Source organism: Ictidomys tridecemlineatus, chromosome 10 (genome assembly GCF_052094955.1).
Source record: "Ictidomys tridecemlineatus isolate mIctTri1 chromosome 10, mIctTri1.hap1, whole genome shotgun sequence".
Taxonomy (NCBI): Eukaryota; Metazoa; Chordata; class Mammalia; order Rodentia; family Sciuridae; genus Ictidomys; species Ictidomys tridecemlineatus.
Window position 1 is genome coordinate 107,455,642 of NC_135486.1, and position 1,073,398 is coordinate 108,529,039.

A 1,073,398-nucleotide genomic window follows, 5' to 3' on the forward strand; every position below is an offset into this window, starting at 1 on the left:
GTTTACATTATGTCTGGTATCTTAAGCCGTCTAGAAATGGCTTGGAGTGTGCATAGGTTATATGCAAATACGACACCGTTTTATTTAAGGACTTCAGCATTCTTGGATTTTGCTATGCACAGGGGTCCTGGAGCTGGCTCTCTGCAGATGCCCAGGGAGAAATGCCCCTGGTTGAATCTCTGCTGATGCTCCCCCTCCCTCCCACCCATCCCCTGGCTTCTCACCTCTTCTCACTCTGTGACTCCTCCCCTCCCCGCTCTCGGGTCCAATCACCAGGAACCACAGCCCCTCGCGTTCCTCGTTTGACCTGAGGCAGGGAATTCTCTAGTAATTTCTGAACTGATTTTTCTTTTTTTTTAAAGATCAGTGCTGGGTTACATCCTCAAATTTTTAATTGTAAGTTTGCTCGACAGACAGGGGCAGTCGGGACCCCAGGCTGGGCTGCTGCCAATAAGGGAGGAGTGACCCAGGACCTAAGTCCATGCCCAGCTGCCCGACAGGTGGGAAAGCCAGGCTGGGCCACTTTCCAGCCCGTCTGGGAGGTGACAGGTCCCCAAACTCACACTGAAGCTCAGCTGCAGGATGCCCAGTGTTAGCCATGTTCCCAGCAAGAAGCTGGGCTGTGCCCGCTGGAAATGGTGACAGTACGACCGTGTTCCTAAAATGCAAATGGGGTCAGGTCACCTTCTTACCCTAAAATTTTCAGTGCCTCAGGAAAGGGCAAAACAAAGGCGGTCACCTCGCCCTGGATCCGGGGTCAGCTCCAGCCCATCCCTCCAGGCTGGACTCTCACGGTAACCTGCCCCCTGCACACCGCCTCACCAGGCCACCTGCCCTGCCCGCCCTCTGTGCCCACCTGTGGTCATGCCCTGCTCTTCCAGGAGCCAGGCTGATGGCCTCTGAGAGTCCTGAGTACAGTCAGCCTCACCCAATTTGCTCAAGGTACAGACAAAATATTTCCTTTATAATGAAGCTGTTTCTGATTCTTGAGTCAAAATCCTGCTCCTGCCCCTGTGTTCATGCTCAAGACTAATTAACCACAAAAGCTTGCACCCCTTCACGAAAGCATGTTAACCGAGCACCCTCTGTGGGCATAAATAGTGAGGGAGACCTCTGACCCTCAAGGAGCTTACATTCTACAGGAGACACCAATCAACAAACGTACCTTTATAATGTAGTATCAGATACCACTTCATGCCCATTGGGGTGGCTATAATTTTTTTTTGTACCAGAGATTGAACCCAGTGGGGCTTAACCCCTGAGCCACATCTCCAGCCCTTCATTTTTTTTTTTTAATTTTGAGACAGGATCTCACTAGGTTGCTTAGGACCTCACTAAGTTTCTGAGGCTGACTTCTAACCTTCAATCCTCCTGCCTCAGCCTCCCAAGCTTCTGGGATTATAAGTGTGTACACTGCAGGCAGCAGGTGGCTATAATTTTAAACTGGTAAGTTAAGTATTGGCAAGGGTTTGGAGAAATTGCAACACCTATATCTTGCTGGCTCAGGTGTAAAATATTATGGCCACTTGGGGAAACAATTGGATACTTCCTCAAAAAGTGAAACAGAATTACTGTGTGTCCCAGCAATTCCACTACTGGGTGGACACCCAAGAGGAATGCAAACCAGCACTCCAGCAGGTGACATACAGCCATGTCTATAGCAGCATTGCTCACAATACCCAGAAGGTGGAGACAACCCAAATGTCTATTGGCAGATGAATGGATAAAGAAATTATGGTCTGACACAATGGAATAATATTCAGTCTTCAAAAAAGGTGTGAAGCACTGTATGAGTTTGGTAGTGCTGCTGTAACAAAGCACCGCAGTCTGAGTGGCTTAAACATTGGAAATGTATTTTTTGATCATCTGGAGGCTGGAAGTCCAGGATCAAGGTGCAGGTGGGGCTGGTTCCTCTTGAGACCACCCTCAATGGCTTATAGATGCCATCTTCTCCCTGGGTCTGCATGTGGTTGTCCCTCTGTGTGTGTCTCTGCCCTGATCTCCTCTTCTTATAAGGCTCCAGTTAGATGGGATTAGGATTCACCCAATGACCTCACGGAATCTTAATTATCTTAAGGCAAGGATGGTTCAATATATGAGAAATCAATTTAGCAAGGAAGTGGCAAGAAAGAGCAACTCCCACATGATCACCTTAATCAATGCAATAAGAGCATTTTACACAACGTAACATACACAGCAAAGGACTAAAGTAGAGATCCCAGAAAGAAACCTTCCCATATAAGGTCAATGAGTTTTTTGGGTTTTTTTTCAAATGAGTGCCAAAACCATTCAGGACGGGGAAGGACAATCACGCACCGGGGGACAGTGCCCCTTCCTAAAACCACACACAACCTCACCCAAAGTGGATCAAAGACCTAAACACAAAACTGAAACCTGTAGAACCTCTAGAAAAAGGCACAGGGAGGCTGCACACCTGAGCTGCACACCTGTGATCCCAGTGGCTCTGGAGGCTGAGGCAGGAGGATCACAAGTTGGAGGCCAGTCTTGGCAACTTCACAAGCCCCTAAAACACTTAGCAAGTCCCTGTCTCTAAATAAAAACAAAAAGGACTGGGGGTGTGGCTTAGTGGTAGAGCACTCCTGGGTTCAACCCCCTCTACCAAAAAGGAAAAGAAGAGAAAACCTCAGGGTGACACTCCAGGACATTGGCCTTGGCCTTGACTTCTTGGATGTGGCACTAAAAGCACAGGCAGCAAGAAGAAAAGTCAGACAAACCAGACTCATCGAAACCACAAAAATGTTGCACACTGAAAGACGTTTGAGACGGCCGGTGACCTTGGTATCCTGAGTCCGTCAACACCAGGGTGCCAACGTACCACCGCACTCCAACACGGCCCCCAGAGAGGGACCTCAGTTACCTGTCAATCAAAGACACGTCAATGGAGTGAGAGGTGACCCACATTCAGGGGATGGGAGGAAATATCTGCTAGTCACATATCTGATAAGGGATCAATTTCCAGACTAGATGGAGAATCCAAAGCACATCCACAAGTAACTCCACTTAAAGTGGGTCCAGGGCCGACCGCGTCTGTGAGTTTCTAGAAGATGGGTCAGTGGCCAATAAGCCCAGGAAGCGTGCTCATGGCCGGGACTGGGAATCAACACTATAACGAGATCGTCACCTCGCACCCCTTAGGAAGGCTACTAAAGAAGAAGAGCTAACAGTTCTGGGGAGGCTGTAGGAAGCGGGGACCCACGTGCTGGGGACTGTTCCTGGGCTGTGACAGGATGCAACACCCACAGAAAACGGCCCAGCGGCTCCTCAAAAATCATAGACGTAGGGTGACCATCCAATCCAGCGGCTCCACCTGGGGTGTCCCCAAAGCTCTGAAAGCAGATATCTGCACCGTCACACCCATGGTGGCTCTACTTGCAGGCTCTATTCTCAGGAGCCCAAAGGTGGAAGAAACCCCGGTTCTCCTGGACAGGCAAAGGTAAGCGGCAGGTGGCCTGTTATTCAGCCTTGGAAAGGAAGGTCGTTCTGAGCCCTGCTGGGGGGCCCGTGGGGATGGGATGCCCAGTGAAAAGCCCGTCACAAAGGACAAGTGCTTCTTGATTCCATTTCTATGAGGTCCCCCAAGCAGTTAAAATCCGAGACAGGAGGATGGGTGCCAGGGCTGGGGAGGGGCAGGGGGACTCAGGGCTTGAAGGGTGCAGAGTCCCCGTTTTACGAGATGAGAAGAGCCCTGGGGGAGGCTGGTGGGAGGTGGTTCAATGTTATGAAGGTGTTTAAAACCACCCAAGAACTCTCCCAAGAAAATGGACAAGATGCTCACTTTCATGTTGGGTGTGTGTGTGTTTGTCCTGGGGATAGAACCCAGAGGTGCTTTACCACCAAGCCACATCCCCAGTCTATTTTATTTATTTTTTCTTTTGAGGCAGGGTCTTGCTAAGTTGTTTAGGGTCTCGCTAAGTTGTGGAGGCTGGCCTTCAACTTGCAATCCTCCTGCCTCAGCCTCCTGAGCCACTGCGATTAGGAAAGTCAAAAGGAACGAGCTACTGATACACATAAAAACCCAGATGCATCTCAGGTGAGTTGTGCTCAGGGAAAGAGGGCAAGCGGAAGGCTCCACCCGCTGTGGCTTCACTTACGTGACAATCTCCCAAAGGCAACGTGGTGGGGTGGGGATCAACACTAGACCAGTGTTTCCCAGGAGCTGGGTGGGGGCAGATTGGTCCATACGGGTCCCACAGGGCATTGTTGGAGGAGATGGCTCCTTGTGGTGGTGGTGGTGGTGACACAACTGTATACATTTGTCAGGCTCAGAACTGACACTACCAAGGGGGGAATTTGCCTCAAATAACCCTGACCTCTTTAAAAAGAGGAAGAAAATGGAGAAAGATGTTCCAAGTGAGTTGGCAGAAAAATGAAAGGCTGGGAAAGTATTTAGAAGAGATTAAATTAAAAAAAATAAAAACCAAAAAAACTCATTCCTGAACAGGAAGCCAAACTGGCAGCCCTTTTCCTCCTTCCCAAACTGGAAAATTCTTCGGAATTTCTCCTCCCCCCATATTACAAAAACCTTCCAGCATAGTTTAGAGAACTGCCGCTTGAACAGCTGTCCACCCCGACCTGGATTTGATGATGAACATTCTGCTGTATTTGAGTGGCCACATATCTGTCCATCAACCCGTCCATCCATCTTCATTTTGGTGCATGTCACAGGAAGTGACAGTCACCAATACATTTCCTCCCTGAACACATCAGCAGGCCTCTCATGAGCGGGTGCTCACAGGAGGCTCAAGCTTCCTTTTATAAGGGGGAGGTACAGTGAGAGGCACCAGTCTTAGGTGAGACAGTCTGATGCACGTGGACCTCGGCACACACCTGTGTCACCAAACCCCCTCCAAGGTGGAGGAGAACTCATCAGCACCCTCCTGCCCTCCCCAATCTGTCCCCAACTCCTCCCCTCCCCAGGAACAATCCCTGACCCGTGCTTTCTGTGATTACAGGTACTTTTTTGTCTGTTATATTTTATATTCATGGAAAAAAAATAGTCTGTACTTGGCTGTCTCCAGCTTCTTTCTTTAAGCAAAATGTTTGAAAGGGATTCGTCCTTCCACACCGTTGGGTGCATTAGTGGTTGGTTTGCGATTTCCATTCTGTGTGGCAGGGGGAAGGGGGACCGGAGGATCACAGGAGCAGTGGAAGGGATCGCTTTTGTACAACACAAGCTGCTTCTGATTGGCTGGGCACGATTCAGGAGCCACTTGTCAAAAGAAAGGAACTTTATTTTTAGAACCACACAGGCCAAACAAAACAGCTCCTCAGGGAAAACCCTCAGAGCCCAACTGCCACCACCAGCTTCCCACAAGCCTCTCTCCCAACCACAAGCCTCTCCCACTTCCACAATCCTCCTGCTCTTGAGGCAGATTGGCTGGGTCGTGTGGGCGGAGCCAAAGAAGTCCCCCAATGAGCAGCTCCGTGGTCTAAAAGGGCAGGGAAACAGCCCAATGAGCATCACCGCAGAGGAGCCAATCCGCTAGATGTTGCTGGGGCTGCTGTGAGCCAATCATCAGCTGGAAGCTGGAAGTTTGCTGGGGCCCCTTTGGCTGTGGCTGTCAACATCTGATCACCAAGACAGGGAGAAAGGGAGAACAGGATTCCCAGAAGACAGAGCAGAGGGCCTCTGCCCTCCAAGCTGCCCCCAATCAGATCCACTTCATCTCTTTATATATTGGGACTCTGGCTCAGATTTGGGGGACAAAAAGAAAATATTTTTTCTAAATGAGCCTTGAGATGAGTAAGCAGCCCAGGTGACCTGAGGCCCTGGTCTCCCGGGCTGAGCATGTCTTCCAGCAGGGACACGTCACAGAGAAGAGTCTGGAGTTCTTAGAAAGTCAGTGAACAAGCATCCAGCCGCCCTGCCCAGGCACAGAAGTGTGTGGGACTGGACGGTTCTGCAGGCCCCAGAGCCGACTGCCGCAGGGCTTTGAGGTCTCGCTGGTGAGGTGGGCTGGAAAGGCTTATCGCCAGCACTGGCTGTGATTCCCCTGCAAGTTGGGCTCAGGGCTCAGGGAGTTTGGAAAGGCCCAAAAGCCCTCCCTCCTCAAGCCCTGCAAACGAGGAAAGAGGAGACCAGAGCTGAGCTGGGGGGATATGCTTCCTGGGAACTGCCCTAAGACGTGTGTGTGTGTGTGTGTGTGTGTGTGTGTGTGTGTGTGTGTGTGTGTGTGTACCTGGGGTTTCTGGATGAACCTGATTGAACTCAGGATCCTGGACTGAGAGTAAGCTGGAGGAGGGAGCTGGCAACTGTATAGACAGCAGAGAAGCCAGAGAGTCAGTCCCTTGACCACAGAGAGGGGACTAGCCTGGGGCCCTTGGAGACATCGGGCATCTCAGCTCCAGGAGCCAAAGGGCAGAATGAGGACTGGGGCTCACTCCATATCCAAGGAGCCCCTCCCAGACCACTCAACAAATAACACTGGGTTTGTTATGACCCCATCTCTCTTCTCCTGTGCAATTTTGTTTTGTTTTGTTTTAGGATTGGGGATGGAACCCCTGGGTGCTCAACCACTGAGCCGTATCTCCAGCATATGCTCTCTCTCTCTCTCTCTCTCTCTCTCTCACATTCTATTTTGAGACAGGTTCTCATTAAGTTGTTTAGGGCCTGGCTAAATTGCTGAGGCTAGCCTCGAGCTTGCAATCCTCCTGCCTTAGCCTCCCAAGCAGCTGGGATTACAGGCGTGCACCATGGTGCCCAGCTGCAATTTTGCATCAAGGATACACAGTAGGGGAGGTAGGTGATGGTTGCAGAAAGCGCCGGGAGGCCTGGACTCCATGGGGGAGGTGGATGCACACCCAGCATCAACCCGAGCGTGGAAAAGGAGTGAATCTGGGGAGCGGTCACTGGGGGGACGCGTTGCGGGGAGGCAGGAGGCCACGCATGGCACTGTGGTCGTCTTCCCAGTCCACGAGGTCCTCCTCTCCTCCAGTAGGGTCAGCTCCTCCTGGCGAATGGGTGGCCATTCTCACTGCCCAGCCTCTAGGGCCTCCCCAAAGGGCTTCCTCCAGCGCCCGTCTCCCCGGTTCCCAGGCAACCGGGTGCGGCCCCTGCAGCCCTGTGCTGCCCGGGCCCAGCTGCTGTGGACAGTTCTGCTCCATCCTGCGGCTTGGTCGTCTCCACACGATGTCGGAGTCCGTGGACTCTATTTCCTGGCTTCCCCGAAAGCAGAGTTTATGGGATGTTTAAATCCCCCTTGTTCCTTATGTATGATCTCCAGGAGGGGACAGAGAAAAATGTCCTCCCAAGCTTTGCTGGGCCCGAATGCTGATGGACTAGCTTAACGAGTCACTTTATTCCCGGTAGAAAGAGCCCCTCGGTTTAGTGGTGTCGGCTGAAGGGACTACAGCAAGTACCAATTTAGGTGGTGACAGAAAATCCCCTTGATGAACAGCACAGGCCAGATGGAGGAGGAGGGGGAGGGGAGGAGGGGGAGGAGGGGTAGGGAGAGGGGAGGAGGGAGAGGGGAGGGGGAGGGGGGAGGAGGGGTAGGGAGAGGGGAGGAGGGAGAGGGGAGGGGGAGGGGGGAGGGAGGGAGAGGGGGAGGAGGGAGAGGGAGAGGGGAGGAGGGAGAGGGAGAGGGGAGGGGGAGGAGGGGGAGGGGAGGGGGAGGAGGGGGAGGGGAGGGGGAGGAGGGGGAGGAGGGGGAGGAGGGGGAGGAGGGGGAGGGGAGGGGGAGGGGGGCTGCCTCTGGTGCAGGGACAGAAGATGCCTGTTGTCCTCCACCTCAGAACAGCCCTGGTGACCTTGCCCAGGACACCGTGTAAGACCACTGAAATTCGCTCCTATGTACCTTGCAGGCAGGTAATGACCCCACAAAAAATGTAGAGAATTCAAGGAAATGAATGTGAAAGAGCCACCAAGCCAAGGCCAAGAGCCTCCCCGTGGCACTGACATCCCCTGCAAGGCATAGCAACCACCAGCAGAAATGAAGACAGTGTCACTGGGGCAGTAGCTCTGACCCGCCTGGCGTCTCTGGCCGGGAAAGAACAGAAGCGGCCGCTGGCTTGAGCTGCTGGTTAGGAGGCTAAAGAGACTCCTGCAGCCTCCCGGGCTCTTCCCTTTAGAAAGCAGAGCCCTGGACTCTGATCCCTGGACTCTGAGCCTGTCTTCCTTCCTGGAATTCCCCTGCTGGGGACATCCAGAGGGAGCCAGATGCAGAGGACACGATGTTATTCCATTTTAAGAGAGAATGTCCCTGGGGTTAGCAGGGTGAAGGGATCAGCTTGACATCCCCAAGCCACAGGCTGGTCAATGGCCAAGGTGGAAAGCGCCACCTGGGTACCTAAACCCCATCACCTCACTTCCTTGTTGAGAGCTATGATGCCCCCGGACCCAAATGATGATGATTGGGATTGTCTAAGATATTCACCACAGAGCTGTTTCCAACTCCCCAGCCTCTCCTGCAGTTAGCAAAGTCATGTGATGGGATCCAATCTTGACCTGGAAAAACCAAGTTGCTGAGGCTGGCTTTGAACTTGGTGATCCTCTTGTCTCGGCCTCCCGAGCCACTGGGATTACAGGCGTGCGCCACAGCACCCGTATCCATATCTATTGGCTCTTTTCTGATTAGAAAATAAGACACACGGGAGCCGGGATTGATTGTGGCTCCGTGGTAGGGCGCTGGCCTAGCATGTGTGAGGCACTGAGTTCTAAATAAAATAAAAAATTTCATCAACAACTAATTAAAATATTTAAAAAAAAATAATGATACATGGTAAGTGCAGAAGCTGTGTTGAGCAGAAAGACCACTGAAACCGAGCCCTACACAGTCTCATCAGAGAGACAGCCACACACACCTGTTGGCATTTTCTCTCACAATTCTTTTTTTTCCCCAAGATAACTTCAGATCCTGATTATTAATTATATGTCAGAAATAAAACAAGATAAAGTTCCCCTGGACTTGGGATCAGGAGGACACTGCTTTGGTTGGGGCTCTTGGGGAGCCTCTCAGTGGGCCACACTCCTGCTAAAAGCAAAACCCCAGAAGATCGGGAGACAGAGAGGTCCCATGGGGATAACTGGATAACAAGAGAGTACACTGGGAAGGGGAGAAGATAAAGTTCTTCCATCCTCACATTAACTCTGGATTCCAAAGTCCCCACACCCTCCCCCCAACCAGGACATTCTAGAGCCACATGACTATTGATTGCAGACAGGTCAGGCCAGACCAGGCCAGGAGGAAAAGCAGACCCAGGACCAACGACATTCCAAGAGGGAAGAATCCATTTTTTCCCCCACTATTGAAATAAGTTCTGCATTTTAGCCCAGCATTCGTTGGGAGATATAATTAACGTGGGGAGGGAGGACAAGACACATCGCAGCAAACTGATTCAGCAGAAATCACATCAGAGCTGGTTATTGACCTCAGCAGGAGAGGGAAAAACCAATCAGAGAGGCTCAAACAGCCAGCAAATGAAAGGCACCCCCGCCCCCAACGTGGCTCACTACTTGGGATGAGCGATGGGCGGCCTGCGCGCAGTAAAGTAAGAACAGCACATAAACAACATTCAGTGTCTTAAAAAATGAAACCATTAGTGTAACTGCATATGCTGCTCATCCTTCCCCTCCTGAAACGTATGAAAAATCCTTTCTCCAGGGCCAATTAGGATCTTCTTCCACTTGCGCAAGAAATGCTACTTATTATAGGTGACAACATAATGCTAAAAAGACGCTTAGAAATAAAACTCCAGCTGTAATCATCGGGCTGAATAAGACTCCCTGGCTTTGGCAGTCTCGTATATTTGGTAAAAATATTTTCTTTTTACGAGGGTTCTGTCCCTGTTTATTTTTTATTGTTGAGCACGTGTGGCCTGAGGGTTGGAGAATCTCTGCCCGTAATCTAGTGTGCCAGAAATGTCCCATATCTTTAATATCCTTAAGTCAAATTAATCTTATCTCTGAGTCCCCATTCTGCCTGGCTCGTGGAATAGGACTTCATATTTTTATGATGCTCCTCTCCCTCTTCTAGAAATTGGGCTGAGGTTTTGGGGTTCCAGGCAGGGCCAAGGCAGCCTTGGGTCAAAGATGGGTGAGGACAGAGGTGCCCAGCGGTGGTCCCTGTGTACCCTTGAAGTCTAAGACTCTCTTTGCTGATTCTAAACCAGTTTGGTGCCCTAAAATCTTTGCTGAAGCTGAGAGGCTGACCTGAGATCCATACCCTGGGACAATCAGAGGCCACTGTCTCTGAGGTCCAGGCACAACTTTGGGGCATGAGGGTCTCTGTGGTTGAGGGGAGCTATAACGGGAGAGCTCATCTTTTACCCGGGAAGAGCTGTCCCTTGTCTCTGTTCTTGATTCAGAGGCCCTCCTCTCTTTCAGGCTCTGGTGTCACAAGAGCTGAAGCTTTGGAGACTAAACCAGGTGGGGAAAGGAAGGGTTGGCAGACATGACCCGCACCTCCTCTTCTGAGGCCAACAGCTTCAACAGGGGAAGGGGAGGAGCAGGCACAGGAGAAAGCAAAGCAGAGCTGCGTAATTCCATTCTGGGTAGCATAACAAGCACCCTAAACTGGGCGGGGTATCAACAACAGGAACTCACTTCTCACAGCTCCATGTGGGGAGTCCAGCACGGAGATGCTGGCTGATTCTGTCTGCTGGCTGATTCTGTCTGCTGGGGCCGCCTCCTGATCCACACAGGACACCTGGTCACTGCATCCTCACAGGAGGAGAGATAAGGGGTCTCTTGGGGCCTCTTTTAAAGGGGAGCCACCCCTGCCCATCCTCATGGCCCAGTCTCCTTAAAGGTCCCACAGCCTAGTACCATCACTTTAGAGGTTAGGGGGAACAAGGCATTCAAAGGACAGTAATAGTTCAAATGCCATTCTCTGGTGTTGGGGTGAGTCCTATATTTGCATGAACTGAGGACTGGGGTGCCCTGATTGTCATGTGGCCAGCTCTTAAAGAACCAGCAACAGGCATCTCAGGAGTGTGCCCTAGTGTCTTTCAATTCATGTTTTTGTTTTTTGGAGTTGACACTTCTGCCAACTTTCTCATCTAGAGTAGAAGTCCATTTCCAAGGTTGTGGGAGATGAGAATGCCTGAAGACCCTCCGCTGTGGAAATCAGAGAGCCCTAGAATATGGAGGTTATAAAACATCTTTAGAAAGTGGGAAAGCCCCAAGAGTCACTGATTCACTTATTCAACCTAGTCCAGTAGCAGCTGGAAACATAAAATGTTGAATCAGGTCAACAAAAGAAGCACAAAGCTTCTACACTTTACAAAACATTATTGAGAGAATTTAAAGATTGAAATAAACAGGAGAGCATCCCATATTCATGGACAGGAAGACTTCATGTCGTTAGGATGGCAATCCTCTTCCAGGTGATCTGTAGATTTAATGCAATGTTTACCAAATCCCAGTTACCTGTTTTTCCAGAAATTAACATATTGACACTAAAATTCTGAAGGAAATGCCAGGGACTCAGAATAACTAAACCACTCTTGAAAAGGAAAAAATAAAAGTGAATATCAACACTTCCTGATTTCAAAGCTTCGTATAAAGCTACAGTCATCAAATTCTTGTTATCTTAGAATGGAGATACATATAAAGACCAATGGAATAGAATAGGAGAGGCTAGAAATAAAGATATATGATCAATAGATTTTTTTTTTAAAAGGGTACCAAGACAACTCAGTGGGAAAGAACAGTCTCTTCAATGAATGGGCATGGCCCAAATAAATAGCCACTTGTGACAGAATGGAGTAGGTCCTGTCCTCACATCCCTCAAGAAAAGTTTATTTAAATGGACCATAGTCTGTAGCCCTAAAGGCAAGATATAAACTATAACGAAACTCCTAGAATAAAATGCAGGAGTAAATCTTCATGACTTTAGGTCAGGCGACATTTTCTCAGATAATACCCAAAGCACAAGCAATAGAAAGAAAAATAGACCAACTTGGTTTTTGTCAAAACTAAACATCTTTGTACTTCAAATAATATTGCCAAGAAAGTGAAAAGACGACTTACAAACCAAGAGAAAGTGTTTATAAACTTTCATCTGATTTTGTCCATTATACAAAAGTTCTTATAACTCAATATCAATAACTTAAAAATTAACCTGAATTGAAAAAAAAATGGGCAAAGGATCTGAATAGACATTTCTCCAGAGAAAATACATAAGTAGTCAAAACCACATGAAAAGACTCTCATTATCACCAGGGAAATGTCAACCCAAGCCACAGTGAGATAGCACTTCCCACCCTCGGAGGATTCGATTGAAGCCTTAACCAAAATGGCAGACAAGAAAAAAATGTTGGCCAAGATGTAAAGAAATTCAAACTCTTGTGTGTTGCTGGTGAAAGTATAAAAGGGCCCAGCCACTTCGTAAAACACAGTTCCGTAAAATGCTAAATGTGGAGTCACCCCACAGGGCCCCTGTTCAGCTCCTAGACAGAGACCCAGGCAAAAGGAAAACACAAAAATTTGTACACGGACGCTCAGAGCAGTTTTGTTCTAACAGCTAGAGGTGGAAGCAACCCACATGTACACCAACTGATGAAATGGTAAACAGTATGTGCTACATCCATGCTGTGGAATATTTCCAGCAATAAAATGGAATGAGGTACTAAAACATGCTAACAATACAGAGGAACCTCAAATACATTTTGCTAAATGAAAGAAGCCAGTCACACACACACACACACACACACACACACACACACACACAAACCCCACATATTGCATGATTCCATTTATATGGAAAGCCAGGACAAGCAAATCTACAGAGACAGAAGGTAGATAAGAGATTACCTGGCACTGGGTGTGGGAGGGAAGCAAAGAGTAATACTTAACGGATGCAGGGTCTCTTTCCTGGGTGATGGAATGTTCTGGAATTAGATTTGTCAATGGTTGCAAAACTGTAAATGCACTAAAAACCACTACATTGTACACTTTAAATGGTGAATTATATAGCAACTTAGTTATATCTCAATAAAGCATGTTTTTATATCACAATAAAGCAAATGACTCTGGCTGTTCACATAATCTCTGCTGTGGCCACCTCTAATCTCTGACCTCTTCACCTCTGACATCTCTGTATGGCATCAGCCCCTGATGTAGTCAATAAATATTGCTGTGAAAAGTTCAGCCAGGACAGGTATCACATCAGAGTTTGTGAATAAGGAGTGGTCGTGGAATTCTGGGGTGAGGTCATCTTTTGGCGTATGTAATCTTGACTTTGACCCCACGTTCATCACAATGGAAGGCTGCATTAATTCGAGCAAGATTCAGTAGGTCCATGACACATATTCTAAAACCCACAAACAACTCCACACCTTATCCTGGTTAGAGGTGCCATCCGCAGAGGTGACCATGGGAACAGATGCCCACTGGATGGTCATGTCTTGGGCTGTCTTGGTGCTCGACCCTAGGGGGCGCTGTTTCATTGTGATGTATGGAGAGGGTGGCCTCCTGTGGAGTGGGGCGAGGCACAGAACTCATAAGCTCCCTTCTACACCCTATCCACAAACTGTCAAGGTAGACACTTGCAATGGGGGACATTTATTTATCCCTGGCATTTCTGTGGCCCTTCCAATTTGAAAAAGGGAGATGCGATTCTCTAAGCTCAGTAAACGTCTCCACATGTATGAGACGCCTGCATCCTTAGGGGACCGTCACCCTGCAGCACTCTGGCCCCTGCATAGAGCCTCCTCATCTTCACAAATAATGAGAGTGTCCTGAGGACATCTCCCACTGCAGGAGCAGCATCCTGTCACTGTCTGGGATCTGGAGCAACAGCCTTCAGGTGGCCCTCCAATATTTTTTGTGTGTGTTTAATTTGGTTGCAGGTCCTGATATTCAGGGCCACGGACCAACATCTGGAGTGGTAGCAAAGTGCCACTTGCAAAGGGGACACAACGCAGGGGCAAGCCCTTTGGGAGTGGCCACGGGAGCCTTAGAGGGGGTGAAACGCAGATGGACGATGCGTCCCGTCAGCCATCTCTTTGCAGATTCATTCACAGGAGAGATGCCGCGTCTCCATACCATTTTGCACATCTCCAAATACCTAGAATTCCAAACCCGAGTTTTAGGACCATAAATGTAAATCTGAATGATGGGGAAAAAATTCTGGAGTAGGTGTCGGGATGAGCCAGAGAGAATGACTCTGGGTTCATGATGCAGCTGGTTAATATGAATCACATTATTTTTCTTGGCTCAGAAGTGATCCCAAATCTTCTTTATTACCGCGCCTCAGCTGCTCCCCAGGAACATTCTAGCTATCTTGTGGGTGGATGATGAGACAGCCTGGCTCACCTAACTAAGGGGGTTTTGGGCTTTCAATGCTCCATTTTTATAGCCCCGCTCTCCCCAAATTTGGTTATTTTGTGCCTTATTAAGGACTTTCACAGTCCAGGTTCATTTGCCGTGATGATATTGGCGGCCAAAGGGTACAAAGTGATCCAGGAGGTTGCCAAATGCCAATGCCAATGCGGAGGCAGGGGCCCTGAAGTGCCCGCACCTGCCCCATGGTTTCCTGGGGGCTTGTTTGCCTCTGAATTCTTCTTGTATTTTTTAGCAAAACAATTGCAGTTTTCCACCTGTTACAAGCCAGGAGTGGTAACCTGCTCTGATGAGAGGGGTGGTAGAGGGTTGGTAGATTACTGACTGAGCATCAAAAAATAAAGAAAACCCACTAAAATGCTTTCGGTGCCGATAATGATGCTGGTTTTTATTTCCCACAATGAACTGAAAATTAACTCCAACCTCCTTCATGATAAATCTAAAGGATACATATAAATACAAACAGCTTGTTTCACGGGTCAGGCTCCTGACTCCTATTTGTCCCTAGGTGTTCAGTTTGATTTTTCTGCCTGTCTTCACTCACTTGTTAAAAATGATGGGCAGTTTCCCGCCTTGATCTTACCCAGCATCGCAAAGGCATTTTGAAGTTTAATTACGTTCCTCTCTGATTGCGATTCATGCTAACTGTAGGAAAGTCAGAAAATGCCCACCACCAAAGGCAAGGCACTGTAATCCCAGCAGCTTGGGAGGCAGAGGCAGGAGGATTGTGAGTTCAAAACCAGCCTCAGCAACTTAGTGAGGCCCTGAGCAACTCAGCAAGACTCTGTCTCCAAATTAAATATATATATATATATATATATATATATATATATATATTTTTTTTTTTTTAAGAGCTAGGGATGTGACTCAGTGGTTAAGTGCCCCCTGGGTTCATCCCTAGTACCAAAAAAAAAAAAAAAAAAAGGCTAAGCAAATATTATCCCAAATCACCCCCAGTCTCAGGGTAAGGTTCATACTGATCTTAAGACATCTCATAATATTAATTGGGTACCTGCTGCATGTCACACACTTCATTATGTTTCCTAGGTCTGTGGGTCTGTGTGAATTTATTTATTTGTTCCTGAGCTAGGATCCACTGCATTTTTAATTTTATAATATGCTAAAGTTTCATCTCTTACATGTCCCCATCCCGTTGGTGGTGTTTTAATTGATACACACAATTCATCCTAGAAATCCATCATGGTCTGTTTAACTGTTTACTTATTTTTACATACGTAGGAGTTGGCCTCATTTCTGGCTGATATAAATTGCTGTCTGGATTGAAGTCTGCGTGCGCTCATTTAGCTGCTATTGGAAGATAAATTGGAAAATGAGGCTCCTCCGTCAAAAGTGGGAAGCTTTGGAAGCTTCGGGTGAGAACTTCCAAATGTGCTCTGGGAATAGGCTGGGGCTTTCCTGTGGCCAAGGGACGGCGGAGTCCTTCCAAAGTGCTCACTGGGTGCTACTTTTCTGTGAAAGCCTCAACAATTTGATGCTTTAATGCCTCATTTCTTGCATTAATTGGTATTTTTGATCATTAATCAATATTTTACATATTGGTGTAAAGTGCCTGAGATAAACAACTTAAAAAGGGGGGGGGATGTTTGTTTGGGTGCAGATTCCGGAGGGTTCGGTCCACAGTCGCTCAGCTCTGTTGGTGAGGCAGACCAGCATGGCGGGAGAGCAAGGTGACACCGATCACCTCCTGGTGGCCTAGGAGCAAAAAAGGAGAGAGGGAAGGATCAGAGTCCCAAAGTGCCCTGTAAGGGCACAGCCCAGGGACCGAGCTTCCTTCTCTTAGGCCCCACATGCTGGGGGTCGCACCTCCTCCGGTAGGGCCTCAGGCTGGTAACCAAGCCTTGGGTGTGCGGACCTTGGGAGGCATTTAAGAGCCAAGCCTTAGTTCTAGGCTGGCTATTTCTTTTTCTAGCTTTAGAACTTGCCTGCAGAGACATCACCTCCCATTCATATCGCACACATTTTTTCTGAGTTTGTCTAACCCTTTTTAATTTGTTCATTCCCATTCACATTTTTATGCTCAGAAAGTCCTTTCTAGTTGACCTCCCCCCTCCATTTCTTTCTAGTGGATGGTTTGTGTGTTTAACTCTAAACCACTTGAAACTTATTTTGAGATGTCATGATGCAAGGAAAGAAATTAACTTGATTTTTATCCAATTAGTCAATGATTGGCCGTAGTCCCTCAGTGACTAGGGGGTGGTGTGAAAATTCCAGCAGATACAGAAATAATGAAATGGAAGCCTAGAGCTGGACCCAGCTCCACAGCCCTCCGCTTCTCAGTGCTGAGGTTCCTCCATCCCTAAATATAACCCCAAGTCTTAGCATATTCACATAATTGTGCACCTGTCACCATAATCAATTTTAGAACATTTTCATTACCTGGAAAAGAAACCCCACATCCGTTGGCCTTCACCTTCAATTCCCCCCAGCATCTCACACCCAGGCCACCATAGTCGACTTCCTTTCCCTGTGGAGTGGCCTGTTCTGGGCATTTCATATACATGGGATCTTACCATCTTAATGGTCCCTGGTGTCTGGCTGCTTTCACTGGGTACAATGTTTTCAAGGTTCGTCCACACTGTAGCATGGGTCAGTACCCATTCCTTTTTTATTACGGAATAATATTCCACTGCATCTCAATGCCACGTTTCTCTCTCCATCAGTTGGTGGACATTTGAGTTATTCCTACTTTTTGGAATTAGGAATTCCAGAGTTATGTTGACATGGCCATTGTATTCTAATGGCAAGCTCTTAAAATCCCATCAAGTACAGGTTGGGCCAGTGGTCCTCATCTATACTCTTGATCCCTACTGAAAGACGACATGACCCAGCCATCTTGAGTGGGAACCACCGTGATCACCCTGGAGTAACCCCAGCTAGTTTCCCTGTGTGGTTTTCCAACATACTCCAACGAGGTACAACCAGAGTGGCACCTGGAGCATTGTGACTGGACCCAGTGCCAGGAACTTGCCGAGTCTTTTTTGATATGAACTTGAGATACACCAGGTGCATTCTGGTTTGCATGTGGTCACTTTTGTCCTGACCATTACATATACCCCTCCTTCCTACCCAAATCCCAGGGGCCCACCTGGGCATGCTGCTGCCTAGGCCCATGCTTCTGTCAGTGAGTTCCGGTAAGTTGCACTCTGTGTTGTCCTGGATCTGTCCGTCCCTTTCTCTGGGCTCATGCCACCTTGGGGGCCTGTCTTAGTTCACTGGGAATAGAACTGGGTTTTCTAGACAGATGTATTTGAGTGGAGAAAACTACAGCAGATGGGGGCCTACGCCTCAGGAGTGGAGGCAGTTAGAAAATAAGGCCAGAACTGACCCGAAACAGGAAGCCCTGAAGGGACAGTGCTGGCTTCAGGGCTGGGCTGAGTCTCCAGCCTCCATAACCCCTGTGTCCTGTGTGTTGGGGGTGGGGTGGGTACTGGGGATCAAACCCAGGGGTGCTCTGCCTCTGAATTGCATCCCTTGTCCTTTTTATTTTTTATTTTGAGACAGAGTCTCACTAAGTTGCTGACAATCTTGCTAATTTGCCGAGACTGTCCTCAAAATTGCCATCCTCCTGCCTCAGCCTCCCAAGTAGCTGGGATTAGGGGTATGCACCACTGCATCTGGCCCCCTAAATTCTTTCATCCTGGTTTAAATGAAGCTGCATTCTATGCCACAGAGTCTGGGGTCCCAGGAAGGGGAAGATTCTGCTAAGCACTGAGCTGGCTGAAGCCCCCGCCCCTAGGCCAACAAAGAAGCTGAGGGGTTGGCATTGCAGGTCTTGGGGGGGTGGGGGAGGTAGAGGGCCTGGCTTTAAAGAAGCACAGCCTCAAAATCCAGCTCAAGCTGCCTCTATTTGTGGTCACTGGGAGACACAGTTGTCCAGGTCCTGAACCTGGGGCTGGGAGAGGACCGGGTGCCTCTGGGCCTCTGTTTAGGAGGTCCATTCCTCCCTGGGCCATGCTTTCTGTGTGCAGGGCAGGGGACTTCTGTGCCACAGGGCTTGTTTCTCTCGGAATCAAAGCTCCCCCTGGGCGTCAGTGTCAGCCTCGGGGCTTCTTGTGCAGGGTGAAGCCCACTTTCCAATTCTAAGGGGACCTAGAGGAAAGGTGGAGAGGACTTTGAGGGAGATTCACCCTCAGGGCTGAAAGGTGCCCAGCACAGACTAAGCAGGCAACAGGCGGCTCCCGGCCTGCAGCTCCCTTGGCCAAGCAGAGAGAGCCCTTGGTCACTCCACCTGTGGTTTCAAGCAAGGGTCAGCTCGCTGCCCCCCTGGCTGAACCAGTTTCCTGCACTTGGGGGAAGGATGTGCCTGGATTCTAGACCGCATTTGAAACAGGTTGACTGTAAACCAGAGTGTGAAACGAGAGACCTCTGGGTTAATTGCTGGTGAGTGTGTAGTAAAATACTTAACTTAGCCCAAGATCTTTGCCCTCACATTCGGGAGGTGACTCTAAGTCCTGGGAGTGTCCAGCCTCCCGGGGATGTTTCTTTTTCCTGAGTCTTTGGTTCATGACAAACAGTAGAAGAATGTGATTTAAGGTGGAGGCTGTGGGCCGCGTGGTATCAGCTCAGGATCCCGAGAGGATGAAGGACGAGCCACCTGCTCAGGAGGGCGCTGTGCCTGTGACATGGAGACCCAGAAAACCCTGGCTGGGAGGAGCTTCTTGGCTCCTCACATTGTGGTGAGGAAGGCAGCCCAGTCCACAGGGAGGGGACAACCAGCGGCTCCGTGGTGGAGCCCTCTTGGACTCTGCCCTCTGCCTCCGTGCAAATCTCTTCCCTTCACTGATTTTTTTTTTTAAAAACCAGGGACTGAACCCAGGGGCACTTAAACACTGAGCCACATCCCTAGCCCTTTTTAATTTTTTAAATTTTGAGACAGGGTCTTGCTAAGCGGCTTAGGGCCTCACTAAGTTGCCGAGGCTGGATTTGAACTCAGGATCCTCCTACCTCAGCCTCCAGAGCTGCTATGCACCACTGTGCCTGGCCCTTGACTGATTTTGATCTGCATCTTTCCCTGTAATAAACCAGAGCAGTAAGGACACCTGAGAATGTGAGCCCTAGAGACTCACTGATGCTACAGGGGGTCTCGGGGACCCTGAACTTGCACTTGGTGGCAAAAGTGAGGGTGGGCTTGCAGATCAGCCCCACACAGCACTCTGCAAGCCAACCTGGCTTCTTGCAGACACAACCCAAAGGCCACAGGGACTTTTGAATAAAGAGATTCCATTAAAAACACCAAGTGTGGTCTCACGGGTCTCTGCAAGTCTCCCCGGAGAAATTCTGCAGGAGGCTGAAGGGAGGATTTAGAGAGAAGAGAGCAAGCCACATCCAGGTGCCCTTGGGAGCTCAGTGCCACAGAGGAGGCGCTCCCAGGGGCCAGCCTCTCCCCTCTCCTCACCGAGCCTAGTTCCGGATGACGAGAATATCAGAAGGTGAGATAATAAAAACCTCTGTGTTCTGGGCCCTCACATGACCTCCAATGTCCGAGGAACAGACCTGACGCTTTGCCCACCATCAATCCTCGTGGCCCGGCACAGTGTCAGTGTCCTGGGTTAGACTGTGTCCCCACCTCCCAACTTCATATGTCCAAGTCCCGATCCCCAGGACCTCAGAACACAACCTTATTTGAAAATAGGGTCATTGCAGATGTAATTAGTTAGATTAAAGCGGGGTCACCTGGAGTAGGGCACCCCTAATCCCATATAACTAGTGTCCTTGTGTAGTGGTGCCCTGTGGAAGCTAGCACGCTCAGGCAGACGCCATGAGGGAGAGTGCCACTGTGGGTCAAGGGAGGTGCAGCCGGACCCAGAGAGGGGCTGGGACAGACCCTCCCATGCACCTGCAGACACCTGGCATTTGTCCCCCAGAATCTAGAGGAATAACCTCTCGCTGCTCCAGCCCCAGTCGCTGGCACAGGGGTTAGAGGAGAAGAACCTACAGCTGCCCCCTGCAGAAGGTGTGTGGGCAGGAGGCGCGGTGAGTGCCCTGGGCGAGGGGCAGGTCTGGGAAGCACTGGCCTGTCACCTCTCTTCTGGAACAACTCAGTTCTAGGGTCCAAGGGCCAGGCCCAGGGTGACCTGAGACTAGAGAAAGGCAGGCAGACCCAGGATGGCATGGAGGGCCACTTACTGGGGGCTCACTACAGAAGTGTGTCCTGGGTAACAGCAAGACCAGTGGGATCCCTGCCATATGGGTCACAAAGAGGGGTCTGTTATAGATTAGGGCTTTGTCCTGTAGAAAAGTGGCTTTGTCCTGGCTGGAATGACCTGGTTTACCTTACAATGACTTCATAGTCAGATGCTTCCTGGAACCAGGGTCCAATTGCAAGGCCCCGCACACCACTCTAATGGTGTTGTCTGGTCAGAGTTTGCTGGGAAACTATGTGGGAGGAACTGGCCAGGGTGACTCTGGCTAGTCATGGCAGTAACAAGATGGCGGCAGTCATGCCAAGCTGAATGGACACCATCTCCAAGGATGGTGATGTTTCAGCAAGCAGAGAGGGAGGAGGGGCCACTGGGAGCCTGGGTTGAGGCACATGTGGAGAAGATGACCATGTTGAGGCCACCAATAGGAGCAGGGAGGATGGGCCCAGGGGCCAGCCCAAATTGGTTCAGTTGAGCCTTGCAGTGGCCACAGATCCAACTGGGGACTGGCTTTGCCTTCACTCCTGGGCCTGGCTGGACTGTGACATTCTTACTCTTGGTGGAGGCAGAATTAATTCCGGCTGTGCCTGACCTGTTGTGAAAAGCGATTTAGTTAAATAGGTGCCAGGTGATTCCCTGGATTCTGACCATGAGGATTTATGCAAAAAAAAAAAAAAAAAAAGAGTGGGGACTTAAAACCCTTCCTTGAGGTTGCTCCTGTTTCTGCTCCAGCCCACACATGGGGCCGCTAAATCTTCCTCGGTTCGCTGCTTGCTGGGGCTTCCCGAGCTCTCCTCCATGCCCGCCTCATTTGTTAGGCTGTGACCCCACCGTGAAGCTAGGATATGACTTGCTCCTAACCACAGATGGAAAATTAAATTTTATTTTCAACCCATCTTTACCCTTCTTGCTGCTGATCTGCCTGGATCCAAGCCAGTCTCCCTGTGGCTTTGGTTTTAATATCTGGCCATAAACCCCTCAATGTTACAGCTGCCATAAGCGGGTCCTGGTGTCACGTTCCTCAAGACAGTTAATTAAATCCCGAGCCCAGTGTGCAAATGGAGATTATAAAGCTCTTTGGCCAGAGAGAGTGGGTTGGATGCTCTCGACCGGCATCTGGTCAAACGTGGAATTGTCTTGTAACAATGGCGCTGACACAGAATGGATGGATGGCATCTGGGACGGGGTGAGAGGTCACAATTCTAAGTTTCTTTTAAAAATTCTACCCAAGAGAAATGAAGACACCAGTCCATAAAACCACTCACATGAGAATGATCATGGCAGCATTGTTGGTTTTGGTCCCAAACTGGAGACGACCCAGGCATCTGTAACCAGGAGAATGAAGAAGAAGATGGCGGTAGCTTCCTACATGGACCACTCAGCAATGTGAAGGAACACGTAACACAACAAGTCCATCCTGGAGAATTCCATTTCTTCAAGTTCTGTAACCAGCAAGACTAATCTGTAGTCATAGAAATCAGAACAGCAGTTCCCTATGGTGGGATGGAGGGAGCACAAAAGAACATTCTAGAATGATGAAAATCTATCTTGACTAACACGGTGGATGCACTACTGGATATGTTTGCCATAGCGCATCAGTGTGTGTGCTGGAAACCTGCGTGTTTCACTGTCTGTCAACATTCCCTTATCATAAAAAGAAAGTTCCATTGCAACACAACTGGAAAGTTACTGGCCATCAGAGTGTCTATCTCACTTGTCTTTCAAGACACATCTCGGGCTCAGGTCAGAGCTCAGAATCATGGTGCAGAACACAGTTGGGGATCATCACTGGTATTCCCTTTGGGGAATCAAGATAGTCACACACTGATCTCTGTGGTCTTCTTGGGGTCCTCCCCAGATGTCCCCTTGGGACAGAGCCACTGCCACGTCCAGATGCTCCATATGGAGGAGGACCTCATACTTTGGGTCCACCTAAGGGAGAAGAAGGTGTTTATTAGGTGGCTGTGAATTTGCCTTATGTGACTGTGACTTCTGTGGCTCAGGAATTCTGCTAGGGCACTTTTGCTTGCTCAGAGCCAATAAAACAATTGTCCTCAGAGCAGATGCTGTGGGCGCAGGCAAGATGGGACTGTACTGTCCCCTACTTCAAGGTATCATTTATGTCCACTGGAGTCTCCTCCACTGGGCGGGGTGGTGTGGGGAGGTGGTAGCCCACTGCCCGTGTTCTCTAGGGATGGTGCAATGTTCCCTTTCTCAGAATAGCCTGTGCCTTCATGCATGGGAATATTCAGTGTCTACTCAGTAGCTCCTGAGAATGGCCAGCCCCACGTGGCCAGCCCCGCCCTAGGGCTTGGAGCGCCAGGCAGACTCAGGAACCACATGGCTCTGCTGACCCCAGGTGGCATCTGGTAACACTGCTGGGGGAGGCAGGCAGGGGGTAGAGCATGAAGCTTAGCATGACCTTATCACTCTTCCCAAGATGCAGGGTGTCATTCACAAAGAAGTCTAATCCCTTTCCTTCTTTCCATTAATGACCCAAGGCCAGAAGACGTCACTGAAAGGAATGGGTTGGTGGGGGGGAATGATTGGGAGACTTTCTGCATAATGTGGCCACCCAGAGCTGGTCCCCACTGAGGTCTTGGATGGCAGGTGTCTTAGTCTGTTTTCTGTGGCTGTAACTGAGTACCACAGACAGGGTAATTTATAAATAGCAAAGGTTTAAGGCTCATGCGTGGCTCTTCTCTCCCACTTAGAGATGAGGAAACAGAGGTGAGAAACCGCTCAGCGACTGAGAGCATCAGAGTCTGCGGCAGAGCCCCCTGGGGTGTGCTGGGTGTGCTGCGCGACAGACAGCCCCACGTCCAGGACAAGACACCTGCGCTGAAGTTGGGAGGCTCAGAGTCGGGGTGCAAATGTTCTGGAAGAACAGAAAGCAGCAGCAGATGGAAATGCCGTCTCCAAGAACTTCATCTTCCACCAAAGACCCTCCCGTGAACAGCCTGACGGGCTCCATCTGGGATGCGCAGAACAATCCACAGAGCACAGAAGAAGGTCTTGAAATTGTGCCCTTATTTTATTTTTATTTTATCCCGTGAAAAAGACTTATTTGGGGAGTGTTTTATGATGTCTGTAGTCCATTCGCACAGTGGTACACAGTGTGCTTCATCAATAAATAAGTGCACATATATTTGGGATGCACATTTGAAAAATTGCTGCCCACTTGGGTCTACGATCCAAAGAGCCCCGAGGCCTGGGCGAGATGGGCTTGGACATTAAGGACTTGCCCTGTGTTAACCGGCTGCTTCAAAACCCCAGTGCGCTACATGGGGCGTCGTTCTGGTAACATGGGTCCTCTCATTCCCTTGCCCTAAGCTGACACGTATCTTTCCCACACTGAGTGTCCCTTGGTGTTCACCACAGCACCGGACAGTAGCTGGCTTCTTGGTTTTTCACCAGGGCGGGGGTCATGATGAGGGCCAGGTGACCTGGGAACACCGTGTGACTCAGAGGTGGCCATGGGCCAACACTGGATGTGAAAGTTTGCTGGTGGACCAGGAGGAGCATCTTGCGTCTCTGAGCCTGCCCAGAGGGCCTGGGAAACTGACGGCCATCAGCTGCCTGACACGGTGTGTGTGTGTGGGAGGGGACTTCACCAGCGTGAGCCACGGAGCCAGTGTCCACACCAAAGGAGGTGCTGTGGGGGAGGGGCTATAAATGGTGGCCGCTGCAGCTGGTGAAGACTCTAGGCCCCCCACCCCCAAGCCCTGGGGTGGAAAAGATAACTTAGAATTTAAGGTCAAAAAACAGAGCAAAGAGGTCAAGAGGACCTAGAGATTTTCTAACCCATCCATCAGCCATCTCCTGAGCCTCCCCGCCCAAGGCCAGCAGGTGTCAAAGAACAGACCAGACCCCCCACCATGCAGTGCCTGAGATGCAGGTCCTGGGAGCACCACGGGAGGACCGAGGACCCGGAGAGCAGTGCTAGGACAAGGACAGGGCAAGTGGGGGGCAAGCAGGGGCTCACCTCGGGAGCTGGCTGGCTGCTTTCTCGCCAGGTGGATGGTGAAGGACGGGCTCCTGAAGGTCAGCGGTTGGGGCCTCACGGGATGGGGGAGACGGGAGCTGGACCTAGGAAAGGAGCGACTTTCAATAAGCAGAACAAGAGAGTGGGATGGCACCGTGACTTATTAGGGAAATGCAAACTAAGGCCCCGGTACTGGCTCACGCACCCCAGAGCCCACGGCTGGGACCCCCGACAAGAGGAAGAGCAGCTGGCACTCACGCACATTCTGTGGAAGGTAAAATGGCACTGGGGACTCTGGAAAACTGTGACATCACTGAGCACACACCTCCCCTATGACACATAGGGCAGGTGAGCGGACACATCACCCCAAAAAGGGACCCAGAAAACAAAGGTGACTCACATAGGATTACATGCATGTAAAACTCAAAAAGAGGCACAACTTACTATGGTGATGGCGGGAGAGGAATGGTGACCTGCTAGGGGGTGGGGGTGGGGAAAAGGTGGAAGGAAACAGGAGGGAAACTTCTAGAAGCTAGAAGTAGTCTTCATCTTGACTTGGTTAGCAGCACATGGGGAGAATAAATGGAAAACTTTGCTGAGTTGTACACTTAACATGTGTATGGTTGACTCTCTATGAGTTTTCCCTCAATGAAATTAACAAACAACAAACAAACCCAGACTATCATCAAATGGAAAAGAAAATGGCAATTCTAATAATGACCTCAACTATTTCAGTCACTGTAACAAAATCCCTGAGATCATCAATTTAATAGAAATAAAGGTTTAAGTGATTTCAGTCCACAGTCATTTGGCCCTATTGCTTTGGGCCTGTGGTGGCACAGAACATCATGGTGGGGAGCATGAGACAGAGCAGGCTATTTACGTCATGGTGGACAGGAAGTAAAAAGAGAGATGGGAAGGAGACAGGGAACCTAATATCCCTTCCGGGGCATGACCCCAGTGGCCTAACTTCCTCCCCCATTTCTTAAGTGTTCCATCACCTCCCCAAAGTGCCACAGACTAGTGACAAAGCCTTCAACCCAAGGGCCTCTGGGAGATATTAAAGACCTAGACCGTAGCAATTGCATGACAGTAATTTACTGGGGAAAGTCTTCCCCTTTGAGGTCTTCTTATCCTTCCCGCAGCCTTCTGAGGCAGAAACGTGCAAGTTTGCAAAACATGTGTCCGAGTCTTTGCTTCCCCACCCGCCTCCCTGTCATTCCCTCCAGGCTTCCGTGTGGCCCCCTGTCCTGGGCTGCGGGGAAGGCGCTGTAAGGCATCAGTGTTCCAAAGCAACCCTGTCCTCTCCTTGCAGCCTCATGGAACCAGATGTGTTCTGGGGACTGCCTGAGGACCGCTGAGCCAGTCCACCATACCTCAGTATTAACATTCAGAAAACCAGGGCAGAGGCGCCCACTGGCCGTCAGGTGTCTGCAGAGCCTGGGGGTGGGGATCCACTGACAGCTCCAAGCTGAGGACCCACAGGGTCCATTCCCGTTTTACACAGAAGAGAGAGAATCATGGGCTCCAGAGGGGCTGTGTGAGTTGGCATCAAATCTGAGGCCCAAGGGAGGCCCCTAGAGAGCACTGATGTTGACTGAGTAGAAGGAGATGAAGCAGATAGTATTCAAAGTCTGTGTCCAGGGGGACAGTAATGGACACGCTGTCCCAAGTGGAGGACTTGTCGCTCCCGCCTGGCCTTCCAGTTCTGCACACTCTGCCCCTGTGGAAGCACCCTGCCTTCCTCTCATCCCTCCCCACTCTGCTCTCTCAGAGAAGGGCTTAAATTTATTCCTGATCGAATGCTAAGCTTGGGTGGGGAAAGGGATGACAGGTTGACAGGAGGGAGATTTGCATTTTAATAGGACCAACCCTGGAGCCGCTTCCGCCTGCTGAGACTTCAGCCCAGCTTTGGGAAGCTAAGCAGGATGATCTGCAGCCATGCTCCAGGCCCGACTGCAGATGCTCCAGGCCCGACTGCAGGTGCACCAGGCCAGCAGATGATCAGGGCCTCGGCTCATGATTTCTTCTTCTAGTAAAATCGTCACATATTTTCTTTTAATACCTGTTCTAAATTCACTTGTGCTCTGGGCCCGTTGGTCCGCGATAATAAACATGCAGGATTGGAAAAAGGCAAATGGATGTGGCTGGCTTCATCTTACCATCCACAGGAGAAGAAAGTCCTGAATATTCATGCCTCGGCTCCAGACAGACAAATCCCCCAAACGCCTCTTGCTGCAATTCCCAGAAGCCCTAAAGAGCCAGCTGCTCTTTGGTCCTCCATGAGAGCCACACGCTCTCCTTCATGTTCACAGCCTCATCCCAGCCTTAGAAGGTCTCTGCGTGTTTGATGCAGGGAAAACGTCCAGGGCACAAGATGGTCCTTCCACACGGTGTTGTTACTGCGTCCACTTGGACCACAGCATGTGCGCACCACACACACACACACACACACACACACACACACACACACACACACACACAAACTCTTGGTGAATCTAACACAAAAACTCTACTCACCAGATCTGTTGAGCCAAAGGGGAGTCGGGTTAATTAAAAGAGGAATGAGATGCTCCAAGATTTAAATTGAGCAAGGAAAAAGACTCTTTTGCACCCTAAAATTCTTATATTCTTAAAAGGTTTCTGCAGCTCCAACTGACTTTCCTATTCTCCTAAGTCCAATATAGAATATAACTCTTTCTAGAACTTACGGATTCTCTTAGTTTGAGCAATGACCATGCAGGAAAAAGATCACTGGCTCAAATTCTAGATGGAGGAAACTTGGGGAGCCGTGGTTACATTTGCCCAGGGATGCTTCAGGGAAAGAGTGCTGACCTGCGCTTTTACCAATGCCCATGGTGGAAGTACTCACCCAAGGCCAGCTTCCAGCTACTAATGACCCATCCCCGTGTGTGACGCCAAGACACGCGTGCACCACCAGCCCCCTCTAGCAAGTGGTCAGACACACTCCAGCTCACGGCTCAGTTCGCCTCTCCAGGAAGATCTTTTTTTTTTTTTTTAAATCCTTCTATAAATTTATTCTGTGATTATCTGTCTCCTTTGGCCTGAAAGGCAAGTGCAGAGAGCAAATCTGGCTACATGGAGGGGTTGAGTTCGGGGCTGATGTTTGTAATGTAATTGTCTATACTGAGACTTTGCTGAACTCAGTTCTACCTATTTTTTTGGTAGATTCCTTGGATTCCCTCCATGGACCATGGTACTTTCTGTAAATAAGGACAGTCTGACGTCTTCGTTTCTAGCATATGCTATTCATTCTCTGCACAGCACTTCCAGAACTGTGAGGGACAGTAGTGGCAAGAGTGGACACCCCTTGCCTTGTCCCCACCTGGGGGGGAGGTGGCACGTTCAGGCAGCTGTGGGTAGGCTTTTGGTAGATTTTCTTTAAGTTCCAACACTTCCTGTCCAGTCTCAGTTTCCTGAGAGTTTGCATCATGAATAAATGTGACATTTTTAGGAAATCCCTTTTCTGCATTGATTGACACGATGATAATTCTTTTCTTTTTAGCTTGTTCATATGGTAGATAGCATTGATTGAAGCTGGAAGATTCAAACATGTCTACAACAGACCTCACTTGGTCCTGGTGTCTAATTTTTTATATATTGAATTGTTATTTGCTGATGTTTTGTTAATAAATTGTCATCTCTAGGTGCACGTAAGACATTGACCTGCAGTTTTCTTGTTTTCAATGTGTTTGTGGAATGTTAGCATCGGGCTGATATTGGCTTCATAAAATTTGTGGGGAAGTGGGTCTGTATCTTTCATTTTCTGGAATAGATTATGTTAAATCAGTGTAATTCTTTAAATGGATGATGGGGTTCTGTGGTGAATCCATCTGGAGATTTCTTTTTTCAGGGGGTTTAAACTTATAATTTTCATTTCTTTAATGCGCTCAACTTATCTATTTCATAGGGGGTGGTACTTGGCACTTTTCTAGGAGTCTATGCATGCATTAGTCTATTTTTCATTACTACAGTGAAATACTAGAGGTATTAAATCTTAACACGTGAAGCCTCAGTGGACATGTTCACCGTACCCTTCAGAAGTTATAGCCATTTCCCCATCTCATTTATAGTGTTGACAATATGGGTGTTTTTTGTTTTGTTTGTTAATTTTGCTACAAGTTTATCAATTTTACTAACCTTTTAAAAAGATAAGATTTCTGCTGTATTGACTTTTCTCTATTTTCGTGTTTTTAATTTCACTGATTTTTTTCTCTAATGTTTATTATTTATGTCCTTCTCCTTGCTTAGATTTTAGTTTGGTATTCTAATTTCTTGAGTGGAAGCTGAGATGATTGATCTGTGATTTTTCCTCTCTTAAATGTATTGAGTTCTATAAATTTACCTCTCAAAACTCTTAGCTACAACCCACCAATTGATGTGTGTTTTTGTTTTAGTTTAGTGTTATGTATATTTTAAAATTTTTCCCCAAGACTTTTGCTTGGATCCATGTAGTATTTAAAATATGGTTTTTTAGATCACAGATGTTTGGAGAATTTCCTGTTATTTTTCTGGTTTTGATTTCTATTTTTATTCCATTGTGTGCAGAGAACACATTCTGCATAATTTCAACTCCTTTAAACATATGATCCGTCTTGGATAATGGTTCATAGGCATTTGGAAAGAATGTCCCTTCTGCTGTTGCTGGGTGGAATTTTCTATTAATGTCAATTAATCCTCTTGGTTGGTGGTTTGTTGAGCTTTTGTAAAACCTTACTAATTTGGGGGGATTGTCAGTCTATCAATGTTAGGGAGAGGTATTGAAATCCACAAATGCAATTGTAGATTTGCCTGTTTCTTTTTTCAGTTCTATCAGTGTTTACTAGACATATTTCCAGGTGAGGTTTCTCCCCTTTGGTGTGTACACATTTAGGATTTGTTATGTCTTTTTGGTAGACTGACCCTTTTACCATTATGTTACACCTCTCTCTATATCTAGAAATTTTCTTTTCTCTACTTTATCTGATTTTTTTAAATAGAGCCATTCCTCCTTCTTTTTGATTAATGTTTTTGAGTCTTTTAATCTCATTATTTTGAAGTAATTTTACAGTAGATAGTGCTTAATTGGGTCATTTGGGCCTCCCTGTCAATCTCTGCATTATACTTGGTGTATTTAGACCATTTACATTTAATATAATTGTCAAGACAATAGCACTGACTTTTTGTTGTTGTTTGCTGTTTGTTTTCTTTATGTTTTATTTTGTTTCTGCTTTGTTTTCCCACGGTTACATGGTCACTTTTTTTTTTTTTTTTTTTTTTTTTTTAGAATTCTCTCTTTGTCTGCAGTGTTTTGGGGTATACCTCTTTCAAAATTTTTTAGTCATTGCCCTGGGATTATGTTATTGGCACACAACTTATAACAGACAATTTGTGTTGGCACTTTTCAAATTCAAATTAAATGTAAAAACCTTACATCATTCTCATCCCCTACCCTCCCTTGTTTATAGAATAATTGTCCAAAGTATTCCCTTTACTTATGTTGAGAACACATTAAAGTGTTATAACTTTTACTTTAACCTTCAAACATAATTTAGAAAATTCACAGAAGAAGGAAAATCCATAGAATTGACTCATGTTTCTGTGCTTTCTGTTCTTCTTTCTTCCTTTTTTTTTTTTTGATATTCCAAGGTATTTTTCTTTTCTTTTTTTAAAAAAATTTTTAGTTGTAGTTGGACACAATACCTTTATTTTATTTATTTATATGTGGTGCTGAGGATCAAACCCAGGGCCCCGCATGTGCTAGGCGAATGCTTTGCCGCTGAGCCACAATCCTAGGCTTATAAGGTATTTTTCTAGTATCATTTTCCTCTCATCCAATGCGCTTCCTTTAGCAATTATTTTTGAAATCTAGCTACACATTTTTTTCTAGTTTTTCTTAAGCTGAGACCACCTTCTCTCTCATGAATTCCTGAAGGATATTTTTGCTGGATATAGGTAATAATTCTCTTTAGCACTTGAAAAATGTTGTGTCGGTTCTAAACTTTCTATTTGGTTGTTCTTTATGTATCTTCTATTTCTTTGCTGAAACTCCAAATTCTTTCATTTTTTTTTCTATTCATAATCACTCATTGAAGAATTTTAAGAATAGTTGCTTTCAATCCACGTCAGACAGCTCCAACCGCTGTCATATCAGTGTTGGCACCTGTCAGTGGTCTTTTCTCATTCAGCTTAATACTCTCCTGGTTCTTGGTATAGCGAATGATTCTCAATTGAAACCTGGATGGTGGGGATACTGTGTTATAGGACTTGATCTTATTTAAATCTTCTCTTTTGGTTCAAAACTTTTTAGTCATTGCTCGGGAATTTTCCTCTGACACTGCCCCAAACAGGGAGGGGGAGGGTTGCCTTTTACTGCCAGGTAGGGATGGAAGTCCAGGTTCTACACTTGACTTCCACTGTCACCTGGCTGTGCAGGTGTTTCTTATCACACTTGAGTAGGGATGTGTTTTCAGGCTCCCTGATACATCATCCTAGAAGGAAGGATGGAGCCACCTCATCACTGCTCCCCAAGTGGCCCTCACTGATGCTAGGGTGAGAAGGTGGTGACAGAAGTCCTGACTGTCCACTAGGACTCCTTGGACACCACTCTTCTCTTGGGAAGGCTGGGGGATGCTTTGCGACCTTTGGGTGGTGGTGTAAATCCAGGTCTCGTGTGATCTGCATTCCTGGCTTCTCTGAAATGGACTTATCTGAAATCACCCCAGTGGCAGTAGGAAGGAGGGAGGTGACATTGCAGCCTGACAAGAGTGGGAGTTTAAGCTCTCAGTCTTCATTGGCAGGAGTGGGGAACTCATTATTTTTTCTGTGATGTTTGGTCAGAGTAGAGCAGTTTTTATCTATTTTTTTTTCTGTCTTGATATGAAAAACAAGCTTTTCTATTTATTTATTTATTTATGTGTTTATTTTGTTGTTTTTAGATATGCATGACATTCAATGTACTCCAACATATTATACATAAAATGGGTGCAACCTGTCAGTTTTGATCCCATTCTTATGGTTGAACTTGATGTGGAACTATACCAGTCATGTATTGATATTCTTGGGGGATTCTTTGACTGTGTCTATTGGTGTTTAAAGGTATTGACTTCTCCAGCACTAAGTTGGGGTTTTCTGAGACCAAAACTTAGAGAATCTACTATCATGTCATTCTGGCTACAGAAGTCCTTCGCTAGTCTTGCTTTCATTTGCCAAACTCTCAAAGGAGTCATCTTCTGTTTTATAGGATTTTACCTGCACTTAGCGGGAACGATAGAAGTGGGGGAGTATATCAACTTTACCTTTCTGGAAAACTAAATCCCTTCTCTACATTTTCTGTTAATTCAACCACAAGAACAAACTCTTTTGGGGGGAATTCTTGATCCCTTTGGTCCCCATTCCAACCCTTCCCTAAAGCTAATTATTGATTTAATGTTTTCTAATAGGACTTCCCCATATCTATCTACACACGTGTAGAAATATATAGCTTTCCTTTCTATAAATAGTCAAATGTAAAATATTGTCTGTTATTTGCTCTATCCATTTAGTATGTCAGGCATTGCTCTATGCCACGACCCAGGATTGACAGCATTTGTTTTAGCTGCTGCTAAAGTGAATTGTGTTCCATACCATAAGAGTGCAGTGTGTTGAACTAGTCTACAACCTACAACTGGAGATATTTAGGGCATGTACAAATTTTTACTCTTACAAAAATGGGTGCTATTAATATTGTCACTCCTGTCTGAATACATGTAAGATTGCTTTTCTGGAAAGGACACACAAGATAATTAATTGTGTTCACATATTTTAATTTTTACTAACATTTTAACTCACTGCTTAATAACTACTCTAGCTCCAGTTCACATCTCTCAAAGTAGTTAATAGATACCCAATCCTACATATTCTCTAGTGATTCTTATTATGAATAGTTTAATTTATTACAAGTCAGTGTGTGAAAATATTCTCATTTTTATCTTCTTTGCATGTGATTGATTACTAGTGGGTCTGAACATTTTTTTAGTAATTTTGGCCATTTGTGTTTCTTTTGTGACTCTCCTGTCTGTATCACTTGCCCATTTTCTATAAAATGTTTATATTGGGGGCTTTTTTCTTATTAATTTGCAGGCATTCTTCCTATGTACTTGATAGTATTCATTTCTTTTTTATAGTTGCACTTATTTCTTCCCAGCTGTTACTTTAACCTCTAATTTTAAAGTGTATTGTTATCTAGAAAATTTTAATTTTTAATTAAACTTTTTATTTAACTAAGATTTTTATGTTAGAGTAATTTAAAATTTGTAGAAAATTTGCAAAGATAGTGCAGGGAATTACTGTATATGCCATGCCTTTCCCCTACCATTGTTAACATTATAATTATTCTGATGTATTTGTCATAACTAAGAAATCAATTTTAATAAATTACTAGTTACCAAATTCAGCAGCTTATTTTGACGTCACCATTTTTACCTAATGTCTATTTTTGGTTCCAGAATACCATCCAGGATTCCACATTATATGTGGTCATCAGTTTTTCAGAATTTTAATGTTTTTGATGAACCTAACATTTTTTGAGGAGTGCTGATTATAGGTTTTGTGGATTGACCCTCAATTTTGGTTTGTTTTTCCCTCGTGATTAGACTGGTTATTGGTTGGGGAGGAAGGGTACAAAGGGGAAGTGATTGTGCATCAGAACCCAGGTGTGTGCTGTCTACACAGCTCATTGCTGCTGTCAATCTGGGTCATCTGACTGGGGTGGTGGTTTCCAGTTTACTGTAAAGAAACTAAAAAGATACAAGTAAACGAAAAGACATCCCATGTTCATGGACCAGAAGTCTTAATACTGTTAAACTGGCAATACTTCCCAAATTGATCTACAGATTCAGTGCATGTTAGTGGAGGTTAAGGTGGTCACAACTCCTGATGGCCATATCTGCTCTCAGAGAATTATTTTGCTAATCCTACCTACAGGCAATCTGTCTACCTCCCTCGATGTCCTGCTTCCCTGCACTCAATGGGAAGACAGGCTTATCAAGCCAGGGCTTAAGAAAGAGTAGGAGACAGCTACAGAGGAACAATGACTTCATTGGGACTGAGAGGGCTGTGTGACTGCAACACTGTCACAGAGAGGCTCAGTCTTTCAATGGCTTGCTTCCCAGTTTATGCTTTTTCAGGAGCTAAAATTCTGGTTTTTGCCAGAATCCAGGGGCAGTTGCCCCTTCCTTCTCTTGCACCAGCTGATTACAATTGCCAATGTCATTCTGTGTCTGGTTGAAATGATCACACCTTGATAAGCCCCCTCCATCAGCTGGGATTGCAGCTTCCTGGGAAGGGTGGGTGGGCCTTTGAATAAGGTTGTCCTTACAGCTGACCCTGGAGGCACTGGAAGCCTCCCTGTGACTATGGCATGGAGTCTTTTCTCATTGGGGTGTATGTTGGGGGACTTGAAGGTGCACATCCGTGTCCACTATGGAATTCTATTTGGTCTGGCATGTGGTGTCCCCCACAATGAGTCTGGTATTTGGTTATATGCAGCCTGCATGGCAGGTGGCCTCTTGTGCATCCTTGTCTCCCCTAAAGCACCCAGTGTGGGGACTGGGTGACATAGGCAGTGTTGGAGAGGAAGAAGCTAGAAGAAAAGACAACGTGTCTCAGAGGGCTAATGGTCTACTGGTAGGAAGGTGCAAGGAAGTTCTGAGGAACAAGGGCTGAACTGTCTGACCTGCCTGGGACACGGGGCATTCAGGGCCTGGAGCAGCAGGTTGGCTGGAGCAGTTGGAGGTGCTTCCTGGGACAGGAGAGGCATGAGTGTCCTGAGTGAGGAAAGAATTGAGAGCAGAGCAATGGGGAAGGTCAACATGGGGAGGGCCTGGGCCAGATCCAGGCTAGGGTCGGAGAGGACAAGGAGCATCTGGGTTCTGAGTGGGGCCTGCTCACACTGAGGGCATGAGGTGGGCACTGAGGGAGATGATCAAAGGGGACTCCCTTCCCTGGGCTCCTCATTAGAGATGCTCTGGAGACCTTCCCAGAGGGTGCTTGGGATTCCCATCCAGCTTCTCTCGTTCCTCATCTCTGCCGCAGTTTGATTATCTTATTCTCCAATTATCAATACTCTTGCAAAATGTTCCCTAAGACAGGAAGGGGTGAGGGCCCTCCCTCACACACCTTGGGGCTGCACCTGCTGAGTGTAGATCAGTCCCACTGGGGACCCACTGAGTCTGCCGGCCACAGTGCAGGATGGCAGCTGGAGAGCCCCCCCCCATAAACAAAAGCACTTTCAGGTTGCTTCAGAATATGATTTTTAAAATAAAAATATTTGAGTCTGGATTCCATTCAACCCCATAATGTAGTGATTTGCTTAATGACTGCAGAATATTGTCTTATCTGAGGAGAAGCAGGACATTTTAAGACCACAGAGCCTGGAATTAACAGCTTGGAATTTTCACCATGCTGGCTGTTAATTGACTTAAGCCATTAAAGGGAGAGAATTTTTGGCAAATCCTGAGATCCTCGTACAAGCCAAGCCATGGGCATGTTCAAATCATTTTGAAATAAATTGTCTGGTGAGCCAACTATTTCGAAAAATAGGCTGTTTAATCAGGAGGTTTGCAAAAGCTTCTGCGGCTTCCGAATAAAGTCTGAGAATAGTGTTCCGCTGCCCAATGGACTAACTCTGGAACCAAGGTGTGAATTCAACACACTAGCAACAGCCACTTGCATTTTTATTTTCTTAGCAAATGTAGTAAGACCTTGCCTCCCACCTCAAAACCACATCTCACTCTGCCATTTTCTTGGGGCCCTGGGCCTCCCCTAGCTATGGTATGAGCAAGGGTAAATAAGGAGGGTTATGGAGTTGCCCGCTCTTCAGGGCAAAGAGACATCCTCCATGGCCCATGTGCAGTACAGCAGGGATCCTGCATCCACTGGGGACACAGGGGATCACCAAGTGTGTCTCCTGTGGGGTTGGAGGAAGAGGTCGTGGTGGAGGAGGGGGCATGGATAGCAAGAGGGTAACTGCTCTGCTATCATTTACCAGAGCCAACCCCAAAGATCGTTGTTGGTGGGCACAGAATGTGCTGGCCCACAGAGGCTGAGCATCTGATTGGCTGGGGCAACTCAAAACAGCTTGATTTTTATGGAGTGTGTTTTTGCTCTGGAAATGCTCACTCTGTGGAAGAGGTGCCAGGCTGGCCCTCAGCAAACGATGGAGGAGGCTGCTGCTGGGCTGCTCAATCTTCCCTTTCATGGGGGACACATGCTCTGTTGGGTAGCATGCTCACTGTATTATGTTGTTCTTCTAGGCCCAAGGAAAGGGGGCATGGATGCTGCTCCAGGGCTGACAGGCCTTCCTAGGGACTGTCCCACTGCCTGAGAACAGTCCTTATGGCCTTCCCCAATTGAGGGGCAGGACCCAGCTGTGCTCACAGCCCAGGCTGGGTGGGGTCTCCTTGAAGTGCAAGAAGCAGGACCTCTGGTTACAAGCAGGTGGACAGTCTTGGCTAAGTCCAGCAAAAGGGATTTCTTGAGGGTATAGAATCTGAGCTTGGAAACTGGAAGAAGGAAAGGCCACTCTGGGAAGCTGGGGGGACACCTCAATGCAGCCTCTGCCTTATTGTTCCCCTAAGAGTCCAAGGAGGGGCACCACTTGCTCCATCAGCCCACCTTGAGTCACCTGCTGCTTCCTAGGCTGGAAGAATGTCCCCTAAAAATGTCACCTGTGGGAGGGGGGGAGGAGTTCCTCAGAGGTACTGAGGGTGCCATTGGTTAAGAGAAATGGGTAGTGGGCAGCCCATGCACAAATGAGCTCCCTCCCTGTCACAAATTTGGCCCCTGGAGCCAAGCTGGACTCAGGGTGCTCTGATAGGTACAGCTGTGCCCTTCCGGCCAAGAATCCTGAGGAACCTAGGTCTTTACCCTGCTGGGATCAGGTTCTCTGCAAGGGAGAGACAGCCAGAGCCTGGGTCCCTTCCAGAGGAAGCCCAAACTCATGGAGATGGAGGTCCCACAGGTCCAGGCCACGGGATGTCCAGTGTAGACACTGGGGGCTAGAGGACGAAGGGCTCTGCAGGGCCCAAGTCCAAGAATCCAAACGGTCCCCACAAGGTCTGAAGCTGGAGGCTTCTGTGCCTCCTGTTCCCGTGCCCTTCCTGATTCTTAAACAGACACATTCTGGTCAGTCCCAGAGGCTACACTAAGACCCCACCTGCAATGCTTCCCCCAGCCCTGCTGGAGTGCTCACCTAAGTCAAGTTCCTCTCCTGGAGGTCCTCTGGTCTAACTCCATCCAACAAGACAATGGGGTCTGGCTTTTTCTCTAACAAATGGCTGCACTTCAAAGGTTTCCCATTAACATAATAATAATGATGATAATAATAATAGCTACAAGGCTCTGCACAATCATGCCAATTTAGATCAGGCATTCCTCTCCGCATGCCTTCTCCAGGGCAACTGTCTGTGTGTCTGAGGAACTCTTAGGCAAAAGCCACAGCTTCTTGGACAACGTAGAGGGGCAGTTAGGGACCCAGGGACCAGGCTCTGCAGCTCCCTCCCACCTGCCCAGGTTTGGGTCTGGATCTGCCCCTTGCAGCTGGCCCCCCTGAGATCAGTGGCATCCCCTCTTTGGGTAGGTTTCCTCATCTATAAAATGGGCCCCCCAGCCCCACCTACCTCACGGCACCCTGCTGGGAAACTTATGGATTAACAACTGCAAAGAACACAGGATGTGGCACGCCTTCAATACTGTCATCTGCCTTTTACACGACAGCTACAAATTCTGAAATGCTGAAGATGCTGGAAAATGGACAAATTTTAATTTCGCATGATGGGGGATGGTGCAGGCAGACAGGGGTGGGGAAAAGAGAGAGAAATGAAGGGTTCTTACCTCGGCTCCTCTGTGGCAGTGACTGCGTCTGGAGCTAATGGGCAGGGCTGGAAAGACAGGAACTGGGGACCCTCTCCCCTCCTCCCTGCAGTTGGCTGCCTGTTCTGAACCCCTGGCTTCCTGAGCTGCAGTGAAGTCACCAGGGGACCAAGCCCAGAGATTCTGACTCACTTGGCCTGGGCGGGGCCTGGGCCTTGGGAGTTCTAACTGCTCCCTGGTCATGCCAAAACACACCAGGGCTAAGAACCAACTGGTCCTAAGTCGGGCAGGTGAGGGACACGCTGTGAAGCTGCACCCTCTCCTGTTGGCCCTGGCACAGTGGCTTCCAGAAGTCCCGGGGTGGCAGATGTCTTTGAAATTCCATTTCTGTAGAGAAGAGAAATGGCCTCGCTTGTCTGTTTCCCTCAGAGCAGCCCTGAGCCCGTGAGGCCCTCTTGGGAGACTGGATGCTGCAAGGAAGCCATCTTCCCCAAGCTCCCTTCACCCAACAAGGTTGGTCGGGAGCCGTTCTCTCCCCTCCCCCCACCACCTGTTGAAGTCTTTGGGGACACAACCACAGGGTGTGTGAGTTAGGTGGCTTCTGGTCCATTCAGGGGCGGCTCAGGGAACAGGCTCTGGCTGCCACAGGTCAGGATGCTCCCATGGAGCTCTGAGGCCTTCCTCTGACCTCATCCGGCTGGGGGAGTCTCACTGCCCGCGGCCCTTGCACACCTGCTTCTCAGCAGGGGTGGGTCCTGGAAGTGAGCATGTGTGCGCATGTGTGTGGTTCAGAACAGCACCTGGGTTGAACTTCAGTGGTTGAATTTACAACCTTAGACCTCAGGGATATTCCTAAGGAGCCCAGGGGTCATTTCATCAATACTTGAAGAAAATCACAAGCACTTAAGGAACAAAATAACGTTTTTATTAAAAATCGTACCCATAGCACCTCTCTCTGCCTTCCTACATGTTGTTGGGTTATTTCTCTTTCTTTTAATGAGGTCTGGTTTTCAGCACAACTTCTGGTAATGCTGTAGGGAAAATCTCAGGACTGCCCGGGGCTCTTCTCAAGCCAGAAGGTGAGTCTGCAAGGAGGCAGCCGCGCAGACCAGCGCCGTTCACGAGTTTCCACACGTCCTCACCTCGGGTTGGGCCCTGTGCTGGCGGATCGAGGGCACCCAGGTGCTCTTCACAGTGCGCAGGAACACGTACAAACGAAAAACCATGCTAGCAACTGCTACGCAGGCACCACACCATGCTTTGGGCCAGTCGTGATCCAGACAAGCACAGCAGTCAAAGAAGTTAGCAGAATGAGCACCACCTTCGTGGGCTGCTGGGTGCCTGATGTGGTGGCCACTGCGATTCTGTCTCCCCCTGGGGCTCACGGTGGAAAAGACCCTGCTGCCCCACATTTTCTTTCACTGGGGCATCGAATGAAGTGTGCCTTGAGTGAATGGGGGGAAAGACAAGGAAGGGAAGGTGGGCAGGAAGGGCTGTCCAGACCAGCTGGTTCAGAGTGTGCCCTACAGGAGGCCGAGGAGACTACAGCTCAGCCCTGGGTCCCTCTCCAGACTCCTATGCCCTGGCACCCGAGGTGGAGAGGGGATCCTGTGTGCAAACCATGCATCTCAACCAGAGCACAGCCCCTCCCGTGCCAAGTGCATCATCCACACAGGGAAGGGCACTGGAGACTTCTGTGGGGAGACAGCGCTACTGCCACCAAGGCACCTGCGAAATGCACCTTTCAGCACCACAGGACAGAGAACAATCGCTGTGCCCCTTGGTTACAATTTTTGCTTATTCTCAGAACTGAGATTTAGATCCAATGTCCATTTTCCTCTTGTGTGAATTTTTTCCCCTCCCTAAAGAGGAGCGATTAGGAATGGATAGTTCTCAATGCACAGGTTGTTCTGGGAGGTCAGACCCTGCTTTTTTGGTGCAGGTGGCTCACATGAGACACAGTCCCTGGTGGTGACAGGCGTGACTGTGGCAACTGACCACTGTCCATCAGCAGCCCCAGCGTCAGTGCAGCCTTAAACTTCACTGAAAGTAGAGGGGATACAGGAAAGATGAGCCTAAAACAAGTGTCATGTTGTCACAAAACCCAAGAGCAAAGCCACATCTCAGACCAAATTGTCCTCAACCCTTTTCCTGTTAATTAAAGCAATGTCCTTATGGCTTAAGGAAGCAAAGTGCGCAGCGAGGGGCTGGTTCTCTGGAGCATTCTCTCCCAAGAAGTTCAAGTGGTTGAATGTGATCTCCGTCCACTTCACCCTCTCTGGGGCAAGAGGAAGGAGGTGGCTCTGTCCACCGAGGTGGCCCCTCCAGTGGACTAGGGGTGGTGATTCTCACGCAGAAGTGGCTTTGGGCAGAGCATCTAGGATTTTTGGTTTAGAATATTCCCCCTTCCACACAGGGAAGGAAGGAAGGGAGGGAGGAAGGGAGGGCAGAGGGAGGAAGGCAGGGAGAAAGCAGAGGAGAGAGGGAGAACTTTCCATACTCTCAATTTTGGAAAAACTGAAAAGGGTTTCTCACCCCACACAAAACTTTCCTTGGTCTCCTGGGCCACACCCAGTAACCTTCTAAGCAGAGGATCAAGACAACATCTACACTCTGCCCCACAGAGGGGCAGAGAGAAAATGGCCACGTGGGGACCATGTTTTCTACACTTGGCCATGAGACTGACTTCCTGTGGCACCAGCCAGGGACCTACCCAGCTGGTTAGCACTCTCAGCACACTGAGGTCCCTGGGAGGACAGTGCCCCACCTTGTCCTGCTGTTCATGGGGGGGTGTGGAAGGAAGAGCCTCTAATCCTGTGTACGCTGCACTCTGCCCAGGAGTGAGGATGTGAGGCCCTCAGGAGCCCCGGGACACACATGCCAGTTGGAACCAGTAGCGCTCTGGTCACACCCAGACAGGTCCTCAGGCTGAGAGAGGCCACCTGCAACCGAGCTAGCCGTTGGAAAAGTCAAAGTTTGGCTGGAGGCACAGCTGAGGTCTGGACTCTATATTTTCCAAAGTAGTTCAGACTATTTTCATTTAGCTTAAAAAATTAGAACAAACGAGTGACAATTAAAGAAAAAAAATTCTCAGAAAAACCTGTTAAGGCTTAAAGCTGGCCTTGGATGGGGAGGGCAGCAGCACCGGTGGTCAGAAGCAGGGGGCAGCCCGCGGTGGCAGGAGGACGAACGGAAGGATTGTTCCCATGTGCCTGAAGTGGCTTGGGGTACACGGGGCGACTCGGGGCCCGGTTTCTCAGAGCGGGTTTGCTTTATTTGGAGACACTGTCGCTTCTTGTCTTTCCCATGTACAAAGCAGAACATATTAATAAAAAGGCACCCGGAGACAGCAAAGACGCATTCATTTCATGTGACATATTTTAAAAAAAGATAAAAAGATTTAAAAAATACTCTGGTTAACAATGCACACTTCCTACACGACAAGCAATTCTGCAAACGCCACCTCACTCTTGGTCAGCAGGGTTGGCTGTGTGCTGTGTGTTCATGGGAAAGACCCAGTTGCACGGGCTTCAGGGGCTTCCAGAGCCTGGGGTGGGGGGAAGGGTTTCTTGTTCCTGCACTATTAGCTTGAAAGAAAGGAGGGGAGAAAGGAAAGCCCCAGAATAATTTACCACCGGAGTGACGGAGTGCCCAGCTGAGCCACAATGGGGCCAGGGGACACCACCTCCCAATCACCTGCCCATTGCTGAGACCTTAAAGCTGATTCCTCGCCTAGAATCTGCAGAATGAGAGCATTTCAGACACATGTGGGGGGCGGGTCACCAAGCTGGAGCCCAGGTTTGCTCTCCACACCCCAGGAGTGAGCAAGGAGGCCGAAGGTTTCCTAACACGGAGAACGTGAGCTGGCTGGTTCTTGGGAGAGGAGGTAGAGAGAGACAGAGGCCTGAGCTCTGTTCCCCTGGGCCTCGGCTCTTCTGCCCCTGACCCACCTCCCCAGGTGACCTGGAGGATGGAGACACCTGGGGCTGGCGGTGCCACACCAGGGCACCAGGGAGATATACCTTCTCTTAAAAAGAAAAGAAAACAAAGAAACCTGCTTCCTGCAGCGATGTTACAAAAAGCCATAAAAAAACCTTCCTAAGTGGAACCTAGTGTTCACTTGTAGGTAAAATCATCGCTTATCAGAATTTTTTTTTTTTAAACAAAAACTTCAGCTCAGTTATCAGAGTTGATTGTCTTAACAAAAATAGACTCCGGAAGGTCCGCGGTGGTTCTACCCTGATGGAGGCGCCCGTGTCACACGAAGGAGGAGAAGCCGGTGAGCGGGGCCCGGGCGCTGGGGCCTGCAGGCGTGTACACGCCGCCTGCGCTCTGCGTGGTGATGACCGTGTGGAGGTGCGGGCCCGCCTCGGCCCCCGCCACTGCCTCGTACCTGTGTGGCGCCGCTGGGGGCCTCCGCTTCCAGGAGTTGTAGTAGGTGGGGTCGCTCATGTAGTGGTTGACAAAGGAGTGCTTGGGCAGCGGGTCCTCATAGTCTGAGTCGGAGGCCTGGGGGAGAGGGACAGTGTGAGAGGGGACAGGGGATGCAGCAGGGATGGACAGCCACGTGGGGTGGGGGTGATAGCTGCAGAGGGGCTTGGAGGAAGCAGGCAGAGACCAGGAGGAGGGATAGCAACACCACTGGAGTGTGTGGGGCGGTGTCCCTCCTTCCTGCCCTCTCCACTTCCTCCCACTGCCCTGGGCAAGGTATCACCCTGGAAGAGATCCACATGGCCACCCACAAGACCCCACTGGGATCTGCCTGTGACCTTAGGGTGCAGAACACAGAGGTGCAATAGGGCAGGAAAGTCCCCAAGCCTTGGCCTTTGTGCGTCCAAGATGTAGGCTGTCATGGACCAAAGAGAAAGGACCAGAGAGAAGGGAGCCTTGAGCCCGGAGAGGCTCAGAGGGAGGCCACTGGGGCCACTGGCAGGACTGTGGGGGTGCCAGAACTGCCGCTGCACCACAGCGTATTTGCCCAACATCTCCATGTACCCTCCCCCAGCGGTGAAGACCTGGCCACCCCCTAACCTTGCCCGGGACAGCTGCATCCCGAGAAGTCTGAGGCTCAGTCCTCTTGAGGGGTGACTGTTATCTATAAAACAAGGCAGCAGCTTCCGTAAGAACATTTACCCCATGTTTTCTGTGTTCACTGTCTTCAAGCAAGCTATCCTGTGGTCTTCTGGGTTGACATAAGTCATTGGAAGGATTGCTAAAAAGATGGAGGCCAAGGCAGGGTGGAGGATCCTGCCAGACACTGTCCCCTCTCCAGAGGTCCTGAGAGCCTCCTGAGCCCCTCAGGGAGCCATGTGGAGGGGCCAGAGCCCACCAGGCCCATCTGGGCTCTAAGACCCTGGGGACCCCACAGGCCCCTCACGTCTCCAGTATAGGAGGCCACCCACACCTAGACATGCCCACATGGTTCTGGTTCTGTCCCCATGGTGGCCAGGCAGCCTTTCAAGCTCAAGAAGGGAGAGGGTAGAGTTTCTTCTTCAAGGTCCTGACAGGATGTGGGGACCCTGGCTTTGGGACATGTGCTGTCTTGCCCTGTCCCTTAGGCTCCCAACATCTCCACTCTGTGCTCTAGATCTGACCTCTCAAGGGGCCAGTCACATCTGCCCGTTGTCTCTCCCCAGTAGACTTGGAATGAGCAAGCAAACCCAGACTGTCTCAGAATAGTCAGTGCAGCCCTAAGAGAGCAGTTCCTGGGTGGGACTCAGGGCCCTGGAGGTCTGGGATGCTTATGTTTTAGAAGCTTCCAGAAGATTCTGGTAAGTGCGAGGCTGGGAGATGCTGGCCAGTGGTGGCATTCCAAGGGTGTGAGGCTGGGGAGGTTGTGCCCTAGTCTCAGAGCCTCCTCCAGACTGTAAATACTCTTAAAAAGGAGAAGCACTAACCAGTCCCCAGCTCTCCTCAGGGGTAGGACCCGCATCCTCTCAGCTGGGGTGGGTGGGGAGGGGCAGCTGCTGCTTCCCACTTGGCACATCCCACTGGAGTCCACGCTGAGACTCAGGGGAATATAACATCTGAGTGTTGTGAGTGCCATTGCTGCTGCTGACCCGGACCACACAGGAATCCCTCGGACACACAGGGTGGAGCCCTAGTGTCCCAGAATGTTCAGATACAGACTGAATTTTGGGCTTTAAGTAGGATATTCACATGAAGCAAGCTGCAGAATTGAGACACTGAATGCAAACAGCCCGTCAAGTGGCAGCTGAGTGCAGCTATACTTTGCTTCATCTGCTTCTTACTTGTTAAAGCTCCTGTAACGCAGCCTGACACTGCATCCCGGGATGCTGAGCACATCAGCTTCTCTGTAATCTAATCCTGATGACAAACAGTGCAGCGGTTCCTTTTTCGTGACCACTTATCACATACCAGATTAATCCACTTGCAGAATCTACAACTGCCTGCTGGCCTGTGCTGTGCGGTTAATCCCATTTCACGGATGAACAATGAGGCTCGGAGAGACCAGCCAAATAGGAGTCCACGCCTGAGTGCCTAAGCCAAGGGTTTTGTGCCTCCGTGGACAGGAACTTACTCCCAGCTCCTGACATCTCCTTCCCACCAGCTCAACCGACCCCAACTCCCTCATGCTATCCCACAACCCCAAACCCACAGTGCTCTGAAATCCAAAACTTTTTAAACTCATCTGGTGGAAGGCTGCCCTGCTTGAAGACAGCTGCTGCAGAGCTGAACTAATGTGGGCAGTTGATCCTGAACTCTTGCTGAGGAAATACGGGTGTGTGTGATGGCGCAGTGACTGTTCACTGTGCTGGGTGTCACTGAACACAGGGTTGGTCCTCGTCCACTAATGTGGAGTTACCAAGTGTGTTTGGCCTTCCCGGTAGGAGATCAAGGACCTACACTGTGGCTGCTGTCTAGATGCACTTTCCATCTGTTTTCTAGAAGACTCCAGGTGGTTGAGAAGGTTCTGTGGACATTAAGACTGGAGAAGAGGGAACCGATCACCCCACAGAAGCATAAGGACTCTACATTGTCAGCCCTGAATTGATTTGTCCCGTCTTCAGACGCCAACTTCAATTCTGAATTTCCTGAAGCTTAGGGGAGACAGGGGTGTTGGAAAGGCCTTAATGACATCACTGTTCTCACGAGAAACTCACAGAAAATTTAGGCATGGGCGATGGCAATTTTGTTCCATGTTTTGCACACTAGGGTTAAAGTCATGGTCATCTGAGGATGGACATTACAGCTGGTTATTACCCCTGCAGGCCACATCTTCAGTGCCCCATGGCCTCCCTCTTCCACCCCCTACCACGAGGAGGCTGGAGGGAAGGGGAGAGGCAGTGACTGGATACAGGTTCCTCGTTTTGTCTGAAAGAATCGAGAGTGACAAATTCAAGTGACCTCAGGTCATACTGGCCAGGCCACACTGAAGGTATCTCAAAGTCAGCAGGAATGAAGCCTTGCTAGGAACAGGTAGGGGTCATTTACTTGTCCAATAAAAGGTAGACAGACACCCTCTCTGTGGGCGTATCTTGGATCAAGTTTCCTAGTGGTGGAGGCACCATGGCGCTCAGTGGGAACATGAGCCATTAATTCTGCTTCAGTAAACTTGTCACTCATCCACCTGGGGCTTCCCTCTGCCCTCCTGGTGCCCTTGCTCACCCCACTTCCTGTGCTGTAGGGGAAGCAGGTGGGATCTGGAATGGGCCACTGCATCCTCCCAGGAGCCTGGGTTAACAAGAGTACATCATCAAGACCCACTTAGAGGATGAACGTACCCTGTTCCACACAGGTTCCTGTTTCCATGATTAATAAAATGCCTTTTATTGAAGACTTCTTATATGCATCATGTTGCACAGCACCAACCAAAGGTCCAAACATGCTATGGTGCCAGAAGAGGGGTCTGTGATAAATGTGGCTGCTAAGAAGGGGTCTTGGCAGGAGACATGTACTGAGGGTGGCTGTCCATCACACAGGATGTCCAGCATTGGTATCGGCCTTGACCTGTTCTTGGAGGAAGCCATCCTTCCCCATCCCCTGGGATGAATGGCTCTTGCCTCTCAGAGGACAGTAGCTGGAACCTGGGTGGGCACGTAACGTAGGCTGAGCCAGGCAGACTCGGGCCTCTGGGTTTCCATAGAGCATCTGGGAGGGAGGGGCTCTTGGTGTGAGGACAAAGCTGGAGGCTGGAGCCTGGCGCAGGCCTCGCCCATGGACTCACTCAGGCAAGGGATTCCAAAATCCATCTGAGAGAGCAAAACTGAGACAGTAGGACCAAAGGACAAGTGCACCCCTGGGCCTTGGCTCATACCTCACAGCCACAGACAGGTCCTGCCTTACTTCAAGTACCAAATGTGTGAGACAGTGCCAGGCACATCACTACAGCCAGGGGCTGTCACAACATGGCTCCTCAGGGCCATGTTCTTCAGCACCACCTGCTAGCAGATGATGAACCTGTCTCCTTTCTTCAGTTCTAGGGAGCCGACCTGACACTTTGATGTGGGAGCTGCGTCTCACTTCCAGTGGAGGCTCTAGTAAAGGATTTGTCTGCATGTTTGTATTTGTGGGACTTGGTTTCATTTCTGTTGTCATTGAGTCAAAGTTCCCAGTGTCTGGCATCAAAACCATCATGCGGAAAGGAACTCAGAGGAGAGACTAAGAGGGGCTTCTTTGCTTCTTGCTCTTCACAGGGAAGAGTCAGGAGAAGGTCCCCAGGGTTAAGTGACAAGGAGATGTCAGCAGAGCTTTTGGCTCCTGCTCAGATTGTGCTGTTGGGTCCCCGATAAAGGACAGCGTTAAAACGCCATCCCTCCTCCAGTCACTGGCTCTGTTTATTGTTTATATGACATTATTATTTTTTAATGGGGATGTATTTTAGTGAGTGAAAATTATTGACAAAGAGGAAATGCTACAGGGCCTTTTTCTTTTTTTTCAAAGTTTCCTGTGTGATGTGAAGTTGCAGTGTGTGTTGGTTTCCCAGGAAACCACAGGAGAACGAAATGTGATTGGATGCAGTGTCCAACTGACTGTGAGAGTCCCCAAGGGTGCACAGAGGCCTGGCAGGACCTCCGAGACCTTCTCAGCCCTTGAGGTTCTACTCTGGCAAGCACTTAGGGAGTTCACCAGGTACAAGAGGCTGGTCTAAGTTGGCCGGAGCTGGAGGGATTTTGAAAACGGTTTCTTTGGATTTCAAAATCAGTTTTCACATGTGATTCCAACAGCCATTCTGATAACATTCACAAGCAGTCGTGTGAGGAAAGGTGACAAATCCTCTCATTTCTAACCAGAGCAACAGAAAGAGTGTGACAGAAACTACGTAAGGCAGATGTGGCCAGGAAGACAGAACTGCTGGTCTAGGAACTCGGTCTAACCTGGATGGAGTGTGGGCGAGCTGCCAGCAACTCTTGTTCAACTTCCTCCCTCCCCAAGCCAGCTGCCTGTTCAAGAGGCCCTATTCCAGGCAGGTGTGGCCAGGAGACTGGGCTCTGTCCCCTTGCCAGCCTTCCCTCTTGGGCTGCAGGGTCTGCACCAGCTGTGCCAGACTGAGAGCACTGGGCCCAGCTGCCCCCACCTAACTTGTTTGTAGGAAGAAACTCCATATGGGAAGGAGCAAACCTAGAACAGGGGGCAACCATCTCAACCAGTGCCACTTGTGTGGCAGGTGTGTTATGGGAGAAGAGGGTCACTGTCCCCACCCCTGCTCTGGTGCAGTGACATGGGGTCATCGGTGTGTGGGGGAGATAACACATAGGAATAGAGAATGGAGCCTGCCTAAGGGGTGGGTGAAGACAGAGGAGACTGGGGCGGGGCCATAAGAGCTGGTGACTCCACCATGGTGACAAGTGAAGCTGTAAACCAGCCAGCAGCTCAACAGGGAGAGAGACACTGGGGCTAAGGGGTCTTTGGACAGAACCAGCTTCAGATATTGACATCCTCTGGCCATTGCAAAGGGCTGGACATTAACTGGATCCGTGTATGGAATGATTATGCTTCAAGATGCTGTCACAATAACATAACTAGTGGGGAGTAGAGGGGAGTCACTGGGTGTGATGGCAGTGGAGATGGACCCTGCAGAACATTCATGGGAGGTGAGAAAAGGGAACAAGGAGAGCCCTAATAAAACCATGTCATCCTTGGTGGCCAGGGAGAGGGCACAGCCACCCCCGCTGAGGAGTGACACCAGAGCATGCACACTGAGAGGAAGCACCTCACTGAGCTGGTCCAGCCAGGACACTAACAAGAGATAAGCCAATGACAGTCCTCAAGGGATGGACATCAGCATTTAGACTTGCCACAAGATGCCATCCCAAATCACGTACTACAGACCCCAGGAAGATGCAAGGCACACTTAGGGGGAGCCCCAGCCCTGGAGGGGCCCAAGGTTGGACTAACCAGGCAGAGACTCCCAGAGTGTCTGTGACAATGAGGGTCAAAGAACTAGGAAGCTACGTCCAAGGAATCAAGGGAAGACGTGAGGACCATATCACAGCAGGTAGAAAGTATCCATGAGGAGACAGAAATTATAAAAAAGGGTCCAACTGGAAACCTGCAGAGTTAACATAATACAATAACTAAAATAAAAAAAATGCACTATTGGGGCTCAACAGTAGATTTGAGCTAGCAGAGGAAACACTTGAAGATAGATAAATGGAGACTATGCAATCTGAAAAAAAAAATAGAAACGAACAGAGCACTAAATGCGAGAGCGCTAAGTACGCCAACACTGTGTAAAGAGAGCACAGAAGGACAGGAGAAAGAGGCAAGGAAACAAAACACTGAAAGTACAATGATTTCAAGTTTCCCAAGTTTCATCTAAAGGCATCTGCCTATCCAATGAGCTCAGTAAGCTCCAAGCAAGATGGACGCAAAGAGATCTACCCCAGGCACCGTGTAATCAAAATTTTGAAGAACAAGAAACTCTTGAAATTAGCAAAAGAACAAGGACTCCTCATATACAAGGGAACATAAATAATATTACAATTGACTTCCAGTCAGAAAATAAGGTGGACAGCAGGAGAGAGTAATATGCTCACAATTCTGAAAGAAAACTGCCAGTCAGGAAGCCTACATCCAGCAAACCTATTTTCAAAAATGAAGGTGAAATAAAGACTTTCCAGATATATAGAAACTGAGAAAAATTCATTGCTAGCAGACTGCCTTGCAAGAAGTACCATAGGAGGGTTGTTCATTGGAAAGCAACTGACACCGGACAGTAAATCAAACATAGACATACAAAATTAAAAAAAAAAAAAGGTAATTGCATAGAAAATTATAAAAGACAGAATAATTACATATTTCTTCTCTTTTCTGATTTAGAAAGCAGTGGTGCATAAAACAGTATGTGTATGATTGTACCACTGGGCCTATAAACCTATAGAAATGTAACACACAGAACAACAGCAACACAAAGGAGGCAGCAGAGTAGGAAACTGACCCCTATGGACAGGCTGTCCACAGGAGGAACCAAAGAACACCAGAAATGGTGGGAATGACAAATACACACTTGCTCTCCTTCTCTCAGCTTCTCTAAAAGACATGTAATTATGTAAAGTGTTGATTATGAAACACATTCTTGATTTTCTAACTTACTTGGACACACAATGTAAAATAATATAATAAAAAGGGGAGGGGGAACATAGTTCTCTACATGTATTCATCCTGATATTCAGGATAAATCTGAAGTGGAAAATGATTCTGGAGCAAATCACTATGAAAATAACTAAAAAGTAGTAAAAGCAAGAGTGAGTGAATTAAAGTGGCACATTAGAAAATATCCACATAACAAAAAAGAAAGTAGGATCAAAAACATAGAGAAATTAGGACATTAAAATGTCAGACATAAATTCTACTTAAGTTATCATTACGTTAAATGTGGATGGATTAAAAAGTCCAATTAAAAGGCAGAGATGGGCATAATAATTAAAATAACATGATTCAAATATATACTTTCTATAAAAGACACATTTTAAATTCAAAGACACAAATAGGTTGAAAATAAAAGAATAAAAATTATATACTATATAAATAGTAACCAAAAGATAATTGAAATAGCTATGCTAATAGACAAAATAGACCTTAAGACAAAATACTACTGGAGTCAAAGAGGAGACTTCTATGTGAATATAAGGGTCAATCCATGGAGAAGATAAAAGCAATTATAAACATTTGTTCCTAATCAGAGCATCAAAATACATGAAATTAAAATTGATAGAACTGGGGATATAAAAGTGCAATTCAACAACTATGGTTGGAGACTTCACTACGTTAAGAGATGGCAAATAAGATCAAATAAACAGAAGATAATACTGTAAATCAATTAAAACAAACATACAGAACTCTCTATCCAATATAGTAGAATAACATACTCTTCTAAGTGAATGCAAAACACTCTCCAGCATAGACTACATGCTAGACTGTAAAAGAAGATTCTACAAATTTAAAAGAATTAAAAATATGATTAGAAATAATCAATAGAAGCTGGGCGTGGTGACACACACCTGTAATTCTAGCAGCTTGGGAGGCTGAGGCAGGAGGATCATGAGCTCAAAGCCAGTCTCCTGTAAAAGCGAGACGCTAAGCAACTCAGTGAGACTCTGTCTCTAAATAGAATACAAAATAAGGCTGGGGATGTGGCTCAATAATCAAGTGCCCCTGAGTTCAATTCCCAGTAACCCATCCCCCCCTCAAAAAAAATAAAGAGTCAATAGTAGAAAATTTAAAATATAAGAAAATTAAAAATATTGGGCTGGGGATGTGGCTCAAGTGGTAGCACGCTCGCCTGGCATGCGCAGGGTGCTGGGTTGAATCCTCAGCACCACATAAAAATAAAATAAAGATGTTGTGTCCACCAAAAACTAAAAAAATAAATATTAAAAATTCTTTCCCTCTCTCTCTCTCTCTTTAAAAAAAATATGCTTCTAAATAACCAACACGTCAAAGAAGAAATTAGAAGGAAAATTAGAATATACTTTGAGATATAGTGTAGGCACAGTGAACCAATCCTATAATCCAGGGATGGAGTTTTGGCACATTTGTGAGCCTAGGAGCTGAGTCCTCTAAGCAGCACCCCCAGGGCTGCCTGCAGTTGACTGTGCTCTGTCCTCTCTCTCTGTCATATCTCTCAGTCATAAGCACAGCTGAGTCCTGTTGAGTCCTAGCAAATCACTGGACTTGGGAGTAGTCTTGGGGATCCTTGTCACAAACCTTCATAAAACTAGTTTTAAAATGTGGTGTATCCATTCAATGGAAACATTATGCTGAAATAAATAAACTGGTCACAAAAGACGATCTGATTTATTTAGATGAAATGTCCATCAGACAGTGATGGTACCAGGATGGGACCTTTAGGCCTTTACCAATACTCATGGGTATTGGTATTAGGAAATCTTCCTAAGACTCATTAGATCCCTCTCCTTCTACTGATTTCTATGGTCACAGTCCCTTGTGGGCAGAGGGTTCTCCCCCAACAAAGGCTCTTAAGCCTAAAACTATGGCTCACAAGAAATACTCGTGCCTGACCAAGGCTTGGGAATCAAACTGCTCATATTGAGCATATTGTGAAGTGGGTAAAACTAAGTAAGTACTGGGTATTTTTGAGACCAGTTGTTGAGTGGGTGTTTAGAGAATCACAAAGATTATCTGCATGAAGGCTTCTGTCTGACTAAATTTCCCCAAATTTTCTTTAGAGTAACCAACACTCAAGCCCAAGAGGAGTGACAGTAATTTACTGGACAGAAGCTGCTCATAGTACCTCTTTAACTGGAAAACACCATAAACACTCTACAGTGGCTTAGTTCCTAACTGCTCCTGCTTATGAAACACTCCTGATCACTGGTCATTTGACCCTACCCGAACACTCCTCCACAGTCGTGTTTTAAAAGTCTTCCTTCATATCAAGTCAGAGAATATGTCCATTAATTTACTCATGGGTATTGATATTAGTAAATCTAGAAATTCTTCTTTGTGGTTGCCCTTTTAAGTATCTAACAATAGCTATCATGTGTTTCCCAAGTATTTTTTTTCCTCTAGATTAAATATCTTCAGTTATTAAAAAAAAAAAAAAGAATTGTCCATCAGAGGCAAATCTAAGGAGGCAGGAAATTGGTGAGTGGTGCCAAGGTCTGGGGCAGGCAGGTGGGGAAAGGTGGGATCTTGGTGGTTGGGGTATGGGAGAGGCTGGTAATGGAACAGAATGTCTTCGGGGTTATAACAATGTTAGAGTTTGTGGGAATGGCTGCTCCACTCTGTGAATACACCGAGACCACTGAACTGTGCTCTTCAAGTGGTGAGCTGCATGAATGGTGAGCCATGCGGCCTGTGGATCATGTCTCAATCCAGTCATTTAAAACATGGTTCAAAGTGAACTTCACCATCTGATCTGGCACTTCAAGAATGGATTTAAGTCCCAGTCCCTATGTTGGGATTTCCTGAATACTCAGTGCCTGCAAATCTCCCAAGTTCATAAGGTTTAAGGTGGGGTCAACAAGATTATTTAGCAAAGGACTCTCCAAAAATGCAGGGCACGTTTTAGCTACCCAGTGATTCAGGCCCAGTATTCTTAGCTGGGACTTGGGGACCTTAGGTCAAGTGACCTATGAGAGGCTTCAGGGAGGTCCTAGGTAACAATCCTAAATCCTAAATGGGGATAATGGCTAACAATCCTAAATGGGGATAATGGCTACCCCTTTCATTGTCTTCTGGAAGAAGCCCATGCCCAAAAGATATTTGGAACCCGGAGGTGTATCTGTGGAACATACGGAAACCCTCTCAGGTCTTGCCAAGGGAGTAGGCAGTTCCCTCATGGGCCCTGGCCTTCCTTGCCACATGACTATGCCTCAGCAGCTCAGTTCTGAATGGCAGGTGAGGTGGGAAAGATGGAACTTAGAGCCCACTGCTGGGCCCAGGTCGTTAGTGTGTGCCTTGGGAACATCCCAAGACCTCTTGTGCCCTCGATCCTCCTCCGGCTTACAAGGAGATGACAACCTCTGTGCAGAATTCCATTTAGAGTGGATCCATGTCCCTCCCCCATGCCTTCTCTCTTCCTTCCCCTCCCTCTTCCTGCACACTCACCTCCCTGCTCATGTTTCTGTTTAGGTATGTATGCTACCTAAACTCATTCAAGACTCTAATTGCTGCTTTGGTTGTCTATGCTGGGAAATGTAAGATACTGAGGCTGTGTGCTCCTCTGGGGATATTTGTCTAGGCATGCATGGGTGCAGTGAGTATTTAAGTATGTGAGTAGGCATATGTGCATGCACATATGTGTGCATGTGTGTGCATTTAGGTATGCACATGTATATGCACACATGTGATTTTAGGTGTGTGTGAAGGTATGTAATGTATTTAGGTATGCATGCATGTATATGTGCACATTTGTATTTAGGTATGATTATATATTTAGGCATGCATGTGAGCACTGTGTGTGTTCATGTGGTGTGTATGTGTTTGCATGTGTGGCGTATGCATGATGTGCAGCCTAGTTCAGGGCCTGGGTGCATTTAGAAATCCTCCATAAAAATCAGCTGAATTTGAATCTCAAAACAGCCCACCCATTTGAGAGAAGTAGACCCAAGGCTTCCATGAGCCCATTCTGAGAATACCTTGATGCACAAACAGTTCAGAATCCATGAATCCAGTTCTGGCTGCTTTAGGACACACCTCCACTGCCCGCACTGGGCTGGGTGGTGATAGAAGGGCAGGGTTAGACTGAGCTCTGGAGACTAAGGATCTGTGAGCACCCAGTTCCACTTCCTACCTTTAGATGACCTTAGTATCTAAACAGGGAGGACATCCCCCGTCATGGGGCTGGTGTGAGCACCAGCTGTAGGAGGTCAAACGCAGCCCATGCTCAGTCCCTCAGGGCAATGCACACCCAGAGCGGGTGAACCATACGCAGTTCCACAGCGACAGCCAACATACATTAGCTGGCGCGGTAGCTACTGACATCACACACAGTGCCACACTAGAGAGAGTGTCCAGCCAGGAGTTAAGAACAGACTGAGATAGTGCCCGCAGGTGTGCCTTTCTAGTGGTGCCAGGAAGTCCTGCTAGAAGGCTGTGCTACTGCTTCCCCACATGCTGCTTTTGGGACAAGCAGCTGTGTGTCCTCAGCAGGAGAGGTGGAGTGGGTCAGTTTCAGTAGGATTTTACATGACAGACCCTAAAATTTAGACAAATGCACCTTTTGGGACATCTGTACCACTGCTTGCTGTTTGCCAAGCCCAAGGCAATGATGCAGATGCACACCAGCATCCTTTGTAAATAGAACATGCAAAGTCAAGGCGAGCCAGGCCTCCCCGGCACCCACCTGCTGGCCTCTCAATGGGGTTCATATACAAACCATTTAAAAGAAGCCATTTTATTGAGCCTTGGGGCTCAATAAGGCCTGAATTCAGGTCAAAATGAAGGTGAGACTTATTTTAGATTAAATATTGATTTAGAGTAGGAATGCTGAGAGGTGGGGCAGGCTGTATGTGCAGCAAATGGCTCCCTGATTTTCGCCCCTCTCCAGGCTTGGCATACCTGAAACAAAGCATGTAGGACTCATTCAAGACTCTAATTGATGCTTTGGTTGTCTGGGCTGGTTAATTTAAGAGATTGAGGCAGTGCACTCCTTTGGGGGTACATGGAGCCCCTCTCAGAGCCCCCCACAGCAGCCCCCCCCCCGTTGAAGTCCCCTTGTGCCCCAGGGAGCCCTCACAGAGGAGACAGGCTCTTCTCGAGAAGTGCTGGGTACCGACAGAAGCGGAGGAGGCCAGAGATGGGCCAAGGGCCCAGGGCGGGGCTGAAGCTCAGCTAGTTCCAAGTGCTCAGTGAGGACGGGAACACGTCTCCACTCTGGGCTGACCCACCCTGTCACCTGGTCCAGAACTACTGTTCTGCACAAGGAGGCAGGAAGAGGGAACTTCTCCGGCAGGATGGGGAGATTTGCTAATACCAGGGAAGAACAGGAAGCAACTGTCTGGCCAGGAACAGGGGCTCCACTTTCTGTCAGTGCTATAGCTCAGCCCCCTGCACTGTGTCTAGAGACCACCAAGATGTGTGGAAACCTGAGAAATATAGGCTCATGCTGAAAGCAAATGGAAGGCAGCAGGCCTCCAGCTCTGAAGCCCACTTTGGGCAGTTACTGACCCTTGCTGGGCCTCATTCTTTGCCAGGGTTGGTCCAATGCCAAGAAGCTCCAGGCCTAGTTAGGACAGAGCTTGTGAGAGTGTCCAGACACCAAGCACAAGGCCTGTTGGGTGGTGCTCTGCTCAGCTGACATCGCTTTGCTCCACAGGGCAGGCCCCGAGGAGCGGGAGGAGGGGATACCTGCCTTGCTGATCTCTTACTCCAGGATCTGAGAAGGGAACCCGCTCCCCCAAGAATCTGTCCAGGCATCTGCTCTGCTCAGGCCGTATGGGAGGTGCCCATGGGCCACAGGGTGGGCATCTGAACTCGGGCTCTGGCACTTTCTTCATCTGTAAAGTGAGGCTTTGTCCTGTGTTCTGCCTGCCTCAGGGGTAGGCGTGAGACAGAAGGAGAGGGACTTCACGGAGGATGCAGAAGCTTAGTACAAAAGGAGGGAGTGGTGGTCTCTGCCCTGAAGCAACACTGACCTCGGACTCTGATGCATCTGCTGACTTCCCCTTGAGGCTCCCGCCCTCTGTCAGCACGGCACCATTGTACTTGTCACAGATGTCCTCATCTGAGTAGTGCAGACCACCAGGGCTTGGTCGCGGTGGGGACCTAGGATGAAAGTGGACATGGCAAGTTACCCCTGGGCAAAGACACTCCCCCAAGGTCTCCCAAGATGCTGCTGGCCTTGACCATGGAATGGGAGGCAGGCCACAGCCTGTGCACCACTGTGGCCACCTGGTGATTCTGCATCCTCTCTTCCTGTGCCTGTCAGCCCAGGGACTGCGCTGGGCCTGGGGCATAGGGTGAGCTGTTCTGTCCCAGAAGATGCTCAAGTGGGTGACACTGTGGCTGGGAGCAAAGACAGAGCAGGTGCTTGGTGCTGTGGCGAGCAGGGGATGGAAGCCATGGGGAACGGTCTGACCTGCCAAGCTGGAGGTGCCCGGGAAAGTGAGCCCCAGATGGTATCCTGGGCTGGGTCAGGGTGGAGGGAAGGTTGCTATGGCATTTGTCCTCTGTGGTGGGCAGAGTTCTAAGGTGGTCCCCCTCCCTGCCCCCTGGGTCATCCGTCTCCTCAAGTATGGGCAGGGCCTGTGATGTGCTTCTAACCAGTGTAATACGTGGAAGGAGAGGGCTGTTGTCCTGGGATCAGGTTATGGAATATGGAAAAGGTGAGGGCTGTCTCTCCCACCCCTCTCAGGACCACATGAGGTTAAATGATACTGGAAATAGAGAGTCTTCCTGGCCTCGCACCAGCCAGTGGCAGGAAGAAGCCAGGGCCCTTGGTCACAGGTCCCGTTGGAATGCGTTCTACTGAGAGTCTGAGTGAGTGGGGAAAAGATATTGCCTAGCCCAGACTACAGATGAGAACACCGTCCTGACTACACCAGGATTGTGGCCCCTGGGAACCCAGCAGAGGACCAGGAGAGCCAGGCCCAAAGTCCTCCCCCACAGAAACTGCAAGGCAGTAAATGAGTGTTGGTTTAAGCAATAGAAATGAGTGTTGGTTTAAGCAATTTGTCACCAGCAATAGAAAACAAACACAGCCTCAGCCCTCACCTCCTGGTGACTATCATCTTGTGACTGAGTAAAAGCCCCGACTGCTCTACAGATGGAGAAGTCACCACTTGGGGAGAAAACTCAGAGCACAAATCGATCCGTCTTTAAATGCAGCAGGGCTGAGCACAGCCTACTGCCCCAGGCCTGTTCAGGGACTTGCTAGCTTGTGGCCATCCAGACAGGTAGGGTGTACTGCCCATGTCCTTGAGGGGAGTGTCCTCATGTCCAGGACTCTCACGTTAGGAGGACAGAGTGCAGAGCCAGGTGGTGGTTGCAGATGGGGTGACCTTTGTCCCCCAGAGGTTAAAGTAACCCTGGTGATCAAGCAAGGAGAAGCCACTGTCCAGGAAGCCAGGCGCTAAGAAGATGAGGCGTGGGGTGGGGTGGGGGGACCATGGTTTTATGCATAGCTACTGCCTCCTTCAGGTTGGCTATGTCTCATTTTTTTCAGAAAAGGCTCAGGGAAGGCCCAAAGGCCTCCTTCCTTTCCACTTCTAAGATAATTTATTTTTAGAAAGACTTCATTTGTCATATAACCATTTGGGTAAATCATTTTTTCCCTCATACTGTGCTATATACTCAGTCCTTTTTTATTTTTTTAAACATTTTTTTAGTTGTAGATGAACACACAGCGTCTATTGATTTTTATGTGGTGCTGAAGATCGAACCCAATGCCTCACACATTTGAAGCAAGTGCTTTACCACTGAACTACAGCCCCAGCCCCATACCCAGTCCTTTTTATCTTTTAATTGAGGATAGAATCTCACTAAGTTGCTGAGGCTGGCTTTGAACTTGCGTTCCTCCTGCCTCAGTCTCCTGAGAAGCAGGACTCACAGGCTTATGTCAATGTGCCTAGTTCCATTTGGGTAAATCTTTTAATCTAAGGTGTCTTCTCACAAAGAAGTGGGCACCACAACATAAACAAAGAGACGGGAACTAATCATGCCACACTTAAAGGTACTTTGGACCTGATGCTGGAGGACCGAGGCCCAGCAGCCCTACCTGTCCAAGGGTCTGCACCCTTTTGGAGCCCCATGGACAGGCAGACCTGCCTCCAGGATCCTTCTGTTGCATTTGGGACTTCAGACTAGAAAGGTGATGGTAAAGAGCCAAACATTTTTTTTTTTTTTTTTTGGTCTTGGTTTTAGTTTGTCCTTGGTTTCCAGAAGCTTCAGGATGATTTGCATGGACCCTTTCAGGAAGTCCAGGACGCTACCTGGAGCCAGTTGACCTGGATGCATGAGCCAACCCAGTGAGTGCCATCGGAATGCCACGGCTGCAGGTCAATGGAGCTGAGAGCTTGGGCTCCCATCAGACCACCCAGAGGCTGTGCCCAGGCACTGTCTGAGCTAAGAAGCATCAATTGAAATATGAAAATGTGACCTTGGAGATGTGGCCTTAGAGCTTAGAGATAGCCACAGACACATGCTGGAGAGAGATGCTCTGTGGCCCACCCATCACTGTCCCAAATCCATGGCCTGTGGGCCCACCCAGGTCTGCTCATGAGAGGCCCTCACAGTCCCGAGCTTCTGGGACACTTCCTGGCTGGGCGGCTAGTGGTGCCCCTCTGCCCAAGGCTTCCTCACCAACCAGGGGAGCTCCGACCTGGCTATCCAGTCATCCCAACAGCCTCCCTGGAGTTACCTGCAGGCTCTAGTTCCTCTAATACGAGACTGACTTCTCCCTGTTACAGGAACCCTCGGGGAAATAAATCTCTGTGGGTTGAGACCCTCCCACTTCACCACAAAATAATTTTTTCAGGGGAAGCCTATGGACTTAACAAACCAGACTGCTGTCTGTCCTGGGGCCATGTGCTTCAAAGCTACGAGCCTCTCTTAGGAGTCTGAAGACAGACTGCAGCAAAGGAGCAGAGCATGTAATATTTTAAAATTCTGTGTGACGAGTCCCTCTTGGTCTTGAAATTATATGATTGCTTTTCCATAATTCTGTGACGATTCTGTGAGCTTACCTCTCAGTAGACAAGTGGAGTGAAAGATGTGACCAGACGTCACCGCTCACTCCCCTTCCTGCCCCAAGAGAGCAACATGGTGGCTGGCAGCCTGCTCTGCTTGGACTGGCCTCCAGGGTGCTGGCCAAGAGCCAATGGCAGGTGGGAGACCCACTGTCTGCCTGCCTCCTCCAAAAGCTGAGGGCCTCTGACCTCAGCACTCTTCTAATGATTTGAGTGTCCCAAACAGGCAGAGGACAGGAACCACTGAGGCTACCTGTAGGCAATGCTTGCTACAAGAGCTTTGCAGAAGGGAAAAACAGCTGTGTGAAGGGAAATAGAGACCTTTACTCTGCCTGATGGTATGTAATGTTTTTGCAATAAAAGCAAATCCCCGTGGAGCCAGGCCCAGAAAGAAGAGGCCCCTCATGCTGCCGGGCATGGGTAAGACCCCTGCGAGTCTGCTCCAGGAGGGCATCCCCAGGTATCTTGTTTTTTCTACCAGACTCTCAAGACCAGAAGACCAGGCTCTGCAAGCCAAGCAGGTCAAGGTTATCCTGCTCATCTCTGGGGAACTTACTTTCTGCTGAAACTGGGAAAAGGATAGAGGGAAGAGGTCATGGTGGGAGGTCACTCTTGCTGTTTTCCCACACACATTTGAAATGGCCATTTGCATTGCAGGAAAATGTGGAATCCATCAAATGACAAAAGCAACCACTTCCCCTCTAGGACATGCATGAGCCTGCTGCAGCCTGTGTGACTCCCCTGAACTAGGAACTCCCGACCTGAGTTTCCCACTAAGTGACGGTGAAGGCTAACCTGGTGACTTTCAGGTATCCTAGGTCTTGGGCCTCCACACCTGAGGTCCCACCCCTTTTTCATTTCCCTGAAAATGCACTGGAAACTTCTCTCACCCTCTGCAACCCTACCCCTGCCAGAGCCAGTGTGCCTTGGGGTCTTGGAATCATGCCTGTTGGGGGGTTATGCTCAGCTTTCTGGATCAGCACAGGGGGACTCAGTGGGAATCTGTGGGCATGCCCTGGACCAGCACCCAGCCCTGGCTGACCCAGGCCTACATGTTGCCTCCTTACCTGGTCCCATTTTTCTTGGAGAAGGTGCTCTTGACATTGAGGTGGCGACTGTTGAGCTCCAGGGCAGCAAATCCTCCATTATCCAGGGTCACAGATTCCTCCATGTTGGAGATGCTCTTACCTAAAGCCCCACAAGGAAAGTGAGCACAGCTTTACTAGACTGCCGACTACAGCCACCATACCAAGCCACACAGTCAAGGTTAGGAGTGCCTGCGGTCCTGCTAGATGTAGAAGCCAGAGCCACACTGCTTTAGCTCTGGAGGCAGGTACAGCTGAGCTGGGGAGCATCACTATGTATCAAATGCTGTGCTGCAGCAAAATGACAATATTAGCATTTCAGCGTTTATTTTGCCTGATGCCAAAATACCAGTTTACTGGCCAATATTTTATGAAAATGTGCTTGGAATGCATAAACTTATTAAAGTCAGGGAAGTTAAATACTTAATAAATTTCAAAATAAAAAATGCACAGTCATATAAAAAAACAGGAAGTTAAAGGGAAATGTATATGGGTATGGTAGCTAAAGAAAGGGCACAGGATTTTTTAAATTAAGTAAGAAAAATGCTCCCAGATGGACAGCAGTGCTGGTGGTGTGTCATTGAATCAGCTAACCAACGGTATACTTTTTAAAAAGTAAATTTACTAATACACACCAGAACATACTAGCAGATGAAATGAATGCGGGTGAAGGAAACCAAACCACAAGGCCTCCCTTCTCATTGGCCATGGGAGCCCCGGTCCTCATGCCTGTCACGAACTTGGCCTGTTCTGTGCCTGTCCCCTTCATCACTGCCCCAGCCCCAAGGCCCTGATCCTACGCAGGCTCACCCCTCCGCGCTCTCCTGAATGCTCCGGCTGGAAGTCCCCTCCCCAGCCTCCTCTGGCCTGCTCATCCCTTCCTCCAGATGGGGGCAAATGTTTCCGTGGTTTGAATATAATTTGTCCCCTGAGCCTCTTGATGAAATTTAATCCCCATTATGGGATATAAGAGGTGGGGCCAGGTGGGACCTCTAAGAAGGAATTAAGTCTGCCCTTATAAGTGGATTAATCCATTCATCTGATGGATGGATTAATGAGTTATCTGAGAGTGAGTGTGCTCTGAAAGTCAGGTTCCCCGGGTCTCTTGTGTGCTCCCTGTCTCACACTATGTGATGCCCTGTACCACCTTGGGACTCTGCCAAAAAGGCAGTTGTCACCAGATGTGTCTCTGGACCTTGGACCAGAACCCTGAGCCAAAGTGAACCTCTCTTCTTTATAACTCGACCAGTCTGTGGTATAGTATAATCAACAACAGAAAACGGACAGAGACAGATGTCATGAAACCAGCTGGCTCCCTCCCCAGTCCCCAGAGCACCCTCCTCCCCCAACACCTGCATCCCTACAGATCCCATCCCATGCTAGCCTGCCCGGGGGACTTTGCTAGTTCCTTAGATGGCCTTCTGCCTTCCCTCACTGCACTGAGGCACAGACTTCATCTGTTCTGTCCCCCCACCACCCTGCTGGCCCTAGGGTGGAGCCCGTGTGCAAACCAGGGCATGGCAGCTACATGCTAACCCTGGCAGGCTCCTCTCCATGGGGCCCCTGGCATCCTCTACCTGTCGTGCTGCTCTGTGAGCCACAGAGAAACAGACAAGCGCAGAGCAGCACATGGAGACAAACTTGCCCGTGAGTGGAGATTTGGGTTGGGGTGGGGGGCAGGAGAGGACCAGAATCAGAAAGGAATACAGCCGTGGGTGGCATCTTGGGGAGTGCCCACAGGCAGGAGCGTGAGTGACACCCGGTGGGCTTGGCTTAGGTTCTGCGTGTCTCCTGGGCAGGGAGGGTAGACAGGCCTGGAGACAAGCTTGTCTTTTTTCCTTGGCTTCAATTATGATGTTAAATTAATACTCCAGGGTGAGGCTGGGTGTCAGAAGCTGCAGGTCAGATCTGTCTTTTTAAGTCTGCTTTCCAGATGGAGAAGGAGGGTGAAAAGCAGGGAGATTTTCTATGCACCACACATAGGATTCTGTAATAGCATTAACTCAGTAAAATGACATGCCATTCATACATTGTAAATCCCATAGGAATAAAATCTGATTTACAGACACTTGTTAGAAGTGAATTTATACAGAAAAAAATAAATCCTTTCTTTGAGGGATGAATTGCTTAACTTTACCAAAGCAAATGGTAAGATGTTCTAGGTGCCCAGTTCTATTAACCCCTTCAGAGTCAGGATGGACACTGCAGATGGCTGGATAAGGATGTTCTGGGCCCTGCTCCTCAGCCCAGGGGCCTGCGGGTTGGGCTATTTTTAAGAGCACCTCATCAGGGACTTCTAGAAGGACCGCTGATGGGAAGCCTCCAGGGACAGAGCTGGGCTTAGAAAGAGGCCCAGTCCAGCTGGAGTCTGAGTGTCAGAGGCCCGTCAGCTCCTCGGGCTCAGCCACAGTGTGGAGGACGCTGGCTGGGACAGGAACAGGCACCAAGCTCAGCCATTTTCTGGTGATGCAAAGAAGCGGCCTCACTAGTAATTATGAGAACTTTTTAAAACTGAGGAGAGTAAACACACAAAGTGCCCCAGTCTTCAGCGTTTGGTGTGCAGTCTTCTCATTGTGTGAACACCCTCTGTGAGGAGTGTCCTCTGCACTCTCCTGTCTGCACCTCTGCACAGAGAAGCCCTGGAGGACGTGCTCTTCCCAATGCTCCCACCCCCACAGGAATGGGGCCACCCAGAGTGTCCTCTGGGCCTGGCCTACTGTGTCCGTTTGTTGGCTTCTCTGATAAAGTGCATGCCCTGCACCAGCAGGGAGCACATGCTGGGGGCGTCACAGTGAAATGGCCCTTGGAGGGCTCAAAGGAGGACCAAGGGACATAAGACAAGGCCCAAGCTCAAGTCCAGGAGAAGGCTATTCCAGGGGAACGTTTCCGTAACAGCCACAAGACACCCCAAACAGCCGAGGTGTCCAGTTCATTGTTCTCTTCATAGTGGACTCTACAACACCCATCTGATGAACATCCTCTCTAAACATTTAAAAACACAGAGCATTTGAGCAACGTAGCAGAGGAGGGAACTGTGACCCTGGGAACCAAGTGAGAGCCAAATGCCCCCATCACTGCGTCCAAGGCACATGGCTGATCTGCAGGAGGCCAGGTCCGGAGCTATTGCCTGCCTCAACTTGCTGCCTCCAGAAAGCAGACCCGCAGCATCTACCTCATCCACAACAGCCCCAGTGCAGTGGAAAGGTGGACAGTGGCACAGCAGGTCCGGAGGAGGAGACCCGAGGCACTGGGGACGTTGGGGGTGGGGAAGATGGAGGGGACATCGCACCTGCGCCGCAGTTCTTGTACTTCTTGCTCTGTCCGTGCAGCACCAGGGCAAACACTACCAGCAGGACGATGATCAGGCTGGAGAGAGCCATCACCAGCAGGAACCACCACTCCTCATAGAACGGGGCTTCCACTTTAGCTGTGGGGAAGACAAACACGCGGTGACAGTGATGGAAACCTCGGATGCAGCGGTCCTGCCAGAACCAGGCGAGAAAGACATTGTAGATGATGTGAATCACAGACAAGACATGACCACTGTCTGGTGTGGGCTACTGACCCCTTCCCTGTGGGACCCGCTCAGGCAGCAGGCACCTCTCCCTCAACAGCAGGCTTTGGGACCTAAGCTGCTACAATTTTCTGCCTTTTCTGTGAGGGAGTCAGGCTCAGAGCTCCTCTCACCTGAGACACCTCTGTCCTTGCCTTGCCCATCAAAACTACCATCATGCCTCTCCTCTTAATGTCACCTGCTTAAAAATGTTGGCTTAGCTGGGTGCAGTGTACACACCTGCAATCCCAGCAGCTCAGGAGGCTGAGGCAGGAGGATTGCAAGTTCAAGGCTGGCATCAGCAATTTAGTGAGGCCCTAACCAACTTATTGAGACCCTGCCTTAAAATAAAAAATACAAAGAACTGGGAATATAGCTCATAAGTAAAGTACCTCTGGGTTCAATCCCTAGCACCAAAAAAAAAAAAAAAAAAAGTTGGGTTAAGGTGAGGCCCTGCTTCCCTTCCTGGGTGAGGCTTCTTTCCCACCAGCCCACCTCCCTACCCCATATGTTCCTCACCGTCTTTCCCCAGTACGGAGGCAACTGTGTCCCAGATCCACTCTTTATATTGCCACCAGAGAGATCTGCCCAAGATGGAAATGAGTTGTCCCCCCAAATTCTCAGGGGCTCCCCATTAGCTCCAGATTTGAGCCTGCTCCTGCCCAGCTCGGGATTCACCCACACCTGCACTCACCTTTCCTCACAGGGTCTCACTAGGCGCATCTGTCTGTCTGTCTACAGCTTGGCCGCCTTTGCTGGACTACGTCCCTAAGGGCTGGCCCTGTGTTTTATTTATTTATTGCCTTCAGGAAAACTGAGCTGGACTACCAGCTCCAGTTTTAGATTTGTTTTTGAAAAATGAATAGAAAAGGCTTTGTGTAAAATCTGCTTTGGAAAAGGAAACCCCTCTTTCCTTGGTGTCACTGTTTGCTAAGATCAGGAAAATGGGAACTGGCTTCTTAGGGGGCCGGCTGGCCCCAGGGCCCCACTTGGTGCCCTCCAGCAGCCCCTCCAGGGGAGTAGGTCCAGGCCTCCAGAGCCCTCAAGTAGGGAGCCTCTCACAGGCAGAGCCCAGGGTCTGCCTCAGCTGCCCACATCCACAGACCACACGTCTTCCTCCCATGAACTACCTCCCGGGAGAATGAAGGCTGTGCGCACTGGGAATAAAGGGGACTTGAGTCTGGATAACATGACACCACGGGGTTTCTTAGGAAATGATAGTATTTTGGATCCAAAAGCTATAAGCAGGTTTTCAGGCTGTGCATTCGATGCTCCTCATAAGAAGTCCAACAACTCCCCAGAGGGCCACCCAGAGCGGCCAGGGCGGGCCTGACTCCAGCACAGGCAGGAAAGAGGGGCCCAGGGGGTTCTCACAGCAGGCAGGATCCCTGTGGGCATGGCGGGGGTCCTGATGTGATGAGGCCCCATGTTGACAGAGGCTGGCTTCTCTGAAGGATGTCACTAGCCGACTGTGGGCCAGGGGGCAGCCGTGGCCAGCATTTGGACACAGTGGAATCTCAGAGAAATGCTCCCTCATGCCCCCACGGAGGAGGCTGAGGCCCACGTCCCAGGGAAGGCAGAGCCAGCCATCAGCTGTGGGCAGGGACCCACATCAGTTTTTCATGGATGGACCAAATAGACCTTTGCCACACGGTTGTGGGGTGCCACCAGGAGCTCAGGCCTGCCCTCTTCCTGTCATCAATGGACATGGGGTTCCAATTCCTCCTCCTTTCCCTCTGGCTCCCTGGAAGGGGTCCCTACCTGATACTGCCGTAGAGGGACTGCTGGGTTCCCCATAGCCAGCCTTGTTCACAGCCACCACCCGGAACTCATAGGTCACTCCTTGCCGGAGCTTGTCCAGGCTGACGGTGTAGGACGTGGCACTCCGGGGAATGTCCTTCACAAACATGTCCCACAGGCCTTCATCTGCAAGAGGGATAGTAAAACAGCAGAGGTGAGGCTGCTTCTCTCCCAGATATGAACCCGGGTACCCGGATGCCATGCTGGCCTGGCTGACGAGCCCAAGCCGCCAGCTCTGGATGCCCATGCGGTGTCAGGGGCTAGAGAGTCACATGGGGAGGTGGGAGGGACACCGGCTGCGTTTCCATTCCAGAACCCCCCGACTCCCCCTCTGGATTCCCCAGATCCCCTCCTCAGGGTCTCTGCTTCTTCTAGCTTGCTGCGCGGTCACTCTCGTGATGCTTTCCGGCTGGTCCTGTGCAGCTGGGGTGTCCACCTGCATCCAGCCAAGGGGTCACCGTGGGAACCGTGAGCCCCACCTCTCTCTCAGCAGCTGCTGGCTCTGTGGCAGTCCCCAGCCCAGAGCTGTAGCTGCAGAGGTGGCTTGAACTGTCCCCGTTCTGCTGCCTCCTCCTTTACAGCCACGGGTAAGAAGGTGGCTGGGCATAGATGCTAGGATTGTGAGGTCCGCACACAGGGTGACCTCCTGCCAGCCCTCATCATGGATGGTGGCCCCTGGCTTCTGACCTGAAGGACCCCTCCAAAGCATGCAAAGCCCCACTGAGACCAAGCATCCTTTGGTGTCCCTTCAGCAGCAAACCCGCCTGGCACTCACAAAGGTCTCTCTGTTCCATGCTCAGGTGCTGCCTGATGTAAGTATAAATTTTTGGAAAATACATTAAATTTTAGCACCTTTTCCCACAGCAGTACTATTCACAGTAGCCCAAAAGGTGCCCAGGGATGATGAACTGACAAGCAGAATGTGGCACACAAAGAACTATTACTTAACCTTGAAAAGGAAGATAGTTCTGATACATGTTACAACAGGATGGGCCCAGAGGACATGGGGCTGAGTGTATAAGCTAGACTGATTCCACTCTGTGAGGTCCTGCAGCAGTCAAACCAGAAAGAGAAAGTAGCACAGGGGCTGTTGAGGGCTGGAGGAGGGGGCGGGGAGTCAGTGTTTAATGGGGACAGAGTTTCAGCTCGGGAAGATGAAGAGTCTTGGGCAGATGGACAGTAGTGATGGCTGAACAACATGAATGTATTTAAGAACATGGAACTGTACACTCAAAAATGGCTAAATGTTATGCATATTTTGCCACAGTTTTTAAAAGAAAAAGCCAGAAAATCTGTAGAGAGGACGGAAGAAGTAAATGGGTCTGGTCTAAGACATACACCAACAGAGCAAAGATGTGATCAATGGAATCCATCATCATAAAACCAACAACCCTACAGCATCATGGCTAAAAGGTTGAAATGTAGAACTAGACAGCCTTGGAGCAAAGCCTGGCCTCACTCACTGGCTGTGTAACTTTAGGCAGAGTTCTTGACCTCTCTGTGCTTCATCTGTAAAATGGTGATAACAAAGTACCTACATCATAGGTTGCCTTGAGGATTAAACAAGTTATTATTTATAAACTGCTTAGAACAGTGCTTCACACATAGTAAGCACTACATGAGTGTTTGTAAAATAGAATATAAATTTACTCCCTAAGGAGGTTGTTTGCTAAAAGGTGGGCTCAGAGCCCAAAATGTTCATTTGAAGTAGCAATCCTTCACAAATTATATTTTCTTTTATAGGTACAGGTATGAGAAACTTTAAATAGCAGGAAATCTGTGGAGGAAAGGCCCATTTGAATATGCATGCCCACGCGCTGACAGCTTTATGGGCCCCGAGGGCGATCTGAAAACCAGCGCATCAGGAAGCTGGAGCGCAGACATGCTCGGATGGATCAGCCCCACGGTAAACAGGAGAAGATTGCCAGGTGGAAGTCTCTGTTTGCAGAGGATTTATAGTTTGCCCCAACTAAGTCCTTACAGTCACAGGTTAATGAAGGAGAGATGTGAATGATTTTAAAGATGCACGTCCCGGAACAGGCAGGAAGGAGGAACAGTGGTGATCTGTTTCTAAATATCCACATTTATAGTCACTTCTCATGGAGACACCCATTACCAGGAACACCATCCAAATGGCAAGCTCTAGCTTAAGGTTTCTGTGTTTTGTTTTGTTTTCTCCACTTAGAATACTGCAGCTGGCCCATGCCATGGTGGTTGGATGTAGTTTACTCTGAACAGCTTCTCCTGGGCCTGGGGACCTCCACCCTCCTCCTTCACCCACAGACGTTCCCAGGCCCATTCTGTGGCTAGGCCCTGCTTGCCCTCAGGAAGTCAGAAGGGACTTCTCTTCTCAGTGCACAGTCTACAGCAGGGGAAGGGGAAGACACAAGACCCTGTCACCCTCTCAGTCTCACCTTTTTGAAGCCACCCTGAACTGACCCTGACCCCCACTCTAAGAAGGGATGGCTGCTCCCTGTCCACGGGTCTCCAGAGCATGGATCACATTTACCTGCCTATACCACAGGGCTCTTGAGTGTTTCAAGAGTTCAGTAAGTATTTGTTGCTCTCATCCATCCACCCACTCACCCACCCATCCTCGTGTCCTGGGTCCCTCTGGGGCCTCGACCGTGCAGGCTTTGGGTAATGACACACCATTTCACTTAGTGCTTATTACAAGCAAGTCGCTGCTCCAAGGTCCTTGAATGTGGATTCAATTGTGGAAAGTGTTTCCCTCTTAAAAAATAATTTTATGCTATAAGAGACCAAAGACAAAAATACAGATTTATAAGCCAAGTATTGTTTAAATCCACTGAAATTAAGGCAGCAGGAGCGTGAAAGATGCCCTCAGAGTGCTCCAAGGCCCAGGCGCCTCTGGAGTGGGATTTTCCAGTACCTTCTGCATTAATGCTTTGTGACTGCCAGGGGAGAAAAATGATCCCCTCCTCCACCATCACCTGGAGGCCACATTTTATTTTAAGTGCTCCATCATAGATCCAGGAAGTGTGTGCATTTTTTATAAAAACATTTTGAAATATTGATACAGAATCTCAACACTGAACGATTTATCTAGTGATCCATTTACACTCAGAAATGGGGGGGGGCGGCATGTCATACCAGGATAATTTCTTTCTGAATTAATAGAAGAAAATGTTCACTTTTATTCTGCTTAATTCTGCCTTTCCAAAATTAGCCTGTTCAGCATTTTATACTTCAGTTATAATTCACTGAGCTATTTATCCACATCAATATTTACACCGTGATCACGAGTGGAAACGAAAAATTTGGCAGTTGCTAACGCATCCACTCTTTCTTAACTGTGGGTTGTTTTTCTCATTTGTATTGTGTTACTAAATATCTCAATAAATCAATGATGGAGAAAAGTATCTCTACAAATTGGCAGGAAAAATAACATTATGGAACTATTAGCAATAATGAGATTTGTGCAGCTGATTTCCATGTAGCAGGAGGACTCTGGTGCCTGGACTTTCAACTCAATCACCCTGGAGAGGACAGCAGGTTGGGAGAGAATCCCAGGGACACAGAGCAGACGACTCTGTCACTCAGGTGCGGCTCACCCCGAGAAGCGCAGGAGATCCCAGCCTGGCCCTCCTCCCGACTCAACCAGCTGCTGGGGCGCCATCACGGAGATGGCTGGAGGAGAGGGGTCATGACCCTGGAGAGCAGACCCCCGAGGATGATGCCGGGGCGGTTGGCTCCCAGAGGACTGATCCCTGGATAATTGGTCCTCAGATGATTGATCCTTGGACAACTGTTCCATGATTGATTCCCATGTGATTTGGATGATTGATCCCTTAGGCAATTGATTCCTGGATTGATCCCCAGAGGAAGGATCCCAGTGCCAAGCTTCCTGCTGGGGCCAGAGCTTTAAACCTCCTGAGGCAATATCTACCTTCGGACCAGACCCCTCCACTTGGTGTCTGGGGAAGCCCGGGAGGTGCCTGCAGTACAGTGAGCTCATCCCACCTGTCCTGTGGGCCCACCCTTCCCTTCCTGGTACTTTCCTGGGAAAGAACACTTTCCCAGAGTCTTGTTACTGAGTCACTGTTGGCACATCCCACCGCCAGTCTTAAGAAAGCAGGGGGACCAATGAGCACATACCCTACGTAAGCCCCGCGGTCATCACAAGCCTACACCTGGTCAACCTCAGGAAAAGAGCAAACTAGCAAACGAGCACCGACGTGTATGGCTTTGGCGCTCAACAGGATGATTTTTCTTTAAAGAACATAGGATGTTTGTCTTTGCTTCTGTTCTTGTGCTATTTGTCTGCTAAAAGAAGGGAAGTGGCTAATATGGAAGATTCCAGAAAAAGAAATCTTTTCTCATTCAAATAGGTTTTGCTCTCCGAGACTACGCTTGTTCCTAGCAGACAGAATGTGTCCGAGTTTATCTCTCAGTGCTGACATCTTACCAATGGCAGGAGGCACATCTGTTCCCAAAGTCCTGATGGGCCCAGACACATGGTCTCCTCTTTTCTGAATTGAGTCAGAGCCCAGCGCAGCCCATCCGAGGGACGTCGTTGAATGTATCCCTCCAACGACTCGGGACTGTGCTGCGCACCGCAAGTTCTAGGGCAGACGCCATGTCAATACAAAAGTCTGATTTCATGGACAATTAAGCAGTGTCTCCACGCTGAATGACACTGTCAGTCACCGCCTGAGATTTCTGGTTCCATTAACTCACACAACCAACAACCTGACTGTCAGCCCGCAGCTCTGAGCAAATGGAGGCCTGTTGGATGTTTATTTCTTAAACGCTGCCATTTCTCTTTATATAAATGGTTGAGCCAGGTCAGAAATTTAACTGGGGCAGGTGGGGCTTAGATACAAAACTAAGGTGTTTCCCTTTTAGCTTACTCAAGGCAGGGACAGGATGCATGTCTGTGCACGAAGCCTGGCCTGTGATGGGGAAGGATCTGGAAAGGCGTCAGAGGTTGACACATTGTCAATGGACTTGGCCACCAGAGGGGAACAGTAGTGGGAGCCTGACACAGAGCCTCAGCTGTGTCCTCTGCGGCTTAAAACCTCTGTGGGTGTCAAACCTTCAGATCCTTCTGATTCAATTGAAAAGGCCCATCACCAAAGACCTGAGGAGGGACCTGGGAAGGGCCCAGGAGGACTAGAGTGGACAGCCCCCACTTCTGGTCTCTGGGCCAGAGGCATCATCTGGGCAAAAGGCAAAACAAAGTCTGCCTGCACTGGGAACGTCCTAAATATGTATTTCATGGCTGCTCTGGAGAGGAAAATATATTTATAGTTCCTTTAGTACCATTCCAGTCTATTGTGTAAATATGTAAATTAGGCTTCGTGATCTACACAGTAAAATGCCTTGGAATAATTTGCGTAAATAAATCTTCTGCATCTGCCCACTGCAGGGCTGCTGTTGCCTTCCAGAGGGAACCTCGGGCACAGCCAAGAAGTGACCCAGTTGGCTGGCCAGCCTGGCGGAGCCTGATGGCTATGTCCTGGGGCTACACTCAGGGACCACCCTCCCTGCAAAGATGAGGGGCTTAGTGTCCCACCTGATGCTAGTTTCAATAGTTGTTGTTCAATTTGTGTCTCTGCGATGCGGAGACCTCTTGGGAATTTGCAGGGGTGAGTGAGAGGATATGGACGGAGGAGGGAGAGGCTGACAGCCATCTGTCCAGGCTGTCTGGGCCATGGGTTACCCCCTGAGCAGCAGCCACAGAGCTGGTGAACTTCTTGTGTCCGTGGGGCAAGCAAAGATGTAGCTGGGAGGAGACATCAGGCCAAGCAGGCCACCTGGGCCCCAGGGGCTCCTATCACAAAGGACCTCGGTCTTCCTAGATGCTAGCAGGAGTGCTCTGCCATGGCCCCTCCTAATAAAACCAGGGCCTGCAGTGCCTTCACAGACCACTCCCTGCCTGGAGAATGTCTCAGTGGAGAGCTTTGGTGGACAAAATGAGAAGATACAGCATTTAATGTTTTGTGTAATGAGGCCTGAAATCGATGACAGCTGAGACCCAGGGCCCCCGGGCACCAGCGAGGTGTTTAAACACTGGCAATCCATAAAGCCTCGTGCTCCACCCTGAGATGCTGCTGGCCTGAGTCGCAGAGGGAGGGGTGTCTTTCACAACTTTCAAGGAAAAACCTCAGGCCCAGAAGCTTGCTCAGGTTCAGTTAATGATCCGAAAGGGGAAATCACAGGCAACCGCTTTCAAATGCCCAGTAACAAAACAGAAGAGGAAGCACATCTTTAGTGTTCATTGAGAAAGATGGTGTCTTCCAGGTCAGTTTCTTGTCATGTCTTGGTCCCCTTGGGTCCGTTTCACATCCTGGCACAAGCCCCACTGAGCACAGACCTCCAGCTGACATCAGAAGCTTCTGCAGGAGGCTGGGGCCCAGCGTGAAGTCTGAGCAACAAGCCAATTAGTTCTCCTGCACTCTGCTTTCCCCAGGCCTGGAAACTGCATCTAGCCTGCAGGCATCCTGCTTCCAGAATGAGGGCGGACAATGAGCACCTGCAACTTGAGGAGAAATTAAACAGCTCCCCAGGCAAGTGTGAGAACCAAGACTTCACCATTTGGGGGGAAGTGTCATGGTGAGGTCAGGAGAGTGGAGATGCCGAGGCCAGGCCCTGTGTCTGTCTGGTGATGTGTTATATCCCCCACCACTGATCTCTGACATGGGGAAGCTCTTTTCAAAGAGACACTGGGGCTCTTGACTGAACAGCATGAGGCCATTCATATCTCTCATTATTATAATCATCATTTTAGATTGAACTTTCCATTCTGAGGTCCTTGGAGAGTCCCATGAAGTTGTTATAAGAAATAATACAGAGGGGTCCCATATATCCAGCTTCCCCAGGGGTAACATTTGGCAAAATAGCCAGGATGTCGTCATGATGCAGTTGAGGATAGAACATCTCTGGAGCCCTTGTAGGGCCAGGTGGCCACTGGCCACTTCTGCAGCAAGGAGATAGTGCTTAGTGGGGAGGCAATCATTAGCAGGGCTCTGGTTTTCTAGTGCAGGATTCTTAACCTGTCCTTGGTTCTGTGTACTCCTTTGACTCTTAAGGATATTTTTACAGAATAGCTTTAGTTGCATAAAGTTAAAAAGGAAACCAATGACACAGGTAATGTGTCAGTTACCTAGAGGCATTGGAAGCTCCTGGTGACCTCTGTCTCCTGGCTAGTGCTGGGGATGGACTGTGGGTATTTTCTTTGCATTGCTTGTTTAGCTATGTGGCTCTTTGGAAGCTGGATTTAGATGACCTGAGACCACTGTTGTCCCAGGGCAACTCGGGAGTCTATGCTTTTTCACAAGCTCATTGATTAAGAAGGCTTAGCAGAGTCAACCAACAACTATAATTTCAAAGTCATGGGGAGTGAAATGATCTGTGAACACTGGGTGTCCTGTGATAGTGTCGGGGTCCTGCTGTGACTCAGGAGGTTACCCACCTGCCACTACCTGTTGATCTATGCCTCCCCCAAACCACAAATTCAAGTCAAAATCATGACCTCGAAACCTCAGGATGGCCTGATCGGGAAACAGGGTCACCACAGACATAATAGGTTAACATGAGTTTGTAGTGGGGCAAGTTCCTGATCCAATATGGACCAGAGTTCTTCTAGAAAGGGGTTTGGATGGGGACACACATATGGGGAGAAGGCCCTGTGAAAAGGAAGGCAAAGATGGCTAACGCATCTCTGGGCCAAGGAGCCCTCAGGATTGCCAGTAACTACCAGAAGGTAGAGGAAAGCAGAGGTCAGAGCCTTCCTCAAGACCTGAGAAGCAACCAGTCCTGCCAACACCTGACTGGACATCCTCCTTTGGAGGTGCGAGATAATATGCTCCTGTTGTCTAAGCCACCCTGTTTGTGGTACTTTAGTACAATCCTAACAAACTAATGTACCTCCATTCATAACTGACAGAAATGCTAAATTTCAGTTAGATGTTGATTAAAATGTGTTTCCCCAGCCTTTCAAGTTCATGGATCTCCTTAATTCTATCCATGAATCTTGTTCATTAGTTCATTTTCTATTTCTATAGCAAAATGCCTCAGAGTGGGTACCTTATAAAGAAGAGAGCCTTCTTTGGCTCACAGTGCTGAAAATTCAAGAGCATGGCACCAACGTCTGCTCAGCCCTGGTGAGGGACCCCTGAACCACAACATGGCAGATGACAACATGGCAGAGCACATGTAGGAGGAAAAGATCACATGGTGACACAGGAAGCCAGAGAGTACAGAAGGGCCAGGCTTTCTTTTTATAACAGTTCACTGTTGCAGAAACTAACTCACTCCAAGATACTAACATTAACTCTTTCTGAGGGTAGCACTGCTCAGCTTCCACAGGGCCCCATACTGGGGACCAAGCTTCTAACACATGACCCTATAGACCTGAGGGTGAATGACTATATGGGGCTCTATGATAGCTCAGAACAGAAGGTTCAATTTAAAATGATGATGATAATAATAAGAGACATGGGTGGCCTCACCCCATGCAGTCAAGAATACCAGTGACTTAAGAGCTTCCTGGTGCCAGAGATCAGTGATGGGGAATATAACCCATCACACACTCAAACCAAACATAGCAGACCCCAAGGTAGGCCAGGAAGCCACCTTTGGAACACATGCTCTCCCTAGAATGGGGAGAGAAATGTTTGAACTGTGTCCCTAATTCAAAGATACCCCTGTCCCTGGCTGCCTCTCCCTCAGCCCCCGCAGCCCCTGAGGCCCAGACCTTACTAGGACATTCCTCAGAGTCCTCATCAAGCTCTGAAGGTGCTCTTGCATGGTGGAGGGTTGGGTGGCTGATCCAGGAGCCACCTGCTGACAGAGGTATGGGAGACCTGGTGGCCATGGAAGGTCCCCAGTAACTCCCGATCCTTCAGCAACTTGGGATATCTCTCTCCAGAAGCGGTTGAATGTCTTGCTCAGCACACACCATCAGGTCAGTAGGTCTAAACATATGCATTCAGAGCCAAAGAATTTTTCATGGTGCTTTTCAGGTAGAATTTATCTTTGGAAGTTTCTAGAAACTAGAAACTAGTTATGTCTAACTAGTAACCTTTCAAAAGCAAGCTGTTGGGGGAGGAGGAAAGAACCTTCTCTGACACAGTGATGGATGTAATTTTGAGGATCTTTCCTCTTGGCCTAATAGTCATTTAAAATATTAGACTAAAATGGCTCCTGATGCTTAGTCTGCCGGCAGAGGGCTTGACAGCTCCTTCCCGAATGCATTCCTGGAACATTACCTGTTTTCATGCTCAGATGTTCTTGATTAACTGTACAATCATTTGAAGGTCATGGTGAAGCTGCTCAGTGTTCTCCACGTTTGGTGGTAACCTCCAGCTCCCAGCAGTAATATTCAACTCAACCCATCAGAAATTCACTCTGGATAATGTCCACCCTTCTTATTAAAGCAGAATGGAACTCTTATACACTGTTGGTGGGAATGTAAATTAGTATAACCTCCATGGAGAACAGTATGGAGGTTACTTGAAAAACTTATAATAAGACTACCATACAATTTAGCTATCCCACTCCTGGGTATATAGCCAAAGGAAATGAAGCCAGCTTATGAAAGAGACACCTGCATGCCTGTGTTTATTGCAACACTCATCACAATAGCCAAGATATGGAATCAGCCTAGGTGCTGAATAGATAAAGAAAATGGTGTGAGTGTCTATACACTACAGAGAAGTATTCAGCCATAAAGAAGAAAGAAATCCTGCCATTGGCAGCAAAGGAGGTGGAAGAGGAGGACATCATGTTAACTGAAATAAGCCAGACAGAAAGACGAAACAAAGAATCAAGCTAAAAATAGAACAGTGAGTACCAGAGACTGGAAAGGCACGGCAGGTGAGTGAAGATGGAAGAGGGGATGAGTGGTCAGTGTCCACTGTCTGCCTGTGTGGCATTATCATACTGGATCCCTTTTCTATTTTAATCAATATATGCTGATTAAAAAAAACACAAGTGAACAAGATTAAGATGAGGTAGAATGGAAGGAGGGGGGAAGAGAACTCTTTGGTTGGATAAGGCAGGAAATGGGTCTCAGAACTCATTTTTGGAAGCCTCAAAGGTGAAGCAGACGATGAGCCAGGTTCACTGTTAATAAGGATCGTCATGATTATCAGACTCGAGCACAGCTCTTTCCACAGGTTGCCAGCATTAGACCCCTGAGATGAGTCCCTGAAAACATCCCAGATCTTCCTGATGAGCTGAAATTTCTGAAGTGCCCTTCAGGCCTCACCTACCTATTTCTGAGAATGACAATTATCCTTCTCCTCAGAGTCATGGGGCTAGAGCATCATGAATTGAATGCCCAGGAGGTTAATAGCACAGCTGTGGTTATGAGGACTCAAGCAGGGGGCGAGAAGTAAGCCCCCCCTCCAGCACATGGCCCCTCAGCCTCCACCCTGCTGGGGACACACAGGAGAGAAAGAGGCAAGGGGTCCCAGACTCCTCCAGTCTGCTTTCAGCTTGGCTGCAACCCCCTCCCTTGAGCAGCCCATCAGGCCCCACAGCCCCTACCTGAGGGTCTGGCCTCTATGACGTAGCCCGTGGTGGGTGTGTGGCCTGCAGGGCCCTCCGTCCACTGCAGAGTCAGTGCAGAGGCAGATTTGGTGACCAAGATGTCTCTAGGAGAGCCTGGGGACCCTGCAGGATGAAAGGAATGGTTAGACACGGGCCCTGGGGGTTCCTCCTCCCAGGGTGTGGGGAGATGTGTCTAGTTCTCCAGGTGGCTTCTTGGCCTCATGGGAAAACAGCAGACTGTCTGAAGACAAAGGAGGAGAGGCAGGCAGCGTGCCCAGCACTCAGCGGTGCTTCCTAAATGTTGACTCTGATGCTGTGCCTATCCAGTGCCTAAACCAGGTCAAAGAGTTTACTAAGCAGGACGTTACATGATCCTTCTTCATGACATGTGAAAACTTTTAATTTGTGTTTATTTCACAAATTTATTTATTATTGCACATTGGTAATCCCAGCAACTGAGGAGTCCATGGCTGGCGGATTACAAGTATGAGGCCAGCCTCAGTAATTCATGAGGTTCTAAGCAACTAGCAAGAAGGTCTCAAAATAAAAAATAAAAAGGGCTGGGGATGTGGCTCAGTGGTAGAGTTCCTCTGGGGTTCAATCCCTAGTACCAATAAATAAATAAAAATTAAAAAGTTGAATTCACTTATTTTCTTTGATTTCCCCAGAAAACAAAACATTTCTATGCTTAAGGTCTAAGAACTTGTTCACCTATACATGACAATCCACCTGCTGAAGTTCGCCATATCACCAGACTTTCATGCTGCCTCAGCATCCCTAGCTCTGCAGACCAAAACATCTGTGCTGAGATGGTAGAAAACCCCCAGCAGGACAGACCAGCAGGTGGAACTGAAATTTCAATTCACACTCAGCCTTCTGCCTGCGGAGCCCCACTTACCCTCGGCTGGCCCAGCGGTGACATTGGCTTGGAGCTCAGGTCCATAGGTAATGGTCCGTGCTTGGACACGGAAGAAATAGGTCACTCCTTTTGTGAGGTCCCGCACCTTCAGCCAGCGTTGCCAGTTCCCCTTTACGTCCACCGTCACCACCTTGCTCACCCCTAGAGGGTCCAAAGGCAAAGGAAAAAAGGGGATGAACTTGGAGAAGCAATGAGCCCATCAGATCTGTTGTGATAGCAGGGAAAACAGCCCCTGCAGTTAGCTAAGGAAGTATTTCTTATAATTAGGAGGAGTTTAAGTGGTGATCATGGCCAATTTTCAGGACAGATAAGTGTAATTAGAGTTTAAACTTGATAAGTGGTGCTGACGAGGGAAGGAACAAAGGCGACAGACAGCAGGAGGTGGCCGACCTCACAGAGAGTCACAGGACTACCTGTGGGCAGCATGGGTGGGAGCTGGCACCCCACGGGTCCTGAGCTGTACAAAGTCCTGTGTCACTCATGTAGGTGGCCATAAGCCTCCTGACTTAGTCACCAGGGGTAGGAGACTTTGGAAGGGATGGAGGAAGACCATCAATAAAGTTAAGTGGTGGGCTTCCCCCCAAGGCTCTGCAGCCTGACTGGGTTGGCCAACCCAGGGCCTGTAGGCCTCACAGCCCAAGAGAACAGCCATATGCCTTGGAGCAAGGATGAAGATGTGTTTATTTATCACTGCCTGTTTTGATGCTTCCATTTAGAGAACTATGACAAGAGTTCTTATTCATAAATATGTAAACAAATGAATAATGCAAAGTGTTGGTTGTATTAAGTATACGAGTCCCCCATTATCCATGGGATATGTCCGAAGACCACCAGTGTATCCTGAAACTGTGGATAGTATCAAACCCCATGTATATACCAGGTATTTTCCTAGCATCCTGCAGCACTGCCACTTAGAATGAGAATTAATCTGTCCCTCATGTTTTATGCCCATGCCTCCTTTGCACCATTGCTTTCGTACTTTGGGGCTATCACTAAGTAGCATAGGGTTACTTGAACACAAATACTGTAACACTGTGACAGTTGATTTGATAACCGAGACCATTATTAGGTGACTAACAGGTGGGTAGCACATACAGTGTGGATACACTGAACTAAGGGCTGATTCACATCCTAGCCAGGGCAAGGTAGGATGGTGTGAGATTGTGCCACACTGCTTAGAATGGAACACAGTTTAAAACTTACAAATTGTTTAGTTCTCAAATTTTCCATTTATTATTTTCAAGCTGCAGTTGGCTTTGGTTAATGGAAACCATAGAAAGCAAAACTATGGATAAGGAAAATTACTGTATAGTTAGAAAATTGAGATTTAACATTTAGGGGAAGGATAAATACTGAAAATTAAATAAATTTAGCATTTTCCAGAAGGGAAAATGGGGTCCTATGGTTAAGTAAGTTTGAAAATGGTGCCTTTTTTTTTTAAAACTAGTTAATCAAGTTCCTGACCACAGATTTCTCAGAGCTCTGGGTGGACTAATATCTACTGGGCAGTTGTTGGAGGAGGAGGTAAGGATGCTGCATTTCCATGCCTTACTGCTCAGCAGAACTGCTTCCCATGGAGTACGGGGAAAAGGTGCACTTGGAGGACCGTGCCTCCTGCCCCGGGTCCAGCTGCCCACCCTGGCGTCCCCAACACAGCACTCCAGGCGCTGGCCTTGGTGCAGAAGGACATGTGGTAGAGTTCAACACCTCTCTGAGGTTCTGTCTGCCTTTTAGCTGGTTCACTGGTTTCATATTATGCTTTCTATAAAACATTTATTCTGCTAAATTATTTTCTTCCAAATTATTTTAGTGTATCTTCACTGTTTTTGATTGACCCTCCAAAATGGGGATTTCTATAGAAAAATGGGGCTTCTTCTGCCCAGAGAGCCTGACCCCAGCCTTATATATGCTGCTCCAGAAAGAGGATTCAAGGACAACCACCCACAACCCTAACTGTCATCCGCAAATGAAAAGGGTCCTGTCAGATGTAGAGTTATTCTGGTAGCAAGTTCTTTTTTTGGTTGTTTAAAAATGCCTTCATTCTCCCTAGAGCAAAAACAAACCCATGTACAGATTTTGTAAATTCTATCCCACTAGGAGGTAGAGCCAGTCTGGCCTTCCCTCCATCTCAAATGTGTCAGAATTTTATTTATTTAGTCAATTTTTAAGCCATGCCCTGCACTATAAAGCCTCAGGGTGCGATCCCATAAAATACTACTGTTTAAAACATTTTTAAAAACATAAAAATAGCTCTGCCGTAAAACCAGATGCCCGAGAACATCATAGCTCAGTGCTCAAATGGCACAGTGTTCTAGGTGGTTCTGCGATCTAGAGGGTGTGCGGGTGGGTGGCATGGTGCTCCTTGCAGAGACCAGGGACTGGTCAGGGATGGCCATGGGCTGCATCTCCACACACAGGTTTGAGCCAGGACTGCTTTCCTGAGGGGGTGGCCATCCTGGTCAGTGCCTGCCATTGTCTGTAAATGACAGGTCTGAGCATCCCACCAAGAAACACCAACAGATGAGATTGCTGTTGGACAGCTTTTATGTGTTTTCAAAAAAGCGATCATTACCATAAATCGAAAATTTTTGTTTCCAAAACAAACTTCAGGTAGATAGTTTACAATTGTGCATGCATGCATGTAAACGTATCTCTGACAATCTTCACAAGAGAATCGCCATTGTGTAGAGTGAATATAACTGTAGCCCCAAACAAAACCTCCTGGTGTTCATTACATCTGCAAGCATGTCTCTGAGAAATGTTCAGCTCCTAAGAGGCATTTTAAAACATTAAAAAATCATACAGAGATCAGGTCACTACTTTCCTAGTTCCCTGCCGGAAATCCAGAATCCAAGAGATAAGGGGTGAGGGTGGGGTTTCTCCAAGAGAGCCCATGGAAAGGCACACCTGTCCTGGGATCCTGGCCTCCCAGTCCCTGACCAACTCAAGGGGGAGCTGACCAACAAGGGGAGAGACTGACCAGGGTGAGGAGACTTGGGACAGCTTGGGCAGAGTAAGGCGGTGAGGACACCAGATGATATGACCTTCTGAGGTCCAGGAAGCCGCTCTGCTTTGCAGCAATCATTGCATTCTGCCCATCCGCCTCTTGACCATGACCCCAGCCCCTGGCAACCTGGTGCTTTTCAGCTGCATCACAGCATCATCTTATATCCTGCCCTTTCCAGCCCCTGTAGTCAAAATGCCCAGCGTGCCTGAGGGCAGAGAGGGGCCATGGGGACAAGGGTTTCTGGCTCCAAGGCTTTGCCAAGAGCTGGTCCTCTCTGAAATCTGCAGTCAGTCAGTAGGTGCATCCGGAGAGCTGGGGGTTTGGAGTGAGTCCTCAGTCTGTCACTTACTCCTGTGCCACTGGCCGAGGCCCTCAGTCTCGGAGGAGTGCTCAGTTTCCCTGTCTGCTCTGAGGCTGACACATCAAACGCATGGGAAGGATCCACATGGGTTCTGTTGTTGAAGAGCACACTAACTTATAGGACCTTTGTGATCTATGGAGTCCTTGTCCACTGTCCTTCTTACACATGACTGTGGGTAAAACCGTGCCCCAAACTAGTGGCTTAAAAACTTGCCATTGGAATTAGCTGTGCTCCTGCTGGCTGATCCGGGCAGGCACGGGTCTGTGTCTGGATCTCATGGTCAGTTTCAGCTGGGGGTGGCTGAGCTCCTGTGGTCTCCTCCATATCCTATCAGTTGAGGCAGTGAAGACACCGAGAGTTCTCTTAGCAGGCCAGCGCTGGTGCGTCCGCATGGCAGCAGAGTCCCCAGGGCAGGAGAATGATGGAGGGCTTCCCACGAGCGGACTCTCTGATCTCTGCCTGCCTCGTGATCACTGTTGTCCACTGGCCCGAGGAAGTGTGGGCAGTGCTGCCAAGGTGACAACAGGGCTGCCTGCCCATGGCCCACCTGGCCTTCAGGGCTCTTCCTGAGTGGCTGCTGCATGTGCCTCTGGACAGGGTGCACTCATGGCAGGCCAGATTCGCTCCCACTTGCCATCTTCTGTGTCCCGTGGCTGCAGGATGTGGTTCACAGGCGGGTCTAGGACTGGCTCCTCTAGGGTCCTAGAAGGAACTGCCAGCCCAGGCAGGTGAGTGACTGAGTCTTAGAAGCTCTGCTGGCACTGGGGTGGGGGTGGGGGCTTCCCCTGAAGAGCACAGGGCCACCAGGTGGTGCTGGGAGGGGTTGGTGAGCTCTATTCCCAGAGAACAGCCTGTCCAAGGCCTGCCGGGAAAGCCAGGAGAAGTCTGCGGCTGAAGCAGGAGCAGCTGTGGGCTGGGCTGGCCTGTGGAGTGGAGGAGCCTGGCGGGGCCCTTTGACTTGGTAAGAGCCGCTGCTTAGAGGCAGAGCTGCCTGCAGCAGAGCTGGGGCTGGACCCTTCCTGCCATTCCCAGGGATGGGAAGCTAGGCCCCGGGTCAGCCGTGGTAGATACACAAGAATCAGGAAGTCAGGACTGTGCCCAAGCTACAGTGGCTCCAAATCTGGGAGTCCTGGTTTGTTCTTGAGCTGTCTGTGCTGAGAGTCCCGCGTTTGCAACCTGTGGAGTGATGGGGAGCCACAGCGCCAGAGAGCTGTCCCTCCCCGCTCCAGCTTCGGAGCACAAAGCCCTCAGGGCTAAAGCCAGGATGACAGGCCTAGGAGCCAGCCAGTCCTTGTCAACAGACAAGAGATAATTCCCGAGAAGGACTGTCTATGACTTGTGAAAAGAGGCGAGATGGTGATAACTGAGTGATCCTACCCATTGTCACTTGGAGGAGTGACAACCCCACACATGGCATGTGGCTGAGATGGAACGTGACATGATTGAGTGCACCCTCCCCGAGCTCCATCTCTGGCGCCCTCTGTCACGCTCGCCTTCAGGAACACAAGCGCTTGGCATCTTCTCCCCATCACAGGCTGTCTAGAGCTGGGCTCTTGAGCCAGATCCCACCTTCCTCATCATCCTTGAAATTCAGGTTTGGGGCAAACAAACTAAGGGTTCCGGGCCAAGTTCCTTGGTCTGTGAATTGGGAATCCAGGTGGAAGCTCAGGGTAGAGTTGTCATGAAGATTTATGGACGGTGAACGGCAAGGATGTGGCGCAGTGCCCAGTTCATAGTGAGTGCTCAGTAAACCAACCCACACTGTGAGTGAGCCTGCAGGGCATTTCTACAGGGGAACATGGCAAGCCACCAATGTGCCACACACTAGGAGCGCAATCCCCCAACAGCACATCCTGGAATGCCTTCGACTTTTCCGATAAGACAAAAATTATGAAAATTAATGAGAAACTGCATCTTGGTCATACAAGGGGAATCGGCAATGTGGGGTCACCTCCCTGGGAGGTTGGGGTGGGGACAGTGTGTAGAAACCAGGACCATTCTTGGCAGCGTGGAAGTGAAGCCAGAAGAACACAGTGCGCTTTGAGTCCTGGTGTGGAGTTTCTGACTGAGGAATGATCCTGGTACCTGTCTTGCCTGGAGGGCTATGGACCACGAGCTGCGGCCCAGGTGTGCATGCCAGGGGCTTTCTAGAGACCCTGCAAGGCCGCCAACACAGGACAGGAAGAATGGCGAACTTATGCTCTTTTGATAAGGAAGGACTCAATTAGAATCATGAGGTTTTGACAATCATTTCTCATTATTTTGATGATATCCTCGGAAAAGTATTTGTAACTTGGGCTCCTTGTGCACGTGAACCAATGTACACACCATGCATGTGTGTGTGTGTGCCTGTGTATGCAGAGGTGTGTCAGGGAAAGAAAACACTGCCAAGCAACATGGAAATTCTCTGCTACTTCTCCCTGCAGAGGACACAGGAATGATGGGCAGGTCCCCTCCTGGACATCTGCCACTGGGTTCTTGAAGATGGCCACACCAAGGCCACCATGTTCCCAGACGGGTGCTGCGTTCTGGAAAGAACACACTGAGCAGGGACCATGCCAAGTCCACGTCCTTCTGGGGCTCTCTTTGCACTTTCAGAACCACGTTCCTGATCGCCTCCGCTGTGTTCATATCACTGTCAGACACAGCGATGATCTCAGATACATTTTGTTTTTCTTTCTCACATTTTCACATCTCTGGGATGCAGTTTAGAATAGATGACACACAAGTATTGGGCCATAGTTTATTAGGAGTATTTTTTCTTTCTTAGCATGTAATAAAATAACTATGAATCTTACATCAATGGCATCTTACTTTCGATGAAATAAAATCTAGTGTTTAAATGTCCTCCTTCAAATCAAGTCCCTGTTTTATCTGAATGTGCTTATTTCAAAAGGAAACTTTTATCACTGCTTTAAATGGAGAGCCAATATTATTTGATATGCTGGTTATATTTTTTCTCCTAGACATTCAATAATCTATAATTTTTATAGTCTGTCTGTATATATTACCAGGGGAACCTGCCCTGGGCCACTGGGCAGAGACAGCTGGGCTTGACTCTGAGGTGAGAGAGAAATGTCATGGGCCCTCAGTGGACGCGTACACATCAGTCATCTAGTAGATAAGGGAGATGGCCGAGAAGATACCAGAGGCAGGTCTCGCTTTATCAGTGTAGGAACAGGAGTGACCGCCATGGAGTGAGAGCCTATCACTCACTTTGCCTACAGTCCAAGGGCAATCTATGTCTCCTTCAAAACACAGCCCTAACCCACCGCCGCTCACCTTTCCCTCCACCATCCGTCTCCTCCAGGCTCTTGTGGGCTCTGCCACAGCCCCTGCCTGCTCTCCCACTGCAGAACTCCTGTGGGGTCCCTGCAACCTACTCTCCCCAAAGCCATCTGCCCACCATCTTCTGTTTCCACCTATTCATTTTTGAGCTTTGTCATTTCTTCTCCCAAGCTCCTCTGTGTTCAAACACTCCCTCCTCACTATCCAGAGGGTCTGCTTCAGATTGATCCGGAAAGTTCTGGTGTGATCAATAATCCTCTTTTCATCCTGTGGTATTTAGACTGCAGTATTTAGCCAGGGGGATCTGGGCCTTGTGTCACTCAGGTCCTCTTGCTCCATTTCCTTCTGTGTTAGTCAGTTTTCTATCACTGTGACAAAACACCTGAGATAAAACTTAAAGAGGAAAGGTTTATTTTGGCCTATGGTTGGGAGATTTCAGTCTGCAGGTGCTAGGCTCCATCACTGTGGACTTGTATCGAGAAAGACCATCATGGTGGGGAAGGTGCGGATGAGCAAATCTGCTTACCTCGTGGCAGTCAGGAAGCAGAAAAATGGGGGAGGAGGAAGGGGCAAGGGACAAAGATAATCCTTAAGGGCACATCCCCAAAGACTTAGTCCTTTCACCTAGACCCCACCTCTTAATTTCTAACACCTCTCCCCCAATAATCCATTCAGCGATGAATCATCAATGGATTAATCCACTGATGAGATCAGAACTCTCATGACTCAATCTCTTCCCAGAAGCCCCACCTCTGAACACTGCTGCACTAAGAACCCAACACATGAGCCTTTGGGGGAACATTCTAGATCCAAACTACAGCACATTCCCTAGGAAAATCCAGACCACCTCAACCAGCTTTGGCCTGCCACATATTCCCTCATTCAGCCCAGGTCTCGCAGGACACTAAGCCCTGTCTCCCCCAGGGTCTGTGAGTCCTCTGTAGGAAGGTTCCCCTCAGCGTGTGTGCCCAGTCCTTCTTGACTTGCAACATCCTCATGTGCTCCTGGCCTCTTTTCCTCACAGCATCAATTACCATCTCAGTTTTGCTTGTTGGTTTAATTATTTGCAAGTTGCCTCTGTACCCCTGGAATATAAACTTGCTGGACTTATAGCCGTGGTGCACTTTATACTTTGAATATGACTTTTGCTTCTCTGCCATTGCAACTTATTTTTAAAATGGACATGTTTTTTTCTCTTCCGCTCTCCCTGCTCCCTCCTAATCTCTCCCCGTCCCTGATCTCAGGGGAAACAGGATTAACTTTCAACTTTCTTCCCCATCCTAGGCAGATTTATCTGTCCTTGAGTACACACCCACCATAGGAACAAAATCATCCAGACTTTGGGGATGGTGTTTGTGATCTTTTTCACCAGAAGATCTCAGAAATGACTATCTCCCAAATTAACAAGTGAATTACAACTCCAGCAGAGAACACGGGAAGGTAGCCTTTTAGTCACCTCTTTAACAGCACCTGTTCCTGCAGATGGGCAGAATCATAGCCTTTGGGACAAGAGTGTCTTGTGTTTCTCCTTTGCTAACAAAGCAATAAACCTTTTTTCTTTCTTTTTCTCTAAACTGTGTCCTCGGTATTGGGTTGGTATTGGGGACAAGGACTGAGTTTTCGGCAACAGACTCAAGAAAACAAGGATCTCAATGCAAGACAAGGGTCTCAAGTCAAGACACTTGCTTTCCTGGGCCCATGGACTCCAGCATCCAGAACAATGTTGGAGACACTGCAGGTACTTGATGAATGTTTGCTGAGACACAAAAGAGTGGCAGGGAGCCCCAGAGCACTCCCTTGGGCCCCTGGACTCTCAATGTCTCTTCTAGGATGCGCATGATATCCAAAGGGCCAACACTGCCAACAGAGTTCCAGGTGGAGCTTGAGGTGGTCTCTATGGGCCACCACAGGGACTCAGCTCTCAGGAGGAATAAGATAGAACCATCATGGGGTTTGGAGACTAGTTAAGGGAGCATATAACATGGTTCCATAGGGAAATCATCATATTGGACTCTGAACTTGGGGCCTGTCTCAGATTAGCCTTTCCTTCCCTTTCTGAGCTTCTGGAAGACTCCATGGCTGAAAGCAAGGTCAGGTGGTAGACCTGGTGCCCTCCCCAGCTCCCCCTGATCTTACCTTGGACAGGTGCCAAGGGCTCATACACCACCCGATAGCCCTGCAGGACACCATTGGCTGCCACCGGCTCTCCCCAGGACACGTTGAGCGTGGTGGAGGTTATTTCTGAGAATGCCAAGAAGCTGGGGGCTCCAGGAGCTGGAAGAACAGAGCACAAAGTGACTCCCACTAAAATACCTTTATGGATCGCACGTACGTGTCTGAGCCTCCACAAAGAAGAGAAAATGTTATTAGGTGTTATTTTCAACTCAGTAAAAGTCTAAATGCCACAGGATGAAAAGGAGACTCATTGATCACCTCTGAACTTCCTAGGATCAATCAGCAACACAGACCCTCCCGAGAAGAGCAGAGAAAATGACAGAGTTGAAACACAAAGGAGCTTGAGAGGCGAACTGACAGAGGCCTAAAAATGAATAACAGATGGAAACAGAAAATGAAATGCAGACGGTCCACTTCCCATGACTGCTAGCCCAAGGTCCCTGTCCTGCTCTTTTGGGGAGAGGGAGTTCTGCAGTGGACACAGCCTCTCCCCATCTGGCCTTTCCCCACCCGGCCTCTCCTCACCTGGCCTCTCCCCTCTCCTGGGGACCATTCAGGATACCCTCATGCCTCCATCTGAATCCCTGGTCACTGTGGTCTTAGTGGGCCCTGCTGGGCTGACAGGGGAGTTGCTGGCAGACATGGGAGGCCAGGAGTGTGGCCAGGATGGTGGGAGTTTGCTTACCTATCTCTGCCCAGGCTGCACGCAGGTGGACATGTATGGGGCTGGCCCTGCCTGACAGGCTGGATGGGTGCTTCATCCCTCCACCAGCACCCTGCCGCTTAGAGGGCCTCCTGGAGCAGCAGATCCCTCTTCCCTCCCATTCTGGGTCCTTTAGTCCCATGACTACCAAGTCCTGGTGTCCCAAGGTAACCCCAGCCTCTACTTTCTGCCCCACAAATCTTTTCATGTCCTTCCAGCTCAGATTTCAAAACTGGCCTCCTTGGGTGCTGGATGGGGGCAGAAGGAAGCAGCTCTTGAACTTGGGCATAGTAATCTCACAGGATGTGGGCCTGGGGCCCCTGATTAGGGGTTGATCATTTGGATAGGGTGTTAATTGGCTGAACCCACAGAATGTCAGGGAGCCCAAAGCCCTGCATCTTTGTACCCCAAAGGTTCCCGAATCTCACTTTCCCAGTCTTGGACTTCCTGGGTCTCATTAAGGGTCTCTGAGAAACTTTTGGACCTTAAGGTTAGTTCACTATTTCTTGGGGGTATCTTTGATTTCCAGGCCACCAAAAGCCAAGACTTGCTAGGGAAGTGGCCTGCTAGCCATACACTGCACCCTCTGCATGGGGTGAGGCCTTAAGGACAGCCTTGTCAGCGTGGACCCTGTCTATGCACCTGTGCTGAGAGGCAGCTGCCAAGCTACTCCAGGGGTGCTCTATGGACCCAAAACCAGGGAGACCTAGACTTGGGGCCTGGCTTTGATGCACAAGAAGCTCGGCCCCAGGGGTCCACACAAAGGAGGTGGCTCCAATGAGAAGTTTCCAGAGGCAATGCCGTGTGGCCTGTAGGTCAAAAATGAGGCTGGACTGAGGGCAAAGCCCTTCCTTCCCCTGCCACCCTCAAGGGCTCAGGAAGGAACACACGTTGCTCCATCGTTAACTCTGGCTTAGTGCCACCATGGACCAGGCGAGGCCAGCTACCAGGAACCAAGTCCTGTCTCTTCAAATTTCTGCTATACAAGGTGACACCAGTGACAGGAAAGGTAGAGCAAAGAGCTGTGAAACCAAAGGAAAAGGTGGTTTATTCTGCCTGGGCGTCCCCAGAGCCACCAGGGAAGTGACACAGGTTGGTGACTAAGGCCTGCAGAGAGGAAACGGCCCACTTACCGGCCTGATGGGTGCGCCCCTGCCGAGGGTCACTCTTGGGCCCGTCGCCAGCAGCGTTGAAGGCGGAGATGCTGACCATGTACTTGGTGTGGCTGGTCAGGTTCTTCAGCTTCACTGTGGGCTCAGGGAGGAACAGGACCTTCATTTTCTCTGTTTCGTTCCGCCTGTCTGACTCCCAGTAGTAGATCTGTTAGAAAGGACACCGGGAAGGGAGGGCCGTGAGGAAGCTGCATGTAGGATCAGCTTCTGAGGCTGGGCCTGCGTCCTGGGCAGAGTCCTGTAGGATGGGGCATCTTCCTCCAAGGGACCAGGGGTGACTATGGGCAGGTGAAGGTCTCTGGTTGCTGATGTCATTGGGCAAAGTTTAGTGTTTCTGAGTTGATCATCTAGACAGTGAGCACTGCCTACTCAAACCTTTCAAGATGGGGGTCTCAGGGTGGGAGGGGTTCTTTCCTTCAGTCTCCTCTTGGTGCCTAGATTATAAAGCTTGCCCTGCTGGGGCCTGTACCAGGGCCTGTGCTGGGCCTTTCAGTCTTTTGGAGACAGTCTACCTCCTGCTCCAATCTATGGAAATAATGAGCCCTCAAACTTTACCATGTGACCACATTTTGTTCAAAACTGAGATCTAATTTTTTGATCAATGTGAAAAAATACTTTGGAAATTAAAACACTAAAATAACCATAGGAAGTAGAGCCATGTTGGACTCAGAACTGGGGTAAAGCCCTGTACCTCTTCTGGGTTCCATTTTTTTCTCGGCTAGCTTTGATGTGCTCCTAGGTGAACTTGATGCCCAAGCATAAAAGTTTGAATTGGTTGCCAGAATTACTTCCCTAGACAGCTGGCCAGGAACCACTGCCCCAGCCAGTGCCAGCTGGGCTGCCCAAAGACAACACAGGCCAGAAGATCCACCCTGGCTCTGAAGAACTAAGCCTGAGCCAGGCCTTTTAAGCGGTACACCCTGTGCAAGAGCGGCACAGAGGATGCAGGGGGCAGTGGGAGCCCAGGGCCAGAATCCCACCTTGCATGTGCACAAGTCACATCTCTGCTGAAGCAGGTCCTGACACGTGGGCACCACTGATTTCTACCTGCAAGACACAGCTGCACATCTGCTTGCAGAGCTGACCAAAGAGGATCCTTCACTCACACAAGCCTTGCTAACTTGAGATCAATATCCAAGTTCAATGTCTTTATCATTAAGGAAATGAGAAAACATATTTTGGACATACATAAATAGCACCTTGCCTCCGAGCTCACAGGACTTGCCATTGCCTCATTAATCATTGTAACAGCCCTGCCAGGGAGGAAGGTATTAATTTTCATAAAACACCTACAAGAATCATTTTTAAATGGACATTTAATTGGTCCAATAGGCATCAGGGCAGGCTAAACCATAGAATCTGGTAACTGATCAACTGGGGCTCTAGCAGGCCAGACAAGGAAATTAATTCTAGAGAAGGATGGGGCATTTTCAGGAAACAGAACAGGGTTTTCTTTTCTTTTTTTTTTTTTTCTTCTGAACGGTTTTCACAGCTGTCCAGGGGTTCCAAGCTCTCCTAGCAGATGAGACCTTAGCAGCCAAGAGCTCAAGGTGCCCTGGGCAAACTGACTCTGTGTAACCCACCCCCTGCCCCCGGGGCTCATGTTGGAACAGGATGCTGTCTTTTCTTTTCCTCCATCTCTGAAACATTTAGCTAATGATGACTCGGACCTCATTATGTGGTTCTCAAAGTGAGGTTCCCCAAATCCATGCCACCTGGGAACTTGTTAGAAATGTAATTCTCAGGCCCTGCCCAGACCTACTGAACTGAAGGACTTACTCAATGTCCCATAGTGATTGAGTGCACTGAGGGATGGAGAACCTGCTATTTTGAGGACACCTCATTTCCTGTCACTGTCAGAAAATCCGCTGGTGGCTCCAGAGTGGGCACAGGAAGAAGTTGGGTTCTCTGGGCAGGCCACAGAGGCTGGAGGAGGGACAAACCCAGGCCACCTTTGGATATGCCAAGGAACCCCCCACCTCGTAGTCACAAAGCAGCAGTAGACCCACTTCCCACACTAGGCAGCTTTGATTCCAGGCTGTGGTCCAGCCAGGCCTGTTCCAGATGCTCAAGGCAGCAGCTTCCCGCCTGCTGTGTATTTGCCACTGAGAAAACAGCAGGACCCATTGAGCTGAGGGCACAGCCCTGGGGAGGAGCAGGATTCCAGCTGAAGCCCTGGGGCCTCATACCGCCAACAAGTGAGCTGGAAAAAAAGAGCCAACCCATGCGTGAGAGCTTGCCTTGTAACCCTGGATGTTCCCATTCTGGCTTTCTGGGGGCGGTGGGTCCCACATGACCTCCAGCTGGCTGGCCGTGAGTGGGGTGACCTGGATGTTCTGCGGGGCCATCGCTGGGGCTGAGGAAAGAATAGCACATGATGGTAACTAGCACGTTCCTTCAGAAGCTGAGCCCCCCCCCCCCCAGGACTCATGCAAGCCCTAATTCCACGATGGCAGCATGGGAGATTCTGTCGGGACATTGCTCTGGCTTGGGAGACCTGGGGTACAGTCACATCCCAGCTCTAGGCTCTTGCCTCTGAAGTTAGTTCCTAGTCCTTTCATGCCAGGGGATGCTGCAAACCCTTCCAGAAAAACATACTTAAAGGCATAAAGATACAAAATTACAAAGAAGACTGATCTCACTGAGATAGAGTTACTGAGGATTTGAATACAGGTACAGGAATCCATGGGCTTTGGGATAATGCTCAGGAGTGGTTTGATCCCAGTGGCACCTGGAGTGTGGCCAGAGATGCCTATGGCTCTAAGAGCAAGGGAGCCACAGGCACTGCTGACACTCCTCATTAGGGGAAATGCTGATTTTTGAAGAGGTTTTAGGGGAAAAAAAGATATTTGTATTGCCGTTGCAAATACAGGTGGCCCAGTGTGAAGTCTATCCTAGACCAGAAGAGTCTGGACACACAGAGGTGCTCCTCCAGGCTGATGGGACCAGCTTCCTGGGAATGTGGCTCCACATTGCTCTCTGAGGCTCTCGAAATTTGCAAGTTCTAAGCACCAAGTCATTTCCCCTTTCCCCCTCTTTCCCATGGGAGGGTCTCCTTGGGGTACCCCCTCAGTGCAAATAGTATGCAGAAGATGAGAACATAGTATGCAGAAATTTGATAAATTGTGGTATAAAGGGATATTAAGAATTGCAATGCAAAAAAATATGAATGTAGTGCACTCCTCTATTGTTATGTATGTAAGAAATAATAAGAAAGAAAGAAAGAAAGAAAGAAAGAAAGAAAGAAAGAAAGAAAGAAAGAAAGAAAGAAAGAAGAGATTTCTATGGGGGACAGCATGGTTGCACCTCCGATGCAACCATTAGGGAGTTGTGAATAATGCACAGAGCACATGCACATTCTGGAACATTCCTAGTCTCTCTATATTTTGCTGGCTTCACACCAGTTCTGAATTCCATGCAGAGTACTTTCTCATGATGGTCTGTTCACTGCCTCCTCCTAGGACTTACTCCCTTCTCCCATCTGGGCACTCCGGGTAGGAATCTGGGCCGTGCTGGACCCTGAGGAGCTGTGTGGAGTTTTATTGGGTTCCCAGCTCTAGAAGGCCAAGCCCCCGCCCACCTCACTTCCTATGGCCTTGATCTGCAGACCCAAAACATAGCTGTCTTTTGATTCAGGACTGCTTATAGGCCATAAAGAGACAAGAAAACAGTCACTGTCCGAGATGTCTGGGCACCTGGGCTCTGGAGAAGCCTTCTGGGGAGAGAATGACCTCATCAATCACCCCTTCCCAGGTCCCCCTCCCCACTTTCTGCTCTCTCCCCCCAATGTAGAATAAAATAGTAATTAACACCCGCTCAGCCTGACACCAACTATTTATTTTGTTCTAACTGTGTGGTTTCCATATTATCACTGCCCACCCTGCCGTTAATGGAAATGTTAATAACCCACACCAGGTTGTTGTGACAGATGCTCAGCCTCATTATCAGAAATTCTTATTTACCGCTCCATTAAACAACAGAATCACACAAAAAAACAATTCAATCAAAACTAACTGGAGGAATTTTAACAGCCACATTAATAATCCAAAACATAAATAAAGTTAATGTCTTTTGCATGTTTGCCATCGGCAACTCTATTGCAAAATTACTGTTGTACAATTAAAATGTGAAAGGCAAAATTGAGCACGGCCATTACCCTGGTGGTGGGTTAGGACTCCCCCCCAAACACCCCAAGGTTTTCTTTCCACAGACTTCGCTAAATCCAGAGTCCCAACAGCCCTGGTCTAGGATGTCTATCAGCAGGAACTGGTAGGATCCCATGAGCTCCAGGCAGCCCCAGTGCCTGGGGCCCGCGTGCCTCCTGGCTAGGGCTGATGCACTGGACTAGGGCCCCTGGTGCATCTCGGGCAATTGAGATGCTTCTGTGCAGCCGTCGGAAGCACAGGGCTCTTGTTCCATAAAAATACTGCAGGTAACAAAGACTTTTTTGTTGATTACACAAGCAGGGAAGAGAGAAATAAATGTAAACACAGAGCAAAGCCTGTCAGTTTGGGGACTTATTTTTTCTGGCTCCTGAAGGCTGCTGAGCTGCCAGCTCGAGAGGAGAACTTGACTTTCAGGAAGGTCCTGCTGTTCCCAGTCCCGAATGCAAGCCTTGCCTGTTCAGTGCATGCAGCTGGGAGCCGATGGTGCCACGGTTCAGTCAGTTTCTTTTTGTTCTCCCACTGGAACATTTGCAGCATTAAGAAGCCACAAATATCAGCCGGAATTTTTTTTTTAATGAATGAAATTGTTTTACAAAAGTGTTTTTGGCAAGAACACCTGGAAATTGTTGATTTGTAGATTGCCCCCACATAGCACATAAAGGTGGCACAGAAAGGTTGTGGTGCAAAGCTGAGACTTGTCCTGCATGCCTCATGCAGAGGCGGATGGTGCCATGACAGAGCTGTGTTGCTCCCACCCTTGGTGGGTTGGCTCCTGCATCCTTGCCACGGCACTGGCATAACCTTGGAGAGGGACTTCATCAAGGCAAAGACAGAGAGCATTCAGGGACTTTCAGAGGCATCTTGCATCTGATAACTCTAATGAAATTCCAGAGGCTTCCAGAATTTTCTGGAATTCTGGCTGGTTACTGCAAGAGGCCCTGAAAACTTGGGTGCTGTAGGCTGAACCAGGATGTGGCATGGCTCTCTCTGGTCCTGCTGCCTGTGCTGGGAAAGGGAGCCTCCCAGGGTGCTAGGGCAACATCTGGAACTGTCACCTTCAGCTCTATCAGCAAGTAACCCCCAAAGCACAAGGTTTTCCCCGAAGCAGTCTTCACTTGCTAGTCAGCAAAGAGCTTGTCTCTTGCCCCTGCATCTGTGTCCCACCGGCCCTGGGGTAAGCTGGGTCACACACAGAGCCTTGCACTGCAGCCTTGCCTCAGGTGTTCAGGTGGGTGGCAGGATGGGCACCGCTGTGCTACTGCCACAGAAAGGAGAAGTAAGAAAGTTCTACAGCCACACGCCTCACCTGCATTTCACTTCCTGGGGTTTCCATTACCTGTGATCAATCATGGCCTGAAAACATTAAATGGAAAATTCCAGAGAGAAAGAGAGACCACATCCACATAATTTTTATTGCAGTAGATTCTCCTAACTGTTCTAGCTCACTTTAGTTATTGCTGTTAATCTCGTGTAATATCTCATTTATAAATCAGACTTTATTGTAGGTCGGTATGGATAGAGGAAAGCAGGACTACCTACAGGCTCAGTATTCCTGGAGGATTCGGGCCTCCACTGAGGCCTTGAAGTGGACCCTTGAGGATCAGGAGGTGGACTTTGGTAAAGCCAAGGAGGCTCAGGAGAGCAAGAGCAACGTTCAGAGTTATAGGGAGTAACCGCAGGGAGAAGGAGGCTCATTCATTCGGTTCTTTCCTCCCTCATTCAAAATGCTCACTGCCCCAGGATGGAGGGCCATCCATCTGACCTGAGGACAGTGGTGTGGCGTGGAGTTTGCGGTGGCCTCTCCTGGAGATGGTCTGCTCACCCTCCTCCCACCCAGTTGACCAATGCTATGGGAGCAGTAGTGGAACCCAGGCAGCTGCGACAGCGCCGCCTCCTAGAAGAAGCTTCTGGAGGGGATGTGGCATGCTGCTTGTCCCCTTTTCCTAATCTCAAGATGGCTGGCCTCACATGGCCAAGACCTCCACCTGAGTTTTGAGGAGAAGAGGAAGCAGAGACTGGTTACGCCTTGAAGGGCAGGCAAAATGGCAGTGAACGTAGCATGGGGCTGGAATCTCTGAGAGTCAGGTTCCTGGTTTCCAGGGCTCAGCTATGCTGGAAACTTCTTGAATCTTCACTAGACCCTCGGCTCAGGGCTGACAGGTGGGTGGACACAGAGATGTAGAAGACAGTTTAACAAGAGAGAAACATGGCAGTAGCCACAATGTAAGATGGATGTGAACAGAGGTTCCAAGCGCTTCAGATTGGGGATGTGGGTGTTTCCTGGAGGACAGAACATCAGGCTGACTCTTAAATAACGGGGAGGATTTAACAGGGGACTATGGCCAAGAGAGTGAGGGTACTGTCAGAGGAGGGTATGGGAGGAATGAGCATCAATTAAAAGCAGGATGCCTGTTGCGCTCACAGAAGGCAGATGATCCTCCTGTCACTAGGGCCTCCCGAGGCCAGTGGGGCACCTAGTACTGCTAGGGCTACCAGGAGCCTCACCAAATACCACTATTGCTAGGGACACCCCCGGCCACGCTGGGCATCCACTATTGTTAGGTTCATGCAGGCAATCACTATTACTAGGACTACGTCAGCCACGTGGGGGCTTCCTGCTCTCGTCAAACCCCCCTCAGTCATGCTGGGAACCTGCTTTTGCTAGAGCCATGTTAGACTGTGATGGTCTGTGGTAGGTTTCTACTTTCAGTTTTTGTAATCCAGTGCTTTATGATTTGGGTAGAGCAGGTTTTTAATGGAATAATTTGAGGATCGTTGTTAATGTTTTACCATAATGAAATAATATTACTTCTAAATTCTACATTCATCAATTTACTTTAATTGCATCAACATTTTCCTGGTCAAATACTCTCTCTGATTCCCCGTTGAAATAAATAAGAAATAGAATTCTCTAACCTAATTTACCTTCTCGGCTAACTTTGCCAACACATCTGTCCCCTTAAGCTGGGACACCTGGAGGCACACTCCAGGTAGGTATGTTGCCTCTGGAGCCTTCTCCACACTTAGAGGAGTTTAATGAAACATACTGCTTCAACTGGCTGGGGACAAGTCAGAGCTAGTGACAGAGAGCAAGACTCAAGGCAGCAAAGTGAGCCCCTGGGGACAGGCAGGCTTGTCAGGGAGCCAGGAAACACAAAGCCAGGTACCAGGATGAGCGCAGGAGCCCAAGGACGAGGGTGTCCAAATCACCATCATCCTCACAGGGCCTGGAAAGGCTGCTGCCCCAGATGGGCCAACTGTCCACAACCCTGCCTTCCAGGGACTTTGGGTTGTTTTGAGGGCTTCAGTTGGCATCATTGGTAATTTTTAAAAAGCTTACAATGGATGATTCCAAGTAAAAAAATCATATTTTATAAACCTGTAACAGACATGATGGACACGGATCACCCTTCTGTCAACTGGAGCCCCCTTCTTTCCAGAATTCTCTAGAACTTTTGGGGTCAAGAGTAGGTGATGATTTCCCACTTGCTGACTGTGTGATTCCAAGTACTTTGTTGGGTCTCTCTGAGCCTCTGTCCTGATATGTGTAAGAGGGGAAGTCACCAAACTTGAAGGGCTTTGAAATGAAATGACCCAGGTGAGATGAAGCCGAATCCTGTACACAGGGCCCCAAAGGAGAGGTGGATCCAGATGTCTGGCTATGAGCCCATGAGCTCCTTCCTGAGGAAGTACGGCCATCATGGTCCCTCTCCACCCAGGAAATTGCCCAGGGGAGGGTGGGCACTGGTTCCATCTGGGGCACACCCTATGGAGACTCTAAATAGCTATACGACAGTGTTTGAAGAGATAAACGTGTGTCCCCTTGTGGGAAACTTCTAACATAGCTCGATGATCTCATGTCTTGGTTCTGGAACATGGGTTTAACCAGTGACTTGCTTCTAAGAAGCAGAACCTGGCACTGCTGGGATTCGGTCACAGGAGCCTGGGCTTCTTGTTCCTCCCTGTGGATGGAACCACTTGCCATGCTGTGAGATGCCCCATGGGAGACCCTTCCTGGCAAGGAGCTCAGGGAGGCCTCTGGCCAACAGCTCATGAAAACTGAGCCTTCGTCCAACTGCCTTGGGGAACAGAATCCTGCCAACAATCACACAAGCGAGCTTGTACACTGGTCCTTTCCTTCGAAGACACTGCCAGGCTGATACGTTTTCAGAGATCCTGAAGCAGAGGACCCACTATGCTGTACACAGAGACACTGAAGCAGCAAATGTTTATTGTCTTCAGTATACAAATGGAGTAACTTGTTGCATGGCAATAGCTGCCTGAAATTATCCTGGCTGCAGCCTGACCTGGGCCCAGCCTCCACACAGTCTGTGTGCTTAGAGACTGGCTGTGGTTTGGTGCAGCCCAGTCAGAAACATCACATTTGCATGGTGCAGGTGTTCCAGAGATAACCCACTCGGGGTCAATGAGTCTCTGTACATGGCATGGCACTGCAGGTATGTAGAAGCCGGGCCTTTTTATTTGCATATGAGAAGAACAGAGCTCTGGAACAGTACAGGATTCATCAAGTGGCTCTGATCACAGGAGCTTCCAGGACACACAGGGAAGAGCTTACTGGAGCTCTAGGTTCTGACTGAGCAGATGGATGGGTGTGGGAAGGCAGGACACTCCAGGTGGAGGATCTACGAGTAGCAGAGGTGTGGTACATCCATTCATTTTACACTGCTGCCACAAAACACCAGAGGTAGCCTAACTTTATAAAGAAGAGAGGTTTACTCAGTTCAGTTTCAGATGCTGAAATTCCAATGGCATGACTCAGGGTCTCCCCCTCAGTTGAGGCACCAGCAATGGTGGTAGCACGTGTGGGAGCAAGAGATCATGTGATGAGGAAGGAAGCAGAAGAGACTGAGGTCCCACAGTCTCCTTGAAGGACATGCCTCTAAGGACTACCCATGAGCCTTATCTTTTAAAAGTCCCATCTTCTAACATCTCCACATGGAGGACCAAACTCCTATTCCATGTACTCCCGGGGGACACATCACAGCCAAGCCACAGCAATCGGGATGGGCACTCTCCCTTCCACAGCCTCGAGGTAAGCATGAGCTGATCTAGGGCGATGGTAGCTGCCATCCTAAGCAACTAAGTGGTTTTAAAAATGGTTGTTTCAATAGAAAAAGGAGGTTGAGGCCAGAGAATTTCAGACTCATAACAAGAAACATATTTTTCTTTCGGCATTTGAACTTGCTGTTTTGCCCTGAACCCTTGTTCTGCTGAGCATCCAGCCCTGATTCTACCCAGTAATGATCTCTGTTTTCCCACCACGGCTCACAGTGCTTACACGTTCTTATCGGTTCATCACCGTTATCACCCACTGTTCGATAAGCAAAGTTAAAAGCCACTGAAACCAGCCGGCTGTGCGGCTTGCATGTTTCTGTTTGTTTTTGTCCTGGCCTGGAGAGTGAGCTTCCTGTCACAGCAAGATCCAGGGCCTGAACCACTCCTGCTCACGAGGCACCCTGGGCATTCTACACGGGCTAAACTCATGCTGTTGGAGATATAGTTCATCTTACAACCTAGAAAACTGAGGCTCAGGTGGGTTAAGCTACTTGCCCCAGAATGGGCTACACCTGAACTTGGATCTGACTTTTAAGGTCTAAGCTGCTTCTCTAGAGCCGGGGTGGAAACTTCCTGTAAAGGCCCAGGTACTATCTTAGCTTTGAGGCCTCTGTTGGAACTACTCAGCTCTCCACCTTTCTGTGGCAAAAGTAGCTCAAATATTTACTATTTAGCCCTTTACAGAAAAAGGTATGGCTGCGTTCCAATAAAATTTTATTGACAAAAATGGGTGAGGAGCTGGCCTTGGTGCCTGGGCCAAGTTTGCCGCTCTGCTGGAGGGCAGCAGGGAAGGAAGAGGGCAGCCGGATCGGGATGATGCTGATGGTTGAGCACCCAGGGGCTGAATCGCCCGGCAGCACAGCTTTGTCAGCCCAGAGGCTGGAGCGGAATGGTGTAGAAGAGGAAAACCTGACGGCTAGAAGACTAGACACCTCCATGGGAATGCAAAATGCTGACAGAATAGTTGATTATATTAAGGAATTATGATCACTTTTTCCAGGTGTGATAATGACTTTGCGTTATGTATTGAATTTTAAAGAGTTCTTGTAGGGATATATATACTGAAGGTATTTTTGGATAAAATACGATGTTTTCATAAAAGAGTATGATGTCTGAGACTCACGGGGAGGAGGGGAAAGGCGGGTTAGATGAGGGGGAGGTTAGCTGACCTGGATTTACAGCGACACATTCAGAAACAAACACAAAGCAGTCATTCCTTCCAGGCTCGGCTGGGATGGGAACAAAGGGCGTAGTCGGTGTTGGGCAGGCCTGGGCTTGGTGAGACTCAGGGGCCACCGCACTCTCAAGTCTGCTGCTGCCTCTGCTGGTCCCAGTGACCCAGAGGGCCACATGAGCCTTGTGTCCATGTGGGACGCCAAGCCTGGGAGGGGTGGGAGTGCCTAGTCACTTGGTGATGGACAGTCTACTCATCTTGCCCGACTGGCTTCAGCCGCCATCCTATCCAGCCACTGAGACACACAGAGGCCCAACCCTTTAAGGCTGGACCCTGGAGAGCCTTGTAACCCCCAGAAGACCCCATGCCAGGCAGCCCATCTGCCCAGAGACTCCAGGCAGGGCTGCCCTCAGGGTCCTCCCTCCCTTCAGCGGTCCAGCAAGCTCCTTTGCATGCGGGCCTCAGCAAAGCTGTCCCAGTGGATAATACAGCAAACCAAAGGATTTTCCAGAGAATCTGGAACACACTTAGACTCAGAACTGTGTGATGTTTAGGATCTTTTCCAAATAAAGCATTAGTCATTATAATATTCTCCATGACCTTTCTACTTTTATGGAAATCAGGTTGTTAATAATGTCACATATCCACCCACATTTCCTGGGTGCTGCATCTGCCAGGAGAGGTAGTGACCAGGCTACAGGGGCAGCATATGCAGCATGCAGCATGGGAGGGACATCTGTTCAGGGCAACCAGCATGATGCTCAGGGTGTGTGGGTGGAGGAGGCCTGAACAGGATCCAAGGGGTCCACGGGCCAGTCCTAGGAGCAGATTTGCTGTTCCCCTAGAGAATGGGGGGACCCACCAGGGTGGAAACAAAGTGCAAGAATGAGACCTGCAATTGACAAGGACCACTGTGGCAGGAGTGCAGAGGGCAAGGGGGTGGGGTGGGATGAAGTCAGCAGCCCCAGTGGTTCTGAATGTCCCTCACTAGAGGTTCCAGAAGATAACAGCTCACAGCTGTGCACATGGTCACCCACAGCATCCCTGAGACTGTGGCCGGGTGTCCTCTTTCCCCTTCCCCTCTCCCAGGGGCTGTGTCTACCTCTGAGCACAGGGCTTAGTCCTGGGGGTAGCTGCTCCTATTACACATCCAGCACAGCCCTGTCCTTGCCACCCCCACTCGGTTGCCCCACTCACTGTGCTTAGAGCACCCCATCCAAAGAGTACCTGGTGCCCATGGCCTCCCCAGAGATGCCTGGGGTGGCATGTGCCAGTAAGAGCCTAGAGGAGAGCCCACATGACATCTTGATCCCCCCAGTGTGATGAGGCGGGGCCAAGCACCCACCCTACCGTGCACAGGAAGCCCGATCACATCCCAGACGGGCCCCCCTTTGAACCTGGTGACGGCTTCCAGATGTGTCTGTGCCCAAGGAAGCAGATACCAGAGACCTGTAGCCCTCTGCCCCTCCTGACTGGTGATGAAGGGCTACTCCACCCCCTGAGGTCAGAGACTCATCTGTGAGCTGCAGGTGGCAGTTCCCACCCAGGTGACCGTGTGGGCTTTTGCAAGATGTTCACTCAGCCCTGCCCAATGGAAGGCCATGTCTGACCTCCTCACAGCACTCGCTTCAGCGCGCGCTGCAGACTGACCACAGAAACAGCAGACACTGCCAGTGATCTGCTTGTGGTCACTACCCAGTGTTTGGTTAATGGCCACCCAGGCTTCCCACCGAATGGCCATGATGAGATAGCTCAGCCTTGTGAAGTGCGGGGCGACTACATTAATTGCTCTGTAAGCAACTGCCGTTCTCTCTTCATTATAAACACATTTTCCAACACACACAGCTCTGAATCCTTTTAATCTCACTTAATGGGCTCCAGGACTGGCTTTATTTGTCACTAGGGGGAGCTAAAACAGCTAGAAGCTTTGTTATTTTGCTCTTGTTCCAACCAACGGTAATTAAAAGCTGGTAGTATTTTAGGAAAGGTAAAACCCACACTCCACAGTTAAGTTTCTCATTCTTTAAAAATAACAGCGAACCCATAGTGTCAAGATATTTTCTGTCTCCCAAAGCAACAGCCGAACCCAAAGCAACCCAAATACTGCCTAAGGCAATTGAGTGATTAGAAACACTGAATTTGAGAATCTCTTTTTTCTCTTTGGGGAAAAGTTGTAGCGCCTCAGACCAAAGTTCTGATTCTTTAGCTGGGGTCTGCTCTTGGAAGTGAGTTCCCGCTGGGTGTAGAAATGAGGCGGGTCCTGGCTCCCTTTTCAGGGAGCCAATAATGGTAGACTTTTATTTGTTTGTACTTTAGTGCTGGGCAGGGGAGGGGCCTCTGCCTGCTGCTGAGCCACACCCCAACCCCAAGGGGCTCTTTCTGCTGGGCTTAGAGTGCCTAGGGAAGCCTAAGGTAAGGTCACCATGGTTATGCCCTTGGAAGGGACTAGGTGGTTCTAGGGACACTCTATGGGTACAACAGGGACAAATCATCACAGAACCCAGGTTCACAGAAAGAACCACAGTAGAACTGCCAGCCACAAGCACTAAGCAAGCAGGACTGTCCCAGGAACACCTCCGTCCCCACTATGGGATGGGGAAGGAGGGACAGGCCAATTCTTGGAGAGGAAACAGGAGTGGAATGAAGACGTCAGGAATGCTGAAGTCCGTTTGTAATATAATATGATTGCTATCAAAATCCCAGTAGAATTTGCTTTTTTGAGCACTTGCCAAAATGATCATAAAGTTTATGGGATGGCTGAGAAATTTTGGAAAATGAAGAAAGAAGACAAGCTGAAGTGGATATGAGCCACGTGTAATAATGTGGTATAAATAAAAGGTCTGGTGGCACCAGAGCCATGGTGAAGTCACCCACCGAACTAAGGAATTGCCTCAGAGAGACTGGACTGAGTGGAAGAATTAAAACACCACTAAGCTACATTGCAAAGGGTCAGTCCATGGACAGCCTGTCTCTGGAAACAATCTGTGCGGGATCCCACTTTATACAAGGTGCCAAATTCAGTTATAGCCAGATTAAAGATTTTAATGGCAAAAATTAAACCATAAAGATTCAGAAGAAAATCAGATGTTTGCCAGGTTTCTGAGTGCAAAAGGGGCGAATCACAGAATTAAAAAGAAGCAATAGGAAGGGAAAGCTTTGTCCCAAACATGATCAAGTGTGGCATGCTCAACACATAAGGAGTTCTTCAGTCAACTTGTAACACTGGACCTGTTAAATTGAAATGGTGAGAGGCCAGGCTCTAGACTTCCTGGAGAAACTTCGACTGTTTCTTGTAAGTGCCTGTGTTACAGAAAAATGAAGCTTAAACTCAACCAGAAGCTTCCAAGTAACTAGAATTATACAACTGGGGACTTCCCAGGACACAGACTAGAGAAGGCAATGGCACAAGGGGAACCAACCAGCATTTTTCTTGGGTGGCTTCCACATTTGTATTTGGTCTGTTTGCTCCAAGTAGAGGTGAAATCACACCCTGGCTTTGGGACCTCTGGTCACTGGCAACTGGTTTGGCGATGGGCGTGCAAATAAAGGCAGTCTGAAGAGAGAGCCAGTGGATTTCCACAACAATGTAGAAAGTGCACAGCTTTCTGTGGCTGGAGCTGAGGGCCACCTTGAGGAAGAGAAAGGGGATGACTGAAAGGAAAGTGGAACTAAGAGGATGCTCAGAAGCAGCTTGTTACGGCACTGGATCCAGCCATGCCCGAAGCTGTATCTGGCTCTTCAACTTTTCTGTTACAGGAGTGCTAAGGTTTGGATATGGCTTAAGTGTGTCCCTGCAAAGGTTCATGTGTTGGAAGCTTGGTCCTTAATGTGGCAGTGTGAAAGTGGACCTTACAGAAGAGAAGCCTAAAGTAAGATCATGGCATGCCTTTGGAAAGGACCAAGTGGTTCTTATGGGACTCTGTTGGTTCTCAAGGGAGGCTTGTTCTAAAGCATGAACTTGACCCTCTTTGGCTCCTGGGATCCTCCTGGAATGGGCCCTTGTCTAGATGGGGTCCAGTCCTGCTGACTGGGGTCCTGATGGGTGTGTTATTTTTACCAACTTGAGATGCCTATACTTGGAAACCAACCTTGATCTCAAGGAGAAATCTCCTAACTCTGCCTTTTTCTCTGAGCTTAAAAAGATTTAAATATGACCTCCTTGGGCTACAGGGGATCCAAAGTTCATCACTCTACACATCTTGTCATTTTCTAGATGTGACAGACAGTCAAGTGACATAGAGAGCCTGCTCCAGGCTCCTCTGCGTCCTCTGGCTGGGTACCCCCTGCCCATACAGTGCCCAGGCTCCTCTGGGTCCTCTGGTAAGTGCTCCTCACCCAGCAGTGCCCAGGCTCCTCTGGGTCCTCCAGTGAGTGCCCCTCACCCAGCAGTGCCCAGGGTCCTCTGGGTCCTGAGGGTGAGCACCCCTCACCCAGTAGTGCCCAGGGTCCGATGGGCCTTATGTCACCTGGCTCACGTAATGAGCTGTGAGGGTGGCTGTGGTTCCCTGTCTGCCTCAGGACAGTGTCCAGGGGCACTGCTGAGGAACTGTGGAGAACTCTGGGCCTCCCTCTTTCCGACTCCCTCGCTTGGCCTTTCCTTCCACCATTCGCCAGGCTTCTCACCATGCCTGAAACCACAAAGGCGGTCCTCAGTGGATCTCGGGGATCTGTTTTCACCAGAGAAGGAACCCTCTGGGAACTGTGGACCAGGCACCATTCCCACCTGGACAGGACCCTGTGAAATGTAGCGGGGGACAACTTCCTGCCATCATGGAGGACATCCTCAGACAGTAGAAAAGCACCACTGTGCTGTGCCACCATCACTGAGGTAAGTGAGACTTTGGGCTTAGGGATCCTCTCCACAAGGTGCCAGGACTCGGAGTCCTCTGGGCGAGCGCCCCTCTCCTACCAGTGATCAGTCTCCGTGGGTCCTGTGGGTGCCCACCCTCAGCTCCCTGTGCTCAGACTTCTCTGGGTCCTCTGGGCGATCTCTCCTCTCCCACCAGTGCTGAGACTCCCGGCCTGGACCTTGAGGTTGAGCGCCCCTCGCCCATCAGCACTCAGGCCCCTGGTTTCTGTGGGGAGTGCTCTTCCCTCACCATGCAGACTCCTCTGGGTGCTGTGAGGGAGTGCCCTGCACCCAGCGGTGGGATCCCACACTGGCCAGGCACATTCTGGACATGCACATTGTGGGTAGAAGAGCAAGTCGGTGGCACAGCTGGGCGAGACCCTGAGCTTCCCGCCCTGGCACACAGATCTCCTGGCTATGCCATGAGCCTCTAACCGGAGCTCAGCGTTGAAGCCACTTGCTCATGGTCACGCAGCTGGCGAGAAGGGTCTAGCACTCAATCACGAGGCCACAGCCCAGTCTGTTTTCACAAAAGCCTCTGAACACTTCAGGTCCTCTGGGCTGTAATGCTCAGAAGCATCCAGAAAATGAACAGAAACTGCCAAGGCGAGTTCGTCTCTGAAGTTTCCCCTACTGTGTGCCAACACGTCCACAGTGCCTCTCACCGTCAGGTCCTCAGGCTGCAATGGGAATGACTGACTGGCCTCCTCCTTTGGAAAACTCCCTCCAGTGTGAACACGGAGGACAGAGACTTGCCAGGCTGACTGGCAGCAGAGGCCCATTTGTAGGACTAGTCCCTGCCAGGGTCATGTCTGAACGGTGTGCATTGCTTCAGGCAAGAAAGAGCCCAGCCACACAGAAGTGGGGGCGACGGCGCTAGAGGCAAAGATTCACTCCAGGGAGAGGGTCCAGGAGAGGCATGTGGAGAAATGGAGTGGGAGGACTCCAGAGAGGAGGAGGGACCAGCCCAGGAGCCCTCAGGGAGGCATCCAGAGGTAACCCCAGGCAGAACCCCAGACAGAGGGGAGAAAGCAAGGCAGAGGGGCTGGGAGCCACCTCGGCCTGAGCCCTGCCTGCTCCATCCACAGGAACAGGGCAACTAGTCTGGGCTCAGGTCCTAGGTGCGTGGGACCCAAGAAGGATTGGGGGCCATTGACCCACCTGCTAAAGTCAGGGAGGTTTAGGACATTTGGGAGGAAAAGGGAAAGGCATGGTTTTCAGTGTGCGTGTGACCGCACTGGGACACCAGGGAGGGGACGAAATTCTGTAGCAAGCAGCTGGGAACGTGGTGCTGTGTTTCCACCCCAAACCCACGATATGGCAGGAAGAAACACAACTTCCTTCTACTCCTTTCTTCCCGCCTCCACCCACCCCATCAGCACTGTGCTGGGTACAGAAGTGACACCACACATGTGGGCTTTCTCACTTGGGCCCTCCAGGGAAGGGAAGGATTCTGAGCACAGAGCAGGCTGGCTCTGGCTGCCATCACTGCCTCCTGCCCTAGGGACACGCAGGGGCTGTGCAGTTGTGTCATACTAGACAAAGGTGCCAAAAACTTACATTGGAGAAAAGAGCCTTTTCAATAAATGGTACTTGGAAAACCGGAAAATTCATGTGGAACAAAATAAAATTAAGCCCCTATCTCTCACCATGCACAAAATTCAACTCAGAGTGGTTCAAGGACCTAGGAATTAGACCAGAGACCCTGTGACTAACAGAAGAAAAAGTAGGCCCGAATCTTCATCATGTTGAAGTAGGCCCTGTCTTCCTTAACAAAACTCCTAAAGCACAGGAAATAAAATCGAGAATCAATAAATGGGATGGATTCAAACTGAAAAGCTTCTTCTCAGAAAAAAAAAACAGTGAGGTGAATAGAGAGCCTACAGAATGGGAACACATTTTTACCACATGCATCAGATAAAGCACTAATCTCCAAGATCTATAAAGAACACAAAAAACTTAACACCCCCAAAAAACAAATAACCCAGTCAATAAATGGGCTAAGGAACTGAATAGACACTTCTCAGAAAAAAAATATTCAACATCTCTAGCAATTAGAGAAATGTAAATCAAAACTACTCTAAGATTTCATCTCACTCCAGTCAGAATAACAGTTATTAAGAATACAAGTAACAATAAGTCTTGGCAACATTATGGGGAAGGCACACTCTTACATTGCTGGAAGGCCCCTGATGAGCACCCAAGGGCTGCAAATTGGTGCAACCAATCTGGAAAGCAGTATGGAGATTCCTTAGAAAACTTGGAATGGAACCACCATTTGACCCAGCTATCCCACTTATCAGTTTATACCCAAAGGACTTAAAAACAGCATAATAAAGTGATGCAGCCACATCAACGTTTACAGCAGCACAATTCACAATAGTGAAATTGTGGAACCAACCTAGATGCCCTTCAATAGATGAATGGATAAAGAAACTGTGGTTATATATATATATATATATATATATATATATATATATATATATATATATATATATATATATATATATATATACAATGGAATATTATATACAATGGAATATGTGGTTTATATATACACAATGAAATATTACTCAGCATTAAAAGAGAATAAAAGCATGGCATTTTCAGATAAAATGGACAAAACTTTTTTCCCCCCAGAAACCAAAGGCCAAATGTTTTCTCTGAAAAGTGGATGCTGATCCATAATGGGGGTGGTGGTGGGGAGCATGAAAGGAATGGAGGATCTTTGGATAGGGCAAAGGGGAGGGAGGGGGAAGAGAGGGGGCATGGGGGTAGGAAAGATGGTGGAATGAGAAGGACACCATTATCCTAGGTACATTGTAAAGACACAATTGGTGTGACTCTACTTTGTGTACAACCCGAGAAATGAAAATTGTGCTCCATTTGTGTACTATGAATTGAAATGCATTCTGCTGTCATGTATAACAAATTAGAAAATAAATAAATTTTAAAAATAAAGGACAACTATCACATGCTTCTGTTTAGACGAGATACCTAGAATAACCTGGGCATTTAGAAAGACAGAAGTAAGTTAGAGGATGTCAGGTGCTGGCAAGAGAGAAAGGGAAGGGATGCTTAATTGGTCTGGAATTTCTGTTTGGGAAAATGAGAATGTTCCAGAGGTGCTTGAACTGCTTGTTCACTGCTTGAACACTAAGTGTGCTTAATGACGAGGAACTGTGCACTTGACAAAGGTAAAGGTGGCAGCAGAATTCACGTTATACCTATCTTATCACAATAGCAAAAAACAAATGTACCCAGGAACCAGGGCTGGGAACTCAGCGGCTAGTCACGCTGGCCTGTGCTGGCCTGCCACACCCATCCATCTTTGCTTGGCTTCCTCCTCCATGCTGCAGCTCCTGTCTGGTCCCTGAGACAGAGGCCCTGCTTAGGAGCCCCGAGCCCCTGGTACTCAGCTGTCATTGGGGGTACAGGCTGACAGGGGGCAGAACTCCCGCATGCCACCGCCTGCAGCCACTGTTTGTGTAACATGGATCTCAAGTGGCCAGTCATGTCAGTCCCCACACTCCACCCACATGGCTAATAGAACCCACTGCCTGAACACCCTAGTGGGCATGCATCTGCCACAGCCACCCTTTACTGACACATTGCATGCCCCTCCTCTGCCCCAGGGGATCTTCTGGGACTAGGTGAATGCCTCCCACCTTCGTGGCTCTGACTAACTCAGACAGACTTCTGAGGAAAGAGAGGCAGAAATAATGGAAGCTCCAGATGTCCCATTTCTGCAATCTCATTTGTGTGCAAATATTATGACCATTCCAGAAAAATGCTAGCCTCTCAGTGCCCTTGATTGACCTCTCCAAATGGCCAAAGGACATCTGATGCATTTCTAATCTCGGGCCCAGCAACCTGACCCACTCCCGCTCCTCAGCATCTCCCTGAGGCTGGGGCTGTGTCCTGGGGGAAATTCTCATTATCCTGGGCCTGAAGCATCACTCTTCTAAATTCACATCAGCTGATGGAGCAGAAGCACCAGGTGCATGTTGAGGAAGCCCTGAAAACCATCAGCCCAGGAGGCCTGCCTGTGGACGGGACTCCTCAGCAGCAGGGAGGGCGTGAACACCTGGCCAGGAGGAGGAAGGAAGTTCAAGTGGATTAAAAACATGACCTAGGGCTGAGGTTGTAGCTCAGGGGTGGAGCACTTGCCTAACATGTGGGAAGCACTGAATTTGATCCTCAGCACCATATAAAAATAAATAAAGGTATTGTGTCTTTCTACAACTAATATATATATATATATATTTAAACATGACCTATATTTCACTGCAAGTTAGCCTGCTGTTCACTTGAGCGGTTGGGAAATCCTAGTACCCTCCTAAGCCAGATTTCGCCAGTGGCGTCACAGAAACTTCCACTCCACCAAGGCTGGGCAGCTGAGATGCCTGGCCACACAGTTTTTGGCCTTCCCATCCCTTACAGGGTCCCTGGATGGCTGCAGGGTGGGTGACACCAGGAGCTTACCAGCCTCACCAACGAAGACTTCCACAGGTGTGCTGGCCGGGCTCTCACCAATGATGTTGTAGGCGGTCATGATGACTTCATAGCGCCTGTACTTCTTTAAATCTACAAGGGGAGAGGATATGGGGTCAGCCTGTGGCAGCAGCAGCCTCCATTCCTAGAAAGCTCCATTTGTGGGCCACACTAAAGAACAGAACTCAAAGGAGAGGCAGGAGAAGTCTGTGATATGCCTATAACCCTAGGATCACATCCCCATCCTCCTGGCTGTCAATCAAGGACCACCAAAGGGAAGGGAGGCAGGAAGAGTTCTCCTGCCCTGTGCTCAGGTGAAGGCCATAGGAGGTGCCCTTCCACAGTGAAGTGGTAGAGGCTAACCAGGCCCTGGCCTGCCTTTGCATCTAGCATCTCTCCTGAAAAGTACCAAGAGGTGGAGGGAGATGTCAGTATTTAAAGGAAAACATTAAGAAGACAGGAGAAAATCTGAGCCCCTTGAGTTGTCAGTAACTCTATCAGAGCTGGACCTCCGAGGTGCCTGGGGAGGATGGGAAGGCCTCCAACCGTGTGGCCAGGCACCTCAGATGTCCAGCCCTGCTGGAGCCTGCATGCAGAATCACACAGGCAGACAGCTAAGCACAGATTGCACACTGACAGTGAGAGTGACTGACCTTGAAATCAAAACATTCTGGAAAGTTCTCCCACTGGCAGTACTGCCTTGTAGCTGGCTCAGCTGTGCTAAGGCCCGGAGTGCCATGTCTGGGTGAACAGTGCCGCCTTCAGTGGTGCCCTCCCTGGTAAATGAGACCACTCAGGCTCCCTACCATTGCTCTGGGGAACATGTGTGTGGTTTGCCCTGATGGCTGAGAAGGGGCCCACCTGTCTGCCTCAGCCCAGCTGGAACAGGAACAGCCCTGAGGAAAGCTGCCTGCACTCAGCAGCCTAGCTTGCTAGTCCCAGCCTGGGACTCTTGTGGCTGAAGAGTCCACTGAGACCTGCAGCACAGGGATGACAACCTGGAGCAATGTCCTGCTTGGGACCTTCCTGACCTGAACTTGATTATCCTTTTTTTTTTTTTTTTTTTTTTGCGGGGGGAGGTGCTGGGGATGGAACCTAGGGCCTTGTGCATGTAAGGCAAGCCTGACCTGAACCTGGTCTGTGTCCTAGCTGAGGACACTTTTGGGAGGGCACCAGGTCCTAGTGGTCACTCAGCAATATGTACTTGGGAGTGATGAACGTGGGGGTGAGTGGAGTGGGGTGGAGGAAGGGGAGCAAAGGACTCACTGGATACAGTGTTGCTTTGAGGAGCAGCATGGAGCAGAGGGAGGGGGAGCATGTGTGGGTAAATCCTGCTCCACAGCCTTCCTGCAGTGCCTCCTGGGGGAGGGGCTCAGGAAGGCCTAGGCCCTCCCCTCCTCTTCCTTCCACCCACTTTCTAATCTGTCCAAATTCTCTATATCAAAGCAAATCACATTATGGGATGTCCCATGAGCCCAGCACTTGGATCCTGAAACTCATCCTGAGTTGAAATCAAAGGGGAAGCAGGATGGGTTGGCTTAAGTCAAGGGAGAAACATCCAACGGGAGGTTATTCAGCCACAGAAAGAAGGGCATTCTGACCCCTGCTTCAACCTGTATGAACCTTGGAGGCATCCTGCTCAGAGAGGTGGACCAGTCACAAAAGGCCACACACTGTATGAGCCTGTTTCTGTTCAGTTCCTGGGTTCTTTAGTCTCATGGAGACGGAAAGAAAGCATGGTGATGCTAGGGCTGGGGAGGGATTGGGGCGCTAGAGTTTAGTGGGTGCAGAGCTTCAGTTCTGGGCAAGATGAAAAAGTTGTGGGCATGAATGGCGGTAAGTGGACCACCATCTCAAAAATGGTTAAGGCGGTAAACTTCATGTTATGTATATTTTGCCACAATTTTAAAAGAATTAAAAAGAAAAAGTGAAGGAAGTCAAAGAGGAGGCCCTGCTGGGTCTGACTTTCCTTTCTGTCCCAGACTGGGAGATTGGATGCCAGGACTGCAAACTCCTCTACCTTCTGCTTCTAGAAGTTTCCTTTCCTGACTCCTGAGGGTTTTGGCATGTTGAGAAGCAGCATTTGAGAGGCAGAACTCCAGAAATTAGAGGCATTAATCGAAGCTGGTTTCATTTGGTCTACTGAGAAGCCAACTGGTGTACCACAATGAGCTGCCTCGTCACAGCAGCCCCTGCGGAAGGCGGTGTGGACTTACGTGTTAATTCATACGTGGTTAACGTGGAGCTGCTGTTCACGGTCTTGAAGCTGCTTTGGGCTATTAGAAGTAAGCAAAGCAGAAAGGCAGTTAGCATGCAGGGAAACTGTTACTGCAAATGACACACAGCAGAAATGCGGGTATGGAGCGGCCTCACTTGGAAGCCGTTCCAGCTCCCATGCTGTACCTCCAGGGGTGAAAAGATCCGAGCCAGCCACCCACATGCCTCCCTTCAGCTCCCAGGGGGCTTACTGCACTGCTTTATAAAAAGCAAGACACTTCAGGGTGGGTGGGCTCACCTTCCCATAGGACAGAACAAACAGTGTTTGGCAAGCCATCGCACCAGGCAACGCCAGGAGAGATGGACATGGGTTTCTTCTGGGCACTGGAAGGTAGAGCTGTCAGCTGACTGAGGCTCCCCTGTGGAGCCTTGGTGTGAGGAGATGGGCAAACCACAGAACAAAGGGCACCTGGGACCAGGTGTACACACCCAGCTTCATCTCAGGGTCCTTCTATTTTGAGGTGTTTTGATTTGGCTACAAAGTCCAAAGAGTGACAAGGACCAACACAGCTCACTGCTGACTGATCATCAACAGGGAACCTTCGGGGTGTGCAAGGGTGTGGAGGACAGCTGAGCCATCTCCTCTAGTTAACACCCCTCAGCACCACGCCTGGGGTTGGCAGGGTCCAGCATGTGCACACAGGTGCTGCTCTTCAGAAAGGCCTGGGGAAGGAACTGGATGGAGAGGGAGCCCCCACCTGCCTCTGGGCAAGCATGCCCAGACAGCACCCCCATGCCATGGGTAGAAGAAGCAGGAAGGTGCCAGCAGGAGGTGGTGGGGACCTGTGCTCCCACCCCGTTCCCAGCACCAGTGTGTCATGGGCAAAGAATATTTTCTGTGACGCTGTTTGGGGGATGCCAGGTAATGAAAGCTCTCTACCCACCTTCTGAATAAGGGGAGGTAGCAGAGGGAGGCCTCCCATAGTTCCAGAGGCTGCCTTGGTGGCAGCTGGACTACTGAGAGCCATGCCAGGTTGTGGCATGGTGCAGGCCTGGCACAGACCTGCCCAGAGACGAGAGTGCTGACCTGCACACTGTGAGGACAGGTGGAGCCTGCTCTTGGGCTTGGCTGTGGCCACAGGACTGGTCCCCCTCTGTCTCCAGTCCTGGGCCATTCCTCAGGCAGGCCCGGTTCTCCTCCCTCTGCCATGGCACTTTACGCTCTCCAGCCTCCCAGATGTGCAGGTCCAGTCACACCCACTCCAAGTGCAAAACTCCCCAATCCCAGCTCCCCAATCTCCAGCCAAGGGCTGTACATTCCTGTATTTCTTCCACAGCATGTCTATTTTCCGCCATGCTTCACGTGGAGCAGACAGATATTTGAGAGACCAGGAGGCTGCTCACCTGCGAGCTCTGCGCGCAAGGCAGAGGGGCTTTTGAGTGTCTTGGTCTCGGGGCCTGAGCCCACCTCGGCCTCCAGCTCCCGGTAGTAGATCCTATAACCCTGCAGAAGGCCATTCAGGCTCTCATCCCGGGGAGGCTGTAAAGACATCACACAGCATCACTGGGTCAGCCTGCATCAGGGGCATGGTGGCGTCTGCCAGTTTAACCAGCCAATGGTGCAGGGGAGGCCACTAGTTTAAGTTAAAAAAAAATGAATGAAAGGTATAAAATTGGAGAAGAGAAGTGCAGGAACCTCCCAGGAGCAGAGTGGAGGTCGGGAACCCCTGCACAGGACTGTCTTCCTAAGCATGTGTTTTGGGACATGAGTGTCTGAAGAGATGTTCAGCTGAAGAGCTTGAATGAGCCCCAATGCTGAGACAGGAGAGGAAGCTGCCCATTGTGGGATAAACCAAGAGAGTAAGGGGTCTAGGATGTATCCTGGCTGGGAATCGTCCACTGGCTGGGCCTTCCTGGCCTACTCACTCCCTGGCCACCCAGGCTTGTGGCAGTCTAATATGCCCCTCATCGACCTCTCCACATGCCATGTCACCCCCACCCCACCAGCTTAGACCTATGGCTGAGTCCTCAGGGCTCTTCCCATGCCAGCAGGCACAAGAGGGCCTCAGACAGGTCAGGTGCTCATGTCCGTGCACTATGGAGCCAGGTGAGACCAGGCCAGCATTTAAGCAGGTTTGTTAGGCCCCAAGACCTGTACAATGTCACGTTAGGATGTCACTGCTCATCATTCAAGACCCAGTCCAAGGTCTTCTTCTCCTAGTCAGTTTCTGTTAAAAGTGAGCTCGGGAGGATGCTTCATTTATTTGACAGATCTGTCACTACAAGAAAAGCCCCCTGTTCCACATGGGCTCCTCGTAAAGCCTCCGTGGCCATGGATCCCATCTGGCTGTTGGGGCTCCTCCCAGGTTACTCAGATAAGGGATGTGGCGTCAGAACCTTGTGAGCCGCATCAGGAAGGTGGATGGAGACAAGCCTTGTCCCGGGACAGGATGTGCACCAAACACACTGGAATTAGTAAGATGAGGTCACGCTGGATTGGGTGGGCCCTAGCCCAGTGACTGTTCTCCTTCTAAGAGGAAGGAAGTGTGAACATGGACACACAGGGAGAATGTCATGTGAAGATGGAAACAGACGTTAGAGGAGACACCCAACAGGCATCATGGTGTGTTGTCTACCACAGCTCTAAGCATGGCTCTGCCAACACCTTGATTTTGGACTTCTGGCCTCCAGAGCTGTGAGAGAATACACTTCATTGTCACCCCATCTGTGGTAATATGGGACCGCAGGCCAGGAAACCAACATGCCCCTGCAGTCTAAACTTTTGCTCACACTCCATCTACATTCCCTGAACCCAGGGACCGCAAGGCTCGTTCTCTGCCTGTTGCTCACCCAGAAGGTTCCTATGACATGTCACTCATCAGAAAAGCAAAACAAAACCCCAAACAATCAGTACCAGAGCACCAGAAGCACTGGATGGACGTGGAACCCCAGCAGAGGAGGTGGGCTAAGTGATCCCAGGGGTCTGCAGGGAGCAGGGAGGGAAGGTTGTGTATTTTGTGGTGGTTTAATTTTGTTAAGTTTTGTCTTTTTCCTTTCCACTGATTTGGCTAACAACCTTAGTGTCTGGGACACCTTGTGCACCCAGCAATGGTGAATGGCTGGAGTTCTGAGCTGTTGGTTAGCTTCCCTTGCAGCCCACCCATCCTGGGTCCCCCAGTCTTGGTCCAAACTTCTCTCTGAGGACACGGCATTTCAGAATTTTTCCTTGGGTGCCCACAGGGCTCATTTTCAGTTGCTCTTCCCTGGAGTTTCTATAGACCTGTTTCCAAAGCAGTTGTTTTAGGTCTTTTTCCTGTGCTCCTGGTGGCAAGGCCAGGTGCCATCCAGTATTTCACTTGATGGCACCTGGATACGCTGCTCTCAGCACATTGCCACAGAGCAGAGATGGAAACTGAGTGTGTGCAGCCCATGACACATGGCACATGTCCACTCATCTAAGGACAGGAGTTGCTGGCAGTCCACACTGTCCACTCTAGTCCTGGTTTTCTTCTGGGGTACAGCTGAACCTTAAGTTGAGATCTTTATTCTGTGGGCATCCTCCTGCAAACCTAATACAACCACACAGTAACAGACAGCTTGTTTAATCCCTTTTTCTTAAGAGAAGTACAATGAATTTAAAAGTTGGAAAGTGGGTGATAAGAATAAAGAGGCATTTGTCACACACTAATATTACAGAAATGGTAGAAGGAGTCACCCGGTGAATGAAGGATGCAGGAAAATGCTGTCCTTTGCTATTTTGCCAACTAATCCCAAAGATTCAACACCTCTCCCCCTCTGACTGCAGGCAGGTGCACAGACGTGGCCTTTTGAGGGAGGGAGGATGACTCTGGGCCTGATGGTCCCCTCCTGCAGCAAGACAGGGCAGGGATGCTCTGCTGAGGACAGGGATGATGGGGAGGCCTGTGTGCACACTTCTTGCAGAGCTGTCCCCATTTGCTCACTATGTACCCTGGGGTCGGGGCAGGGCAGACTGAGTTAAGTCATGAGTTCGCTGAGCTCCGCTTGTTGGGGAGTCAGCGGTAGCCTCGTCATCCTTGAGTCTACAGATTTCCTGGGGTGTGATGCACAGTGCCACGGAAAGGGGATATGCAAGGACCAAGGAGACACCAAGGGGGAGCGGTTACTGCCCACGGCAGAACCAGAGAGTAATCTATATAGGAATGACTTTGAGCTGCCCTTGAAAGAGAAGAATCTTTTGACAAGCGGAGGAGGGGGTGGTGCTCCAGGAAGTAGGCGGGCTGTGAGGGAGCTCTGGTGCTGGGGCAGGTAGGGAAGAGCAGCCAGGCTAAGGAGTACAGTCCCTGAGACCTATGCCAGGAATGGTCCAGGTCCTATGTTGTCCCCCACAGGGTGGACTTCCAGAATGATCTGCAACTGAACTCAAGAGACTGGCCAGAAGGGGGCTTCCTCCAGGTCCACTGAAGACCCACCTGTGGGCCCAGCTGGTGCTCTGGGTCCCTGCTATACACCTCTGTGGCAATGCAGGAATGAGGAGCCCTTTGCCAAATGAGGGAGAGAGGGGTTCCAAGATCTCGGGAGTTTTGGCCTTCCTTTTTTGGGTCCCTGACAACCAGACAGAGAGATGCACCCCTGTTCAGCACAGTTAAGTGCCAGGGAGCTTACGCTTGCTCCTCAAGGCTCCCAGTTTGCTCAGATGACACCGGGCAATCCTGCTGAGAGTCTCTGAGCACTGTCCTCTCATACACTGGTGGGAGGTGGGAAGTGCAGGGGTCTGGCAGGGAAGATGAGCTGCTGGCACTCTGGTTTCTGGGAGCTGGGCTGACTGGAATCAGCAAGAAGGGAGCAGCGAGTGGGCAGATCAAAAGCTTGCAGCTGGGTCTCTTTAAGCACCAGTCCAGCAAATCTCACCCTGCGGGTCACCTTCAAAGCCTCCCTCACAGTCCCGGATTATACCCGAGGCAGCTCAAGTACTCTGGCCTCAGCAGGAAGATTGCGAAGGCCCAGGACAACTCTGCAGTCACACAGGCAGAGTCATGATTACAGTGAGAGCCATTTACTGTGGAGGAGGAGGGAGGCTCAGGCCGGTGGGGAGGACCGGATTCAGTTCACCAAAAATATCAAATAAGTGGAAAGTTGGGAGATTGTGAAAATAAAGATGGCTTTGCTGGGGAGCAAATGTAGCTCTGCAGCTGGCAGCAGACACATGTCCCCAGCCCTTGTGTGACAATCCTGGGGTGGGGGTGGGAGCAAGGGCTGAGGGCTCCTCTCAGCAATGTTCCTAGCGTTCAAGGTGGACAGGGTGCTCTGGAGGCTTAAGGAGAGGCCCAGCCCCCTCTGCCCACAGGCATGAGGACCACCAGCCACTGGGCTGGGTCCACATTCACCCACAGGCTGACGGAGGCTGTCTGCAGCAGAAGTCCCAGGGCACCTCAAGAGTCAAAATGTGTCTCCCTCTCAGCAGGACTTCCAGGGAGGAGGCAAAGCCCTGGAATGATTTGGATAATGTCCCCCAATGGCCGGTGTGTTGGAGATTTCATCCCAAGGTGACAATACTGGGAGGTGGTGAGACCTTGGGGAGGTGGAGCTTAGGAGGGGGCACTTAGGTCATTGGGGGTTCCCTTAAAGAAGATTCTGGGATCCCAGTCTCTTCCTCTTTTTTTCCCTCCAGTGCTGGGGATGGCCTTGTGCCTGCCAGGCAAGGGCTCCACCGCTGACCCACGCTCCCAGCCCTGGCCTGGTCCTCTTTCCCTCTCCTTGGACTGGAACCTCCAGAACTGGGAGCTGTAAACCTTTTCCCTTATAAGTCCTTCTCCTGGTGTTTGGTACAGTGACGGGTGCTGAAGCCTAGAGGTGGCTTGGCTCGAGGCTGCCTCTGGCCCAGGCCTGTCTGTGCACAGGCTCTATCTTCCCAGCAGGAGCTGTATTTGTCAAGGGCCAGGTGATGCTGTGGAGACTCCACAGGCCTCCTGGACGGGGTTTGACCCCGCTTTCTGCCGTAGCTGTGAAAGGGCTGTGAGGCTCTGGAGCCCTTGGTGGTGTCAGGAGGCAGCTCCTTGCAACACACGGCTACGGGAGGGAGGGCGGGCAGTTCAGGCTGCGACTCCAGGCTTGGCTCTGATGCCACCCTGCCTGTGCACTCCCCAGCTTGCCTCAGGCCTGTAACAAGTGGGACTCTGTCTAGGTGGTCTCCAGAGTGTTACAGGACTCTGAGCCCAGGGTTTGCTGGGCTCTCTAGCCCCTTCCTGTTTCTGCTTTGGCACTGACCAAGAATGCGAGGATCTGGCAGCCTTTAGTTCCCTCCCCACAGCACCTGGGACGGGCCTTGGACAGGCTTTGGACGTGGCAGGTGCTCAATCAACGCTCGTGGAATTGAGTTGGACTTGATGAAGTCCAAGATGACCCTGTCTATGCTTAATTTCATCCTGGATTGGCCATCTGTATGGGCAGATGCTTGAAGGGAACTGGGAATCCCTCTGAAAGCTGTTTCCCTTTGCCTGCCACCATCAGAACCCACCAGCAGACTCTGTGGGAGTCCTGCAAGGATTTTCACTTTTCAAAAGCCCACTATTAAAATGCAGGTGACCTGGAAGGAGTACACCTGGGTGTCACAGGCAGAGGATCTGGACCACTGGGTTGAGAGGATGGCCTGGGCCACATGCCTGCTTCCCCTCTGGTTAGATGGGGAGGAAGGTGGGCAGGACCTACTTTTCCCCACTTCAAAGGAAGGTCTCCTGGGGAACTCAAGTCCAGATCTGATGGGAGTGCCATGCCCCCTGGGGTCTGTTTATATTCCCCTGACTTCTGCTTTCTGGAGAGTGGAACACAGATTCCCTCTGGGATTAAATCCCAGTAGTTCACAGGAACACAGGAGGCTCAAGGTGCCTTCCCATGAAACACAGGGTCAAACACAGCACAACCTCTGCTTCGGCTGTGTCTTTGCCCTGCCTTGGATCTGGAAGGCCTGTCCTTCCTGTAAAGTGTGCTCAGCTGTCCCATCAGCCAGTCAGTGGCTCCCTGGCTGTTGTCTCATAACAGCCTGAAAGAGCTCCTTGGGTCTACAGTCATCTGCAGCCCTCTGCCCAGGGTGAAGCAGAATATCCCTGAGATTTGTTTTGAAGAAGTCTGCAGCCCCTCTCCCCCAGTGCCCAGCACCTGTCCTCTGCCCTGACAATGCTTAGTCCATCCTCAGCTGACAGCTTCAAGTATGAAGTCATCTATTGGTTAGGACTTTGTCTTTGCTAGAAACTGTCTCCAAATGGACATAGAGGAATCTGAGCGGAACAGGGGCCGTGTGTGGCAGGCTGTGTGGTCCTCGGGAAGGTTTGGAAGAGCTAGCTCCCCCGCTGCCATCAATTCATAAACCTCACTGCCCGTTATGAGCAGTGCTCAGCGGGAATGTAGTGCACCCCTGTCCAGGATGTGCGTTCAAATCCTAAGAATTCAAATAGAAGCGGAACCATGAAAGGTGAGATTGATTATCCCACAAAGAAGAATGAAATCTGACAGACTGCTGGGGGAGGCATTTCGGGGGGTCTGCTGCCTTGAAATTTCAGCTGGTGTTTGCATTTTTAAACAAATTTTAAAAAATAAAGATTTACAGGTGAAACATTTCATTTGGAATGCAAATCTATATTTAAACCTAGTTTCTTTTTCTTTGTTCTATTCGCTCTGATTTAGTAAATTACTCATAATTTTAATTGTACTTCAATTGCCTGGCAGTTGACAGGCATTCATTTGTACAATGCAGCGTATTGACCACCTCCTGCTCTGGGCTTCATGCAATTAGTTTGTTCTGTTAGGCTCTGGAGAGGACAGCTGATGGACACATATGCCAAGTTCCCTTGGAGCAGCCCAATGCTTCAGAGCTGTCCAGCAGCAATGGAGGGGCCTGGAGCCATGCTGTGGGGAGGCAGGACGCTGGGGCAAACAGAGCCCCCTGTTTGGGGGAATGAGTGTCCCAGCCTGAGCACCAGCTGCCTTTATGGAAAAGGAGTTTACCTAGTTATTGGCAGGCCACTACCATGTTCACAAAGAAAATGCTGATTTTCTGGCAGAGTTTAGCATATACAAAGGACCAATCTCCTTTCAGCTGATTATGTTTGCAGAAGGTGGGAGTATCCAGCGCTGGGAACCTTGAATTTCCATTTTGAATGTTTCCAGGACCCAGCACGGCTCTAGAGGAAGTCAAGACCAAAGCAAGGGCTGTGGAGACACGGAACACCAGGGAGCTCGCACCTTTGAGAGAAACCTGGAGCCAGAGGGTCACAGTGGTTCAGGAGAGTTAGGGGCTAGGTCCTTTGTCACTTTGCTCAGACAATTCAAGGCAGGTCAGAGCCTGGGTTGGAGGCTTCATGATCCTGGCCCCAAGCCCTACACTCTGGTAAACTTAGAAAACACTAGGAAATATCTTTGGTCACCTTGGAAGATTCCCAGCCATACACAAGAGGTGAAGAAGTGGCCCCAGAATCCTCTCACTACTTGAAGGAGATGATGGAAACCTGGAGGAAACCCCCCTTTGTTATGGAATCCACCCGTGTAAGTCACGGTTCATCAGGGGGGAACCCCACAAAACTGCCACTTTTGTACTTTAAATGTGATGATATTTCACAGGATTCAACCTGAGACTTCAAGTGACAACATCGCGGAAGACCAGCACCCTCAAGAGTCACCAGTCACCAGCTGGCCAGGTCAGGCATACTCGTGCTCTCATGAGGTCTACCAGCTGCCCTGGTCTCCTGACTCACTTCATTCCCTCAGCTCCTTCCCATCACTCCTTGCCCAGGCTCTTGTAGGTGCCCATGCTGGTGGCTGCCCTGGCCCTGTCCTCCAGGCCTGCAGAGCTAAGTGCTGCCACCCCAGTGCCCTTCTCCAGGGCCCAGGGAAGTGCTCGCCTTGGGATGAGCTCCCCAATGGCCTAGCACTCTGGTACCTTCCCCTACTGCTCCCCCATCATGTCACCCCTATGCCTTTCCAGTGGACACTCTCCCAGCTTCCACTAGACTGACACAGTCTGCATGGTCAAGAAACGGCCCTCTCAGCTCTCCAAGGCCATGTCCAGACCTCTGGTGCCTGGTGGTCATCATCATCACTGAGCATCATCATCACTCAGCATCACTGAGTTTCCTTTGTTTCCTGACCTCTTGAATGTTTCCTGCCTGCTGACTTCCTGCTGTACTTGAGCTGGCACCTTCCATTCTCCTTGACAGTATTGTCATCTGAAGGAACAGTCTCATGACCATGCAGGCCACCCTCTTGATCCCCCAGATCAGAGGGCCGCTCCTGGGCCCAGTAAACCTTGCTGTGGAACTGAACACCGCTCTTGCTGGTATCTGTCCCCATTCCCCAGCATGATACCCCTATTCTGGCATCAGGGACTTCCCAGTTAGCCAGACGCCCTGCTTGTCCTCTCATCACTGTCCTCACCCTGCCCACTGGCCTGTCAGCCTGCTGTTCCTGCCCAGGCAAGCTCCAGCCCTGGGGAACTCAGCATCTGCCTCCTCTGCTCCTGGACCTGGGCTCCGGGGACCCTGAGCTGAACCCTCTCCTGCAGATTCCCTCCGTCATCCCCTCGCTGTTCTTTCCCAGGGATCTCTGTACCTTTCTCTGGCCCTTCTGCCCCTCTGTCATTTGTGTCCTCAATACACTTCTTGGTTACCAAATTGGAAATAAGAATTGGAAATAAGGCAGAGAGGGTGGTGTGTCCTTGCCAATGGGCCAGCAGAGTGGTGTGATTATGCAGGAGAAGCTTCTTGGGTTTGGTTCAATGTTCACTGGAGATTAAAATCACAGACTTTGTGCAAGTACATGTAATCCTGTAGCTATTTTATCTGCTGTCATTGATTTTTCTAGAAAAGACAACTGTGGGCTGGAGTTCACTGCCCTGTGGGCCATTGGTTCTGTTCTGGAGGAGGAAGCCCAAGTCCAGCGCCCTTTGTCACAGGCTCCTAGATAGACAGCAGCTCTAAGGCTCTGAACAACCTGGCTGCCCCAGAGGCCCTGCCCGGTTCCCTCTGTATGCTCACCACAGCCCTGTTTCTAGCACTTTGGAAGTTACCCTTCCACATCATTTTCCCTTCCAGTTTGCCAGCCTGACCAGACTGTGTCCCCTGTTCTACTCAAACACTTGGCAGGGGCTCTGCTTGCATCTGTGTCCAGCCACTGGCCAGCCAGGGAATGATAGCCTGTTTCATAAACACTGAGGTCTCCCAGCTCTTACCTGCCACTGGATCAGGACCGAGGAGGTGGTGTGCGGGGTCGCGGAGACAGACCCTGGAGGCTCTCCTGGAACTGAAGCCAGGGAAGAAGAAGCAGGGTTAGAACAGCTGTGAGCCTGGTCGCGGCAAACTCTGCCTCCATCCCAGGGGCAGCCTTCTCTGGGCCTTCCCCACAGCACCCTGTCCAGTCCCTCCCTATGGTTCCAGATCTGTGAGGGTAGGGTGGGCATACATCATTCAAGAAGTCTCTTAGGTCAGCTGCTTCTGAGAAGGACAGATGGTCACACTGAGATAGGAGTTTGGAGATACAGAAAAAGAAAGATATACTGAGTCTCAAAAGAAAAGTGTCCATAAATAAATGCAGAAAAAACCCAAGAGCCATTGGAGTGCAAAGCAAGCAACCAGGAACACCCAGCCCTCGACCTTGGCCAACCACCCTTGGCCCTCATCCTTGCCCACAAAAAGTGACACCAGGAAGGAAAGACGGAAGGGCAGGGGAAGCTGGCATGAAGTTGTATAACTCCACCCTGACTCTCTCTCGTTCAGCCCTGGCTTCTGTCCCTCTATGAACATTAAGATCCCGGAGCAAGGGGTTGTGGATTGTCACTCTGGAGATGGCCAGCATTCTCCTCAAATGTGTGTCAGCTTTCCTAGATCGCTGTCTCTAACTCATGTGTCCTTAAGTTTATTTCTGCCAGTTTGTGGAGAACAAGAACCCCACTGTCCTTAGTTGAGGTCCCCTTCTCTAGGAACTCCTTGGACCCAGTGTTCTTTGTTCAAATTCTAATGTGACTGTTAAGAGGGCTGATCTCTGGTGAGGCTGTCGCTGGCTGGGCAGCAAGGCCAAAGGCAGCCAGTCAGGGTCCTGCAGCCATGGTCTTGGAAAAGACCAGGTTGTTTTGACCTCTGCCCATGTCAAGCCCTGTCCCTGGCCAAAGTGTGGCCTTCTGTCACCCGCCATACCCAGGAGGTCATCTTTGACTCCTTTTCTATGCCCTCTGCTCCTTCCAAATTGATGCGGTCCTTTTAATGTACTGAACTGACCTCCCCATGTCTCCTCGGCTATAAGGTCACAGCAGAGGCCTGATACATATTCTACATCCAATAAACATCCACTGAACTGCATAAGATTGAGGGTATCCCCAGACCCTGTCTGTGCCTGGCAGACTCTCCACTCTGGGTCTAAAACTCTTACCAGGTCAAACTCCATGAATCTCCTCTGGATCTGCCAGCCGCCCCCAGCCACACCCAGCCCCAGTTCTGCCTCACACAGCAGGGTCTCCATCCACCCTTGGAACTCCTGCTGGCCTGTCCTCACTGTGGGCCCTTCATCTAGCCTTCCTGAGAGCCCCTCACAGCAGACTGCAATTATAGGGGCCTCTCAACATTCTCAAGCTGTGAGGTTATGCAGGAAATAAAAATCACGGTAATAAGAAAATCTTTATCAGTAAACCATCCACACACTCCAAGGACCCTCCCCATCAAGCAGGGTCAGCCTGTGCCTGTCAATCGCAGCTCTCAGCAGGAGACAAAGCAACACAAATACAATGCAAATCTGATGCAAAGGGAAATTGCAAATCTCAGAGAAGGAAGATGCTCAGATAGGTGCATCAAAAGCACTGATTTGAATATCAAAGGACTGAGAAAGGCCTGGGAGCTTGGAGAGTCCCTTGAATGGTTTTTCAAGAAATGGCCCATTCCCGCAGGTCACAGGGAGGCTGTCGGATCTTGTGCTCACAGGGTTTGTCAGAGATAACCCAACAATAAAATCAGCTTGTTATGTGTCTTTCTTCTTTCTTCTACAAATTAGTGCACAGTTGCAAAAATTACCTCAATTGTGTTAAATGTAAATTAAAATGAAAGCATTTTCAGTTTCAGATGATGCTTTAGTTCCAGTGCCAACCTTCCCGGTGGTTTAGCATGAAGTTGGCCCCCACTTGAAGTGGATGAATTGGAAGGCTTTGGGACTGCATGGAGCCTCAGTCATGAATGAAGGGGTTTGTGGACTCTATCTCTGCATTGACCTAGGAGCTCCCTGGGGCTAACTGGCTCCCCTGCCCAGCAGAGCTGCTGAGCCCCACAGGACAATGAATTGGGGATTCTCCCCCAAGCCTCTGAAGGCTTCTCTCCCCTCCTGCCTTTCCTCCAGGCTCCAATAAACTGCCAGGTTTAGTGTATAGGAAATAGTTTGGGAGAGGCTCAAGGAGTGGGGCAGTCAATCCTCAAGGGCAGGTCAAGGGCCTCCTGGAGGCCAGGGGGCATCAGGGCACAAAATCAGCAGACTCTACCCCATGGGAGAACTAGTTTTCTAGCAAAAATCAGTTTTTCTGTGTTGCTGAGGAGTTGAGTATGGTTCCTCTCCTCCCTGGGCTGGTCCCTAAGGTCCTGTGAGGCTCTGTTTAGGAAACACTAAACTTCTAGGTTCTAAAAAAAAAAAAAAAAAATGGAGTTGTGAGGTCACAGGGTGAGTGGCTGGAAGCTGGTCTATTTGGAAATCTTTCCACTGGTGCGTTAAATGGGAAAGACAGGGCTTTGGGCTTGGCTTAGGGAATTATTATCAAGCACTGCTGGGTGGACTAAGTGCTCAGGCCTGGGGCCGGCTCTGTGCCTGTTACACAACATCCATCATTTCCATCCCACAGACCACCAGACCATCGCTGTTCCACACATCTGATGGAGCTGTCCCCTGGGGTCCCTTCGGCCTAACAGGATGGGGCATAGAAAATTACAATGAATCTTCAGGTCCAGAGCTTCTGAGGCAGGATGGGGGTGAAGAACCACCTGGTGCTCTGAGGAGCTCTGCCTTCCTTGACCTGCCTGTGCTATTCTCAAACCAAGGGCCTTGAGAAAAACCGGGGAAACCTCTTAAACCCGGCTACCCACTGACATTCATTTTTAACGACCCTATCAATTATTCAACTTCTGGGATGCTAATGGATGTAAGGGGCTTTGGAAGCCAATCAAAGAAAGTTCCATTCCATTTGGAAGCCCTTGAAGCCTTGATTTACGACCACAGGGCAGGCAGGAACACTGGAAGCTGTCTGTCACTAATGGGATTCCTCTGCTAGCCACTGCTCCCTGGTGATCCCTTCCTTGCTGGCTCAAGACATAGTGGGGCCTCTCTCTAGGAGCATGTGTTTGGGGCCTCAGGGACAGCAGTAGAGAATGGTTGAGCCTCAACTTGCTCACCGTCCTGCAGTGTGGTGACCGCCTCCGTCTCTGAACTGAAGTCGCTGTCCCCGATGTCATTGGTAGCTTTCAGGCGCAGCTTGTAGGAGGTGAAGGGCCTCAGCCTGAAGTGGAGAGAGACTGTGACTGTGGTGCACCTCCCACCTTGTTCCATCCATCCTGGGCAAGCACAGAGGGAAGGCAGGTACCTTCCCAGCCCTGAGAGTGCGGGGCTCTTGTGCCAGTAGAGATGGGCCATTAAATCACCCCCAGGTACAATAAACAGGGCCTCTAAGGGGACCGTGGAAAATTACAATGAATCTTCAGGCCCAGAGCTGTGAACACACAACTGTGTGAACAGCCTGTGAACACCCTGGACCATGATATCAGGGTAGGAGGGTTTCCCATAGCAGAGATCTGGGAGAGGATCCTGGCCTAGGAGGCACCACCATCTCCACAGTGAAAGTCCACATCCAGCCACTGCCCTCTGGGGAAATTGAGGAGAAAGGTTGCCAGGAGATGCTAATTAGATCAGCCCTAGCACTGACCTGCAAAGCGGGCTTCTGCCTGATGTACCCCTCTGCTCCTAGTGCTCCTGCACGTAGTAGTCTTCCCTGGCCCAACCTCAGGGGTCAGCCCAGGTCGAACTCTGCCCAGCTGGGAGGGCCACCAACCTCTCCCTCCCATTTGCTGAACCTGCCTGGGACCAGGCACTTGGCAAGCATCACCCCATTTGGCCTTTATGGTGGCTTGATGGGCAGGAGCCATCCCTATGCCCATTTCCAGGCTGAGAAAACAGGCCAGTCAGGCCAATTCACTTGCCCACTGCCAGAGGACTGGTAAATGGCACAGCCAGGATTGGAATAGGGGCTTGTCTTGAAGCAACATTCTTATGTCACATAATACAATGTCCATGTCAACTGTCCCTGTGGAAAATGTCCCAGACCCCTGATGAAGATGTTAGGGTGCTAATGCTCTGCTTAGTGCTCATACTTCAGGCCTAGCTGTGCCTGCTCCCGGCCCGCCCTCCCTTCTTTCCTTCCTTCCATGACAGCAATAGGGGAAGCATTTCTTTAAAGTATATCCTTGAAAAGATGTTTTTTCTTAGAGTGACTTCCTCCTCCCCACCCAACCTTTCCCTAATCTATTCCCCATCTTTAACATCCCTTCCTCCCTTTCTCTCCGTTTCTAAACCCGGTTTCTAAAGAAGTCCCTCAGCAATGCCTTTCCTCTCCTTCATCAAAAAGTAGCATGTTTATCTGGAAAGAAGATGCAGATGCTGGCCCAGGAGGTCAGGTGCCCTTTGATGTGATAAGGAGGCAACAGAGACTCAAGGCCAATGTCTTGGAAGAGAGAAGCCTGTGAAATTCCTGCCTTTTACACCTCTTCCTCTCATAAAAGCTTTCTACCCCCCGAGTTCTCTGAAGAAGGAGCTTTGAGACTGAAAGTTCTCTATCTTGCTCAAAGCTTTGAATAAAACCTGTATTTTCCTTGCCAACCTGCCTCCGGGGTTTCAGTGGAGCACACAAGCCCTAAAGCCTTTCCTCCTTGGTTTTCCTCCTTTCTTCCCCTCCCAGCCACCGAGCCATGATGGCTGTTGGGGCTCACAAGCCAAGCCCCATGCCAAACCTACGCTGAGACTTCAGACTACACAGATGATGTCCCTTCTTCATGTCACGGAGTCAGTCAGTGACAAATGCCCTGGCTGGCTCAGTGTCAGGCCGATCGGCTCTTCCTGGTTGCCCTTCACTTCTGCATGGGCAGGCACGGAGGCCACATCGTCTCACTCCTCCCAGCAGCAGCTCTGCATCAAGCCACAGCTGCACCATCCTCTGTGTTCCAGGCCAGAAGACTTGAGGGTGATCAGGACCCTCAAATCCCTGTCCTCAAACCCAAGCCAACTCTAGGTCCCCCTGACTGCCAGTCTAAGCCCAAGTTCTCCTCACCTGAAAGCCAGTCCTCCCCCTTCACCACCCGCTCTAGAGACAACCTATAGCCTGGGGGTTTTGCAGCCGAGCTTTGGAACCCCTGAGACTAAGGACCCCGTGAGTGCAGAGCCCTATTGCCCAACAGCAGCAGCAGCCACCCCAATGATGCCTGGTTTGTGCACTCAGGGTGGAAAATACTTGTTTAGAGAAAGGGTCCTGCTTTGTAGGAAACCAATAACCATTTCTGGAAACTATGAACAGAAACCTTTCCAGTTCTCCTGCTTCCATAACACTCATGCTTGAGATGGATTACAGCCCTCCTCCATCAGCTCCAGGGATGCTCCACCTCAAGCCCCCAGCAACCAACTCTTCCTGGCTGCTCCCCCCTGGCCTGGCGTGGCCGCTCTGCACTCAGTTCCTGCAGCTGGGAAGAGCAGCGACCAGAAGCCTCAGGACTCCAGAGAGCCTTAATGGAGATACTTTCAAAGTCCCACAGCTATGGCGGTCTCTGCTGCAGGCTTCTAGGGAAAGCCTTGGTTTAGTTCAAATAAACAAAGGACTCCCACTTGCTCCTAGCCTCCCAGTTGTGACTGTGTCAGTGATGATGATGGGCTTTGCCCTGTGAGGGCCCAGCCTCACCCACCTTAGCTGCCCACATATGCAATGCCAGCAGCTTCTCCTCCTGACACAGGAGGTGTTCCAGATGGTCCTTTGGCACGTGGACTCTGAAGTCAAAGTGCTTAGCTTGGTTCCCAGTCACCCTGGATAGGCCACATTGCCCCACTTCCTTATCTGGGTGGGTAATAATGCTCATATCACAAGTGTGACAAGATGACTAAATTCAGGTGAGGTCTTAGGAGAGTCTAGCACAGTGTAAGCACTTGCTTAACATTCGCTGTTACAATGTCACCCTTTAGGATCAGCTTAAATAGCTAATGTGCCTGTCCTGCCAGCTGTCCTCAGACCTTGTTTATTTCCCTCATCTCCTTTATCCCAATCTCTCTTTCCTTGACGACATTACAAGAGGCAACATCCAGGAGGAAGGACCTTGTCCACTTCCCTTCCTGCAGCAGCTCTAGCACCAGAAATGGTGCCTGCCACACCAGGTGCACAGTTGTCCTTTACTGAAGGAAAGAACAAAAGAGGACAGTGCCAGGAGCAGAGGACATGGGTAGAAACTAACACGTGTCCAGTGTGTGGAAGGAGCTTCAGAAAAGACTCGGCCTTACATTTAGCAGCGTGTAGTGCAGGACTTCACTGTTCACTAATGATTTGGGGGTTTGGGGCCACACTGAATGCTTCTTGAAGACTCTCTCCCCATAATCCCACTTGGGTCTATAACCTCTGAGGGCACAGAATGCCACACAGTGATGAATCTTGTCCAGCTCTGAGATTCACAGGGCTGGGTGAAAGGAGAGAGGACACAGTCCAGCAGCAGGCTCAGGTTCTGCCAGGCTCGCCTCATTCAACAAACATAATGAGCTGCCTCGGGGAGCCGCAGGGCTCACACACGTGCCTGCACAAGGGAATGGCACCCACTGTCCAGATGAGACATGTGACAGCCCTTCTCCATCAGCTCCAGGGATGCTGCACCTCAAAGCCAGGTTCTCTGGCTTGGGGCTGACTGAGCAGCATCCTGTGCACACTGACCCCAGCCCCCTCCACCCCTCTGCAGAGCTGCTCCTCTGGACTGCTGGTCTACTTCCTGGCCCTGGCACCTCCAGCCTACCTCAAGCCCAAGCCAAACTCCATGCTGTGGGTCCAGGACTTCAGTGACTACTTGAGACAGAAGCAAAGGAACAAATGGCTCTGGAACTCTCCTATTCATCTCTTCTGATTCCCCCAAATTCCATGCGTGCTCTCTCTCTCTCTCTCTCTCTGGCCAATTCAAGCCTCTGCTTTGGAGTTGGCAAGCAGAATTTCCATTCTAGCTCTGCCACTACAAACTGGGGCAAGTCATTTAGCTTCTATGGCTGTCACTTTTTCCATCTATTAAAATGGAGAGGATGGTATTGACACTTCTCAGGGATGTTGCAGAAATTAAATTTCATAACCAACCCCACTCATGGAGTCTAGTGGATCTTGGCATATGGTAGGCAATTAACAAAGGTGGCTTTCTCTCTCTGGTCTTCCTGAAGGCTTTCCTCTGAGTTCTCTTGCTTTCTTTCAGGAAGCCCTTTCAAGCTGGAGGCTGCTTCCCCTGGCCATTTGCATATTCCACATGCCTCCCCTTCTAAATCTCCACTATCCAACCTCAGAAACCTAATAGATTTAAGTACATTTTAGAGATGACATCTGTTACCTAAACTCTTGCTTCTAACCACCTCTAACACCCAGAAAATGAACATAGTAGATAATACAGAACCCTGGCTATCCAAATTTGCTTCAGAACCCTGCTCCCCAAGCCCCCGAACAATTACACTGAGGAAATAAGTGTGTGCTGGTGCTGGCTCCAACTATTAATCACACACAGGAATGTCACCTCCAGAGCCAGAATGCTTTGCGTGGGGTGTGGGGCATGGCTTAGAGTTCAGTGTTCTTCCCTCAGAGCTATTTTTAGGGTCTTATCAACAAAAGGAGTTCCTATATATTTCAATTGTTTTGGTTACAGTATAAACTGTATGAGTTCTGGGCATTAAAAAAGCTATCTCCTTTTATTTATTTATCTTAAAGGCATCAAAACTAATAAGAACTCATTATTTGCATCATAGAGAACAAAAAATATCCAACCCATGCATAAAATCTTTGGCTCAATTTACCTGATTTTAAAAAGTCAGTATATTTGAAGATTATGTAGAAGAAGAAATAAAGACCCTGATGGATTTAGGGTCAGCATGTTGGCTCTGAGTCCCTGCTGTTTGATGTGAGAAATCCCTTCTGGCCCTCATGTTTTCTCTATGGGTTCATGGCACCTGTTGCAGCAGAGAGCTCAGAAAGCCAGAGTCTACTGCTCACCCATGCATAGCCCCCAGGGTCCATGGTCACTGTCCATCCTGAAGTCCATATGGCCCCCCTCTCTGCTGCACATCTGTGCCAGGCTCTCAGTCTGACAATCCTGACCATTGTCTAGGAGCTCAATGTCCACACAGGTCTCAGGTGACCTTCTCCCTGGTGCTCTGGAACTAGATCCAGGCACAGTCACAGATCTTGACAGTTAAGCACTAAGTAATTTTTTTTTAAAGCAGGTTTCACTAGACAGGTAAAGGTCAAATGGAGCTGTCAGGATTATTAAGCAGGAAGGGCGATCATACCACAGCAGTGTACAAAATATTGCTTCCTTGGGATTCTGCCCATGATGTGTTTTCTATTGACAAGTGGAGGAGGTATTTGTCCTAGTTCTGGCCTGTTAGGAAATTGATAAAAGTGTCCTCTGTACCAAATGAAACTGCCTGTCCTGAAACATGAACCTCTGTTTTTCTTGACTAAACTAAGCACACAATTATCTGGGCGATCTCAGAAGGTTCCAGAAAAAAAGTGCTGAATCTTTTTTTTTTTTTTTTTTTCCCTTTGTTTCAGATGGTTTCACAGAGTGGTGAAGTTATTCATATCCATGGGTGCTGCAAATTAAGCTCAGCACCCAGGGCAATTGAGCGTGGTTTACTAAGTAAGGCTGGGCACACCTGGCCACACTCACCTGAACCCCAGAGGCATGACAGGAGAATTTTAGAGGTGACAACTGTGCTGAGAAGGGCTCCCCTCTGGAGCGCTAGGAGCTACACCTCCCAAGCTCCACTGCGGTTGCTCCATGGGTGACTGGGTGCTGGCAGAAGCCTGGGAGAAGTCTGGCCATTCAGGATTGCCTATTTTTTGCTGACAGTTTGCTGGCGGTCAATAATGAGGCCAGTTGGGGACTCAGCCCAAAGAACCACAGGATCAACCTTCAGCCCTGCCTTTCATAGGTGACAAGAGGGAGTGTGGCAAATATCCGGTGATGAACTTTTCCCAGGCCACGAGGCTACGCAGGGAGACAGATGGCTGAGAGCTGGTGCTGAACTTCTTTTTCTTTATATCATGAGACCTCATAAATCAGCTGCCGGGAGACATGGTGTCCACAAAGACTTGAACTACAGGCCCACAGAAAGGCAGAGCCACAGAGGAGCCAAGGGCTCAGCCAAGGCACTGCACACCCATCACCTAAGACATCCTGCCTCAAGCTTCTCACTTGTGAAGTGGAATTCTAAACACTCCGACCTGCACCTCCACAGGGCTGCTGGGAGCAGCGTATGGCCTATGGGAGTGGTGCTGCGGGTGATAGCGCTGTACTCTTAGTCACCCCCTCACTCAAGATTTTGCTCTCCTCATTTTCAGTTGCTCATGACTGTCTGAGATCAGAAAATATTAAATGGAAAATTCCAAAAATAAGCAAGTCCCTAAGTTTTAAGTAACTTTTATCACAGTCCATTGTTATATTGATCTATTTTACTATGAGTTTTTGTCATCAATGGCTTACTATTAAAGTTTATCCTAAGTGTGATTGTACAGGACACAGCACAGCAGACAGGTGCAGCACTATTGCTGCTTCAGGCATCTGGGGGAACGTCTGGCAATGCGTGGGTGCAGCTCTGGGTGCAGCTCTGCTGAGGCAGGGCCTCCCCTCGGCCTGTGACCTGCCCTGATTGCCAGCTCCAGAGTGAGCCCAAGCCTGAGAGCCACTGCAGAGAGCTGGTCCTCACTCCCTCAGGGGAGGGGATGCTCACAGCCTCTGATCAGCTTTCAGGGTCAGTGCCTCCAAGGGGCACAGTGTGGGTGACAATGGCCATATCAGCCCACCTCTGGCTACCACTGTGCCAGCACCTGGTGCCCTGGGTGTCATGCGGTCCTTATTTCAGGCTACTCCATGACTTAAAAGACTGCTGGTGAGGAGATGTCCGAGGGCAGTCAAATCACCTGTGCAAGATGACCCAATAGCAAGTGGCAGAAGCCAGGCCTGAACCCCCACATTCTATATAACAATCCCTCCTCTTATAATGTGCTGTCACCACCCCTCCCATGTGTCACCTTCACCTCTGTCACTTGTCCCTGAGGGGCATTTCTCTTTACTTTAGATCACCCCATTGTCACACCTAAGAGGCAGTGATGGAGCCACACTCCCACCTGCCCTCATTCCAAAGTGTATCCTGGGCTCTCTAAGGATGGAGGTGCCCCGGGGGCTCCACCTCTGACCTACTGTGGCTCAGGTGGGGCGGTGCAGGGCTGTGCTGGGCACCATAGGAGGCCCTACTTGCCCTCCTGCCAGCTAGATGGAGGCTCTTGGACAGCAAGGGCTCTCCCGAGTTTCCATCTGCAGAATGGGACCACCTCCCTCACTGGGCCAGTGGGGGTTCAACGAGCTAATGTGTGCAAAGCTCCCCCATAGAGTGCTACAGTCTCGCTCCTCCCCTGGGTGCAGGCAAGGCCTCCAGACCTGAGATGGTGGTCTCACCACAGGAGCCCCTTCCTCACCCCTGGAGTGCTAGCTTAGTAGTCCCTCCAGCAGGGGGCTTGTGAGAAGCCAGGTGTCAGGAGTTTCCTATGTGCCTAATACCGCTCTCCCTGGACCCTGTAGTGGTGAGGATGCTGGAGGCCTGGGGCCTCCTCCAAGACTAAGGCCTGACAGTTTACTTAGCCTCTCAGCCTGTTTCCTCCATAGTAAAAGGGGGTGAAAAGGCAGTCCTGAGCCCCACACAAGCAGACCTTGGGTCAGGGTCTGAACAGGAGGACAGTTCCCACCTTATTCCCTGGGGCCCTCACACCCCACTGCCCACCCCCTGCTCACCCCTTCTCCACGCTCTCCTTTCCCCAGCACTGCCTTCTGGAGGAACTGGGACTCGGAAGCCACACAGCCTCCCACTCTGTAGGCAGGAGGAGGCCAGGGCAGAGACCCACAGGGCAAGGCCCAGGCTGCTTGGGGAAAGTCCTGGTTCCCATAGTACCTTTCAACGGCACAGGATGTGGCCTCATGGCTGATGGACGAGGAGTAGGTCTGCCACTCTCCCCTGGGCAGCTCTCGAACTTGCACAGTGAAATACCGGATGGGGGAGGCCCCATCACTGCCTGGGACCCACTGGAGCCGGAGGCTGCGGGCTGTCACTTCCGCCTGGGGCACAAGGAGCTCCCTGGGGGGTGCTGGCCGCTCTGCAACCAAAGGAGGACAGACCAGGGATGGGTGAGAGGGTGCTCTCTACTGTTTCCTGCTGCCTGCTTAGACTCGGTGCATCAGGCACTGAAAGGCTTGTCTCCATGGCTGGGGTGAGGTGGTTGTCTTACAGCTGATTTTGGACATGCTCAGCTTGGAGCTGACTGGAGACTCCTGCTGGCTCCCACAGCAGAGCCAGCCAGAGGTGAGCAGAGGTGAACACCATATGGGCCCCCACCCTCCCACCATCAAGAGCAGGTGTGTGAATGACAGCTGGCTTTGTAAGGGCTAAGACATCTCCTGCCTCATTCAGTCCCTCTGAGTTTGGGCTCAGTACACTCCTAAGCGTGGACTTTCTTTTTCTTGCAGTCAACCAGAGTCTAACTCTTTAGCGGCATCTCCTTGGTTCTTCTGAGGGGCAGGGAGCAGGTGCAGGGCAAGGCCACCTCTGAGCTACCATGTCTGCGGTGATGAGACTGAGGTATGGGGTGCAGGGTGCATGGGTCCAGCCCAGGCATCACTTTCCTGTCACCCTGGCCTCATGTCCCATCGATTTCAATAGAGAAACTCCACAGAGGGAGGAATAATTGTTTAATTGTTTATCATGAAGATTATTGATTCTGATTAAAATGTGTGGCGTGTAATAAAGCAGCAATTGATTGTCGGCCCTGCAGTGATGGGTCCGTGAGAAACGCTTCGATCTAACTTCATCAGCAGTCCGATCCTTAGGCATACACTTTGGCTGCCTGACTTCTCCTGGCCCGAGTAATAGCCGGGCTCCCCCCTGCTTCCGAGGCCTCCCTCTGGACATACTGCCCACTGGGCTCCGTCTTCCTGAGCTACCAACTGAGGGCCGGGCAGAAAAATCTAAACTCTCTGGGCTGGAGAAACAGGTGGCTGGGAGGAAGCGGGGTGCAGGGTGGGGAGCAGTGGCCCCCACGCCCTTAGCAGCAGGCCAGTGTGGACCAGGCCATGAGGGTCCACCCACAGGAGGATGTTTGTGTATTTCTACACGACTCTGGAGTTGAGCCATGCCTGCCTTTGGCCAGCCGCCATGCTACCCTCTGCTTGAGAGCTGAGTTCTCCTAAATGTTGTTACCCAGAGGAAGACGGCATGGATCAAAGGCCACTAGGCACAGGAGCCAGGGCCTCAGCTGCCACACCCAGGCCATGACCACTCTCCCCAGTAACAAGGACCCTAAGGACCAGGATGCAGCTCCAGTTCCTGGGAATCTTCCCAGCCCAGGTTTGGCAGGTCGCTTCACCTCTCTGAGCCTCAACCTCATCCTCCACTAAAGGACATGGAAAGAGCACCGGCTGCTGGAGGTGTGGGGAGGTGAGGGGCATTTTGGAGAAGCACTTGCTCCCAGGCCAGGCTCACAGGAGGAGAAAATGTGGGTGAAAACACGTGCACCAGGAAAAGGTGGAGAGGTTTGCTTTGGGAGAGTCATTGATTATTTTCCCCCAACTTCAGACAAAACTTTCCCCTGATAACCAGGGGTGGCAGCAAAAGGAACTGAAGGTGGTCTTTTAAAGGGGCACTGAGTGTGACTGGCCTTTTCCCTCCATCTGCTGCACACTCAGAAGTTCTGGCCTCTCAGTGACGTGAAGGTGCCTATCCTTCTATCAACAACGCCAACAGACAGCCGCACTGGTGGCATAGCGGATGTGCATTATTGAGTGCTACCGCACCCTAAGGGAAATGTCACCTCTGTCTCCCTCACTGGGAAACAGGACTGCTGCTCAGTGATCCACTGGGACTCCCAGAGGAAGATGGGTTTGGCCTTCCCTGGGAGCTTCGGGGCCACTGGGAGAGCTCAGCTGCAGGAGGGGGAAACCAGCCTTCCCTGCCCTGGTCACAGGGTTGGGGGTAAATGGCACCCAACGTGTGCCAGCTCACAGGGGCCAACTGCCCATCTGTTTTGAGCTCTGCCTCAGTGAAGTCAGACTGGTAGTGTAGAGTGGACCAAGTGTGAGGACTAGCACCCTGGAAGTCAAGAGCATGCCACAGGTGCTGCCTGGGGGCCTCTGAGAAGAGTCAAGTCACAAAGACAGATCAGGAACAAGTCAGCCAAGGGAACACCAAGAGCCACACACAGGAGCCTAGGGGACTAGCTAAGGCCTGGGGAGGGAAGGACTCAGGCAGAGGAGGACTTGGGCCAAGGTGGGCTCAGAGAGAGGTGGCAGGACCAGGCTATGGGCTTGGGAAGCAGGGAGAAATCAGGCTGTCCTGTTTCTGAGCTGCTGTGGGCTTGGAGTGCAGGGCCCAAGGCCATCTCCTCCAGAGGGTGAGGTGAGATCAGGCTGAAAGGGCTTACCTCTCTTCTCTGTGGTGATGACTGTGGCCTCCAGTGGCTCCCCCCATCCTTGCCTCGTCTTGGCAGACAACCTGAAGATGTAGGCAGACTCTGGGGCCAGCTCGGTGGCCGTGAACTGCCGCACTGTGGCACCAACCTCCACAGTGGTGAATGTGTGGGGGCTGCTGCTGGCCAGGCGGTAGGCGATCTGGTATCCTGAAGGTGAGGTGTGGGGAGGGAAGGAGAGAGCTCAACCAGCAATTTGTGCATATGCTGGGAAACCCGCCCTCCCACCACCTGTAATTGCTTCTGGATTGAAAACCCAAATGCAGACAATTGTTCCTTCCTGGTTTCTGGAGGTGGTCGAGGTGTGCATTGAAAGGGACATGACACCTACAGTGACGAATGGAGTGGCCTCTGAGTGCGATCCCCCCATGAAGTTTGTTTTACTCTTCATCCCTCACCAGAACAAGGTGGGAAAACAGTTTCATCTTTCCTGAGGATGCTGGCACACGGGGAGAGTGCCACAGGAGCCAGGACCCCAGGTTGTTCTTGACAGGAAGGTGGATCATGCCCTGCCTGTGGCTTTCTTTTGCCCTCTGTGCCCCTCCCATGATGGAGCCCTTCCCCTGCTCTGGCAAAAGAGGGCAGTGCCTGCCCTTGGCAGCTTCTTTCTCATTTGCCAACACAGCACAACCTGCAGTGGGCAAGATTATGCTGGTCTCACCTGTTACACTTCTCCTTCCTCTTATCTTCCCGCCACCTGTAACCCTCGTGGTTTGCTCAGCAGCCCAGATTTCTTCACCCACTCCCCTGGTGCCGAGATGGGTGGTGCCACTTTAATTCTCCTTCTGTGATTTTTAATCATTTGAGGGAGGGCTGGGCCAGCTCTGGCCATCTTTCCATGTTCCTTGATTATTAAGGGTTCACGGTTGATCAGACATCATTAACAATCAAACCTCTCCAGCAGGGCAACTCAGACCCAGCTTGGGTCTGGGCACTGCCTCCTCTGGGCTCTCAGTGTGTGGTCCAGCCACTGTGCCCCCATGCTGATTAAAAACAGAGCAGATGGGGTGCTGGGTGTCCAGAAAACTAATGATAGCCCATGGTTCATGGTAAACAAGAGGGGCACAGAGGGGCATATCAAGCTAGCAGAACTGAATGGGTCCTTGGTTGCTTGACTGGCATGGGCCGTCTGTGGGCAGGCAGCACTGCAGGGTGCGGCAGGCCTTGCCTCCTGACAGGCGGGCTCATGGCACACAGTGTGCATGTCCCCAGCCTCTGTGCTGGACGCAGTGCCTCCTCTGCCTTTGTTCTTCCTGCTTGCTGGTCCTTGAGGCCAGGGTGACCTTGCTAGCTGGCACCTCCCCAGCTCTGCACATTGCTGTTTCTCTGACTGTGTAAGGTGTCTGGCCTGGCTGGCCATATGGAGGTCAGGAGAATGAGTATGTGGAGGTCAGACTGAGTGGGGACCCTGACTTAGCTCTAGCCTTTGCCTGTCACATTAGTGTCTGTGTCATCATCATCACACAGACTGGGGGGTCAGCAAACTTTGCCTTATCCATAATGATGCCACCTAGAGCCCAGGTATCTGTGGGACCCTGAATTGCTGTGTGGCGACCCTGCCTCATGGACCAGGGCTCTCCTCCCTGACATGGGGAACAGGTGTCCTGGGGATTTCCTGGAGGTGCTCAAAACTCTGACACGGGTGTTCTGCCCGATGCCTTCCCCTTCCCATCCCATTTGAAGACAATGGACTGGCAGCCCAGGGAAAGCTGGCAGGCCACTCCTTCCTCCTTAATCATGCTTAGTCATGGGGTGAGGACCCTGAAGCTTGTGGAGCCAGTCTCAGGCCTTCAGAGACTTGTGAGCACTCAGCATCCTGAAAATGAGGGAGACAGCTGCTGTGGCTGAGAAGGCCACATACAGGGCCCCTGCTGGGCTCCCAAAGCCCCTCCCACACCCCCAGCCTTACAGCAGCCTTAGAGGGTGGCTGGTGAGGAGGCAATGGGGTTTGCTCAAAGTCACTGAGAACTGAAGCCCGGGTCTGTCTCACCCTTCCATGCCCGTCTCTCAGCAAGGGGACAGGCCCTCAAGGGCCCTGCTGATCTAGACCATGCTCCCTGTAGCACTGGATGAGGGGATTTTCCAATAGCAACAGTGCTCCACAAGAAGTGCAGGTATTCTGGAGGCTGAGACTCAGGTTCTGCATGTTTCCTACTGTCACTCATGTAACAGTGTCACCCCCTCTGACCCTCAGTCTATTGAGCTGTATGGGGGGACAACAGAAAACACTCACAGGGCTTCTGGGGTTACATAACCTACAACAGACATAGCCTCCTTGTACAGCCATTCTTGGCTTTGATGTGGTCACAGATCAGTAGCTGTCCCTTTGCTGAAGGTGTTCTGGTGGCATCTCATGATGCTTACGGGGTTGTTTTTCTATGACGGTCCCTGGTCCTGCCAGGCACCAATGCTAACACAGTTCTGCAGAAGCCATAGGCCTTGCAGCTCCAGGCACAACAGTGACCACCCATCAGAGGCAGCATGGGGACACCAAGCAGGTATGCAAGACATGCTCAAGCTCCTGGCCTGACCCCAAAGGAGCTGGGACAAGTGCTTAGCTTCCTTCACTTCAGCTATAATATAGTAGCAAAGCCCCCACTCTCGGACCTTGGACCTCTTCCTCCTTGAGTCAGCTACATCTGCTCATGCTCAGCCCTGAGGAGATGCACAACAGGTAACTGTAAGTGGGTCCTCCCCCAGAAGTACGTAGTTTCCAACAGCTTCCTGCTTCCAAGTGCCTGATTCTAGGTCATCTGGCAGGAAGCAGCATATCTGGTTATGGAATCAATATGCATTTTTGAAAACTTCCAGGCTTAAGTTGCCTTTTTAAAAAGGCATTCAAATGTTATAATGTGTTATTATTACTTTTTAAATTACTTTATATTCACATGGCTCAAAGATTGTGTAAAACGCAAAGAAAATAGTGTAAAGTGTTTCTGTGGTGCCTGCCCTCTGTATCTCCCTGAGCCTCTCTTCCATGCAAGCATTGCTGGGGGTTTCTTGGGTGTTTTTCTGGTGATAATCTAAGAATACGAGAGCAGAGCACTTAGGACGACAGCCTCATTCTTTCCTGCACATGAGAGCACATCAGTCATCCAGTCCTGTGCGTGGTTTCTCTCATTAGCATCTCTATACTTGTCATTTGCTTGGATGGATGTGGGTTTTTCCTTCTCATCCTTTTGGATGGTTTATCATTTATTTTTGGTTCTTCCAATTCTTACCCTCAGATTTACAGGTTATGCCATCTCCTCAGATGGCTTCTTGAGACAGCATCTGATAACTTGTCACCATGAATGATGATGAAATTAGCCTTGTTCCCCTTCTTTCTACCTCTATCTTTTCTGTCACACAATTTTGGTTCAGTATATTACTGCTTTCCTTTTTCCTCATGTTTGCCTTTATACATTTAAACGCATTTATATCTCTATTATCTGGTAAAGCTCTGAATTGTATCTTTTAAGAGTCACCTACTGCCTGAGAGATATAAACCAGTGTTCTCGAGTTACACTGACCTCCTCAATATGTCCACCTCTGGCTTTCAGAATCACATGATTATTCTCAAGGTGCTGAGATTTGGAGAATTTGCACTTCTGTTTTGCGATCAGGGGTTGCGGGTGCACAGTGATGATGGCTCTCAGCAGAAGTTTAAGAGGCACATGGGAGGGATCAAAGCTAGAGGAAATGGCTAGCCTCTGCCCTAGGGAAGTGAGGTGTGTACAGGATCTCAGGGGCCTAAGCAGGCCTCATCATGGACCAGGTGTCAGTTAGCAAAATGAGGAACTTCTACCTGACCATTCAAGCACAATCAGGCTGTGGCTGGTAAAAGAAGCAACTGACTAAGACCCAATGTCATTGTCCCATGCATACATTAAGGAAACCAAAGAAAAGTATTTTGCAATAAATAAAAAAAATTTTACAACCAAGCAAGAAGTCTACACTGGCAGACATAACATGACCAATAAGATCATGATCAAATATAGTGTTTTAGAATCATCAAGAATATTGTGCAGGCTGGGCATGGTGGGCACATCTGTAATTCTAGTCACTTGGGAGACTGAGGCAGAAGGATCGTAAGATTAAGGCCAGCCTCAGCAACTTAGAAGACAGATTTTGTCTTGAGAAAAAAACAAAAAAAGGCTATGGATACAGCTCTGAGATAAAGTGCCCCGGGTTCTATCCCCAGTATCACCATCAAAAACAAGCAAACAATAGAACAAAAATGAAACCAAACCCCTGACTAGTATGAATTCAGGTACTTGAATGTTGTTCCTGGGGATAGAGATAAATCATTCCTAGAGAAGCACAAATTAAGTCTGTAACAACAACAGGTGAGTGCTGTACATCTGTGGTCTATTTCCTGTGCCCTGCACACTGAAGACCAGGGAAGGATCACCTTGCTGGTTCTGCCCAGGTCTAACTGAGTAAATTTCTCCTCAGTGTGCAAAAGCCTGTGTTTTCCTAAGACAGAGAAATGGAACTGACCTGGTGCTGCTGGCTCTTCGGCTCCTGCCCATTGCAAAGGCCTGGCCCTGCCACACCTCCCACTGTCGATCACCCCGTGGCTTCCCAGGTCCGTCTCCACCTGCCAGTGTACCCCTCACACTGCCAGTGGGTGTTAGCTCCCTTTCTGTTATTTTGCATTTTGCAGAGTTGTGTGTGATCAACTCTCCTCTCTAAAACCCAAATTGCCTTTCAACTAAGAAGTTTGAATTAATGAGGTATTATTTATTTTTAGGACCAGGACATGAGTACAGATGTGCTTTTGTCATAGTTTAATCTTCATTATTTTATCACAGTTTATCTCTACTTAGATTCTTCTATTGCTAGAGGTACTAATCCTGCGATGAATTGAAGATTGTGTTCAAAGGCTAATCTTTGTGAATCACAGAATTGGGGGATTAAGTGGAAACTAGTCTCTCCTTGCCAAGCCAGAACCTCCTTCCCATCAAAGGCTCCACCCTAACTTTCCATCCTTCCCAGGGTAACCTGTGACCTCAGATCACAGGAATGGGAGAGAAGGATTTAGCGCTGTACAACAGGGTAAAGTATTTATCGACCAGTTCCCAGTGGTCACTGGCTCAGGACTGCAGGGTGGGATGGGGAAGGTCCCCTAAATGTCTGACCCAATCCTCAGAGCCCAGAGGCTTCAGCAGTCAGAGGCAGGGTTGCAGGTTGTAGACACTGGGCATCTGGGGCTGGCGGACATGGATCTACAATAAGGTTACCTTACACTCAGACACAACTACTACTTACTTCTACTACTTACTTGGAATGTTTTTTTTCTTTTTTGGATGATCATCTTTCCATGAATTTTTGAAAACAACTGAAGTTTTACTCTAAATACGGCCTTTTCATTCTGAGATTTCTGTAAAACATCAAAGGCATGCTTTTCCCTTCAGAAATGGGAGTTTTAATGACTGTTTAATATAGTCAACCCTCTGTATCTGTGGATGCACGTTCTTAGATTCAACCAGCTGAGGATCAAAAACATTCAGAAAATAATTCCATCTGTACTAAACATGTACAGACTTTTCCCTTTGTCATTATATCCTAAATAATGCAGTCTAATCACGATTTACAAAGCATTCATGCGGAATTAGGTATTATAAGTCATCTGGAGGTGATTTAAAGTACACAGAAGGACTACACCCGCTAGTTTACAGTGGGGACTTGAGAATTGATGGAGTTTGGTATCTGTGGGATCCCAGACCAACCCTCTAGGATTATAGAGAGGTGTCTGTGTTGCCTTGAATGGGCCTTCATCACATGTTGCCAACAGCTGGGTAGGAAGTGGGTCTTTGCCACCCTTGTCTCTTCAGAAATTTCTAGTTTCTGGTGCTGGAGCACAGAGAGGATAACATCTAACTGGTACAGTGGCTGTAAAGACTCAGTAGGTAATGCATGTAAATTGCAAACACAATGTCATTTGTTTCTAATTGCAGCAAATCTGGGTTATTATTTTCTCTCACTGATCCAGGTCCCACACTGAGCCACTGGGAGGAGATTCCTCAGCCTCTGGTTATATTTGCACTTTCCTATTATATCCTCTTAAATAAAGATGTTATCAGTTTTAGTTCCCACATCATGGTCTGTTAAACATAAAGATTAATACTTATATCTTACCCTGACACGTTTAAAAGGCTCACTCGCTGGACAATAGAAGGGTTTTTCCTGGGCATATGTGGCAAAAAAAAAAAAAAAAAAGAAAAAGAAAAAAAAAAGGCAGTCGTGTAATAGTCCTAGCGTTTTTAGAGAAAATGATAGATGGTATTAGAGATAAGAGCGTTTACGTGGAAGAGGTTGGTTATGTAATTATGGCCAGAGCCAGATCAGAAACATTAGCGCGCTGAATTTCAGCAAGGCAAGGTCAGAAGGCCGAGGTGTGCGTTAGGAAAGAATGAATACACTGAATCAATAGGAGGGCCAAGTGCGGCCTGAGAGAAGCCTGTTGTTAAGGTTATGGGTGTATTATGATAATACAGGTATTCAAAAGAAGCAAGGCCAAGCACGAGGAGCATCGATCCAAAATGAAGATTAAAACACCCAGCTAGCGGCTTGTGAGGGTTTCTGAATCCACCTGGAAGACAGAGGGGGCACTGTGCACCTAGAAAAAGAGGTGAGTGTGAGTGTGAGATGTGTTCTAGAACCAGAGACACAGAGAGGAGACTCCAGGAAGATAAGGCCACAGACTGCAAGCCCCATGGGCCTCAGTTCCTTGAAGCCTGCTGCCAGGGAGCTGCACAACCATTCAGGGCTCCATCCAGATATCTGGGGTACTGCAATCATTTCATGGGTTGTGCTGTCACTCGGCAAAGAAAAGGCATCAGTTTGAGTCACCCTAATGTTCAGGTCCGCAGAGCAAGGCCACCAGCAGGGCACAGTGCTGCTGACCTCAGTAGCACTGGGAGGCAGAGACACCCCCACCAACCTCCAGGAAGAGGGCAGAGAAGCTACAAGTGGCCAAATGTCCATAGGCAGCTCATGGGCCCAACAGATGCCCATTGGCTGTTGGTCTTCCTGTTTGCCCACTTGAGGCTCGGGGCACACAAATGCCTCAGGGAGTCCAAAGGAGGAGTCTGCAAACATGGATCATATTCAAATGGGTTCCTAATTCTCAGCAGAGTTCTTGTGCACCCTTGTAAAAAGCTCAAGGTAATTGTTAGGCCCTGGGTGGGCAGGAGGCCTTCTGATGGGCATTAAAGAGTCCATGTCTGGCAAGTGAGGAGGGATGGTTATACTCAGGAAGCTCTGCACATCCCCCCAAGGATGGTCCAAAATGCTAAAAACTCTCCATAGTAAAATATTTACTCAAATAAGCAAGTGTTTTTCCCTCCAGGTGCTTGCTGGTGTTTCCTGCTGTTAATCTCTTTTGGAAATGCAAGAACATGTTTTGATATAGATTACAAAAGTGGGAGCTGCAGAGGTGTTTACACACTCGGAAGGCTGCGCTGCCAGAGCGGAGGCATTGATTCGTTTTCTGGACATAAAGTGAGTCATGCAAAGAGACAGATTCCTTCCTCCCCCATGACCCCCAGCCGGAATCTCTGGGAATTGTTTTCCCATCTTGCCAACAGCATCTATAATTTGGTGCACTGGCTGTAGGAACACACAGGTGAGGTGTAACGCAGACAACATCCATTGCAGCCAAATGCCATTACAGCAAGGGACACTCAAATGGGGTGCCTTCTGCAGTACAGGTGGACCCAGCGCTACCTGATTTAGCACCTCTCTTTTCACAGTTGGGGTCCTCTTCTTACCTGGACTTTGTGATTTTCAGTGACTTCCCAGAGATTCCGAAGCAAAATCAAAACTTCCCAGCACACATCAGGGACATTCTGTGACCCAAATTGCTTTCCTTTTTCCCTTAGAATGAACCCCTAGCTCCAGCAACCAGATAGAAAACAAGGCAATGAAACATGTCATTGGTGTCAACAAAGTAAATACCTGCACAGGCCAAGCCTAGCATGACATGGAGAGCTGCCAGCCAGCCCTGGGCACAGGGGGCCTTGAGCTAGGAGCATTCAAACCGTAAATACGACAAACACTGACTACGTGGCAAGCATTGTTCTGAGTTCTCTATGTGCAAATCATCAGATGTAATGAGGAGGCCCAAACGTCATTCATCTCCTAGGAATGGGAAAACCGAGGCATAAGAATGCCAAACAACTTGCATAAGTTCACTCAAACAGTAAATTGTAGGCTAAGGTCTGCACTTCAGCATGGCTTCCAGGTCAGAAAACTCATCGCCTTTCCCATCATGCCTGTCGGTAACCCAGCACTTAAAATACAGGGGACATCTGCCATAAGTCTTCCAAGAGGAGCAGAGCTCCCCAGGGAAGGGGGTCCTCCAGGTAAGAAACAGGCCAGAACCTTGGCTCAGAGCCTGTTGAGGTCAGGACCTCCTATGTTTGCAAGACCTGTGTGGGCCATTTAAAGTTGCAACATCAAAGAGACCACAGGTCAGCGGGCAAGAGAGCACAGCTGAGACGCTAACTGCCATACAGCCACAAAAGGGAAACACAGGCAGGCAGCCCTAGACGCCTGCCATAAGTGGCACATCGTGGCTACTCCCTTTTCTTATTACTTCAACCAATCTGCAACAAGTAGCCCTGTGCCCAGGTGCAGGGATTGCTTTCAGGAGTGCTGTGGAGAAGTGGAGACCTCTGGGACAGCGGGAGGGGCACACACCTAACCCAAGAGGTCCTACTCCTCCACATCCTCGTGTCTGGTGTCATCAGACTTCAGGTTTGGAGTCTGATACATGTGAATTGTGAATTGCTGCCTTTCATTTAATAGTAGTTTTATAATCAGAAAAACAAATGTTAAAGACACTCTGAAAAGTAAATGACAAGACTTGCAAGTGAGCCAAGAGTCCCATCTGGACGGCGAGACTTGGGCTGTGCCAGGAGAGCAAGGTGCTGGGGGGTGAGGGAGAGGTGCCTACTAGAGAGCTATGCACACGAGGGAGGTGGTGGGACTCCTAGGCAGAGAATGGGAGGGTCTGAAGAGAATGTGAAAGTTTTTCCCACAAAAACCCAAGTGGAAATTTCATCCCCATTGTGAGGTATTAAGGGGTGGAAGCAGGTGGGACCTTCAAGAGGGGACGAGGGTATGCTGTCATCAATAGGCAATTCTGTTCAGGGAGTCCTGGATTCATGGGTTAATGGCTCCTCTGCAGAGTGAGGTTGTCATAAAAGCCAGTTAGGTGCACATTCACAAGTGTCCCCATCATTATGCAATGCCCTGGGCAGGGTCAGGACTCTGCAGAGTCCCCAGCAGCAAGAAAGGCCTCACCAGAGTTGGCCCCTCCAGCTTGAACCTCCCAGCCTCCAGAATCTGGAGAAACCTTTGTTATGTGTGAGTTGGGTTTAATATTATATTTATTATTTCATCTTCTGTTGGACCAGAAGCTGCAGGTCCTTTAGGTCCAGTCTCACTGTCCAAATGGGACTCTCAGCTAGCATTTAAATCTTGTTATTTCCTTTTCAGGGTGTCTTTAACATTTGTTTTTCTGATTATAAAAGCACTTTGAACTGAAGCTGATAAATCTTTATAAATTACTCAGTCCATGGTATTCAATTATAGCAACAGATACCAAACCAAGAGGACATCTGCCCTGAGTCTTCCAGGAGGAGCAGAGCTCCCCAGAGAAGGGGGTCCTCCAGGTAAGGAGCAGGCCAGCACCCTGGCTCAGAGCCTGTTGAGGTCAAAGCCTCCCATGTTTGCAAGAAAGACCTGTATGGGCCATTTAAAGTTGCAGCATCAAATAGACCACAAGTCGCAGGGCAAGAGAGCATAGTTGAGATGCTTAGAGTCCCCAGTCTGCCATACAACCCTAAACTAGAGTGGATTCTGGCAGTGCGGTCCCACTATAGGGCACACACAGAAGAGATCAGAGAATCAGCCATGGCTGGGTGGGTCGCCGGGGCTGCTTCTTCTCAGAGCCCACAGTTCTGCAGGCTCCTGGGACTATAAGCAACAGATCAGAAGTTCACATTCTTCAGCTCTAAAAAATCTCCTCCATCTCACTTCAGTGGGCTGGGATCACTCATGGGTAATCAGACAACTAACCCTGTTTGTTCCAGAAAAGGCTGCACCTGGGTGTGGCCTTACCTGAATGTGGGCAAACCTCTCCACCCCGTGTATTTACTTTGCAGGTCTGGGCTTATGGTGCAGTTCCCAGAGGCCACCTGCAGCCCTTCTCAGTAGGAGCAACCCTGAAACATTTGTTTCAACAGGAGCTCCTACAGCTGTGATGGGGCAGCCAGGACCTGGGATTCCAAAGGTCTCCCAGTTCAGAAAGTAAAAAGAAAAGAAATGCTATCCTCATAGCAACATTTCTATCCGGAAGCTGCAGGATCCCCACACGGAAGGGTCTGATGAACACAGGCCTCTGCCTTCTTGTGTGCGTGACGTAGGAGCACTCCAGGCCCATCCTAATGAAGCAAGTACTCCATAAACACCACCCTCTCAAGCCCCTTCTCTTGGCAGCCAAAATTGTCACCTAGAAAACAAATCTGATCATGTAATTTTCCTGTCCCGAGTTGGTGGGTGACTCTCCACTGCACTCAGTACAGGGTTTTAAAATCTAAAAAAAAACTGAAGTGAAACACTTTCTTTAAACCAAATCTTAGATTCCCAAGATCAAACCAGCTAATAGTGACTGTAAGTTCATATTTCTAATTCTACTGGAAGTCACCTAGAACATAAGCTAACCTAATGGAGGGTCTCCCCTCATCAAGATTAGGTGACTGTCATATTTGTGTGCTGACCTGGGTATGGAATGATATTCTGTGCTTTCTCCTCTGCCTTTAAATGTCCATTTTAAGTCTGCCACACACTCTCTAGTGCACAGTGGAGCACTCATCCCAGTCCCCAGCCTGGCCTGGCCCAGCCCTTGGATCTGTCTGCCAACAGGCTTCTGTTCTGGGTCAGCAGATGCCCCTTTCCCTTCTTCCAGAGCTACAAATCCACTCATTCTCAAGATCCAGCTCAAAAGTAGCCTTCTGCCCACTTACCCACCCTAAAGGAGTGGCTTGCCAGGGATGGGGACATTCAACTAATCTCTCTCAGGTCACTTACTGTGTGGTACTGTCACTTGTATTGTCTCCCTGAGGGGACACGGGCATCTGGAGGATGGGCAGGTTTTATTCATGCCTGCTTCCCACTATGCATGCAATGTTTGGTACTAGAGTCCTTAGTTTGTCTCAGTGAGAAAGGTAAATAAAGGGTAAATAGTTAAAAATATAATTTGCTGCCTTTGGGAAGTTAGGAAAAATTAAGGCCTTTCATCAATGTTGCTTCCCTGAATGAAAAGTTAAACATGAACAAATTCCCTGGAACCTGAGGCCTGAACTTGATCTCAGTGGCTTTCAGCCTCAATGCAGAGGAGCTGTGCCCTGGAGCTGGGGATGGAGGCCCAGGTCTGCATGGTCTGTGAAAAAGTAGCCACTCATTTCCAAAAACACGGCCAACAACCCAGAGTGGACGCAGGATGAATTACAAATGGCACTGTTGTGAATCCTGAGCAAATGGAAGAAATTCTGGGCTAACAAAATGTAAGTTCATTCCACAAAAAAACCTTTAGTGCATAGCTCAGGAAACAGTCAAGGGTCCATGATCATCTCAGTTCAGAAAATTCTACATTGCTCCCAAAGTGGTTTGTCTTTACCCTTGTAACTATCTAATAAAAATAGGAGAAAGCAATCTAGTTGTCATTTCACTCTTTCCCGCCGCTCCTTACCCAGAATCACGCCATTGGGTTCCTCTGGGGGTTGCCACACGATCCGCACTGCCGTGAGCCTCACCTCGGGGAACACCAGCCTCACAGGAGGGCCTGGAGCTGGGAGAAACACAGGATGTGGATGCACATAGGATCTGAGGCCAGTTGTGCACTACTTCTGGGACACTGCTCATGGTGGAACATGCTGAAGCTTTTGATGAATCAGTTTTGGAATCTACATGGGTTTGTGTGGCTCCCTAACAATTTTGGAAAAACACCTCATTTTTAATTCTACCCATCTGCTTTCCAAGTTTTCCAAGTTTTGAAAGCAGTGCTCATTAACTACTCAGGGAGTGGTGCAAATGCAGCTAGTATACTGCAGAACTAGTCCCCTAGCCACTAATAATAATTCTGCAGAGTATGCAGCCAGTTGGAAGAAGATGATACTAATCTGAGCTCAGACTCCTTTACTGGGTTTGACATCTACAGAGTGGGTGTGAGACAAGGCATCCTGAAATCCCTTCCAACTCTAAATGGAGGTTAAACTATTGATGAAGCAACATGTTGGCAATCAATGCTTTATCTCTTATGCATGCCACCCCTCTCCTGCCTTGTCCTAGAAAATTAAGAGTTGATGTGCCCAAATGCATATAATAATTTTCTGTGGTTCAGTGCACTGATAATTCAAAAAGCAGTTGTGTATTGTGGAACCACTGAATAATAGGGTCATAACCCTCATAAAATTTAGTTGCTTAAATGAATAGACAAGTTAGTGTGTGGCCAGGATGGGAAATTCTTGTTGGACTTAATCATGAATTGATTCCGGGTAAGAGGCCATGGGCATGTGACAATCAATACAGAAACAGAACGAGGAGGCCCACAACAGCCACCGTGGACAGCTGAATTCTGCCTCGAGCTACTAAACTAGCATCAGTATTTAAAATTTTGAATAGGTCTTATGAGTCTTACATTTGGGCAAATAAATGTCCGAAGGAGACCATGAGCTCACAGACTCAGGCTAATTCACAAATACGCGAGCTAGGAGGGCAATTGTGACATTGGCCTCCTCCAAGATGAACATTTGGATTATGTTGAAATGAGAGGGAGGAAAGATGTGTTTCTATTAGGACTGAGAAAGAAGAGGAAACATCATTCCAGACTAGTCAATGTGTCCTTTAGGAAGAGCAGATGGCAGGAGACAGGGAGTTGAGGAGTCTCTAAAATGCCCCTGGGACTTCATCTGAGCCTCACTTCATACAGCCTGCAGTGAAACCATGTCCACTTTCCATTTCCCTGCTGGGTCCCATCCACCTGAGCCTCTGGGCTGGGGAAGGATGAGGACCTGCGTGCAGTGCTCAGTTCTCTGCAGAGGCCAAGCCTTGCTGTAGTCCCTCTGAGAACAAGGGAGGGACAGTTTCCACTCTGCAGGTAGAGTGCATTTGGGGCTCATTAGTTACCTTGGTGAGATGCTTAAGAAAAGCTGCACTTGTTTCCATTCTGTCAGATGCCTCTGATTCCAGGGTGAGTGTTTTGGGGGAGATGGGTAATATTTTCCCCTGACACTTTCATTATAGTCTCTTTAAAAATGAAAATGTAAGGGAGCTAACCTTTAAGTGTTTGACATCTGCAAAGTGGAAAAACATATTTACTGATGATTCAGACTTCTATAAAAACAAAATCAGCAAGATATGCTTGTTACTCAGTCTGGAAACACAGGGGTCTGGGGACCCTGGGAGCCATCAAACGTACCGCTCTCTACATGGGAACTTATAATTATGTCTCATTATACAAATGGTGAGACCTGGGCAGTCCCCTAAGCATTGGGACCCACTGGCCCAGAGTGGATTTGTAACTAGCTTTGTATAGGCACCATCAAGATGAGCAGCTCACATTTTACAGCCGGGCCCACCCCTCGCCAGCACTGCCCAAGGCAGAGTTATGACTGAAATTCTGCATAGCTTCATAATCAGGCTGTAAAAATCCACTCCAGGCTGAAATTGGCCATATAAATGCTCAGTGACTGAAAAACAATTTTGTTTTGTTTCCCTCAACTGAGAAAAAAAGTGGTTGGAAAATTATGTTAAAAACACTCACAATCCAAATTGTTTGGATTGGGAAAGCAACCCTGGGAGGCGGTGAGGCCAGCGAGAGTGCCGGCCTTGTACATACCATCATCCTTGGTACGCTCGAGGATGAGAGGCATGCTGGGGACCCCGTTCCCGATGCGGGTGAATGCCAGCACCTGGAGCTCGTACAGCACGAACTTGCGCAGGCCGGCCAGCAGCGCTGACCTCGTGTGGTTCCCCCGCACGGTATGACTTCTGGGCTCAGGATCCAAGTCTTTGGCTCGGTACAGAATCTGAAGCATCAACATACAAGTGCGGACAGTTGTGATCATGCTGTGTTGGGAAGGGTCTCTGTGGGCACAGGGCAGGCTTGTAACCATAAGGCTGGGACCAGCCAACTGGGTGCAGCTGTGTGAGGAGTGTGGACTCAGGTTCTATACCCCGGCATTGGGGAGGAAGATGATGATGAAGTGACTGAATACCAGAAGGGGCGCTTGAGCTAACGCTCAGCCCACAGCTTGGCGGGTTGGCTGCCTGGCCACAATTGTCAAGATCTGAAGCACTCAGCTGCAGCTATGCCAGCCGTACCCACTAAAACAAGGACTCAATTATGAACACAGGCCTTCTGCATCCTGCAAAAGGAGCCAATGGCTCCATGGAAACTGGTTCCTGCCCCAGTAGACTCTCTGTTCCCCACAAGAACCTGAGCCCTGAGCCATATCAAAGCCATCCTGAGATGCGCTCCTCCAGGGCCCTCCTTCTCCTACAGAGTTCCTATGTCTTCCCTCCATGCTCATCCCCTCTCTCCAAACTCTTCCCAGAGATCAGTGACTCAGAGGTCATAAAAGGCAAGCTCTCCAGGGAAGAGTTTGAAAAGAGCATGGAAATCATTCTTGTCTGGGATCCAGGAATGTGGTGTGCTGTTGTGGTCACCTGAACCTAGGACTAGCATATATCATGGCTTGGTTATATGTCATGGTACTGCCATGTATCATGGGGCCAGAAGGAAGCAATTAAAATACCCAGAGAAGAGGGGTGACATGATAACAGCTGGGGGAAAACAAAGGACAGGTGTCTAAATTACGGAAAGGCAAAAAGGAGACCGCTCGTAATCTGTGGAGCAGCGGAGAAAGAAATGTGGCCTTGCTGGCCAAATCCAGAGACCCTCATCCCGCTGCTTGGGAGTGCTGAGCTGAGGGGCAGAATCAGGAGACGGTTTTCATCACCCTCCAGTGGTGAACAGGAAATAGGTTTTCAATAGTCCAGGTAGATGCATGGAAGACAGAACCCAGAGAAGCTGGGACAGGACCAAGTCTCAGAGGCAGGTGGCACTGCCTAGGACCGTCCTGGGCCTTTACAATATTTACAAACAACACACGTCTATCTGCACTTAGCAAGTCAGGAGCACTTCATAAAACAGCCCCTTGCTTCTCACACCACCTCTGGGAAGCTGCCAGTATCATTCCCATTTTACAAGTGAGGAAACAGGTGTGGAGCGAAGAAGCTGTCAAGGCACCTCAGCCGGTGCTGTGCAGAGCCAGCGGCTAAGCTCCTGAACTTCCAGCTCCTTCTCCACCGGCTGGGCATTCCGTAAGCACGTATGCTTCATTCCCAGACTGCAATGAGCGCAGAGGACAGCTAATGGGAAAATCAGGAGAGGGGAAGTGTCTGAGGATCTGTGAGAAAATCGGAGTCTGTTTGGTAGCAACCTCAGAGCAGCTCCACGAGGAGAGCAAGGTCACCATGACACATACCTTGTAACCTAGTATAAGCCCATTCTGGTCCTGCTCGGGGACAGATGCCCATGTCAGTAAAATCTGGGTGGAGCTGACGGCCTGGGCGGACACGTTTTCCGGAGCTGCTGAGGGAACTGCAGAGAAGGAGTGACATCGATTGGCATCAGAAGTCTAAAGGCTTCTACAAATAAAGGTCCAATTTTTACCCAAATAATCAAGTTGTCCTTGAAAAATGATGTATTCTGAGAGTTTTGTAGGGATCAGATTAAACCTGCAGAAGTATAACAGATATGTAAATCTCTTTAATGTTACCAACAAATTCCATAAATCCTGGGTATTTAGAGCTCAGTTTTACCCGAGTCCACCCAGCAAGAAAATATGCTTGGTCTGTTCTCTGTAATAACTTGTGGAAACTTCAGGCTTTTATCTCAAATAAGAAATCCTCACTTTCAGACAGCTCAGTAGCATCTCTGAACAGGGCATTCTGCAATGGGGGCAGGGGCCAGAGCAAAGACCTTACAATGTACACAGAGGGAAGGGGAGGGGCGGTTTGCCTGTGTCTGTCTCTCTGTTAGGTGTTCTCAGATTTCTAATTGAGTGTAGTCCCAAAGTGACCTAGTGAGGCAGTTGTCATTATCCTTTTTGCAGACGAGAGGACTAAGGCTTAAGGAACCTCATTTCATTCTATTTAAATAGATGCTGTTTTTCACAAGGAGATGCCTACAGAGGCCCTTGTGCATGTAGTTTTCTTGATTTTACGGAAGCTCTTCTTTTCTCTGTTTACCCTGTTACTGAACTCATTGTTTTGCTATGTGTGCCAGGATTCAGATATGATGATGTGTAAAAAGACAACAGTAAAACCTAAAAACAAGGACTTCATATTCTAGACAGTCTCAATGACTTCACTATTTTTCTATGGGGCCCACTCACTCTTCAAGGCCATTCAGACAGGAAAATATGGATCTGGGTAAGTCCCCAAGCAAGTCAGAGGATGCACCTCTGATTTTACAGGTCATAAGCAAAGAGGAACTCTGAACCTGGGCCTAAAGGTCACACTGTACCCCAGGGCCACTGTGGTATAAAAGGAGGAATGCACTTCAAGTTTTCCGCATCTCACAGTAGGCATCAGACAGGTACCTGCCTGTCACTTGGGCTCTGAGGTCACTATCAAGGGCAGAGTCATCTTTTGAACTGGGAGGCCATGAGGCTCCTCAGGAAGAAGCAGCTCAGGAGCAAGAGGAAACCCAGAGTGGACCTGAGGATGCCGTTCCACCCCCAGCCTCACTGCCCCACATGGGAAACTGCTAAGTGCAGCACTTTCACCGAGCAGGTGCTTGGTCCTGAAGACAGGGAGGTGGTGATGCTGTAACCAGGTGTCGCACGAGGATGAGCGAGAGATGGGAGTGCTGGGTATAGTTTTTGGAAGCTGGACAGACACCTGCAGTCCTCCAGGGCCCAGGCTGGGGGCACACACGTAAGCTTTCCCCACTCATTCATTCATTTACTCAGGTGGCATGACTTCCTCCTGTTGTGTAGAGGCTGTGAGGACCCAGTTCACCTGAATACAGCCAGAGCCTGCGTCTGCACAATAATGCTGCTCTTGGACATTGGATCACATCATAGTTTCATGCCACATGCTCTGATCTTTGTTAGGTGTTGAATCGTGTACCCCTCTGAATCCATACTTTGGAGCCAGACAGTAATTGGAAATAGGGCTATTGCAGATGTAATCAGTTAAGGTGTGTCACACTGGAGTAAGGTGGGCTTTAATCTAGCAGATGGATGTCCTTACAAAAAGGAGAATTTGTAAACACACACACAGGGAGAGTGCACGGGAATGAACAGACCCACACACAGGGACAACACCACAGAAAGGTGATTCAAGGACTTTCAGGATCAGGAGAGGGCCTGAGGGAGACCTTCCCCCACATCTCCAGCTGGGGCACAGCCCACTGATGCCTGGACCTCAGACTCCTGGCCTCCAGGATTCTGAGACAATACATTACTGTTGTTTAAGCCACCTGGTTTGGGGTACTCTGTTATAACACTACTATAGTTTTTTAAAAAAATTTTAAAGTTATAGGTGGACACAATACCTTTATTTTATTTATTTATTTTTATGTGGTGCTAAGGATTAAACCCAGTGCCTCACATGTGCTAGGTAAGCACTCTACCACTGAGCCACAACCCCAGCCCCAGTTTTTAAGACAAAACACCAGAAGTCATTAGTCTTAGATATTTGGCAAGCTTAATTGAGATACTAGTTCAGCTCACAGTGTCTTCTTCTTCTTCTTCTTCTTTTTTTTTTTTTTTTTGCACTGGGGATTTAACCCAGAGGCCTTTTACCACTGAGCTACATGCCAAGCCCTTTTATTTTGAGACAGGGCCTCACTAAGTTGCTGAGGCCAGCCTCAAACTTGGGATCCTTCTGTCTCAGCCTCCAGAATTACTGGGATTACAGGTATGTGCCACTGTGCTTGGCATCAACCAATAATTTCTGCAGACCCACAGTGAGCCATAGTCTAACAATATAATCTGCTGAGGAGATGCTGATCCTTGGGTAAGGGGCCTCACCCACCTGCAGAGATCTTCCCAGGGGGTGGGGGGAATCACAGAGAAGTCCTGGAAGGGCCAAGACCTTGGCTGCCCACCCCAAGAAGGTCCATTTCCTGACTCCTGATAGCCCTGGGGGCAGCACCTTTCCCCTCCTTCCTGAGTACCTCTCCTTACTGCCCAGCCCTGAATCTGCTGCCATAGTAGGTCAGTAAATGTGTCTACAAAATAGAAAAGTCACCTGGTTACCTGTTAGGAAAAGCCACAGTGACCATCTCTATGTTTTGGAGGGAGATACTGCTGGTCAGCTTAATCTAGTAGACAAGCTTTCTTCTCAAACATGTCAGTTAAGAATCATTCACTCAATTGTTCAATCATTCAATGAAATAATGGCAATTTATATGAGCAGATATGTGACACAGAGAAGGGATATTTGTGATTTTAAGTTTAGTCAGTTCTCAGAACAGGAAGGATGCTTGACTCAGGTGGCAGTCCCTGTCCCAGTTGCATTCCAGCTGTGGCTTTGGCATGACCCCTGCAGACTCCCTGAGTGGACAAGGGGCTCCTATTGGTTGTCTCAAATGCTACTATGTCCTTTTCCATGAAATGGTTTTTACATTTGCTTATTTATAAAAAAAGAGTAGCAAACAAAATAGACTAACAAACTATGAACTAAAGGAATCACTATCATTAAATGGAATGTAAACCTAAAATTTATCTGAATTTACTTAAGGTATGAACACCAAGTATAATGTATGCCCACAAGTTTAGTCTATGTTCTCAAAACTCTGTCTCTTGTCTATAAGAAGAAAGGCCATTGTCATAGCAACCCAACTGCTCCACCTCCTGGACCCTTATCTATTTCTGCGAGTCAGCCTTTGAAACAATAAGTGCCCAATTCTCACTGCAGACCTACAAATAACCACTGATTTTCTATGATGAGGTAGGTAATATATGCATCCATTTATTAGAGGACCACGCATGTCCCCAAAGAATGAGGTCAACCTGATGACTTTAGCGACTTGGGCTTTGTGCTTGGAACATGGCTGGGTTTTTCATAAGGAGAGGGCTGGGTCGGGCTGTTAAAGAAGAGAAAGTGGCAAAGTTCAAGATTAAAATTTTCAGCCAATTCAAATTCCACCCAGGCAAAATCTGCCATTTAGTTACAAGATATGTTTTTAAGATTTAAAAAAGAAATACCTTACATCTGTTCTGTGGTAGGTTCAACATCTTTTCCAATCTGACATCTTAAGTTTTGCAATGTTCTTAGAAATTCCCCTTTCATTAAAAAACAAATCCATTCAAAACACTTATTTTCTTCTTCTCTACCTATTCTCTCCCCTCTTTGGGATTTCTTACTGTGCAGTTCACTGATGCTCCTCATGTGGTCTCTTTTGATTTTTAAGGCCTCATTTATCCTTACAATATATCATAAGATGTCATGGAAGAAATTAGACTGCATTTCAGAACCATAAATTTCACTTAAATCTGGTTCAAGATGTTCTGCTCCATGTTTCCAATCCCTTTTCAGTATTCCTGCTAACTGTGCCATTTTTCAGTTCCAAAGAACTATTGTTTTCATGGAGGTGAGACTTGAACCCAGGTCAGCAGCTTTGCTCTCTTCCTCAGCTCTCTCTCCAATCCCTTCCCATCCCATTGGCTCCATGGTTCAGCCTGTGACTTCATCAACCTCATCTCCCCTCCTCATGCTAAGCAGTGCCTGGCAGGATGGATCTCGGCTGAGGAGGGTGAGTGTCAGCAGGAGCAGAGAAGCTAAGAAGTCACAACTGTTGTAACAGGGAGAGTCTTGCTGGTCAGAGGGAGAAGTCTTCCACATGAGCAGTCGCCAAAAGCTCCGTGCAGAGGAGGAAGAATTGAAATCCTGCAACACCACAGCATTGGAGGGGGCACCTGAGGGTTTCGCAGTGTGACTGGGGGCTGCCATGGAGAATCAGCACCTACCGTAAAGGGCTTGGCCTAAAAGGGGTCCCAACATTAAAAATCTCTGAAATCTAAATTGTCTGCATCTTAAAATGAATACCAATAACCCAATTATCCAAATTATGATGAAGCCACTTGAACCAAAACTCTTCTTTCCAGACAGATGTGTTGCACTTTATTCAGTTGTTGCACTAACTGAATAAAGTTCAATGAAAATCTAAAAGATAGTTTTCTGTCAGCCATACCCTTTTCTTCTCAAAAGAAGAAAAGACATAATAATGAAGAAAGAGAAGCTTCAGCTGCAGAAACATCAAATCAACTATAAACACAACCACACTGCAGTCCACAGTTCGTTCTGCATAGGCTACATTTGATTCCCCTCCAGAGCACACGAGACAACAGACTAAGACAAAACCAACTCCAATATGCTTCTCTTGATATGAAATCTATTCCTCCATATTAAATGAAATGTTGTAGTCCCTACAAAAATGAAACTGCTTGAGAAAGACCCTTCAAGTTACTGTGAAAGAGAACCAAGATTGTTTGAAGTAAACAAAGCCAGAAGAAAAACATGTGGAATGAGCTTATCTACAGAACATTATCCTCTGCATTATCTAAACCTGTAAAAATAGGTTTTCAATGGCTGGAAAGGTTCCTACAAAAAATACAGAACCAATTCAGAAATTCTGCATTGGTTAACTCTGTTTTTAAAGAGTATTCTTTGAAAAGTTATCAAAGCAATGTTTCTATTTTCTCTATTTTTATACAACATGTAGTTTGTTGTTTTTTGAATGAAATTACTAAGAATAGTTTAGCTGGGTATAAAACTTCAGTTTGAGGGTTCTTTCCTAGCAGTCCCTGCAACAAAGTGATTCCATCTTCTTCTGACCCCCATGGTACTTGAGAAGTTATTTCAACCAAGCTGTCATAATCACCTCTGCAGGTCATCTGTCTTTCACTCCCAATTGTCTTTATGGTTCTCTTTGGCTTTGGTGTTTAGCAGTTGTAGCAGAAGGCATTTTGGTGTGGATTTATTTTTACTTATATTTGGGATCTACCCTTCTTCAGTCTGATGAAAATGTCTTTCATCAATTCTGGTATTTCTCAGCCATTCTTTGAATATATCTTCCTTATATCCCTTTTGAGTCCTATTAGATGTGTATTAGACCTCTCACTCTGGTCTTTGTCTTTCTATCTCTGTTATATTTTCAATTTTTATGTCTTTGTGTCTTTGTGTGTTTTCAGTTTCTGGCTCAAATATAACTTTCAGTTTGGCAATTCTCTTTCTGGTAGTATCTAAACTGCTTTTTGCCTCAATAATTACAGTTTTATTTTCAGAGACTGTTCTATATAGTTCTTTCTATGAAAAAAAATCTGCTTTAAAAATTGTATCTTAATCTTTAAAGTTTAAATGATTTTCCTTAGTAATTTGAAACTTTAATAATTTCAAATGTACTTATTGTACATTCTTTCAAACTAGTATGCATTTGAAAGCAATCAGGTCCTCTGTACTTTCTTTTTTAAAAGCTGTTTCATGTTTACCTGTGGCAGAGTATTTCCTTGTACATCTGTTAATTTTCTCATTGTAAAAAGGGCTAGGTTTTATTTGGGACAATTTGGCTGTGACAATATTTGTTCAGAGAGACGTTGTATTTGCTTTTGTTGGGTGTGCAGAAGGTCTGGCTTGCAGCCAGTTTCTTTCTTTCTTTTGGAGGTATTTTTCTCTTTGTTTCATTCTGTTTTGGAGAAGAGGACAATCTCCAGTATGGTACAATATAGAGCTATTTCAGGATGGTGATGTTTCTTTGAGAATGAAAAGATATTAATGTAAATGAGGACAATCTTCAGTGCTTCTGAACATAGGCAAAATGCAAAAATCTATGCACGACACTTATTTTAATAACATTTTATCTATACAAAAGGCTGAGCTTTTCTTAAAAAAAAATTTGTATTGTGATGTAATCCATATATTCTAGAATTCACCTATTTCGGATGTACAATTCAGTGTTTTTAGTGTATTCAGAATTGTGCAACCATTACCATAAGGAACTTTAGTTTTCATTACCCCCCAAAGGAACTCTATACCCATTACAAATTGCCCCATTCCACAGGCCCTTCCTCAGGCTTAGGCAACCAGAAATCTACTCTCTGGTTCTGTAGATTTGTCTATATTAGACATGTCATATAAATGAAGTCATACAGTATATGATATTTTGTGTCTGGCTTCTTTCACTTAGTATGATATTTTCAAGGTTCATCTACCAGATTGTATCATATTATGTACCAGAATTCCATTCCTTTTTAATGCTAAATTATCCTTTGTATGGATAAATCATATTTTACTTATCTATTTGTCAACTGATGAACATTTGGTTCTTCCTGCTTTTTTGGTTATTATAATGAATGCTGCTATGAACATTCATGGTCAAATTTTTATATAGACAAACCTTTTCAGTCTTATTGGGTATACATCTAGGAGTGGAATAGCTGTGTAATATGGTAATATTATGTTGACTCTTTTGAGGAGCATAAGTTGTTTTCTGAAGTCACTTGCATCATTTTGCATTGAATCACCAAACTGTAAGGGTTCCAGTTTCTTCACATCTCACCAATACCTGCTATTGTCCATCTTTTGAAATAATTTTAGCTATTTTAGTATATGAAGTGATACCTCATTATGGTTTGATTTGCATTTCCTTACTGACTAATGGTGTTGAGCATCTTTTCATGTGCTTATTGGCCATTTGTCTATCTCCTGTGGAGAAATGTCTACTCAGACATTTGCCCAGTTAATTGGATCATTTATCTTTTTTACTGTGAAGTAAGAGATCTTTATATATTCTAGAAACAAACTTCTTGTCAGATATATGATTTGAAAATGTTTTCTTCCCTTTTTTTTGCATTTTGTGTATAAAATTCTTTGAAGCACAAAAGTTCTCACTCTGATGAGACCCAATTTACCTATTTTTTTTTCTTTCATTGCTTTTACTTTTGGTTTCTGGGACCAAAGTCTACATTAATTTCTCTTCTGGGAGTTTCTGGGTCCCTCATAAGAGCCTGAACCTGAGTGAGGCACAGGCTTAGTCATTTTTCCCCATCCACGGTCTAGGTGGACACAAGTGAAACTCTGTGGGCAGATTCTTTTAACCTTAATATGGAAGAGCCTTATCCTCACACAAGAGCTTAGGTCCCAACTCCCATTTCTGCAGGCTCACCTTCCTGCTCCTTCATGTGCATCAAACCCTGAGTCCTCACAATGCCAGGATGGATCCAGCCCACTGCGTAGCACTTGCTGCTTGGTTTTCAGTTCCCTTTATGCTGCTGACACCTGGAGATTTCACCGTTTGTCTTCTGAGCATACCATTAATTTTAAAATTGTAAAAATTTCTATTTTATCCACAATTTTATAGTTGGGTATAGCAAAAGATTTTTTTTTAATATTTTATTTTGGCTCAGAGTGTGTGGCTCAGTGGCAGAGCGGTTGCCTAGCAGACATGAGGCCCTGGGTTCAATCCCCAGCACCACACACACACACACACACACACACACACACACACACACAATTGTTCTTCCTGTTACTGGATTTAGAACTAGCCCTTAAATTTTCTCAAATTCTCTACTTTGTTACAAAGACTTAGAAGTTGAAGATAATATAGCTTTCTAAAAATCCACTTGCTCAGTCACAAGCCAAGCTTCCGTGTGTCTCAATCTCTTCTAATATACTAAAACCTAGTCTGAACAAAGCCCAGACTTGCTTCAGCAAGACCCTCTCTCCCAGTCCCCTGGGGACATGCCAAACAGCATGACAGCAAGCCCTCAGTGGCTCCATTAGCAGGTTCTGGGTTCACATTGCATGAGAAGATTCCTGCCTGACAACAATTCTCTGTTTCCCTGCTCCTGTTTAAATTCTTCCACCTGCCCCACTGTCCCCTGACTGGGCCCCCAGAAAATGAGGAGGAAATAAAGTCACGAACCTCATGAAAACTTTAGCTTGGAGTTTGTGACTGAGAGTAGACCAAAGTCAGGGAGGGCCCTGGGAACCCAGTGCAATCCAGGTAACAGCAATGTCAATTCAGACCTACACAGTGTCTGTGGTTTGAGGAATGAGCAAAGGAGATGAGAAGATGCTTCTCAGTGCCTCTCAGAGATTCCACAGCCCGACTCATGCAGGAAGTGGTGCCTGCAGATACACTGTATACCCCAAGCAGTCTGTGCTGCCACCCCTGGCCACCTGGAGGGCCAAGGGCCAGTGCTGTGACACACCTAAAGCTGTGACTGCACACACAGGGCCCTAGCTGGCACTGGGTAATCAGGCAGTAGAGGAAGCCAAGGGGCCATGGCCAGCAGGCTCAGCAGACCTCGTCTTCCTGTCAAAGCTGACCCCTCATTACCAGCTTCTCTCAGGCCTCACTGCAAGCCTTGCACGGTCTTCCCCGGCCTCCAGTCCCTCTTGGAGCTCAGGCAGGCCACTGCTAGGGCCACAGCTCCTAGGCACCCATCCCCTTCTCCTTCCTGCCCTCCCTGGCCTCAAGGATGGCTGCCTCTAGAGCCACACACAACTTGTACTTGGCCTTCCTAACTTGTTCTTCTATATATTTTCCATCACATTCACGCTGAATTCTAATTTCCTCCTAAGGCGGTTTCCAACATTAAAAACTTCATTAATTAATTTTGCTACTTGAAACTGCCCGGGGAGGCCCTCCTCCCACGGCGTCTTAGTGTGGGGATAGGAGCAGAGGGTTCTGGTGGGGAGAGGAGCCCCTGGGTGTTTTCAAGCACTCCAGGTAGAAACAGCTGCTGCAGGTACCCTGCCTGTCAACTCCCTCCTGACCCTTCTCAGGTTCTAGGGTGACTCTCTGATGTGTCCCTGGGAGCCTTAAGGAAACGAGATTCACACTGGGCTCAGGGAACAGCAAGGCCCTGACAGAGCTGAGGTGGGAGAGTAGAAGTGCTTTCACTTAATGTAGTCAGTGGAGAGGAGGCAAAGAGAAGGAATAATAAGTAAAATGCAGGGGGACTTCCTGGGGAAGGAGTGGAGGGCCTCGGTCTTCACCTCCGACCCCTGAGCCAGGTCCCTGCCTCCACCTGTCACATCTTCCCCTCAACTAGTGTGGACACAGGCAGGGTTTATTTTAAGAACTATTTTTTTAAGAGGGAGAGAGAGAGAGAGAGAGAGAGAGAGAGAGAGAGAGAGAGAGAGAGAGAGACAGTTTTTTAATATTTATTTTTCACTTTCCGGTGGACACAGCATCTTTATTTTATTTTTATGTGGTGCTGAGGATTGAACCCAGCACCTAGCGCATGCCAGGCAAGTGCATTACTGCTTGAGCCACATCCCCAGCCCAGAACTATTTTGAATAGCCTTGGTGAGCCTGGAATAAGCAGCTGCTGGATGTGCTGAGTCCTTGCCAGAACATACAGGGCAGCTCACTCCTCCCTGTCCAGGGCCACACCTCACCCATGTGGCCTGGGTGGAGGCCAGTCCATGTCAGGTGTCTTTGAAAACTGTGCTACACTCTTCCCTTTGTGCTTCTAAAAGTCTGATGAGGCTAGGAGGGTCATCCAGATTTTAAGACATGACCATCCACAAAGCCTAGAGGATCAGGGGACAGCTCATTATTAGCACAAAGCAGCAGGGACTCTCAGTGTTGACCAAAAACTCTTGTTCTTTTCCTCCTGGCAGTTAGCAGTACCCATGACTAAGACTGATGGAGATGAACAGAGCAAAGGGCTGTTTCTACACAGGTTTTCAGAGGAGGCATGCCTGCTCTTTGCTCGTTCTCCTCCCTCTGGTAACTGGGAGTAGAGGGTGATTAGCCCCATGGGACAGCAGAGCCTGGGCCCTTGAATTACCTCATGAAGAAAGCTATGCACCAAATAGGGACAGCCACTTAGCCTGCAGTCACAGTGAGAAATCAGCTATAGCACTGAAGTAACTGGCCTTCAGGGTCTACTTGTTACTGCAGCTACACCTCAGAACACACTACCTACATTCTTTCCAAACAGGGGGTCCTGAACACCTTGTATGTTAAAGATTCCCTATCAGATCTTCACATGCTCTCACTTTTCATCAGTATAGGGAAAATGATCCCTAACTTAAAAAAATGAAAGTATGAGTCCAGCCCCTGCTAGGTTCAGCATCAACCTCAAAGGAATGGCACTAGGCCTAAAGTTTCACTTAAATTCCTTTTGGAGCATGCCAACACAGACACAAGAGGGACAAAGCAGAGAGGTGCCATTCACTTGGGACTTAGAGACTCACCAGGTCCCACCTCTAGTGAGTGGGCCACATCTCTAGGGCCTGCCTTGCCCTCTTCTCACCTGATTCCCGAGTCCGTCCCCGCACCAGCTCGCTCCAGGGCCCCGCCCCAATGGCGTTGAAGGCCTGCATCTGCAGCTCGTACTCCGTCCACTCCTCCAGCTCCTCGATGGTGAGCTCCCTCTCTAGCCGGTCGTTGACAACTTGGGCCAGTGCCGAAGATGGGAGGTCGGAGCGCCAGTACTTCACCCTGTAGCCCACAGACTCAGGGTTCCCATTGTACTGGGAATCAGGCAGAGGCTGGCAATGAAGGGCAGTCCGTGACAAGCTGACACTTTAAACCATTGCTTTACAAGATGTCAAAGGATAGGTCTGTGTTATGAGGCTGGTTCCATGGAAAGCATGGGGGTAGATTCTTAGAACCACCTATTTTTCCCTAAAACTTTTCTTTTTTAATTAAATGAAACCCTGTCAGTAACTTTGGTTGGACATAATTTCTTTTAATACATTTTGGCTTAATTTTGTGGGGAAATGTTCTGATTAAACATCAGGCTGGCCCTCTAACAAATACTGAGTATTGGTTCCATGTTGACAGAAGCTTAAAGACTTATAGGTCCAGCATGGAGTGCCATCCACATTCCTGCCCTGAAGAGCAGCCCCGTTTCAAGAAAAGAGTGAACAACGCTAGTGATTAAGGAGATAGCCGAGGCGGGTCTGAGATCCTACACTAATTGGAAAGTATAATGCCGTTGGGCTTAAGGATGGATCAGTTTTGACAAGGAAGAAGGCCTGACTAAGGACTGCGCTAAGCTCCAGATCCCAGGCCTGCCTCAGCCTCCTGGGGCACCATCCTGCATCCTCCCCTTCCCAGCTCCCACTCACCACCCAGCGCAGCCGCAGGCTGGTCTCACTAGCGGTTCGGACAGTGATGCTGGTTGGAGCCACATCGGGTGGGGCCTGCAGGGTCTGGATGACCCGGGATGACTGGCTGAAGGGACTTGAACCAACGATATTCACTTGTCTCATTCGAAATCTGGAGGGAAAATCAGGGATCAGAGTTATTCCACAGTAAAAGGTAATAACAAAAACCCCTCCTGGCTGCTCTCAGGGAGGCTCAGGGTATGTCCACCTGTTCAGAAAAGCCATTGCTCAGGGACACACTCTTCCCACCTGGTTTCATTAAAAATGCAAATTACATATAGGGACCGCTTTCTGAAAAGCCTTCAAAGACTGCTCTCTTGTGAGTCAAGGAGGTTAAATTCTGAGTGATACAGCGGGATGGGTAGAGGGCCAGAATCCAATCAGCTGCATTGGCTGACTCAAGTTTAGGGTAAACTTGATGGTTAAGATTCAAAGGACTACTGGACAGAACTGAGTGTCACACTGTTGCTACCAGATGGCAGTTTTGAAAGTCCAGTGTTGTTTTAATGTCTAAGAGTACACTGTACCCCACTTTCTATTGGTTCAGGAGGAGGGTGGTGGCCCCGAATCTACACCCTGGCACTTTAACCACATGCTGTAAGCCTTTTGGTAAACCAGGCCAAAACTTCCTTATCTACAAAGCCAGGTGGAGTCGGAAGTCCTTTGAGGTTCACCTTAATGCTTTCAGACCTGTCTGTTCTTTATCTGCATGTATAATTATTTGAACTGAATTTACATACAATGAATCCCCTAAACTCTCATGCACACGTTTATTACGGTGGTTCCCTAAATTTATGTGAATTGAAAATGGGGACATAGATTATAATCATAGTTTCTGACCTTTGGAATAATTACAAAGATTCAGCTAATTTCACATACCAAGTCTTGTAAGCTAAACGTTTGTCTCTAAAAATGAGTGTACTGTGCCTTGATTCATTTGCTCTAAGCTTAGGAGGGATGTTAAAATGAATAGATGTTAAGATGTATCTCTCATTAGGTTTTTTTTAAATGCTAACTTTGGTATTGTACTAAAAAAATGTTCTTCATGAAGATGTAATTTCACCTTTTACTCCCTGAATTAGTAATTCTTATTCTTTCATTCCCTGATCTCAAGAAATGTATCCATCCTGGCAGAACAATGACATTATCAAACTCAACATCTGGTGATAACTGGAAATTTCATCTCTTTCAACGATCTTACGGGAAGTTATAACATCACTAACAGCTCATGATCGCTCTGCCCTCTGTATGGCCAAGGATTTACTGCCCGGATAAGTTTGGGGATCAAGAAGCAAAAGGTGAAATGGCATGTTAAGTGCTTGATTAGTGAGACTAGCAGCTCTTGGGTCCCGGAAGAGGGAGGCAGCGGGATGCTCCTAGGACATCTGCTTGGTTTGCACATAGCATGTGAACAATCCCAAGGGGCCTTAGAGTTCTGTGAAGAAAGTTGTCACATCTTTGTGGCCCATGGCCCTCGGCTGTCACACTGAATCAGTGAATCCTTTTGTAGAGCATTGTCTGGCCAGCACTGGTGGACAGACACGGCCACTCAAAAACACCAGAGTTTTTGTGTCTTTCCTGCTTCTCAGGGTTTTGATGTACAGTTTATTGCTACTTGGAAACTTCTGATTTACATATATCACTGGGTTTTTGTTGGTGACAGAAGCCACTGGCTTGAGATGATGATGTGTCCTCCAGCCAGAGGTTATCACCTGTCACCTGCTGTCCTCACCTGTAGTGGGTGTAGGGCGTGAGGTTTGGGATTTCCAGTGTCTGGGCATCGGGCTCATTCTCCTCCTCATAGAGGCTCACCCACTCCTCCTCATCACCGATGGCTCCAACCTGTGGAAAGGGATCCTGAGATCAGCTGGGCAAGCCACAGGGCCTGAGGCTGCCCGGATGCTGTGTGCACCTGCTGTGTGTGTGTCTGGGACTAGGCAGAGCACCATGTCCTCTGTCCCTGGATAAGCTGGTCCTGCACACACCGTCTTGTGCCCTGGAGGTATAAGTTCTTGGCATTCCCACTCCAGTCTGGGTGGGTCTTAGTACAAAGCTCACAGTCAAGATTGGCCTCAGGAGGGTGTGGCCTGAGGTGGAACCTCTGAGGCTTAGAGACCACTGGTGATGGAGAAGACACATCTTATCCTTCCTCCCATTTGACAGGTGAGGCCTCAAAGGCCCTGAGAGAAAGTCCCAGGCAGGATGCTACAGTGGGCAGTGACAGAGCCATGGGCACAGGTGGTCTCAAGGTCCAGAGCTGTTTCCACTGCAGGCTGACCCAGAGGGGTTAGTCTCTCCTCATCCACTTGACCCTTTCCACCCAGACATATACCACAAAGACTCCAGTGCTGGCCCTGGAGTAAGGAACATCCTCCACAGAGCAGGATGGAGCTTCTGCCCTGAGAGCAGACTTGGAGTGCCTCCCCTTCAAGATTCAAAACAATGGCCTCAGAACAGAGCTGATAGGAAGAGCCAACCCCTGCACACAGATGTCCTTTCCCAGGACTGCCAATGAGGCCCGCGGGGTGCCTCCAAGAATGCACCTCTGTGGAGCCCTGGTTCCCACTCTGTGGTCTGTCTTGCTGGTTTTCATCCCTAAATGTGCCCCACATCCCATTGGCTCACTCAGGTGGCATTGTCATTTCCTGTGACCTGCCCTAGCCTGACCCTGCCACACTCTTAGTCTTGTCTCCTTTCTGTAGGATGTGGCCTTTCCTTCTGCCCACCAGATCTAACACATACTTCCTTGCACCTTGCCGATGCTTCAGGGGCCTGTAGAGCCAGAGAGCATAGGGGAGACACCGTGACTCCTTTGTGCAGATTTCTTCATCCCTGCTGCAGGCCAGGCCTTGTACGACTGTGTGGTCCTGGGGACCCAGGGGACTCATACAGAGGGCAGGCTGTGAGCATAGAGGGGGCATGAGGCCAAACAAACTGCCCAGCTGGGATCAGCAGCACCCTGGCATTTAACACTTCATAAGTGACTTAAACGACAGGAGAGGAGTGGTGCTCATTAAGTTTGCAGAGGAAAGCAAGCTGGCAGGTGGCCAGTTTGCGAAGAATGGCCTGAGGATTTAAAACGACCTTGGTCTAGTGCAGAAATGGACACAAAGGACAAGGAGGGGATGGGAAACAGAGCACTGGCAGTGTTTCCTGAAGAAGATGAAAAGCAAATCACAGAGCTCTAAACGCTCTCGATTACAAACATGAAAGTAGTTGGCGGCTCCTCAAAGCACTGAACACAAGGACCATGGGACCCAGCATTCCCACGTCTAGCACACTTGCAGAAGTGGCAAACTCCTGCACACACATGTTCACTGCACAGCGTTCACCACAGCCAAAGGTGGAAACCATGGGTGAACAGTGCTGGTCCATCCTGTCCACACAAGGGAACACTGGGACCACGCAGGGGGACAGCATACTGATGCAGGCCATCATGCAGACTGCCCTCAAAAACATTCTGCTGAGGCAAAGAGGCCAGACCCCCAATTCGACACCCTGTAAGATTCTACTTTATGAAATACCCAGAGCCCACCACCTTACAGAGATGGAAGGCAGAGTGGTGGCTGCCAGGGCCCAGGAGAGAAAGGGGGCGTGACCACTGGTGGGGGCAGGGCCTTCATCTGGGGTGATGCAAAGGTTTTGAACTAGATGGAGAAGGGGGGTGCACAACACTGCAGATCTACTAACTAGGAAATTGTACTCTTTAAGATGGGTAATTTTATGTTATGTGAATTTCACCTCAATTAAAAAAGAAACATTAAAATGAAATGTGGGATTCTGTCCAAAAACACTTGGTGGGGAAAGAGCTAGAGGTCAGAGGTGAAATGGGTAGTCTCGGATTCTGGGAAGCAGGAAGGAAGCTGAAATGGGAAGAGTGATGAGAAGAGAGGGTACAGGCTGCACCACTGCAGGAGGAGGGGCAGGGCCTGTGCACCACCAGGGCCAGTCTCTGCACTGTGGTCTCCAAGGTAGACCACAGGGTGGACCACCCAGGCTCTATAGCAGGGCTGGGTGGGTGAAGGGGTGCTCTGGGCTCTTTATTTCTGGCTTCTTTGTACTTGCATGGGGGGAAGCAGGCTCATGGCAAGTTCAATCCATCCTCTGAGTCCCCAGGTGTGTCTGGCTATTTGCATGGCAACTCTATTCTCTCCACCCCTCCAGTCCCTCCCTTTCAACCTCTCCCTGCAAAGAAGGTTGGGGTCCTGGGTGTCAAGGCTCTGGCAAGCACTCCCTGCCCTCCTGCTCCTGCCTCGCTATCACCATGCTTGATTCAGCCTGTCAGTATCACTGGCTCTTGATCCGTTCACCCAGGGATCTGACCCTGTGGACATTTCCTAGCCTATTTAGGAACTAAGTGATCACATGTTCTCTTGGCCATGTGGGTTACTGCAGGGTCAGTGCTGGTCAGAGCAGCAGCCCTGACATTCAAAGCCTTTCCACTCACAGGAACAAGAGGAATGGAAGGGAACTGGCAAGAACTTGAGATGCTACCCCAAACGGTGGCTGCTCTTCCAGCAGGGGGCTGCCACTCCTCTACAAAGATGAGTTAGCACAGTGGGAGGCTAGGAAATGATCCTCAGTCTTCCCCAGCATCAGAGTCCTGGAGGAGAGGAAAGGGGTCTTCCAGTCTGAGACCTTATTGCCATTATCCCATAGTTTCTGAACTGCTGGCTAGGGAGGGAATCAACTGCAGAGTTTTGCTGAGCATGAGCTACAATTTCAGGGTGAGGACCAGATGGAGTGGGACAACATAGAATGGCTGAGGCTTGATCCAAGGTCAAATGTCTCTGCCCTTCCATCTTGCTCAGCCTCCCTTTTCCTAAGTCAATTTGGATGGAGGCCAGGCTATTGGCAAGCCCAGGTGGTGCCACCTGGCTCTGCATTCTGCCTGCCACACTGCCTGCCATCCATCCTACCTACCTCTGATGGTGCTGCTCTTGTGAAAGCAGTGACTGAAAAAACACAACCCCTGCAAGTACAGGTTGTGTGGGAGGAGTTACCTTGCTCATCAATGAGGGAACAGGCAGAATTGTAAAACAGGTTTGGAGGAGAATACAAGGGTGATTGTATGTAGAGTCAGTGGAAGAAAGAAGGCCCAAATAAGACACGCAAGTTAGAAATAAAACTGGCTACAGAGCAATACAACTGTAACCTCTGGCTTAGCCACTTTTAATCTTTACAAGTTGTCTTCTAGCATCACAGAGCCTGGGCTAGTGAACAAGTAGTGAGTCAAACACAGTTGTATTCCATAAGGCAGAGGACTTGTGGGCAGTTTATCAAACAAGGTTCCACTAAGTCAGGAAACTCTGGACCATGGGTCAGAGTCAGCCCACTCTCTGCTTTCGCTAATAAAGTTTTATTGGAACATAGCCATGCTCACTGGTGTGTGTGTGTTGTTGATGGCTGCTTTCATGACTCCACAGCAGCTGCACAGTTACAATAGAGTCCATCTGGACAGGAAGCTGAAAAGATTTACTACCTGGCCCTTCACAGAGAAAGAGCCAATCCCTGCTCAAGCACACCACCCAAAGGGCATGAGGTAAACAAGCCCTGGGTCACTTCCCCATCTTCTGACCAGGTTGGTTTAGTCCCTTGCTGCTCATGCAGGCACGAGGTCTTACTCCTCACCGTGTCCCCAGCATCTCCCCCACGCCCCACCTCAACTCTGTGCTCAGCCTTGTTTCTTTATCAGTATTGAAAATGGGTTGTCCACCATGGAGCTCCAAAAGCAAATTATTACCCAAAATATCCCTTTACTTGTAGACCTCTGGGGGATACAACTTATATTTCCATAATAAAAGGTTTACATCTTTATCTGAAGAGACCAGGATTCTTCAATCCTTGCTGGCCTCCTCTGGCTTAATAGTTAGACTTCAAGACTATAGTAACAGAGAATTCCAGAAGTAACTGGCCACTCACTGACAATGTGCTGGACACAGAGTGAGACAGAGCTCTTTAAAGATAAAACAAATTGAAGCTCCCATGGGGAAGCTGGGATTTTGAAAGATTTCTCCCCCTTATTCTTTTAAAGCTAACAAACAGCACTTTATAATACTTATTACAAAAGCAGAAAAGCCACACATTTCAAATGCTGCCCAGTAGGGGGCCAGTCCTTTGGAGCCATTAAGGAGGAGCACGTGGTATCCCCTAAAGCCACAGGAGTCCATGCCCTGCCATGGAGGACTGATGGCTCGCCTGCTCCCATGTCTAGCCCGTGTTTGGCACCAACTGACCAGGAGGCTGGGCCCCTCTGGACATGTGCATTCATTTAATAACCAGGGGTTCCGACCTGTCAACTCCTGCTAAGAGACTTTTTCCATCAGAACTCAAGCATTTGCACCAGGAAAGCTGCTAAGCTCAGCTGGGCCTCAGGAAGTCTCAGGGAGACCTTGTGGCCTAGGAAAGACCTCGAATGCACCTGCCAGGGTTCAGTGGCTACTCAGAGGACACTCATTAATCTCTCCAATAGATGATCCTGCAGATGGAAAGGAAGCACACAGGACTGCAGCAGATGGGAGGAGGATGGAAGGGGAGAGAAAGCAGCTCTCTCTTCATTCAGAGCTAAGGAGAGGGGAAGACTCCCAAGCTCCTTCCATGGAAACCTGCCAACCCAGTGCATCCTGCTTGGTTGAAACTCTACTGTCAGCAGGAAAACTTGCATGTCTAGCAACTTGCACAGATACCCAGTACTCTCTTGTTCTGAGTGGAGTTCCCTTGCACACAAGTCAAATGAAACTTCCCCAAAGGAGGCATGCTGGAGGGCACAGGGCAGACGGACAGATGGGGGTTTCTGCACACATGCTTCTGGCAAGGACACAGTTCCCCAGACAGATCCAGAGAGCAGTACACTAATGAGCTTTTGAGGGGATCTCCTAAGCCCTCGACTGACCCTAGCTGGTGCATGGTTCCAAACAGGCCCCAAACTGATTCCCCTTCCCTTGCCTCCCACTTGCTATTTTTCTAGGTTTTTGCTTTTTGTTTTTATTATTTCATATTTCTAACTTCAGAAGAAGGAAATTGCTGCCTGGTTCATGTTCCTTCCTCCCTCCAACTTCCCAGTGGTTTCTCCTGATTACTCCTTTGCTACCCCTTACACCCTAAAATGACATCCGCCTGCCCTTCTCCTTTCTCTTGTGGTGATGGCCTCTTCCCAGTGGCCTCCAAAGTCTCTCTGCAAGGAAGCCCTCTGAAGGGCTCTCCTGGGCTTACTCCACATGACTGCAGGACCTAGGTTTTGAAGCTCTCAGCTTCATGCTGGCCTGTGTTGATGATCCAGCTCAGTAAATTAAAAAGAGAGTGTGATGTTGTCTTTGCTGCCTTATGACAAACCAATGGGTCAGGGCCACCTGACTGTTGGCCTCCCAGGTCCCCATGGTGCTAGAGGCTCTGGTGAATCAGCATCTCTTGTGACAGTTTGAAAATAACAGGTCTCAAGGGGCCTCTCATATGTGCATCTTGGAGGGCCACCTCCCACCATTCACTTGACACTGAAGGATGGGTCTCAGAATCCTCTGGGTTTCCATGATTATAGCTACACAAATGAGATGGATCCTAGGGCTCTGCCCATGCAAACAGCTCAGAGTTGATCCCTCTGACTCAAGCTCTGCTCTGTGGTTCCCAGGGTCCAGACATACTCTTCTGGCCCAGGCTGCCCGAGTTCCACCCTGCTTAATTTTTGCTGTGTCTTACTTTGCTTGTTCAGGCTTCCACAACAAAAAACACAGGTTGAGTGGTGTACAAACAATGGGAATTCATTTTCTCCTAGTTCTGGAGACTGGAAGTCTGAGATGGGGATGTCAGCCTGATCAGGTTCCAATAAAAAGCCTCTCAGTTTGCACATGGCCAAATTCTCCTTGAATCCTATGTGGTAGAAAGAGGGTGAGAGCTCCCTGGGGTCCTTTTGATAAGGGCACTGATCTCATTCATAAGGGCTCCCCCCACGACCTAATCCTCCCCAAAGCCCCTCTCTTGAAATCTTCACCTCAGGGGGAGGCTTTGACAGAATTTATGGGACACAGACATCGAGTCCATACTGCCTGTCTTATCTCCCCTATGTCCCTAGGTTTTGGGCAAATCCGTTCACCATTGTCCGAATGTATCGATCCCCCTGACATGGCCTCTCCATCCCTTCCCTCAGCCTCCCTTAGGGTTCCAGCTTTCTCCTGGAGCCCACTCCTCACGAGTGGCTTCTCCTGGAGGTCACCTTGTACCCCAGGACAGTCCCTGCTTTGGATGCCCATGATGTACTCCAGTCAGAGCATCCTGGCATTGAATTTGAGCCCTATGGCCTTGGGACAGACCCAAGCCCTTCTCCCTGCAGCCCCAGGCCTTCTCTGCCACCACCATTCAGTTCATGCTTGTCTCGCACATCGCCGGCATCTGTCGTGAATGCCGAGCAGCTGGTGTTGGCGTCTGCTCCATCTCCGGTTATATTCAACCTCTCGTGGGGCCTGAGGGATGTGATGGGGTGGGCCTTGGTGCTGACTTTCTCTAGTTCCAGAAGATGTCTGTTCTCTACCACATGGGATGTGGGACGCTGAGAGCTCAGCCTTCTTGTCCTTAAAGTAAGGATGACAGCAGTCATCCACAAGTGCCATCAGAAGACCCTGAGGGTGAAGTGCTCAGGATCCACTGAGCTTAGGGACAGCCTAGCTTGGCAACCCTATGCAGTGTGGTGGTTCTGTCTTCCCCTCGTGGTCGCAGAACTCATGGAGCTGCGATGCTGCCGCTGCCTGACACTGCAAGGGGGAGTCATACTGTGTATTGACAGCCTGGGGAAGACCCACATCCAAAATTCAAAGGATGGTTTCTCCTGAATGTGTGTTGCTTCTGCACCAAAAATTATAGGTCAAACCCTGCAAAGTCGGGGCTGCCTGCCTCTCCACTGGTCATCCTGGGCCTCACCAGCCCCTGGGCTCCCCTCCTCTGCCTCCTGACAGAGGCAGCCCTCCTCTTGATATTTGTGAGAAATAAAATGTCTTTCAATGCCATTTGCTTTGGAACCTGTGGCCTCACCATACCAGAATAAGAATAAAATCCACATTTTAAAATAATAGGTGCTGTGCCATCTCCTCCCTCCAAGCATTCTCCTCCCATTCTCTCTTCTGGAAACCCCCTCCTCCCTGTGGAACACCGCTCACCCTCAAGGTGCAGTGTGAATTCCACCTCCTGCCTTTCCTGACTGCCTACTTCCCTCAGTGCCTCTGAGACCCCCCCCACACACACACACACTACCAGCAACACACCTGCATGAAGATCCTCACAAATCTCACGGTACCACTCATCAGATCACATTCAACCCTCCCTCCTGTCCTCTCCAAAAACATGTGAGTTTCTGTTGAGGGAACCAAGACTTTCCCACCTTAGGACTCCACAGTGTGACGCTCAAAACAATAAAACAGTAGGTGCTTAATAAACGTTTGCCAGATGAATGGATGAATGAATGAAACAAATATAAAACCTAATGACCAGAAAAATGAATCACAGGCAAATCTAAAAATCCAAAACGAGACCTAGGATGAAAGGACCAGAGCACAGAGAAGTTCTCGAAAAGAACAGGGAAATATGACTCTCGTAAAATTTAATTTGGTTTGACAGTTGTGATTTATGAATACAATTGACCTGTTTCTCAGAAATGACATTTGTAGTGAAATGCTTCCCTTGGTCCTACTTGAGTTGTCACTTACGCTGCAGCATTTTCTTCTGCATAGTTTTAAGAGTCCCCTAACAGGACCTGAAAGGATCTGATAGACTAATGAACAAAAAGGCCACTTGAACCCACTCACCCCTACAGATTTCCCACGCTGGTCAAGGATATGAGAGAAGAGTCATTGTAATGGAGTGATTATGGACAATCTAGCAAACAATAAACATTTTGAAATATCTGAGTATGTATTTCATTGTCACCTGTCACCACAGCACTCAATGCTCGTGCAGACACATCACACCAGAACAAAAGATGGAGCCTGTCTTGGCAAATTTGCCCAGATGACCGCAATATTATTGAAGGACCCATTAGAGCTGATGACAGCTATCCCATGCATACGCGACAGACTATTCAAAAATAATGCCAGTATTTTTCTTCTATTATGAAAAAGAAATTCAACTACAGTTGGGTTTATTACAACTGCAATGCTGACAGATACTTATCAAAAGGCTACAACAGCCCTAACATCCCTTCACAAGAAGGCAAGAAAGAGATCTGATGGGTGATTAGAAATCCCCAGCTACAGATCTCAGAGTGAGGACACAAAATCATTTAGCCCAGGAACTCTGCAGGACACCAAGGACACTAGGGTTTCATTCTACTTCCAGAGGTAACAGGAGACCAAGATGGCAGTGAAAGAAGCAAAGAACTTGCTTTTAAAGGAGGAGTCACTCCCTTCAGTAGGCTGGGCTATTTCTGTCCCCAGGTGGCATTTGTGCAATGACCTACCTACATTCACAACAGGCATTTCCTGGCACCTTCCTCGTGTGTACCAGGCCCTGGTCTTTGGGTGGAGGCTACAGCCCAGATTTGCACAGCAAGGGCCTGTTCCCACTCAGCCGTTGTTTCTGGGAGGATTGGAAGTAACTACGTCACAAATAATTATAGGAGGACATCTCTGAGACAAAATGGAGCCCTGGGAGAATCCCTTGGCCCCACTGGGTGAATTGAGAGCCAGGTCCAGCTGCATCACCACCTCTGGCCTGCTGTGGGTGGAGACGGGAATGGGCAAATTCTTCTGCAGAGATGGGCTGCCTCCCCCAGGGCCAGATAAAGCCTGGGAGCCCAGTGTGCTGGGTAGCAAGCCCTCTTGCCATTCTTGAAGTTAATTTCTCTAGGAAAAGGAGACAAGAAGCAGTTGGATTTGACATTCTTCAAGCTGTGGGAACGTAATGGGTGGAACGTAAGTACCATCTTGACTCTCCACTGATATTTTAATATTTCAAGGTGCTTTCTGGCCCCAGGACTGTGGGGCTCTTCCTGGACTACAAATCCTTCGACTCATTGAGAACCTAACTCACCTTGGTTCGCTGACTACAAAGACCTCCCACATTCCTCTAAGCTGTGTGAAGCTGGCCTTGCCTGGGCCCTTGCCTGAGACACTGGCCTTAATCCTGAGCCTGCCCCGGTGGCCTGCTCAGTCTTCCAGGCGTTTCTATGGCTTGGCCCTGCATTAATTCTCCAGGCCTTTCCTCAGGAGTGGAGTCTTCTCTCTATAGCCTTCTTTAAAAGTGCTTGCCTTGTCTTCATTATTTTTATTGTTATGAGTTTCCATTTAGTAAGTGCCTAATATGTGCTAGTCTCAAGCTAAAGTTTTAAATGTATCCTTACTCTCCCAATTTTGTGATGAAGAAACTGGGGCTTGGAAATGTTTTCTTTTTTGCCTCAGCATGGCTGGTTCTCTAGGGCCCATTCCGCACCCAATGCTGACCAGTCAGCTCTGATGGACCCTCCTGTTCCATCACAACCCTGTGCCAGGAGGGTGGCCCATTCCTAAAGTGCCTCGTGTGCTTTAATCACTGGCCTGACACTCCCCTGGCCTTGCCCATGACCACAGAAATCCAAGAAGGTCCAATCAGTTCCATCCTGCAACAGAGATACCCAGTTAAGACAGAAGGATAGAGGCTAGAGGACAGAGGCCCATGTGGGGATCTGAGCCTCTCAGTCTAAAGACTGAGGCATCTCAAAGCATCGACGTTGCTCAACTTGCTATTTTTAACATTTCTACTGACCCTTAAGAGAATAAAACAACTTCAAACATAAATGTTCCTGACTTATGATGAGGTTAGTCCCAATAAGCCCATTCCGAGCTGAAAAGAACTGAAGTGTAAAATGTATTTAATACACCTGACCCACCAGCCATCCTGTGTCACCCAGCCGCCTTCGACCTTCTCAGTGCACTGACGTTAGCCTGTAGTTGGGTAAAATCATGAACACAAAGCCTGTTTTATAATAAAGTGCTGAATCTCTCTCGTGGACACACAGATGGGCATTTTGTAGACAGGATGGAATACAAAAGCACAAAATGCCAATATCCAAAAGCAGTGGCAACACAGGACACTGGACAGAATGGCCCCACACTGTCCTTGAGGGAACAGTTGCAAGGTGAACCATCTAAGTTGGGGAATGTCCCTGCTTTCACAGGGAAATGGAACCTGCAACATTTTAGGACAGCTATCTATTTCACGCATGCCTACCTCTACTTTCAGCTTAATATTTTTTTCCCTTCAGTCCTGGGGATGGAACCCAGGGCCTTGTGCATGTTAGGCAAGTGCTCGACCACTGAGCCACATCCCTGGCCCCCACTGCTGCTTTCTTCATAAACAAGTCTCCCCTGGGGCTCCAGCGCTTTACTCTCAGAGGCAGGGCCCCTGGCCTTGAGGCCTGGGCATTTGCTTTCTTCCATGAGTTTCTCCTTCACCAAGGTAGACACTGCTCTTTCCTTGTTTCTGGGGTTCTAAAGTCTAGTCCAGATCTGGGGCCCAGCTCAGCTCAGCTCATGGGGGCTGGAAGCAGTAGTGGACAGAAGCAAGACCACTTCAAGGAAGCAGAGGGGACTCCAATTCCTCCTGAGAACCCTCAGGAAGGACATTTGGTTTTGATCTCCTGGTGGCTTAGGCAAAAGGGGACACCCTGGGACATATATGTGTCAGCTTCTGACAGACATAGACAGGATCATCCACAGAGACATTTTTCCTAGAATTCACCACCAATGGAAATGTATTGCGAGTGGCATTGGATAAAGGGTGTGTTAGGCAGACAGAAGGCCCCATACAGCCTGCAAGACGTCCTCACAGGTAAGCGCATCAACAAACAGAAAAATGAAAGAGCTGCCTGAAGTCTTCCATCCATCAGCCTGCCATCCAGTTCCTCAGTGAGAGGAGACAGACAGCATTACTGTGTGACCAGGCTTCAGCAAGGAATGTGTCACTCCAAAGGGCTCTGGCACAGATGTGCCCAGCAACCTCAGCATCAGTAAGCATCAGTCCTGGGGACACCAGGGCACCCGGCCGCTCGTCTCCACTGCTCCTTAGTTACCGAGAGACCAGCACTGAGCCGACTTGCGCTGTGTTTTATTAGCCCATAACACTCTCTAAAACAGCTCCTTTTAAGAAAATGGCTGCCATTATGCACAAATAAGCACTAAGTGGGCTTTTTCCCTCTGCTTTCCATTTTTGGAATGGAAACAGTTTTATCTGTACCCGAAGTGTTACCACCAGCATCTTCATTACTGAAAAATCTGCCCAGCGCAGTTTTCTCTCTTTTCTTTTCTTTTTTTTTTAAATTGGTGCATTTGGAGAAGACTGGATGCTGCTCTGACTATCAGAGCGTGGCAAATGGCTGTGAGGCTGGGGCTTACAGGGGAGCACACAGGCAAACAGAGGCACAAATGACAACTGAGACGTCTGCATCCTCCCCTTCTACAGTATGCCCTAAAAATGCGGAGAGAGCTGTTGTATTCACTTTGCAGTCAAAGGTTACTAATTAAGCAAAGCATTACTGAACCAGAAATACCTATAAAAGCTTCTTTTTTTAACCTACATCTGAGCATCAACGTATTACAGGGCCTTTCAATGGGCTCCTTCAACGAATCATCCCATAATTCACCAAGGATAACTCAAGTCAAAACCTTCTTGGTGCACAGAAAAAGAAAGAAAGAAAAAAAAAAGGTCAGAACTTAAAGATAACTTCACTGCGAAGAAGATATAACTAAAAAAAAAAAAAGTGGATCAAAGGAGGAAAGGCTTTGCTACCACAAATTGTCTTGGGAAATGTCCTTTAGTCCTTGTTCCTGGGAGGGCACTCTTTGGTGCTGCCTGGGTGACTAGCAAAACCTGGATATGTGGCCCAATGTTGTCCCCCTCACAGTCCTCAACAGCCACTGATGGACTTGCATGGTCCCTTGTGTTCCCCTGGCCCAGCAAGCTTCTGAAGCCACCCTGGTTTTATGTTGTACAGATCCATTCTCTCTTGGTTGCATAACTTTTCAATCATCTACTAGATAATCCCAAGAAAATCTCAAGATCTGACATGGTGAAGGTCAGCCTGACTCCACTTCTAGCTGAAACTATTGTACCTTCATTGAGACCTGTTTCTGCTCCCCCGAAGGTGCATTACAGCAGAGCATCTCTTTGAAAATGAACAAATGGCCTTTCTGAACAAATAAACAGTTCAGAGGTTTTACTGCTAGGTCAGCGTCCTCAGGGCTGTGCCCTGTGTCTGCAGACTCAGTAGACAGTGCTGGGACCCGCCCTTGCCATCCCCTGACATGCTCATGGTGTATCTAGGGGAAGAACAGAGCTGCAGCCGTCTTCATTCCCAGCACCAGGTCTCTGCCCTGCCTTTCCTCATGTGCCACCTGCCAGGCCTTTGCCACATTCCATGGGTGGCCCCAACACATCCCCAGGAAACTCCACTGACAAGTTCCCTGAGGTCATGCCATGATGTGAGCATAAATAGCTGGGGCTTTGGGAGGGGCTGGCAGGGCTCCAGTCCCGGCTGGACACTGGCTTTAGGGGAGTGTCTAGCTCAAATTCTTAGCTGTAAAACAGGAATAATAACACCTGTCTGCAGTGTGTTGAGAGATACAACATGTGGTGATATTTATCCTCTAAGGTACATGTGCTCTGCTTTCTATAGGACATGAGGCACCTTCCAGAACAAACCTCAGAAGAGATCTGGCAACCCCTCAGGGTAGCCTGGGGGTCTGTCACCAGCCCCACTCCATCAACTGTGAGGGAACTGGTCACTGGTCCTGCCCAGCCTCTTCTCCTGCAGACAGGCTTGAGGGGTGCCCATAATAGCCCAGTATTCCTGAAGACCAGAAAGTGGGACTCTTAGGGCTGTCACTGGTATAGGTGAGGTCTTCTGGAATATTCTACTTCTTACCATATTCAAAAGAAACACAAGTTAAGCCCAGGCTTTCTCTGTTGATGTAAGCAGTTCCTCCTCCTCCCCTGCTTAGGTTCTTATTTGGTAGAGTCTGCTGGTAGAATCAACCCAGGTGGATTGAGGGAAAAACTGTTTCTCTTATGTAGCACAAAGATCCAGCAGAGAAGAGACGCCATGGTTGCGTACGCTGCCTGTGACAGCCCTGAGGCTCCCGAGTACTGAGTGATGAGAGACGCCGCAACTCACCTCTGCTTCCCCTCCTGACTATTGCTGTTTCCTAAAGAGCTGGAGGTACACCTCCAGTCCTTCCGCGGCTCTTCAGAACTAAGCTTATCTCTACACATGAACACTTACTCTCTAGGAGCACTAGACACAAATGGCTCAGATCATGAGCTATAACAGGAGAAAATTCTCTTTTGGTTTTGAAATTTCAACCAGCTGTACCACTACAGAACTTTTAGACTTGCAGAGCTAATTTCAAGTATCTCAGAAAGAATACTGCTAAGGGGCTTCCAGTTCTGGCAAGGTGGCAGAAAAAGAGCCTAACAAGATGCTCACTCTGAAAGCCAGGGAGAAGGGGTATTATAGGAAGTGACTGAGTGACTGCCTGTGATCTTTAAAACTGTCAAAGTCACAAAAGTCAAGGAATGGCTGGGAGTGGAGGAGACTGGGGGATAGGACAGCTGGCTGTGGCTGAGGTCCTGGTCAGATCCTTAGTCACCTAGCACATTTGGGGACAACTGGCAACCCTTGGACGGGCCTTCTGGTGAAGAAGTTCTGTGTAGGCTTCCTGCAACTTTTTTTGCAGTTTCTAAAATGATTTCAAAATGAAAAGCAAAGTTAAGCTTCAGGGAAATTGAAAACTATAGGTTAAATGTTGAATGAGTAGCCATGCACTGACGGAGTTAGCCTGCAAGGAACAGCCCCAGGGGCCACACAACCAGGATGTGGCCCCCAAGTAGGCACCAGGCCAGGGAGTGTCCTTATCTTGGGCATTCAGAGCATAGCAGGCCTAGGGAAGGGGCAGGGTATCCTCTGGGAAGGCATGGAGCCTCTCATGTCATTGTCCCCTGCAGAATTAAACCCTTCAACCCTCTGAGGAAGAACCAGGGAGAGGCTAGAAGGCAGGGCATGTGTGTCCCACCTTGGACCTGGCACACAGGGCCCCACAACAGAGGGGTAGATGTTCTATCTACTCTATCACCTGGGAAGCCACACAAATGGAACATAGCCCCAAACCCACCCCTGAGCCTCTCACAAACTGATGTGGGGGGTTTGATGTTTTATGTGCAGATAGGACTGAGGAACACTGAGCGCCTCTGAGGCCCCCAAAAGTCCTTGGCATGTGCCAGCGAGGTCAACCATGCCCCTGCATCTCACCTCGCCGGCTGAGCTGTGCAAATGCAATCAGATATTCATTTACGAAAACTGGAGAGAAAATAAACCACAATCTTAAAAACCAAGCCAAACCCAACAGCCAGAAAAAAGCCAAGTTCACTTACAGACATGGATAAAAAATCTGAACTTAAAACAAAATCAAACAACAAAAACATCACATCCAGTGTCATCTCAGGACAGTGTGATGGGGACATCTTAGAAAAATAATGTGACCATCTTGCCCACAGATGAAAGCAGAAAAATGATGAATGACTCAATGAGTGAAAAGTGTAATTTGATATAATTTAACTTATTTATGATTTTTAAAACCCCAAGAAACAAAACAAAATACCAAATCCACTTGTAGCAAAGCAGGACTAGAAAAGAATTGTCTCAACCCAGTATAGGCTAGCTGTAACAAAAGACACTTTCCATGAATATTGTACATATCATACTTGATGCTAATACCTTAAAGAATTTCTATAAAGTTAGTAGTTAAAAAAAACTGCCTTCTATGATTGCTCCAATTTTATATGATACAGAGGTTATTGCCTTTCCAGAAGGGTTGCAAAATAAATAAATAAAAAGAAATAAAAAAGAGAAAGAAAGGATGTAAAGATTTCAGAGGAAGAAACAAACTGTCACTACTAACAATCCATGTGAATTTTTTACATAAAGTTATAAGGGAACTAAGAAGAACATTCCTGAAGTTTTTGGCTTGCAGCACCACACCCCAGGCTGAGCAGCAAAATGCCCAGCTGGGATCAGCCAGGAAACTCCATGCTTTATGTCCTGCCTGTAGAATGGGACAACAGGAGCCAGAGAAGCACAGTGAGCACTGGATGAGCTGGTGTTCCTGCATGCCGGCAGACAGGGTAGAATGTAGTTAACTATGCAGACATTAATTAATTCTCACAATGATCTTACAGATATCCTGCTGACCCATTTCACAGATAAGAAAAATCAGACTCACAAACAAGTCAAGAATAATGTCCTGGAGGATCCCAGGCCCTTCTCTTTATTTGGCAGTTTTCAGAAATACTCATTGACCCTGATTTTCCTGCTCTTCTGAGAGCCCAGAGGAGTTAGAAATAGGACTCCAGTGTTGTGACAAGAAGAAAGGAGCTGACACAGTAGATTTAGACAAATGGGGTGACACATCATGTTCCTGGACAGAAAGGATCAGCATCATGAGGGACCAAGAAGAGCAACTGCGAAAATTCTAAAAATCCCAATCAGTGGATGTGTGTGTGTGTGTGTGTGTGTGTGTGTGTGTGTGTGTGTGTGCGCGCGCGCGCGCGGGCGCGCAGGGCCCTGGGAAGATTTTACAAGATAGTAAAACATTTTAAAACCTCTATAATTAAACAATGTAGAATTAGTGCATGAATAACTAGGCTAATAGAATGGAATAAAAAGTTCAGAAATAGATCCAAGTGTATATGGAATTTAATGTTACAAATCAGGAGGAGGAAAAAAGTGGATATTTTATAAAAGGGCCATGGGACAATTACATAGCTATTTGCAAATGGATTCATACCTCACTCCATATATAAGGACAAGTTCTAAATGGATGGAGCTCTCTACATAAAAAATGAAGTCATAAAAGTGGCAGCAGAAAATGGGGTGAATTCCTTTATAACCTGAAAGTGAAGAAAACCTTCTTATCTATGACTCAGAAATCCAAAAGCAAGCAAGAGACGATTCTTAAGTTCGACTTCAATTCTTTTTTTGCATGGCAAACATATATATACATATTTCTCATGGGAATGCAAAATATTACCACCTTACACAAGAAGAAGTGGGATTTGGCAATGTCTAGAGAATCTCCATGTACAGTCACTGTTTGATCCAGAAATCTCAATTCTGAGAATCTACCCCAAAGATTCAGTGGCAAAAATATAAAATTATCATGCAAAGGCTGAAAACAATCTTCTGGCAAAATAATGTGCCCCAAATATGTCCATACCTGTACCCTAGAACCTGTGAGTATGTTCTCTCACCTGGTGGAAGATTTTGAAGACATAATTAAGGTTAAGAACCTTTAAACCAGGAGATTGTCCAAGTAGATCTAAAGCAAGCAGAAGAGTCCTTAAGAAGAAGAGTGCCAGAGACGAGGCTGAAGGAGGCGAGAATCAAAGTCTGAGACTCAACTCATTGTAACAGACTCTGAAAATTGGGGAGGGACCATGAGGCACAGAATACGGTGGCCTGTGGCAGCTGGATGGCCTAGCTAACAGATCCTCAAATAGGATCTCAGTCCTGCAACTACAGGGAAATGGCACTCTGCCAACATCTTCATGAGTTTGAAAGTGAACTCCGCCCCAGAGCCTCTAGAAGAGACCCTGCCCTGGGGATGCCTTGAGTTTGGCCCATGAAACCCGTGTTGAACTTCTGACCTATAAAACTATGAGACATTTGTGTTGCATAAGGCAATAAGTGTTTGTTAATTTGTGAGGGCAGTGATATAAAATGAATACCCATTCCAAATGTGCCCCCAACTAAAGGGCTAGCTAAGTAGACAATCCCCAATGCATGCCCTCTGGGGAGACCTGTCCATGTGCAGGAAGTATCGAGGGAGCCATCTACATGGATGACCAGTGAGCTTCAGGATGCTGTCACACGAGGAGTATGAAGTTCAGGATGCTGCCTTCCATGTAAGAAAGCGGGATATGAATATATAAATTTGCTTATGTTGCTCGGGGAAAAAAAGAGATTAATTCCAAACCTAATACATGTAGCTATCTATGGGAGAGACAGGAAACAGGGTGAAGGGGGGACTAAGCTGAACATAAATTTCTCTGAATGTGACTTTTTAAAAAACAGTTTTGACTTTGAGATCATGAATGAATTACATGCTCCAAAATAAATTTAAAATTTTTCTAATAATATTCCTAAAGAAAATAATTTGACTTTTTCTTTTTATTGGTTCTTTTAAGCAAAATAATTTTTAAAGAAATTGGTCATTAAAAATTGAAGCACAAAAATGAAATACATGAAACAAATTCACTTATTCTCTATTAAGCTGGTGGTTACACAGTCAAAAAAAAGAAAGAGTTATACAGCATGACTTTAGAATTCAATGTTTTGACTGTATATGCATGGTAAAATGTATCTTAAAGACAAACACTCAAATTGCATTTGATAGTTACACTACTGAAATCACCATTTTGAAACTCTTAATATAATAGTCACATAGAATAAGTATTTATGTATGGGGTTCTAAAAAACACAATTTTAGCATAAGAAAAATGATATTTAATATATAAATTCAGGAATAATAATCTTAAAAACTGGAATGAGAATATTGATATGTATTCATCATTAAAAAAATTTTGTAGTTGTAGATGGACACAACTCCTTCATTTTATTTGTTTACTTTTTTCATGTGGTTCTGAGACTCGAACGCAATGGCCCTCACATGCTAGGCAAGCTCTCTGCCACTGAGCTACACCCCAGCCCATGTATTATCATATTTTTAAAAATATCATTTCCTCTTTCTGTCCACTGGAAAGGTCTAGAACCAATGACCAACTGATAGCAATAATCACCCATCCCTCTGGTGCCAGGATATGGTCCTTTAAGACCCCTCTACACTAAATGAAACCAAGGCCTATCAGATGGAGGGATGGCTCCACCTGAGCTTGGGGCAGGAAGGTACAAGCTGGGTCTGAGCGGCCTCAGAAAGCAAAGTAGTCACCAAAAATAGGTGGCTTTGAGTAAGGGGGCCCAGGACAAGAGACTGCCCAGGCTAAAGATGGGTGAATTTGGGGCTCAAAAAAGAATAATGACAGCAGGCGCCTGCTACAACATACTGAATATATAAAACCCTAAAGCCCTATAGTTCCATAATAAAATTCAGGGAAAGAGATAGCAGGCAAAAAAAAAAAAAAAAAAAAAAAAAAGAGGGAAAGAAAAATCTTAACATTAAAAGTAACAGGGATAATTGGTAATTAAAGGAAAAGATATCAAGGTTCTTCTACATTTTCTTCTAAGATTTCCAAAGTTAACTTCTATTATTTTGGTTTTCATCCACTGGGGATTGATTTTCTTGATTATATGTGAAGCAGGGACATATTGTTACATTTCTAAGTAAATAAATGTTCCAGCATCATTTATGGATTGATCCCATGTACATGATTCACACTTTGAGGATCCTAAGTAGGTTTCCAGAAACGTCTGCTTGATGAAACTTGTTAAGATGTGGATGGACTCCATCCTGATTTATGGCCAGTTTCCAGGAGTGACAGCCTTACCATCACCCAGTGCCAGTGCAGGCATTAAAGCCACTAGGGTTTCACTGCAGACAATCACCGCTCGGAAACTTTACTGCTCTCGTAATCTGGCTCTTTATCTTTTTTCTCCTGCTTTTATTAGAACACAGAAGTGGCAGACTGTGGTATTCACCCCTGTTGGTGGGTCCTGTCCAAGTACAGCCCTCTCACAGACACCCCAGCTCTGCAGTACCGCTGTGGGCCTTGGCATCAGAACCCGAGTCTTTCCCACAGCTCACTCTTGGATCCCGTGTGATCTGTGCCCACTCTCACCATTCACTTCGCACCTCTGTGTGCTGCCTCCTGTTGCCCTCCAAACCCAACTTGGGAGTTCCTTCCTGAGACCCAGAGGTCCTTCCACCCAAGAGAGAACATTTCCCTATTACAGCAGAAACTTCATCAGTTTTTGCTTATTGCTAAATCCTCCATGCCTAAAATAGTGCTTGGAGATAGAACAAGCTCCAGAAATACTATTGAATGAATGCATATTCTTTGACAGACAAGTTGTGCTAAACAGTCAATCCCATCAGTATATTTGGTAGCTGACTGTGATGCAGAAGTTTAAAAACAAATCAGTCAACTGGGTTTTCAAATTTGGGGTACCTATTTTGAAACAACTTGAATTTGAACTCTTATTCTTTTGATCACCCAGTAAGTAGGACCCTGTCTTCCCTGGTCTTGGCACATCCTGTCCCCAGCATCTGAGTTGGTTCTATCCTCTCCTTCTCCTCCTCTAAGCACAATCACATCAATTGTCCCTACGTCCTTGCTGCTGCTATTGGGTTGTCCTGCAAGCATCATTCAACTGTCCCTCAAGGACAGATCCCTATGATACTTTCTGGAAACTTCAGCTTCTGGTTTTATGAGACACATACCTGCCCCTCCACAATCCATCTGGAGATGGATGTCTTCCCATCGTAGCCTGGCCGGAACTGCAGAGTAGCTGAGCGAGGGCTGATGTTGGAAATGACTAGGTTGGACGGTGCTCCAGGAAGGTCTAGAGATGAATGAGAGAGGGAGGTGGGGTTAAATTCTGTCAAGACTTAGGCAGGTATCATGTCAGTTTTGTGCCAGTTTCTATACCAAGAAAGAGTTGTTTTTCAAAACGATGAAAGTAAAAAGTAGCAGAACTTCCTTCAGGATAGAATAGAGCCTGTCATTTACCAGGCTCCAGGCTACCTGAAGTGGCCCTAGGAGGCACATGTCTCATTTCTTTCTGAACAGACATGGTAGTTAATTAATAAGTATTTGTTGAATGAGCAAAGGGTGAATGAATGTAATTCCTCCCATCTGCTAAAACCACTAAGTATTGTGTCCAGCTTTCTTTCATCATTCCCATGATGCCCTGGGAAGGAGGGTCAGGGAGGCCAGGGACAAGGATGGCTTCTAGGTAGCATGACATGGCAGGTGTTCAGGTCTTAGGCTTAGGCTTCTTGGGTCTGGTTTCCAAGACAACCAAATGCAGGTGACAGTTCAGAACTCTTTCCACTTTGCCTGTATTCCGTTGCTCTGGCAACGAGACAAGGTGGAAGGTGGGTGTGCGTGGAAGGAGGCTGCCATCATCTGAGCCTACCCATGGCTCAAGCTGTCTCGCAGACTAGACACCCTTGGGTGAGATGCTCCCCAAAGAACCTTTCCAGCTCACAAGTGCAACACTGTGTGTTCAAATGAGAGATCTGATGATTTATATAATAATTTCGTATTATTTGTTAGGTGATGCACAATACTCTAGAGAAAGATAATGGGATAAAATGAAAAAAAGAAGACTTCAAATTCAAGCCAGCTTTCTACCTGCAGTGTTCTTAAGGAGTGACTTCCTAACATACATTGCTGGGGCATTTAAAGGCACTTGTCAGGGACAATAAAACCACTTGGTCATCAGTTCAATATTGGCACATGCGGGGTCTCTAGGATCTCAAGGGTCCTTCTGCATCTAGTTTAATGAATTTGAAGCAGAAAATGTTTAAACTGGAGGACAAGAGACTCTTTTCGTTATATTCCTCGGCTCTCAGTCACTAATGGATATGAACCTCAAGAAGGGCAAACAGAACACAGCTCCCCAGAAGGGTCTGTCCTCATAGCATGGTGCCCACAGCTGATTCCTGTGCCCAGGTATGCCACAGGATGGCTCTCCAGCTATAGGTGACCTGTCCTGCAAACACAGAACAGCAGCCCCCACTCCCTTCACCCTTGACTAACAGGCCTGATCTATTTGCCCCCAGATCGCCCCACTGCAGGTCCAAGTGTGGCATGGACACAGTAATACTGGATGCAGAGGGCATCTGGAGGTCAGTGAGCCCAGTCTCCTTCCCTGGATAGACAGTGTCCAAGCCATCCCAAAAAAACCCTGGTAACTCATGCACAGGTGTACTTCCCATGCTGCCCTCCGTCGGTGTGTGCAGCCCTTATAACAAATTAAACAGTGCCACATCATCACCAGTGTTCTGAGAGTACTAATGATATTTCAAATATGTGCTTTGGGAACTGGCTTAAAACACTTTAAATATGTGTTATGGGAACTGACTACTTGTGTAAGATAAATGAAGATATGAAAAGGAATCTTTCTGTAGGTCAAAGACTTAAAACAAGGCTGAACTGCCTCAGAGCAGCAGTTCTTGAGTGGCATTCGGCTGCAGCAGCTTCGCCTGAGCACTGATGACCTCAGGGTCATTGCAGATCAGACCCTGGGGGCAACTCTGCTGCAGGACGGGCCTGTGGATTTTGCACAGAGGCAGTGTGAGGGCCACGACTGGATTGGCAGAAAGACGTGACCCCGTGTTCCCTGCTGGGGGTGGCTCAGTTCAAGGGAGCGCTCCTCCAGCAAGGGCAGAGTGTCTTATGGCAGAGAACCACAGAGAACCTTATGACTAAGTGGCACCAGAGTGGCACCATGGGGGAGGTATGGGACAGCAAACGGTGGTTCACAGGAGGACTTTCACCGTCTTTGTTTTATGTGTCATGTATTCTCTTCCAATCACGAATGCCACCCTCCCAGGAGAATAGTTGAGTCATGAAGCCTGAACTGAAAGTGAGGCAAGTATGGGGACAGGTGTGGCTTCCCGTGGGTCTTTCAGGCTTTACACATGAGGCAGTCATGTTTCTCTCAAATACGGCAAGCTGACATCTTTTAAATGGCAAGAGACTTATAGCTTTAATTAAAGAATTGCTCTGACCTCCCCATGACATTTTCTCACATTCACATGTATTTCTGATTCTCTGCAAAAACACCTTTATTTTAAACGTAAACTTTATAATTGGAGAAAAAAGGAGATGGGTAGCAATTTTCTAAAGCTGGAATGAGTGTGTGGAACATTTAGGAAGATAGCTTGAATTTCAAAAGGACAGGTCTGAGTCTGGTGGCACTGGAGTGCCAGCTGGACGAGGGCAGCTTACCAAGCACACCCATAGCTCACCCACAGCTCCGGCCCCTGCCCTCTGCACCCTGCCCCTGGCCCATTCTTCCCACTGTCTTCTGCTCCTTTTTCTTGTTGAAACCCTCAGTTTGTACTTCTTGTAAAGTGAGTAACGCTCTATGCTTCCTATTCTAAATGGCAACCTCTCCTTCCCCCTTAACACATTTCCACTCGCATTTCCACTCACAGGAGAGACAAGGACAAGCCCCATCAGATAAGCAGGAGAGTGAGGCTGAAGGCAGCCGATGCCTGCTTACCCTCCTGCCCAGAGTGGTCCAGCAGGAGGCTGACACTCCACCCTGTTCAAGGCATTCAGTGGGTTCTGCAAGGAAATGCCATTGACCTTGAGGGTCAGGAATCTGTATTGGAAAGATGAGAGCAGGAAGGGTGCTCAGGGATCTTACCGACCTGGGGGCACTCCAGAAGAGATGGTGGATGAGGTGGCCAGGCCCACCCCTGCTGCAGTCAAGGCTGCCACGTCAATGGTGTAGGTGGTGAGGGAGGACAGTCCTTTGATTTTATATTCGTGTGTTGTGCTATTGAGGGTGTGTGTGAGCCGAGAGTCGTTCTTTCCATACACCTCCCAGGAAATCTGATAGCCTGAAAAGACAAACAGGAGTTGAGTTGTGACTCCCACCAGCCTGAGGACTGAGACCGATGCCATGCCATTATCTTGGCAGATCTGGGACAGCTGAGGCAAGGAGGAAGCTCAGCTAGATCTGCCAAGGTCATAGTGGGATTCATGGCCCTGCCCAAATGGAAATGAAGCAGGGCTCCTGCCTCTGTGCCCCACAGAAGTTCGCCATACCCCTTCTTTCACTGCAGTGGCACTGTTTCCCCAACACAGTGAGCCTCAGGAATCTGGTGTGTAGACAAAGAGTGGTGGATGATTATCATCAGCTGCTTGCTCTGCACAGCTCCTCTTGTCTAGTTATGTGTGGTGCATTCTGCCAATATTTCCATTTTAAGAAGCTACTATTTTCATGATATTGTGCTCTAAACCAATGGCTTGCTCTTGGGTTGCATCTGGTTTCATCCCTTCTACCTTTTCCTTTTTTAGATGATTGACAGACCACTCTTCCAGTTTGCAAAGTGCTATCCCTGGAAAAGTTCCTTTTTACGTGAGTGTGTGAGTTTTGCTTCTAGTTTTCCTTCTTCCCTTTTTGGATATTCTGTTTTCCTAGCAAAATTTAATTTCCCCCTATACTCTTTTCGGTCCTGCGGGGCCTCATGATCACAATTTATCCAACTCTCACAACTTGAGGCTTGGAGAAAAAGAGATCTGACTAGTGCCTGAGTCACCTTCCTCAGAGGGGTAGAAAACGCTTAACATGTCTTTTAAATAAAGAGGGAGACCGTGATGGAAAGAGCTCTTGGGTCCAAGATACAGGAAAACTGCTGAAAGCACTTGCTCCCCCTTCTCCTCAGTCAATAAGCTCGGGGATGCTAAAGCACCAGGATGCATCCCAGCTTCTCTTTCTGATGAAAGTAATAAATAAAGCTGGAAAGTTGCATTTGTAGGTGAACAAGAATTTAGAGGAAAGCATCGTGGGACTTTAATATTTTAGAAAACAAAAAAAGAAAAAAAGACTAATGTCAAAACCAGCTCCCTGCTCACTGTCCCTGTAGTTCTCATGCAATCTGGCAAGCTCAGTGTGCAGGCCCAGACACTCTCAAGCTGAGTGGTTCATCCAGGAACACCAAAAAAACAAAGGTTCCAGAGGGGTTCTGGCCACAATGCCACAGGGCCACCAGAACACCTGGAGTTACACTGGCCAGTGGCTGGGGGGGGTCTTTGCTCCAGCCATGTAGACCCCTAGGCCACCTTCCTCTGTGCAGGTTCCCACTATCTCTTGGAACCAGACCCCTTTTCCTCTGCACAGTGCTGGCTTGCTGACTGCCTCCTCCCAGCTCCCCAGGGTTGGGTCTCAGGCTCTCCCTCCTAACCTGCTGCCCAGCCAGCTCATCTGTACAGACCAGCACTAAGATCACTAGGCTCCTCATTAGTTCTTTCCTTTTGGCTAATTTGAAATTTTGGAAATAATTATACAATTAATAAAACAAAAACCTTCAGGATAATGAATACTAACAATATCAAACAGAGTGTGCACAAGGTCCCTGGGAACATCCTAAGTACTCCTCATGTAACCCACATAGCACACCTTTGACACTGGAAAGCTGCCATCCTCATTTTACAAAGGGGAAATGGTACAGGGAGCTTCAGGAACTTGCTAGAAACCAAAGGCACTTCTAGGTCCAGGCTGCTCCTCAGCATGACAATGTCCTGCCACCCATGCCAACTTCTCCATAGTATCTGAAGAATGTATCTCCATAGGTCAGACACATGACCTGACCTTGGTGGGTCATGCCTGATAAATGTCTAAACAGTGTGACACCTGGGGTCTATGCTGAGTGCACAGAAAGCAGGCGGGGCTTTGTGGAATGTTTCCACCTTATCTGTCAGGAACTTTGACTTATTTAAAGATGGTTATTCATCAGAATTTTCCAAGACACTGAAATTTACAATAAGAGCTCATCAGGTCAACTTGGAGCTGAGACACAGCCATTCCAGCCTCTTTAGTAAGCACAGCATTGTTGGAATTTATTAGAATCAAAATTGAAAATATGGTATGCTCAAATTGTTATGGATATGAACAAAAACCAAATGAACAACTAAGGAGCCTGCTCTGTTTAGCAAGGCCCTAGAAAAACATCATCAGAGAGAAAGGCCAGCCTGGACCTCACAATGAAGAGCAGCACAGGACACAGCAGCACAGGACACAGCAAGCCCACAGACGGACAGGGCAGCGGGCACGTGGCAGCTGAGGATGCCCTCCAACTTGTGTGCAGCTTTGGGGACGTGCTGGGTGGACCCAGCCGCTCTGGCCAGAGACTGTTTCATCTGGCTCTAGTGCCCCTGTATGAAAGGAGAGGGGAGGGGCGCCCGGAGCCGGGCTGGAGCCTCCAGCTTGCGTCCACCTGCTCCGAAAGGCTGCCTAACTGAGACTAACGACCAGAGGAGCTTCAGAAATAATTTTCTGTTGATCTGAAGTAAATTCTCTACAAGAGAGCAGTGCATCCAATCACAAACTGTCTGTCTGCATCCCAGCCCTCATAAATCAGAGCGTACAGAGGGAGGAGTGGAAGACACTGAAATTTACAATAAGAGTCCGATGGGCAATTTACTCGGGTGGGTGCTTGGCTGCCCCTGCTCAGCGTTTCCCTTTCATTCTGGCCCCAAATTAAAGCCAAGGCACAGGGGGGCCTGATGTGGCTAGGCTGATAAAGCAGGATTTCCAACAGGCCCCGACCATACAGCATGCAGGGCACAGGACCAAGCCATCAGTGAGGGGCCCATGCTCCTCCCTGCAGAGGCCTTCAGCATCAGCTGCCCTGAGGGCCAGGTCTTGGGGAGGCTTGTGGGCTCTGGGGGCCTCGGTGGCCTGCAAATACAGCTTTTCTTTTGCTATACTTGATAAAATACCTCTAGTACACAGAGACCTCCATGGTGCTGCTGGAATGTTCCATGGGAGAGTCTATTTGGTGTGCCACTGAGAGCCACACTGAGGGTAGGTGTCACAGAGAGGTGACAGGGCGATTTTCCAGTGACACAGCCATCCACCTCACCCTTGGGAACCTTCTCCTCTACAGTACTGCTCAGACAGAGCATGGGCACCCATTGAAGTTTCTGAGGATGGGGTGTTCTTTATAGTGTGGGCAGAAACAGAAACATAGGCCACGTGTAGCGAGGTGGGAACAACATGCCCCCTGAGAAGAGGGACAGAGTCTGTGGCAGCACCGTCACCAGCAGCCCAGGCAGTGGTGAGAGGCAGGCTGGCAGACTCCTACTCGGAAGAGCCCCAGCCTTCCGAAGGTGAAGTTCCACAATAAACCATAGGCGTTTGCTTGTAGCTACAGGTATTTGTTTAAATAAAATATGAAAATGAGTTCATTAAGCCCTATTAGCTGGCAAGAACAGCTGATCATAAATTGGAAGTATTGGCACCCACACTTGGCCGTGAAACTTGGGGAACTCAACCTACTCTGCCTGCTATTCCCCCTCAGGCTTTAAAGTGAGAATGGAGACTGCACTGAGATCAGAGGGACAGGGCAGGCTACGCCCATGTCTGAGACAGGGACACCCTTCTGAGACAAGATTTCTACTCAGGAGTCTCACCCAGAGTTCTGGAACACAGCAGACTGCCTTGAAATGCCAACTGGGCAGAGAGGAATTGCCAGTTTCTCTCCCTTGGTAGCCTGCTTCTCAACTGGTGGCAAGCATGGCTTTGTTCAGTGCCAGGGTTACCCTGAGGGGTGCACATACAAGGCCAGACTGAAGCTGTCTGGACCTGCACGCAGCCCTGCCAAGCCATGCACACCCCGCCCCACTCCCCAGAGTGATTTTCCATCCTTTTGTGGTATAAAGCAATGCTAACCAGTGGGCTCCTGCTCTCCATCGTGTCCTGCCTGTCCCCACCATGTTGACTTCCTTCCACGCCAGGAGACAGGAGGGCTTTCTTAGTCTGTACACTCAGTGTCTGCAGTCCTGTGCCCGAGAAGACCTCATCCCAATAGACAGGGGTTTAAAGTCCAATTGGGACAGTGCTACTTCCCAGTCCTGTACTGAGGCACCCCGAGTGGGTTTCAAAACATCGGCTTCTTGAAGGCAGGCCAGAGGATATGTTCACTTCATTAAAATGTTTGAGGTGGCATTAACTTGAGGGCCTGTGAGTGATCAGCACAGCCACCCTGTGAAGGGTTCAGTGGACACAGTTGCTCACGGAGCACATACCTAAGGGCAGTGGCAAGCAGACGCCGGTTCTGCTGCTGGAAGGAGACTGGAGTTAGGGTGGGGACAGTTCCTGGACTGGCCACTGGGGTGCTGAACTCTTTGCAGCGAACTCCCAGGGCAGTGACCTTTGCTGCGGTGACACACAGGATGTCTGACACCTGTTCCTACCACATGCCAGATGGAGTTCAGCATCCCAAGGAGAGCGTGGCCCTCCTTTGTACACCCTATCCTCTCATAGCAGAATTTCTGGGATATGTGATGAAACAACACTGTGAAGGAGGAAGTCAAAAAGTAGCAAGAAAGTCCAGGAAGCCCAGTTAGATGAGCCCACGGCTCAAGCAGCAGGACAGCACCAGTAGGGGTACACAGCCCACTGCGAGCACCTGTGGCCAGCGAGGGAGGAAGAGGGTGCTCTGCTCTTGATGTGCATCATTTTAAATGGCTGTTAAGCTGTCGGCACACAGGCCCTGATGTCATCTGGCCCTACTGAGCAGGCCTGCTAGGAACGTCCTTGGCCGAGGGCTTTGAGAGACATGCAGGAGACTGTGGACAGGGGAGAGAGGGTTCCTCCATGAGGCAGGGACACAGTTCACCTCTGGGTCCACACTTGATGATGCAGAGGAGAGAATGGATGCCAGTCCTGGTGTTGCCTGGGCCAATGTAGGTCACGTGACCATGGGAGTCACTGCCCTAGCTCAATGTTCCTATCAAGTGGATGGGTGCAGGCTGTGCCTCTGCAGTGGTAGAGGCTGTGCCTCCTGTAGCTTTGAGGTGCCTGGGCAACAGGGTGCCCCGGGTGGTCACTATTGTCGTCCAGGATGCTGGTGGCAGGAGGAAAGGCATCACAGCCCGGCGGCAGTGACAGGCCACCTGTGCTCATCTGTAGGCTGCAGGTTCCTTGTGCAGGTTTTCAGACACAGTGGACAGCAGGTGTTTGCTCCAGGAACCACAGGGAGCTAAAGTTCCCTGGGTCTGAGAATGTGACCACTGTCATGTTGTGAACAGCTCAGACTCCAGATTGACATGTGTGCTGATAAATTACTCACTCAGAGCTGGGACCACCTGGACCCTGAGGGCCCGACTACAAAATACCTAGGAGAAGCCTTTGATGGGATATGCCATGCTATTGGCAAAGTCCCTAGTGAGTGCTGATGTATGTACCCAGTGTGTGTGTGGCCAAGCAATAAGGATATGAAGTGGCTTGCTTAAAATTCCAAAAAAATATTTTGGAAGAGAAAAGGGCTGCTCACTGGTAGCTAAGCAGCTCAGGGCCAGCTAGTGGGCCACCCCCTCAGTACAACTTGCCTCAGTTAGCCCTCAATAGCCCTGGGGGTGACATGGTCCACAGTTGACACAGGGCCTGGGAGGTCAGCTGCAGCGCCCACAGTGGAAGAGAGGCCTCCCAACTTCATCCGAGGCTAAAGCCTCTGCTGGTTTCATCAAACCAAGATTTCTTTCTTTTCAAACTGAGATTTAAATTGAGCTTTAACCTGAACAATTTTCAGAAACCTCTTCTATAAAATAATCACTGAAAGTCCTACAAAAGGTGAGCTGCTTCCCAGAGGCACCTCACACCACAGGAGGGGAGACTCACTGAGAGGCAACCATGTGTGCCCAGGCCTCCTGTGCACAACTCAGAAGCCCTCTCAGACTGGCAGGTAAGGCGATCTCCTCGTTCTTAGGTTTCTTGCAGTGGGGAGGGCCTGGAAGGGGGGATTTGGATTCAGGTGACCCCAGCTTTCTTCTGGCCTTGCCACTCATGGCAGTGGGGTGAGAGCCAGGACCTGGCAGGCAAGCATCATAGTCACTGCCTAACTGGCTGCATGTTGGGAACCTGCTGCAGACAGCAGGCTTTCAAAGAACACTTGCCGAATGACGGAAAGGTCCCCTACCCTCTGGCCAGAATATCAACCTTTACCTTACCACAATACTAAGCAAATATCTCATAAAATGAGCAATTCCTATTTAATCAAAGAGACTTTTAAGGCTTTTGACTATAAGGAGAACAAATCCCCAAACTGCCCACACAGTAAAATGACTCACACCTTTGAGTGGCCCTGACCTAGGGGCTGTGACTGCCACATGGCTAGACAGACATTTCTATTATTCCAAGAGGGCCGTGATGGGCGCTCACTCTCCACTTCTCTGTCGGGGACCGTCACCACCTCTTTATGTAGGGCATGCTTGTTGTTTCCTCTTGTGGGACCCAGGAACAAGTACCTGTAATGATGCCATTTTTCTCCAGGGGCTCCTGCCAGCTGACTTTGAGAGATGTGTCTAGAATCTCCGTGAAGCTCAGATGTCCCACAGCTCCTGGTCCTACCAATTAAAAATAGAGGCACCTGTCAACATGAGAGCTCAGTTCTCTTTTAATCAGATTTGGCTGGAAGATTCCAACTATGAGTAGGAAGAAGTGAGTAATGGCCAGCAGAAATCTGTAGGAAACATCAGGAAAAGTACACAAGGTTCAAGGGAAACAGGTTTAAAGTTGTCCTAGCTATCACTGCATGAATTATTTTGCCCACTCTACCCCAGCCACATAGAGAACTAAAGCAATGGGCGGCAGGAGATTTATACATAACTCATGCTCGGTCTTTCTCCTTGATCTAATCTAAGGTAGAATAATCAGGTGGGCTATATTCTGAACAGATCACTCTCATGGAGTGTCCCTTGATGGACAGACATTTGCTGCCATGTGTCTGGCTTATGTGGGGCTATGAGGCCTTGCAGAAGCTAGAACAGGGATATCTTGGCCCACACCAGGACTAGCCCACACCTGGCCCACAGACAATGCATGCCAGACTGATCCAGAATTCCGGACTCCAAGACCCCTCTCCTGAGGGATTCCAGAGGGGCAGACAGGTGCAGGAGAAAGTGCCAGCAAAAAATGGTTCCTTTCTAGGAATTTCTTTGCACTCTAGCCTTCCTGCTAAGGGAGTGTGGAACAGCAGAGACAAGGTTAACCTGGAGGTAAAGCTGGGTTTGAGACGACCTGGCTGCACTGTGCACTATCTCTGCAATTCAACACTCAAAGCCTTGGTTTGCTCGTCTGTGAAATGGGAAAATAAAAATAATTCTACAATGTAACGTGAGAATAAAATTTAATAAAGTCCAATTCTGCCTTGACACTGAGGAACTCAGTGAACATTAACTGCTATCATTATTAATTATTGGAAGGACCATCCTATCACCAGAGGATATTGTCCAAAGATTAGATTTCTGCCAGTGGAGAACAGACTTGAGAAGCTACAACATGAGTTACCAACCCAAGCCCAGGCCCTGCTCCGTGAAACAACCCACTCAAGGACATAGCCATGAAGCACAGTCCAGCAGGTGGGTGGGGAGATCTGCTTGCTATCCAGGACAGCAGGGCAGGGAATGGGGAGGCTGCAAGCTAGACTGCAGCTCTCTGGGCAGTGCACCTCAGTTTACAGCCCTTTACAGCTCCTGAAGCCCCTCTGGTGGGCTCAGCCCAACCTGCCTGGTGGTCAGAAGGTAGAAGAGGACACTATAGCCCAGGGGTGACATTTTTGCTGATGCTGGGCACTCCCAATTTAACTTGGTCTCTTGACAGTGTCAGTGGCTATTTGGGGCCTGGGGTACAGGCAGATGGCAATGAAAATGTTCAGGAAGTGGCTTATAAGGTGGGAAGATGGGCTACACAGTTCAGCAGGCCCAGTGCTAAGTGGCACCTCCCAGATATCCCTCTGTCCACGGTTTACAGCAAATGCACCTGGTTTGCTCAGATCTGCTCTGAGTCCTGCCACCCTTCTGAGCCCGCTGTCCTCTGACAGTGCTCCCATGCCAACCCCTCTCAGCCCAATTCAGGAGAGATGCAAATGAAGAAGTCCTAAAGAGAGGGTGGGAAGAAAGGGTGGTTCGAAGGCAGAATTGGAGACAGAGGAAGAAAAGAAGGAGCTTGGAGGTGAGAAAGGACACTGCTGGTGTGTGCACATCAGGTGAGCACCTGCTCTTCTCCTATTGACGGCGCTGTGCCATTCTGTTCTCATGAACCTGATGGGGAGGACTGCACTGAGATCCTTTTAGTGGTAAAAAATGCAATTTTTTTTCAAACTTAAATATGAACACATGAAGTCTAGGGTGTGGCTTGTCCTGCAGGAGAGGAGGGTTGGCAGGATCCTTGCAGACATGCCTCTCCCTGCAGTCCTTGTTCTGGTTCCCACCAGCCTTTCCTGCACAGGGACAGATTTTTAGGTGAATTCAATACCTAGTTTCCCAACTGGTACGCTGACAAAGCCTTCTAACACAACTTGTGACTTTTAAAAAATGGTAACAGCCTTGGAAACCACCTTCACCTGCAAAAGACTTTAGGATGAGCTCAGGCACTCTGACAAACGCAGCTTCCTCGCTTGGAAGATGGTAAAATAGAATGGCTGTCAGGACCGCCTCATCACCCTGCAACCGTGAGCCCCCAGAAAAATATTCTGACAGGTTTTTGAACTGTCTTGTTCTTTTTCGATCGATGGAGTAGCAAAGAAAGCTTTTTGCTCCTTTTATATTCTCAGTGTATCTGCTTCCTGGATTTCTGCCCCAAAATGCTGTCCTCCAGCTCTGCTGGAACCAGCTGGCAATGTCTGGGCATAGATTTATATTGTTTCTCTTTACTGTCCCCCCTCATCCAACAAGTTCAAGTTCCCTTGGAGCTTTGGAAAAGAAGGCCTGCTGCAGGTGGAGCTAAATGCAGCTGCCTGGGAGCCAGGGCCAAGGCCATTGCCAGGGACCACACACACACAGGCTTCTCCCAAAGGCTGCGCTCCCTAAGCCAACTTTGTCCCACCTTCGACTTCACATTGACAAGGATGCTGCATCCTTCTAAATAGGTTAAATAGGCTCCCTGCCTATAAAATAATGCCTATTAGAAAATTCTAAAAGGATGACCTTACTTCTTATTTTCTCTGATGGAGAGTACATAATATTTATGGCTGAAAAGCAGATGCCACAGCAAAATAGACATGTTTTAAAAGTACTCATTGAACACTTTGCCAAGGGCCACCAAGTCTTGACAAATTCAAAAGAACTAAAGTCAGATCATGTGTGTTTTCTGGCCATAATGGAGTCAGATTGGAAATCAACAGCTGTAAGACCACAGGAAAATCTCCAAACATGTATTAAATAGCATATTTCCAAATAACCATAGGTCAAACAGAGGGTCTCGAAGGAAATAAATACATAGAACTGAGTGGAAGTGAAAGCATGCATATTGAAATATGTATAGTGCAGCTAAAGCTGTACTGTGAGTAAAATGTATAGCACTAAAATGTTTACACTGGAAATAGAGAAAGGCCTCAAATCAATAACTCAAGTGCCTATTCTCAAGAAATTAGAAAAGGAGAAAAAATCCAAAGTAAGCAGAGGGAAGGAAATAATAAATAGCAGAAATCAATGACATTGAAAATAGGAAACAATATGAAAATCAACAAAACAAGAAACTTATTCTTTCTTAAAATATCAGTAAAACTGATGACCCTCTAGGAAGAATGATAAAGTTTAAAAAGAAGACACAGGTAACCAATATCAGGAACAAAATAGAGAACATTTCTATGGCTCTTGTACCCTTTGAAAAGATAATAAGAAAGCTGGGGTTGTAGCTCAGTAATAGAGCACTCTCCTCACACATGTGAGGCACTGGGTCCGATCCTCAGCACCACATAAAAACAAAATAAAGGTGTTGTGTCCAACTACAAATAAAAAAAGGTTTTCAAAAAGACTTCTTATTAAAAAAATTTTAAAAAGAAAAGATAATAAGGGAGTTTTACAAACAATTTCACATTCAGAGATCCAAACTCTTAGAAGAATGATTCCTTGAAAACCACAAACTAGTAAAACACAACTGAGATGAAACAAACAACCTGAATTGTCCTATAACCATTAAGCACATTGAATTTATTATGAAAACTTCTCCCCAAGAGAAATTTCCAGGTCCAGAGGGTTCCACTGAAAATTTCTACCAAACTTTTGAAGAAGTATCAACATGAATTTGACACAATTTCTTCCAGGAGACAAGAGAGAAGGGAACACTTCCAATACCCAAACCAGACAAAAGACAGTCCCCCCAAAAGAAAACCACAAACCAATATCTCATGAAATTAGATGTTAAAGTCCTCCACAAAATATCAGCCAAGTGACTCCAACAGCAGATAAAAAGAATTATACACTGTGAGCAGGTGGGGTTTATTCCAAGTACACATGGCTGATTCAACACTGCAGAACCAATCAGTATAATCCAATAGATCAATAGGGTAAGAAGAAAAATCGCATGATTGTATCAACTGATGCAGTAAAAGCATGTGGTAAAAAATCAAATATCTATTTGTGACAAAAACTCTCAACAAATTGAGAACGTAACAGTGGGGAACAGCCTCAACTTGACAAAGAACATCTACAGGAATTACCCTGCATAACAGTGAGAGACTTTTCCTTTGGAAATGGAGAACAGGCAAGAGTGCCTGCTCTTATCACCCCCACTCAAGGTAGACTAGAAATTCTAGATACTACAAATAAGGCAAGAGAAGAAACAGAAGACATGGATTATAAAGGAAGAAAGGGAGGAAGGTGGTGTGGTACTGAAGAGGAACCTCAAGGATCTCTGTGGTTTCAGGACCCTTCAGGTTCTTGAATGTGGTGGTGGATAAACAAACCTACACTTGATAAAATGTGTAGAACTAAACATACACATTTACACAGATGAGAACCAAAAACCTGAAGAAATCTAAATCAAGCCATTGAATGCAACCAACATTAAAATCCTGGATGTGATGCTACATTATAGTTTTGCAAACATCAGCAATGGGAGAAACTGGGCAAAGGGTACATGGCCATCTCATTAGTGATTCTTACAACCTCATGGGAATATATAATTCTCTCAATAAAAGTTCATTTAAACACAAATCATAGAGCAGATCAAAGATGTAGTATAAGACCATCCAGGATCAATTGATGGTAACAGCAGAGTTGCTTTAGATCTTTTTTTAGGGGGAAGTCAATGGTCTCAGAAGGTCAAGACACTCATGTTCTGATCTTCCTGATATAGACCTTGTGTCAATGGCAAGGTGGCTGCACTATGGTGGATGGCTGAAACCAGACTGCTCAAGGTCTGGGAGGGCATAGAGGACAGAAGGTCAAAGCAATAGTTTATAAGGAAAGAAAATAAGAAGCCAACTGGAAAAGTCCATGGGGCAGCAAGGCCACAGAATTGCCTGTCCAGGAAGAGGGAGACCTGAGCATGTGTGGGCTGAAGAGGTGCCATGAGAAGTGACGGGGCAGAGAAGAGCCGATGATCCTGGGAGATGGGGGAGGAAGAACCAGGGTGGGAGAAGGGTGGGGTCCCAGGGGGCACAGGCAGCTGGTCTTGGATAGCCTTGATGTCTGCAGTGTCACCTGCTAGAGTCAAAGCAGAGGTGAGTACAGGAAGCTGAGCCATCACCAGAGACTAGCCAAGACCTGAGAGAGGAGCAGTGTGGCCCTGGGTGACCAAAAAACACACCTCCCCTAGGTTAACTCTCCTTATGAAAGAAATCATGGCAGAAATTTTAAAAATGCAGAAAAATTCAAAGGAAATGTAAAAACAAAATATCCATTGTCATTCCACATGCAGACAGTAACTCAAAATTATGTACAAATGTACCTTGGAAAAATCTGGATCCCATATAGTTTTATAGACTATTTTTTTTCTTCACTTAACATTATACTATGACCATTTTACCTCAAAAATTTTGATCTTTACGGTTTGGGTTTTTAAAAAATATATTTATTTATTTTTTTAGTTGTACATGGACACAATACTTTTATTTTATTTATTTTTATGTGTTGCTGAGGATTGAATTCAGTGCCTCACACATGGTAGGCAAGTGCTCTACTACTGAGCCAAAACTGCTTTTTGTTTTTTTAATAACTGTAAATTTATTATATAGTCAGTTCATAATTTTTTTCCAATCCTCTCCACTTGGGACATTTGCTTGCTTTTCTTTTCTCTTGTTCTTCCAGTTGCAAATTACTGTAACATGTCTCCTTGGACACAAGGTATTGTTCTGTCTGTGATGATGATCTCAGGATAACTTCACCAGCCAGTGTTTTCCTATCCCACAGGTTGGTTTGGGAGCAGAGGAAGAGCTGAATGGAACCCAACAGTGGAGATAATGCAAAGCCAAAGTCAAGGAGCTCAAAAGAGCTGGGTGAACACCCCAGGGCAGAGTCAGAAGTAGAATGGGCTGAGGAACATGAATGGCAGTCAAGGAAGGAGGTGAGTGGACTAGAAATTGAAATCTGGGTGATGAGCAAGCTCATCATGACTTAAGGAGTAGAAACGGGACAAGGCTAGTCCCCTATCTCTGTCCCCGAGCTCCTTCCTCATTCCATGGACCACCTTCCCTAAAGCACTGTCAGCTGTCAGCGACTTACCTTCCCCAGATGAGCAGACTGCAGGCCCTCTGGGAACACGGGGCTTCCTCATGCCTGTCTCTGCCCTGGCCCAGTGCTGGAAACAGCGGCCACATCTGTCTACAAGTGACTCTGGGAGACAGGCCTGGGGAGATGCATGGAGAGGAATACTCACTGTCCTCATGCGTCCACACGAGCTGAGGTGTGCTTGGAGGCCCATCGCCCGGGGTGGTGAAACACAGGACCGACGTGAAGTAGGCAGTGAACTTCTTCAAGTTTGTTATGTACCCATGGTGGATTCCATGGAAGTCTGGGGCAATGGTGACCACAGCGGCTGCCTCAGGGACATCTGCTGGCCATGCGAGAAGCTGGAGTGAATGGGTTAAAAGAAGTCCTCTTAATTGAATTCCCTCACTCAAGACTACCAGAATTTTATTTTGCAATTGGTAGGATAAGCTCAGTCACAATTAAATAAGCCCATAAATCTTACACATTATAACCTCATTTCAAAAAGAATGAATTTCAAAGACCTCAAAATTATTGCCTACAAATGTATATATACACGCACTTATTTCATACACATATATAAGTAAAATAACTAACTCATGGAATAATGGATGTTCCCTCAAACCTTCACTGAAAGAACATGTCGATTTTTTAAAACCAACAAGAAATAAAATGACATCATTTTTAAATTCAAAGTAAGGAATAAAATGACATCATTTTAAAATTCAACTGAATCCATCTAAGGAGATAAACACATATATCTCTCCAGATAGGTGTCTACTATGATTCAAGAAGTTTAATAGAAACAACCTTAATTATTTATAATTGATATCACACTGGTTTCCTGAAATAGATTTGAGGAGATTGGTCAAAATTGTTTTATTTTATTTTTTACTTTGTGTTTGGGGACTGAACGCAGGGCCTTCTGGTACCAAATAGGTGCTCTTCCACTGAGCTCTACTCCCAGACCCTGGTTAAAATTTTAAAGCAATGGAGTAGATGCACACATTCCATGGAAAGCAGCTTCATGCTGTGGCAACATTATGTATGTGTGAGTTTTAATTCCTTTGACACCAAACATCTCTAGGACTAATTAGTTCTGAGAGCTGGCGTGCTGCAGGACACACAGCGCTTCCAAGCAGATCAAACTGACAACTGAGCCGTCAAATGAGTGCTGTAGTCTTGCGATCAGACCTGGCAGGAGAGGCAGGGGGGCTGAAGCATGTGGGTTGAGCCATACGATTTTCTTTCAAAAAAGCTTCTGACTTTAGATACTTCTGAGGAAAAGGGAAACACAGGGCAAACTTCTAGCCACGGAGGTTTCTACCCTCCTCGCAGACAAACAAGTATTTTAGTTAGCTGAACTGAAATATGGAGAAAAATACAACAATGCGTACCTGGGGAGTGACCTCCTCTGAAACTGAAATGACCACAGATTCAAGCACAGAGGACAGAGCCCCTTCTTGACTCCTGAGTCTGCCAGGATAGAAGATTATATGGGGTATGTGAAAGGCAGGCAGGCTCCCAAATCCAACCAAGAGAAGGTGACTCAAGAGGAAGATGAACCCTGTTCTTAGGTTGTTTGTTTTGGTTCTGATTTGTTATTACTGGGGATTGAACCCAGAAGCACTAAGCTGTATTCCCAGCCTTTTTTATTCGGAGTCAGGGCCTCACTAATTTGCTAAGGCTGGCCTCAAATTTTCAATCCTCCTGTCTCAGCCTCCCTAGTCACTGGGATTACAGGTGTGTGCCATTGTGCCTGGTTTGAGTCATACTTTTGGAAATTGCATTTGAGCCAATCTATGAAGGTAATAGATTCCGGTAACTAAGGACAACAGAAGTTGGATGGTGGGAATTTATCTGTGTCTCTAATTCAGTTTGGTCAAGTATCCTGTCTCACTTCTTTAAGCAGAACTCCCTGAAGCAGGGAGCAGGAGGAAGAAGCCTCCTTATCCAGGAGGAGCCTGTGGCTCTTGCACAGCATGCTCTGCTCTGAGTGTGCATTTGCCAGCAGCCTCCCTTCCAGGAAGAGTGGCAGGGACACATGCTGACTCCAATCAACCCTGACACATCTCCCAAAGCCATTGAAATGAATGCCTTTCTCCTAAGACTCTGCTCTTTTATGTATGAGGCCATCTCCTTGCTGACTGATCATTTGAGTTCTGAGCCAGGAGAGCTGATGATAAGACCTTGGATAAATGGTGACCCTACCAAGGTCAAGATGCTCTGTATTTCATGCACGGGGTTTTCCCTGATCATCACAGACCACGAGAGCCACCCAGAGGCTCCAGACTGAGGCCCGGTACCTTGTATCCCTGGTTGATGCCGTTGATAAACTGCTGCGGGGGCGGGTTCCACAGGAACTGCACAGTGGTGGAGTTCACCGCTTCCGCCTGCACGTTCTGTGGGGGCGCGGTCGGCACTGTTCCAAGGCGGTCATTGGAGACAGCAAAACAAATGGCAGGAGGCACAGTGGAGAGGAGAGATGAAAAAGAAACCCTTAGCCGCCACTCACGACTCACAGGCAATTACAGGACGGAGACCGGGAAATGTGATGGATGTTTCTGGAAGCTGAGAGTGGCATCACAAAGAGGGGGAATTGGGCTATTTCTCATTTTCTCTTGGGGAATTCCTTAAGGCATAGGCAGAAAACTGGACCAGATCATCTTCTCATTCCACATGAGAGCCTTTCCCACAGATTCAAGATGGACAGCAAGCTGAGCCTTTCTCTAATTCCTTTTTTCAGTTGCCCGATAGTTGAGACGGAGGCGAGGTGTCATCTCGAAACCCCCTACCATTACCTACCTCTGTGTTCAAGCTCAATTATTCTTTCTATATAAAAAGCAAGCAAGCAAAACAAAAACGCTGCAGCTTCCTGTCCGGTTTGGTAGTTGATACATTTGGAAGCAAAACTTCCCTAGGTCAACCTCAACAACTACTTCGGGCTTTCCCACGGTTTCTTTCCTTCACTGAACAGCTACAGACACCACTGATGCACCTTTGAGGGCTGTGCGTCCTGGCCTAGTACTCCTGGAATGGCGAGTGGGGAGAAACGTGCCTCCACTCTGGAAGGGATGGAAGCTTCATTTGGTCTAGACTGAAAGAAAGGCTCAAGCTGGAGGGGGCAGACCTAGAGAATGGCACTCTTGCTGGGGAACAGTGAGACCAGCATGGCATTAGGAAGGCGCCGGTGAGGTGAGAAGTAGCGAGTGGAGCCAGGCAGGGCACAGGGCTATAGGAGCGAGGACGTGGCCGGTCCCCTTGGGGTTGACTAACACACCCTGCACAGTGGCTGGCCATACGTATGGTGGGGAATGGGGGATTGAAAGGTTTGTGGAAAGAGCAGTGGTGCGACAGGGCTGGCTTTCCCAGGAGGGCAATCCCTGTGGCCTGCAGAGAGCAGCCACTGGCTGGACCATCAGACCTTCTGCAGGACAGCAGGATGGTACTGGCTCTTCAGGTCCGTGTTCCAAAAGTGAGGCACAGAAGACCAAAGGATCTTTTGACTTCCAGGAGACAATGCCAGGGTCTCCTGCCCAACAACACATGGTCCTGTTAAAAATCACTGCACTTCCCATGGCTCTCACATCATCAGGCAGAGATGGGAAACATGAGTATCACCAAGTCGTGCTGTCTTTCCACCTGCTGCTGACCTTGGCCATATCATCCCCTCATCCTTCCCTTCACAAGTCACCAAGGAAACTGTCTGACCTCCCTCTCAGCACCCATGTGAAACTGTGGATTAAAAATGGCACAAGGACAACTATGCTTGGAATGTAGTTCAAATTACAAGAAAATATGGGGCTCCCCAAGGAGTCTGCCTCCCGCCCCCCAATGACCACTGTGTAGTTGGGTGAGGAAAACAAGCTGGCATCCTCTATAGACTACTGCTGTAGGCTGGAGTGGGCTTCTTGACAGTATAGAGTCCTTGGGAGCCACAGAAACACACTAGGATGCTTTACATACACAGAAACAAAGATGCAAATTCTCAGTGTTTCCCTGGAGAATTTCACCAAACATTTGAGGAATAATTTAATTAGTTCTCAAGCATTACCCTGATAGCAAAATCAGAAAAAAAGAACATTAAAAAAAAGAAAATTATAGACTAATATCCCTCCTGAACACAAGTTCAAAAACTCCTCAACAAAATGTTAGAAAATAAAATTCAGCAGTGTAAAAAAATCATAATCTAGCCTGATCAAGTGGGATTTATCTTATAACTGCAAGGCTGGTCCAGCATTTGAGTATTAATCAAAGCAAAATGCCATATTGATAAAATAAAGAACAAACACTGTCATCTTAACAGGTTTAGAAGAACATTTAATAAATTATAACATCCAGTGAGGATGTTTTTTGAAAAAATCCACCTCTCAGCAAAGGAGAAATTTAAAGGAAGTTCATAAACTTGATAAAGTGTATCTACAAAGCACCTACAACTGATGTCTCATTTAAGATGAGAGGCTGAGAGCTGACTCTAAGATCAAGGTTGAGAAAAAAGACACCTTTCTCTCCATTCCTATTCTGGAAACCCAAACCAGGACAGTAATGCACGAAGAAGTAAAAGGCACACTGATATAAAAGCCGGGGAAGCCGCTCTTTATTCACAGAGCATATGATTGTCTATGTGGAAAATTCCCAAGAGTGAACACAATTAAAGCTTCTAGAACTAAGTGAGGTTAGAACGTTCACAGGACACAAGATCAAAATACAGAAATCAATTATATCTCCAAACACAGGCAAGATACAACTGGAGACTGAAATTTTTAAAAAATCAGTGCTGCTTAAGGTAGAAATAAGAAGATAAAATAGACACAAACACCATACAAGGTTTATACTGTGAAAACTAGGAAACCTGATCAAAGAAAGCAAGGACCTAGGTAATGCAGTCATAGCATATCAACAGGATGGAAGACAATAGAGGAGAGGGGACTATCTGATCTCCATAGGGAACTAATCCCAAAGTCACAGCTGGATACTTCTTAGAAATTGAAAAGATGATTTTAAAATTTATATAGAAAGGCAAAGTAATTAGAATAGCCAAAACAATTTTGGGAAAAGAAATGGACAAACTTTAATACTTAAAGACTTAACTGTGAATCTACTAATTAAAACAGTGATACTGGAAAATTGATTAATGACCTAGAACAGAATCCAAAAATTACTCACACATGTATCAACTGGTTTTCAAAAAATCACAAAGATAATCTTTCCAACAAATGATGATGAAGAAATTAGATATCAGTATGCAAAAAAAAGAAAGAAAAAAGAGAAAGAAAAAAAGAGAAAGAAAAATCTAAATCTATACCTCACACCATCAATAAAAACTAACTCAAATGGATCACAAGGGTAAGAACAAGTCTATAATTATAAAACTTCCAGGAAAAAAATAGTTGTGACATTGGGTAAGGCAAAATTTCTCAGGTACAGCACCAAGGACACAATCCACAAAAGAAAAGATAAGTTTGATTTCATCAAAATAGAAAACTTCTTTTCTATGATAAACATCTGCTAAGAAAATGAAAAGACGGCCAGGGACTGGGAGGCAGTGTCTGCAGTGTCATCCAATATCTGATAAAAGACTTACTCAAAATACATCAGGAACTTTCAAAATCCATTGACAAGAAAACCAAAAACTCAAAATGTGGATAAAGGAATCAAATAATTACCTCATCAAAGAAAAATGATGAAAAATAAGCAGGTGAAAAGACCCTCAGCATTGGTGGCCACAGGGAAATTAGAACCAGGATGTGACACCACCTTTAACTGATGAAAGGGCTAAAATAGAACAAAGAACAATAACATCCAAATGCTAGTGAAGATATGAGGCAAATGACACACTCAGACGTTTAGCTGAGAACAAAGTGGTACAGCCAGGCAGAACAGGTTGCAGTTTCTTAGAAAGCTAAACGTGTAGTAGCCACAGAACCCAGCCATCCTGCTCCTAGGCATCTGTGCAAAAGTGAACACTCAAGTTCACATAAAATCTGTTTGCAATGTTTATAGCAGCCTTAATAATCCCCCCAAATTGCAAAGAGCCCAACTGTTGGCCAACTGGTGAATGGGTAAACAAACTGTGCTACCTCCCTGGAGGGACACTGGTCAGCAACAAAGGGAGCAAACTACTCACAGAGCAGCAAGCTGGCGACTAGATTACAGGGAAGGAGCCAGATTCCAAAGACTACATGTGGGGGTCACTCCATTCACTTTATACTCTATAAAAGACAAAATCTCAGGAAGAGAAAGAATCAGTGGTTGCCAGGGCCTGGGTGTAGGGGTAGAGGGTTGAGCACAAGGGGTAGTGCCAGGGAGGCCAGGGGATGGAAATATTCTCTCTCTCAACCATGGTAGCAACTGTGGACTGAAAATGGCTGTGGAACGTAAGGTACTGTGGCCCAGAAAGGGTGGATTTTACCAGATGTTAAATATACCACCATAAATTTCACTTTAGACATGCTGAATTTGGTGGTCTCTATGCTAGGGCCCCTTGAATGTGCGTTCTCTGACTCCTTTGACCAACAGGATATGATCTAGGCCTTGATGAAGTAGAGCGTTTCCCTTTCTGGGAGCAGAAAGTGGTGTTACTGGAGAGGACGGGCACACTCATCAATGACACAGAAAAGAGGGTCTAGCAATTACTCACACATGAATCAATCGGTTTTCAATACGAGCACAAGGAAAAAAGTCTTTCCAACAAGCAGCACTGGAAAAATTGGACATCCTTCCTGGAGTCCTACCAGCCATGTAGGAAGTTCAAGTACACTGAGACCACTGTGCGGGAGAAGCCACGTGCAGGTGCTGCAACAGAGACTCCCTGGGGAGCCTCCCTGTCACCATCAACAGGGTGTGGAAGCCCCCTTCCACCTCCCTCCGCAGATGAATGAGTGACACTCCATGGAGAAGAGCTACCACCCAAACCCTGCTCAAGACCCTGACCACAACATCGTGACCCACAACATAATGGTTGTTGCCCTTGACTGCTAAGTTTCAAGATCATCTGGTATGCAGCAAGAGAAAGCCAGGGCAATATTCTCTGGCAGAAAGAAAAAAAGAGAAAAAAGGAAAGAGGAGGAAGAAGAAAAAATAACAAAGGGGAAAGCACAGGGGAAAACATCAGAAGCTCCAGGGAAACACCAAAACATGTTTTGCCTTTTTCTGTAGAATCCATGCTTTTTGGGACTAAAGAGGAATTCCTTTTGTCCTTCGTGTTGCACCTTCAGAATAGCATCCGTCCCAATTACTGCTTGTGAGTTTATAATACTTTTTCATCAAATGTCATTAAATTCTCTAAAATAAGACATGGATCATATGCTAGGAAAAAGGATATGTAGCCCAATCTAAATTGGAAATAACTTTCCAAGTTTCAAGAGGACGCCTGTACCTTTGTTTCTCTTCCCTGTGGTGTAGGAGTCCTGTCGAGAGATGAGTTCTTTCCTGGCCCTGTCCTTCCTCCAAGTCAGCGCTTCATCCAAGTCTGAGACCCCTGGGGTCTCAGAGAAAGTGAGATTTATGGTGGTATAATTGACATCAGGTAAAATCCACCCCCAAAGCACTTCTGCTCCCTGCTCTTTGCATGGGATTTCACCAATAGGAGCCTAACTGTCATTGCACCTGGGCCTCCTCGGCCCAAGCCAGAGCCCTAGGATTTAACCCTCTGGCACACACCCTCCATCCCCAAATCAGAGGAAGACTCAGGTTTCTCTTTCTCTACCACCCTGGGCTTTATTCAGAAAATCACCCATTCTTCTCAGCCCTCTTCTATTCCTAGATCCTTGGCTTCTCTTTGTCCTAATTATTGTCATTAGAAGTGACTCAGAAATTTGTGGACAATGGAATTGAAAATTCCCTCAAGCAAGAAAAAGAGCTACAGACAGTAAATTCTTCCTGACAATGTTTCAAATAAAAGAGCAGTTATGGCAGGAAAGGTCTTAATTATTGAGGTTACATCACCCTATCCCTACAGGGGAAAAGACAGGGCTGCAGGCCCAGCCAGGGCTCCAGGGAGGAGGAGAAAGGGTTTTAGCATTGCCTTCTCCCAAGAGCTCCCAGAGCTGGCTTTTAGCATTGCCTTCTCCCAAGTGCTCAGCTGGAAGCTGCGACTTCCTGCTGCTCAGAATCAGACCTCAGGGGCATTTTCTCCCTAGATAATTAGCGTTTGAAGTTTGGTTCTTGCCAAACCCCTGAGGGCTGGACCTTGAAGCAGCTTGGTAAAGTGGCAGGTGTTATTTTTTTTTTTCTTTCTGATTTTCACTGCTAAGAAAACAGAAAAATATCCACTTTCACTAGCTGATTTCCCCAACAGATCTGGGTGGGTGCTCAGTCTTAAATTCAACATAGTCCAAACCCACTCGACACAGTCTCAAATCCACAAGGCCACGGGTGAGCAGCTCCATTATGTAGCACAAGTGCTGACTCCTGGGCCCAAGGATAACCACAGGTAAAAAAAGGCAAAACGAACCGGGATGTGCACAGCCAGGACTAAAGAGCCACTGCTTCTTCCGTTTCTTGGAGTGGGTGAGTAGGAGGCAGGACAGTGCAGAATGGCCCTGGCACCATGCCATAAGAGTCATAAGACCAAGAGATACTGAGTTTGCATAAGGGTAAATCATTGTTGACTGACATTCAAAACTCTACCACTGTTGAAATCATGTTTGAAAACCATACTTACACATTGCATGTTACCAGGTCAAAGGAGCCAATCTGAAAAGGGTGTGATTCCAGCTCTGTGACATTCTGGGAAAGCCCATATACGGCCTGGCTTAGGATGTAAATACAGGAGGATCTTGTTCTTTTTTTTTTTTTTTTTTTTAATATTTTTTTAGTTGTAGTTGGACACAATACCTTTATTTTATTTATTTATTTTTATGTGGTGCTGAGGATTGAACCCAGTGCCTCGCACATGCTAAGCAAGCACTCTACTGCTTAGCCCCAACCCCAGCTGGAGGATCTTATTCTTGATGAAAATTCAAAATGAATCACTTGTTCTTGGAAGAAATTTAAAAATTTTTTTAAATTAAATTCTACAATTAAATAAAAAGTGGAATTTGCAAAACATTTTGTATTAGAAATGACATAATTTCATACTGACTAATTTTTCAGAATTTTAATTCTCTTATCAAATAAAAAGGAATATAACAGTATTGCCTATTTTTCTTACTGCATGCTTTGGTTTTTAAATTTTCCAACCTGATTTATGTTGAATGATCTTGGTGTGTACAACACAAATTTCTCAGAAGTTGGTTTCCTCAAGCTGTGAGAGTATACAGTCCACTTTGTATACTTTAAATATACCGGCTGATATTATGAACAATATTTATGTCAATATTACCTACACTATTGTATGCTTATAGAGCCACATTTCCCCACCACAGTGAGTGAACAACTTTATTATTAAAGGGAGTGAAAACACTTTCTCTTCCGAGAACATCAGGAGGATGCTCCCCAATTCAGATTTGCTTCTTCCAAGAATCCTCCCTTCTTCAGCCTCAGTGTTGTACTTAATGAAAAAGGAATCCGATGAAGCAAGGATTCCAGTCAAATTGTACCACACTTTCCTCCAAAACACAGCTTTTAGACAGAAAAAAGTTGGGACTGATAAGATCGTCTGAAAGCCCGAGTAAGTACCCATGAGTGAGCTTGGTTACAAACTGTATCTGATCAGGTACAAGAAGCTCGTTCCAATGTCCTGCCTTTAGTAAAGGAAGCTGAAATTTTTCCTGCAATTGCAGAATCACTCATGTTGCCGCATGGAGACTGTCAGCTCCATATTTGGGACCAATGAAGCGCAGGAAATAGGAAAGGTGCTGTTTTAAATAACGGTGTTAGAAGACGCATGGATGACATGTAGGTGGACCCAGAGATAAATTCTAGTCTAGAAGACTATTAAATCACATCAGTTTGCATTGCAGGTTGATGGACACTGATGTAAGAATCTTTACTGGGTATACAGCGAGGTTGAATCCCTCAAAATCAGTTCTTCTGTCAATATGGTATCCTGACTTCATATTTTCACAAAGCAAAAATCAGGAGGGACCACAATCTTGGATTTTATTTGATTTTCTACTCTGTTAACATCATTTAATGAGCAATTTGGATCTGCACATCACTGTTTATATAAGGGACCATCTCTGTGAATCCCAGGCTTTTCATGTTGAATTCTGCTATGGTATTTATACCTTTCTGTTAGTGTTCATGTCTGAAACTTACAGATATTTTCCTCTAAAATGTTATTTATTCTAAGGTAGTCTTTTGCTTCTGCATTCTAGAAGCCCTTCCTACATAGATAATAACCATTTGGGGGGGGGACTAGAAGCTGCAATTGTCTTTTTTCCCTTTGTTTTTAAAACTTGTACATAGTCAAATTTATCTATTTTTTAATTTATTTCTTCTAAATATTGAGGCATAGTTAGGAACATTTTCCCTGCTTCCATGTTTCAGGGGAACTCACTAAAGTTTTCTTCTAGTACTTTCATATTTCATCTTTTTGATATCTATATATCTGATGCACTTGGAATGGATCCTTACATATGAAACAGGGAATGTATCCACTTTTATTTTATATAGGTATCAATTTATTCCAATAATTCTAATCAAAAATTCTAAATTTAGAATTCAAGATGCTGCCTTCTATAGTGACACAGGCACACCAATGTTTATAGCAGCTGAATTTACAATAGGTAAACTGTAGAACCAACCTAGATACCCATCAATAGATGAATGGATAAAGAAACTGTGGTATATATACACAACAGAATATTACTCAGCATTAAAAGAGAATAATGTGGTATATGCAGGTAAATGGATGGAGTTGGAGAATATTATGATAAGTGAAGTAAACCAATCCCAAAAAACTGAAGGCCAAATGTTTTCTCTGACTTTGTTTTTTTCTGATCTATGATGGAGGCAGGGCATGGGAAGAATGGAGGATCTTTGGATTGGGCAAAGGGGAGGGTGAGGAAGAGTTATGAGTGTATGAAAGACGGTGGAATGAGATGGACATCATTACCCTAGGTAGATCTATGAATGGTGGGTCTCTATACCGTGTACAACCAGAGAATTGAAATGCTGCGCTCCATTTGTGTACGATGAATTGAAATGCACTCTGCTGTCACATACAACTAAGTAGAACAAATTAAAAAAATTTAAAAAGACACTGCCTTTATTACATACTAAATTTCCATATGTAATGAAGTCCATTTCTGTACTTTCTGTTCTGCTTCATGCATCTATTCATGCACCAACATGATGCTGTTTTATTTCTAGAGCTTTATAATATGTTTCACTACCTAAAGGACTCAAGCTTCACTGCTTTTCTCTTTCAGGATTTTTCTGGCTATTCTTGCTCTTCTCTCTGTCTCTGTTTCTCTCTCTCTCTCTCTCTCTCTCTCTCTCTCTCTTTCTTTTAATGAATGAACTTTAAATTAACTTCTAACTCCAGAAAAAAAATCTACTAATATTTTTACTGGAACCATGTGATAATTCTAAATTAATGCAGAGGATACCAACCTCACTGTGACATTGAGTTTCCTATGCAAGGACATGAATGTCTTTTCATCTGTTTATAACTTTTGTGACCTTCTGGAATGTTTGCAATTTTCCTCATATGTGTTGGCCAGTTCTTACTAATTCCCAAGTCTCTGTTCTAAGGTAATTCTGCTACTGTAAATGGGATCTTCTCTTCAATGATAACTTCTGGCTGAGCTTTGTTTGTGAGTATGAAGTCAGGTTTTTTAATATGCTGATTTTATAAGTTGCTAGTTCATTCAAGGCATTATAGACACCAAATCTTATTATCTGCAAATATAGTTTGATTAATTCCTGTTCAGGCCTCCTGCCCATACCTGATTTCTCTTATCTATTGCTTTGACCAACTCTTGCATTTAACAATAACAAGTAGAGGAGGCAGTAGGGCCTGTGGCTCTTCCTTCTGTAGGAATGTCTGTGTGCTTCTGATTAGATAAACTGAGAACACAGATTGTGGTTCAAGGTACACACATGGTTTACCATTCTGAGTAAATTTCTATTTATATGTTTTTACTACAGAGGAGAGTTGAATATTGGCAAATGTCAAAACTATATTCTAAGAATAAACCCCACTTGCATATGATCTACTATTTTTTAATATTTTATTGAATTTTATTTGATAATTTCTAGCATATTTCCACCAATGCTCATAAACTAGTCTATGACTTTCTTTTTTTTGGTGCATTCTTTGGAATTGTTTGTGGCCTATGATGGGATCCATTTGTAAAGGGTGTTCTCTGCTACGAAGGGTCAGAGTTGCATATGTAGCTGTGACTACTCCTGTATATTTTGTGTTGCTTGGTTTTTTAGTTAGTAAGTTTGCTTTTTTGTGCACATCTATCTTCAACTGGAAGAAGCATGCTAAATTCCTTGAATAAATGTCTCTCTCTTTGCATCTCCTACAGGCTCTTCTTTATAGAAGTTGCTGCCATGTTCCTGGGTGCACAAGTTATGGTTGTTATGTCTTCACTGCAAATTGTGGCTTTTAGCATTGAAAGATTCTCTCCTTGTCTTTAATGTTTCTTGATGCAGGTTCTACTGGTCAAATATCAAGATTATGACTCTGTCTTTTTTTTTTTGTATCAGGAATTAAACTTAGGGGCATTTGATCACTGAGTCACACCCCAGACCTATTTTGTATTTTATTTAGAGACAAGGTCTCACTGAGTTGCTTAGTGCCTTGCTTTTGCTGAGGCTGGCTTTGAACTCACGGAACTCCTGCCTCAGACTCCCAAGCTGCTGGGATTACAGTGTGTGCCACTGTGCCAGGCGACACTTGCTTTCTTTTTGTTTTATTTGCCTGTGTCTCTTTGTTCATCTTTTCCCTTTTTAGCCCCCAGACCTCTGTCTTGCTGTAGGTATCTCTTATTTACAGTCAAGTGTTGGATTTTGCTTCGTTAGCCAATATAGAATATTTGTGTTTTTATAGGTAAATTAAGTCTATTATATTTATTGACACAATCAATACATTGGGCTTCAGTTCTATCATAGTATCTACATAAATAATGTTACAAATACATATTCTATAACTATATATGATCATGGATATATGTAAGCGTAAGTGTGTGTATTTCATGAGATGCTATGTTCTGTTTTTTCCTTTATGCTGTGTGTTTTGATAATTAGAAAGGTCTGCATACATGCTTGTATGTGTGTGTGGGTGTGTACGTGCATATGTGTACATGAATATGTGTGCTTGGATATGTGTGTACACACACACATCCTACTGGCTAGTCAGGTCCTTTCTTTGTGCTTCTGCAATGAATCTAGGTATGAGGGTCTTGCCTTCATGGGGCTCAGATTCTGGGGAGCAGACCCTTTTAATTCTATATAAAAACCACTACAGTAAAGGTCAGCTTGTTTCCTTAAAAGAGGATCTTATGGAGGAGCTAGTTCCTGAGCCAAATCTTTAAGTAGAAGCACCAGATAAAGATGCAGTAAGCAGGGAAATGCAACCTGCACACGTGCTGAGTGTATCTGCAAAGTTGAATACATGCACTCCCCTCAAGGTTGGTCTGTGAAACTGTAATACGCAGAGTCTGGGTGAAGAATGCCACCTCTGGAACTTCCCAGAGGCAAGGGGGTACAGAAACAGCCTCCTGCAATGTGTGCAGCCTGGAGGGGGAGCTGTGGGGCCTCAGGTCAGGATTCCTGTGTGGGCAGGAGCCCTCAGCAGCCCAGCAGGTGGCCATTCAGCCCCAGCTGGTGGATTGGCTTTTGTAGGCCTTCAGTTGACATTGCAAAGGGGATTTTCGGCACATGGAACTAAAACCTTTCCTTCTGCAACTTCTGCCCATTGTTTCCCACTCTGTTTCCTGGGTAAGCCATTCCTTGTATGCACACATAATCTGACAGACTATTTGCAAATCACAAAAAATACCCTGCATGGCTTTACTACTACAGGCCCAATAAACACCCTCCTTCTTCCCTCCAAGTCTCATGCACAGGACTACTGAGCGGTACCTGTGCTGGTTCTGGCTATTTTCTGAGGAGCAGGGACTCTCTCACTATCCCTTATGGTCAGGCACCTGGAGTGGCTTCTCTCCAGCACATGTTGCATGGCATGACATTATGAACTGCTGTCATTTGTTAAGAGAGCTTAAGGTCATGGTCAAGGTCTCCTTCAGTCTCAAAGTCCCAAGTGTTTTCAAGGTGATTGGGAAGGTCAGGTCCCCAGGTCCTATGTCACAGTGTTGGTTGTGAGGTAGGATGGAAGAGATAAGGATAGGCAGAAAGGAACCTAACAGGGAAGGGAAAAGAAATTATACCTTTAAATCTGAGAAGCTTCACAAGTCCCCCCTTTACTCCCCACTCCTGTCTTCCTCCAGGCCTGAATTCATAAAAAGAGCCCTTGAATGTTAGAGTATTGTGAGTCCAGATGATTAATGCCCACATTCATTGCTAGCCTACACAACATATTTTCTTTAGACTGAATAAAGCAAAGGAAAATATTGTTAGAAACTTATGAGTATCTTCCAAACGCTATCTGTTGCCTTGATGACATCAACCTAGAGATTCTAAAAGAAACAGACCACTATGATAGTCCTTGGTTTCACTATTAAGAGAGCTGAGATCAGCAGGCTGATGCTGCCTCCCAAGAACATCTCATGTCCACTGTTTACAGAGCTTCCTTTAAAAGAAGAGCCTGTGACCCCAAAAGTGAGTCTCACCCTCGAGCATCCCTTATCCCTGTGAGTGTGTATCCTGCTCTATTACTTGCTTTTCTAAATAAATATTTGTGCCTCTTGTGATGTGTCCTGAAATTCTTTTCTGTGACATAAGTTAAGAATCAGCCAGGGCTGGGTGGAGGTCCCCTTCTCCCATCTCAGTGAGGTCTCTTCAGACTCCTTTCTGGTGACAATGGTTTGTATCTAAATATGGTATTTTGGCTTATTTCTCGTACATTGCAATGTGTTGATTTTGATCATCAATCCAACAAAACAATTTGCTTTTGATTTCTGATTCTGAGGCTGAATAGATGGCTTACCCATAGACTTGTGACTGTGCCAGGCAGGCCCGTTCCCCACAGATGAAGAGACACAGGTTGTTTTCTTCCTTTCTCTTTGTTTTTCCTCTCCATCCCCCAATACTGGGGTTAGAACCCAGGGCCTCACACGTGCTAGGCAAGTGTTCTATCACTGAACTACACCCCTAGCCTGTCATTTTTATTTTTTACATTTCATTTAAATCAGGCAATATATGAAGACAACATAAAGCTTATTTGGGACAACCCTTCCCCACCACTGAGTGAATTCTAGTCAATCATTACACTTCCTCTTTTCCCCAACCTACATCAATGACAGCAATGGTTTAAATGATAATTAATCCAAAGAAGCCTCTGCTGACCATGGAACTGCATATGGTTTTGAAGATTCACATGCCAAATAAAATTAATAAAAGTGACATCATGAAAGGCTGGCAGAGAAGTTTGTGGGGCCTCATGAGACAGGTGGATGTGGGCATTCGGGCCTCTGCAGTAGGACTGATGGACCTCTGTCCTACTTATTGTCCCCTATCAGATGGATGCAAACCCAACCTGAGGATGGCAAGCAGCCCACTGGCAATGCTGGGAAGTGAGCTAAATTTAGCACAGAGTGAAATTACAGTGTATTGTCCACTGGTTTTTATATTCTAATGTGCCCAGTTGTATTGATTATGATAACATTATCTTATCTGTTTCATATAAACTGTGAAATCTCATTAACACAATAAAATTTCATCTTTCATTACCCTCAAATACAAAGTCAGTTTTCCTGGGGGGTGGGTGGCCTTGCATGTGACCATTCAGGGAGGATCAGTCCCCTTGGCAGCATTTCCATTGGAGGAAAGGGTCAGAGTCCAGGCTCTTTCAAAGAGCTGGGTCCCTGTGGGAGGCGCTTAGGCAGGGATGCTTCGGAAGGCAGGCTGTAGTCTCCTAGCTGGCTTTGGGGCCACCTGTGCCTAGAAACGAGTCTCCCCACGTCTCCCACTCCCTGGCGAGAGCCCAGCACAGCTGCTCTGCCACGAGGGGGCTGGGCAGGGAGCTGAGGGCCAGGCAGCTGCTTCGCAGCAATATGGTGACACTGTGGAAAAGGGCACAATAGCATACCCTGTTTTCATTGCCCCCAATGTATACGATTTACAATACTAGGGTCTGAAGTGCCTATCTAGGACTTAATGGGGATTCATGGGCATCTATTTCTCCAGGTAACCTCACAGAATTAAGCATATATGCCTTTCAAATGGGAGAAGTGAGCTCATTACATAGAAGAATTACCGGCTACGCATTACTGGGTGGATGTATATATTACAATCTGTGTGCTGGCTGTTATCGTTAATTCCACATCATTATAGGCTACAGCTGAGTTCTTGTGCTGTTATGGTTCTTGCAGTTTTGATACACCTAAATGTGCTCACTGCATTAAACATTTCCAACACATTATTAGGATAACAAATCTTTGACAAATAAACTTGAGTATCTTTTTTATGGCCTTTGTAAGAAAATATTTTAAAAGTTCTATAGGTCCCTTTCTGAACTTGTTTTTTTCCAGTTCTTTGTTTACCAGGCATCCAGAAGTCTTCAGGGCCAATTTTCAGGTTGAGGTAACATCACAGGGGCTAGGCAGGCAGGCCTGGGCACTTTGTCTGCCAACCTTGCCTAGGTCGGCCTGCTCCTCTGAATCTGTAGCAGGTTAGGGACAAGATGACAGGAAAAGAGTGTTTTTATTCATGAAATGCCAATTTCATTTCTGAGAAATGTTTTCACTTGTGACCAGGGCTGAGCTTCCCAAATGAAGGCCCAAGGCTGGCAGGGAGTGGCTGTGTCTCAGTCACTTTTTGTCCAGCAGCACTTCACTTTGAGGTAGTACCTCCTCCTTTCCTTCATCCAAATCCCGGTTCCCAGGTACCCCATCTTCATGATTTCTCAGAGTGTGTGGAAAAGTACACTAGAGGCTTCTTTCTAGTTCTTAACTCCTTTCCACACCAGTCTTGGGCTGCTTGCATACACACATGCCCATCCATACATTTAGGAAGTTGAGTTCTCTGTGATGCTGAATGACACACTTCCCGGTCATGCTGGGTGACACTTTCAATGCAGAAGTTTTCATGGCATGTCTTTTAGGCTGTGGCCCATGTCAGCACTTCTGGCAGAGGAGGGGAGGAAAGTTCTGGGTCCAGGCTCTTGCATGGGGCTAGGTCTGTGTGGGAGGCACTCAGGTGAGGCTGCTGATGCAGGATGCAGGAAAGACACAAAGGGTCCAGTCCACTGTGACAGTGCCTGGAGATGCTTTCCTTCGAGCATTCAAGATAGTGAGAAGAGCAGGACAGAAGGCAGGTCCAGTCCACTGTGACAGTGCCTGGAGATGCTTTCCCTCGAGCATTCAAGATAGTGAGAAGAGCAGGACAGAAGGCAGGTATTATGTCGGCATAGCATTGAACAGTGAAATAGAACCCGTGAGCCTTCTGATTATAATCAGGCATTCATTTATGCTTTGTAAATGGGTCAGGCTTTGCTCTTGGATATGAGAATACAAATACAAAAAAGGCAAATCAGAAACAGCCTCTGCCTCAGAGTCCCAGGCTAGTCAGAAACACGGGGCTGTAAATCACAAAATAATACAATGGCCAGAGCAGCTGAAGATAGGTTTCATTTGCTCATGTGTCTTCTAGCGGCAGCTGAAGGACAAGCCACAGAACCCCTCCCTTCTCACGAGGTCACCTGCAGGTTACAGATGCTGGGATCCACCCCAAGCCAAGGAGCTCCTGAATCTGAGCTCTGTGCCCAAGTTGGGGGCCCCTGCCCCTAGTGAGACCCCCAATTTGTCTTATAGCTGGACATATAGTACAGGCTCCACAGCCCAGACCCTGATGAGCCCTAACTCCAGAGATGAAACCAGTCAGACCAAATGTCCTGGATTGCTGGAGTCTAGCATTCTTTAAACTGTGGGTCACAGATGATTAGTGGATTGGGAAACCAATTTGGCAGTCACACCAGCATTTTAAAGAGAATGAAACAGAATGGAAAAGAACAGAAAATATCAAAGAACATCATACACTGTGAGGGTAACTGTTTTTCCATGAACCCTTTGTTTCAGGTGTGTGTGCATACTGGGGTTGATGTAAAATAGATTTCTTATTGTGCACGGCAGTTCACAATGTTCGACAGCCACTGTTCACCCACCTGCCATGTGAGTACAAGTGAGATGAGATTTCATTTCTTTTTTTATTTCACATATGAGCTGCAGTGAAGTTGAAGTAATTTTTGACCATGCTTGGTACATGCAAAATAAAAAAAAAAAAAGCAAATTCTAGTGATGACAGGTCACTGCAGTTAGGGCCTGGACTTTGGAGATCACCTGGCCAAGGTTTAAATTCCAGTATTTTTCAGCTTTTTCTAGTTATGTGACCTTGGGAGAACTAGTTGCCTATCTGAACTTCCTTTATTTTTCCCTCTGTAAAATAGGGACAGTATGTCTGTCTCACATGACTATTAGGAGTCATGTGAGTAGCATAGCATAATGAAAAGCAGTATATACTGGCTTCCCCCAAAACACTGGCTTCCTATCTTTTCCTTCCTGTAAATTCTAAAAGACCAAATTAAGCCCATACCTAATGGAACATTCCATATCTATTTTGTTCAGCTTTTACTCGGTGTTTTAGGTAATGCTGGGAGAATTTGGAACATTATCCTATTCTGTAGGAAAGGCCCGAGGTCTGGAAAGTCTTAGGGATTGAGAAACAAATCTTTTGTGCAGTGTCATTTAATGCCACATTGAGAATTTCCCAAGAGGAGATAAGAATGGGGCTTGCAAACGAGTGTTCATTTATAATCCTTACTTTAGAAAACCTTTGAAAGCCCAAGTGAACATTTAGGAGCTTTTACTAATGTTTTAGAAATGTGGATAACCAAATATTTTCTCCATTTCTTTTTAAATATGAAATATTTCTCTTTCATTATAAGGTAATGTTCTGAAGCCAGAATAAATCATCATAGCACAAACATACCTGTTACAGGAAGAAAAATGATAAAAGAAATAAAACCAGAAAGAAAAAAGGTAAAACCTTGTTGCTCTCAAAATGATGATTTATGGTATAATTTGTCTTTGGATCCTTTTTGGAAAAATCAACATCTGTATCTTAATGGATACAGTTTTAAAATGGGGAGCAGGAGTTTGCTAATCTACATGGGTTTATTTCAGGATGTAACCACGATCTGGTACATTTTATATTCCAACAGTGCATGGGCAGGAGCCCCCCACCAAAGGCTCACCTAAGAAGAACCCATGTGTCTGTCTTTCATGTGTCTTTCATGGTTATTTGAATGATTTAGAACAAAAACTGAATCCTGTGAACCATAGACTGAATTAGCATAGGATATGAACTGCTGATTGCTTCCGGTGACTGGTACTTTCCCTCCCATTCTGCACCATTAGAAAGTTGCTGAAGTCGACATTGGCAATAGGAAAAATGCTTCTAATTACACTGGGCATTTAGTGTGCAGAACCTCCACTCTGGGTTTTTTTCCAATTGAAACCAAAAGCATATCGATTTCTGGGAGCACTGTGAAATTTTCAAGTAAATGCAGGTTATTTTCTACTTCCTTCAGGGAGTCATGGTGGAAAACCGACAGGTGGGCTTCAAGCATGTTGAGATTTCAGGCCACAGGGTCTGCGCAGAGCCAGCGTTTCTTATCACCCCTTGCAAAGTTCACTTGGCTGAAACTGTCTTAGAGTCTTGCTGCTCCATTTGTAAGCTAATATATCCCCTTTAAAATGCCTCGAACAGAAAAGGTCAGGGAGTTGCTGTTAATAAAATCTATTAAATGGAATTGGCAGACAAGAAACTGGGGGCTGGTGGATGAAAGGGGAACTTGAAAAGTTGGGAAGTTAGAAAGTTGGTAGCAGGCAGTCCCCGTGTGCCCCCAGCCAGTCCATGCCAAGACCTTGTAGAGAGCCAGCGGGGACAAATCGCTCATTTCTAAGACATCTCAATAATACACGGAATTAAGCAGGAACGCAGGGCGTGTAGCAGGTGGGTGGTGGGTTCAAAACTAGACTGTGCTGAAGTTAGTGTAGAAATAACTTCCTTATCTTCCTTAAGGAGCTTCCTGGAAAAAAAACACTTGAGACCAAAAATGTGTTTGTAAGAAAAAGGAGCTGGAGCGAGCAGTGCTCCTGTAGCTGCCAGCGCCAGCCGAGCAGCTTGCACGCCCTGCGCTGCGCACCCTGGGCGAGCGCTGCATCATTTATGAGTTCTCTTTGAGAAAGACTGTCTAACAAGTTCCACTCCCACCAACGGCAGTGTGAGCCGCACATCCTTCCCCAGCGGCCTGTGCCTTTTCTCTCTGGGGGCTCCAGCCAAGCCCTTGTTAGAGCCAAGATGAAGCTACCTCGCTGCCCCCATCGCACGCACTTGCCCTTGGATAAGGAGAAGCGATCTGGCGGGCAGGAGGCAGCCCTCCCCCTCCCCAAGCTGAGTAATCCTGCCTCTCTCAGATCTCCTGATAGACTGCCAACCCGTGTTTCTATACATTCTGATAATTTCCCAAATTAAGCTGGCAAATAATTAATTTTATGAGTTATTCTTTTCGCCTTTCCTATGCAGGCATTTTAATTATTTCCCTTTTCAGTCTGAAGGACCTACTCAGCCTCCAGGCCTTCCCCACACTCAGTGCCAGCAGCTGTGGGACACTCAAGGCCTAAGTGGGCTCCCAGGCAAGGAGCCTGGGCAAGGAGCCTGCTCAGCTGCTGCCCAAGCTGGGTGGAGGTCGTGGCCTGCGGGCTGTGGATGTGAAGTCTGCTGATTCCAGCAGGGATGATTAGGAAGTACCCCCAGGCGCTCCTGGGAGGCAGCCCTGAGGCAGCGGACTGTGCCATTTCAAACCTAGAAACCATGCAACTCCTGAGCTACAGTCACCTTGGAGAGGAGGAAACTGCTAGCTGCCCCTCCAATAGCTTCCCCTTTTCCTGCCTGAACAATGGATGGAAAACCATGCAGCTGAGAAATCCACATTTCTGGATTTTCCTGCACTGAGAATTCCATGAATAGGAAGCAGAAATCAGTGACACATGGAATTCTAAGAAAAATCCTAAAAAGATCTTTAAAGGAATACTTGGCCACAAGACACACCCATGTATGTTTTCCTCCAACTTGCCTTCTAGAATGTTGATGTGATAGCAGGCATTACAGTAGATAGCTTATCACCATGAGGCAAATACCAAAGATAGCAAAGCAAAAAGACAGAAAATCCTGATTCTCTGATGATCCCAGATTTCCCCTACATCCCACATTCTCACCCAATGCCTGCTCTTCTGATGTGAGAAAAAAAACAAACAAACCACATCTTCATTTCGTTTAAGCTACTGTCATTGGGGTCTGTTTCTAGCAGCTGGATCCTATATCTAACTAATACAGACAGCTGCAAACTTGATCCCTTGCTGGTTCCACCCCAGGGATCCCAATAAGCCCCTCTTTAGGGGTGGCTCTCAAGTCTATGGTCTGTTCTGAGGGTCTTGGTTGGGGAATTGTACTCCTTCTCTGGAGGAATGAGGGGCGACCTCAGTGAAGCTGGTTCCTTGACTGGTTCTTGCCCTTATTCCTCAAGCCCCAGTATACCTTCCTCTAGGACCAGCCTGCAGGAACCGAAGCAGAGGCTGTCAGCATCTTCTCAACCCTGATGGCAGAGCCCCTCCCTCAGCTCTGAGCATTTAGTTGGTGCCCACATTAATTCTCAAATGGATATTTTACTATTAGCAGAAAGACTGACCCCAAATCTCTTTCTGTACTATAGCTACCGAGGAAACTTTCAAACACCAGGTGGATGCCCAGTAGGGAAGCAAACACACCCCGGCAGACAGGTCTGTAAAGCCTCAGTTCTCAGAGCCTTTGCACAGATGTATTGTGTCCTTTTCTAGTCATACCAGCTTTCAAGGCAGCCAGGGCAGATATCAAGGGCCCAATTTTACAGATGAGGCCCCTGAGGCCCAGAGAGGCTTGGTACACTTCCTAAAGAAATAGGATAGAAAGCAGGAGGCCCAGAGAGGCTCTTATCGGGGTCTCATCTTTAGAATGTGTGTGTGTGTGTGTGTGTGTGTGTGTGAGAGAGAGTGTGTGTGTGTGTGTGTGAGAGTGTGTGTGTGTGTGTGTGTGAGAGTGTGTGTGTGTGTGTGTGAGAGTGTGTGTGTGTGTGTGTGTGTGTGTGTGTGTGTGTGTGAGAGAGAGAGAGAGAGAGAGAGAGAGAGAGAGAGAGAGACCATATCCCAGTACTCCAGTCTGCCCCTTTGCTGCTCTAAAGCACTGTGGTCCTTCCTGTTGTCTTTTCTTCCTGCTGTGTCACCTAGTTTGACTGTTTTTATCTTGCTCACTGGGCAGGTGTGACTGTGCCTCCAAGGCACCCAGAGCTGAGGGCAGGTTGTGCTTTCCCAGCCAAGTGTCATAGCCAGTGCCACAGCCAAATCCAAGGCACAGCATCCTCATGCTATTATTATTGTCACCACCTCAATATGCCCTGGGGCTCCACACATTCCTTGAACAAGCAGGTCGGGTGGGCAGGTGCTTCTTGGAGATGTCTCTGAGGCTGTTGTAGTCTGATAATTTTCACCAGTGGCCCATGAAAGGGTTTAAGGTTGGGGTCAGGGTCTGGAAAAAGAGCATGAAATGACCAGTGGAAACTCAGCAAGCTCAGGGGATATTTCCTAGGGGGCATTAACAGTCCCAGAGAGCACACAGTAAGTCTGAAACATGCAGAGGAAAAGCTGCATCCTCAAAGGGAAGGCAGACAGAACTGTGTTCCTGAAGCCCATGAGGAGGAAGTCTTCACCCAGGGCTGGGGGTCAGGACAGCCATCATGAGCATATGAGGAAGATCCATGTATGAATGAGGAAGTCCACGTGTACATGAGAAAGTCCTCCAGAGCATCAAAACAGAGCTGCCCCACAGGGAGTGAAGATGTGAATTATGGCCATGTTTGCTAGGTACCCCTGAAACCTGTGGGGCTCCAGGTTCATGTGCCCACACCTGACATCCAACACCCAAGCAAGGGAAAGACCACTCAGCTCCAAAAGTGAGGCTGCACATGGAGAATTGCCCGCGCAACTGTGGTTCCAATATTAACTTATGAGAGTCAAACAAAAGCAGATAGGGAGGACTGGAGAGAGAGCAAGTGGAGTCAGGTTCTCACCCATGTGAAGAAAAGAGCCTTTTACAGAGCTATGGCTCGCTGCAGGAACCTCATCACCTGATAACTGCTCAGAGGAGCAGGATAGGAGCCCGCCCAGCATGTTGCCAGTCCAGCTGCTAACATGCCAGAACCTTCTGAGGTCCTGCTGACATCAGGGGCTGCTGATGTCGCTCAGAAGACAGTGGTCTTATCTCTGAAGATTGCATATTAGAGCTGTTCCAGCCATTTGCTAGATGTGCAATTTCATACCACCTAAATTCAAGCTAGCTGGCATGCAGTTTCTTTATGCATAGTGACTGAAGATACCACCTGGACCCCATTCCTGTTTTTATACCCAGTTCAACTGTGCAGGAAGCAACGAATGAGGCTGTGAAGCTCAGCTGTATTACCTGAAGGATTTCAGTGGAGCACAACTGAGGTAATATATGTGAACTGTTTTGAAAGGACAACACACCTCCCAAATATAGATCCTGACCCCTTCTCGTTGTAACCACTGAAGCGGGGGAAATCACCACTTGGGAGCCAAATTGTTGCTCTGATGTCTCTGAAGTTGTTGCCGCCATCTTTGCTTCCTCCCACCTTGCTTGCACTCCACTGACAGATTCATTTTCCAGGACACCACTTTGATCATGACATTCACAGCTCTTAAGCCTTGAATGGCTCCCCATTGTATAAAAGGCAAACTCCAAGCCTCAAAACCCCCCTCAGTCAGGCTGAGATCTGCTTCCCTCTGCTCTCTGCAGAACTCAAATGCACCAGTAACACAATGAGGCAGTTGCAGTTAATAGTAATAGGGGATTATTAATAGCAGTATTAGTCATTTTAAGCCTCCAAGTTTACTGTTATTTTATTAAATAGACTAATTAAAGCAAACATTAATGGTCCAGGTTTTTGGCTATTTTCTTCTTCCAATGAACGATCAAGAATCACTTGCAGATGGACAGGTTCTTCTGAGCTGTCCTGCATTTTAATATTTTTGCTAGCCACTGTGCAGGCGGAACTGACTATGCTTAATTTATAAAGGAGGATTTATGGGCTTGGGGATGACAACAGACAGCCAATCAATAAGGGATGATAATAACAGCGTGTAATATCAAGGAACATTAGGTCTCGGGCATGATTTGGGGAGAGAAGTGGGCAGTTAGAAACCTTATCATTTGAAAAAGGTCAAGGCCTGGCAGCCATAAAAATGCCTAAGCAAATAAAATCACACCTGTGAATCAGGAGAGGGCATAAATTGCTGAGTGAAAAAGGATTTTAGATTTTGTGGAAAAATTACTTCCCTGAGCAAGGATTTGGGCTGCTGTAGGACAAATGCAGTTGTGTCAAGAGAGGGTCTATTTATTACCGCTCGAACAATAACATACAATGCAGATGGGGAGAGTGTTTCCCCACCAGCTGGCAATTCCTGGGGCTGGGACCAGAATTTTTCAGAAACATGGGAGGAGTCAGAGGCTGCAGAGAGGCTTCCAAAGACTGGGCCGAGTTTCAGCACGTATATTTAAGAACCACTGGCTTCATGACATTCTGTCTGGTCATTCCCCCTCTCCAGGGCTGGGGGAATTTTTATTGATTTAGTAAATTGGTTGTGTAACTGAAAAAGGCAAAAAAAAAAGCACAAAGTAGCAGATTCTATTACCAATAATCATATTCCATCATGAAAACCAGGATTGGAAATAATCGTTCTCTTTGAAGGACATTCACAGCATTACACAGAGCTTTGTGACCAGCTCAACTGAAAAGATGCCCTGATGGCATTTAGAAAAGTTTCCTTCCACATACCCTTTCAAGAATAGGTGTGCTAGGAAAGGATTCGAGCAGACACTTCCTGCCCTCGGCACCCAGAAAAAGCAGCTGGAACATTATGCTTCCCTTCCACAGCATCGCTTCAGCTTAGAGGAGGCAGAGAGATGAAATCGCACACATGATGGATTTCTTCTAAACACTCCCTGGAGGAATGCACCCTGTTTTCATTTCACATTGCAATTTGAACTTCACAAACCTGGCTGCCTGACCAACCTTCTGCATCCTGGTGGTTCTGGAAAGCAAGCTCACCTCCTTGTAAGGTGTATTCGGTCACTGCCCTGCTGAAGACACCCAGGCCAGCCCCGTTGTAAGCGGCCACCTGGATTTCATACTGCGTCCAGATAATCAGGTCTGTCACCAGGCAGTAGTTCACCTCCGGGCTAGTGATGTTTCTCTGCTGATGCTCACCAGGCAGGCCAGCCAGGCGGTACCTGCACCAGAAAGGAAGCCCATTATGGCACAGAAACAATTCAGACTTGAGCTGGTTTTCTGTGGTTCTATGCAAATAAAGAAAAATGGAATTACATAAACAAGAGAGGGGCCAAGAGGTCAGTCCCAGACAACACTGTATCCCAATTCAACAATTTCAAAAGTTTATACTCAAAAGGTAGCTTCCAGGCATTCTAAGGTATATTATAAGTTCTGAGCAAAACAAAAGTGTCATTTCAACTACATTATGGTTATGGGAAAACAACAGTCTTATAAGTGTAACTTGTCCAGGACTAATGGTGACTTAGAACTCCAAATTCCCCAAGTGATTTCTGTCAGGGTTTGAGAAATACTTTACTCTTGCGACTGAAATGTGGGGAGAAGTGGAGAAGCCAGCAGTGTGTGGCCTCTTGGCCTCCAGGGGCTGAGCTCCCAGTTGTGGTCCATTTAGGAAATATGGGTTTATCTAAGTATACCCCAGAGCAGGAAAAAGTGGGCTTTGAAAAGGCGTTAACACTTCTAAAATGCTAGTTCAGTGCTAACTACCACAAATTGTTTTGGGGGCTTTTGGAACACTTGGGTGGTACGATCTTTAGCTTACTAAAGGCAAAAATTCACAGTTATGTTTATTTAAAAGGTGACTCGCACACCTCTGCACTTAGAAAATGCATAAATTAGGAAACTGCATTTTGCACTATGAAAGGACTTTCAGAGCATTATTTTGATTAGCAAATGTTTTTCCATGATTCAGTTTATAGAAGTTAATGTACTGAACCGACTTAGTTAATTTGCCGAGCTTTTCTGGATCAGTCTCCCTGGTAAATGAGGGAACATGTACAGTAAAAGTGATTTCTTAATCATCTGCAGCTTCCAAAGCATATAATTTCTATCCCAGAAGTGGTTCTTGCCTCAGAAAACCATGGCTTTGTGTGACAAATGGAAAGGGGAGATGAGTGATAAGGGATCCAAAACCAGAGTGGCAGCAATGAATCTGCTGACTCTCCACAGCACACGGGAATTTCTGGGCTCCTCCCCATGCTGCCTTGTCCTTAGGGCAGAGCACCTCACATGAAAGGAAGCACCTGAGATAGGTGCACACAGGCCAGGGCATTAGCAAGGCCACCATTGTTAGAAAAAAGCAGAGACTGCAGGATTTAGGCTCTTCAGGAAAACACAATGTTCCAAAGAGAAGGAGAGCTGAGAAGTCAATAGGGAAGGAGAGAGATGGTAATCAAAGTTTCTTCATGAAAATCAGAGTTTTCTGAGATTCTTTCATCCTCTCCTGTTATAGACCACTCGCTCTTGGTGAGGCCAGTTTGGAAGAAAAGGTAAATGGTCAAGGACAGCACATGAATGCTGGAAGAAGCATGGCTTCCTTCTGTCTCATGCTTGAAAGCAGGTGGCCCCAGGCTCTGGGAGGCACCAGGGAAGGGAGCTGTTAATTCTCTGGTGGGCAAACATGGAAGTTATCAAGCCACACCTCTGCCTCACACCCCATCAGCCTCTGACACTTGCTGAAGTGGCATCCTTAACTGACCACCTGCACCAACCAAGGGCAGGTCAATTCATTACAGGTACTCAGGTCGTTGAGGTAATAATGGCCCTCAAGACAGTAGGCCACTAGGAGAAAGGCCTGGCATGGATTGACCCATGTGACAGATATTTCCATTTAAATTCTCTGCCCACAAAAGATGAACTTTTAAAATAAATGGCACTGAGACAATTAGCCATTTGAAAAAGGGTAAAACTTGGCTCCACTTCCATATCACACATGGGAATGGCCCAGGCATGTGAACGGTACTTGCAGCCAGTGTGATGGTGAGCTTACCCCTCAGGAATGACATGCTCATGTAGACCCATCACTGCATGCTGCACACACCAGGCAAAAGCAAAGAAATCAGCATCAGAAGACACAGGTGAGGACCTGTTCAGCCCTGATGCGCCCGGTGACCTTAGGTATCTTCCTGTACCCTTATTTCCACCACTCTCCAATGAGAATTTTTAATAAAAGCATTTCGTAGGTTCTTGCAAGAATCGAGTGGAACAATGAATGTGAAGGAGATGTGAGGTATAAAGCACCCCAATTTTGTTTTAAACATTGCTCTTCTACTGAGGAGAGTGTGGGATATAACTCTGAATTATGAACCACCCGTATTCTTCAGTACAGTTGTGCAAAAAGAATTACAGAATTCACTTCTTCCAAACCGGCTATGCTCCCTACTGGAATGGGCAGGTTGGTCCACTCTGACTGGCAGCTGAGGGTGCTTTTGTAACATTCACAGGATGTCTAAGAAGGTCGTGATTAATAAGGGGAGCGCGGGCATCCTACTCTTGCTGGTTGGCCATGTTGCCCAGGAGACAGGCTGAGCCAGAACAAGATGATTTTTTATACAGAAATAAACAGAGAACATTTTTAAAGGACATAACCCTATGCTCCTCTCAGAGAAACACCCTGCCCATTATTATAAATATTTTATTACTGCACACGCATCCTAACTACTTCTTATGGCCAGAGCCACGGAGGTGATTTATTTCCATTTGCTCTTCCCTGTATTGTGCCTCGAATCTGACACAGAGACTATGCCCTGGAGGATACACGCTTGCAAACACAGAGCTGATTTGCAGACCAGAGGATTATTTGGAAATGTTTCCAAGCAAATTCATTTTGGCATGGGTCTTTAATTTCTGAAAACTTTGATATTCATAGGCCTTGGGTAGTGCGCCCTCATTTTAAGGCTTTCTTGATTTAAGCCCCAACAAATACAGATGCCCTCTTCTCCAGCACTCAACTTACTGACACCATCACAGAAAATCCTTTTAACAGCAGTAATCCCACGAAATAGAGAAATGTGCAGTCCCTGATGTGGCCTCGCAACATCAGAGAGATGTTATTAGGAAAGTCTGCGCCCCGAGCCTGGTTCTGTGAGATGACTATTGAAGCCTTTACTTGACGGCTACTGCCCGAGGAAACTTTTCCTCACTCCCTGCTGAAAATGGCAGGGGCTGCAGGAGGACAAGCGGGAGGGGTGGCCGGGCCCGGCAGGCCAATTATTTCCATTCGTGGAACAAGAGGCTATGGCCAACGCTGAAGCAAGCAGCAGGAGGGGACAGATGGCCTCAGCCTGGAAGCAGCAAGGCTGTGGGAGGAGGTCAAGTGACTAGGATGGGTCCCAGGGGCATCAGGACAGAGCCCACAGGCCTCACCTACCAGGGCAACTCTCAGTCTCCTTGACCTTCTTTACATGGGGAAGGACAGGCGGGGGCACAGAGACACAGGAGCCTTCCTGCTCCCCAGAATGGGCCATTTAAACCCTTCAGGAGACAAGGAGAACCCACAGGCTTGAGTGGCAGGAAATTGGTTGTGACAGACAGATATTACCCATGTGGAGATTGATGCTGTTACCCAAGGAGTGCATGATTATGGACATGCATATGGGAATGGGGGGTCCTTCAGATACACAGATAATGCAGTTAAAGAGCAATGCCATCATAATTTCTTACATTTACGTAAGAAGTCAAATGTGTTCAGTTAAGAGCTTTGTTAACCAAGTATTTACTGATCCTAACTCCACAGGAGTCCAGTGTAGGCATCTGGAGGAAGGGAATAACGGATCCCCATCCCATATAATTATATTCTTGCCCATATAAAGCCAATAATACATCCAGAGCAGACAGCCGACTAGAGATTCAATAGTTACCCTTAGGCTCTGCTTTATCTCTTCTTCTTGCTAGGTCGACAAACCACTGCAATAGACACACTTGGTGCAGCTTTTAAAGTAGTGGGAGTTTGGCAGAGGACATTTCTCCTCCTTACCACAACCACATACACATATGGTTCTTTCAATATTTTTAGAAGCCTCACTGGCTCTTCTAAGGCAGAGATAGAAAACTGGCACCCTTTGGTTACATCTGGCCCGCAGATGTGGACATCTGGCCTGCTCTACTGAACTCCTGAACCGGGAGGTTGTATGTAACTCCTGAACACTGGGAGGTTGTATGTAAAAGGCCAGGTATTGGAATTTTCTTGAACTCCTAGAAAACCTGGCAAAACTGAGCAACATGCTCATGTGGTAACCATTGGATAATAACTGATTCACATTAATTAGTATTAATTTAAGTGATTATGCTTAACAATACATGGATCTAGTGAAAGTGTTAGAGGAATTAAAAGGTTTACAATGAATAGCAACATTGCTCCCTTACCCAAGATGTTCCCTCCAATCTCCTGCCAAATGCAACCACCAATGCCAGTCTTTGTGCAGACTCTGCAGGTGGACACACGTGGGAGTTCTCTGCAAGGTGCCCACATTAGCATGTGCTCTCCAGTTTGCCACAGTCTCCACCACTCCATAGCATCTGACACCTGACCTGAGAGCCTGCACTACTGATTGTCTCCTACAGACATTTAGAGGAATAGACACCTGACTCTTGCTAGGGACCATATAGAAATCACTGGTTACTTGCCTGAGGATGTACCCGCGTAGCACCCCATTATGCTCAGTTTCTGGGGGTGGCTGCCACTGCACCATGATGGACTGGTTGGTTCGCCCACTGGCCACAATGTTTTTTGGGGGAGCACTGGGTGGTTCTTCAGGTAACATCAGCCTAAAAATAAAGGATGGGTAGGAGAGAGGGAGATGAGTGCCAGAAACATATGACCCTTGTCAGCCAAACTTGGAGCCTTCCTCTTGGTAAAAATCAATAAATGCATATATGGGAACATCACAGAAAGCCCATTAATCTGTTCAATTAATACGATTTAATATTTATAAATAAATAAATTTCATAAAAATCTTTGGTTGACAGAAGCTAATTGCAAAAAGTCAAAAGACAAATGGAAAATTGAGGGCAAATTGTTCGCAACTCATTTCACAGCCAAGGTTTAGTGTCCCTGGTATTTTAAGAGCTCTTACAGTTCAATAAGAACAAGACCAATCATCCAGAAGAAAACTGGGCAAAGAATGTAAAGAGTTCACAGCAAAAAGAAGTATAAGTAGCTCTTAAACACATGAATAGTCAACTTCACTCTTACTAAGATAAACGCAAGTTCAAACTAAAATGAGATACCATTTATACTAGTAGATTAGGAAAAACATAAATGTAAAAATATACTGTGTGTCAAGGAAGAGGGATGGGCTCTGTTGCACACTGCTGTTGCAGGTGTCATTTGGTGCCTCTTAGAGCTGGGCAATTTAACCATCAACACTAGTTATTTTTGTAATACTGTTTGCTGTACCACCAAAGTGGTGGCAACCTAAATGTCCATCAGTTGGGGATTTGTTAGATAGAGTATGGTACAGTGTTACAATAGGATACTATGTAGCTGTGAAAAAAAAATGAGGGTACTTCTTATGAACTGATATTGAAAGATTTCCAAAGATGGATTATGAAGTGAAAAAAGTTTCAGAATAATATGTATGGCATGCTCTGATTTGTGTAGAAAGGAAGAGACTGAATTGTAAATTTGTATTTACTAGTAAAGTGTATATATATTTAAATCTCTGGAAAAATGTATGGGAAATATTTACATGGTTACTGGTTTAGAAAGGTGAGGTGGAACACAAGGGCAGGGGTGGAAAACAGACATTTGCATAAATATTTATTTAATTCTGAATCATATAAATATGTCATCTAACTTAAAAATTAAATTATTTTTTAAAAAGAATAAAACACACATCAATTGTGCTGAAGGACTTGGTGAGTAGTCATGACCCTCAGCACTCTGCAGCTCAACTAGGCAGGCGGCCAGGAAGACCCACCTGCTCCGTCAAGAACTGCAGAGCCTCAGCTCCCCAAACCACCACCAGCTGAGTGAGCCACTCACACTCAGTGTCCAACACTTTTTCTGGATTGTCTCTTTGGCTTTATTGCTATTTCTCCTCTAAAACTCCCACATTTTGAAAGCCATCTCAATCTCACTATTCTACAATCCAGGTCATAGAATTAGGGTTGGTTTGGGGACAGGGGAGAATTCTAAAATTGGATGTAGTCATTTGTCCCCTTACAATTGCAGGGCTTCCAAAATGGACCTCCTTGGATGTGTGGGTGAGGACACTGCTCAGGAGAACAGCACTTGAGAGACACTGGCAGCATTCAGCTTCCTGCATGACTACTACACATTTACCTCTCAAGCCCATGGCACAGCCTACACTCTGCTGGCAATTGTGGGGAGAAAGAACTCAGAAAGCCAGGCATAGGGATGTATACCTGGAATCCCAGTAGCTTGGGGCTGAGGCAGGAGGATCCCAAGTTCAAAGCCAGCCTCAGCAACTTAGTGAGGCCCTAAGCAACTCAGGGAGACCCTGTCTCTATAATTATAGAAAAGGGCTGGAATGTGGTTCAGTGGGTAAGTGCTCCTGGGCTCAATACCCGGTACCAAGGGAAAAAAAGAAAAATAAAAACGAAAGGGCCCAGAAAACACAGCCAGCAGGTGAGCTCTTAATCTCCTGGGTACATAAGACTGTGCTATCAGGAGCCATCGATGCAGGCACAGCCAGAGCACCACAGGAGAAATCCAAGACACTGCCTCCCAGCAATTAAGAGAAACCCAGCTAGATCAACACACGGCCATGTTTGCACTCTTTGTGATAATCTTTTCTGCTCATGCTTTTGCCAATATCCCTGAGGGATGATCAATTAATTGCCTCCACCTCCTGTGATGCCTCTGTTTGACTCTCAGGCCCTGCTGTTCCTGGCCACTGTGCAGAGAGCAGGGCCCCACTCACCTGCTCGTCTCTGTGCTGTACTGGCCCTTGCCCACTTGATTCACTGCACACACCCTGAACTGATAGGTGCGGGCTGGAGTCAAGCCACCCACGGTGATTCCTGTCATCTCAGGGCCAACGTTTGACAGATGCACTTTCCATGGAGAGTCTAAAAGAATGACAAAACAGATTCACACCCACGTGAGTACATGTCTGAATGACAAGCGAATGCAAATATGTTCTCACAAATTATCTCATTTGCTTTCCAAGACAGCACTAGGAGAGGGGAGCTGTTATCCCCATTCGACAGACATGGAAACCAAGGCTCAGTCATGCAGCTAGCAACTAGTGAGCCTGGCATGAAACTCAGATTTCTCAGCCCAGATCTAGTGTGCTTCCCATTACCCTGGGCTGTTGTCAATAAGTAAAGGCATCCTTTGTTCAACCTGCACATGGTGGTTTAGAAGAAACTAAAATATTCCTGGGTTCAAGATGTAATGAGAAAAAGTTCTCTGTGAGCTCACGTGGTTAGACAGAGTGCAGATTTATCTCCCAGAAAAGGAAGCTGCACTTGTCACTGAATGATAAATAAAAACTATATTCATTAACATTTTAATAAAAGAGGAAATGAGCATGATAAAGACAGATGGGCTGTGCGTTTTGCAACCCATCTGCAGCATGGCAGCCCATTACGCCACACCCTGAGTGGCTCTGGCTGGAGAGACATCAGAATTCAGAGCTAGTCTGGAGCCTCTTTCCAATCAGCTTTTCGGCAGGTGTGGAAGAGCGACTGTCAGCCAAATGGGCTCCCGCCTGCAAGAAGGTTCTGCAGGAACCCATACCTGCATGAGTTTTTGCAGAGTTTAAGCATGCTTCTTGCTCGATCGTTTTGTAGAGTGATGCCCTGGAATGACCTGACAATGACTTTGAATATCCACCATCAGCTCCCATTCTGAGCCACTGTGATGCCTGGATGGCATTTTCAAGTTATCAGCAAGGTAAAATATGAGCTGGGACATTCCTCTGGAAATTAAACTGTCTTTCTCCTTCTTCCAAAGTGGTGCTAAGTTCCCTTTCATCCACATTGGTCAAAAAGACATGAATCCACTATGGTGCTGCGCTCTGCTCAGATTGCAGACAACACTTGCTGTGTGTAAACTCCAACCCCCCCCCCAAAAAAAAATACATTGGCTCCTTCAGAAACCTCAAGACTGACCATGCAGATTCACAGTGTATGCGTGAAGCTCATGGGAAGGACACCTGGCATTTTAGTTCCTTAGAGGTCACCAAGAGGTGGCCACAAATTGCTCAAAATGAAAATGAAAGTCCCAAAGGCCACGTGAAGGTGTCTCACTAATTCAGAACCTGTAGCTGGGATTCCTCAACACCAAGTTAAGCTGCTCTGAGGTGCAATGCCAGTTGGACGACAAAGATTGAATCTTTTTAATTATTTCAAATAAAGCTGCTTCCAAAAATGGCTTTCTGGGAATGCAGTCTCCACCACCAGCTGGGCAATTCTGTACTCTTGGCTCTTGATTTCCAGTGACACGGTAATTGGCGGTTGATGAGGATCCCCTTCTCTTTATGTTTCCTTTAAAAACCTGATGTGTGCACCCACATTAACTATGGAAAAGCCCACTCCACTGCTCTTTTTGCTCAGGGAGTCTGAGAGCCTCTGTCAGCATCAAATACCTCATGGTGACCTGGTTTCTAGATGGCTTCCCTAAAAAAGGCAGCCACTTGTCAAAGTGAAAGGTGAGAGGGCCTTCCCTGAAACCCGTGCAGCTGGCAGGGGTAGGGCCTCCACGGAAGGCGTTTTCGTTCTAAAGAACTGGCACATGTGGGAAAAGCATGGAGACCATGGTCAGCCAGAGCTCTTCACTTAGACTCTGGTTTTATGTGAACTTCTGTAGAAAAGGGGGACAAATCAAAACTGCAACGACCTACCACACCATGCCCTCCAGGATGGCTATTATCAAACAGATATACAAACAGAAAATAACAGCATCAGTGAGAACTTGTACACTGCTGGTGGGAATGTAAAATAGTATGGTGATTCCTTGAAAAAATTAGAAACAACATTCCCATCTTACCCAGTGGTCCCGCTTCTGAGTATATACCTCAAAGAACTGCAACAGGGTATTAAAGAGGTATTTGGAACCCATGTTTACAGTAGCACAAGAGGTGGAAACCACCCAACTATCCATCAAGGGATGAATGGATAAACAAGGAATGTGGTCTAGCCTACAGTGGAATATTACTCAGCTTTAAAAAAGAAGGGAATTCTGACACATGCTACAACATAGATGGACCCTAAGGACATTATGCTGGGTCAAATAAGTCATAAAAAGAGGAATACAGTGTGAGTCCACGGATATGAGGTACCTATAGTACTCAATCCATAGAGACAGACAGTAGAAGGGACTGTGGGAGGGAGAATAGGGAGTTATTGTTTATGGGTGCAGAGTTTCACTTCTGCAACATGAAAAGAGTTCTGGAAATGGCTGTTGGTGATGAGCACACAATACAGTGAATGTACTGAACACTACTGAACTGTACTCTTAAAAATGGTTGTGATGGTAAATTCTGTTATGGGATACTTTACCACAACTAAAATAAAAAAACAGGTGAGAAAATAAAGTAACATGAAATCCCAAGGTCGCCTGAGTATGAAATGAGACAGTGAACACTGGGACACCATGCAGGAGGCCTGGCCCAGGGACACTTGTGCAGGACTGTGCCTGCTCCTGCCTCTTGTCTCCCCTGGGAGATCAGGAGAGCATAGTCAGGTCATTTCCTTCCTCACTGAGAGGGTGGCCTTCACTGTCCTTGTCCTTCCCAGGTGCCTGCTCTTCTCAAGGGGGCAGGTCTGCACAGCCTCTCTCTGAGTTCTCTGAGTCTCTGACCCAAGAGGAGCCGACTGAGGCCACCAGCCCTGGGCTCTCCCTCTACTCACATCTCTGTAGACATTCTCTAGACCTCCTCCTGGACTGGTCCTATTGGGAGTGCTGTTTGCTTCCTGCAGGAGGCTCTCTTCCACCAGCCCTTCCTTCCTTCTGATCTCGAGGTGTCTGTCAGTGAACAGCTCACCTGCTCAGTCAGACACAGGGAGCAACAGCTGTTTCACAGAGGGACACAGGCAAGGACACCTGTGGTAATCAGTTGGCTGAAGTGACTCTTCAGAACAAGGTGGGGTGGGGACGGAGAGGACCTGGGATGCTGCCTGTCCTGGTCTGTATCAGGTCGTGCCCAACAAAACTCACCCTGAGGCTGGTCCCTGGAGTGGCCGAGTGGGAGGCAGTGCCTTGAGGGGAGTGGGGTTGTCAGAGGGATTAATTCTCTTACAGGAGTGAGTTCTCAGTCTTGTAGGATTGAAATGGTTACCTCAAGTGTAGGTCATTACAGAGTGAGTTGGCATCTCACCTTGGTCTCTCTGCATGAACCGGCTTTCCATTTTATAATTTTTTAAAAATTTTGTATTTGTAGATGGACACAATATCTTTATTTTTATGTGGTGCTGGGGACCGAACCAGGGCCTCACGCACGCAAGGCAAGTGCTCCGCCACTGAGCTACAACCCCAGCCCACAGCTTCGCATTTTAATTCTCTGTCATGTTGTGACACAGCTGGGGGCCCTTCTCAGAGGTTGACACTACACAGTTTGGACTTTCCAGATACCACAATCATAAACCAAACAAACCTCTTTTGTTTATACATTACCAGCCTCAGGTATTCTGCTATAGCAACACACAACTACACTAAGATGCCCTCAGTGTCACCCTTCCAAACCTCTGCCCTGTTCAACCCTTGGCCATTTCTTCACCCAGAGTGTAAACAGCTCTTGAAAGTCCATAACATGAGTCACAGGGTCTGCTGCCCAGTTTGATTTGACAACAGGGCCTATTAATCTCCTCTGTCTCTGGCTTGGCTCAGTCCTCCAGTTACATCTATAGAATTCTTTATTTATTCTTTTTCCTCCCCACTAGAAGATAAAAGATCTGGCAGGAAGAGAGATTAGACTGAAAACTAATACAAATGAACCCTATCCATCTCATGGGCGTTCTGATTTGTACCAAAAAAAAAAAAAAGTGGTTTGGGAAGGATTTGTCTGTTCTCAAGCTTTGCAATTGCAAGCTTGCTGAGAACTGTTAAAATTTAAATAGCAAGTCTGTTCCCGACAATCAACAGGAAGACTCCTTTTAAAAGGCTCTTCCAGCCAGTTCTCACAGAGACTCCAACACGAGGCTTGTCTTAGGGGATGGAATGCAGCAGCAGAATCTTTTGATGAGTGAACCATCCCATAAAAGTTGCAATGCTTCTTTCCTCCCCTTCAGGGATTCCTCTCTGATCCACAGGGCTGGGGGATTTCAGACTCCCCCAGTCAGGCTGCAGAACAAGCCTCTGACACAGAGGGCACTGTGCATATCCCTCTTGGGTGCAGGGCTCAGGGCCCACAAGGACTTAATCACTCCCTGCTATCTCTGCTGGCTCAAAAACTAATGGTTTTCAATCTTTGGAAATGTACTAGAAGCTTTTTCCGATACAAAGAACATTACCATTTTCTCAATTAATGATACCTCAGGAAGGAAAATGTTTTTTGAAGAAAATTTTCTCTTAATTGCCAAAAGGCAATTAAATCCCTGTCACTATTAGTGTGGATATTTGCATGGCTATGTTCAGTCTGAGGGTGCCTCCCCACTTGCAGCCCCTGGACCTTATTGTGGGGGAGATTTCATTTCGTCTTTTGTAGTCAAGAAAACCAAGACTCGGCTGGGGATGTGGCTCAAGCGGTAGCGCGCTCGCCTGGCATGCGTGCGGCCCGGGTTCGATCCTCAGTACCACATACTTACAAAGATGTTGTGTCTGCCGAAAACTAAAACATAAATAAATACATAAATAAAAGATATATACTAAGCTTTAAAAAAAAAAGAAAGAAAGAAACCAAGACTCATAGAAACCTTAAATTACTTCTCCCAAATTCTGCAGGTGGTCAGTACCTAGACAAATGGCTCAACCCTAATAGTGGGAGAAGTAGAGCAGCTGGGCCTCATGTCCCTGCGATGGAAGGCCACGGCTGCACCTGAAGCACTCACATATGTGTATCACACAGTAACACACTTTATAAGAAACAAAGCCAGCAACACCTGACGCACACAGAAGCACACACGTGCTAACACACTCTACAAGAAAACAAACAAAACCAAGAATGTGAATCAAATCTGTCTCCAGGAAATAAAGATGCAAGGATCAATTCAACTATGACCCAAATCCAGGATGTGGGACACTTTCAGGACAAATATCATGGCTCCTGCCCAGGTAAGGGAGGAGAGATGGAGAAGGCTGGAGGCTTTGGTTGATTCCAAGACATTAAGAGTGAAACAACAACAATGTCTGGACCTGGTTTGGAACTTTATTTGAGCCAATTGAGTGACAAACAAACAAACAAACCTCTTTTAGAAAAGGGAAAATATAGACTATTAGGTGACACAAAGTTTACTAATCAATTCCACTGGTGTGATGCCCCCTTTGTCCTTTCTTTTTAAAAGATGTTTACTGAGTCACTGAGGGATGAAGTGGCATAATTTCTGGAATTTTCTTTAAAATACTATAGCAAAAAAAAAGGCAGGAAATATATGAAACGTGCTAAATGTTAACGGTTGTTGAAGTTGAAGTCATACTTCTGTGTCTATTTAGGACAGTTTTAAAGAAAAGGTTTTTGGAAATAGACTGTTTTGTCACAACATTTCTAGTCCTGAGCATTGATTATCATCTTTAATTGTCTATTTGGTAAATAAAAAATGAGACTTGGTTCATGTGTACCTTGTGTTTTTACATGAAAGAGAATGAACATTCCTGCATTAAAACAAGGCCACTTCCCTCAGGTCCCAGAGTTAAGTGGAAGAATTAAGGGGCAAAATTCTTCTTTTAATTCCCACTTCATTTCTATTTTGCTACCACTGTCTGATGTTCTATCTCCTGAAATATAAATATTGGGTGGTAAGAATAAGTTCTCCTCATCAGATGGGCTCCTGGGAACTATGCTATTCCCTGCTCAATCCCCAGCAGCTGGAAGAGTGTCTGACACCTAGTAGAGGTTCAACACCCGTCATGTTCTCAGCACTGATGATGGCTTTTTTTTTGTGCTGCAATCAGCCTGCACAGTAGCCTTGAGACAGTCATGTCCATCCTCATAGGAGAGGAAGCATGGGCTCCCCACCTGCTATTGATGCACCTTGGTAGAAACCCTCCATACACTGGCCAGATCTGCCTCATGGTCTATTTATTGCCTCAGATTGAAAGCTAGGGAGTTCAGGGCTTGGTCAGAGATGCTCCCGCGGCTCCAACAGAGTTACCGAGGCAGGAGGCCTCATGCAAATCAGAGGGCCCCTGCCAGTGCACCAGGCTGTCTCTCTACACTGAATATAAGGACACTACATTTATTAAGATGATATTGCACACTCAAGACAGGTGTTGCTGAGAGTCTAACTCTAGGCACAAATTAAGCTAAATGTTCCAACATTTCAAAGGCTTATCAGGCATAAATGGAATAAGTCAGGTTGAGAGTGTGCACCCTGGAGGAATGTGATGAGGATGGAACTCTACCCCTGTCCTCAATCCATTCTAACCACAAGAGAAACATCAGGTAAATCCAAATGGAGGGAGCAGTGTTCTTCCACAAAGCCTTGGGCCAGTCCTCTCAACTGTCAAGGTCATCATAAACGAGGAAAGCAGGAGGACGTGTCCTGCCAGGAGAAGCCTGAGAAGACATGATGACCAAGTGTCCTGTAGGATCTGGAAGGGATCCTAGGCTAGAAAATTGACAACAAGGAGAAAGGGAGGATCTCCAGGGCTGCGTTAACAGCAGTGAAATGATGGGTTTGATAGAAACCTGCCACAGTGATGCAAGATGCTTGGTGTAAGGGAAACTGGATGCGCAGGGACTCTATCTTTGAAATAATTCTGTAAACCCAAAACTCTTTAAAAGTTTAATAAGAAAAAAAAAAAAAGAAGGCCTACCAGTGAACCAGTTGGTCTAGAGCTAGGCAGGAGAGGATCAAGTTATGAAGCTTTGAGTACAATCTGAACTGGAAGATTCTGAGTGCTTTGCAAGAGAGAACAGAGATGTGTGTGTGTGTGTGTGTGTGTGTGTGTGTGTGGTGTGGTGTGGTGTATGTGTGTGTGTGGGTGTATACGATGTTCAGAGAACACACTTATGAGCATTTGAATCCACATGTGTATGCCCAGGGACACAGCAGCTGGAGGCTGAGAGACACCCAGGAGTCAGGGCTAAAGCTACTGTGCTTGCTCTTGTGCAGGAGCTCTGGAGGACGGGGCTCTCAGATGTGGCTCAAGTTCAGCCTCAGTGTCTGCAGGAGCAAAGGGTGGGGACCTCCATGAGCTACACACAGCAGTCTCCAGGCCCCCTCCTGGCAAGAGGCTCACATTGGCTCCAAAGCAGTGTGAACAGAGGGGCCCTGAACTCTTGAACTTTTGCCCTTCATCTGCTTTGGCCCTTCTTCGGGCCCCAGAAGAAGTCCTTTCAAGGCTGTGTTATTTTTCTAATGAAGAGTTCCAAAATTATATAAGCTATAGAAAGCCTGGTTACACCCCTGAGAACCTGATCTTCCCGACCATATTTATTTTATCATAAAAGTAATACAGAATGGTAAATCTTACCATTTTATGTATACCAAAATATACATAAAGTTATTATGTGTGTATATTATATATATACTTGTATGTATGTATATGTCTGTATATATGTGTACATTACCTGTACCACAAAACAGTAAAACAAGTTCATTAATGAAAATCAGAAAATAGAGTCTCAGAAGACATGGAATGAAACGAGCACAAGCACACACCACAGCTGCTTCTATAAAGCATTCTTGTGGTTGTTCAAGGACTTTGACTAATTACCTTTAAGCTCTTCAGAGGTTCCAAACCATATTTAATGTTTACCCCAAAGAGCTGTCAAGGGTAGTCTGGTGGATGAACAGGCCTTGCTCCTCCACATTAAAGAGCCTATTTCCTGTCACATGAAAAGGAATGCACACAGAACCCCCAGCTAAGGAAGCTGCTCTCAGCCTGATCATAGCTTGGCTGAGCATTTAAAGCAAAGCACAAAGAATAGCCCCTGCCATAGAGATTAAATGAGATCTTTCTTCAAGACTCTGGTTTAAGGCTATTACAGGAAGGAAAGAAACGTGATTTTTAGTGGCACTGTGGAATTCTAGTTTGAGCTGGAAAATATGACATGTAGAATGGGCTGTCTCTTGCAAGAGCACTGTGAAAGTCCCCACATGGAGTGACACTATAAAGTATCTAGACATACATGAAATGCGAGAATTCAAACATGATTTTGAAAGAGAGTTGTGCCACAGAACTGCTCATGGCAACCCTGGGAAATGAGACTGAGGCTACAGGAAGACCAGGCCATACTTAGCTGAGGATGCCCGAGAAAAAGGAATTTAGGCTAGATGGGGGTTTCATGGACAGGGAGGGGGAGTAGGAAGCATATGGGTATTTTCCACCCCAAATAAGACCCTGAAAATAGACAGTTGAAATGCAGTTTGATGTCCTTTGATTTGAGAAGGCCTCTCTGCTATATATGCCTCAAGAAAATCTACATAGTTCAGTTAAAATGTACCAAGTCTGCCTTAAATGTTAAGAATTAAGAACTAAGATATTTAGGTAGTCAAACCTGCAGTCAAGGGATGTAGCCAAAGTGACTAGGAACAGGTTCAGGGATTTTTGCTATTCTTATCTGAGGGACTGTAGCCTCCAGAGATGTAGGTCAAGACCCCAAAGGTGGCCACCAAAGGCTTGGGCTTGATCCATGAGGAGACACAGGACCCTGGCCAGGTTGGGGGCTGATGTGCAGGAGAAGCAGTTCCCTTCAGAGAATTGGAAAGGAGACTGGACAATCCAGAAGCTCAAGGGAGTTCAGCCTGGGTTAGTGCTGGTGAACCCCTACAGCGGGGCAGTGGTGGTCTAACCATGGCTAGCAGACTATGTGTGGAGCAAGTGGCTATGTCTGGATGGAAGCTGGCCCAAACTTAAGGACCACAGTCCTAGCCACTCTGAATTCTATACCTAGCTGTCACAACAGGCATTCTCATTTAGGAAGTACTGTTTAACTTCAGGACAGGCTTGAGCAGAGCAGTCCAGGAGATGAGATGAGGGACCAATCGAGGACATGGGGTCCGCATTGGGCCTCCACCCCCTCCTCATCTTGCCTGAGAGCAGGGAGCTAATTGCAGAGTGAACCTGGAAGCCCACCAGAGTCCTGCTCTGGGACAATATCACCACAATGGCATACCTTCATGAACACCTGTGACAAGCCCTGTCTCCCAGGCTGAATTTTAAATGGGAGTAAATGCTATTAATGTGAGGCTCCATATGCAGAAGCCCAAAGGAAAATGAGCTAAAACATAAAATACTCTCTAACAACTCTGAGGCTATTAGAAAAATACCTATGTGAGATAGATTTCAAAGACATCATTGAAAAGCACAGAGAACAAAGTCTCTGCCGCTTTGGCAAGCAAAACAGCACAAAGCCCATCAGCTTTTAAGTACATAATAGCAAACGTGGATCAAGATGTTTAACATATTGTGCGGTGACAGTTGGGAACGGCTTTCATACCAGAGCAAATGAGCTCATGGCGCACAGTGTGCAAGACAGCGACGGGTCTATACATGAAAAGACACCTGTGGCATTAGAAGAAAGGATTGAGCCACATAGCTTAGAAATTCTCTTTGTGAAGGAAGAGATCTCTCCCCCAAAGATGCTGGGGATGGGATCAGGAGAGGCATTGAGTCTCAGAAAATGTTCTTCTGAAGCCAGTCTTAACTTAGTAGCTGGCAGAATCAAGCCAAAGTGCGTGGGTGCAGAGGAGACCACAGTGGGTGCTAGAATGTTCCTGCTTCTCAGGACCAGGACTGGGGTTCCCAGCTGTCTTTGGACTCCTCCTTTCAGAGAAAGGCAATCAGCCATTTAGGAATGACTGGCTGTCTGGCATGTCCTTTGCCAACTGCCCCCTAACCCCAGCCTTGAGATTTACACAGTTTTCTTTATTCCTACTTCCAGGTGAATCTTGCTGAAAACTAATTTTCACATACATTGCCCTGCTTATGGGTTATATGGCTCTCTGTTGTGTAAGATTGTGGCATGGCATTCTCTGAGCTCTTGGTATTCCTTGCAGGTCTCCATTTCATCATGGAAGGGTATACACTAGGCTGCAGGCAACAGTTCCTTGTGGTAGAGGCAGATAAGAAACTCTTCCTTTATACATCTGGTAACACTTGTTTAGCTGCAATCAGCATGTATTACTTTGTACTTTAAAATATATTATTACATGGAATTTTTTTTAAAGCAATTAATTTCAGCCATGCCTTAAGCTTTTCCTGCCCCTAAGAACCTTCTGTTTCTACAAATTCATGTGCCTGGGAATGTCCTGGATACCCATCATGCTATACAGCAACATCCAAGCCTCTGCAATCTTGGATCTCTCCTGTGAGGATGGCATGCACCCAAATCCTACCCACTCCCATATTTAGCTCAAGGCCTTCTTCCAAGGATAGCCTCCTTGACCTTTCTGGCCCACAGTGACTGCCCCTCCTAGAGGAGCCCTGTCCCATTGCAAATCTTTGTGTACCAAATTAGGCCATCTCTTGTGTTCTTGGATCTGTTATTTAATTTTGGGAGTGTTCTTCTCTGCCTCCCTAATTGACTTTACGCTCTGTCCAGACATCTTCCTGTGTTTAATACTGTCAGACAGGAGTGGCTACATAATTTGCAGATTTACTGAAGCTGCTGGGGTTCATATTGCAAAATGATGGGGAGGAAAAAAATAGCTCCAGGGCTTTCCTGGAAGAATGTTTATGTAATACCCCCCCCCTGTGCGTGTGTGTGTGTGTGTGTGTGTGTGTGTGTGTGTGTGTGTGTGGAGAGAGTGAGAGAGAGAGAGAGAGAGAGAGAGAGAGAGAGAGAGAGAGATCTCCTGCTTTTAAATAGGACTTAGAGGTCTTCTAAAATGAAAGCATACACAACACTGGATGGCAACACGAAAATAAATAAAAATAATACAAAATCATAAAGGAGAAGTCAAAGATGTTATAAGCACCCCATTACTTTGGTGCTTCAGTTAGGTTTCAGTTAAGCTTTGTGCTTTGTGGCAACCAAGGCAAAAAGAAACATGTTGGATGGTGGAGTGTCAAAGGCAAGCCCTTCTTTTCTCTAGAAGAACAAGATTCTCTCAGCAGAAGAGAAATCTGTCCTACAAAGCTATACATGAGTGACAGGAAGTGACAAAGGATGTGGGAAACTTCTTCCCATTTACTTTATTTCTTTTGTATTAGTATTTATTTTGCAGTGCTGGGAATTGAATGCAGGGCCTCCTACTTGCTGGCCAGGCACTCTACCACTGAGCTACATTTCTAGTCCCCATTTGACATTCTTTCTCCCAATTTACAGAAGACAGTGTTTCTTTCTGAGTTAAGGAAAAACATATTAATTTCAGGTCTGAGGCCTGGGAGCCTTGAACCATGTATGGAGACAGAGCTCCTCAAAGCATCAACTTGTCTTGTGGGGCATGGAGGGCCTGGGGAGCTCATGTTGCAGTTGGGGTCCTGAAGAATAGTCACATATAAATTCTCCTGAGTGAATTATGGGGTACTTTCAAGTTCAATACCAAGTTATTTTAAGAATAATTTGCTTAGAAGTAAGAAATTTCCCTATACAATTTTTAAAATCCTAAGAATAAGGAATGAAAGAATGTGTTATGTGCTGGAAAAATCACACTTTTGAATCAATATCATATTTGCTTATAAAACGAAGTTCAAAAGTAGGCAAAACTACCCCATGATGACAAAAGTGAGAAAAGTACTTGCTTCTGAAGGAGGAAAAGTACTGGACAGGACACAGGAACATTCTGGAAGGTTAAAAATGACATATCTGGCTTGAGGTGTGGACTACATGGGTATATATATATATTTCTCAAGACTCACTTAAGATCTCTGCATTTTTTCTCTATGCAAAGTGTACCTCAATAAATAACAAAAAATCAATATTATACAAAACAATAAAATCCTACCAGCAATTCCACTGACATCAGGGAAAAAACAAGACATATTACCATACTAATTATAATTTAAAATTATTCTCACAATCCAGTAAGAAATGGAAAACAAAAAGGAAACAATAAATTTTTATTATTTAGAGAGGACGATTGTCTACCTTGAAAACCAAGAGGATCATTAGAAAAATCATTAGAATAATATAAGAATATGGAAAGTGGCTGAATGGAAAACTAACATCTAAACATCAATAGCTTTCCTATAATCCAATAAGTAGTTAGATGATGAAAGGGGGAAAATCCATTTAAAACAGCTGTGAGACAAAATCTTAGGACAACCGTAACAAAAACTATGGAGCCTGTGGGTCTGAACTTGCAAACTTCGCTAAGCAAAATAAGGAAGAACTGAATAAATGGGATAGATACTATGTTCTAGATGGAAAGAGAGAATTATCTGAAGTCAGTTCTCATAAAACTCATCACAGGCTGAACTAAATTAAAAACCCTAGGGGACAATTTTAAAAACTTAATAAAATAATTCCACTTTTTTCTAGACAAATAAATAGGGACCAGAAGTAATAAATTCTAAAAAGATTAGGGGACTTGTTTTATCAGCTTTGAAAATATATTTTGGAACCAAAACAATTAAAATACTATAAAATTAGCAGGAAAATAAGCGAGTCAATGGAATCAAACAAACCCCAAACATTTAAAAAAATGTCACCTTAATATGCAAAAAGGGAAATATCATAAACAAGTAGATTAGTCGATAAATAGAAAGTGGGTCCTTTGGAAGAAAGGAAAAGATCATGCCAAAATATATATAACATCTAAATTCCAAATAAACTAAAGAGTTAAATTTTTGAAATTAAAATTGAAAAACAATGCAAAAATCGGTGGTGACATTTATTTTATGCATAATAGTGTCAAAATACCCAAACAAAATGTAATGAAAGGAATCATAAAGAAAAATACCAACAGGTTTAACTACAGAAGAATCAAACATTTCTCTGTGATTGATTTTGTGCACCAAAATTAAGGGCAAAAAGCATATTGAAAAAATACTTGTCAAAACGACAGGAAAAACCCTAAGGCCTGGAGAGAAAAATGGGAGGAAGGAAATTGACAGATCACAGCAGAGAAAGTGCAAAAAGTCAACCAACTTGGAAAAATGTGTTTGACGGTGCTGCTAATCAAAGAAATGCAAACTCACCTATCAGAGGATATGAACCTCAGACCCCCAAATGTTCTGAAAACAGAATATATTTGAAAAGTTGAAGTGGGAGATTATTAAAATAATTTCCTTCTAGTTATACTTATCAGTGTCACTGTCTTACCTTTGCTGGTCCACTAAGTGCTTAGTTTGCTGGGTGAGCATTTCAGCACCAAGGACAGCACCAAGCATAGCAGTTAGGGCAGGGCCTCCTAGAGGAGAAGATGGGGACTGCACTGTTTACACTTAACTTAGCCAAAAAACCAAGAAGGCATGGACTGTACCTCCTGGAGGAGACTGGACAGTGCTTGAAGACCAGGTAAAGGCCTAAAGGGAGATGTTAAGTAGGAGCTGACCAGACAAAGGTAGAAGGGAGGAGTTGGGGAGAGAATTCATTGACACAATGAGCCCTGAATGTCTGGTGTGTTCTGGGAACTATGAGCAACGCCTTGTTATATAGCAGAAAAGGCAAAACAATGAGTGGCTGGAGATAAATCTGGGGACGCAGGCAGTGCAGAGATGAATGGCACTATCTGCCATGCTAATAAGCCTGGAAGCTATTCTTCAAGCAATGAGGTGTTCTATATAGGATGGGATTGGGCTAGCACTCTGCTTAGAGGGCGGGCCAGCAACTAGGTTTCAGGCTGCGCTGGAGGTAAGACTCATTTTCAGGGAGTCAGTGGTGATAATGGGGCAGCTCAAGACCCACTGTCCAGTGCCCTGTGGGGTCTTTCTGGAGAGCTCTGCAGGGTTTCATCATGGCCAGGTTTGTACTTTGTGGAGCTCCCTCTGGCCCAATAAAGGATGGCCTTGAGTAGTACACGTCCATGGTGGGCAACAGAAGGACAGCCGTCAGCATCAGTGTCACAGGAATGGAGAAGGGCAGTGGATTAGATAAGAATAACTGAATAAAGTCAACAGAATTCACTGGTTTATTTGTGGGGGGAGGAGGGAAAGGCATAGGAGTCAATGGTGATGGCACGGAATGGAATGAGAGAAGGGGAGGTAGAGCCTACTCCTTTGGGTAGAAGGAGCAATGAGAGCAGGAGAACTTTAAAGAGGGCAGTGAGGGAATAAATGATGGAGCCAAGTTCAGGAGGAAGTAGGAAGGAGGAATGAAGGGCTTGGATGGAGGGCTGGCTTTCGAATATGAAGAATCTACGTGATTGTTTTTATTCTTTATGCTTCAAGCAAATTACAACTTTTTATTAATGAGCATATATAACTTTCACAATGAAAAGTACAATTTTATTTTATATCCCAATAAAACTTAAATACTGTAAAGTATAATACAAAAATCACAACTACAAACATGCATGTCTACCAAAAATCTAACAGCATAACTAAGTAGGATGGAGTATTCCCAATTTTTTTGTATGTTTGTTAACGCAAATGTTCACTAGGAGATCCATGGCAGCAGGCACCAAGTTTTAAAAACATCATGAGGAAATGATGGAATTTTTACTAACTGGTAAAAAGACCATTATCCTATTTCAGCTGCATGATACCTTAGTCCAGATCATGGAAAACATTTAGGTACTCAGTCTGAGACCTTGACCTTTCCCCAAATATCAGGGTTACCATGGAAACTTGTGACATCTGTTGCATTAGAAATTTTTTTTTCATTTCTAATACTAAGTGATTCCAAATGTTAATGTTTGAGGATACATTTATAAAAAGAAAAATTATGGCTCTTTTTTGGTGGGGGAGTCATAAGAGGAATTGAACTCAGGGGCACTTGAGCACTGAACCACATCCCTGGCCCTATTTTGTATTTTATTTAGAGACAGGTTGCTTAGTGCTTGCTTTTGCTGAGGCTTATTTGTGCCTCACTGAGTTGCTTAATGCCTTGCTTTTGCTGAGGCTGGCTTTGAACTCATGATCCTCCTGCCTCAGCCTCTCAAGCCACTGGGATTACAGGCGTACACCACCATGCCCAGCAAATGATGGCTCATATACAAATACAAAATGAATGTGTACCAAAAATTTTAGTTAGCTCATTAATTTATGAAGGAAACAGTAAGATGTTAATAACTGTACAGTTAAAAGGAAAAATTCAAACAGCACACATATATTGACGATGCTAAAATAAATTCACAAACAGATGTGAAACTGGTCAATGTCTGCAGAACAGTAAACAACATATTATTATATTCTACAGGATAAAATTTATCTGCATTTTTATGGACAAGAATCATTTGCATTGCTATAAATTTTCTGAGGTTTACAGAGTTGCAAATGGCCCCATGACAATGAAAAGTGCAGGTCCTTATGGAGTCATAAGCCCTGAAGGTGCTAGATGAGACACCTAGTAATCTATTTTTTGGTTCACTGCAAAGTCACAGATTTTCCTTGACAGTGTCCCCCCTTGTGATCATAATCACCTCCAAGAAAGATCATTCTTGATCGTAATCAAGAGACATTTAGAAAGCATGTCAGGTACTTCTATTATTTAACAGAAGTCTCATACCTGGCTATCAAGCCATTAGGAATCCCTGCACTGTCTCAACAGAGGAATCCTCCAGGCTCCTGTCCCCTGTCACCTGGTCAGACTCTCTGTACTCCTCTGCACACAAGGTGAAGCAGGCTGTAGGACACTGCTACCCTTCTTTGTGCTCCCAGTTCACTAAAAGGGGACCTGGGACAAGAGGATCACCCAACTTCACAAGAGAGCAAAACACAGGACACCTGCCTGCAGAGCACCAATCTCCATTCAAGGTTTCAATTCCAGTCAAGTGCATGGACAAAGGGGGTCAGCTCCAGCTCCAGAACTCTGCTCTACAAAGTTCTGAATAGGCCTTTTTTGTAGCAGTGGGAATGTCTTGAGGACAGGTGTTATAAAGCACCTGTCATGGACACTAAGCCCCTGCAGCATCCATGGTTTCCAGCAGACCAACATTCTTATCAGCCTGCTGGCTGCAGACGCTCCCACACAGAGGGGTGGAGGATTGCTGTTGGGGTTATTTAGCACTGTCTCCTTTCACAGTGCTGAGTGCAGGCCAGATACAATTTCCATTTTAGTGTACTTGCATTAAGCTGTTCTTTCTGACTATAATTAGCCAGCATGTTCAGCTGCTTCTTAAGGGCACTCATTCCTAATAAAAACAAAAACTCAGTGGATGGCCCAATGATGGAGCTGGTCTTCTATTTGCTGTGGCATGGCTAACCAATTGGTAGCAGCACATGCTGCTCAGCCAAAGCTGCAGACTTATCTCATAGGGTTGAAATCAGGGACAGCCAAGAGACAACCATCTGATCCATTTCAGTTCTTCACAATTCTTCACACCATGATACCTACATTAGATTCTAAAGGAAAAATAGCTGGGACTCACATCCAGCTCCAAGATGGTCCAGTGGGAAGAGTCAGAGGCTAATGAGGGATTAACGACATTCTTCATCCCTTTCTCAGTGAAATGAAACAACCAAACATATATGGGATTATCCAGTATATGCCAGGCACTGTGTTGACTACCACTAGTACTGACACAGGGGTGAGCATGTGGCTCAGTGCCAGAGCACTTGCTAGTATTTAGGAGGCCCTTGGTGTTCCACTGTCAGTACCACAAGAGGAAGAAAAGAAAAATGACACATGGATCCTGCTGTGTCTGACCAACTCCTCGTTGTTAACAATGAGGCTGCTCATTTTGCCTCTTGGATCTCAGCACCCAGCAGAGTGCCTGGGGTACAGCAGATGTCCAATCAACACATGGATGGATGGATGGATGGATGGATGGATGGATGGATGGATGGAGGAATGAACATATACCTGTAAAGCTTGCTTCTGGTTTAAGTAAGATGCTGGACTACAAGACCCAGTCATGCAATCAGCTGAGAAAATGGTTAGTAGGGCAATCTGAATCAACATCTTATTTGATATAAACTGGGGAAGGCAGAACATTTCCCTTGTAGAAGATGGTCTAGGACTGTAATTTGCAGTCCATCATGGGGGCTCTACCAGAGCCCTGATTTTAGTTCAAGTTCACTTGTTGAGTGCCACTGAGCACTAGGGACTAGAGACAAAGGTGAATAGAACACAATTCCCCATCTCCTAGAGATGGGTGCCTGACAGGAGTTATTTTTTTGGTGGATGTCTGTAAGGATTCTGACAACAATGGCTCTGCTCTCATCATATTCTCCCTACACATCACTTCACAAGCATACACCCATGACATCCTCAGGAAAACCTTACCTTCTCAAAGGTTGCTTCAGTAGTAATGTCAACACCTACCCTCTCTGATCAGCACTACTGAGCTGGAATGAAGAGCTGTCTGCAGGCACATGGGTCCCCAGACACCACACTCTCTGAGGAAGGACCCAGGTCAGTGGGTACCACGGGAAAGGGAGAAGGGCCTGACTCCAGTACCTTTCTCTAAGCTGGTGCCAAGCCCAAAGCTATCCCAGTCAAGGTGATACCCAGGAAATGGGAAAAACATATGGCCTTTGGGATCTGTCTCAGAACTGGTTTGGGTGAAGTGTAATCCAAATAAGCCTTCTCAGATTCATACATGGCTCCCTGAATGGCCACCAACCTGGTGTGCTTGCCATTCTGTCAGCCTTCATTGAGAAGCCCCCACTGAAGTGCAGAAGGGAGGCTGCTCTGAAGAGTCCTGATGACCATGAAGAGCTGAGCTCCAGGTCAGATGGTCAGGAGGTGGGGTCCTACTGCTACCTGTGTGGCCCCGGGGCAAGAGACTTCTACCCTATACATCCATCTCTTGGCCATAAATGAGGCCCAAACAGCACTGCTGTGGCTTGTATGGTGCTATCATTATATGATGTTCGTGGCTTTCTGAACCCAGACCTCCAACGTGGAACCCAGTGACTGGACATCTCTACCTCTGGTGCCTCACAGACATCACAGACTTAATGTCTTCAAGAGTGTGCCAGTCTTGGTGAAGGGGGGACCTAGAGCAGAACTCCATAAGTTGTTCCCCATGACAAAGTGAGGAGTTTCACCAGGGGAGTGAGATCTCAGGGCCAACAGCACTGAGAGCACCACTCCTGGTTGTCCTAAAGGCTAGGACCCATTCAGAATGCAGTGTCACCATAAGACAAACTGCAGGCTGAATGAGAATGACCATCTTAAGAGCCAGGCCACCTAAGGTCTGGCTGGTCTGCATGGGGGCCTAGGGAAGAGTCTGGGATAAGAGAGGCATGACACAGGAAGGACTTCAGCTCAGGCAGTCAAAGGTTAGGTGCAGCCAGTGTGCTGGTGCGCTTCTTTGAGGAGGCAACAGGTATCATGAAGGGCAGCAATCTAGCCTCTGAGCACTCCAGGCGGACAGGTGGGAGAGATGAGGCCCCTCCAGAAGCCACCTGAAGCCAGTGGGGTTGGCACATGCTGAACAGAGAGAAGGGTGCCTGGGGGCAAGCCCAGGCTGCACGGGACTGGGGAGTTAGGGTTTCATCCTCTGCACAGCACGCATGCTCAGGACCCCCAGCCTGAAGAGAACAAAAGAAGATGCAAGGTCCAGTGCGGAGAGAGCTGTAACGTCCTGATAAGAGAGAAAGGTCTGGGGGGAGAGAGGGAACAGATTCCAGCTGACTCTTGGTACATATAGGATTAGGGCAACTGCTGCCATGATGAGCTAGAGGGGAAAGGCCGGGACCATCCTTAGGCTCAGGCTCAAGTAATATCGAAATCAAGGGTGCTGGGAATAGGCTGAAATGGCTGCAGCAATGAGGGGCGAACAGGGTCAGGATTAAAAATCATGGCAAGATGTTCCTTGAAGACATTAAGTTTGTGACGTCTGTGAAGCACCAGAGGTAGAGATGTCCAGTCACTGGGTTCCATGTTGGAGGTCTGGGTTCAGAGAGCCACAGACATCATCAAAGAAAAGATGTCGGTCTCATCATGGGAACACAGGAGGCTTCCCAGGAAGAGCAGCTGGGAGTAGCAAGCAGGACAGCATGCAGAACCCTCACTGCAGCCAGCAGGGAAGGGGGAGGACCCGCGAGGCTGGAGGAAAGCCGGTGTGGGGGGCAACTCTGGAAGGGAGCTGTTTAATGAAGGTGGCTTGGAGGGTGCTATGCTGCTGAGAGGTCAAAGCAGGGGGCAAAGGAAGGACAAGCCTACTCTATACTTGGTACCATGTTGAGGCCAGAGAAAATACCCACAGATTCAACTATTGCTGCTGCAAACTCTCAAATCAGCCCCTTGGGAACTGTTGTTACCCCTTCCACATGTACCCCAGGGAGGATGCTGTCCTGCAGTACCTCTGCCTGTGCATGGCCATTCTACTGGCCTGGTTCCCAGACCCAGGCCCTCACAAGAGTCCTCTCATGACCCTCCCAGCCCTGCTCCCAGCCCACATGGCCATTTCTCTTCCTCAAGTGCAGGCTGTGCGTTCCCTTTACAACCATAAAGCATAGTAACCTTCCTTTTGACTTAGTGGGTCTAAACCAGCAGTAAAGATTAGGGACACTGAGGACACAAAGAAACCCAACAGCCATCCAGGGCAACCATTGTGTTTGTTACTTACTGTTTTCAGACAGCTCCACAATGTAGTAAAGAACAGGGCTGTTTCCATCAAAGGGCCGGACCCAGGAGAGCACCACGGCGTGGCTGCGAGAGCTCAGGCTGGCCAGGAGGTTCTGAGGTGGGTGAGGCAGCTCACTTGAAGGGTAAGGAGAAGGAACAAGAAGAAAGTGTGTGTCAGACCAACAGTTCACCTGGGTGCTCACTATGGAGAGTCGTAGGGTGCAATGTTTGGGAATGGAGAACATAAAATGCAGCCCCAGTACAAAAATACTTCTTACTCCTCCTCTCCTGCAAGAGGAACAAAGTCCAACTCTACCACTCACAGTGCCATTTTGTTTTCTAAACATAATTTGATGTAATCCCTATGGAACTGAAACAACAAATGACACTGTCACTTAAATGGGGCAATGTGTGCACAAATTTTTTTATGCAGTATATTATTTAGTAGAGAAAACTTGGTCAATGATTTGTTTTCGCAACTAGAAGCTGGTAATGGAAATGCAGTAAACCATATGAACAGGAAAAGCCCTGGTAGATATGACTTAATGTGAAAATTTTCCACACTAGCCATTTGGAATTAGTATTGAAAATGCCCATCTGCATTCTTAGACAAACAGAGTCGCCTCATTTATTGACAGCATGAGGTTATATTGTCATTCTGTTTTCTGTTGGATAATAGGGGTTTGGGGGAAGCACTTAAAAGGAAATGTGGTGAAAACACTAACTAAAATCCCATGGAAATGGTAAATAACACATCAGCACAGCCATAAAATGGAAATGCAATTAAAGCAAATAAATTCCAAAAGGAAGTTACTAATAAAAAAGTTTTTACTGGGATTTACTGGTGACAAAGCTGCACACTATACTGTGTCTTTCTCCCAGCGACTGGCCTGAAGTCACAAGTTCCCCATGTCCTGTGTTTAACCTTGATGTCCCATGGTCTGGGGGCAGGACCTGCTTTGGGAAGGCACAGGAGGGCTGCCGCTTCTGCAAATGTTCCCAGGCAGTGCCAGGGGAAAGTGCTGAGCATGCCCCATTTCCCCCATTAGCTGGTTTTGGGTCTCTCTGAGACATCAGGTATGGCCAAACCACATAGGGTCAGAACAAAAAGCCATAATTATCCTGGATATTTTTTTATTTTAAAAATGTACTCATTATACTTTAAAATTTATTAAGCTGTTTTGAGCTTTCAGCTACCTAAGAAACACAGCTCTCTCTAACCCCTGCACACCGTTTATAACAAAGCAATATTTCTCATGTAGACTGCAACTACATTGTACACGAGCACAGTAAGCAGAAACCTCAGCCTGAAATGTTGCTTGTTTTCTTCTTAACTGTGAATTGTTTTAAATCAGAGAAAGGGCTGTTATTTCTAGTTGAGTTCTCCAACAACCAAACCTCCATTAGATTTCTAATAAAGACCAATATGAAGGAAGTACTAAGATAAAAACATCTATTCTACCTCTCCAAAGCCCATTTCCTATTTTCTCCCCCAGTCTGAATTGGTTTGAAATCAAACCAAAGTAGTTGAAATATTCACCTGAAAACAAATCATGAATAAGCTTGAATAGATACATCCAAATAAGACTACTGAATAATAAAGAATTTGTCTGATCTGGGCTGGAGCTTCTAAGCCCTTGGAATCTCTGGAGGGACAGAACTGTCTCTGTTACCCAGGGTGGGTCTCTGAGACACACTGAGTGTATGCTTAGGAGGCAACTTGGGGGTCCCCAGATTGTTCCAGGAATGGGTTCTGGAAAGACCAGCCCTGTGATAGGGTGGGGGTTTTAGCCAGTGCCATCTGCCCAACCTTCTGGCCTCCAGTGTGTATATGTATGGGGGATAGAGATTGAATTCAACCCTGCACCAGTGATTTAATCAATGGTGCTGACACAACAAAGCCCCCCAAAACACTCTGGACACAAAAACAGCTGAGATTTCCTGGCTGGTAATCATGAGCTGATGCATTCTGAGCACGAGGAAGCTTTGAGTTTGGGACCCTGCCCACCCTGCTTCATGTTCTGTTCATTTATCCGGTCCTGATTTTTGTCCTTTATAATACAACTGTATGCAGGGCACTTTCCTGAGTTCTGTGTAGAGAATTTGAACCTGATGGCATAGTGGGAAGTTTCAGATTTTAGCTGATTGGTTAGAAATGAATGTGGCGTGGAAGTCCTGAGCTGGATGCCAGTGCCTAAAGCTGGGGCATCTTGTTGGGGTCTGTGTCCTGGTCTTGTAAGGTCTGTGCTAAACCAAAGTAATTCTTATCAGTGTCAAGACTCCCCCTCAAAATGGAAGGCTTTCTGACATGAGGAACATAGAAGACTAGGAGGGCTGTCTGTGTTCTGGGTGGTTTTCCATGTGCACACTGCTGGTGCTCCAAGAGGCTCCCTGCAGCAGACGGACATGTACACAGCCGGAGTCTCAGCTCAGACACAGCGTTCACACAGGTCCCAAAGACACAATAAGAACCTGGGAACTCATGAGTGGCACCTTGAGATAGGAAACAATCCCAATTACACATTCCAGAGGGATTAACACTGGGGTTTGACATGAGTCATGAATCATTTCCCACCAAAATGAGTGCTTTTATTTGCCCACCCTTTCCAGTGGAGGGCACACGTAGAAATGGCCAGTCTTACAGGTGAGTGGATGGCCTTTCTCCTAGGGCTGGATAGCTCTGTGATTGTGCTTCAGGTGCATTCACTTATTGAGGGGTCACTGGTGGAGCTCTCACATTGTCCAGGGTCAGCCCACGGTCCCTGCACTGTGCTCACACACATCCCTCTGTGCACCTCAGAGCTGCTGGCTCTCACCCAGGATGTGATGTAGTCACTGTGGTTTCTGATTTCCCACCTCCTGGCAGCTCAGAAGCAACTGATATGAAGGTGATGGGTCTGCTAGGAAGCATACCAAGCCAAAAATGATATAGTCCAGAGCCTGACATTAGGAATTAAAAAACATTTTTAAAAAGATTTTTAAAAAGAGACTTAAAACTAGATCTGATGGCACACAACTGTAATCTCAGTGATTCAGGAGGCTGAGGCAGAAGGACTAAAAGTTTGAGGCCAGCATCAGCCATCTAGTGAGACCTTTCCTCAAAATAAAATAAAATGGACTAGGGGTGTAGCTCAGTGGTTGAGTGACCCTGGGCTCAATTCCCAGTTACTGGAAAAAAAATTTGAAGGTAAAGTGGTCTTGAGACATTCAGTGTAGGACCCAAGACCTAGTGGCCCAATGGTATCTGACAATATCACCACCCCTGATGCACAGAGCACAGAGCTCTGATCCACCAGGCCATGCTCAGTCAGAGCTGTCTGACAGCACAATGCAGGAAGTGGCTTTTACACACGTCACAGAACTCAGAATTGGAAGGAGAATTGTTTTTCCTGATTCTAGCTCCGACCCTAAGTGAACAGTGCTTCTATCATTTCTCTTGTGTCCAACATTACCTGTTTAGCCATGCAAAGAGCTTGTTAATAGACACTGAAAATATAAACCATTCCTTTAAATAAGTTCCGGTTATCTTGTGAAACCCTTGACTAGCCTGTCAGTAATGGATAAATGAGACTCTAATATATTCTGAATCTATTTCAGAAAATCTTACCTAATAAGAGAAGATTGCATCCAGGCATTTATCTGCCAACTTTGAAAGGAGATAAACGATTGGCAGTGACTCACAGACAGTGATACCCAGACGGGTAACAAATGGAAGCGATCCGAGAAAAATGGAAACGAAGCCCAGTGCTGAGTCACCTTACAAGGTGATGGGACGGGGGCAAAATCGCTACCAGCAAATTACACCACAGGAATATCAGAGAATAACAAAAACACAAACTCAGACTGTATGGGAGGGAGATTAAGTGAGGTTTGTGTGTGAAGAGAACAGATTTAAGGACAAGAGTGAGAAATTGGTGAAACTGTGGCTGTGGGGAATGGCTTGGGCAGAGGAGGAGCAGGCAGGGTTTTTCTGTATAAGCATTGCCCCTTTGATGAACAAATGATGCCTTGGTCAAACTCATCTTCTTCCACTCTGCTCTGAGGAGGAAGATGATGGGCCTGATAACTAAAATTGTTCACTCATTATGGCTTTGTCAGAAGTGGTTTTATTGGTAGAAACCTCTCCCACTGCCTCAGGGTCAGAGTCTTCATGTCTTGCTCTGTAAATTAGATTTTCTCTGTACTCTAGGATCATAAGAATTAGTCTCCAACTTCAAGAGAAGAGAGGCAATGCTAATTGGGTCTTTAAATGATTGAACAATTAATCAATCCATAGAGCCTAAGGGATCTGGCCCCTCTGTGCTCAACAGGGCGAGATGCTTGCAGGGATACAGAGTCATCCCAGGAACCAGCGGCTCCTGCCTTTATGGTACCAGCAAACTAGGGGGAAAGACATAAGCAAAGCCAGGGTGACCTCGTTTATGAGGACAGTGCTGTTAATTTACAGGACACATCACAGAACCATCTGGAATTTTAGAAGCCCCTTCTTTTGGACAGGGGATTACAGCCAAGCCCACGTAAATTGTAAATTAGTCTTTGTGGGTGATGCAAAACAGACCTTCATTGTAAACTCAGCAGAGTGAGCCTCACCCAGATATTCCCTAGCACCTAATATGCCTGGCACTGGGGGAGGCACCCAAGGCTCTGCAGCAGATACCTCTGGCCATTAGGTGGGTCCTGAAGGTGGGGTCAAAAATAGTATCTTGAGGCTGCAGAGCCTGTGATGCAGGGAGGGGTGGGGTGGAGAGGAACAGAAAGGTTGGGATTCCTTGAGGGCCCCTCTTCAGCCCCTCAAGGGAGAGGTGTTGCCCTTCCAACTGGCTTAACCAGACAAAGCTTCCTGCTGGAGTATTAGGTGGCGGGGTGAAGAAGCATGAGGATGCACCGATGGACAGTCTATTTTTGAAAAGCTCATTTCTAATGCACTTAATTTCTATATTTAACAAAGTGGTTTTTAGCTGAAGTCAAGAGGGAAGGGGAACAGGCTTTCAGGGCTTTGAAGGACACTGTTTAGCCATAAGAACCTCTCAGTCCCTTCTGCAATGTAAGATTTATTTCTTGATTTTTTTTTTTTTTTTGCCATTTGAGTAAATCAGGGGAGTGTGACAGGGCTCAACCTCAAAGTTCTCTTAGAAGCATCAAATGCCTCACAATCATGGATTAATATTATCATTATTATTGTCATCACTGATCTTATAGAGTCTCAAAACCTGTTTGGATCTAAAGGTGCACAGCTCTCCTGATTCATTCAAAGCTGGAAGAAGCAGTGTTTATAATACCAACAACTCACAAGGACCAATGGCCTTCCTAATCAGTTCTGTGACCAGTGCCACCTAAATAGGTTTGAGTCACAAATCTGCAAATATTTCTAAATTTAGAGATGGGGTGTTTTACCAGTGCAGAAAACCTATTATTTTATACATACAGCAACATTTGTTGAAAAATGTATTTTACTTAGAGGAAATCAAATAAGCAAATAGTAGGGAAGATATGTAAATCAGAAGAACATAAAATTGTGCAGAATAAAAAGAATGTGCTATATTGGAAGTATGCAATTTGGCTTCTGCTGACAGAGTCTTTATGAACTGCTAACACTTATTTATTTGATACCAACAATGGATGATCTAAGAGTTCTCAAAGGTAGTTTTAAAATTCTGAATAGCAGAGGATTATATGAATTCACTGGCTATGTTCTCTAATATCATAAAAAACAATCCCTCATTTGAGACCTGGAAGGAAAGAGGACAGGAATAGCAGAGCTAGACAGGGATTTCTGATGGAGCTATGGGAGTTTGTGTGCTTATTCAGTGGGGAGCCAACTCATGAGCATGGAGGATAAGAAGAGGAATCAGAAGGCCAATCAGTGGCTCAAAACATTCATGCATCACTCCATGCATTTGTGCATTCAACCAACAAACCAACAAATACTTATTGAGCACCTGTTGTGCATCAGACACTGGGTCAGGCATTCAGAATGCAAAACTGTGCCACTGAGGTACTTCAGGAGGGGAAGGTAGGCTCATCCCTCACAGTGTGATGCCTGCTACCAGTAGAGGGAGGCTAGGCCAGGAGGGACTAGGGGGGACTGCAAGAGGTACCTGAGTGCAAACGGCAGGAAGTGATGATGCGGGGGAACACTAAAGAATGTATTAGCAGGAGCCCTTTGGGTGCCAGCAGAGAATACAGCTGTGTTATGGAGGCAGCAGGTGACTGAGGCAGCAGAAAGACCGAGGCTGGAGATACAGGGAAGGCAGAAAGCCTGGAGTTGGGCTCCAGTGCTGATGGTCCAGTTAGGGGAGATACTGTCTGTCCAAAGCCCAGAACCCTCTGTGGGAACCACAGGGCTCTTTCTCATTCTAACTAGGGTGACCTTTGCTCCAGACAGTAGCTAACCTCTAAAGAGAAAAGGGGTATCTTGGATTTTTCAGATGCTGAAGGTGCAGCAGGATGCTTTGGATTGGCTGCTATACAACATTAACCTTTTAAATTCCAAAAATAGGGGTTAGGGCAAGCTTGTTCTTGGCCACTCATTCATGCATGCAACAGGCAAAAGGCTGTGTGTGTATGTAGTTTTAGCAAGTGCCTTTGTCATTCTTAATTCCCTTGGCTGGCATCTAAGGATTCAAAGACAAATAAGATGTGTACCCAAACTGTTCCAATGCTATTTTTGTATACAGAATCCTTCCCAGATTAAGGTGGGCAGAGTCCATAGGAAAAAAAAAATCTCTTACAAATGTCTTTTCCTGATGGTCTACTGTCTAACAGTGGCCAGGGATGAACCTGTATGTGTGTTATGGATGGGTGGGCGTGTCACCATCACCAGCTGCTTCCTTGGCAATGGTGATGTTTTGGTTTCATTTTCAGGTTTTATTTTTATACTCATGTGCTTAGGGAATATCTGGGAGTGCACATTTTTTAAAAAGCAAATAAATTCACATTGGAAAAATGAAATTTGTCAACAGGCCTTTAATTTTCCCACTCCATGCATGGAGACAGAGAGAGCTGAAGAAAGAGTGTGCGAAAAGATCAGTGGTTCCCACCTGCGCCCCTGGACCCCCAGGAAGGTCTGGGCTGGAAGTAATGGACAGCTGCTTGCTATTTTCAGGATTTAAAAGACTTAGTGGAAAGTATCTGTTCACCCACAGAGAGGCAGCTGGGACTAACTTAAGCTCCAAGTCTATTGACTGCCGTGGCAATGGTCTTGCTCATGGGCTGACCCTGATATTTCTCCTGGATAGGAAGCTCTGGTGGGCAGTCAGATAGAAAAATGAACTCACTGCTGCTTAACCACAGTGTGGCAAAGAGCCTTTCACACTATGGTGTCTGTAGGGCAGACATGACAAAGGATCAATGGAGATGATAATTTATGATTAAATCATCTGCACCAAGAATGCAACATTTTAACTTTGAAGTTAAAAATAAGATCCCCCCAAATCTTGTCAATGCACATGCCTGTAGAACATGACATATTGACTTGGGACCACTTGGGCTTCTGAGTGGTACTGCTTTGGAGGTGCTGGCTGAGGGTAGCAATGTAGATAGCAAGGAGCTGGCTAACACCCAGAGAGAAGGTACTCACATCACTTCCAGCCGGGCTGTTCTGGAATCATTCCCTCCCTCAGATATGATTTCGCAGGTGTAGTCCCCAATGTCACCTGACCATGTCTGGCTAATGAGGAGGGACCCATCCTTCTCCACCACAATTCTAGAGCTGCCAGATGGGGTGATGACCATATTGTCCTTCTTCCAAATGTAGCTGTGGGCCAAGAAAAGAGTATTCAGTTACAGAACTCTCAGGAGCAGGAGCACTGGTCCTTCCCTGTTAAATAGCAACAACTGATGAATGACCTTGAGCATATAATAAAGATCAATCAATTGTGCTCTTTAAAAGGGTAACTTTTAAGGCTTTTGAATTATACCTAAAAGAGAAAAAAAGAAAAAGAAAGGCATCCAGATATCTTTGTCAATATACAAAAGTAGATGCTGAAGTCAAACTAGGACAATAAAGACGACTGGAAACATTTGTCTGATCTTGTGTATAGGAACTGGGAACTCGTTCGATCATGTGCATACCTGTCACCTGCTAAACTGTACTTAACACCCCTGCCCCAGAAATGTACCTGCAGGACAAGAGTGCCCTCTGAACAGGAGTCAATGACTGTTTAAAAAATTCCAGATGGGCCAGGTATAGTGCACATCTATAATCCCAGTGACTGAGGCTGAGGCAGGATGATTGCAAGTTCCAGCCTGAGCAACTTAGCAAGACCCTATCTCAAAATAAAATAATAAAAAGGAAAATATCTAGTGTTGTAGTTCAGTGGTAAAGTGCCCCTGGGTTCAATTCCCACTACTGCCAAAAACATACAAACAAACCAAAATACTGGGGGGCTAGGGATAAAGCTTGGTAGGTAGAACAGTTGCCTAGCATATGGGAAATCCTAGGATCAATTCCCAGTACTGGAAAAAAAAAAAAATCCCAGAGTAGAATTACCCAACTACTAACAACAACAACAACACAAAAAGAAAAACAAACAAACAAAAAAACCCACAAAACAAATAAATAAAGTCACATCTCAGTATCTCAAAAACATATTTAAGCATATATTTTAAAAATCCTAACATTCTGGCAGATGGCCCCTAAAATTTCATTTCTTCCTCACTTTATCTTTATCTATGTTTTAGCCCATTTTTCTTTTCAAATAGAGAATCAATTAAGAGCCTGTCCAGTCTTTTGATGTCCCTGGGCTAGATGAGATTAAAAGTGCTCGTTTTTTTTTTCCCCTCCAGAATAATTTGATCAGATTTTCAAAATGTACCCAGGTTTTTTAAAGCTTTCATATTCACAGAGCACTAACATTTACAAACTTCTCATCTGAAATTATGCTGAGATAGAACAGGACAGATCCCCGAAGAAAGGAATGGAGAGATGAGCACGGGGGCAGAAAAACCCCAGGTTAAGAGGGAACAATCCAGTTCTTTCTCTTCAAGGGGCCTCCCATTCAATCAACACTACAAGAAAACCACACAGATCCAAGGGGCTTCTCTTTAAGCTCTCAGAGTAGCAGAAAGCCAGCCTGTTTGTTCTTCATTCTCTGGAATCGCACTCCAAAAGTCATTTAGAATGAATGGATTCTTTTCTAGGCATGATAACGATTCTAAGCCAGCCTCCAAGGATTCACTGGGTAATCTTTAACTCACTAGTTTCTGTTTGTTCATTTTGTTTTGCATTCAGCATTCCTGTAACTAAACCAAACTTGTTTTTGAGCCCTGGGCACCTTTGGAGAGCCAGGTGAAGATGTTTAAATTCCTGATTTGCCAAACAACTTCCCAAAAGAGTGAAAGAAAGGCTGAGTCTGTGAACACAGTCAAAAACATATGCATCAAGAGTCATCACCTCTGCTCAGAGAGAATGTCCCAGGAAGCAGGCAGGCTTTTGATTCCAGCACTTTGGTGAACTACGCGGAGCTAAGATCAGAGTAATAATACTAAGATGAATGGATTTCTTTCTTGATTTATATTCAAGGCTGATTTTGAAAATTAATAAATTATTCTGTAAGTGCTGCTCTTTGGGAAAAAACTCATCACTGAGGGCCACTATGCACCTACCTAAAGGGCCAAGTTTTTGATCATCACCTGGCAGGATGTCACAATTGTTTTTGTGAACTGACAGCTAGTTTCCTTCTTCACATGTTATTTTTCTCTCAGTATCTCAGAAAACCATAGCTACCTTTCTTTTAAGTGCAGGTCTCCCTTGCTCTCCATGACACAAGGAAACCATCCTTGGAATAGAGAAAACCCCTCTGGAGAATTGTAGAGTCCCCATGTAAACACTGGTGAAATCCTATTCGATCCCTCTGGATTTTTCTCTCATTAAGTATCAGCTGCTGACAACTACGTTTTACAGATAGTGTATTAACCTTGGCAGAAAAATCATGAAAAGCTGTATTGAAGTCATGAAGTGGAACGCAGCTCACTGTAAATAATACATAAGGCTGGAGTGGAAATGGGATTCGTGTGATTAATGATGGAGCCGTGACCATAGGATGCCATAATCAGGGATCTGCTGCTGAAATCAAAATCCCCCAAATTCTTCCTCCCCATCTCAACTCCACTTTTAAGCTCACAGAATATTAATAAATCCCAAAGTATCAAAACTAAGGAAACTGACCGGAGAGAAATCCGGGGGTCGTGAGTGGCTCCACAGCGCAGCGTGGCCATGGTCCCCTTTATCACTACTTGGTCCTCAGGAGGGTGAACAATGGACGTTCGATCTGAAATAACACAAGACATGGCTCAGATGAAATTACAAGTTTCAGAGTCTTTGCCCTTAGGGGGATAATGAATTGATCATCTGACATCAAAACCTTCAAGTTTTCTCTTATCTTGGCAAAACAAGAGTAAATGGAAGCACTCAGAAGTGTTCAGGGAATTGAAAACAAGCCTTCCCACTTGCAGCAAAGTCCACCTTCCCTCTCCACCCCTCCTGTGTCAGCCTGGACCCTCCACACCCTCCGGGGGAAAGAGAGTGGACAATGCTGTGCAAACACCTCCCAGGTTCTATACTCCTGGTTAAAATCCAGATTCTTTTCCAAGATAATCATTGTTGGACAATTTCTAATGTTCCCACAGTACCTGTTCCCATCACAAAATACTTTCACTCATGTTAATTTATTTAATCCTCACAACAATCTTGTTAAAGCTGTAATATAATTATTCCCAATTTTCAGGAATGCAAATGGATACTCAGAAACACCTTGACTTGCTCCAAACTACAGAGTTCATGAGAGGCTCATCAGCTCTGTGCAGACCTGCAGCTCCTAAGCTCCCTGGCTGCCCCAAAGAATGCCAGCCTCCCTGCACATTGTGTTCCTGCACCACAGACTTCTGAGGGGGATGCTACTCTAGTCCCATGCATGGAACTTGGAAGTCACGGGGCTGATATGACTGATTTTTAGCAGTGAGTGAAGAAAAATGTTTGAGTAGTATTTTTCTTGTCAGTGAAAAGACATGTTACTGTCACTAACAATTGTACAAATTAACATGGGTAATCTAGGTTGAAAATGCTTTGCAAGAGCCAGGCATGGTGGAGTGCAGCTGAGGTCCCAGCCACTCCACTCCTCTTACTGAAGCAAGAGGAAGGCTTGAAGCCAGGAGTCTGAGACTAGCCTAGGCAACATGGTAAGACTCTGTCTCAAAAAAGGAAGGGGAATGCTCTGTAAGCCACCAAAGTGGTATACCACTCATTCTAGTACATGTACAATTTTGAATCTTAGCAGATACACAAAATTCTAATGAGTGATCTTTAGAGATCCAGACCTCATTTTTCACAAGTTTTTGAATGCATGGTTAGTTCTTGGTGAAGCACGATGAATCAGAAGTGATTTACTCCAATCACCAAATGGAACAGAATGTTTTTTTAGTAATTGCCAATATTATGGGAATTTGGATTAACTCCTTTTAAATTCTCGGTGTTTTTTAGAACACCTAAACAATTAGAAAAGGATGATTTAGCAAAGTGGATACTACAAAATGCTGATAAGATATGAAATGAAGCATAATGACTTTTATTTAAGGATGGCATTTTAGCAAATTCTTCACTCAAGTGAGTTAAACTTTCTGTCCTCATTAACCTTATGAAAATCTGTTGGTGAGCACTGTCCTTTGCTTTTTTTGAAATGAGCTTTTAGTGACACGGATTTGGATGAAGAAGAGAGGGAAAGTACTTTGGCAGTTGAAGGGGTGGGAGTGGGATTTGGTACCCAATCCTTACATTCCAGAAAACAATTTATTCTGCAGAAACTAGTGTCATGGATAAAACAAAAATGATAAAAGCTGATTTTCTTCCACTTTACTCCTAATATATGAGAAACATTCATATTTAATGTCCTGGGAGTATAGCTAATCATAATACAGCACAGGAAAAAAACTTTCTGTAGGATTTTAATTCTTGAATCACTTTCCTTATTAAACTCTTATAAATTTAATCAACACATCAATTTTGTTATTTGAGCTAGTTGGGCATAATATCTTTACTGACTTTAAAAAGTCAATCTCTTATCTCTCCTGAAATATCCCCATTAAGTCTTGAATACATCTTTTAATTATTCTTTTAGAAAGTGAAAAATTAATTACTCAACAGACGTCTATAAATTAGTTATAAAAATAATCATTCTCTTTTGATTAAATGAGAAAGTCCAAGGGCATATTGACATCCCCTAGGCACAGATGGCATGATGATTAAGCATGATTAATGGAAGGTTCATAAAGACCGCGGTCCTTACTCCACACAGTGAGTGCTGCGGATGCTTCCAGGGACCCCTCTGTGTTAGCCGCATAGCAGGTGTAATTGCCAGCGTCCTGGATGAACACAGGGGTTATCTGCAGACCCCCAGACTCCAGAAGCATGAACCTAGGAATCCGGACAGAGCCACTGGCCAAAATTTGGCTTCCTGAAAGAAAACAAGAATTTTAGAATTGTAGGAAAATTAGAATGTGTAAACTGTAAAGTTTCAAAAGAAAGAAAAAATGGTTAGGCAGCAAGTAAGAAAATAACTCAAGAAGACCATCAGAGTAAAGTGAAAATTTTATGTACAAAATAACCAAAGTAGTTTTCTTAGCATTACTTAGAATCATGAAAACCAAGAACATCCTTATTGTCTAGCATTGAGAGAGTCAGTAAAACAAATTATAATCTGTGTATGTGATCATTCTCTTGGGTGACTGGTTTTTATGTTTCTTTGTGTACATATGCATTTGGGAATTTTATATATAAAGCTGCTATATGTTCAAGATCAAGAAAGAAAAAAATAAATATATATAAAATAAAAGAAGGTACCCTCTTGCTACTGCTCTGCAGTTTCCCAGGTCCTTACCTTACCAACCGTGTCTGAGTGCATGACCTTCACTTCTGAGAGGAAAGGTGCTGCCATGCAGCTTTCTGGTCTCGAGGACCAGAGGTGACTTCTGATATATCCCCCCAGGTCAATCCACCCAGAACTATTTGCCAAGTTACTCGAATCAACACAGCAAAGCATGGACTTAGTGAGATGGGCTCTGGGTACTGGTCATTTAGTGACAAGTGGGCTGACTTGTAGAAGAGGCTGTGGAGACTACCAAGACAACTGTGATGTGCCACAGTCTTCAAGGGAACTGAAAACACAGTTGAAATTAAGCTTCATAGGTCAAGCTGGGGGAAGGTAAAAAATGATAGCATCTTTATTTAAAAGAGGCATGATTCGTAATTTTGAATATTACAAGCAACAATTCCTCCTATGTATAGGAAAGCTGAGCCCTAGCAGAACTACTTCAAGTCCAATACTTAATATTTGAAAGAACCCCAGGGGACCACGGGTACTCCGTGAGAGCTTAGGTGGAGGAGAGGACATTTGCACAATTCTTATTATTGTTAATTTCTGTTCTTTTTCGAGAAGGCAGGGATCCTGACTGTTCTATTCACCCTTTTACCTCTGGCGTTTGGCACTGGTAGGGACAGTTAATAAATGGCTGTTCAATCTTTACTGAATGAATTCATGGATGCGCGAGAATGAAAAGAATAGAACACAGCAAAGGCCCGATCTTCCACACAAGCCACGCTGTCCAGGAAGCAGAAGCCACCTGCCTGTCTTCCACGTGATGGCGGGCTTAGGAGCCCCAGACACCTCGCACCGAAGAACAGCTGTCATCCCATCAGTGACCGTGGTGTCCTCTGGACGCCGGATGAACGCTGGGGCAACATCTGTGGAGAAGAATTGAACCGTAGGTGGTCAGCACATTGTCCCTGGGGAGAGTGCCACGTGGCTCTGCAGACCCAATGCAATGAGCAGTAGCGATAAAACACAGACCTTTTCAGGAACCATCATTTGTCTCCCAGGAGCTCTCTACCTTTACAACCTAGAGAGAAATGGATGTAAAAATGCCAAGTGCAGGGACCAGCAAGGGCAGTTTTGGGTGAATGCTAAAGAGAAAAGAGGTGTAACTCAGTATAATCCTCATGGGAACTAGTTTAGAGGAGCACTTTCATTTCAGTTTCAACTGAATTTCCAGTCTGACCCTTCTGAGAATCCTGCAGACAGGGCTGCTTTGTCCCTTGGGGATATGTACAGAAACTGAAGCTGAAGGACATTAGGTAAGCACCAGGGTGGGCTCACCTCTAGTCCCCAGGTCTCCTGCTGCAGTGGGGTTTGGCCAACTACTCACTGTGAACCATGTCCAGCCAGCTCTCTGTTTTTTGCAAACAAAGTTTTATTGGGTCAGCCATTCCCACTCGCTCCACACTATCTGGCGGCTTCCACGCTGGTCACTCCAGCAGAGCTGACTAGTGGAAACCACGTCCCTCAAAGCCTCAAGTATTTACTATCAGGCCATTTACAGAAAAGAACCTGTATGATCCCTGCCCCAGAACTCCTGGCCACAGTTTCAATGTAGGCTCTAAATAATTCTAATTGATCAAAACTCAGTTTCTGACTTAGTTAGGTATCCAATATTATTTCTACTGCTTGAAGCTACACTCGTTTCATATGCTCCAAAATGAAGGGCAAATTGGACCCCTGGGAAAAGGTCAAGGAAATGACCCCCTAATTTACCAAAATACACATATGGATCTTTAGAAATTTTGCCTCTTTACAGGCCCTGCCTGGTGACCGCCAATGGCCACGCACCACACACTGGCATCGACTGGCTTTCTCAATGGCTCTCACACCCGGAGACATCAGCACTTTGCTTCCCAAAAGGGCAACAGAAAAGGTATAATTCCATAATCACTAAATTCTACTTCATTTTAGAAGAACAATATTACGACTGTGGGAGATTAAAAAGAAAACCCACAGATACAATGAAAACCTTTACCTTTATTTTATTTTTCAAAGACAGAGTGCCAAGGTATTTCTGTTAATGGGATAATAAAAGAAACTCACAAAAGAACTATAATTGTTCAATAAAACTAAAATAGAGAATGAACATAAAAATAGAAAAAAGATCAAAATAAAAAGATTAGCATTGAGCTATTCACTCCACAGTCTTTCTGATTCTGTCCAGAAAAATGGGAGATGTTTTCTAGAGAGGAGGGTTCAGTGCTAGGAAGACAGAGGCTCCCGAGGACAGGGTCAGGGAGGGCACCAGCAGTGTCCTTGCTGCTCATGGGCTTTAGGAGACTTTCCCAGGACCCATTAGTGGTTTAGGTGCCCCTGAGGTATGGTGGCCATGGCCAAAGGCCTGGGTACACCCAGTCCAGGGGCCACTATTCTGCGTGTGTCTGGGATGCCCGGCTGAGGGTCCTTCCTGGTGGGAGGCTTTGGCCTGAGGCCCCTGTCTTGGCTTTGCTGGTGAGCAGTACTTACTGGTCACATCCAGGTAGGTATGAGTCTGGATCTCCCCTCCTTCATTACTGGCAAAGCACTGGAAGATTCCAGAGTCCTCTGGACATAGCTTCTGGATGCGCAGGTCTCCGCTGGAGAGCACCATGTACCGAGGGTTCTGGAGCTTGCTGATGGAGACAGCATCCTTATACCATTGGAGGGTGGGAAGAGGGACCCCTGGGCAGGAGTGGAGGGAAACAGGCACTTAAGAATATTAAACTCCAGGAATTCCTCACCAGGACTACGGCAAGACTGTCTGGAAGGCTGTATAACATTCTCATGCATTTTCTCTTCTACCAGTCCTCCAAACCACCTGCAAGGAGGGATTTTTTTGACATGAAGAAACCCACACCAAGAACCTCTGAGAAGGAGCTCGGGATGCCTGGCTGAGGGTCCTTCCAGGCTGTCCCTGAACTTGCTCGGGTGTGTACTCTTATTTGGAGAAAGATCTACTGTGGTTGACTCAAGGTTCTCAGTTGGGATGGAGATGAAGAGCTCTGATTCTGCCCCTATACAAAGGCACAGATATAAGGTCATGACCTACGCCTGCTGCACATGGGTCACATCCTGTTCTGGGCAGAACACTTTGTTTCTGTTCCCTCACATGTGGGTAAGGAAATAATAGCTGTAACCTGGAAAAGTGTGAAGATTAGACACATTTATATATGAAACTCTCAGCTGACCACAGTGAGTGCTTAATGGGGAACATCAGTTCTCATTAGCACTACCAGCAACAACATGAGTGACAGCCACCTTTCACATACACTCTATTCAAGAGGTTGATTCCACAAACCTGAACAGAACCCCACTGTACTAGAGGAGCAATCAGGTAACAAGCATGTGAGATGCATTTGGTTAAAGGTCATGGAAACATAAGAGATGTTTAGTTGTGGATGTGTGAAAAGTTGCTTCCTTCCTTAAGACTGATGGGAGAACAGGCAGGGCTCTGGGGGGTGTAGGTTGGCTCCATCCTTGTACCCCGAGAGATGAGTGAGCTGAGAACATGGCAAAGAGTTAGGCGCAAGAGGGGATCCTGAGGCTTGGCACACAGTGCAGCTCCTCCTTCCTCATGGCCATGGTATACAGAGGAAAACAGGGCCTTTTTATATGCAGTTAGGCTTCTAGGTTTCCAGGCTGGGATGTGGAGGAAGAGCTGGGATGGAGACGAGCCAAGGAGGCTAAGTTCCTCGTGCTCCAGCTGCAGCCAGCTCTATCTGAAGGAGGGGAGATTGGGCTTGGGAGGGGTGCATGCTGACAGCACAGGACAAGCTCACAAGGAACAGACTCCGGGCTGCAGATGGAAGGGACTGTTAGCCTAAGGCATGAGGACTCCATAGCTTGTCCTTTATGTGGCTGTGGTCAGCAGGATGACCCAGATGCTGAGTGAATGCTTCCAGGCTATATGTGGTGTCCCTGAGTGGGGAATGTTAGGCCCTTCTGGGAGCTTCTCTGGGCCTAGGAAACCAGCAACAGAGGACACTGTTTCCTTGGAACCTTTCTAAGTCTTTTTGAAGTCGAGAAGGGAGGACAGGGAGGCTTGGTAAGTACCACACAGGATGGATCAAGCCACAGATAGCCAAGTCCAGAGAATCAGGCATGGGGAAGGGAGGGAACACTTAGACCTCTTTAAAGATCTCAAGTGGTCTGCTCCTCAGTTTCCCTAAATGTAAAAGGGATGGAAATAAAACCCATCTTGCCATGGTCTGGTGGAAGGTGCACCCAAGCTCCTGTTGGAGATGCTGCATGGAGAGGTGTGGGACGTGCAAAGTAAAGAATAAAGTTAATATTACAGACACTTCAAGGTCATGACTTCTCAGAGCCTGTTCTTTGCCCTAATTATGCTTATTGTCATCTTTTATTAAATCACCAAAATTAAAAATCCATTTCAAGGGAGAAGCATAACCAATTCATGTGAAATCTCATACTGGCTACTACATGTGTGGCTCTCATGAAGAACCTCCCTTCACAAGCTGTTAGAGTCTCATTATCAAAAGAAACCAGCAAGTTCTACAATGGTGAGCAGTGATGAGACCTGATCGGTATGCATTTAAAAGTCTATGCTTAACGAGCAGTTTATCCTGTAGAAATCATGCAAAAAAGGAACATTTTCTTTTCAAAGGGAGAGTTTAAGATTGTCACTTATTAAGAAGTAATTGTTAGTTTGTGGGGAACAAGGATATTTCTATTTTGGGGCAATTTAACATGATAAACTGAAGTCGTATCCCCTGCTGCAGCGTGTGCTCTCGTCTCTGAGATGTAAGCACTCTAAATATTTTATAGCTTCGCCTTCACAGAGTTGTCCTCAAGAAGCTGGCATTTGTAGAACAATGCAGCCACAGTGAGGAAAATATTTCCATTTAAAATTCATATTGCTCTTCTCTCGCCCTTTCTCCCCTCCCCTGCGCCTGTGTTAGTAGAGCCAGAACCCAGAGAAGAGAAAGAGAGACCTGTTCAGCAGCCATTGAGAGCTAGCCAGGAGCAGCTGCCCCACACAGCACAGGATGCCTGCTTTCTGATGAAAAGCCACACAGTGCTCATCTTCAGAAATGCAGAAGGACATGCACCCAGTTGCACAAACAGGTGAAAGGAAGCCCAGGAGCCAGGTGTCCTGGTGGGAGCATGTGCTTCTGTAGTTGAAGGAAGGGGGTTGAAGCATTTCCAGTACTATATGACCTCAGTATTTAATGAGCAACTCCTACATGCCAGGTCTGAGCAATGGTTTTAATAAGCAGCACCTTGTTTTATCTTTTTGGCTTTGAATACATTTCTTGACCTTGGTTTCTAAAGCTCTGGTTTCATATGTGTACAGTGTGACAATGATAAATATCTCTCTCATGGAACTATTTAGAAAGTTTGCAAGATTGGCAGTAAACTTAACTCTGTGAGCTCTTAGAGGGCAGAGGAAAATACCCCCCTCAAGGGGCCAGGTCTCAACAGGGAACGATCTGGCAGGTGCCAGAATACAAACACAGGTTTTGTTAATGAAGTTGCCTCTTCAGCCTGCCTCTCCAGTTGCCTGGCATGGTGGGCAGCAGCAACCAAGGCATGGGGAAGAGGGAGAAATTACCTGTTGAGTAATAAAAGAAGGATGATCCAAATCTGGGGAAGCAGAAAAATGGGGAAATTTCTAGTTAAAAAAATTTTAAATGATTCCCCTTCATCCAGGATGGGTGTGGTCGCCAGCCCCAATCCCAACCGCTGGTAGATGAGGGTAGTTTCTTGTGTGTGCTGTGAGTCTTGGAAACCAAGCATTTGAGGGGGAATCCATGGGGCATGCTTTGCCTCCCCTCTGATTGGGAGGAAGGGGTGAGGTCTTCCTCCTCATTCTCTGGGAGTAAATATTAGTGTGCCCATTTTACAGATGAGGAAGTAAAAGCCCCAGCAAGGTCAAGGACTTCCTCAAAGTCACAGGCCTTGTTACTAAATTCTCCTGCACTCAGCAGTCTGTTCCCAGCTTGGCCCTCACTGTCTCCCTGGAGGGACGCAAACCCTGGCCTGGACATAGGCCTCATCATTCCTTCACATCACGGCTCTTTGTCCAAACACCACCCACACTCACCCATGGCTTGACATGCGATGACCACAGTTTCTTCCATTTCAGCTAGAATCCGACTTTCAGGCTCGGCAGTAAAATACGGTGGCTCTTTAAACAAGAAGAAAAAGAATCGATAGCTCCTAAGTAAAAGAAGGATATGTCAAGGAGCACAACAGCCTCAAATAGTTTGAGCTCTGTTTAAAAACTATTTCTAAAAACTTCGTCATTAGTCACCATCGCACACACAAATCCAGGATTCAGTAAGCAGCAGCCAGAGGCAATTTATATTCTAAGGTTTCAGAAAGCAGATTACTACTCAGCGCGATGGCTACTTTTCAGTTTATGGGCTTGAATCATGGAATATCTTAATTCACATTTTAGAAGGACCATCCCAAGAGGTTCGTAAAGGTTTATATTTAAAGCACGGTATTTTATAGGCTAGTTTGCTTCAGTATCTCAACTAAACACCAACTCATGAAGCATGTCAAATAAAGTGTCATTGCAAGGCACCAGCCTGTCCCAGGGAGCACTGTGGCCTATTAACACGTTTATTAAAGTCTTAGCAGTTCTTTTGCTCCAAAATATAGATTTAATACATCAATGGAATGCAAAATAATAACAAAGAGAGAGAGAGAGAGAGAGAGAGAGAGAGAGGAAGAAAAAAACAACGGAGGGGACTTTCACATCTCCGGCAGCAAAAGGAACCCTCCACCACTGCGTCCCTAGACTCCACACTTGCCTGGGTAACAGAAATAGTGGTTGTATTAAACAATGTATTTCCTCAGAGAGTAAAATGAAATATTTTTCTCAGTTTATTCAGCAGAAATTCAACAGAAGCTTGGCCAAGTTTGGGAGTATTCAGATGGTAGTGATTTCATTATCCTGATAACAAAAGGCGGGTGCATTCACTTTCTGTGTGATAATTAATATCTGGGGACTGTCTCCAGAGGGGCTTGTTCTCATCGTAACTGTGTGGAATGTGGATAATGTAGGTTGGCATGCCTCCTATATTGACTGTATCTTTAAAACAGGGTAGGACATAAAAGAGGGAACAGAAATAAAAATGTAGCATTTCAAAGAAATGATTAAGGAGAAGAAGCTGGAGGTTTCTGAATGGAGGCAAAGTTGGGTATCAATTCTGCAATTACCTGGACCACTCAAGTGGAAACAATCTGCCTGAATTACCCACTCTGGCTTCAGAGATGGCTGCAAATTCACTATCTGGAATCAAATCATCTGCTTAGTTTTTGTTTGTAGTGACCAGGCCTAGAGAAGCTGCAGATTTAATACCTTCCTTCTCCAAGCACAATATCACAAACAGGATATAAACACTGATGCAATCAACCTATTTTATCTAGCTCTCCCCAGTTTTGCTTGTGCTTGTGTGTGTGGTGTATGTATATGTGTGTGTGGTTGAGAGAGAGAGTGCATGTGCACACGCAAGTTTAGTTTCATGCCCCATCACCACAAGTACAGGTTCATGCATCCACGCCACACTGAGACACAGGAAGCTGCTCTTCTATAACCATGCCCATCCCAAGCCCCCATCTCTACTCCTGGCAGCAACTGATCTGTTCTCTGTCATTTCAAGAATGTTATATAGATGGTCATACAGCTTGTCACCTTTGGAACTCGCTTTTCTCACCCCACAGCTCCCTTGAGATTCCTCCCAAATAATCTGTGCTTGATAATGCAAATCTGCACCTATAAACAGCCAGCACCTTCAGGACCACAGCACCTTTCCCCAGGTGCTGACTATGTAACAAGGACTCAGACTCTTCACTTCTGGCTGCAAGTGTTCCCTAGGTGGCTAAAAGCAGGACTAAAGATGTGGCATCTCTGCCTCCATTGTGCATATGTCTCCTTTCTCTGAATCACCTTGGATTCCAGGAGCGACAGGAGAAACATCTTGTGATGAGGTGAAGCTACTCCACAGAAGCAGCCACTTTCTTGACCTGGACAAGGCCCCGCCTGACCAAGCCTGAGAGCATGATGGACAGACCACACCTGCTTTGGCAGCTGTGAAAAACCTCCAGCTGTGCAAACCCTGATACTTGCCTTCATTCCCTTCCTATAAAACCTCAAAGTCATTGTCAGTCCCTGGAAGACAGAGCCAAGGACGAGGGACTCCTTGACTCCCTGCTACACAGATTTAAGTTCCCTTCCTGCCTTTTGTCACTTCTTTTTCTGTTTGTTTTTTGGGGTGAGTGGCTGGGCCTGCTTATTTGATCTCCAGAGACAGGCCTCTGTTGACAATTTTACCCCTAATTTCTCCCAAGAGCCAGGGAGGCTGGAGCTGGAGACAAGGAGTCCACAGAGTAACCCAGGGGCCGAGGCCAGGCTGAGACCATCCATTCCCAGGTGCCCTCACTCCTCCCCAGTCAGTCACCAGGTGAGTGGGCATGGTGCATAGGGCCACCAACAGGCGGGAGCTCCCTGCCCCCTGTACTCCTGAGCACCTTGCCAGGGCCCAGTCTGGAAGGGCAGTCTGCTGGTGCCAGGCAGCTGCAGCATTTCACATCCCACCCCCAGAGAGTTGGCATGGTATAGCACAGCAGAGCAAGCTGGTTCCTTGTTCCTGGAAGCCTTCAGGTGGTGGAGCCAGCAGAGCAGGCAAACCTTGGGCCATACAGGCTCTGCAGTCCCTGATGCTTCTGCTCTTCATCATGTTATTACTTCCCCACTGTCTGCAGGCCACAACCTCTAACAACTGGCTCTTCACACTGCCTGGTCTCATCAGGTGCCTGGAAGGATTTTCTCCCCATCACTAGCTACTTGTTCACTCGCAGTCTGCTAGGAGAAGAAAAAGCAGGGGGATTCCAGGCCTATCAGCCATGGAGGCTGTGAGTTGAAGCGTGGAGATCAGCTATGGGCTAGCCCTCCAGGGCACAGAGCATTGCAAGCATTTAATCTTCAAAGGGCAAGAGAGTGAGCATGTGTCTTCACAAATCGGCAATACTCTTTCTAGAACAGGTGTGCTTCCAGCCCACACTGGACTTTTAAAAATTGATCACAAATGCAGCCAATAAAACTGGGGATTGAAACAGACACTTCTATCTCTTTTGAAGCAACGAGAAGACATCAAGAAAAGATTCTCATGCCCAGTGTTAAATCAAAGGTCATGGACCAGCGGTTCTTGAATATCTGCTAAGGCTGCCAGCCCACAATCTCAGACCTGGAGGTGGAGATTCCCCTCAGGCAGCCCCCACCAAGGGCCTCTATCAAATCCCCGACTCTCCAGAATTCCAGGGTGATAGTGCAGTTCTGGCCTGATTGAGGCAGCCATAGTAGAGGTGGTCACGGGCACCAAGGATTCATCATCTTTTTCTGATCTTGGTGCTAGATAGTGGCTTCTGAATACAATTCAGGGTTTGTCCCAAGCAGGGATTTTCACAAGGCCTGAAGACATTCCCCATACTATTTTCCCTCCAGAGTCCACCTCAGTGAGTAGCAGGTAGGTCCCAGAGTGTGGCCACAGCAGTTGTCACTATCTACACTCAGGAGCCTTCGTCCACTGCAGTGGGCAGAATGGTTCCCATGGACATCCACACCCAAATCCCTGGGCCTCTGAGTATGACTTGAAGATGGCTCAAGGTTACCAACCTAAAGTCAGTGAACAGGAGACTCTTGGTTTAGCTAAGTGGGCCTGGTCTAACCATGTGAGCCATCAAGAGTGGAGAACTTTTTCCACCCAGAAATAGGAGAGGGTAGAGATTCTAAGCAGGATGGGGGAAAAGCAGGGAGGTGGCACTTTTACATTGGGACATGAACATGTAAGAGAGGCTCCGCTTTAGCTCTAGAAGCCTGTGGAATAAAGCTGAAGAATGACTTCTCAAGTGTGATCTTGGTATCAGCCAAGAGATACTACAAGTAATGACATTTTAAGGTATTTGAAATTTCTGAATGATTTGTGTTCAAACAATCAGAACAGATTTGAGATGTATGAAGATGGCTCTGTGGTAGTTACTCTCCCACTCCCAGTTTCTGAGGGGCATGAAAGAGCCAGGGTGCTGGGGTGCAAACACCTACATGGGCAGGCGAGCTGTGAAAGATAGTGCTTGGGATATGATGAGCAGGAAATGCTGACTGCCTATCTGCAGGGGAGTCAGGTGCAACCACAGTTCCTCAGATGTCCAAAGGTTGCTCCCAGGCCCAGCACCCCTCACCTGCCACAGTGGCACAGTTGGTTCCAGTGGCTGGAGGACTCCACCAGGAAGGAGATGGAGGTGATGGAAGTGACCCAGTGGAAGTGATGCCTTGGGGCCAGGGACATGCTGCCCCTGCCCTGGGGTGGTCAGGGAACAGAATGGCCTCATGGAGTGTATCAAGTAGTGTGGTGTGTCACCCTGAGGGCGCAGGGTGGGGGTTAGGAGAAAAGGGCCTGCTGAGAGACAGCAGCACAGCTGAGCCCCAGTGTGGCATAGAGGACAGACAGCCAGGCCACAGAGGCTAGAGTGGGTGCCAGGCATCTTCCAGCAGCACCAGGCTGTCTGATCAGAGCTCAGGGCTCCTGTTTAAACCACAGAAATTGAGCAATACGGCAAGGAAGCTGACAGGTGGAGTAAACAGCGCAACCAGGCTGTCTGGTCTCATCAGTGTGAAATAAAAGTAATTGGGAGCCAATTTGTTTCTGCTTTCTTTCATCTGCATGTTTACATCAATAGCTCTTTCCCCAGTTCCACGGTGACAGCCGTGGGAGATTGGACATGTATTTTGAGGACCTTCCAAGGTGGCTGGATGTGGGGCAATAATCCCACCAAGTCCTCAGAACCTCAAGACACTCTTCAGGGCTCTTCCAGTGTGAACCAACCACAAAAATCCCCCATCACAGTGAGTCCTTATGAATAAAAGAGGATGTAAATCAGCATTGTGAAGAAGTGAAGTGTGCTCATGTGCCTTTAAAAGTCAGAGCACAGAGAGATGTTAACTGTAGAACACAAAAGCATTCTGCTTTGGAGTTCCGATATAAATGCAAGACCTAAGTTCTTATGATAGACTTAAATATTTTAAAAAGGAATTATGATTGAAACAAACATTCTAGTTTACAGGGAGATAAATTTCCTCTCTTGTTTAAATTACCTTAAAATGTTTTAACACAATATAGTCCTGTCTACAAGAGATTTACACATCACAAATTTTAATTTTGGTTCAATCTATAATGCGCTGTGTTCATATAGCTGTAGATCAACCTTGATGAAAGTCTTTGCAGAGAACGAGACGTGATATTTACATTACAGCCCCGGCACCGCAAGGAATGGAGATAGGCAGCACCGGAGCAGCTTGGATCCCCAGTGGAACAGGCAGTGATCTGGGACCCAAGCCTGCTTTTTGGGTAGGCACTATCCTGACACTTCTTTCAGGGGGGCTAACAGGTTTACCCTGCAATGTGTTTAGCAGAGCCAAACTGGGGGCACAAAGCCCCTTGACATCTTCTTGCTAATTTCAGAGGGAGCTACAAGCTTTTGGGTTTCCTTGGTTTGCAATCGCAAGCTGCAAGATGTATTATTGAAGGAGCTACTGATATCCAAAGGCTTCCTTCCTATCCTGCCTCTCCAGTTCTCAATTCCTCTTACTCATAGGAGGGAGAGATGGAGCAGAGATGCTCCTGTTTGGAGCTGACCTCTCAGACGCTCTGATCAGCAGTGGCTACCATCAGGAAGGATGGGTACCAGAACAGTAATCACAGCCACTTAAGCAAATGAAGGACTGACTGGAGCTGGAAAAGTCGAAGAAATGAAGGCACTTGCCTCACAATTTAATGTAATCTTTTCATAATCTGACAATAAATCTAAGATTTTCTCAGGCTGTACAAGACACTTTCTAACCACTGTTAACTTCCAGCATTTAGAGCTAGGCAACTCAGAGGCACTTAATCTGACCTCTCATTCTCCTTGGTTCTAAGTTGACACCCCATTTTTATGACACATCTGTACTCCTACCTTCTAGAGAAACCAAAGATAGCATCCAATAGTGAGTCAAAAACTTAACAACAGTAATAGAATGACTTTTGAACATCATCATAATAGCCCAAAAGAGTTACAGAGAAGCATGGGGCAGAAAGGCCAGACAAGGCAGGCGATTTCCAGGACAAGGACCTCGCCCTTCAATCCCAAGCTTTATGATCTGATGTGCTCAGAAGGATATTTCCTGGAAGTATCAGGCACATCCACACTTTTGGTTTAATAGATTCATCTTCTTGGAAAAGAAGAACAGGATGAATTTGAAAGATAAACACAACCTCACATGCATTTTATGATTCAAAAATAAAGTCGGTGAAATACAGGGTTGCCATTTCATGTATAGGGAAGTGTCAGTGTGGAGTTGTATCTCAGGACGTTGATGGTGCCACTTATTGGTTTGAGCCTTACCTATGATGGAAAGGAAGGCTTTTGCCCTGGCTGGCTCGAAAGCACTCCCCTGCAGTGTCGCCTCACAGACATAGAGCCCCGTGTCCGCGGAGGTGGGGTTGCTGATGGTGAGGCGCCTCCCGAAGCTGTGGAGCCCGCTGGTGAGTCTCACTCCGTTTCTCTTCCAGTGCACGCTCAGCTCTTCCACAGGCCTGTTGAGAGCAAGGGCATCGGTGACAATGATTGTGAATCATGTAGATGGCAATAATAATAATTTCAGGCATTCAGCACGAGCCCGACAAAGTTAATTCTACCAGGAACCATGGCGGGTTGAACAATGGACATTTAAAAATCAATCCAGATACAGCTCTACTCCCTTACGGCACACATCAACGATACATTCTGCTCAAGGGCTATTGAGCAAGGATAGCTAATTGCAGCAGCAATGGACCATAAGTGCTAATGATCCCATTTGCTCAGGAAAAGAATGTTTAAAATAAATACTTACTAGGGGATACTACAGCTACATGGGAGGTGTGACCACCCGAACTTGATTCTGGAGTGACCACGAACCAGGCAGAGAACGCTTATGATTACAGTAGGGGAGAGAAATGAACTCTTCTTTGATGCCTAGGGGCCCTGCTCTTTTTTTCTCCAGCTAGCATGGTAGAAGCAGGCTCCACCATCACCCATAGCTAAAATGAAAAGCAGCCCTTATTGCAGGAGGTTTGGGGAACATTAGGGCCTGTCTTTGCTGAAAGTAGAGGGCATATGTCCCTCTTCCCATCGTGGTCTCGTCTCAGGGAGTATTTATTAGTATAGGCTCAATATCCATATTTGAAATGCTGAGGACCAGAAATGCTTTTGTATTTCATGTTTTTTTCTTTGATTTTGGAATAGTTGCACATATATAATGAGATATCTTGGGGATGGAAACCAAGCCTAAAACATGAAATTAATTGATGTTTTTTTTCTACAGCCAGAGGGGATTACATACAATATTTTAAGGACACCTGCGTGTTTTTTTAAAAATTTTTTTAGTTGTAGATGGACACAATACCTATATTTTATTTATTTATTTTTATGTAGTGCTGAGGATCAAACCCGTGCCTCACACATGCTAGTGAAGTGCTCTACCACTAAGCCACAACCTCAGCCACAGCACCTGTGTTTTGACTGTGATCCACCAAATAAAGTCAGGGGTGGAATTAGGGTACCATGTCAATACTAAAAAAGTTTCAGATTTTGTATTTTTGGATGAGGAATACTTAAACTGTGTGTCTGTATCCAGAGCACACCATACCTGGCATTGGCTATGCACTCCAGGGTCGTCTCACTGGATCCTGCCACCACACTCCTGTTGCCTGGGGCAACCACAATAACAGGGGCCACAGCTTCAGGTGTGCCAATATCTCCTGTGTCAGAGAAAGAGATACCGTCCATGGAACTTCTCTCTGAATGGAAGAGGGGATGACTAGAACAGCAGATGAAGGGTCCTGTCAGATACACCGAGAGGAAATCCAGAACTCCATAACCTACCTGTCAGACCACAGGCGCCCCCTCTACACACATCCAGCCTCTGCTGGAAGCCCAGCAGTGACTAGGAGACATGCACCGGAGAGCTCATGCTGTGCTCCGTGCATAGGGCTGTTATGAGGCTTTTAACTACTCAGCATTTTGCAAAATGCTTTCTGGCTGTATTTTATTTTTTTCATTGATTCAAGACTTTGTCCATTGAGTCACCTATATACCCACTATTTTCAAATTCAGTCAATTGCACAAATACGTCATGTGTGAGGCACTCCGCTAGGCACAGAGGTCAATAGAAAGCAGCTGAATGTGACTCCCTGAGCAAACACATTCAATTAACAGTGTTCAGTTCCTTCACTGCAGTTTCAATCCCTTTTTCTTTTCTGCAAAGTAAATATCCTGAATCCATCTCAGTTTTGTGAGTATCAAACTATAAATAATTTAGCTCATACTTTGGTGACAAGGGAGAGAAAACTAGGATGCATTTCTGCCACTTTTCTCTAAAACACATTTAGCATCAAAATTAAACTACCCACAGCACACTTTACTACTGTTTATTTAGGGAAAATGAAGACCAAACAACATTTATAGAATAGGAATTTCAATAAAGGGTGGAGATGTAAGAGACTGGAAATAAAAACAATTTAAACGACTGCAAATGCAAAATGCCTCTTGTAGCACTTCATGCTGAAGAGCTCGCCATCGGAGCAGCGAAGAACTCTGGCCAAGGAAAGGTTGTGGCCTCCAGGCTGGTGGGCACTCAGCCATCCACAGGGACAACAAGGAAGAGGGAAAGCCTCCTTCCCATAACTCAGTGTCTGGCATTCACTATCTAAGCAGGATGCGATTTTTCTATTAAATGTGCATATGAATTTAAAAAAAGGAGGAGGAGAAAGAGGAGGGGGTAGGGGTAGGGGTAGGGGTAAGCAGAGGGAGAGGGAGGGGAGGAGGAGAAAAGCGTGTGCCAGCAGTCAGCAAATTAATTTTCTTAAACCTTCACATTGATTACATGATGGGAGACCCATTCTTAGGGATTTTAAGGCTTTCCCAAACTCTGGGCCTCTGGGAACCCGCCTGGTAACATTCTCCCTTTCGAAACTTCACAGATTGTGGGGCTAGGTGCAGATTTCTGAGGGAATGCTGGAGTACAGACACATTCACTAAGGCCAGAGTATAAACTGTCAATCTGAGGAACAACCCTCTGGTCACCTGTGAAAGTCACAGATGAGGAGGAACGACTCGAGGAGCTAATATTTGCAAATAGTTATGAGAAGTGAAGGGCAGTGGCAGAGGAAGCTGAAAGGTCACTGAGAGAGGTGCTAACTTGGCATTAATCACCATGCAGCCATGGTGACAGACAGGAAGCCCACGCTTAGCACTCGTCACTGCCTAGAGAAGATGGTCCCCTGGCTCCTGGCTCCTGGCCCCTGGCTCCTCTCCTGCACAGGCCAAAGAGACTAAGTGTTGGACAGGAATGCCCCAAGTCTGAGCTCACAACCCTCTGGAACAGGCACAATAGAGGCTTTGCTCCAGCCAGCCACAGAGAGAAGGATAAAGCAGTCCTTAGTTCGGGTTCCTACAGAACTGTAACTTTTATTCATATCATTTAAAGCACACACAAATATACTGCTGCAGCACACCTGCCAGACAGAGGCATAGGGTGAGCTGAGTGGCTTCTCCATTCAGAGTGTGTAGATGTCAGTCTGCCTCTAAGCCAGCCCTTGGACCCCAACTCCTGGCTTCCACAAAGGATACTGGTGGGAGAAACAGAAGGTGCAAGAGATGCTGAAGCAAAGGTAATAGGGCCTAAAAGAGTAACTGCAAGGTGCCCACAAGGCCACAGTGAGGTGAAGTGGCTCCATGGGCATGACCACAGCAAAATCAAAGCAAGAGTCCCCTGATGCAAAGCTGTGCATTTTTTATGGCAATTGTGCCAAAACATTGCAGAAAATTTTTACATAGGTGATGAATCCAGACATCCTGATTAGCAAGAATAGTGCTCATTACAGTATATGCTTCTAGTATATGTTCTTCTTTTTAAAAGTTGTTTTAAAATTTCAATCAATCCCCAGAACCAAAAAGTAAATTTTAAACTAAGAATAAATTTTAAAGTCATATGTACACATGGATTAAAAAGAACAGTAACGATACTTAAAATAAAATGGAACAATCTCTCATACCACCCAAAAGCAATCTCTTCTAAATCTTTTCATGCTTTAGTTTAGTTTAAATTTAATGTATTTATGGCTACTTTTTGATTCAGCAATTTCAGGCATTGTTTACTGACCATCTGCTGTGATGAATAAAATTGTGCCTACACTACCTCATGCATCCTCTCAAACAGAATTTTTGGTTCTTCTGTTATTTACTTGGAATTATACATATCTCCTAAAATGTATAGATGTATGTGTGCACACTCACATTATACACACATACACATCTTTTAAAAAAGAAAGGCGATTAGAAATCCCAGGAAAAGAAAAGGTCCACATAAGAAAGAAACAATCTTTGAATATGACCTCATTGTGCAGTGGATGATCTTTACATAATACATATAATATTAATACTATATATTCATTTAAAGATAGTTAATATTTATTCTATTATTAATAATCTACAGAGTTGAAGATGCAATTATGATTCTGAAATAGAATATAAATGTTATTAACTCTGATGTTGTGAAAGTAAGGAAGATAGAGCAACGTGGAAGAGCAGAAGAGAATTGAAGGGAAGGGTGGCTTCACATCATACACAGGAAGTAAGAAGTTACTGTTTCCAGGAGCCCAGGAAATAGAGGGGGGTGTGTGTACACATATATCCATATATACGTATTACCTTTGTAACTTTAAAGTACAGTCTCTTGCTCTATGTATTTTCTTTCTTTCTTTCTTTCTTTCTTTCTTTCTTTCTTTCTTTCTTTCTTTCTTTCTTTCTTTCAGTATACAGTTAGAAAGGTGAATAATGGAAGAACTAAAAATTTCATTTTAACTCTGTCGAAATGGCATACAAAGTGGTATGAGCTAAAAATACATCATCACAGCAGTCAATAGATAATGTCTGAAATGGTACATCGAGAAATAGCAAGAGATACATAAACTTAAAACATAAAGGGTTAAATTGAGAAGAAAATGCCTTTTGCTTGAAAGTAGGGAGTTGCTGCATTTCATCTTAAGACTTTCGTACTGTCCTCTTCTGTCCATGTGCAAGCCCTCTACTGCGTTTCCTTTACAGCAGACTGACCCTGTTCCTGTTAGTGTGGACCTGTCATCCCGAGACTACTCCTTGCTGCATTCTTGGGAATAGTCATTGTTCCTTGTAGCTCATGTTCCCCCTTTTGACTTTTGTCCTCATTTTTCTGGAGCATCTTCAAGTATCTTCCTAAGAAAAGAATGTGTGGAAAAGGTAAGCTTGCAAAGTCCTTGAATGACTGAAAGTGGCTTTAATCTATTTCCACATGACTGTTTGCCTGGACATACTCCAAATACAAAAAGTGATTGCCTTAGAATTTTGAAGACACCTTCCACTGTTTTCTAGTGTCCAATATTATAGAGGAAAAGTCTGATATAAGTTCAGTTCTCATTATTTATAGGTTATCTTTCTTTTGCTTGTTTTTATTTCTCTCCTGCAACTTTTGGGATATTCTCTATGTATTTAAAATTTTTATGATCTTTTTTGTTCTGCTGTGTGAGGTACTTGATAGGGCCTTTTGTTTTGGAGATGCACCTTCTTTTGCATTATTTCCAACATTATTTTCTTACTAGTTTTCTGTTTCTAGAGCTCTTATTGGTTGGATTTTAGGCTTTCCAATTGATTCAATATGCTTGCTTTTTAAAATTTTTTTCCAATTTTGGAGAGATCCTCAACTGTACCTTCCAACTGATCTTTTGAATTTTTATTTCATCAACCATACTGTAATCATCAAGAGTGGCTTCCCCTCACGATTGTTCAGGTTTTATAGCATCCTGTTCTTATGCAATATATTTTATGTAATATATTTTTATGCAATATATTTCCAAATTATATCATCTTTCACAATAGTGTCTTTCTTCAAATGATCCTTATATGACTTTTCATACTTAAAAATGATAAGAAGTTAATGGAAAGATAAACATTTGGCTTGTCACTGACAGCTACAATCAGGTAGGACATTGATTACTATTGTGAAGGGCCCCTAAATCACAGAGTATAGAGGTCTTTTTTCTGGGACCATTCATTCTCAGCCAAGTGAATCCTTACCTACTTGTCAGCTTGTCTGTCCACTGTCCAGTAATTTTAGTTGTTGAGTATTCTCAACAGTATTGAGTGACTGGAATAGGAAATAGGTTGCTCCATGTACAAATTTTTATTAGCCAAGCTCTTACTTCTAGCTCTGTGTCATAACCAGATCTTCTGTGATCAAGTCTGCCCCATGAATCTCCATGATGTAATCTCCCCCTTGGTCAGAATTCCTCCCTCTGAAATCTGCTTTCCAGTTGTTTGTCTTCATCCCTCACTCAGTGATGGCTACTCTTAACCTTTTTTATCCTGAAGAATCTCACTCTTTTGTTCCTTTACTGCTTTTTAGTGAGTGTTTATTCCTTTTTTAAGCAAGAAGATGAAAATACATGTACTTGCTGGCTTTTCTACCAGAATTTTTTCCACATTCAATTTTTAGAAAAAAGATACAAAGATGAGTATCTAGGCATTTCTTAAAAAATAAAATAACCTCTTTATTTCTGTTAGCCCCATATATCTAAGATTCAACAAATACTCAGTGATTGTTTCACAAATATTCTACATAAATGAGCTGCCATCCCCCACCCCATCTCTCCATCAGTGTTCTACCTTAGCAAGTAGTTTTGAAAATGCCATGTGCCAATTGTGTTAGTCAGCTTTGTCACTGTGTCCAAAATACCTGATAAGGACAATTTATAGGAGGAAAAGTTTATTTGGGGTTCACAGTTTCAGATTTTCAGTCCATGGTCGGCTTACTCCACTGCTCTGGGCCTAAGACCTGCTCAGGCAGAGGTAGAATATCATGGTGGAGTATTGCTCACCTCATAGCAGACAGGAATGGGAGAGAGAAAGGGGAAGGGGCCACAGGGAAGCCACTCTTGCAGGACATGCTCCAGTGACCCATCTCCTCCAGCCATGCTCCACCTGCCTACAGTTATTACCTAGTAGTCCTTTCAAACTAAGATGGTCTGATTAGGGCTGGGGTTGTGGCTCAGGTGGTAGAGCACTTGCCCTACACATGTGAGGCACTGGTTTCCATCCTCAGCACCACATAAAAAAATAAAATAGGTATTGTGTCCATCTACAACTAAAAATAAAACATTAAAAAAATACAAGGGTCTCAGGTTGTGGCTCAATGGTAGAGTGTTCATCTCACATATGGAGGGCGCTGGTTCAATCCTCGGCACCACATAAAAATAAAATAAACATATTGTGTCTATCTATAACTAAAAATTTTTTAAAAAGATGGACTGATTAGGTCACAGCTTTTGCAATCCAATCATTTCACCTCTGAACAGTCCTGCATTAACCCAGGTACTTTCTGGACACACTTCATATCCAAACAATAACACCAATCTATGAAGACTTATTTCCTAGAAGAATGTAAACAAAAATGAAAGGAGAAAATTTGTTTTAGCAATCTCTCAGAGAGCCAAAAAATAGTCTGCTAATGATTACTTACATATGCTGCCCATTTCAACAGCCCAGTAAGTTGGCTATTATCTCCCTGTATAGATGGGAAAACTGAGGCCCAAGTCATATGGTTTCATAGGTAAAATAAGGCTTTAAATCAATAAATATCTTCATCCATAATCTTTTTTTTTAACATAATGCTGAGTCCTTCTAATGAAGACTTGGGTTATGCTCAGTTAACCAAACATGAAATGAACTAGCGTGCTCCTTCCTCCATGCATTTCCTTAGCTGAGGCTTTTCAGCAGCTTTCCCAGCTGAACTCCTTCTGGGCTGGCCAAGGCTGGAGGTGAAGTTGTTGAATCAAGAGGAGTCTTGCAGGAGCCGGCATCAGACGGACACTAGGCAGTGTCATAAGCAGATGGACAGACACTTGAGGTGAAGCCTCTTTGCAGTTGTAGGAATAAACTCAGGGGAGTAGACCCTGGTCTCAGGCAGCATCCCCTGCATGAACCTCTGCTCCCCGAAAAGGCCATGGGAGAGGTAACGCAGCTTGCATTTGACTAAAAAGGGCACTTAAGAATAGCAAGTCTCTCCAACAGAGAATTTAAAAAAAAATTTAAAAAAAATATCCTAAGGTAACCTGAACTGTTAAGCTGTGGAATTATTGCAGATAAAGTAGGATGAATGCAAAACACTGCAGGCAGGCAGAGAGCTGGAGGTGGGAGAATAATCATATGGCCCACAGCCAGTCATGGAGGCTCAGCATTAGGAACAAGAAGAGCAGTGGAACTGATGAACTCGGACCTTGAAGACAGCAAGGAAAGAGTTCTCTGGGCACAGCACATCCCAGGCAGAGGAATAGCCAGTGTAGGACGATGAGGCAGAAATGTGCTTGCTGTGTTGGGGGTGGAGCCAGTAAGGCTGGAACAGAGCAAGAGAAGGGGCAGTGGATGACAGTGGGATCTGCTCAGGCAGGGCCCTGGAGACCAGGGTAAGATTGCTGAGCTTTATTCTCAGTGAGGTGGGGAAGCCACTGGATTTAGGACACAGTAGTGATGTGATCTGAAGAGCAGAATTCTAGAGACTGTAGGGAAGTAATTCTAGTGGCAAAGATGGCTAAGGAGGACAGCCAGGTGGGCACAGGAGCCTGTGTCAGACACAGGGCCATCTAGGCTGGGGATGGGGTGGGTAATCATGGCATCTAGGTTTCTGACACTGTCAAGGCAGAGTCACATCATTTGCTTGATGGACCAGCCCTGGGGATAATTGAGGAACTGGAGCCAGAAGAGGAAAAGTTGGCATTTATGAGATGGAAAGTCTGAGAGAGGGGAGGAGAGTGGTCAGGTTGAGGGGTAAGTCGGGGATTGGAATTCAGATGTCATACACAAGATGCCCATTAACCATGGGGTCAGCAGTACCCCTGGGTCCCTCCTGCTTCTCCTTCACCTCTCTTCATCCTCTTATCTTGTCCATACCATACCTCTTAAGGAAGCTGCTACCCTCCTAGGACTGACTGGGGTTTTGGTTTGTTGGGACAGTTCTCAAAGAGCTCTCCTTGGCTCAAAGGCATGGCAGCCTGGGGTCCAGATGTCCCTGCTCCTATGCAGGCCCCCAGGGCCATCATGGCCTACATGGTGCCTGGAGTCCTCAATGGCTGGTAACAGAAGGGCATACAGTGGTCATTTCCAGAGCACCACTAGCCAATCTTCCCGGCACTGTGCACCAGATCTTAAAGGATGCTGTATAGACTCCTCACTCCTGGTCCTCTCTAGACTGTGCTTCCCACTCTGCCTGAGTGGGGTCTGAGATTGTGCCAGAGACCCTAGTGTAGGTGTGTAACTTGTTTTGGTCAATAACACCCTCCAAACCATAGCCCTCTTCACCCTGCCTGTGCCCCACTCTTGTTCTCATAACCCTGCACATCCTCCCACATTCCCATGACTCACTTGAGCATTTCTGTGAGATTAGCCTGTCCTGAGAGCATGCAGTGTGGACCTGGTGACATGCTCAGCCTGGCTGCCAGCCCCTTCTCCTTAGACATGTAGCAAGTGATTCTGGTGTGGCCAGGTCCTAGAGACAGACCTGACCCTGACCTCCCTACCTGACCTCCACCTTTGGCCCTTCCCATTCTACACTGAACCTCCCTTCCAAGGACCCAGACAAAGTTTCCACCACCCGACAGCTGAGAGGCACAGTTCTGAAGAAGAACATAGAATCCCATGTACCTGGACATGCCTTGGCTCCTGCTGCTCAGGGGCAAGGTATTTCTCTGAGCTCCTTTGTAAGGCAGGAATATGAAGGATGAGGATGTGTATGTCCATCATTCGCACATATATGTGTATGTGTATGATGTGTAGACAGCCTGGTTGGGCTCAGAACAGGAAGCTTGTAGCCAGGGCTCTGAGATCAGGCCATTTCCGGGAGACTCTTGTTTCTTCAGAAAGTCTATGCCTGAGAGAAGTGGGGTTTCCCAGCACATTTGAGAAGAGCCTCTGTTTTGGTTTCCTCCAGTAAGCCCACCATTTGGGGTCCTGGTTCAGAGCCAAGTGATGCTGGCAAACATTTCAACATTATGTTGAAAAAAAGATTAAGGATGAAGATATTTATTGATTTAAAGCCTTATTTTACCCATGAAATCATATGACTTGGGCCTTAGTCTATAGCAGCCAACTCCATAGGTAGAGGCTGTGGGCTGTCACCTCACAATGCCAGGCTTCCCTGTGCCAGACCAGTGGTGATGAGGCCAAATGAGATGCTGAGTCTTTGCCTCAAGACACAAAACTCATGCAAAGTCTTCACATTCATATAGTGAGTGGTCTGTTTGCTCTTCGTACATGAAAGCGGATATAGTCAGTGAGAGGTGGCTTTCTTACAAGGAAAACTATAGTATGACAAGAGCCACCACAAATTTTTTTTTTCCAGAACCAGGGATGGAGCCCAGGCTCTTGCTCACATGCTGGGTGAGCCTCTACCACTGAGCTAATCCCCAGCGCCAACCACCACAAATTCTAAGACTAAAAAGAACCTCCTTGTTGCCACCTCTTCATTTCTAAATCTATAGCATTTTTGATTTTGTAAAAACAGGATCCCATTGCAAAGCTAACAGGTAAGAGAGCCCACGGGAACATTTGAAACCTCAAAAATCTTCCAAAAATAACTGGTCTAATGCTTGTTGAAGCCAAAGAGAAAATTAGACTGAAAACAAACCCAGGAGGGAAAGACTCTACTTAAAAGCTTAGTCTTGAGTCATTAGTTTCTTGGCTTATTTTAAATCCTTTTCAATATCCCATAGTAACAATAGGTATTGATTGTATTGACCAGGTGAGAGAGAAAACAGTTATAAAAATGTCTTAAAGTCCAGACAATGTCCATTGGGAAAAAATAAGAAGTGACCACTGTCTGGGTGCCCAGATCCCCCAGCTCCTTTCACATAGCCTGTCTCACGGCCCCTCTCAAGGCAGGGCCATCACTTGTTGGTAGAACTGTCCATCTTTGGAATAAGGAGAGGCGGGTATGTCATTCTACTTCGTAGTCAAATACCTAGACAACAACAGTCCTTCTATCAGCACTTGTTGAATAAAGAATTATCTAGTTCAAATAATATGTGATTGATTATCAGAACAAGTACAAAAGCGTTGTTGTGGAGATTGAGGGGCACATGGAAGGGCCATGGTGGGACAGGTAGGTGGGTGTGGTGTTGAGAACAATTCTTCCAGGGGAATTAGGAGAATCTTGTGCAAAAAAATGGATAGGTGCTCACAAGACAGGGAAAGAGAGGTATTTTAGGAATAAAAAAGAAGGTGGGGCTGGGTGTGATGGTGCATGCCTGTGATCCCAGCCACTGCAGAGGCTGGAGCAGGAAGATGGTGAGTTCAAGGCCAGCCCAGGAAACTTAGTGAGACCTTGTCTCAAAAAACAAAGTAAGTTGTGGAAATTAGTTTGGCCCATCTGTAAAATGGGAAAATGCAGCACTTGATGGGTGAGGACTCCTGGTGTCCATAGCTGGCCACTCTGGAGGGAGACTGTGCCAGGCTGAGGTGCTTCTCTCACCCAGAGGGAGAAGAGACTTGTAAAAGACTTCAGGTGACTGGGGGTGCGTCTGTGGGTAGAGTGGGGGATCAAATAATACGGCAGGCTGGAAACAAGCTGACTCAGGGTGGGGAAAATTCTGGAGCCCCCAGTCACCCAGATCAAGGGAGTTGCAAGGGGATGAAGAAAGAGGAGGGGGCAGGTCAGAGGTGAAGGGAGAGCAGAGGGCAAAGGGAGGAATCTGGCAGCCAATCTCCCTTTCAGCTTTGGGCTTGAGTGGCCTCAGGGATGGTGGAAACTCACACATCAAGGGGGAAATGCACTAGGATGGGCTGGTGGTGTTGGTGTGCTGGGGTGTAGGAGCACCGTCTTCCTGAAGCACCTGCCTGTGCTTCACTAGAGGTGCAATGGGAGGATTAAGGGGTGCTGACTGTGGAGACTGAAACCACAAGACTGTGAGGCCCCTTCTCAGGAGCATGGAGAATGAACATGGGAGACAGGCTTTGGGCAGCACCCAGGGAATGTTGGCTTCTGAAGAGCAGGGAGAATGGGAAGTCAGGGCAAGGGGGCAGGAAGAGAAAGCTGGTACAAAAGCTGCAGATAGAGGCTGTCAGTTTTCCCCAAATGGTCAGGAATTCCTGTACATAAAATGAAGGCTACAACTGCCCCATTTTTGAAGATGCATCTCTGGTTTACCTTGTAGGACAGTCACTTAGGAATGTCACAATCCTGATCTTCCCCAAGAACAGCTAGGCTCTACTGCATAGCCCTGAGCGTTAGAGAGCTGCATTGCTGTCTTTCAGTTCTGTAGCCAGAGTCTGCAACAGGCCAGCTCCTCCCAGGTGGGTCTCCACCTGCTTTCTGACAATGAAAAGGGCATTAATTGGCCAGTCTTTTCCTGTGCTTGACCTCCCCCATGCACAGCCAGGGGCACAGGTGCTCCTTGTGGATAGGGATGGAACTTGCCTTTAAAGACATTGAATTTAAAAAAAATCAGGTGGATTTTCTGCCTATCAATTACCTTTGAAACCACTTGGAGTTCATCTCTGGCACATTATTAAATGGCCTGCCAAGGGATTAAGTGCTTTCCTATCTGCAAAAGCATCTCAAAGCCATGGGTGTGTGGTCTTTTGCCACCCTGAGGAGCCACATCTTGATAACACCTACTGTAACTCCAAATCCCCCAGAGTTCGTATTTTTTTAATATAGACACAGTGCATGTGTACGTGGACACACACACACACACACACACACACACACACACACACACACACACACACACCCCTCCAAGAAGCCACATAACCCGGACAATTTGGAGACTCACTTTGTTGTGCAAACTAAAATAAAAAGCATAGTTTCTCTCCTGATAGAAAAAATTCATGTTCAGCAAGTAGAAAATTCCTTTCACCTTTTGCTTTTCCCACTTTTTAATGTGCACTTGCCCAGCTCCTGAGCAGATGAAGCGGCTGGTAATCTTCTAGGTTAATAACATTAGCCATGTGTTGCTTATGGAGGTGTCTATGGAAACTTTTCTACTTTTTTAGAGGCTGTTTCCTCCCTAGTTCATCAGCCAGAACTCAGTCACGGATCTCACTGTGATGAAAGTGCAGTGAAGCATGCCGGGAAGGGGAGGGTGGCTGGGAGACAAACCCAATTCCCAAGGCTCTAGCTGCTCCCTAAAGTGGAGTGTGCAACAGCTGGCTCGATTTTTCTTGTTTGCTGTCCAACAGTAGGAGGGAAAGAAAAATGGGAGGAAATACAGCAGTATATCCCATTTACAATTTTATCTTTACATGTGCTTCCATTTTTATCTCTATACACTTCTGGACTTTTCCATTGACAAGAGACGATAAATAAAATAATATGACAGGTTGACAAATAATCTGGCAGTTTCTTTTCTTCACATTTATAACGTATTTGAAAACTTGTACATTTGGAAATGAATGGAATGTAACAAAGAATGTATTCTCATCGGCTTTTTACTGGGCAGAGAAAAATGAAAGTGACTAGAGGCAACTCTACAGTTGGTCGCCTTATTTATTTATTTATTTCAGGATGAGCATGAATTGATAAACCATAAAGGACTGTGGATCTAGGAACTGCATGATTAGACACTAGAGTGATCCAAACATCTGATTCAAGAGACAATAGCTGAAAACCTGCCTTATATTAACATACACAAATGTATAATCTACCACTTAATAAAAGAACTACACTCCATAGAATGAATGGGACCAAATGCAGTTGGGCAGACAGAAGGGTGAGATGGTACTTTTCAGTTTCTTGAATGGAGTTCCCAAGTTACAGAGAACTAACAAGCACAGATCACTTTGAGCTTCATTAAGAAGTGCACTTGAGGGGCTGGGGTTGTGGCTCAGTGGTAGAACACTCATCTAGCACGTGAGAGGCCCTGGGTTCGATCCTCATCCTCAGCACCACATAAAAATAAATAAATAAAATAAAGATATTGTGTCCAACTACTTCTAAAATAAATATATATAATTTATTTAAAAGAGAGATGGGCCCTTGAACCGTTCTGCCAAGTACACACATCTATGCATGCAGCCGATGTCCATTGAGGCCATTAGCAAGGACAATGGGAATGTGCAGGCTGAGGTGGCAGGGTCTGTGATGCCCTGGTCTCCTCCACCTCCAGCCACAGGAGCTTTGTGGCAAGAAGATCCTTTCAAAGTTGAAAGGAAATCACAAAACATTTAGAGGTTCGTCAAAGTGGTAAGTATTCTTAGATCTCTAGGAAGGATCAAAGTCAATTTTAAACTTTTTAAAATAATGTCCACAAAAAGCATGGTGCCTTCGGTGGGTGCAGCACCACTGAGCAGCCCTCCAGTCTTTGGGTGATGATTGATGGTATTGGCTATGGACTTATGAAACCCATCATCTTAAAATACTGAGCTTAAGAATTTCTGTGATGAAATTTCTGTAAATAGTGCAGTCTCTGCTTCAGTTTCTATAGCTGGAAAAGGACCCTTTAACAGCCATATTGTGGCAGGCACCATGGACCTGAACCTCAAGTGGAATTTTTCATGTAATTTCCCGTGGTGCTAGACAGGATCTGCACAGCCCTGCTTCTGCTAATGCCTATGAGTTAATCCCACCCAAATAGAATCATAAGAATTCTTTGGATTTCATCCTCAAAAATAGCCATGGAATTTGAGTGACTGAGATCACCATCATCACTTTTAGCAGCTAGTGAAGTTGGGGTATAACTAAAAATATCTGAACTTCAGTTTAGGTGGTCTGGGTATAATCTCATGTATAGATGGGACTGCAGTGATTGTAAACTGAAATTGTTAATGTGCATACATTGTTGTAGGAAACTAAGGGGAAACAATGCTTGGCCTCAAAAAGCATTTCTCATTAGATTTCCTGTGAAGTTATTGTTTCACTTAAAATTTTGAGGCATAATTAAAGGTTCTTCTGTTTTGTATTTTTTATTCACTAGAAATGTGGACTTCAGATTGAGACTCAATGTAAGAACATTATTTGTTCTATGACTCAAGAGAACATTCTTAGGAGTTTCACAGAATAAGAATTTGATCTGTTTTTTTTTCTTTATTTGTACCTGATAAAGTGATTCTATACAGCATGTATTGCCACCCACAAACATTGCTTTCTTTTACTTTAAATCTAATAAAGCACTGATAAAGGTAAAAAAAAATAATGTCCACAAGACCATCATTTTTTAAATCCAATGCTTAGGAAGAGGAATAAGGACACAAGCTACCCTGGCTGATGATCTTCTGCAGGCTGGATGGCTGTGACAAGGCCTGTCCCTCTGTTCCTCTCCCTGCTTTGCCTTCCTTTCCATTTCCCACTTGTTGGGCTTGTTTTGTCTGTTCCCCTGGGAGGCAAGACCACCAGTGCAGACATTTCCACCTGTCCTGTTCCATGCACAATCCCAGGACATCGAAGTGCCTGACATATAGTAGGTGCTTAATAAATGTTTGTTGCATGAGCACATTGAAGTCCCAGGGACAAATCTCTCCTCCTGGGTCTATGAGAGGACTCTAGGGCCCATCATAATATGCTAACCCGACTTGTCTTCACATCCTGAGAAATGCTCTGGCTTCTTGAGCCCTGGGCCACTGCACAGTAGCTTCTTGACAAACTGGCCAAGACCAGGTTCCAGGTGACCGCAGCCAGGCAGACGCCCTCTCCTTCCCAGGTCCAGCATCCTGGAGGTGCAGTGGCACCTGGCCACTAGTTTCTCAGACACCCCCTCAGCTCTCTTCCAACCTGTAATGACTTGCTCTGCTCCTACCTCCTCCCCACTCCTCTGCTGCTTCCTGAAGTCTCACCCAACCACAAAGCCCAGAGAACCTGTCACCACTTCCATGCAGACCCCCAGCCCCAAATTAAAGTACTTTTCTCTCTTTTTTCTTGTGGTACACTTCTTTCTGTTGGGGTTAAAGACACATGGACTTTATCATCTCAACTTTTTAAGTGCACAGTTCAGTGGCATTAAGCACATTCACATTTTCATGCACTGTCACCGCCATCTGCCTCCAGAACTTTTTCATCATCTCCAAAACTCTGTTTCCAGTACATACCAACTTTCCATTTTCCCTCCCCCAGCCCCAGAAACCACCATTCTGCTTTCTATCTCCATAAATTATATTATTCCAGGAACCTCACATAAAAGGAATTGTATGGTATCTGTCTTTGATGTTCATAATGTCTTCAAGCCTCATCCATGTTTCAGCAAGTGTCAGAATTTCCTTCCTTTTTAAGGCTGAATACTATTCCATTGTATGTATATATATATCACCATCCATTCATCTGTCAATGAGTTTCTTTTACCTTTTGGTTATTGTGAATAATGCTGCTATGGATGTGGCTGGACAAATGTCTTGTTTTCCATTCTGTGGGTACATATTCAGAAGTAGAATTGCTAGATCATATGGCAATTTGCTGTTTAAAGTTTTGAGGAGCTACCATATGGTTTCCACAGTAAGGGCCTCATTACTGTTCCCATCTGCAATGCACAAGGGTTCCAAATTCTCTATAACTTTGCCAACACTTGTTGGTTTCTGTTCTTTTCTGATTTTATTAATAGCTATCCTACTGGGTGTGAACTGATATCTCACTGTGGTTTTAAATTGCATTTCCTTAATGATTAGTGATGTTGAGCATCTTTTCCTGTACTTATTGGCCATATGTTTATCTTTTGTCTATTTTTTAAAATCAGGTTATTCGGTTTTTTGTCATTGTCAAGTCAGAATTCTTTATATATCTTGGGTCTTAATCCCTGTAAGACACATGATTCACGAATATTCTCTCCCATTCCATGGGTTGCTTTTTCATTCATTGATAATGTCCTTTGATGAACAAAGTTTTCAATTTTTGCTTTTGATGCCTGTGCTTTGGGAGTCATAGCCAAGATCATTGCCACATCCAACATCATGAAGTAGTCCTCCTACATTTTCTTTTAAAAAGGAGTTTTATAATTGTATTTCTTACATCTGGGCCTTCAATCCATTTCAAGTTCACTTTTGTAAATTGTGTAAGGTATACGGTGACGAGGCTGTTAGGTCAGATGCCTCATAAAACTTGCTTCCAACCAAAGGGATGTGAGCTGATGAACAAGTACTCTCATTTTCTCCCCTCAGCTAAGCAACACTAATGTGACACCCTGAGGTCACCAGGGGGACTGAAGCCTATCTGCTTTTCACAGTGACAGGCTCACTAATGCCCACGTGTTGCCATCTTTCCTTTACCCATGCTTTCTGGGATCACCTCTAAACAGGTGATTGCACATACATCTCTAGGTTCACATAATCTGAAGTTCAGACCAGAGTCTATCTCCTTCATCCAAGTGCATTCTTACACATGATATTGCCCCATTCCCTGTAAAATCGAAGGCTCATGATCCTTGAGAACTCCTGTATGCTTCAGAGCATCTGGCAAACAGTAAGTGCTTAATAGTTGTTGGCTAAATTGAATGGATTCAACTTTACATTTTCCAAGTAGATATTGGAACAGTTCCTAAGACTTCCCAAGTCAAAAGTTTCTCTTGCATGTGCCAGGACAGCAGCTAGCTCTGCTCCTGAGATACGTTTATGACAATTTGCCAGCTTCCAAATTCCTGCTGAAAATCAGATGTTCTTTATAAGCATGGGATTCACAAATAGTATCTGTAACTAAAAATGTAACAAAGAAATTCAATCTTTAGTCCCTGGTGAAAACAGAACATTATCTTAACAAATGTTTTGAGCAATGAGAGAAAGAAAATGAAAAAAGGAGATAAATAAGAGGGAAAGGGTCACAGCCTGTTCAGAGAATATCTTGAATGCTGTAATTATGACCCCTCCTTTAAATACAAGAAAGATCTTTAGAAAACCAGACTAAATTGCAGTTATTTTCTTTTGCTGCAGACCTATGGTTCAGCTCACAGACCAGAAAGTGCAGCAGTCAGAGCTGGAGGCAAACGCACAGTCCAGCCACAGAGAAGCCTGCTTGGGAAGACCGGCTGCTGGTGACCATTCCCAGAGCTGGTGCTTTTCAAGACTTTGCTGGATAGAACAAACAAGATAAATTAGAAACCTTTATATTTGATCCCTTCCTGCAGCCATGCAAAACCCACAAAAAGTCAAGGGGCTAAGATTTTGGGAGACAGGGTTCTCAGGGTTTCGATTCCCAACAAGAAGAGATGCCCCACAGACCAACAGATGACTGACTCCCCTTTGATTTTTTTCATATCTTAAGTAAAACTAAAGTCTCAGAAATTAAAAATCTACAGTAGAATAAAATCCATCATTTACATAGTGATAAAAACTGAAATGCTGGAAGGTGGTAAGACTCAGAACTTAAAGAAATAGTTAATCTTTCACACAGCATTTTCTTTTGTTAAACATTCCACCTTAAACGCAAATGTTCATACAAATATACTGAACATTTCCTCTGCCCAGTTTTTAGATAACCTATTTCTTATTTCTTTCTTCTTTGAGGAGGGCAAACTCTTGAGTCAGAAAAATTTTCAGGGTTTCTATTCTAACCAACATAAAGCAACTGTGAGTACTGAATGTTCCAAGCAATAAACACTAAGTAAATAGCTTGAGAGCCAACCAGCCCTTCAACTACATCATTCCAAATAAGCCCAGGAATAGAAGGAAATTCTGTTTTCTGACACCAGGATCCAGGTGTGTGTCTCTCTGGAGGATGGGGTGGGGATTCTGCCCTACCTCCTCTCTAGGTGAGCTTGGCCAGGCTGTATCCTCTACCATTATGGCAGAAGTAACTCCTCCTAATACACCAGGAAGGCTCTGGGCTCAGCCTCTTTGGGGGTATTTATCATCCTGAGTGGAGAGCCCTGATTCTGAGAAGAAGGCTCAGCACACATGCGCAGAACTGAGACAGAAGAAGGGGTCTTGGATTCTTATTTGGCCTTTATCACGTGTGTGTGTGTGTGTGTGTGTGTGTGTGTGTGTGTGTGTGTGTGTGCACATCTCTGGGAATTGGGAGCCTCATACTGGACCACAGCATGAACCAGGGGACAGGAATGCTTTTAGAGTGCAGAATGAGAGCTTGAAACTGTGGAGGAATGTCCCCTCTGTCTTCCCAGCTCTTTTTCTTTTGTTAGAAGTTGCTATATCAGAGTTACCCTTGGGTGTCACAACAGAGGTACAAACAAATCAGGATATCTTAAGAAGAAAATATTTCTTCTCCTGTCTGCTCTAGCTTCCTTTAAATGAATAAAGTCAGTCCCACCGCGCAAGAACAGAGTACTCTGCTAGAACAAGACATTTTCTGATATGACCCAAGGTTATCTATTTAAACCAACTGGTTCTCCACTCAATCTGCTGTGAAGCAAGATTTTTCCCTCTTTTCTTATGAAATGTCAACAAATCTCATTTATATTTTGGTCTAAAATCAACACCAACAATAAATCTAAGGTTTGTGATAGAGAGCAGGAGAGTGTGTGGAACTGAAACTGTGTGTGTAGAATTAAGTATATGGAAACCTAGCTAAGACCCCTCCTCAGATACACACAGATACATCACAGGGAGCAGGATTGGGATGGATGTTACTGTTAAAAACACAAGGAGTCTGTTCACATGGGTCAGGTGAATAAAAAATAAAATCCGAATCCCATTTATGTGATCGTCCAAAGACATAAAGAAGCTGGTGAGCGGGGGGGGGGGGGGGCCTCCTGGAGACGTGGAAGGTGAGGGCTGCTTTGCAAATTCAGACGTGCAGACTATAATTCACACACGTGAACGCTGAGCGCGTTCCAGACACTGAGCAGTCTCATGCAGTTTTAAAGCAGTGTTGGTGCTCAGCTTTTTGTGAGGCAGCGTGAATAACTGATATATGGAGAATTTATAGGAAATCCAGAGGTAATTATGGCAAATCATTATAGCAGGTATCTCCCCCAAACCTCTCCCAAAGCTCCCAATAAGAGGATGTCATCTATTTATTTAAAAATTTGACTTAGTCTCTATTAAATCCATAGAAAAGCTTATATGGAGGTAGCAAAATGCCCCATGGGAGGGAGAGAGAAAGGCAGTGAGCAAGGATGGATGTTACTGTAGCTCAGGCATCGACCTGACTCAGCAAGAAGTCATAATACTAGGGTGCAATGGGGCACAGAGTAGGAACCACAGGGCCAGAGAGGCAAGGGGGGGCGTGGGACCAGGGAAAGGACTTCTCTGCAACACAGACACCTCCAGAAACTCGAGAAACACCAAAACGTAGTGGAACTTCAGCCTGCAGAGGGGGAAGCAGATGGAAGATGAGTTGAACTTTGGAGATGGAGAGGTCAAGAGAGGACTGACACATGCGAAGAAATGACCAAAGCGTGGACACCATGGTGAGTGGGAAGGAAAGACCGCTAGGAGAGAGCTAACGAGTTGGGTGGCCAGGGACACATCAGGCATCATGGAGGCAATGGGGGGAAGGGCAGGAAAGGCTAAAGGGAAAGAATATTAAAGACCCCACAGTCATGATACGTTTGGAGGTTACTGACAGGGGAACTGATTGACAAGGCAGGTTATGTGGCCAACAGCCACCAATGGTAGAGCCAGAATGTAAACACAGGGCTTTATTTATGGCTGGAATCTGGATTCTCAACCACCACCCAATCCTGACTATGATGAGGAAGCCAAGGTGTGTTCACACGTGACACAAGTCATACAGATGAAAGCTCATGAACAGAAGAAGGTGGAGACTCTGCAGCCAGAGTTGACATCTGAAGGTGAACTCAGGCTGGCCTTCCTGGAACACACTGGCATTGTGCACAGACCCTGATGACTGCTCTGCCACCTGTCAATTCAAGCCTGAACCTTTTGACTGCGACAGGAGATGTTAGTTAGGCTCACTGACGTTCTGGGTTCTCTTCCTGGCACAAGGGGAGGGTCATCCATTCCTGCCCTCTAGAATGTAGATGTGGCCATGGATCTGGTTTAAAATGTGAGTGAAAGGGACTTGTGTTACTTCTCTGTGGGCACACATGCAAAGGTGCGTCGGTGCCCTGGTGCCTGACACAGTGAGCCTGAAGTCGCCTGCGGACATGGCTGCATGAGAAATAGGCATGTAATGGGCTGGGTCCAAGTGCCTATAGCACACATGTAATGTCATTGAAAAAGCAACTGTGTTGTTTCAAGCCATGATACATGACTTTTGGGCTTTCTTTATCTGGGCATATTGACTGACAAGAACCCTGCCCAAAAAGTGCAACTTTATTCTCCACTTTTCTTCAATAGCCTCCCCAACTCAGGTCTTGCTGGTTTTTCCGACTGCCCTGTTTGTGTGGTACCCCCCATCCCAGCTCTGTGTGGGGCTCATTTTCACACACCCCCATTTCCAGGTGACCTCAACAGTCATCTAGCACACAAACCCCACCATCTTTCAGTCCCACTTCCTCACAAACTTTGCCTAATTGCTCAAATCCTTTCTTCCAAATCCTTACAACCCTCATGGAGAACATTTTGAAAGACAACACTTCAGTGAATGTTGTGTGTAAAGGAATCAGGAAGAGCAGCCCTGCTGCTGTGTCCATGAATGCAATAGAATCCTGAAACTAACCTTCAAAACACTCATGGGGAAAAAAAGAAAAACAAAAACAAGAGAGCCCGTCAAGATGTTCCTTATAGGTTTAGGTAGACTCAGCAGATGTTCTTCTGGCTGCTGCATCTTCAGAACAGACAGAACAAGTCAGAAACTTTTAGAAAGACTCATAAAACATTCTGGGCAACTGGACAAGTGAGCACACCCACTAGATGAAAATCAGTCCTGTTCAGGCTGGCGCGGATAACCTAGCGCACACTTCCCCAAGCAGGGGCGGATAACCTGGAGCATACCACCCAAAGCAGGTGTGTAAGACCAGCAGGTCCGTTTACCAAGTCTCTATAACCAGTGATGGAATCTGGTAGCAAGTATAATACTGAGGACAAACATAAGCCCACTCCACCCAGACAATGGTGAAGATACATGCAAGGGTGTCCAACCCATAATAAAACTTAAAGGCAGCCTAGTCTTGTTTGTGTGATATTCCTATATGTCTGGAGTTGGCATCGGAAAGGATGACGTTTCCAGTGTGTCCTGTGGTGACTGAGAAAGGAGTATTGAATGGGCAGGGAGTCGGGTCCAGTGAGGCACATTTTACATTCTTCAGATGAATCAACCTCTGTGCAGCACCGAGTGAGTGACAGAGTGTGTGCAGGAGTTGGCCACCTGTGTACAGATCCCAGCTGTGCCACACAGCTGTTTGAATTCGAACAAATTCCTAACCTCAGTTTCTTCATGGCTAGAACAGGATGGTCCCACCTGCCTGAGAGACCACTGTGATGCAAGGGTGCAGGCGAGTTTGTGAGGGTCGGGACCCAGCCAGGTGCAGAATGACGGTGTGCTCAGGAACATTTCTATCACTATCCTAACTGCCATTATTCTCCAAATTATTGGCATTTCTAGAGAAAAAACATTCTGTTTCTATTGTGCTAGATAAAATCAGATTCTACATTTTCATAATTCTTGACCTAACCTGCTTTTTGCCATACTTTAGCAGTTTTTTTATTTAAAAAGTTTCATCATCATAATCAAATAATACTTGCACGTGTAGATAAAATGTGCATATATTAATACAATTAACTTGTGAAAGGTTTTTAATTAAGTTGTAGAATTGAGGCATTTTCAACTAAATACTATTATTAGCTCACTGAAGGGAATTTTATACTGAAAAAAATAAAGCAAAGATTTGTTCAATTATCTAGAGAATTCAGACCAAAAAATCCACTTGTACTTTAATCAACAAGCTTGGCAGCCCTGATGGTTCTGGATACAGTAGATAATGACTATAATTTATATTGGCTAAGAATTCTATTAATTTTCCTATATCTTTTTGAAGTTATATCATTAATTGTTATTAATGCTTCCTAATCAAGACAGAGCCAGTCACTGAAACAATTAACCTGCTTCTGAAGGTGCAAATAGAAAGATAATTCATCAATTTCCTAATGTTTTTCTTCTGCTGCAACACCAGCCTGGCTTTTCTCACTAAATACTCTTCTACTAAGGACCCACAGCAGCTCCTGTCAGCAATCAAGAAAAAACAAAGAATGTGTTCATTTATAAAGGTCATTCCTGTAGTTCTGTGGTGAGGAACAATCATTTGTTAACTTGGGAAAGAACCTCAGTCACGACCACAATTTCCACTATCTAAAGATATTAAATGAACTATATTCCTGCAAAGAAATATTCTTCAAAATCCAATTTATTTATGAAATTAGAGGGTATTGTTTTTCCTGCTGAGCAGTATTCTCAAAAGTGACCTAAGCATACCCAGACAAACCAGTTGGACAAAATAATGGAAGAAAAGGCAGATGAATCCTTTCTTGCAACTAGCATTGGCTGAGATTGGTCGTTAGCCATGGTAAACCCTGTGCCTTCAGAAGAACAGTGCCAGGAGGAGTCAGAGTGCCTTGGAGTCTAAGCTCTGGCTCTTCCACTCACTAGCTCTCCAGCCCTGAACAGCAAAGTGCCCTCTACTACATGACAAAGGGGCTATGCCTGTTTTATAAAATCATTGCAGGGACTTAAATAACACATGCTAGGAACAGATAAATGTTGCAACTAGCAGGCAGCAGATGCTCAATAAACTATACACCCCATAATATGTAACCCCAAATAGGCAGGAAACTAAAGAACCTACCACATGCTGAATGACAAAAAATTATATTTCAATAAAGTCATGCCATTGCTTTGGAATGTCATGTATTTTTAAAAGGATTCTCAGATACTGACATATTCAGAAACTTTTTACATTGAGTGCAATGTCAGAATTGGTTCAGTAAGATCGCACAGGTAATTCCTTCCAAGTTCCGATTATTAAATCTAAGAGAAAAGTGTTGGCCTCTAACTGCCCATCACACAAAATGTGTGCCAAATGAAATCCACAGGTGGACAGATCAGAAATTGGCCTGTGGCCTGAATCTAGTATTAGATACACTGAGGGGCTTCAAGTTAGGTTCTAAGTGTTACCAGGCTACTGAGACAGACTTTAAGAGGAAGTCCTTATAAGTTCTGCTGGAAATCTGGCTCCTGCCTGCCCTCCCTGATAAAGGAAAAAAGATTATAATTCCTGTTTTACATATAGGAACAGTTAATGCATGGAGAAATCAAGCAATTTGGCCAAATTTCACAGTTCCTAAGTAGTTCAGATAGAATGTAATCCCAGATCAGCACGCCACCAGAGCCTGTGTTCTTAAACCCAATACTTCACTGTTCCTTGGAAAGCTTTGGCTTGGATGTGACAGCCTGTGCTTTAGGGGTCAGTCTGAAATCGAAACAATTTAATATTTCTCTCAACCCAACTCTAGAGAAAATTGGGAAAAGATGATAGAAACATATTTAACATCCGATACACAAACATAACACACCGACATTTACTTGACACCCTCTGTGTGCCAGACCTCATGCTAATTGCTATATTATCCTTGTCAGTGTTGGCAATAACCCTAGTGGAGTTCATTATCCCTGGCTGAGGGTTTAAATGAGTCAGCTAAGGGTCCTCTGAGGTGAGAAGTTCTGTCTATTGGTCTGCTCAGTGCTTGGCTAATATTCTTTCCACAGTGACACGATTGTCTGTAGACTCCTTTAATGCTTATTTAATGAGAGGGGTTCACCCAAGCCTTGGAAGATTAGAAGCAATGACTTGTAACCCAGCACAGGGGCGCTGACCCCTGAAGCCACTCCTTAGACTCTATTCCCGCCCACACTACTGCACCCTCTATGGTATCTCTTTACTCAGGACTGACAAGGGCTGACAAGCTCATACAGCTTCTTAAAAAGCCTTCGTTTGGGAATACAGAGTATTGTTAAAAACTCAATTCCAAAAGACCTTTGCATTTCATCCATGGGAAAAGGATGAGGCAAGATTGGCCCTGAGGAGAATCGCTGAAGCGTATTTTGCCCAGGTAGGGAAAGTGGCTTGGGAAGAGCACACCTGCAAAGCCTTTCTCGAGAGATTGCTCCCAACTTTACAATACTTCCCTATAGCAGTTCTTCAGCTGAAGAGAGGGTAGATCGTGTGCCCTCAGCTCCTTGCTCATTAAGGAGTCCCTGCCAACCCTTCCAGAAGAGCATGTATCTGGATGGCAGATGGGCCAATGAGAATACACTGCACCTATAAGCACAGACGCCGCACATTCATTCCTCACCACTCTGCTTCTGAGTTAAAGCTGAATACTTGGGTGACTAGAGATTAACAGTGAACTGACGGTGGAAGAATCACCATTACTCCTGACAATAACAACTCAGGTAAGGAACCTGAGCAACAGACCATGTTGTGCAGTTTATATGTGGAAATTTGAAAATACTTCTCTAAGATCTTAGCAAACTCAGAAGTCAGAATTTCCACTTAGTTTCTCATTGCTTTTCTTTATTTTTTAATGCCAATCATGTTAAGAGAGAGTAAATGTTCTCAAGTTACCAAAGGTTCTTTCTGGAGCATTGTGTTGTTCATCTCTACCTGCTTCAGGGTCCTCCTGCAAGAGGAACCAGGACTTTGCCCTTATGCTGGGCTTTGAGGAGGCTCTGGGCCACAGACCTCTACCCCCCAGTCCCTGTTCCCTGGGAGTAGGCTGCCTTGCTTTGTTGTTTTACATACTCAGGATAAGCAGACAGACTCTAAGCCACAAGAGGACAGAAGGAAGAAGAGAGAGCTGGCAAAATCAGTCACCAAGATTCAAGTTAAGGTTGAATCTAGCAGGGTGTCCTGACATCCCCAGCCAGTGACCATAATTAGGAGAAAGAATCCAGGACTTGAAGTACTAGACAAGTGGGTTATTTACTGGGAAGGCTGGCCCCTGAGCCCCTGTCACACTCAACACAGGAACAAGAAAAACAAACATTCTGAGTGGGAAGAATTACGACAGACAGGAGGAGGGTAATGGGTGAAGAAATTCATTATTATCTTCAGTGCCACTTCGTAAACTTGAAAATTAACATGCCAGAACTCTGAGGGATGGCTATGGAAAAGCTACACACTAATCAACACAGCAGAAGCGCTATAAACCTAGGAAAAAAGGCAACTTCTTGCTCGTCTCTCGGGGAACCTGGAAAAATGACTCAAATGCTGCTTTCATTGGTAGCAAATTTTAACGTAGAAGACCCAAAAGGAATGGCTGGCAGGATCAGTTCTTCATCCTGCTTGTTGTCAGGCAGAGGGAATGAACTTGCACATGCCTAGGCTCTCCCTAAATTTCTGTCATGGCCACATGCTCAGACCAAGGTCCTGGCCACATCAGCCACATTAGGGATGGTCACCTCCATCCACTCACATATCAGCAACCAGCCTTCCCCCAAGCCCCAAACAATCAGAGTCTCTTCTGGTAAGTCATCAGGCAGCTCAGGGCCCTTAACTCTATCCACATTCCTTCCCTTCAGCTGCTACCCAGGGGCTGCAGTGTGCCTGAGAGATGCTCAGGGTCCACTTCTCTCCATAGGCCCAACACTGCTTATGTCCTACAGCCAGGCCCTGCCTCCCCGTGGGGAAAACAACAGCTTTTCCTCCACCCCAGAAAGTTCTATGGCACTCTCCCTCAGGAAGTCCAAAACAAGGTCATTAAAAAAAAAAAAAAATCAAATTTTTCTCCCAGGAGTTTTTAACTCACCCATTTCACACTTCTTCCTAATTTCCTGAATGAATACCCAATGGGGAAAAAATATTTAAAAATCTGTATTCTCACCAAAAATCAGGATCCCTACTGCCCACAGGGAACAGCCAACATAGCCTGGGTGGGTCCTGATCAAGGATAAGGCTTACAGTCAGAAAGTCCCCTTCTGCCAAAGGAAAACTCACCTGGAGCATGGGTCAAAGGACCAGACTCTGCAAACGTTAGAGCTTTGGTGCAAGGGATGGTGTGGTCTGTGGGGCTGACTGGTGGGTGGGTGAGTCTGCAGACACCTGTGAAGGTGGACTTACACTTGGCCTTAACTTGCCATGGGCATGAGTAGTCCCCAAATTTCGATGGGCGTTAAGTCACCAGAGGGCTTGTTAGGACACAGGTTTTTGTCTCCTTTCTCCTCCAGTTTCTGATCCAGTATGTCAAGACTGGGTTCTAAGAGTATGTGTTCCTAACAGGGTCTCTCGGAGGATGCTGAGGCCACTTTGAGGACTTCCCAAGCACAGTAAGTGCTAGTGAAAGAAGAGCAGAGCCCCAGCAATTCCTAGATTATTAAAACAAAAATAGAAAGAATTCCTTTATCACTGTAATAAAACTCCCTTTACCAGACCACACTGAACTATAGTCACCTCCCTACAGCCTACACATTCATTAATGTGCCAACATAAAAGCGCAATAACCCTGATAATAAACTCCATAATGAAACAGTCTTCAAGATAGGGATGGAGTCAAAGAACATGAAGAAATATCCCCTTAGAACACTTTAGGAAATTTCTGAATCAAATTGACTCACATGAATCAGAAAATCTGAATTGAATCAAACACTTGAAAGGAGTAATGACATGTATAAAAGGGAAAATGGAACAACCTGAGATCAGGACAGACTGTTTTCAGAAGACATGATTGCCAAGATTAAAACTGCAACAGGAACCCTGAAGAACAGGCTGGATGGTGCATAAAACCAAATTGGTGAGTTTGGCTGGAAATTCATTTGAGAATTTTTCTTTGATTTCAGAGAAAATAGATCAAGTGAGCTCTGATGAGGAAAGGTAAGCCAAATGGAAGACGGATCCAAGAGATCCAACAGAAGACAACAGGAATTCCAGAAAATGAACGCAGACTCAAGTTAATTAAATTAACCATGTAGGAAACCTTCTCTGACTTAAAAAGGGGAAACTTGTGTTTTCAAATACAAAAGGGCTCACCAAGTTATCAAGATAGAAGGAGCCACAGTGGTCCCATCTCAGCAAAATATTTGAGTTTCATGGACAAATAATAAAACTTACAAGGGTCCAAAGAGATAAAACAAGGAGTCAACTCAAAGAAAACAAAAATGAAATTGGAAAAACTCTAGTTTTCTTCCCTACAACATTAAATGCTGGAACAGAATTAAATCACATCTGCAGAATCCTAATGGAATTAAACCGTGTTGCAAAGACTCTAAATGTGTGGGTCACTGGCCATACTCCCTTCTCAAGAAGTCTGATGTGCTGCTCCATGGGACACCAGTGGCATTCCAATAAGCATTTACCTACAGTCCTGACTCACAGCACCTGCTGATTTTCCTCCGTGGCAGAAGTCAAATCCAGTCGGCGCTCACTGGCTAATGTGAGCAGGCTCCAGCACATCACTGGCTGAAACCCACTCTCGGCCCCCAGTTGCATGGCTGCCCGAGGTTAGCTGCTCAGCACTCAGGACTTGCAGGAAGCTGCCGGTCAGACTCACCTCAAGAGTTTCAACTAGAAGTGCCTGAGCCAGGTGGTCATGACACAAAATTGAGTCTGATAGCAAGAGAACTGAGCACAACAGACTGGTGATGGATGGGGGAACTGAAAGACACTGAGAGCAAAGGTGAATGTCCCTGTGGCTCCTGAATTACAGGACAAGGTCCTTTGGCTCCAGGGAGCTGTTTAGATTCCTCCTTTCCTTTTGTTCATGTTAATCTCATTCCCATTATTTTTATACTGAGCTAGCAAGACTGCAGGGGTGTCTATTTCTTGCAACTACAAAGCTTAAATAGAATACATTTTAACATAACAGTTCCACTTCTGTTGAAATTGGAAAGAAAAGTTTTGATGTTCATATAGATGCAGCTATGAGGATATTTGACATTCTATTCATAATTGTGAAAATAGTGAAAAAACCCCCATGTCCAGGGATTGAAAATCATGTCAATAAATTATAAATTCACCTTAGAAAAGGAACTAAGAAGTTATTTTAAATGATATTGCACTGATTTGAATATGTTATAATCCTTCAAAGTTTGTGTGGTCAGAGTTTGGTCCTCAGTGTGGTGACATTGTGGGGTGCAGGGACCTAGTGGGATGTCACAACTGGCCACTCCCCTTGCTTCAGCTTCTAGTCTGGCCATTTGATCTCTCCCTGTCACACACACTCCCACCATGATGCATCCGCCATCAGGTGACACAGCCAGGGGTCCCTTGCGAGAGCAGATTTGAACCTCCGGTTTCTAAAACTGTGAGCTAAATAAACCTCATTTCTTCATATGAACCAGACTTAGTGTTTAATTATTTAACAGAAAACAGAGATTTCAAGATAGTTAATATTATATAAATAATAAGTAGAAAAGTTTACAAAACAGTGATGTGCTGTATGGCCTCATGTTACTGCAAATATTTATTTTTATTTCCATGAACATATATAACAATCTCAACAGCCATGGATCTGGGTTGTAGAATTGTGAGTTATGAAGCCTTCTTTCTCTTTTTCTAAATTTTCTAATTTTTCTACAATTAACATTTATTACTCTTATAGTAAGAAAGAAAATGACCACTGTGTTCCCACAGTGCTTTGTATATATCTCAACTCTGGGAAGTCGGAAGTTGATCTATAATTATCTATTTAACTGGCGATCTTCACTGGGGGCAATGACGATATTTCTTCATCTTTGTGCCTACAGTGGCTTGGACCAGCATGATGAAGTCCTTAAGTTATTCATTATCGAAAGCCTTTTAAAAGAACTGGAATTCAAGAGATCTCTGTCTTTCCAGAGTGACTTCAGAGCAGCTGCTCTAAGTCCTTGGTATGTCCTATCTGGATCTGCTGCTTCCTCTTATTATTTATCCTCCTCCTTCATTCCTGATGGTGGCCTGTCCTTCACAATACCCTCTACCCTCCTCTTGAATGAGCCCATCTGAGATTACTGGGAGCCACGCTGACTCCCAGTCTCCATTCCAGCCCCAGTTTGCAGTTAACTGTCTGTCTGCCTTCTGAACAATTCTGTCTTGTTACCAGGATTCACTGATTTGTCTTTTTTCCTTACCTTCCACCTAAATCTGCTCCTTGGATAATCCTGACACCTGAAAACATTGCTTCACGTATGTAGAAACCACAAAATCATAGAAGATACTGACCTCTCTTCGGCCCCATATATTAATATATGATAAATCCCACTGAGTCTACATTTCTCCACACTCACAGGCATGTCCCTACTCTCTCCCCTTTCTGTCCCTCTCTTGGTTCAAGCCCTTGTGACATCTCACCTGACTTAATCAGAATCTTGCCTTCAGACAGGCTTACATGCTGCAGCATACCAGACCTTCCACAATACTCCTGGCCTCAAAATCCAGAAAGAAATCCAAAAGTCTCAGTATGAACAGCTTGATCGCCCCCTGTTGGTTCCCAGTCCCACATCCTGTCACTTCTCAAGACACAAATATCCACCAGCCAGTGTGAATGCATTACCCTTCCTGAGAGGTTCTCCATGCCTTGCTGGGGCTTCCTCTGCTTGCCCTGCCCCTTGCCTAGGCCTCCTAACTACATTCTTCCACCCCAGGGGTTCCAGTAATTGTCATATCCTCTGTGAAGCCTTCTGAGAACTGGAGCCTCCCAGGCTAATTAGGCACCCCTCCACTGTGATCCCAGAGCCTCTTCCTTGACTCCAGCAGTCAGCAGCACTGGTCCCTCCTCTGTTTTTTTTTTTTTTTTCTTTTAAAGAGAGAGAAAGAATTTTTTAATGTTTATTTTTCAGTTTTCGGTGGACACACATCTTTATTTTATTTCTATGTGGTGTTGAGGATCGAACCCAGCGCCCCGCGCGTGCCAGGCGAGGGCATTACCACTTGAGCCACATCCTCGGCCCCTTCCTCTGTTGTTTTACTGGCCTCTTCCTGGGAGGACTGTGACATCCCTAAGGTCCACATCTGTGTCTGAATAGGGCATGTGTGAGCAGTCCAGGGTCTAGCATCGCCTCTGACACGGAGCAGGTCCTTTTGAGTTATTCTGACCTCACAGTCTCTAAGAAGTTGGTGAGTTCCGCCAAGATAGAGGCTGTTAACCAATCATGGGCTGCACAACAATGTTGTGTCAATGAATAAATCAGAATATTCCAGACTGCTAGCAACTGATGGTCTATCCAAAGCAGAATCTAAGGAGCATAAAGCACATGGTGCTATTCTGGCCAACACCTTGATACTGTCAATATTTTCTACTAGCTCTTTCAATTTACCAGGAAGAGCAGGGGAGCAACTCTAGCTCCTTGGCCTCCCCCTCTCCCCCTTCCTCTATCATCTATTGTCAACTCCATGGGCAGAGGGAAGGGCACAGGGCTTGTCTCTGATGCTTGACCTGCAACATTAGGCAGGTCCCATGGCATCAGAGAAGGCAAAATCTGATTTAAAGAGCAAAAGTTTATATTCGTACAGCCACCTGGGCCACAAAAAGAACCACTCACCCCAGGCCTTGTGTTGGTGGAGGAACTAATTATTCATTGATCACTGGCACACATTCATTATAGCCCAGGGAGAGAAGCCTCGCTTTTTGAGTCTTCAAGGAACTCCATGTCATTGAGTTGGAAACATACGGCAGGGAGAAGGTGAAAGGAAGCAGAGGGAGATGAAGCAGCAAAGATAGATTATATGAGACGGAATATAGTTAATAATAGTAATTATATTAGTGATAGCATGAATTATTCATATTTAGTTAATAGTCATTATATTAGCAATGATAGTAATAGTTATGAGTTAATGGGCTAATGATGATTGCATTGAATGTTGTAATAATAATAGATAGAAGAATAATTCTATGCTAACAGATCAATCTGAAAAGAAGTGAAACAGTGCCGTGAGTGGAAGGATGTGTTCAGTAGGAAAGGGAGTGTAAGAGATGACACGAGGGGATTATTACAGGATATTCTGGCTACAACTGAAGGCTTTCAGGAGAGCTGCCTACCTAGTTTCACGTCCTGTGGAGACTTGAGTGGCACATAGAGCTCCCGGAAGGCTCCAAGGTGTCACAGAACTGAGATGGAGGACACAGGACCCCCACACTCTGGATCCTGGATCTTATGCTGAGTTTGGGGGAGGAGGGTAGCACCTGGAGATCTAATCTAAGCCCAATCAAAAGGACAGTTGTTATGTCCTCTCTACTGAGAAGGGACAACTACTAAGGTACAAGAGATCCACTTTCTTGGGTCCTGAAACAAAAAACTGGAACTATAATAGCTTTATGAGGAGTTTGACTAGAACCTGTGAGCCTAAATCTTCTCATCATCCTCTGGTGACCATGATCCTGAGTGCAGGAGGGGTGTGTGCATACTTGTGTGTGACTATGAGCAGTACTGCTTCCTACCCACACTTGTGCATGTGTATAAGCAGGAATACACCTTTGAGATAAGTCTGTTAGAAATAAAAGTTACAGTGTAGGATTCCTAGTTTCTTCTTGAGAGCTCTGGAAATAAAAGGCTTGACTTACATTTTTAATTTGTCAGCTGGCCATCTAAAAGTTCCTCTAAGCTGGATTAAGGAGTTTGGCTTATCTGGCTTTGCTCAGACATGACCCATGATTTCCTGACTCCTCCTTTCCCATACACACACTTCCTTATTACCATTCCACCCCCTCCTTGGGTCCATTTCAATTGCTAAGTCCCCTACAAGGCCTTCCCTCTGCTCTCCTCTGAGCCCACAAAGTGCATGCAGCCTTGCCTTGGGAATTCTTTCACATGTCTCCTCCTGTCCTGGCCAAAAGGCTACCTTGGGAAAGAAGTCCCCACAGCTAGATGCCTGACAGGAGACTCACTCTTGTGCCACACATAATTCCAAACAGAAAACAGTTTCAATAAATATTAGCTGCAGGGGCTGGGGATGTGGCTCAAGTGGTAGCGCGCTTGCCTGGCATGTGTGCGGCCTGGGTTCGATTCTCAGCACCACATACAAACAAAGATGTTGTGTCCGCCAAAAACTGAAAAATAAATATTAAAAAAATTCTCTCTCTCTCTCTCTCTCTCTCTCATTCTCACGCTCTCTTTAAAAAAAAAATACTAGCTGCATGCACAATGAATTCTGACTTGAATGAGACACTTGACCATAGACAACATATAGAGATTGGAGACTTATGCTATTCAGTGATTGATTTTCATTTATTGCCAAGTCTGATTTAAAATGATAAGCTTGAAAAGAATTTAAGAAATGTGTGGCCCACGAAAAAGACAGAATCTTTGTATTTTTATACTACTTCAGGATCCATTTGATTGAAAACAATTACATTATGGTCAGTGTGCTAAGATATGGTAGTAGAATTCTTTTTTTTTTTTTTTTTTTTTGGTACCAGGGATTTAACCCAGGGGCACTTAACCATGGAGACATATCCCCAGCCCTTTTTTGTATTTTAGAGACAAGTTCTCTTGAGTTGTTCAGGGTCTCACTAAATTGCTGAGGCTGGGTTTGAACTCACAATCCTCCTGCCTCAGTTTTCCATGTCACTGGGATTATAGATGTGTGCCACTGTACCTGACTATGGTGGTAGAGTTCTTAATGGAGCTCTGTCTTGGGTTTGTAAGCCTCTGGGACAGTCATCAATATGGTGAGATGCTGTCAGGAACTTGGGCATGAGGAGTGAATCTGAGTCTGTGCCTAACTCAGGAATTGCTGTAGGCACTAAAATCATCCACCTACATACCCATCAAATATAACCACCTATCATCTATAACTTTCTTTGTCCATTGGATGGAAGGTGATATCAGAGGCAGTATGATGTATATATATTGTGAAAGGTATATGGCTAAATTTCTCTAACATATGATTATTCAGGAAAGAAATTCAATATTTTTCTTAGACATACACTGCTCATACACACACAGAGACAGAGTGTATAATTCAGGCAAATGTTTCTAACCAGTCACTAAATAATCATCTGAGGCCACGTTAAATTTCACCTCGGCATGGCTCATGATGACTGGTTTGCTGTCACATGCATGAGCTGTCAATTATCCATTGTCTATTAGGACAAGGGCAGTAGGAGGACAAATAATCTCTTTTCCTACAGATCACTAAGAAGTGAAAGGATGGACTTCTCAGAGCTTGGTCTTGCTTCCTACTGAACGTAGATGGAAAAGAATAAAGAAAAGAACAAACAGTAGGATGTAAAATGAAGGGAAAAAAGTAAAATACCTATAAAATCAGTAGTTCTCCACAAGGTGATCTGGCCAGCCAGGGTTCTGGGCAAAAGGTAGACATAGTGTGAGAACCAGTGAGTCTGAGTTTGACCAACACAGCTCTTGAGAGGACTGTGTGGATGTCCACAATAATTTGAAGTTGGCTGCAGAGGGTGTTAGTCAGTATGCTGCTCTCTAGAGCATGATGACCAAAGACGCCCTAGCTCCACGTGGGTCCTCTACCATTGCACAGACATCTGGCTTTGTTAAAGGGCTAGAGAGAATGGAGGGAGGCTGGGCACTGACTTCTCTGGCTCGCCCCACCCCTGCCACTGCCTGATCAATCATCTTAGACTGTTATTTGGAACATACCATTGACTGCTCATGCTGCTGGGGGCTGATTCAAAGCTCCCAGGCACAGAGCCATAAAGGTCCATAATCAGCAATTGTAAGACTTCTAGGAGAAATATGCCTTACGCACTTTACTGAAGGATGGCATATGATGTGAATTTGACAGCTGCATCCATATTATCAACACCCACATAAAGCAAGTTCAATCTTACCAGTCACTCAGCCACATAAAACACTCACTCTCACAAACTTTTGAAAAGATTTCTTTTTAAAAGTTCAAATGATTGCAAAGGTCTCATTTAAATTCTCAAAAAAGCAAGTAAATTAACCAATCAAATTGTATGGACGTTTCTCAACATTCCATTTAGCTTTTAATTACCCAACGGGCTGGGATGGCTCCTCTGGAGCGATTCACAGCTCCCTGTCATCGCTGCTGTCACAGATATCCGGCGCTCTGTCCTCAAGCAAAAAATCATTTTGAAATAAGAGTTGAGAAAGATTACTGTGAATGTGCAACAGTGAGCCTTTGAACTTCCCTGCCTTAGTCATCTAAATGTTCTTTTTAAAAATAGCTGCAGTAATTAGACCATGATTGTGCAGTAACTGCAAACAGACCGTTTTGGGGCTGCAGAGCATGCAGCCCCTCTAATAGCCCCTCTAAGCTGTTAATCGTGTCTCCTCATTTCTGCCACAATCTCCCTGAGATTCCAAGGCAGTTTCTCTCTATGTATACATGAGTATATGCATTTCTTCATTTCCCTTGAATTTTTGACACAGCAATTTTGGCTCCTTTCCTCAGTTTTGGAAAGCAGAATATGATAAACATTTAAAAGACATGACATGAAGCCAATAAGACAAAATAATGTTAAGATGAGCAGGAATAAAAAAAATGCAAGCACAATAATAACAAACAAGCATATTGTAGCAGCAACTTGCACCTAATTACAATAAAGGCACAAACGAACTGTATAATGCAAATGCTTTCAATGGGTTTTCACTAAATGCAAATGCAAAGCCATCCCCAGCACTGGGTCTTTATAATTGCTCCCTACCTTGTTTCAACATCTGGAATAGGCTCTTCTATCTTTATAATAAGAGTAAGAATCTTCTAGAAAGGCAGGCATGGTCAAGGAAGGGAGTTTGGTCTAGAGGAAAGGAACACTGGGATCTGGTCCCTGGTTTAGAGATGAGGGGGAGAAGTGACAAGGAGAAATGTGGAGAAAAAATCAAAGAGAATTGGTTACAGGTCGGCTCCTGTCTTATTCCAAATAAGGTTTCTTATTTTTGCTGTGCAGGGGACAAGAACAGATGAACATAAATAAACCATTGGTGACTATCCCCATAGAGACTTAGGGGACTTGGGCATTGAAGAAGCAAAAGGTCATCACATAGCAGTGAGAAGTAGAAGGGAAAGGTCAGGGAGGGAGAGCAGAGACCCAGGCATCCAGAGGAGACTCAGCAGTGGGGAGAACAGGATGTCCCTGGAACCGGGAGCTTGATGCCCTGACGGCTCCGTGACCCTGGCTCCACGCACATCTACAAATGCTTCCTTCAGGCAACTCTTTCTCATTTTTACTGTTTTCCTGAACATGAAATCCCCCTTACTCACAGATTCTCATTTTTAAAGAAGAGAGGAAAACAGACGCGCACATTCCATTTCTCACTCACCCTCTACCCACAGTGGTTTCTTGGAGCCTCACATGAAAATCGTTACTTGCATCCAGTGAGAGCAGATGGTTAGTGGAAAGGTCACCCTGCTTTTGGGCTAAGGACTGAAAACATTTTTCAAACAAGTTCAATGTATGAATGGGGAGGTCAGGTCTTCTTTTCTACCCGCTGCCAAGTAGCTTAGTTCCCTTCCTCTTCCTTCCAGAAAACATCTCGGGTCCCTATAACAGATAAGGGTGCATCTCTGCTACAGGAAATTGATGAGTAGACTCATGAGAATGCTCTGCAGGGTGAGCAAGGACAGGAGAACAAGGGACAGGAACCTTCATATTATGGTTGGGATAGGAGGTGTCCCCTAAAAGCTCCTGTGATAATGCAGGAATATTCAGAGGTGAAACAATTAGATTATGAGGACTGTAAGCCATTCAGTCCATCCTAGTTTGAAAGGACTGATTGGATGATACCTGTGTGCAAGGGAGGCATGGCTGGAGGAGTTCACTGCCCCTTCCTCCTTCCCTCTCTCTGCTTCCTGGTTGCCATGAAAGGAACGGCACTCCTCCACCACATCCTTCCGCCATGCTGTTCTGCCTCACCTTGGGCCCAGAGCACTGGACTCAGCCAACCATGGCTAAACCTCTGGAACCAAAATAAACTTTTCCTCCTCTAAATAACTTGTTTTAGGTATTTTGTTCACAGTGACACAAAGCTGACTAACATCTCCCAAAACAGCTGGGGGATGGAAGCACTGGGGTATCAACGGTTGGCTTCCAACCTTTAGGCCAATGAAGCTTCAGCAACCATTACATCATCCCTGTATAGTTACCAAGCCTCTCACTGGCATCTCATCTTGATTTATCCCCTGTGTGGAGCAGGGTCTCCTGAACCTTGTCCTGTGGAATATGGGTCTTGTACTTGCTTATTTGTTCATGTAAAAATACTGATGGCCTCTCCTGTGCATTAGTTACTGTTAAAAGAGGTTTTGTGGTAAAATATATTTAGAGAATCTCCCTCTTCTCAGAATTCACAATATATGCATTACATAGGAAAATAAATTCTGGAAGAAATAAAGCCAGTCTCTTGCGAAAGGTCTCAGAAACACAACTGAGAAACTGGTCCTGCAGTCCATCTTCCACAGGACTGGATTGGACTTCCTGTGACACAGCTGCCATCACAAGGTTCCATGGCTTTGAACCTTCGATGATGTCGTACAGTAATACCAAACCCCACCCAAGCTCCCGTAGTCTGGCTGGTTTTCTAGACTTACTCTGAGAGCCTACTCCCACCTCCAAGGCCATGCTCACCTCCCTCCCCGTGCCTGGGTTCCCTTGCCCACCTCCAAATTCCTGATTTTCCCCATCCTTCAGGCACACCTCAAAGGTTGGTACACAAGATAAGCTCTTTACCATAAGATAAGCCATAGGCCTGTGCCCTGAGTGAGATTACTGGCATCATCTATTACCAAGGGAAATTAATCAAATTCACTATTTCCCTGTAGGCTCCTCTGTGGCAGGACCTGGTTCATTTTCATCTTTCTCATTTTTACCTCCTGCATAAACTCTCACCCCAACATCTTACATAGCACTAGAAACAGAACATGCCTGGTAAGGATCTGGGTAACTGGGCTACTTGCCAGACATAGACCTTGAGTAGCTGGTATGGATTGAATCCTTGTGCACCCCCAATATTTACATGTGGAAACTTAATCCTCAATGTGATAGTGTTAGAAGGTGAGGCCTCCAGAAGGGTCACAAATGGAATTGATGTCCTAGTAAAGAGGTAGGAGGAAGCTTGTTTGTCTTTCCCACCATTCAAGGACACAACAAGATGTCCTCTGTGAACCAGGAAAGGAGCCCTCACTAGACATGGGGTCTGCAGGTACCTTGATCTTGGACTTGCAGCCTCCAGAATTGGAAGAAATCATTTCTATGTTTATGAGACACTCATTCTGTGGCATTTGGTTAAAGCAGCTGAATATACTAAGACAGCAGGTCATCTAATTTTCCTTAAATAGGAGCATAGGTTTGGAATCCAAATATACAGGGGTTTTAAATCCAGCTGGATCATGGGCAGAGGAGATGGCCTCAGCCATTTCAGTCCAGGAGTGCATTGACATTCAAGTTGATCCAGGTTGAGCCACTCTAGTACCCACAAACTTTAGAGTTGGCATCGAATCAAGGCTATACCTTGGAAAGGCCTCCTGTCACTGGTGCATGAGGAGAGGGGAAAGCTGAAGACAGCAGATAGTTCGGGAGCATGAGGTATGTGAACCTGAGCAGAGGGGAGCCGTGGGCAGTGGGAACCCACCCTGCTCCACAGCATTTCATGTTTATGGGGTACAATAGGATGCCGATTATCCACACTAATTGGGGATTTAACGATCCGAATAATCAGTTTTTCTGGATAATTGATTGTGATGGATGTAGAAAGAGGATTCACCAGCTATTCAGGCAGAAGGGCTAAACAATTGGCCTTTTAGGTGACTTGCATTCTGGAAATTAACTACCTACAGGGCAACTGGGAAGTGAAGATCCCAATTCTACACCTTGGGTTAGGTGTTTATGCAAGGAACACAGTCAGGGCAGAAAGCAGGCCTTCCTTCAGGGCCACGGAGGCTTAAGACCAGGATGGTGACCCTTAACCTAACAGAATGGCATCTCCAATTACTCAGTAATTTTCAGTAAGCTCAAATGCTATGAAAACAGATTCTCTGGACATGAAGTTAGGGCCACTTCAGGAAATATTCTACAATATGCAGCTATTTCCCTATACATGCAAATTCTCTAACACAGAGCGCCTTTATAGACATAACACTGTTTAAAAAAATGTGCCTGACAAGAGACAGTTTTGAACAGAGCATTGTGCTGCAGTGATGCAGCAGCACAGCAGAATAATCTGTTTTTGTTTTGTCTCTCTTTGAACATTCAGATTCTCTTTCTGCTGCGGCTCTGAGTGCTGGAGAGAGAACAGAGGCACAGAGCCCTGCACATTCCACAGAAAAATAATGCGACTGTCTGCTGACGCAGCGTTGCAGGAGCCATTTGTATGCTGTGTCATTTTTTTCCCTGCAAAGAAACACAATGATTCCGCATCAGCATCACCACAAAGTTAACAGTCCTTTCAGATGGACTTTTCGTCCATGAGCACTTTTATTATTTTTGTACATTTTAAATGAATCTTATCCTTGGCCCCTACTTTTTCCTCATATAAATATTCACTTCCCTGAGGGTGCAGAGGAATAGTAATCCCTACTGCTCATTCTGTGTTTTCAAGGCTGTGTTTCGATCCTGTTGTATTTAACTTTTATTCAACAGGGACTGATTTATGTATGAAGAGACACGCCACTAAAGCAAGCAAGGTGCACAAAAACATAAAGCCATAGATCACAAGAGTTAAGAGATGGTTTTTTAATCACTGTGCTTATTCACAGTAAATTTTAAAATATTCATATTAAGAGGATGTGTCTTGCCTATCCTTGGAAATAATATAAACTCATTGGATAGCATATGTAGGCCAACTCTGTCCACACAAACCTGATCTGTAAGACCACAAACACGATTCTTGTCCTCTGGATGTTTTCTGAGCCTAACATCTGTGGAAGGGCTAGCAATGTGAAAAAAGTATGAAAGGTCAATTAATGCAGGTAGGTGGCCACACTGGCTTGAATGGAGGCCACGACTGAGGAAGGAGGCTTCTGCATGGGCACAGGCCCCACCCAACCTTGCTCCCCACACAGCAGGACAGCATCATCTGCAGACTAGATGGCATCCATCTTGTGGCTGGGGCAGAAGTAGCATGGAGCTACTGGTGGCCATCCAGTTATCATCCAAGGACCAGCCTAGCAACACACCACCTGCCCTGGGGATCCTCCTTTTACTTGTGCCAAGAAATTTTCTGTTTATTTTTAAAGCCAGTTTCAAAAATATATAAACTTCAGGTGCAACCAAGAGGAAGATAGGCAGGCCAAAAGGCACAGCCAAATCGGCTGCCTTTCTAATCTCCCCACCACCTGCTGTCCACCTGAGCAGTGACCATCCAGATGTGGCCTCCCTGCCCCATCTGATGGCCTGTCCTGGATTCCAACGTGACCTGCACCAGCAGAAGCACAGAAGGAAGGAGTACAACCTGTGTTTTCAAATGAGGGTCAATGTCTCTATTCCAAGGCACCCTCCAAATATGTTCTTCCTTTCCTGGGTCCCCAAAGAATGTTTCATTTTCCTTGTTCCTGCTCTAGATAACTGGGGACACAGGTAAAGAAAATTGATCATGTATGAGTGTGATTTCTCCCATTGACATAAAAATAAGACAGCTTTCAATATAAGCTTAGGTGTGGTAAGAGTCTGAGATTAGTTGCTGGAGTATTTAAGGGAAGAAAGAGATTATTGATGTTGTACCAGTGAGGCCAAGCATCTGAATGGCCCCCTTTAAAGGGGCGCTTCCCCATTAACTGCTGAGCTGACTGCACCATGCATGGGCACTAGCCAACTGTCAATGAAGGTAACTGCCAGCATGGCCTCAACACAGGCCCAGCATGGAAAACTGGACCAAGCAGATCCTCTCCTGGATCTGGCAATGCTCTTTGGAATCCTGCCTTCCTTATTGCCATGTGTACCTGGGCAATGAATTTTCCATCACTTGCTGAAACCTAAATGAGTGTTTATTTTTTACAGCCCAATGTGCAAAGCATATTAGGTGCACAGCAGGCATCAGCCAGACTGTGAATGTAGTTCCATGAACATTCTGCATATTCTCTATCATGCACTCGCCATATTGCTCTGTAATCTTTTTTCTCTGTGTGTACCTGTTTCGCTGAGTAGGACTCACATCTTACTGTGCTGCTATCACAGAATCTAGCAGATTACGGACACTCAAATGTTTGTTAAACAAAGGAAAACTAAGCAGCAGTCTGCTGAAAGATGACAAAGACTGAAGATGATGTACTGATGCAGGAGAATGCACAGCACGAGTCAGCAGCCTCCAAGCTTAGCCAAACAAAACAGCCACTCCTAAAACAATAGAGAAATATGCACACATACACATACAAGCACTTGCTCAAATTATTTTAGTCCTATTTAAAATCACATTGGATGAATACGGTGTACACTGCTAAGCAATAACTAATAAGAAATGGGCAATTCTAGGGCTAAAAGGTATTGCTTGTGTGATATGTTGCCTCAGAATGTCACACAAGTTAATAAAAAGATATGCAAGACAATACAAAACCCTTGTCATCTCTGCTGTTTGAGAGCACAGTAATCACACTTTTGTGATTTATTTTGCTAAGAATCTATTAAAAAACAAAATTTCCAGATAATGCAGCAAATCCTCTCCTAGGTCTCTATCCAAAGGAACTGAAATCAGGGACCTGAACAGTTATTTACTTGCATGGGAATGATCATAGCAGCATTATTCATCTAGCCAGTGGTGGAAACAACCTGAATGCACAACTACAGGTAAGTGGATAAACAACTGAGAAACATCCACATAAAGTAAATATTATCCAGTCAAACAGAGGAATGGAGCATGGGCATGCTAAACACTATGGAGGGATGTGGAGACATGGTGCTGAGTAAAATACCCCAGACACAAAACCACAAATATTGGCTCCCTCCACTTATTAAAAAATCTGTAAAATACACACATTCACAGATAGACAGCAGATTAGAGGTTACCATTGCTGGGGTAGGGTGGGAAGGTAGGAGGAGAGGAGCTGGTGCTTAACCGGTACTGAGTTTATTTGGAATGGTGAAAACATTTTGGAAATAGGTATTAGCAATGTTTGTATAGCACTGTGCATGCAATTAATGCCCTAGATTGTATGACTGAAATGGCAAATTTTGTGTAATATATACTTTATCATAGTAAAATAAAGACAAAAATCTAAAGATTTTTTTAATTTTAGCTATATGGCAGAATAAGCTATCACAGACCGCATTCATGCTACAGGCACATAAAATTCTAAATGAATTATAAGAAAGAAATTTAGCTAAGCTTGTTAGAAAAAAAAGACAACAACTAGAATGTACCAGAAAATAAGATAAAAATGACAGAGAAATGCTACCTGTGTCTTGTAGGACTCTGTAATATAAAAAATCAATTTAAACCAGTTCCAGACCAATGAAACCAGTGGGACAATGGCACAAACAGATACAAAATCATTACATAAAAACACTCGCACAATCCAAGGAGCATGGCAGTCCTGTGAATGTAGCAACTAATAATAAAGAGGAGTTCACAAGCCCCCACACAGCTGCACTAGGGAAGATCTGTGCATTCAGATGCAAACATTTCACTCCTGAACTTGGGACAATGGAGTACTTCAGAAAAGACTATAAAGCAAGTAATTTAAAATGATTAAACATAAAAGAAGGAATATAATTCTAACAGGTAACAGAACATTAGGGAAAAAAAGAAAAGGAAGATGTAATAAGTAGCAAATACATCTACCAATGAAAAACACAGTTACTGGAATTAAAAACTCGAAGGTGAAGACAAATACCAGATAAAACTAAACAAAATAATCAAATAGAAGAAGATCAAGGAACTTCCCCAGAATGAAGCAAAGAGATAGATGCTAAGAAGATGAAGCCAAGAGAAAAAAAGGTACAATAACACAGTCCCAAACATGTTTAAATAGGAGTTCTAGGTAGAGACTAAAACAACTGAGAGAAAAGCAATATTCAGAAAAAAATAAGACTGGGAATTTTAAATTGATAAAAGTCATGATTCTTCAGACATAAGAAACAATGGTTCCTAAGCAGGAGAAAATAAACTGCAGACAGCAGAGACAAGGGGGAATCTTAAACACAGCCCTAGAGAAAGATTACCTACAGAAGAGTAATTGAACTGACAGCAGCTTTCTTATCAGAAAAATAAAGAGGCTAGAAGAAAATAGAATAATAGTGTCAAATGGTGGAAAGAAAGTAAACTTTCAACATGGAATTTCATATACATACAGACTATCATTTAAGAATGAGGGTAAAATCATCTCCAGTGACTCAGAAACATATGCACATATATTCACTCTGGCATTACTTATAACAAAAATATATTGAAAATAGTTTAAATGTCATTTATAAAAATATGTTGGAGTAGAAAAAAAAGAAATAAATCGTGAACACCTCTGTGTACTGATGTGGACACAGTTTTAAGATGTTCACTGGAAAAAACAAGGTACTACTGAGTCCATCTGAACATATGTATTTGTTGAGATATAATGACATGCCATTAAAAGCCACGATTTAAAAGTACACATGTGAGTGTGTTTTACTATGCATTCATATTAGAATATCAAGGATGTATTCCACTATTTAATTGCTGAACATTTCCTCACCCCACAAAGAAACCCTGTACCCTTTCTCAGTCCCTTCCCATTTATGGCTCTCCCCTGAGACCCTGGGGACACTACTCGTCTACTTTCTGTGTCTATGAATTTACCCACTTTGCATATTTCATATAAATTGAATCACAAAACACCTGGGCCTTTGTGCCTGGCTTCTTTCACCCAGTGTGAGGTGTTGGGGTTCATTGTGTTCACCACAGGTCAGTATTTTGTTGCTTTTCATGGCTGAAGATGATTCTATTGTATGGATGTGCCACACTTTGTCTTTCCATTCATCTGCTGATGGACACTTGGACACTTTTGGCTCTTATGAATAACACTCCAAAGAACATTCCTGTACCAGTTTTTATATGACCATGTTTTTGGTTCTTTTCAATACATTCTTGAGAGAATGGCTGGGTGACATATTATCTCTTCATTTCACTTTTCGAGGAATTGGCAGACAGTCTTCCACAAAGTTGTACCTTTTTACATTCCCACAGCAATGTCCGAGAGCCCCAACCTTCCCAACATTCTTATTTTTCATCTTTAAAAAATCATCACCATCCTCCTAGTGAGAATGAAGAAGGATCTCCTTGTGTTTTGGTTCATTTTTCCCTGATGACCAGAAATGAAGCGACTCCTCATGTGTTTGTTACTTCCTCTGGAGACCTGTGCATTAAAATCTTTTGTCCATTTTTAAATTAAGTCATCTTTTCATTATTGAGTTTTAAGAATTCTTTACATATTCTAGGAGACAGACCTTTACTGGATATATGATTTGCAAATATTTTCTGTCATTCTGTGGAATGTTTATTTTAGGGAAAAAAAGAAAGGAAGAATCTAGAAACTTATGACAATGGTAATTTATGGGGCACTGATGAGAATGGGACACAAAGTACAGTCTAGGGGGACTGTGGTTATGGCTCAAAGGAAAGTGCTCACCTAGCATGAATGAGGCACTGGGTTCAATCCTCAGCACCATATGAAAGTAAAATCAAGATATTGTGTCCACCTATAACTAAAAAATATTTTTAAAAAAAGTATAGGAAGGGAACGGGCTTCTCTGAGCACATCTTTCCATGTGGTTTTGACTTCTGTACTATACCAATGCTTTACACATCTAAGACTGTATTATTAACTGAGTAGAAAAGGGGAAACCTTCCTACACAGAAACAGATGAACCCAGCTGCACAGCAGATAATATAATATACAGATGAGAGAAAGAGAATCAATGCAAGAAAGTTTGGAACCCAATATCTGACTATAATCTTAATGGATTATCTTCTAAGCCCAAAAAGGAGTAGAAAGAAATCTTGTATTTTTCTTAATGAGTCTGTAATGGGTAGTAGTACAAGAAATTCTGCAAAATTTAGGATGAATAACAGGATTGAGTAAATGAGTAAATATATTAATGTTATTGGGAACTAGTGTCCTTATTGTGGAAGAAAAAAGACACACTATGGAATGGAGCGAGGAGAGGAAAACTGCATACACTCTTGTTTTTAAACTCACATGTGCACACAAACACACACACACAAAGTATTTTTCTTCTAGGCTCTTTCAGAAAACAGAAATCTACAGCCTTAGAAAGAGCCTAGAAGCAATAATATCCATATAGTGGTGGGCATGCCTACTTCACAGGCCTGGTACCAAATACTGCATTCTCCTCAAGGAACCAAGGCTCAGGAACAATGGCCAGCTCTAGGGCTGGGGATAGGGGGAAAAAAAAGGTGAGCCCAGACTACTTTGTGTGCCAGAAATAAGAAATACTCAAAACAGATGAGAGCACATTGAAAGATGTGGGAGATACTTTGAAGGAACTTTCAGCAGCCAAATGTGGAACAACTTGAATGTCAAAGGAATAACTGAATGATTAAGTTATATGATCAAGTTATTCAGGAATAACTGAATGATAAAAAGAACATGTGAGCCTCTTTCAAAAGATAAGAAATGGTAGAGGTGTAGAAGAGGAAAATCCACTCTTTACAGAAGTATAAACATGAATAGGATGGAAGTGTTATTTTAAAAATCTCTAGGCACAACTATCATGGTAATATTTAATTGAGGCAAGGGTCAGCAATAAATGAGATAAGAATATAGCAGTCACATACTTTCAAAATAATCTCACAATAGATTATTAGCAAATTTCAAAGGAAAAAGCACCATTGCATTTGGTCAAAACTGTTGGATCCCATTTAGCAAAATAATCACACTTAACATGAATAATGTGTGAAACTGAGCTGGAGTTGTGGCTCAGTGGTAGATCGCTTGCCTAGCCCATGTGAGGCATTGGGTTCAATCCTGAGCACCACATAAAAATAAATAAATAAAATTATAAAAATAATAATGAAATGGCTGGAGTTGTAGCTCAATCTTGGAGCACTTGCCTAGCACGTGTGAGGCACTGGGTTCAATTCTCAACATCACATAAGAATAAATAAATAAAATAAAGGTCTTGTGTCTTTCTAAAGCAACTAAAAAAAATTTTAAAATATTTAACAAAAAGATAATGGAAGGAACTGATGTCATGTGGCTTTTGCCTCAGTGCTCTTGAAAAGTATCACCAAAATGGTTCCTCTGACTCTGATAAAGAGAAAACAATCAGGTAGGTCCATTCCAAATTCAGGGTATTCTACTAAAAAAAACTTGTCTGGAATTTTGAAAAATATCAATGTCAAGAAAAACAAGAGACCAGAGAACTAGTAGTTTAAGGGTAAGAAGATGGAGGGGTCCCAAGAGCCAAGCACAGTGAATACTCCTTAATTGGATGCTGGGATTATAGAAAAGAAAAACTCCATGACAGTCTTTTTCTGCTACAATTAGGGGCATTTGGATTTGAATGTATTAGACAATAGTACTAAATCAATGCTAAATTTTAAAGGATGATCGTTCTATTGTGGTTATGTAGGAGAGTGCTCCTGTTCACAGTTGACAGACGCTGTAGTCTCAGGGTGGGATGTTGACAAAAAATTATCAGATGCTTCAATCTAAAGAAGTGTGTGAGCAAGACGCACATGTGTATGCATGATGGGGAAAGGAAGAGGGAGAGAGAAATCAAAAGAGATGAAATGTGAACAACTGGTGAATCTAGATAAAGGATATAGAACAGGTTTTATTCATCTTACGTTTCTTTTTTAAAATTTTTTTTTGTAGTTGTAGATGGACAGCATGCCCTTATTTTATTTGTTTATTTTTATGAGGTTCTAAGGATTCAACCCAGTGCCTCACATATGCTAGGCAAGTGCTCACCACTGAGCCCCAGCCCCAGCCCTTATCTTACATTTCTGCAGGTTGAATTTTTTTGACACCTACTTCCTCACCCCCATACTGGGGATTGAACCCAGGGGTACTCTACCACTAAGCTGCATCCCCAGCCTTTTTATTTATCTATTTTTGATAATTTTATTGGTACATTGTATTTTATTTTGAGATATGGTCTCATTATATTACTCAGGTTGGCCCTGAACTTGTCTTAGCTCAGGTTGGCCTTGAACCTGTCTCAGCCTCCTGAGTCAATGGGAATACAGGTGTACACCACTATGTATGCCTTGTAAATTGAATTTTTCAAAATAAAGTGGGAGAAAAATAAAATAAAAACAAAATAAATAAAATAAAATAAATCAAAGTTAAATTTAAAATATAAAAAAGGTGAGATGAAATACATATATCTCCAGATGAAATAAAAATGTCTCCAGCCTTTTAGTAGGAAGTAGCATCTGAAGGAGGAACTGTAATAAAAAGACATGTAGCCCTGAGGACAGGTGCAGGAGAAACCATGAGGAACAGATCATAGCACTATCTGTGAAAAACAATTTTTGCATCAGTATTATTTTAACCAATTTTTAATTTAAAACAAGGCAGAACTAATACACTAGACAACAAAAATGGAAGAGAAGTAGGTTGAACTGAAATACTCCAAAGCCTGTTCATGTTCAGAACGTGTTGGTTAATTTTAGATTCTGTTAAGTCAATTATTATGTGTGCTAAACATTTGAGAGTAACCACTCTAAGAACAGAAATATTTACACACACTCCAACATATACAAATGACATTCTATTCTACAGAATCACAGGGATGAGAATGGTGCTAGAATATAAAAACCCGGACGAGAAGGAGCAGCTCTGGTGTCCGCTAATGGCTCTGCAACAGAGAATAATGGGATGGTGGGGGTGGGGGCGGGGTCAGGCTTTCTGCAGAGCTGTGTGATTTAAAATGTTCATATTTATTAAATGTTGGTGTCAGGTCAGTACATATGAAATATCTGAGGGTTAGAAATTTTTAAAAAGAATCCATTTGAGTACTTTAAAATGTGTGTGGTTAGTCAGAATGTGAACAAGGGAGCCACAAACCAAGAAAGGACTGAAATTTACTAGGACAATTCCTGCAGCAGAGACCAACAGCAGACCCCGGGATCAGGGGCAGGGAGCACCTCGTTTTACTTGGGTGTCAGGTCAGGGGATGTCATGGAAGAACACGGCCTACACAAATACTTGAAGATGTTTGCTGGTGGGCAGGGAGGCAAGCACAAGGGCACACCTACAGAGATGTGCCAGAGTGGGCATTTCACAATGGCATGTGGCTGAGAACTGGTGCAGGGTAGCACAGGAATGGGGCTGACAAGTCCTGGGAGACAGGAAGAGCCCTGCTGTGCTAAGGAGTCCAGAGCAGGGCACATTTCTGGAGCGCCCACCCTGTGCCAGGAGACAGGCAGAGGCCAGCATATGCATCCTTTCTCTCATCTTCTCAACAGTCGTTTGACATGGCCACTGTCACTCCCATCTCATAGACATGAACACCGCGGCTGTGAGAAAATGAGTGCTGTAAGTCCCACAGCATGTGGTAGACGGTAAGAGTTCTTGAGTTGGAAGGCAGAGAGAACACTGCTGTCACACAGAATGTAACCTGCAGATGATGTGCAGATATGAAACAGGAGAGGCACACAAAAGGCCCTGCACAAGCCCCAGCACTCAGTATTTCTGCAGGGAAGGAGATACTTTTAAAAAAATCAAGACTAGCACAGAGGTCCCTGGACACTAGATCAACAAGTGTGGGTATCTTTGCTTTCCAAAGGCCATACTTGTTCTCTGTCTTATTTATAGCTTCCAGTAAAACTGGCAGAATTACAGGAAAATTATTTTAAAAAATTTGTTCTGATTAAAATTTCAACAAAAAGAAACCTAGACTGCTGATGTTACCGCTGTTGACCGATGTAACAATGAAGTTAGGTCTATATGGACTGTTTTACTTTACTGTATAGTTGGGAAGCCATTCTTTCAAAACTTATGATATGTTAGGGATTCAGTGAAAAAAGTCTACATTTGTTTAAAGATAAAATATCACTTTAAGCAAATCAACAAATAAGATGTTGGCAATGCAACTGACCTAGTGGAGAATAAGCTACTTTGCACTTACAAATCAAACAAATCACCATCTACTTATTAAAACACATTCCTAAAGAGCTCTAATTGCTAAGACTTAGTTCGACAATCAAGGATGACACAATGCCTTTCACATAACAAAACTAAAATTCTAAATTAGTCATGCAAATTTTTTATGAATTCAGATGACTTACCACTAGTCAGAAGTACTGAGATTCTGCTCTTACATTTCAGGAACAATTATTTTCTTAAAAACAATAGGTATAAAAAGCACATGACAGATGATAAAATTGGAAAAATATTTGCAATACACAATGACTAAAAATAATAAAAATTATCAAAGTGCAAGATGAATAAATAATATTCATTGTCCAATTTTAATTATCATACGTGTGTATGTGTGTGTGAAAATTTTTCTGTATATTACTTTAAAATTTAAAAGCTAGTTTAAAAGAATTCTTGGGGCTGGGGCTGGGGCTCTGTGGTAGAGCACTTGCCTACCATGTGTAAGACACTGGGTTGGATCCTCAGCACCACATAAAAAAATAAAGAAATAAAATTAAGCTTTAAAAGAAATCTTGGGAGAAGAGATCTGGATGACATCAGGACAAAGCCATGTGTTAGGGGAAACCTGCTCCCTATAAGCCCAGCAGCACCAGCACTTGGGGCTCAGGGCGGCTGCCGGCTCTTCATGAGTCTTTCTGGATTCTCCCTAGCCATAAATAACCTCTCCTCCCTGAATAATCGAAACAGTATCTCTGTGCTGCCCTTCCTCATTTAGGCCACTCTGGTCAGGTCACGCCACAGCCATTGATGCTCCTGTTTCCTGTCCACTCCTGAACTGGAACTGCATCCTGCTGCCATGACAGCGCGGCGCCATGCTGAGGGCTTTGGGCACCAGGGTCCCTGCAGTGGGGACAGCAGCACACAGGAGGAAGCCAGGGGAAGAACTGGAGGACTTGAGGGGTAGGAGAGGACAGAGGCGAACAGTGTGGGAAAATGAAAGGGAAGAGAAAACAAGGAAGAAAAGGAAAACAGTGAGAAAGGAAATGTAAAGAAAAAAGCAAAGGAAAATGGCAAGGAAAGGGAATCTGATCCAAGTTGGCTAATGACCTTGATCCATGTGTCCATGTTTCCCTGAGAACACCCGCAGGCACCCTCGTGTACACACACACACACACACACACACACACACGAGTACAGCTTCAAAGCAAATTGAACTCTATGGTGAGATGGCAATCAACATTTAAAGAATTTTAACAAATCTGTGGAACATTAAAAAGCACATGGAAAACACCAGCATTGTTCACAACAGTCCAACAGGGGAAGCCACCCAAGTGTCCATGGATGGATGAGTGGATAAACACAATGTGGGGCATACATTCAATGGAATATTATTTAGCCTTAAAAAGGAAGGAAATTCTGGCACATGCTCCAGCATGGATTCATTTTGAGAATATTATGTAAGTGAAATGAATCAGTCACAAAAGGGCAAATAATGTATGATTTTACTTACATATGAGGTATTCAGAGAATTTGAGCTCAGAGAGACATAAAGTAGAAAAGTAACTTCCAGGGGCTGGGGATAGGGGAAGGGGAGTTACTATTTAATGGGTAAGTGATTGATTTGGCGAAGATGGAATGACTCAGGAGATGATGGCTGCACAACGCGAATTTATTTAATACCACTGAGGAGTATACTTAAAATGGTTAAGATGATAAATTTTATGCTTTGTGTATTTTACAACAATTAAATTTTTTTTTTTTTTTTTACAAAGTAGATGGAATGGACTTTGTTTCAGCCATTATGGAACAAGAGCCAGATTTATTCTCCCAACTTAAACAACTAGCAAACCAGACAAAATTCAGAAAACAATAATATCCGAGCACTGGATCACAGATAGTGTGGGACAGTGATGCCTGAGGGGGAGGGAAAAATGGTTGCCCAGATGGCTGCCTGGAAGGGCTTCTTCTATTCCAGGGTGAAGGGACCCAACAGATCCCAGAGGGACCCCTGAGTGGACAAGCCAGGGTTCTGAGTCTGGGGAGGGTTAGGAAGCTTAAGCTTGTGGCAAAAAACCCAGAGAGGAGGCAGCTATACAGGAGGAGCTTCAGAGTTCTGCTGGGGGCTCCCCTCTGGTTTTTGCTAGGTACTGCTCTGTGCACACATGCAAGGAGATTATCAAGACCAGAATCAGCAGGAGGAGGTAGCATTACCCCAAGAGCCCACATGAGGCCAGAAAGACGACCTGGTCCTCCTTGGACCTTCACGCCCAGGGCATTTACTGAGCATTTACTGAGTAGACCAGCACTACAAGACATGTTAAAGGAATGCCTTCAGGCAGAAAGAAAATGATGCCAGGTGGAAGGTTGGATGCATGCAAGGAAGAAGAGCACCAAAAATGGTAAAAATGTCAGCAAAAATTTTAAACAAGTTGCTTCTCATTTTAAAATTTTCACTTAAAAGAAAATTAGAGAATCAGTAAAGATAGAAAATTTGAACCACACTAGCTTGACCTAACTGATATTTACAGAACACTCCACTCAACAACAGTAAAACACTAATTCTTTTTAAGTGCATAAAGAACATTTGCCAAGATATTCTGGGCTATAAAACAAGTCTCAATGAATTTAAAAGGATTAAAATCATGCAAATTATGTTCTTTGATCACAACAAAATTAAATCGGAAATCAATAATAGAAAGATATCTGGAAAATCCCCCAATAGTTGGGATTTAATAACATATTTATAAATAACCCAGGGGTCAAAGGAGAAATTACAAAGGACATTAAAAATATTTTGTCATGAATAAATGAAAATCTAGCATAAAAAACTAGGGGGTGCACTAGCAGCAGTACTTTAGGGATTTTTTTTTTTTTTAAAGAGAGAGTGAGAGAGAGAGAGGAGGACAGAGAGAGAGAGAGAGAATTTTAACATTTTATTTAATTCTCGGCGGACACAACATCTTCGTTTGTATGTGGTGCTGAGGATTGAACCCGGGCCACATCCCCAGCCCTACTTTAGAGATATTTATAAATCAGGCACTTACATTAGAAAAGAAGAAAGGTTTGAAATCAATGACCAAGTATCCACTTTATGCAACTTAAGAGAGAACACCAAGGACAGTGGGGTGAAAAGAAAGAGTGTGGGTGGGCCCCTCGGGGTGTGGGCATTGTCTCCACTTCCAGCTCTACATTCATGTTCCAGGAGATGGAAGGATGGCAAAGTGGTGTTAGCCACATCTTTCCCTTTCAACCTTAAACAGAAAACAGTCATTGAAACCTTGTTTGTCAGATTTCCACCAAATTCTCATTGGTCAGAACTTCGTCATGTGGCCATGTCTGTTGGAAATGTGTAGGGACTGAGCTGTGGGTCAGCCGAATGATGAAAAGTCATACAAGAGTCGGGGATTAGTGCCACTGAGCTCTGATTGTTAAGTGTGTGGACGACTTCTGTAGAGATTGCAAAAATGGGTTTTGTGCCATTCTTCCTATACCATAATAGAAACTTTTACCCTATTGAGTAAAATCAACAAAATTCTTAGAGGAATGAGCAAAACATATGAGACATGTTGATAAATGAGAGCCAGGAAATAAAGGTAACACTATTCTGCTTTTGTCTTAACACATAACTCATGGATGTGAAGCACAGATACTTTCAGTGGATCTGATGCCCTATTTCACTGTCCAGGAAGATACACTGATGAAGATCCTGGAGCACCAGGAGGCTGGACAATGGGACTCAGGGACCTCTCAGGGACTGGGTGCATCTCAAGAGCTTTCTATGGTTAGCCCCCTAGGAAGCTCTGCTCCCACCAGCTCAGGGGGCCTGTTCCCAGGCTCTGTGAAGGCTGAGGTTTTGGACAGAAGCAGAATATGTAGTTTTACTTAGGTATTAGTCACTGAGCTTCAGCTGCTGTAGCCTCCAAACCATGGGAAGGCTATAAGGAAGCTGTTGGATTTAGCAAGAGTCATGCACTCTTTAAAACTGTTCCTGATTTAAGTTACAGGGAGAAGTAAATTACATTTTATGAAAGCTTTGACTTTTAATACTATCAGCAGTATATTAAAATGTTCTGAAGATTATTTATGATATATATTTTAAAAGCTGATCCAACTGCAATGATGGCGAGCAGGGCAAGCTTCAAGCATGAAGTGCTTAAGGTGCTCCGTGCCAGATTGGAAAGGAAAGCTCTGGAGATGCTGCTTACAAAACTTCCATGTATATTCGTGAATTTATTCTCTTATCTTAAATATCTCTAGGTGCCTGCCCACTGTGAAGCCAGCAGGGATATTGCTGGCAGCCAAGCTCAGTGGTTCACAAAGGAAAATGCAGGTCAGACATCAAGATCCCACATCTCCTGCAACATGACACGTTGAAAGGCTTGCTCTGCAGACTCTAGCCTGCGGAAGCTTGGTCTGCCCAGGGTGGACTATGCTTGCTTCCAGGCAACTGATTTTTTTTGTATAAGTACTGTGGGAATTAGCAAAGTTCATTCTGGATGCCAATATTGTTTGCTTGATATGTAAATGATGGTAATTTTTTAAAGTCTTGATTCGATTTGTCAGGACCAAATGCTGAGTGAATCAATCTCTACTTTAAATATAAGTGAAGAAATAAGTGACCATTTCACAGATTTTAGAAAAAAATAATGTATTTCTCCTTATTCTCCAACTGCAAAGGCCAAAGGTAATTAATTTTTCTTTCTCTGTTTGAATAATTTAACTCTTCCAGGTATCCACTTAGCAAATTAGCCATTCTAGACTGTTAAAATAGAATGCTATCAAATAAAAAATTCACCCTACAGCAAAGAATTAATAAATAGTTTGTGATGTTAGAAATAGAAGTAACATTTGAAAGTAAACCTGTAAAATTCTTAATACTGGTCCAGAAAAACTAAAGTTAAAAAAAATGTCAAGAGGCAAATGAGTGGTTCAGGAGGCAGGGTCAGGAGGCATAAGGCATCAGGCAGCTGCCTGGGACACACAATCACTGCTGTCTGGAGAGGGCAGAGCCAGAGCAGAGCAAGTGCCAGGAGGCAGGACAAGGGAGACCATGGGCAGATCCTGCCCATCTGTGTAGATGTCTGGAGCCTGCAGAGTGTGACCACCCCGGGATGGTCAGCCCCCAGTCTGAAAGCACTCACTCACTTTTCTTTTGCCTCTTAACCAGAGCTGCCAAAGGGAACTCACAGAAGACAACTAGACAGGCAATGAACGCAGGCAATCTGACATCTGCAGAATTCTTGGGAGAGTTGAGACCATTTAGCCTGAAGCAATTGGGGGGATGTGGAGGTTATGGAAAGCAGGCTTAATACCAGAGCTACTATTTGGAATAATAAGGGCCACCAGCATGGCATGCATTGGTTCATCTGTTCTTACAAGACCATTGGTGGGTACTGTTGCTCCCCCATGGATAGCTGGGCACACTGAGCACAGAGGCAGGAAGCACCTTTCTGCAGGCACATGATGCTACAGGCAGCACAGGATACATGCAGGCATTGGCCACTCAGCTTTGCTGCCTCTCAGTTGATGCAGTCCTGGAGCCAAAGCTCCCTGGTGAGGGCATCAGGCAAGATGCACCTCTTAAAGAGAGGAACTGCTGAAAATAATAATCCTAATGGCAGCCCTGTGAATTAGGTGCACGATGCTTACTTCATAGACAAGGAAACAGACTCAGGGTTGAAGACAGCCACACTCTGATATCTGAAAACTGCGGAATGGGAGTCACTACCTGATTCCTGACCTGGGCTCTTTCTGCTGCAGACCAGGCTCCTGGGCACACACCATGCTCCCTGTCACAGGAAGCAGGCAGCCAAGAACCAGAGCACTGTCGCCTAGAGCAACCAATACATGTTGTGTCCAACCCTTGCTCATATTGAAGAGGACTTGAGATTCACAGAGGAAGTGGCCACCCAAGGTATGCAGCTGAGTGGCTGAGCAGAGGCCAGTGCTCACTCATCTAAACCCCCACAAGCCTCTCTCTGCTGGGCTGAGCCATGAGCACAGCTGGGCATCCACATGAGGCAGGGATCCTCCAGTATCATGGCTCACAGTCATATTTGTACCTCTGCTGCTGTTCTGGATGCCAGGCCTCACGATTTGTCATGGGTTTCCACACGGGTGTCTATACCTGTGAAAGACCTACTTATGTACAATCATTTGCCTCCACCTTTCTCACTCATGACTTCCAAGAATGTAAAGGGCACATAGCCACCCAATGACTGGCGCTTGCCACATGGTGTGTGGGAGAAGGCGAGAGCTTGCCAATTCTCAGCAGAGGTTTCAGGAAATATGCAGGTTTGCACTGTCCTTCAGAGAGCTCTTGCTGTCCCCCAGAAGAGCACAGCCCAGATGGCGGCTGCTTGCTGGCTCAGTCCTGGCATGAGAAGACAAGGAGAACACAGCCAAGCTCAGCAGAGTGACAGCTGACTTGTAGGACTCTTAAGTGAAAAATAAATGTTAAAGAACATAGAGATTTGAGGATTAGTAGTTACTGCAGCAAAAGATGACTCATACAGAAATTGGTATATAGAAGTAGGGGCTGCCATTACAAGAACTAGAAATAAGGGGTACTGTTTTGGACCTATGCATGGGAAGCAAGAAAACGCTTCAGAGGAAATTGGAAAAATGGCAACCCAACAAGGTATGCAATGCCGAAACATTTGTGTAGTCAGGGTGGGGCGGGGGGATCACCTGTGATAATGAAGAAGGTAGAAAGTGTATGTATTAATCTTGTTTTCAAAGTTATGTTTCCTGGGAGAATTGGTTATCATAAAATGCCTTTGATAAAATGTTACAGGAAAAAAACCTGTGCCCCTACCCCCCAAATATCCCACTACTTGGCATACAGAATTGAAAGAGATCATAGAAAATCTCCAAATTCTAAGACTTGAAAGAATTTGAAAACTGAACCTGTTTCTCATCAACTTAAGGTTGCCCCAGAAGGTACAGCCTACTGGCACAGACCAAATAAAAAAAATATAAATATCATCCCTTTTGTTGAAATTTCTAATTGGATTAATGTTGGTCCCCAATGAATTTCAGTTGCAGAAAATGGCCTGAAGAAAGAGAAACAGAATTTGGTTTCTTGGAAGCATGATAGCTCAATGTACTTGTAACACAGTTGAGAGAGAGAACTGAACTGAAAATAATTGTGGAAGTGCTTTATGCACATGGAGCTGACAGGAATCAAATAGATTAAAAACAAGCACAATGGTTTCAAAAGAGATGAATCCCTAGCCACACTTGGAGCATGGATTAAAATAGACTGCACTACTGGAGATCTGAAACCATTCTTGGTATTCATCTTTTCTAGGGCAGGAAACAGTTTAAGAAATCTCCATCATCAAGGAAGTCATATCTTCTAGTGTTTTTTTCTGGGGAAGCCATGGAGGATGTCAGAAGACTATGACTAAAAGGGCACATCCAGAGCCACTCAAACAATGGTCTGGGCAGCCCTCTCAAGAGCAAATAGGGCTAGCTGAGGAATAGTTTCTGCTCCCAGCCTAGGAGTCCCTTAAATATTTGCCTAACAGAGTTTCAGAACTGGTATGGACTGGTGTGGGGCTCCTTCCCTTCTTCTTTTGGTGGTTTTATTGAGTGTATCCTTTTTTCAGCTTATCCTATGGAGCTTGAAGAACATAGATAATCACTTCTCTACAGGAGCCTGCAATTCACACTGAGAAACAACTGTACCCAGGTAGGATTAGACCAGCCAGGCTGAGTCCAGGAGCTAATGTAGACCCATAGTGAGATACAAGAGGTAGCTATGGTAAGCCTCGAAAATTTGTGGAATATTTGTTGCTACAGCAAATCTGACTAATATAAAAACTCAAGAATCAAGCAGGGCTGGTGTTCAGGTGTTATGTTCTTGGTTGTGAACCGCAGCTTTGTTCAGTAGGAATATAATCCATCTTCCACAGATGACTTTATGTTTTAGGGAAGCCAAAAGTTGTTTTTTTTTTTAAAGGTAAGAACAGGTTTAATAATATATTTTACCTCACCCATCTGAATGTTAATATTTCAAAATGTTATCAATATAAAAACATTAACTTGAGATAGTTTACATTTTTTAGTACTAAATCTTCAAAATATGATGTGTATTTTACACTTTAAAGCACATATCAGTCAAAGCCACACTTTAAGTACACAATCACTACTAGTGGCTATGGGTTATTATACTGGATTGTGCAAGTCTACAGAATGATTCTTCCCCTGACTAGGACTTCCACAAGTGAAAAGAGCAATATGTTTGGGTTCAGAGGATCAGAGTTGTAGCCCCAGCACAGGTACCAGTAGTCTGCAGGATCTGAGCATGTGCCTGAAGGTAGAGGGAGTAATCAGACGATCTCCCAAGTCTCTTTTTGATTTGAGCACTTGGAAAATGTCAAATCAACACTGACTGCTTCATCATTAGAGGCAGTTTTTAGTTGTCAAGGACAGAACTCAAATTAGGTTAAGTTGTGCAAAGGTTAGGAGGAGGCATCAGGAGGCTTCTGGAAGGCTCCAAGAGTTCACAAAGCCAATAAAAGGTTGGCCCGTCAGCCTTTGGGAGATGAACCAACAGGAGCTAAGTCACCTCTGAAACATTCTGCCTGGCTTTCATTTTCTGGGAGGAATCATCTGGTCAGGCTATCTCTGGCAATGCTGTGAGACTTGCCAAATTTCGATACCACCGAGGTGAATTCTAATGCAGCTGGAGTTACCATAAAGGAGACCGACACTCCCTTGTCCTTTTGTTACCTTTGCTCACCCAGCTATAAGCCTGACTCCTGGAGGTTATGGGCCAGGGAGGGGTACTGCCTCCCCGAGGGCTTGCTGTCTATTTTCCCAGCACAGTGCTTCTGGACACTGGCAGTCCTCTGAGTATAAACAAGCAATAGGAATTCAAGTAAATGCTGTAGGATGAGGTTTTCAAGGACCCTCCCATTGGTTGGATCTTAGAGCCATTGACTAGATTTCACTTTCAGTCTCAGTGCTTATCATAATGGGGAGAGCTACAAATTGCTAGTGGGTTTCCTGAGCTTCAAGTTCCCAGAGGGTAGCAAGGGCCATGGGCAATTACCTTAGGATCCTTAAAGTAGTACCAATTAGTATCAACACATCTCATTAAAATATTATGAGCCACAAAATTATGCTATTCCCAGATCTCCACTTCTTAAAAATCAAACTTCAGAGGTCCTTCTCAACATTCTTGCAAATTTCAGAAGTGCTCCTAGGTTCATCTCTAGGTGAAAGGAAAAACTAAACTGAGCATAGCGTATCAGACAGCAGCAAAAGAGAATGATTCCAAAGATGTGACACCCTTGACAATTCTGTACCCATAGCTTATTGAGAGCATCAACTTCTTATGATACGTGCATTCTTCTTCCCAGTATTTTTTTTACCTCTATACAATGTAAAAATGAAATCTACTTCTCCACAAATACTTATACCCCCAAATTAGATCTACACTAAACTTTTAAGATCCTCTTCGTGTGTAATTTGTCAAAGTCATTTCTACTGTGGTGATTTGCTATTGTTTTGTGATGATATACTGTACAAAATGCCATTATCCAGAAATTGCATTCTGTGAACAAAGAATACAGTAGCAGTCTATTAATGCATCACCATTGAGTTATTTAATACATTTTCTCTTTGGATGCTTAGAGGCTTTTATAAATCCACTCTGTACATCTGAGCAAATAATGCATAATCCCTCCACAGGTGGAGTATGGTTCATGTCCCATTTGGCCTTTAGTAGAAGCCATCTCCAATTTCATCCCAGGTGCTAGAAACCGTAGTGGGATGGGGCAGTGCTATGCAAACAGCATCAGTTAAGTGACAGTTCATTCTCACTTGAAACCAGGAATTATTTCCACAGTTTTCACAACAAATAGCTGAGTGAACACCTCTAAGCGTGAGATTTCCTCCTGTATCACATGAAATCTGTGCAAGTCTAACAGAAGACTCAGCATTTATTACTTGTTTATGATATGGAAAAGCCCAGCTCCTACGGCCCACTTGAGTAAAGCAGATCTGACACCTCCCTAAATCTGTCAGTCTCCACTTGGTTGAATCATATAAAAAAATATTATTTGGAAAGCATCTTTAATGTGAAAGTGGCAAGAATGACTTTTTTTTTCTCTGTAAAACAGACAAAGAAAATAAAGAGAATACATAAAGAGTAAATGAAAACTTTCAGGGTCCAAGACCAGCAGATCTTTCTCCAGTTGCTAGGGGAAAAAGGCTTATTAAACACTAAAACATGTTTCTTTAGTCACTTAGGTTTCAAAACAGCCATGAGAACAACTACTGACTACTTCCCCAGGATGATATTCCAAGCCAATAAGACTTATTCCCAACTATAACCAGGAAGGAAAGAAAAGGAGAAGTTACAACTAATGTGACAGATAACATGGAGAGCACCCTTCTGCCTGAAGAGTAGCCACAGTAGAAATGAAAGCATGCTTTCTGTTTTGTTAAATAACCAAACAAATGTATTTTGTTAGCAGTAGCAACAATGGCTCTGGGCATTTCTGATGAATTAATGAGCAGTGACTGACATTTACAGCCTAAGGCAAAATTCTTCCAGCCTTTTACAGAACCCCAGGAAATGCCCTAGGCGGGCCTTGATCCTGATTACTTAATTATTATTACTTTTCTCGTGGGGAAGACACTTCTAATATATATTGCTAACATCCCATGTCTCTCTACCTTCCTGGGTACAGGAGATACCACTCTTTTTGGCTTCCTTGTAATGAGCTGGGTGGCTTCGGTTGATGGGATGGAAGCAGAAATGACACTCTCATTGCTGGACTGAAGAGAAAGCCCAGCATATGTCTCCAGTTCCTGCAACCTCCACAGCTGCTGGTGAATCTGAGATAGGGGATCCATTGGATACAAGCAGCCTAAATCCCTGAATCATCACAAGGACCAGCAGTGGACACCATGCTGGTGAGAAACCCATGTCATGTTAAACCACCAAACCATGAAGCTGTATGTAGCAGCAACAAAGCCTGTCTGTCAAAGTACGAATGATAACACATCACTCCTCCAAGAACATTTCCTAACCTCACTGGTGTCTCTTCAGATTGGGATAAAACATGTTCCTCCACAGACACAAGCAGGTGCAGCATTGCAAGAGCTGACCTTTCAGGCAGGATCAAGTGGAACAACACCTCACTCAGACCCAGGCAGACACTGAGTTCACTCAGCAAGTTAAATATCAGCACTGGCAGAAAGGAAAGAATTGTTCACAGAGGAAAGAACACCAATGACTTACAAGTGCTACCTGAAATAAGAGACTTTGTCCACCAAGACTTCATTTTCTGTGAGATGAGACTCCCACGATGGCTAGCACAGTGGGCTGTGGGTACCTGCACCATACTCCTAGCTTCATGGCATGGTGCCCAGTAAACTCCCTCTGGTTGGCATTTCTTTACCTTTCTGTTTTCTATGGAAACTGGAGGCTACTCTATCTTTATCCACACTGGGCAGATCTGCCAAAGAATGAGCACCTTATATGTACACCTGTCAAGCCAGTGATGACTGCTTGGAGCTGGAGAATAACATCCCAGATCCTCCTTATCCCTGCTGAGGGCTGCCTATGGGTCACATGTTCCCTCTGTTCCAGAAGGGTCAAGCTGAGGTTATCCACAGCACCACTGACGTATAATGAGCCTGCTTTCTCTTCCCCGGGTTATACATCACTCCTGCCCTAGGACACCCTCATAAATAATCCCCTCATACGGAAACCCCTGGGATGACCAGGGCTCAGAACTCAGCTTAGGTAAGTGGGAGAATTCGGAGCAGAACAGCAGAGTGCACACTTCAGTACCGGGCTCCAGAAAGTGCTCATTAAATGTTAGTAAGTTATTACCACTGTTGTTTATTATGGATATGGGGAGGAAACAAGACACTAAGAAGGCTTCCATGAAACTACGAATGCAGGCAGACACCATGGAATGATGGGAAATAAAATAGGCAATGAATTAAATAACTAAGCCATACCTATCCTATTTCTTCAAAGATAGGAGAATAAATTCCACGGTATTCACCAACTTAGCAGAAGAGAGCAGAGACATGCGCAAGCCCCACTAGCACCACAGAGACGAGACAGGGCAGAGCCTGGAGCGGGGCTTGGGCCTGCCCTGGGAGCCTAGACTTTTTTGTTTCTGAGGTTGAGCATGCACAAGAGCGCGTCGTGTGTGTGTGTGTGTGTGTGTGTGTGTGTGTGCGCACGCGCGCGCGCACACACACACACACACACACACACACACACACACAGGAAGCCTGTGTGGGATAACTATAACAAATGTACAGTGTACACAGGGTCTGTCTTATGTTTTCTGCTAAACATGAGAAATGTGCCTGACAGGTGACTTAAGGCACTCTGTCCATCATGGGCTGCCACAGACCAGCACATCAGGTCATCCTGCCAAATTCCCATATGCCGCATCCAGTAAGGAGCACCCAGTGCAGGCAAGGCAGGTTCAAGGACACAGAACCCATAACCATCCCCAGGCCACTGGCAGAGAATGGGCCCCACTGGGAGGCCCAAGAAATCATCTTTCCATCTCCTTTATGACTTTAGGACCACACTGAGGTTGCCCTTCAGGAAAGAACCACCTCTGATCCGCAATGATTCATCCAGGGAGTCACCTTTTTCTTCTAAAAGTGAAGGAAGGAGGCCATAAGTATATTCTGCTTATGGAGCCCAACATGCTTGCTTCATATCGGGGAATGTGTCAGTGCTCCCCATAAGAGCATAATCCCTCAGAGCTAGGAGACTTGTCCTCTACCAGCCTGGACCCCATACGCAGGGCTTGCCCTCAGCCTCAGTGCTTGCCCAGTCCTGAGAATATGCCTGGCACAGAGTAGGTGTTCAGGATGGCTAAAACAAAGTTTCCTCATTTAGGAAGTGGAGTTATCTTCTTTAGGTTGTTGTGAGGAGTTAAAAGAGGCAAATGCCAAATGCCTGACCCATGGTAATGTCCAATAAGCAACAGCAACGACAACAAAGTGCAATTCAGTGGAGTCAGTTCAAATGTACAGAATACTTTCATGAGTTAGGCACAAAGAATTCAAATGCAAGAGGCCCTCAGCAAGCTCCAACCTTGAAGGATTTGAAATATGCACAGCCATCAAAAAGCTATAAACAAAGAGATTGCTTACAAAACTGTGTGAACTGTAAATACCTTGTCAAAAGACTCTGGACTTCCACCTTCTGGTTAGAACCTCACTAAGGATTATATTTAAGGGTGGAGACTTGGTCATCCCTGCATTTTAAAAGTAGGACCCTTGAGGCTGTATGGAGGATTAAGTAAAGAAGGAAAGGCTGCAGGCAGAACAATTAAGACATTAAGTCATTTAGGAAAAAATGTTGAAGACAAGCGGGCAGCAGAGTGGGGACGGAGGGCAAGATCCAGACCCTTTGTGGCAGAGTGAAGACCAACAGCACATGGAGTTGGGGAGAGGTCTGTGGAACAATGCTCCCAGTACTGGTTCTGTCCGTCCCCCTTATGCCTTGGTTTCCTGGAAATGCTTATGTGTAAATTTCTGGAACTCGTTTTGCAATGAGTTGGCCCTAAATAGCAAAGAGCTTCGCATCCCTCACCCCAACACATATAGGTGCACACACGTGCACACACCTGAATTAATGTGTGGAAGACAAATAGAGAAAGGAACTTATTCTCTCATATACACCCCACTTACACTCTTGTCAAGTAGACCAGTTGGTCTTAGACATCCCAGGAGGCAGAGTGAAGGGCTATCAGGTAGTTCTTCAAATTTTAAAAAGCTTTCTATTCTCCCCACTATCTTATGAGGAATCCATCCTTGAAAAACTGAGAAAAGGAGCTGGGGCTCTAGCTCAGTAGCAGAGCCCTTGCCTAGTGCCTGTGAGGTACTGAGTTTGAGCCTATGCACCACATAAGAGTAAACAAAATAAAATAAAAGCATGCTGTCCATATACAATGACGAAAAAAAATAAAAAACAAAAAACTGAGTAAAGCAGACTGGTCTGACTGAAATGTGGGGGTGCTCTGCCCCGTTCCCCTGGAAATCTCTGCTTTACCCTGGGAAGACCCCAAACACCTGTTGAGAACCCTGGGTCCCAGGGTGCCCCTTCAGAAGGCCTCTGGACTCAGACCCTGTGCCCAGACTTTGAACATGGGAGCTCCTGTGCTCTTGGTGTATTACCAGGATCACATTTGTGTTACCCTTCCAGCCACCAGCCCCTTGACCTATGGACATGGGACAAATGCTTCATTACTGAAGGAAAAAGCCAGAAAACTCTTTTTTTGAGAAACTGATGTGACTCCAGTTTTGAGAAACCAGTCTCTACCTCAGAGAAAAGTCTATCCAAGGAAGGGGGCATGACCCTTGTCCTTGGAAAAACCCACAGAGCACTCCTAAGCACATACTCACCCTGCTGAGTTGTTTAATCTACAAATAGCAGGAGAGATCTGCTGCACCAGGTGTCCCTGACTCAATTAGGCTAGGTAAGGACCCATAGCAACCCCCCTAGCAACCACCAATCAGCATGAGACAAGGAAAATACCAGGAATGCCAGATGACCCCCCAGTAGTTTATGGTGGTTGATAACATGTTGGGAAACATGTAGTTTAGCAGTACACCCCTTATGGATTAAACCAATCAGTTCAAACGAATCCCCCTCTTGTACTAACCAATCACCCCTACCCAACTTGTTCCCGCCAGTGAATGTGCTAATCAATGTTAAGAGTTGTTGTTTGACTTTCTCGAGGTGTGAAATGATTTGCTGTGTCATGTTGTGACACATAGAGTATCCCCCCAAAACCTATAAAATCTCACTGAACAAAGGACCAGGACTCACTCCCTGGGACTGCTGCGTCGGAAATGATTGTGAGTCCTGGCTCGAGCTTGCAATAAAGACTCTCGTGTGATTGAATTGGATTCGGCTCCTGGAGGTCTATTGGGGTCCCACGAATCTGGCATTACACTTTTAGGTTTGCATGACTAAATTGTTTTGTGCATCAATACAAGACAGGAATCACAGGAAGCAAAGAAAGTCTAAAATGTAGATTTTTTTAAAAAAATAATTCAGCTTTACTCATTTTAGCTGCTGAAATGAATTACTTACAAGTAGTTTCAAGGACAAGCCTTGCCAAGTCTGCTTTTATTTTTTAAAAAAGAAAAAATTCATTTGTAAATAATGACATAGTGTTACACATGTCCTTAAAAACAGTTTGCTCATGTAAGGAGGCAAAGCAGGCCTCTACCCTGCTATTTATACTCCAGAGCGGCTCCACATTCAACTTTCCCACTGAGGGTACAAGGGTAAATTCCATCTCAGGCCAAGTCACATGATCATAAATTCTCAAAACGGATATTTGCTGAGTCCAAGCACAAACTCTAGAAGGAAGGAATCAGTGTCTGAGGTCAGATTATATAGGAGAGAAGAGAGAGCAAAGTCTTCACAGAGACAGAGGGTCTGTCACCTGAGCGTCTCCTAGTTCATGCGGCATCCTCTTCTCATTCCAGGTCCACCCTGCCTGCAGCTCTAAGGAGCAGAAAGGCCTCTCCCATGGCTGGCACACTGCCTTCCCATAACCCAGCAGCTTCGCAGATGCACGCCCCAAGCTCTGGTTGCCTGACGTGGAATGTGAGGGGAGGCTACACTTCCCCAGAAAGTCAACCGAGCACATGTTTAAGGACATGTAAGCATGAGTCACTCATGTTACGCTGGAGCAAGGGCTCTCTTCAGAGAGTGTGCGTGTCACTGAACCATGTGTATTAAGATCCTGTCCATCCCGGCTCCTGTTGTTTTCAAGATCAAGTAGGAAGCTGGTTACCAGTCACTGTCTCAAGATCCCAGGAACCATCTGTGGATCTGAAGCCAGCACTGAAGGCCTCCTTTGGGGTTCTTCAGCAGGATAAATGATCTGTGATACATAAAGTTCTCCCAACAAAGCCTGCCTTTGGTGCCATTGTGTCATTCACGACTGCAACCAGAATCCCCAGCAGTTCTGGCACTTGCTTTCAGCCCGCCAGCCTTAGTCCTTCTGTGAAGGCCATGTCAGGTCCATCACCTTGGCCAAGGAAATGTATTTTGGGGGAGAAATAAGTAAGAGAGGAATGGGGAAGAAGGAACAGGGAGCAGCTGTTTGGGATTTAGTTCAGGTGTCTGGGGCTGAAAGGATTTCTGTTTTTCACCTGGCTGCATGTTCTTAAAGGAAAAAAAAAAGCAACAGGGCATTGTTTTAAAATGTCACCACATATCTGTGCATGGCTGCACTTGTAGTTTGATCTTGGCAGCTCTCCAGAGAGGCGCTGGAGTTCGTGCAAGGCTGAGTGTGCGCTGCAGCTGGCTGGCACTGACCCCTGGCTGTGTTGTCCAACTGCTAATCAGAGGGTCACCCGTTCACCTTTGACCGGCTGTGAAGCTCACCCCTGCATTTTTCCATCACTGATTGCTTCACGTGGCCAGTCTGCAGCCTCAATCGGCTGCTAGGAATTTATTTCTAATAGGGCCAATGTTTTAAATCGTTTTTGTCCAGGACTGGGGACCACCTGACTGTCCTGAGGTCATGGATATATTCCTGTCCCTGAGGAGTATGGCAAGCATTCTGCTCATTAAGAGCCTTTTCACAGTGACATCCTTACTACCAAAGGGCATAGAGATGATTGACCTTGGCATCCAGGATTAAGGCAGCATTATTTTTCTTGATTACCAGCAGCAGAATAGAAGGGAAATTATAAAGCCATTGAGAGGATTAATATGGCCTTGATCTCTCTCTCCTGCTCTTTATCGCAAATGATTAAAATTCTGAAGGAAAAAAATGGTCACGTAGCATACGCCGGCTGCCACAGATAGATACGGTATCAGCACCACGCATCAGCTCATGGTGACAGGCGCACAGAGGTTAATTATGCATGCTGTATATAGTTTTAATCACTTTAATCAGAGCGCTGTTCTACTACAGCCCAGGCTATAACTTCTCCACAAGCAGGGACAGCTCTTTGGGCATGGCAGTGTTTGTGTAGGGGAAGAAAAGGGAAGAAAAATGGTACATTAACCACTGAAAGAAAGATAATGCAAAATCTATTGACTGAACAACAAGATTAAACCCTATGTCCATCCTGGACACGCAGTGAATGGCTAAGTGAGGTGGAGCGCAGGGGTGGGAGTCGCTGGCTGCTGGCCACCAGTGCACAACAGAAACCTTCTCTGCCAAGATTCTGAGGTAGAACCTGGCCCCTGGGAGAGGGTATGAGGCCCAGGAGTCAGGGAGAGTGGGCCTTGGCCTCTTATAAGACCTGAGTCACGAGCAAGCTGTGGAACCTCTAGGCCTCTGCAGCCCAGATGTGGTACCAAATAATCTGTACAGGCACTTGTCACCCTGCAGGCTTCCCAGGGAAGTGTGTGGTTGGTTCCCTCACCTCCACTTTTTTTTTTTCCTTCCTTTCAATTTTATTATTTTTTTTGTACTGAAGATTGAACCCATCAAATATCTATGGCAGCCTGGTGTTGGGAGAACAGTAAAGAGGAACAAATCACCTTCTGCCTTCCAGGAGTTGATGGCTGATAAGGTATGTATGGAAATGTGGTAGTATCAGTGCTGTCCACCAAATATGGTTGTTCTCCTGTAAAACGCACAGTAGGATGGTACTTCTCAGCTTTACAGTTGGGTGTGTCCTTGCTTTGGCCAGTCACTGCTGAGCTGAAACGCGGTGTTCCAGATCTAGGCACTCCATGGAAGTTGCTCTGGCAGCCTGGGTCCCCAGGGAGGGAATTTGTAGCTGAGTTCCAGAAAAACTGATAGGGATATATAGCTTAAGGAAGAAATAAATGTATCGGCCACTGAAAGCTTTGGAGTTGCTTGTTACTGCAAAAGTAGTGGAGCAAGAGATTCTAGGACAATTTTGCCTTTTTCATAATGATCATCTGTAGTAGAAAATGTTAATAAGGAATACTTTTTGATTTTGTCCTGGTGGTGACAACACAGGCCCTTACTTGGTGATAATTTGTCCAGCTGTAATTCTTGTACTTTATTGTATACATGTTGTACTTCCATTAAAATAATTTTAAATGCTACAGGGCAGTACCAATGTTAGGAGAAAAATAACATTTTCTCTAGGAATAATAAAGATGGCTATTTCAATACAAGAATGAGGATGAGAGGAAATGTAGCAGAGAGGAAATGTAGCAGAGAGGAACTGAGGAGACTCTTCCTTTTCCCCTGACTGCAGCCCTCGCTTTGCTCCTCTGCAGAGAGGACAACACAGGTGCTAATGAAGATCCCACTACTTCATACAGGTATAACTATTGTCACAATTGAAGGACTTCATGTGTAGTTAAAAGCTATTTTTTTAATTTTTTGTGGTACTGGGGATTTAACCCAGAGGTACTTTTTCACTGAACTACATCCCCAACCCAGGTCTCATTGCTAAGTTCCTGAGGCTGGCCTTGAACTTGCAGTCCTCGTGCCTCAGTCTCCTGAGTCATTAGGATTATAGGCATGCACTACCACGCTTAGCATGTTTATTTATTTTTAAATAACTGTATTTTAAACCTTCAATAAGAAGAAATTTTTAAAGATAATATTTGTAATTTAAGACAGAAATGCTCCTTTTTACCAAGGAATATGAAAATATTTTATTTTACTAAAAAGATCATAAATGCAGAGAGAGATATGGATACTGCATATGGTTTAACAGAAGTTTACCTTAATTTTGTCTTATCTTTTAAACTTTTATAGCTAAAAATTAAAGGGGAAAATCATCTAAAGAATTTTTAGCTGGAAAATAAAGAAATGTCTTCACTAGACATAGTTTTCATCTTTATTCAAATGTCCAAACTGCAAAAAGATGCGACTCAAGGTAGGCACAATGGACTATAGGGCTCTTGTTTCCTCAAGATGTATGGCATTTGACAATGTCACAACAGAAGCTGCACTCTGCTATAAACAGCACTGCCAGTCTTCCATAGCTCTGCAAGACAGAGCCATCATCCCACAGCTGTGGAGAAAACCCAGGCTCAGAGCAGCTGACTCCCTGGTGCAGGACCAGTAGCTGAAAGAGGGGTGATACTTCCCACTACAGGCCAGAGTGGCTTGAAGTTACAGGTCTCTGTAGAGTCAGGTGGCTGTTCTGATTAATCTGGGGTCCATTCCTGAACAAAATTTGAATCTGTGTCTAATTCCAAAGTGGGTCTTTTAACTGTGCTATTCTACTATGAACACTCTGCCCTGAATCTAAGAAAGGATTTATGTATAAGGCAAATGGGAGGGGCAGAGAAAGAGGAGTCATTGACCTTATTAAGAAAGCCTTGCATTAAGAAAAGAACAAAGTAGAATTTATTTAAAAAGAAAATCCTCCTTAATATTTTGAAATGACTCAATTTCAAATATTTTGGGAACACAGGCAAAGTCTGATAGAGCTTTATTAAAATGTTAAGATTTGGTGACTCCAAGTCGACCTGTGTATCTCACCTTAGCAATGCAGACTTCATATGGAAGTGTGGCTCCTTCTCTTGATCAAGAGTCACAATGTTAACAAAAAAAAGGAAGTATCCAACTTATCCAACTCTCCTACCCCCCAAATCTTCCATTTGGCCACTCAAGATATACTATGGCAATATGTTTTGAGTTCTGAAATATGACATACAACTTTCAATTAATTTAAACTCTAAGTATCTTATAGTAGGATATTATGAGCCACTCTAAATGGCAATCTAACAATTTTTACGTAATAAAATTATAAAAATAATGCTTAGAAAAAAGTACTTCCTGGAAGCATTTACTAAAAGCATCTAATCATTTGAAGACTACGAGCACTGATAAGAGAATTCAATATTGGCTTCTTCCTGGCTTAATTCCTATTGAGGTTCTAAGAAATATAAGTGACAATTCTTTTCACATTCCAGGATAGAAGATTCTCAAAACAGATCAAAAACTTGTTTTGTAACTTTTAGCTGAACATGACTAAACAATGGGTTCTGGATGTTGAGAGGTCTTAACGCTGCATCACCTCTAGCCAGGCGCTAGGGCAATTTGGATATGTGCCCCTGGCAGTTTGGGGGAAACAGTGGATGAGTACCTGACTCACCCCAGAGCAACTGAGAGGCCAAGGGGCTGGATCATGGTCTGCTCAGAGGGGAGGCCGATGGAATGCAAACTACTGCCAGCTAGGGTGTGAGGCCACTAAGGTGGAAGATTCCAAAAACCATATAGAAGCCCATGTCTTGGATCCTGCTTCAGGGGACTGCTGAAGATGGAGAGAATAAAGAAGGTGGAAGTGTAGTTCCTGACGTTGTGGCTCAGGAAGGGGACACAGTATCTATGCACTGAATAGAAGAGGTGTGATTTTCCATATTAAGGGTTCCTCAGGGGAGATTCTCTGTGTGACAGGGGCTTAGGAGTTTATACAAGGAGTATCACAAGATAACTTCACCTTTAAACACCTATGGTGGTCTAGGAAAGCACTAGTCATGTAAGAATTTCTCCTTCTTTCCATCTTTCCCTTCCTTTCATGCCTCTCAACAATCTTTCCTTCCTGTCCCTACGTCCCCAAAGTGGGAGGGTTTAGTTAGCTGGGGAGATAGTGAAGAAACCCAAGTGAGCAGAGAAACTGCCCAGCCTAGCACCCTTCCACTGAGCATGAGCTGGGACAGGGAGAGAGAAGCTTAAAGAGCGCTTCCTCCATCTGAGGCCTGGCCTCTCAATTTCTGAAGGGAGAATTTGGGTACTATAGGGATTGAAGGGCTGTTTATTTTCTAAGAGTGACGTGAGAGATAGATGGCTTCAGCAAACTTCTGGTGTCAGCCCCTACAAATATAGAGAGAACATCATTTACATCATTACAAAAAAAAACACCAGGGAAAATAATGAACTTTCTAGAACCTATCAAAGAACTGAGACTGCCCAGTGACTAACTAACTGCAAATCTAGAAAACCTAGAGAGAGAGAGATGCACTTCCAGGAAGAAACAGACCTAAGCATTTGTTTAAGATAGTCACCCAAAACATTAACATGAACCCATAGGGGGATTTGGCTAGAAGATTCTGTGAATTGTCTAAGGCCAAGCATAGGCTAGTGTAAGTGTGTAAAGTCCTAGAGACCAGAATGGAAGGGGTGATTTAATAGCCTAGAGTAGGGATTTAGGCCCCCTCTCTGAGCACTGACAGGGCAGATCAATAGAAATTCTAAGACAGTTTCCTCCTGTTGCTGGCCAGCATAGGGGAATAATACCCCCTGAAGAAACTTCCCAGACCCCTCTCTTCTGTGTCCCTAAAAGAACCAAAACTTAACCTACAGAGGAGAAGACAAAACAAGAAAACAACCCTACCTCCCCCAACACATACATATGAATTATAACCTTAAGACACCGGTAGAAACCTGGTGCAGCCACAAGAATACAGTGGCAGCCCCACTGGACTCTGTCACACCCATATTTCCTATCTTCTTTAAGAAGCAAAACGTCAATGTGCAGGAGAAAGAGCAAAAAATAAACAACAATCAAAACCGCAGCACGGGGGCACCAGAGGGATCCCCCTGCAGACATGGAAAAGGAGCAGGGGAATACCCTTGGAGAGGTGCAGTATGTGTGAGGACTAACATGACGTTTAGCCATGGAGCAGGACATTTGTGAGGGCCATGTCGTTGGTTCACAGGCCCTGCCTAAGAGTGAGGCTTACAGTATAAAAGAATGCCCTTCACCTCTGTCTGCCCCTCACATGAGCAAAAGCAGTGAGTGAAGGTATGTGCAGGATAGAGCGGGGGAGCTGCAAACTCCCTCTAGGGAGTTTGCAAAGAGAAGGCCCCTGAAAGACCAGCCCATGCCATAAATACAAGCTACCACTAGAGGAATGTGTGGCCTCCAATGGAGTGAGGGTAACCATAGCAACAGCAAGCTTTAAACCCTACCCGATCTCTGGTTAATTTAGCACAAACCCTCTCTGAAGGCCTAGAAGAAAGACCTGCTCATGTCCAAACAGAAGAAATATCTACTTGGCATCTACTGTCCTGTACAACATAACTGGGTTAAAAAAAAAATATGAAGTATACAAAAAAAAAAAAAAAAAAAGCAAGAACGGACCTGTTAGATAGGAATTTAAATAAACTTTGGCTAATGTGTTAAAGGTTCTAATGGTAGAAAAAATATATAAGATGAGATAGATAATTTCACACAGAAACACAAACTATAAAAAGAATTAAATGGAAATGAGAGAAATAAAAACACTGTATTGAGACTAAGAAGGCCTTTGACGAGCTCATGTGTAGACTTGAAAGAACCAAGACAAGATTACTGATCTTGAAGACAGATCAATAAAAACTAACTTAACTGAAATGCAAAGGAAATGAGAAAAGGGTAAATAAACTCAAACAGAGTAGGAAAGAAATGTAGAACACCAAACAACCTAACATATATATAACTGGAATCCTGCCAGAAGAATATAAAGAAGAGATAGAGAAATGATTGAAGAAATAATGGCCAAGAACTTTCCAAAGTTAATGACAGACATTAAACCACAGATCCAAGTAGCATACAGACCATCCAACAGGATAAAAACAAAGAAGGTTCCATATCTAGACTTCATGTTTACACTGCTAACAACCAAGGACAAAGGATCTTTCAAGAAGGCAGAGTAGGGAAAAGATACACTGCCTAGGGTGTGCAAGAAATACAGTGAATTTCTTGTCAGAAGCCATGCAAGCAAGAAGACAATGGGAATGGTTCCAAATGTTAAATAAAAATATGTCAATACAGAATTATACACCCAGTAAAACTATACCCCAAAATTGATGAAACAGGACATTTTAGACAAAGACAAAGTTGAAACTCAGGGAATTTATTGCTGGCAGATATACTCTTCAAGAAACATTAAAGAAAATTCTTCAGAGGTATATGGTATAGGTCAGAGACCTGGACATACACAAAGTGGACTGCTTCATAAAAAGAACAAATGAAGGTAAATTAAAATCTCTTTATTTTTAATTTTCCTAAAAGATGACTACTCAAAACTCTGGTGGCAACAATATGTTGTATGTTGTATGACACATAATGGAGTCCTGTAATGGAGGAGTGTGTGACAATAATGGTAAGGGTGGAAAGGAGGGGTCAGGGACATGCTGCTGTAAGGTTCTCCACTGTATGTAAAGCAGTGTATGGAATTGGATTAAGATTATTTTTAAATGTATACTCTGAACCTCAAGAGTGGCCTTGTTTTGCTTTCAGAAGAGGCATAAAAATCAATAAAACCAAAAACTGCTTTTTGAAAATAGTAATAAAAGTGATAAGCTTATGATAGACTTTGTGAGAAGACACTAATTATACTATTGGATTGAAAGCAGGGACATCACTCTTGACCATGTACATTAAAAAGATAAGAAAGAAATACCTTAAATAGTTCTTTGCCTGTAAGTTCAACACTGAGATAAAATGGATTAGTTCCTAGAGAGAACTGCTGCCAAAACCCACTCCAGAAGAAACACACAACGGAATAGTCATGTATCTGTTGATAAAATTGTATTTGTAGTTGAAACCTTTAAAAGCAAAATGAGATAAAACTCCAGGCTCAGATAGTGTCCCTGGTGAAATTCTACAAACATACCAATTCTACACAATCTCTTACATAAAAGAAAGGAGAAGAGAATGTTTCTCAGCATAATTTATGAGGGCTACATTTCCCTCATTACAAAGCCAGAGAGTCACATTTTAGGCAAAGAATCTACAGATGAATACCCCTCATGAAAGCAGATGCTCACAGTCTCAAAATATTAGGAAATTGCATCCAGGAATATATAAAAGTATATATAAAGGAATGACTTTATTAGCAAGCGGGATTCATACCAGGATTGTACAAAGGTTTCACCAATCAATGTAATCCATCATATTACCAGACTAAGAAAAACACCATATGGATATTTCAATAGACACAGAAAAATAATTTCATCATAAGTTCATGATAAAGACTCAGAAATGGAAGAGAACTTCCTCAACCAAATATAGGGCATCCACAAGAAACACCTTATTTCATGGTGTAAAACCATTCCTTAATTTTTCCCTTAAGGAACAAGGAAAGATGTCCTTTTTTACCACACTATACCATACTTTTCTTGGTCCAAACCAGTGTGACAAGGCAAGAAAGTGAAACAATACATATTGGGAAAGAAGAAATGAAACTCTTTATTCACAAATGAAATGACTATCTGCAAAAATCTCCTAAGTACTTGTGAGAAGCTTCTGCAACTAGTGAGTTGCAAGATGGCAGAACATGAGGTCGGTGTATGAGGTCAACTGTATTCCTGCATACCAGCAATGAATGATGGAAACCTGTGGGGAGAAAAAAAAAAAGGACCCCCAAACCAAAAGCTACCATTTACTCTATCACACACGCAGAAGAAAATACTTGGGTATAGATCTAACAAAACATGGGCATGATCTGTGTGTTAAAAACTATACAAAAGCTGAGAAAAGAAATTGAAGTCCTAAATGAAGAGAGAGGTACAGCATGTTCACAGATTGGAAGATGAAGTCTATCAAGAGGTCAGATTCTCTTCCAGTGGATCTACAGACTTAATACAGTTCCAGTCAGTCTCTAGAAAATATCAGACCAGTACTCTTCCAAAGTATCAAGGTCAAGAAACATGAGGAGACAATGAGAAAGTGAGATGCTAGAGGAAACAATGACCACATAACAACCCAATGCAAAATGGTATCTTGGAGCAGACATCACAACAAAGAAAGATGCAAGGGGAAAATGAGTGAAATCCAAACACAGTCTGTGATTAGGGAATGGCTGAGAACTGATGTTAAAATGTCTTAGTTTTGATAAATGTCTTATGGTTGTATAAAATATCAACATTACAGGAAACTGGTTGAAGAGTATTCAGGGACTTTTTGAACCAGCTTCCTTAACTCTTCTGTAAATCTACACTATTTAGGATTAAAAGTTTATTAAAATAATAAAAAAAAGATAAATGGCACCTGCTGGATACTTTTCCTGAGGGGTCAGGGAAGAATGAGTCTAAGGAGAGCACTGTGAATGGGCAGTGAGAGACAGGAGTAAGAGCTATTTATTTGAAAATTATTATACTCTCTAAGTCCTACTTGTTCATGAAACCGTTACATCCTTACTGAGCTCTCCTTTTATTCTTGAGAGCCATCATTGTCCCCTGGAAACTGGCAGGCAAGGTCAGATACCTCAGCTTAAAAGGGGCAAAGAGCTGTAAAAATAATGAGAAGTGGCAATTACTTGATATATTAGAATAAATTTATAGAACGAGAGAGTTAAGTTTAATATATCAAAAACCCATGGAAACTATGGCCCCAGGATTATAATATCTTTATGGAGTCTTAAAAGCAAAGTATTATATAGCTGTCCATAAACTTTTCTGAGTGCTGACCAAGGCTTTGTATTAAAGGATAATGCATTTTTAAATGCCTTTTATTGTTTTGATCATTTCTACTTTTAATGATTCAATGACAGGACTCCATTATACAGAGTCTTTTGCATTACACCTAGATGGATGACCCCAAATAAATCCATGAAATTTTTAACTTGTAATACTCAGGAAACAATAAATATCATAGGGCACTTCTTTCAAATAAAACAATTTAAGCAGCATTTTTGTTTCCTACCCTGTGGGAACTAAAGGATCCAATGCATTATTTGTTAAAGGTTGCAGGTGATGTGCTAGGTCAGTTTTTAATTTAAATGTACAATTTACCTCACTTTTGCTAGGCAGGCAGGCATAGGTGACTGATTGCCTGAAAGAGTCAATGTCCTTCTCCCGATAAAGTCTCAAAATATTAACTTTCCCAAAGTTAAAAATGCCACATCCATATTTTCTGATTGCAAGGAAAACAGCTGGCCCATGGCAGCTGAGTGGCCAGAACACTGCCTGTGCAGAAGGACAAAATGCTAGTAGGAGAGGGGCCAGGAGTTGAGCTGGGTGGAGGGAGCTGGGTCCAGAAGGCTCCAGCAGACCCTCACTCATCCACCCTGCCTTCCTTGTTTGCTCCCCTGATTGAGAGCTCAGAGAAGTGAAAAATACAAGCACACCACAATGCACTTGGGTAATTTCCACTTTTTTTTTCTTTTAAAGAAATCTTCAGCTGACAATGCCCTAAAACCAAGTAGAACCCCCACACAGATTCACCCAAATCAGCTTTGTTTTTCCCACATGAGATATGTCAATCGACTTCATGTTTCCTTTCCATATTATTGCCTTCCAACAACGTAATGTAGCAATTTACATTTTCTTATGCAGAGCAATGATATCATACACATCATTTATTTTGCTCAGAATATCAGGCAATGAAAACAAGCAACATGGATGTTTCTCTCTGGACACTAAGATGCCAAATGCAACTTTTTTTCATAAACAGCAGCCCATGAACACACCTGTGTGTGTGAGCTACAGGTAACATGTGTGCCCTCAGTTTATGAAGAAATAAACAAGTGCCTATCTACATTCATGTTATGGTCTGAAATCAGGATGAAAGTCTAGAGTGTTTATCAATGCAACATTAAAATTGTAGTAAACTCTCATAGAAGAAAATTACAGATGAAAGAATAAGGTTTGACTATGGTAGCAGAGCACAGTACATTATCTGGATGCTCATATATTTTATTTTATCTAATAGTAATGCAAATTATGTTTTCAACAAAAATGGAAAATTTATTAACCAGATGTCACCCAGTCTGTAAAGCCAACTTTGATAAGGTGGCTTTCTTTTCCTACTTCTGCTTTAATAAAGTCTTGTCATCTGAACAGACAGTTTTAATCTCATTATATCAAGGGTCTTCTTGATGGTATTTAATAACCATAGTGCTTTCTGAGACAAATCCCCCCACTCATATTCCACCAGTCACTGGAACAAATGAAGCAGCACACTTTTTCAGAATCCATGATTGGTGGCAGTTTTATTATTTACTAATAAACAATAAATGAAGAAACCTCAGGGTGGTGTTAGGTTTCTGGATCATGTTTCCTGCTGGAGAGTGGGCTGGCCTATGACTCATCAGATGGGGGCTTTTCTTCTGAACTTTCCAGAACACTCAGTAGTGATCCTGCAGCACAGCTGTTAAAGATGCCAGGATTAACATTCTGCTAAACATTCTCACCAAAGTTACTTTCAAGTTATGAAATGGGATTTTTATGGCAGGCTTTATGCAATCCATGGATTCTGATCATCTCTAGAAAAATATAAAGGATTGTAATGGTCTGACAGAAGTGATATTTATCTCTTCCATGAAAGAAAGAAAAAAAACAGAAAGAAAAAAAGAAAGGACATGCTAATGTAATGGGAAAAGCATGCACAGACAAGGAATGATAGCTAAGAGATAAAACATATTTTTCCCAAAGAAAATTCTGATTAAAAAAACCCCACAATATCTCAAAGTTAGAAAATAAGCCAAAGATCATATGTTATATTTTAAGTTTTTTTTAAAATGTTTTAATCTAAAGAGCTACATTTTTATGAATCTCTATACCAACCTAGTGTAGAGATTATAATCTCTTCATGAAAATATGCTTTCAATTAAAACTCTACTTTCTTTGTTGTTATTGTGGGTTTAGACTCTTCTTTTTCTTCAGCTAGTTTGAACTCATGTCCTCAGACTGAGGTTGGTCAAGGGCAGTTTACATCCCATTTGAACCCAAAAGGATAAAATCACATCCTTCTGTGTTTGATGAAACCTTAATTTCCAGTAGCTCTTATGTTAATGTTTAGAGCAATATGGTCTTTCCATTATTGCTAGGAATGAAGACCCATGCCCACACACTGGACCTCTGCCTGGCTAGTTTGTGGCTAATTTGCCAGAAGGACAAAGAAGGAGCCTGCTGCACCCAGCAGGCTGAGGCCTCCAGGGAGACCACTAAGGGTGTGGCTGAGGGCTATGGACCTTTTTCTCAGCAGCGCGGTTCCCATGATCACTGGGATCAAATTCAAACTCTCCAGCTTGGTTATCAAGTCCTTCATAATCTGTCCTCAGCCATTCCCCACTGCTCCCCAAATGCTGTCACCATTAAATGCAGACTCATTCCACCATTCCCATGACCCTATGCTAACCAGCCAGTGTCTGTTTGTCCTGAATGGATGTTCAACCTCTCTCTTGAATTAGTCTGTGAATTCTGGATAGGTGGAGGAGTCTGTAATTTCCTAGAAAGGCATGATAACTGGGAATGTGTGTTGTTCTGCAGGGCTGATCCCTGGCACACATACCCACAGCCACACACAGGTCCCTGTGATCCAAGGACTCTGGCCTTCTTTCCCTAAGCACACAAACTCCTGCCCGCCTAAGGCTATGCCCTGGTTCTCTCTGTTGAGAAAAACAGCTTGCTCCCTGGCATCACTGGAAGCATAAATCACTCTCCAGAATCGTCACAGCCATGTGCATGTTGACTGTCTGTTATCTCTCTCCCCACTGGGCTGGGACTCAGTAGAGCAGGATCCTCTTTGCCCTGCTCACCACAGAATTCCCAGAGCCTGGAACAAGACCCAGCCAGTGAGAGGAGCTCAATCAATATTTGCTAAATTAATGATTATATGAATGGATCAGCTCTTAATGTGGTTGGAGACCTAAGCAAGGCTCTGATTTGATGGCTGTGGAGGACAGAAACCAGTCTTCCAATAATCAAAAGGACTTTGGGTTATACAGTCTAAACTCAGCAAACAAAATACATTCATTTGTCCTATGCTGTGTTCTGGTCTGTGGCCGTGACTCCCCTTCAAATACATATCAGTCTCCCCTCAGAGTTGCATAGCTCCTTGCTTCCTTTCTCTTTGTTGTTCATGATGCATAAAGGTATGCTTACTTACACAAGTAAGTACTTCACTTCCATGGGCACACCAAAATGATTTCTGGAAAGATGCAAGAGATAAGGACCCTGGTCTTAGGTCTTATGTGGGTTAGAAGAAATCCACAAAACTGATGTGATAAGAACTGAGGTGAAACAGTCACCTGGAGTCTAGCAAGTGACCATCTTTCTCCCTGCAGGCAGAATTTTTTTATGAATAACATGTCATATGTCAAAAAAAAATTCTCAGCCTGTGGTTTTACTTCTGTCACATTCTACAGCACTTCCAAAGGGAGATGGATGGAATGCCTTCTCCACTCTCCCTCTTCAGGAGGGCTTTGTGGCTCCCACACTCCTGCCTCCACATCCCCACCTCCCACTTGCCCGGTTCACAGTGGCTCAGAGAGGGATTCTAGGAATCTTTTATCCTTGGATATATGTCACTGCCAAGAGCAGGGGCTGTCCTCATGCCATGGGGAAAAGTAATGGGAGGCTGAATGAAAGTATGGAGAATATTGTCAAGCATACTAGAAACCCCAGGATGCCGTGGTCAAAGATCAAGTTCAAATAGGGGTAAAGGGAGTGTGTGTGTGTGTGTGTGTGTGTGTGTGTGTGTGTGTGTGTGTGTGTGTGTGTGAGAAACAACATTAAGGATGCAGGGGGGAAAATGCTCCTTGGCCACTTCTCTTCTTTGTAGAAAGAGTCATTTATCTCCTCTCTTCCTCTGCTTCCTCATTCTTCATCTCCCTATAGAGAGATGTGTGACTTAGTTAATGGTGAACATTGAGAAAACGAACAGAGGGCACCCATTTAGCTCCTCTCTTCTTTCCTTTCCAAGAGACCTGCCTGCTGTGCTCCTTCATGTCCTCCTTTGCAAAGTCGATGGCAGACAGCTCTTCAGCCTGACCAAGAGGGACAAGCTAGGTTCACTTTAGCCTCTATTAGGAATCCCAATTTCCTGCAGATATTAGCCACATTCCCCAATATCCCTTTCATTGGTTATTAAGATAATATTTTAACCTCCTATATTATTCTGCCTTATTTCTGTCTTACTTTTCAATAGGCTAAGAACTCAGGCAGAAAAGAGAGGGAGCAATTTATTGGATCCCTGGAATCATAACAATTGTCAACATATATTCACCTCCTTTCCTACTCCAACCCCACTAAAATGACAGCCAGAGATCTTTAAAAATTATTTGCCTGTAAGTACAAAGTGAACAGAACAGGAGATACAGCTTCCAAGAGAGTACTGCAAATTTAATTAATGGGAATAGAGGAAATCACAGCACAAGAATCTGTTAAAACAAGGTAACCTAAAAAGTGAAGCAACGTGTACTACAGAACCAAGAACAGAGGCAGACTGTGGGGACCACAGAAGTCTGGGAAACTCTGAGGCTAGAAATGGAGGGTTGTTTTTATATCTGTATACAGAATAATTTGAAGCTCCTGCCCAATTTTACATAAAAACAATCTTTTTTCTCAGTGTAAAAATATTAAGGGAAAGTCAGTTCCAGGCAGTTATATAAAAAATGGACCACCCAACCATTTTATACTTGTTAAGATGTTTATCATGAAAACAAAACAAAACAAAAAACCAAAATGGGAATTAAAGGTTGGCAAGGATATGGAGAAATTGGAACTTGTGTGTGTTTTTGGTAGAAATATAACATGGTGTAGCTGCCACTGAAAACAGTATGACAATTCTGCAAAAAGTTAAGGACAGAGTTACCATGGACCCAGCAATTCCACTCTTAGGTATATACCCAGTGTAACCAAAACAGGGACTCAAACTGGTATTTGTACACCCATGTTCACAGTGGTATTACACACAAGAGCCAAAAAGTAGAAACAACTCAAATGTCCATCCATGGACAAATCAATAAATAAAATGTGGTCTATCCATACAGTAGAACATTATTCAGCCATAAAAAAGCAATAGAGTTCTGATGAATGTGATGACATGGATGGACTTGAAAATATTATGCCAGGTGAACTAAGACAGACATAAAAGAGCAAATATTATATAATCCCACTATGTGAGGTACCTCATGCACTTAAATTCTGAGATAGAAAGTAGAAGTTCTGGGAATGGGGACATGGGGACACTTTTACTTTGGGAGGACAAAGTTCTATAGGTAGATGGTGGTGATGGCTACACAGCAATGTGAACATGCTTAAAACCACTGAACAAGACACTCAAAACCAGGTAAAATGGCTGTATTTATTCAATGTATATTTTATGTAAAAAATGGACCACCCAACCATTTTATACTTGTTAAGATGTTTATCATAACTTTTTTAATGGACAGCTAAGCCATGGGATGCCAATCTCCAAGGGACACTAGACCTCAGCAAGCTTGCTGAGAAGTTCAGAAAGGTTTTTGCCAGGCCTCATCTCAAAGAAAGTTCTCTAATTCTGTTGGAAGAAGAAGTGAGGAACCCAGGAGACAGGCAGGAGTGAGGACATCTACTGCCTGTACTCCTTCTGAGGAGTCAGGACTACTCACCAAGTGAAACGTTTCCATTTGGGAAATGAGGGTAGAGCAGGAGATAAGAAAACAGGCTGAGTGTTCCCTGGTATTTCTCTGACCATCCTCCAAGTAGCTCTGGAACATGGAGCTAAGAGAAGATGTCCCTAGTAAACTACTAGTAACACATACAGGTCTTATCAGAAAAAAGGCCAACTCTTCAAGTGAAAATAAGGAAAGTAATAAATAAAAGTAATTGATTATTCAAACTTTGCCTAAGATACAACTTGGTACCCACCTTTTCCAAATTGAGAATTAGGAAGCATTCTTTGAGAAAATAATCTTTCTAATTCACAAATTTGAAAGTCTGACAGAGTTACAAAAGCTATTTTTTGTTACGCATTTAACATATAGCCTTTTCCAGAAAGAACCAAAGGTCAATAATCACTCTATTTTAAAAAGATTTGGTCACCACTCTGTGATAGCACCAAGTGAGAGTGCAATGGTCTGAAAGTGCTGTCTAGATCAGGGGTCCTCAGTCTGAGCAGCAGATTGTATAGGAACAACTGGGGAGCTTTAGAAGCACTAGTGCTGGCTTCCTCTGGAGACATTCTGCTGTAATTGGTCTGGGTGGACTCTGGGACTTTTAAGAGCTCCCCGTGTGGTCCTAATAGGCAGCCACTGCTGAGAACAAAGGAAACCAATTTCCTAATCATTGCATAAGTAGATAGATCTGTGGATGTCTAACAAGCAAGACCTTTGAGCCAGGAAACTCCCACTACCCCAGGCAAGGAGTTTTCAAAAGTCCAACCTCCTTGCAAAAGTGTTGATGTACAAGAGTGCCCAGGAGCCTCTGTTTGAGGCCAGGTCACTTGAGCATGATAACTGGAGTCTCTGGATGCTAAGTAGGTCTCCTTGAAGGAGCTGCAGCCACAGCAGGACTCCTGCGTGCCACAGCTGCTGGGATTGTTTTCCATGGAGGATGCCCACCTTCACATTGGGACAGATAAACACAAACTCCTCTAATTCAGTAATCAGGACAGATAATTGCATCCTCTTAATTGTTTTCTTTTTTCATCTTAGGTTCACATTGATGGGAGACGGTAAAATTAGTCCACAAGCCATGTGAAGTTTGCTACTTTGCTGATTAAAGCTTTAATTGATTCAGAATGTTTTACAAATCAATCTCTGTGAATTACTTCAGGCTCATGAAGGCAGCTTATAAAGAAGTGTTAGGCCCAAATAAGGTTCTGAAGAAGCATGGTGTTAGCAGACACCCCTCCTGGTGAAGGCATTCAAGTTCTCCCTGGTATGGAAATGAGTCTTGCTTTCCCCCATTTGTGTTCAAATTACTCATTCCATTTCTTTGTGGTGGCTCCCAAGCAGCAGGGGGTCAGCTAGAACTCTCCAGTCTGAAGCACTCAAGCACTCCCCAATCCCAAAATGCCTGCACAGTGATTACCACCCTCCTGCAAGCACATAACCATCAGGCACAGAAGAAGCTGCAGTTTATAAGGATATCAAATGAACCTACATGAGAATTCTGTTTAAACAAATGTGTGTAACTTAAGTAACTAGTGGAAAGTGAAGTTTGAATAGTTTCTTTCTCCAATCTTAATGCACAACATGGGATTGACCTTTATGCATAATACTGCATCTAGAAAAAGCAATAGATGATTTAATCATTCTTTATTCAGGAACATCAGGACACTTCTCAAGTCCTTTTTCCTTACACCTCTCCTGGTCATCCTGAGCAACTATTTCTCATAGCACTGAGGGGCTATAGAATGTGAGGATTTATTGTTACAATAGATCACCAAAATGTTCTCCAAAATGACTGTATTAATTTATACTTCAATTAACAGCATTTTGAAAGTTCCATTATCCTTTTACCCTGCCCAACACCTGACATTATCAAACTTTTTAATATGTTTGACAATTTGGTGAGTGAAAATTTATATTTTGTTTAAATTTGGATTTCCTATATTAATTTTGAGCCTGACCATCTTTTCATAAGCTTACTGGCAATATGTATTCATTTTCTATCAACTGCCTTGTCATATCCTTTGCCCATTTTTTTAATTGAGTTGTCTCTTTTCATATTTATTGCCTTTATGATATCAAGCCTTTGTAGATTAACTTTGTTGAAGATATTTCTTCCAGTCTATCTCTTGTCTCAATTTTGTTTATAGGGCCCAATGTTGCAGAGTTTTTTTAATGTTGATGTAATGGAATATTTCTGTTGGTTCTTTCATTGATTTAAATTTGGTTTCCTAGGGCTGGGGATGTGGTAGTGCATTTGCACTAGGCCCTGGGTTCTATCCACAGCACTGCAAAGTTAAACAAATAAATAAGGTTTCTTTTAAAGGTCTTCTCATCACCATTATTCTCTATGTTTCATGGTTTTTACATTTTGAATTCATGTTTAATCTTGTTGGAATTTACTTTGATACATATGGGAGGGAGGTACTGTGGACATTGTGGTCACTCCTCAACATTGAGGCAAGCCCTAGAAACCAGCTCAAGCCAATGAGCACATAGCTGTCCCCTGGTGACTGTAATCATATTTGACCCTAAAAATAAAGGAGAATTTTCCTGTGAGACTTTGTCTCCTGATAATGAACAAGAAAGCAAGAAGCCCAATCCATCACCAGCAGTCATTCTGACTTGAAATTAAGTCAATGCTGAGGTCAGGAGAGCAGAAAAAAAGAATCCTGGTCTTTGATGCTCTCATATGCCACCTGGGTGTCTGCACTCCCCTTGCACTTATGTGACAATAACTTATCTTACTTGAGAAGCCAGTTTGAGTTGAGATTTTCTGTTACTGAGGTCCAAACCACCTAACTGGATTTTACCACTTAGGCAATGCCACTCTCCTACAGCCATGATGCAATGTGTGGTTCAAGACCTAAGCAAGGGCCCTAGAGAGGGAGATGCCACCGGGACAAAGCCGCTATGGAAGAACTCCAGCCCAGCTATCAGGCTTGGAACAGGTGGGCCCCATATGAGCCCCCCAAATAAGCTCCTATTCCCAATCACGGCTGGCAACATCCTAAGCACAAGAAAAAACAAGGCTGTTTTAAACAACGAAATTTGAGAGTCACTATTAATCTAGATAAATAATACATCTATTCAATCTTGCTCCAATATCACAGATCTATTACTTTACAGTATTTTTCGACACCAAATGGGGACATTCTCCCATATTTTTCTTCCAGATATCATGTTTCACATACTGTTAGGCAACTTTCCTCAAATACAAAAATGAATGCTTGACATTTAGCTATGCTAACATGCTCAAATCTACCTCATTACTCTGAACTGATCCTTTGTATCCCATAATATGATTGACTATGGTTTACTAACACATTTCTTTTTAATTTTAGAATCACTTGACAAGTTTTCTGATTGTACTGAACTTACAGAATTGTTTGGGAAAAACTAACATTGTTATATAATTGAGTTTTTCTATTCCATGTGTGGTACCTCACTCTATTGGTTCCTTTTTAAAATCTTTAATAAAGTTTTTCAGATCTCTGTATGTTCCTTGTTGGGCCTTTAAAAATTTTAAAAGTTTAGCTTGCTATAGTGAATGTGATATTCTGAATTTTATTGTGTTGATATATTTTTCCTAAGTAATTATTCCTGATGAGAAGGAAAATGGTTTGCATGTCAATATATGCCCAGTTATTTTTCAGAACTCTGAAAAATCCTAATGGTCAACTGATCATTTATGCCTCTTCCTTTTCTTCCATTGTTTCTTTCTGTCTCCTCCTGTTTTTTGTTAGTATAATGTCAAAAACAGACATCTCTGCCCATACTCAGACTTTAAACTAAATGCTTCTAATAGTTTGCCAGTAAGTTGTTTCCAGGAGGATTTTGTTAGGTGTTCTCTACTCAGTTAATATTTTTTTATTCTATGCTCAGTCTGCTAAGAGTAATCTTTTCAATGGAGAGCAGTTGACTTTTTTCCCATAGTGTAATTCTGAACCATCCCTGCATTTCTTGGAATTCAATCTACTTGGCTATGATATGTTAATTATAAATATTTCTTAGTAGGTTCTTCCCTTTTCAACACAAAATATTCCTTTTTGTCCATTTTAAAGCTGTTTTCTCTGAATTCCAATTTTAAGATATTAATATTGCTATGCATAATTACATGGTTAACATTTGTCTGACGTGTCTTCACATGCTTTCTCTTCAACCTGTTATCTAAAAATTGTGTAAATTCTGCAAATAGCAAATAATGTCACTATGTTTTCAACTCCAACTGAAAAGCTCTGTCTTTCAGAGATAGGTTTAAGGTGGTCACATTGACTAGGACCCCTGATCTGCATGGACTGGTCTGACGTATTTTGGATTTATTTTACCATAATTAAAAAAAAAGTTTTGGTTGCCCTTAATTTCTAATGTTGACTTACACTTTCCTTTATATCTAGACTTACTAACTAGTATGCTCTTGCTTCACTCCTCCCCCACCCCGGCTCTCTCTTCCCCTTATCCATATTATATCCAATTGTTAGTAGCTCTTGTCACTTAAGTTCTGTATTGATACTATAGACAATAAACATCTTTTAGATTTAAAAGTGAGGTTTGGGGGATTATTTTTTCATTATCACTTCATTTGCATGTAGCTTTCACACTGCTGGGGTCTGTCATTTATTAATTCTTTCACAGTCTGTAGTTGGCAAGTTCCTGAGACCTTGAATGACTGAAAAAGTCTTTACTGTCATTGTTTCATTTTGATCCCTGAAAGAGAGCATAGAGTTCTATATTCTAAGTTTCCCCTGGAAACCTTGACTGAAGACCCCTGACCCCAGGATCTTTTCAAATATTGTTTTTAATTAAATTTGTTTCTGTCTCATTGGCACCCAATGACCCCTTTGATTTGTCTTTTTTCGGTTATGGAGAATTGCCTGAGATTTCTTTGCATACCCTCTCCTCCACATTCTTGTTATGAAAACCTGCCAATAGATGAAAACTGGCACTGCCAGTCTGTCTTCTATGTCTATCAGCTTTTTAAAAATTTACATACATCACAGCTCCTAGTCTAGATGGAACATATTCTAGAATTCATAAGCTTGTTCTCCAGCTGTTTCCACTTTTCCTTTGGTCTGCACTTTCTCCTCAGGGATTCCTCCTACTACATCCTTCTTCCTCTTTTCTGTGCATCCATACATGTACCTACCTGTCTTTTCCATTGTTGTATTTTTCTATCACTTCTATATTGGGGTGACAGGGAAAGGCTTGGTAGGTACTTGGTCTGATATTTGACCTAATACTCCTCAAGCTTCTCTTTCAGAAGATATTATAGAAAATAAAACTCAATTGTCACGTCTGTTTTCTAATACACGCAGGCACTCAAGTGAGTTGTGTGACTTTAAAATTTCATGAACAACATATTTCTTAAATTGCATTCCATTCTCACTGGAAGATCTTGTTGGCAATACAGAACATGGTCACTACTCTCCTATACTAATCAGATCACCTTTAGCAGCTAATAGCTGACACTGGTAGTGAGTAGTGAGGATGTGGGTCAGTCTCTGAGAAGAGGAAACAGTTAAATTTGTTTAGTGCCTGCTGTGTTCCAGAAGTTCTATTTCTATTACCTGATTTAATCTGAACAAATGCAGATCCATACTGTATGGACTGTTTTGCTTATTATTCATATTTCACAAGTGAGACATCTGACGTCCTACCACACCACATACATCTTTCACATGTTATTACCAGGAGGCACAATCCTTTCTCTTGGATTATTTTTATTCTCAAATTAAGAAATTTGTCAAGTTTTATTTTTAAGTAAAAGTAATGTATACATATTCATGCATACATAACAATTAATTACAAGAGCTTTCTAAAAGGGCTTATTACAAGTTTAAAAGTCACTTCATTAAACAAATGCATATACCCACACACAATCTGAAGACATAAACAGACTTGCTTGTGATGTCCTTGAGAACAACCATCTATAATGCTGTATCTCTAATAGCTGGTACCTAATAGATGCCTTTGCTGAATAAATGAGCAAACTGCAGATCTATACTCAGGACCACAAGCCGTTTCTAAGACTAGTCTGAAGGACAGACTTTTCCATTACTTTATCCAAAAAGTCAACACCTTGGACACTGTCCAGTGGCAAATGCTACCTTATCCACACTGTTGGGCAGGAAGGCAACCAGTTAACTGACCTCAGTTAACCTTCTGTCTTCATGCGGCAATTTTCTCAAAAAGGCTCTGGGTGGGGAAGACTAAATGATAAAGGTGCTTAAGTCAGCAGAATGTAATGCTAAGTGAAGTTAGCCCCCCACCCCCTGAAAAAAACAAATTTGAAATGTTTTCTCTGATATAAAGAGGCTGGTTCATAGTGTGATTGGGAGGGGGAGCATAGGAGGAATAGATGAACTCTAGATAGGGAAAAGGGGTGGTCGGAGAAGGGAGGAGGCATGGGGGTAGGAAAGACATTAAATGAGATGGACATCATTACCCTAAGTACATGTATGAAGATACGAATGGTGTGACTCTACTTTGTGTACAACCAGAGATATGAAAAATTATGCTCTATATGTGTAGTATGAATTGTAATGCATTCAGCTGTCATATATAACAAATTAGAATAAAAATAAAAAACTATTAAAAATACTAAAAAAAATCCCTTTTTTATTTCTTGAAACATCATGTTTTAAAAGTAAATTTCAAGAAAGATTTTTTTTAAACACAAATTGCACCTCTCTCACTTTTGCAAGATTCCTGAAATTGACATATCTCCAGTGGCAATGGCTAATGGGAACTCTGTCTCCCACAATGCAATGTGTTTTCCAAACATATGAGGATCCTTCAAAGGCTTTGTACTGTCCATTATTCTGGGAAGGTCAGTTTCTTTTTCTCTTTTTCTTTTTTCTTTTTACACATAATAATGGTACGTATTTATGAGGTAAAATATTAAGTCTGAATGCTAGTATACAATGTGTACTGATCAAATCAGGTCATTTAGAGTCTTCATCTGCTTATCATTTCCCTATGTTTGAAGCTTTTGAGTTCCTTTCTTCTAAGTCTTCAAAAATTATACAATAGGTTATTGTGAACCATGGTCTAGAACACTAGAACGCACTCCTCCTGTCTGTTTTGGTACCTTCTCTCCAACTTCTCTCTCTTCCCCACTCCCTTTTTTATTTCCCCACTCCTTGCCAGCCTCTAGTAATTTCTATTCTACTCTCTTCTACTTTGAAATCAACTCTTTAAGCTTCCACCGATGAGAGACAGCACGCAGTACTTGTGATTCTGTGCCTGGCTTATTGCACACAACATGGTGTTTTCCAGTTCCACCCATTTTGCTGCAAATGACAGGAGTTTATTTTTTAATAAGATGGCCAGTTTTTTATGCTTTTACAGGATATTAGCAAGAACTATTTTTAAAAATCAGAATTTCACTTCTGTTCAACATAGTTCTCGAAACACTGGCCAGAGCAATTAGACAGACGAAAGAAATTAAAGCATAAAAATAGGAAAAGAAGAACTTAAATTATCATTATTTGCATGTAGAATATTTGCATGTAGAACAAATAATTCTATATTTGTATGTAGAATCATACAAGATGACATGATTCTATACCTAGCAGACCCAAAAGGGTCTACAAAGAAACTATTAGAGCTAATAAATGAATTCAGCAAAGTGGCAGGATATAAAATCAACACGCATAAATCAAAGGCATTCCTGTATATCAGTGACAAATCCTCTGAAATGGAAATGAGGACAACCACTTCATTCACAATATCCTCAAAAAAAAAAATACTTGGGAATCAACCTAACAAAAGAGGTGAAAGACTTATACAATGAAAACTACAGAACCCTAAAGAGAGAAATAGAAGAAGATCTTAGAAGATGGAAAAATATACCCTGTTCATGGATAGGCAGAACTAACATCATCAAAATGGCGATATTACCAAAAGTTCTCTTCTATAGGTTTAATGCAATGCCAATCAAAATCCCAATGGCATTTCTTGTAGAAATAGAGAAAGCAATCATGAAATTCATATGGAAAAATAAAAGACCCAGAATAGCAAAAACAATGCTAAGCAGGAAGTGTGAATCAGGCGGTATAGCGATACCAGACTTCAAACTATACTACAGAGCAATAGTAACAAAAACAGCATGGTACTGGTACCAAAACAGGCGGGTGGACCAATGGTATAGAATAGAGAACACAGAAACCAATCTACAAAACTACAACTATCTTATATTTGATAAAGGGGCTAAAGGCATGCAATGGAGGAAGGATAGCATCTTCAACAAATGGTGCTGGGAAAACTGGAAACCCATATGCAACAAAATGAAACTGAAACCCTTTCTCTCGCCATGCACAAAAGTTAACTCAAAATGGATCAAGGAGCTTGATATCAAATCAGAGACATGGTGTCTGATACAAGAAAAAGTTGGCTACGATCTACATACTGTGGGGTCGGGCTCCAAATTCCTCAGTAGGACACCCATAGCACAAGAGTTAATAACTAGAATCAACAAATGGGACTTATTCAAACTAAAAAGTTTTTTCTCAGCAAAAGAAACAACAAGAGAGGTAAATAGGGAACCTACATCCTGGAAACAAATCTTTACTCCTCACACTTCAGATACAGCCCTAATATCCAGAGTATACAAAGAACTCAAAAAATTAGACAATAAGATAACAAATAACCCAATCAACAAATGGGCCAAGGACCTGAACAGACACTTCTCAGAGGAGGACATACAATCAATCAACAAGTACATGAAAAAATGCTCACCATCGCTAGCAGTCAGAGAAATGCAAATCAAAACCACCCTAAGATACCATCTCACTCCAGTAAGATTGGCAGCCATTATGAAGTCAAACAACAACAAGTGCTGGTGAGGATGTGGGGAAAAGGGTACACTTGTACATTGTTGGTGGGACTGCAAATTGGTGCAGCCAATTTGGAAAGCAGTATGGAGATTTCTTGCAAAGCTGGGAATGGAACCACCATTTGACCCAGCTATTCCCCTTCTCAATCTATTCCCTAAAGACCTAATAAGAGCATGCTACAGGGACACTGCTACATCGATGTTCATAGCAGCACAATTCACAATAGCAAGACTGTGGAACCAACCTAGATGCCCTTCAATAGACGAATGGATAAAAAATGTGGCATTTACACACAATGGAGTATTACTCTGCATTAAAAAATGACAAAATCATAGAATTTGGAGGGAAATGGATGGCATTAGAGCAGATTATGCTAAGTGAAGCTAGCCAATCCCTAAAAAACAAATGCCAAATGTCTTCTTTGCTATAAGGAGAGTAACTAAGAACAGAGTAGGGATGAAGAGCATGAGAAGAAGATTAACATTAAACAGGGATGAGAGGTGGGAGGGAAAGGAAGAGAGAAGGGAAATTGCATGGAAATGGAAGGAGACCCTCAGGGTTATACAAAATTACATACAAGAGGAAGTGAGGGGAAAGGGAAAAATAATACAAGGGGGAGAAATGAATTACAGTAGAGGGGGTAGAGATAGAAGAGGGGAGGGGAGGGGAGGGGAGGGGAGGGGGGATAGTAGAGGATAGGAAAGGCAGCAGAATACAACAGACACTAGTATGGCAATATGTAAATCAATGGAAGTGTAACTGATGTGATTCTGCAATCTGTATACGGGGTAAAAATGGGAGTTCATAACCCACTTGAATCAAAGTGTGAAATATGATATATCAAGAACTACGTAATGTTTTGAACAACCAACAATAAAAAAGAGATCCTAATATAAAACCACTCTATCACCTATAAAGATAAAACCTAAGGACTGAAGATGGAGCTCAGTGGTAAAGCACTTGTACCTGCCTACCAAGCACAAGGTCCAAGGTTCTATCCCTACCACTGCAAAAAAATAAAATAAAATACCCCCCCCCCAAAAAATCAGAATTTCAAAATGATTTAAATAATCCCAAATAAAAATGAACAATTGGCGCTCTCACACTTAACTTATCACCCACCCGCGGGCTGAGGACCAGCAGTGAGTTCTGTCCTCTGACGTGGTCATCAATAAAGATGTCCTATGGAAAGGAGTGTTCCAATCCAAAGAAGTCCCCCTCTTGTCTTTTTGTTCACTCTGATTAACTCAACATCCGCTCTGCCAGCAATCTCTCCATGCACCAGCAGCATTAAACAGTATAAAACACACTTCAAACACATTTTTCCTATCAGGAAAAACATTTTTCCTTATTTGTCAAAATCTGTCATGGGTATGAGAATATACTACTTTATTTATAGATCATATTCTTTAATAACAACACTTTAAATCTTATTTTTCTTCCTCCGGGGGTGTCTGAAGCTATTTAGCCATTTAGCTTCAATGTCTAGTTCTCTTTCAGAGGCCATTTTTTCCTGGGTTCAACCTCATTTCCACCTACGAGGCAGGTTTACTGGTGGGCTGTGTAAAATCACTGCAAAGCCTTCCCATAAATCACACATACCAAGCTGCCCAATGCCAGCAATACTTGCTGGTGAGCAAGGCTCTGTTTAAAAATACACAGCGGCACAACACTTGTGTGATTGGCAAGTTTTCACATCAAAGTTATTACTGATCTCAATTATTTTTCCTTTGGGATTAGTATTTTCAAAATATAGCTCTGTTAAAGGAAAAATCTATGACAAAGCAAGAACATAACACAAAATACAAAGCCCACACAGCATGCTTCCACCTTTATGGAATATTAAGTATAAATTAACTGTAACTGAGATTTTAAATATGTTAAGTACTTAAAACATTATTAACATGAAGCAGAAATTAAATATCAGTTTCTTAAGAAATATGAAAATAGGAAGATTCCTTCATTAAAATGTTAATCTTGCTAAATAATTCAATTTACAAAAAAGACTATCATGTCTTCAAGAAAGACATTGTTTCTAAAAGCTTATTATTCAGGGTAGATAGCATCTTTGTCTGCTTTTAACAAGCTTTAAGTGAATTTTAATAAAAAGATAAATTTCATTCTAACAAGCAGAAATGCCAATATATATTGTGCAGTTTTGAATCAGTAATCATGGGCACATGAGGATTTTTTTACTTGATCCATCAGGTTTGGTCAAAAAATCAGATAATTCTTAGACATTTTTTATAGGTGTCTAATTTTCATTCAAGACAATAATAATTAGGATGAATAACACTTTACTACCTGTCACACTCTGGTACAAATGTTTTACATGCATGTATTTAGTACTGAGAATATCCCTCAGGTCAGTGGTGTTGCTACCTGGACTCAGCAGATGGGACTCTCGGGGGAGAGGAAGTCTTTTTAGCTTTTGAAAGGTGAAGGCTAGAGACGGGGAGGCTGAACCCAAAAGGAGTGCTGGGTCCCAGCACTGGCGTTTGCCTTTTCCTGCAGGAGAACAGTGTGGAAGAAGATAACTTATAAATATAGAAGGAAACACCTTCCATGGTTTGACTTGTTAGATAACATCCAGGAAATTCTACTAAACTTCTGGACCCTTCTCAGCTTGTCAATTATTTGTCATTCCCACTTGTGAAAATACATATCATTATTCCAAATTTCTGAATTCTCTTTCTAGCAAAGCTAATATTTTACCATGGTGCCAAGTGCTGCCTTCATAATTAAAGGTCTATCCAGCTTTTCTGTCACAAACTCCCTTTATGAGCTTTGGAACGGCGTTTTTAAAAAAGATTTATTTATGATATTTTGAAAATCATACGGAAAGGTACAAAACAAGAAAATAAACAAACAATCCTACTACTACCCAAAGGACTATTCCAGTACAGGCAATGACTGGCTACCAGCAACATTTCAATCTATTATCAAAATGTGCAGCCCTCTCAGAACATGCATCAAAATGAATTCTGCATCCTGCTCTAAATTGAAATTCTCTAGTCAGTGGAAGGTTCAAAAGATCTTACAAATTTGTAATATTTTCTTGTGATATTCCCTAAAGTCAAAAATTAACCTTTCAACTGTTTAAACAAATTTTCCTTACAAATTATCTAAAGATGAATAAATCAGTTTTCACATAAACATCCAAGAAGTTGAATTCTTGGCAACTGAATTGTAAAATTTCCACTCCAAACTGGGTGCTGGGCATTGTGTGTGGCCCGAGGATACATGGTCAATGAGAGGGTGTTGCCAGGAAAGGAGCCTGAAGCTCCCCAGGCAAGGCGGGCACCCAGCTCTACAGGGTTGGAATCAGGACAGAGCCCAGAGTCAGCCAGAGGAGTGCATGTGGCTGTGGAGAAGAAGTGACCCATGGGACTTCTGGAGAAAGCTGGCAGGATGAGGGGAGGAGAGCACTCCAGGCCAGGGGGGTTGCTGGAGGAGTAGTCCAGGAGGCAGGGGTGTGGGGAAGAGTGGAAAGAAAGTTGGGGTTGAAATCTGAAACCCTAAACACAGACTGGGACAGGAGTGAAGAGTATTCATCAGCAGGCCAGAGACAGAAGATCTTGTGTTCTGGGCCTACCTGAAGTCCTGAGAAGGAAGTGGGAAGTGGAGTGTTTCATAAAGAACTCCACTGTCACGGCTGCAAGTGGCCTGAGGAGATGTGATCTTCAGAACAGGACACATGTTCCCCTAGAGCCATATGTGTCTAAGAGCCTTTGCAAACACGGCAGGTTTAAAGGAATCCATTTCCAGATACTTAATTTCATATGTCCACTGTCCTGGGAGTGTCTGCCTCAGAGGTATCCTCAGCTCCTGCTCTCCTGTCTTTCCGTTCGCAGCTTGACCCTGCTCTAAGGACAGGCATCCCCTCAGCAACCTGGCTTCTGAGGACTTGCCACCCTGACTGAGACCCATTGAGAAAGACATGACTGTAGGAGAGTGCTGAGACTGCTTACAGAGCTCTGGATAAAGCCTTTCTGAATAAAATCCTCCTGGACATAAAAACAAAGGAACAGTTTGAATTCTTTTTCTCAGGGCACCACAACAGAAATGCTCCTAAATCTGTTTATTAGAGATACATTTCCAATGTTCAATAATTATTTATGAAATTTGTAGTATACTTACGTATTTTGATAAATTGTATTCTATAAATCATCTTCATAATAACTCAATACAAAATTAATTTTTTAACATAGAGCTTACAATCACTGGAAATTACAAATTTAAAATGCAATGTTTTTTTTGTGTGTGCATTTGAGTGTGGGTATATGCACATGCATAATAAAATTCTGGGGTTGGGGAAAGCAGGAGTGCGTAAAACCACCTCCAACTGACAAAGTGGTTTCCACGTGCTTTTGAAATATTGATGGGATCAAGTCACTATGTTATTTAGATATTCCAGCACATCCATTCAGAAGGATGATAACATAGTTTTATTTTTAAAGGTAAATTATTCCACACAACTATTTATGTATAAAAACTAATATGTTATTTTAAAATGTGCAAGGGGGTATGTGGCTTTCAGAAATTATTTCAGGGGAAACAGTAGTGAAGACATCTGAAGAGTGCTAGTGCAGTGAGATAGGATGAGAACCTGACAGCAGGAATAAGGAATCAGTCTGACAGGAGAGACAGGAAGGGACTGGCAGGCTGGGCAGCTTATGCCACTTATTAGTCTCGTGGCCCTGGCAAGTAGTTTCCTCTATAAAACCGCTGCCTCAGTACAGTGGCCTGCTAAATAAAATCTATATTATTTCAGAAATAAAATTAATAGAATTTAGGAACTAATGGAATAAGTGAAGAATCATGACCTTACTGATAGAGAGGAAATGGTCTGGTCAAGAAATAATGAGAGGATGGGGTTGTAGCTCAGTAGTAGAGCACTTGCTTAATACATGTGAGGCACCGGGTTTGATCCTCAGCATCACATAGAAAAAAGTAAATAAAACAAAGGTGTTGTGTTCCTCTACAGCATATATATATGAAATAATGAATTCTCTCACTTAGATGTTTGTTTGAGGATGAGAACATGGGACATCTACACTGAAGCGATGTGTGTGAATTCCAGGAGCAGGGCTCAAAACCACAAAGGCAGGAGGGGGATTCAGGTGTAATTCACAGGTGTGAATAGAAAAGAACAGGAGGCAAATGCAGCTTTGGATGAAAACCGTATTACTTGGAAGGTGACAGAGAGAGAACAGAGGAAAAGCCAGTCAGAGCTGTCAGTGAGCTGGAAAACCTAGGATGTGGGGGAGGCTAAAAGGATAGTCAGTGCTGGGCCAAGGACCAAAAAGAACAGGATCAAGGCAGACCCCAGGTTTAGAGATGAGTAAGTGACCTTTCACCTGTGATGGCAATTCTGCTGGGGCCAGACAATCAACAGCCAGTTCCAGCAGCCTAAAGGGACCATGAAGGAGGTGAGAGAGGGAGAAGATGGGTAAGAAAGGGGTCATCTGGTGGGAGCAGGGCCTAAGGCACAATCATTTAGAAAAAGTGCTCTACATCCTCTGGAGTTCCTGGTAAGGTAAGACAGAGAGGGAGGAGAGAGCCTAGCCTGAGGTGGGGTAGCGCAGAGGGACAGAGCTGTTCCTCTGGAACAAGAGGAGTGAATAAGAATGAGCCAACCTGCCCACAGGTGAGGGAGTTCACTAGGGATGAGGGGCAGATGGCTCCTTTTCAGCAGGAATTCCCAGACTGTGAGAGGGGTGTGCAGCAGGCTCCGGGAAGACGGTGCCAAGATGAATGCTCCAGATTATTTTCAGAAATGACCCATCAGTAGATAATCAAATTTCTTAAACAAATGTCCCTCTCTTTTTAAAATCAGAGGGCAGAATTCCCTTAGCACATTTAGAATTCACACCTTACACTCTACTTATTTTCATGCAATAAACATAATTTATAGAAAATCTTTACTGCGATTCCTTTAAACAGTATATTAACTGCATACCCAAAGGGGCAGGGTGGTGCATCTCCCTTTACCTGGGTGTGTGTGTCCATGCCTGTATTGAGTATACGTTCCTAGTTATACTTTTTATTATTCAGTTCATGAAATTAAGAGAGAAAGAGAGTCATTTATCAGCAAACTAAACCTATAGTTTAATAACATTCCTGGAGTCGCTTTCCTCCTGCAATGTGCAAGTTACCCTCATTTACTTCAAGCAGAAATACATATATGTTATCAAGAAATACAAACCCACCTTTTTCCTTTAAGTAATTGGGAATAAGGTCTACAATTATTAAATTGGATTTCTGCAAAGCCTTCTATAGGGGAGCAGCTGAAATAAAATATCATTTCTACTGAGCTTATTCCAGAAAGCACAATTTCAATCTGTTTATACTGACAATTCAACCATTCTAAATGTACCAGTAATTTTCTCTATTCACTCAAATGTGATTTTATTTTTATTATTTCCTTCTCATACAACAAAAAACTTGTTCGGTGTTAAATAAATATTCACTGCAAGTGGGGTTTCTTTTTAATTGACTGGGCTAAATTTGTTTTAAAAAGAGAAAAGAAGGAAGGAAGAAAGAAAGTCAGTGAGTCAGTCAAACAGCATCTGTCTGAAGGGAGACCTGGTGCACAAGGGCCTCAGAGTCAAGAGTTTTTTGTTTTTGTTTTTTTTTCCTCTCTAGCTTCCTGCCTGACTTCCAGTTTCCCAGCATGCCTAGCATATGCAAAAGTATCACTAGCATGCCTAACAGGTGTGCACCTGCTCAGACAGACAACAAACTCTCCTCTCCGTCCTTTGATGGGTCTGGATAACTTATATCCTCAGATGGTTTTCACTCTCACCTCACCCTTTATCCTGAAGCAGCTTTGCCCCCAACTCAGTGTCCATCCCTCTCTGCTGTCTTCAGCTGGGCACCCCAGTGTCACTTCCTGGCCACTGCTGGGCCCCCTTGTCTGAGTGGCACCTCTGTGCAGCTGACCCACTTTGCCCCTCTGGACAGGCGGTGAAGTCCCGATTTTCAAAAACTTCCTTTTCTGTCTGTTGATGGATGGCAGATGTTTTGCTGAAGTGTCATTATATCTAATAAAGAACCATATTATAAGCTCTTTTCCTGGAAAAAATTATTCGGTGAGTGATAATTTGATTAATTCAGGAGGTTTTACTTATAATGGATTTTGAATGCAGAATTGCACATCTTATAAAAATTCAGGCTCATGTTAAACCAGCAGCATGGTAGGTAAATGGGTTGGCCTCTGTCTCCAAGGCCTTAGGAAAACAGCAAGCTTATACTCTGCAACTGAGGCTGGAGAGCTGCTGTTTGCATTGAGTGGTACTTTTAAAAAGAGATTTCTCTTTCTCAACTTTTCCTTATTGAAATTGTAGTTAGGAAAGTGGGGTTTTATTTAGTGAAATTTTATTCACAGTTCCCAGTTATATCAGAGATCAAATTGCAGGAAGCTGCACATCTCAGGAAGAGCAGTACAGGTGGGGGTCCCAAGCTGGATGGTCCCGAGAGCCAGCACAGTGCCTCAGTTTCCTCTTAATCTTAGCAATAAGACTTGGGGAGGCGCTGGTAGGGCCACTCCTCTTCTTCCCCTCTTTCCTCAGTGTGCAGCTCTCCTTCTCCCTAGATGGTTACTAGGTAACGAGTATCCTATCTTGGGCTAAGGAAATGTTTAATCAGTATAATACTTATATTAACTTTTGTGTATATTCTTATATATATCTATTCTACAAATGTTTCTTAATTTTGTTCCACTTATGAAATAAAAGTTTAGAGTTCAAATGATTTGAATTTCTCATCTGAGGAATTTTATGGGAAAATCAGAAGGAAAAACTGAGGCCTGGATCCAAACAACTAAAGAGCATCAGTGTTCTGGGGCTTCATCGAAAGGTGAGTTCTCTCAGAAAGACACAGGCTCTGAGTCCCGAGGCCGGCTTTATAATATGGCCTTTTTGTATAACAATGCCTGAATGCCCATGATAATATTGTTTCAGCTCTAAAAGAAACTAATTAATTTTCATCAAAAGCATAATGAATAAAAAAATCAGATGTGCTAAAAAGTGAATTAAAAGTAATAAAAGAATATCACCAATTGAAAACAGGTTGATTTTACTTAATTCAGAGAAGAAAGAGCCAAGTCCTATTTTGCAGGTGATAGGAGTTTAACAATTTCTTCTCCACAATAAAAGCTTCTTTTTTTTAAAAAAAGCTAGAGACAAAGCTAATAAATCATATCCCATCTATGGTTATAAAATAGACAATCTGAAGCCAAGAAATTCAACTTGGGCTGGAAGACAAAGCATCTTGAACTGGTACTATGCAGAATTCTGGAGTAAATAAAAGTTAACAAAAAGTTGAGGAAAGGGGTTCTGGTTCCCCCTTTTGGAGTAACATTGGGCTCCATGCAAAGACTTAAGGTTAAGGTCTATCCCTGTGTGCTCAGCCAAACCCCAGTGACAGGAAATCGAGACCCTGGAGAAGGCAGGTCTGCATGGAGCTATGGATAGTCCTCTACCATTAAGTAGCCCACAGGCATGTTTTCAGAAATCCACTGCCAAGCAGGTTTAAGAAGTTGCTGATGCATTTCCACCAAATAGGAATGTGAGCTGGGCTACCTGCTTCTTTTGGGTTGATAGGTCTTCTGAGAATCCCTCCCCAAAGGGGCAGGTTTGCATTGTTCTGGGCCCTACACATGTTGTGGCAAATTTCTGCAGTAACCATGGTGACACAGTCTTCTCTTTATTATGTAGATTCAGACTGCTCTGTCCCAGCCTTGGTTCACATTTATCAGTGAGCACAATTTCAGTGAAGCAAAAGTGAAGGAGAAGGAGTGCCATTCCCTCACTCTTGAATAATAGTATGTCAGCTGGTCCAGGTTGCTGGTCTGATGGGATGACCAGACCTTTCTTGAAGTGTTGACTTGAGTCATCCTTGGTTGCTACAACTGCCCATTGACCATTACCTTAGGGTGGGGGCACCTGGGACATACCTGCCAGTCACCTGCGACTGGTCTAACCAGTCCCTCCCCTTTCCAGGGTGTAGCAGAACCTGGGCTCCTCACAGTGTCAGCAACAATTGCCTAAGGTAGTCCAGCAGTTGGTCCATGGAGTCCTTGTGTATGCTCTTTATAATATGGCCTTTTTGTATAACAATGCCTGAATGTCATCTTCCAGGACACAGGACTTTTAGCAGAATAGAGTCTAAGGTTTAGGGACAGGAAGCACACACCTAACAGCCAGTGGGAGGATGGTGAGGGCACTGCTGGGGACTTCCCTTTACCAATGCTGGCCAAGCCCTCTGGGGAGAAGCAGTATTGTGCAACTATAGTTTCATCTGGCAACAGCATATCACTGGGATGCACCTGTGAATCAGTTTCAGGGTCCTACTTCTCAGTTGGTCACAAGGGACCTTTTCCATTGAGGCTACAACCTTGAGGTGGAGGACAAGTGTCCATGACTAAGAGCTAGGGACATGGAGTCTGGGATCACCCATATGAAATTTACTTCTTTCTTCTTTATTTGTCTGGGCCTGGCTCCACATGTACCATTTCCACCATTCAATGGGTTGCTCTTGCACCTGATCAGCCTTGGATTTGGAAAAGCTAATATTGCCTGGTTTTTGATAGGTGGCTGGTTCCCAGTTACCTGGTGCTCAGTTTTATTAGAGTCCAGAAACTTGTTAGAGTGATATATTGGTCCTTCTCAAATAAGGAACAGTTCTTTTCTGCAGAAAGAATGATCTTGCTCCAGAACTCAAGGGCCCAGAACAGCAATTCTGACAGGGCTTATCCAATAAGGATGCCTTGAATACCATCAGATCTGCCCACTCCTATATCTCTAAAACTGGCAGCCTTCTGAATTACTCAATACACAGGTAGGGACAGTGCCCAAGGCTGAACAGGCATGTGGCACAAGAGAATAAGCAATGCACTATCAGCTTGTGCCTGCATAAAATGAGTCGTGCATTCAGGATCCCTGCAGAACAGATGTCTGGGGACTTGGACACAGGGAAGCTTGTGGTGAAAGTTTCAGGTGCTCTCTCATTAAACTGGATCTCCCTAGAATAACTTGAAGCCCCAAACAACATGAGATTGGTTGGTGGAGATGTGCCCTAGAGCAGTCTTTCTCAAATTGTAGTGAGCATCCAAATTACCCAGAACCATGATTAAAACAAGACTTCTAGAGTCCACTCTCTGATTCTGGTCAGTAGGCCTAGGATGGGTCCTGGGAATCTTCATGCCCAACAAGCATCCAAGTGAGGCTGATGGCTCTAGGTTGGGGACCATATTTTGATCAGCTCTGCCACTGAACCTCTGAGTGACAACAAAACTTTGCTCTGAACCAGTCACCTGGCATCACCTGGGAGCTTGTTAGGAATCTTGTTTTTTTAAATTTTCATGTGTGTACCAGTCGCCTAAGCATCTTGTTATTTGCTTCAGTAGGTCTGGGAGGAGCTCAGGCTCCTGCATTTCTAAGGAGCTCCCACATTGGCACTCATATTATTGATCCAAGCACCACACTTCATTTAGTGAAACAATTTGCCAATCTTGCTATATATCAGAAACACCTATGGACAAAAAAAGTCCTGACCAAACCCAGATGACTCTTATGGGATCTGGAGTTAAGAAAGTGTTACATATTTAAAAGATTTTTCAATGTTGTTACTTTTTCTTGATGATGATTTTTAAACACATAGGCCCAGCACCTTTTCCAAAGGCTTGCTCTGCCCTTCATTTGACCTTTCAGTGTTCCCACCATTCTGACAAGCCTCAGCAGGATTCCTTCCCCACAACTTCTCTTCTCCCTTTCCTCCTCTATTCAACTTTAATTTCAAACTAAACACAGACATCTTACTACCATGTTCAAGGAACATGTTCTTTCAAGATATTGCCCATGTACTCCAGAAAGGAATTTTGAAAAAAACTACCACCCTCACTTATTTAAAGTTTCTATTTAAGTGTTTAAGTTTCATTTCCAGTGTATGGTAAACAAAACATTAGATGGCTCTTTCATATGCCTTCAAAGGAACCTAAAACCAATAGGATTTGATACCTACCATCATCCACTTGCAAATCTCCAATTGAAAATTTTACATCATTATTTTTTCTCCTTCAGTCCAGACACAAAATTTTACCATAATATACACTAAACTTTGAATGTCTTTTGTTACTGAATCACACCTCTCCATACAAAAAGGATAACTTAAAAAGTGTCCTCTGACCCTAAAATTCTAAGTGTTAAAAATTTTCTTGATTTGTTATCTATTATAGTTATTATTAATAATCATATTAACATACATCATGGCAAATTTTAACAAGTAATTATTGAAGATGAAAAGTAAAATCTACTAGAAATGCATCTCCTAATGAGATGAATGGGACTGTTCTTTTTTAATTAGTTCCTGTATTCATGGATGAATATTATTTCTAGCTAAAATGAAAAAGCATTTGGCATCAAGTTTATTTCTATTTTTCATTTTTATAAATATATGCTCTAAGAAATTTTCTTTTTATAAATAGATGGGAATGGAAGGAATTTTGTCATAACAATTTCACTCGATTCCTTCACATTATTTGGACTATTATGCCCATGATCACAAAGTAATTTATCAGCAATTATTATTTTAAATGATCTATTGGCTGACAACTTGATTAGGTCCTCTCTCAATTTTGTTGCAAGCTAAGAATTGTAAACCTGACTTGCAAGAGGATTCCTTGCCCAGTTAGTAAAGTCATCTAGTTCCTCAACACTGCCCTGATACATAAAGTTATCCTTTCTCTGACTAGTATAGGGCTTTACAGTCCATAGCAATACACCAAGAAAGGTTACAGCTTGGTAGGAAGAATGCTTTTCTTTTGGAAGATGGAAGATCAGTTTGGGAAAAGAATGCATATGTAAATTGAGGTGTGGAAACAGATTCCCTTAAAATCATCCAAGACCCCCAGAGTCAGAGTAGATTTAAAATTCTGTCATTCAACTTTTACTTAACAAAGATTGATATCCAGACTGGTACTTGGGCCTGGAGATAACATTTGAGTAAAAGTGATATTTAAAGTCCCAAGAAGGAGATCTCCAAGGCAGAAAAACACAAAGAAAGATGGAACAAAACAAATAACCCAAACTAGACTCCTCCTCTGTGGGCTGAGGAGAACCAAGAGGTTGTGATGGACACTGAAGAAAAAGGAACTAGAGGAGAACAAGACCAAAGCCCGGGCGGAGGGATCCCAGGAAGCAGGATGGAGAATCAAGCAAGGAGGGGAAGAGGGGCTCACTGCAACGCTTCCTCCATTCAGGGACAAGTGTTCACTGAGGCCTTGTGTGGCCTGGGGAAACGAGAGACAAAACCCCTGCTCTTGTGAAACTTAGGTTCTGATGGGAGACAAAAATGACTCTTGGAATGAGGCTGCAAGAAAGGTGGAGTCTTGCTAGGAAGACTGGTGTGAAACAAAGGGAACAAGTGACAGTATAGGATGACAACAGTCCCTACACAGCACCATTCTCCCCAAATGTCTTTTCCTTAATCATCTCACTGGTGGTGCTTCTCTCCTTAAAAGAAAAGATTTTTTATGGAGTTCTGCTAAAAAAGCTTTCCCAACCTCAGAAGAATCCATAGCCCCCTGGCCTGTGCTCCCGCAGGGTTCCCGGCATAACTCTGTAGCCTCTGGCCTTGAACACACTGTCCTCTCCCATGAGGCTGCCTCTCCCAGCCACAGGGGAGCAAGGTCCATGGTCAAGGTCCACAAGTCTTCTTCATTTAGCTTCCACAGGATCAAGCACCAAGCCTGGACATCAGCCCGTTAAGCACAAATTTAACAGGTGGACACGATACAGCATAATCTTAATTCCTGGAGAGGGTTTGAACAGCAGAATTGCTTCCTAGATTTTTATCAATCATAAAAGTAAACATGCTCACTGTCATGACTTTAAAAACTACTATAACTAAAATGAACAAAGAAAAAAGGTCAGAAGATTGCCTATTCACCTCACTTCTTTATGATGATGCCGTTTGTGCCTATGTTTTGTCTGAGGCCATTTTTTCAATCAGGAGTTCTCTTAAGTACTATGAGACCACTTATGCATTCTGAAAGCAACTAATAACAAAAGGTTAACTGATGCACGTGGTTTCTATACCTAGATCATTCTGACTGATGAGGACAGATAGGAATGGAGAGGCTTGAATGCTGGAGCACATCTGTGCTGGAAACTTCCCCAAACGCAAGTCCATCCTCTCTGAATCAGTGAAACCACAGTGACAGCCTACAGGAAAAACAGACTGCATCAATCTTTCAAGGAAGGCTGGGAGTGGCACAGGGTGGGGCACGTGACCCCAGGTGGGAGCCCCCTGCACTAACAGCACTTCAGTCAACAACCACCAGCATCTGCACATAGCTGGAGGGCTGTCTTCTCTGACTCCTTTTTTTTTTTTTTAAGAGAGAGAGAGAGAGTGAGAGAGGAGAGAGAATTTTTTAAATATTTATTTTTTAGTTATCGGCAGAAAGAACATCTTAGTTTTGTATGTGGTGCTGAGGATCGAACCCGGGCCGCACGCATGCCAGGCAAGCACGCTACCACTTGAGCCACATCCCCAGCCCTCTGACTCCTTTTTGTCCAGCTCCTGTTCCTCAAGTCCATGCTGGGAAGACATTCATTCTTTCAAGGGTTTCACTTGAGCTTTGTGCTTCTGGTTTTGTGTGTGTGTCTTGCTCTCTGGGAAAATCACAAAGCCATTACAGCCCGAAGACTCCCCAGATGGTCATTCAGGCTTATAACTGAGGTGAACCAGAAAATGCCCAGCTCACATTTTTATGATTCTATAAAACTACATAAAATAATAATCTTTGGAATAGTCTTAAAAGGCTACACCTGCCAGATATTCCTAGGCAAAAGAACAAGTTGCCCTGACAATCAGGAGCCATGGGTTTTCTACCCCTCCCATGTCCTACTTCGCCAAATTTTGAGCTACACAAGGCTGGAAGAGTAGGAGCTGATTTGTGCTAAGACGATTCCTGAAGATCACGAAAGGTGAGAGGGCACCAATAGAATAATTACCTGAAGAATCACAGGCAGAGACTATTGCTAAGAACTCACTAATTATAACACACAATCTACATCTTTGGATAATTTTCTGGCTTCTATTATTTCTGATATAAATTCCACTTCTTTCCATCTCAGAGAAAAAAATGTTTTTAGAAAAGTGAGGAGTCCAGTACTGACCCTGGCTTTGGTAATGGACTTCAAAGTGGCTAAGTGGTCTTTCACTGTAACTGATACTTTACCTAATTTTCCTAAGGCTTGATTTAGTATTCTCAACCACATTGTAAAGATCTACAATTTTAATTACCTGCTGTAATTGCCTTCTATAAGAGCCAAAAGAGCATCATTTACAGTGATCAGTAATAAAACATTATGACTAAGTGGTAAAGGTAGAAATGAACTGTGATCAAAGGTGACCATTGTCAGGCAGTATATACTATCGCAGCCAGATTAATAAATTTCAACATGATTTTAAAAGTCAAACCAATACTACACTACAAATACTCTCAATAAGTAAAATAGTGAAGGTCTCTTAATTTAGGGTTCAAAATCAAGCCATCTAACTCTGTAAGCCTGTGCAAGTAATTTATTCCTTTGGTTTGTTTTCTCATTTATATAATGGGGATAAATATTGCTCACCTCATAGCTTATTGATTTTAAAATGGGTATTAAATGGGGATTAATGTTTTTAATTTAGTATAATATTTGCACATTGAACATATAGTAGACATTCAATAAACAGCTGCTATTGGTACTACCATGACATGTTTTCATTATACTGTGGTCCAAATCATGACTCCCATCCAGGCTTATAAGCTGAAGCTAAAGTTACCACAAGATACCCGGCATATCCTCAGCACAAACACCATGCTATTATGGCAGTGCTTGGTTTCACTCTACATGTTCCCTCCAAACCAGAAACTCACATAGTCTCATTTTTTTCTCCCTGAAATATGAGATATAAAAAGACAATTTTCCCAGCAAATCAGACATGTCTGGATTATGAAAATCTCAAAAATTCTTAAGGTTGAGAAAAGAGACAGGAGCTTCTTAATTAGCATCTTCAGAATAACAACATTTTCATAAAAGGAATACTGGGAAGGTCCAAGTAGTTTAGTTTTTTAACTAAAAGCCAAACATCAGAGAAATAACAAGGATCATCATTTGTATTTCACTATCAAGTAAATACAATTTTTTTAATGAAAACTACATTTACAACTAACAAGTAGTTCTGTAGTCTCATCTCAGTTCAATAACCATTTATTTGTTTAGGATTTTCCCAGATAAGATGTGTAATGGATGTATGTTAGTGCTTGTAGAATGACTGCAAGGAAAATTTAATATTCTATTCCATTTATTTGTGGCCTTTATAGGTTTCTTAACTTTTCTTATCGTGGTAGAAAAAACAGATCCAGCACTTTAACATATGGCACATCCAAAGTGATTATAGAGTTGGGAAGTCACCACATGAGCAAGTTACAATGTTGAGTCCTTCTCGATATGGTGTAAATTCTGAAATGCCATGTTCACATATTATAAGCCTTCAATGAAATTATCTCAAACTCCCTGTCAATTGAATTCAGGTATGCAGCTATTGGCTAAGTTTGAGAAATTATATTCCAGAGTCAAGGGTAAACATTATTAGGGCTACTTCAAGTTCTAGCCCTTAAAGTACCACAATTAGAGGACTCCCACACTTAAATATCTGAGCATAATAATTTAAATTGGTACATTAACAAGAGGGTGGGAGGGAAGGTGGTTCATAGGAATTATTAAAGCTCAGCTTTGTGGAGGAGTTTGTAAAAAATCTGATTAGGCAAATCACTGCTGAATGATACTCTGTGCCCTTAAATAATCATAACCATTATTGGGAGAAGTAAATGAATACTTATGATCCATTTACTGACTCCAACTGGTCAGTTCTGCTTGGTAATGAGTTCTCCGGAGTGCCTACCTTACTCCTTAGGTGGAGTTTACTCACTGTGCAAAATCTGCCCAACAGCCTAACAGTAACATCTGGGAAACAGTGAGTTTGATCATGCACATCAGTCGTGTAAATCCAGCAGGACAGATCATGTCTTACTTTATATGCTATGTGGTGTCCTGTGTATTGCTGCTCTGATGAAATAGCCACTATATTATTATGAACTGTAACTTATTGTAGTGATGCTCCATTAGCAAGCACTGACTCCAGGCTCATCTCCTATTACTCCCCAAAACCAAACCTGATCACCCAAATGTGCCTCTCCAGGTATCCAGGGATATCAACTTCAAAGCCACACATGTGTGGCCAGCACACTGTTATTACCTAGACTGAATGGCTACTGGAGTATTTCTGGCATCAAAACAGAAGGCCTCTGCTTCTAGACACAAAGCCAGCCCCTCTAAAGCTAGAGTGTGCCAGAGCTCTCACAGAATCTGCAACGGAAGAGGGCTGGCTGGTGCATACCCCTCACCCCAAGTTTTGTCTTCTCCTTTGGCTTCCCTCATATGCACAAAGAGCAAAATCAGCCTCTGAAGCACATGGAGAAACCAAGGTTTGGGGTCACAGAAGCCTTAACTGAGTCCTCACATTCATATTCTTGGGACTGGGCTCATGATCTTCTTCTGTGTACTTGGCTTGAAATGGAGCTGGTTCTTGTTTCCAGGGCTGTTGTGGAAACTGGGCAAGGCAACACACATGAACACTTTCATCTGGTGCTCAAGGAGGCTAGTGCCCTCATCCATCTGTGCCCTGGAGGGTCATGAAACCTCACTTTTTATTTAAAAATTATCACTGAATCTGCATGTAGCTTAGAACAGTTTATGCTTCTAGATCATCTGAAAAGATTTGTAGAATGATTTTTCCACATTCTAGGTTGACATCAAAGTTTTTCATTATAAATTTGAGGGGCTGCAAATAATATAATTTTCAGTATATTTTAATATTCTGATATATTTTAAATAAAATAAAACTATTGCTGTACTTTTTCTTCAAAATTTTTTTAGTTGTTGATAGACTTTTATTTTATTTATTTATTTTTAGGTGGTGTTGAGGATCAAACCCAGTGCCTCACAGATTGCTAAGCAAGCTCTCTACCACAACCCCAGCCCAGGTATACTCTTTTTTATGTATTCAAAGGAATCTAAATATTTGATAGAACAGGTCTAAAGATTTGATACACATCATCACCCACTTTAAAAATATATGAACAAGCTCTAACTCTTAATAGTAAGAAATTTTACTATTTCTTTTTTTTCTTCTTGAATTTGTATTTCTATTCTTCTTTTCCTACAGAATTTTATCCTAATTTACTACATTTACTGACTGAAAGTATCTTACTGATCAGCCCATTATAGCCTCCGAAAAATATGTGCATAAATTTAAGTTTTACCCAGGGACTGAATGACTTTGGGAGAAACAACAGCAGTACTTACACTGAGTTATTATTATAGTTATCATTGATCCTCTACCAAAAAGTTTTGATGAATATTTTATATATTTTTTAAAAACTGGAACTGAGCCCCTCAATGAGATAGATGGATAGTGAAATTTAACCCTAGTTCTAATCCTATCTAAAATAATCCTTATCTAAAATTTTATGTTTTATAGATATAACTACTGTGAAATTTTGTTCAAGTAAAGTTATGAATGAGAATGAAAGAAATTTTGTCATAGAATATCTCTCCATTCTTTAAATTGCTGAGTTATAAACCAAAAGTCACAGAGTCATTTACCAATTGGGACAGGCTGATTCTTTGTTTAAATAACAAGCAAACATGAAATCTCAGGGCGAGGGCCAGAGCTTTGTTTCTCACTCCTGAATCCAGTTCCACTGGAATGCTCCTGTGGCAGGCTTTCCTGTGCTGACACTCAGAGCTGGATGCTTCCCTCCTGTGGCTCCACCCTCTCGACCTGTGGCCTGGACAGGGCAGAGCTTGAAAGTGACACACTATATTCCACTCATGGGCCCCCACACTGCAAAGCAGATGGAACTGCCTTCTTGTCCCAACAATGGGGGGAATATCACAGTTAGCAGTCATTGGAAATATTTATAATGAAATGTCATCTGGCAATGTGTCTGGGTCCCACTTCACTTTGAAAACAGCAAAGAATTAATTTACAAAATGATTTATTTCCCAGTTAATAGTCTTTCTCAGTTCTGCCACCGACATTTAGAATCGTCCCTCTGTTTGGCCCCTGTGCATTTGTATCTTCAGATAGTGCTTATGTTGAAAAGCAGAATGAGTGACACATGAGCCTTCCATCTTGTACATGAAGAAAAGGACAACTGAGAGAAGAGTCACCTGGACCCCAGGTATCCTCTGACAGACCTTTTTAAAAGAGTGTATAAAAGAACCTGGACGAATCCCCTGAGAATGTCATTTGTTTGCTTATCCCTCTACAAATCCTTTTGGGCTCCAGGTAAGACAGCCCAGTGGGAAGATGCTGCCTTGGGAGACCAGGGGTGCTGGGCTATCCCAGATTTGCTCAAGAGTTCAGGGCAAATTACAGTTCACAGTTGAACTTGATTCTTTACAGGTGACCTATGGCAAAGCAAGGATAGGATAAATCACAAAAAGGAAAGAAAGATACATTGGGATAAGAAAAGCTGGAAGATGAGTGAGACAGTATGAAGGGGCAACAGAAATAATCCAGTCTTGGTTTTGGGGTGTTCAGAGAGAATGATGGCCTCATCTCTTCAGTCATTCTGTTTTTGTTGTTTGGATTTTTTTTTTTTTTGTCTTTCCTTAAGTCTTGTTGTCAGTCACCAGCTGTCCTCAGAGTTTAAAGTCATTCATCAGTCCACACATGCATGTGAATATTTTGGGTTCAGAAACAAAATATTAGACTTGACATTTTAATTAATGTTTTTAAGTGAAAATAAGTAAAAACCAAGCTTTTACATTGCTTATCAAGCAGATCAAGTATTTAGTTGGGTGGTCACCTCTCTCACTGTGTTCAAGCTATCCCAGGGGCATTTGGATGTTCTCACTTATCAAGAAGTAAACAGGATGCCTTCCTGTGCCTCTCTGCTTTCAGAACACTCCAACAGGCTATGGTTTCACCTTTACCAGCAGAAGCACAGTTATCCATATGGATATTTAGTTTGAACTAAACAAATTCTTGTGGAATGGATATCACATGACCAGGAAACACAATTCTTTGCAACCACATGTCATAGGAATTTGGCCAAAACATTAAACATTATTACAATGATCAAGTGAAATAGGAATTTTTACTTACAAAGTATATATCATGCCATTCCAAAGATGAAATGAAATTTTTATGATGAGCAAGATTCTTAAAATATTTTATACTTTGGATTTCTCTCTTTGGTATGACATCAATGCTTACAACTTCTACATAACTAAGTAATCCTAGGTTGGGGATAATGCCTGGGGTTCATTTCCTGATGGAATATGTATAAAGGAGCTACAGAGTGCAGAGCCCCAGACATGGTCCTGCCCAGCAGGACTAGAGTGGCTCCAGAGGCTGGAACCAGCACACACCTCTGTCTCATTACACACCCAATTTAGCAGGTTCAATATGTGGCTAAACCACTAAACTCATGACTTCTCTATAAAATACACTTTCTTTTTTATGTTTTCTGAAAATTCTGGCAGTAAAGCATCATGCAACCTATAGAGTTGCAGCTTGATTCGAAGCTGATCACCTGGAATGTGGGTCCTATCCCCAGACAGATTTTGAGTAAGACTGTATTTCAAACTGTTCCTACTGTTTAGGAATTCAACTTATGTCAGAGTCCATTTGAAAGGCTTATGCCTGCCCCTTGTCCCCTTTAATGTTAAAGGCATAAGGAAAATGAGATAGAATTTTATCTAGGCACACAAAAGGCATGTTTTACAGGGCAGTCCTCTCCAATGACTGTGCAAAGACATTATTCTCAGGAATCCACTTTCAACTACTAACCATATATGAGGTCTGCAGTTAAATTAGCATTATAGAGGACAAAAGAATGTTAAGTGGTCTTCAGAATTAAAAGCAGGGGTTTGTCAGCCTGAAGGAGAATCAGCTGAAATGATATCCTATCTGCAAATGTTGTTTGAAGAGGAGACATTAAAATGAAAGAGGTGAAAAAAGCAGGAAGGAGAGAGGCAGTCATTTCTTTTTTAATCTAAGCTTCATCCCTAGTAGAGAATCTCATTACACTGGACATTTTGAATATTGGATCAGAACTGATGATGTGTCTGAGGTATGTACAATGGCACTTAAACAATGATTGATTAATCACTCTACAGAATTCTTCTCATCTCCTAACTATGGGCTTTTTTTTTTTTAAAAAAAAGAAGAAACTTCCATTCACATATTAATTCAGTTGAGAAGATTTGATCCACAAAAGTGAACTCAATGTAAAATCTTCAAAGTTAGACTGAAAAACAGGTTGACAGGTTTATAAAGCTTGCCTGGGTTTGACCTCAGAATAGAAATGTCAACTCTCAGGTGAGTCCTGACCAATTCTTTTTCTGGTGTGCATTTGAGCTGCAGGAGCCAGTTATGAAAAATTCATACAGGACTCTTCGGCAGTCCCACCTGTGTCCTTAACATCTGCTGGCTTCAAGTCACATTAGAACTTTAAAGTGAATCCACCCCTGTGAAGGCAGCAAGCTTTCCCTACTGGCCAGAGATGGAGAGCTCAGAGACCTCCTGGACTTCCTGACAGGAACAGCCGTGCTGCCCAGGCTGCAGTTTATCTTCTTAACCAAACAAACCAGGAGAAACCTTAAGACATAAAAATACCAACTATGAAAAGCATACATAAGAGCAGGTGCGGCCACTACAGGGCTGCATTTCACTTCTAACACTCCTGCTTTTAAAAATTTATTTATTTTTAGCCATACTCTCTTTATCTTTTGCTTCCCACAAACTTCAAGCATAGCCAAAATATTCAGCAAAAGGTAGTAAGGATTTTGAACTTTGAGGTACAGTTGTTCTGGAAACATTTTTTCCTCCCATTGGCGGTGACAGCACATGGCTCAATCTACATGCTCTGAGACAAGGCTAGCCCCACTGCTCCGTCCTCATGCCTACTGCCCCACAGAGGGGAAGGAGAGGTAGTACAAAGGACACACCACTGCTAAATTAACTACAGTGCAATCCACCAGGAATCTGACTCCTGGCACATTGCTACTCTGACTACAGTCACTACACAAAGGTTCTTAACTTTATTCTTCTGACACCAAGGAAAAATGTGTCTTCATTAAATAATAATTGGCTGTAATGTCTTTTGATTCTTCAGAAATGCAGGCTGGCAAATTTAAAAAATTTTTCATCAATCTTGTTGGTGTTTTCACAAAAGGCTACCTCAGAATAAAAAGATTTCTAGGTCCACAGCACACTATGTCTTGCCAAGGTGTGAAAGGGTATTTTGAATATCTAATTTCATAATAAATCCAGGGTGGTGAGGGGCCTGCAGTGCTCCCCAGGTGTCAGGCCCAAGCTGTGGCTCCCATTACAGAAAGCATCACCATGGTCCAGACAGAACCTAATTTAAACATGCAGTTCTGGGGAGTTTTACAGATTTATCAAGACTTCTGATCTTTAGAGGTTTTCAAAATAGAACTTTTAGTGGGAAAATGCATAATTGGTGCCATTTAACATTTAGCTAAATCCAATGTGTCAAAGGAAGGTTCTCGTAGGAATTAAATAATGAAGTTTTCCTCAAAGTCCTTCCTTTCCCTGCTGTACCTGGTCCTGATAAAAAGCAAAAAATTATACAAAGAAACAAAATGTGGGTTTTCTCCCAGTCCAGATCATCAACCTCATTATATCTCACCTTTTACACATTCTCTTTAGTGCCAATGAAAAGATAAAAATATTCAATGAAACAAAATGCAAGCAGTTAATTATAATATTTATGAGCAGATTCCAATATACTTTTAGTTGGGGTAGAAACAAATTATTGAAAAAATCTACATATTCCAATTATCTAATGCCATGGTATTGCATTCATATAGTAATTTGCAAATGTACTGTACCAGCTTTATTTTCTATAGGCTATCAGAATGGCCTATAGGAAACTACTAAATGTAAACTGTGAGTGTTCCGTGTACCAGAATTTTTGTGAAATTATGTTTCACCTCTTTTAACAAACTAAGGCCAATTTCTTTGTTTCTGACTTAGAAGTCTACCATCCTTGACTATTATTATTTATATCACAATTGAGTGCTAAATCAGATTTGCTAAATAGAATAAATGGCTCTAGTTGTAAAACGCTGAAATCATTAAAAATAATCACAATCTACTTGATAATATAATTTCCACCCTTTGTTATCACTCTTGAAAATACCTTGAAAGTCATATTCATTTCTCCTTTGACTCTGAGTTCAGATGATCCTTTAAATGGCAGTGCGTCATGCACTGGATTTAGAGCACTCCCATCTAGTCAACTGGCATAATTCTCAGATCATTAAAAGGCCTCAGTGATTCTACATCTGCCCAGTCTCGGGAGCACGATTCAATTCCTGGGAATTAAGGACTGATGGCAGGATGAAGCACATGCAGCTGGCCAGATCACTTAACAGGAATGTGGAGGCAGGTAAGAACTCAGTTAATCTACAGATTCTAGCACCCAGCATTTGCTATGAACATTTCACCCTGTGAACTCTACTGGAACTAAGGTAATTGTCCTGAAGGACCATGTGGAGCAAACTCCACCCTCTGCATGCCATACACTTTTCAAGCTAACTGAAGGAGAAAACCTTCAAGCATTGTTCAAAAAGATGAAATCCGCTACTCTACAGCCAGACCTATATAATTCACTCTTGTATGATGCGATCATAATATTTTGAAATTTACCATCTGGCATTACTATTTCCCAACCACATTTTCTCAACAGCATAATAACTGCATTTTGTACCATGAAGCTTCACACTGTCAACATTTGATGACATGCCCTCTACTTTGCACATGTGGATCCAGTATAGTTCAAAGTTCCTGCTTTGGGTTATTTTCCCCTTCTCTAGCAATTATCTCCTGCTGTACAATTTCAAAGGCCAAACATTTAAAGGTTCCTCAAACTAAAATGCCCTCAAATAAACTGTACATATAACCGCGGTTTGTACACATTTTCTTCATGATCCATGCTCTTAGTTTAATCAGATAGCAACAGTCTTAAATACTGTGCTTAAATACTGGTGATTTTACCACAACTTCATAGGCATATTTTTTTCCTCAAGAATATTATTATTATTAAAGGAACATAATCTGTACCTGATCTGGTCTCAAATAAAGTTCAAAAATACAATTCATAGTCAAAAGACGTTTTGTTGTTGTAAAACCAATGTACATTAACTATGTACAAAACATTTCTTTAAATCCACAAGACAAATAAGATCTTGCGTTCAAAAATACCAGTTCGATTCACATTTTCTGCAAATCATTTCAAAGGAAGCAACAGCTCTGAAGCTCTTCAAACTATTGATGTTGGATCAATATTAAACCATAACTACTATACCAAAGAGAGATGTGATTCATTGCAAAATGTCCCATCAGACTGTGGTTATTAATTAAGGCAAGATTTTATTTCTTTAGGAATTATCATCTGTAATTCCAAAACTCACTTGCTATGCTCAGATGAATGAAAGGGCTTGTCTTGTTTTCTCCATTCCTCTCATTGACCGCCTGCACGTAATAAGCCCCGGAATCACTGGTTGTCGTTGCAAGGATCACCAGCTGATTCTCCAGCGTTATGGCTCTGTTCCAAAAATCAGAGACAGTGTCAAACCACTCCAGATAAGGCAAAATTAATTTATTAGACCAACTACACAGCAATATATAGAGTTTTTTTTTAAAAAAAAGATTTAAAAGGACAAAAACAATACACAGGCAGACTTTAGGAATGTGGCAACAGTGAGTCTTCTCTGGTCCCATGGAGTCCTATAGCCATAAGTCTCTGACTGTTTCAGGTGCTCCACATCTGTACCAAGCTTGACTTCAAGGAGACAATGTTTTGAAATACATACATCAAGAGGTTGCTAAAATCCAGAGATTCCTATAAGAATTCATCACAAGGCCATAGAGAAGTTCCAGGGAAGCTGTTCCTTCTTTTTCAGGCAGGGTTATTTGATTATAAAATGCTCACAAATCTTTGGAGTAGAGGGTTAGACTGTCAAATCTTTGGCCCAGGGCAAATGAGTCTGTCAAGATTTTCTCCATCAGGGTGGGGGATGGGGGTGCTCGCTAGAACCTTTGCATATTTATGTTTATACTGGTGAGTAGAAGGAGGTGTCCAATGAGCATAGTGCTAACCCTTCAATTTTTCCAGCATCACTAAGAACCCTCATTTGCTTGCTCTGTCTCCACAACCTAAGAGTGCAAAGAAGCAAGTAGACTATTTGGTCTACATGATTGTGACCAAATCCTCCTCAAATATCCCAAGTATAATGCAAAAAGAACTGGAGACACACTTGACCCACCCACGCTTTCTCTGAACCACAGCTACCTGCAAAGGTCACATGGCAACCATGCACCTACAAAAGTAGACTAGTATGCTTTCAATTGCTCCACATAAAGACTCTCACCATGCTACTCATTTTTAAAAAGCAAAGCAGAGCAATAGTAACAAAAACAGCATGGAACTGGTACCAAAACAGGCGGGTGGACCAATGGTACAGAATAGAGGACACAGAGACCAATCCACAAAATTACAACTTTCTTATATTTGATAAAGGGGCTAAAAGCATGCAATGGAGGAAGGATAGCATCTTCAACAAATGGTGCTGGGAAAACTGGAAATCCATATGCAACAGAATGAAGCTGAAACCCTTTCTCTCGCCATGCACAAAAGTTATCTCAAAATGGATCAAAGAGCTTGATATCAAATCAGAGACTCTGCATCTGATAGAAGAAAACATTGGCTCCGATCTACATATTGTGGGGTCGGGCTCCAAATTCCTTTATAAGACAACCATAGCCCAAGAGTTAATAACAAGAATAAACAAATGGGACCTACTTAAACTAAAAAGTTTTTTTCTCAGCAAGAGAAACAATAAGAGAGGTAAATAGGGAGCCTACATCCTGGGAATAAATTTTTACTCCTCACACTTCAGATAGAGCCCTAATATCCAGAGTATACAAAGAACTCAAAAAATTAAACAATAAGATAACAAATAACCCAATCAACAAATGGGCCAAGGACCTGAACAGACACTTCTCAGAGGAGGACATACAATCAATCAACAAGTACATGAAAAAATGCTCACCATCGCTAGCAGTCAGAGAAATGCAAATCAAAACCACCCTAAGATACCATCTCACTCCAGTAAGATTGGCAGCCATTATGAAGTCAAACAACAACAAGTGCTGGCGAGGATGTGGGAAAAAGGGTACACTTGTACATTGCTGGTGGGACTGCAAATTGGTGCGGCCAATTTGGAAAGCAGTATGGAGATTCCTGGGAAAGCTGGGAATGGAACCACCATTTGACCCAGCTATCGCCCTTCTCGGACTATTCCCTGAAGACCTTAAAAGAGCGTACTATAGGGATACTGCCATAACAATGTTCATAGCAGCACAATTCACAATAGCAAGACTGTGGAACCAACCTAGATGCCCCTCAATAGATGAATGGATAAAAAAAATGTGGCATTTATACACAATGGAGTATTACACAGCACTAAAAAATGACAAAATCATGGAATTTGGAGGGAAATGGATGGCATTAGAGCAGATTATGCTAAGTGAAGCTAGCCAATCCCTAAAAAACAAATGCCAAATGTCTTCTTTGATATAAGGAGAACAACTAAGAACAGAGCAGGGAGGAAGAGCATGAGGAAAAAATTAACATTAAACAGAGACGAGTGGTGAGAGGGAAAGGGAGAGAGAAGGGAAATTGCATGGAAATGGAAGGAGACCCTCATTGTTACACAAAATTACATATAAGAGGTTGTGAGGGGAAAGGGGGAAAAAGAAAAACAAGGAAGAGAATCGAATAACAGCAGATGGGGTAGAGAGAGAAGATGGGAGGGGAGGGGAGAGGGGATAGTAGGGGATAGGAAAGATAGCAGAATACAACAGTCACTAATATGGCATTATGTAAAAATGTGGATGCGTAACCAATGTGATTCTGCAATTTGTATTTGGGGTAAAAATGGGAGTTCATAACCCACGTGAATCAAATGTATGAAAGATGATATGTCATGAGCTTTGTAATGTTTTGAACAACCAATAAAAAATGCAAATGTAAAAATAAATTAATTAATTAATAAAAATAAAAAGCAAAGCAAATAATAAAGACACATGTCCATAAATCCAAGCAACTTTTCATTGAATTGGGGCCCCTCAGTGTCCTTTGCTTCTGTTAGGATTCTGTATCCCTTTTGCTAGTTAAGGAGATGAGTGGGGGAGGTAGAATTTGCTAAAAAATATAAACTGTGAACATGGGTAAACTGCTGTCTGGCTGGTGAGTTGGACAAGGAAGGCAAGATCCATTCTGAACACAGAAACATCACTTCATCTATGCTCTTATCTCCAGTGGACCAGAGACCCCAGGGCACCCAGTGGACTGCACCAGCAGGAAGAGCTCTGCTTATTTGTTTTTTTGATCCCAGTCAGAGCCCTTCTAGAACTGGACATGCAAACGTAGTAACTTTTCATGAGGAATTCAATGTAATAACAACCTTTTCCTTTCTGTTACCTTTTGAGAGGTTTTTCAAAACTTCTTGGCTTTTAAACATTGTATAAAATTAGCTTAAGGAGAGACTGCTCACTCAGGGCTCCCACAGGACAGATTACACTCTAGGTCTCTATGGCTAATTTATTTCATGTCTCATTTAGGAAAAATTCCCTATTAGGAAGTTTTCAATTTTTAGTACCATAAAAGTATTTCAAAAGAGTTGTACTATAATTATTTATGACTCCTTTATAGGTTCTTTTATAGAACCATAGAAATTGTTCCATTTTATTTTAGTGTATGTTACATTGGCACCTAAAATTAAATATGAATATTTACTATACATGAAGTTATACACATTTAATAGCATAATTTAAAAATGGAATATATAACTTTTTGCTTTAACATCTGATTTTCACCATAGTAATTTCAAATATGTTTATTATTTCTCAGAATTAGTCTTGTAAAATACCCATTAATTCTCTATATTATTTGTTACATTGTTTCAAGGATCTTAAAAACTTAAAAGTACATAAAAATTTCCTCTCATGTGGAAGCTAGAGGAAAAGAAGGAAATAAGAAGAGGAGAATAGGAGATCATAAAGATGCAGGGAAGATCAGTGGAGAAGAAGAAGGCGATTGAAGAAGAGAATGGAAGGATGGGAAAGGTGAGGAAATGCAGAATGAATGTTTAAAAAGAATCCTATGTGCATACATAAACACACCCAGGGAATTTCTCCTTTATGTATAAGTAGAAAAAACTAATCAAAAATAAACAAATGGGGCTGGGGTTGTGGCTCAGTGGTAGAGCACCTCACTGGCATGTGTGAGGTACTGGGTTCGATTCTCAGCACCACAAAAATAAATAAATAAATAAATAAATAAATAAATGGAGCTATTTACATCTACAACTACAAAAAATATTTAAAAAAATAAACAAATGGAAGAGTGAAAGGAATATCAATAGAGTAACAGAAGGAGGACAGGGAAAGGGAGGAGGAAAGGGAAAAAGGGGGACATGAACTGAAATTGAGTTCCGTTCATGTATAATGCTGTCTCGATGACCCAAATACGATGTATAACTATAATTCTCTTTATAAAAAGAGCAATTGGAAACATTACAATTTACCTCTATTAAGGTTTTTATTTTTAAGTTTTTTTCTGTTAGCTTTTAATTTCTGAATATGTTTAAGTCACTATTTATAAAAAACTTATTATTTTTTTGTTGTTGTTAAAAAGAAGACACCACAAAAATGCTAAATCTTTGGACAATTTTAGATAGATGAGAATTAGTTCCCCATAAAACTATTCTTGTTTTCTCTCCAAATTGTTCTAAAGAAAGAGTTTTTACAAAGGAAACTGATTTTTAAAATGTAAATAAAATATCTAAAAACATTCATATCAATTTTGAGTCCTGGTAACTGTTGTGATGCTTTAAGAAAAGAAACTTTTTTTTTTTTTTTTTTTTTTTTTTTTGGTGACAGCACAGCAGCACGTGCCTAGAGCACCCAGCTTTCCTGTGGCAGCCACACCTGCCCAGGCAGCCTGCAGGGTAAGGGGGCCGCCTTTCTCAACATCAGGATTGGACATGGTCATTTGTCCCTGGTGTTCATGGTGACAATTTTATAGCTATGAGGATATGACCTTCAAATGAAGCTAACAATGTGGGTAGAAGGACAGGGAGAACAGAAGGTCCTTGGGTCTCTGACAGCCTGGCAGAGCCCACCAACCAACCACCCATCCTGCAGCCAGCCTGCCTCTGCACATCCTATTTCAGGGATACCACACCTCAGTCAATTTAAAACCTATTTTGAGTCAAATTTCTGTTACTAGACTTCAACAATGTGCTGACACAGATTCAAAAAGCACAGGTAACAGCATTCATTTGGGATGAAAAAGTGTATTCTTCTGGGCACCGAGAAAACAACTGTACACATGACATGTCCTGCATGTGTGCATGAAGCATGCAGCCTCGGGCGGCCTCTAAGGAGGGAGAGTCAAGTTAGTTTCTTTTGAATTATGTATTTTAAAATATTTTCCAACCTTTGTACTGTAAACAAGTATTACTTTTGTTATCAGAAGAATAGTGTTCTAAAGGAATGCAAGGGCATGCTAAGTAATTATGGTAGCAAAATTCAATACTTTGACCATAATATGAACCACTCAGCTTTGTTAGAACATAATTCCAGCGAATTCATTTAAAACTTACATTGAATTTACAGGAAAATTACAGTATTCAGCCAGAGAAATTTTCTTTTATAGAAATGTACATATGGCTTTATATAAAATCATTTCCTTAGTCTTCCTCCATTTTAATTCTATATTTAAAAATAGAACCTCATAATTCTAACTTCTAATTCCATGACTTGGTAATAAAAATAATAAGGAAAATCTCAGTTCAATATGTGTGAAATGAACTACAGCTCAGAAAACTAGAATGTTGGGTTTATAAAGAACACATTAGAGGGGCTGGGGTTGTAGCTCAGTGACAGAACGCTTGCCTAGCATGTGTGAGGCACTGGGTTCGATTCTTAGCACCACATATAAATAAAATAAAGGTCCACTGATAATTTAAAAAAATTTAAAAAATAACACGTTAGAGGATCACTTAACTATTACCATTTGTCCCTGGTTTTCACAAGAGAGAACTCAGTCTGTTGACTTAACAACTGAGATTCACTAACAAAGAAAACACTGCTATTCAGTGAAGGATGACAGTCTTCAGTAGGAACTTTTCAAGCTTCTGAACATTCTTTTTTTTTTTAATTTTTTTTTCAAGTAATGTTTTTTTTTTTATTGTTGGTCGTTCAAAACATTACACAGTTCTTAATACATCATCTTTCACAGTTTGATTCAAGTGGGTAAGGACAGGGTAAGGACGAAGAGCTTGAGAAGAAGATTTCTGAACATTCTTCACTTGATTCCAACACATGCATGAGGTACAGGACAAAGTAATTGTTCTCTAATTCAGAAAAGTCAAAGCCTTAGGCAGAGAGAAACTACCTGGGGGTCTCTGACCATTAGCACTAATTAAAAACATTTCTTTGGAGGAAAGCCACCCTGGAGGTGGATGCCTAGATCACACTTGGGCATACAAAGGTAGGGCCACCTTGCTGGGGAGTGTATGGTGGAGCTTCCTGCTACCCATTTCCAGGTGATGTCATGTTCCTCATGCCACAAAGATCATCTGTTTTCAGAAATGTGACATTAACATAATAATCCTGGAAAGCACAGGATTTATGGTTGGTAGAAACAGTTCAGTGGGTAGTTGAGGGACCTCCAGACCAGGAAGGAAAAGTCAGAGCATACATTTATAGGAGCAGAACCAAATACTTTTGTTTACTGTCTACTGAGTGACTATTTGGGTTCTCAGGCCTGTGACTGAGAGTGGAAGGGAAAATAACTCAACCAAGAATATACTGTTTGGGGCCCATGGAGCTTATGTTGAGTTATTTATATACTAGGGGAAGTGACAGAAAGTACTTTAATAACTTTCCCTTAGAAGTATTTGTGGGCAAAGGGAGGAGTTTCAGGAGGGGTTCAGAAGTTTCCATGGGGTGCTGCAAAATTTGCAATGAAACCATCCTTTGGCTTCCATAAAAAGATAAATCATCTTTAGTTACCAGTAAGTATTTTGATCTTTGGCACTTTTAACACAAACTAGGAAGCGTAATACAAGTACTGAATTATATATTATGATGCAAATTCAATAATGTCCAGTAAAAGAAGAACTTAGCCCATAACATATAAAAGCATAATTTGAGTCTGTAGTTTTACTATTACAAATGCTAAAGTAACATTTGATTAGTTTTAACTGACATTCAAATACATTAAAAAAATAAGAGAGCAGGAAAACGTAGAACATTCATTTTTAAGTCCTTAAAAAATTAGAAAATTTAAAATATTCCCCATTTCAACAAAACAACTTTTTAATGGGTTGGTTCTAAAGCTCAATGTTCTGAGTATAATCTAGATCTCAAGCCCCACTTTAATAGCAAGTTCAAGGCAGACAACTTCGGAACTGATGAACTTGCCTTAGCTATATAATTACAAGAACTAAAATTGCTTCCAAGGAGTTTTGGCAATCACGAGGCCCTGGATACTGGATAATGTTAAGGTACCACAGTGACATGTTTACTGAGTCAGGAAGTAAACACTTGCTGTCCACCAGTGAGTGACTCTGGGATGAAAGACATTTAGAAAGCAAGTGAGGAAAGAATCTGGGAAACCTGTTTCCCATAATTTCAAACCAACATAAATGACAAGTGGAGTTGTGTTCATTAACAGAATGTATGAATCTAATATGTCCCTGATTTTGTTCCCTCAGGTTTATCACTTGGTCCCCAGAAGTCCTAGGTAAGCAGGCACCTAGGGGAAAGGCAGCCATCAAATCTGAGAGCTGTCATTATTCTGTAAAGATACATTGCACTTTCCAGAGAAGGGAGACTAGAGACAGAAAGCCTTCTGCCAGTATGTTGCCTTAGAGGTCCATGCCTTGCAAAACACTTCAATGTAGTATATGCAGGGATCATTTCCTATGGCAGGTGTAGTTAATTTCATAATAGCGAGTATATGGAAAAGATACAGTTAGATTTGTATGAATTCACCTTTGTACAACTCTTCCATATTAATGATCAACTCTTAACTAGAGATGCAAATGGAGGTAAGATATCCCATAAGTCCCGTGGATTTGAAATACACTCAAATTCACACATTTTGTCATATCCACAATGTTCCCTGGTTTTTAAAGCAGAGAACGTGATAAACAAAAGCATACAATCAATAATTGTGTTAAGTATGGGGCTGGGGCTGGGGCTCAGTGCTTGCCTCACAGGTGTGAGGCACTGGGTCTGATCCTCAGCATCACATAAAAATAAATAAGTAAATAAACAAATAAAGGTATTTTTTAAAAAGAGTACATTAAAAAATAACTATGTTAAGTGAAATGCAAAAAAATAAGAAACTATTTAGGTTTTCACACTCACATATTTGCTCTGGCTATTCCTCTCTGAACTTGCAACTATATTTTAACACTTGGAACCCTAGTAAGTGGAAAAGTAATTTTCCCTTTCAGTAAATAGGAATGGAGTGCATACTATGTGTATGATACCATCCAGGGAAAGGACGATGTGAAATGTGATCATTAAAACACAAGGAGAGGGGCTGAGGTTGTGGCACAGTGGTAGAGCGCTCGCCTCACACGTTCGAGGCCCTGGGTTCGACCCTCACACCGCATTAAAAATAAATAAATAAAAAATAAAGGTATTGTGTCCAACTACTACTAAAAAAAAAAAAATTAAAAAAAGACCAAAAAAAAAAAAAAAAACCAAAAACCACACAAGGAGGTATCTCAAAAAAAAAAACAAAAACAAAAACAAAAACAAAAAAACCCACACAAGTACAATTAGAAAAATGAGAAATTATACCCAAATGTATGAATTGCCAAGATCATTGTAATGTCATATGTAGATAATAAAAAATAATAAAAATAAATTAAATTGCTAGAAAATTAAAAAACAAACAAACAAAAGACACACAAGGAGGTATCTCAAAACACACACACACACACACACACAAGGAGGTATCTCATAAGAGATAAACACAGCTGGATGAAGTTCCACAGGTGGATGGGATTTTGGAGGAATGATAAGCCAAGTACCTAGCCCCCATCACTGACATGGGGATCTGACCACAGCTGTCCCAGTGACAGCTGCTCCAGGATAAAATATGATGCATTTCAGAGTGGGAAGACAGACCCAATTCTCTGACTCTAAAGATAGTAAGAGTTCAGAACTGAGCCCGTTTTGCTGTAGGTAACGTGGGAGGAAACATCACCCTCACTTCTGCTAACTCACCCATGCAGGAGTCTCACCTTCCATGGGAGCTCTGGCCAGGAGCTCCTGCAGGTCAGGCAGCACAACCAACTCTCTCCCAAACTTGGGCCTGATTTGGGCCTTCCTGACTGCTTCCAGGAGCATGGGTGCTGGGTAAGTACCCTGGTCTGCCTGGCCCCCAGCAGCAGAAAGAAACTTCAGTGGACCATCAGAAGAGAAGCAGAGAGGCACATTCCCCTACCCAAGGAGTACATTGCTGGTCTCCAAATAAAAGCAGAAAAGAGACCTGAGCTCAGGTTCGTTCATTTATTCATCTTCTCCCAGCCCAGTTCCCTGAGTGGCCTGGTATCTGGAAGCAAAACACAGACTGCCTTAGAATGACAGCCCAAAGAGTTCTACAGGGAAAATACCTTGTTTTCTCACCAGAACAAGATGATTATGGCTGAAAGGAAGTGAACACTATAAATGAACCTGGGTTGAGTTATCCAAGTCTCTTGTTAATACAGAGGCTCTTTAAGCAACCAGACAATGCACCCTGGGTTGAGTAATGGAACTAGAATCTAATATGTCCCTGATTTTGTTCCCTCAGGTTTATCACTTGGTTTTCCCATCTATAAAATGGGGACAAAATACTGACATCAAAAAGCCTTATGAAGTGCAAATAAGGTAAGATGTGAATGGGGCTGTCTAAGCCACTCACTGATATTTTACAAGTATGAATCTTGTTATTGGATGCAGGGAGTGAGAACAATACATGTCAAAAACCGCCCAATGTGGGGCTGCAAATTAAACACTTTATAAAATCTCAGTCAGCAGACTGCTGTACACACATAGCCAGACCTCCGAATTATAAGATGAAAGTCACCGAATGACCAGAAACTTCGATCTACTACCTAAAATGGCCTCCTGACGTGCACAGGAGACAGAGTGAGATGATGTCCCAAAGGCCTGTCCCTGGCCTTCCTTATCACCTGTTCCTGTGTCATGCACAGAACTGGTCCTTTCCTCTAGGAGAACAGATCCTGCCTAGGAGGAGGGATGGAAAAGAAAGGAGCTTATAGGGTAACTGCTGATAGAACAGATGAAAGATGCATTCATCAGGGCTTTTGACCAGAAGAACTATATTTCTTATTTATAGCAGTGTTTCTTAAAAGTCCCAGCTAATCTAAACAGCATTTTGGTCCATTTTTACTTTTCTTTTGTTATTGTAACTAATTAATTCTAGTACAAAGCACAAATAAATGGCCATGCCAAATTCTTGGTGTGGACAATCACAAGAGGAGGGCAGGAACGAGGAAGGACTACATAGAGCTGAGGTCTATACACAAAAATTTCCAGCCAAGATTTTTTTCCTGAAAAAGAAACAAGACCGAATAAAAAATGTGTGAAATATACATTTTTTAGTCTTTTAGCTTCTTAAACAAAGGAACTCACCCAGTGTTAAAAGTGGGGGCATCGAAAAGAGCCTCTCCAGATGGGCCCTCGTGGGAGCCCCTTTCTCCCTGAGATGCTCTGTAAACACCAGACAAAGTTGAGGTAAGTTCAGTTTATACATCAATGGAATAAAACAAAACCCAATTCAATTCAAATTAAAAGAATACGGCTATGGAAGGGAAGACACTTTTCACCAAATTGATGGAATGTAAAGACCAGTGCTGCGGCCAATGCAGTGAATGCTAGAGGGTTAAGGTGCAGGACTTACAGTCATGCACCTGTGGCCAGAGATGCTCCCCACCAACTTGGATGACATAGGCTGAGGCAGGAAAGCTGGAGGCTGGCAGTTCACATTGCAGCCACAGCTTCTCTCCACATCCTACTTTCTTCAGAACAAGGTACTCCGGAGTCTTTCTTTCCTGTGCAGATAAAGGGGCATGGGCAGAGCACTTGACCCAGGCTCTGCGGGACTTCATCCGCATGGGATTATGTCTTAGTGGCAGGATCAAGCATCAGCAGCAGCAGCTATGAAAGAGCTAGCACTTTTCTAAAAGCAAATAACCGCAGAGGAATACTTGAAAATTACGAGCGGAGCAAATTGCTTTTTTGAATGTTCTCCACCTTTCACGTCTGTCTCTACATTAGCTCCTCTTTGAAGGAGCATAATTATTGCCAAGAGTTCCACTCTTTTGTTAAACTCCTTTTGATTACTAAGTGACAAAGCTGTGCCTGCAGAGATGGGAGCACCTGCAAAGGCCGATGCTGATTCCCGCCTCAAGTGTGACAGCTCATCTTAGTGACTGTGGTGCCTCTCGCTGCCTCCTAGAAAATGAGGGCTCCCCAAGCGGCAGGTAGTCAGCGTCATGCTCCAGGACAAAACTCAGTCAACAATGAAGACAGAAGGAATCCGAATGGAAAGTCAAATTCTCTTTCAGTGGCTTTTTTCTTTCTGGAAGTGATTGTGACAGACCTTTCTGGAATGTGTGAATGGCATGCCTGTTGGGCCCTCTGCTGTCCTACCAGCTGGCCCCACTGCTCTCTGTGGCCATGGACACAGTCCTGCAGGGCAGTGGAACAGCATCCAACAAGTGCAAACTAATTTATAAACAAAGCTGGGAGATGTTCAAAATCCTGGGCCCCTAAACTCAACGGTAAAAGTGTAAAATGGACTTCCTGGCCACCAGGCTGGGCTGTGACCAGGAGACCCTGCACTGTTTATACCTGTGCTGTGGGTTTTTCCAAAGATGCTGGCCATCCATGCAGCTGAACTGTTAGCCATGGCTGGGAAACAGACCCCCATGTTTCTTTCAAAGTTCTTAGAGATTTCCACACAGACAACCACAGCCATGAGTCTGCTGGTCTGGGGCCCATCTCCCTGAGGCCTGGCCTCCCAGTCTTTCCACATCCTTCTTCCTCCTGGGGTTGATGCAGTTCCTTGGAGGACACCAAGCTCATTCCCTCTTGACTTTCCTCAACCAAGCCTCTGCTCTGCCCTCCTGGCAGGAGAGATGAGAAGAAGCCTTTCTGGACACTTCCTAAGGGCCTGCAAATTGCTAAAAGCTCTGTGCATATTCTCTCATCTAGTCCTCACAGCAACCCCACAAGGACTCAAATTCCTTCACAGTGGACACCAAGGTTTTAGATCCAGAGACACCCCTGCAGGAGCCCCTTCTCCAACACTGCCTAGCTGTATGACACTGTGACATTGCACAAGCTGCTTGAATGGTGGCTCTAATCCCCAGGTCCTGAGTAATGGGGATAACATACCTGTCTCTTAGTACTGGTAGAAAAATTACATGAGACAATATTTTAAAAATCAGTGATTTATGTAATATCTAGCAAATACTCAAAACTCAAAACTGGTTAGCTACTGTCATTATCTCCACTTCATAGATAGGAAACTGAAGCTTAGAAGTGACAGAATTCCTCCAAAGAGAGTGAAGAATGAAGACTCTAACCCAGTCACACACCCCAGATGTTTCAACTTCCCTTCAAATCTCTTGTTCTCAATCTCCATGCTACCTTTTCTGTCCCCAGAGGAGTAAGGCCAGACTCTAGAAATAGCATGCCCTACAAACTTTTGATCTGGCAATCACATGCTGCATCTTAGGCACCTCCTTCCCCCTGTCCCCAGGTCTCACACCTGACTCCCAGAGGCTCTACCCAGTCCTGGAATATGGTATGATGACGAAGAAATAGGCAAGGACATGTAGGAGGGTGCAGTGCCACTGGGTTAAAGGAAGCCCCAGATTCGGCCTGAACCAGAAGGAGGACTGCACCACAACACAAGGAACCTCGGGGTCACCATGCCATTCTAGCTATGTAAGCTGGACTTAGGGGGTTTCCTTTCCACCCAGACAGACCCCAAAAGCCAAGCCTGGTTAACCAGAGGCAAAACCAAGAGCCCTGGGTCTAGTCATTGGAGATTAATGAAAACAGTTTCCTTTAGAGAGAATATATTTTTTTTCTCAAGAGCTGCTGAATTTGAACTCTTCCAGAAAAAGCTTTATAAAACCCTTTGTTATAAACATTTATGATGTGTCTCAAATGAGAAAATAAGCAGGTAACTTCAGACTTGCCTGAGTGAATGGTGATATGCCCCCAAATTTAGCTATACATAATTTAAAGAGGACTTCTAGAGAAAGTCTTATTATAAGAACACCTTATTAGGGCTGGGGATATGGCTCAAGCAGTAGCGCGCTCGCCTGGCATGCGTGCGGCCCAGGTTTGATCCTCAGCACTACATACAAACAAAGATGTTGTGTCCGCCGAAAACTAAAAAATAAATATTAAAAAATTCTCTTCTCTCTTAAAAAAAAAAAAAAAGAACACCTTATTAACTGTGAGAACCACCTGTGAGAAATAGGCAGGAAATATATTTAAGTAATATCACTCAGTTCCTAAGTATCCCACATGAAAATAAAAACAGAAAAAAAGAAATAAAAAAGAAAAAAGGGTGGCAGCCATTTTCCCCAACTGTGTCTACTTCTTAGCATTGTCAATGATCATGCTGTTCATTTCCATGACAAACGTCACATGGTGACATAAAACCCAATTGCCTCCATCTGTCTTCCTAGAGAATTACAGTGCAGTTCCTTAAGTTGTGAGGTATTTTTTCTTAGTCCCTGGTCCCATTTCTCAAATAGGCATTTTAGGCTTGCCACAAGCAGCAGTTAACTGGCTACTCTGAACCAAAATGATTAAAATGCACCAAGCACTAAATTTTGAGCAGATTAAAAGAACACAAATGTTCATTCTTTTCTTTACTCATCTAAAAACTAGTACTGAGCACCTGCTGGGTATTACTGACTAAGAAGAGAGTACTGAAGAGCTCATCAGCCATCACAGTCCAGCAGGGACAGAAGTTAAAGGTGCTGTTGTAGCCCTCAGTGCATACTATTGTCCTAAATGCTACTCCCCACAAGAGAAGCCAGTGCTTTCTGGAGAAATCCTGGGTCTCAGCAGGAAATGTACCGGATGCCCCTGGACCATATCACATAGTAAGGAAGCAAAGGCAAGGTCATGCCAAATGGACCCAACCTTAAAGACTCCCATTATTCAGAAAGGGGACATTTTGAGCATCGATGTGAACAAGTCAGAAAGGAAGAATAAAACCATCTCAGTTTGCAAATGACATCACCTATATAGGAAATAACCAAGAAATCTATAAAACACCAATGAAGATGACAACAGCTCAAAGACCATTAAGCAAGTTCACAAAGAATAGAATTTCATTCAGGATAGAATGAAAAGCAATTGATTTATTGTATTTAAAAAAATTTTTTTAGTTGTATATGGATATGATGTCTTTATTTTTATGTGGTGGTGAGGATTGAACCCAGTGCCTCACACAAGCTAGGCAAGTGTTCTACAACTCCAGCCCCAATTTATTTTATTTTAATAGCTCAAACAGTACAAATGTATTTTTTAAATGTCAAATAATTGTATATGTTTATGGTGTATGTCACAATGTTTCAATATGTGAATAAACCATGGAATGGCTAAATCAAGCTAATTAACATTTTAATTACTTCCCATATTTATCTTATAGTGAGAATACTTAAATTCTACTCTCCTAGCAATTTTCAAGTATACAATACATTGTTATTATCTATAGTCATCAAGATGTAATATAAATATTTTGAACTTATTCCTTCTAACTGAAATTTTGTGTCTTTGAACATCTCCTAACCCTCACCGCAATTCTATTTCTTTTAATTTAAATATTTTCTTTTAGTTGTAGATGGGTACAATATCTTTATTTTATATATTTATTTTCATGTGGTGCTGAGGATCAAACTCAGTGCCTCACACGTGCTAGGCAAGTGCTCTAACACTGAGCTAAAACACCAGTCCCCCAATTCTATTTCTATGGAATAGTAACAAACATGTGAAAACCAGAATTTAAGCCATAATACCATTTGCAATCACTCAGCAGAAATATATAGTTGAAAATTGAGTAAATATGTACAGGATTTGTATGCCAAAAATACTAAGGGAAGAAGTTAAAGCTCTAAATAAATGGAGATATGTGCTGAATTCGTGGGTTGGAATAGTTTCAACAAAGTAAAAATATCAGTTTTCTCCCAATGGGTCTCTAAGTTTAATGTGATTCCTACCAAAATCTCAGCAATAGGAAAGATTATTATAAAATTTGTAGCTATAGGAAAGACTATTCTAAAATTAATTTGAAGTGGCAAAGTAATTAGAATAACTAAAAAACAATTTTTAAAAAGGAGTCACGTGGTAGGAATCATTCAACCAGACATTAAGATTTATTATATAGCTGCAGTAATCATGACAGTGTGGTACTGGCAAGAAGAAAGATGCACGCAATCGAACAGAATAAAAAACTCAGAAATGCGCACAGAAAAGTACAATCAACTGATTTTTAGCAAAAGTTCAAAAACAAGTCAGTGGAGAAGGAAATGTCTTCAAAAATCAGCACTGAAGAAATTGGTCATTAATAGGAAGAAAAAAAATTAAACTCAGCCTAACACTGGTATGCCAAAATTAACTCACGATAGATCATAGATTTAAATGTGAAATGGTAAAAATTTTAGAAGAAGCTGGGAGAAATTCTTTGGGACCTATGATGTGGCACAAAGTTCTTAGACATGATACCAAAAGTACAATTCACAAAGAAAGAAATCTATAAATTGGATTTAATCAAAATTACTAATTTGTTTTTCTGTGAAAGACCCTGAATAAGAAAATATAATTGAAAAAAAAATACAATTGGAGACTTGGAGAAAGCATTTGCAAAACATAAATCTGATAAAGGCTATATATCCAGAATATATAAAGAATTCTCAAAAGTCAATACTTTAAAGAGCTCCAAAACAACCCACCTAGAAATTGGACCAAGGGTTAGAAGCAGCTTTCCACCAAGAGTCTGTAGACAGCAAGTGAATACATGTAAAGATGCCAACATCACCAGTCATTGAGACCAAGATGAGTTATCAGGACACCTATTAAAACAACTAAAGTAAAAACTACCAGTGCAGAGGAGCTGGGCCTCTCACAGATTGCTGGTGGGAACAACCACTATATTGCTATGTGGAAGAGAATCTGGCAGATTTTTAGGAGCTAACCATATTTGCCACTCCACCCAGCAAGGTCTATTTTTACTGGACATTTTTCTCAGAGAGGAAAAAATTTTTATCTACACAAGAACCTCTGCAGAAGTGTTCATAGAAGCTTTATTGATAATAACTCAAACGTGGGAAAACCCCAGATGTTCCTCAGTAGGTGACGAGCTAAACAATTATGTCACTTTTGTACTGGGGAATACCGCTAGCAATACAAAGAAACAAACTATTTGTATGAGCAACTTGAATAAATCTCAAGGGCATTAGGGTGAGTGAAAAAAGCCAATCTCAAAAGGATGCATAATGTATGATTCCATTTATATGACATTCTCAAAATGACAAAATTATAGAGATGGAAACAGAGTGGCAGTTGCCAGGTAGGGAGGTTGAGGAGGGTGAGCTTTGAGTACAAGAGGCCTGGGTGATGGGACAGCCCTGCATCTAGATTGATTGCATGGTGACCACACAAACAGACACTCACAGGCAAATGACACAGTGCCTGCCCCATACACTGACCAATGTTACTATCCTGGTGCTGATATTGCTCCCTAGTTGTGTAAAATACAACCATTGGGTAAAGAGTACATGGGACTTCTTTGAACAATTTTTGGAGCTTTCTGTGAATGTACAATTATTTCAAAATCATATGCTAAAAAGAAAAACACTCTGATAGAGAAAAGGAAGAAAAAGAAGACTCCTGACTGAGGTCAGAATGAATTAGAAATTGAAACAAACAAGCTATCTTGTCCTCCTGAACACAGAAGCTCCTGGCAAAGACCTCTGATTACAGCCACCAGGGAAATGACAAATGTGAAGTTTGGGGTGTGAATAACAAAACAGGGTAGACCTGTGAAGACCCAGGGTGAGAACCTGGAAGGACAGGGACAGACTTGGTGTGTTGCACGTTGTCAGAGGAGGCCATGGAGGCCAGGGCAGAAGGAACAGGAGAAACAGGGTTGGGAGCTTGCATCCATGTCTTCTGGAACCAGCTGGGTTCAGGAGTTCTTAACAACGTGAAGGACCTGCAATCCATGGCTCTGAAGCCCCTTCCTGCTGGGTGAAGCCTGATGATCAGGGAATTCAACCCTTAGGCTGAGAAAGGGGGAGACAGACATTGACAATCTACACTGGAAATACATAAATGATATAAATGTAGCCATACGAACTCAGAGGCATAATTGAGGCCAATTAGTGAATTGAAAAAAATAAAAGTTAAAAAATTTCAGTACACTCTAAGGGTCATGGAATAGGAATTTATGATTTTAATTATAACCTTGCAGTGACATTGAAAGAGAATAAATTATATGCACTAGACTCCAAAGAAAAGAATAGACATATTAGAAAAGTTTTCATTAAAGCTACTACAAATGGGGAGAAAAGGCTATATTAATAAAATACTCCTTTTGGCTATAAAAGAGCACTTATATGAAATAGCTAATTATACAATAATGTTTCATAAATGAAACTAGTAATGCATCTTATTTTACCATCTGCATCTATGTCTTCCTTCACTAGAAAACTGTCAGCTGGGTCTGCTAGTTTTATTTTGGTTTGGAATGTGTTGGGGAAATAAAAGGACTTTGCTAAAAATTACATTCTACTGTGCAAATATCTAAGTTTGGGCTATTTCTGTTATAGTGAGGATGGAGGGGTCAATATGAAAAGAAAATTAGAAGAAGTCAGGTTACCCAGCACCAAGAATTGTGGCAAAAACAGGTCTGTTAGGCTAACAACAGACTGAGGCCAGCCTGCTAGCCTACCTGAGCCTCTGCAGAACTCAGTATCTGTAGGTTGGTGGGATGCACATTAAAGACAAAAGATGTTTCTCTTTGATGCAGGAATAGGTGTGTATATGTGTGTGCATATGAACAATTCAGATGAATAACTCTGAATACTGTTGGAATTTTATGAGTCCATTTTGTTTGTGATGACAGAGAAAGCAGTACTTAGAAAAAGATAGCTACTAAAATAGCCAAGAGCATATCAATGCAGCTAGAAATTTTTATTAATAAATAATGGGAATAAAAATATATGACTCATTATTCAAATACTAAGTTGGTTAATAATTGATAGAACAGGGATTTTTTTTTTAGATTAAGAAAACAGAATTGCTACATCCCCTTATAAATTCAGACACAGTAGACTAGAATCTTTCCAACCTAGCATGCTAGGATATAAAGTCACATCTAGCACACTGAAGCCTGCCAACAGAGAAGTTGGGCATCAGGACACAAAAGCATGTCCCTGTTCTACTCTAAAAACATCTGCTTTTTCTCAAATGTAATTAAGGACTATAATGAAACCTGTGCAGTGACCTACATTGTTTCATTGCTCTGAAAAAGGTATATTGTTCTATCTAATGGAGACAAGAAACTAAAACTTGACCTAGAAGAGGAAGAAAGAAAAATGTAGAATAAATCAGGTGCGGGGGTCGGGCGGAATCCACGAACCAAGTATTTATGTTATAGTAATTTAGTCAGAGCTTGTAAACTCAGGCAAGGGAAGAGAGAAGATATGGGCCCATGTATGTAAATTTTAGACTAAATGGTGTCTAGCATATTCATATGCTGTTAACATGGAGAAGCTAGAAGGGGCCTCAAGAGAATAATTAGAAAATGGAAATGCATGTCATGTCATACTTTTAGATAGGATAATTACTGGATCAAAATGATATTTTTTTCCGGATTCAGTTACAAGATTTAACAAAATTCTAAGGTACACCCCAACTGAATTTTCTGGGAATGGGAAATATTTTGAAACTTTTACAGGAAGAATTTTTTTAAAAATTAATGAAATTCTCAGCATTATTTTAAAAAGGAAAATAAACATGAGGAACTTTTCCTACTAGTTATCAAATGAAATAAAATTCATAGTTTGATAAATAATTGATAAATAATAAATTAATAATAAATAATCAAAGGAGATGTCACAGACTAGGAGAGTTCCAATTTAAGAATGTAGAGAAAGGAAGGAAATGGAAAAGTGACCAGAGAAATCTGCAGAAATAGTTGCCATGGGTAGAATCTCCTGATGAATGCTAAAATCACAAGGCAATAGTTTTTAAGCAGAAACAGTATATTTACATAACCTCAAAGCATCTACTCCAAATCTTTATTAATTTTTGAGTTCATTTTAATTTATGTTCAGAATTTGGAGCTAAATTACCTTTCCCTTGCATGTGGGCTGGGAGAAGAGACTCACTTCTAAGAATATAACATGGATAAGGAACAGTAACTTCAGCGTGGGGAAACCTGGATGACAACACTTTAACCAGTAGTTAAATCATGGTGACAGGTGTGCCCCTATAATGAGAGGATAAGTCACCCCCATGGGACTCATCCCTAAATCCATAGCCCCAACCTAAGCATGAGAAAACATAGACAGGCCCAAATTGAGGGATGTTTTAAAAGATAACTGATCAGTAATGTCCAAGAGTGTTCCAAGGTCATGAACTTAAGGAAAGATAAAAAACTATCTCAGATTGGAGGAGTCCAAGGAGATGTGATGACTAAATCTAATGTAGGATCCTGCATGGGACCCTGGAACAGGAAAAGGGAATTAAAAGAAAAATCAGAAAAATGCCAAAGTCTCTAGTTAATAGTGTTGTACAAATGTAAATTTCTTAGTCTTGATAAATATAATGTGATCATATAAAATTTTTACATTTGGGGAACTTAGGTGGAGAGAATACAACAAAAAAACCTCCTACAATTCTTTTAAATAAGCCTATAATTATTTGAACATTAAAAGTTTTAAAATTATATTGAACAAGATCAACAACAAAAGGTTGACATTTGTATGAAATAGAGAATGTACAAACGGACAGCAGATATCTATGATTAACACGTAATAAAGGAAAAGCTTTTAATCAATAGGGCAGAAATAGATAATCCAAAAAACATCAAGAAATACTGGCTAGACATTAAAAAAACATAGATTCTTACTTCATGCAATTTAGCAACAAAAATTCCAATGGGATTTTCCAGTACAAAACAAATTATGGAAAAAAACTATAAATTATGACATATATACAACATGGAACATAACACAACCAGTTAGAGCTACAAATTAAAGCTATATAAATGGGGGTTTGGGCAGGTATTCTCGAAAAGCAAAATACAGAAAAGCACATAAAATGTGATCTAATTTTAATGTGCCTAAGTATATGTGGAACTATAGTGACTTCCCAGTAAAAAAGAAGAGACATATTAGGTTATTAACATATGTTGTAGATAAACAGACAAAAGGAAAAAAATTAAGGAAGCAACAAAAGGAAAGGGAGAAACATGAACAAACTTTTAAAAAGTATGATCATATTTATACATATTAAAATTATATGTGAAGCCAGGTGCAGTGGTGCACTTCTATAATCTCAGCAGCTGGGAGGCAAGAGGATCAAAAGTTCAAAGCCAGCCTTAGCAACTTAGCAAGGCCCTAGCAACCTAGTGAGACTCTGTCTCAAAATAAAAAAATAAAAATTAAAAAGAGCTGGGGATGTGGCTCAGTGACTAAGAGCCCCTGGGTTCAATCCATGGTACAAAAAAAAAAAAAGTGTGAACATATGTCAAAGAAATTAAATTTAAGAGTAAATAAATAAACTATTATTATGTGTAATCACTAACTATACATTTACATTTAGAAATATAGAAACTGTGTAATAAATAACAAAGAAGAGATTAATAAACTTGCTACATCACATTTATTTTGGTTTATTTAAAAAAACTGAAAGACAAACTGGCAAAAATGTATAAAATAGAAGATTCATTTAAAAACTAAAAGTGAATAATACACATGTGAAAAATGCTTAACATAATTAATAATCAAAATAAAGAAAACAAAACCAATGGAAACCATCACCGTTATCAAACCTAGAGGTGCATAAAGCAATCTAACTGTCAGGAGGCGTCAGCTTGGACCAGGGTGGTCCTGCAGAGGATGTGAGAAGCAGTTGCAGCTGGACACTGAGTTCCTGGACTGGGTGTAGGAGGGAGGAGTGAAGATGAAGGGAGCCAGGGAGGATACAGGGGGAAGCTTTGGCCCCAGGAGCTCCACTTGCAGCAAAGAAGAGCAACTGGCAGGGAAAGGGCCCCAAAGCCCCAGGCTGTGACCCTCTTCACCACTCCATTTCCAACCAGCCTCTTCCACTTTCTCTGGTCATCTGTGGACACTGGGTCTAATTCGTTAGCACCCTATCATTTATCCTTCTTCCTGTTGCTAGCAGGGACAGACCCAATCTCTCTTTCTTTGTACAGAACTAGTTTATATTCCATGATCACTTTTTCTCTTCTTCAACCTCACATGAAGCTGTATTCACACCACTAAAAAAAAATCAAGAGAACCAAAGGAAGAGAAAACTGCACAAAATGTAGTACTCCTGGTAGGCCAGTGGAGCTCCCAAAATACTGTGACTTTTAAAGCCAAAGGTTACAAATTCTATTTCTTAGCACTCGTGATGTCTCTGTGTGCATCTGATCATGAATCATGACTTTCTCAGAAATACATTTTATGAGAGCTAAGTATAGATTTATTGCCCTCACTGATATTATTCTGAGCATAATCAGTCAATTTCACAGATTTTACTACTTGACTCCAGGAAGAATACAAATGGGTACATGCCCACTCTTGCAACTTTATCATACAACTACGCAACATAGGGAGAACATCAGCTCCTTTCCAGACTGATGCTTCAAAACGGCACATTCGAAGTCAGGTCTCAGTCCTCAATCTAATGCAATGGGTTACAACTCACCACTGTCACTTTCCAATTTAATGCAATTTAACTTTTTCATGATAAATAAGAGAAGAAAAGTCAGCTATAAGACAGACTTTTATCAACTGAACACAGTGAGGAAGAGAAATTTCCACAAATACAACCAATCCTCCTCCTTTTGCTCTTTAAAGTGACCAGCCCTCTTCTTGGGTCCATTTCTGAAGCAGTTCTGAACATTTTGTAAACTCACACAATGACCTACAAAGCTGGAGTTAGGATCCCTCTCTACCGCAGGAGGCACTGAGAGCCAGGTTTCTGGCTGGTATCAATGTTTAAGACATGCATCCGCATCAAGGAAGGAAGAAACAAGGAAGAACAAGTCATAATCATAGATACTATCCTGTCTGAGGGTGGTGTAGGATCTGAATTCTACTGGTAAACTCCATCTAGTGGAGGGGCATTGGGGTCTTGAAAGATTTTGGAGTCAGTCAGTTTTTCACTAACCTTGGAAAAGCTACTTGACCTCACCAAGGCCCCAACACCCCATCTGTGGAAAGGAAAATGATGCAGCAATGAGGGTGGGAAGTTGGTACCTGCACCGCTTCCAGCAGAGATCCTGGCAGAGTTTGGACCTAACAGCATGGTCGTAAAAGCAGCCATCAAAGCTGTCATTACTTTTAAAATAGGCCATGAATCTTTTCTTTTTTATGTTTTTATTAATGCATTATACATAATTTGGGGTTCATTTTGACATCATCGTACATGCACACAATATAGTTTGCTCTACTTCAGTCCCCATTACTTCCTTTTTCCATCCTTTCTTCTTGTTCTGTTCCCCTTCTACTCTACTGCCTTCCCTTTGATTTGTTATAGTTTTTAAATTGGGGCTTTGTAGATATAAAGGTGAAATTCACTGTGGTATGCCTATATAGGTACATAGCATAATTTGATCACTTTCCTTTTGCTGTTCCTCCCTTTCCCATCCATTCTTCCTTCCCCTCTATCCCCTTTACTCTACTGATCTCCCTTCTATTTTCATGGGATTCCCCTCTCCATCTTTTTTATTTTTCTCTTTATTTTGGTTTATACGAGAGAAAACATTTGACTCTTGACCTTTTGAGTCTGACTTATTTATTATTATTTACATGATGTTCTCCAGTTCCATCCATTTCCCAGCAGACATCATAATTTCATTCTTCTTTATTGTTGAGTAAAATTTCATTGTGTATATATACTACATTGTCTTTATCCATTCATCTGTTGATGGGCACAGGGGTGGTTCCATTACTGGGCTGTTGTGAATTGGGCTGATAAACATTGATGTGACTGTACCAATGAAGAATGGTTTTATTTCTTTAGGATAAATACCAAAAAGTAGATCATATGGTGATTTTGTGGAATCTCCATAATGCTTTCCAAAGTACCAATTTGCAGTCCTACCAACAATGTTTGAGTGTACCTTTTCCCCCTCATTGTCATGAACACTATTATTTATATTCTTGAAGGCTGCCAGTATAATCAGAGTGAAATGAAATCTCAATGTAGTTTTTATTTTCATTTTCCTGACTGCCATGGATATTGAGCATTTTTTCATATATTTGTTAGCCATTTGTATTTCTTAGAAGTGTCTCTTTAGTTCTTTTGGCTATTTATTATTGATTGGGTTGTTTTTTCTTTTTTAGTATTAAGTTTCTGAGTTCTTTATTTATTCTGCACATTAATCCCCTGAGAAGCAGCTGGCAAAGATCTTCTCCCATTTTTTAGGTTCTCTCTTCACATTCTCATCTCCTTTGCTGTGTAGAAGCTTTTTATTTGGATACCACCCCACTTAGTTCCTGGCATGTCCAATGTAAGTTTTTGGCATTCTTGTTGAGCATCAGATAACTGTATCTATGTAGATTTTTCTGTGTCCTCCATTCCTTTGGCCTTCATGTCTGTTTTATTGCCAATGTCATGCCTTTTTTTGTTTCTATAGCTCTTAAGTATAATTTGAGATCAGGTATTGTGATGTGTTCAGAATCACTCTTCTTGTGCAAGATGCCTTAGGCTGTTTGGGGTCTTTTGTTCTTCCAAAAAAATCTTAGGACTCTTTTTTTCTACTTCTGTGAAGAATGTCCTTAGTATGGGGGGGGGATTGCACTGAATCTGTATAATGCTTTTGATAGTATTTCACTCTGACAGTATTAATTCTGCCTAAGAACACAGGAGGTCTTTCCATCTTCTAAGGTCTTCTTTACTTTCTTTCTTCAGTGTTTTATACTTTACATTATACAATATTTTACCTCCTTAGATTTTTGCCCATTTATTTGAGTTATTGTAAATGAGAAAATTTTCCCGATTTCTTTCTCAGCAGATTCATTATTGGGGTACATGCAAATAACTGATTTCTTTTTTTTATTGGTTGTTCAAAACATTACAAAGCTCTTGACATATCATACTTCATACATTAGATTCAAGTGGGTTATGAACTCCCATTTTTACCCCAAATACAGATTGCAGAATCACATTGGTTACACATCCACATTTTTACATAATGCCATATTAGTGACTGTTGTATTCTGCTACCTTTCTGTATGTTCATCTTACATCCTATTTCTTTGCAAACTTTGTTAACCAGTTCTAGAGGTCTTCTGGTAGAGTGTTTTGGGGGTCTTCTAGATACATACAACATCATGTCATTAGCAAACAGAGATAATTCAACTTCTTTTCCTATTTGTATCCCTTTAGTTTCCCTTTCTTTGAATAGGAGTGGTGAAAGTGGACATCCTTGTCTTGTTCCTAGAGAAATGCTTTCAGATTTTCTCTGTATGATGTCAGCCTTGGGTTTGTCATGTACAGCCTTAACAATGTTGAGGTAAGTTCCTTTTATTCCTAGTTTCTCCAGAGTTTTTAACAGGAATGAGTGTTGGATTTTTTCAAATGCCTTTTCTGCATCTATTGAGATGACTGATTGATCTTTTCTTAAAAGCCAAGTTTAGGATCTCAGAATTCACATAGGGCATCATACAGTTTTTCCAAAGCGGATGTCTTCAGGGTCAACCAAATGGAAGAGAAGGATGATGTCTGACCTCCAAAATGCAAAGGTGTATGTGCTCAAAATGATACCTTTTCTACATATGCCTTCAATTTTTTCTGCCTTTATTTAAAAAATCATTTTAAAATTTAAAAGAGAAACAGCTCAAGTGGGAAAGTTTAATATCTAGTTCAGGTTGGTGTCTATGTCTGGAGAGATGGAAAGGTGGGAAGGGCCTTCTCCAACACTGGTGATGTTATACACCCTCAGCCTAAAATGAACTCAAGGAGCACATTAGAGAAATTTTACAAATATATTTATTAAAAGCAAAACAAATTTGGCCTGTGCTAAGCCCAAGAGCTCCATTCTCACTTCTGGGGGAGCTGAATACTGGTATAAGGGGGCTGGGAGTACCTCAGGGCAAGAGGCCTTCAGGAGTGGAGGGCTGTCTTAACTCTCCAGGAGTAGGGCAGGGTGTCCCTGCTTTCCTCAGGGAAAAATAGCAAGGTAGGACGAGCTACATTTTCCAACGTGACTGCAATTGTGCAAAAACACTGCTCCCCACCTCCACTTTGGCCCACTCCCTTTGTGATCCTGGAATGGCTACCCTGCACTGCATAGTCATTAAAAGAATCTGGTATTCGAAATGCTGACACCCCATTTATACTTTAAACCTGCTTCCAACAGGCTAGTAAGTGGCAGAGGAGTTAAAGGTTGAAAGAGATATAGTTTACAGCTTGCCAAATCTAAAGAAAGAACAAGATTGCTTAGTTGTTGACAATAGGTATAGAACTGACACAAGGAGGAAGCAAAAGCTATAAAGGGCAGAGGCTCAAGGGTCTACTTGGAAGTTTGAGTTAAGAAGGAAACCTGAAGACCATCTGAGGCATGTACACAGAAGCCTTTCATGAGCTAAAAGCGACCATCATTGTTCACTGGAATATTCAGTGTGAGGCATGTCAAATACCAGACAGGCTTTCTTTGGAGGGCATAAGATCTTCAAATACAGAGCATTACTCCCCATGCAGAATACCTATATGCAGCTGATTTTGCTATTAATGATTATTTTTTTCAAAGAGGAATACAACAAAATTTAAAGTAAAGCAAATGAATCACTTATAAGACCCTTTAATATTGGAGGGTGGCCTTAAATTTAAAAATGTATTATTTGTCTTTTATGGAAACTGACCATAATTATAACTCTTACATGAAAATAAAGCTTTTTTTCAAGGGACCATTGGGAAGATACTTTTCATAACAGCACATTGCTTTTCTTAATGGTACTCATTTTTGCCATCGTCCCATTTGTAGGATTCTGGAATCCTTTGACCTTTGTTCTATTATCTCTTACATGATTTTCAGTATTGTTGTGAAATGAATCTTCTCCTTAAATGAAAGGCTTGCATAATTACAACCTTAACATTTCATTGTTCAAAGCCACAACTAAATGCTTTCATTAAGCTTTCTATGTTAAAATGCTAGGCTTGAATTTACCCTGGAAGAGGTCTTAGTGAATATAATCTAAGCAGAAGCCATCAGCAGTCCTGTTGTTAAGTAAATAAGCCCAAGAGTGAGATGTATAGAGGACCAAAAGAGATAGAAGAATGCGTGGGTGGGTGGATGACTGGCTGGCTGGACCAACAGAAGCTGGGTGCATGAGTAGATGCATCAGTGAACAGATACATGGGTGTAGGTTTGGATGAGTAGATGGATGAGTGGATGGGAAGTAGAGAAGAAAACATCATTTGAGCACTAGGTGAAGGATGAGCAGTTGAGCAGTGGAAAAGAAAGTACAATGTAAAGCCCTATGTAATTCATTTATTCATCAACTATGATGGGCTAGTTCTTTGTTGGGCTGGATTGTGCAGGGGAACATGAATATAAACTGATTAAGATACAATGATGCTGTCAACAATATGCGTCTTAGTAAAGAAAATGAGAAAATTAATTCTCTGATGGACACCAGAAGTGATTGAAGAGCAAGGGAATGGGAATGCGAGGAGGGCAAATCAATAGCACACACAACTGTGCCTGGTTCAGGGCTGAAGGAGTCACCATCACATAGGAAGCTGCATATAATATCTGGCCATTACATGACATAGCACTGGGCACCCAGGATGGTGTGGAGCCAGACCATTGTAAGAGGCCTAGTTCAAGGTCCAAGCAAGTCTCAAAGCAATGCTAGGACTCCTAGAGTTTTGCTCCATCTCTGCCAAAAGATCCAGACATTGTCTGCAACCTGGAACGTACTGGACAAAGGTAGTTCACAGCTATGCCCTTCAGACAGGAAGCTGCTGGCTTCTTTAGCTGAAAGGTCCCTGGTAGTATGAGTCCTTACCCTCCCCAACTCTTGCCCACACCGGGGAGTGATCATAGTGTCATACTCAGCCTTAGAGTGAATGTTGAAATAACAAAGGCTAGGCAGAAACCACATTAGCAACTCATCCCTCTGGAGTGTAGGATCTGAAATGTGGTGCTATTTTGAGCTGATGACATGGAGGCTTGGGGGATACTCAGAATGGCCAGCTGTCATGTGGCCCATCATTTCTCCTGACCATACCAGGATGGCCTGGTGCATATGACATGGTTTCTGCTTAGTATCCTTGTAAAATCTGGAACCTTGATATTTAAATCATTCAAAATAGTTCCTCAGGGTTAAATCTTCTCCAGGACTCCTACTCCTGCAGAAGTTATATCCAGTGAAATGACATAGCAACAGTGTGCTCCTGCTCACCTTAACTCTGCTTTGCTTGCTATCTCAGACCTGAATGGGGAAAAAAAAATAGTCCAGGTATTTTGTTTAACCAGCACTTACATGCTTGCTACACACAAACATTATTCTAAGGGCTTTACAATAATATATAATACCCTAGGAGCTGTATAGTTATTAGACCCATTTGAAAAATGAGGAATCAGGGCACAGAAAGGCTAAATAACTTGCCCAAGTTCAGAGAAAATGAGGGACAAGGCTATGATTCAATCCAAGCAGAGGGCTACAAAGTACATGTGACCACTGTCAAGAAAATTTCCATATACTTTATTCTCCAAAAACTCAGCCTAGTCATATCCTGCCCAAATTTACTCCCCAAAGACAATAACTTCCATAACTTTTGACCATTGGATTAGGTATTTGCCTCTGTGTGGCCTATTTGCCCCTCCTAACACACCCTAACTACACTCTGCAAACTAGGTTGATGGACTCCTTTGCCAGTGGAGTCCCTGATAGGAAATGCCAATGAGAGGCCTTAGAGACTGGAGAGGAGAAGGGCTTCTTCCCTGAAGCCTGCCATGGGCAGTGGCAGAGTGCCTCACAGGCACACTTTGTTTCAGGAGCAGTGGCTTTGTTTGCAGTCTCTGGCTTCTGCATCTCTGGATGCACTCCACTTTGACCCTCGCATCCCTCAGCAGCAGCCAGGTGGCGCCACCTCCTCAAGACTACTGAGTCAGGCTCTGGGGGGCAGTGTCCTGGTCTCTGCCCTCATCCTAGAGATGGCAACTGCTCCCTGAAGTTAGCCGCTTCTGCTCTTTCAGTCCCCATATCTAGGAAACCAATGCACATGTTCAATTCCTCTATGAAATACCTACAATGTTTCTGTTTTCCTGACTGGTATATATAAATAATCTCAAAGTTTTCTTTCTGAAGCCATCCAGCTTTTCCAGAGACAGGGCCCTGGTTTCTGGGATGAGATGTAAACATTTGGCTACTGGCATTTGGGGAGCAGGGCAGAACTGGGCTGGTGGTTCCGCCATCCAGCACACAGACCTCACTTCTAGTGCAGGTCTCTTTCCAGGTCAGCTTTTTCACAGAAAAGAATTGGTCCAAGGAATGGAGGCTGGCATTGGGAACAGTGCAGAGGAGGCTGGCATGCTGCACATTCACTTCCTCTTGCCCCTTATTCTGGCACTCCATAGCCCTGTGTGGGGCTTTCCTGGGTGGCTGAGCACACTCATCTCCAGTTTCTTTGACTTAACTGCCTTAGTTCTGCCACTCAGCTCTTGTGCCTCCAAAGGCTGTCTATCCCACAAGGGTCTACTGAGCTGTCTCAGAGACTGCCACTGTTGTCCCCCTTTGATCCCCTTGTCCTTGCAGTTCATATATCCTTATTCTCTTGCTATCATTTCCATGGAGTTTCAACAGGAAGAGAAGAAAAAGTGTGAAGTTAATGTTCCATGTTCAATCAGAAGTTAGATGATCCATTTTTCAATCTGTTAACACTTTCCTTTTTTAATTTAAAATGTATATACAAAGAACCTCACTAACGTTTCTAAAGTTACCTACACTGAAGTAATACTGATGAAGCTGATTTTAAAGGGATTACCTAGAACACTTATCTACACTATATGAAGTAGTACAAAAGCAGCTGCCAGTAGAATTAATTTACCCAGTTACAGAATTTCCTGGGATCAGTCTCTTCCATTCCTTCAGGATATATCCCTGAAAAGAACCCAGTAATATCACATCTACTGTGCGGTCAAGCTCTGGTCCCCCAGAAAAGGCCAAGCTAGCCAAGGACACCACACCCCAATCTCAGAGAGCAGAGGGGGCAAACAGTTCAGTTGTACCTGTCAACCGCACCCCATGCTAGGCCTCCTTCCCTGATTTGTGCAGGAGGCCCACACAGCCTGATCTGACTGAGGTCTGAGGTCCACTTCCTCCTCTGTCTCTATGAGATGCCATGTCAAGGGAAGCTTTTTGAAGCATCTTTGGGGTGTTTATGATACCATGCCCAAACATATGAAAGTAAACAAAGAATGGCATTAGGACAGTGCAGCACATAAAATTCCACACAAAAACATTACCAAACATGACTCCTCTGCCTACAGGAGCTAAATGCATTTCAAATCAGAGTGTGTGGGAGATGTTATCGAAAAGCTTGCTCAGCTTCACCTCGTTCCCCTTGTAGAACACCTGGCCTGGCAGGACTAGAAAACTCAAGAGGATCTTGCTCTGACTCCCTCCTAGATTTTCACACATGGGGGGCTCACATGGCAGTGCTGGAAGAGAAGGGAAGGGTGGCATTTGTGCTGTTTCCCCTAACAGGTATGGAGGAGCGGAGCAGGTGAAGGTGTGCATAAGTGTCAAGCAGCAGAGCAGGCTCCTTGAGTTGCTGGCACCTGTGTTTTCCCTCCACCTGCCTCCAGGTGCAAAGCAGATTCCTGCTTTGGACCTGGGTGGAGGCACACAGTCTCGGGGAAGAGGGCTGGGGCTGCAGCTTTGACTGTGCCAGTTCCATGACACCAACCTGACCTCCTTTCCCAAGCTCAGTGTCTGCCCTACTCCAGTCCTCCTGAAGGAACTAAGCATGGGACTCTTGTGACCAACTCCCTTCTTAGACTACTGAGAGTAGATACTGTGCCATGCATTTGACCTTGACTGCAACAAAGATCCAGGCAGTCCTGAGGTAGAGGGGCCCCAACCAATCAACCTCTTATGTTTAAAAGTGCTTTTATGCAGTACTTCACAAAGCTCATGAGGGACAGCAGAGTGCGGACGTGGTACACTTCTGCCACATAGGTCAACTTCAGAGGGGTTTTAAAAGTGCATCTCAGAGTTAACTGAGTTACAGTGAACTGGCCAGTACAAGATAAGAGAGGACAGCTCTGACTAAGGCCGGCTGGGAAAGCACACAGGAAGGAGCCAGCATGGAAAGGAAGGATTTTCACACTATTGGTAAAAAGGTACTGTGGGAATCCTTGAGAAACAGAAATTAGAAGAGATTTTGTACATTTTTGGAGAACTGTACCCAGTCTCTCTTTCCCCGGCTCCTCTCTAGGCTGTACCGAGGCCCCTGCACTGACACCTGCGTTGGCTGCTGTGTTTCCTGCCTCTGTGTCTCTGCAAATAATATAAATGTTTTCCTTGTGCTTCCCCCAGTTACTCAGAATTTGTCTTTGTTTATAAAAAGGAATTCTGGCAATTATTATCACCACTCAAACAATGCTAGAACTGAAAATTAAGAGGGAAAAAGAAGAGATTCAGGGCAGCACTCCTCATGTGAGTTTTGATTTTAGTGAATTCAAGAGTAAGTCCTTTCTGGAATGAAGGGATTTAATGATAATGAATACATTCTCAAGAAAAGTCACATTTCCTAGTTGCAACCTGAAAACCAAAACAGTGTTTATGTCAACTACCATTAAGATGAGAGGGAAAATATGACCATCAATTTGAGCAAAAGGGAGGACAATGTTTATTCTTTATTTCCTCTACCTTCTCTACTATTTTTAAAATAAGACACATTTAAAAAAAAGATACATGGAGTTCCAGTAATACTTTCCTATGGATCAGGGTGTTTCCGGGGGTGGTGGGAAGAGGGGAGCCACAGGCAGCTGCAGGCCACCAGCTGCAGAGCAGCTCACTGGTGTGTGCTCCAAAACACTGTGTTTTTAAAAAGAAGAGAAATATGTAAAGTGCCTGGGAACAGCTAAACACACCTCTTTTCTCTCTCCAGCCCTAACATAAACACCCATTTCATCAGCTAGAGACCAGAGCAAGTGTTTGTGTATAAGAATGTGCTGTTATCAGGGTAAACAAGGCTGTGCTATATTTCAGTCCATCCACTGAAACTTGAAAACAACTGTCACTCAGAAGATACACAGCGGTGGTCCTGGTGTTTCTGTCTGTAGCCTTTATCTGGAGAGACTTACAAAGGCATTAATTATAACCACCTCCCTCCTCAGGAGTTTAATGTTCATGGTTGACACGTGCATGGCTGTCCTGAGGCCAGGATCAAGATCGTGAATTCTAAACATCATGTCTAAGGTAAGGAAGAGGGGTAGAGATACAGGGGTCTCTTCCACGATCTCTTCCTATTTCTCTAATGAAGAGCCAACATTCACAAACCAGAAAACTCTGCTTAACCCTGCAACAAGTGGAAAATGCCAATTATTGATTAAGCAGCAAAATGGAAGCTACAAGAAGACTGTGCTGTAAATCAGCCTGGATACTCTTCTGTCTAGAATATAAATGCTATTTACCATAAGGAGGAGAAGAAGAGAGTACAAGAGGCAGAACCAAAAGAAAGAAAAACTAGGAGTGCTTAAAGAGAACCACCCTGCCCTCTGCTTCACTGCAGCAATAGCTGCTCTTATTTTGGAAGAGCCCATGTTTCATGTTGTACAAAGGACCACAGCTACATCATTTCATGGATCCACATAACAAGATCCATAACCTAATAAAAGTAAGCAATTCACCCAAACTGTGTTTATTTGAAATAAATACTGTATTTGCTCAAGGGTTATTTATTTCACTATTTTACAGGGCAAAATAAGATAAGCCCTCGGCTGTCTAGCAGGATTGAGATGTGACTGGCAGTTGGTGAAGTGACTCTGGGCAGTCACATCTGACCTGCAGCGCCTAGGACGTTTCTGAGGCACCGTCTCTTCTATACATGACTTGGACCCAGAGCTTGGAAGGCGCTTGTCACCCAGGGCAACTGTAGATTGCAAAGTAAATGCTTATATTTATGAGGTAATTTCCCTCCCATAGACAATTACGTATGAGAGATTTATATCAATAGTCTGAGAAAAGAATTAGTTTTTAGTGTTTTCCTTCATCTTCTTTCCTGTGTGTTTCCTTTCACTTTTTTCCCTGTGTTCAACTTTTTTTGAGAATACTGGCCTAAGCCTATTAATTATATGATTTTATTTTCAAGATTTGATTCAGTCACAGGTACGTCTTATTTTAAATGGTGTTTGAGGAAAAGAGAGACAGTATCAGGTTCATCGGCATTCAAATATAAGACTGTTTTCAGTGATGGATGTTTAAATACAGTCAGGTCGGAGTTGGCTAACTTCATCCTTGATTTCCAACATATAGGTCACTGTTTTTTGCCACATTGTAAAGAACATGACCTCACAAACAAAAATCAACTACTATTCAGTGTCTTCCATCTGTCTTCCGAATGATTAGTAATTCTGGGAGCAGCAACATATTAAAGCTGCCTGGCCCTCACCCACTCAACAATGGGGATTTATTACAGGCCATTTTTAAACTATTCCAACCCTAATGTAATTGCTTGCTGAAGCTTAGGAGGGACAACCTGGCCAACTCCAACTCTGTCCTCATTCTATTTAGAATTTCTTGGACCAGATGGTATACCTAGTCCTAAAGAGAGTGTGTTTATTTTTTCATATCAATCAATTTAAAATAATATAATTAGAAAAGAAACTCTGCAGAATTCTTAGCCAAATGATAAAAAAGGAACATCCATAATTTAATACTGTCTTTGTTAATTTCATTTTACTCTAAGGCATTCAATTAAAGTGTCATGCAATAAAAGCTGCTGCTACAATGGAATCCCAAATCCTATTAAGTGTCAAGGATGTTAAACCCACAAAACTAACAGATTCTTTAGGCTGAAACCATTTAGGTACTTTATAGTGCTGCCAGCTAGCCTCCCACCTGAATGGAATTTTACTGGAAAGGCCGTCTATAATGTGTAATCACTGAAGGCACTTTGAAATAATCGACCCCACAGGGCCCTTCAACCTTATTCAGTTTACATTAAATAATTATGAACCCATCATTTTGTTTAAGCTTATGTTTAAAGTCAGCCATTCCACCAAGTCTACTCTGTTAAGATTAAATACATTTTAGTTTCTGGATCACGGTAGACTCATGTTTGATCTGAATATACTTCAGCCTACTACAAACATTTGAGGCATTTGACTACAATGAAATTTATTTGGTATTTAGTATTATCCACTAAATAAATGTATTTACTTATTTAGTATTTAGTAAACATACACTCATGTTATCAATTCATAAATATAGATGTGTGAATGTAGTCTGCTCAGATATGCAGAAATAACTATTAGAAGAAACAAAAAAATTCTTTGGACATAGATGTTAGGTATAAAAAGATAAAAACATGAACTTTAACCCAGACTGTTAAAGAACCGCACAATGAGAAATGGGACTTCTCAAGGAGGTTTTTTGTTCAAAGACAAAACACTTAACAATACAAATCCAAGCCAGGAGAGCCTTTTCTAAGATGTAATATCACCTTTTTTTTTTTTTTCACACTGACACATTTTCTTTAGGAAAATGCTATTAAAATATGAGCTAATGTTAGTAAACAAAACTCCAGCTTAAGCTTAACCTTCTTTGTTCATAGGGAAAACAAAACTCTAAGTGTGGGCAGGAAGGCTGTCCTCATGATTGTCACTTGGTTGTTGCTGAGGTGGTGGTCCTGATGGTGTGGAAATTCGTGGCAACAGTAGATTGCTATTAGCAAAAAGCATTTACTTTGCTTGAAAGGAAGACATGAGAATGCTCAGCTGCCCCTGTAACAAAGTCCTTCATTCCCTGGGGCTCCTTTCTCAGCAAGGAGCAGCTGCTCTCACTTAAAATTAGGGAGAAATAAAGGCCACATCTCCTTTTATAATTGTAATATATTTTTAGCAATACTTTAAGAACAACTTTTTGAAAGTCTTGTAGCTTGTGATAACTATTGAAAAATAATACTTATGTGCATTGTGGTGTGGCATGGAAAGTTTTAAACTGATGGACAACTGGAAATCTTTGAATACCCCCTCTAGGCTTGAGGCTAAATATACCAGTAGCTATGAAGGGACATGGTGACAGAGAGGTCTCAGGCCCATCTGAAGCCTGTGTCCAGCTTACCAGGAGCACACCAGCTGCATAAGTATGAGAGATGAGCATGGTCCTGGCTGCAGCCCAACCATGGCTTGGCTAATCCACACCAAAGGAGACTTCCTTGTGTGTAAAATGACAACCACACCACCCGCCATGACTGTCTCACAAGGTGAAGATCAAACTGGATTATGTGAGTAAACACTTTGCCAGCCATAAAGTCTTATTCAAACATTAGGCTATTTGTAAAAAGGCTTAGTGATATCTATTAAGCAGCACACTTAAAAGGGCAAATTAGTGCACAGCCACCTGAATAGGAAGGGTGAAACAGAAGCTTCTTTAAGTTCAAACTTGTGTTTCATTCAGGTCTGCAGTTAAAACATTCATTTTATATCTCAAGCACCTTTATCATAATAAAGTTTGCAGCCCTACAGTGACATCTTTATCTCATCCTATATAAGTGCCAAGGGGGTAGAGAGTAATCAGAAAGGGTGCATTATGAAATAGATTTTAGAGAAAAAAATACCATCTTGATTAGCAATGAAGAAGCAGGTGTCTGAGGCATTGAGAACTCAAAGATGAAAATGAGCCGGTGGCGTGCAGGGAGTGGAAACAGATCCCTCTTGGTAGATCAGAGTCCACAGAGGTATGCACAGCTCCCTGGGAGACACTGCTTTACATGTTACCATGGAGATTTTGAGAAGTTTCAGTATATGGTGTTTTTTGTAAGACTACTGCTTGATGTCTTAGGTTACTATAACAAAACAAAGGTCAATTTCTGTTAAATGTCTTTCAGGATTTATCCTTGACCAGGAAAGGGTTTGATTTTTTTTTTTGGACACACAATTTAAAGATCTGCTTTATTTCTTTCAGGAAAACAAAAAACCAAAAATACCCCCCCACACATGCCAGGAGTTTTTTTTTTTTCTAGATCATGTACTAGAGGCAATGATTGACAACTATCACACACAGTGGTGGCATGCTTAACACTCATCCATTCTCATAGTGCTTTATACACATTTGCACACTACTTCCAGTCCAATCGTACAACAAACCTATGGGGTAGGTTAGGAAAGTATACAACAGAAACATAATACACAACAATGAGATCTGACTGGGTGCATTATATTGAGCTAGAAATGTCAAATGAGATTGAGAAACCTGAACAATTTGTTCAGGTGATAGCAATAGAAGCTTTAAATTACCCAAACATAAATCTGACACAATGTCCTTTCAGTGTGTGACTGGGAAGCAGAATGTGGGCACAGTGCATATGAAAGCTAAATATCTTCACAGCCTTCCAAGGAACTCTGCATCAGTACCTATTACTGTCCTTTGCACACTGAAATGAAACTATCTGCTTACAAGTTTCTCTCTTCTGAAGACAGACAGATCCTCCAAAGCAATACTATCATTCATTCATTCCTTTCCTTACTCTCGCTCATGTATTTGTTCACCAAACATCTACCAAGCACACAGTATATGTGTGTTACTTTCATGTTCATGACCCAAATGCCTGTCATGTGGCCTCATGCATAGTAAGTAATGAATAAAGAATGCCATGGACACCACAAGGTGTGAAATGCTACACTTGCCTACAAGAACAAAGCTCAAGTGAATCAGTACAGACTGGCCCAAACAAGTTATAGGACAGGAGGAGTCAAAGACACTAATCAAATAATTATTTAATTTAAGGAGTCAATAATTGAGTACAAAATGTTATAGAAGGCTGAGAACTGCCTTAAGTGATCAGCATGAATGGCCAGGACAAACATGAGGTATGAGGATGGAGAATGCCAGACTAGAGAAAGAGCCCAGTCTTCAGACAGAAAAGAAAGGCTTTGGTGACATGCTGGGGGTGACGAGCAAGGCTACACACATGTTCCATATTAGCTTGAACCACGTACAGACTCCAGCACTGAATTACTTCTGAGCTACAAAATGGCAATTGCACATGGCTCAACTTCACAGAAGCCAGAAGACCAGTGAAGAGAGCCTACCTGCGCTCATGAAAACAAATACCTTGAACTGTGTCTAAGCCTCTAATTTGACCTGTATTTACTGAAAACCAGAATTCAGACCAATGACCCAGGTAATTCCAAAATAAGTTCTTGAACTTTCATGAAGATGATGTTTTGCTGAACAGGAGGGGAAGTACATGGACAGGACTCCTGCAGAGCTGACCAGGTCAGCTAACACCTGGGCATCACCCTTTGTTCGCAGTCCTCCTACAGTGGTCACCAAAGAAGACCTTCCACAGAAGCAAAATGTTTCCAGGCACAGAAGGAAGAGTGAGATACTTCAACAATTCTGTTTAAAAATAACCACATCATGGTTTGTTGGATTCTGAAAGCGACTGTTATGTGGATGCTAATACCACAAGTTAACTAAACAAAGCAGAATTCAAAAGAAAAATCATAAAACATAGGAAAATAGCTCCAAATATTATGACTTTTTAGATTATAAAAATGATATAAGAATGTTTCTGGAATGATATTAGATTGGGAGGCACTAAGAATCTACCTCCTCACCCAGGCCATGATTACACTGGTAGGAATGCACTCAACCAAACTATTTTGGAACTCTGAGAATTAGTGAAGGGATGCAACTTCCAGGGGAAGGCTGGGATGGTAAATGGCAGCAAATCTTGGTCATTTCAGCTCTCAGCACAGTAGCACCAGGCACCCCTCACCCCATAGCAGGCAGCATGCACAGGTTCCTGCAGCACTTGCACACAAGTGGGAAATGGGAGGCAAAAAAGATGCTGTCCTCCAAAAACCTGAGGTCTAAAGCTCTAATCACTGATTGCTACTTTGGACCCCTGAGGTGCAGACCAAACAGGCCAGTGGCCTCAGTTGTGGTGCTCCCCTCTCTGTAGTCCCTTTCCCCTCCAGTTGAATAGATCCCAACAGGACCTCAAAGTCCCATTCTCTCCCCTTCATTTTTGTCTTTCCCCTTTTGGGAGTCACATATTAAAAAACAGTATATTCCACTACATATATGGGGAAGACTAGGAAGTGACTGTGGGCACCCAGGTAAAAAGGAAGAATCAGTAAAGACCTAAGAAGATTTTAAGTGCTTATATCCTAGGCCGAGTCTCAGCACAGACACAGCCTACATCAACAAAGCAAAACAGAAACATTCCTTGGGTAGGGGACTTATTCTAGATTACCACATCATCAGATTCAAATGTCCACTGTCAACGAAACATCACAGGGCATACAAAGAAACAAGAACATATGGCCTGTTTGCTTATTTATTTACTGAGAATGAGTTTCATTGTTGCTGGACTGGCCTCTGACTTGTGGGCTTAGGCAATCCTTCGACCTCAGCCTCCCAAGTAGCTGGACTACCATCATACCCAGCTCCATGTGAAACATAAAAAAAAAAATAAAGTTAACCAATGGAAATTGTTCTTTCATGGATTTAATACACAAGAGAATATAATGTTGGGCTGGGGATGTGGCTCAAGCAGTAACGAGCTCGCCTGGCATGTGTGTGGCCTGGGTTCAATCCTCAGCACCACATACAAACAAAGATGTTGTGTCCGCTGAAAAACTAAAAAATAAATATTAAAAAATTCTCTCTCTCTCTCTCTCTCTCTCTCTCTCTCTCTCTCTCTCTCTTTCTCTCTTAAAAAAAAAAAAGAAAATATAATGTCTGGAAACTCCCCAAATTTGGTAAAAGACATGGACATAAACATTCAAGAAGCTCAACAAACTCCATGTAGGATGACTTCAAAGAGACTCACATTGAGAAACACTATAATTAAACTATAAAGAGAGAATCATAAAAGCAGCAAGACAGAAGTGACTCAGAGCATACAAAAGATCCCGAATGACATTATCAGCAGATTTCTCATCAGATACATTGGATTCTAGAAGACAGTGAGCTGATGCTGTCAAGGTGAAAAAAACAAAGAAAAAACCCCTCAGATTTGCAAAAAAGAGTCCTATATTTGAACGAGGAATTAAAACATTCCCAGATAGATTAAATGAAAAAAATAAAAAAAGGATGAGGGAGTTCTTCCCTCCTAGGCCTTCTCCATAAGAATTGCTGCAGGGTGACCTGCAGGTTAAAATGAAAGGATACCAGACAGAAATTCAGAGTCAAATTAAGAAGTAAAGATCTCCACAAAGGAAAAAACAGGGGCAATTATAAAAGCTAGTATTATTGTAACTTTGGTTTATAACTTCACATCTCATTTTCTACATCATTTAAGAGGCGGATGCACTCTTTAAAATCATTAGTTCATGCTTTTGGATACACAGTATATAAAGATGTGATTTTTGTGGCATTGACTACTAGAAGCAGTAGAGGGGGGCTAGAAATATAAAGAAGCAGTGTTTATATGAGGAGGTTAAAATGGTATAAATTCAAATTAGAGTGAATTTCTTTAAATTATTAAATATAATCCCAGTGGTTGACTACAAAGAAAACAGATACAGAAATGTAAACAAAAGAAAATGAGAAAAAATAAAACATTTCACTACAAAAAAATCAACTAAACACAAAAGAAAACAGTAACAAAGGAAACAAGGGACAAAAAATAAAAAATAAAAAAGCTATGAGCCATATAGAAAAGAAATAGTACAATGATAGAAGCAAGCCCCTTTTTATCAGTCAGCCTTAAAAAGGAAGGAAATTCTGACATATGGTACAGTATGAACAAACCCTGAGAACATTATGCTAAGTGAAAGAAGCAGTCACAAAAAGAAATGCCATATGACCCCATTTTTCACGAGGTCCTTAGAGTAGTTGAAATCATAGAGACAGAAAGCAGAAGGTAGTAGCCCAGGGCTTAGGAAAGGGAAGCCTGGGGAGCTATTGTTTAATTGATGTAGACTTTCAATTGTAAGATAAAGAGAGTTCTGGAGAGGGATGGTGGTAACAACTGCACAACAATATGAATGTACTCACTGGCACTGAACTGTATGTTCAAAAATGGTCAAGATGGTAAAGTTTATGCTATATATATTTTACCGCCATAAAAATTTGGGAAAAAAGATATGGATACATACTGCTTTTAGGAAACTTGGAAAATGCAGAAGAATGTCAAGAAATAATGTGGTAAAGATAACAATTTCTGAGAAGATGGAGCATATTGCTTTCAAGGTCCCATTCTCTCCCCTTCATTTTTGTCTTTCCCCTTTTGGGAGTCACATATTAAAAAAACAGTATATTCCACTACATATATGGGGAAGACTAGGAAGTGACTGTGGGCACCCAGGTAAAAAGGAAGAATCAGTAAAGACCTAAGAAGATTTTAAGTGCTTATATCCAAATATACATATTTGGCTTTAAAAAACCAAATCCATCCTATGAAGTAATAAGAAATGCTTTAGCTGTCAGTCTCTGTAATCAATGCACGGACAAACTAAAGGCATTCAGGACCACAAGAGACTAACCCATCACACACATGTGCAACAAGGAGGCCAAGGTAAATGTATTACAAAAATGGTATCAATTCCTCACACTTCCTTGTGTGTACGCTTCTTGCAATGACTCTGAAGTGCCTCCCATTGAGGAGAGTCAATTTTTCCTCCCCATGAATCGAGGCTGGCCCTGCCACTTGCTTTGGCTGACAGTGCAGCTAGTGATGGCCTGCCAGTTCTAAGGCCTGAGGCTATATGCACACCCACACCCTCCTGGACCCTGCAACAGCCACATTCCCAAGTCCAGACTGCCTTGCTAAAGGATCAGGGACCCCATAGAGGACAGCACAGCAGTCCAGGTCAAGGTCATCTTAGATTGTTCTTTTGCCAGTTGACCCCCAAACATGGGAAAGAGCTCAGTCTAGGCTAGAGAGCCACTGAACACATCACATGAAGGAGTACAGCCACAACTGGAAAGGCACCCACTGGCACAGACCCATGGCAGTAAAATGCCTTGTGCAAACAAGCAGGAGAACTGCTTAGGGATTCCAGGGCTAGAAGAAGTACTGGCACAACATCTTACCAGAACCCTCCATAGCCACCAGAAGAAAGTGAGCCAGGATCCCTTGATTTCCCAGTCCCTATCTCAGCACCAAAAGGCAGGCTGGAAGGCCTGCTCCACCAGAATTCAGCAGCCACAGAGGGTAAGCCAGTGGCTTAGGTGAGGACATTAGTCAGGAACCCATGGAGAATAAGCATCCACAGAAGGTCCTTCCTTCCCACCAGGCCTGGGACAGTTCTGCTCACCAAGCCACACCAGGCACAAGGCAGCTGCAGCAAGGGTGACCATGCCATGACACCCAGGTGGGAAGCCTGTTGTTCCACTCATACATTGCTGAAGTAAAATGTGACAGGCACTGAAGATCAGTGTGGCAGTTACTTGTAAAACTGAAAATGCAGTGACCAAAGACAACAACTGTGCTCTTGTATGTACATTCTTGAGAAGTGAAAACATGTTCTTGCAAAAACCTGTATGTGAATAGTCACAGCAGCTCCATGTGTAACTGCCTCAAACTGTAAATAACTCAATGTTGGACTGGGCTATGGCTCAGCAGTAGAGTGCTCACCTAGCATGCATGAGGCACTGGGTTAGATCCTCAGCACCACCACATTAAAAAGAAAAAAAAAGATATTGTGTCCACCTAAAACTAAAAAAAAATAAATAATTTTTAAAAATAACCCAATGTCCTGCAAAGGTGAATAAGAAAACTGTGGCATATCCACCTGATAGAAATTACTTGGCAACAGAAATGAATGAACTATAAATATACACAAAAATTGGGGGGGGACCTTAAGTGAATTGCATTGAGAGAGAAAAAAAATTTCAAAAGATTATAAGCTATATGATTCCACTTACATAATGTTCCTGAAATGACATAATTATTAAAATGGGGAACAGATGTGATTGTGAGGGTGGTGGACCAGAGGTGAGGGTCAAAGGCTATGAGCATAGTGACAAGGACACTAACAGGGGGTCCCTGTGGTGAAAGAGCATCCTGTACTTGACTGTGGTAAGAACACATGAACTTGCACATGTGACATATTACTTAGATATAAATACACACACACACACACACACACACACAAATGATGAATACAAGCAGGATCTGTGTAAGGTTGGTAAACAGTATCAACAACAACATCTTGGTTTTGATATTATAGGATTGTTTTGCAAGATGGCCCCATTGCAGGAAATTGGCCAAAGAGTACAGGAGATTATTACATTATTCTATTATTTCTTACAAGTACATGTGATTCTACAGTTGTTTCAAAATAAAGTATCTTTTGAAAAGCTTGACTGATCAAAACTCAGTGGAGGTGGGCATGGTGGCATGGCACATGCCTGTAATCCTAGCAACTCAAAAGGCTGAGGCAGGAGGATCATAAGTTCAAAGCCAGGCTCAGCAATTTAGCAAGGCCCTAAGCAGCATAGCAAGACTCTGTCTCAAAAAATAATATCTGAAAAGGACTGGGGATGTGGCTTAGTAGTTGAGCACCTGTGTTCAATCCCCAGTACTCCTCCAAGAAACCAAGCTCAGTGGAAACCACTAATGTGGTGCCAAGATAAAGCACTGCAACCATCTTGCAGATGTCACTCAGCACACACAGTTTGGTCAGGACATAACAAGTCCATTAGGAGTCTGTGGGCTCCTAGAAATGTGCTGCATCCTCCCCTGTGTTCCTAAGACAGGTCCACCACACTGGGTCTAGAGGAAGGGGAAGGGAAAATTGAGTGAAAAGAAGCATATGAATGCCAATATGGGCCATGGAGAAGGTGGAGAGAAGGAGGCAGAGGGACAGAAACAGGGTTTCATAAGATGGAAAGCACTGGTGACCATCTCTAGTCAATTTTTTTGGTTTTCTTACCTTCAGCTATGCACCAGAGCTTTAGGTCTTATGCAAATGCAAAGTGTAAAAACTCCGGTCACGATGTGGAAATGTGCCTATGAAGTATTCCAGGCACCTGGGGGCAGTGGAATTTCCAAGTTAGCCACTCCAATGTAAGGCACATGCCTGTGTGATCCCTTCAAACGATTAGACACAGTCTGAGAAACTGCTGAGCCAAGCCACACTGAGGGGTTAATAACAAAGTCTTTTCTATTTAATGAAATACTCTTTGAGGCTGCTGATTTTTATTTAGTTTCTTTAAAGTTTAAGGTTCAGCATGATAATGAAACATTTTATCCACCGGTTACATTTGCTGTACACATGAATTACAATATTGTCCCTGAATTTTGGGGGCTTTTGTTCTCTGCCTTATGCAAGATAAGTCTGTGCTCTTACATATCCTTCAAATCAACAGTTTTTCTGTTGAAATTTACGTGGTAAAGAAGAGGAATTTTTGCTATTACATTCACAGCTTCTCCAAAGAGAATGCAGTTCAAAGGTAGGTAAACTAACAACCCAAAGAATAAATGAGGCATGAATGACCATTAGCATGAAATCAAGATCCTGAGGTGGCATCATGCTTTCTACCCTTACCTGCCATGTGACCTTAGAAAAATCAGTGCACTTGTGTAAATAGGGGTGATCATAATGGTATTCACCTGTCAAAGGTATAATGATTAAAAAGGGGAAGGTAATGGAACTGTCTTAAGATAGTAATCGGCTTAAAGCAAATGTTCAATAATCATCTCTCCTTGCTCTGTAAGATATCATTTTATAGCAATGCCCTGGAAGAACAAAAACTATAACTTTATTGTGCTATGTGTTTTTGTTTTCTTTTAGATGATTACAAAGATTTTGTTTGATTGTTGAATGGTTGGGACAATATATCATAATTAAATTTTTTTAAGAGAGAGAGATAATTTTAATATTTATTTTTTAGTTATCGGCAGACACAACATCTTTGTTTGTATGTGGTACTGAGGATAGAACCCAGGCTGCAAGCATGCCAGGCGAGTGCGTTACCACTTGAGCCACATCCCCAACCATAATTAAATTTTAAGAATACAGATTTGGGACTGACTGTCCAGGTTCAAAGCCCCATTTCTCCTCCTAACCACTCATTTCACACAGCGCCTATCTCCTCCACTGCAGTCACAAGGGGACAATGCCTCACTCTCAGGGTTGTTTGGGAGGATGGAAAGAGTTGGTTTTATGTAAAGTATTTGGACCAGCACAGCAAGCAGAATATAGTATGTAAGTATTGGCTATCAAGAATTTCAATTTATGTTAAAGTAAGTGATTGCAATAAAAATAATGGAAAATAAAAAAGAGATGATGCCTTACATATTCTCACACTGGAAGGCTGCCTCCCCCAGCAGGCTCTCAGCACCACTGGCATTATGTTCTCTGTATTTTAATATGCTGTTAGGCTGCTCTTGTTCTCCTGCCCCTCAGCAGTGCTTCAGACCTCTGCTCAGCCCCCAGAGCAACTCACAGAAGCCAGTCCCAGGTCTGAGGCCCAGGGTGGAGTATGCACCTGCCAGTCCTACCTGTCTCCTTTCTCACCACCCCACATGCATGGTCTACAGTCTTCTCCTCACCTGTCCTTGAAAAAGAAACCTCCCTTGGTCCCCATTCTATTCCATTCTATTCAAACTTCCCCCAAATGGATACACACCATCTCCACCTCCTTTCTATCATTTACTCGGAAGGCTTGCCCTACTAATATTACTAATGGGTCCTACACTCAATGCTCCATCTGACATCACTACTTTTTTTTGGTGGAATTTAAATACAACTATAGTGGCACCCTCTTTCTCCATAGAAAAGTCCTAACTGGGCTTCTCCAGAAATCTTCACCATGGCTGATTTTAGAACTGTCAGCAGAAGATTCAATGTAGATAAAATTCCTATTTTCCTGTTGCCCTATCTTACTTGCCCTATCCACTCCAAATGCTGGACACCCCCTTACTAGTTTTTCACAAATATGGATCCAGTATAGTAGTTTGTAGAAATGTGTAAACAAGGCCTCTGGGCCTTGAGCTGGGCTTCATAGAGATGTCTACATTTCTAAGATAAGGGAAGTTACCAATTGGGCTCCATGGTAACAGCTGGCAGGGGGGAAGAATAAAAGGGGAGAAGAAGCTCTCTCCTTCTCAGGTATTGTCCTTGAAGGGTTAACTTGCCCAGGATAGTGAAAGAAAAAACTGCTTTTATGTTAACTTCTGCAGACTGTAAACTTCTGAGCCCCTACCCTTACACGCTGAGTATAAAATTCTGAAACTACCTGAACTCTGAAACTACCTGAACCATTTTTCATTGATTGATTACAGCAAAAGCTGTGTCCTCTGAACCTCGCTGCAGCCAAATTAAAAGTGTTTCCTGCTATCTTCGGTGCCTTGCCTCATCTGTCCCTACAACACAACCACTTTGGGGTATGTTATAGAAGCAATTATATGAGCTTGCTCTAAGGAATAATAATACTTATTCATATTTTTAATATCCATGTATCTACATATAATAGTCAATATATACTTGTTGAAAACAAAAGTAATTCCAAAACTTCAAAGGAAACAATTCTTAATCTCACCATTTATGAATATTTTTGAAGTCATAAGAGCTAATAATATTAGCTTTATATTTAGTATTTCTAAGGTCATAACAACCAATAACAAGCAATATCACTTACTAAAAGCTTACTAACCAATCCAAGTATCTAACATTATACTATTCCATCTAATAATCAAACAACCATACTAAGAAAGTATAAAGAGGTATTAGGTAGGCATGGTACTCCATTTCATAGATGAGGTTGCCAGAGAAGTAAACTGTCTAGTAGTGCCCGGTTAAATCAAGGTAGTCTAATATCAGAGACTCACTTCTAGCTGCTGTTCTGCTTATTTCCCAAGGTGAAAATAAGATAATATGCTTTTTAATTAATGATGTTTAGATCATTTTCTTGAAATATAAGAACTTCTTGAGCCATGAATTTAAAAAGTGTTCAGACTACGAAAAATGGACAACTAGTTTGCTTATTTAATATTAACTAATGCAAATGAGATACCAAGGAGATAAATATGATCATATATAATAAGAATAGCATCCTCTATAAATCAACATAAAATATGTACACAATTCCATGCCAATCCTCAAACATGAAGCTTTTACCCACTACTGCAAGTTTCAGCCAAACTGGGCAGATATGTCATCTCTTGGAGAAATGCCATTTTTATAATAAATGGTACACTTATTACAACATGTTCTTATCATAATATTATGACTACTAGGCTCTGTAACTCATTGAAGATGATAAGGTAGCTAAGAGAATAAAAACTTTAAAACATGACCCAAAGAAAAGAGTCTTAGTCCTATTGGACTCAATCACTTCCCACATCTTTAACTACAAATATTTAATAATGCCCCCTTACTCTCCAAAAATATAATTTATAGATAAAATAACCAATCTTTACATATAATTCGTTAAAATCAATACAATACTCTAACAAGATATAAAGGACGAATAAAAAAAGCAATTTATAATGACTATGCAGTTCCATATGTAAATTCTTAAGCTGACTGCACTAGAAGCATAATGAAGCTGTTAGATTCTTGTACTTTCTTATAATAAATATGTCTGGATGTGGAAATATAAGAAGATTAAAAGCCATTTCCCCTGCAAGTACAGGAAGATGAAAAAGCACAGGTGGAGGCAGATACTAGAACAAGAACTAGTGTTAGGAGAAAAAGAACAAAGCATTACTGCACACAACCTCACTGCCAAAGCTCATAAGCAGAATGTGGAGCAAAAGCAGCCAGACAAAGAAGGACACACTTCCTCCTTCATGCTGCCCTTGGGGAGCACTGGATGATGAGCATTGTATCCTGATCTATGCATGGGTATATGTAACCTAAAAGTTCACTGACTGACGGTATTTTCATACAGTGGACTATTATTTATTGATTAAAAAGGAACCACTGAATAGCAAAAAAACAGGGAGGAATATGAAAAATGTTATGTTAAATTAAACCTTAGACAAAAGCCCAGGCACATACTATAGGATCTGTTTATGTGAAGCTCTAGTATAGGCTAAAGCAGAGTCCCCCAAATCCAGTATGGGTTAAACCAGTGTTCCCCCAAATTTTTTATATCAGTATTCTCATACAGTCTAAATATTTAAATTATTTTGATCACTATCAAAACCTTGGTTTATGTTTGTTTTATCTATTTACATTTACCATATTAAATTTTAAACAGACACACTTATATTCATAATTTGTTAAAATGACAATAAAGCTTATATTATCATATGTAAAATATTTAATAAAAATATATTCTCAAAAAAACATTAAAAGAAAGAAACCATTTTTCATTTTTGAGAACCTCTTAATGTATGGCTCAACAAAGACAGCTGGATTCTCATATCGGTTTCTGCACTTAATTTACATATCAAAATACATATTCATTATGATTTGCTCTCTTATTTTGATATAAGGGGATATCAAAGCTAGGATATTATTTTCCTTTTTAAAAGTTATGTACAAGCTGGTTAATTTAATCTATGAATTTCACAGCAGGAGAGTAAAGTGGCCATGATTAGATATTTGATATAAAAAGGAAGGGTATTGTGTCCAGCAGAATTGAAGACATCTCTTAAATGACATTATGAAGTCTCAATTCTTTCCTTAGCTCAGGGATATAGGGTGACTTTCTGGGGTAAGAGTGATATCTCATACCTTGCAGGGGCTTACTGGATACAAACATGCACATTTGTAAACACTAATCCAGTTTTGGTACATCTAGTATTTATGTATTTCATTGTGTGCAAATGTCACATCAACAAAAGAAAATAGATATTGACCACTAAGGACAAGCATATACAGTGTTTGGGAATATATGTTCTGATTTTGGCAACTTACCTGAAAAGCATCAAAGAATAAAATGGACTGGGGCAAGAATGGAGGGATGAGGAGATGCACAGGCATGTGATGGAGCAAATGTAGAGAAATGTGAGCTGCAGAATCTGGGTAAGTGGTATAGCGTGCTTGTTTTACATTTCTTCCAGCTTTTCTCCATGTCTGATAATGTTCATAATAAAATGCTTTAGAAATTTATTGAATTATCTATACAAGATTTATGTACTTTATACTTCCATTTTAAAAGATGAAAGAATGCTAAACAATGAAAAATACTAAGGTTTAGCTAAAACTAACTACAGACTAGGCTTATTTGTAAGTGATAGAAAAAAGAGGAATTAATCTTTACTGAAATAAAATTCCAAGATCAATTATACACTGATAAAGTGAAGAAAAAGAAACATGACATTCTCAGAAATAATGAGGCTTATTTTTAAATGCAGTGTCAAAACAATGTCCTATGTTGACAAAGGATATGGTTCTGGCAAAAGGTCCCAGAAAATATATCTCATATCTTGAATCCCATCATGTGCCAAGAGACAGACCCAGTCTGACACATAATGGGGAAGAAACCAAGAGGGTGTAATAGTTACAATGTGGATTGCTAGGCACAGTGTCAGAATACGACCCAAAAGCTGCAGGCAACCACCAGAGTCTATAATTTAAGTGGGGTTTTAAAAACATATTCCATATTGCAATACTATTAAAATAAAAATATATGGAAAGTGATAAAATTTAAAAATTTTACGAATAAAATTCAGCGATATCTTCACCCTCCATGTTCATCTACTAATTAAGAAATATTTGCTTCTGAGTCCATTACTCGAACATGAATCCCCTCTGCTACCTATTTGCTTGTCTCAACTGCAAATGAAGACTGATACAGGTATGTCGTGCTTGCAGCTCAAACACCACAAGTGCATTGCCGAAATAGAGAGGCTCCTGATAAAGTTCCCTCAGTTTATTCAGTGATTGTGTTTGCAGAAATTTTCAGTGTATGTTAAAACACTACAGAAAATATCCTGTATATTTCAAGAAACAGAGTGCTAGGCTCAGATCATAATAAATAGTTTTTTTTGTTTTTTGTTTTGTCTTGTTACCTGCAGAAACATCGAGGGGATGCATGAGTGCACTGGCCAGTCTTCATCCTGAAGACTGTCCTGAGCACTGCAGGATTTCTAGTCTGGCTCCTGTTCCTTCAATGACCACTGCCACCGGGACTACCAAAACAACCCCACAAATGTTTTAGGTGTCCCACAGGAGGCAGCCTCCCTCCATTAAGATGAAAAAGTGTTTCAGGAGAATTTAGATTTTAACAGCAGACATTTATTTTCCCAAAACAGAATCAGTAGTAGCCTGTCATTTGTTCATTCCTAAATCATTTAATGCAAAGGTATTCTTAACTTCTTTATCTAATTTGTGGTGAAATTGTGGTTAAAATCACTCAGCCCCACAAAGATAAGCTCAAAACACAGCGATCTGCTGATCTTTTGTGTCTATATTTCATCAAAAAGGAAGCATTTCAAACAGCAGCTAAAGACTTGTCTTACAAAAACAATATTTGCTACTTTTGCCTAAGGCTAGATTTAAACCACTGGGCCCAAAATGAAAACTCAAATATTCTGCTATTCAAAATCTAAGCAAATACAAAAGCATCATACTTGTTTTCACACATTATTCTTATGATTTTTATCAATTTTCAGATCATCCAACCTTACTGTTCCAGTCCTGCCTGACTACATAACTTTAATGTCCTCATTTCCATTTGCCAGCCACCTCAGCACTGCATGTTTCTGCTCTATTGAGGCTTCTATCATCAAACTCCTCAGCCATTTCCTCATCCTCTGCTCCCTTGCCCACACTTGAAATGCCTCCTGCCTTCCCTCCTCCTAGCTCTTCCCTATCCCTTCATCAACCTTGTACAATGATTGGGCCTATTTTTTTTAAGGCAAGAAAAGGCAGAATGGTAGATAAAGAATTTGTTTAGATGAACTGCCATCAAATAACTAAGTAGATTTTAAGTATACATCAAAATAAAAATGTGCCTGATCAAAAGAATAACTGCTGAAATTTTCAAAGAAATTGAAAGACAAAAATCAGTCAACTTAAAAAAGTGATGTGATTTGACAATCACTATGCTCACTAGGGAAAGGTCCTGTTTATTCTATGCTATGTAGTAACAAAAATAAACATATACTTACAACATTTAACATATTTCTAGGTATGTATGAAAGTGAATTTAAGATAAAAGTGTATAATATAAATGTATAGGCAAATGTTTATACCAGATTTATTCATAATCATCCCAACATCCAAAAGACCCTTCCACGGATGAGTGGGTAAACAAACAATGAACTACAACTCAGTTTCAATAGAAATAATCCGGATTCGTACAATGCACGGATAAATCTTAAATGCATTTTGCCAAGTGACAGACCCAAAAGACTAATGTTGCATGGTCCCATTTATATGACCTATTGAAACAGACAAAACTGTAGAATTATAAAAAGATCATTGGTTGCCAGTTTAGGAGGGAAAGACTGACCACTAAGGGACATATAAGGAAAGTTTCAGGGTGAAGGATTGTTTGTAGAGTCTGCAGTGATGGAAACCCATGCCTTTGCGAATCCCACAGAAGTACACACCCAAGAGTGAATATTAATATATGCAAACTAAAAACAAATATATAAAACCATCCAAGATACTGTGGGACTCCCAAGATGTAATGCTGATTGTGAATGAACACTGATAATGCACAGGGAGTGGAAAAAGGAGCTGACCTATCTAAATTTGGAAGATGGTATTTTACAAGGCTGAAGGAAGGAAAAGAAAAAAGGGGAGCCATATGTAAATGCTGTGTCCTAGTTGGTGAATGTGTTTCCCACAGGGGACTCATAGGAGTTAGCAATTTTAAAAGTAGCCGGCATGTACGGTAGGGTTGAACAAGTAGATAACTTATAGATAACAGGATTCAGATTTCTTAGAGAAAGAAATTACAAATACACAATGGAAGAAAATAGGAGGAAACCTGTAATACAGGCTTAGAGGAGGAAATACCTGTGTAAACTCATGGCTGTTCAAACAGAGAGAGAGAGGTGGCAGGGGTGGACGGGGGAGAAATCAGGCTTGGGAGTCCATGGATTAGAAAATACATGAACATTTGCTAGCTGTCTCCACTGAGAGGCCTACAAGTGGTGACAGTCTAATTGCAAAAGCATAATCAGCACCCGGAACTTACTTTCTAACCCCATTTTCCACTAACAGAAGCCAGAGATTCTCAAAGAAATGGCTGCTTTGGACTGGTGCAGGAAATGTATGGAGAAAGCCTGGAGCACCTCACAGTGCCAGACAGGAAGGGAAGCCAAGGAAAGGAAGCAGATGAGAGGGTGTCAGACAGACAATGGAGTCAGCCTAAGAAAGCTCCCATGGCCAAAGCTGGAACAACTTGAGCTACAAATTTAAAATAAAAGATTAAAACCCAAGAATAAAATAAATATCTATGTGTCCACAATATAATGAATTATAGAACGAATAAATAAATAGGAAGAAAGAACAAATCCTCCTTACAGATGAATTAAAAAAAAAAAAGTAAATGTAAGCTGGGTGCGGTGGCACACATCCTTTATTTCAGTGACTCAGGAGGCTGAGGTGAGAGGATCACAAGTTCCAGGCCACTTTTAGTATCTTAGCAAGACCCTGTCTCAAAATAAAAAGTATAAAGGGCTGAGAATGTAGCTCAATAACAGAGTACCCCTGGGTTCAATCCCCAGTGAAGAAAGAAAGAAAGAAAGAAAGAAAGAAAGAAAGAAAGAAAGAAAGAAAGAAAGAAAGAAAGAAAGAAAGAAAGAAAAAAGTAAATGAAGGAAGGAGGGAGATCAGAAAATCCCCCCTGGAATGGTGCCATACTGCCTGATGAAACCAAGATCCACTGGTGAATGTTAACATTTGTGGGCCAAGGTTTAGGAGAAATAGATATTTGCTTAGCTTCAACATATCTCCTCCAGAATATTTGCTAAATATTATGATGTTTTAACATATGCCTACAAATTATTAAAAACTTTTTTCACTAAAGTGGAGCTTAATTACCTCCCTTTCAAGGGTGGGCTTCTAAGAACTGTGGGATAATAAAAGATACATATTTGGTCTTTGTTTCCAGTGCCTGGCACAGATCTTTAAGGCAACTCTTGGTGGGCCCCTAAATACCTTCAGGATGGGGTCAAGACCAAACCTTGGCTAGAAACTTATAATTTCCAGGGAGGAAAGAGAGGCTAGAGATTGGATTCAATCACTAATGGCCAATGATATAATCAGTTATGCCTACAAAATGAAATCTCCATAAAACCCCTAATCAATGGGATTTAGCACATGGTTAGCACATTGAGGTGCTAGGAGGGTGGTGCCCAACGAGGAAAGGAAAGCTCCCTCCATCCCTCCATACCTTGTCCTATGAGAATCTCTTCCCCCTGGATGTTCCTGAGTTGTATCCTTTCTGGTAATAGCAAATAAATTCCTTCCTGAGTTCTGTGAGACATTCTAGTGAATTAATGAACCTGAGGATGGGGTTGCAGGAACCCCAAAATTATAGTCAGTTGGTTAGAAGCACAGGTGGAAACTGGGACCTGTAGCCAGCACCCGACATGGAGGCAGTCCTGAGCCCTCTCAGGGTCTCTGCTAACTCAAGTTGGTGTCAGGATTGTCTTGAACCATCAAACATCCAGCTGGCATTAGAGAGTGGGAGAATCAGTATGGAAAAACACCATATATTTCATCAGTATGAGAAAAAAAAAACCCTTAGGAATGAGGTATTGGGAAAACAAATAACTTTACAGGGGATAAATCTGATTACATCCCTTGGATAGGTGACCAAATTCATGTCACCAAGAGTAAGGCATGCTGGCACCACGTGCCCCATGTGATATCACAGAAAGGGCACTTCACCCCTCTAGTGCTCTTCCCTAAAAATCCCCACCCCAGGCTCATCATCAGGAAACATTTGAAAAACCCAAGTGGAGAAGCATTCCTACCCAATGCTCTTCAAAAGTGCCAAGGTCATGGATACAAAAAAAAAAAAAAAAAGACTGAAAACTATAACAGGTTGGAAGAGACTAAGTAAGAAGATGTGATGACTAATTGCAGTATAGGTTCCTGAGTTGGCCTGAAAAAGGACATTAGAGAAAAAAATGATGAAAGACAAATGAGGTTTAGTTTTTTTTTAAGGGGGAATAAACTGTTGATATTATTAATATACATACAATAATGCAGGTATCATATATAGAATGTTATAGGAAAGAAGCCAACCTGAAAGAGCTCCATACTGCATGTCACCTTACATGACATTTTGGAAAAGGCAAAACTATAGGGGCAGAAAACAGGTATGAATCAAAGGAAGAACCGGAAGAACCAGAGGAAGCCTTATGTGCTTCCCAAATCCATGACATATGTTGGCCCCCTGCTAGTGACTGCCACTGGCCTCCCCAGCCAGCAGCTTCTGTTAGCAGACACCAACAAAGAGGTTCCCACTCTCTGCCTGCCTTTGAGTGTCCAAGAGTGAGGGGACAGAGTCTGATCCCCACGCCTCATCCCCCCACTGCCACTCTAGCAGCTCTGAATCAACAGCCTGCTTGTTCCTCTTTGGTCTTGGTGGAATTCCACCAAAGCAAACCCACTTTAAAAAACAAAGCCTTATCAGAAATTAGATAAAGCAGTGCCCAAGTGCTATGTATTCAGCAATGTCGGAAACTCAGGAGTAAGAAACCAAATGAGAAAGGCAGCTGGCAAGGCTCCCTGTGCAGTAATTCCCTTTCAAAATCACCAAGCACTCCACTCCTGTTCCCCTAAACAAGGCCACCTTCATCTCCACTTTCATTTCATTGGGTGAAACAGGTGCTTCTTGTCAAGTGAGACCTGGTTTCACCATCTGAATTATTACATATATACTGTTTTCACTGGCAAGGGACTTTGCTGCCACTAGAGTAGCAATCCCAAAGAATTTCCGGGAAAGGAGATGCTTAGGGAATGCAGGGGAAGAGGAGGTCCAGAAAGGGCCAGCTTCTGAGTAACAGTTAACTGCTAATAATGGAATGCCTCCAAAGACCCATGAAAGATTTCATGCCATAATAATTTAACATTTTAATGCTCCCTATAAAAGAGTTTTCTTTCTTACCACCTGTAGCAGTTTGCCAAGCTATTTGAATTTCAGAGGAAATATTAATATGAGCTAAATTAGCCAATGTAAAATTAAATTATTCTGACAGAACAACAGCAAGCAAAATTTGCTAAAGGAAGCAATAAATTAAGAAACCTTCTTAAAAATGCAATATTCAATTATAACTCAAATAAATCCCTAGGGTATGAACCAAGACAATTGTATTAAAATATAATATAAATTTCTCAGAAAAAGAATTGCAGTACAGTGAAATAAAAACCTTTCCAAGAGCCAACTTCATTAGCAGCATAACATCAAAGACTCCTGGAGTGATTGGCAGATCTGAAACATCTTCCACAAGCAACTTCCATATGGCCTAGTCGTTTACCTTCACAGTCTGGGAAAAAGTCTTGAATGGCCAGCCAAGAGGAGTGCTTAGAAATATTAAAATTTCCTCATCAAATCATTAATTATTTTTCATTTTACTTTCCTTCAGAATTATATCTTACAGATAATGCTAAATTCTCAGAGGCATTTTTTAAAATCAAATATAGTAATAAGAAGACAATAAGGATAGTAGATTCTGGAGTGTCCAGTCCTGTTTATCGTAGAAACTTCTCATAACTACTCAGTCTACAAAAGCCCTCTCTTCGACCCATTAGTGTCACCTCACTTATGTGAAAATACACTGCGGCCAAATATCTCAATGCTTCCCTTGATTCACAGGTCTGTGAAGTGGACAGGACAGGATGGGCCTGATTGCTGGCTGGTCACTTTCAACACCCCAAGCCTTCTAGGGAAGGGTTGAGAGACTTCCCATCTGGGCTGACTGCTACCTGGCCAGATCTCCCCGATTTCTTCCCTATGAAGGGCAACTGCCTGGCACTTCTCTGATGTGAGCTCAGAATCTATCTTCTCCTGCTGCACAGGCTCATTAAGTGGCACAGAGTCTTCAGCTTAGCAAATCTGCCTTTTTTGCTTCTCTAAGACTGATAGTGATGTGCTTTGCTTCTCACTGATGATGTTTTACTAAAAAAAAATTATGTTTCAACATCAACAGTTTCTGTGGAAATGCAGAAATCAAATCCACACAATGATTGAGAGTTCTGATTAAAAAAAATGTATAAAATCATGTTAAAAATAGGAATGAAATTTAAATTTGACAATATCCTAACTAGCTTATCCGTTACCATGTCTGAAAGATTGTACCCCACCCCTGATTCTCTCAGTTTTTGATCACCACCTCAGAGACCTTACTGATCTGACAGCAGTGGACTTCAAAGATTTCCTGGCAGTTCAGTTCCTTTCCTTGTATTTGGTTAGATAACTAGTAGCTTCAATGTTGTCTAGCCTTTATTTTTCAGGGAAAAGAGACAGTAACTAGAGAAAGATGGAATTTGATACTGAGATAATAATGAAACCTAGAAAGAAGAAAGTCCAATATTTTTATTATAGATTTGTTATAAATATTTTGGAAATTTCCACAGATGAGGAAAGATAATAGACTTAAAATTTATTTACAGGTAACAAATGAGCATTTTTTACACACTGTTTCCCAATTCTAAGATTTTCACCTTAGAAGATCAGTCTTATGAGTCATAATAAAAAAATGCAAAGAAAGAAATGGATTCATAGAGTTTTTAGAATTGAGGATTAAAAGATAAGGGGAAAAAAGATCATACTGCACAGTCCCAGATGATATCAATCCATGAAAGAATACTAGAATCAAAACTCAAAAAGGCGATTTTCATAATGTTGTTTTTGAATTTATCTCCTGGCAGTTTTTGATTTCTTAAACACAGAACCATACTTTGACCAAGAGTATAAAACTCTCAAAGCCCAGTAACAAAGTTTCCCAAGATCCTTATTTCCTCATCTTATTTCCATTTAATTCTATGAAAATCCTAAAGTCAGATGATATTAAAAATATTAGGTGGGCTGTCTTACAGAACAGTAATTATGTATCAAAGTAAAGGCACCAAAACATGATGTCCAGGAAATGATTTAAATGGGAAAAAATCAAAAGAGAAAGATCTTTGAAGTCCTAAACATGCATTAAGATAAAAATAATTGATCTAATAAATTCATCACATAGACTGAAGTTCTTAATAGCAGGGAATAAAAACTTCTGGAAGACAGTTAACAGAATCAATTTTGGGCTCAATTATCAGATTGGACAAGATGGATACAAAACTGCAATGTAACTCCAACCATATAGGCAGTGACTGAGGAAGCGTGTTGGTCAGCTTTCTCTCAAAAAGCTGATTCAAAATGTCAATCACAGAAGGCAAAAGAAATACTTTTTATGCTGGCTGAGGGTTCATCCTGTCTTCTGCTAATCTGTACACATCTGACATGAAATACTATTATCTCTTCCTCATTACTTGTGATATTTTAAAAAATTAGAAATAACCACGCAATTTTCATAGATAAACCAGAAAAAGAAAGGGAGTAGGAAACTATCTTTTCTGGGATTTCAAAAGGGGGTGATCCTTCTCTGAGGAAATTTACAAGGATGCTGTTTGTAGCCCAAGCGGGCCCATTATTCTGCAAGGTGGCCTTGTGTTACCAGAAGGAAATGTCCTTCCCTGAGACCCCTCCCAGTGCCTGACAGCTGTGCTTGATCACAGTACTTGGCACTGCCATCTGTGAAAGGTTAAATAGTTTCTTTTGAGGAAAAAGACCTTTCATGAGGAAGTCTGTGGCTGTCAGAATTGTCCCTGATAAAGATCAGTGGGGCCTGCGGGAAAGTCCACACTGGACATATAGGGATGGCTAAGCAGCATGAGGCTCTTGGGCTTCCCACAATCCACCACACAGCTGTCCCCTCATCACTCCCACTCCCCAAAAAAAGCTCTCTTTCCATGTGGCCCCTATGTCTGGCTCTTCTCAGGGCTATGGCTTGCCACACGCAGCTCCTTGAGGTGAACTCTTGTGCAACAGCAATGAGTCAGAGCAGAGACCAAATTTTGGGTAGGCAAACTTCTGAATCTTATCCTAGGCCCAACTGTGTACTTCCTTGTAAAATCCAGCTTCAGCAAAACCACCCCCATGTCACCAGTTTGGCCAGGAGTTCCCATCCTCACAATTAGATAACCCTCAACATCAGACTGAGTTCCTTGTCCTCTGCCTTCCCCCAGTGATATCCAGTCACCCTGGCTAGTCTTCAGCAAGAATCCTGTTAGGTCAGTGTAGCCAGAATCCCCTTCCCCATGATGCTTCCACTTAATAATCTGGCATCCATGGATCCCTGTTCTGCTCCTCGACTATAAATTTCTACATGTCCATATGCATGAGGGGCTGACCCAATCTTCTTCTTTGCTGGAGGTCCTACACCTGTTGTGATGGTCCTCAGTGAAGTCCTTCTTGTTCTGCTTTATAAATGCCACTGAATAATCTCTTCTTGAACATTACCTATAGAAAGCAACACATATAAATTACAAATTCAAATACTTTAATGCCTATTGAGTTGGCACATGGTAGTCGATGTTGAAATCAAGTGGGTGAACTCATACTTCACTCTTCCACAATGCAGTTAACACCTCTTTCTTAGTCTTGTTATCCAACCAGTCACTTTTCTGCTTGAATCAGGTATCTTCTTTTTAGAGATGTCTGTGAGATCATTTAACTCTTCAGTTCTCCTTTGCAATAACAAATGATCCTATGAAATAGTTTTTAATGGAAGCAGTCAAAATAGCCATACATTCAGAGAGAAAAACATTTTTGCCAATTTTCTTCAATAAATTAGGTCAATTTTCTGCTAGGCAAATAAATCACATCTTGGTTCCTAAACACGTTTTACCCTAGTCTAATAAAGCCTGTGTGAGCTCTGTATTAAAGAGTGTGAACAAATGCCTAGATGCTAACAAGAACTTGAATTCAACTAATTTATGTTGGTTGCACAGCCGGGAAAGATAGGTCTTTGTTTCATCTTTGTATCTTATTTATAGTACTGACTTGATCTACATTACTTTCTGTTGCTAATATTTTACACCATGATAGTTCCTTGGGAGTTGTAGGGTCCATTCCCACCATAAGAAGGCAAGAGACCAGAATGCTGGAACTCTAGCCCAATGCACCAGCCAGGAGGAACTTCAACCCCCTGACTCTGGAATATGTCAAGAGAAAAGAGGACACTTTGTCTCATTTTGCACCAGGGTTGAACCCCGAGCAGCTGATGCAGGGGTGTTATGGTTTGGATACGAAATGTCCTCCTAAAGCTCATGTGTGAGATAATGCAAGAGGTTTAGAGAAGTAATGATTAGAACCTTAACCCAATCGGTGAATTAATTCCCTGAAGGTAACTGAAGGCAGGTAGGGTGTAGCTGAAGGAGGTGGGCATTGGGGGCGTGCCTTTGGGGTCTATATTTTGTATCTGGAGAATGGAGTCTCTCTCTGCTTTTTGATTATCATGTGAGCTGCTTCCCCTCTCCACACTCGTCTGCCAGTCTGCCATGATGTTCAGCCTCACCTCCAGCTCCAGGAATAGAGCTGGCTGTCTATGGACCAAGACTTCTGAAACTGTGAGCCCTCAAATAAACTTTTCCTCCTCTACAATTATTCTGGTCAGGATTTTTAGACACAATAGCAAAAAAGCTGATTAAAGGGGAAAGGGCTGAATAACATCAATGGCACTTCTGCCTTATATCACAACTTTAATTTCTTCTTTTATTTCACATTAAGAGGTGATGTTCTTTAATGCATTCCACAGAATCAATCAACTCAATCAATCAGTAAATTAAAACCAGTTGTTTGGACTTGACAAAACATGTATCTTGAACAATGATGAAGCTATGAATAATACTGAAAATTAAAACATATAGCATCTGGGAGCAGAGGTGCACACCTGTAATACCAGCAGCTTGGAAGGCTGAGACAGGAGGACTGGAGTTCAAAGTCAACTTCAGCAAAAGCGAGGCACTAAGCAACTCTGGGAGACCCTGTCATTAAATAAAATACAGAATAGGGCTGGGGATGTGGCTCAGTGGTTTAGTGCCTCTTAGTTCAATCCCTGGTATACCCCCAACTCTCCCCTCCCCCCAAAAAAGCATACAGCAGCTAAGATCCTTGGCTTATGTATAGTAATTATATAGTTGTACTGAGTACTTTCGAATTTGTTTTTGCTCCCAGTCAAATAAAACAGGGATGAGATTTAATTTATCCTATGATTTTCCTATGGTTACCAAAATAGAAATTTTACAGTTGAATACATACATGAAGCATAAAGAAACTGAACATGTATTATAATTTCTAAAGAAACTGCCCAAGGTAAGTTGGTTTCAATTTCTCTTCCAGATCTATATGATTGAATAATATATATCAACCAAACTTTGAAGCTTAAGAGTCCTTAATGGGAATGTGTATGTTGATGGGACCTCAGAGGACAACAGCCAACATCAGCCCATACCACCTGACCTGTGATGGACACTTCTCAATATCATTTCATAAGCCCATTGTAATATACAGACTATTTTTCTATTTTTCTCAAATTCTATGTATCTTTTCTTAGAAGAAAGTAAGAGAATTTGGAAAGCAAAAAATACAAAAGTACCCTTCATTCTACCACCCAGAAAACCACAGTAATGTAACATTTAAGATCCAAATATAAAAACCACAGCAGCAAAACTAAAAAAATATATAACTACCAAAAGTTATATATATATTTTAAATGCCTTCAATAAATACTGTCATGTATCCCTCCAGAAAACAGTATAACAAGCTTTTTCCACCACACTTAAAAGTACATGTAGAAATGATTATTATTAAATGAGTTTATTCTATATATTGTCTAGTTGATAGCAACTATGCTGTGGACTTTTCAAATGCATTTTTAGGGGCTGGGGATGTAGCTCAGTGGTAGAGCACTTACCTACCATGTGTACTGCCCTCGGTTCAACCCCAGCACAACAACAACAAAAAAGGCACTTTTAATTACAAATGAGAAGTTTTTCCATATACATGCCTTCTAATGATACTTCTTCTGGGATACCCTGTTCACAAAATTTACTATCAGTATTTCTGCATTTTCTTTTCTACTTTATATACTGCATCATTTTAAACAGCCATGTGCTTCAATATTTATTAAAAACCTTTTCTGTAATCATTGTTTTGTTATCTCACTTTTGTTGTATTTAAAAGGCAACAGAGACTGTGATTTCTCTTGCTGTTAGCACACCTTGTAATTTTTTGTTGAAAACCAGGATTGACATCTTGGCTATTAGAAACTAATGTAGTTAGGCTTTCAGAATGAGGTCATATGCTCCTCTGGCTAGGTGCTAGGCTATGTGAAATGTTTGCTATAACTGAGGTGCCTGAAGCTTCAGTCTCCTTATTTTTTATATCCCTTCCCTACTGTCTTTGGGTTTTCCCCAAGAACTCCTTAAATAGAGTCTGTCTTGTAACTCTCAGTTGCTACCTATTGTTACTGCACTGGATCTCTGCTGTGATGGTGGGAAGGCATTTAGGAAGAGTTCTCTATCCTCTGATTATTACATCTCATTTTTTGGTGGGTCTGAGTCCTTGGGCTGAGACCATGAGAAATACTTCTTAGCTAGTTTTTTCTTCTTCCCCTCATGACAGAGGAAGGCTGGAGGAAACAAGCTGACCAACTGTTCTGCCCCAGGTCAGATCTGCTAAGTGTTTCTCTTGGAAGGCTGGCCTTTGTCCCAGGAATGCTATGGATGTGTTTCAAAATGGTTTCTTTTCCTCTTTTCTGCCTGGAGCAAGGGGGAGTTTGTCTCCCATTTTATAGTAAGAACCTGGAGGGATTCCATAACATAAAACCCACAAAAGTGTGGAAGCCTCCCTAAGTCTTGCCTCACAAAGTTGTAAATCTCAAGCTAGTCACACTTTGCCTCCAGAAATTCATTGTAAACACCCCTTCAAAGTTTCTTCCAGCTACTGGCCTTAGTGGCTTCTGTTTTAGGTAGCTGATCTTAGCAGTGATTCTGCACACTGACTTGCTTCTCCAGCTTTTAGATAGGCCACTTTCCCTGTGCTGGTAGATCTTTACTGATGCTCTTTGTTTTCTCTTGTGTATTCAAACTGCCATTTGGAGTCATCTGCTTTCTGCCTGAAGAACTTCCTTGGATTGTCTTTAAATGCAATAGTACATTCAATCACACTGATCATCAAATATAAACAATTAATGCAAAAAATGTTGGGTGAGCATCCCAAATGACATTCAATGCACACTAATTAAACACTATAAGCAAATCACACAAACCTAGGCCAATCATGAGCCCCCAAATACCTCCAATGCTATGTAATTTCTCTTAGCCAAAGAGCAATGTTGTCCTTGTCTGGTAGTTCTCTCCAATTGATAGCTGGATGTCAGGGAATGGTGGAGTCCATCCAGGGATAGACAGCAATGTGGCCAGTCTTACCACTATCCTTGGAGCAAAACTCTTCAGTGTGGCAAGACAAGCAATTTAAATACAGTTCCAAGTTGGTGGTATATGTTGGTGATTGGTTACACCTAGTGAAAATCAATGTCCATTGGTTATGTCCAGTGAGGTGATGTAATTGCAACAGGGCATGTTCTCTGTGCATGTCCAGGGAGCTATGCTCCCCAGCAATTTTAACCAGTCATTGCTAAGCCTGCCTATGGCTATTGCCCCTTACAGCTCTTTATCAATTGCAAGAAGACATGACTAAGCAGTTCAATAGCTGCTGTTCCTTATGGCCAGCAACTTAGTGAGTCTCAGCATGTCTATGGCAGATGCTCCTTCCATTCCTGTAGAAGTTCTTGTAAGGACAGTCTGCTACAAACAATATCTCTTGGTGATTGTTTATCTGGGAAAGTCTTTATTTTACCTTCATTTCTCAAAGACAGCTTTACCAGATGCAGGATTCTTGGTTGACAGTTTGTTTTGCTCTGAGCAGTTTGAAAGGTTGTCCTACTACTATCTGGTCTCATTTGCTTCTGCTGAGAGGTCAGTTGCTAATCGTAGTGGGTTTCTCTTGGAAGTAACAAGTCATTTGTCTCTAGCTGCTTCTAAGATTTACTCCTTACCTTTGACTTCCAGCTTTCTTACTATGACTTTTCTGTTGTAGATCTCTTTATGTTTATCCTTCTTGGAGCTCCCTGAGATCCTTGTATGTGTTGGTTACTGCTTTTAAATGAATTTGGAATGCGTTCAAAGTCATCATTCGTTCCAATATGCTTCCTTCTCCTTTCTCCCTCTCCTCTCCTTCAGGAACTCCAATAGCACATGTTGTTGTGTTTATGGATGTCACATTCTTCTTTCTTTATTCTTCATTCCCTCTGTTCTTCAGTTTGCATAATCTTTACTCATAGATTTTCAAGTTTGCTTTTTCTTTCTTCTGCAAGCTCAAATCTACTGGTGAGTCATTCTAATTGCTTTGCTTTTATTTTCAATTATTGTACTTTTGAATTCCAGAATTTCCATTTGGTTATTTTTGTAATTTGTATCTTTGTTGATATTCTCTTTATAATGCAATATTATTATCATTTGCCCCTTTACTTCTTTAATCATATTTGATTAGTTCTGTGAACATACGTTATTGGCTACTTTGAAGCCTTTCCTGAAGAATCTGGATAACATCTGGTCATTTTTATGTTGTCTGTTTTGTTTCTGGATGATATTCCCTACTTCTTCGCCTGCCTCAATTTTCTTTTGGAAACAGGATATTTCAGAAAATATAATGTAGCAACTCCGGATGTGGTTCCCCAATCCCACCACTGTGGAGCTTATTATTTGCTTATTAACTCAGTGGCTGGTGAAATGTTCAGTGAAGTTTGTTTCTCCCTAACAGGAAGCTTCTGGTATTGCTGCTCAGAAGAAGCAGCATTGGGAATGCCCACAGACAACTTACTGTAACAGATTTTAGTCCAGGTAACCAGCAATCAAATTTCACTAATTGCCTGTTGACTACTCCATTGTTTCCAGTAATGCCCTGAGGCAAAACTTGCTCTACAGCTCAACTAAATTATAATTACTTTGAAAGATAGTTCCTAAAGCCAGTGTGGAATTTTTGTTCTGATCTCAGAGGAAACCCCAGAGTCAAGGCATCTGAGTCAAGGCATCTGAAGATGGGTGTGGGAACAATCTCTCTGTCACACACACTCAAGCTTGCACCTGTAGTTTTAGAACCATCACCTCAAGGACAGTTGGGTCCCTCCTGCTCTCACAAAGCCTAGCCAGTCTCCAGCACACAAACCAGGCTGGGTGGAAAAAGGAGGCTTGTCCTCTGATTCAGCAAAGAGCAGCCCTCCTGGGAGAAAGCGGTAAGCCCATCAGGGTCTCAGCCAGAGTGGTCTGCAGTGGGGTCCTACCTGGCTGAGCTGGGAGGAAGAGCAGGAAGCAGTTTTGATTTAACTTGATTTAAACTTCACAGACTCTATCCGAAGTGTGAGGAGTAAAAATTTGTTCCCAGGATGTAGGTTCCCTGTTTACCTCTCTTATTGTTTCTCTTGCTGAGAAAAAAACTTTTTAGTTTAAGTAAGTCCCATTTGTTTATTCTTGTATATAACTCTTGGGCTATGGGAGTCCTATTAAGGAATTTGGAGCCCGACTTTTTCTTCTATCAGGCGCAGAGTCTCTGATTTGATATCTAGCTCCTTGATCCATTTTGAATTAACTTTTGTGCATGGCGAGAGAAAGGGGTTCAGCTTCATCTTGTTGCATATGGATTTCCAGTTTTCCCAGCACCATTTGTTGAAGATGCTATCCTTTCTCCATTGCATGCTTTTAGAGCCTTTATCAAATATAAGAAAGTTGTAATTTTGTGGATTGGTCTCTGTGTCCTCTATTCTGTACCATTGGTCCACCTGCCTGTTTTGGTACCAGTACCATGCTGTTTTGTTACTATTGCTCTGTAATATAGTTTGAAATCTGGTATCGCTATACCACCTGATTTACACTTCCTGTTTAGAATTGCTTTTACAATTCTGGGTCTTTTGTTTTTCCATATGAATTTCATGATAGCTTTGTCTATTTCTACAAGAAATGCCGTTGGGATTTTGATTGGCATTGCATTGAACCTGTAGAGAACTTTGGGTAATATTGCCATTTTGATGATGTTGGTTCTGCCTATCCATGAACAGGGTACATTTTTCCATCTTCTAAGATCTTCTTCTATCCCTCTCTTTAGAGTTCTGTAGTTTTCATTGTATAAATCTTTCACCTCTTTTGTTAGGTTGATTCCCAAGTATTTTATTTTTTTTTTGAGGATATTGTGAATGGGGTGGTTTTCCTCATTTCCATTTCAGAAGTTTTGTTGCTGATATACAGGAATGACTTTGATTTATGCGTGTTGACACTTCAGATAGAGCCCTAATATCCAGAATATACAAAGAACTCAAAAAATTAAACAATAAAATAACAAACAACCCTATCAACAAATGGGCCAAGGACCTGAACAGACACTTCTCAGAGGAGGACATACAATCAATCAATAAGTATATGAAAAAATGCTCACCATCTCTAGCAGTCAGAGAAATGCAAATCAAAACCACCCTAAGATACCATTTCACTCCAGTAAGACTGGCAGCCATTATGAAGTCAAACAACAATAAGTGCTGGCGAGGATGTGGGGAAAAAGGGTACACTTGTACATTGCTGGTGGGACTGCAAATTGGTGCAGCCAATTTGGAAAGCAGTATGGAGATTACTAGGAAAGCTGGGAATGGAACCACCATTTGACCCAGCTAGCCCTTCTCGGTCTATTCCCTGAGGACCTTAAAAGAGCATACTATAGGGATACTGCCACATCAATGATCACAGCAGCACAATTCACAATAGCTAGACTTTGGAATCAACCTAGATGCCCTTCAATAGATGAATGGATTAAAAAACTGTGGCATTTATACACAATGGAGTATTACGCAGCACTAAAAAACGACAAAATCATGGATTTTGCAGGGAAATGGATGGCATTAGAGCAGATAATGCTAAGTGAAGCTAGCCAATCCTTAAAAAACAAATGCCAAATGTCTTCTTTGATATAAAGAGAGCAACTAAGATCAGAACAGGGAAGAAGAGCATGAGGAAAAGATTAACATTAAACAGAGATGAGTGGGTGGGAGAAAGGGAGAGAGAAGGGAAACTGGAAATGGAAGGAGACCCTCATTGTTACACAAAATTACATATAAGAGTTTGTGAGGGGAAAGGGGAAAAAAAAACAAGGGAGAGAATTAAACAACAGCAGATGGGGTAGAGAGGGAAAATGAGAGGGAAGGGGAGGGGGGATAGTAGGGGATAGGAAAGGTAGCAAAATACAACAGTCATTAATATGGTATTATGTAAAGATGTGGATGTGTAACCGATGTGATTCTGCAACTTGTATTTGGGGTAAAAAATGGGAGTTCATAACCCACTCGAATCAAATGTATGGAAGATGATATGTCATGAGCTTTGTAATGTTTTGAACAACCAATAAAAAAATAAATAAATAAACTTCACAGACTCTCATCTTTCTTATTGAATTTTTGTAGGTTTTCTTGAATAGATGCCCCATTTGGGGTTATTTATACTTAGAGCCATTTCCAGGGGTTTTAAATTTTTAAAAAATAATTTTCAACAGTTTCACTAAGGAATGAGTCATGTTAAAAATTGATATCCTCTGATTTTTTAATTCTTATTTTTTAACAAGTCACTCTACTGACTTATCAGTGGAAATAACATTAATAAGAAAAACAATCATTAGTTTGAGGTTAAAATATATAAAATGACAATATGTACCCATTTTCATCTACTAAACAGCTATTTCCTATGTTTTACCCACTCCATATTGAATGGGAATGTTATATTCATTAATACCCACAACTCAGTGATGTAGCTACTACAACTATCCCTGCTTTACAGGTGAGGCAACATTCACAAAGAGGTTAAATGATTTAGCAAGTGACTTGAGAGCTTGCACGGAGAAGCTGTCTACATTTAAAAATAAATAGTCACAGCGAAAGCATGTACCTACATCTAATTCTGGATATTAACAGTAATGCTCCAGGGGCTGGGGTTGTAGCTCAGTGGTTGAGAGCCTGCCTCAGGTGCATGAGGCACTAGGTTTGATGCTCAGCACGGCATTAAAAAATAAATAAATAAAATAAAGATATTGTGTCCATCTACAACTAAAAAAATATTTTAAAAAAAATAGGAATGCTCCAGGATTTCACGTCTAAGCAGAAAGTTGGTTTAAAATATATATTATTAATGTACATAAAGAGTAACAGTCTCAGCATATAGAGAAACTGAGATGATAGGCTTCAAGATACCACAGAATCTACCTAAGTTAATTTGATATAATTCATGAAATGGATAAAAAAGAATTCCAAAGATAACATTCACCAATGGTGTGGAACTTTGGTGCAAAAAGTAGGATGGGTAAGTGGGGAATTTTTCACCTCCAAGGCAACATTAAAGCCAACAGATGTCACAATCGGAAAGTTCACTTAACTTGATACCTGCAGCTACTCTCCCGTCACTGGCTTCTATAGAGAACAGTAGGTGAATTCACCTTCTTGGGAGAGAAAAAGCCAACCACAGAAAAACACAGACTTCATTCTCGTTAGACTACATCATTTTGGCTATCAGATAAGCTGATGCTTTGTGTACATTTGGCTGATGAAGCCCATGCCCCAAATGAGAGTTTTATTGTAATGAGACAGACACTAGAGACAAAGAAATATATGCATAAGGAAGGATGTGTCATGATAAGTCCTATGAAGGAAATCAAAGCAGGGCAAGGGCTCCGCATAACTAGTGAAATAGGAAGGGGGATTTTGGATAGCAAGGACCTTTCCCAGGAGATGAGCTGGATCATGGAATGGACCAGGCCTCCGAGAAATCAGGAACACCACTTAAGCAGATGAACAATAGGAGGGAACCTAAAGCAGGAACAAGTTGGGAAGCTGTTAACAAACAAGGTGAGAGATCACAGAGATGATGAGAGACCCAGTAGGACTACTGTGGATGCAAGTCACAGACTGTGGGGGTAAAGGCTTCTAGTCAATACTGTCTTATTAGTCAGACAGACTGCATCTGGAGGAAGTATCTGCATGTCAAGGTGTCTCTTAGAGCCCACTCAAGGACTCGGGTGGTCTCTGCCTCATGGCTGCCAGTGTTCCAGGCAATGCAACTTTATGAAATAATATCCAGGTGGGATTCTTTCCACCAGACCACTCTGTGCACTTCTTCACATTTGGGTTCCATAAGCACAATGGAGATCTATAATCTCCCATATGCTCCTCCTAAGAGATCCACTTACAATGGCCAGTATACACCACGCAGTAAGCACAATACTGACACAGATTAATCACTCCTTAAATGTTACCTACCATAATTTTCACTGAAGTTACTTGAGGCATTAGGCTATTGTGATCCCACACACTTGTTCCAGTAAAGTAAAATGAGGCTGAGGAGTGATTGCACTTGAAGGAGCTTCCCATTTTCTCTGGGGTTACTTTTCCTTTCCCCATGATTAAGTTAAAAATCCATTCTGGTTTGCTCATTCCAGCCATGTACACTGAATGCCATACAAAAAGACAGGTGAGGGGACTGTGGCAGGGAAAAATGCTGAATGTTTAGGGTTCAAAGACCCATGCTGACTACTGAGAGGAGCACTCCAGGCCAGAGGACACGGCTTCAGAGGCCTGGCCCAAACATACCAGTCAAAACGTTTTCCAGATCCAAACTCCTATTACCATCTCCAGACACAAACCTAAAAAGAGGAACTCTTTTTTTTTTTTTTTTTTTTTTTGGTGGAGGGTGGGAGGTACTGGGGATTGAACTCAGGGACACTCAGCCACTGAGTCACATCCCCAGCCCATTTTGTATTTTATTTAGAGACAGGGTCTCAATGAGTTGCTTAGCACCTCATTTTTGCTGAGGATGGCTTTGAAGTTGTGGACCTCCCGCCTCAGCCTCCTGAGCTGCTGGGATTTCAGGCAGTGCCACTGTGCCTGGTGAAGAGTTCTTTTACATTATCCCTCACAGGATTCCCCCACCTGGCCTCTACATGGAAGCCTTCCAACAAGTGGGTCTGCTTTAGTACTTCTCTCCCCGTGAGGTACGTGAGGCCTATCATATTTCTGAATATAACCTTTCCTGATACACAACGTGTGCACTGCTATGGGGAAATTCTGTACAGCCAAGTCCATGCCCATCAGTAAGCAGGAGTCACATCATCTCAAGTATCAATATGTGTTTACAAATGTTGAAGAGGAGTCATCTTGTAGAAATCCAGTCTCATAATAGCTGCCATTCTGACTGGAGATGAAATCTTAGAGTAGTTTTGATTTGCATTTCTCTAATTGCTAGCAATGATGAACATTTTTTTCATATATTTGTTGACTGATTGTTTATCATCTTCTGTCTGTTCAGGTCCTTGGCCCATTTATTGATTGGGTTATTAGGTTTTTTTTCGGTGCTTAGCTTTTTGAATTCTTTATATACCCTCGAGATTAGTGCTCTATCTGATGTGTGAGGGGTAAAGATTTGCTCCCAGGGTGTAGGCTCTCTATTCACCTCACAGATTGCTTCTTTCTATTTTTTTTTTCAGATTGTTTCTTTTGCTGAGAAGAAACTTTTTAGTTTGAGTCTATCCCATTTATTAATTCTTGATTTTTAATTCTTGTGCCAAAGGAGTCTTATTAAGGAAGTTGGGGCCTAATCCCATATGATGGACATTAGGGCCTACTTTTTCTTCTTTTAGACATAGAGTCTCTGGTGGTTTAATTCCTATGTCCTTAATCCATTTTGAGTTGAGTTTTGTGCATGGTGAGAGATAGAGTTTAATTTCATTTTGTTGCACATAGATTTCCAGTTTTCCCAGCACCCATTTGTTGAAGAAGCTATCTTTTCTCCAATGTATGTTTTTGGCGCCTCTGTCTAATATAAAATAATTGTAACTTTGTAGGTTAGTCTCTGTGTCCTCTGTTTTGTATCATTGGTTTACCAGTCTGTTTTGGTGCCAATATCCTGCTGTTTTTGTTACTATTGCTCTGTAGAATAGTTTAAGGTCTGGTATAGTGATGCCACCTGCTTCACTCTTCCTGCTAAGGATTGCTTTAGCTATTCTGGGTCTCTTATTTTTCCAGATGAATTTCATGACTGCTTTTTCTATTTCTATGGGAATGTCATTGGGATTTTGATAAAAATTGCATTAAATCTGTATAGTGCTTTTGGTAGTATGGTCATTTTGATAATATTAATTCTTAGAGCAAGGTAGATCTTTCTATCTTCTTAGGTCTTCTTTGATTTCTTTCTTTAGGGTTCTGTAATTTTCATTTTATAGCAGAATGGCAGCTATTATGAATACAAACAACAGTAAGTGTTGGTGAGGATGTGGGGAAAAAGGTACCCTCATACATTGCTGGTGAGACTGCTAATTGGTGCAGCCAATATGGAAAGCAGTATAGAGATTTCTTGGAAAATTGGGAATGGAATCATCATTTGACCCAGCTATCCCTCTCCTCTGTCTATACCCAAAGGACTTAAAAATAGAATACTACAGGGACACAGCCACATCAATGTTTATAGCAGCATAATTCACAATAGCTAAATTATGGAACCAATCTAGATGCCCTTAAATAGATGAAAGGTTAAAAAAAAGTGGCATAATTAAAAAAATACACAATGGAATATTACTCAGAAATAAAAAGAGAATACAATCATGGCATTTGCAGGTAAATGGATCGAGTTAGGGAAGATAATTAATGCTAAATGAAGTTAGCCAATCCCAAAAAACCAAATGCCAAATGTTTTCTTTGATATAAGGAGGCTGATTCATAATGGGGTAGGGAGGGGGAGCATGGGAGGAACAGATGAACTCTAAATAGGGCAGAGGGGTAGGAGGGAAAGAGAGGGTGCATGAGGTTAGAAATGATAGTGGATCGTGATGGACATTATTATCCAAAGTACATGTACAAAGACACGAATTGGTGTGAATATGTTTTGTATACAACTAGAGATATGACAAACTGTGCTCTATATGTATAATAAGAATTATTATGCATTCCACTGTCTTATATAAATACAAAATTAATTTAAAAAAGAAACTCAGTCTTAACTTAAAATATTTCGTTTGCTAGCATTTTTTTCTTTGCAACAAATTTCCTCCTAGTGTATTTTTTCAAGGATCTCTTCTCCATTAACCAATTCTTCTGCAGTTTAACCAAAAGAGCACTGACATTGTAGGGGAGGAAAAATAATTTCCTTTACACCCTTAGGTTCTCTGAGTGAACCTACAGGCATACAGCAGGAAAAAAGAAGAAAGAAGAAGAACATACAATTTTATTTGATACTAAAAGTTTTACCTAGAAAGTGTTGGGGTGGGGACTTCATAGGAAGACTAGAAAGCCCCAGAGAAATGGCTATACTTGGAAGATTTTTATACCAGTTGGGAAAAGGGGGAAGTTTTTAAAGAGAGATGAGAGGACACAAGAAAGACACTGAGTTTCTGGAGTGGGAAGCTGTGGGAAGGCAGCTGAGAAGAGCAACTAATTGTAGTTGAGGCCCAGCCCCAAGGGGTTGGTGTACTCAGCATCCCTGGGGTGTTGGTATACTTAGTGCCATCCTATCCCCAGTAACAAGGCTGATAGTGGTTGTCTGGAAATTCTCCCCAGAGGAAGGGAGAGTAGGAGGAACACCTCGCAGGGAAACTTGTGATGTTTTTAGCAGCTGGGGAGGGCAAAGAGTTCATCCCATGTACTTCTCAACTGCTTTCAACTCAGAATCATCCATTTGCCAGAGTGGTGCATTCTGACCTCTTGCAACCCTTTATGCCATGAACTTTGACACAGATACAGAAGGCTCAGGAAGCAGGGGAAGAGAGAGGAAAGGAATGGAAAAAAAAGAGGGACAGATAAATAAATACAATCAGATATATGAAGACAGAATTAAAACTGCCCATCAATTAATGTTCTGTCCTTTCTATTTCAAGCATTCTAAAATCAACAAAAACAGAACACACATGTGCAGTACAGTACAAGCTCACAAGCTGCAGACAAGAAAACACACAGGGCATTGGGATTATAGTTCAGAGAGAGTGTGTGTACATCTTTAGAGAAGCCATTTATTTCTTGTTCTTTGGTTTATATAGTATAAATTGAGCATTTGTAATCTGAAAATCCAAAATGCTCTGAAATCAAAGTTCTTTGAGTACAACATGACACTCAAAAATTTTTATGTTTTAACAGGGTAGAGTGATGCACACCTGTAATCCCATCTACTTGGGAGAGTGAGGCAGGAGGATATCAACTTTAAGGCCAGCCTGGACGATTTGGTGAGACCATGTCTCAAAATAAAATGAAAAGAGTTGGGAATGTAGCTTAGTGGTAGAACACTCCAGGTTCAATCCCCAGTACCTGCCCCATCCAACCTTCAGATTTTAAAGCATTCTGTATTTCATATTTTCAGATTAGGAATGCCCAATCTATAAAGTCTATGCAAATATTCTCAAGTCCAAACAACTCTGAAATCTGAAATACTTCCCATCCCAAACATTTCAGATAAGAGATGCTAAACTTGGGGTAAAATTAAAGTAATCAAGCATGTCCTGCTCAGTAGTTCCTATTTTTCTTTGGTGATTCATGAGATATAGGGACATAGGATAAATGGGGTTGTAAATGTAAATACCAGGCTCCTAGCTTAAAAAATTTATGTAATTTACATAAATCTGCATGCTGAGTTCAAACAGCACAAATCTGTAATATTAAAGTAAATTAGGGCAAACTGCTATTTAATATAAATCCAATATTCAAGAATAACACAGATAAAATACAGAGCAGTTTTAAAAAAACAATTGTTTTAATCATTTCCTGATTAGGATAACTAAAATAGGCTCCACGCACATATAATATTGTCAGTCGGGTGCACACTCCCACGCAGATCACTTAACGGAGAAGGGTAAAGACAGGAGCAACCCTGGAAGCCAGAATAGGAGTTGGAGATCAGGGCTCAGGGCTCAAGTGAGGGAGGCAGCTGCAGTGTCTTTCTAAAGTTTGGCTGCGACAAAGGCTCCACCTGGGAAAACTCAAGATACTTCCTTCCACAGTTGGTGGAGAACCATCCCAGGCAGCCCTGATGGTGCTTTCAGTGCTGAAGAACGGACTCAGAACGTCCCTCAGTGTGCATGAGGCATCAGGATGGAGTTTTCCATTGTGCACAGACACCTTACACCACGACTTGCCAGAGGAGACCTGGGCACATCAACCCCAAGATAACACCTGACACCTTTCTATACCCAGTGACCTTCCCTGCATCAATACCTGATTGAACCACGAAGGTCCCCTGAGAGGAAAAAGACTCCTGGAATGGCAGAGTAAAAGTCTCCAAGAATCAGCTCCACCATGAAATCAATAAGAACTCAGGCAAAAATCATAAGCTCAATTTTCCAAAACTCTGAAAATTAATCAAAAGCTTGCAACAATCCATGAAGTGTTTATTCAAGACAAATAGACGTTTCTGACTATGAACAAGTAAACAATAGGTGTTTTAAATTGCCCTACTCCCATATCCCTTTCCCTGGTATGATAGGACCTTTAAAAACCAACAGTCTTGCAACTGCAGTAGCTGTGAAAACCAAGCCACTACGAGAATCAGAACAGAGAAGTATTACTATCCAATCTGCCAGAAGCTCCCTGGAAATCCAGCTCCCTTCTTAGTGCTTGCCTTTATTTGACCAGAATCAGAACTTGCTCTGTGCAAAAAGCCCTGTCCCTAGGGCACTGGTAAAAAACAATCATTGACAATTGTCCAATACTGCAGTTGCCTGTGGCAGCAATACTAGCTGGGACTAACATAAGCAACTTATGAAAAAAAGGAAAAAGTGGAAGATGAGATTTCAAAGGGGATTTTTAAAATCTCTTGATATATTCTGGGAATTTAGAGGGCACATACATGTGCAGGGCTGTACACATGTGCAGAGAAAAGATGTGAAAGGGCCCCAATACCTCACCTGTCTGACCTTTGGCTCTGGACCAGCAAGCAGGGAAGGGTTGTGTAGCAAGCTTACTCCTCCACACATTGGGCCTTGCCAAAAACTTGCAAATGTATTGGTCAAATTGTTTAAAGGAATCCCTGTCCAGCCATTAGGTGACCACTAAGCTGACTGGTTAAGGACTTTAGAGACTAAAAGTACACAGAATTCATTTTTAATAGAATTAGTCCAGGAAGATGATTCAAAAATAGAGTTAATGTTAGGAGTCTCCCTGAGAAATCCCCGGGCCTTTCAAACATGGTGGTGGGCAAATTGCCAGTGGGCAGCTAGAACTCCCCAGGCCATTCAGATAAGGAGCCCCTAATGCAACATGGCAGTGGGCAAGTTGCCAGTAGGCGGATAACAAGTTGCTTTGAAAATCTTCTAATTGGCCCTCCCGTCTTCCATACAGTTCATGCCCCCCATGAATCTTATGCAGGGCGACGTGCATGCACCGTAGGTGATGACCTGACCTTTACTATGATTGGCCCCGGGAGCTTCCTGGTTTAAGATAACTGACTCTCACTTTCTATATAAGCTAGCAGCAGTTTGCAATAAAGTGCTTCATCTTTGTCACTGCTATCTGTGTGTGCATTTTAATCTCCAACATCGAACCTTGGCCTTTTAGCTAACATATACACAAATCCTGGGTAGGGTAGGAAACCCAATTTCCAAAGTTGCCATGTTACATCCATTAAATGCCTACTTTTGATAAGTATATATTATATATCCAAAACCAAAACAAAACAAAAAAAACAGGGAAAAAAAAAAGGGAAAGAATGTATAAGGTGTTGGTTTAACATCTGCTGAGCAGCCATCTTAAATGTTAACCGCCATCTTATGGGAGAAGTTTCGCTTTCCCGTAGTACTTCCTCTTACCTGAACTCCTCCCACCCCTATTAGTGACCTACCCCATGGTACCAACCCTAAGCCAATCCCAGAAAGACATGACCCCTTGACTCTGGAAAGCCCCATGGTGCCACCATCTAAGCCAATCCCATTCTATTCCCCATCCACCTAACTCTGACGCAAGCAGCCCCCAGCCTATCCCATAGTGCCACAGCTACAACTCCAAACCCCTTTCCCACAAAAGCTGAACACCCAAACATCTTGGGCGACTCTCTCCACTCTATAGAGGGATGGCCTTAATTTGTCAGCTTTGACTCTCTTCCTGGTCTCTGTCCTTCATTTCTCGCTTGCCTGTCTCTCGCTTTCTCACTTTCCTTTCAGAATGGACTAGAGAGGAAAAAGAGGGCAACAGAAGCTGTCCCCAAGGAAGCCCATGTACTGGACTTTCTTGACCAAACTTTAAATTGGCTATTATAAGTATATTTTAAAAGCAAAAAGAAATAATTTCTAAAGAATTAAAGGAAACCAAGAGAATCACATCTTGTCAAACACAGAATATTAATTAAAAGAGTCAAGACAGGTGCTTCTTTTGGAACTTACATGCAAGCATTGAGTGGAGATACTAAGCACGTAACTCCAAGAGAAAAATGCTCCCAGGACTGCCTGCCTCATCCCGACAACCACTCTGCTTAGCCTCCCATCTCCAGAGCAGGGAAACTTCGGCCCTCCAGCTCTGGAGAACCAACTGATTCCTCTTAAAGCAAGGAGAATACTTTTATTATTTGTAGATTGTAAGGGGAAATTTACAGATCTCCAGGGATGAAGTAATTTTTCTGTGTAGACAAATGACAAAAATGCAAATATCCTAGGATTATTTGCTAGAAACTGGGTTGCTTCCCTAGACCACAGCATCACAGCCAATCAGGATAAACTCATTCTCCACAGCAGGTGAGGAAGTACTGTTTTATGTGGAACAGCACATGAAAGATACTCTGGTCACCATGCCTACATTCCAACAGACATTAAAGTCTTGAGCTGCTTCTCAAATACATCCCCATGATGCTTTGTAGCAGCCATGGGGCCTGAATGAAAGGTTTTCCTATGTTCTCTGCTGTTGAATTATATTTTGTTGAGTGTATTCCTAGACATTTCAATGCCTCAATTAAACAAATGAAGTAGACATACTGCAAGGATTAATTAGTGTTTGCCTCTCAGGCTCTTTGAATACTTCCCAAGGAGAAAGCAGAGAAATGTGTTGCCAATAAGAAAATGAAAGAATAATTATTAGCACTGAACAAAAAGGGAATATGTGAATAGAAATATTTAAGATGAAGAGGGGAATGATGTAAATGCTATAAATATGAATTATATAAAGTAAAAACTCACTGTATAAATCCTTAGGAAACTCTTCCTATATCTTTCCTTGGAATTTTGGGAAGTTCTACCTTATTCTGTTTAAATAAACTCCAAAAGACTATGTAAAGGAACCTGGTGTCCAAGGTAGTTATTCACTATAGGGTGCAAAAACATATTCCTATCACCTAGGCATGGTTTTAAATACTTTTGTACTCATTTGCTGGTAGCAATTTGAAAGCTAGCAGTTTTCTCAAATACACAAATAGCTGGAGTTGAACAGTTCACTATTCTACCTACTTCTAAAAACCAGAAAGCCAACTGCAGTTCTGTGTAGTCATTACTAACAAATAGTCCTTCCTTCACCATTCCATCTTTAAAAAGAACTACAAGGATCCTTTTCTCCACAGGGATTTCCTTTTATTTCTTCCTGAATCTGTATGCTTCCTTCATTACATTCATTTGAACATGCTACATTATAATTTGTTTGTATCATCTTGGAGTTTCTATAATCACATAGGTGACATGACAGAATGACTAAGAGATAAAACAAAATATCTACTTAAAACACTTTGTCGAGATGCCTGATGAGGTGGATCTCAACCACTAGGCAGATTAAACGTATAATGTGTTTTGCTCCAGATGTGTCCTACTACAACATATATGAATAGAAGAAATATCTTTCTGAAAATTAGTCAGAAGCTGTCATCTGGCTTCCTTGAATTTTAGCACTATGGCAGAGTGATGGTGTCAGTGGTCATGACATGACTCTCTGGCCACATCTTTAGTAGTGCCGTCTCACATGGACTCTGGGCTTGGCCATGTAACTTGCTTTGCGGATTTGGTAGCAAACTTGATAAAAACAGAAGCTTACAAAAGCACTTGTGCAGAGACTGGGTTTGTGGCTCAGTGGTAGAGCACTTGCCTAATACATATGAAGCTCTGGGTTCAATTCTCAACACTGAATATAAATAAATAAAATAAAGGTACATCGACAACTAAAAAAAAATGTATATGTATAAAAGAATTGGTTAAAGAAAAAAAGCATTTGTGCACTTTTGCATTCTGTCCTGGAAAACATGCCCATGTGAGCCTTGTAGATAGATACTGGAGACAGGTGGAAGAGAAATGAGTGCCCCATCTGAGCCAGACACAGTCATCCTACCACCAAAGGCCACCGATGTCTGATCAGCAGAATCACTCAACAAACCCATAGACTGGTGACTAGTCTTTAAAGTTACTAAATTCAGAGTGGTTTGTTATAAAGCAATAGCTAACCACTCAATGAAATACTAGAAAATATGAATTGAGAGGCAAAGTTATCAAAAAAGTGACAGACATTCATCCGGGATCTTAAGACTAAGGCTGAAGTTCATAAAGACTAATGGCAAAGTCATGAGAAGACCCAGTTTGGGAGCCAGGGGAAATCTTTGAGGCTAGAACTTGGTGGTCAAAGGAACCTGGTGTCCAAGGTACAGGGTTTAGTAGGAGCAACTGCCAGCAGACCTTCATACATGTCTGCTCCCTTCACTTCATCTGAGCCTCTTCCAGTTGGCCACCTCTGGATCTGTTTGTTCTAAACATTTTCCTGGAAGGAATGTGAAACTTAATTTGGTGTGTAAGGAAAACTGATTGAAGGTCTGGAACCCCAGGCACAGCTCTCACACACTATTGGCTTCTCTCCCAGAGAAAAAGACCGTTTGTCACCTCTTCTTCTCTGTCTGCTGCCAGGACACTTAATCTTCTGATGGGCTCTTCCCATTGGCATCAGTCCTCTCTCTTCCTTCCTAGAATCTTCTCATTCACATCTTTATTACCCTCCATGTTACTGTCCTGTCATTTCACAATCTGCTCTTACAGATGGTCCCGGAAGATTCAAATTCTTGGCAAAAGTCCACTCTGTTCACTGGCTTTATTCCAGAGCTCCTACCCTTGCTAGAGCTAGAAAAAGCAGCCTGATGCCTTAGCTGTCAGATTCCTCACACCACAGGTGAGTATGGACACTACAGTGACTCTTCACGATTGTGCGCACAAGTTTAATAAGTAGGCACATGTGCTCAAACATCCCTCCAGCCTCCTAGATGGTGAGGCCATTTGTCTTAGCTCCAGGTGTAGGTGTTCTCCAGGGAAGCTTTGTCTCAAAGGAATCTCATCTGCAATGCTCCTAAGCTGTGTGCGTTTGGATGAGGGGGACATAGATTTCCATCTAGGGGCCATCAAACCTACTCTATCCCAAGCACTATCTATAGACTGATGAAATAATGAGATAATTGGACAGAGATACACACACAGATGCTACCGTCTTTCCAATGTGATCAACAAAATAGAAATTATTTTAAATATATTACTAAACTCACAGCCCCCCCCCCTCTCTCTCTCTGTGTGTGTGTGTGTGTTAGCACCACTATGTATTTTCTTAATTACTGAATAATGGGAGCTCAAAACAATCATGTCAGACTCCTTGCAAATTCTAATCTTCACATTCCAATAGGCTGGGTGGAAAATTATTCTGGATCATCAGACTCATCCTTAGGTCAACCGAGGGCCCCATTCTCTGGGGTCATCCAGCTGAACTAAATATACAACATGTCTCCAGGTATAGAGGAAGTTAAAACTGGAGGCAGTGTAGCCTACAATTGATTTTTCTCAACAGTGGCACTGCTGACATTTGGGGTCAGACAATTCTTTGCTGTGGGAGTTGTTTGTAGGATATTTATCAGCACTGCTGGCCTTGATTCACAAGATGCCAGGAAATGTCCCCCATAGCAGCCAGCTGTGACAATCAAACATGCTCCAGACATTGTCAAGTATTCCCAAAGAGGTAAATCCCTCCTTGGAGATCTGAAAAAGGCAAAAGTGGGGACTCCATCAACACAGCTTTGAAACTGTCCTTCCTTGTGACGGTCTGTTTTCATCTGGACTGAGATAATTCCAGACCTGCATATGTAAATGTTAACTTTGCCCCCAAGCATATGACAAAACAATGAGCTTTCATAAGATAAGTGATACTTAGTTTCACTGAATTTTATATCCAAACTTTCATTAATACCCCAAAGTTTTAATACTGACAAAACCAGTATGAACATCAGCTAGGCAAGGACACAGTTGTCCCCAAGTTTAAATTGAGTGATTTAGTAGGAACCTATGATATCTATACCTAATGTCAAAGGCCAGCATAATGAGGCACTACTGCCATCCTGTATTCTCCCTCAAGTTGCCTTCCTAATTTTTAAATACAGGTTTTCTACTGAATGTTGTGGATGCTAACAAATTATTATTATTATTATTTTTCCTTTCATACTGGGGATTGACCTCAGGGGTGCTTAACTCCTGAGCTACATCCCCAGCCCTTTTCTATATTTTTATTTTGAGATTGGGTCTTGCTGAGTTACTTAGGGCCTCACTTTAGCTGAGGCTGGGTTTGAACTCATGATCCTCCTGTCTCAGCCTTCTGTAGCTGCTAGGGTTACAGGCATGTGCCACACACCTGACTAACAAATTCATTCTTCAGTGCAACCACTTCATCTGAAGTTTGTGGTTATTTAGTTACATACTGCATTTCCTCCCCAATAAGGCCTTTGTGGTTGCTTTCATTCAGATGCCAGCTTTGTGCTCGCACTTGGCTGGTCCTAAGGATGAAGACTCTCCAGTCCTTTGTGCCACAGGGAAACTTATACATATGCACAAGTAATGATAATGCAATGTGACAAGGCATAGAAGGCAAAAACATGGGAACTCAGCTCTGGGCTAAGATGTGGACATTGCAGAGAACAGAAGACATGCTCTCTGATTTAAAGTTAATTGAGGGGAAAATTTTTCAGAGAAGATAAAAGTAAACAGCACAGGTCAAGAATAATTAAAAGCTCAGGGTTCTAGGAAAGGTATTTCAGAGACACTAGCCTTTATGACAGACTGAACCATATGTCACACAAACTGCTATGTTAGCATAGGTAGGTTAAAATCCCAGCAAAGTGACAGGTCCTTAAGAGTTTACTGGAGACACTAGCTCCTTCTCCAATACATATCTGTACCCTCAGAAACAGCCAGGGGAGTTCACTAGCTCAGAACTATGTGGTTTCCCCTCCTTTCTGTGCCTCAAAGCCATTCTTAGAGTTCTGAGATTTCCCCATATACAAGAGAAAGACTATAATTGTGACATGTTACAGAATCATAGTGTGGGTCACTCAACTAACACAGCTAGTCCCCAACACAGCTCTCAATCAACAGTCTCTTTTAAATCCTAAGTCTGTGGTCTAACATTCCCCTAACTGGTCAGACTCAAGAGAAGATATCAAGGAGGTGAGCCCAGAGCTAGTCCTTACAAGATAGGTAGAGTTAAATAGGTAGAAGTAGCATGGAAAGGTAGCAGTGGAGAAGTGTGACCAACAACCTCAGCCAGCAAGCAAGGTCACATCAACAGCAACATTCACGCTGATAGCCTATGCCCTCCCTAGGGTATAATGAGAGGGATACTTGATCCCTATGCTCTTCCTCTCCAAATTCACAACCAATCTAATATGAGAAAAACACCAGAAACACACACACTGAGGGACATTGTGCAAAACACTTGATCAGCACGCCTGGAAACCATCGTGCCTATCAAAAACAAGGAAAGTCTGAAAACAGCCAAAGGTTGAAAGAGCCTAAGGACACATGGTGGCATGTAGCATCCTGGATGGGACCCTGGGATAGAAAAGGGACACTGAGTAAAAATTAAGGAAATATGAGTTAAGTAGGGGCTTTAGTAAAATGTTTTATTCTTGGCAAGTCAATAATAATTGTTGTTCTGGAGAAAAGGAAAGGATGGTAGGGCACAACCCGGCTCAGGAGGAACCCAGACAATAATGCAGAGGGCTTCAGTGGTGACAAGCTAGAAGGAAATGTTCATGACGAACCCAACATTACACCTTCTCTCCAGAATACAGAGCAATGGAATGAAACCATTTCCTATTTAGAGATTCTGATTACATATGAGATCAGTAGACACAAGCAAACAGAACTCTGATTAAATCAATATGGCAACAAGGCTGCTTTTTAAACTTAAAGTAACCTGCTTCTCTATCTGCCATGTAAACAATCAATGAGTGAGACTTTTTCCAACACCTATTTATGATGCAAGTGAAAATTTTAAAAATCAATCCCTTCAATAAAGGGAAATGTTTTTCCTTTCTCAGCATAAGCTGCTTTCTTATCATAAGCTATGATGTCTGCAAAGACTGAAATGTATGTTCCAAAGAGTGTCAGTCAAAGGGACCTACCTTATTCATGGTCAATTTATCAGGGAGACAGGTAATTATGGTTTGATTAGCATGTAATAAATGGTGTTTCTTTCCAATATATCTAGCAAAGTGGTTGAGCAAAAACCACTTGGTGAGATTTACACTCCTATGGACTACAAAGTAGAGATATAGTTAATATCAAGGGGTGGAGCAAAGGCAAGAGACAGGAGAGAATTTTCTAGAAGAACCAAGGTCAGAAGATTTTGACACAACATCTGCAGGAAGGCCTGTTCCACTGGGAGCACTACCCAAATCTTCTGTGATTCTCCCTAGCTCCTGGTGATACATGAAGACCAGAGTTTGATGCTCCCCACTACCCACATTTCTAAGCTTTTGAAACTTTAAAGACTACTTTTTTTTTTTTAATTTTCATTTTAACCTTGGAAATGATTCAGCAACAAAGAATACAATCAGAAACAACTGCCTTAGAGTATAGTATACCAAATGAAAACAAATATTTTAGAAAGCTCTAAGAAAATTCAAATCAAACATTTGTGAATTCCCTTAGAGGAAAACATGCAAAGGAGTGACAGGTGAGACTCAAAAGTTTGCCATGAGACCACCAAAAAAAAGTCTTCTATAAAACAGACCCAGAATCGAGTCACTGTCAATTTAATTGTTTTCATATACCATTTATCTTAGTAACTGAAAGCATTAGCTTTGTTTTTCATAATGACCAACAAATTGATTTTGGTGAACATACCAAGTCTGATCTCAATTTTTTTTTTTGTGAATCCAATGACATCACATTTTACTTGGAGTAGGAAAATAAACCTTATGAATTGAGTTCTAGTACTAGTCTAAAATGTTCTTTACTCCTTAGATCACTAGACCCTTTCTCTTTAAAGCAGGAATCCCTACTTTTCCAGTTTCTCTGGGATGCTATGAGAACAAGGCAATAGGCAAATGTAAAGTAGCAGTACTCCAAGCATACTTCATACTTAGCAAATCATCAATTTATTTTCCCCTAAAGAATTTTCATATTGTCTCTCTTGCACTAGGATATTGGCTCCTGAACACAACCTTATTTTTCTCAAACCAGTCATTATTTTGTGATGTAAGCATGTTTTAGCCCAGAATCAATTGACTGTTCAATACAATTGGATTCCAACTGCTGTAATTTTAGAAACTTTATTACAGTAGTAAATTGTGGTTTCAAATCAGATGTCATTCATGACCAGGCTTATAAAAGGAGCAGACAACAGTGTAACTCTTGCATTGGCACGAGCAATTTTCTTCTCTCCAGTGATCCTGGAGTGGGTGTCTGTGTTTGACTACTTATGGTTGATGCTCCAGGATAGAGACTTTATTTTTCAGAGTGGCTACCCTCTCTTCCTTAGGGCTCCTGACTTTCTACTTAGGGTCTATGTTAAAAGCGGAGAGCCAGAGTAGTAAGGATGGGCGAAAGTTGTTGGAATAAAAACTTATTGAGAGTACTCATGTTTTCTTAATGGGAAATTTACCATACTTTCTGTAATAAGATTAGAGAACTTTTATTTATTTATTTTTTTAAAGAACTTGGTTAAAACCTGAGTAATCTTTTTAGTTTAAATTCATCCCATTTGTTGACTCTTGGTTTTAACTAATGTGCTATAGGTGTCTTATTAAGAAATTTGGGGCCTGCCCCCACGTGATGAAGATTAGGACCAACTTTATCTTCTATTAGACGCAAAGTCTCTGGTCTGATTCCTAGCTCCTTGATCCATTTTGAGTTGAGTTTTGTGCATGGTGAAAGAAAGGGATTCAATTTCATTTTGTTGCATATGGATTTCCAGTTCTCCCAGCACCCATTTGTTGAAGATGCTATCCTTTCTCCATTGCATGGTTTTAGCACCTTTGTCTAATATAAGGTAGTTGTAATTTTGTGGATTTGTCTCTGTGTCCTCCATTTTGTACCATTGGTCTACCAGCCTGTTTTGGTGCCAGTACCATGCTATTTTTGATACTATTGCTCTATAGTATAGTTTAAAATCTGGAATTGCGATACCACCAATTTCACTCTTCCTGTTTAGAATTACTTTGGCTATTCTGGGTCTCTTGTTTTTCCAGATGAATTTCATTTTTTCTCAGCAATAGAAATAATATGTGAGGTGAATAGGGAGCCTACATCCTGGGAACAAATTTTTACCCCTCAAACATCAGATAGAGCTCTAATCTCTAGAATATACAAAGAACTCAAAAAGTTAAAAAACAAAAAAGCAAATAACCCAATCAACAAATGGGCCAAGGACTTGAACAGAAACTTCTCAGAAGAGGATATACAATCAATTAACAAATACATGAAATAATGCTCACCATCTCTAGCAATCAGAGAAATGCAAATTAAAACTACTCTAAGATACCATCTCACTCCAATAAGAATGGCAGCCATTATGAAGTCAAACAACAATAAGTGCTGTCGAGAATGTGGGGGAAAAGGTACACTCATACATTGTTGGTGGGACTGCAAATTGGTGCAGCCAATTTGGAAAGCAGTATGGAGATTCCTTGGAAAGCTGGGAATGGAACCACCATTTGACCCAGCTATTCCTCTTCTCAGACTATACCCAAAAGACCTAAGAAGAGCATACTACAGGGACACAGCCACATCAATGTTTATAGCAGCACAATTCACAATAGCTAGAATGTGGAACCAACCTAGATGAATGGATAGAAAAATAGACGAATAGATTAAAAAAATGTGGCATTTATACACATTGGAATATTACTCAGCACTAAAAAATAATAAAATCATGGCATGCAGGCAAATGGATGGCATTAGAGAAGATTATGCTAAGTGAAGTTAGCCAATCCCTAAAAAACAAATGCCGAATGTCTTCTCTGATATAAGGGGGGGTGGTGACTCAAATGGGACAGGGAGGAAGAGCATGAGAAGAAGACTACCACTAAACAGGGAAGAGAAGTGGGAGGAAAAAAGAGGGATAAGGCGAGTTACACAGAAGATGGAAGGAGAACCTCATTGTTATCCAGAATACATATATGGTGTTGTAATGAGAAAAATTAAAAAAAAGTGTGTCACATTAGATTGGATAGAGAGAAAGGATGGGAGAGGAAGGGAGGAGTAGGGAGGATAGGAAGGGCAGCAGAATAGAATAGACAATATGATTGATGTATGTACATTCCATATACGTATTATATATAAAAATGCATTCTACTGTCATGTATGACTAAAAAATAAATAAAAATTAAAAAAAAAAAACCTGAGTAACCTTCTGGTTTTAAGGAGAACAAATAGCATTTGTGTTGAGCCCTGGCCCCACTAGCCTTGCTTGTGATGCGCAGCAAGGCAGTTCCTTCTCTATTCAAAGTCCAGGCATACTTGAGCTCTGACTGTGAAATTCCAGGAGTGATGTCCAAAACAATTTTTCCTAAGCCCCACACTCTTTTATATCTCTAGCAGGAACTGAGGAAGACTTTCTTGCAGCTTCAGAATGTCCTAGCAAGTTTTCTTCACTAAATGAACTCTAAAAAAATATTAATTTCTGTATCAACTGGAATGGATTCAGCTCTCTAGAACTACCTTTCCATTAGAAACACTTATCTGTGCCTATTTATAGGGAAACAGGATTGGTTACGCAGGAGAGCTTAGACTGATGCAGTTTAGGAAAGCCTCCTGGACAGTGGGGATTACTGTCCACCAAATGCAGTTTTTGTTTCTAAAATATACGTCTATACATGAGAAGCATTTCCCCAGCCAGGAACTTTATGTCTAACCTCCTGCAGGCAAGTGTGGCCATGTGATGAGTTCTCTTTACCGAAGGGTTGGTGGGAATGATGTGGAATGCTGCCAGGCTAGGCCAGGAAAAGGCAGGTACTTCCCAACCCAACCCCTCCCCCCCACAAAAAAAAAATAGCTGAAAGCACAGAATGGAAGAAGCATGTGTCTCCCAACCACATCAGGGAAGACAGCATGCAAGGAAGGACCAGAAGCACCTGTGCTGGGCTTCTCTATGAACGTGACCAACTTTTGTTGTATATGAGCTTTATTGGTGTCTGAGTGCTTTTGAGCCCAGTCTGACGTGGTCCACCAGCCCTCAGAAGGCACAGTCAGGATTGCAGTTTCCTGCTAACCTCACCTCTCTGCACTCAGCAAATAAATGCCGCTCAGACACAAGCAGCTGTTGTTGCAATAGCAAGACAACTACTTGGAATGCCGTTTTCTCCTCCATGTCTAAATGTGTGGATTATCTCCTTCCAATTCTTCAAACTTCATTAAAGGAAAAAAGTATACATTTAAAATCCAAATTTTACAGTGAAAAACTCATTATATGACAATTAGGTCAACAGATATAATTTCCTGATATTTTTTTCTAATTTGACTACTACCCTGGATAAAGCAAACTGAAGAAACAACCTCTTTTTAACCACCCTATTTGTGAAGTCATCAAAATACTGTAACAATCCTTAGAAGTTTCTTTTTATCAACAAATATATTTTTCAAAGGCTTGTATTTAAGATATAAAAATTGTTATTCTATTATTTCAGGAAAGTGCTGTCTGATTTTTATGGTAATCATATGAATTTATGTCTATACTTCAGTACACAAAGGCAACTTACTTTTTTGGTCTAACTTATTTACTGTCTCATTTTGAACTCCTGATTTATTACTCAATGGGGACAAAGCTAAATTTTGAGTACAAAAGCTTTTTGTTTTAGAACACACTTGAGAATGGTCTGAGCATAGAATTATCAAGTCACAAATTCCTTCCTAACACAGATCTGCTATCTGGCATTGTGGGAGTTACTTAACTTTATTGTTTCTGTTTCCCAAGTGTGAAATTGAATATTACATGTTCCTTCTTTTCTTCTCCCAAAGAGTAACCTGGTTTCAGATTTGTGAAGCAATTTCAAGGTGAAAGGAGTTTACAAATACTAAGTACCCAAGCTAATTCTTCTCTGCACCTGGGGCAAATCATGTTTCCTGAGAGAGGACAAGAGAAAGCCAGGTGGGGATCAGGGGACCCTGAGAGTCAGAAACCTGTCTTTCTCCAGCTTTGGGATATGATAAAAAATAATAAAAGTTAAAAAAAGAAAACATGGCAGAGAATGGGCTGATCTGCTGTAGCACAGTCCCCAGCCCAGCCCCATCTCCAGGGAGCTGGGACCAGAGGGCAGAACACTTGAACTCAGCAAGGAGTACGTGCCTGGGCACCCGAGGGTGAAGTGTGCTTTTAAATACATGATGGTCCTTGATAAGCCCCCAGGTGTGGCATGCTATAGCGTGTGCAAGCACCGCATCCCTAAGGTGCTGGCAGTTCGGAAACAGCACACAGAGGACTGATTAAATCAGCAGGGCAAGGGCTCCTGTGTGCTCTCCCCTCGGGGAGTTTCCCTGTAGTGATTAAAAGTTCTATATTTTCTTCTCTACCCTAGGCCACTGCCCAGGGAGCCCCTTTCTTGTGGCTGACATGACAGGGCACAGACATTGCTTCGATTTCTCTTCTAGCTCAGTTCCTCTTTTTCTCCTTGGGGTCCCTGCCTCTCTAACAGTGGCTGTGCACAGTATGTGGTCCCCAGTCACCCCTTTTACCATGAAGTCTACAAGATAGAGCACTCTACGGCTGAGCCACAATCCCAGCCCATGGTTTTTAAAAACTATCCATTGACTGCAGGATATTTGTGTTGTGTCTAGGTTTGGGCTATTACAAATAAAGCTGCTGTCTGTGAACATTCCTGCATGGAATGTTCTCTGAATGGAAATGTTCTTAGAGAGTTTTCTTGCTAACAATTATGACAGAATCAGGGGATAAATGACACCAGGGAGAGTTTAAAGGATGGCAGACAGTTTGCACAATTATGCTACCTGGGCCTAAGCCCTGGCAAGAGTGGAGTAGAGCATGTTCCTCCTAGTTCCCAGCTCTGGATTCTCTTTTCTTATGGCCCTGCATCTTCTTCCCTTCTCCTTTGTCTTCTTCTCTTATTTCTGAGGACAGGTCATCATTCCTTCCTCATCATTTGAGAGAAAATAATACACTCTGGTCTTGTCCCATTCTTCTATGGAAACACCAACCACCTGCTAGGGCAGATGTCTGGTTAGACAGTCCTTTGCATTACAAGGGCACACCCAGAGGTATCACTAAACTGCAAAAGCCTCCTTCCAAAATCTAGAAGCTTATTCTCTGAAAACCTTATCATTTTTGATTTTTACAAATTATTCTTAGTGTTCTTTAAAATGTTTTAATTTTAAAATAATTATCTATTCATAAGAAGTTTCAAAGAAATGTATAGGGAAGTCCTATATGCTTAAGTCAGCCTCCCCCAATGGTGACATCTTGACAAAATGGGAGTACTATAAAGATCAATATCAGAAAATTGACACTGGCAAAATTCACAGAGATTATTCAGGCTTTACTAGTGTTGTATGCACTCATTTGCACATGTATGTGAAAGTACTTCCTTGTGATTCTATGGTAGCTTCATGTAAGCATCATTATGTAAAACCTGGATAGGAAACTGTCCCAGGACCTCAAAGGTCCTTCAGCTACCACATCTGTGCCTTCACTCCCAACTACGCCTGAGCTCCTGGAAACAGACCAGCTCTTCTCTCCTTCTTAGGACATCTCAAGAATGTTACATAACACAGTTATGACCACATGGGACTGACCTCTTTCACTCAGTGTAATTCTTATGCGGTCCATCTGAACTGAGTGTATCAGAAGTCCATCACTTATTACTGAGCAAAAATTGTTGGAAGAGAAGCAATAAGGTTTTTGTTTTCTTAATATTTATTTTTTGGTTATAGGTGGACATAATATCTTTATATTATTTTATTTTACGAGGTGCTGATGATTGAACCCAGTGCTTCAAGCATGGTAAGTGAGAGCTCTACCTCTGAGCTACAACCCCAGCCCAGCAGTAAGTTTTTGGTTTTTTTTTTTAATAACTTTTTTTTAATATTTATTTATTTTTTTAGTTATAGGTGGACATAATGTCTTTATGTGGTGCTGAGGATCGAACCCAGAACAGTTCCACATGCATGCCAGGCGAGTGCTCTTCCTCTAAGCCACAACCCAGCCCTTATAACTTTATTTTATTTATTTATTTATATGTGGTGCTGAGGATCAAACCCAGGGCCTCACAAATGCTAGGCGAGCACTCTACGGCTGAGCCACAATCCCAGCCCATGGTTTTTAAAAACTATCCATTGATTGCAGGATATTTGTGTTGTGTCTAGGTTTGGGCTATTACAAATAAAGCTGCTGTCTGTGAACATTCCTGCACAGGTTTTTGTATGAACAGAGTTCTCATTTCTCTGTGCTATGCCCAAAAGTACAAATGCTAGATCATACAGTAAGTGCATTTGTACTTTCAGAGGAAACGTCCAATCTATTTTTCAGAGTGACTATATGTTTATATTCTTACTGGTAGTTTAAATTCTTATGAGCAAATTGAGCGAACTAGTTTCTCTACATCCTCACCAGTATTTGATGTTATCAATATTTTTTTACTTTATTTACTTTGATAGGTGTTTGTCGATATTTCATGTGGTTTTAATTTGCAATTCCTAATGATTAGTGATGCTGACTACTTTCACATGTGCTTTTTTTCCCATTTTTGGAAATATCTGTATGTATCTTCAACCATATTCTAATATCAGAGTTTCTCTTTTTAATGTGGAGTTCTGACAGTAGTCGATATATTCTATATATCCCAGCATATTCAAGATATGTTCTTGTTCTTTATCAAATATGTATTTCACAGATAATTCCTACATGTCTGTAGTTTGTCTTGTCATTCTCTTTATATGTTTATGCATAAAGGTTTCTGTGGAGTGTTTTTCTTTTCTCCTTTGTGGATCATACATTTGGTTTCCATCAGGTTTAAGAACTCTCCTACTCTTTGGTCCCAAAGACATTCTTTGATCATTTTTCCTAAAAAAAAAAAATTTATAGTTTCACATTTTACTTGTAAATCTGTTACAACTTTGATTTTTAAAACGACTGTAAAGTCAAGGTCCCTATCCCCCATTTTTTTTTTTTTTGGCTATGGATGTTCAATTACTCCAGTTAAAATTAATGCAAAGTCTAACTGGTTTTGTGTGACTTTGTATTCTGAAATCTTGCTGCAATCACTCTTTGTACAGGGCTTTTTCATATATTGTTTTGGATTTTCTATGTAAACAATGTCATCTACAAATTGGAACAGCTCTATTCTGCCTCTCCACTCAATAACCCTTACTTTTCCTGCCTTACTATAAAGATTAGGCAGAATGGCAAGATGGGAAGGAATGGAAAGACTGACATCTTTGCATTGTTCCCAATCTCAGAGGTAAAGCCACAGAGTTTTTCACCATGAAGTATAATGTTAACTGCAAGTTTCTGTCCATATTCTTTATGAAGTTGAAGAAGTTGTTCCCTACAACTGAGTTGCTGAGGATTTTTTTTTTTAAATCAGGAGTGACTACTAGATTTCATCAAATGCCTTTTCTGTGTCAATGTACATGCTCACAAGACCCATTCTTTAGTTTGCTGATAAGATGGATTATAGGTATTGATTTCCAAATATTGAACCAGCCTTGCATACCTGGATAAAACCTATTTGCTTATAACATATAATTTTCTTTTTATACCTTGCTAGACTCAATTTGCCAAAGTGTGGAAAGGATTTTCCATATTCATGAGACACAGTGGTTCACAGTTTCTTTTTTCTGTGTTGCCTTTCTTTGTTGGCTTTGGTATCAGGATAATATTGGCCTCGTGACAAGAATTGGGATGTTTACAGATTTTCCTGTGAGATTTGTTATTACTTTCTAGTTTGGCTCCACTAGGTTCACAAAATATGCTGTGCACGACTTCAATTCTTTTAAATTTGTTTAGGTTTAATGTCCCAGGATATGGGGCATTTTGGAGAATGTTCCATGGGTGCTTTAAGAAAATGTTTATTCTTATGTTTTCAATTAGATCCTAGCAGTCAGATGCATTTGATATCCTTGCTCTCAATTGGTGCTAGCTCCCAAATGTAACTGTGGATTCAATTATGTCTCCTTTCAGGTCAGTGAGTTTTTACTTCATGTACTCTGAAGACGTGTGTTGGGAACATATGCGTGCATGACTTTTTCTTTTCCTGTTGGATTCTCCCTCCCATATTCTACAATGCCTGTTTCCCTTTGTGATTGTCTTTGCCCTAAAATCCACTTTATCTCATATCAATATGGGTTTATTTGTATCCGATATAACTTTTCATTCTCTTATCTTCGGTCTACACAAGTCAGTTTTGTAGGTTTTAAATCCACTTTGCCATTCTGTCTTCAGGTAGTGTGTGGGGGGCTGAGTTACTATTGCTTATTTCTCTGTTCTTGCGTACTGCTTTCCCTCAGCTTAGCTGATCCATTTTTAGGATTTCATCTTGACTTATTTTCATAGTGTTTTTGGTAACTCACTTCATGAAGTTTTCCTATCAGCTGTTCTGAGTATCACAATCTACATTTACAGCTCCTCACTGCCCACTTGCACTGTCCTTCCACAACTCCAAGTGAAGAACTGAGACCCCTTCCCCCTCTCTGCTTTTAAAACATAATGGTCTTGAGTATTTCCTTTCATATTCAATTCTTTAAATATAATTATTTGTATTTAAATTATATAAATTATAATAATTTATATTAAATATTTCCTGTACCTACATTTACCATTGTTCAGATGGCAATGCAATTCTTTCCTTCAAACTTCAAATAAAATTTAAGAAACCCATGAGGAGTATGTTTGCCTCTCCTTGTCTCATTCTTCTTTTTGAGCTTATTCCTGTAACTCTAGGTCGCCTTCTCTGACCATTTCCTTCTGTTTGGAGGACCTCTCTGTATCATTCTTTAATGCCAGATATTATAGTCTCACTTTATCTGAGATTCTCTTCCCCTTAAGTGATATTTTTGCCAGACACAGAATAGGTTGTTGAGAAGGTTTTGTTTTAACTTGGCCAGTTTTAAATTTTCTTTGTTTTTAAGAAATTATCCTGGCTGGGGATGTGGCTCAAGCGGTGGCGCACTCGCCTGGCATGCGCAGGGTGCTGGGTTTGATCCTCAACACCACATAAAAATAAAATAAAGATATTGTGTCCACCTAAAACTAAAAAATAAATATTAAAAAAGAAATACTATATCTTCAAATGGATTTCTTTTTTTAAAATTGTATTTACTTATTTTTATGTGGTGATGAGGATCGAACCCAAGACCTCACATGTGCGAGGTGAGCACTCTATCACTGAGTCATAACCCTAGCCCTTTCAAATGAATTTCTTAGGGTTTACTTGTAATTCATTCAGCTTCCTGAATCTGTGGCTTGATGGGCTATCTGCACAGTTTTGGAAGTCCTGGTCATTATTATTTTTTAAATATTTTTCAGGTCCATCCTCTTTATTATGTCCATGTTGAACTCCAACAATATGAAAGTTAGATCTTAAGATGTAGAACCGCAGGTCCAAGAAGTTCTGCTTTTTTCTAAGTCTATGTTTTGGGCTTGAGGTGCAGCTCAGTGTTAGAGAACTTGTCTGGGGTTCTATCCTCAGTACTGCTGAAAAAAAAATTTTTTTTTTTTTTTGCTTTGTTAGGAGTGTGTAAATTCCACAGATGTGTCCTCAAATTCACTGATTCTATCTTTGTCGTCTCAACTTTACTGCTTAGCTCATCCAGCTAGATTTTATTTCTGTTTATTCACTGATTTTTGATTTTTACAATTTCTTCTCCCTTGTTGAGATTTTCGTCTCTTCATTTGTTCCAAGAGTCTTAAATAGTTTGCTGATGAAGTACATTTATGATGGCTGCTTTAAAATCCTTGTCAGGTCATTCCAACATCTGATTCATCTCAATTTTGGCTTCAGTTGACTGTTTCTCAAGTTGTGACTTTTGCTGGATCTGGCCTACTTTTCATGGGCTTTAGTTCGAAGGACAATTTACTTTGCAGAGCTTTTCTGTTTTCCTTGGCTCTGTAGTGTCTACAGGATACCTGCTCTATCCTTGCTATTGCTTCCTGTGGTGACAGAAGGTGTTTCCCTTGGATTCCCTGGGTCCCCAGGTGAAAAGAGGGAGATGACAGGCCCTGTAGTCAGTTTCTCTGGGTCATCTGTGCTTTTGGGCTTCATGTTCAACCTTAACTGCTGCCGAGAGGGATGTGCCTACCTGATCCATCTTCTGATCCTGGGGGTGGATCAGGAAATTAAAAACTTCTGGCAAGTGAATACTTACATTAATTCATTAATAGTCTGGAGTTCATCTCCAGAAAGTGAAATAAAACCTCAAGTTTGCAATTATATTTGGACAATTTATGACAATCTTGTGTGTTTGTGAATAGAGTAATTTAATATCTCTCATTAACTGATGCTAATTATATGTGCAATTATTTTTGAATAGAGTGAACAACAATAAGGACAATTACAATCTTAGCATTTAACATATTTTAAGTCATCATTTGAGAGGTTGAGCCAACTGAGAGATGAGTGTTCTCTCTACTTGATTCTTCATTTATTTTTTATTTAATTGAGTTTTAATGCTACACAATATTGAATCACAACCTAAAAGATTAGAATTATAATCAATCTAAGCCCATATTGCATTCTCTCAAAGCCCATTTTAAATTTTAAAAATTGTTGTCATTTATTAATTTCATTATAATTTACACTTAATTAGAACCTCTCCATATTTGAGACTTATGTATAAAACAACTCATTCTGGCACAACTGGGGAATGAGCTATCCTACAAAAGCAATTTTCCAGATACTTGATGCTTAGTGCTGCAAGCATGGGAATTTGTTTCAGAATTGTTTTTTAGAAAAAATAAATTTTCTAAAATGCTTTACTGAAGTATATCAAATGACATTTAACCTTTTCTCAGGACCACTGTCGCAATTCATATACTGTGCTATAATGCAGTAAGGAAAATACCAATCATTTACCTAAGATGTACAAGAATGCAAAGCACTATGAGGACATTATCTTACTGATATGAACAAGCCAAATAAGATAAACTATTCTTAATTTAGGAGGAAACTGAGGCTCAGGGAAGGTGGATGAGTGGTCCATAATTAAACAACTAATCAGCAGAAAAAAAATGGATAAAAACTAACATTTACATTATACTTCTTTAGTTCCAAAGCCCTATTCACAAATACTTCATTGGATCCTAACAATAATTATTCTTTATATTTTACACCATGTAACTTAAGTTCGGATATTTTAAGCAAAGCATGGGGTCACAGAGAGGACAAGCAAGGCCTCCCGCTCCTCACCCCGTGTTATCTGTACTTTGAGGGGTTTGAAACCTTTTGAAGCTAAAGTCCAGGCTGCCCCAAATTAGCAGAGTTATTTCTACCTTCACAGTGTAGCTTCAAATTCTCTGATTTTTTTAATCCTTGTCCCTGCACCTTGCATACTCTCTCCCTCCTTTGCAGTCAGGCCACCAGCTCTCTCCTTGCTTCTGTCTGTATATCTACTTCTCACTCTTTCTAATCCGACACCTTGAAGGTATTTGTTAACTGAAATGAAACAGACTTTGAATTAGGGTCTGAGGAGCTCTCTCTTTTAAATCAAGTCATGAATTACAGGGGCATTTATTTTGGCAGTATAAATCCTCCCTTGCTGATTTCTGGTTCTTAGTTTTGCTCTTAGTTGCAATAGTTACTAAATGTAAGACTTGCCAACAAGTGAAGGGTTGTGCCTCTAATACCTTAACATAAGCAAAGTGCACAATGATTAATAGTAAATTGTTGAATAGTTTTGCTTTAAAAGCTAGTATATTCTCTAGATTAAAGCTCTAGTTCTAATTCCATGATCAATGATCAAATATGGTGACAGAAAACTGTTTAAAGTAACCTGATGACTGTTGATGGGCTCCTACTCTAATGGAATTGACATGTGTATGAAAAGATTCTTTCATGCACTTTCTAATACAAATACTGCTATCTAGACTAGTCCTAGTTCAATTGTAAAAGTCAGGAAAGCCAGTGTCAGAAAAGAAACAGGAGATGGTTAAGATCCTGAAAGCAGCGAATACAGAACTTCCTGTGGGGAAGCAAAGAGAAGGTGTGTAACAATTAGCTTTCACCTTACAACCCTCAGATCTTCCCTTAGTTTAAACACTCTGGAAGCTCTCATTTCTTTTCTTGAGGAATAAAATTTCTCTAGGCCCAAGAAGATAAGCAACCCCAACTATACTTTATAAAAACAGGGCTGAGCTCCCAAAGCAATTAGCAATACAAAGATCATTCTCTCCCTCATCCTCACCAAGGGAGACATCTCCACTGCCAGCCTTCTGACCAGCCACATCAGTTGTGAACATGGTACTGATCCCAGGATGCCCTCAGACCTCCAGGACTACTGAGGGTTCCCTACAAATGCTGCCACAGCAATCCACAACCTCCTGCTCCTCCAGGAGACGCTGCCTGCTTTTTGCATACTTCATCCAGACTCAGTGGCACTCTTCTGTTGTTTCTATCCCCATATGTCAGGCTCCTGAGCAACCTAACATTTAGCATTCTTATGTATTGAATATGTGGGGCTTCCTCTCACAGGGCCTCTTTGTCAATACCTAAGACAAAGAAGAGAGTAGAATGGCACCATGAAGTCCCCAGGGAGATCCTGGGCCTAGGCCAAACTGTAGGCCCATCTGGGGTAGGTTAGCCACAGTTACACAATGCAGCAGGGACTTCCCTTCGAAGCAGGGACTTCCATTTGCTCAGGTTTACCCTAGGTATATCCCCAACAATGTAATTATCATATAGGACATGTGTGTGGATAGACCCACTGCTGTATGCTTCATGAAGGCAGTGAAATATCCAATTTATCTTTATAATAATGGGTTTCAGCTTTGTTATATTACTGAGCCCACCATTTGTTGAAAATTCTCTGTTGACCCTTTTATATTCATTTTCTTCCTCCTCCTCCTTCTCTTCTTCTTCTTTTTTTTTTTTTTTCCAGTACTGGGGATTGAACACAAGGCCTTGTGCATGATAGACAAGCACTTTACCACTGAACCACATACCCAGACCCTTCATATTAATTTTCTTAAGGGGTCTTCACAACAGCCCTATCAGGTGACTCCTCTCCTGGATGATCTACTCCAACCACACTCACTCACCCTCATTGGGCTCCTTGAGCAAGCCCTGTTTTTCTGCCTCAGGCTTCTGGAGCTTGTCATTTCCTTGTTTGGAACACTCACCTCGCAAGTCTGGCTCATACTTTAGGAATGATAGGTCACCTTCTTAGAGTAGCCTTCCCTGTCCATCCACCAAAAGTAAGCTCCACTACCTCCTTCTTGTAATTCACAGTTCTAATCATCTACTCCCTGCCTGCACGCTCTTGTGACCTCCTGTCTCTCCCATGTAAACTTATGAGGTCAGGGACCTTATTTGTCAACTCTGATATCTCCCTGAAGTATAAACCCAGTACTAAATATTTAATGATAGAATAAATGAATCCTTAATAGTAAAAATGATGGATACCATGGTCTCTGAAATTAATGGATACTTGTTGAGAAGAGGAAATCCACAAGAATATTCAGACACAGTTGTATATATCCTCTAAAACATCTAAGTCATCCTGTTTCCTATGATTAAAGAGAAAGTCTATCAACCTTCTTAAATTATATAAAATCAAACTTTGGGAGATAAAGTTGGTTTTCCTTCTGAAAAATAATATAAATTGCTACCAAATTATAGCAATGAATTCTCTCTCTCTCTCTCTCTCTCTCTCTCTCTCTCTCTCTCTCTCTCTCTCTCTCTCTCTCACACACACACACACACACACACACACACACACACACAAACTCCTGAAAGCATCCTGGGAATAAAACCTAATTTTAAAGTCTGAAATTGGTATAAATGTACAAGAACTGCCTTCAAACACACTTCATATTTTAGAGAAAAATCTTCGTATTACTACATGAAGCCACTGCAATAAAGACATCAACCAGGTATTTATTAATGATTCAGCATTCAATATTCTATTATAATAGCATAAGGTAATTTGAAAATAGAAACTAAACAATCAAATGCCAAAGCAAACATTCCTAGGAAACTTTCTGACATGTATGAGGTTGGTGGCTGTGATTATTGACCCCCAGCCACTCTGTTGCTGCCTCAATCAACTGGGTACTCTTCAGTTCAAGCAATAAGCTGTGGTGAAGTTAACTGTGAGTCTAACTTCCAAGAGCATATAAGCACCCCACAATCTTTGCCTTGGATATAACTGTTCAGTTTTAGCTTAGGAGATAAAACAGTAAACACATACTCTCTTAACTAAGAAAAAGTACATTGCAAAGCACTAAAACAGAAGAGAAAAATTCCTCCTAAAACAGCTTGTTCTTACATCAATACTAGAAATGTGTTCAACCAGACTTCTGTCATGATAGTTTTGACACAAGAACATTAATAAAGAACAATCAGATTTGGGCAACAGATCTTTTCACGGTCTTATTTTAATAAAACAGTATGGAACTGAATAAGTCAACTGGCAAATTGTTATGTGTTCAGTACATTAGGCTCTTGCTTCAAGATGCCACTAGCAAGGAACTAGAGGAATGTCACATGTCCTCTTTAGAAGAAACTCAGGTGGGAAAACAAAATCCATGCATGTGAGAAAACAGAACAATTAATTGCCACATATCACTGGCTTTGAACACCACAGAATTTGTCATTGAAAAATGAGAGAAGAATCAATTCTCTAACTGTCCTAAAGGGATTTAAAACATAAAAATGTGTTGTAAGCAATATCACAAGTTTAACAAGAAATGTTAAAAGAGTTTTAGAGTGAAATTAGTTTTTTTATAGTTAAGTAATATACCAAATAAATACAAAAGCAAGATTAGAGGCACGTGATGCTTGCTTTGCTTCCCTGAGCTCACTGTGGGGTGTGTCCTACAGCCAGATGTGGCACTACTGTTTCCTTGATGACAAACAGCAAGAGGAGAGAACCTATGGTTTCTGACCTTCATGACCTCTAGTAGACAAGTTCTCCTAAAAGTTAGAAGTTTAATTCATCCTGTAAAGTAACTAATAAAGTTTTTAAATTGGACTTTTAAAAAAGTTTTATGTCAAGAGTAAGAAAATTAGCCTTGATGCAAAATATACATAGAAAACTACAGCAACAATAAAACAATAACAAAGGCCCTCTGGGAAACCAGTGATAAATATTCTGAGGGACATTTGAAACTGCTCCTTTGCTTTTTAGCATTTTATTTTGTAACAGTTCATAGGAAGTTTGAAAAATAGTACAGTGAAAAACTACCTACCTTTTAGCCAGATTCCCCTAAAAGATACATCTTAAAATACAGTGCAGTGGGAAACAGACATTATAGAGTGACTTGTGAGGAAAGCTACCTTGTGTGACAGGCCTCACCACCACCACAGGATACCAAATGAAATACAGAACCAGAAATCAACACCAACCTCTCCCCAGGTCACCTCCCCTTACCTGCAGCCATCAATTGCTTTTTCTATTTTGTAACTTGTCACATTGAGACTGTTAGGCAGTCTGTGACCCTTGGAGATAGGCTCTTTCTATTCAACACAACTCCCCTGAGACCTGCCTACCTGTTGCTTCACTAATGGAGTCTTCATCTACGTTTCTGAGTCACAGTCTAAGTAAGGATGTACCAAACTTTAATCACTCACCCCACTGACAAACATATAGGTTATTTCAAATTCAGGGCCATTAGGATGAAAACAGAACATCTGTGAGCACATTCTGTGTAGTCACAAGGCTTTCATTTCTGTGGAACAAATATTCAGAGGAGTGCCGCTGCTCAGACTTACCAGCGTAATTTTAGTTCGTAAACTGCCTGTTTTCCAGAGTGGCTATTATATTGAACATGCCCATCAATGATGTATGAAAGATTGAGTTTCCTCATATCCCCTCCAGCCTTTGGTTTTGTCACTACTTTTTATTTTTGCTGTTTTTTTAAAATATTTTTTTTAGTTGCAGTTGGACACAATACCTTTATTTTATTAATCTGTTTTTATGTGGTGCTGAGGATCCAACCCAATGCCTCGCATGTGCTAGGCAAGTTCTCTACTGCTAAGCCACAACCCCAGCCCCTATTTTAGCTGTTTTAAGAGCTACTTAGTGGTCTCTCATTGTGGTTTTAATCTTCATTTCCCCAATGGCTGGTGGTGTTGAACACCTGTCCACAAGCTTACTGGTCATTCATATATCCTCTTTAGTGAGATGACCCCTCATATCTTTTGCCCATTTTGTAGTATTTTTTGTTGTAGAGGTTTGAGAATTCTCAGTTTGTGGATATGTGTTTTCTCAGATGTGTGGCTTGCAAATAATCTGTTGCTGTCTATACCTTGTCTTTTCTCCCATCTGAATAGGGTCCTTGGAAGAGCAAAAGTTTTAAATTTTAATGAATTCTAGTTTATGGATTCTTGGTACCTTGATGTCATGTCTAAAAACTCTTCAACAAATCCTAAACCCAGAGATTTCTTCTACAAGTTTACTAAAGCCTAACAGTTTTATGTCACACTTAATCCAATATGTTTTGAGTAAAGTTTTGTGTAAAGAGAAGGATTTGGGTCAAGGTTTGTCTATAGATGTTCAGTCACTCTAGCACCATTTGTTAAAAGACAGCATTCTCCCTTCATTAAATTAACTTTAAGCTTGTGTTAAACAAATCAGTTGGCTGAGCCAGGTGCAGTAGCACAAGTCTGTATTCATAGCGATTTGGGAGGCTGAGGCAGGAGGATTGCAATTTCAAGGCCAGCTTCAGCAACTTACTGAGGCCCTAAGCAACTCAGAGAGTCCTTGCCTCAAAATATAAAATGAAAAGGGATGGGGATGTAGCACAGTGGTGAAGCACCCTTGGCTTAAATCCCTAGCACCACCTAAAAATATATGTATATATATGTGTGTGTGTGTGTGTATATATATATCATCTGGCTCTATTTACCTGAGTCTATTTCCCTATTCTGTTAAGTTGATCTATATGTCCATCCCAGTTTTGACTACCTTAGCTATTTAATGTGAATGCAGATTGAGCAGAGTGATTCCTCCACTTTTATTCTTATTTTTCAAAATTGTTTGAACTATTCCAGCCCCTTTGCTCATGCACATAAATTTTAGGATAATCTTCCTATACTTACAAAAAAATCTTGCTAGAATTTTGACAGTAAACCTATGCACCAATTTCAGGTAAACTGACTTCCTACAATCTATGGACATGACTTATACCTCCTGTCTATAGAGAAATCTTTGATTTCTCTCATCAGTATTTTGTAGCTTTCAGCATCAAATCCTATACATGCTTAGATTTATTCTTATTTCTTTTAAAAAGCAACTGTAAATAGTAGCCTATTTTTAAATTCCAACTTCCACATATTCATCAATGTTTTATAGAAGTGTGATTGACTTTGTATGTTGTATCCTGTGACCTTACTCAACTTGTTTCTTCTATGAAGGTTTTAAAAATAGATTTCTTCAGATTTTCCAGGTAGACCACCATATTAACTTAATCAGGAAGAACTCTTTTCTTCCTCTCTTATCTGTATGCCTTTTGATTCCTTTCCTTGAATTATGGAGCTGGCTAGAACTGAAGAAGAGTGGTGAGGGGGAATGTGCATGTCTGTTCCCAAGCATAGGGGAAAGGATTCAGTATTAGGCATTACAGTGTTAGTGATAGGTTTACTCTATAAACAATTTATCAAGAGGAGGAATCTCCTGGTTGATTGAGAGTATCCAGAAATGGGTGTTGAATTTCATCAAATGATTATTCTGCATCATTTCATGGTGAACTCATGGTGTATAATTCCTTTTAATATATTGCTAAATTCTATTTACTAGTAATTAAGGATTAGTTATTTTCATTTACGAGGTTATGTTGGCCTATATTTTATGCATATAAATGTTTTTTTTCCTTTGATATCAAAGTAATACTGACTTTGCAAAACTGGGAAGTATTTCATCCTCTACAATTTCTGGAAGAGATTTATAGAATTGGCATTTTGTTTGTTTCTTTAAGTTTGGTACAACTCTCCAGTGAAATGATCTGAGCCTGGAAATTTTTTAGGAAGGTTAAAATTGAGTCCAATTTCCTACACAATCACAAGATGATTCCACTTATCTATTTCGTATCAGATGAGCTGTAATACTTTTTGCTTGTTGAGGAACTGGTCCATTTCACCTATGTTGTCACATTCGTGTGTGTAGGGATAGTCATGGCATTGTGCATGTTCCTTTTGATGTCTGCAGTAATAGCTTCTGTTTCATTCCAAATATTGGTAGTTTGTTTCTTCTCCCTCTTTTTCCAGCCCTATTAAAAATTTGTTGTTTTATTCATCTTTTAAATAATTAGTTTTGTTCACTGATTTTCTCTACTGTTTTGTTTTTAATTTCATTGTTTTCCAATCTGTTATTTCACTTCCTTTTCTTGCTTTTGGTTTCTCTTACTTTGATTTCACTAGCATTCTAAGGAGAGGAGTTTACTGATTTGAAACTTTTTTTCAATATAAGCATTTATTGGTATAAATTTCTCTCAGTCTTGCTTTAGTCATCCATCATTTATAGATTATACTGTATTTTAATTTTTATTTAAAGTTTTTTTTTAATCTCTTCAGACTGTTTCTTTGACCCATTGATTATTTAAAAGTGCATTGTTTCCAAATTTTCCTGTTATCTTTCTTTTAGTAAAGTCCAATTTGAAGTCACTGTAGTCAGAAACCACACTCTGTATGATTTTAATTCTTTTAAATTTGGTAAGATTTTTTTATTGCCCATGATATTATCTGTTTTGGAAATATTCAATGAATGCTGGAAACAATGTGTATTGTGCTGTTGTTGAGTGAAATACCCTGTCAACTAGACCCTATTGGCTGATGGACTGGCTTCAAAGTATTCTATTAAATATTGAGAAGCATGTAAGTGTCAAATATAGTTTTGGATTTGCATATTTCTCTTCTCAATTCTACTTGTTTTTACTTCATATATTTTGCAGCTTTGTTGTCTGGTTTACACATATTTACGGTTGGTATGTCTATTTGGTTGATTGACCCTTTTTCATTATACCTCTTTTAATTTGTTTAGTTGTTTTCTTTGCTCCAAATTCTTTAATATAACCAGTTCTGTTAACACTATATTTGCATGATATATGTTTTATGTCTTTTACTTTGAATGTATTTGTATCATTATTCTAAAGTGCCTTTCTTATAGATAGCATATAGTTGGGTCATGATTTTTTATTTACTCTTCCAGACTCTGTTTTTACTGGTACACTCAAACCATTTATACTTGCTGCTGTTGTGGATATTTTAGAATTTAGATGTACCACTTATTTTTTATTTGCCAGTTTCTTTTTCTCCTTCCTGGGCATTACTTTAAGATTTTTAAAAATTCTGTTTTGATGCACCTACAGTGTTTTTGTGTCTATTTCCTTGCATAGCTTTTTAGTGGTAGGTCCAGGCATTACATTAGAGCTACATGATTTGGTATGCTAGTGTCAACATTTTACCAGTTTGAAGTATAGAAACCTTTTCTCCCTTTAAATGCTTTGACTAACCCTATGTAATATTGTCATAAATATTCCCTTTATACCATTGTAAACTGCATTTGATAATGTTATATTTTCTGTTTCAACTATCAAACATAACTTAGGAAACTCAAAAGGAAAAAAAACAAACTATTTATTTCACCTAATCTTTTTCTTTCCTATTGTCTGAAGGTAATCCCAACTTTTTTTTCTTTTATCATTTCTGATTTTGAAGGGTGCTTCCTTCAGCCATTTTTTTAAGAGGAGGAATTATAGGAATACAACCTCTTAGTTTTCCGTCAGCTGAGAATGTATTAATTTCCCCTTCAATATCAAAAGATATGTTCAACAGATATGGAATTAGCAGATTACAGTTCTTATCTTTCAGTACTTGACAATATTCTGCCACTTTTGTGTGGTTTCTAAAAATAACAAAGATCAGCTGGAATAAATAGTTTTTTTTTCCCTTGTGAGCTCTCCTTGTGTGTTCTCATTGGGTATCTGATGAGAAACCTGGTCAAATGTTGTTTTTCCTGTGTAGTAAGGTTATGTTTCTCTCTAGAGCCTCTTAGGATTTTTTTTCTTTTTGTCTTTAGCTTCAGAAGTGAAATTATTATGTTTTTCGGTGTGCATGTCTTTGGATTTATTCAGTTTGGGGTTCACTTGGTTCTTGAATTATAAATTTATATGTTTTAAAATGCTCAATCTGGGAAAACCACAACAATGATTTCTTTGAACAATATTTGGCCCTGCCCTCTTTCTCCTCTCCTTTGATTTTCTGAAGACAATTGTTAAATCTTTTGTTGTAGTCTCAGAGGTCTCTGATGCTCTGGGCACTTCTGTCCATCTTTAGGATCATAGAGTTATTTTTTTCCTGTCCTCTCCACTCTGTAGTTGAGTCCATTAACTTGGGTTTTTATTTAAGTTATTCTATTTTTCAGTTCTGTAATCTCCATTTAGTCTTCCATTATCTCTTGTACTTATTTGCTGAGATTTTCCATTCCTTTAATGAGACACCCTCCCCATTTGTTTCAGCATGTTCATCATTGCTCATTGATGACATTTTTGGACTGCTGTTTTAGAACCCTGGTTCTAAAATTCCTAACATTAGATATTCCTAGCATTTCTATCATCCGGATGTTGGTGTATGTTCGTTATCTTTTCCTCATTCGTGAAGAAATTCCTGGTTCTTGTTATGATCAATTATTTTCCATCAAGACCTGGACATTTGGGGTACTATGAGATTCTGAATGTTACTTAAATCTGTTTCAGCAGGCCTCTTTTGACACTGCTCTGGTATGAAAAGGGGCTACAGCCCCTGATTGCTTCCAGGTAGGGTGGAAGTCTAGTTTCCCACTTGGCTTTTACTGACTCCTGAGCGCAGAAGTGACCCATTGATACTGTAGTTGCACACTCAGGCTAATCATTGGATGGAAGGTTGGTATAGACTGAATGTTTATAATCCCCCCATTTATATGTTAAAGCCCTAAATCCAATGTGAAGGCATTTAGAGATGAGACCCTTTAGGAGATGATTAGGATCAGCTGAAGTCATGAGGGTAGGGTCTTCGTGATAGGATTAGTGCCCTTATAAAAATAAATATCAGAAAGAACTGTCTCACATCCTTAACATGTGAGGATGACATAGAAGATTGATGTTTGCAAGCTAGGTAGAAAGCCCTCAACAGTAAGAGAACTTGGTCAGCACCTGAATCTTGGAATTTCCAGCTTCCAGAACCATATGAAAAGAAACTTCTGCTGTTTAATCCATTCTGACTGTGGTGTTAATTTGTGGCAGTCCATCTAAGACAAAGGTGGTAGGTGTCTGTTACTGCTACTTAAAAAAATCCACAGGTGACACTGGAAGAGGGGCCTTGTTACTACTGGGCAGAAGTGGCAATCCTATCTAAGAGGCCTCTTCTGAAATTTCTGAGTGGGAAGCCAAGGGCATTTCAACATAACCAGATGGGAGTGGGAGTCCAGGCTTCCTAGTGAGCTCCCCTGAAGCCACAAGTGGCAGCTCACCACACAGAGAGGAGCTTTAGTCTTAGTTGCACACCCATCCTACCTTCTCGCCCCTCTGATTGGGTGGCTATGGAACCTATTTGGTGAGCCTGGAAGTCTGAGTTCCTAAATTGGGCTTTGCTAGGAGGGTTTGTGAGTGTGACCACAGTTTCCTTCTGAAATATTTGGCTGGAAAACAGCAGTTAGGGGCTAAAGTTTTTCTGTCTTGCTAAGAGGCCCCTTTTGTGGCCCTCTGGCTGGAAGGGCAGAGTTGAAGGGGCTTTTATCCCTATGCCCATTGGCACCAGGTTGTCAGCTTCTCAATGAGAGACGTGAGGCAAACAGAAAGCGTAAGGATCCTCCACATGTCATACCTAGATGGCTCAACTCCTTCTCCTCATCTTCTAGTATCTTCTAGCATTATTTGTATATGACATTCAGAGTCTTTAGCGTGACTTTGTGGGACAAGAAGGGAAAAGTACACCCACATTCCTTTGTCAGCTTTTGTGTCACCGAGACAAAAATACTCAACAGTTACAACTTGGAAGAGGAAATGTTGTTTTGAGGCTCACAGTATGAATTCTCAGCCCATAGATGGCTGACTTCATTGCTCTTGGCTCAAGATGAGGCAGCACATCAAGGTGGAAGAGCACAGTGGCAGAAAGCTACTTAGCTTTTGGTGGGGTTAGGAAAAGAACAGCGATCAGGGAACATAGGGATGCCCTTCCCGGGTAAATTCCCCATTGCCACACTCTTCTAGCCATGCCCCCCACGGGCCTATAGTTCCCACCCAGTCTATTTAAACTAGGATGGACTTATTACGTAGAGTTCCAATAATTCAAAAATTTCACCTCTGAATAGTCCTGCATTAACACAGAGCTTTTAGGGGACACCTCAAATCCAAACCATAATGCATCCCATCTTTCTGGAAGCATGCATCAAGAAGCCTCTTTTGAGACTTTCTCTTCCCCACAGTGATGATCAGCAAAATAAGACTCAAGGATCATTATAACAGAATAATGATTCAGGAACAACAGGAGTGAGAATCTACTGTGGGAGTGAAGGGAGAAATTGAGTACATAATTTTATGCACTATACACCAAGTGTAGGGGTGAAAACAGGTATCTCTTTGCTGCTTTGCTCAGGTGAAAAAGACAGACTTGGAGATGGTGATTATCGGAGAATTGAATGGGGAAAAATGGAAGAGGAAAATGAGATAATAATAAGTTAAGGAGGAGTAGAGCATGTTAATGTCACATGTCCCGAGGAACAGAAGCAGGGCATCTTTCTTAAGGTGTCACATTAACTTGATGAAGTGAAGAGGAAGAGAGGTTCTCCACATCACCAGCTGAATGCCATACAACTCACTGATTGCAGAAAGACCTAAGTATCAAGAAAAGGCCAAGCAGAGGCTCTGAGCCAGCACTGCCATCCTGAGGACACCTATAAGCTATGGTGGGAGAAAGGAAAGAGTCACATGTATCACACAAATTTTAGTGTTTTGGCTTTTCTCATAATCAATAGATAATGATTTAAGAAATACAGTCCCATACAGAGTCATCATCATATTTTCCAGAGGTAGGAAGGAGACTTAGAAAGTAATAGTTGAAGTTCATTTTACTTAACTATCTGCTTTTATTATAAGAGTTAGTCAATGAAGGTAAAGAAGGAGAACCTAGAAAATAATTTCTTTCACATTCTAATTGTTACACTCAGAACCTGAGAGTATATCCCTTTCCCTTTCAAGATCTTCCAAGCATTTCTCAAGTACAAGTTCTAATTTTTAGCACTGTGATTCTGTATACAAAATTAGTTTCCAGACGCACCATGTTACTTAAGTTTTCTTTAAGGAATTCCAATGGTAAATATTAGAAATCTCCTAGGTACTAATTGTTGGACAACCTGCAGTGTTAGAAACAATGAAATGCTCTTCCTTTATAATGAATCACTTTCTTATATTTTAGTCCCTAAATTCAATACACTTTTAAATATAATAATTACAGAATCAATAAAAATTTAATATAAATTATTTCTATCACCTTTTCATTAATTTTCATAACATGATTTTAGAAGTTTGCATCAACACAGAATTTAGAAATTTAGAAAAAAAAAGGTAAATAACGTTAATTGGTTTAGCTTGCTGAGTCACTTTAATTGAGATGATGACACAAAGTAATACAGAAAAGTATGCATTATGAGCAAGAGAAAGCTGTAATACCTGTCTCAGCACCATCACTGCCTTCTGAGCAAAAAACAACAGGCTACACAGGAATCAGCCAGGGAAGATGTTCTTCAGCGTCAGTCAGTTGTCAGATCAGTCACTTCTCAGTCATCAGGCACTCACTGGCCATCCTCAACATGTGTGCAATACACCCCTTCGGCAGGGCACAGCATGTTCAGAAGCAGAGACAGTGATCCAAGCCACCCAGAGACAGAAGCATGACCAAGGCCAGACAGTGGAGTGTGGGGCTGAACCTGGACCAGGATAAGTGGGAGAAGGTGAGTGGAGTTCCAAGGGAGGGGAAGAGACAAGAGGATGCATATTGGTAGGGTTTGTCCCAGGGGGTGGGTTAAAGACACAGGCGAAAGAAGAAATCACCTAGGGAGACATTTTAGAGCAAAAAGAAAAGAGGGTCCTGTGGAGAATGGAAAGGATTACATACATTTTAAGGACAAGTAGACAAAAGCAGAACTTATAGAAGTTGCTAGTAGCTGAAAGAGACCATCAAAGGAAAAACAAGGACAGAATGATGTTGAGGAAAGCAGAAGAGGAGACATCAGGAAGTGAAAGTCCAAACAGTTCCAAAAACTTCTAATGACAAAACAATGAAAAATGTGGAAAATCCCCACTGCCATGATAATCTGGCTACCATAGCAAACCGAGAGAGGAAACTTCAGTGGTGTCTTCTGGGTATTAATGCTGGTCCCCCTCTAAACCCTCTACTGGCTCTCACATGCCTTCCTTGTTTATATCCAGCCATTTATATAATTCAGATTAATAAATACATGTTAGAAGGAAAATGTTCACCTGATAGAAATGTCTCATTTCAGTTAAACATATTTAGGTGAACTACATTTAATTGGGTGAAATTAATGTAATAGCAATGTCATTTTTTACATTGAAAATTTTTGTAAGGTTATTTACATCAAAGTACTATGATATAATAAACTTTAGCCCATTAAAATAATTTTTACAAAGATTATGACAAATGAAATTATCATATAATTTTAATTTTTAACAAAGCAGTTTATCAAGAAGGATCTCAGTAATGAAAACATATAAGAGAAAGTGGAAGTACAATAAAGTGCTTATGGAAGCCTATTGAGGATAAGATTGGGGGATTTTTTTTTCTGTTTACTCACTTTATTCTGCATTTATCATATATATTGCAATGAATATGTATGTTATACAATGTAAAAAATCATGGAAAGGAATAATTAGGTCCTCTTATACAGATTCAATTTCCCACCTCCTACAAGTACATCCAGTATGCAATCTTAGAGGGAGATCACATTTAATTTGCTGTGGGAGGCAGCCAATATGGACAGTGCTGACTTACGAAGAGGTTATCTTACAAGAACTCTGCCTTTATGCATGGAAAAAATATTTTTAGTTATCAAGAAAGTATGAACTATATGAAACTACAGAAAAGTTTCATGGGGCTGAGGTTATGGCTCAGTGGTAGAGCGCTTACCTAGCATATGTGAGGCACTGGGTTTGAACCTCAACACCACATAAAAAATAAATAAAATAAAAGTATTGTATCAATCTACAATTAAAAAATATATAAAAATAAAAGTTACACAACCAAACAATGCTTTATCTCTAACATGGACAGTTCCCAATGAGCCACCTCTGTGCCTGCTTTCTGGGCAATGCATTTCCATACACAGAATATTTCAGATTATGTTGGATCAATCAGAAGACATAAAGAGAAATAGTAGAATACCAAAATACCTTTTAGGGCATGTGTTTTGGTGTTTGTACATGTATTTTTTTTTTACATTTTATTTCATAGAACAAATGATGTTCAGCAAGGCTTGTATATGACCATTAAAAATTCTATTGCTCTAATACAATAAATCCTCAAATTCCCTGATGACATGAATTACAGGGGTGCTTGTAAAAATGTGGAGTCCTGGGTCCAACCTATAGAATCAAATTCTCAAGAGGTGTGGCCTAGAAACGTGCTTTAAAAAAGTTTTCCAGGACATGAACCAGGATCTGAGCACTGTTTGCTTGAGAATGTTTTATGGCATCTACTGAATAGATGGGCACTTTATTAATTTCAGATTCTTCTCTCTGCAACTCTTCCCATCAGTACACACACAGAAACAGACACAGACACAGACACAGACACACACACACACACACACACACACACACACACACACACCCTCTCCAGACTATTACAAGTGCCAGAGACAACCAGAGGCCCCCTGGATTGAGGTTCACCTTCAAACATGACCACCTAGAAGTCCTACTTCTATGCCTTCTACAAACACTTGGCTGTTGCCCCACATCTGCCAAGAGCAGCCACCTAGAAGTCAGTCTAATTCAGAGTTGTCAATGGAAGAACAGCATGGCATATAAATGACCAGGCCTGGCCCAAATGGACCTCTCAGACTAGTAGGGGGAAAAAATGGCATGGTCAACCTCTCTTGGATTTGCATTTTTCACATTGCACAGTGCTTTCACACAACCTCAGGAGGTGGGCAGAGCATAATAGAATAGTGAAGAATCAGAGGCAAAGAAAATCTAATTGACTTTCTCATTATCACAAGACTTAGGCTTTTGCCATTTACTTTCCAACCTGCCACACTTTATAGGCAAGATAGGTGTATAGATAAATCATTAAAGGCAAAATTTGAAGAATACTGCTAAGAAAGGTATCATGAAAATGTTCAGAAGTTCTCAAGAAAGAGGCAATGAGTGGCAGATCAGATACCTTCTGAGTGGAACAGCAGAAGAGCATGATGTCAACAGGCAGACAGGGCAGGGTGCATGAGAAAGCTCAGGCCAGAGTCCACTGCAGGACTCAGGTGTTTGTAGCCCAGTTGCAGCTTGCCTACATGTAGGAGGACAGGAGAAATTACACACAAACTGTAGGCCAGTGTCACAATCTAGAGAAGATACTCAACTCAGCTGAAGATGATCTCCAAGAGAGAAGGATAACTATTATAGTCAGAAAAGAGAGTCAAAAGAAACTATTCACAGTAATACACACACACACAAACACACACACACACATATCATACATATATATAATTTCTAATATAACTACAAAGCATGAAATCTATGAAAAAAAGAACCTATCAAATGTCACTGGAGCGTATAAAGGATTAGTTTAGATTCAGACAATATTTCTGGAGGTGAGATGCAATTTTGTACTGATGTCAGTTTTCTCTAAATTTAACTTTTACATTTGTAATTCCAACCAAAACCCTAAAGATATATATTTTTAAATGCTTGATGTAATTCTGAAATTCATGTGAAGAATTAAGAGAAAACATCATGAAATAGTAAAAATTACGTACGTACAGGGATTGGCAATGATAAATTTTAAGACAATAAATATATGTAATAATAAATATTAAGGCTTATTATTCAAAAAAATGGAAATCAGTAAAAGAAAAGCAGAAGTATTAGTGTTTATATAAGCTCTAAGCCTATAAGGAAAGTAGCATTGTGAGCATGCAGCATTTTGTTTGTAAAACAAAAATAATTGTGAATATCCTTAAAATAATATGTCACTCTCTATATTAATATATTATACAAATAATGTAAAATCATATTAATTAATACATAACATGGCATCCATAATTTTATGTATTATTTGTCCAAATATGTTCAAGACTATCATCTCAAAAGAAAAGTGTCAAATCATACACATATGATAGACAACTGGATGTTATATAAATGGAAACATTAAATTAAAATCCCAAGATGCTACTTTTGTCCATCAAATTCCACATATTTAAAATCAAAACATTTTTGATATGCCAAGGATATGTAAACTAGGCACTATACATGGCTTGAATGTATGTATACACTGATACAATTCTAAAAAAATAGAACACTTCAAATTATATATTATATATAATAGATCAAGAGAATAAATATTTTATGTTTCATACATGATATGATATATGAAGCATTACAAAACTTTATGTACCATTTGCTCAATGACTTTAAATTCTAAATTATTTGCTAGACTTGAAATAAAAAATATGGAGAAACATTGGTTTTTATTCATCAACAAAAATTGAAGGACATACACAAAATATGCCCAAATAGAGCAATCATTAAATAATTTATGCTACAAAAATAAAATAAATTATTCAGCAAACCTAAAAGATATTTTTAAAGAATATTTAATAATATGAAAAATTCTCACTTTTTAATGATCATTTAAAGAGAAAGGCAAAACTGAATATGCAGGGTGACTCCAAATATAAACATACACATGTTCACATATATATATATATATACACACACATATACACAGAGAAATATGTACAAGAACACAGGTTAAAATGTTAACAGTTATGATGGGATGGTAGAATATCTTGTGCTATTTTTCTTGTTTTTTTTTTCTTATATTTTCTAAATTGTCTATAAAGTTGTGGAATTATAATGAATTTTTTTAAGAAGACAAAAATAGAAATGAAAAATTGTTTTGGGGTCTCTGAACAAGAATTATAATTATAATTACAATGAAATTTATATGATTACTCATTTAATGTCTATTTCCAACTCAATTATAAGTTAAATTAGAGTAAAAACCATATTTATCTTGCTCTTAGCTATCTTCTAAGTGCCTGGTACAGGATATAAACTTAATAAATATTGATGAAAGAATGAATAAGTAAAAGAGAGAAAGGGAGAGAAGATGAGAGGGAGGGAGTGACAGATGGACAGGGGGATGGAAAGGCAAGATCCTGGTGAGTCTGCCATGCCAGAATAAGAAGTCCTTGAACCTTCAGCTTCTTAAGGTCACTCCTGTTGCCTAGCATGAAAACATTGTGAACACATGATGCATGAATGAGTAGATAAACTAAGATTTACCTCTTAATTAAAGCCAGAATGAATACTACAAGCCCCCCTTTTATTCCTTTCTGACTCAAATGTATTCCAAGCACAACCGAAATTAGATATAATAGCAAGGATTATAGGTTTGTGTTATCATGTGTGACCAAGATCACAAAAGGAAAATCAGTAAGAGTTGTGCACCATGGATCATGCCTGGGAATCACCTATTTCTATTTTTCAATATCACATCAGCAGAAGCATATATACTTTTTAATGTAAATACAATTCTCTCCTGATGTAGCACCTGGAAGAGAAAAGGGTGGCCTGGTCTGAGCACTGATGTTCCAAATCCCCTCTGATCACAAGAGGCACTGATGGGGGCTTGCTGGGGCTGCTCCAGGAAATGTGGCTGTGAGGCCCCACAGCTGCCAGGGGTGGGCACCCACTACAGTCTAGGCAAGACTGTGACTACATGCACTTCGAGGAATAGAGTACAGCTCTTCCATCAATATAAGACACTCTCACTGTATGGCATTTTGCTCTGCTTTAGGATGATACAAAAACTTAAGAAAATTTCAAGTTAGAAATTCAGAAATCTCTGATTTTCAAATATATTTGAATTTATTCATGTTGAAAAGTGGTTCTAAGCTATAAAACATTGGTGTAATTGTCTGAAAGGAATCAGAAAGCTTCCTGCTAACTGATGACAGATGAGTATTTTTTCTCTCATAAGTTTAAGAAATTTTCTTCCAAATAATTCCCCTTAAAGAACAAAATCATCTGGTGAGGACATGCAATGCTTTCTGATATGTCACCGTGTTAAAAGAAAACCTTAGCCCAGTGAACTACCTGTAAATCCAGGATAAAATATTGGTGTATTTTATTTATGAAGTGTTTTTGAGTACATGTTATAAAAGGTACTATATAGATGCAAAGTATTACTTCTAGAGTAAATTTTCTTGGACCTTTAAAGACAAGTCATGTGGCTTTTATTAATGTAACATTTATTTTGACCTTGCGATGCAGAGTAGAATCAACTTGAATAAAAACATTAGAATAACATAACCTGGGGTTAAAGTTAATGTGGGATCTTAAAGACAAGAAACGTTGCTATTCTATCTAAACAAGATGGACTATGACATGTTGGCTTGGCAATTTATCCGTGAAAGCTATATTATGATCTCATAATTTAATATTGGTAGGGCTACCTGATGCGTGATTTATTGGGATTCCCTTTATCCTAAATGCCAGCAAAAGGGACATGCTATCCAGGGGCCTTACTTATCCATTTACTACATGAAAAATTTGAAAGAGAAACTAATACGGTTATTAAAAGATAAACTCTTGCCACTATTATTGAACATTAACAATAAACCTCAAGTGAATTATATTCTTTTGGGAAAAATATGACTTTCTCATGACCCTCAAAGAAAAAAAAACAGTTGCAGTAAAAACATCAATATTGTATGATACTTGAGATTTAACCATAAAATGTCACTTGGTTTTACATTCATGGTAACTACCATGTGGAAGCTCAACCAGTTAGCACTGGGAATCATATTAGGACCATTATAAAGAATGGGAAATCTGGCTTCATCAGTAATCAGACTGTCCATAGCAGCTACCATTCCTTATGTTTTTTAAAAATGTTTTAGTTGTTGATAGACCTTTATTTTATTCATTTATTCTTATGCAGTGCTGAGAATTGAACCCAGGGCTTCATACATGCTAGGCAAGTGATCTATTTTTGGGGGGGGTGTATGTGTGTGTGTGTGTGTGTGTGTGTGTGTGTTGCTGTGGATTGAACAAGGCAAGCACCCTACCAACTGAATTATATCCCCAGCCCCTCCTTATTTTTCAAAAAGTTTTGATCTGTTCTCTGTTATAAACTGTAAACATTGCCTAATAGCATAAGTGCCACTGGATGCTTATCTGAGACAATATTCTAAGAAAAGGATGAATATGTTTGCAAAAACATTTAGCAAACATATTTTGTAGCTTAACTCAAATACAAAACATTCATTTCCACACAGATGATCAAAACAACTACATCTACACTGGAAATATTTTTGTTTGCAACTGAAATACATGTTCTGGTTGTCAAAACATTTCTAAATAAAACATGATTTTTGCAAAAGGTATTTAATTTGGTGAATATGTGCCTATGTAGACATAGACTCAAAGTAATTTAGAATTATGTATGGATTCATCAGGAAATAAAAATAATATCTTCCAATTACTTGCTTACTCTACAGAAAGAACTGAGCAAAAGCTTTATATTTATCATCTAATTTAATCCTCATTATTATTAAAGTGTGAGACAGATAGGAAATCTGAAGCCTAGAGAAGTAAAGCAATTTGTTCACAATTTTACAAAGAAGCCTAATTGTTAGGTTGCATTCAGTTATAGGCAACAACAACCAATGATTTTAAAAGTCTTATGAAAACAAGTTTATTTTTTCATATAACAAAAATACTACAAGTAAAGAGTCCAGGACCACCAGGACAACAGCTGGAGAATCCCACCTGCCTTCTTTCTGCTCCACTCCCCCTGGCCTGCCCATAGCTCATTGCTATATAATTCAAGAGGCATCTAGAAGCATCCCACCTACAAACAACCAAACATAACCCAGCAGGAAAAGGGAGGAGGGAAACACAGGCCATACAATCCTCACAGGTGGCAGGGAAGCCAGGTAACTGAAGGACATGATTGTCATGATTTTCTTAAATGAGGGGTCAGCAAACATGTTCCTCAAATAACTGGACAGCAAACAGCTAGGATTTGCAGGCTCCATGGTCTCTTCCAAAACTGTTCAACATAGAGCTGGTAAAGAACCTCAGCCAAGATATAAACAAATCGGTGCCCCAATGAAACTTAATCTGGAGATACACAAGACAAGCAGAGGGTGGGGACATTGGTGGATTTGCCTCTTGGGTATTTCGAGTAGAGTAGTAATAGAGTAAATAGAACACTAGTAGTAATTGTATTTGCACCTGGGGTGGGTGAATTACAGTGCTGTTTGGAACAAAATCCCAGTCTTGTAGGAAAGTTGAGGGAACAAGATATGGATTGGTAGTGAGCAAAGTGTGTCTTGGAACTGAGACAGAAGGAAGATTTGAATTGAGGCCTGATAGACTCTAGCCTGTACTTTCAATCATGGCTTTATTACCTCTAAAAAGTTCACCTCGGTATCCAGGAAGTTAGAACCTGGAAGAATGTTGACCTGTCATCTACTCAGACATACTGAGGTTCCACAGGAGACCCAAGTATGGAAGGCTAAGAGGCCTTCTAGAAATCACAGTTGTTGAAAGAAAGGATAAAATCTCTCTCTCTTTGTACCTCTGCACCACTACTATACATGCTTTCAATAATAACAGCAGCAAAGTTGGCATTGCAGAATGCTTATGAAGTGCTTTCATTGTCTCATTTATTTTTTATAACACCCCTATGATAGAGATACACTTGACTTCTCTAATCTCATACTAAATGTAAGAACTTAAGCCCCAAAATAAAAACTGATTTGTCAAAGATCATACAAACAGGAGGAGGTAGAGCTGAGCTGTGAACCTTCGTCTGGTGTCTCAGCACCACCAGACTGTACTGACTATAGCTCTCTGTTAGCTTGACTACTCCTTAGGGCCTTGAGAAGGTATAGCACATCCATAAGGAATACTCAGAAGCCTCTGCAGTTTTAAACAGTAGTGATATGCTGAACTTGGGGTGCACCACATCAAACAGGAATTAAGCAGTGGCTGTGCTGTTACCACAATGAGCATCTATGGTCTTGAAGCTCTTAGTATACTGCTTGCCCCCAAGAACAGATACAAACAGTTGCTAGAGGAGTTCCCTTTTGGGATCTGTCTAGCCTTTGGGAATAAAACCTCTTCTAATAGTGTTAGCAGTTGTCACATTTCTCCTCCCATTCCTTGTCTCTAAGCTCTGGAGATAACTGATGATCCACAGGAAATTTTAAGAAATAATAATGCACAGATCCTGTGTCCCCTTTACCCAATTTCCTGAAATGGTAATAGCCTGTAAAATCACCACTAGATACCTGACCAGAAGGCAGCTGTGACACAAGTAAGGCAGAGAATTTCCATGGCAACAGGCTCCCTTGGGCTGCCCTTCTATAGTCCACTCACCACTAGCCCTGTCCTACCTCACTAACCCCCAGGAACCTGTCATCTGCTTATTTTAATAATGTTATATAAACGGAATCAAGAGCATGTGCCTTTTGGGGTCTGAGTCTTCCATCACCACAACTTCTTGGAGAAAATCAGCCAACCACACACATGCTTGCCATAGGTAAGCCATTCCTCTGCCATTTTGTTACCCTGTCCCAGGCTGCAGTTTTTTTCATGGCCCTGTGGTGGTCTGACCTCCTTCAGAGCTGTAAGAAACAAAGAGCTCTGTCTTGTCTCTATTTCAGGGCCAGTGTTTTGTGTCCTGCCATCAAGTTAAACTTAAAAATATTTTAAATACTCCAAGAATCCATTTGAGGAGTTGTATAGTATCTGCCTACTTAGATTTATGGAAAAATTGCAAAACCATTTCCCAACGGGACTGTATAATCAAGTTTCAACCAGCAAAACACAAATGAATGACAGGAGTGGGGCTTCTTACAAACACTTATTAGGCTGAGGACTTTCTTATCTATTCTTAGTTTGCTGTGAGTTTTTACCAAAAATGAATGTTATATTTTACCAACATTTTTACAAAAACTAATATGATCACATAGTTTTTAGTCTTTAGTCTGATATTATTAGTTATGCCATGGAAGATTTTCAAAATGTTGAACCAGTCTTTGATACCCTGAATAAACCCTTTTAAGTAATGGTATATAATTCTTTTTATGCATGGCTGGAATCAATTTGCTAATATTCTGCTGAAGATGTTTGCATCTAAATGTATGGGGGGATTCTTTTTTAGTACTGTCTTTCACTGGTTTGGGTTTCGAAGTAACACTATCTTGATATTTAAATTGGGTAGTATCCTTGCCTCTTTTATTTTCTGAAAGACAAACATGTAAAACTGGTGTCAATTCTTCAAAAGTTTGAATATTTTACAACAAAATTCATTTTTAATTCAATAAAATTGAAAATGGCATGGAGGGCTGGGGGTATAGCTCAATGGCAGAGCATGTATGAGGCTGGAGTTTCATCCCCAGCATGACCTAAAATGCAAGAGGTGGACAGAGAGAGACAGGGAAAGGGAGACAGAGAAGAGACAGAGAGGAAGAGGGAGGAAATAAACTGCATGGAATTTTTTTAAGATAAATTAAAAATTTAATCTCATTGTGATTATTGAACTATTCAGATTACCTATTTCACCTTGGTTGAGTTTTGGTATATTTCCTTTGGAGATTAGGTCCATTTCATCTGAGTGAACACTTGTACACATGTGCAGAGCTTTTCATATTATTTCCTTGTTATCATTTTCTTTTTTTCATGGTATGTAGCTGACACCTCTCTCTTATTTCTGACCTTTATGATTTCTGTTTCTCTATTTTCACTGTCAATCTTGCTAAAGTTCTGCCAATTTTACTATGTTTTCAAAGAACTAGTATCTTTTCTAACATTGATTGCTTTTGTCCTGCTTTTCTTTTGTCAGTTTACCTCTTATCTTTATTATTTCCTTCTCTTTATTTGCTTTGGATTTATTTTGCTCTTTCTCCACATAGTTTCTTAAAGTGGCAGTTTTGTTTAAGATTTCTCCTTTTTTTTTCCTACAGTACATAATTTTGTGCTATAAATTTTCTTTCCAGAGTTGCTTTAGCTGCACACCACAAACTTCAATATGTTGTTTTTTCTATTTTCATTTACTTCTCTGTATTTTAAAGAACTTTTAAGTTTTCCTTTTTGATACAAAGATTATTTAGAAGTGTGTTATTTAGTTTCCAAGTGTTTAAAGATTTTCTATACTTTTAAAAAATATTTTCAGTTTGATTTCATTACAGTTAAAGAAGATTGCTCTGGGGCTGGGGATGTGGCTCAAGTGGTAGTGTGCTGGACTGGCATGCATGAGGCACTGGGTTCGATCCTCAGCACTACATAAAAATAAATAAAGATATTGTGTCCACCTAAAACAAAAAATTTTTTAAAAAGAAGATTGCTATGGGATTTAAATTCTTTAAATTTATTGAAACTTGTTCATGGCCCAGGATACTGTCTATCTCTTTTGAATGTTCCAAGTGTGCTTGAAAAGAACGTATGTTCTGTTTTTATTAAGTCAAGTGTTCTATGTAGATTAAGTTCTGTTGTTTGGATTCTTCAGTTGTTCTTTACCACTGCTGATTTTCTATTTAATAGTCCAATGAATTAGTAAAAGTAGAGTGTTTTAATTCACAATGATAGTGGTGGATTTTTCTATTTTTTTCCTTTTAGCTTCATCAGTTTTGCTTGATATATTTAAAGGTTCTGTTATTTGTTGCTTACGTATTTAAGATTATTAATTCCTGGTATATTTTTATCATCTTGAAATGTCTCTTTTTGTCTCTAGTAATTTATTTTTCTTTGGAGACTGCTTTTAGAGGTTAACTGAGCCTGGCCCTCCATCACCACCACCCCCCCCCCCAAAAAAATTGAAGTTCTAAGCCTCAGTACCACATAATATGATCATATTTGGAAATAAAGGAATCAACATGTAATTAGTTAAGATGAGATCATATTGGAGTGCAGTAAGCTCCTAACCCAGTAAAACTGGCATCCTTATGAGAAAATGGCCATATGAATACAAAAGTACACAAAAAGGATAACATGTGGTAATGAAAGCAGAGATTAGAATTGCACAATTACAAGGCAAGGAATGTAAAAGAATGCCAGCAAACCACCAGATGGTAGAAAAAAGCAAGAAAGATTCCTCCTATGGGTTTCAGAGAAAGCACAGTCCTGTCAATACTTTGATTTTAAACTTGCAGCCCCCAGAATTGTGATACAATAACCTCCTTTTGTTTTAAGTCTCCTAAATTGCGGTGCTTTCTTATTTCCTCCCGAAGCCCTGGGAACCTAATGCCACTGTGCTTTATCTGATGTTGATAGGTACATTTGTGCTTTTAATATACTGCATCATATCTTTTTCTATTATTTTATTTTTTAGTCCACTTGTGTCACTGCATTTTAAGTGAGGTTCTTGTAGATAGTACATTATTGGATAATAGATTACTCATTATACAAATCTATTTAATGTAATTATTGGCTTAAATTTGCCAGTCATTTTATTGTTTTCTGTATATTTCTTCTGATTCTTGTTACTCTCTCTTAACTTTTTATAGGATATTTGAACATTTTTAAAGAATCCATTGTGATTCAATTCCAATGATTTTCTGGATCTTTTCTATAGTATTCTTAGTGGTTACTATGGGCATTGTACATACAAAACTTACCACTCTGAATGAAGAGTAGAAACCTTACTTCCATGTATATCCCTTTAACTTCTCCATTTTTAAATGTAATTATTTTAAGAATTTCCTCTTTATACACTGACTACTGTACCAGAAGGTGTTATGATTTTTGTTTCCCTAACAGATATGTTTAAGAACCTCAACAGAAATAGGATAATCTATTATATTCATCCCGATTTTTGTGTATTCCAATGTTCTATCCAGTCTGCAGTTTCACACTTTCTTCTGGTATATTCTTTCTGATCTGAGAATTTTCTTTGTTATTCTTTTTGCTAGCACAAAAATTTCCTAGTTTTCTATCACCTAAGAATGTCTTGATTTTATATCTAGCAAAAACATCACTTTAAAGGATGTTTTTGCCAGATATAAAATTTGCTATTGACAGTTTTTGTTTCTAGTAGTTGAAAAAATGTCCCATTTCCTTCTATCTTCACAGTTTCAGATGACTGCTGTCATTTGAATTCATGTTCCCCTATAAGTTACATTTCATTTCTCTCTGACTTTTTTAAGGACTTTTTTCCTGTGGTGTTCAGAAGTTTAATTACTATTAGTCTTAGTGTGGATTCCTTTGCATTTATCCTAGAAGTTGATATATATACATGTAGATAAAATTTTTTTAAAAAATCTGGGATACTTTCAGTCCTGATTTATTTAAAGACCTTTACCTCAACCCTTTTTTTATCATTTCCTTCTGGTTTTGGTGATATGAACGGATTCCCTCTTGCTATTGTCTCACAGGTCTCAGTGGGTCTGTTTTTTTTTTTTCCTCCAGTCTGTTTTTTTAGTTCAGTTTCCAGAATGGCTAAATGCTTGATCAGTGGTCAAGATCACTGTCCAATCCTGCATCATCTCTATTCTATTACTGGACCCATTCAGCAAGGTTTTCTTGTTGCTTTGTTATTATATTTTTTAGTTCCCTGCTTTCCATTTGGTTCTTCTGTTATTACTTTTCTGAGAGTTTCCATTTTTTTTTGCATTTTGTGAGAATTCATAATGAGCAAATGAAATACTTTTATCATTGGCTACTTTAAAATCTTTTTCAGATAATTCCAACATCTGATTTATCTCTGTATTAGTGCCTATTGATTGGCTTTTCTCATTCAAGTTGTGACTTCCCTAGTTCTTAGTGAAATAGGTGATCTTCAATGGTGTTCTAAATATTTTGGATGTTGTGCAATAGGGCTTTGCATCCTGTGTAATATTCTCTTTTTAGCAGGCAAACCCATCACTTACGTGTAGCATAAGAGCTGGGTAGATTTGTCTAGTACATAGCTTTGTATTGGATTATTCTAATACAGCTTTGGCAAAAGTCCCTGCAAGGGCAAGGCTGCTCCATCTTAGAATATCAGATCAGTATGTATTTTTTGAATGATTACTATGTGCCAAGTGTAGATGAGTTTCCATCCTCATAAGGTGAAATAAATATTAACAGAAGATAAAAATTATAATAATCCATAATGACTACTCTTATGGAACACGCCCAAGCCCACCTACCCACCTCAAAAATCTCCCTATCTTTGTTCTTCTGTCTAAAATGCTTTTGTTAAGAGCCCATAATTGTTGATCCATTAAGCAAATATTTGGTAAGTGCAGGGTTATGTACAATCTCTCATTACAGGTAACAAGGAAGCATTGGAAACCAAAGACAATGGAAAATCTTACACTCACATGGCTTACCCTCCACTGCAGACAGATGAAAGGCAATAAACATAATGCCTAAAAAGACCGTATACTACATTCATTCAATCAATTCACTCAGTGTAAATGCCTTGCTAGGTAATAACTTTACATGAAAATTGTTCCCAGTATAATTTGCTATTTAATTCATAAATTTACATGTTTGCTTTCAGATCCTCTTCCTGTTTTGAGAGAGCAGAGCAAGCTGGAGTATAATGGGGAGTACTTTGAGCTGATTTGGGAAAAAGTTCTCAACAAAGGAAAGAGAACACAGGAAGGACAGGTGGGTGATGCTGAAGGCAGCGTCACAGTATGTAGAGGCTCAGTGCTTTTTCTGTGGCAGAAAAATGAATTCTGACCCAGGACAGTCCACTGCATTTATAGGCCTCTGTGGGAACACTGCCATTACCTTTGTTTCTAATCCCCAGACAACCGTGCATGACTATGACAGCTTCATTGTAGAGGGGCTTTCTCTTTCCCCTCTGGAAATGTTAATTTACAAATCACAGAAATTGCTACTTTCATCTATAACAAGCAGCTGTGGTACTGTTCAAATAAAGTATAACAATCAGCAGACAAAGTTTGTGTCTCTGCACTGCTATTTACTAAATCCTGGTGTGAGATCCTTATTTTCTGTTGCCTCAATGACCTCATCTGTGAAATGGATAAAACTATATCTACACTGCCTATTACCTCAGAGTTGTCAAGAAGAATAAACCATTTTTATAAATACTGATGCATAATTTTAGCATTATCATTGGAGGTCTGACAGACAGATTCTTTACAATTCTAATAATCAATGGTATTTAGTCTGTTCTTATCCCTGATAGTGTCCACAGCAGGACACTCTCACATTTGATTTTGAGATGCTCCAGAGAATCTTCCAGTATTAAGCTATATACAGTATAAGCACTGTATTGTCTTTCTGAAATGCAAAGAACAAACATCTCTGGATTGCAAGACACCCTAGGTCCTGAGGAGTTTAAGGAAAAAAAAATAAAAACAAAAAACCTTGGAGCTCATTTGTTCTAACTGATGTGAAAGGGGGCAATCAATTAAGGAAGCTATCTTTCAGATGCAGCACACATGGGTTCCATTTATTCAATGAACAAATAATTATTAAGGGCCTACAATGTCCTGGGCACTGTTCTAGTTACTGAAATACAGAGTATAAAAAGACGTACATGATATCAGAAGCTAATATTTTAGTGATCAAAGACATATAATAAAAATCATACATAAGTATAGTATGTTAAATGGTATTAAGTGCTATTCACAAATGAATAAATAGGATAATTTTGAAAAATAAGCACAGTGTGCTCATCCATTCTGTTGTTGATTGGTTTTAAGCCATTTTCCTGATTAGACTGTTAAATGCAGTGCTGCTATGTCCCTTTCTGTACATGGCTGGTATACTTTGGAAACATGCTTCTCTTGGATTTTACCTGAGAATGAAATCACTGGATCATAAAGGTAGGCATGTCTTCAACTTTATGAGAAAATGCTTATTTTTCAAAATCATTCTAAACTAAATAAAGTCCCAAAACTGAACTATTAACACATGGGGCACATGCAGGTAGCAAAATTACAAAAAAAGGCAAATTTTAACCTGGGTGTCAGTACAGTTATTGCCTTCAAGGGGAACAAGAAGGGGCTGGACTAGAAAAGGGAAAACCTAGGCTTCTCAAAAGCTGCAATGTTCTGAGATATTAAATGCAACTTTTTACTTTATGATAATTAAGCTACAAAACTGTATTTTAAAAATCAACAGATTTTAAATAATAATATATTCATAAGAAGATGAAAATATATTATAGAAATATTTCATGCACCCTTCACCAAACTTTTCTCCAAAGATAAACTCTTAGACGGCTGTCACAGAAAAACAGAACCAGCACATGCACTGGTACAACTCCAACCTTAGACTGCAACACCTCACATGCATTTGTTTGTGATGTAACTTGTTTTGAGCGCTGACCACCACCACAATCAACTCACAGAACTGCCCACACCTCAAAGACCCCTTGTCCACCCTTTATAGTCACAGCTTCATCTTCATCTCTGCTTTGTCTTCTTCCCCAAACACTCTTCCATCACTGATTCCTGGCCACCACTAAGGTTTTCCCCATTTCTATAACTGAGTCATTTTGAGAATGTTAGATGAATGAATCACATGGTATATGTCCTCTGAGACTGAACATTTTACTCAATACAATGCCCTTGATGTCTACCCACGTTGCTCCTGTATCATTAGCTCATTTCTTTTTATTGAGGAGATGTATAGATGTACCAGTTTGTTTAATCCTTTGTCCACTGAAGAATATCTAGGTTATTTCTATTAACTACAAATAAATTTGTAGTTTTACTCATTAACCAACAACTTCCCATTTCCTTTTCTCCCCAGCCCCTGGTAATTTCTATTCTATACTGTCACTCTGAATTTGCACATTCTAGATACCTCACATAGGTGGACTCATGCAATATTTGATTATGATGTCTTTGATAAGGGTGACATTTTAACAAAGGCTTGAAGAAAACTAGATGGTGTTGAGAGCCACAGCCAAAGGGGCCCCAGCAAACTTCCAGCTGCCAGCAAGCTTCAGACTGCCCCAGCAACATCTAGCTGATTGGCTCCTCTGCGGTGATGTTCACTGGGCTGTTTCCCTGCCCTTCAGACTGCCAGCTGATGATTGGCTCACAGCGGCCCCAGCAACATCTAGCTGATTGGCTCCTCCACGGAGCTGCTCATTGGGTGACTTCTTTGGCTCTGCCCACGCAACCCAGCCAATCGGCCTCAAGAGAGGAGGATTGTGGGAGGTTGAGAGGCTGGTGTGGGGGAGAGAGGCTTGTGGAAGCCGGTGGTGGCAGTTGGGCTCTGAGGGTTTTTCCCTGGAGCTGTTTTGTTTGGCGTTTGTAGTTCTAAAAATAAAGTTAGTTTCTTTTTGACAAGTGGCTCCTGATTTGTGCCAAGCCAGACTTCGGCATTTGGTGGCTCGCACGGGGAGCAACTGAGGGTAAGTAAACTGCTCGCCCCTGAGGGCAGGGCGAGAGGATGGGGAGCCATTCTAAGTCTCCTCTTTTGTTTTGCTTCGTTTTTGTTTTAACTTTCCTGTCCCTGGAGATGAGTAAGAGGGAAGAAAAACCACTCACATCTGAGGAAAAACTATTTGCGTTTGAGGAACAGATAGGGAGAAAGGACGGATACATATGTCAGGAGGATAGAAAGGCTGTTATAATGATTTTGTGTGGTTCCCTTTTTATTGGATTCTGTCTCGGTTTTATTTGCTGTTATCTTGCTGGGTTGTATTATAGTAGAAATACGGGATCAGCAATTAGTAAAAAACAAACCGAAAGAGTGTTAAGTAAATTGTTAAAGGAAGGAAGCTTCCCAGTAAAATCAAGAGCAGTCAGGGCATACGTTGATATAATACAAGAATATAGCCCATGGCTTTTTAAGGAGGAGTTGTTAGATATATCACAATGGAACCATCATGGTGAAAATTTAAAAAGAATAGAAAAGAACAGCCCAGGGACTCTGCCAGTTGGCACATTGACATTGTGGACGTACATATCTGATTTGCTTAGTCCAAAGCCTTCAGTTCAGACAGAGGTAGAGGAAGAAGAAGACATATTGATTCAAGTAGAAGAGGAAGTCTCTCAAGTTAGTCAGACAGAGGAAAAGATTCAAGTAAAAGCTCGAGCTAGTCAGAAAGAGGAAAAGATTCAAGTAAAAGAGAAGGTCTTTCGAGATAGTGAGACAGAGGAAGAAAGTTTAGAGCAGAAAAATCTATCAGGGGAAAAGTTAAAACAGGAGACTGCTAATAAGACCCTTTTATTAGAGAGCGTAAGTGTCCAACCAACAGCACCGCCTCTACAGGAGACTGCTACTAACAGCATTCTATCACCAGAGGGCGTAAGTGTTCAACCAACAGCGCCACCTCTACAGGAGACTGCTACTAACAGCACTCTATCACCAGAGGGCATAAGTGTCCAATCAACAGCACCACCTCCATATGCTAAGAGACTCCCAACCCCCGCAGTTGATAGTTTGGATCCTGAGACAGGATCTCAAGTATGCCCTGTATTTGAGGTAGGAGGGCAGCGAACTTACCAGGGTTTAAATTTCAAATCAGTGAAGGAGCTAAAAGAGGCTGTAACAACCTATGGTCCTCAAGCACCCTTCACTGTAAGCTTGGTCGAATCCATTACCAACTTAAGCATGACGCCAGCAGATTGGGCTAGTTTGTGTAAAGCTGTGCTAAATGGAGGACAATACCTGTTATGGAAGGTTGCCAATGAGGAATTTTGCAAGGAGACGGCTAGTCGAAATGCAGCAGCTGGTTATCCTCAGAGAAATCTAGATATGTTGTTAGGAAAGGGACCTTATGAGGATCGGCAGCAACAACTTGCATATGATCCTGGTGTATATTTACAAATTGCTGTAGATGCAGTTAGGGCATGGAAGACTTTACAAGAACCTGGAGGTTTACAAGGTCAATTATCTAAGATAATACAAGGAGCTAATGAACCTTACGCTGAATTTGTAGATAGGCTTATTCAAACAGCTACCAGAGTTTTTGGGAATACAGAACAAGCAATGCCATTTATAAAACAACTGGCTTATGACCAAGTGAATCGTTGGTGTAGAGATATCATTAGACCATGGAAACATGAAGATTTAAACACATATATTAAATTATGTAGAGACATTAATGAACAAGGGCAAATTGTGGCAGCTGCAGTAAAACAAGCTTTAGATGCCAGAGACATTAATGAACAAGGGCAAATTGTGGCAGCTGCAGTAAAACAGGCTTTAGATGCCAGAGACATTAATGAACAAGGGCAAATTGTGGCAGCTGCAGTAAAACAGGTTTTAGATGCCAGAGACATTAATGAACAAGGGCAAATTGTGGCAGCTGCAGTAAAACAGGCTTTAGATGCCAGGCCAAGAACATGCTACAATTGTCAACAAACAGGACATTTTAAAAGGAATTGCCCCATAGGAGGAGGGTTTAACAAAACTAGGTATCAAACAAGTAGAATACCGGGTATTTGCCCACGATGCCGTAGAGGGAGACATTGGGCTAATGAATGCCGTTCTCAAACCACCATAGAGGGTACTCCATTATATTGGGCTAATGAATACCGTCCTCAAACCACCATAGAGGGTACTCCATTATCAAAAAACGAACAAGGACAGGGTGTTTATCCACAATATCGTGGACAAAGGCATCGGGCTCCGTTGCCAAAAAATGGACAGGGGGCCCCAATGCTCCGGGGCCCCAAACCACAAATATACGGAGCACTGGAGGAACCCAGCAACCCCATCAAGGTAGTGCCCAGCACATCAGATCCCTCATCAGACAAACCAGAGGGAGCGCAGGGTTGGACATCTGCGCCTCCACCAAATCAGTACTAACTCCAGAGATGGGAGTTCAAATCATTCCCACAGGGGTAAAAGGACCTCTTCCCAAAGGAACAGTAGGCTTATTATTGGGACGCAGCTCTTCTACTCTAAAAGGACTTTTGATAAGTCCTGGGGTAATTGATTCCAATTATGAAGGTGAAATAAAAATTATAGCCAGTTCTCCAAAGGGTATATCAGTAATTTCACCAGGAGATAGAATAGCACAGTTACTAATAATACCAAGCCTACATGATAAATTTTCCAGTCATGTTGTAGAAAGAGGTTCCAAGGGATTAGGCTCCACAGGTGTAGATTGGGCTATGCTTTCTTTAAATTTAGATTCTCGCCCCATGCTAAAACTAAATATTCAAGGACATGAATTTAATGGGCTACTGGATACAGGTGCAGATCTTAGCATCATCTCTCGTCAAGAATGGCCAAAACATTGGCCATTACAACAAGCCACTCAATCGCTTCGAGGCCTAGGAGTGGCGACTAATCCCGATAGAAGTGCAATGCTATTAGATTGGAAGGATCCTGAAGGATGTGAAGGAACTATACAGCCATATGTATTGGATCATCTTCCCGTAAATTTATGGGGACGAGATGTCTTAGATCAATTAGGTTTGACATTAACAAATAATATCAATCAAAATGCACCCACTATTATGGCTAGACAAGGTTTTAGGAAAGGAAAAAGATTAGAAAGACAAGAACAATGTATAGCAGCACCAATACAAATAGATCAAAGAACAGACAGACATGGGTTGGATTTTCACAAAGGGCCACTGAGACAATAAAAATTACATGGAAATCAGAAAGACCAGTATGGGTTCCTCAGTGGCCCTTGACTAAAGAAAAGACACAAGTAGCCCATGATCTGGTCAAACAACAATTAGCGGAAGGACATATACAACCTTCTGTATCTCCCCATAATACTCCCATTTTTGTCATCAAAAAGAAATCTGGTAAATGGAGATTACTGCAAGATTTAAGAGCCATTAACAATGAAATGGTCATTATGGGACCTGCTCAATCGGGGATTCCTCAATTGTCTGCTTTGCCAAAAACTTGGTATGTTTTAGTTATAGATATTAAAGATTGTTTTTTTTCAATTCCAATTCATCCTGAGGATAGTCCACGTTTTGCATTTACTATCCCTGCACTAAATCATGAAGGTCCTGATCAGAGATATGAATGGAAAGTACTCCCTCAAGGGATGGCTAACAGCCCAACTATGTGTCAAATTTATGTTAACAAAGTAATCCAGCCACTTAGAAATCAAAATCCTGAACTACAAATATTTCATTATATGGATGATGTATTATTAGCACACAAAGCTAAAAACACATTGCTAGAATGTTATGCCACACTTACAAACTTATTAAAAAATTATAATCTAGAGATAGCAATAGATAAAGTACAATTAAATTTTCCAATTAATTATTTAGGAGTTCTATTATCCTCAACCATGGTCCGTCCACCAAAAATTCAAATACGAGTAGATCAACTCAAATCACTTAATGACTTTCAAAAGTTATTAGGAGACATAAATTGGATAAGGCCTTATCTAGGTATTCCAACAGGAGAATTGGGACCTTTATTTGATATCCTAAAAGGTCCATCAGATCCAAATTCACCCCGAATGTTAACGCCTGAAGCAAGAAAGGCATTAAAAATCATTGAAACATATATGGAAAATATGCATTTGGATAGAATTGATATAAGTTTGCCTTTATTATTTATTGTACTACCAACAAAAAATATTCCTACAGGAGTATTTTGGCAAGAAGGTCCATTATTATGGATACATTTATCTTATTCTCCTAACACTATTCTTACTAGATATCCTGAGGCTGTAGGACAATTAATACTCAAAGGAATAAAAACAGCAAAGGCAGTGTTTGGAATTTCTCCCCATAAAATTATTACTCCATATACTATGAATCAAATTGATGAATCAGCTAATGAGTTAAATACTTGGGCAATAATAATGTGCAAATCTAATGTTTCATTTGATAACCACTTACCATCTAATCCTTTATTGTCTTTTTGGTCATTGCATCCTGTAATTTTTCCAAAAATGACAAGAAAAACACCTATCATGAATGCTCCAAATATATTCACTGATGGGTCAAATAATGGTACAGCAGCAATAGTTACACCTGATCAAACTTTTACATTTTTAGTACCCAAACAATCAGCTCAAAAGGTAGAGCTTAATGCAGTATTACAAACTTTTGTGATGTTTAAAGATTCTGTATTTAATTTATTTTCTGATAGCCAGTATATAGTTAATGCTATAGTATCCCTTGAAGATGCTGGTAGAATTTCCCCTTCTTCTACTGTTTTCTCTTTGTTTTCCACTATACAAAGTTTAATCTGGGACAGAAAAGATCCATTCTTTATAGGACATATCAGGGCACATACAGGATTGCCTGGAGCCCTTAGTTTAGGCAATGATTTAGCAGATAAAACTACACGTGACATACATATTTTCTCTGTACTAGAAGAAGCTATAAATTTTCATGAAAGATTCCATGTCAATGCTAATACTTTACAAAAGCGTTTTAAAATAACTAAGGAACAAGCTAGACAAATAATAAAACAATGTCAAAATTGTGTGACCTTTTTACCACAAGTTAATCTTGGAGTCAATCCTAGAGGATTGATGCCTAACCATATTTGGCAGATGGACGTCACACACTTGCCAGAATTTGGAAAATTAAAATATTTGCATGTTACAGTTGATACTTCTTCTGGATTTTTGATGGGCTCCCTTCATGCCGGCGAAAAAACTAAAGATGTTATAGCTCATTGCTTACAAAATTTTGCCACTGTGGGCATTCCAAAACAGTTAAAAACAGATAATGCCCCTGGTTATACGTCTACTTCTTTTAAACAATTTTGCTCATCATTTGGCATTACTCATATAACAGGAATCCCATACAATCCACAGGGACAAGGCATAGTTGAAAGAGCTCATCAAACTATTAAAATGTATTTATTAAAGCAAAAAGATGGAATTGGGAAGGGGTATATATTCCCCAAAGATAAACTTAAAATAACCCTTTTTACTCTAAACTTTTTAAATTTGGATTCATCAGGACTTAGTGCTGCAGAAAGGCATATGTGTCCAACAAATGTACATAAGCCCAAGGTACTTTGGAAAGATATTCTAACAGGACAATGGAAAGGTCCTGACCCAGTAATTGTCTGGAATCGGGGGTCTGTTTGTGTGTTTCCACAGGAAGAACAGCAGCCGATTTGGATTCCAGAGAGATTAACCAAGGTTCTGACCCAGAACAGCAGCCGATTTGGATTCCAGAGAGATTAACCAAGGTTCTGACCCAGTGATTGTCTGGAGTCGGGGGCCTGTTTGTGTGTTTCCACAGGGAGAACAGCAGCTGATTTGGATTCCGGAGAGATTAACTAAAATCCTGACCCAGTGATTGTCTGGAGTCGGGGGTCTGTTTTTGTGTTTCCACAGGGAGAACAGCAGCCGATTTGGATTCCAGAGAGATTAACTAAAGCGATTTCTACAGACCAAAAAGAAGATGATTTAGCTCAAATCCATAATAGCTGATATCCAAAACTCCAATTTGGCTATCCTTACATCTGCGACAGAACCAGGATGCTTTTTTCAATATCTATTTTATTATTGCCCTTTCCCATATCATGAAGTTCTATTTTATTTTTTTGAGCTCATACAGACCTAGGTTAATGTTTTGCTGATCAGTTCTATTTTTTTTTTGACTATAGAGTTTTTAAACATTGCAATAGAGATTTTACCTGTAAAAAGTTATAAGGCCTTTACTATTGTGTTATGTGTTGTATGTATTATATTATGTGTGCACACTTGTGTTTTGTGTTATATGTTTGAATGTACGTATGTCCAATGTACGTATTTCTATATATCATATATGATGAGCGCTCATGAAAAGATGGATCCAAATATTTTTTTTTTATTCACGTGATTTAAATGGTTTAATTTAAATTGGGTAAATAACTGTTAAGAATTGTTTTAATATGTAAACAAAAAAGGAGGTTAACAGATCTGTTTATTTACTCTCACCTTTCGTTTTCATTATATTTAATAATTCTCTTCACTATAATGTAAATTGTTAAGAAAATTGTTTTCTTTTAGTGCCTTCTGAAATGTTACCTAATTTTTTCTTTAGCCATTATTGCCAGAATTTCTATCTTCAGATGAAGATAATATAAATTGTTAAGAAAATTGTTTTCTTTTAGTGTCTTCTGGAATGTTACCTAATTTTTTCTATAATATAAATTGTTAAGAAAATTGTTTTCTTTTAGTGTCTTCTGGAATGTTACCTAATTTTTTCTTTAGTCATTATTGCCAGAATTCCTATCTTCATCCCTGTGCCGGTGAAGACAAAGAAAAAACTAATCTACAGTTTCTGCAATAGCCATCACTGAACTGCTTACAGAACTTGCACTGAACTGCTTACAGAACTATGTGTCACTTGTATGCATTGTGAACTATCTGTTGGTGCAGCGACTTGTGGTAGTGTTGGGGTATTTTTGCTGATGATATCATCGGTGGTACAATTTTCCCGAAAGGAGCCGTCAATTGACTTGGTATATCTTCCTCCCTTCTGCTTGTCATGATCATTCAGCTAAAATTTGGGGGTCAACAGAGGTGAGGCAAAGAACCTCACCACCCCACCCCACCCCCACCCCCCCCCGCTGAGACCTCTCCACAGGTGTGGCTGTATACTGGACCGGTAGTCAATGACGGGTAAGATCCAATTACAATGGTACCAACCTAAGACAGGAGGCTGACGCCCTGAGGTCAGCTCATCCGAAGACGGGTAAGGACCATATGTATTGGACAACCTAAGGTAGGCACGGTCCCTAAGCCACATGCTTGTTGTTTAAACAGAGAGGGGGAGATGTTGAGAGCCACAGCCAAAGGGGCCCCAGCAAACTTCCAGCTGCCAGCAAGCTTCAGACTGCCCCAGCAACATCTAGCTGATTGGCTCCTCTGCGGTGATGTTCATTGGGCTGTTTCCCTGCCCTTCAGACTGCCAGCTGATGATTGGCTCACAGCGGCCCCAGCAACATCTAGCTGATTGGCTCCTCCACGGAGCTGCTCATTGGGTGACTTCTTTGGCTCTGCCCACGCAACCCAGCCAATCGGCCTCAAGAGAGGAGGATTGTGGGAGGTTGAGAGGCTGGTGTGGGGGAGAGAGGCTTGTGGAAGCCGGTGGTGGCAGTTGGGCTCTGAGGGTTTTTCCCTGGAGCTGTTTTGTTTGGCGTTTGTAGTTCTAAAAATAAAGTTAGTTTCTTTTTGACAAGTGGCTCCTGATTTGTGCCAAGCCAGACTTCGGCAAGATGGGATTACAAAGATAATGGGGACCAGACTGTGAAGGTCCTGTAGGTCATTGTAAGCATTTCAGGTTTGACTGTGAATGAAACAGGAAGTCAATTCTGGTTTTGAAGAGTGACACAATCTAACATATACTCTAAAAGAATCATTGACTAAGTGGTGAGCAGAGTATACAGAAGCAAGAAGACGAGATCAGTGATTAAAAGCTGTTATAATAATCCTCATTGTCGATGACTGTCATCCTGGTCCATGGTGGTAGCTCTGAAAACAACTGGATTCTGAATACATTTTGATTGGTGGACTGACAAGTTTTTCATTGCTACAGCTGTAAAGATGACAGCAAGTCTTGACTTGAACAAGTTGAAAGGCAAAGTTGCCATTAAATAATATGCTCTAGACAATAGGTTGGATCAGTTTGGGACATGGGGGGAGATGAGAATTTGAGATATCTATTACATTTCCAACTGGAAATGTCCAGGCATGATGAGGTCTGGAGTAATGGCTCCCACTCTGACCAATGAGTCAAATCTGAGACAGGCCTATTTGCATATGGCCTACCAGGTAAGAAGACTATTGTTCCTCAGGTCACTGTGATTCTATCCATAGGTTAAGAGGGATACTATGTGCCCCTTGCTCCTGGCCACTAGCAGTCCTGCCAATCATCTGCCTGGGTCCACCAGGATTAATCCCATCATGACTTTTATTCAGTGTGTGCCAAAGTTGGCCTCTCCTAGTTCACAAGACCAAATGTTGTCATTCTCAGTCCAACTTCTTGTAAACTAAAATGGATGAACAAGGTGACCACTATTGTGGTGGGAAGTACTGATATCAGAAAAATTGGTAAAAGCTACAAATTAGGACTCTCCCCACTGAATACCAGTTAGTAAACATTTAACAGCACATCACTGCCTCTGTCCTGTGAATGGGATAAAGCTCCACTCATCTCCATACAAATTTCTGGACAGAGCAGCTCTCACTCCACTGCATCCCCCATTAACCTCAAACTCCTGAGCCACATCCACTGCACCTTCTGGAATTCACATTCCAACCCCAGGAAAAGCCCCTGCCTTGTCAATCTCTTTTCTAGAGGTGTCTTTCTTCTTGCTCCACTTGAATCCTGGTTATCCCCTATTGAAAGTACTGCTCCAGCAATCCTTTCTAGATGCCCCTACCCTTTACACCACTACACACAGACATGGGGTGCGTGTTCTCCTCCCTCCTCATTACCACACTCAGTTCATTCTCTCTCCCTCTTCTCTTAACTGCTTAATTCCCTATGAATCTCGTGCCACCCAGCTTAACACCCATAAATCAAAGGCATTTCTGTATATCAGTGACAAATATTCTGAGATGGAAATGAGGAAAAACTACCCCATTTACAATAACCTCAAAAAAATAAGATACTTGGGAATCAACTTAACAAAAGAGGTGAAAGATCTATACAATGAAAACTACAGGGGTTGGGAATGTGGCTCAAGCGGTAGCGTGCTCGCCTGGCATGCGTGCGGCCTGGGTTCGATCCTCAGCACCACATACAAAACAAAGATGTTGTGTCTGCCAAAAACTAAAAAATAAATATTAAAAAAAGAAAACTACATAACCTTAAAGAAAGAAATCAAAGAAGACCTTAGAAGATGGAAAGATCTACCTTGTTCTTGGATAGGCAGAATTAATATTATCAAAATGACCATACTACCAAGAGCACTATACAGATTTAATGCAATTCTGATCAAAATCCCAATGGTATTCCTCATAGAAATAGAAAAACCAATCATGAAATTCATCTGGAAAACTAAGAGACCCAGAATGTTTAAAGCAATCCTCAGCAAGAAGAGTGAAGCAGGTGGCATTACTATGCCAGACCTTAAAGTATATTACACAGCAATAGTAACAAAAACAGCATGGTATTGGCACCAAAATAGACTGGTAGACCAATGATACAGAATAGAAAAAAAATACAATTATCTTATATTAGACAAAGGTGCCAAAAACATGCACTGGAGAAAAGATAGCATCTTCAACAAACGGGGCTGGGAAAACTGGAAATCCATGTGCAACAAAATGAGATTAAGCACCTATCTCTCACCATGCACAAAAGTTAACTCAAAATGGATCAAGGATCTAGGAATTAAACCAGAGACTCTGCATCTAATAGAAGAAAAAGTAGGCCCTAATCTTTATCATGTGGGATTAGGCCCAACTTCCTTAATAAGACTTCTCTAGCACAAGAATTAAAACCAAGAATCAATAAATGGGAAGGGATCAAACTAAAAAGTTTCTTCTTGGCAAAAGAAACAATCTGTGAGGTGAACAGCGAGCCTACATCCTGGGAGCAAATTTTTACCCCTCACTCATGCAAATCAAAACTACTCTAAGATATCATCTCACTCCAGTCAAAATGGCAGCTATTATGAAGTCAAACAACAATAAGTGTCGGCGAGGATGTGAGGAAAAAGGTACACTCATCCATCGATGGCGAGACTGCATTTCCTATTATTCCTTGACTGTTGCTCTCAACCTCTGATGCTGCCTCAGTCTTCATGTTTGATAGTACAGCTCTTGGACCATGATTTCCATGTGCTCATTGATAGTCCTTCAAACCATAGCTGGTATATTCATGCTACCCAGAGATATTGCCACTCCTATTGTCTCTTCTAACTCTTAGTGAATTTTAAGAGTTCAAAAGCACTTAAAAGCTATATGATCAATCAAATCTCCCAGCTGTCATCTACTAAAAAGGACCTCAAATAATCCCTTATTCCCAAGATTTCTGTACTTATTCTATAGATTTCTATCCTTATAATCAAATAGATTTCTATACTAAAATATATTTCTATTCTTTTTTGCTTTGTTCTTATTTTTAAGAATGATTTATAATCACTTCATTATTAACAATCTCATATTTAAGATGAGGCATTCAGAACTAACATGTGCATCTTCCTCCTTTGGAATATAAAGCATTGTCTGCCATGTGATAAAGCCACCAGTATATGCCAGTCCCCATATATACACAGAGCAGCAGAGCATGCAATCCTGAAGGGACGCTCCATGTTGATGGCAGACCTTTTGGCTTCCCACAGCAAGACAAAGCTACCTAATGCTGTAGGAAAGTAGGATATTCAAAATAATATGAGACAGGAATGAAAGAGTGAGACGACACCAAAGCATCTCACAGTGAATGTGAAGCCCTCGTGTGGGAACACCAGCAGGGGTGTGGTATGCTAGCATTTTTATTTTAACACGTTTAAATATTTGATTAAAAATTATTATGAATTTTGAGATTCTTACAGGATGAGAACAAAAACTAGGAATGAAGAGAATGTAGAAGGAAGAACCAGTGAACAAAAAGCATATGACTCCTAGGGAAAAAAATTACTTCAGAAAACTAATGCTGGGGCTGGGGATGTGGCTCAAGTGGTAGCGCGCTCGCCTGGCATGCGTGCGGCCCGGGTTCGATTCTCAGCACCACATACAAACAAAGGTGTTGTGTCCACCGATAACTAAAAAATAAATATTAAAATTCTCTCTCTGTCTTTCTCTCTCTCACTCTCTCTTTAAAAAAAAAAAAAAAAGAAAACTAATGCTTTTATTTCCCCTTTTTTCTCTCTATTGACACTGTCTAGCTCTCAGATCTTTCCATCCAGTGAACGATCCTGTTGATCATGAACTGCTCCCGGAGGACTTGTAACTGCAATGCTTCATTCTGGTCTTACTCTTCTATTCAATCAAATGTAGTCAATAACCTGTCTGTAGGATCAGACTACTGCAGATAAAAATCAATTCCCTTTGGAACTCATTTTCTGAAAAGGATGGTGTAAGCACTGAAATTTAGGAATCACTGTCTTACAAATTGGTCAAATGCTACCAAAAAATACTTCAGTATTTCAAGTATTTGTTTACTATCAGTAAGAGCTTCCCCATAGATAAAAGTAAAAGTGAGAGGTTTATTCCTTAAAAAATGATAGAAAACACAAAAAATAAGGAAATTACATTAAATAAATAATAAAAGATGCACCTAGAAAAGTGTAACTGTTTTCAAGAGTTAGAGCTTTTACCCCCAAATCATTGCAGACACTTACAGGGGGTTCTCATCACAAGTGCTTCTTTGGTACAAGTGTGCTTTGGGCATACTTAGAGCTTTCTGTTTTCCTCCTTTTCCCAAATTACCTCCGATATCAAAGAAACCTCACTCCAGACTCTGAATGAGATTGTTTCTTAGGCACTGGTTTACAGTTCAACTTCCTTCTCCACCTGTATGACCTATCTTTTTTGGCAATGCCTCAGGTTTTTCCTCAAGAGTTCTTAGTGGAAGTATAAATTTAGCTGTAGTTTTTCATATTAGCCTACCTCCAAGAAAACCAAGAAACAGAAAGATACCCTAGCATTTTGGGGGTAGTATAGTAGATAAACTTCCTGCTCTGACAGTTCACAGACACGATGCTACTGTGGGAGCCACGCTGGGCATGCTTCAAGTCTCGCCAGCAGTATGGACCACCTCCTTAGAGTGCCCCTGCCCCTCATTTTTACAGTATTTCAGGTGAGATAAATGGTTACAAGATGACCCAACATTCTGCAGAGTTACCAAGAAAACTGTCTCAAGACCTCAGGAGATCTTGGGTCCTGAAGCATGATGAAGAGTCCTTCCAAGGCCACCCTGACTTCAGAGCAGCCACATGTCAGGGTCCAGGTCTTGCTACTCTAGCCCTAAGCAATGGCCACTTATGTATGCATCAGTTATAAGGAGAGCAGTCAGCTCAGCTGAGTTCCTAATGTTATTAAATAAATAACAAGCAAGCAAGCCATCAAGCTAAGACCTCACAGACATATTGAGAGATGCAAGTAAATCAGAAGGGGAAAACTCTATAAAATGGTTTCAATATTTCCCACTAGTGTTACAAATTTCATTTCCTGCTCTTAATTTCTATTCTAGGTTTTTCATGAGACTGTCTCCTCAAGGATTTTTTTTTTTCTGAACAACAACAAAATGTTTGATTAGCTAACTGCCTGGAGAAAGACAAGTTTATTTTAAATAATCTTAACTTGAGGGGTTTCCCCCCCCCATTAGCTCAGCCTTAAATCTGTTAACTGATACAGCAGTAATTACACAATCATATAGATGATGTATTTCCTCATATGTATTGAGAACATAAAGACAGTATTCTGGTTTATACATTAATAGCTCATAAGTAAAAGGGTAACAATGAGAACTTCAGTTGCTGGGTAACACTTTAGGTTAATCTGTCTTTCAGGAGAAATAAACTGATTCTGAGTCTGATAACATGATAGATTAATGACTAATTTGTGATATCTTAGAAAATAGGTAAGACGTGTCTATGATGTGCATAGAATATAGAGTCCAAAGGAATTTTAAAGAACATTAAGTCCAATTTTCTCCTTTTACAAGATGAAGAAATCAAGCCCAGAGAGGGAAGATAACCTGATATTTAATGTCAGAAACAGGACAGAAGGCCAGGTCAAATTCCTGTTAGTGTTTCTTCTTTCTGCTAATGATGTTTAGTGAGTGATGATTGCAAGTCAACTGCGGGGGACAAGTGATGAGCTAGATGGCCCAGGTACTGGTCCTCTGAGAGCTGAAAACCCAGCAGGAGAAACAGGCCTCAAGTAATTAGCTACACAGTGACCCACTTTTTAACTGTGACAACTACTGCAAAGGACAATACAGGATGTGCTTTAAGAACAAATAACAGGGGACCTGGCTCTGTGGAACTAGGAAAAGTTTTCCAGAATGTTACTTTTCAATTTAGTACCAAGGGGTGAGAATATGATTTATTTTACAAACCAGCAGAAAAAGGGGACACCAAATCCTACATAAGAGGTGCTAATTGATCTATGACAGATGTGAACTGAGCCTGTCCTGGGCCACCCAGAACCTAGGGGCCTTTGGAGCAGAAGATTATGTCCGTACTGACCAGGCAAAGTGAGGGCAGCCTCCTGCTCAAGGGCAGGAAGAGCCAGCGGGAGTTCCCAGAGATGATGACAGAGACTCTTAAGGAAGTAATCTGACATTTATTGGGGGCTTATTAAAAACCAGTCACCATGCCACCAATTGTCATGTTTCATTTCAATTCACACAACCACCCTATGAAGTTGGTTAAAACACTGGTACCACCATTCTAGTTTGGGGTGGGGAGTGGACTACAACAGGGCCTAAGGGAATTTGGGGGATGATAGAATGTTTCACATCATGAATATGAGGACGGGTCAACAACTGTGTGTTTGATAAAATTCAATGACCTGTACATCATAAAGAGTGGATTTTATGCATTATTTTTTTAATTGATGGGGAGGAAAGAACACCTCAGGTTCACTTGGTCTGTAATACCCATTCTTCTCTCCCTGGTGAAAGACTACAGTTAACAGGGGTGGGGGAGTTGGGGTGGGGGACAGTGTGGCTCAGCATGTGGCTTGGAAAAAAAGAAGTTCAACGAACAAAGACTTGGCTGTGTTTCTCTTGCCCACAACAAGAGAGAAAAAGATATGGAACTGGGTGCATAGAGGACATGCAGATGGACTGCTATAGAGATAGGACAGAGTCTAGCCTCACCATAGCCCAGAACAAATATTTCTTAAAATGACCTGGATCCTTTTTTCTGCATACAAAGTAATTTGTAACAGCAACCTGACTTCTTAGATACTCTTATACTGAATAAAGGGTAGCCTGAAGAATAAATATGAACTTAATGGGCAGTGCAAGTACTATTTCTCAGGCCTCTTACTAGGATAAAGTCTAAGGATGCAAATAACAAGTCCAAGTTTGGAATGGGCAGAGTTGAGGACTTGATCCAGGATGTGGCGAAGAGTCTCTGTAAAACCCAAAAATCTTCCCTGGTAAATGTTCTGTCTCTACATTGAAACTGCAACTCACAATAGATTTTTCAGGAGCTCTGATGAGAACTGAAAAAGCAAGCCACAGAAATTAGGAAACATAATCTGAGCAACAAAACAAGCAGTGACAACCCAGCATCTACGTAGAACTCTTACAAATCAATAACAGACAGATAACCCAATAGAGAAAATGGGCAGAAGATCTGAATGTTAAGTAGGTACTTCACAAGAGAAGAAACACAACTGCCCAGAAACCAACAACAAAGTAAACTTTATTATGTATCAGGAAAATGCGAATTAAAACAATAGTATGTTTTAATAGTAAAATACCACTGGACTGGCAAAACTTTTAAGAATGAGATGAAGGCTGGGGTTGTGGCTAAGTGGTAGACTGCTTGCCTACCATGTGTGAGGCACTGGGTTCGATCCTTAGCACCACATAAAAATAAATAAATAAAATAAATGCCTATCAACAACTAGAAAAAAAATTAAAAAAAAAAAAGAATGAGATGATGTCAAGTAAAGAGTTGGAGTGCTAACTGCGGTGGCCATTGTGGGGATCCATGTGGTTTCAGTAGCTTGGGAAGCAGCTGACTTCCCAGCAAGGTTGAAGACAGGTACGCCCCATGATCCAACAGCTCCTCATTCAGGAGCTACATGTAGAAACAGCCATAGTGTGCTGCTCATCATAGCCATGCTGTAAACGAGATCCTCCATCAGGCACAGAGTGGATAAACCATGGCACGGCCACACAATGGAAAACCATACACTATGAATACAAGCGACAAATGACAATATCTATGAATCTCAAAAACCTCATCCTGAACTAAAAAACAAAACATGATAGAGCATATTCTGTTTGATTGCCTTTATATAACAAGCCCAAAAAGAGGTGAAAAGGAAGTCAGAAAGTATCACCATCAAGGTGGAATCTGTCTGGGGAGGAATAGGGTGTGGCTGCAAGCAGAGGTGCAGGCTTGCAGGAAGTGTTCAATGTCAGACTGGGAGGTGCCGACAGGTGCACTTGCTTTATAATTGTTTCTTATTCTACACATTTGCTTTATGTGCTTTTCTGCATTTATGTGTATTTCCTAATTAAGACCTTTTCCCTCATGCCAGAATGAGGATATATAGTCCTGATGGTTAATCTAAAGGTGGGAAAGAAACTAAAAAAGAAAGAAATCAAGTTTAGAATTTCTGTGACTGGGAAAATTTAGTCACAGAAATTAGTTGAAACAAGGACATTAACAGAAGCTAAGAGGGAAAGAAAACCAACTTCATAGCAATCAGTTCAGGTAACAGTGGGTGATGTGGTTTCAATGTCCCCTCCAAAACTGCTATTGAAATTCAACTGCTCTTGCAGCAGTAGAAAGAGGTGGGCCTTTTGGAGGCAATAAGCTCATGAGCACTCCACTCACATGATCAGAATGATGCTGCCATCAAGGGGGTGGGCTCCTGATGAAAGGATGACATGAAACCCAGTTTTTTCCCTCTCTGCTTCATGTGGGCTTGCTTGCCTTCTCACTATGTCATGACAAGAAGAAAGCCATCTTGGACTTTACAGCTTACAGAACCATGAACCAAAGAAACTTCTACTGCTTGTAATTTGCCTAGTCTGTGGTATTCTATTACAGCAGCAGGACAAGACTAGCACAGTGGATTATTCAGCAAACTGTGTGTTGGAATTTAGAGATGATGAAGGGGAAACAAAGTCTTAGTTACAACAGTCAGAGTGGAAAACATACACTTTAAATTTTTTCTCTTAATATTATGTATTATATTTATCTTAATTTCACAGAAACACTTTTCTAAAATAAATTAGCTTACATGAAATAAAACAGACAAGTGATACTTCACCTGCTATATGTTTTTAAACTCTCTATATGTGTGCCTCATTTCTTAGCTGAACAAAGCAATACTCAGAGTAGTGAGTCTATTAGTCTATTGGAATGTGGAACCTTCAAGTTATTTTATTTACACAAAACCCCAAAAGTTAATGCAGGGAATGTTCCTCTCAAACCATCTGTGATACTTGTATCTGCCTCTTTCTTTTGAGTCAGCTATTTAGAGTTTTTCATTGAGCTCCAATTTTTCAAAAACTAAATTAAAAAAAATCATTATAGACCTAAATGTTATTCTACAAATTACTCATATAAAAATAAATAAGTGATGTTATTGTAATAATGGAATAAATAGAAGCTGCAGTCTCCTTTGCACAAAGATGTGTTTTTGATAATGTAGTTATGAAAAAAACTCCATGGATAGATCTTTCTCAAATGAAAATTACCTACAGTTAGGACAGAATAATCTGGAAAGGAATAGAGATATGCACAAGAAATTGCATATGTCATAAATCACTGGGATTTTATTTCTTTTATCATTTATTTTTCTTCTAGGAGTACTTAATGGAAAAAAATAAGTCCCTCTCATAAAATTTCTCAAACTATAAGAGCGTCTAAACAAATAAAACACAAGTCCTTATAAAGAAAAGGAAATTAAAAAACACACTTCAATTCCAAGTTCAGAGAAGTGTGAGGCGACTCACAAGCCAACAGTGCTTAGGACTTAGAGCAGATACAGGGAAGAGAAAACGTGAGGCATTGATCCCTCATTTCCACTCCACAAGGCCCAAGACAGGAAAGGAATACATCAGCTTACCTGCCAGACATCGTTCAAGTGTGTTCTCTCGCTGATATTTTTATTTTCATAAATGTGCTCTGGCAGATTAGTATGGAAAGAAATGTGTTTTGTTTTTGTTTTTTTAATGTGAATAAGCTATTTACCACTTTTGTCTCCAGCCTCTGGGAGGATGGGAGCATTACAGGAAGACCACAGACTGCTTGGTATCAGATTGGAGAAAGATTCACTGTTTAAGAAATTACTGTGTGTCCTGCAATGACCACAAGACACTACTGCTAGTTGCTTTGTGCTATAGCATCTTGTCCCTCTCTCCCCATAATAAAATAAGAGAAAGAAACTAAGAGAGAAATATTTATTAACTGATAAGGCACAAGACAAAGCTCCATTCACCCAGCCAACCAACATTTCTTGAACACCAATACATGTGGTATTTGTTATATACAAGAAATGCAGAGTTGAATACAAATCAGTCCTGACCCTCAAAGAATTTCAACCTCACTGAATTTAAGGTAACGGACTGGCATAGGAATAAAAGCAGAACTTTCATTATTTTAATTGTATTGTAGATGTAAGTGAGTTAAAGGAACCATCCAAGTGTCCCAATAGGGTCAGCTGTAAAGCATGTTGGGCTAGGGGCAAGCCTTCATTTCAAGGTGGGGATGAGGATAGAGATGGTTTTGGGTGCATAGACAGCATCTACACACGTGCAGCCATGTGTCAAGTAAGGGACTTGGCACCTGGCACCTACAGAAGAAAGGCCTACTCATAAAGTTTTCAAAGCTTGAGAAAAACAACAGAGAGAAAGCCCATTTGTGGTTAAAGACTTATATCATTAATTTATTTCTCTATTTCTGTGGTGTCCTCCAAAATCTCATATGTGAGACAATTCAAGAAGGTTCAGAGAAGAAATGATTGATTGCAAGAGCCTTAACCCAATCAGTGAATTCATCTCCTGATGGGATTAATTGAGTAGTAACTGAAGGCAGGTGGGATGTGGCTTTGAATATATATTTGTATCTGGTGAGTGGAGTCTCTCTCTACTTGCTGATCATCACATAAGCTGCTTCCCTCCACCACACTATTCCACCATGATGTCCTGTTTCACTTGACCCCTGAGGAATGGAGCCTGCTGGCTAGGGACTGAGACCTCTGAAACCATGAGGCTCCAAATAAACTTTTCCTTCTCAACAATTATTCTGATTGGGTCCTTTAGTCACAGCAGAAAAAAAAAAACTGACTAAAAAGTCTACTTTCATGTAAATTAAAGGCTCTCTGAGTTGGCCAAAAAAGCCCAAAGTTACAAAGGTCTTGATTGTTCTGGTGTGGACATGAGTTGTATTTTTCAGTTCCTGAAAAACGATAGAATAGGTCATAATTTAAAATCAACAACATTCTCTCAAAGTGGAGAAATGAAAACAACATTTTCTGTTTCTTGGCGGCAATGTTCCTTTGTATGAAAGTCACAATCAAGGCACCAAGTTATTAGGACTCATGTAGATTTCAAGGAATATCAAAAGTACTATACTATTTCTGTTTTTCAAATTTATAAGCACCACAGAAAAGGCTGTAGGATGTTCAGAAGGAAATGCACCTATGGGTTCAGCGCACACACACAGTAGGTTTTCTCATTACACTTTTTCACCACACAATTGCATCTGGGCTGGAGCTGCCTGGTCATAGGGACTTACAGCTTGGTATTTCCCCTTTTAACAATGGTGATTACAAAGAGCATTCCAGGACTGGCTCCCTGGCACCCTTTTGACTTGCCTCATATTTTACACTCCCTTTAAAGCATGTGTATTGCTGTCAAGCATTCTAGCCAGAAGAAAGAAAGTTTCTCCTGTGGAAAACTGGAAGATGCTTCCTGAGCTAATCTCAACAGATACCCTTCAACTAGCAGTGAGTGTCCATCAGAGAAGAAAAGAGGAAGATACAGGAGAAGAAGAATAAAAGGAATATGATCGAAATGAGAGGCCAGGGTCAGGGAATATCTCAGAGTTCATTTTTCTCAAATTTGCAAGCCTAGTGTGCTATAGAAGCATACCAAGTTCTTCCTGTAGCAACGATGACACATTACTGAGAGAAATGCTTTGAAAATAAATTCAGTTCTGTTTATGAACAGAATTTTTTGGCCTTGCTTAGCATTTATAGGATAATTAGCTAATCTTAATTTTTTTAACTTTCCATATTTCTTATTAGATGTTGAACCTTTACAGTAGTAAAGAAAATACACAATTATAATAGGGCAAGTTTTATACACCCAGGAGCTATAAACAAGCAGGGTGGCCAACCACCTCGGTTTGCCCAGGGACTAAGGAAACATTTATTTCTAAAACAATACTAGCAGAAACTCCGAAGAGGATAGCTTCACAAAAAGTAAACCCACAAAACCATGAGACCAAGGAGACAGGTCCCAGGCGTAAATCTTCCTTCCCTAAACATTTTATTAGTTAATAATGTTAAAAGGGGAAAAGGTATCCATGAAACAAGCTTCAGCTCTTATCCTCCACCTGAAACCACCCACTTGGAGAAAAAAAACATGGATACTCATTCTCTGATGTTAGATATTTTATTTTCATTACAAATCTTGCTCCAAAAGTCAGTATCATGATTTTACTTGAGACACAGACAAGGGTCAAAGACTTTTAACCCTGTAATAGGTTTTAAAATATGGAAACAAAATAATCTAATTATTTAATTATCAAATTAAAGTTATCAAATCTAATTATCAAAGTCCAAAATGAAATCAAATGTGTGTACTGGCTGTCTGATACTCACACGCCCGTCTATGCAGACACACACACTTGCAGAATCATTCCATAGCTTTACCATGTAAGTATGAGACACATTTGGAGGAGGCAGAGGGCAAAATATCTGTAGTTGCTGCTGTGCACCTCCTTTTCTGATCTAAACCATGAGTGTGGGACCCTCCCTTTAGCATCCATAGTCAGCACCATTCTTTTATCAGAGTCACTAGAAAGATGGTCTGGACCACCAGTACTTTCTCTGTCTGCTAAACAGGGCCTTGAAATTCACAAACAGCATCTGGGAGGGCTGTCCATAAGGATGAGTTTTACTTTCAGGGATAATATGTAAGGCAAGGAAAGGAAGCAAGGAGAAGAGGTGCTTTTCACTCCAAGTTCCATATCAAGAAATATGTCAAGAATTTTTTGCAACCAAGGACAATGTCATTTGAAAAGCTCTGTGACAAGTTTGGATACTTAAAACCTGCATAACTTACAACTCACATCACAGCATTCATTTCACTACTACTTCATCAGTCCCTTTCTACCTACTGCTATTAAGAATTTGGACTCTTATTCACAAAAGGATTAAGGAAATATTTTTCACACCTCCAGATCGCATGAAAATAATCAGATTTACAAAATGAAATTCTGCTTTCTAAGAGTTGCTTGAACCAACAGAATAATTCCACCATTGCCTCCTTCTCTGTTGGAAACGCTCAAAGAAGTAATAATCCCACAGCCCCTCCCTGTGATCCCCAGGACTTATGTTCTAAGACCCTCAGTGGATGTATGAAACCCTGAACACTACCAAACCCTAAACAACAGTGATTTTTCCTAGGTACCTGCAGTGCTGCCACAGAGTACCAGAGTTAATCCATCCTTCATGTTTTATGCTCTGGTGCCTCCTTTGCATCACTATTCATATGATTTGGGGCCGTTATTAAGTAAAATAAGCTTATTTGAACACAAACATGTGTAATTGCATCAATCTGATAACATGCAGGTAGCATACACAACATGGAGACATGGGACAAAGGCATGATTCATGTCCTCAGTGGATGGAACAAGATTTCATCACTATACTCAAAATGGCATGTAATTTAAAACTCATGAATTCTTTATTTCTGGAATTTTCCATTCAACACTTTAGGACTACAGCTGACTGAGGAACTGAAATAGAAAGGGAAACTGTAGATAAGGGGGATCTCCTGTAATAATGAGAAAACCAACAGTTATGATGGTCTTTCCTTGACCCAGGTACTAATCTAGGCCCTGTAGATTTACATGTGTTTTGACAGGTAATCCCACATCAGTTTGAGGCAGGCATTATCATTATCCCATCTTTACAGAAAAGGAAAGCAAAATCCTGAGAGGCTGAGTAGTGTGCTCAAGGCCATGTGGCTGTGATGTGTCAGAGCCAGGAGTCAAACCCAGGCATTCTGATTTCCAAGTTCACATTCTTAGCTACCATTTTGCATTGCTTCTTTCCAATGTTTACCTAAACATCCTAAAGATGTTAAGAAGAATATTAAGATAACAAAACTGTGCTAAATCGAGGACATTTTCCAAAGAATTCAGAGGTTTTTTTTAAAAATAATTTAATCACTAGATGCTTTTTCAAAAATTCCATGACTGCCACATTCTTTATTTCATCACAAGATCAAAGAAATGACTAAATCGTACCCAGGGCATTTATGATTTATTCAAATTCATAAAGAGTGTAGTAGATGAAGGCCAAGCACTAAATAACTAGACATTCCACTCACAACCAAGGATCAGAGATAAGCCAAAGGCAGGTTGCCAATGCCTCCTTTCTCTTCAAATTTAATTAACAGGAATACTGTTTTGCATTCATTTATACAGATAAAATTCTTAAATTTAACTAAAATTTATCTCAATAACTTTAATCCTTATAGAGTAGCTTCAAACCAGACTATGATTTCTCTTTATTTGTCCATTTTAAAATAAAGAAAAAGTTAATAAAAGTATTGAGAGTGAATTAGTTGTTCAAAGTACTTGACATGACACAGATTTTCAAATAGAATACCAAATTCTATAAAGCACAGGTAAATGGTAATTTAGATCACTAAATTAGCTCATAATGGTTTCTCAGTGATTTTATAGAATGAAAAATAGATGTCAAAAAGACCATGAACACAGACTTCAAAAAGGTGATTTCCTAAATACCAAAAATTATTCAGCAGAGGTCATTCTCAAAACTGCTTCATGCATTAAGTTATAGGTCCCAACTATAAAAATATACACATTGTACATATCACCAGAGGACATAATTTATCTCTCGGATATAATAATTCACCTCTTCTAATAATGAATGGGCAAGTCTAGACTGAAGAAGGAAAGATTCATGCTCTCAAAGATAAATAAGTTCTAAGGATGCCTCCTCATTTATAACCTTCCAAGGTAAAACAGTGTAATTCCGTCAGCTATGATAAAAACCAAGCACTAAAACATGAAGAAAAATCATCCTGGGTGAAGCATGAACTAGTGCTGCTATGGTTGTCTGATCCCCAACTTTCTAATCTGTCCACAGCACATTTTTCCCAGGGGCTTTCCAATTTATTGCCGTAGTGAGAGTGAAGGTGGACCTTTTCCCAACTAGGCTGTGGACCCGAGTCTGTTATGTGCAGGTTTTTCCCAAAGGTGATGGAAGCTCTAAAGACATGCTTCCCCACCCCTCACCTGCTCTCTGCTTCTTACTTTTCTCCCTCAGGCCTCCTATTCCATGCCTCTGCTTTGTGGATCTCTTGTTTATTCATTTTGTACTGAATTCACTTCCTATTGACTCAAGACTCCTCAGCCAGGCTGGAATTGGCTGAAAAGGCCGATTCCTGGTGGCTCCACGCCACTAGGCTTTCTTGCTGCCTCCTCCACATCTGCACTCTTGTAGCATCTTATCTCTGTACTTTTCCAAAGGTGGCAGATTCTCAGAGTTTGCATCTCTTCTCTCTAAAATCTCCCCCTGAAGAAGCCTGTCCATTCACATGGTTTCAAGTACTCCCTCCACATTGATGATTCCCTCTGCAGTATATCCAACCCCAGCTTTCCAGTGAGCTCCAGACATCGGTGTATACAAATGTCTAGTCGATCTTTCTGCCTAGGATTTTCGTGTCTCAAACCCATCTGAATCTCTCTATCCTTACTTCAGAAAAATGTATACCCAAGGGCTCAAATTAGACCCTGACTCCATTGTACACTCAACCCATCTTCACGAGCTGACCACTCTCCTTTGACATAGCTTTTTTATGTGTCCACTCTGCTTCATTTCTTCTACCCAGTCTTAACCAAGGCTTCCAGTGCACTTTGCCAGGATTTCTGCAAAAGCTTCCCAAGTATTCTGTTTCCACTTTGACCCTTGTTATCCACTATTCACAGAGCAGACAGATTTTTTTAAAATCAAATCAGATGACAGCACTCTCCTGTTTAAAAACTTTTTATTGCACCTGGAAAACTCCAAACCTGTTTCCTAAGACAAAGCCCCAGGTGATGTAAGCCCTATTCATCTGACCTGGGGCCACCCTCCTCCTAGCACTGTGGTCACTCTGGCTTCCTTTCAGGTCTCAGAACTCACCAGACTCCTGCCTAACTTAGCTCCTCTGCAAATGCTGTGCCCAGCATCTAGCCCCAGCTTTTTGTGTCACTGGGTCCTCCTTCAAATTTTGGTACAAATATTCTAACCTTGGACAAGGTTTCTATGATCATTTGATTATGTTTATGTGTTTGTGCTTTGCTAATTTTTATCAGTTTACCTTTATCAGACTGTGAATTTAGTGAGAATAGGAACCAGTGGAATGTGACCTAAAGGAGGCATCCCATGACAAGTACTTGTTGAAGGAAGGCGTGCCTTTTTTTTACTCCACAGAACTCAGGCCAGAGAAGTACCACTGAATTGACTCAGTGAAGTATATGATGATGATCAGCAAAAGACAAGAGGGAAGAAAAAGAAAGAGGGCTGAGCTAAGGCCACAGATGTGTCAAAAGTCCCACAGTGTATACTCTTTCTATATCAAATGTGCAGAGTGGACAAATTGAGACAGAAAGATTCATGGTTCCTGGAGCTAGAGAAGAGGTACGAAGGTGAATGACTACAAATGGGTACAGGGTCTTCTTTCAGGTTAGAAGAAAATTTCTGATAGACAGTGGTGTTAGGTGTACAACACTGTGGATGTGCTAATGCCCCCAAACAGGACCTGGACACTTCACAAGTGAATTTTATGGTGGGTAGATTACATCTTAATAAAGCTGCTATTAAAAAAAAAAGCTACATGAGATGAACTGCTGTGAGGCAGCTAAAGCCCACTCACTAGACTACAAGCCCTCAAGAGCCAGGCCATTTTATTGATCTTTTTATCTACAGAGCCTAGGACAGTGCTGAGACTTACTGACTGAATAATGACTAGATCCTAGGGACTGTCCCATTTGGAAGCAAATACTCTTGCCATTAGACCTAGCTAGGCTTCAGTCAGCTCTGATTACAGCAGAGTGAGCCCTCATGAGAAATGATTTCACATTGAACACATCTGAAACTTGGTAATTCACAGAAGACTCCCATATCTGTGCCAGTATTTGATAATTATGAACAAACATAAAAATCCTACGAGGTGGGCAGCCTAGCTCTTTATCCCTGCATTTCACAGAGAGAGAAAAGGAACTTCCCAGAACTTATCAGTCTGCCCCGAGACGTGGCTACATATGGCATCACAATTCCCACTGCCACCCTCATGGGCAAGTGGAGATGAACTATGTCACAAGCATTCACAAAAATGACCAGAGCCCATTCAAGGGCTGAGGTCCATCCTGAGCTCCACCTCTAACATATTCTTTAGCTTTAAATCATCTACTCATTTTCTTTCTCCATCCAGTTATCCACAGAATCTGTATGATAAGACTTCCTGTTTTCATTGACTGTATGACATGAGGACTGAGAGCAGTCCTGCAGATAGGTAAGAAAAGTGTTTGCCTCTACATCATTTGCATGGGCTGCATGTCTCTGACCCCTGCTTCTAGCTTCTATCCTCCTAAGGAACTTCCAGCTTCATCCATTCCTCACCGCAGCCCCATCCAACAAAGGCAAGGTGTGTTTATGTCAGACAGTCACAGGACTGCTGTACATTCACTTTACATGTGAAAAAAAAAAATGGAAACCCCCAAACACCGTTAGGTTTTTCTAAAACCAGAAAGTGACTGAGGAGGACAACTGGTTCTCGAGGCCACTCTTTCCACTCTAACCCAGTGTGTTCCCCATATTCCTCCAGCTCCCACACACTTTCCTTCGTATGGTGATGGGCCTCATTCACTTCCAAGGACTCCACCTCAGTGGGCATTCCCCCCAACCCCGTGCATGAGTTGCCAACTGCAGCAGCTGCTCCTGTCAACTGTGAGTGGCCTACCCTTACCTGCTTAACATACTTTACCCTCCCCAACCCCCGCTCATTTCTTCTTTCCAGTCTACAGCCTCCGTGCAGCCCCGACCATGAAGAGTTCCAAGCCCTGGCATGGGACACACATCACCTGAGCTCTAAGTACAGCTCTTCTTTTCTAGGGTTCCTTCTCCAGGGATAAGAGAACAGCCTCTCCCTTTCTCTTGTATATATGAGAATGTAACTTTGGTGGCCAATATTTCTGCTAAAGACCTGGGATTAAGACCAAATAGGACCAGATCACCATGATGAACAGTCTTCTAAGTGCCAGTGCAGACTGAATCCCAGTGATTTGTAGCTCTTCCATGGATGTACAGGTGCCAGGCATCCTGAAACATCATCAGAAGGTGTGCTTAAGGACCATGCCTATGTCTGGATCCAACTAAATAGCCTTACAATTATTTTCCCAACTCCCTTTAGTTTTCCCAACTCGCTATTACAACAGTGTCCCTGGCCAGGATCAAACCACATTTGCCTTTTAGGGAATTAGGTGCTTCAAGAGTTAAGTTTTACAGATGACATGAGCATAATTAGGTACTTCTTAAATGAATGAGTGAACAAATGATGAAATGACCTGTATCTGAGGGAGAGTAGCACTGACACTGATAATTCAAACGAGAAGCTGATAAAAGTCACTCATATTTGACTGGGTAATGAACTGTACATGAGATGCACAGTTGCGATGCCTCCCTAATTACGCAGCCAATATTTTGAATTTCCCAAGGACATTGTCACTGGGGGAGAAGGGAAGGGGAAAGGGAGAGTAGATGGGGCATAATTCCTAACAGTCTGCACAGCAAGGCGACATTAAGCAAAGACTAAAAATTCATTTAGCAAAAATCACCTAAAAACAAAATTCCAAATGAGATGAGGAGTTGGTGACTCTGAATACTAATAATGTATGTTCATGTGTCTAATTAGAGTATAACAAGCAGAAGTGGGCATGACAATAATAATGCCACCACATGATGTTTACTTTATAGGTTAAGGTGTGTTTTTCCCACCTACAATTTTATTCCTCAAATAAATGTTTGCAGTCATAACTCCAAGAGCTTGGCAGGGCAGCTACTACTACCTCCATCTGAGATATCCCATTATCTCAGCTTTGCGGGAGGATAGTTATCTAACTTGCCCCAGGTCACAGATCCACTAGAGTCAGGGCTGAGAATGAGGCCCTCACTCAGTCCAGTGTACTTTGTCTGACCCCACCCTCCCAGGAGCCATATGCTATCTTATTTATTTATTCATTAATTCAAGAAATACTTATCTACTCATTTGATAAATATTCACTGCTTAGTATGGGTGACCACTGTGGTTAAGTTGCTGGGCTTTTCCTCATATCCAAGGACTACAGTTAGTGCAAATAACCCAGGTATGCAATAAGTATAGACAGATGAAACAGCCATAAAGAAGCATTATTTCATAGTACCTACTATTAGATGCACTTAAAAATGCCTCTTGCATATGACTCTTTGCCATTTCAAAACATTATATGGACACAAATTTAAGAGCTCAAAAAGAGAAAGGTATGATTCAAATAATACATTCCAAGCTTGACAACTTCAGAATTTATTGCTCATTAAAACAGTATTTTAATTATCCTAGTTTTAATTAAAGCATTATGTAGAGTTGGTAAAATGCAATTATGAGCAACTGACTTAAGTTGTATAATAGGTTAATATTTGTTAAGAAATGCATTATTGTCACTAGATCTGCTCATGTAAAATGAAGTGGCATTTTATTTCAAATGAAAAATTGGTACACAGAATATTAAACTCTTGTCATTAAAGTTAAACACAACCTTGCCAACTCAAATGGAACCAAGTCATTCTAAGAGCCCACACTTCTAGGGCTGTTCAGTTTGCACAGACACAGTTCCTGGCCTGCCACACACCTTCAGCTATCTGCAAACGCCAAGAGAGGATACTAGAAACCTCCATCACTCCAGCTGCACTAGGGAATGATGCAGACCTCAAACTTAACTGTCCACCTACTGCCAGCCAGTGCCCATGACCTAGTCTAACACAGCCTGTGAGGCAGCCCTCCTCACACCTCCTGACAATGTAAAAAAAAAAATATGAAGTTTTCATAATAATCTTGGTCATGGAGGCTTTCACTGTGCCCAGTGGAATTCTGTGAAAAGCACAGGAAAGGCAATGGAGTCAACAGGCTAGATACTATTTGTTGAACCCACATAATTTCCATCTTTTTCTTACCCACTCCAAGGGACACTAATTTGCCTCAGAATAACATTAGCTTAGATAAGTGAACTCTGTGACTTACCCTCCTGGATGTGGTCACAACAGCAACAATGGAAAGGATTTTCTGGGCTTTAGAAACTAGCACTTAGACTTGGAAAAAAGCACCAGGGGCATTTACAGGAGCTGAGTCCACTGGGACAGAAAGACTGTGCCCTGAGCTGCAGTATATTCTTTACCTGAGGGTTTCTCCCTTACACTCAGTTTGCTGTGTGTCACAGAAGACATCTTCATAGCCATGCAGAGGAATGCATCTATACAGCATCTTCAAGGGTAAATACCCAGACATTAGTTGTTTTTGTTTGTTTGTTTTTGAGGAGGGCATATAGCACAGTCTTCACTTCATTGGATACTAGTGGGAAAATTACCTTCTTGCTTATAATCTAACCTATCACTAAATCTCACTATTCTCGCTCCAAAAATCATGCTCCCTGCTGCATAAATGAAGCCAGGGTGCCCCAGGACATATACTTCTTTAGTGAGATTCCAAGCTGCCAGAGGCTGGAATCAAATGCCCAAAGGAGCAGTCCCAGGAGGCCTTCAACACATCTAGTCTACCCAGAGCAAGCCCCCACCAAAGCCACAAGCAGGCACTAGCCAACCATTCCCACCCTTTCTCCTTCCAAGTCCCAGCTGCCTTAAAGCTCATGAGATCAGGCTATACTTGTGTTTCTTCTCAGTGATGTCACTTCCAAGGCTCCAAATGCTCCATTTACCTATAGGCCCTGATCTCTGCCTTCCACTGACTACTGTCCTCACTCTAACACTGGCCTGGTGCCTTAGTCCTCCCACAGCCACTGACCTTTATCTCCATACTCTCTCAGCCTCTCACTCTTGTGGTCACTCCCTAAACCTCGTCAATCCTTCTCAAGTTCCAGTCTGAAGTCTAGATTTCAAATACTTCACAAGTTTGTCCAGTTTTCCCAGAAAACAAAGCCTTTGCAACAGCTTGCATACCAACCCTTTACAGCAGAGATCCCAGGACAGCAGGAGCAAGGAGGGCACAACCCACAGGAAAATCTCGGGGAGGTGCGTAGAGATGGGGTGATATACCTTATACACATGCATTCAACTGTTCTACTTCTCTAATGATGAATGTTTGCCCCACAAAAAAATTCAACTCTATCATGTTACTGGATTGCATCACTTGATCTCTTTGGAAGGAGAAGCCCAATGTCTAGGATTGGATGAATGGTCAAGGTGAGAATAAGAAGGCAGAGCCTAATACACCCACTTCCTCTCCTTTGCCCACTCTAACTATTCATCTAATCCACAGGTGCTCACAGTCTTCTAGCTGAATCATATTTGTCTGTCATTTCATCCCTAAATCCATCATCACACACTGCAATTGTGCACTTGCACTCAAAGGATCCCACAAGCCCCACAAGTCTCCCTGGATGATTATTTAAAACCTTCACTTCTCTTCAAGTGGCACATGTCACCTCAAGCTCACAAGTTCATACCAGTATTTAGAGAGAGTTGAAGTCTACAAAAAAAAAAATCCATCGATTTCTTACATCTATCAAACAACATACATGCATACCTGTGTTCTGGTTTCTGACCTGTTAGGGTGGAAGCTGTCCTAGACTTTGTTAAGGGCCTCGAAGCACCACACATATAGTTATGGGACTGTACACTGCACAGCTGCAGGGCCCCATCCATATCTGGGAATGCCCTCATCCCTAGCCCATATCCCCTCCATGAGGGTTTGCGCTTCTCATGTATTCGCTCTCTCTTGAATCTTCCCACCCCCACTCTCCCTCAGCTAATTTCCACTGGCATATAAATATTCTCTGTTATTCCTCATCTTACGGGAAAAGCACCGCCTCGCCTTCATGTACCCACAAGGGACATCACACTATACTCAGCAGCCATTCACAGGGTCCCAAAGAATCACCTCGACTTGCTGTCTCTCTTTTATGTACATATTTTTAAATTACTAAACTTTTGTTAACAGAGAAAATAAAATGAGGACCAACATTTCTAACATCCCATTACCTACTAAATTCAGTATCTTTTATCAACCTTCATTTTTTTAGTAACTTGCTTAGGAATATAAATTTTCAGTCTTATCTGAAAATATCTTCACTTTCTCCTCAGTTTTGAATGTTAGTTTAGCAGGATGCAGAATTCTATGGCTTTATGAAGGTATTATTACATTATCTTACACATTATTGCTGTCTATTTTCTAATTATTGTTCTTTCTGTGATGCTTTTAATATCATCGTTGTTGGGCTGGAGTTACAGTGAGCACTGGGTTCAATCTTCAGCACCACTTAAAAATAAATAAATAATACATTAAACGGGGATGAGAGGTGGGAGGGAAAGGGAGTGAGAAGGGAAATCGCATGGAAATGGAAGGCGATCCTCAGGGTTATACAAAATGATATATAAGAGGAAAGGAGGGGTAAGACAAGATAATACACATGGAAGAAATGATTTACAGTAGAAGGGGTAGAGAGAGAAAAGGGGAGGGGAGGGGAGGGGAGGGGGGATAGTAGAGAATAGGACTGACAGCAGAATACATCAGACACTAGAAAGGCAATATGTCGATCAATGGAAGGGTAACTGATGTGATACAGCAATCTGTATACAGGGTAAAGTTGGGAGTTCATAACCCGCTTGAATCAAACTGTGAAATATGATGTATTAAGAACTGTGTAATGTTTTGAACGACCAACAATAAAAAAAAAAGAAAATAAATAAATAAATAAAATAAAGGTATTGTGTCCATCTACAATTTAAAAAATATTAAAAAGATCTTTGTCTTTTACGTTTTGTAGTTACATTATAACATGTATGGATGTGGATTTATTTGTACTCCATTTGAAGTTTGTTCTGTTTATTGACTCTGAAGACTCATCATTTGAGAAAACACTGTAGAAATGATATCTTTAAACATTATCTAACCCCCATTCTTTCCATTCCTTCTTGAATCTTCTGACATGTCTACTGATCACCCTTCTATCCTCTATCTTAGTCTTTCTCCATAGTTTCCATATTTCAATCTCTGTGCTTTATTCTGAGTATTTTCCTCAGATTTACCAGAATAACAGTTCTCATTTTAGCTGCATATTGCCTGCTCTTTTACTTTAAAAAAAAATGAATACATTTTTCCAGTTGTGACATTTGAGTTTTCCTATTTGGTCTTTTTTTAAAACAGCACATGAAAAGATGTTCAACATCACTGGCCATTAAGGGAAATGAAAATTAAAAACTCAATGAGATACCATTATATACCTATCAGGATGACTGAAGTAAAATATAGAGACAACACCAAATGCTACAGAGGAAGCAGAGAAACTCGATCATTCATATATTGCTGGTTCAAATATAAAATGGTATAGCCACTCTGGAAATTTTTCTAAACAACAGCAACAAAAATTCCTAAATATATAGCTCAGTCATTGCATTCCCGAGTATTTATCTCAGAGAAAGAAAGTCTTATGTTCACACAAGAATCTTTTATAGCAGCTTTATTCATAGTGGCCCAAACTAGATACAAACCAGATGTGTTTCAACAGGGCAATGATAACACAAACTGAAGCACATCCACACCAAGGTGTACTACACAACAATAACAAGAAACCAACACTCCGTGAAAGAATGTTGACAAGATCATTGACAAATCAGAGAATTATACTGAATAAAAAAGTCAACTACAAAAGACTACATATTGCATGATTCCACTTACACAAATTCTTGAAATGACAAAATTATAGAAAGAATAAGCAGATTAGTAATTGCCAGAGTTTAGAGAGGGGTTGAGAAAGGAGAAAACTAATTGTAGCCACAAAAGAGCAATGTGGCAGATCACTGTATACACAGAAATATTCTGTATCTTATTTGTATTATTGTCAGTATCCTGGATTGTGATACTATGCTCGTTTTTCAAGATTTACTGAAATTGGTGAAAGAGTACATAGCAGCACTCTGAATTATTTCTTGTAGGTGCATGAGAATCTACAATTATCTCAAAACACTATTTAATTAAAAACTGAAAAAAAAATTAAACAAGGCAAAACTGAAAAATACTGTAGAGTCTACACCTATGAGGTCCATAGAGTAGTTAAACTCATAGTCAGAAAATAGATTGGTGATTTCCAAGGGCTGCAGGGAAGAAAGAGTGAAGAGTTAGCGTGTAATGAGTATAGAGCTCCAGTTTTCCAAGTTATGGGGGTGGATATTAGTAATGGTTGCACAACAACATGAATGTATTTAATGCCTCTGGACTACATGTTAAAATGGCAAATTTCATGTTATATAGATTTTTGCCACAATTAAAACTTATTTTCAAGAACAAAATAAAAGGAAACCATCTTTCAAAGAATTCCCAGGTTTTTAAAAAATTTTTAATTGATTGTTCAAAACATTACAAATACAGAATAAAACTTATATTCCTTTCCAGATTCTGGGGCCTACAGGGTCTCTGGGTCTCTTTTTGACTACTTGTCTGTACCTTTCTCACCACACTTATCTGACCATATCATAGACTCTTAAGTTGTGCAAATACATGCAGCTCTTTCCTGTACCTGTCTGTCTTTGTCCTCTGCCAAGAACACACCTCTGCTGGGTCTGTGCATTGCTAACTGCTTCCCACCCTTGTACATCACCCTAAGAGCCAGCACAGCATAGAGGGCCAAGTGTGTTCTCAGGAATCCAAGGGCACTAACACTGCCTGGTTGTTGGCCTCTCTTCTCACCAGTAAAGTGAGGATAATAACAGTACTGACCCACTGGGCTGCTGTGAGGATTAAATAAATCATTATATATAAAACACTTAACAAGTGTCTGGCACTCAAAAATTGCTAATTATTGTTATTATTAAATATCATATTGAGAATATCACAGAAATTATGTTGAATAAATAAAGTAAGATACAAAAGATTTCATATTCAATGATTTCATTTCTATGAAATTTTAGGATAGGTAACAACTGCTAATATATGGTAAAAGAAATTAGAATATTGCCAGGGCAAGACTGGAGGAAAGGGTGGAGGGAACTCTCTCCACTAGGATGGTGAGTACTTCTGTGCACACAGTTGTTAAAATCCATCAGCCTGTGTGCTTGAAATTTGTACAGTTTGTTGTATATAAATTATAAATTGATAAAATGGCTTTTTAAAATGTCACTTCCATAAAGAGGCTGTCATTCATGCTCAGTTTAAAGGAGCCCCACCCCAGCTCAGTGCTCTTTGCTATCCTGTCCTGCTCATGTCCTCTGAACCTTCATCCTCAACTGAGAAGACCCTGCTTACTAACCCATTCCTTCATCACTGACAGTTCTTTTGAGACTTCACTTTCCTTTCTCTACTTAGCAACCAGAACAGCACCTGGCACTAAGTAAGTGCTCAGTAACTATTTATAGAATGCATAGAGGAAGGAAGAGAGAGGGAGAGACCGAACTGGCCAGAAGCACCCAACATCCATAAAAGCATTGTTCCATGTTAACACTGGAAAGAATCTTAGAAGTAGTCAATTCACCATCTTCATTTTTGACATGAGAAAATGGAAACAAAGGAGAAAAAGTAATTTGCCCAAGGTGAGAGTTGTAGCAAAAGCAGGTCTGGAAGCCGTATCTCCAAGCCTTTTTTAGTTAAACTCAACATGGCTCAGTTTGCACATACAGATATACTCTATAACATTTACAAAATACCCATAAAATATAATATAAAAATTTTAAAAGCACATTATTTTGAAAGCTCAGTTAACTATAAAAATATTATTACAACCAGATCTACTTTATTCAAGCAATAAGTTGTGACTTCCAATACAAGTGTTAATTTAAACAAATTTTTCTTGGGGCAATTGAAATGAAATGGTAATAAGTTAATGGATGTTCAAGTATTTAAGCATGGACAATTATGACTCAGAATGTTTCCCAGTCACCTGGGATTCTGTTTACTGCCCATGCTTCACAGTCCAGATCATTACTGGCAAGCCGTCTATCGCAGTACTGACTGGAGGTTTGAAATATTTAACCATAAACTTCACAATTCCAGTAAAACACATGCAAAAACACTTATGCTTTCAGATTCCTGTCAGGTAGACTACAGGATGCAATTTAAACACAAAAATCTGCAATTAAGCAAAAGAATGGCATTGCTCAGACCTAGTTTTGGTGTCCTAATCGGATAACTGCCAACATAAATCCCCTCCCAGAGGTAAGAGAAGCATTACATGGCATCAAGATTCACATTTTGTAGTTTGAGAAATAGAAGGAAACAGAAAATATAAACCAAAGAACACACAGAATAATTTTATTTTAAAATAAGACTATACTTATTTTTAAAAAGCTATTCTCATCTTTGATATGCAAAGATAGAAAATTAGCTGTTTGGTTTCAATAAATCATAAATAAACATGCATTTTTCATCATATCATATAAATAAAACCCATAATTACCTATTCAAAATTCTGAATTTAACTTATTCTCAATTCTTCCAAAATATCATTTGCTTTTCCAGGATATTTTTATGATCCAATAGCCTTTATTCTTGTTTTATTCTTGTTTGTTATTCTTATCTTTTTCCTCCTTCTGTTTACAGACACTATCTGACTTTTTTTCACATCCTTTATTCATTCTACTACCCTAGTGGTATGCTACCATACCACCATGCAAAATATAGTTTAAGAAACAAAGATGTTTCAGAGGGTCAACACCCAGGGTCAGGGACTGGGTCTGATCAGAAAAATATCTGGGCTAGGTGCAGTGTCACACACTTATAATCCCCATGACTCAGGAGGCTGAGGCAGGAGTACCACAAGATTGAGGCCAGCTTCAGCAACTTAGCAGGACTCTTTTTCAAATAAAAAATAAAAAGGACCAAGGATATAGATGTAGAATGCCCTGGGTTCAATCCCCTGTACCATGGGAAGTGGGTGGGACAAAAAAAACAAAAATTATTTGAATAGACAGAATCTACATATTCAAATAGTTATTGCAATACAGAATATCCAGGATGTTAAAAAACAAAACAAAACGAAACAAAAAATTTCTTGTCTCAAAGTTTTGATGGAAACCATACTATTAGGACAATGATGTTGTAAGAGCCCAAGTATTCAAAAGAGAACTGCTACAAGGTGGGCATGAGGATCTAGTTACTACCTCTCCTATCCACACTACAAAAGAAATGCTTAGCCTTTCTCCTCCCAGAGGTAGCAGAGGAAGCTTGGGAGAATGAAACTTCTGTCCTGGAATATATAGGTAACATACATTGGAATGTGACTCTCAGGGTTAAAGCCTATGGGCAAGATACTGAGACAGAGAGGTGCCAGCATATGAGCATGCACCTGTCATAGGGTAGACATACTAAATCTTTTTTTTAATAGTTATTTTTTAGTTTTCGGTGGACACAACATCTTTATTTTATTTTTATGTGGTGCTGAGGATTGAACCCAGCGCCCGTGCATGTCAGGCGAGCACGCTACCGCTTGAGCCACATCCCTAGCCCCGACATACTAAATCTTGACTGCACTAGTTGGAAGATTGCCTTTTTCCTTTTGTCCCTTCTTCCCATCTGTATCAGTTCTTTTTCAATTATAATTCCCCTCTGCCATGTAACCTATCATGTTCACATGTTCCCAGAATTAGGCCCTTGATGTCTTTGGGAAACTATTACATTATTGATTAGCTCCCTGGACCACAGAGCAACCCTGGTAACTGCTGAGCTCTCTCCTATTATTCAGTTCTATAATTCCCTATACTCCAAAAAAATTTTTTAAAAAGTCTTTTTGTTTACAAAAGACAACCAAAGTCAACCTCTGTGACTTTCAGACAAGACTGATGCAATGGGAGCCCTTGGACCTGCTGCTCATATGTTTCATAGGTTTGTAAAAAGCTTTAAATATCATTAACATGCCAAATTTAACCTAGATATCTTTGCTAACCTTGGGTCTGATACATACAACTATCTAATCATTGGTTCCTTTTGGCTATGCAAATATACACCTCAAACTTCACATGTCCAAAAGAAACTGCAGACACCACCATCAAATCCCACCCACATATATACAAAACTTGCTTCTCCCCAAAATGTCTTCCTATTTCAGGAAAAGTTAATTCTACCCTATCAGTTGATCAGGCCAGAAGTCTTAAGCTTCCCTCCACCACATCCCACATCCAATCCAGAATGAAATCTTATTAGATTCTAGTTTTGAAATACAGCAATAACTGATACCTCTACACAAATCTAGGTTAATCTAAATATAACTTATATAAGAAGATCAATGTTCCCATGTGTACAATGCACCTTGGGCTAAATATTCTAGATTTTCTGCTGAGGGCCATTGCCAAGTAGGAATGACACATGGAAATTTCCTTGCCACTGTACCCCATGTTAAATGGACTTGCCTTGGAAATTTGCTGTGACTTTGCATGTGTCTTTGAGAAAGGTGACCCTGCTCAAGGACCAGGGTGGATCCAGGTTTAAGGTGTATCCTGCAGGTTTTAGGAAGTATCCTGGTTTAAGATAATTTGGGTTTAAGGCGTTCCCAGTTTAAGACAATCTGGGTTTAGGGAAGTTCCAGGGTTTAAGATTATTGCTGCTGGGTATAGGGCGTTCCTGCTGCCTGAGTTCCAGTGGAGTTCTCGTGGAATTGAGAAAGTATTTGGGACGTGAATGTGCGGCAGAACTGGGATTTCCCCAGAACGTGTTTGTACAGGTCCGGTGTGAGTTCAGGAATAAAGAATTGCTGTTTGAATCTACAAGGTGTGTGGTGGCTCGTGATCTTGTGCCCAGCCAAGACATTGGCAATTTTCAAGGCACCTCTGGTGGTGCAGAATACATCTGATGCCATCTGATTTTTGCCTGCCAACCATCTGGGCAGGAGCAAAAGAGAAATGCCTTTCCATGTGAGTCAAAAGTGAAACTTTGTTTCAAATTGAAAGTTTCAAATTAATTCTACATGAATGAGGAAAAAGACAAACAATATATGGAAAAAATGACCAAGAGTATAAAGAAAGTACAGCAAGTAAAGTGAAAAGAATTAGCCTGATACAGAAGAGAGAATGACATATAGACCTGAGTTGGAATTTTAGCTCATCAGCTGTGCCCTTAGGTAAGTCTGCAGCTCTAATTTGCAGTTCTGAAGGTTGTAAGTAGAACTAATTATACTTGCCTCAGAAGCCAATTGTGAGGATTAGAGAAGATATGTTTCAAGAGGTCCTCAACAAATAATAGCCACCAAGATTATTAATAGACTATTTAACTAATTTTTCAACTTGGGAAACAAGACTTAACTGTTTCTCTTCAAAATGAAAAATAATAATAATAATTTACTTCTAAGCCTAAAAGCTCAACATGAGATAATGTTAACAAATAGTGGGAGGGGTAAAGAGGTTCCTCTGCCTAGACAAAGTTCCCTCAGTCCTGTTGGGTCAGGAAACTGACTGAAGAGGTTTAAAGAAGATGCAATGTTTCAATGTGTATGAGGCTTCCAGCCAAATGTTCCAGGTTGGAAAAGCACCTCTGATGATGTACATCTGATGCCATCTGACTTTTGCCTGCCAACCATCTGGGCAGGAGCAATGCAGGAATGTCTTTCCATCTTTAGTCAAAAGTGGAATTTTTAGAAGTGGAAAGCATATATAAATGATATATAAATTTGTGAAGAAAGCCATGCATTTACTGATTTATGATATCTTGAATAGCAGGTACTTAATAAATGTGGAGTGATTATGAGGTAGAAAATATGAAGCTAAAAGGCCTTGCAGAAGTGTAAATATCCATAATCAGTCTCGTTTCATCTCTTTTAAAAGAGGTATACTAGCACATTGTTTCACTGAGATTGGATGTTTATCAGTAGAATCACAATTGTAAGCAGACCATTTGTTTGATGGGACACTAAACTAAAGCCCTAACAGTATTTTTACTTTATTAGCTCATTAGGAATTAAACACTCTTTAGCACAAATCTGCAAACTTAAAAAAGCTCATGAAATTAAGTGTTATTTTATTGTGTACCCTTTCATACTTCTTGAATAAACATTATTTTATAAATAAAGCTAACCCACAAGTTAATAAATTAATACATGCTTATTTGCTATCAAGTTAAAATAACCCTTTCACCATATATTTTACTGGAATTGATAATAATTAAGAAGAAGCTTGATTCAATCTACCTCCCCATCCCTGGTACCAATTTTCCCCTAGCAATTATTCTTCTTTCACCTGTCATACTGTGTTCAACACTGGAAGCTTCCAGAACATTTATATAAAACTCTGAGCTGCCATTTGCTCAGTCTAACAGTTTCCTAAGGCAATGAGATATTGATCCTTCATTTTTTTTGTTTCACCCAAACTCGAAAGGCATCTGCAATGATTGGAATCAATATAAAGGTGGATATCTAAGTCACTTTTCTCAAAACAAAAACAAAAGAGATAGCAGTTATTCCATTTTCTAAGATCATTCATAGTTTTAGAATTTAAAAATATGGCCTTTACACATATTTCATGTTTTTTTTTCTGTTTCAATAACCAAAATAGAAACATTTGCTAAATAAGCTTATGGATATTCTAGATTCAAAAAGTGTTCCAATACCTAGGTGGACAAATGACAAAATTGGGCTTAAAGAAGAGATTCCATGGGTGCTCCGATAGGGGAGAAAGAAGGTTTATGCCACAGTTACTTTCATAATTTCAATTGAAATCTTTTCAATAAATTGTCTTAGAAATGTTCTTTTTGAAAAACAAAACACACAAAAGCTTCTTCCCATCATGAATTTTTATGTAAATGCAACCACTTGGCAGTACAAATATTTGACTTTTACTCTAAGCTTACAGCATTTCATGATCCTCTTGGAAATTATCATCCTTGAAACCTTTATATTTGGAATATTGTCTTTAGATTGCAAAATGTCTAGTTATGAAATATATACCAAATGTTTGTTTTAATCACTTAAAGCTCCAAATGAAAAAAACCTGTCTGGCATTAGATAAATATCTTGAATGTGGGATAGGCAAGAACACCTTGAAATAATGCTTAACTAATCACAAAATGACTATTCTGCAATAGATGGGCGAGCCACTAATTAGACGAAAGGAAATAAAACTGTCATGGTAGGATAAAAGGATAAAGAGAAATAAGCAGTAATTACTGTTTTATCGTCGGAGAAAGTAGTATCAAACATGGCTCAATAAAATGAGGAGGGAAATCCCACAGCTGTACAAGTGAATACCAGGCTGGTTAAACCAGAACTAGAAGCTAGATACAATTCAAGAATGACCATGACACCTTAAACTCCATCCAAGAACAGAAAGAATGGGCTACAAAGAGTGGGCAGGAGTTCTTTAGGTTCCGGGTGTGCAACATACTGAAGAATAATATTACATGGGCACTGCTTAAGCTGTTTAAAAATGACCAAACCAGTCTCAAAATAGCTATTTATTAAGGACTGAGTTAGGACTCCTAGACAAGGCTATTCTTTTCAAGTCACTGGTAACCTTAATTGGTTCACTTAATATGTAAATGGTGCCAGTGAGCATAATCAATTGTATCTGAAGCTTTAATGTTTAAAGAAACTTACATTCTGTTGCTTGGAATAATCTTGTGCCCTTCTCTAAACCAGGTCACTTGAGGTCTGGGGCAGCTGGTGATGGGCAGTAAGTTTAGAACTGCTGCATGTCCTTGTGAAACAGTCTTCCTCTGGTCTGAATTCATGAAATTTCCCATATCTGCAGAGAGAAATTAGATTTTAATTTAAGTCTAGAAAACAATTTGTGGGGGGAGTAGAGGTTGGAGATGGAAATAACTATATTTTACAGTAAAGTTGGCAATGATGCTAGGCTTAACAATAAGATCTGCGAGGCTGAAGTGCAGCACTGTCAAGCACAGATCTGGCTGGAAAGAAGCAAGAGGCAAAGCCCGGCACTTCCAAAGTAGCCAAGAAGCTTATTACTCTGCAGTCACACCTCCTTTATTTTATTGTAACAACAAAGAGGATGATCGCAACTGCTTGCAACACTAAAATAAAATGCTGCAAACTATCCTAGAGGTACAGGAAGCTGTTGTCAGAAAGCTGTTGGAACTGTGAAAAAATGCTTCTGGACCTCTCCCAGCTACCAAATCTTTCAGGCCTGTTCTCCCCAGCACCAGTTCTTGCTCCACTTGGTTTCTCCTCCTATTCATTTCTGGGGTGACTGCCTCCCTAGCAGGTATTTTGGGAGCAATATTTTCTAACTAGTGTGGAGTTTATAAGGAGTTTTCTTACCTATTCACTGTTGACTCAATTTAGGTCACTCTTGTTCTAATGGTTAAAAACATAAAAATGAGGTCAACGGGGGGAAAACACAGCAATTCAAATGTAGATATAAATGGCTAATTTTTAAAATGGTACCTTGAAATTTTTGAAAAATACCCATATTATGATTAGATACAGATTAATCTGTACAAACATAGATATGGCAAAACACTACATTTTAAAATGTATATTAACTTGGAATTTTCCCTAAGAAAGCTGTATTATCTATGGCTTTTTCATTCAATTATTATTATATTTTTTGCAGTAAGATTTTTACCTTTTTTAAAAAAATTATTTTGATGTAACATTATATAATATTTGGGGAAAGATAAAACAAACCAATGAATCAGATTAAGAAAATATCCATGGTTACTTTAAAGTAAAGAGAAATTTGTTATCAAAGGGAAGGAGAAAAGGAAGTTAAGAGAACATCCAAGAGCTAGAGATGAAGGGAAGAAATAAGGACATAAATAATTAACCAAGGAGAAGTCCAAACTCAATTGTATAAAATAGAATTTAATATATTATAATAAATTCCAGGCTCTTAACTTACTCAAATATGGTTTGGGTATTGATCTGTACTCTATTTATTATATTTTCAAATATCCTATTGAATAAAAATTATGAATTATTCTGTAGACAGATTTAGCTGAATGACTTCATCATCACATGTCAGGAAAAACTTATGCCTGCCTAGTGATTTAAAAACAGAACTGCACATGTACAGTATCAGTACTATATACAGTCACTAGAACTTAGGTAGAAGAGGAAAACAACCAGATCCTATTAGTTTTGTTATATTTTGATTATTTTCATTTTGCAGACCTGGTGACTGAACCCCAGGCCTCTCACACGCTAGGCAAGCACTCTACCAGTGAGCCACATCCCGAGTCCTAGATATTATTTTATTTTATATATTAATACAAAGTTTCAGGCCTTAACTGGGTCAAAATGACCAATGAGGAAATCTTGTCTTCTCAGAAAATAGCATAGTCCAAGTTAGGAGCTCTGCAGTGTTCCTTAAAATCTACAAATTAAAATGTAATTTAAAATTTCAGAACATTTTCCCTCTACTTTTAAACACAGAGACATGTTGGTAGCCCATGCAAAATATTAAGTAGACACTATTTTAGATCAATTCTGCTTTTTATAGAATTTGGATTAGCGCAAAAAAAAAAAGTGTAAATGGATAGGACAAGTTCACTGCCCTCTTTCTCCTAAAGACTACATTAAAATTCAAGCTCCCTGTATTCTGATTGCTCCTTTAGTTACTTTTAAAATTTCATTCTCCAAAATAAATCTGCTCAATGAAGAATAAATTGCTATAAAATTGTTCACACCTGAGACACAGATACTTTCCATAGTACAGTAAAAAGATTTCAAACAAATCCTTATTGGAAAAAACTTATTATGAATTGATGAAACTTGATGTATATGGGTTTAACTTTTTTATTTTAAAAACATTTTGAATTCTGTATAATACAAGATAAAAGCATCTAACTGATTCATCAAACAAAAGTCATTTTATTCCTTTTTGCACCCTCCCCAGTGCCTTTTGGAGGTCCCTATTGCACCCTCCCCAATGCCTTATGGAGGTCCTTAACCTTTTCCATTGGAAAACATGACATCTGCCTCATTAGCCCCTTACCTGGCCAGCCACACTAGCATTCACTCCTCTCTCACCAATTTCAACAATCATTCCATTTGACTTGAACCAACAATAAACTTAGTCCCTACAAAGGCTAAACATGATTTTGATTTGCTCTCCACAGCTGCTTTGTCTTGTTAACATCACAGGTCCCTCTACTGAATACATACATGCAACTTGAACTTCTGATTTTCTTTGTAAGAGCGCACCCATCCGGTTTCGCACCACACAGCGGTAAAATCCAGCATCAAGCTTCTGCAAAGATGGAATAACATACCTGGCAAATTAAAAAAAAAAATGTTAGTGGTCATATCTGGACAGCATTGGCATCACATCTAGCAGGTGCTCAGCTAACATTTATTTTTGGTAACATAAGATCTAAGCAACCCTTCCCTGACCAAGGTACTAACAGCAACTATGAGTTATTTGTGAGATAATTTCACCTTTATTTGTAAGTACAAAGAACCATTCAAAAAATAAACATGTGAAAGATCAGTAGAGTAGAGGAATGAGAATTAGGGGAGGGAAGAGGGAAGTAAAAGGGAGGGAAGGGATACTGAAATTAATTTCATCCACGTATGATTTTATCAAAATGAACCCATCTACTATGTATAATACTCCAATAAGAAAAAGAATAAGGTTTGAGCAAACCAGCTAATATTCAAACTTTATAAGGAACTGCAGTGAAAGAGAGAACTCAATTAAAACATGGGCAAAGGAACTGAACAGGTATTTCTCCAAAGATAATGTTCAAATGGCCGACATTTATATAAAAAGGCGCTCAACATCATTAGTCATAAAGAAATAAAATGAAACGGTACCTCACACCTATTAGAATGCTATTTTAAAAACAAGGAAAAACAACAAATGTGTTGGATATGGTGGTACATGACTGTAACCCCAGTTATTCAGGAGGCTGGGAAAAGAAGATTGAAAGTTCAAGGCCAAACTTGGTAACTTAGTAAGACCCTGTCTCCAAACAAAATAAAAAGGGGTGGGTATGTAGTTCAGTGATAAAGTGATAATGTGGCATTCAAGAATCCCTGAGTTTGATACCTGATAACAAACACACACACATATCATCATCATCATCATCATCATCATCATCATCATCATCATCATCATAAACGATGTAAGGCTGTACAGAACAGGGTATCCTTTACACCACTGGTGGGAATGTGTACTGGTTTAATCACTGAAGAAAACAAGAATGAAGAATTCCTAAAAAATTAAAAGTAGAGGGTTGGGGTTGTGGCTAAGCAGCAGAGCTCTCATTTAGCACAAGCGAGGCCCTGGGTTTGATCCTCAGCACCACATAAAAACAAACAAACAAATGTATTATGCTCAACTACAACTAAAAAATAAACATTAAAAAATTAAAAATAGAAATACCATTGAGCCCACAATGCCACTTTTGGGTACATATATGAAGGTATTGGAATTAGTATCTTAAAAAAGTATCTGCAATCCTATGTCATTTACAGTTCCACAATAGTCAAGATCTGGAAATAACGTAAGTATCTGTCAACAGATTAACAAAGAAAATGTGGTATATGCACATTCAGCAGTATTATTCAGTCTAAAAAAGAAGAAAATCATGCCATTTCCACAACAGCATGGATAAACCCAAAGGACATTATGTTAAGGGAAATAAGTGAGAAACACAAGGACACACACTACATAATGATATTTGTAAGATGAACCTAAAATATTAAGCCAATAGAAGCAGAGAGCAGAATGGGGGTTGTCAGAAGCTAGTAGGAGGGTAAATAAGAAGGTAGCAAAGGAAGCAAAGATTTTGTTACATAAGAGGAAAGAGTCATAGAGATCAAATGAGCTTACAATGCTTATAGTTAACAATACAACATTGCATATTAAAAAACAAAAGTAATAATGAAAAAAAAAGTGGCATTTGGGGGATGATAGAGAGCTTGCATTGTGGATTGTGACCTTGGCTTCATGAGTATATACTTACCTCCAAACTCACCAAGTTCTGTAACTAGATAGGTTAACTATCTCCCAAGAAAAAAACACCTAATTGTTTTACAGAACACATTCCTTCATGTGCAAAGAAGGGCACCATAAAAAAAAAATGTTGTCTTACATTTTCTTTAATTGTTGAAGAACTTCAACAATTGGTGAGATTTGTCGTTACATACTCTTACATGCACACAATATAAATGATATATCAATATAATTTGGCCAATATTATTCCCCAGTATTTCTCCTTTCCCTCTTCCTGGTTCCTTTCCTCTACTGGTCTCCCTTCCATTTTCATGAGATCCACCCTATATCTTTCTTTTCCTTTATCCTCCCTAGCTTCCACAAGCAAGAGAAAACATACCACCTTTGACTTTCTGAATATGTTTTATCTCATTTAACATAATTCTCTCAAGTTCCATCCATTTTCCTGCAAATGACATAAATTCACTCTTGATTATGGGCTGAATAAAACTCTATTGTTTATATAAATATACACCACGTTTTGTTTACCCATTCATTTATGGGCATCTATGCTGGTTCCATAATTTGACTATTGTGAATTGTGCTACTATAAACATGGGTATGCATGCATCACTATGGTATGTTGACTTTAATACTTTTAGGATAAAAACCACAGAGTGGTGTATCTATGTTTTATGGTAGTTCAATTACTAGTCTACTGAGGAAACTCCACACTGATTTCCATAATGGTTGCACTAATATACAATCCCACCAACAGCATAAAATGTTCATTTTTCTCTACATCTTCTCCCGCATTTACTGTTTATATTCTTGATGGCTGCCATTCTGATTGATGTGAGATGAAATCTCATTGTAGTTTTGATTTGCATTTCCCTAATTGCTAAAAATATTAGGAACTTTTTTCATGTATTTGTTGACCATTTGTATTCTTTTGAAAAATTTCTATTTAATTCATTTGACTATTCGTCAGATTTTGGGGGTTTTTTTTGTGTGTGTATGTGTGATCTTCACATATTCTGGATACTAATCCTCTGTCAGAAGAGTAGTTAGCAAAGATTTTTTTTCAATTCTGTAGGTTCGCTCCTCACGTTCTTAATTGTTTCTTTTGCTGTGCAGAAGCTTTTAAATTTGGTACTATCCCATTTATTAATTCTAGGTATTATTTCTTGAGCTTTAGGGGTGCTATTGAGAAAGTCATTGCCTGTGTCTACATGTTCAATTATTTTTTTTATTGGTTTATTTTTTTTTTAATTTTTTATTTTTTTTATTGGTTGTTCACAACATTACAAAGCTCTTGATACATGTTCAATTATTGACCTTACATTTTATTCCAGGAGGTGTAGAGTTTCTAATTCCTAGGTCTTTGAGCCAATTTGAGTTGACTTTTGTGCAGGGTGAAGAAGGATCTACTCTCATTCTTCTCCATGGGGATAACCCAGTTTTCCAGCACCATTTGATTAAATGGATGTCTTTTCTCCAGTGTGTGCTTTGGGCACCTTTGTTAAGGATCAGATGACTGTTTCAGTTTGGGTTTATTTCTGTATCTTCTGTTTTGGTCCATTGGTCTATGTGTCTGCAGGTTTTGTTACTGTAGCTCTGTAGTATAATTTGAAGTCAGGTATTATGATGCCTCCAGCATTGCATTTTTTTGTCTTAGAAATATTGTGGCTATTTTGAGTCTTTTTCCCCACCAAATGAATTTTAGGACTGTTTTTTCTAGTTATTTGAAGAATGTCATGGGTACTTTGATGGGGACTGTATTTAATCTGTATACTGCTTTTGTTAATATGACCATTTTACAACATTAATTTTGCCTATCCAGGAACATGGGCATTATTTCCATCTTCTAAGGTCTTTTTGATTTCTTTCTTCAGCATCCTAGAGTTTTCATTTTAGAAGTCATTTTTCTCCTTAGTTATATTTATTCCTAGGTGGTGGTTTTTGGGTTTATTTTCGTTTTTAATTTTTTTGAGGCTATTGTGAATGGAACCGTTTTCCTGATTTCTTTCTTAGCAGATTCATTACTGGTATAAAGGAAAGCTATTGATTTTTTGTATGTTGATTTTTTAACCTGGTTTTCATTAAATTTGTTTATTAGCTCTACTAGTCCTCTGGTGGAGTTTTATGGATTTCTAAACACAAGGTCATATCACGAGCAAACAGTGATAATTTGGCTTCTTTCTTTCCTGTTTAAATCCCTTTTATTTCCTTCTCTTGCCTAATTGCTCTAGCTAGAGTTCCCAGTACAACAGGAAGGGTGTACAATGCACATTCTTGTCTTTTTAAAAATTATTTTAAAGGAAATGCTTTCAGTTCTTCCACATTCACTATGATGATGGCCTTGGGTTTTTCATAGATAGCCTTTATGAGACTACATATATGCTGAGTTAAGTTCCTTCTATTTCTAGTTTCTTCAGTATTTTTATCATAAATATATAATGAATTTTATCAAAGGCTTTCTCCTTTTATAAGGAGAAATGACTATGTGATTTTTGTCATCAATTCTATTTATGTGGTGAATTACATTATTGATTTGCATATGTTAAACCATATTTGCTTCCCTGGAATAAAACCAACTTGGCCATGATGTACAATCTTAATATGTTAAATGTGGTTTGCTAATGTTTTTTTAAGGATTTTTTCATTTAATTTCATTAGAGATATTTGTCTGGACTTTTCTTGATGTGTCCTTATCTGGTATATCATGGTGATACTGGCTACATAGAATGAGTTTAGAAGTGTTCCATACCTTTCCATTTCATGGAATAATTTGAGAAACATTGGCATTAGTTCTCTTTTAAAGGTCTGATAAAATACAGCTAATAAAATACCACCTGGTCCTGGGCTTTTCTTTATTGTAAAGCTTTCTATTACTGCTTTTATTTCATTGCTACTTATTGGTCTGTTTAGGTTTTATATCTCTTATTTACTCAATTTTGGCACCGAATATGTATCTAGAAATGTACCCATTTCTTCTAGGTTTTCCAATTTTTTAGAGTGTAAATTAAAAAACAGTCCCTAATGATCCTCTGGATTTCTGCAATGTCTATGATGATTTCTTCTTTCTCATGTGTCAATCTATTTTTTCAAAGAACCAACTCTTTGTTTTGTTATTTTAGTATTTATTTCATTGATTTCAGCTCTAATCTTAATTATTTTCTTCCTCCTACTGGTCTTGAAGTTGGTTTATTCTTTTTTTTCAAGGGTCTTGAGGTGCATCTTTAGATTGTTTATTTGGAATCTTTCTGATTTTCTTACATAGGCACTCATAGCGATAAACCTCTATCACTATTCTTATTTGATTCTAAGAATTTCTTAAATTTCTCCCCTGATTTCTTCTATCACATATTTGTCTTTCAAAACTGTATTTATATAATTTCTGCAGCTTTTTCTGTGTTGATTTCTAATTTCTTTCTAAATATGTAACTTTTTGTTAGTCTATATTATAATAAAATGTATACTCTAAAATTTATAAAATAAATAATTTTTGAATATGTAAATAAAACAGAGTAAGATTTGAGGTTTGAATACTCTTTACATATACAAAGGTATTTACAATGAGAAAGAGAAAGAGCTAAAATCAAATCAGATGATAACTATATTCCTAAAAGGAGGAGAAAACACAGTGATGCTCCCCTTTATTAAAATGATGTTCTGGTAATAGTTACCTACAAATGAAAAATATGTCCTCTTACAAATTGTCATCAGAGAAGCATTTTTAAAATGAGGTAAAAAGTAAAGCATGTAGTATGCTTTATTTGTTCAGTTCCAAGCATACCTTAAAATCATTTCTATTCAACTATTCTTTTTATTCAAGAGGGTCCAATTATTCTGAGAAAAGAACTGATAGGACTAATTTTAGGTGATTAAAATTTAGAAAATACAGGTAATTTGACATTAAGCAAATATTAATCAAAATATGTTTTCGCTCTGAAATTGTTCTTGAGATCTATGGCAAGATTTGTAAAATCTTTAATGATAAAAAAATATTGCTGAGCTTTTCTTTAAAAATTATTCTGTTATGAAGTAGAGTTCATCTCAAACAAAATTAATTAATGAAGACAATCAGAATAATATCAAACTGAACACAGAGAGTCAATTCCATTTATTTAAATTACAAATCAGAATTAGAAGGCTGAGCAGCTTGATTATTATATACTGATTCTAATAAGGAAGAGTTTTAAGATTCAGTTAAAACAAAATCAGCACAAATTTTTAGAAAAAAAATAATACAAGTATAGGTCATTGTAGTACAGATTTGAAAAAGTAGAAGGGCAATTTTATTATATAATTGTTTTTAGTCTACTTTTTTCTTTTTTGCAGTGTCCTAAATAGATCTAAATTCTTATGAATTTCTATAATAATCCTATGTACTAATGCACACAAATAGCATTGCTTTCAAACACCAGGGAGAAGCAGATACAAAATTGAATATTAGGCATATGCTGTTTTGTATCATCTCTTTAGTCTAATGTCTCACCAGGGAAAACAATCCAAAAAAGTTGCAAAGTCTTACACCTATTACCAGAATTCCTATACAAATTATGTTCACCTAACAGATGGAAATATTCATTGTAAGTCTATTGTTTATAAACACACATTTTTAAGCAGAGAAAGTTTCCTGGCTCTTTATAAGAAAGTATGATAAAATCTTAGCACCATATGCCTCTAAGATATAGGAAATGCCTGCTCCTGTTTCCAACAAACACAGCAGGGAATGTTTGTTTTCTCTTTATCAAGGCAGAATTCTATGAGACTAACAAGAGTATTTTCCAGGGCTAGTTCATTACAAGAAATAATACGTTAAAAAAACTGAATAGGATGTAGGCTCCCTATTTATCTCTCTTATTGTTTCTTTTGCTGAGAAAAAACTTTTTAGTTTGAGTAAGTCCCATTTGTTGATTCTAGTTGTTAACTCTTGCGCTATGGGTGTCCTATTGAGGAATTTGGGGCCCGATCCCACAGTATGTAGATCGTAGCCAACTTTTTCTTCTATCAGATGCCGTGTCTCTGATTTAATATCAAGCTCCTTGATCCATTTTGAGTTAACTTTTGTGCATGGCGAGAGATAGGGATTCAGATTCATTTTGATGCAAATGGATTTCCAGTTTTCCCAGCACCATTTGTTGAAGATGCTATCCTTCCTCCATTGCATGCTTTTAGCCCCTTTATCAAATATAAGGTAGTTGTAGTTTTGTGGATTGGTTACTGTGTCCTCTATTCTGTACCATTGGTCCACCCGCCTGTTTTGGTACCAGTACCATGCTGTTTTTGTTACTATTGCTCTGTAGTATAGTTTGAAGTCTGGTATCGCTATACCACCTGATTCACACTTCCTGCTTAGCATTGTTTTTGCTATTCTGGGTCTTTTATTATTCCATATGAATTTCATGATTCTTTTATCTATTTCTACAAGAAATGCTGTTGGGATTTTGATTGGTATTGCATTGAACTTATAGAGAACTTTTGGTAATATCGCCATTTTGATGATGTTAGTTCTGCCTATCCATGAGCAGGGTATATTTCTCCATCTTCTAAGGTCTTCTTCTATGTCTTTCTTTAGGGTTCTGTCTTTAATCCACACACTTCAGATAGAGCCCTAATAACCAGAATATACAAAGAACTTAAAAAATTAGACAATAAGATAACAAATAACCCAATCAATAAATGGGCCAAGGACCTGAATAGACACTTCTCAGAGGAGGACATACAATCAATCAATAAGTACATGAAGAAATGCTCACCATCGCTAGCAGTCAGAGAAATGCAAATCAAAACTACCCTAAGATACCATCTCACTCCAGTAAGATTGGCAGCCATTAGGAAGTCAAGCAACAATAAGTGCTGGAGAGGATGCGGGGAAAAGGGCACTCTTGTTCATTGCTGGTGGGACTGCAAATTGGTGCAGCCAATTTGGAAAGCAGTATGGAGATTTCTTGGAAAGCTGGGAATGGAACCACCATTTGACCCAGCTATTCCCCTTCTCGGTCTATTCCCTAAAGACTTAAAAAGAGCATGCTACAGGGACACTGCTGCATCGATGTTCATAGCAGCACAATTCACGATAGCAAGATTGTGGAACCAACCTAGATGCCCTTCAATAGATGAATGGATAAAAAAAATGTGGCATTTATACACAATGGAGTATTACTCTGCATTAAGAAACGACAAAATCATAGAATTTGGAGGGAAATGGATGGCATTAGAGCAGATTATGCTAAGTGAAGCTAGTCAATCATTAAAAAACAAATACCAAATGACCCCTTTGATATAAGGGGAGTAAACAAGGACAGGGTAGGGACGAAGAGCTTGAGAAGAAGATTTACATTAAACAGGGATGAGAGGTGGGAGGGAAAGGGAGTGAGAATGATATATAAGAGGAAAGGAGGGGTAAGACAAGATAATACAAATGGAAGAAATGATTTACAGTAGAAGGGGTAGAGAGAGAAAAGGGGAGGGGAGGGGAGGGGAGGGGGGATAGTAGAGAATAGGACAGACAGCATAATACATCAGACACTAGAAAAGCAATATGTCAATCAATGGAAGGGTAACTGATGTGATACAGCAATCTGTATATGGGGTAAAGTTGGGAGTTCATAACCCACTTGAATCAAACTGTGAAAGATGATGTATTAAGAACTGTGTAATGTTTTGAATGACCAACAATAAAAAAAAAAACTGAATAGGTAACTCTAATATAACCAAGGATTTATTTATTTATTTTTATTTTATTTTTTTGTGTGTGTGGTGCTGGGGATTGAACCCAGGGCCTTAGGCATGGAAGGCAAGCACTCTACCAAGTGAGCTAATGCAAATAATAATAATAATAGTACTCATGTATAATGGCATAATTTGGCATGAACATACTTTATATACAGAGTTACAAAAAATTGTGCTGTGAATGGATAATTATGATTGTAATGCATTCCATTATTGTCATGTATGTAAGAAATTAAAAAAAAAGAAGGAGATATCTACCACTCTGAATGGGCCACTAGAAGGACCCAAGAATTTCTCTAGGAAGCAGTCTCAGGATCATTTTAGTCCAAGAACAAATAATGGCCTGGCTACCACTGGAGTGGACATGTGGCAAGCTTGGTCTACCTAGGATCTGAACCACTTCCCTATATTTGGAGAGGTCTCCATTCTACAAGTCTTGGTAGAGACAGAGCTCATCTCAAATTAATGGACAAAATATGTAGATACAAATAGCCCAATCAATAAATGGGCAAAAGAACTGTCAAAATAAGAAATACAAATGGACAACAAGTAAATGAGAAAATGTTTAATATATTTAGCAATTAGAAAAATGCACATCAAACTACACTGAGATTTCATTTCATTCCAGTTAGAACAGCAGCCATCAAGAGTACAAATAATAACAAATACTGGAGTATAATGTGGGGGCAAAGAAATACTTCTACACTGTTGGTGGGCATAACCACTATGGAAATCAGTATGTAATTTCCTCAAAAGACTAGGAATGGAACCACCATGCGACCCACCATACCACTCCTCAATATTTATTCTAAAGAATTAAAGTCATCATACATGCATACATATGTGATACATGCATACCTATGTTCATAGCAGCATAAGTTACAGTAGCCAAGTCATAAAACCAGCCTAGGTGTCCCTCAAGAGAAGAAAGGGCAAAGAAAATATGGACTATATACACAATGGAGTTTTATTTAGCCATAAAGAAAAACAAAATTATGTTATTTAAAGGAAAACAGATGGAACTTGAGAACATATTAAGTAAAATAAGCTAAACTTGGAAAGGAAGAGCTGCATGTTTCTCTCTGTCTTGGAGCTGGAGAGAAGTGGGGAGATGTTTACATACAGTGACAATCTCATGAAAATCTAAAGCAGATCAATAGAATAGAGGAAAGGGTCCAGGGAAAGGGCAGAGAGGAGGGAAAGCGGTGGTACTGGGAACAAAATTACCAAATTATATTGTTACCTTGTGTTCATGTATGAATATATAGCACAAATCCCAATATTATGTATAATTATAATGCACCCATAACAAATTTTTAAACTACAAAAGAATAAACAATAGAGTTAATATTGAAATGTGAAATGTTCCCTAAGACTCTTTATCTGGATCTCTGTTATGTGATTTTTATTAACATAAATAATATTGCAGGAACCATTAATTCTTCATTCATTTCTGCCTTTCTTTAATGAAGGCAGGGCAGGAAAGGTAAAATATGCATTAAATGAAACATGGACATATGACTGGAACCACTCTGTGAAATCTAGCATTATTAGGATTAAATACTTTCTCAAGTCAGTAAGAAATGGTATGTCAGAAAACCTTTGGGAAAGAAGATATTGATTTTTTTATGGTTAAAAATCTTTTATTCTATCTCCAATTACTTCTTTATAATGCCAGATTCTTTGTGGACATAAAAATTGGAACAATTATATCCAGGATTGAGGTTGAAGGCGATGTTAGTTTCTACATAGTTAAAAATATCCATATCAAGACATAATGGAAAAAGACAGTAAATTAGTAAGTACTACAACATAAGAATAAGTGAATTCAAAACATAATTTTAAAAGCCTTTACTTGAATCATTTGGAAGTATTTGTCAACAATAAATCATGTTACAGATTAGACTGATCATTCTGGACAAAGTTCTTCACTTAGATACCACAATAATCCCCAGATAAAAGAACCAAGAGGAATTAAGTATTTAAATCCAAATCATCTCCAATTCAAAATCAAAAATACCTTGAAAAGCTTAATGCTAATTCTGCATCACTGATACCCAGAAACAATCATATCTAGCATAACTACACAGAGTTGAAAAGACAGTCACACTAGAGCCAGAAATAAAAAAAAATAACACACAATTTTGTGGAAGAGATACGAATATGAGGCCATACTACTATAGGAGGCAGACATCGACCAATCTGAGAAAAAAATTAGAACACAGTTTATTTTTCCACAGACTGTCTTATTTCTCTCAGTAATGTTTGAAGTTTTCAGTGTAAAAATCCTGCAGAACACTTAATAGATTTATCCTTAAGTGTTTCAGATGTTTTGTTACTTATAGAGGGGTGTGTGTGTGTGTGTGTGTGTGTGTGTGTGTGCGCGTGCATGTGTGTATTTATACATGTATATGTAATTATTTATAGTTGACATTTAGTATCTCTGGAGGAAATGACCCTGAGATCACCACACTCAATACAAAATACAGGAACTCAAGTCTCTTACATAAACAGCAAAGCATTTGCATATCCTTCCATGTACTTTAAATCATCTCTAAATTACTTATAATGCCTAAACAAAGTAAATGTTATGTAAATAGTTGTTATATTATAATGATAGAGAAAAATGTCTGTACATGTTCAGTATTGACACTTTCTTAAAAATTTTTTTTCAAACTGGACACCCTAGGGATACAGAGGGCCAGCCATAACAATAATAAAATTAAAATTTTCAATTTTTGCTAAGTGTATACAAATATAATTGATATTTATATATTGATCTTGCATCCGATAACATTGCTAAACTCATCAGCATCTTTTTATATGTATCACATTTTCTACATATATGATCATCACACTTTAAAATAAAGACAGCCTTATTTCTTTCAAATATGGATGACTTATTTCTTTTTCTTACGTTATTGTACTGGCTAGTAACTCCAGTTTGTGGTTGTTGTGACTTAGTAGTTTTCAACAAATTTGGAAAACTTTTAGTATTAGTTTCTTTAAGTATTTTTCTTCCCCATCTTTCCTTTAGGAATTCCAATTACACATACAATACTATCTGAAGTTTTCTAATAACTCACTAATGTTCTTTCATTGTGGGAGTTTTTTTCTTATGCCTTTTATTTTGGACAGTTCTATTACTAAATCCTTAAGTGTATTAATATTTTCTTCTGCAATGCCTAATCTCTGATAGTCCTGTCCAAGTTTTGCTTCATCTCAGACATTATAGTTTTCATCTTTAGAAGTCTGGTTTATGTCTTTTAGATATCTTTCATGTCTCTACTTAGAATGTATGTGTGTTAGTTGTATCACAGTTGCAAAACACCTGACAATAAAAAAACTTAAAATGAGTGGTGATTTATTTTGGCTCATGGTTTCAGAGGTTTCAGTCCATGGTCAACTAGCTCCGTTGCTCTGGGTCTTAAGTAAGTCAGAACATGATGATGGAAGGGTATGGCAGAGGAAAGATGCCCAATGTATGACAGCCAGCAATGAGAGAGAGAGAGAGAGAGAGAGAGAGAGAGAGAGAGAGAGAGAGAGATATGAAAAGTCTAGGGACAAGACAAGAGTACTCAAGGGCATACCTCTCCAACTAGGTTCTATAGTTTCCACCATCTCCCAGTAGTCCACTCAGATTATGAATTTATCAATGGCATAATCCACTGATGAAGTCAAAGCCCTTATGATCCGATCATTTGTCACAAGTTCTACCTCTGAATATTGCTGCAGTGGGAACCAAGCATTTAATAATGAGCCTTTGGGGGGATATTCCAGATCCAAATCTAACAATATAAAATACAGTCATATGATATCATTGCCTTTCTCCAATTCTAATATTTAGGTCAGTCCAGCCTGGTTTCAATCTATTAATTTTCCTCTTCTTTATGAGTCATGCTTTCCTGATTCTTTACAAGTCTTATAATCTTTGATTAGACTATAGACCTGTGAATTTTACCTTGTTGAGTATTAGATATTTTTGCATTTCCTATAAACGTTCCTGAGTTTTGTTCTCTGATACTCTAAAGATACTTGAAAGCAATGTGATACTTTGGTCTTGTTTTCTAAGACTTGCTAGGTAAGACTAGAGCAGTAATTTCTTTAGGACTAATATTTACCCTCCATAGACTCAAGACAATCTGTCTACTCTATTCATAGTCCTGAGAGTTTGGCAGCTTTTCACTTTAGCTGGTGAGGACAGGCCCTCTATCCATTCCTGGACAAGCATGGGAGCTACTCTTCTGAGGCAACTCTTTCCTTGGGCTCGTATAGTTGACTCAACAGAAGTGATGAGGAAGGCTCTGTTGAATACTCCAGGGGACTATCTGCAGGCTTCCAGAGTCTTTTCCAGGTAGCTCTTCCTTTCTTGTACGCCATGCTGGAAATTTTAACTTGATAAATGTCTCCAAATTCTCAGATGTCTTCAACTCTGTAAGTCCTCCACCTGTGTTCCCTTTATCAAGTCATGGCCTGGAAATTCTTTCAAAGCAGCAAGATGAGGGCAATTACAGAGCTCATCTTGTTTGTATTTCACCTCTCAGGGACCAACATCTTTCACTGAATGATATTCAGTGTCTTACAAACCATTCTTGCATATCTATGATTGAGCTTTATCACTGATTTAGGTAAATCTAATCCCTGTTAGTCCATCTTATCCCAGGCTGCTAGGTTTAGTGGAGTCCAGAATGAGAGATGACTAAGCATCAGGATTAAACAGCATTTCTAAAGTAACCCTTCCAGTTAAGACACATATCACATCCTATCAGACATTACCAGAGATATTTGTTATAAACAAAGATACTGTGGGGAGTTTCTAGTAACCTCACAGGAGAGTTGTGCACAGATCCTTAAGGTTCTAGAACATGAGGATCATGTCTTATGCAGCAGGGAACTATATACACTGAAAAGCACCCCTAGTGAGCTTAGTATAAACCAAGAGTGCTATCAGGGATATTAGGAAAACATACAACTTAAGGTAAAGGTTAGAAGTAAATCATTATCAGAGCCAAGTAATCTTAAGAGTAAGGATACTTTCTCAACTACACTCAGGCCTCATCAGTTGATGGAGCAGTTACAGTTTGTCACCTCAGTGCTGAAAACAGAGATGCCACTACCACAGTCTTACAGGTGGCCAAAAGGAACACAGTGAAGGAATATACTCTCAAGAAGGGAGAGTACAGCAATACACTTGGGTCCTTATCTTTTGACAGGAATGTTTGAAAAAGGAATGGCTTAAAAATTGATATAAAGAAACACCTGGGCAACAGAAAATACTTAGCTAATGGGACAGAGGCTTAAGAGGAGGAAGATTGGAAATTCTGAAAGTAGTCACATGTCAACAGATCAATGGAGATGGTTATAAAATATGGAATATTTTAATAATACTAGAGAGTTTCCACCTTGAATATGGTATTCAACAATTCACCAGACAGGATGACTCAAGTGTGGAAGTAATCTAGACTTCCTCACAACTACTGAAGTGTTACATGAGCAAATTAGCAACACTAGCAAGGCCTGAGGCCATGAAGAGGTCCAAGAGAACTGATTCCTCCTTATCAAAGCCAATCTGGCATTTGTCTGGCATTTGCACTGTGAGCTGTCAAACCTGACAACAGTTCAGACTGATGCTGAGCCCTCGCTACAGCACCCTTTTCTAAGTGGTCACTTGACTACATGATTATATCTGCCACTTCCAACACAGAAGCATGAAGTGATACATTCCTATCAAACTTGGTATCTGTTCTGGATGTGGATCTGCCTTCCAGGCTCATTGACACCATCTGGGGACTTAGACAGCACTTAATCTTATAAGCCTGGTAGCCTGCACAGCACTGCCTCAGATGGAGATGTGAAAAGGAGATGTGAAAAGAGGTGCTTGATCAGGGGACCCACTACTCACACTATCTATAACATCAACTGAAAATAGCAATGCTAATAGAACATGGAATTAGGAATAACATTATGTAGTGTCGGGCACCATTCTCCAAGTTATATGTGTTGAACCAGTTGATCACAACTAAGGGATCAAGATCTCACTGGCCTCTATCCCCAGGACCTATTTGCATTTCCCAATCTGAAGCTCTTTTGGATCAGAGGTATTGATTCTTAAGGAAACTGTTTCCCACTGGCAATAAAGTAAGGAATCAGAGAACCTTACCATATAATTCACCCTGGTCACTTTGTTTTCTGCATGCCAATAGCACTCCAAGAAATTAGTTACTACTTTTATAGAGGCAACTAACCTAATTACCTAAGAGGCAGGGTTGGTGCCATATGGTGGTGAAGAAGAGGGAATTCACTGAGGTTTCTCTTAGAGCCAGTAAGATCATCTAAAATGACAAGATCTATGACCCAACAAAAGCAAGGCAAATAAAAGCAGAGGTAAAGGGTTGGATCAAGCTACCAGTAAGCAAATTAGACCAACTGAAGTTCTAGATGAGAGTTAGGCATACCCAGAATGAGATGGAGAGAAAGGCGAAACATAGGATCAAATAGAGCCTCGAGACTTCCCCAAATAAGAAAAATAGCTTTTTATACTAACTCTCTTAAAAGAAGTCCTTGTACAAATTGTAGTTAATTATTCTCTTGGAGGACACTCTTTAACAGTAGGTACAGGTGAACTGAGTGGTTCAATAACAGTCTCAATGCTATCTTTTTGGCTATACCTTCAGTCTGAGCCACTGCTATGGTCAGCGGTTCCACGTAGTATGGAGTGGCTTTATGCCAGTGCAATTGGCAGCAAAAGTGTCTCCACCCATGCCTCATGTTTCCTGGGGTTCTCTGGTACCACATCCAGAATGTTAATTGAGTACTAATGCTTGAGCTAGTTAGAAATCAAGGCCAGTGACTATAGGGAAATATTTACCTATCAAATATGGGAGCTGATAAACATTTTCCACAGTCACCTGTAAGGGTAGACATTTCTGAGATACATTTCATAAGGCTCCAGAGAAGTTCCAAGTGAGACTGGGCTGCAGCCACTTACAATGACCCCCATGTTGATAATACATGCCTTTGTAGGTTTTCCTCCTTGTTTCTTTGCCCTGCCCCGAATTAGCTTGAATGTTAGGGGCACATCTCATTCATTTGATTACATGTATTTTCATGTAAATCATGATCTGGCTTAAAATTTCCTGTGGAATATTTATTTTCATACTACCAACTTGTTAGTTTTGTGGGATTCTAAAATGTCCTCATGCCTAGAAAGCAGAATTCTTCTCCATTATTCACCTAATGTTTTAAAAGTTGTTGGTATTCTTTTTATATTATTAAAATTTGTTCTAATTAGTTATACATTATAGTAGAATGTACTTTGATATATCATACATATATGGAGTATAATTTCTCATTCTGTTAGTTGTACATGATGTAGATTCCCACTAGTCATATAGTTATATTTGTACATATGGTAATGATGTCTGATTCACTCTTCTATCCTTCCTACCCCCTTGCCACCTCCCCTCCCTTTACTCCCATCTTCCTAAAGTAACTCTATTCTTCCCTAGTCCTCACTCCTTATTGTGATTTAGCATCTGCATATCTGAGAAAACATTTGACCTTTGGTTTTTGTGGACTGGCTTACTTCGCTTATAATGATATTCTCTAGCTGCATCCATTTACTAGCAAATGCCATCTTTTTCTAGGCTGAATAATAATATTCCATTTTCCACAGTCACCTGTAAGAGTAGACATTTCTGAGATACAAAAAAGCATATATATATATATATATAATACATATTATATATATAATTTTCTTTATCCATTCATCTGTCCAATGGTACCTGGGTTGGTTCTGTAGGCTAGCTATTGTGATATTGTGAGTTGAGCTGCTATAAACATTGCTGTAGCTATATCACTGTAATATGCTGGGGTTACATTTAAATCCTTTGGGTATAAACCAAGGAGTGGGATAGCTGGGTCAAATGGTGGTTCCATTCCAAGTTTTCTGAGGAATCTTCACACTGCTTTCCATAGTGGTTGCACCAATTTGCAGTCCCACCAGCAATGTATGTGTGTACCTTTCCCCCGTATCCTTGCCAACATTTATTATTGCTTTTATTCTTGGTAACTGCTATTCTGACTGGAGTAAGAAGAACTCTTAGAATAGTTTTGATTTGCATTTCTTTAATTGCTGAAGATGATAAACAATTTTTCATTTATTTGTTAATCAATCGTATTTCTTCTTTTGTGAAGTGTCTGTTCAGTTTCTTAGGTCATTTATTAATTATTGGTATTCTTTTATGCTTATATTTTTATATGAGCTTTAGAACAATTTCCTCAAACTATCTACCAAAAAAAATCTCATTGGCATTTTTTATTAAAATATTCTGCGGTCTGGGATATAGCTCCAGTTGGTAGAGTGATTGCCTTGCATGTACAAGGCCCTGGGTTCAATTGCCAGCAACACACATACACACAAAATATATATATATATAGGTAGTAGGTTTAATAAGAGACCTACTGATAATAGGTTAAACGTGTACAATAATTTCAAAGGAAATATCATTTTTACAATGCCTTTGTTTCCTACTAGGATCCTCTTTTTTATCTCTCAGGGAGGCTTTGTGTAATTTTTCTTCATGTTGGTTCTACTCATTTTTTATAAAAATTATTTGCAGGCATTTAATAATTTTTATTGATATTGGAATTTTTTCCCCTTTTTATAAAACATAAGAAAATAGCTTTCCTTTTAACCATTCCTATTCTTACTGAAATGAAAAAATAAAGATACATCAAATTTCTATTGTTGGAGTGAATTGAAAAAGTGATAGGTCTCATAAGAAAATTGTAAGATTTTTCAGTGGTTTAGAGTATCCAATTATTCCTCTTTGTACAACTTAATATTGCACTAACATTAAGAAATTATTTGCACATGCATACACAAGTATACACATTAAATATAAGCATAGCATTTTTCCAAAGTAGAAAGTAATTTACAGTAAATATTTTCTGGAAAAAATAGATGCAAATATACCTAAGACACTCATACAAGCTTGGCTTACCTATTGAAATTACTAACAATTTGCCAGTGTCTCTTGTGCCTATATTCAGAATATTCATATGAAACATAAATTTTAACTGCACTGAAACAGCAAAGAAAATGCTATTTTTAAGCAAAGCTAAAAATGGTGAAACTATTTATTTGCTGTTTATAAGATTAGCATTGTCATAACTGATACCAAAGAAAGAAAAATAGTGGCTCACTTTCAGGTAAGAAACAGGTACCACTTTCATAAAGAATCCACATGTCCCAATTTGAGATTTAGAAAGGTGTCACAAAGGGTAACATATGAGAGCTGAAGACGCTTACTGGAAGAAAGTAGATGAAAGAGTCATTGGAAAAAATAGCGTAAGATTTTTGGACAGATTTTATATCTTGAAAAAATGATGACAAAATATGATGGATTTCTGATAACCCATCTGAGTACCTGAAGCCCTCAGTGAACAGAATGTAATTCATCACATCTACCCCAAACCATTCTTCCTCCAGAATAACCCCTTCTTTGTAACAAGTTTCCAGTGAAATGTAGTAAAGCATTTACCTCATTTCAATGGCCTATACATAATGAGTCACTCCGTCATTCTTTCTCAATATAACCAGCAGAGATTGTCTGGTAGTGGCCTATCAAGGCATTTTTCAAATGAACAGGCAAATTTGCAAGTGAACGGAGGAAGGCAAAACAAAACACCTCAATAACTTTGAAGTTAACACCAAAACTGTTCTATCCTAAGTTTAAGAAGTTGCATATAACAATGTCACACTTGTTCATTTGGGGATTTCAAAATAAAACTATTACACAATAATTTCAAATACATACAGAAGAACGCAAATAATATTGTGATTTGACATCTGTCTTTATCCATGTTCAGTAAAAAAAGTCCAATAGATAGAACTTCAATATTTTTCTTTTTCAGTCTTACATCCCTAAAGTGTAGTCCCACAGGAAGACACCTAGTGTAGCTGTGCATCTTTCCTCTGTGAAGTGGGAGAAATACAAGGATAGGAAAAGACAACTGGCAAGGAGCCTGTATAAAAGGCATATTCTTAGGTCACTTAGTTCCAAAGTAAGGAACAGACTTAAAGATAAGAATCATATGATCATCTCAATAGATGCAGAAAAAGCATTTGACAAAATACAGCATCCCTTTTTGTTCAAAACACTAAAAAAACGAGGGATAACAGGAACATACCTCAACATGGTAAAAGCTATCCATGTTAAGCCCCAGGCTAACATCATTCTAAATGGAAAAAAATTGAAAGCATTCCCTCTGAAAACTGGAACAAGACATGGATGCCCCTCTTTCATCACTTTTATTTAACGTAGTTCTTGAAACTCTAGCCAGAGCGATCAGAAAAAAAAATTAAAGAAATACAGAGAGAAAAATAAGAACTCAAACTATCACTATTTGCCAATGACATGATTCTGTACTTAGAGGATCCAAAAAATTCTAACCGAAAATTTCTAGAATAAATGAATTCAGCAAAGTAGCAGGATATAAAACCAACACCCATAAATCAAACGCATTTCTGTACATCAGTGAGAAGTCCTCTGAAAGAGAAACTAGGAAAACCACCCCATTTACAATAGCCTCAAAAAAATTAATAAAATACTTGCCAATCAATTTAATGAAAAAGGTGAAAGACCGCTACAATGAAAATTACAAAATGCCAAAGAAAGAAAGTGAAGTAAACTTTAGAAGATGGAAAGATCACTCTTGGTCTTGAATAGGCAAAATTAATATTGTCCAAATGACCAGACTACCAAAAGCACTATACAGATTTAATGCAATCCCAATCAAAATCTCAATGACATTTTTCATAGAAATAGAAAAAGCAGTCATGAAATTCATCTGGAAAAAATAAGAGACCTAGAATGGCCAAAGAAATTCTTAGCAAGAAGAGTGAAGCAGGAAGCATCACTATACCAGACCTTGGCATGGTATTGGCACCAAAACAGACCTGTAGACCAATGGTACAGAATAGAGGACACAGAGACAAACCCACATAAACACATTTATCTCATACTTGACAAAGGCAACACGAAAAAATTGGAGAAAAGATAGCCTTTTCAACAAATGGTGCTGGGAAAACTGGAAATCCATAAGCAGCAAAATGAAATTAAACCCCTATGTCTCACCATGCACAAAACTCAACTCAAAGTAGATCAAGGACATAGGAATTAAACCAGAGACCTTGCACCTAAAAGAAAAATTAAGTAGACCCCGACTTCCTTAACAAAACTCCTAAAGCACATGAAATAAAATCAAGAATCAATAAATGGGATGGATTCAAACTGAAAACCTTCTTCTCAGCAAAAGAAACAATCCGTAAGGTGATTGTTTAGAGAACCATCAGAACGGGAGCCTACAGAATGGGAGCAAATTTTTGCTACATGCACATCAGATAGACCACTACTCTCTAGGATATATAAAGAATTCAAAAAACTTAACACCAAAAAACCAAACAACCCAATCAGTAAATGGGCCAAGGAACTGAAAAGACACTTCTCAGAAGATGATATACAATAATTAGTCAATAAATATAAAAAAATGTTTAATATCTCTAGCAATTATAGAAATGCCAATCAAAACTACAATTGCCCAATCCCCCAAAACCAAAGGCCAAATGTTTTCTCTGATATATGGATGCTGATCCATAATGGGGATGGAGGGGATCATGGGAGGCATGGAGGAACTTTAGATAGGGCAAAGGGGAGGGAGAGGAAGGGAGGGGATATGGGGGCAGGAAAGATGATGCAATGAGATGGACATCATTACACTAAGTACATGTATGAAGACACAAATGGTGTGACTCTACTTTGTGAACAATCAGAGACGTGAAAAATTGTGCTTTATATGTGTACTATCAGTTGAAATGCATTTTGTTGTCATGTATAACAAATTAGAGTAAATAAATAAATTTTTTTAAAAAAGGAAACTGAAGGCCTAGACCAAAAATTTCTTTCCCACAATTCATAACATGTACCCAACTTTGAGAACCACTGTTACAGATTGTGTGTGTGTGTGTGTGTGTGTGTGTATCTCACTACTTTTCTTGCTTTTTGTGGTATTTGGGATTGAACCTAGGAGTACTCTACCACTGACTTCATTCTCAGCCCTTTTTATTTTGACAAAGAGTCTCACTAAATTGCCCAGGCTGTCCCTAAACAATCCTTCTGCCTCAGCCTCCCGAGTTGCTGGGATTATAGGCATAGGCGACAGTACCCGGCCACAACATTATTATTATTGTTATTTTTTTAACTAGGAAGAACAATCTGGGTTCCTTTGAAACATTATTCCTTTCTTCCTAGGGCACATGGAACATTTTGTCATTTAATTTTCATGAGAATCCTGTGATGGATGTTTTATTATACACATTTTACATATGAGAAAAATAAGATCAAAATGGTTAACTTCTCTAAAGTCACAGAGACAGCAAATTGAGTAGCAAATACTTGAACTCAAATCACTTGCTGTTCAAGTCCATTACTTACACATGGATCTCATTTCTAAGTTTTCTATTTTATTTTTGCTTTTATACCCCTATTAACAAACCAAGCCTCATAATGTCACATTATACTGTAGAATGTTGCCTAGATTACTTGTGTGCCAGAAAATATGCTGTTTTATATACATTAGAACCTTCCAATGCTTACAATAATCCAAGTGAGTTGTCACTGGCTCCATCTTAGAGATCCTTATAATAGGAGCACAGGTGGCTGTCCAAGGCCACAATGCTAATACTAACAGGTAGTGGAGTGAATTCTAACCTAGGGATACTTGATTTCAGTGTGCAATGATAATTCATGATAAATTAATGAAAAATGATGATAAACTGCTCCCCCTAAAGCACATAATTTTTAAAAACAGTAGGCCTAATAATTTAAGAGGAGGTGACAAATTCATATGTCTATAAAGAGTGAGCAGACCATGGAAACAAGCAAATCAAGTGTGGGGTGATAAGACTAAGAGGGCCAGAGGGCAATGACAAAAATAAGAGTTATGGGCTAGTACCACATGGTCATTGCTTCTGTGCTGGGCTAAGTCCAGGTGGCCTGTCCTCTGCTGACTGTTCTGTGGAGAAAGAAAAGCAGGGGTTTGGGGGCTGGGGTTGTGGCTTAGCAGTAGAGTGCTCATTTAGCATGTATGAGGCCCTGAGTTCAATCCTCAACATCACATAAAAATAAATATATAGGGCAATATATATATATATATATTTTTTCTTTTTTTTTTTAAGCAGTGGTTTCACAGGAACACTCACTGCTGGCAATCAATAAAGTGCATGTGTGTGGTGTTTAAAACACATTCTGCACAGGCCACCAAGGTACATCGTCTGAAGTAAAAGAGGACTGGGCTATTCCCTGTGGTGAGTTGGCGGCCACCCATACAGTTCATTCCTTCTTAATCCACTTATGAGAGACTAGGGCATTTCTGACTTCTGTTTATTTTGGAGCCTCTTGGGCTCTGCAGGTACCACTAGCTCTCTGACTTACTCAGAGCTGCAGCAGCAGCCTAATAGCCCCGATAGAGAAATGTAGGTGAAACAGCACAAGCAAAGGAGCTCTCAGTTCCTAGGAGAAGAAACTGAGCCTTAAAAGACAGTGCTGGGCTGCTTCCTGGGTGGAGTAGCACTTCATGCTTATCCTCAACTCCAGCTCTCCCCTTGACCTCTTCCCCCAAGTGGTGCTCCTTCCTATCCCAACTCAAAAATACAACTAGGAATGTTTTTTTTGACTGTTCAGAGTTCCAGAAAACTACCAATCTAAAAGTTACTATTCCAACCTAAAAGTTACTATTTAAACATGTATAGCCTGTTAGATAGGAATAATATTTCAGGGTGGAGACACTGCCACAGAAAAGTAAATTTATCATGCTAAAGCATTATGTGAATTCTCTATAACTACACTAGATTTTGTGTAGCAGTTTCGCTAATGGGCTTACTCTTAGAAAGATAATGACAGACTTCTACACGAAAATACAATCTATATCAAATAGTAAATCACATTCTAATTACATGTTCAAATCTAGTCCTCTAATCCTTAATGCATTAGAAATCCAAGCCAAAAATTTCACCCCTTGTGCTATTATGACCAATAAAGCAAGTATCCTAAACACATAAACCTGAAATGGAATCTTATTTGCAATCAATTACTTATATTCGCTGCTGTAGGTGGTGAGCTCACTGTCATTGTGCATCCACTTGAATTCCAAAGGCCAGCTCCCTTCTGCAAGGCAAGTGAGGACAAGGCGATTCCCTTCCAGGTGCATCTGTGGTAGGCCTGGCTCTGTTTTAAAATATGGTGCAACATCATCTGAGATTTAAAAGGGGGGAGAGAGAGAAAGAAAAACACTGAATAAACAATTAATAATCAATTATGTAAACAGAATTTAACCTTAAGCTTTCAACTCTGAATCTGTCAACAAAACTGACACAGGTACATTAAAGTGGATTGGAAATAATAATGGAGAGCTTATATATTGTTTATGCATATTTTCATATGTTTTTTTCCAAATGTTTTAATTTCACCTTTTGCTTTTCTCAAAAGAACAGACCTTTAAGAACATTAGAATCTCATAATAACACACAGTCTCTCAGTGACTTTTAAGGAGATATAAAGGAGGAAACTTGTGGTATAGTCACACAATGAGATATTACACAGCAATGAGAATGATACGCCTAAGTTATTTTTAGGTGTCCCTCATCTAGGATAATGGGAAAAAATGGGTTAAAGAGAAGAAATAATGGATGTTTGGCCCATTTAAGTAGCAAATAGTCCTAGATCTGCCAGAAATATGCAACAGCCCAGACGATATTTCACAAGGCCAAAAACTCAATGGTACCACTATTTGAAAGCATATGACAGGTTCATCTAAAGTTTTTTTCTACTTATGATTAATATTAGCTTATCAAAGGGACATATCAGGCAATCCCTGCTCGTACAGGTCTTTGGTTTTAACTAGGCAATCTATTTTCAAAGTAACAATCAAGGATGTTCAAAGTGACAATCAAGGCTATGATAGAGAAATTTCTTCACATAGGCTTCAATAGATTTTTAAAAAGTGACAAGGATAAGTAAGATTAACATACATACACAAATGACATGACTCATAGTCTATCGCTCTCTCTCTCTTGTCTCATACACACACACACACACACACACACACACACACACACAGTCTCTCAGTGACTTTTAAGGAGATATAAAGGAAGAAACTGTTGGTATAGTTACACAATGAGATATTACACAGCAATAAGAATGACACAACTGTTTTACACATGGTACCATGGATGAATTTCATAGCTAAAATGCAAAATGATAGAACCCAGATGGATGGAATTAAAGGTGGAGTACATGCTTCGATTTGCAAGCTTTTGTTCAGAACCAGGCAAAACTACTCTTAAGGTGTTAGCAGGGTAAGTATTACCTATGGATGATAGAGAAGTGATGAAGAAGGGCTTTGGAGAACATGTGACATAGACTTATCTATTTTGTGGAAATTCACAGAATTCTCCACATGCTTTATGCTTTCATTGCATATATGGTTTTGTATCAGTGGTTTTTTGTTTGTTTTTTTAAACGAATGCAGGGCATGTGGCTTCTACATCTAGTTCCATCCCTACTTAGATATATGACCCTGATCAGGACAGGTGAACTTGTTTCTTTCTTCATCCATAAAATAAACAGAATTAGGTGACCTCTCATGTTTCTACTAAAATCCCGTAAGATCCACCATGCAGTCAGAATCCACTACTTCCAGTCTATCTTTCAGGCCTCCGGCCCTCTCTGCTCCATGCAGACTTGTCTGCTTTTACATTTCACCAGGGCAAAGATCCCCCCCACCCCGACGGCCTGCATTTCTCCTTCCCTTACCTGGGATACTCTGTGCAGGCTGAGTTAACTAAGGCTCCTCCCCACCAGTATATCTTAAGTCATTACATTTATTGCAATCACAATATTTGTATCAGAGTTTCAAATTATTTATAGATTATGCCTTAGTACACTTCCTTTCTTAATCATTTCTGAATTCCCAGTATCCATTACAATGCCAGAAATAAGACTAGAGAATAAATTTGTAGAGTGAATAAATATAATCGCAGTTAAGAAAAAATATAAGAAATAGCTTACATTTATTGAGTAATTAACATGTGTTAGAAATTGTCCTAAGTGTTTTATATAAACTTATTTACTTTTCAAAAACCCTATGAAATAGGTATCATTTTCATATCTATTTTACAGAGCAGTAAACAGAAGCACAAAGAATTTAAGTAAACTGCTCAAGAATGACCCAGCCATAAATGGTTGTCATTATATAAATCCAGATCTTGAACTCAACCATTCTATACATATGAATCAAAATGTTACAAATTTCTCAAAAGCAGGAATTTTCTTCTCAATCCATATCTAACTTCAAAGTTTTGATAAGTTAGTTTGTGGACTTATTTGGCTGGACTTTTAAATTAAATGATTATTTCTTTAACAAATTAAACATCAAATAAAATAACAGTACTAAAATTGCACATAAAGTGTAGTTACACATGAAACTTTTGTATATACACTAATACTAAATATATACAATGTAAATATATTACCAGCACTCCCTTTACACAGGTTCTACCTCTGCAAATTCAATCAATAGCAGGTAAAAAGTATTCAGAAAATAAACTTTCCTGTACAAGACCTTTTTTCTTCTTGTCATTATTCCCTACATAGTAGGGAATTAACTAATTAACTATTTGTCTAGCTTTTGCACTATATTAAGAGTTACACATCATCTAGAGATGATTTAAAATGTATAGGAGTATATGTGTTATATGCATATATATACTACACCATTTATAATCTATGGGATGTGAGCATCTGTGGATTTGGATATACACAGTGAGGCCTGGAACCAATCCCCAGTACAAACTTAGGTATGATTATATAATTTGTCTTTGTGTTGACCAACTATACATAATTGATACACTGGTAGGATCGACCACTTACTAGTATTTATTAATTTGTTCACTCAAATAAATAAATGGTAAATTGGAACTGTGTGGTCAGAACATATAGTAAGGTGACTTAAACTGGTCAATGAGATTGAATGCAGGAATTGAGAGCTAAAGGATCAGAGGTCAAATACTCCAGCAACAGTAAATACAAGGGGCCCATTGGTAAGAAGAAACATGGTGAATAACTTTGAAAAGTACAAAAGAATGAAAAATAGCCCTTATTGCAGGGGCAAAGAGTAAATGGAAGGAGGGTGTGCTAGGCCCTATAGGCAAGGCAAGCACATGCCATCCTGCATGCATATCAGTGATGTCCACTTCACAATAAAAGTATTCTCATTTTAGTGACAGATGATATGATTATCCTGTTTATACATCTTAGTCAAAAAAAGCTATTACTACCAAAGAACTGCAGGAAGCCTTTGGAAAGGTTGTGTAGTAAAAAAATCATTCTGGTTGCACTGCAGAGAAAAGAGCTAAAGAAGGACTGGAGTAGTGGGAGATGATTTGGAAGACCACCACAGGAATCCAGGTAAAATGCTCTAAGAGGGGACAAATGGTAGGTTGGGCAAAGATAGTAGTAGGAATTGTGGTGGAAGAGATGGAGAGAAATGGGTGGTTTTAACATACTAAGTGGATTCAATGATGGATTGGATATGAAAGTGAAGATGACATAGCTTGTCCAGAGGGATTCTTAAGTTTCTGGCCTGTATAATTTTCTGGTCCATAAACAGACAGTGATTCTATATGACAGACCCTGTAATCAGCATTGGAAATATAAAGAGAATAAGACATGGCAACTGTCCCTTAAGAGATTATGGTCTAAGTCTGATGACACAGGAATATAAACAGTCACGTGTTAAGTGCTACAACAAAACATGTCAAAGTCAGGAGGAACCAATGATCCAGGTCCTATTGCAAGAGTTACACCTGCTTCTGTTGCATATGATGTGGTCTAAGATGCATTTCAAGTGTATTTCTAGGTTTTGATTGTCAATAGTATGTCCAATTTCCATTTTTTGCTGTGTACTTCAACTAAAATCATCCACTCTTATGACCCAAAGAGTGTAATAAAGCTGAATTGCAATGGATATAGCTTTGATACCTTGGGATTTACTGAGCTGCAGGCTTTATTAATGTCTTGCCATTTGCACTCTCTTTAACAATAGAAAAAGAAATGCCACTTCATATGGTTCCAGTGTCCTACATGCATGAGTCATAAAAAATACATCTTTTGAAAGGAAAAACTTAAAGATAGAAGCTCAAGAATTTGAATTTTGTTTTACAGTTGACACTGCATGATCAATTTAATACATTATACAATAATGGTTTTGAACTTAAATCATGCCACAGCTCAATTCTTCAAAGAACTCATAGTTAACCAAACATGCCAATACAAATGTACAAATTATCATGCTTGGTACTGTGATCTAACAGAAAAACTTTTTTTCACAAAGAACAGTTTTCCTACAATTTGCAACAAATATTTTTGTAGTCTAAGTGATGATAGGATTTATGGTTAGCATATATGCTGATATTTACTATAAGAAGGAAGGGCAAATATGTCAATGTTCTGGAGTTTTAAACTTCTAAATTAAAATTATTACCACAAATATTTTAACATAGATTAGCCAATATGAAAATAATAATCTTCTGAGCCCAGCATTATGTATCACTGAAAAATATGCAGAGATCTTGAAATTTAAAGAGTACATAAAGGTAACAAAATACAAAGCTTTGGGAAGAGAAAGAAAAGGGCAGATTAGTATTCAGGTGTGCACGAACCCCCACAAAAGCATGCGTTCTTTCTATACTTTAAATGGGATAGAGAAAAGCTTGAAAAGATCCATAAAGCAGAAAAATGATTGAATTACCTCTGAGGTAAAGTTATCAAACTTTGACCTGGGAAAAAAGCCAATGGTGCACTTAATGCTCTTTGAGAAGTAGGCGTGTATATGTTTTAAATAATAACTAATAGATCACCCCCCCCCCTCAGAGAAAACATATAAGAGATTATGCACACTTACAAATTCTAACAATGAACATTCTTAGGTCCTAGAATGAATTACCAAGAAAAACTGTGAAATTTCTATTTTTATACTTTTTTAAAAGAACATAAATCATTTATGAAAGAGAGTCTCATTTGTCTGGATAACATAGATTTAAGGTCCATCCAAAGGAGAGGAACAGAGTTAATGTTCTTTCAAGACAACATTTTATGATGTCAAAGTCACTTCCATAAATGGACTTTCAAGGTTTTCGGATATCATATAAATGGATTTAACTTTACCTGCCAATGCAAAGATAATCTTCTCATCTATAAAGGAACCATGACCCATGCACCACAGTAGAAATAGTTTCCATGGGGAGCAGAGGAGTGTGAGAAGTTGAAACTGAGCCTTGTGCTTTGGTTCAGCACCCTTATGAGAAGGGGAAATGTCCTGTGGACCTTAATTGTCTGCAGTATGAGGGAAAATTGATAATCTTTTGAAACCCCTTAATGATCAGATGGACAGGAATCATCTATTAGGTACTCAAAATGTGAAACTTCAAGCTATTTGTGTGACTCTGCCAATGGGAGAGTCAACCAAGTTAATCGTCTTCTACTTAGTAACTTGCCCTTTTCTCCTTTCTTTTCAAGTGATAATGAATAAAGAAATAATAATCAACCTCCACTTAGCAAAGGAATCGACGGAATCACAAACAAGGAGGTATGAATTAGATAAAACCACATGTTCTGGTGACGTGAGGAGAAAATCTACTGAGCCCCTGCAATCAGACCATCAATCAGGTGTGAGTCCAGCGGGGAGTTGCAGCATGAATGGGCAATCAGCTGGAGCAGGACCTTTTATTACCAAACTCTGCTTTTGCCACAGCTAAATTTCCCAGGGCGACTAATCCTTTAGTTTAAACCACTAATCTTCTTTTCAAAACTTCTTTTATATCAAATTCAAACATTTTCATGCCCCAAACTTATAAATTTGCCACTAACACAAAGTTCTACTTTTCAAATTCCAGTGAAAAACAAAAGCACAGGGCATAATGAATTATTTGTGAACAACTACTCTAAAAAATATGGGTAGAAGATCCTCTTCTGGTAAATGTAGTCATTCCAATTTCAGCTGCTGGCAGTTCATTACGTACACCTATTGAAGCCAAGAATTTAATCTCATGGTATGATATGCTTTTCTCATATTAGTAATATTAATCTTTTTAAAGAAAATAATTATGTATTTAAAATGCACTTCTGAGGTAAAAATATTACTTGATACGTTCTACTATGATCAAAACTGCAGATATGAAAATGTCACCCTATGGTGCTCTTAAGAGGACCCTACTGTTTCAAGTCAAAGTCTCCTAAATGCTTTAGCATAAGGCAATTCAAGCTGCATTTTCTATGACCATCATTTAAACCTTTGGGAAGTTAAAGGTAAAATGAGGGTGGGAGGGGAAGAGAGGGTAAATCAATAGTAGATAATAATTCCCACACTAGCTAATTACCCTTCCAGTAAAGAGCTGGTTCTATCATCATAGCTAAATTCTAGTCTTCATTACCTAAACTTATCAGAAATATTTATTAATATTTCCAGTGGTAGATTTTCAAATATAATAAAAAATTCTATCATAATCTGTGGTTCAAACAAACAAAAAGGACCCATCTTCTCTATATGTCACTTTATATAGTATTACCTGGTAAAATAAGTATCAGAATTCTAGGTGAAAGGTATCTACAATTGAACAAATGTGTATCTGATTTCAAACACAACCAAAAAATGAAACTATTATGATGACTATAACTTACAAGAAAAAGGTGTTTTTTTCAACTATTGCCCTATCACACTCAAACATTTCTGATGGGATAGGACTAGAAGTTTACCTAAGTCAGGTCGCACCCACATGTTCCCTAGTTCAGCACCATGCAGGACCTCTGAACAACGTGAGAAGAGCCCCCCTGCCTCCCCAGTTCTGCAGGCCTTTGCACAGACAAGGAGGCCTAACTCAGACACCAGTACTAGCTGTTGCTCCTTTACAAACTGAGGCACTTTGTCATTCCTCAAGCATTTGTCATGCTCCAGCATTCCCTGAGCATTTCCTGGCCACAGGGCACTGGGGATTACAGCTGGCCCTACCCAATGAGCTCATAGTCTAGGAAATGAGACTTGTAAATAAGCCAAGAAAAATACCATGAGCAGAGGGGACAGAGGTATGAAGTCAGTGTTGTGAGAAGGCCCTTGATGGGGTTCATGGATGATGACCTCCCTGAGGATAAAGTCCCCACATCTCAGCCAGGGCAGAAGTGGATGGGCGTAAGCTCCAAAGAAGCCTACAGCAAGTGACAGATTCACCCACAGAAAGCTGAGGTTCCAAGGTGTTACAGAAACAAAAGGCCCAGAGGCATCCTTAAGAGCTGCTTCTGCTACATAGTAACTTTGTGTAGCTTGTTAAAGAGCTGCCCCCTGTACCATCATTCCTTATAAATGAGTTTTTTTTTTCCAGACAAATGCTCATAAATCCCAACTAAGAAGCAGCTGAAAACCAATTGGCCTGCTGCTCATGCCTGCTCTAGCTATGGCGCTAAGGACTCCTGTAGAGAACTCCTGTACCTTGGAGAGACATGGAGGTCACACTGAAGACAAAGAGTGGCTTACCGGGGGGGCCACAGTGACTGTAACCCTTGGTTGGGACAGAGTCTAGGGACTTAGGCATCAGGATGACTGAGCACACTCTTAGACCAAGTAAGAGGCAGACTTGACTATCCTCCTTCCTGGTTTCTGTTCCTGTTTTCTGGAGGGTACCCTAATCAGAAGGGACAAAGCAGATCAAAAATTTGCACAGCATATTCCAAGGTCTCACCACAAAGTCATCACTTTTTACTTAGAAGTTTAGCTAATGAGGATAGAATTTTCTCCAAGTAGTTGGTTTGTGTTATCCCCATAATATTTCAGTCTGCGTGTGTGAAGATAGAGAAAGCAAAAGGATTCCTCCTAAGATTTCCATTAAACAGTATTGTGAACAGTTTGCTGGGGTTCAGTCAATATGGAAGTCTCTGTTTGTCTTTGTCTCTGATTGTCTCTGTTTTCTCTGAAATGGATGTGGATTAACAACATATTTAAGGCAACTCATAGGGTAAACCTACCTTCTAATATTTTCCCTTAATAAGCCATTCAAGCTTTCACTGATATTTAAGAACAGTTAAGGTGATGGTAGAAAGAAAATGGTTGTATTTATGTCCTGATTTGATCCTGCACTGGGCTAATCTATTTCAACATATAAATTAATAATAGGAAGAGACAGTGGGATAAAAGCAATTCCCTATATCTCCAACTGAAATAAGCTTCCAGCTCTCATATTTTACTTCTAAGTAAAAGTGTACTAAATTGTCATTTTTATGGTTTGTAAAGAGAAAAACTGTGACCCAAAAAATAAGAGGAAAGTTACCAGAAATAACCAACATTCTTGAACACAATACAATATTTCTTTCAAATAATCCTAAAAATCCAGTTCCTATTAGATAAAAAGTCAAAAGATCCAAGACAAGAAACTTAAATATGATTATCTTTCCCTGCTTAGATGTTTGCTAATAATGAGTTTATGGCACATATTTACTGACATAGAAACTCAAAAGAGATAACTAAAAGATTTCCTCAGACCAAAAAAATTGCATGTGAAAGAAATTCCTAAGAATATCTCAGTTCAATCAGACAGAGCCTATTGATTTTAGCAAAGTTACAATCCATAAGGGATCCTCAAGGAGGAGCTCCTCCATGATGGCAGCTCAGAGCAAGAACTCTGGCCTGGGTTCCAGGCTCTTGCCTCTCCCTCGCTTTGTCATCCTGGGTTTCTAGGTCAGCAAAACAATAAAAACAACCTCTTCAAGACAACAGCACCCAAAATTCTTGGCCTATAGACCACTTTGCCACTTTTATAAAACAAACAAACAAAAACCATAGAGGACTCCTAAATTCCTATTTCCATATTTGTCATGTTAAAAGGTAAAACTGTGAACTTTTCAAAATATTTATTTATTAATTTTACTGGGCTCAGTGGCAAAGCACTTGCCTCACATAAAGTCATTATATTAACACAAAAGATATATTTATGAAAATGTATTATCTAATACAAAACAAAAAATATCTTAACAGAGGAATTCTTCCACATTTTTTCAGTTTCTATCTTTGTAAAAAGTAGAAAAGAGATTCTCACATGAACTTCTCCATTTAGTCTTGGTAGTATGTTGTTTCACTTGAAGGACAATAATAACATACAGACTTTTAGATATGTAGTTAGAAAGCATGAGAAGTAATTTAATAGTCTTTTCAAATAATTGAGAATATTTTTGTTGATACACAACTGAAAAAGTGTCAGTTTCATAAAGATTAGTAGTAATATGGAATCTTAAACCGTATCAATAAAATTTTGGTACTCTGTTATATTAAAATTATTTGGTCTATCTTGTACTTTGGATCTTTTACACACGCGACTTTGTTGAGTCATTGAGTTTTGCAGATCTTCCAAATGTTGACACATTTCATTACATACACACACACACAAAAAGTCACATGTTAATATAGCATGAGACAAGTCCTTAAATAATGGGAAAATGTCAAGCTTATATAGGCATATATAAAGATTTCCAAAACTCTATTTTTTATTTATGACCACAATTTTTATCATTAGCCACAAATACGGTTTTAAAAATAGAATAGAATTATTTTGTTCACTTTCAAGAAAATGCTGCCAAATATCCAATACTAAATAATTATAGTTTGTCAGTCATAAACTCAGGTAAAAACAGAGGACCAAGAACAAAGAGGTGAGATGGGCTGCCAGCTCATACATCCTCACAAGGACTTTGCCTGGAAGTGACCATCCTGCTTGTGCACTCAGCAGAAGGATTTTATATGTGGTTCGCATTTGGACACAGGATATTAAAAGACATTCATTAAGTTCAAAATTTAGCACAATTAATGATTTTTAATACTTTCCCAAGAATATTAAGGGAACTGAATTTTTTTTAATCAGAAAGAAACACATGCCAACTATTAGAGTTTGGCATCACTGTTGATATACCTGCTCATGTGCCAGAAGTTTTGCATCATCAATAAAATCTCAACACAGGGAAAAAATCTCTGTATTATTATAAAATGCTTTTGTCCTGATAGACTCTACTGGCAAAGGGTCTTGGGGCTGTCAGGGGTCCTCAGATCACATTCTGAGAACTGCTACTCTTGAGATGTCCTGGGATTAAACCAGTTAACATGAACAAAATGCTCATGACTGTGCCTTGTAAAAAAGCACAATATGCTAACTGGCTTCTATTAAAACACTCTGCCACAGAATGAAACTGCATCTTCCTGCAGAAGGCTGAATCTTGAACTTCATCCAGAACACATTTACTTTTGGCTTTCTAAATAACACACATAAATCAGGCCACAGTCTTAAATGTCAATAACTATTAAGCCAAAGAAGTTGTTCAATTTAAAGAAAAACAGGTGTTCCTATTTTCAATTACTTCAAATTTCTAGAGAAGTCTAAATATTGATTTGATTATTTATTTGTTCATTCAACAAACATTTATTAAATACCTACTTGGACTTCTATGAGATGGGAATACAGATGTGAATGTAAAAAACAAAACAATAAAAAAATACACTTTCATGGAAGATATTAAGAGAGATAAACAGTAAACAAAGAAAGAAAATATACAGAACAATCTATTTTGTTAAAACCTCTATTTTTTATACAAATTACTTAATCTGTGATTGATAAATAGGAAATTGATAGTGGTGTAATGCAGAAGTAGTACTGATTTATACATGGTCCCCCCAGAATATTAATGTTACAACATTATCATGAACAAGCTTTATTGTTTATTAAAGAGGCTTAAAATGTAAGAAAACAAACAGCAGCAGCAGCATCAAGAGAACTACTTTAAAAACCAAAAATGTACCTTCTTTGTTTAATACATGAGGTAACTGGTATAGGCACATCAAGAACCACATTTTTTTCCACTACATTACACTATTGAGAGAAGCTTCAAGGACAGGTGAATATGCCTGGAAGGCTTTTCTCTCCATATCAAAACAGAAAACCAATGCAGAAAGTTACTAAGAGTATTATTTTTTATTAGTTTCCTAATAGCAAAGTTACATAGATTATATATGATCTGCTCCAACAGGATTTTTCCCATAAGTTCTATTTTAGTTTATGATTTTACAGAACATAGTATTTTTAAGGAACCTATATGGAAGAGGAAGAGAATTTCTTGCATATAAAGTAGTGATAATACTATAGAAAAAATATGTAACAGAAGAGGAAAAGACAAAGGGGGGAAGGGATAGCAGTCTTAAATGAGGAAGAGAGGGAGGCATCACTGAAAAGGTTGATTCCTGAGCAAGGAACAGGAGGGGCTCAAGAAGGGAATCATGCACTGAAGCAGGAAAGGCCACTGTGAAGGCTTTGAGGTGAAAGTGAATCCGCTGTGTTTTAAGAACAGCGGGAGAGCGTGGAGAATGGAATAAGGGTTGGGGATAGTTGGAAGAGATGAGGCTGCAAAGGTGACAGGATGAAGCCTTATATGACTCTGCTGTTTTTAAGTAACAATGGGGACATTTGAACAGAAAGGTGATATGCCCTGACTTAGATTTCTGCTGGTCCACTACTCACTCAACACTCAACTGTGCTGTGATCAGGCAGGAAGGGCATTGGCTGGGAGGCCACACAGAAGGCTGCTGAATTAATCCAATGCAGGATGATGGTGATGTGGTGAACTGGTTGCAGGGAACATGACAGGAGATTAGACTTCAGACATTGTAAAGTTAGAGGCAACACAATTTAGAAACACAGGACATGGCATCTGAGAGAAAGATGAATCAATGACAGTGTCAAGGTTTCTGGTCAGAAAAACTAGGAAGACATGGTTGGCCCTTCCTGGAGTGCAGAAGACTATGTAAGCAACAGTTTAAGAGGAAAAGAGCAGAGGTCAAAGTGCATCAGTTAAACCTGAACCATCCATGGGACACTCATGTAGAGTAGCTAAAAAGGCAGGCGGATTCACGCAATACATGTGATCTCCTCAAAATGCCAAGTCAACACTGCAAAAACTCATTGATTTAAGAAATATACTATTGCCAAAGATATGAAAGATATAATTAAATAACATTAAAAACAATTTTGTGAGAAGTTAAAATTTAAATATCCTAGTAGACTGTATTAAAAATAAAACCAAAAGTAAAATTTGTATTGATTATCTAAAATAAAGATTTGTAAAATCTCCAAAATAATTTTATCCTGAAATACTGTAATTTTCATTGTATTACCAAGTGAATTCAGTTGGTATCTTAAATTTAATTATACAATCATACCTACTAAAAATTACTCTGGAAGAAAATAAAATAATGGGTGACACTTCTGTCATTCAAGACAGGAAAATGTCCTTGCTAAAGATAATGGCATCAACAATCCAATGGCATCATTTTTACCATGAAGCTATACATCAGTTTCTTCCCATGAAAAATTAATAAACACTAAGAGAAGTCAAACACAGGAAGGAACTGCATGCCTGAGCATTGAAGGAGATGAGACTTAGAGCTATAAAATGAGGCCTCTGGGCTTATTTTCCTTAGAATGCCCCCCCCCATAAACAAAATATTTGTTAAAGCACAAAACATAGATGTAAAATATGCTTTTTCCTGACAGATACAATGCCTAAAATTCCACAGCTGTTCTTTCAAGTGCCAATATCACAATATGGGGGGGAAAATTATACAGTAGTCATCACATCTAGTATATGCATGTTTTTTCCTTTCTTTTTTCTTCCTCTCCCACACTCAAATGTTCATATACTAATTATCAAGACAGTCCACATTCTGGTCTATAAAACAAATCTCAACAAATTTAAAAGAATTGAATTTATAGAAAGTTATGCTCTGACCATAATCAAATCAAAATAGAAATCAATAACAAAAAGACAACAAGCAAATCTCCAAACATCTACAAACTGAGCAATATACTATTGAATAATGCATGAGTCAAAGAACAAGTCTGAAAAGAAATTTTAAAAAATATATAGAACTTGCTAGGAATGGTGACACATGCCTATAATCCCAGAAACTTGGGAAACTGAGGCAAGATCAGATGACAAGTTCAAGGCCAGCCTGGGAAAGTTAGCAAGACCCTGTATCAAAATAAAAAATGAGAAAAAGGGTTGGAGATGTAGTTCATTGGTAAAACACCCTGGTTCAACTGCCAATACTGGGCAATTAAAAAAAAAAAGTCCAACAACTGAATGAAAATGAAAATATGTGGGATGCAGCTAATGCTGTTCCAACAGGGAAATTTATAGCATTAGAATATTTACATTGGGAATGAGGAAAACTAGATAGATCAATAGCCAAATTCCTACCGCAAAGAAGGAAAAGAATATTAAAATAAACCCAAAGCAAGCTCAAGGAAGAAAATAACAAAGGTAAAAATAGAGTCAATAAAATTGAAAAGATAAGCATAATACAGAAAACCAATGGATCAAAAAAAGATGGTTCCTGGTGGTGAGGTAACAACTGATAAATTTCTAAAAAAACCCTCTAGAGATGATAGGAATCATCAATACCAGCAAATAAACAGGAGTATCACTATATATCTTGCAGCCATTAGAAAGGGGATACCGTGAATAAGTGTAAGCTCATAAAATGGACAACTTAGAAGATATGAGTCAATTCCTAGAAAACTATAAACTTCTAATATTCACTTAAAATGAACCAAATAATCTGAATAGTCCTATAACCACTGAAAGAAATTAAACTTGTCATTTAAAACCTTCTAAATAAAAAAATCTACCAGATCCACATGGTTTCACTGGAGAATTTGACCCACAAATAAAGAAGAGTTAACATCAATGTATACCATATACTACAGAAAATAGATGAAAAGAAAACATTTCCCAGATCATTTCTTGAAGTTTATATTACCCTGATCTATATTCTGGAAAAGACAATACAAAAAAGGTCATCTATAGACTAATATCTCTTACCAATTTAGAGACAAAAATTTTCAACAAAATATTAGCAAATCAAATCCAGTAAAATACTTTAAAAAATTAAACACCATGACTAAATGGAATATATTTCAGGTGTGTAAGGCTGGTTCAACATTCAAAAATAAATCATGACAAATCTACCTTACCAATGGGATTAAAATATTTTTATTAATTTATTATTTATTTTAATTAGTTATATATGACCACAGAATGCATTTCGATTCATTGTATACAAGTGCAGCACGACTTTTTATTTCTCTGGTTGTACATGAATGTAGTGTCACACATGTGCAGTCATACGTGTATCTAAGGTAACGATGATCATCTTTCCTGTCTCCATGTCCCCTCCCTACCTCTCCTTCCCCTTTGCACAATCAAAATAAAATGAAACAGAAAAATCATTTGGCAAAACCCAACATTCATGATTTAAAAGAAACAAAACAAACAACAAAACCCTCCTCCAAACTGAGAACAGAGGGGAACTTTCTCAATCTTATAAAGGACATCTACACAAAAAATAAATAAATAACAACAACAAACCCTATACCTAACATCACACATAACAATTAAGGATAATATTTCTCCCCTGAATTTGGTAATCAGTAAAGATGTCTGTTCTCATCACTCCTATTCAACAGCCTAGAAAGGCTTATCCACTGAAATAAGGAAGAAGAGTGAATTGAACAAGGCTGCAGGATATAAGAGTAACACACAAAATCAATTACATTTCTGTTAACTATTAAAGAACATGCAGAAAGAAAAATGAAACACACAAAACATTTATAATCACTCCAAAGAAAATGAAACACTTAGGTATGAATTCTAAAAATATGACCTATATGCTGAAAATGATAAAATGCTCATTACAGAAATAAAAAAATCTAACTACATAGGAAGACATGCATGTCCATAGATTGAAAGACTCAACATAACAAAAATGTCAAATCTATACAAATGCGCATACAAGGTTAATGGAATTCCAGTTAAAAAGCAAAATTATATATATATAAAATATATACACATAAAATATATACACACACAGATTATTCTAATATTTATAGAGACAGGCAATGGAACAAGAATATCTATATTTTGAAAATTATAAGATGGGAGGAATTGCTCTTCCTGATTTCAAGATGACTTATCTAGCCAGAGCAATAAAGCCACAGAAGGATCAAAGGCACAGAAGAGAGCCTCAGAAAACCCAACACAGGCACAGTCAACTGACTTTTGACAAGTGTAAACTATCTTGATGGAGGAAGGATAGCCTTTTAAAAAAGTGGTGCTGGAGCAACTGAACACCCAGATGGCAAAAGAATGAAACACTCTCTAATTACCATGATTTACATAAAAATCAAATCAAAATGGATCTTTGACTTAAGTACAAAACTACAAAACTTTTAGAAAAATACACAGGAGAAAATAGCTGAAATGTAGGGCTAGGGAAAGTCTGAGACTTGACCCAAAAAGCAGAATGTGTAAAAATGTAAGTAATAAAAGATAAATTAAAACTGATATCAATATTAACAACTAATACCCTAAAGAGGTAATATATTACAGAATGGTAATATATTACCATTGGGAATGGGAGAAAATGTGTCCACACTGCATATCTATAAAAGGACTACTATTTAGAACATATAAAGAACCCCGAAAAACTAACAGCACGATGTAAACAGAAAATTGACAAAAGATATGAAGAGGAATTACAAACAACAAATAAGTACATGAAAATTTAATGTTCAATATTATTATAAGCATTAGAGAAATACTAATTAAAACAATAGGATATCACCACATATTTATTGGGATGTCTAAAGTATTCATGATAACATCAAATGCTGGTTAAAAAAAGATTCTCATATTGCTGATGGGTATGTAAACTATCATAGAGGATTGAAAATAGATTGGTAGTTTCTTATAAAACTAAAATGCAACTACCATACAGCCCAGCAATGGGACTCTTCGGCATTTATCCCTAAGAAATGAAAATGTGCTTACACAAAAATGTTCCCACAACATCTCCATCAGATAGGTGGCTTTTTAAAATGCCCATTATATAAGGCAAAAAAAAAAAGTGGCTAGATGATCATACTGGCTTTAGTCATAATGGCTAAAAACTGGATACAAATCAGATGTCCTTGGGAAGCTTAGTGAGTGGTTGGTTATACAATCTACGATACACCCATTCCTTGATAATATTTGGTAATAAAATGGAACAAACCATTATTACAACAACGTGAATAAATATGCATGGAATTGTGCTTAGTGAAGAAAGATCACATGTATTGTGAATCACTCTCATAAAATGATAGAAATAGAGAAGAGATTGATGGGGGCCAGGGATGGAGCAGGGGGATAAGCTGGGTGGTGAAGGGCATGTTCTTTTGTCTTGACTGCACTAATGTTAGTAGCCTAGTTGAGATACTGTACTATGATTCTGTAATATAATACCATTGGGAAAATCTGAATAAAAGGGACAAAAGTACATGGGCCCTCTCTGTATTATTTCTAACGATTACATGAGAATCTGTAATTATCTCAATATTAACATTCTATTTAAACAAATATGCTGTTAATGAATAAAGCAACCCCAGAATGGGAGAAAACAGTCATTATATATACCTTACAAATATTTTTATCCAGATTATATAAAGAATACCTATTTCTTCATAACAACAAATGAGAATACATAAATAAAATGTGCCAAGGACTTGAACTAGTATATCATAATGGAAGATACACAAATATCCCAAAAAGCACACAGGAAGGTGCTCAACATTTTTTGATGGGGGATAAACAATAGCTACATTAAAAAAAACACCATTAAATATAGGCAAATGTGCACAAAAATTTCAACTCTCATACATTACCACCAAGAGTGGAAAGTGGTACAATCACTTTATCAAAAGATTTAATTTCTTATAAACCAAACACATAAACAATGACCCAAAAATTCCAGGGAGGGCTTTTCCTCAAGAAAAAAAGGTATGTCAATGTCCACACAAATAATTTAACATGAACAGTAGCAGTCATGTTTATAACACCGTACACTGAAAACAACAGAGACAGTAACTCTGCACTGTGCAGAAAGCTCCCAGACATTCTGCTGGGTTAAAAAAAAAAAAAAAGACAAAATTTTCCATTTTAAATGATTCCTTTTATACGAAATTCAAGGACAAGCACAATTAATCTCTATTTAAAAAATCAGGGAAACAGTTGCTGACAGGAGGGAACTGGCTGGGGCACTAGAAATGTGAAACATCTGGGTGAAGATAGTAGCCACCTGAGCTAGGCGTCTCTCCAACTCTGCCTCATAAACTCAATATCTATGAATTTTCTCTGCAAATTTTACCTCAACTGAAAATGGCTAGCACATATACCTACCTGTTGTCTCGGAAATGGAGATGTACCTTTCTCATTCACAGCTTAAAAGCAGCTGTATACTCTAATGGTCACTACCACTTTAAAACACACTTTCTGGTACTAATAACCACCCTAAGGAAATTTTCTATTTGTTACTAAAATTTTAATTATTTTATTACTACTTAACTTTTTATATGGGCCTTATCTCACAGACAGAAGAGAGGCCAGCAATATAACAACTTCTATTAGTACCATTAGTACTACTTCCTAACAATTATTGAGCATTTACTGCATATCTAGGAGGAAATATTTTAATAAATAATATCTGAAATGTTCCCACAACATCTCCATCAGATAGGTGGCTTTCTAAAATGCCCATTATATAGGGCAAAAAAAGTGACCCAGAAAGTGGCTAGGTAACTTATGGAAAGTCACATGAAAAGTGGTAGTGTCAAGGTCAAATCCTTGACACCTAATTCCAAGATAATGCCATTCTGCTCCACAGTCCCTGAGGTTCAATATATAAACTAAAAGTAAATAAAATTATAATTGTATAATTAAACACTAACATCAGTGTTGATAAGTTTTATGTCTGGGGATTAGTTCATGTTTTTATTTTAAAGAACAGAAAATATATATACAGATAAGCTTATTACCTATAAACAAGCTATGTCCAGATAACACTTTTAGAAAAGTGATTAAAAAATATAATGCATTAGCTATATATGCATGTTCCACATAAGGAACATTCAGTGAGTAGGTAAACTGAGGCATAAAAGTGAATATGAATATATATATATACATATATGTATATATGTGTGTGTGTGTGTGTATAAATCTGAATAAATCTCCTACAAGCAAAATAAAATTCAACAATACTACAGAAAAATGTGTTAACTGGCCAGTCAGAAAAAGAACTCATTCAGGTATATATTATATATAATTATATATAAATGTGTGTGTGTGTGTGTGTGTGTGTGTGTGTGTGCATAATTGGCCATATCTGATTTCAATCTTCTAAGAGTTGCTGAGAACAAATTGGAACTCACTGTGTAGTAACAGATACTTTTCATGCTAAAAACACTAATTTTTAGCATTAAAACACAAAGAAGAGATCAAACAAAACAATATAATCTCTCTATACATAAACCTACTAGGAAAATGACTGAACAGTAAACATTATCATGACTTAGTTTTTATCAAGAACTGATACTTCCTTACATTTAATAAGATGTTGGTACAATTCTTTAAGTAGCTTTACTTAAAAACCATCCTCCTATTATGCCTAAAAGTTTTATAAAAGCAGTGACTGATTTCTTATAACTCTATTATCTCTGAAATAATCAGCCCTTTTCTTATAGTCAATAGAATGTTTGGGCTAATAAGCACATGAAAAATGTTTAACATTATTAGTCATTAGGAAAATTCAACCAAAATCATAATTAATGCGATAACCCCCCCCCCAAAACCAAACACTAGAATGTTTACATCAAAACAATATTAACACATGCTGGGAAAGCTACAGGGAAACTGGAACTCTCCTGCATTGCTGATGGGAATAAAATGGAAGAAGATGGGCAGGTGCTCAAAATGTTCAAATATCATATGATCCAAGAATCCCACCCTACACCTGAGAAAAATGAAAACATACATCTATACAAAAATTTATACACAAATGTTCACAGCAGCATTATTCATATCCAAAAAATGAAAACAACATAAAGGTACATCAATTGATGAATGGATAAACAAACTTTGATATGTTCACACCATGTAATATTATTTTGCAATAAAAAGGAATCAAATACTAAGGTTGCAACAAGGATAAATCTTGAAAACATTATGCTGAGTAAAAAAAAAAATCAGTGACAAAGGGTCATACACTATGACCACATTAATATAAATGTTCAGAATAAGGAAATCTATAGAGGCAAAGTAGATTAGTGGCCACCAGAGGATGGGGAAGCAGAGCAGGGAGGGTGGAGGGGATGGCTAGTGATGGCTATGGATACAAAGTTTTTTGGGGGGATATTCTAAAAGTAGAGTATGGTGGCATATAACACTGCAAACATATTAAAAACCTTGAAGTAAACATTTTAAAAAGGTAGACTTCATAGCTGTAAATTATATATTGACATGCCTATTAAAAAGCAGTATGTTGCCAGGTGCTGTGGTGCACACCTGTAATCCCAGCAACTCAGGAAGCTGAAGCAGGAGGATGGCGAGTTCAAAGCCAACCTCAGAAATGGCAAGGTGCTTAGCAGCTCAGTGAAACCATATCCTCTCTAAATAAAATACAAAATAGGGCTTGAGATGTGATTTCACTGATTAAGTGCCCTTGAGTTCAATGCCCTGTACCACTCCCCCAGAGGAAAAAAAAAGGCAGCATGTTTATAAGAGTACTATTTGTGCTAGGCATGGTAAGTGCTATTATTTCCATTATTTTACAAATGTGGAAACTGAGGCACAGACATGTTAAGAAATCTTTTCAAAGATACACTTCTGGAAATAGACAAAGCTAGAACTGAGGACAGGTTAGCTGTTACCCCCCTATGCCATCTGCCTTCCTGACAATAGACAGCTTTGTGTCTGGTGCATCAGCAGGTAGAAGGGAATGGAGATAGGAGGGAAGGATGCAGGGATCATTGGCTCAAGTTTGGACATGCATTCTTAAAAGTGAGGAATAGTCAGGGTACATTGTTTTGGGCAAGGTCCTTAGTGAGGCTGTTTGATGCAGATAGATACATACATACATACATACATACATGCATACATACCAGGGATTGAACCCAGGGCTGCTCAATCATTGAGCCACACCCCAAGTACTTTTTTATTTTGAGACAGGGTCTCACTAAGTTACTTAGGACTTTGCTAAAGTTTCTGCTGCTGGACTGGAACTTACAATCCTCCTGTCTCAGCCTCCCAAGCCACTGGCATTACAGGTATGTGCCATTGTACTCAGTTAGTTGATGCAATTTGAGAACAGGAAAGATAAGAATCTAGAGAAGGTATCTTCACAGTTTTCTTCTAAATAATCATCTTCAAAACAAGTGGAATTATATCAAGATGAGCTGAGTACTTTCACAGCTACCAAGATCTCTGAGCAAAAGCAAAATTTGCTTATGCTTATCTTGATCCCATGTTATAGTTGTGTCATCTTTTCCAAGGTACATGTGTCATCTTTTCCAAGGTACTTCAGGGGGAAAGGAATGGGGAACTGGCCTCAGTCTGTCTCCAATGACTGGCATGTGCCCTGTACTAGGGAGAGAAGCACAGGAAGCCACCACTGCACAGAGAGAAGTGAAGGCAAAATGCCCCTTTCAAAACTTCTGAGGTGCTGAGAACAGATCACTCCATAAATATGTTCTTAATGCCAAGAAATTAACAGTAAAGATGAATAAGATTCTTCAAAACAATATTTAACATACTAGCTTGTCATGGTAGAAACCACATAAACTCAATCGCCAATAAGCAAGGTAGAAGGCGGGGATTCTCTCCTGGACTTCCACTAAGTTCCATTTGATCTGCATGTCAACAATGTTTTTATAGGGCTAGTAGGGAGAGATTGCTGAAAAGGCAGAGCACAGAAGATTTTAAGGCAGTAAAAACATTCTGTAAAAAAAAAAAAAAAAACAATGTTTTTATAGTTGTGTCATCTTTTCCAAGGTACATGTCTCAACTGCCCAGGGGCCTGTAAGCTTGCAGAGAGCAGAAATCCACCTCCATGGACTCCAGGTTACCCATTGGCCAGTTTTCACCTTCATCTCAAGGACATTAATAGGTAACAAATTCAAAACCAGTTTTAGTGCTTTGAAAGATAGCAAACAAATACTTTCTAATAATCAGGTAAACTCTTAAGATGTGGCCATCTAAGCTGTTTCTGGAGTTGCTAAGATGCAGCCAAGTTCTTCTATGTATGAAGCGGTGACATTTACCCACGCAGGATTCTCACAGCAAGAGTCTCCACACTTCACCACCCTGCTGCGCATTACACAATGGCATGGAAAGGAATGTCTGGGAGCAGTTAAGAAAGGAAACAGAACACCAAGATAAGTAAACAGAGGATAAAAATGCAGCTCAGGAAAGAATAAATAAATAACCTTCACTTGGCAGAATTCATCAGCAGCCACACACAGCAGCATCATTAAAATGTCGCAAGAATGACCAGGAGGTAGAGAGAGAAAAGGGCAGTGAGTGGAGTTATAATTATCTATACTATTAAAAGACTAAAGTAGAAGGCAGTTTCTCAAATTTGCAAGGCTTGAACCCTGAATGTTCCTTCTCATTTTGCAAGGATTTTGTTATTCTGAAATGTTTGACTGTAAGGGGTGGAGTTGGCAATTATATTTTTAAATGGTGCATAATCTTTTTACAATAGATAGCTGACATTTTATAGTGAGACATCATTTTGATTTCAAACTGTTGGGTGATTCTTATAATGACTTGAGGAGCACTAAGGAAATAAAGTACCAGCAGGTGGTCAGTCAAATACTAAGAAATTCCTCACTCCACAGGCAGTAATCAGGTTGAAATACTTCCTCCATTACTTCCCAAAATAGAGCAGACAGTGATACACAGGCCTTCTCAGCTACAAATCTCTAATTTCCACAAATGGTAAAAACATATGTATTTGTTTCTGTATAAAAGCATCCATAACATTGTTCAGACTCTGTAACAGTGCACTGAAAAGCATAATCTTCTGTAGAATTTTATTTACTGCAGTTCTTTCAAGCTTTGCACCTCACCCCAGGTTTACTGAATCTGACCTGACATCCTACAAAAGTCTGAGATTCACAACTTTTTTCCTTCCTTGGAGAAATTTTGCAAACATCTAAAAAATGACCTTTATGTATGAAATGCAAAGATAAACAACATTTTTATATCTCTGCCATATACCAGCCCAAGTAAGGAAATGATTGTGGACAGCGTCCAGTCACTGTGGCCCCATCCTAGTCATTAACCCTTTTCCAGCTGTCAGGGTAAATGGGCCCTCTGCAGTTTCACCGAGAAATATGCCAGAAAGTCACTCATTGCCTGATGATGCAGAGGAAGAAGTCCCAACATTTACTGTGATTTGTTTTTCTGAATGTCACTATGAGCAGCCAGTGCAAAATATTTCCTTAATTTCATGACTTTCAAAACTGTGCCCAATGCCAAGGCCTCTGGGCAGATACATGAAGGACATCCAGGAAGGAATTAATAATGGCAATGCCTCCCCTAGGTGGCCATGATACTTCCCATGTCAATCAGATGAAAGGTACTGAATTAAGAGCCAGGTTCAGTCATGCCCTGCAGGCTCAGTGAAGTTTTAAAAGAGTCTGTTGGGAGGTTTCAAAAACTTAGGTCCTGGCCCTAAGTATTATGATGCTGTGAAAGGAAAAGGGTAATCCTTACAATAACCACCATCTAAAACATAAAAACTGTGAAGATAAAGGTCAACACTTTGAATTGCCTATAAGTTGATCTGAGCTGCTTTCCTCAGAATATTATGACAACTATAAGGTCAAAATGTTAAAATACAGAAATCTACTTTAAAAAAAAAAGATTAAAGAATGATTATAACAAAAGCAGTCATTCTTACCTTGGCATATTAGAATCCTAAGGAGTTTTTAAAAATGCTGACACACAGCCCTCACCTCAGACTAATTAAATCTGCATGTCTGGTGGTAAGGCCTGTCCATCTGTATTTTTCAAGCTTTTTTTTTTTTTTGTAATTTCAATGTGCAGCAAAAGATGAGAGCCACTGCAAAGAATTATAGGGTACCACAGTTATTTAAAACTGCAATATTCCTCCAAAGATTTTCAATTTTACTTAACAGATTTCTATTTCATAAAACTTATTAGCTTCACTTTTTAGATGCTAAACAGAATATTTTAAATTGCTGCTTAAGTTTCTGGTATAATTTATTTCATTAAACCTTTTATATAAGGTAAAAGATTCCACAATTTGTTTCTCCAGTTTATTCATAATCTACTTTTATTTTCATACAAAGATTGAATTGGATGATCCAAAGTTTCCATTGATCCATGCTTTTCAAATTAGTGAAGTAATATGTTTCCTCAAGAGGTTATTACATAAAAAATATAATACTGTCTTTCAAAAACAGTGACCAATAATAATATATGTGAAAAAACAGCATGGAGAGGCCATGAAGGGAGTGGTCATCAGCTGGAAGGCATAAGGAGGCCACACATGGGTGCTGATCAACAGAGAAGCCATGTTGGGAGTGATCAGCAGGGAAGTATGGGGAAAATGTGGATAGGTACTAATGAGCAGGAAGAGTCCACACACTGACATCACAGGACTTACACTAACAGTGAGCCTCAGTTTCTACACCTGTAAAATGGAAATTAAAAAATTCTACCCTGCTCAGTTGAAAGAATTAAGTGAGTTGATAATTTAAAATGATTTAGATAATATCAGTACAAATTAACTACAGCCCCCTACATCTGGTTCACTACTCTACATCTCGATTTAAACTCATGAATGAAAATGCAGCTTCATTTATAGTGAGCAAGAACTTCAATCTCATTTTTGACAAGCAGAAGCATCTAAAAATGATTACTGAAAAGAGAGCAAATAAAATGTATACCTTCATTCTTTCATTTCTTTCATTTGGATCACCCAAAATAGCGATTCAAAACAGCTCTACTCTTTTCTCAAGTCTCTCTCATCTAATAAATTACTTTATTCTAGAACACAGCAAGAAGAACTAAATCAACCCAATACAGATGTTGATAAAGCCCGATCAATTTTAAATGAATAATTCAATCAGTGAGGTGTCCAAGGGTTTCACTAAATCTTTTCCAACATCTTTCTCACACTTAACATTAAGCCACTGACTGAAAAGATTTTCATCACCTCAACAGCAAGTCTAGGAACACACCCTGCAGGACCCGGCACCGGTCCAGCACATTCATCATCTGCACACAAATCGCAGAAGGAAAAGAGAATGCTTTGAGCTGCAGGTTTTATAAAAGGTATTTTCTTGGGCAGAAGCTTTTTCGGTTTTTCTGTTTTGTCTTTTATTCTTAACCTTCTATAAACTGCAAAACAGTTCAGTATAGACTCGATTCATTAGTGTATTACTAAAATAATGTTTTAAACAAACCTAATATCTGCAGACTAAAGATAAGTACTTTCAACAATATGATGTTATTAACCTAATGTTATAAATTCCATAGCTAGGCTTTTCATCCAGTCACTTGAAGTAACTTTACATTTGACTGCAAATCGTATTGTGACAAGTCACTTAATTCCTCTGTAACTCAGCTTTCTTATCTATAAAAAGACAACAGCACAGTAAAGGACTCTTGGATTCACAGAGATTCAGCTAGGGTTCCTTGAAATGCTGAACATCCCTACTATATTTGAAATAAGATTCAATTTACAAAGAATTGATTTACCCACAGCTTTTCAAGAGCAATTCTGTATTGGCATAGACATAAGTTTATTGGATCAATGAAGCATCCAACACATTTTTATTGAACATTTAGTACATGCAAGGCATTGTGTCAGATACAGAGAACATACAGGAGAAGATCTGGCACCCTGATCCTACAGGAGCCCATTCTTCAGATGTGGAAATTTGACGTGCACAGTCCAAGAAAGGTCAAGGAGCAATAAGAGGTAGAATCTGATATGTCAGCTTTACTAGATTATGGGGTATCTAGATACCTGATTATACATTTTTTTCTGAGTAATTCTCTGAAATATTCCTGGGAGAGATTAGCATTTGACTTGGTGGAATGAATAAAGCAGAAGGCCATCACCAACATAAGGGTTAGCCACTCTGTTTAGGGTCTGAACAGAATTAAAAAGTTAAATACAATTGAGCTCAAATTCCCTAGCCTCACTGCTCAAGTCAGGACATCAATATCCTGCTCTCAGCATCTCTGTTTCTCAGGCCTTTGGATTCAGACAGGAACCCACATCATCAGCTCTCAGGCCTTTGAACTGTACCATCAGCTTTCCTGGGAGATCCTTTGCACAGGTAGGTCAGGACACTTCTCAGCTTCCAATAAATTTTGTTATCCACACACGCATGTGCATACCCATTATTAGTTTTATCTCTCTGGAGAACACTGGCTAAGACACACAGAAAACACTTAAAATCTCAAAGTGCTAAATCCTCTCTGAACACCATTTCTTGTCATTTTGTTCTTATACTCCCCAAGTTCTCTGTCTTTGGCCTTACCCTAACTGCTAAATTCTCCATTCTTCCCTCTTTCCTATGTTTCCAAGTAGATTTTTCTGTTAGATGTTAGCTATTGTGCCTGGTCCTATAACCAGCCCTTTCAACAGAGTATGTAGATAAACACAAGAATCCTTCCTAACAGGACCTTGGCCCATGCCCACCATGCCAAACCTGAATCTCTGCATTGTGCCCTCTGCCCTTTCCTTCCTCTCCTATCTCCAGAGCTAGCAACCATGCTGACAGACATGCTGCAATGCCAGATAACCACATTTGGACCCCCACTGCTATCAGAAACTAAAATCTCCTATGAAGGTCTTCTTGAACCAACTGCCTCATGACTCATCCAGCCTCTTCCCCTCGGCTGAGGCTGAGCAACTCTGTGCAGTCACTGCTTTCCACTTGCCCACAGACCAAGAACCCCATGACACTTCAGAAGAGGTCCGGCTGTCCTTGACACTTCTTGACACTTCTGCTGTCCTGTCCCACATGTGTGGGATAAATATGGAAGCCTAAACCATCTCAATTTTGATGCTAATTCCCAAATTACACATTCTCATGGCTACATCAACTGGGACAATTTACCCACTGTCAACTCTTGGCCCATGACAGATTCTTTCACTGTCCATGTTGACCTAGTAGAAACCAGTTCATTTTGTGTGACTTAAATTCTTCCTCTCTCCATGCCTTCCCACCCAAAATGCTCCTCCAAGGCATTTTTCTCTGTGGCACACCTCACTGAATGTGAGGCAGTGGTGAAGTTCCTCAGTCCTTTCTGCCTGCAATGCCTCTATACAATGCCTCTGTACAATTCTTCCCACTTATTTCCCAGGCCAGTCCCACCTCCAAAACCAATTCCCGCTTTTTTTAAAAAAAAAAATTTTTTTTAAAGCACAGCAACTTAGCTCTGTTGCACCCAGTCATCTCTGGAATCCACATTTGCACATCCAAAAGCTCATTAGTGTTTCTGCTCCATCAAAGAACTACATATTCCATGTCTTCTTCAACAACAGTGATAAGATAGAGGCCCAAAATGTCAGCCTTCCTTTGCCACCAGTCTTGGAAAGCAGAGGGGAGAAACAGATTAATTTCCACACTGAGAAAATATATACCACACCTCTAGAGGTTAAAAAAAAAAGGTATAATTTGCTTTGGGTTTAGATTTTTTCCTATTCCAGCTCTCTTATGCTTTCCTTAGCAATGATGTACTAAAGTTGCCACATTCTTTCTCCCCTCTGCTTTTCAGATTGTTGGTGCCACTGAGTACCACCTCCTGAGCCACTTGGAACTGGGTCCCATTATTCTCCATTTCACTTACCAGTGGCCATGCATTTCAAAAATCCAGGATCTGACCAATTTCTTATGTGGTATCTTCAGTGGCTCTGTGCCCTGGGCCTCTGCTCCTGCTTCCACAATAGTCCTTTATCTACAGCATGCCCTCTTCCCTCTTTCCAGGCCTAAATGCTGCCCTCTCACCTTTACTACAACTTTCCTCTGCAGCACACACCATCTGCACTCCCAGGCTTCCTTCAGTCATCTGTAGAAGACTTTCCTGGAGGCATTACCTCCAGCTCCTCTACTCCAAGTTCTGATTCACCTCATCAACTTCGTACTAGACATTTCCTGTCCTTATTTTCCCTATTTCTTGCCTAAACTATTGTAAACCTGGCCATTTTTAGTGCACAATGCCCTGACTTGCCTTTTAGAATTATGAAACTGCCAATTCCCAAAACATGTGAGTCCTGGGAAATACCAGCCTGAATTGCTGGATGAAATCAGAAGCCTGTCCTTGACCAGGTCCTATAGAAAGGAGAGCCTGAGGCAAGGACTCATGCTGATAAGCTGCAGGAGCTAGGGCTGAAGGAAGTAAAGAAACAGGTGTGGGTAGCCAGAAAAGATGTCAAGTCATACACCACTCAGGTTAGCCCACATGGCATGCATGCCTAGGCATGTGACTTCTCGGAATAGTCTTCAGAAAAAAGCACGCCTTGGGTCAGTCCATGAAGGGAGAAGAATGAGAAATCTACCAGTCCACATATACTCAGTCAAGATTCACCTCTTAAGGAACTAACTCTCGGGATTCCAACATGGCGGCGGGCGCAGAGAGATCAAGTCTCTGACCTCTTCAGCTGTGCAGGCATAGGGAGTCGTAAATAGCCTAAATCTGTTTGCTCAGGATCACTAGGCAATGCTGAGCTGACGTGGATCTGGGGTGAACAGTCTGGGCCTCTCAGAACACACACCGAGCCCGGATCGGCTGAATTCAAGCTCCCGTTCGCCTGCTTCCCACAGACAAACAGCTGCGACTGAGCACTAATCCATCCAGCTGAAACAACTAGTCAGCCCTTCTGATCCTACGGAGGTAAATGCCAACCGAGCCTTCATAGGTAGTGGCCACAGGTTTGAAACGGGGCGTGGGAGAGACAGTAAGGACCCACCCGTTGCATTGGTCACCCAGCAAAGGGAAACGAACTGTCTCCATTTGCAAGAGATACCCCCATGGCAGAGAACTGACGTCATCAGACTGCGGTGGAGGAGATAACTTCATTGAAACCTGCGGCTACAGGTGTGTAATTCCCTAGCCTTCCCTCTCCACACATCGGGGAAACCTTAAGGGCCCCTCCCAGCTTTCCTGTGAGCGCGGTAGCCAAACCGAGGGAATTAGAGGTGGCGCGGGACCCGCGGCGCGGAACTACCGCTCCCACCAGTGCTGACAGCTGAGGTCTCTTGCACCAGCTACCGGGATCGTGGCTACCGGAGGGGCAGTAAAATTCGCTGAGGATTCTCAGCCCCAAGCTCTACAAACTTAGGGTCTGTGGGAATGGCAAACTGAAAGAGTGTGCCCAGTCATTCATGACAACAGGGCTCCTGGGAGCAGCAGACCTAGCGTGTACCCAGTATTGTGGTGAGCGGCACCTGTGAGAGGGGCCTGGCTAGAGGAAAAGTGGGGAAGTGACTAGACACAAGAGGAGGCCCTAGGCACTCAGGATTGGAGACTCGCCCAGTCTGGGAGGAGGAGCTGCTGCACAGTGATTGGTTCCCTCGTATTGACAGGAGAAACTTGGCCTGATGGGCACAGCGCCACCTACTGGAAGAGAAGTTAATCAAACTCTAAGACTGCATTTATTGGTTTTTTTTTCTTTTCTCTTTTTTTTTAATTTTGATTTGAGTTTTTCTTTCATTTTCATTTTTCTTTCTTGTTTTTTAAATTTTTTTTTACAATTTTTGTTAAATGTTTTTCTTCCAATTTTAATTTCAATTTTTTTTATTATTTTTTAAAAAAAATTTTTTTTTTTAAAAAACCACAGCCGGCCGCCGCTCACATGCCGCTCACACGGTGCAGTGAACTTGGGAGCTGGCGCTGCCTGCTTGGGCCCCCGCAGCCCGGCTCTGTGAACCGCCACTGGCTACCGCCAAGCGGCCACTGCCTACACCCTTGCAGTGAGTGGGGGAGCAGGCGCTGCCTGCCCGGCCCCGCAGGCCCGACTCTGTGAACCTCCTCTGACGGTCTGGAGCTGCAGACGACCACCCTCCACCTGCCAACCCAGTGCTGCAAACGACCCCTGACCAGCTCTGCAAAAGGCCCCGCCCACATGGCGAACAGCAGGAATGGAGACCCGCCCAATCCGGGAGGTAGAACCGCTGCACAGTGATTAACTCCCGCCTACTGAGAGGAGAAACTTGGCCCGGTGGGCATAGCTCCATCTACTGGAAGAGCAGTTAATCGAATTCTAGGACTGCATTTATAATTTTTTTTTGCTGTCTTTTTAAATGTTTTTTTAATCCATCTTATTTTATTTTATTCTATTTTTAATTTCATTTTCCATTTCTACTATTATTATTTTTCTTTAAATTCCTTTTAATCTTCTATTTTTTTCTATCCTTCTTTTCTCCTGTCTTTACATTTCTTTTCAATTTTCTTATTCCCCCTTCCTTGAATTCTACCTGCTTACTCTCATTCTCTTTAGTGACTTCTTCCCATCCCTTCTAATACCTTTCCTCCCAAGCATCAAATATATTTATAGGAGTAAACAATAACTCAGCAGTCAAACAGAACAAGAAACAATATGAACAGCATGAAAAAGCAAGGAAGAAAAGGAGTGCAAACAATGCAGGGCAGCCTAAATATTCAGGAGGATATAGAGTCACCAGAAAAATGGTCATATATAGAACTCATGGAACACCTGAGACAGATGGAATGGAACCTTAAAGAGGATACAAGACAGCAAATTCAAGCAGCGAAAGAACACATTGAGAATGTATTACACAAACAGATAAAAGAAGAAGTTAAGCATCTTTATCAGGAGATAGAGATTATAAAAAAGAATCAAACCATAATCTTAGAAATGAAGGAAACTATAAACCAAATTAAAAACTCAAATGAGAGTATCATTAATAGAGTGGAGCAAGTAGAAGCCAGAACGTCAGATAATGAAGACAAAATATATCATCTGGAAAAGAGTCTAGCCAATTCAGATAGGCTGGTTAAAAATCATGAGAGAAACTTACAAGAGATATGTGATAATATAAAAAAAACCTAATTTAAGAGTCATTGGGATAGAGGAAGGGATAGAGATTCAAACAAGGGGAATGAGTAATCTACTAGATGAAATAATTACAGAAAACTTTCCAGAAATAAAAAAGGAAACAGATATACAAATTGTATATGCATACAGGACACCGAGCATACAAAATCACAGTAGACCAACGCCAAGACACATTGTTATGAAGATATCCAATATACAGAACAAAGAGAAAATATTTAAAAGAGACAAGAGAAAAGAGAAAGATTACATTCAGGGGTAAACCAATAAGGTTAACAATGGACTTCTCAACTCAGACGCGGAAAGCGAGAAGATCCTGGAACAACGTATTTCAAACACTGAAAGACAATGGATGCCAACCAAGAATTCTGTACCCAGCAAAATTAAGCTTCAGATACGACAACGAAATAAAAATTTTTCACAATAAACAAAAACTAAAAGAATTTGCAGCCAGAAAACCAGCGTTGCAAAGCATCTTGAGCAAAACACTTCACGAGGAAGAAATGGAAAACAATAACCAAAGACAACAGTGGGAAATAACTCAGTAAAGACAGACGGAGGGGGGAAAACTAGTCATAGTGAAACAAACACAATTTAAAAAAAAAACGAGATAAATAATCAAACATGGCTGGAAGTACAAACCATATATCAATAGTAACTCTAAACATTAATGGTTTAAACACTCCAATAAAGCGACATAGGCTGGTAACATGGATCAAAAAAACAAATCCAACAATATGCTGCCTCCAGGAGGCTCACCTGACTGGAAAAGACATACACAGGCTGAAGGTGAAAGGTTGGGAAAAAATATACCATGCACACGATCCTCGCAAGCAAGCAGGGGTGGCCATCCTCATATCGAATAAAATCGACTTCAAGACTAAGTTAATCCAAAGGGATAAGGAAGGACATTATATACTGTTAAAAGGAACCATTAAGCAACAAGACATAACAATTATCAATATTTATGCACCAAATAATGGCGCTTCGAAGTTTATAAAACAAATTCTCCTCAAGTTCAAGAATCAAATAGACCACAACACAATAATTATGGGTGACTTCAACACACCTCTCTCACCATTGGACAGATCCTCCAAGCAAAAGTTGAATAAAGAAACTATAGACCTCAATACCACAATCAATAACCTAGACTTAACTGATATATATAGAATATACCAACCATCATCGAATGGATATACTTTTTTCTCAGCAGCACATGAATCCTTCTCAAAAATAGACCATATATTATGCCATAGGGCAACCCTAAATAAATATAAAGGGGTGGAGATTATACCATGCATTTTATCTGATCATAATGGATTGAAACTGGAAATTAATGATAAAAGAAGGAAGGGAAAATCCAATATCACATGGAAAATGAACAATATGTTACTGAATGATCAAAGGGTTACAGAAGACATAAAGGAGGAAATCAAAAAATTCTTAGAGATAAATGAAAATGCAGACACAACCTATCGGAATCTATGGGAAACAATGAAAGCAGTTTTAAGAGGGAAATTCATCGCCTGGAGGTCATTCCTCAAAAAAAGGAAAAACCAACAAATAAATGAGCTCACACTTCATCTCAAAGCCCTAGAAAAGGAAGAGCAAAACAATAGCAAATGCAGCAGAAAGCAAGAAATAATTAAAATCAGAGCAGAAATCAAAGAAATTGAAACAAAAGAAACTATTGAAAAAATTAACAAAACTAAAAGTTGGTTCTTTGAAAAAATAAACAAGATTGACAAACCTTTAGCCATGCTAACGAAGAGAAGAAGAGAGAGAACTCAAATTACTAACATAAGGGATGAAAAAGGCAATATCACAACAGACGCCACAGAAATACAGAAGACAATTAGAAATTATTTTGAAAACCTATATTCCAATAAAATAGAAGATAGTGAAGATATCGATAAATTTCTTAAGACATATGATTTGCCCACACTGAGTCAGGAGGACACACACGATTTGAACAGACCAATATCAATGGATGGAATTGAAGAAGTAATCAAAAGACTACCAACCAAGCAAAGCCCAGGACCAGATGGGTATACAGCGAAGTTTTACAAAACCTTTAAAGAAGAATTAATACCAATACTTTTCAAGTTATTTCAGGAAATAGAAAAAGAGGGAGTCCTTCCAAATTCATTCTATGAGGCCAACATCACATTGATTCTGAAACCAGACAAAGACACATCAAAGAAAGAAAACTACAGACCAATATCTCTGATGAACCTAGATGCAAAAATCCTCAATAAAATTCTGGCGAATCGGATACAAAGACACATCAAAAAAATTGTGCACCATGATCAAGTAGGATTCATCCCTGGGATGCAGGGATGGTTCAATATACGGAAATCAATAAATGTTATTCACCATACCAACAGACTTAAAGATAAGAACCATATGATCATCTCGATAGACGCAGAAAAAGCATTCGACAAAGTACAGCATCCCTTTATGTTCAAAACATTAGAAAAACTAGGGATAACAGTAACTTATCTTGATACTGTAAAAGCTATTTACGCTAAGCCCCAGGCTAGCATCATTCTGAACGGAGATAAATTGAAGGCATTCCCCTTAAAATCAGGAACAAGACAGGGATGCCCTCTATCACCACTTCTATTCAATATAGTTCTCGAAACACTGGCCAGAGCAATTAGACAAACGAAAGAAATTAAAGGCATAAAAATTGGAAAGGAAGAACTTAAATTATCACTATTTGCAGATGACATGATTCTATACCTAGAAGACCCAAAAGGGTCTACAAAAAAACTACTAGAACTAATAAATGAATTCAGCAAAGTGGCAGGATATAAAATCAACACGCACAAATCAAAGGCATTTTTGTATATCAGCAACAAAACCTCTGAAATGGAAATAAGGAAAACCATTCCATTCACAATATCCTCAAAAAAAAAAAATACTTGAGAATCAACCTAACAAAAGAGGTGAAAGACTTATACAATGAAAACTAAAGAACCCTAAAAAGAGAAGTAGAAGAAGATCTTAGAAGATGGAAAGATATACCCTGTTCATGGATAGGCAGAACTAACATCATCAAAATGGCGATATTACCAAAAGTCCTCTATAGGTTTAATGCAATGCCAATCAAAATTCCAATGGCATTGCTTGTAGAAATAGATAAAGCAATCATGAAATTAATATGGAAAAATAAAAGACCCAGAATAGCAAAAGCAATTCTAAGCAGGAAGTGTGAATCAGGTGGTAGAGCAATACCAGATTTCAAACTATACTACAGAGCAATAGTAACAAAAACAGCATGGTACTGGTACCAAAACAGGCGGGTGGACCAATGGTATAGAATAGAGGATACAGAGACTAATCCACAAAGTTACAACTATCTTATATTCGATAAAGGGGCTAAAAGCATGCAATGGAGGAAGGATAGCATTTTCAACAAATGGTGTTGGGAAAACTGGAAATCCATATGCAACAAAATGAAACTGAATCCCCTCCTCTCACCATGCACAAAAATTAGCTCAAAATGGATCAAGGACCTTGATATCAAATCAGAGACTCTGCGTATGATAGAAGAAAAAGTTGGCTACGATCTACATATTGTGGGATCAGGCTCCAAATTCCTTAACAGGACACCCATAGCACAAGAGTTAATAGCAAGAATGAACAAATGGGACTTACTTAAACTAAAAAGTTTTTTCACAGCAAGAGAAACAATAAGAGAGGTAAATCGGGAGCCTACATCATGGGAACAAATTTTTACCCCTCACACTTCAGATAGAGCCTTAATATCCAGAGTTTACAAAGAACTCAAAAAATTAGACAATAAGACAACAAATAACCCAATCAACAAATGGGCCAAGGACCTGAACAGACACTTCTCAGAGGAGGACATACAATCAATCAACAAGTACATGAAAAAATGCTCACCATCTCTAGCAGTCAGAGAAATGCAAATCAAAACTACCCTAAGATACCATCTCACTCCAGTAAGATTGGCAGCCATTATGAAGTCAAACAATAACAAGTGCTGGAGAGGATGTGGGGAAAAGGGTACTCTTGTACATTGCTGGTGGGACTGCAAATTGGTTCGGCCAATTTGGAAAGCAGTATGGCGATTCCTGGGAAAGCTAGGAATGGAACCACCATTTGACCCAGTTATTGCCCTTCTTGGTCTATTCCCTGAAGACCTTAAAAGAGCGTACTACAGGGATACTGCCACATCGATGTTCACAGCAGCACAATTCACAATAGCTAGACTGTGGAACCAACCCAGATGCCCTTCAATGGATGAATGGATTAAAAAAATGTGGCATTTATACACTATGGAGTATAACGCAGCACTAAAAAATGACAAAATCATGGAATTTGCAGGGAAATGGATGGCACTAGAGCAGATTATGCTTACTGAAGCTAGCCAATCCCTAAAAAACAAATACCAAATGTCTTCTTTGATATAATGAGAGCAACTAAGAATAGAGCAGGGAGGAAGAGCAGGAAGAAAAGATTGACATTAAACAGAGGCACGAGATGGGAGGGAAAGAGAGAGAAAAGGGGAATTGCATGGAAATAGAAAGAGACCCTCATTGTTATAAAAAACTACATAAAAGAGGTTGTGAGGGGAATTGGAAGAAAAAATAAGGAGAGAAATGAATTACAGTAGATGGGATAGAAAGAGAAGATGGGGGAGGGGGATAGTAGAGGATAGGAAAGGTAGCAGAATACAACAGTCACTAGTATGGCATTATGTAAAAATGTGAATGTGTAACCTATGTGATTCTGCAATCTGTATTTGGGGTAAAAATGGGAGTTCATAACTCACTTGAAACTAATGTTCGAAATATGATATGTCAAGAGCTTTGTAAGGTTTTGAACAACGAATAAAAAAAAAAAAGAAATGTAGGGAGAAGCCTTAAGAAAAAGTAAATGTTATGCTTTTATTTAAAAAAAAAAAAAAAGAAACTAACTCTCCCAAGATTTGGGGGTTACACCATCTAGCCCCTTGGTGGCAGTAAGAACCAATTGTGTGGGTGCATCATTTTACCCAAGCCCAGAAATGAAGGGACAACTCCATCAGAATAGAGTCCAGAGTCCAGAGTTATGGGTCATGTGGGGCCAAGAAGAAAACTAGGCAGAGATCCAGGCAAGCAGCATCATGAGGAAGAAAGACAAAGTCAAAGGACCCCAATAAGGTGATCCAGGTTTGAATCTAGTTCTGCTTCTATAGTCAGATGTTTAGAAATGACAAATGATCAGCATACTACAGTGACACAGCCACGTCAATGTTTATAGCAGCTCAATTCAGAAGAGCTGAACTGTGGAACCAACCCAGATGCCCTTCAAGAGATGAATGGATAAAGAAAATGTGGTACATATATACAATGGAATATTACTCAGCCTTAAAGAAGTATGAAATCATAGCATTTGTAGGCAAACAGATGGAAACTGGTATATATCATGCTAAGTGAAATAAGCCAATCCCCCAAAACCAAAGGCTGAATATTTTCTCTGATAAGTAGATGCTGATCCATAGTAGGGGTGGACAGGTTGGGAAGAATGAAGGAACTTTGGATTGTGCAGAGGGGAATGAGGAGAAGGGTGGGTCTGTGGGGATGGGATGGATGGTAGAATAAGACAGACATTATTACCCTATATACATGTATAATTGTACTACTGGTGGGACTGCACCATGTAGAGCCAGAGGAATGGGAAGTTGTGCTCCATTTCTGTACAATGTGGCAAAATGCATTCTACTATCATGTATAACTAATTAGAACAAAAAATTTTTTAAAAAATGGAATGATGGGCTGGGAATGTGGCTCAAACGGTAGCGTGCGCGCCTGGCATGCGTGCCTCCCGGGTTCGATCCTCAGCACCACATACAAACAAAGATGTGTGTCTGCCGATAACTAAAAAATAAATATTAAAATTCTCTCTCCCTTTCTCTCTCTCACTCTCTCTTTTAAAAAAAAATGGAATGACATATGATATATCTACCTCCAAAATGTCACAGAGCATATTAAAGGGTGTAAGAAGTCTCACAACAAAGACCTATTTCCCAGACTTAACTAAGCACAGAACTTTTTGGCTTAGAAACTTATTTTGTAAAAACATATTTTGGGGAAAATCATTCGAATTAATTTATTTCTGAAAGGAAAGCAAGGAACGAGAGATGGATAAGTGAGAAATGAAAGATGGAGAGCAGGCAGAGATACACGAGGGTTTATTTGTCAGAGCTGATAAATAAAGGCCATCTCTCTATAGGAGAGAGAGGCAAAACAGGCTTGAGTTCTGCGACTTTTATGGGGGAGGCTCAGGAATCAGAGCTCAGCGGGTCCTGATTTGGTGGTTAAGGGTTGGGTTGGTATGAGGGAGTGGTAAGCCTTTCCAGAAATGTCCTTGAGTGGGAAATCGAAACTTTCCTTAAAATGGCAGCTGTCACTTAGATGGCCAGCCAGATGCTAAGCAAGGACCTTATAATTTCTCTTGCTATACTAACCAGAAACTTCACCTTAGATGGGCATCTGGTTCCCTCCTGGAATGGTGAGAGATGGGGAGTCTGACCCCAAATCAGGGCTGCAGCCTCTATTTTCACTGTTCTATTGACATGTGAACATCATTCTAATCAAACTAAACTACTCCTGCTCCAGGAGGCCCCAGGCTTTCCTCCACTCAGCTCGTTCTCTCCACCTGAAATGCTTGCCACCTTCTATAGTTAAATAAATCCTTCTGTGGCAAATGTTGCCTGTTCCTGAAGCAGGGGCACACAGGCCTCCTGTCACCTCTGGGGCATGCCATACCTCTCAGGTGGCCTCTTATTATATACTTGTTTTATTTCCCCTTACAAACGGGAAAGGCTTAGGTGTCAACGATTGATTATGTGTTATTCCTGTACCTTAAGGACAGCCCCATGGACAGCTTTGCATGCAACAGCCACTCAGTGAATCAAATAGAAATAAGCACCCTGAACTGGATGGAAACAACCTCTAAAGGCTAAGTACAGATGTGGATGCCACTTTGTACCTTCTCACATATTAGTAGCTATTGATTACTGACTCTCTTGTGCTCTAACACTATTCCAAACAGAATCTGGTTTCAAGGTAAATAAAATATTCTTTATGAATCAGTCACCTTTAAGAGCAATTTGGAACCAGAAGAGGAAACTTTCTAAATGGTAACATAATAAACTGAAAATTTGTTTACTAAGAAAGCAGTCTACTCCCAGGAAGATGGAGAATGTTATTTTAGAGCAGGAACTGCCAAATTTACATACACTCAGGCATAAATGATAATCCTCATTAGTCTGGGAGCTGTAAACAAGGTCGTGCTGATATACGGTCTGCCTGGCTAGAGCCAGGGCGCACACGTAAGAAGCAACCAGCTGCTAGGAAAGTGTTTACTCTTATTTGTCCAGAGTCTTGGTCTGAGTTTCTTTATCGAACAGTCTACTCTCACCCAATCCCACTGTTCAAGACCAGGCTTGAGCATCAGAAGGGAGGACCATGGGGACACAACCTGCCACAGACCTGTGAAGTACTAGGTGAATGATCATTATACCTAACAATTTACTTGCTATATGCTGCCATCCTTCCATACATATGCAGTTGGCAATGTTGAGACACTCTAATAAAGCTGCTGCCATACTCTGCGCTGGGAAAATGTGAGACAGGACTGGTCTGGGGAAGGCTAATGGCCTAGCCAGGGCAACAGAAGGGGAAACTGTTTTCTTTATTTGTAATATTAGAATGAGGTCTGGAAACTAATTCCCTGGACTCTCAGGCTAGCACTGGTAGTACTTGCACAAAGCCCCCCATTTTATAGCAAAAATAAAGCAAACTACAGGGAAAAATATATAAGATGATTGCCCAAAAAAAGGAAGGCAAGAAAAGAAGAAAACGGAAATGTTACTATGCCTCTCGTCATTGTAAGTTGAGTCAAAAGAGTTAATTTTATTTCCTCTCTGGCTCTTATTTCTTCCAATCATTTCTCTAACAGCTTCAGATTTCCTTTAAACTGACTCTAGTAATGAAACACTTCAGGCCTCCTTGGTGTATGGACATACTAGGTTACCTGATGAAACAGGTATTATGGTTTAGATGTGATGTGTCCCCCCAAAGCTCATGTGTGAAACAATGCAAGAAAGCTTATAGGTGAAATGACTGGGTAATGACAGTCTTAATCTAATTAATTCCTTAAGCCCTTGAGAAGAATTAACTGGGTGGTAACTGTAGGCAAGTAAGGTTGGCTGGAGGTGGAGGGTCATTGGGGCCTTGCCTTTGGGATATATAATTTATCTCTGAAAAACGGAGCAGCTCTTTCTCTTGCTTCTTGGTGCCCATATCCTGACCTGCTTTTCTCTACCACACCCTTCTACCATGATGTTCTGCCTCTCCTCAAATCCTGAGGAATGAAGTCCGCTATCTATAGACTGAGACCTCTGAAACTGTGAGCCTCCAAATAAACTTTTCCTCCTCTAATTGTTCTTGTCAGTTCTTTTGGTCACAGCATCAGCAAAACAAAAACAAAGCCAAACTGACTAAAACAACAGGAAATGAAGAAAATTTACTTTCCTCCCTCAAGAAGTTTTTATCAGTCAGGTATGGTGGTACAGACATGTAATCCCAGCATTTGGGGATGCTGAGGCAGGGGATTGCAAATTCAAGGCCCAGTCTCAGAAACTTAGCAATATTCTGTCTCAAAATAAAAAATAAAAAGGACTAAGGATGTAGCTCAATGACAAAGCACCCCTGAGTTCAATCCTCTATACTAAAACCCAAACCAAAATGAAACATAAAAAGCTTTTAACATAGTTGAGGGACAATATGACATACAAAAACATAATGCAAGCCAATTTCCTCATTTGTAAAAGAAAGAACGCCTTGCTCTCAAGGTTCTACAGGAATTCAGTTCTCAATGTATTCCCCTTCAAATTAACAGATATGAAGAGCTCTCAGCACAGGTCTGTCACAGACAAGGCTGGATAAATAGCAGCAGAATGAAAGAGTTCCATGAGGATTAGCTCCCTGGAATGAGTGGAACCCCTGCTAAGAACCCACTGTACACAAAGTGATCCCTGAGATGGAAGCAGCCACAAAGAGGGGCAAGGGAAGGGCATAGAGAGTCTGCTCACAGGGAACAAAAGTCTCCAAAAGCTCACAAAGTTCAAGGCAGCAGGAGGTCAGCAGCACCACAGTGAGGCACTCTGGACCCATCTGACACTCTGCCTGGCAGCCATCAGATTTTGGTTTGGGTACCTAACTCTGAGTCGCCATTGCCTAGTCTGTAAAAGGTATACAGGGTAGATCCAAACTTGGAGCAATGTAATGAGCTATTCATAGTGTTATTCACTGGGACTGTATGATGACTTGTAGAGCAATGTAAGGAAAGGAAGTGAAAAGATGGGCCCTGGGGGGGTTGCAGGAGATCTGAGAAACTGGATGGAGGAACATGAATATTGTCTAGAATGGCTCAGAGGCCAGTGACATCATCCAGCATGTCACTTTCCCACAAATTCATGTGCTTCCCTGTTGGTGCAAGGTGGGCTGAACTCTGGCCATGTCAGGAGATGGCTGCAAAGGCACCAGTGAACAATAATAGTAAAAGCCAGTGACAGAGCTGCAAGGCGAGGGGATATACACCAGGGTCTGTTTTCTCGAGTGCCTGGCCAGCTACCAGGAAATTAAACCTATTGCCCAAGGGCAGATTTAGGAGTCCCAGCAAATAGCAGCTGACATCTACTTTACAGAGACTGTGTGGATAATTTACAATACCTTCCCTCTGAAGCAAAGAAAAACACCAGAAACAATGTAGAAGCTCTGGTTTCTGGGGAGCAAATAAAGAAACACCTTGTTTAGTTTGTACATGTGGCTTAACATAGGCAAAATACAGCTATATAATCTGTGTGGGTACAAGTAATGTTTCATGTGCTGGATGGGGAACAAAGATAGAGTTCACTATGATTTGCTTTTTTTCTAGCAAGTTACAGATCCAGGTAGCTTTACTACAGCATAACCAAAATATTCATGTAAGGAAGTTACTGGCTGGATAGTTGAGGGCATAAGTTGCTTAGAGACCAATGTACCAAAGAGCAAGACGTCTCCAACTGTCACCATGCTGTCTGGCTGCAAAATGGAACTTCTCTGCTCAGTGTTCTGTGCACTGGCAGGCCCAAGGGAAGGCAGGTTTTCTCTAACCAGGCACCGAGTTGCTTCCCTTGCTGTGGCTGCCCCTTGCTACTTCAGAGCAAATGGAAGTGCACAGTGTCATCTCAGAAGCTTCCATCTGTTGAGGCCTCCAACCAAACTCCATAAACAGTGATGACCCCGAGAGGCCTATATTGGGGTAATGGCCATAAAAGAATGAACAGCACAGAGTCATCATTTCACATTATTTATAATGGCTGTAACAGATCCAAAGCACACCTGGTTTGATGGAAAATGCTATCAAGAGCTGGAAACAATGTAGCTTTCTCTAATTACAATTCAAAATCTCATTTGAAAAGTAAAGTCAGATATGTGATTTTCTTCATCTTTCCCTTCCTTTTTCTTTATCTCTGAACAGAACCCAGGTAAATAAACACACTCATGCAAGGAGCAGGCTCCAAGTCACTGCTGGCCTGGGTCACACAGGAAGAACTATACAGAGATGAAAGGCTGCCTCTCCTGTTTCTCTTGGCTATTCACAGTCTCACTCTGGAACCCACACTTCTAATAAAAAATAAATAATAGATTTGCAGCCTACTGGTTTCTAACAGATAAATACCATTGTGTTTTGGGTTTCAACGATATGTGATAGACTGGGAAGCCTGTTTTTAATTCATTCCCGTAAGTTGAAAAGAACAAAGAAAACTTGAAGAATTTGACTGCTATTAATAAGTTGATACCAAAAACTTTCTCTAAATAGATTTATTCTCTTTACTAAGACGGTCACTTTGAAGCATGTACTTAATGAAATTTTATTGTTGCTATCTCTAGATTTTTCTTGATCTTGAATATCAAAAGCCAGAAACCACCATCTATAGCTAAAGTATGTGAATTTTTTTCCTCCAGAAACTATATAAATGTATTCTTTAAACTTAAATAAGCCTATCAAGTGAGATGTTGTTAAGGGCTGAGTACGTGTGTGTCCTACCCAATAATTTATCCGACACCCTAACCCCAATGTGCTGGTATTTGGAAATGGGAACTTTAAAAAGCAAACAGGGTTGGATGTGATCATGAAGGGGGAGTCCTCTTGATGGAGTCAGCCCTATATGAGAAGAGACACCTGAGAACTTGCCAGCTATCCTCCACCCATATCTATGCACCAAGAAAAGGCCATGTGAAAACATGGGGAGGAGGCCACCAATATGCCAAGAGAAGAGCCCTCTCAAGGAACCAACCCAACTAGCACTGTGATCTTAGACTTGCAGTCCAGAACTAAGAAAAATAAACATCTGTTGTTTAAGCCCCCAGTCTATGGTGTTTTGTTATAGCAGCCTGAGCTAAGACAGAAGTGTCAACTCAGGCTTCAGAATCTAAGAGGCAAGTAAGTCTTATTTGGCTGACCATGTGTGTAAGATAGGGATGAGTTGGATAACCTGACCGGCTCAGAACACAACTGCCCTGGACTTGGCAGACATCAAGTGGGTCCAACAAGATAGCTCAGGCTCAGACATGTCCTACAATCTAGAGACAATGCCTTTCACATTACTGATTTATGACACTTCCTAATTCTAGAACTCTGACTTCCCCTTTTTAATGGATTATTTCACCTTTTATCATTTGTTTTCTTATTCCTTTCATGTGGTTTAGTATTTGGTCTGATTCATGACTTTAAATGAAATGTTTTCCTTCTGATTTTGTAAGTCTGGCAGCACAGTGTGGCATCAACTCCTTTGTACATTCCTTTAGGAGCCTCAAGTGTATGGAGTAAGTGAAGTTTTGCCCTGCATCAAGCACCACCCAGAGCCAGGCCTGAAAAGCAAGCATGCTGGCCTGCTGGTCACCTGGATCCTGGGCCCTAGTTGGGTTAACAATAGCAGAAACTCCAATTCAGGTACAAGTCAAATCAGGGACTCTGGTAGGAGAGCCAACTCCTCAGCTGCAGGAGCCAAGTCCACTCTTGCTATCCCAGGAAGCTAGGAGGAACTCTTTGACACATGCTCCATCTTCAGAATCAAAATGAAACAGAAGCTCCACAAAGAATGACATCTAAAATACAGCCTTGCCTTTAGTAAGTATTCAACACATGCATGTAGAATTGACAAATCTGTCAGAATAAGACAAAAACCACAGTGTTTAGATTTGGCCTAATTATATGCTCAGTTTCTTTCCTTTTCTTCCCTCCTCTCCCCACCAAGAACACTGGAAGAAGAGTGGAAAATGGAAGAACAGTAGGGTGCTTCAAGGTATCTCAGCATGCCTAGGATAATAAAGAACAGAAACCACAATGTTACCTGGTCACAGCAACCACAAGGCAGACTGGCTACCAGAAGTCTGCCTTTCCTAGTTGAGCACTGGCCTTGAGCTAATCAGGATAACCCCCTACTCCTGGGGAGAAGAGCATTTGGTTATTGTTCTTTATATTCAAAGGCAGGCTTTGGAGGAAGTGTTGTTAAGCAGGTGCTGGGTGTGACTGAAAAGATTCACAGTGATTCAGCTCTTCCATGCTGTGCCCATGGATGTTGTTTTCTAGTGGACAGCTGCATCTGTTGTCTACATTCAGCAAGGGCTCTCTAACACCTGTCTTCCTGGACCTTGAGTAATCAGATCTACCCATTTTCTGAGGATAAAGAGCATACATTAAGATAAGGCTCTGCCCACAGAGAAGGGCCCTCTGCTGAGCCTCAACTTTCTTGCTCCATTATCTGCCCCTCTGTGGGATCATTTACATTCTTCTGCCTACCCAGGGCACTGTTGCTCAAGACCAGTCCCTTGCCCACTTCTGGTCTGGTTCCATGACTGCATTTGGTTCTGTAGTTCCTCCTCCACCATCTCAGCAGGGTCTCCTCTCTGATAACAGAGAAATCTACATATTTTACCAGGTCACAGGACTGTCTGTTCCTCCCCACTGCTCTGGGAGAAAGCCACCATTTAGTCTGCCCCCCCCCTGTGAGGCAATTTGCTAGATACTGTTGTGTTTGCCTCATTCAATTTGTGCCCTTTCTGGTACATTCTAGCTGTCTCCCCTATGGTCATTTAGTGGACTGTGCACCTAGCAAGACACATGGTAAGAAATTAATAATATGTCTGGCATCAGATCTTGGGACCCATTTAGGAAAACAATCTCCATTCTCTTGTCCTGTGGGGCTAAGAGATCTTGATCCCAATTAGATTCCACATCCTCTCTGCTGAGCATTTTTGCCTACTATTATCATTAAAAATACCTTACTATACCAAAATTCATGTCACTAAACCAATTAAAAGTCTTACAAAATAATATATATATAAAAAAAGGAACATAAATTACTTTAAATTAGGACCTAATCACTTATTAGTCCTGTCATCCACAGTACTTTGAACATAGTAAGTACCCATCCTATATTTGTTAAATGAAATAAAAAACCTGAGTTGTTTCTTGCTGATCTGAAAGTTTTAGTGTGCCCTTACACTGATGGTTAGGTGGGAGTAGAAAGCCAATTAATTCTGTGCATGGCATGTTCAACCAGTAGACTTAAAAACGATTTTCCTAATAGGATAATAGGTAACTCAGGTGAGAAAGGGAAACAGCTAGAGGAGAGAGACAGTCAGCTTTTTAAAGGCTAAGCATAAGTTAAAAAATTACCTTTAAAAAATAGAAAGCAGAGTAAACATTAAAAAAAAAAAAGGACAAGTCACTTAGCTAGGCATGTAATCTTAGCAACTTAGGAGGCAGAGGTAAGAGTATTCCAAGTTCTAGGCCAGCCTAACTGCCTCAGCAACTTAGTGAGATTCTGTCTCAAAAAAAAAAAAAAGTAAAGACAATGTAGCACAGTAATAAACACCCCTGGGTTAATCTTTAGGAAAAGGAAGGAAGGAAGGAAAGAAGAAAGGAAATAGGTCACTTTATACTTCCTCATAATTCAAGCTAAGATTGCTCAAAGTTAAAATTTGATTACATTCTGATTATCAAGAATGCTGTATTAGGGCTGCGATTGTGGCTCAGTGGTAGAGCACTCGCCTAGGACATGTGAAGCCCTGGGTTCCATCCTCAGCACCATATAAAAATAAATAAACAAATTAAAGATATTGTGTACAACTGAAAAGTAAATATATATAAATAAGAATGCTGTATTAGCCTGTTATGGTGGCACATGCCTGTAATCCCAGCGGATCTCAAGTTCAAAACCAGGCTCAGCAAAAGCAAAGCACTAAGCAACTCAGTGAGATCCTATCTCTAAATAAAATACAAAATAGGACTGGGGATGTGGCTCAGTGGTTGAGTGTCCAGGATTTCCATCCCCAGTAACAAAAGTAAAAAAATAATGCCTTATTAAGTGAGCCCCTCACATTTCTGAGTGTTTGTTATTTTGAAAAAGATTTCAGATCAGTTAATATTTTTTTAAAAGAAGTAGTGCTATGAATTCCCTTATGGCAAATCTAAAACAAAAAGCTGCTTCTTTAACACAAAGATAATGTATAAAAAGAGGAATAACATCAAAACTAAGATTTTGTAGACTGATAATATAAAATATCTGGGATAAATTATATACTATATATATTTCCATATTCACGCTATTGCATTGAAGTAAATTATCCACTTCAATAAAGCCAGTTCTAAATAAATAATACAGAACACCTAACTAGAAGTTTTTTCAAAAAAGCATTTCAGCATGAAGATTCTAATATCATTAATATGGTTAAGAAAAACAAAATATTATCTCCCTGAGAAAATGCAAAACTAATGTGTATACTGTGAGTACAAATATCCCAGTGAATATTCTGACAGAAAAATTCATACTACAGATGGTAAACACATAAATCACCACAGATTAAAGATGCATGCATGAAAAGTAAGCAAGTAACTGTGATTATAATGAATTCTGAGCATCTATATATTGACAAAAATCACTGAACAAAATAAAGAACATTAATTTGTGTTAAAATAAAGTACTTTGTAGAGCAAAGCTTGGAGTGCCTCTGGGAGCCATCAGTGCAGCAAATTGCACCCGCTCTCTATGCCTCAGCATGGGATGCTGTGGGACATGGCTGGGCCATTGCCATCTGTGATTGTGACACAAGTTAATGATCATGTTGTTATAAATTAACCTATCGTTAGAAAACAAGAAGTCTCTCCAGATAAGACAGAATTAGAGACATTCTCAGAAGAGCAATGGATTAAATGGGAAACCCTGTCAACCAGTGAGAAGCAGAGAACGGTTTAGGAAAACGGAGCCATTAGTCAAACAACATCAAGCCAGGGAAGCAGCAGCCCAAGGAGTGGCCCAAACCAGCTGGGTGCTGGTGGCCACACAGAGAATAAGGGCCAGGGGCTTCTGGGCCCATTCTTTCAAGTGATAGAACTGCTATCCTTGATTTGTGAAGAAAAGAGGGGGATAGGAGAAAATGATGGCCCTAGGGATTCAAAGAGAAAAACACCTTGAGTCTCTAGGAGGAAGCAGAAGACACACCAGGTGGACACATGCCCACCCAAACAGCAGACCAAGTTATCAACTGATGTCAACAGAAACAAGCTCTAATAAGTCTAAGGACAAATCCTTCCTCCCAGAGTAACTGATGTGTAGTTCTTATCAATGGAGAGAAAATTCCCTTTGATAAACACAAAGCAGAAGTCAATTAGGAAGCATGAGAACAGATACCCTGACCTCTCAGAGGGTGAGCGGACCACCAAATGTTGTCAGGCTTCAGATCCCATCCAGCAAGTACTTAGTGATTCTCTTGGTCTGCCTGTCAAGATATCTCACCCTGTGTGAACAGAGGGTTACCTGAGACTCTTCTTTACAGCTTCTATGAGGATCCACTGAGCCATTTATTGCTCATTAAATCACAAGACCCTCATTTTCACATTCAAGAAAAATATCTCCTGGTTCTATTGCCATGAACAGCTGTACTTCCCAGAGATAGCTTGAGCAGATAAACCTAGGAAAATGGGCAACTGACTAGGATTCCTTTCCCTGTTGGCTGCTATACAGTCTATCACTACAATCAGGCTAGTCATGGGGAACGGACTAGGCCATCAGCCTTTTCCTGTCAACTTCATTTCTGGGTCTAATCTGAATGCTTGCTCTTATTATCCTTGTTTTTTGTTGTTGTTTCATTTTACCCTATGTTTGTTTTTGTGTTCTTTGTATCCTTTTCACCAAATTCAAATGCGTTTTAAAACTAAGCTATATGTATAAAATTAATATAATATATAATGATATATTAAGTCAGTAGATAAATATTAAAAAAACCAACTTGTTAATTTTTCATATGAGACTATTAAGGTCTAAAAAACCACTTATAGTAACATAGTAAAAGAAAAAAAATATGCTATGGTAAATATTCAGTAATAAAATATACTAAAACAAATATTTATTTGTACAATGGAGAAAGATACTACATCATTGGTCTATAATTCTTTGGAAAAGACATTTTCTATTAACAACATAAAGTAGGAATAAGTACCTATACAGGAGCAGAACTTGCTGGAACTTGTATGGTGTTTCAAGGGAGGTAGTAACCAACATTCTCCATTATAGATATACTCAAAGTTGATATCAACATACATATCAGGCAGCCAAAGCATATCCCTATGTGGAAGGTAGGGCCATGAGTTACAATGGCTCTTTCCATCCATGGTCTGATCTTGACCACAGGTTGCTGGTGAGAATCCTCCCTGCAGCCATTAGAAGAAGACAAGAATAACCATGGGGGATACTCTGAATATTTAACAGAAGAAAGTACAAAAAATACCAAGGAGGGGAAACAACATTCGATTTGACAAAAAATTCTTTGTTAACTAAAAAGTTCAAAAGTTAACTTCCAACAGTCCCTGAACAGAAGAATCTAAAATCTAGTGAGGTAAAAAATCTGTGTGTACTGTAATACGAAAAGGTAGAGTGGTTATTGTTCTCACAGAGGCACAAAGCATTATAGCAGCATTGAGAAGTACAATGTAATTTTCATCTGGAGGGCTGCTAGGAAGCTAGATGTGTATCAGTGACCTAGAGCAGTTGATTAACAAAGATTAATACACTGCATGAACTGATGCACATGTTATCACTAAGGACACTGGCTTAAACAACAAATCTCTTAAGACTCTCTCTGCTGTGAGAACCAGGGAGGTTCCCATACAATCAGCAAGTGGGCAGACACATAAGCACTTAAACGTGATTAGGAACCACAGGTGAACAAAAGAAAACCCACAGAGGTTAAACCATCTCTTACTGATCCTTGTGAAATGATATGAAAGATGAGTAGGTGATCTAAATGCTGAGCATATCTGAATCAAATCAACATTAAAAACAACTTCAGCACTCCTGAAACTCCAGGAGCTCAGGAGGCTGAGGCAGGAAGATCACAGGTCAGCAACTTAGCAAGACCCTGCCTTGAAATAAAAAGTAAAAAGAGTCGAGGATGTAGCTCACTGAGAGGGCACTCCCGAGTTCAATCTCTAGTATTGTGGGGATAGGGGTAAGGGAAGAATAGCTACAGATTTTTCTTTAGCACTCATTTCAGGTAATATAAATTTATTTACTGTTATCTAGTTTACTGTGATAGCTTGTGTCCACATGATATCTAAGATATACTGAGACAAAAAAGTCAAACAACCTTGGATGAGCCTTAAAAGGTTCCTCCTAGGGCTCAGTGGTAGAGCACATGTGAGGTACTGGGTTCAATCCTCAGCACCACATAAAAATAAATAAATAAATAAAATAAAGGTATATAAGAAAGGTTTATACTAAGTAATAAGTACTTTTGTTTCTAAGAACAAGGCTTTTTTAAATAGCCACTGCTTACAAAGCATACTTGCTTAGGCACTAGTCTTCCTAAGTAGATAACCTCTAATGTGACCAAACGATATCTGCCAAGATGTTCACCACATTATTTTATTATTATTTTGTGGTGCTTGGGACTGAACCCAGGGCCTCATACATGCAGGCAAGGGCTCTAACACTAAGCCACAACCCCAGCCCCAGTACTTTTATTTTTTTAAATCCCTAACAATCAAAACTTCTGACAATAAGAAGATAGCTTGCATAACTATCAATAAGAGACCTATCACATCACATGAAAACACGTATGTTTGTGATGCACATTTACCATGTAAGCATAAAACAACACAAAATTGAATATATACTGTGAACACAACAATATGCAAAAAATAAAAATTGGGGTGAAATGCATAAAAATGTTCTTTAAGCTTTAGGGGTAGAAATTATACATGGCATTTTATTATTAATGGTTCAGGCAAAGTCCCGTATGTATGTATGTATGTATGTATGTATGTGTGTGTGTGTGTGTGTGTGTGTGTGTGTGTATAAATATATGGATGAACTCTCTCTTAAATCTATTCTCTATACTCATTTCCCTGCCACAAAAGTTACCAATTCTAATATGTTTAGTGAATATCTTTTCATTTGAATGTTCTCTTACAAAGTATTTATTTTATGTGAAGGTATTTTTAATTCTATAAATGACAACACTATGCATTAATTACCACCTGCTACTTACTTCTCCTTCCAATGAGATGTTCTGCACCCTCATACCATGCTCCATATTAGCTATAGTTGCTTCCACTCACTCCATTGCATGCAGCCACCACATTCTTCTCAATCACTCCCCAAGAATGGCACCCAAGCATACTGCCTCTAGAAATAATTTTGTTACAAACACCTTTTGCTTATCCCTCTCTTGATTACTGAAAACATCCTGGGAAATAAATGTCAAACCAGTGCTTGTGTGTCTAATTTGATTAAGAACTTCCAGAACTGTTCTCCAGTGCAGCCACAGTCACAGAGTGTACATCCCATCACTATTGCATAAAAATCTCTATATCCTTAGATCTGCACTGGTATTTGCCATCCTAGTATGCAATACCATAATACTACTTTAATTCTCACCTGAGTACTAATGACCTTGATGATTTCACCCTATGCTGCTAAATTTGGGGCTTACTCATTTCTGCAGGGCATGTTCATCTCTTTCTTATTTTTCTACTCTCACTATTATCACCTTCATATTGTTTTTCAGACACTTATTTCCTATCAATCTCTTACAAATTCTGGACACAGCATACATTACATCCTATTTTGTAATCTGTCTCCAGATGCATTCATTATGCAGAAATCCATAATTTTAATATAATTAATCCACTTTTCTCCTATTGCTTGATGTTTTCAATAGTTTATCATGCTCTTCAAGAACATACAACTAAAATTTTGAGGATGAAATGAATATTAAAAATTAATTTAGGAAGAATTCATGCCTTTTTAATACTACCCCTAAGAGAATAAAACATCTCTCTATTCACTCACATAATCTTGTCTTTTATTAGAATTGTAATTTTCTCTCGAAAGAGATTTACGTGCATCTTAATTCATAGATACAATTTTCATTGCAATTATGGGTGGTATGTTATTTTTCACTATATTTTAATTGGTTATTACAGGTATTGAGAAATTACATTGATTCTTATGGATTGATGATATACCAAAATCACTGCACTCATTAGTTCTAGTAATCAGTTTAATTGTTGGTTTCGATGGCTATGTTGTCTATAAATACTGATAATTTCATCTAATCCTTCCACTACTTATGCCTCATTTTTTTTTCCTTCTTAGTTAGCATTGCTCAGAACATCAAATGCTATGTAAGGCAGTTGCAGAGATAATTTGCATATGTGGTAGATATTTTAGATTGAATCTCTCAAACTCCATTCCACTTTCCCACTAGTTGAATAGGTCTAAAAGATAAAAATTGCATTCCCCAGATTCCTTTGCAGCTAGAGTTCTGGGTGTAATTTAGGAGCAACTAGATGCAATCTCCTGAGACTTTGTAAAGTATAAGTAAGTGAGAGGCCATTTCCTTGCTCCAGTGGAGGTGGAAAGAAAGACTGGAGAGTTCATGAGGCTGGACCTATATTCTGGTATCCAACTCTCCATTTATGGGGTTTGTAAACAGCATACTATAATGAAAGTGGCAGTGGAGGCATTTCCTGTTCCTTGGTTTCCAATTATAGTGTTGTGATCTGAAAGTGAATCCCCATCCCAAATCTGTTTCTCCGGCCTTTCTAATTTTAAGTACTTGATTCATCCTACTACATCTTTTTGCTTCAAAATCTAGATGTTTTCCCTTGCATGAAACAGTGACTGATCCCAGTATACCTGTTTGCTCCCAATATTAGAAGGAATGTATCTAAAGTTTCTCCACTAAATATAGTCTTTGATAAAGTTTTTGGTATGTAACTGTGGAGGAAGTTCTCTTCTATTTCTTATTTTTCATGTACATGGTTTTTCTGACTCAAATAGGTGAACTATGCTTTTGCTCAGCTTCAGATAAGCACTTTTTCTTCCACTCATTTAATGTACAGTATTATATTCACAGATTTTTCTGATCAAGGCTCCAATAACTTTATAAAGTAAGCTGGGTAACTTTCCCTCTACTTTCTAGTTCTGAAATAACTTGTAAAGGATTATAATTGCCTTTTTTTAAAACGTAAATTCAGTAGAATTTGCTTATACAATTTCCCTTGGGGGTTTTTGGGAGAAAAATCTTTCACCACTACTTTCATTTCCTTACAATGTGTAGGTCAAACCATGTCTCTATTTCTTAAGATAATTTTGCCATTTAAATTTTTTCCTGAGAATTTACTCATTTTATTTCACATTCTATTCCAATTCATCAGTATATATATTTCTTCCAATAATCTTTTCAATTTTTGAAAATGTATTTGTTCTCACTTATTTTCACTTTTATTATTCCATATTTTATTTTAGCTTGACTTCTCTTCTTTTTCAGTCTCTCAGAGGTCTATCTCATTCATCTTTCAAAAAGCCAAGTTTGGATTTTCTTAACTTTCTCTATAAGTAATAATATTGTCAATATCTTTCTGATTTATTTGCTTTCGGTGCTTACCTTTATTATTTTTTACATAGTTTCTTTTTTCCTTGGATTTGGTTTGTTCTTTTTATAAAAATTTTAACTTTACGTGTTTACTGATGAATGTATATAGAATATAAAGTCCCTTTAAGCATTGCTTAGTGTAGGTCCCACAAGTCTGACATTAAAAAATTTCATTTTCTTTCAGTTTTAAATAACATACTTTCATTTTTTAATTTTCTTTTTAATCCAAGGATGATTTAGAACTGTTATTTAAGTATAGGAATATAGTTTGGCTGGGAAAGTGCTTGTCTAGCATCTATAAGGCCTTGGATTCAATCCTTAGCATCATGCCCCCCCCACCCCCTGCCCCATGGGGGGACTATGTTATTTAATTTGTAACCATAAGAGTCTAAGGAGGCTACCATTTTGTTAGTAGATTCTTATTACATTGTACCTAATTTGTTTTACTTTCATCCTTGGGAAATTACTGAGACTCCCTTTATGGCATATACATGGTTTGTTTTTATAATCATTGCACATAAGTTCAAAAACCACATTCTCTGTTGACTATGCACTTTTAGGAAGATTTCTAATGACTCAATGGATTAATTGTATTATTCAAGTTTTCTTTACCTCTGCTTATTTTTAAATGAAGATTTATCAATTTGAGAGAGCTATGTGCTAAAAATCTTTAAATATAATTTTTGATTTTCTCTCTTTGCAATCCTGTCAAGCTGCTGTTGGTGGGATTTTCAGGCTGTTCTGTGTTTCTGATGGTTAGAATTTCTTGCCCTAATGTTATTTTGACCAATACATAACACTTCTTTTTATCCCTTATGATATATTCAAGTTACTGCATTCTCTTCATTCACATTTCTGTAATTTATCACTTTTGTGTTCTCTTATTTTCTACTTTCCCCTGCCTTTCTTTTGAAGAGTTTCTTACAGCTAACTTATTTCACACCTTGATTTTTTCACCTCATCTGAGAATTTCTCTTTATGATGGATAATACAGTAACATATATTGCAATTACTTCCACATTTAGTTTTTTCTTTTTTAATTTTTATTTTTCTCTTTAATTATACATGCAAATAGAATGTATTTTGATATATCACACATATATATGGAGTATAACTTCTCATTTTTGTGGTTACTGTCATATTTGGACTCACTGTTCACTTAAAAATTTTTTTCTCCATTTAATCTATTTTCTTTTTGTTTCTTCATCACACCTGGTTCCCTGTTTCCTATTAGATACTTCAAGGTTCCCCCACCCTGCTAATTTAAAAGCTAGACCTTCTGATTACCTGTATTCCTGGTGTATGCCCTTCAGATCCATCCTAATGTTTATTTACTTCTACTGTCAGATATCACTGGATTTCCCCTATGCCCAATAATGCTGATAAAATCCTGAATTTTACATCTGGGATATTTTGCATGGGTTTTCTCTTTTCTTTGATCCAATGATTCTTTTAAATGTCATTAATGTCATTAATGAATATTACTTGGGCATGTGACCTCACCTGTCTCTCCTGCAGCGCATGCTCGTTCCTATCATGTTCCCTCCCAATGTGTTTCCATGTGGCTCTTTCTGCATAAAGCTTTATAAGACTTGTACACCTGAGGTATGATACCTCTTATGCCCCCACATTGAGTGATAATTTGACTGGAAACAAAATTTGAGGCCATAGGAGAGGCAAAAGGAAAACTACCTGTAAAGGAACTTCATGCCACTGATATGTATACTGAAAAGGGCTAAAATGGTAATTTCTATGCATTTTACCCCAACTTAGAAACAGCTTCAAAAAAAGCTTTCCTTCAGACTCTTAGAACACCCCTTCCTGCCCGCTGGCTGTCACTGTCCATTTTCTAGCACACAAAAGCTAGAGGAACCTGCAGTTGGGGGTGTGGGGTGGAGGTGTTCACGCTTTTTGTTTTGTTTCATTTAGTTTTTGTTTCTGTTGTTCTTGTTGCCATTAGTTCTTAGCAGCCATATTTCGGTCAAGATTTTGCAATTCCTCAAAATCTAATATGGGTTAGGGAATATTTAGGCTATGCTAGTTTACCAACTTAGCTGTATCAAAAAGCCAACAGCACTTTTTAATTTAAATGAAAGAATATGCCAAAGTATTTTTTATGATTAAGCAATGTTTTACCTGAACAAGCAATATAAAAGAAAAAAAATGTACTTTTAAAGGTAGGGGTCAAAACTGATAATGGCAGGTTATTTTTGGAAAGCACAGAATATGATTTGAAATCCTTGGAGATAGCATCTACCCTGTACTTGGAATTATTTCTTCACAAGGGCATTATGCAGTTTCCCAAATAACTGAATACTATTCTTCAGGTGAACGGTGGCTGAGGCAGCACACACATATATGGCATTGCATTCTATCCTAGATCAAGTACATAAACATAGCCATGGGTTACTGATAAAGAGACCTAAAATATTTATTATGGATGCATATTTTCTCTATATTTTTACCCACTGGTATTTTGTTCCATTAATCCATTTCAATCTATTTTAACAAATAAATAAATAAATGAAGAAATAAAAGCATATATAAATTTAAAGACTTTAAAGAGAAAGTAAAATATTCATAATTTCCAGCCCCATAATGAATCTTGCTTAAATCAACATCAGAGACTCTTATTTAAGCTTCCTTGATTTTTATTGTTTTGTTTTGTTGAATTTCTTTTAATTTCTCTGGTTGTACATGATATAGAGTCCTTATTAAGAACAATGTGCTCTAGAAAGGAGCACATGCTCTTGGTAGCCCATCTTTCAGGAAGCAAAATGTGAAGGCCAAGTGTAACCCACATAGAGTGAAGCTAAGTCAAGTCACTGAATTGAAAGGTAGGAACTCAGGAATCATTTACTGAGCACTTACTAAGCACCAACATTATGCCTGGCGGAAAGAAGCACTAAGCACACCTTGATTACTGTCAGTCTCCACAGGTGTGGCCAATCAGAAAAAAAGCATTGGTAATGAGATAGGACATGCTTTCAGAAATGTCCCCAGTCACAACCATGCCTACCACAATTAACACACAGAAATACTAGCATATCTGGGAATAAGTAAGATCCAAGAAAAGGGTGTCTCTTTTCTCCCCTAAATGCTTAAAACCTGAGGCCCGTGGAAAGTGGCAGTCACAGACAGTTGAGAGGGCAGCTCAAAAATATTTCTGACACAAAGTTGTAATGGTATCCTAAAACCAAGAAGCAGGCAAACAATTGTTGAAGGAGAGTATCAGAGATCTGACCCCAAGAAAAGTAAGGATTAAAAAGGAGGATTCTAATAGAACTCCAGAGTCAGAATTAAAGATCTCCTGGATTCCTACTAAGTAACATAACAGATTTCTTTCTAGCCTATCCTCACCAAGCTTACAACTTAGGGATGCACTGGGGCCAGCAGGCAGGGACAGACATCAGATACCCTAAACGCACAAAACATGTGGTATGTTAGGTAAAATGCCAAGAAAAGAAATAGAGTGGGAAAGGAAGTGTGTTGGGGAGTGGGGAGGTTGGGAGGTTGGCTGGTGAGAAATGGTAGCTAGGCTGAATTGGGAAGACCTCACTGAAAATGTGAGTTAGGTGTAAAGTCCCATTGGAAAAGGAAAGGAGCTAGCCATGTAGACATGTGGTACAGGAAAAACAGACCTGGCAAAGGGAAAAAAGACAAAGCACAAAGTAGCAAGCAACATAGGCACACTGGAAGAATAGCAAGAGGGCCCGGAGGCTGGAAGAGAATAACCAGAGGAGGATCCAGGAGAGGTGGGCTCAGGGATGGGCATGGGGACTGCTGGGGAGATGGAGGGAGACTAGACAGAGAGGCTACTGTACAAATCTTAGAGATAGTGGTAGTGCTCTGTTAGCAGTTGGAACTGGTTAAAAATGATCAAATTCAGGAAACATATCAAGGTACAACCAACAGCACTTCCTAACACATTGGATGTTAAGTTTGAAAGAAATAAAATAAATAAGCCAAAGATAATTTAGGAATTTTTCTTGCTCAATCAACTGGAAACAGAGTTGCTATTAATTATAATGATGAATTCAGGAGTGACAGAAATAGGAAGACATAAATGTGGATGTCCTCAACATATAGACAGTACTTTCACAGAAAGTAATTAATTGGACACTTGAATTTCTCAAAAGCAATACAAGTTAGCTAGATAGAGGTCTTCAGGATAAGTGTTGTATACTTTGCAGAAGCATAATAGTGTTCCATGAAATAACATTTGAAATAATTTTTGTAATAAAACATCCTAATGTGAAGTAGAATTTAGAACTTGTTTTAATATAAAACTCCAGGGTTCAAAGAATGTGCTCTGTGTGACATGCCCCTGTTTCATCCCAGTCTCCTGGGGCTGTGCGTTGCTCTTTTGCCAATACAAGTTTTTCCATGTTCTTCCAAGTCCTTAGGGACTCAATACTTCTTCAGTTTATTCACACCAGTCACCTGGAAATACTTATTGAGTGTCATGCAGTATACTAGGGGCTTTGGGTGCAATGGTTAGCAAGACACAGCCCCTACATTTGTGAAGTCTGCGATCTATGTTGATGACACTTAATAACATCTGTGCTTGGTTTTGTTTAGTCATATTTTTTAAAAAGGAAAAAACAGTGTCATCTGTATTTATATTATGAAGTTCAAATATTTATGATTATAACAATTGTTTAGGAATTAAAAACAGATATACAGGTGAAAGGACTGGAGTCTGCTTTTACAACAGGGCTTCAGGCTACTGCAAGACGCATAACAATAAATCAGAAAAGAATCTGAATGACTGTATCTGAGGAAGGCAATTACTACATTTGGGCATCAAATTGTACTCCTCAGTGCCCTGGCGCTAAGTAAACATTTAAAACACACCCCCCCCCATTTTCTGACCCAAAAAAGATACAAAACATCTTTTGTGCAAAGAGAATATTTTTCCTGGAAGTGGAACCAAGCAGAGTCCATGTGGGTCTTCATAAAAACTGTGATGGTAACAGAGTGGACAATGTTCCCAGCCACTGTTCTGCAAAGGACACAACAGCATTGTTCAAACTGAGGCTTAATTGCTGATGAGCTGTGAAGTCAAATGGCCTCACAGTGAGTTGCTCAATTATGAAATCCTTGCTAGGGTCATTATACTGGGATGTTATTTTGAAGTGTATGTGCTACTTTTGTAATGATAAAACAATTATATATTATGGATTCAGTGTGTGAGTTACAGGTTCAAGAACAGTAATTTCAGTGGATAGTGCATGTTGTCTATTTTAATTCCTTAAGTTTTATATATATACATACATATATATATCTCCTGTAGGTAACAGGAAAATAAAACATTCAAAGGTTCATTCTAATACCCATGAGTCAGAACCTTTCTTTCAAACAATATTACATATGTGACCTTGTACATGGCAGGGGAACAGTGAAATGAATTTGTAGAGGCATACATATTTGCTAATAAAATGCATACTAAAAGTATACAAAAGGGGGGCTGGGGTTATGGCTCAGTGGTAGAGTGCTCACCTGGCACATGCAAGGCCTTGGGTTCGATCCTCAGCACCACATAAAATAAATAATAAAATAAAGTTTAAACAAAAAAGTATACAAAAGGGCTGGGATTGTGGCTCAGTGGTAGAGTGCTCGCTTAGCACATGTGAGGCACTGGGTTCAATTCTTAGCACCACATTAAAAAATAAATAAATAAATAAATAAATAAATATTTTTTAAAAAGTCCCTAAAATATTGGTATATTTGTGATTTAAGATGAGGACAGAATAGAGCAGCTCCCATGGTTTTCCCTAGTGGCTGTGCCTAGTTTACCATAGGGCAACAATAATCCACACCCCACCATTGTTTGTGCTGAGTTAATCAATGCTCTTGGAAAAGGTGATTCCAATCTTTCCTAGGATTTTTATTTATTTATTTATTTAATAAGGTCAGGGACACTTACTTAACCACTGAGCCATATCCCCAGCCTCTTTTTTTTTTTTTTTTGTACTTTTGTATTTTTTGTATTTTGTTTAGAGACAGGGTCTTGCTGAGTAGTTTAGAGCCTCTCTAAGTTGCAGAGGCTGTTTCTGAATTCACAATCCATCTGCCTCAGCCTCCCATGCCACAGAGATTCCCTTTTCTTCTTAAGACTTCTAAGACACTGGAGGCCACCAATGATCTGACTGCAAACCATATGTGGAGTAATAGTCAAACTTCATGAAGAAGAAAATATAACAGATGTGTCTTCAATTCCAAAATCTGAGAATTACCACTCGTCTCTCATTTCTCCTATCAATTATCTTATAATCCACTGCAAGATCCTTGCAAGATATCATATACTTTGGGCATGTAATTTCTTCCAATCCTCTGCCAATTTTCTTAGTGGTTACACAATTGTCAAGATTATCTATTTCACCTTGGTTAAGTTTTGGTAGTCTGCAGTTTTTGACACATTGGTTTGGTTGTTTCTTTGCTGGCAAATTTATGAGATGACACATGTTTTCTTTGATATAAGGAGGTTGATTCATAGTGGGATAGGGAGCGGGAGCATGGGAGGAATAGATGAACTCTAGATAGGACAGAGAGGTTGGAGGGGAAGGGAGGGGGCATGGGGTTAGAAATGATGGTCAAATGTGACAGACATCATTATCCAAAGTATAGGTAAGAAGACATGAATTGGTGTGAATATACGGTGTTTACAAACAGAGATATGAAATACTGTCCTCTATTTGTGTAATAAGAATTGTAATGCATTCGGCTGCCATATATAAATAAAAATTAATAATAAAAATAAAAGTAGAGACAAAATATGCTAATTTTGACCTGGAAACAAAAAAATTTAGACCAAAAATGAGATATGTTTAATAAGGTCAGGATCATTCAAATATCTGTTGATGACATGTAATAATTTCTAACAAAAAATTTAAGAATCTGAGGTATACTATGTCATTTTGTTTTCCTGAGTAGCTTTTACTCCCCAGTTAAAAATGTTTTTCCCCTAAGAAATCCATTAAATAAATTATGATCATTCTGCACTATCAAGTAATTTATAAAAAAAATTATGAGTATGAAGTCCTCCCTTATTATGCCTTTATGGCTTTGATATATTTAATGTTTGCTCATTTCATTCCTGATAACAGTAATTTGTTACTTTTCCTGAGTTTATCAATTTTATTTTTTGCACAGAATCACTCTTTGCTTCACTGATTTCTCTCTACTGTTCTCATATTTTCAATTTCATTGACTTCTGCTTTTTGTTATTTGCTTCAAGCTTACTTTCCTCTATTTTTCCTGAATTCTTGAGAGAAGAATTAAGATTATTGAGACCTTTCTTCACATTAAACTAAAGCATTTAGAGCTATAAATTTCACTCTCAAAAGTGCTTTACCTGCATCCAACTTATTTTGATACATGTGTTTTGTTTTCATTTAGGTTTATGTAATTTTATTTCCTTTATGAACCCCTCTTGATCCATTTATTATTAAGAAATGTGATATTTCATTTTCACATATCTATTTTGGATTGCTAGTTTGACTCCACGATGATTAGATAATACACTCTTCATGAACTTGATTGTTTTAAATGTAAAGTCTACTCTACAACCCAACCTGTGCTCTGTCTTGGCAAATGTCCCATAAATTCTTGAGAAGACTATGCATTCTATTGTTGGGTAGAATGTTCTAGAAAATGTTGTTCATACCTCCATCTCCTTGCTGATTTTCAGTCTCGGCAGTCATCCTGTTTGGATTTTGCATCCTTGTTAAATTTGTGGGCTGTGGTTCCAAAGACGGCTTAATTTCAGAGGATTTGAAGTGTTCTTTAATCTACTCCACTTATCTGCTGCCAGTGGGGCTCCCTCTGATCTCTGCTGTTGCTGCCTAGGAGGGTTTCCCCAGGCCTGGAACGTGGCATTTCTTAGTAGAGAAAGTGAGGGTGCTTAGGCCCACAGATGGAAGAGGCTCCCCTGGCTGACTCTGTGCCTTAGGGTGCAGGAAGGGAGTCTCAAGTTCATGGAGCACAAAAGTTACATTTTTCGGGTGGGATCCCACTAAGCAGGTGCATCCCAGAAGCCAAGATGTTTCTCAATGGGAAGGGGATTCTCCTGGCCCCTTTATGTTGGAGAAACTCCTACTGTCCTACCTTGTGGATGTGCCAGGTTTGTTCCTGTTCCATTAAAAGAAGGAAGGAGGTTCCTTTAGGCTGTGTTGGTTGCTAGTAGAGGTCAAGGAATGCCAAATATGCCTGTTTCTTTGGGTGTGGGAATATGATATTACCTGCCATTGTACTGGTGCTATTTTCCTCAGAGACCAAACCAGCTTGATCTCTTCCTACTACTTTTGAAATTAATAGTTCTTTGTTTCTTGAATTATTTCCAGGGCATATTATATTACTTGGTAGGGAGGAGAAAAGAAAAGACGTCTATGCCATCTTGTTCATCCTGGAATTCTCAGGTTTCTAATTTTTTGACATTGAGCAATAGAAAATAGCTGCTTATTTTCTAATATTCACTGCTATGAATATTAAACAGACAACACATGTAAAGCTGTTAACTCACCACTTCCTTCCATGAAGTATGCACTCTGAAAATGGCAGCTATCACAATATAAAGCAATGATTAAATTTTGTCAAAAAAACAGAAAAGATAATAAAGGAAATCCATCAAATTATACTTCTATATCTAAATTTTCTCTCATTTTTCCTGTTTTCTAAATGCTGTATAACAGGTTTTTGACTAATGATTTAAAAATATATTTAGGCAAAATATAAATATTTACCTTATCAATCCTTAAGGTAATTATTTACATATTTTCAATACAATTTTCAGATAAAGGGAGGAAGATCATGAATGCAATGAGATCCCAACTTACCTGTCACTTCTAGGCTTATGAAACATCAGAATAAAATGACTAAGCAAGAGTATTTGTTGCTGCTTTGTTCTGAGACTATAATAATTATTTTAAAGTCTTTCATTTCCTTTGACCCTTGGAATGGCCTAATTAGCAAAATGCATGACAGCTGAGATAAATGGCTCAATATGATTCACAGCCATGAATAAGTTAAGATTCTACCCTGTGGTCATTACAGCTTAGGAACATTGCCGGGGAATCAAACCAAAAGAGAAGAACTCTCTAAAATGTGGTTCAGTGAAACACATACTACTTTCAAAGGAAAACCTATGTATCATCAACTGGTTGTATCATCAATTTGCATTACAAATTCTGCCTTCCTTTCACACTGTCAACATATATGAGAGGGGAGAAGAGGCAAGGAAAATCTGTTAGCATCTGGCAAATGGTACAGATGAGCAAGCACGCACGCAAGGAACAACTACTGATAGAAATCAGAGGTACCAACAGATTGTGATCTCTCACTTAGGAGTTGTACTGCAGCAAAACCTGAATGATGTAAGCCATAATATCAGTGCATAATTTCTCAAGTTAAAGAGTTTTTAAAAGTTTGATAACATGATTCACAGTTTCCAAATCTAAATAACTTCCTTAATAAAAATTTTTCAAATAAAAAATTTCAAAGTTGTCTGTTGTATAAAATTACTAAATATAGGCAGAAATAGAAGGTTAGCCAACTTGTTGTTCCTGGTTTTATTTTTCCATAGATGTAATTCCAGGAGGGGGGCAAAAAAAAAAAACAAAAACAAAAACAAAAAAAAAACGGTCTTAAGAGGCATGCAAGCAAGGTCAAAGTTAAAGTAATTTAAAAATTAGCATGATAGGATAACAACATACACAATTAGCATAATTTAAAGATTGTGTCTAACTTTAGGTTTATATGACCTGTGAAGTGCCGATTCCCCATTTGGGATGGAAAATTTAACCAGAATAATTTTGGCACATCATATATGAACATTAATAATTCATTTTATTTTAAGTACCAGAAAATAGTAACCAGACACTGATTTTAAATAATTCACCTACCCATAAGGTACTCATATATTAAAGTAATATGACCTATATTAATAAATGCTGCATCATAAACACAGATGTGATTTTTTTTTTTTTGTACAAGGGATTGAACCCAGGGGCACTTAACCACTAGGCCACATCCCTAGTCCTATTTTAAAATATTTTGTTTACAGACAGGGTCTCACAGAGTTGCTTAGGGCCTTGCTAAGTTACTGAGGCTGGCTTTGAACTTACCATCCTCCTGCATCAGCCTTCCAAGCAGCTGGGATTATAGGAGGGCACTACTACATGCAATTTTTTTTTTAAAACTTGTGGGTGGGTTGTAACTTCCATAAAACATTTTCTTCTGGCAAGTAACTATATGATAAACAAAATACCAAAGGAAAAAAGATTTTAAAATTTTTAAAAATTAGTTTGCATGTTATAAAAGTTGGTTAGATCCTGAAATAGGCTATTCTTTCTCCTGCAGTGCTTAAAAGAAAAAAATATATATTAAAAGCTGGTTGACTTTACTCAACACTGTTATAAAATCTATTTTTAAATAGATTTTCCTTTTTTTGAAATAAGTGAGATTGATAGAAAGTTTAAACTAAGCTAATACATTAATGTTAAGGTTTCAGAGCAATACTGCAAAAAATTATAAATCTCTTATCTTGAATGGAGTGAAACATTTCCTAGAAATATCAAATCATGAAAATTAGAGGAAATATGATGAGAGTTCTTCAAAGAAATCTTTACTTTTTTAAACCATCACTTGTCATGGTAAACTATTAATATCACACAAAGCATTTCAAATTTTGCTTTATATTTTAATAACTGTAAGAAAATTTCTGAACACATCTGTCAAGTGGATATAATTATTCTTATAAGAGACTTCCTAACTTGTTCTACATGTTCTGAGAATTCAGTTAGTAGGCATCATCCAGGATTAGGGATAGAGAAGAAGCTAAGTAATGGAAAGAACAACAGGAAATATCCCAGCTCATAGAGTAAAGGAGTAACAGTAAGTATGCAGCAGTAACCAAGGAGAGGCTGAAGTAAAGGGGACATGAGGTACTTGCATTACAGCCAAGTTTTGTTAGAGCTCTGACCAAATCTGTGCAATACTCGTAAATCTTACTCTTGCCAAATTGATTTTAAATATATTCATTCATCTGAAGATAGCATTTAAAAGAGGGAGAAAAAGCAAGCAAAATATTTGTGCTATCTAAAATATATATATATATATATATATATATGCAAATTAGATAGATATACACACAGCTTTATTTCTCTCTCTATATATATATATGTACACACACACACATACAGATGTATGTATGCATGTGGCTATGTATATCGATATATAAAGCTATAAGTGTATGTCACCTTTCCAAATACCATTATCATTGTGACAATTGTGCTGATGTTCACAAACTTATTATAGACCTTTAGGTTATGTGTTTTTACACGCAAATCTAAGAGACTGTAAACAAAACTGCATTGTTTTACTTCAGTGGCGCATGTACCAAAATTTGTTTTTTCTTCCTTTACCCTTTATGGCTAAATTTTAGCTTGAGGAAAGAATTGGCCTAAGCATTAAAAACAACCAAACAAACAAACAAACACACGCACAGTCATGATTCTGTTTACATATTAGTTGGTTTATACAAAGTAAAAGGAACATAGTAAAGAATGTTCCTTTATGTACAGTAAGAAAGCCACTTACAGGAAGCTATGACAGTTGTATTGTTCAGGGCCAACTTAAAAATAGCCCTACAATAATCTTCGTCTTCTTTAGTAAAACAATCTAAGTCAATATTAAACGTGAAAACAAAAACAAAACCCCCAGTGCAAAGAATAGGGAAGTCTAGTCACGGGACACAAACACACTAAATTCAGTCTCATATGTACTATTTATGGCACATCTCTATTCTTTTTTGCACAGAAAAATGTAAGACATAAAACTCCCTACCATGAAAGGAAATTACTTTTATTTTCCTTTTACACAAGGGATAATATTTAACACATTATATTATTTAAAATATTTAAATAAAATAACCCATAAGGAATTCTATGTATATCAAATAATTGGTAAGATGTTATAACTTCAATACTGTCTCATATTAGTTTACAGAGAAAGGTACAAAAGGTGTGTCTAATAAAAGTAAATAGTACTGATAAACCCTTTGGTGCCTTCCACAAGAAGAATGCCCCTTCCCAGGAAGATAAGAATTCAGAATGGCCACACTCCATAGCCTTCAGAATAAAGTCAGCAAATTCTGAATTCTATCAAGAGCTGTATACATAAAAGATATCAAAGGCAGGAGCAAATCTCAATACTTTCTTTTCTTACACAGTATGAAAATAGGTTATTCTTTAATTGAAAAGGTAACAGAAAGTGACAGAAATCAAGGAAAAGCAAGTGTATCTAGGGAAGCAGTTCACTGAGGCACAAGCCACAGTGGACACTGTAGAAGAGAAAACCTGACTGCTGCTGTCCCGAGCTATTGAACCATAACACAGGTCTCTGATTAATGCTGCAGAAGGAGGTATTTGGGTCAAAGAAGTAATATTTTCTTCATGAGCTTATTAGTACATCATCTGCAACAGATAACAAAAATACAAACCATGAATTTCAGGTTGCCCAGGAAGCCCTAGATTATAGAGGTATGATGCATTAAGATGTTTCAGTCAAAAAATAGATAACACACATGATGGTGCTCCCATGAAACTGTAATAGAGCTAAAAAATTCCACATCTGGTGAGGTAGAAAATGTCCTGATATAGCAGCACAATGCATTCCCGTTGCTGATGCCAGTTTGTTTTCATAAATGTACAGCACACATAATTATGTACAGTACATAATGCTTGATAATGACAATGAATGACTGGAACTGCTTTTTGTATTTACCATAATGTAATTTTATCATTATTTAGCATATACTCCTACTTATTAAAAAATGTATCATGAAACAGTATGCCCTGTTACATCAGAGTAGCCTCTCATATCTCATGTCCTCCCTTTCTGAGTATAACAAGAGGCCATGTCTGGTGATGTACTCTTATCATCTAGGTTTGTGTCAGGAAACTCACAACAATGAAATCACAAAACACATTGCTCAGAACATTTCCCTGATGTTAGGGTAGAAAACTGGCAAAAGATAAGGGAGACAGGGGTATAGTACTTCTCTATAACAAATGATGGTCTGTTCTGAAGAGAAAAATAATGAGATGTTAAATACTACAAAAGAATAAAGTCTCTAAAATGCATATCCTTTCTGAAGAATAATTTGGAAATTTTCTTTAAGAGTTTTGAAAAATATGACTGAACTTAGACCCAGATTTTTCACTTCCAGGACTTTGTTTAAAAGAAAATTATGAATTTACTTATCAATATGGGAATAAGGATGTTCATCACAGCATTGTTTAAGATGATAAAAGATGATAAAAAATGAAAGCAACCAAATGTTAGTTCTCTTGTCTCTCCTTTCTGAAATCTGACTTCTGATATGTAGGAAAGCTACTTTGAAATGTAGGTAAGTAGCTGGAGTTACACAGACCTACATACAAATACTTCGTTTATTACTTGTATATTTTTATAACATTTTGATTAATTTATTTGAAAATTAATTTTGGATACAGTGTGAGAAGGGTATATAAAATTATTTTCTTCCACATGTACAGTCAATTGTGAATAAACCACCTTTTAAAGCTGATTTTTATCAGCTTTACCATACCTCAGATATTTCTACACATGTGGATCTCTGACCTATTCAGTTGATCCACTTCAATGCTAATTCACACTGACTTATTTGTGGAAAATTTACAGTACATAGATTACAACTGCCTTACACTGTAATTTGTCAATTCGATAGCAGAACCTTGGATTCATTTTTCCATTATTACATTAGAAACAATAAAGTATGTGTTTGAAAGAATGAAAGGAGAGTGTGGTGGGAGAAATTAGCTATGCTTTCAACTACATTCTTCAATAAGAATTTGTGGGTCAACATTATCAGAGAACGTTCTGAGGAGGAGAGGCCCAGGCAGAAAGGAAAAAAGGACAGTAGAAAGGTAATGTTTAAGGCTGAAAAGCATCTTCATGATAAGGGAATGAAGAATGGCCAATATATTATTTTCCCACTGGCTTTTGTTTTGTTTTTGAGGTGATATGTCACTATTCTGCCCCAGCTGCTCTTGAACTCCTGAATCCTCTCAATTCAGCCTCCTGCGTAGCTGGAACTATAGGCATGCACCACTACACCCAGCAGCCCACTTATTTTCTTGGTTTTCCATTTTAGTTTCCTTTAAAAAATCTGGGGTTCTATCTTAAAAAATAAGAAATATGTAGGACACATATAAGGTGTTCCAGAGAGCTGGTTAATATGAAGGGCCAAGGTAACGAGGTCAGAGATTCTCAATCTTTCTCAAGTATGAATGTGTGGATCAGTTTCATGTTACAATAAAACATCTAAAATGATTAACTTACAAAATTAACTTATAAAAGAGAAGATTTGTTCTGGCTCACAATTTTAGAGGTTCTTGTCCATGAACAATTGGCCCCATTGTTTGGGACTGTGGTAGCATATCTTGGCAGGAGCACATGTTGGGGAAAACCCACTCACATCATAAGCCAGGGAGCAAAAAGAAAGAGGAAGGAGCTAGCATCCAACAATCCTTTTTGAGGACATGCTACCAATGACCTACATATCTTCTACTAGGCCCCATCTCTCAAAGGTCCACCACCTCCCAATAGCATCAGCCTAAGGACCAATTCCTAACTTACAGGCCTGTGGAATTTCTTTATTATCCCAAAAAATCTAAATAGGATCCATATGTTATGGACTGGACAATTAATATTTTTTCTGGATAATTAATATTGATTAAAATAATATATAATAAAATGCTATCACAATGTGCAGTAAGCATGTGTTACCTTACCCTAGATGGTAAGGTATTACGTGTGGTTATACTACACTGTCTAGAGCTCAATTATTACCCAGATAGTCTTTGCCCAAAATAAGCTTAAGAATCTCAATTTCATTGTCAAAAATAATTTCTGCTTACCACATAACTTTCTCTGACCTACACAATTAACTCATATTTTTATCCAAACCAAATATAATAATTATGACTATTAAACTATAATTTTTTCTAATCTTAAATATTTGGCTATTAAAGCACTTAGAGTAAAAATATTAATATTATACACCTAAAGTTAATTCTAAACATACTATTATGTATAATTTTAAAATATGAGGGTTAAGCCATAAAGAAAATTATCTAAAACTATAAGAAGACAAGGTCACACATCCTAAAAGTAAAATGCTATTGCTGGTCAACTATGTATGAACTACATTTTCAATCTCAAGAATCTAACATTTTTGTGATTTTTTTCAAAGATTTTCCTCCCTTCCCACAATTGGCTAAATGAAAAGAGTATGGGTAGATGACTTCATATATCTTTTAAACATTTGTTTTTACAATATTATTTGTTTGTTGAGAGCATGAGTTTTAAATGCAGGCAAAATGAATAAATTTATATTCTCTATAAATTCTTAAGAGGTAGGTAACCTGAGACTGAGCCCAAAAATGGATAAACACAACATAACATGCATTAACATTTTAGATGTCTAGGTCCCAGACCATCATCTACACAAGACACAGCTCTCACATGAAGAATGGCAATGATCTTCCACAAAGTGATGCCTTTAATAGGCAAGTCTTGACAAGGCCCACCCTCAGCATTGTACCACAACCTTCTTTCCCCTACATTCTTCACATCCATTCATTCATTTGGCACTTGTGTCTTTTTTGTTCCATGCCCTACCTCCCACTACCTAATAGAGGGTCATGTAAATTTTGAATGTGAAATGTGTGTTCATGGTTCATAATCTAATTTCATTAAAAAACTGTAAAGAATATTAATGTTATTAAAGTCTTTAAAGGACTTTGATTATATTAACTTAGGTATTCATTCATAGTAATTCAAAGAAATGAAATTAAAACATATAGAACAAAAATTATATATTTGGTACAAATGTTTTTGTCCCTCTTTTAATCTCAGTACTACCTTATGAACCCTCCTACTTTGCCCCACCAATATTAATGGAGTAATGGCCTGAAATTTGAGAAATGCCATCTTGCTTTATCTGTTTCCACCAGGACCAATACCCTGTGCCAGGTACAGCCACATGAAATATTGAGCCAGACAGAGAGAACTGCAGGCACCAGGGGCAGGAGGACCATCATCTGGTTCCTATAAATTCATTCTATATCCACGTGGTGACTGCAAATTACCTGCTAGGCATAGAGGTACAGAAATGGTTCCTTTTCCTTGAAGAATTCACATTGAGTCCGAATATATGTAAGCAAGTAGAATTTGAAGAAGCCTTAAAGGATGAAGAGTAGAAAGATGTGGACAGCTATGAGAAAGACAACAACCCTGTCATGCCAGAATTGACCTCACATCAATCTTTTCTTTTCCTCAAATTTTCACTACCATCTTGGCCTAAAATGGGCCAGTAACATGAGACCATTTAGCATTTTTTCCACAGTGCTTATCTGATACATTGCTACTATTTTCCTAATGTCTTCATTAATCACATGACATGTCTCTTACCTTCTGTCGTTTTGCTCATCCCTAATAGCTTTGACTCCAGTTATCCTCATTCTGAAAGTATGGAAATACAATGAGCAAGGCTGTTCATTTTCAATTAAAACCCCTTCTAATATTGGCTTGGGTCAAAAGATGCCTTCCGAGAGGTATGGTGTCACAGGAGCTGCATAGCACAGGAACCCAGTTCCCTTCTCAGACCTGTAAAGATGACAATACCTCACCCCTGAATCAATAATGGTCTCATGCTGAAGCCAATGAAATGCAGAGGATTTAAGAGTCAGGGAGATTATTGAGATAAAGATAGATATCTCTGCTGCACTTTTTCTGTGACACCTATCAGCAACCTCTGAAATGGTGGCTGCTCCATCAGACTCCATCCTCAAGTGACTTCTGTGAGCAGAAATCCTCTACCCAACCCACACTGGTATATACCCTAAGCATAACATGAACTTGTTTTGAGACACTAAGCTATTCAAATTGTAAATTGCTGGAGCATAACCTAGTTCCTCTGAATTTTTCAGAATATAATCCCCAAATCTGCTTTGATACAAAGACAAATATCAAGACCAGAGGAGCTATCCATGTTTATATGAACTTCTAGAAGTTAAAAGCTAGAATCAATGATCTTTTTCCTAAAAGCTACCATGGAACATCATTAAACCAACATCTCATCTGCCAGTGAAGAAACTGAGGCCAAGAAACAAACAGTGATAAGGAAAGACCCAGTTCCTCATTTGGACAGTCAGGACTCAGGCCTATCTTGGCAGATTCCCAGTGCAGTGCTCTCTGAACACCCACACTCTCTCTGAAGGGGAGGCCCACAGCTGCTTGATCCAAGCCACTTACGATGCTTTTTCTGACAAAATGTGTTTTTCTCTAAATTAAGTTACACAGGAAAAATGTCTTTTAAATTATTTTGGCAGTTATAAACTGTTGAGAACCAAGACAGATACATATGGTCTTTGGAAAATGAAGAATTCTTACAGAACTAGACTAGAAAATTTATAAGCAGTCAAGCATGTCTTTGCAGGCATTTAAAAATAAAATTGATGCTATAAAGGCCGGATAGTCAAAAGCATTTACTAAAGAGAAAAGCCTTTAGCCAAGGATAACACAATTTATGAGGAAAATAATTCAAATGTAAAAACTATCCAATTATTATGGTTGAGGAAGGAATTAAGTTGAACAGCAGTAGCATACATATATAGTGATAATAATCAACGAGTAAATAAATGATCATTTTCCAAAAATAAATTCTATCTTTAGGATAAAAATAAAAACTTTATAGAACTCAGATTACTACTGGTATTTTCATTACCAGGTAACTAGCAAATGAATATGTTAAAGTAATTTAGAAGCTAATGTTAATTAAATGTTCTGAAATGATCATCCTTTTGTACAGATTACACCAAAAGTAAAGCCCACATAACTCCTGCCCATGTCCATGAGAAAGCATAACACAATCGCATTCAACAAATGAAGAGATCTGCTTGCTAAGAAATACACTGAATATCATTCCAAACCTCAAAAGCAAGTGACGTCTTGTTTCCATACCTGCCTTCACGTGGCTGTGTAAGCTTCATCACCCACTATTTGAAGTGGTTCCTAAAAGGATATCACTAGCCAAGAGCAGATCATGAGAGAGCAAATTATCTCTCCCACTAGTGACTCATTTTGCAGTCCTACAGCCTTAGGAACCTTCTGGTGGTAGGAATGGCTCCTGTATAGGACAGGAGTCTAGTCCTGTGGCTTCATCCTCAATCCCTTCTTCTCTCATTATACCTTCCCAAGGCATAATGATTGTATTCACAGAAATTAAACATGGGAAACATCATAGAAGGCATGGGGAACCAGATATGTTTTGAAAAGGTCAAAATCCTATGCAAATGCCATTTCAATGAAAATTCACATATGATAACATCTCAGTTTTTCTTGTACATGGTAGAAATATTAGTATGTCAATTTTTCCAAAAAAAACTAAAAAAGAAGCATAATTTCAGTTAACATGGAGGCATATGAAGCCAGAATTAGACAGGAAGTCGGTATAGACAGGTAAATCAAGTCAGGTGGGATCTAGGAGGTCAACTTTGAGTGAGTCCAGGAAGTTGGAGACTGTCCCCTGAGGACTGAAATGTTAATTGCTTCACAGCCCTTCCTCCATCCTTATCAAGAACCTTCCCCTGCTCCAACCTGTTGCTAAGATAACCATCCCTGGAATTGCCCTTCCCAACAGGGAGCTATGGGTTGTTAATTAATGTGTCCTGGGCTGTCCCATCCTGCCCTTCTCCCTTCAGCCCACCTGTTTCCCTCCTTGTGGCCATCCCACAGAGCATTCCTGGGCCTGGTCACAAACACAGGAAGGAGAGTGATAAGGGGAAGAAAGCAGGAGTACAAAGGACATCTAAGACCTATAAAAAGGTATCCCTCCCCTCTTGGGATACCAGGATACCAGCTATGGCCACCTTCTCCCTCGGGAGCAAAGTCTGTTACCCCTTTTTTAAATAAACCCTGCTTATGTGTTTGCCTTGTCGTGCTTCTCTAATGTTCAGACTTCAACATGTAAGGGAGCAGAACTCATCACGAATAACCAGCAGTACCATATTGTTCAACAAATTTTGGCTGGAAACTTGGAACACACATAGGAATTACTTCTAAACTTGTCCCAGCACAGAGAAGAAAACAGCAAACAAAACCTTGCCATAAAGGAAGTTTCCAGAAGAGACTTTTACCATTAGGCAGTGAAAGGGGACCAAAGGAACAGAAGAATCCTCATCAGGGACCTTCCAAGAAGGTAAATCAACATGTATTTCCTTCTTATAAGTCTTTGTATTTGATTTTTTTTTCATTTCTTCACTTGTGCTTGAAAAGAGACCCTTTTTAGAGCTCCATGTCTTCTCTGAAGATCTCTTCCAGTAATCCAAATATAAAAGTAAAACTACCACACAGTTTTTGAAAGAGGCTTAAAGAGAGAGACACTGGCACCATAAGGATATAATCGATAGCTATTCTCGGGTATTTCCATAAATTAAAGTCTTTCATTTTAGTAGTATTTATTTTTATAGTTAACATATCAATGCTATTTAACCAAGTAGTATTGCAAAAACACTTATTAAATGCTAGCCTACTATATTCCAGGTGTGATAACAAAGCTGTCTTCCACTCAGCCCCTATTCTGTGATTCTTCTTGGAGACTGAAGCTCTGCCTAGAGCTGGAAAAAGAGAGGCCATGTTGGCTGGAAGGCATGTGTAAAACCAGGAGTCATGCTCAAAATCTAGACAAACCATCAGTTGAAAAGGAGCTTTTAGATGCACTTGGTCCACTTTCCAACAATAGTGCTGGGGAAAATAACAGAATTCTAAGTTGTAAAATGAAAAACTGCATTAGTCATTAGATTGCAGGGCCATGATTTTCCATATGGCATATCTCCACTGTGTAATATCATTCTATGACATAATGAGAAATCTACTGCACATTATTACAGAAATCTTTGAATCATTCTAAATGAATTCTACAGTTTGGAATTGTCTTCTTATACAATATTAAAATTTTAAGTCAATATGAAATATTTTAAGTTTTTGAATTAGTTTACAGAGACTTAAATACATATCTACTCCTTTCTCTTTTAAGGATTCCCACTTTTTGTCCTTTTCACAGAATCACACACCTATGCCACATAAAGGACTTTAATTACTAATACTGTTAAGCTTGATAATTCCTTGATAATGTGCTGGGTGAATATTTGATTTACCAACGTCATGCACTGGAGCAATGCCTATCTTATTGATGCATTTAACCTAATTTATCAATCATTTGCTGAAAAAGCCTGTCTACTACTGTCATGTATAACTAAAAGAACAAATAAAAAAAAATTTAACAAGGAAAAAAGGTATGTCATTATATGCCATTGTGATTACAAGCTAAGCATGTTAATATAGAAATAAATTTGTTATAGCATAACAAAAAAGCTTGCTTATATCAGATATGTGTCCAGATGCAGAAATTAACTACATGGACTCTAGGAAATCTAGTCTTGGGGAATAGAAAAATAAATACCAAAACTATAATTTGCTAAGTGCTGTTTCAAGGGTCCATATAAATTCTCATAGGGAGAATCATAAGTAGGTGTTAGATATCTCCATAAAAGAACTAATGTTTTAAAATGTTCCTGAAGCAAAAGTAGGAGTACACAAGAAAGACTAGAAGAGGAGGATAGGAAAGTATGGAACACTCCAGACAGACAAAAACACATGAGAAAAGTCACAAAGACATGGAAGTACACAGAAAGATTAGAGTATGGCTTAGATTGCTCTCTGTTTGGCACAGTGATAACAATAAGTTATCCATATAGCACTGAGGATATCAAAGTACAGGAAAGAAGCTTAGTAAATGGGTTTTGTTTGTTCTACTAAAGGATCTCTAATTTTCACAAAACACTATTACAGTTATTTCCAAGAATCAACATAAAAATGAAAACATATTTTATTAGGCCAATGCTTTAGGTAAGAGATACTTAGCAAAGGATATATACTCTGTTCAATTTTTACTTAAAATGCATATGTATCCACACCCAACCCCCAAAAAAGGCTTAGCAAATAAATGGAAATGATTGTGTCAAATGTTTAAAGACATCAGAAGTCTGTTTTTTGTTGTTAACATGATAGGAAATCAACACCAGGATTTTAATTGTGTTTCCCTCCAGTAAAATAAAACCTCCTGGAAATAGATCTACTGTCCTAACTTCTACCTGACAAACAAAAAAAGGTCAATTCTAGCACAGTGAAGAAAAGCCACAATAAGTGTTATTGAGGATGTGGGTAAAAAGTACACTCATGCATTGCTGGTGGGACTGCAAATGTGTGCAACCACTATGGAAAGCAGTACAGAGATTTCTCAGAAAAATTGGAATGGTACCACCATTTGATCCAGTTATCTCACTCCTTGGTTTATATCCCAATGACATAAAATCAGCATACTACAGTAATACAGCCACATCAATGTTTACAGCAGCTCAATTCACAATAGGTAAACTATGGAACCAACCTAGGTGCCCTTCAACAAATGAATGGATAAAGAAAATGTGATATATATATATATATATATATATATATATATATATATCCACTGAAGTATTACTTAGCCATAAAGAAGAATGAAATTATGACATTTTCTGGTAAATGGATGGAACTGGAGAATATCATGGTAGGTGAAATAAGCCAATCCCAAAAAATCAAAGACCAAATGTTTTCTCTAATATATAAAGTCAGAATTACCCTGATAACAAAACCAGACAAAGACACATCAAGGAAAGAAAACTTTGGACCAATATCTTTGATGAATATTGATACAAAAATTCTCAATAAAATTCTGGCAAACTGCATACAAAACCACTTTAACAATATAGTGCACCATGGTCAAGTGGGTTTCATCCCCAGAGTGCAAAGTTGATTCAACATACACAAATCAGTAAATGTAATTCATCACATAAATAAACTTAAAGAATCACTTATTATCTCAATAGATGCAGAAAAAGCAGTTGACAAAATACAGCACCCATTCATGTTTAAAACACTACAAACCTAGGGTTAGCAGGAACATGCCTCAACATTATAAAAGCTGTGTATGAGAAAATCAAGGCCAACATCATTCTGAATGGAGAAAACCTGAAAGCATTCCCTCTAAAAACAGGAACAAGACAGGGATGCCTACTTTCACCATTTCTATTAAACATAGTCCTTGAAATTCTAACAAGAAAAATTAGGCAAAAGAAGGAAATTAAAAGAATATGAATAGGAAAAGATGAGATTAAAATGTGTGCTGATGATCCTATATTTAGTTGTTTGTTTTTTGTTGTTGTTGTTTGGTTTGTTGTTGTTATTGTTGTTGTTTTTGGGATTGAATCCAGGGGCACTTAACCACTTAGCCACATCTCCAACCCTTTTTTATATTTTACTTAGAGACAGGGTCTTGCCGAGTTCTTTAGGGCCTTGCTAAGTTGCTGAGGTTGGCTTTGAACTTGTGATCCTCCTGCCTCAGTCTCCCAAAACACTGGAATTACAGTTGTGCTTCATGGAAGTGCTCCCTCTTTTTCCATTTCCTGAAATAAATTGAAGAATATTGGTATTAGTTCTTCTTTGAAGGTCTTGTAGAACTTGGCTGTGTATCCATTTGGTCCTGGGCTTTTCTTTGTTGGTAGACTTTTGATGGCGTCTTCTATCTCGTCACTTGAAATCGATCTGTTTAAATTGTGTATATCATCCATCAATTTGGGAAAATTATATGATTCTAGAAATCTGTCGATGCCTTTGATATTTTCTATTTTACAGGAGTACAAGTTTTCAAAATAGTTTCTAATTACCTTCTGTATTTCTATAGTGTTTGTTGTGATATTTCCTTTTTCATCACATATGTTAGTAATTTTGAGTTTTCTGTCTCCTCTTCATTAGCATGGCTAAGGGTCTGTCGATTTTATTTCATTTTTTCAAAAAAAAAACCAACTTTTTAAATTGTGTTTCCCTCCAGTAAAATAACTGTCAACTGTGTTTCCCTCCAGTAAAACAACTGTCACTTTTTTCAATTGTTTCTTTTATTTCAATTTCAATGATTTCAGCTCTGATTTTCAATATTTCCTGTCTTCTATTGCTTTTGGTGTTGATATGTTCTTCTTTTTCTAGGGCTTTGAGATGTAATGTTAAGTCACTTATTTGTCAACTTTTTCTTCTTTTAAGGAATGAACTCCATTCAATGAACTTTCCTCTGGGAACTGCTTTCATAGCATTCCAGAGATTTTGATATGTTGTATCTGTGTTCTCTTCACCTCTAAAAAATTTTTAATCTCCTCCTTGATGTCTTCTGCAACCCTTTGTTCATTCAGTAGCATATTGTTTAGTGTCCAGTTGTTGGAGTAAATTTTATTTCTTATTTTATCATTGATTTCTAATTTCATTCCATTATGATCTGATAGAATGCAGGGTAGTATCTCTACTTTTTTATATTTGCTAAGAGTTGCTTTGCGGCATAATATATGGTCTATTTTAGAGAAGAATCCATGTGCTGCTGAGAAGAAAGTGTATTCTCTTGTTGAAGGATGAAATATTCTATATATGTCACTTAAGTCCAAGTTACTAATAGTATTTTGAGTTCTATAGTTTCTTAATTCAGCTTTTTTTAATATTCATTTTTTAGTTGTAGTTGGACAGAATATCTTTATTTTATTTACTTATTTTTATGTAGTGCTGAGGATTGAACCCAAGGCCTCAAATGTGCTAAGCAAGTGCTCTACCACTGAGCTACAACCCCAGCCCCTTTGTTCAGCTTTTGTTTGGAAAACCTATGTAGTGACGAAAGAAACGTGTTAAAGTCACCCAAAATTATTGTGTTGTGGTCTATTTTACTCTTGAGCTTGATAAGATTTTGTCTGATGAATGTAGACACTCCATTGTCTGAGGCAAATATATTTATAAATGTTAAGTGTTGTTGGTGTATGGTTCCCTAGAGTAGTATACAGTGTCCTTCCTTATCCTTTTGTTGTTGTTGTTGTTTGTTTGATTGACTTTAGCTTGAAGTCTACTTTATTTGATATGAGAATGGAAACCCCTGCTGGCTTCTGCAATCCATATGAATGGTATGATTTTTCCCAACCCTTTACCTTTAGTCTGTGGACATCTTTTCCTATGAGATGAGTCTTTAGGAGGCAGCATATTGTTGGGTATTTCTTTTTTTTTTTTTTGATCCAATCAACTAGCCTATGTCTTTTGATTGGTGAGTTTAGGCCATTAACATTTAGGGTTATTATTGAGACATGATTTCTATTCCTAGCCATTTTTGTTTATTTTTGGTATTTAACATGACTTGTTTTCTCCTCTGATTAGATTTTCCTTTAGTGTAATCCCTCCCTCTGCTGATTTTCATCATTATTTTTCATTTCATCTTTGTGGAATATTTTGCTGAGGATGTTCTATAGTGCAGGCTTTCTAGTTGTAAATTCTTTTAACTTTTATTTCATCATCAAATCTGTGTTATCAATTTGTGTCTTCTCTCTTTCTCTTGTTTAGTCTGGCTAAGGATTGTATCAATCTTGTTTATTCTTTCAAAGAATAAACTTTTCATTTCATTGATCCTTTGTATTTTTTAAATTCTCAATTTCATTGATTTGAGCTCTGATTTTAATTATTTCCTGTCCTCTGCTGATTTTGATGTTAGTTTGTGTTTAGTCTATCCATTGAGATAAAATATTAAGTTATTTAGTAACTTTCTTTTTTAATGTAGGAAGACAGTGCCATAAACTTTTTCTCTTTGAAATATCTTCATACTTGAATTGCCACCAGAATACTTCTAGACCTGACTAACATATTTAGTAAAGTAGGATACAAGATCAACATACATAAAGTATGTTGATATTAGAGTTAGCTACACGTGCTTGCTTATGGCTACCATTTGCATAGTGTTTGCATAGAAGTTTTGATATGTGTATCATTAGTTTCTAAGAAATTTTTATTTCCTGATTTCTTATGTTACTCATCAATTATTCAGAAGTGTATTATTTAATATCTAGGTGATAGAGTGGTTTCTGTTTTTTTAATCTTGTGTTTGATTTATAATTTCCTTCTACTATGATATGTTGCAAGGAATTATCTCTTTTTTGTATATGCTAAAGTTTGTTTTGCATCTTAAAATGTGATCTAGGTTAGAGAACATTCCATGTGTTGCTGAGAAAAAAGTGAATTCAGTTGTCAATGGATGAAATATTCTATAGATGTTGGTTACATCAATTTGATTAATAGTACTTTTTAGTTCTGAAGAATATTTACTTATTTTATGTTTGGATGAACTATTCAGTTTTGAGAGGGGTGTGTTGAAATCACCCAGTATTATACTATTGTGGTCTATTTGGCTCTTTATATGGAAAGGGTTTGTTTTATGTATGAAGATGAACTATTGTTTGGGGCATAAATAGTTACAATCACTATCTTGTTTTGTTGGATGATTCTCTTAACCAGTATGAAGTGACCCTCTTTGTCTTCATGAAATGAGTTTGGAAGACTCCTCTCTAGTTTGTGGAATGATTTCAGGAAGATTGGCATTACTCCTTCTTTATAGATCTGGTAGAACTTGGCTGAGAATTCATCTGGTCCTGGGCTTTTCTTTGTTTCTAACCTTTTAGCTTCTTCAATTTCATTACTTGAAATTGATCTATTTAAATGTTCCATATCCTCCTGTTTAAATTTGGGTAGTTCATATATCTCTGGAAATCAGTTAAAATCTTCAAGATTTTCTATTATATTGGAGTATAAATTTTCAAAATAGTTTCTGATAATCCTCTGTAATTCAATATTGTCTATGGTGATATTTCCTTTTTTATCACAGATTTTTAAAACTGGATTTTTTCCCTTTTTCCTTTGTATAGCTTGGCTAAGGATTTATCAATAGTTTATTCTTTTATTCTTTCAAAATAAACTTTTGTTTCATTTTTAATTTTTTAATCTCAATTTCATTTATTTCAGCTCTGATTTTAATTAATTCCTATCTTCTACTGGTTTTGGTGTTGGTTCTTTCTACTTTTTCTAGGATTTTGAGATGTAATGTTAGATTATTTATTTGGTGTCTTTCTATTCTTTTAATGTGCGTTCTCAATGCTGGGAACTTCCCTTTTAGAATCTCCTTGATAGTGTCCCAGATATTTTGATATGTTGTATAATTATTCACATTTGCTTCTAATGTTTTTTATTTCATCTCTAAGAAGTTCCGCTGTCCATTTATCATTCAAAAGTGTATTAGTCTCCAGGCGTTAGTTTCTATTTTTTATCTTATCATTGATTTATAATTTCATTCCATTATGATCTGATAGAATGCAAGGCATTATTTCTATTTTTTTGTATTTGCTAAGATTTGCTTTGTGGCCTTAAACATGGTTTATTTTAGAAATCTCATACAATGCTGGTGAGAGGAAAGTATATTCAGTCATTGATGGATGAAATATTTTATAAATATCTGGTAAGCCTAAATTATTAACTATATTTTTAGTTATTTAGCTTCTTTATTTAGTTTTTGTTTGTATAATCCATCCAATTATTAGAGAGGCATGTTAACGTCAGCTGATGCTATTGTGGTAGTCTATTTAATTCTTGATATTGAGAAGGGTTTTTTGATGTATTTAGATGCTCTATTATTTGGGGCATAAATATTTATAATCATATTTTCTTCTCCTTATATGATTAAGACCTTCTTTGTCTCTTCCGATTCATTATGGCTTAATGTCTACTTTATCCACAAAAAATAAATAAATAAATTTTAAAAAACAAACAAGTTTAGTCTAAGTGATACCTAAGTTACAGCATGGACCATACAGATGCCAGCCCAAAAATAGTTGCAAAATGTTAATGTGCATTCTCCATGCAATGACAAAAAAAGATTCATAATGTTCTTCAATTTCTTGATTTCTCCATAGCAGGTAATCATCAACTTTACCCCTTTGTCTTGAAAGTCTTCTTAGATTTATACTTATTGCTCTCTTTTTATCTGTTAAATTGTTTCCTCTTTATCTTTTTCCAGGATTCTTTTTCTTCCTTCTGCCCTTTAAATAAATAAAGGTTTCTTGTATCTGTCTGTCTGTCTGTTTGTCTGTCTTTCTCTCTCTCTCTTTCTTTTGGGTCTACCAGAGAAGCCAATGTGAAGGTCTACTAATCAAATCTGACCAAAATGTTTTAGTTATGCCTCAAAGTATCACAAGTTTGAACATGAAAGGATATTTCATGCTACTATCCAGTGTTTTGCTTAAATTTGAAAAATTGAGAGACGCGTCATTGTGCCTACTGCCTGTATCTAAGCAACATGTATCCAGTAAGTAAGGCATGTGCCCTCCTATCTGCACTCTTTACCTCCACACTGAGGCTGGTCTTCAGCTGTCGTCCATCATCCAAGAACGGGTACTCTTCATTCATTTCTTGGGATCTGTAAGCATTGAGTTGGTGAGCTGTGAAATGTATGCAATAAGTCTTACTAATCTCATTCATTCCCATATCTCACTTTGATGTGGATGACTGCCATAGTGACAACTGCCTCATTCAGTCATTCATTCTACAATTCTTTATTGAGAACCTATTACACACTGTAAATTATAGCAGGTGCCAGGGTTCCAAAGACAAATGAGATGTGGCCCTGCTCTGAGTCAGCCAGGCAAGTCTGTCAATCTCTGCTGAGCATCAGATCAGAGCTGGCTTGCATTCTTCTGGTCCAATCTAAACCTCCTACATGAGGTTTTAATACTTCTCTTTTGATACTCCAGGCAGTAAATGCAAGGGCCTAATAGAGGTCTCATTTTCCCACTAAAATTCCATACAAACGTGTTTTAAACTGTTTGTGTGTGCATGTGCACGTGCTCATGTGTTTTATATATTTGAAGGAATTGGTAAAAACCTAGGCAACATGAAGAATTCATAGATATTTTCCAACTTTTGGTAAAACAATTAAGAGAATGTTCTAGGTTATTCGTACTCCATAGGACCTAACTCATGAATAGTTAATATCACCGACCAGGGAAATAAGTGCCATGAGCTATCAATTTCTAGGGAGCTACTAGGAAAACTCTCCTTTGGGTTCTCTTGTCTGCATAATGGTGGTAGGGAATGCTCAACAAAAAAACAACAAAACCAGAAGCCATTTCTTATGAGTTGAGCCAAAGCAGTTAGTGACTGGGCAGTGGCAGATGTTACCTATTTGGAAGACAGAAGAACAGGAAAAAACAATGACAAAAAACAGCAAAAAAGCTCTCAAGCTGATCTTTCTGCCTCTTGTGATGCAACCATAAAATCAAACTGTAGTATCCACGTGCTTTTGGAGGTATCTCTTTCTTTGCCCTTTCTGTTCCTCAAACATTACCCAAACACCAAAGTAACCTTCTATCAGGTTACTTTTCCTTCCCTGTAGGGAATGGCTTACTGGTGGGCAATGAATGTCTTAAACCTTTGTTCTAAAGAATTTTTGAACAGAGCATATGAGCAGACTGACATGAGGAGACCATGTAGACTTGGTCAATTCCCACACTTCAAGAAACAGAATACAAATTCCCTAGCACAGCATCTAAGGTATTTCACAGACCGTCATCACCATCTTTTCAGTCAACAGTGTACTATCCTGGAATGAAGGAGGATAATTTGCTGAACCCAGTAATACAAAAGCACTTAGAGTCAAAATGACACTGATTAACAGAAAATGCAGATATCCAGTATTTCTGAACCTGCTTCAGAATTAGAAGGAAGCTTACTAATGAAGTCTATCGACTGATTTTTTAAATAAGAAAGGAAGACTGTCTAAAAGGAGATGAATGAGCTCTTTGGGGGTTGTTTCCATACACACAACACAGAGCCCACTCTCTTCCCCCTGGACATGCACTGCTGCCTCTGGAGAGGAAGGCCTGAGCTAGCTATGGCCAGCCAGGTGCTACTGAACATCAGACAGGTGTGCCCCAACATGACGTCTGATCACTGGCAGCCAGGTTACCATCCTTGAGGTAGGAGACCAGTAGAATCTTCTCTGGGGAATCTGATCTTGGGGGAAATACCTCAAAACACCAATGTCAAGTTCACCCACATCCAGGGTGCAGAGTTGACAAGCTGCTTAGAATAGCTTATGACTCACAGGGGCCCCTTGATGAGTATCTGCAGAGGGAAAACTACTTTTGTGTGTGTGTATGACAAATTTGTAGTTTGTTCACAAAGCCTCCAGTACCATGATGCTGCAGTGGAGAATCCACATGTATTGAATAAAATGTAAATTGCCCAGTGTAACATTCAAAGTACTCACACTGACATCCTCCTCCCTATCAGTAATTTGTGTCACAAGCATGGAAAGCAGCAAGTGCAGACCCCAAGACCAGGTTCTGGCCCCTCCTAAACATTAAGAAAATGTAGTGGGGATGCTTAAATAGAGGTGAAGAAACAGAAAGTATTACAGCCAGAAATGAAAGAATATGGTAGGATTCCATTTATATGATGTTTCAAATAGAAGAAACTAACTCATGGAATAGCTATCTTTTGGATCTGTGTAAGCCCGAGTGAAGGGGAAGGCCTAATTTAAAGGTACTTGAGAAATTATCTGAGATTATTTTAATGTTTTATATTTTAAGTGCAGTGGAGTAAAAAATTCATCAAAGGTTATAGTTAAATATGTGCATTTTATTACATGCAAATTATACTTCATTTAAAAAGATTGAGAAAAACAACAATAAAATATTTTAATGGGATACAATTTAATAGTCAATAAATAAGGTTTTATGGTTCAATTAAATAACAATTGATTGATAATTATTTAATAACAGTATTGTATTGAAATGGGGTTTTCCTAATAAAATATCAAACATTAAAAACATGAAATATGTAGAAAATCACTTCAAATTCACCAAATACAAACACTGTTAATACTTGTTTTATTAACTTTTAGGTATTTTCTGTGCATAGATTTAAAAAATATTCTCTGGATTCAAATATGCAGATAGAAAAAACAAAGATTTTGGGGGAAAAGACTTAACTTTCTTATAAATTTGTAAATTTTAGCTACTAGCACTGCCTGGAAATAAATTTGTTCAAGAACATATTGACAGAAAATAATTTCTAAGATGTAAGGGGAAAAAAAATGTAAGGTGCTAAAAAGTACCTGCACTGTGACTTACATTTATATGCTAAAATTTTGAGCAATTGTTACCTCTGTCATTAAACAGTTTTCTTTTAATGTGTTTGAGGAGTGGTGACAAGCTGATTTTTTCACAATAATGTCTGAATTTTTAATCATGTATTGGTGTATGCTGATAAATACACACATAAAATGCTTGCATTAATTATTCATTTATTAACTTAGAAAGAAACACCATGTAGACATATGTTGTCAAAACTAAATGACTATTACGAACAGAAGGAACCTAGGGAATTAAGCTATAGAAGGCTTTTATAGTGAGAACACTTTAAAACAGTGTAAGATCCCTCAGCGGACAAGCAGCCTGAAGGACAGTCTTGCTTGTTGTCAGTTCAGCTGCCTTCCACACACCACAGGGCCACCATAGAAAACAAGGCAATCAAATGTTGTTAAAAGGAAGAGTGAAAGTCATAAATTTATGAATGTGACCATAAAACATCTAATTAATGTAATACACAATTTACTTTAAAATTAAGTCAATAAATAGTCTATAATATACCATAGCTTTCTTTTGTATTAATGTAAATTTAAAAAACTACCCAAATTTAATATAATCATTCTAATCAAAATTAGTAGACAAATTTTTTACTTTATTAGCTTGACAGTTCTAAAATAAATTGGTACATTTTATTAATTTAAACCACAAGGCTAAGTGCATTATTTCCAACAAGATCCTACATCTTTTAGTAACATGATTTTAAAAATGTTCATCACTGCTATTCCTATGAAAACTGAATTCTCCCTGTGACACCTGCCTGCTTTTCTACATTGTTTAAAAGCATTTAAATTATTTTTATATAAGCCAGTTTCCCTACAACTTTGTTTATGAGAATGAAGAAAATGATCCATTATCTCATCCTAATTAAGGATCAGAGTAATGAAGACTCAAGAGAGGTCTCCACTGCTTGAGGGGCTAGCAATCTCACCAGAAGAAAGTGTTCTCTGGAACTTGCTAGTTAACCATATGTGAGCTCTAAATCACGGTGAACTTAAGGAAAGAACAATAATGCACCTGAAAACAACACCAATTCAAAAAAAAAGACAAGGATCCTATTAGCAGATCCTCTAAGAAACCAAATTATCACAAACACATATCATTGATCTTTAAAAACCAAAATAATTAATAAGTTTTCAGAAGTGATAGAACTTTTCATAATTCAATGCAATGTTTAATATTCATAGAATTTAAGTCTTTCTTATTTGTCAGGTAAACTGCTTCCTAGGTTTGATAGGCAAATACGGAGAACTTAATATAGAAAGAAAGAGCTACACTGTATATAAGATGAATCATCTAAATGGAAAAAAAGAAACAGCATTTAAGGCTCATCCATGTGCAAGGAGAAATGAAGGGGCAACAACTAAGCAATAGACAACTGGGGAAAGCCTCCAATATGAAAGATAGTGCCCAAAACAAACTTGGAAAAATAAAAGCAATGGTTAGTTACCTAGGACCTCACACCTGTCAGGATGGCTGTTAACAGAAAACAATGGACAAGAAGTGCAGGTGATGATGTGAAGAAAAGGGAATATTGCACACTGTTGTGGAAATGCAAAATGTACAAACACTGGCAATTTCTCAAAAATTAAAAATAGAACTATCATATGATCCAGCAATCCTACTTCTGAGTGTATACATAAAGGAACTGGATCAGGATCTTGAAGAGATGGCTTCACACTCCTGTACCCTGGAATATTATTCACAGTATCCAAGGTACAGAAATACCTAAGCATCCAATATCAGTTAAATGGATAAAAAAAATGTGGTGTATATATACTGTCTAAAATGCAGATAAAATTTTACAATATGAGACAAGATGGAGAACTTTATGCTAAAGGACACTGCTAAATGAAATAACCTATCCATGGAAGACAAATACTGCATAACTCTACTTATATGAGATATTTAGAACATTCAAACTTACAGAAGCAGAGAACAGATTTTACCAGGGAGGAGCAAATGAGGGCCTGGTCATTAAAGGGCATAAAGTTTCAAGATGAGTAGGTCCTATAGACTTGTTGTACAACACTGCCTTCAGTCAACAATATGATGTTATATTCTTAAAAATCTATTAAGAAGGCTGGGGATATAGTTCAGTTGGTAGAGTATTTGCTTCACATGCACAAAGCCCTGGGTTCAATCCCTAGCACACACACAAAAAAGTCTGTTAGGAGGGATCTCATGTTAAGTGCTGTGCTCATTCCACTTTAAAGGAAAACAAATTCTAAAGAAAATAGAAACAGAGGCAATAAGAAAGAGGGGAAATGGAATATCCTCAGATAATTAAGAAAACAAATGGTGCTGGTAAAACTGAAAATCCATATGCAACAAAATGAAATTAAACCCCTATCTCTCACCATGCACAAAACTCAATTCAAAGAGGATCAAGGACCTAGAACGAGAGACTCTGTGTCTAATAGAAGAAAAAGTAGGCACTCATCTTCATCATGTGGGATTAGGCCCCCAACTTCCTTAATAAGACTCCTATAGTATGTTTTGGTGCTAATACCATGCTGTTTTTGTTACTATTGCTCTGTAGTATAGTGTAAGGTCTGGTATAGTGATGCCACCTGCTTCACTCTTCCTGCTAAGGATTGCTTAAGCTATTCTGGGTCTATTATTTTTCCAGATAAATTTCACGATTGGTTTTTCTATTTCTATGAGGAATGCCATTGGGATTTTTATTAGAATTGTATTGAATCTGTATAGTGCTTTTGGTAGTATGGTCATTTTGATAATATTAATTCTGCCTATCCAAGAGCAAGGTAGATATTTCTATCTTCTAAGGTCTTCTTTGATTTCTATCTTTAGGGTTCTCAAGTTTTCATTGTATAAATCTTGAATAGAGGACACAGAGACTAATCCACAAAGTTACAACTATCTTATATTTGATAAAGGGGCTAAAAACATGCAATGGAGGAAGGATAGCATCTTCAACAAATGGTGTTGGGAAAATTGGAAATCCATATGCAACAAAATGAAATTGAATCCCTTTCTCTCGCCAGCCACAAAAGTTAACTCAAAATGGATCAAGGAGCTAGATATAAAAACAGAGACACTGCGTCTGATAGAAGGAAAAGTTGGCTATGATCTACATATTGTGGGGTCGGGCTCCAAATTCCTTAATAGAACGCCCGTAGCCCAAGAGTTAATAACAAGAATAAACAAATGGGACCTACTTAAACTAAAAAGTTTTTTCTCAGCAAGAGAAACAGTAAAAGAGGTAAATAGAGACCCTACATCCTGGGAACAAATTTTTACCCCTCACACCTCAGATAGAGCCCTAATATCCAGAATGTACAAAGAACTCAAAAAATTAAACAATAAGATAACAAATAATCCAATCAACAAATGGGCCAAGGACCTGAACAGACACTTCTCAGAGGAGGGCATACAATCAATCCACAAGCACATGAGAAAATGCTCACCATCTCTAGCAATCAGAGAAATGCAAATCAAAACCACCCTAAGATACCATTTCACTCCTGTAAGATTGGCAGCCATTATGAAGTCAAACAACAATAAGTGTTGGCGAGGATGTGGGGAAAAGGGCATACTTGTTCACTGCTGGTGGGACTGCAAAATGGTGAGGCCAATTTGGAAAGCAGTATGGAGATTCCTGGGAAAGCTGGGAATGGATCCACCATTTGACCCAGCTATTGCCCTTCTTGGACTATTCCCTGAGGACCTTAAAAGAGCACACTATACGGATACGGCCACATCAATGATTATAGCAGCACAATTCACAATAGCTAGACTGTGGAACCAACCTAGATGCCCTTCAATAGACGAGTGGATAAAAAAATTGTGGCAGCTATACACAATGGAGTATTATGCAGCACTAAGAAACGACAAAATCATAGAATTTGCAGGGAAATGGATGGCCTTAGAGCAGATTATGCTAAGTGAAGCTAGCCAAGCCCTAAAAAACAAATGTCAAATGTCTTCTTTGATATAAAGAGAGCCACTAAGAATAGAACAGGAAGGAAGAGCATGAGGAAAAGACTACCAGTAAACTAAGACGAATGGGGGGAGAGAAAGGAAGAGAGAAGGGAAAACATATGGAAATGGTAGGAGACCTTCAGTGATACACAAAATTATAAGAGGTTATGAGGGGCAAGGGGGTGGGGGGAAAAAAAGGGGGAGAGAATTGAACAACAGCAGAGGAGGTAGAGAGGGAAGATGGGAGGGGAGGGGAGGGGAGGGGGGATAGTAGGGGATAGGAAAGGTAGCAGAATACAACAGTCACTAATATGCCATTATGTAAAAATGTGAGTATGTAACAGAAGTGAGTCTGTATTATGTATTTGGGGAGTTCAAAACCCAATTGAGTCGAATGTATGAAAGATGATATGTCTTGAGCTCTGTAATGTTTTGAACAATCAATAAAAAAATAAAAATAAAAAAAAAATAAATCTTTCACCTCTTTCATTAAGTTGATTCCCCATCTTATTTTCTTTAGAGGTTATTGTAAATGGGGTAGTTTTCCTCATTTCCTTTTCAGAGGATTTGTCACTAATATACAGAAATGCCTTTGATTTATGGGTGCTGATTTTATATACTGCTACTATGCTGAATTCATTTACTAGTACTAGAAGTTTCCTGGTGGAACTTTTTGGGTCTTCTAGGTATAGAATCATATCATCAGCAAATAGTGCTAATTTAAGTTCTTCTTTTTGTATACAAATCCCTTTAATATCTTTTGCTTGTCTAATTGCTCTGGCCAGTGTTTCAAGAACTATGATGAATAGAAGTGGGATGAAAGAGGGCATCCCTGTCTTGTTCCAGTTTTTAGAGGGAATGCTTTTAATTTTTCCCCATTTCGAATGATGTTGGCCTTAGGCTGGTAGGCCATTGGTACAGAATAGAGGACACAGAGACTAACCCACAAAATTACAATTATCTTATATTAAACAAAGGTGCCAAAAACAAGCATTGGAGAAAAGGTGGTCTCTTCAACAAATGGTGCTGGGAAAATTGGAAATCCATGTGCAACAAAATAAAATTAAATCCCTATCACTCACCATATACAAAACTCAACTCAAAGTGGATCAAGGACCTAGGAATTAAACCAGAGACTCTATGTCTAATAGAAGAAAAAGTAGGGCCTAATCTTCATCATATGGGATTAGGCCCCAACTTCCTTAATAAGACTCCTCTAGCACAAGATTTAAAACCAAGAATCAATAAATGGAATGGATTCAAACTAAAAATTTTCTCTCAGCAAAAGAAACAATCTGTGAGTTATGTGAGGGGAACAGAGAGCCTACATCCTGGGAGTAAATTTTTACCCTTCACACAGATAGAGCACTAATATCTAGAGTATATAAAGAACTCAAAAAGCTAACCACCAAAGAAACAAATAACCCAATCAATAAATGGGCCAGGGACCTGAACAGACACTTCTCAGAAAAGGATATACCATCAATCAACAAATGTATGAAAAAATGTTCATCATCACTAGCAATTAGAGAAATGCAAATCAAACTACTCTAAGATTTCATCTCACTCCAGTCAGAATGGCAGCTATTATGAAGACAAATAACAATAAGTATTGGCAAGGATATGGGGAAAAAGGTACACTCATACATTGCTGGTGGGACTGCAAATTGGTGTAGCCATTATGGAAAGCAGTATGGAGATTCCTTGGAAATCTGAGAATGGAACCACCTTTGGACCCAGTTATCCCTCTCCTCTGTCTATACCCAAAGGACTTAAAATCAGCATACTACAGAGACACAGCCACATCAATGTTTTTAACAGCACAATTCACAATAGCTAAACTGTGGAATCAACCTAGATCCCTCTCAGTAGATAAATGGACAAAGAAAATGTGGTACATATACATAATGGAATATTAATCAGCAATAAAAGAGAATAACATAATGGCATTTGCAGGTAAATGGATGGAGTTGGAGAATATAATGCAAAGTGAAGTTAGCCAATCCCAATGAACCAAATGCTGAATATTTTCTCCCATATAAGGTGGCTGATTTATAGTGGGGTTGGGAAGGGGTGCATGGGAGGATTAGTTGAACTCTAAATAGAGCAAAGGAGTGGGAGGGTAAGGGAGAGGGCATGGAGGTAGGAAAGATGGTGGAATGAGATGGACATCATTACCGTAACTACATGTATGAAGACACAGATTGGTGTCAGCATACTTTACATATAACCAGAGAGATGAAAAATTGCACTTTATATACAACCAGCGATATAAAAAATTGTGCTGTTTTTGTGTAATAAGAATTGTAATATATTCCACTGTCATTTATTTTTAAAAATCAATTTAAAATTTTAAAAAATGAAAAAAAATAATAAAACCTTAAAAAGAAAAAAGAAACAATACTGTGAAACTACATAGTAGGGAGGGGGGACCCAGTCAAAGAAATAAAACAGAAAAATGAAGTAGAAAAGTAGATTAAAATAAGATCTAGTAGGTTCAACAGGAAAACTAGCAAGTTCCAAAAATGAGATTAAAACAATAAGAGAGAGATGAAAATTATCAAGGAAATAATACCAGGTGGGGGTATCCCTGAACATAAACATCTACCTTTTAAGAAGAACCAGAATACCTAGCACTGCTATTTTTATAGAGTTATACTAATAACTGGCTTTACATAGCATATATATTCAGATGATAAAACATGTACAGTTATAACACTGCTTATGGGCTGGGGGTGTAGCTCAGTGGTATATCACTTGTCCATCATTAAATTCGCAGTAAGAATTCCGCAGGAAGATAGACTGCTCATAATATCAGCCCTTACTGTCCTCTAGAGAATTTATTTTGGTATCACCCTCAGAATAATAAAATCCATGTATTTATAAAAATAGGTATGAATCCTCCCTTAACCTTTCCTTTTCAAATTTGAGTAATCCACTGTTAGACTTCACTCACAGCCCTTTCCATTAAAATTTTGAGGTCAGTTGGCAGAGCTCACATCCTCCAGCCCCGCTGTACTCTCTGTTTAGCCCCATAGTAGAAATGGAACTCTAATCTGAGTCAGATCAGCAGAGCACTAACCTTCACACATGGGACAGGCGAGATAAGCACATTACACACCACAGGCATACAGGGTTTGCACTGTATCTTATTCTATATTGGTCACATGGTTTATGAGTGGAATAATGCTTGAATCATGTCCTTTCACTTCATGGGTGCTTGTTTCACTAGTTCTCTGTCTGTACTTGGATATCTCAATTTTCTGCTCACTGGTACTCATTCTCTGCTCCTCAGCTGCTCATGCTTGTGCATAGTCTTTCTCCCCCATACTTTTTCCCTTTACTGATTACTGACAGCAGCCAAATGGATGGTAGATTTGAAGAGGATGAGCAGAGCAAAGGGAGAAAAGGCAAAGAGAATGAAAGTCTGAAACCACATAACAAGGATGGAGGAGAAGTAAGACCTAAAGATACTCCAACTGAATAAACTGTGGCCACTCTCACTGCAGGGCAGAGAAGACAAGGATGACTCTGGTTACTAGCCTATTTAAGAGTGTGAGTAGCAAGAGCCCATCAGGAAAGAACACAGCCCTTTTTTTTTTTTAAATAAAACCACTAATAATGTTTAGAAAACTACCTGGAGTTAATGTCATAGATACAGTAGGAAACACTGGGCTTGAAGACAGGAGACTATTACTACTAGTGTATGTAAACTGGGTCTTTCCCAGAAGGTTCTTTTAGAGATCAGGCTACTTACCTGGGAAGAGAAGGTGCAGGCACCAGGGAGACCTAACAAACCAAAAGTCAGTGACTCCCCAGTAATCACTCTTTCAAAGAAAGCTACAAATCCAAAAGTAACCAAGGCAAACATGAATGCCAACAAGAAACAAAAAACTCACTTCCTTAGACCCTCACTCTGATCCTCCTGGATTCTGATTGAACATAATCAGTGATATCTAACAACTTGAGTTGTATAAGCCATAGAGAATAAATGCAAAACAATTAAGGGATACTGAAGAGTTACTGCAGGTAGAGACACCTGAAGAAGACAGGCAGCTTACTGATCATCTGACCAACATGAGGAAAAAAAAATAAGCTTTAAAAGTAACCTAAAGCCGGGTACACTGGCACATGCCTATAATCCTAGCAGCTTTGGAGGCTGAGGCAGGAGGATTTCAGAGTTCAAAGCCAGCCTCAACAACTTAGCAAGGCCCTAAGCAATATACTGAGACTCCTGTCTCTAAATAAAATACAAAAATGGGGCTGAGGATGTGTCTCAGTGGTTAAGTGCCCCTGGGTTCAAAACCCAGTACCCCAAAAATAAAAATAGTAAGCTTAAAGCTTAATTACTTCGTTTAAAAAAAAATAGTGGTCCTGAGTAATCAGGAAAAAAAATCAAGTTACATTTGTTATCCTTTAACTTTAAAATGCAGGAAAGTATGAAGTAAAAAATATATATTTTATAAAATTTTCCACCAAAAAGGTTAAATTTAAAAGACTGTAGCCCTTGAAAGTATAAGATTCAGTTGCCTGGAAAACTAATTTATGATCAGTTACCTGGAAAATTCCATCTTATTCTAGAAAATGACCAGATAAATGGGGTGTTACTGAATATGCTACTTTAGTACAAATAAATGAATCAAGTTTAAAACAAAAGTCTGCTTAATTTGAGAGTTTATTTCACCTGAATTGCAAAGTAAAGGTTGAGGGTTGTTATCCAAAATGCTTGGGAACATAACTGTTTTCTTTTTAGTCAATACTGGTTGGAAATCCCTAATCCAAAAATTTTCAGATAAATATTTTAAATATGCAGGTTAAGCATTTCTAATCTACAATGCACCATAAGTGGTACACCAGAAATAGCTTCTTTGATAAGAATAAACCCTCCCATGTATCACTTTTAAAAACTGTCTTTACCCAGGTGGAAGCAACAAAAATAAACAATGGAATTAGCTTAATTACCTACACAAATAAATGGAAAAGATAGTATGGTAAGAGTCACTTGCACAGGACTATCTAAGACATATTCAATGACACAAATACAATTAATTTCACTCTCAGTATGTTCTAATCAATCTACCTTCCCTTCTCACTAGACTCAAAACATGGCTAGGAAAAGCTGGGTCTCAGAACAAGTCTAAAACATATAGTAAGTGCTAAATTGCACATAGCTCAAATTCAGTTTTTCAATTTTAAGAGACTAAACTTTAAGTTTGTCCTCAATTTGGGATTCCAAATGTCCACCATTTAAATTAAAACGAATTTTCCAATACATTTCTCAATACCCTTAAATTAAGTCAAAGCAATCATAAACATTTCTATACAAAGCAAAGAGTACATAAAGGATTTGCAATAAGCAATAATACAGGACACTGATTAAGACAAGTCTAAAACGAAGCCCTGAATCACCCAAGGAAAAATGTAGACTTATCAAAATATTCACATTTAACATCAGCTAAAAACTGCAGCTTAAGAGGCAGTCGTTAGGTGTGACAATGAGAAACAGAACCAACATTCAGGGTAGCAATCCCATTAGTCAAGTCTTGGCAGAATCTCAAATGAATGGTCATTTATTGGTATATGAAGAGTCGTTGTTGTTGTTATAGTAAATTCCTAAAGCATGATTCTCAATACCAGCCATGTCATTCCCAAATCAGTGAAAAGTCACAGATTATCAACTATACAACAAGGAACTTTCAGTATAAAACATATCTATTAACATTCAGAGTTGGCTTCCCGGATAGTTGGTTACTATGATTTTATACAGAGAGAAATAAGAACACAAAACATGAACTCAGAAAACATGTTACCACACAAACTAGCTTGCAGATGTAATTGGAAAGACCCTAGGAACTCCTCATGAGGTAAATGGATTCTGACACTCCATGTGTGAATTCAGTCACCTTAATGACATTTTTATTTCTGATTTATTCACATATGCTAACTTCCTATTCAAGGTAATTTTGAAAAACATGATTTACTTTGCATGTCTATCTATTTGAAAGTAAGTATTACTCTATTAATATTATCACAAATAAATAATGGGAATACTACTTTCCTCCTATTATTCATTTGAGCCATACATACATGTGTCCTTTATAAAACATAAATCTTGAAGATCTGTCCCCTCCTTGTCCTATATGACTTGGTTCTCATTTCTCCCATGGCACGCAGTCTTTTAAGAACTAGCTATCAAGAAATATCTTTTGTAAGTTATCATAGATTAATAAAATGATAATAGAAAAGATTTCTCTTAGTAATTTGCACAACCCTAACATTTTAATAACCACTTAGCCAGTAAGAAAAACACAGCCCATATATTTTCATTGAAATTTAAAAAGCGAAAGGATGATGAAGATCTGTGAAGGATAGCAAAGAAAATACTCTTCCATCAGAAATATCACAGTCCCACTCTCAGACAAGTTGAAATGGGTCATTTCGAAGACTCCATGGTGTATTCTATTATTATTTTAAAACATATACAAATAAACTGTTGCTATTTAGATTTGATATAATATCACTTACACGCATATCATTGGTGTGAGTCTAAGCTGGTACTAGGTTTGGTGAATATAATTTGACAATACTCTCCAAAAGTCTTTGAAAGTTCTTACCATTTGATCTAATTTCTATGTTTGCAGAATTCCATCTTATGGAATACTTGAAAGTACTGAATTTTATCCAAAAGTGTATTCATCACATACTTGTGAAACATTACAAGAATTCTGAAATTACAACAATGTTAAATTGACTTTTTATATAATGAAATATTAGTTTACCATTAAATGTTGCTTATAAATAATGTTTAAAACCAAGAGAAAATGATGAGGTAATAGCAAGGCATGGAATTGTATACATAGCATGATTTTTGGTACATAAACAGTAAAATAGTATGTCAAAATCAAATGCTGAGTGTCTAAGTGAATAATTTGTCATCTATTTTTATATTAAAATCTCTATAATGAATACTTCCTTTAAAATCAGATTTTTTAAATGAAGACACTTTTAAAAGAGGTTAGTTTTATTTTTTCCGTCTTAGTGGTCTATCAGTGTGCCTCAGTGTTTAGAGCAGAAACCTTGCAACTGTCACACAGAGGCCTGGGAAAGTCTCTCCATGTGTCTTCATGACCAATTAGTGCCTACCAGGCTGTATGAATGAGATCCAGATCAGCCCAGATCCACTGCAGGGTGGAAATGGTATTGAACCTAGACCATGACCTAACAGATCATCACATAAAATGGGTCAAAATTAAAACTGTTTATACCCAACTTTGTAAGGAACAATTCCATTATGCATTATCTTAGTTTTGTTTTAAACTTCTGTCATAATAAGGACATTGAAAACTATAAGTAGCCCAACGTGATGCAGATTCATAATCCCATATTACTCTTTACTTGTTGTAAATATGTAAATTCTACCTCCCCTGATCCTCTGTACCCTGAGACTACGACCTCAAAAAGTCACTATCTGTCACAACCCTACACCCTCAATTTCTTCTCTGAATTACACTATCACCTATCACCTCTTTTTCTAACTAACCCCTAAAGTAACTGTAAATGGCAGGGTTTTTTTCCCTTCTGCACACCATATGCCATTGGCCCGAAAGTAGTATGCAATGGCCAGTTTCAGATCTTTTTCCTTGCTCAAAAACTTCAGAAAAATTGATGAAAAACTATTTTTAGTAGTTTTCCATTGCTACTCTAACAACTTATCACAAACCCAGTAACTTAAAACAACACAAATATATTACCTGTTATGTAGGTCAAAATTCTAGAATGGTTTCACTGATCTGAAGTCAAGGTGTCAGCAGGGCTGCATTCCCTCTGAAGGCCCTTCCTATGCCTTTTCCAGCTTGTAGACACCCTTCCTCCACAGCCACAGTTTTGATGTGGTTTGAGCATGTCTTCCAAAGATTCAAGTGGTGAAAGCTTGGTCCCCAGCTTAGCAATGTGAGAGGTGGTAGGACCTTCAAGAGTTAGGGCGTAGGAGATTATTAAGTCATCAGTGGAGCTGTTCTGGGAAGATACTAAGGCAGCTCTGCTGGGACACTGGTTAGTTCCTGAGAGGGTTATTTGTTATGGAAGAGCAAGACCAATGTTCCCTAAACCCTGTCTTCCAAACTTGCTAGATGCTCTCCCTCTCACATGCACCTCTGCTGTGATGCCATCTATCCCATCATGACGTGACATAGCCATAGGGTCCCTCACCAAACTCACTACCTGGCTGTGGAGGCTTTTAGCTTCCAACACTATAGGCAAAATAAATCTTTATAAAGTGCCCAGCCTCAGGTAGCATACAGAAAGCCCACTAATACATCCATTTTCAAAGTGGCCACAAAACAGCTTCAAGTCTCTAAATTTGCTTCCAAAATACCTCCTTCTCTTGCTTTAAACTCCAGCCTCCTTTTTAAAAGGACCTTTGTGATTTTATATTTGACCTTCCCAAATAATTCAGAATAATCTAATTAATAATGTAATTGCATCCACATGAAAGGTAATATATTCACAGGTTCCAGGGAATAGGACATGGATATTGAGGGACATTATCCTGCTTGTCATACCTTTTACCCTATAAGTTTCTTGGTAAAATCTCATGGTTGCCCCTTCCCCTCACTGATTAAAATCTCAGCACTGAGAGGCACTCTTTTTCATATCAGCACAATTTTCTCACCACTCAACATGCACAAAGAAGATCGATCCATCACACTCTTCTTTCAGCTCTGTTTTTCTGAAGTTTTTCCTTTATCCCAATTTGGTCACCTCCCTCCACAATAATTCTCCAGAGACCTTGACAAAAATCTCAATCTCAAGTACTCTGCTATACTCACAGAATTTAAAGCTACTGCACTGTGAAACTGGAGCTGTGTAGCCAAGCAGCCCTGAAAATGTACCCAAACAAAAAGAGATTGCCATGGAGAGCTGCAATGCACTGACTACCATGGCATCTTTACAGTCCACTCCCCATGTGTCTGATCACTATCCCTGTTTATATCACCATCTACTGTCCATTGTGATATTCATGCCCTTTCAAGAACCTTGAAATCCCTTCCCCCTTTCATAGATTATTAATTAATTAATAATGATTAAACTCAGTTCTCCACCTCCACTTCACCTGCACACAACATGGTTTATGAAAAACACAAAGCTGACTTTAACTTATTCCAATGTCCTCTTTATAGTCATAAATCCTAAAATTACTTCCAAACATAACTTCCCTTGAAATCTAGACTATTATGTGCAAATTCTACTAAAATGTCCATTTGGATGTATAGGCATTTAAAACCTAACATACTAAAACAAGAAATAAACTTGATTATATTATTCAAATTTGAATAAATCTATGAAGAACTGGATCCTCTGCATCCAGATTTATCAGCTGTTAATACTTCATCACATGTGCTCTATTTCTTTATTAAATTTATTCAATCTAATTACTCTTTATGAGCAAGTCCTAACATACTGGCTGATCCCTCCCTAAAAATTCCAGAGCATTAATTAAATTAAATAACAAAAATATTTACCTATATACCTTCAAGACAACTTCTTCGTCTTTCTCCATCTCACAGTGTTAATAACTGTAAAGAGTTCAAGACTTTCATTAACTAGGATGTCCTTCAATCAACATCAATGTTTCCTCATATTCAGACTCAGGAATACCACAAAAATGATGCTACACTCTTCTCAGTATTTCTCATCAGGAGGCACATGAGGTCTACATACACCACCACTGGTAATATTGGCCTCTATCACCTTATCACCTCTTTCCCTCTGTAACTAATAAATACTCAGAGTAAGGAGATGCCCAAAGACTACCTCCATATTGTTTTTCTCATCAAACCTTCCCTACCAATAGTAGTATCAATTGATAACTCCTACTTGAATCAACCACCTCTAGGATGATTGCAAATAGTGGCCTTTTTTTTTAGCTTCATCATTTTAAAATTGTTTTTTGGTACTGGGGAATGAGTCCAGGGGTGTTTTGCCACTGAGCTGTATCCCAAGTCCTTTTTCTAAGACAGGGTCTCATTAAATTGCTGAGGCTGGCCTCAAACTTAACAATGCTTCTGTCTCAGTCTCTCAAGTTGCTGGGATTACAGGCATATACCATATATGGCTAAATTATTTATTAACAGCCATTTTAGAATAAAAAACTCTCCTTCTCTCCCATTTATTTATATCCAACATTATGTTTTTTTTTCAATGCTCAAATTGTCCATGATTTAGCCAGAATAAGTATCTTTTAGCTGGCTCCTGTAACTTTGTGACATGCTCCAACATTCTGAGTAGTCTTTACTTTATGGCACAAATATATATTTGCTAGGTTCTTCTTGTATACTTAACATGGAATCAGCTATTCCTCTCAAGGAGTACTGGTCTGGAATTTATATACCAGAATCTATGCACTTGGCATGCTCACTGCTGATGGGTGATCATGTGCTTCCAGAATTTCTCTCTCTCTCTCTCTCTCTCTCTCTCTCTCTCTCTCTCTCTCTCTCTCTCTCTCTGTGTGTGTGTGTGTGTATGTGTGTGTGTGTGTATTTTTCTATAGCCACCAATAAATACATACATTACATTACAAAACCATGAATTGACATTAATACTTCCAATTCCAGTATAATACTTTGAGGTTCTTTTTAATATTCCCCCATTAATTATAAATCCTTTATCTGTCAATCATAAACCTAGTTCCTATTATCCTTAATATATTTACTTATCTGTTTAATCCTCTATATATAACCAGTATACCAATTATACTGGCTGCCTCCCTAGCTTCTGTCCCACTGGCCCCCAACCCCTAGCCTTGCTGGCTTCTCTCAGCCTCTGTACTTGTCACTGCTTTAAAAGAAAGGGAAGGGAAGGAGATAAAGAAGAGCCAATTTAAAATCCAGAAAGGAACTCCTGACTTTTTTGCTCCAAAACCTGCTTTTGAGACCTCAACTTCTTGGTAAATTTCATCACAATACACCCCATTGCTGAGATAAAAAAGCTAGGGTTTGCCTCTCCTGCTCAGAAGCTAGAGCTAACCCACTGTCAAGTCCTGCCTGCTCTGCCTTCAAATGCTAACCCATGTGCTGTCACTCACCATCTCCAGGGACTCCTGCAGCACAAGCCTTCTTCCTCACTTATCCACACTGCAAAAAAAAATCTGCTAGCTTCTCTCTCTTGCAGTCTATTCTCCAGACAAACCAGAGTGATACAAACAAGCTCACCATTCTACCCATGATGGGCTTCTTTTACATGTCCAATAAAATCCAAACTCTGTACCATGCCCTACAAAGTCCTTGGGGTCACCCTTGCCACTTTTCCTCAACCTCCCCACCCCATCTACCAATCACCCCCAGCTGACTAGAATCAGTCACCTTGCCCATTTTCAGGTCCCTCAGACTCTAAGCCAGTTCTGCCTTAGGAACTCAAATCCCACTTCCTTCCCTAAACTGAGCTTTACTCCATCACATCAAGAAGCCTTCCCTGACCACACCCCAAGCCTGAGCTCCATCTTCACACCTGTTTTTCACTACTTATTGTCTGCTTCCCATACCAGAATGTAATTATTTTTCACCATAGTATTCCCTTTGCTTACAACAATGTGGACCTTTGTTGACAAACTGACACATGGAAATGTGTATATCACAAAATTATAATTATAAAACTTTATGAAAGAGGAATATAATAATTTGTAAATATGGAATCATTATAAATGCAAAATAGTAGGGTTGGTGACCACCAGCAACATCAAGATACAACCATCAAACTAGAGATGTACTTTAGTAAGAACTTATACAATATTGAAACAAGATGGATTTATAGCAAGTTAACTGACAACCTGCTGTCTGAACATTATAAAAGGTAAGCAAAAAGAGTCTTGAAGAAAAAGCCTTTCTGAGCTGCCCAAATGACAAATATCTTCATAATAATATAAGGCTACATCTGGAAGACATATAGAAGATTCAAAAATGCATACTCCAGTGGTTTGTACATGCACCAAGAATGAAAATCAACTGAATAAAAGACCATCCATGGCTCTTTGAGACCATGAAAGAAGAAAACTAAAGAGAACCAGTGCACAAATGAGACAGATTGATGGCATGAAGGAAAACTTGACAAAAATAAATGGGACTACAGAAAACAATCATGATGGTGAGAAAGAGAAATGAAAGTTACCGTTTCATCCAGCATTCCCAAGCAAAGTGAGGCAGGAAAACATAAGTGAAAATGAAAATTCCACCTAATAAATATTAGTACATGATAAAAACAAATTAAATATACACATACACATAACACATACCCTCACATTACTACATATAGAAAATATATGTTACAAAAAGGAGACTGATAAGATTTTTAATCTAAAAACAATGATTAAATGGAAGTTATATCAAATCATAAGTGGGGGGAAAATGACCTTAAAATTTTTTCTCAGGCTGGGAGTTTAACTCAGTTGCAGGTATTTGCCTTGGCTTGAGTAAAGCACAATGAAAATGAAAATAATAAAAAATTCTCTAATAGCTAAAAAAAAATTCCCATTTATAGTAAACTAGGTGTCTTAAATACATTTGAAGCTCTAAAATATATCACAAATCCTATAAAAGTGTGAAATATCCAAGTGTAGGGTTATATCATTAACTTCTATCACCACCCAAATTTTAAGTCTTTGATAAAATTGTATTTAAGAGAAAAAACTACAAAAGACGAATCACTATATTACAATTGATAATTTTTTATTGGTCAGGTTAGGGGATTTAATACAGAAGAAATCATTTACAAAGCAACTGAGGCAAGAAATAAAAGTGCGGGCTGGGGATGTGGCTCAAGCGGTAGCACGCTCGCCTGGAATGGGTTCGATCCTCAGCACCACATACAAAAACAAAGATGTTGTGTCCGCCGATAACTAAAAATAAATATTGAAAAATTTCTCTCTCTCCCTCTCTCTCTCTCTCTCTCTCTCTCTCTCTTAAAAAAATAAAAGAAATAAAAGTGCACTTGGGGGAGGTCATTAAAGATCAACACTAAATATGGTTCCTGAATTGGCATCACCTATCTGAAACAATTCCTTTATCAGGAATGGGACCCTGCCAAAGAGAAGGAAACAATTTTTTTTCTGATAGGAATTAATCTTGACCCAATACCCAGTAGATGTCTTTGCAATCAGAAAGACATGGCACACGTGACAGATAAAAACCAGTTCCATGTTGGTAGTGGTAAGAGATACTACACAATTGCACTTAAGCTCAACTATCTGAGCAACCAGCCACACTTGCAAATTCCTAGAAGAATAAATGTACCAGGCCTTCCAGAAGACAAGGGAAAAGCAGAGTAAAGAGGCTTCTCCAGGTGTGAGAGAATAAACTACCAGTGTACATCTGCTAGACAGAGAAGACATGTTAAAAAATAACCTGCTGCTCAGGAAATACCCTCCGGTGGCTCGAATCCATGGAGGTCCTCTCTGTAGTTTACAGAAGTAATTCCTCTCTTGTACGTGAGAACCACATTTCTACTCCCAGGTAGCTGACTCTGCATAGAGGAAAAAACACAAACACAGGGACTGGCCTCCCTCTGAATACAACCTCATACCCTCCAAAAGAACCCTCATGCTGCCTGGCAACTGCACTTGTCTGGCCTCTCCACTCTCCCAGATGACTGTTTACAACCCCTTTCCTACCTAGCAGACATACAGTTGGAAGTTTATTCTCTCACAGCTACTTGCTTCATAGCTGCATATTCTGCTCCTATTGCTGAAAATAAATTGGCCACTCTCCTATCTAAGGCCAAAATTTGCATGTGGACACTTGATTAAGAACTTCATTTCTGCAATTTCTCCCTTTATCCCTAACTCTTCCTGTACACTGGAATTTTCCCATTAGGTCTACAAATGCTCTTCCATTAATTCATTAAAAGCCACTTTTGAAAGTACTCTCACTCCTTCCTCCAGCTACCACTCCTCTCTACTACCCTTGTACAACAAATGTTTAAGAATTATCTATCTTAGCAATCTCCAATTTCTTGTTTCATTGCCTCTTATATACACTTCAACTAGTTTCCACTAATTCCACTTCATCAACACTATTCTTCCAAGATATCAATAGCACCCAGTGGCTGAACCCAGTGTTGAGACATTAGGCTTCCTCAAGAATAGCAATGGCACTGCACATAGCTCACCTTTCTTCCTTTGGCCTACAGGATTCCATGTCCTTTTGGTTTCCGCATACTGCTCTAATAGCTCCTTTGCAGACTCCTCTGTCTGTTCCCCTGTATAACCCAGATGATTAAATGTTGGAGAGTCCAGTGTTCATTCAAAAGCCCTTTTGTCTTTTCCATCCCTTAGTGATTTTAGTTATTCCCATGAACATTAAACCTTTTGTTAGACTGAAGATTTGTCATCCTTTTTTTTTTTCTAATTGGGATCTCTACAGAGTAAACACCAAATTTCTACTTAAAACTGCCTATTCAACAGCTCCTCTTTTAAATCTAGCAGACATCTCAAAATGAGCCTGACTAAAACAAAGCCCCTGCATTCACTCTCATGCCTGCTGCTCTCAGTTTCTCCACCTGAAAACATGAAATCATAAATTCTCAGGTCAAAAATGGAGTCATTCTTAGTTCCCTTCTTTCTCTCCTATCATCTCTGGGCATGTATATGCACTCGTGAACACATTCTCTCTTCATAGCCAATCTGTCAATAATGCCCATAGATACAACCTTTCAAAAATGTCCCCAAGTCCTACACTTCCTACCATCTCTACTCCTACCACCTGATTCAGTCATCTCATTATCTTGTTTGAGAATTTATCATTTAAATTGCCTCTTAATTGATTTCCTTGCTTCCCTTCTTGCAAACATCACACTTTTCTTAACACAACAACCACAATAATTTGGTTAAGACATGAGTAGGATCTTGTCATTTCTACCTCTAATGGCTCGTCGTATCACTCAGATAATGCTCTAGAAGGCCCTACATAATCCCGTGCCCAGGACCTCACCTCTCATGTCAAAAGCAATTAATTTTGCTGCTGCTTCTTCCTGGAAAGTTCTCCCCCACATATCCACAATAGTTCACTTCCTTCCTTCCTACAGGTCTTCGCTCAAATGTCATCCTCTCAGGCTATATTTGTTGAGTGAATCAATCAATCAACATTGTCAATAAAGCTGATATGCTGACACAGGCTAGGCACTGCAGACTAACCCTGTGATGTCAAAGAGGAGGTAGGAATCAGAAGCCAGATTCAAAGGACACTGTCATTAGCAGACAGCAGAGCCTATATCCATAATCACAATAGTATTTTCATCATGTAAATTAATAGAAAAATACACAATCACAAGACTGCTTTGTGGATGAAATTAGAACAGATACTTGAAATATCTGGTAGAATATAGAAAAAAAAATAAATCACACCAGTTACACTTTCGTATTGCTGCTCAAAAGTATAACCTTGAACTGATGCCAGGCCAACACTATTACTGGTGCCAGAGAAAATAAGGATAGAAATTAAGAGTAAGCACTTTAAAACTTACTGAATTTGTACTTTGCTAGAACAAGTTAGTGAATTTGTCTTGTTGATCAGGGTATATACTAAGTTTGAGTCCCATGTGGCATGACATCCATTAGTTAGTCTGTGATGGGTTATAGTTTTAAAGAAAGGGGAAAAATATTTTCTTTGCATAGCTAGTTGAAGAACAACTACTATAAAGTGTAACTTTTCAGTGGTCAAAATATAGGTCTTTACCTGATAGTTCCTCCTTTAGTTAGATAGAAAAACTAATTATTGCTTTCCATACTTTTTTCTTAATTAAAATGGCTATTCATTTTCTTTTCACAACCTATATCCATAAGCAATGGCAATTTGGAAATTTTAAAATTTTTCTTTTTTTATTTAACTGGCAACAATGATAGCTTCACTTTTTGCTATTGACTAAGTTATAGCATCTTCATAGAGATCAACAGTCCCACCTTAAGTACATAGATTCTACTAAACTTTCTCATAGAGCTTCCTGAAGTTTATAACATTATAACATTGTATTTCCACTTCCTAAAGCCCCTCAGTCCTACAGATGTCCTGAGGACACTTCTCAGCACATTCCTATGTAATGATCTGTTTGGCTGCCCATCTTTTCCATTGAACTATAATATCTATAGGAGAACATATGATGATTTAATTGGTTTAGCCCAATACCTAGAATACTTCCTGGTTTGTAATAGTTATTCAATAAACAGTCACTGAGCAAATAAAATCACTTTATTACCTGTAGGTGAACCTCAGGTAAAAGAAAATGTGGAAACTCATTTGGCAAAAAGGAAGGAGATGTTTCCTAAATATGAGGACATAAGTCCATGGTGTAACTCTACACGTCATGAAGATGATCAAGGTTTCTTCTAAAAGTTCACATGCCTATGAACAGACAAAGCAGGTAAAAAGAAATTACATTCAATGGAATGTAAAAAAAGTTTTTAAAAATTAAATAAAATAATTAATAATGACAACAAATAAACTAAAGTTTCCTTTGAACCAGTATGTTTGCTCCCAACAAATTCTTGAACCCTCACTCGGCTCCTACTTAACCAAGGAACATGGCAGGGTAGGGAGAGAGGACAAATATAGGGACAAGTATTCCATTGTCCCTAGAGGTAAATTGATTCCTGTCTAAGCTAAAGTTTTTTAGTTTTACTTTATTTTTACTCTCTGACTTGTTAAAAAGAAAAAAAATTATACTGTTGCAAATAATAGTTTGAGTGGTTGTTGACAAGAAGTGCAGCTTAATATTTGATAATTCTGACTTCTGAGTGTTTTAAGATTTTCTTCCTGATATGGGAGGCTAGGAGTTTCAAACCTTCCCTTCCTGTACTCATTCTAAATACAGAGTCCACTGAGGTACTGCAAATTCAGAAACAAATGTGTACTTCGCATTCTGTAGGCTGTAGGGGAATAGTTGGTGAAAGGTTAAAACAAAAAAAAAAGACAATGGGAAGGAAACAAATGGTTCTTAGCTAAATCTTGAATGATTAGTAGCATTCACTAAGCAGGCAGGGTTAGGAGAAGGGTGACTTATTTTCTCCAATCCATCCCTTAGTGATGGCCTGCTAAGCACTAAGTACATCCACATGTTCTTGCTGAGCTCCTGGAAAGCTTTATACTCTGCATCCCTGTGTCTCATCAACTAGACCAGAAGCTTTGTGCCAACACAGACCACATCTCTAGGATTAGAACCTATCACACACCCCTGCACATAGAACATATTTGAAAATATTAATTGAGAATAAAGTAAACTTTTACATTTGGTGACTCTTTTAACAATGAGTGTTGTTCAATCAATTGAGCATAGTTTTTCAGGTTTCACTCCTTTAAGTTTTGCCAGAAATAGACAAATACTGTCATTTCCAATACAAATGTGATACCTAAATTTTCCCCTTTATTTAATCCTGATCTACATCATCTGTCTCATAATACAAATGTTAAAGGTTTACCAATTTACCACTTTGTATTAAATTACAAGTTTGCCTTGAAGAGGTTTTTGATAAAACTATTACACAAGTCCTGTAAGGTATAATTAAATAAGTCAAACCATCCCTTAGGGACCACTTATTTGAAATGAAATTTCAGAGCCAAAAAGTGCCTGTAACCTTTAATGACGTTGTGTCTACAATGCTGCTATGAACTTAAGTTAATCAGATCTCCACAGAGAGCCAGTCGTACCTCACTTGTGCAAATCTTACCCCCACCAAAAGGATCAATGTGGAAATTATTTTAGAACAAGATCATGTTTTCCGAAGAGCACTGTAAACCCAAGGCCCAGAACTCTCCTGGTGACTCAGGTTTAAGCCAGAATCTCTACTGCTTTGCAAGCCATCCCCTCCAGCCTTGACATTTGAGAAGAGGCTAGGAAATAGGAAGTCTTTCAAAGGTCCTCCTAACTGCCCCTGCCTCCAATCATTGATTGATAAACACTAGGGGCTCCCCCTACAACAAGGCTCACAAGGAGCCTGAGGGTACCAGACAACCAAGACAGTTCCTGCCAAGGAGAAACAATGCCAAGTATTTTCTTTATGCCAAATAAATAAGTTATCTCCTCTAAAACCACATGTAAAATTAGCACGATGATTATTCCGCCTGTGCATCTCACATTCTCCCAAATTATCTCCTTCAATAGCTACAGGTATAGGGCACAGGATCAGAATTAAAGACCAGAATTTTGCTGCTACTTATGATACTGACATGCTGGATGCTCTTGAAAAAATAACTTAAGATTTCTAAATTTTACCTCTTCATATTTAAATAGAAAATGCACTTCTTTCTATGCTGAATCAGTTCTGAAGACTACTATCTGACAAGTATGTGAAGCATTGAAAGTCTGACACAGGAGAAAGTGCCACTCTTATTGACATCACAACCTCTGAGATATACTCTATACAGGAAAACAAAATAGAGGGTTTAATGAGGTAGTCACTTAAAACTAATGCTTTCAAATGATAAAAATCTACGCAGACAATGTTTAAGATTACCTAAGAATATGCTTCATAAGGATGGTCCAGATGCTGTATCCCCTGCTCACCTGTCCTTCTCCAACTTCAAGCCTTCTTGTGTAGCACTACTAATCTTCATGAAACATTCATTTTCTTATATTAATCTCTCAAAAAGTTAAATATTCCATTTTAAGAAATCACACCTAAATTATATTTTTACTGACTCTCTAAATCTTCTGAAATTGTATATTTAAATTCTTCTTACCTAGTCAATATAACCTCTTTGCTATCACATAAAGACATCAAACCCAATCCTCCCTCATATTTGTTCAAGGTGGTCAAGTCTTCCCCACCTTCTGTAAATCCTCAATTTTTATAATATCAAAATGCAAAGTAGTCTTCAAGGACCCCCTCAGATGCTTCCTCCTTGTAATGCCATATGTGTTTCACCTCTTCCCTAATTTTACTTTCCTTTATGCTTCTAGAATACTAACATAAGGGTATCACAAGTCCCCACCTAGCTTTCCCAACCCATGTGTCAGAACTATACCCCTTACTACCGGGGTGTCACTGCAATGGTACTCATGTGGAAGGCCTATGGATGAGAACAAACAGACTTACGGTTGTAGGCAGAGTGGCCCCCAGAAAGTGCCCTTCATCCCCAAACCCTATGAATATGTTACTTTACAAGGCAAAAGGAACTTTTCAAATGAAAGAGGAGATTTTTATGAATTATGTGGATGAATTCAACCTAATCACATGATCTCTAAAAGCACACACATGTAGCTGAAGAAAAATGAAAGATTCTCTTAAGTGGGAATCCAGCAGTAGCTGGAGAAGGCCACATGGAACACCCGAGGAGAAATGAGCAGCCTTGAGGAGCAAGGACCACTCCCTGGCCAGGAGACGAGAGGAAAAGGGATCCATCCTACAGCACAGAACTGAATTCAGGCCATCTGAAGGAGCTTGGAGGCAGAGACTCCAGAAAAGAACCAGAAAACACTGCAACACCTTCATTTTCACCTTGTCAGGCTCTAACAGGGAGAACCAGTGGAGCCACACCGAACCTAGACTCATGACTTACAGAACTACAAAATAATAAAGGAATGTTGTCTTAAGCTGCTAAATTTGTGATAATTTATTATAGCAGTGACAGGAAATTAATCCACTACCAGATATGGCTGTGCCAGGTCAAACAAGAAAGTGGGCAGGACAAAATATAATTTCAGACCCGCTACCCAAACATACGTGATTCTTTAAATGCTAATTAGACATAAGATTAAAAAGCACACTTGAACAGGGATAATGGCAAAACACTAATGTTTCCATTTTTATTACAGAAAACCTGGCAAGACTGAAATATTCCAATAGCCAAACAATGTAGAGTAATCAAGTCAAACACATTAAAACTAAAGCATATAATAAGACTATATGCTTCATCTTCTTTTGATTAAAGCAAGAAATTTATATTGATACTTCCAAATTTTCTCAAAAAATCCCCCTTTGATCCAGTGGGGTTTCCTTGACAGAATTAGTGGTATAGGCTATAGCACAAAAAACAGAAAAGTTGAACAGCTGTGCACACAGAGACTGCATACATGGCCTTGTTGTTATTAGCATTATACTAAAAGAGGAAAGCCACTGAAGAGCTCTGAAGATCAAACAGATCAGGGCACAGAGTGCTCTTCACTAAACTGACAAACAGGTTATAGGTAAATCAATGAAACCAGATGAAAGACACTGACACTCTGAAAGAAACACAGGGTGAAACTAGAACTATATTGGGGAAATCCTAAAACCCCGTCATTTTATAAAATTATTGTGACAAAAGATAGGCAAGACCCAAATGTTACACCAACTAAAAGGGCTTCAGAAAAGATTCTGGTATCTTGATATCTAGCATTTTTACTTGTCTCTCTCTCTCATAGGATAAAAAACCAAAAGCAATAACTTTTAATTAAAACAATCATAAATTTTCTTTCCAAATGCAGAATATCATGCAAAATGAAAAAGCCCATGGAAAACAGAAAAACACATGCACAAATAAAACCACCTATAATCCCACATCCAGAGGTAAGCAATATTATTACTCTTCTGTTGGATGCTTTTCTGTTTTATACACATTATCCATGTTCCATTTTATACTTATTAATAAAAAAATAGTAATATACTTCTGGCTGAGAATCACTTACCTGGCATGCCTAAGGCTCTAGATTTGATTTGATATAAAAGTATACTTTAACTATACTTTTTTTTTTATTACCCAGTGGTAGTAATAAAAAAAAAGCATACTTAAAGTCTATAAGGTTTAGGTTTTGGAAGGTAATACTTAATTTTTAAATCTCCTTATAGAATTCTATTTTATATAGTCTTCCTAACAATAACTAAAAATAACCTCTATTTGTGGTAACAAATAGATTCAAAATTTCTAATCTTCTACACATATCTTATGCATAACTCTGGATATAAAAGAAGCAAAATTCTGACTTCACCATTCACTGGCCATGTAACACTAGACAGACACTTGAATCTTATGTACCTCAACTTATTTAATCCATATATTGTGTATAACAACAGCATATAATTCAGAAGTTAACTGTAAGGTAGATATGGTGATATATTTAAAATAGTGCACAGAACAAACAGAGCAGAAGGTAAACTGTTACTGGGTTTCTTTCTTTCTTTATTTATTTGTTCTAATTAGTTATACATGATAGCAGAATCCATTTCGATTCATTGTACACACATGGAGCACAACATTGCATTTCTCTAGTTGTACATGATGTAGAGTCACACCACATGTGCAATCATACATGTACCTTGGGTAATGATGTTCATTTCATTCCACCACCTTTCTATCCCTATACCCCTTCCCACTCGCTGTTTGCGCAAAGTTCCTCCATTTTCCCCACGTGCCCCTGCCCCCATGATGGGTCAGTATCCACTTATCAGAGAGAACATTCAGCTATTGGTTTTGGGGGATTGGCTTATTTCACTTAGCATGATATTCTCCAACTCCATCCACTTACATGCAAATGCCATAACATTATTGTCTTTTAATGTTGAGTAATATTCCATTGTGTATATGTACCACAGTTTGTTTATCCATCCATTTATTGATGGGCATCTAGGTTGTTTCCACTGTTTAGCAATTGTGAATTGTGCTTCTATAAATATTGAAGTCCCTGCTCCTAGCAGAACACACACAAGCCCGGAGTGGCCGAATTCCGGCTCCCAGAACTGCTCTGGCCCAGGGCTAAAGAACCCGTGGAAACTGCTTCTTGGAGCCTGCTCCTAGCAGAACATACACCGAGCTGGAGAGGCTGAATTCTGGCTCCCGGAATTGTTCTGGCCCAGGGCTAAAAAACCTGTGAAAACTGCTTCTCGGTCCAGGTCCTGCTGAATACTGTGGAGGTAAATACCAACTGAGCCTTCATAGGTAGAGGCAACAGGATTGAGACGGGGCTTGTGAGTGCTAGTCAGGACTCACCCGTTGCTTTGGTCACCCGGCAAAGGGAACGAAATGCTGCCATTTGCATGGGATACCAACATGGCAGAGAATTGAGATCATCACAAAGCAGGGGAGGAGATAACTTCATCGATACCAGTGGCGACAGAAACAGTTGGTCTCCTGGTAAAGAAAGTGAGTCACATACACCCAAGTCTCTCTCACTTTGTTATCAGGCCAGAGGGGCAGAGCAGAGCCGCCGCCCGCCCTCGGAACAGGCCCAGCGACCTATAGGCATGGTAGTCACCTCACCCCAATTGGAGTAGGGGCAGAGCAGAACCGCCGCCCGAGCCCTCAAGGTAGGCAGACCTGCGACCGACCGGCAGAACAGGCCCAGTGGCCTGCCAGCATGGTAGACACGTCACACCAATTGAAGGAGGGGCAGAGCAGAGCCGCCGGCCGCCCCCGGAAAAGGCCCAGCGGCCTGCCAGCGTGGTAGTCACATTCACCACAATTGGAGTAGGGGCAGAGCAGAGCCGCCTCCCGTGCCCGGAACAGGCCAAGCGACCCGCTGGCGTGGTAGACACGTCACCACAATTGGAGTAATGGCAGAGCAGAGCCGCCGCCCGCGCCTGCAAGGTAGGCAGACCTGCAACCGACCGGCAGAACAGACCCAGCAGTCCGCCAGCGTGGTAGACAGAGCACCCCAATTGGAGGAGGAGCACAGCCGCTGCCCGCCCTGCAAGGGACACTTTTCAACTATACAAGAACAATATAAATATATAGGGGAAAAATTTCAAAAACACAACAGTTTCACCAAGCAGAAAGAAACGCGAGCAGTATGAAAACACAAAAAAAGAAAGGACCACAAGCAATGCAGGTCAAATCAACATTAGAAGAGGTAATAGCTGCAGCAGATGCAATGTCAGATAAAGAATTCAGGATACACATGCTTCAGATGATCTGGAGTCTCAAGGAAGACATTAGACAGCAAAATCAGACAATGAAAGATCTCTTTGACAATGAATTACATAAACAAATCCAAGAAGCAAAAGATCAACTATACAGAAAGATAAAGGTAATAAAAAACAAACAAACAGAAATCCTAGAAATGCAGGAAGCAATAAACCAACTTATAAAACTCAATTGAGACTACTACCAGCAGAGTAGAACACTTAGAAGATAAAACATCAGACAATGAAGACAAAGTATTTCAACTCCAAAATAACATAGACAGCTCAGCAAGATTGTTAAGAAACCATGAGCAGAACATCCAAGAAATATGGGATAACAAAGAGACCAAACTTAAGAGTCGTTGGGATACAGGAAGGTATAGAGGTCGGAATCAAAGGAATGAGCAATCTATTCAATGAAATAATACAAGAAAACTTCCCAGACTTGAAGAATGAAATAGAATCCCAAATCCTAGAAGCCTACAGGATGCCAAATGTGCAAAATCATAAGTGATCCACACCTAGGCACATTATAATAAAGATGCCCAACATACAGAATAAGGAGAGAATTTTAAAAGCTACAAACGAAAGGAAGCAGATTACATTTAGGGGTAAACCAATCAGAATAACAGCTGATCTTTCAACACAGACTCTGAAAGCTAGAAGATCCTGGAATATCATATTTCAAACACTGAAAGAAAATGGGTTCCAACCAAGAATCGTGTATCCAGCGAAATTAAGCTTCAGGATGGAAGATGAAATTAAAACCTTCCATGATAAACAAAAGTTAAAAGAATTTGCAGCTAGAAAACCATCTCTTCAAAACATCCTTGGCAAAACATTACAGGAAGAGGAAATGGAAAATAACAATGAAAACCAACAGTGGGAGGTAGGACAGTAAAGGGGGAAAAATAATCAAAGAGGAAAATAAACCATGTTTAGTAACATAAATAAACAAATATGGCTGGAAGAACAAACCATATCTCAATAATAACCCTATATGTTAATGGCTTAAACTCACCAATTAGGACACACAGGCGAGTAGAATGGATCACAAAACAAGACCCAACAATATGCTGCCTAAAGGAGATGCATTTGATAGGAAAAGATATACATAGACTGAAGGTGAAAGGTTGGGAAAAATCATATCACTCATATGGACTGCGGAAACAAGCAGTTGTGTCCATACTCATATCAAATAAAATAGATTTCAAGCCAAAGTTAATCAAAAGGGATAAAGAGGGACACTACATACTGCTCAAGGGAACCATACACCAACAAGACATAACAATCATAAATATATATGCCCCAAATAATGGTGCAGCTATGTTCGTCAAGCAAACTGTTCTCAAGTTCAAGAGTCTAATAGACCACCATACAATAATCATGGGAGACTTCAAGACACCTCTCTCACCACTGGACAGATCTTCTAAACAAAAGTTGAATAAGGAAACTATAGAACTCAATAACACAATTAATAACCTAGACTTAATTGACATATATAGAATATACCACCCAACATCAAGCAGTTACACTTTTTTCTCAGCAGCACATGGATCCTTCTCAAAAATAGATCATATATTATGTCACAGGGCAACTCTTAGACAATATAAAGGAGTAGAGATAATACCATGCATCTTATCTGATCATAATGGAATGAAACTGAAAATCAATGATAAAAGAAGGAAGGAAAAATCATGCATCACTTAGAGAATGAACAATAGGTTACTGAATGATCAATGGGTTATAGAAGACATCAAGGAGGAAATTAAAAAATTCTTAGAGATAAATGAAAACACAGACACAACATATCGGAATCTACGGGACACATTAAAAGCAGCTCTAAGAGGAAAATTCATTGCTTGAAATTAATTCCTTAAAAAAAGAAAAAACCAACAAATAAATAATTTCATACTTCATCTCAAAATCCTAGAAAAAGAAGAGCAAAACAATAGAAAAAGAAGTAGAAGGCAAGAAATAATTAAAATCAGAGCTGAAATTAATGAAATCAAAACAAAAAAAAACAATTGAAAAAATTGACAAAACTAAAAGTTGGTTCTTTGAAAAACTAAATAAAATCGACAGACCCTTAGCCATGCTAAAGAAGAGAAGAAGAGAGAGAACTCAAATTACTAGCATATGGGATGAAAAAGGCAACAACACAACAGACACTTCAGAAATACAGAAGATAATCAGAAATTATTTTGAATCCTATACTCCAATAAAATAGAAGGTAGTGAAGGCATCGTTAAATTTCTTAAGTCATATGATCTGCCCAGATTGAGTCAGGAGGATATAGACAACCTAAACAGACCAATATCAGTTGAGGAAATAGAAGAAACCTTCAAAACACTACCAACTAAGAAAGCCCAGGACCAGATGGGTATACAGCAGAGTTTTACAAAACCTTTAAAGAGAAACTAATACCAATACTTTTCAAGCTATTTCAGGAAATAGAAAAAGAGGGAGAACTACCAAATTCATTCTACAAGGCCAACATCACCCTGATTCCGAAACCAGACAAAGACACTTCAAAGAAAGAAAACTACAGACCAATATCTCTAATGAACCTAGATGCAAAAATCCTCAATAAAATTCTGGAGAATTGGATTCAAAAACATATCAAAAAAATTGTGCACCATGATCAAGTAGGATTCATCCCTGGGATGCAAGGCTGGTTCAATATACGGAAATCAATAATTGTTATTCACCACATCAATAGACTTAAAAATAAGAACCATATGATCATCTCGATAGACGCAGAAAAAGCATTTGACAAAGTACAGCATCCCTTTATGTTCAAAACTCTACAAAAACTAGAGATAACAGGAACATACCTCAACATTGTTAAAGCAATCTATGCTAAGCCTCAGGCTAGCATCATTCTGAATGGAGAAAAATTGAAGGCATTCCCTCCAAAATCTGGAACAAGACAGGGATACCCTCTATCACCACTTCTATTCAATACAGTTCTCGAAACACTGGCCAGAGCAATTAGACAAACAAAAGGCATGAAAATAGGAAAAGAAGAACTTAAATTATCACTATTTGCAGATGACATGATTCTATACCTAGCAGACCCAAAAGGATCTACAAAGAAACTATTAGAGCTAATAAATGAATTCAGCAAACTGGCAGGATATAAAATCAACACGCATAAATCAAAGGCATTCCTGTATATCAGCGACAAATCCTCTGAAATGGAAATGAGGATAACCACTCCATTCACAATATCCTCAAAAAAAAACAATAAAATACTTGGGAATCAACCTAACAAAAGAGGTGAAAGACTTATACAATGAAAACTACAGAACCCTAAAGAGAGAAGTAGAAGAAGATCTTAGAAGATAGAAAAATATACCCTATTCATGGATAGGCAGAACTAACATCATCAAAATGGTAATATTACCAAAAGTTCTCTATAGGTTTAATGAAATGTCAATCAAAATCCCAATGGCATTTCTTGTAGAAATAGAGAAAGCAATCATGAAATTCATATGGAAAAATAAAAGACCCAGAGTAGCAAAAATAACGCTAAGCAGGAATTGGGAATCAGGCGGTATAGCGATAGCAGACTTCAAACTATACTACAGAGCAACAGTAACAAAAACAGCATGGTACTGGTACCAAAACAGGCAGGTGGACCAATAGTACAGAATAGAGGATACAGAAACCAATCCACAAAACTACAACTATCTTATATTTGATAAAGGGGCTAAAAGCATGCAATGGAGGAAGGATAGCATCTTCAACAAATGGTGCTGGGAAAACTGGAAATCCATATGCAACAAAATGAAACTGAATCCCTTTCTCTCGCCATGCACAAAAGTTAACTCAAAATGGATCAAGGAGCTTGATATCAAATCAGAGACACAGCGTCTGATAGAAGAAAAAGTTGGCTACGATCTACATACTGTGGGGTCGGGCTCTAAATTCCTCAATAGGACACCCATAGCACAAGAGTTAATAACTAGAATCAACAAATGGGACTTACTCAAACTAAAAAGTTTTTTCTCAGCAAAAGAAACAATAAGAGAGGTAAATAGGGAGCCTACATCATGGGAACGAATCTTTACTCCTCACACTTCAGATAGAGCCCTAATATCCAGAGTATACAAAGAACTCAAAAAATTAGACAATAAGATAACAAATTACCCAATCAACAAATGGGCCAAGGATCTGAACAGACACTTCTCAGAGGAGGACATACAATCAATCAACAAGTACATGAAAAAATGCTCACCATCTCTAGCAGTCAGAGAAATGTAAACCAAAACCACCCCAAGATACCATCTCACTCCAGTAAGATTGGCAGCCATTATGAAGTCAAACAACAACAAGTGCTGGTGAGGATGTGGGGAAAAGGGTACACTTGTTCATTGTTGGTGGGACTGCAAATTGGTGCAGCCAATTTGGAAAGCAGTATGGAGATTTCTTGGAAAGCTGGGAATGGAACCACCATTTGACCCAGATATTCCCCTTCTGGGTCTATTCCATAAAGACCTAAAAAGAGCATGCTACAGGGACACTGCTACATCGATGTTCATAGCAGCACAATTCACAATAGCAAGACTGTAGAACCAACCTAGATGCCCTTCAATAGACTAATGGATAAAAAAAAATGTGGCATTTATACACAATGGAGTATTACTCTGCATTAAAAAATGACAAAATCATAGAATTTGGAGGGAAATGGATGGCATTAGAGCAGATTATGCTAAGTGAAGCTAGCCAATCCCTAAAAAACAAATGCCAAAAGTCTTCTTTGATATAAGGAGAGTAACTAAGAACAGAGTAGGGATGAAGAGCATGAGAAGAAGATTAACATTAAACAGGGATGAGAAGTGGGATGGAAAGGGAGAGAGAAGGGAAATTGCATGGAAATGGAAGGAGACCCTCAGGGTTATACAAAATTACATACAAGAGGAAGTGAGGGGAAAGGGAAAAATAATACAAGGGGGAGAAATGAATTACAGTAGAGGGGGTAGAGAGAGTAGAGGGGAGGGGAGGGGAGGGGGGATAGTAGAGGATAGGAAAGGCAGCAGAATACAACAGACACTAGTATGGCAATATGTAAATTAATGGAAGTGTAACTGATGTGATTCTGCAATCTGTATACGGGGTACAGATCGGAGTTCATAACCCACTTGAATCAAAGTGTGAAATATGATATATCAAGAACTATGTAATATTTTGAACAACCAACAATAAAAAATTAAATTTAAAAAAATGAAGTGGCTGCATTAGTGTAGTATGCTGTTTTTAATTCTTTAGGGTATAGACAGAGGAGTGGGATAGCTGGGTCAAATGGTGGTTCCATTCCAGGTTTTCTAAGGAATCTTCATACTGCTTTCCAGATTGATTGCACCAATTTGCAGTCCCACTAGCAATGTATGAGTGTGCCTTTTTCCTCACATCCTCGCCAATCCTTATTGTTGCTTGCATTATTGATAACTGCTATCCTGACTGATGTGAAATGAAATCTTAAGAGTACTTTTGATTTGCATTTTTTCTAATTACTAGAGATGCTGAACATTTTTTCATATATTTGTTGATTGAATGTATATCTTCTTCTGAGAAGTGTCTGTTCAGTTCCTTAACCCATTTATTCATTGGGTTGTTTATTTTTTTGGTGTTAAGTTTTTTGAGTTCTTTATATATCCTGGAGATTAGTAATCTGACATGCTTGTGGGAAAAAATTTGCTTCCATATCTGTTCACTTCATTGATAGTTTCTGTTGCTGAGAAGAAGCTTTTAGTTTGAATCCATCCCATTTATTGATTCTTGATTTTATTTCTTGTGCTTTAGGAGTCTTATTAAGGAAGTCAGGGTATAATCTGACATGATAAAGGTTTGGGCCTACCTTTAGGTGTAGGGTCTCTGATCTAATTCGTAGGTCCTTGATCCACTTTGAGTTCAGTTTTGCCAGTGACATGATTCTATACATGGAGGTCCAAAAACATTCCATCAGAAAACTTCTAGAGTTAAGAAATGAATTCAGCAAAGAAGGAGCATATAAAATTAATACTCATAAATCAAATGCATTTCTATACATCAGTGATAAATCCTCTGAAAGATACATTAGGAAAACTCCATATTTACAATAGCCTCAAAAAAAAACAATACTTGGGAATCAATCTAACAAGAGAGGTAAAAGACCTCTACAATGACAACTACAGAACACTAAAGAAAGAAACTGAAAAAGACCTTAGAAGATGGAACTATCTTCCATATTCTTGTATAGGCAGAATCAATATTGTCAATATGGCCACAGTACTCAAATTGCTATATAGATTCAGTATGATTCCAATTAAAATACCCATATCATTCCTTATATAAATAGGAAAAGCAATCATGAAATCATTTGGACAAATAAGAGAACCAGAATTGCCAAAGCAATCCTTAGCAAGAAGAGTAAAGCAGGAGGCATCACAATCCCAGACCTTAAATTATATTACAAAGCTATAGTAACAAAAACAGAGATATGTCCATAGAATATCTCCTTGCTGTCTCCTCCAGGACAGCAAGGAGATATGCTATGGACAGCAGAGAGTGCCTAGAACCAAAGTCCCAATGACTGTGGAATTGCCACATAAACCCTGAACTACTACCTGTCTAGAAATAAGAGAGAAATTAACCCCATCCTAGTTTAAACCATATCAATTTTCTAAGTTGGAAATGGGAAACTTTTAGGAATAGAGAATGTCAAGTCTCATTAAAATCACAATGCTTACAAAGATGCACTTATAAGAAACCAGAAAAAGAAAAATTATTAATGGAAGCAACCAATATTAAACTGTTCTAGCCAAACTCACTTGTTCTATGATGGCTGCCAGGCAACCCACTCCTTCAATATAATCCACCTGCATGCTAAACGACACCTCATCCCCAACCCCAGCACCATGACAGTTGGCATTTGTCATGACTATGACCAGAAAGAGAGAAAAGAGATAGCAAATTCCCAGAAAATCTCCACCCATTTCCAGCTAAAACATGAAATATTTCCCCCTTTTATTAAGTCATATCCTTCCCCCTCATTTATTTTACCCTTTATCTATAACCTCCTGACACTGAAAGGTTGGGGAGTTGATTTTCGAGTTTATTTCCTATTTCTATTCTTAAACAAAATAAAACCTTCCTTCACTGCACAATGGATGCTCAATCTGGTTATTGGTTCCACATCCCCAGAGGGAAAAAGTAGAGAGTAAAAAATTTGTAATAATGCGATGTATAAAGAGGCTCAAAAATGTTTCTACTTTCTAAGTCAGTTACATCATTTCTGGGCTGTTCTCTAATACATTAACAGAAAACACAGGGAAGGTTTTTATGCACCATTATTTTATTGATAATGTTATTTATCATTTTCCGAAGTTGGAAACAAGAAACTTCAAAGAATAGGGAATGTCAAGTCTCCTTATAATCATAGTGCTTTCAATGATGCATTTTTAAAAAAACAGAAAAAGAAGATTTCATTGTGATGTTAACTAGGTAAAAACCCCATAAAATTATTTTACCTCAAATTTCAACTATTCGTATACAAATGCATAGAAATAAAATGATGCAAAAGAAATTATACCATTAAGAAAGTTTGCTTCAAAGAACCAAATTTAACTGGCCAAAGATCTTAATAGACACCTTACAACAGAAGAGATACAGATGCAAGCCTGTTAAAATGAGATGCATATCATTTATCACCAGGAAAACCCAAATTAAAACAATTATGTCCATTGCACAACTATTAGAAAGCATGCTCAAAATCCAGAACACGGACAATAACAAGTGTGGAAGATGTGAGTCTAATCCATAGGAACTCACAATAATGGTTAAAAAAAAAATAGGAAATGTTGCACACTTTGGAAGAATACCACACAGGTAGCTTAAAAATACCTCCAGCTAGGCATTTACTAAGAAGTGTTTATAACTGTGTACATGTGTTTCTTGCAACTCAGAAGCATCTCCCCCAAGGAACTGAAATGAAATCATCAAAAGAATGAGATCTGTCTCTAAGACTCCATGGGAGGACAGAATCCTAACATTGACAGGCAACAAACACAACTGGTCTAATTTCATTAATATTTTTCAACCCTTTGTATTTTTTAAAATTTATCTTTATCTACTAAGCCCCCATACTCCTTTTCCTTTTCAAAGGACAAAATCAGCATGGACCTCAGTTGTTTCTTCTACTGATAGGCATATAATAACTTCCTCATTTTTATTCATTGTGTACGATGTTTCTTTCACAGAACACTTGTCCTGTGAGATGCAAAATATCCAACCGACAGACAACCCCAAGTTGAAATGAACTACCAAGTCCCAAATCAACAGAACCTTGGATTCAGGACTGAGAGCTACAGGGAGGAATATTAATTATGTAACCACAACACAGGAATAGTAAAATCAGGAAATACACAACTACACCCAATCAAGACCTAAGACATTATCAGAAACATCAACTCAAAAGCTATTGAAAAACAGCCTCACTGGTCAGTTGGGTAGGCAGTTTTAAGCATGCTTCCTTTCTCCTTCTTGGTCAATCTTCAATAAAACTTATTTTCTACAAAAACCAATACCATAAGATTGGTTCTATATCAGTTGGGCAACAAGCCCTAGCTCAGTATCCATTCCTGTACCAAACATAGTCATACCATACCATATCAATAATAAATATTCGAATACCAGACCATCTCGCAATAGTGTTCCATGGTGTTTACTCAAAGTTGAAAATGTATGCCCATACAAAAACCTGTGCAGATGTTGATAGAAGTTTTATTCAAAATTACTGAAAGTTGGAAGCAAACAAGATACCCTTCAGTAGGTGGAAGATCAACTTTGATAGATACAGATGATGGAATGTTATTCAGCACTAAAAGAAATGAGCTATCAAGTCATGAAAACACATGGAGGAATTTAAATACACATTACTAATAAGTGAAAAGAGCCAGACTGAAAATTTTTCATACTGTATGTATGATCCCAACCTTATGACTTCTGGAAATGGTAAGATTCTGAAGACAGTGAAAAGATCACTGGCTACCAGAGATTAGGAGGTAGGGAGGGACAAACAGTTGGAGCACAGTTGCATTTTTAGGGCAGTGAAGCTACTCTATAATAATGGGTACATTATTGATAAGTTTTTCTAAACATCAAGAGCAAATCCTAATATAAACTATGAACTTGACATGATAATGATGTACATATAGTATAAAGTCACCCTTGTTGGGGAGGCAGACTAAGCATTTGTGAGACTGAAGATATGTGCAGGGCAAATCTCTGAATTTTCTGCTAAGTTTTGCTGTGAACCTAAAACTTCTCTAAAAAGTAGTTTCTTTAAAAAAAAATGTTGCCTCAGAATGGTACAATTATGGTTGGTATTATATTTTTATTTTTTACTTCCTTAAGCTTCTGGTGCTTCATTAATGTTCTATGAACTTGTTTTATAACAAAGAAGTTCTAAAAAATAATTCCTTGCTGACTACTGCCACTTAACACAATTATAAGGAAAAAATGGATTAGATGGTTAAAGGGATCCACAGTGTTAAGAAGACAGGAATAACTGCTAAATAAACATTTTGACAAGCCACTTAATAGTCTGACAGTTTGGTTAGAAAATTTTACCAAGTAGTTAAGTGTTCATTAAGCAAAAATATTTTAATGTAAAGTACTAAGTAAAATGGCTTACATAATCCCTTATTAAATTTTAAATAATTTAAACTTGAATGAATTGAGGTTATTTTGATCAAGAACTTTATTTAAAATCCTTAGTCTTGAAATCACATGTGAAATGTCAGAACATGTAAACACGCGAAAATATCATCACTACTTGTAAAAAGAAAACCATCAAATTATAGTATATTTTCAAACTATACTAAGTTATGCTGTCTATACTAACAAGGAAGAGAAAAGTTCTAAATCACTTATTAAACTGACAGGAGCCTATGGCGACTTCAGTAGAAACAAGTACAAACTAGAATGCTCTTGTCTCTCAGATGACAAGTCTATCCTGAGATCCTCTTGGCTTTACCTACATCCCTGACAGCCTGGCCCAAGCTACTATTACCTTTTTGTCTGGATTACTGCAATGGCTTCCCATTCTGGCTTCTTCTCCCCTGACCTGGTCCTCCTGTTTTCACCCTGTCCCCTGACCTGGTTCTCCTGGCTTCCACTTTGTCCCCCCATCTTGTACCCCTGTTTTCACCCCCAGTCCACACCGGTTCCCTGCTTTCACCCTGTCCTCTTACATTCTTTAACAGAGCTGCAAGTGCCCTTTCACATTTTCTTCTGGGCTTCTCAACTTAAAGTAAAAACCAGAATCCTTACAAAGCTTCTGAGACTGATTCTCCACAGTCTCACTCTAAACCAATGCATCTTATAGCTCAGGCACCTGCTAAGCCAGTCTCCTTGCCTGCCTCCCTTTCCTGAGGACCTGCAGTGCTCTTCTTCCTTCTCTCAAGTCAAAGATCATCATGCCCTTCTAGACCACCCACAGCCACCATGTTCCCTGTTCTTCTGCGCCCCATTACACTTACACCTCACAACATACTGTATATTTATTCACTGTTTATCATTCTGTCTTCCCAAAGCCCCTATCATTAAACAAACATTCAGCAAGGGAAGGAATTTTTATCTATTTTTTTCTGCTGATGTCTCCCAAGCTATAGAGCTTAACTGGCCTTAGGACAAGCTTACTAATTTTTTGGAATAAAAGCAAGTGGCACATTTATAAACCATTATACAAAGAAATAGGCATACAATAGTAAATCTGACTAAAAAAAATGTTAGGGTTCTCTTTGGGAAGACTGGTGACAATTTCTGTATTGTTAAGAATGATTATGCTCATGTAACAGAAAACTGCTTATTAGGAAGAGAGACACACACTGGAATACCTGAAAAGATAAAGGCATTCCTTCTCCAAAACCTCTCCCATTATCCTTCAGTTCATCAAATCCTTCATTTGCCAAGTTTCAATTTATTGATTTTTTAAAAAAATAAATGACAATGGAATGCATTATAATTCTTATTATATGTATGCAGCACAATTTTTCATTTCTATGATTGTATATAAAGTATGTTGACACTAAATTGTGTCTTCATACATGTACTTTGGATAATGATGTCCATCACATACCACCGTCCTTGCTTAACCCCCACCCCTCCCTTTCCCTCCCACCCCTCTTCCCTATTTATTTATTTTTTTAAAATGAAAGTTTATGTAAGTTTATTTCTTTTTTTTTTTGAGAGAGAGAGAGAGAGAGAGAGAGAGAGACATAGAGAGAATTTTTTAATATTTATTTTTTAGTTTTTCGGCAGACACAACATCTTTGTTTGTATGTGGTGCTGAGGATCGAACCCGGGCCGCATGCATGCCAGGCGAGCACGCTACCACTTGAGCCACATCCCCAGCCCCCCTCTTCCCTATCTAGAATTCATCTATTCCTCCCATGCTCCCCCTCCCTACCCCACTATAAGTCAGCCTCCTTTTATCAGAGAAAATGTTTCGCATTTGTTTTTTGAGATTGGCTAACTTCACTTAGCATTATCTTCTCCAATGTCATCCATTTACCTGCAATTGCCATGATTTTATTCTCCTTTATTGCTGAGTAAAATTCTATTATGTATATATGGCACTTTTTTTTTATCCATTCATCAACCAAAGGGCATCTAGGTTGGCTCCACAGTTTAACTATTGTAAATTGTGCTGCTATAAACAATGATGTGGCCATATCCCTGAAGCATTCTGTTTTTAAGTCTTTGGGGTATAAATCAAGGAGAGGGATAGCTGGGTCAAATAGTGGATCCATTCCAAGATTTCCAAGGAATCTCTATACTGCTTTCCATATTGGCTGTACTAATATGCAGTCCCACCAGCAATGTATGAGTGTACCATTTTCCCCACATCTTCGCCAACACTTACTATTGTTTGTCTTCATAATAGTTGCCATTCTGACTGGAGTGAGATGATATCTTAGAGTAGTTTGATTTGCATTTCTCTAATTGTTAGAGATGATGAACATTTTTTTTCATATATTTGTTGACTGATTGTATATCCTCTTCTGAGCAGTGACTGTTCAGGTCCTTGGCCCATTTATTGATTGGGTTATTTGATTTTTTGGTGATTAGATTTTTCTGAGTTCTTTATATACCCTAGAGATTAGTGCTCTATCTCATGTGTGAGGGGTAAAAATTTGTTCCCAGAATGTATATTCTCTTGTTCACTTCACGGATTGTTTCTTTTGCTGAGAAGAAACTTTTTAGTTTGATTCTATCCCATTTATTCATTCTTGGTTTTAATTCTTGTGCTAGAGGTGTCTTATTAAGGAAGTTGGGGCCTAATCCCACATGATGAAGATGACAGCCTACTTTTTCTTCTATTAGATACAGATTCTCTGGTTTAATTCCTAGGTCCTTGATCCACTTTGAGTTGAGTTTTGTTTAATTTCATTTTGTTGCGTATAGATTTCCAGTTTTCCCAGCACCACTTGTTGAAGAGACTATATTTTCTCCAATGTATGTTTTTTGCCCTTTGTCTAATATAAGATAATTGTAATTTTGTGGGCTAGTCTCTGTGTCTTCTATTCTGTACCACTGGTCTACCACACAATTTGCCCAGATTGAATCAGGAAGATATATAAAATTTAAACAGACCGATATCAAGTGATGAAATAGACAAGCCATCAGAAGCCAACCAACGAAGAAAAGCCTAATACCAGATGGATACATAACCGAGTTCTAAAAGACCATCAAAGAAGAACTAATACTCAATCTTCTACAATTTATTTCAGGAAATAGAAAAAGAGGCAGCACTTCCAAACTCATTCTATGAGGTCCAGATCACCCTGATCCCAAAACCAGGCAAAGACACATAAAAGAAAAAAAAAAAAAACTTCAGATCAATATCTCTAATGAACATGGATGCAGAATTTCTCAATAAAATTCTGGCAAATCAAATACAAAAACATATCAAAAAGATTGTGCACTATGATCAAGTGGGATTCATCCCAGGGATGCAAGGTTGGTTCAACATATGGAAATCAATAAATGTAATTCATCACATCAATAGACTCAAAGAAAAGAATCATAGGATCATCTCAACAGATGCAGAAAAAAGCATTTGACAAAATACAGCACCTTTACATGTTCAAAACACTAGAAAAACTAGGGAACCAGGAACATATCTCAACATTATAAAGGCTATCTACACTAAGCCTCAGGCCAACATCATTCGAAATAAAAATTAAAGGCATTCCCTCTAAAAACTGGAACAAGACAGGGATGCCCTCTTTCACCCTTCTATATAACATAGTTCTGGAAACACTAGCCAGAGCAATTAGACAGACGAAAGTAATTAAAGAGATATGTATAGGAAAAGAAGAACTTAAATTAGCACTGTTTGCTGACAACTATGATTCTATACCTAGAAGACCCAAAAAGCTCCACGAGGAAACTTCTAATACTAGTAAATGAATTCAGCATAGTAGCAGGATATAAAATCAACACCATAAATCAAAAGTATTTCTGTATATCAGTGACAAATCCTCTGAGAAGGAAATGAGTAAAACTACCCCATTTACAATAACCTCAAAAAAAAAGATACTTGGGAATCACTTTAATTAAAGAATTGAAAGATCTATACAATGAAAACTACAGAACCCTAAAGAGAGAAATAGAAGACCTTAGAAGATGGAAAGATCTACCTTGCTCTTGGATAGGCAGAATTAATATTATCAAAATGACCATACTACCAAAAGCACTACACAGATTTAATGCAATCCCAATCAAAATCCCAATGGCATTCCTCATAGAAATAAAAAAAGCAATCATCTGGAAAAGTAAGAGACCCAGAATAGCTAAAGATGCAGGTGACACCACTATATCAGACCTTGAAACTATGCTACAGACCAATAGGGGCTTTTCTTGTTTGGTAGGCTTCTGATGGCATCTTCTGTCTTATCGCTTGAAATTGATCTGTTTAAATTGTGTATATCATTCTGATTTTATTTTGGAAAATCTTATGACTAAAGAAATTTGTCAATACCTTCAATATTTTCTTTTTTATTGGAGCGCAAGTTTTCAAAATAATTTCTAACTATCTTCTGTATTTTTGTAGTGTCTAATGTGATATTTTATTTTTCATCATGCATGTTAGTAATTTGAGTTTTCTCTCTCCTTCTCTTTGTTAACAAGGCTAAGGGTTTATTAATTTTATTTTTTCAAAGAACCAACTATTTGTTTTGTCCATTTTTTCAATTTTTTGTTTGAATTTTATTATTTTCAGATCTGATTTTAATTATTTCCTGTGCTCTACTGCTTTTGGTGTTTATTTTTTCTTCTTTTACTAGTGCTTTGAGATGAAATGTTAAGTCATTTATTTGTTAACTTTTTCTTCTTTTAAGGAATGAAGTACATGCAAAGAACTGTCCTCTTAGTAACTATTTCATAGTGTCCCAGTGATTTTGATACATTATATCTGTGTTCTCATTCACCTCTAAGAATTTTTTTTCTCTTCTCCTTGATGTCTTTTGCAACCCATTGTTCATTCAGTAGCATATTATTTAGTCTTCAAGTGGTGGAATAGCTTTTATTTTTTATTTTATCACTAATTTCTAATTTCATTCCATTATGATCTCATAGAATGCAGGGTAGTATCTCTACTTTTTTATATTTGCTAAGAGTTGCTTTGTGGCATATTATATGGTCTATTTAATAGTAGAATCCATGTGCTGCTGAGAAGAAAGTGTATTCATTCATTGAAGAATTTAAAACATCGTATATATGTCAGTTAAGTCTAAGTTATTGATTGTATTATTGAGTTCTACAGTTTCTTTGTTCAGCATTTGTTTGGATGATCTATACAGTGGTGAAAGAGGTTTATTGAAGTCACCCATAATTATTGTGTTGTGGTCTGTTTGACTTTTGACCTTGAGAAGAGTTTGTTTGATAAACGTAGACACTCTATTGTTTGGGGCATATAAATTTATTATTGTTACATCTGGTTGATGAATGGCTGATGAATGGTTCCCTTGAGCAGTATGAAGTATCCTTACTTTATCTCTTTTGATTAACTTTGGCTTGAAGTCTACTTTATTTGATATGAGAATGGAAACCCCTGCTTGCTTCTGCTTCCATGTTAGTGGTGTGATTTTTCCCAACCTTTCACTTTTATTCTTGGATGTCTTTTCCTATGAGTCTCTCAGAGGTAGCATATTGTTGGTTCTTTTTTTCTCTCTCTTTCTCTCGCTCTTTTTTTAATGCAATCTACTAGTCTTTGTCTTTTGATTGGTAAGTTTAGGCCATTCACGTTCAGGGCTATTATTGAGACATGATTTGTATTCCTAGCCATTTTTTTTATTATTATTAAACTGACTTGGTTTCCTTTGGTTGGTTTTTCTTTTAGTGTAATACCTCCCTTTGCAGGTTTTCATTGTTTTTCAATTCCTCTTCATCGAATATTTTGCCGAGGATATTCTGTAGTGCAGGCTTTCATGTTGTAAATTCTTTTAACTTTTGTTTATCATGGAAGGTTTTTATTTCATTATCAAATCTAAAGCTTAATTTTGTTGGATATTAGATTCTTGAATGATATCCATTTTCTTTCAGAGTTTAATATAGTTGTTCCAGTATCTTTTAGCTTTCAGAATTTGGGTTGAAAAATCTGTATATAAACTAACTGATTTCCCCCGATAATCTGATTCGTATCTCTCCTTGCTTTTAATATTCTCTCCTTATTCCGTATATTAGCAATTTTCATTATAATGTGCCTTGGTGTGGATCTGTTGTGATGTTGTACATTTGGCATCCTGTAAGCCTCTTAAATTTGGTTTTCCAATTCATTCTTCATGTTTGGAAAATTTTCTGAAATATCAAGAAAATTTCATTGAATAAAGTGCTCATTCCTTTGGTTTGAAACTCTATGCCTTCCTCTATCCCAATAACTCTTAAATTTGGTCTTTTTATGCCAATTGATATTTCTTAAATGTTCTGCTCATTGTTTCTTAAAAATTTCAGTCTGTGGTCCACATTCTTTTCAAGATTATATATTTTGTCTTCATTGTCTGAAGTCCTGTCTTCCAAGTGGTCTAATTTTTTGGTGATGCTTTGAATTGAACTTTTAATTTGGTTTATTGTTTCTTTCATTTCAAGGATTTCTGTTTGTTTCTTTTTTTAGAACCTCTACTTCCCATTGATGTAATCTTTTTACTTCCTATATTTGTTTATGTAGTTCTTTGTCAAAATGATCTTTTGCTGCTTATATTGATGTCTTATATCATTCTTTAATTTGCAGAACATTTTAATTATGTACATCCTGCACTCTTTCTCTGTCATTTGTTCTGCTATGCTGGCCATGGATTCTAATAATGTGGTATCTTGATTTGTTTGGGACAATTTTTTCCTTTGTCTTTTCATATTGCTGTTGTATCTTCCCTTCTACCACTGAGGATCTGAGGAGTTACTAATTTTACCCTATAGGCTTATAGTGCCCCTGTAGGATTTTAATACCTCTCTGTTGAAGTGAAGGACGATGTTAACAGAGCCCAATATAAACAATATACACCATAAAAACAAATGTTTGCTATTAAGACGTTTACAGTTTGATCGCAATGCATGGAAATGGTGAATCAATTATTATGTACAATATATTCAGTAGGTTTGTAAAAGGGTTTACAGTTTCTGATGGCAGACAAAAAACTGGGGGTGAGGAGTAGGATGATATGCTAAGGAGGTAGGAAGTGAGGATATAGAGTTATTATATCTTAGGAAGTGTGAAAGAGAAACCTAAAGACCAGATTAGTAGCAAGAGAAGGGAGAGGAAGTAATTTTGGGTACACAAGTAAGTGGAAAGACAGTAGAGTACATAAATATGCATATATATTAAGAAAATTTTTTTTAAAAAGTAGAAATTGATGGGGAAAAAAGAATATACAATACAATTGTAATACAGTATTCAGATGTCCCAGCCCTCAAGAATCCTAATTCATGCAAAATACTTGATTTCACGTATGCTGGGAATGTGAGGGTGAGAGAATAGAGAGGGAAAGGGAAAAAAAATCTTGAAGGAAGAAACAGGGATTGTTTTGGTTAGAGATTATTATTTTTCCTGCTTTCCTTCTCATTCAATAAGTGGGGTCATCTGTTGTTAGCCAGTATCTCCACCCTAAGGATCATGAAGATAATCAGGGTGTCACTGTGCCAGGGTAGTGACTGCTGGAGAGAGGGAGGAGTTAGAAACTGGATACCTGGCTGGCCAGAGTTCCAAACTGGGAGTTGCCCCCACTGACGATAGTGATAAAGGTGACCCAAGATGGAGGCACCTGGTTTCAGCAATGAGGTGTCCAGTCAGGTGTGGGGAGACGGGGGATGGCATTGGACAAGGAGTTCAGAGGAGCTCTGTGGCATGCAGTGTGTGGCAGTCAGCTGACTTCAGAGCCTGTATGAAGTTCTCAGGTGCAGGCAGGCTACTGTGCATAGGCACTATCTTTGGTACTGCAGAGTCCCAAAATGGCAGTGACTGGGGGAGCCCCACATTGGTAGATTGGGGTCCAAAAGGGGGTGGTGGGTGGGTTTCCTGTGTGTGGGAAGCTACCAGGTGTCCTGTGTGGGAGTGGCTACTGTGATTTCTGCTTAGGTGGGTAGCCAAAAGTTCTGCTTGGGTGCTGATGCTGATGGTTCTGCTTGGGTACCTGGTCCTGCATAGGCGAGTAGTTGGGAGACCTATTCTGATGCTGAGACCTGGAGGCTTGGACAGGCACAGTGACCATGATTCCTGAGCTGGAATACGAATATCGCTCACAGAGAAGCAGTATCCTTACTACTTGAGTCCCAGGTTACAGAGTGACACAGAGTGCTGCCTCCCTCAGCCTGCAAGCTTGGATCTCTATTTTCTAAAGATTTCGTATTTGCTTTTGTGGCTTCTTTAAGAAATTATTTACTATCAGTGGAAATTTTAAAAATTTATTTTATTTAGCTATTTTTGGCTTACATTTTTGTCTTGAATTTCAGTTTTTATTCCATTAACTTTAGAGAATGTGATCTCTATGATTTATATTCTTTAGACTTGAGGCTTCGTTTGTGACATAATATATAATCAAATTTCTAAATGTTTCATGATCACAAAATAATTTTTGAATTCCATTACAGTGTTTATTAGTTAGGATGCTTTTATCTACAGGTAATGGAAAACCAACTGAAAATGGCTTAAGCAGAAAGAAAATTTATTATCCACATAAGCAGAAGACATGAACTAGGGTAATTCTAGAGATTGTTATTGGGGTCCCAATCAAGTTATCAAAAACTTAAGTTGCCTCCATTTCCCCTTCTCAGAGTGACAGCTTGGGCTTGCCATCTTACACTGACTCTTCTCAAAGTCTCACAGGTAGCAAAGGGGTTGAAAAAGGAAGGTCTTCTTTCTAGCACCTCTATATATGTGAGGTCTTTTCAAAAGTTTCCCCTATGTCCAGCAGACCTTCCAGTAGCAAGAATTGTTACACCCATTCCCAAGCCAGTTAAGGAGAATGAGATTGTCACAGGAACTACTGTGTCCCCACTCCCAGGCCAGTCATGGGGAGCAAGAGCATCATGGGCAGTAGAGTACAATGATTGTCTGCCTGAGACTGAGCCTAGTGTAGAGTCAAAGAGGTTGGGCAGGTCACCAGCAATGTCCCACTCTGTCAGCAGTGATATTACATAGATGATCCACACATTTCATTTGGAATGTTCATCCCTTCAGCTATGACTTAGAAATTGTTTTTGATCATAATTAATAGAGTATCTGGCAATGTTTGGGGTGATTTTTGTCTATAATAAGTCATTGCTACACCTCTAAGACATGATTACTATAAAATTCTTTTTCTCTACTATTGGCATGTCAGATGTTTTTTTGCATTTTTAAAAAACAGTTGTGACTCTTAAGATTTTAAGCATATATTACGTCTTCCTTATTTTTACCTGGCAGTGAGCAATGGATTTGCAGAAACTAATTATTAGTGATAATAAAAGGTATGTATCTAGAGATAGATTGAAGTGTAACTCAAGATATGATTTACTTACCCAGTTTATTTTTATTAAAATATTATTTTCCCTGCATATTTGTAATCCAGGGAAAGCTTCTAATATGAAAAATAGATTTATTTTAAGGCAACATGTAAAAATAATTTGTTTAACAGTACTATGTGAATACAGATGAGATGATCCTATTTAAATTTGGTCACTGAGTGCTTATGGTTATGCAGCAAAATTCATCCCAGCTAATTAATAGTTCAAGATGGAGTGAAATGTTGAATTAGTGGGAAGTTGTAGTATCACTTAATAAGTCCTGTAATGAAGAAATGGTACTGTCAGTTAGTCATAAAGTAGCCAAAGGCTAATATATTTGGAGAAATATGTGTAAGGATGAACTATTTTCCCCTCTATTGTGCTTATAGGTTATTTTCATTTTGAGAAAATGCACAAAAATAATATATTGTTACCTGCTTTGAAGCTGGATTATTTCTCAGTGTTTTAAGCATAGGCATCAATTAAGTGAAAAGAAATCTGTCTTAAGTGAAATTATTTCTACTAGTATTATGTATCTTGTAACTGTTGAATCTTGTAAGTGCTAGGTTCTTTACTTCATATCCAGTTAACATAATATGAATAATGGATTATTAAATTCTTTTCATAGGAAATAGTCATATTTTAAGTTGATAGTCTTTATCATTGATACCAATTAACAGAAAAGAAATGAATTCCTTGGATTTATATTTCTTAATAGTTCTTTCAGGATGGCTTTGTTACTCTAGGGGAAGGTGTATAAAATTTGGACTAGTATCATATATGGTGTAAAATAAATTTATCCAATCATTCTTGTATTTATGAAGTATGTGTCATTCCTGAGTTCTATACATAATTTTAAATACTGCCATTCCCTTTCTTCTGTTATTCCTTTGAATTTTTGGTCAAGGATTTCCCATATAGGATGTTGCAACTTCCTGTCACCTACATTTAACTCTCAATAAAGAACAGATTGAGCATATGAACCTATGAAGACCTAAATGTCCTCCCATATTGTTGCAGTCTTTCTGTGTTTTGAAATTACCTGGGGAGGGGCTGGGACTAGCATGCGTGAGGCACTGGGTTTTATCCCTCAGTACCACATAAAAATAAACAAATAACATAAAGGCATTCTGTCCATTTACAACTACAAAAAAAAAATTACCTGGGGAGCTTTACAATCAGACTCTTGAATTGCTGTTCTGGCCAATTTGTCCAGAGCCTCTGGGTAGAGTGCAGGTATCAGGGAGGATACAGTTCCCAGATGACTCCAGTGCATAGCTGAGTGAGAGGCCACTGGCTTAGAACTTTGACAATATGGTTGTTGCTGCTTTATGGAATATGTCATATGTGTTGACAAATGGCCTATAAAATGAATTAAAGACTAAGGTATTTATTCCCACTCATAAACCATTGAATTAGTAGTATTAACTTCTATAGAATTACCTAATCTTACCTGATGAGATTAACTAAAAAAGCAAATAAACCAATCTCTCCCTCCCTCCCTCCCCCCCCCTCTCCTGAAATCTGTATGCAGCTACTAAATAAGGCAATGCACACAGTCACTGCTGAGGTGAAATTTTAGATATTGTCTCTTTACTCTCCTGATAGAAGGCTAAGTGTTGTGAATCTTTAAATGAACCAGAGCAATAAATCTAGTATTGTTTGCAAGCCAACTACTTTTTCTTATATGCCAACAATTATGCTATCCAGGTATAAAGTCAACATTTAAAGATTCATTAGTCTTGAACAAAATTTAAATTTAAGAATTAAAAACAGTCGTTAACGTAGGTGACAGTGTTTTATTGACCACTTTTTAGATGGCGCAGTGGATATGAGTGCTCATGTGAAACAAGCGTTTTCATCCCCTCTCCACACAGATCCCATTACTTCTTGTTCTGTTTATGTGACTTCCTGTTGGTCTCTGGATACATCTGAAGGTGATGATTTCATTTTCAGAGCTGGATGTGACTTGGACATTTGACAGAAATTATATTTCTTAATATAATTAATAGCTGCTTTTCAAGAACATAAAACACTCAGAAACATTAATACATGTTTATTTAAATCCAAAGTATTTCTGAAAGGCCTGTTTGCCTCAACCTTTATTCTCTGCTAGACCTGTTACATGTGAGAGCAGAATTTTGAATTTTAGAGTAATATCCTTTATTAAGAAGCTGGCACCTGACAGATACATCTGTGAAATTGTGTGATCTTGCTGAAGGAGGATGTGGAAACAGCATTGTCCCCTCCTGCTCTTCCATAGGGTAGGCCGAATCCTGTATCCCAATAGTTCACATGGAACTTGGACCTGTTGCTTTCTGTACAAATGACATTGAGTTTGTTACATGGTATCCTGACATCATATTGAGGCTATAATTATAAAGTCCCAACTCCTTGACAGTAATGGCAAGAAGAAAGAAGCAGCTATTTAGCTTGCTCTTCTTGATTGAACACAAGACTTTTAATTTGGCTTTTTGTTGACTTCTGACTAAAATTTTTATATTTAAAGATGAGCTATGAAAGCACTGGGCACTTAACTGTGATTTAGTAATAAGCAGCTTATGGATGTACTGTGTTCAAAGAGATGATATGTTTATCCACTTACTACCTACCTGTGGTGTGACCACCCAACTTTAATTTAATGTGAGAGCTAAAATTCCACCTCAGAGTTTTTAATCTTTAAGTCCATAGCTTAGTTCACTGAGTTATTATACTCATCAGGTTTTTAATGGATGCTTATGGATTTTGTTCTAAAAAAGGAAAATTAAAAATGTTACTCCAACATGTTGTGTGCTGTTCTCAGTGGGAAGTATTGTTTTATTCTTCTGTAATTTACATATATTTCCAAGAAGTGCCCACATTGATAAAACAATCAAGAAACTTAACTTTCTAGGACTATAATTTAACTAAATAAAGAAAAGGAGAATTATAGAAAGAATTTTATCAATGCTGTCTTTATAAGTCAGGGCTTTTGCAATGCTAGGGCTTTTCAACTCCAATGTCTCTCTTGCAAGGTTAAAAGAATTATTAATTTGTTAATTCACAAATACTGCATTTGATCATCCTTTCTCACTTATGACATTGCCTCTGTGACTTATAGACATTTAGTTTGCTGTGGCAGATCTGTTTGAATCTCTCTACATGGAATGACGAGACTGAATTGGCACCAAACTTCCATAACAAATTCTTCATCCAGCCTTCCAGTTTGAATTGAAAATATTAATTCAAGTTCACAAGTCATCAAATGATTCAGTGGTTTCAGATAGCCAAAGCAGGCAGTAAATTACATTCTGGTATGAACTGTTTATTAAAAGGTTTCATTCCCTATTATACTTAGGTGAGTTTTAGAAAGTTAAAAGGTTTTTGTTGTTTTGTTGTTGTTGTTGTTTTTTAAGTGTACTCTCATTCTGTTTCTTTACAAGTCAGGAATATTTGAGAACCTAGGGGAAAGCAAACAAACCTGTTCCCCCAACTCGCAACATTCAAGATAGCTATCATAAAGTTCTAAAATACTGCATCTCTCTTACTGCATAGAGAAGACTTTTCTGTACTTTTATCTTTTTTTCATAAGATATATTATTTATATTTATTTTTTAAAAACACAGATGAACCTTTCATTTTCTATAATATGGAATATCCTTCTAAATCCAGGTTTCTCTGCATGTTTCCTAATAAACACTACTGATTCCCAAGGAGAGTGAATAAAATCACCCATAATGCATGCCTATAGTACGAGTAGGAAACAGAGAACATCACAACTACAGTTTCATGCAACTAGGAAATACTTCCCAAAAAAAAAAAAAAAAAAGAGACAGATCCAGAATCCTCAGTGGAGCTGACAGGTGGTGACTATAAGGGAAAGAGAACCGTGATATTATGATGAGCATGAATAATGTCAACTCCAGACAACGAATGGGGAAACATTGAGAATAGAGCCAAGACTTGATATAGCAGAGCTTTAAAACTTTAGTTTCATTAAATCACTATTTCTGCATGTGGGGAACTTCCCTGGAGATGTGGTGATAATGTACTTTTATCTTGAGTCAATTTCATACAATTTTAATAAGCTTTGTTGTATTTGATTCTATTTCACTCCAGATTAAAGATGGTAGTTTAAAGAAGTAGAAGAGGCAATGACAAATGATGGAGGCATCCTACCTAGAATAGGATAGGGGAGTTATTATAATAGCTGGGGACATTTAGGATGGTGGTAAACAACTCTGACCACAATAACAATGTCTAAGTATATCAACATTATGTTATAGCAAGACAACATTGGAAATTATAAATTATGATAAAGAATTATGCATTTTAAATTTTCCCACAAATTATAATTGGTTACACAGTTATGATACCTATATCTTTGTGTAGATATGAGATACATATACCTCTACATAGTATGGAGTGATTGTTCAAGCTAGTTAACATATCTATCACCTTTAGCTCTCTTCTCTGTGAACAATATCTCCTTATTCCCCAAGAATTATGTTTTATATACTAAGCTAGGAAGATGAAGAATATATTTGGAAAAATCAACAGAGTTATTACAGTTTTCACATATGATTAAAATGGTAAGCATGACTATTAGCTATTTGGATCCTCTAATTCATTGATAATACTAAATAATTAAGAGATTACTTCATAAAATTTATCTGGTAAACATTTATCCTGTACAAGAAGTGATGTGGAGTTATCCCTTTCTGTGTGTGCGCTCCTTGCTCCCATGATTTCATGTGTCTCCTTCTCTCTGCAACAGAGTAAAGATGACATGATCAACAATAAGAATTATAATTATCCTGTGTGAAGAATGTAAAAGGAAAAAAATACAAATATAATATTCAGATTGTTTGGCTGCTTTACAACCTCTGAAGAGGACTCTGGTCATACACTACTAACACTCCTTCTCTCTTGTGTTTCATATCATTACTTCTTTGGTTATTGGTTAGCACTATGCTTACCTCCTGTAGGAATTTCAGACCTAGTGTTTTTGTCTCTTTTTTGTAAAGTACCATGCTCTGTGGCATTCCCTGTCATGGTTAATGATGGATGATCTGTATCTTATGCTTGAAACTTCAGAGTACACTGCATTTTCAGTTCTTTTTGTATTATCCATATCCAGTTGATCACACATGGTCATGAACCCTCAGAACTTCCGTCTCAATGACACCCTTCTTTTCTGATGCTTTCCTTGAAGCCCACTGCTAGAACACATAACAGTTCCCTATGTTTAGGCAGTAACAACACTGGTAGATTTACTTTTTTAAAAAAAAAGTGTATGATGATGTTGTGCTTCCCATGAGGCCTCACTAACTGCTCTACTTCCTACATTGCTTTAGCATTCGCTCCTTGCCTTCTCCATACATGCACCACAGGTAGGTGACAGGGAGCTTTCCCTTGCCTGGGAGGGCAGGGTCCTACCATAGTTCCATGACTTTGTGCTTGCTGTTCTCTTTGCTGGGATTCTCTTTTAGAATGCTGAAACCCAGAAGAGAATATCTACCTGTCTTCTGAGTCTGCATCTTGTCCTAGTATATCTTTTACCCCCCCTTTTCAAAATTTCAGTTTTTAAAAATTCTAGAATCATTTTAGCTATAGCTAGTACATATTTATCATTTTCTCAGTGGCCTATTACTATAAAATTAAATAAGAACTTAATAGTAAAATAAAACTGGTATTCCTGGAAGTGAATTGATATACAGAGTATTGAGAGCTTGTACTCTGGTGGCACAGTGGCTTGGTCTTGGATTATAGTGTTCTTGCTGAGTAACCATAGAATTCTAATTTCTCTGTCAGTGTTCCTTCCCCAGCATTAAAACGGGGGTAGCAATGGTCCCTGTCTCAAGGGTTGCCAAAGAATAAAGTCAGTGAATCTGAAGATCTGAGGACAGCGTCTGTGAGCCAGTGTTGTGTTTATAGCTGCAATTATTATTGTTGGTTTTGACTCTATGGTTATAGCTGTGTTAGTAATTCCCACTATATTATATTGAGGATTCTTGATTAAAACCTTAAAATATTTAAGTTTCTACAACTTGGGATATTGAGCTCTATTAAAGAAAATTTATTTTATTAGTACTGGGGATTGAATCTGGAATGCTTAACCACTGAGCAACATTCCCAGCCCTTTTTTATTTTGAGACAGGGTCTCTTGCTAAGATGTGATGTTGTCCTCAAACTTGCAATTCTCCTGTCTAAACCTCCCAAGTTGCTGGAATCATAGGTGTGCACCCCTGCATCCAACTTGAGCTCTATTTTTAATGTTTTTAGCATTGTACAGAAAAATTGTCTTAACTTTATTTTGCTTTCTAATTGTCCACTATAGGGAAAAGTCATACTGTTTTGTATGAACACATGAGTTAATTGCAATAGATTGCATGGTAAAAGTGAAATTTTTAAAACAGGGTTCAGGTCAAATATATCGGTTTATATGTAACAAAATTCATAATAATGAATTTTCATATGTCCAATTTCTCTGTTTTACGTAGAATATCTGTATTCTGAATATTTTATTTCTCGTTGTGTTTCGTTTGTTACATTCTGAAAGAGTGGGCTATTGGCTGATCCAATTAGTTTGGTAAAGGAATCCAAAAGCTAAATTTGGCTACTTTCTCCTGTAGGCTGAAAAATAAAATCCTAAACCCCCATGGTTAGGTTAGTAATGTGTGACCAGACTCCTCTTCAGAGGTCACTTGATTTAATTGTGGTTGTAAAGCAGCCAAACAATCTGAATACTATATTTGTATTTTTGTCCTTTTACATTCTTCACACAGGATAATTATAATTCTTATTGTTGATCATGTCACCTTTACAGTGAAAAATGTTCACAATAAGTATATGATCATTAAAATTGTTGCAGATAAAAAATGCTTATTAACAGAGGTTATTGCTAAGGCTTCATTTTAACATGTATCTTATGGAGTGGCCCAGAAAAATGCCCCTGCAAAAATGTTACCTCTACATGCATACAGTGGTTATTCTTATTTTTAAAATTTGTTTGCCCCTAAGGTAGTCGTCCCCACTGCTGGAATTATGAAACAGTATGTATGCAAGGAGACTGGTGCCTGTAGATGTGTGTGGATAAATATAGTACTTGTGAGGAATGTTGTGCTGCCTGCTCTTTCTTACATTTTATTTTTTTATTTTTTGATAGATGATGTTTATCACTCTTTTTGTAGCTCTCTGCTGCAGACATCATTGCACCTTTATTATGAAAGTGCTGTGGCTTTCCAGTCATTGCTATTCTGGAGTGACTTTCTGAAGCAGCAGGAGTGAGACGATTTTGCAAATTGCAATATAATACCATATATGATCTTGTCTCAACCTGTAACACACACATCCTTGCAGAAATAACATTTAATTATGGTAATATCCTCTCTGATATCAGACACAGTATGGCGCCTGTTAAGATTATATTGTTTGTAGTAAGATGGAGTAAAAGTGGTTTAAAGATGAAGGAATAAAATCACATACCTTGATAAACTCTTTAGATGTTATTTAGGCTGTGGAGAGCTTTTGATTTTGTTTCCTTTCTTTCCTCCCCAAATAAAAATGCAAACAATAATTTGACAGACAAACTCTGTCACACAATGTAACCCTATCTAATCCCCTCACTGCACATCTTAATCATCTGATGGACTTTTCTCAGATATATGGGCTATGGGGTTAGAGTGTTTCTGGATGTGACACTTTTTCCAAAGTCTTCCAGTGACAGATGCAGTGACCTTATCATGCAGACATCTCTATTCAGTTTGACAGTCTAACCATCTGGCTTGTATTGGTCATAATTGATTTAAAGAAACTAGTCCTCTCAAATTTCATTATTTAAAACTCAGGGATGAATAGGCCTACATTTAGCTTTAAGTTTTAAACCTTAATTTGTAATCCTAGTTTTGAACTTATTTATAAAATTCAGCTGAATTTCTTATCTGTATGGGATTTGAGGATAAAAAGTACTCATTACCTGCCTTGAAAAATATCAAAATTTATAAGGAGTATGAAATACTCGTAAGACCTTAAGTTTTTAGACTAGAAAGCATTTATATAAAAAAGCATATCTGTAGACAGATTTGTGTCTCTTTTTAGATTTTGCAGAAATTTAAAACTTAAGTGGACTTGAATTGTGGGGATGGTTTTTTTCTCTACCACCCTTCTAGACTTGAGCTGTGTACATCCTCTGTGAGATGTTGTTTCTAGAAAATGAGATGCATATGAGAAGAGTAAATTAAATAATGTGTATAAGTGCTCAGCACAGTATCTGAGTTGTGTGTAATAAATATAGGCTTATTATTTTGCCCTTGATTACTATTAATACTTAGTAGCTACTATAGATACCTATTATTTCTTCCTTTCTTGAACTACCTTCATTTGTTGGTCTCCAAACCTTCCTCTCACCTTGCTTTCCTCCACCATTGTACTTGATTTCAAATGTGAGATCCTCCTATCTCAGCTTCCTGAGCCGCTGGTATTACAGGTGTGGTGCCTGGTTCTAGGAGATTTCTTTAACTTACTTCTCCACCCCCTTTTTTTTCTCCTGCTATAATATTTTTTCATATTTAAGAAATTCAATGACTTTTGACGTTTTCTTTTCTCTACATTATCTTATAGTCCGTACACTTACTGTTTTTATTTATGATTTCTCTGTTGTCTTGCCTTAAATGACTATTGTTCAGAGGTAGGTACATTATAATGTGAAGTGGCATTTTAAAAAGTCGCCTATAAGTCTGAGGGGGACATGTTAATTTGAAGTTTCATTGAAGGGTCATCTGCTAGAGTTCTTTGTGGGTAACTATTTTATTAGTTTTTTATTTAAATAATACATCAGAATGCATTATAATTGATTTTACACATAGAGCACAAATTTTTCATATCTCTGGTTGTATACAAAGAATATTCACACCAAATCATGTCTTCATACGTGTACTTTGGATAATGATGTCCATCATATTCCACCATCATTTCTAACCCCATGACCCCTTCCTTCCCCTCCCACCCCTCTACCCTATCTAGAGTCCATCTATTCCTTCCATGCCCTCTCTCCCTACCCCACTATGAATCAGCCTCCTTATATCAGAGAAAACATTTGGCATTTGTTTTTTGGGGGGATTGGCTTACTTCACTTAGCATTATCTTCTGCAATTCCATCAATTTACCTGCAAATGCCATGATTTCATTCTCTTTTACTGCTGAGTAATATTTCATTGTGTATCCATTCATCTACTGAAGGGCATCTAGGTTGGTTCCACAGTTTAGTTATTGTGAATTGTGTTGCTATAAACATTGATGTGGCTGTGTCCCTGTAGAATACTGTTTTTAAGTCCTTTGGGTATAGACTGAGTAGAGGAATAGCTGAGTGAAATGGTGGTTCCATTCCCAGTTTTCCTAGGAATCTCCATACTGCTTTGAAAGAATTTGTGAGGTGAATAGACAGCCTACATCTTGGGAGCAAATTTTTACCCCTCACACATCAGATAGAGCACTACTCTCCAGGGTATATAAAGAACTCAAAAATCTAAACACCAAAAAATCAAATAACCCAATCAATAAATGGGCCAAGGACCTGAACAGATACTTCTCAGAACATGATATACAATCAATCAACAAACATATGAAAAAATACTCAATATCACTAGCAATTAGAGAAATGCAAATCAAAACTACTTAAGATTTCATCTCACTCCAGTCTGAATGGCAGCTATTATGAATATACAAAACAATAAGTGTTGGCGAGGATGTGGGGGAAAAGGTACACTCGCCGCGCACTGCGGAGTGGGACTGCAAATTGGTGCAGCAGCCAATATGGAAAGCAGTATGGAGATTCTGAGGGTAACTTTTAATATTAAATCTTTAGAGAAATTCCCCTAGATTAGTGGGATGCCCCCAAAGGGTCTTTTTCGGCTTCTGCTTGTCTAGTAAATGTTGTCACCATTCATACCTCTCCTCTTCTGTAATTTGCCATTGCCAATTTGCCTTGGTTTAGGGATTGAGGGAAAATACCTGATTAGAATAGTATTCAAGTAGAAGAATGAAGTTCTGAATAATAGCCTATGTGAGGAACTGGCCTGTGCATGAAACACTTATGAGTTTTTTTGGCATTTATTTTGATGACCCAAAAACATGCATTTGAATTTCTAGTTGTATTCTGGTAACATGTTGCAGATGGAGTAATTTATTTTTCTAGGCCATTTCAGTTGATCCACTATGTGTATTTTTCTAATTGATTATAAGTTGATTTCTTCATTAATTTGTACTCTCATCTTTCTAGTTCCTGAGCTACATGCTATGTTGGCCCATAATTACCATAATATTCCTTTTATTTATGAAATGGTAGTAGTCATTTGCACTTTTCAGTTACTATGAAAGTAATGTGAGATAGTATCTAAGAAATATTTCTTTCTTTTAATGTTCTTCCAAATTCACATCTGAGTTTCTGCTGACTTAAAGATATTTGGAAGTTTAAAATATTTTGCAACCATATAGTTCTTATCCTAATTTGTGCTTAATGTTTTATCCTCCCAGATTGGAGGTGTTCTTTCTTTATAATTTTTTATTTATTTTAACGGGTGGATTTCTAGTGATGGACAAATTTCAAACAAAAATTCTATTTATACATAAATTCATAGCCTTTTGGTTTTTCTGCCTAAAAATATTGAATGTTAGGTTTTAATTGGTGACAACAATTAAACAAATCTATGAGATGAAAACTCAGGTGTACACAAGGATCATTAACTATGATTGCTTCCTTAGAGAGTTTTGGCATTCATTACCTTAGTAAAATAAATCTTTCACAAAGATGTTTCAAAATTGATATATTTAAAATAATATTTCTGGAGCTGGGGTTGTGGCTCAGTAGTAAAGCGCTCACACGTGAGGCACTGGGTTCAAACCTCAGTACCACATAAAAAATGAGATAGAAATATTATTTTTTAAAATAATATCTTTAACACATTTAGAGCATAAATACATGTACAAAATTTAGATTCATATACATTTTCAGAGCTACATATTCGCATAAGCATACACCTATGTTTCTTGGAAAATGAAAGGGATTTTATCAGGAATCACTGCAGCTTTTGATTTTCTGAATGACCTTGAGCAAATTGTTTACTTATTCTATAATACACCTTCCTGGGTACAAAACTGAAATGAAGATGTAACTCCTCATCCAGCCAAATCATTTTGATATTGTAGGGATTAATGAACTGTTTGCAAAATATTTTGTTTTTGTTAGATTTGGAATTACTTAAGTAGATGATGTTATCATTAATATTATGTATTATTTTCAGCATAGCAGACTAGATAATGATGCCATTGTATTATCTAATGTTTTAGATTTATTTTAATTAAAATTACATGGAGATATTGGTAGGCTTACTGCAATCTTGTCCTCCTCTGCAAATGATGAGTACTAACACAAAATATTTAAATTATACATAATTACAAGGTTCTTAAGAATTTAGCAACTCTAGGAAAAAAGGAGTAAGAAAACATTCATTAAGACCCTGGGATTCCAATGTAGCCCTATTTGGAAAAATTGGATTATTTGATTTATGGTGTTCATAATATTTCAAAATGATTAATTATTGGCCAGTGATGATTGAGTCTGGTCAAACACAGTGTACAACAATGAACAATTTGCAAATTAGGAAAACTACTATATTAACAACAGCAATAAAAGAATATTTTGTGAATGAATACAAGATTAGTACATTTAAAGTTACAAAACCTTGTTAAATGAAAAGAGTATCTAAATAAATGAAGAGAGATGGTAAGTTTGTGGATCAGACAATATTGTTGAAACATCATTAATCTGCAGATGATACACAATTTATGTCAAATTCCAGCTATATTTTGTTGTGGTTGTAGAATTTGACAAACTGATCCTAAACTCACATTGTAAAAGAAGAGAACAGAAAAGCCAGATGATATTGGAAAAGAAGATGAAAGGTGGAACACTAATACTTTCCAATTTCAAACACTGCAAAACTACAGTAATCAAGACACTATGGTACTGGCAAGAAGAAAGACATAGATCTCAAGGAAACAGAATGTAGAGTCCAGAAATAAACCTTTATATTTAAGTCAATTGATTTTCAATCAGTACTAAGACAAATTAAGGAAAATTTTTTGTTATTGTTGTTTTTCACAACTGTACTGAAACAAGATATCCATTAAAAAAGAACTTTTGGATCCCAAACTAACACCATACACAAAAATTAACCCAAAATGCATAAATAGCTAAAGCCACAAAACAGTAGAGTAAATCTTCATGATAAAACAGTAGAGTAAATCTTCATGACCTTGGATAACACTTAAAGTAAAAACAGCCAAAGGGGGAAAAAGCTCATATTTTACTAGTGGTGTGTAAAATGGTATAACCACTTTGGAAAACACCTTGATGGTTCTTCAAAATGTTAAAGATCTAGCATTTTTACTCCAGATAGATATCCAACAAAAATGAAAACATGGGGCTGGGTTATAGCTCAGTGGTAGAGTGCTTGCCTAGCATGTGTTAGGCACTGAGTTTGATTCTTAGCACCACATATAAATAAATAAAATAAAAGTCCACTGACAACTCACAAAATTAAAAAAAGAAATGAAAACATACATTAATGCAAAAACTTAGAAACAAATTTTCCTATTAGCATTATTCATCAAAAAGTAGAATTAGGGCTGGGGTTGTGGCTCAGTGGTACAGCGCTCACCTCGCACATGTAAGTTCCTGGGTTTGATCCTCAGCACCACATAAAAATAAATAAGTGAAATAAAGTTAAAAAAAATTCCTTGACTGAAATCCCTGAAAATGAACTTTAAAAAAAGTAGAATTAACCCAAGTATCTACTGCTGTGTGAATAAAATATGATATATACACACATTTGTATATTATTTATTAAGAAAAATGAATAAAATATTGATACATGCTACAACATGGTAGAACATTGGAAACATGTTAAGGCAAAGAAGCCAGACACAAAGACCATACATTTGTGATCTCATTTATATAAAAGGTTCATAACAGACACGTGTATATAAAGATAAAGTAAGTTAGTAGTTGCTTAGGGATAAGCTGGGGAGTAGGAGTTAAATGCTAATGAAGTTTCTTTTGATGGTAGAGAAATACTCTCTCAAATAGCCTAATATCAGATGTGATAGTGACACAACTATGTAAATTTAATAAAATCCACAACTGTACAGTTTAAATGGGTAAATGTTATGGTATATGACATAGCTCAATAAAGTTGCTTTTAAAAACCTAACTATTTCATAATGGTAAGTGAAATGATAAGAAATGGAAGCTCTTGAATTATGCTTCCTGGGCCTTTTTGTTTCACAGTGGTGTATTTGGGTCTGCCTTGAGTATTAGGGTAGTCAAGTGGCAGGGTGCCTCCAGGCCTTCTTTGAACATCTAGTAGGCTGTAGTTACACATAGAATTTTGCTTACAAAATGGGTTATTCTGGTTTTAAAATTAAATCATAAGGTATTGGGGTTGTGGCTCAGTGGTACAGCAGTTGCCTAGCATGTGTGAGGCACTGCATTCGATCCCTGGCACCACATAAAAATAAAAACAAATAAAATAAAGGTAAAAAAAATTTTTAAATCATGAGAAGTAGGTATTCAAAACACAAACTGACATTTAAAGAAATTAGCTTACAATAAAATATTTTTAAAAGACTAATTTAGTCAACTAATTTATTGAGTACTTCCTGTGTGCCTTGTAGTGTTGTAGGCACAAGGAGTTCACTTTGATAAACAAAATAAAGCTTTACCAAAAATAATAAAGTTATGTCTTCGTGGAACTTTAGCCATAATGGGGTAGAAATTCAGTGAACAAATAAAAATGTAAAATGTGAACTTGCATTTACTCAACTCTTAATCTACTTCATTCTTTCCTTTACCCAGTAGTCCCTCTTGGAGACCTTTCCTCAGGACTTCCCTATTGCTTAAATCAGTGGACTTGTCTCAGTTCTAATCTTCTTTGATTACTGGTGGCATTTGACACCTTTGACCTTACTGGATTTTTTTTTCCTGTTCCTTCTTAATATCTCAAGTTCTTTTTCCTTTTATCTTCTGGCAGTCCATTTTTTTTTTTTTAAAGAGAGAGTGAGAGAGGGGAGAGCGAGCGAGAGCGAGCGAATTTTTAATATTTATTTTTTAGTTCTCGGCGGACACAACATCTTTGTTAGTATGTGGTGCTGAGGATCGAACCCGGGCCGCACACATGCCAGGAGAGCGCGCTACCGCTTGAGCCACATCCCCAGCCCCCAGCAGTCCATTTTTTTTATCTGGCTTCCTTTTTCGCTCACTGGGCATTTCTGTTGATTCTCATGATATTGTCCATGGGCCTTGTCTTTTCTAATTCTATACACTACACATTAGCTGTTTCATGCTTCTATTATTTGAATTATCATCCAGAATCTGGCATTTTCTAGTAATTTTTTTCCTGGCCATACACTTTTGGAGCTTGAGACTGATGTAGACAACTAGCTGTTGAAGTTCCCTGTCCCTCAGGCGTGCTACACATGGAACTAATCATTACTCTTGACTCCCTGACATTATCACTCCTCTGAGTACAATTTATATATGTCCAGTTCTAGGAATCCTTTCTTGTCTCTGAAAAGTGTTCTGTTTTTATCTGTCTTCAAACTTAGAGCCCTCATATTAAAATAACCTTGTAGCACTTTTTTTTCCCATTATTTGGCTTGAAGTTCATTGATGGCAGGATTAGCTGCTATCATGAAATTTATAAGAAGTGAATTTTTCTCTATTGAATGCAGGAAAGCTCTTCTGCTCTTAGAGAATGATCACATCTACAATGTTTTTTATTATTAATTTATTTATTTATTTTAATTAAATATATATGACAGCAGAATGCATTTTGATTCATTGTACACAATTGCAGCACAACTTTTCATTTCTCTGATTGTACACAACGTAGCGTCACACCTTATGTGAAGTCATACCTATGTAGGCTAATGATCTTCAACTTATTCCATCATCTTTCCTGCCCCCATGCACCCTCTCCACCCTCCCTCCCCTTTGTCCAAAGTTCCTCAATTTTCCCCATGCCTCCCTACTTCCCATTATGGATCAGCATCTACTTATCAGAGGAACATTTCCCCTTTGGTTTTTTGGGATTGGCTTACTTCACTTGGCATGATATTCTCCAACTCCATCCATTCATGTGCAAATGCAATGATTTTATTCTCTTTTTCTGCTGAGTAATATTCCATTGAGTATGTATACCACAGTTTCTTTATCCATTCATCTATTAATGGGCATCTAGGTTGCTTCCACAGTTTAGCTATTGTGAATTGTGCTGCTATAAACATTGAAGTGACTTTGTCACTATAGTAGGCTGATTTTAAGTCCTTTGGGTATAGTTCGGAGTGGGATAGCTGGCTCAAATGCTGGTTGCATTCCAAGACATGGAATGAATGATCTACTGATAGCTGTGGAAGGGATGGCCAATAGGCAGGCAGTGGCAAGGAACCCAACACATTATGGCCCATTGACTTGGCTTGAGGCCACCAGCCCTGATACCTATGTGTGTGTCGAATTCTCAGGTATTTCCTATTTGTGTGTGTGTGTGTTTTCATACTATACCCAAAAGACCTAAAAACAGCATACTACAGGGACACAGCCACATCAATGTTTACAGCAGCACAATTCACAATAGCTAGACTGTGGAACCAACCTAGATGCCCTTCAATAGATGAATGGATTTTAAAAACTGTGGCATATATACACAATGGAATATTACTCAGCACTAAAAAATAATAAGATCATGGCATTTGCAGGGAAAGGGATGGCATTAGAGCAGATTATGCTAAGTGAAGTTACCCAATCCCTAAAAAACAAATGCCAAATGTCTTCTGATATAAGGGGGGTGACTCAAAATGGGGTAGGGAGGAAGAGCATAAGAAGAAGATTACCTCTAGATAGGGAAGAGAGGTGGGAGGGAAAGGGAGGGAGAAAGGGAATTGCACGAAAGATGGAAGGAGACCCTCATTGTTATACAGAATACATGTATGGCGAAGTGAGGAAAAAGAAAAAAAAAGTGTGTCACATTAGATTGGGTAGAGAGAAGTGATGGGAGGGGAGGGGAGGGTAAGGGGGGGAATGGAAGGACAGTAGAATAAAATAGACTTTATTATTGCTGTATGTATATACGTGACTACATGACCAATGTGATTCTGCAACCTGTACACTCAGAAAAATGAGAAATTATATCTCATCTGATTCAAATGTATGAATTGTCAAGATCATTGTACTGTCATGTAAAAACAACAAACAACAACAACAAAGAATCTCAAAACAAAAATACCAGGGCACATAAGAAGACCTACAAAACTGGCAAAGTTTCAGTAAGTCTGATTAAGAAAAAAGAAAGTCCAAATAAGCCACACTAAAAATGAAAAAGGAAATAACTTCAGGTATGAAAGACATAAGTCTGGGGGTAGCTCAGTAATAGATTAGTTGCCTGGTATGAGGGAGACTCTAAGTTCAACTCCTAGAGAAGGAAGGAAGGAAGGAAGGAAAAAAGAGAGGAAGGGAGGAAGGGAGGGAGGGAGGGAGGAAGGATGGAAGGATGGAAGAAAGTTGCTTTAAGAACTAAGAAGATTAAATAATCCCCATCCTAGGATGAAGGAGGAAAAGATTTCTTTTAAACCCCCAATGTATTTTAAAAGTCTAGCATAAATAGATTCATAAACAGGGAACAGAAGCTTTGATGGAAATAGCACTCATGCACATGGAATATTTTAAAGTAACTATTTCAAAGAATAAAGGTTAGCCAGTGTTGTGACCATATGGTACTAAACCAAAATATTATAAAAGTATTTCCATTACTAAAAATAGAAAAGAAAAAAGTTTAATTATATTAATGTATTAAAGGAGAAAAAAACCATGATTACCATGTACAGACTAAAATATTATTGATAATATAATTCAAAAGAATTCATTAAAATAAAGAATAAAACAAGGTCATTTTTTCTGTCTGCTAAAATCCCACACTGTACTGATTGACTTTTTGCAAGTAAGACAAACAAAAATTTAAAGATGTAAATATTGGAGAGAAGACAAGATTATGATAATTTGCAAACAATATGATTATTCATCTAGAAAATCAGAGGCAATGAACAGAAAAGTAGGAATAGACGTTTAGCACACACAAGGTCAACACCCAAATCAATATTTTCTTACACCTCCAAAATAGCCAATTTAAGAATCTAATAGAAAAAGGCAACATAAACCCTAAAGTAGGAATAAAACTAAAAGAAATGTGCACGGTCTTTATGAAGACAACTATAAAACTTTACTAAAGGACATAAAAGAAGCCTGGATAAATGAAAAGATATACTCTGTTCAGGAACAGTGAGATTCAATATTGTAAAGATGTCAGTTCTTAACAAATTAATCTATAAATAAAAAATCCTATCTTTATCAAAATTGAAACATGATTTTAAGAATTTCACAAGTTAATCCTAAGATGTACATAAAAAATATGTAAGAAAAAATTTAAAAAGAACAATGAAAGTTTGAGTTATATAACAAGGAAGCAATATAGCTTTATACTCACGGTGCGATTTTATAGCAGGAGGAGAGAAATCAGTTGGCAAAGAAAAAGCCTTGAAATTTTCAACACTGTCCTTGTCATTGATGTGATCACAGCTAACATTTATTTAGCATGTATTATGTGCCAGAAATAGTTCTAAATTTATTTCATTTAATCTCACAACAATCCTTTAGTTATTTTTATTATTTCCCAAACCAAGACACAGAGGTTAACTGGTCTAAGGGTCCCACACCCAGTATATAATAAAACGTGGATTTGAACTCAGTGTATCTGATTATGGCATCCACATGTTGTACAGGTACATGTACTTATGGAGTTTAATAAGTAAAAAGTAAAATTTCCAATAAAGGACATGCTGGACATCTTCCATGTACCTTTCTAGATATGCTCTCTGCACCCTACTCTATCCACCAAGGCTGGCTTGCTTGGCTTGCAGGGATCAGTAGGTTCCCTGCCTGTGGCTACCAAAGGTGTGCAGTCAATGGGGAATGAGGGCAAAGAATTAGGTCCTGAACTACCCTTTCTCCCAACAATAGCTCCCTTTTTATAAGGTTAACAGGTTCATTACATCCATTGGAAAAGGAACAGCTTCTTCAGGTGACCCTCTCCACATGTAGTTTCCACTCGCCCTTATTTATCCTTTAAGGCCTGGAAGTAGAAGAAAGTAGAAAAGTCATCCATCACACTAGGGCATGACATTGTTCCTTTTGGTTCCCCTAAACTGATACACCTTTGTAAAACTCCCTTTATTAAGCTCTTCCCAAATTATTCCTGTTCTATCACACAATTTTCTGCCAGGATTCTGAATGATACAGTGTGAAAGCAAAAATTAATAAAATCATGTCCCTTTGTGGAAATAGTATGTCACACCAAAAAGCTACATTTGTTTGAAATGTGTGTGTGTGGGTCTCTATGTGTGTGTGTGTGTGTGTATGTGTGTGTGTGTGTGTGTGTATACACACACACATATGTAGGATTAAAAATTGAAATGTTAAAATGTCAAAATATGTACAAAGAGAGACAATTCACATAATAGTCAAGTGAAAAAAAATATTCTACCAGATATCCTGTAAAGCTGGAGTAATAAAATAGTTTAATACTGATGTGTATTGAAGACATTTCATTTTACAGTATTATGACAAACCATATACCCTAAACTACTTAGCCTCTGACAACAATTAAAAATGTTAGAGGAAATATTTCAAAAAAGCCATTTAGAACATATATATGATTTGGCAAGAGAGCAAGGAACTGACACGGGGAAAAGTGAAAGCTGAATTCCAGGGAAGGCAGTGGGCTCCTCAGACTGCTTTCACCATCATTCTGAACTCTGCAGTCTAGAGCTTCTGGTCTGGTACCTGCCTGGGGCTCCAGAGATTAGCCATAAAGTCTATGGTCTCTACAAGGTGGGGAAGTCGAAAGAGATCAATGAATACAGCTCAAAGTCCTTCAACCTCAGACCAATGATGAACAACTCAAAAAATAATCCCAGCATAAAAGAGAAAAGCAAAAAAGCAAGCATGACTCGTGTAGCAGAGGAAATGCTCTTCCCTGAAAATGTGTAACACCCCCCCCACCCCGGCCACATTCCTGCTATACCACAGAGAAGGTCCCAAAAAACTTAATACAGACTTCAAGGGGCTGTGTCCCCAAAACTGGTAAATAAAAGTCCTCTGTGGGAGAAAGCAACTTCAACTCAATACTAAAAGCATTACTAAAGGCAACAAAAATATAACAACAACAAAAAAAAGGTTAAAAAAATTAGCAAGAAATTCACACAAGATAAAACACAATCAATTGAGAACAAAAAAAATGCATGATGATCTCACAAGTAATAACCAGAAAAATGCAAAGAAAATGATAATATGATTTTACCCACTTTATGAATAAAAATTTATAAATCTCATAAGATTAGATATCGGTGACTCATTCATTATTTAACAAATGTTTACCAACCTCCTACTAGGTATTCAGTATTAATTTACTAAAAATCAGAAAGTCTATTTTGAAGCTAATGTTCTAGTGACCACAGCCATACAATAAATAATCATGTTGAAAGGAGTGGGATTTGAGGGCAGAAAAGGCTATAAAAGAAAATAAATAAGTGAAAGGCTTTAGAGTAGGAGTCTACAAATTCTTTCTGTAAAATGTCAGTAAATACTTTAAGCTGTACAAACCACATGGCCTTAGCTAAAACTATAGAACTCTGCACACACATCCACAAACAAATGAGTCTTACTGTGTTCCAATAAAACTTTATTTATAAGACCTGAGGAGACCTGGATATGGCCATTGGGTAATAATTTGTCAACCCTTCAATGAAACAGGAATTTTTGTGAAACCATCATAAATTTGCATATATTAGAAAAAGTAAAAAAACAGTCTAATGAATACCTAATACCAAAGAAGCAGGCTTAATATTAACATTTTGCCATGTTTGTTAATATTTTAATGAAGTGTTTAAGTAAAAATATCAGATATAGCTTCATGCATACTTTAGCAGGCACCTTTCAAAACTAAGGATATTGTCCTATATCATCACACTATTATCACACCTAATTATAATACTTAATTTAATCTTACTCCTGGTCCATATTCAAATTCGAAAAAGGCAAATGTCTAAAAGACTTAGTTTCGTAGCTCGTTTGATCAAATCAGGATTTAAGGCCAACACACTGTATTCAACTCTCAGCTCACTCTTGAGTGTTTCTTAATCCTGAGCAGCTCCCATTCCCTCCCCCCACAATATGATGACTGGAGAGAATAACCTAGACAGCAAATAGATGCAGCGGAAAGGACAGTCTCTGAAAAATGGAGATTTTAAAGACCTACAATGCAGCAAAGGCAAATAATCAGGATATTTTCACCTATTTCTAGAAACTGAACTCAGAGCATGTACATGTTAGGCAAGCATTTTACCACTGAATCACAACCCCAACCCTTTTTAGATTTTTTTAAATTTAGAGACAGGATCTTGCTTAATTGCAAGGGTTGGCCTCAAACTTGCAATACTCCTATCTCAGCCTCCTAAATCGCTGAGAATACAAGTGTGCTGGCCAGAAAATATTTTTTAAAAAAGGTTAAGTGACACAAAAAATAAAGAAGTTCTAACATACATATAATAGGACCCCTTCCCCCTCCATGAAGTTGGGCAAATGTACTTCTGAGACCTGAACTCAGTCTATGGGTTATTAAAAATACCCCTTCACTCTCTTAGACAATCTTATCCACCTTAAAAACCAGATGTAGCCTCAAAACTAGGATGTCTTTTCTATAAGGTCTCCAACATTCCTCAAAAAGATGAAAAAGGGAAGACATGACACCTGAAAGATCCTCCAGAACTGATGACAGACACAACTCATCAGATTGAGCCCATTGAATCCCAGTAAAATATCCATACCAAGACGCATGATCCTGAAACATCAAAACACCAGAGAAGGACAATATTAGGAATGACAATTTATAGAGAAATTCTCACCAGCAACATTGGAAACCAGAAGACAACAGGACATTTTATGATGCTTAAAGAAAACAACTATTAGTTTAGCAAAACATCTCCATGGTAATGAGAGAAAATAACCGTTGGGGCTGGGTTTGTGGCTCAGTAGTAGAGCGCTTGCCTAGCACATGCAAGGTGCTGGGTTCAATCCTCAGCAACACACAAAAATAAATGAATAAAATAAAGGTATTGTGTTCAAATACACCTAAAAAAATAATAACTGTCAAACTAGAATTTTTCAAATGCAATGGCAAAATAAAGTCTTTTCAGGCAAACAAAATTAAGAACATGAAAAGCAATGCCAAATAGAAAAGTTTTAAATCTAGAAGGATGAACAGAGATGGAATAAGGAAAGCGAGATCTAGAAAGCAATAAGTATGTGATTAATTCCAAACAAATATTGGCCATATAACACAATATTGACATTGAATTTGGAGGATTACAAATAAAAACAAGATGAAACTAAAAATACTGGAATGTATAAGTATGAAGAGTATGACCAGAGTTAAGATCATTTAGAGGTTCTGGAATTGGTAGAAAGAAGCCTTCTCAAACTTTGAGTATGTCATTAAGCTTTTAAGAATAATCACAAAAAGAACAGAAATAATTTACTATGACGAAAGTGGTGGGGAAAAAACATGAAAAGGAAACATTTTTCAATAAGACAAAACAAAATTTCAGAAATATAATGGTAAACGTGATTCTATATTGTCAGTAATCCTAAGTATAATTGTTTGAAATTCTTCAATTAAGCAGGTGTGGTGGCACACACCTATAATCTCAGTGGCTTTAGAGACTGAGATAGGAGGATCATTTGTTCAAAGTCAGCCTCAGCAATTTAGTGAGACCCCAAGCAACTTAGGGAGACTCATAATAAAATATTAAAAGGTCTTGAGATGTGGCTCAATGGTTAAGTGCCCCTGGGTTCAATCCCTGGTACCAAAACAAACACACGTAGTCAGAATATGTACATAATCCAAAATCCACATAAAGAAGATATATATGCACACATAACCATGTACACAATGCTTAAACACAAGGACACTGGCTGACAGACACCTTAAGAAGGAAAAGAGTTGTACCTGAAAGGCACTACAGCCAGTCTCCAGCAGGGTTTCTGCACTACTTTGAGCAGCACTACATTCCTTCCTGCAGGCTCTGAAGAAAGCTCAACTAAAGCAGTCTTGCATCTAAGGCTCCTCCCAACTCCCATCTCCCATCTCCAAAGTCAGCAGTGGCTGATGACATCTTTTGGCTCCAACATTTAAGGACACTTGTGGTTACATAGTGCCCACCCAGATAAGCCAGGTTTAACTCCCCATTTCAAGATGACATGGTAGGTACCTTAATTCCTTCTGCTACTTTCATTTCTCCTTTGCCCTGTAAAAGTATTCACAGATGTAGGGATTAGAATGTAAACATTTTTAAAGGAGGGAGAGAAAGGAGGAGAAATTGTTCTATCAGAGGACCTAACAACAGTTTAAAGATACATAAAGAAAAATAAATACAAAACTTGGGCAATTTACAGACCCATTATTTAGTGGAATATTTTAACATATCCCAATAATTGGTAGGTAATCAGACCAAAAAGAATCATTAAAGATATTAAAGATTTGGACAATATAATTAACAAGCTCATAAACAGATATTTTTAGAACACTGTGTCCAGCAACTGGAGAGAGAACAAATATTCTTATGAAAATGTGAAACATTTATGAAAAGTGAACACACTGGACCATACAGTAGGTCAAAACAAGCTTTGAACAATCAGCTTAATACACCTCAAGGCCTTTGACCAAAATGCAATTAAGTTAGAAACCCATAGATTTAAAAAAAGGAAAATTTTCACTTAAAAACACACTTCTAATTTTTTGATTAAAAAAGAAATCATAATTAAAAAGTTTTAAAAAAACAGTTTTTAACAAACAGCAATGAAAATACTATACATCAGAACCACTGATAAACAGCAAAAGTGACTGGGAAAAAACTATACATTTCAATGCTCATTTTTTAAAATATAGAGTGGATACCAATAAACTAAGCATCAAATTTTTAAAAAGAAAAAAACAATAGTATAGACCTAAATCAGGCAAAATTAAGGAAACAAAGAAAGCAAAAACAAATGATTTAATTAACAAAGATTCAATGGGAATTCACTAAAATACTAACAATGCATCCAACATAGATATGCAAGGATTATTGAAGAAGCAAATTTATAAAGCAGTTTAAAAAGTACAATCCAAAAAATTACTATAAGCATTCAAGCAAAATTTCACTCTTCATTTTCTGTGTGTTCTTCTCATTGACTCCATGGATTCGATTAGAATTCAAGAATTTGGGATGGTGCCAGCTTTTTGGTAGCACTGTGTGCAGCAGAACACTTGGCACAGGTAATTTGGGTTTGAGGTCCTGTTCCACTTTAGCAAATTATTTTACTAATTTGTAACTGTATTTCCAATCAGTCAATTCTGACCTTCCTCACCGTGTTTTTGTGATGCTGGCCATACAAACTGAAGGCACATGGATGCCTATGATGTTGATAATGATGGAAGAAGAGTAGCAAGAGGAAAAATAGGAAGATGACCAAGCAGGAGGGGAAAGGGTCAAATAACACAGGTCACCAGTCTCTGTAATGGATTTCCATTTCATTACTTTAGCACTGCTTACTAGGTTTACTTCCATAAGTATTTTTGCCCTGGGTTCTAACGTTGGCACAGTTTGCTGACTGTTATGAAGCAAGTTACTGCCTTTAGTCTCTTCCAATGTAAACTGAATAAAGTGTTAAATTTTTGAAACTTTATATTTCATAAACTTCAGTAAGATACTGATTCAATTTCTTCAAAATCAGAACTAGTATACTATTTATTTCAGGTCATTGCCTTTGGAAAGTAACAATAATCTTATAAATGTGTTCTTTTAAAAATACATAAATATTATCTTTATCTTGTATTGTTTTCTAAATTCATAGTCTTGCCCCTCCAATAATATTATACATTTCAAGGCAGGAAATTTCGTTGCTGCTGTTGTTTTTCATTTTCCTTGCAGTAACTAACAATATACTTTGCTTACACCAGATGCTCAATAAAATTTGCACAAAATGCTCAACATGTAGAAACAAAGCTGTTCTTCTTAATCCCTTCCTCATCTATCACGAGCACGATATGGCTAAAAATGGAATTCTGGGGACACTAAAAAGCAAGAGATAAAGAATAGCATTTATAATCCCACTTCAGACAAAAAATAATGGCAGGAACCTACACATTTACTAACCCAAAATACAGTAGGGGAAACCAGGAGAAATGGGTTGATAAAGCACTCACACACAACAAGCTTATTTTGTTCTTGATTAATAAGAGGAACATTATCTGTTTCCTTACAATATCATCTATAAATTTTCCATCTAAAAATAAGCTAAATTGGCCTATAAATTTGAAGTTGACAGCATTTCTTATTCTTGACTTCCAACACTGTAGTCAAGTTGAAAAAGTGTAAATATGTGAAATTGAATTTCATCTTAATTATTTGAACAATCTAAACTGACTGCTCATATTACTAATATTATTAATGACTCCTTAATTACCAAGGTTTTAAGTACCTGTAGTTTGAGGATTAGCACATATTAAAGATAATGGTGTGAAATAATCCAATTTACAATATCAGAAGATGATAATGATTTTTCAGAGGAAACGATATAATAAAAATAATCCAGATTCCTAATACCATTTACTGACAATCACTGCTTTATATCATGCTAAAGTTACATACTTATCTCCTCATTAGCAACTAATCTCACTTACTCCTCTTGCCAAACCAATTATAAGAACATTTTCAGACTCAAAGGAATTAATAGGACACTTGGACTTCAGTCTTCTCGTGACTCAAGTAATTAACAAGCACTTATATATTAAATCCAAATAGTTTTCCTAAACTAATTAATGAAATGAAGGACATCAAAATGTTATCAACTAATAATAATTCAAGTCCCATACAGCAAGAATACTTTCAGAGATATAACAATATCTCTGCAATATGTTGACAGGGTCTTTTTGGTCAACTCAAGAGACTAATTTTGGATATAAATAAGGAGAGAAAAGTAGTTGCTTATCAAATACAGAAAACTATTTATGTGATAAAGGAATATTTTATATACAGTTCTTTCTATATTAAACAGTTTCTAGATTCTAAACTCTGTAAGCACATAATACAAGGTGAATAAACGATAATAGAGAAATTTGCACTTATATGATATTTTCTTCCAAGCAGCTCAAAATGGAACATCTTAAGGCTAAGCCATTTTCTCAAAATTTCAAAAAAAACATAGCTGGAATTTCTAAAAAATGAATTCAGAAAGCTAGATTCTCCTCACAGTTCTTTGTTTTCTGTATCCTTTCAACCATTCATTTCAGAAAACAAATAACCCTTTGTTACATATTCGTGTAGTTTTCTCTGTTTTCATACCCCCAAATCTAATACAGTCTTCAAACTTTAAACCTCTCTTCCCAAATTATCTTCCTAACTGAATGAGAACCCCTAATAGACATTTTTAGACATTTGATTTCATAAATTAACAGCTTATCAGTTATTCTTAGATGTAATTCTTCAAAAAATTAATAGTTTAACAGAAATTTAGTTGACTACAGATTTTATATTCTTTATTTAACTAAGATCCTTAGCCAGGCATGATGGGAGGCTGCAGCAAGAGGATTCTGAGTTCAAAGCCAGCCTCAGCAACTGAGCAAAGACATAAGCAGCTTGGAATGACCCTGTCTCAAAATAAAAAGAATGAAAAATGGGCTAGGGATGTTCCTCAGTGGTTAAGCACCCCTGAGTTAAATACCTAGTACCAAAAAAAAAAAAAAAACCAGACCCTTCACAAAAACTTCATAGTGGTACAATGTCTGAAGACAGTACATTGACAATCTCAGACACCCACAGCATGCACTTTGTGCCCTAAAAGAAATGAAAAATGTTCCCTCATACATACTGAGTCAATCAGTTTTTAACTTAAGATGAAACCACTGATAGACATAGTCATTTTCCTGACTTAATTCAGAAAAGAAGCTTCACCTGATCTGAAATCTTAGGAAGCATTTTTTTTTTTAATGCCTGACAGACTTTTTAGTCTCTTAAAAGCTCTCTACTAAGGCTGATGTGTTTTCTGTCAATGGCTAAGAGGGAAGAAAAAGAAGTCAGGCAAACTTCTTACAGGATCCCTAAGTAATAAGGCACTAAATGGAGAATACAAAGTCCACAGAAAGGTCAATAAATAAGAAAAATGTGTGTGTGTGTGTGTGTGTGTGTGTGTGTGTGTGTGTGTCCACAAAACAAAACTTTATTTGGAAAACAAGCATAGAAAGAGCCCTGACCAGAATATTAAACTACAATTAAGTAGATAAGTAATTTTGAATATTTATGAAGAGCTTAAGTGTGCATGACCCACTTCTATTTTTCACGGATAGCAATTTTCACTTAAGAATTTCTGATGCAATTACTTAATACAATTAATTCCAAACTTAAAATCAGCCTCTACATAATGACTTGATCAGGAAAAAATAATCTGTAAAACCAACAATATGTTGTTAATAACAGTATTTCACACCATGACTTCAAGTAACTAGGGAAAGGCCCAAATGTGTCAATAATTAATCCCCCAAATCTGACTATCCAATTTATAGTTATATTTTCAGAAAAATCTATGATTGAACACAAGAAAATTACATTTCATTAGTAATGAAAAATATATACTTCCTTAGGACAATTTGAACAAAATATTAAGAATAAAGTAATGTTAAATATATATGTGTAGTTTTCACAACATAAAGGAATTACTGATTATGATTTATTTTTTTCCATTCAAAAATATTGATATAATTCATTCTTTGAATGTATTGTATTATGTTATTGATATCTAAAGTGGAGAATTGCCTTAAATCCTCAATAAAAAACACATGATAGTGACAATGACTATGCCACCTGTGTATTATAATTAGAAAGCCAAAAAGCCTAAAAGTTAAAAAAGAAAAAAAATAATCTATCAAGTTATGATACATTTTCAGATTTCTCCAAGCACTGTTCCAGCATATAAGCTAATAAAGTATACTGCTATTTTCATTGGGAAAATAAGTTATAATTAACTAGCATCTAATAGCAAATATTTTACCATAAAATTAAGTTTACCTTTAATTTATCTCAATGTGTAATACAAAAAAGTGCAAAGAAACTTTTAAAATAAGTAAACTCATAATAAAGATTTAAACAAAGTATGTTCTTTAGGAAACTTAACATTGACAAAGAATGGATTACAATTTCCAATATACTTTAGTAACAGACACTAATGTTAAAAGAATTTACTATGAAAGAGAATTAGTTGAGGGCTGGGGTTATGGCTCAGTAACAGAGCACTTGCCTCAGCACCACACAAAAATAAACAAAATAAAGATATTGGGTCTGTGTATAACCAAAAAAAAATATTTTTAAAGATTACATGAAAGCAAATAAATTCATTCATGTAAAGGAATGCCTAGCTATTTCTCCAAATACCAATTAGACTTTTACTAGTCTTCTGATATACTTTGTATATTTTATTTTTTTGCTTTGTACAGGATTTAGTACATTTTAAACTTTTATACGTAAGTAAAGTACGATAGACAATACTTAAATCCCATGAAAGCTCCCAATGACATGAATAAAAGTATTTTTTTTCTTTAAGAAAAATGCAAGTGGTATTTAGCTCCAATTCTAATGTTGCTTAATATACAAATTACTGTTTTTTTAGTTACTGGTAAATTTTTAAGCATTTTTCTATTTTAGCAGTAACATATGATTATAGAAAAAAGTACTCCTACTGATATTAAAATAAGTTTCCCATAAAGAAGACAGCAAAGTCTAAAAATGTAAAATGCATCCTAAATTCTACCAACCAGGCATAACCACTTCTATTAATATTTTACATCTTTCCTTAAAGTCTTATTACTCACTACAAATGTTTTACACTGTTTACTACACACACAAACACATGCACATACACATCTTTATTAGTGTGTTCAAGATAGAAAGAAGTTTCAAAGAAACTAGGAAGAAAATACTAATGAAAAAGCTTACCATAGACTGTAAACATCTCCAACTATAAAAACACAATGCCTCCGGTCATCCAGCATGAAGTTAAATACAGAGTAAACTATTAGTTGAAATTCTTGGGTCTGAAAATGGCCTTTATGTTGTTCAATTCAACTCTGCTTTGTAGATGGGGTAGAGGAATAATCCTCTTGACATATTACCAAAATTGTTTGAATAGTTCTGCCATTAGTAGCAAATGTGACAACAGAAAAAAAGCCTGTTTTTATTTTAAATGATAAGCAAGAATGACAAGCAATTTCGTATGAACAGTGGATATGTATGGCACATGGCTCAAAGAACAGATAGATTCATATGGAGATAAGAACTGATGAAAACAAGTAAACCTGGCAGAAATAGTGAAGGCTGAGCTTAAAGCTAAACTACAGAACCCAACTGACAACACAACTGGATTCTTGTGTTTAGGATATATGCTAAATAAAAACTCTGTGACAGAAAAACATTCACTTTATTAGACAGGGGAGCCAGTACCATTTCTCCAGTGTCAGAGTAGAAGTGTGGTTTGATGACACTGGGCTTCCTCGTGAGCAGCAGCATCCACAACATCATGATGAACATCTCATGCAAGTGTGTGCTTCCAGAACTAGCACAGAAAGCTAAGAATCTGCCTCAGACTCTGAGGCAAAGGACTGAACGAAAGTTAAGACAGTTTCTTATTGAATTTAAATGTGCTCAATCATGACACATGCGGTAATGAAATCTCACCTCCTGACAGAGTTGTCCAATTGAGGATAGAAAAACTACCATTTCCTTTTGAAGGAGTGGCCAGGTCTCTTTAACACTCTGTCCAGGAAGAGAAACAGATGGAAAATTACTACAATGCATTTTATTCAGGAAGAATCTGGTCCAAGTGTGAACATGTCTCAGGCATGATTTCTATTAAATTCCCCTCGGCATGTCCTTACACTGGCTGGTCCATGGGTTTTAGAATGCTGGTTTAACCCAGTGATCATGCTCTGCAATGCTCCACGGTAGGCTGTAAAGTGCTTCAGTAAACTTCCTAAGTTGGCTCACCAGATACTCCTTCCAGACCTTTCAAGTCAAATGCCCAAATGCCGGATAAACAGAAGATAAAAACACACCCCCTCCCTTGTAGCCCTTCCCATCCTTGGTAAAGTGGTTCATGAGGAGGAATGTCAGCACAGAGGGTTTGATCCTATCAATAGCCTAACAACCTACAAACCTTAGCAATGCAAGGGATGTCAAGCCACTGAAATGAAAAGGGACATTTATCTCAGGCATTAAATGACACACACATCAAAAAAAAGGTGTGGGGGGCCTAGAAATGTGGCTCAAGTGGTAACGTGCTCACCTGGCATGCGCAGCGCGCTGGGTTTGATCCTCAGCACCACATAAAAATAAAAAAAATAAAGATGTTGTGTCCATTGAAGACCAAAAAATAAATATTAAAATATTAATATTCTCTCTCTCTCTCTCTCTCTCTCTCTCTTAAAAAAAAAAAATTGTCAAGGACACCAGACTAATCTGCTGGAAATACTCTTCTCAGCTTTTGTCTTCACCTGCCAAACATCAGGTTATGCTAAGGTTACTATTTACATTCCCCATATATATTTCTTCTAAGAATTCTTGCTTTAAGTATTTTTACTAATAGAGCAACTCTATATTATGCAACTATTGGAGAAATCACCTTAACCCCAGGAAAATACCAGGCTTATCACAAACACCACCCAGAGTATGAGGGCCTCTGCTTCCCCCTAGAAGCCCAGCATATCACAAATCAAGATAGTCACTGTGGGGCTGTTCTTGGAATCCACTCCCCACACTTAAAGGGAAGTGCAATTCCAACTCGCAATGGGGTCTCTTTAAGTTGTAGTCTGGTCGATGGAGTTAGCTCTTCTACACCTAAACTTTCTGATTTTTGATTTTGGTAAACATTTGTGTAATCCCTTTCAGAAGTCTTTTTCAGCAATACCTTTAATGAGCAATAATGTCAGCCTTAGCAGCATGAAGTAAATTATTTTTTTAAAAAAACTCAATAGAGGGCTGGGGTTGTGGCTCAGTGGTAGAGCACTTGCCTAACACGTGCAAGGCTCTGGGTTTGATCCTCAGCACCACATTAAAAAATAAATAAATAAATGTGTCCAACTACAACTAAATTTTTTTTTAATTTAAAAACCTCAATAGAAACTATAGTACAATGAAATACTAAAGGAAAATAATTATGTAATTGTTCATTTTTTTTCCAATAGGGAATAATTTAATATAAAGTATAGTTAAAGTTATGGCTTAGTTTGAAAAAAAAACTGCTAAAAAGAATTAAACTTAGAAGTCATAAGTCATAAAACTGAAATATTTCAGCCATAGTACTTCATGGGCATACACACATATGCATACAATGAATGTTAACATATTATGAATGGGTATGAAGTTTTATAAATATTGGCTTTAGATTCATACCTTCTTCCTGCCCACCGCCCCCAACACACACACAGAGTTGATGAAAGGCATTTCAATTCTTGGTGGTTTTGGAGGTCCCCTGCCCCTTTACTGGAGACTAATCCAGGGATGCTCTACCACTGAGCTATAATCCAAACCTGTTTTGTTTTTATTTTGAGACAGAGTACAAGTTGCCTAGTCTGGTCTTAAACTTATGATCTTATGATCCTCCTACCTTGACCTCCTGAGTTGCTGGGATTACAAGTGTGTATCACTTTGTTTTAATAGTGAAAACTAAAATCCCCCCCAAAAATGTGTTTGTATACTCAAAATGTAAAACTTAAGTTGTACTCAGTGTAGCAGTATTTAGAAATAAGTACATAAAATATTTTTAGAATAGATTTTTACAATTGGTTAAGTTAAAATACTCTAAAAGGATTTTGATTTTTAGATTGAAGCTATCAGAGAGAGATTAACGGTGAGAGGACCATTTTAAATCTGCTTGGCCCTCCGGGTCTGGAAGCTCCAAAGCTGCAGAAATACCCTGAGCCCATGAAAGCTCAGAGTAGGATAAAAGAGCTTTGGGACCTGGATGCCTAGAGTGTATAGAAAAAGCCAGTCAGGTTCCAAAGTCACTATAAAATCAGATCTTCCTCCCAATATGGAAGGAACACATTAAAAGCCATCAGACACTAGAGACACATGAAGAAATCAGCAGAAAGACACACAGAGACAAAGACACACAGAGAGATAGATATACAGACAAATAGTGAGGCAAAGAAGGAGGATAAAGACCAGAAAGGTCCCACCCAAGTCTAAGCCCTGTCTCCATTTTTTCCCCCCTTGGGAATATAAAACAGTTAAAATAAGCATAGAAAATACAACTTAGTAAAAAATTTGGTGATAATAATCATCATCATATGGCAATTTACTGGCATTTATCATGGGCTGCCACAAAACTATGCATTTATTCATAGTATTATATACAATTGTTATCCCTGTGTAACAGATGAGGAAGAAAGATTTCAAGAGAAACTGATCTCCACAAAAAAGGTCACACAAAAAGTAAGTATAATTATCAGGATTAAAATCTACCCTAGCCAGGTGCAGTCAGGCAGCCCTATAATCCCAGTGGCTGGGAGACTTAGGCAGGAGAATAGCAACTCCCAACCCCACCTAAGCAATTTAGCGAGGCCCTAATGAGACCCTGTCTCAAAATAAAAAAAATAAAATAGAGCTGAGGATATAGCTCAGTAGTAAAGTACCCCTAAGTTAAATCTCCAGAACCGGGGGGAAAAAAACAACACAGCAACAACAACAAAACCATTCTACCTGACTTCATTATTTAGTCATTCAGTAATGTGTACAGCCCAATTTTATAAGCTTTATGCAGCACCAAGGTTAAAATGGTGGGGAGGAAAAAAACAAAAGGACATTGTCTCTGCTGTCACACAGAAAAAAATTATAAAATTATCACAAAATTAAATGTGAAATTATACATGTGTAACAGACTATGAAAAACAAGAAAGACCTATGACAATCACTGACCTGCCTCTGTGGAAACAAGCACAACTTCTCTGAGGATACAATACATGCTGAGATCTGAAGGATGAGATGAAGTGGGGCAATGAGTCAGATAGGGTTTGGGTAAGAAACAGGACAAAACACCATGGCAAGAGGAACAAGGCACAGCTCCCACATAGGGGAAAGAAAGGGAGAGAGCTGAGGGGAGTTTTTTGCCAGTGCAGGGGGCCAGGGAGGCAAAATCTGAAGCATGCAGTCCATGGTGAAGGTTCTGTGCTAACAGTAGGAAGGCAGTTGAGTGTAAAGAGATGGGTAACATGATATTCTTTGTTTTTCAAGAATCATTTTGGCAATGTGTGGCAAACAGACTAAATCAGTCATAAAACTACTGCAGTTGTCCAAGAAAGAGATAATGAAATCTTGATTAGGGTAGCAGCAGTAGACACAGAAACAGATACAGAGATATTAGGGAAGAAGAATGATGTGGGTGAGGCATACAGCATAAGGCCTGAGTTTATGGCTTGTGAGACTGGAGATCCAGAGTGTGCTCTAGAACATGTTCACAATGAAGTGCCTTGGAAGCATCCAAGGAGGAATTTCAAATTAATGGCTGGATACACATGATGAAAATTCACATAAACATTTGAGTCATAAATATATACCATAGAAGACAATTCAAATCACACTCATGAATGACATAGCTCAGGAAGAATGTGTTGAGGACAGAACAGAAATAGGAAAAGTTTTGGGGAACTCTGACATTTAATGACAGGTAAATAATGATATTCAGCCAGGGCCGAGAAGAGCATAGTTTATTTAGGAGGAACACCAAGAAAGTGGGTTTGTTATGAGTATTTCAAAAGAAGAGAAATGTCAGTAATAAGGAATGCTACAGAGAAGTCCAGAGAAGTATAAAATGAAGAATATCCTGTAAGTTTAGTTTCTCTGAGGCCACTGATCACTTTTTTGGTATAACAATGAAGGTGGAAACAATATCATAAAGATGTGAGTTGAGGCAGTACGTACAGACAACTCTTCTCAGAAGTTCTACTATAAATGGAATGAGAAGAAAGAGGACAATTGCTAAATAGAGGATAAGGAAGGGCAGAAATTTTTTAAATATGGAAGTGTTGAGCATGCTTAAATGTTGATGGAATTGATCCAGTTAAAAATGACAAGTTGAGTATTCAAGAAAGGAAAAAGATAAATTTGTAGTACTTGCTCTTTTAGGAAGACAGATGGAATTCAAACCCAAAATAGAGATATTGATCTTAAACATTTAGCAGAAGAAAAAAAAACGCTGAAATGTACACAGGTTTTAGAAAACAAATTTCTTTATTCGATACTTTATTGGTGCATTGGTTGTATGTAACAATAGAGTTTGTTGTTACATATTCAAACATGCTAGAAAGTCAAATTTTCTAAAGTAGAATACTGAGGAAAATTTTACCTAATGGCTTTCTTTTTCTGTCAAGTATAAAATGAGGTCTTCTGTCGAAAAGATGAAGATGGTAGAAGGAAGGAGGAAAGTTCTCAGTCAAAAGGAAAACCTCAGAACAATTAAATGATGACCAAAATCATAGAACTGCCAAGTATCATGATTCTAACCCGTTTTTAAACTTCCATTCATCCCTCATGCCACTTTTCACATTAGTTGTTACTCTGTCCCTAATTAATTTATGATTTTTCTTCATATCATCTCCCCTACCCATACCTCTAATGCAAAGAAATACTGTTTACTAAACTCACAGGACCCTTCTGAGAAATGTGGGTGTTACCTAAAAATTGACAGGCTTGTTATACCACTCGTAGTTCTGGTCTTAAGTAACAGAATCTGATTTTAGCTGTATCAAACAAGCAAGAAATTAACAGGAGGCAGATCAGATTGCTCAAAGAATTGTCACAAGGACTGGAAAACAATTTTCCAAAAAAGGCAACAATTGAGAGAACTTACACAAAGCCAAACCCCAACAATGTTAGGGTAGCCTAGGTCCCCACTAACTGTTGGGCCTGCACCCTTCTCACTTAACCAGGGGAGGCCAGATTGCCCTCCACACTAGTTTGCATGACACACCAACTACCACACATGGGAGTTTAATAAAAACTTTATAAGCCCTCAAAAAGAGTAAACCGTGTCAAATCCAAGTTAAATTCTGTGTAAATATTAGCAAACTTCCACATCAAACACGGTTTTCAAATTAGCTATGATGTAGCCTTTAATGTTTATGTATTATTTAGAACATAAAAAGAAATAAAGCTGTCAAAGATTACTCCTTAGTCAAAAACCTAATCTGAGACTTCTTTATTTAAAATTTCCACCTGATAGAGGACAGGGCAATGGGAATTATATAGCTTAAAGGAGTTTAGATAAGTAGACTTTCATATTCATTAATTCTCCGATTTATAACAAGTGAGCTGTTTTTAACCCTTGAATAAGTTTTTAAATCAGTTCATTCAAAGTGAGTAAACAAAGCCATTTGACACCATACTCAAAACTTTTTCTAATTCCTTTGTCTTATTAGGCAACAAATGGAACCCTTAAAATAAGGAAGGCCTAAAGAAAAAAACAGCAAAATTCAGGTTATTAAATTTGGAAATTATATGAATGAGATTTTGATACAAATCAATTGATAAGACATACTGTCACATCATAAATTATGAGAACTCCTGCTTTTCTCATAAAAGCACATTGCTAAATTATTTCTGAACTCAACAAAAATATATATAAATCAGTTATATAATCTGAATTTCATCAAATAACAAAAGATATTGTTAATTTCAGCTTTTCCATGACATTAATATCTGCAGCTTTTCATACAGATATTTATTGACTGAGTCTAAAGTAAAATTCCTAAGCTTAATAATTCACTAGTTAAACCTTCTCAGATAAAATTTATTTATTCACCCATTTCTGTCTTTTGCAAACTATTCTGAGGGAAAGCATGACTTAATCATCCAAAAACATAACTATAGCAGCAGGAATGTGAACCACCTGTAATGTAGTTGTTCTTGTTCTGTAATTTGGCTGAAGAAAATTTTAAAAATATTTTTCTATCAGAAAGATAAGTGTTTCTACCTAAAACAGGTATAAATAGTTATGGAATAAAGAGTTATGGAAATGATAATGCAATTACCATCTTAAGATATTATTTTATGATAGTAGATAGACTTTTTTAAAAAAAAAATCCCCAAACTAGCTAATTTTTAAATGTTGAACAAAAACAACCAAAGGAAAAAAAATCACTCTCTTTGATACCCAACAAGTATGCAAGTTTCAAACAATTAACAACCAACAACTATATATTGAGAAAGCTAAATAAATGTGACAGACACCTTCTCTTGCCTACACAGTATTTTTCTGCCCCCTTCCCCCTAATAAGTTCAAACAGCACAGTCAAGGAAGGCCCTGCCCCAGGCTGAAGACAAGAAGCATGACTGGTCTCCACAAATTGAAGCAATCTCATGGCCCTGGTTTCCAATCCAGAGAGTCTATATGACTGAGTTCTGACCAATAAGAAGAAAGCACCAGCCTATGCAGCTAGATTTGAGAAGGCATTTTCTTTCTTAATATTAAAAAAAAAAGAATACAAATGCACTCTGTAATATTCTTTTGTGTCTTCCTCCTTTTCCCTCGTTCCTACCTGGAACAGAATAGAAATGTCTCAAATATGAGGTAAAAATCACAAGGATGAAAAGTAACAGATTAAGGAAGAAAAAGCAGAAAGGAAGAGACTGGGTTCTTGGTGGCACTGGGAACCAATCTCACACTGACTACTGGTCAACTATAAAGCTAAACCCACACACACACTTACTTGAGCAAGACTTAAGAGTTTTATTTGAATCCAAAACCATTTAAAACTAATAAACCACACCAGAAAACATGGTAACAGAAAGCATATCTTATTCAAAGAAGGCTGTAAAAATTTACTATAATGTATCAAATTCCTATTACATGATCAAGTGCTTTGGGGGATAGAAAAATTCTCATGATTTATTCAGAAAAAAATCCAAAAGTTATAATGAAAGAACAAAAAAAATCACAGATATAAAGAGAATACTATAAAGATGTAACTGCCTCCTAGTTAATCTAGAGATTCAATGCAATCTCATTCAAAAAAAAAAAATAAGCAGTTTTGTGTTTATGTATAGTGATTTGACACACTGATTCCACAAATTTACATGTGAATACAAAAAGGTCAGGAAGATCAAGACAATCTTGAATAACAAATTTAGAGGACTTTCATTACCAAATATAAAGACTATAAAGCTACAGTAATTAAGACAGTGTTCAAGGCACACAGACAAGAAAGACCAATAAAACAAAATCTAGAGATACAAAGAGTCCCTCCAAAACACAGCCACTTGATTTACAACAAATGCGATATTCTACTACCTTGTAGAAAGGATAAACATATTAATAATGATGTCATAAAATAGACATCTACATAGGGAAAAGAAAAAAAAATTGACCTCTACCTCATACAACATATAAATCAATCCTAAGGATTGTATACCTGTTGCATATTCTATTTCTCACCACAGCTCTGAAAGGCACTTTACAAATTTTATTTTATAAAATATATAATAAATATATATATAAATAATATATATATTCATAAATTCTGAGGCAAAAGTAGTAGATAGGGCCCTTGGAAATAATATTTTAGAAAAAAACATTTGGGTGTGATGGTAAGCGTATGTCTATAACCCAGAGACTTAGCGGCTGAAGCAGGAGTATTGCAAGTTTGAGGCCAGTCTCAAAAATTTAGTGATAATTTGTCTCAACAAAAAGAGAAAAAGACAGGAGAAGGAGGAAGAGGAGGAGGAGGAGGAGGAAGAAGAGGAGGAGAAATAAGAGGAGGAAAAAGAAGAGGAGAAAGAGGAAGAACTGAGAATGGAATGTAGTTCAGTGGTAGAGCACCCTGGGTTCAGTCCCCAGTATGGAACAAAGAGATGGGAGTGGGGAGAGAAAAGAGGGCAGAGGGAGGTAAAGAGGGAGACAGAGAGAAAGAGAGAGAGAGAGAGGGCAGGGGAGGGGGAGAAGAACAACAACAACAACAACACAGCATGAAAGTTGGAAGACCAACTGAGGAAATCTCCCATGAACAAAAAGAAAGAGAAGTGAAAAATAGGAAAATAGGGGAGATTAAATCCAGAAGATTTACCTTTCAGATAGAAAGAGTTCATTTATTCACTCATTCATGCAATGAACACTTACTCTGTTTAGTTAATGGCTTAAACTCTCCAATAAAGTGACATAGGCTGGTATCATGGATTAAAAAAACAAATCCAACAATATGCTGCCTCCAGGAGACACATCTGATTGAAAAAGACATACACAGGCTGAAGGTGAAAGGATGGGAAAAAATATACCACACACACGGTCCTCGTAAGCAAGCAGGGGTGGCCATCCTCATCAAATAAAATCGACTTCAAGACTAAGTTAATCAAAAGGGATAAGAAAGGACATTATATACTGTTAAAAGGAACCATTCACCAACAAGACATAACAATTATCAATATTTATGCACCAAATAATGGTGCTGCGACATTTATAAAACAAATTCTCCTCAAGTTCAAGAATCAAATAGACCACAACACAATAATTATGGGTGACTTCAACACACCACTCGCGCCATTGGACAGATCCTCCAAACAAAAGTTGAATAAAGAAACTATAGAACTCAATACCACAATCAATAAACTAGACTTAACAGACATATATAGAATATATCAACCATCATCAAATGGACATACTTTTTTCTCAGCAACACATGGATCCGTCTCAAAAATAGACCATATGTTATGCCATAGGGCAACCCTCAGTAAATATAAAGGGGTGGAGATAATACCGTGCATTTTATTTGATCATAATGGAATGAAACTGGAAATCAATGATAAAAGAAGGAAGGAAAAATCCTACATCACATGGAAAATGAACAATATGTTACTGAATGATCAATGGGTTATAGAAGACATAAAGGAGGAAATAAAAAAATTCTTAGAGATAAATGAAAATACAGACACAACATATCGGAATCTATGGGATACAATGAAAGTAGTTTTAAGAGGGAAATTCATCGCCTGGAGGTCATTCCTCAAAAAAAGAAAAAAAAAAACAAATAAATGAGCTCACACTTCATCTCAAAGCCCTAGAAAAGGAAGAGCAAAACAACAGCAAATGTAGCAGAAGGCAAGAATTAATTGAAATCAGAGAAGAGATCAATGAAATTGAAACAAAAGAAACTATTGAAAAAATTAACAAAAATAAAAGTTGGTTCTTCGAAAAAATAAATAAGATTGACAGACCTTTAGCCATGCTAACGAAGAGAAGAAGAGAGAGAACTCAAATTACTAACATACGGATGAAAAAGGTAATATCACAACAGATGCTACAGAAATACAGAAGACAATTAGAAATTATTTTGAAAACCTATATTCCAAAAAAATAGAAGATAGTGAAGACATCGATAAATTTCTTAAGTCATATGATTTGCCCAGACTGAGTCAGGAGGATACACACAATTTGAACAGACCAATATCAATGGATGAAATTGAAGAAGCAATCAAAAGACTACCAACCAAGAAAAGCCCAGGACCAGATGGGTATACAGCAGAGTTTTACAAAACCTTTAAAGAAGAATTAATACCAATAATTTTCAAGTTATTTGAGGAAATAGAAAAAGAGGGAGCTCTTCCAAATTCATTCTATGAGGCCAACAACACCCTGATTCCAAAACCAGACAAAGACACCTCAAAGAAAGAAAACTACAGACCAATATCTCTAATGAACCTAGATGCAAAAATCCTCAATAAAATTTTGGCGAATCGAATACAAAAACACATCAAAAAAATTGTGCACCATGATCAAGTAGGATTCATCCCTGGGATGCAAGACTGGTTCAATATACGGAAATCAATAAATGTTATTCACCACATCAATAGACTCAAAGATAAGAACCATATCATCATCTCGATAGACGCAGAGAAAGCATTCGACAAAGTACAGCATCCCTTTATGTTCAAAACATTAGAAAAACTAGGGATAACAGGAACTTACCTTGACATTGTAAAAGCTATCTATGCTAAGCCTCAGGCTAGCATCATTCTGAATGGACAAAAGTTGAAGGCATTCCCTCTAAAATCTGGAACAAGACAGGGATGCCCTCTCTCACCACTTCTATTTAATTTAGTCCTTGAAATACTAGCCAGAGCAATTAGACAAAAGGAATTAAAGGCATAAAAATAGGAAAAGAAGAACTTAAATTATCACTATTTGCAGATGACATGATTCTATACGTAGAAGACCCAAAAGGGTCTACAAAGAAACTACTAGAACTAATAAATGAATTCAGCAAAGTGGCAGGATATAAAATCAACATGCATAAATCAAAGGCATTTCTGTATATCAGCGACAAAACTTCTGAAACGGAAATGAGGAAAAACACTCCATTCACAATATCCTCAAAAAAAATAAATTTTTTTTTGAGGATATTGGGAATCAACCTAACAAAAGAGGTGAAAGATTTATACAATGAAAACTACAGAACCCTAAAGAGAGAAGTAGAAGATCTTAGAAGATGTAAAAATATACCCTGTTCATGGATAGGCAGAACTAACGTTATCAAAATAGCGATATTACCAAAAGTGTGGCATTTATACACCATGGAATATTACGCAGCACTAAAAAATGACAAAATTATGGAATTTGCAGGGAAATGGATGGCACTAGAGCAGATTATGCTTACTGAAGCTAGCCAATCCCTTAAAAACAAATACCAAATGTCTTCTTTGATATAATGAGAGCAACTATGAACAGAGCAGGGAGGAAGAGCAGGAAGAAAAGATTAACATTAAACAGAGACATGAGATGGGAGGGAAAGGAAGAGAAAAGGGAAATTGCATAGAAATGAAGGGAGACCCTCATTGCTATACAAAATTACATGTAAGAGGTTGTGAGGGGAATGGGAAAATAAATAAGGAAAGAAATGAATTACAGTAGATGGGGTAGAGAGAGAAGATGTGAGGGAAGGGGAGGGGGGATAGTAGGGGATAGGAAAGGTAGCAGAATACAACAATTACTAATAGGGTATTATGTAAAATTGTGGATGTGTAACCGACGTGATTCTGCAATCTGCATTTGGGATAAATTTGGGAGTTCATAACCCACTTCAATCTAATGTATGAAATATGATATGTCAAAAGCTTTGTAATGTTGTGAACAACCAATTTTAAAAAAAGTTAAAAAAGGGAATAAAGTGAAACTTTCAGCTTAAAAAAATAAATAAATAAATTAAAATAGATATAATTACATTATCTATCACACAGTTTTTGTCAGGATTAGATGAGTTAATAGTATGTAGAGTATTTATAGCAGTGCTTGGCACACACTGAGCTATGAATCAGCATGACTAAGATGATGAGATAAGGGAAGCAGGGAATTGGATAACCAATAGAGTCACATGTTACTGACAAGAAAACACATTTTATGATATAGAATTTTGTTACTGGAGGAGGATTAACTATCTCTTAAGTTCCCAGTGAGATGTTGCAAGCTTACTTCCCTATGGGACTGACTGAGTTCAACGGGCTCTTGGTTCATTAATGAATTAAATAAAAGATTGAGGCTTAAAAGAAAAATACCATACATGTATGAAGACATGAATGGTGTGACTCTACTTTGTGTAAAACTAGAGACTTGAAAAATTGTGCTCTGAATGTGTAATATGAATTGAAATACATTCTTCTGTCATTTATAACAAATTAGAATTAAAAACAGACAATACTGAAAAAAAAAAAGAATCAGTTCTTAAGTGAATTCACTTCTTAAGTTAATCACTGGCTACACTTGTAATCCCAGCAATTCAGGAGGCTGAGGCAGAAGGACTGCAAATTTGAGGCCAGCCTGAGCGACTTTATGAGATCCTGTCTCAAAATAAGTATCAAAAGAGTTGGGAGTATAGCTTAGAAGTAGAGCAACTCTGGATTCAATCTCCAGTATAGGGTAGGGGAAAAAATGAGTAAGAATGAATCACTGGAGACTGTGACAATGGGCAACATTTCAAACATTCTAAAGTAAAGTTATTTCCAACCAAGAACTAAATCTTACACAAGTGAGAGTAAAATAAAGACATTTTAAACGATCAAAAGTGTACAAAAGTCTATCTTATATCCTTGTTCTCCAGAAACCCTCAGGAAGTATGCTCTAACAAACAAGAAATAAACTTAGAAAGAGGAAAACATGGAATTCCAGTAATTAGAATGTAAGAGATAAGAGAAAGAAGATAGATGGAATGGCAGTAGCATTAAGTTCCAAAATTAGAGCTGTGTACAAGGCCCAGAGAACAAGTTCAGACTGAAGCAAGCATGAATATTTCCAGGGAAGAAAAAAAAGACAGTAAGTCAGCTGGTACAAGTGGCCATGTTAGGTTGAATTTTGTAAAGTATTGGAATAGATTTATAAGCATTTAGAAGCCCTAGCAAAACAGAAACTTAAGAAAGGAGTTGCCTTCGTAGTGCACTGGCCTCAGAGTCAGGCCAACTATGAGTAATAGTCATAAAGACATAAATATCAAATAGTGATTTAACCAGAAGTTGAGAGACTGGGGAAAACAGAATGGGGAGGAATGTGTACAACACTGGGGAAAGATATAAGGATTATGATGCTAAATCCTCATACTGCATAAAGACCTCTGAAAGGTGGAAAGCAGCAGACAAACTGGTTAAGGATGCTAGGATTAGAGGGAAAACATGATGGCAGGATGTCTAGAGCCCCACCTAAAGGGAGAAAGCAAAGAAGCCTGCCATTTCCTGATCCTCAAAATAGCAGAGATGGCAGCTAAGGTAAACTTGTTCTTCCCCTGACCAAAAGGAACCCCAGGCAGTGACAATCACTTGAGCACAACAGCACCAGAAATGGGCTCAACAGAACCACATGACAACATCAGCCAGAAGCAGCACTTGCCCTCCCAGACCTTCCTCTCCACTCAAGTCACCAGAACCCAGACAGAGGAAGCACTTTCTACACCCTCAGGAGACATCAGCAGGGTCTGTGGGAGGCCAAGGGGGAGGTAAACAAAAGAGACCAAAATAAAAAGACAAAAGCTCTAAAAAATCAAGGTCTCACTGGAACCACCATGAAACTTAGAGCAGGTCCTGAGTACCAAACCTAAACAGGGTGGCTATCAACTAAAACAAATGGTTTAAGAAGGATCAGGAGTTTCCTCACATGATAGCCAAAATGTCTAAGATACAGTTAAATATCCCAAATCATATCAAAATCCAGAAAAATCACAACCTAAGCCAGGAAAAGAATGATCAACCAATGCCAAGACCAAGACAACCTATCTGACAAGGATCCCATTATAAAAATGGATTAGCAAGCAAAGTACATATTCTCTTGGAACAAATGAGAAATAAAAGGAAAATTTCAACAATTAACTACAAGTTAATTAAAAGGAAAGAAAAAAGGTAAAAAAAATCACACATGAAAGTTAGATATGTAGAAACAAAACAAAAAACACCTACCTGGAAGAGCTCAATAAGAGAATGCAGATAACAGAGAACAAAAAAAGAAATGAAATCAGAGACAGAAAGCATGACTTGACCAATACAAAGAGAAGACCTGGGAAAAGAGCAGAACCTCAGGACCTGCAACACAACAAAAGCCTAGCACTGTATCACGGGAGCCCTAAAAGTAAAAGACAAAGGTAGCGAGACTCAGAGAGTATTTGAGGACATATGGATAAGTATTTTCTAATAATAGCAAAAATATATAAAATTACATAGTCAAGAAGCTAAGTGAAACTGAAACAGAATATACCCAAAGAAATTCACACCAAGAAAATTAATGAAAACTAAAGAAAAAAAATCTAACATTCAGTCATAGAAATACCACCTTACTTACAGAGGAATAGCAATTTGAATAACAACAGATATCTCAACAGAAATTATTGAGGCAAGAAGGTCATAAACACAACAGTTTTTTAGTACTAAAATAACTGTCAACCTCAAATTTTATATCAACAAAATTACCCTTGAGGTAATTTTGAGACAAGGCAAACTAAAAGAACTTATCGCTAGCAAACCTTTTCTAAAAAACTGTCAATTCTTCTCCAAATTGACTCATTGATGTACCACAATTCCTATTAAAATTCTAGCATGAATTTTTGAAGATACAGACTATTTAAAATTTATATGAAAAGACAAGGAATCTAGAATAGCTAAAAATAGTTAAAAATAATCTTTTACCTATTCAAGGAAGAGTAAAGTGAAGAGAATCATTCTATTCAATATCAAGACCTATTACCTAGCTACAGTATTCAAGACTGTGTGGTACAGGTTAAGTGATAGACACAGATCAATGGGACAGAATAGATAATCTCGATATATCACACATACCAATATGCCCACCTAGTTTTTGACAAAGGTGCAAAAGAAATATAGAAGATGAATAGCCTTTTCCACACATAATGTTGGAGCACTTTGACCAAAATAATTAAATAAATAAAATAAAAATAAATAAAACTAAAAGAACCTTGGTCTATTTCTCATATCTTACACAAAAATGAATCTATGGGGTTCAAGGGATCAAGAATTCAAATATAAAGTTTAAAACCATAAAACTTTTAAGAGAAAGAGAATCTACTAGATTAAGAGTAAAGAGTTCATAAAGGAAAAATGGACATATTAGATTTCACTAAATTAAAAACTTTTGTCCTGGAAGACTCTGTTAAGAGGATGAAAAGACAAGCTACAGACTGGCAAAACATATTGGCAACTTACATATCCAACAAATACCTAAGAAATATGAAAAACACTGATGACTTGACAGGAGAAAAGAAAATGGGCATATGACCAGAACAGACATCAAAAGACATTCAATGTTAATAGCCATTAGAGAGAAATAAAAATCACAACCAGACGTCACTAAACACCTATCTAAATGCCTAAATCATGTAACACTACTGTCAAAGATGCAGAGAAATTGTACCACTTATGTGTTGCTGATGACATAATAAACTGGTATGGCCACTCTGCAAAATAATTTGGCAGTTTCTTATAAAACTAAACGTGCAGTATCTATATAATTTAGCAATTGCACTTATGTGCATTTATCCCAGACAAATGAAAAGTTATGCCCACATAAAATCCTGTACACAAATGTTCATAGCAACTTTACTGATAATAGCCCAAAACTGGAAATAACTGAAATATCCTCCAATGGGCAATGGTTAAATAAGCCATGGTACAACCAAGTCCTACTGTACTGCTTTGCAATAAAAATGTGAACTACTGATAAACACAGCCACTTAAGATAATTTCTAAGGGAATTATGCTGACTGAAAAAGTGAATTCCAAAAGTTTTTTTTTTTTTTCTCTCTCTCTCCCTGTACTGGGGATTGACCCAGGGACACTTAGCCACTAATCCACAGCCTCATCCCTCTTTTTATATTTTATTTTGAGGCAGGGTATCACTAAGTTGCTTAAAGACAGCTTAGCTAAATTGCTGGAGCTGGCTTTGAACTTAAGAACCTTCTGCCTCAGCCTCCTGAGTAGCTGGGATTATAGGCATGTGCCACCACACCCAGCTCCAAAACTGTAACATTTTTGAAATGACAAAATAACAAAAGCAGAAAACAAAAGTGTTACTGTAATACATTAGATGTTGGAGAGGGAACGCTTGTACAAGGACAACATGGAGACCTTTTAATAATGGAACTATTTTGTATCTTGACTAGACACAAAAAACACCACTTGTGATAAAATCACAGAGTTAATTAAATGTGTACAATGCATAGTAATCCCAATGTGGGAAAACATGAAAAAAAATCTAAACACATTAACAAAATCAGAAAGTCGGGGCTGGGGTGGGTGGCCTCAGTGATATAGCACTTACCTACGACATGAGAGGCACTGTGTTCAAGCCTCAGCATCACATTAAAAAAAAAAAAAAGTCATTTTTAAAAGAAAAATCTAAAAGAAACACCAAACAAAATTAAAATGAACACTAAAGATGAGAGTCTGGAAACCAAGTTTTATAATCTTCCTGTATCAATTTCATTTGGGGATGTGATTTTCTTTTGTGTACACTATATTTATGTATTCTTATTTAAAGGTTCCTTAAAATTTTTACAGATTAAGACACACATAAATAAATGAGTAAGCAGTCAACCTTAGGTCCAGGTTTACATACAAAGTTAAAAGTATAGTATGAACTTATTAATGTACTACAAAAAAAGTAAATTATAATTGAAAAGTCAACATTGCAAAAAAATGACAAAGCTCTCAACAAACACACACAAATACACATAACCTATAATTTCTAAAATTTACCTTTTGTTTCCCTGCTCCTCCAACACAGTCATGCATTGCAGCAAAATCAAGTAATGAATGGAATTACTTTACGGACCTGGATTAATTCAGATTAACAGTTAATCCAAATGTGCCTGACTGTAGTTCCAAAAGAACAGACTGGAGGATAAAACTGCCTCTCAGTTCTATTAAAGAATAGTGTCTAAACATCAGACTGAGATGCAAGGTGTCACACCAAGCTGAATGCAAGTCAAACAGCACAGACAGCCTCCCCTTCAAATACTGTCAAAAGTGAAAAGAGGTGAGTTCCTGCAATAGAATTACCAAGGCACTAATCAAACAATGAATATTCCTGGGTACAACCCAAAGCTACTTTATCAGCTTCCTGCTATGGTCATAACAAAAGACTTCAAGAGTTTTCTCAATGTGACATTTTAGTAGTAAAGATTTTAATTTGTTATTAATGCATATTTATAATACATGAATTTTTATTTAATAACCATTAGGTTAACTTTATTCCAGAGGTGTTTATGGTCAGAATTTCCCTATGATTGAAAAGCAAATTAACTGTTATTAACATCAGTCACCACATGTCAGTCTCCACTATCAATCACTCACCTCTGGAAGTGACAAAAAGAAACCAGAAGCTTAAACCAAGGCAATAGAGGCAGCGTCTAAGAATTGGGACACCTAGCATCATCCTTGAGCCGTTAAGAAAGTGACTGTTTACCCAGAGATTAAGATGAAATTTAACGTGTTCTAACATGGAAGCTGATTTAACAAATGTCCCAGGTATATTGAACAGATGAAAACAAAACTCTTTGTAACTTAGTTATTTTAACTGTGAAAGTCAGCTTAAATAACCCTTGAAAAATTACACAATTTAATTCAATAAAATACTTACTAATCTGTTCCTGGTTTTAAAAACAAGTTTATTCACCTTAATGAATTTTGGAAAAAATTATGTTTTATATATACCAAAAAAAAAAAAAATCAATGGTAGAACTCATGAGCTGAGAGACCTACATTTTATCCTAACACTCCCATTTGGAGTCTATTTTCTTGGCAACTACCCAAATCAGCACCTATATGTGTGCCTCTATGTTTTTCCCTTATGCTAATTCAACAGGTCATATCCAGTTGGCTTTTAAATGTTCATAGTTAGTTGAGAAAAAGAATGTGAACATTTTGAGCCAAACAATGGATAGTGACCAGAACAGAAGCCCTGCCAGTTGACAGACCTATTTAATTTATACAGGTATTGTTAATCAAATATTTACTATAGTTTAAATTTTAGTAAATTGTTCAATCCTGCACCCTAAATATAAATTTTTGGCATAAAATCATCTTACCTGATAAGAAAAAACAAATAAAATGAAATCTCCTTTATTCTGATGCTTTGGTTGATTCTCTGGCTAGACCAGTGACCACTGACCACAATCATTTAGACACATCATCACGAGGCAGCACTCTGTCCCTCAGATCCCTGCCTCTCCATCTCTGTTCTTCCCTTCATCAGAGGGCTTGCTTAATTCAAATAAAAATGCAGCAATTCTAGTTCTTTCTCTGCTTATCCTGCCTCCACACAAACTCACTTGTGCCTCACATTATGACTTTTTCCTCAACCTCCAGACTCAGTGGGAAAGGGGTACTTGTTTTTCCTGAGAGCGCCACGCTCCCTCAATTATTTCCCTCTTCTATATTCTCCCCCTCTCTATTCCCCAGATTCAGGACATTACACAAGTCCTGCTTATCTTAAACACATACCCTTCTCTCAGCCTTCTAGCTACTGCACTGTGTACTTGAAGCCCACTCACTGAAATAGAATGCACATCACACTTATACTTATCACCAGTTCAACTGTGTTCTCTCTCAGTGCCTGAGAGCTACCATCTATCAGTGACCCTCCAGGAAACTGCTCTTGCTTATAACACTGATAACCTCTTTATTTCCAAAACCAACCAGATGTCTTTGAGGCTCAGCTGGGGTGCAATCTCTGCCATCTGACAAAGACTACTACTTCCTTCATGAAAACTTCTCTTCCCCTGGCTTCCACAAAACTCCTTTCTATTTTTGTCCTTTCAAGCTGTTCCTTCTCAGTCACCTCTCAGTATCCTCTGCTGACATCTTAGATGTCTACACTTTTACCCTCTTCTCTTTTCATGTAATTATTCCACGTATGCAATTTCAATTTTGTCCATGATTAAAAACACCCCAATGTTGATGATGTGAAAATCTAAAATCACATCTATGCAGCTACCCAATAAATATCTTCATTTCTTTCTATAAAAAGGACTCAAAATAGTTAAGTCCAAAGCAGAACTCAGTATCTTCCCATTACCAAACACAAATACCCCTGAAATTCATTAATGAAACTTTACATGCCTACCTGTTCCACACCAGAAATCAAGGTGTCATCTAAGTCTCTTTATTCCATAAGTCCTAGCAGTGCTACTTCTTAAAAATCTCTCAAACTATATACACCCACATCCACCCAAACATTTCTCATCTGGGTTGATTCTGTCATCCTACCAGTTTTCATGACCCTGGACTTAGAACCTCATCCACACTTTCTCTCCAGAGAAATCTTAAGAGCTGATGAAGAGATGAGTTCCCTTGCCTAAAGTCTTCCTTCAGGATAATTCAGTTTCCTCAGCTGTAGGAAGAGGTCTTCCTCACTATGACTGGCTCTACACATCTTCTTTTATACTGATAAACATGTACATGCAAGTGATCCAATTAACCAAACCAATAACTTGGACTTCATCACAAACATTACAGCTATTCTTTTTTTAAGAGAGAGAGAAACAATTTTTTAATATTTATATTTTCGGTGGACACAACATCTTTATTTTTATGTGGTGTTGAGGATCGAACCCAGCGCCCCACGCATCAGGCAAGCGCACTACCGCTTGAGCCACATCCCCAGCCTTTACAGCTATTCTTTAATATGTACATTTACTATTCACTCCAAGCTGAAAGCTTTCCCACCCTACTTCACCCCCCAAAAAAAATCCTCACCCCCTTTTCCTGGAAAATACTTTTTTTTTTTTAGTTCAACTCTAATGTTACCACCTCCAGGAAGTTCTTTAACCACCCACTCCACCCAACCCCAGACCAATCTGATTTGTTTCCCTCCTTTATATTCTCACAGTATGCTAAGCACTCACTGGCCTGTTAATACACAGTGTTGTAATAGTATAACCTGTGTCTGCTAGCTTGCAAGCTAAGTAAAACTGCACCCTTCATTTTTTTCCCCAGAGTGTCACAGAATGCCTAAAGAGTAGCTGACAATTGGTAAATACTATTGAATGAACAACTGAGTAAATTAACAAACAAGTTATACAAGCAGTCTTTGCTGCCTAGTCTCTTTTGAGTTTAAATTCTGGATGTCCACTAAAGATACTTCTTTATCATGAACCACATTACAGTGAGAATATTTGTCTATGATACCTCCATATTCATCAAAAACACAACATTTAATAACTGCATGCTATCACATTCCTAGGAATGTAGTACATTGTATTTGCTCACATCCTTACTATTGGATATTAAAGCTGTTCATAAGAGAGTCCTTTGTTCTGCAAGAGTTTATTTCTAACTACAAAGACGATCTGTCATTATGGCAATGCAATATATAACCAAATCCTCTCAAATCTGTAATTGATACAATTCTTCTAGCTACTTTATAACTAGACATATTGAAATCATATTGCTTCTCCATCACTCATATAATGGTAGATATATTCAATCAACCTTTCCCAATCTGATGATTTTGAATGGCATATTACATCACCATGCCCAAGGACTTATTTCCACAATGAATGGAAATAAGATACATCTGATTTTGATCTTTCTTTGAACCCAAAATAAAAGCATGAAGTTAGCAGTTGCCTTCAGCTCTCTCCAAAGGTACAGCTTTGAGACACCCAGTCCCAAATAACCCACATTCTTAATTGGAGAGCCATCCCCATGCAGCCTTTTCCAAGAAGGCTTTACGGAATCCTAATTTTTCAGGTGTCTGAAAAGAACAGAAAGAGAAAAGCAGGGAGGATGGAGGGGTGTCCTTGCTTTCTCACAGTTCCTGAAAGCTTTTCTTCAGTTATTCTATGTTAATCTGCTTGTATGTTATTGTTCTTGTGGAAGAATTAAATAAATATCCTAAATTCCCCCCCTTTTTTATCCATAGTCTTAAAATCATTGTTACATCCTGATTAGTAGGATTGCTCTCAGCAATAATCCTTCCTGTGCTTCCAATTTTAGTCTGCAACAATAAAGAGTATCAGGGAGCATTTGACATTTTGAGCAAAGAGAAATAACCTTTCCAATTTACTAAATCCTGCTTTAAAAAAGTCATTACCTTACTGAAAATGGGTTAAGCTAGGAAAGAAATGCAATCATTTAAATATTTTTTAAAAATACTGATGGCATTTAAATTCAGAAAGGATAGTCTATTTACTAAATGGCATTAGCATAATAAATGGCTAGATCTCTAGAAAAAGCCAAAGTTCTGCTTCTATATTTCTCCATTTATGTAAGTAAATTCTACATGAATTTAAAACTTCCACATAAAAAAGTAACACTCATCATAAAAGAATCTAAGAGAATGTTTTATAAAATTAAAGAAGATGAGAAATATACACAATAAATACAGAAAATATATTTTTTATTTATTCTATAGGTGTAAAAACCCTAAATCACTATGGAAAGTTATAGATTAGGAAACCATATTTCTAAATAAAAAAATTAGAGTTATCCCTAATATAGAAATTACTCTCTCATATTGGTAAGAGATAATTCAATTGGAAAAATGCACAAATTACATAAAGGAGAAAAACATGGAAGACAAAATTGAAATGGTCAACACAAAAAGATGTTCAACCTGACAATATTCAGTAAATGCAACATAAACCATAACAATACCATTTTTTTGCCCACCACATTAGCATAACTTAGAGTGATAGCAATTAGTGTGCTAAGGGTATGAAAAAAATAAATAGTCTTGTCATATTTTTAGGAATAATATTTGTAGTAATTATTTGGAAAAGAAATGTGGCACATCCATACACAATTAAGTATACATATCTTTTGATACAGTAGTACCATTATCAGAAGTCTACCTTTAGGGAAAAAAATCATTGCTATATAAGAATAAAGACAGATACATAAGCAAAGATGTTTAACATCTTATTGTAAAGAAAAAAAAGAAAAATTCACAGGAATCTACTTAAATAACCATAAACGGGGAATAACTGAATAAATTAGTATACCCACACTATTTTGTCTCTATTGTCCTAGAAGAATTTACAGAGTAGTACAGTTAAAGAACAACCCAATTTAAGGAGCATACAATTATTACTAAAGTCAAAGATATGTGAATTGTACATGTATTTATGGGAGCACTGTAATTACTTGAACATGTGGGAGAGTTTGGAAAAAAATACAATGTTAACATTAGAGAATTAACTGAGCACAAGATGATTGGGAAAAGAATTTTTGCTTCATAGTATTTGTTTCAATTGCTACAATTAAGATATTTAAATTTTGTAATTAAAGGAAAATATTAAATATAAAAACAACTGTTTCCTCTAATGTAGTTCAATGTATACTATTTAACATTAAAATATTTAATATTAAAATATATTTAATAAACATAAATACTGACTTATAAACCTGTTCAGAATATATTTTTAAATGATATTTATTCTATATGCATCCTCAAAAATCTTAATAATATTTCAAGTTCAGAGCTTTGTAACCTGTCCTTTGCACAGAAATGGAAACCTAAAGCCCATCACACATCCTTGCTTGTGGATATTCCAGACTGTCTCATGAAATCTCCCTTCATGGAATTTATCCGTCATTTTTCAACCTTTTCCTTGAATGTTGTTCAACTGATTACATGGTATCTAAAAAGATGAACCAGGCAACTGCAAAGACTGAAAAAAGATTTTGAAGAGAATAAACATACAACAAAGCAATAATCTCATAAGCAAACCACACCTGAGTGTGTAGTTTAATATCTACTAACTCTTGTAGCTAAAAAATATCCTGGAATTTTAACTAAACACTACGTAATGCCACTAGTTTGTTATTTATTCTTTGGGGGTTGAGTTCAAATAGAGTTTAATTTTGTTTGAAAACAAGTATTGTTGGGGCTGGGTTTGTGGCTCAGCAGTAGAGTGCTCACCTAGCACCTAGGAGGCCCTGGGTTTGATCCTCTGAATCACATAAAAATAAATAAAATAAAGGTATTGTGTCCAAGTACAACTAAAAAATAAATATTAAAAAAGAAAATAATTATTGCTTAAAATCATTAAGTTGCTCTACAACTTATATTTTATAATATATTGTGAGGAATCTGTTAGAGAAAATCAACAGCAAAGACTTGGTAAAGTTGAACTGATACAAAATATTTAACAATAATAAAGTTTCTGAAACTATATTTGGTGATTTTTATGCATATCATATTTGTAAAATTCTACTTTAAATATAAAACAGTGATAAGAATTTTTAATTTTGTAGTGTGTGATGGGCTGATAGAAAATTTTCCAGCTCTCAGGTTTTGTCCAACTATCTGCAACTATATGGAAACCTTTATAAAAAAGTACTACAGAATTATACAATTCTCAACTATTCCTTAATTTTGTGACTGGGCTAAGTACTTCCATGAGCCTCAGACTCTTCCATGAACCTCAGACAGAATGGAGATAATACAACGTCATATGCAGGTTTTCATGGGAATTAGAGCATACCACATGCCAAGCATGTAGCAGGTGGTACTCAATGAATTACAGTAATTAATACTGTGATTAGAAAAATTATAATTTATTCCAAGGGTATTAAAAATTAAAAAAATACAGACATAAAACAAGTTAAACTGGCTGAACATTATTTTCCCCTAAGAAAAATATAATCATTAAAAACAGCTTCCTGACTTCTGACTCCCTATCAAATGAAGAGGACATATCTCTCTCTCTGTTCCTCTTGCTAACTGCAACTAAAAAGATTGGGCATTTTATATAAAGCAAACCATAAAAAGAATATTCAAGGTGGAGAGAAATCATATTTGGCTAGGATCCTCAGGAGCTGATTCATGACAACAACACATTCCCTGCACTTTCTTTTGGCTTCATCCTAGATTGGGTGTTGGGAAGACAGCAATGTAGGAAAACCAACAAGAGCAGGAAAAAAAAAAAAAAAGAAAAGAAATTCTCCTGGAAAAACTTGCTTTCTTTAATCAAAGGACCAGGAAAGAGGCAACCTCCCAAAACACACACACACACACACACACACACACACAAACACACACACACACACACCAGACAATAACAGACAATAAACCACTCAACCACTCTTCTCCAGCCATGAGATGGGGACAGGGGTGGAGACTACATCCTATTTAGCTAAAGTCAAGCCAAGTGGGTAATGTAGACTCCCACCCTTGTCTGTTTGTGTCAGGATACTACTTCTCCTTCTATCCCACTGGAGTGATATCAGAGAAGATAGAGTGGAGCTGGAACTCGCCATCACCTAACTGTATCAAATCCTAGCCTCCCCTCCACATCATGTCTGTAGAGGTCACATGGATGAAGACATTGAATTTTCATTCACCCACAATGGAAACAAGGCATCTTTCTCCAGCTCCACTAATGGGGCATCAGATGAGTACAGGCAAAGAACCAGGACTTTCACAACCACTCACAGGCTCCTCCCCCTGTGGTGTCAGTGAAGCTGTGTGGAGAGTAGTAAGTAAGTGACCCTCCTTCTCAAGCCAAGAAAGTGTCAGGATATTCTACTGAAGAGTGTGGAAGCAACAACAAGGTGACTCTCCTCTCCAAGCTGAGATGGTGTCAGTGGACCTTGTGGGGACTTAAGATCCTACTGCCACTAAGCAGCAGTGAAGAGCCTTGGGACCCTGTGCTGTTAGCAAAGGCTGAGTGGACTGTGAATTCCCTCACCCTAAAACTGACAAGAAGGTAAGGGAACCCCATTTCCCAACATGTATAGTTTCTGAGAAAGCCTGTCAAAAATAAGGTTTAAATAAGATCCAGAGTCTTACAACATAAAATCTAAAACACCTAAGATAAAATAAAAAAATACCTGTCAAACCAAGAACCAGAAAAATGTTTCAACCTAAATGAAAAAAGCCATTAACAGATGGCAAAACCCAAGATGAGAGAGGTGCTAGAATTACCCAACTGGAATTTTAAAATCATAAAAATGTCTTACAAAATTATTTGAAATAAAATAAAAATAATTTTTTTCAAACAAAAGGAAATTAAAGAACTGAATAAAACAACATTAGAAATTTTTTTTAAAAAAAAGCTCAGTGAATGGGATCTATGTCAGCATGGAGATGACAAAAAGAAAATCAATGAACTTAAGTACAACATAATAGAATATTGTACAGCAAGGAGAGAAGGGTCTTAAAATCAACAGAGCCTCAGAATCTGTGGCACTATAACAAAAGACCTAACATTTATGACATCTGAGTCCAGAAGAGGAAAGGAATATGTGGAAGCTGAAAAGGTATTCAATGAAGTAATGGTTGGAAATGATTTAAGATTTTACTAACAATTTGCTACTTTCCAAGTAAGGAAGCAAAAAGCTGGGGGACTGGGTCAGGAAGTAGCAACCATCTATGTCTAATAACTGAGAATAGAGTCCAACCTGTCCTTTCTAGGGGGGGGGGGAGAAGGAATAAGATAGACACAATGTAAAGGTTTTCGAAAAGGGAAATTCACTATAGCAGTGTATCAGAAAGAGGGAGAGAGAGAATAAGCTGGCACAGGTGGGAAAACTGCACAATAATGTCCCTGGAAGCCATTTGCTTCTTGTCAGGCTTCCATGCTTATTGCCAAGACAACTGTAATTGCTTCCTAACTGCTGTAGCCCACATCTAGTTTGGCTCACTTCAGTTCATTTCTTGATGACAGCCATAGTAAATTTTATCAAAACTGAAATTTGATCATTTCACCACCATTTCTTAATCTCTCCAATGGTTTTCCCTACACTTAGCATAAAGACACATCTTTCAGGGCCCTGCAAGTCCTGGCTCTTAGCTAATATTCCAGAATCCTCTGAAACTTCAAATACCCTCCTCTGCTCCAGCCTTATTGGCCTTCGTTCTGTTAAAGGTCCAAATCCATCATGTTCACTACCATAGGGACTCTCCACCAGCAGTTTTTCTATATGTACACCCTGAAGATAGACAAAGGATCTATCTTTTCATCTATTCAGCTTTAGCATCATATCCCCAAGGAAACCTTTCTTGATCTCCAGCAACAATAACAATAAAATGCTCCTACTCTTCAGAACACCTACAACAGTTAGAATTGTTGGCTTATCTACCAATTTTCTACCTCCCTATAGAGAATAAGCTGCTTAGAAATGCTAAAGAATTTGGTGTATCACTAAACTCCCAGCATTAGTTTAGTGTCTTACCTTCAGTAAGCTCTCAATAAGTGCTGACTGATGGAATAAATGCATAGAACCAGGAGAAAGGGTTCCTTATAATTTGTGATTTTTAAAGTCAAACACACCTGATACCACCTATTATTTATGCCTAAGTTCCTCAGTCAACAGAACAGCATTTCTCTTTCATAATAAAGCAAATACCACATTAGAAGATGACAATGAATGGTTCTCTTATATTATTAAACCACTTCTATTGATAATATTCTGCATTCAACTCTTCAAGGCAAATCACATTCTACTTAGCTTTAATTGAACTTGAAATTACCAGTTTGTACTTTATTATGAAACTTCCAATGGTGACATCACCAGCCTGACAACAATAAAATTTTAATATAGGATGTAAAAAAGAAAGTCATTGTGCTTGTTGTCCACCAGACAAAAATACATTACCTACCTTCAAGGTGACTCAGAACTGAATTTAACATATTCTCTTTCCCCTTGGCAATCACAGAGGAAGAGAATACGCACAGATCAAACTAGAATCAAGACTTGTGACATTTCTATTTGTGCCAGCTTATTGGGAAATATGTAAACTTGGTATTCAGATAGCACTATGTATTTTGTAACTAGTCATCATCTCCTTCATTAATAAGCAGTTAGTGACAAAATCAGATCAAGCTGGAAAATATTCACGGTATACAAATTTTATTAGCCTGGCCGACATCTGTCAGCTATTTTGGTTAATTACTATTGAATTTGGAGTCTGTCCTTCAAATATTGCCAATTTTAATATATTTGACATAAATGGTTTTCAAGCTACCAGTATCTGTTGAGTATTTCTGTCTTCTTCCTATTCTAAAATTATCAGAAATAAGTACTGCTACTTCCAATACTAACAGTTCATCTGTAGCTAAATAATTGTTAATTGGCAGAATACTACCTATGTCACAGTTAATTGTTTTTGTCAATGCTTGTTAAGTATTCTCATTGTTACTATATAGAATATAAAAACTCTCTTAACTACATAAGGATATAACCCAGGAAACTTTTCCCTACTTTGAGTAGGAAAAAAATTATGACTGTTTTTAATAGGTTGGATATGGGCAGGTTGTTTGTGTATCTTTATAAATAAACATGTTTCCCACCCCTCTTCCAATCTATAAGTCATCTGTGGTGTGAGAGAGCAGGCTTCCAGGAAGAAATTAGTTTTGAAGTGAAAGAGAAGCCTGACCGGGGTAAAAAGTTCTAAATTAATTTACAGAAAGTAAAACAAAAGCAGTTCACTCATCATACAGTTCCAATTTTCACAGGTAGTCAGTGGAAACAAGGACATACAAAATTAAAGACAAAAATAGAAAAAAAAAGTATTATGCCAAAAATCCAAATTAACTGCATAATCAATAATTAATACACATTTTTAATCTCTCCATGCTATTATTAGAATTTCTCATATCCCTCAAGACAAGAGAGAAATTAAATGAAGCCACCAACTGTAAAGTTAGCAACAGCAGAGTGGTAATCTGAATCCAGGTAGGTTAACTTCATGCCATCAATCACAACACTGTGGTTCAAAAAAGGCAAATTAAGCACTTAAAAGGAAGGTCTTCTCTTGATGACAAATATGTTCTGTATTCTCTTTTAAGAACTGGTAGTTCATCAATGCTTAGAGCAGCTCAATTCATAATAGCTAAGCTATGGAAACAACCTAGGTGCCTGTCAACAGATGAATGGATAAAGAAAATGTAACACACACACACACACACACACACACACACACACACACACACACACACACACACAAAATGGACCATCACTCAGCCATAAAGAAGAATGAAATTGTGACATTTGCTGGTAAATGGATGGAACTGGAGATGAACATGCTAAGTGAAATAAGCCAATCTCAAAAAACCTAAGGCCAAATGTTCTGATATGTGGATGTTAACACGCAATAAGGGGGTTGGAGAATAGAAGTTCATTGGATTAGACAAACAGGAATGAAGGGAAGGGAGAAGGCATAGGACTAGGAAAGAGAGAAAATGAATGAATCAAACATAATTTTCCTATGTTCATATATGAGTACACAGCCAGCAAAACTCCACATCATGTACAACAATAAAAATGGAAAGGTATACTCCGTGTATGTATAATATGTCAAAATATACTCCACTGTCATGTATAACTAAAAAAAAAAATTAAAGAAAAAAAGAGAACTGGTGGTTAATCTTCAATGACCCAATCACCACTCTACTTATGGTCATTATGTAATTGACCAAAAAGAATTGTGGGAATCAGGCGTGGCAGCAATGAATAATCCAGCTGACACATATGGTAGGTAGTCCAACCTCATACTACAATCATCACTTTATAAAAATATAAAGCCCTAACCTAAATGGTTATATCCTATAAGACACTGCTATCTAGGCATCTATGCCACCTTAATCTCTTTCCTTCCTGACTAGAATTCGGTTGCTCCCATTAATAATGTCTTAGTCACCGGCCTTTCTTGCAAGAAATGCCAGGGCCTTCCCAGGTGTTGATTAAGGAAGAATTTGCATATTGTTCGATCTTCAGTTTAAATCCATCCTAATCTCACTCCAAATGCCACTACCAACAATGAAGTCAACAGACAAGGTCTACTGGTACCTGTGGGACAAGGGTACCTAGAGTTCAAGGCTCCAGTTTTGGGTAAAGCCTACAATATTTAGACATATATTACATAACTGTTTTTTTTTAAATCAAGCAGAAAGACCAGTTTCCCATATTCTGCTTACTCTAATTGCAAGGCACCCTAAGGATTCCCTTGTGTTTCCTTTTTGATCAGTGTTCCTGAGTAGTTGACATATTAAATCCAGATAATAGTTCTTAAATTCCAGAGACTCAGAGACTCTGATCATGGTCTGAAAGGCTCAATGTTGTTGTCAATTTTCCCTTGATCTGTAGATTAAATAAAATCCCGATCAAAATCTTGGTGAATTTTCAGTCAAAACTGATAGGCTGCTCCTAAAATTCTATGGTATAAATCAACGGCAACAGTAATCAAAACTGTGGTTTTGATACAAAGAAACAGATCAATTAATTGAATAAAATAAAGTCTAAAAATGAATACACGCTTTCATAGATAAACAATTTCTAAGGTAAACTCAGTAGAGGAAAGAATCTTTTTCAAAGGGTATTGAAACAATTAGTTAGCCATATATAAGGAAGGGAAAAGAAATTTGGAATTAGAACTATATCTCACACTACACAAAACTAAAAATGGTCCATAGGCTTAAATGTAAAACCTAGACCTATTAAGACTTGTAGAGAAAAAACTTTAGAAGAAAATGACACTATCTTTGACAAAAATTTCTTAGATATGATATCAAAAGCACAAATCGACCAAAGAACAGATTAGAAAACTAAACTTCATCAAATTAAGAACTTCTACTCATCAAGAGACATTATTAAGACCATGTAAAGGCAAGTCACATACTGGGAGAAAAATCTTTGTAAAACATATACCTGATACACTTATGTTCAAAATAAAGAACTTTCAAAACTCTAAGAAAACACTCTGACATAAAAGCTTATAAAATATTAAAGTACTTCCCCCCAAAAGATATAAAGATGATGAATAAGTGCATGAAAATATGTTCAACATCATTAGTCATTAAGAAAATGCAGATTAAAATATAATGATACACCTCTAAACACTTAATAGAATCACTAAAATTAATAAAATGGACCATATTAAGTGTTGACACAGTTGTGGAGAAACTACACTTGTTCTAGAACACATCATAACCACTTTGTAAAGTATTTATTAAAAAGCATATGACCCCATCATTCCATTCCTATATTTTACCCAAGAAAAACATTAATCTATGTTCAAACAAACACATACACAGGAAGGTACATACCAGATTTATTTGTAATAATTTAAAGCTGGACTAATCCAAATGCCTGTCAATACAAAAATGAATAAATAAACTATAATATATCCACACAATGGAATACAAGTTCAGCAATTAAAAGAAAGAAACTAGCAGTACGTGCAATATAATCTCAAAATAATTAGGTCAAATGAAAATACAATGTGCTTTCTTGCCATTTTATCTAAAAGTCTAGAAGATGCAAATTGATCTACAGTGACAAAAAGCAGATCAATGATTATATGATGATGGGGATACAAAAGTTTCTCAGATACTATGCCAAGCTTATAGGGAACTTGATGGAAGACTACATTTCACTCAGTGAAATTTGGGGAGAAAGGTTATATATTTTCACTGACTTAATGCTAGTGATGATCTTGATACATACATTCAAAACATATTACATACTTTGACTATTTTCCATTTATTTTTGGTCAATTATACCTCAACAGAGCTATAATTTTTTAAAATAGTCGAGTTTAGAATAGTTTAGAAATTGTCCTATTCTAATTCACATCACAAGCTTTGAGGAACAGTATCAGGATCCTGTGTTAAGAAGGGAGGTTTTTGTGTATGTGGCTACAACTTTATGGTCATTTGGACTATCTTCCTCTTACAAAGTCGGTGGCTTTAAATCACGATGATATAGCTAAATCATGTAGGAATGAAAAGATTCTTCCTGTTCTATAAACTATGATATTTCACCCAAAAGTGTATTAGATCATTAATAAACCAATTTAAAAGGAGAAATACACCATTTTTCTCACTTAGAGTAGTAACTAAATCCTACAGGCATCCCCCTAACAGTGCCTCCCAGCATTCTTGCAGTCCTCCCAAGCATCATGTGGTTAATCTGGGCTTCAACTTCTGTAGCTGGGCACAAAACTGGTTGCTGTTGACTGAGGCAATGTCCTAGGAAAGGCTGGTCACACTCCAAAACAACCTATGTCACTCCTGACTAGTACTTCAGAGGTTTATGAGTGGCTCTCATGGAATAGCTGAGTCTTGAACTTGCATGTACCACAGGTAATAATCACACCTTGAGAAACCTTATCAGTTTGAAAGCAAAAAAAAAAAAAGTGCAGGGGCAAGCATTTTGGAAAGAATATTCACTCAGAGGAAATCAACTTATTTATCTTTTAAAAATAGGTTATTTGTTTCTAATCAGATCAGTCTCGACTGGAAAATGCCATAAACTACACATTCAAGAAGTTCCTTTACTAATGGGAAAAGGGCGGAAAACAATTGTTGCCAATGAGGGATTTATGGGAGAATAAGTTTTTCAGAAGGGGCTATGTGTGTGTCTGAAGTGAGGGGAGAAATTCAAAGCAGAGAAAGAATTAAGAGTTTAAATGAGAAAGGAAAAAACCCAGGATAAGAATTAAAAAGATCCCACATCAGCTAAGTGACACCAGGACTGCAACCAGGCACAGTCTGCTCCAGAGTCCAGACTCAGAAACCACAACAACCAACTCCTTCACGCCATCAAGATACCAACAGAGAGCCAGAGCCTTCCAGAGGACACTTGATGAGACTAGTGCTGTCCACCATTACCCAGGCAAGAAAGCTAACATAATAGATACTCGGCAACAACAGGAAGCATGAACATTTACAAGGACTTTCTCACACAGAATCCTATAATCTAGAATAGTCTATGTTTAAGGAGAAATTATTCTGTATACATGACACATTCATTTTCTCTCTCTTTATCAGAAGGTGATAAATTATGCTAGAAAACAGATAATGTTTATCTGTTTATCATTTAAAATGATAACTTAATTCAATATTTTTGAGCAAAAATCACATTCTTTGGGAATATGAAATACCATAAGTCTGAGTAATAAACTCACCTTAGTGTTAACTTGAATGCATAAAAGCAAAAGAATCATAAGATCATATAATGCATGGCTAAGAGTCTATCAATCTTATTAATTTTTTAAAAGAATCAACTTTTAGTTTTTTTCAATTTTTTTCAATTGTTTCTTTTGTTTGAATTTCATTGATTTTAGCTCTGATTTTAATTATTTCTTGCCTTCTACTGCATTTGCTGCTGATTTGTTCTTTTTCTAGGGCTTTGAGATGTAGTGTGAGGCCATTTATTTGGTGGCTTTTTTTTCTTTTAAGGAATAAATTCCACGCAATGAATTTTCCTCTTAGTACTGCTTTCATAGTCCCAGAGATTTCAATGCTGTGTCTGTGTTTATATTGACTTCTAAGATTTTTAAAATTTCCTCCTTGATGTCTTCTGTAATTCATTGTTCATTAAGTAGCATATTGTTCATTTTCCATGTGATGAAGGAAATTTTCTTCCTTATTTTATCATTGATTTCCAATTTCATTCCATTATGACTGGATAAAATCATGGTAGTATCTCTACTCCTTAGTATTTGCTAAGAGTTGCCCTGTGGCATAATATATGGTCTACTTTTGAGAAGAATCCATGTGCTGCTGAGAAAAAAGTGAATGCACTTGATGTTGATAGATATATTCTATATATGCCAATTAAGTCTAAGTTATTAATTGTGTTACTGAGTTCTGTAGTTTCTTTATTCAACTTTTGTTTGGAAGATCTGTCCAGTGGTGAGAGATGTGATAAAATCACCAATAATTATTGTGTTATGGTCTATCTGACTCTTGAACTTGATAAGAGTTTGTTTGATGAACATAGCTGCACCATTGTTTGAGGCATATATATTAATGATTGTTATGTCTTGTTAGTGTATGGTTCCCTTGAGCAATATGTAGTGTTCTTTTTATCCCTTTTGATTAACTTTGGCTTGAAGTCTATTTTATTTGATATGAGTATGGACACCCCTGCTTGCTTGTGAGGTCCATGTGAGTGGTATGATTTTTCCCAATCTTTCACCTTCAGTCTGTGTATGTCTTTTCCTATCAGATGAGTCTCCTATAGGCAGGATATTGTTGGATTTTCTTTAATCCAGTCTACTAGCCTATGTCTTTTGATTGGTGAATTTATTGAAAACTTTGGAACCCTAAAGAGAGAAATAGAATAAGATTTTAGGAGATGGAAACATCTACCTTGCTCATGGATAGGGAGAATTAATATTATTAAAATGACCATACTACCAAAAGCACTATAAGGTTCAATACAATTCCGATCAAAATCTCAATGCCATTCCTCATAGAAATAGAAAAAGCAATCATGGAATTCATCTGGAAAAATAAGAGATCCAAAATAGCTAAAGCAATTCAAAGCAGGAAGAGTGAAACAGGTGGTATCGCCATACGAGACCTTAAACTATACTACAGAGCAATAGTTTAAAAAAAAAGACAGCATGGTACTGGCACCAAAACAGGCTGGTAGACCAATGGTACAGAATAGAGGACACAGAGACTAACCCACAAAATTACAACTACCTTATATTAGACAAAAGTGCCAAAAGCATGCACTGGAGAAAGGATAGCATCTTCAACAAATGGTGCTGGGAAAACTGGAAATCCATATGCAACAAAATGAAATTGAATCCCTATCTCTCACCATGCACAAAAGTTAACTTAAAATGGATCAAGGATCTAGGAATTAAACCAGAGGCTCTGTGTCTAATAGAAGAAAAAGTAGGCCCTAATCTCCATCACATGAGGCTAGGCCCAAACTTCCTTAATAACATGCCTATAGCACAAGAATTAAAAGCAAGAATCAATAAATAGGAAGGACTCAAACTAAAAAGATTTTTTTCAGCAAAATAAATAATATGTGAGGTAAATAGGGAGCCTACATCCTGGGAACAAATTTTTACCACTCACACATCAAATAGAGCTCTAATCTCTAGAGTATATAAAGAGCTCAACAAGATAAGCACCAAAAAAAAAACCCAAATAATCCAATCAATAATGGTCCAAGGACCTCAACAGACGCTTCTCAGAAGAGGATATACGATCAATCAACAAATATACAAAAAAATGCTCATCATCTCTAGCAATCAGAGAAATGCAAATTAAAACTACTCTAAGATACCATCTCACTCCAGTAAGAATGGCAGCCATTATGAAGACAAACAACAAGTGCTGGGTGAGGATGCTGGGGAAAAAGATACACTCATACACTGCTGGTGGGACTGAAAATTGGGTGGACCCAATTTGGAAAGCAGTCTGGAGATTCCTTGGAAAGCTGGGAATGGAACCACCATTTGACCCAGCTGTTCCTCTTCTCGGACTATACCCAAAGGACTTAAAAACAGCATACTACAGTGACACAGACACCTCAATGTTTATAGCAGCACAATTCACAATAGCTAAACTGTGGAGCCAACCTAGATGTCCTTCAATGGATGAATGGATAAAAAAAAAATGTGGCATTTATATAGAATAGAATAGTACTCAGCACTAAAAAAAGAATAAGATCATAGCATTTGCAGGGAAATGGATGGCATTAGAGCAGATTATGCTAAGTGAAATTAGCCAATCCCCAAAACACAAATGCTGAATGTCTGCTCTGATATAAGGATGGGTAACTCAAAATGGGATAGGAAGGAGAGCATAGGAGGAAGATTACCTCTAGATAGGGAAGAGAGGTGGGAGGGAATGGAAGGGAGAAGGGGAATAGCATGGATGGTGGAAGGAGACCCTTATCATTATACAAAATACATGTATTAAGATGTGAAAAAATAAACATAATAAAATTAAGAAAAAAAGATCATATAATGCAGCACATTAAAAGCACTGTGGTTAAAAAATAAAATTAAAAAGAGATTTTTAAAAGAAAAAAATTAAAGCACTATGGGGTTGGTTTGAAAAATCTGGGATGAAGATTACTTGCAAATATTAACTATGTGGCCTTGGGTAACTTAATTATTACAAGTCCACTACTTCATCTTTAAAATCTAAGAACAATTTCACTTGCTTTACCAATGTCTCAAACCTTAGAGGATTAAATGAAAATATAAAGAAACTGTCTCACATGCAATAAGGAGCATTCTCATGACCACTACCTTCTTCCAAATATGTCAGTCATGCCATTTCTTCACTAATAAGTTCAGTCCTATAGAAGATAAAACTTCCACTCAGTCAAAGCTCCAAATAATTTTTTTTCCATCTTAAATATACCTAATTTTGACTGCTGACATCTACTAGGAAATTTTAGGTTTCTAAATTTTCCTATCATTTAAAAAACTTTCTGCTTTTCATATACTATGAAACAGTTGTCATATTATGCTAAAACATTCTTATAAAAGTACAATTTTGACTTTGGAACTAATCACCATATTTTATTCCATCCCAAAAGGCACCCCTCAAATCTGAGAAATAACATAAGAAGACTTTTTTCTTGGGGCTGGTGTGTGACTCAGTGGTAGAATGCTTGCCTAGCATGTGTGAGGCACTGGGTTCAATTCTCAGCACTGCATATAAATGAACAAAATAAAGTTCCATCAACATCAAAAAAATATTTTTAAAAAAGAAGACTTTTTTAAAAAAAAAGAAAGAAGGAAAAGAATTTAATACTTATCCAGTCAATTTTTCATGTATTCTTTGCATTAGAGTATCTCCCTTCATTCCTGAAGGGCACTGTGAAAGTCTACAGAATGTCCTGTATTAATTTTAAGGACTGTACTAATCATTCTTCAGTGTCCTAGGATCATTTGGAGGAACAGCCATTTTAAGTCGACCAGACTCTCCTGGGTAACTGGATGGCTGCTGCCCCTTAGGTAGAAAACCAGCAATGATAATCCTATTATTTATACAAGTTTCTGGGAAGTTGTAGTTGGATATGATGCCTTTATTTATTTTTATGCGGTGCTAAGGATTGAACCCAGTACCTCACACATGCTAGGTGAGGACTCTACTACTGAGTCACAATCCCAGCCCAGGTAGATGATTTTTTAAAAAAACAGTCTAGCATTCTTCTATTGTTCATGGCTCTAGACCACAGGTTTTATGGAAAAGAGAAAGAGGGTGAGGACAAAGATTGTGTTCTAATTTAAATATTCTTCATGATTTAGCAGTAATTACTTCTTTTAAGGTTCAGTCATCTTCAAAATATTACACACAAAAAAATACGTGGTTTATTGCCAAGAACATTAATAAAAAGACCTCTAAAGTATCATCATTACTTTCATTTTCTATTCAAAATTTTTCATTTTTTATCATCTCAGTTGCCAAATTTCAATCTTCATTGATTTAAAACCCAGAATTCTTTGCATACTAATTTATTCAGGTTTGCAAACATTAAATCATCATTAGATTAGAATGACAAGCATGACAAAAATTAATACACCAATAGAAGTTCAGGGAATATGAAACCTAAAATGTATTGAATTAAGTTTTAAATTGAACCCATACAAGCTTAAGTTCAATGAAAACCAATATTGCATACTTTTTAATCAATTATTTCATAATCATCCCCCAAATCCTTTAATTTACCAAGAAATCCTATCTAAAAAGTTTTCTAAAGTCACCATAAAATACTGATGAAATGCAAATTGAATCTAAACTTCCACTAAATCCATCAAATGTCACCTTATTTTAATTCATCAAATCACTTTACATAGTGAATCTTAAAAAGTGTCCTCAGCGTTCATTAGTGTTACAATTAGGAACCATAATATAGTAAAAATAAAATGACAATTATTTTGAACAATTATAGATCTAAACTCTTTTTAATAGCTTATCATGCAAGCCACATGACACAAAGCTCATTTATAACCTAACACAAAATTTAGACCTAATTTCCAAAGCTAGTGTGTACTCAAAAGCAATAGTCCTGCCTTTAAAAAATATTTTTAATAGCAAGAACCTTTTTTAGTTCCTTGTAACAATCTTGTGGTTAACAAGTGATTGCAGGTGAGAGGTCAGGGCTATAAACATAAGTTTGAAAGTAATCATCATAAATTCTTTGAGAAAGATGGGACCCCAGTGAATGAATGCTCAGAACAGACAAGCCAGAAGACGCAGGGGAAAGACAGGCAAACAGGCTGGGTCAGAAGGGCATGTAAAATAGTATAGAAGTTACTCTTTAGTCCTTCCTAACAAAACTTAGGAACACATTAGCTTCTAATAAACCAAGTACCAAAATACATGAGTCTGGAGATCACACTGGGATAGATCTTCATTGTAATCTGTTTTTTTAAATGTTTAGTAATATTTTACTTTCTCCCAATCACTATCTTCTATGAGAAATAGAAAAAAATTATTTCAATAGTGAATACTTTTGTAAAAAGTATTAAAAATCACAAGATTTTTAAAAAATCACAAGATTTTTTAATAGGGGAGATAACTTGCCAGATAAAACTGACTAGAGCTGGTCAATCCCTGCTTGGTTACTTCCTGTCAAAATGACCTTAAGTGAGCTTCTGAATATCTTTGAGTCAGAGATGCACCCATTTACAAAATGGAGATGATATCTATGCAGTTCTTGGGATTAAAATGAAGAAATATATTTAATCCCCAATAAAAGTAGCTTCATGGTACTTCAATTTCTCTAAGAGAAGTGAGTGGCACTTTTGACTAAGCCAACTTCCTTAGGGTAAGTACAAGGCAGCTGAGCTAGAACACCCATCCTCAATGAATTAATCGAGAAGGCATGAGTAAAAACTCCATGCTCACCATATCAAGGGGAACAAAGAAGAAATTTTTTCACAGGTGCCTGATGAGAGAAAAAGCATACAGACTATTCATGGGAATTAAGGGGTCTGAATATGACCCTTCCTTGCTGCTCTCTGACCTGGTGGAGTGAAAGGTACAGCAGCACACATCTCAGTCTTCAAAGAAAAAGGAACAGTCTCTCAGGAGAAAACTAAATACAAATGGACCCACATCTATAGTTTCTTTCTTCCATTACTATTCCACTACTGAATTTCCTTCAATTGATTGCTTAAACAGAACACTACTTTAAATGGTCTGGGATAACACTTCCTTAATGTATCATAATAGTTATATGAAAAGTACCCTACTTAACAAAAGTTCAACACAGTAATAAGTCATTATATTTATATAATTTTATAGAAAATTTTAACATAAAATTGTGCCTAAAACACAAATTCCTTCAGTTAACTGTAGCAAGCAATCTGCAACTTTGTCAAGATTATGATACACGGCCTTGGGATGTGGCTCAAGTGATAGCGCACTCGCCTGGCATGCACAGGGCCCTGGGTTCGATCCTCAGCACCACATAAAAATAAAGATGTTGTGTCCACCGAAAACTAAAAAATGAGTATTAAAAAATTCTCTTTAAAAAAAAAAGATTATGATACATAAGAGCAATGCTAAAGACTACAGTTTTTAGCATTTATAATAGTATTCTTTTTCTTTTAAGCACAAAGTATTACTCTTAAAACGTTTCTGAATCAGTTGAACTAGAATGCCAAAAAGATTTTCTACATGTTTATGTTTGATGTTGGTCACTAAAGCCTGCCATACAAAAATTAATATTGGCCAAGTGGTCACTAATATTGTGATTCACCCAGTCCTTGGGCTAGAAAATTGTTTCTATTTAATATAAACCTAAAGAGGAGTGGAAATATGGGAAGGAGTAAGGAGATGAATATATATATATGTGAGATAGATGCATGCAGAAGAGCATCTAACCACCTGAGAATTTATCTTACCTTCCTTAGGGATAAGAAATAAAAATAGAAATCTAACTTTAACTACCTTTACCCCCAAGTGTTGAAATACTGAAGCAAACAAGAACTAGTACACCACTCTTTGAAGGTGAAAGCACCTGTAGTTACAGCAGTATCACAAAGGGCTACAAAATTCAGCTCTCCTATCACATTCATTGAACGCCAGTTGAAACCAAAGATAGAAGTTGTTAACCAGACAGCACAAATGAGGCCAGGCACATTCTCTGGCCTCCCCTAGTTTCACTTGGACTTGCTGAAAACTGTGCTGTCACACTGGGAAGCAACTGGTCAGCCTGACTTATGTTGCCTGGAATCTCTGGGGATATGTTTTGCAATTAAGAATTCTCACCTGGGATACAGAAATGCCTTTGATTTATGGGTGTTGATTTTATATCCTGCCACTTTGCTGAATTCATTTACTAGTTCTAGAAGTTTCCTGGTAGAGTTTTTTGGGTCTTCTAGGTATAGAATCATATTACCAGCAAATAGTGCTAGTTTGAGTTCTTCTTTTCTATAGTTATTCCTTTAATTTCTTTCATCTAATTGCTCTGGCAGGTGTTTCAAGAACTATGTTGAATAGAAGTGGTGAGAGAGGGCATCCCTGTCTTGTTCCAGATTTTAGAGGGAATGCCTTCAGTTTTTCTCCGTTTAGAATGATGCTGGCCCGAGGCTTGGCATAGATAGCCTTTACGATGTTGAGGTAAGTTCCTGTTATCCCTAGTTTTTCTAGCGTTTTGAACATAAAGGGATGCTGTATTTTGTCAAATGTGTTTTCTGCATCTATCGAGATGATCACATGGTTCTTATCTTTAAGTCTATTGATGTGATGAATTACATTTATTGATTTCCATATGTTGAACCATCCTTGCATCCCTGGGATGAATCCCACTTATGCAGCACTAAAAAATAATAAGATCATGGCATTTGCAGGGAAATGGATGGCATTATAGAAGATTCTGCTAAGTGAAGTTAGCCAATCCCAAAAAAACAAATGCAGAGTGTCTTCTCTGATATAAGGGGGGTGACTCAAAATGGGGTTGAAAGGGAGAGCAAGGGAGGAAGATTACCTCTAGATAGGGAATAGGGGTGGGAGGGAAAGGGAGGAAGAAGGGGAATAGCAAGGATAGTGGAAGGAGATGGTCATCATTATACAAAATTCATGTATGAAGATGTGAATTTGGTGTCAACATACCTTATATACAAACAGAGATTTGATAAATTTTGGTATAAAGGTATAATAAGAATTGCAATGCAAAAAAATTAAGAATATAATGCACTCCTCTATTGTGATGTATGTAAGAAATAATTTTAAAAATGAAAAAAGGAATTCTCACCTGGGAAAACCTTCCCTTAAATTGAATGGAAAACAAGCTTAACTCAGAAACCTCAGTACCAATAAAAAAAAATTAATAAATTTAAAAAAAACTCTTAAAGATTCCAGTCACTTTTTTCTATAAATGGATATCTACAAGTGAGTAATAACAGGCTATGAATCTGTACGGGGAGCCTCAGCTATGAAATTCTTTCCAGAAAATGTGGCACAGCATTATTCATCTTCCCAAATTTTCATTCTGACTAAAGAGAGTCTCTTAGAGAGAAATAATTTTTATGTTATAAGCAAATGTTGTTATATTTGAGGGTGAGAGTCCTTCAAAAACAACTTAAAAAGTGAGTCCTTTTTCACAACCCATTCAACCAACACCCTTCAACCACAGTTCAGGGCACAGTGCAGAACAGGAAAGACAACAAACCTGGGTTCTGATTAGAATTCAGGTACTGTCTGTTCTTAGCTACTCTGTGCTTCAAGAGCTTTTCTATACAAAACCTGGCAGAATGTATTTCTTCCCCATAGTAATATACTTTTAAATAAGACTATTACATAAAGTCAACATAAATTTGTGACAAACTACTACTTCATCCTTCCACTTTAAGCCTTTGAGCTTGTTTACACATTAGCTTTTAGGATATTTTGTTCTCTAGAGAATTAATTCACAATTAGGCATAAGACTGTCATGGTACAAGTCAATCCTTCAATGCTGCTACATCAAAATTCCAGCAGTAGATAAAGTGATGCTGCATACAGTCATTCTTGACTGGGGCAAGAGGACATAGTGCCAATGCATGCTGACTTGGCACCACACTGGCACCAGTGTATGTCAGAATGCTAAGAATGATGTGATCATACTGATGTCAACACCATAGCCACAATTTAGCAAAAGTGAAACTAATATCACTCTTACACTGCCAGAAGCTTATCTCGAAATCTAGGGAATAGAGATATTCTGTTTGCTGCAACCTGAAAAAACAGTTTTTGAAGTATTTTAAATAAAATCACTCTTCTTTTAATTCCACAAAACACTAATTTTTTTTACCTCATCCACTGTCTTTTTAATACTAGTATGTATAAACTTAATTTTTGTTAATTGAAGTTTAAACAATGGAGAAGAGGTTGGATCTTATAGGAATTCTAGGGAAAATCTTTTTTTTTTTGAAACCACAAACTTGAGACTAAAAAAAGAAAAAAAAATTCCTGATTTACATAAAATCTGTTGTTCACTAGGCTCAAACCTGAATGCATCTACATTTCCATTGGGTAGATCCCATTTTACATATGAAAAGGTAGACAGAGGCTAAGGACCTTTCTCAAGGTTGCAAAGCTAGTCACTTGCAAAATAGATTCTATCTTAGAGCTCTAAATTCCCCATTCTCCCCTTAGTCCACTGGGCCATGCTGCTTCTCTGACTGAACTGAAAATAGATTATAATAAAAGATTACCATAAAAGTTTGATTCTTCCATTCACCATTTCATGATTCACCATTTATAAGTACAATACTGAAAAAAAATGAGTTGGCATTCATCTTTGATATATTTTATTGCAATGAAGTAGCACAGAACTTGACCAAAAAGCACAGTATCAGTCACAGACCATGCCAAGGTGTTTTCAGACCAATTACCCAAAGGGTCAGCAGGCTGTTAGGATGCTGGTGAAGTAAAATAAATAAATCTGCCTGAAAAGAATCTTGTATATTTTTAGAGAAAATTTGTTTTTGGTCTTTGTACTATAGTTCTTTGGAAGTTGTTTATGATCAGGGACAGTGTGGATGTGAAAATTTCATTTGGAAGCACAGAACAGGCATTTTCTTAATATAAAAGTAGTAAAAGATAGAAACCCAGCATCAAAAAAGCTAAATGCAAGTGAATCACAAATTTCAGCAGGCAGCCCTCATACTGTATTTCATTCCAATAGAGGGGTGAGCTCTACCAGCATGAAGGGCAGAATTAGGACACTTTGGGCCACTGACAATTGTGCTAGCCATGGATACCTAACTAGAGTTGGATAACTAGATAGTGCAGGGCTTCTAAACTCCAGCTAGACAAAAGTCACCTTATCTTTTGGAATTCTAGAATCAGGTGTCCAGTTCCATTCATTTTCTGGCAAATGCCATAATTTCACTCTTCTTTATGGCTATGTAATATTCCATTATGTATATATACCACAATTTCTTAACCCATTCATCTGTTGGGGGGGGTGCACTTAGGTTGGTTCCACAGGTTTGCTATTATGAATTGAGCTGCTATAAACATTGATATGGTTGTGTCACTGTAGTATGTTGATTTTAAGTCCTTTGGGTATATGTGGAGAAGAGGGATAACTGGGTCAAATAAATGGTGGTTCCATTCCAAGTTTTCTAAGGAATCTCAATACTGCTTTCAGACACCAATTTGCAGTCCCACCAGCAATGTGGGAGTATACCTTTTTCCCCACAGCCTCACCAACACTTGTTACTTGTATTTTGATAATTGCCATTCTGACTGGAGTGAGAATTTCAATGTAGTTTTAATTTGCATTTCTCTAATTGCTAAAGACGTTGAACATTTTTTCATATATTTGTTGGGCATTTGTATTTCCTCTTCTGTGAAGTGCCTGATCAGTTTATTTGCCCATTTATTGACTGAGTTATTTTATTTATTTATGTGGTTCTGAGGATCAAACCCAGGACCTCCCACATGCAACTCAAGTGCTCTACCACTGAGCTACAATCCCATCAGCCCTTGTTTATTTTTGTGTTGTTTTTTGAGTTCATTGTATATCCTGGAGATTAATGCTTTACCTGAGGTACAGGTGTCAAAGATTTTCTACCATTCTCTGTTCATGTTCTTGATTGTTTCCTTTGCTGTTAAGAAGCTTTTTAGTTTGATAACATCCCATTTATTGATTCTTGAATTTACTTCTTGCCCTTTAGGGATCTCATTGAAGAAATTGGTTCCTAAGCCAAAATAATGGAAATGTAGGCTGGGCCTACATTTTCTTCCAGTAGGCACAGGGTCTCTGCTCTAATGCCTAAATCCTTGATCCATTTTGTGCAGGGTGAGAGACAGGGTTAAATTTCATTCTAACTACATATGGATTTCCAGTTTTCCCAGCACCATTTGTTGAAGAGGCCAACTTTTCTCCAATGTATGTTCATGGCACCTTTATCTAGGATGAGGTAACTGTACTTATGTGGGTTTGTCTCTGTGTCCTCTATTCCTTTCCACTCATCTTCATGTCTGTTTTTCTGCCAATACTATGCTATTTTTGTTATTGTAGCCATGTAGTATAATTTAAAGTCTAGTATTGTGTTGCCTCCTGCTTCACTTTCTCATTAAGGATTGTTTTAACTATTCTGGGCCTCTTATTTTTCCAAGTGAATTTCTATTTCTATGAAGAATGTCACTGGGATTTTAGTAGAAACTGCATTAAATCTGTATGGCACTTTTGGTAGTTCAGCCATTTTGACAATATTAATTCTGCCTATCCAAGCACATGGAAGATATATCTTCTAAGGTCTTCTTCAATTTTTTTAGTGTTCTACAGTTTTCATTATAGAGAATTTCTTCACCTCTAGAAAAGTACATCATTTAAAAATCCATACAATAGGCAGTGCATAATCAAAAATGAGATATGCATCCCCCAATTTTCTTTTAATAATATTCTAGTCTGGTTGGTATCTTTCACTTAAGATTATGTGATCATTTTAAAAGGCCTTGGTTCAAACCAAAAAAAAAAAAAATCCCTTTATTACTTACTACTTCTATGACCTTTAAAAAGTAACTTAAATGTCTTAATCTCTGAAATAATAAGCATTAACATTTACTAACAGGATTTTTATGAGAATTACAATATTAATTTTTTAAAAAGTCATGCATAAACTGGGTGCAGTAATCCCCACCATAAACTGGGTGCAGTAATTACCCAGTGACTCAGTAGGCTGAGGCAGGAGGGTCACAAGTTCAAAGTCAGCCCCAGAAACTTAACAAGGGCCTTAAGCAACTAAGTGAGACTCTGTCTCAAAATAAAATATAAAAAGGGGTGGGAATGTAGCTCAGTGGTAAGTACCCCTGGGTTCAATCCTCAGTGGGGAAGTGGGGGGAGAGTTATGCAAAGGCTTGTCCTTTCAGAGACTCTAAATAATGCTAATATTTTGTTCTTAATCAGAATTTTTCCCAACTTTCATTTTACTGGCCTGAGTACTAATTGTTTTAGTCCATTTCCTCATCACCGTTCTGTATCCTGAACACTTCTGATGTTCCAAACTGAGCATCTTCAACATTTGAGAAGCTAGGCTGTAATTGGAATCACACCCACTGAGACTTAACTACTTCACCTGGACTCTGATCAGGAAGCCAGATCATTGAGCAGAGACTATGGTAAATCTATTCCTAACTCCTTTAAGCTAAATGTCAAGTCACCTAACATTCCCCACTCACTACTGATGATTTCCCATACTGACCAGGTATTTCCATCATTAACTTTTAGCCTAGTTTTCTCCACTTGACTACTGGAATCTTCCTTTCATCAGGGATTTTTTTTTTTATTTGCTCTGGGTTGGTCCCTTCTTCACTCCCAGGCTAAGGACTCTTCATTCATTCTAAGAAACAACCTCATGTAAGAGCAGATATGCCACTGGCATTCAACAGCTTTGTACAATGATTAGCTTTTCATGTCAGCCCTGACAATCTTATATGGTCAGCTGAGCTGGGCAGAAATAAAGAGTCCCTACAAGACTACATACCTGATTAGACATGCTGATTCATTTCTTTTCAGAGGTAATCCATTTGTAATTTGGACTCCATCACTATTTTCTTTGACTGAAACATAGACAGGCCATGCCTCCTTATAATATTAAAGACAAGAGACATTTAAAATTACATTAATTGATGAGTTACTTTTTAGCTGTGTGACTGAAACAGACAGTTAATATTTCCAAGGGCCTTTCTATAAGTTTCTTCATTTGTGGAGTAGTTAAAAATATAGAAAGTCCTTGCTTTGTGAAGTTCTGAGGTGTACAAACTTCATTTACCACAGTTTAATTAACATGATTCTTCCCAAAACAAGATTCAAATGTTGGTACATTAACCATTAGCAATTACATAAAAGACAAACTTCACCACTATCTCTTCAGTGCACAAATCACTACATAGTTAATGTGTTCGTCATGATTCACAATTCATCAATCACTTCTGTCAAAATCTGTCATGGTGAATCTTAATTCACACACAGCAGAGAGGATGGCAGTGTTGCCTCCATATTTCTAGAGATAAACCCACTTGTCATTTGACAAGAATGGGTAATCCAACCGGCAACTTGCCAACAAAAATGTAAGTGGAACAACAAAACACTGGTAACACTGAAAGTGAAATTTAAATCAAATAGAGCAGGGAAGAAACAGCTGATGGTAGGAAAGTTGACACCTCTGCATTTGAGAAATACTATATATTGCAGCCACAGGGACTTAGGGAAGGCAACTTATCACAAATGAGCAAAAGGATGAAGATGTCCCCAAGGAACTGATGTCAGAAGAAACTTCACATTAAAGGAAACCTAGAAGATATTTTACAACATCAAAATAACAAAGGATAAAATGTTGGGAACTGATCCAAACTTAGAAAGGAGTATGGATATTTACCCAGGCATAGAAAAGATGCTTGCCCCATGCTATGTGTTTATGATAACATGAAGGCAGGCACTGTTCAAACTATGCGCATTAAGTTTTTAATTCTCCATGTTTCTAACATTTTCTATTACCTTGTGCTAAATATTAGTGTTTCACCATTTGTCATTTCCACATGCATTTATAACTCAGTTTTTAATATTTTAACAAAAGTTCAATAGTCCTGGGATGCTGTAATTTTCCCACAGATTAAGACTGCTATGTGTGGTTCTGTTTCCACCATCATTATTACATTCCTGCAGTACAGTGCAAAATAAACACAATGTACATATACTTTGGAAAGTTGCAGTAAGAATTACAACAGATAATGTTCCTGAAGTATCTGTTGGGAGAAGACATTGGAAAAACAAGTAAGGGTTAAAGTCTAAAGAACTTCCACGTCTTCAAAGCAGAAAATTAATTATAAATTCGTTAAAATAACACAGAACCACTGGAAGTACTTAAGAGTGGTGGTCTTAGAAAATTAAGGACAATGCATTTTAGAAAATTAACTGGTCATAATATGCAGGATGGAGTTGAACAAAATTTTAGTATTAGAAGAAAGCAAATTCATATGAGAGAAAAAATCTCTAAGGCTATGGTCATAATGAAGAGGAAAAATGAATTTTTAAAAACATTTAAATGGGGCTGGGGTTGTGGCTTAGTGGTAGAGTGCTTGCCTAGCATGTGTGAGGCACTGGGTTCGATCCTCAGCACCACATATAAATAAACTAATAAATAAAATAAAAGTCCACCCACAATTTATTTTTGGTAGGTTTTTTATTTTAAATCTATTTATTGTTATGTATGACAACAGAATGTATTTCAATTCATAGTACACATACAGAGCACAATTTTCATGTCTTTGGTTATACACAAAATACAGTCACACCATTAGTGCCTTCATACGTGTACTTAGGGTAACAATGTCCATCTCATTCCACCATCTTTCCTACTTTAATGTCCCTCCCTTCCCCTCACCTCCTTTTTCCCTATATAAACTTCCTCCATTTCTCTCATGCTCCTCTATCCCACCCCCATTATGGATCAGCATCCACATCAGACAAAACATTCGGCCTTTGGTATTTGGGATTGGCTTACTTCACCTGATATTCTCCAACTCCATCCATTTACCAGTAAATGATTTTATTCTCTTTCGATGCTGAGTAATACGTATATGTTTGTGTGTGTATCACAGTTCCTTTATCTATTCATCTATTGAAGGGCATCTAGATTGTAACAGCATAATATCTAGATGGTGGAACCAAACACTGATGTGGCTGCATCACTGTAATATGCTGTTTTTAAGTCCTTTGGTTATAAACCAAAGAGTCAGATAGCTGGGTAAATGGTGGTTCCATTCCAAGTTTTACCAAGGCATCTCCATACTGCTTTCCAAATTGGTTGCACAATTTGCAGTCCCATCAGCAATGTGTAAGTGTACTGTTTTCCTCACAACCTTGCCAATACTTATTATTGCCTGAATTCTTAATAGCTGCCATTTTTTATTTGCATTTCTCTAATTGCTAGAGATGTTGAACATTTTTCATATATTTGTTGATTGATAGTATATCATTTTCTAAGAAGTGCCTGTTCGGTTCCTTAGCCCATTAATTGATTGGGTTATTTGTTTTTCGGGTGTTAAGTTTTGAGTTTTTATATATCCTAAAGATTAGTGCTCTATCTGTGCATGTGGTAGAAATTAGCTCCCATTCTCTAGGCTCTCTTTTCACCTGACTGTTTCTGTTGCTGAGACAAATTTTTCAGTATGAATCCATTCTATTTATTGATTCTTGATTTTATTTCTTGCATTACAGAAGTCTTGTTAAGGAAGTGAGGCCTAATCCAACATGATGAAGATTTGGGCCTACATTTTCTTCTATTAGTACAGCGTCTCTGGTTTAATTCCTAGGTCCTTAATCCACTTTGAGTTGTGCATGGTGAGGTATAAGGTCGTAATTTCATTTTGCTGCATACGAATTTCCAGTTTTCCCAGCAACATTTCTTGAAGAGGCTATCTTTTCTCTAATATATGCTTTTGGCGCTATTATTTATTATGAGATAACTGAATTTATGTGGGTCTGTCTCTGGGTCCTCTATTCTGTACCAGTAGTCTACAAGTGTATTTTAGTGCCAATACCATGCTGTTTGTAACTATTCCTCTGTAGTATGGTTTAAGATCTGGTAGTATGGTTTAAGATCTGAAGTGTCCTGTTTCACTCTTCCTGCTAAGAACTGCTTTGGCTATTCTGGTTCTCTTATTTTTCCAGATTAATTTCAAGCGTCATTTTTCTATTTCTATGAGAAATGTCATTGGGATTTTGATAGGAATTGCATTAAATCTGTATAGTACTTTTGGTAGTATAGTATTTTTACAAAAATAATTCTGCCTATCCAAGAACAAGGAAAATCTTTCCATTTTTTTAAAGTCTTCTTTAATTTCTTCTTAAAAATTCTGTAGTTTTCGTTGTAGAGATCTTTCACCTCTTTCATTATATTGATTCCCAAGTATACTTTTATTAGGCTATTGTAAATGGAGTAGTTTTACTAGTTTCTCATTCAGAGGATTTATCACTGATGTACAGAAATGCATTTGATTTATGGGTGTTGATTTTATATCCTGCCACTTTGCTGAATTTGCTTATTAGTTCTAGAAGTTCTCTGGTGGAATTTTTTGGATCTTGTGGATATAGAATCATTTTGTCAGCAAATAATGATAATTTTAGTTCTTCTTTTCCGATCTATATTCCTTTAATTTCTTTTGTCCAATTGTTCTGGCTAGAGTTTCAAGAACTATGTTACAGAAATGGTGAAAAAGAGCATCCTTGTTTTGTTCCAATTTTTAGATAAAATGCTTTCAATTTTTCTGTTAGAATAATGTTGGCTTTGGGCTTAGCATAGATAGGAAAGTATCTCAATATTGTAAGAGCTATTAACCCTATTTTCCTAGTGTTTTGAACATGAAGCAGTGCTGTATCTTGTCTGATGCTTTTTCTGCACCTATTGAAATGGTAATTCTTTAAGTCTACTGATGTGATGAATTACATTTATTGATTTCCATATGTTGAACCAACCTTGCATCCCTGGGATGAACCTGACTTGATTATGATGCACTATCTTTTCAATATGTTTTGGGATGCGATTTGCCATAATTTTATGGATAATTTTTGCATCTATGTTCATTAGAGATATTGGTCTGAAGTTTTCCTTCTTTAATGTGCCTTTGTTTGGTTTTGGCATCAGGGTGATAATAGCCTCATAGAATGAGTTTGGAAATCTTCCCTGTTTTTCTATTTCATGAAATAATTTGAGGAATATTGGTATTAGTTCTTCTTTGAAGGTCTTGTACAACTCAGCTGTGTATCCATCCATCTGCTCCTGGGCTTTCCTTGGTTGGTAAGCTTCTGATGACATCTTCTATTTCATTTCTAGAAATTGATTTGTTTAACTTGTGTATACCATCCTGAATCATATGAGTCTAGAAATTTGTTAATGCCTTCAATATATTCTACTTTATTGAAGTACAAATTTTCAAAATAATTTCTTCTGTATTTCTGTAGTATCTGTTGTGATATTTCCTTTTTCATCATGGATGTTAATTTGAGTTTTCTCCTTCTCTTTGTTACTATGACTAAGGGTTTACCAATTTTATTTAAGTTTTCAAAGAAGCAACTTTTTTTTTTGCTATGGAACAATCTGTATTAGGACTGGGATTATGGCTCAGCGGTAGAGCACTCACCTAACACATGTGAGACCCTGGGTTCAATCCTCAGTACCACATTTAAAAAAAAATAAATGTTTGTGGCCAACTACAACTAAAAAATAATTTTAAAAAAATTGGATTAATAATTTTAAAATATTCCATAAAAGAAAACCTTAAGCCCAGATGACTTTGCTAATGAGTTCTTTCAAATATTTTTTATTTTTTTTATATATGACAGCGGAATGTATTACAATTCACATTATACACAGAGCACAATTTTTCATATCTCTGGTTGTATACAAAGTATATTCATAACAATTTATGTCTTCATACATGTTCTTTGGATAATGATGTCCATCACACTCCACCATCATTTCTAACCCCATGCCCCTCCCTTCCCCTCCAATCTCTCTGCCCTTTCTAGAGTTCTTCTATTCCTCCCATGCTCCCCCTCACTACCCCACTATGAATCAGCTTCCTTATATCAGAGAAAACATTTTGCATTTGGTTTCAAAGAACCAACTTTATGTTGTCAATTTTTTCAATTGTTTCTTTTGTTTCACTTTCATTGATTTCAGCTCTGATTTTAATTATTTCCTATCTTCTACTGCTTTTGGTGTTGATTTGCTCTTCTTTTTCTAGGGCTTTGAGATGTAATATTAGGTAATTTGTTTGTTTACTTTTTCTTCTTTTAAGGAATGAACTCCACGCAATGAATTCTCCTTTTAGTACAGCCTTCATAGTGTCGCAGAGATTTGATATGTTGTTATCAGTGTTCTCATTTACTTCTAAGAAAATTTTAATGTCCTCTTTGATGTCTTTTGCAATTCATTTTTAATTCGATAGCATATTATTTAGTCTCCAGGTGTTGGAGTAACTTTTATTTTATATTTTATCATTGATTTCTAATTTCATTCCATTGTGATTTCATAGAATGCAAAGAAGTATTTCTACTTTTTTGTATCTTCTAAGAGTTGCTTTGTGACATAATATATGGTCTATTTTAGAAAAAGATCCATGTGCTGCTAAGAAAAGAGTGTATTCCCTTGTTGATGGGTGAAATAGTCTATATATGTCAGTTAAGTCTAAGTTATTGATTGTATTATTGAGTTCTATAGTTTGTTTAGCTTTTGTTTGGAAGATCTATCCAGTCATATGTGGGAGACCAACCTTGTACATGACTAGGTCAAACTCCCCAGCTGGGTGCTGAGGCATTCAGTCACAGAAATGTGGTAGAGCTTTTCCCACCCTTCTAGGGTCTGAGGGTCAATGTCTCGTGCATGGGTGTGTCTTGCTACAGCCCCATGGGTTAAGCTATGCTCACCTTTCCTTTGTAATATAACCCCTTGCCCTGTTTAGGATAGAATCTTCCATGGAAGTGCCTTGTGTGTGTCCCCTTCTCTTACTGTGCCCTTGGGTATAGCCTACCCAGATGTCAGTCAACCTGCTGACAGTGGACATCATGAAGATAGACTCAGCCCCCTGAAACCTGACCCCTTGCCTCACTTAAATAACTTCTCCTCAATAAAAAGGGTCAGCATGTGCTCTTGCTCTTTCTGAAGACCCCTCTTAAGGTCAGAGGAGCCATCACAGCGACTCCAAAGAAAAAGGTATTGTGTCTCTTGTGTGGTTATTTCATGCAGCCCAGTTAGCCCAGTTTAACTGGAGTGACCCCTGAGCCTTTTAGTCATCTTGCACTTGAGAAGACTTTATTGAACATAGATGCTCCAGTGTTTAGGGCCTATATACTTATAATTGTTATGTTTTGTTGATGTATAGTTCCCTTAAGCAGTATGTAATATCCTTCTTTATCCCTTTTGATTAACTTTTGCTTGAAATCTACATTATTTGATATGAAAATGGAAACCCCTGCTGGTTTTACAGTATATGTGAGTGGTATGTTTTTTCCCAACCTTTTACTTTCATTCTCTGGATGTTTTTTCCTATGAGACGAGTGTCTTCCAGGCAGCATATTGTTGGGTGTTTTTTTGTTTTTGTTTTCTCATCCAATCTGCCAGTCTAGGTCTTTTGATTGGTAAGTTTAGGCTATTAACATTCAGGATTATTATTCAGACATGATTTGTATTCCTGGACATTTTTGTTTATTTTTGGTATTTAACTTGACTTGATTTATCCTTTGATTGGTTTTTCCTTTAGTGTAATATCTCTCTTTGCTGATTTTCATTGTTGTTTTTCATTTCCTCCTCATGGATTATTTCACTGAGGATGTTCTGTACTGCAGGCTTTCTAGGTATAAATTCTTTTAACTTTCATTTATTATGGGAAGGTTTTTAATTGGTTTCCCACTACATGTGATCTGATTCCTTCCTCTTGTGGCTTTTAAAATTCTCTGCTTATTCTGTACGCTAGGCATTTTCATTATAATGTGCTTTGGTACAGATCTGTTGTGATTTTATAAATTTGGTGTCCTGTAAAATTCTTGTATTTGATTTTTCAATTCATTCTTCATGTTTGGAAAATTTTCTGGTATCATTTCATTGCATAGATTGTTCACTCCTTTGGTTTGTAACTCTATACCTTTTTGTCTATCCTAATAATTCTTAAATTTGGTCTTATTATGCTATCCCATAATTCTTAAATGCTCATGATTTATTACCATCTTCACTGTGTGGTCAACTTTATTTGCAAGATTATATATTTTGTCTTCATTGTCTGAGATTCTGTCTTCCAAACGATCTAATGTGTTGGTGGTGCTTTCTATTGAATTTTTAATCTGGTTTACTGTTTCCTTCATTTAAAGGTTTTCTTTCTTTTTTTTTTTTTTGAGAACCTCTATCTCCTTCTTGAAGTAATCTTTTGCTTATGTAGCTCATTATCGAAATAATCTTTTGTTGTCTATATTTGCTCTCTTATATCATCCTTTAATTCACAGAACATTTTAATTATGTACATCCTGAACTCCTTCTCTGTAATTTCTTCTGCTGTGCTGGCCATGGATTCTAATAATGTAGTATCTTGGTTTGTTCAGGGTACTTCCTTTCCTTATTTTTTTGTGTTATTCATATGTCTTCCCTTCTTTCACTGTGGATCCAAGGTTTTACAATTTTTACCCTATAGGATTATAGTGCCCCTTCAAGGGGGATAACAATATTAACAGATCCCAATACAATCAATATACAACCTTAAACCAAATACCTGCTATTAAGACATTTGTGGTTTTGTCACAATGTACAGAAATAGTGAGTTCAATTATTATCTATGATATGAATAGTAGTTTTGCAAAAGGGTCTACAGTTTCCTAGGTTGGACAAAGAGAAAACCAAGGGTGTGCATGAAATGAGATGTTAAGGAGGTAGGAGGTGAGGATATAGAGTTATTAGATCTTAGGAAGCATGAAAGAGGAATCTAAAGAAGTTGACAAATAGGAGGAAAAAAGAAAATTATTTTGGGGAGACAAGTGGGAAGATAATAAAAAGAGTACAAAAGCCAAACAAAAATTTTAAAAAATTTAAAAATGTAAAAAAAAGGAGATAAAAGAATAAATATCCAACACAACTATAATACACTATTAAGCTAAGAACTGCTGGGGGTGTGGCTTAGCAGTAGCGCATTCACCTAGCATGTGTGAAGCAACAGGTTTGATACTCAGCACCACTGTAAATAAAGAAAATGAAGGTATTGTGTTCACCTACTATTAAACGTCCCAGTCCTCAGTAGTCTAATTAATGAAAAGTACTTGGTTTCACAATGTTGGGGATGTGAGGACAGGGGAAGAGAGAGAAGCAAAAAGACAGAGAAAAAATAATAATCTCAAAAGAAAATACAAAATTCTTTTTGTTGGAGTTCAGTATCTTTCCTGCTTCCCTTCTCATCCAATAGGTGGGTTGTTTGTTGTTTGCTTGTATCTCCACCTGCAGAATGGTGAAGGTTATTAGGGCATGGTCTTGGCGTAGGAGCTCCTGGAGGTGGGGTATAGCACTTGTCATTCCCTGATGGGAGACTACACCTCAAGGATCACCTTTGGGGCCCACTAATGTGATGTGGACACCTGGTCTTATCTCCTTATATTGGCTACAGACCTCACAATTCCTGGTCTCTAATTTTATAGTCTCTAAACTATCTCACTCACCCCCTCCCTTTCTACTTTCGAATCAGAAACTCCTTTTTCCAGAGATCTTGTCAGCTGTGCTCTGGGGTCTGTGCACCTGTGCAGAGAGCTATTTTGTACTGACAGTTCAGGGTCAGGCTTTGCAAGCTACGAAACAACCCCATAAAAGCACTGTGCCATATTAGTGTCTGAGGGGGAGAGGAGGGAGTTGGGGACGATAGGTACCTTGATATTGCTTCTAGGCCCCAGCCAGTGTCCAGAGCTGGGAGTTGCCCCTACTAAAGATTTCAACAAGGTGTCTTAGATGGAGGCACCGGCTGCTTTGGGGAGTCAGGTTGCGCCAAGCCAGGTCATGGTGTTGGATGGCATGTTCAGAGATGCAACTCTGTGGCATGCCATGTTCTGGCTGGCAAATGTCCCCAGACCCTGTCCTGACAAGTGCTATACCCCACCTCCTTTCCAGCTGGTTCGTAGCTTGCAAAGCCTGGCCCTGAACTGTCAGTACAAAATAGCTCTCTGCACAGGTGCACAGACCCCAGAGCACAGCCGACAAGATCTAATGCATGTAGTGGACTATAGCAGCGGTTGCAATGTCCCAAGATGGAAGGGAACAGGGGAGCCCCACATTGGTATATGGATGTCCACTCGGGAACAGCAGCCAGATGTCCTGCATGGGCAAGTAGCTGGGAGACCTACATGGGAACAGTTGTCCAGGCTGCCCTAATTACTTGCATTAAAACAGTATTCCCACTACTAGAATACCAGGTCACTAATAGACACAGAATGCAGCCTCCCTCTAGGCTGCCATCTTGGATCTCCCACAATTTAAAAAATATTAAACAAGCAAACATTTAAATGAAGAATTGATCAAAAGTGTTGACTAACTAGAGTGTTGAGTATGGCTATAGCAGAGCAGCATATGGTCATGATTTGCTAATATCTATCTATTGACTGCTATGTACTACTGTCCCAAAGGTTTTACATGCACATATTAACTCAATCCTCCAGGAGGTAGGTTCTCTTATTATCAGCATTTAGAGACAGGGAACTATGTTACATAGAAGGTATCTTAAACACTTGTATAACTAGCACCTAGCTAGGTGGAGCCAAGTGGTCCAACTTCAGAGACACTCACCCCTGAATCCATTCTCATCCCATTCTTCCAGCAGGCCATCCTGTTCTCATCACCTGGAGCTGTGCACTGTCCTGCTATAGTCCTTTCCCTCTATGTGAGCAGACTACAGGATAGCACTGTCTTCTTCCTTCTGTTATAAAAGTTCTTTTCAAAAAAGCTAAGACCTGCTGAGGTTGTGGCTCAGCAGTAGAGCATTCAACTAGCATGTGTGAAGCAATGGGTTTGATCCTCAGCACCACTGTAAATAAATAAAATAAAGGTAGTGTGTTCACCTACAACTAAAAATATATTAAAAAAAAAAAAAAGCTAGGAACAACTGTTTATCTCCTGACCAGTCCTTTCTTACAAGTCGTTAACTCTTTCAGTAACACAAATAAATACAACACAAGTGAGATAAAAGGCCATGTATCTGAGAAGATGAAAAAAAAACATATCTAACAGATGTTTTATCTGTAAGACACCATTTATATATTGTAAAAAATTATGAGGGAAAAAGAAACATACATGAAAATACTGGTGTCCTTCAGCCACAAAGAAATAGGTCCAGGACTTCCCCACACTGGTACCAAAATCCAAGGATACTCCAGTCTTACATATAATGGAGTAATATTTGCATAGAACGTACATACATATTCTCATTTTTTAAATAATCTCTGGATTACATGTAAATGCTATGTAAATATCATTATACTGTATAGTTTAGAAGAAAAATACTTTGTACATAAGCAATACACAATTTTCCTGAATATTTTTAACACAGAGATGAGGAACTCATAGTTACAGAGACCCAACTATATTTTTAAGCCACCTGACTGGTAGCTTTCTTCTCAGAGAAGGCCCCTACTGTTGTCATCCCTTTCAGAATATTCACCTCTTCCAAAAGAAAGCTTCTTAAGAAGTTGTATTCAACACATTGTAGACTATTTCTTTCATGTGCACTTTGCTAGGACTTCAATAAGAGGTGTCTCATCTTTGAATGTCCTAGAAATTACTTTTTCTATCTACCTGTTTTCCCTAATTAATGCACATTTTATCATAAGGATCTTCAATATTAAAATTTGAATTTCTTACATTTTTCCCTCTTCTGCCTGAAGAGTGAATATAGGTGTGGGCACATGAACAACTTGGGAGGTGGAGCCAGGAATATCACAAGTTCAAGGGATGCCTCAACAACTTAGCAAGTCCCTCAAAAAATAAAAAGGGCAAGGAATAACAGTGCCCCTGGGTTCAACCCTCAGTACAAAAAAAAAAAACAGTGAATGTAGTCTTGTTAATTCCCATTAATGGGATAACTATGGAAATCGGTTTCCTACATTATTAACTTTGTTATTTATGGAAGTATACAGGAGTGTAGGTGAATCCTAGAACTACCTAACAAAGGAAAATAAATCTATCATGCTGGTATTAACTTCTAGTTTAGATCAATTAATACAAAATATAAAAAATTGGTAGATGACAATGTAAATGGGTTACCAAAGTTATGCAGAAACCAAACTCTCATAGATTTATTTTCAAAGAGAAAAATTCTCATTCAATTCTTGATTTATACCAGTCATTCATAAAAGTCTTCAACAGATAAAGGTCATAAATCTGCCTCTAAAAAACATAAATCAGTGTCATAGGAGAATAACAAGACTGTCTCCCTAAGATCACTGAACTGTTAAACAGCAGCTTACAGGAAAAGAGAAGGCAATGTTTTTAGTTTAGTACTTCTTATGTTTCTACCACTTGTTTAATACAAAAAGACACTTTTATAACTATTAAGAAAGAAAAAAAGATTTCAAGTCTGAATACTTTTACCATAGAGTATATGAGGAGATATAACTAAATTAGTAAATAGATGAGTTGGCTAAAAATGGCTTTAATCACTCCTTAAAACTTAAAAAAAAAGGGGGGGGGAGTAAGTGTTTTTTAATTATTTTGGGTTGTTTTAAAGAATGAAAGATATTATGTGAAGTAAAATTCTTAGAAAACTATATGAACTAGACTAAGAGCAAAAAAGAAAATAATCAAACGGAGGTAGTAAGACTCATAAATGAAACATAGCCTCACAGGTCTCCCATTGTTTTCTCCCACAATATTATCTTCTCCTGTTTGCATCAGCATGAATGAATTCCCCAAAATAGTCTACTATATTTAAAAAAAACCTTACATCTGAGGGTAGTATAACTTTATTTACATGTAAGAATGTTTCCAAAGAAAAGATTTATATAAACATAGGTATTCTAAATCAGTATCAAATATTTTATAGCAAGCTACTTTGGTTATTACACGTCAAAGCATAAAATAATTTATCTTTTTATAATTTTGTCTCAATGAGTCATAAAATAACATCCTCCAAACTAAATTGGTATGTATTTACCAAGAAGTATTCATTTTTTCAGAATGTGTAAAGAACAGAGCAATGGTTTTATAATTTGTATTTATAGAAAAAATTAGAAATGTTTTATGAAGACAAAATAAAATTTTCAGTCTGATCATCTGTTCTTACTTCCATAAAGGAATTTTACTAATCCACCCAATCATCAAAAGCAAAACTAAAGTCTGTTTAGACTACTGAGTTTCATAACACAATACCACCTAGAAATAAACCTCCTTTATATTTAGAAATATTCTTATTGGAAATAAAAATAAAAAAGCATAAAAAGCAATTAATTCAATGATTAAAACATAATGCAAGGTCCTTTATCAATTGACTTGTCATCTTGAATTTATTGCTTTTATGATCTCATTGCTATATGGTTTGGATGTGAGATATCCCCCCAAATCTCATGAGAAGGTTCAGAGAAGAAATTATTGGGTTACAAGAGCCTTAACCCAATCAGTGAATTAATCACCTGATGGGAATAATTGAGTGGTAACTGCAGGCAAGTAGGATGTGGCTGGAGGACATGGGGTATTAGGGGCATGGCTTTAGGGTATGTATCTGGTGAGGTGTGTGTGTGTGTGTGTGTGTGTGTGTGTGTGTGTGTGTGTGTGTGTGTGTGTGTGTGTGTGTGTGTGTGTGTCTCTCTCTCCCCTCTTCCCCCCCCACCCCGTCCCCCGTCCCCCTTCCTGATCATCTTGTGAGCTGCTTCCTTCTGCCACACTCTTCCACCATGATGGTCTGCTTCATCTCGAGCCCTGAGGAATGGAGCCAGCCTTATGGACTAAGACCTCTGAACCATGAGCCCTCAGATAAAATTTTCCTCCTCTACAACTGTTCTGGTACAATCTTTTAGTCACAGCAGTGAAAAAACTAACTAAAACATTGCCCCCCCCCCCAAAAAAAATCTCATGAAATCAAAGGAACTTATTTATCTCTAGAAATTCTTTTGGTTAAAGATTCAATTACTCCTGCTCAGCCAATCTGCTCAAAAGTTCATTGTTCTTTTAATAGGAAACATACAAATTAACTCCATGTTTCCCTCTAAGACAGAAAACTCAGGGCCTGGTTCAATGGTTAAAAAAAAAAAAATAGTGTCCTCTACCATCAGATATAAAACAAATTAACTGTAATTAGTCTTACTGTAAAAACAAATTATTGAAATTGCTTGTGCTAAAATTTTCTTATGGAAAGGGTCACAGCTCTTACCAACCAGGTATTCTTTTCTTTTCACATGCCAGATCAACAAGAGTTTCCCTTCAACTCCTTACTATGATTACTCTCTAATTTTTTTAGTTTAAGAGTTAAGAGAAAATATTTTAAATCACTTTAAAATTAATGTACCTACAATACTAATAAAGGTTCATTACATTTTTTGCAGGTACATAAATTGATTTGTCTATAAATTGTCCTACATGTTATCCCTGATGGAAGAATATCCCTGAGGTAACAGAAACAAAGTAGTTAGCGCAAGACCTTTTAAGACTGAATGAACATTATCTATTTCTAAGAATATTTCTGAAAATCAGATAAACTGTCTATGGTATTTTACCCTGGAATTGAGGGTCTATCATTTTATCATTTTCTCTCCCATCTCCTAAATGCCCCCACTTTTTTCCCACCTTTTATTCCCTGCCCAACTGTTATGTTGCTAGAGAGTTTTTTAGTCAACTTGCATGTGAACTCCAAGAGTTTCAGAAAGAAATAATTTGGTGTTTTAAAAAGAACTCCAATGTTAAGAAAAAATTGTGTTCTACCATATTGTGTCAGTGAGTCCATTTATCGTCTGAACCTATTTATTTAGATTCATCTCAAGTTCTGTTCATTGCATAAATTAAAATTTGTTCATTCCTGTTGTAGTGTATAGATTGTTTACTCTTGATTTTGCCAGTGTGTTAAGTATTCTATAAATGTTTTTCTGAAAGAATTCACAAAATCTTTTCTTCCTGCTCTTCCAAGGGAGAGAAAAGGGAAATTGCATGGTAATGGAGGGAGACCCTCATTGTTATACAAAATTATATAAGAGGTTGTGAAGGGAATGGGAAAATAAACAAGGAGAGAAATGAATTACAGTAGGTGGGGTAGAGAGAGAAGATGGGAGGGGTGGGGAGGGGGGATAGTAGAAGATAGGAAAGGTAGCAGAATACAACAGTTACTAATAGGGCATTATGTAAAAATGTGGATGTGTAACCCATGCGATTCTGCAATCTGTATTTGGAGTAAAATTGGGAGTTCATAACCAACTTGATTCTAATGTATGAAGTATGATATGTCAAGAGCTTTGTAATGTTTTGAACAACCAATAAAAAAAGAATTCACAAAATAATAGCATGGCAGCAAATATTGATCTTTTAAACACCTAAATACTACTACTTTGGCTGGGTATAGAGCTCTTGCATCTGATTTTCTTCCACTTGAAAATAACATGTTTTATTCTAATTAGGAGCTTACTGGATTTTCTATTTTGAAATTCAGAAATCTGATTATATGCCTTTTGTTGTTGATAATGTGGAGGCCTTATATCTACTCAGTTACTTCCAACCAAGAGTTGACAGAAAGCCTGAAGAGACCCATTAGTAGCAGACTATCACACAATGTAGGAAATGCTTACTAATTTCATTTCATAATGTAATCATTTACATAATACTGAAAGTTAAACTTTATACAATAGAATCAATAAACTTAAAAAGTATTCACAAATACTTATTCTGAAACTTAAAAAGTGTTTACAAATTTTTAAGTTCAAAGGTTTCCTATCAGAAAATTCTAACAAAAAAAAATGTAGTTTAAAAAGCTTTGGAAAGGGTTTGGGTTATGGCTCAGTGGTAGAGTACTTGCCTAGCATGCATGAGGCACTGAGTTTGATCCTTAACACCACATAAAAAATAGATAGATAGATAGATAGATAGATAGATAGATAGATAGATAGATAGATGGATGGATAGATAGATAGAATCTATCTATCTAGATAGATGATAGATAGTGTCCATCTACACCTAAAAAAATATTTAAAAAAAAAAAAGCTTTGAGGGGCTGGGGCTCAGAGGTAGAGTGCTTGCCTAGCATATGCAAGATGCTGGATTCGATCTTCAGCACCACACAAAAATTAAGTAAAAAATAAATAAAGATATTGTGTCCAACTAAAAAAATCTGATTGTGAACATCATAATTATTTAGTGACTAATGGTAAATTTAGCACTGTTAACTAGAAGTGGGAGTATAAAGAAACAAATTTGTCAGGCTGGGGTTGTGGTTCAGAGGTACAGCACTTGCTTATCATGTGTCAGGTACTGGGTTCGATCCTCAGCACCATATTTAAAAAAAAAAGGCATTGTGTCAACCTACAACTAAAATATATTTAAAAAAAAGAAATTTGTTGCCAAAAATCATTGATATAAAGCTTTATGGTTTTCCCCTTTAGGAAGTCATTTCATCCATAAAACAATGAAACAATCCAGGTTCTGTGCTTAAAAAAATAATTGTTCTGGACACATGGCTAATTCTTCCATGAAGATCCTCTTTATTTTAAAAGAAGTACAATGGCAATCCTGGCGCAAAGACACATACCTGTTATTTCCAGTGATTTGGGAGGCTGGGACAGAAGTTCAAGGTCAGCCTCTGCAACTTAGTGAGACCCTCAGTAACTTACTGAGACCCTATCTCAAAGTAAGGAAGATGACTGAGAATGTAGCTCAATGGTAAAGCATCCCTGGGTTCAAACCAAGGAAGAAGTAATGAAGGGAGGGAGGGAGGTAGAGGCAGGGTCCAGGGGGAGAGAGAAGAAAAGAGAGCTAGAAAGGGAGGGAGGGAGGAAATATAATGACATAACATTCACTTTCTCCAAAACAAATAATCCTCCTCACTATTGAGACACATAATAGGGGACAGGCGAATCCCAAAATGCAATACAATCTCCCCTAAACCCCTTCCCAAAAGATTAGCAAGACCATTAAGTGTTGTGACAAACAGACAATATAGAAGAGGCAGGAGGAGTTCATTAGCACCTTACTATGTATACAGAGAAATGCTTACTGCTCTGAAGGAAAAATTAATGAGAAGGGGAAAATGCAAAAAGATCAGAGGATACTAAAACCATGTTCCCTGCTGCTAGCAATCTATCAAACTGTGCTAAATAAACGCAATTTCTTCTAACCTTTAAAAATCTTTTAGGTTAAACAATACTTTCAAATTCACAAAATCAAAAAAGTAATCAGAAAATTTTTAAAGCTAATATGACAATATTGTTGATCCTGCTATAATATGGCTAACACTTTAAAATCTGAAGGATACCAATTGAGTATTAAATAGCAGTTCATTTTGTTTTTACTTCAGGGCATTCTTTTCTTTGCACATAACTACACAGCCTCTTCAATGTGCCACTGACAAGAAGGTTCAAGTGTCAGTGTCACCTCAAAAACTCAAAGCATTGGTGGCACATTTCACTGTCACAGAGGTTTGATGCATTTCTCATTATTACCTACTTCTGAGTCACTGGGACATCTCTAACAGCTTTGCATATTTTCCAATTTTACTTATTTATCTTTGCTTTTCCACATTTTGCCCTTTTGATTGTGGAACTTCCAGTCAGGGATTAATACAAGGCCATACTGAGCTTAGTTTTGTTCTTTAGAGAAAGCTGTTAATTCTCTTTTAATAGCACAGTGCATTTTTGAATACCGGGAACTTCAGTACTTAAAGCATAAACAGGTAGTTAACAACTTAAAAACAGACTGTGTTCCAAAAGTGCACACGTAAATCAGTTGTCCAGAACTAGGAACACACTTTCCCCATATGATCAACATATGTGAAGGATAACTAGGAAATCTGAAATGCCATTCAAAAATCCACAGAATCCTCAATAAAGCTCTTGCTACAAAAGGAGACTACAAAAAAGATGGAGGTGTCCAGTGAACCTGACACTTTCCAAAAATAGCAACACCTCTGGAAGAGCTGCCTAGGGGAGAAAGCAGATGCCACTGGGTCCACAAGACACTCATACTGGAGGTAAAGCAAGGATAGGTGATCTCGGGTCAGGAATGTGACCCAGATGGCAGGAAGAAGGCAAAAGAGGGAACACTGCTTAGTCGTAAGGGCTGAGTTCAGTGTACACAGAGGTCCAGCACAACCTAGAAGCTAAGAACACAGATTCAAATGCCAATGCCAATGTGTTAGGCAACTTACTTAAACTCTATGATCTTAAGTTTCCTGATCTAGAAAGGGCTGTAAGGGCAACTTTCTCATAGAAATTGTTGCTGGAAATAAGTGAGTTAATACACACTAAGTACTTAAAACAGTTAATTTGCCCAAATGTGTATGCATGTGTAATTATTTTTTTAACTTGTTTTTTATTGGTTGTTCAAAACATTACAAAGCTCTTGACATATCATATTTCATACATTAGATTCAAGTGGGTTATGAACTCCCATTTTTATCCCAAATACAGATTGCAGAATTTTAACTATAGGTAGTATGCACAGTACTGCCCATAGCACCTTCCCACCTGGAAGGTCTTAACAATGGAAGTTCTCACAAGGCACTTTCATTCTACAAGGATTTGTAAATTATTTCATGCTCTTATGAAGAGTTCATTTTTTAAAATCTATGTTTCAAGTCTTGTAAAGTACAAAGATGAGAAAACATGATGCCACTGATATTTATTAAAAGAAATGACTATATTTTTAGCTCAGTGATAAGCACAGGATATCTAACTATCTGGGATACTCTTTGCTCTTTTCAGAGCATAGTGCTTTAACATACCTACCTGTGATTATTTGTATTGAAGTAAATATTCCATTCTATGATTATCCACTGAGAAAAGAAGTCACAATGCCATGTCTTGGGATTAATTTCTTATCCTACTATTGTAATCTGGCAGATTCTGACAATGTCTACTGAATTAGTAAAACATGAGAAAAGTTGCAATCAGTAGAGAAATCATTTGCAAGTGTTCTAATATTTTACAGTGCGTAATTAACTGTTGCTTTTATCAGAACATTTTAAAACTCATTTCTGTCTCCACCACTCCGCTAGAACTATTTCTTCTAAAATATCCAATGACTTCCACCTGCCAATCTATGAGATACCTTTCAGTTGTTGACTTGCTATATCTTAGCACTGTAAGACACTGCTGAACACTGCTATTTCACTCATTCACCAGATTTCTATTAGGCACCAACTACGTGCCAGGCAATGAACTACACACAGAATAACACATGAAGATTATTATAAAAGTGAGACAGGCAAAGAATAAATCACTGCTTGAGTAAATATTTGATTACTCAAAAAATGCTACAAAAGGGAAACAGGATGGATAGTGAAAACACATCTTATGGTATATCTATCTCAGTACACTACAGTATTCAACTTACCTCAAAGGTCAGAGGGGGTGACTCTCAAGCATAAACTTATTGATCATACAATAGGGAAAGATAAAGCTCAGAGAAGTGGCTGGAAGGAGGGACAGGAGTCAAACCTCTTGTTCCCTCAATCTGTTCTATAATTTTTAAAATATAATTATATACCTTATTCAACAGCCAGAGCAAGAATCTCCTTCTCTAGGTATAAGGCTCACAACTACCCTCTTTGGGTTCTAACAAACTGAGCATAACCACAAGTAATTGGCAGACACATGAGGATCACAACCAAGCTTCTGGAGGTCTGGTAACATATGCTCCAAACCTTTTGGGGAACTGTACTGCTGAATCCAGCCGGGGCCTCAGGGCAAAATGGGGCTTCCTGCTGTTTTCCCATTAAGATCTGAAGGCAGCCAGGTTCACAAAGCAAGCCTGTATGACCTGCCCAATCAGGAAAAGGCTAAGACCTTGGATCAGGAGCAGCAGAAGCCAGTCTGTGCCAACCTAGGACATCTCCCAGTCCTATTTACTGCCTGAAGGCAGCTAGCAATTAGGGCGGAGAACCTTTTCACTCCAGGAAGCACACAAAGAAAGAGAAGAATGGAGGCCTGGTGAAAACATAATGACTTCACCCATATTAATGTCAAGCTCTGAGCTTTACAATTTGCCATACTTTTTTTCCCATAGGGAGGAGTTAATAAAGGGAAAGGAGATGGGGCCCTAGAGTGGGAGCACAGCTCTCCCTCAAAGTACCAAAATGAGACCAGTACCCTCCTGAAAGGCAGAAATTTCAATACTACTACTTCCAAATCTGAAAATATACATCTTTCCTTCTATAACTACCTATGCTATGTAATTTGACACTTAATACAACAAAGCTATAAAGATTTATATGATCCATAATCATTACCTTGACAAGGAAGATAAAGTCTACTGAGAAATCCTAAAATAATCTGTACTTTAAAAGAGACAGCAATGACTTTTGCAGCAAAGGTGTCTTTTACCCTGCCTGTGTGCACACACCATCTGCTTTATTATGTGTCATGTCACATGTAACTGCTCTTATAATTACAAGTCTCATGTTATGATGACATCAACCAAATAAGAAGGTACTGAGTACAGACAATGAGCAAGTAAGGAGAATGACCTATTTATTAGCTTTGCCCTCTATCCCTCCCAAAATAATTTAAGCAGCCTAGAATTTATTCAGTCTTTCAAGAATATGTTTTTCCATATATGTGCTAAGCAAAAGAGAACAGTGAAGAAAACATAGTCCCTACTCTAAATAAACGTACAATGTTAGAAATAATTAATTAAAATATTAAAGAGAAATGGCTAGGATTTAAGCAGCCTAGAATTTATTCAGTCTTTCAAGAATATGTTTTTCCATATATGTGCTAAGCAAAAGAGAACAGTGAAGAAAACATAGTCCCTACTCTAAATAAACGTACAATGTTAGAAATAATTAATTAAAATATTAAAGAGAAATGGCTAGAATTTTAAAGCTCAGGAGCAGGGATGCAGAGCAATCACTATCACAGATTGCTAGGGAACTGCCTAATTACTTTTTATACTTTGTGTGTGCATTTATATCAAGAGCAATATACAAATAGTATTACTTTGAAATAATATTAACTACGTAAATGATGTCATTCTGCAAGTCATTTTTTTCTCTCACCATGTTTTTGAAAATCTACTTCAGTGATTACATATATTTATATTTAACTACATATATCCCTGAATACAGTCTCCTACCATATAAATATTAAACATTTTACGTACTCCTTCTGGCAAACATATATTTAAGTTTCCAGTTTTACCCTATTTCAATGCATCACTGAACCTAAATTTAAATAGTTTTGTGACACATACAAGTTTTTCTCTAGCTCATCTATCTAATCCTCCTAATCTTCTATTCCCTTTCTAAGTAATTGTGATAAATAAATTAAATGAAGGTTACAAAGCACTTTCTAAATAGTAAAGTCCTACATAACCTAAAACAGGTAAACAGAGTTCCTAGAAATTCCACTCCTAGGTATTTAACCAAGAGAAATGAAAACATGTCCACAGATGAGCTTGAATACTGGCTTTCACTATCATTCATAATAGCCAAAAAGTGGGAGCAACCCAATGCTCATCACTTGATGAATGAATTAACAAAATGTGCACAATGAAATATATTTTCAGGTGTAAGAGTGAATGAAGTAATGACACGTGCTACATCATGGATTAATCTTGAAAACATGCTAAGTAAAAGAAAACAATCACAAGAAGCCACATATTATATGATTTCGTTTATATAAATGTACAGAACAGGCAAATCCTAGAGATTTGGTTGCCAGGGGTTAAGGGAATGGTAGTAACTGTCAATGCTTACAAGGTTTCTAATGTGATAAAAATGTTCTTGATTTATATACTGGTGGTGGTTGCACAACCCTGTAGATAACACTAAAAATCATTGAATTGTTCACTATAAGATGGTGTAAGTTTCATGTTATGTGAATCATATCACAAAAATTTTTTTTTTACAAAAATATAAGGTATTTTTTTTTAGTTCCATAAGTCTGCAAGCTTTTTCCACTTTTTGTGAAGGTAAATCTACAGATATATACGTAGAAGGAAGATAAAAATAACACAGAAACCAACAATATTCTCCAGATTTTGGAACATTTCTGATGACCATGGGATGTTCTTCTCCCTACCCATGACAGAGGTCCAATGACAGAGGTGAGGGTTCAGAGATGCCCTGTCTCAAAAACCCAGGAGTGGTTCCAGTTCTTTGCAATTGCAATTCCTACAATCTTTACTCAAGACTTTGACACATCTTGCTTCTATTTATCACCCAGGGTTAGCTGAAATGTCACTTCCTCGGGAATACATTCCATGACCAGTGTGCCATTTTTAAATAGCCTGTCCTCCACTAGTCACAATCACAATATCACATTTATTATCCTCATAGTAATTAATACTCCCTGGAATTTTTTTGTGCTTTTTTTTATTGGTTGTTCAAAACATTACAAAGCTCATGATACATTATCTTTCATACATGTGACTCAATTGGGTTATGAACTCCCATTTTTACCCCAAATACAATTTTATACTTGTTTATTTACTAGAATATAAGCTCCAAGAGAGCAGGAAAGTTCTGATCCCTAGTGTTTCCCTAGAACCAAATGGTTTGTGATAAATATGCTTAATCTCAGCTGGGAATTAGGTTGAAAGCACAGTAATTAAAAATAATATGCATTAGGAATGTCGCATTCCTTAAATCTTCCAGAAATGGATTACTTATTAGCCCAAATAAACTCCTAATTAGCAGTTTACAGCAAGCAGCACAGAAAAGACATTGCCTTAGAATTAAAGGTCTTTTACATACTTACAACCTCCAAAAAGAGGCCACCTGGCTATGTCCTTCCAAATCCTTACTGTATCTACCTCTTAATCCTGCTGATCCAGGAATTACCCTACAGCTTTATAGCACATGTGTCAAGTGACACACGTTAAAGATTATTTTCTATAGCACTTTGTATAATAGCAAAAGATAATATAATGTTCATCAATTAAAAAACTGGTCAAATATATTATGACAGCCATGTAATAAGACACTTTGCAATAACCTTTAACAAAAGAATGAAGAAGCTGCCTATGTACTGGTTACATACTGCTTATGAACCATTTCCAAGAAATACAGTAAATGGGAAAAGGGAAAAAAGGCAAAGTGCAAAAGAAAGTGAACAGTTTTGACACCATTTTAGAAAAGTTTCATTTCTCTTTTAATTTGAAATTTTCCAGCTAAATTAGAAATTTTGCTTCCTTAAACATGCCTTCTCTCAATTTTCTGCTGGCAATGTCCTCTTTCCCTTTCTTCTAATGAAATCTTACATTCCTTTACACAGTACACACTGAATCTTATTTCTTTTGCCAACTTTCATGTACATGATGACCCCTATTAGAAATGATTTCTTTTCCTCAAGGGCACCTATAAGGACTTACTGGTAATCATCTTAGACTTCAGCACTAGCTATTTCATATTGTTATTCATCTTTCTAGTACAGACTCCATCTACTTTTAGACAGTAAACTTCTCCAGGATATGTACCGTGGCTTACTTGACTCTGTATTCCAAAACAGTTGGCAAATAATATGTTCTCAATTTATAGTTGCTACATTAATATAATAAGCCCCACAAATATTATCACTCAGGGTTCACTGAAAATCTCGTCCTTAGAATATAGCAGTTTTACCTTTACTCTGACCTTTAGTAAGATGAAATATAGTTTTAACTAAAGAAGGGGAGGTCATCATACAGTAAGGCAAGTGAGTTTCCAGGTGTTGTCCATGGAAACTTCAAATGACAATCATTATAAGAGTCTTATAGAAATATAGGAAGTCCGTGGTGTATCATCTTATAATACTGGATGAAGAGTGCCTGAAAATCTTTAGTCAAGGAATCCTAGGGACTGTGATCAGGCTAGTTTACAGGTCTGAGAATTTACCTATAATTTCTGATCAGGATCTTGAGCTTGGCACCATGATGTTCCCACTTACATTAGGGCCCACCACCTACACACATATACATGCAGTCAAAATTACAGAAAAGCCTAAGTTTCTTTTAGATATATTTTAAAAAATTAACATTTATGCGCAATATACCTAGTCCAATTTCTGTTTTTGTTGTTGTTAATTTAGAGGCAATAAAATAATTATGTGCATGATGACATTGTCAGATTTTGTTTTGGGTAGTGTTATTAATATGAAGCCCCACGGAGAGTTCATCCATTCCTTATTTATCAAGATTCTACTACACACCAGGCACTACTATTGTGAGCAATGGGTTATTATCTTGTGAACAGAGTCCCAGCTCCCATTAAGCTGTCATAGACAATTAAACAAGTTAGTCTCAAACATTCATAGTCTGTTGCTCTCAAGTGACAGTCAAACCAGATAACAACTTTTTAAGTATGAAAAAACCAAATATAAAGAATGCAGGAAAAATGAGAAGAATCAATATGAATAAGAGAAATCACTACATTAAAAGACAGCTTTTCCAGGTTAACATTAGCACATTTTTCACTTCATGGCAACGTATCTAACTGCATTTCAGACGTGCTGAGAAGCATCACAGATATTTAAGATAACTGAGTTTTGCAACTGGATCTCTAATTAAGCTGACAAATGTCACACATTGCTTAATACTAGAATTTTCTATCTGTAAAACATATGAATTGTAAAAGGGAGGAAAAAGGCGTAAATCTAGGCTCCAAATTTTAACTAATTCAAAGAATTACAAGAAATTAAGACTTTTATAATTGTACTTAAACCAATTGCTTTTAGCTCCAAAGGTAAATAAATTTCATCTCCTAAGACTAAAAAGTGATTTAGACTGCCTTTCAGGCCTCACTCTCCTTGACCTCAATGCAGTACCTGACAGGGTCAACCAACAGGTTTTGTGTTTGTTTGTTTTTACAGTACTGGGGATTAAATCCAGGATTTTGCACAATAGGCATGCACTCTATAACTCAACTACCTACCTAGTCACCATAGACACTTTTTAAAGTTCCTTTGTTCCTAAATGCAGAAATGACATGATTCTTCCTCTTGCATTCTTGTTCTGACTTTGCTTTGCCCTACACTGATCTTTTCCCTCTTCCTCGGTAGACTAAATGTCAAGCCTCCTTCCTATATTTCTGTAAGACCCTTAAAATGATTGTCATTTGAAAGTCCTCCTTATACGTTTTGAAAGGGTATTGTTCATTTAATACTCAAAACAACCCTCTGCATGTCAGGTATTTTGTCCTGCAACTCTCCTCTGTAGGACGTAGTGTCTGCTGAAGAGATTATTTTCACAAAGGAACATTTAAGAATATGGTCTAACATGGGTTCAAATTTGGACTTTGTAATTTAAAAATTCTATTCTTTGGTCAAGTTCCTGGAGCCAACTTCCTCCTCTATGAAAAGTATATAAAAACACCTCCTTCCAAAGGGGCACTAGATTAAATTCTGAAGATGACAACATTTAAATATTGTTTATTATGCACTGAATACTATTAAGCACTTTACATATACCAATTCATTGAATCTTTAGAAGAACCCTACTATCATATCCTTCCAAAATCATGAAACAGAAGCACAAACAGCATGTTTTTACAGCACTTATCACAGTAACTAGCAATAATCAGTAAACAGTAGATGTTGTTATAACTGCCTCTATGCTGTGGCTCTCAAATATATATCCCATCAAGTATGTATCTTCATTTATGTCAATTCTGACAGGAGAATTCCACACGACTTACCAACAAAATATTAAAAATACCAAATTCCACGTTCCTTTGCCCTGCACCCCCAGCACACCTACACACAAAGCATGGCTCTCCTCACCTTCCTCCTTGAGGGCAAGAGTCACCCTGGGTTTACTCTACAGTCAGTGCTGTCACTTTTGCTTCGGTCTTCAACATAGCTCCAGGACTGTAATTTTTCCTACTTGCACTTTCCTCCACTTCCATTTTCTGTAACCCTATCCAGCCAGAGAACTGGATTCTGGAGCCAACCAAACTCTAATAAATTTACATTTGTAGAATAATTCTGTAATCTACATAGAGTTTGAAGGAAACAGGAGCAGCAACACCACAAAGCCTCAACTATAAAGGATACCTGAAAGTCAGTGGAAGGGCAGGACAAAACAAGACCAGCTGACAGTACAGGCAACAGAGAAGTAAATATGTGATCGGATGGCAATCTGTTCTCGGGTTAACCAAAAGCATTACTAAAATGGCCTTGAAAGCATCCAAAAACCAAAACACAACAGAATCTTAAAACAGACCATGAAATGAGAAAGTGGGATAAAGGATATCAAGATTAGTGAAATTTCAGTAAAGCAAAGGGGTAGAAAAACACTGACGTGAAATTGAATAAGAAGACCCATGTTAATCAGAAGCAAAAGTGTCAGTTTACATTATCTGGTTTTATTTTTATCTCATGAAAATGAAAGCCAATTCATATCTCAAGGGTGGAAAAGAAAGAAGCTCTCCACAGTAATACCATTCTTCTGTGTTGCATTCTAACTGCCCTGACAGGCTAGCACTGTAGGCCTCCAACTGTCAATAGGGCTGACAGAACCACTTAGGCTAATTAACTGGTTAGGTCTTTAAAATGCAATGGGAACTGCACATCTGCATTGCTTAATTATTTCAAGACCACAAATGCTAAATAAATATTGGAAGCCTTTGGCAAATAAATAGCACTGCCTTTGATGTGTTATTATCATCAAACCACATTGAATACAGCTTAGTATTCAAAAGAAAAGTTCTAAAAGGATAATTTTTAAATGTATATTAAATAAAAATAACTTTCACTTCATTAATAGAGCAATCTACAGTACTGTCCAACATATCAAAAGCAGTTAATTCAAGTCAGATCAATAATTTTTTTATAAACAGGTGCCTAAAAAGAATGATCATGTCAACATATAGAAAGCAAAGAGCAATCAGCTAAAACTTCCTTGAAGACCACAATTAATGAGAATCTCAAATATATCATCTAAGTGTTATTTTTTCAATAATTTGTCAAATGATAACCTGGATAGAATTTTGATAATAACTTCTTTAGGAAATAATAATTAGAGTTTAAATTTTTAAAACAATCAATAAAGCCAATGTTTATAATTAAAGACAAGATTGTTTAATAATATGAAATAGAGGAAAAGAAATATTTTAGTCATAAAGTGAGTTGATATGAGCCAAAATGAAAGAGTGAATGAGGGTGTTGTCCATAATATCACAGAACACTAGCCTCTACCCAGTTCTTTCTAGATTCTATCTTGTGTTCACCTGCCTCCTGTCTACATTCTTCTCATGACACTAAGTGTGCTACAGAAAGAGCTGACTCTGCCTCTTCCAAAGCCTAGAACAATATCTGCCTCATTACAGCCACTGAATAAGAAAGTTAAAAGATGTATTTTCAAGGTTCTTTCTGCTACAAGAGTTGGACTCCTTGGGCTGGGAATGTGGCTCAGGCGGTAGCGCGCTCGTCTGGCATGCGTGCGGCCCGGGTTCGATCCCCAGCACCACATACCAACAAAGATGTTGTGTCCGCCGAGAACTAAAAAATAAATATTAAAATTTCTCTCTCTCTCTCTCCTCTCTCTCACTCTCTCTTTAAAAAAAAAAAAAAGAGTTGGACTCCTTGAGGGGAAAAAAAAACAATTTTATGTTTATACTTGTATGTTCAATGCCTAGAACAATGCCTGACATATAACAATTGCATGATATTATAACAATAACATATATTATAATTAATAAACCAAAGAAATTAAATGTATAGTACTTGGCCTGGGAGTTTACAATGCATTATAGTATAGGTTACTAATAAAAATCTGGTTTCCTAAAAAGGTTTCTCATTTATTAAATAAGAGCAGGCTGCCCAATGTCATACACAGGGATAAACACTTTAGTACACTGTCACTGTATCTTTTCCTTCACTTATCTGTTCACTCATATCTTTCAATTGCAGATATTTGAATACATTGCTGAGACCAGTCAACCAGGCACTGGTCACAAAAAATATCACCTAGCAAGATGCTAATTCCATAAAGCTTAGCATCATATAAAGAGGACTCCCCAAAGCTTTGTTTTTGATCAGCAACAGAAAAAAACAATAATTTAGTAATGAATATCAACAAAGGATATGTAGAGTTTGAGCTGGGCGTAATGACGCATGCCTGTGAACCCAGCTACAAGGGAGGCTGAGGCATAAGGATCATAAGTTCAAAGCCAGCCTCAGCAATTTAGCAAGACCTACGCAAATTAGTGAGACCATGTCACAAAATAAAAAATAAAAAAGAGTTGGGGATGTGGCTCAGTGGTTAAGCACCGCAAGGTTCAATCCCCGTACCAAAAAAAGGAAAAAAAGATTAATTTATGAAATTTTTCCTATGAAGTTCTAGGAAGCCCAGTGTATTCTGAGTAAGTTGTGAACGAAAAGGGAAATGGATGTCGAAATATAAAGACCTCTTTCGCCCCAAACATCCCTGGTGCAGAGTGTTCCTTATCTCTCTCATTGGTTTGTTTGTACTTTGTTCCCATACCCCCTGCCCACCCAGAAGAAGAATACATTTGGGGTTGAAAGGATGATCTCTATCTTCTTCTCTAGTTTTTTTCCCTGCCTTGGTACTAGATTGAACTCAGGGACACTCAACTACTGAGCCACTGAGCCACATCCCCAGCCCTTTTTTGTATTTGATTCAGAAACAGGGTTTGTTGACTGGTTCATTGAGTTGCTTAGAGCCTTTCTAAGTTGCTCAAGCTGGCTTTGAACTCATGATCCTCCTGCCTCAGCCTCCTGAGCCATTGGGATTACAGGCATGAGCCACCATGCTCAGCCTCTAGCATACTTGATCCCACTGACAACCAATTCTTTATGGCCCACCTACTCTGTAGTTTACTCAATCTTGTCCACAGAGGTAAAAACTAGAATGGGATATTCTCCACTCATTTCCAAATAAAAGTAGACTGCTTACATTATAAATGTAGTATTTCACAGAACAAAAACTCTTTTATTCATCAATTAACTTTCTAGATTCATTTTGTGTGTATATCTATTTTGGTACACATGCACATGTACAAATCCCCTTAAGTATACATGAGTATGCTAACATGTGGACATTATGTGTGGCTTCTCAACATTTCAGAAAGTCTTCAATGAAAGTTTAGATTAATATTTTCCCCTGAAACTCATACCTTTGCAAACACATCCAAAAACTAGGAGATTGACTTATCCTTCCCTTTGGTACCCTAGTCTGGATGGTAAAGCTATGTACTTTTAAGCATGATATTTCACAGAACCCCCAATCTATAGAGTAAAAGGGAAACCAAAGCTCTCTATTAATTTGTAGATTAATAAACTGGCCAAGTGCTGAAGAAAGAGAGGAGAGATCTAAATGAGTGTCTGGTCCTGACAGTGTTCCAAGGCAATGTAAGAGGGGAGGGAAAACTAATCCAGCAAGCAAGAACTCCACAGAGAGTAGTTTTAGTTTTCTATTGCTGTAACATATACCAGGATAAACCAACTTAAAAAGACAAAATATTGTTTTGGCTCACAGTTCCAGAGATTTCAGTTCATGGTTGGTTGGCCATATTGCTTTTGGGCCTGTAGAGAGGCATCAAACCCTGGTGGGAGCATGTAGTGGAGCAAGCTGCTTTACTTAATAGTATCCAGGAAACAGAGGAAGGGGTCAGGATCCCAACATCCCCTTCAAAGGTATACCTCTGATAACCTGACTTCCTCTCACTAGGCCCACCTCCTAAAGGTTCTACTTCCTAACTGCTATAAAAAACTAACTGGCTATAAAAAGCTTTCTACAGATAAAAAGATCTTCAAAGTCAGGATTCTGGAGTCTTAACACATCCAAAATCTGGGCCAAGATAAGCACAGTGAGATACTAATTGACTGAGTTCATGTTTAAAATCATCAGCTTTGGATTTTGCTGCTGCCAGCCTGAGGTCACCTGGAGGTCTTCCTTCTGGACTGCCACTGAAGCCACTGCCATGCCCAGAGGTCTCTTCTCTGGGCACAGCCTCTGTTACCTCGGACATGAATTCGACCTTATGTCCATGGTCACTGCCACTGAACCGAAAGTCTCCTGTCAATTAACCACCTCCTGCACCAATACCGCCATTGCTGCTGACTCTGATTTGGCTTCTGCCAGCCTGAGATCACCTGGAGGTCTTCTTTCTGAGTGCTGCTGCCACAGAAGAAACTGCTGTCCTGAATGCAACAGAATCTGACACTGCTGCTGACCCCCACCCCCACAAGATTGCCTGGTGATGCTGTCCCCACAGCTGCAGCTGCCACTACTGCTGACCCGCTGCCTACTGCCAAAAACAACAGCCACTACTGCTGCTACCACAGCCTAGAGGACTGCTTCAGGGGAGATTCCAGGTTTGGTTGCATGCAGCTGCACCCATTTTGGGACACCAGCCAGAGCCCAGGGCCGCAGTCCCAGCAGGTTTACCACCATAAGAGCCTCTGTCTGGGGATGCTAGCTGGGACCTGCAGGTTCAATGTGGGGGTACTCACGGGTTTGGAGGAGCCTGGGGTCTTCCTTCTGAGAGAGCTGGTGGTCCTTGTCTTGCAACTGCACCTCACAGTTACTCCTTTGCATGAATGTATCTCTGGTGGCCTCTTTACAAGTAGGAGCAGCATTGAGATCTTGGGACTCCAGTGTGGCCGATCCTGAGGTATCTTAATCCCAGACAGGTGGGATAAAGACTGGGTTTCAGATGGCTGATCTGGGTTTGGCAATCCCAAAAAATGTCAGAGACAGGGCTGAGAAACTGTTGAACGCTGATATAGACATTTCGACTTTCCAGAAAGATTTATTTTATTTTTTGATTCACTAATCTCTCTACCATATTTACAACAGCATGTTTTTCATGCATAAGTGTGGAGGACAATGAAATATGAATGGTGTTTTGCATTTTGGTTGTATTCTTATGTCTTTAATTTTTTTCTCTTTGTTTGTATTCTTCCTCTCTCTTGTCTATTTTCTTGGTTTTTCTTTCCAATTTTTCTCCAACCAATAGCCAATCTCTGTTGGCTCCTCTTGACTCTTTCTGTAAATTTTTACTTCTAGCTTCTCTCTTCCTCCCTTGCAAATATTTCATGCTACACTACCTCTGTTCTCTCATCCACCATTTGGAATTATAAATCATTTTAACAAATATTCTGCTTGTATTATATATAGTTATTGAACTCATCATTTTGATTTAATTCGAGAAAGCAGTAGATGCCTTAGTGGGAGCAATTAGGTTTAAGGGTGCTGTTGATATTGGTCTCACCAATAAAGGTGAAGTGCTGGAAATCTTCAGGGACACTACAAGTCTACAGGGTAGAATTTATCTTGCCTTAGATCCATACTTTTAGATGGGAAAACACACTAACAACATGAAAAAACAAGGGAATACAGTGCCAAACAAACCAAGATGCTACAAAAACAGAAGCTACTGATAACACAGTAGAAGAAATGTCCAAGGAGTTCAGATTGTACATAGTTAAATTGATATTTGAAGTATAGAATAGTATAAGGAGTTAAATAAAAAAATACATGAAGTGAAAGACCACTTCAATTGAGAGTTAGAGATCATGGGGGAAAAACAAAGCAGAAATACTAGAAATGAAGGAATCAGTAAAACAAATTATAAACTCAATAAAAAGCATCACCAGGGGCTGGGGCTGGGGCTCAGTGGAAGCACACTTGCTCAGCATGTATGAGGCACTGGGTTATATTCTCAGCACTGCATAAAAATATATATAAAAATAAAATAAAGGTCTGTCAACAATTAAAACAAATATTTAAAAAAAAAGAAAAAAAGAAAGCATCCAAGAATTATGGGATAACATGAAAAGACCAAATTTAAGAGTTCATGGTTTCTTACAATCTTCTCCATATGTTCAACTCTACTTTGAAGATTATATATTTTGTCTTTATTGTCTGAGGTTTTATCTTCTAAGTGGTCTAGTCTGTTGATGATGCTTTCCTTTTTCCACTCCTCCACCAGCAGGGCAGACACAGGCCCAGATCCACCCATGCCGACTTGCTCAGGACCTAGGTCCAGGATGCAGCAGCATACATTCAGGGACACCAGCAGGGTCTGGAAGCCCAACATCAAGTTGAGGTATAGAGAATCTGCACAGGTACTACAAGAATATAGGGAAGAAACTGTAATATCTCAGATATACACAGCAAGAAAGGAAGACACATAGGCAACATGAAAAAATAAGGGAGGAAAGTGACCCAAACAAACCAGGACACTATAATAACAGAAAACATGGATAGAAAAATTGATGAAATATCAGAGAAGGAGTTCAGAAGGTTCATAATTAAAATGATCTGTGAATAAAAGAATGACTAAATGAGCAAATACAGGCAAAAATTGATCACTACAACATTGAGATAAGAGAGCAAATACAGGTAGCAAAAGATTACTTCAAGAGAGTAATTTCTTGGAAAAAAAAGGTCAGTCAGAAATCCTTGAAATTAAGGATACAATAAATCAAATAAAAAACTCAATAAAGGGGGCTAGGGTTGTGGCTCAGGGGTAGAGCGCTCACCTAGCATGTTCGAGGCCCTGGGTTCCATCCTCAGCACCACATAATAATAAATGTCCAAAAATTTTTAAAAACTCAATTGAAAGCATAACCAATGGACTAGATCACTTGGAAGAAAGAACATCAGATAATGAAGACAAAGTATACAATCTGGAAAATAAAGTTGATAACACAGTGAAGATAGAAAGACACCATGAACAGAACATCCAAGAATTATGACAAAGCATCAAAAGACCAAATCTAAGAGTTATTGAGATAGAGGAGGGCACAGAGATTCAAAGAAAAGGAATGCACAATCTCTTTAATGAGATAATATCAGAAAATTTCCCAAGCATGAAGAACAAACTGGAAAATACAGGACACCAAATGTACAAAATTACAACAGCCTACACCAAGGCACATTATAATGAAAATGATTAGCAGAAGATAATTAGAAACTATTTTGAAAATTTTTACTCTAATAAAATAGAAAATATCGAAGCATTGACAAATTTCTAGAGACATGACCTACCCAAATTGAATGAAATCATACATGCTTTCAACAGATCAATTTCAAGTAATGAAATAGAAAATGCCATCAAAAGCCTACCAACCAAGAACAGCCCAGGACCAGATGGATTTTCAGCTGAGTTCTACAAGACTTTCAAAGAGGAATTAACACCAATATTCTTCAAAGAAGGAAACCCTTCCAAACTCATTCTATGAGGCTATTATCATCCTGATACCGTCCTAAAACCAGACAAGGACACATCAAGGAAAGAAAACTTCTGACCAACATCCTCGATGAACATAGATGCAAAAATTCTCAATAATAATTCTGGCAAATTGCATACGAAAACTATTAACAAGATAGTGTACCATGATCAAGTAGGATTCATCCCAGGGATGGAGGGTTGTTTCAACATACAGAAATCAATAAGCATAATTCATTATTTCAACACACTTAAAAATAAGAATCATATGGTCATCTCAACAGATGCAGAAAAAGCGTTTGACAAAATACAGCACACCTTCATATTCAAAACACTAGAAAAATTAGTGATAGTAGGAACATACCTCAACATTGTAAAAGCTATATATGCTAAACCCAAGGCCAGCATCATTCTGAATGGCGAAAAATTGAAAGCATTCCCTCTAAAACCTGGAACAAGACAAGGACATCCTCTTTCACCACTTCTATTCAACATCATCCTTGAAACTCTAGCCAGAGCAATTAGACAAAAGAAAGAAATTAAAGGGATAAACAGATGAAGAAGAACTCAAACTATCACTATTTGCTGATGACATAATTCTATATCTAGAAGATCCAAAAATTTCCACCAGAAAACTTCTAGAACTAATAAATAAATTCAGCAAAGTAGCAGGATATAAAACCAACACCCATAAATCAAACACATTCCTATACATCATATATGATGAAGGCCACTGAAAGAGAAATTATGAAAACTACCACATGAAGCCACTGAAAGAGAAATTATGAAAACTACCACATTCACAATAGCCTCAAAAACTAAAATACTTGGGAATCAATCTAACAAAAGAGGTGAAAGACCTCAACAATGAAAACTACATAACACTAAAGAAAAAAATTGAAAAAAACCTCAGAAGATGGAAAGATCTCCCATGCTCCTGGATAGGCAGAATTAATATTGACAAAATACCCCTACTACCAAAAGCACTATACAAATTTAATGCAATTCCTATTAAAATCCCAATGACATTCTTCATAGAAATAGAAAAAGCAGTCATGAAATTTATTTGGAAAAAAAATAAAAGACCCAGAATAGCCAAAACAATCCTTTGCAAGAAAATAAAGCAGGAGGCATCACAATACCAGACCCTTGAACTATACTGAAGAGCTATAATAATAAAAACGGCATGGTATTGGCACAAAAATAGACTTGTAGAACAATTACAGAATAGAGGACACAGAGACAAACCCATGTGAATATGGTTATCTCATACAAGAGTGCCAAAAACATTCACTGGAGAAAAGATAGCCTATTCAACAAATGGTGCTGGCAAAACTGGAAATCCATATATAGCAAAATGAAATTAGGGATGGAGTTGTGGCTCAGTGGTACAGCCCTCGCCTAGCATGTGCGAGGCCCTTGGTTCGATCCTCAGTACCACATAAAATCAATAAATAAAAGGTACAAAAAATTTTTAAACAAAATTAAACTTTTATCTCTCACCCTGCACAAAAATCAACTCAAAGTGGATCAAAGACTTAGACACTAAAACAGAGATCCTATGCCTAATAGAAGAAAAAATAGGCGCAAATCTTCACCACGTCGACCTACAATCTGACTGTCTTAACAAGAGTCTTAAAGCACAAGAAGTAAAATCAAGAATCAGTAAATGGGATAGATTCAAATTTAAAAACTCTTCTCAGCAAAGTTAACAGTTAATAACATGAGGAGAGAGCCTACAGATTGGAAGAAAATCCTTACCATATGCACCTTTGATACAACATTAACCTCTAGGACATATAAAGAAGAACTCAAAAAACTTTACACCAAAAAAAAAAAAACAAATAACCCAATCAATAAATGGGCTAAAGAACTGAAGAGACACTTCACAGAAGAAATACAACTGATCAACAAATATATAAAAAAGTGTTCAACATCTCTAACAATTAGAGAAATGCACATCAAAACTACTTTAAGATTTCATCTCACTTCTGTAAGAACGGCAATCATCAAGAAAACAGGCAAAAATAAATGTTGGTGAGTATGCGGTGAAAAAGGTACATTGGAGGGACTGCAAATTGGTGCAACTACTATGGAAAGCAGTATGGAGATTCCTCAGAAAATTGGGAATGGAACCACCATTTGACCCAGCTATCCCACTCCTTGGTTTACACCCAAAAGACTTAAAATTAGTATACTATAGTGACACCACCACATCAATGTTTATAGCAGCTCAATTCACAATAGTAAGACTATGGAACCAACCTAGGTGTCCCCAATAGATAAACTGATAAACAAAATGTGGTATTCAATGGAATATTACTCAGCTTTAAAGAAGAGTAAACTTAAGGCATCTGCCAGTAAATGGTTGGAGCTGGAGAATAACATGCTAAGCAAAATAAGCCAATCCCACAAAACCAAAGGATGAATATTTTCTCAAATATGCTAATGCTACTTCACAATAAGACAGAGGGCACTAGGGAAGAATAGTATTAACTTAGATTAGGTAGAGAGGAGTGATGGTAGGGGATGAGAGGGGATGTGGAGACAGGAAAGATAGAATGAAACAGACATTATTACTGAATGTATATATGTGACTACATGACCAATATGATTCTGCAACATGTATACTAGGAAAAATGAGAAATTATATCCCATCAACGTATGATATATCAATGTACATAAATGTATTCTACTGTCATGTATAATTAATTAAAACAAATTTTTAAAATTTTAAAAAATAAAATTATCAGCTTTTAAATGAGAGCAAAAATCTTATGGAATAACTACTTGACTAACTTGTTCTAGAGTTTGTTTGCAGATTCAACACAACAGAATTATACTGAGGAAGAAGATAATAAAATAAGATCAAAATGACAAGTGTCAATTCTATTACAGAGATAGTTCCTTACTGCTCAAGACTGCTCCACCAACCCTACATAGTGCTGCTAAAGTGAGCTTTCTAATAAACACATCTAATCCACCACCACCTGCCCAAAGGCCTCCTCTGTCCACAGTACCCCAGCATGGGGTACACTCAAAGCTTATCAGGTCAAGAGACAAGGAAACCAGTCCAGTATGAGATTAGACGGAGGCAGAGACTGTCGGAGTTGGAGAGCACATACAATTATAACACTATAAATTCAAACTTTCAGACATGCTATGTGTAGCATAAACATTAGAACATGTGGCCAGCCCACTGGCTACTTGCTCCTACCTGTGTACTTACAATATAAAAATCTGCATTGGTTTTGCTAGTGGTAAGACTGAATTTTCTAACAATATAGGTCTAAGTTTTACCCTTCCCCTCAAAACCTCAACTCCTATGATATGAAAGTATTTACAGAGCCCAGAGCCATCAGTATACCTCTGTATTAGTTTTAAAGTATTCCAAGACTTAGAAAAGTTTACCAATGAGGAAATTAGACTAGGCCAATGCTACACTAGAGCCTCTTTAAAAACAAGAAAATCATGGTTTGTCAAAGTCACAAAGGCTGGTGTAGGCAGGCAGTCACCTGACTCCATGCCCTCTAGCACCTAGTTCAGTTGTTTTAAACCAACCAGGTTTTGCTCTGCATCTTTCAAAACACAGAAACAATCCTTTTTCTCTACAAATCTCATTTGAATATTTTCATTTATGTAATACCTCTACCTTGTTATATACATTATAGGACACACAAGTTACAATATTTTAAACTTTGTGCCTTTGAAAACGCTCCAAAATAGCTTTTACGTTCTTGTTCAATCAAAACACATTTGTTAAAATTCAAATTACAGCAGCATTTATAAGGATCCCATATTGTACTGCTGGACAGAACTAGACCACATGCCAAGGCTATAGTCCAAGCTCTGAAGCAACTGACCTCAGTCATATGAAAACACTAACAAGAATTGACTGGCCTTCAGCCAGAGAAGCTTTCAAACCAGTTGGCAGTATTTAATACTTCTAAACATTTCAAAATTCATTTTTTACTGAATATTCCAATACCCCCAAAAGGCAGACTAATAAGTTATTCATTAGGTAAACAAAGTCAACAGACTCCATTAATAATAATGCTATCAATTCTGGATTACTTAAATTAACTTGTTTGTCAACCACAGCAAGAAATAATAAACCATGTGGGAAAAATGTAATTTACTACAAATCAGTGACAATACTATAATAAGAACTAAGCCATAGGCTAAAAGAAATCTAGTTTTTAGAGCTACAAATGTTACATAAAGATACAGATCTAATATATATCTTCATGTGCCTGTAACACAGAGTAAAGAGATATTACTCTAGTACACACACAATATAAAGTTCCCCCACCCTTCAGAGAATGCACATGTGTGAGCCATCAGCATGGAACCTGGGAGCAGGAACATACCATTTTAATAGGTAGTAACCACTTATTTTACAACACAATAACAAAAAAAAACAGTATGATGTTGAGTCTCCATTTCTCATTATACCTCTGTTCTTTTTACTGTTTATTCAGATATCATGTCACTTTCCTCATAGTATCTAACTCATTCTGAAACTACCTCAATAATTCCTCTTGAATTAGAATCAAAACACCTATTTTTCAGCAGCATTTGTAAGTCAGCACCACTAATCAGAGTACGCTGTCAAATAATCACAATATTCAAATAACATGAGATGGGCAATAATAATTGACAAATCTCCAGAACTCGTTTCCAAAAAGTTTTAAAAGAAGCAAACATTCATTATTTTTATAAGGGGGGAAAAAGTAACATAAATTACAAAATTTTAAAATAAAGGAATATTAGAGATCTCCTAATAAGTAAGCTCATGAGAAATACAGATACAGAAATGTTGGTTTAATTTGTAATACAGTGTACATAAATAAATATCAATCAGAGCCGTCACATTTATGTAAGAGCAAAATAATCTTAATAATTAGTTGCTGCAGAGTTACAATGGAATCTACTGAGGAGTTGAAGATAAAGTTTATATTAACTAATAGGCTCAATAATGTTCAGACTTAACTATGTTGGTTTCTATTTTTAAGCTATACAAATAGAGAAGAGAAAATTGCAATCAAGAAGAAAAACAACATTGTGATTTATTTAAACACCTCAAAATGTCATCATGAAATGGCCCACATGGAAAAAAAAAGAACTACTTCAAATTATTTGCCTTCCACAATGCATACTCTTATTTCCCTTGGAAAATTTAATTGTGTTTTGCATGTGACCTTTAAAGCATCACTGTCACAGCTTGATGATAACATCCAAATAATTTCAATGAAACATCTACCACAGATGGGAAGTCATAAAATCATAATAGAAATACTCAACCTTTAGAATAGTATTAAGAATAAATTTCTTTTCTAAAATAGTCTTTGCCTCTTCAGAAATGAATATTGTGCTTCCAAGTGAATATCTTGAGAAGACACAATAAAAACAATTGAAGTACCTCCCTCATTACTCTCTGAATAGCCAAACTTCACCATCTTTCATATCTGATCATTCAGTTTTTCAAGTCCTCATTAAAGCTTTTCCTAGGAATTAATTAGAATTTATTTATTTATTTATTTATTTATTTATTTATGTATGTATGTATGTATGTATGTATGTATGTATGTATGTATGTTTGTTTTCGGCGGATACAACATCTTTGTTTGTATGTGGTGCTGAGCATCGAACCCAGGCCGCATGCATGCCAGCCAAGCGCACTACCGCCTGAGCCACAACCCCAGCCCCATTAATTAGATTTTATACATACCCTCTACACATCCTACTGAGTGCAAGACTAAGCCAAACTGAGCTTTCCCTTTAAGTTATTTTTGCATTTATTTTCTGCATACTAGTATCCTTAAATGACACTGCTTTGTCGTTATTTATTGATATAAGAGCCACACCTCACAAACCAGACTGAGTTCTAGGACAGTAGAATCCAGTTTGTACTTCTTTTATATCTCCCATCATAGCCAACACAAGATAAATAAATAGCAAGGGTCCTTACCTTCTTACAAACACATTAACAGAACTACACAAATATATAAGAGCATGAATATAAACTGCTAGGAATGCAATGCATTGGCCTTCAAGTCTAAAATAATGATAAATTTTTGGTTATGCATTTGAAGAAATGTCATTTGCTCATTTTGGCCGATATTTGAAGGTTATTTGACAATTTAAGTACCTGAGAAACTAAGGAGTAATTTCTGTATTCTATTATTAGATATAAAATCATTACACACAGGCAGTATCATCCTCATAGTTAATATATGTAAACTAAGGCTCAAAAAAGTAATGTAACTTCCCAAACTACAGGTAACAGGTAAATCTGGAAATCAAACTTGGGTCTTCACAACCAGTAGACTATGGCTAGCTTGGCCTATTGTGGCCAGAGCCCCTGGATCAAACATTTGAGGTATGAGCAATTATCATTTATTTTTTACCAGCAAATCATAAAATTACCATTTTCTAAGGGAATAATACATGAGAAAGTTTGTGAAGTACTTTTTTTACTAATTATTTTTTAGTTTTCAGTGGACACAACATCTGTGTTTTATTTTTATGTGGTCCTGAAGATCGAACCCAGCACCCTGCGCATGCCAGGCAAGCGCACTACCGCTTGAGCCACATCCCCAACCCATGAAGTACACTGTTTGACTCTATAGATGTTCTCTCAAAAAGCTTTTCAATGAAACATTATTCAATGATGGTACTCCAATATACAAGATGCCATGTTGTAATTACTTTTCCATTACAATATGGCATCATGGCATTTTTTTTTTTCCAGTACTAGGGATTGAACACAGGGGTGCTCTACCACTGAGCTGTACATATCTTCAGTTCCCCAACTTTCTTTGACAGTTTCTTACTAAGTTGCCCAGGCTGTCCTTGAACTTGCAACCCTCCTAACTTAGCCTCCCAAGTTGCTGAGACTATAGGCACATGCCACCAGACCAGAGTATAAAACATTCTTTAAAACAGGAAAACTACAACTGTTTAACTTTCCATTTTCTTAGATACCTTTCATTCTGATCCTGCCTCCACAATACCAAGCTTAACTCATCTTGATTGGAGTTTTAGGTATTCCCCAAATCTTTATTCATAATGATTAGTCTAAAAACAAAAACATCTCTTGAACATTTGTCTAATAGACGAACATCAAGTATTGACTTGACTACGGATAAAATGATCTGTATATTTATTGGATTCTCTTCTATGTGTACTAAAATTTTAAGGGCACATTATGTAGCTGAGTGCTTTGAGGCTATAGATGGCAGATGAGATCCAGCCAGGGACAGTCTTAGATGGCTACTTATCTCTAAGAAGCAAGTGTTGCCATCCTTCCTTTCTTCACCAGCCCTGTCCTGATATTGGAGTTAGGCCAACTTAGACAAGCTCATGAATGACTGGGTAGCAATATATCCCCAGATGAGGTCAAAAGTCCTTTTTAAAACTCTGCTGAATAAAAGATTCTCAATTCTCACTTGTTAATGTTAAAGCAATGGAAAAAAAGGATTTTTGCTTGTATATTTTTAATATTGTAATAAGAAACCATAAACATACCACTTCAAAATTAAACTATACCCTAATGATAGCATACAATAATCCCTCAATATCTGCAGTTTCACTTTCCATTGTTTCAGTTACCCACAGTCAAGCACAATCCAAAAATATTTATTAAACATTCCAGAAATAATTCATACATTTTAAATAACTTATTGTAGTACACTGCTATAATTGTTTTACATTATTAGTTATGTTAATATCTTGCTGTGCCTAATAAGAAATTAAATTTTATCATAGGTATATGTATAAGGAAAAAAGAACATATATAGGATTCCACAGTTTCTGCAGTTTTAAGCATCCACTGGGGGTCTTGGAAAGTATCCTTGAGGGAAAAAAGGGACTATACATATATATATATATTCCTATGTGACATCCCTTCCATCCCTGAAAACAGTCACCACCTGAAGTAACCATTATCTTGAAACCTATCATCTTCCTTTTGTCATTTTTATGTTCATTTGTTTTTTGTAATACAAATATTATATATTTTTATATATTTATATATGTATATTTATGTGCTTCTAGTGGTTTCTAAGTTGATAAAATGGGTTAGTGCTTTATTTAATCTTCAGGGACTGACTTATTTTTCTTGTTATTAAAATGCATCCACACCAGGTATGGTGGCACATGCCAATAATCACAATGATTCAGGAGGCTGAGGAATGAGGATCACAATTTCAAAACCAACCTCAGCAACTTAAAGAGGCCCTAAGCAACTTAGCAAGACCCTGTCTCAAAATAAAAATATAAGAAGGGCTGGGAATGTGGCCCAGTGTTAAGTGCTCCTAGGTTCAATCCCCAATTCCAAATAAACAGTTAAAAATAAAATGCATTCATTTAAGGAGGTGGAACTTTTGGAAAGGTAGACTTGTGAAAATGCTTTCATCCATAAAACAAAAATGCTGGCACAATTTTCAAAATTCTGGAATCTAACCAAAGTGTACAATAACTTAAGGCATTACTCTAAGAAAAATCCTGAACCTCTGTTAAAATAGCTGAGTTTCTGGCATTTTAACTTCATCTACTACTGCACCCCTCTCTCTGCACCACTGCAGCAGCCTCCCAACCACAGTAATTAAAACATGCAGTGCAATGGTCATGGGATTGGGGTAGGGGAGGACAATCTGGTCCAGACATTCCCAGCAAAGCACCAATTCTACAGCACTGTCACTATTTGACCTTTCTCACAGCTCCTTTCACAAAGCATTACCATTATTTGATGTCACTCAGAACTCACTCAACAGGAAAGCCCTATTTCTAAGGACTTTTTCAACAACAATCAGCTGCAATTGAGCAACATCACAGCTATTGGGGCTAGGACTGTAGCTCAGTGATAGAGCACTTGCCTTGCATGGGTGAGGCATTGGGTTGGATCCTCAGCACCGCATAAAAATTAATAAAGATATTGTGTCAATCTGCAACTAAAAAAATTTTTTTAAATCACAGCTATTAATTTGTTCATACTAGTAGAGCCATCAAGAGTCCAAAACTTTAAAAGGAAGATCTGTGAAATGAGATGTCTAGGGGGCAGGGGGGAATTGAAAAGCTCTGGAAATATTCATGAGGGTCTAGAACACTATACACAAATGCAGGATTATGTGCATGCCCAGAAAAAGACCTAAAGAGGACCCTAATCTCTCATTTCTGGATGACCTTAGAGTTCTACACAATCAGAAAGTTAAGACTAAGGGTAGACCCATAGACTACCTGAGTGTTGAAAGTATGCTCCAAAATAAACACAGCCTCAAACAAAAGGCTGGGAGAATCATCGATTAAAAAAAATAAGTCATTATCTAGTTATTGGGTGATCACAATTCAAATCAAGCAGAGACTTTAATGGCCACACACAATAAAGAAAATAAGCCTTTATAGGAATTTTTAAGGAAAGTTACTATATGAATAGCAAATGTATCAACAAGAAGATACCCGGGGAACATTAGAAATTTGGGGTTCATGTGTTAAATCATTTAATATTTTCCATGTGGGCTGGGGATGTGTTTCAGGGGTAAAGGGCTCACCTAGCATGCACAGTCCTGGATTCATTGCCCAGAGGGGTGAAAAAATTCCAATGCTTGACAAGAACTTATGAGACATGCAAAAACACAGGAAAGTATAGTTCATATACCAGGAAAAGACCAGTCAAGAGAAACTATCCCTGAGGCAGTCCAAATGTTGGACTTATGACAAAAACTCTAGCTATCATAAATATGTTCAAAGAACTAAAAGAATGTATGTCTAAAGAATTAAAGTATGGAAACAATGTCTCACAAAATAAAGAATTTCAATAAAAGACAATCTTATAAAAAGGAAACGAACAGAAACTCTGGAGCTAAAAGGAACCATAACCAAGGAAGTATTTACTACTGAGGCTCAACAAAGAAAAACTGGCAGAGGAAAGAACCAGCAAACTGATTGAAGTCATCTTATCTGAGGAACAGAAAAAAGACATAATGAAAAAGAACAGAACCTGAGGCCTCTGGGACATCCCAAGTTAATATATAATAGGAATCCCAGGAAAGGAGAAAGAAACAGGCAGAATGAATATCTGAAGAAACAATGGGAGTATCAGTTTCTGCTGCAACACATAATGAGCTTGAAGACCCATCCTTACAATAGAAAAATGCTGAAAAACTGAAATGAACAACTTTTCATCAGAGAATTGAGGTCACAGGGCAAACAGTTTTTGTTATCAAAAACTGTGGACAATGGCATATGTTGGTAATCCCATAGCATAGAGAGGTTGAGACAAAAGTTCAAGGCCAGTCTGGGCAACTTAGCAAGACACGGCCTCAAAGCAAAATTTTTTAAAAACAAATAGCGCTGAAGATGTAACTCAGTGGTAGAGCACCCCTACATTCAATCCCCAAAACTACCCCTCACCACAAAAAAAGAAAAAAAAAACTGGAGACTAATAGAAACCCTGAAGTGGTAGCTATCTACCAGAACCTGAGTATAAACTATCTTGAGAGAGAGAGACAAGACAGGCCCTGGGGCCCAGTCTTAGAGGACCTTATACTTCCTTAAGTTTTACCTTCAGGAGTCCCACCAGGTGAAGACTGGGGGAAAGTAGCATAGTGCATCCTGTAAAGGGAGAGAAAAAGCAGCCAATTTGAAATATTTGTAGGGTAAAAGAAAGCAAAAATATGCCCAGATCATTCTGTTCTCCATAACAAAGGCCTTTCCTCAAGGGAAAATACTTTACCAGAACTTCTTCAGACCTGGACAAAGGGACTTCTAGTATTTCTGTCCCCCTTTAGAAGGAAAAACTGCTGAGAAGCTCTTTTGCAGGTCACAGCCCAGGGACTCAGGCCTACTAAAAGCCCTGAGAGTTACCCTAAGATTATAACACGACTCCTCTCCATAATACCTTACCACCATATCAAAAAGGTTCCAGTGTAACAACAGAGCACAGCTAAGAAATGCAGACATAGATTTTAAGGAGTTTCTAGGGAAATCCAAAGAAAACAGGAAAGAAAAAAAAAATAACAGGAATACAGGTTAAGCATCCCTAACCAAAAAACTGAAATCTGGGTTTGGGGATTCTCAAGAGTAGCTTGCATGAAGACCTGGGCTCTTCCCTAGTACTATGGAGAGTGGGGAGGTGGTTCTAAAACACTATCTCAAACTCAAAGTTTTTGTGCATGATGATGCATGGAATTTTGGAATAGGGATGCTCAAAAAGTCTATGCAAATATTGCAAAATAAAAATGTTTTAAAACCAACACTCTGAAATAAGCATTTCAGAAAAGGGATACTCAACTAGAGGAAATTAAGACCTCTAAAACACATAGTTACAGGAAAAATTAAACCTAACTCCAAGCCGGATAAACATAAAATCTCACCCCAAAAAAAGCCAATTTACCTCAGTTCTGGTACATCATGCCTGGTCCCCAAGAACAAAATTATAAAGCATGCTAAAAGGCAAAACAAACAAGAATCCCACAATCTGAAGGGACACAGCAAGCATTATAAACAGATTAATGTATGACAGAGATTCTTGCCATTACCCCTGTGGAATCTTCATGAATTAATCCCAACTCATCACCATCAAACACTACTCAATCCTATCAGACTAAAAATTGACAATTAGGATCAATATGCTAAGGATTATAATAGAAAACAGTATAAAACATGCAGGAACACATGAGTAAAGAGGAGCTGCAAAACAATCAAAAGAAAATGCCAGAACTGACACACACTATAACAGAAAACAATGGCCAAAAACTTCATGCGGCTGACAGAAAACATTAAAATACATGCCAGAGAAGCTCAATCAACTCCAAACAGGATAAGTTAGAGATCTATTCTTAGACACATTATAATCAAACAGTGGATATGAAAAACTTGAGCAGCACCACCAACCAGTTCACCTGACAGGTATCTGTACCCGACAACCGCAACACACAAGTTCTTTTCATGCACACCCAGAACATTCTCCAAGGTGAGCCACAAGTTGGGCTGGAAAAAAGTGTTAACAAATTTAAACAGATTGATGTTGTATGAAGTATGCTGGACAACCACGATGCAGTTAAGTTAGGGGGGGAAAAAACAATAGTAGGAAGTTTAGGGAGCTGAAAATGTGGCTCAGTGGTAGAGTGCTTGCCTTGCCTAGCATACACAAGGCCCCAAGTTAGATCCCTAGCACAGGAAGAAGAAGAAAGAAGAAAAAAGAAGGAAGAAGGAAGAAAGAAGAAGAAAAAAAGGCGGGGGTGGGGTAGGGGGAAATCTACAGATACCTGCAGAGTATTCACTGGATTTTCAAATAAAATATGAGTCAAAGAAAAAGTTACAAGGGGAGTTGGCAAGTATTTTAATCTGAATGAAAACAGATTCAAATGGCAAAATGTCTGAGAAACAGGCAAGGGAAGACTGTATAGGAAAATTTACACATTAAATGCCTGTATTAGTAAAGAAGAAAGATCTCATACCAATAATATAAGCATTTACTAAATAGTAGAAAGAAAGCAGAAATAAGAAAATAAAGAGAGCAGAAATTAAATAAATGTAATAGAAAACTAATACAGAAAATGAGACCAAAGATGGTTCTTCTAAAACATCAGTAAAATAAACAAACAGATATACAAACACTTAGTAAGGAAATAAGAGAACACAGTCCACAAAAACCAGGAATGAAAGAGATAATCACTGACCTCTCAGAAATTAAAATGACTATTTTAAAAAAAACTATGAACAACTTTATTCCAAGAAATTCAACTACTTAGATGAAATGAACAAGAAATTCCTGGAAGTCACAAATGAAAAAGAATGAAGGAGTTATAGAAAATCTGAATATACCTATAACAAAACAGAAAAAATGCTTTTTGGGAAGATGGCAGCGAAGGGAATGCATAACCCCAGTGCGCCACGTCACTGAGTGGGAGAAAGACGAGGTGAAAAGGCTGAAGGCTAGCTTGTTGGGAAGTTCCAGTGAAATTGAGGTGCTCCAGAATCTAGTGGACGGATTTCCATCATGCGAGGTTCGGCTGCGGGAGCCTGGTCGAGGGCGATTTCTCCGCCATTTCTCCCCACGGAGGGTCACATTACCTGATCGGGAGAACGCCCCGCAGCTGGAGTCTCTGGCGCGCGCGGGGAAGCGGTGAGGTGTCGGAGCAGGGGTGCAGCGATGCGGATTCTGGGGGCTCCCGCCAGTGGTACAATGGCCGCGCTTAGTGCCGAGTTCCGGCTTTGAGACAGAGGAGAGAAGTGGTCCAGTTCGGTTCCCGACACTGGTCGAACCACGGAGGAGGACAGCAGCTGCCATCTTGGAGAGATGATGTAATCATCCGTTTTCTACTGATCTCAGGGCATTCAGCTACGGAACAGGTGATTTCAGGCTGGTATTTGCCTGCGTCTCCCAGACAGATCGCTCAGGCTTGGGGCTGGAGAACCTGTGGAGAATACTCCTGAGGGCTCGTTCCTGGCAAGGGGTGCGCCGGGCTCTGAGCGGCCAGATTCTGGTCCCCGGGGCTGCCTTGGCTCAGGGTTGGGGAACCTGCGGAGACTGCGTGTAGAAGCCAGCTCCACGTGGCGCATGCGCTGAGCTTGGGGTGGCTGGGTTCTGACTCCCGGAACAGTTTTGGCCCGGGACTGGGGAGCCCGTGGGGACTGCGTCTTTGAGCCTGCGCCCAGTGGAGCATGCACCGAGTTTGGAGAGCTTGGAACGGCCGGGCTCTGGATAACGAAGCTGCTTTGGCCTGGTGCTGGGGAACCCGTGGGGGGGCGCTCCTTGGAGCCAGCCCCCAGCGGAGCATGCATCGGGATCGGAGAGGCTGGCTTCTGGCTCCCGAAGCTGCTTTGGCCCAGGGCTGGGGAACCTGCGGTGACTGCTTCTTGGTCAGGGTCCAGCTGTGGGGGCCGGGGGGGGGCAGAGTGGAGCTGCCGCCTGCGCCCAGAGCAGGCCAAGTGACCCGCCGGCGTGGTATCACGACACCCCAACTGCAGCTGGGGGCAAAGAGAGTAGCCGCCCACGCCTAGAATAGGACCAGCGACCTGACGGCGGGATAGCCAAGTAACTCCATTTGGAGTAGGAGCTGTGCAGAGCCGCCATCTGAGCCTGCAAGGTAGGCGGACCTGCGACCCACTGGCAGGTCAGGCCTGGTAGCCTCCCAGTGTGGGAGAACGGAGCACAGAGGCAGTCACGTCACACTGGTTGGAGTGGAAGTGGAGCAGGGCCGCCGCCCGTGTCCGGAGGGGGCTCAGCGACCCGATGGAGAGGCAGTCAGGTACCCCCATTGGGAGTTGGGGCTGTGCAGAACTGCCACCCAAGCCCACAGGGTGGGCAGACCTGCGACCCACCGGCAGAACAGGTCTAGAGGCCTGCCAGCGTGGTAGACACGTCACACCAATTGGAGTGGAGATCGAGCAGAGCCGCCGCCCACATCTGGATCAGGACCAACGACCTGAAGGTGAGGTAGTTACGTCACCACAATTAAAGTGGGGGCAGAGCAGAGCCGCCACCCTCGCCCGCAGCGGGGGGCAGACCTGCGACCGACCAGTGTGGTAGACAGACCACCCTAATTAGAGGAGGAGCACAGCCACGACTCGCCCTGCAAGGGAGACTTCCCAACTATACAAGAGCAATATAAATAAATAGGGGGTAAATTTCAAAAACACAACAGTTTCACCAAGCAGAAAGAAACGCGAGCAGTATGAAAAGACAAGGAAAGAAAGGACCACAAGCAATGCAGGTCAACTCAACTTTAGAAGAGATAATAGCTGCAACAGATGGAATGTCAGATAAAAAGTTCAGGATATACATGCTTCAGATAATCTGGAGTCTCAAGGAAGTCATGACACAGCAAAATCCGACAATGAAAGATCACATTGACAAGGAACTACATAAACAAATACAGGAAGTAAAAGATCAATTTCACAGGGAGATAGAGGTAATAATAAAAAAACAAACAAATAGAAATCCTAGAAATGCAGGAAGCAATAAACCAACTTAAAAACTCAATTGAGAATACTACCAGCAGAGTACATCACTTACAAGATAGAACATCAGACAATGAAGACAAAGTATTTCAACTTCAAAAGAACATAGACAGCTCAGCACGTCTGCTAAGAAACCATGAGCAGAACATCCAAGAATTATGGAATAATATTAAAAGACCAAACTTAAGAGTCATTGGAATACAGGAAGGCACAGAGCTCCAAACCAAAGGAATAAACAATCTATTCAGTGAAATAATACAAGAAAACTTCCCAGACTTGAAGAATGAGACAGAATCCCAAATCCTAGAAGCCTACAGGACGCCGAATGTGCAAAATCATAAGAGATCCACACCTAGACACATTATAATGAAGATGTCCAACATATAGAATAAGGAGAGAATTTTAAAAGCTACAAGAGAAAGGAAGCAGATTACATTTAGGGGTAAACCAATCAGGATAACAGCTGATCTCTCAACACAGACTCTGAAAGCTAGAAGATCCTGGAATAACATATTTCAAACACTGAAAGAAAATGGGTTCCAACCAAGAATTGTGTATCCGGCGAAATTAAGCTTCAGGATGGAAGATGAAAGTAAAACCTTCCACGATAAACAAAAGTTAAAAGATTTCACAGCTAGAAAACCATCTCTTCAAAAAATCCTTGGCAAAACATTACAGGAAGAGGAAATGGAAAATAACATTGAAAACCAACAGGGGGAGGTAGGACAGTAAAGGGGGAAAAGTAATCAAACAGGAAAACAAATCAGGTTTAGTAACATTAATAAACAAATATGGCTGGAAGAACAAACCATATCTCAATAATAACCTTAAATATGAATGGCTTAAACTCACCAATTAAGAGACACAGGCTAGTAGAATGGATCACAAAACAAGACCCAACAATATGCTGCCTACAGGAGACGCATCTGATAGGAAAAGATATATATAGACTGAAGGTGAAAGGTTGGGAAAAATCGTACCACTCATATGGACTGCGGAAACAAGCAGGAGTGTCCATACTCATATTTAATAAAATAGATTTCAAGCCAAAGTTAATCAGAAGGGATAAAGAAGGACACTTCATACTGCTCAAGGGAACCATACACCAACAAGACATAACAATCATAAATATATATGCCCCAAATAATGGTGCAGCTATGTTCGTCAAGCAAACTGTTCTCAAGTTCAAGAGTCTAATAGACCACCATACAATAATCATGGGAGACTTCAACACACCTCTCTCACCACTGGACAGATCTTCCAAACAAAAGTTAAATAAGGAAACTATAGAACTCAATAACACAATTAACAACCTAGACTTAATTGACATATATAGACTATACCACCCAACATCAAGTAGCTACACTTTTTTCTCAGCAGCACATGGAACCTTCTCAAAAATAGATCATATATTATGTCACAGGGCAACTCTTAGACAATATAAAGGAGTAGAGATAATACCATGCATCTTATCTGATCATAATGGAATGAAACTGAAAATCAATGATAAAAGAAGGAAGGAAAAATCATGCGTCACTTGGAGAATGAACAATAGGTTACTGAATGATCAATGGGCTTTAGAAGACATCAAGGAGGAAATTAAAAACTTCTTAGAGTTAAATGAAAACACAGACACAACATATCGGAATCTATGGGAACACTTTCAAGCAGTTCTAAGAGGAAAATTCATTGCTTGGAGTTCATTCCTTAAAAAAAGAAAAAAACAACAAATAAATAATCTCATACTTCATCTCAAAATCCTAGAAAAAGAAGAGCAAAACAACAGCAAAAGTAGTAGAAGACAAGAAATAATTAAAATCAGAGCTGAAATTAATGAAATCGAAACAAAGAAACAATTGAAAAAATTGACAAAACTAAAAGTTGGTTCTTTGAAAAAATAAATAAAATCGACAGACCATTAGCCATGCTAACAAAGAGAAGAAGAGAGAGAACCCAAATTACTAGCATACGGGATGAAAAAGGCAATATCACAACAGACACTTCAGAAATACAGAAGATAATCAGAAATTATTTTGAATCCTTATACTCCAATAAAATAGAAGATAGTGAAGGCATAGATAAATTTCTTAAGTCTTATGATCTGCCCAGATTGAGTCAGGAGGATACAGACAACCTAAACAGACCAATAACAATAGAGGAAATAGAAGAAACCATCAAAAGACTACCAACTAAGAAAAGCCCAGGACCGGATGGGTATACAGCAGAGTTTTACAAAACCTTTAAAGAGGAACTAACACCAATACTTTTCAAGCTATTTCAGGAAATAGAAAAAGAGGGAGAACTTCCAAATTCATTCTACGAGGCCAACATCACCCTGATGCCTAAACCAGACAAAGACACTTCAAAGAAGGAAAACTACAGACCAATATCTCTAATGAACCTAGATGCAAAAATCCTCAATAAAATTCTGGCGAATCGGATTCAAAAACATATCAAAAAAATTGTGCACCATGATCAAGTAGGATTCATCCCTGGGATGCAAGGCTGGTTCAATATACGGAAATCAATAAATGTGATTCATCACATCAATAGACTTAAAAATAAGAACCATATGATCATCTCGATAGATGCACAAAAAGCATTCGACAAAGTACAGCATCCCTTTATGTTTAAAACTCTAGAAAAATTAGGGATAACAGGATTCTACCTCAACATTGTAAAAGCAAACTACGATAAGCCACAGGCCAGCATCATTCTGAATGGAGAAAAATTGAAGGCATTCCCTCTAAGATCTGGTACAAGATAGGAATGCCCTCTCTCACCACTTCTGTTCAACATAGTCCTCGAAACACTGGCCAGAGCAATTAGACAGACAAAAGAAATTAAAGGCATAAAAATAGGAAAAGAAGAACTTAAATTATCACTATTTGCAGAAGACATGATTCTATACCTAGCAGACCCAAAAGGGTCTACAAAGAAACTATTAGAGCTAATAAATGAATTCAGCAAAGCGGCAGGATATAAGATCAACACGCATAAATCAAAGGCATTCCTGTATATCAGTGACAAATCCTCTGAAACGGAAATGAGGACAACTACTCCATTCACAATATTCCCCAAAAAAATAAAATACTTGGGAATCAGCCTAACAAAAGAGGTGAAAGATTTATACAATGAAAACTACAGAACCCTAAAGAGAGATATTGAAGAAGACCTTAGAAGATGGAAAAATATACCCTGTTCATGGATAGGCAGAACTAACATCATCAAAATGGTGATATTACCAAAAGTCCTCTATAAGTTCAATGCAATGCCAATAAAAATCCCAACAGCATTTCTTGTAGAAATAGATAAAACAATCATGAAATTCATATGAAATAATAAAAGACCCAGAATAGCAAAAACAATGCTAAGCAGGAAGTGTGAATCAGGCGGTATAGCGATACCAGACTTCAAACTATACTACAGAGCAATAGTAACAAAAACAGCATGGTACTGGTACCAAAACAGGCAGGTGGACCAATGGTACAGAATAGAGGACACAGTAACCAATCCACAAAACTACAACTATCTTATATTTGATAAAGGGGCTAAAAGCATGCAATGGAGGAAGGATAGCATCTTCAACAAATGGTGTTGGGAAAACTGGAAATCCATTTGCATCAAAATGAATCTGAATCCCTTTCTCTCGCCATGCACAAAAGTTAACTCAAAATGGATCAAGGAGCTTGATATTAAATCAGAGACACGGCGTCTGATAGAATAAAAAGTTGGCTATGTTCTACATACTGTGGGGTCGGGCTCCAAATTCCTCAATAGGACACCCATAGCGCAAGAGTTAACAACTAGAATCAACAAATGGGACTTACTCAAACTGAAAAGTTTTTTCTCAGCAAAAGAAACAATAAGAGAGATAAACAGGGAGCCTACATCCTGGGAACAAATCTTTACTCCACACACTTCAGATGGAGCCCTAATATCCAGAGTATACAAAGAACTCAAAAAATTAGACAATAAGATAACAAATAACCCAATCAATAAATGGGCCAAGGACCTGAACAGACACTTCTCAGAGGAGGACATACAATCAATCAACAAGTACATGAAAAAATGCTCACCATTGCTAGTAGTCAGAGAAATGCAAATCAAAACCACCCTAAGATACCATCTCACTCCAGTAAGATTGGCAGCCATCATGAAGTCCAACAACAACAAGTGCTGGAGAGGATGTGGGAAAAAGGGTACACTTGTACAATGTTGGTGGGACTGCAAATTGGTGCAGCCAATTTGGAAAGCAGTATGGAGATTTCTTGGAAAGCTGGGAATGGTACCACCATTTGACCCAGCTATTCCCCTTCTTGGTCTATTCCCTAAAGACCTAATAAGAGCATGCTACAGGGACACTGCTACATCGATGTTCATAGCAGCACAATTCACAATAGCAAGATTGTGGAACCAACCTAGATGCCCTTCAATAGATGAATGGATAAAAAAAAATGTGGCATTTATACACAATGGAGTATTACTCTGCATTAAAAAATGACAAAATCATAGAATTTGGAGGGAAATGGATGGCATTAGAGCAGATTATGCTAAGTGAAGCTAGCCAATCTTTAAAAAACAAATGCCAAATGACTCCTTTGATATAAGGGGAGTAACCAAGGACAGGGTAGGGACGAAGAGCTTGAGAAGAAGATTAACATTAAACAGGGATGAGAGGTGGGAGGGAAAGGGAGTGAGAAGGGAAATTGCATGGAAATGGAAGGTGATCCTCATGGTTATACAAAATTACATATAAGAGGAAAGGAGGGGTAAAACAAGATAATACAAGTGGAAGAAATGATTTACAGTAGAGGGGGTAGAGAGAGAAAAGGGGAGGGGAGGGGAGGGGGGATAGTAGAGAATAGGATAGACAGCAGAATACATCAGTCACTAGAACGACAATATGTCAATCAATGGAAGGGTAACTGATGTGATACAGCAATCTGTATACGGGGGAAAATTGGGAGTTCATAACCCTCTTGAATCAAACTGTGAAATATGATATATTAAGAACTATGTAATGTTTTGAACGACCAACAATTAAAAAAAAACTGAATGAGCACTTAAAATATTTTCCCACAAAGAAAAGTGTAGGCTCATATGGTTTCACAGGTGAATTTATCAAATATTAAGGAAGAAATAATCTTAATACTTGACACATCTTTCTAGGAAGTAGGAGGAGGATGGAATACTTTCCAACTAATTCTAGAGGCAATAATACCCTGATATCAAGCCAGACAATCCAATACAAGAAAGGAAAACTACAAACCAATATCTTTCATAAAAACAGGTATAAAAATGCTTAATAAAATATTAGTGGATTGAATCCACCAACATATATTTTAAAAGGTTATATGCCATGATTCAGTAGGGATCACCCCAGGAATGCAAGGTTAGTATAACAGCTGAAAAATCAATTAATATAGCATACTAATAATATAATATAGCATACTAATAGAATAAAAGATGAAAACCACATGAAAATCTCAATAGGTACATAAAAGGCATTGCCAAAATTCCACAATAAAAATTCTTAACATATTACATAGGAGGACATTTCTTCAAACTAGTAAAGAGTATCTGCAAAAAATCTGCAGCAAATACAACACATAATGCCAAAAGACTGAATTATTTTCCCCTATAATAGAGGGGAAAAGTATGGATGACTTTCTCTTCTATTTGACATAATACCAGAAATCCTACCTATTTGAGGAAAAGAAAGTTTGCCAAGAATGAAGCAAAATTGTCTTTATATATACAGACAATCCCAAAACACTACTAGAATAAAAATGTACATCATGGTCACAGGATAGAAAATACAAAATCAATACATAAAAATAATTATTTCAATTTATAAGCAATTTATAAGCAGAAGGAATCATATAATAGAAATACACTGCTTTATAATCTCTGAAAAAATGACCAGTGAAGGCCAAAACTTCAGATAGAAGGTTTAAAGAGAAGTATCAGGCTCACACCACCTGAACACACACACAAACACAAATTCAACAAATCAACTGCATGAAGTAAAAAGAGGGGAGGCCAGTATACAATCAAACAAGCTTAAGAGGCAGAACAATCAAATACAATAAAATACAATGGGGGTAACTTGTTTACATCCTGATTCAAAGAAATTTAGTGTAAAAAGCTATCTTGAGAGTCAACTGGAGAAATCTGAATAACAGCTAGAAAACTAGATGACATTAAAGAATTCTTATAAATTCCTTTAAGCATTAAAATTGATTAGTAGTTGTTTAAAATGATTATTACTCAACAGAGATGCAAACTGAAGCAATTACAGTTTGCTTCATAGGGCATGAGGATCTCTGGTCCTGCTTTAAAATCCCTCCAGGAAAACAAGAAAAAAACAACCCCACTAAATCCTTGCAACTTTAACAAGATTGCCAAAATGTTAATTTTCAAAGCTGTATAAGGAGTACCTAGGGTACATTTTCTATTCTCTTTACTTCTGTCAAGTTTGAAAATATCTGTGATGAAAAATATTTTAAGTGTTCAGTAATTTATTGGAAGTGAATTTATGGATTAATGTGAGGACAATAATCAGCTTTAAAATATTGATACTTTCTAGCATGAATGTGGTATATGAACATATTTATCTGTCTTCTTATCTCAGTAAAGGCTTTGCATGTTTTTTGCTAAATTTAACCTTAAGTAGTATATAGATTTTGCTATCACAATTATATGATTAACATACTTTTAAAAATATTTCAATTGTTCAAGTTACAGATATGTACTTTTAAATGGTCTTTTAACACATTTTGAGTACAATTATTTCTTTCTGAGAAAAAATCTTTTCCTCAACAGTAGGAAAATCTAAAAGGAAAACCATAATTTTACTTATGAATTTACTTTAATACAAAAATTCCAGGAATAACTCTACTCCACAAAATTAGGCACCCTTTTACTTTCAGCACTGCTAGGAGTTAACTGCTTACATTCAAGGTACACTCGTCAGTCCTGCACAACAAAACAAAAGTCATATGTGGCTGACAGGTCAGAGAAAAAGAATAATCCAAAAGTTGTTTTTAAGAGCTGAGTTCTACAGTGTCTACCTACTATTTTTCTCATCAGCTCAGGACAAGTGTTATAGGTAAAGAAACAAACAGCAGATATGGCAACACTTATTTACACAACCGTCCTTCCAGCTCTTTCTTTTCCCTTCTTGGTTTGATATTATGTTTGACTCTGTGTCCAAGGTCTTTTAACTTCATTTTAAATCTGATCTGTACAAAGGGGGCAAAAGGTGACACTGCCTGTAATCCCAGAGGCTTGGGAGGCTGAGGCAGGAAGATAAGAGAGTTCAGAGATAGCCTCAGCAATTTAGCAAGGCTCTAAGCAACTGAGCAAGACCCTGTCTCTAAATAAAATATCAAAAGGGCTGGGGATGTGGCTCAGTGATTAAGGATCCCCTGGTTCAATATCCAGTACCCCACTACCACCATCACCACCACCCCACCCCCAAAAAAAGAATTACCCAAGGAGCTATAGTACCTATCTCAGCTCCTGAAACTCCAAATTTGGAAAACAGCCATAGCAGACATTGGCTGAGTGGAAGAGTAGCATTTTCTATTGCGCTTTTAAAAATTAATTTGTTACAATTATTACTTAACCCTTACTTATTAAGACGCCTTAGTTCCATGGGGTTGTGGTAACAAAATACCAAACTGGTATTTTAAAACAAGGTATTTATTCTCACAGCTCTGAAAGTCAGAAGACTTCAATCAAGGTGCCAGTTCCTTCTTGGAGACTCAGGAGGAACTTTCCATGCCGGTCTCCTAGTTTCTAGCAGGTGCTGACAATCTTGCTTTTCATTGGCTTATGATCTATACTTGTATCTTCACATGGCCCTCACCCCACATGTCCCTGCATCCCAAATTCCCCTCATATAAGAAGACACTAGTCACTGGATTAGAGCCTATCCTAATCACGTATGAGTTCATTCTTAACTTGTTACATTTCCAAAGAACCCAGTTCCAAATGAAGTCACAGTCACAGGTCTCAGGTAGATGTGAATTTTGAATAGACACTGTTCAATCCAGTATAGAAGAAAGGCTTCTGAATAGTTTGTAAAATAATGAGTATACACAGTCTCATATATCTGTATTTAGATCAATGAAGTCACTGCCAGTGGTAAACATTTAGAAGGCTGATAAGCAAATCTAAACTCTTGTGTGTAATATACTCTTGATACTCATCAATAAACATCATACTCTACAAGCTTGCTACTCAAAATGTGGTCCATAGGCACAGGCTGCCAGAAAGGGCAAAATAGGACTCTCAGAAGTGAGGCTGCAGCTGTGGTTCAGAGGTGAAACTTCTCACTTTACCACAAGGGGCAAAAAGAATCCACCCGTAGTACCTTCAATACTTCACTTGGAAATATTCTCAGATAAGTATCCAAGTTCATCACTTATAAGTGCTAATTTTATACAACTTGTAGGACACAAGCCAGCTAAACTTTCTGCCACTTTATAATAAGGACACATTTTACCCCAGTTTCCAGTAACAAGTTCTTCTTCCTTTTGAGCACCCCAACAGAGTTTTTAACATCCAGTCTGTTCAAAGCATCCAAGGATTTTTCAGCCATGTCCCTCAAAAGTTACTCATACCTCTACCTGTTTCCAAAGCGACTTACACATGATTAGTTATATGTTATAGAAACACCACACTTCCAGGCACCACACTTCCAGTATTTGTTTTCCGTATTTGTTTTCTATTTCTAATGACCAGAAATTTATGCCATAAAATGACAGCCTTTGGGGGTGGGTGATAGTATGTATTAAACCCAGAACTTTGCACAATCTCCTCACGATCAAACTAAGTTTTAATCAGCTTTTCTTCACTTCTGTGACTAAAAGATCTGATAGGAATAATTTTAGAGTAGGAAAGTTTCTTTGCGGGTTCATGGTTTCAGAAGTCTCAGTCGATAGACAGCAGGTTCTATTTCTTGGGGTTGAACATCATGGCAAAGGAGTGTACCAGAGGGAAGCAGCTCACATGATGACCAGGAAGTAGAGAGATACGAGGCTCAGCTCACCAAATATATATCACAAAAGCATGCCATCAGTGACCTACCTCTAGTCACACCCTTCCAACTTCAGTTACCACCTAGTTAATCCTATCAAGGGATTAATTCACTAATTGGGTTAGGGCTCTCAAAAACCAATCATTTCTCATCTAAACCTTCTTGAATTGTTTCTAACATGAGCTTTTGGGGGACATATCACATCCAAACCATAACACTACACTCCCAGCCCTTTTCTATTTTTTTTTGAATTGGGATGTCACTAAATTGCTCAGGCTGACCTTGAACTTGGAATCCTCCTATATTAGCCTTCAATAGCTGTAATCACAGGCATGTGCTACTACAGCCAGAAAAACAAAAGAAATTAATTCTCCTACAGTACTGGAGGCCAGGAGTCCAAGTATCAAACTAAAGGAGCTATAGTAAAGGTGTTGGCAAAGCTGCACTCCCTATATTCCCTGGCTTTCGGCCTCTTCCTCCACCTTTAAAAGCAAGGGTGTATATGCAGCATTTTCCCCAACTCTGTTTCTGCCACATGGTCACTTTCTCATCTGTACTCAAAGTCCCCTCTGCCCCCTTCTATAAAAACACTTGAGATTCCATTTGGGGTCCACCCAGATAATCAAGGATAATTTCCCCATCTCAAGATCCTTCACTGAGTCACATCTGTAGTCTCTTTTCCACTGTCACAGGCACCAATTCCAAGGATTAGGATATGGACTTCCCACGGATCACAATTTGGCTTTCCATACTCAGTGAGAATGCTACTATTCCCCCACCTTCACCTCTTCCCCATTCCTCTCAGCACTGGTTCCCTTCTTGTCCTTCTATCAGCTTTTACTTAAAATGTCACCTTCTCTGAGAGGGCTTCCCAAAGCTACCCTATTAAAAAATTGACTCCATCAGAGATTCTCTTAACACAGAATGCTACTATGTCTTTCCCAGCAGATATCTCATTCTCTATTGATTTTATGTACTCAATTGTTTAGCTGTTGACTATCTGCTTTCTCACTGTAATGCAAATCCATTTGGGAAGGTTACCTTCTCTATCACCTCTACACTCCAAAACATGATGACTTACACATAGGAAAAAAAAAATCCCCTTAACATGAAAAATTAGGTTAAACTACATTCCACATTATACCATATAAAACAATTTCTCTTTTCCTTTAAAAATTTCAAGGAACAATATTTACTATATTTATCTCCAATGAAATCTAAAAACAGCTTATAAATTTCAAACTAGAAGTTTTATACACATTGTGACATTATAATACCACATTTAATATTTGGAAAACACTGGGAGGCTGAAGCAGGAGGACCACAAATTCAAAGCAGCCTCAGCAACTTAGTAAGGCCCTAAGGAACTCAGTGAGACCCTGTCTCAACAAAAAATATTTTAAAAAGGGCTTGGAATGTGGCTCAGTGGTTTTAAGCTTCCCTGGGTTCAATCCTTGATACCAAAAAAAAAAAAACAAAAAAAAAAAAAACCTGGAAAACAACTTTTCTGAATGAAGTTTAAGAATATTCATCTATCTATCTTCAATCACATAGCATTTTAAGAATAAGACTATAGGTTACCTTAGACTATTATTCAACCTCAGAACATCCAGATCATTTATAATCAGAAGGGAATCTGGCAATAAACTTTATACAATTTCCTTATTATTTTAGCTGAAATTATGAAGATCAAAGAAGTTACCCTGCTCACAATCACAATGTGGCATAATCACAAAGCTGGAATTGAGAACTCTAGCCACCAGATTCCCAGAATAACTTCTATCTAAAGATTAAATATAGAATAAAATTAGGACAATGTATATTTATGTTACTCTATTGATTGATAGCATGAGCTTTAAAGCTAAACAACTTGGGCTTGAATTCTGGTTTCCTACTTAACAGAAGCCAATCCTGGGCAAATTATATAATATACAGCACTGTTTTCTCATCTGTAAGATAAGGATTATTAGTTATTTAATAAGGTTGTTGAGAGGATTAAGTGAATTGAATTATAAGATGTAAAATGCTCAGAATGGTTCTGAAACGTAGTTAAAACTGCATGAACTTTATCAAATATAATTTTATTAAGTAATACAATATTTCCAATTTTTATTATACTCAAACAAAATCACCAATTTAACCATTTTAAGTACATAGTTTGCTGATATTAAGTGAATTTGTACTATTGTATAACCATCACCATCACTTGTATCCAAACTCCTTTAAGCAATGTTTTTTTTTAATTTGTTCTTTAGCTCTACATGACAGTAGAGTGTATATTGAAAGTTATGTGCAATTTATTCTACTGCCTTTCCTATTCCCATCCCTCATCACTTCCCTTCATTCCCCTTTGTCTAATCCAATGAACTTCTATTCTTTCTCCTCCCTTATTGTGTGTTAGCACCCACATATCAGAGAGAACATTCAGCCTTTGGTTTGGGGGATTAGCTTATTTCACTTAGCATGTTAGACTCCAGTTCCATCCATTTACCTGTAAATGCCATAATTTCATTCTTCTTTAAGTCTGAGTCATATTCTATTGAATATTTTTATCATATTTTCTTTATCCATTCATCTACTCAGGGACACCTGGGTTTGTTCTATAGCTTAGTTGTTGTGACTTGAGCTGCTATAAACATTGATGTAGCTGAGTCCCTGTAGTATGCTAATTTTAACTCCTCTGGATATATACTGATAGGATAACTGGGTCAAATAGTAGTTCCATTCCAAGTTTTCTGAGTAATCTCCATACTACTTTCCAGAGTGGTTATACCAATTTGCAGTTAAGCAATATACTTTAACAAATACAAAGATGAAAGGAAAATGACATCTATCTTCAAAATATGGAGGCCTGGTATAGGATTTAAAACTCTACTGTGATTAGCATATGTTGGAGGTTGTTAGATTCTATTAAAACATAGCTAAGAAGCAGTCTTAGAAGAAGGATAAGAGCATTCCTGGTGGCAGTTACCAAAAAAGGAGATAGGACTTGAGTAATCAAACAGGTATCATAAGGGTGAACGCAGAAGAGGTGGAAAACAATAGTCACTGTCTCTCAGGCTACCTCTGGATTTTGAGGAGATGAAGGACCTCTAAGAGAAACCTGAGGGTGGGGTGGGAACTGTTAAAGGTGGGCTTCATGGGGACCCATACTGGGACAGAGAGGGGATGAACTCGTGCCCTAGTACCATGTACCCTGGCTTAGGATTTGTTCAACCTGAGAAAGTAGAAATCTGCCTAGAAGGGTCATCAACCTTGTGATCTGTCAGTCCAAAAGAAATACATGCAACCTCTGAAATGTAAAAAGGCATTTATGTGCAAGCAACAGTTCCAACTGCTGAAGATATGGATTCCTTAACCCTAGAATCAGAACTCTTAAATTCATGATTCACAGTATTCTCTGGGCTCTCCTCCCTTCACTACACTGTAGTATTCATTAAAAGTTTAAAAGTGATAGCCTTGTTTCAGTTAAGACATTTTGTGTACTCTTGGACCAAGACATTAATAAAGGATCAGTACCCATTCCCCTGAAAGATAACTGTAATTAGCAGAAAATACCCCAAGAAATTGAGTCTCTGGGATTGATTCTAAGCTGCCCAGTCCAGATGCACTCACTCCCCATGCTTACAGAAACTGAACTAGAAGATCTGAGCTGGACTTTCATTAGGAAAGCAGCATTTTCTTGCAAATGGAAAACAGGTAGGTTGGGCATGGTACCAGAAGGGAAATGTTTATAGAAGCTCAGAGAGTCTACTTCAAGGAAAGAATAAGAAAATATCTAAGGAGAGGGCTGGGGATGTGGCTCAAGCGGTATCGTGCTCGCCTGGCATGCATGCAGCCTGGGTTCGATCCTCAGCACCACATACAAACAGAGATGTTGTGTGTCCACTGAAAACTAAAAAATAAATATTAACAAATTCTCTCTGAAAAAAGAAAGAAAGAAAGAAAGAAAGAAAGAAAGAAAGAAAGAAAGAAAGAAAGAAAGAAAGAAAGAAAGAAAGAAAGAAAGAAAAAGAAAATAAATATCTCAGGAGAAAATATGGAACATAATGAATGACCTGAGGGGGGCGGGGGGGGAAACTCCTAGATAGCTCTTTTAACTCTGAATGAAATGTTTTGAAATTATTACAAAAGTCTACAAAGCTACATAAAGCTAAATCATGTTCTTATACTTAACTTTTCTAAAGGAGGAGTATTTATTTTACTTTAAATATTTGGATTCCTAATAGCCAAAGTTATAGTCTGTGTGGTATTAAAAGTATAACCCAAAAAAAATTAAAAAGAAAAGCATATTTCTACCAAAAATAATAAGCTATGATTTGACTGTCCCCTCCATAATTTATGTCGAATTTTCATTAGCATTACAACAGGGTTAAGAGGTAGGATCTCTGAGAGGTGATTAGGCCATGACTGCTCTGCCCTCAGTCACTGATTAATGCTGTTATCATGCTTGATTTGGCCATTTTCTCCATCTCCCATATTCTCACTTGCCCTTCTGCCACAATGATGCTGTATAGAGGCCCTTGCCAGTCCCGCTCTTCCCAGCCTCCAAAACCATGACCCAAACAAATTATTTGTTTTTTTTTTTAACAAATTATCCAATCTGTGATATTCTGCTACAGCAGCAAAAAACACACTGAGTGTAAAACTAAATCTTCCACATCTTCAAATATCATTAACCTTACATTATATAATCAGTTATAATTTGGCCGCATGCTAAAACATAAAAAGTCTTATTTTTCCCAAATATTTTATAAAAGTTATCAGTTTTAATACCAGCAGTTCCACTATTTCCTATTGCCACCTACTAAATCTGTCAAGAAAAATATTTTCCCATTATTTAATTTTCTTACTATCAAAAAGTTAAAATATTTTCTAATTACAGCTTCCCTCATGCGGGAAAAAAATTTCCATGCAGAAAGAGAGAAGAGCACAGTATTTTGATAAAATTCTATTAGAGAATTCTACAAATCTCACTACTAAGTAACCTGTAATATATGACAACTTCATCAGTTGTAAAATGCTGAAATAAGAGGTGTGGAAAAACTACACAAGCAAAAAAAATTTGCTTCAAAGAAAATTTTAAATTCAAAATTTAAATTAGAAAATGTTGCTAATCTCTATTGAATATGATCTTCACTTTACCTCACAAATGACATGTGCAAACATGCCTGAGAGTGATCAGAATTACAAAGATAAAATCAGGAAGAATAAAAGGGACAGGGAGAGACATTCAGAAGCAGTTTTTAGGTGGTCACAAGGTGAAGGATTGAGTATGAGAGCTAAATTATGATAGAAAGGAACAAATCATTGTGTGTAGAAGAACATTCCAGGCAGAGGGAGTAGCTGATCAAAGCATCTGAGGCCAAACACAAAGACATTATTTTATTTTGGCTGGGGCAGGGTGTGGGGTGGAATATAAGGTGTTGATCCCAAGAGTGCTTAACTACTGAGCCACATCACTAGCCCTTTTTATTTTGAGACAAGTTCTCACTAAATTGCTTGGGGCCTCACTAAGTTGCTGAGGCTGGCTTTGAACTTATGATCTCCTCCTGCCTCAGCTTCCAAGGTTGCTGTGGGATTACAGGTGTGTACCACTATGCCCAGCTAAGTTTTTTTTTTTAATTAGGAAAAGGATAGAAATTTCTAAACAATAGGAAAAGCCAATTCACTATATAATAAATAAAACTATATTCATTTTTCTGTTCATTGTTTAATGATTGTCTTCATCAAAAATAAAATAGTAATTTTTTTCTCAAAACCATATATAGAATAGAAAGTTAATCACATTTGGTATGTTTTTTCTTTCTTTGCAAGTCCAGGAAAGATACATTTTTATTTTATAAAGAAAAAAAGGCCATGCAAATAAATGCAAAGGAGCAAGCCTACAAGTATAATATTTGTTTTTTAATAAAGCTTTATCCCATAAAGGGAAAGATACATTTGCAGCATTGTATCAATTTAAGTAAAAATAAGTTCTAGGTGCAGTCTGTATATTAATTATATTCCATCCACACTACACACTAAGAATTATCCTCAGTCATGAGAAAACTGAGGTTCTAAGAAAATCCATAACTTGCCTAAGATGACATGAGTGGAAAATGGTAGAATCCATGCCTGAGTTTGGGTCTTAAGACCCAAAATCCAGGGTCTCTTTTTATCAACATACTTAATATTTAGTACTAAAAATGGTCTGTCTTTGTTGTTACAAGTGACCCAGGGAAGATTATATCTGCATACATCACAATGTCATATTTTGTTGAGCCTAATGTTAAGGTTTTCTGCATCTTAAAGGCAGCAATTAAAATATATCTCATAGCAATTAAAATATATCTCATAGAAAATCTCAAAGATTTTCTCACTCATTTATTCCACATTTTCTTATTATACTATCTGCTGCATACTGCAGGTATAGTAGTGAGTAAAACAAATATTAAGCACCGATGTATATATGTGTATGTGTGCTTATGATATGTACATTTATAGATGCAGGTGTTGATGCAGGAATATATGTAGCACACACACACAGCTACAACATCTGAATGCTGGAGGGCAAGATATGGGAGGCAAGCTCCAGCTATTACAACAGTACATTACAAACAACTGCATAGAACACAAAGTCACTCCAAGTACTTAGGATGCTCATGAGCTTTGTGCAGAATGAGAGTAGATGTCTGTCATCAGATAAATTTTGGAAACTCCATATTAGAGGAGTTTAGAGGACATTAAATTATTATTAGAGGACATTAAATTCACTTAATTCTTTACTGCAGTGTTTCTCAGATACTTCACTATGTTAATGGAAACTATGAGTCTTCTAGGAAGAAGAGATGTTAGGTAGTCTCTACCACATTTATTGAACCACAGAATTCTTTTAGGAAAACCTTCTAGAGAACATCCTTCAAGATATGCTGTTATTGAAAATAAAAATATATTCCAGTAAACTACTGTGGATGCACTGTTGAAAAGCATTCATAAAAAGAAATATTAAAAATTTAAGAACTACATAACCAATTAAGGCATGGCATTTCAAAAATTTTTAAAAGTTAATATTCAAGTTTTATTTTCTAAATAGCTAAAAATGAAGTTTCATTTCATAAATCTACAGTAATAATTAATTGCTCATTAATTCTACCCAATTTTTAAGGCCTAAGCTAAGTCTCCATAAAATAAAAAATTTAGGGGTTGGGGTTGTGGCTCAGTGGTAGCACACTTGCCTAGCATGAGTTGAGGCACTCACTGGGTTTGATTCTCAGCACCACATACAAATAAATAAAGGTCCATCAACAACTGTTTTTTTTTTTAATATAAGGAGGCTGATTCATAGTAGGATAGGGAGAGGGAGTATGGGAGGAATAGACAAACTCTAGATAGGGTGGAGGGGTTGGAGGGGAAGGAGGAGGCATGGGGTAATTAATGATGGTGGAATGATGATCATTACTATCCAAAATACATGTATGAAGACAGAAATTTACATGAATATACTATGTATACAACCAGAAATATGAAAAACTGTGCTCTATATATGTAACAAAAATTGTAATGCATTCTGCTGTCATATATAAATAAAAAGAATTATATTATTATATTATATGCAGGTATAAATATGTAACAACAAATTCCATCATTACGTACAACTATAATGCACCAATAAAAATATGGAAAATGTAAAAAAATTTAAAAAAACAATCTTTTAAAAAAATAAAATTTTATAAGCTTTAATAATGCTAGAAAGATTTAAGATAATAAATGACCTAAAAGTCACATTTTTAATCAATTTATTTTAATTAGGTATATATGACAGCAGAATGCATTTTGACTCACTGAATACAACTGCAGCACAACTTTTCATTTCTCTGGTTTTACATGATGTAACATTGCACCATATGTGCAGTCATACATGTACCTAGGGTAATTATGTCCATCTCATTCCACCACCTTTCCTGTCCCAATTCCTCCTTTTTTTCTTTTTTAAGTATTAGTTGTGGATGGACCTTTCATTCTTTTTTACTCATTTAGTTATGCATGGTGCTGAGAATTGAACCCAGTGCCTCACACATGCTAGGAAAGTGCTCTACCACTGAGCCACAACCCCAGACCTGATATCTCATATTTTAAAATATAGTAATCATTCATAAGACTGACTTATTTCAGTTCTCCAGGTGAAAAGTGTAAAAATGTTTCCCTAAAAAACAAAACAAAAACACTATTTGCTGTGATCCTTTCAATGAGACCCATTTGTCCAAGAAGGACTTGTCTAATTATTTAAATTATTCAAATGATACTGGAATTTAATAGGCGCTATGTATCAAAGATGTTTGACAATCATTAACCTTTTAGGGCTACAGTAATTTGTGCAATTAACTTAGGGGAAATTATTTTTCTCGGTCACGTAATTAATTGTCCATGCCTTTTAAAAGAATTCTTGTACCTGAACTAAAAATTACATGAAAATATCAAGACCATTCAGTTTAAGATCAGATCCTCAATACAGACAGTGCAATTAGCCAGAAATTTTTTTAAGCCAGACAATTTTTAAGTGTCTCAAATTTGCGTGCAATCCAACTGATAACTGACAACACAGAAGCCCACTTCCAAAAAAAGGCCAAAGTCCCTCCACAAGCTTTGTAAGTAACCAAACACTGAAATACGGCATTTTAAAAAATCTTTTTGAAGATTTTTGAATCACCCATTTCTAAGTTCATAATTTTAATGATATTTTTAACTGAAATATAAGAATGTTTGAAAAGACTATTTCACTAGTAAAGTTAAAGTGAGTACATTGGCTATTATCTATTGTTACTCATGATTTGGGATGAAGTGAGGAGGTAAGAGGGCATTCTTTCTGATTGATCACCAAAATAAGCTGCAAAATGAAAGCATCAGACTGATCATGAGACAACATAATAAAACAGAAACCAGCCTGGAATTGTGGCTCAGTTTTAGAGCATTTGCCTCACATTTGTGAGGCACTGTGTTTGATTCTCAGCACCACATATAAATAAAATAAAGGTCTATCAATAACTTTTAAAAAAAAAAGGTGTTTTAAAGAAAAAAAATGACAGAAACCTACTGAGTTAAAAAACAACCCACAGCAATCCCTTGGGAGACTAACACTCAATGATCAGATGTTACAGGGAATTAAAAAAAAAAAAATCACATAAAAAATTACACTCCATGTCCTATGGAAATTCTACATCTATTGACAATATTTCCCTTCCCCTTCAAACCAGAGGCAGGCTATCTTTGCTTAATACAGCAGACAGGTTTTTTCTCATCTGTCTCCTAAAGACAAAGCCCTCCTGTTATTTCTCCTATGGCTGCCACCAATTACGGAAGTCCCTTGCCCCCTGCCCTCCTCTCAGGGAAGCAGAGGTGCTTTGTCTTTCCTTCTAAGCTTATCCCTGGATCTTGACTCCCTCCACTTCCCTAGGGACTACAACCCTTCTATGATCTCCTTTCCCAACCATCTTCAAGGGCCCCCACCCTCCTCAAAATTAAGCTTTGTCTAGTATCACCTGCCTTTAAAAAAAAGAAAAGAAAGTCTTTTCTTGACCCCAGTTCACCTTTCTCCCTCACCACTTCATTGTGCTTGGCCTTGGTTAGGCTTTGAGAGTCATGTGTGTCCACTTTCACAACTTTAGATCTCTTTCACTCTGTAGCTAGGGCCACCATTGAAAATGCTTTTCTCCAAGGTCACCAAGGGCTTCCTCTACTAAAACTCAAGTTCATACCTCAGTTCCCAAAGGAATACATTTACCAGCATATAAGAAATATAAACTTTGCCTTCCTCTACCCAACTTATGTACACCACACCACTCTCCCAGTGCTGACACTGATCCCTCAATGTCATTCTTTCCTGGCACCCCTAAGAACACATATTCCTTTGCCTGTCCCTTCAAACCAAAAGTTTCTGAGGGTTCCTTCACAGATCCCCGTACTTTGTAAATATCTTTCGAGTAATCTTAACCACGCTCTGGCTTCAATCACCTTCTATAAACCAGTAACTCCAGAGTTCTCAGAGTAAGTTGCCTAATCATACTCATTTCTTTATTAAAAGAACCCCGATTTTGTTTTAAACAGCATTGTGCTCTAGTTTAAAAACAGAAACATAAAAGCTTGATTTTTCTTATTTCCTTGCAGCTAAAGATGGCTCTGTGACACATTGCTGGTCATTGCAATGTCAATGGAAGTTTAATGGATAAAATTTCTGTGAAAGCTGTTTTCATTCATTATTTTCTTTGTTTTGTTTTGTTTACACAAAAAGGTACAAATCCAACTAGCACCCCCTTTGCCTAGGTGGTCCACAGGTATAATTTCTAGAAGAACAGCAGCCACTTTGTTATTTGAAGTCAAAGCCACAATATAAGGATGATAAGTCAACTGGTTCCTGATGATCTAACTACCATATATGAGCTGAACCTGAAAAAACTGAATGTAACATTTGCCTTAAGTTACTTAAGTTTAAGAAACATGAGGCTAGCAAGAATTCTTGAGGATAAAGTAATTTTCTTCTATTGCACGGGCTTGGTTTTGCCACCAATCATATGCCATTCCAAGTACATAATATCTTTATAATACTGAAGTTCATATATATAACAAGCTCTACATTTTTATATACTGTAAGCCAAGCTATAAAATAACACCACTTTAAAAACTTTTTCCAATTGTAATAATAATCCACCCTCATAGAAAAGCTTAAATTCAAATTAAAAGTTTAAAAGAATAAAAATTACTTTTTACTCCATCTTCCAAAAATATTTTTAGTACTGATACATCACCGCTTTACAATATTTAATGCCAAGGTCTCAGCTTGGCACCAGAATCACGAGCCACCACACACCTTTGTAGGTTCAAACAGCAATTCTTTATTCCAGCTCTCACACCGCCTCCACACAGGTCCAGGGACAATCGCGTTCTGCCGTCTCCTGCACAATTCACCTACTCCACGAGGCTATCTCCAAATCCCATTTTAATCTCACGAGAACTCAACGGGAACAAGCAGCAGGAACACCCTAATTCCAGCAATAATCTTCAATCTCCAACTTCCCTAAAACCCATTATCTTAAAGTGGAAACGCCTTAAACTCAAGGAGTCGGTTACTTCCTCAAACCTGATCAGCTCTAAACCCGATCCGCCTTGGTCCTTGAGCAAGGTCACATTATTAAAGCATGCATGCAATGTCCCATCGAATGTCCTCTAAGCAGCATGGGGTACGCTTGGCAAGGAAATTTCCATGCGTCATTCCTACTTGGTAATGGCCCTCAGCAATTTAATACATACATTGCATAATATGTAAATTTTAATGCTTTTCACATACTGTTGTTATAGAGTTTAATTAATTATTCTTTGAAGTGTCCCAGGTCAGGATGGCTCATCTAACTTTTTATCTTACTCAGATCACATGAAAAAGGAAAAACCCATAACAATACTAAATATCCATCAGGAGTGATACTAGCAGGCAGGACCGTTCGTCATCTATAAGATTTTTTCATACCTTGTTCCCTCTGTTTGGAACACTCTTATCCCTGTTCATCATCACCTGGTCATTCTTTCACTTCCTTTATATCCCAGTCAACTGTCACTTGCCCAGGTAGACTTCCATGACAATCTCAGGTTTGCCTTTCATATGCCCCCACAGTGCAATGCCCATGCTTTGCATGTGTAAATGAAATTTTAATGCCTATCTCCAGCACAAGATCATACATGATCCACTTTATGACGGGCTATTTCTCTTCCTAATGCCCAGCACATCATCCTCCATAATCAAGTTACAGAACAGATATTATGAAATTCTGGTAAGCTTTAAAATTCACAGGAACAATGTTGGCGACTCTAAAGAAGTACAAGGATACCAGGAACTTGTATCACCAGAAAAGTCCCCCAGCAACAACTAAGAACAATATCATTATCAGTACAGCACATGAGGAGTTATGAGGAGTTAGCATGAGGCCTTGCCAAATGAAACTAAAGGCTACAAGAGCCAGGTTCCCCAGGAGTCCCTGCTTTCAGTTGACTCAGTCACTGTTCCAGCTAAGAGGTGGGAGGTCAGGGCAAGTGTGCAGCTTTCTGACAGAGGCATCCTAACATAGAAGACAACAGAGTCTCTTGCACAATGAAACAGCTAAATCAAGACCATTTTCTACAGCCAGCTCCCCTTCTTCTCCCCTATAAAGTCATCTGAGGCTCATGGCCTGACTCGGAACCTTAATTAGCTACCAGTGACAAGGAATTCTCATTGGAGCAGAGCAAACATACTTGGTGGTCGATTCTTACTTATGAATGGGGAAAGAAATACAAGAAACAGCAAATATTTGAGGTAGACAAAGAGAATGTAAGAGGTACCAAACTGAACAACCAGAAGATACATCAGAAGTTGGGATTTGGAGTAAAGATCCTGGATCTGAACTCAACTCTAACTTGAGCATTTTCCCCTGCACACGTATACTTCCTAAACCCGAGGAGACAGGGAATACAGTGAGAAAGAAACCCTAAGATGAATAAACTCAAGGAGATAACACAGCTGTGGCAAAAAGAACAGGTCAGTAAAACGTAGGTATCTATTTCCCCTCCCACTGAAGTCTCCTGAACTGATGGGAGAGACTATTGCTTTTAACAAAAATTAAAGAATCCTGGGGCTGGGTTGTAGATCAGTAGAGGAGTGATTGTCTAGTGTGTGTAAAGTGCTTGGTTTGATTCTCAGCACCACATATAAATAAATAAATAAAGGTCCAAAATTTTTTTTAAAAAAATTAAAAACAAGTAAACAAAGAATCCTGGAACCTGAGAATGGTGCCATCAGCACCATTTTATGGAACACCTGGAGAACAGAAAGAATGTAGGGCAAAAATAGAAAGACAAAGCAATGGGTACTGAAGCCCCAAACAAAGACAAAGCCATTGCCAACATACCAAAGAGAAGCTGAGTCAACAACCACAGACAACACTGGTTTAGCAACACACAGATTAAAAATCAGTTTAGATAACTAGGCTAGTAAGTACAACCCTCTGCCCTCAACACAGAGATGAAAAAGAAACCCAAAGCAGGTGATTTATCTGAGGAGAGCTCCAAATGTACATATTAGAACTTCAGAGGGAAAAGAGAAAGAAAACTCCTAACTTCTATGAAAGACAGGCATAGAAGCCAGCAAAGGGCTGGAGAAAAAGAGCATTTCTGTCTGAGAATAAGACCATGATGCACCATATGACTGAGTTAATAAGTCCTTGCATTGTCAATATGGAGGGAAGCCAGTTTGCCGGCTGACTCCCCACCTATACAGCACCCTTCAGGGAAGCTTGCCAAGCACATGCCCCATGCTTTCCACAGAGCCTTAGGTTAAACCCTCCCTTCTCAGGGACCGCCACATAATTAAGGAGGAAACCTGCAACAGCCACCAATATTAATTAACCCAGTCCCTTCTTAAATATGAACAGTTAGCCAAGGACCATCAGTAGGTCCTGGAGAGGAATTTGTTAAGGGTGAGGGGAGGGGGGACCCTGGAAGAAACAGGACTCTTTCTAAACAAGTGATTTAAAGTTTTTTAAAAAATTCTCCTTTGGTATCCTCAGATATTTCAAGAGTTATTAAACACTTTACAAAAGGGAATCCTAGAAAAAATAATTATTTCTGGAAGTTAAAAGCAACTGCCAGGGGGCTGGGGTTGTGGCTCAGTGGTAGCAAACTTGTCTGGCATATGTGAGGCACTGGGTTTGATCCTCACCACCACATAAAAATGAAGTAAAAATATACAATAAAGGTATTGTGTTCATCTACAATTTAAAAATATTTTTTTAAAAAAGCAACTGCCAAAATAAAATTTTCAAAGCAGGGTTGAATGTTAGAATGGATGGCAAAAAAGAACTAGCAACATAGAACTTACTAATAGAGAAAAAAAATCAAAGATATGAAAAGTAAGAGTACACTGTTGCAAAGTAGAGGATTCAGAAATTCCACAGAAATTTCTTATTAGGAAAATAGAAAAAGAGTGGAAATCTTGAGAAAAAGGAGAAAATATGACCAGATCAACACTGTGGATTTCCTAATAATGTACCAATCCTCCTATCTGTGCCCAATTATTACTATGGGATAAATTTATATAAGTAGAGCACTCATTTTAAGAGCTGAGACTGCCTGGAAATCATATGAATCTACATTTCCACCCACATTTTATAACTTTCTTGCCAATTCAAACTTCTGTTTAACATCTGTCAATCTGATAGGTAAAATGTGAACTTTCACTATTTTTAATTACATTGCTTAGATAACTACTGTTCATGCATTTACTCATATTTCTATTCTGTGAATTACCAGTTCCCGCCATTGGCCATTGTATCTACAGTGTCTTATTGATTTTTCAAGTTCTTAATAGCTCAAAGATATTTGCCTTTTGTAACACAGATTGCTCACATTTTCCTGATCTGTGGTTTGTCTTTATACTTGTTTATGAGGTTCCTGTGTCATAAAAAAAATATTCTAAATTGTACTTTTTGATTCAATTGCATAATTATAAAAGCAGAAAGTCATCTTTCACCTTTAAAGTATTAAAATTTTCAGCCTTTCTTCCAGCAAGGCTTTTGATCCATCTGGAACTTCCGAAATGCAAAGAGGAGAGTAATAATGCAACTTTTCTCTCCAAATACCACCAAGATGTTCCAACACCATTTCTTGAACAAGGCAATCAGTTTCTTACTGCTATGTAACAAATCAATCCAAAGCTCAAGATGAGAGTAAACCTCTCTCTCAAGTCTCCATGGGTCAGGAATCTGGAAGTTTAATTCCACAGTTTTGGTCTGGTTACATTTCATGAGGTTGTAGACAAGATATCTCACTGAGCTGCAGTATCTAAAAGCTTCACCAAAACTGGAGATGTACTTCCAAGATGGCATTCACATGGTTAACAAGTGGATGCTGGCTGGCTAATACCTCATTTTCTCTCCATGTGGACCTCCCTAGGGTTCCTGGGTGTTCTCCTAACGCAATAACTGGCTTTTTCCAGAGTGAACAATCCAAAAAAGCACAGAGGTTGCAAAGTCTTTTATGAATAAGCTTGGAAGTCATACACTATCATTTTCATGCTATTCTACTGGTTACATAATCAGTTAATGTGAGACAGGTCTATACAAGAATGAAAATTATAGGAAGCAAAGGTTATTAAGAGCCATCTTTAAATTAAACTCATTTAATTTAAAATAAAACATTTTGGACATACATTCAACCCCCATATATACATTGGTTTAATTCTAGATTTTATTTTCTGTCTACTCCTAAGCTAGTATTACATTTAATATTTATAATTTTATATACAGAGATGAAAAATTGTGCTCTATATGTGTAATAAGAATTGTAATGCATGCCACTGCTGTTGTGTATTAAAAAAATAAAATCAATAAAAGATTTTAAAAATTATAGATTTATCATAAGTTCCTTATGTATAAAGATAAGTTTTCCAAGTTTTTCTAAAAACCCAAATATTTATTCTTGCAAATGAATTTCAAATTAACTTTATTATATGTGGGAGACTACAGACTGACTAGCAGGGGATTTTGACAGATACTATGTAAGGAAAATGCTGATACAGCACCATTAAACGTATAACATTATGGTACTCAGAATACTTTATTAAATGATTGCACATTCACCAAGAAATATTTAGTAAATGTCTTATGTTGCAGATTCAATCAGATATGTTGGATATACAATGGTAAACTAAGGAGACACAGTTCCTATCCTTTAATGGAGTAACAAGCTGAACTGTAAAGAGACTGCATAAAATACATGATCACATGACACAGGGTTTAAACCAATGAGCATAACAAAGGGAGTTAATTGATTATTAAAAGTCATACAAGGACTCTCTTTAGTACTCCTTAATCTGAGACCTGAAGGATGAATAACAATTGAATAGGTTGGGTGGGGTTGGGGGCGGTAGTTACAAATATAGAACATATACAATTATAGCTTTTGTAAAAGTCCTGAAGTGGTAAAGAACTTACCTTTTTCAAAGCAATGAAAAAGGACAGTAAGATATACCATAGGGGGATCCAACATGGCGGCCGGCGAGGAAGCAGCACTTTCAATATCTCCACATTAAGGGGATCAGAAAGACCCATTAAAACAGCTACATTCTACCTATGAGGAACTTCCAGCAAAATTCCACTGAAAAAGAGACCTGCCGGGAATTAGTAAGTTTATTAGAGATGACAGTTTGCCCCAGACAAGTGAATCCTGGCTGGCCACGTGGGCGTAGAGGTCCAATCCTTCAGACACCGCCCGCGGCCTGGCGGCCTGCGACCCAGAGCGGCGGGGCGAGAAGGGTCCCCGCCCGACACAGCAGACAGCCCCCGCCATCCCAGCTCTCCTGGTGGCCCTGCCCGCTCTCTGAATGGTCACCCAGCCCGCCCAGCTCTTAGTCACGCGGCCGCAGCTGCCCGGCTCTACAAGCGGCACCGGACTACCTGGCTCGTTGAGAAGGGTCCCCACCCGGCTGGCAGGCAGCCCCTGCCATCCCGGCTCTCCTGGCGGCCCCACCAGCTCTGCAAACAGCCACCCCGCCCGCCAGGCTATTGCCCTTCTTGGTCTATTCCCTGAGGACCTTAAAAGAGCATACTATAGGGACTCTGCCACATCAATAATCATAGCAGCACAATTCACAATAGCTGGACTTTGGAATCAACCTAGAGGCCCTTCAATAGATGAATGGATTAAAAAACTGTGGCATTTATACACAATGGAGTATTACGCAGCACTAAAAAATGACAAAATCATGGATTTCGCAAGGAAATGGATGGCATTACAGCAGATAATGCTAAGTGAAGCTAGCCAATCCTTAAAAAACAAATGCCAAATGTCTTCTTTGATATAAAGAGAGCAACTAAGATCAGAACAGGGAAGAAGAGCATGAGGAAAAGATTAACATTAAACAGAGATGAGTGGGGTGGGAGAAAGGGAGAGAGAAGGGAAACTGTATGGAAATGGAAGGAGACCCTAAGAGTTTGTGAGGGGAAAGGGGGAAAAAAAACAAGGGAGAGAATTAAACAACAGCAGATGGGGTAGAGAGAGAAGATGAGAGGGAAGGGGAGGGGGGATAGTAGGGGATAGGAAAGGTAGCAGAATACAACAGTCATTAATATGATATTATGTAAAAATGTGGATGTGTAACCGATGTGATTCTGCAACTTGTATTTGGGGTAAAAAATGGGAGTTCATAACCAACTTGAATCAAATGTATGGAAGATGATATGTCATAGCTTTGTAATGTTTTGAACAACCAATAAAATAAATAAATAAAAATAAAAAAATAAAAGATATACCATAGGGAAGGTGATTGGTGGAGCAGGAGCCTGGGACGTGAGGTGGGAGTCGCTAGTGCTTCACAGAGATCCTGGGAAAGCGAAATGGAGAGGTATGTGTCTAACCTGATGGTCTGCAACCTGGCCTACAGCGGGAAGCTGGAGGAGATGAAGGAGAGCATCCTGACCGATAAATCACTGGCTACTAGAATTGACCAGAACAGCGGAACTGCATAGCACTGGACATGTTCAGCCGGACATACTGAAATTGTTGAGTTCTTGCTGCAACTTGGAGTGCCAGTGAATGATAAAGATGATGCAGGCTGGTCTCCTCTTCATATTTCTGCTTCTGCTGGCCAGGATGAAATTGTAAAAGCATTCCTGGGAAAAGGTGCGCAAGTGAATGCCATCAATCAAAATGGCTGTACTCCCCTACATTATGCAGCTCCAAAACCAGGCAAGAGATTGCTGTCATGTAGAAGGTGGGGCTAATCCAGATGCTAAGAATCATTATGAGGCTACAGCAATGCACTGGGAAGCAGCCAAGGACACTTAGCCTGTAAGAAGGAGACAATAGAAGAAGCAAAGCTGCTGGTGTCCCAAGGAGCAAGTATATACATTGAGAATAAGGGGGAAAAAAAAAAAAAGACACCCCTGCAAGTGGCCAAAGGTGGCCTGGGTTTAATACTCAAGAGAATGGTCGAAGGTTAAGCAGCTTGGATATATTCTTTTTTGTTGTCCCAGGGTTCCAGAACCTAAGGCACTAGTTCACAGAATATCACACCTTCAAAATTGTGTGAATGTGTTGTATTGTTCCTGCTGAGGTACTTGTTCTAAGCTTACAACTTGCTTTTTAGGCATCTGAATAACTGTTGAGATTGTACTGTTGTCCTGTGTTCTTCTGTATTAAATTTTGATTAATTCTCAGTGATTCTGTGGCTATTGTGGGTCTTCATCACCCTCTAGTATACCTTCTCTCCCCTTCTGAAGCAGAAGAATCCCAATAGCAAACAGACCAGTTTTTCTGTCAGATGTTTCTAGGTGGATTTTGTTATGTTCCTCTATTGAGTTGAAATACAACTTGTTTTTCAAGCTCACTCAGAAGCCTATGCCAAATATTTCTGTTTTTTCAACTGGTGAGGATTAATTTATTTTTGTTGTAGGAGGAATACTGATATACTTTAGTGGGCCAAATTTTAAGTTGGTGGGTATATCAATAACTCTATGTACCCATGCATCTTTCTGATAAGCTGTTTTCCTCCAAAACAAGATGTATTGTGTTTAAAAAGGAAATGTTAAAGTACCTGTATTGGTTCACCATATATTGAAAAGAATATCAAGTTGTTCAAGTGATATATAACCAAAAGGTGTTTTGATTTGTATTTCAGGAACTAAAAAAATAAAATATTGAAAGAAAAAATATATATACCATAGAGAAATTGGGGAGACATAAGTACAGTGGCCAAGGACATAGGAAGGAGGAAGATCCCAGGGTGTGCCTCAGATAGACCATGGGGATCTTCCAGAGGAAAAGGCAGAATGCATGCCTCCAGGGTTTTAATTGGCTAAGAGGCTAAAACAAAGCAGTTAAACTCTCCAAAGACAGAGCAAAGATGAAGGCTGAAAGCCAAGGAAGAAAAACAACCTTTTTATTAAGCTTAGTAGCTGATGACAATCTTTCAGATTGTCTTCTGACAAAGGAGGAGTCTCAAGTCTTCCAAAAAGTTGTCAGGTGCCAAGTAGAAAAAAATAACATCAGTTAAGCAAGGGAGCCTTGCTACTAAGGGAATGACTTGAAGCAATAGTCCTGATACTAGACTCAGATCATCTCCCCATCACCCAGCCCTCCAATTACAAATCATACAATGCTGTGAATCCAAAGACCTCCACTACTCCAACTATTTTTGGTATCAGAACATCAAGTTGTAAAAAATGCACAATTTAGATTGGGATTACATTGAATTTAGAAACCAACACTGATATTTTACAAAGTTGAGTAATCTTATGTAAAAATAAGATAGGACTTCAGGTTTTCAAGTCTTTATGCCTCTTTAAAATGCTGCAGTTTTCTTAAACATAAATCATATGTTAAGAAATGTTACAAAGTTTACTTCAAGCTTTTTGATTTGAAATGATGAATGAGGTCTCCTCTATTATTGATTATAAATGGTTATTGTTGATGTGTACAAAAGTATTGCATTATGTGAAAATTTTGTTCACTTTTGTTTTTCCGATTGTATTTTCAAATTTCACTAATTCTGCTTCCTCTTTTTTGCCATTTACTATATATTTTCCAAGGTTAAATAACAACATATCACACTTCCAAACCAAAAAATATTAAAATGGCACCGATAACTGTATTTGGGAATTTGAAGTAAACATTTCTAGGGCTTCAGCATAAAAAAATATTGACTGTTAATTTAAGACACATCTGACTATGTTAAGATGGGAAACACTCTTCAGTCCTTATGTTATTACTTAGAGGTTTTCTTTTTAAAAGGAACAAATATTAAATTTTATTGAATAACTTCCTAACATCTATAGAGACTTATGAGTTTTCCCTTCATTCACTTGTTCCTAACTTGAATGATATAAAATTATTTCACACTGTTCAATCATTGATAATACTAAATAGAATATATTCTAATTTTTTAAAATCAATTCTTGGACTGGGGATGTGACTCAAGCAGTAAAGCGCTCGCCTGGCAAGCTCGGGGCGCTGGGTTCGATCCTCAGCACCATGTAAAAATAAAGATGTTGTGTCCACCAAAAACCAAAAAATATTAAAAAATTTTATCTCTCTTTAAAAAAAAAATCAATTCTAATTTTTTTTGCTGGATTCTAGTTTAAAAATGTTAAGTTTCAACATCGAAAGTCTTTAAGTTTTTTTCCCCTATGTTATGTTCTTATATTTTTAAATTAGAAATACAATAAAAATATTAGTTTCTGAAATGTTAGAATTTAGATCTATATTTTAAAATAAAATCCATCACTTTCACACATTTGCAATTCTGCCAGGACAGCCTACAATGTACAGTCCTACACCACAGACTATCTCCCTAGCCTAGCTCTTTGTCATTGTGTATCACTTAATATGTACTGAGGAACAAGTAACAAAAATTCCACTTTGATAACAGACTGATCATCCCCACATAAAGATACATCCAGAGGAAAAACCATTTCCAGGTTCCTTAGACCAGAGGTCCAAGATTTTCTTTAGAACCCAGGTAGTTCCCCCACCCTACTCTGCCATTTTCAGAGCATGAAATTTGTCCTCATATTAGCCCTCTTCCTAGCTTCAAATTGGTTTAGAAGGCAACTGTGTCCTGAAGCACAGTGGTTTTCAATTTTGACTAACTTAAATTTATCAAGTTTTTCTTTTATCATTTTTTCATAAGAAAGTGCATTTCTAAGAAAGTACTTACTTAACCCCAGGTTTACCTGTCATTTCAACTCTTAAATTTAGGTCTGTAATATATCATGAGTTAATTTTTGTGTAGGGTATAAGGTACGGTTCTTTTTTTTTTTTTTTTTTTTCATTTGGACATCCAATTACTCTATCACCACCTGTTAAAAAGACTATTTCTTTCCCACTGAATTGTCTTTTCAACAGTGCAATGACAATTTCTTTCCCATTAGTTAGCTCTTAAATCTAGGAGCCCAAACCATGGAGCTGAGGATGGAATGGATTCCTGACAAAATCAGGAAGCTTTATAGGAAGAAAGCAAGGGCTAATGAAAGCTAATAAGACAACCAACGATGTGGCAAAGGGTTAAAAAAATAAATAAAAACAAAACACTCCTAAGTCTGTTAGGAATAATTTAAGTTAGCACAGGTATGATCTTCATTTACCAAGAAAAATTCTGGGCCTGTGTGTTGCAGGGAAACAGTGAGCAATTTATATTTTTCTAGAAAAGCATCTACTTGGTTTCAAATTCATGGTCACATATATTTTTTCATTCCCTATTTTCTATGTTGTTTGCCCTGTAAGATTACCCAAAATCTTACTTAAAATACTGGAATTTTTCCCCAAAGAAAAGTCCTTAGATTTATCAGCTGTACTGTTAATGGTTTTGTGCATATTTCTTTATTTACCTTTAATAGTATTCCTTATGATTTCTTTTACTTGTTAATGTCTAATCTGCAATGCATGACTTTTATTGCCTTTTTCTTAAAAATTCAGTATCTAAACATAATAATTTTCTCTATTTTGCTTCTTTAATCACATCTCAGTGTTAATATGTATTCTACTACAAAATTCTTTCTAGAAAATTTATAATTGCAGTTTTGCATATGTCTTTTACCCAATCAAGAATTACTTAGGAAATGACTTGGGAGATATGAAAATCATAAAAAATCAGATTTTATGCCTATGTAATATTTTTGAAATTTCACTACTGTCAGAGAATAAATTTTGCATCATTTTTAGTTTGTTCAAATTTTAGATTATTTATGGCCTAGAATAAAAACAAAATTTCCTGTGGCCCTAGAAAGAAGGTGTTTACAGGGTACAAGTCTCAATGTATTTCCCTTCAGTCATCCTTAATATTAGGGGATTTACAATCTCTATTATCTTTCCCCACTGTGTCACTTCATCTGTCAAAGAGAGGTAGTGTCTCATTACTCTTACTCTGCATTCCCAATGTTTACTATGATGTAGCTTATAAAAATTCATGGTATTTATTATGGCTTATGCCTTTTGTCTTCAGTTTCCAACACATACACACACACACACACACACACACACACACACACACACACACACTTTGTTGTTTTTATAGTACTGGGGATTGAACTCAGGACCTCGCACATGCCAGGCAAAACACTCTACACTGAGATACAAATTCCAATCCATTTCAATTTTTGAGACAAGGCCACACTAAATTACCCAAGCTGGCCTAGAACTTCCAATTCTCCTGCCTCAGGTTCCCAAGTTATAGGCCACCATGCCCAACTTTGTCCAATTTTAATGCTTTATCTTAGAATACTCACATTCTTTGTTTGCATTTATCAATTTCTTTAAGCCTTTGAGTCATTTTATTTGGAAGTGCCTTTCATAAAAGATATATAGTTAGATTTTTTTGTTGTTGTTTTAATGAGTGGGCTTTTAATTCTCTAACTGTAATTCAGGATGCATTTTCCTTTGGATGACCCGATTTCCTAATCAGTTAAGTTAAAATAGCCTACCCTGTACTGCTAACCACTAATCATAAGATATGACACATAAATATATACCAATTTCCTTAAAGGTCAGGAGATAGTAAGACTTCAGGCCACCCTCTTCCTTCAAAATCTGAGAAATAAGCTAAAATCCAAGAGTGATCTCTATCACAAATGAAAAACATGAATTTAAGTAACTTTTTAAAGGATGGATAGAACATGTTTACTCATTAAAGAGTACATTAGTAAAGTAGTTGAAAACAGTTCTGGGCCACAGGCTTATACACATCAGGCATTTAATAGATGAGATGCCTGAGATAAACCTAACTTGTGTTCTTTTACAGGTAACCCGTTTTACCTCCTGGGGGATTGCTTTATCCCTAAAATTCAAATATTTTGCTAGGCAGGTCTAAGCAGAAAACTTTTCCATTAATTTTGGCTGATTCTCAGGGGTCCTTTTGCTATTTACTCACACTTTTCTTTGGTGCAGGAAAGTTCATCTTGATTTTCCTGATAACTGCTCAGGCCTTTATCTGCCCTCCACACACACTTTCCTCATTTGCAAACCTTTGCCTATTTCTTCGGTGCATTCTGGGAGTGTTCAAGTTTGTCATCCATATGACTCTTTCATTTTCAGAGATCTGAATCTTCTTCCACAGCCTCCATTTTAAGTCTCACTGAAATGGCGATTTCTCTGCACTCATTTATCTCAACCAGCCTCTTTGACAGCTTTCCATCTCAGGCTGTTCCTTAGGACCCTCTATTTTCTTTTCTTCTTAGGACTGTGATCTTTTTCCACTTAAGACACCAGGGGACTTATGCTAAATTACTAAATTTGTTAATCGTTTTTCACACATAATCATATTCAGAGACACAGGCCATTCTTTCCTTTCCTTTGTATTGTAGATGCTTCATAAGCTTCTTCCCTAGACATTCTCTTTGGTGACAATCTAGATGACAGGATCCTGCACAGATAGGTTAATACATCCTTTGTGTCCTCAATGTCCATTAACTGCTAGCCAGCTCTCCTTTCAAGATTAGAAATGAAATAATATGTGCTCTGTCCTCAGCCTGACTGGTAACATGTGACAGACATTCCTTCCAGGCTTCTGGAAAGAGTACAACTTCCTGCTGAGAGTCAGGCCCTCCTGTCAGTTGTCACATGCACCACAAGCAGTATACCAGCACACAGAATGCAGTTCTCTCCCTTTTTCCACACTAGCTTCAAATGCTTTCCAATTCTTCCCCTCCCACCCCCAACATACAAACAGCACTACAGATAGAGTCCAGGGCCTCAGGAATGCTGGGCAAGTGCTTTACAACTGAGCTATGGCCCGAGCTGTAGCTAGTGTGACTTGCACCCAGGATGGTGGGCACCCCTTGCATTTCCCTCACATTCCTGCTGCTGGGCTGCACATTGAAAGCTACAGATGTAAATCAAAGTGAAAAGAAAAGAACAAGTAAAGATGGAAAGAGGCGAAGGACCCTGTCATGACTGGGTTCACAGTGATAAACCTTTGCCACTCAGCATATTCCTCAGGCTTCCAAAACGTAAACACACTACCTAAGTTTTAAATATGCCCTACCTTTTGTAGGGCCATCCATCCTACTCTAGCTCAGAAAATGAAACATATGCTATGTGGTCCAAGACTATTCTTAATCCATTCCACCAACCATATTGCATATGGCTTTTGCTTTACAGGGCAACTGCTATGTTTGTCATCTTTGTGGATACTTTAATAAGAAATTGTTAGTAGTATATCAGGCCCAAGTGTACACCACGTTATGCCCAAAATCTCAAACATTAAGAGGTAGTTTCCTATTTGAAATAAGTATATCATCTTCCACCATTTTAGTGATAACTCAAGTCACAGCCTACACTTACACATTTAATGCATGCTTTTTTTAAAAAAAAAAAAAAGACAAATTACTTTTCACATCATTCTGAAGTCAGGATACAGACTTATAAAGACCAACTAATGGCAATTGTGTTTTCTCCCTAAGGCTAGTATTTGTGTGGCTGTCTCTTGGTTGGCACACCCTGTACTGCTGAACATGAGCCATCTGCTTTGCTGTCTGGAAACACCACTCATCTGATACTCCCCTGCCAGTGAGGAGACAGTGCTGAAAACCCATGTACTCATGAAGCTGATCTGTTTTAGATATTAACTATCAAACTGCACTCACTAAAGCCATATGCATATCTCCACTCAAAATCAGGTCTAAATTCCAACTTTATCTTAAGCCCATGTCATGCTCTGAATCCAAATAAGATCACAGTAATGTTAATTTAAAGACATTGTAAAAGTCCTATTCCTTTGGTGTTAAACTGTCCTTCTGGATGAAGGCCACTTGCCACCACCATCCCCTGACCCCACCCCTGTGCCCCTGGCCTAGAGTGCTGTGCTACAAGTTGGTACTGCAAGCTAGTTGGGCTCCACACTGTCCTGAAATATTCACATTAAGAAAGTGAAATATTACATGCCATAAATATGAATAAAGATTTATTTTTCATAAGTCAGAAGCAATATACCACAAATTTTATACGTTTTTCATTATAAATAAAGGAATAACTTCAAACCTTCAAATTAATTCACACAGGTTACTACAAGTGGTAATGTTTTACTGACTCACCATAATTCTTCAAAATCAACTCTTCAGTAGCAATATAAATGAAAACCAGAGGAAACATCTCGTTTCATGTTATCTGCTTTTATTTGTTTCAGTGTGAGATGTAAAAGAAAAGATAACTAAGTGGTTTCCAAAAGCTGCTCTATAATTGAGAACATTTACTTTTACCAACCTCACATATAATGGGCCAAACATTATTTTGTTTTGCAAGCCATATAATCTGTAACATCTACTCAGCTTGTAGATAAGAGCAAAAGTGGCCACAGATAGCATAAAATGAATGAGCATGACTGATTCAATAAAACTTTATTTTCATTATTTATATTAAATGAGACACCAGGAAAAAGTACAATGTAAACAGATATTATAACTTGAGACAACACAATTCACAGAATGATAAATTTCCTCTCTTATACACAGAGACAATAGGTAGCAATGTTTATGTTATATATATCAGTAATCAAATACTAGATGAAACATCTTCTGTTTAGTTTCTACTATGTATCAAGCACTGTTCCAACTGCCTTGAATTAATCATTGTACTGAGTCTCATAACAACCCAGGGGGTGTGGAATGGAGTGGGAACAGAAGCAGTGCCAGGTTCCATCATAACATTTCTCACTTCTAGAAGTAGAAATGATGAGTAGACACCAAAGGTCCAAATGGCACACATTTGACAAAGTCCTAATTTCTAGTGGGTCTCCTCTGCAACAATCCTAATTGCCCTTCAATCCTACCATCCTGTGACCTAAACCCCTCTGTGCTGATTCAATTCTCAAAGCATCATTTTCATTCTATCTTCTCTACTCCACACTGAGTGTTCTGCTTCAAAGCCATGAAAACTGGATGAAAATATGAGAGTAAGAGATACTGACTATGCAATCCCTCCAATACCATATAGAAGAGAACAAATGTCTCCCAGAGAAGGGATTACCTGGACAACAGGTAATTTTTAAATGTTCACTTAAACATCCATCTCCTAGAAAGGGTGTCAATGGCAGGTGTACACAGTTTCTGGCTCTCAGGAGAAGAGTCCTAAAATCCCTTTCTTTTCTTCATAGCAGCAGACATAATCATGCCTCCTATAATGGACTCATTCTTACATTTTTCATTTATTTCAGATCTTTGTATTCACAGAAGTCATTATCATTGGGCTTAATTTTAGTTGGAGGACTATAAAATACTCATAAATATGTGACAGAACTCCTTCCTATTGCAGATCACTCTCTCATAATTATGACTTCTGCAGTAGAGCTGATGATGTGGCTAAGCTACATCACTTTTTAATAGTTTCTCAGCAATTTTCAACCTTAAATGGAATATTGTTAGCAACAAAAACATTCAATAAATTTAAGAATTTTCTAGTTATTCTTTCTAAGAGAAACATTTTCCCAATATTCATTTTGTTCTTCGATTTTGTTACAGTGGTTTATAAATAAAGTAATAGTTTAAAAATGAAGTAAACAAGATCTAATCATCATCACCCAAACAATATACTGCTGTCCCTGAAGGGATACGGCTATATTAAGATTTTATCTTTAAGGTAACTGTGATTTGACTGAACTCAAACTAACAACAAGGAAATGGGCAGTTAAACAGACTTAAGGAGAGTTAAATTATGACAATCTAGTGCCCACACCAGCAGCTTATGGCCCATGGACCAAATATGCCTACTCTTTCTCTTCTCCTCCCATCCCCCACCTATTTTTGCAAATATAAGTTTTACCACATTAATTTATATAAAGCTACTTTTATGTTAGCCATGAGTAACTGTGAGAGAGACTATATAGCCCAAAATACCTAAAATATTTACTTCTGCCCCTTTACAGAAGTAGTTGACTTTTCAACATATAATGTAGGAGCAATTAGACATTCATGGATTTAAAAAAAAAAAGAAAAACCCTAATCTGTATGCAAAATATAACTGAAAATGTATCATGGACTTTAATGGGAAACATAAAATTATGAATTTAAGAAAGACACAAAGGAGAAAATCCTTAGGAATGAAGGACAGGCAGAATTCAGTCTTGACACCAAAGAATGACCCATAAAAAGAAAAAAAAATATATCAATTTGACTTCAACAAAATTAGAGACTTTTTCTCTGCAAAAGATTCTGTCAACTGCTACATCGATGTTCATAGCAGCACAATTCACGATAGCAAGATTATGGAATCAGCCTAGATGCCCTTCAATAGATAAATGGATAAAAAAAATGTGGCATTTATACACAATGGAGTATTACTCTGCATTAAAAAATGACAAAATCATAGAATTTGGAGGGAAATGGATGGCATTAGAGCAGATTATGCTAAGTGAAGCTAGTCAATCTTTAAAAAACAAATACCAAATGACCCCTTTGATATAAGGGGAGTAAACAAGGACAGGGTAGGGACGAAGAGCTTGAGAAGAAGATTTACATTAAACAGGGATGAGAGGTGGGAGGGAAAGGGAGTGAGAAGGGAAATCGCATGGAAATGGAAGGCGATCCTCAGGGTTATACAAAATGATATATAAGAGGAAAGGAGGGGTAAGACAAGATAATACAAATGGAAGAAATGATTTACAGTAGAAGGGGTAGAGAGAGAAAAGGGGAGGGGAGGGGAGGGGAGGGGAGGGGGGATAGCAGAGAATAGGACGGACAGCAGAATACTCAGACACTAGAAAGGCAATATGTCAATCAATGGAAGGGTAACTGATGTGATACAGCAATCTGTATACGGGGTAAAGTTGGGAGTTCATAACCCGCTTGAATCAAACTGTGAAATATGATGTATTAAGAACTATGTAATGTTTTGAACGACCAACAATAAAAAAAAAAAAAGATTCTGTCAAGAATATGAAAAGACAAGCTTGCAGATGCCAGTGTTGCCTGGTGCTGCCCACTTCCAGTCATGGTCAATCCTACTATGTCAGTCAAGGTCACCATCAACCGCCAGTTTGGGGCCACATCTCCTTGAAGCCATTTGCAGACAAAGTTCCAAAGACAGAGAAAACTTTCATGCCCTGGGCACTAGAAAGAAAGGACTTGGTTATAAAGTTTCCTGCTTTCACATAAATCCTTCCAAGACTCATGTGACAAGGTGTGGACTTCATATGCTGTAATGACACTAGAGGCAAGTCCACCTATAGGAAGAAATCTATGATAAGAACTTCATCCAAAACCTACAGATTTGGGCATCTTATCCACGGCAGATGCTGGACTAAATACAAACAGTACCCAGATTTTAATCTACACTTCCAAGGCTGAGTGGCTGAATGCAAGCATGTAGTTTACATAAGGTGAGAAAAAAAAAAAAAAGATGAACAAAGCCATGGAGCACTTTGGGACCAGGAATGGCAAAACCAGATAGAAGATCATCATTGCCAACTGTGGACAACACAAATACATTTGACTCATGTTTATCTCAACCATGAGACCATTTCTTTTACAGCTCAGGAAAGCAACCTTCCACCCCATCTGCTTGCAATAAATAACCCATAACCTCTGTGGTCTCACAACAGTTCTTGGATTCCAGATTTTCCTTATTCCCTCCAAGTCTAGATGGATTCAGAGTTAAGTTTATGATTAATAAATAAAAACTAAATAAGAAAAATGATCATGAAAAGACAGCCGACAGAGTGGGACAAAATATTTATAAACCACACATTCAATGAAGTATCTAAAATATATAGAACTTTCAAAATTCAACATTGAAAAAGAATCAAATTAGAAAATAGAAAAGACAGAGGCATTTTACCAAAGTCAATGGATATACAGATGACAAGCACATGAAAAATGTTCAACATTAGGGGAATGTAATTAAAACCAAAACAAAGTATCACAACACAACTCTCAAAATGACTAAAATACAAGGTACAATAGTTCCCCCACTTTTCATGGTTTTAGTTACCTTTGTCAACATGGTCCAAAAATATTCAATGAAAAATTCCAAAATAAACCATTCATAAGTTTTAAATAATTTTATTACAGTTTATGGTTAGTTGTTTATTTTACATTGGGCCTCATTTATGAATTAAAATTAGCACAGTATGGGAAAAAGCATAGTACATATAGAGTTAACACCATCCTTGCCTTCAACCATCTACTGTGGGTGTTGGAACATAACCCTGCATTAAAGGGAACTACTGCAATGACATCACTGAATGCTAATGAGGATATGGAAAAACTAGGTCATTCATACATTACTGGTAATAATGTAAAAAACAATACAGCCACTTCAGAAAAAGTTTTTTAAACATTAGATGGGCAATGGACATAAGACCCAGCCATCATATTCCTGGGAATTTATCATTTTAAAAAAAGAAGAAAAAAAGAGACCTATACACAAATGCTTATAACAGCTTTATTTGTAAGAGCCAAAACATGGAAATAACTTGTATGCCCTTGATAAATGAACAGCTCAACAAACTATGATACATAAATTCCATGGAATGCTACTCAGTAGTAAAAAGGAATAAGCTATTATTATATACAACAAACTGAATGAATCAACAAAGAATTATGTTAAATTTTTTAAAATCCTTAAAAGTCCCATTGTATGCTCTTATTTGTAAAAGATTCTTGAAACGATAAATTCATAAAAATGAAAACGAATTAGTGATGGCCAGGAGTGGTAGGAAAGGCAGAAGAAAATAGATGTGGCTATCAGAGGTCAACATGAGGGGTTCTTATGATGGAAATGGTCTATACCTGGGCTATATCAACTTCAATGTCAGCATGTGACCCCTGGGGAGGGGGCCTCTACATAAAGTGGACAGAGGCTGCCTCTCTCTCTCTCTCTCTCTCTCTCTCTCTCTCTCTCGTAACACAATTGCATATAAATCTACAGTTGTCTCAAAATAAAATTAACTTAATGGAATAAATAAAACTTTAAATGGTTAAACCACATTGACATGAGATACCAGCGATTATCATCCTAAAATTATCCAAGTTTTCCTTAGAAGTCTGGTAAAACAAGCATGCAAAACTAAACAGGAAAGTATAAACAATAATCACAAAAGGTATCTTCTAAATGGTTCATGAAAATATCTTCCAAGAAGAAAACTGGTTATACAACCATATTTCTCAGTAAATATTGTTTTCTTCAAGTTAATTATACCTTTCAATACTACTTCACTGTGCAGAAAGTTCACATGCAAAATAAATGCAAATTTATTTTCTATAAATTAATGAAGTTGAAACCATGTGCTCCTTCAGAAGTTTAGGAGGAAAAAATAAATTATACTTGAAAATATTCAAGCCTTAATATCTTTTTTTTTTTTTAAAGAGAGAGCGAGAGAGGAGAGAGAGAGAGAGAGAGAATTTTTTTTTTAATATTTATTTTTTTTTTAGTTCTTGGTGGACACAACATCTTTGTTGGTATGTGGTGCTGAGAATCGAACCCGGGCCGCACGCATGCCAGGCGAGCGCGCTACCGCTTGAGCCACATCCCCAGCCCCAAGCCTTAATATCTTAATGGAGCTTATAATGATACAGGAAAATATGAACAAAAAAGTATTCCTTTAGCAATGGTGAATCCAAGAATAATTATGAATTATTCTGCTGATATATATTAATATTCAAACACAATAAAAATCCTACTCAAACAGTAGAATTATCAAGATGACAAAAAAGAGAAAATTCAAGCAAATGTTAGAAAAATCCTCTCCAAAATGAGTCTTCAGAAAGATTTTTTCAAAAAAAGTGAAGGCAGGCTGCATTTCCACTAACCTCACACATGCATTTGTGTACCAAACTGTGTGAAAACAGATTACATACAATTATAACTGGCCACCTAGTGCCTCAGGGATATATTGGGTTCTCCCAGGGTTAATTTCATCCAGATTCTACAGGAAGAGTTATTTTATCACAGCATAGTCCTCAGATCAAAATGCTATTATAGGAACAAGGTCCCTTCACTTAGGAAAATTATTTTTCTCTTTCCATAATGCTCTAAAATTGTAATAATAAACTTTAAATCCTTTAGTTCTGAGAATTTTGCAATAAAGCATGGGTACCAAAACATAATTAAATGTGGAAAAAATAAGGACTACCACTGAAAGCTTAACCTGCTCCACGGTATAGATCTAGAACACTAACAATAACACTAAAAAATTAAATTTTTCCAGTTATGCATACAGCTGACTTTCAGCATATATTATCAGTAGAGCACGTAAAAATCTACTAGTTATTTTTAACTGATTGAGATTAGAAAGTTGCCCAGCTATACTGCTCATGAAACAACTACAGTGTTTTATCCACAGATAAACCCATAGTAAATATCCTACCTACTTGGCAGGACCAAAGGAGAGTTGTAGCCAATGATTCTAAATAGATGGCCACAGGTAATGCATCAGGAAGTATACCTGCTTGTATCCTATTTGAACTGCTGACATTTATAAATAATTTAAAAAAATAAACCAAGGACAGATGGTCAAAGTATAGCTTTAAGTAGAGTGAATCAAACAGATGAAGAGAGAAGATGCCAGAAATCAATACACGGCAAAAGAGGAGAAAGAAACCCTAAGAACGACGGGATACAGTGTTGGGCATAGAGTCAGGACAGGGCCAGGCCACAGCCCAACAATGGCAGCCGCGTCTAGGGTTCTAGGCTTCTTCCTGATTAGGAGAAATAGCCCGCCAAAAAAGCCCGTCAAAGGACCATCACTGGTCCAGGAGCCCAATAGGGAACTAACAACAGGCACTTAGGATCACCTGGCCAACTGTAACACGCACATTTTCCTTAGGGGCTATCTAAGTCCCTAAACCCACACCGCTGCTGCTGCAGAGGATTCTACCTCTATTGTAGCCTGCACTGAATAAACCCATCTCTGGACTACCTGGTGTGGTCCTTTATTTTCATATTTCCAATGGTTTGGGTCTTCAGGGGTCTTTCATAGAGGGAGATGAGAAAAAGATGGAGCAAGAAGATGAAATGGAAAAAAATTAGAAGAAAATCTATTTGTAGGTGAGGCAAGGAAGTGGATCAAAGAATAAGAAACACAGAAGTACTAAAGGAGAAATAAACATTCTTGCCACAAATGTTTAGAAACCAAAGAGAAAATACAGAGTTAGAGATTCTGAGAAAAAACAAGCAGATATACTCAAAAGAAATCAATAAAACAAATTATAAATTCAATGCAAAGCATCAACAACAAACTAGACCACTTGGAAGACAGAACCTCAGGAGATGAACACTAAATATGTAATATTGACAATAAAGTTGACCATGCAGAGAAGATGGTAAGAAACCACAAACAGATCTTCCAAGAATTATGGGATAACATGAAAAGACCAAATTTAAGAGTTATCAGGATAGATGAAGTAGCAGACATTCAAAACAAAGGAGTGAACAATCTTTTCAATGACATAATACCAGAAAAATTTCCAAACCTAAAGAATGAAATGGAAAAAATAAAATGAAATAGACCTACAGGAACCCAAATGTACAAAATAACAGCAGACCCACACCAAGGCACATTATAATGAGAAATACTAACATACAGAATCATAAAGCTGTGACAGAAAAAAATCAAATTATGTATAAGGGGAAACCAATTCGGATCTCAACTGATTTCTCAACCCCGACTCTTAAAGTTAGGAGATCCTGAAATAATATATTTCAATCTCTGAGAGAAAATGGATGCTAATCAAGAATTTTATATCCACCAAAATTAAGTCTCAGATTTAAAGATGAAATAAAAACCTTCCATCTCGAAAGCCTATACTACAAAACATTCACAAGAAAATATTCCATGAGGATGAAGTGAAAAAAGAAAAATTAAAAACCACTGAAGGGAGGAAATACACTAAAAAAATAGTCAATCAAAGGAGAAACTAAGTCAAATTAAAAATGAGAAATAAAACAAAATGACCAGGAATACAAATCATAATAATAACCTTGAATGTTAACAGCCTAAAGCTATCAATCAAAAGAAATAGACTGGGCTGAGGTTGTGACGCAGTGGTAGAGCACTTGTCTCACATGTATGAGGCACTGGGTTCAATCCTCAGTACCACATAAATAAATAAATGTATTGTGCCCATCTACAACTAAATTTTTTAAAAAGTCTTAAAAAGACAGACAGGCAAATATTAAAAAACAAGACCCAACAATATTCTGTCTCCACCTAATTGGCGAAGACATCCACAGACTGAAGGTGAAAGTATGGGGAAAAAACATAATCACTCACATGGATCATGTAAACAAGCATGGGTTTCCATCCTCACATGTGTTCAAGTGGACTTCAAAACAAAGTTAATAAGAAGGGACACAGAAGGACATTTCATACTGCTTAAGGGAATTATAGATCAACTAGACATAACAATTATAAATATTTATGCCCCAAACAATGAAGCATCTATATACAAACAAACCCTTCTCAATTTCAAGAATCAAACACTCTAGAACGCTGTAATAGGGGGTGACTTTAACACACTTCTCTCAGTACTGCACAGATCTTCCAAACAAAAAGTAAATAAAGCTGGGTGGGGTGGCACACATCTGTAATCCCAGGAGCCTGGGAGGCTAAGGCAGGAGAACTGCTAGTTCAAAGCCCAGTCCCAGCAAAGGTGAGGCACGATGCAATTCAGGGAGAGCCTGTCTCTAAATAAAACAAAATAGGGATGGGGATGCGGCTCAGTGATCAAGTACCCCCGGAGTTCAATCCCCGGTAACCCCTTCCAAAAAAAAAAAAAAAACCATAAAGAAACTATAGAACTAAATAATAAATCAATAATTTATACTAAACAGGCACAGGCATATATAAACTATTTCATCCATCAGTGAGTGAATATACTTTCTTCTCAGCAGCACAAAATCCTTTTCTAAAATACACCATATCTTATTCTTACGCCACAATTCGACTCTTAGTCAATAGAAAAAAAAGATAAATACCATGTATTATATTATATCATAATGGAATGAAATTAGAAAATGTCATATTGCTAACAATGACAAAATAAAAAAATAGAAGCTACTTTAACACCTGGAGACTAAATAATACATCACTGAATGATGACTGGATAGCAGAAGGAATCAAGGATAAAATAAAAAAATACTTAGAGGTAAATGAGAATACCAATACAACATCCTTGAAAATTAGCCAGAGCAATTACACAGATGAAAGAAATTAAAGGGATACGAATAGGAAAAGAACTCAAACTATTATTATTTGCTGATGATATGATTCTATATTTAGAGGATCCAGAAAACTTCTAGAATTAAACAATGATTTCAGCAAAGTAGCAGGATATGAAATCAATACCCATAAATCAAATGCATTTCTATGCATCAGTGATGAATCCTCTGAAAGAGAAGCTAGGAAAACTACTACATTCACAATAGCCTCAAAAAGAAATATGTAGGAATCAACTTAAGAGGTGAAAGACCACTACAATAAAAACTGCAGAACATTAAGGAAAGAAACTGAAAAGGACATTAGAAGATGGAACAATCTCCCATGTTATTAGATAGGCAAAATTAATATTGTCAAAATGGCCATACTACCCAAGCACTATACAGACTCAATGTGATTCCAATTAAAATCCCAACATCATTCCTTATAAAAATAGAAAAAGCAATCATGAAATTCATTTGGAAAAACAAAAGATCCATAATATCCAAAGCTTACCAAGAAGAATAAAGCAGGAGGCATCACAATACCAGACTTTAAACTATACTACAGAGGGGTTGGGGCTATAGCTCAGTGGTAGAGCACTTGCCTTGCATGTGTGAGGCACTGGGTTTGATCCTCAGCACCACATAAAAATAAGTAAAATAAAAGTATTGTGTCCAACTACAACTAAAAAATATTTTTGAAAAAAATATATATATACTACAAAGCAACAGTAACAAAAACAACATGATATTGGCACCAAAACAGGCATTTAGACCAATGGTACAGAATAGAGACACAGAGACAAACCCACATGAATATCTCATACCAGACAAAGGTGCCAAAAACACATAGAGGAGAAAAGATAGTCTCTTCAACAAATGCTACTGGGAAGCCATATGCAGAAAAATGAAATTAAACTCTTATCTCTCACCATGTATAAAATTCAACTCAAAATGGATCAAAGAACTAGGAATTAGACCAGAGACTCTGTGCCTAATAGAGGAAAACATAGGCCAAAATCTCCATCACAGTGGATTAGGCCCCAACTTCCTCACCAAGACTCTTAAAGTACAAGAAATAAAATCAAGAATCAATAAATGGGATGGATTCAAACTAAAAGCTTCTTCTCAACAAAAGAAACAATCAGTGAGGTGAAGAGAGAGTCTACATTTTTGGGAGCACACTTTTGCCACACGAATGTCAGAGCACTAATCTTCAGGCTACATAAAGAACTCAAAAAACTTAGCACCAAAAATATAAATAAATAGATAAATAAATAAATAACCCAATCAAAAAAATGGGCTAAGGAGCTGAAAAACACTTCTCAGAAGATGATATACATTCAATCAACAAATATATGAAAAAATATTCAACAATCTAATAATAAGAGAAATGCAAGTAAAAACTACTCTCAGATTTCATCTCACTCCAGTAAGAATGACAGTTATCGGGAGAAAAGGTATACTCATACATTCCACATTGTTGGTGGAACTGAAAATTGGTGAAACCAATCTAGAAAGCAGTATGGAGATTTGCCGCAGTCTGGCTGGGCACAAATCACGAGCCACTCAAGCAGGAACAAACTTTATTTTCCGAACTCCCTCGAACGCCACCCACACGGCCCTCCTTGGCACACCACACACCAACCAGAACTCCCTCCACCTGAACTTAACCAACCAACTCAAACTCCCCAGGAATCTCCGCGAGAACTCCAAAGTAGCGGGCGCCCGAGGCTAAGAAACTGAACAGACATTTCACAGAAGAAAAAATATAATCAATAAATATATGAAAAAATAGGATGAGATTTGGGCATTGTAAACATCCGCCTCAGCTTTTGGATCAACCTCCTAACTTAGAAACATAATTCAATTTCTACATGTTTCTCACAGAATAAGGGACATTTGGTTGTCTTCTTTAATACAAATCATAAAGATTTAAATGTGTTAATAATCTGTTCATGGGCCTATCTTTGAGAGTTTTTTAAAGTGATTTGATATTTGAAGGCACTTCATGGATTTAGAAATACAAGACAATTATATAGTACACAAAATAGTTTTTGTTTAAGATCTGCCTTTTTTATGGTTCAAGTGGTACCCCTGCTGAATCCACAAGACCATAATTTATTTGAGCAACAAATGTCTGTTCATCCTAAGGAAAATCATTTGATAGCCTTTAGTTGAACCTCTTTGCAACTTTCATCCTTTCTCAAAGAAAAGTTCTCATTTCACAGCTCTTCCAACATCTATTTATCAGAATTTCTTTGGATCATCTCTCCTTCCGTATGTTTCTGGGTACAATTGGTAAGGAGTCCTTGTAATTTCTTGTACATATGTAGTATTTCTGCATGTCACACATTTATTAAAAGAATATATTATAATTATATCAATTGTTTTTATTTTATATATTAGATATAATTTGATTTTATGTGATTTGATTAAAAAAATAAATATATGAAAAAATGATCAAAATCTTTAGCAATTAAAGAAATGCAAATCAAAACTTCTCTAAGATTTCATCTCACTCTAGTCAGAATGGCAATTATCAAGAAGACAAGGAACAATAAATGTTGGTGAGGATGTGGAGGGAAAGGTAGACTCACACATTGCTGGTGAGAATGCAAATTGGTGCAACCATTACAGAAAGCAGTACGGAGATTCCTCAGGAAAACTTGGAATGGAACCACCATTTGACCCAGCTATCTCACTCCTCACTTTATCCCCAAAGGAGTTAATCAGCACATTACAGTGACACAGTCACATCAATGTTTATAGCAGCTCAATTCACAATAGCTAAACTATGGAACCAACTTCATTGCCCTTCATCTGAATGAAGCTACTAAGAAAATGTGGGGTGTGTGTGTGTGTGTGTGAGAGAGAGAGAGAGAGAGAGAATATTACTCAGCCTTAAAGAAGAAATTATGGCATTTGCTGGTAAATGCATAGAGCTGGATAATATCATGCTAAGTAAAATAAGCCAATCGCAAGAAACCAAAAGCCAAATGTTTTCTCTGATATGTGGATGCTAATTCACAATTGGTGAGGCAGGTCCTAGGGACAAATAGACTTACTTTAGATTAGGTAGAGGGAAGTGAAGGAAAGAGAGGGTGTATGCAGATAGAAAGGATAGTAGAATGAATCAGACATTATTACCCTATGTACATATATAACTATATGGCCACTGGGATTTGACATCATGTACAACCAGGAAAATGGGAAATTATACTCTATGATGTATCAAAGTACATTCTACTGTCATGAATAATTAATTACAACAAATTTTTTTAAAAAGAAAACAAAATAAAGGCATACTGACCATCCACAACTACAAAAAAAATTTTTTTAATTTCTTCATGTCAGATTCTGTCACTATAAATGAGGATAATAACTCCAGAGCAAAGCAGATACCTCAAGAATCACTCAGCCGGGGATATAGCTCAACAGGGGAGAAAATTACTAACATTCAGAAAGCTCTGAGTTCATCAAGCACCATCCCCACCAAAACCAAAAAAAAAAAAAAAAAAAAGAGCTGCACATTTTTTTTTCAATTTTATAAAGAATAAAAACAGATAACTTGTGTTATTTTATTAATTCCAAAGTGGGGTATAAATGTAACATTTCTTTCAGTTGTTGTGTTTTAATTTTTTTAGAAATTATGGTTACTTCATAAATTGGGAGTCATGCAAATTTATAAATCCAGTACAATTTATAAATCCAAATGTGGATTAAGGTTCTATTCTAAATGCCATCCATTTTCAAAATAACCTCCAAGATTAAAGATAATCATTAAAATTAATAAGTGACCATCCAAAATTAAGTCAAGCACTCTAAGAAAAGCAAAGCAAAACAGACTATATTGTATTTAATAGCTCTTGATTTTTTTCCATGCCAATGCTTACATTACTTACACACCTACCCTCTACTCAAAATGTTACACGATAACAGGAAATAAAACAGAAAAAGAAAGAAAGACTGCCCAAGGAAAAGAAACTAAATTGGAATAAGGTGGGCAATTTTTCAGAGAGAGAGACAATGGGATATGATCACCAGAAGAACACACATCTACCAACACTTCATATACTCTTTTATGCCTTCTTTGTCCTTCTTGTTCCTCCAAGAGTACATAGCTTTTTCCTGTATCCACATGACAAATTATTTCTTCAACCTGTTACCTGTTCTGATTTTGACTCCCTCTTTCAAAACACAAGCCAGAATCATTTCCTTACAAGAAGTTGTAAATGCTTGAATTTCTGCCTATTCCTCAAAACTTTAAAAAAGGAGAGGGAGTGGGGGGAAGCTACTCCAGATTACTAATAATGAACAATTAACTTGAAGAAAATCTCCCCTCTTTTCCTCAGAAACAGAAAGGGTAAAGGGTAGTGAAACACCTAACAACACATCTTAGCCTTAGTGTTACTCTAATGTTTTAAAAAGGATGTAAAAATAATCTCCTTCAACTTGTCTGAGTCTTGTCTATCCAAAACTCATGACTATAGGCTGAACTGTCAACTGGCCTGTAAATATTTGAAAGCCACAGCCACAACTCTGAACATAAATCCATGTTTTCAGTATTCTACACCATTCTCCTGCCAGCAGCAGGGGCCATCTCCCAATTTAGCTCACTTACTTTTCTAATCCAATATGAGATCACTAGCCATTGAAAAGGAAAAGTCTCAAAAATATTGGGATCTCTAGAATATGTAAGTATCAAATACTTAGGACAAAAAATCATAAAAATCCATATCTCTCTCTCTCTCTCTCTCTCTCTCTCTCTTCTCTCTCTCTCTCTCTCTCTCTCTCTCTCTCTCTCTCTCTCTCTCTCTCTCCCCTCCCCCTCCCCCTCCCCCCACCCAGAGCCCGGTGTGTGGCTCAGTGGTACAGTGCTTGCCTAGCATGCAGGAGTCCCTAGATTTCATCCCCAGCAATTCTGATGTTGTTGCTGTTGTGTGGTTTTTTGTTTTTGTTTTGGTGCCAGGAGTTAAATTCAAAAGTGCTTAACCACTGAGCCACATCCCCATCCATTTTTATTTTGAGACAAGGCCTTAGTAGATTGTTTACAGCCTCGCTAAGTTATTAAGGCCAGCTGCAAACCTCCTGCCTCAGCCTCCTGAGCCACTGGGATTACTGATATGAGTTACCATGCCCAGCTGTTTTGTTTTTTAAAATGACAGTGTTTTATTGTTTCATAAAATTTTAATATTTTCCTAAGGATTTGTTAACTTTTAAAATGTTTCTTAATTTCAAGACATATGGGGATATTCCTGCTATCTTTTGATTCTTGGTTTAATTCCATAATAGTGGTTTCAATCACTTAAAATTTGTCCAGGGGCTGGGGTTGAAGCTCAGTGGTAGAGTGATCACCTAGCACATGCAATGGGCCTGGGTTCGATCCTCAGCACCACACAAAAAATAATTTTAAAAAATTTGTCTACAGTCCTATACAAAATCAACGTCAAAGTTTCCTATGTGGGTGAAGAGTGGGTTACACAGAATTATTATGGTCTGTGTATGTCTATGAGATCAAATTTGTGAGTCATCTTCTTGAAATTTATATCCTTCTAAATTTCCTGTCTACCAGTTCATCAATTATCTAAAAAGGCATGTAAACTTCCCATAGCATTGTGGCTATTTTCTTTGTTTCTATTATTTTCCCTTTTTGTAATTTATTACCATAATCCTGAGTCCCCAAGTTCCTGATGAACTGAACCTTTTATACCATGTAGTGATCTTCATGTTAGTTTTCTGCCTATTTTGTCTGATATCAATAGTTATACCAGCTTTGATTACAATAAGCCTGAAATTTTCCATTCTTTTGCTTTCTGTATCTTTGTGTTTAAGATACACTTATTGCAAACTGAGCATCTCAGACTTTTTGTTCTTTTATCCAATATGATCACCTTTGCCTTTTCACTGAATGATCTATTTATTATAATCACTGACACTTGGATTTCTATCTCCCATGTTGTTTTGTGCTGTTTTTCCTGCCTCTCCTATAATCTTCACAGTTGAAAATGGTTCATCTTTTTCTTCCAAATTTCCCACCTTGTATTCTTTTGAGTAATGACAGTACATTACAAGGTAAAAAAAAAAATGATTCATCAATTTTTATTCTTGTTTTATATGAATAAATATAAACTTTGTAGTTAATAAATTCTCATACTTTTACCTGATAGCAAGACACAGGACATAAAATCTTTATGGACTTTTGATAGAAGTGTCATATGGTCTTTAAGATTAAGTAATCTATGTTAAGTTCAAAGCTGTCCATTAAAAACAATGGCAAGGGCTGGGGATGTGGCTCAAGTGGTAACGAGCTCACCTGGCATGCGCAGGGCGCTGGGTTCGATCCTCAGCACCACATAAAAATAAAGATGTTGTGTCCACTGAAAACTGAAAAATAAATATTAAAAAAATTTCTTTCTCTTCTCTCTCTGGCTTTAAAAAAAAAAAAACAATGGCAAGGGACTAGGGTTGTGGCTCAGTGGTAGAGCGCTTGCCTAGCACATGAAGGGCACTGGGTTTGATCCTCAGCACCTCATAAAAATAAAGATATTGTTTCCAGATACAACTAAAAATTAATTTTAAAAAAACAATGACAATAGAGACTCAGAACAACTACTATATATGCAGCAACTAAGCTGATTTCAAATTTGCTTGTTTACTTCTAAAAAATTTACTTTTTTTACTTTCCAATGAAACTAAGGTATATTATCACAAGATTTATCTATGTACCAATATTATTGATCCTATAGCAATCAGATATCACTAATGTTTACCCTGTCATAATTCTTTTGGATTCCCCCCACCAGATACTGGGAGCTGAACCCCACACCTTGTGCTTGCTAGGCATGCACTCTACCACCAAGCTACATCCCCAACTCCTTATAATTCTCTTGATACCTAACCCAAAGTAATGACCAGTTGAAGTCAAATTCCTCAGAAACATGGTTTTTTATTTTTAATGGAAAAAAATTTTTTTTAAGTTACAAAACTATGAGTTCAGAAAAACAAGAATTGAACAAAAAGTTTGTCAGAATCTATGTAAATTTAGTTTAAACATTTAAGTTTTGTAAAAATTATACTGATCATGACAATGAACATGCACAAAATTTAGCATTATAAGCAATGGTTAGTTAATGTATGACATGTTTATTGTCTATAGAAGTTAAACTGAGATATCACTAGGAAAAGGTTACCTGGCCACTACCAACTTCTTCATAGACCAGCAGGCATGGATAAGGTCCTGCCTTGTGGCCCAGTGGCCTTACTCATTGCAATCCTAGAGTTAATTGGACTTGGGCAAAAGAACTCAGGCCAAATTTAAAGCCTATCAATTTATAAAGCAAATAAAATTATCAGTATTGTTAGTAGTTTACAAGAAAATAAATAACTGGTAAGACTGAACACTGAACTCTTTTGATCAATGTAGTGTGTCCCACTAGATAAACTACAATGGATATCAGTAATCAACAAATGCTCCATAAACTTGGAATGTTAATAAAAGGAGTCATCTCCTAGCTTCAAAAGTTTATGGTATCATGTTGTGTACACTGACACTATCAGTGGCACAGCACTTGTCTGCCCAAGCATAGCTCTTCAATACAGAATTCTTGCATAAGCACTGATGAACTTTTTGTTCAATTAATTCGTGTTTTTCTGAGCTCACTGTTAAATGACAATCTTTTGCATTTGTGGCATATTCATTCTATATTTTTTTTCTAGGTATGTTTCCTTTGATCCATTATACACTGACCTCAAATGGACTGCCCTGGTAAGCCAAATTTACTGTCATTGAGTATGTCACCCATATCTACAAAGACCGTAAACTTTCATTATTGTGCTCCATAAATGTGAGATGTGCAAAGTCCCCAAACTTCATCCTCCTGCTATTTTATCAACAGCCAATGCCCAAGGAGTAAGCCCTTGGATATAACAACAGGAGGTGCTATCTTAAGATACACATACTTTAGCCCTCAAAAGCAGGAATAACATAGTAAGGTGCCTTACCCATATTCTTCACTTCTTAGTCCTGTGCATTCACAAGCTGGTTGCCTCTAGGGCAGCTCTTTCCTAGAGATCTTCATCACATTCAAGTCCAAGAATCAGGCCCAGGTTCACCTTATAGTAACCCAGAGTTCTTCCTTTCAGACTCCCCAATCCCCTATTCCACTCTCTAGTCTAAAGAACTAACTTCTTTGTCAGATGAGCAACTCCAAGAATGAGTTTTCCTTAAGTGATAATGAGCTAAAGTCTAATAAGAGTCAGACCCTGCTCTTATAACAAAGCCACAGTCTTCATAAAGTCAAAGCTATATACCTACACACACACAACTTTTATTATTATTGTTATTGTAACCCTAGGATAACTGAAGTCAATGGACTGAGAAAGGAAGCAGAAAAGTAGAAGAGAGGTAGAGATATAGAAGGGATATGAAGAAAATTACAAAAGTGAAGTTTATTTCAAGATACTGCTGCCCAGGGGTTATAAAGGAGAAAGATCAGGCCAGCCACATGAACTCTACAGTGACAGGCAGAAAAAAAAAATGGGAGTAAAATGCAAAGACAGGACAGAGGCCAACACACGAGTGCAGAGCATCAAAACATTTTTTACTATGAGAGGTTTATTACATCTGCACCTAGAACTCTCTGCAGATGAACCTATTGTAATTAACAAGAGTAGCAAAGCTATCTCCTATTTAGTGTTTGCTATTATGTTCCAAGGCATACTACTTGGTATTTCCTATCATTTATTTCATTTGATCTACTCAAAAGATTCCTAACAATGACTAATAAAAATAATAGCTCAATTTATTAGGTATTTACTTTCACAACTTGAAGTATTAGTCCAGTTTACAAGTTAAAAAAGATGAATCAAAAAAGTTAAACTGGGGTTGAGGGTGTGGCTCAAGCGGTAGTGGCATGCACAGGACGCTGGGTTCGATCCTCAACACCAACCACATAAAAATAAAATAAAATAAAGATGTTGTGTCCACCTGGGACTAAAAAATAAATATTAAAAAAAAAAAAGTCAAACTGCCTAAAACCCTGATAGCTACTAGTGAAACCAAGAAGTGAACCCAGGCATTGTACCTGGGTGATATATCAAAACCTAAGAACACAACCACTGGGCTGTCCCTGATTTAAACATTAGAGATGAAAAGAACTTAAGTCAACCCACGAGGCTGCACAGGGCAATAGGGTTGAACTAGGATGAATCCACTTCATTTTGTATTATAATAATATCCTCCCTCATTTAAACATTAAAACATATTTAAGTTATTTATGAAGCAGCTCCACATGCACTTGTTTTCAAGGACCCACATCCCAAAAGATTTTAAAAAAAAAAAAAAAAAAAGCAACTCGAGTGTTTGTAACTGACTAGATACAAACCCACATACTAATGCATAAATTTTTCCCTAGGAATGAATAAAGTGCTTAAGAAACTTGTATTAACTCTTTCAGGCCACCAGAGTACCATTCAGTGAACTGAAACCTGAATTTACTAAAATGATGCCCAAGAGGTTCAGAAGTTCAGAACTTTTTTCCAAGGTAGGAAATCTTAGAAAGCTATTTAAGAATATATACTAAATACAGAACAAAATTAAAAAAAAAAAAAAAAAAAAGCTTTAAGGAAATACTGTTCTAGTAGATTTGACTCTGATCCTCAAACACTGGGCACAAATGGAAGTATGAGAGGCTGGAAATACCTAGGTCTTCAGAATGGAAAGTCACCTTGGACAGAGTGTGCAGGAAGAATGACTAGGTGTAGACCTGACAATAGCAATCAAAACAGATGAAACAAGAGAAAGCTGTTTTGCTCCCATCTCATCAAGTACTGCTCCAGTGAGAGATAGTAGGGTCTTAGAAGAGTCACCACATCTCCAACTGGAACAGTATCTTTCTCAGTTGGCAGTTCTAACATCTTTATCAGTCTGCCTGCCTAAAGTACACTTCCTCTCACCACCTCAGAATGGTACCACATCAATATCCACAGATCTCCGGCAATCTAAATCTTACTACATATGTTGTACACAAAACAATATAAACACTACTAATGCCAAGTTAGTTATGCTTTTTAACTATAAATTCTTGCTCTATACACTACGGAGTATCGGGAGATTTATGTCAAGTGTTGTCGGAGTAGTATCCAATTGCAGAACACACAAAAAATCATTTCTGGTTTGTGCAGTTAGAGAGGAATTCTTGAGGGAAGTGGCATCTAAGCAGGGTATGCTTGGACAAGTAAAATTTAACTTAACAAGTTACCATTCAGAAGCAGGAGAAAGCAAAGAAAGCAGACAGGATGGCAGAAGCAGAAGTAAGGATGGAAAGGTCCCTCAGGAAGCAGCTAGACTAACTGTAGACTTTGGCATATGAAACAAAACTAGTTCAATTTCTTTGGAAGAAGGGAGGATAAAGAATTCTCCCAGCTGCACTGCTAACTTCTTTTCAAATGCTATCTCCCTGACCTTCCTCTTCTTATTAATTCTGATGTTCTTGTCAATGTTCTCCTTTGTATTTTTGCCATATTTCATTTTTAGCAAAGATATTATTAGCCATACTTAGAGTAATATAACCATTCTACTCCACAGGTTCAGGTCTTTCTTACAATAGCCTCTGCTACACTAACATTGCTATCCCCATTGTGCTCCACTTCTAGTTCTATTGAAAGATGCAAACACGGTCAGATACCACACTGATGCCAAGCCCATCAGCTCACAGAAGTCTAGGTTTTACATCCTTATTCCAGAAATCCCAGCCTTTGATATCCCTACAGTTTTGTTTTCTCATTTAAAAGGAAACAGTCTATAAGTACAACTTCTCTCAACAGGATTTGGGGGATCCTTAGATTCTTATATGCAAAATTCAGGTTCCACATTACAGAATAAGTATGACCATACCAAAAGACTTACTCAAGTGGCCTTCCCAAAGCAGCATTTTGTCTCAAAAAAATAACTTTGGGTTCCATCCCTATAAAGGCAGAAAACTTCCAAGAATTTTAAAAACATTAACTTCTAAAGTACCAGTGACTAAGTTTTCAAAAGCTAACTGGACCCAATCATCATGGACTGGTTTCAAATCCTACCTCCACCACATCATAGCTGTGTGATCGTAAACAAACAACTTAAAAATCTCTCCCCAACCTTCTCATTCATGTTTAATGAAGGCAATAATGGCACCTAGCCTCACATTCTTGCAATGAAGATTAAATAAGATAATGCATGTAGCATATGTGGCTTAAGTGTTCGGTCAATGTTATTTCTCAATACTATCATTACTGTGTAGGTAACAGAGAAGATGGCACATTAAAAGAACCTCAAATAGTTTCATGTGTCAGAACCATAAAAATACATTTGTGGGACTGGCAGGAAGAAGAGAGAATAAGGCAGAGCCTTGATAGAAAGCAAAAGTCTGATGAACAACTCATCTGAAGGCTTGTTGGAGCTACACCAGCCCAGGAGAAGTCTGGTAGTGAGTTAGGAAAGTCCCCAAGGATCCTAACCTCCCCAGAGATTGTTTGTTTTGGACCACTAGTCAACAAATAAAAAACCACCTCCTCATTATTGGTACCTCATTCAGGACAGGGCCAACTCTGTCATCAGCAGCAGTCCTGCATGCTAAAGAGTTTCAACTTTCTTCTGAAGATGAAGGCCCCCTACAAATTTTAAGCAGAAGAGTATGAGATATTCAAGGTTGTATTTAAAACTCGAAATCTTAAAAATGAAACCCCAAGACAGCTTATCTAGTACAAACACCAGAAACATCTAACAATGGGATTGTCCTTAAAGATTTAATTATTGTACATAGAGTGACAGAATACCAAAGTGACTACAGCTTGTGACAACAGGCTGAGAATGGCAGATCACTGATGTTACTGTAGCCCAAGATATGTGATCTAGACAGGGTGATGTACATACTAACAGACCAAAAAGTACTGCCATAGTTACTTAATTTGAAAAAAAAAAAAATTCAAGTAAGAGGTCACTTAATACTGAGGAGGAAAGAGTCCTGAAAAACACTGAAACAGGAAAGTATAATGGAAAGGTATGGTCAGGCCAAACACATGCTGAAGGATCATCTTAAGTGGGTTGTGGCCTGGCCTAAAATTTGGGTTTCCACAAACATGTCACAGGCCCTGATAAGTGAAGTTACTAAACTCCTCTCTTCAAACCAAGGACAATTTCCTGGAAAACAGAAAAATCACTAAGTGGTGATTTTTTTGCTATTAAAAAAAATAGCATTGGGCTGGGATTGTGGCTCAGTGGTGGAGTGCTCGCCTAGCACATGTGAGGCCCTGGGTTCAATCCTCAGCATCACATAAAAATAAATAGATTAAAGGTATTTTGGGGGGAAAAACTTAAATCACATTGCCATACTATGCTTATTGTAAAAATGTGTAAGTAAAATATACTTAATGTTTCACATCACTGAGTATAGGATGATATACATCAATCTTTCTTAGGAAGATCTGATCTCTCAAAAGTCATACCTACTCCTGTTACTTATTTGACTAAGCTAACTTTACCAAGCTAATCCCCTCATATGTTTCTTACCACATATTATGTCCCAATGTTTTTTCAAAGTGTTCCTTTGAAGTTTTACAGAAATAGTGTTCATCTGAAATAAGTCAGATCCTACAGAAACCAGAAAATAAACCATTATATAGTGAAGATGTGCTGATATAACCAATAAATCTCCTGAAAATAAAATTCTCCAAGTCCAAAACAGTTCCTAATAGCATTCCTCCTGTGTATTACAATGCAACAGTGCAGTAGTAACCCACACTCCACGGCACCCCAAGGTTCTTCAGCAACACTTTGAGGTTCCTCTGAACACTTAAGACATGTTTGTTTTTAAATCTCTAATAAAGTACAGTGGTGATAATCAGAAGAGAACTACTTCATATTTTTACATAAAAAGTCCCCCAAAGCACTACCTTTTGTGATCAGGTTACTCTGTGCTTGTGCAGACTCTGCAAGAAAGCATCTCTTGAGATTACCACACAGGAGGACAACTTGCAGTAATTATGTCATTAACTATAAAAGCTCATCACTAATCATTTTCCAAATTTAGGAAAGTTGAATTTTTATGTTCACTCTCTCAGCACTATACCATCAACCATACTTCTGCAACATACATGTGCCAAGTTAGATTATACACCAGGCAGGGCCCAGGCACATCTCACTGCAATGTGCTTCCAGCACACCATTATGTTCTGTCCAGCAACAACAAATGAGAACACAATATCCATCTATTCTGAGATTATAGTGTAGTTTTAATGTTTGTTGGAAATTTGTGGGTCTTTTCTATTTATGATAATAATATGAGCAGCTGTCACATTTTTATTCAGCTTGGAAATAAACTTTCTACAATTCCTCTTTTAAGCTCTACCTCAATATAACTAAAGCACATCTTGAAATTGAAAATGAAACTGTCAAAAAACTAGTTAAGTAAATCAGAATTCTCTCAGATATCATGCAACTAAATCTGTGAACAACTGGATAGAGATTCACTTTCACAAGGTAAAAGTAATTCTAGAGATTAGTTGCACAAAAATATGTACTTATGAATTTATTAATAAGAACTTACACAGTAAGATGGAAAATTAAGACATATTTTAGAGTTTTCAAAAGTACTTTTTCAATTAGTTATGTAGGAGAATGTTTTTTAACATTGTTTTAATACTGAAGACATTTGATTCTAAAGATTTTCCCTGAATATGGTTTGTCTTCTTTTTAAACTTTGATAGGTGCAATTCCTTTTATTGCTTTGATCAAACTAAACTTTTTATTAAAATTTAGCAGCATTTCTAGTTGTTGTTGTTGTTTTGAGGGGGGATTTTGATTTTTGGTTTTGTATTTCACAAATAAGTGATTTGGTGTCTACATATCTTTGCTATTATATCCTCTTTGTGAATGATGCTTTTTATCCATAATGTTTCCTGTAATAATGTTTAGGGCTTTCAATTTTAAGTTTCAAGTGATATATTACTATTCCTGGTTTTTGTTTGTTTTCTGTTTGGTATCTTCAGACCTAGTTCTTTATATTCCTCATCCCTTTAACAACTGACTTGTAATTAGCTGTGTTAAGGGCAATTCCAATCCTGTCTTCTAAAAGAATCAATTCATGCACATTTTTTTTTTAAAGAGAGTGAGAGGAGAGAGAGAGAGAATTTTTAATCTTTATTTTTTAGTTCTCGGCGGACACAACATCTTTGTTGGTATGTGGTGCTGAGGATCGAACCCGGGCCGCACGCATGCCAGACGGGCGCGCTACCGCTTGAGCCACATCCCCAGCCCCTCATGCACATATTTCAATTAAACTTTTTCTTATGAGATAGTTATAAATTCATAAGAGTTGTAAAAAATAGTTCAAATATACTGTGTTCACCCTTAACCAAGTTTCTCATGACAATATCCTGAATAGCTGTAGTGCAAATTCCACATACAGTCTACTGACACTGACAGTCAAGAGTCAGAATGTTTCCAACACCAGAAGGATTCCCAGAATGACCTTTTGTTAGCAACATTCCTGTCCTTCCCATTCTTATCAGCTTGTTAACCAGTGGAAGCCTTGAATCAGTTCTCTTTCTATAATTTCATTATTTCAAATACTATATAAATGGAATCATGCTGTATGTAATCTTTTGGAATAGGCTGTTACTCTACATGGAGATTCATTCCATTACATATATCAATACTTTGTTTCTTTTTATTGTTGAAATAATCATAATACAAATGTAGTATAGTTTGTTTAGTCATTTATCCACTGAAGGATTTCTGGGTTGTTACCAGTGTGGAGGATTACAAATAAAGCTTCTACGAATATTTGTGCTCTGATCTTTATACAATTTTTCTTTTCTGTGGGATTAATATCTAGGATTCAATCTGCTGTGTTGTATGGTAGCTGTATGTTTAATTTTATGAGAAGCTGCCAAACTGTTTTCTACAAAGTACCATTTTAGATTCCCATTGGGAATGTATGAGAGATGCTCTGTCTCTCTGTCCTCAACACTCTTTTGGTGCTGTCACTCTTTTAAATTTTAGCTATTTAGCAATGGTTTATCCCTGTGGTTTTAGTTTTCATTTCCCTAATGGCTAATGATACTGAATGTCTTTTCTAGTACTTATTTTCCACTTACATATCCTCTTCTATGAAATGTTTCTGTTGATATCGTTTGCCCATCTTCTAACTGGATTGTTTTTTATTAAATTCTAAACATTCTTTAGTATTCTAGATACTAGTGTTTTGACCAGTCAAGGGCTTGCCTATTCATTCCTCTTAATGTGGTCTTCTGTAGAGACAATGTTGTTAAAAATGTAAAGGTTTCCAGTTCAAGTTTTTTCTTAATGAACCATGATTTTGGTTTCAAGATTAAGAACTCATTGCCTAGTCCTGGATCCTAAAAATTTTCTATATTTCTCCCAAAATTTTTATAATGTTTACATGTAAATCTGTGAAAATTTTGAAGTTTGTTTTATATAAGCTTCAAAGTTTATATTGAGAGTCATCATTTAATCTAAGGATATATAATTGCTCTAGCATCATTTGTTGAAAAATCTATCCACCTGTCACTGAGCTGCTTCTGAATCTTTGTCAAAAATTATTTAGGCATATTGGTGTATTTTTTGATTCAGTGTCTCACTGCATTGATCTACATGTCTATTCCTTTGCAAACATCACACCAACTTAATTACTAAAACTATAGGGAAGGTTCTGGTATCAGCAGAGTGATTCCAACTACTCTATTCTTTTTCAAGACTGCTTTAGCTACTCTGCAGCCTATGGCTTTCCATATAGTTCTTAATAATCTTGCCTGTGAGGGCTGGGGATGTGGCTCAAGCGGTAGCGCGCTCGCCTGGTATGTGTGCGGCCCGGGTTCAATCCTCAGCACCACATAAACAAAGATGTTGTGTCCGCCAAAAACTAAATATTAAAAAAAATAATCTTGCCTGTTTCTACCAAAAAAATTTTTTTGCTTAGGTTTTTATAGTAATTGCAAAAATTGAATTATTTTGGGAGAACTAATATGTTTATTTTGAGTCTTTCAGTATCTGAGTACTGCATATGTCAATGTCTACTTAAATAATATTTGTTTTATCAGTGTTTTGTAATTTTCAGCACAAAGACACTATATATGTTGAAGTTTAAACCTGCTCCATGTTCTCTGGAGCATCTGTAAATGGTATTATGTGTTACATGTGCATTAGGATAGAGAAATGTGATTGATTTTTGTGCCAATCTTATATACAACAACCATGTTAAGTTCCCTTAGAGTTGTTCCCTAGATTCCTTAGAATTTTCTACAAACAAGTGAATAATCTGTAAATAGGAACAATTTTGTTCTTCCTTTATCTGTATGCCTTTTAATTTTCTTTTTTGCAAACTAGAACTTCTAATACTACTTTGGGAAGCAAAAGCAGAGTGCAAATCCTGGCCTAGTTACCAACCTAAGAAAAAACATCCCATATTTAACTACCAAACATGGTCTTTTGGTTGTGTTAAATACTTTTTATACCTAACTGGGTTCAATTTGCTATTATTTTTGTTGAGGATTACCACCTCTAAATTTGTAAGGTATTTTGGGCTAGACAGTTTTCCTTTATTGTGTTGCTCTTTGATTTTGCTCTCAGAGTAATACTAGATCCATGAAATGAGTTTGTAAGCCTTCCTTTTTCTTGTATTTTCTAGAAGAGACTGAATAAAACTGGTGTTAATTGTTCTTTAACTGTTGGTAAATTCTCCAATGAAACTATATAGGCCCAGAGGTTTCTTTTTCAGCAGCATATTTTATACTAAGAATCCCATTGCTTTAATAACTGACAATATTTGCCGCAGTCTGGCTGGGCACAAAATCACGAGCCACTCACAGCCTTGTAGATTCAAACAGCAATTCTTTATTCCCGAACTCATACCAGCACTCTACACACACGTTCTGGTGAAATTCACGTTCTGGCCAAATCCGTGTATTCCACCAGGCTCCGAATCCCAAATACTTTTTGAATCCCAGGAGAACTCAATGGGAACTCAAGGAGCCGGCGTGCCTGAGGCAGCAGGATACACCCTATTCCCAGCAGGGTAGACCTTAAACCTGGAACCGCCCTAAACCCAAGGAGCAGGATACTCCCTATTCCCAGCAGGATACAGCCTAAACCTGGATCCGCCCTAATCCAGTAGGATCCTCCCTAAACCCAGATCCACCCTGGTCCTTGAGCAGGGTCACCTTTCTCAAACATACATGCAATGTCACTGCAAATGTCCAAGGCAAGTCCATTTCCAGGAGTCCTTCCTCTAAGCAACATGGGGTACGCTGGCAAGGAAATTGTCATACCTACTTGGCTAATGGCTCTTAGCAAATATTCAAACTGTCTATTTTATCTTGCATAAGTTTTAGTTGGTTTTAAATTTTGATTAAAATAAAGACATTCCCTTTAAGTTGTTAAATTTATAAGCACAGAATTATTGGTAGTATTTTCTTCTTTTAACAGCTATAAGGAATCTATGTGATATTCTCTATTTCACTCTTGTGATACCTTTCTTTTAATCTTTGTCTTGCTAGAACTACAACAATTCTACTGATCTTTTTAAGAACCAGTCAGTTATGGGGGTTTTGTCTTTTCAATTTCATTGGCTTCTCTTTACTTCTGCTTATTGTGGGTTTCTCTTCCACTTTTCTAGTTTCTTATGGTACGAGCATTGATTATTGATTTGATTGATTTCTTTTTCCAAATATCATTTAGTGTTATAAATTTCCATGTCAGCACTGCTTTAAATCTCACATATCATATTTTCACGTTTAGATTTGTCCTCAGGAGAGTTTTTGACCAAAGGTTCATTTATAAATGTGTTGTTTAATTTTCAATTGTTTGAAGATTTTCCTGTTTTTAGTTTGATTCCATTGTTGTCTCAGAATATACTCTATAGGGTTTTAATATTTTTAAATTTTTAGTGTTTATAGCCCAGGATAATGTCTATATTAATATTCCATAGGCACTTGAAAAAAAATGTTCTGTTCTGTTGGGGTAAAATGTTCCAAAGATGTTAATTAGATTTTGTTGGTTGTACTAAGTTCTCTCATACTCTTGCTGATTTCCTGTCTAGGAGCCCTATCATAGGATTGTTATGCCTTCCTCATGGATTGATCTTTGTCTCATAATGTCTCTTTATCTCTAGTACTTCCCTTCACTGTAAAATTTACTTTTTCTGACAATAAAAAAAAAACAGGAGTGCCTATATTAATGTTTGTATGATATATATATCCATATTTACTATCAACCTATGTCATACTGATTTTCTTGTAAACAATACAATCTTGGATATTTTTGTATCCACCATTCTTTCCTTTAAATGGTATATTCAGACCATCTACTTTTAATGTACTTACAGATGCTTCTTGACTTATGATGGATTCATTAGGATGAACCCCATCCTAAGTTGAAAGTACTCCTAGTACAACTAGTACAAACACACATGTAGTACAACCAAGCTACTTTAAATGTGCTCAGAACACTAATATTAAGCAACAGTTGGGCCAAATCATGTCACACACACCGTATTTACAATAAAGTGTTGAATGTCTAATGTAATTTAATGAACACTACACTGAAAGTGGAAAATAGAATGGTTGTAGGAGTATGCTTTCAAATTATCATAAAATTGAAAACCATAAGTCTAACCATCGTAAGCAATCATCTATATTTTATGATAATCCTAAGCCTATCATTTAATGTTTCTCCTTACTTTCCTATAGGCTGAATTTTTTAAAAAATATATATATAACTCCATCTTGATTTGTTCATAGTGTTTTTAAACATACACTTTGAACAGTTTTCTTAGCAGCTGTTTTCAGGATTACAATGTATATATGACTTCTACTGGTATTAACACTTTATCCATACAGGTATAAAAAACATACTTCCATTTATCCTCCCTACTGTTATCTTACCTATTTCCTTTACATATATTTAGCATCATATTGTATCATAACTTTACCTTCACCAAATATTTAAAATCAAAGATGGTCTATTCTGTTTATTTCCACTATAACTCATTTTCTTTCCTTTCTGAAAGCCCTCTTCTGTTAACTCCTGTCCATTTAGAGACCATCCATAACCTAAACATTAAGGGTATTTTTATTGGCAAAAAAAAGTCTTCTTTCCTTCATTCAAGGTGGTTTTCCTTTCCCCTCAATTCCTAAAGGATATTTTTGATGAACACATAATTTGTGATTGACAGTTATCTTCTTTCAATAGTTGAAAAATGTCATGCTACATCCCTCTGGCCCCAACATTTCAGAAAAGGAAGCTCCACTCTTTTGTACTAGTTTTCCCCTGTTAATCAGTGTGGCATCTTACTCTGGCTATTTTCAATAATATCCCCTGTTCTGTAGTTTGCATAAATTTAATCATGGTGTGTATAGCCATGCATTTCTTTGGGCTTATCCTGTTTATGGTTCACTCAGCTTTCTGGATCCAAAGTTTGATATCTTTCATCAAATTTGGGAAATTGTCAGATTACTACATTGGACACTTTTGGTCCCTTTCTCTCAATTCCTTCCTTCTGGAACTGCAATGACATAAATTTTAACTCATATTGTCCTAAAGCTCTATGAGATTTTTTTAGCCTGTTTTCTCTGTTGTGCATATTCAGTAAATTCTAATCTTTAAATTCACTGATTTTCCTCTATCATCCTCCACTCCACTATTTTATCCATTAGGAACTTCTTATAAATTTTACTTATTTTTTCAGTTCTATGCTTCTTTTTTAAGTGTTTCTTGGCTGAGGTTTTCCAAATTGTTTCAAGATATTTTATAATAGCTTGTGAAAACACTGTTACCACAGATGCTTTCAATTCTTATCAGATAAATTTCAGGGTTGGCACCTAGTGATTGTTCTTTCTCATTTAAGTCATTTTCCTATGTCTTCGTATGATGAGTAGATGGATTTTTTAATATTAAGAGACCTGGATTCTATTTATTACTCTTCCATTAGCAGGCATATTGTGTTCCCCTGCTAAAATGTGTGATACCAAGGATTTGTGAGTGTTCATGCTCAGTAACCTACCCTTCTTGCCATAACCCTGACAAATGTGAGGTGCTGACTCACACTGAGATATTGAAGACAGGTTGGAAGCTCAGGTCACTGACACCTTCCCAGAAGAAGTGTAACTCCAAGTCATTACTGTTGCATCCCCATAAAGAGATAAGCACCCTCTTTGGTCAAGCTACCATCAGTAAAGGAAAAAACCAAGGGCTAAGTCACGCCATTTCACCATTTGTTGCTGCATAATGGAAACAGAAGCCCACTGGCCCAACGGCCCCCACACCAATTTATATCAGAGAAAGAAGAGGGAAGAGAAGTGCCAATTACCCACACCTCATTCCACCTTTCTGGTGCCAGTGAATGTGGAGGCTTACCCAAGTACTGGAAGATGAGAGGGGTCAAGTGCAACAGTAATTAGCCCCTAAATGCACCACCTAATTGAGGCTGGTTGTGGTTACAATCAGAACCTTACTGACAATGCCCTGGCAGAAGAACTCAAGCACCATTACTTCTGCCAGGTGAAGAGTAGGAGGTCAGCTCCCTGCTAGGTCCTGTCAACATCAATGATAGGGGGAGGGCCACCTGCTTCTGCCAGCCAGGGAATGAAAGGTTAGCATGCCTCCAACCTCTAGGTGGGAAATTGGAGTGCACTGCCTTCTTTCAAAACCTGAGAGGATGAGAGTGGATAGTTCCCTTGGTATTTCTTTGTTAGACCACCCTGACCTGTCCTTTGACTGGGGAGAGGTCTCTAGATTACTTACAATCCTCTTTTCACCTTTCAGCATCTTCCCATCCTCCTTGGTTACATAAAGTCAAGGGATTTTTTTAAATAGTTTTTTACCTGTAGATGAATACAATACCTTTATTTATGTATTTATTTTTATGTGGTGCTAAAGATCAAACCCAGTGCCTCACATATGCTAGGCAAGCACCCTACCACTGAGCCACAACTCCAGCCCAGATCCAGGGATTCTGAATTGTAAAAAGGTAGAACTGGGAGGAGTGAAGCAGCTCCATCTTAGCAAAAACGGAAAGTCTCTGGCCCACTTGCATTTATTTCTTTTATCTGACTTTCAATTTTATATTGTTTCCACTTTTCCTGACTCCTAGTTTAGTCATTTCATTTTTTTCCCTTGTTAACGTGAAATCTGTACCTGTCCCATTCCTTGTAATAGTAATCATTCATATTCTAGCAAGAAATAAGAGGGGAAAAAAAAAAAGAAATGTACTATTAGGAATCAATCTCAATGAGAGGGGAAAGTAGTTGTTTTAAACACAGGAAAGAATGCAGAAGCAGTGCGGAAGCACCTTCAATGAGTCTGGTGGACAACAGTAAGAGGCGACACCAAGAAGACCCAGGACCATATACAAAGTACTTTGTAGGCCATTGTATGGATTTTAAATCGTCTTCCAAGTACAATGGGATTTATAACCAAAGAAAGAAGTGGAAAAGATTAGTTTTATGTCAGTCTAACCTATTAGATTTAGGTTCAGAGCAAAGTCAGATCCCCCATTTAGGAGACTTGTTAACAATGATGTGGCCTAAAGTGGCAGCAGTAAGGTTGGTTACTGGGTATATTTTGAAGGCAGAGACAACAGAATTTACTAATGGATTGAATGAGGTAAGACAAAAGGACAGAACAAAAGGTAACTCCAAGGTGTGAGGTATGAGTCACTGGGTAAATTAAAAAGTCCTTTACAAAAATGGGGGACACCAGGGCTGGGGTTGTGTGTCCTATCCAGCTTTCTCTCTTTTTTTAATTATTTTTATTTTTTTACACAATACCTTTAATTTATTTTCGGTTTATTTTTATGTGGTACTGAGGATTGAACCCAGAGCCTCGCATGTGCTAGGTGAGCGCGCTACCACTGAGCCACAACCCCAGGCCCCAGCTTTCACTTGGGAGTTGCAGCCAAGGTAGTATGTTCTCCCAGGAGTTATGCAGCAGCATTCATGTTAGCATCCTGATTAGCTAAGCACTGGCTACCCCGGCAGTCAACTTCTGCAGGTTATGCCAGAGAGTGTTTTTCAGCACCCTCAACAATTCAGCAAGAGCAGAGAAATCGGGAGTATGCATATGACAAGACAGATCAACACAGAGACAAAGCATTTCAAGGGTTCTGATGTGTGAGTTAGAAATGACCCTGGAATCCAGGCTGAGTATGAAAGGAAATAAATCCACTGCCAACAAACAAGAAGGTAAAGATGATGAAAGACATGGATGTGTAGGAGACCAACTAAAAAAAAGGCAAAACAAAACCTAACATTCCACTGTTACAATAAAGCAAGGTCTCTGACCTCATTAAAGGGTAAAAGTTATGAAATGTAACAAACATTCCAAACAATGGATCCTTTCTTTTACCATTAGTATGTACTTTCCAGAGCCTAGTAGATTCCCTGGAATGTGTATATATTCCAGATATTCCAAGTTTCTGAACATCATAATTTTTGCCAAGAATAGGATACACTGGCTCTGTGCATTTTGGCCTTCTAATGAAATCAGGCACCCCCAGGGCAACAGAACCTTGCTCCTAAGTTTTTTTACTTATTTATTTTTTAGTTTTCGGTGGAAACAACATCTTTATTTTTTTATGTGGTGCTGAGGATCGAACCCAGCGCCCCACGCATGCCAGGCGAACGCGCTACCGCTTGAGCCACATCCCCAGCCCGCTCCTAAGATTTTAAGAGATCTGAACTTGTGCACAGACAACCAACTATGAAAATACCAAAGTCAAAATACAGATTAAAAACTGGCCCTTACTTGGGTATGATATTCTGTTAGGGGAAAATATATGGTCCTTTTCTGGACATTCAAACCCATTTCTCCAGGTCATCTCTGTCTTCAGTTTCAATCAGTGGTAATGTCAAAGTGGTAAGTTGAATAACCATTTAACTTTAAAATGTTAGTAATATTCAAGCACTTTCAATAACATGAGAATTATATTAAAAAAATTTTTGCATATTTACCAAAAATACTTCCTGTATCTAGTCCTGAGGAGTAGAAAAATCATCTGGAACACCTTACTTACTTAATCTCAGAACTTTAAAAGGATCACTGTCCCCTACAGCACATTATGACATTCCTAGTAACTATTCCAGCTTCTACTAACTTTAATTGAATTATGAAATGCAGAGCCTTTCTAGGGCCTGGAAATATAATAATTCTTCCTAAAATAAATGGCAAACCATTTACATTTATAACATATGGCAATAAACTTTGTTTTTCCAAATAGATAACAGATTCTATTATCATTCCTTTATAATTACTCTAACTGCATTTCAAAAGAGTTATTGCTTATTAGAAATGTGAAGGGCAATTTTTAAGTTCTGGAATCCTGTTGAACCATATCCCTTTTCACCCACAAAGTAAGAATTTATACTCACATAAGATATAATGCCAGAATAACAGGGATAATGTGAAAATAATTTACAGCACTGACATTTAAGAATGGAACCCTGCTAGGATTAATTTGTGCAACTTAAGTCATACTTATCAGTAAGCCATGTCCTATACATTAATTATGGGGGGGGGAGATTTAAAATTATAATTCAAATAATGTTTTAAAAAAATTTTAATGGATGACCAAAAATAAGTCTCCAAAATCTCATTGGAGTTATTACAGTCATTTAAAAATTATAAACATATTAGCCTTTTTAAATACCTTTATTTTATTTATTAATTTTATATGGTGCCGAGGACTGAACCCAGTGCCTCACATATGCAAGGCAAGCACTCTACAGTTGAGCCACAACCCCAGCCCAAACATATTAAGAGTGTACTAATTTGCATAAAGTATTTTAAGCCTGAAATAAATTAATCACCACCTTCTTAGCATAAACCTTAATGCTAATCAAAATATAGCAATTGAAAGCTATTTTTTTAATTTTTTTTTTTTGGTAGTTGTAAACGGACAGAATGCCTTTGTTTATTTTTTATGTGGTGCTCAGGATCAAATTCAGTGCCTCACACATGAAGGCAAGCGTTCTGCCCCTAAGCTATGGCCCCAACCCAAGAAAGCTATATTCTTTAATTGATTCTAGAATTCTATAATTGATTTTTAGTACTTATAACGTAATCAATAACAAATGCTTTACCATAAATATGCAAATCTACATTGTAGAAACTCACATTTTTTAATAAAAGGTACATTTTCTCATCAATATACCTTTGCAACTACTTCCAAGTGTCCAAAAGTCAACAGGCACTGCCTTAAAATAAGGTGCATCTGAGATCTCCCTCATGGAATGGGCAGTTAAGGAAAAAACATGTTGAATATATCATGAACCTAGTTTCATCAAGCAAGCCCTCCCCTTTAAAGATGTATATTTAGATATGACACCAAAAGCACAGGTGATAACAGAAAAAAAAGACACCATCAAAATTACAAACCTTGGGCTGGGGATGTGGCTCAAGCGGTAGCGCGCTCACCTGGCATGCGTGCGGCCAGGGTTCGATCCTCAGCACCACATACAAAGAAAGATGCTGTGTCCACCAAATACTAAAAAATAAATATTAAAAAAAATTCTCTCTCTCTCTTTAAAAAAAAAATACAAACCTTTGTGCTTCAAAGAATACCATTTAAAAAGTGAAAAGACAATCTACAGAATCAGAGAAAATATTTGGAAATTATATACATGATAAGGAACATGTATATAGAATATACAAAGAACTATTACAACTCAAGAAGAAACACTGAAAATAGGCAAAGGATCTGAATACATATTTTTCCAAAGAAGACATGTAAAATGCCAATAAGCATGTGAAAAGCTGCTGAACATTATTAGCCACCAATGCAATGCAAAACAAAACCACATAATACCACTTCACACAAACTAGAATAGCTGTTTTCCTTTCAGAAAAAGAAAAGACGACATATTCACAAGAGAAATCAAAACCCTCATACTTTGTTGGTAGAAAACTAAAATAATGCAGCTACTTAGGAAAGAATCCTTTGGATCCTCAACTACTTAAACACAGAATTAACCTCCATATAACCCAAAAATCCACTTGTAAGTATATACCCAAGAGAGATGAAAATACATCCATAAAAAAAACTTCAATATGGTGGCATTATTTCTAACCATCAAAAGTTAAAATAATCCAAATATTTATTCATCAAGTGATAATGGATAAATGTGGCATATTCTATAATAGTCTACCAATCAGTCATAAAATAGAATAAAGTATTGATGCACGCTGCAACCTTGGGTTAATCTGGAAAACATTATGCTAAGTGATGGGAGCCAGTAAAAAAAGAGACAAATTGTAGCCAGGCTTGGTGGCGCACACCTGTAATCCCAGCAGCTCAGGAGGCTGAAGCAGGAGGATTCCAAGTTCAAAGCCAGCCTCAGCAATTGTGAGCTGCTAAGCAACTCAGTGAGACCCTGTCTCTAAGTAAAATATAAAACAGGGCTGGGGGTGTGGCTCAGTAGTCGAGTACCCCTGAGTTCAATCCCCAGTACCCACAAAAAAAAAAAAAAGACAAGCTGTTTCGTTCTAGTAACATGATATGTCGAGACTAGACCAGTCTATAGAGATAGACACTGAATAGTATTACATGGGATAGTCTTGAATAACCCAAACAATATCACACTATCAATTCATTTAGGTATATACATCCATTATTTCATGCTAGGAATCTACTTTTCCAGTTTTCTTACAAAAACAAAAACATCCTACTATATAAATAAGGATGTTCATTCATTAAATGATCATTTCCACTAAACAAAAACAAAAAACCAGAAGGCTCATCAGTTGAAGAACAGGCTGTGAAAGTTATGTTACACATGGAATACACACAAACTAAAAAGGAAAGTAGATCTGTATGTGCACTATACAAATATCTCTAAGATTAAACAAGGCAACGAAATATTGAGCATGATCCTATTTATGTTTTTTTAACAAATACTGTTGAATAAAAGTTTTCTGGGAAAAAAATACACAAAAAAAAGAGTGAAACTTTTACATTTGGACAGAAGATTGAGGAAGAAAACTTTTTTACTTAACACGTGTGTTAGTACTGTTTGATTTTTAACCAAACGAGTTGCTGCTGTTATAAATATGTTCTTAAAATCATACTATGTTCCTTTCTGTATGAAGTTTGGGTCTTGCCTTACACTATAAGAAACCTAGACGCCTTTAACTAGGATGTTAGCATGACCTAAAAAGAAATCATCTTCATCATTTATAAGCAAGTTCAATATATGCACCTAGAAGCAAATTCTAAAAGCTTGTAATTATAGACCTTAAAAAAGGCCTGATTCTGTTTTAGGATACATTACTTCATTTCAAATAATTCAAAAAAAACTATGCACCAGACTGGATTAAGTGAAAATATTTTTAAAACTTTTGTTGTTTTGCCTCTTGGAGACCTCTCTGTTGAAACTGTTAATATTTCAATCTTATTCTTCTCAATTATTTTCAGAAGTTAAACATGTGTAAGAATATCATGCATGTAACATGTTTGGGCAGTCTTATTCTCAGTATACTCTACATAATAATCTAATTTTCAAAACTTTAAAGGGACAAACAGGAAAAGTACTATCATCCTCATTTTACATGTGCATAGTGATCAGGTATCAAAATACAGTGAATAACATTCAACATATGAGAAAACAACTCTAGGTATGAATACCCTTTGGATCAGAAATGTTCAGAATGCAGACCTTTTTGGGTTTTAGAAGGGCAATTACAATATTACATAACACTTCCTTGAGTATGGAAAAGTACACCATAATCAAACACATCACTATTTCTGCAAAGAAATGTATGAGTATTCATACCAAATGGGATAAACACAGACATATCTGTTCAGGTCAAGGTTTGCTTCCAAGTGAGTTATGAGACACATTTTGTTGTGAGGACTTGATTTTGAAACTAGAGACATAGGGTTCTGGACAGACACAAGGTAGCTCTCAGTTGAAAAAAATATATATTTTTCACTACTTATAAGGCAAAAAAAATCCCTTTAAATCTCAAAGTTAAGCCCTTCTTTGGAGAGAGAGGTGTGTAGAATAAAACATGACAAGTCATCTCAGGGTTTCCTGGAAACCCAAAACCATTTCTATCACATAACTAATCACTTGCTTTCATCAGCCACATATAAATAAGATCAGTAAAAGCTAAGTATGAGGAGATAAAACTTATCACTAATTAGCAGCCTCTTCCTTGTTCTCCTTGAAAAGTTTCCACATGTCAGCCATATCTTCAGATGGCTGTCTCTACCCATCACTCTCTTCCTTCAGTTTTGCCTTCTGAGCAAGGATGCCCACCTGGTTCCTTCAACCATTTTGTGTGTGAGACACTATTCTCTAATTTCACCATGCTGGTGGCTCTCTTCTGGATCTGCTCACCTGCCAGTGTCTTACTTGAAATGTCACATGCAGGACCAAATGCTGCTGACCTTGCTTGACCAGTATGAAATCTGGTTACTTTCCTGGAACTGAACATGATCTTTACATCTCACAGGTTAAGATTATTAAAATGAAGTGCTAAGATACACTATAGTGATTGGTATAAGCCTGGAGAAAGAAAATCAATTAATTCACTATTAAATTAAAATGTATAACCACTTTGTACCCAATAAATATATAAAAAGATACTCAGTCTCAATAATAAATGAAAAAAAGGGTAAATGAAAATGACCTATCATACATTAAGTGATATTATGTCTAAAACTCACTTAACAAAATGGGAAGAAAAGAAACAAGTGGCATGTAGATGAAACAGATTTGCCATGAGCTGAAAACTGTGATGAATGCCTTTTCTAACACTGCATACACTTACATTTTTTCATGATAAATAGTTGAAGTTAGAAAAAAAGTAAGTGAAATAAAGATAAAAGAGAGAGGTGTGTAGATTGGCAATAATTAAAAAGACTGATTGGCAATAATTAAAAAGACTGTCAATGTTGATGCAAAAATGAAGACCTAGTAGAAATGCAAATTAACCCTACTTTCTAAAGTACTGTTTGGTGATATGGAACAAAATGGAAATGATCCTATGACCCAGCAATCCTACTTCATAATATTTATTCTATCTAAGGTGATTCTTAGAGAAATAGAACAAGATGTAAACACCATATTCATCAGTCATGATTTTTTTTATTTATTTTTCAGTTTTCAGTGGACACAACATCTTTATTTTTATGTGGTGCTGAGGATCGAACCCCAACTCGCAATGCATGCGAGCGCATTTCCACTTGAGCCACATCCCCAGCCCTCAGTCATGATTTATAATGGAGAACTAAAACAACTTCAATGTCTATTAACAGCAAAGAAAAATATGACTCAATAGATGAATATTAATCTATTGAAACAACGGTGCATATATGGATCTGAAAACTGACACTGTTGAGATCACAAAACAGCATATAATTTCATCCACTTCACTAGATATGTATGCTTTTACACAAGTATAAAGGCATAAAGATTTCTGGCAATGTATATCAAAAATGTTAATAATGGTTATCTCTGAATAAAAGGATTTGGTTTCACTTTCTTTAGTAGTTTCCCATACTCTATTTGCAATGAGTATCTTTTTTGCAAAAACTAAGCTGCCAAGGGACAATAGAAACTAACCACCTGATTACAGTTGTACTAGGAAATGGTTTGCAGTATCTTTACCATGTTCAGCCTATGTACAATTCTCTGTCATTTCATATAGCTGATTCTTTTCCCCATGGGAATACACACTGGAGGCCATCAAGTGAGCTGCTCTGTGTTAGATCCCTCAAGGGTAGTATGCTAGATTCACATAGCCTAATCCTGGTTTCTAAAAGTCTACTATCTTTATTTCAACAACTACCTATATGATTTTCCTGCTCAAGAAAAATTAGTTGAGTAAAATGTCAGAGAAATTCAACTGGGGGATTGGGTTGTAGCTCAGTGGTAGAGTGCTCACCTAGCATATACGAAGCCCTAGGTTTGATCCTTTATTTATTTAAAAATAAATAAAATAAAGGTATTGTGTCAACTACATCTAAAAAATATTAAAAAAAAAAGAAAAATTCAACTGGAATGAAGACTATGTAGATTTTTTTTAAATTTATAAGACATTGTTCAGCAACTTTTCTGGAACTCTTTTTTTAGACAGATATGTAAAATTATTATTTTGTAATATTAATAATTTTACACAAGAAGCTAGTTTATTTTGTTGATATACCCTTTTATTCTTTTATGACAGTTCTACAATAAAAATGGTTAGTTTTATATTCTATTGTCTATAATTAATAAAATTATTTTGGTCCCCAGGAACTAGAATTACATAAAAGAGTTTCTTTAATTGCTTATTGTAATAAGTGCAAAATCTAAGTTCTCACTTTTAAATATATCCATGGTTTTTCCTTAAATTCATATTAATTGAATATTAGTGAAAATACAATGTAAAATTACTTCTATCACTTATAAACATAGGCAATAATTCATAACATTAAGGCAATATTGAGCAACAAGTAAAGATACTACATGCAAAGGTGAGAATGTTAAATATAAAGGGTTATAATTACTATATGTAATTAGAAAAAATAGGCAATTGAGTCTCAGCTCATGAATCCTTACATGTTCAATATTTAAAAGGGCAGAAAGTTCTCAATTCTCTGCATTGGAGAACCACAGCAGAATCTGAAACTCAAACATTACCAAAAAAGTGGCTGGGCAGAGAACTTTAAGGGGCCTGGGAAGCTGAGACAGGAGGATTACAAGCTCAAAATCAGCCTCAACAACTTAATGAGACCCGCCTCTAAATAAAAAATATAAAAAGGGCTGGGGATGTGGCTCCGTGGTTAAACACCTACAGGTTCAATCCCCAGCACCACCACCACAACCCTCCCCCTAAAAAATGCCCCAGGTAAGATGCAAAGTTCTCTGTCCCAAAGGTCCATATGAGAAGGACCTGACCGTAGTCACTAATTTGAAGATGGAAAATCCAGGTTCCTTTTGGTCACAGTGATCATAAATGCAGTTCAGAGATACATAACCAATAGTCATTCCACTAGATAATTTCCACCACTTCATGTGAGGCTTGAATGTAGTTTCCCAAAGCTTGTCCTCTGATGAAAGAGAAATATTCAACAAGGAATATTTCTGTTTAAACAGAAAAATTAAGCATGGAAAAAAAGACCTTCTTTCAACTGTTCAACCATAAGAACTTTCAAACAGAGATTCTGAAATGTTGTCCTTAACTTTAATGGGCACAGGCTTAATAAAATTATAAATGAAAAACTAGAAATAATGGTCATAAAAATAAAATATAAAAGCCAGCAACCACCACAAATCGACCTCATTAGGATGACTTATTTCCTAAAGAACAATTTTTCAGTTTCTATTTTAACAGAAAAAGAGCCTACTATTGCTTTGAGTGCAAACCCATTTTTATAACTAAAAGTTACAGTTATATGATGGGAGTTTATTTTCTATTATGAAGAAGATAAGGTATCTAGCCCCACATCACCTTTGATCACCAGGTCCCATACTCAGCAGCAGACAAACCTGAGATCTACCTTCTGTCTATTCTTATCCCCTGCTCTAAAACAGCCTGAGGATTAGCTTTTTGTACCTTCTTCTCAAATTAATAAAAATAGTAATGAAAAAAAGGATTAAGTAGGCTGAAAATTCATCAAATTAATAGGTAAGCAAAATGCTGTTTGAAAAGGGGTCTTCAGGTAAGCAGGCTTCTGGGGTCCTAGTAAATATTCTAATACTTTTATTTGGGTATTAATTACATGTGTATGTTCCCTTTGTAAAAATTTTACCAAGTAATATTATTTCTCTTGTGTATATTTCAGTAAATTTATTTTAAAAATTCTGCTTACAATCAAAACAATCTACTCAATGATGTCAAATGCTAAGACAAAAGGGGACCAAATAAATGACAAGAAAAACAATCTTCTAGGAGTAATGTTGCATACCTGTAATCCCAGTGACTTGGGAGGCTGAGGCAGGAGGATCACAAGTTCAAAACCAGCCTTGGCAACTGAGCAAGATTCTATCTCAAAAATAAAAAAGGACTGGGGATATAGCTCAGGGGTAAAGTGTACCTGAGGAGGAGGGAAGAAAGAGGGAGAAAGAACAATCTAAACTTAAAATTGCATCTGCAATGTGAGAAAGAAGTAAAGTATATTTCCCTCCATCAATGCAAGCTAGACTTCATCATGAGGGCCAGCAGTCTATTCATACACTCTTTTCTTTTTAGCTTATTTCTAAGCTTTTTTCTTATGCTTATGAGATATATCACATGGTAGATCCTTGTCACATACAAAGGAGGTCAAGAGGCATGGTGAATTGAAAACAGGTGGTATAAGCCTTGCAATCAAAAGGCAGAGAAGAGGGCTGGGATTGTGGCTCAGTGGTAGAGCACTTGCCTTGTTCATGTGAGGCACTGGGTTCAATTCTCAGCACCACATACAAATAAACAAAATAAAGTCCATTGACAACTATAAAAGTTTTTAAAAGAAAACATTTTTAAAATATTTTAAAAAGAAAATACTTCATTAACTAAAGCAGAATCATTACCCAATCTATCAATGCATCATTACATTATGTGCACTGTAATGGGCAGAAAATTTTTTAAAAAATGTTCTTTTCCAAACTCTAGAACCTGTGACTAAGATGAGATCCCACTACTGTGAAGATGTCACATTCTATGGCACATTTGGCCTGAAGACAATATTTTGCTAATGGGCCTGATACAGGTGCACAAGCCCTTCAGAGCAGAGTTTCTCTGACCCAAGGTAGGTCAGAGACACTCAAAGACTCAACATATGAGAAGGACCTGTCACATAGTCACTGGTTTGAAGATGGAAAGGCCATTTGAAGCAGAGTGTCCCCAACTGGCAGCCAACAAGGAAACTGACCTCAGTCTTACAACCACAAAGAACTGAGTGTCACTAACAACCTGAATGAACTTGGAAATGGATTTTTCCCTAGAATTTCCAGATAATACCAAAACACTGGCAAATGTTAACCACTTCTTCCTACCTCTTACAGTAAACTCTAGAAATTCAACATGCCTGACAGAAATGGAAATAAAAAGAATTATACAATTTATGTATTCATTCAACTAATATTTATTGGGTTCCTATATGGCAAATGCAGGGAATATGACAATGAATAAAATAATCATGTCTTTTGAAGTTCACAACCTGGTAAGAGATTGATAACTTTTAATGAGGAAGGCACAAACATGGGGGGAGATGCAGAGTATTGTGGGAACCAAGGCAATTCTTGATGTAAAGGGCACAGAAACCAGAAAAAGCTACAAAGAGGCAGTGATGAATGAGTTTAACATCAACACATGAATGGAGTAGGGGACAGGGAGGAGGCACCAGCATTCAGGATTAAAGGGACCAGCAAAGTCAAATCAAAAACACCATGGTGCGCTGGGGGCAAGGGTGCAAAAGAGTGGAACTAGCAATTTAGCATTCTCAGAGTATCAGGTGAAACCTAGAAAGCACAATGCAATGCAAAACAAGGCTTGGCCTATAAGGATCCCGGAATGCCATAGTAAAAGCCATTATAAGCAAGATTGATGGCAAGATTTATATTTTGGATGCTATGAGGGGTGATGGATTTGACCAAGAACATAGCAGAAAGTTTATTCAAAATAATGACAGATTTGAGAATTATTTACAATAGGAGTAAAACCCACAGAATTTCAAGATTGACTGACCATATAGCAAGGGTAGTCAGGAAAAAGAGCTAGACTCCAGGTGAGTCTCAGGTTTCTAGCTTAGGAGACTCAGCTGATGATGGCAACAGCAAGACATGGAAAATATCTAAAATACTGGTTAAAACACAATCCAGTTACAGAAGGAAAGAGAAAAGAATACAAATGAGCTATATTGAGAATGGTATACAACTTTTAATGCTAGACTCAACTCAGAAAGCTTTGTGGAGCCAAGAAAGTTTCTAAAACTAGAAAGGTAATCCAAAAATAATCTTTAGAAAAGCTGTTAGAGCTAAGGATATAGCTCAGTGGTAGTGTACCTGCCTAGCATATGTGAAGGCCTGGGTTCAATCCCCAATACTGCAAAATCAAAAACTAATAGAAAAGCTATTAGTCTTTATAATGGTCCAGACAGTGAGTGGGGCTCACATTCAGGCAGTAGAAAACAGTAGGGAATGACCATACACTGCATAATGTTTTCTGCCAACAACAGACCACATTTATCAAAGTGGTCCCATGGAACCAAAAAATTCTTGCCTAGGGAATACACAACTGAAGAGGTGAGAGGAAAGGAAATTGCAGGTGAAGGGGGGGGGGGAACCTACAAGAATATTCACAGGGAAGGTTTTTAAGCTTGTGCAATTCTCAACAAGCTCCTTAAAAAGTCTGAAAATATGGACCCCCAATACCCAAAGGTTTTCATTAATAGAGAGAAATGTTCATAGTACATTATCTATTTAATGAGTAAATCTATGATAAAAAAGAAACCAAGCAAACCCCCATGAACACACTCTGAAAAGAACGACACATCTGGGCTGGGGTTGTGGCTTAGCGGTAGAACACTTGCCTAGCACATGTGAAGCACTGGATTCAATTCTCAGCACCAAATATAGATAAATAAACAATCCATCAACAATATATATATATATATATATATATATATATATATGATATATACACACACACACACACACACACACACATCCTTAAATGGAGAAGCTCCAACAGTTCCTTCAGGAGGTTTCCAGAAGGCAGATCTGCTATCATAGATATGACAGCTCCATGCATGTTATCACCCCTGAAGACCTCCCAGTGGGAAAAGATCTGAGGTGGAAGTCAATAATATTGATGAACCCAATCCTATGTATACATCTTAGTTTTTAACAACAACAAAAATTAAGTAGAAATGGAATGGGATAAGGATTTAAAGAAAATATTTTTGTACAGTTGTACAATATATTCGTGTTTTAAGGTAAGAGTTATCCCAAAAGTCAAACATTACAAATATCTATAAAGTAAGCTTAATTATTGAAGAAAATTTTTCTATAAATTCAATGTGCAGTTTTATAAAGGCTACAATAGTGTACAATAATGTCCTCAGCCTTCAATTCACTCACCACTCACCCGCAACAACTTGGTCCTACAAGCTCCATTCAGATTAAATTCCTACACACTGTTCATCGTTTGTATCATTTTTACTGTAGCCTTTTCATGTTTCGATACACAGATATGAACCACTGTGTTACAATTGTCTTCAGTATTCATCATAATCACAAGCTGTACAGGTGTAAAGCTGAGGGGAAATATGCTAGATCCATAGCCCAGGAGTAGGAGGCCATCCCACCCAGGTTTAAAGACACTCCATGATGTTTGTATAAGACATTCCTCAGAATGTGTTACCATCCTTAAGCAACACATGACTGTGAAATACTTCCATGTAAAAACAATGGAGCCAGCAACTGACTGGACAAGTGGCTTCAAAAGGGTCTGAATAATATCACTTTAAAAAATAAGTGTGGTGGTGCATGCTGGTAATCCCAGCATCTTGGGAGGCTGAGGCAGGAGGATCAGAGTTCAAAGCCAGTCTCGGCAAAAGTGAGATACTAAGCAACTCAATGAGACCATATCTCTAAATGAAATACAAAATAGGCTGGGCTCAGTGGTTGAGTGCCCCCGAGGTAAATTCCTGGTACTTTCCCAATTTCAAAAAAAAAAAAAAAAAAGTTAAGATAAAAAAGCTAGATGAAAAATGTCCTCAATCAGTTATAGCTCATTGTATGTACTTATTCCAAAAACAAAAATACTTGCCCCAGGCCAGGCACAGAGGCATGCACCTGTGAAGCTGAGACAGGAGGATTGCAAGCCCAAAATCAGCCTCAGCAACTTAATGAGACTCTGCCTCTAAATAAAAAAAAATATAAAAAGGGCTGGGGATGTGGCTCAGAAGTTAAGAATCTCTGGGCAATCCCCAGCACTCCCCCCCAAAAAAATGCCCCAGGTAAGATGCATATCTGGATAATGTAATGATGACTTTAGTAGTCGAGTACCGAATTTGAGGTTATAGTAGGATGGATCAGACCCAAAGCGTAAATAAGGAAATACAGGTGGAATCCATTTGTTTAGGAATGATAGTACCAAAGAACAAATGAGACTACAAGGTAGAAAAGGCCACAGGTGAAACCTGAAGCACATTTACAATAATGTAGCAGAAAAGAGGAGGAGAAATCAATGTAAAACCCTACATATTAATTCACTTATAAATCTCAGCTATAACTGATTGAGTATGCAATGTCCTGAGAAATTGTCAATTGTCTGAGAAAGACAATCTCTGGTCATAAGGAGTACATAGCACCACAGGGGTTTATCCAGGTTTAAAACTAGACAGAAGCTTCCAAGTACAACAAAGATTCAGGAAAATGCTATGAGAGACTGGGGGGGGGGGGTGTATTCTAACTGAGTGAAGTAGGAAATATCTGTGAAGGAAAGGCATCTGCTTGGCCTTTCAAAGGGAGCAAAATAGGTATAAGCAAAGGCAAGGAGATAACAAAATAAAAGCAAATAATAACAAGTAACAGTGGGGTGGGGCTTTATATTATTTGAGTCAATCCTTACAACTACTCTCATTTTTAAAAGGGAAGAGATAATTTAAAAGGTTAAGTGCAGGCCAGAGAGTGTCTGTGGCAGAGAGGAAGGCACTCTTCCTCATTTGGCAGAAGATCTGTTTTCCTATAAGCAAAAATCTAAACTCAAAGTGGGTATTCATGTCAATGTTAAGATTTTTCAATTGAAGATAACATACCATTTGGAATAAAACCTATTTTAACTGGGCACAAACCTCTTATATTTGGAGTTTCACATTATAGGGTCTAATTGTAAAATACAACTGCCATTTATCAGGGGCAGTTAATGTCCTGGGTGGGACTTAAGTCTGACACTATTCAGAAATTCTTACAAGAAGAATAAAGGTAGAGGGTTGTGGAAGCAGTAAAGGAAAATTAAGAATAAATGATTTTCTCTCAGGGATTTTATATTTAAAAGACTAGCTTTGCTGCAACAATCACACTTCCAACAAGGTGCACAAAGGTAAACTACCAATGATACTATTCAATGATAGCTGTTTGGAACAGCTGAAGAATGGCAACAATCCACTAGCCAGGGGTATCCACAGAATAAGGTACTGCAAAAAGAACGAGAGAATCCCTATGTGCTAATATGGAGAGATTCCCACTATATTATTACATTAAAAAAGGGAAATTTCTTCCAGATATGGTAGTACATACCTGTAATACCAGCAACTCAGGAGGCTAAGGAAAAAGGATCTCTTTGAGGACAGATTCAGCAACTTGGGGTCTCACAAAGTTGCTTAGGGCCTCATTATCTCAAAGAAAAACTAAAAAGTATAGGGGATGTAGTTCAGTAGTTCAGTGCCCCAAGGTTCAATCCCCAGTATGAAAGAAAAAAATAAGAAACTAATTTACAAAAGGTTCTGTAAGTGAACACTATCTTTTACGTAAAACTCAGGGAATTTGAAAGAAAGAAACTTATTTACATAAAGTTCTGTAGTTCCACCTTTTATTTAAGACTTGAAAAAATAAAAACTTATACTTGCAGAAGAACACAAGAAAATAAACAAGTAGTAATAGATTGAAAGAAAATATTTACATGATGGTTTATTACCCAGGGTATATAAAAAACTCATGCAACTCAACAAAGATAACACCATTTAAAAATGGATAAATAACTTGAATAAACATTTCTCCAGAGGTATACAAGTGGCCAATAAGCATGAAAAAAAATGTTCAACACCATTAATCATTAGAGAAATATAAATTAAAATTACAGTAAGATAACCATGTTATACCTACTAGAATGACCAAAAAAAGGAAAATACACTAAGCATTGACAACATAGAGAAATTGGACTTCTCAAACAGTGAGAGCAGGAATATAAGATGGTTCAGTCACAATGGAAAATAATTTGGCAGTTACTCAAAAAGCTAACCATGGAATTATCATATGACCCATTCCACTCCTAGGCATACACCCAAAAGAACTGGAAACAGATACTCAGATTCATTAACATGTATGTTCACAACAGCATTATTTATAATACCCAAAGGATGAGTACAGTGAAAATTTCCATTGACAGATCAATAGAGAAATAATTATTGTACCTATAGCAGCATATTAGTCATGAAAAATGAAGTACCGACCACACCGTAACAATGACAAGCCTCCAAAACACTAGGCCAAGTGAAGAGAGACACAAAAGGTCTTATTGTTCCATTTATATGAAATGTTCAGAATAAGTAAATCTATAGAAACATAATGCAAGTTGGTGGTTGTCAGGGGCTAGGGGAAGGAGAATAAGGTGTGACTGTTTAATAAAGAGGGTAGGGGTTTCCATGAAAGGTTGATGAATGTTCTGGAACTTGACAGGTAGTTACTGCATAACATAATACATTAGATGCAACTCATCTGTTCATTTTAAAAATCATTCAATTTAGCCTGGTTTTGTGAGGTATGCCTTTAATCCCAGCAGTTCAGAAGACTGAAGCAGGAGGATCTAAGTTCAAAGAGCCTCAGCAACTTAGGATGACCCTAAGCAACTCAGTGAGAACTTCGCCTATAAATAAAATACAAAAAAAAAGGGTTAAGGAAAAGACTCAGTGGTTCGATCCCTAGGTTCAATCCTTGGTACCAAAAAGAAAATTTTATTTTATATTATGTGAATTTCACTTGAATTAAAAAATATTTCAAAAAGAGAAAAAAGTAGTAAAAATAATTGTATGAGATGGGAGAGAGCAAAAGGGCTGGAAAGCCAAAAGTATATCCAAGACCTCTGCTACAGGTTTACCTTAGAATTCCATGAATTTGTCTACAAAGTAGTTAAAATAAAAAGCCACTTTCATTTCATTAAAGCTTAAGTTTTTAAACAAAGTTATTGTGTCACAAAATGAAGAACCTTTCTTTGGAAAGTAACTTCAAATACTATAAGATGTTTATAATGCCTTTAAGAGTCTTTGTTTTAAAAAAAAAAAAAGGCATGGCTTGTCATTCATGGAAATGATCATTAACTGATCCACTATTAGCCTATTTAAACAGTGCCTTGAATTAGTCTTACAATAGGAAGAAAGCTTGTGATATATTCCCAACTGCTTGACATTCTTTGTTCAGCCTCCAGTGCCAAAGCAACAGGTCAAAGCTCACTGCTTACAGGTCAACCACCCAGAATTCTGTCCCAGAATTGTGCTCTAAGAAACTTTATGTGCTCTGAAGAAATTGACTCAGATTAAATGACCCAGGAAAATCAAAGAGAACTTTCTAATTCATTTTTACTTCGATTTTAAGGCTTCCATGTAGTCTGTCAAAAAATGCCATAGTATCATCTTATTTCTAAATTTTAAGAAAAAATTTTTTTAGTTTGAAAAGGAATTCCTTTTCATGTATGATTAATACAATTAATAGTTTTCATTTCAAGAATATTCAGTTGATAAGCCCTGAAATAGTTTAAAAATGCAGGATAGCCAGATACCCCTATGTTCTACGTTACTTTAGCAAAAGTTAAATTTCAGAAGAAAAAAACACAAACTTCAAGAGCTTCATGATTGTCTGCATCAGCATCTACAGGCAACATTCAATTTTTATCAAGAACACAATTCAAATTCAGATTGCTTGGTCCTTAGCTAACTTTTCTGAAAGCCACACTTTCTTGACAGTACCTGTGTATATTTGAGAGCAAAAATCATTCTTTAAAAACTTTTTTTTTTTTTGGTCAAGTGTAATGCTATGTATAAAGTTTGCTCTCATTCTATGTAGTAAAGGATACATGTCTTATTTACTTTTTTAACAAGGAGGAGTTGGAACAAATTCTATATCTCAAGTATGACTTATTCTGGAATGAACACATTAAACAGATATTTGCTTAAAATATCAGATCTTTGAAATCTACAGATCCATAGATTTAGTTTGTTCTGATGACTTATTTGTAAGGACCAAAATTAATCATAATGCTTCCTCCCATCATTAGGATTTTCATAGATGAATTAAGATAAAGGAAATATTTAATAAAGCTAGGCTTTTAAAGAAGGTGAAATGAAATGCTTAAACTGAAATGCTGAACAGCAATTTACAGTGACATGAGTTCTTACTCTATATAATGCAAAAATGCATACTTTCATTTAACTAATAGCTTTCTCCATAGAATTCAAGGTGTGTATGAATTAAGAACTTAAAAGCAAAGGATAGGCAAAAATATAAAGAAGCCAAAACTTCAAAAGAGAGCAAAGATGTTTGGAAACTGGAATCAGGTCTCTAGACTGCCCAGCTCCTTCAGATTAGATGCATGGAAGGTAGGGCAAAGGCCGTGTGCATGAAGGAATCATCTGGAGCTACTTAAATCCCCACAAAAGAATGGAATGGGTTAGGTGGAGCAAATCAGGCAGGACTATTTCAAAGGGCAAAAAATTGTGATTCTGCCACACCATATCCTCCAACACTTCTGGGCAATTCCATCAGGCAAAGAAAAATTCATTTTCTCTCTCTGAAGGCCCTGGTACATGTGTACCAGCCTTAAGTGCTCAAATTTTTAGAAAAGTACAATGTCAAATTGTAAAAAAAGAAAAAAAAGATTGCTAAAAATGGATTATATATGGGCAAATGAAAAACAATTTAATATGAAGAAAAAGCAATAACAAAAGTAAAATCCTTAAAGCAGAATGTTTAACTGTATTTCAAGTTTTATGTTCTATTTCCTTCATTGCCACTATATGGCAGAAGAAGCAGCCAAGTTAGCAATAAACAGACCAGAAAAAAAGCATATCATTTGGGAGTAGATGATAGATCCTTCCTCATTGCCATAGCATACGATGCTATAAACCCAAAAAGGACAACACTAAGATTAACAAACAACATAATCAGGCAGTGAAAACCTATCAGACCAAAAAGCCACAGAACTTATTACTCTTAAGGAGACTATAAAGCCAACTCTGACTCTTGAGCCAGCAGGGCTAGACACATCAACAGAAGGTGAGGAGAAGTCACACTGATACTCTAGAAGGAACTCAGCCCTCACAGTTCTGGGAGAACCAATCCTCACTTCAACAAGCATGATAATCTGGTGGACCCACAGGCTTCAAGTAAAACCCATCCCTACCCTGGGAAGAAGGAAAGGGGCTTCCCATAGCTAGATAGCTTGCATTCTGAGGCCAAACAGGAAACAGCAGTAGCCCAGAGAGACTATGCTTCAGGGCTACACAACATGTTTTTGTTTTTCACACATATATACACATATACAACACCCTGCATGACATTCCCTGTGAAGCCCCACTGACAGTCATCAAGCCAAAGTTAACTGAACAATGCACTGTATTCACCACCCCTGTCCCCACACACTCCCCCTTGTGACTAACCTCTAGGGACAATCTTCCTGGAGCCATCACCAGACAGGCCCAGACGAGTGAAACTCTTCTGTGGCATCTTGGCCCACATTTACCACCCTCAATCAAATAACATCTGCATCCAAATCTCAGTTCTATTCATTTGGAAATCCCAATCACAGTAAGAATCATCTAGTGATGTAAATAAAATTGGTGGCCAATATTTAATTTAATTCAGAGTATCACCAGCAAAAATATTCCTTTTTTTTTTTTTTTTTTTTTGGAACCAGGATTGAACTCAGGGGCATTCAACCACTGAGACAAATCACAAGGTTTTCATGAGGATTAGAAGAGATAATGTATGTAAAGTACTTAGCACAGTGTCTTACTTAATAAATCATAGTTATTGTGTTCATTATCAAATAAACCCCTCAACTAAAATAAAGTACATAGAAAGTATTTTCACTTTTTGCTTGTTTTATTACCTTTTTACCTTTGCTTGGCTGTCCTTTTTTTCCAATTCCATTGTTTATGTTTCTCTCCCCCCATCCCCACTGGTTCCCCAACAAATATTTATTTTCTATTTTGAGGTTTCTTGGCTTGTTGTTGACTTTACTGACCTATCATATCCTTTCCGCTATGGCATTAATTAGGTGCTACCATTTGTAGCTTAGATTTTTTAATCATGTTTTTCATGATAGGATTTATAGATGTGTGCCTCTGCACCTGGCCTAACAGCTCAGGAGGCTGAGGCAGGAAAACCACAAGCTTAAAGCTGGCCTCAGCAAAAGTGAGGCACTAAGCAACTCTGTGAGACCTGTCTCTAAATAAAATATAAAATGGGGCTGGTGATGTGGCTCATGGGTCCAGTACCTGAGTTTAATTCCTGGTACCCCCCACCACACAAAAAAGGCTACACTTATGTCTGAAACATGGATCAAATGTGCAGCCATGCATGAAAAGAAAAAACCAATTCCTATGAACACAGAAGAGGAAGACTGCAAAAACCCTAATGGAGACAGGGAAGAAAAATCAGCTTCCATTATTATAACAAATTATCAGCATTCTGTTACTGTAACAAACACCTGAGATAATAAACTTGTAAAGGAAAACAATTTATTTGGGGCCATGATTTCAGAGGTTCCAGTTCACAACTAATTAAACCCTGCTGCTATTAGACCTGTGGCAAGGCAATGAATGTATCACAGAAGGAGTACATGGCAGAGTAAAACCACTCACCTCATGGCCAAGGAGCAAAAGAAAAAAAGAAGGGCCCATATTCATTTGTTATAATTACATGGATAATATAACCATTAAGAATCAATATATGTTCTTTTGCTTGTCTTAACTTTAAGAATTACAATTTTATAATATGATTCAAAATTGTTGGTAATGAGTATTAAACATCCTTCCTCATTTTTAATAGTTTGAACTGTGCTCAAAGAAAAGCAACTCTGGATAGTTTAAGCAAAAAAATGGGGATATACTAGAAAACAAATAGATGAAGAACTGAACATCCAAATCTCAGGTTGGACAAAACCCACAACAGCTCCAGGCTGCAAGCATTTGTAGAGCTCCATAAAAACAAGTCAAGAGATGACAGGACAGAGAAACAGCCAATGGTGCCTCTGCTATGTACCAGTGCATTCTGAGAAAATGGTACATCTTTAGGGGATGGAGCTCAGGGGTACAGCATTTGACTGTAGAAAATGGTACATTTTTGTAAACTAGGTGCCACCCAACTGTTACCTACAACACTACAGCATGCATACATGATGCTCTCCTAATTTACATTTATATTATATTTAGTATACTTAAATTTAACTTTTAAGAACTAAATTTACATATATTTAAATTTAAATTCACTCCTAATTTTAATTTACAACTGCATGTTTCAATGATTTCGTGCACAGTATCATTAAAAAACTTGTATGTACTGAATGGATTCGATATCTGAGTTGGTATTGGGAGAATTTGACAGTGGAATCAAAAAGATTAAACAGCCCTAACCAGAAATCAATGGTACAAATGTGTTTATCAATCCATCTTTCAAAGTAGTTTTTTGTTCTTATAAAGAGCCTGTGACTTAAGATACTGCATACCTTTTTCAAGCAGATGAACAAAATAAGGCCCAAACAATAATTTAATATCCCTCAAATAGGAAAAAAAATCCAGATCCCCAATCATTTAATCTCAACCTGAACCACTAAACCATTTTTATACCATATTCCTCCTCAAATCCACCGATATCACAAATGGCAAAGAATTTTAATGGCTTTACAGTTTAATAAAGTTACAAAAGCTCACTAAACAGTATATTCAGAAAGAAAAGATTCCTCAATAACAGAGATAAACACTTTAAAAAGTTTGTGTACCCCTTCAATCATATTGCAAACTGTAAATCACAATAATTTCTTACCTGTTTTTTTATTTAATACTCCCATTTTTTTCATCTTTATGTTTCTCTATAAGACTTAACATTATTTCTTATTTCAAAAGCAACCTAATCTCATTATAGAAAATTAGAAAAATAAAGAAAAGTTCTTAAAAGGACATCATAATTCTACTCACCAAAAATTAGTTTCTAGGCCCTTTTCTACTTTCACACACATAAAAACCTATACTTGGAGGCTTCCTGTGATAGAGGCTCACCACAGTGCAGTAAAAGTCTAAGAACAGGTGCTCAAAGACAGCCAGCACTGCATCCAAATCCCAGTTCCACCACCTAAATGAGTGACCTTAATTTCTCTGTACCTCCATTTCTTCATCTACAAAACAGGACATAAGAGATACTGCATAGAAAGTCCTCAGTAAACTGGCCCAAATGTGAAAAACATTCAATAAAAATGTGCTATTATGCTGTACAAAGCATTCTGTAACCAAATTTCTCATATATCAAACATCCTTCTATGTCAATTAAAACCACTTCTACATTCTTTTTAATACCGACATAGTAATCTTCTCATGTGCCACACCAGCCACTATAAAGAGACAGAAAAATTCAGATGCTTATCATGTTTGTCAGAGTGACCTGATGTTGACCACAGGGACACAGGACTCCAGCCAACACAGGTTCCTCCTAAGACAAGGGAACAGAAGTGAGAGGTTAGCACTCCCCAGGTTTCCTTAATAGTTGATGTGGGATAATCCACGGGTCACATGAGATTTGACTTTAAAAAGTTTTGATGCCAATAGTACCTGACAAAATTCAGTTTATTCACCCAAAAAGAGCAATTTTTGAAATGAAGTAACTGCAAGTTAAAAAAAATTAAAAACTCAAGCTGTATTTGAAGCTAATAAAATGCTATACTTTTAAATTGCTGTACAGTATCCATCTCATCTATATAGATGTATACCACATCCTATGCTTCATGCTTTTGATGACTTAACAAAGAACAGCAAAGACATAGAACAGCAAAGACAGAGGATCTTTGTCTTTCCAATAGTCCATGGCACTAAATTTGAGCCATTTTCAAAGTTTAAAAGTTGGTGAGAAACCACCAGATCAACAGACATGTCAAGTTGCCACAAAAATGCAAACTATATTCTCATGTTATTTACCCTCATCAATTGAGGCTCTCAATCATGTTCCTCTATGTATACGCTTCCCCTCAATTGTTAAAAGTACTTTTTTTGTTCTTTTTAGTTAATACATAATAGAATGTATTTTGACATATCATACAGACATGGAGTATAACTTCCCATTTTTGTGGTTATACATGATATAGAGTTACAATGATTGTGCATTCATATATGAACACAGAAATGTTATGTCCCATCAGATTCATTTTACTGTCTTTCCCATTCTCCTCTTGCTTCCCCAACTTCCCAGGTCCAAACCAGTGAACTTCCATTCCTCTTTCCTCACCCCACACTGAGTCAGTATCTGCATATCAAAAAGAATATTCAGCCTTTGGCTTGGGGGGATTCATTTTATTTAGCATGATAGTCTCCAGTTCCATCTATTTACTGGCAAATACAATAATTTCATTATTCTTTATGGCTGAGTAATATTTCATTGTGTATATGTCCTACATTTTCTTTATCCATTCATCTGTTGAAGGGCATCTAGGTTGGTTCCATACCTTAGTTATTGTGCATTGAGCTGCTACAAATATTTATATAACCGTATCCCTGAAGTATGTTTGATTTTAAGTCTTTGGGTATATGCCAAGGAATAGGGTAACTAGGTCAAATGGTGGTTCCATTCCAACTGTTAAAAGTATTATATTTTTGCACTTTCTGATAGCTATGAAAGGTTGTACAGAATATTGGCTATGATCATAAGACCCCCAGCATTCAGAATGTAAAGACAGCATTCCAAATATATCAGCTAAACAGGAAGGTCTTGATGTTTGGAACTCCTGTTTGGCAAGATAACTTTTATCTAAGAGTTGAGTTCCTCAGTTCTGTAACTCAGGCTCCTTCTTCTAGAATTCTTCATCTTTGTGTTCCCAAGTGTTACTCTGCATCCCCAGAGTCTAAAATGCCCACTAGCATCCCCACTTTAGTCCTCACCTCCCCAACTTTGAGCCTTCTGTCTGGCTTAAAGGGCCCTCCAGTGTCGACTGCTCTGCCTTGTATCTGCAAGTATGCATGTCCTAATCAACCACAGGGCCCACAGGAAGAAACTGTTTCACTGACTGTGCCTCTGTTGCCTCATACAGTGACTTAAAGCACTGACTGAACTAATATTGTCGGTCCAACTTTTTAAAATTTATTCTAATTGGCAAAGACTGTATATAGTTGAGCTTTGAACAACATGGGTTTCAACTGCATGGATCCAATTACTTGCAGTAGTTCTGTGTTTTTAGGTTTTTGTGGGGTTTTGTGGTGCTGGGGATTGAATCCAGGGATTCGTGCATGCTAAGCAACTGAGCCATATCCCCAACCCCTTGTTCTTGTTTTTGTTTTTGATATTTGCAACAATTTGAAAAGCCTGCAAACTGCTTAGCCTTGAAACGTAAAAAAAAAAAAAAAAAGAAAAAGAAAAAGATATGTCTTGAGAATATATAAAATAGGTATAGACTAGTCCATGTTATCATTTTCTACTATATAATATACACAAATTCATTATAAAAAGTTAAATTTGGGGCTGGGATGTAGCTCAGTAATAGAGCATTTGCCTATCATATGTGTGAACCCCTATGTTCAATCCTCAGTAGTGTAGAAGAAAAATGTTAAAATTTATCGAAACTTACAGACAAAACACAGTACAGTGCCATTCAAAATGGAGAGAAATATAAACAGTAAGATGCAGTATTGTCACAACTGCAGGCTAATGGGAAAGCTCAGTTGTATAGCTTGTGTTTACAATGTACAAGACTCCAAGTTTAGTCCCCAGCACACAAAAAAAATTAAAACTACAATTAACTGTAGCCTATACTGTCCTACTATAATAATTCTGTAGCCACCTCCTGTCACCAATGCAGCAAGTTCAAATGTTCATTTAAAACATCATGTCACTAACCATCTCAACCTGAGTAGTTCTCTCCAGTAAATGACATGCCACAGTAAAAATTTGTGATATCTGTGGTTCCAGTTATTTCCCACTGTATATAATACATATAACCGGGCTGGGGATGTGGCTCAAGCGGTAGCGCGCTCGCCTGGCATGTGTGCAGCCCGGGTTCGATCCTCAGCACCACATACAAACAAAGATATTGTGTCCACCAAAGACTAAAAAATAAATATTAAAATTCTCTCTCTCTCTCTCTCATTCTCTCTTTAAAATATATAGATATATAATACATATAGCCTACAAAATATGCTTTAAACAGCTGTTTATATTACCAGTAAGGTTTCCAGTCAAGTGCAGGCTATCAACTTTCAGACAATCAAAAATTATTCAGATTTTTGCCTGCCCAGAAAAGTCAGTGCCTCTAACCCCAGTGTTGTTCAAAGGCCAACTGTATATTTACCATATACAACATGTTTTGAAATAAGTATACACGTGGAATATGCTAAACTGAGTTAATTAATATATGTGTGCTCTTTCACATACTTTTTATGGCAAGAACACTTAAAATCTATTCTCAGAAATTTTCAAGAACACATTGTTATTTACTCCAGTCACCATGTTGTGAAACAGAACTTCTAGAAGTTATTACTTATGACTGAAATTTCCTTTGACCAACATCTCAAACTCATCCACTTCACCGCCACTCACACTCTTTAGCTAACTATATTCACTACACCCCATAGCTCACACTCTTGAGCTAATCTGTACATATTACAACATTAGCAATGGAAATTGCTGATATAGTTGTCCTTCAGTGTCCATGGGGGATTGATTCCAGGATCTTCAGCCCTTCTCCCCTACCAGACATTAAAATCTGTGGATGTTCAAGTCCCTTAAATAAGCACAGTATTTACACATAAACTATGCACATCCAATATACTCTAAGTCACCTCTGTATTACTTTTAATACATAATACAATTCTATATAAGTAATTGTTATATTGTATAGGGAATAAAGAAAAAAAGTTTGCACATGTTCAGTGAAGATGCAATTTCTTTTCCCCAAATATTTTCAATGCAAGGTTGGATTATCCATTGATGTGGAACCCAGGTTTACAGGTTTACTGACTCTCCTTACTTCACAAGTATTTACAGAACAAACTTAAGAAAGGTAACACTACATTGCTTCCTATCACTTAGCTATTTGCATCTCACTCCTTCCAATTTCAATTTCCTTCTTCCTGAAGTACATCTTCTAGCAGTTACTCCAGAGAAAGCAAATAAATGGTCAACTTTGTCTTTATCTACAAAATCTTAATTTCACTTTTTTAAAAATATTTCTTTATATGAAGACAGGTAATTTTTTAGGGTAATTTTTTCCCCTTCAGTACTTTGAAGCTGTTACTCAAATATCTTCATGATAAAACACCTGCTAATCTAGATTATCTGTATGCCTCAAATTGCTTTGTCTTACTTTCTAGTGTTTCACCTACAATGTATCCAAGTTATGAGTTTATTTTTACCAATCCTGTTTGGAGTTCCTTGTGATCCTGGAACCCAAGAACTCAGGCCTTGCATTATGAAAAATATTCAACCATTATGTCTTCTAATAGTGCCTCTCCTCCACTTGTTCTTCCTAGAAGCTTACAGAAGGTAATACTGGCCTTTCTCATTCTAAAGTTCATGAATCTTAACCACTCATTTTCCATCTCTTTATCTCTCAGTTCTGAATTCAAGCAATTTCCTCAAATCTCCTTAAAAATCAATAGTTTTCTCTTCAATTATATCACTTGGCTGTTTAACCTGTACTTTGAGGTTACTTTTTTAAATTTAATGGCCATAATTTTCATTTCCAGAAGTTTTATTTGGTTCTTTTCCAGATATATATGTTCCCATTCTAATCTATTCTTTCATTATAGTCTTACTTCTTTCATCTCTAATAATTTTAACCAAGTAATCTCTTTCACATGTCCTATCCTCTCTACCTCTTGGAGTACTAATTTTCCTATTTATAACATCTGCTGACTCTCCTTCACAGTGATTCTTTTCCTTGTGTGGCTGGGCCATTTTGAATTGCAAGCTCATCTTTAACACAAGTTATTTCTTCTGCAAAAGTCCTAGGTTTTTAATTTGCTTTTGTTTATTCTTGCTATATTTACACTTACTTCTGAGGGCTCTATTAGTTTCCATAGTTCGGGACCAGATTTTGTGTTAATTTCTCAGTATGAGAGTTAATTGCACTGGAAGAAATACTGGATTTGGACCTACCCCCACACACATACTGTGAGTTGCAGCCTTAAGTTTAAGATTGTTTTTTGGTTTATTTTTTTAATCTTAAATATCACTACCTTAGGACAGCAGTTTATTTGCACTTTCCCAGACTAATAGGCATAGTTTTTCTAGTCCTGTTTTCACAGATGGGACAGCCTTTCAAGGGTATCTTTTATGCCAGGGTACCTCCACTCCACCTTCCAAATTTATGCAGACCTAAGGTTGAGTCTTCTGCTCCTTTAATAGACTCCCAGACCCAGCCCTTGCAACCCATATCCAGATCTGAAACTGTCACAGGCCTGGAGCTCCTGATTACTGTCCTAGCACAAGCTTTATTTGCATTTCTTGCACCTGGGCATGTCCTGGTCTTTCAAGCCCAAGAAAGCTTTTGTTTATTCTTGCTCTATTTTTGTCCAGTTTCTACGTGTTCACAGTGGGGTGGGGATTTGAGTCCTCTATATCAGCTCTGCTAGCAATGGTGCTAAAAGCTTCCAGTAGTCATGAAATATGAAACTGAAATAACAAAATTGTGATGAATACATACCATTTTGCCAGATGAAAACAGCCCACTTTTTCTCCCCCTATCTCAAGAACAGTTTTTAAATTTAGAAAGGGAAAAAAAAAAAAAAAAGATGAGTATTCCCAAGGCATTTTAAGATCATTTTGTCACTATGCATTTCAAATGCCTTGGTAGTTCTTTCACTGCTTGAGAATTTCCACAGTAGAAGAACACACCTGTTGCCTCCATTTTCTCCCTACCCATAATCAGCTTCTACATACTTTATTCTGAGAACTCCAGAAAACTTATACTAAAAAGGATCACTACTTCTCACCTCATCAAAAAATCCAATATATGGTCTTGGTCTCCATCTCATTCACCTCTTGGAGCAATACTGACCATTCCAATTTTTCCATCCCAATACTACCAGAGTTCAAATATTTATTATTCCTAACTTATCCTCATCATTCCACTCCCTTTCCCTGCAATTTACCCATTAAATCATAGCCAGATTACTACTACTAGAATACGTCTCTAGTTGTGTCAGTTGTTTATACTCCCACTCTATTACAGTGGCTCACTGATCTCTATTGCTATGGAGGGTAAAAAAGTTGAATGAGGCATAAGGCCTATCCACCAAAGTGTAAATAAAAATAGCATGTACTTGGTAAGGTGCTAAACACCTTACCCAAAAATCATTATCAATTCTCAAAGGATACATTAAGTGAATATACTTATTATACAATTCTTCAGGGATAAGAAAAATAAGGTTTGAAGAAGATTAAGAAGTGAACCCAAGGAAGCACATCTAGCAACTGATTTTGCCAGTTTTGTTTTATGCCAGGCCCATTCTCTTAAGTTGCTAACTATCCCATCTCCATTAAGTATTTATACCAAAAGCATAGACTTCTCAGATTTCAAAACTCATTTATATAAGCACTTTTTTAACAGCTCTGTCCAGATGCCTCCAGGGTACAACACACTAATACATTCAAAACCAGAATCATGACCATAACTGCTCCAAGTGAGATGGTCCAACCTCAATGAATAACTAGACATGCAAGCTAGAAACCTGGATATCACCTTTGACATTATCTCACTTACTCTTCATATACAACCTATTACCAAATCCTGTTCATTTCTGGCCTCCTAATCTCTCACTCCAGCATCACCACCACAGTTCAGCCTGCCCACTCCTCCCACCTTCACTTCTGCTACAGCCTACCTCATCTATAGTCACTCATTCTGGTTTCTTCTACCCTTTCTTAGTTTTGCAACAAAAACAATGCTCTCCCTCCCCGCAAAAATGATTTTAAAATACAAATCTGATCATCTCACAAATTTTAGACTTGGTATCAAAGTCTGTCCCTTTTCACAAAGTGCTGTCCTATCTGTGAAAAGAGGACTAGAAAAACTATGCCTGCTAGTCTGTGTACATGAGCACTTATTCCTGAGGTAGGCCCTAATTATAAACTTGCCCAAGTTTCAAGGTATCCTTCTAGTTACATTCCCAGATCTCTCCAATAAAATTATCCACCACCCCCCCGACCCCTGCTTAAGCAGTTCAGACTGAGTTTCTAGGTTGCATTCAGGAAACATTAGCTAAGCAAGCGACTTTAAGAGCCAGGATGACACACTTTCAAAAGAGGGGGCTATGCCTACAAGGTAAAAATAAATTTTACATAAAGTAAAAATACCTTTGGTCAGCAAATATATAAATATGCTTAGTGTTTGTAAATTCATATATCTCCTCCCTTTAAAGGTGTTACATAAAATGCTTTAGGGTAAGAACCATACTTTCTTTAATGTTCTGCAAATCAACACAGTTTACCATAAGAGATGAATAAATGCAGAATTTAAAAAGTGGAAGTAGAAGCATGACTATACAATAATATAAATGATAAAGCTACATCCATAGAAACTCACTTCCTTTGGGAACAGTTTATGCATTCACTCATGTAAATAAAAATCTCTTTCTAATGATACTGTATCACTACTCTATTTTGTGATTAGATTGTACATTCTCAAGTAGTACAAACTCGAAATTGTCTTAACTTTATAAGTATATTGAGAAGAGGCATGTATCACAGAAGAAAAAAATATTAGCTGTGTGAACCACAGATTATATCCTATATAAACACTTTCTGTTGCCATCTGGTGGTTCATGTATAAAATCAATGCTGACATCTATTCTATAGAAGGCTTCCTCTCACAGAATCAAAATATTCATTCTTTTTGTAACACATGTAACACCCACAGAGAAGTCAAGACAGAACTGCCCTACACTTTGAAAACATGCCCTCAATCATGGAGGAAGAAAACACACACACCCCCCAAAAAAAATATATCTGGATATGATTGCCCTAAATATAACAGGTTATACTTAATGACATTCAAAGATCTCTCCTTAGCCCAAATCTGAAACATTATTCCTCATAAGCCTCTTGAGTTGCTAAAATTCCTAACACCTGTTATTAATATAGGCAACTACTTGTGCTTCCCCCACTTATCCATATTACTCCCCAAGTCACTATTGTTATTTTTTGGTTACTTCACTTTTATTTTTATTTTTTGGAAATACCATTCATCTTTGTAAAAATCAATCTTGAAAACCTCTCATGGTAAAGAATCTGAGGAGAGTTATAAAAGGAAGAAAAGGCAACAAAACAGCACCCAAGGCTAATTTTTTCTTTGTAATAATCTTTCTGCCTTCAAACCTTCCAAGTAGCTGGGATTATAGGCATTCACCACCCCACCTGAATCATTGTATTTTTTAAAAAAATTATAATTTTAATGGATAAGGCATGACTTTGGAGAGTGGGCTTTAGAGAATGGGCTAGACCACTCTCTCCAAAGTCATGCCTTATCCATTAAAATTATAATTCTTAAAAAAAATACAATGAGTCAGGTGGGATGGTGAATGCCTGTAATCCCAGCTACTTAGAAGGCCTGAAGGCAGTAAGATCACAACTTCACCAGACCCTATCTCAAATTTTTAAAAATAAAAAAGGATGGGAATATAGTTCAGTGGTAGAGCACCTGTGGGTTCAATCCCAAGCAGAATCATCAAAAAGAAAAAACACAGTGTGGCCAATACTGAAAAAAAATTATAGTCTTAGGTCGTCATGTTCAACAAGTTGATCTCCAAAGGTCAGTAAATAAATTTACTTGACTGACACATCAGCTGTCAAGAAACTGGATTGTTTCATTGATAGCTATTAACTTCAATAGACATTGTCTGCATTATCAACAGAATGCCAGCTAAGCCAGTTAAAATAAAAAATAATTGGTATTTTTAAGAACTCTTTGATTTACTAATGAACACAATTAAACCAACATAACATTAGGTTGAGCACAGAAATATCAACAGACATCATCTGCTAATCTCTTTAATTACTTATGATCACTGTCCAGTAAATGTAAACATTCTCCTAACCATTGTTATTTCTTTTTAAATTTCTTTGCTGCATTAATTGCCTCCAGTAGATTAGTCTTGTCCTTTTTTTTTTTAGCCATTTAGATAAATAACCATCTCCTATTTTAAGAAAATTTATTTCCACAAACTTCAGATATACACTGATAAATTATGGCACTAATTTGCTTTCAGAACCTAAATTTTTGAGCATGAACCTTTTTCAGGCTACAGTAAATACATTATATGTTAGATGACAGCACCTTATATTACACCTCAGTTGACTTAAGCATTGTAAATACCCTACAAAAGTAAAATGAAAAGAAGTCAGTTCTACAAGCTAAGACATGGAGTTACAGAATCCCAGAAAGGAGACACCCAAAGACTCTGGTGAAGGATACAAAGGATATAACATAAAGATCAGAGAATCAGAGCAGAACAATTTTGAACATCTAATCTAATCCCCTTCCTTTTTTGGGGGGAGGGGGTACTTCACCTGTTTTTTGTTGTTGGTGGTGGTGTTGTTTGTTTTTTAATTTTTAGTTGTAGATGGACACAATATTTTATTTTTATGTGGTGCTAAGGATCAAACCCAGGGCCTCCCAGTGCTAGGCGAGCACTCTACCACTGAGCCACAACCCCAGCCTCCCCACTTCCTTTTATGGTGAGAAAACAGAGAGGCCAACAAACATGCTCATATTGCCAGGTAGTTTCGGAATGAGATAAAAGCCAGGGCTATTAACATTTAGCCTAAAGTCTTTTCCACTTGCCACATCCGTGTTTCTAGGAAAGCTTTATTAGAGAGGAAATTATACACACATACACACACACACACACACACACAGGAGACTGGAGCCATGCTGACATAATAAGTCTCTGACTTTACTGTCAGGAAGCCAAATAATATAAATACTAGAATAAGCAAATGCACAAACAAAGTCTTCTAAGGCAATGCTCCCATAGTATTTTTTTTATTTCTATATTTGGATATAATAATAAAAATAGTGTTAATGTAATAAAGTTTTAAAACTAATAATAAATTTCTCCAGAACAGGTCTCAGGTATAGGAGCAACAAGTGGCAAGCAGTGGTCTATCAAACTGAGACTTCCACATATGGGCTACTCAGTGAAAAGCTTATCACTGTAATTTCTATGTACTGCCATAGGAGGGCAGGAGGTGCCATACTTGCAGTCCCAGATGACGAAATCAATTCTCCCTCAGGGTTATGGATGCAAATGTTCATGCCCTTTTGATTCAAAGATGTACAGATTTAGAGGGGAATTTAAGGCAATGCCTTATAAAAAATTGAAGTTTAATTACAATAAAGGAGTCTAGATAGATTTAAATGTTCAATTACATTAGGTAGAAAGGCATCACTTCTTACTGGGATTATTTAACCAAATGAAACTTACATTAATACCTTTTATTTTAAGGTAATTAACCCTTTATACTATACCTTTCCATCTATTTTCATTTCCTACCTTTGACTTCACTCAATGTTCATGCATGATACTAAAGGGGGGTCTAGTCTAACTATCATTTTCTTCACTTTTATAAAAATTTAAGCCATGACCTACTTGAAATCCAGTGTTTTCCTCCTCATTGTGTCCTTCCTAAATTCTAGTGTTAGTGATCCAACATAAGTGGTCTCTATCTCAGGGATAACCGAGGAAAGTCAGAAGGCAGGGAGAAGATACTATAAGCTGTAAACCACCTGAAATATCAAAATTCATTTATCAACAAAAATGATGCAAGTACCCTTAGGATGAAAATATAAAGGTAACAGAATTTAACTAGAAAGTCTTATTTGATACCACTGAATTACCTGCTTAAAATCTTCCACTTTGTTTTGCCCCAAGATTTAAGGGCATGGGAAACTTTCTGGCCAGGAATAATCCCAGAATGTAGCTGAACTTATCAGATGTTAGACAAAATGCATGCTAAAGAAACCTAATAAATGTCAGATCTGTACAAACTCTTGTCTCTTTATTTAAAAGTCTTAAATTCATGTACTTGAGTATAGATAAGAGACTTTATCAAATGTTCCTCAAAGATATGGTTGATCCAGTCCAATCCCACTCGGAAAGGCCCATTCAATTTCAACAGACTGCCACAACCCACTTACAGCTAAAATTTGAAGTTATGTTATGAAAAATTTGGAAGGGAGGGAGAAATACACCAAAATAGCAACAGCCATTTTATCATGGGAAAATACACATTTCTCTGTCTTCCAAATTACCTAATTTTTTATTATCTTTCAATCATAAATGTAAAGTAAGCTGAGACTTAAAGTAACTCAATGTGTTATTTAAAACATTATTCCCATATCTTTCCTGAAATTAGGATCAGATTGCTCCCCACTCTCCACTCCACTTATAAAGGTAGAGGCTACATGGGAGACACTCTAATCCAATGGTTGTGAACTCTGGTTAATATTCACAGACCGATTCAGACTCCCTACCCCCACCCTAACCCCCAGCTCTACCTCCACCCTCACCCCCAGCTCCAACCCCAGCTCCACCCCCAGTCCTGGGACCTTAGGCAAATAACTTCTCTCTCAGTGCTATTTCCTCACTGGTAAGATGAAAAAAAAAAAATGCTATCTGGCACTCAGGAGTCATAGTGAAAAATAAATAAACCCATGGTGCCTGATACACAATGGCTCACTGAAGGAAAGACTACAGGTGGCTACACATGCAGACTGTATAAGTGACAATCCACTTACTATTGATATAGTCACCCATCAAATGACTAGTTGCCATCTGTAAAATATGCAGTGGCCTAATGATATTTAATTCAGTAAGTATCTGGGTACTTACTAAGCATAAGACTGGGAGGGGGGTTGAAACAGGAGGATCATGAGTTCAAAGATAGCCTCAGCAATTTATGAAGACCCTAAGCAACTCAGAGAGACCCTGTCTCAAAATAAGATATAGAAGAGGGCTAAGGATGCGTCTCCAAGGTTATGCGCCCCTGGGTTCCCAAAAAAGAAAGGAAGGAAGTACCGAAAAAGAAAGGAAGAAAGAAAGACTATCTACTGGAGCAAGGTAGGTTCCAAACTTGGTCTGGAACCGAAGTTTCAACTAAAACTCAAAACTACAAAGTTGTGAGGGGAAGGTTCAGAGAGGGAACAAAGCACTTCAGCATTGAAGGAAAGCAATAAGGGCTTAAAAGAAAGCTAGATTTGTAGTTTTGTAGTGATCCCAATAAATACTGTTTTGTAATTTCTCCAAATAAGTCACAAAAAAGCCTAATTAGTGAACCTTACCAAGGCTGAGAAATAGCCTGAGGAAAGTGGTCCAGGGGCTGGGGATGTGGCTCAAGCGGTAGCGCGCTCGCCTGGCATGCGTGCGGCCCGGGTTCGATCCTCAGCACCACATACCAACAAAGATGTTGTGTCTGCCGAGAACTAAAAAATAAATATTAAAAATTCTCTCTCTCTCTCTCTCTCTCTCTCTCTCTCTAAAAAAAAGAAAGTGGTCCAGATCCTAGGAAATCAGGGTAATAGTGACAGAACTGGATGAAATTCTGTGACTAGCCAACACAAGGACAGAAAAGCAATACAAAGAAACAAGAGCAGCAGCACTCAAATGTTGGTAAACAAGAATAACTGGGGAATTCTCAACAGCCTGATACCCAGCTCAAACTTCTAGTTAATCAAACAAATTCTGGAAGTAAGATCCAGGCATGGGGCTGGGATTATGACTCAGCCGTAGAGCGCTTGCCTGCCTAGCACGGGCAGGACCCGGGTTCGATTCTTAGCACCACATAAAAATAAAGGCATTGTGTTGTGTCCATCTACAAAAAATAAATATTCATTCTCATTCATATTCTCTCTCTCTCTCTTTCTCTCTCTCTCCATCTCTCTCTCTCTCAAAAAAAAAAAAAAAGTAAAAGAAAGAAAGATCCAGGCATTACGTCAGTTAAAGCAAACGAGTGACTCCAACATGAAATCAAGTTTGAGAAACACTGGGTTAGAGTTTTCAGGAAAAAGGCAGATGACTAGAGGTAGGAAAAACAAAGTAATGTGTGTTAATGCTTCTCAAACACCAGTGTATCACCTGGAAAGTAAGTTGTGGCTCAAAAACAAAAGGAGTTGGTCCTCTATAGTTTTGCCAATTGTCTCTGGTGATTCTAACACAGCAATGTGAACCACAAGTCTAACTCCAAATGAGAAACTGAGGACTCTGAATAACTCAAAAAAAATTCCTATCCCTCTTGGCATGATGGATACAAGCTCAGTCTGTAAGGTATTCTAAGCATGACCAGAATCAATAAGTCTACAAAATGTCTGGCAGTAGAGCTAAAGAAAGGCATGCATGTGATAACTTAGGAGGCACCCACTGCCTCCGAAGTCATCTTTCTAAACCACTCACAGCTGGCTCCTTGGTGGACAGCATAGGAAAGCATGCATTGCCACCTGCCTTTCAGACTCAGATCTGGCTTCTTAGGAATCCACAGAAAGCACAGACACACCAATAAGCAGAGTATACATGGGGAATTCCCATGTAAAAAGAAAAAACTCTAACATAATAAAGTTACATTTGGCAGATGAGAATCTAGCATTTCACATTTCACACATTTCATCTTGTAGCTATTTCAATAATGCACATAACTTTTAATGAAAAACGTTGCCTTTTATTTTTTTTTCCAGGATCCTTTAACAAAGCCTACCCACATGAAGTGCCAAGAGGAAACACTTGAGCAATTAGGAATAGTTTCACCCTGCTACATAGTAATGATATGGTACTTATCACCAGTTCCAACTTAGTGGTAACTATTCCATTTAGAATGTTACATTTTATCTGATGAGATTCAAGAGAGTGCATTCCTGTGCATATGACCAACTCATCATTCCATCAGAAATCTCTATAGCAGTACCAGAATTTTCATTTTCAAGATACATGAGCTTTTGTCAAATGGTGACATCTCCTCTGTAATATGCATTTTCAATATGATACAAAAAATGATGGATATATTACACATTTCACAGAGCACAGAGAACAGAAACCTGTCAATGAACTTAAAATTTGTGACAACCTATTTGAAATTTTACACTAAAAAACCTGTACACTTTCATAAACCATATAAATGTAAAACAGGTACCAATGTTTTTAGCGGCAACAAGGAATAAAACAGTCCTCCCTAACAAAGCTCATGTTACATTAGATTTTCTTAATTAATGATTTTCATTAATGTTGCAGCTGTAAAAACCTAACACTTTATATGGTCTTCAAAGTGCAACTGATGAAAACTAACTACATGCAATTTACTTCAAAACAAAGCCACTGATGGATTTTTCCCATCAATTTAATTTTGCACTTATCTTCGAATATTGAAATATATAGGTCTTACTATAAAGTGCAAGTTACTTAGAAGAAACACCATTCTTATCCTAAAGGTCATCCTAAGTGATTGAGATTTCTTCACCCAAACCGACTTCTGACAATCTACAGATGCCATTTTACAAATTGACTCAATTCTTTTCTTACAGACTAAATCATTAAGCAAAAAAAAAAAAAAAAAAAAAACACAAATAAGTGAAATAAAATTCTTTACAAGTAATGGAAGAGTTAACCAGCAGTACAGCAATTAGTTTTCATGTAGTAAAAACACGAAAGGAGGCATTTATGAAAGCCTGAGGGAGACAAGAACTCAGAAAACATTAGATAAGCCTTAATTTAAAAGTTATGTTATCTGATCGTAACTGAGTTCAGACCTTTAAAATGTTATCACATTGAAATCACTGGCACACCTAAATCATCTTCACCTGACACAGGACACAGCTAATGCTGGCAACTTTCATCAAACCCAGAGTATAGTTTCTTAAGATGGCAATATTTCAGGACACAGGTAACGAATACCACAGTTAATTTTTCTAAAGCAGATAACAGCAAAACGAGTTCACGGATGTGTTTTAAAGACCCCACAAAAGAGGAGTATTAACATTTTATTTTTAACAGCAAACTTCTGTGAAAGAAGATGCTACCTAGCAGGTTTGATAAAGGTTTAGGTAGGAAATTCAGATTTAGGTGGGAAAGCTCTTTCCCAAGAGATTACATCTCCATTTTTCAAAAGGTCATTTGAAATCAGCAGATTCCCTCTCCCTGTTTTAGAGATCACCACTGTATTCTAAATACAAGTCAACAGAGGAAGAAAAAGCGGAGTGGCAAAGCTGTGGACGCTGAAAGTTTTGCTCCACCGATTGTACAGCACCCACTTGGGGTCGGGAACCAGGACTTGGGGGACTCCAAGGAGGACAGGGCCCTGGGGAGAAAGCTGAAAGGGAGACTCGCAGTGACTGGCACTTGACATTTGAAGTCCACCGCCGATGTCACCGTCCTTAACAAGCCTGCGGTGCGAGGACTCAGACACTCATCAACCCACGTTCAATCAGAGCAATGGGACCGGACTCGGGCGTGCTTTGAAGGAGCGGATGGTGGGGCCGTAACTTTAAAGGTTGTACACGGCTTCGCTTCAGGGGAAACAAAAAAGCCGCAAACACGGTGCATTCTCTAGATAGCTCAGTTTCCCTCTCCTCCATTCCGGCGCGGATTAAAGGCACACCGCATTAACCCAACGGCTGCCTCCAGACCCAGCGATGCGCAGTCCCGACCCGGGCACTCGGAGGCAGAGTCGGGGACCCAGAAGCTCGCGCTCGCAAAGTTCGCAATGCTGCGCCCCCGGGTCGGCGCCCACAAGCCGGAGCCCACCCCGGGCGGCGCCCCCCGCAGAGTCCACCCAGTCGGCGCCCACCCCAGGCCACCCAGGCTGCGACCCCGGCCTGCGCCCATCCGAGCCCACTGAGGAGGCGCCCCAGGCCTCAGCCCGCCCCGCCGGAGCCCACAAACAGGCCCGCGCCCCCCGGCGGCGCCTATCTCCAGCGCCCACCTACCTTGCGCCAGCGCCCGGAACAAGTGCAGCTGGAGCGTCAGCAGCGCCCACCATCTGCGGCCACTAGCGCCGAACTTTGCCGTCCACCTTCTCGCGCCCCGGCCGAGGGTCTCGGGCGCCGCACGGGGTCCCAGGGGGTCGGCGCCGGGGTCGCGGCCCGCCGGGTTCCCTCGCGGCCGCCCCGGGCCCGCCAGTTCAGGGGGCGCCGCGCCGCCGCCGGCCACCGAGGGCCGAGCGCCCCGGGCCATGCCGCGCGGCCGCCACCCCGGGCGCCGGAGTGGGCAGGGACGCGGCAGCTGCCCCTCCGCGGGAACGCGCCCGGCCGGGCAGCGGCGCGGGGCTGAGGGGCGGGTCCCGGGTCCGCGAGCGGGCCGGGAGAAGTTGTCGGGGGCAAACGCCCAGCACGCTGCCCTCACCACTCGCGGCCGCCGCCCCGCGGCCGCAGCGCCGGGCCAGTCGCGGTCTCCACGGGGTCCGCGGGTGCCGAGCAGCAATCGCCGCCGCCGCCGCCGCCCCCGCCCGGCGCTGAGGAGAAAGTGCGCCCGCCCGCGCGCCGGCTCTCGCCTTGGCCGCCGCGGCCGCCGCGCCCCATTCACAGCCCGGTCGCACGCGCCGCCCGCGCCCGCCGCCCTCCGCTGATTGGCTGAGAGAGAAGGCTCTGCGCCCGGACCCGCCCCCTCGCGCTCGCCTGTTTTCAAACTCACAGCGCCCGCCCGCCTGCAATTTCGCGCTGGCCCCGGCGCTCTGCTCTGGCGGCTTCCCGCGCCGGCTGCGCCCCCTAGGGACCTGCGGCGGACACTGCAGTCGGCGCCGTCTCGGCACGCGCTCCGCGGGCGGGCTCGCGGGCCCGGCGTGCGCGGACAGGGTGGCGCCGCCTCACCCTCCGGTGGCTGTCGGCCGCCCAGGTGCTGTGAGCCAGGTGGGACCCGCCCAGGTGCAAACGGGCGAGCGAATACTGCTGGGTCGTTGGGCAGGGGGCATGCGGGCACGCCCCTCCACGCACTCCGGGAGCCGCCCTGCTCCCACCCGTGGACTCTGTGCTTGGGTGGTTACGCGCCAAGTTGCTGTAATTACGAACGAGAAACGAGCGCAAACGGGTTTTTCATTCCTAGCAGCAAGAGGCCCCATTGGGCACAACCCCGCTGCCAGTTCAGAGGAGTAGACCTGGCTTTGGAGAAGAGTCCAAGGTCATGTTTGGCCTGGAGGATCGCTGCGCCGGCCGCTTCCCGCCGTGCGGTGGGCGGGTCTGGGAGAAGGGCCTTCCAGGGAAAAGATCCCAGCGGCCGGCTCGGGGAGTCCGCGCGGGTGGGAGTAGGGGTGGGATGGGGATGGGCGCGGACGCTCGGCCGCATGTGGTAAGCATTAGCTGAGTTTATGGGGTGAACTAAACGCTCTGGAGCTTTAGAGGCCAGCATTTTTGTGGGAGGAGGGCTGGAGAGTGACAGACTGATGAGGCTGGGAGTTGGCCGGGAGGAGCCTGGGGGCATGTGATGGTGATTGAATGAGGTCATGTAGGGGAAAGCCACGGGACAGAGAGTGAGTCCAGCTCAGAGCCTGCTGTCCAGGAAGTATTTGATGCAGACTTGTTGGTATTGTCGTATTTATTGTTCCGGTCAAAAAAAAGACCCCAGGCGGGAGAGTAGGGAGCATGTCACTGGGACTTGGGGAGTGGGAGCTGGTGCCTGTTTACAGAGTACCTGTGGTGAGTTAACTTGGTATTAGGGTCTGAGCACCGCCCTCCACAAGTCTTAACGGGGAAAGGAAAGGTGGAGAAACTGAGGCCCAAAGACAGCAGCCAAGTGGAGCAGGTGGATTAGGAACTACATCTGACCCCAGTCTCGCCTTTTGACCCTTCCCTTCCTGTGCTAGAAGCGACATAAGGGTAAAACACAGCCCAAAGGTGCTCTGTTCTCTGAGAACATAGTGAGGTTCCCTAAGAGGCACTGGCTGCCAGAACCCAGTAGCGCCCTTTTGAAGACCCTGGTGACCTGAGGATATGTGGATGAGACTGGATTGGCAGCCACAGGGGCTTCTTCAAACTGGCAAGGTTATATGAAAGCCTAGCGGGGGAGATAACAAGCAATACCTTGAGCACTTAGCATAGGCCAGCCTTCTACAGTTGCACCATCTTACCCACCGTGAGAGATGGCTGTCATTGATACAGATGGGGAACTGAGGCTTACAGAGGTTAAGTGTCTTGCCCAAGGTCAAGAGCTCAAATCCTGTCCCCCTCCACCTGTAAGCATCTCTGCTTTGCTCAGGGGTGGGAGAGAAGCAGATTAGAGCTTGAAGGATTTAGCTCTGCTCTTTCAAGTTGTGAAATTTGGGCAAATCACTGGCTGTAAGTTCCTGGAAAAAGTTAAGAATAATTCCCATCCCACTGGGTTGCCTCAAAGTGAGCTAATTCACACTAAATAAATGCTAGTTTTCCTTTCCCCACACCAATGTGGCAGTGCCTGTCACAAACTACCCTTGTTCTGCACACCCGTTTGGCCACACTTAACCTTTTCCTTTCAGATAGCAACATATGCCCACACTCCTGTACAGTATAGGCAGCTTCTTGACTCTAGGATACTCCAAAAAAATGTCCAAAGTCTCTTTTGCTGTGATTTATCTTGCAGTTAGCAGAAAACTTTGTGGAAACTGGCTTGGAAATTGGAAAGCCAAGTCAGTATATGATAAATTATAAGAGAACAGTGACATCACTGCTACTAGAGTAGGTCTGAAGACCCCTCTGGGAAATTTTTATTCCAGTATCATCCTGGGGAGGTAAAGTTCTATTATCATCTCCATTGTGCAGTCAAAGAAATTAAGCCAGGAAAGTTTAAAATTTGCAAACCAGCTGTGTTGAAACCAGAATGAGAATCCAGATCTCTAGTGTCCTGGTCTAAGACATTTCTCCTGCCAGGCTATGTTGCCTTTTACAAGACCTATCAGGTTGTTATCTTGAGAAGTGTTTAGACTTCAGCTGTTCTCAGAGAGAGAGAGAGAGAGAGAGAGAGAGAGAGAGACCCCTTATAATGCTAGGAAGAGAAACTAGCCAGGGCAGGACTGGAATTTTTCTGCCCAAAAAACTAATCTTTCATCTTAGTTTTATCCATCTGAATATGGCTTCAAGAAGTGAACATTTATATGGAAGGGAAAAAAGTATATAGTTCAAAATAATAACAAAAAGTATTATGGAATATTTCTGGCACTTATGAAAATTGTATTTTATTGAATTTGGTGATATTTGAGGTATTCTTTAGCTTTTAAAAATCTATAATTGATTGTGATTTTTCTCATTCTAAATATTCACTTCTGTTTTTTTAAAAAGTGAACATTCTAAATTTGTACATTTAACTTTAAAAATTCTGGGCTATATGCCAGGCACAGTGGTTCCTGCCTATAATCCCAGAGACTCGAGCGGCTGAGACTGGAGGATAACAAGTTCGAGACCAGTCTCTGCAACTTAGACTCTGTCTCAAAATTAAAATAAAAAGGGATGGAGATGTAGCTCAGTGGTAAACCACCAGTTGGTTCAATCCCCAGTACCAAAAGTGAGGGGGGCATATATTCTAAAAGACCATGAGGTAGAGGGTTGTTACTCCATGAACACTGATGCATTTTTTTTTAAACGAGCTGTAGTTGTCTCCTACTTTCCAGAATATGAAATTGGGAAGATAAGCTTAATTAGAGAGGGGAGTGTTTCCAAACAGATGATAAAGTAGAATTAGGATGATAACTGAGCCCACTAATGTTTTCCCCATTGTTACAATGTAAAGTCCAGCTATTCCAGATGTGGTCCATGGATCATGCAACTCACTTGGGAGCAGGACTAAAATGCACATTCTCAGGCCTGCCCTTGGACCTACTGAATCCAATCTATAACAAGACCTCCAAGTGATTCCTCTTTAAGTTAAAATTTGACAGCCACTAAATAGTCTCTTCATTTTGCATAGGAATTTAATAAGCATGCTGAACATAGCTCTCCTGTATCCCCTCTTCCCTCTCTGCTTTCATTCCTCTCATGGACGATGAGATAAACAAAGTTTTTCTAAAAAAATAGATTCATGAGTTTATTTTTAAGGAAAGAATATGCAGGTTTCTAAAAGATAAACAGAGCCAGGCTGGGGTCATAGCTCTGTGGTAGAGCACTTGCCTAGCATGTGTGAGGCACTGAGTTTAAGTCTCAGCACCGCATATAAATAGGTAAATAAAAGGTATTGGGTCCATCTACAACTAAAACTTTTTTAAAAAAATTTTAAAAGATCAATTGAGCCCACTGTAAATTAATACATTCTGTCCCATCATTCCAGATGTGGAATACCTATAAAAACTTAAATTGTTCAACAAAGATACCGCTTATGGTAACTTTGAGATAATGTTTGACTAGTACGTTCACAGAATTGAAGACTTAGGACTTAATGTGTTAAAAAACAAAATCATTTTTATGGTACTATAGGAAAAAAACTTGGAGGAAGTTTATATAAGTGGCTTTCCTTCAATAAGAAAAATAGATAAACAGTTCCTACAGGAAATGAGCAAAGAACGTGAACAGGCAACTGTTGAGAAATAGGAAAATAAATGTTTGAAAAAGCCACAAAGAAACTGAGCCCCCCAAGGAATGAATAACAAACTCAAATGAGTTTTCCTTCATGGTGTTACTGGATAAGATCTAAGGAGGTCCCCCAGAAGAGAGATGGGAATCTCAACTTGGCCCTGGCAGATTATTGACTCACACCACTGAAAGGAATTTCAGGACACATCAGAAGAAGCCCAAGGATTTATTTAGGAAAGCAACTAGATTAGTAAGAAAAGCAAGTAATAGAGCAGGATACACAGTGAAAGGGAGAAGGGGTACAGGCCCTGGAAGGTGAGACTCATTTTGGGGGTCATGGGCTCTTTTTAAAGGAAAATTTGTAAACAGTGAATATGAGAGTGCCAAGGGGAGGGGCACAGGGTGATGTCAATCTGCTGAGCTCAGCTCTCTTAATCATGGAGCACAGGGTGGGTCACAGTGGCCTGCTTCTTTCAGGGTTTCTAGGTTGATGTCATCCAGTCAATAGATAATGTGAGGAATACACCCATAAGTATGTTTTCCCCTTGACTTTACTTAGTCTAAAGGAAATATATAAGCTAGCAATGTATATAGGCATCAATTAGACTCACAGTACTGTAAGATTCAAGGTCTTTTAAAGAATTTATTTCTGGAGGAGGATAGTCTTGGGGAGTAAAATTGAGGGTGTTCATGCAGCTTCTCAGATTTAAAGGTACAGTTTCTTTGTTGGTCTCCTTTCTACCTATCCTTATTTATTCTGTCTCTACCTCAAGAGGACATGGAATTATATGTTTTCCTGTTCTTATAAAATTTTCAAATGTGAATGTATATTTATAGTAAACTAGTAAAGCTTGTTTTAAAAAAAAACAGGTGGTGATGAGTCTAAAAAGTCATTTCTTACCTAACTCATTAAGAAATGTCCCAATGGGTTCTCAGTGGTTCTTCTGAGAAAAATAATCCCCAATCCCATTAGAAGGCAAGTTACAATATGAATGTGTCCACATGGGAATATCATGCATCTTCCATGTGCAAACCAAGGCCCCCATTCCCCTTCCTGGGGGGGATCCTTACACCTGGCCCCAGTGGTCCTCTTCTGATGAGAACTCTACCCTCAGGATGCCTCAGTGGTTCACTCTCAGAACCTTGCCAATGGCTAATCCTAGCCTTAGCCTCCGCTTTGTTCTGTTGCCTGGCAACCCATTAATGAGCAGGGAGCAGATCCAGGTGCTGCCTTTGAACCCTAATGGGACGTGCTTTCTTTATTCCGGAACCCACCTAGTTTCCTGAAAACATTTTTAGGAGCTAAAATCTCACAAAAATCTTCCTACGAAGGAAAATGTGAAAAAAAGAGAAGTGCTAGAAATATAGCAAGCCTCCAGAAATGCCTATCTATTTCCTTGAAAAGTAACGATTACTTTTAAGAGCCACTTGACATTGCATGAAACAGGTTCTTAATGTGGGGTCCCTGGCCAGCCTCAACAGCACCACCCCAAACTATGGAGTCAGAAACTCTAGGGGTAGAGCCAGCAGGCTGGGGTTTAATAAGCCCTCCGCGTGATTCCAATGAAACTCAAGTGTGATCACCATTGGTGGAAAGTAATTGCTTTCATTCTAAATTTTCAGCAAGTATTTTTCAAACACTTGATTTTTGCCAGCCCTGGTGCCAGGCAAGAGAGAAACAATTACAGTAATTATATGACAAGCAAAAAATACTTCCAGGAACATCTGAGAAGGGATCTGAAGCCTTGAGGAATCGGGAAAAGTTTTTCAGGGGAAGTAATGTCTAAAGTGAGACCTTTTAAGATGAATAAGATGGAATCAATGGTCAGGACAAAGGATGTTCCTGGTGAAGGGGATGCCACGTGCAGAAGACTGGAGTTTGAATCTTAATGTGAGGAAAAACTGAGTACCATGAAGGCTTTAAACAGGGATTACATAATCCAACACATTTTTAGAAATATTACTCAGGCAATGGACTGGGTTGGAATTAGGCAAGATTGGAAACCAGAAAACCTGCTAGGAGACCACCGCTGCAATTTAATTAAGAAATTACAGGGCCTGGAGTTGAGGCTCAGTGGTAGAGTGCTTGCCTACCATGTGTGAGGCACTGGGTTCGATTGTCAGCACCATATATCAATAAATGTCCATTGACAACTAAAAAAAAAAAAGTGGCAGCTTAAGGAGCTGTTTAGGAGATAAGACCTGTATGATTTGGATCTGGAATGTTCCCCCAATGTCCCTGGTACTGCAACATTCAAAGATGGGGATTTTGGGAAGTGGTTCAATTATTAGGGCTCTAACTTCACCAATGGATTAATCCATCAATGGATTCGTAACAGAATGAACATTTGGGAGATGGTAGAAACTGGTGGATATGGGACCAGTTGGAGGGACTGGGTATTTGGATTCTTTCCTTGGGGACTATATCTTGTCCCTGCCCCCCTCTTCTCTTTCTCCCTCCCTTTCTTCTTCCCTCCCTTTCTCCTGACTGTCCACTATGAGGTGATTAGCTTTGCTCTGCTTACATACTCCCCACCATGATGTTCTCCCTCACTACAAGCTAATAGCAATGGGGCCAAACCATAAGCCAAATTAAATCTTCCCTCCTTTTAGTTGATTTTCTCAGGTAGTTTGTCACAGCGATGGATATTTGGCTCACACAAGCCCCATAAATAAGAAAGAGCATTGTTGAGAATGCATCCTGTTTTCCAGCTTAGAAGTGGCTGTTTCGTTTCTGTAGAGAGAGAACACAGGTGGAGAGACAGAATTGGAGGGACATTGTACAGAAGACAGTGCCAAGTTCAATTTTGAATCTGTGAAACTTTATGTGTCTGTGGGACAACATTAGATATGTGGATGTTGAGTATAGGAAGGAAGCAAAGAAAGATAACTCCAAGCTGTCTTCAACAGCAAAGTGTCAAAAAGTTAAGGACTGAAAAAGTGACCTCCATATTTCATGATGAAGATGTCCTCACGGACCTTAGGAGAGAATTTTTGGTGGAAGTTTGAGCCAGCCCCAGGAAATTAGAGAGTGAGGAGATGGTAGAAATGGCAGAGATGGCATTCACAAGAGGCATGGTGCCAAGGTGAGGCAGAAGATGGCAAGAAGGGTACAAGCATGAGAAAAGTTTACTTCCTATAGAAAGGTGCTCCCAGCAGAAGGGGTTGATAATCAGTAGCTCTGGCCTTGAACTCTAGGAGTGTCTTATGAAGCGGAGGTTTAGCCTCAAGCAGGGGGGAGGTATAACTTCATTGGAAGAATTAGCAGGAGAAATTTTTCTCCTGTTGAATGTGAGAGGAGGGGGATTTGGCAGACTTTGAGGAAAGAGCAGGCCAGAAAACTTTTGAGATATTTACTTTGGAGAAAGGGAAGGACCTTAGCAACAGATTCAGCAGACATCCCTCCCCCCGATTTTCACATAAGCACTTTAATCCTCACAGCAATCCCTGTGTGAGAGAAAGTATGTTTTTCCATTATATTGAGACTCAGATAATATTTTTTCCTGCAGTGCTGGGGATGGAACCCAGTGCCTTCCATATGCTAGGCAAGTGCTCTACCACAGAGCTATATCCCCAGCCCTTCAGATCATTTAAATCAGTTACCAAGGGCCACCCAACCAGTGAGAGGGGGAGCTGGGATTTGAGCCTGTGTTTCCCATCACTGCTTTTTGCTTTTGTGTGTATGAAGGGAGAGGCAGAACAAAAGATAAAGCATCATGCAGACTTAGCAGAAGGGATCTGGGAAAGCATTGTATTTAAAAGCAGAAGTTTTAAATCAAAGAAAGTAGAGTTTTCTTAAATCCTTGTGAGAACCAAGTGTGGAAATGATGGACTCCCAGAACTGGAAGGGTGAGGTACAACAGACCTCTGCACTCTCTAAGTCAGTCAATCACCAACACCAGGCATTTCCGATGTCATCCTTCCACTTGCTGAGGTCTAAATTGTAACTAGTTGTTACACTGAATTGTAACCAACCTTTCTGCAGCATCCACTCACGAGCCCTTATTGTGTACTCTGGAGCAACATTTGAGCACCACCACGCTCTCCCCAGCAGACAATAGCATCTGTTGACAGGACAAATGGTGGAAGAATCTCTGACCAACAATTGTGAAGCCTTAGCACGGCCCTACTAACCAGCTGAATAACTTTAAATAAGCCACAATACCTCTTACAGTTTCAACTTTTTCATCCAAAACTATGGTATAAAACAAATCATTTTACTATGCTCACAGGTCCTGGGGGTCAGGAATTCAATAGCAGGGAGAATGGCTGGGGACTGGAATCATCTGGAACTTCATCAAACTCATGCCTGGGACCTAAGCTGGGATTACCTGCAGGCTGGGCTCCATGGGGACTGTTAACCAGAGTGCATTTCTGTGCTTCCTCGCTCAGCCTAGGCCTCCTTATAACATAGCAGCTGAATTCCGAGAGAGGATGTCTGAGCAGGAATGTTGGGAAGCTGCTTGACCTTTTTCTGAGTTGGCCTTGAGGTCGTGAAGCATCACTTTGACAGCACTCAGTTGTTGCAAGCAAGTCATGAAGGCCACTTCAGGTCCAAGAGGTGGAGCTGGACTCTACTTCTTGATGAGGGGAGCAAGGTCACACTGCAGAAGAGCAGGTCACATAGGTAATACTGAGGCCCCTTGAGGACTCCCAGAAATACTTGGAGGCAGGATACTTTGCAGTGGCCTAGAGGCTGCTTTTTGATGCTGATGAGAATAGATTGCAAACAGAAAGCCCTCTGCATAAACCAGTTCTTCCTCTAGGGGAAGGTGATGGTTTGAGGTATGTCCTCCCAAAATTCAGATATTGAAGCCCTAACCAACCTCAATACCTGAGAATATGACATTTAGGACCTTTAAAAAAGTTATTGAGTTAAAAATTAAGTCATTAAGATAGACGGAATCCAAAATAACATGTGTCTGTGTAAGAAAAGGAGATTGGGACACAGACCCACAGGGAAGGACAACCCTGTGAAGACATAGACCATGTCTACAAGCCAAGGTCTCAGGAGGAACCAGCCCTGTCCACACCTTGATCTGCAGCTTAACAACCTCTGGAACTGTGAGAGAATACATATCTGTTGTTTAAGCCCCTAGTCTGTGTGGCATTGTGTTAGGGCAGCACTAGAAAATAGATACGGTGAGTAACTGGACACCTTTCAGCCATGAGGGCATAGAACCTAAGAACTGCCATGCGTTAAGAAACATTTTCTTACGTATCTGAGCTCCCTGGCATTTCTGCCTCAACTGGGACATTTATTAAGTAGGTTTTTCAATTATGGCAGTTTACCTCAAATTTGCTTTATAACTGTTGGTGTTTTCTTCTTCACTTAAGGGGCTTAAGGTCCTTGGAGAGAAATTTAGGGTTTTGGGTATAGTTTTTACATTTTACTCTTCTGTCGTGTACTCTGGAGCTACATTCCACCATTCAAGTAGAGTTTACCTACTCTACCTACTCTATCATTCTTAAAAGTCACTATTTAAAAGAAGAACATTAAAAAATAAAAGAGGAATATGACAGCATTACACACACACACACACACACGTATGTATTTCCTTAATCAAGTTCATATTCTTTGCCCAAATAATAATTTGGTCAGTATATCTCTACAATAAAATATCTAAGTAAAAATATGAATGTCTGTGTGTACAAAAATCTTTTTCTTTGCATTTCAGTAAGAGGAAAAAATTAGAGTCAACCAAAATGTCTAGAAGTAAGCATTATTATACATCATGGTTTACTGCTTTATGGAACACTGTGAAATAATCTATATTTTCAAAGAATAGCTAATGACAAGGGAATATGGTAAAGATAGTGTTAAGTGGGGAAAATTTTATGCCATTTTTCTTTTACAAAATTTGAAATACCTGGGTATATAGTAAAAGGAGGAATGGGTGGGAGAAAGGAAGGAAGAATGGATGGGAGAAGATGCACCAAAATATTAGTGGCGGTCATTTCTGTATAGAAACATAAGAAAATTAAAGGGTACAGGGAATTTATAGTGGTACTCACAGTGGGGTTTTTTTCTTTATAATTTTCCTTAGCTTCTAAGAATTCTAAGAAGAATATGTTTCACATCAAATGAGTAAGTAAACTACATGTGATAAGAAATGTTTTAATGTGGGGGTGGTGCTAGCAACTATCTTCCCCCAGACGAGGCTGAACTCATGCTGAATGATGTTTGCAGTTTTTAGTAATTCTGCTTCTCTCCACCTTCTCCTTCCTTTTAGTTTCCTCTGCCTTTACCTCTCAGAGAACTTTACAACTGAGGCAGCCTCTGCCCCAGCTGGCTTCATTCTGAGACTGACAATGGCACCAAAGAACATTTGGTGGGAGGACAAAGAATCACAACATTTTAGAGCTGAAAGGGACCTCAGAAACTATCTAGTCCAATACAGTTATTTATCCTGATGTGAGCAGGAAAAGCAAGAAATGTACAACAGAACATCCCAGTTTGCCATAATAAGCCATTATGGGTCTCTCAACCATGAAGTTGCCTGAATCATTTTTGAAGCTATTTGTATTTTCAAGTCTGTACCATTTCCATAAATCTGCTACCCATGGTGCAAAGCCCAGGCTGGGGGAAAGGGTTTAATAGCAACACATGTGAGAAAAGCCTCCAAGCTGCTCTCTCAGTCTGTGAGCCCTGTGGGAGCCCACCGTGGTGGTCCAGGACTGACATCGGGTCAGCATGGTGTGCAAAAGCAGGCCAACACTGGGCTGAATGACCATCACCGGAGCAACATGGTCTGTTCCCGGTAATACAGCTTATGAGGCACAGCCACAGCTAGAGCAAGGTTCATGTAAGATGGTCGGCAGAACAAAGGATATGTGGAATAGAATGGGAAGACAGAAGGTGTATATCTTCAGGCCACTTTTAATCCCTGTGTGGACAAGTTCCTGAATTTTACTGTAGGACTGGTAAGTGAGCTCTGTCCTGTGGCCATTTGCGATTCAGTTTTAGGCAGAACTTTTCTAGTATTTGAAGCATTCCTTGAAAAGTCTCCTTTGAGAGGTAGTGAGTTCCCTGCAGTTGGGACAAGTGGAAACATCCAGTTTTCAGGGGTGTGAGAGATGAGGAAAAGCAACAAGGAAAAGGTTGGATTCAGCAAGTTAAGATCCCTCTCTACCTCTCCCTGTCTCTCTTACTTATCAACTCTGTGATAATAAGGGTCAAATTATAGTAATAGGCAAATTAATCTATAGTGATAGGGAGCAATTCGGTGGTTGCCAAAGGTGGGAATGAGGGTGACTGACTTCAAAGGGGCATGAGGTGATATGGACATGATATGTACATTGTCACTGATTATGGTTACCTGATGTGTACATTTGTCAGAACTACACACTCACAATAGGTGCATTTGATTGTATGTAAATTATACCCAAAATAATCGGATTTTTAAAAAATATTAACGTTCACACCCAGAACAATTCAAGTCACCTGTCATTTATTTGAAATACACTTTAAGGTGTTTCTTAATCATCGAAGGTTACTTCCTTTTGCCAATACTCTGTGACCTTGTGAGCAGGTTGTCTTCTCCTTACTGTTCAAAGATTTTGCTGTGTAACTTGTGTTTTGCTCTCCTCTCTCCACACTGAATAGCCTTCCTCCCTCCCCTGGATCATTGCAGGTGACCAGGGACTTCTTCCAACTCCCTGGGTCTGTTTTGAGGTAGAGAGTTAATCTGCTCCCCATGCATGCATCCCATAAGTACAGTAACTACTGAGCACCTATTGTGTCAGAAATATCTCTTGGTTTTGAGGAGATTGTAGGCATGATATGACGTTAAACCACGTTAACAAGGCTTGTTTTTGTTTTGTTTTGTTTTGTTTTTATTTTCCTTGGTGGTCTGAGTAGAGAAAGCTATTATTAGTGCTAAGAAGCCATGACCAGGTGCATGGTTGGGGAAGGCCTGGTAGAAAAGGAGGTTTCTGAGTTGGAAACTAGAGAGTACAGGGAATTCATGGTGGTACCCAACAATGGAGAGCATGATGATGTTCAAAAGCACAGTTACAAAAGGGGACAGGGACAGTTAAGAAGAACCCCTGATAAGTGTACAGGATATGGAGGGAGAACAGTGGAAGGGGAGACATTTCAGAAATCCAAGGAATAATGAGCTATGTCTTGTGATGGCCAGATGTCCGTCCTAGTGATGGCTGAGGTGATCCAGCAGCAGTGCACGGTGACTCCTTGGTCCTTTCCTTGGGTCACAACGGACCTCTCCACTTTATTTTTCCCTAGATGAATTTCCAGGGTCTGCCTCAGTGCAACTCATTTACCACCTCTGCCCACATGCTCCACCCTGAAGACCTCCGACGTCTGTCTCCATTGGCCTGACATTCCACTACTTGGGAAGGTCCAAGGTCACAGGCTGCATCGCTGACTTTATTGGGCACATTTTCCTCCAGATCATTTGTAAAAACATCAGCAGGGACTATTTCCAGTGCTCCTGGCTGATCCCCCCAGCTGATACTATTCTTACCAAAGTTGCCTCTGTCTCCTCCCTGCCTCTACAAAATCTTCTTTTCCATTTGATCAACCCACACTGCCCGCCCCATACTATGCTAACTACAGGTTTCAAAACAGATTTTTATACAGAACCTTGCTAAGAGCTCTTTGAACATCTAACATATTATTTCCATGTGTTCATTGCCTCTTGACAATAGACTGGCTTACTTTCTACAAGATCTATCTCCAGGCCTGATTTTCCCACCCAAATAACAGCACTTTTCGCCCAGATATCATTTCCTTTGGGGTTGGTTGATTGCATTACTTATTCTGAGTCTCTATCTTGCCCAGAACACAAGTGATATTCACCTGCTATCCGCAGAGTCTTTGCTGGACAACCTACCCCAAAACTCATTAAAAATTTTACCAATGTTCCTTACCCTCACAGTGGAAAAGGTACATACTCAGTATGTACCAAAGAGCCTTAGGCAAGGTTGGTTTTTTTTTTTTTTTTTTTTTTTGGCAAACTCTTTTAACAGGAAATTTTTTGTCCCACAAAGTCTTAGAAGGACATATATTCATTCAATATTTATTTTAGTGTCTACTCTCTGCCATTTCCTTTCCTAGGTCCTTAGAAGCTATCAAGGGGCCAAAGTTTCCAGTCTCTGGAGCTTCAAGTAATTGCAGAAGGAGGAGGGAGAGAAAGCAATAAGCATAATAAATAAATCATATTGTGTATCCCAGGGTGATAAGTGTGATGGTACCAAAGAGAATGGGCCAAGGAAGACAGGGTATCATCACTAAGAAGGTGGCATTCAAGCAAAGAAATGAGAGAGGCGAAGGTTTGAAAGGTTTGCATTGTGGAGATTAATGGGGGAAAGTGTTCCAGATAGCAGGAACAGCTCTGCCAAAGGAGGCTCCCTGGAAGTTTCCAGGAACACCAAAGAAGACACATTGGCGGAGCAGGGGGTGGTATACAACTTCACAGGGAGGAGTTGTTTACTCAAAATACCACCGTGGTCTCTGGGGAATGATTCAAGAGATGTTTTAAAAGGTTTACCACGTAGCTGGGTGCAGCAGTGCACACCTGTCATTCCAGCAGCTTGGGAGGCTGAGACAGGAGGATCTCAAGTTCAAAGCCAGCCTCAGCAACTTAGTGAGGCTCTGAGCAACTTAATGAGGCCCTGTCTCAAAATGTAAAAAAACGGCTAGGGATGTGACTCAGTGGTTAAGCACTCCTGGTTCAAAATGTGGTACCAAAAAAAGTCTACCATGTAACAAGCTAATAAACAAACCACTCTTAAGGGGAGAAGAAGAGGCAGCCTATCAATGGGCTGATCCCAAACCCCAGAGCATCTGCAAAGTCCAGTTTCAAATCTCCAAGTCTATAAAATATATGTGTGCTTTAAAACATAGTCTTCATTATTATTTAGGTATGGCGAGGCCAATAGCTCAGAGGAAGCTGTCATTGAAGAAGTAGCTTGTTATATTCTATTCCCAGTTAGAAGGGGCACCACATGGCATGAATGCCAAACAGGGAGTGGGAGCACTAGGGTCAGCCAGAGGTAGAGAAAGGGAGAGGAAAATGTGGGCAAGAGCCCTTAGTGTGGTTTCCATGAGAAGAAAAAGGTGGAGTGGGGTAGACAGGTTAGAGTTGGCTGGCTTAAATACTTTCAGTATTTAAGGGGCACAGGGCTGTTCCTTATTATCTGGCATCTCATCCCAAGGAGATTAGGGAAGGTGGATGATGGCCCAGAGAGTTAGAGCTCAATAAAGGAGGCTGTTGGGGCATAAGCTCTGCATTGGCTGGCTTCTGTTTGAAAAGCCTACTCAGGTGTAAATCATTTGCCATCTGTAGGAATTAGCTAAGTCTAGGGGTGGAGAAAAGTCCCTAAGGGATCAGTAAGACCCCCACTAGATGTCAAATCATCAACAATACAAGGAAGACATATTAATGCACAGAGATTCTCATTAGTGCCATGCAGGGAGCTTGAGACCAGAGTGACCCTTGGCTAACTGGGTCAGGATATGGGGTTGCTGGAGAGTCTAACACTCAGGCAGTGCTGAGAGCCACACCTCATCCCCGCCCCAAAGACAGAGCCCCTAGTGGGGAGGCACAGGTTGGGGACCCAGTTGAGCAGCAACCAGCCCTGGGATCTGTGCCAGGTCATTTTCCCTCCATGAGCCTTAGCTTCAGGCTCTGTGGAATGAGGACTATGTTTTGATCTACATCTCGTCAAAACGTTTGGACAAATATTGTTCTTATTATTTTGCAGATTTCTTTACCCAAGAGCTTTTGAGTTCAGTTCAGAAGCTGGACTCTGGGTGACATTTTCACCTCTCTTCTCATTTTGCTTTGCATGATTGGCTCTGGTGTACTTGGGTTATACTCTTAGAAAATGCTGGGAGTTCCTTAAAAGCAATCAGTGGCCCTTCAGGGTGCCAAAATGGCTCTGGGGCTTCCAATAAGTTTTTTTTTTTTTTTTAATGAAAGCAAAAGGGTGTGACCAATAGTGGCTCAGGAAATAGAAGTTACATCGACTTCTTCCCTATCTGTCTGATGCCTGGAGTAAGAAACAGCCCCAGCGAACACTTCCTTGCATAACAATGACATCGGAGGCTTAAGAGACAGGGAGGTCTTTATGAATTGTTAACCATCTGACGTCTCAGGGGAAATGCTTGTTTCCTCTGAATGATCGTTCAATTAGCAAGGGGTTAGGGTTATAACAATAGGGATGTTGCTTTTATTCAGCGAACACTTCCATACTTCATTTCTACTATGTATCACACAGTTTAAAGGTCAAAGAAAAAGACAAGAATAAGCTCCTGTCCTCAAAGAACTTACAGCTCAGAGGCAAATGCATACAGAAAAACAATGAATTAAAATACAAATGGTTATTCTGCTATCACAGCCCAATAAAGAGTATATTACAAGAGCTTAAATAGACCCACCATTTATTACAGGTCAATTTTCTAAACTTAAAATGGGAGAAAGCAGCAAGCACACTATGTAGGCTAATGAAGCTTCTGTTGCACCAGGAGACAGCCCTGTAACCTCCTTTAAAAAATAACTGGAATAAACACCATGTGACCCATCCAGTGAGGCAGTGGGTGGGCAGACAGCAGACAGATAAGTAAAGTCAGATTACAAATCTCAACCCAGGAGCCTGAATAACAGGATGGCTCATTATGGACATGTGGCAGCAGACAGAGATCAAAACATAGCTGGCATCTCAGAGACCTGGTGGCCAGGGAGCAATGGATGAGACAGGATTCTAGGAAAAAAAAAAAAAACACAAATGAAGAGGGGTAGGTGAACTGAAGTGCCCAATAGAAGGAAAGGTTAGGGAATCCTAGGAATGGAAATTCCACATCAAGAAATAAAAAGGCTTTGCTCACAATTGTCACCCACACTGCCAGTCCCCAGTTGAGATGACAGAAACATTAACTGGTTTTGATGGAAACCATTTATTACCTACTACCTAGGCATGGGTGGGCCAAATATCCCATTGAACAGAAAGTACAGGCCAAGTGGCATTGACAGTTTTATTTTTTAATTCAAATTTATTTTAAAAAAATAGTTGAAAGTATAGTACAGTGGTTACACATGGACCTTTCTCCTTGTCATGGGAGAAGGGATGCCTTAGGGTCTGAGGAGTTCCCAGTGGGGAGGGGAAATTTGGCTCAGGACCAGTGGGGTTCTTGGAAAAGTATTTCAGCATGAGTCAGACAAGGCTCAGACAGAGGTTTCTTTAGGAAGCAGAAACACATTCAAGGGAGAATGCCAACTATCTTGAGAGTGAGAAGCCCTGCCTGGGGTTAGGGCTCCAGTCTTTATGAAAGGGCTGTACTTAGACTGTACTGGAGGTGGAGGCAGGATGGAGCTGTACAATTCCACACCAGTATTCCCTGCATTTGTTCATTTCCCTCCCTTCACAAAGGCCCAGGTCAAGGGCATGTCACTCAAGAGTTACAACCATCCTAGGAGCTTTGTGCATCTCAGTGGCTCTGGACATTTCCTTTGAAATTCCTGTCTCACCCTAATGTTAAGAGCTTCCCACTAACAGAGGTGACAGTGTACCACTCTCCCCAGCTCTCCCTCTCTCCCCTCTCTCTCTGGCTGACCATCCATCTCTTCATTCCTAATTATTTCATCATGCCCTTCCTAAAACTAAGGACATTCTTCATTTTTTTTTAAACAGGGGTCTTGTTGGTGTTTTACTGATAATAGCTCTGATACCAATGGCAGGCCTTAAGAATTACTGTTAATCCAACTACCTAAGGCCTTCCCTCTTGTGCTCCAGGGTGCCTTGTTTTGACTGGTGTGTACTCAGAGGCACTCAAGGCTGCCTGTGGTGTTTGTCTTTGGACAGAATGACCCCACTTCTTTTTGTTGGTTTGTCTTCAAGGCCTCCATTGTTTTCTGAGTCTGGGGCCAGTTGACTCACAGAATGCCCCCTTTTCTGAGTTTGCTGATGGCTTCCTCACAATTAGACTCCTGTTAAACACTTTGAGGAGAACATGGGGATATGGGCTCTCAGCACATCATAGGGGTGGGGTGAGGGGTGGGAGCACTCTCATCAAGGTGTTCCACTATTGGTGAGTCCCCTTTGGGCCAGTTGGTTAAAGTAGTATGATGGGCAAGTGATGGGAAGCCTGACTCTTTCCTACAATAAGCAGGTCAGGCCCCTAGTGTGTTAGTGATCAATGACTGGATCAAGAAGTCATGGAGGAAAGTCACCAAAAAGTCAACCAAGTAATAGGAACAGTAGTAGCTACTGAGTATTTACTAAGACAAATGACTGATTTCTCCATGGCATTCTCACTTAATCCTCATAAGCACCCAGCAAGGTAGGTATTTCAGTCCCAATATTACTGATAAGGCTCAGAGAGGAACAGTGATTAGCCCATGGTCACACAGCAAGTTAATGGGCCATCCAGGATTCAAATGCCAGCCATCTTGAAGTGGCACCCCTTTTCTCCACAGAAAAGCCCTCTTCACCATGGCTGATTTTAGGAGTGTCAGAAAAAGAGTCCAATGTAGATAAACTTCCTATTTTCATGTCACCCTGTTTACTTGGCCACTGGCCAAGAAGATACCAGCACTCCAGGTGCTGGACACCCCCTTACTAGTTTTTCACAAATGTATCCAGTATAGCACTTTGAAGAAATGTGCAAACAAGGCCTCTGGCCTTGAGCTGGGCTTCACAGAGATGTCTACATTTTTAAGATAAGTTACAAATGGGCCCATGGTAACAGCTGGCAGGAGGAGGAAAGAAAGAAGTTCCCCCCTTCTCAGGTGTTGTCCTTGAAGAGTTAACATATCCAGAACAGTGAAAGAAAAAGCTGCTTTTATGTGAACTTCTGCAGACTGTGAACTTCTGAGCCCCTCCCCTTACATGCTGGGTATAAAACTCTGAAACTCCCTGAACTCGGGGTTCAGGGGATTGATTGATTACAGCAAAGGCTGTACCCTCTGAACCTGGCTGCAGCCAAATAAAAACTGTTTCCTGCTATCTTCGGTGCCTTGCCTCGTTTGTCCCTACAACAATCTGACTACAAGTGCATGTGTTACTAGCTAGTTAGACGACCTTCTAAAAACAGAGCAAGTTCAGCACTTGGGGGAAAAGCATGTGCCCAAGATTTAACTTACTTGGCTACCTGTTCCATTTAAAGGAAAATACAGTCAAAAATATGCTTTAGAAAAACGCAAAGAGGGCATTAAAAAAAGCAAAAACTACAAAAGCAAGAGGATTATATTAAGACAACAGATGAACGGTGCTTCATTCCCAATTGGATGTGCTTTCATTGGGCTGTTTTACCTCTTTGGCCTCATTTTTCCTGCTTTAGAATAGGCTAATAGTATCCCAATGCAAAGGCTGGTCCTGGGTGTTATGAGATTGAGGTTCATTCGATCCGGAGGCCTCTATGAGGGAGGAAAAAAAAAGATTATTTATAAAATCAGAAACAAAAGTCATTTTTTTAGAATGAGAAAAAAAATCATTGCAAAAAGGCACATTTAAAAAAATTGGCAAATACCCCCCACATCACAGAATCCAGGCATTGAAGGAAGGATCATGTATGTGAGGGGTCAAAAGAAGGCCACCTCTTCAGAAAGGCCTCCTGGGATCACGGAGAGCACCTGGTCTACAGTGGCACCCAGCTCACTGCCACCTGGATTTCTGTTGTGTATTCAGTACTCACCTGTTTGGGTCCAGCATGGGACTGTAAGCCCATGAAGGTGGAAGTGCTGAGTTATTCACCAGTGTGTTCCCAGTGTCAAGAGCAGAGACAGATACATAGTAGGACTGTTGATTGCATGAACAGATCCCTTCATGAGGCACAGTTTTGGGAACGCTTTTAAATCATTTGTATCACCAAAAGAGGAAAACAGTAACATGTCCAAGCCAAAGCAGAGAATCCTCTGAGACACTCAGACATAATTAGGTTCAAGAAAAGTTAGAAAAACCTCAAGAAGTCACCTGAGAAGAGACCAAACCAGTCAATGAAAAGAGACTCTTTTTTTTTTGGTGGGGGGATAATGGGGATTTAACTCAAGGGCACTTGAACACTGAGCCACATCCCCAGCCCTTTTTTGTACTTTTTAAATTTAGAGACAGGGTCTCACTGAGTTGCTTAGTGACTTGCTTTTGCTGAGGCTGGCTTTGAACTTGAGATCCTCCTGCCTCAGCCTCCTGAGCCACTGGGATTATAGACATGTGCTACTGCACAGTCAGAAGAGAACTTTTAATGATGTTAAAGAGGAAAAACTTGTAGAGACTCAGTGGGAAATTCAGCTGGGGGCTGGATTGATCTAAGCTCTGGTTGCAATCAATAGGATCCCAACTCACACTAACTCAAGCCAAAAAAGGAAGAAATGGAGTCTAAGGATCCTTCCACTCACCACTCTCTAGGCCTCTCTTTCTCCCTGTTTTTTGATTCTCTTTCTCTGGGCATATAATCATTCTTTCCTGCTTCAAACATGTCTTCTCTGTTGGAGAAGTGAAAGAATGGTCATGGAAACTCTGGCATTATCTGCACGAGGAGGAAGGTCCTCTCCTGTGGGCTCCATTTAGAAAAACCTCAAGGAAAGCTACTGGTTGACCCAACCTTGGACTAATTGCCATGGTGAAGGGGATTGTATGCAGTGGCTTGTGGTCCCCAATAGAACCACTGATGGAGTGTGGGGGAATCTTTTCCTCAGAGGGAAAGAGAGAGAATGATATTGAGGAGCTCTGCAGGGGGGAGTGGTGGTGCCCAGGGCTTCATTCAGCTCAGGTCAGTTTGCCTCTCAAGCTGAAACTCTCAATCACTAAGCAACACAACTTCCAGATCACAGTACAAGGTCAGTACCCTACTAGGAGAGCACAGTCCACCAACTCCGTTGCCATTCCATCTTTGGAAAGGATAGTATGACTAATAGATGTTCCCTACTGAGGAAAGAATGAAAAGAATATGCTTAATGGATTAAATGGACTTCCAGACTTGGTCTACAGAGCTATTTAAATAGCTTCTGCAGCACAGAGATAGATACTAGATCAAACCATGGTCTATACCGGCATGTTCTAAACCAGATTGGAAGCAAGGAAGGGCAGCTAAATCACCACAAGCAGATGGCATCCACCTGAGAGAGCTTCAGAACTTCACAGACCAAGTGGGGATGGTGGGTTGGCAGGAGTATGAAACCTGTCAGTGCAAATGGCCACTATTCTGGAAAGGACGTCAGCTCACAGATGTGACCCCAGCCTTAAGAGTGCCTCCACAGGGCCTGGAGAATAGCAGCACTGATGAGTCAGCTCTCAGCCTCCATCTGGATCAAACTGGTGGCAGTCAGAATAAAGAAGAGAAGCTGTGGACTTAAAAAAATAAAGGACAGGGAATGAACGTGGTATGGGGGACAAGAGGGGCCACACAGGTGCTGCTCAGAGAAATCATACTTGATTGCTGCACTAGAGTCCTCTGAGGCCCAGAGGGTGAGTCAGTGTGTGTACAACGGGAAACCGATGACTCTAGACTCCATGGGGGTGATGTACAGCAAGCAGCTGATATCTCTGGAAAAGAGTAGGTTTTCTGAGTCACACGGTGCTGGCTCAAATCCCAGCATTGCCACCAACTCAGACTATGTGAACCTGGGCTGGTTGCAAAGTTTGCCTGTGCCTCTGTTTCCTCACCTATAAACTGAGGATAATTACACTGTTCTCCAAAGGTGGTTGTGAGGATTAAAACTGATAATATAAGTATCTGTCAACGGGCTGGGGCTGGGGCTCAGTGGCAGAGTGCTTGTCTCGCACATGTGAGGCCCTGGGTTCAATCGTCAGCACCACATAAAAATAAATAAAGAAAATAAAGGTATTGTTTCCATCTACAACTAAAGCAAGATTTTTTTTTAAGCATCTGGCAAGTGGCGGGGATTAAATAAATGGTGGTTAGTATTGTCGACTATGGGACAAATGAATTTTCCAGCTGAATTCTACAGAGCCCTTGGGTCAGTGGGAACACAGTCTTGGCAGCCACTGTGGAGGGTCTTTGGGGGAGGTCAGGAAATAAATGCAGAGGCACCCCCTACCCACTTTCCTCAAACATATCTGCTTATAATGATTTTTCCCATAAGATTCCTTTTGACAAAAGGCATGGCACAGTGGGAGTTTCCGTGCCCTCACTTTCCAGGCTATCCTCATTACTTGTAGCGGTCATTTAGCATGATTAATGATAGCACTACCTAAAAGTAATAGGAGTTCATTTGCTTCTAGATTTATGATTCCCAAGACTTAGCAGCACCTGCACCTTTCATGCAGTGGCTGAGAGCAGGGAATCTGGAGCAAGGCTGTCTCAGTCTAAACCCTTGCTCTGCCTTTACTATCTACATCTCCTTAAGCAATTTACCTAACAATTCTTCTGCCTCAGTTTCCTCATCTGTAAAGTGGAGTTGATCATAATAATACTTGGTTCATAAGGATGTCCTGAGGATGGTACCTAGTGTTTACTACTGTGGCCATCACCACCATTATCTTCGCCTTGACACCACCATCATCACCACCACCACCACCAACAGTTTCTTAATCACTCATTTCGTCATCATCATCATGACCACTGTCATCATCACCAACAACATCACCACCACCATTATCACTGCCAAAATCATCATCACCACCACCATCATCAACATTATCATTACCATCGTCAACACCAACATCACTATTATCACCAGCATCACCAACATTATCATCGCCATCATTGTCATCACCAACATCACCCCTGTTATCACCATCATCCTCATCACCACCTTCATCACCACCACTACCACCACCATCATCCCATGACTATACCCACAGAAGAGTGAAACAATCTTTTTTGCTGTCTAGATAGAACAAAAACTAATAGTTCCCTTGATTTTGGGCAGGAAACCAGGAACAGGAGGCCAGGACCCTGGATTGCAAGTGGACTGAAAAGGGAAGGTGAGGGATGACCTATGGAAGATGAGCTCTCCTAGAGCCCATGTCTAAGACCAATTTGGTAAAGACCTAAAAGTGATCCAACAAGGAGACTGTTTCTGAGATGCACCATTCTCTGAGCTCTGTTCCTAATCAGCTACCAATCAATCAAGCCACCTTTTCAGGTCTTAATCTAAACATTCATGCTCTTCTAGAGGCTGGTTGTAGCATAACATTGTGTGATCAAGGGTTAGAGAGCAGGGAACAAGTGCCAAAAATAAAAAGACAGGGCCTTTTTTTTCTATAGGGAGGTGTAAAGAGCAAAACTCAGAAAGATCAGGGCTGGCCAGTTTAATAATATTCTTTTAAAGAGCTGGAGGAGCTGGAGTTGGAAGGAGCAGAGAAAGCTCTAGGTTTGCAGATGAAAGGAGAAGGGATGGGAGTTGACAGAAAAACAGGAAGATCTTAAGGCTGTGAAATGGGCAGGAAGGAGGGAGACGGGATCGAATGCCACAAGCTCAAGGACGCATTTCATAGAATGGGCTTTCTTGGAAACTGCCCCAGAACAAGCTGCCTTGGCAAAGTCACCAGATCTGACATCACCAGGAAGAAAATTAAAAACAAAATGGAAACGTTGCTCATCTCTTATATGTTAGCATCATTAACACCTTCTCCCCGCAGTTTCCTATATTTGGGGGGATGTTCTGAGCCCTAGCTCAGTGAGACCCAGTAATGCCAAGATTGGGAACAGATGAATTGGGAGAGGGGGAGGTCAACGGGGAAGACTGCCATCAGCTGAGTGGACCATCTGGCTTATTCAAGGGCTAATGGCCTTGTTACCTTCCAGAGGATGACCTACCGAGAGGATAAAAGCCATAATGCTGCTATCAATTCCCAAGATGCTCCATCAACTCAAGTGGTAGATGACTGTGTTTTTCTCTCCAGAGTGCTCGTGTTCGATCAGTGGTCCCCCATGCCCAGTGGCAACATTTGTGAGCCACAAATGCTTAGGATGAGCTGGTTATAAGGCTACTTCCTATTTCTTGTCCCCCACAGTTTAGTACCCAGGGACGATTTCCCTGTTGTTTCAATTTCCAGCGAGAGTTCATTGCATGAATGGCCCAAATGGGCTCTCTGACCAGCTGGCTCTCCCAAATGAGCACATTCCGCCTTTTCCACTCCCCTGTTTTCTTCCATGAGGCTGAGTTTAAGAGCAAAGCAGACTTGGCTTTTAAACAGCATTATGTGTCATCTAAATAAATACATTTCACTGGGGAAAACATGCTAAATATGATATTCCCGTGAGTCACAGAACAGCTGTCGGGCTCTGCAGTGTAAATCTGCTCTTCCATCAGTAATAAGGATGGAAGAAGAATGAAGCAAGATCCCATTTCAGAATGGGCAATCCCGGGAGAAGCAGGAAGTGGTCACCTCCTGGCACCCAGACTGCACCTTCCAAACTACTATGACAAGCAATTGAGTCAAAAGGAACTAATAAAAGCACCCAAATAAAATCTGAGCAGGCAGCTCAGCACAGACTTCACGTTAACCGTTAACAGAGAAAGAGTGGGCGATGGGCAGAGAAAGTTCTGCAAAGCGGAATGATTAGATCTCCCAGTGATTTGATTCCCATTATGATTTTAAAAGATTAAATCAAACCTAACACACTCTCCACCTACCCACTGGCCCTGCCCGCCAAGTGCTAGGGATCTTGAACTTATAAACAAATGAGCTAATATTTGCAAAGTCATTTAGTTAAATGTAGAGTGTTACAGCTAGAGTTCAGTCGTCATTTATTATCACGTAAAGGGTCATTTAGAGGTGTGGCTCTCTCTCTTTGGATCCTGTGTGACAGTTACAGGGAATGAGGGAGAAGGAAAGGAATTTGACAAAAGTCAGACCCCAGGTTTCTTCCTTTCACATGTCAGAGGGTCTTAAAGAATGGCTTTTTGCTGTAGTCATGTTCAATGAATTCAAAATTCAGAAGGCAGTAAGGAAAAAATAAATAGTCTATTTCATTTTGCTTTCCCCAAATGGCAATTTAGTTCTGCATTCTCTAACCTAATTAATGGGAGGCCACGCATGTCTCGGTGGGGGAAGGCTCTCTGTACATGACCAAGTTTTCCTGCTGAACTCCATAGAGGTGAAAATTTGAGAAAGAATCTTTAAATCACACTTCTAGATAGCATATTTTTTTTTGAAACACATTTTGAGACCACCTCCAGGAAAGAATCAACAGGCAAAAGGTATAAGGATATTATCTTCAACCATTTAGAGAGTTTAAGGGAGATTATCCTAACAGAGATGTCACCTTCAAGTCTTAATCCTTTTAGACTCAACAAACAACCTACCAGTTTCCCCTTTCCCTAAGTCCAAGGATGCCTCTGGCCAAGGTGACCTAAGGACATTTCAGGAGGAACAGAGGATCAAGTAAATGGATCTGAGATGCTAAGATATCGTCCATGGACCACCTGTCCCCATGGCCCCAGCTGTGATTTTCCATCTTCCTACCAGCTGCTCATGAACCTCTGAAGCGCATCAGCCTCCAATCTTGCACTGAGAATTACATGTGGAATGCACTGTCATCTAATAAAAAAAAAAATACGAAATTAAATCCTTGCATCCTTTGATAGCATCTTTCAAAAGCAAAATTGCCTGCTCAATTATCCAGATAGCACACTTTGCCTATACAGAGAAAAATGACACACAACAGAGTTAATATACTTAATTTTACATTTTCAGAAGCATGTACCATGGAATATCTATGTTAGTGTAATTAATTTAATTGAATCATACCTACCACAAATTATATTGCTAGTTGAATAGGTGATATAATTATAATAAACTAACATTCTTTTTTCAAGAAAAAAAAAAGATTTCACATCGTATTTATTGCCAGGTGATGGGAAGAAATGGAGAGAGCGATGGAAACCATTACCGAGAAGGCTTGAACAACCACAATTTACTGCGAAGAGATAAAAACCAAACACCTCAGCCATATTATCACCATAATTGCCTGCAGTTTGCCCATCTTGTAAAATATACGGATCATGAAATGTGAGAGCACGTTTCAAAACATACATAGAAGGTGTTGGAGTGATGATGCGTAGGCTGCCCCACTTAATTGTAAATTGTTTTCCTTTCAGTGGGAAGTGAAAAGGTATTAATTAGTAGTGATTTTGACCAGAGTGCAGAACTCCGCAGACTTTGGCTGCGAGAGAGCTCTGGGGAGGTGCTGGTGTGCTTGGAGGTTGGGGGTCTGGTTGTTTTCTCTTTAGCTCTTGCTGGCATTTTGTTGTCTGCCCAAATTCACAGATCTGAGAGATAAATGCACAAGCGGTTCAGGTTTTAACAAGGAGCTTTTCTCTCCTAACTCCAGGTGGCAGAGGCGATGGCTGGACAGCGTTGTGTGGCCCCAGGGAGCCGCAGACAGAGGCTCCAAAGCAGTGGCAGCCTGGCCAGCTGTCTCTTACATCTCAGAGGCGCTGGCATCAAACCAAAATCTGACTCAACGCTCCCTTCCCTGCCTTCCCAGGCACTCTGGCCTAAGCCTTCCCCACCAACAGGTCCTCATTCTCAGCAGCCAAAATAATTTATTGTTTTCTTCCGTTCTCCTCGGCTGAATCCTCAAGCGCACAGACTCGCTCCCCGTTTTCTGGATGGAGTCTCCATAATTCAGTGGGCACCTCATCAGTGCGGTGCTTCTTCCCCTAGTCATGATTCTTTCTTCCTCCTGAAGTCTAAGGGGAATCACAAGCCAACAGATGCTACCCTGGAGTGCAGTTGGGGTTAAACAGAATGGGGAATGAACCTGACCGCATTCTTACTTCTTGCCTGGAAGGAGCTCCATTTCTCCGCTGCACAGGTAACAAGTCAGCTTCACTGAGGCAGCGGACATCGCCCCTTTCTCTCCGGCAGGTTCTCAGGTCTGTGTTCTCGTTCACAGATCTATGAATTGCATTCTTTTCCTGCAGCATCTTCTGAGCTTCCACATACCTTGTTTTACCTGGATAATCAGTGCCACCCAACTGTAGAGTGCAAAAACAGAACCGTGATGGTTGAGTCTCTTAATTAAATTGGGAATGGGGTCTAAATGTGTGAGCACATGGGTCTGGCAGGCAAATTCAGACTGTCATCTTTGGTGATCTGCCCTCACAGGAAAGTCGCTGATTAACCTCACCAGCGATGGGGGGATGCTCCCGTCTCCACAGATGAAACAACCCCATCACATGGAAGCGAAAGATGAATCACTTCAAATGGAATTCTGCCGGGCTCTGTGCAGTGTATGTTTCATACCAGCTCCTGTTATTTTTATACCTTGGATCAGACTGCTGTCAGTCCATTAATTTCACTGGTACACTCCAGGAAACTGTGAGCAGTCAATGGGAGAGCATGTGGCTGGGTGTGATGGCAGAACGGGGACAGTGATCCACCTTGCAACTCCCACAATGTGGGACCAAGTAAATGGAGCACAGCCCACCACTGCCCAACACACAAGGAAACAGATTGTATGTCAGGAACATCTTACAATGCTGCATCCTTGCAGCCCACCAGCAAGTGTCTGTGGACTTTACACTTTACAATAACGTATCTCAGTGCATGGCTAGTAATCAAACATTTTTAATAAAAATGTGAAGGAATGAATGTTAAAAAAAAAAAACAACACTGGCCCGGAGCACAAGGTATCGAGACCACTCTGTGATACTCTAATGATGACTGTAATGTAGCTGTCCAAACATATGGAATGTACATTACTGAGAGTAACCCTGATGTAAACTATGGACTCTGGGTGATAAAGTGTGCTAGCATAGGTTCATCAATTTTAACACATATGCCACCAGTGCAGAGGCGGATCTTGAAGATGGGGGAGGCTGTGGTATGTGTACGTATATTGGAATTGCTGTGCTTTCTGCTGACTTCTGCTGTAAACCTACCTAAAACTTCTCTAAAAATGAAACCTATTTAAAAAATAAATAAACAAAACCACAGTGGGTCATCCGACCACAAATTCTTCATGAAATGAGGTCAACTTAAAGTGTTTTTTTTTAAAAAAAAGCTATCCCATACATTCAGAGCATATTTATTGCTCTATTTAATGGTGGTAGTAGAGAGACAGGCAATAAATGAGGGATGGGAATGGAGGTCCCCTAAAAGGGGCAAGTCTTAGACACACATCTAAAAATAATACCTTTGCCTCCCTTTAGGGCTGTGATTATTTTAACACCCCTGGTGAGCTGTCTGAGAGCTGAGATGGGAACATTCTCCAGAGCCTCTCCTGTAGCCCCTGATACTTTGGTTTGTTACTTTATATAAAGCAGACATCAGGCGAGGGAAGGAAATGGGAAACTGAGGGCGAGGAGGGAATTTGGGAATGCTGTCAGATCCACCCACAGCTGTTGGCAGAAAAGCCCCCAGGACTTAGTTCTTGCTCCCAGCTCAGTGGGCTTCAGGAGTGAGGGATGTAGTGCTTCCCCATGTTGAATGCAGCTCTCCTGCCATCTGATTGGATCAACACCGAAGGTCAGAAAAGAGCTTCTTTGGACAAACCTCATAGACATGACGTTGAGAAGGTGAAGCCAGCCATTAGGAAATACTGTACAGCTCTGCATGATTTCTTCATAAGAAAGTCAAAAAAGCAAACATGATCAGTGGCGATTGAAGTCCCCAGTGCCTACCTCACCCCGGGGCGGGGGGGGGGGGGGGGCGGTGGTGGTGGAGGTGTTACCAGTGGGAGGAGCCTTCTGGAATGCTCTGGAATGCTCTTGCACACGTTTGCTTTGTAAAGATTCACCTTAGCTGTACCTTTGCAAAGTGAGTACATACACTGTACTTCCCTTAAGCTGTGCTTGTACATGGTCCTGATCACTCTCTTCCTCTACCTTAGGTACTACGAAAAACATCCAACAAAGAGGGAATGAGAGTGTTCCTAAAGGCTCTGCGCACATGGTTTTAACAAGTCCTACTATTTTGCTGTTTCTTCCAAATCTTTTTCTTTTGAAGAAATGAAACATTCCAGGTAGAGCTGAGACCCTTGACGTATCTGTTTCTGATTGCATTGCTGGATAACCACAACCCCGCATTTCGTGTCTTTCATTCTCGTTCATGTTTGTATACCTTTCCAACGTAAGTATTTTATGTAGCCATTAAGGACGTACTGTGTGGTTCTGCAGGCCTTTAAACTATATAAATGGAACCTTATAGTTTCAATCATTCTGCAACTTGCCTTTTTGGGCAAGAGATTTCACTTTGAGGATTAGCCATATGGATTCATATAGCGCTATTTCTTTCATTTAACCACTGTATAGTACTCCATTGTACAAATGTTCTGCAGCTTACTTATCCGTTCTCCTAAAGATAGACATTTAAGTCTAGTGGCAAAGACTGCTGGCTGCTTCCCAAATGCCCTCTCCTCTCTTTGGTAAGAGCCCTGCATTTATGTAAAGCAACAGTGTGCCTACTTGAAAGACCGTTTCCTACCAGTCTTGCTTCCCAGGGGTGGCCATGTTTACATTCTGGCCACTATATTATGACAGAATATTAGCAAAGTCTCCTTTAAAAGAGGGCAGATTGGGACACATCCTTTTGCTCTTCCCCGCTTTCCTTCTTGTTGCTTGGAATGTGCATTTGATAGCTGGAGCTCCAGCTGCTGTATTAAACCATGTGGTGATGCAGAGGATAGAAGCCACCTGCTAGGTTTGACAGAAAAAAAAAAAAAAACGGGGTCCCTAGTAATATTGTGAAGTTTTCATTCCAGCCTGGTCTTTTTTGTGAATGCAAAAGAATGAATTCTTCTATAGATGTCTCTGTTATTAGCAGCTGACCATTACACTATCATTACTAACGGACTGCATTTGAGGATTACTACAAGTAATGATGCAATGTACGTTCTTGAACCTGCATTGCTATACACATGTGTTGGTTTTCTATAGGGCATTATATATATAATTTATTTGGTGTTTGTCACTGACAAAGAGTTTCTAAGACCCTTAGAGAAACTTCTGCTATTCTTCATAACAAGCTCCCCTAAACTATACCTGAGTTTGCACTTATGCATGTTTCTTGATGGACCCTTGATAACTTTAGGATGGAGATGGTGGCCAGTAAAGCCCACCACGTGATTAAAGGGCTGTCCTCTAGGGAGGGGAGAGGGACTGGAGATTAGCTAATCACCAGTGGCCAAGGATTCAATCTCTCATGCTTATGTAATAGAACCTCCATAAAATCTCTAAAGGATGGAGTTCAGAGCTTCTCATTGATGTGCATTGAGGTGCTGGGTGGCATTCCCTGAGAAAGTATGGGAGCTCTTCCATCTCCTGTACCTTGCCTTATGAACTTCCTGAGTTGCCTCCTTCACAATACATAAAAATAATAATAAAGCACTCTCCTGGGTTTAGTGAGTTGTGATTTATCAAACCTGAGTAGGAAGCCATGGGAACCCCTGATGATAGCCAGCAGGTCAGAAATACAGGTGGCAACTTGCAACTCAGGTTCAAAGTGAGGGCAGCCTGTGGGACTGAGTCCCTAAACTGTGGGTTCTGTGCTCACACGAGGTAGTTAGTGTCAGAATTGAACTGAATTGTGAGCTACTCACTTGGTGTCTGGTGAGTTGGAGAATTGGTTTGGTGTGGGGGGAAAAAAAAAAAGCCCACACATTTGGTGAAATCCGCAGGGGCACACTCCTGGAAACAGTTGGATTGAGGGAGGCAATGCCCTTGAGTTTCATAAGACACTGCCAATTGCTCTTCAAAAGTCCACATCAGTTTACACCTGCATAAGACACTAGAGAACTTCTACTTCTCTCCACTCTTGCCACTTGATAATTGTCAGGCATTCATGTTTGCCTTCCTGATGGGTGGGAGACAATACCTTGTTGTTCTAAGTTGTATTTGCTGATTCCAAGGGAGACTGAGCATTTTTTTCCTATCTCTTTATATGCTGGGCAGGTTTCCATGTCCATGAATTATCTATTCATTTTCTTTGCCCATTTTTCTGTCAAACAGAAACTTCTCCTTTTTCTTCCTCTTCCTCTCTTCCTCTTTCCCCTCTTCCTCCTTCTTGGCTTGTAGAAATTTTATTTTGGAAACCACACCTTCATCAGTTATTGCTTCTCTTTATCTGTTTTATATTGTCTTCTGTTACACAGAGGCTTTATTTTATTATAGTCACATTTATTCATCTTTTACTTTACCGTTTGCACATTTTCTGTCTTGCCTAAGAAATCTTTCATGTATGAAGGCTCCAAATACACTTTTCTATATTTTCAATTAAAAGTTTTCCAATATTGGGGTTTTTTTTTGTATGTGAGTCTTTAGTCCATTTTGAATTTATTGTTGCTTACATTATGGAGAGATAACTATGTTATATGAATTTATATTTTTGTATGGATTATCAATTCTGATGTGGTCTTGTTCGGGGCAAGGGTGAATAAACAAGGTCCTCACTTTATCACGTTGTTTACTGTGAAAGACAACCAATAATGAACCACCTTTTCTTCCTGCCCCTTCCCACATGCAAAGTAATGAATACCTCCATTTCCAGGATAGCAGAGTGATAATTGATAGGATATGGTGCTTGGACCTTGTCTTCTTGAGAGATTCCAACTGACTCTAGTAGAGATTCTACTAACTTCATAAAGTTTTTGTACCTTTCCCTCTTTTGCTAGCCTAAGAAACAGATTTGACAGGATGCTCTCTATTCTCTGAAGTTTTGTTAGAATCCATTTGTAAAGCATTTACTTATACTGGGGAGTGGAGTGTGTTGTGGCAGTGTGGTAGAGGGCAATCATGACTGCCAACCCAACTTCTTCAATGGTTTTTGGCTTATTTATTATTTCAAAACTCTTCTTAAGCCCATTTTAATAATATTTCCATATAGAATATATATAATGTATATATATTCCAAATATATATAATATGTATGGAAATACGGTGGTTGGTCTCTGTTATTTCTGCTTATTTTTCTATAAAATGATCAGTTTCATCTAAGTTTTCGAACTTGTTGGCATAAAGCTATTTATTGCACCCTAATTTAAAAAAAAATCCCAACTGTATTTGTATTTGTTTATTCTTCCATCCCGTTAATATTTATAAATAAACATGTCTTTTCTGTCCTCATTTAAAAGTCAATCTTGCTATTGGCCTATTAATGTGTTTTCATTAAAATTATAGCTCTTAAAAGTTCATTCTCCTTTATCTTTGTTTTTAATTTTAAATTCACTAATTGTACTTTTATGAGTTTTTTTTTTCTTTTTTTCTTTTTTTTCGGTGCTTTGACGGTGCCCAGGGCCTCACACATACTAGGTAAGTGCATTACCACTGAGCTACATCCCCAATCCTAGTTCATTACATTTGTCAGTGTGTTCCATAAAATTTTTGGGCCATCTCTTATTTCTCTCTTTTCATGCCTTTCTTCTGGGTTTACTTCCTTTTGAGAGTGAACATCTACTAGTAATAAACTCCCCTTGTTGTTTATCTGAAAACATCTCTGTTGCTCTGTTTTGTCTTTACTGCTGAATGATAGTATAGGGAATAGAATCCCAGAAAAGGCTCCCCCCATCAACTTGAGACAGCATCTCTTTACGTCACCCACGTTGTCCTTGAACTCCTAGGCTCAAATAATCCTCCTACCTCAGCCTCCCAAGTAGCTAGGATTTCAGGCACCCAGCTATAGGAAAGGCCTTTTTAAGAAACATTTCTTTTTTGTGCATCTCACATGTAATTGTTAGACCCATTGTGTGATTATTTGAGAAAAAATATTCCTCTTCCTCCAGAATGATTTTCGCTTGTTTTCTTCTCTGTGTATCCTCAGCCCTAGAATGATGGCAGGCACTCAGTAGGAACTCAGTAAATAAGGATTCCACAAGTGATTGAATGAGTCCTTTGCTAGTCTCAGGATCTCTAAAGGCAATGGGGGGGCATCTTCCTGTGCAGGGCTGAGATACAGCACCTTGCCTAATGCCTGGAGTGAAATTAACTACACATTTGTTGTAGAAAGAAATGAAATTACCGACGTTATAAAACAACAAAAAAATAAGAATAGTACTCTCACAACTAAAGCTTTTTGAAAAGGCAATTGTCTCATCTTCTCTCACAACGAAAGCTTTTTGAAAAGGCAATTGTCTCATCTTCTTGGTTCATATTTTCTTTTAAAATGTTTTCCCTGGGGTTGCCTGCAAGGGAATTTGGAGCTTTGGTGAGAGTGCCTGCCCTCTTCTACCATGATCTGCACAGACTTTCAATATAATTATTGAAATAGTCACATTTTATTCTGTTCATAGACAGGATAACGCTTTTCAGTTTCACTAGGAGCTTGACTGATCCTTGTTTCTAAATGGACTCTGATACCTTATCATTGGTGGCTCCTTTAAGGGACCAGGGTGTCACAACAGGAAAGATGACATCCAGATGCGGGCTAGGGAGAGGCACAGTGACCAATAAAACACACAGCAGTTACTGCTGTGATTTCATGGTGGGCCCATGCCACAGCAGAGGATAGTGCTGTGATTCCCTGCAGGAGGAACAGGGAAGAAGAGCATTAGGATATTGCAGGAAGATCCATTAGGAATGGGGCGGGGGCCTCTGAGGCCCATTGTTCAGCAGACATGCAGAGACTCAACCCCTAAGAGAACTGAAATGGTTCAACTTGGTCATTTATAAAACAGAAGGAACCATTAGTACTCAGAAAAGACTCCATCCTGAACCACTTAGAGGACACAGGGGTCACCTGTACATCAACAAAGCAAAAGGGACATCCATAAAGTCCCTTGTCTTTTGTCAGCTCCCAAACCCCACCTATCATTCCTAGGTAGCAGCTGCATTTCTCCATTCTCTGGCCAGGTATAGCAGTTCTGGCCAGAAGATTGTCTCATCCCTTACAATCTCAATATCCCAGCTCTGACAAGCTTTTAGAGGCACATGGAGCTCTTTTCTGCTCAGATAATCCCTTTGAGGTTAGATGATGTTACAATTACTATTTTAACAGGCACCTTTTGCCAATTGGTGACGGGGCTACCATGCACACCTCTGCCTTAGGTGGCTCACAAGGCCACATAGTTCAAGGACAGCATAGTTGGGAAGAAACCACAAAAAGAGGAGGAAAATGTGTGTTAAAGATGCCAAAGCAAATGCATTAGTGAGAGTTTAAAAACATGTTTTCCTTGGCTCTCAGAGAACAGGCCTTTTTGCAAATTGCGTTTCTCTCATCCATGACATCTACTCAGAAACATGGAAGCATAAACAGAGGAAATATTCTTCCCAAATATTGGTTCAGATGCAAGCAGGACACAGTTGCCGAAGGACAAGAACAAATTCAGACTGAGAAAAGCAAATTATTTTTTTGAGGCATCAAAGTGAGTTTTCTAAACAAAGATGAGTGCTATTGCTTTGTTGGAAGTAGGGGGAAAAAAAGCCATTACAGAACACACTTTATAGTCACCCTTGAATGTCGATGTACGACAAAAATGTTTTTGTTGCTCAGTTGCTCAGTGGGGCCTCCGATAGGGGCCCTCTGTTCCACTATTTGGTTTTTCTTCTCAGAGACTACCCAGCTTTGGTGTCCTCAAGAAAGGGCTTGCTACTGCTGTCAAGAAAGGAGTGACAATAACAACAATAATAAGGCGATGAACTGGCCTTCAGTCTTGGCAAAATTGAAAACCATATGTTCTGAGAATCACTTCCTTCACTGCTAATTAAGCTTCCCCTCAACATACATACACACACACACACACAATGAAACTCGTTTTTTTTTTGAACCAGAAAACCAGCTTTAGGCATATGGACATCTTGATGGGGCCTCCTCTTCTCCTCTGAGGATCAAATTCTGGCCAACTTTGTTTGAAGTTCAGAGCCCTATATGGGATCTGAGGCATGTTAATAAAACACTGTGGCATTTTTGGAGCTGATGTCTCAAAACTTCTTCCCAGGAGAGATGTTGTAATGACAACTCACTAACTTTAGCAAAAAAAAAAAAAAAAAAAAAAGGAAAGAAAGAAAGACAGGATGGTCTCCAAGTCACACTGTCACACTGATATTATGGAATCATACATATGTCTTCATGCCACCCCAAGGATTTGGTCTCAGGGATGTCTAGGTCTCTTTCCATCAATGCCAGCCCAGATGGTCACCAGCCATCTCCACAGCAAAAGTCACTGAGCATTTGGGTAGATACACAGCTTATTTGTCTTCAGTTAATGCAGCCTTGTGAAGCACAGATGTTTTCCTTTTAATCCTGTTTGTTCTTTGCAATGGTCACACTCGATGTCATTTGGCTGCGGGAAACCCCTCCAGGAATGATCTTGCAATGGTGCCATCTGATTTGGGCTAGCTCCCCGCCTGTGTGCATAGCTGAGCACAGTTAATTTATTTGAATGAGTGAAATAGGTTATGAGAGTGAGGATGAACCCATAAATACCCCCCCACACAATTTTTTTTTGGATGCTAACTCTACAGGATCTAATCATCTGGCCCTTCAAGGTAAGTTTATGACTGTGTTTAATGTGCTTTTCTCTACCAGAATTTGCAAGGAGGCTTCCTGAAAGTCTTAGAATTCAAGAACTCAGATAGCAAACAGCCTTGACCCAAGCCTTGAATCTGCTGTTTCCTAGTTGTGTGACTTTGGAAAAATCACTTTACCTCTCTGGACTGTTTCTCCATCAGTAAAAAGAAGAAAATACAAGTGCCTATTAAGGGAGATACTGGACAGAATGAATATGCAGACATATTTATTATTTATTCCTTTGTTTGTTCTGTGTCCCTTGACCTTTAGTTCTCTCTGTAAGCCCTTGATCTTTTTAAAAGTTATTTTTAGTTATAAATGGACACAATAACTTTATTTTATTTGTTTATTTTTTTTTATGTGGTGCTGAGGATCGAACGCAGTGCCTCACACGTGCTCTACCACTGAGCCACAACCCCAGCCCCTAAGCCCTTAATCTTGATTGGCATAAAGAACCAGTTGAAGTCCATGTGTGTTATTTATCCCCACCAAATTGTCCACCTTGCTTCTTTCTTTGGATTAAGGAATAGAGGCTAATATGAAACATGATCTCACCGTGTTGTTTATGCCATTGTGATACTGTGGTGTGGACTTTGGATTTATCTGGAGAGGCCTGGCCCTAGATGAACAGGACAAGGGGTAGATCTGGTGGGGTGAATAAAGGAAGGTCCAGACTCAATAAGCCCTAATGAAGGGGCTACTCTGTGCCAGGAAATTGGTGAGGTCTATTCTCCACACAATAGGACTGACATCACTGTGATCTCCATTTCATAAAAGCAACTACATTAAGGCAACTTTTCCCAACCGCCAAAAGGTACCCCCAACCTCTGCCTCAACCTGTGGGATAAATCCCCAGACCCAGAAGATTCTCTGTGGTGTAACCCCTCCATGAATCCATTTACCTCATTTTCTCCCTTCCCTGCCTGCACCTCACTACCACCCAGTGAAACCTGGATCTTTTCCCTCTTCGAAGAGGGACTCCGACTTCATTCAACAGCTAGCCCTCAAAAGCACTGAACTATATGAGCAGCATTACTGACAATTTCTTATGGGAAGACTTCCCACACTGAGGGATGCCCTAAAAACCCACTTTTCACACTTCTCCCCTCAAAGCCCCAGTTCTTCTGGGAGCTGCTCATCTTAGTTCCTTCTCTCCTTCATTAATTCTTAAATGCCACTCTCTTGGCCTCCTCTTCTTCCTGTGGCTCTTCTCCTCACCTTCTTCAAATTGAAAAGTGTGGCCAGCTGTTGCTCCTACGCTTATCTATCCACCCCTTGTGCAGATTGCCTTGGGGAAAGCCAGCAGGGAGGGTGATCAGAAGATTGCAAAGATGGATGCAAACACTTTTCAATCCTATGCACATGGCACTGTAGGAAAAAACTGAGCTGTTGGATGGTTCCTGCATGGTGATGGGCTCCTGTACATGTAGGGGAGTTCCGGCCCAGGAGATAGGCTCCTATCACTAAGGTCTCTTGTCCAGGCCTTTATTCTCACTGTCCTCTCTGCAGTCGTCTTCTCCACTAACTCCTTATCCTCCTGCACCAACACCCTTCTCAGGCACTCAGAGGAGACTCTCCCTGATTTAAGGGCCCTTTGACCTGCAGGAGGGCCAAGTGTCCCTTTCTGGGCTCCCATATATTCATGCTCATAGTTCATCTGTTGTCCTTACCATGGGCAGTTACCATGATTTGCCTCTGGGTCCATCTCTCACCACAGTTTCTCTCTTGTCTTTCTCAGGGTCCCCTGATACTCTGTCACAGGTGATTGCTCCTGTGGGGTCCTTTCTGGAGAGACTGAAACAGATATGAATTTGTTTTCTAGAGGAAACACTCAGGAGCAAAGAGTGCATCCCCTGAGCTGGCTGGCAGCACAGAGGCAGTCTGGGCCCAGATCCTTCCACCCTTCCCTCAGGGGAGACCCTGTTCCTGTAAGAGGGCCCTGGAAACTCTGCACAGTGCTGCTGCATTCAGAGGCGGACACTGTGGGGAGCAGGTGGCAGAGCCAGCCTTGTCTGAACATCTGAATGGATGTCAGGAGCCCAAGGCAGCAGCATTCCAGTACCCAGCCTCCTAGGGGCCCTGGCAGCTCCTGGGTCTCCGCGTCCCCAGGAAAAGCGTGTTTAATGGAGTGTTATGATGTGCTTTGTTTTTAAATTTGTTTTTTGTTCTTTATTGGAGTGAAATTCACATAAAAATTTTCTCCATTTTAAAGCGAACAACCTGGTAGCATTTAGGACACTCCTAATGTTGTACTGCCACCACCTCTATGTGGTTCCAAAGCATTCCCATCCCCCTAAAGGGAGACCCTACACCTTAAGCAGTTGCTCCTCATTCCCCTCCTCCCCTTGTCCCTACCAAACCACCAATCTACTTTCTGTCTCTATGGATTTGTCTGTTCTGGACATATCACATAAAAGGAGTCATACACTGTAGCCACTTGGCCTGTTTTTGAGGTCCCCCCATGTACATGGTACAGTTTCTTTGTTCCTTCTTACAGACAAACAATATTCTATGGTATTGCTCTCCCACATTTTCTTACCCATTCATCTGTTAGTGGACACTTGGGGGGCTGTTAATGATGCAGTCTCACATCCTATCCTACTGTGACCCTGTGGGTGTCTGCCCTTTGGAAACAGAACTTTCTGCACCCACTGAGAGCCACTGGGGAAATCAGGAGCCACGCAACTAGGGCCTGTCCCATCCAGGCCTGCCTGGGCGGGAGCCCAACCGAGGGCATTGCTCAACACTGGTGTCATCTTATGTCTCTCTTATTAGTAATCAGACAGGATTCATGGCTGGTGGACTCTTTTTTCTTGCCAGAGTCTGATAAATTGGCCAGATGCAAGAACCATTCTTCAATAATTAAAAAGCTTTATGGCTTTCAGGAAGAGACAAACCTGGTAGTAACCATGGTGGATCTGTGCATCCCTCTTGCAAGCCAGCGATCGGGTGTTCTGTCAACTGGGCTGTTCTGTTCCTGGTCTCCAGGTCTCTCAGTTCAACTCTCCAAAGGTCATGCTCTCTGCAGAGGTCAGGTTCTTTTGTCTGTCCCTCAGGGACTCAATATGGATCAAATAGTCCAGCCAAGCCCACAGGTGGCCCCTGGATGAGTTCAGCACCCAGGAGGTTCGAATGGAGGGACCATTTCAGATCCTTTTAATTTTATGCTCTGGAGACAAAATACAAATTTCTAGAAAGAAAAACTGTTATACTGGCCTCAGCCCCCCCCCCCCCCGAAGGACTTGATATCCTTAGTGAAGGACTCAGGGGAAAAAAATGCCCAGCCTTTGACTTATGAAGTAAAGGAAGAACTGAGAGATGTCACAAAGCCATCATATCAGATAAGCACAGCCCTGGCTGACTTCCTATGCTCAGAAGCAGAGATTTTATTTTAGAATGAGCCATTGTAGCATCATGCTTAAAAGCTCTGGGCTTTGAGTCAAAAAGAAATGAGTTTGAATGCAGACTCTGCCATCTACTAGCTGGTTGGCCTTGGTAAGTTGTCTAACCTCACTGAACCTCAGTTTCCTCATCGATGAAATGAGAATAACATCCATCTCATGAGAAGAAAAGAGAATAATCCGTGCAAAGCACAGTTCTGGCACATGGTTAAGAGCTCAGCAAACTGTAGCTGTTAACTTAATTTGTGTCTCTTCCATTCCCACTTCCTTTACCCTGGGGAGCCAGACAGCAAGGCCAGGACTCTCCCACCTCCCCTACTATAGTTTTTCCAATCCAAGGTTTTGCAGGCTCTAGTCCAGCCAGGGTATTTTTCTTAGGGGGCCCTCTTTGCCAGGATGGGCTGAGGATTAGAAAGTGTGGTTAAGAGTTTCAAGGTCAAGCGTAGTACTTCCTATGAAAATAAAAGATGGTAGTACATTACGTTGTCAAGTTAATACAGGGTGATGGAGCATCTCCAGACTGCAGATCCTGGAAGACTGTAAAAGTCTAATAGATTTAGGGAAACTGTACCTCAGGGAGCAGATTAGACATCGCTCATCAATGGATCAAAACTGTCTTAGAGACTCCCTTCCCAGCACGCAGCAGAACCCTTCTAAATGATTGCTTTCTCTCCAACAACCCGGAGATAAATTGTACTTCATACATTAACTTTGCACGAATGGGGCACTTATTTTGAGTGGAGAGTGCACCTTATTTTATCCCAAATGAAAAAGTATATCCTTTGAAGGCCAAATTCTCTTTTATTTTAAATGATTGTGAAATGACATGATAACCATATTAATTCCCTCGTCTCCATCTGCTGATTTTGGATCTATTCAAGCACATTTAGCTTCATGCTCCCTATTGGTGAGATGCCTTCAATTATTTCAAAGGGTGTTTTGATGCATTGAAGTTTTGATCTGATACAAAATTGGCATGGTGTAAAATTTTGTACATATGCTCTTAGAAGGATATCATTTTAATAAGCATTTGTCCTAGGAAGAAATACCATTTTATAAAGAAAATGATAACAAGAATGACATAACTGGATCATACAGACTTTGTAAGAGTTATAGCAGGCACAATCATCAGTTTTTTTCCCTCATTCTGGGCACTTCTAAAGTTGAATGGGCTTTCCCAGTCTGAGCAGTCACTAAAAAGCCATTGTCCCAATGAGCTGAGATTTGATGAGGAATAGCACTGTTGACAGATTTTTGTCCCTAGCTTCTCATGCATCTTTTCTGTTAGTTGAGATTTAATCTCTTCCATGGGGAGGACTGTTCAAATGGAGCAATTTAAATATCCACAGTGACCAGACAATGCATCATGGTGCCCCTAGGGACCAGGCTGCTGCTAGAAGCATCTATTATAGGAGTCCTGACTCTTTGGGCAGGGACAAGATGCTGTGAGCAGCCAACATTATTCTGCTTATATCACAGAACATGCCCTTGTTTGTGGGTGTTACACTACTGATCAGAGTGGATGACAACATGACTTGGGGAGGAAAGGAGAGGTCATTACCGTGGTTTTGTTGCAACAGCTAGAGAAGCAGACAGCCCAGTCAATGTTGTGCAACAAGTTATTCCCCCATTTAGCATCTTTTAACAATAACAAAGTGTTCTATCTCCCAATGCTGTGGGCTTGGCGTGTGAGCAAGGCTCAGTTGGGTGATTCTTCAGCCTCTATGTGGTTTTGACCGAGGTCATGCTGTGTGACGTGGCTCACAGATAAACTGATCTAGAGGATCCAAGGGGACTTCTCTCACCTGTCTGGAGCTTCGGGGGGTGCAGTTAGAAAGTAAGGACTAGTGAACAGAGCAGCACATAAGTCCTCTCAAGCATAATGGTCTCAAGGTCATTGACCTCTTTCATAGTACACTGGACTTCTGGAGGGAGTGCTCCACGGGGTGTAGGCAGAAGTCACAATTCTTGGAACCGGCTTCAAACTATGCACATTGCTGCTCCCATCAGCCATTTGCCAAAGAGTCATAGGCCAGCCCAGGTTAAAGGGCAAGGGAGAAGGTCCCATCCGTTGATGTGCAGCCCACATAACCCACCACAGCCACCAAGAGCACACGGCAGGCAGCGGTGGTTGTGTGGAAACTGAATGTCTCTCCTGCCGGAGGCACATTGTTAAACTGTGGAAAGGAGTACTAACAAGGAAGCGTGTTCAACCAAACCAGAGGTAAGTTAATTTCTAGACTTTTTACAAAGTAAATTATCCGAGATCCTTATTCTCCATTTCCAAGAATCACTGAAGTTTGCCTATTTTGCTTTCTAAATATTGTGTCCCTATTGCTACCGCCTCTACCATCACCACCAACACCATCCCCACGCCTGCCATCATCAACACTATGACCACCATGTTTGTCCAAGCCTCCTCCACTTCACCTGCAGTAGCCTCCTGTTTCAGTTACAATCACCTTGACCCCTTCCAGTGCAGGTACTCCACAGCAGACAGAGTGATCACTTCAAAGTCTAATCACCGCCTCAAGCCTGCCTGCCACTCTTAAAGACTTCTCAGTACTCTTATAAAGAAAACCAGTGGCTGGGCATGATAGCGCATGCCTGTAATCCCAGCTGCTTGGGAGGCTGAGGCAGGAGGATCTTGAGTTCAAAGTCAGCCTCAGCAACTTAGCAAGGCCCAAAGCAACTCAGCAAGACCCTGTCTCTAAATAAAATATATCAAAGAGCTGGGGATGTGGCTCAGGGGTTAAGCACCCTGGATTCAATCCCTGGTACTAAAACAAAACAAAACAAAACAACAACAACAAAAAGAAAAACAAACTGTCATGGCATGCAAGCCATGTGTCCTACCTACCTCTCCAGCTCCAGCTCATATTGAGTTCTCCTTTCTTTGCTTTGTCTCATCCCAATCCTTCCAGGTTTTTCTTCTTGCCATATTTCCATGACCCACAGACAGACTTCCTAACCTCATGGCCTTTCCTCCCCTTGATTAGGAAACTTCTATTCTCAGTTTGGGTCACCTTGGACAAACCAAATACTCTCAATTCTAAGATCTCAGATCAGTGCCTTAATTTTGCTTATCATATGTGCACTCTGATGTTTGCTTGTGTGATTCCCTGGTTTATCTTCATCCTTCACTTGAAACAATAAGCTCCTGAGGGCAAGGATGCTACCAACATAGACCCAGAGCCTGGGAGTGGCAGCCCAGAGGAATTACTCAGTAACCATTTCTTTAATGAAGGAAGGAATAAGTATTATGGGCATCATGAAGGTCCCATTTACCTCTTGTAAATTGTGAGAGTGATTTGAGGGTTTAAAATGATAGCAAAGTTATGACTGTTGTAAAACACATTTCCCGCTTGAAACAAGAGTCTTGTAGAAAGAACCAATCAAAAATAAATAAGCAAGTGAAAGGAAGATCAGTAGAGGAAGGAGAATAGGGGGAGGAAGGAAGGGAAGGAAAGAGATGGGATTGAAATGGAGTAAATCAAGTTCCATGCATGTATGATTCTGTCAAAACAAACTCAACTACTATGTATAACTATAATGCTCTAGTAAAAGAAAATGAAAAAAAATAGTAGAGTCTTACTTCCCTTGCTTTGTGATAGCATCATTGATAGACTTGTTCTGTGTTAATACTCAACTAATTTAACTAAGGAACATCTTATTTAAAGTGTATTGTACTCTGAAAAAGAGCTCATGAAAAAAGAATATTTCCATCGATTAAACATGAGAATCTGATCAAATGTTTTTGTAATCCTGTGTACTTGAGCATTAACACAGAACAAGTCTATCAATGATGCTATCAAAATATATAGATAAGCAGTTTTTTCAGCACCACTTATTAAAAAGGCTATCTTTTCTCCAATATATGTTTTGGCACCTTTTTTCTGAACTATATTTTTAACTGCATATAATATTCCATCATACACATAAACCACAACCCAGTCTATTCTTGTACTGATAGTTTAGGTTGTTCCCAATTTTTTTTCGAGAGAGAGAGAACTAAAAAAATATATATTTATTGTTTAGTTTTCAGCGGACACAACATCTTTGTTTGTATGTGGTGCTGAGGATTGAACCCGGGCCGCACACATACCAGGTGAGCAGGCTACCGCTTGAGCCACATCCCCAGCCTTGTTTCCAAATTTTTATTGAGTAAACTTTGTTGGGATAGACATTGGCACAGGTACAGGAATTTCTTTTCAGCAGATGCTTGAATACAGAATTGTTACTCTGTGATTATTTTCAATTTTAACATGTATTGCTAAGCTGTTTTCCAAGTGGTTGCACAATGGTCATAGTTTCCTAACAGCTTCATACACTGATGTTGTGAGACCTTCTAAAACATTTTTTTAAAATTTTTATTTATTTATTTGTTTATTTTTGCATTACAATTCTTAATACACCTTTATACCACAATGTATCATATCTCTCTCTGATTGTATATAAGGTATGTTGACACCAAATTCACATCTTCATGCATGTATTTTGTATAATGATAAGGGTCTCCTTCCACCATCCATGCTATTCCCCTTCTCCCTCCCATTCCCTCCCATCCCTCTTCTCTATCTAGAGGTAATCTTCCTCCCTTGCTCTCCCTCCCAACCCCATTTTGAGTCACCCCCCTTATATCAAAGAAGACATTCGACATTTATCTAAAGCATTTTTTTTGCCAGCCTGATTGGTGTGAAATATCTAGTTATGTTTTATTTTTTGTTTCCTGAATTATTAGTGAGGTTGATAATTTTTTAAGTATTAATTAGTGATAAGGTTTTTTAAAAAATTTCTGAATTTCTTCTATTTTTTCATTGGGTTATTTTTCTCTTTCCAAGAGTTTCTAAAATATCTTTACATACTCCAGGTACTAATTTTTGTCAATTATATATGTTGCAACTACATATATTGATATTTTGTCTATTATACATGTTTCGTATTTCATATTCATGTTTCTTCCATTATGTGATTTATCAGTTTAATTTATTTCTAGTATCTTGTCATACAGAAGGATTATATTTTGATGTAGTCAAATTTATCATTCTTTTCCTTTGTGAATTGTGATTTTGTGGTCTGGTCCCTAGAATTCTTCTACTCTATGAAGTAATATAGATGGTTTCCATATGTTTTAAAATCCTACTTTTCATATTCAGTTTTCAAATTCCTCTAATACTTATTTTAGGGTAGAATGTGAAAAGTAAACTTAATTTTATTTTTTCCATGTGGAAAGCCAGAGGTCCTTATGTTGTTACACATCTTATTCAATAGTCATTCTTTCTCTGCAGACTTTAATTAATGGACAGTAGGATGATTTTTTCCTGTGTAAAATCCTATGAATTTTCATCCAAGTATGCAACTAGTAAACAGCATAGTTTCATCTCCCACTATGAATGTGCCAAACGACAGAACTACAAAATAGGTAAAGCAAAACCTTATGGAACTAGAAGAAGAAACAGAGAAATCACAAGTATAGTTGAAGCTTCTCCTTTCTCAAAAATTGGTAGAAAAACAAGACACAAAAATCAGCCAGGATATACATTAACAACATTATCAACGAATGCATTCTAATAAAGATTTACTGAACACTCCATTCAATAATAACAGAATATATATTATTTTCAAGAACTGATGAAACATTTACCAAGATAGAAAATAACCTGGATCATTAAACAAATTTCAACAAGTTTAAAAGAATTGAAATCATGCAGATATGTTCTCTGACCACAATGGAACCAAACCAGAAATCAACAATTAAAAGATAACAGGAAAATCTCTAAACACTTAAAAACTAAACACATTTATTAGAAATAGATGGGTCAAGGAGGAAGTCTTAAGTGAAATTTACAGATCCATTGAACAGAATGAAAATTAAAAGATAATATATCAAATTTGTCATTGCAGCTAGGGGCTGGGGTTATGGCTCAGTGGTAAACCGCTCACCTCACACATGCAAGGCCCTGGTTTTGATCTCAGCACCACATAAAAATAAATAGAATAAATAAATTAAATAAAAATAAATTAAAAATAAATAAAATTTAAAAATTGTTATTGCAGCTAAAGCAGTATAGAGTGGGGAATTTATAGCACTAAGAGATACTTTGAAAAGAGGGAAAGTCTCATGTCAGTAATTGAAGCTCCTGCTTCAAGAAACTAATGAAGTTTTCCTAATTTCTCTTTCAAAGGATTCATCAATGATATATAGAAATGCATTTGATTTATAGGTATAGATTTTTATATCCTGCTTCTTTGCTGGATTCATTAATTAATTCTAGAAGTTTTCTGATGAAGTTTTTTGGATCCTCTAAGTACAGAATCATGTCATCAACAAATAATGATAGTTTGGGTTCTTCTTTTCCTATCCATATCCCTTTAATTTCTTTTGTCTCTCTAATTGCTCTGGCCAGTGTTTCAAGGACGAGAATGATGTTGGCTTTGGGCTTAGCAAAGATAGCTTTTACAATATTGAGGTATATTCCTACTGTCTCCTGTTTTTTTAGTGTTTTGAACATGAAAGAGTGTTGTATTTTGTCAAATGCTTTCTCTGCATCAATTGATATAATCGTATGATTCTTATCTTTAAGTCTATTGATGTGATAAATTATACTTATTGTTTTCCATATGTTGAACTCAAAGTGGATCAAGGACCTAGGAGTTACTCTAGAGACCCTGTGCCTAATAGAGGAAAAAGTAGGCCCAAATCTCCGTCAAGTCAGAGTAGGCCCCCGACTTCCTTAACAAGACTCCTAAAGCTCAAGAAATAAAATCAAGAATTAATAAATGGGATGGACTCAAACTAAAAGCTTCTGCTCAGCAAAAGAAACAGTCAATGAGAGCAAAATGGGAGCAAATTTTTGCCACACACGTAAGATAGAGCACTAATCTCCAGGATATATAAAGAACTAAAAAACAACTTAACACCCAAAAAAGCAACCCAATAAATAAATGGGCTAAGGAACTTAACAGACACTTCTCAGAAGAAGATATACACTCGATCAACAAATATATGAAAAAATGTTCAACATATCTAGTAATTAGAGAAAAGCAAATCAAACTAAGATTTCATCTCACACCAGTCAGGATGACAGGTATCAAGAATACAGATAAAAATAAATGTTGGCAAGGATGTGTGGGGGGGGAAGGCACACTCATACATTGCTGGTAGGACTGCAAATTTGAGCAACCAATCTGGGAAGCAGTATGGAGATTCCTTAGAAAACTTGGAATGGAACCACCATTTGACCCAGCTATCCCACTCCACAGTTTATACCCAAAGGACTTAAAAACAGCATATCACAGTGATGCAGCCACATCAATATTTATAGCAGCACAATTCACAATAGCTAAACTGTGGAACCAACCTAGATGCCCTTCAATAGATGAGTGAATAAAGAAACTGTGGTATATATACATAATGGAATATTACTCAGCATTAAAAGAGAATAAAATTATGGCATTTGCAGGTAAATGGATGGAGTTGGAGAATATCATGCTAAGCGAAGTAAGCCAATCCCCAAAAACCAAAGGCCAAATGTTCTCTCTGATAAGTGGATGCTGATTCATAATGGGGAGGGAGAGGCATGGGAAAAATGGAGGAAATTTGGGCAACAGGGAGGGAGGGTAGGAGGTACAGGGGGTCAGGAAAGATGGTGAAATGAGACGGACATCATTATTCTAGGTACATGTATGACTACACATATAGTGTGACGCTACGTCATGTACAACCATAGAAACGTAAAGTTGTGCTGCAGTTGTGTACAATAAATCAAAGTGCATTCTGCTGTCATATATACCTAATTAAAATAAATAAGTTAATATAAAAAAGAAAAAGAAACTGGAAAAACTCCTTGTCCAAAGCAAGTAGAAGGAAGGACATTATAATGATGAGAGTAGAAAGCAATGAATTTGAAAACAGAAAACATGAGAACAAATCAAGCAAAAATCTGCTTCTTTGAAAAGAGAGATAAAATTGACATATCTGTAGCAAAAAAAATGATTCTGCAGATAGCAAAAGAATGGCAAAGGGAGAGCCATCAGAAGGATTTAGAGTGAAGGCTATATCATGGGAAGGATGATTGACAATGTAGTGGCACCCCCTTTCTCCACAGAAAAGTCTTAACTGGGCTTCTCCAGAAATCTTCATCATGGCTGATTTTGGGACTGTCAGCAAAAGAGTCTCTACAAAGAATTCAATGTAGATAAACTTCCAATTTTCCTATTGCCCTGTTTTACTTGGCCACTGGCTGGGAAGATACCAGCACTCCAGGTGCTGGACACCCCTTTACTAGTTTTTCACAAATGTATCCAGTATAGTAGTTTGTAGAAATGTGCAAATAAGGCCTCTGGCCTTAAGCTGGGCTTCACAGAGATGTCTACATTTTTAAGATAAGAGAAGTTACCAGTTGGGCTCCATGCTAACAGCTGGCAGGGGGAGGAAAGAAAGGGGAGAAGAAGCTCTCCCCTTCTCAGGTGTTGTCCTTGAAGGGTTAACTTGCCTAGAACAGTGAAAGAAAAGTCTGCTTTTATGTGAACTTCTACAGACTGTGAACTTCTGAGCCCCTCCACTTTCATGCTGGGTATAAAACTCTGAAACTACCTGAACTCGGGGTTCCAGGGATTGACTGATTATAGCAAAAGCTGTGCCCTCTGAGCCTGGCTGCAGCCAAATAAAACTGTTTCCTGCTATCTTCGGGGCCCTGCCTCGTCTGTCCCTAAACAACAGAAGAAAGGATGACAAACCTCCATTTCCAAGATGGTTCTGTTTTTTTTTTCCTGGGTTGCTCCAAAGAATAGAATTAGGACAATTGGATTGAAGTTATGAGCCCTCCGACTTGCACTCAGGAAAGACTAGAACTATCCACACTTGGGATGGGTTGCTTCATGTGGAGTAAGAGTCCCAGGCCTCGGTCAAATCTGGCCAATGACTATGGAGATGTCCTAGAGACATCCCCTGTAAGGAACTGGTGACTTACATGATTGCTTCTTATTCTGATTCTGTGTGTTCTAGTACTGGGGTGTGATATTTTGGAACAGAGGTTGGTAAAGACAGCTGACAGGCAAAATTCAACCTGAGGTCTATTTTTTATAAATAAAGCTTTATTGGAACGCAGCCATGTTTATTCATCTGCATGTTGTATATGGTTCTTTCATGCTCCAGTGACAGAGCTGAGTAGTTGCAAAAACCTAAAACAGCAACTATTTGCTCCTAAAAATTCTGGAAGATTTGGGCTTTACATTGGATTCTGGTTTACATTTGATTCTCCAGCTTTTCTGTGATTTGGCAGCACACTCTAGTTTCAGAACTCAGTTCAGTGTCGGGGACACAGCTGGTACTCAATAAATACTTGAATAACTGAGCCAGAGGGTGAATAGTAACTGGCAAGGTGGCCTCTTTTTCAGTGAGGAGTCTGCAAATATCTGTAGGCTCTGTGAGGGTAGGGAACATCTCTATGATGTTCCTGCTGCATCCCTAGGGTCCCATGCACAACCTTTATATGACAAGCCCTCAAGTGTTTGTTGTATTGAATTGATGGGCATGCATTTATGGCATATTATTTGTTCAGACTGAATCTTGCCAATGGACCAGCAATCCTGTCTGGCTTAGAGAGGGTTGAGTGAAGAGGCAGTTTCTCTCATGCCTTCAGCAGACATCTCTGTTCTCGAAATTTCTGCATCTTGGGTTGCCCCTTCTCAGGGAGAGCAGCATGGTGGACTGTTCTGTTAGCTGAACCATCAGCTCCTTGTCAGAAGCTGGGAGGAGGGTGCCACATTATTCTGTCAGTATGCACTGCTCTTGGGTTTGATAGACCCACAATATTTTTCCCACCTAACAGTCACCTGAGGCTTCAACCCACAGATTGTGTCCATGTGGAGATCACAATCAAGATATCCACCAGGACTGGTGGAAGAGCTACCTAGTGGGTCTTCTCTATAGGAACCAGAACTGCTTTCTGTTCTTTTTTGTCTCTTCCTCATCCATCAAGAGGATTGTCCAGTGTCATCTCCTCCAGAAAGTGCTCCAGAAAATTCTCCCTGAGCTCCCATCCAACCAAATACATAATAATGCCACAAAGCACTTCTGAATAGCTTCCATAAAATTCTGGGCCATTTTGCAAACCTAAGGACAATCTAATTCTATATCAGATAAAGAATAAGTTTGGGGAACAAGGACTCTGGAAGATGAAAATCTAATTTCAGTTTATTATTTTATTAGTAATTTAACTTTCAGGGTCTTTATCTAAGAAGTGGAAGAATTTCTGCTTTCCTCAAGAGACAGGTCAAAGTTTTTCACCTCAAAGAGCCTTCCTCAAATTTTCATGGGCTCTATCTTCTCATAACCTCATTGCCCTCATTATAATGTCCCAGTGCAACACACAGTTTTGAGCCTACATTCCTCATGACTGCTCACTAATGGTTTCTTATATTTTAGACTTCTTGCCCCAGAGAGCAATTTTTTTTTTGCATTTTAAAATTTCTCTTAAATGATAATTGCATAGGAAAGCCTTCTGGTGGGATAGAAATATTCTATACCTCTGCCAGGGCAGTGGTCACCTAGATTTTTGCAACATCTGTTGAGGTCTGCATGTAAGACTTGTGCACTTTACTGTAATATGTTGTACCTTCATGAAAACTAAAGACAAGGCTGAAACAGGAGGATTACAAGTTCAAGACTGTCACAGCAACTTAGTAAGACCTTGTCTCAAAATGAAAAATAAAAAGGGCTGGGGATGTAGCTCATTGGTAAAGTGCCTCTGGGTTCAATCCCCATTACAAAAAAAAAAAAAAAAAAAAGAAAGAAAAAAAAATTAAACCTAAGGCAATTATAATGACATAGTGATATATTAACACTCACTAGGTACTAGACTAGGGGCTTTATCTACATTGCTTTTATCCTCATTGCAACCAAATGAGGTTGGTAGGACCATCAAAGAGCCCATCAAAAAATAAGCAAAAGCTCAAGATGAGACAGTTTTCTGGTAAGTTCTGGATTCATGAGTCAAACTCAGGCAGATCTGACTGTGAGTCCTGTGTTCTCAGTTAAGCGTGCTTTCTCTCTCTCTCTCTCTCTCTCTCTCTCTCTCTCTCTCTCTCTCTCTCTCTCTCTCACACACACACACACACACACACACACACACATGCATGGGTGCACACATACACCTACTCATACATAACATACACAAACACACATGCATGTGGTGTGCACAGACGCATATGCGTGCGCGCGTGCACACACACACACACACACACACACACACACGGCTTATTCAAGATGAACTTGCAAACAAAAATCCCAAAGCACTTATAGGACATGACCAACAGATTTATTTCTGCCAACAAATGTAAAAGCATAAGCAATCTCAGAAGGATTTGTCAAGGAGGGGGCTCACAGAGCCCTTCTATGCACTAAAATCACCTGGGAATCTAATTAAAATATAGATTCTGACTCAGTATGTCTGGGGTGGACCCTGGGGTCTGAAGCTCCCATGAATTCAGGGAGATGCTGAGGCTGCTCACCTGTGATCCACACTTCACTAGCTAAACAGCAGAGCGTATTGTGACTTGCAAGGGATTGATCAAGTCATTAGCAAAATGCAAGGAATTGATTAGAAAATGATAGTAATTCCAGTTTCTCCCGTCAGGGCAAAAATTTAATTTTCATCCTAAGTAATGCATTTGAAACCTGTTTCTGAGGGGCCCAATATAAGGCCCGCAGGTCTCAGGGTCCACCTTGTTGACAGGTATCAGGTTTCCCCGTGGCCCAGCCCAAGCCATGGGGTGGAGACACTGCAAAAAGAAGACTAGGCCCCACAATCACAGTTTCTTTCTGATGGCTTTCACACCTGCAGCTCCAGGTAAGACTCTGTGGTCATAACCAATCTCTGTGAGTCTGCATTTGAAGATGAGCAGGATGCACAATTCCTTGCTCCTGCCATCTCCTCTAACCCTCCCTGGCCCCAGGATGTTGACTGAAGCCCATCTGTGTGTTGGCAGCACACCAGCAAGGGTATGCAAGCTGCCAATTTATAAAGTCCTGGTCCTAAATTCAGACAGAATGTGGGATTCACCTCCAGGTCTACATGTGGTGGCTGGCTTATTTATTACTGAGAGATCAAAATAAAGGGTGGTAGGGAACATCTAACAGCCTGACAAACTTAGCCCGTAACAAAGATAGCTTCCCATCAAACCAGCTCTTGTACATTGATAACAACTTGCTCCCTGAAATCACACAGTGGTTCAGTAAAAAGAGGTGGACAAGATATATAAATATTTTAATAAACACACATACACTCACACACACACACACGCACACACACAAAACACCACCCATAAAGGTGTTTTGATTCTTGGCACCAATGCTTGCTCCCCTATAATCCAGAGCACAGCCTTGACACCTCATCAAGAATGTCATTCCTTGATCTATGCTGCAATTTTGAGCAATCTGTGCAGGGAAAGAGTTTCTGTTGTGTGTTTCTCTCTGTGTATGCATTTTTTAATGTCCCAGGCAGGCCAGGAGGGAATGATGGTCCTAAGACTGAGAGCATGGAAGGAATGTAGGAGAAATACAGGGGGCTGTGCCACGGTTCAGAAACGCAGCAGCAGTAATCAGCTGCAAGTTTGATTTGGAGCTGCCAAGAATCGTTCCCCTTGATAGCTGTCTCTTTTGTGAGATGCTGACATACAGGCTCTGTACAGCGTTGCCAGCGGCTTTGTGGACAACCCTGTTATAAGGCCTCCACAAAGATCCAGTTATTTGGCTGTTGTTATGGGAACAGTACAATTATGGCCAAATTGAAGTGGTGATGGGGGACAAAAAGGAAGTGGATTGGGGGTGGGAAAAATTGCTATTTTTGTCCAAACGTATTTTGGCTGATCACCTGAACTGAATGAGAACAACAATCAGGACAAACAGGTAGCAAAAACTCTGCTTGGCTCCAGGGATTACAGACCCAAGTTTGTACTGAAAAAAAAAAATGCCTTTAAGAGAAGAAATATCACAACCTCTTATTTTCTTGGTGATTTTACAAAAATACTATAATTGTGCATCGGAGCAGGAAGTTCAATGGTGTTCAGAGATTTTATGTCGCTTCATTACTTTTGTTAGCCAGGTTAATACATGTTTGATATATGTAATTTTGCAATTTAAGGTTTTTTGATTGAAAAATCAAACGTAGAGGTAAATTACCTTCCAAAAGGATTGTTGTCATCATCCAGATTTAAGACAGTTATCAAGCAAGTGCCTGACCATGAGCTAACGAAGACAACCTGAAATGCCAAGGCAATTTGAGCTTCGTGAAACTGAACTTCCCTTTCAAAGCCACAGATAGGAAGAAATTATGTTCCATAAAAATGGTATCAGAAGTTCACATAATATTTTCCTTCTTTCTCCTCCAAAATCATAGAAGTGGTGAATAAAACATAAAAATATATTTTAAGACTTAACTGCCCTTGAAAAAAAATATATCTAGATCCTTCGGGAGTTAAATATGCAAAGTAAGGGGAACAGAATTGCTTCCATGCATTCCAGGACTGCCTCTTGTTTGGGGAGGATTTTTCCACACAGGAATAGAGTCCGAAATACTGCAATAGTGCCCCTGGCCATTGCCTGAAGTAGCAGGAATGAGCAGATCATACTCAATCATACTATATCAGTGTCTGTGGGACATACGTCCTGAGCTCACTTATACAAGATCTAGCCATCAAGAACCTGATGGGCTAGGTGGAAACAAAGCAACACTAATGGTCCTGGGGGAAAGGGGTACACACACACACATGTACACACACACAACAACCCTGCTATTCAAGATGCACTTTCAGAGCAAAATTCCAATGTACATCTTATAGAAGATGATCCACCATGTCATTGCTCCCAAGGAAATGCAAATATTGGAGCAATCTGCAAAAAACTTCATATAAGTATCATTTTAATCCTCACAGGTTATAAAAGGAACACCACCCCATGGTCAAGATCAAGGCAACAAATAAAATGTAGGCAAATAAGGATGAAGAAAAAAGAAACATTTTTTAAAATCCTGGAAATAGGAACTTCCAGTTATAGAAAGATGATTGCCTGCAGAAGAATACGACCAAAATAAAACCTCGATGGATGAGCTTAACAACAGAATGGAGTAGACTGAAGATCAGTGAACCCGAAAATTGAGCAATCGAAATTACCCAATCTGAACGACGGAGAAAATACATTGAAACGCAAAAGGAAAACATAACAGAGCTCCAGGAACCCGCAGCACTCTAGCAAAAGACCCAACATCCGCGTCACTGGAGTTCAAGAGGGGAGAAAATGGATGGGGCTGAAAATTTTTCCAAGGAGGAGTGTCTGCAAAGATCTCAAATTTGGCAAAAGACATATATTTATAGATTTGAAAAACCTGAGTAAATTCCAAACAGGATAATCCCGAATAAATCCACATCATAGTTAAGTTTAAAAAGAAAAAAAAAAAACTCTTGAAAGCAGTGAGAGAGACATGAGATCTCACCCATAGGCAAGACACAAGTCACAGGGCAGCGGGTTTCCCATCAGAAACCAGGGAAGATGGTGGCACAACACTTCAAGCACTGAAGTAAAAGAACTATTCATCCAGAACTGTCCATTCAAAGAAAATGTCCTTTAGAAATAAAGAGGAGAGGCTGAGGTTGTGGCTCAGTGGTAGAGCACTCGCCTAGCACGTGCGAGGCCCTGGGTTCCATCCTCAGCACCACATAAAAATAAATCAATAAAATAAAGGTATAAAAAATTATGAATCTTTTAAAAAAAAAGAAAGTGGAAATCAAGATATTTTAGTTTTTGAGTATTGGGGATAGTTTTTATTTTAAAAATGGGTGTCTTATTTTAAGAGATGCTATATTCCTCAGACTGGTCTAGAACTCTTGGGCTTGGCCAGGCATGGTGGCACCACCTGTAATCTCAGCTGCTGGGGAGGCTTAAGGCAGGAGGATTGCAAGTTCAAAGCCAGCCCCAGCAATTTATCAAGGATTTAAGCAGTTTAGGGACACCCTGTCTCAAAAAAAAAAAAAAAATATATATATATATGTATATATAAAGGGCTGGGGATGTGGCTCAGTGGTTAAGCACCCCTGGGTTCAATCCCTGGTACAAAAAAAAAAAAAAAAAAACTCCTGAGTTCAAGTGATCCTCGTGCTTCAGCCTCCTAAGTAGTTGTGACTATAGATATGAACCAGTTCTCAAGACATTTTTTAAAATCATGTGAAGCTAAGAATCCCTCACCAGTAGACCATGCTAAAAGAGTAGGTTAGTGGAAGTTATCTGAACAGAAGGCAAATGGCAAAAGATATCTTAGAATATCAAGCCAGAAGAAAGAACACAATAGACTCTTGAGATTTGTAAATCATGGTGGATAGTTGAAGCAAATAGAATAATTCTGTCGGGTGTGATTCTCAATGCATGCAGAGAGGATTATATCATAAATGGGGAAAGATAAAGGGACATAAAGAGAAGTAAGTTTTCTACATTTCACTTGCTTTGCTAAAAATATTAGCACTAATAGACTGTGAAATATTAGGTATACATAATAAAATGCCTTGAACAAAAACAGTAATCTCTAAAGATACATTCAAAGGCACTATAAATAAATCAAAATGGAATTGGAAAATAAAGGGTCAATAACCACAAGAAAGAAGGAAAAAGGAAACAGGAATTAAAATCAGGAGCTTGAAGGCTGGGGTCAGAGCTTAGTGGTAGAGCACTTGCCTGACATGTGTGAAGCACTGGGTTTGATCCTCAGCTCCACATAAAAAATAAATAAAATAAAGATTAAAAAAATTGGGAGCTTGGAAGTTTTCACTCCCAAGAAAAAATATGACCAAATAGAAAAGCAACAACACTTCTTAGATCCATCAGAGAATTGAGGTCACAAAGCAAAACACTGCTTTGAAATTTGTGGACATAGGTGAATACAAAGAATCCGTCTATGGAGAGCAGAAGCTACTGGAGCCAGTAACAAATAGAACCAATTAAAATGTAATTGATTGGGACTGGGGTTGTGGCTCAGTGGTAGAGAGCTTGCCTAGCATGTGGGAGGCACTGGATTTGATTCTCAGCACTACATATAAATGAATAAAATAAAGGTCCATCGTCAACTAACAAATATTTCTTAAAAATATAATTGATTGACAGATGGAGGTGGAATATGGACTATCTGAAGAGTTGAACACTCCTGGGGCTTAACCTTTAGATTCCCCCATATTTTTGTGAGTTTTACCCCCAGGGGACTCACCAGGTTCTTCCCGTGAAGACTGGGGTGAAATCCCTTCATGCTACAGGGAGGAGGAAGCAAAAGTCATCATTGTGAAATATACCCAGAGAATTCTGTGTTCAATATAAAATTCTGCTCTCAAGAGAAATTTCCAAAATCTTCTCTGATTGAGAGCGAGGGCCATAAGATAATCAATATACTTCTGGCATCCCTTTCTCGAGTAGGGGGAGGGTGGGGGAAAACATCTGAAAAACTCTTCTGAAAGTCACAGCACAGAGATTCAGACCTGCTTTAAATAAAAAAAAATCCTGAGATTTAATCATAAGATTACAGACTGGTATCCCCTTCTCAGCATCTTGCCACCACACCAACAGGGTCCAGTATAATAGCAGTAGATTACAATGGGGAGAACTGCAAGACACATACTCTTCAAAAGGAAGTTTCCAGGGAAACCCAAAGACAATGGGGGAAAAATAACAACAACAAAAAAACAAGGACAAGAGAGGAAATTGAAGCTTCTGACACCTACAGCTCCAGTGAACATTAAACTCGACCTGACTCCCAGCCAGAAAACATAAAACCTCACATTAAAAGCCTATTTGCCTCAGTTCCTTTTATCTGATCTATCATGTCTGATTTTCAGCCAAAAAATCACAGGCATGCAAAAAGCAAGAAAAATATCTAAAGGTCAAAGCAAAGGAGCTGAGATTGTGGCTCGGTGGCAGAGCACTTGCCTTGCATATGTGAGGCACTGGGTTCGATCCTTAGCACCACATAAAAATGAGTAAATAAAAAGTAAAGGTATTGTGTCCATGTACAACTAAAAAAAATTGAAAAAAAGAGTCAAAGCAATATCTGAATAGATACAGATATGATACAGATACTAAAACCACCAGGTTGGGAAAGATTAATATGTGAAGGGGTCTGATGGGGGACAACACGAAAGAATAGATGGGCAATATAAGTGGAGGGATGGGCATGGTAATGAGGAATCAGAAGGAAATGAGAAAATCAAAGACACTGACAAAAATGAAAAGTGCTTTTGACGGGATTATCAGTAGACTACACATAGCTCTAGAAAGGATCAGTGAGTAGGAAAAGTGTCAATAGGAAGTTCCCAAACTGAAATGCAAAGAAGAAAAAGAATTTTAAAAAAAGAAGAAGAAATAGAATATCCAAGAAAGGTGGGACAGTTTCAAAAGGTGCAATACACGTTTGATGAACATACTAGAAGATGAAGAAAATGGAAGAAATATTCAAAGTATTAATGTATGAGAATTTACATGACTAACAACAATCCATATTTCCAGGAACCTCAGGGAATATCAAGGAGGATAAATAAGAAAAATGAGTCTCTAGACATATCATATTTAATCTACAGAAAATTAAAGATAAAGAGAAAGCCTCCAAAGAAACCAAAAGAAGAAAACAACTTACCTATAGAGGAAGGAGGGTAAGAATTACATCAGATTTCTCTTCAGAAACTATGTGAGCAAGAAGAAAGTGGAGTATAATATTTAAAGGATTGAAAGGAAAAAACCCACCAATCTAGAATTATGTATCCAGCAAATTATCCTGTAAAAGTGAGTAATAAATACTATCTCAGATAAAAACTGATGAATTATGTCACCAACAGACTGTCCTGTAAGAAATGTTAAAAGTTCTTCAGAGAGAGAGAAAAAATGATAAAGGTTTGGATATACATAAAGGAAGAATGAATTTCACAAAAGGAATAAATAAAAATAAAATATCTTTTATTTTTATTCTGAATTGATCTAATAGACAACAATTTGTTCAAAATAATAAAAGCAACTGGATGATTATAAGAGTAATTGGATGATTATAAATTAAGGATAAATAGAATGAATGATAGCAATATTATAAAGGATTGAAAAGAAAAACTGAGAACACCATAATTAGGCACCTGCCTACTCATAGTGATATCTTAAAGTGGACTTGGATCAGTTGTAAATATGTATTGCAAATACTAAAACACTTTTTAAAGAAAGCATGATCATCATGATAATAGGGGAGAGAAAATGCAATCATAAAATGCTCAACCAAAACCAGAGAAGGTAGGAAAAAAGGGGAAGATGAGAAGAAAACAAAAGAAATAACAAAGTACAAGGACTATGAATAGAACAAAGCTTTAAAAGTGACAGATGTTAACCCAACCATGAAACACTTGTTTCCAGAGAGAAGCCTCATTCCTATCCCTTTCATCTCACCCTGTCCCCTAAACCATATAGATAATTGCTTTCATTAATTCCTGGTTCCTGTATTCCTTTTCAGAAAACACATACACACACCAAAAAAAAAAAAAAAAACTTATATTATAATTCTCTTTTGTACGTTGCATTATTCACTTGGCAATATATTGTGGAAATCACCCCAGCTGAGTTCTTTGAGATCTTTCTCACTATTTTTTCAGCTGCATAGAAATAATTTGCAAGGGATTATCATAATTTATTCAATGTGTCTCCCACCAGCGAGTATTTAGATTTGCTTCCTGTGTTTTGTTCTTAGGAACAGGGGTATGATAACTGGATGGTAGAGGTGGGTCTTCACAGTGAAGGCCTGGAAGAGTTGGGGAGGTCACAGGATAAATGCTCTGTAGTTGTTTGTATATTGTCACATTCTCTCAAGTAGGGTTTTCCATTTTGCATACCCACCAGCAACCTATAGGAGGGCTTAAATGGCATCCCTCCAACAAAGTTGTCAACTGTCTTGAATTCTTGCCATAATGAAATCTACAAAAGGGTTCCTTGGTGTTGTTTTAATTTTCATTTCTCTTATTAAGAGTGAAATTGCAGGTTATGGCTCACGGGTAGAGCGCTTGCCTAGGAAGTGCAGGGCCCTGGGTTCGATCCTCAGCACCACATAAAAATAAAATAAAGATATTGTGCCTATCTACAACTAAAAAATAAAATATTTAAAAAAGAGTGAAATTGCACATCTCTTATTTGTTAAAATAGCTATTATTTGTTGATTTTTTTTAAAAAAAACTCTCTTTATGTTTTCTGCTCATTTTTTTTCAATTTCATTGTCTTTTACTGCCCATCCCCCTGCCCACCAGTTCAAAAAAGCTTTTTACATGTTAAGGATATTTGCTTGTTATCTATAATACAGATTATAAGCATGTTCCTCAGTTTCTCATTTGTTATTTTTTTACTTTGCTTACTTGACTTTCTAAACCATGAAAAGGTTATATTTGTATATATTCAACCTTATCAATCTTTTAATTTATTGTATCTGGATTTTTCATCATATGCAGAAAGCATTTCTCCAAATCCATGTTATAAATTAATTCATCAACAATTTAAACCCAGTGTGGTTTCATTACTTACATTTAGATTTTCTAATCCATTCTGAATTTATTCAAGTGGATGGTGTGAGGAATGAGTCAAATTTTTTTCCAAATATCTACCTCAAACCATTTATTTAAAAGTCTGTCATTTCCCTGTAATTTGAATGGTCACATATATCACATACTAAATTTGCATATGCCCTTGTATTTATTTCTGGATTTTCTATTTTATTCCATTGTTCTTTCTGTTGATGGACTCATACCACAGTCTCACTATAGAGGTGGTAAAATATGTTTTAATATCCAGAAGGGTAGTTAGCCTTTATTGCCCTTTTGTGTGGTTTTCCTCTATTTGGAGGAAATATATTTATCTTTTCATCTGGACATTCAAATCAACTTGTCTGGCACCAGGAAAAAATGTTGGTATTTTTATGGATCATATCAAGTTCACATCTTTATAATATTGAGACATCCTACCCAAGAATAGATATCTGCCTAGGTGCTCAGGTTTATTTTTGTGGAAAGATTGAATTCTTAGTTATAACTTCCATATGTTGTGCTGAGTTGGATAAATATAAATAAATCCACACATAGACAATGTTAGAGAAACTGCAGAATATTAAAGGTATACAGGAAAAAGTTTCAGAGCTGCCCGAGAGAAAACATTGATTATTCATAAAGCAAGATAACTAGAAGACATCTCATTAACAACATCAGATGTTTGGAAATACAAAACTTCTGAGAAAAAAAAAATTGTCAACCCAGAATTCTATACCCAGAGAAGCTATCACTTAAGCATAAAGGCCAGGTAAAAATATTTCCACACATAAAAAGATGAAGAGAATTTATACCACAGGTGATCTTGTCTTCCTACAAGAGAGCTACTAAAGGATATAAAAGGAAAATTGCACTCTGATTAAGGAGTGGGATGTAGGAAACAGGTAAAGACATATTCAATGCATAGATTCATCTTAACTATTGACTTTTAAATAAATTACTACAAAAGATACCCAAGAACTTCTATAAAGCAATAACATGGAAAATTGGAGGAAAGTGGTAGAATTTGCTAAGACTCTTGTTTGAGCAAAGAACAGAGAATTGCATGACTTCAAGCTTTTCAGAAAAATATAAAGCATACAAAGTTTTAAAATATACAGAAACAATGGAAGAACAGAAAATAAGCTATTACTTTCAAAACACTAGAAGAAAGAAAAGATAATAAGGAAAACTTTATCAATTCATAAAACTAAGGAAAAGAAGGAAGACATGATAAATAGAAAAATTTAAAATAATTTGGCAGAATTAAACTGCTATATATTAGGTCTCACAATAAATGTGATTGAGTTAAACTCACCTTTTAAATATCAAATTTGCTTTAAAATGCAGTTATATGCTTCTTATAAAACCACACTCAAAACACAATTATTTAAAAGGATTATTAATTATCATGAGGTTGCTTTTAAGTTATTCCAACATTAGTTTTAGTCTTTTGTTTTTCTTACCCCCAGTGCAAGAATTTACATGTATTTTGGAAAACACCTCATTCAATGGGCCCACACACTGGTCTTTGCAGTTGGTTGGTCTGATTCAGTCACTTTGAAGAATTATTGTTCCTGCAGTTTGGTATCATTTCTCCCTTTGACAAGCCTTGGTTGGTTTTAGAAAGAAAGAAAGAAAGAAAGAAAGAAAGAAAGAAAGAAAGAAAGAAAGGAAGGAAGGAAGGAAGGAAGGAAGGAAGGAAGGAAGGAAGGAAGGAAGGAAGGAAGGAAGGAAGGAAGGAAGGAAGGGGGGAGGGGAGGGAGGGGGAGAGAGAGAGAGAAAGGAGGGAGAAAGAGAAAAAGAGCCCCAAGTCACTTCACTAGAGACCCCTAACTCACTAATAACCCCAATATAGACAATTTTGTTTAGTAAGTTACAAATTCACCTGGCCATTCTCTCAATCATCCTATTTCCCATTCTTGCCCAGAAAAATTTTAACATGCCCAGGGCTTTGACCAAGAAACGGGGAGAATTCTTATTAACAGACTTTCTATAAAACCCCAAGTAACCTAAGCTCCTTTCCCCAGCTGGAGAAAGAAAATGTCAGCTGACGCTCAAGAGGCTGCATTCCTGGTGTTTAATTAGCACATCCTGTACCTCCTGTATGCAGAACGCCTTTGATGTCAGTCTTCTTTTCATTTTTTCGGTTTGCAGTAATTGAGAAATAAAGGTTCCAATTCAAGGAACAATATGGGAACAAAAGCTGTAGCTGCGCACCAGTCATTTGGTGTGTGTTAAGTGTGGATTTCTTGAGAAGTTCCCCCAGCACTCTGGGCGAGGCGCACCGAGAGGCACCTGTCTCTTTAGACAAGAATAATTAATTACATGAAAATGACTTCCATTGGAGGTTAATTTATTTTGGCTGACAGTCACACACATATACAGATATGTCCTATGCTGCAAAGCTTTATTTAGAACGCGGTATTTATATCTTGGGTGACTTCATTCCTAAAAAATTGAGGAAGAGAAAGAGGAGGTGGTGCAGGAGCCCAAGAACGGAACATTCTCACCATTTTTTTTCTTAAACAAAGGGCAAAAATGCCCTAAGAACTTGGCATTCTCCCCAGGAAGCAGTAGAATTCAGATTCTCTGGAGAGGGGTCAAGTACAAGCTGGGGGCAGGCAAAGGGGTCAAGGCAAGGGCAGGGCTGACTGAAGTGGCTGGTTTCCTAAAGTCAGGTCTTCATTTGTGCTCCTCCTGGGGAGCTGGGAGCGGGGTCCTGAGGGTTGCTGCCAGTACAAGAGGGCATGGATTTGGGCCTCAGAATCTGTGCACTCATGCCTGATGAGTCTTACCCCAACCTCCCTGGAGGCCGAGGGGCACTCACCTTTACAAATGATGGCTAAACTTTATTGTGCGTTTTGTTACACTTCACAACTTACCTAATCTCTTGAAGTCAGTGCTATCATTGTCTCCATATGATGGATGGTACAACCAAGGCTCATAGAGATCCCGGAACTTTCTTGAAATTGCACAGCTGATCAATGATGGAGCTAGTTTTGGAACCCAGGAATAGGGCTGCCTCTGTGTTGATACTTGATACATGTGCCCACTGTACCACACTGTCTCTCTGGAATTGATCCTTTCAATTCCTGATGCATCTCCCTGAGCATGTATGCTGCATTTATTGATTGCAGGCTGGGGCGGCAGTGCTGCCTCTGAGCTAAGTAGTTCCAAGGGCTCAGGGTGGGCTTCAGTTCACCACCACCCCCGGCTTTGCCAGCACCCACAGAGGGCAAAGCCACAGTGCAAGAGGAAATTGCTTTTGATAGTGATCTGGTGAGCCCCTCCTCACTATCAATCATTATTACAGTCAGCAATAAGCCTGACTCTCACACAGTTCCACAGGTGTGACTCACAATGGGGTGTCTGCTCAGGTTCCCAGACCTGCAGCCACGGTCCCTAATAATAATACTCACCATTGCCATGTATCCTCTCCCTCGTATTAATTGCCACTCTGTGCCAGAATTTGGATCCAGATCTGCCAGTTCCATCTGCACCAACTACCAGCCACCAGCCTTGCAATGTGAGAACTAGTCATTTTGGATTCTCCAACCCCTGACGTCCTCTTATGTACAAAAACGATAATGATGCCTATTTAAAAAATAATATGTATTTAATTGTTGCTTTATCTGCATGCTTTACTTACATGCATGGTTTCATTCATCCTCACAAGAGCCCTGTTAGGCCGATACCATTAGGATGCTCACTTTTAGATGCGGAAAACAAAACCTATGCTGGGAATTGTGACCTACTGAAGGGCACCCTGCAGTGCAGACTGGGGAGATTGAACCCAATTCTGGGCCACTCCAAAGTCCAAGATTTTAATCCAAAATAGACCTCCAGAGTGAGTATTAGAAATGATAAGTGTCTAGAGCCCACCCAAGAGCCTAGCACATAGTAGGGCTCAGTAGGATAGGCACTGATGTTGGGGTTACTGTCCTTACATTGGTCCTATCCTATCTCCAGGGTAAGCCACTGCAGGCGGCAGTGTTGTAATGCTGGGGTTCTTCAAGAGAGGTGACTTGATTGCAGAGAGGGTAACTGGATGGATAGTAATCTCACCTTAAAACAAGTACTTCTAAAAAAATACCAAAAACCTAAAACCCGTTCAGCCAGACTGCCCAGTTTTCTTACACAATAGCTATCTTAATGAAATCTCAAGTTCATTTACTCTGAGAACTTCTTAAAGGAAAGGCACCTGTGTTCCCCTCTCTAATCTAGAAATGGGTGGTATATTAGGGCTGACCTGACCCTTTCTGCAGCCATGTTTTAGGGAGCAGAGATCATCACTAAATCCACAGGGCCCTGCTTCTACCTCAACTGTCAAGGAGCAGGAAATAATCACTATGGGTAACAGAAAGGGATGGCCTCAATGCTAAGAGTGGAGAAGGTGGGCAGTGAAGAGCTTCGCCAGGACCAGATTACCTGGGCTGAGATCCCAGCTCTGCAGCCCTGGCCACTAAGAACCTCTCTGAGCCTGAGTTTCCTTTTCTGTAAGATGGTAATAAACCAGCTACCCCACAGGGTGCTTCGGGGAATCCAATGAATAAATTCATCTGTACGATGGGCTTCGTACCATGTGCTTAAAAACGGTGCTTGGTGCAGAGTCCTGCCATGGAAATTTTAGTAGACATAATATACAAAACAATCACAATAACAATAAATATGATTTCATTGTTGTGTGGCAGCCGGTTTGAATCTCCACCAATGTGCAACCCAGCTCCTGGCACTATTTTCCCAGGTGGACTTGTACAATTGAGAGGTTTTGGAGTTTTGCAATAGAACCTGGAAGCTAGTATCAGAGTCCGCTGTAGGGTAAGAGCTGGTTGAGGACTAGAGGTGAAATATTAGGAAAGGGGCAGGGTCCTCAGGAGGAAATGTCCCTGGAACCTGCCTGTAGCAGGACCTGAAGCACAGAGTTAAGGGAGGCCTCCTTCCCTCTTTGCTCCATCCTGGCCTTCTGCTGTTGAACCCTTCCAGAATTGAGGGACCAGCTTGTTCTGGGGCAGAGGAAAGTAGATGAGAAGGTTCTAGAAGAGATAGGCACAGAGGATACATCAGTTGGCTCCAGGCAGAGGTGGTAGCAATTCTAAAATATCCATAAGTGACTCCTGGAGCGCGACAATGTTGAATTTTACCTGAGCCCTGGGTCTCTGGGGAAAAGCAAAGTTAAGAATGCTGTGACCTGGGCGAGGACTGTAGCTTAGTGGTAGAGCACTCGTCTAGCAGGCCCTGGGTTTGGTCCTCAGCATCACATAAAAATAAATAAACAAAATAAAGGTATTATCTCCAACTACTTGAAAGAAAGAAAGAAAGAAAGAAAGAAAGGAAGGAAGGAAGGAAGGAAGGAAGGAAGGAAGGAAGGAAGGAAGGAAGAAAGAAGAATGCTGTGACCTGGCTTTGTGTCTGGGGAAGAGGTCCCTGCAAGCAAGTCCCCTCCCCACAGGACTTGGACGATTCAGGGATGACCCTGCTTCCTGGGCTCTCATTTGCCTCCTAAAGGATGAGCAGAGCTGCTCATCCCAACTGATGAACTGGAACAAAGTGCTCATTAAACAAACTTTGGTCAAGCTCCTGTCCTTGTCCCAGGCCCTCCCTGAGAGTGAGCGGGCAGATAATTCCTCCTTATACTCCTCCTTAGGAGGACAGGCTGGCTTCATGGAAAAACATTTCCTCATCTACTCTCTGTACACATTCCTCCATCTTCCCTGTGTGGCTTTTTCCAGCTTAGTAAATGGCTCCCCCTTTTGCATAACCTTGAGGTCATTGCAGATCTTCTGGTCAGAGTGGTCTCCCTATCACAATCATCTCTCTGTCCCTTTAAAAATCACCCTGTCCCCACCTTGCAATAATCTTTCCAAATAAAGTCTTTCCTTGCAAAAATCTGAATTTGTTTTTGATTTGACAAGGGAAAGCCTAGCATGGGATCTCCCACAAGTTTTGGCTCTCTCAGAGGTGTGGCTTTTTCTCTGTTCCTGGTGGCTTTCTCATTTTATAAGACATAGAGCCTCAGCCCACTACCTAATCAGGCTCAAGAGAAGAGACTTGATAAAGGACCCAGGTTAAAGATGAGTCTCCTGGGAGCAACTCTTTTCTTCTAATCTAGAGCATCTCTCCTGTCCCTGAATGGCTCCTTCATCTTCTGTTTCCTATCTCTCTTTAACTCTGTCTCTTCCTAGCTTTGGCTGCTCCAGATCTTCAGCTTGAACATAACCCCAGACAATCCCCACTTCACACAGCCATGCAACCACGAAGCTCCCATCAGTTGACAACTTCCTTCAGTGTTTCTTGGTGCAGGGACACTGATTGACTCCTTCTACCCATTCATGATAACTGCTGCTGCTCAGCCTCTGGATTGGCTGCCTTCAGTTCAACCTTCCCCTCCCGTCCAATCCAGGGCCACAGGGTGGGCAACGAGGCTGCTTAAACAATAGGCCAGCCATGGTCAGGCTCTCTAGAATGAGGGTGGCCAGGACATGCAATGATGACTTCCACTGTACTTCTCCGAGCAGGGATCAAGAAAACTGGTAAGCCTGGAATAACTAGAAGTGGACTATTTGGAAGCTAGTGTAACTCAATGAGGATCTGAGTGGTACAGCCCCCACCACCGTATTCTTAAGTTTCAACATGACCTCAGATAAGAGGAAATTTTCTGTGGGCATGCTTAGTCTGGCACAATTATTTGTTTCATGGTTTTTTTTTTTAATTCTGTATTTTTTATGGTTGCTACAGCAAACAGAATCCTCTTTTTCTTTCCCTAGTTTCAGTAGCTCAGGAAGTTGCCCTGTGAGTGCATTTGAGGAGTCGCGCTCACTCTGCTAGTGTGGGTTGTCTGTTGAATAATATAAGGAGGCTGCCACGGTAAAATAATGAGGAGGAATCCATGTGAATGAAGTAGCCCTGGAAAGACTGAATCGGGGGCTCCCAGTAAGGAGTTCACAAACAACGTGAAATGCCATGTTCAGGATTGACTGCTGATAAGATGTCCCAGCTAATTAAAATGTCACGGTTTCCTGGTTGGCTAAGATTTATCATCGGTCTGGGAGGTAACACTTGTCCGCTGGTCAGTTCCTGCTGATAAGAAGTTCTACTTGACAGTTACTGAGGTCTTTGATAAATAAAATATGGGGAAACAGATGAATTATTACTTAATAGATGCAGTGCTGTCTGGGTGATTTCCAGAGTGCAGAGGTGGTACACCAGCAGCCTGAGGGCCAGAGCCTAGGCTTGGGCATCTTCTACTGGGTCTGCACAGGATTTGGGGTTGTGTTTTATTGATTTTAGCTGATGTAGAAAGCAAAGGGCTATCGCACGCACGCACATACACACCACATACAAGTCCAAACTTGTAGCTTCCTTCAAAAACTGGCCACACTGCCTGAATGTCTGGGGCTGTAGTCAGCTAGCGTGCAGAATTGGCTGATGCTTGTTGATCTAACACCTTCTCCAATTTCTGACACAATGCCAGTGGCCATGCATCGTGTCCTCATGCCTCTGCCAAAACTGGGAGGAAAAGAAGTCAGAACAAGGGGGGACTTGAGGGTCCTTCCTTTTATTTTTATTTTTTGTAAATAAAGTTTTATTAGAACACACCTGTTTACAGGTTTTTCACAGCTATTTTGTGGTTCAGCGGCAAAGCTGAGAAGCAGCACAGAGACCATCAGGCCCACGAAGCCTAAAATATCTAGAATTTGCTGATCCTGGCTCCAGGCAGGTGAGTCTGTGACCTTTTGGGCAATGATTAACCTCACTTGCTGTTTGACTTCTCTGAGCTTCAAGTACCTCATCTCTAAAAGGGAGTAATGAAATTCTGTTCCTTGGGATTACGGAGGGGATTACATGAGATAAAACATGCCTGACTCTCAACAGGGTGTTCAACATCAGGTAACTGCTGATGTTAGTCAAAACATTGGCTCCATAAAAAGAAAAATAATGAAGGTGCTTCAGATATTAAGTTAATGGGAAGAGTAATCACACAGAGACTTTAGCCCCATCCAGAAATCTCTTCTTCTCTCTTCTCCCAGAAATCAAAGGACCCCAGGAATCCCTTAGCCACGTCAGAGGTAGAGGGTGACACAATCCAGAGCTTAACTTAGCTTGTTCCCTCTGATTTCAGTTATTCAAGCAGTACTTATTGAGGGTGCCTTCTAAGCAAGCTGCTAGTCTAATCACAGAACAGTGGCACGTGGGTAAGCGATTAGCAACAGGCTCTATGAGAGTAATTCTCCCATGAACGGTGGTTAATGTTTTCATTTATGCTAACAAGACAAAAGGAAAACACCTACAAGCTGCAGCTTCGCTCCTTTGTCAATGACACGAGTGACTTGACTGAATCTGATAATGGTTTCCAAACACTGGAAGAATTATTTACCTCTGTGCTACTTACTATCCAGTAATGACACACTTTTAATTTTCGTCGACATTATTAACATTTTCTTAGATCGATACAATCAACCCTACAACATAGCAAGCTCCAATTTGTAGTGCTGGCTAATTCCTGTGTAAAAACTCCCGCCACGACCTTTCAAGCTACCAATATGACTTTGGGGTGCACAGGCTCCAGCGGAGATGCCCGGCCGTGCATCACTGTGTGATATTTCCTCCACACCAATGCAATGGGTACAAATAATCTCCAGAGCAGAGATAACAGGAAAATAATGAAGGAGTGATATGTTTTCACTATTTTTTAGCCTTGTTTTCAATAAAATTGATTTAACTGGAAGCCTTTATAACTAATTTTTTATTCATGTCCATGTGGAACAAACAGCTTGCCATATTCCTGAACTTCAATAGCTGGTCCTCCTAAGCCAGTGAAAGGCTCTGGCACAGCACTGTGGGAGAGAGGGAGGGGTGTGCATTCCCAGGTTCAAGGTAGACACAGTGCCAGTCTTCTGAGCTTAGTGTCCTTAGTGTCCTTAGTGTTGACCTTCACTTAAAACTAGATTCACCTGGACAAACAGCAGTTGGGTATGAGGTAGAACTTGCTCTATGGTTTGCCCCAGGGCCCCATTCTGGTCTAGGAATGCTTCTTCCTCAGGGCCAACCCTTGGTCCAGATCTCCAGACACCACCCCCTATACCTTTTGTACACAGTGGAGACCCATTAGAACAAAGGGAAGGAAAGAAACCAGGAGACCAGGATGGAGACTGTTTATAAGAGAATAGGGCACAGACACTTCAGCTTGACCTTCCACCTCTGGACCATCGAATGGAGGAAAGGATGACCGAGCACATTTACTCTTTAAGAGAGGCTGCCCACAACCAGAGCCCAGTCTATGCCAAGGTCAAACTTTCCTGGCCTGTCTGGAATCAGGGAGAGAACGGCCATTCATACCAATTGCCAACTTCCCTCCATGTACTCGCTCACTCTTGAGCCTTAAACAGCCTAGTACAGTTGGCCACTTCCTCTTACACAAGGAGAAATTGAGGCCCTAGGGACCAAGAGGCTTACTGAAATCTGATTCCAGAGTCCTTTGCCTGCCTGGAAAAGGGACCATGACACCCAAGACGCACAGCATCCTGACTGTGGGAAACTCCAACTGTCAGCCTGTCCTGTGGTCACCGTGAGGCAGGCCTTGGCTGACCATTCTGGGGGACCATCCATATCAGCTCCTTTCCACTAGTCCCTCCCCTCCCAGGTCCAGTGTCATTTCCTTTTGTGACTGCTTTCGTGGCAATGGTACCGCAGACATCCTCTACCCCTGTCCTGGCTACAGTCCTTACTACATTCAATTATCCTGGTTTATTGGGCTCTTTAAAGCTGTTTTATTGCTCTCTCCTTGCCATGACCCTAATCTCTGTTTCCCTTTAGCTTTCTCCAGGGTTATTGCTCGTGGAGAGAAAGGTCACCACAGACTCAAAAGAAACAGAGAAAAGACAACAGAAGGCTGGCTCTTGGCTGTCAGCTTTGTTTTCAGCAACATTAAATTGATAGATGAAGATGGAGGGCCCTACTGCTTATGCTTTTTTAAGTGACATCTCACCAGATCCTCGTCTCAGAAATAGCAATCATTATAATCATCTCTACTAACCTAACATTTCTCAGTGTGTTTTCATGTATACGAACATCTTGGACAATTCTCAAAACAGTTCTGAAACATAGGTGGAGTAGGTATTTGTATATATTTTACGGATAAAGAAAAAGGAGCTAAAGACAGAGGAAAGATCAGAATTTCCAGCCGAATTTCCAGCTCTGGAAAAGATGGCGTAGCCTCATATCCCCCAGGTATATCCTCTCATAACTAAAATTCTCCAGACATGGCACAATAAAAAGGCATAGGAAGAGTGCCCCCTCCCCTTCCTGTTGTCTACAGGGTCCACTGGGGAGCTGAGTGTCTGCCCTCCTTAGCAACAATCAAACAGTGGGATTCAGTTCTCCATGTCTCCCACAGACCCCAGCAGGGGGAATCAGATACAACAAGAAGGTACAAGATGATGGTCCACTTTAGTCAGGAAGGCAGGTGTTAGCAAGGCTGAGAGGGGAATTAACTACCACCCACCCGTCTGCAATGGAGCAGTGTGAGTCAGCACTCCATTTCGGCCAGCATGGCTGGTGGGGCCCAGACAGAAGAAGAATGGAAAATCTACCCAACCCTCATACTACATCCTATCAGGAAGACTGCCTGCAGAAAAAGAAAAGGTGCATAGGATCCTGAATCTCATTGTATAATATACAAAATGTCAAAGATAGTATAAAAAATCACTTGTCATATCAAGGGCTTCATATCAAGTCACAACCAAATGAAAGGAAAAAAAAAAAACAGTCAACAGGTGTTAATGTGGAAATGAATCATAGGTTGAAATTATCAAGGACTAAAAGCAATCATCATAAGAATGCTTCAGTAAGCAATTATGAATTCTCTTGAAACAAATGAAAAAATGGAGACTCTCAATTAAAAACAGAACTTGTTTTTAAAAGAATCAATTGGAAATTAGAGAACGGAAAAGTACAACGGAAGGGGGGTCTCCCTGGAAAGGCAGGATAGTGCAGATGATAATGGCCCTCCTTTATCATGGAGTCAGTAAACTCACAGATAAAGTAATGGAATTCACTCAATCTGAATAATAGAGAATAGACCAACCAAACAAAAACAAAACAGAATGTCAGAGATCTGTGAAACAATAAGAAAAGAGTTAACATTCATATTTTCTGAGTCCCAAAAGAAGAGAGAATGGGACTGAAAAAGCATTCAAAGAAATAATGGCTGAAAACTCCTCCTGGAATTTGGAGAAAGTCATTACCCTACAGATTCAAGAAGCTGAGCGAATCCCAAACAGGCTAAAATGTAAAGAAATCCACATAATAATTAAACTTCTGAAAACTAAAGACAATTAAAAATACTGAAAGTAGTTAGAAAGAGACAACACATTACTGATTTGGAACATTAATTTGAATGAATTCTCACTTGAAACTATGGAGCCCAGAAGGAAATTACTCAGCATTTCCTGAAAGAAAAAAAAATTGTCATGTGTGAATTCAATGTCTAGGAAAAATGTCTTTCAGAGTGAAGAGGAAAGAAAACATCCTCAGATTAAGGAAAACTAAGAATTTTCTTTTTGTTGTTATATGTATCTGTAAAAACTAGATAAAGGAAATTATCCAAACAAAATCTTTTCTAAAAAATAATTTTTTAAAATTCAAAAATATCTACAATTAGTTACATGCCATGACCAAATACGATTTATTCCAGAGCTACAGGACTGGTTCAATATTTAAAAGTCAATGTAAAATCCACCATATTAACAAGCTAAGGAAGAAAAATCATGATCTTGTCAATATTTGTAGAAAGAAAAATTGGCAAATTCAATACCAATTCATGATGAAAACTCTCAGAAAAATAGGAATAGATGGGAATTTCTTAGTTTGATAAAGAGCATCTACCAGAAATCTTTTACTAAAAATCACACTTCATGGTGAAACAATAAATGCTTCCCCCAAACTAAGAACAAATGAAGACTGTCTTCTCTCACCACTCTTTCAACATGGGATTTGAAGTTCTTGCTAGAATAATAGGGCAAGAAAAAGAAATAGAAGACATAGATTGGAAGGAAAGAAATAAAACTCTCCCTGTTTAAAGATAGCTTGATTGTCTATGTAGAACATTCCAAGGAATCTACACACACACACACACACACACCCCTCCTAGAATGAATAAGTGAACCCTGCAAGGTGACAGGATACAAGATTAACGTACAAAAATCAATTACATTTCTAATACTGAACATGTAAACACAAAAGCTAAGAATACATGTACAATTGCTTTGAAGAAAATGAAATACTTAGGTAGAAGCCTAGCAAAATCTATACAGGATCTCTCTCTCTCTCTCTCTCTCTCTCTGAAAATGCTCATACAACAAAGAGAAGAATTCTAAAGAGATACACCATGTTTCTGAGTTACAGGACTTAACTTTAGCAAAGATATCAATACTCCCCAATTGGTCTATAGGTTTATTGGTGATTGTTATAAAAATTATAGCAAGAAATTTCATATTCAGATTCACAAGCTTATTCTAAAGTTTTTATGGAAACGCACAGGACCTAGAACAGGTAGAATGTTCTCAGAAAAGAAGGTTAAATTGGAAAAAAAAGTTACTCAATATTAAAACTAATTATATAGCTGAAGTAACCCAAACAAACAGTGTGGAATTGTTGGAGAGAGATAAAGACACATAGATCAGTGGAACAGGAGAGAGAATCTAGAAATAGACCTACACAAATGCCCAACTGATTTTTAAAAATATTTTTATTAGTTGTTGATGAGCTTTTGAGTTTTATTTATTTATTTGTATGTGGTGCTGAGAATCATACCCAGGGCCTTACACATGCTTGGCAAGCGCTCTACCACTGAGCCACAGTCCCAGCCCCTCCAACTGATTTTTGAAAAAATAAGACAGTGGAGGAAGAATAACAAAATGAGTCTACCTAGCTCCCAGAGTACTTAGGCTCAAAAGACAGCTTCCTTCCTTCCTTCCTTCCTTCCTTCCTTCCTTCCTTCCTTCCTTCCTTCCTTCCTTCCTTCCTTCCTTCCCTCCCTCCCATTGGATGTATTGCTATATAGCAGGGGCCCCTGGGAAGAGGCATTGATGTCCACAATCAGTGTCTGCACGGTGAGGCTGCCACCCTGCCTCAGACCTCTGCAACACACCAGGCACTGCCCCAGCTCAGGTCTTGGATTTCGGTGAGTGAATGGGTATTGCAACTCCGCTCCAAATACCCCTCCAACCCATCTCTTGCCTGTACCCAAGTCCAAACCACCCTTTACATCTCTTTAAATTCCTGCAGTCGGTTCCTCCCTGCTATCTGTCTTCAGGTGCCCATCTGGTTGCCCAGTTCAGCCTGTGTGCTTGCTAACATGCAAATCTGTCTCTTTGCTCCCCTGTGGGAAATCCCCAGAATGAGCCCCCCTGAATCCAAAGCCTAAGCCCCTGTCCAGGCCCAAGGGGTTCCCATGTGGTCTGGTTGCTGCTTTATTCCCACCCACTTACTCAACCAAGTGGCCACTTTGTCCAGAAATGTGGAGATAACAGATGTGTGTTTATGCTTAGCTGAAATAACTTGTTATGCAGCAAGAGATAACTAACACAGCAGGCGTTCTCTCATTATCCAGCAGGTTAGCCTGATTGCTCACATGGTAGACACAGCATTCGTAAAGGAAGAGCAGAAGTGTGCAGAACCTCTTGGGCCTAAGCTCAGGACTAGCACAGTGTTGCTTCTGCCACACTCTGTGGGCCAACACAAGTCATGGATTCAGGGGATAGGAAAATGTCGTCTATTTAGTTATGTGAAGAACTTCAAAGTCACATTGTAAAGATGTAGAGACATGATTTTGCAAAGATCTACTTTGCAAAAAAAAAGGATCATGCTTCCAGAAATGTCTTGGCTTGGCCAGACCCCAGGGCAGAAGGTATATGTCAGGGCTTCCATGAAAGACACAGAAGCAACCAAAGGCCACCCAGACTCAGAACTGGACATTCAGAGCCCAGTGGAGAGGGAAAGTGGAGGATCTGGGTGACTACAGAGGCTGCTCCCCAAGCCTTCTAATTCCTTCTCCACATCTTGGCCTACTAGCTTTCTAAAAGGCTAATTAAACGCCCTTACTACTTCTTGCAAGTTTGCATGAAGCCCCATGGCTGAATCTGCAATCAAGGCCTTCATGATCTGGCCATTACTGACCTCTCCAACCTCCTACCAAAATCTTCCTCTCCCCCTAGCTGTCCTGGTCCTTGCAAGGCTATGGGTTCCTGTCTGTGCTAACCACAGCACCCAAGCCTCATCATCTGCCCTGCTTCCCAGCCTGATTTCCAAAGGCTGCAGCCAGTTCTGGTCGCTGTGAGTTAAAGTCTTTGTGACAGGGCTCCCCGCCCCAGGGCATTGCAAACACTGAGGCCTCTGACTGGATTTCAGCAGGGGCGAGAGAGTGAGTCAAGATCACATGCGGTGTGGGTTTGCCAAAGCACCAGAAGCTGCTGATTAAAGTACAGTCTGAGCATTTAGCCTGCGGACTGGGTGCTGTTGCCCGACACCCAAGAAAGAGGTTAGCAACAGGAGAAAATTGTGGTTCTTAGCTATTCTTTTCTGCACAGCAAACATAGCACTGGGCATTTTGCTACACAGAACTGGGGACCCCAGGGAAGAGGCACTGACGTCCACATTCAGAGTCTAAACTGTGAGGCTGCTGTCCCACCTTAGCCCTCCCCAGCCTGTGATAGGCTGAGCTGTGTGCTCCTCAAATTCATGTCCTGATCCCCAATACCACAGAATATGACTGTATGTGGGGACAGGGTCTTTAAGGAGGTAATTAAAGTAAAATGAGGCATGTAGATGGGTCCTAATGAGAGATCAGGACATAAACACTCATTGAGGACTGCAACATGAGGACTCAGGGAGACGGAAGACAGCATCTAGAAGCCAAGGAGAAAGGCCTCAGGAGGAGTCAGCCCTGCCTACACCTTGATCTTGAACTTGCAGCCTCTGGGACTTTGAGAGAATAAATGTCTGTTGTTAAGCCACCAGGTCAGTGATCCTTTTTCATGGTGACCCTAGCAAATGAAACAGACTCTGTACTTCCTGCTACCTCAGCCACTTGGCCAAAGGCCCTCCACCTTCAAGTCTTTGACAGATCTCACCCTCTCAGTTAGGCCTCCCCAGTCCAGTACACCCAGCTGCTTACACTCTGCCCCTTACTCTTTTCTTGCGTCTGGTACTTCTGGTTTCCAACATGCCCTGTAACAATTGAGTTGACCACCCATGTGTCTTCCCAGCAGATGCCAGCTCCATGAAGCAGGGATACTGATTTGCTTATAGAGTATCCCAGCAAGTTGATTACACAGCACTGGGCACACCGTAGGTGCTCAGTAAACATTTGTTAGAAGAATGATATTCTCTACTGAATCCTCTCCCTCTATCCTGCTGTCAGTCTCCTGCCATGGCTCCTTTCCTGGGGTCCTCAGATGTGCTGCAGTCTATCTTATCAATCAATTTCTGCTCTCCCCAAAGACAGGGAGAGGGAGAAGGAAAGGAAGGCAGGCAGGACCACCAAACTACTCTCTGGCTGTCCTCTCGGCTTCTCAAATGTGCCCACCACTCTCTACCCAGCTGCCCAGACCCTCTGTGACTTCCTGAGGTGGAGCAAGATCCCTGACAGTATTTACCTCTTTCAAAGTTGGAGCTGCACTTGTCTATGCTCCCCCAACCCGGAAGACGAGGCTGGGAAGGAGAGGACCCTTGTCTTACTACTCTTGCTGTGCCTAGCAACCATCTCCATTGCTGGTACACAGCATGGCCTGAGAGCTGCCCATGGGTCAGGCCCAGGAGCTGCCAAGCTCAGTGCTACCAAGCAGTGAAAAGACCAAGCCAGGGTCCTCACAGCACTAGCTCCATGAGGGAGGGGCTGCAGGAACCTGACTTAGAAGGCATTTGAAGACTTGCCTGTCTCCAGCCGGGGGCTGTCATACAACATGGCTTTCTCGGTAATCAATGTGCTTCAGCTATCGAAGGGGGTGCGTTTAGCTTCCAGTTGGCTTCCCTCAGGGTGTTAGATAAAACTGCAATTTAGATTCGATCAATAAACATTTATTGAGTGTCTGTTCCTTGCTGCATGGTGTGGGCCTTGTAGGGGATGGGGAGGGAGATGACGTGGGAGGAGCTTACCTGGAGACACCTCCTCTGCCCTGTGGGGTTTACCTGGGCCTGGAATATAACCAACAGAAACTGACAATGGAGAAAGGGAAGTGAGAAAAGAGAAAAAAACAACCTTGCTTCCCCCTGAGAGCAAGCCTCCAAGAGAAGGAGGTGTGAGTTGAGGGGCTCAGGCAGACTTGCTCTCCTCAAACTTCTGCTGGCAAAAATTCCACCGTTAGCTATTCATTCCTTGGATTACACTTTGCCCTTCCTCCTCCTCCTGCTCCTCCCCCTTCTCCTCCTTCTCCTGTTCTTCCTCCTCCTTTTTCTTCTTCTTTTAATAAAAATACTTCTAGGAAGAGTGCACTCCATTTTTAACACCTTAAAACAGAAACAACACATAATATGGCATCATGCCAATTTGATCCCCGAGTCATACATAGTTTACTGAAGTGCCAGGTTGAGAAGGCCTATGGGGCTCACTCTGTCCTCTGATGCAAGGTATGGCAATTGATTGGTGATGTCTGCCGTGAGTGCAATAAGGGCAGAGAGTAGTTACTATCCCCACCCTCAAGTACAGGAAGTTAGAAGATCTACTCCCCATCCCTTCATCCACGGCCGCAGTGGGGGGGGGGGTGTTGCTAAGCACTGAAACTTTGCTAGGAGGAGCCTTAGAAGGAGAGGGAGGGACCGAGGAGGGGCTGTGACTGCCAATCTCATAACAGAACTTCCAGGTCTGTCCAGCTTTCAGAAGTCTCAGTAGCCTGAGGCAGGAGTCCTTCCTTGCCCAGGGTCTTCTCAATGTCACCTAGCAGGCTTGACTAGCTAGATCATGCTCTTTGGCTCCAGCCCCATGGGACTCTTTGCCAGATCCTGAACATGCCTCTATACCACTCTTCTGAGGCTCAGATCTCCACATCAGCCTCCCACACCACATTCTCAGAGCATCTCTCCCTGACTGCTTGGCCCAAGCCCTGGCTCCCTTCTTTGTTCACCTACCTCTACTTGGAAGTCTTCATTCCCTGTCATCCTTGCCTTATGAAGGGTGTCACTTTCTTGTGAGACAGAGCTCCATGGGGCAAGGCTGGTGCCTGATCTCTGAGTCCATCCCAGAACCCTGCACCTGACACACAGCCGAGCACAATAGCCATTGGCTGTGTATGAGAATGAGTGGATGAATGAATGAGCTTCATAGATGTGGCAGATGTCATATTAGTGCTGAGACGCATGTGCCCTTGCTTCTCTGTGTGTCCCTACAATGGTACCCTGCCATGGTAAATTAACTTCCAAACCTCTATGGCTTCATAAAGAAGCTTCATTTCCCCTCCTACCAAGTCCAGCGTGAGTTGTGCAGTCCGACTGCAGTTCTCCCGAACTGCTATGTCTCTTATTTTCTATATCCAAAGCTATGATGTCTAAGGTAAGTCTGACCTAGGAAGGGTGGGCCCTTCCTAGGTCAGACTTACTTACAAACAGGCTCAGCCAGTTCCTAGAGGTATCAGGCAACTTGGCTGTGAGTGCACTTCTCAATACAGGATCCGTGCATCAATCAGCTCCTTTGTCAGGCCCTTGTCCTATGGGTCACTACCCACCTGCCCTCATCACCCCACATCTGGGTGCCAGACAACTAGAGACAGCCCTAGGCCCAATGCTGCTGAGATTATTCAAACCAGCTCGCACCAAGCCTGCTGAGCTTTTGATTCCTACCCACTGAAGCCACAGTAAATGTCTTTGCACATGGTTCCCTCCTCTCCCCACTGCCTCCTGACAAACTTCCCCCGTGGCCCTGTGTGGCATAGTAGTCCTCCTCTTGGTAGCTATGAATGACAAAACCTCAATAGCAATAGCAACAAGCTCTAAGTGACAAACTTCTCAATAGCAGCTTCTCCTGATAATCTGGCCTCCTGGAGCCACACATTCTTATTAATGCATTGTCTTCTAAAAGTATTCCATTAAGGGACTCAGTGCTCCTGGCTGCTCTCAGATGTGGCTCTAACATCTAACATCTCCACCTGTGGCCCTAGCACTTATAGATGGAAGGAGAAAGCAGGAGCATCTTGTACCAGACTTAGACACTTAGATACTCTCAGAAGTGACACTAACCACCTCTGCTCACCAGAACCAGTCTCCTGGTGCCACTTGGGTACAAGGCACGTGGCTGGGAAACCTGGGGGTGGGAGTGTGCTCCCGTTTCCATCTCAGGTCACCGTCTTTCCATCTGAATTAAGAACAAATCACCAATCTGAGATCAATATATGTTTAGCTTAATATCCTTTTGACATGATATGATTTCAGAGTCCCCTTTGCTAAAGATCTGACCTAGTTTGTCACCAGAAAATATGGGAGCTGAATGTTAACAAAGCAGAGACTCAAAGGGAGGTGCAAGGCTGATTGGCTCATAAATGGGCTCCTGCCTTAGGCCAAGACGGAGATGAATGGGCTGGGGACAGCCACTCACCTGCCCTCACCTCCGTGGGACAGAGGCAGATGGGAGCCATCCGAGGACAGCCGGCTGAAACCAGGATGTGGCTGACAGGAAATCTATGAATATCCTCCTTGGCCATGGTCCTCTGCAGCCTGTAAGATATTTTCCACCAGATGTTTGCTTTTAGTGGTTGCATTAAGTGACTCGAGCATCGTCAGTCTTGATTGTTCATGACCAGGGAGGAGCCAGCACAGCACAGAAGCTTCAGGAATATTTGGAAGCACAGACCTGAATGAGCTGGGAATCTGGGCTTTTTACTCTCCAAATGTTAGCAGAGGCTGCTTGAAGATGATAAAGTAAGGGGCTGAGGCTGGGGCTCAGTGGTAGAGGGCTCATCTTGCATGTGTGAGGCACTGGGTTCCATCCTCAGCAAAGATGGACACAATATATATATGAGAGACTGTAAAGTGAACCAAAGTCTTACTGCTTCCCTCCCCTCCCCTTGTGGAAATGTGAAGAGGGCTGATCTTGACCAGAGGGAGGGGTGCATGGAGAAGCAAAAAGAAGCACCAAAGACAGAAATGATGGGGTCACACTTGGAAAAGAGGGGAGCTTTTGTTGGAGGTGTGGGGGAAGCAGGCAGGTGAATAGTGGGGCAGGGGCTCAGTGCCTAATTTCATTTACTCCTAAATCATTCTAGAAGGAGGCACTAGGGTTTGTTTGTATGTTACAAATGAGGAAGCAGTATTTGGAGCAAGTCAGAGACAGGCTTGACGTTGCACAGGATATCAATGGGTGACTTGGGCACAGTGCCAATTCTCCCCCACATGACCCATGATCACTAGATTAAGGGTCTCATTTCCAACCTGTTGCTCACCCTGGAAATGGCCACTAACCTGCAATAATGATTCCTCAGCTCTTGGAAATGCCTTTGAGAGGCCAACGGAAGCTGTGGACTCTTTCTGCAGAAAGAGGCACATCCCTGCCTGCAGGTGCCCATGCTTCAATCTCAGACCTTTTTGCAGATTCCCAGATGGAAGCCTAGTGGTGGGCAGCAGGTGGGCGGCTTTCTCCCCAGCCTGGTACCTTGTAAACAAATCTTAGGATAATATGTTGGCTCACTGTGGTTAAAGTGCTGATCGACCCATGGAAGAGGAATTCATTAGAACAGGAGGACCCCCTGGACAAGCAATCAATCCCAATCTGTTTAAAGTGTTTGGTGCCCTCCAACCAATGGCACAGTCACCACCTCCAGGTTTAGTCACTTCCACCCCCACATTACATCCTTGCTAGATCCCTGTTTGTGCTGCTATAACAAAATGCACTAGGCTAGTGAATAAATAAATAAATAAATAAATAAATAAATAAATAAATAAATAAATAAATCCTCACGGTTCTGGAGGCTGGAAATCCCAAGGTCAAGGCTCTGTCACATTCAGTGTCTGGTGAGGGCTCCAATCCTGCATTCAAGGTGGCTTTTTGTTGCTCCATCCTTCAGAGGAAATAAACGGATAAACACTGTGGTAGAAGGGCCAGGCAGCTCTCTAAAGTCTCTTGTAAGGGCATTAATCCATTCCTGAGGGTACAGCCTTCACGATTCAGCCACTTCCTCAAAGCCCCCCTCTTAATACTATCACATTGGGGATTGGGACTCAACCCATGAATTGTAGAAAGACACACACATTCAAACCATGGCACAAGTTGTGCGAGAAGGTCCTGCATATCACCAACAAGTTCTGTCCCCAGAAATGTGCATCCTTCAGGACAGCACAACCTCCTCCTTTTCTTTCTGCAGACCCTCTCCTGTGACCTCCCCTTTCTAAGATTTGTCTGACACAGTCTTGACTTTAGGAAACCTCACTCTGGCCTGCAATGAGGAAGATAAGCCCCAGCCAAAGAAGGGGCAGGACTCTGGGGACCCTCCTTCGGTGTTGGCAAAAGGGCTCTGCCTTCCACAAGTAGTAGAGACCTGGGGCTTAGGGAGAAACAGTAGCACTGCTTGAAGTTACTGAGGCTCCTTGCACCTCAATTTCCCTATCTGTAAAATGGGGGTGATGGTAGTTCTGGCCTCAAAGGGTCATCCCACCGACAAAGCACAGAGACAAGTACCTGTGGCAGTAGGATCGTAACACACCCAGGAACTCTGGTTATTGACTCCAGCCCAACTGTCAGAGAGGAGGCCTCCATGTCCAGAGACATAAGATGGAACCCCTTTAAGTAGCACCCCTCTCACTCACCTGGCTGTCCACATCACCTGTTAGGAAAGTCTCTCTGCTTCTTAGGGGATGCAGAGGGGCTTGTTGCTCCAGGAGAGCAATAGGATGTTCCCTGAGCATCTCAGACACTGTATCCATGGCAACAGCATCCTCTGTGCCCATCATGCTGCCCTTGGGCCTGTGTGGCTCCCAGGAGCCCCTGTGCACTTGTGATCATCACCTGGGAGTCAGATTCCCATCACTGGGACCTTCTAGAAGAGCCCCACAGGGAAACAATCTCAATGGCACTTGGAGGTTGGAAGGGACAGTTTCTTTTCCCTAGTGTGCTCCTCCTTGGGAGGTAGCAGTGGCTCAGTCATTTCCATATTCTCCCTGTCAAGGTTCCAGCAGGTGACACAGGAGTGCCATGCCACCTGTAGCCTTCTCAAATGACTGCTCATGCATGCCTCATCTGCCTTTAAATCCACGAGCAATAAAGATGGCTCACTCACCCTCAACCAGCACTGATTATGTTTTTTCAGCAAGAGAGAAACCTCTGTGTTATTCATGAAGCCAAGATTTGTGGAGAAAAAAGATCTGGCCTTAAATAAATACAATTCACTCAAAGAAAGACAACAGGCCAGGAAAAATATTGTTGACACTTATCAAAGGAAAAGGATCCTCTTCCATAATATATAAACAGCTTCTACAAATCAAAAAGCAGAAGACAAACCACTCAAAGGTGATGCCCAACAGACTCACGTTGAGCTAGTAGCATCACTCCCCCTCCCCCTTCCTAATAGAGCACAGGTTTGCTCAGGAACCATGCTTCAGGGACAGCCCAGCCCCAGTTCAAGGGAGTCTGGATTCAGCATGGCTTTCTTTACCTAAAACATAATTTTTAAAATTGCAATAGAGCTGGGTGCAATGACACACACCTGTAATTCCAGCAGCTCAGGAGGCTAAGGCAGGAGGACATGAGTTCAAAGTCAGCTTTGGGAATTTAGTGAGGTCCTAAGCAACTTAGTGAGACCCTGCCTCTAAATAAAATACAAAAAAAGCGGGGGTGGGGTGGGGTGGGGGTGGGATCTAGTGATGTTGCCCAGTGGTTAAGCACCTCTGGGTTCAATTCCTGGGTACAAAAAAAAATTGTGGTATAATACACAAAACAGTTTAGCCATTCTTAAGGGTATAGTTCAGGGGAACTAAGCACATTCCCATCATTGTGCAGCCATTACCACCCACAGAACATTTTCCTCTTTTCAGTCACAAATTCTGCACCATTCCCACCTCCCCTCCCCCACCCAGCTCCTGACAATTTCCATTCTATGGAAATTCCTCTATGCCTATGCATTTGAGGACTCTAGGAACCTCATATAAGTGACGTCATACAGTATTTGTCCTTTGCAACTGGCATCTTTTTCTTAGCATAATGCCCCCAAGGCTCCATCCATGATATTGCGTGTGTCAGAATTTCCTTTCATTTAGAAACTGAATAATATGCCATTGTATGGAGGGACCCCTTTTGTTCATCCCTTCATCTGTTGATGGATACTTGGGTCGTTTCAACCTTTTGGCTATTGGGAATCCTGCTGCGGTGACCAGGGTGTGTAAATATCCATGAGAGTTCCTGCTTTCAATTCTTTGGGGGTAAAAACTCAGAAGTGGACTTGTTAGATAATATGGCAATTCTGTTTTTAATTTTTTCCAGATTCCCCATCTTGTTTCTTATAGTAGCTGCATTATTTCACATTCCCTCCTCTATAGCTCTTTCCCTGTAAGAAGATAAATTGCCTAGTGTTGAAACCAGTTGAGTCATGGTTTTCTGTTTCTTGCTCCCTGAAGCATCCTAATTAATACAGATATGAAAAGGCACTTTTATATAGGTGAGATATGATCGACCAATAAACATGAAAATATGCTCAGCCCCAGTAGTTAAATAGGGAAATGCAAATTGAAATAGCAGGGATATAACTTGTGCCCCTGAGGTTTGGTGCTATGGTTTGGATCTGAAGTGTCCCTCAAAGGCCCCTGTGTTAAAGGATTGGCCTCCAGGATGGTGCTACGGGAGGTGGTAGAACCTTTGCAAGCTGGGGCCTAGTAGAGGTCTCAGGTCCTTGGGGGCTTGCCCTTATAGGGGATTATGGAACCCCCAGCCCCTTTCTCACTCTTTTTCTCACTTCTTGTCCATGAGGTAAGCGGTTTTGCTTCACCATGTGCCCCCTTCATGATCTATTGCCTCACCACAGGCCCAAAAGAAATGGGGTCAATCTATAACAGACTGAAACTTCCAAAATGGTAAGTCAAAACAAACCTTTTGTCTGTATAAGTTGATTGTTGCAGGTGTTTGTTATGGTAACAGATAACTGACTAATACAATCAGTAAGAGTAAAAAGACTGATAACATCACATTGGAGAGTGCCTGGGGTCAGAGGGTTTTTATCCACAACTGATGGAATGTTTGTTGGTGCAACATTTCCAGAGGGCAACTTGACAGCATCTACAAAATTTAAGTGCACATATCCTTAGCCGGGTGATGCCAATTCAACCTATTTTGTAGAAACTCCTACACATGTATACAAAGAAGTGTATAGAAGAAAATGTCGATTTGGAGCAACAGTAATAGCCAAAAAAAAAAAAAAAAAGGTCCAAATTGCTTCTCTGAAGGATTTGGCTAAATAAATCATGATGTCATTTACACCATGGAAAATCATACAGCTATAAAAGAATGAGCTTTGTGGCTGGGTGTGCAAACACAGAGAGGCCTCTAAGACAATAAGTGAAAGTTCAGTGGAAAAGGAGTCACAGGTACACACATACGAAATATACCTGCACTTAGGTCAGACCCTACATCCAAGGATGCACACACATACGTGTATGTGCACACCCACATGTGTTGTATAGGGAGAAGCCCATGAAGGCAGCCTGCAGTGTCAGCAGTAGGTGTCCCTGAGAAGGGAAAGTGGGCAGATGGAATAAAGGAGGAACTTCAACTTTTTACTCCCTGTTTTGTTTGAAACACATTTATGGAGTGTATTTCTATATTGTGTTGCAACTTTTGAAAGAATACAAGACACTCATGATGTTCAAAATCTATATACAAAATATGCATATGTTAAGAAAACAAATATGTCTCATTGTATAATGGTGGTTCTGCCCACTCACCCTGCTCCCCACTCCCAGGTGTACCAGTGGATCTCAAGGACCCTTGCACCTTAGGGCCAGCAAGCAGCTGCAGCAGTTTGGAGGCAGAGTCAGCTGTCCCTGGAGACCAGATGGTTCCAGACATCTTATCCGCATGCCAGAGCCATGTTCCCAGTTCCCTGCTGAGTAACTGGCAATCTACTTTTAGGAGGTGGAGGTGCACGAAGCTCCACGTATCTGTTCCTTCATCTCATTGGCATCGGGTGGCTCAGGAAGACGTCCAAACTCGTGAGAGGACTGCTGACCTCAGGAGGCCCCGTGGGCTTCATCACCTCACCCAGGATTCTAACCAAGAGCCTGTGCAAGTCAGAAGCTCCCACGACAGGTATCGGCAATGTCCTCTTTCTTCATCACTCCAGCTGCTCACCCTGCCGCTCAGCACCTGTGGACCTTGGGGACTTCCCCTAACCAGAGCTTAGACTTCCTCCTCTGTACAATGGGGGTAGCAGTAGCTGGCTCACAGAAAAGAAACCGAGTTTGAGTGGGACAGTGCACAGTGAAAAGACATGTGACTAAGTCGCCTGGCTGAGGGGACTGAAGAGGCCACAGAAAAGGGATATTTTGATCCCACCTCAGTGTCAGGGAGGGAGCAATAAGCTGAGTTTCAAAGGCATCCCTGTGACTGGTACTGAGTAATTTAAAAAGAAAGAAAGAAACCCTCAAACTTAGTGTCATAAGAGAACTATGTTATTATGCTTATGGACCCATGAGCAGGGATTTGTCAAATCCAGTGGCACTGGCTTGTCTCTGCTCCACAATATCTGGGACCTCAGCTGGGTAGATGGAAGGGAGGATCTGACTCTATGGCTGGAGAATCTTTACCTAAATATCTGGCAGATGTTTTTGGTGATTAGGGTCCTTAGTGGCTGTGGTGCCTCCATGTGAGCTTCCGGGAGTCCTCGGGCATAGGCTAGCTGGGCTTCCTTACAGCATGGCAGCTGGGTTCCAGAGACCAAGTTTCTAATCAGGCCTTCCCACACCATAATTTGTAACTGAGCTTCAGAAGTCACACAGCATCACTTCTGCCCCAGTTATCTGCCCATCCACATTCAAGGCAATTGTTTCAGTCAACTTTGTGTCACTGTGACCAGTGTACCCAACAAGAACAACTTAGGGGAGGAAAAGTTTATTTTGGTTCACAGTTAAGTTTCCGTCTATGGTCAGTAAACCTCATAGTTCTGGGCCCAAGGTGAGGCAGAACATCATGGCGGCAGGGCATGGCTGAGGAAAGCTGCTCACTTGTGGCAGTCAGGAACAAAGAGAGAGTGTGTGCTCTGCTTGCCAAGGACAAAATATAAACCCCAAAGACACACCTTCAGTAGCCTGCTTCCTCCAGCCATGTTCTACTTGCCTACAGTCAACACCCATTAATCCATTCAAATATTATCCCATCAATTGATTCACCTACAGATTAGGTTATAACTCCCAAAATCTAATCACAGGACCTCTGAACATTCCTGCATTGTCTCACACAGAAATTTGGGGGGGACACCTCCTATCCAAACCATAACGGGATTGTAGGCCCATGTAACAGGAGTGGCACTGTAAGAAGATCATGTGAAATGGAACATATCATACCTGACCTTTTTTTTTTTTTTTTGAGAATATAATCTGCCACAACATCCGGTTAGGTAATAGGAAATGTCCTTTTTTAGACTAAGGGGAAGGTAACATGTTCCAGGGATGCCTAGGACTGTTGTAAGCTGGACAAAGGTGCCTAGCTGGGATGGCAAGTAGGAGCTACAATCTAGCCCATTCTTGAGTCACTAAGCTCTGCACTCATGACGCAGCCCCAGCTACTCTGAGGAAGGGGACACTAAATGGGAAGCGGTGTCAACTGGCTAAGCTGAGCACCTGCAGAGCCGAGTCCACCAGAGAGGTACCTTTTTCTAATCCTCACAGGGTAACCATATGGACCAGCTGTCCTGGGTGATCCCATCCTGAGGAAGGTGAGTGGGAGAACTAGAGGCTGGAGTAGGAGGTGGGGAGAGGGAAGGAAAAAGGAGGCCAAGGCTCGAGATTCAGGCTGAGCTCAGGGTGTCCTTCCTTTATGATTTCCCTGTCCCCTAAACACACACCCAGAGTCTCCTGCCTCTCTTTGGCTCTGCAGGCCAGGTTTCTAGTTAGTTCTGATCCCAAACCTGGTGAACTCCAAGTTTCTAGAAAGGACTCAAGGGTTACCCACGGGGTCCCTATCACATGGAGTAGACCTTCCCCAGTAGAGAAAGCCAGGACTCAACCAAAAGCCCAGAATCCAGGTTTCAGTGGGTCACAGCCTCTCCCAGTGAAAAGAATGAAGGAGCCAGAACAAGATGTCACTCCCTTCAGAGGCCAAAGAGACCTCCAGCAGGAGAGGACTCACTCCCGCCAGTCCCAGCTCACGTCCCTTTGCTTGGCAATACCAGCTGCTTCCCAGTCCCCTTTGTGCAGATGGGGCTATCCTGAAGAACGTTCAACACTAGAAAATAAAGCTGAAGCTGGCTTACCTGGGTGTCCACGGAGCCCGCCGTGGGACGTGTAGAACACAGACGGTATTTATACAGCGAAGGAGCAACTTGGTGAGAAACTTACAACTGGCATTTAGAATTAATTTAGCGCCTTGTCTGCTCTGAGGACATATGCTACGTGTCTCCAGCGCTGACACCGTCAACACCATCTGTGCCTGCTGGAGGTGGCCGGGAAGGACTGCGGGCCCTGGTGTAGACACAGGCATGCGATGATCACACCTCCCTGTGCGTGTGAACGCTGCCGATGTGTGTGGAATCCCAGAGCCCTCAGAAATCGGTGGGCATATGGCATGCGTCTTGCATTTTTGGCACTGGGCGCAGAAAATAAGTGATGGGGTGCAATCTGTAGTGAGGCGGAATGTGTCTGGCGCTGTCTTTACTATCTTGACATCGCACGATGTGGCAGGTTCCCAGCTTGGATTGAGCGGGGAAGCTCCTCCAGGGCTTGCGTGTGACCCTACCAGAGCCTGCAGTGGAATGTTGGAATTGGACGAGGGAACTCGCACCCACCTGTGTGGCAGCTGTCTTGACAATATTCACCTTTGAAGGGCTTAAAACGCTACTGGCTGCATCTGGTGACAAAGCTCAGAGTCCCTTAAACAGAGACTCTGAGACGGACTGCCCAAGGGTTGAAGCAGGAGACAAATTGTAGCAGCAGGTTTTTGGGGGGGGGGCACAGGCCACACCCACTGACACCATTCTGGGGACGAAGCAAGGAAAGTAGCAATGGACCTATGCATTGTCCTCTGGCTACCTAGACATTTTAAGAAGACTCAAGACCCCTCTGCACATTCGCTGGAAGGCCAGGCCCAGATTCACCTGTGCACTCAACAAATGCTTATTGAACACTCTGGTTGGAGTTAATTATATTAACAAAAACAGAAGAATTCCAAACACCCACAGCAGGAAGCCAACTTCTAACTGGGCAATAGGGAAAGACCAATCAAAGAACCAGTGTACATGTGGAGCTCGGGCAGGGGAATTTGAAGAAAACTGCAGCAGGAGGGCCTGGGGGTGCAGGGTGGGTTTGAAAATCGGAATGATTTCGACTGGGAAGGGCCCACTGAGAGCTGACATTTTAAAGGAAAGAGCCACTCAGCATGCAGGGACCCGGGGAGGGGGGCTCCAGTAAAGGGCAGAGGGCATGTTGAAGGCGTGGGGAGACCCCTGGCTAGACAAGGAGGGAGTGAGGGATGCGAGATTCTGAAGGGGCAAGTGAGGTCAGGCCAATATACAGGGACAGGAGAGGGGCACTCTGAAGGCATGGTGAGCATTTGGGCTTGGACTCTGCATATAATGAGGGATTCAGAACAAAGGAGCATGTCTCTGTCAGCCATCTTCCATTTTAGAAAGACCACTCTGCTGATGGGTGGAGAATATTCTGTATTTGAGTTGTTATGGTTTGGATATTAGGAGTCCACCAGAAGCTCATGTGTGAGACAATGCAAGAAAGTTCAGAGGTGAAATGATTGGGTTATGAGAGCTTTAACCTAATCAGTGTCTCAATCTACTAATATGGATTAACTATAAGCAGTTAGCTGATAGGTAACTGTAGGCAGGTAGGGTGGGATTGGAGGAGGTAGATCACTGGGGCTGTATCTTTGGGATTTATTTTTGTCTCTGGTGAGTGGAGGTCTCTCTGCTTCCTGGTGCCATGTCCTGAGCTGCATTTCTCTGCCACACCCTTCCGCCATGATATTTTGCCTCATCTTGGATCCAAAGCTATGGAGTCTGCCATCTACAGACTAAGACCTCTGATATTGTGAGCAAAAAAAAAAAACAACAACCTCTTTCCTCCTTTAATTGTTCTTGTCAGGTCTTTGGATCACAGTGATGCAAAGCTGACTAAAACATGAGTAAAGGCTAAAAGACCACTTCAACAAATTGTCCAACTTGATGAGTCCTTGCTCTAGTCTCTGAGTTCCACTTCCTTGTAGGCCCCTATGGAGAAAGTACCAAGTCACAGTCCAGGGACTTGCGGGATGTCCTCCTCACTCTAACACAAAGAGCCTGTGACTTGTGGACGAACTCATTAAGCCCCACGGACTCTATTCCCCACTTGTCCAGAGGGGATGATCATGGCAGCCCTCCATCTAGCCATGATGAGATCGAAAAAATGTGAACATTGGATGTAAAGATGCACCTATGCTCTGGGGAGCAGAGTTCTGGGGTGAAGCTAACACTCTTCTCTGTGCCTTTTGTTTACGTTGGGTCAGGGTGTGATGTGGAGATCTGTCAACTCCAAGTGCAACCATTGGGGCATTGCCTGCCTGGACCTTGGCATCCACTGAACAGAGATGGCTGAGTTTGGGTGGATATTCTCACCAAGAAATGTCCCCAGAAGTCACCCTAAACCCCGACTCCTTGCAGCTACCAACTTCCAAGAAATTGGTTTTCAATTTTTCATTTAATAATCACCAAATCCACCTAGAAATATAAAGACTGGAAAACAGCTCATGATTTGAGAATTATATCAACTGTAGAACAAAAGATTTTTTTTTCACATTAGTTTTTTTCAAAATTAGGTATCACTGACACAGAGTACAAGTTTCAAAGAGAGCAAAGGAAGTGGTGGGAGTGGGCCACCTCCCCCCACGGACCCTGTCCTCTCCTCAGATCAGCAGATACTGTTGCCTGTGCTGTGTCTCCTTCCAGAAGCAACATCTCTACCAGCAAATACGCTTTTATGTACTTTTTTTGCACACACAGTCCATCCTCATCTGCAGATTCCATACTTGGGAACTTGCCGATGCGCTAACATTTGTTGATAACTCAAAATGAACCTTCACTGGGGCTCTCCTGGTTAGACTCGGACATGTGCAGAGGAGCTAAGGATTTCCACCACCTACCGGTGCAGGCCAGCTGCTGTCATACGAGGAGACACTTGGCCTTCTTGTTTCAGTCCTCATACTGTAAACAAGCGTCCTTTTCACCATCTATTGAGTGCCACATTTTTCTTATTTTTGTGCATATTGTTGATGATCTTGCTCTTCACAATGCCCCCAACCCCAAGTTTAAGTGCTGAAGTGCTGTCTGTCATTCCTCCATGCAAGAAGTGTGCTGGACATTGGGGAGATAAACTTCATTCAGGCTTGAAAGACAGCCATGTGTCCAGTGTGAATGACCCAACAACATGTAGTAAGCAAGGAGTCGTTAAAGAGGAAAACAGAACAGGTTGTGTATTGATCAATTGGTAAAGAAAAAAAAAAATCTAACCTGAAGCTCACAAAATCCTAACCCTGTCTTTCTCCAGCAGCCAATGGCTCAATATTTTCTGAGTCAATGCTCAGGGTTTGTAGAATGTATCTACCGTGAATAACAGGAGTCAATGATGTATAATTCTTTTTGATTTCAAAATGCTGAATATCCATACTCTAGGACCTTGATTTTTTTTCTTCTGGTAATAATCTTGGATATTGTTTCATATTGGAAAACAAAGGACTTACTGTTCTTTTCCACGGCTGCATTATATTCCATGGAGGGTAAGTACCATCATTGCCTAAGCACACTCTGATTGATGTGGGTTGCTCTCATCCCCTGCTAATCTCTACAATGCTGGAAATAACATGCTATGCAAATGTTTCTGAGCCCCTGTGTCAGTACTTCTGTAGCATAAATGCTGGTAGAGAAGCAGCTGGATCAGGAGGTAAACGTCACGTGGCTTTGGACTGGTCTCACAAAAGCACCACTGAGAGGGCATATCCATTACACTCCAAGGCCCAAGGATCGAGAGTCTTGATTCCACAGAAGGAGGTTTTCCAGGGCTGCCATAACACCTTACTACAACATGTGGTGGAAATAACAGAAACTTATTCTCTCACCGTCCTGCAGAAGGCCAAGATCAAGGTGTCAGCAGGGCTGGCCCGTCCTGGAGCCTCTGAAGGAAAAACCATTCCACACTCCTCTCCAGCTTCTGATGGTGACTGGCCACACTGGGTGCTCTTGGCTTGCAGATGCATCACCCGTCTCTGCCCCCATCTTCATGTGGGGTTCTCTCGGTGGGCATGGGTGTTCAGATATCCCTCTTATCACAAGGAGACCAGGAATCATCAGATTTAGGGCCACCCTGATCTCCTATGATTTCATTTTCACTGATTCTATCTTCAAAGACCCTATTTTTTGATAAGTTCAGGGGAACTGGGGGTTAGGACTTCCTCTTATCTTTGAGGGGATACAATTCTACTCACCAAAGAGGTCCTATCAGATGCTTTGCTTTCTGTTGCCCCAAGGAACCCCAGGCACTTTTTATAGCAGAACTGAGTGTAGTTAATTGTGGAAATTCTGACGAAATGTCTGCTGCTCCAGACCTCTCAGGTTGCCTCTGAAGCTGCTGTTGACACCTCAGGTCACCTGTCAATCCTGATTAGAGGCCACCCAGCTCACTCACTGGCAGGTACGGTGGGCACCATACGATATTCCCCCAGACCACCACCTTCTAAGGAGTCTGCTGCTGCCAAACAGTGGGTCTTTGGAGTCACATTTCACTGGAGCTAAGATTACAAGGTTCTACAAAGTAAAAACCACGTAGAATCAATATTAAGCTTGAAAAGGACCTTTAGAAGTTCAAAAGCCAACGATCGATCTCCTTTGTCTTTGCATTTGAGCTGAGGTTTCCCAGGGGTGGCGCACTTGGGGTTTCTGTGCTGCCCTCTGTCTGTGGGCATCAGGGATGCAGGATTCAAGTCCACATGGTCCACATAGCCCTGTGGCACCTGCTCTGCTTTACCCTGCTCCTCCACCAGGAACTTAACCTGCAGAATCCTGCACCCGACATTGCAGAAACCAGGAAGAGAAAGAAAGCAACCAGTCAATACATAGGTAAGACTCTGCTTCTAGCTGCACATATCTAGCCTCCCTTCTGTCGCCCACGACCTTGCTTTCCTATAGCAGAGCCTGCTAGTGAATACACCTGAAATGATAAAATTCCCAGTGTGGACAGGCTCAGCCTACACAGCATCCCTAGCTGTGGTCTGTCAGTAAGATACATGGGCCAGAGATGCTGGTGGCCCCCAGGGACACAGAGGGTGCCTCTGACACCCTCGGCAACCTTTCCAGCCCCTTTCCCATTTTCTGCCAATGGGGAAAGGATTCCTCTGCAGGTCTATAGCTCCACTTATGAGGCATGTATCCTCCACCTTCCCAGCCAGGGAAGATGAGGGTACAAGGCTACAAGAAACTTGTCTGCCTCTACCCTGCTGAGATCTAAAAAGATGCTGATTGCGATACATGGGGGAGGCTAAGGGCAGGAAGCAGGAGCCTCTCCCCAGGATACTGGCAAAGGTACAGAGAACCCCGGGGTCCACCTATGATATACACAATGGACTGAGGACTTCTGCTTTGGGAAATCTTCCCTCTGCTCCTTCCAATTATCCTATCTCAGGACAACAATCCTAAGTGTTTTGGCCCATTTAAGTAATATTTAAAGACCAGCCTTTGTATAGTAGGAGGCAGGGTGGGGTGGAGTTAGACTCCCTAGTAAATATTAGTTTAAGTAGTGCAAAAAAAAAATGTTGTGCACAATTCCTGATTTATTGACTGACTTCTCCCAGTCAATTTCCCACCAGGGAGTAGCAGGGGGCTGAGTAGCAAGAGGTGAACAGATGGGAAGCCATGCGAAAATCTTCCAAATGATGCAGAGGAAACGGGGTGTCATCCCCTGAATACATTGCCAGCTCCCTAATAAAAATCTCTGAGCAATCTTGGTGCAGTGATGAACACCTGTAATCCCAGTGACTTGGGAGCCTGAGGTGGGAGGATCACAGATCAAGGCCAGCCTGGGCAACTTAGTGAGGCCCTGACTTCAAAAAAAAAAAAAAAATCCCTGAGCAGAATTTACTGCTGGATATTCATAATTAATCAGAAAAACAAACACAATAAGGACTCCTCCCAAACATCACCTGAGAAATGTTCCAAGATAAGGAATTTTATTTACCAGACATTTCCTATTAGGATTTCAAAGGTGCAGGCTGGGAAGGGTGAGAGGGTCAGAGTGACAGAGAACCCGTCCCAGGGAGAGGGGCAGAGAGCACTGAGTGAGTCCTCCAACCTTCCTAGAGCAGCCCAGCCCCACACAGTTGCCCTCAGCCATTGCCAATGGAGATATGGCCAATGGCTAAGTGTTCAGGAAAGCCTGCAAAGGAGGTGGGCTGAGAGATAGGAAAACTGGAGACACACTGGAAAGGAAAAGGAAAGTTTTTGTTCATTGACTTTTTTCAGTTGTTGTTTCTTTTAAACAGAGCTATATCTGGTTACAATTGTATCTCCTTTAATATTTTGAGAAGAAAATCCAACATTGGAGTTAATTTTTCTTGGAGTTATTTAAAGGATCGTTTGTGACCATAGGATCCTGTCCTGCACAGAGTCATGTAGTGGGAATTACTAGGGTTGCATTTGGAGAGTGCATCAGGATTCTGGCACGTGTGTGTTGGAACTAGCATGTCCCTGGCAAAGAACTCTTGGCTCTGGACTTAGAATCTAAGGCTGGGGGTCATCTTCTTGGAGTCATTCCTGTTTTCTTGAAAAACAGCTGCAAAGTCAAACGAACATTACACAGAGGCCACTGAAATCCAAACACAAATTTTTTTTTCTGGAAAATGCACATTAGGGCAGGACACTTTAGATGGAGAATCTCAGAGTAATATATGAGTCTAGTAAATCGAGGAAGCCTTAACAATCTCCCATGGAAAAGTCTGAAGGTTTGCATTTAAAATCAGGTTGATATCCCTCCTCCCAATTTTCACAGATGCCAAGATTTTTTTTTTTAATTTTTAAGTCTTTTCAGACATTGGGAGAAATTCACTATCAGATTAGTTCAAATTTGTTTCTCCAATTTGAAAGGAATTTAAAACTTTGTTCCAGTCATCCCTTCCTTTGACCACTTACAAATTTATGGACTATTAAACAATTGGACAACACAGAGATCCCCTAAAAGGGATGAGGAATGATCCTCACTTTCCACAGAACCAGGCATCCTCTTCATCATAAATATCCAGGTGACCTGAACAACTGGCTACGGAGTTGTTCTGGCCATGAGGGAGAAGTCATTGAGTCTTCTTCTCAAAAAAAAAAAAATGTGGTTCAGTGATTTCAAAAAGAAAGAGCAGACAAGAGAGAAAAATGGGAGCAAAGAGTCAGAGCTGATCAAGCAATTCCATGCTCCATACAGGGATTCCCCAAATTCCCATCTTTGTGCCTGCATTTCTCCCACGGCCCGACTGCTACAGACTGCATTACCCTCATTCTCTACACCCACCTGTATTCACACTCTTTGACTGCAGTTCTTCCCACTAAAGGGCTGAAGTGTACTCCCCACACCTGACTTGGGGTTCACCTGGATGACTGCTTTGCCTAGGAGGATGGGAAGGTATCTCAATGGCCAGTTCCAAGCCAGGCTTCAAGGGTGCTCACATGTTTGCATTTGTTTTCTTAGCCTTCTGCCAGTGTCATGGGCTGAATATACCCAATGACCCCACTCTCCTGGGAGGAAGAGAAACAGCAATCAGAGTCACCCTGGCCAAGCCCCATTTAGGTCATCCAACCTCCACTGATCTTCAGAATGAATATTGCTATAAAAACAACAATGAACCACTGAGATTTGGGGTGATTTGTTATGCAGCAATTTTACAACATTAGCTAGCTGATACACCCCTTCCGGCGGATGGCTCAGTCTTCTCCACTCCATGTATTTGTCTTATCTGCATCTCCCACAACACCCACACCAGTGGCTTCTCTGTATGCTGTTCTAATACTGATTTCCTCAGACTCTTCATCATTGATTTTTCAGTCTATCTGTTTCCCTCATATAGATGTTTCCGTCTCCCTCGAATCTTTCTCAGGCCCACAGCACCCTTTGCATCTGGATCTGGCCACGCTGCCCTCACCCCTGTGCCCCTGCAGTTGGCATTCATCCCTTCCTTCTCCTCCTCCCGCTTCCTGGTCTCATAGCATGGGCTGGTGCTCCCCTCCCCCCCCCAGACTTTCCTTTGAAGGGAGGAATTTAGAGGTGCTCTATGAAGGCATTATTCATACATGAGACACTGTCACTCTTGACAGGGTAGGTAGGTCCCACAGCGGGACTCAGTGACCTCCAATGCCAAGATCTCCTGGCAGAAGAAGCCAGGCTTTTGTGGAATAGACAGAACCTTGTCTAGCAGCATGCAGTCTCTGCCAACGGCAAATTCTGTCGACTGCGACTGTTATTTGACAGCATTTGTTAACATATTAATGACAGGAAGAGGCTTCTTGGCATAAATATCTCATCCTTCAGTCCTCCTCTCTGAAACAAAGGGATGGGGCTGAGTGGGAGGGTTAAAGCTGACCCAAAGGAGCTGATTCCACCTGGAAAGGGCCCCTATTTCTGTCTTGGAATGTGGGGCCTCTGGGACAGAGACTCTGTTCTTCTTTGGTGAGCCCAAAGCCCGCGCTTGGTTACAAAGAACAGTAACCCACGGGGCTCTCTCAAGGGAAGGGATGTCTCTGTCAGCACCCATCAGGAAAGATGGCGCAGTACTTTAAGATAACTCAAGATGGACTAAAGAAAGGGTCTTGAGAAGGGATGAGGAGGCTGCCAGGAAACCACAAGGGGATGTGATATCTTGGGACTAATTTTTTTACAGCAAGGTTGCCACCAAGGAGAGATTTGATGATGAGATCAGGGAGGGGAGAGTCACATGGAGAGAATCCACCTTTCCATGCCCTTGGCTTAGGTGGAGGGGCACAACTGTCCAAGACCATCCCACAATGAAGGAGTTGGGGAACAAACACACTGGCCTTACTCTCTATCCTTCAGAGTCCTTCTGGGAGTTAACACTGTTTGAGCCAACGAGACATTAAAGACAGAAGACAGGATTGTTCATTGATGTTGTCCATTCAGATTAGCCTCCTGGGCCAAGGAGAAGGGACAGGGAAAGCTCTAAAGCATACCCCAAGACAGCTATCCAGGGCTGGGCTTGGTAGCCTGACCTAAGGAGTTGTCTGGATTTGAGACTACCCCAGACCCCATGGCCCCTCCACCATGAGCACAGCTCAGGGTTCCTTCATGGCTCATTGCTTTCTGCCTCACCACCCAGGGGCAAATCCAGTCCTCATCTCTTGGTATGAATTCCAAAGAAAGAGAATTAAATGATGACAGAGGATGCCTGTGAGCCTGCAGATTGCTCAGCACCAGACTGCTCAGGGCAGGTAAAGGGCACATCTCCTTCCATTGGAGGGAAATGGGATGAAGGTCTGAGAATGACATGCATTTGGTCATTCCCTCTGCCTTCATTTGGATTTTCCTAGCAACAGATTCTGGGATGGAGATGCAAATACAGGTAGCTGATTTGAGAGGTGGTCCAGGAAATAAGTAGGGGTGGGAAGAAGTGAGACCAGAGAGGAAATTCATGCAAGAAAGTTGGCACCCACAAGCCAAGCACCACTGTGGGCAAGTGGTGCTCCCTCCTCCCGGGCCCCTGGGGATCAGTGTGGAATGCACTCCTTAGACTCTTTCGCCTGGGGTATGGTAGGTGGGATAGTCATGGTTACACTTATATTGTATTTTGATAACATACATTTTATATTACATATAACACATGTCAGATATGTTAAATATATGTATACAAATCAGCCACAGGTGGAGGGCTACTGAGTCATTAATTCTCAAGTACTTTGGGCTCAAGTGCCAGGGTGTTCTCAGGGGACCACTGAGTGGCATTAAAAAGGTGTCTTAAGTATGCTTGGGATTTATCTAATCAGATATGGTAAGGCACACACTCACAGATGACTGTTGGGAAGAAAATAAAAAAATTATTTTTTAAAAATTTGCAGGTGCCTAGAAACAAGAGACAGAGCACTGATTCAGGGCCACATGGGGGAGCACCAGAGTGGGTCAGGAGATAGAGGGAGGAGGGAATATGCAAGGACCTTCATTGTACAAGGAACAGGGGAGGCCAGTTTAGGATTAGCTGGTTTGAATAATTCTAATGGGCTCTGGGGCCCGGGGCCTGTCCGTAGTTGCCCATAGCTGGCCCTGGGCGACTAGGGCAGGAAGATGATGGCCCAGAGTATGAGAACCTGCATGAAAAGTGAGCTTGCAGGTGAGTCATTCGTCTTCTGTAGAAATTGGCTAAGGCAGGGAGGGACTGTCCCTTCAGGTCAGCAAGGCCCTAGATGTTAAAGCACAAGAATACAGAAAATAGAAGACATGGTTAGGATAAATTGGAAGGCCGGAGAAGAAAACAAGGGCTGGGCGGGGAGTACTGACCGAGTCTGTGACACATTCATTCAGCTATTTATTAGGAAGCTGTGTGGAGAGACCTGTACCAAAGGCAGGGGACATCCACTGAGTGCCGGGCCCTTGCCCTTGTCACACACAGGTTCAGATGGGAAATTCAGATCAGGCAGGTGGGGCAGGAGTCCCTGTGGGCAGGCAGCATGCATTCCAGGGAGGAGGGGGAGTGTGTTCTGGTCAGTTCTGGTCAGTGCCAAGAGTGGCCCCTTCTGGAGCCAATTCTCTAAGCAACTGGGCACACACAGCCATTCCCTGTGCCAGGGCTGGCCCAGGAGAAACTACCCACCAGCTTTTCAGGACATCATACCTTCTGCAGAACAAACACTACACACTCTGCTTCCTTCAAGGCCATTCAGGGAACTTACCGGTCTGCCAGGTGGCAATGAAACAGAAAGGGGTACATAAAGAACCAGGATGGTGCAGGTTGGGTTGGGCAGGGCAGGGTAGGGCCTCTGAGAGAAAGATCCCTCTACATGGGAGCTCTCCTGCCAGCTTCTCTGCATTAAAAAAAAAAAAAAAAAAATCACTTTGAAAGCCAGAGGCCTACAGAGGCTGCAAACACCCAAACTCTTCAAACAAGGCAATTAATTTTTCCATGCAAACCCCCTCCTCCCTGAAGCCATGAGCATTTTCTTTAAACTCCGAACATTGATGTGGCTGGAAGTATTTGGTTATCCATGTTGAAAGTAAGATAGCCATGTGCCAAAAGGTAAATGTAAAAAAGTCAAGAGGATGTGTGGAAAAAGAACCCAATTCCTGGAGAATTTCTGGGAAACAGCTTCTACTTGAAGTCCATTTGGGTCAGCTAGTTCTAGTTCTTGGCTCTAGTTCTCCCACATTTGGGTCACCCCTGGAGACCAGAGATGGCCTGGGTCCCACCGGTCTCCCTCTCTGGGGAGCAAGCAGAGTCTCTGCTTCGGCGCAGGGTAGTAGAGAACATTCCAGCCCAGCCTCCCACCACTCAAATGCAGCACTCCACAGAAACACAGAAAGCCCAGGACAGTTGCAAATGCCTTTCTTCATTATGATTTTTTTTCCTAGAGCTTGCTAATTAAATCATTAAAATTTTATCTTCACTTAACCATGGATAAGAAGCATTTGAAACATTTAATTAGTATGCTGCAAGAGATCCATAGGAGCCAGGAATCTCTGCAAGTTGGACCTGTTAGAAGGGGAAGTGGATAGAGTGGGGGGAGGGAAGAGACAGAGCAGAAGAGACAGCAAGAGCTGCTGAGGTGGTTTATCTGGAAAGGAGCCTGTAACTGCTCTCCTGCTTTTGATAAGAGCAGGGAGAGGAATCAAACCCACCTGTCTCCTGGAGCCCTGCCTGGTCCTTCCCAGTGCCTCTTCTCCTGGGTTTTGGCTGGCATCCATATCTAGGTTCTTACACAGAATGAAATGCATGTGTGTGTGTGTGTGTGTGTGTGTGTGTGTGTGTGTGTGTGTGTGTGTGCATGTGTGCGAGTGTGTGTATGAGAATGAGAGAGAATGCATTTGGAGTTTCAGGACTCTTGGCTCCAAGTTCCAAATAGTATTTCGGATTCTACATATATTTCCATGCAGGTCTCCTGAATTCTCTGGTCTTCTCCCACTCCTGGCCAGAAAAATAAAATATCCTGACATAACATTGAGGTGGTGCTGCATCATGAGGTGAGGGGGTGGTATTCAGCAGATGGGGAAAGGCCTGGGTGCTGTCCATCCCACAGCCTGTGCCCAGCAGCTTGCTAAGCGCTATGGTCTCACAAAAGCCCACCACAGCCTCACAGTTGGGCAGTGAGCATCTCCTGAGCCATGACCCTGCTGTGGTTGTATTGGTCTCCTAGGGCAGTTGTAACGGTGCCACAAACCGATGGCTTTACTTTCTCGTGGTTCCAAATCCAGGAGTCTGAAGTCCAAGTGCCACCCTCCCTCAGCCCCAGACTTTCTTGGTTGGAGGAAGCATGGCTCTAGTCCTCCCACAACGGTTTCCTGGGCCTCTTCATTCACGTTGCTTTCTCTCTGTGTGTCTGCATCTCTACGAAGTCACGTTGGGTTAGGGCCCACCCTACTGACCTCACCTTGATCTGATCACTTCTGTGAAGACCCGTTTCTTCAAATAAGGCTGCAGTTGCTGGCGCTGGAGTCAGGACTCCAACATGGGGAGACACCAGTAATGAGGGCACTGAGAGATTTTGAAGGTTGGCCAAGGTCACACAGCGAGGAAGAGTAGAAGCAGGATTTCCAAGCAGAACTGACTTTTGTGTCAGGGTCCTGACTGTTGTGTTACTGGGGGAACATTGAACATTCTAGGCCTGCTATAGTTGGATCTCAAATGTCCCCCAAAGGGCCATGTGTTAGGAGCTTGGTCCCCAGATGGTGCTACTGGGACTGGTAGAGTCTTTAAGAGATGAGGCCTAACATGGTGGCACATATCTGTAGTCCCAGCTGCTTGGGAGGCTGAGGAAGGAGGATGGCAGGTTCAAAGTCAGCCTCAGCAACTTAGTGAGGCCCTAACAACTTAGCAAGACCCTGTCTCAAAATTAAAAATAAAATGGGCTGGGGATGTGGCTCAGTGGTTAGGTGCCCCTGAGTTCAATCCTTGGTACCAAAAAAGAAAAAAAAAAGTCCTTAGAAGATTGAGGGAGAACATCTGCCCTTGAATCTTCAGCTGCTGGGGATCATAGGACATCCCCCACACACACACACACCTCTCCCTGGCTCATGATACTGCAGTTTTGCTGCATCACATGTTCCCATCATGATGATCCAAAGTGATAGGACTGACAGACCATAGACGGGAACCTCCAAATCTGTGAAACAAAATAAACGTTTTCTTTTTATCAGTTGATCATCTCAGGTATTTTCTGGAAGTGACAGAAAACTGATTCACGAAAGGCCTCAAGTCTAGGAGCTTCAGCTGCCCCCAGGTCCTTCCTGGTCCTGGACCAGCTGGACAGAACCAGGCAGAACTCCAGGCAGGTCCAGAGCCACCAGGTCAGGTGTGGCAGGAGTTGGCAGGCCGGTGGACACCCAGACGCCCAAAGCAAGCCTCAGGCTCTTCTCCTGCAGACGGAATGCTGCTGTCTTTGTCTGTCACCATTGTTTTGTGGCATCTCAGGGCTCACTGCATGTGTGGACAAATCTCCAAGTTGAGGGTCTTAGTAGGTTCTTTCTGGAGAGGAGGGTTTCACCCACTTCCTCACATCTGGGTGCTCCCACACCTGGCCCTAAGGAATCAGGCTCTTGGGCAGGGCCAAGCCTAGGTCAAAGTCACACTCCTGCTGGCTGTGGATGTCCTGTGGGCTCACAGGTCCCTCCTTGGACCCCCCTCTGTGTCGAGCCTTGGCAGCCCCAGCCCAAGCACTTGGCCGTCCTCAAGGGCCGACTGGAAGGGAGGACCCATGGGCCTGCTCAGTGTCTTCATGGCCAGTCCCTGCCATCCCGGGCTTTCTGTCCCCGACCCCAGCGTGCTGGGCCTGAGCTCCAGGATGTCACAGAGAGAGCAGGCTGAAAGAGACAGAGGCAGTGCAGCCAGCTGGAACCCACCTTCGTTCCCCTGCTGCAGGGTCCAGTGGATGGTGCCTGGGATGTCTTCACGTTCACTCCTGTTAGAAAGAAAGCAGTCATTCCTCCTGCTGAGACGAAGCCAATCCCCCGGGGACCTGGCACAGTCTCCGACTTTACTGCAGGAGGAGATTAGAGGAGGGGAAGGATTTCCCATTAAATACAGTAATTATTAAAATCCTTTGAGGCAACATGCAGGAAAGAGTATGCAAAACATTAAAGGAAACTTCTGGTACTGAACCACTATTATGCTGTCAAGTTACAGAAAAACACACGGATGTCAGCGCTAACAAAACGCACTGATACACGGCTGTATTTAAAGCAGCAGCGACAGCTCTTAACCTGATCTGTTTGTTATGAGATAATGAGGCTGTGTGATGCTTTGATTTCCGCTAACTACCTTGGGAGTTTAACCCTTCCTTCTGGAACAGACTACAGCCTGGAATGTGCCATCTGATCACGTGCCTTCCTGGCCAGCCCCCCATGTGAGAGAAGCAGGATTTTGGATGCTCAGAGGGTAACAGACTCTGGTCTCACTGACTTACTGAGATTTCTTAAAGAGCCAGGGGGTGGGGGTTAGTGCAAGGGTTGAAAGAAGAAGAAGGGAGAGCCAAATGAAAAGAGCAGGAAAACAAGACGCCCCCATACACCATCATCACCTGCCACCAGGAATCTGCCGTATTGTCCTATACAGGGTCGGGTGGGGCCACCAGGAAGGGTCAACCTGTAGGACCCCATGTGTGTATGTGTGGGTGCGAGAGAGTGCAAGAGCCCAAATGCTTCTGTTTAAACTCTTGGGCCTGGCAGAGGGAGAGCAAGTGTTTTCTTCTTTGTTAGGAGGGAACATTCCGAAGAACGGGAAGCAGAACATTTTTGTGTGGTGTGCCCTGAACCCCCCATGGGCTTGAACACTCCCTGGAGCTTTATTTTTATTTATTTATTTATTTATTTATTTATTTATGTATTTATTTATTTATTTATTTATTTATTGGGTACCGGGGATTGAACTCAGGGGCACTCAATCACTGAGCCCCATACCCAGCCCTATTTTGCATTTTATTTAGAGACAGGGTCTCACTGAGTTGCTTAGCTCCTCACCATTGCTGAGGTTGGTTTTGAACTCATGATCCTCCTGCCTGAGCCTCCCATGCTGCTCGGATTACAGGCATGCACCACCATGCTTAGCTCCCTGGGGCTTTATTAATACCCCAGGTGACTGGAGATGACCTGAACCCCAGGAGAGCTCCCAGCTGCTCCTGCGCCTTTCCATAGTGCACTTCACCCTCTTTGGTGACTGGCTCCACCCACCATAAGACTACCTACCCAATGTGCCTGAGTCAACAAGGCTGGAATCATTCTGAGTCAGGCCCTGTGGACAATGTCCCTGTCTGATCATTACATGTTATCATACTGTAAATTTGTACATTTACAATCCTACACACACACACACACACACACACATATAAAATTAATTAATTAATTAATTAATTGGTACCAAGGATTGAACCCAGGGGTGCTTAATCACTGAGCCACATCCCCAGCCCTTTCTATATTTTATTTAGAGATAGGGTCTCACTAAGTTTCTCAGGGTCTTGCTAAGTTGCTGAGGTTGTCTTTGAACTTTTGATCCTCCTGCCTCCCAAGCAGCTGGGATTATAGGCGTGCATCATCATGCCCAGCATAAAACTTAAACAGCTGCTTAAAGAAAGTTCCAGAAAGTGGGAGGTGGAGCCACTCTTGTGCCTGACCTGAGAAGCCCAGTGTATCCCCCCTCTTCCCTTCTGGCAATGGCTGCAGGAGGCCTGCTCACCCTGTGTTTCTATGCCCAGCTACTCTCCCGCCTAAACGATTATCCAGCTTGATGGTTGCAGCTCTATTGGCAGGTGAATCAAAAGCAACAAGTTCATCTTTGAGCCAGGAAGCTGGGCAGCTGCACCTGGGACCCTCCTAGTAGAGTTTATATGGACGCCATCAGCGTCTCTGGGAACCAGCCAGCTCCCACCAGGATAGGCAGGGTTGGACCTCTGGGGTCTTGCCTTCTGCCACCAGAGAAGGAAAAGCCCAGGCTGGCTCTTACCCAGAAACCCCTCAAGCCCTGGAAGAGTCTCCCCATCCTTCCAAATTCACTCATCAGTCCTTTTCCTCCCGTACCTGGATGAGATTCCTTTGCCTCCAGGGAGAATTTAATTACCTCTCATTGACCACTTAGAAATCAAATACAGATTGATGCCTTATTCAAAATAAGAGAACCAGAAGTATTTCATTTTTTCAATTTTGTTTTATTTTGGAATATTTGCATGCAGATAATGAGATGCCTCGGGAATGGGACTCAAGGCTGATTAAGAAATTCCTTTATGTTCTATGTACACTTTCTACACATACCGTGGAGGTGATTTTTATGCAACATTCTTTTGTGCACCTGCATTTTGACTGTGACCTGTCATATGAAGGCAGGTCTCAAATTTTCTACTTGTGGTGTCATGTGGGCACTCAAGTTTCAGACGTGGTGATATTTTGGATTTCAGTTTTCAGATGAGGGATCCTCAGCCTGTGGTCTGCAGGAGTGGGTCCAGCCCTTACCTAGGTTCTCAAGGATTGGCAAAATCATGTCCAGATCAAGATCTGTCACCATGCCTCCCATGGGGTTCCTTTCAGAGTTCTGGTTGCTTCTTCTTTGACATTTTAGGGCAGACTGGCTGGAATGGTGAGATTCAGAGCAGACTGCCTTTTTAAAACTGGGAAGTTTCTAGTGCAGGATCTGAAAGAGCATAAACAGCACGATGGTTTTCCGCAGGTGTAGCGGCTTGCATTTAACAGTCTCCCTCCCTGGAACCCCATTCTCCAGGATGCTCCTCAGGCCTGACCAGGGGCTTGGGAGGAGGAGCCTGAGGGTCTTGCAGAAATTCAAGGCCCCCTTTACTCAAGGGGCATGGATGCCTCTGGCTGGCTCACCTCCTCATGTCCCTGACTCTTTTCCAAAGGGAAATGAATTCAGGACAGAATTTCAGCTCCCTGTTTTGCCCCCTCCCCCTCCCCCATCTCTGGATAAAAAGGAGGTGTGGGAATTCTCTCCCGCAGCAGGATGCAGTGGGCACTGATTGGATAGGCAGGATCCCTCCCAGCCAGGTTCAGCTGTAGGGGACAGGCAGGTAAGGCAGGGCTCTGGGGGTGTCTGCATGGGGTTGGGGAGCAGGATGTCTACAGAATCCAGTGGGGAGAGCTCAGAAAGAGGGGCCCAGACATTTCCCAGGTGGCTCCCAGGAGGCTGGCTTTGATGGCATCCCAGAATTTGGTTCAGTGTCAAAGTAAAGGGATGAATTTGTTAGCTGGAACGCAGCCCTGATTTCTCCCCAGGAAATTCACTGAAAGAGAGATTGAAGCTGTTCGCGTCTGCACCAGGCTATGAATCACGGTCTTCCCTCCCGACTTTCATACCCAACATTCCACGATTCTAGCTTGGGTTAGAGAAATTAATTCATAACATCCTTAAACTCCCAGGGTGCTTTGAAGATTTCAAAAAGCCCTTCACTCGTATTGTTTCGTGTGATCCTCTGGGCAGCCCCAGCAGGTGGATGGGCCAGGAGGCTGGGGTGATGGTCCCATAGTACAAATGGAGAGACAGAACAACAGAGCCAATGACACAGCCGGGGTGGGGTGGGGAACAGTTAGACTCAGACCCGGCCTCCGGTCGCACTGCCTCCTGTCCAGTGGATCCCATAATGGGGTAGGAAAAAGCCTGTTCCCGGGATTGGGCCAGATCTTGGGCAGATCATCTCTGTGGGACTCTCTTGTACTGTAACAGCAGGACCAAGCTCTCTAGAACAGCACTCGCTGTACAACAGGTGACTTTTAAAAATCTAAACTAATTTAAATTAAATTAAATTACAAATCAGTCCCTTGATCCTATGACCCCACTGGATAACCACATGTGGCTTGTGGTTCTCACACAAGCCACAGCACGGACCTGAGGGGACAGCAGTAGAACAGGGGTCAGATTAACCGCAGTCCTCAGGCCAATACTGTCTGCTTATTTATTTATATACTTATGTAAATAAATTTCCACTGGAACATGGCCACACCCATTCCTTGCTATATTATCTTTGGCTACTTTCTTACTACCAGCAAGGACATAAAGATTAGTGACAGAACCCTGATTGCCCTCAAGGCCTAAAATAATTACTTTCTGGCCCTTTATGGAGAGTGCTGACCCCTGTTCTAGAAGACATAGAATCTCTGAAATTCTACTCAGGACCACTCAACGTCACTCAGAGGCTTAGAATGATCCCAAACTGCAGAAATCCCCACCATCTCTATCCCTGACTATTGGTATGCATTGAACACATCTGCTGACGTATATGTGTGCAGAAAGGAAAATGTTGTTCTTTATCAACAAGGTCATTTCCCCCCCTTCTGTTCCATTTTAGCAGTCTTCTTTGAGATCTCAGACATCCTTCATCCCACTGACCTGTTCAAATGGCTGAAAGATGGTCCATCTGCTGCTCAGTCCAAATGCTCACTCTCTGGGACCCCAGGTTGCTGGTGAGCCTCAGGCTAGTATATAACCCCCTACTGATTTGATCTGCTTGCTACTTTCTTTTCTCAGCCTTTCATGAACTCTGATGGATCAACTTCCCAGGACTGTTTAGGAAGAAAGAATCCAGGAATAGCAACCATATTGATCCTTGCATCAATCCCCAGACCCGTATTATCTCAGAAAATCTTCCTCATCCACCCACTCTACAGATGTACATGCTCAGGTCTGTCAAAACCCAAAACTGTCTTCCAACCACTGGGCTCTCTGGCCCCTGGGGGCAGCCCTGGATGGTAGTAATGACCTCCTTCCAAAGAGAGATTTTCCATATAGGAAATCTGAAATCTCTCCAAAGCCAGAGAGAATAGTATGCCCAGCCCCATGTAACTCTGACCCAGCTTTAATAACTTAATTTATGGCCAATTCTATTTCTATTTATTCCTCTACCCATACCAGAGGAATCCTTGGTCCTTTTGAAGCAAATCCCAGGCATTCTGTCACTTAATCTGTAAGTATTTCAGTAGGCATCCTTCAAAAACAATTCCATTATCAAGCTGAAACTATTCATGCTTCCTGACTACCATCGAAGATCCAATTCATGTTTAAAGTCACTTAATTGTCTCAAAGAGATTTTTCCTTTATCTTTTAAAAATGTGAGTCAGAGTCTAGATAAGATCCAGACATTGTGAGAGATTGATCTGTAATATCTCCTGTAATCTATACCCCCTCTTTTTTCTTGCAATTCATTTAATAAAGAGATTGAGTGATTTGTCCCACAGAGTTTGCCATAGTCTGGATTTTGGAAATGGCCTCTCCATAGTGTGATTTACCATATTCCTCTGTCTTCTGTATTTGCTGAAAATTGGTAGACTCTATAGAGTCTTGATCAGATTCAGGTTTTTGAGTTTGGTAAAAATATCTCATAATATAGTTACATCCTTCCATTGGGGGCACAAAATGTTTGGTTTATGTCTTTTTATTGGGGGGGGGGTATTGGTGACCTCTGTTGGTCCTTGCTTGGATCCATTAGTTTACAAGGGGATGCTAAGTGCTAATATTTGAATTAACCATTCCTGTTCATTTGTTAGCTGGAATACTTCTGTGAGGAGAGCCTTCTCCTCCTCAACCATTTGGCCACCTGGCCTGAGGTACCATTGCTATAGGTAGGATCTGTGTTTAAATTCTTCTCTTCTCTTGCTCAACTTTCAAAATAATGAGCTGATAACTTCAGTATCCTCCAAAGGTAGTCAGAGGTTTTTCTTTCCTTTTTAAAAAATACCATGAATTCATGAATTTAAACCTAGTTGAAATGTTCCAGTCCATTGTTCTGGTTATTTTTAAGGATGTTTGGGTTGTTGAAGGGAATCTGATGGACCAAGTCTCACTGCATCCCCAAGCAGCCACCTTCTGAGCACAAGAGCCATCAAACTGGCTGGGGACAGACAGGGTGACTGCACCTTGCCCGCACCATGAGAAAGGTGACTCCAGCTCCCATTTGGCCCATCCAAGAGTTGCATATGTACAGATGCAAGACTCAAACTGAGCAGCAGAACATTCTAGAACCCAGCCAGGTGGTGGGAAGGACCAGGCACCTCCCAGATCACAAGAGAAACACTGGGACTCACTTTCCCATGGTGGGAATGTCCCTGGTAGGTTAGGCTACAGTCTAAAAAGACACTGGCTCTAAGCCTTAAAATGTGTGTTCTTGCACACACATGCATGTGCGTGTACACACATGCACACTCACACACAAATACATGCACACAACTGCTGTTCTTGAGGAAAATGACTCCCAGGCTCCTGCCCCACCTGCTGAACACACAGATGCTCTTGTCTTTCATAATTGGCCAATTTACCTGGTTTGGAAAAGGAATAGATTCTTCTTAAGGCACAGCTACCTCTATCTTTATGTAAGTTTTATTTTTTACTCCTTTGGTCTCAGGACTCACACTGGCTGTGGCTGAGCAGTGAAATCCTGGACTAAAAAGTGGACTTTGGTTTAAGAGGGATTTCTAAGGCTGTCTCCAAAGCCTGCAGATATCCACCCGCATTCTGTTTATTTTACTGGCTTGGTCCCTGCTCAAGACAGGATATTGGAGTGAATTATTTATACCCCAAGAAACTAAAAGAAAGAAGGAGAGAGAAAGAAAGAAAGAGCAAGGAACCAATAATCTCTGTCTGGCTGTTTTTCAGGTTACTGCCAATCTCACTAAAAAATATTTTATTCTTATTTCATTTTTGAATGGAAAAAAATTTCATTTTTGTACTGCCACTGGAGGATGATGTTATTGATTTATTTAAAATATTTATACTGAATTACAACATTAAGATAGACACATGCATTAGCAGGAGCAATTCAGAACAATATGCCCACAAAGTTTATTTTTGAGTAGAAAGTTGAGAGGCTGTGTGTCTACAAACATCAAATGACTCATTTTTCCACTAATTACTGACACCTGCAGCCGAATCGCTCTCTCCTAAAACTCAGCTTTTCAGTTAATTTTTGCTGTAATTAGTGTGGTAACAAATGCATCTCCTGCTTGATCCAGAAATGCAGAAGGCTGTGCTATGACTTTAGGAGCTTCCAATTTTTGTCCTAAAATTTCAGAAAAGAAACCTAGAAATGGCAATAGTTGGACCTCACACATGACCCAAGTGGTCAGAGATTTCTCAGCCTAAAGCAGGGTCACTCAAAATCAGTTAGTTCAATCTTTTCAGTAGAATAATGGAGCACTCAGGAGCTGGGGACAGACAATCATGGGTTCACCTTTCTGCCCTGTGACTCAGACTCGCATGCTGTGTGACTTTGGGCAGTTTGCTTAATCCCCCTGAGCCTTGAGATGGAGATAAATGATGGGTTCTATTGCACTGAAACATTGTTGAAGTAAAATCCTTGGAACCTGGGGGATCTCTACTCATACCATTCCTACTGTTAGTGATCAGGATCAGATCCATTTTTGTTGACACTAAAAACAACCTTTGCAATGTTGCTCCTCATTTCTGTCCCCTAGACTTGACTCCTGGCAGTTTCCACTGCCTATTCTAGGTCCTGCACCTGCTGGCTCCTGATTTCAACCAGCCCATGATGTGGTCTCTCTCTCACTTTAACTCAAACTTTTCTCTCCCCAAGACTACCCTCTGTATGGAATGTATATAATGAACACAGTCCTCCTGCATTTTGCATCCTGTGTGTAATGAGGATAGTGACTTCTCGGTTGCAAGGTACACATAAAGCTCTTCATTATAACTCCTAGGGGACAGAGGATACCTACTATCATTTCCCCCATTTTGTGGGAAAATTGAGACTCCTAGAAAAATAGTCCAACTAGATAGGAACAGTTCAAAAAAGAGAAAAGCAAAATTGCCTCTGGAGCTTAGGATAAGTTGCTCACTTTTATAGGCAGTCAAGGAAGCTCAAATTAAATCAATCACGAGACCATTCTTCATCGATTAGACGAGCATATGATTGAGAGCACAATGACCTCTGGGGCTGGCATGACATGAAGCCAGGCGCTCACATGCCTAGTTCCCGAGCGTGCATTGCTGCAAACTTTACACAAATGAACCTTACAATGGCCATTAAAATTTAAAAAGCATGTCCTCTGAACAAGCCACCCCACTACGGAGACTCAAACCTACACAAGTAAAATCAACGATGCTTGAAACACTTGCATGAGGATGTTGTCTCATCCCACGGGACTGGGGAAATGAATGATTCCTAGGGCATTGTTAGAATATGGAGGGGAAAAAGATGGAAACAACTCAAGGGTGTTTTAGTATTGTTTGTGGGGGAATGGAAACAAACAAAATTTTCCTCATCCCTTGAGTGGCTGAGTATATTCTAACACATTGCTAATTGATACTGTTACACACAGCCATGTTACAAAGACTATACAGCAGTTTAAAAGAATGAATTAAAGTTCTGCGGCTGAGTGAGGAACCAACCTAGCCCACCCCTTAAAACATGTCATAAAGCAATGTTTGGGATAATGGGAGTCTGTAAAATTGCTTCAAGTGGGAAAATACAACTGCCTTCCTGACTCATTCAAAACCCCCAGCAACTTCCCAAAATAACTAAAACTCTCTCCAACACCCATACAATCACCCATCAAGTATTTTTGCATAACAGAGTGTTTAAAACACCAATAACCTAATTATTTAACACCTAATGAGCCCGCTAGAAGATGTGTGTGTACACACTCAATGTAATGCCTTCCTCCTCTACTGCAATTAACGTACCCTGTAATAAAAGCAAATAGGGAAATAATATGCTAAAGATAACAGAACAAATGCAAAAGAAAAAGACTTAGCAAAAGAAAACGAACAAAGGAACATTTTAATAATAGCAGCTTGCAGGTTGAGAGTTGTCTGGGTGAGGAGGGAGGAGGGCACTGATGGGTACCACGTGCCACCCAGTTGCCCCTCTGGAAGGACCTTGTTCTCCAGGTGCAGGTAGGTGCTGTGAGCAAGCAGCCTTCATCTGCAAACCCCTTCAGGAAGAGATTGTGTGGGGCTGGGGATGTGACTCAAGCGGTAGCGCGCTCGCCTGGCATGCGTGCGGCCCGGGTTCGATCCTCAGCACCACATACCAACAAAGATATTGTGTCCGCCAAAAAGTAAATAAATAAATAAATTTAAAAAAAAAAAGGAAGAGATTGTGCACAGACTGTGTCCCCACAGTCATGCCCCTTCCCAAGCAACTGTCATCCAAAAAACTGATGGAGTGGATCCTGGGCTTCCTGGTCTACTGGACAGAGGGCAAACTTCCTGGATGGTCCCGTAGGAGCTGTGGGATGTCTTCCACCTTTCTTCCTCCACTAGACTGCAGGGCAGAGAGGCAGAGGGGCTTCTCACAGGAAGGATGCTGAAGTGCATCGCAAGGAGTGAGCGGGAGTCTGTCAAGCGCACACACCAGGGACGAGTGTGATGCAGAAGGAGTCACCGAGGAGAATGGAATGGAAGAAGAAATGCTGTGGAGGTAAGGTATGTGCTGGCTATGAGATCCCAATTGACCTGCTGGGAAGTTTGTCCTCTGCCTATAGGGCAAATGGAGAGTCGAATGAGAGTGAAGTAGGGCTGGTACCAGCTTCAGATCAACCTGTTCCAGTGCTGAAGGTGGATGGGGGTGGAGGGAGTCAATGTCTTGCTCGGGTTTTGTTGAATCAATGAACAGATGCCGTTAGCCACTTCTACAGGCAGGGATAGTGAAGGGGACCCAGGTGGGAGACATTAGGGATGTGATGTCAGGCTTGGTGACTGAAATGCGTGTGTATTGGATGAGCAGTAGACAATAGAGGTCAACCAGGAAGCCCCAGGGCTGATTTGGAAGGTGGGGTGGTGGTCCTGCAGAACCACAAAGACAGCTTTGAGTTTGGGAGTAGATCCTTCTTATGAGAAAAGTGCATCCTGAATCTCATCACCAGGAAGTTGGAAAGTACCATGTTATCAACATAATGGTGATCAGAGGCACACAGGACAGTTAAAATCTGCCAACATTAGCTGAGTGACCTTATGAAGATATTTTATCACCACTGGGTCGGATCCTTCAGCTCTAAATAAAACACAAACTGCTCCCAGGGACACAGTGGTGAGGATCAGCGAATCACTAGTAGGGTGAGTGTGATCTCACCTTGCATCCCCAGTCTTATGCACCTTGGGAGTATTAAATATCCTGTCCCCATGAAAGGCTTCTTTGCACTGTCCCTCTCGCCTGTCCTCTGAGCCTCTGCCTGCAGCATGAACTGTGTCTCCCTTTGTACAACCCAAGTGCTGCCGGACCTCAGACTCATCTTCACCCTCCTCCTCGATCTGCAATGCTTTCTTAGTAATTGACTACAAACTAGAATGTGATCTCTTCTCTAAGAGTCAGTCCTCAGAACAAATTGTAGCTGCATTTTTCCTTCTCATTTTTCTCCCGAGTGGTGTGAGCTCCATCATCTTAAAGATCTCTTTGTTTGACAGATAAGTGCATTAGCGTGGACTGGGATGATCTCTCTTCTCTGTCGTAATAATTATTTCCTCTTATAATTTCTGAGTTGTATCAGGGCTTCGAACGTCATTCTGCCAGCCCTTGAAAGATTTCCACTGTGCTCCCAATAGCAATGCCACATGCAAAAGGAATGACATCAGCGAAATTGAACAGATTTATATGAAGATCTTATAGGAATAAAGCAAATAGCCCTGATTAGCTAAGCGGGATGAGAATCATTACTGACATATTCATTTAGCAACGGTTCCAAACAAAGGCAGCAGGAGCATCAAGGTTGGGGGTGGCTCATATCATCTCTAATTACAAATAATTCTTTATGGTTGTAACTTGATTATTATGTTCAAACTTTTATCCGGGGATTTGAGGGACCACTAAGGAATTCTATCTGCACATATCAATATTATGAGTAAAATTCCAAGGCCCAAAATATGAGAGGAAATGGAAAGCTATGCAAGAGCCTCACCTCATTGTGCCCAAAGGTTCTGCTCACGTAACTACGTACCACAAATATGCACTCTGCTCTGAAGCCATTAGTTGCTATTAGTAAATGTTCAGTTGTGTAGAGGGGAGCCAGGAAGTCAACAGGTGATGGCCACCTGGGGGAATTAAAATGCAGTCCCTGGACCAGTCACCTAGACATCACCTGGGATCTTGTTGGAGATGTGGAGTCTCAGGCCACCCCAGATTTGCAGCATCAGAATATGCAATAGGTCAAGATGCACGCAGTGACCCATTTGGACGCGAATGGTTTGAGAAGTGAAGATTTAGAAAATAGCTTCCTGCAAGTAAAGCCAAGACCCGGGTAGGAGCTGTCAAGCAAAAAGTGGCTGCAACTTTAGGCAGTGACTATGATCTCATTTTGGCAAATTACACTTACAGAAACCTATTTCCAACTAAGGTCACATTCTGGGATTGCAGATGGACATGAATCTGGAGAGGACACGGTTCCACCTAAGATGGAGAAGAAGAAGTGGTAAGAACCCTAGGCAGGGCATTAGGATGCCTGAGTTTAGCTCCTGGCTGGGCATTCCCGTGGGCCTTGGTGCCACATATATTTAAAACAGTGGGATTAAAGATCCCTATTTAGCCAGGTGTGGTGGCACACGCCTGTAATCCCAGCAACATGGGAGACTGAGGCAGGAGGATCGCAAGTTCAAAGTCAGACTCAGCAATTTAGCAAAGCCCTAAGAAATTTAGTGAGACCCTGTCCCTAAATAAAAAATAGAAAGGGTGGGGATGTGGCTCAGTGGTTAAGCCCTCTGGGTTCAATCCCTGACACACACCAACAAAAATCCTTATTTGAATATTTTCATTTTTTTATTCTAAGGTGGCAGAGAAGCATCCAGAGGGTGATGACGGAAAGGACTGAATTTCCTCTGTGTGTTAGCACTCAGACTTTGGGGCAAGGACCCCAGAGTTTGGATGGCATCTCCAAATCAGTCTTCCAGACTCCTTGGGTAGGCCCCTTGTCTCCAGGATCTGTCTCCTTGAATTTAAAACTAAGCTTAGAACTTGGAACTCCCTTGCAAGAATATGGTAAAGAACTCGTATTTAAAATAAAATAATTCTCAAGCATGCTGCAATTGTGAGGTTGCCAGAGGAATACTAACTAGGAGGTAACCTATCAAGGTTCCTCAGATTCTAAATCTGGCAAGAGAGAGAAAGAGAAGGTGGGGGACAGGGGAGAGAGAAGGAGCTATTTTTAATTCCTGGCCAAGAAAAAAAAATTTTTTTAAATCCACACTAATATTATGAGCTCAGCCTATTCGAACAATGAATTCTGTTTCCATAATTGTCCTGTCCGCAGTTAGTCTTATGGAGAGAACAAGAATCCTGGTGACTTCTAATTTAAATCTGCTTTCCAAGTGGTAGGATGGGGGTGGGATGCTTTGGGAGCCCCAGGAGAGCCCTGAGAGAAGTGGATGGTGACCCATCCTGGGGGCAAGCTATGACTCATAATTAATATTTAACATTGCTTTAAAAAAAATAAGTGACAAGACCCTTAATCAGCACACACATTATCTAAGGTCAGGAACAGAAGGAAAGCATCTATTGATTGAGTTGCTTTTTACCCCTCATCCGCATTCATGTGCCTCCATGTATATGTTAATCAATAATGTCTACAATGTCCAGATTTTTTTTTAAAAGGTCTCCCCGTTGCAACTGTTGAACCTGCCAGCTCTTTCTGTACTCAACACTGCCCGCCAGGGAAGTGCGTGGGCAAGAAGATCTCTGGTTTAAGGAGATGGCTTCCATCTGCGGTAGCTCTTCCATCTTCCAAGTAGCTCTCTGCTCTTTGAAGGAGAGGACCGTGTGAGTTCAGCACGTAGTTTCCTGTGGGCTGTTATATTTTAGAGATATTTTAAACACAGAAAAGTCCAGAAAATAACAGAGCAAATTCCCAGGTTCCCACCACCCAAAATGGACAAAAGCCAACATTTTCCCTTTTGAGGTTTTTAACATTTAAAATGAATGAAAGTGACAGATCAGGTTTTGTCCCTTACAGACCCACTTGTGGGACCACTTCCTCCTCTTTCTCTCTCTTTTATTTTATTTATTTATTTTTAAATACATATTGTCTTAGTTGTAGATGGACACAGTATCTTAATTTTATTTATTTCTATGGTGCTAAGGATCCAAACCAGTGCCTTACACATGCTAGGCAAATGCTCTACCACTGAGCCACAGCCCTAGCCTCTTTTAATTTTTTTTATTTTAAGACAGGGCCTTGCTAATTTGCTGAGGCTGGCTTTAAACTCAGGATCCTCCTGCCTCAGCCTTCCCAGCCACTGGGAATACAGGTGTGTGCCACCAAGCCCGGGATCCTCTTTCCTTCTTGAATGGGGATCATGTCTTCAGGCCACCTTAAGAGCCTTCACCCTCTGATGGGCACATACATGAACGATTTATAATATTCTTGCCTGGGCTGTTTTAAAGTTCCTAAAACTTGCTTTGTTTCACTCAATACCTTGGGTGATAACCTGTATTGCTCTTTACACGTCTAATTTCTTCCTTTTGATTGCTGATAGAAGTCTGTGGTTTGACCACCTGGGTCTTGTCCATCTCTCCCCTGCTGATGGACATTTAGGCAGTCTCTGTCGTTTCCCTTTTGCAAACAAGAGCATCCTAACCACATCTCCTGTTCACAGATACAGGTCACATCTAGATTGTGGGTTTGCACATTTTCAACTTCACAGGACACTTCGAGACTGCGCTCCAGAAAAGCTGGATCAACGTGCCCTCCCATCCCTGTGGCATGAAAGCCCCTCTCACCAGTCCTCTCCCAAGTTTAACCTCACCCAGCTTTCCTCCTCCTTGCCAACAACCGGATGGGGGCAGGGGTATGTGTCCATATTGGTATCCTTTGGCTCTCTCTGTTGGAACTACAGAAACGTAGCAAAGGGAATGAATGTGGCTTGGTGTATAATGTTCAGTGAACATTGATAAATGGTACATTAAAAGGGTTAAGAGTGCAGGCTCAAATCAGACTGGATTTCTTTCCTGGCATGGCCACTTGCTTGCTGTGTGCCTTGGTTGTTTTATCTGTAAAATGGGGATGCTATTCATATCAGTTGTTGTGAGGATCAGCTGTGACCATGCATGGAAAGGATTTAGAACAGTGCAAGCACATACTCAGTGTCCTATAAGTGATTTCTCACACTCCTAACGGAGCAAATTATTGTAAGCAGAGCTGCCCTCTGATTTGGGCAGAATCTGCTCAGGAACCTTGGCCCAGGAGCTCACCAAACTCAAACTGCAAACATTTCACCATGTGATGCCATGTCTTCCAGAAATTGAGAGCTCCATTTTCCCGGCTGTGGACTTTGGCAGCCTGGAGAAGACAGCATGAACACTGGGGAGGGTCCAGAGGATCTAGCTTTCTTTCTACCCTGCCTAGCTCAGCACCACGAAGGAGGTCTGGGAAGAGTCCAGGTGAAAGAAAAAAAGGAATCTTGAGACAGGAGAGAGGAGTGCCTTATGCAAGAGCTAGCTGCCCCATGATGGGCCCAGGAAGAAAGCAAATTGGACTGGCTCTGCAATAGAAGAGCCGGCAGGAAGCAACATCAATTCTCTGCTCTTCTGAGATTTCCCCTGCCAGCATTCTGAGTGATAATAAATCACTCATTTCTGACATGGTTTATTTCTCAAAGCATTTTTATAAGAAGCACCCAGCCATCTCATTTCAAACATAATTCAAATGAAAAAACATCCTGCTATGTTTATTATTAATTAAACAAGATTATAGGACTGACTTGGTAGAAATGGGCAGAAGGATACAGGCACCATCCCAAATATTTTACACCCACCCTGCCAGACCTTTCTGGGAGGGGCTTCCAGATGAGGTTCCTTTTGTCATAAATCCAAATATCTATTCATGCCTATCTGCATTTTGATGCTGGAATTAGATGCTCCATGTGTGCGGATGTTGGAATATTTATTGATAGTTAAAATTTCATGTTCCCTGGATTGATGTTTGTGCATAACGACAAATGACTAGTGTCTTGCAGGTAGTTTGAACAGGTGTAAAGTAAAGATTATTTAACACCAAGTTCTGCTTTCTGTCTTTAGATTCTCCAGGAAACAAGAAATCAAATCTCCAGGGAATATCCAGGTGGGAAATGGAAATAAATGATAAACATATAAATAAGTCAGTTCTGTTTCCTATTGGTTGGGAGCGAGCTTTTTCTTTTATGATCTTGTTACTGTTCCAAATTTATGAATTCTAAAAAATTTAGAGACTATTTGAAATATTTAAATGCGTTTTAAAGACTCTGCGTAGGCAAAGGAGCTATCACCTGACAACATCCAAAGCGTTTTTTTGCAAGCCCATGCTCTGCTCAGGGAGGGCCTCTGCCATCCGGGGCCTGAGCTCCATCAGTATGATGCATGAGCCATGGAGATGGCTGTGGCTGGTCACGGGATTAGAACAGCACCCACATCAGGGCTCTCCTAGGGATCCATCCAATGTGGGGGGCAGCAATAAGGAAGGGAGGCTTCATCTGCAGAGAATTTTAAAACAGCAATAAAACCGACTAAAAGTCAATCTGCTTTTTATTCTCACCATGTGCCAGCAATTCAACACAATGCCAGGGATACCACCTGCCTCTCCCCCGCATCTTTTCACTGGTTTACTGCAGTTACCGCCTAGCCCTAATAATATAGCTTCCAGTTAGCACATTGTATGATTTTTTTTTCATCTACGTAAACTTTGCACTTGATGGGGAGGTTGATTTGGAGAAGTCTTAGGCACATAGTCAGCATTCCTGCCCATCCTTACTCAGGGGCTCAGCTGCGCATGTTCAAGCAAAGGGGAAGCTCGCCAAGGTTCTGAATAGTTGGGCTCCCTTGGGGCGCAGTACATATCTCCAACCCCTGTGCATAATGTATTTCTGTGTTTAAACAGTAGATTCAAAATAAATGATTACACAGTTATTGTGAAGACAAAGAAACTGAATTCATGTTATTTCAATTCTGCCCTTCATTGTGACCACTTAAATTTTATTTGTTTAACATTTAAAACATCAGAACAGAAAGAGAACTGAGGAGTGTCATATTTTTGTTTGATCTGTGCAAATCTTAGTGTGTACAGGAGATATTTTACTGAATCCAAATAATATCTACTGCAAGGCTGTTATGGAAATGATTCTGTCTTGCAGAGGAAGGGATATCCCAACAATGGACCTCAGGTGTCTGGCTTCCTGGCACATCCCTGCCTCCCAGCACAGGCTTGGATCACCACCAGCTAGTGCAACTTGGGAAATTCAATTCATTGAGCATTTGCACAGGTCAGGGTCCTGTGGTCACGTGGGGACTGCAACAGATATCTCTAAACAATGAATCCCACAGTGAATAATTTAACGATAAATTATTGTAACAGCTGTGAGAAACAATGTGAGAAATTACTGTAACCATAGTCTGTTCCTGTGTAACAAATTAACCCCAAACTTGGCAGATTCAACTAAGAAAATACATTTATTATCTCAGTTTCGGTGGGTCAGGAATTTGAGAGTGGCTTAGCTTGGTGGACCTGACTCAAGGTCTTGCAAGAGCTTGGCTACATAATCTGAAGGCTCCATGCTCACTCACATGGCTGTGGGCAGGAGGCCTCAGTTTCTCACCACGTGTGCTCCTCCAGAGGGCTGCAGAGCATCCTAACTTCTCCCAGAGCAAGTCCTCCAGCAAAGGAAGCAAGGAGGAAGCCATAAATGCCTTCTGTGAGCTAGCATCCCAAGTCACACTTGTTGCTTCCACCGCATTCCGCTTGTTAGAAGTGAGTCTGTAATTGCAGCCTGCACTCAAGGAGGTAGTGTGAGGTGGTCTCCATTCCGAAGGGAGAAATGCCAACAAATTCATGGAATTATTTGAAAGCCCCACGCTAACCCTGAAGCGTGAAGGGGAATGCAGTCCGTAAAGAAGGAGGAAAGAACATTCTGGGTGGAAGAAATAATCTATGTAAAGGCCGCCAAGTGGGAAGGAGCAGAGCAGCTGAAGAGCAAAGGGCAAAAAGGAAAAGTGACTCTAGAAGGGGGAGGGTGATGGCTGGGTGGGGTCTCCCCACAGAGGATTTGGGGTGTTACCCCCATAAAAGGGTGTTGAGGGGATCCAATTGCATTTTTAAAGGAAATCCATGGAAATCAAAGGGAGAATGTCAGGAAGAGACAGAAATAGATGGAAGAGAGGCCTATTAGAAGGCAATCACCATAACTCACAATGGAGGGATATGGCATGGACTAGGGAGTGGTCATGGGCAGAGAGTGGTGGGGTCCAGTCCTGACTGGATCCCTCGGGTTTGCATTGATGGGCCATGTGGGGAGGCAAGATGGAGGGGTCTGAGATGAAGGTCAGGCTTCTGGTTGTGCCACTGGTTGAGCAGGCCATGGGTGGAACCCTCAGAGAAGAAGGGGTTACAGGAGCAAGATCTCACACTGAGTTTTAACGTGCTTAGCTTGAGAGCCCTGCCTTCTGTCCCAGCAGAGAGACATGAGGCATGCATTCAATTTGTTCATGGATTTAGCTTTGTTTGCAAACTTTTTTTTCCCCTCCTTTTTTGCAGGGCTGGGAATTGAACCCAGGGCCTCGAACATGCTAGGCAAGCATTCTACCACTGAGCTCCATCCCCAGCCAATGGGTTTAACCTTGTGGGGAGAGAGTGAAGGCAATTAACTTGGAGAAAAAGAAGAAGTAAGATAGAAGATGACATTTGCATTTCTTTATTTACCTAAAGTCTTGTCCACTTTTGTGTTTGATTAAATAAATAAGAAATTTTTCATTTAAGCACAGAGAGTGGGGATTGGGTTTCTGTCACTCACATGCAAAAAGTTTGGACAAATATACAAGGTGCCTTGAGGAGAGTTTGTTTCTTCTTAGAACAACAGACCAACTCTCCTTCCACTTGGAAGAAGATGAGACAGGATTTAATTTGCATGCAAATGGAGATGGATGGTGACCTCCTGCTTATCAGCAACAACTTGCCCTCTTTCCAGAAAACAGAAACTCACATCCCACTTTGTACAAATCATACAGTACAGGATGGAAGCCTGAGGCAAATATTTCTTTCTTCTTCTTTGTTTCCCATTGCTAACCAAGACCTCACTTGCTGTGTAAATGCTTCTTTAACCTTTGACACAATTGCTTCAGATCTTTCCTCCTGGGTGAAAGTTCCAGCTGAAGGGCCGGGCAGAGAGCTCTAATTAGAAAGCAAATCACCCACCCCATGTGATCAAAATGCAGAGTGTGCCAGTCCCTCCCGGCTGGCATTCTAGGAAGAGCAGCTGATAAAATGTGAATGAGTGTCCATATCAGAAATTTAATCAGCATGTCAGTCCTGGGAGAGCATGACCCCAGAGTCCTTTCTAGAAGAACACAGATTATCAAAGACCTGGCATGTTGGAAGAGAAGGAAGGACCTTGACAAAGTGACAGTGTCGTCTTGACAAGGTGACACTGAATGTGAACTGGGTACTGCATGATACTCATAGCCACAGTTCTTTTTCTGTGCATGTTCATTGATACATGGTGTTCCATGTACAGTGTTCATGAGGCACCCCTTCCTAGAACAGATTCCCATCCTTGCAGGAGTCCCCAGATCCTAAAATCCTGGTTCCTTCAGATTTAACTTCTTTTTTTTTAGGGTTTTGAAATTTGCAAATAGCAACGTCTCTTTCATTTGCAATTGCTGCATAGCAAATTTCTCCTACACATGGTGGCTTGGCACAATAATCACTAGGGTCTTGCAGTTTCTGGGACTGGCATTCAGTTCACCTGGAAGGTTCTGGCTCCCAGTATCTCATGGGCTTGGGGTCAGATGTTAGCTGGGCCTGTGGTCAGAAGGCCTGAGGATACCTTCCCAAGTGATCTCTCTTGGAGGGCTCACCCTGTGGACCTTTCGGTAGCACTAGTTGGATGCTCTCACAACAGGGCGAATGGCCTCCCTCGGGGTGAGTGACCCTAGAGAGGAGGCAGGCAGAAGCCACCAGTCCACTGTGTCCTGTCTCAGAAACCACATACTATCATTTCTGCTACATTCTATTCATTAGAAGTGAGTTACTAAGTCCAGTCCATGTTCAGAAAGAAAAGAATAAGACTCCACTTTTGAAGGAAGGAGTCTCAAATTTATTTGTGGCCATATTTTAAAACCACATCTCTAAAAAACCAAAAAGTTGGGAGAACAGGCACCACGTCAACAAAATCATTCATCAAACAGGATGAGGGAACCCAGCACCATCACAGGTCCTTTGCAATGAGCCTTTTTGTCAGTCAGGATTCTAGCAGGCAACAGATGGCGAATCCTCTCTATAGACGTACAAAAGGCGATTGACAGAATCCAGCACTCATTCATGAAAAAGCCATCCACAAACTAGGAATGTACGAGAGCTTTCTCCACCTGACGAAGTGCAATAGCTGGCATCAGACTCCACGGCAGAGACTGAGCACTTGGAAACGAAGCAGAGAGCTCCCATCTCCCCAGTACCACTCAGCAGCATGCTGGAAATTCTAGCCAGAGAAGTAAAGGGAAAAAAAATGTCCCGAAGGAAAGGGAAGAAGCAAGACTTTTTATTCACAGATGGTATCATTTCATATGTAGAAAATCCTAAGAAACACACACACACACACACACACACCCTCCTAGAACTAATAAATTTAGCAAGTTTTCAGGATGTAAGATCAATATTCAAAAGTCAGTTGAAATTTCTATACTAGTAACGAACAATTTGAGAATAATTATTTTAAAACTGCATTCACAATAGCATCAAAAAGAATAAGACACTCCGGAATGAATTTAACAAGAAAAGAGGATAGTATTTCTACCCTGAAAAACTACGAAGCATGACTGAAAGAAGTTAAAGGAAATGAAAATAAACAGCGCAATAGCCCATATTAATGGGCTGGAAGATTTAGCAGTCTTAAGATGTCAATCTCCCCAAATGGATCTTAGATGCAATGCAATCCCTATTGAAATCCCAGCTGGCCTTTTCAGAGAAAGTAACAAGCTGGTCCTAAGATGTACATGGAAATGCAAAAGACTTACAATTGCCAAAACAATTTGGAGAAAGGAAGACAAAGTTGGAGGGCTTATGCTACCCAAATTTCAAAACTCACTAAAAAGCTACAGTAAAGAAGACAGATCCCCAGTCTTGCTAAAAAAAAAAAAAAAAAAAAAAAAAAGAACACAAAATAGGTATAACCTTATATATAATCAACTGACTTTTTTTTTCTAACAATCAACTGATTTTGGACAGATGCCAAGACTATTCAATGGGAGGACAGTGTTTATAAAAGCGGTGTTTTAATAATTTGATATTCGTATGCCCAAACAATGAGCCTAGACCAGATACAGATATAGCTCAGTGGTAGAGCAGCCCCGGCTTAGCATGCATGAGGCCCTGGGTTCAATCCCCAGCACCACCTAAGAGGAAAAAAAAAAAAAAGCTCAAAATGGATCAACAAGCCTACAGATAAGAGCTACAATTGTAAAACCTCTCAAAGAAGTTCTAGGAGAAAATTTTCATGGTTTTGGGTTAAGCAAAACGTTCTTAGAATTGGGCACAGGGGCACACACCTGTAATCCCAGCGGCTCAGGAGACTGAGATAGGAGGATTGAAAGTTTGAGGCCAGCTTCAGAAGCTTACTGAGCGAGGCCCTACGCAATTTATTGAGACCCTGTCTCAAAATAAAAAATAAAAAGGGTTGGAAATGTAACTCAGCGGCATATTGCCCCTGGTTTAAATCCCCAGCACCCACTATCCCTCCCCCAAGGTTTTTAGACATAATACCAAAAGTATCAGCCAATTATAAACTAGTCATCCTTAAAATTAAAAATATTTAACTGGTCTTAGAGTTTCTGGGGCCGGAATTCAAGACACCATTATGAAAATGAGACAGGGTACAGACAAGGAGAAAATATTTGCCAGTCACATATCTGATGAAGAATTTACATCCAGGATAGATAAATAATTTTTAATTTTTTAAAGCTAATAAAGAAGGCAAACAAACCAAATTTTAAAAACGAGCAAAAAAATGTAAATGGAAATATCACTAAAGAAGACATACAAGTGACTAAAAAGCACATGAAAGCCACCCACCATTATTAGTCATTAGTGAAATGCAAATTTAAACCATGAGATACCACCACATGCCAAGTTAAGTGGCTAGAACTTTTAAAGATCAGACAACACGAAGTATGGATGAGGATGTAGAAAAATTGGAACTCTCCTTCATTGCCAGTGAAAATGTAAACTGGCACCATAGGTTTGGGAAACAGTTCAGCAGTTTTTTAAAAGACTAGACATACATTTACCATATGATGCAACAATTCCATTCCTAGAATCTATCCAGGAAAACTGAAAACATGTTCACAAAAATGTGTGCACAAGTGTTCACAGCAGCTTTATTTATAGCTGCCCCAGGCTGCAAACAATCCAATTGCCCATCAACTGCTAAACAAATAAACAAAATGTGGTTTATCATATGATGGAATGCCAGGCATCAACAAAAAGCATCGAGGTACAGACACATGCTACTGCACGGATGAGCCTCAAGAGCATTATGCTAAGTGAAAGAAGCCAGACAGAGTATACCATACATTGTGAAATTCCATTTATATGAAATGTCCAGAAAGGAGAAAAGCTGAATATTGTTTAGAACCACTGAAAACAGATTCAAGTGAATTTGGGGGCAGAGTGATGGAAGTGTTCTGAAATTGAGTTATGGTGGTAGTTTCATTGTGCTATACAATTACAAAGAATCATGAAGAATACAAACGTGGTGGGGGAACTTCCTGGTGTACAAATTATGCCTAAATAAGGCTGCAGAAAAGAAAGGAATGCTGCTGCGCATGTTGATGCATGACTGTCATGCATGACTGTCATGATTCAGGAGGCTGAGGCAGGGGGATTGCAAGTGTGAGGTCAGCCTCAGCAACTTAGCAAGGCCCTAAGCAACGTAGTGAGACCCTGTCTCAAAATAAAAATAAAAAGTGTGTGGCTAAGTAGTTAAGCACCCTGGGTTCAAACCCTGGTACTAAAGAGAGAGAGAGAGAGAAGAATTCCATATATGATCCACAGAAATCAACCTTGGTCCAGAAGGGAGGAGGGGGAAGTAGAGCTGGAGGGATGATCTTGGAATGTCTAGTTCCACCATCATTCCTGTCCTCCTGTATCCCTTTCCTAGCCTACTGAACGACCCTCCTGGACCCTTCCCTCCATGTTGATAATAGCACCCTGATTCTCCTTGGAGAAATTCACCTCCAGGTCTTTGGAACATGTGTTTTCTAACCTCCACTTTCAGAGCCTGCCCACCACTGTCAACGAGACAGTCTCAGCAGAGCAGTGGAGAGTTAGTGCTCTGGGTCAGTGGGCACACAGGCACCAGCCTGGCCTGGTGGGTAGGCCGCTGTGCCACTGTCAGGAAAGTTTTGCTGGGAAAGAAGTACACAGAGAAGAGCAGAGCTGAGACCTGGAGAAAAAGATAGGAAGACACTGTCCCTGGAGGCCCAGCTACCTTGGACCTTGCAGATGAGCCAACAAACCCCTGGGGTATTGTCACTGGTGAGGGAGAACCCGAACCCCCTCACTGTCTCTTATTGAACAGGGCTCACTGCTCCCTGGCCCCCTTCCTTTCTTACCTTCTTCCCCTCACTTCCTCTGCTCTTTTCCCATCCTCTCGTGAGGCTTCATGGGGCAAAAGGAAAGTAGCCATTTAACCACCTACACTTCTTCCCCACTCAGGAAACAGGTGCCATCACTCTGAGTCTCTGCTACCTCCTCTGTAAGTTGGGGACAATGACATGGACGCTTACCAAAAGGGTCAAATGAAGCCCTCTATTGCCAAGTGGGAGGCACACAGCAGACTGTCAACCATGTAACTATGATCATTATACTTTACTGTCATGGCAGCCACTGGCCCGACACACAGCATGAGGTACTAGAAAAGTCATCAAGCTCTGTATACAAGCAACACTGTCATGTAATGGTGTGGACATCAGAGTTGACTTTGGGCCACCGTACCACCCCAAGGATGGCTGCCGTCACTGGTCCATGTTTCTCCAAAGGTGGGAGGATGCAGAGAAAGTGACGAGAGTTGAGAGCACTGAATTGGAACCGTCAGGATGATTGAGATTCCTAGTGATGGCGACCTAATCCAGTGCTTCCCAAACTCCAATGTGCACGTGGCCCACTTAGATCTTGTCGATGTGCAGTTCTAATTCAGGGGATCCCTGTGATTCAGGAGGTTGGGGCAGCACCTGAGAGGCTGAGGTGAGGCCGAGGCTGCCGATCCGTGGACCACAGTGAGTGGTGAGGATTCCAAACACTGGTTTTAAATATTTGGCTGCACATGGGACTCACCTGGGGAACTTTAAGAATAATAATGCCTGGGATTTGTCCTCAGAAGTTTGTCATTTAATTGGTCATGGCTGTAGCCTAGGCCTCAGCATTTGTCAATTTTCCCCAGGGAACCCTAGGGAGAGACAGGATCAGGAACCTTGGGCTCTTTCTCCACTTATCTTAATGCTAGAGAGAGTTGCCCTAAATACCAGAGAGAGAAACTGTCTTTGTTTACCCTTCTGTAAGTACCTTCCCAAAGAGGGGACTCAGTGACTCCCAGCTTGAGCCCTCACATCCACAGAAGGAGGACTCGCGGCTGAGAAGGGAAGGTGTGCAAACCCTTTAATCTGATTAGGATGCCAGGCGACGCCAGGCAGAGGAGACTGGAGCTGTGCGCTGTGACCAGGAAGCAGAGCAGTGACATTTTCACTTAGGGAAAGGAAGAGCATCTCCCAAAATCAGGACCCTGGTGACACTGTGAATGTTTTAGGGGAGTCTTGAATGTTAATGTATGCGCTCTGGAAACAGCTTGTCCAAGAAGGAGTAAGTTTCTGCCTGGCTCTGTTGGCCAGCGGTTGCCACTGGTCCCCACTGCAGATGAGCCGACTTGGCCTGTATTGTTCTGACTCCCAAGACACAAGAAATGTGACCTTTTCCTCTGCAAGTGGAGGACAGTGTCTGTCCCCAGTCCTCCCACAGGCAGGTGCCAGCCCTATAGTAGAAGCCTCTGCTTACACTCAGCCGGTTACCCTGAGGCTCAGCTGGAATGAGAGACCCTGGGCTGAGAGCAGAATCAGGAAGGGGAGTTCGAGTTCTTTGCAAGATGGAGACCAAAAGGCTCACACTTGTTCTGCGAGGCAGATACTGGAGGAAGCATTGGGTTTTTAAAATTTTGTGTTTTGGGTAAATTTTTTCTACTTAAAAAAATGTATTTATTTATTTATTTTAGTTTTTCGGTGGACACAACATCTTTATTCTATTTTATGTGGTGCTGAGGATCGAACCCAGCACCCTGCGCATGCCAGGCAAGTGCACTACCACTTGAGCCATATCCCCAGCCCCTCTACTTTTTTAGCGGGGGTACCAGGGATTGTACTCAGGGGCCCTTAACCACTGAGCTATATCCCCAACCCATTTTTGTATTTTATTTAGAGACAGGGTCTCACTGAGTTGCTTAGTCCCTCACTAAGTTGCTGAGGCTGGCTTTGGACTCACAATCCTCTTCTCTCAGCCTTCTGAGCCGCTGGGATTACTGGCATATACCACCAACCGTGCCTGGCCCTACATTTTTATTATAGTAAAGTATACATAAAGCAAACGTTATCATTTTAGCCATTTTAAAGTACACTTGAGTAAGGTAAATTCCACATAACATAAAATTTACCATCTTAAGCATTGTTGACATGATTTTGTGTGTGTGTGGTGCTGGAGATCTCACCCACAACCTCAAACACGCTTGGCAAGTGCTCTACCACTGAGCGAATCCCAGCACCCCATCTAAACCATTGTTAGCGCGGTTCAGTGGCGTTAAGCACATCCACCTGCTGTGCAACCACCACCATCATCCACCTCCAGAACTTTTTCACCTTCCCAAACTCAAATTCTGACCCCATTAGACGCTCACTTCCCATTCCCTTCCCCCAGGGCCTGGCATGCCCCATGCCACTGTCTGTCTCCATGAATCTGACAGCTCGACAGAGCTCATACAGGTGTCTTTTGGTATCTGGCTTCTTCCACTCAGCATCATGTCCTCAGGGTTCACCGGTGTGGCTGCCTGTGTCAGGGTGTCTGCCCTTTTTAAAGTCAGGAGCACTTGCTCTGGGAGCCTCTTTGAATTCCAGACAGGAGGTAAAGGCTCCACCTCTCTCGGCCTCAGTTTCCCCACCTACCCAGGGGGTCACCTTGTCTAGCAATCCTGTTAGGTGATGTACTCACTTGTATGTAGCAGAAACCCAACCTCAGCGCCTCAAGCACTGGGGGTAGCCAGCCTGGCTACTTGTTCCACCATATTCTCAATGTCCCCTGTTTGCTCCATCATTTTTAGTGGTTGACTTCCATTTATGTGGTCATGATAGAGTTACTCTTCAACAGCTTCTTGTCCACATTACAGGTGGAAGGAAGAGGAAAGAAGCATCAAGGAGGAGTAAATGGAGCCCATCTTCGGGAAGCAAAAATTTCCCAGAAGTCTCTCGCACTTTCTCTCATCCCATTGGCCGGAATGTGTCACGTGATCATTTCTAGCTACAAAGGAGGCAGGTAGTACATGCTTTTTGTTTCTTTCATTTCATAGGACATTTTACTTCTGTCTCCTATGGTTTCCTAATTTGAGATGCTCATGACAAAAAGGAAGAGTGGATTTTTTTTTAATCAATGCAGATTTTTAAAAACTTAATACCTTGCCATGTTAAACATAATCTTGGGGTTCTGTATAGCAAGGAACAGGGGGGAGAATATTTGGGGGCTAGGCACCTAGTGAAGTGCTGCTTCTAAATTGTTCCAAGGATTAGATTGAGATGGTGCCAGCATTTGGTTAATGATAGTGTTTAGGACGGTGCTGATGGACAGGTGTGGACGTGAACCCTTTCAGGATAATGAAGATTTTTGCAAGATAGCAGGTTAACCAGATTCCACTGGGATACCAGGGAGTGCTCACTGCCTACCTGGCACTTTGCAGCTATTATCTTCCTGGACTCTCATGACTCCCCTGTGAAGTCTCCTGGTATTCTTCAGGGCTAACTCCACCTCTGGCTTTTGAGAAGGGATAATTATCTTGAGCCTGGTGTGACCAATGTAATCTCATTCTCTGGGCTCTTATTGGTTCAGATCTGGTCCATATGACTCAAATCAGACCTTAGAGGGGAGTCTTAATGGAATCTTCCTGGGAGGAAGTTTTAAGAACACCTGCCCTCCCTCCAAGAGAATGTGTCTAACTCTGGGACTGGTTGGCAGCCTTATAATTTGATGTTATGTAGGTGACACCAGTCAGAAGTGGAAATAGACAGGGTACTGTCTCTGAGTTGGGCCTTACATTCTTTGCATCCACCTGCAAGTTGTGCGGTTATCAGCCCCATTTTACAGAGGCTCAGTGAGGTCAGAGTTGCATGACCAATGAGTGGCAGATCTGAGATTTGAAGCCAGGCAGTTGGATGTCAAACTTTAAAACACAATCACTGAGTTGTACCAAAAGAGTGTGCTTCTTGTTGGAAGTCTCAAGTTCTCCATCCCTCGAATAACTCGGGATCTTCAGTTTTTTAATTTTTTTCCCCAAGAGCGCCTCCCTTCCAGAGTAACTGACAATTTCCACCCCGAGCCTGACTTGGCCCCAGCATCTTGCAGGCAGTGGTGAAGTCTGTCTTGCTTCCGTATTTCCTAAAGCCCAATGGGGTCACCTGCACAGGTACAGAGGTCACCAGCAGTTAGGCCAATTAAGATAGAGCCTCTTTGCCTGGCCCAGAATCGAATCCACTCCCTGAGAAGCGCTAGTTAGCTCCTCCTAGAGGAAGTGCTGATGGCCTGTTGTGTATTTTCAAGTAATAACTTTTTTTCAACATTTCTTAATAAATACAACTTAGTAAATAAAACCTTTCAAAGTCCCATATCCCTGGGGAACACCACATCATGGAGGCTTTGTCATCACCCCTCACAAGTGTGGGCACCAGGACCCCCAGAATTCTATTTCATAAGATCTAGAAATTTCTTTCCATGCCAGTTCACCCAAGAATAAATATTGAGGAGGAAACCAGCTCCTATTTAATACAAGATAAATGTCATTGGACCCTTTCCCCCCAAACAACAACAACAACAAAAAAGAAGTTAGGATGTAATGAAACCAGCTTCCAAAATTGTGTTCAGATGTTGTTTAGAAACTGTCAGGTTCTGCCAGTCGCTCTCGGGATGGAGCTCTGCAGGGTTCTGTCGGAGGCTGTTGGAGCATTGTTGGAACCAGCCCATGCCAGGGAGCCGGGATGGGGCTCATTACATGCAAATTCCAGGCAAATAGGCGAGGGGAGAGCAAGGGAGAGATGGAAACCAGGTGGCAGAGAAGCCTCATGGTTGGAGAATGCGGTGCTGGTGGGGCTTTGTGCTCAGGGGAGATATGTGTAAGGAAGCCCTCCGTCATCTGTCTCGGCTTTCCTGTGTCTCTCTCTGTTCCTGTCTCCCTCTCTGTCTCTAATCTCTCTCTCTTTGTCTCCCTTATCTCTGTCTTTCTGTCTCTCCAACTCTCTCTCTCTCTCTTTCTCTCTCTGTCTCTGATCTCTCTCTCTCTGTGTTTCTGTCTCTCTCTCTCCCTCTTTTCAGGGACGTGTTAAATCCTAACCCAAATTTTTCTTCTGATAAATCAGGGATCCAGTTAGGGTTGCCAGAAAAAGTAAATAAAGATTTAGGGGAAAAAAAACTAAAAAAGGTATTGTTACTTATCTAACATCCAAATTTGGTCTGGCAACCCTTAGCCCAAGAAATGAGGGCTTTCTCCCTCTCAGCAATGCCAGTATCCACCCCAAGCTGCTGGGCACAGAAAGTCTGCCTTTGCAGCTGCCCCTACCCCCGACCTCCACAGTGAGTGTAGTCTCTTAGGGTCTTTGCAAACACAATTAAGCACTTAGCGTGACTGGTCCATTTCCTCTCCCATCCCCCACCGTTGGGCATGCAGATTGTTTCCAGTTTTATAAGGTCTTCAATCTTAAATTCTCAAAGGGGGAGAATGGAAGTCATAACAGTTAGGAATTTATGAGCTATGTGCCCAAGCTTTACCCCTATGAATTGTCATGGCTTGGCATATTTGGTGATGAGTTGTGTAATTTAAATCAAAAGTTATATTTTAACAGGCCATCCATGGAAAACCCAGATTTCTGATCCAGAAGCTGGAAAAAAAAATTGGTATGGGGTACACCATAAGCCATCAGAATAGAAACGTTGCTGATATAAAACCAGCGGTGGGGGTGGAGGAACAGGCTTCCAGAAATGCTACATTTACAAACATAAAGTTATTGAAGGATAGCAGGAGACAGATAACACCCTAGAAAAAAGAGGAGCCGGCGGAGCCAGAGGTGGCTCTAATCTGTTCTGACTCTATCCTGGATCTCTCGGTCCACATCTTCCTCACATGCCTGGGGAAAGCAGGAATCCCTGGGTAAGGCACAGAAAGGGTGGGGGGCGGGGGAATGTATGACTTAGTGGCTCAAGAAGGAAGCTGATGTAAATTGATCATGGAGTCCTATAGAAGCTTCAAGTCCAAAGGACCAGGGGAGGCTAAAATCAGAAAAATAACCAGTAGGTGATACATGAGCTCAGATGTTGGCAGGGTCCAAAGCAAGATGGTGTAGGGCAAGGGACGGATGAAGCCTGGGGTTCAGAAGAAGACAGTAAGCAGGAGGGAATTCCCAGTTCCCAGTGGAGGAGGTGTTGACCAGCACACAGGAGCGGATACTTTGGCTCCAAGGAGTCTCTCGACGCTGGTCAGATCGCTCTTAGACGCTGGGCATCTCATGAATCAGTCTCCTCTTTGTCTGTTCCCCATTTCACACCATGCCTAAGATTCCCCAACAGCTGTTAGTGACTGCCTTGTGTGTCCCTAATACCACCACCCTCGACTCTCTCTGCCATCAAACCAGAGGATCATTTCTTTACATTCAGAAAGGATTGCCCTCCAGAGAGGAGCTGCCCCCCACACACTCTGAATCATAAATCTAGACGATAAAAATTAAAGACATCAGACTCGTCATGTTGCTGACAAGCTATGAGTTGGGAAAGCTAAATGTCAGCAGAGAAGGGCACAGGGAAATCCTCTTGGGGAAAGGATGCCTAGAGTTTACCATCTCCGTGGCCTTCAAGTTTTTATTCTCCTAAATTGCAGGGAAAGATTGATGGTGCTGAGATAAAAGTTTCTCTTGGAAAAGGTGTGCAGCATGTCTTTGTTTCAGCACAAAAACAGCAGAGTTTTGTCTCATTTTCCTGATGGGCAGGTTGAAGAAGATGGCACAAAGATAGAGTATCATGGTGCCCGTGGTGTATGTTGCAGACACGCAGCCTTGAAGAAGATAATCAGTTCACTTGGGAGAGCTCAAGGGAAGAAAGATACGAGGCTGGAGTAAGCACGTATGATCTATAAATAGGGCACATGCTTGGGAAGCAGCAACTTATCAGAAGGCAGCCTCGCCTGTCATCTCATTGATCCCCCCACATTAATGGTGTTGCTGGAGCTTACTATTAATCTAATGACTGTGCTTTGGAATAATAATGCTTTTCCCCTGCCCTGCCTCTCCCACTTGACAGACAGCTTGGGCCCATCAGAGAAAGGACCCAAGAACTGCACCTGTCATTATGAAATAGAAATCAATAGAGTGCGCTACGTGAAGAAAGCCACAGGTCTGGGCTGGGAGGCGGTATGCTACCTCTGAGATCCAAAGCCCATCCCTGTTCCCAAGCTCCACAGTTCCAGAAGGCCCTTCTAGGACTCTGAGCCCTGGGGATGCATGCATCTGTTTTGGAAATTAATGCTGCCATAAGGGAGACTAGGGTGGGAAGCCATGTGGGTGATGTCCCCCAGAGTTGAACAAATGGGAAGCAAGGGAGCTCTGAACTCATCAAGCGAGTAAATTCAGGGAACATCCGCATCTCCAGGTCCCGCACACTGTCCTGCAGACCCCAGCGAATTCAGCAGGTGGGGGAGTGATTCTGTGGACCAAGAGGTGCCAGAAGAAGTCAGCAAAGAGGCAGGTCGAGGGACTGGCAGCCAGAGGAGTTTCAAGACAGGGTACTCGGGGCCATCAGGAAATACCAGCCAAGGAGCCAACATTTCTCCTTCCTCACTCGCTGGTTGGAGCCCTTCCTGGTTCCCAGGGAGCTGATTGGAGTCTTTCAATGTGGTTGATGCACGAACGGGAGAGGCAGGGGGATGATGAGGATGCATCTTGCCCTGGCTCTGCCGCATACGCAGTGTGAACAGGATAAGGGTGTTGGTTCCAGAAGACGAGGTCTGCTCTGAGCCATTGACCCCAGCAGTAGGCACCAGTACCCTCATGCTGGCTCTGGCTCATTCCATTCCCATTTATCATGTTATAATGCCAAACAATACCAGCTGCTACTTCCCACAGGTTGGTGATATTTCAGTCATTTATCCTGGGCACCCCACCCAATGCTCCCAACGCTGCCAGGCTTGTTCCTGTGGCAGATGTTATCAGGGCTTCCCTGACTGCCCCCACATGCCTTTCCCTTGACACTCATGTAGACCCCCGTTGCCTTCTGATCTCGGTGGCTAGCACCTTTCCAGCCACAGAGAGCCAGGGGATTGCGTCTGAGTGACTTTATGGGCACTCTGTTGCTATGTAATAAGTTGACTTAAAGTCTAGTAGTTCTAAATGACCCAAACATTCATTGTTATACACAGTGTCTGTGGTTGGGAATTTGGGGGTTTCCCTGCTGGGTGATTCTGGTTCAGTCTCTGTGGGTTTGCAGTCAGGACACCAGGGGGCGCTGCTTCACCAGAAGGCCAACTAGGATGGGTAGAGGATCTGCCCTGGAGATGGTGTCCTCATGAGGCCCAAGAGTCAGGGTGGATATTGGCAGGAGGCTTCAGTTCTCTACTACAAGGGCCTCTCCACAGTCAGCTTGGGCATCGTCATGGTGGCTGGCTTCTCCCAGTGAGAGTAATGTCTCCTGTTACCCAGCCATGGAAATCTCATTCCATCTTTTCCACAATATGCTATTGCTACACAGGTTCACCCTATCCAAAGTGAGGGGGGACCTGCTCAAGGTTGTAAGTACCAGGAGGGAAGGTTGGTGGGGGGCCATCTTGGAGTTACTGAGATGGAGTTTTGTAGCTTTGCTGACATGGGGTCTCCCATTGGCCTCCTTCTCTTACTAGTTCTACTCCCCAATATCCTGAAGATGTTCACTGTCACATGAATCCAGGATCTGCCACTGAGGAACCCATCCTAGAACAAGTAACCTTGAGAGCCAGCTTCCTGTCAGCCTCTGGCCTCCTGGGGCATTGGAGTGCCATTTAGGACCTCCCCTTCCTCCCCCACAGCACTCACCTCCCTGACCCCCAGGCCTCATTCTGTCCTTTGTCTCAACAGTCACTAGCCGAGTAATTCCTACCAGAATTAGAACCACCACCAGAGCCAACAGTGCCCTTTACCAACTCCCCAATGACCCTTCATAGCCAGTTTCGTCATCTCCATTTCGAAAAAGAGGAAACAGGTTTAGAGAAAAGAGTTAACTTGTACAGGTCGGTGTCCGACCACTACCTGGAACCTTCACCTCTGCTCCTTGGTGGTTCTCTCCATTTGCTGCCAAGCTGCGTCCCAGGGTCTGACCCTTTCGAAGAAGGATGTGGAGGGGGACTGAGCCAAGGCTGATCCACATTCTACTTCTGGTTCTGCTGGCCACTCCCTTTGGCTCAAGACCCCCACCCCCCTTATGGCACTGCCCCCACCACTTCCTGTCCTTCTACACTTAAAGAGGGAAACCCCTCATGTGTCTGTGTGGACCAGCCAGAGCCGTGGCCACTCTAGGTAGGACGTGTGGACCTCTGTCATGGTACTCCCTCACCCCATCACCTATGGTTCAGACATCCTGTTCTTCATGTCACCAGATGGCCAGCAGGCAGAAGGCCTCTTCTGGTCAAAAGACTTTGCTTCCCAGAGAACGGGGTGGAACCCAGACCTGGTGCAGGGCTTTTCCCTGAGGGCAGGGTCTGAGGGAAGGGTGAGGCAGCTTTAGAGCAAAGGCCACTTCAGGGAGGTGTAATCTGAGCCATCACTGGGCCAGGTCCCCCGCCACACACACACACACACACACACACACACACACACACACACACACACACAAGAGAGGGCAGGGTTAGGGAAACCAGTCCTGGAACTGTGAAACCTCCTTGCTTATAAAACATAAGGACTCCCAGGGCCGCACACTAATTAGCTGGTGGTTCTGCATAAAATTTCCCCTTAAATTCAGGGGACTAAACATACTCCTTAGCTATGCTGTAAAGCCAAATTCAATTTTAAAGTAAAACTCACAGAAAGAAAAAGAACCTTCCATCTCCCCTCACTCCCCTCCCAGTCACTGACCCTGTGTGCCCCTGATCTCTGACACCATAAAATTAGTCAAGTGGGGGGAGCCTTTTGTGTGCCATTTTAAAATTGAACTATAATTAACACACAATAAAATGCACAGATTTTAGGCTTTCAGTTCATGAGTTTTGACAATTGCATACACTAAGGTGACCAGCCCCCAAAACAAGACAGTTCTATCTGATGGCAATATCATGACAGCCACCCATGTAATTTTAATTTATCTTATTTTATTTTTGGAGGGTGGGGGTGGGATAATGGGGATTGAACACAGGGACACTTGACCATTGAGTCACATCCCTCTACTTTATTTAGAGACAGGGTCTCACTGAGTTGCTTAGCAAGACTTGCTTTTGCTGAGGCTGGTTTTGAACTTGCAATCTTCCTGCCTCTGCCTCCCAAGTTGCTGGGATTACAGGCAAGCACCACCACACCCAGATTTGTTTTATTTTTTAGACACTTAATTTTAAAGTTTCTAGTAGCCACACTATGAAAGGCAAAAAGAAACAGGTGTAAATCTTTCTCATATTGCATTTCAAACATAATGTATTTAAAATATTATCATTTCAACACACACTTAGATCAAAATTATAAGAAACTTTACTCCTTTTTAACAAATCTTGACATATTTTACACTAATAGCGCATCTCCACTTAACACTTTAAGTTAAAGTGAAATACAGGTTCTGTGAAAAATGGAGTTGTATTTAAGGGCAAAATATTCTGTAGGCTTCAACTTTAAAATGTAAACTAATTAGAATTAAATAAAATAGGATGTGCAGTCCCTTGGTCCCTCCCTTGGGCCACATTCCAGTCATTTCGTGTGACAGGCGGCCACCATATCAGACAGATGAGAGCATTTCCACCTGTCATTCAGAAAGTTCCCTCTCCCCTATTTCCAAGTTTCTTCCTGCAGACCCCTGTACCACTTTTGATTTCTATTATTGCAGGCTTCATATGATGAGATTCTGTGGAATGTATTCTTTTATACCTTCTTTTTTTCTTCTCCTCATTGTAATTGTTTTAAAGAATCATTCCTGCTGGGGACAGTGGCACATGCCTATAATCTCAGTGATTGGGAGGCTGAAGCAGGAGGAACACAAGTTTGAGACCAGTCTCAACCCTAAGCCACTTAGTGAGGCCCTAAGCATCTTAGGGAGATCCAGCGTCAAAATTAAAATAAAAAGGGCTGGGGATGTGGCTCAGTGGTAAAGTGTCCTGGGTTCAATCTTTGCTACCACAAAAAAAAAAAAAAAAAAGAAAGAGTCATCCACTTGTATCTTGCTTATATCGGTTGTTCTTTTTTTAACACATATGCCCCTATGCATGCATCCAAATGTATGGTATAAATTTGAGCTGTTTCATTTTGAGAGCTATGCTGAATAAAGCTGCTATCAACATCCTTGTTCAAGTCATTTTGTGAACATATGTTTTTCTTTCTCCTTTGTAAACACCAAAGAGGTACTGCCCAGTCACAGGGTAGGTGTGTGTGTGACTTTCTAATCAATGGTTCTCAGGAGAGGTCATCCTGTTTCATGTTCCCGCCAACAACGTTTGAGAGTTCCATTTTCTGCACGTCTTTGCCAACGTTTGATACTGTCAGTCTTTTTTTAATTTTAACTCTTCTCTCTGCTGTGGTTATAAGGTACATTCCTTGATGGCCCAAGTTATTAGGAACCTTTTATATATATTTCTTACATTTCTTTGGTGAGGGATCAAGTGACTTGTTCATTTTTTAAACAGAGTTTCTGCCTCAGTTCTCCATGTATTATAGTCACAACTTCTATGTCAAATATAGGTATTGCCAATATTCTTTTTCTGGTGTGTGTAGCTCATCTTAATGTCTTTTGAGGAGCATTTTCCAAACACTCTCTTTCAAGGAGCAAAAGTATTTAATTATGATGAAGTCCAACTTACCCTTTTTTTTTTATGGTTGGTGCTTTTTGTGTCCTACCAGAAAAATCTTTGCCAACATCAAGGTTGTAAGCTTTTCTCTTGTGTTTTCCTTTAGAATAAGAATCAGAAAACTGTGATTTGTAAGCACAATTCAACATGCCATTTGTATTTCTATGGCTCCTGAGCTAAGAACAATTTTATGTAATTGACTGAAAAAAAATCAAAAGCACAATGCTAAGTTTATAAAAAGGTTGGTCTCCAAGGTGGTGCTATTCTGAAACCTCTAAAATCATGAACAAATATAAACCTTTTCTCTCTAGAAGTTGATGTTCTCAGGTATTTGTTATAGTGATGGAAAGCTGACTAACAGAGAATAATGTTTTGTTCCATGTGAAAAATACACGTGAAATTCAAATTTTTATGTTTATAAATAAAGTTTTATTGAAACACAACCATGCCCCCTCATTGGCATATTGCATTTTGCTTGGGGCTGCTTTTCATACCTGTTGCTGCCTCAGAGGCTGGATGGTCCACAAAGCCTGAAATAGTTACTATCTGGATCTTCACCAAAGAAGTTCTAGAAGCTTCTATGGATTTTAGTTTTATGTATTGATCTATGATATGTCTTGAGTTAAAGTTTTTGTTGGGGGTGTTTGGGGGTCTCACTATGTTGCCCAGGTTTGCCTTGAACTGCTGGGTTCAAGTGATCCTCCTGCCTCCATCACCTGACTGGCTAGGATTACAGGTGCACGTCTCCACGGCCGGCTCTTGCATTACGTTTTATGCATGGAGTGAGATAGAGGTTAAGTTTCATTCAAACAGATATTTTTAGATAATTATTGGAATTGTGTGACTGATTAGGAGACGCAGGGTGCAGCCTGTGTTTCTGGAGTGTGTCAAAGCCACCTCCTTCCTTCCTGCTGGAGAGAAGCCAAGCAGCACCCCCTCCCAGGACCTGGGGTCTGGGACCCAGCTGGGGATGGGAGGCGAGGCCTCACCCGGATTAGAAACAATGTGATTTCTATTCTGGCAGGTGTCAAATCTCTGGATTTTCCTATTAAAACTGCAGCCCTCTCTTCACACCTCCCTCTCCATGCCAACATTCCTCTCCCAACAGGGATCTGGCTGCACCCCTGTTCTAGGGGCTCAGAGGGGGGTGAGACTTGGGTTATTCATCAGTCCATTCAATTCCGCAGCTAAGGCTTCTGCAGCTCTTTATCACACAAAGCCATCTCCTGCTACCCTCTCACCATGTGGAAATGAAATTGGAGCCCTGCAAAAGCAAATAATTAGTTTGGCTCTGTTTATAGCTGGTCAAAGTTGTTCAGCTGTAAGAATGCAGTTCAGAAAGTCATCCCTCCTAACGACCAAGCAGAAATATTTTCCTGTCATTTTAAAAGTTCTGCAGCAATCAGGGGCCACTGCACCTTTAGAGAGCTTGTCGTGGAAGTGTGTTGAGAGATTTGGCCTCAGGCACAGGAAAGGCTTTGGATGGATTTATTAACTGATTTTATAAGTGCTGCCTCCCTCGAATCTTGTGCTCTATCTTCTTTGTGTTATCTTTTACACGAGTCCAGGACTTGGTAGTTATTTGCCTTTGTGAAGCCTGGTTTCACTAGAAGTCTCTCTCTCTCTCTCTCTCTCTCTCTCTCTCTCTCTCTCTCTCTCACACACACACACACACACACACACACACACACACACACACACACACAAGATGCCTTATGTGTGTGTGTGCAGCTAGGCATCGGGTACCTTGCCAGCCTCCTGTTCCTCCAAGATTGCCACTGTGTAATTATGATGACCCTCTGCATCCTTGTCACATCTTCCATCTGAGGATGCAAAGGGTTCTGCCAACTACTGTATCATCTCCTTTGTTTTGCAAGTGGAGAAACTGCTGGTGACACTGGATTTGACTCAGATGACTGAGTGCTATTAAACAATCCAGAGACCTTGCTCATAATGGCTGACCCTGGCTGGCAGGTCATAGAGCCTCCCACCTCCCTGGGCTTTTCCCAGCACAGCCCTCTCTGCTCAGGTGGATGATGAGCATATTGCTGAGGAGTCGTTCTCAGTGCGTACCATATACTACATTCCTGGGTACCAGGTAGATATGATGAGTCACAGAAAAGCTGAGAAAATTTCCCCAGGACATAAGGCTAGCCTAGGGCAGGGCTGGGGATCTAAATGCAGTCAGGAGAGCAACAGAGATCTACATCTCACAGGATAGAAGATGCAGCAGAGCAAACCTTTGTCCTTCTTTGGAACAGGCACAGGTGACCACAATCATGGCATGCATCAGAGCCTGAGGCTGGAGCCAGCCCATGAGCCAGGAACACAGGTTCCCAATCCATTTGACCAGACTTTCAAAGGCATTCTCCATGAGGCAAAGGAAAATAAAAGAGCAATTTTTTTAATTTTAAAATTTATTTATTTTTTTACTGGCTTGTTACAAAATACACTAAAGGGCATTTAGCTGAAAAGCAAGTATGTGGCCAACTATGTAACTGGCCGTTTGTGACCAACAGCTTCAGAAAGAAAAGCAGTGGAGCGAGAAGGCTGTAAAAGTGGACCGCACATTGATTCCACCTTAAAATAAATATACGCTTTTCCTACATGGGACCTAGAAGCTGCATGCAAAGTGGAATAAACCCTACAAGCAAAGAAAGAAAAAAAAACCCAATGTCCTCCTTGGAAGGTGTCCTCCAAGGACTTTTCTGGGAGCCAAGTAAAATTACGAGGTTGGCCTTTTGCAGGGAAGTCACAAATTATAGTAGAAGGGCACAAGAAAGGCCAGTGACCCTTGCCCCAAATTAACATTTGTTAAGAGCAGAGGGAGGTGATTTATTTAGGCAGAGGCTTCTCTCCGCACAGGCCCAGAGTGGGGGCATTTCCCACCTCACCCCAGTCCAACTACAGAGGAGGGGGCTTCGGGGACAGCAAGTATTAGGAGGACCTCTCCACCCTTCCTCTTGGAGGTTTCCCCTTCAGGAAGTTGTCAGGCTGTCAGTGTCCCCAAGATCTATTTTGAACCATCAAGAAAACTTCAATATATTTGATTACAGGTTCCCTAAGATGATGAATAAGACAACCACCGTCCCTGCTTATGATCTAGTGCTGAGATAACTTCTGAAAATAAAGCATGAGCAGGCGTGGAGCCAAGCATGGACACATTCCTGGCCACCGAGGCAAGAACCAAAAGGCAGTTCAACAAGAAGGTCCAAGTAATAGCTGCCCTGTTCAGTGATGTTAAAGCTCACACCTGATATCTTAACAAATCTCTTGGCTTTTACCCCAGGATCACAAGGTGATTGTTTCAGCACCAGCCATCCTGTCCTCGTCTAGGTAGACAGGGGAAACAAAGGTTGATCTTCACTGTGCCCTCTTAACAGGAAAGAAAATGTTTCCCCAGAACCTTCCACAGTGTCCAATGGCTCCCCCAGCTGCAAGGCAGGCTGGGAGAGCCAATATTTAGTTGGGCATGTGGACACCTCCAACCAAACCAGAATTCTTTTTAGCAAGGGAGAGGGAATGTGGAATCTCAAATTCCTCAGGTGTCACTGGACAAAGGTAGGTTCCTAGCAGGACCAGTCTGACCATGGCTGGGCCCGAAGGTCAAGAGTGCATGAATTTCCTGACTCTATGAACAGCCTCAGACAGAATCCAGAAAGTCACAAGTGCAAAACAGGACCAGGAAGCAAGACCCCATGGGCAGTGGAAAAGAACTCAAGCCTGTGGGCTTCATAATTTCTTCAAAACCAAGAAAACCCTCAGATAGGAAGAGATGCATAGATCTGCAGTCCTCCCAATGAGACAGAGGTCACGTGGAAATGGCGGGCTTTGGAGTCAGACTTGAAGCCTCCTCGTGCTCATCTGTAAAATGCAAGAGATGTGGCTTTAGGATTATAAGAACACACAGCCGGGAACAAGCCCAGGACACACATAACTCTCTCCCCTGATGCATGTGAGTGTGACACCCGGTGCCCCTGCTGTTCTGGTCTTATGTTCCCCAGCCACCCTGATAACCATTTCATTACCTATGCACCAACCAAGACCCTGTCATGGGATGAATGGAAACAATAAGTAAAAACCCTCCACCTCACACTCTGGGATGCACACACAGTAGGCACTTACTGTACGCTGGCTGCTTCTTAAAATGCTCTTTTGAAGAGAGAGAAAGCAAAACTCTGAGCAGGAGGATGGTGTGCACAGCCTGGAGGGGACTTTGTATCTTGTGTTTTTATGCAAGGCCACTAATGTGGCCGCCTCTGGCTAAAGATGGTTATAGCTGTCTTTAACTGTCGGTGTACCGTTCAGGCAGTGTTAACTTTTAAGACCTAGTTAAACTTATATTTCTTCCGGCTAAGTGGCAACTCAGTAGATTTTTTTTTCTTTTTTTCCAAATTAAAATAGTGATAAAACCTGATTTGGAAGAAATAAAAGAAAACAAGCTCATGGAGACCCAAACACATCTGTTTGTCAGTTTTACCATTACAAACAGAATTAATCCCAACATTTAAGTGGCTTCCATGGGCCATCCTGCTACGGGGTTCCCTCTGTGTAAATCCTCTGTGCAGAATGTTATTAGGTATAATTTATCCTCCTCTAATTTATTAGATTATGTCTCTATACTGCTGTACTTATTTTAACAAAGAGGTTTTTAAACAAATAGAAGTAAATGTAGATTTAATTTATTTCACCGGGCGAAGAATTCTCTAGAAAATCAATTTTCATTTGCACAGGTATTCTGGTAGCCCAGCACACCCATTATTTCGTACCTGCTCTTATGCACTGGCGTTTACATGACAGATAGCTTCATTTCTCTGCCATGATTCTATTACTTACAGAAAAAAATATATTTAAGGAGTATTAAAGGTCTTACTTAAACTGACAAAAGTCACCAAAGCTTATGTTAAGGCTGACACCGTCTGTAACTTACTTAGGCAAAGGGTCCTGAGCAGGGAAGGCATCCTGCCTGGGGTGGGTGGCCAGCCAGCTCTTATTTGAAGGTCCTCGGGTTCGGGTCATTTATCGAGGATCTTTAATGCTACCTCCGTGAAGAATGGGGGCAAGAGGTCCTAAGGATGGATTTGGTGTCCCTTCTCTCTGAATCCCTGTTCTCAGGACCAAGATGTGTCTAAAGTTGGTAACCATGAGGTCTGCTCCTCAAAGTTCCAGTTCAAGGCATTTCTTTCCAAACCCAGGGCACAAGGACAACCATATTCTAGATCGTTTCCGTCCTCTGCTGGAAAACCTTCCGATGCTTCCTTTCCAGGTTCCTTCCCAAGCTCCTCAGCCTTGCTCCTCACAGGTGAGCTAGAGTCAGCGTGAACCTGCACAGCTCTCCCCAGCTCTGGGTTCAGGCCTCGCAGAGGTCACTTGAAAGATGCATTTACACCCCGGCGATTGGCAGCATGGCGTATCCAGGCCCCACCTCCTCCGGCCCTCTTTCTTTCATGTAGAAATGGCTCCTACCATCACCCTGTCACTCAGGCCACGCCTGAACACATCAAGCTCCTCCCTTTGGAACTTTGGTATCCTCAGGACCCTGGGCTGGAACACACCTGCCCTAGAAGCAGATGCTGTCAGTTCCCTGTTATCTGCCCTCGCTCTGACCCGTCCGTGCACACAGGCTTCCAGAGACCAGCTGCCAGGACCATATTTACACCTGGTCATCATCTGCTGCAAGAGTGCCAGGGAATAAAGGTGCCTGACCCTCCTACCACTATGTTCCCCAGCAAAGACTCCTCCCCCAGGAGCTGGTGGATGGAGACAGCCCAGCCCCCAGCCCCTCCTATGCGGCAAAGCAGAGATGCTTATACACGGTACTTTCTGGGCTCCTTGTCTTGTGTTTCATTTCCCCCTCTTCCAAAGGTTTCCTAAGGCCACCTTCCAAATAAACTTCTTGTATTTTAATTTCCATCTCAAGGTCTGCTTCTAGGAGACTCTCGACTAAGTCCAACCTCCCCTCGTATGGCTCCTTTTTCCTCTTCAGGTCTCAGCTCACTGTGCCCTTGAACAAGCTCATCCTGGTAACCACCCGTCTCATGTTTCCCCACCCAATCCCAGGTCCTAAAACTGCCAGAGCTTGGTTTTGAACTGAGATCTCTCCGGCTTGAAGACCACGGACCCCCAAGGCACTGTCTCTAGGGTGATGGTGGGGACTTTTCAAAGGGAGGTTCTGAATCTGTATCTCTCCAGGGAGCCTGAGAATCCGTGATCTAGATATTTTTTTAATAAGTTTTCCCAGATGATCCTTATCATGGTAAATAGCCACAGAAGAGAATGCCCGGAGTGGATTAATGATAAATACTGTCCTTATAGTACTACTTTATCATTTAACTTACTACATACTTATTCATTCAGCAAATATTTGTTGAACCAAGAAGATAGTGCTTAGCAAGACAGGCCACTGAGGCTTTTATAGATACTCGTTTTTATGATTACAAAGTGAATTGATCTTTGTGGGTTTTGTTGTTGTTGTTTTGTTTTTGTTGGTCCTGAGGATTGAATCCAAATACACTTTATCACTGAGCTATATTCCTAGCACTTTCTTGTTAGTACCTGGGATTGAACCTGAGGCACTTAACCACTGAGCCACATCCTCAGCCCTTTCATATATTTTATATCAAGAGAGGCTCAGGCTGGCTTTGAAATCATGATCCTCCTGCCTCAGGCTCCTGAGCCCCTGGGATTATAGGCATGCACTACCATACCCAGCATAAATTGAGTATTTAAAAAAATTTTTTTAGTTGTAGATGGACACAATACCTTTATCATTTATTTATTTATTTATATGTGGTGCTGAGGATTGAACCCAGTGCCTCACATGTGCTAGGCAAGCACTCTACCACTGAGCTGCAGCCCCAGCCCCTAAAATGAGTATTTTTAAAAGCAACAGAGCTGGACACGATGGTGCACACCCGTAATCCCAGCAGTTTGGGAGGCTGAGGCAGGAGGATCCCAAGTTCAAAGCCAGCCTCTGCAACAGTGAGGTGCTAAGCAACTCAGTGAGACCTTGTCTCTAAATAAAATACGAAATAGGGCTGGGAATGTGGCTCAGTGGCCCAGTGCCCCTGAGTGCAATCCCCAGTACCCTTTACCCTTCCAAAAAGCAACAGAAACAGAACTATTGTGTGCTGAGTAAAAGATTGACATCTCTCCTTGGGCCCAGCGTCCCTCTTGTGAGCTGATTTATAGTTCAATGGTCAAGGATTGGGGTGTCTTTAGGAATTTCTACCAGCTGGTCCATTCAAACATTATTAAGCATCCTAGGAAAGAGGATCACACAGTCAAGTGACTTTGGTGGCCCTGCACATTATAGCCCCTTCTGGAAGGTGCACAACACACATCTGCATATTAAAGGTTCTGAGAAGTTCTACAGTGACAATAAATAGCCAGACACTCACTGTGTTTTTTTATCTATGTCTCATCTAGCGATGTTTTGTGAATCTCAAAAAGGAAGACTTTTTATCTACTTCCAAACTCGCTTGCCCATGGAATCTTTTTTTTTTTTTTTTTTCACGGAGAATCTCCTTCCTTTAGTCCCAAAATATTTATCCGGTACCTAGTTTGTATCAGGTGCCAGGAAGGACCCTGAGATGACAGAGAAGTGGTCCCCACCCTTAGAGATCTCACACTTCTTAGGAAAACAAGCACCAAAGACATGCTCCCAACCTAAAAAATTCAAGTAGGTATGTTTCAGGCAGTGTGGAGAATTCTAGAAGCTCACCTGCCTCCCAGGGTCAGTTGTACAATTAAGTAATCAACTGAACTCACCATGGGAAACTTAGGTCCAGGGCCAAGTTTAGGGAAACTTTTCATGATTGAAGGACTTGAAAACCCACCCACGTCAACCTCTATTGTTTCCATGTTCTTGTAGAAATATTTCTGCTTCAATTAAATGCAAAAAAAAAAAAAAAAAAGCCATGTTCGGGCTTACGTTAACTTTATTAGCTAAGTCCTTTCACACTTAAAATGAAGACAGCATTTTCAAATTACGACTGTCACAAAAGCCCGTTGGGGACTACAGGTCTGAGGTTCCTTCTGCTGGAAGGCTGGCCAGAGAGTTCTGGGTTCAAACCCCAGGGCGACTCATGAGCTTGACTGAGTCCCCATTTGTGCTGCTGCTGATGAGAATAACGATACTACTCCCATGTCCTTGTTGAAGCTGTGCTGGGACAAAAAGCCAGAGACGGATTTTCACAGAAACCAAGATCCCCTGGGCAATCAGCTCACCATCTCCGAGGCTCCTCCACACTTTGGGGGACACCATTTTCTACTCTTTCCAGCCTGAGATCTCACCCTGGGAATACACAGTAAAATTGAGCCCAGAAGAAGGAAATATTCAAGAAAAACCTGCTTCACTGAGAAGACTGTCTTCAGATCAGGAAACCCAAGGCTGATCTTGTCACATTTCGATGTGTAATTAATGCCTGCTACACCAGGCAATGCGTCTCTACAAGGTAGAGTACAGAGATTCGCTTTTCCTGTCTGTAAAACTTTAACACCTTGGCTAGGAACGCATTTTTTTTTTCTTTTTTCACAATGCACATTGAAAAGGCTACTTCCCAGGCAGCCCCTGTCTTAGGGGGAGAGAGAAGGAAGGTCTTTTAAGGGCTCTGCTTTTCACGTTGGAACTTAAGTGACATCGCTGTGCTGAGGCGTGTCCCCTCACAGGGCCATCTGCTCATCCAATGAGCAATGTGCACATTTTGCCCTTTCTCGTGGGATCTGCCCTGGTCTAGACAGGGCTTCACTTTGATTACTTAATTGTACACCGAGACACTGAAAGTGGTCAGAAGTCTCTTCTGTGATATATTCTTTTAATTCCCCACCGAACGTTATGCTAGAAGCAAATGTGGTTTTAGCTGCATGCTTAGGCTTTACCGTGTGTCCTTCTGCCCTTTGCTCAACGGGGATGGGGGTGGGGGGGGTGGATCCAGGAGGAAGTCACTAACCTGTGCCTGCGGGAACCTTCGACCTTTCTGATCCAGTAACTGTAAGGGGGGCTCTGGGCACATTTTATACCTGGGGCCGGCGGAGGTGATGTCTTGCTCATGAGATTTAGAGGAGCCCCAGGGAAGAGTCTTCTCTGGATTCCCACTCCATCCAGACCTGGCTCCCTGCTCAGCTCTTCTGCAGCCGTCTGCCCCGGCAGCTTCTTCACTCCCTGACATTAAACAAAAACGAAACCGAGGTTTGCTTAATTGGGGATCATCATCAAGAATCTGTCACAGGGTCTCTTAGAAATTAATTCATCCCGATCGCTCTTCAAGACCTTCGCTGAAGAGCCAGCCTGTTCCTTGTGACACCAACGTGTTCCCTGTGACACCAACTTGCCCCATTTTCATCCCACATTAGTTCCCTAACAAGGCTGCACCCTCGGCTCTCTGCTCGCAGATTAGAACGACGGGCGAGGATTGTAGCAGTGACATCACGGAGCTCCCACCCCGGCTTTCTGTGCCCGCCGGTCTCGTTCTGAAGCTTCTGGATCTTTCTATGCAAGTTGAAATTGGTTCCAGATGTAACTTCATGTTTGACTTTCCCCTCACTCCCGCTTCACGTGTAGCTGTCATGATGCTACATATTTTTTTTTTTAAGGACTTCACCTAGTTACCCATCTGAAGGAAACTGGAACAGGGTGTTGAGTTGTTGTAAAAGTTAATGAAGCTTTCAAAAAGTGTGCTCCTGGAGATGGCAGCCGAACGCATCCCTGGCCACTGAAATCATGCCTGCAGTTCTCCTTGGGGATGATTCCTGAGTTAGCAGGGAAGGGATGTGGGATTCATCCCGGATGTGGTGGCAGGAGCTGTCAGGGACCCCAACGTGTTGTCAGCCTCCTGAGCTTCAAGTTCCAGTCCTGGATGGAACCAATGCCTTGGTCTGCCTGCAGCAGGACCATGGAGCCGGATGTACAGTACCTGCCAGCCGTTTCCCAATGACAAGCCCACAGGTGAGTTATCAAATCTTTGGGGCCTCAGCCTCCTCATCAATAGAATGGGAATAATCACAAACCTACCTTCCAGGGTTGCTGGGGATTAGAGGCGATCAGGGACATGGCAAGGTGACACTTGCATGTGGCAGAAGCGGGGAAATGTCCCTGTTCCCCCCACCCTGCAGAACCAAGGTGTTTTCCCTTGGTGCCTTCGGCCCTCTCATTTCTAAAGGCACTGATGTAAAGCAAATCACAGCTATAACTACAAACGTCCAACCTGCAGCTCCGTTGCTTGTCCTGCTTCAGCAACCACCGATTCTTATCTGTGGGAACTCATGGGGCATTATGGGAGAAGTAATTGTGGTGTCAGAATCGCACACTACGCCCCATGCCAGGCGGCAGTCACTGAAGCAGGAAGCATTCATCTAGACTGTAAGACTTAAATCGTCAGCAAAAGCTGAAGAGAGGTAAGAAGAAGAAGAAGAAAAAAAAAAAACTACGTGTGCTAAATGAATTGATTTTCATAAAATTAGCATTATACAGTATAATAGCATTTTCCAATATAAAGTCTTTCCCCTATTAATATTTATAATGCTGTAAGGATTAAATCACACCTTTGTGATTATTTTAATCTTTTTTTAGCTTTATTTTGTTCCAAAGATAAGGGCTTGTTGTGGGCTCTTTTTTTTTTTTTTTACTTTGAGTTTTATCTTTAGAATATACTAATGACATTCTGAATTCTTCCAACAGGGAGAGATTGTGAGTCTAACAATGGTTGTACATAATATATACAGGGATCTGCCATGGAGTTGGTGGGACGGAGAAGTCTACTTAGACACCCAGCTTGAAAACAAAGCTTTGATGCTCCCTATGTTTCGCATGCAATCTTCTCCCTTTCTTTGCACACATGAAGCTCTACTGAAACTGAAGATCCACCGATGCAGCTCCCCTGCCTCCTCCCTCCCTGATCTGGGGCTTCTGGGTAGCAGAGCATTGCAGCAGGTGCTCTGCAGGCTGACTATGGACACCACGGCTCGGCAGAGCTGCCCTGGCCGGCCTGCAGCCTCCCAGGACAGCCTGGCTCTCCAGCCCTGTGCAGGGAAACTGCACCCCCAATCCAACAGGCAGTGCAGGAAATGAGGCCAGCAGCCACGTCACGGGGCCTCACTTGAGGGCCAGTGGATGTGGGCAAAACCTACTCTTCTTCCTTTACCAGCAACAGATTCTTTTTTTTTTTTAATTTTTTTTTCTCATACTTACCAATATTTTAAATCTGGGCTTCTTTCTGAACACTTGAGCTGAGTAATGACAAAGGTACAGCGCTGGCCCAGTCTCCTGCCCTGGGGGGTCCTATACAGCTTGCTAGGTCCGCTGTGACAAAGCACCACAAACAAGAAGGCTTAACCAACGTTGATGTATTGTCCCAGGGCTCTGATCAGGGGGTCGCAGGGTTGGTTCCTGCTGAGGGCTATGAAGGGGGATCTCCCAGTTTCCAGGCCTTTCCATCAGTCCTTACCCTGCAGAGATTTCACTCCGATCTCTGCCACCCTCTCCATATGCTGGTATCCCTGCAAGCGTGTCTGTCTCTGGGCCCCAATTTCCCTTTTCCTGAGGTCACAAATCACATTGGATTAGGGCCCACCCTAAGGACCTCATCTTTACTTGATCATCTGCAAAGACCCAGTTTTCAAATAAGGTCACCTTCATAGACACTGGGGGTAGGACTTCATCCATATTGGGTCCTCTCCTCTGGCCCTTCCCTCATCACCCTGGTGCATGCCACCAGCGTCCCCTGCCCTGATTTAGAGAACTGGTTCCCTCTGCACTGTACTGTTCTCCTACTGGAGGGTGGGGGCTGGGAGCTCCTGGAGGCCTATTAATGGAGCTCTTAGGCCCATGCTGTGGAAGGAAGGAAGGGTACAGGATTAGGCAGGGAGGACATGGAGCTTCCATGCAGCCCCAGTGAGGGCCCACGTGACGATCCTCAGCACTGTCCTGAGCCGGGGAGCAGATCTGGGCCTTTGTGCCCTGGGGTGGCCAGGCCCTGATCCTGGCTTTCCTGAGAAGCGGTGAGGCTCGAGCCAGCCCCCACTCCAGCAGATGCCATCCCTGAAGGGATGGGCACCAAGGGCTTCCTTCCTTCCTCCCAACAGCTGAAGGAACAGGCCTTCATTTCTTCAGGGCTGTCCTGTGGGGGCATTCCAAAGGAGTCAGAGTGTTTTTTTTTTTTTAGGAGACAAAATTGACCAAGTTACTTCCTTTGCATATTAGTGGTTCTGTTGCTCTTAGAATAATGACTACAACTTCTTAGTATCAACTTCTTCCAGGTCTGCCTATGCAACCTCTTCCTGTGGCTTGTCCCTGCTCTGGGCCCATGAGTGCTGCATTCCTACCTGCCTCAGGACCTTTGCAAATGCTCTTCCCTCAGGCTAGATTGCTCTTCCCCCTTTTCACCAACTTGGCTCCATCTCTTCTAGGTCCACTTCCTTAAAGCAGCTAACCTCTCGCCACACAGACTGTTACAGGTTCATGCAACTCTTCTTGGCAGGAATCACAATTTGCAATCTTACATTTATGTGAATATTTGATTCTTGTCTAGACAGGTGCCGTGAGAGTAGGAACCACAATCTGATTTTCCTTCATTCTTGTGCTATTCTCCCAGCACCTGGCACATAGTAGGTACTCCTTGAAGATTTATTGAATGAATAAATTAGCACACTGGTTAATTGGTAACTCCCCACAGTGAAGGGCTTTATGGGGAATCTGTGATGCCCTCGCATTTACTGTGGGAAAAAATAAATCGAAAAGAAAGGAAAGAATGTGATGTGTCTCAGTCCTTTGAAAGCTGAGAAGGATTGGCCACCCTGCAGGTTAACAAACAGCACAGGGGCTCCGGAACACGCAAGGGAGCCATTTTTTTCTGGTCAGCACACAATTTGTTGGCTATGGGCATTTAGTGACTAGCTCCCTAGTGGACTGAAAACCAATCACTTTTTAAGACCAGCCGCCTCTGGTGGGGGTCTCCTGATGGAAGGGTGGAGGGGGGACAAGATGGCTACTGTCTCTGTCCGGGCGGTACCCTGTGGTTCTTTTCCAATAGGTTTATATTCCTGGTGAGCATCCTAGGTAATAGATCCACAATCAGCATGAGGGAGGGAGGAGTTGAGGGTGGCATGCTGGCCTTAGGACATTCTGTGGTCAGTGATTCCCTGGGTCCTGTTCATGTCCTGGGGTTGCCATGATCACAGTCAGATCACCAAGTAGGCGTCCCCTCTGGCCGCTCCTCTCTGGAGAATCATTCCTATGTCATCAAAGCCCATCTCCTCCTGATTCCTCTTGATTTATCTCCAAACCTTTCGCTAACACTGACAGTCCCTCTGGGTGGCTCCTGGACACCCGGCTCTGGGCTCCCGCATGCATTTTCTTAGACTCTGACATCCCATTGTACAGAAGGAGAAGTTGAGGTCAAGCAATTTGCCAGAGCTTGAATTCCATTCAGTGTGTGGCCTTGTCGTAAGTCTCCCCTGGGGACTGGCCCACCCACAGGGGAGCTGCCGAGGGCAGGGGGCTATTGAAAACAAGAGGGCTCAGGGAGGGGTCGGAGGTGTTGCCCAGACAGGTGAGCCTTAATATTTCCCATCAGCCCCAGCAACCGCTCTGTTCTCCCTCCTTTCTTCAATCCCCAGTGACTTCCGAGCCAGGACAAAGACTTCACCAGCCACAGGAAGACGTTCAGCCAGTGCTGGGGTCTGAGGAGCAAGAAGCCAGCCCTGAATGACAATCTGGCTGCCTCATCTGGCTCTGGACCCAGCTGTGGACATGTGACAGGCTGGCAGAGACCCCCAAGTGTTTTCTTTGCATCCAAGCCCTAAATGGCAGGGCAAGCCAAGCGCCACCTGCCAGGGAGAAGGAACACCTCTCGCCTCCCCATGGCCTTCGGTTCCCCAGACCCGCGCTGGAAAGTAAATGTTATGCACTGAATTCTTTCCTAACACATCAGCAGTGCATGACCAGGGCATTTTCCCCGACGATAGGATCATCCATCAATGCCAGTAAGTGGGGATGCAGGCTTCCTGAGCTCCGCGGGGGCTGAGAGCACACACCTGTTTCAAGAGGCCAGGACGGAGGGGGGCGGAGAAGGCAGAAAGGATTCCAAGAGGAAAGGCGGGGTCTGAGCCCCTCTTCCTCAAGGTGGAAAGACAAAGCCTGCACCTTTCACATACCGACAGCCTCTGGGGTGTCACCCCTGCAGAATGACAGCTGCAGTTTCAGGTCCAATTTTCTCCCCCATGTAGGAAGGACACATCTGGCCATCCCAATGTAAGAAGCCTTGACTTTTCTCAGGGAGGGAGGCCGTCAGAGCTAACGAGGAGTGATCGTGAGTCTCCAAATCACAAAAATATAAAAATAATAATAATAATAAAAAATGACGCTCTTCAGCTCAACATGATAAAACAAGAGACCTTTCCCAAACCTTGCTGACCTCTTGCCCTGCTGCCCCAGGGCAGAGTGGTCACTGCGGACGACATCCCCAAGAGGAACCCACACCCTGGTTCATCCTCGTGATAACTAATTCTTCCCAGTGTTCATAATGGCCTTGTTTCCTGCCTGGGCATTTTGCAGATGTGACATTGAGTTCTTTAAGAGAAGGTTCGACTGTCACCCTTAAATAATAAGACGAGACCGTCCACTTTTTTCTGACCCAACACCCCATCTCAAAATATTTAGTCCCTGCTTTTCAAATATATGGGTGGCATCTCTGCAGAGGTTCGTGAGGACAAAATAGTAAATATTATCTGTCTCCTCTGGCCATCAGCTGGGGACAGGATGGAAACGGGGCTGTAATTCTTCTCCTCGGGAAGGTGAGCAGCTTCACCTCCAGGCTATTATCTAAATCTGACCTTGACTCTCAAGTGTTTCCTGCTGTGTCTCGAAGCCATTTGCAAGAGGAGAGCTTTGAAGTGTTAAAGCAGGAGACTGGGTCACCCTCTGCTGGTCAGCAGGTGAGTGGATGCTCCCCGGGGTTTGGGTCTGGGAATCTCTGAGAATCCCTTTATGTTTTCTAAAACAAAGTGAGCTAAACTCACATTGGTCACACGGTACAGCCCTGTCAAGGGGCTCAAAAAATACCACCAAATAGCCCACAGAAAGGAAAACTATTTGTTCATTCATGGGGTTTCTGTCTGTTTTTTTTTTTCTTTCTCTTTCCTCTCTTTTTCCTTTTTTGATCTATAGGATGCAAACAACTGATTTGACTGGTTTCTTCTATTGTTTCCAGAATGGTTAGCATTCTGAATACATTGGGATTTTGATACATTAATTTCTGTTTTTTACTGTTGGTGGGTTCATTTCAGATCAACTTCTCAGGCATAAGCCGGAAGTCGTTTCCATGCTGAGAGCCGTGGACTTTCAGAGTCAGGGACCTGGATTCCCAGGACAACCTCGTGCTTGTCTTTCCAACAGTTCCCCTGTTCTAAGCCCGGATTTTCTCATCTGGAAACTGTGGGCAACAGCGGTTCGCACTTGCCTGTCTCCCAAAGACCAAAAGTTCTTGGTAAGTTTCAGTCACTGTCCCTGCCTATCACACGGTCACTGAAGGCTCCAACCAATGTCACCCCGACCTGCCAATAGAATGTTGTCATTGAAGCCTCCCCAACCCCAACCTTGTTCCTGCTCTTTAGCATTATGTCTCCCTCTAGAGAACAAGGATGGACTCTCTCACCTCCCACAGGTTGGGTCTCCTGACCCTGACATCTGAAACCTGTCACTGACCCTGCAGAGGGTCTCTTTGCCACATCTCTTGGCCCTGCTTTGGTCACCTCTCCCTGCAATGACCCTGCTGCAGGCCCCCCATCCCGGGACACCCACCCTCATCGACTCTATCCACTGTCACCATAAACCTTTATGGCTTCTTGTCCATGTCAGAATGTCAATCAAAATATGTCCCCCCGGGACCTACCTGCACCAGCATACCACACATCCCCAAATGGAACTGACATCTCTTCTTTTCCTCTGGTCAGTTCCCCATGTTGATGGGATGCCTGACTCCTGATTCCAGGGCATCTGGTCTACCTGTCCATCCTCCTGATAATAGCCAGATCCTCCCAGCCCCCTATGTGCCCTCCAGATGGCCATGTGAATCCTGGTTAATGACACCTTTAATGCCATCTTGGGGCCAAATGAAGGTTTGCCTGGCTGCCCATATCTATGATTGACCTGGGGTATCTTCTGATTCTATCATTTTGATGCATTGTATACTACATACTCTGTTTGCATTAGCCTAGGAAGTCCATAATTAGCTGCAAAGCATTTTGTTAAACTTCTCTGTGAAAGATGCTAGAGAAAAATAAATTATATCGTATTGTATTGTCCTCCCGAGAGAGAGGGAGAGCGCCGCACTCCCTGGCCCAGCTCCGATTTGCCCGCTGCATTACCATCCTGAAAATTGCTATTCTTGTCTTGATGGCTGGATCTTTTCAGCCTCAGAATTAGTTTTCAGGGTACAGAGCAGTTTCTACCAACTCGATCTTTGTTCAGGAGGGTCTTATTTACCAAAGTTAATTTTGCTCATATTGCAACGTGCTTGAAAATAAGTATGAATCTTGTTTATTTTCATTTGCAGTGTTCCACCACCAAGTAGCAATTGGAACTAAATTACGAGTGTTCAAGGAATGTACTCACATATTTCACAGCTGTTGGGAAACATCTTGCTGGACAGAGCTGGGTTCAAGCAAAGCTATAAACCAAACCATTGTTAGCAATAGGACCCCCCAGAGAGAGAGCCCATGGAGGACTTAGAGGGGTACATTTGTTTTAGCCTCCAAGGCCAGTCAAGGGTTACCATCTCCCTTGCTGCACCCTTGGCAGTCTGGCTGAGGACAGCATCAATGAATGATTCCTAGCCCATTAGAAATGCAAACCTTTTTATTTCCTTGTAAATAAATCTCTGCTTCTTTCCAAGGCTGCCCAAAAGGAATAGGGCTGTCAGACAGGACTTTGTTCTTTGCTCAGCAAGGTTATTCTCAGTTTCTTTCCAGAAAGCAGTAAGGCCCTACACTCCAGGAAAGGGAACCCAGTCAATCAACAGATACTGTGGTGGGTTTACCAGGTGCTAGGGAGACAGTCTGGGAAGGTCCTTGTCCTCCCATGGTTTGTAATCCGACAGACACAGCCTACAGGAGCACACACAGGGACTCACTGCCAAAGTACTGCTTTCAAGAGTCTCCAAAAAGTGACCAGGTGCACTGACACATGCCTGTAATCCCAGGGGCTCGGGAGACTGAGGCAGGAGGATCCCAAGTTCAAAGCTAGCCTCTGCAATAGTGAGGTGCTAAGCAACTCAGTGAGACCCTGTCTCTAAATAAAATACAAAATAGGGATGGGGATGTGGCTCAGTGGTCTAAGGCCCCTGGGTTCAATCCCCAGCACCAAAAAAAAAAAGAGTCTCCAAGAAGCAAAAGCCCCTTTAGGTGTGAGACCCAGCCAATGGCTTCAGTTCCCTCTTGAATCGACTAGCAGTTGAGGTCTGCTTTCTGTTGGGTCCACCCTGGTGTTATCACCACCTTTATTATTTAACATGTAGAGATTTCCTGGGACATACCATAAACCTTAAAAACCCTGTCACTAGAAATTTTGTGGATCAACTCTGTGTTTTCCCACGGACTTAATTTCAGGGAGCCTTATCTTCCTCTCTGATTGACGGCCGCTTGGCAGGGCCTCCTAACTCCTAAGTGCTTCTGTCCATCTTAAGCATCTCCAGTCTCCCGTTTCCCAGCCAGGACTGAGTGCCCATGATCCACGATGGTTTTCAAGTTGAGAGATCCTGTGGTGAATCCTCCTGTATAGTAAAGAATCTTCTTCTTCTTCTTCTTTTTTTTTTTTTTTTTAGTGTGGATAATTGGTTTCCAAATGTCTCAGACTTTAAGGTCAGATTTTTACCCTCACAATAAAATATTCAATAATCTTCAAGACGGATTGCACAAATGTTGCCATTACTCTATGTCTCCTTAAATCCTTGCCTTCCCTGCCAGACTCTGCAGCATCTCCCACCAGGAGGTGGGGCCTGTTTCTACCCCTGGAATTCAGCCTAGCCATGTGACTTGCTTTGGCCAATAGGATGCAGCAGAAGTGACCGCAGTGTCAGTTGGAATCTGGGCCGCCCCAGGTCTGCGCACTGTGCTTTCTGTCTGGGAACCCTGCTTTACCACACCAGCACCTGGCAACCGGGCCAGGCTCCCTACTGAAGCATGAGAGACCACGTGGAGCACAGTCACCCAGGACCTGCCAATGGCCACCCAGTCCCTGATATAGATGAGCTCAGCCCCCTGGTGGCAGAGTCCTCCAGGCCACCTGCAGACCTGGAGCAATAATCAAAGGTTGGCATAGGTGTTCTTTTGCTGGGTCCACATAACACAATGTCACCGACACAGACTTCTATTATAGACATTTAATCTCTCCCACTTCTAGAAGCTGGAAGTCCCAGATCAAGGTGTGGGCAAAGCTGATTCCCCCTGAGACCTCTCTCCTGGCCTTGCAGATGCTGTCTTGAGGACTCAGGGACGTTCCTCTGTGTGTCTGAATCTCCGTTCCCTCTTTTTATAAGGACTCCAGTCATGCTGTATTAAGTCCATCCTAATGAACTCATTTCACCTGAGTTGCTTCCTTAAAGGCCTTATCTCCAAATTCAGTCACATTCCAAGGTCCTGGGAGTTGGGGGGCAGGGGCGTGGCCCCAAACACGTGAATTTGGAGGGGACACAGTTTAGCATGTCATGTTTCATGGCTTTATGTGTAAAAACTGGGTACTGCGTTTGCCCTGGGCTCATGAGCAAGTTCTAACCCGATTCCTGTCAGTTTTTCTGCCCATGAAACCCCATGCCCAGGACCAACCACAGATGTGTGCGTAGCATGGACAGTCCCAGTCTGGAAACATCCATTGCCTGGCCGCCTTGCTCTCCATAGGTCTTTGCCCCCGAAGACACAGAGAGGAAGAGACAACACCCTGCTTTCTCTTGCATGTTAACTCTCAGTCACATAATGAGCAGTTACATTTTGCTGCCCCAGGCAACAGCTTGTTCTTTTTTAATTAACTTGCCTTTTATTGAATTTCCATATTCGTCACCAAACGCCAACGCACCTTTATGTGTGTCTATAAAATCAGCGGCTCCCTGCCTGCCCTGGCCCATGACAGCAGGGAGCAGCTCACCTCAGGAGCTGATGGGTGTTTTGATTCTACTGTCGCTTGATCCGGTGGGGGCCACAGGGAGAAGGCATGATGAGGCAAGGAGAGTCCCGCTTGCTGGGAACCCAAGATCAGCAGCCTGAGAAGCACAGACTGGCAGATCCCATGATGCCACACCACAGGGTGAGATCACATCACGCTGGTGGCTGTGTGCAGTGCGCACTCTATTCCTTTATATTTAAGGGGAAGAACCCAGAATGGTAGCTGAGAGGTACCATATGCACTAATCAAATTGAAAGAGTTGCCTCCTCCTGTGTTCAGGCCCGCCTTGGGGGTGAGATGGACTGACAGCCAGGCAGGACAGCATCAGAACAGTTTTTGCTCTTGTATTTTTTGGTAGTGGATTTAACCCCGGGGTACTTTACTACTGAGCTATATCCCCAGCTCTTTTTATCATTTATTTTGAGATAGGGTCTCACTAAGTTGCTGAGGCTGGCCTCAAACTTGCAATCCTCCTGCCTCAGCTTCTCAAGTAGCTGGGGATTGCAAGGGTGCACCACCACACCTAGCTCAGAACAGACTTCCGAATTCTAACCTTTGCCTCAAGATCCAGTGCACCAGCCATGGAAGGAGCTCAATGGCTTTTGTCTGCTTCCCCCCTC

General features: G+C 41.0%; 1 protein-coding gene and 1 pseudogene across 5 annotated transcripts; one reads left to right on the forward strand and one right to left on the reverse strand.

Annotated features, from left to right (window-relative positions):
- Nucleotides 1–38,206: 38,206 nt before the first annotated feature.
- Sdk1 (sidekick cell adhesion molecule 1) lies at nt 38,207–921,679 on the reverse strand. Of its 5 annotated transcripts, XM_078023673.1 has the most exons (46): nt 921,155–921,679; nt 571,332–571,491; nt 548,662–548,768; nt 546,130–546,277; nt 396,148–396,225; nt 385,830–385,963; nt 275,010–275,121; nt 273,728–273,918; nt 267,384–267,467; nt 263,807–264,001; nt 262,086–262,206; nt 260,753–260,916; nt 258,640–258,742; nt 256,051–256,227; nt 248,473–248,606; nt 228,723–228,870; nt 226,462–226,602; nt 221,818–221,999; nt 198,890–199,005; nt 196,753–196,945; nt 190,401–190,499; nt 183,797–183,988; nt 180,851–180,972; nt 161,179–161,288; nt 159,408–159,558; nt 158,588–158,825; nt 147,791–147,906; nt 146,140–146,329; nt 143,992–144,090; nt 132,204–132,398; nt 129,683–129,884; nt 121,864–121,967; nt 118,677–118,747; nt 109,883–110,018; nt 108,478–108,537; nt 106,253–106,354; nt 88,743–88,858; nt 86,464–86,650; nt 84,589–84,726; nt 75,776–75,937; nt 74,875–75,000; nt 64,318–64,482; nt 62,293–62,430; nt 58,986–59,106; nt 54,868–54,997; nt 38,207–41,812 (listed from the first exon to the last, which is right to left on the reverse strand). In XM_078023673.1, exons 1-46 carry the CDS (start codon nt 921,399–921,401, stop codon nt 41,561–41,563), a joined length of 6,657 nt encoding a protein of 2,218 aa, XP_077879799.1. In that variant the 5' UTR covers nt 921,402–921,679; the 3' UTR covers nt 38,207–41,560. The 5 variants fall into 5 exon arrangements, with proteins under 5 accessions (XP_077879799.1, XP_077879801.1, XP_077879802.1 ...); XM_078023675.1 differs by lacking the exon at nt 108,478–108,537; XM_078023676.1 differs by lacking the exon at nt 396,148–396,225 and having other exon boundaries at nt 921,155–921,678.
- LOC101967728 (uncharacterized) lies at nt 845,271–846,402 on the forward strand (annotated as a pseudogene).
- Nucleotides 921,680–1,073,398: the final 151,719 nt, after the last annotated feature.

What these genes read in the sequence shown, in the direction of transcription:
- Sdk1 (XM_078023673.1), bottom strand. Translation starts at nt 921,401, where the DNA reads ATGGCCCGGGGCGCTCGGCCCTCGGTGGCCGGCGGCGGCGCGGCGCCC. An exon ending in GGCTTATACTAGGTTACAAG is followed by an intron (nt 146,330 to 147,790) that starts GTATGTGTCATG and finishes TTGATGCTTCAG; the next exon opens with ATTCTGTACCGAGCCAAAGA. An exon ending in ACCCAATGGCGTGATTCTGG is followed by an intron (nt 132,399 to 143,991) that starts GTAAGGAGCGGC and finishes CCTCACCTTCAG; the next exon opens with GATACCAGATCGCCTACCGC.